Below are 1,153,433 nucleotides of genomic sequence, written 5' to 3'. Positions count from 1 at the left end.
GGAAAATGCACCTAGATTTGAAACACACAGCAGTGGGAAATTACACCTAGATTTAAACTCACAGCAGTAGGAAATTGCACCTAGATTTAAAGCTCACAGGAGTGGAAAAATGCACCTACATTTAAATCTCATAGTAGTGGGAAAATCCACCTAGATTTAAAACACACAGCAGTGTGAAAATGCACCCTGATTAAAAACTCTCAGTAGTGGGAAGATGCACCTAGATGTAAACCCACTGCAGTGGCAGAATGCACCTAGATTTCAAACACACAACAATGGGAAAATGCACCTAGATTTAAACTCACAGTAGTGGGAAAATGCACCTAGATTTAAAACTCACAGCAGTGGGAAAATGCACCTAGATTTGAAACACAGAGCAGTGGGAAAATGTACCTAGATTTGAAACACACAATAATGGGAAAATGCACCTAGATTTAAAACTCACAGCAGTGGGAAAATGCACTCTTATTTAAAACTCACAGTAGTGGGAAAATTGCCCTAGATTTAAACTCACAGTAGTGGGAATATGCACCTAGATTTGAAACACACCGTAGTGGGAAAATGCACCGAGATTTGAAACACACAGTAGCAAGAAAATGCACATGGATTTGAAACTCACAGTAGTGGGAAAATGCACCTAGATTTAAACTCACAGCAGTGGAAAAATGCACCTAGATTTAAACTCACAGCAGTGGAAAAATGCACCTAGATTAAAACTCACAGCAGTGGGAAAATGCACCTAGATTTGAACCACACAGTAGTGGGAAAATGCACCTAGATTTGAAACACTGTAGTAGGAAAATGCACCTAGGTTTGAAACACAGAGCTATGGGAAATTTCACCTAGATTTAATCTCACAGAAGTGGGAAATGCACCTAGATTTAAAACTCACAGCAGTTGGAAAATGCACTTAGATTTGAAACACAGAGTAGTGGGAAAATGTACCTAGATTTGAAACACACAATAATGGGAAAATGTACCTAGATTTAAACTCACAGTTGTGGGAACATGCACCTAGATTTGAAACACACAGCAGTGGGAAAATGCACCGATATTTGAAATACAAAGTAGCAAGAAAATGCACATGGATTTGAAACTTACAGTAGTGGGAAAATGCACCTAGATTTAAAACTCACAGCAGTTGGAAAATGCACCTAGATTTGAACCACAAAGTAGTGTGAAAATGCACCTAGATTTGAAACACACAGTCGAAGAAAAATGTACCTGGGTTTGGAACACAAAGCTATGGGAAATTTCACCTAGATTTAAACTCACAGCAGTGGGAAATGCACCTAGATTTAAGACTCACAGCAGTGGGAAAATGCACCTAGATTTGAAACACACAGCAGTGGGAAATTAGACCTAGATTTAAACTCACAGCAATGGGAAATTACACCCAGATTTAAACTCACAGCAGTAGAAACATGCACCTAGATTTAAAGCTCACAGGAGTGTGAAAATGCACCCTGATTAAAAACTCACAGTAGTGAGAAGATGCACCTAGATGTAAACTCACAGTAGTAGGAAAATGCACCTAGATTTAAAACTCACAGCAGTGGGAAAATGCACTTAGATTTGAAAAACAGAGTAGTGGGAAAATGTACCTAGATTTGAAACACACAATAATGGGAAAATGCACCTAGATTTAAAACTCACAGCAGTGGGAAAATGCACCCTTATTTAAAACTCACAGTAGTGGGAAAATTCCCCTAGATTTAAACTCACAGCAGTGGGAATATGCACCTAGATTTGAAACACACCGTAGTGGGAAAATGCACCGAAATTTGAAACACACAGTAGCAAGAAAATGCACATGGATTTGAAACTCACAGTAGTGGGAAAATGCACCTAGATTTAACCTCACAGTAGTAGGAAAATGCACCTAGGTTTGAAACACAGAGCTATGGGAAATTTCACCTACATTTAATCTCACAGCAGTGGGAAATGCACCTAGATTTAAGACTCACAGCAGTGGGAAAATGCACCTAGATTTAAAACTCACAGCAGTTGGAAAATGCACCTAGATTTGAAACACAGAGTAGTGGGAAAATGTACCTAGATTTGAAACAAACAATAATGGGAAAATGTACCTAGATTTAAACTCACAGTCATGGGAACATGCACCTAGATTTGAAACACACAGTAGTGGGAAAATGCACCGAGATTTGAAACACACAGTAGCAAGAAAATGCACATGGATTTGAAACTCACAGTAGTGGGAAAATGCACCTAGATTTAAAACTCACAGCAGTTGGAAAATGCACCTAGATTTGAACCACACAGTCGAAGGAAAATGCACCTGGGTTTGGAACACAAAGCTATGGGAAATTTCACCTAGATTTAAACTCACAGCAGTAGGAAATGCACTTAGATTTGAAACACAGAGTAGTGGGAAAATGTACCTATCTTTGAAACACACAATAATGGGAAAATGCACCTAGATTTAAAACTCACAGCAGTGGGAAAATGCACCCTTATTTAAAACTCACAGTAGTGGGAAAATTCCCCTAGATTTAAACTCACAGCAGTGGCAATATGCACCTAGATCTGAAGCACACTGTAGTGGGAAAATGCACTGAGATTTGACACACACAGTAGCAAGAAAATGCACATGGATTTGAAACTCACAGTAGTGGGAAAATGCACCTAGATTTAAACTCACAGCAGTGGAAAAATGCACCTAGATTAAAACTCACAGCAGTGCGAAAATGCACCTAGATTTGAACCACACAATAGTGGGAAAATGCACCTAGATTTGAAACACTGTAGTAGGAAAATGCACCTAGGTTTGAAACACAGAGCTATGGGAAATTTCACCTAGATTTAAGACTCACAGCAGTGGGAATATGCACCTAGATTTAAAACTCAGCAGTTGGAAAATGCACCTAGATTTGAAACACAGAGTAGTGGGAAAATGTACCTAGATTTGAAACACACAATAATGGGAAAATGTACCTAGATTTAAATTCACAGTCGTGGGAACATGCACCTAGATTTGAAACACACAGTCATGGGAAAATGCACCGAGATTTGAAACACACAGTAGCAAGAAAATGCACATGGATTTGAAATTCACAGTAGTGTGAAAATGCACCTAGATTTGAAACTCACAGCAGTTGGAAAATGCACCTAGATTTGAACCACACAGTCGTAGGAAAATGCACCTGGGTTTGGAACACAAAGCTATGGGAAATTTCACCTAGATTTAAACTCACAGCAGTGTGAAATTACACCTAGATTTAAACTCACAGCAATAGGAAAATTCACCTAGATTTAAAGCTCACAGGAGTGGGAAAATGCACCTACATTTAAATCTCACAGTAGTGGGAAAATCCACCTGGATTTAAAACTCAAAGCAGTGTGAAAATGCACCCTGATTAAAAACTCACAGTAGTGGGAAGATGCACCTAGATGTAAACTTGCTGCAGTGGCAAAATGCACATAGATTTCAAACACACAACAATGGGAAAATGCACCTAGATTTAAACTCACAGTAGTGGGAAAATGCACCTAGATTTAAAACTCAAAGCAGTGGGAAAATGCACTTAGATTTGAAACACAGAGTAGTGGGAAAATGCACCTAGATTTAAAACTCACAGCAGTTGGAAAATGCACCTAGATTTGAAGCACACAGTCGAAGGAAAATGCACCTGGGTTTGGAACACAAAGCTATGGGAAATTTCACCTAGATTTAAACTCACAGCAGTAGGAAATGCACTTAGATTTGAAACACAGAGTAGTGGGAAAATGTACCTATCTTTGAAACACACAATAATGGGAAAATGCACCTAGATTTAAAACTCACAGCAGTGGGAAAATGCACCCTTATTTAAAACTCACAGTAGTGGGAAAATTCCCCTAGATTTAAACTCACAGCAGTGGCAATATGCACCTAGATCTGAAGCACACTGTAGTGGGAAAATGCACCGAGATTTGACACACACAGTAGCAAGAAAATGCACATGGATTTGAAACTCACAGTAGTGGGAAAATGCACCTAGATTTAAACTCACAGCAGTGGAAAAATGCACCTAGATTAAAACTCACAGCAGTGCGAAAATGCACCTAGATTTGAACCACACAATAGTGGGAAAATGCACCTAGATTTGAAACACTGTAGTAGGAAAATGCACCTAGGTTTGAAACACAGAGCTATGGGAAATTTCACCTAGATTTAAGACTCACAGCAGTGGGAATATGCACCTAGATTTAAAACTCAGCAGTTGGAAAATGCACCTAGATTTGAAACACAGAGTAGTGGGAAAATGTACCTAGATTTGAAACACACAATAATGGGAAAATGTACCTAGATTTAAATTCACAGTCGTGGGAACATGCACCTAGATTTGAAACACACAGTCGTGGGAAAATGCACCGAGATTTGAAACACACAGTAGCAAGAAAATGCACATGGATTTGAAATTCACAGTAGTGTGAAAATGCACCTAGATTTGAAACTCACAGCAGTTGGAAAATGCACCTAGATTTGAACCACACAGTCGTAGGAAAATGCACCTGGGTTTGGAACACAAAGCTATGGGAAATTTCACCTAGATTTAAACTCACAGCAGTGGGAAATTACACCTAGATTTAAACTCACAGCAATAGGAAAATTCACCTAGATTTAAAGCTCACAGGAGTGGGAAAATGCACCTACATTTAAATCTCACAGTAGTGGGAAAATCCACCTGGATTTAAAACTCAAAGCAGTGTGAAAATGCACCCTGATTAAAAACTCACAGTAGTGGGAAGATGCACCTAGATGTAAACTTGCTGCAGTGGCAAAATGCACCTAGATTTCAAACACACAACAATGGGAAAATGCACCTAGATTTAAACTCACAGTAGTGGGAAAATGCACCTAGATTTAAAACTCAAAGCAGTGGGAAAATGCACTTAGATTTGAAACACACAATAATGGGAAAATGCACCTAGATTTAAAACTCACAGCAGTGGGAAAATTCCCCTAGATTTAAACTCACAGCAGTGGGAATATGCACCTAGATTTGAAACACACCGTAGTGGGAAAATGCACTGAGATTTGAAACACACAGTAGCAATAAAATGCACATGGATTTGAAACTCACAGTAGTGGGAAAATGCACCTAGATTTAACCTCACAGTAGAAGGAAAATGCACCTAGGTTTGAAACACAGAGCTATGGGAAATTTCACCTACATTTAATCTCACCGCAGTGGGAAATGCACCTAGATTTAAGACTCACAGCAGTGGGAAAATGCACCTAGATTTAAAACTCACAGCAGTTGGAAAATGCACCTAGATTTGAAACACAGAGTAGTGGGAAAATGTACCTAGATTTGAAACACACAATAATGGGAAAATGTACCTAGATTTAAACTGACAGTCATGGGAACATGCACCTAGACTTGAAACACACAGTAGTGGGAAAATGCACCGAGATTTGAAGCACACAGTAGCAAGAAAATGCACATAGATTTGAAACTCACAGTAGTGGGAAAATGCACCTAGATTTAAAACTCACAGCAGTTGGAAAATGCACCTAGATTTGAACCACACAGTCGAAGGAAAATGCACCTGGGTTTGGAACACAAAGCTATGGGAAATTTCACCTAGATTTAAACTCACAGCAGTGGGAAATGCACCTAGATTTAAGACTCACAGCAGTGGGAAAATGCACCTAGATTTGAGACACACAGCAGTGGGAAATTACACCTAGATTTAAACTCACAGGGTGTGAAATTACACCTAGATTTAAACTCACAGCAGTAGGAAAATGCACCTAGATTTAAAGCTCACAGGAGTGGGAAAATGCACCTAACTTTAAATCTCATAGTAGTGGGAAAATCCACCTACATTTAAAACTCACAGCAGTGGGAAAATGCACCTAGATTTGAGCCACACAGTAGTGGGTAAATGCACCTAGATTTGAAACACACAGTAGTAGGAAAATTCACGTAGGTTTGAAACACAGAGCTATGGTAAATTTCACCTAGATTTAAACTCACAGCAGTGGGAAATGCACCTAGATTTAAGACCCACAGCAGTGGGAAAATGCACCTAGATTTGAAACACACAGCAGTGGGAAATTACACCTAGATTTAAACTCATAGCAGTAGGAACATGCACCTAGATTTAAAGCTCACAGGAGTGGGAAAATGCACCTAGATTTAAATCTCAAAGTAGTGGGAAAGTCCACCTAGATTTAAAACTCACAGCAGAGTGAAAATGCACCCTGATTTAAAACTCACATTAGTGAGAAGATGCACCTAGATGTAAACTCACTTGAGTGGCAAAATGCACCTAGATTCAAAACTCAGAGCAGTGGGAAAATGTACCTAGATTTGAAACACACAACAATGGGAAATTGCGCCTAGATTTGAAACACACAGTAGTGGGGAAATGCACCTAGATTTGAACACACAGCAATGGGAAAATGCACCTAGATTTAAACTCACAGTAGTGGGAAAATGCACCCAGATTTAAAACTCACAGCAGTAGGAAAATGCACCTAGATTTAAAGCTCACAGGAGTGGGAAAATGGACCTAGATTTAAATCTCACAGTAGTGGGAAAATCCACCTAGATTTAAAACTTACAGCAGTGTGAAAATGCACCCTGATTTAAAACTCACAGTAGTGGGAAAATGCACCTAGATGTAAACTCACTGCAGTGGCAAAATGCAGCTAGATTCAAACCTCAGAGCAGTGGGAAAATGCACCTAGATTTGAAATGCACAACAATGTGAAATTGCGCCTAGGCTTGAAACACATAGTAGTGGGGAAATGCACCTAGATTTGAACACACAGCAATGGGACAATGCACCTAGATTCAAACTCACAGTAGTGGAAAAATTCACTTAGATTTAAACTCACAGCAGTGGGAATATGCACCTAGATTTGAAACACACTGTAGTGGGGAAATGCACTGATTTTTGAAACACACAGTAGCAAGAAAATGCACATGGATTTGAAACTCACAGTAGTGGGAAAATGCACCTAGATTTAAACTCACAGAAGTGGAAAAATGCACCTAGATTTAAACTCACAGCAGTGGAAAAATGCACCTAGATTTAAAACTCACAGCAGTGGGAAAATGCACATAGATTTGAACCACACAATAGTGGGAAAATGCACCTAGACTTGAAACACACAGTAGTAGGAAAATGCACCTAGGTTTGAAACACAGAGCTATGGGAAATTTCACCCAGATGTAAACTCACAGCAGTGGGAAATGCACCTAGATTTAAGACTCACAGTAGTGGGAAAATGCAACAAGATTTGAAACACACAGTAGCAAGAAAATGCACATGGATTTGAAACTCACAGCAGTGGGAAAATGCACCTAGATTTAAACTCACAGCAGTGGAAAAATGCACCTAGATTTAAACTCACAACAGTGGAAAAATGCACCTAGATTTAAAACTCACAGCAGTGCGAAAATGCACCTAGATTTGAAACACACAGTAGTGGGAAAATGCACCTAGATTTGAAACACACAGTAGTAGGAAAATTAAAAACTCATAGTAGTGGGAAGATGCACCTAGATGTAAACTCACTGCAGTGGCAAAATGCACCTAGATTTCAAACACACAACAATGGGAAAATGTGCCTAGATTTAAACTCACAGTAGTGGGAAAATGCACCTAGATTTAAAACTCACAGCAGTGGGAAAATGCACCTAGATTTGAAACACAGAGTAGTGGGAAAATGTACCTAGATTTGAAACACACAATAGTGGGAAAACGCACCTAGATTTAAAACTCGCAGCAGTGGGAAAATGCACCCTTATTTAAAACTCACAGTAGTGGGAAAATTCCCCTAGGTTTGAAGCACAGAGCTATGGGAAATTTCATCTAGATTTAAACTCACAGCAGTGGGAAATGCACCTAGATTTAAGACTCACATCAGTGGGAAAATGCACCTAGATTTGAAACACACAGCAGTGGGAAATTACACCTAGATTTAAACTCACAGCAGTAGGAAATTGCACCTAGATTTAAAGCTCACAGGAGTGGAAAAATGCACCTACATTTAAATCTCATAGTAGTGGGAAAATCCACCTAGATTTAAAACACACAGCAGTGTGAAAATGCACCCTGATTAAAAACTCTCAGTAGTGGGAAGATGCACCTAGATGTAAACCCACTGCAGTGGCAGAATGCACCTAGATTTCAAACACACAACAATGGGAAAATGCACCTAGATTTAAACTCACAGTAGTGGGAAAATGCACCTAGATTTAAAACTCACAGCAGTGGGAAAATGCACCTAGATTTGAAACACAGAGCAGTGGGAAAATGTACCTAGATTTGAAACACACAATAATGGGAAAATGCACCTAGATTTAAAACTCACAGCAGTGGGAAAATGCACTCTTATTTAAAACTCACAGTAGTGGGAAAATTGCCCTAGATTTAAACTCACAGTAGTGGGAATATGCACCTAGATTTGAAACACACCGTAGTGGGAAAATGCACCGAGATTTGAAACACACAGTAGCAAGAAAATGCACATGGATTTGAAACTCACAGTAGTGGGAAAATGCACCTAGATTTAAACTCACAGCAGTGGAAAAATGCACCTAGATTTAAACTCACAGCAGTGGAAAAATGCACCTAGATTAAAACTCACAGCAGTGGGAAAATGCACCTAGATTTGAACCACACAGTAGTGGGAAAATGCACCTAGATTTGAAACACTGTAGTAGGAAAATGCACCTAGGTTTGAAACACAGAGCTATGGGAAATTTCACCTAGATTTAATCTCACAGAAGTGGGAAATGCACCTAGATTTAAAACTCACAGCAGTTGGAAAATGCACTTAGATTTGAAACACAGAGTAGTGGGAAAATGTACCTAGATTTGAAACACACAATAATGGGAAAATGTACCTAGATTTAAACTCACAGTTGTGGGAACATGCACCTAGATTTGAAACACACAGCAGTGGGAAAATGCACCGATATTTGAAATACAAAGTAGCAAGAAAATGCACATGGATTTGAAACTTACAGTAGTGGGAAAATGCACCTAGATTTAAAACTCACAGCAGTTGGAAAATGCACCTAGATTTGAACCACAAAGTAGTGTGAAAATGCACCTAGATTTGAAACACACAGTCGAAGAAAAATGTACCTGGGTTTGGAACACAAAGCTATGGGAAATTTCACCTAGATTTAAACTCACAGCAGTGGGAAATGCACCTAGATTTAAGACTCACAGCAGTGGGAAAATGCACCTAGATTTGAAACACACAGCAGTGGGAAATTAGACCTAGATTTAAACTCACAGCAATGGGAAATTACACCCAGATTTAAACTCACAGCAGTAGAAACATGCACCTAGATTTAAAGCTCACAGGAGTGTGAAAATGCACCCTGATTAAAAACTCACAGTAGTGAGAAGATGCACCTAGATGTAAACTCACAGTAGTAGGAAAATGCACCTAGATTTAAAACTCACAGCAGTGGGAAAATGCACTTAGATTTGAAAAACAGAGTAGTGGGAAAATGTACCTAGATTTGAAACACACAATAATGGGAAAATGCACCTAGATTTAAAACTCACAGCAGTGGGAAAATGCACCCTTATTTAAAACTCACAGTAGTGGGAAAATTCCCCTAGATTTAAACTCATAGCAGTGGGAATATGCACCTAGATTTGAAACACACCGTAGTGGGAAAATGCACCGAAATTTGAAACACACAGTAGCAAGAAAATGCACATGGATTTGAAACTCACAGTAGTGGGAAAATGCACCTAGATTTAACCTCACAGTAGTAGGAAAATGCACCTAGGTTTGAAACACAGAGCTATGGGAAATTTCACCTACATTTAATCTCACAGCAGTGGGAAATGCACCTAGATTTAAGACTCACAGCAGTGGGAAAATGCACCTAGATTTAAAACTCACAGCAGTTGGAAAATGCACCTAGATTTGAAACACAGAGTAGTGGGAAAATGTACCTAGATTTGAAACAAACAATAATGGGAAAATGTACCTAGATTTAAACTCACAGTCATGGGAACATGCACCTAGATTTGAAACACACAGTAGTGGGAAAATGCACCGAGATTTGAAACACACAGTAGCAAGAAAATGCACATGGATTTGAAACTCACAGTAGTGGGAAAATGCACCTAGATTTAAAACTCACAGCAGTTGGAAAATGCACCTAGATTTGAACCACACAGTCGAAGGAAAATGCACCTGGGTTTGGAACACAAAGCTATGGGAAATTTCACCTAGATTTAAACTCACAGCAGTAGGAAATGCACTTAGATTTGAAACACAGAGTAGTGGGAAAATGTACCTATCTTTGAAACACACAATAATGGGAAAATGCACCTAGATTTAAAACTCACAGCAGTGGGAAAATGCACCCTTATTTAAAACTCACAGTAGTGGGAAAATTCCCCTAGATTTAAACTCACAGCAGTGGCAATATGCACCTAGATCTGAAGCACACTGTAGTGGGAAAATGCACTGAGATTTGACACACACAGTAGCAAGAAAATGCACATGGATTTGAAACTCACAGTAGTGGGAAAATGCACCTAGATTTAAACTCACAGCAGTGGAAAAATGCACCTAGATTAAAACTCACAGCAGTGCGAAAATGCACCTAGATTTGAACCACACAATAGTGGGAAAATGCACCTAGATTTGAAACACTGTAGTAGGAAAATGCACCTAGGTTTGAAACACAGAGCTATGGGAAATTTCACCTAGATTTAAGACTCACAGCAGTGGGAATATGCACCTAGATTTAAAACTCAGCAGTTGGAAAATGCACCTAGATTTGAAACACAGAGTAGTGGGAAAATGTACCTAGATTTGAAACACACAATAATGGGAAAATGTACCTAGATTTAAATTCACAGTCGTGGGAACATGCACCTAGATTTGAAACACACAGTCATGGGAAAATGCACCGAGATTTGAAACACACAGTAGCAAGAAAATGCACATGGATTTGAAATTCACAGTAGTGTGAAAATGCACCTAGATTTGAAACTCACAGCAGTTGGAAAATGCACCTAGATTTGAACCACACAGTCGTAGGAAAATGCACCTGGGTTTGGAACACAAAGCTATGGGAAATTTCACCTAGATTTAAACTCACAGCAGTGTGAAATTACACCTAGATTTAAACTCACAGCAATAGGAAAATTCACCTAGATTTAAAGCTCACAGGAGTGGGAAAATGCACCTACATTTAAATCTCACAGTAGTGGGAAAATCCACCTGGATTTAAAACTCAAAGCAGTGTGAAAATGCACCCTGATTAAAAACTCACAGTAGTGGGAAGATGCACCTAGATGTAAACCTGCTGCAGTGGCAAAATGCACATAGATTTCAAACACACAACAATGGGAAAATGCACCTAGATTTAAACTCACAGTAGTGGGAAAATGCACCTAGATTTAAAACTCAAAGCAGTGGGAAAATGCACTTAGATTTGAAACACAGAGTAGTGGGAAAATGCACCTAGATTTAAAACTCACAGCAGTTGGAAAATGCACCTAGATTTGAAGCACACAGTCGAAGGAAAATGCACCTGGGTTTGGAACACAAAGCTATGGGAAATTTCACCTAGATTTAAACTCACAGCAGTAGGAAATGCACTTAGATTTGAAACACAGAGTAGTGGGAAAATGTACCTATCTTTGAAACACACAATAATGGGAAAATGCACCTAGATTTAAAACTCACAGCAGTGGGAAAATGCACCCTTATTTAAAACTCACAGTAGTGGGAAAATTCCCCTAGATTTAAACTCACAGCAGTGGCAATATGCACCTAGATCTGAAGCACACTGTAGTGGGAAAATGCACCGAGATTTGACACACACAGTAGCAAGAAAATGCACATGGATTTGAAACTCACAGTAGTGGGAAAATGCACCTAGATTTAAACTCACAGCAGTGGAAAAATGCACCTAGATTAAAACTCACAGCAGTGCGAAAATGCACCTAGATTTGAACCACACAATAGTGGGAAAATGCACCTAGATTTGAAACACTGTAGTAGGAAAATGCACCTAGGTTTGAAACACAGAGCTATGGGAAATTTCACCTAGATTTAAGACTCACAGCAGTGGGAATATGCACCTAGATTTAAAACTCAGCAGTTGGAAAATGCACCTAGATTTGAAACACAGAGTAGTGGGAAAATGTACCTAGATTTGAAACACACAATAATGGGAAAATGTACCTAGATTTAAATTCACAGTCGTGGGAACATGCACCTAGATTTGAAACACACAGTCGTGGGAAAATGCACCGAGATTTGAAACACACAGTAGCAAGAAAATGCACATGGATTTGAAATTCACAGTAGTGTGAAAATGCACCTAGATTTGAAACTCACAGCAGTTGGAAAATGCACCTAGATTTGAACCACACAGTCGTAGGAAAATGCACCTGGGTTTGGAACACAAAGCTATGGGAAATTTCACCTAGATTTAAACTCACAGCAGTGGGAAATTACACCTAGATTTAAACTCACAGCAATAGGAAAATTCACCTAGATTTAAAGCTCACAGGAGTGGGAAAATGCACCTACATTTAAATCTCACAGTAGTGGGAAAATCCACCTGGATTTAAAACTCAAAGCAGTGTGAAAATGCACCCTGATTAAAAACTCACAGTAGTGGGAAGATGCACCTAGATGTAAACTTGCTGCAGTGGCAAAATGCACCTAGATTTCAAACACACAACAATGGGAAAATGCACCTAGATTTAAACTCACAGTAGTGGGAAAATGCACCTAGATTTAAAACTCAAAGCAGTGGGAAAATGCACTTAGATTTGAAACACAGAGTAGTGGGAAAATGCACCTAGATTTAAAACTCACAGCAGTGGGAAAATGCACTTAGATTTGAAACACACAATAATGGGAAAATGCACCTAGATTTAAAACTCACAGCAGTGGGAAAATTCCCCTAGATTTAAACTCACAGCAGTGGGAATATGCACCTAGATTTGAAACACATCGTAGTGGGAAAATGCACTGAGATTTGAAACACACAGTAGCAATAAAATGCACATGGATTTGAAACTCACAGTAGTGGGAAAATGCACCTAGATTTAACCTCACAGTAGAAGGAAAATGCACCTAGGTTTGAAACACAGAGCTATGGGAAATTTCACCTACATTTAATCTCACCGCAGTGGGAAATGCACCTAGATTTAAGACTCACAGCAGTGGGAAAATGCACCTAGATTTAAAACTCACAGCAGTTGGAAAATGCACCTAGATTTGAAACACAGAGTAGTGGGAAAATGTACCTAGATTTGAAACACACAATAATGGGAAAATGTACCTAGATTTAAACTGACAGTCATGGGAACATGCACCTAGACTTGAAACACACAGTAGTGGGAAAATGCACCGAGATTTGAAGCACACAGTAGCAAGAAAATGCACATAGATTTGAAACTCACAGTAGTGGGAAAATGCACCTAGATTTAAAACTCACAGCAGTTGGAAAATGCACCTAGATTTGAACCACACAGTCGAAGGAAAATGCACCTGGGTTTGGAACACAAAGCTATGGGAAATTTCACCTAGATTTAAACTCACAGCAGTGGGAAATGCACCTAGATTTAAGACTCACAGCAGTGGGAAAATGCACCTAGATTTGAGACACACAGCAGTGGGAAATTACACCTAGATTTAAACTCACAGGGTGTGAAATTACACCTAGATTTAAACTCACAGCAGTAGGAAAATGCACCTAGATTTAAAGCTCACAGGAGTGGGAAAATGCACCTAACTTTAAATCTCATAGTAGTGGGAAAATCCACCTACATTTAAAACTCACAGCAGTGGGAAAATGCACCTAGATTTGAGCCACACAGTAGTGGGTAAATGCACCTAGATTTGAAACACACAGTAGTAGGAAAATTCACGTAGGTTTGAAACACAGAGCTATGGTAAATTTCACCTAGATTTAAACTCACAGCAGTGGGAAATGCACCTAGATTTAAGACCCACAGCAGTGGGAAAATGCACCTAGATTTGAAACACACAGCAGTGGGAAATTACACCTAGATTTAAACTCATAGCAGTAGGAACATGCACCTAGATTTAAAGCTCACAGGAGTGGGAAAATGCACCTAGATTTAAATCTCAAAGTAGTGGGAAAGTCCACCTAGATTTAAAACTCACAGCAGAGTGAAAATGCACCCTGATTTAAAACTCACATTAGTGAGAAGATGCACCTAGATGTAAACTCACTTGAGTGGCAAAATGCACCTAGATTCAAAACTCAGAGCAGTGGGAAAATGTACCTAGATTTGAAACACACAACAATGGGAAATTGCGCCTAGATTTGAAACACACAGTAGTGGGGAAATGCACCTAGATTTGAACACACAGCAATGGGAAAATGCACCTAGATTTAAACTCACAGTAGTGGGAAAATGCACCCAGATTTAAAACTCACAGCAGTAGGAAAATGCACCTAGATTTAAAGCTCACAGGAGTGGGAAAATGGACCTAGATTTAAATCTCACAGTAGTGGGAAAATCCACCTAGATTTAAAACTTACAGCAGTGTGAAAATGCACCCTGATTTAAAACTCACAGTAGTGGGAAAATGCACCTAGATGTAAACTCACTGCAGTGGCAAAATGCAGCTAGATTCAAACCTCAGAGCAGTGGGAAAATGCACCTAGATTTGAAATGCACAACAATGTGAAATTGCGCCTAGGCTTGAAACACATAGTAGTGGGGAAATGCACCTAGATTTGAACACACAGCAATGGGACAATGCACCTAGATTCAAACTCACAGTAGTGGAAAAATTCACTTAGATTTAAACTCACAGCAGTGGGAATATGCACCCAGATTTGAAACACACTGTAGTGGGGAAATGCACTGATTTTTGAAACACACAGTAGCAAGAAAATGCACATGGATTTGAAACTCACAGTAGTGGGAAAATGCACCTAGATTTAAACTCACAGAAGTGGAAAAATGCACCTAGATTTAAACTCACAGCAGTGGAAAAATGCACCTAGATTTAAAACTCACAGCAGTGGGAAAATGCACATAGATTTGAACCACACAATAGTGGGAAAATGCACCTAGACTTGAAACACACAGTAGTAGGAAAATGCACCTAGGTTTGAAACACAGAGCTATGGGAAATTTCACCCAGATGTAAACTCACAGCAGTGGGAAATGCACCTAGATTTAAGACTCACAGTAGTGGGAAAATGCAACAAGATTTGAAACACACAGTAGCAAGAAAATGCACATGGATTTGAAACTCACAGCAGTGGGAAAATGCACCTAGATTTAAACTCACAGCAGTGGAAAAATGCACCTAGATTTAAACTCACAACAGTGGAAAAATGCACCTAGATTTAAAACTCACAGCAGTGCGAAAATGCACCTAGATTTGAAACACACAGTAGTGGGAAAATGCACCTAGATTTGAAACACACAGTAGTAGGAAAATTAAAAACTCATAGTAGTGGGAAGATGCACCTAGATGTAAACTCACTGCAGTGGCAAAATGCACCTAGATTTCAAACACACAACAATGGGAAAATGTGCCTAGATTTAAACTCACAGTAGTGGGAAAATGCACCTAGATTTAAAACTCACAGCAGTGGGAAAATGCACCTAGATTTGAAACACAGAGTAGTGGGAAAATGTACCTAGATTTGAAACACACAATAGTGGGAAAACGCACCTAGATTTAAAACTCGCAGCAGTGGGAAAATGCACCCTTATTTAAAACTCACAGTAGTGGGAAAATTCCCCTAGGTTTGAAGCACAGAGCTATGGGAAATTTCATCTAGATTTAAACTCACAGCAGTGGGAAATGCACCTAGATTTAAGACTCACATCAGTGGGAAAATGCACCTAGATTTGAAACACACAGCAGTGGGAAATTACACCTAGATTTAAACTCACAGCAGTAGGAAATTGCACCTAGATTGAAAGCTCACAGGAGTGGAAAAATGCACCTACATTTAAATCTCATAGTAGTGGGAAAATCCACCTAGATTTAAAACACACAGCAGTGTGAAAATGCACCCTGATTAAAAACTCTCAGTAGTGGGAAGATGCACCTAGATGTAAACCCACTGCAGTGGCAGAATGCACCTAGATTTCAAACACACAACAATGGGAAAATGCACCTAGATTTAAACTCACAGTAGTGGGAAAATGCACCTAGATTTAAAACTCACAGCAGTGGGAAAATGCACCTAGATTTGAAACACAGAGCAGTGGGAAAATGTACCTAGATTTGAAACACACAATAATGGGAAAATGCACCTAGATTTAAAACTCACAGCAGTGGGAAAATGCACTCTTATTTAAAACTCACAGTAGTGGGAAAATTGCCCTAGATTTAAACTCACAGTAGTGGGAATATGCACCTAGATTTGAAACACACCGTAGTGGGAAAATGCACCGAGATTTGAAACACACAGTAGCAAGAAAATGCACATGGATTTGAAACTCACAGTAGTGGGAAAATGCACCTAGATTTAAACTCACAGCAGTGGAAAAATGCACCTAGATTTAAACTCACAGCAGTGGAAAAATGCACCTAGATTAAAACTCACAGCAGTGGGAAAATGCACCTAGATTTGAACCACACAGTAGTGGGAAAATGCACCTAGATTTGAAACACTGTAGTAGGAAAATGCACCTAGGTTTGAAACACAGAGCTATGGGAAATTTCACCTAGATTTAATCTCACAGAAGTGGGAAATGCACCTAGATTTAAAACTCACAGCAGTTGGAAAATGCACTTAGATTTGAAACACAGAGTAGTGGGAAAATGTACCTAGATTTGAAACACACAATAATGGGAAAATGTACCTAGATTTAAACTCACAGTTGTGGGAACATGCACCTAGATTTGAAACACACAGCAGTGGGAAAATGCACCGATATTTGAAATACAAAGTAGCAAGAAAATGCACATGGATTTGAAACTTACAGTAGTGGGAAAATGCACCTAGATTTAAAACTCACAGCAGTTGGAAAATGCACCTAGATTTGAACCACAAAGTAGTGTGAAAATGCACCTAGATTTGAAACACACAGTCGAAGAAAAATGTACCTGGGTTTGGAACACAAAGCTATGGGAAATTTCACCTAGATTTAAACTCACAGCAGTGGGAAATGCACCTAGATTTAAGACTCACAGCAGTGGGAAAATGCACCTAGATTTGAAACACACAGCAGTGGGAAATTAGACCTAGATTTAAACTCACAGCAATGGGAAATTACACCCAGATTTAAACTCACAGCAGTAGAAACATGCACCTAGATTTAAAGCTCACAGGAGTGTGAAAATGCACCCTGATTAAAAACTCACAGTAGTGAGAAGATGCACCTAGATGTAAACTCACAGTAGTAGGAAAATGCACCTAGATTTAAAACTCACAGCAGTGGGAAAATGCACTTAGATTTGAAAAACAGAGTAGTGGGAAAATGTACCTAGATTTGAAACACACAATAATGGGAAAATGCACCTAGATTTAAAACTCACAGCAGTGGGAAAATGCACCCTTATTTAAAACTCACAGTAGTGGGAAAATTCCCCTAGATTTAAACTCACAGCAGTGGGAATATGCACCTAGATTTGAAACACACCGTAGTGGGAAAATGCACCGAAATTTGAAACACACAGTAGCAAGAAAATGCACATGGATTTGAAACTCACAGTAGTGGGAAAATGCACCTAGATTTAACCTCACAGTAGTAGGAAAATGCACCTAGGTTTGAAACACAGAGCTATGGGAAATTTCACCTACATTTAATCTCACAGCAGTGGGAAATGCACCTAGATTTAAGACTCACAGCAGTGGGAAAATGCACCTAGATTTAAAACTCACAGCAGTTGGAAAATGCACCTAGATTTGAAACACAGAGTAGTGGGAAAATGTACCTAGATTTGAAACAAACAATAATGGGAAAATGTACCTAGATTTAAACTCACAGTCATGGGAACATGCACCTAGATTTGAAACACACAGTAGTGGGAAAATGCACCGAGATTTGAAACACACAGTAGCAAGAAAATGCACATGGATTTGAAACTCACAGTAGTGGGAAAATGCACCTAGATTTAAAACTCACAGCAGTTGGAAAATGCACCTAGATTTGAACCACACAGTCGAAGGAAAATGCACCTGGGTTTGGAACACAAAGCTATGGGAAATTTCACCTAGATTTAAACTCACAGCAGTAGGAAATGCACTTAGATTTGAAACACAGAGTAGTGGGAAAATGTACCTATCTTTGAAACACACAATAATGGGAAAATGCACCTAGATTTAAAACTCACAGCAGTGGGAAAATGCACCCTTATTTAAAACTCACAGTAGTGGGAAAATTCCCCTAGATTTAAACTCACAGCAGTGGCAATATGCACCTAGATCTGAAGCACACTGTAGTGGGAAAATGCACTGAGATTTGACACACACAGTAGCAAGAAAATGCACATGGATTTGAAACTCACAGTAGTGGGAAAATGCACCTAGATTTAAACTCACAGCAGTGGAAAAATGCACCTAGATGAAAACTCACAGCAGTGCGAAAATGCACCTAGATTTGAACCACACAATAGTGGGAAAATGCACCTAGATTTGAAACACTGTAGTAGGAAAATGCACCTAGGTTTGAAACACAGAGCTATGGGAAATTTCACCTAGATTTAAGACTCACAGCAGTGGGAATATGCACCTAGATTTAAAACTCAGCAGTTGGAAAATGCACCTAGATTTGAAACACAGAGTAGTGGGAAAATGTACCTAGATTTGAAACACACAATAATGGGAAAATGTACCTAGATTTAAATTCACAGTCGTGGGAACATGCACCTAGATTTGAAACACACAGTCATGGGAAAATGCACCGAGATTTGAAACACACAGTAGCAAGAAAATGCACATGGATTTGAAATTCACAGTAGTGTGAAAATGCACCTAGATTTGAAACTCACAGCAGTTGGAAAATGCACCTAGATTTGAACCACACAGTCGTAGGAAAATGCACCTGGGTTTGGAACACAAAGCTATGGGAAATTTCACCTAGATTTAAACTCACAGCAGTGTGAAATTACACCTAGATTTAAACTCACAGCAATAGGAAAATTCACCTAGATTTAAAGCTCACAGGAGTGGGAAAATGCACCTACATTTAAATCTCACAGTAGTGGGAAAATCCACCTGGATTTAAAACTCAAAGCAGTGTGAAAATGCACCCTGATTAAAAACTCACAGTAGTGGGAAGATGCACCTAGATGTAAACTTGCTGCAGTGGCAAAATGCACATAGATTTCAAACACACAACAATGGGAAAATGCACCTAGATTTAAACTCACAGTAGTGGGAAAATGCACCTAGATTTAAAACTCAAAGCAGTGGGAAAATGCACTTAGATTTGAAACACAGAGTAGTGGGAAAATGCACCTAGATTTAAAACTCACAGCAGTTGGAAAATGCACCTAGATTTGAAGCACACAGTCGAAGGAAAATGCACCTGGGTTTGGAACACAAAGCTATGGGAAATTTCACCTAGATTTAAACTCACAGCAGTAGGAAATGCACTTAGATTTGAAACACAGAGTAGTGGGAAAATGTACCTATCTTTGAAACACACAATAATGGGAAAATGCACCTAGATTTAAAACTCACAGCAGTGGGAAAATGCACCCTTATTTAAAACTCACAGTAGTGGGAAAATTCCCCTAGATTTAAACTCACAGCAGTGGCAATATGCACCTAGATCTGAAGCACACTGTAGTGGGAAAATGCACCGAGATTTGACACACACAGTAGCAAGAAAATGCACATGGATTTGAAACTCACAGTAGTGGGAAAATGCACCTAGATTTAAACTCACAGCAGTGGAAAAATGCACCTAGATTAAAACTCACAGCAGTGCGAAAATGCACCTAGATTTGAACCACACAATAGTGGGAAAATGCACCTAGATTTGAAACACTGTAGTAGGAAAATGCACCTAGGTTTGAAACACAGAGCTATGGGAAATTTCACCTAGATTTAAGACTCACAGCAGTGGGAATATGCACCTAGATTTAAAACTCAGCAGTTGGAAAATGCACCTAGATTTGAAACACAGAGTAGTGGGAAAATGTACCTAGATTTGAAACACACAATAATGGGAAAATGTACCTAGATTTAAATTCACAGTCGTGGGAACATGCACCTAGATTTGAAACACACAGTCGTGGGAAAATGCACCGAGATTTGAAACACACAGTAGCAAGAAAATGCACATGGATTTGAAATTCACAGTAGTGTGAAAATGCACCTAGATTTGAAACTCACAGCAGTTGGAAAATGCACCTAGATTTGAACCACACAGTCGTAGGAAAATGCACCTGGGTTTGGAACACAAAGCTATGGGAAATTTCACCTAGATTTAAACTCACAGCAGTGGGAAATTACACCTAGATTTAAACTCACAGCAATAGGAAAATTCACCTAGATTTAAAGCTCACAGGAGTGGGAAAATGCACCTACATTTAAATCTCACAGTAGTGGGAAAATCCACCTGGATTTAAAACTCAAAGCAGTGTGAAAATGCACCCTGATTAAAAACTCACAGTAGTGGGAAGATGCACCTAGATGTAAACTTGCTGCAGTGGCAAAATGCACCTAGATTTCAAACACACAACAATGGGAAAATGCACCTAGATTTAAACTCACAGTAGTGGGAAAATGCACCTAGATTTAAAACTCAAAGCAGTGGGAAAATGCACTTAGATTTGAAACACAGAGTAGTGGGAAAATGCACCTAGATTTAAAACTCACAGCAGTGGGAAAATGCACTTAGATTTGAAACACACAATAATGGGAAAATGCACCTAGATTTAAAACTCACAGCAGTGGGAAAATTCCCCTAGATTTAAACTCACAGCAGTGGGAATATGCACCTAGATTTGAAACACACCGTAGTGGGAAAATGCACTGAGATTTGAAACACACAGTAGCAATAAAATGCACATGGATTTGAAACTCACAGTAGTGGGAAAATGCACCTAGATTTAACCTCACAGTAGAAGGAAAATGCACCTAGGTTTGAAACACAGAGCTATGGGAAATTTCACCTACATTTAATCTCACCGCAGTGGGAAATGCACCTAGATTTAAGACTCACAGCAGTGGGAAAATGCACCTAGATTTAAAACTCACAGCAGTTGGAAAATGCACCTAGATTTGAAACACAGAGTAGTGGGAAAATGTACCTAGATTTGAAACACACAATAATGGGAAAATGTACCTAGATTTAAACTGACAGTCATGGGAACATGCACCTAGACTTGAAACACACAGTAGTGGGAAAATGCACCGAGATTTGAAGCACACAGTAGCAAGAAAATGCACATAGATTTGAAACTCACAGTAGTGGGAAAATGCACCTAGATTTAAAACTCACAGCAGTTGGAAAATGCACCTAGATTTGAACCACACAGTCGAAGGAAAATGCACCTGGGTTTGGAACACAAAGCTATGGGAAATTTCACCTAGATTTAAACTCACAGCAGTGGGAAATGCACCTAGATTTAAGACTCACAGCAGTGGGAAAATGCACCTAGATTTGAGACACACAGCAGTGGGAAATTACACCTAGATTTAAACTCACAGGGTGTGAAATTACACCTAGATTTAAACTCACAGCAGTAGGAAAATGCACCTAGATTTAAAGCTCACAGGAGTGGGAAAATGCACCTAACTTTAAATCTCATAGTAGTGGGAAAATCCACCTACATTTAAAACTCACAGCAGTGGGAAAATGCACCTAGATTTGAGCCACACAGTAGTGGGTAAATGCACCTAGATTTGAAACACACAGTAGTAGGAAAATTCACGTAGGTTTGAAACACAGAGCTATGGTAAATTTCACCTAGATTTAAACTCACAGCAGTGGGAAATGCACCTAGATTTAAGACCCACAGCAGTGGGAAAATGCACCTAGATTTGAAACACACAGCAGTGGGAAATTACACCTAGATTTAAACTCATAGCAGTAGGAACATGCACCTAGATTTAAAGCTCACAGGAGTGGGAAAATGCACCTAGATTTAAATCTCAAAGTAGTGGGAAAGTCCACCTAGATTTAAAACTCACAGCAGAGTGAAAATGCACCCTGATTTAAAACTCACATTAGTGAGAAGATGCACCTAGATGTAAACTCACTTGAGTGGCAAAATGCACCTAGATTCAAAACTCAGAGCAGTGGGAAAATGTACCTAGATTTGAAACACACAACATTGGGAAATTGCGCCTAGATTTGAAACACACAGTAGTGGGGAAATGCACCTAGATTTGAACACACAGCAATGGGAAAATGCACCTAGATTTAAACTCACAGTAGTGGGAAAATGCACCCAGATTTAAAACTCACAGCAGTAGGAAAATGCACCTAGATTTAAAGCTCACAGGAGTGGGAAAATGGACCTAGATTTAAATCTCACAGTAGTGGGAAAATCCACCTAGATTTAAAACTTACAGCAGTGTGAAAATGCACCCTGATTTAAAACTCACAGTAGTGGGAAAATGCACCTAGATGTAAACTCACTGCAGTGGCAAAATGCAGCTAGATTCAAACCTCAGAGCAGTGGGAAAATGCACCTAGATTTGAAATGCACAACAATGTGAAATTGCGCCTAGGCTTGAAACACATAGTAGTGGGGAAATGCACCTAGATTTGAACACACAGCAATGGGACAATGCACCTAGATTCAAACTCACAGTAGTGGAAAAATTCACTTAGATTTAAACTCACAGCAGTGGGAATATGCACCTAGATTTGAAACACACTGTAGTGGGGAAATGCACTGATTTTTGAAACACACAGTAGCAAGAAAATGCACATGGATTTGAAACTCACAGTAGTGGGAAAATGCACCTAGATTTAAACTCACAGAAGTGGAAAAATGCACCTAGATTTAAACTCACAGCAGTGGAAAAATGCACCTAGATTTAAAACTCACAGCAGTGGGAAAATGCACATAGATTTGAACCACACAATAGTGGGAAAATGCACCTAGACTTGAAACACACAGTAGTAGGAAAATGCACCTAGGTTTGAAACACAGAGCTATGGGAAATTTCACCCAGATGTAAACTCACAGCAGTGGGAAATGCACCTAGATTTAAGACTCACAGTAGTGGGAAAATGCAACAAGATTTGAAACACACAGTAGCAAGAAAATGCACATGGATTTGAAACTCACAGCAGTGGGAAAATGCACCTAGATTTAAACTCACAGCAGTGGAAAAATGCACCTAGATTTAAACTCACAACAGTGGAAAAATGCACCTAGATTTAAAACTCACAGCAGTGCGAAAATGCACCTAGATTTGAAACACACAGTAGTGGGAAAATGCACCTAGATTTGAAACACACAGTAGTAGGAAAATTAAAAACTCATAGTAGTGGGAAGATGCACCTAGATGTAAACTCACTGCAGTGGCAAAATGCACCTAGATTTCAAACACACAACAATGGGAAAATGTGCCTAGATTTAAACTCACAGTAGTGGGAAAATGCACCTAGATTTAAAACTCACAGCAGTGGGAAAATGCACCTAGATTTGAAACACAGAGTAGTGGGAAAATGTACCTAGATTTGAAACACACAATAGTGGGAAAACGCACCTAGATTTAAAACTCGCAGCAGTGGGAAAATGCACCCTTATTTAAAACTCACAGTAGTGGGAAAATTCCCCTAGGTTTGAAGCACAGAGCTATGGGAAATTTCATCTAGATTTAAACTCACAGCAGTGGGAAATGCACCTAGATTTAAGACTCACATCAGTGGGAAAATGCACCTAGATTTGAAACACACAGCAGTGGGAAATTACACCTAGATTTAAACTCACAGCAGTAGGAAATTGCACCTAGATTTAAAGCTCACAGGAGTGGAAAAATGCACCTACATTTAAATCTCATAGTAGTGGGAAAATCCACCTAGATTTAAAACACACAGCAGTGTGAAAATGCACCCTGATTAAAAACTCTCAGTAGTGGGAAGATGCACCTAGATGTAAACCCACTGCAGTGGCAGAATGCACCTAGATTTCAAACACACAACAATGGGAAAATGCACCTAGATTTAAACTCACAGTAGTGGGAAAATGCACCTAGATTTAAAACTCACAGCAGTGGGAAAATGCACCTAGATTTGAAACACAGAGCAGTGGGAAAATGTACCTAGATTTGAAACACACAATAATGGGAAAATGCACCTAGATTTAAAACTCACAGCAGTGGGAAAATGCACTCTTATTTAAAACTCACAGTAGTGGGAAAATTGCCCTAGATTTAAACTCACAGTAGTGGGAATATGCACCTAGATTTGAAACACACCGTAGTGGGAAAATGCACCGAGATTTGAAACACACAGTAGCAAGAAAATGCACATGGATTTGAAACTCACAGTAGTGGGAAAATGCACCTAGATTTAAACTCACAGCAGTGGAAAAATGCACCTAGATTTAAACTCACAGCAGTGGAAAAATGCACCTAGATTAAAACTCACAGCAGTGGGAAAATGCACCTAGATTTGAACCACACAGTAGTGGGAAAATGCACCTAGATTTGAAACACTGTAGTAGGAAAATGCACCTAGGTTTGAAACACAGAGCTATGGGAAATTTCACCTAGATTTAATCTCACAGAAGTGGGAAATGCACCTAGATTTAAAACTCACAGCAGTTGGAAAATGCACTTAGATTTGAAACACAGAGTAGTGGGAAAATGTACCTAGATTTGAAACACACAATAATGGGAAAATGTACCTAGATTTAAACTCACAGTTGTGGGAACATGCACCTAGATTTGAAACACACAGCAGTGGGAAAATGCACCGATATTTGAAATACAAAGTAGCAAGAAAATGCACATGGATTTGAAACTTACAGTAGTGGGAAAATGCACCTAGATTTAAAACTCACAGCAGTTGGAAAATGCACCTAGATTTGAACCACAAAGTAGTGTGAAAATGCACCTAGATTTGAAACACACAGTCGAAGAAAAATGTACCTGGGTTTGGAACACAAAGCTATGGGAAATTTCACCTAGATTTAAACTCACAGCAGTGGGAAATGCACCTAGATTTAAGACTCACAGCAGTGGGAAAATGCACCTAGATTTGAAACACACAGCAGTGGGAAATTAGACCTAGATTTAAACTCACAGCAATGGGAAATTACACCCAGATTTAAACTCACAGCAGTAGAAACATGCACCTAGATTTAAAGCTCACAGGAGTGTGAAAATGCACCCTGATTAAAAACTCACAGTAGTGAGAAGATGCACCTAGATGTAAACTCACAGTAGTAGGAAAATGCACCTAGATTTAAAACTCACAGCAGTGGGAAAATGCACTTAGATTTGAAAAACAGAGTAGTGGGAAAATGTACCTAGATTTGAAACACACAATAATGGGAAAATGCACCTAGATTTAAAACTCACAGCAGTGGGAAAATGCACCCTTATTTAAAACTCACAGTAGTGGGAAAATTCCCCTAGATTTAAACTCACAGCAGTGGGAATATGCACCTAGATTTGAAACACACCGTAGTGGGAAAATGCACCGAAATTTGAAACACACAGTAGCAAGAAAATGCACATGGATTTGAAACTCACAGTAGTGGGAAAATGCACCTAGATTTAACCTCACAGTAGTAGGAAAATGCACCTAGGTTTGAAACACAGAGCTATGGGAAATTTCACCTACATTTAATCTCACAGCAGTGGGAAATGCACCTAGATTTAAGACTCACAGCAGTGGGAAAATGCACCTAGATTTAAAACTCACAGCAGTTGGAAAATGCACCTAGATTTGAAACACAGAGTAGTGGGAAAATGTACCTAGATTTGAAACAAACAATAATGGGAAAATGTACCTAGATTTAAACTCACAGTCATGGGAACATGCACCTAGATTTGAAACACACAGTAGTGGGAAAATGCACCGAGATTTGAAACACACAGTAGCAAGAAAATGCACATGGATTTGAAACTCACAGTAGTGGGAAAATGCACCTAGATTTAAAACTCACAGCAGTTGGAAAATGCACCTAGATTTGAACCACACAGTCGAAGGAAAATGCACCTGGGTTTGGAACACAAAGCTATGGGAAATTTCACCTAGATTTAAACTCACAGCAGTAGGAAATGCACTTAGATTTGAAACACAGAGTAGTGGGAAAATGTACCTATCTTTGAAACACACAATAATGGGAAAATGCACCTAGATTTAAAACTCACAGCAGTGGGAAAATGCACCCTTATTTAAAACTCACAGTAGTGGGAAAATTCCCCTAGATTTAAACTCACAGCAGTGGCAATATGCACCTAGATCTGAAGCACACTGTAGTGGGAAAATGCACTGAGAATTGACACACACAGTAGCAAGAAAATGCACATGGATTTGAAACTCACAGTAGTGGGAAAATGCACCTAGATTTAAACTCACAGCAGTGGAAAAATGCACCTAGATTAAAACTCACAGCAGTGCGAAAATGCACCTAGATTTGAACCACACAATAGTGGGAAAATGCACCTAGATTTGAAACACTGTAGTAGGAAAATGCACCTAGGTTTGAAACACAGAGCTATGGGAAATTTCACCTAGATTTAAGACTCACAGCAGTGGGAATATGCACCTAGATTTAAAACTCAGCAGTTGGAAAATGCACCTAGATTTGAAACACAGAGTAGTGGGAAAATGTACCTAGATTTGAAACACACAATAATGGGAAAATGTACCTAGATTTAAATTCACAGTCGTGGGAACATGCACCTAGATTTGAAACACACAGTCATGGGAAAATGCACCGAGATTTGAAACACACAGTAGCAAGAAAATGCACATGGATTTGAAATTCACAGTAGTGTGAAAATGCACCTAGATTTGAAACTCACAGCAGTTGGAAAATGCACCTAGATTTGAACCACACAGTCGTAGGAAAATGCACCTGGGTTTGGAACACAAAGCTATGGGAAATTTCACCTAGATTTAAACTCACAGCAGTGTGAAATTACACCTAGATTTAAACTCACAGCAATAGGAAAATTCACCTAGATTTAAAGCTCACAGGAGTGGGAAAATGCACCTACATTTAAATCTCACAGTAGTGGGAAAATCCACCTGGATTTAAAACTCAAAGCAGTGTGAAAATGCACCCTGATTAAAAACTCACAGTAGTGGGAAGATGCACCTAGATGTAAACTTGCTGCAGTGGCAAAATGCACATAGATTTCAAACACACAACAATGGGAAAATGCACCTAGATTTAAACTCACAGTAGTGGGAAAATGCACCTAGATTTAAAACTCAAAGCAGTGGGAAAATGCACTTAGATTTGAAACACAGAGTAGTGGGAAAATGCACCTAGATTTAAAACTCACAGCAGTTGGAAAATGCACCTAGATTTGAAGCACACAGTCGAAGGAAAATGCACCTGGGTTTGGAACACAAAGCTATGGGAAATTTCACCTAGATTTAAACTCACAGCAGTAGGAAATGCACTTAGATTTGAAACACAGAGTAGTGGGAAAATGTACCTATCTTTGAAACACACAATAATGGGAAAATGCACCTAGATTTAAAACTCACAGCAGTGGGAAAATGCACCCTTATTTAAAACTCACAGTAGTGGGAAAATTCCCCTAGATTTAAACTCACAGCAGTGGCAATATGCACCTAGATCTGAAGCACACTGTAGTGGGAAAATGCACCGAGATTTGACACACACAGTAGCAAGAAAATGCACATGGATTTGAAACTCACAGTAGTGGGAAAATGCACCTAGATTTAAACTCACAGCAGTGGAAAAATGCACCTAGATTAAAACTCACAGCAGTGCGAAAATGCACCTAGATTTGAACCACACAATAGTGGGAAAATGCACCTAGATTTGAAACACTGTAGTAGGAAAATGCACCTAGGTTTGAAACACAGAGCTATGGGAAATTTCACCTAGATTTAAGACTCACAGCAGTGGGAATATGCACCTAGATTTAAAACTCAGCAGTTGGAAAATGCACCTAGATTTGAAACACAGAGTAGTGGGAAAATGTACCTAGATTTGAAACACACAATAATGGGAAAATGTACCTAGATTTAAATTCACAGTCGTGGGAACATGCACCTAGATTTGAAACACACAGTCGTGGGAAAATGCACCGAGATTTGAAACACACAGTAGCAAGAAAATGCACATGGATTTGAAATTCACAGTAGTGTGAAAATGCACCTAGATTTGAAACTCACAGCAGTTGGAAAATGCACCTAGATTTGAACCACACAGTCGTAGGAAAATGCACCTGGGTTTGGAACACAAAGCTATGGGAAATTTCACCTAGATTTAAACTCACAGCAGTGGGAAATTACACCTAGATTTAAACTCACAGCAATAGGAAAATTCACCTAGATTTAAAGCTCACAGGAGTGGGAAAATGCACCTACATTTAAATCTCACAGTAGTGGGAAAATCCACCTGGATTTAAAACTCAAAGCAGTGTGAAAATGCACCCTGATTAAAAACTCACAGTAGTGGGAAGATGCACCTAGATGTAAACTTGCTGCAGTGGCAAAATGCACCTAGATTTCAAACACACAACAATGGGAAAATGCACCTAGATTTAAACTCACAGTAGTGGGAAAATGCACCTAGATTTAAAACTCAAAGCAGTGGGAAAATGCACTTAGATTTGAAACACAGAGTAGTGGGAAAATGCACCTAGATTTAAAACTCACAGCAGTGGGAAAATGCACTTAGATTTGAAACACACAATAATGGGAAAATGCACCTAGATTTAAAACTCACAGCAGTGGGAAAATTCCCCTAGATTTAAACTCACAGCAGTGGGAATATGCACCTAGATTTGAAACACACCGTAGTGGGAAAATGCACTGAGATTTGAAACACACAGTAGCAATAAAATGCACATGGATTTGAAACTCACAGTAGTGGGAAAATGCACCTAGATTTAACCTCACAGTAGAAGGAAAATGCACCTAGGTTTGAAACACAGAGCTATGGGAAATTTCACCTACATTTAATCTCACCGCAGTGGGAAATGCACCTAGATTTAAGACTCACAGCAGTGGGAAAATGCACCTAGATTTAAAACTCACAGCAGTTGGAAAATGCACCTAGATTTGAAACACAGAGTAGTGGGAAAATGTACCTAGATTTGAAACACACAATAATGGGAAAATGTACCTAGATTTAAACTGACAGTCATGGGAACATGCACCTAGACTTGAAACACACAGTAGTGGGAAAATGCACCGAGATTTGAAGCACACAGTAGCAAGAAAATGCACATAGATTTGAAACTCACAGTAGTGGGAAAATGCACCTAGATTTAAAACTCACAGCAGTTGGAAAATGCACCTAGATTTGAACCACACAGTCGAAGGAAAATGCACCTGGGTTTGGAACACAAAGCTATGGGAAATTTCACCTAGATTTAAACTCACAGCAGTGGGAAATGCACCTAGATTTAAGACTCACAGCAGTGGGAAAATGCACCTAGATTTGAGACACACAGCAGTGGGAAATTACACCTAGATTTAAACTCACAGGGTGTGAAATTACACCTAGATTTAAACTCACAGCAGTAGGAAAATGCACCTAGATTTAAAGCTCACAGGAGTGGGAAAATACACCTAACTTTAAATCTCATAGTAGTGGGAAAATCCACCTACATTTAAAACTCACAGCAGTGGGAAAATGCACCTAGATTTGAGCCACACAGTAGTGGGTAAATGCACCTAGATTTGAAACACACAGTAGTAGGAAAATTCACGTAGGTTTGAAACACAGAGCTATGGTAAATTTCACCTAGATTTAAACTCACAGCAGTGGGAAATGCACCTAGATTTAAGACCCACAGCAGTGGGAAAATGCACCTAGATTTGAAACACACAGCAGTGGGAAATTACACCTAGATTTAAACTCATAGCAGTAGGAACATGCACCTAGATTTAAAGCTCACAGGAGTGGGAAAATGCACCTAGATTTAAATCTCAAAGTAGTGGGAAAGTCCACCTAGATTTAAAACTCACAGCAGAGTGAAAATGCACCCTGATTTAAAACTCACATTAGTGAGAAGATGCACCTAGATGTAAACTCACTTGAGTGGCAAAATGCACCTAGATTCAAAACTCAGAGCAGTGGGAAAATGTACCTAGATTTGAAACACACAACAATGGGAAATTGCGCCTAGATTTGAAACACACAGTAGTGGGGAAATGCACCTAGATTTGAACACACAGCAATGGGAAAATGCACCTAGATTTAAACTCACAGTAGTGGGAAAATGCACCCAGATTTAAAACTCACAGCAGTAGGAAAATGCACCTAGATTTAAAGCTCACAGGAGTGGGAAAATGGACCTAGATTTAAATCTCACAGTAGTGGGAAAATCCACCTAGATTTAAAACTTACAGCAGTGTGAAAATGCACCCTGATTTAAAACTCACAGTAGTGGGAAAATGCACCTAGATGTAAACTCACTGCAGTGGCAAAATGCAGCTAGATTCAAACCTCAGAGCAGTGGGAAAATGCACCTAGATTTGAAATGCACAACAATGTGAAATTGCGCCTAGGCTTGAAACACATAGTAGTGGGGAAATGCACCTAGATTTGAACACACAGCAATGGGACAATGCACCTAGATTCAAACTCACAGTAGTGGAAAAATTCACTTAGATTTAAACTCACAGCAGTGGGAATATGCACCTAGATTTGAAACACACTGTAGTGGGGAAATGCACTGATTTTTGAAACACACAGTAGCAAGAAAATGCACATGGATTTGAAACTCACAGTAGTGGGAAAATGCACCTAGATTTAAACTCACAGAAGTGGAAAAATGCACCTAGATTTAAACTCACAGCAGTGGAAAAATGCACCTAGATTTAAAACTCACAGCAGTGGGAAAATGCACATAGATTTGAACCACACAATAGTGGGAAAATGCACCTAGACTTGAAACACACAGTAGTAGGAAAATGCACCTAGGTTTGAAACACAGAGCTATGGGAAATTTCACCCAGATGTAAACTCACAGCAGTGGGAAATGCACCTAGATTTAAGACTCACAGTAGTGGGAAAATGCAACAAGATTTGAAACACACAGTAGCAAGAAAATGCACATGGATTTGAAACTCACAGCAGTGGGAAAATGCACCTAGATTTAAACTCACAGCAGTGGAAAAATGCACCTAGATTTAAACTCACAACAGTGGAAAAATGCACCTAGATTTAAAACTCACAGCAGTGCGAAAATGCACCTAGATTTGAAACACACAGTAGTGGGAAAATGCACCTAGATTTGAAACACACAGTAGTAGGAAAATTAAAAACTCATAGTAGTGGGAAGATGCACCTAGATGTAAACTCACTGCAGTGGCAAAATGCACCTAGATTTCAAACACACAACAATGGGAAAATGTGCCTAGATTTAAACTCACAGTAGTGGGAAAATGCACCTAGATTTAAAACTCACAGCAGTGGGAAAATGCACCTAGATTTGAAACACAGAGTAGTGGGAAAATGTACCTAGATTTGAAACACACAATAGTGGGAAAACGCACCTAGATTTAAAACTCGCAGCAGTGGGAAAATGCACCCTTATTTAAAACTCACAGTAGTGGGAAAATTCCCCTAGGTTTGAAGCACAGAGCTATGGGAAATTTCATCTAGATTTAAACTCACAGCAGTGGGAAATGCACCTAGATTTAAGACTCACATCAGTGGGAAAATGCACCTAGATTTGAAACACACAGCAGTGGGAAATTACACCTAGATTTAAACTCACAGCAGTAGGAAATTGCACCTAGATTTAAAGCTCACAGGAGTGGAAAAATGCACCTACATTTAAATCTCATAGTAGTGGGAAAATCCACCTAGATTTAAAACACACAGCAGTGTGAAAATGCACCCTGATTAAAAACTCTCAGTAGTGGGAAGATGCACCTAGATGTAAACCCACTGCAGTGGCAGAATGCACCTAGATTTCAAACACACAACAATGGGAAAATGCACCTAGATTTAAACTCACAGTAGTGGGAAAATGCACCTAGATTTAAAACTCACAGCAGTGGGAAAATGCACCTAGATTTGAAACACAGAGCAGTGGGAAAATGTACCTAGATTTGAAACACACAATAATGGGAAAATGCACCTAGATTTAAAACTCACAGCAGTGGGAAAATGCACTCTTATTTAAAACTCACAGTAGTGGGAAAATTGCCCTAGATTTAAACTCACAGTAGTGGGAATATGCACCTAGATTTGAAACACACCGTAGTGGGAAAATGCACCGAGATTTGAAACACACAGTAGCAAGAAAATGCACATGGATTTGAAACTCACAGTAGTGGGAAAATGCACCTAGATTTAAACTCACAGCAGTGGAAAAATGCACCTAGATTTAAACTCACAGCAGTGGAAAAATGCACCTAGATTAAAACTCACAGCAGTGGGAAAATGCACCTAGATTTGAACCACACAGTAGTGGGAAAATGCACCTAGATTTGAAACACTGTAGTAGGAAAATGCACCTAGGTTTGAAACACAGAGCTATGGGAAATTTCACCTAGATTTAATCTCACAGAAGTGGGAAATGCACCTAGATTTAAAACTCACAGCAGTTGGAAAATGCACTTAGATTTGAAACACAGAGTAGTGGGAAAATGTACCTAGATTTGAAACACACAATAATGGGAAAATGTACCTAGATTTAAACTCACAGTTGTGGGAACATGCACCTAGATTTGAAACACACAGCAGTGGGAAAATGCACCGATATTTGAAATACAAAGTAGCAAGAAAATGCACATGGATTTGAAACTTACAGTAGTGGGAAAATGCACCTAGATTTAAAACTCACAGCAGTTGGAAAATGCACCTAGATTTGAACCACAAAGTAGTGTGAAAATGCACCTAGATTTGAAACACACAGTCGAAGAAAAATGTACCTGGGTTTGGAACACAAAGCTATGGGAAATTTCACCTAGATTTAAACTCACAGCAGTGGGAAATGCACCTAGATTTAAGACTCACAGCAGTGGGAAAATGCACCTAGATTTGAAACACACAGCAGTGGGAAATTAGACCTAGATTTAAACTCACAGCAATGGGAAATTACACCCAGATTTAAACTCACAGCAGTAGAAACATGCACCTAGATTTAAAGCTCACAGGAGTGTGAAAATGCACCCTGATTAAAAACTCACAGTAGTGAGAAGATGCACCTAGATGTAAACTCACAGTAGTAGGAAAATGCACCTAGATTTAAAACTCACAGCAGTGGGAAAATGCACTTAGATTTGAAAAACAGAGTAGTGGGAAAATGTACCTAGATTTGAAACACACAATAATGGGAAAATGCACCTAGATTTAAAACTCACAGCAGTGGGAAAATGCACCCTTATTTAAAACTCACAGTAGTGGGAAAATTCCCCTAGATTTAAACTCACAGCAGTGGGAATATGCACCTAGATTTGAAACACACCGTAGTGGGAAAATGCACCGAAATTTGAAACACACAGTAGCAAGAAAATGCACATGGATTTGAAACTCACAGTAGTGGGAAAATGCACCTAGATTTAACCTCACAGTAGTAGGAAAATGCACCTAGGTTTGAAACACAGAAGTGGAAAAATGCACCTAGATTTAAACTCACAGCAGTGGAAAAATGCACCTAGATTTAAAACTCACAGCAGTGGGAAAATGCACATAGATTTGAACCACACAATAGTGGGAAAATGCACCTAGACTTGAAACACACAGTAGTAGGAAAATGCACCTAGGTTTGAAACACAGAGCTATGGGAAATTTCACCCAGATGTAAACTCACAGCAGTGGGAAATGCACCTAGATTTAAGACTCACAGTAGTGGGAAAATGCAACAAGATTTGAAACACACAGTAGCAAGAAAATGCACATGGATTTGAAACTCACAGCAGTGGGAAAATGCACCTAGATTTAAACTCACAGCAGTGGAAAAATGCACCTAGATTTAAAACTCACAGCAGTGCGAAAATGCACCTAGATTTGAAACACACAGTAGTGGGAAAATGCACCTAGATTTGAAACACACAGTAGTAGGAAAATTAAAAACTCATAGTAGTGGGAAGATGCACCTAGATGTAAACTCACTGCAGTGGCAAAATGCACCTAGATTTCAAACACACAACAATGGGAAAATGTGCCTAGATTTAAACTCACAGTAGTGGGAAAATGCACCTAGATTTAAAACTCACAGCAGTGGGAAAATGCACCTAGATTTGAAACACAGAGTAGTGGGAAAATGTACCTAGATTTGAAACACACAATAGTGGGAAAACGCACCTAGATTTAAAACTCGCAGCAGTGGGAAAATGCACCCTTATTTAAAACTCACAGTAGTGGGAAAATTCCCCTAGGTTTGAAGCACAGAGCTATGGGAAATTTCATCTAGATTTAAACTCACAGCAGTGGGAAATGCACCTAGATTTAAGACTCACATCAGTGGGAAAATGCACCTAGATTTGAAACACACAGCAGTGGGAAATTACACCTAGATTTAAACTCACAGCAGTAGGAAATTGCACCTAGATTTAAAGCTCACAGGAGTGGAAAAATGCACCTACATTTAAATCTCATAGTAGTGGGAAAATCCACCTAGATTTAAAACACACAGCAGTGTGAAAATGCACCCTGATTAAAAACTCTCAGTAGTGGGAAGATGCACCTAGATGTAAACCCACTGCAGTGGCAGAATGCACCTAGATTTCAAACACACAACAATGGGAAAATGCACCTAGATTTAAACTCACAGTAGTGGGAAAATGCACCTAGATTTAAAACTCACAGCAGTGGGAAAATGCACCTAGATTTGAAACACAGAGCAGTGGGAAAATGTACCTAGATTTGAAACACACAATAATGGGAAAATGCACCTAGATTTAAAACTCACAGCAGTGGGAAAATGCACTCTTATTTAAAACTCACAGTAGTGGGAAAATTGCCCTAGATTTAAACTCACAGTAGTGGGAATATGCACCTAGATTTGAAACACACCGTAGTGGGAAAATGCACCGAGATTTGAAACACACAGTAGCAAGAAAATGCACATGGATTTGAAACTCACAGTAGTGGGAAAATGCACCTAGATTTAAACTCACAGCAGTGGAAAAATGCACCTAGATTTAAACTCACAGCAGTGGAAAAATGCACCTAGATTAAAACTCACAGCAGTGGGAAAATGCACCTAGATTTGAACCACACAGTAGTGGGAAAATGCACCTAGATTTGAAACACTGTAGTAGGAAAATGCACCTAGGTTTGAAACACAGAGCTATGGGAAATTTCACCTAGATTTAATCTCACAGAAGTGGGAAATGCACCTAGATTTAAAACTCACAGCAGTTGGAAAATGCACTTAGATTTGAAACACAGAGTAGTGGGAAAATGTACCTAGATTTGAAACACACAATAATGGGAAAATGTACCTAGATTTAAACTCACAGTTGTGGGAACATGCACCTAGATTTGAAACACACAGCAGTGGGAAAATGCACCGATATTTGAAATACAAAGTAGCAAGAAAATGCACATGGATTTGAAACTTACAGTAGTGGGAAAATGCACCTAGATTTAAAACTCACAGCAGTTGGAAAATGCACCTAGATTTGAACCACAAAGTAGTGTGAAAATGCACCTAGATTTGAAACACACAGTCGAAGAAAAATGTACCTGGGTTTGGAACACAAAGCTATGGGAAATTTCACCTAGATTTAAACTCACAGCAGTGGGAAATGCACCTAGATTTAAGACTCACAGCAGTGGGAAAATGCACCTAGATTTGAAACACACAGCAGTGGGAAATTAGACCTAGATTTAAACTCACAGCAATGGGAAATTACACCCAGATTTAAACTCACAGCAGTAGAAACATGCACCTAGATTTAAAGCTCACAGGAGTGTGAAAATGCACCCTGATTAAAAACTCACAGTAGTGAGAAGATGCACCTAGATGTAAACTCACAGTAGTAGGAAAATGCACCTAGATTTAAAACTCACAGCAGTGGGAAAATGCACTTAGATTTGAAAAACAGAGTAGTGGGAAAATGTACCTAGATTTGAAACACACAATAATGGGAAAATGCACCTAGATTTAAAACTCACAGCAGTGGGAAAATGCACCCTTATTTAAAACTCACAGTAGTGGGAAAATTCCCCTAGATTTAAACTCACAGCAGTGGGAATATGCACCTAGATTTGAAACACACCGTAGTGGGAAAATGCACCGAAATTTGAAACACACAGTAGCAAGAAAATGCACATGGATTTGAAACTCACAGTAGTGGGAAAATGCACCTAGATTTAACCTCACAGTAGTAGGAAAATGCACCTAGGTTTGAAACACAGAGCTATGGGAAATTTCACCTACATTTAATCTCACAGCAGTGGGAAATGCACCTAGATTTAAGACTCACAGCAGTGGGAAAATGCACCTAGATTTAAAACTCACAGCAGTTGGAAAATGCACCTAGATTTGAAACACAGAGTAGTGGGAAAATGTACCTAGATTTGAAACAAACAATAATGGGAAAATGTACCTAGATTTAAACTCACAGTCATGGGAACATGCACCTAGATTTGAAACACACAGTAGTGGGAAAATGCACCGAGATTTGAAACACACAGTAGCAAGAAAATGCACATGGATTTGAAACTCACAGTAGTGGGAAAATGCACCTAGATTTAAAACTCACAGCAGTTGGAAAATGCACCTAGATTTGAACCACACAGTCGAAGGAAAATGCACCTGGGTTTGGAACACAAAGCTATGGGAAATTTCACCTAGATTTAAACTCACAGCAGTAGGAAATGCACTTAGATTTGAAACACAGAGTAGTGGGAAAATGTACCTATCTTTGAAACACACAATAATGGGAAAATGCACCTAGATTTAAAACTCACAGCAGTGGGAAAATGCACCCTTATTTAAAACTCACAGTAGTGGGAAAATTCCCCTAGATTTAAACTCACAGCAGTGGCAATATGCACCTAGATCTGAAGCACACTGTAGTGGGAAAATGCACTGAGATTTGACACACACAGTAGCAAGAAAATGCACATGGATTTGAAACTCACAGTAGTGGGAAAATGCACCTAGATTTAAACTCACAGCAGTGGAAAAATGCACCTAGATTAAAACTCACAGCAGTGCGAAAATGCACCTAGATTTGAACCACACAATAGTGGGAAAATGCACCTAGATTTGAAACACTGTAGTAGGAAAATGCACCTAGGTTTGAAACACAGAGCTATGGGAAATTTCACCTAGATTTAAGACTCACAGCAGTGGGAATATGCACCTAGATTTAAAACTCAGCAGTTGGAAAATGCACCTAGATTTGAAACACAGAGTAGTGGGAAAATGTACCTAGATTTGAAACACACAATAATGGGAAAATGTACCTAGATTTAAATTCACAGTCGTGGGAACATGCACCTAGATTTGAAACACACAGTCATGGGAAAATGCACCGAGATTTGAAACACACAGTAGCAAGAAAATGCACATGGATTTGAAATTCACAGTAGTGTGAAAATGCACCTAGATTTGAAACTCACAGCAGTTGGAAAATGCACCTAGATTTGAACCACACAGTCGCAGGAAAATGCACCTGGGTTTGGAACACAAAGCTATGGGAAATTTCACCTAGATTTAAACTCACAGCAGTGTGAAATTACACCTAGATTTAAACTCACAGCAATAGGAAAATTCACCTAGATTTAAAGCTCACAGGAGTGGGAAAATGCACCTACATTTAAATCTCACAGTAGTGGGAAAATCCACCTGGATTTAAAACTCAAAGCAGTGTGAAAATGCACCCTGATTAAAAACTCACAGTAGTGGGAAGATGCACCTAGATGTAAACTTGCTGCAGTGGCAAAATGCACATAGATTTCAAACACACAACAATGGGAAAATGCACCTAGATTTAAACTCACAGTAGTGGGAAAATGCACCTAGATTTAAAACTCAAAGCAGTGGGAAAATGCACTTAGATTTGAAACACAGAGTAGTGGGAAAATGCACCTAGATTTAAAACTCACAGCAGTTGGAAAATGCACCTAGATTTGAAGCACACAGTCGAAGGAAAATGCACCTGGGTTTGGAACACAAAGCTATGGGAAATTTCACCTAGATTTAAACTCACAGCAGTAGGAAATGCACTTAGATTTGAAACACAGAGTAGTGGGAAAATGTACCTATCTTTGAAACACACAATAATGGGAAAATGCACCTAGATTTAAAACTCACAGCAGTGGGAAAATGCACCCTTATTTAAAACTCACAGTAGTGGGAAAATTCCCCTAGATTTAAACTCACAGCAGTGGCAATATGCACCTAGATCTGAAGCACACTGTAGTGGGAAAATGCACCGAGATTTGACACACACAGTAGCAAGAAAATGCACATGGATTTGAAACTCACAGTAGTGGGAAAATGCACCTAGATTTAAACTCACAGCAGTGGAAAAATGCACCTAGATTAAAACTCACAGCAGTGCGAAAATGCACCTAGATTTGAACCACACAATAGTGGGAAAATGCACCTAGATTTGAAACACTGTAGTAGGAAAATGCACCTAGGTTTGAAACACAGAGCTATGGGAAATTTCACCTAGATTTAAGACTCACAGCAGTGGGAATATGCACCTAGATTTAAAACTCAGCAGTTGGAAAATGCACCTAGATTTGAAACACAGAGTAGTGGGAAAATGTACCTAGATTTGAAACACACAATAATGGGAAAATGTACCTAGATTTAAATTCACAGTCGTGGGAACATGCACCTAGATTTGAAACACACAGTCGTGGGAAAATGCACCGAGATTTGAAACACACAGTAGCAAGAAAATGCACATGGATTTGAAATTCACAGTAGTGTGAAAATGCACCTAGATTTGAAACTCACAGCAGTTGGAAAATGCACCTAGATTTGAACCACACAGTCGTAGGAAAATGCACCTGGGTTTGGAACACAAAGCTATGGGAAATTTCACCTAGATTTAAACTCACAGCAGTGGGAAATTACACCTAGATTTAAACTCACAGCAATAGGAAAATTCACCTAGATTTAAAGCTCACAGGAGTGGGAAAATGCACCTACATTTAAATCTCACAGTAGTGGGAAAATCCACCTGGATTTAAAACTCAAAGCAGTGTGAAAATGCACCCTGATTAAAAACTCACAGTAGTGGGAAGATGCACCTAGATGTAAACTTGCTGCAGTGGCAAAATGCACCTAGATTTCAAACACACAACAATGGGAAAATGCACCTAGATTTAAACTCACAGTAGTGGGAAAATGCACCTAGATTTAAAACTCAAAGCAGTGGGAAAATGCACTTAGATTTGAAACACAGAGTAGTGGGAAAATGCACCTAGATTTAAAACTCACAGCAGTGGGAAAATGCACTTAGATTTGAAACACACAATAATGGGAAAATGCACCTAGATTTAAAACTCACAGCAGTGGGAAAATTCCCCTAGATTTAAACTCACAGCAGTGGGAATATGCACCTAGATTTGAAACACACCGTAGTGGGAAAATGCACTGAGATTTGAAACACACAGTAGCAATAAAATGCACATGGATTTGAAACTCACAGTAGTGGGAAAATGCACCTAGATTTAACCTCACAGTAGAAGGAAAATGCACCTAGGTTTGAAACACAGAGCTATGGGAAATTTCACCTACATTTAATCTCACCGCAGTGGGAAATGCACCTAGATTTAAGACTCACAGCAGTGGGAAAATGCACCTAGATTTAAAACTCACAGCAGTTGGAAAATGCACCTAGATTTGAAACACAGAGTAGTGGGAAAATGTACCTAGATTTGAAACACACAATAATGGGAAAATGTACCTAGATTTAAACTGACAGTCATGGGAACATGCACCTAGACTTGAAACACACAGTAGTGGGAAAATGCACCGAGATTTGAAGCACACAGTAGCAAGAAAATGCACATAGATTTGAAACTCACAGTAGTGGGAAAATGCACCTAGATTTAAAACTCACAGCAGTTGGAAAATGCACCTAGATTTGAACCACACAGTCGAAGGAAAATGCACCTGGGTTTGGAACACAAAGCTATGGGAAATTTCACCTAGATTTAAACTCACAGCAGTGGGAAATGCACCTAGATTTAAGACTCACAGCAGTGGGAAAATGCACCTAGATTTGAGACACACAGCAGTGGGAAATTACACCTAGATTTAAACTCACAGGGTGTGAAATTACACCTAGATTTAAACTCACAGCAGTAGGAAAATGCACCTAGATTTAAAGCTCACAGGAGTGGGAAAATGCACCTAACTTTAAATCTCATAGTAGTGGGAAAATCCACCTACATTTAAAACTCACAGCAGTGGGAAAATGCACCTAGATTTGAGCCACACAGTAGTGGGTAAATGCACCTAGATTTGAAACACACAGTAGTAGGAAAATTCACGTAGGTTTGAAACACAGAGCTATGGTAAATTTCACCTAGATTTAAACTCACAGCAGTGGGAAATGCACCTAGATTTAAGACCCACAGCAGTGGGAAAATGCACCTAGATTTGAAACACACAGCAGTGGGAAATTACACCTAGATTTAAACTCATAGCAGTAGGAACATGCACCTAGATTTAAAGCTCACAGGAGTGGGAAAATGCACCTAGATTTAAATCTCAAAGTAGTGGGAAAGTCCACCTAGATTTAAAACTCACAGCAGAGTGAAAATGCACCCTGATTTAAAACTCACATTAGTGAGAAGATGCACCTAGATGTAAACTCACTTGAGTGGCAAAATGCACCTAGATTCAAAACTCAGAGCAGTGGGAAAATGTACCTAGATTTGAAACACACAACAATGGGAAATTGCGCCTAGATTTGAAACACACAGTAGTGGGGAAATGCACCTAGATTTGAACACACAGCAATGGGAAAATGCACCTAGATTTAAACTCACAGTAGTGGGAAAATGCACCCAGATTTAAAACTCACAGCAGTAGGAAAATGCACCTAGATTTAAAGCTCACAGGAGTGGGAAAATGGACCTAGATTTAAATCTCACAGTAGTGGGAAAATCCACCTAGATTTAAAACTTACAGCAGTGTGAAAATGCACCCTGATTTAAAACTCACAGTAGTGGGAAAATGCACCTAGATGTAAACTCACTGCAGTGGCAAAATGCAGCTAGATTCAAACCTCAGAGCAGTGGGAAAATGCACCTAGATTTGAAATGCACAACAATGTGAAATTGCGCCTAGGCTTGAAACACATAGTAGTGGGGAAATGCACCTAGATTTGAACACACAGCAATGGGACAATGCACCTAGATTCAAACTCACAGTAGTGGAAAAATTCACTTAGATTTAAACTCACAGCAGTGGGAATATGCACCTAGATTTGAAACACACTGTAGTGGGGAAATGCACTGATTTTTGAAACACACAGTAGCAAGAAAATGCACATGGATTTGAAACTCACAGTAGTGGGAAAATGCACCTAGATTTAAACTCACAGAAGTGGAAAAATGCACCTAGATTTAAACTCACAGCAGTGGAAAAATGCACCTAGATTTAAAACTCACAGCAGTGGGAAAATGCACATAGATTTGAACCACACAATAGTGGGAAAATGCACCTAGACTTGAAACACACAGTAGTAGGAAAATGCACCTAGGTTTGAAACACAGAGCTATGGGAAATTTCACCCAGATGTAAACTCACAGCAGTGGGAAATGCACCTAGATTTAAGACTCACAGTAGTGGGAAAATGCAACAAGATTTGAAACACACAGTAGCAAGAAAATGCACATGGATTTGAAACTCACAGCAGTGGGAAAATGCACCTAGATTTAAACTCACAGCAGTGGAAAAATGCACCTAGATTTAAACTCACAACAGTGGAAAAATGCACCTAGATTTAAAACTCACAGCAGTGCGAAAATGCACCTAGATTTGAAACACACAGTAGTGGGAAAATGCACCTAGATTTGAAACACACAGTAGTAGGAAAATTAAAAACTCATAGTAGTGGGAAGATGCACCTAGATGTAAACTCACTGCAGTGGCAAAATGCACCTAGATTTCAAACACACAACAATGGGAAAATGTGCCTAGATTTAAACTCACAGTAGTGGGAAAATGCACCTAGATTTAAAACTCACAGCAGTGGGAAAATGCACCTAGATTTGAAACACAGAGTAGTGGGAAAATGTACCTAGATTTGAAACACACAATAGTGGGAAAACGCACCTAGATTTAAAACTCGCAGCAGTGGGAAAATGCACCCTTATTTAAAACTCACAGTAGTGGGAAAATTCCCCTAGGTTTGAAGCACAGAGCTATGGGAAATTTCATCTAGATTTAAACTCACAGCAGTGGGAAATGCACCTAGATTTAAGACTCACATCAGTGGGAAAATGCACCTAGATTTGAAACACACAGCAGTGGGAAATTACACCTAGATTTAAACTCACAGCAGTAGGAAATTGCACCTAGATTTAAAGCTCACAGGAGTGGAAAAATGCACCTACATTTAAATCTCATAGTAGTGGGAAAATCCACCTAGATTTAAAACACACAGCAGTGTGAAAATGCACCCTGATTAAAAACTCTCAGTAGTGGGAAGATGCACCTAGATGTAAACCCACTGCAGTGGCAGAATGCACCTAGATTTCAAACACACAACAATGGGAAAATGCACCTAGATTTAAACTCACAGTAGTGGGAAAATGCACCTAGATTTAAAACTCACAGCAGTGGGAAAATGCACCTAGATTTGAAACACAGAGCAGTGGGAAAATGTACCTAGATTTGAAACACACAATAATGGGAAAATGCACCTAGATTTAAAACTCACAGCAGTGGGAAAATGCACTCTTATTTAAAACTCACAGTAGTGGGAAAATTGCCCTAGATTTAAACTCACAGTAGTGGGAATATGCACCTAGATTTGAAACACACCGTAGTGGGAAAATGCACCGAGATTTGAAACACACAGTAGCAAGAAAATGCACATGGATTTGAAACTCACAGTAGTGGGAAAATGCACCTAGATTTAAACTCACAGCAGTGGAAAAATGCACCTAGATTTAAACTCACAGCAGTGGAAAAATGCACCTAGATTAAAACTCACAGCAGTGGGAAAATGCACCTAGATTTGAACCACACAGTAGTGGGAAAATGCACCTAGATTTGAAACACTGTAGTAGGAAAATGCACCTAGGTTTGAAACACAGAGCTATGGGAAATTTCACCTAGATTTAATCTCACAGAAGTGGGAAATGCACCTAGATTTAAAACTCACAGCAGTTGGAAAATGCACTTAGATTTGAAACACAGAGTAGTGGGAAAATGTACCTAGATTTGAAACACACAATAATGGGAAAATGTACCTAGATTTAAACTCACAGTTGTGGGAACATGCACCTAGATTTGAAACACACAGCAGTGGGAAAATGCACCGATATTTGAAATACAAAGTAGCAAGAAAATGCACATGGATTTGAAACTTACAGTAGTGGGAAAATGCACCTAGATTTAAAACTCACAGCAGTTGGAAAATGCACCTAGATTTGAACCACAAAGTAGTGTGAAAATGCACCTAGATTTGAAACACACAGTCGAAGAAAAATGTACCTGGGTTTGGAACACAAAGCTATGGGAAATTTCACCTAGATTTAAACTCACAGCAGTGGGAAATGCACCTAGATTTAAGACTCACAGCAGTGGGAAAATGCACCTAGATTTGAAACACACAGCAGTGGGAAATTAGACCTAGATTTAAACTCACAGCAATGGGAAATTACACCCAGATTTAAACTCACAGCAGTAGAAACATGCACCTAGATTTAAAGCTCACAGGAGTGTGAAAATGCACCCTGATTAAAAACTCACAGTAGTGAGAAGATGCACCTAGATGTAAACTCACAGTAGTAGGAAAATGCACCTAGATTTAAAACTCACAGCAGTGGGAAAATGCACTTAGATTTGAAAAACAGAGTAGTGGGAAAATGTACCTAGATTTGAAACACACAATAATGGGAAAATGCACCTAGATTTAAAACTCACAGCAGTGGGAAAATGCACCCTTATTTAAAACTCACAGTAGTGGGAAAATTCCCCTAGATTTAAACTCACAGCAGTGGGAATATGCACCTAGATTTGAAACACACCGTAGTGGGAAAATGCACCGAAATTTGAAACACACAGTAGCAAGAAAATGCACATGGATTTGAAACTCACAGTAGTGGGAAAATGCACCTAGATTTAACCTCACAGTAGTAGGAAAATGCACCTAGGTTTGAAACACAGAGCTATGGGAAATTTCACCTACATTTAATCTCACAGCAGTGGGAAATGCACCTAGATTTAAGACTCACAGCAGTGGGAAAATGCACCTAGATTTAAAACTCACAGCAGTTGGAAAATGCACCTAGATTTGAAACACAGAGTAGTGGGAAAATGTACCTAGATTTGAAACAAACAATAATGGGAAAATGTACCTAGATTTAAACTCACAGTCATGGGAACATGCACCTAGATTTGAAACACACAGTAGTGGGAAAATGCACCGAGATTTGAAACACACAGTAGCAAGAAAATGCACATGGATTTGAAACTCACAGTAGTGGGAAAATGCACCTAGATTTAAAACTCACAGCAGTTGGAAAATGCACCTAGATTTGAACCACACAGTCGAAGGAAAATGCACCTGGGTTTGGAACACAAAGCTATGGGAAATTTCACCTAGATTTAAACTCACAGCAGTAGGAAATGCACTTAGATTTGAAACACAGAGTAGTGGGAAAATGTACCTATCTTTGAAACACACAATAATGGGAAAATGCACCTAGATTTAAAACTCACAGCAGTGGGAAAATGCACCCTTATTTAAAACTCACAGTAGTGGGAAAATTCCCCTAGATTTAAACTCACAGCAGTGGCAATATGCACCTAGATCTGAAGCACACTGTAGTGGGAAAATGCACTGAGATTTGACACACACAGTAGCAAGAAAATGCACATGGATTTGAAACTCACAGTAGTGGGAAAATGCACCTAGATTTAAACTCACAGCAGTGGAAAAATGCACCTAGATTAAAACTCACAGCAGTGCGAAAATGCACCTAGATTTGAACCACACAATAGTGGGAAAATGCACCTAGATTTGAAACACTGTAGTAGGAAAATGCACCTAGGTTTGAAACACAGAGCTATGGGAAATTTCACCTAGATTTAAGACTCACAGCAGTGGGAATATGCACCTAGATTTAAAACTCAGCAGTTGGAAAATGCACCTAGATTTGAAACACAGAGTAGTGGGAAAATGTACCTAGATTTGAAACACACAATAATGGGAAAATGTACCTAGATTTAAATTCACAGTCGTGGGAACATGCACCTAGATTTGAAACACACAGTCATGGGAAAATGCACCGAGATTTGAAACACACAGTAGCAAGAAAATGCACATGGATTTGAAATTCACAGTAGTGTGAAAATGCACCTAGATTTGAAACTCACAGCAGTTGGAAAATGCACCTAGATTTGAACCACACAGTCGTAGGAAAATGCACCTGGGTTTGGAACACAAAGCTATGGGAAATTTCACCTAGATTTAAACTCACAGCAGTGTGAAATTACACCTAGATTTAAACTCACAGCAATAGGAAAATTCACCTAGATTTAAAGCTCACAGGAGTGGGAAAATGCACCTACATTTAAATCTCACAGTAGTGGGAAAATCCACCTGGATTTAAAACTCAAAGCAGTGTGAAAATGCACCCTGATTAAAAACTCACAGTAGTGGGAAGATGCACCTAGATGTAAACTTGCTGCAGTGGCAAAATGCACATAGATTTCAAACACACAACAATGGGAAAATGCACCTAGATTTAAACTCACAGTAGTGGGAAAATGCACCTAGATTTAAAACTCAAAGCAGTGGGAAAATGCACTTAGATTTGAAACACAGAGTAGTGGGAAAATGCACCTAGATTTAAAACTCACAGCAGTTGGAAAATGCACCTAGATTTGAAGCACACAGTCGAAGGAAAATGCACCTGGGTTTGGAACACAAAGCTATGGGAAATTTCACCTAGATTTAAACTCACAGCAGTAGGAAATGCACTTAGATTTGAAACACAGAGTAGTGGGAAAATGTACCTATCTTTGAAACACACAATAATGGGAAAATGCACCTAGATTTAAAACTCACAGCAGTGGGAAAATGCACCCTTATTTAAAACTCACAGTAGTGGGAAAATTCCCCTAGATTTAAACTCACAGCAGTGGCAATATGCACCTAGATCTGAAGCACACTGTAGTGGGAAAATGCACCGAGATTTGACACACACAGTAGCAAGAAAATGCACATGGATTTGAAACTCACAGTAGTGGGAAAATGCACCTAGATTTAAACTCACAGCAGTGGAAAAATGCACCTAGATTAAAACTCACAGCAGTGCGAAAATGCACCTAGATTTGAACCACACAATAGTGGGAAAATGCACCTAGATTTGAAACACTGTAGTAGGAAAATGCACCTAGGTTTGAAACACAGAGCTATGGGAAATTTCACCTAGATTTAAGACTCACAGCAGTGGGAATATGCACCTAGATTTAAAACTCAGCAGTTGGAAAATGCACCTAGATTTGAAACACAGAGTAGTGGGAAAATGTACCTAGATTTGAAACACACAATAATGGGAAAATGTACCTAGATTTAAATTCACAGTCGTGGGAACATGCACCTAGATTTGAAACACACAGTCGTGGGAAAATGCACCGAGATTTGAAACACACAGTAGCAAGAAAATGCACATGGATTTGAAATTCACAGTAGTGTGAAAATGCACCTAGATTTGAAACTCACAGCAGTTGGAAAATGCACCTAGATTTGAACCACACAGTCGTAGGAAAATGCACCTGGGTTTGGAACACAAAGCTATGGGAAATTTCACCTAGATTTAAACTCACAGCAGTGGGAAATTACACCTAGATTTAAACTCACAGCAATAGGAAAATTCACCTAGATTTAAAGCTCACAGGAGTGGGAAAATGCACCTACATTTAAATCTCACAGTAGTGGGAAAATCCACCTGGATTTAAAACTCAAAGCAGTGTGAAAATGCACCCTGATTAAAAACTCACAGTAGTGGGAAGATGCACCTAGATGTAAACTTGCTGCAGTGGCAAAATGCACCTAGATTTCAAACACACAACAATGGGAAAATGCACCTAGATTTAAACTCACAGTAGTGGGAAAATGCACCTAGATTTAAAACTCAAAGCAGTGGGAAAATGCACTTAGATTTGAAACACAGAGTAGTGGGAAAATGCACCTAGATTTAAAACTCACAGCAGTGGGAAAATGCACTTAGATTTGAAACACACAATAATGGGAAAATGCACCTAGATTTAAAACTCACAGCAGTGGGAAAATTCCCCTAGATTTAAACTCACAGCAGTGGGAATATGCACCTAGATTTGAAACACACCGTAGTGGGAAAATGCACTGAGATTTGAAACACACAGTAGCAATAAAATGCACATGGATTTGAAACTCACAGTAGTGGGAAAATGCACCTAGATTTAACCTCACAGTAGAAGGAAAATGCACCTAGGTTTGAAACACAGAGCTATGGGAAATTTCACCTACATTTAATCTCACCGCAGTGGGAAATGCACCTAGATTTAAGACTCACAGCAGTGGGAAAATGCACCTAGATTTAAAACTCACAGCAGTTGGAAAATGCACCTAGATTTGAAACACAGAGTAGTGGGAAAATGTACCTAGATTTGAAACACACAATAATGGGAAAATGTACCTAGATTTAAACTGACAGTCATGGGAACATGCACCTAGACTTGAAACACACAGTAGTGGGAAAATGCACCGAGATTTGAAGCACACAGTAGCAAGAAAATGCACATAGATTTGAAACTCACAGTAGTGGGAAAATGCACCTAGATTTAAAACTCACAGCAGTTGGAAAATGCACCTAGATTTGAACCACACAGTCGAAGGAAAATGCACCTGGGTTTGGAACACAAAGCTATGGGAAATTTCACCTAGATTTAAACTCACAGCAGTGGGAAATGCACCTAGATTTAAGACTCACAGCAGTGGGAAAATGCACCTAGATTTGAGACACACAGCAGTGGGAAATTACACCTAGATTTAAACTCACAGGGTGTGAAATTACACCTAGATTTAAACTCACAGCAGTAGGAAAATGCACCTAGATTTAAAGCTCACAGGAGTGGGAAAATGCACCTAACTTTAAATCTCATAGTAGTGGGAAAATCCACCTACATTTAAAACTCACAGCAGTGGGAAAATGCACCTAGATTTGAGCCACACAGTAGTGGGTAAATGCACCTAGATTTGAAACACACAGTAGTAGGAAAATTCACGTAGGTTTGAAACACAGAGCTATGGTAAATTTCACCTAGATTTAAACTCACAGCAGTGGGAAATGCACCTAGATTTAAGACCCACAGCAGTGGGAAAATGCACCTAGATTTGAAACACACAGCAGTGGGAAATTACACCTAGATTTAAACTCATAGCAGTAGGAACATGCACCTAGATTTAAAGCTCACAGGAGTGGGAAAATGCACCTAGATTTAAATCTCAAAGTAGTGGGAAAGTCCACCTAGATTTAAAACTCACAGCAGAGTGAAAATGCACCCTGATTTAAAACTCACATTAGTGAGAAGATGCACCTAGATGTAAACTCACTTGAGTGGCAAAATGCACCTAGATTCAAAACTCAGAGCAGTGGGAAAATGTACCTAGATTTGAAACACACAACAATGGGAAATTGCGCCTAGATTTGAAACACACAGTAGTGGGGAAATGCACCTAGATTTGAACACACAGCAATGGGAAAATGCACCTAGATTTAAACTCACAGTAGTGGGAAAATGCACCCAGATTTAAAACTCACAGCAGTAGGAAAATGCACCTAGATTTAAAGCTCACATGAGTGGGAAAATGGACCTAGATTTAAATCTCACAGTAGTGGGAAAATCCACCTAGATTTAAAACTTACAGCAGTGTGAAAATGCACCCTGATTTAAAACTCACAGTAGTGGGAAAATGCACCTAGATGTAAACTCACTGCAGTGGCAAAATGCAGCTAGATTCAAACCTCAGAGCAGTGGGAAAATGCACCTAGATTTGAAATGCACAACAATGTGAAATTGCGCCTAGGCTTGAAACACATAGTAGTGGGGAAATGCACCTAGATTTGAACACACAGCAATGGGACAATGCACCTAGATTCAAACTCACAGTAGTGGAAAAATTCACTTAGATTTAAACTCACAGCAGTGGGAATATGCACCTAGATTTGAAACACACTGTAGTGGGGAAATGCACTGATTTTTGAAACACACAGTAGCAAGAAAATGCACATGGATTTGAAACTCACAGTAGTGGGAAAATGCACCTAGATTTAAACTCACAGAAGTGGAAAAATGCACCTAGATTTAAACTCACAGCAGTGGAAAAATGCACCTAGATTTAAAACTCACAGCAGTGGGAAAATGCACATAGATTTGAACCACACAATAGTGGGAAAATGCACCTAGACTTGAAACACACAGTAGTAGGAAAATGCACCTAGGTTTGAAACACAGAGCTATGGGAAATTTCACCCAGATGTAAACTCACAGCAGTGGGAAATGCACCTAGATTTAAGACTCACAGTAGTGGGAAAATGCAACAAGATTTGAAACACACAGTAGCAAGAAAATGCACATGGATTTGAAACTCACAGCAGTGGGAAAATGCACCTAGATTTAAACTCACAGCAGTGGAAAAATGCACCTAGATTTAAACTCACAACAGTGGAAAAATGCACCTAGATTTAAAACTCACAGCAGTGCGAAAATGCACCTAGATTTGAAACACACAGTAGTGGGAAAATGCACCTAGATTTGAAACACACAGTAGTAGGAAAATTAAAAACTCATAGTAGTGGGAAGATGCACCTAGATGTAAACTCACTGCAGTGGCAAAATGCACCTAGATTTCAAACACACAACAATGGGAAAATGTGCCTAGATTTAAACTCACAGTAGTGGGAAAATGCACCTAGATTTAAAACTCACAGCAGTGGGAAAATGCACCTAGATTTGAAACACAGAGTAGTGGGAAAATGTACCTAGATTTGAAACACACAATAGTGGGAAAACGCACCTAGATTTAAAACTCGCAGCAGTGGGAAAATGCACCCTTATTTAAAACTCACAGTAGTGGGAAAATTCCCCTAGGTTTGAAGCACAGAGCTATGGGAAATTTCATCTAGATTTAAACTCACAGCAGTGGGAAATGCACCTAGATTTAAGACTCACATCAGTGGGAAAATGCACCTAGATTTGAAACACACAGCAGTGGGAAATTACACCTAGATTTAAACTCACAGCAGTAGGAAATTGCACCTAGATTTAAAGCTCACAGGAGTGGAAAAATGCACCTACATTTAAATCTCATAGTAGTGGGAAAATCCACCTAGATTTAAAACACACAGCAGTGTGAAAATGCACCCTGATTAAAAACTCTCAGTAGTGGGAAGATGCACCTAGATGTAAACCCACTGCAGTGGCAGAATGCACCTAGATTTCAAACACACAACAATGGGAAAATGCACCTAGATTTAAACTCACAGTAGTGGGAAAATGCACCTAGATTTAAAACTCACAGCAGTGGGAAAATGCACCTAGATTTGAAACACAGAGCAGTGGGAAAATGTACCTAGATTTGAAACACACAATAATGGGAAAATGCACCTAGATTTAAAACTCACAGCAGTGGGAAAATGCACTCTTATTTAAAACTCACAGTAGTGGGAAAATTGCCCTAGATTTAAACTCACAGTAGTGGGAATATGCACCTAGATTTGAAACACACCGTAGTGGGAAAATGCACCGAGATTTGAAACACACAGTAGCAAGAAAATGCACATGGATTTGAAACTCACAGTAGTGGGAAAATGCACCTAGATTTAAACTCACAGCAGTGGAAAAATGCACCTAGATTTAAACTCACAGCAGTGGAAAAATGCACCTAGATTAAAACTCACAGCAGTGGGAAAATGCACCTAGATTTGAACCACACAGTAGTGGGAAAATGCACCTAGATTTGAAACACTGTAGTAGGAAAATGCACCTAGGTTTGAAACACAGAGCTATGGGAAATTTCACCTAGATTTAATCTCACAGAAGTGGGAAATGCACCTAGATTTAAAACTCACAGCAGTTGGAAAATGCACTTAGATTTGAAACACAGAGTAGTGGGAAAATGTACCTAGATTTGAAACACACAATAATGGGAAAATGTACCTAGATTTAAACTCACAGTTGTGGGAACATGCACCTAGATTTGAAACACACAGCAGTGGGAAAATGCACCGATATTTGAAATACAAAGTAGCAAGAAAATGCACATGGATTTGAAACTTACAGTAGTGGGAAAATGCACCTAGATTTAAAACTCACAGCAGTTGGAAAATGCACCTAGATTTGAACCACAAAGTAGTGTGAAAATGCACCTAGATTTGAAACACACAGTCGAAGAAAAATGTACCTGGGTTTGGAACACAAAGCTATGGGAAATTTCACCTAGATTTAAACTCACAGCAGTGGGAAATGCACCTAGATTTAAGACTCACAGCAGTGGGAAAATGCACCTAGATTTGAAACACACAGCAGTGGGAAATTAGACCTAGATTTAAACTCACAGCAATGGGAAATTACACCCAGATTTAAACTCACAGCAGTAGAAACATGCACCTAGATTTAAAGCTCACAGGAGTGTGAAAATGCACCCTGATTAAAAACTCACAGTAGTGAGAAGATGCACCTAGATGTAAACTCACAGTAGTAGGAAAATGCACCTAGATTTAAAACTCACAGCAGTGGGAAAATGCACTTAGATTTGAAAAACAGAGTAGTGGGAAAATGTACCTAGATTTGAAACACACAATAATGGGAAAATGCACCTAGATTTAAAACTCACAGCAGTGGGAAAATGCACCCTTATTTAAAACTCACAGTAGTGGGAAAATTCCCCTAGATTTAAACTCACAGCAGTGGGAATATGCACCTAGATTTGAAACACACCGTAGTGGGAAAATGCACCGAAATTTGAAACACACAGTAGCAAGAAAATGCACATGGATTTGAAACTCACAGTAGTGGGAAAATGCACCTAGATTTAACCTCACAGTAGTAGGAAAATGCACCTAGGTTTGAAACACAGAGCTATGGGAAATTTCACCTACATTTAATCTCACAGCAGTGGGAAATGCACCTAGATTTAAGACTCACAGCAGTGGGAAAATGCACCTAGATTTAAAACTCACAGCAGTTGGAAAATGCACCTAGATTTGAAACACAGAGTAGTGGGAAAATGTACCTAGATTTGAAACAAACAATAATGGGAAAATGTACCTAGATTTAAACTCACAGTCATGGGAACATGCACCTAGATTTGAAACACACAGTAGTGGGAAAATGCACCGAGATTTGAAACACACAGTAGCAAGAAAATGCACATGGATTTGAAACTCACAGTAGTGGGAAAATGCACCTAGATTTAAAACTCACAGCAGTTGGAAAATGCACCTAGATTTGAACCACACAGTCGAAGGAAAATGCACCTGGGTTTGGAACACAAAGCTATGGGAAATTTCACCTAGATTTAAACTCACAGCAGTAGGAAATGCACTTAGATTTGAAACACAGAGTAGTGGGAAAATGTACCTATCTTTGAAACACACAATAATGGGAAAATGCACCTAGATTTAAAACTCACAGCAGTGGGAAAATGCACCCTTATTTAAAACTCACAGTAGTGGGAAAATTCCCCTAGATTTAAACTCACAGCAGTGGCAATATGCACCTAGATCTGAAGCACACTGTAGTGGGAAAATGCACTGAGATTTGACACACACAGTAGCAAGAAAATGCACATGGATTTGAAACTCACAGTAGTGGGAAAATGCACCTAGATTTAAACTCACAGCAGTGGAAAAATGCACCTAGATTAAAACTCACAGCAGTGCGAAAATGCACCTAGATTTGAACCACACAATAGTGGGAAAATGCACCTAGATTTGAAACACTGTAGTAGGAAAATGCACCTAGGTTTGAAACACAGAGCTATGGGAAATTTCACCTAGATTTAAGACTCACAGCAGTGGGAATATGCACCTAGATTTAAAACTCAGCAGTTGGAAAATGCACCTAGATTTGAAACACAGAGTAGTGGGAAAATGTACCTAGATTTGAAACACACAATAATGGGAAAATGTACCTAGATTTAAATTCACAGTCGTGGGAACATGCACCTAGATTTGAAACACACAGTCATGGGAAAATGCACCGAGATTTGAAACACACAGTAGCAAGAAAATGCACATGGATTTGAAATTCACAGTAGTGTGAAAATGCACCTAGATTTGAAACTCACAGCAGTTGGAAAATGCACCTAGATTTGAACCACACAGTCGTAGGAAAATGCACCTGGGTTTGGAACACAAAGCTATGGGAAATTTCACCTAGATTTAAACTCACAGCAGTGTGAAATTACACCTAGATTTAAACTCACAGCAATAGGAAAATTCACCTAGATTTAAAGCTCACAGGAGTGGGAAAATGCACCTACATTTAAATCTCACAGTAGTGGGAAAATCCACCTGGATTTAAAACTCAAAGCAGTGTGAAAATGCACCCTGATTAAAAACTCACAGTAGTGGGAAGATGCACCTAGATGTAAACTTGCTGCAGTGGCAAAATGCACATAGATTTCAAACACACAACAATGGGAAAATGCACCTAGATTTAAACTCACAGTAGTGGGAAAATGCACCTAGATTTAAAACTCAAAGCAGTGGGAAAATGCACTTAGATTTGAAACACAGAGTAGTGGGAAAATGCACCTAGATTTAAAACTCACAGCAGTTGGAAAATGCACCTAGATTTGAAGCACACAGTCGAAGGAAAATGCACCTGGGTTTGGAACACAAAGCTATGGGAAATTTCACCTAGATTTAAACTCACAGCAGTAGGAAATGCACTTAGATTTGAAACACAGAGTAGTGGGAAAATGTACCTATCTTTGAAACACACAATAATGGGAAAATGCACCTAGATTTAAAACTCACAGCAGTGGGAAAATGCACCCTTATTTAAAACTCACAGTAGTGGGAAAATTCCCCTAGATTTAAACTCACAGCAGTGGCAATATGCACCTAGATCTGAAGCACACTGTAGTGGGAAAATGCACCGAGATTTGACACACACAGTAGCAAGAAAATGCACATGGATTTGAAACTCACAGTAGTGGGAAAATGCACCTAGATTTAAACTCACAGCAGTGGAAAAATGCACCTAGATTAAAACTCACAGCAGTGCGAAAATGCACCTAGATTTGAACCACACAATAGTGGGAAAATGCACCTAGATTTGAAACACTGTAGTAGGAAAATGCACCTAGGTTTGAAACACAGAGCTATGGGAAATTTCACCTAGATTTAAGACTCACAGCAGTGGGAATATGCACCTAGATTTAAAACTCAGCAGTTGGAAAATGCACCTAGATTTGAAACACAGAGTAGTGGGAAAATGTACCTAGATTTGAAACACACAATAATGGGAAAATGTACCTAGATTTAAATTCACAGTCGTGGGAACATGCACCTAGATTTGAAACACACAGTCGTGGGAAAATGCACCGAGATTTGAAACACACAGTAGCAAGAAAATGCACATGGATTTGAAATTCACAGTAGTGTGAAAATGCACCTAGATTTGAAACTCACAGCAGTTGGAAAATGCACCTAGATTTGAACCACACAGTCGTAGGAAAATGCACCTGGGTTTGGAACACAAAGCTATGGGAAATTTCACCTAGATTTAAACTCACAGCAGTGGGAAATTACACCTAGATTTAAACTCACAGCAATAGGAAAATTCACCTAGATTTAAAGCTCACAGGAGTGGGAAAATGCACCTACATTTAAATCTCACAGTAGTGGGAAAATCCACCTGGATTTAAAACTCAAAGCAGTGTGAAAATGCACCCTGATTAAAAACTCACAGTAGTGGGAAGATGCACCTAGATGTAAACTTGCTGCAGTGGCAAAATGCACCTAGATTTCAAACACACAACAATGGGAAAATGCACCTAGATTTAAACTCACAGTAGTGGGAAAATGCACCTAGATTTAAAACTCAAAGCAGTGGGAAAATGCACTTAGATTTGAAACACAGAGTAGTGGGAAAATGCACCTAGATTTAAAACTCACAGCAGTGGGAAAATGCACTTAGATTTGAAACACACAATAATGGGAAAATGCACCTAGATTTAAAACTCACAGCAGTGGGAAAATTCCCCTAGATTTAAACTCACAGCAGTGGGAATATGCACCTAGATTTGAAACACACCGTAGTGGGAAAATGCACTGAGATTTGAAACACACAGTAGCAATAAAATGCACATGGATTTGAAACTCACAGTAGTGGGAAAATGCACCTAGATTTAACCTCACAGTAGAAGGAAAATGCACCTAGGTTTGAAACACAGAGCTATGGGAAATTTCACCTACATTTAATCTCACCGCAGTGGGAAATGCACCTAGATTTAAGACTCACAGCAGTGGGAAAATGCACCTAGATTTAAAACTCACAGCAGTTGGAAAATGCACCTAGATTTGAAACACAGAGTAGTGGGAAAATGTACCTAGATTTGAAACACACAATAATGGGAAAATGTACCTAGATTTAAACTGACAGTCATGGGAACATGCACCTAGACTTGAAACACACAGTAGTGGGAAAATGCACCGAGATTTGAAGCACACAGTAGCAAGAAAATGCACATAGATTTGAAACTCACAGTAGTGGGAAAATGCACCTAGATTTAAAACTCACAGCAGTTGGAAAATGCACCTAGATTTGAACCACACAGTCGAAGGAAAATGCACCTGGGTTTGGAACACAAAGCTATGGGAAATTTCACCTAGATTTAAACTCACAGCAGTGGGAAATGCACCTAGATTTAAGACTCACAGCAGTGGGAAAATGCACCTAGATTTGAGACACACAGCAGTGGGAAATTACACCTAGATTTAAACTCACAAGGTGTGAAATTACACCTAGATTTAAACTCACAGCAGTAGGAAAATGCACCTAGATTTAAAGCTCACAGGAGTGGGAAAATGCACCTAACTTTAAATCTCATAGTAGTGGGAAAATCCACCTACATTTAAAACTCACAGCAGTGGGAAAATGCACCTAGATTTGAGCCACACAGTAGTGGGTAAATGCACCTAGATTTGAAACACACAGTAGTAGGAAAATTCACGTAGGTTTGAAACACAGAGCTATGGTAAATTTCACCTAGATTTAAACTCACAGCAGTGGGAAATGCACCTAGATTTAAGACCCACAGCAGTGGGAAAATGCACCTAGATTTGAAACACACAGCAGTGGGAAATTACACCTAGATTTAAACTCATAGCAGTAGGAACATGCACCTAGATTTAAAGCTCACAGGAGTGGGAAAATGCACCTAGATTTAAATCTCAAAGTAGTGGGAAAGTCCACCTAGATTTAAAACTCACAGCAGAGTGAAAATGCACCCTGATTTAAAACTCACATTAGTGAGAAGATGCACCTAGATGTAAACTCACTTGAGTGGCAAAATGCACCTAGATTCAAAACTCAGAGCAGTGGGAAAATGTACCTAGATTTGAAACACACAACAATGGGAAATTGCGCCTAGATTTGAAACACACAGTAGTGGGGAAATGCACCTAGATTTGAACACACAGCAATGGGAAAATGCACCTAGATTTAAACTCACAGTAGTGGGAAAATGCACCCAGATTTAAAACTCACAGCAGTAGGAAAATGCACCTAGATTTAAAGCTCACAGGAGTGGGAAAATGGACCTAGATTTAAATCTCACAGTAGTGGGAAAATCCACCTAGATTTAAAACTTACAGCAGTGTGAAAATGCACCCTGATTTAAAACTCACAGTAGTGGGAAAATGCACCTAGATGTAAACTCACTGCAGTGGCAAAATGCAGCTAGATTCAAACCTCAGAGCAGTGGGAAAATGCACCTAGATTTGAAATGCACAACAATGTGAAATTGCGCCTAGGCTTGAAACACATAGTAGTGGGGAAATGCACCTAGATTTGAACACACAGCAATGGGACAATGCACCTAGATTCAAACTCACAGTAGTGGAAAAATTCACTTAGATTTAAACTCACAGCAGTGGGAATATGCACCTAGATTTGAAACACACTGTAGTGGGGAAATGCACTGATTTTTGAAACACACAGTAGCAAGAAAATGCACATGGATTTGAAACTCACAGTAGTGGGAAAATGCACCTAGATTTAAACTCACAGAAGTGGAAAAATGCACCTAGATTTAAACTCACAGCAGTGGAAAAATGCACCTAGATTTAAAACTCACAGCAGTGGGAAAATGCACATAGATTTGAACCACACAATAGTGGGAAAATGCACCTAGACTTGAAACACACAGTAGTAGGAAAATGCACCTAGGTTTGAAACACAGAGCTATGGGAAATTTCACCCAGATGTAAACTCACAGCAGTGGGAAATGCACCTAGATTTAAGACTCACAGTAGTGGGAAAATGCAACAAGATTTGAAACACACAGTAGCAAGAAAATGCACATGGATTTGAAACTCACAGCAGTGGGAAAATGCACCTAGATTTAAACTCACAGCAGTGGAAAAATGCACCTAGATTTAAACTCACAACAGTGGAAAAATGCACCTAGATTTAAAACTCACAGCAGTGCGAAAATGCACCTAGATTTGAAACACACAGTAGTGGGAAAATGCACCTAGATTTGAAACACACAGTAGTAGGAAAATTAAAAACTCATAGTAGTGGGAAGATGCACCTAGATGTAAACTCACTGCAGTGGCAAAATGCACCTAGATTTCAAACACACAACAATGGGAAAATGTGTCTAGATTTAAACTCACAGTAGTGGGAAAATGCACCTAGATTTAAAACTCACAGCAGTGGGAAAATGCACCTAGATTTGAAACACAGAGTAGTGGGAAAATGTACCTAGATTTGAAACACACAATAGTGGGAAAACGCACCTAGATTTAAAACTCGCAGCAGTGGGAAAATGCACCCTTATTTAAAACTCACAGTAGTGGGAAAATTCCCCTAGGTTTGAAGCACAGAGCTATGGGAAATTTCATCTAGATTTAAACTCACAGCAGTGGGAAATGCACCTAGATTTAAGACTCACATCAGTGGGAAAATGCACCTAGATTTGAAACACACAGCAGTGGGAAATTACACCTAGATTTAAACTCACAGCAGTAGGAAATTGCACCTAGATTTAAAGCTCACAGGAGTGGAAAAATGCACCTACATTTAAATCTCATAGTAGTGGGAAAATCCACCTAGATTTAAAACACACAGCAGTGTGAAAATGCACCCTGATTAAAAACTCTCAGTAGTGGGAAGATGCACCTAGATGTAAACCCACTGCAGTGGCAGAATGCACCTAGATTTCAAACACACAACAATGGGAAAATGCACCTAGATTTAAACTCACAGTAGTGGGAAAATGCACCTAGATTTAAAACTCACAGCAGTGGGAAAATGCACCTAGATTTGAAACACAGAGCAGTGGGAAAATGTACCTAGATTTGAAACACACAATAATGGGAAAATGCACCTAGATTTAAAACTCACAGCAGTGGGAAAATGCACTCTTATTTAAAACTCACAGTAGTGGGAAAATTGCCCTAGATTTAAACTCACAGTAGTGGGAATATGCACCTAGATTTGAAACACACCGTAGTGGGAAAATGCACCGAGATTTGAAACACACAGTAGCAAGAAAATGCACATGGATTTGAAACTCACAGTAGTGGGAAAATGCACCTAGATTTAAACTCACAGCAGTGGAAAAATGCACCTAGATTTAAACTCACAGCAGTGGAAAAATGCACCTAGATTAAAACTCACAGCAGTGGGAAAATGCACCTAGATTTGAACCACACAGTAGTGGGAAAATGCACCTAGATTTGAAACACTGTAGTAGGAAAATGCACCTAGGTTTGAAACACAGAGCTATGGGAAATTTCACCTAGATTTAATCTCACAGAAGTGGGAAATGCACCTAGATTTAAAACTCACAGCAGTTGGAAAATGCACTTAGATTTGAAACACAGAGTAGTGGGAAAATGTACCTAGATTTGAAACACACAATAATGGGAAAATGTACCTAGATTTAAACTCACAGTTGTGGGAACATGCACCTAGATTTGAAACACACAGCAGTGGGAAAATGCACCGATATTTGAAATACAAAGTAGCAAGAAAATGCACATGGATTTGAAACTTACAGTAGTGGGAAAATGCACCTAGATTTAAAACTCACAGCAGTTGGAAAATGCACCTAGATTTGAACCACAAAGTAGTGTGAAAATGCACCTAGATTTGAAACACACAGTCGAAGAAAAATGTACCTGGGTTTGGAACACAAAGCTATGGGAAATTTCACCTAGATTTAAACTCACAGCAGTGGGAAATGCACCTAGATTTAAGACTCACAGCAGTGGGAAAATGCACCTAGATTTGAAACACACAGCAGTGGGAAATTAGACCTAGATTTAAACTCACAGCAATGGGAAATTACACCCAGATTTAAACTCACAGCAGTAGAAACATGCACCTAGATTTAAAGCTCACAGGAGTGTGAAAATGCACCCTGATTAAAAACTCACAGTAGTGAGAAGATGCACCTAGATGTAAACTCACAGTAGTAGGAAAATGCACCTAGATTTAAAACTCACAGCAGTGGGAAAATGCACTTAGATTTGAAAAACAGAGTAGTGGGAAAATGTACCTAGATTTGAAACACACAATAATGGGAAAATGCACCTAGATTTAAAACTCACAGCAGTGGGAAAATGCACCCTTATTTAAAACTCACAGTAGTGGGAAAATTCCCCTAGATTTAAACTCACAGCAGTGGGAATATGCACCTAGATTTGAAACACACCGTAGTGGGAAAATGCACCGAAATTTGAAACACACAGTAGCAAGAAAATGCACATGGATTTGAAACTCACAGTAGTGGGAAAATGCACCTAGATTTAACCTCACAGTAGTAGGAAAATGCACCTAGGTTTGAAACACAGAGCTATGGGAAATTTCACCTACATTTAATCTCACAGCAGTGGGAAATGCACCTAGATTTAAGACTCACAGCAGTGGGAAAATGCACCTAGATTTAAAACTCACAGCAGTTGGAAAATGCACCTAGATTTGAAACACAGAGTAGTGGGAAAATGTACCTAGATTTGAAACAAACAATAATGGGAAAATGTACCTAGATTTAAACTCACAGTCATGGGAACATGCACCTAGATTTGAAACACACAGTAGTGGGAAAATGCACCGAGATTTGAAACACACAGTAGCAAGAAAATGCACATGGATTTGAAACTCACAGTAGTGGGAAAATGCACCTAGATTTAAAACTCACAGCAGTTGGAAAATGCACCTAGATTTGAACCACACAGTCGAAGGAAAATGCACCTGGGTTTGGAACACAAAGCTATGGGAAATTTCACCTAGATTTAAACTCACAGCAGTAGGAAATGCACTTAGATTTGAAACACAGAGTAGTGGGAAAATGTACCTATCTTTGAAACACACAATAATGGGAAAATGCACCTAGATTTAAAACTCACAGCAGTGGGAAAATGCACCCTTATTTAAAACTCACAGTAGTGGGAAAATTCCCCTAGATTTAAACTCACAGCAGTGGCAATATGCACCTAGATCTGAAGCACACTGTAGTGGGAAAATGCACTGAGATTTGACACACACAGTAGCAAGAAAATGCACATGGATTTGAAACTCACAGTAGTGGGAAAATGCACCTAGATTTAAACTCACAGCAGTGGAAAAATGCACCTAGATTAAAACTCACAGCAGTGCGAAAATGCACCTAGATTTGAACCACACAATAGTGGGAAAATGCACCTAGATTTGAAACACTGTAGTAGGAAAATGCACCTAGGTTTGAAACACAGAGCTATGGGAAATTTCACCTAGATTTAAGACTCACAGCAGTGGGAATATGCACCTAGATTTAAAACTCAGCAGTTGGAAAATGCACCTAGATTTGAAACACAGAGTAGTGGGAAAATGTACCTAGATTTGAAACACACAATAATGGGAAAATGTACCTAGATTTAAATTCACAGTCGTGGGAACATGCACCTAGATTTGAAACACACAGTCATGGGAAAATGCACCGAGATTTGAAACACACAGTAGCAAGAAAATGCACATGGATTTGAAATTCACAGTAGTGTGAAAATGCACCTAGATTTGAAACTCACAGCAGTTGGAAAATGCACCTAGATTTGAACCACACAGTCGTAGGAAAATGCACCTGGGTTTGGAACACAAAGCTATGGGAAATTTCACCTAGATTTAAACTCACAGCAGTGTGAAATTACACCTAGATTTAAACTCACAGCAATAGGAAAATTCACCTAGATTTAAAGCTCACAGGAGTGGGAAAATGCACCTACATTTAAATCTCACAGTAGTGGGAAAATCCACCTGGATTTAAAACTCAAAGCAGTGTGAAAATGCACCCTGATTAAAAACTCACAGTAGTGGGAAGATGCACCTAGATGTAAACTTGCTGCAGTGGCAAAATGCACATAGATTTCAAACACACAACAATGGGAAAATGCACCTAGATTTAAACTCACAGTAGTGGGAAAATGCACCTAGATTTAAAACTCAAAGCAGTGGGAAAATGCACTTAGATTTGAAACACAGAGTAGTGGGAAAATGCACCTAGATTTAAAACTCACAGCAGTTGGAAAATGCACCTAGATTTGAAGCACACAGTCGAAGGAAAATGCACCTGGGTTTGGAACACAAAGCTATGGGAAATTTCACCTAGATTTAAACTCACAGCAGTAGGAAATGCACTTAGATTTGAAACACAGAGTAGTGGGAAAATGTACCTATCTTTGAAACACACAATAATGGGAAAATGCACCTAGATTTAAAACTCACAGCAGTGGGAAAATGCACCCTTATTTAAAACTCACAGTAGTGGGAAAATTCCCCTAGATTTAAACTCACAGCAGTGGCAATATGCACCTAGATCTGAAGCACACTGTAGTGGGAAAATGCACCGAGATTTGACACACACAGTAGCAAGAAAATGCACATGGATTTGAAACTCACAGTAGTGGGAAAATGCACCTAGATTTAAACTCACAGCAGTGGAAAAATGCACCTAGATTAAAACTCACAGCAGTGCGAAAATGCACCTAGATTTGAACCACACAATAGTGGGAAAATGCACCTAGATTTGAAACACTGTAGTAGGAAAATGCACCTAGGTTTGAAACACAGAGCTATGGGAAATTTCACCTAGATTTAAGACTCACAGCAGTGGGAATATGCACCTAGATTTAAAACTCAGCAGTTGGAAAATGCACCTAGATTTGAAACACAGAGTAGTGGGAAAATGTACCTAGATTTGAAACACACAATAATGGGAAAATGTACCTAGATTTAAATTCACAGTCGTGGGAACATGCACCTAGATTTGAAACACACAGTCGTGGGAAAATGCACCGAGATTTGAAACACACAGTAGCAAGAAAATGCACATGGATTTGAAATTCACAGTAGTGTGAAAATGCACCTAGATTTGAAACTCACAGCAGTTGGAAAATGCACCTAGATTTGAACCACACAGTCGTAGGAAAATGCACCTGGGTTTGGAACACAAAGCTATGGGAAATTTCACCTAGATTTAAACTCACAGCAGTGGGAAATTACACCTAGATTTAAACTCACAGCAATAGGAAAATTCACCTAGATTTAAAGCTCACAGGAGTGGGAAAATGCACCTACATTTAAATCTCACAGTAGTGGGAAAATCCACCTGGATTTAAAACTCAAAGCAGTGTGAAAATGCACCCTGATTAAAAACTCACAGTAGTGGGAAGATGCACCTAGATGTAAACTTGCTGCAGTGGCAAAATGCACCTAGATTTCAAACACACAACAATGGGAAAATGCACCTAGATTTAAACTCACAGTAGTGGGAAAATGCACCTAGATTTAAAACTCAAAGCAGTGGGAAAATGCACTTAGATTTGAAACACAGAGTAGTGGGAAAATGCACCTAGATTTAAAACTCACAGCAGTGGGAAAATGCACTTAGATTTGAAACACACAATAATGGGAAAATGCACCTAGATTTAAAACTCACAGCAGTGGGAAAATTCCCCTAGATTTAAACTCACAGCAGTGGGAATATGCACCTAGATTTGAAACACACCGTAGTGGGAAAATGCACTGAGATTTGAAACACACAGTAGCAATAAAATGCACATGGATTTGAAACTCACAGTAGTGGGAAAATGCACCTAGATTTAACCTCACAGTAGAAGGAAAATGCACCTAGGTTTGAAACACAGAGCTATGGGAAATTTCACCTACATTTAATCTCACCGCAGTGGGAAATGCACCTAGATTTAAGACTCACAGCAGTGGGAAAATGCACCTAGATTTAAAACTCACAGCAGTTGGAAAATGCACCTAGATTTGAAACACAGAGTAGTGGGAAAATGTACCTAGATTTGAAACACACAATAATGGGAAAATGTACCTAGATTTAAACTGACAGTCATGGGAACATGCACCTAGACTTGAAACACACAGTAGTGGGAAAATGCACCGAGATTTGAAGCACACAGTAGCAAGAAAATGCACATAGATTTGAAACTCACAGTAGTGGGAAAATGCACCTAGATTTAAAACTCACAGCAGTTGGAAAATGCACCTAGATTTGAACCACACAGTCGAAGGAAAATGCACCTGGGTTTGGAACACAAAGCTATGGGAAATTTCACCTAGATTTAAACTCACAGCAGTGGGAAATGCACCTAGATTTAAGACTCACAGCAGTGGGAAAATGCACCTAGATTTGAGACACACAGCAGTGGGAAATTACACCTAGATTTAAACTCACAGGGTGTGAAATTACACCTAGATTTAAACTCACAGCAGTAGGAAAATGCACCTAGATTTAAAGCTCACAGGAGTGGGAAAATGCACCTAACTTTAAATCTCATAGTAGTGGGAAAATCCACCTACATTTAAAACTCACAGCAGTGGGAAAATGCACCTAGATTTGAGCCACACAGTAGTGGGTAAATGCACCTAGATTTGAAACACACAGTAGTAGGAAAATTCACGTAGGTTTGAAACACAGAGCTATGGTAAATTTCACCTAGATTTAAACTCACAGCAGTGGGAAATGCACCTAGATTTAAGACCCACAGCAGTGGGAAAATGCACCTAGATTTGAAACACACAGCAGTGGGAAATTACACCTAGATTTAAACTCATAGCAGTAGGAACATGCACCTAGATTTAAAGCTCACAGGAGTGGGAAAATGCACCTAGATTTAAATCTCAAAGTAGTGGGAAAGTCCACCTAGATTTAAAACTCACAGCAGAGTGAAAATGCACCCTGATTTAAAACTCACATTAGTGAGAAGATGCACCTAGATGTAAACTCACTTGAGTGGCAAAATGCACCTAGATTCAAAACTCAGAGCAGTGGGAAAATGTACCTAGATTTGAAACACACAACAATGGGAAATTGCGCCTAGATTTGAAACACACAGTAGTGGGGAAATGCACCTAGATTTGAACACACAGCAATGGGAAAATGCACCTAGATTTAAACTCACAGTAGTGGGAAAATGCACCCAGATTTAAAACTCACAGCAGTAGGAAAATGCACCTAGATTTAAAGCTCACAGGAGTGGGAAAATGGACCTAGATTTAAATCTCACAGTAGTGGGAAAATCCACCTAGATTTAAAACTTACAGCAGTGTGAAAATGCACCCTGATTTAAAACTCACAGTAGTGGGAAAATGCACCTAGATGTAAACTCACTGCAGTGGCAAAATGCAGCTAGATTCAAACCTCAGAGCAGTGGGAAAATGCACCTAGATTTGAAATGCACAACAATGTGAAATTGCGCCTAGGCTTGAAACACATAGTAGTGGGGAAATGCACCTAGATTTGAACACACAGCAATGGGACAATGCACCTAGATTCAAACTCACAGTAGTGGAAAAATTCACTTAGATTTAAACTCACAGCAGTGGGAATATGCACCTAGATTTGAAACACACTGTAGTGGGGAAATGCACTGATTTTTGAAACACACAGTAGCAAGAAAATGCACATGGATTTGAAACTCACAGTAGTGGGAAAATGCACCTAGATTTAAACTCACAGAAGTGGAAAAATGCACCTAGATTTAAACTCACAGCAGTGGAAAAATGCACCTAGATTTAAAACTCACAGCAGTGGGAAAATGCACATAGATTTGAACCACACAATAGTGGGAAAATGCACCTAGACTTGAAACACACAGTAGTAGGAAAATGCACCTAGGTTTGAAACACAGAGCTATGGGAAATTTCACCCAGATGTAAACTCACAGCAGTGGGAAATGCACCTAGATTTAAGACTCACAGTAGTGGGAAAATGCAACAAGATTTGAAACACACAGTAGCAAGAAAATGCACATGGATTTGAAACTCACAGCAGTGGGAAAATGCACCTAGATTTAAACTCACAGCAGTGGAAAAATGCACCTAGATTTAAACTCACAACAGTGGAAAAATGCACCTAGATTTAAAACTCACAGCAGTGCGAAAATGCACCTAGATTTGAAACACACAGTAGTGGGAAAATGCACCTAGATTTGAAACACACAGTAGTAGGAAAATTAAAAACTCATAGTAGTGGGAAGATGCACCTAGATGTAAACTCACTGCAGTGGCAAAATGCACCTAGATTTCAAACACACAACAATGGGAAAATGTGCCTAGATTTAAACTCACAGTAGTGGGAAAATGCACCTAGATTTAAAACTCACAGCAGTGGGAAAATGCACCTAGATTTGAAACACAGAGTAGTGGGAAAATGTACCTAGATTTGAAACACACAATAGTGGGAAAACGCACCTAGATTTAAAACTCGCAGCAGTGGGAAAATGCACCCTTATTTAAAACTCACAGTAGTGGGAAAATTCCCCTAGGTTTGAAGCACAGAGCTATGGGAAATTTCATCTAGATTTAAACTCACAGCAGTGGGAAATGCACCTAGATTTAAGACTCACATCAGTGGGAAAATGCACCTAGATTTGAAACACACAGCAGTGGGAAATTACACCTAGATTTAAACTCACAGCAGTAGGAAATTGCACCTAGATTTAAAGCTCACAGGAGTGGAAAAATGCACCTACATTTAAATCTCATAGTAGTGGGAAAATCCACCTAGATTTAAAACACACAGCAGTGTGAAAATGCACCCTGATTAAAAACTCTCAGTAGTGGGAAGATGCACCTAGATGTAAACCCACTGCAGTGGCAGAATGCACCTAGATTTCAAACACACAACAATGGGAAAATGCACCTAGATTTAAACTCACAGTAGTGGGAAAATGCACCTAGATTTAAAACTCACAGCAGTGGGAAAATGCACCTAGATTTGAAACACAGAGCAGTGGGAAAATGTACCTAGATTTGAAACACACAATAATGGGAAAATGCACCTAGATTTAAAACTCACAGCAGTGGGAAAATGCACTCTTATTTAAAACTCACAGTAGTGGGAAAATTGCCCTAGATTTAAACTCACAGTAGTGGGAATATGCACCTAGATTTGAAACACACCGTAGTGGGAAAATGCACCGAGATTTGAAACACACAGTAGCAAGAAAATGCACATGGATTTGAAACTCACAGTAGTGGGAAAATGCACCTAGATTTAAACTCACAGCAGTGGAAAAATGCACCTAGATTTAAACTCACAGCAGTGGAAAAATGCACCTAGATTAAAACTCACAGCAGTGGGAAAATGCACCTAGATTTGAACCACACAGTAGTGGGAAAATGCACCTAGATTTGAAACACTGTAGTAGGAAAATGCACCTAGGTTTGAAACACAGAGCTATGGGAAATTTCACCTAGATTTAATCTCACAGAAGTGGGAAATGCACCTAGATTTAAAACTCACAGCAGTTGGAAAATGCACTTAGATTTGAAACACAGAGTAGTGGGAAAATGTACCTAGATTTGAAACACACAATAATGGGAAAATGTACCTAGATTTAAACTCACAGTTGTGGGAACATGCACCTAGATTTGAAACACACAGCAGTGGGAAAATGCACCGATATTTGAAATACAAAGTAGCAAGAAAATGCACATGGATTTGAAACTTACAGTAGTGGGAAAATGCACCTAGATTTAAAACTCACAGCAGTTGGAAAATGCACCTAGATTTGAACCACAAAGTAGTGTGAAAATGCACCTAGATTTGAAACACACAGTCGAAGAAAAATGTACCTGGGTTTGGAACACAAAGCTATGGGAAATTTCACCTAGATTTAAACTCACAGCAGTGGGAAATGCACCTAGATTTAAGACTCACAGCAGTGGGAAAATGCACCTAGATTTGAAACACACAGCAGTGGGAAATTAGACCTAGATTTAAACTCACAGCAATGGGAAATTACACCCAGATTTAAACTCACAGCAGTAGAAACATGCACCTAGATTTAAAGCTCACAGGAGTGTGAAAATGCACCCTGATTAAAAACTCACAGTAGTGAGAAGATGCACCTAGATGTAAACTCACAGTAGTAGGAAAATGCACCTAGATTTAAAACTCACAGCAGTGGGAAAATGCACTTAGATTTGAAAAACAGAGTAGTGGGAAAATGTACCTAGATTTGAAACACACAATAATGGGAAAATGCACCTAGATTTAAAACTCACAGCAGTGGGAAAATGCACCCTTATTTAAAACTCACAGTAGTGGGAAAATTCCCCTAGATTTAAACTCACAGCAGTGGGAATATGCACCTAGATTTGAAACACACCGTAGTGGGAAAATGCACCGAAATTTGAAACACACAGTAGCAAGAAAATGCACATGGATTTGAAACTCACAGTAGTGGGAAAATGCACCTAGATTTAACCTCACAGTAGTAGGAAAATGCACCTAGGTTTGAAACACAGAGCTATGGGAAATTTCACCTACATTTAATCTCACAGCAGTGGGAAATGCACCTAGATTTAAGACTCACAGCAGTGGGAAAATGCACCTAGATTTAAAACTCACAGCAGTTGGAAAATGCACCTAGATTTGAAACACAGAGTAGTGGGAAAATGTACCTAGATTTGAAACAAACAATAATGGGAAAATGTACCTAGATTTAAACTCACAGTCATGGGAACATGCACCTAGATTTGAAACACACAGTAGTGGGAAAATGCACCGAGATTTGAAACACACAGTAGCAAGAAAATGCACATGGATTTGAAACTCACAGTAGTGGGAAAATGCACCTAGATTTAAAACTCACAGCAGTTGGAAAATGCACCTAGATTTGAACCACACAGTCGAAGGAAAATGCACCTGGGTTTGGAACACAAAGCTATGGGAAATTTCACCTAGATTTAAACTCACAGCAGTAGGAAATGCACTTAGATTTGAAACACAGAGTAGTGGGAAAATGTACCTATCTTTGAAACACACAATAATGGGAAAATGCACCTAGATTTAAAACTCACAGCAGTGGGAAAATGCACCCTTATTTAAAACTCACAGTAGTGGGAAAATTCCCCTAGATTTAAACTCACAGCAGTGGCAATATGCACCTAGATCTGAAGCACACTGTAGTGGGAAAATGCACTGAGATTTGACACACACAGTAGCAAGAAAATGCACATGGATTTGAAACTCACAGTAGTGGGAAAATGCACCTAGATTTAAACTCACAGCAGTGGAAAAATGCACCTAGATTAAAACTCACAGCAGTGCGAAAATGCACCTAGATTTGAACCACACAATAGTGGGAAAATGCACCTAGATTTGAAACACTGTAGTAGGAAAATGCACCTAGGTTTGAAACACAGAGCTATGGGAAATTTCACCTAGATTTAAGACTCACAGCAGTGGGAATATGCACCTAGATTTAAAACTCAGCAGTTGGAAAATGCACCTAGATTTGAAACACAGAGTAGTGGGAAAATGTACCTAGATTTGAAACACACAATAATGGGAAAATGTACCTAGATTTAAATTCACAGTCGTGGGAACATGCACCTAGATTTGAAACACACAGTCATGGGAAAATGCACCGAGATTTGAAACACACAGTAGCAAGAAAATGCACATGGATTTGAAATTCACAGTAGTGTGAAAATGCACCTAGATTTGAAACTCACAGCAGTTGGAAAATGCACCTAGATTTGAACCACACAGTCGTAGGAAAATGCACCTGGGTTTGGAACACAAAGCTATGGGAAATTTCACCTAGATTTAAACTCACAGCAGTGTGAAATTACACCTAGATTTAAACTCACAGCAATAGGAAAATTCACCTAGATTTAAAGCTCACAGGAGTGGGAAAATGCACCTACATTTAAATCTCACAGTAGTGGGAAAATCCACCTGGATTTAAAACTCAAAGCAGTGTGAAAATGCACCCTGATTAAAAACTCACAGTAGTGGGAAGATGCACCTAGATGTAAACTTGCTGCAGTGGCAAAATGCACATAGATTTCAAACACACAACAATGGGAAAATGCACCTAGATTTAAACTCACAGTAGTGGGAAAATGCACCTAGATTTAAAACTCAAAGCAGTGGGAAAATGCACTTAGATTTGAAACACAGAGTAGTGGGAAAATGCACCTAGATTTAAAACTCACAGCAGTTGGAAAATGCACCTAGATTTGAAGCACACAGTCGAAGGAAAATGCACCTGGGTTTGGAACACAAAGCTATGGGAAATTTCACCTAGATTTAAACTCACAGCAGTAGGAAATGCACTTAGATTTGAAACACAGAGTAGTGGGAAAATGTACCTATCTTTGAAACACACAATAATGGGAAAATGCACCTAGATTTAAAACTCACAGCAGTGGGAAAATGCACCCTTATTTAAAACTCACAGTAGTGGGAAAATTCCCCTAGATTTAAACTCACAGCAGTGGCAATATGCACCTAGATCTGAAGCACACTGTAGTGGGAAAATGCACCGAGATTTGACACACACAGTAGCAAGAAAATGCACATGGATTTGAAACTCACAGTAGTGGGAAAATGCACCTAGATTTAAACTCACAGCAGTGGAAAAATGCACCTATATTAAAACTCACAGCAGTGCGAAAATGCACCTAGATTTGAACCACACAATAGTGGGAAAATGCACCTAGATTTGAAACACTGTAGTAGGAAAATGCACCTAGGTTTGAAACACAGAGCTATGGGAAATTTCACCTAGATTTAAGACTCACAGCAGTGGGAATATGCACCTAGATTTAAAACTCAGCAGTTGGAAAATGCACCTAGATTTGAAACACAGAGTAGTGGGAAAATGTACCTAGATTTGAAACACACAATAATGGGAAAATGTACCTAGATTTAAATTCACAGTCGTGGGAACATGCACCTAGATTTGAAACACACAGTCGTGGGAAAATGCACCGAGATTTGAAACACACAGTAGCAAGAAAATGCACATGGATTTGAAATTCACAGTAGTGTGAAAATGCACCTAGATTTGAAACTCACAGCAGTTGGAAAATGCACCTAGATTTGAACCACACAGTCGTAGGAAAATGCACCTGGGTTTGGAACACAAAGCTATGGGAAATTTCACCTAGATTTAAACTCACAGCAGTGGGAAATTACACCTAGATTTAAACTCACAGCAATAGGAAAATTCACCTAGATTTAAAGCTCACAGGAGTGGGAAAATGCACCTACATTTAAATCTCACAGTAGTGGGAAAATCCACCTGGATTTAAAACTCAAAGCAGTGTGAAAATGCACCCTGATTAAAAACTCACAGTAGTGGGAAGATGCACCTAGATGTAAACTTGCTGCAGTGGCAAAATGCACCTAGATTTCAAACACACAACAATGGGAAAATGCACCTAGATTTAAACTCACAGTAGTGGGAAAATGCACCTAGATTTAAAACTCAAAGCAGTGGGAAAATGCACTTAGATTTGAAACACAGAGTAGTGGGAAAATGCACCTAGATTTAAAACTCACAGCAGTGGGAAAATGCACTTAGATTTGAAACACACAATAATGGGAAAATGCACCTAGATTTAAAACTCACAGCAGTGGGAAAATTCCCCTAGATTTAAACTCACAGCAGTGGGAATATGCACCTAGATTTGAAACACACCGTAGTGGGAAAATGCACTGAGATTTGAAACACACAGTAGCAATAAAATGCACATGGATTTGAAACTCACAGTAGTGGGAAAATGCACCTAGATTTAACCTCACAGTAGAAGGAAAATGCACCTAGGTTTGAAACACAGAGCTATGGGAAATTTCACCTACATTTAATCTCACCGCAGTGGGAAATGCACCTAGATTTAAGACTCACAGCAGTGGGAAAATGCACCTAGATTTAAAACTCACAGCAGTTGGAAAATGCACCTAGATTTGAAACACAGAGTAGTGGGAAAATGTACCTAGATTTGAAACACACAATAATGGGAAAATGTACCTAGATTTAAACTGACAGTCATGGGAACATGCACCTAGACTTGAAACACACAGTAGTGGGAAAATGCACCGAGATTTGAAGCACACAGTAGCAAGAAAATGCACATAGATTTGAAACTCACAGTAGTGGGAAAATGCACCTAGATTTAAAACTCACAGCAGTTGGAAAATGCACCTAGATTTGAACCACACAGTCGAAGGAAAATGCACCTGGGTTTGGAACACAAAGCTATGGGAAATTTCACCTAGATTTAAACTCACAGCAGTGGGAAATGCACCTAGATTTAAGACTCACAGCAGTGGGAAAATGCACCTAGATTTAAGACTCACAGCAGTGGGAAAATGCACCTAGATTTGAGACACACAGCAGTGGGAAATTACACCTAGATTTAAACTCACAGGGTGTGAAATTACACCTAGATTTAAACTCACAGCAGTAGGAAAATGCACCTAGATTTAAAGCTCACAGGAGTGGGAAAATGCACCTAACTTTAAATCTCATAGTAGTGGGAAAATCCACCTACATTTAAAACTCACAGCAGTGGGAAAATGCACCTAGATTTGAGCCACACAGTAGTGGGTAAATGCACCTAGATTTGAAACACACAGTAGTAGGAAAATTCACGTAGGTTTGAAACACAGAGCTATGGTAAATTTCACCTAGATTTAAACTCACAGCAGTGGGAAATGCACCTAGATTTAAGACCCACAGCAGTGGGAAAATGCACCTAGATTTGAAACACACAGCAGTGGGAAATTACACCTAGATTTAAACTCATAGCAGTAGGAACATGCACCTAGATTTAAAGCTCACAGGAGTGGGAAAATGCACCTAGATTTAAATCTCAAAGTAGTGGGAAAGTCCACCTAGATTTAAAACTCACAGCAGAGTGAAAATGCACCCTGATTTAAAACTCACATTAGTGAGAAGATGCACCTAGATGTAAACTCACTTGAGTGGCAAAATGCACCTAGATTCAAAACTCAGAGCAGTGGGAAAATGTACCTAGATTTGAAACACACAACAATGGGAAATTGCGCCTAGATTTGAAACACACAGCAGTGGGGAAATGCACCTAGATTTGAACACACAGCAATGGGAAAATGCACCTAGATTTAAACTCACAGTAGTGGGAAAATGCACCCAGATTTAAAACTCACAGCAGTAGGAAAATGCACCTAGATTTAAAGCTCACAGGAGTGGGAAAATGGACCTAGATTTAAATCTCACAGTAGTGGGAAAATCCACCTAGATTTAAAACTTACAGCAGTGTGAAAATGCACCCTGATTTAAAACTCACAGTAGTGGGAAAATGCACCTAGATGTAAACTCACTGCAGTGGCAAAATGCAGCTAGATTCAAACCTCAGAGCAGTGGGAAAATGCACCTAGATTTGAAATGCACAACAATGTGAAATTGCGCCTAGGCTTGAAACACATAGTAGTGGGGAAATGCACCTAGATTTGAACACACAGCAATGGGACAATGCACCTAGATTCAAACTCACAGTAGTGGAAAAATTCACTTAGATTTAAACTCACAGCAGTGGGAATATGCACCTAGATTTGAAACACACTGTAGTGGGGAAATGCACTGATTTTTGAAACACACAGTAGCAAGAAAATGCACATGGATTTGAAACTCACAGTAGTGGGAAAATGCACCTAGATTTAAACTCACAGAAGTGGAAAAATGCACCTAGATTTAAACTCACAGCAGTGGAAAAATGCACCTAGATTTAAAACTCACAGCAGTGGGAAAATGCACATAGATTTGAACCACACAATAGTGGGAAAATGCACCTAGACTTGAAACACACAGTAGTAGGAAAATGCACCTAGGTTTGAAACACAGAGCTATGGGAAATTTCACCCAGATGTAAACTCACAGCAGTGGGAAATGCACCTAGATTTAAGACTCACAGTAGTGGGAAAATGCAACAAGATTTGAAACACACAGTAGCAAGAAAATGCACATGGATTTGAAACTCACAGCAGTGGGAAAATGCACCTAGATTTAAACTCACAGCAGTGGAAAAATGCACCTAGATTTAAACTCACAACAGTGGAAAAATGCACCTAGATTTAAAACTCACAGCAGTGCGAAAATGCACCTAGATTTGAAACACACAGTAGTGGGAAAATGCACCTAGATTTGAAACACACAGTAGTAGGAAAATTAAAAACTCATAGTAGTGGGAAGATGCACCTAGATGTAAACTCACTGCAGTGGCAAAATGCACCTAGATTTCAAACACACAACAATGGGAAAATGTGCCTAGATTTAAACTCACAGTAGTGGGAAAATGCACCTAGATTTAAAACTCACAGCAGTGGGAAAATGCACCTAGATTTGAAACACAGAGTAGTGGGAAAATGTACCTAGATTTGAAACACACAATAGTGGGAAAACGCACCTAGATTTAAAACTCGCAGCAGTGGGAAAATGCACCCTTATTTAAAACTCACAGTAGTGGGAAAATTCCCCTAGGTTTGAAGCACAGAGCTATGGGAAATTTCATCTAGATTTAAACTCACAGCAGTGGGAAATGCACCTAGATTTAAGACTCACATCAGTGGGAAAATGCACCTAGATTTGAAACACACAGCAGTGGGAAATTACACCTAGATTTAAACTCACAGCAGTAGGAAATTGCACCTAGATTTAAAGCTCACAGGAGTGGAAAAATGCACCTACATTTAAATCTCATAGTAGTGGGAAAATCCACCTAGATTTAAAACACACAGCAGTGTGAAAATGCACCCTGATTAAAAACTCTCAGTAGTGGGAAGATGCACCTAGATGTAAACCCACTGCAGTGGCAGAATGCACCTAGATTTCAAACACACAACAATGGGAAAATGCACCTAGATTTAAACTCACAGTAGTGGGAAAATGCACCTAGATTTAAAACTCACAGCAGTGGGAAAATGCACCTAGATTTGAAACACAGAGCAGTGGGAAAATGTACCTAGATTTGAAACACACAATAATGGGAAAATGCACCTAGATTTAAAACTCACAGCAGTGGGAAAATGCACTCTTATTTAAAACTCACAGTAGTGGGAAAATTGCCCTAGATTTAAACTCACAGTAGTGGGAATATGCACCTAGATTTGAAACACACCGTAGTGGGAAAATGCACCGAGATTTGAAACACACAGTAGCAAGAAAATGCACATGGATTTGAAACTCACAGTAGTGGGAAAATGCACCTAGATTTAAACTCACAGCAGTGGAAAAATGCACCTAGATTTAAACTCACAGCAGTGGAAAAATGCACCTAGATTAAAACTCACAGCAGTGGGAAAATGCACCTAGATTTGAACCACACAGTAGTGGGAAAATGCACCTAGATTTGAAACACTGTAGTAGGAAAATGCACCTAGGTTTGAAACACAGAGCTATGGGAAATTTCACCTAGATTTAATCTCACAGAAGTGGGAAATGCACCTAGATTTAAAACTCACAGCAGTTGGAAAATGCACTTAGATTTGAAACACAGAGTAGTGGGAAAATGTACCTAGATTTAAACTCACAGTTGTGGGAACATGCACCTAGATTTGAAACACACAGCAGTGGGAAAATGCACCGATATTTGAAATACAAAGTAGCAAGAAAATGCACATGGATTTGAAACTTACAGTAGTGGGAAAATGCACCTAGATTTAAAACTCACAGCAGTTGGAAAATGCACCTAGATTTGAACCACAAAGTAGTGTGAAAATGCACCTAGATTTGAAACACACAGTCGAAGAAAAATGTACCTGGGTTTGGAACACAAAGCTATGGGAAATTTCACCTAGATTTAAACTCACAGCAGTGGGAAATGCACCTAGATTTAAGACTCACAGCAGTGGGAAAATGCACCTAGATTTGAAACACACAGCAGTGGGAAATTAGACCTAGATTTAAACTCACAGCAATGGGAAATTACACCCAGATTTAAACTCACAGCAGTAGAAACATGCACCTAGATTTAAAGCTCACAGGAGTGTGAAAATGCACCCTGATTAAAAACTCACAGTAGTGAGAAGATGCACCTAGATGTAAACTCACAGTAGTAGGAAAATGCACCTAGATTTAAAACTCACAGCAGTGGGAAAATGCACTTAGATTTGAAAAACAGAGTAGTGGGAAAATGTACCTAGATTTGAAACACACAATAATGGGAAAATGCACCTAGATTTAAAACTCACAGCAGTGGGAAAATGCACCCTTATTTAAAACTCACAGTAGTGGGAAAATTCCCCTAGATTTAAACTCACAGCAGTGGGAATATGCACCTAGATTTGAAACACACCGTAGTGGGAAAATGCACCGAAATTTGAAACACACAGTAGCAAGAAAATGCACATGGATTTGAAACTCACAGTAGTGGGAAAATGCACCTAGATTTAACCTCACAGTAGTAGGAAAATGCACCTAGGTTTGAAACACAGAGCTATGGGAAATTTCACCTACATTTAATCTCACAGCAGTGGGAAATGCACCTAGATTTAAGACTCACAGCAGTGGGAAAATGCACCTAGATTTAAAACTCACAGCAGTTGGAAAATGCACCTAGATTTGAAACACAGAGTAGTGGGAAAATGTACCTAGATTTGAAACAAACAATAATGGGAAAATGTACCTAGATTTAAACTCACAGTCATGGGAACATGCACCTAGATTTGAAACACACAGTAGTGGGAAAATGCACCGAGATTTGAAACACACAGTAGCAAGAAAATGCACATGGATTTGAAACTCACAGTAGTGGGAAAATGCACCTAGATTTAAAACTCACAGCAGTTGGAAAATGCACCTAGATTTGAACCACACAGTCGAAGGAAAATGCACCTGGGTTTGGAACACAAAGCTATGGGAAATTTCACCTAGATTTAAACTCACAGCAGTAGGAAATGCACTTAGATTTGAAACACAGAGTAGTGGGAAAATGTACCTATCTTTGAAACACACAATAATGGGAAAATGCACCTAGATTTAAAACTCACAGCAGTGGGAAAATGCACCCTTATTTAAAACTCACAGTAGTGGGAAAATTCCCCTAGATTTAAACTCACAGCAGTGGCAATATGCACCTAGATCTGAAGCACACTGTAGTGGGAAAATGCACTGAGATTTGACACACACAGTAGCAAGAAAATGCACATGGATTTGAAACTCACAGTAGTGGGAAAATGCACCTAGATTTAAACTCACAGCAGTGGAAAAATGCACCTAGATTAAAACTCACAGCAGTGCGAAAATGCACCTAGATTTGAACCACACAATAGTGGGAAAATGCACCTAGATTTGAAACACTGTAGTAGGAAAATGCACCTAGGTTTGAAACACAGAGCTATGGGAAATTTCACCTAGATTTAAGACTCACAGCAGTGGGAATATGCACCTAGATTTAAAACTCAGCAGTTGGAAAATGCACCTAGATTTGAAACACAGAGTAGTGGGAAAATGTACCTAGATTTGAAACACACAATAATGGGAAAATGTACCTAGATTTAAATTCACAGTCGTGGGAACATGCACCTAGATTTGAAACACACAGTCATGGGAAAATGCACCGAGATTTGAAACACACAGTAGCAAGAAAATGCACATGGATTTGAAATTCACAGTAGTGTGAAAATGCACCTAGATTTGAAACTCACAGCAGTTGGAAAATGCACCTAGATTTGAACCACACAGTCGTAGGAAAATGCACCTGGGTTTGGAACACAAAGCTATGGGAAATTTCACCTAGATTTAAACTCACAGCAGTGTGAAATTACACCTAGATTTAAACTCACAGCAATAGGAAAATTCACCTAGATTTAAAGCTCACAGGAGTGGGAAAATGCACCTACATTTAAATCTCACAGTAGTGGGAAAATCCACCTGGATTTAAAACTCAAAGCAGTGTGAAAATGCACCCTGATTAAAAACTCACAGTAGTGGGAAGATGCACCTAGATGTAAACTTGCTGCAGTGGCAAAATGCACATAGATTTCAAACACACAACAATGGGAAAATGCACCTAGATTTAAACTCACAGTAGTGGGAAAATGCACCTAGATTTAAAACTCAAAGCAGTGGGAAAATGCACTTAGATTTGAAACACAGAGTAGTGGGAAAATGCACCTAGATTTAAAACTCACAGCAGTTGGAAAATGCACCTAGATTTGAAGCACACAGTCGAAGGAAAATGCACCTGGGTTTGGAACACAAAGCTATGGGAAATTTCACCTAGATTTAAACTCACAGCAGTAGGAAATGCACTTAGATTTGAAACACAGAGTAGTGGGAAAATGTACCTATCTTTGAAACACACAATAATGGGAAAATGCACCTAGATTTAAAACTCACAGCAGTGGGAAAATGCACCCTTATTTAAAACTCACAGTAGTGGGAAAATTCCCCTAGATTTAAACTCACAGCAGTGGCAATATGCACCTAGATCTGAAGCACACTGTAGTGGGAAAATGCACCGAGATTTGACACACACAGTAGCAAGAAAATGCACATGGATTTGAAACTCACAGTAGTGGGAAAATGCACCTAGATTTAAACTCACAGCAGTGGAAAAATGCACCTAGATTAAAACTCACAGCAGTGCGAAAATGCACCTAGATTTGAACCACACAATAGTGGGAAAATGCACCTAGATTTGAAACACTGTAGTAGGAAAATGCACCTAGGTTTGAAACACAGAGCTATGGGAAATTTCACCTAGATTTAAGACTCACAGCAGTGGGAATATGCACCTAGATTTAAAACTCAGCAGTTGGAAAATGCACCTAGATTTGAAACACAGAGTAGTGGGAAAATGTACCTAGATTTGAAACACACAATAATGGGAAAATGTACCTAGATTTAAATTCACAGTCGTGGGAACATGCACCTAGATTTGAAACACACAGTCGTGGGAAAATGCACCGAGATTTGAAACACACAGTAGCAAGAAAATGCACATGGATTTGAAATTCACAGTAGTGTGAAAATGCACCTAGATTTGAAACTCACAGCAGTTGGAAAATGCACCTAGATTTGAACCACACAGTCGTAGGAAAATGCACCTGGGTTTGGAACACAAAGCTATGGGAAATTTCACCTAGATTTAAACTCACAGCAGTGGGAAATTACACCTAGATTTAAACTCACAGCAATAGGAAAATTCACCTAGATTTAAAGCTCACAGGAGTGGGAAAATGCACCTACATTTAAATCTCACAGTAGTGGGAAAATCCACCTGGATTTAAAACTCAAAGCAGTGTGAAAATGCACCCTGATTAAAAACTCACAGTAGTGGGAAGATGCACCTAGATGTAAACTTGCTGCAGTGGCAAAATGCACCTAGATTTCAAACACACAACAATGGGAAAATGCACCTAGATTTAAACTCACAGTAGTGGGAAAATGCACCTAGATTTAAAACTCAAAGCAGTGGGAAAATGCACTTAGATTTGAAACACAGAGTAGTGGGAAAATGCACCTAGATTTAAAACTCACAGCAGTGGGAAAATGCACTTAGATTTGAAACACACAATAATGGGAAAATGCACCTAGATTTAAAACTCACAGCAGTGGGAAAATTCCCCTAGATTTAAACTCACAGCAGTGGGAATATGCACCTAGATTTGAAACACACCGTAGTGGGAAAATGCACTGAGATTTGAAACACACAGTAGCAATAAAATGCACATGGATTTGAAACTCACAGTAGTGGGAAAATGCACCTAGATTTAACCTCACAGTAGAAGGAAAATGCACCTAGGTTTGAAACACAGAGCTATGGGAAATTTCACCTACATTTAATCTCACCGCAGTGGGAAATGCACCTAGATTTAAGACTCACAGCAGTGGGAAAATGCACCTAGATTTAAAACTCACAGCAGTTGGAAAATGCACCTAGATTTGAAACACAGAGTAGTGGGAAAATGTACCTAGATTTGAAACACACAATAATGGGAAAATGTACCTAGATTTAAACTGACAGTCATGGGAACATGCACCTAGACTTGAAACACACAGTAGTGGGAAAATGCACCGAGATTTGAAGCACACAGTAGCAAGAAAATGCACATAGATTTGAAACTCACAGTAGTGGGAAAATGCACCTAGATTTAAAACTCACAGCAGTTGGAAAATGCACCTAGATTTGAACCACACAGTCGAAGGAAAATGCACCTGGGTTTGGAACACAAAGCTATGGGAAATTTCACCTAGATTTAAACTCACAGCAGTGGGAAATGCACCTAGATTTAAGACTCACAGCAGTGGGAAAATGCACCTAGATTTGAGACACACAGCAGTGGGAAATTACACCTAGATTTAAACTCACAGGGTGTGAAATTACACCTAGATTTAAACTCACAGCAGTAGGAAAATGCACCTAGATTTAAAGCTCACAGGAGTGGGAAAATGCACCTAACTTTAAATCTCATAGTAGTGGGAAAATCCACCTACATTTAAAACTCACAGCAGTGGGAAAATGCACCTAGATTTGAGCCACACAGTAGTGGGTAAATGCACCTAGATTTGAAACACACAGTAGTAGGAAAATTCACGTAGGTTTGAAACACAGAGCTATGGTAAATTTCACCTAGATTTAAACTCACAGCAGTGGGAAATGCACCTAGATTTAAGACCCACAGCAGTGGGAAAATGCACCTAGATTTGAAACACACAGCAGTGGGAAATTACACCTAGATTTAAACTCATAGCAGTAGGAACATGCACCTAGATTTAAAGCTCACAGGAGTGGGAAAATGCACCTAGATTTAAATCTCAAAGTAGTGGGAAAGTCCACCTAGATTTAAAACTCACAGCAGAGTGAAAATGCACCCTGATTTAAAACTCACATTAGTGAGAAGATGCACCTAGATGTAAACTCACTTGAGTGGCAAAATGCACCTAGATTCAAAACTCAGAGCAGTGGGAAAATGTACCTAGATTTGAAACACACAACAATGGGAAATTGCGCCTAGATTTGAAACACACAGTAGTGGGGAAATGCACCTAGATTTGAACACACAGCAATGGGAAAATGCACCTAGATTTAAACTCACAGTAGTGGGAAAATGCACCCAGATTTAAAACTCACAGCAGTAGGAAAATGCACCTAGATTTAAAGCTCACAGGAGTGGGAAAATGGACCTAGATTTAAATCTCACAGTAGTGGGAAAATCCACCTAGATTTAAAACTTACAGCAGTGTGAAAATGCACCCTGATTTAAAACTCACAGTAGTGGGAAAATGCACCTAGATGTAAACTCACTGCAGTGGCAAAATGCAGCTAGATTCAAACCTCAGAGCAGTGGGAAAATGCACCTAGATTTGAAATGCACAACAATGTGAAATTGCGCCTAGGCTTGAAACACATAGTAGTGGGGAAATGCACCTAGATTTGAACACACAGCAATGGGACAATGCACCTAGATTCAAACTCACAGTAGTGGAAAAATTCACTTAGATTTAAACTCACAGCAGTGGGAATATGCACCTAGATTTGAAACACACTGTAGTGGGGAAATGCACTGATTTTTGAAACACACAGTAGCAAGAAAATGCACATGGATTTGAAACTCACAGTAGTGGGAAAATGCACCTAGATTTAAACTCACAGAAGTGGAAAAATGCACCTAGATTTAAACTCACAGCAGTGGAAAAATGCACCTAGATTTAAAACTCACAGCAGTGGGAAAATGCACATAGATTTGAACCACACAATAGTGGGAAAATGCACCTAGACTTGAAACACACAGTAGTAGGAAAATGCACCTAGGTTTGAAACACAGAGCTATGGGAAATTTCACCCAGATGTAAACTCACAGCAGTGGGAAATGCACCTAGATTTAAGACTCACAGTAGTGGGAAAATGCAACAAGATTTGAAACACACAGTGGCAAGAAAATGCACATGGATTTGAAACTCACAGCAGTGGGAAAATGCACCTAGATTTAAACTCACAGCAGTGGAAAAATGCACCTAGATTTAAACTCACAACAGTGGAAAAATGCACCTAGATTTAAAACTCACAGCAGTGCGAAAATGCACCTAGATTTGAAACACACAGTAGTGGGAAAATGCACCTAGATTTGAAACACACAGTAGTAGGAAAATTAAAAACTCATAGTAGTGGGAAGATGCACCTAGATGTAAACTCACTGCAGTGGCAAAATGCACCTAGATTTCAAACACACAACAATGGGAAAATGTGCCTAGATTTAAACTCACAGTAGTGGGAAAATGCACCTAGATTTAAAACTCACAGCAGTGGGAAAATGCACCTAGATTTGAAACACAGAGTAGTGGGAAAATGTACCTAGATTTGAAACACACAATAGTGGGAAAACGCACCTAGATTTAAAACTCGCAGCAGTGGGAAAATGCACCCTTATTTAAAACTCACAGTAGTGGGAAAATTCCCCTAGGTTTGAAGCACAGAGCTATGGGAAATTTCATCTAGATTTAAACTCACAGCAGTGGGAAATGCACCTAGATTTAAGACTCACATCAGTGGGAAAATGCACCTAGATTTGAAACACACAGCAGTGGGAAATTACACCTAGATTTAAACTCACAGCAGTAGGAAATTGCACCTAGATTTAAAGCTCACAGGAGTGGAAAAATGCACCTACATTTAAATCTCATAGTAGTGGGAAAATCCACCTAGATTTAAAACACACAGCAGTGTGAAAATGCACCCTGATTAAAAACTCTCAGTAGTGGGAAGATGCACCTAGATGTAAACCCACTGCAGTGGCAGAATGCACCTAGATTTCAAACACACAACAATGGGAAAATGCACCTAGATTTAAACTCACAGTAGTGGGAAAATGCACCTAGATTTAAAACTCACAGCAGTGGGAAAATGCACCTAGATTTGAAACACAGAGCAGTGGGAAAATGTACCTAGATTTGAAACACACAATAATGGGAAAATGCACCTAGATTTAAAACTCACAGCAGTGGGAAAATGCACTCTTATTTAAAACTCACAGTAGTGGGAAAATTGCCCTAGATTTAAACTCACAGTAGTGGGAATATGCACCTAGATTTGAAACACACCGTAGTGGGAAAATGCACCGAGATTTGAAACACACAGTAGCAAGAAAATGCACATGGATTTGAAACTCACAGTAGTGGGAAAATGCACCTAGATTTAAACTCACAGCAGTGGAAAAATGCACCTAGATTTAAACTCACAGCAGTGGAAAAATGCACCTAGATTAAAACTCACAGCAGTGGGAAAATGCACCTAGATTTGAACCACACAGTAGTGGGAAAATGCACCTAGATTTGAAACACTGTAGTAGGAAAATGCACCTAGGTTTGAAACACAGAGCTATGGGAAATTTCACCTAGATTTAATCTCACAGAAGTGGGAAATGCACCTAGATTTAAAACTCACAGCAGTTGGAAAATGCACTTAGATTTGAAACACAGAGTAGTGGGAAAATGTACCTAGATTTGAAACACACAATAATGGGAAAATGTACCTAGATTTAAACTCACAGTTGTGGGAACATGCACCTAGATTTGAAACACACAGCAGTGGGAAAATGCACCGATATTTGAAATACAAAGTAGCAAGAAAATGCACATGGATTTGAAACTTACAGTAGTGGGAAAATGCACCTAGATTTAAAACTCACAGCAGTTGGAAAATGCACCTAGATTTGAACCACAAAGTAGTGTGAAAATGCACCTAGATTTGAAACACACAGTCGAAGAAAAATGTACCTGGGTTTGGAACACAAAGCTATGGGAAATTTCACCTAGATTTAAACTCACAGCAGTGGGAAATGCACCTAGATTTAAGACTCACAGCAGTGGGAAAATGCACCTAGATTTGAAACACACAGCAGTGGGAAATTAGACCTAGATTTAAACTCACAGCAATGGGAAATTACACCCAGATTTAAACTCACAGCAGTAGAAACATGCACCTAGATTTAAAGCTCACAGGAGTGTGAAAATGCACCCTGATTAAAAACTCACAGTAGTGAGAAGATGCACCTAGATGTAAACTCACAGTAGTAGGAAAATGCACCTAGATTTAAAACTCACAGCAGTGGGAAAATGCACTTAGATTTGAAAAACAGAGTAGTGGGAAAATGTACCTAGATTTGAAACACACAATAATGGGAAAATGCACCTAGATTTAAAACTCACAGCAGTGGGAAAATGCACCCTTATTTAAAACTCACAGTAGTGGGAAAATTCCCCTAGATTTAAACTCACAGCAGTGGGAATATGCACCTAGATTTGAAACACACCGTAGTGGGAAAATGCACCGAAATTTGAAACACACAGTAGCAAGAAAATGCACATGGATTTGAAACTCACAGTAGTGGGAAAATGCACCTAGATTTAACCTCACAGTAGTAGGAAAATGCACCTAGGTTTGAAACACAGAGCTATGGGAAATTTCACCTACATTTAATCTCACAGCAGTGGGAAATGCACCTAGATTTAAGACTCACAGCAGTGGGAAAATGCACCTAGATTTAAAACTCACAGCAGTTGGAAAATGCACCTAGATTTGAAACACAGAGTAGTGGGAAAATGTACCTAGATTTGAAACAAACAATAATGGGAAAATGTACCTAGATTTAAACTCACAGTCATGGGAACATGCACCTAGATTTGAAACACACAGTAGTGGGAAAATGCACCGAGATTTGAAACACACAGTAGCAAGAAAATGCACATGGATTTGAAACTCACAGTAGTGGGAAAATGCACCTAGATTTAAAACTCACAGCAGTTGGAAAATGCACCTAGATTTGAACCACACAGTCGAAGGAAAATGCACCTGGGTTTGGAACACAAAGCTATGGGAAATTTCACCTAGATTTAAACTCACAGCAGTAGGAAATGCACTTAGATTTGAAACACAGAGTAGTGGGAAAATGTACCTATCTTTGAAACACACAATAATGGGAAAATGCACCTAGATTTAAAACTCACAGCAGTGGGAAAATGCACCCTTATTTAAAACTCACAGTAGTGGGAAAATTCCCCTAGATTTAAACTCACAGCAGTGGCAATATGCACCTAGATCTGAAGCACACTGTAGTGGGAAAATGCACTGAGATTTGACACACACAGTAGCAAGAAAATGCACATGGATTTGAAACTCACAGTAGTGGGAAAATGCACCTAGATTTAAACTCACAGCAGTGGAAAAATGCACCTAGATTAAAACTCACAGCAGTGCGAAAATGCACCTAGATTTGAACCACACAATAGTGGGAAAATGCACCTAGATTTGAAACACTGTAGTAGGAAAATGCACCTAGGTTTGAAACACAGAGCTATGGGAAATTTCACCTAGATTTAAGACTCACAGCAGTGGGAATATGCACCTAGATTTAAAACTCAGCAGTTGGAAAATGCACCTAGATTTGAAACACAGAGTAGTGGGAAAATGTACCTAGATTTGAAACACACAATAATGGGAAAATGTACCTAGATTTAAATTCACAGTCGTGGGAACATGCACCTAGATTTGAAACACACAGTCATGGGAAAATGCACCGAGATTTGAAACACACAGTAGCAAGAAAATGCACATGGATTTGAAATTCACAGTAGTGTGAAAATGCACCTAGATTTGAAACTCACAGCAGTTGGAAAATGCACCTAGATTTGAACCACACAGTCGTAGGAAAATGCACCTGGGTTTGGAACACAAAGCTATGGGAAATTTCACCTAGATTTAAACTCACAGCAGTGTGAAATTACACCTAGATTTAAACTCACAGCAATAGGAAAATTCACCTAGATTTAAAGCTCACAGGAGTGGGAAAATGCACCTACATTTAAATCTCACAGTAGTGGGAAAATCCACCTGGATTTAAAACTCAAAGCAGTGTGAAAATGCACCCTGATTAAAAACTCACAGTAGTGGGAAGATGCACCTAGATGTAAACTTGCTGCAGTGGCAAAATGCACATAGATTTCAAACACACAACAATGGGAAAATGCACCTAGATTTAAACTCACAGTAGTGGGAAAATGCACCTAGATTTAAAACTCAAAGCAGTGGGAAAATGCACTTAGATTTGAAACACAGAGTAGTGGGAAAATGCACCTAGATTTAAAACTCACAGCAGTTGGAAAATGCACCTAGATTTGAAGCACACAGTCGAAGGAAAATGCACCTGGGTTTGGAACACAAAGCTATGGGAAATTTCACCTAGATTTAAACTCACAGCAGTAGGAAATGCACTTAGATTTGAAACACAGAGTAGTGGGAAAATGTACCTATCTTTGAAACACACAATAATGGGAAAATGCACCTAGATTTAAAACTCACAGCAGTGGGAAAATGCACCCTTATTTAAAACTCACAGTAGTGGGAAAATTCCCCTAGATTTAAACTCACAGCAGTGGCAATATGCACCTAGATCTGAAGCACACTGTAGTGGGAAAATGCACCGAGATTTGACACACACAGTAGCAAGAAAATGCACATGGATTTGAAACTCACAGTAGTGGGAAAATGCACCTAGATTTAAACTCACAGCAGTGGAAAAATGCACCTAGATTAAAACTCACAGCAGTGCGAAAATGCACCTAGATTTGAACCACACAATAGTGGGAAAATGCACCTAGATTTGAAACACTGTAGTAGGAAAATGCACCTAGGTTTGAAACACAGAGCTATGGGAAATTTCACCTAGATTTAAGACTCACAGCAGTGGGAATATGCACCTAGATTTAAAACTCAGCAGTTGGAAAATGCACCTAGATTTGAAACACAGAGTAGTGGGAAAATGTACCTAGATTTGAAACACACAATAATGGGAAAATGTACCTAGATTTAAATTCACAGTCGTGGGAACATGCACCTAGATTTGAAACACACAGTCGTGGGAAAATGCACCGAGATTTGAAACACACAGTAGCAAGAAAATGCACATGGATTTGAAATTCACAGTAGTGTGAAAATGCACCTAGATTTGAAACTCACAGCAGTTGGAAAATGCACCTAGATTTGAACCACACAGTCGTAGGAAAATGCACCTGGGTTTGGAACACAAAGCTATGGGAAATTTCACCTAGATTTAAACTCACAGCAGTGGGAAATTACACCTAGATTTAAACTCACAGCAATAGGAAAATTCACCTAGATTTAAAGCTCACAGGAGTGGGAAAATGCACCTACATTTAAATCTCACAGTAGTGGGAAAATCCACCTGGATTTAAAACTCAAAGCAGTGTGAAAATGCACCCTGATTAAAAACTCACAGTAGTGGGAAGATGCACCTAGATGTAAACTTGCTGCAGTGGCAAAATGCACCTAGATTTCAAACACACAACAATGGGAAAATGCACCTAGATTTAAACTCACAGTAGTGGGAAAATGCACCTAGATTTAAAACTCAAAGCAGTGGGAAAATGCACTTAGATTTGAAACACAGAGTAGTGGGAAAATGCACCTAGATTTAAAACTCACAGCAGTGGGAAAATGCACTTAGATTTGAAACACACAATAATGGGAAAATGCACCTAGATTTAAAACTCACAGCAGTGGGAAAATTCCCCTAGATTTAAACTCACAGCAGTGGGAATATGCACCTAGATTTGAAACACACCGTAGTGGGAAAATGCACTGAGATTTGAAACACACAGTAGCAATAAAATGCACATGGATTTGAAACTCACAGTAGTGGGAAAATGCACCTAGATTTAAACTCACAGCAGTGGAAAAATGCACCTAGATTTAAAACTCACAGCAGTGGGAAAATGCACCTAGATTTGAACCACACAGTAGTAGGAAAATGCACCTAGATTTGAAACACACAGTAGAAGGAAAATTCACCTAGGTTTGAAGCACAGAGCTATGGGAAATTTCACCTAGATTTAAACTCACAGCAGTGGGAAATTATGCCTAGATTTAAACTCACAGCAGTAGGAAAATGCACCTAGATGTAAAGCTCACAGGAGTGGGAAGATGCACCTACAGTTAAATCTCATAGTAGTGGGAAAATCCACCTAGATTTAAAACTCACAGCAGTGTGAAAATGCACCCTGATTAAAAACTCACAGTAGTGGGAAGATGCACCTAGATGTAAACTCACTGCAGTGGCAAAAAGCACCTACATTTCAAACACACCACAATGGGAAAATCCACCTAGATTTAAACTCACAGTAGTGGGAAAATGCACCTAGATTTAAAACTCACAGCAGTGGGAAAATGCACCTAGATTTGAAACACAGAGTAGTGGGAAAATGTACCTAGATTTGAAACACACAATAATGGGAAAATGCACCTAGATTTAAAACTCACAGCAGTGGGAAAATGCACCCTTATTTAAAACTCACAGTAGTGGGAAAATTCCCCTAGATTTAAACTCACAGCAGTGGGAATATGCACCTAGATTTGAAACACACCGTAGTGGGAAATGCACCGAGATTTGAAACACACAGTAGCAAGAAAATGCACATGGATTTGAAACTCACAGTAGTGGGAAAATGCACCTAGATTTAGCCTCACAGTAGAAGGAAAATGCACCTAGGTTTGAAACACAGAGCTATGGGAAATTTCACCTACATTTAATCTCACCGCAGTGGGAAATGCACCTAGATTTAAGACTCACAGCAGTGGGAAAATGCACCTAGATTTAAAACTCACAGCAGTTGGAAAATGCACCTAGATTTGAAACACAGAGTAGTGGGAAAATGTACCTAGATTTGAAACACACAATAATGGGAAAATGAACCTAGATTTAAACTGACAGTCATGGGAACATGCACCTAGACTTGAAACACACAGTAGTGGGAAAATGCACCGAGATTTGAAGCACACAGTAGCAAGAAAATCCACATAGATTTGAAACTCACAGTAGTGGGAAAATGCACCTAGATTTAAAACTCACAGCAGTTGGAAAATGCACCTAGATTTGAACCACACAGTCGAAGGAAAATGCACCTGGGTTTGGAACACAAAGCTATGGGAAATTTCACCTAGATTTAAACTCACAGCAGTGGGAAATGCACCTAGATTTAAGACTCACAGCAGTGGGAAAATGCACCTAGATTTGAGACACACAGCAGTGGGAAATTACACCTAGATTTAAACTCACAGCAGTGTGAAATTACACCTAGATTTAAACTCACAGCAGTAGGAAAATGCACCTAGATTTAAAGCTCACAGGAGTGGGAAAATGCACCTACATTTAAATCTCATAGTAGTGGGAAAATCCACCTAGATTTAAAACTCACAGCAGTGGGAAAATGCACCTAGATTTGAGCCACACAGTAGTGGGTAAATGCACCTAGATTTGAAACACACAGTAGTAGGAAAATGCACGTAGGTTTGAAACACAGAGCTATGGTAAATTTCACCTAGATTTAAACTCACAGCAGTGGGAAATGCACCTAGATTTAAGACCCACAGCAGTGGGAAAATGCACCTAGATTTGAAACACACAGCAGTGGGAAATTACACCTAGATTTAAACTCATAGCAGTAGGAACATGCACCTAGATTTAAAGCTCACAGGAGTGGGAAAATGCACCTAGATTTAAATCTCAAAGTAGTGGGAAAGTCCACCTAGATTTAAAACTCACAACAGAGTGAAAATGCACCCTGATTTAAAACTCACATTAGTGAGAATATGCACCTAGATGTAAACTCACTCGAGTGGCAAAATGCACCTAGATTCAAAACTCAGAGCAGTGGGAAAATGCACCTAGATTTGAAACACACAACAATGGGAAATTGCGCCTAGATTTGAAACACACAGTAGTGGGGAAATGCACCTAGATTTGAACACACAGCAATGGGAAAATGCACCTAGATTTAAACTCACAGTAGTGGGAAAATGCACCCAGATTTAAAACTCACAGCAGTAGGAAAATGCACCTAGATTTAAAGCTCACAGGAGTGGGAAAATGGACCTAGATTTAAATCTCACAGTAGTGGGAAAATCCACCTAGATTTAAAACTTACAGCAGTGTGAAAATGCACCCTGATTTAAAACTCACAGTAGTGGGAAAATGCACCTAGATGTAAACTCACTGCAGTGGCAAAATGCAGCTAGATTCAAACCTCAGAGCAGTGGGAAAATGCACCTAGATTTGAAATGCACAACAATGGGAAATTGCGCCTAGATTTGAAACACATAGTAGTGGGGAAATGCACCTAGATTTGAACACACAGCAATGGGACAATGCACCTAGATTCAAACTCACAGTAGTGGGAAAATTCACTTAGATTTAAACTCACAGCAGTGGGAATATGCACCTAGATTTGAAACACACTGTAGTGGGGAAATGCACTGATTTTTGAAACACACAGTAGCAAGAAAATGCACATGGATTTGAAACTCACAGTAGTGGGAAAATGCACCTAGATTTAAACTCACAGAAGTGGAAAAATGCACCTAGATTTAAACTCACAGCAGTGGAAAAATGCACCTAGATTTAAAACTCACAGCAGTGGGAAAATGCACATAGATTTGAACCACACAGTAGTGGGAAAATGCACCTAGACTTGAAACACACAGTAGTAGGAAAATGCACCTAGGTTTGAAACACAGAGCTATGGGAAATGTCACCCAGATGTAAACTCACAGCAGTGGGAAATGCACCTAGATTTAAGACTCACAGTAGTGGGAAAATGCAACAAGATTTGAAACACACAGTAGCAAGAAAATGCACATGGATTTGAAACTCACAGCAGTGGGAAAATGCACCTAGATTTAAACTCACAGCAGTGGAAAAATGCACCTAGATTTAAACTCACAACAGTGGAAAAATGCACCTAGATTTAAAACTCACAGCAGTGGGAAAATGCACCTAGATTTGAAACACACAGTAGTGGGAAAATGCACCTAGATTTGAAACACACAGTAGTAGGAAAATTAAAAACTCATAGTAGTGGGAAGATGCACCTAGATGTAAACTCACTGCAGTGGCAAAATGCACCTAGATTTCAAACACACAACAATGGGAAAATGTGCCTAGATTTAAACTCACAGTAGTGGGAAAATGCACCTAGATTTAAAACTCACAGCAGTGGGAAAATGCACCTAGATTTGAAACACAGAGTAGTGGGAAAATGTACCTAGATTTGAAACACACAATAGTGGGAAAACGCACCTAGATTTAAAACTCGCAGCAGTGGGAAAATGCACCCTTATTTAAAACTCACAGTAGTGGGAAAATTCCCCTAGGTTTGAAGCACAGAGCTATGGGAAATTTCATCTAGATTTAAACTCACAGCAGTGGGAAATGCACCTAGATTTAAGACTCACATCAGTGGGAAAATGCACCTAGATTTGAAACACACAGCAGTGGGAAATTACACCTAGATTTAAACTCACAGCAGTAGGAAAATGCACCTAGATTTAAAGCTCACAGGAGTGGGAAAATGCACCTACATTTAAATCTCATAGTAGTGGGAAAATCCACCTAGATTTAAAACGCACAGCAGTGTGAAAATGCACCCTGATTAAAAACTCTCAGTAGTGGGAAGATGCACCTAGATGTAAACCCACTGCAGTGGCAGAATGCACCTAGATTTCAAACACACAACAATGGGAAAATGCACCTAGATTTAAACTCACAGTAGTGGGAAAATGCACCTAGATTTAAAACTCACAGCAGTGGGAAAATGCACCTAGATTTGAAACACAGAGTAGTGGGAAAATGTACCTAGATTTGAAACACACAATAATGGGAAAATGCACCTAGATTTAAAACTCACAGCAGTGGGAAAATGCACCCTTATTTAAAACGCACAGTAGTGGGAAAATTCCCCTAGATTTAAACTCACAGCAGTGGGAATATGCACCTAGATTTGAAACACACCGTAGTGGGAAAAAGCAGCGAGGTTTGAAACACACAGTAGCAAGAAAATGCACATGGATTTGAAACTCACAGTAGTGGGAAAATGCACCTAGATTTAAACTCACCGCAGTGGAAAAATGCACCTAGATTTAAACTCACAGCAGTGGAAAAATGCACCTAGATTAAAACTCACAGCAGTGGGAAAATGCAACAAGATTTGAAACACACAGTAGCAAGAAAATGCACATGGATTTGAAACTCACAGCAGTGGGAAAATGCACCTAGATTTAAACTCACAGCAGTGGAAAAATGCACCTAGATTTAAACTCACAACAGTGGAAAAATGCACCTAGATTTAAAACTCACAGCAGTGGGAAAATGCACCTAGATTTGAAACACACAGTAGTGGGAAAATGCACCTAGATTTGAAACACACAGTAGTAGGAAAATTAAAAACTCATAGTAGTGGGAAGATGCACCTAGATGTAAACTCACTGCAGTGGCAAAATGCACCTAGATTTCAAACACACAACAATGGGAAAATGTGCCTAGATTTAAACTCACAGTAGTGGGAAAATGCACCTAGATTTAAAACTCACAGCAGTGGGAAAATGCACCTAGATTTGAAACACAGAGTAGTGGGAAAATGTACCTATATTTGAAACACACAATAGTGGGAAAACGCACCTAGATTTAAAACTCGCAGCAGTGGGAAAATGCACCCTTATTTAAAACTCACAGTAGTGGGAAAATTCCCCTAGGTTTGAAGCACAGAGCTATGGGAAATTTCATCTAGATTTAAACTCACAGCAGTGGGAAATGCACCTAGATTTAAGACTCACATCAGTGGGAAAATGCACCTAGATTTGAAACACACAGCAGTGGGAAATTACACCTAGATTTAAACTCACAGCAGTAGGAAAATGCACCTAGATTTAAAGCTCACAGGAGTGGGAAAATGCACCTACATTTAAATCTCATAGTAGTGGGAAAATCCACCTAGATTTAAAACGCACAGCAGTGTGAAAATGCACCCTGATTAAAAACTCTCAGTAGTGGGAAGATGCACCTAGATGTAAACCCACTGCAGTGGCAGAATGCACCTAGATTTCAAACACACAACAATGGGAAAATGCACCTAGATTTAAACTCACAGTAGTGGGAAAATGCACCTAGATTTAAAACTCACAGCAGTGGGAAAATGCACCTAGATTTGAAACACAGAGTAGTGGGAAAATGTACCTAGATTTGAAACACACAATAATGGGAAAATGCACCTAGATTTAAAACTCACAGCAGTGGGAAAATGCACCCTTATTTAAAACTCACAGTAGTGGGAAAATTCCCCTAGATTTAAACTCACAGCAGTGGGAATATGCACCTAGATTTGAAACACACCGTAGTGGGAAAAAGCAGCGAGGTTTGAAACACACAGTAGCAAGAAAATGCACATGGATTTGAAACTCACAGTAGTGGGAAAATGCACCTAGATTTAAACTCACCGCAGTGGAAAAATGCACCTAGATTTAAACTCACAGCAGTGGAAAAATGCACCTAGATTAAAACTCACAGCAGTGGGAAAATGCACCTAGATTTGAACCACATAGTAGTGGGAAAATGCACCTAGATTTGAAACACTGTAGTAGGAAAATGCACCTACGTTTGAAACACAGAGCTATGGGAAATTTCACCTAGATTTAATCTCACAGCAGTGGGAAATGCACCTAGATTTAAGACTCACAGCAGTGGGAATATGCACCTAGATTTAAAACTCACAGCAGTTGGAAAATGCATCTAGATTTGAAAACAACAATAATGGGGAAATGTACCTAGATTTAAACTCACAGTCGTGGGAACATGCACCTAGATTTGAAACACACAGTAGTGGGAAAATGCACCGATATTTGAAACACACAGTAGCAAGAAAATGCACATGGATTTGAAACTCACAGTAGTGGGAAAATGCACCTAGATTTAAAACTCATAGCAGTTGGAAAATGCACCTAGATTTGAACCACACAGTAGTGTGAAAATGCACCTAGATTTGAAACACACAGTCGAAGGAAAATGCACCTGGGTTTGGAACACAAAGCTATGGGAAATTTCACCTAGATTTAAACTCACAGCGGTGGGAAATGCACCTAGATTTAAGACTCACAGCAGTGGGAAAATGGACCTAGATTTGAAGCACAGAGCAGTGGGAAATTACACCTAGATTTAAACTCACAGCAGTGGGAAATTACACCTAGATTTAAACTCACAGCAGTAGAAAAATGCACCTAGATTTAAAGCTCACAGGAGTGGGAAAATGCACCTACATTTAAATCTCACAGTAGTGGGAAAATCCACCTAGATTTAAAACTCACAGTAGTGGGAAGATGCACCTAGATGTAAACTCGCTGCAGTGGCAAAATGCACCTAGATTTCAAACACACAACAATGGGAAAATGCACCTAGATTTAAACTCACAGTAGTGGGAAAATGCACCTAGATTTAAAACTCACAGCAGTGGGAAAATGCACTTAGATTTGAAACACAGAGTAGTGGGAAAATGTACCTAGATTTGAAACACACAATAATGGGAAAATGCACCTAGATTTAAAACTCACAGCAGTGGGAAAATGCACCCTTATTTAAAACTCACAGTAGTGGGAAAATTCCCCTAGATTTAAACTCACAGCAGTGGGAATATGCACCTAGATTTGAAACACACCGTAGTGGGAAAATGCACCGAGATTTGACACACACAGTAGCAAGAAAATGCACATGAATTTGAAACTCACAGTAGTGGGAAAATGCACCTAGATTTAAACTCACAGCAGTGGAAAAATGCACCTAGATTTAAAACTCACAGCAGTGGGAAAATGCACCTAGATTTGAACCACACAGTAGTAGGAAAATGCACCTAGATTTGAAACACACAGTAGTAGGAAAATTCACCTAGGTTTGAAGCACAGAGCTACGGGAAATTTCACCTAGATTTAAACTCACAGCAGTGGGAAATGCACCTAGATTTAAGACTCACAGCAGTGGGAAAATGCACCTACCTTTAAATCTCATAGTAGTGGCAAAATCCACCTAGATTTAAAACTCACAGCAGTGTGAAAATGCACCCTGATTAAAAACTCAAAGTAGTGGGAAGATGCACCTAGATGTAAACTCACTGCAGTGGCAAAATGCACCTAGATGTCAAACACACAACAATGTGAAAATGCACCTAGATTTAAACTCACAGTAGTGGGAAAATGCACCTAGATTTAAAACTCACAGCAGTGGGAAAATGCACCTAGATTTGAAACACATACTAGTGGGAAAATGTACCTAGATTTGAAACACACCGTAGTGGGAAAATGCACCGAGATTTGAAACACACAGTAGCAAGAAAATGCACATGGATTTGAAACTCACAGTAGTGGGAAAATGCCCCTAGATTTAAACTCACAGCAGTGGAAAAATGCACCTAGATTTAAACTCACATCAGTGGAAAAATGCACCTAGATTAAAACTCACAGCAGTGGGAAAATGCACCTAAATTTGAACCACACAGTAGTGGGAAAATGCACCAAGATTTGAAACACTGTAGTAGTAAAATGCACCTAGGTTTGAAACACAGAGCTATGGGAAATTTCACCTACATTTAATCTCACAGCAGTGGGAAATGCACCTAGATTTAAGACTCACAGCAGTGGGAATATGCACCTAGATTTAAAACTCACAGCATTTGGAAAATGCACCTAGATTTGAAACACAGAGTAGTGGGAAAATGTACCTAGATTTGAAACACACAATAATGGGAAAATGTACCTAGATTTAAACTCACAGCAGTTGGAAAATGCACCTAGATTTAAAACTCACAGCAGTTGGAAAATGCACCTAGATTTGAACCACACAGTCGAAGGAAAATGCACCTGGGTTTGGAACACAAAGCTATGGGAAATTTCACCTAGATTTAAACTCACAGCAGTGGGAAATGCACCTAGATTTAAGACTCACAGCAGTGGGAAAATGCACCTAGATTTGAAACACACAGCAGTGGGAAATTACACCTAGATTTAAACTCACAGCAGTGGGAAATGACACCTAGATTTAAACTCACAGCAGGAGGAAAATGCACCTAGATTTAAAGCTCACAGGAGTGGGAAAATGCACCTACATTTAAATCTCATAGTAGAGGGAAAATCCACCTAGATTTAAAACTCACAGCAGTGTGAAAATGCACCCTGATTAAAAACTCACAGTAGTGGGAAGATGCACCTAGATGTAAACTCACTGCAGTGGCAAAATGCACCTAGATTTCAAACACACAACAATGGGAAAATGCACCTAGATTTAAACTCACAGTAGTGGGAAAATGCACCTAGATTTAAAACTCACAGCAGTGGGAAAATGCACCTAGATTTGAAACACAGAGCAGTGGGAAAATGTACCTAGATTTGAAACACACAATAATGGGAAAATGCACCTAGATTTAAAACTCACAGCAGTGGGAAAATGCACTCTTATTTAAAACTCACAGTAGTGGGAAAATTGCCCTAGATTTAAACTCACAGTAGTGGGAATATGCACCTAGATTTGAAACACACCGTAGTGGGAAAATGCACCGAGATTTGAAACACACAGTAGCAAGAAAATGCACATGGATTTGAAACTCACAGTAGTGGGAAAATGCACCTAGATTTAAACTCACAGCAGTGGAAAAATGCACCTAGATTTAAACTCACAGCAGTGGAAAAATGCACCTAGATTAAAACTCACAGCAGTGGGAAAATGCACCTAGATTTGAACCACACAGTAGTGGGAAAATGCACCTAGATTTGAAACACTGTAGTAGGAAAATGCACCTAGGTTTGAAACACAGAGCTATGGGAAATTTCACCTAGATTTAATCTCACAGCAGTGGGAAATGCACCTAGATTTAAAACTCACAGCAGTTGGAAAATGCACCTAGATTTGAAACACAGAGTAGTGGGAAAATGTACCTAGATTTGAAACACACAATAATGGGAACATGTACCTAGATTTAAACTCACAGTCGTGGAAACATGCACCTAGATTTGAAACACACAGCAGTGGGAAAATGCACCGATATTTGAAACACAAAGTAGCAAGAAAATGCACATGGATTTGAAACTTACAGTAGTGGGAAAATGCACCTAGATTTAAAACTCACAGCAGTTGGAAAATGCACCTAGATTTGAACCACAAAGTAGTGTGAAAATGCACCTAGATTTGAAACACACAGTCGAAGAAAAATGTACCTGGGTTTGGAACACAAAGCTATGGGAAATTTCACCTAGATTTAAACTCACAGCAGTGGGAAATGCACCTAGATTTAAGACTCACAGCAGTGGGAAAATGCACCTAGATTTGAAACACACAGCAGTGGGAAATTAGACCTAGATTTAAACTCACAGCAGTAGAAAAATGCACCTAGATTTAAAGCTCACAGGAGTGGGAAAATGCACCTACATTTAAATCTCACAGTAGTGGGAAAATGCACCTACATTTAAAACTCACAGTAGTGGGAAAATCCACCTAGATTTAAAACTCACAGCAGTGTGAAAATGCACCCTGATTAAAAACTCACAGTAGTGGGAAGATGCACCTAGATGTAAACTCACTGCAGTGGCAAAATGCACCTAGATTTCAAACACACAACAATGGGAAAATCCACCTAGATTTAAACTCACAGTAGTGGGAAAATGCACCTAGATTTAAAACTCACAGCAGTGGGAAAATGCACCTAGATTTGAAACACAGAGTAGTGGGAAAATGTACCTAGATTTGAAACACACAATAATGGGAAAATGCACCTAGATTTAAAACTCACAGCAGTGGGAAAATGCACCCTTATTTAAAACTCACAGTAGTGGGAAAATTCCCCTAGATTTAAACTCACAGCAGTGGGAATATGCACCTAGATTTGAAACACACCGTAGTGGGAAAATGCACCGAGATTTGAAACACACAGTAGCAAGAAAATGCACATGGATTTGAAACTCACAGTAGTGGGAAAATGCACCTAGATTTAACCTCACAGTAGAAGGAAAATGCACCTAGGTTTGAAACACAGAGCTATGGGAAATTTCACCTACATTTAATCTCACCGCAGTGGGAAATGCACCTAGATTTAAGACTCACAGCAGTGGGAAAATGCACCTAGATTTAAAACTCACAGCAGTTGGAAAATGCACCTAGATTTGAAACACAGAGTAGTGGGAAAATGTACCTAGATTTGAAACACACAATAATGGGAAAATGTACCTAGATTTAAACTGACAGTCATGGGAACATGCACCTAGACTTGAAACACACAGTAGTGGGAAAATGCACCGAGATTTGAAGCACACAGTAGCAAGAAAATGCACATAGATTTGAAACTCACAGTAGTGGGAAAATGCACCTAGATTTAAAACTCACAGCAGTTGGAAAATGCACCTAGATTTGAACCACACAGTCGAAGGAAAATGCACCTGGGTTTGGAACACAAAGCTATGGGAAATTTCACCTAGATTTAAACTCACAGCAGTGGGAAATGCACCTAGATTTAAGACTCACAGCAGTGGGAAAATGCACCTAGATTTGAGACACACAGCAGTGGGAAATTACACCTAGATTTAAACTCACAGCAGTGTGAAATTACACCTAGATTTAAACTCACAGCAGTAGGAAAATGCACCTAGATTTAAAGCTCACAGGAGTGGGAAAATGCACCTACATTTAAATCTCATAGTAGTGGGAAAATCCACCTAGATTTAAAACTCACAGCAGTGGGAAAATGCACCTAGATTTGAGCCACACAGTAGTGGGTAAATGCACCTAGATTTGAAACACACAGTAGTAGGAAAATGCACGTAGTTTTGAAACACAGAGCTATGGTAAATTTCACCTAGATTTAAACTCACAGCAGTGGGAAATGCACCTAGATTTAAGACCCACAGCAGTGGGAAAATGCACCTAGATTTGAAACACACAGCAGTGGGAAATTACACCTAGATTTAAACTCATAGCAGTAGGAACATGCACCTAGATTTAAAGCTCACAGGAGTGGGAAAATGCACCTAGATTTAAATCTCAAAGTAGTGGGAAAGTCCACCTAGATTTAAAACTCACAGCAGAGTGAAAATGCACCCTGATTTAAAACTCACATTAGTGAGAAGATGCACCTAGATGTAAACTCACTCGAGTGGCAAAATGCACCTAGATTCAAAACTCAGAGCAGTGGGAAAATGCACCTAGATTTGAAACACACAACAATGGGAAATTGCGCCTAGATTTGAAACACACAGTAGTGGGGAAATGCACCTAGATTTGAACACACAGCAATGGGAAAATGCACCTAGATTTAAACTCACAGTAGTGGGAAAATGCACCCAGATTTAAAACTCACAGCAGTAGGAAAATGCACCTAGATTTAAAGCTCATAGGAGAGGGAAAATGGACCTAGATTTAAATCTCACAGTAGTGGGAAAATCCACCTAGATTTAAAACTTACAGCAGTGTGAAAATGCACCCTGATTTAAAACTCACAGTAGTGGGAAAATGCACCTAGATGTAAACTCACTGCAGTGGCAAAATGCAGCTAGATTCAAACCTCAGAGCAGTGGGAAAATGCACCTAGATTTGAAATGCACAACAATGGGAAATTGCGCCTAGATTTGAAACACATAGTAGTGGGGAAATGCACCTAGATTTGAACACACAGCAATTGGACAATGCACCTAGATTCAAACTCACAGTAGTGGGAAAATTCACTTAGATTTAAACTCACAGCAGTGGGAATATGCACCTAGATTTGAAACACACTGTAGTGGGGAAATGCACCTAGATTTAAAACTCACAGCAGTGGGAAAATGCACATAGATTTGAACCACACAGTAGTGGGAAAATGCACCTAGACTTGAAACACACAGTAGTAGGAAAATGCACCTAGGTTTGAAACACAGAGCTATGGGAAATTTCACCCAGATGTAAACTCACAGCAGTGGGAAATGCACCTAGATTTAAGACTCACAGTAGTGGGAAAATGCAACAAGATTTGAAACACACAGTAGCAAGAAAATGCACATGGATTTGAAACTCACAGCAGTGGGAAAATGCACCTAGATTTAAACTCACAGCAGTGGAAAAATGCACCTAGATTTAAACTCACAACAGTGGACAAATGCACCTAGATTTAAAACTCACAGCAGTGGGAAAATGCACCTAGATTTGAAACACACAGTAGTGGGAAAATGCACCTAGATTTGAAACACACAGTAGTAGGAAAATTAAAAACTCATAGTAGTGGGAAGATGCACCTAGATGTAAACTCACTGCAGTGGCAAAATGCACCTAGATTTCAAACACACAACAATGGGAAAATGTGCCTAGATTTAAACTCACAGTAGTGGGAAAATGCACCTAGATTTAAAACTCACAGCAGTGGGAAAGTGCACCTAGATTTGAAACACAGAGTAGTGGGAAAATGTACCTAGATTTGAAACACACAATAGTGGGAAAACGCACCTAGATTTAAAACTCGCAGCAGTGGGAAAATGCACCCTTATTTAAAACTCACAGTAGTGGGAAAATTCCCCTAGGTTTGAAGCACAGAGCTATGGGAAATTTCATCTAGATTTAAACTCACAGCAGTGGGAAATGCACCTAGATTTAAGACTCACATCAGTGGGAAAATGCACCTAGATTTAAACTCACAGCAGTAGGAAAATGCACCTAGATTTAAAGCTCACAGGAGTGGAAAAATGCACCTACATTTAAATCTCATAGTAGTGGGAAAATCCACCTAGATTTAAAACGCACAGCAGTGTGAAAATGCACCCTGATTAAAAACTCTCAGTAGTGGGAAGATGCACCTAGATGTAAACCCACTGCAGTGGCAGAATGCACCTAGATTTCAAACACACAACAATGGGAAAATGCACCTAGATTTAAACTCACAGTAGTGGGAAAATGCACCTAGATTTAAAACTCACAGCAGTGGGAAAATGCACCTAGATTTGAAACACAGAGTAGTGGGAAAATGTACCTAGATTTGAAACACACAATAATGGGAAAATGCACCTAGATTTAAAACTCACAGCAGTGGGAAAATGCACCCTTATTTAAAACTCACAGTAGTGGGAAAATTCCCCTAGATTTAAACTCACAGCAGTGGGAATATGCACCTAGATTTGAAACACACCGTAGTGGGAAAAAGCAGCGAGGTTTGAAACACACAGTAGCAAGAAAATGCACATGGATTTGAAACTCACAGTAGTGGGAAAATGCACCTAGATTTAAACTCACCGCAGTGGAAAAATGCACCTAGATTTAAACTCACAGCAGTGGAAAAATGCACCTAGATTAAAACTCACAGCAGTGGGAAAATGCACCTAGATTTGAACCACATAGTAGTGGGAAAATGCACCTAGATTTGAAACACTGTAGTAGGAAAATGCACCTACGTTTGAAACACAGAGCTATGGGAAATTTCACCTAGATTTAATCTCACAGCAGTGGGAAATGCACCTAGATTTAAGACTCACAGCAGTGGGAATATGCACCTAGATTTAAAACTCACAGCAGTTGGAAAATGCACCTAGATTTGAAAACAACAATAATGGGAAAATGTACCTAGATTTAAACTCACAGTCGTGGGAACATGCACCTAGATTTGAAACACACAGTAGTGGGAAAATGCACCGATATTTGAAACACACAGTAGCAAGAAAATGCACATGGATTTGAAACTCACAGTAGTGGGAAAATGCACCTAGATTTAAAACTCACAGCAGTGGGAAAATGCACCTAGATTTGAACCACATAGTAGTGTGAAAATGCACCTAGATTTGAAACACACAGTCGAAGGAAAATGCACCTGGGTTTGGAACACAAAGCTATGGGAAATTTCACCTAGATTTAAACTCACAGCGGTGGGAAATGCACCTAGATTTAAGACTCACAGCAGTGGGAAAATGCACCTAGATTTGAAGCACAGAGCAGTGGGAAATTACACCTAGATTTAAACTCACAGCAGTGGGAAATTACACCTAGATTTAAACTCACAGCAGTAGAGAAATGCACCTAGATTGAAAGCTCACAGGAGTGGGAAAATGCACCTACATTTAAATCTCACAGTAGTGGGAAAATCCACCTAGATTTAAAACTCACAGCAGTGTGAAAATGCACCCTGATTAAAAACTCACAGTAGTGGGAAGATGCACCTAGATGAAAACTCGCTGCAGTGGCAAAATGCACCTAGATTTCAAACACACAACAATGGGAAAATGCACCTAGATTTAAACTCACAGTAGTGGGAAAATGCACCTAGATTTAAAACTCACAGCACTGGGAAAATGCACTTAGATTTGAAACACAGAGTAGTGGGAAAATGTACCTAGATTTGAAACACACAATAATGGGAAAATGCACCTAGATTTAAAACTCACAGCAGTGGGAAAATGCACCCTTATTTAAAACTCACAGTAGTGGGAAAATTCCCCTAGATTTAAACTCACAGCAGTGGGAATATGCACCTAGATTTGAAACACACCGTAGTGGGAAAATGCACCGAGATTTGACACACACAGTAGCAAGAAAATGCACATGAATTTGAAACTCACAGTAGTGGGAAAATGCACCTAGATTTAAACTCACAGCAGTGGAAAAATGCACCTAGATTTAAAACTCACAGCAGTGGGAAAATGCACCTAGATTTGAACCACACAGTAGTAGGAAAATGCACCTAGATTTGAAACACACAGTAGTAGGAAAATTCACCTAGGTTTGAAGCACAGAGCTATGGGAAATTTCACCTAGATTTAAACTCACAGCAGTGGGAAATGCACCTAGATTTAAAACTCACAGCAGTGGGAAAATGCACCTAGATTTGAAACACATACTAGTGGGAAAATGTACCTAGATTTGAAACACACCGTAGTGGGAAAATGCACCGAGATTTGAAACACACAGTAGCAAGAAAATGCACATGGATTTGAAACTCACAGTAGTGGGAAAATGCCCCTAGATTTAAACTCACAGCAGTGGAAAAATGCACCTAGATTTAAACTCACATCAGTGGAAAAATGCACCTAGATTAAAACTCACAGCAGTGGGAAAATGCACCTAGATTTGAACCACACAGTAGTGGGAAAATGCACCAAGATTTGAAACACTGTAGTAGTAAAATGCACCTAGGTTTGAAACACAGAGCTATGGGAAATTTCATCTACCATTAATCTCACAGCAGTGGGAAATGCACCTAGATTTAAGACTCACAGCAGTGGGAATATGCACCTAGATTTAAAACTCACAGCAGTTGGAAAATGCACCTAGATTTGAAACACAGAGTAGTGGGAAAATGTACCTAGATTTGAAACACACAATAATGGGAAAATGTACCTAGATTTAAACTCACAGCAGTTGGAAAATGCACCTAGATTTAAAACTCACAGCAGTTGGAAAATGCACCTAGATTTGAACCACACAGTCGAAGGAAAATGCACCTGGGTTTGGAACACAAAGCTATGGGAAATTTCACCTAGATTTAAACTCACAGCAGTGGGAAATGCACCTAGATTTAAGACTCACAGCAGTGGGAAAATGCACCTAGATTTGAAACACACAGCAGTGGGAAATTACACCTAGATTTAAACTCACAGCAGTGGGAAATGACACCTAGATTTAAACTCACAGCAGGAGGAAAATGCACCTAGATTTAAAGCTCACAGGAGTGGGAAAATGCACCTACATTTAAATCTCATAGTAGAGGGAAAATCCACCTAGATTTAAAACTCACAGCAGTGTGAAAATGCACCCTGATTAAAAACTCACAGTAGTGGGAAGATGCACCTAGATGTAAACTCACTGCAGTGGCAAAATGCACCTAGATTTCAAACACACAACAATGGGAAAATGCACCTAGATTTAAACTCACAGTAGTGGGAAAATGCACCTAGATTTAAAACTCACAGCAGTGGGAAAATGCACCTAGATTTGAAACACAGAGCAGTGGGAAAATGTACCTAGATTTGAAACACACAATAATGGGAAAATGCACCTAGATTTAAAACTCACAGCAGTGGGAAAATGCACCCTTATTTAAAACTCACAGTAGTGGGAAAATTCCCCTAGATTTAAACTCACAGCAGTGGGAATATGCACCTAGATTTGAAACACACCGTAGTGGGAAAAAGCAGCGAGGTTTGAAACACACAGTAGCAAGAAAATGCACATGGATTTGAAACTCACAGTAGTGGGAAAATGCACCTAGATTTAAACTCACCGCAGTGGAAAAATGCACCTAGATTTAAACTCACAGCAGTGGAAAAATGCACCTAGATTAAAACTCACAGCAGTGGGAAAATGCACCTAGATTTGAACCACATAGTAGTGGGAAAATGCACCTAGATTTGAAACACTGTAGTAGGAAAATGCACCTACGTTTGAAACACAGAGCTATGGGAAATTTCACCTAGATTTAATCTCACAGCAGTGGGAAATGCACCTAGATTTAAGACTCACAGCAGTGGGAATATGCACCTAGATTTAAAACTCACAGCAGTTGGAAAATGCACCTAGATTTGAAAACAACAATAATGGGAAAATGTACCTAGATTTAAACTCACAGTCGTGGGAACATGCACCTAGATTTGAAACACACAGTAGTGGGAAAATGCACCGATATTTGAAACACACAGTAGCAAGAAAATGCACATGGATTTGAAACTCACAGTAGTGGGAAAATGCACCTAGATTTAAAACTCACAGCAGTGGGAAAATGCACCTAGATTTGAACCACATAGTAGTGTGAAAATGCACCTAGATTTGAAACACACAGTCGAAGGAAAATGCACCTGGGTTTGGAACACAAAGCTATGGGAAATTTCACCTAGATTTAAACTCACAGCGGTGGGAAATGCACCTAGATTTAAGACTCACAGCAGTGGGAAAATGCACCTAGATTTGAAGCACAGAGCAGTGGGAAATTACACCTAGATTTAAACTCACAGCAGTGGGAAATTACACCTAGATTTAAACTCACAGCAGTAGAGAAATGCACCTAGATTGAAAGCTCACAGGAGTGGGAAAATGCACCTACATTTAAATCTCACAGTAGTGGGAAAATCCACCTAGATTTAAAACTCACAGCAGTGTGAAAATGCACCCTGATTAAAAACTCACAGTAGTGGGAAGATGCACCTAGATGAAAACTCGCTGCAGTGGCAAAATGCACCTAGATTTCAAACACACAACAATGGGAAAATGCACCTAGATTTAAACTCACAGTAGTGGGAAAATGCACCTAGATTTAAAACTCACAGCACTGGGAAAATGCACTTAGATTTGAAACACAGAGTAGTGGGAAAATGTACCTAGATTTGAAACACACAATAATGGGAAAATGCACCTAGATTTAAAACTCACAGCAGTGGGAAAATGCACCCTTATTTAAAACTCACAGTAGTGGGAAAATTCCCCTAGATTTAAACTCACAGCAGTGGGAATATGCACCTAGATTTGAAACACACCGTAGTGGGAAAATGCACCGAGATTTGACACACACAGTAGCAAGAAAATGCACATGAATTTGAAACTCACAGTAGTGGGAAAATGCACCTAGATTTAAACTCACAGCAGTGGAAAAATGCACCTAGATTTAAAACTCACAGCAGTGGGAAAATGCACCTAGATTTGAACCACACAGTAGTAGGAAAATGCACCTAGATTTGAAACACACAGTAGTAGGAAAATTCACCTAGGTTTGAAGCACAGAGCTATGGGAAATTTCACCTAGATTTAAACTCACAGCAGTGGGAAATGCACCTAGATTTAAAACTCACAGCAGTGGGAAAATGCACCTATATTTGAAACACATACTAGTGGGAAAATGTACCTAGATTTGAAACACACCGTAGTGGGAAAATGCACCGAGATTTGAAACACACAGTAGCAAGAAAATGCACATGGATTTGAAACTCACAGTAGTGGGAAAATGCCCCTAGATTTAAACTCACAGCAGTGGAAAAATGCACCTAGATTTAAACTCACATCAGTGGAAAAATGCACCTAGATTAAAACTCACAGCAGTGGGAAAATGCACCTAGATTTGAACCACACAGTAGTGGGAAAATGCACCAAGATTTGAAACACTGTAGTAGTAAAATGCACCTAGGTTTGAAACACAGAGCTATGGGAAATTTCATCTACCATTAATCTCACAGCAGTGGGAAATGCACCTAGATTTAAGACTCACAGCAGTGGGAATATGCACCTAGATTTAAAACTCACAGCAGTTGGAAAATGCACCTAGATTTGAAACACAGAGTAGTGGGAAAATGTACCTAGATTTGAAACACACAATAATGGGAAAATGTACCTAGATTTAAACTCACAGCAGTTGGAAAATGCACCTAGATTTAAAACTCACAGCAGTTGGAAAATGCACCTAGATTTGAACCACACAGTCGAAGGAAAATGCACCTGGGTTTGGAACACAAAGCTATGGGAAATTTCACCTAGATTTAAACTCACAGCAGTGGGAAATGCACCTAGATTTAAGACTCACAGCAGTGGGAAAATGCACCTAGATTTGAAACACACAGCAGTGGGAAATTACACCTAGATTTAAACTCACAGCAGTGGGAAATGACACCTAGATTTAAACTCACAGCAGGAGGAAAATGCACCTAGATTTAAAGCTCACAGGAGTGGGAAAATGCACCTACATTTAAATCTCATAGTAGAGGGAAAATCCACCTAGATTTAAAACTCACAGCAGTGTGAAAATGCACCCTGATTAAAAACTCACAGTAGTGGGAAGATGCACCTAGATGTAAACTCACTGCAGTGGCAAAATGCACCTAGATTTCAAACACACAACAATGGGAAAATGCACCTAGATTTAAACTCACAGTAGTGGGAAAATGCACCTAGATTTAAAACTCACAGCAGTGGGAAAATGCACCTAGATTTGAAACACAGAGCAGTGGGAAAATGTACCTAGATTTGAAACACACAATAATGGGAAAATGCACCTAGATTTAAAACTCACAGCAGTGGGAAAATGCACTCTTATTTAAAACTCACAGTAGTGGGAAAATTGCCCTAGATTTAAACTCACAGTAGTGGGAATATGCACCTAGATTTGAAACACACCGTAGTGGGAAAATGCACCGAGATTTGAAACACACAGTAGCAAGAAAATGCACATGGATTTGAAACTCACAGTAGTGGGAAAATGCACCTAGATTTAAACTCACAGCAGTGGAAAAATGCACCTAGATTAAAACTCACAGCAGTGGGAAAATGCACCTAGATTTGAACCACACAGTAGTGGGAAAATGCACCAAGATTTGAAACACTGTAGTAGTAAAATGCACCTAGGTTTGAAACACAGAGCTATGGGAAATTTCATCTACATTTAATCTCACAGCAGTGGGAAATGCACCTAGATTTAAGACTCACAGCAGTGGGAATATGCACCTAGATTTAAAACTCACAGCAGTTGGAAAATGCACCTAGATTTGAAACACAGAGTAGTGGGAAAATGTACCTAGATTTGAAACACACAATAATGGGAAAATGTACCTAGATTTAAACTCACAGCAGTTGGAAAATGCACCTAGATTTAAAACTCACAGCAGTTGGAAAATGCACCTAGATTTGAACCACACAGTCGAAGGAAAATGCACCTGGGTTTGGAACACAAAGCTATGGGAAATTTCACCTAGATTTAAACTCACAGCAGTGGGAAATGCACCTAGATTTAAGACTCACAGCAGTGGGAAAATGCACCTAGATTTGAAACACACAGCAGTGGGAAATTACACCTAGATTTAAACTCACAGCAGTGGGAAATGACACCTAGATTTAAACTCACAGCAGGAGGAAAATGCACCTAGATTTAAAGCTCACAGGAGTGGGAAAATGCACCTACATTTAAATCTCATAGTAGAGGGAAAATCCACCTAGATTTAAAACTCACAGCAGTGTGAAAATGCACCCTGATTAAAAACTCACAGTAGTGGGAAGATGCACCTAGATGTAAACTCACTGCAGTGGCAAAATGCACCTAGATTTCAAACACACAACAATGGGAAAATGCACCTAGATTTAAACTCACAGTAGTGGGAAAATGCACCTAGATTTAAAACTCACAGCAGTGGGAAAATGCACCTAGATTTGAAACACAGAGCAGTGGGAAAATGTACCTAGATTTGAAACACACAATAATGGGAAAATGCACCTAGATTTAAAACTCACAGCAGTGGGAAAATGCACTCTTATTTAAAACTCACAGTAGTGGGAAAATTGCCCTAGATTTAAACTCACAGTAGTGGGAATATGCACCTAGATTTGAAACACACCATAGTGGGAAAATACACCGAGATTTGAAACACACAGTAGCAAGAAAATGCACATGGATTTGAAATTCACAGTAGTGAGAAAATGCACCTAGATTTGAAACTCACAGCAGTTGGAAAATGCACCTAGATTTGAACCACACAGTCGTAGGAAAATGCACCTGGGTTTGGAACACAAAGCTATGGGAAATTTCACCTAGATTTAAACTCACAGCAGTGGGAAATTACACCTAGATTTAAACTCACAGCAATAGGAAAATTCACCTAGATTTAAAGCTCACAGGAGTGGGAAAATCCACCTACATTTAAATCTCACAGTAGTGGGAAAATCCACCTGGATTTAAAACTCAAAGCAGTGTGAAAATGCACCCTGATTAAAAACTCACAGTAGTGGGAAGATGCACCTAGATGTAAACTTGCTGCAGTGGCAAAATGCACCTAGATTTCAAACACACAACAATGGGAAAATGCACCTAGATTTAAACTCACAGTAGTGGGAAAATGCACCTAGATTTAAAACTCAAAGCAGTGGGAAAATGCACTTAGATTTGAAACACAGAGTAGTGGGAAAATGCACCTAGATTTAAAACTCACAGCAGTGGGAAAATGCACTTAGATTTGAAACACACAATAATGGGAAAATGCACCTAGATTTAAAACTCACAGCAGTGGGAAAATTCCCCTAGATTTAAACTCACAGCAGTGGGAATATGCACCTAGATTTGAAACACACCGTAGTGGGAAAATGCACTGAGATTTGAAACACACAGTAGCAAGAAAATGCACATGGATTTGAAACTCACAGTAGTGGGAAAATGCACCTAGATTTAAACTCACAGCAGTGGAAAAATGCACCTAGATTTAAAACTCACAGCAGTGGGAAAATGCACCTAGATTTGAACCACACAGTAGTAGGAAAATGCACCTAGATTTGAAACACACAGTAGAAGGAAAATTCACCTAGGTTTGAAGCACAGAGCTATGGGAAATTTCACCTAGATTTAAACTCACAGCAGTGGGAAATTATGCCTAGATTTAAACTCACAGCAGTAGGAAAATGCACCTAGATGTAAAGCTCACAGGAGTGGGAAGATGCACCTACAGTTAAATCTCATAGTAGTGGGAAAATCCACCTAGATTTAAAACTCACAGCAGTGTGAAAATGCACCCTGATTAAAAACTCACAGTAGTGGGAAGATGCACCTAGATGTAAACTCACTGCAGTGGCAAAAAGCACCTAGATTTCAAACACACAACAATGGGAAAATCCACCTAGATTTAAACTCACAGTAGTGGGAAAATGCACCTAGATTTAAAACTCACAGCAGTGGGAAAATGCACCTAGATTTGAAACACAGAGTAGTGGGAAAATGTACCTAGATTTGAAACACACAATAATGGGAAAATGCACCTAGATTTAAAACTCACAGCAGTGGGAAAATGCACCCTTATTTAAAACTCACAGTAGTGGGAAAATTCCCCTAGATTTAAACTCACAGCAGTGGGAATATGCACCTAGATTTGAAACACACCGTAGTGGGAAATGCACCGAGATTTGAAACACACAGTAGCAAGAAAATGCACATGGATTTGAAACTCACAGTAGTGGGAAAATGCACCTAGATTTAACCTCACAGTAGAAGGAAAATGCACCTAGGTTTGAAACACAGAGCTATGGGAAATTTCACCTACATTTAATCTCACCGCAGTGGGAAATGCACCTAGATTTAAGACTCACAGCAGTGGGAAAATGCACCTAGATTTAAAACTCACAGCAGTTGGAAAATGCACCTAGATTTGAAACACAGAGTAGTGGGAAAATGTACCTAGATTTGAAACACACAATAATGGGAAAATGTACCTAGATTTAAACTGACAGTCATGGGAACATGCACCTAGACTTGAAACACACAGTAGTGGGAAAATGCACCGAGATTTGAAGCACACAGTAGCAAGAAAATGCACATAGATTTGAAACTCACAGTAGTGGGAAAATGCACCTAGATTTAAAACTCACAGCAGTTGGAAAATGCACCTAGATTTGAGACACACAGCAGTGGGAAATTACACCTAGATTTAAACTCACAGCAGTGTGAAATTACACCTAGATTTAAACTCACAGCAGTAGGAAAATGCACCTAGATTTAAAGCTCACAGGAGTGGGAAAATGCACCTACATTTAAATCTCATAGTAGTGGGAAAATCCACCTAGATTTAAAACTCACAGCAGTGGGAAAATGCACCTAGATTTGAGCCACACAGTAGTGGGTAAATGCACCTAGATTTGAAACACACAGTAGTAGGAAAATGCACGTAGGTTTGAAACACAGAGCTATGGTAAATTTCACCTAGATTTAAACTCACAGCAGTGGGAAATGCACCTAGATTTAAGACCCACAGCAGTGGGAAAATGCACCTAGATTTGAAACACACAGCAGTGGGAAATTACACCTAGATTTAAACTCATAGCAGTAGGAACATGCACCTAGATTTAAAGCTCACAGGAGTGGGAAAATGCACCTAGATTTAAATCTCAAAGTAGTGGGAAAGTCCACCTAGATTTAAAACTCACAGCAGAGTGAAAATGCACCCTGATTTAAAACTCACATTAGTGAGAAGATGCACCTAGATGTAAACTCACTCGAGTGGCAAAATGCACCTAGATTCAAAACTCAGAGCAGTGGGAAAATGCACCTAGATTTGAAACACACAACAATGGGAAATTGCGCCTAGATTTGAAACACACAGTAGTGGGGAAATGCACCTAGATTTGAACACACAGCAATGGGAAAATGCACCTAGATTTAAACTCACAGTAGTGGGAAAATGCACCCAGATTTAAAACTCACAGCAGTAGGAAAATGCACCTAGATTTAAAGCTCATAGGAGAGGGAAAATGGACCTAGATTTAAATCTCACAGTAGTGGGAAAATCCACCTAGATTTAAAACTTACAGCAGTGTGAAAATGCACCCTGATTTAAAACTCACAGTAGTGGGAAAATGCACCTAGATGTAAACTCACTGCAGTGGCAAAATGCAGCTAGATTCAAACCTCAGAGCAGTGGGAAAATGCACCTAGATTTGAAATGCACAACAATGGGAAATTGCGCCTAGATTTGAAACACATAGTAGTGGGGAAATGCACCTAGATTTGAACACACAGCAATTGGACAATGCACCTAGATTCAAACTCACAGTAGTGGGAAAATTCACTTAGATTTAAACTCACAGCAGTGGGAATATGCACCTAGATTTGAAACACACTGTAGTGGGGAAATGCACTGATTTTTGAAACACACAGTAGCAAGAAAATGCACATGGATTTGAAACTCACAGTAGTGGGAAAATGCACCTAGATTTAAACTCACAGAAGTGGAAAAATGCACCTAGATTTAAACTCACAGCAGTGGAAAAATGCACCTAGATTTAAAACTCACAGCAGTGGGAAAATGCACATAGATTTGAACCACACAGTAGTGGGAAAATGCACCTAGACTTGAAACACACAGTAGTAGGAAAATGCACCTAGGTTTGAAACACAGAGCTATGGGAAATTTCACCCAGATGTAAACTCACAGCAGTGGGAAATGCACCTAGATTTAAGACTCACAGTAGTGGGAAAATGCAACAAGATTTGAAACACACAGTAGCAAGAAAATGCACATGGATTTGAAACTCACAGCAGTGGGAAAATGCACCTAGATTTAAACTCACAGCAGTGGAAAAATGCACCTAGATTTAAACTCACAACAGTGGACAAATGCACCTAGATTTAAAACTCACAGCAGTGGGAAAATGCACCTAGATTTGAAACACACAGTAGTGGGAAAATGCACCTAGATTTGAAACACACAGTAGTAGGAAAATTAAAAACTCATAGTAGTGGGAAGATGCACCTAGATGTAAACTCACTGCAGTGGCAAAATGCACCTAGATTTCAAACACACAACAATGGGAAAATGTGCCTAGATTTAAACTCACAGTAGTGGGAAAATGCACCTAGATTTAAAACTCACAGCAGTGGGAAAGTGCACCTAGATTTGAAACACAGAGTAGTGGGAAAATGTACCTAGATTTGAAACACACAATAGTGGGAAAACGCACCTAGATTTAAAACTCGCAGCAGTGGGAAAATGCACCCTTATTTAAAACTCACAGTAGTGGGAAAATTCCCCTAGGTTTGAAGCACAGAGCTATGGGAAATTTCATCTAGATTTAAACTCACAGCAATGGGAAATGCACCTAGATTTAAGACTCACATCAGTGGGAAAATGCACCTAGATTTAAACTCACAGCAGTAGGAAAATGCACCTAGATTTAAAGCTCACAGGAGTGGAAAAATGCACCTACATTTAAATCTCATAGTAGTGGGAAAATCCACCTAGATTTAAAACGCACAGCAGTGTGAAAATGCACCCTGATTAAAAACTCTCAGTAGTGGGAAGATGCACCTAGATGTAAACCCACTGCAGTGGCAGAATGCACCTAGATTTCAAACACACAACAATGGGAAAATGCACCTAGATTTAAACTCACAGTAGTGGGAAAATGCACCTAGATTTAAAACTCACAGCAGTGGGAAAATGCACCTAGATTTGAAACACAGAGTAGTGGGAAAATGTACCTAGATTTGAAACACACAATAATGGGAAAATGCACCTAGATTTAAAACTCACAGCAGTGGGAAAATGCACCCTTATTTAAAACTCACAGTAGTGGGAAAATTCCCCTAGATTTAAACTCACAGCAGTGGGAATATGCACCTAGATTTGAAACACACCGTAGTGGGAAAAAGCAGCGAGGTTTGAAACACACAGTAGCAAGAAAATGCACATGGATTTGAAACTCACAGTAGTGGGAAAATGCACCTAGATTTAAACTCACCGCAGTGGAAAAATGCACCTAGATTTAAACTCACAGCAGTGGAAAAATGCACCTAGATTAAAACTCACAGCAGTGGGAAAATGCACCTAGATTTGAACCACATAGTAGTGGGAAAATGCACCTAGATTTGAAACACTGTAGTAGGAAAATGCACCTACGTTTGAAACACAGAGCTATGGGAAATTTCACCTAGATTTAATCTCACAGCAGTGGGAAATGCACCTAGATTTAAGACTCACAGCAGTGGGAATATGCACCTAGATTTAAAACTCACAGCAGTTGGAAAATGCACCTAGATTTGAAAACAACAATAATGGGAAAATGTACCTAGATTTAAACTCACAGTCGTGGGAACATGCACCTAGATTTGAAACACACAGTAGTGGGAAAATGCACCGATATTTGAAACACACAGTAGCAAGAAAATGCACATGGATTTGAAACTCACAGTAGTGGGAAAATGCACCTAGATTTAAAACTCACAGCAGTGGGAAAATGCACCTAGATTTGAACCACATAGTAGTGTGAAAATGCACCTAGATTTGAAACACACAGTCGAAGGAAAATGCACCTGGGTTTGGAACACAAAGCTATGGGAAATTTCACCTAGATTTAAACTCACAGCGGTGGGAAATGCACCTAGATTTAAGACTCACAGCAGTGGGAAAATGCACCTAGATTTGAAGCACAGAGCAGTGGGAAATTACACCTAGATTTAAACTCACAGCAGTGGGAAATTACACCTAGATTTAAACTCACAGCAGTAGAGAAATGCACCTAGATTGAAAGCTCACAGGAGTGGGAAAATGCACCTACATTTAAATCTCACAGTAGTGGGAAAATCCACCTAGATTTAAAACTCACAGCAGTGTGAAAATGCACCCTGATTAAAAACTCACAGTAGTGGGAAGATGCACCTAGATGTAAACTCGCTGCAGTGGCAAAATGCACCTAGATTTCAAACACACAACAATGGGAAAATGCACCTAGATTTAAACTCACAGTAGTGGGAAAATGCACCTAGATTTAAAACTCACAGCACTGGGAAAATGCACTTAGATTTGAAACACAGAGTAGTGGGAAAATGTACCTAGATTTGAAACACACAATAATGGGAAAATGCACCTAGATTTAAAACTCACAGCAGTGGGAAAATGCACCCTTATTTAAAACTCACAGTAGTGGGAAAATTCCCCTAGATTTAAACTCACAGCAGTGGGAATATGCACCTAGATTTGAAACACACCGTAGTGGGAAAATGCACCGAGATTTGACACACACAGTAGCAAGAAAATGCACATGAATTTGAAACTCACAGTAGTGGGAAAATGCACCTAGATTTAAACTCACAGCAGTGGAAAAATGCACCTAGATTTAAAACTCACAGCAGTGGGAAAATGCACCTAGATTTGAACCACACAGTAGTAGGAAAATGCACCTAGATTTGAAACACACAGTAGTAGGAAAATTCACCTAGGTTTGAAGCACAGAGCTATGGGAAATTTCACCTAGATTTAAACTCACAGCAGTGGGAAATGCACCTAGATTTAAAACTCACAGCAGTGGGAAAATGCACCTAGATTTGAAACACATACTAGTGGGAAAATGTACCTAGATTTGAAACACACCGTAGTGGGAAAATGCACCGAGATTTGAAACACACAGTAGCAAGAAAATGCACATGGATTTGAAACTCACAGTAGTGGGAAAATGCCCCTAGATTTAAACTCACAGCAGTGGAAAAATGCACCTAGATTTAAACTCACATCAGTGGAAAAATGCACCTAGATTAAAACTCACAGCAGTGGGAAAATGCACCTAGATTTGAACCACACAGTAGTGGGAAAATGCACCAAGATTTGAAACACTGTAGTAGTAAAATGCACCTAGGTTTGAAACACAGAGCTATGGGAAATTTCATCTACCATTAATCTCACAGCAGTGGGAAATGCACCTAGATTTAAGACTCACAGCAGTGGGAATATGCACCTAGATTTAAAACTCACAGCAGTTGGAAAATGCACCTAGATTTGAAACACAGAGTAGTGGGAAAATGTACCTAGATTTGAAACACACAATAATGGGAAAATGTACCTAGATTTAAACTCACAGCAGTTGGAAAATGCACCTAGATTTAAAACTCACAGCAGTTGGAAAATGCACCTAGATTTGAACCACACAGTCGAAGGAAAATGCACCTGGGTTTGGAACACAAAGCTATGGGAAATTTCACCTAGATTTAAACTCACAGCAGTGGGAAATGCACCTAGATTTAAGACTCACAGCAGTGGGAAAATGCACCTAGATTTGAAACACACAGCAGTGGGAAATGACACCTAGATTTAAACTCACAGCAGTGTGAAAATGCACCCTGATTAAAAACTCACAGTAGTGGGAAGATGCACCTAGATGTAAACTCACTGCAGTGGCAAAATGCACCTAGATTTCAAACACACAACAATGGGAAAATGCACCTAGATTTAAACTCACAGTAGTGGGAAAATGCACCTAGATTTAAAACTCACAGCAGTGGGAAAATGCACCTAGATTTGAAACACAGAGCAGTGGGAAAATGTACCTAGATTTGAAACACACAATAATGGGAAAATGCACCTAGATTTAAAACTCACAGCAGTGGGAAAATGCACTCTTATTTAAAACTCACAGTAGTGGGAAAATTACCCTAGATTTAAACTCACAGTAGTGGGAATATGCACCTAGATTTGAAACACACCGTAGTGGGAAAATGCACCGAGATTTGAAACACACAGTAGCAAGAAAATGCACATGGATTTGAAACTCACAGTAGTGGGAAAATGCACCTAGATTTAAACTCACAGCAGTGGAAAAATGCACCTAGATTAAAACTCACAGCAGTGGGAAAATGCACCTAGATTTGAACCACACAGTAGTGGGAAAATGCACCAAGATTTGAAACACTGTAGTAGTAAAATGCACCTAGGTTTGAAACACAGAGCTATGGGAAATTTCATCTACATTTAATCTCACAGCAGTGGGAAATGCACCTAGATTTAAGACTCACAGCAGTGGGAATATGCACCTAGATTTAAAACTCACAGCAGTTGGAAAATGCACCTAGATTTGAAACACAGAGTAGTGGGAAAATGTACCTAGATTTGAAACACACAATAATGGGAAAATGTACCTAGATTTAAACTCACAGCAGTTGGAAAATGCACCTAGATTTAAAACTCACAGCAGTTGGAAAATGCACCTAGATTTGAACCACACAGTCGAAGGAAAATGCACCTGGGTTTGGAACACAAAGCTATGGGAAATTTCACCTAGATTTAAACTCACAGCAGTGGGAAATGCACCTAGATTTAAGACTCACAGCAGTGGGAAAATGCACCTAGATTTGAAACACACAGCAGTGGGAAATTACACCTAGATTTAAACTCACAGCAGTGGGAAATGACACCTAGATTTAAACTCACAGCAGGAGGAAAATGCACCTAGATTTAAAGCTCACAGGAGTGGGAAAATGCACCTACATTTAAATCTCATAGTAGAGGGAAAATCCACCTAGATTTAAAACTCACAGCAGTGTGAAAATGCACCCTGATTAAAAACTCACAGTAGTGGGAAGATGCACCTAGATGTAAACTCACTGCAGTGGCAAAATGCACCTAGATTTCAAACACACAACAATGGGAAAATGCACCTAGATTTAAACTCACAGTAGTGGGAAAATGCACCTAGATTTAAAACTCACAGCAGTGGGAAAATGCACCTAGATTTGAAACACAGAGCAGTGGGAAAATGTACCTAGATTTGAAACACACAATAATGGGAAAATGCACCTAGATTTAAAACTCACAGCAGTGGGAAAATGCACTCTTATTTAAAACTCACAGTAGTGGGAAAATTGCCCTAGATTTAAACTCACAGTAGTGGGAATATGCACCTAGATTTGAAACACACCGTAGTGGGAAAATACACCGAGATTTGAAACACACAGTAGCAAGAAAATGCATATGGATTTGAAACTCACAGTAGTGGGAAAATGCACCTAGATTTAAACTCACAGCAGTGGAAAAATGCACCTAGATTTAAACTCACAGCAGTGGAAAAATGCACCTAGATTAAAACTCACAGCAGTGGGAAAATGCACCTAGATTTGAACCACACAGTAGTGGGAAAATGCACCTAGATTTGAAACACTGTAGTAGGAAAATGCACCTAGGTTTGAAACACAGAGCTATGGGAAATTTCACCTAGATTTAATCTCACAGCAGTGGGAAATGCACCTAGAATTAAAACTCACAGCAGTTGGAAAATGCACCTAGATTTGAAACACAGAGTAGTGGGAAAATGTACCTAGATTTGAAACACACAATAATGGGAAAATGTACCTAGATTTAAACTCACAGTCGTGGGAACATGCACCTAGATTTGAAACACACAGCAGTGGGAAAATGCACCGATATTTGAAACACAAAGTAGCAAGAAAATGCACATGGATTTGAAACTTACAGTAGTGGGAAAATGCACCTAGATTTAAAACTCACAGCAGTTGGAAAATGCACCTAGATTTGAACCACAAAGTAGTGTGAAAATGCACCTAGATTTGAAACACACAGTCGAAGAAAAATGTACCTGGGTTTGGAACACAAAGCTATGGGAAATTTCACCTAGATTTAAACTCACAGCAGTGGGAAATGCACCTAGATTTAAGACTCACAGCAGTGGGAAAATGCAACTAGATTTGAAACACACAGCAGTGGGAAATTAGACCTAGATTTAAACTCACAGCAATGGGAAATTACACCTAGATTTAAACTCACAGCAGTAGAAACATGCACCTAGATTTAAAGCTCACAGGAGTGGGAAAATGCACCTACATTTAAAACTCACAGTAGTGGGAAAATCCACCTAGATTTAAAACTCACAGCAGTGTGAAAATGCACCCTGATTAAAAACTCACAGTAGTGGGAAGATGCACCTAGATGTAAACTCGCTGCAGTGGCAAAATGCACCTAGATTTCAAACACACAACAATGGGAAAATGCACCTAGATTTAAACTCACAGTAGTAGGAAAATGCACCTAGATTTAAAACTCACAGCAGTGGGAAAATGCACTTAGATTTGAAAAACAGAGTAGTGGGAAAATGTACCTAGATTTGAAACACACAATAATGGGAAAATGCACCTAGATTTAAAACTCACAGCAGTGGGAAAATGCACCCTTATTTAAAACTCACAGTAGTGGGAAAATTCCCCTAGATTTAAACTCACAGCAGTGGGAATATGCACTTAGATTTGAAACACACCGTAGTGGGAAAATGCACCGAGATTTGAAACACACAGTAGCAAGAAAATGCACATGGATTTGAAACTCACAGTAGTGGGGAAAATGCACCTAGATTTCACCTCACAGTAGTAGGAAAATGCACCTAGGTTTGAAACACAGAGCTATGGGAAATTTCACCTACATTTAATCTCACAGCAGTGGGAAATGCACCTAGATTTAAGACTCACAGCAGTGGGAAAATGCACCTAGATTTAAAACTCACAGCAGTTGGAAAATGCACCTAGATTTGAAACACAGAGTAGTGGGAAAATGTACCTAGATTTGAAACACACAATAATGGGAAAATGTACCTAGATTTAAACTCACAGTCATGGGAACATGCACCTAGATTTGAAACACACAGTAGTGGGAAAATGCACCGAGATTTGAAACACACAGTAGCAAGAAAATGCACATGGATTTGAAACTCACAGTAGTGGGAAAATGCACCTATATTTAAAACTCACAGCAGTTGGAAAATGCACCTAGATTTGAACCACACAGTCGAAGGAAAATGCACCTGGGTTTGGAACACAAAGCTATGGGAAATTTCACCTAGATTTAAACTCACAGCAGTGGGAAATGCACCTAGATTTAAGACTCACAGCAGTGGGAAAATGCACCTAGATTTGAAACACACAGCAGTGGGAAATTACACCTAGATTTAAACTCACAGCTGTGGGAAATTACACCTAGATTTAAACTCACAGCAGTAGGAAAATGCACCTAGATTTAAAGCTCACAGGAGTGGGAAAATGCACCTACATTTAAACCTCATAGTAGTGGGAAAATCCACCTAGATTTAAAACTCACAGCAGTGTGAAAATGCACCCTGATTAAAAACTCACAGTAGTGGGAAGATGCACCTAGATGTAAACTCACTGCAGTGGCAAAATGCACCTAGATTTCAAACACACAACAATGGGAAAATGCACCTAGATTTAAACTCACAGTAGTGGGAAAATGCACCTAGATTTAAAACTCACAGCAGTGGGAAACTGCACTTAGATTTGAAACACAGAGTAGTGGGAAAATGCACCTAGATTTAAAACTCACAGCAGTGGGAAAATGCACTTAGATTTGAAACACACAATAATGGGAAAATGCACCTAGATTTAAAACTCACAGCAGTGGGAAAATGCACCCTTATTTAAAACTCACAGTAGTGGGAAAATTCCCCTAGATTTAAACTCACAGCAGTGGGAATATGCACCTAGATTTGAAACACACCGTAGTGGGAAAATGCACCGAGATTTGAAACACACAATAGCAAGAAAATGCACATGGATTTGAAACACACAGCAGTGGGAAAATGCACCTAGATTTAAACTCACAGCAGTGGAAAAATGCACCTAGATTTAAAACTCACAGCAGTGGGAAAATGCACCTAGATTTGAACCACAGAGCAGTGGGAAATTACACCTAGATTTAAACTCACAGCATTGGACAAATGCACCTAGATTTAAAACTCACAGCAGTGGGAAAATGCACCTAGATTTGAACCACACAGTAGCAGGAAAATGCACCTAGATTTGAAACACACAGTAGTAGGAAAATTCACCTAGGTTTGAAGCACAGAGCTATGGGAAATTTTACCTAGATTTAAACACAGCAGTGGGAAATGCACCTAGATTTAAGACTCACAGCAGTGGGAATATGCACCTAGATTTAAAACTCACAGCAGTTGGAAAATGCACCTAGATTTGAAACACAGAGTAGTGGGAAAATGTACCTAGATTTGAAACACACAATAATGGGAAAATGTACCTAGATTTAAACTCACAGTCGTGGGAGCATGCACCTAGATTTGAAACACAATAGTGGGAAAATGCACCGAGATTTGAAACACACAGTAGCAAGAAAATGCACATGGATTTGAAATTCACAGTAGTGAGAAAATGCACCTAGATTTAAAACTCACAGCAGTTGGAAAATGCACCTAGATTTGAACCACACGTTCGTAGGAAAATGCACCTGGGTTTGGAACACAAAGCTATGGGAAATTTCACCTAGATTTAAACTCACAGCAGTGGGAAATTACACCTAGATTTAAACTCACAGCAATAGGTAAATTCACCTAGATTTAAAGCTCACAGGAGTGGGAAAATGCACCTACATTTAAATCTCACAGTAGTGGGAAAATCCACCTAGATTTAAAACTCAAAGCAGTGTGAAAATGCACCCTGATTAAAAACTCACAGTAGTGGGAAGATGCACCTAGATGTAAACTCGCTGCAGTGGCAAAATGCACCTAGATTTCAAACACACAACAATGGGAAAATGCACCTAGATTTAAACTCACAGTAGTGGGAAAATGCACCTAGATTTAAAACTCACAGCAGTGGGAAAATGCACTTAGATTTGAAACACAGAGTAGTGGGAAAATGTACCTAGATTTGAAACACACAATAATGGGAAAATGCACCTAGATTTAAAACTCACAGCAGTGGGAAAATGCACCCTTATTTAAAACTCACAGTAGTGGGAAAATTCCCCTAGATTTAAACTCACAGCAGTGGGAATATGCACCTAGATTTGAAACACACCGTAGTGGGAAAATGCACCGAGATTTGACACACACAGTAGCAAGAAAATGCACATGAATTTGAAACCACAGTAGTGGGAAAATGCACCTAGATTTAAACTCACAGCAGTGGAAAAATGCACCTAGATTTAAAACTCACAGCAGTGGGAAAATGCACCTAGATTTGAACCACACAGTAGTAGGAAAATGCACCTAGATTTGAAACACAGTAGTAGGAAAATTCACCTAGGTTTGAAGCACAGAGCTATGGGAAATTTCACCTAGATTTAAACTCACAGCAGTGGGAAATGCACCTAGATTTAAGACTCACAGCAGTGGGAAAATGCTTTAAGACTCACAGCAGTGGGAAAATGCACCTACATTTAAATCTCATAGTAGTGGCAAAATCCACCTAGATTTAAAACTCACAGCAGTGTGAAAATGCACCCTGATTAAAAACTCGAAGTAGTGGGAAGATGCACCTAGATGTAAACTCACTGCAGTGGCAAAATGCACCTAGATGTCAAACACACAACAATGTGAAAATGCACCTAGATTTAAACTCACAGTAGTGGGAACATGCACCTAGATTTAAAACTCACAGCAGTGGGAAAATGCACCTAGATTTGAAACACATACTAGTGGGAAAATGTACCTAGATTTGAAACACACCGTAGTGGAAAAATGCACCGAGATTTGAAACACACAGTAGCAAGAAAATGCACATGGATTTGAAACTCACAGTAGTGGGAAAATGCCCCTAGATTTAAACTCACAGCAGTGGAAAAATGCACCTAGATTTAAACTCACATCAGTGGAAAAATGCACCTAGATTAAAACTCACAGCAGTGGGAAAATGCACCTAGATTTGAACCACACAGTAGTGGGAAAATGCACCAAGATTTGAAACACTGTAGTAGTAAAATGCACCTAGGTTTGAAACACAGAGCTATGGGAAATTTCACCTACATTTAATCTCACAGCAGTGGGAACTGCACCTAGATTTAAGACTCACAGCAGTGGGAATATGCACCTAGATTTAAAACTCACAGCAGTTGGAAAATGCACCTAGATTTGAAACACAGAGTAGTGGGAAAATGTACCTAGATTTGAAACACACAATAATGGGAAAATGTACCTAGATTTAAACTCACAGCAGTTGGAAAATGCACCTAGATTTAAAACTCACAGCAGTTGGAAAATGCACCTAGATTTGAACCACACAGTCGAAGGAAAATGCACCTGGGTTTGGAACACAAAGCTAGGGGAAATTTCACCTAGATTTAAACTCACAGCAGTGGGAAATGCACCTAGATTTAAGACTCACAGCAGTGGGAAAATGCACCTAGATTTGAAACACACAGCAGTGGGAAATTACACCTAGATTTAAACTCACAGCAGTGGGAAATGACACCTAGATTTAAACTCACAGCAGGAGGAAAATGCACCTAGATTTAAAGCTCACAGGAGTGGGAAAATGCACCTACATTTAAATCTCATAGTAGAGGGAAAATCCACCTAGATTTAAAACTCACAGCAGTGTGAAAATGCACCCTGATTAAAAACTCACAGTAGTGGGAAGATGCACCTAGATGTAAACTCACTGCAGTGGCAAAATGCACCTAGATTTCAAACACACAACAATGGGAAAATGCACCTAGATTTAAACTCACAGTAGTGGGAAAATGCACCTAGATTTAAAACTCACAGCAGTGGGAAAATGCACCTAGATTTGAAACACAGAGCAGTGGGAAAATGTACCTAGATTTGAAACACACAATAATGGGAAAATGCACCTAGATTTAAAACTCACAGCAGTGGGAAAATGCACTCTTATTTAAAACTCACAGTAGTGGGAAAATTGCCCTAGATTTAAACTCACAGTAGTGGGAATATGCACCTAGATTTGAAACACACCGTAGTGGGAAAATGCACCGAGATTTGAAACACACAGTAGCAAGAAAATGCACATGGATTTGAAACTCACAGTAGTGGGAAAATGCACCTAGATTTAAACTCACAGCAGTGGAAAAATGCACCTAGATTTAAACTCACAGCAGTGGAAAAATGCACCTAGATTAAAACTCACAGCAGTGGGAAAATGCACCTAGATTTGAACCACACAGTAGTGGGAAAATGCACCTAGATTTGAAACACTGTAGTAGGAAAATGCACCTAGGTTTGAAACACAGAGCTGTGGGAAATTTCACCTAGATTTAATCTCACAGCAGTGGGAAATGCACCTAGATTTAAAACTCACAGCAGTTGGAAAATGCACCTAGATTTGAAACACACAATAATGGGAAAATGCACCTAGATTTAAAACTCACAGCAGTGGGAAAATGCACCCTTATTTAAAACTCACAGTAGTGGGAAAATTCCCCTAGATTTAAACTCACAGCAGTGGGAATATGCACCTAGATTTGAAACACACCGTAGTGGGAAAATGCACCGAGATTTGAAACACACAATAGCAAGAAAATGCACATGGATTTGAAACTCACAGTAGTGGGAAAATGCACCTAGATTTAAACTCACAACAGTGGAAAAATGCACCTAGATTTAAAACTCACAGCAGTGGATAAATGCACCTAGATTTGAACCACAGAGCAGTGGGAAATTACACCTAGATTTAAACTCACAGCATTGGACAAATGCACCTAGATTTAAAACTCACAGCAGTGGGAAAATGCACCTAGATTTGAACCACACAGTAGCAGGAAAATGCACCTAGATTTGAAACACACAGTAGTAGGAAAATTCACCTAGGTTTGAAGCACAGAGCTATGGGAAATTTTACCTAGATTTAAACACAGCAGTGGGAAATGCACCTAGATTTAAGACTCACAGCAGTGGGAATATGCACCTAGATTTAAAACTCACAGCAGTTGGCAAATTCACCTAGATTTGAAACACAGAGTAGTGGGAAAATGTACCTAGATTTGAAACACACAATAATGGGAAAATGTACCTAGATTTAAACTCACAGCAGTTGGAAAATGCACCTAGATTTAAAACTCACAGCAGTTGGAAAATGCACCTAGATTTGAACCACACAGTCGAAGGAAAATGCACCTGGGTTTGGAACACAAAGCTATGGGAAATTTCACCTAGATTTAAACTCACAGCAGTGGGAAATGCACCTAGATTTAAGACTCACAGCAGTGGGAAAATGCACCTAGATTTGAGACACACAGCAGTGGGAAATTACACCTAGATTTAAACTCACAGCAGTGTGAAATTACACCTAGATTTAAACTCACAGCAGTAGGAAAATGCACCTAGATTTAAAGCTCACAGGAGTGGGAAAATGCACCTACATTTAAATCTCATAGTAGTGGGAAAATCCACCTAGATTTAAAACGCACAGCAGTGTGAAAATGCACCCTGATTAAAAACTCTCAGTAGTGGGAAGATGCACCTAGATGTAAACCCACTGCAGTGGCAGAATGCACCTAGATTTCAAACACACAACAATGGGAAAATGCACCTAGATTTAAACTCACAGTAGTGGGAAAATGCACCTAGATTTAAAACTCACAGCAGTGGGAAAATGCACCTAGATTTGAAACACAGAGTAGTGGGAAAATGTACCTAGATTTGAAACACACAATAATGGGAAAATGCACCTAGATTTAAAACTCACAGCAGTGGGAAAATGCACCCTTATTTAAAACTCACAGTAGTGGGAAAATTCCCCTAGATTTAAACTCACAGCAGTGGGAATATGCACCTAGATTTGAAACACACCGTAGTGGGAAAAAGCAGCGAGGTTTGAAACACACAGTAGCAAGAAAATGCACATGGATTTGAAACTCACAGTAGTGGGAAAATGCACCTAGATTTAAACTCACCGCAGTGGAAAAATGCACCTAGATTTAAACTCACAGCAGTGGAAAAATGCACCTAGATTAAAACTCACAGCAGTGGGAAAATGCACCTAGATTTGAACCACATAGTAGTGGGAAAATGCACCTAGATTTGAAACACTGTAGTAGGAAAATGCACCTACGTTTGAAACACAGAGCTATGGGAAATTTCACCTAGATTTAATCTCACAGCAGTGGGAAATGCACCTAGATTTAAGACTCACAGCAGTGGGAATATGCACCTAGATTTAAAACTCACAGCAGTTGGAAAATGCATCTAGATTTGAAAACAACAATAATGGGGAAATGTACCTAGATTTAAACTCACAGTCGTGGGAACATGCACCTAGATTTGAAACACACAGTAGTGGGAAAATGCACCGATATTTGAAACACACAGTAGCAAGAAAATGCACATGGATTTGAAACTCACAGTAGTGGGAAAATGCACCTAGATTTAAAACTCATAGCAGTTGGAAAATGCACCTAGATTTGAACCACACAGTAGTGTGAAAATGCACCTAGATTTGAAACACACAGTCGAAGGAAAATGCACCTGGGTTTGGAACACAAAGCTATGGGAAATTTCACCTAGATTTAAACTCACAGCGGTGGGAAATGCACCTAGATTTAAGACTCACAGCAGTGGGAAAATGGACCTAGATTTGAAGCACAGAGCAGTGGGAAATTACACCTAGATTTAAACTCACAGCAGTGGGAAATTACACCTAGATTTAAACTCACAGCAGTAGAAAAATGCACCTAGATTTAAAGCTCACAGGAGTGGGAAAATGCACCTACATTTAAATCTCACAGTAGTGGGAAAATCCACCTAGATTTAAAACTCACAGTAGTGGGAAGATGCACCTAGATGTAAACTCGCTGCAGTGGCAAAATGCACCTAGATTTCAAACACACAACAATGGGAAAATGCACCTAGATTTAAACTCACAGTAGTGGGAAAATGCACCTAGATTTAAAACTCACAGCAGTGGGAAAATGCACTTAGATTTGAAACACAGAGTAGTGGGAAAATGTACCTAGATTTGAAACACACAATAATGGGAAAATGCACCTAGATTTAAAACTCACAGCAGTGGGAAAATGCACCCTTATTTAAAACTCACAGTAGTGGGAAAATTCCCCTAGATTTAAACTCACAGCAGTGGGAATATGCACCTAGATTTGAAACTCACAGTAGTGGGAAAATGCACCTAGATTTAAACTCACAGCAGTGGAAAAATGCACCTAGATTTAAAACTCACAGCAGTGGGAAAATGCACCTAGATTTGAACCACACAGTAGTAGGAAAATGCACCTAGATTTGAAACACACAGTAGTAGGAAAATTCACCTAGGTTTGAAGCACAGAGCTACGGGAAATTTCACCTAGATTTAAACTCACAGCAGTGGGAAATGCACCTAGATTTAAGACTCACAGCAGTGGGAAAATGCACCTACCTTTAAATCTCATAGTAGTGGCAAAATCCACCTAGATTTAAAACTCACAGCAGTGTGAAAATGCACCCTGATTAAAAACTCAAAGTAGTGGGAAGATGCACCTAGATGTAAACTCACTGCAGTGGCAAAATGCACCTAGATGTCAAACACACAACAATGTGAAAATGCACCTAGATTTAAACTCACAGTAGTGGGAAAATGCACCTAGATTTAAAACTCACAGCAGTGGGAAAATGCACCTAGATTTGAAACACATACTAGTGGGAAAATGTACCTAGATTTGAAACACACCGTAGTGGGAAAATGCACCGAGATTTGAAACACACAGTAGCAAGAAAATGCACATGGATTTGAAACTCACAGTAGTGGGAAAATGCCCCTAGATTTAAACTCACAGCAGTGGAAAAATGCACCTAGATTTAAACTCACATCAGTGGAAAAATGCACCTAGATTAAAACTCACAGCAGTGGGAAAATGCACCTAAATTTGAACCACACAGTAGTGGGAAAATGCACCAAGATTTGAAACACTGTAGTAGTAAAATGCACCTAGGTTTGAAACACAGAGCTATGGGAAATTTCACCTACATTTAATCTCACAGCAGTGGGAAATGCACCTAGATTTAAGACTCACAGCAGTGGGAATATGCACCTAGATTTAAAACTCACAGCATTTGGAAAATGCACCTAGATTTGAAACACAGAGTAGTGGGAAAATGTACCTAGATTTGAAACACACAATAATGGGAAAATGTACCTAGATTTAAACTCACAGCAGTTGGAAAATGCACCTAGATTTAAAACTCACAGCAGTTGGAAAATGCACCTAGATTTGAACCACACAGTCGAAGGAAAATGCACCTGGGTTTGGAACACAAAGCTATGGGAAATTTCACCTAGATTTAAACTCACAGCAGTGGGAAATGCACCTAGATTTAAGACTCACAGCAGTGGGAAAATGCACCTAGATTTGAAACACACAGCAGTGGGAAATTACACCTAGATTTAAACTCACAGCAGTGGGAAATGACACCTAGATTTAAACTCACAGCAGGAGGAAAATGCACCTAGATTTAAAGCTCACAGGAGTGGGAAAATGCACCTACATTTAAATCTCATAGTAGAGGGAAAATCCACCTAGATTTAAAACTCACAGCAGTGTGAAAATGCACCCTGATTAAAAACTCACAGTAGTGGGAAGATGCACCTAGATGTAAACTCACTGCAGTGGCAAAATGCACCTAGATTTCAAACACACAACAATGGGAAAATGCACCTAGATTTAAACTCACAGTAGTGGGAAAATGCACCTAGATTTAAAACTCACAGCAGTGGGAAAATGCACCTAGATTTGAAACACAGAGCAGTGGGAAAATGTACCTAGATTTGAAACACACAATAATGGGAAAATGCACCTAGATTTAAAACTCACAGCAGTGGGAAAATGCACTCTTATTTAAAACTCACAGTAGTGGGAAAATTGCCCTAGATTTAAACTCACAGTAGTGGGAATATGCACCTAGATTTGAAACACACCGTAGTGGGAAAATGCACCGAGATTTGAAACACACAGTAGCAAGAAAATGCACATGGATTTGAAACTCACAGTAGTGGGAAAATGCACCTAGATTTAAACTCACAGCAGTGGAAAAATGCACCTAGATTTAAACTCACAGCAGTGGAAAAATGCACCTAGATTAAAACTCACAGCAGTGGGAAAATGCACCTAGATTTGAACCACACAGTAGTGGGAAAATGCACCTAGATTTGAAACACTGTAGTAGGAAAATGCACCTAGGTTTGAAACACAGAGCTATGGGAAATTTCACCTAGATTTAATCTCACAGCAGTGGGAAATGCACCTAGATTTAAAACTCACAGCAGTTGGAAAATGCACCTAGATTTGAAACACAGAGTAGTGGGAAAATGTACCTAGATTTGAAACACACAATAATGGGAACATGTACCTAGATTTAAACTCACAGTCGTGGAAACATGCACCTAGATTTGAAACACACAGCAGTGGGAAAATGCACCGATATTTGAAACACAAAGTAGCAAGAAAATGCACATGGATTTGAAACTTACAGTAGTGGGAAAATGCACCTAGATTTAAAACTCACAGCAGTTGGAAAATGCACCTAGATTTGAACCACAAAGTAGTGTGAAAATGCACCTAGATTTGAAACACACAGTCGAAGAAAAATGTACCTGGGTTTGGAACACAAAGCTATGGGAAATTTCACCTAGATTTAAACTCACAGCAGTGGGAAATGCACCTAGATTTAAGACTCACAGCAGTGGGAAAATGCACCTAGATTTGAAACACACAGCAGTGGGAAATTAGACCTAGATTTAAACTCACAGCAGTAGAAAAATGCACCTAGATTTAAAGCTCACAGGAGTGGGAAAATGCACCTACATTTAAATCTCACAGTAGTGGGAAAATGCACCTACATTTAAAACTCACAGTAGTGGGAAAATCCACCTAGATTTAAAACTCACAGCAGTGTGAAAATGCACCCTGATTAAAAACTCACAGTAGTGGGAAGATGCACCTAGATGTAAACTCACTGCAGTGGCAAAATGCACCTAGATTTCAAACACACAACAATGGGAAAATCCACCTAGATTTAAACTCACAGTAGTGGGAAAATGCACCTAGATTTAAAACTCACAGCAGTGGGAAAATGCACCTAGATTTGAAACACAGAGTAGTGGGAAAATGTACCTAGATTTGAAACACACAATAATGGGAAAATGCACCTAGATTTAAAACTCACAGCAGTGGGAAAATGCACCCTTATTTAAAACTCACAGTAGTGGGAAAATTCCCCTAGATTTAAACTCACAGCAGTGGGAATATGCACCTAGATTTGAAACACACCGTAGTGGGAAAATGCACCGAGATTTGAAACACACAGTAGCAAGAAAATGCACATGGATTTGAAACTCACAGTAGTGGGAAAATGCACCTAGATTTAACCTCACAGTAGAAGGAAAATGCACCTAGGTTTGAAACACAGAGCTATGGGAAATTTCACCTACATTTAATCTCACCGCAGTGGGAAATGCACCTAGATTTAAGACTCACAGCAGTGGGAAAATGCACCTAGATTTAAAACTCACAGCAGTTGGAAAATGCACCTAGATTTGAAACACAGAGTAGTGGGAAAATGTACCTAGATTTGAAACACACAATAATGGGAAAATGTACCTAGATTTAAACTGACAGTCATGGGAACATGCACCTAGACTTGAAACAAGCAGTAGTGGGAAAATGCACCGAGATTTGAAGCACACAGTAGCAAGAAAATGCACATAGATTTGAAACTCACAGTAGTGGGAAAATGCACCTAGATTTAAAACTCACAGCAGTTGGAAAATGCACCTAGATTTGAACCACACAGTCGAAGGAAAATGCACCTGGGTTTGGAACACAAAGCTATGGGAAATTTCACCTAGATTTAAACTCACAGCAGTGGGAAATGCACCTAGATTTAAGACTCACAGCAGTGGGAAAATGCACCTAGATTTGAGACACACAGCAGTGGGAAATTACACCTAGATTTAAACTCACAGCAGTGTGAAATTACACCTAGATTTAAACTCACAGCAGTAGGAAAATGCACCTAGATTTAAAGCTCACAGGAGTGGGAAAATGCACCTACATTTAAATCTCATAGTAGTGGGAAAATCCACCTAGATTTAAAACTCACAGCAGTGGGAAAATGCACCTAGATTTGAGCCACACAGTAGTGGGTAAATGCACCTAGATTTGAAACACACAGTAGTAGGAAAATGCACGTAGTTTTGAAACACAGAGCTATGGTAAATTTCACCTAGATTTAAACTCACAGCAGTGGGAAATGCACCTAGATTTAAGACCCACAGCAGTGGGAAAATGCACCTAGATTTGAAACACACAGCAGTGGGAAATTACACCTAGATTTAAACTCATAGCAGTAGGAACATGCACCTAGATTTAAAGCTCACAGGAGTGGGAAAATGCACCTAGATTTAAATCTCAAAGTAGTGGGAAAGTCCACCTAGATTTAAAACTCACAGCAGAGTGAAAATGCACCCTGATTTAAAACTCACATTAGTGAGAAGATGCACCTAGATGTAAACTCACTCGAGTGGCAAAATGCACCTAGATTCAAAACTCAGAGCAGTGGGAAAATGCACCTAGATTTGAAACACACAACAATGGGAAATTGCGCCTAGATTTGAAACACACAGTAGTGGGGAAATGCACCTAGATTTGAACACACAGCAATGGGAAAATGCACCTAGATTTAAACTCACAGTAGTGGGAAAATGCACCCAGATTTAAAACTCACAGCAGTAGGAAAATGCACCTAGATTTAAAGCTCATAGGAGAGGGAAAATGGACCTAGATTTAAATCTCACAGTAGTGGGAAAATCCACCTAGATTTAAAACTTACAGCAGTGTGAAAATGCACCCTGATTTAAAACTCACAGTAGTGGGAAAATGCACCTAGATGTAAACTCACTGCAGTGGCAAAATGCAGCTAGATTCAAACCTCAGAGCAGTGGGAAAATGCACCTAGATTTGAAATGCACAACAATGGGAAATTGCGCCTAGATTTGAAACACATAGTAGTGGGGAAATGCACCTAGATTTGAACACACAGCAATTGGACAATGCACCTAGATTCAAACTCACAGTAGTGGGAAAATTCACTTAGATTTAAACTCACAGCAGTGGGAATATGCACCTAGATTTGAAACACACTGTAGTGGGGAAATGCACTGATTTTTGAAACACACAGTAGCAAGAAAATGCACATGGATTTGAAACTCACAGTAGTGGGAAAATGCACCTAGATTTAAACTCACAGAAGTGGAAAAATGCACCTAGATTTAAACTCACAGCAGTGGAAAAATGCACCTAGATTTAAAACTCACAGCAGTGGGAAAATGCACATAGATTTGAACCACACAGTAGTGGGAAAATGCACCTAGACTTGAAACACACAGTAGTAGGAAAATGCACCTAGGTTTGAAACACAGAGCTATGGGAAATTTCACCCAGATGTAAACTCACAGCAGTGGGAAATGCACCTAGATTTAAGACTCACAGTAGTGGGAAAATGCAACAAGATTTGAAACACACAGTAGCAAGAAAATGCACATGGATTTGAAACTCACAGCAGTGGGAAAATGCACCTAGATTTAAACTCACAGCAGTGGAAAAATGCACCTAGATTTAAACTCACAACAGTGGACAAATGCACCTAGATTTAAAACTCACAGCAGTGGGAAAATGCACCTAGATTTGAAACACACAGTAGTGGGAAAATGCACCTAGATTTGAAACACACAGTAGTAGGAAAATTAAAAACTCATAGTAGTGGGAAGATGCACCTAGATGTAAACTCACTGCAGTGGCAAAATGCACCTAGATTTCAAACACACAACAATGGGAAAATGTGCCTAGATTTAAACTCACAGTAGTGGGAAAATGCACCTAGATTTAAAACTCACAGCAGTGGGAAAGTGCACCTAGATTTGAAACACAGAGTAGTGGGAAAATGTACCTAGATTTGAAACACACAATAGTGGGAAAACGCACCTAGATTTAAAACTCGCAGCAGTGGGAAAATGCACCCTTATTTAAAACTCACAGTAGTGGGAAAATTCCCCTAGGTTTGAAGCACAGAGCTATGGGAAATTTCATCTAGATTTAAACTCACAGCAGTGGGAAATGCACCTAGATTTAAGACTCACATCAGTGGGAAAATGCACCTAGATTTAAACTCACAGCAGTAGGAAAATGCACCTAGATTTAAAGCTCACAGGAGTGGAAAAATGCACCTACATTTAAATCTCATAGTAGTGGGAAAATCCACCTAGATTTAAAACGCACAGCAGTGTGAAAATGCACCCTGATTAAAAACTCTCAGTAGTGGGAAGATGCACCTAGATGTAAACCCACTGCAGTGGCAGAATGCACCTAGATTTCAAACACACAACAATGGGAAAATGCACCTAGATTTAAACTCACAGTAGTGGGAAAATGCACCTAGATTTAAAACTCACAGCAGTGGGAAAATGCACCTAGATTTGAAACACAGAGTAGTGGGAAAATGTACCTAGATTTGAAACACACAATAATGGGAAAATGCACCTAGATTTAAAACTCACAGCAGTGGGAAAATGCACCCTTATTTAAAACTCACAGTAGTGGGAAAATTCCCCTAGATTTAAACTCACAGCAGTGGGAATATGCACCTAGATTTGAAACACACCGTAGTGGGAAAAAGCAGCGAGGTTTGAAACACACAGTAGCAAGAAAATGCACATGGATTTGAAACTCACAGTAGTGGGAAAATGCACCTAGATTTAAACTCACCGCAGTGGAAAAATGCACCTAGATTTAAACTCACAGCAGTGGAAAAATGCACCTAGATTAAAACTCACAGCAGTGGGAAAATGCACCTAGATTTGAACCACATAGTAGTGGGAAAATGCACCTAGATTTGAAACACTGTAGTAGGAAAATGCACCTACGTTTGAAACACAGAGCTATGGGAAATTTCACCTAGATTTAATCTCACAGCAGTGGGAAATGCACCTAGATTTAAGACTCACAGCAGTGGGAATATGCACCTAGATTTAAAACTCACAGCAGTTGGAAAATGCACCTAGATTTGAAAACAACAATAATGGGAAAATGTACCTAGATTTAAACTCACAGTCGTGGGAACATGCACCTAGATTTGAAACACACAGTAGTGGGAAAATGCACCGATATTTGAAACACACAGTAGCAAGAAAATGCACATGGATTTGAAACTCACAGTAGTGGGAAAATGCACCTAGATTTAAAACTCACAGCAGTGGGAAAATGCACCTAGATTTGAACCACATAGTAGTGTGAAAATGCACCTAGATTTGAAACACACAGTCGAAGGAAAATGCACCTGGGTTTGGAACACAAAGCTATGGGAAATTTCACCTAGATTTAAACTCACAGCGGTGGGAAATGCACCTAGATTTAAGACTCACAGCAGTGGGAAAATGCACCTAGATTTGAAGCACAGAGCAGTGGGAAATTACACCTAGATTTAAACTCACAGCAGTGGGAAATTACACCTAGATTTAAACTCACAGCAGTAGAGAAATGCACCTAGATTGAAAGCTCACAGGAGTGGGAAAATGCACCTACATTTAAATCTCACAGTAGTGGGAAAATCCACCTAGATTTAAAACTCACAGCAGTGTGAAAATGCACCCTGATTAAAAACTCACAGTAGTGGGAAGATGCACCTAGATGTAAACTCGCTGCAGTGGCAAAATGCACCTAGATTTCAAACACACAACAATGGGAAAATGCACCTAGATTTAAACTCACAGTAGTGGGAAAATGCACCTAGATTTAAAACTCACAGCACTGGGAAAATGCACTTAGATTTGAAACACAGAGTAGTGGGAAAATGTACCTAGATTTGAAACACACAATAATGGGAAAATGCACCTAGATTTAAAACTCACAGCAGTGGGAAAATGCACCCTTATTTAAAACTCACAGTAGTGGGAAAATTCCCCTAGATTTAAACTCACAGCAGTGGGAATATGCACCTAGATTTGAAACACACCGTAGTGGGAAAATGCACCGAGATTTGACACACACAGTAGCAAGAAAATGCACATGAATTTGAAACTCACAGTAGTGGGAAAATGCACCTAGATTTAAACTCACAGCAGTGGAAAAATGCACCTAGATTTAAAACTCACAGCAGTGGGAAAATGCACCTAGATTTGAACCACACAGTAGTAGGAAAATGCACCTAGATTTGAAACACACAGTAGTAGGAAAATTCACCTAGGTTTGAAGCACAGAGCTATGGGAAATTTCACCTAGATTTAAACTCACAGCAGTGGGAAATGCACCTAGATTTAAAACTCACAGCAGTGGGAAAATGCACCTAGATTTGAAACACATACTAGTGGGAAAATGTACCTAGATTTGAAACACACCGTAGTGGGAAAATGCACCGAGATTTGAAACACACAGTAGCAAGAAAATGCACATGGATTTGAAACTCACAGTAGTGGGAAAATGCCCCTAGATTTAAACTCACAGCAGTGGAAAAATGCACCTAGATTTAAACTCACATCAGTGGAAAAATGCACCTAGATTAAAACTCACAGCAGTGGGAAAATGCACCTAGATTTGAACCACACAGTAGTGGGAAAATGCACCAAGATTTGAAACACTGTAGTAGTAAAATGCACCTAGGTTTGAAACACAGAGCTATGGGAAATTTCATCTACCATTAATCTCACAGCAGTGGGAAATGCACCTAGATTTAAGACTCACAGCAGTGGGAATATGCACCTAGATTTAAAACTCACAGCAGTTGGAAAATGCACCTAGATTTGAAACACAGAGTAGTGGGAAAATGTACCTAGATTTGAAACACACAATAATGGGAAAATGTACCTAGATTTAAACTCACAGCAGTTGGAAAATGCACCTAGATTTAAAACTCACAGCAGTTGGAAAATGCACCTAGATTTGAACCACACAGTCGAAGGAAAATGCACCTGGGTTTGGAACACAAAGCTATGGGAAATTTCACCTAGATTTAAACTCACAGCAGTGGGAAATGCACCTAGATTTAAGACTCACAGCAGTGGGAAAATGCACCTAGATTTGAAACACACAGCAGTGGGAAATTACACCTAGATTTAAACTCACAGCAGTGGGAAATGACACCTAGATTTAAACTCACAGCAGGAGGAAAATGCACCTAGATTTAAAGCTCACAGGAGTGGGAAAATGCACCTACATTTAAATCTCATAGTAGAGGGAAAATCCACCTAGATTTAAAACTCACAGCAGTGTGAAAATGCACCCTGATTAAAAACTCACAGTAGTGGGAAGATGCACCTAGATGTAAACTCACTGCAGTGGCAAAATGCACCTAGATTTCAAACACACAACAATGGGAAAATGCACCTAGATTTAAACTCACAGTAGTGGGAAAATGCACCTAGATTTAAAACTCACAGCAGTGGGAAAATGCACCTAGATTTGAAACACAGAGCAGTGGGAAAATGTACCTAGATTTGAAACACACAATAATGGGAAAATGCACCTAGATTTAAAACTCACAGCAGTGGGAAAATGCACTCTTATTTAAAACTCACAGTAGTGGGAAAATTGCCCTAGATTTAAACTCACAGTAGTGGGAATATGCACCTAGATTTGAAACACACCGTAGTGGGAAAATGCACCGAGATTTGAAACACACAGTAGCAAGAAAATGCACATGGATTTGAAACTCACAGTAGTGGGAAAATGCACCTAGATTTAAACTCACAGCAGTGGAAAAATGCACCTAGATTAAAACTCACAGCAGTGGGAAAATGCACCTAGATTTGAACCACACAGTAGTGGGAAAATGCACCAAGATTTGAAACACTGTAGTAGTAAAATGCACCTAGGTTTGAAACACAGAGCTATGGGAAATTTCATCTACATTTAATCTCACAGCAGTGGGAAATGCACCTAGATTTAAGACTCACAGCAGTGGGAATATGCACCTAGATTTAAAACTCACAGCAGTTGGAAAATGCACCTAGATTTGAAACACAGAGTAGTGGGAAAATGTACCTAGATTTGAAACACACAATAATGGGAAAATGTACCTAGATTTAAACTCACAGCAGTTGGAAAATGCACCTAGATTTAAAACTCACAGCAGTTGGAAAATGCACCTAGATTTGAACCACACAGTCGAAGGAAAATGCACCTGGGTTTGGAACACAAAGCTATGGGAAATTTCACCTAGATTTAAACTCACAGCAGTGGGAAATGCACCTAGATTTAAGACTCACAGCAGTGGGAAAATGCACCTAGATTTGAAACACACAGCAGTGGGAAATTACACCTAGATTTAAACTCACAGCAGTGGGAAATGACACCTAGATTTAAACTCACAGCAGGAGGAAAATGCACCTAGATTTAAAGCTCACAGGAGTGGGAAAATGCACCTACATTTAAATCTCATAGTAGAGGGAAAATCCACCTAGATTTAAAACTCACAGCAGTGTGAAAATGCACCCTGATTAAAAACTCACAGTAGTGGGAAGATGCACCTAGATGTAAACTCACTGCAGTGGCAAAATGCACCTAGATTTCAAACACACAACAATGGGAAAATGCACCTAGATTTAAACTCACAGTAGTGGGAAAATGCACCTAGATTTAAAACTCACAGCAGTGGGAAAATGCACCTAGATTTGAAACACAGAGCAGTGGGAAAATGTACCTAGATTTGAAACACACAATAATGGGAAAATGCACCTAGATTTAAAACTCACAGCAGTGGGAAAATGCACTCTTATTTAAAACTCACAGTAGTGGGAAAATTGCCCTAGATTTAAACTCACAGTAGTGGGAATATGCACCTAGATTTGAAACACACCATAGTGGGAAAATACACCGAGATTTGAAACACACAGTAGCAAGAAAATGCACATGGATTTGAAATTCACAGTAGTGAGAAAATGCACCTAGATTTGAAACTCACAGCAGTTGGAAAATGCACCTAGATTTGAACCACACAGTCGTAGGAAAATGCACCTGGGTTTGGAACACAAAGCTATGGGAAATTTCACCTAGATTTAAACTCACAGCAGTGGGAAATTACACCTAGATTTAAACTCACAGCAATAGGAAAATTCACCTAGATTTAAAGCTCACAGGAGTGGGAAAATCCACCTACATTTAAATCTCACAGTAGTGGGAAAATCCACCTGGATTTAAAACTCAAAGCAGTGTGAAAATGCACCCTGATTAAAAACTCACAGTAGTGGGAAGATGCACCTAGATGTAAACTTGCTGCAGTGGCAAAATGCACCTAGATTTCAAACACACAACAATGGGAAAATGCACCTAGATTTAAACTCACAGTAGTGGGAAAATGCACCTAGATTTAAAACTCAAAGCAGTGGGAAAATGCACTTAGATTTGAAACACAGAGTAGTGGGAAAATGCACCTAGATTTAAAACTCACAGCAGTGGGAAAATGCACTTAGATTTGAAACACACAATAATGGGAAAATGCACCTAGATTTAAAACTCACAGCAGTGGGAAAATTCCCCTAGATTTAAACTCACAGCAGTGGGAATATGCACCTAGATTTGAAACACACCGTAGTGGGAAAATGCACTGAGATTTGAAACACACAGTAGCAAGAAAATGCACATGGATTTGAAACTCACAGTAGTGGGAAAATGCACCTAGATTTAAACTCACAGCAGTGGAAAAATGCACCTAGATTTAAAACTCACAGCAGTGGGAAAATGCACCTAGATTTGAACCACACAGTAGTAGGAAAATGCACCTAGATTTGAAACACACAGTAGAAGGAAAATTCACCTAGGTTTGAAGCACAGAGCTATGGGAAATTTCACCTAGATTTAAACTCACAGCAGTGGGAAATTATGCCTAGATTTAAACTCACAGCAGTAGGAAAATGCACCTAGATGTAAAGCTCACAGGAGTGGGAAGATGCACCTACAGTTAAATCTCATAGTAGTGGGAAAATCCACCTAGATTTAAAACTCACAGCAGTGTGAAAATGCACCCTGATTAAAAACTCACAGTAGTGGGAAGATGCACCTAGATGTAAACTCACTGCAGTGGCAAAAAGCACCTAGATTTCAAACACACAACAATGGGAAAATCCACCTAGATTTAAACTCACAGTAGTGGGAAAATGCACCTAGATTTAAAACTCACAGCAGTGGGAAAATGCACCTAGATTTGAAACACAGAGTAGTGGGAAAATGTACCTAGATTTGAAACACACAATAATGGGAAAATGCACCTAGATTTAAAACTCACAGCAGTGGGAAAATGCACCCTTATTTAAAACTCACAGTAGTGGGAAAATTCCCCTAGATTTAAACTCACAGCAGTGGGAATATGCACCTAGATTTGAAACACACCGTAGTGGGAAATGCACCGAGATTTGAAACACACAGTAGCAAGAAAATGCACATGGATTTGAAACTCACAGTAGTGGGAAAATGCACCTAGATTTAACCTCACAGTAGAAGGAAAATGCACCTAGGTTTGAAACACAGAGCTATGGGAAATTTCACCTACATTTAATCTCACCGCAGTGGGAAATGCACCTAGATTTAAGACTCACAGCAGTGGGAAAATGCACCTAGATTTAAAACTCACAGCAGTTGGAAAATGCACCTAGATTTGAAACACAGAGTAGTGGGAAAATGTACCTAGATTTGAAACACACAATAATGGGAAAATGTACCTAGATTTAAACTGACAGTCATGGGAACATGCACCTAGACTTGAAACACACAGTAGTGGGAAAATGCACCGAGATTTGAAGCACACAGTAGCAAGAAAATGCACATAGATTTGAAACTCACAGTAGTGGGAAAATGCACCTAGATTTAAAACTCACAGCAGTTGGAAAATGCACCTAGATTTGAGACACACAGCAGTGGGAAATTACACCTAGATTTAAACTCACAGCAGTGTGAAATTACACCTAGATTTAAACTCACAGCAGTAGGAAAATGCACCTAGATTTAAAGCTCACAGGAGTGGGAAAATGCACCTACATTTAAATCTCATAGTAGTGGGAAAATCCACCTAGATTTAAAACTCACAGCAGTGGGAAAATGCACCTAGATTTGAGCCACACAGTAGTGGGTAAATGCACCTAGATTTGAAACACACAGTAGTAGGAAAATGCACGTAGGTTTGAAACACAGAGCTATGGTAAATTTCACCTAGATTTAAACTCACAGCAGTGGGAAATGCACCTAGATTTAAGACCCACAGCAGTGGGAAAATGCACCTAGATTTGAAACACACAGCAGTGGGAAATTACACCTAGATTTAAACTCATAGCAGTAGGAACATGCACCTAGATTTAAAGCTCACAGGAGTGGGAAAATGCACCTAGATTTAAATCTCAAAGTAGTGGGAAAGTCCACCTAGATTTAAAACTCACAGCAGAGTGAAAATGCACCCTGATTTAAAACTCACATTAGTGAGAAGATGCACCTAGATGTAAACTCACTCGAGTGGCAAAATGCACCTAGATTCAAAACTCAGAGCAGTGGGAAAATGCACCTAGATTTGAAACACACAACAATGGGAAATTGCGCCTAGATTTGAAACACACAGTAGTGGGGAAATGCACCTAGATTTGAACACACAGCAATGGGAAAATGCACCTAGATTTAAACTCACAGTAGTGGGAAAATGCACCCAGATTTAAAACTCACAGCAGTAGGAAAATGCACCTAGATTTAAAGCTCATAGGAGAGGGAAAATGGACCTAGATTTAAATCTCACAGTAGTGGGAAAATCCACCTAGATTTAAAACTTACAGCAGTGTGAAAATGCACCCTGATTTAAAACTCACAGTAGTGGGAAAATGCACCTAGATGTAAACTCACTGCAGTGGCAAAATGCAGCTAGATTCAAACCTCAGAGCAGTGGGAAAATGCACCTAGATTTGAAATGCACAACAATGGGAAATTGCGCCTAGATTTGAAACACATAGTAGTGGGGAAATGCACCTAGATTTGAACACACAGCAATTGGACAATGCACCTAGATTCAAACTCACAGTAGTGGGAAAATTCACTTAGATTTAAACTCACAGCAGTGGGAATATGCACCTAGATTTGAAACACACTGTAGTGGGGAAATGCACTGATTTTTGAAACACACAGTAGCAAGAAAATGCACATGGATTTGAAACTCACAGTAGTGGGAAAATGCACCTAGATTTAAACTCACAGAAGTGGAAAAATGCACCTAGATTTAAACTCACAGCAGTGGAAAAATGCACCTAGATTTAAAACTCACAGCAGTGGGAAAATGCACATAGATTTGAACCACACAGTAGTGGGAAAATGCACCTAGACTTGAAACACACAGTAGTAGGAAAATGCACCTAGGTTTGAAACACAGAGCTATGGGAAATTTCACCCAGATGTAAACTCACAGCAGTGGGAAATGCACCTAGATTTAAGACTCACAGTAGTGGGAAAATGCAACAAGATTTGAAACACACAGTAGCAAGAAAATGCACATGGATTTGAAACTCACAGCAGTGGGAAAATGCACCTAGATTTAAACTCACAGCAGTGGAAAAATGCACCTAGATTTAAACTCACAACAGTGGACAAATGCACCTAGATTTAAAACTCACAGCAGTGGGAAAATGCACCTAGATTTGAAACACACAGTAGTGGGAAAATGCACCTAGATTTGAAACACACAGTAGTAGGAAAATTAAAAACTCATAGTAGTGGGAAGATGCACCTAGATGTAAACTCACTGCAGTGGCAAAATGCACCTAGATTTCAAACACACAACAATGGGAAAATGTGCCTAGATTTAAACTCACAGTAGTGGGAAAATGCACCTAGATTTAAAACTCACAGCAGTGGGAAAGTGCACCTAGATTTGAAACACAGAGTAGTGGGAAAATGTACCTAGATTTGAAACACACAATAGTGGGAAAACGCACCTAGATTTAAAACTCGCAGCAGTGGGAAAATGCACCCTTATTTAAAACTCACAGTAGTGGGAAAATTCCCCTAGGTTTGAAACACAGAGCTATGGGAAATTTCATCTAGATTTAAACTCACAGCAATGGGAAATGCACCTAGATTTAAGACTCACATCAGTGGGAAAATGCACCTAGATTTAAACTCACAGCAGTAGGAAAATGCACCTAGATTTAAAGCTCACAGGAGTGGAAAAATGCACCTACATTTAAATCTCATAGTAGTGGGAAAATCCACCTAGATTTAAAACGCACAGCAGTGTGAAAATGCACCCTGATTAAAAACTCTCAGTAGTGGGAAGATGCACCTAGATGTAAACCCACTGCAGTGGCAGAATGCACCTAGATTTCAAACACACAACAATGGGAAAATGCACCTAGATTTAAACTCACAGTAGTGGGAAAATGCACCTAGATTTAAAACTCACAGCAGTGGGAAAATGCACCTAGATTTGAAACACAGAGTAGTGGGAAAATGTACCTAGATTTGAAACACACAATAATGGGAAAATGCACCTAGATTTAAAACTCACAGCAGTGGGAAAATGCACCCTTATTTAAAACTCACAGTAGTGGGAAAATTCCCCTAGATTTAAACTCACAGCAGTGGGAATATGCACCTAGATTTGAAACACACCGTAGTGGGAAAAAGCAGCGAGGTTTGAAACACACAGTAGCAAGAAAATGCACATGGATTTGAAACTCACAGTAGTGGGAAAATGCACCTAGATTTAAACTCACCGCAGTGGAAAAATGCACCTAGATTTAAACTCACAGCAGTGGAAAAATGCACCTAGATTAAAACTCACAGCAGTGGGAAAATGCACCTAGATTTGAACCACATAGTAGTGGGAAAATGCACCTAGATTTGAAACACTGTAGTAGGAAAATGCACCTACGTTTGAAACACAGAGCTATGGGAAATTTCACCTAGATTTAATCTCACAGCAGTGGGAAATGCACCTAGATTTAAGACTCACAGCAGTGGGAATATGCACCTAGATTTAAAACTCACAGCAGTTGGAAAATGCACCTAGATTTGAAAACAACAATAATGGGAAAATGTACCTAGATTTAAACTCACAGTCGTGGGAACATGCACCTAGATTTGAAACACACAGTAGTGGGAAAATGCACCGATATTTGAAACACACAGTAGCAAGAAAATGCACATGGATTTGAAACTCACAGTAGTGGGAAAATGCACCTAGATTTAAAACTCACAGCAGTGGGAAAATGCACCTAGATTTGAACCACATAGTAGTGTGAAAATGCACCTAGATTTGAAACACACAGTCGAAGGAAAATGCACCTGGGTTTGGAACACAAAGCTATGGGAAATTTCACCTAGATTTAAACTCACAGCGGTGGGAAATGCACCTAGATTTAAGACTCACAGCAGTGGGAAAATGCACCTAGATTTGAAGCACAGAGCAGTGGGAAATTACACCTAGATTTAAACTCACAGCAGTGGGAAATTACACCTAGATTTAAACTCACAGCAGTAGAGAAATGCACCTAGATTGAAAGCTCACAGGAGTGGGAAAATGCACCTACATTTAAATCTCACAGTAGTGGGAAAATCCACCTAGATTTAAAACTCACAGCAGTGTGAAAATGCACCCTGATTAAAAACTCACAGTAGTGGGAAGATGCACCTAGATGTAAACTCGCTGCAGTGGCAAAATGTACCTAGATTTCAAACACACAACAATGGGAAAATGCACCTAGATTTAAACTCACAGTAGTGGGAAAATGCACCTAGATTTAAAACTCACAGCACTGGGAAAATGCACTTAGATTTGAAACACAGAGTAGTGGGAAAATGTACCTAGATTTGAAACACACAATAATGGGAAAATGCACCTAGATTTAAAACTCACAGCAGTGGGAAAATGCACCCTTATTTAAAACTCACAGTAGTGGGAAAATTCCCCTAGATTTAAACTCACAGCAGTGGGAATATGCACCTAGATTTGAAACACACCGTAGTGGGAAAATGCACCGAGATTTGACACACACAGTAGCAAGAAAATGCACATGAATTTGAAACTCACAGTAGTGGGAAAATGCACCTAGATTTAAACTCACAGCAGTGGAAAAATGCACCTAGATTTAAAACTCACAGCAGTGGGAAAATGCACCTAGATTTGAACCACACAGTAGTAGGAAAATGCACCTAGATTTGAAACACACAGTAGTAGGAAAATTCACCTAGGTTTGAAGCACAGAGCTATGGGAAATTTCACCTAGATTTAAACTCACAGCAGTGGGAAATGCACCTAGATTTAAAACTCACAGCAGTGGGAAAATGCACCTAGATTTGAAACACATACTAGTGGGAAAATGTACCTAGATTTGAAACACACCGTAGTGGGAAAATGCACCGAGATTTGAAACACACAGTAGCAAGAAAATGCACATGGATTTGAAACTCACAGTAGTGGGAAAATGCCCCTAGATTTAAACTCACAGCAGTGGAAAAATGCACCTAGATTTAAACTCACATCAGTGGAAAAATGCACCTAGATTAAAACTCACAGCAGTGGGAAAATGCACCTAGATTTGAACCACACAGTAGTGGGAAAATGCACCAAGATTTGAAACACTGTAGTAGTAAAATGCACCTAGGTTTGAAACACAGAGCTATGGGAAATTTCATCTACCATTAATCTCACAGCAGTGGGAAATGCACCTAGATTTAAGACTCACAGCAGTGGGAATATGCACCTAGATTTAAAACTCACAGCAGTTGGAAAATGCACCTAGATTTGAAACACAGAGTAGTGGGAAAATGTACCTAGATTTGAAACACACAATAATGGGAAAATGTACCTAGATTTAAACTCACAGCAGTTGGAAAATGCACCTAGATTTAAAACTCACAGCAGTTGGAAAATGCACCTAGATTTGAACCACACAGTCGAAGGAAAATGCACCTGGGTTTGGAACACAAAGCTATGGGAAATTTCACCTAGATTTAAACTCACAGCAGTGGGAAATGCACCTAGATTTAAGACTCACAGCAGTGGGAAAATGCACCTAGATTTGAAACACACAGCAGTGGGAAATGACACCTAGATTTAAACTCACAGCAGTGTGAAAATGCACCCTGATTAAAAACTCACAGTAGTGGGAAGATGCACCTAGATGTAAACTCACTGCAGTGGCAAAATGCACCTAGATTTCAAACACACAACAATGGGAAAATGCACCTAGATTTAAACTCACAGTAGTGGGAAAATGCACCTAGATTTAAAACTCACAGCAGTGGGAAAATGCACCTAGATTTGAAACACAGAGCAGTGGGAAAATGTACCTAGATTTGAAACACACAATAATGGGAAAATGCACCTAGATTTAAAACTCACAGCAGTGGGAAAATGCACTCTTATTTAAAACTCACAGTAGTGGGAAAATTACCCTAGATTTAAACTCACAGTAGTGGGAATATGCACCTAGATTTGAAACACACCGTAGTGGGAAAATGCACCGAGATTTGAAACACACAGTAGCAAGAAAATGCACATGGATTTGAAACTCACAGTAGTGGGAAAATGCACCTAGATTTAAACTCACAGCAGTGGAAAAATGCACCTAGATTAAAACTCACAGCAGTGGGAAAATGCACCTAGATTTGAACCACACAGTAGTGGGAAAATGCACCAAGATTTGAAACACTGTAGTAGTAAAATGCACCTAGGTTTGAAACACAGAGCTATGGGAAATTTCATCTACATTTAATCTCACAGCAGTGGGAAATGCACCTAGATTTAAGACTCACAGCAGTGGGAATATGCACCTAGATTTAAAACTCACAGCAGTTGGAAAATGCACCTAGATTTGAAACACACAATAATGGGAAAATGTACCTAGATTTAAACTCACAGCAGTTGGAAAATGCACCTAGATTTAAAACTCACAGCAGTTGGAAAATGCACCTAGATTTGAACCACACAGTCGAAGGAAAATGCACCTGGGTTTGGAACACAAAGCTATGGGAAATTTCACCTAGATTTAAACTCACAGCAGTGGGAAATGCACCTAGATTTAAGACTCACAGCAGTGGGAAAATGCACCTAGATTTGAAACACACAGCAGTGGGAAATTACACCTAGATTTAAACTCACAGCAGTGGGAAATGACACCTAGATTTAAACTCACAGCAGGAGGAAAATGCACCTAGATTTAAAGCTCACAGGAGTGGGAAAATGCACCTACATTTAAATCTCATAGTAGAGGGAAAATCCACCTAGATTTAAAACTCACAGCAGTGTGAAAATGCACCCTGATTAAAAACTCACAGTAGTGGGAAGATGCACCTAGATGTAAACTCACTGCAGTGGCAAAATGCACCTAGATTTCAAACACACAACAATGGGAAAATGCACCTAGATTTAAACTCACAGTAGTGGGAAAATGCACCTAGATTTAAAACTCACAGCAGTGGGAAAATGCACCTAGATTTGAAACACAGAGCAGTGGGAAAATGTACCTAGATTTGAAACACACAATAATGGGAAAATGCACCTAGATTTAAAACTCACAGCAGTGGGAAAATGCACTCTTATTTAAAACTCACAGTAGTGGGAAAATTGCCCTAGATTTAAACTCACAGTAGTGGGAATATGCACCTAGATTTGAAACACACCGTAGTGGGAAAATACACCGAGATTTGAAACACACAGTAGCAAGAAAATGCATATGGATTTGAAACTCACAGTAGTGGGAAAATGCACCTAGATTTAAACTCACAGCAGTGGAAAAATGCACCTAGATTTAAACTCACAGCAGTGGAAAAATGCACCTAGATTAAAACTCACAGCAGTGGGAAAATGCACCTAGATTTGAACCACACAGTAGTGGGAAAATGCACCTAGATTTGAAACACTGTAGTAGGAAAATGCACCTAGGTTTGAAACACAGAGCTATGGGAAATTTCACCTAGATTTAATCTCACAGCAGTGGGAAATGCACCTAGAATTAAAACTCACAGCAGTTGGAAAATGCACCTAGATTTGAAACACAGAGTAGTGGGAAAATGTACCTAGATTTGAAACACACAATAATGGGAAAATGTACCTAGATTTAAACTCACAGTCGTGGGAACATGCACCTAGATTTGAAACACACAGCAGTGGGAAAATGCACCGATATTTGAAACACAAAGTAGCAAGAAAATGCACATGGATTTGAAACTTACAGTAGTGGGAAAATGCACCTAGATTTAAAACTCACAGCAGTTGGAAAATGCACCTAGATTTGAACCACAAAGTAGTGTGAAAATGCACCTAGATTTGAAACACACAGTCGAAGAAAAATGTACCTGGGTTTGGAACACAAAGCTATGGGAAATTTCACCTAGATTTAAACTCACAGCAGTGGGAAATGCACCTAGATTTAAGACTCACAGCAGTGGGAAAATGCAACTAGATTTGAAACACACAGCAGTGGGAAATTAGACCTAGATTTAAACTCACAGCAATGGGAAATTACACCTAGATTTAAACTCACAGCAGTAGAAACATGCACCTAGATTTAAAGCTCACAGGAGTGGGAAAATGCACCTACATTTAAAACTCACAGTAGTGGGAAAATCCACCTAGATTTAAAACTCACAGCAGTGTGAAAATGCACCCTGATTAAAAACTCACAGTAGTGGGAAGATGCACCTAGATGTAAACTCGCTGCAGTGGCAAAATGCACCTAGATTTCAAACACACAACAATGGGAAAATGCACCTAGATTTAAACTCACAGTAGTAGGAAAATGCACCTAGATTTAAAACTCACAGCAGTGGGAAAATGCACTTAGATTTGAAAAACAGAGTAGTGGGAAAATGTACCTAGATTTGAAACACACAATAATGGGAAAATGCACCTAGATTTAAAACTCACAGCAGTGGGAAAATGCACCCTTATTTAAAACTCACAGTAGTGGGAAAATTCCCCTAGATTTAAACTCACAGCAGTGGGAATATGCACTTAGATTTGAAACACACCGTAGTGGGAAAATGCACCGAGATTTGAAACACACAGTAGCAAGAAAATGCACATGGATTTGAAACTCACAGTAGTGGGGAAAATGCACCTAGATTTCACCTCACAGTAGTAGGAAAATGCACCTAGGTTTGAAACACAGAGCTATGGGAAATTTCACCTACATTTAATCTCACAGCAGTGGGAAATGCACCTAGATTTAAGACTCACAGCAGTGGGAAAATGCACCTAGATTTAAAACTCACAGCAGTTGGAAAATGCACCTAGATTTGAAACACAGAGTAGTGGGAAAATGTACCTAGATTTGAAACACACAATAATGGGAAAATGTACCTAGATTTAAACTCACAGTCATGGGAACATGCACCTAGATTTGAAACACACAGTAGTGGGAAAATGCACCGAGATTTGAAACACACAGTAGCAAGAAAATGCACATGGATTTGAAACTCACAGTAGTGGGAAAATGCACCTATATTTAAAACTCACAGCAGTTGGAAAATGCACCTAGATTTGAACCACACAGTCGAAGGAAAATGCACCTGGGTTTGGAACACAAAGCTATGGGAAATTTCACCTAGATTTAAACTCACAGCAGTGGGAAATGCACCTAGATTTAAGACTCACAGCAGTGGGAAAATGCACCTAGATTTGAAACACACAGCAGTGGGAAATTACACCTAGATTTAAACTCACAGCTGTGGGAAATTACACCTAGATTTAAACTCACAGCAGTAGGAAAATGCACCTAGATTTAAAGCTCACAGGAGTGGGAAAATGCACCTACATTTAAACCTCATAGTAGTGGGAAAATCCACCTAGATTTAAAACTCACAGCAGTGTGAAAATGCACCCTGATTAAAAACTCACAGTAGTGGGAAGATGCACCTAGATGTAAACTCACTGCAGTGGCAAAATGCACCTAGATTTCAAACACACAACAATGGGAAAATGCACCTAGATTTAAACTCACAGTAGTGGGAAAATGCACCTAGATTTAAAACTCACAGCAGTGGGAAACTGCACTTAGATTTGAAACACAGAGTAGTGGGAAAATGCACCTAGATTTAAAACTCACAGCAGTGGGAAAATGCACTTAGATTTGAAACACACAATAATGGGAAAATGCACCTAGATTTAAAACTCACAGCAGTGGGAAAATGCACCCTTATTTAAAACTCACAGTAGTGGGAAAATTCCCCTAGATTTAAACTCACAGCAGTGGGAATATGCACCTAGATTTGAAACACACCGTAGTGGGAAAATGCACCGAGATTTGAAACACACAATAGCAAGAAAATGCACATGGATTTGAAACACACAGCAGTGGGAAAATGCACCTAGATTTAAACTCACAGCAGTGGAAAAATGCACCTAGATTTAAAACTCACAGCAGTGGGAAAATGCACCTAGATTTGAACCACAGAGCAGTGGGAAATTACACCTAGATTTAAACTCACAGCATTGGACAAATGCACCTAGATTTAAAACTCACAGCAGTGGGAAAATGCACCTAGATTTGAACCACACAGTAGCAGGAAAATGCACCTAGATTTGAAACACACAGTAGTAGGAAAATTCACCTAGGTTTGAAGCACAGAGCTATGGGAAATTTTACCTAGATTTAAACACAGCAGTGGGAAATGCACCTAGATTTAAGACTCACAGCAGTGGGAATATGCACCTAGATTTAAAACTCACAGCAGTTGGAAAATGCACCTAGATTTGAAACACAGAGTAGTGGGAAAATGTACCTAGATTTGAAACACACAATAATGGGAAAATGTACCTAGATTTAAACTCACAGTCGTGGGAGCATGCACCTAGATTTGAAACACAATAGTGGGAAAATGCACCGAGATTTGAAACACACAGTAGCAAGAAAATGCACATGGATTTGAAATTCACAGTAGTGAGAAAATGCACCTAGATTTAAAACTCACAGCAGTTGGAAAATGCACCTAGATTTGAACCACACGTTCGTAGGAAAATGCACCTGGGTTTGGAACACAAAGCTATGGGAAATTTCACCTAGATTTAAACTCACAGCAGTGGGAAATTACACCTAGATTTAAACTCACAGCAATAGGTAAATTCACCTAGATTTAAAGCTCACAGGAGTGGGAAAATGCACCTACATTTAAATCTCACAGTAGTGGGAAAATCCACCTAGATTTAAAACTCAAAGCAGTGTGAAAATGCACCCTGATTAAAAACTCACAGTAGTGGGAAGATGCACCTAGATGTAAACTCGCTGCAGTGGCAAAATGCACCTAGATTTCAAACACACAACAATGGGAAAATGCACCTAGATTTAAACTCACAGTAGTGGGAAAATGCACCTAGATTTAAAACTCACAGCAGTGGGAAAATGCACTTAGATTTGAAACACAGAGTAGTGGGAAAATGTACCTAGATTTGAAACACACAATAATGGGAAAATGCACCTAGATTTAAAACTCACAGCAGTGGGAAAATGCACCCTTATTTAAAACTCACAGTAGTGGGAAAATTCCCCTAGATTTAAACTCACAGCAGTGGGAATATGCACCTAGATTTGAAACACACCGTAGTGGGAAAATGCACCGAGATTTGACACACACAGTAGCAAGAAAATGCACATGAATTTGAAACCACAGTAGTGGGAAAATGCACCTAGATTTAAACTCACAGCAGTGGAAAAATGCACCTAGATTTAAAACTCACAGCAGTGGGAAAATGCACCTAGATTTGAACCACACAGTAGTAGGAAAATGCACCTAGATTTGAAACACAGTAGTAGGAAAATTCACCTAGGTTTGAAGCACAGAGCTATGGGAAATTTCACCTAGATTTAAACTCACAGCAGTGGGAAATGCACCTAGATTTAAGACTCACAGCAGTGGGAAAATGCTTTAAGACTCACAGCAGTGGGAAAATGCACCTACATTTAAATCTCATAGTAGTGGCAAAATCCACCTAGATTTAAAACTCACAGCAGTGTGAAAATGCACCCTGATTAAAAACTCGAAGTAGTGGGAAGATGCACCTAGATGTAAACTCACTGCAGTGGCAAAATGCACCTAGATGTCAAACACACAACAATGTGAAAATGCACCTAGATTTAAACTCACAGTAGTGGGAACATGCACCTAGATTTAAAACTCACAGCAGTGGGAAAATGCACCTAGATTTGAAACACATACTAGTGGGAAAATGTACCTAGATTTGAAACACACCGTAGTGGAAAAATGCACCGAGATTTGAAACACACAGTAGCAAGAAAATGCACATGGATTTGAAACTCACAGTAGTGGGAAAATGCCCCTAGATTTAAACTCACAGCAGTGGAAAAATGCACCTAGATTTAAACTCACATCAGTGGAAAAATGCACCTAGATTAAAACTCACAGCAGTGGGAAAATGCACCTAGATTTGAACCACACAGTAGTGGGAAAATGCACCAAGATTTGAAACACTGTAGTAGTAAAATGCACCTAGGTTTGAAACACAGAGCTATGGGAAATTTCACCTACATTTAATCTCACAGCAGTGGGAACTGCACCTAGATTTAAGACTCACAGCAGTGGGAATATGCACCTAGATTTAAAACTCACAGCAGTTGGAAAATGCACCTAGATTTGAAACACAGAGTAGTGGGAAAATGTACCTAGATTTGAAACACACAATAATGGGAAAATGTACCTAGATTTAAACTCACAGCAGTTGGAAAATGCACCTAGATTTAAAACTCACAGCAGTTGGAAAATGCACCTAGATTTGAACCACACAGTCGAAGGAAAATGCACCTGGGTTTGGAACACAAAGCTAGGGGAAATTTCACCTAGATTTAAACTCACAGCAGTGGGAAATGCACCTAGATTTAAGACTCACAGCAGTGGGAAAATGCACCTAGATTTGAAACACACAGCAGTGGGAAATTACACCTAGATTTAAACTCACAGCAGTGGGAAATGACACCTAGATTTAAACTCACAGCAGGAGGAAAATGCACCTAGATTTAAAGCTCACAGGAGTGGGAAAATGCACCTACATTTAAATCTCATAGTAGAGGGAAAATCCACCTAGATTTAAAACTCACAGCAGTGTGAAAATGCACCCTGATTAAAAACTCACAGTAGTGGGAAGATGCACCTAGATGTAAACTCACTGCAGTGGCAAAATGCACCTAGATTTCAAACACACAACAATGGGAAAATGCACCTAGATTTAAACTCACAGTAGTGGGAAAATGCACCTAGATTTAAAACTCACAGCAGTGGGAAAATGCACCTAGATTTGAAACACAGAGCAGTGGGAAAATGTACCTAGATTTAAAACACACAATAATGGGAAAATGCACCTAGATTTAAAACTCACAGCAGTGGGAAAATGCACTCTTATTTAAAACTCACAGTAGTGGGAAAATTGCCCTAGATTTAAACTCACAGTAGTGGGAATATGCACCTAGATTTGAAACACACCGTAGTGGGAAAATGCACCGAGATTTGAAACACACAGTAGCAAGAAAATGCACATGGATTTGAAACTCACAGTAGTGGGAAAATGCACCTAGATTTAAACTCACAGCAGTGGAAAAATGCACCTAGATTTAAACTCACAGCAGTGGAAAAATGCACCTAGATTAAAACTCACAGCAGTGGGAAAATGCACCTAGATTTGAACCACACAGTAGTGGGAAAATGCACCTAGATTTGAAACACTGTAGTAGGAAAATGCACCTAGGTTTGAAACACAGAGCTATGGGAAATTTCACCTAGATTTAATCTCACAGCAGTGGGAAATGCACCTAGATTTAAAACTCACAGCAGTTGGAAAATGCACCTAGATTTGAAACACACAATAATGGGAAAATGCACCTAGATTTAAAACTCACAGCAGTGGGAAAATGCACCCTTATTTAAAACTCACAGTAGTGGGAAAATTCCCCTAGATTTAAACTCACAGCAGTGGGAATATGCACCTAGATTTGAAACACACCGTAGTGGGAAAATGCACCGAGATTTGAAACACACAATAGCAAGAAAATGCACATGGATTTGAAACTCACAGTAGTGGGAAAATGCACCTAGATTTAAACTCACAACAGTGGAAAAATGCACCTAGATTTAAAACTCACAGCAGTGGATAAATGCACCTAGATTTGAACCACAGAGCAGTGGGAAATTACACCTAGATTTAAACTCACAGCATTGGACAAATGCACCTAGATTTAAAACTCACAGCAGTGGGAAAATGCACCTAGATTTGAACCACACAGTAGCAGGAAAATGCACCTAGATTTGAAACACACAGTAGTAGGAAAATTCACCTAGGTTTGAAGCACAGAGCTATGGGAAATTTTACCTAGATTTAAACACAGCAGTGGGAAATGCACCTAGATTTAAGACTCACAGCAGTGGGAATATGCACCTAGATTTAAAACTCACAGCAGTTGGCAAATTCACCTAGATTTGAAACACAGAGTAGTGGGAAAATGTACCTAGATTTGAAACACACAATAATGGGAAAATGCACCTAGATTTAAGACTCACAGTCGTGGGAGCATGCACCTAGATTTGAAACACAATAGTGGGAAAATGCACCGAGATTTGAAACACACAGTAGCAAGAAAATGCACATGGATTTGAAATTCACAGTAGTGAGAAAATGCACCTAGATTTAAAACTCACAGCAGTTGGAAAATGCACCTAGATTTGAACCACACAGTCGTAGGAAAATGCACCTGGGTTTGGAACACAAAGCTATGGGAAATTTCACCTAGATTTAAACTCACAGCAGTGGGAAATTACACCTAGATTTAAACTCACAGCAATAGGTAGATTCACCTAGATTTAAAGCTCACAGGAGTGGGAAAATGCACCTACATTTAAATCTCACAGTAGTGGGAAAATCCACCTAGATTTAAAACTCAAAGCAGTGTGAAAATGCACCCTGATTAAAAACTCACAGTAGTGGGAAGATGCACCTAGATGTAAACTCGCTTCAGTGGCAAAATGCACCTAGATTTCAAACACACAACAATGGGAAAATGCACCTAGATTTAAACTCACAGTAGTGGGAAAATGCACCTAGATTTAAAACTCACAGCAGTGGGAAAATGCACTTAGATTTGAAACACAGAGTAGTGGGAAAATGTACCTAGATTTGAAACAAACAATAATGGGAAAATGTACCTAGATTTAAACTCACAGTCATGGGAACATGCACCTAGATTTGAAACACACAGTAGTGGGAAAATGCACCGAGATTTGAAACACACAGTAGCAAGAAAATGCACATGGATTTGAAACTCACAGTAGTGGGAAAATGCACCTAGATTTAAAACTCACAGCAGTTGGAAAATGCACCTAGATTTGAACCACACAGTCGAAGGAAAATGCACCTGGGTTTGGAACACAAAGCTATGGGAAATTTCACCTAGATTTAAACTCACAGCAGTAGGAAATGCACTTAGATTTGAAACACAGAGTAGTGGGAAAATGTACCTATCTTTGAAACACACAATAATGGGAAAATGCACCTAGATTTAAAACTCAGAGCAGTGGGAAAATGCACCCTTATTTAAAACTCACAGTAGTGGGAAAATTCCCCTAGATTTAAACTCACAGCAGTGGCAATATGCACCTAGATCTGAAGCACACTGTAGTGGGAAAATGCACCGAGATTTGACACACACAGTAGCAAGAAAATGCACATGGATTTGAAACTCACAGTAGTGGGAAAATGCACCTAGATTTAAACTCACAGCAGTGGAAAAATGCACCTAGATTAAAACTCACAGCAGTGCGAAAATGCACCTAGATTTGAACCACACAATAGTGGGAAAATGCACCTAGATTTGAAACACTGTAGTAGGAAAATGCACCTAGGTTTGAAACACAGAGCTATGGGAAATTTCACCTAGATTTAAGACTCACAGCAGTGGGAATATGCACCTAGATTTAAAACTCAGCAGTTGGAAAATGCACCTAGATTTGAAACACAGAGTAGTGGGAAAATGTACCTAGATTTGAAACACACAATAATGGGAAAATGTACCTAGATTTAAATTCACAGTCGTGGGAACATGCACCTAGATTTGAAACACACAGTCGTGGGAAAATGCACCGAGATTTGAAACACACAGTAGCAAGAAAATGCACATGGATTTGAAATTCACAGTAGTGAGAAAATGCACCTAGATTTGAAACTCACAGCAGTTGGAAAATGCACCTAGATTTGAACCACACAGTCGTAGGAAAATGCACCTGGGTTTGGAACACAAAGCTATGGGAAATTTCACCTAGATTTAAACTCACAGCAGTGGGAAATTACACCTAGATTTAAACTCACAGCAATAGGAAAATTCACCTAGATTTAAAGCTCACAGGAGTGGGAAAATGCACCTACATTTAAATCTCACAGTAGTGGGAAAATCCACCTGGATTTAAAACTCAAAGCAGTGTGAAAATGCACCCTGATTAAAAACTCACAGTAGTGGGAAGATGCACCTAGATGTAAACTTGCTGCAGTGGCAAAATGCACCTAGATTTCAAACACACAACAATGGGAAAATGCACCTAGATTTAAACTCACAGTAGTGGGAAAATGCACCTAGATTTAAAACTCAAAGCAGTGGGAAAATGCACTTAGATTTGAAACACAGAGTAGTGGGAAAATGCACCTAGATTTAAAACTCACAGCAGTGGGAAAATGCACTTAGATTTGAAACACACAATAATGGGAAAATGCACCTAGATTTAAAACTCACAGCAGTGGGAAAATTCCCCTAGATTTAAACTCACAGCAGTGGGAATATGCACCTAGATTTGAAACACACCGTAGTGGGAAAATGCACTGAGATTTGAAACACACAGTAGCAAGAAAATGCACATGGATTTGAAACTCACAGTAGTGGGAAAATGCACCTAGATTTAAACTCACAGCAGTGGAAAAATGCACCTGGATTTAAAACTCACAGCAGTGGGAAAATGCACCTAGATTTGAACCACACAGTAGTAGGAAAATGCACCTAGATTTGAAACACACAGTAGAAGGAAAATTCACCTAGGTTTGAAGCACAGAGCTATGGGAAATTTCACCTAGATTTAAACTCACAGCAGTGGGAAATTATGCCTAGATTTAAACTCACAGCAGTAGGAAAATGCACCTAGATGTAAAGCTCACAGGAGTGGGAAGATGCACCTACAGTTAAATCTCATAGTAGTGGGAAAATCCACCTAGATTTAAAACTCACAGCAGTGTGAAAATGCACCCTGATTAAAAACTCACAGTAGTGGGAAGATGCACCTAGATGTAAACTCACTGCAGTGGCAAAAAGCACCTAGATTTCAAACACACAACAATGGGAAAATCCACCTAGATTTAAACTCACAGTAGTGGGAAAATGCACCTAGATTTAAAACTCACAGCAGTGGGAAAATGCACCTAGATTTGAAACACAGAGTAGTGGGAAAATGTACCTAGATTTGAAACACACAATAATGGGAAAATGCACCTAGATTTAAAACTCACAGCAGTGGGAAAATGCACCCTTATTTAAAACTCACAGTAGTGGGAAAATTCCCCTAGATTTAAACTCACAGCAGTGGGAATATGCACCTAGATTTGAAACACACCGTAGTGGGAAATGCACCGAGATTTGAAACACACAGTAGCAAGAAAATGCACATGGATTTGAAACTCACAGTAGTGGGAAAATGCACCTAGATTTAACCTCACAGTAGAAGGAAAATGCACCTAGGTTTGAAACACAGAGCTATGGGAAATTTCACCTACATTTAATCTCACCGCAGTGGGAAATGCACCTAGATTTAAGACTCACAGCAGTGGGAAAATGCACCTAGATTTAAAACTCACAGCAGTTGGAAAATGCACCTAGATTTGAAACACAGAGTAGTGGGAAAATGTACCTAGATTTGAAACACACAATAATGGGAAAATGTACCTAGATTTAAACTGACAGTCATGGGAACATGCACCTAGACTTGAAACACACAGTAGTGGGAAAATGCACCGAGATTTGAAGCACACAGTAGCAAGAAAATGCACATAGATTTGAAACTCACAGTAGTGGGAAAATGCACCTAGATTTAAAACTCACAGCAGTTGGAAAATGCACCTAGATTTGAACCACACAGTCGAAGGAAAATGCACCTGGGTTTGGAACACAAAGCTATGGGAAATTTCACCTAGATTTAAACTCACAGCAGTGGGAAATGCACCTAGATTTAAGACTCACAGCAGTGGGAAAATGCACCTAGATTTGAGACACACAGCAGTGGGAAATTACACCTAGATTTAAACTCACAGCAGTGTGAAATTACACCTAGATTTAAACTCACAGCAGTAGGAAAATGCACCTAGATTTAAAGCTCACAGGAGTGGGAAAATGCACCTACATTTAAATCTCATAGTAGTGGGAAAATCCACCTAGATTTAAAACTCACAGCAGTGGGAAAATGCACCTAGATTTGAGCCACACAGTAGTGGGTAAATGCACCTAGATTTGAAACACACAGTAGTAGGAAAATGCACGTAGGTTTGAAACACAGAGCTATGGTAAATTTCACCTAGATTTAAACTCACAGCAGTGGGAAATGCACCTAGATTTAAGACCCACAGCAGTGGGAAAATGCACCTAGATTTGAAACACACAGCAGTGGGAAATTACACCTAGATTTAAACTCATAGCAGTAGGAACATGCACCTAGATTTAAAGCTCACAGGAGTGGGAAAATGCACCTAGATTTAAATCTCAAAGTAGTGGGAAAGTCCACCTAGATTTAAAACTCACAGCAGAGTGAAAATGCACCCTGATTTAAAACTCACATTAGTGAGAAGATGCACCTAGATGTAAACTCACTCGAGTGGCAAAATGCACCTAGATTCAAAACTCAGAGCAGTGGGAAAATGCACCTAGATTTGAAACACACAACAATGGGAAATTGCGCCTAGATTTGAAACACACAGTAGTGGGGAAATGCACCTAGATTTGAACACACAGCAATGGGAAAATGCACCTAGATTTAAACTCACAGTAGTGGGAAAATGCACCCAGATTTAAAACTCACAGCAGTAGGAAAATGCACCTAGATTTAAAGCTCATAGGAGTGGGAAAATGGACCTAGATTTAAATCTCACAGTAGTGGGAAAATCCACCTAGATTTAAAACTTACAGCAGTGTGAAAATGCACCCTGATTTAAAACTCACAGTAGTGGGAAAATGCACCTAGATGTAAACTCACTGCAGTGGCAAAATGCAGCTAGATTCAAACCTCAGAGCAGTGGGAAAATGCACCTAGATTTGAAATGCACAACAATGGGAAATTGCGCCTAGATTTGAAGCACATAGTAGTGGGGAAATGCACCTAGATTTGAACACACAGCAATGGGACAATGCACCTAGATTCAAACTCACAGTAGTGGGAACATTCACTTAGATTTAAACTCACAGCAGTGGGAATATGCACCTAGATTTGAAACACACTGTAGTGGGGAAATGCACTGATTTTTGAAACACACAGTAGCAAGAAAATGCACATGGATTTGAAACTCACAGTAGTGGGAAAATGCACCTAGATTTAAACTCACAGAAGTGGAAAAATGCACCTAGATTTAAACTCACAGCAGTGGAAAAATGCACCTAGATTTAAAACTCACAGCAGTGGGAAAATGCACATAGATTTGAACCACACAGTAGTGGGAAAATGCACCTAGACTTGAAACACACAGTAGTAGGAAAATGCACCTAGGTTTGAAACACAGAGCTATGGGAAATTTCACCCAGATGTAAACTCACAGCAGTGGGAAATGCACCTAGATTTAAGACTCACAGTAGTGGGAAAATGCAACAAGATTTGAAACACACAGTAGCAAGAAAATGCACATGGATTTGAAACTCACAGCAGTGGGAAAATGCACCTAGATTTAAACTCACAGCAGTGGAAAAATTCACCTAGATTTAAACTCACAACAGTGGAAAAATGCACCTAGATTTAAAACTCACAGCAGTGGGAAAATGCACCTAGATTTGAAACACACAGTAGTGGGAAAATGCACCTAGATTTGAAACACACAGTAGTAGGAAAATTAAAAACTCATAGTAGTGGGAAGATGCACCTAGATGTAAACTCACTGCAGTGGCAAAATGCACCTAGATTTCAAACACACAACAATGGGAAAATGTGCCTAGATTTAAACTCACAGTAGTGGGAAAATGCACCTAGATTTAAAACTCACAGCAGTGGGAAAGTGCACCTAGATTTGAAACACAGAGTAGTGGGAAAATGTACCTAGATTTGAAACACACAATAGTGGGAAAACGCACCTAGATTTAAAACTTGCAGCAGTGGGAAAATGCACCCTTATTTAAAACTCACAGTAGTGGGAAAATTCCCCTAGGTTTGAAGCACAGAGCTATGGGAAATTTCATCTAGATTTAAACTCACAGCAGTGGGAAATGCACCTAGATTTAAGACTCACATCAGTGGGAAAATGCACCTAGATTTAAACTCACAGCAGTAGGAAAATGCACCTAGATTTAAAGCTCACAGGAGTGGAAAAATGCACCTACATTTAAATCTCATAGTAGTGGGAAAATCCACCTAGATTTAAAACGCACAGCAGTGTGAAAATGCACCCTGATTAAAAACTCTCAGTAGTGGGAAGATGCACCTAGATGTAAACCCACTGCAGTGGCAGAATGCACCTAGATTTCAAACACACAACAATGGGAAAATGCACCTAGATTTAAACTCACAGTAGTGGGAAAATGCACCTAGATTTAAAACTCACAGCAGTGGGAAAATGCACCTAGATTTGAAACACAGAGTAGTGGGAAAATGTACCTAGATTTGAAACACACAATAATGGGAAAATGCACCTAGATTTAAAACTCACAGCAGTGGGAAAATGCACCCTTATTTAAAACTCACAGTAGTGGGAAAATTCCCCTTGATTTAAACTCACAGCAGTGGGAATATGCACCTAGATTTGAAACACACCGTAGTGGGAAAAAGCAGCGAGGTTTGAAACACACAGTAGCAAGAAAATGCACATGGATTTGAAACTCACAGTAGTGGGAAAATGCACCTAGATTTAAACTCACCGCAGTGGAAAAATGCACCTAGATTTAAACTCACAGCAGTGGAAAAATGCACCTAGATTAAAACTCACAGCAGTGGGAAAATGCACCTAGATTTGAACCACATAGTAGTGGGAAAATGCACCTAGATTTGAAACACTGTAGTAGGAAAATGCACCTACGTTTGAAACACAGAGCTATGGGAAATTTCACCTAGATTTAATCTCACAGCAGTGGGAAATGCACCTAGATTTAAGACTCACAGCAGTGGGAATATGCACCTAGATTTAAAACTCACAGCAGTTGGAAAATGCCCCTAGATTTGAAAACAACAATAATGGGAAAATGTACCTAGATTTAAACTCACAGTCGTGGGAACATGCACCTAGATTTGAAACACACAGTAGTGGGAAAATGCACCGATATTTGAAACACACAGTAGCAAGAAAATGCACATGGATTTGAAACTCACAGTAGTGGGAAAATGCACCTAGATTTAAAACTCACAGCAGTTGGAAAATGCACCTAGATTTGAACCACACAGTAGTGTGAAAATGCACCTAGATTTGAAACACACAGTCGAAGGAAAATGCACCTGGGTTTGGAACACAAAGCTATGGGAAATTTCACCTAGATTTAAACTCACAGCGGTGGGAAATGCACCTAGATTTAAGACTCACAGCAGTGGGAAAATGCACCTAGATTTGAAGCACAGAGCAGTGGGAAATTACACCTAGATTTAAACTCACAGCAGTGGGAAATTACACCTAGATTTAAACTCACAGCAGTAGAGAAATGCACCTAGATTGAAAGCTCACAGGAGTGGGAAAATGCACCTACATTTAAATCTCACAGTAGTGGGAAAATCCACCTAGATTTAAAACTCACAGCAGTGTGAAAATGCACCCTGATTAAAAACTCACAGTAGTGGGAAGATGCACCTAGATGTAAACTCGCTGCAGTGGCAAAATGCACCTAGATTTCAAACACACAACAATGGGAAAATGCACCTAGATTTAAACTCACAGTAGTGGGAAAATGCACCTAGATTTAAAACTCACAGCACTGGGAAAATGCACTTAGATTTGAAACACAGAGTAGTGGGAAAATGTACCTAGATTTGAAACACACAATAATGGGAAAATGCACCTAGATTTAAAACTCACAGCAGTGGGAAAATGCACCCTTATTTAAAACTCACAGTAGTGGGAAAATTCCCCTAGATTTAAACTCACAGCAGTGGGAATATGCACCTAGATTTGAAACACACCGTAGTGGGAAAATGCACCGAGATTTGACACACACAGTAGCAAGAAAATGCACATGAATTTGAAACTCACAGTAGTGGGAAAATGCACCTAGATTTAAACTCACAGCAGTGGAAAAATGCACCTAGATTTAAAACTCACAGCAGTGGGAAAATGCACCTAGATTTGAACCACACAGTAGTAGGAAAATGCACCTAGATTTGAAACACACAGTAGTAGGAAAATTCACCTAGGTTTGAAGCACAGAGCTATGGGAAATGTCACCTAGATTTAAACTCACAGCAGTGGGAAATGCACCTAGATTTAAGACTCACAGCAGTGGGAAAATGCACCTACATTTAAATCTCATAGTAGTGGCAAAATCCACCTAGATTTAAAACTCACAGCAGTGTGAAAATGCACCCTGATTAAAAACTCAAAGTAGTGGGAAGATGCACCTAGATGTAAACTCACTGCAGTGGCAAAATGCACCTAGATGTCAAACACACAACAATGTGAAAATGCACCTAGATTTAAACTCACAGTAGTGGGAAAATGCACCTAGATTTGAAACACATACTAGTGGGAAAATGTACCTAGATTTGAAACACACCGTAGTGGGAAAATGCACCGAGATTTGAAACACACAGTAGCAAGAAAATGCACATGGATTTGAAACTCACAGTAGTGGGAAAATGCCCCTAGATTTAAACTCACAGCAGTGGAAAAATGCACCTAGATTTAAACTCACATCAGTGGAAAAATGCACCTAGATTAAAACTCACAGCAGTGGGAAAATGCACCTAGATTTGAACCACACAGTAGTGGGAAAATGCACCAAGATTTGAAACACTGTAGTAGTAAAATGCACCTAGGTTTGAAACACAGAGCTATGGGAAATTTCATCTACATTTAATCTCACAGCAGTGGGAAATGCACCTAGATTTAAGACTCACAGCAGTGGGAATATGCACCTAGATTTAAAACTCACAGCAGTTGGAAAATGCACCTAGATTTGAAACACAGAGTAGTGGGAAAATGTACCTAGATTTGAAACACACAATGATGGGAAAATGTACCTAGATTTAAACTCACAGCAGTTGGAAAATGCACCTAGATTTAAAACTCACAGCAGTTGGAAAATGCACCTAGATTTGAACCACACATTCGAAGGAAAATGCACCTGGGTTTGGAACACAAAGCTATGGGAAATTTCACCTAGATTTAAACTCACAGCAGTGGGAAATGCACCTAGATTTAAGACTCACAGCAGTGGGAAAATGCACCTAGATTTGAAACACACAGCAGTGGGAAATTACACCTAGATTTAAACTCACAGCAGTGGGAAATGACACCTAGATTTAAACTCACAGCAGGAGGAAAATGCACCTAGATTTAAAGCTCACAGGAGTGGGAAAATGCACCTACATTTAAATCTCATAGTAGAGGGAAAATCCACCTAGATTTAAAACTCACAGCAGTGTGAAAATGCACCCTGATTAAAAACTCACAGTAGTGGGAAGATGCACCTAGATGTAAACTCACTGCAGTGGCAAAATGCACCTAGATTTCAAACACACAACAATGGGAAAATGCACCTAGATTTAAACTCACAGTAGTGGGAAAATGCACCTAGATTTAAAACTCACAGCAGTGGGAAAATGCACCTAGATTTGAAACACAGAGCAGTGGGAAAATGTACCTAGATTTGAAACACACAATAATGGGAAAATGCACCTAGATTTAAAACTCACAGCAGTGGGAAAATGCACTCTTATTTAAAACTCACAGTAGTGGGAAAATTGCCCTAGATTTAAACTCACAGTAGTGGGAATATGCACCTAGATTTGAAACACACCGTAGTGGGAAAATGCACCGAGATTTGAAACACACAGTAGCAAGAAAATGCACATGGATTTGAAACTCACAGTAGTGGGAAAATGCACCTAGATTTAAACTCACAGCAGTGGAAAAATGCACCTAGATTTAAACTCACAGCAGTGGAAAAATGCACCTAGATTAAAACTCACAGCAGTGGGAAAATGCACCTAGATTTGAACCACACAGTAGTGGGAAAATGCACCTAGATTTGAAACACTGTAGTAGGAAAATACACCTAGGTTTGAAACACAGAGCTATGGGAAATTTCACCTAAATTTAATCTCACAGCAGTGGGAAATGCACCTAGATTTAAAACTCACAGCAGTTGGAAAATGCACCTAGATTTGAAACACAGAGTAGTGGGAAAATGTACCTAGATTTGAAACACACAATAATGGGAAAATGTACCTAGATTTAAACTCACAGTCGTGGGAACATGCACCTAGATTTGAAACACACAGCAGTGGGAAAATGCACCGATATTTGAAACACAAAGTAGCAAGAAAATGCACATGGATTTGAAACTTACAGTAGTGGGAAAATGCACCTAGATTTAAAACTCACATCAGTGGAAAAATGCACCTAGATTAAAACTCACAGCAGTGGGAAAATGCACCTAGATTTGAACCACACAGTAGTGGGAAAATGCACCAAGATTTGAAACACTGTAGTAGTAAAATGCACCTAGGTTTGAAACACAGAGCTATGGGAAATTTCATCTACATTTAATCTCACAGCAGTGGGAAATGCACCTAGATTTAAGACTCACAGCAGTGGGAATATGCACCTAGATTTAAAACTCACAGCAGTTGGAAAATGCACCTAGATTTAAAACTCACAGCAGTTGGAAAATGCACCTAGATTTGAACCACACATTCGAAGGAAAATGCACCTGGGTTTGGAACACAAAGCTATGGGAAATTTCACCTAGATTTAAACTCACAGCAGTGGGAAATGCACCTAGATTTAAGACTCACAGCAGTGGGAAAATGCACCTAGATTTGAAACACACAGCAGTGGGAAATTACACCTAGATTTAAACTCACAGCAGTGGGAAATGACACCTAGATTTAAACTCACAGCAGGAGGAAAATGCACCTAGATTTAAAGCTCACAGGAGTGGGAAAATGCACCTACATTTAAATCTCATAGTAGAGGGAAAATCCACCTAGATTTAAAACTCACAGCAGTGTGAAAATGCACCCTGATTAAAAACTCACAGTAGTGGGAAGATGCACCTAGATGTAAACTCACTGCAGTGGCAAAATGCACCTAGATTTCAAACACACAACAATGGGAAAATGCACCTAGATTTAAACTCACAGTAGTGGGAAAATGCACCTAGATTTAAAACTCACAGCAGTGGGAAAATGCACCTAGATTTGAAACACAGAGCAGTGGGAAAATGTACCTAGATTTGAAACACACAATAATGGGAAAATGCACCTAGATTTAAAACTCACAGCAGTGGGAAACTGCACTCTTATTTAAAACTCACAGTAGTGGGAAAATTGCCCTAGATTTAAACTCACAGTAGTGGGAATATGCACCTAGATTTGAAACACACCGTAGTGGGAAAATGCACCGAGATTTGAAACACACAGTAGCAAGAAAATGCACATGGATTTGAAACTCACAGTAGTGGGAAAATGCACCTAGATTTAAACTCACAGCAGTGGAAAAATGCACCTAGATTTAAACTCACAGCAGTGGAAAAATGCACCTAGATTAAAACTCACAGCAGTGGGAAAATGCACCTAGATTTGAACCACACAGTAGTGGGAAAATGCACCTAGATTTGAAACACTGTAGTAGGAAAATGCACCTAGGTTTGAAACACAGAGCTATGGGAAATTTCACCTAAATTTAATCTCACAGCAGTGGGAAATGCACCTAGATTTAAAACTCACAGCAGTTGGAAAATGCACCTAGATTTGAAACACAGAGTAGTGGGAAAATGTACCTAGATTTGAAACACACAATAATGGGAAAATGTACCTAGATTTAAACTCACAGTCGTGGGAACATGCACCTAGATTTGAAACACACAGCAGTGGGAAAATGCACCGATATTTGAAACACAAAGTAGCAAGAAAATGCACATGGATTTGAAACTTACAGTAGTGGGAAAATGCACCTAGATTTAAAACTCACAGCAGTTGGAAAATGCACCTAGATTTGAACCACAAAGTAGTGTGAAAATGCACCTAGATTTGAAACACACAGTCGAAGAAAAATGTACCTGGGTTTGGAACACAAAGCTATGGGAAATTTCACCTAGATTTAAACTCACAGCAGTGGGAAATGCACCTAGATTTAAGACTCACAGCAGTGGGAAAATGCACCTAGATTTGAAACACACAGCAGTGGGAAATTAGACCTAGATTTAAACTCACAGCAATGGGAAATTACACCTAGATTTAAACTCACAGCAGTAGAAACATGCACCTAGATTTAAAGCTCACAGGAGTGGGAAAATGCACCTACATTTAAAACTCACAGTAGTGGGAAAATCCACCTAGATTTAAAACTCACAGCAGTGTGAAAATGCACCCTGATTAAAAACTCACAGTAGTGGGAAGATGCACCTAGATGTAAACTCGCTGCAGTGGCAAAATGCACCTAGATTTCAAACACACAACAATGGGAAAATGCACCTAGATTTAAACTCACAGTAGTAGGACAATGCACCTAGATTTAAAACTCACAGCAGTGGGAAAATGCACTTAGATTTGAAAAACAGAGTAGTGGGAAAATGTACCTAGATTTGAAACACACAATAATGGGAAAATGCACCTAGATTTAAAACTCACAGCAGTGGGAAAATGCACCCTTATTTAAAACTCACAGTAGTGGGAAAATTCCCCTAGATTTAAACTCACAGCAGTGGGAATATGCACTTAGATTTGAAACACACCGTAGTGGGAAAATGCACCGAGATTTGAAACACACAGTAGCAAGAAAATGCACATGGATTTGAAACTCACAGTAGTGGGGAAAATGCACCTAGATTTCACCTCACAGTAGTAGGAAAATGCACCTAGGTTTGAAACACAGAGCTATGGGAAATTTCACCTACATTTAATCTCACAGCAGTGGGAAATGCACCTAGATTTAAGACTCACAGCAGTGGGAAAATGCACCTAGATTTAAAACTCACAGCAGTTGGAAAATGCACCTAGATTTGAAACACAGAGTAGTGGGAAAATGTACCTAGATTTGAAACACACAATAATGGGAAAATGTACCTAGATTTAAACTCACAGTCATGGGAACATGCACCTAGATTTGAAACACACAGTAGTGGGAAAATGCACCGAGATTTGAAACACACAGTAGCAAGAAAATGCACATGGATTTGAAACTCACAGTAGTGGGAAAATGCACCTATATTTAAAACTCACAGCAGTTGGAAAATGCACCTAGATTTGAACCACACAGTCGAAGGAAAATGCACCTGGGTTTGGAACACAAAGCTATGGGAAATTTCACCTAGATTTAAACTCACAGCAGTGGGAAATGCACCTAGATTTAAGACTCACAGCAGTGGGAAAATGCACCTAGATTTGAAACACACAGCAGTGGGATATTACACCTAGATTTAAACTCACAGCTGTGGGAAATTACACCTAGATTTAAACTCACAGCAGTAGGAAAATGCACCTAGATTTAAAGCTCACAGGAGTGGGAAAATGCACCTACATTTAAACCTCATAGTAGTGGGAAAATCCACCTAGATTTAAAACTCACAGCAGTGTGAAAATGCACCCTGATTAAAAACTCACAGTAGTGGGAAGATGCACCTAGATGTAAACTCACTGCAGTGGCAAAATGCACCTAGATTTCAAACACACAACAATGGGAAAATGCACCTAGATTTAAACTCACAGTAGTGGGAAAATGCACCTAGATTTAAAACTCACAGCAGTGGGAAACTGCACTTAGATTTGAAACACACAATAATGGGAAAATGCACCTAGATTTAAAACTCACAGCAGTGGGAAAATGCACCCTTATTTAAAACTCACAGTAGTGGGAAAATTCCCCTAGATTTAAACTCACAGCAGTGGGAATATGCACCTAGATTTGAAACACACCGTAGTGGGAAAATGCACCGAGATTTGAAACACACAATAGCAAGAAAATGCACATGGATTTGAAACTCACAGCAGTGGGAAAATGCACCTAGATTTAAACTCACAGCAGTGGAAAAATGCACCTAGATTTAAAACTCACAGCAGTGGGAAAATGCACCTAGATTTGAACCACAGAGCAGTGGGAAATTACACCTAGATTTAAACTCACAGCATTGGACAAATGCACCTAGATTTAAAACTCACAGCAGTGGGAAAATGCACCTAGATTTGAACCACACAGTAGCAGGAAAATGCACCTAGATTTGAAACACACAGTAGTAGGAAAATTCACCTAGGTTTGAAGCACAGAGCTATGGGAAATTTTACCTAGATTTAAACACAGCAGTGGGAAATGCACCTAGATTTAAGACTCACAGCAGTGGGAATATGCACCTAGATTTAAAACTCACAGCAGTGGATAAATGCACCTAGATTTGAACCACAGAGCAGTGGGAAATTACACCTAGATTTAAACTCACAGCATTGGACAAATGCACCTAGATTTAAAACTCACAGCAGTGGGAAAATGCACCTAGATTTGAACCACACAGTAGCAGGAAAATGCACCTAGATTTGAAACACACAGTAGTAGGAAAATTCACCTAGGTTTGAAGCACAGAGCTATGGGAAATTTTACCTAGATTTAAACACAGCAGTGGGAAATGCACCTAGATTTAAGACTCACAGCAGTGGGAATATGCACCTAGATTTAAAACTCACAGCAGTTGGCAAATTCACCTAGATTTGAAACACAGAGTAGTGGGAAAATGTACCTAGATTTGAAACACACAATAATGGGAAAATGCACCTAGATTTAAGACTCACAGTCGTGGGAGCATGCACCTAGATTTGAAACACAATAGTGGGAAAATGCACCGAGATTTGAAACACACAGTAGCAAGAAAATGCACATGGATTTGAAATTCACAGTAGTGAGAAAATGCACCTTGATTTAAAACTCACAGCAGTTGGAAAATGCACCTAGATTTGAACCACACAGTCGTAGGAAAATGCACCTGGGTTTGGAACACAAAGCTATGGGAAATTTCACCTAGATTTAAACTCACAGCCGTGGGAAATTACACCTAGATTTAAACTCACAGCAATAGGTAGATTCACCTAGATTTAAAGCTCACAGGAGTGGGAAAATGCACCTACATTTAAATCTCACAGTAGTGGGAAAATCCACCTAGATTTAAAACTCAAAGCAGTGTGAAAATGCACCCTGATTAAAAACTCACAGTAGTGGGAAGATGCACCTAGATGTAAACTCGCTTCAGTGGCAAAATGCACCTAGATTTCAAACACACAACAATGGGAAAATGCACCTAGATTTAAACTCACAGTAGTGGGAAAATGCACCTAGATTTAAAACTCACAGCAGTGGGAAAATGCACTTAGATTTGAAACACAGAGTAGTGGGAAAATGTACCTAGATTTGAAACAAACAATAATGGGAAAATGTACCTAGATTTAAACTCACAGTCATGGGAACATGCACCTAGATTTGAAACACACAGTAGTGGGAAAATGCACCGAGATTTGAAACACACAGTAGCAAGAAAATGCACATGGATTTGAAACTCACAGTAGTGGGAAAATGCACCTAGATTTAAAACTCACAGCAGTTGGAAAATGCACCTAGATTTGAACCACACAGTCGAAGGAAAATGCACCTGGGTTTGGAACACAAAGCTATGGGAAATTTCACCTAGATTTAAACTCACAGCAGTAGGAAATGCACTTAGATTTGAAACACAGAGTAGTGGGAAAATGTACCTATCTTTGAAACACACAATAATGGGAAAATGCACCTAGATTTAAAACTCAGAGCAGTGGGAAAATGCACCCTTATTTAAAACTCACAGTAGTGGGAAAATTCCCCTAGATTTAAACTCACAGCAGTGGCAATATGCACCTAGATCTGAAGCACACTGTAGTGGGAAAATGCACCGAGATTTGACACACACAGTAGCAAGAAAATGCACATGGATTTGAAACTCACAGTAGTGGGACAATGCACCTAGATTTAAACTCACAGCAGTGGAAAAATGCACCTAGATTAAAACTCACAGCAGTGCGAAAATGCACCTAGATTTGAACCACACAATAGTGGGAAAATGCACCTAGATTTGAAACACTGTAGTAGGAAAATGCACCTAGGTTTGAAACACAGAGCTATGGGAAATTTCACCTAGATTTAAACTCACAGCAGTGGGAAATTACACCTAGATTTAAACTCACAGCAATAGGAAAATTCACCTAGATTTAAAGCTCACAGGAGTGGGAAAATGCACCTACATTTAAATCTCACAGTAGTGGGAAAATCCACCTGGATTTAAAACTCAAAGCAGTGTGAAAATGCACCCTGATTAAAAACTCACAGTAGTGGGAAGATGCACCTAGATGTAAACTTGCTGCAGTGGCAAAATGCACCTAGATTTCAAACACACAACAATGGGAAAATGCACCTAGATTTAAACTCACAGTAGTGGGAAAATGCACCTAGATTTAAAACTCAAAGCAGTGGGAAAATGCACTTAGATTTGAAACACAGAGTAGTGGGAAAATGCACCTAGATTTAAAACTCACAGCAGTGGGAAAATGCACTTAGATTTGAAACACACAATAATGGGAAAATGCACCTAGATTTAAAACTCACAGCAGTGGGAAAATTCCCCTAGATTTAAACTCACAGCAGTGGGAATATGCACCTAGATTTGAAACACACCGTAGTGGGAAAATGCACTGAGATTTGAAACACACAGTAGCAAGAAAATGCACATGGATTTGAAACTCACAGTAGTGGGAAAATGCACCTAGATTTAAACTCACAGCAGTGGAAAAATGCACCTGGATTTAAAACTCACAGCAGTGGGAAAATGCACCTAGATTTGAACCACACAGTAGTAGGAAAATGCACCTAGATTTGAAACACACAGTAGAAGGAAAATTCACCTAGGTTTGAAGCACAGAGCTATGGGAAATTTCACCTAGATTTAAACTCACAGCAGTGGGAAATTATGCCTAGATTTAAACTCACAGCAGTAGGAAAATGCACCTAGATGTAAAGCTCACAGGAGTGGGAAGATGCACCTACAGTTAAATCTCATAGTAGTGGGAAAATCCACCTAGATTTAAAACTCACAGCAGTGTGAAAATGCACCCTGATTAAAAACTCACAGTAGTGGGAAGATGCACCTAGATGTAAACTCACTGCAGTGGCAAAAAGCACCTAGATTTCAAACACACAACAATGGGAAAATCCACCTAGATTTAAACTCACAGTAGTGGGAAAATGCACCTAGATTTAAAACTCACAGCAGTGGGAAAATGCACCTAGATTTGAAACACAGAGTAGTGGGAAAATGTACCTAGATTTGAAACACACAATAATGGGAAAATGCACCTAGATTTAAAACTCACAGCAGTGGGAAAATGCACCCTTATTTAAAACTCACAGTAGTGGGAAAATTCCCCTAGATTTAAACTCACAGCAGTGGGAATATGCACCTAGATTTGAAACACACCGTAGTGGGAAATGCACCGAGATTTGAAACACACAGTAGCAAGAAAATGCACATGGATTTGAAACTCACAGTAGTGGGAAAATGCACCTAGATTTAACCTCACAGTAGAAGGAAAATGCACCTAGGTTTGAAACACAGAGCTATGGGAAATTTCACCTACATTTAATCTCACCGCAGTGGGAAATGCACCTAGATTTAAGACTCACAGCAGTGGGAAAATGCACCTAGATTTAAAACTCACAGCAGTTGGAAAATGCACCTAGATTTGAAACACAGAGTAGTGGGAAAATGTACCTAGATTTGAAACACACAATAATGGGAAAATGTACCTAGATTTAAACTGACAGTCATGGGAACATGCACCTAGACTTGAAACACACAGTAGTGGGAAAATGCACCGAGATTTGAAGCACACAGTAGCAAGAAAATGCACATAGATTTGAAACTCACAGTAGTGGGAAAATGCACCTAGATTTAAAACTCACAGCAGTTGGAAAATGCACCTAGATTTGAACCACACAGTCGAAGGAAAATGCACCTGGGTTTGGAACACAAAGCTATGGGAAATTTCACCTAGATTTAAACTCACAGCAGTGGGAAATGCACCTAGATTTAAGACTCACAGCAGTGGGAAAATGCACCTAGATTTGAGACACACAGCAGTGGGAAATTACACCTAGATTTAAACTCACAGCAGTGTGAAATTACACCTAGATTTAAACTCACAGCAGTAGGAAAATGCACCTAGATTTAAAGCTCACAGGAGTGGGAAAATGCACCTACATTTAAATCTCATAGTAGTGGGAAAATCCACCTAGATTTAAAACTCACAGCAGTGGGAAAATGCACCTAGATTTGAGCCACACAGTAGTGGGTAAATGCACCTAGATTTGAAACACACAGTAGTAGGAAAATGCACGTAGGTTTGAAACACAGAGCTATGGTAAATTTCACCTAGATTTAAACTCACAGCAGTAGGAAATGCACCTAGATTTAAGACCCACAGCAGTGGGAAAATGCACCTAGATTTGAAACACACAGCAGTGGGAAATTACACCTAGATTTAAACTCATAGCAGTAGGAACATGCACCTAGATTTAAAGCTCACAGGAGTGGGAAAATGCACCTAGATTTAAATCTCAAAGTAGTGGGAAAGTCCACCTAGATTTAAAACTCACAGCAGAGTGAAAATGCACCCTGATTTAAAACTCACATTAGTGAGAAGATGCACCTAGATGTAAACTCACTCGAGTGGCAAAATGCACCTAGATTCAAAACTCAGAGCAGTGGGAAAATGCACCTAGATTTGAAACACACAACAATGGGAAATTGCGCCTAGATTTGAAACACACAGTAGTGGGGAAATGCACCTAGATTTGAACACACAGCAATGGGAAAATGCACCTAGATTTAAACTCACAGTAGTGGGAAAATGCACCCAGATTTAAAACTCACAGCAGTAGGAAAATGCACCTAGATTTAAAGCTCATAGGAGTGGGAAAATGGACCTAGATTTAAATCTCACAGTAGTGGGAAAATCCACCTAGATTTAAAACTTACAGCAGTGTGAAAATGCACCCTGATTTAAAACTCACAGTAGTGGGAAAATGCACCTAGATGTAAACTCACTGCAGTGGCAAAATGCAGCTAGATTCAAACCTCAGAGCAGTGGGAAAATGCACCTAGATTTGAAATGCACAACAATGGGAAATTGCGCCTAGATTTGAAGCACATAGTAGTGGGGAAATGCACCTAGATTTGAACACACAGCAATGGGACAATGCACCTAGATTCAAACTCACAGTAGTGGGAACATTCACTTAGATTTAAACTCACAGCAGTGGGAATATGCACCTAGATTTGAAACACACTGTAGTGGGGAAATGCACTGATTTTTGAAACACACAGTAGCAAGAAAATGCACATGGATTTGAAACTCACAGTAGTGGGAAAATGCACCTAGATTTAAACTCACAGAAGTGGAAAAATGCACCTAGATTTAAACTCACAGCAGTGGAAAAATGCACCTAGATTTAAAACTCACAGCAGTGGGAAAATGCACATAGATTTGAACCACACAGTAGTGGGAAAATGCACCTAGACTTGAAACACACAGTAGTAGGAAAATGCACCTAGGTTTGAAACACAGAGCTATGGGAAATTTCACCCAGATGTAAACTCACAGCAGTGGGAAATGCACCTAGATTTAAGACTCACAGTAGTGGGAAAATGCAACAAGATTTGAAACACACAGTAGCAAGAAAATGCACATGGATTTGAAACTCACAGCAGTGGGAAAATGCACCTAGATTTAAACTCACAGCAGTGGAAAAATTCACCTAGATTTAAACTCACAACAGTGGAAAAATGCACCTAGATTTAAAACTCACAGCAGTGGGAAAATGCACCTAGATTTGAAACACACAGTAGTGGGAAAATGCACCTAGATTTGAAACACACAGTAGTAGGAAAATTAAAAACTCATAGTAGTGGGAAGATGCACCTAGATGTAAACTCACTGCAGTGGCAAAATGCACCTAGATTTCAAACACACAACAATGGGAAAATGTGCCTAGATTTAAACTCACAGCAGTGGGAAAGTGCACCTAGATTTGAAACACAGAGTAGTGGGAAAATGTACCTAGATTTGAAACACACAATAGTGGGAAAACGCACCTAGATTTAAAACTCGCAGCAGTGGGAAAATGCACCCTTATTTAAAACTCACAGTAGTGGGAAAATTCCCCTAGGTTTGAAGCACAGAGCTATGGGAAATTTCATCTAGATTTAAACTCACAGCAGTGGGAAATGCACCTAGATTTAAGACTCACATCAGTGGGAAAATGCACCTAGATTTAAACTCACAGCAGTAGGAAAATGCACCTAGATTTAAAGCTCACAGGAGTGGAAAAATGCACCTACATTTAAATCTCATAGTAGTGGGAAAATCCACCTAGATTTAAAACGCACAGCAGTGTGAAAATGCACCCTGATTAAAAACTCTCAGTAGTGGGAAGATGCACCTAGATGTAAACCCACTGCAGTGGCAGAATGCACCTAGATTTCAAACACACAACAATGGGAAAATGCACCTAGATTTAAACTCACAGTAGTGGGAAAATGCACCTAGATTTAAAACTCACAGCAGTGGGAAAATGCACCTAGATTTGAAACACAGAGTAGTGGGAAAATGTACCTAGATTTGAAACACACAATAATGGGAAAATGCACCTAGATTTAAAACTCACAGCAGTGGGAAAATGCACCCTTATTTAAAACTCACAGTAGTGGGAAAATTCCCCTTGATTTAAACTCACAGCAGTGGGAATATGCACCTAGATTTGAAACACACCGTAGTGGGAAAAAGCAGCGAGGTTTGAAACACACAGTAGCAAGAAAATGCACATGGATTTGAAACTCACAGTAGTGGGAAAATGCACCTAGATTTAAACTCACCGCAGTGGAAAAATGCACCTAGATTTAAACTCACAGCAGTGGAAAAATGCACCTAGATTAAAACTCACAGCAGTGGGAAAATGCACCTAGATTTGAACCACATAGTAGTGGGAAAATGCACCTAGATTTGAAACACTGTAGTAGGAAAATGCACTTACGTTTGAAACACAGAGCTATGGGAAATTTCACCTAGATTTAATCTCACAGCAGTGGGAAATGCACCTAGATTTAAGACTCACAGCAGTGGGAATATGCACCTAGATTTAAAACTCACAGCAGTTGGAAAATGCCCCTAGATTTGAAAACAACAATAATGGGAAAATGTACCTAGATTTAAACTCACAGTCGTGGGAACATGCACCTAGATTTGAAACACACAGTAGTGGGAAAATGCACCGATATTTGAAACACACAGTAGCAAGAAAATGCACATGGATTTGAAACTCACAGTAGTGGGAAAATGCACCTAGATTTAAAACTCACAGCAGTTGGAAAATGCACCTAGATTTGAACCACACAGTAGTGTGAAAATGCACCTAGATTTGAAACACACAGTCGAAGGAAAATGCACCTGGGTTTGGAACACAAAGCTATGGGAAATTTCACCTAGATTTAAACTCACAGCGGTGGGAAATGCACCTAGATTTAAGACTCACAGCAGTGGGAAAATGCACCTAGATTTGAAGCACAGAGCAGTGGGAAATTACACCTAGATTTAAACTCACAGCAGTGGGAAATTACACCTAGATTTAAACTCACAGCAGTAGAGAAATGCACCTAGATTGAAAGCTCACAGGAGTGGGAAAATGCACCTACATTTAAATCTCACAGTAGTGGGAAAATCCACCTAGATTTAAAACTCACAGCAGTGTGAAAATGCACCCTGATTAAAAACTCACAGTAGTGGGAAGATGCACCTAGATGTAAACTCGCTGCAGTGGCAAAATGCACCTAGATTTCAAACACACAACAATGGGAAAATGCACCTAGATTTAAACTCACAGTAGTGGGAAAATGCACCTAGATTTAAAACTCACAGCACTGGGAAAATGCACTTAGATTTGAAACACAGAGTAGTGGGAAAATGTACCTAGATTTGAAACACACAATAATGGGAAAATGCACCTAGATTTAAAACTCACAGCAGTGGGAAAATGCACCCTTATTTAAAACTCACAGTAGTGGGAAAATTCCCCTAGATTTAAACTCACAGCAGTGGGAATATGCACCTAGATTTGAAACACACCGTAGTGGGAAAATGCACCGAGATTTGACACACACAGTAGCAAGAAAATGCACATGAATTTGAAACTCACAGTAGTGGGAAAATGCACCTAGATTTAAACTCACAGCAGTGGAAAAATGCACCTAGAATTAAAACTCACAGCAGTGGGAAAATGCACCTAGATTTGAACCACACAGTAGTAGGAAAATGCACCTAGATTTGAAACACACAGTAGTAGGAAAATTCACCTAGGTTTGAAGCACAGAGCTATGGGAAATGTCACCTAGATTTAAACTCACAGCAGTGGGAAATGCACCTAGATTTAAGACTCACAGCAGTGGGAAAATGCACCTACATTTAAATCTCATAGTAGTGGCAAAATCCACCTAGATTTAAAACTCACAGCAGTGTGAAAATGCACCCTGATTAAAAACTCAAAGTAGTGGGAAGATGCACCTAGATGTAAACTCACTGCAGTGGCAAAATGCACCTAGATGTCAAACACACAACAATGTGAAAATGCACCTAGATTTAAACTCACAGTAGTGGGAAAATGCACCTAGATTTGAAACACATACTAGTGGGAAAATGTACCTAGATTTGAAACACACCGTAGTGGGAAAATGCACCGAGATTTGAAACACACAGTAGCAAGAAAATGCACATGGATTTGAAACTCACAGTAGTGGGAAAATGCCCCTAGATTTAAACTCACAGCAGTGGAAAAATGCACCTAGATTTAAACTCACATCAGTGGAAAAATGCACCTAGATTAAAACTCACAGCAGTGGGAAAATGCACCTAGATTTGAACCACACAGTAGTGGGAAAATGCACCAAGATTTGAAACACTGTAGTAGTAAAATGCACCTAGGTTTGAAACACAGAGCTATGGGAAATTTCATCTACATTTAATCTCACAGCAGTGGGAAATGCACCTAGATTTAAGACTCACAGCAGTGGGAATATGCACCTAGATTTAAAACTCACAGCAGTTGGAAAATGCACCTAGATTTGAAACACAGAGTAGTGGGAAAATGTACCTAGATTTGAAACACACAATGATGGGAAAATGTACCTAGATTTAAACTCACAGCAGTTGGAAAATGCACCTAGATTTAAAACTCACAGCAGTTGGAAAATGCACCTAGATTTGAACCACACATTCGAAGGAAAATGCACCTGGGTTTGGAACACAAAGCTATGGGAAATTTCACCTAGATTTAAACTCACAGCAGTGGGAAATGCACCTAGATTTAAGACTCACAGCAGTGGGAAAATGCACCTAGATTTGAAACACACAGCAGTGGGAAATTACACCTAGATTTAAACTCACAGCAGTGGGAAATGACACCTAGATTTAAACTCACAGCAGGAGGAAAATGCACCTAGATTTAAAGCTCACAGGAGTGGGAAAATGCACCTACATTTAAATCTCATAGTAGAGGGAAAATCCACCTAGATTTAAAACTCACAGCAGTGTGAAAATGCACCCTGATTAAAAACTCACAGTAGTGGGAAGATGCACCTAGATGTAAACTCACTGCAGTGGCAAAATGCACCTAGATTTCAAACACACAACAATGGGAAAATGCACCTAGATTTAAACTCACAGTAGTGGGAAAATGCACCTAGATTTAAAACTCACAGCAGTGGGAAAATGCACCTAGATTTGAAACACAGAGCAGTGGGAAAATGTACCTAGATTTGAAACACACAATAATGGGAAAATGCACCTAGATTTAAAACTCACAGCAGTGGGAAAATGCACTCTTATTTAAAACTCACAGTAGTGGGAAAATTGCCCTAGATTTAAACTCACAGTAGTGGGAATATGCACCTAGATTTGAAACACACCGTAGTGGGAAAATGCACCGAGATTTGAAACACACAGTAGCAAGAAAATGCACATGGATTTGAAACTCACAGTAGTGGGAAAATGCACCTAGATTTAAACTCACAGCAGTGGAAAAATGCACCTAGATTTAAACTCACAGCAGTGGAAAAATGCACCTAGATTAAAACTCACAGCAGTGGGAAAATGCACCTAGATTTGAACCACACAGTAGTGGGAAAATGCACCTAGATTTGAAACACTGTAGTAGGAAAATACACCTAGGTTTGAAACACAGAGCTATGGGAAATTTCACCTAAATTTAATCTCACAGCAGTGGGAAATGCACCTAGATTTAAAACTCACAGCAGTTGGAAAATGCACCTAGATTTGAAACACAGAGTAGTGGGAAAATGTACCTAGATTTGAAACACACAATAATGGGAAAATGTACCTAGATTTAAACTCACAGTCGTGGGAACATGCACCTAGATTTGAAACACACAGCAGTGGGAAAATGCACCGATATTTGAAACACAAAGTAGCAAGAAAATGCACATGGATTTGAAACTTACAGTAGTGGGAAAATGCACCTAGATTTAAAACTCACATCAGTGGAAAAATGCACCTAGATTAAAACTCACAGCAGTGGGAAAATGCACCTAGATTTGAACCACACAGTAGTGGGAAAATGCACCAAGATTTGAAACACTGTAGTAGTAAAATGCACCTAGGTTTGAAACACAGAGCTATGGGAAATTTCATCTACATTTAATCTCACAGCAGTGGGAAATGCACCTAGATTTAAGACTCACAGCAGTGGGAATATGCACCTAGATTTAAAACTCACAGCAGTTGGAAAATGCACCTAGATTTAAAACTCACAGCAGTTGGAAAATGCACCTAGATTTGAACCACACATTCGAAGGAAAATGCACCTGGGTTTGGAACACAAAGCTATGGGAAATTTCACCTAGATTTAAACTCACAGCAGTGGGAAATGCACCTAGATTTAAGACTCACAGCAGTGGGAAAATGCACCTAGATTTGAAACACACAGCAGTGGGAAATTACACCTAGATTTAAACTCACAGCAGTGGGAAATGACACCTAGATTTAAACTCACAGCAGGAGGAAAATGCACCTAGATTTAAAGCTCACAGGAGTGGGAAAATGCACCTACATTTAAATCTCATAGTAGAGGGAAAATCCACCTAGATTTAAAACTCACAGCAGTGTGAAAATGCACCCTGATTAAAAACTCACAGTAGTGGGAAGATGCACCTAGATGTAAACTCACTGCAGTGGCAAAATGCACCTAGATTTCAAACACACAACAATGGGAAAATGCACCTAGATTTAAACTCACAGTAGTGGGAAAATGCACCTAGATTTAAAACTCACAGCAGTGGGAAAATGCACCTAGATTTGAAACACAGAGCAGTGGGAAAATGTACCTAGATTTGAAACACACAATAATGGGAAAATGCACCTAGATTTAAAACTCACAGCAGTGGGAAACTGCACTCTTATTTAAAACTCACAGTAGTGGGAAAAATGCCCTAGATTTAAACTCACAGTAGTGGGAATATGCACCTAGATTTGAAACACACCGTAGTGGGAAAATGCACCGAGATTTGAAACACACAGTAGCAAGAAAATGCACATGGATTTGAAACTCACAGTAGTGGGAAAATGCACCTAGATTTAAACTCACAGCAGTGGAAAAATGCACCTAGATTTAAACTCACAGCAGTGGAAAAATGCACCTAGATTAAAACTCACAGCAGTGGGAAAATGCACCTAGATTTGAACCACACAGTAGTGGGAAAATGCACCTAGATTTGAAACACTGTAGTAGGAAAATGCACCTAGGTTTGAAACACAGAGCTATGGGAAATTTCACCTAAATTTAATCTCACAGCAGTGGGAAATGCACCTAGATTTAAAACTCACAGCAGTTGGAAAATGCACCTAGATTTGAAACACAGAGTAGTGGGAAAATGTACCTAGATTTGAAACACACAATAATGGGAAAATGTACCTAGATTTAAACTCACAGTCGTGGGAACATGCACCTAGATTTGAAACACACAGCAGTGGGAAAATGCACCGATATTTGAAACACAAAGTAGCAAGAAAATGCACATGGATTTGAAACTTACAGTAGTGGGAAAATGCACCTAGATTTAAAACTCACAGCAGTTGGAAAATGCACCTAGATTTGAACCACAAAGTAGTGTGAAAATGCACCTAGATTTGAAACACACAGTCGAAGAAAAATGTACCTGGGTTTGGAACACAAAGCTATGGGAAATTTCACCTAGATTTAAACTCACAGCAGTGGGAAATGCACCTAGATTTAAGACTCACAGCAGTGGGAAAATGCACCTAGATTTGAAACACACAGCAGTGGGAAATTAGACCTAGATTTAAACTCACAGCAATGGGAAATTACACCTAGATTTAAACTCACAGCAGTAGAAACATGCACCTAGATTTAAAGCTCACAGGAGTGGGAAAATGCACCTACATTTAAAACTCACAGTAGTGGGAAAATCCACCTAGATTTAAAACTCACAGCAGTGTGAAAATGCACCCTGATTAAAAACTCACAGTAGTGGGAAGATGCACCTAGATGTAAACTCGCTGCAGTGGCAAAATGCACCTAGATTTCAAACACACAACAATGGGAAAATGCACCTAGATTTAAACTCACAGTAGTAGGACAATGCACCTAGATTTAAAACTCACAGCAGTGGGAAAATGCACTTAGATTTGAAAAACAGAGTAGTGGGAAAATGTACCTAGATTTGAAACACACAATAATGGGAAAATGCACCTAGATTTAAAACTCACAGCAGTGGGAAAATGCACCCTTATTTAAAACTCACAGTAGTGGGAAAATCCCCCTAGATTTAAACTCACAGCAGTGGGAATATGCACTTAGATTTGAAACACACCGTAGTGGGAAAATGCACCGAGATTTGAAACACACAGTAGCAAGAAAATGCACATGGATTTGAAACTCACAGTAGTGGGGAAAATGCACCTAGATTTCACCTCACAGTAGTAGGAAAATGCACCTAGGTTTGAAACACAGAGCTATGGGAAATTTCACCTACATTTAATCTCACAGCAGTGGGAAATGCACCTAGATTTAAGACTCACAGCAGTGGGAAAATGCACCTAGATTTAAAACTCACAGCAGTTGGAAAATGCACCTAGATTTGAAACACAGAGTAGTGGGAAAATGTACCTAGATTTGAAACACACAATAATGGGAAAATGTACCTAGATTTAAACTCACAGTCATGGGAACATGCACCTAGATTTGAAACACACAGTAGTGGGAAAATGCACCGAGATTTGAAACACACAGTAGCAAGAAAATGCACATGGATTTGAAACTCACAGTAGTGGGAAAATGCACCTATATTTAAAACTCACAGCAGTTGGAAAATGCACCTAGATTTGAACCACACAGTCGAAGGAAAATGCACCTGGGTTTGGAACACAAAGCTATGGGAAATTTCACCTAGATTTAAACTCACAGCAGTGGGAAATGCACCTAGATTTAAGACTCACAGCAGTGGGAAAATGCACCTAGATTTGAAACACACAGCAGTGGGATATTACACCTAGATTTAAACTCACAGCTGTGGGAAATTACACCTAGATTTAAACTCACAGCAGTAGGAAAATGCACCTAGATTTAAAGCTCACAGGAGTGGGAAAATGCACCTACATTTAAACCTCATAGTAGTGGGAAAATCCACCTAGATTTAAAACTCACAGCAGTGTGAAAATGCACCCTGATTAAAAACTCACAGTAGTGGGAAGATGCACCTAGATGTAAACTCACTGCAGTGGCAAAATGCACCTAGATTTCAAACACACAACAATGGGAAAATGCACCTAGATTTAAACTCACAGTAGTGGGAAAATGCACCTAGATTTAAAACTCACAGCAGTGGGAAACTGCACTTAGATTTGAAACACACAATAATGGGAAAATGCACCTAGATTTAAAACTCACAGCAGTGGGAAAATGCACCCTTATTTAAAACTCACAGTAGTGGGAAAATTCCCCTAGATTTAAACTCACAGCAGTGGGAATATGCACCTAGATTTGAAACACACCGTAGTGGGAAAATGCACCGAGATTTGAAACACACAATAGCAAGAAAATGCACATGGATTTGAAACTCACAGCAGTGGGAAAATGCACCTAGATTTAAACTCACAGCAGTGGAAAAATGCACCTAGATTTAAAACTCACAGCAGTGGGAAAATGCACCTAGATTTGAACCACAGAGCAGTGGGAAATTACACCTAGATTTAAACTCACAGCATTGGACAAATGCACCTAGATTTAAAACTCACAGCAGTGGGAAAATGCACCTAGATTTGAACCACACAGTAGCAGGAAAATGCACCTAGATTTGAAACACACAGTAGTAGGAAAATTCACCTAGGTTTGAAGCACAGAGCTATGGGAAATTTTACCTAGATTTAAACACAGCAGTGGGAAATGCACCTAGATTTAAGACTCACAGCAGTGGGAATATGCACCTAGATTTAAAACTCACAGCAGTTGGAAAATGCACCTAGATTTGAAACACAGAGTAGTGGGAAAATGTACCTAGATTTGAAACACACAATAATGGGAAAATGTACCTAGATTTAAACTCACAGTCGTGGGAGCATGCACCTAGATTTGAAACACAATAGTGGGAAAATGCACCGAGATTTGAAACACACAGTAGCAAGAAAATGCACATGGATTTGAAATTCACAGTAGTGAGAAAATGCACCTAGATTTAAAACTCACAGCAGTTGGAAAATGCACCTAGATTTGAACCACACAGTCATAGGAAAATGCACCTGGGTTTGGAACACAAAGCTATGGGAAATTTCACCTAGATTTAAACTCACAGCAGTGGGAAATTACACCTAGATTTAAACTCACAGCAATAGGTAAATTCACCTAGATTTAAAGCTCACAGGAGTGGGAAAATGCACCTACATTTAAATCTCACAGTAGTGGGAAAATGCACCTAGATGTAAACTCACTGCAGTGGCAAAATGCAGCTAGATTCAAACCTCAGAGCAGTGGGAAAATGCACCTAGATTTGAAATGCACAACAATGGGAAATTGTGCCTAGATTTGAAGCACATAGTAGTGGGGAAATGCACCTAGATTTGAACACACAGCAATGGGACAATGCACCTAGATTCAAACTCACAGTAGTGGGAAAATTCACTTAGATTTAAACTCACAGCAGTGGGAATATGCACCTAGATTTGAAACACACTGTAGTGGGGAAATGCACTGATTTTTGAAACACACAGTAGCAAGAAAATGCACATGGATTTGAAACTCACAGTAGTGGGAAAATGCACCTAGATTTAAACTCACAGAAGTGGAAAAATGCACCTAGATTTAAACTCACAGCAGTGGAAAAATGCACCTAGATTTAAAACTCACAGCAGTGGGAAAATGCACATAGATTTGAACCACACAGTAGTGGGAAAATGCACCTAGACTTGAAACACACAGTAGTAGGAAAATGCACCTAGGTTTGAAACACAGAGCTATGGGAAATTTCACCCAGATGTAAACTCACAGCAGTGGGAAATGCACCTAGATTTAAGACTCACAGTAGTGGGAAAATGCAACAAGATTTGAAACACACAGTAGCAAGAAAATGCACATGGATTTGAAACTCACAGCAGTGGGAAAATGCACCTAGATTTAAACTCACAGCAGTGGAAAAATTCACCTAGATTTAAACTCACAACAGTGGAAAAATGCACCTAGATTTAAAACTCACAGCAGTGGGAAAATGCACCTAGATTTGAAACACACAGTAGTGGGAAAATGCACCTAGATTTGAAACACACAGTAGTAGGAAAATTAAAAACTCATAGTAGTGGGAAGATGCACCTAGATGTAAACTCACTGCAGTGGCAAAATGCACCTAGATTTCAAACACACAACAATGGGAAAATGTGCCTAGATTTAAACTCACAGTAGTGGGAAAATGCACCTAGATTTAAAACTCACAGCAGTGGGAAAGTGCACCTAGATTTGAAACACAGAGTAGTGGGAAAATGTACCTAGATTTGAAACACACAATAGTGGGAAAACGCACCTAGATTTAAAACTCGCAGCAGTGGGAAAATGCACCCTTATTTAAAACTCACAGTAGTGGGAAAATTCCCCTAGGTTTGAAGCACAGAGCTATGGGAAATTTCATCTAGATTTAAACTCACAGCAGTGGGAAATGCACCTAGATTTAAGACTCACATCAGTGGGAAAATGCACCTAGATTTAAACTCACAGCAGTAGGAAAATGCACCTAGATTTAAAGCTCACAGGAGTGGAAAAATGCACCTACATTTAAATCTCATAGTAGTGGGAAAATCCACCTAGATTTAAAACGCACAGCAGTGTGAAAATGCACCCTGATTAAAAACTCTCAGTAGTGGGAAGATGCACCTAGATGTAAACCCACTGCAGTGGCAGAATGCACCTAGATTTCAAACACACAACAATGGGAAAATGCACCTAGATTTAAACTCACAGTAGTGGGAAAATGCACCTAGATTTAAAACTCACAGCAGTGGGAAAATGCACCTAGATTTGAAACACAGAGTAGTGGGAAAATGTACCTAGATTTGAAACACACAATAATGGGAAAATGCACCTAGATTTAAAACTCACAGCAGTGGGAAAATGCACCCTTATTTAAAACTCACAGTAGTGGGAAAATTCCCCTAGATTTAAACTCACAGCAGTGGGAATATGCACCTAGATTTGAAACACACCGTAGTGGGAAAAAGCAGCGAGGTTTGAAACACACAGTAGCAAGAAAATGCACATGGATTTGAAACTCACAGTAGTGGGAAAATGCACCTAGATTTAAACTCACCGCAGTGGAAAAATGCACCTAGATTTAAACTCACAGCAGTGGAAAAATGCACCTAGATTAAAACTCACAGCAGTGGGAAAATGCACCTAGATTTGAACCACATAGTAGTGGGAAAATGCACCTAGATTTGAAACACTGTAGTAGGAAAATGCACCTACGTTTGAAACACAGAGCTATGGGAAATTTCACCTAGATTTAATCTCACAGCAGTGGGAAATGCACCTAGATTTAAGACTCACAGCAGTGGGAATATGCACCTAGATTTAAAACTCACAGCAGTTGGAAAATGCCCCTAGATTTGAAAACAACAATAATGGGAAAATGTACCTAGATTTAAACTCACAGTCGTGGGAACATGCACCTAGATTTGAAACACACAGTAGTGGGAAAATGCACCGATATTTGAAACACACAGTAGCAAGAAAATGCACATGGATTTGAAACTCACAGTAGTGGGAAAATGCACCTAGATTTAAAACTCACAGCAGTTGGAAAATGCACCTAGATTTGAACCACAGAGTAGTGTGAAAATGCACCTAGATTTGAAACACACAGTCGAAGGAAAATGCACCTGGGTTTGGAACACAAAGCTATGGGAAATTTCACCTAGATTTAAACTCACAGCGGTGGGAAATGCACCTAGATTTAAGACTCACAGCAGTGGGAAAATGCACCTAGATTTGAAGCACAGAGCAGTGGGAAATTACACCTAGATTTAAACTCACAGCAGTGGGAAATTACACCTAGATTTAAACTCACAGCAGTAGAGAAATGCACCTAGATTGAAAGCTCACAGGAGTGGGAAAATGCACCTACATTTAAATCTCACAGTAGTGGGAAAATCCACCTAGATTTAAAACTCACAGCAGTGTGAAAATGCACCCTGATTAAAAACTCACAGTAGTGGGAAGATGCACCTAGATATAAACTCGCTGCAGTGGCAAAATGCACCTAGATTTCAAACACACAACAATGGGAAAATGCACCTAGATTTAAACTCACAGTAGTGGGAAAATGCACCTAGATTTAAAACTCACAGCACTGGGAAAATGCACTTAGATTTGAAACACAGAGTAGTGGGAAAATGTACCTAGATTTGAAACACACAATAATGGGAAAATGCACCTAGATTTAAAACTCACAGCAGTGGGAAAATGCACCCTTATTTAAAACTCACAGTAGTGGGAAAATTCCCCTAGATTTAAACTCACAGCAGTGGGAATATGCACCTAGATTTGAAACACACCGTAGTGGGAAAATGCACCGAGATTTGACACACACAGTAGCAAGAAAATGCACATGAATTTGAAACTCACAGTAGTGGGAAAATGCACCTAGATTTAAACTCACAGCAGTGGAAAAATGCACCTAGATTTAAAACTCACAGCAGTGGGAAAATGCACCTAGATTTGAACCACACAGTAGTAGGAAAATGCACCTAGATTTGAAACACACAGTAGTAGGAAAATTCACCTAGGTTTGAAGCACAGAGCTATGGGAAATGTCACCTAGATTTAAACTCACAGCAGTGGGAAATGCACCTAGATTTAAGACTCACAGCAGTGGGAAAATGCACCTACATTTAAATCTCATAGTAGTGGCAAAATCCACCTAGATTTAAAACTCACAGCAGTGTGAAAATGCACCCTGATTAAAAACTCAAAGTAGTGGGAAGATGCACCTAGATGTAAACTCACTGCAGTGGCAAAATGCACCTAGATGTCAAACACACAACAATGTGAAAATGCACCTAGATTTAAACTCACAGTAGTGGGAAAATGCACCTAGATTTAAAGCTCACAGCAGTGGGAAAATGCACCTAGATTTGAAACACATACTAGTGGGAAAATGTACCTAGATTTGAAACACACCGTAGTGGGAAAATGCACCGAGATTTGAAACACACAGTAGCAAGAAAATGCACATGGATTTGAAACTCACAGTAGTGGGAAAATGCCCCTAGATTTAAACTCACAGCAGTGGAAAAATGCACCTAGATTTAAACTCACATCAGTGGAAAAATGCACCTAGATTAAAACTCACAGCAGTGGGAAAATGCACCTAGATTTGAACCACACAGTAGTGGGAAAATGCACCAAGATTTGAAACACTGTAGTAGTAAAATGCACCTAGGTTTGAAACACAGAGCTATGGGAAATTTCATCTACATTTAATCTCACAGCAGTGGGAAATGCACCTAGATTTAAGACTCACAGCAGTGGGAATATGCACCTAGATTTAAAACTCACAGCAGTTGGAAAATGCACCTAGATTTGAAACACAGAGTAGTGGGAAAATGTACCTAGATTTGAAACACACAATGATGGGAAAATGTACCTAGATTTAAACTCACAGCAGTTGGAAAATGCACCTAGATTTAAAACTCACAGCAGTTGGAAAATGCACCTAGATTTGAACCACACATTCGAAGGAAAATGCACCTGGGTTTGGAACACAAAGCTATGGGAAATTTCACCTAGATTTAAACTCACAGCAGTGGGAAATGCACCTAGATTTAAGACTCACAGCAGTGGGAAAATGCACCTAGATTTGAAACACACAGCAGTGGGAAATTACACCTAGATTTAAACTCACAGCAGTGGGAAATGACACCTAGATTTAAACTCACAGCAGGAGGAAAATGCACCTAGATTTAAAGCTCACAGGAGTGGGAAAATGCACCTACATTTAAATCTCATAGTAGAGGGAAAATCCACCTAGATTTAAAACTCACAGCAGTGTGAAAATGCACCCTGATTAAAAACTCACAGTAGTGGGAAGATGCACCTAGATGTAAACTCACTGCAGTGGCAAAATGCACCTAGATTTCAAACACACAACAATGGGAAAATGCACCTAGATTTAAACTCACAGTAGTGGGAAAATGCACCTAGATTTAAAACTCACAGCAGTGGGAAAATGCACCTAGATTTGAAACACAGAGCAGTGGGAAAATGTACCTAGATTTGAAACACACAATAATGGGAAAATGCACCTAGATTTAAAACTCACAGCAGTGGGAAAATGCACTCTTATTTAAAACTCACAGTAGTGGGAAAATTGCCCTAGATTTAAACTCACAGTAGTGGGAATATGCACCTAGATTTGAAACACACCGTAGTGGGAAAATGCACCGAGATTTGAAACACACAGTAGCAAGAAAATGCACATGGATTTGAAACTCACAGTAGTGGGAAAATGCACCTAGATTTAAACTCACAGCAGTGGAAAAATGCACCTAGATTTAAACTCACAGCAGTGGAAAAATGCACCTAGATTAAAACTCACAGCAGTGGGAAAATGCACCTAGATTTGAACCACACAGTAGTGGGAAAATGCACCTAGATTTGAAACACTGTAGTAGGAAAATGCACCTAGGTTTGAAACACAGAGCTATGGGAAATTTCACCTAAATTTAATCTCACAGCAGTGGGAAATGCACCTAGATTTAAAACTCACAGCAGTTGGAAAATGCACCTAGATTTGAAACACAGAGTAGTGGGAAAATGTACCTAGATTTGAAACACACAATAATGGGAAAATGTACCTAGATTTAAACTCACAGTCGTGGGAACATGCACCTAGATTTGAAACACACAGCAGTGGGAAAATGCACCGATATTTGAAACACAAAGTAGCAAGAAAATGCACATGGATTTGAAACTTACAGTAGTGGGAAAATGCACCTAGATTTAAAACTCACATCAGTGGAAAAATGCACCTAGATTAAAACTCACAGCAGTGGGAAAATGCACCTAGATTTGAAGCACACAGTAGTGGGAAAATGCACCAAGATTTGAAACACTGTAGTAGTAAAATGCACCTAGGTTTGAAACACAGAGCTATGGGAAATTTCATCTACATTTAATCTCACAGCAGTGGGAAATGCACCTAGATTTAAGACTCAAAGCAGTGGGAATATGCACCTAGATTTAAAACTCACAGCAGTTGGAAAATGCACCTAGATTTGAAACACAGAGTAGTGGGAAAATGTACCTAGATTTGAAACACACAATAATGGGAAAATGTACCTAGATTTAAACTCACAGCAGTTGGAAAATGCACCTAGATTTAAAACTCACAGCAGGTGGAAAATGCACCTAGATTTGAACCACACATTCGAAGGAAAATGCACCTGGGTTTGGAACACAAAGCTATGGGAAATTTCACCTAGATTTAAACTCACAGCAGTGGGAAATGCACCTAGATTTAAGACTCACAGCAGTGGGAAAATGCACCTAGATTTGAAACACACAGCAGTGGGAAATTACACCTAGATTTAAACTCACAGCAGTGGGAAATGACACCTAGATTTAAACTCACAGCAGGAGGAAAATGCACCTAGATTTAAAGCTCACAGGAGTGGGAAAATGCACCTACATTTAAATCTCATAGTAGAGGGAAAATCCACCTAGATTTAAAACTCACAGCAGTGTGAAAATGCACCCTGATTAAAAACTCACAGTAGTGGGAAGATGCACCTAGATGTAAACTCACTGCAGTGGCAAAATGCACCTAGATTTCAAACACACAACAATGGGAAAATGCACCTAGATTTAAACTCACAGTAGTGGGAAAATGCACCTAGATTTAAAACTCACAGCAGTGGGAAAATGCACCTAGATTTGAAACACAGAGCAGTGGGAAAATGTACCTAGATTTGAAACACACAATAATGGGAAAATGCACCTAGATTTAAAACTCACAGCAGTGGGAAAATGCACTCTTATTTAAAACTCACAGTAGTGGGAAAATTGCCCTAGATTTAAACTCACAGTAGTGGGAATATGCACCTAGATTTGAAACACACCGTAGTGGGAAAATGCACCGAGATTTGAAACACACAGTAGCAAGAAAATGCACATGGATTTGAAACTCACAGTAGTGGGAAAATGCACCTATATTTAAACTCACAGCAGTGGAAAAATGCACCTAGATTTAAACTCACAGCAGTGGAAAAATGCACCTAGATTAAAACTCACAGCAGTGGGAAAATGCACCTAGATTTGAACCACACAGTAGTGGGAAAATGCACCTAGATTTGAAACACTGTAGTAGGAAAATGCACCTAGGTTTGAAACACAGAGCTATGGGAAATTTCACCTAAATTTAATCTCACAGCAGTGGGAAATGCACCTAGATTTAAAACTCACAGCAGTTGGAAAATGCACCTAGATTTGAAACACAGAGTAGTGGGAAAATGTACCTAGATTTGAAACACACAATAATGGGAAAATGTACCTAGATTTAAACTCACAGTCGTGGGAACATGCACCTAGATTTGAAACACACAGCAGTGGGAAAATGCACCGATATTTGAAACACAAAGTAGCAAGAAAATGCACATGGATTTGAAACTTACAGTAGTGGGAAAATGCACCTAGATTTAAAACTCACAGCAGTTGGAAAATGCACCTAGATTTGAACCACAAAGTAGTGTGAAAATGCACCTAGATTTGAAACACACAGTCGAAGAAAAATGTACCTGGGTTTGGAACACAAAGCTATGGGAAATTTCACCTAGATTTAAACTCACAGCAGTGGGAAATGCACCTAGATTTAAGACTCACAGCAGTGGGAAAATGCACCTAGATTTGAAACACACAGCAGTGGGAAATTACACCTAGATTTAAACTCATAGCAGTAGGAACATGCACCTAGATTTAAACTCACAGCAGTGGGAAATGCACCTAGATTTAAGACCCACAGCAGTGGGAAAATGCACCTAGATTTGAAACACACAGCAGTGGGAAATTACACCTAGATTTAAACTCATAGCAGTAGGAACATGCACCTAGATTTAAAGCTCACAGGAGTGGGAAAATGCACCTAGATTTAAATCTCAAAGTAGTGGGAAAGTCCACCTAGATTTAAAACTCACAGCAGAGTGAAAATGCACCCTGATTTAAAACTCACATTAGTGAGAAGATGCACCTAGATGTAAACTCACTCGAGTGGCAAAATGCACCTAGATTCAAAACTCAGAGCAGTGGGAAAATGCACCTAGATTTGAAACACACAACAATGGGAAATTGCGCCTAGATTTGAAACACACAGTAGTGGGGAAATGCACCTAGATTTGAACACACAGCAATGGGAAAATGCACCTAGATTTAAACTCACAGTAGTGGGAAAATGCACCCAGATTTAAAACTCACAGCAGTAGGAAAATGCACCTAGATTTAAAGCTCATAGGAGTGGGAAAATGGACCTAGATTTAAATCTCACAGTAGTGGGAAAATCCACCTAGATTTAAAACTTACAGCAGTGTGAAAATGCACCCTGATTTAAAACTCACAGTAGTGGGAAAATGCACCTAGATGTAAACTCACTGCAGTGGCAAAATGCAGCTAGATTCAAACCTCAGAGCAGTGGGAAAATGCACCTAGATTTGAAATGCACAACAATGGGAAATTGCGCCTAGATTTGAAGCACATAGTAGTGGGGAAATGCACCTAGATTTGAACACACAGCAATGGGACAATGCACCTAGATTCAAACTCACAGTAGTGGGAACATTCACTTAGATTTAAACTCACAGCAGTGGGAATATGCACCTAGATTTGAAACACACTGTAGTGGGGAAATGCACTGATTTTTGAAACACACAGTAGCAAGAAAATGCACATGGATTTGAAACTCACAGTAGTGGGAAAATGCACCTAGATTTAAACTCACAGAAGTGGAAAAATGCACCTAGATTTAAACTCACAGCAGTGGAAAAATGCACCTAGATTTAAAACTCACAGCAGTGGGAAAATGCACATAGATTTGAACCACACAGTAGTGGGAAAATGCACCTAGACTTGAAACACACAGTAGTAGGAAAATGCACCTAGGTTTGAAACACAGAGCTATGGGAAATTTCACCCAGATGTAAACTCACAGCAGTGGGAAATGCACCTAGATTTAAGACTCACAGTAGTGGGAAAATGCAACAAGATTTGAAACACACAGTAGCAAGAAAATGCACATGGATTTGAAACTCACAGCAGTGGGAAAATGCACCTAGATTTAAACTCACAGCAGTGGAAAAATTCACCTAGATTTAAACTCACAACAGTGGAAAAATGCACCTAGATTTAAAACTCACAGCAGTGGGAAAATGCACCTAGATTTGAAACACACAGTAGTGGGAAAATGCACCTAGATTTGAAACACACAGTAGTAGGAAAATTAAAAACTCATAGTAGTGGGAAGATGCACCTAGATGTAAACTCACTGCAGTGGCAAAATGCACCTAGATTTCAAACACACAACAATGGGAAAATGTGCCTAGATTTAAACTCACAGTAGTGGGAAAATGCACCTAGATTTAAAACTCACAGCAGTGGGAAAGTGCACCTAGATTTGAAACACAGAGTAGTGGGAAAATGTACCTAGATTTGAAACACACAATAGTGGGAAAACGCACCTAGATTTAAAACTCGCAGCAGTGGGAAAATGCACCCTTATTTAAAACTCACAGTAGTGGGAAAATTCCCCTAGGTTTGAAGCACAGAGCTATGGGAAATTTCATCTAGATTTAAACTCACAGCAGTGGGAAATGCACCTAGATTTAAGACTCACATCAGTGGGAAAATGCACCTAGATTTAAACTCACAGCAGTAGGAAAATGCACCTAGATTTAAAGCTCACAGGAGTGGAAAAATGCACCTACATTTAAATCTCATAGTAGTGGGAAAATCCACCTAGATTTAAAACGCACAGCAGTGTGAAAATGCACCCTGATTAAAAACTCTCAGTAGTGGGAAGATGCACCTAGATGTAAACCCACTGCAGTGGCAGAATGCACCTAGATTTCAAACACACAACAATGGGAAAATGCACCTAGATTTAAACTCACAGTAGTGGGAAAATGCACCTAGATTTAAAACTCACAGCAGTGGGAAAATGCACCTAGATTTGAAACACAGAGTAGTGGGAAAATGTACCTAGATTTGAAACACACAATAATGGGAAAATGCACCTAGATTTAAAACTCACAGCAGTGGGAAAATGCACCCTTATTTAAAACTCACAGTAGTGGGAAAATTCCCCTTGATTTAAACTCACAGCAGTGGGAATATGCACCTAGATTTGAAACACACCGTAGTGGGAAAAAGCAGCGAGGTTTGAAACACACAGTAGCAAGAAAATGCACATGGATTTGAAACTCACAGTAGTGGGAAAATGCACCTAGATTTAAACTCACCGCAGTGGAAAAATGCACCTAGATTTAAACTCACAGCAGTGGAAAAATGCACCTAGATTAAAACTCACAGCAGTGGGAAAATGCACCTAGATTTGAACCACATAGTAGTGGGAAAATGCACCTAGATTTGAAACACTGTAGTAGGAAAATGCACCTACGTTTGAAACACAGAGCTATGGGAAATTTCACCTAGATTTAATCTCACAGCAGTGGGAAATGCACCTAGATTTAAGACTCACAGCAGTGGGAATATGCACCTAGATTTAAAACTCACAGCAGTTGGAAAATGCCCCTAGATTTGAAAACAACAATAATGGGAAAATGTACCTAGATTTAAACTCACAGTCGTGGGAACATGCACCTAGATTTGAAACACACAGTAGTGGGAAAATGCACCGATATTTGAAACACACAGTAGCAAGAAAATGCACATGGATTTGAAACTCACAGTAGTGGGAAAATGCACCTAGATTTAAAACTCACAGCAGTTGGAAAATGCACCTAGATTTGAACCACACAGTAGTGTGAAAATGCACCTAGATTTGAAACACACAGTCGAAGGAAAATGCACCTGGGTTTGGAACACAAAGCTATGGGAAATTTCACCTAGATTTAAACTCACAGCGGTGGGAAATGCACCTAGATTTAAGACTCACAGCAGTGGGAAAATGCACCTAGATTTGAAGCACAGAGCAGTGGGAAATTACACCTAGATTTAAACTCACAGCAGTGGGAAATTACACCTAGATTTAAACTCACAGCAGTAGAGAAATGCACCTAGATTGAAAGCTCACAGGAGTGGGAAAATGCACCTACATTTAAATCTCACAGTAGTGGGAAAATCCACCTAGATTTAAAACTCACAGCAGTGTGAAAATGCACCCTGATTAAAAACTCACAGTAGTGGGAAGATGCACCTAGATGTAAACTCGCTGCAGTGGCAAAATGCACCTAGATTTCAAACACACAACAATGGGAAAATGCACCTAGATTTAAACTCACAGTAGTGGGAAAATGCACCTAGATTTAAAACTCACAGCACTGGGAAAATGCACTTAGATTTGAAACACAGAGTAGTGGGAAAATGTACCTAGATTTGAAACACACAATAATGGGAAAATGCACCTAGATTTAAAACTCACAGCAGTGGGAAAATGCACCCTTATTTAAAACTCACAGTAGTGGGAAAATTCCCCTAGATTTAAACTCACAGCAGTGGGAATATGCACCTAGATTTGAAACACACCGTAGTGGGAAAATGCACCGAGATTTGACACACACAGTAGCAAGAAAATGCACATGAATTTGAAACTCACAGTAGTGGGAAAATGCACCTAGATTTAAACTCACAGCAGTGGAAAAATGCACCTAGATTTAAAACTCACAGCAGTGGGAAAATGCACCTAGATTTGAACCACACAGTAGTAGGAAAATGCACCTAGATTTGAAACACACAGTAGTAGGAAAATTCACCTAGGTTTGAAGCACAGAGCTATGGGAAATGTCACCTAGATTTAAACTCACAGCAGTGGGAAATGCACCTAGATTTAAGACTCACAGCAGTGGGAAAATGCACCTACATTTAAATCTCATAGTAGTGGCAAAATCCACCTAGATTTAAAACTCACAGCAGTGTGAAAATGCACCCTGATTAAAAACTCAAAGTAGTGGGAAGATGCACCTAGATGTAAACTCACTGCAGTGGCAAAATGCACCTAGATGTCAAACACACAACAATGTGAAAATGCACCTAGATTTAAACTCACAGTAGTGGGAAAATGCACCTAGATTTGAAACACATACTAGTGGGAAAATGTACCTAGATTTGAAACACACCGTAGTGGGAAAATGCACCGAGATTTGAAACACACAGTAGCAAGAAAATGCACATGGATTTGAAACTCACAGTAGTGGGAAAATGCCCCTAGATTTAAACTCACAGCAGTGGAAAAATGCACCTAGATTTAAACTCACATCAGTGGAAAAATGCACCTAGATTAAAACTCACAGCAGTGGGAAAATGCACCTAGATTTGAACCACACAGTAGTGGGAAAATGCACCAAGATTTGAAACACTGTAGTAGTAAAATGCACCTAGGTTTGAAACACAGAGCTATGGGAAATTTCATCTACATTTAATCTCACAGCAGTGGGAAATGCACCTAGATTTAAGACTCACAGCAGTGGGAATATGCACCTAGATTTAAAACTCACAGCAGTTGGAAAATGCACCTAGATTTGAAACACAGAGTAGTGGGAAAATGTACCTAGATTTGAAACACACAATGATGGGAAAATGTACCTAGATTTAAACTCACAGCAGTTGGAAAATGCACCTAGATTTAAAACTCACAGCAGTTGGAAAATGCACCTAGATTTGAACCACACATTCGAAGGAAAATGCACCTGGGTTTGGAACACAAAGCTATGGGAAATTTCACCTAGATTTAAACTCACAGCAGTGGGAAATGCACCTAGATTTAAGACTCACAGCAGTGGGAAAATGCACCTAGATTTGAAACACACAGCAGTGGGAAATTACACCTAGATTTAAACTCACAGCAGTGGGAAATGACACCTAGATTTAAACTCACAGCAGGAGGAAAATGCACCTAGATTTAAAGCTCACAGGAGTGGGAAAATGCACCTACATTTAAATCTCATAGTAGAGGGAAAATCCACCTAGATTTAAAACTCACAGCAGTGTGAAAATGCACCCTGATTAAAAACTCACAGTAGTGGGAAGATGCACCTAGATGTAAACTCACTGCAGTGGCAAAATGCACCTAGATTTCAAACACACAACAATGGGAAAATGCACCTAGATTTAAACTCACAGTAGTGGGAAAATGCACCTAGATTTAAAACTCACAGCAGTGGGAAAATGCACCTAGATTTGAAACACAGAGCAGTGGGAAAATGTACCTAGATTTGAAACACACAATAATGGGAAAATGCACCTAGATTTAAAACTCACAGCAGTGGGAAAATGCACTCTTATTTAAAACTCACAGTAGTGGGAAAATTGCCCTAGATTTAAACTCACAGTAGTGGGAATATGCACCTAGATTTGAAACACACCGTAGTGGGAAAATGCACCGAGATTTGAAACACACAGTAGCAAGAAAATGCACATGGATTTGAAACTCACAGTAGTGGGAAAATGCACCTAGATTTAAACTCACAGCAGTGGAAAAATGCACCTAGATTTAAACTCACAGCAGTGGAAAAATGCACCTAGATTAAAACTCACAGCAGTGGGAAAATGCACCTAGATTTGAACCACACAGTAGTGGGAAAATGCACCTAGATTTGAAACACTGTAGTAGGAAAATACACCTAGGTTTGAAACACAGAGCTATGGGAAATTTCACCTAAATTTAATCTCACAGCAGTGGGAAATGCACCTAGATTTAAAACTCACAGCAGTTGGAAAATGCACCTAGATTTGAAACACAGAGTAGTGGGAAAATGTACCTAGATTTGAAACACACAATAATGGGAAAATGTACCTAGATTTAAACTCACAGTCGTGGGAACATGCACCTAGATTTGAAACACACAGCAGTGGGAAAATGCACCGATATTTGAAACACAAAGTAGCAAGAAAATGCACATGGATTTGAAACTTACAGTAGTGGGAAAATGCACCTAGATTTAAAACTCACATCAGTGGAAAAATGCACCTAGATTAAAACTCACAGCAGTGGGAAAATGCACCTAGATTTGAACCACACAGTAGTGGGAAAATGCACCAAGATTTGAAACACTGTAGTAGTAAAATGCACCTAGGTTTGAAACACAGAGCTATGGGAAATTTCATCTACATTTAATCTCACAGCAGTGGGAAATGCACCTAGATTTAAGACTCACAGCAGTGGGAATATGCACCTAGATTTAAAACTCACAGCAGTTGGAAAATGCACCTAGATTTAAAACTCACAGCAGTTGGAAAATGCACCTAGATTTGAACCACACATTCGAAGGAAAATGCACCTGGGTTTGGAACACAAAGCTATGGGAAATTTCACCTAGATTTAAACTCACAGCAGTGGGAAATGCACCTAGATTTAAGACTCACAGCAGTGGGAAAATGCACCTAGATTTGAAACACACAGCAGTGGGAAATTACACCTAGATTTAAACTCACAGCAGTGGGAAATGACACCTAGATTTAAACTCACAGCAGGAGGAAAATGCACCTAGATTTAAAGCTCACAGGAGTGGGAAAATGCACCTACATTTAAATCTCATAGTAGAGGGAAAATCCACCTAGATTTAAAACTCACAGCAGTGTGAAAATGCACCCTGATTAAAAACTCACAGTAGTGGGAAGATGCACCTAGATGTAAACTCACTGCAGTGGCAAAATGCACCTAGATTTCAAACACACAACAATGGGAAAATGCACCTAGATTTAAACTCACAGTAGTGGGAAAATGCACCTAGATTTAAAACTCACAGCAGTGGGAAAATGCACCTAGATTTGAAACACAGAGCAGTGGGAAAATGTACCTAGATTTGAAACACACAATAATGGGAAAATGCACCTAGATTTAAAACTCACAGCAGTGGGAAACTGCACTCTTATTTAAAACTCACAGTAGTGGGAAAATTGCCCTAGATTTAAACTCACAGTAGTGGGAATATGCACCTAGATTTGAAACACACCGTAGTGGGAAAATGCACCGAGATTTGAAACACACAGTAGCAAGAAAATGCACATGGATTTGAAACTCACAGTAGTGGGAAAATGCACCTAGATTTAAACTCACAGCAGTGGAAAAATGCACCTAGATTTAAACTCACAGCAGTGGAAAAATGCACCTAGATTAAAACTCACAGCAGTGGGAAAATGCACCTAGATTTGAACCACACAGTAGTGGGAAAATGCACCTAGATTTGAAACACTGTAGTAGGAAAATGCACCTAGGTTTGAAACACAGAGCTATGGGAAATTTCACCTAAATTTAATCTCACAGCAGTGGGAAATGCACCTAGATTTAAAACTCACAGCAGTTGGAAAATGCACCTAGATTTGAAACACAGAGTAGTGGGAAAATGTACCTAGATTTGAAACACACAATAATGGGAAAATGTACCTAGATTTAAACTCACAGTCGTGGGAACATGCACCTAGATTTGAAACACACAGCAGTGGGAAAATGCACCGATATTTGAAACACAAAGTAGCAAGAAAATGCACATGGATTTGAAACTTACAGTAGTGGGAAAATGCACCTAGATTTAAAACTCACAGCAGTTGGAAAATGCACCTAGATTTGAACCACAAAGTAGTGTGAAAATGCACCTAGATTTGAAACACACAGTCGAAGAAAAATGTACCTGGGTTTGGAACACAAAGCTATGGGAAATTTCACCTAGATTTAAACTCACAGCAGTGGGAAATGCACCTAGATTTAAGACTCACAGCAGTGGGAAAATGCACCTAGATTTGAAACACACAGCAGTGGGAAATTAGACCTAGATTTAAACTCACAGCAATGGGAAATTACACCTAGATTTAAACTCACAGCAGTAGAAACATGCACCTAGATTTAAAGCTCACAGGAGTGGGAAAATGCACCTACATTTAAAACTCACAGTAGTGGGAAAATCCACCTAGATTTAAAACTCACAGCAGTGTGAAAATGCACCCTGATTAAAAACTCACAGTAGTGGGAAGATGCACCTAGATGTAAACTTGCTGCAGTGGCAAAATGCACCTAGATTTCAAACACACAACAATGGGAAAATGCACCTAGATTTAAACTCACAGTAGTAGGACAATGCACCTAGATTTAAAACTCACAGCAGTGGGAAAATGCACTTAGATTTGAAAAACAGAGTAGTGGGAAAATGTACCTAGATTTGAAACACACAATAATGGGAAAATGCACCTAGATTTAAAACTCACAGCAGTGGGAAAATGCACCCTTATTTAAAACTCACAGTAGTGGGAAAATTCCCCTAGATTTAAACTCACAGCAGTGGGAATATGCACTTAGATTTGAAACACACCGTAGTGGGAAAATGCACCGAGATTTGAAACACACAGTAGCAAGAAAATGCACATGGATTTGAAACTCACAGTAGTGGGGAAAATGCACCTAGATTTCACCTCACAGTAGTAGGAAAATGCACCTAGGTTTGAAACACAGAGCTATGGGAAATTTCACCTACATTTAATCTCACAGCAGTGGGAAATGCACCTAGATTTAAGACTCACAGCAGTGGGAAAATGCACCTAGATTTAAAACTCACAGCAGTTGGAAAATGCACCTAGATTTGAAACACAGAGTAGTGGGAAAATGTACCTAGATTTGAAACACACAATAATGGGAAAATGTACCTAGATTTAAACTCACAGTCATGGGAACATGCACCTAGATTTGAAACACACAGTAGTGGGAAAATGCACCGAGATTTGAAACACACAGTAGCAAGAAAATGCACATGGATTTGAAACTCACAGTAGTGGGAAAATGCACCTATATTTAAAACTCACAGCAGTTGGAAAATGCACCTAGATTTGAACCACACAGTCGAAGGAAAATGCACCTGGGTTTGGAACACAAAGCTATGGGAAATTTCACCTAGATTTAAACTCACAGCAGTGGGAAATGCACCTAGATTTAAGACTCACAGCAGTGGGAAAATGCACCTAGATTTGAAACACACAGCAGTGGGATATTACACCTAGATTTAAACTCACAGCTGTGGGAAATTACACCTAGATTTAAACTCACAGCAGTAGGAAAATGCACCTAGATTTAAAGCTCACAGGAGTGGGAAAATGCACCTACATTTAAACCTCATAGTAGTGGGAAAATCCACCTAGATTTAAAACTCACAGCAGTGTGAAAATGCACCCTGATTAAAAACTCACAGTAGTGGGAAGATGCACCTAGATGTAAACTCACTGCAGTGGCAAAATGCACCTAGATTTCAAACACACAACAATGGGAAAATGCACCTAGATTTAAACTCACAGTAGTGGGAAAATGCACCTAGATTTAAAACTCACAGCAGTGGGAAACTGCACTTAGATTTGAAACACACAATAATGGGAAAATGCACCTAGATTTAAAACTCACAGCAGTGGGAAAATGCACCCTTATTTAAAACTCACAGTAGTGGGAAAATTCCCCTAGATTTAAACTCACAGCAGTGGGAATATGCACCTAGATTTGAAACACACCGTAGTGGGAAAATGCACCGAGATTTGAAACACACAATAGCAAGAAAATGCACATGGATTTGAAACTCACAGCAGTGGGAAAATGCACCTAGATTTAAACTCACAGCAGTGGAAAAATGCACCTAGATTTAAAACTCACAGCAGTGGGAAAATGCACCTAGATTTGAACCACAGAGCAGTGGGAAATTACACCTAGATTTAAACTCACAGCATTGGACAAATGCACCTAGATTTAAAACTCACAGCAGTGGGAAAATGCACCTAGATTTGAACCACACAGTAGCAGGAAAATGCACCTAGATTTGAAACACACAGTAGTAGGAAAATTCACCTAGGTTTGAAGCACAGAGCTATGGGAAATTTTACCTAGATTTAAACACAGCAGTGGGAAATGCACCTAGATTTAAGACTCACAGCAGTGGGAATATGCACCTAGATTTAAAACTCACAGCAGTTGGAAAATGCACCTAGATTTGAAACACAGAGTAGTGGGAAAATGTACCTAGATTTGAAACACACAATAATGGGAAAATGTACCTAGATTTAAACTCACAGTCGTGGGAGCATGCACCTAGATTTGAAACACAATAGTGGGAAAATGCACCGAGATTTGAAACACACAGTAGCAAGAAAATGCACATGGATTTGAAATTCACAGTAGTGAGAAAATGCACCTAGATTTAAAACTCACAGCAGTTGGAAAATGCACCTAGATTTGAACCACACAGTCATAGGAAAATGCACCTGGGTTTGGAACACAAAGCTATGGGAAATTTCACCTAGATTTAAACTCACAGCAGTGGGAAATTACACCTAGATTTAAACTCACAGCAATAGGTAAATTCACCTAGATTTAAAGCTCACAGGAGTGGGAAAATGCACCTACATTTAAATCTCACAGTAGTGGGAAAATGCACCTAGATGTAAACTCACTGCAGTGGCAAAATGCAGCTAGATTCAAACCTCAGAGCTGTGGGAAAATGCACCTAGATTTGAAATGCACAACAATGGGAAATTGTGCCTAGATTTGAAGCACATAGTAGTGGGGAAATGCACCTAGATTTGAACACACAGCAATGGGACAATGCACCTAGATTCAAACTCACAGTAGTGGGAAAATTCACTTAGATTTAAACTCACAGCAGTGGGAATATGCACCTAGATTTGAAACACACTGTAGTGGGGAAATGCACTGATTTTTGAAACACACAGTAGCAAGAAAATGCACATGGATTTGAAACTCACAGTAGTGGGAAAATGCACCTAGATTTAAACTCACAGAAGTGGAAAAATGCACCTAGATTTAAACTCACAGCAGTGGAAAAATGCACCTAGATTTAAAACTCACAGCAGTGGGAAAATGCACATAGATTTGAACCACACAGTAGTGGGAAAATGCACCTAGACTTGAAACACACAGTAGTAGGAAAATGCACCTAGGTTTGAAACACAGAGCTATGGGAAATTTCACCCAGATGTAAACTCACAGCAGTGGGAAATGCACCTAGATTTAAGACTCACAGTAGTGGGAAAATGCAACAAGATTTGAAACACACAGTAGCAAGAAAATGCACATGGATTTGAAACTCACAGCAGTGGGAAAATGCACCTAGATTTAATTTCACAGCAGTGGAAAAATTCACCTAGATTTAAACTCACAACAGTGGAAAAATGCACCTAGATTTAAAACTCACAGCAGTGGGAAAATGCACCTAGATTTGAAACACACAGTAGTGGGAAAATGCACCTAGATTTGAAACACACAGTAGTAGGAAAATTAAAAACTCATAGTAGTGGGAAGATGCACCTAGATGTAAACTCACTGCAGTGGCAAAATGCACCTAGATTTCAAACACACAACAATGGGAAAATGTGCCTAGATTTAAACTCACAGTAGTGGGAAAATGCACCTAGATTTAAAACTCACAGCAGTGGGAAAGTGCACCTAGATTTGAAACACAGAGTAGTGGGAAAATGTACCTAGATTTGAAACACACAATAGTGGGAAAACGCACCTAGATTTAAAACTCGCAGCAGTGGGAAAATGCACCCTTATTTAAAACTCACAGTAGTGGGAAAATTCCCCTAGGTTTGAAGCACAGAGCTATGGGAAATTTCATCTAGATTTAAACTCACAGCAGTGGGAAATGCACCTAGATTTAAGACTCACATCAGTGGGAAAATGCACCTAGATTTAAACTCACAGCAGTAGGAAAATGCACCTAGATTTAAAGCTCACAGGAGTGGAAAAATGCACCTACATTTAAATCTCATAGTAGTGGGAAAATCCACCTAGATTTAAAACGCACAGCAGTGTGAAAATGCACCCTGATTAAAAACTCTCAGTAGTGGGAAGATGCACCTAGATGTAAACCCACTGCAGTGGCAGAATGCACCTAGATTTCAAACACACAACAATGGGAAAATGCACCTAGATTTAAACTCACAGTAGTGGGAAAATGCACCTAGATTTAAAACTCACAGCAGTGGGAAAATGCACCTAGATTTGAAACACAGAGTAGTGGGAAAATGTACCTAGATTTGAAACACACAATAATGGGAAAATGCACCTAGATTTAAAACTCACAGCAGTGGGAAAATGCACCCTTATTTAAAACTCACAGTAGTGGGAAAATTCCCCTAGATTTAAACTCACAGCAGTGGGAATATGCACCTAGATTTGAAACACACCGTAGTGGGAAAAAGCAGCGAGGTTTGAAACACACAGTAGCAAGAAAATGCACATGGATTTGAAACTCACAGTAGTGGGAAAATGCACCTAGATTTAAACTCACCGCAGTGGAAAAATGCACCTAGATTTAAACTCACAGCAGTGGAAAAATGCACCTAGATTAAAACTCACAGCAGTGGGAAAATGCACCTAGATTTGAACCACATAGTAGTGGGAAAATGCACCTAGATTTGAAACACTGTAGTAGGAAAATGCACCTACGTTTGAAACACAGAGCTATGGGAAATTTCACCTAGATTTAATCTCACAGCAGTGGGAAATGCACCTAGATTTAAGACTCACAGCAGTGGGAATATGCACCTAGATTTAAAACTCACAGCAGTTGGAAAATGCCCCTAGATTTGAAAACAACAATAATGGGAAAATGTACCTAGATTTAAACTCACAGTCGTGGGAACATGCACCTAGATTTGAAACACACAGTAGTGGGAAAATGCACCGATATTTGAAACACACAGTAGCAAGAAAATGCACATGGATTTGAAACTCACAGTAGTGGGAAAATGCACCTAGATTTAAAACTCACAGCAGTTGGAAAATGCACCTAGATTTGAACCACAGAGTAGTGTGAAAATGCACCTAGATTTGAAACACACAGTCGAAGGAAAATGCACCTGGGTTTGGAACACAAAGCTATGGGAAATTTCACCTAGATTTAAACTCACAGCGGTGGGAAATGCACCTAGATTTAAGACTCACAGCAGTGGGAAAATGCACCTAGATTTGAAGCACAGAGCAGTGGGAAATTACACCTAGATTTAAACTCACAGCAGTGGGAAATTACACCTAGATTTAAACTCACAGCAGTAGAGAAATGCACCTAGATTGAAAGCTCACAGGAGTGGGAAAATGCACCTACATTTAAATCTCACAGTAGTGGGAAAATCCACCTAGATTTAAAACTCACAGCAGTGTGAAAATGCACCCTGATTAAAAACTCACAGTAGTGGGAAGATGCACCTAGATGTAAACTCGCTGCAGTGGCAAAATGCACCTAGATTTCAAACACACAACAATGGGAAAATGCACCTAGATTTAAACTCACAGTAGTGGGAAAATGCACCTAGATTTAAAACTCACAGCACTGGGAAAATGCACTTAGATTTGAAACACAGAGTAGTGGGAAAATGTACCTAGATTTGAAACACACAATAATGGGAAAATGCACCTAGATTTAAAACTCACAGCAGTGGGAAAATGCACCCTTATTTAAAACTCACAGTAGTGGGAAAATTCCCCTAGATTTAAACTCACAGCAGTGGGAATATGCACCTAGATTTGAAACACACCGTAGTGGGAAAATGCACCGAGATTTGACACACACAGTAGCAAGAAAATGCACATGAATTTGAAACTCACAGTAGTGGGAAAATGCACCTAGATTTAAACTCACAGCAGTGGAAAAATGCACCTAGATTTAAAACTCACAGCAGTGGGAAAATGCACCTAGATTTGAACCACACAGTAGTAGGAAAATGCACCTAGATTTGAAACACACAGTAGTAGGAAAATTCACCTAGGTTTGAAGCACAGAGCTATGGGAAATGTCACCTAGATTTAAACTCACAGCAGTGGGAAATGCACCTAGATTTAAGACTCACAGCAGTGGGAAAATGCACCTACATTTAAATCTCATAGTAGTGGCAAAATCCACCTAGATTTAAAACTCACAGCAGTGTGAAAATGCACCCTGATTAAAAACTCAAAGTAGTGGGAAGATGCACCTAGATGTAAACTCACTGCAGTGGCAAAATGCACCTAGATGTCAAACACACAACAATGTGAAAATGCACCTAGATTTAAACTCACAGTAGTGGGAAAATGCACCTAGATTTAAAGCTCACAGCAGTGGGAAAATGCACCTAGATTTGAAACACATACTAGTGGGAAAATGTACCTAGATTTGAAACACACCGTAGTGGGAAAATGCACCGAGATTTGAAACACACAGTAGCAAGAAAATGCACATGGATTTGAAACTCACAGTAGTGGGAAAATGCCCCTAGATTTAAACTCACAGCAGTGGAAAAATGCACCTAGATTTAAACTCACATCAGTGGAAAAATGCACCTAGATTAAAACTCACAGCAGTGGGAAAATGCACCTAGATTTGAACCACACAGTAGTGGGAAAATGCACCAAGATTTGAAACACTGTAGTAGTAAAATGCACCTAGGTTTGAAACACAGAGCTATGGGAAATTTCATCTACATTTAATCTCACAGCAGTGGGAAATGCACCTAGATTTAAGACTCACAGCAGTGGGAATATGCACCTAGATTTAAAACTCACAGCAGTTGGAAAATGCACCTAGATTTGAAACACAGAGTAGTGGGAAAATGTACCTAGATTTGAAACACACAATGATGGGAAAATGTACCTAGATTTAAACTCACAGCAGTTGGAAAATGCACCTAGATTTAAAACTCACAGCAGTTGGAAAATGCACCTAGATTTGAACCACACATTCGAAGGAAAATGCACCTGGGTTTGGAACACAAAGCTATGGGAAATTTCACCTAGATTTAAACTCACAGCAGTGGGAAATGCACCTAGATTTAAGACTCACAGCAGTGGGAAAATGCACCTAGATTTGAAACACACAGCAGTGGGAAATTACACCTAGATTTAAACTCACAGCAGTGGGAAATGACACCTAGATTTAAACTCACAGCAGGAGGAAAATGCACCTAGATTTAAAGCTCACAGGAGTGGGAAAATGCACCTACATTTAAATCTCATAGTAGAGGGAAAATCCACCTAGATTTAAAACTCACAGCAGTGTGAAAATGCACCCTGATTAAAAACTCACAGTAGTGGGAAGATGCACCTAGATGTAAACTCACTGCAGTGGCAAAATGCACCTAGATTTCAAACACACAACAATGGGAAAATGCACCTAGATTTAAACTCACAGTAGTGGGAAAATGCACCTAGATTTAAAACTCACAGCAGTGGGAAAATGCACCTAGATTTGAAACACAGAGCAGTGGGAAAATGTACCTAGATTTGAAACACACAATAATGGGAAAATGCACCTAGATTTAAAACTCACAGCAGTGGGAAAATGCACTCTTATTTAAAACTCACAGTAGTGGGAAAATTGCCCTAGATTTAAACTCACAGTAGTGGGAATATGCACCTAGATTTGAAACACACCGTAGTGGGAAAATGCACCGAGATTTGAAACACACAGTAGCAAGAAAATGCACATGGATTTGAAACTCACAGTAGTGGGAAAATGCACCTAGATTTAAACTCACAGCAGTGGAAAAATGCACCTAGATTTAAACTCACAGCAGTGGAAAAATGCACCTAGATTAAAACTCACAGCAGTGGGAAAATGCACCTAGATTTGAACCACACAGTAGTGGGAAAATGCACCTAGATTTGAAACACTGTAGTAGGAAAATGCACCTAGGTTTGAAACACAGAGCTATGGGAAATTTCACCTAAATTTAATCTCACAGCAGTGGGAAATGCACCTAGATTTAAAACTCACAGCAGTTGGAAAATGCACCTAGATTTGAAACACAGAGTAGTGGGAAAATGTACCTAGATTTGAAACACACAATAATGGGAAAATGTACCTAGATTTAAACTCACAGTCGTGGGAACATGCACCTAGATTTGAAACACACAGCAGTGGGAAAATGCACCGATATTTGAAACACAAAGTAGCAAGAAAATGCACATGGATTTGAAACTTACAGTAGTGGGAAAATGCACCTAGATTTAAAACTCACATCAGTGGGAAAATGCACCTAGATTAAAACTCACAGCAGTGGGAAAATGCACCTAGATTTGAACCACACAGTAGTGGGAAAATGCACCAAGATTTGAAACACTGTAGTAGTAAAATGCACCTAGGTTTGAAACACAGAGCTATGGGAAATTTCATCTACATTTAATCTCACAGCAGTGGGAAATGCACCTAGATTTAAGACTCAAAGCAGTGGGAATATGCACCTAGATTTAAAACTCACAGCAGTTGGAAAATGCACCTAGATTTGAAACACAGAGTAGTGGGAAAATGTACCTAGATTTGAAACACACAATAATGGGAAAATGTACCTAGATTTAAACTCACAGCAGTTGGAAAATGCACCTAGATTTAAAACTCACAGCAGGTGGAAAATGCACCTAGATTTGAACCACACATTCGAAGGAAAATGCACCTGGGTTTGGAACACAAAGCTATGGGAAATTTCACCTAGATTTAAACTCACAGCAGTGGGAAATGCACCTAGATTTAAGACTCACAGCAGTGGGAAAATGCACCTAGATTTGAAACACACAGCAGTGGGAAATTACACCTAGATTTAAACTCACAGCAGTGGGAAATGACACCTAGATTTAAACTCACAGCAGGAGGAAAATGCACCTAGATTTAAAGCTCACAGGAGTGGGAAAATGCACCTACATTTAAATCTCATAGTAGAGGGAAAATCCACCTAGATTTAAAACTCACAGCAGTGTGAAAATGCACCCTGATTAAAAACTCACAGTAGTGGGAAGATGCACCTAGATGTAAACTCACTGCAGTGGCAAAATGCACCTAGATTTCAAACACACAACAATGGGAAAATGCACCTAGATTTAAACTCACAGTAGTGGGAAAATGCACCTAGATTTAAAACTCACAGCAGTGGGAAAATGCACCTAGATTTGAAACACAGAGCAGTGGGAAAATGTACCTAGATTTGAAACACACAATAATGGGAAAATGCACCTAGATTTAAAACTCACAGCAGTGGGAAAATGCACTCTTATTTAAAACTCACAGTAGTGGGAAAATTGCCCTAGATTTAAACTCACAGTAGTGGGAATATGCACCTAGATTTGAAACACACCGTAGTGGGAAAATGCACCGAGATTTGAAACACACAGTAGCAAGAAAATGCACATGGATTTGAAACTCACAGTAGTGGGAAAATGCACCTATATTTAAACTCACAGCAGTGGAAAAATGCACCTAGATTTAAACTCACAGCAGTGGAAAAATGCACCTAGATTAAAACTCACAGCAGTGGGAAAATGCACCTAGATTTGAACCACACAGTAGTGGGAAAATGCACCTAGATTTGAAACACTGTAGTAGGAAAATGCACCTAGGTTTGAAACACAGAGCTATGGGAAATTTCACCTAAATTTAATCTCACAGCAGTGGGAAATGCACCTAGATTTAAAACTCACAGCAGTTGGAAAATGCACCTAGATTTGAAACACAGAGTAGTGGGAAAATGTACCTAGATTTGAAACACACAATAATGGGAAAATGTACCTAGATTTAAACTCACAGTCGTGGGAACATGCACCTAGATTTGAAACACACAGCAGTGGGAAAATGCACCGATATTTGAAACACAAAGTAGCAAGAAAATGCACATGGATTTGAAACTTACAGTAGTGGGAAAATGCACCTAGATTTAAAACTCACAGCAGTTGGAAAATGCACCTAGATTTGAACCACAAAGTAGTGTGAAAATGCACCTAGATTTGAAACACACAGTCGAAGAAAAATGTACCTGGGTTTGGAACACAAAGCTATGGGAAATTTCACCTAGATTTAAACTCACAGCAGTGGGAAATGCACCTAGATTTAAGACTCACAGCAGTGGGAAAATGCACCTAGATTTGAAACACACAGCAGTGGGAAATTAGACCTAGATTTAAACTCACAGCAATGGGAAATTACACCTAGATTTAAACTCACAGCAGTAGAAACATGCACCTAGATTTAAAGCTCACATGAGTGGGAAAATGCACCTACATTTAAAACTCACAGTAGTGGGAAAATCCACCTAGATTTAAAACTCACAGCAGTGTGAAAATGCACCCTGATTAAAAACTCACAGTAGTGGGAAGATGCACCTAGATGTAAACTCGCTGCAGTGGCAAAATGCACCTAGATTTCAAACACACAACAATGGGAAAATGCACCTAGATTTAAACTCACAGTAGTAGGACAATGCACCTAGATTTAAAACTCACAGCAGTGGGAAAATGCACTTAGATTTGAAAAACAGAGTAGTGGGAAAATGTACCTAGATTTGAAACACACAATAATGGGAAAATGCACCTAGATTTAAAACTCACAGCAGTGGGAAAATGCACCCTTATTTAAAACTCACAGTAGTGGGAAAATTCCCCTAGATTTAAACTCACAGCAGTGGGAATATGCACTTAGATTTGAAACACACCGTAGTGGGAAAATGCACCGAGATTTGAAACACACAGTAGCAAGAAAATGCACATGGATTTGAAACTCACAGTAGTGGGGAAAATGCACCTAGATTTCACCTCACAGTAGTAGGAAAATGCACCTAGGTTTGAAACACAGAGCTATGGGAAATTTCACCTACATTTAATCTCACAGCAGTGGGAAATGCACCTAGATTTAAGACTCACAGCAGTGGGAAAATGCACCTAGATTTAAAACTCACAGCAGTTGGAAAATGCACCTAGATTTGAAACACAGAGTAGTGGGAAAATGTACCTAGATTTGAAACACACAATAATGGGAAAATGTACCTAGATTTAAACTCACAGTCATGGGAACATGCACCTAGATTTGAAACACACAGTAGTGGGAAAATGCACCGAGATTTGAAACACACAGTAGCAAGAAAATGCACATGGATTTGAAACTCACAGTAGTGGGAAAATGCACCTAGATTTAAACTCACAGCAGTGGGAATATGCACTTAGATTTGAAACACACCGTAGTGGGAAAATGCACCGAGATTTGAAACACACAGTAGCAAGAAAATGCACATGGATTTGAAACTCACAGTAGTGGGGAAAATGCACCTAGATTTCACCTCACAGTAGTAGGAAAATGCACCTAGGTTTGAAACACAGAGCTATGGGAAATTTCACCTACATTTAATCTCACAGCAGTGGGAAATGCACCTAGATTTAAGACTCACAGCAGTGGGAAAATGCACCTAGATTTAAAACTCACAGCAGTTGGAAAATGCACCTAGATTTGAAACACAGAGTAGTGGGAAAATGTACCTAGATTTGAAACACACAATAATGGGAAAATGTACCTAGATTTAAACTCACAGTCATGGGAACATGCACCTAGATTTGAAACACACAGTAGTGGGAAAATGCACCGAGATTTGAACCACACAGTCGAAGGAAAATGCACCTGGGTTTGGAACACAAAGCTATGGGAAATTTCACCTAGATTTAAACTCACAGCAGTGGGAAATGCACCTAGATTTAAGACTCACAGCAGTGGGAAAATGCACCTAGATTTGAAACACACAGCAGTGGGAAATTACACCTAGATTTAAACTCACAGCTGTGGGAAATTACACCTAGATTTAAACTCACAGCAGTAGGAAAATGCACCTAGATTTAAAGCTCACAGGAGTGGGAAAATGCACCTACATTTAAACCTCATAGTAGTGGGAAAATCCACCTAGATTTAAAACTCACAGCAGTGTGAAAATGCACCCTGATTAAAAACTCACAGTAGTGGGAAGATGCACCTAGATGTAAACTCACTGCAGTGGCAAAATGCACCTAGATTTCAAACACACAACAATGGGAAAATGCACCTAGATTTAAACTCACAGTAGTGGGAAAATGCACCTAGATTTAAAACTCACAGCAGTGGGAAACTGCACTTAGATTTGAAACACAGAGTAGTGGGAAAATGCACCTAGATTTAAAACTCACAGCAGTGGGAAAATGCACTTAGATTTGAAACACACAATAATGGGAAAATGCACCTAGATTTAAAACTCACAGCAGTGGGAAAATGCACCCTTATTTAAAACTCACAGTAGTGGGAAAATTCCCCTAGATTTAAACTCACAGCAGTGGGAATATGCACCTAGATTTGAAACACACCGTAGTGGGAAAATGCACCGAGATTTGAAACACACAATAGCAAGAAAATGCACATGGATTTGAAACTCACAGCAGTGGGAAAATGCACCTAGATTTAAACTCACAGCAGTGGAAAAATGCACCTAGATTTAAAACTCACAGCAGTGGGAAAATGCACCTAGATTTGAACCACAGAGCAGTGGGAAATTACACCTAGATTTAAACTCACAGCATTGGACAAATGCACCTAGATTTAAAACTCACAGCAGTGGGAAAATGCACCTAGATTTGAACCACACAGTAGCAGGAAAATGCACCTAGATTTGAAACACACAGTAGTAGGAAAATTCACCTAGGTTTGAAGCACAGAGCTATGGGAAATTTTACCTAGATTTAAACACAGCAGTGGGAAATGCACCTAGATTTAAGACTCACAGCAGTGGGAATATGCACCTAGATTTAAAACTCACAGCAGTTGGAAAATGCACCTAGATTTGAAACACAGAGTAGTGGGAAAATGTACCTAGATTTGAAACACACAATAATGGGAAAATGTACCTAGATTTAAACTCACAGTATTGGGAGCATGGACCTAGATTTGAAACACAATAGTGGGAAAATGCACCGAGATTTGAAACACACAGTAGCAAGAAAATGCACATGGATTTGAAATTCACAGTAGTGAGAAAATGCACCTAGATTTAAAACTCACAGCAGTTGGAAAATGCACCTAGATTTGAACCACACAGTCGTAGGAAAATGCACCTGGGTTTGGAACACAAAGCTATGGGAAATTTCGCCTAGATTTAAACTCACAGCAGTGGGAAATTACACCTAGATTTAAACTCACAGCAATAGGTAAATTCACCTAGATTTAAAGCTCACAGGAGTGGGAAAATGCACCTACATTTAAATCTCACAGTAGTGGGAAAATCCACCTAGATTTAAAACTCAAAGCAGTGTGAAAATGCACCCTGATTAAAAACTCACAGTAGTGGGAAGATGCACCTAGATGTAAACTCGCTGCAGTGGCAAAATGAACCTAGATTTCAAACACACAACAATGGGAAAATGCACCTATATTTAAACTCACAGTAGTGGGAAAATGCACCTAGATTTAAAACTCACAGCAGTGGGAAAATGCACTTAGATTTGAAACACAGAGTAGTGGGAAAATGTACCTAGATTTGAAACACACAATAATGGGAAAATGCACCTAGATTTAAAACTCACAGCAGTGGGAAAATGCACCCTTATTTAAAACTCACAGTAGTGGGAAAATTCCCCTAGATTTAAACTCACAGCAGTGGGAATATGCACCTAGATTTGAAACACACCGTAGTGGGAAAATGCACCGAGATTTGACACACACAGTAGCAAGAAAATGCACATGAATTTGAAACCACAGTAGTGGGAAAATGCACCTAGATTTAAACTCACAGCAGTGGAAAAATGCACCTAGATTTAAAACTCACAGCAGTGGGAAAATGCACCTAGATTTGAACCACACAGTAGTAGGAAAATGCACCTAGATTTGAAACACACAGTAGTAGGAAAATTCACCTAGGTTTGAAGCACAGAGCTATGGGAAATTTCACCTAGATTTAAACTCACAGCAGTGGGAAATGCACCTAGATTTAAGACTCACAGCAGTGGGAAAATGCACCTACATTTAAATCTCATAGTAGTGGCAAAATCCACCTAGATTTAAAACTCACAGCAGTGTGAAAATGCACCCTGATTAAAAACTCAAAGTAGTGGGAAGATGCACCTAGATGTAAACTCACTGCAGTGGCAAAATGCACCTAGATGTCAAACACACAACAATGTGAAAATGCACCTAGATTTAAACTCACAGTAGTGGGAACATGCAACTAGATTTAAAACTCACAGCAGTGGGAAAATGCACCTAGATTTGAAACACATACTAGTGGGAAAATGTACCTAGATTTGAAACACACCGTAGTGGAAAAATGCACCGAGATTTGAAACACACAGTAGCAAGAAAATGCACATGGATTTGAAACTCACAGTAGTGGGAAAATGCCCCTAGATTTAAACTCACAGCAGTGGAAAAATGCACCTAGATTTAAACTCACATCAGTGGAAAAATGCACCTAGATTAAAACTCACAGCAGTGGGAAAATGCACCTAGATTTGAACCACACAGTAGTGGGAAAATGCACCAAGATTTGAAACACTGTAGTAGTAAAATGCACCTAGGTTTGAAACACAGAGCTATGGGAAATTTCACCTACATTTAATCTCACAGCAGTGGGAAATGCACCTAGATTTAAGACTCACAGCAGTGGGAATATGCACCTAGATTTAAAACTCACAGCAGTTGGAAAATGCACCTAGATTTGAAACACAGAGTAGTGGGAAAATGTACCTAGATTTGAAACACACAATAATGGGAAAATGTACCTAGATTTAAACTCACAGCAGTTGGAAAATGCACCTAGATTTAAGACTCACAGCAGTGGGAAAATGCACCTAGATTTGAAACACACAGCAGTGGGAAATTAGTCCTAGATTTAAACTCACAGCAGTGGGAAATGACACCTAGATTTAAACAAACAGCAGGAGGAAAATGCACCTAGATTTAAAGCTCACAGGAGTGGGAAAATGCACCTACATTTAAATCTCATAGTAGAGGGAAAATCCACCTAGATTTAAAACTCACAGCAGTGTGAAAATGCACCCTGATTAAAAACTCACAGTAGTGGGAAGATGCACCTAGATGTAAACTCACTGCAGTGGCAAAATGCACCTAGATTTCAAACACACAACAATGGGAAAATGCACCTAGATTTAAACTCACAGTAGTGGGAAAATGCACCTAGATTTAAAACTCACAGCAGTGGGAAAATGCACCTAGATTTGAAACACAGAGCAGTGGGAAAATGTACCTAGATTTGAAACACACAATAATGGGAAAATGCACCTAGATTTAAAACTCACAGCAGTGGGAAAATGCACTCTTATTTAAAACTCACAGTAGTGGGAAAATTGCCCTAGATTTAAACTCACAGTAGTGGGAATATGCACCTAGATTTGAAACACACCGTAGTGGGAAAATGCACCGAGATTTGAAACACACAGTAGCAAGAAAATGCACATGGATTTGAAACTCACAGTAGTGGGAAAATGCACCTAGATTTAAACTCACAGCAGTGGAAAAATGCACCTAGATTTAAACTCACAGCAGTGGAAAAATGCACCTAGATTAAAACTCACAGCAGTGGGAAAATGCACCTAGATTTGAACCACACAGTAGTGGGAAAATGCACCTAGATTTGAAACACTGTAGTAGGAAAATGCACCTAGGTTTGAAACACAGAGCTATGGGAAATTTCACCTAGATTTAAAACTCACAGCAGTTGGAAAATGCACCTAGATTTGAAACACAGAGTAGTGGGAAAATGTACCTGGATTTGAAACACACAATAATGGGAAAATGTACCTAGATTTAAACTCACAGTCGTGGGAACATGCACCTAGATTTGAAACACACAGCAGTGGGAAAATGCACCGATATTTGAAACACAAAGTAGCAAGAAAATGCACATGGATTTGAAACTTACAGTAGTGGGAAAATGCACCTAGATTTAAAACTCACAGCAGTTGGAAAATGCACCTAGATTTGAACCACAAAGTAGTGTGAAAATGCACCTAGAATTGAAACACACAGCCGAAGAAAAATGTACCTGGGTTTGGAACACAAAGCTATGGGAAATTTCACCTAGATTTAAACTCACAGCAGTGGGAAATGCACCTAGATTTAAGACTCACAGCAGTGGGAAAATGCACCTAGATTTGAAACACACAGCAGTGGGAAATTAGACCTAGATTTAAACTCACAGCAATGGGAAATTACACCTAGATTTAAACTCACAGCAGTAGAAACATGCACCTAGATTTAAAGCTCACAGGAGTGGGAAAATGCACCTACATTTAAAACTCACAGTAGTGGGAAAATCCACCTAGATTTAAAACTCACAGCAGTGTGAAAATGCACCCTGATTAAAAACTCACAGTAGTGGGAAGATGCACCTAGATGTAAACTCGCTGCAGTGGCAAAATGCACCTAGATTTCAAACACACAACAATGGGAAAATGCACCTAGATTTAAACTCACAGTAGTAGGAAAATGCACCTAGATTTAAAACTCACAGCAGTGGGAAAATGCACTTAGATTTGAAAAACAGAGTAGTGGGAAAATGTACCTAGATTTGAAACACACAATAATGGGAAAATGCACCTAGATTTAAAACTCACAGCAGTGGGAAAATGCACCCTTATTTAAAACTCACAGTAGTGGGAAAATTCCCCTAGATTTAAACTCACAGCAGTGGGAATATGCACTTAGATTTGAAACACACCGTAGTGGGAAAATGCACCGAGATTTGAAACACACAGTAGCAAGAAAATGCACATGGATTTGAAACTCACAGTAGTGGGGAAAATGCACCTAGATTTAACCTCACAGTAGTAGGAAAATGCACCTAGGTTTGAAACACAGAGCTATGGTAAATTTCACCTACATTTAATCTCACAGCAGTGGGAAATGCACATAGTTTTAAGACTCACAGCAGTGGGAAAATGCACCTAGATTTAAAACTCACAGCAGTTGGAAAATGCACCTAGATTTGAAACACAGAGTAGTGGGAAAATGTACCTAGATTTGAAACACACAATAATGGGAAAATGTACCTAGATTTAAACTCACAGTCATGGGAACATGCACCTAGATTTGAAACACACAGTAGTGGGAAAATGCACCGAGATTTGAAACACACAGTAGCAAGAAAATGCACATGGATTTGAAACTCACAGTAGTGGGAAAATGCACCTATATTTAAAACTCACAGCAGTTGGAAAATGCACCTAGATTTGAACCACACAGTCGAAGGAAAATGCACCTGGGTTTGGAACACAAAGCTATGGGAAATTTCACCTAGATTTAAACTCACAGCAGTGGGAAATGCACCTAGATTTAAGACTCACAGCAGTGGGAAAATGCACCTAGATTTGAAACACACAGCAGTGGGAAATTACACCTAGATTTAAACTCACAGCAGTGGGAGATTACACCTAGATTTAAACTCACAGCAGTAGGAAAATGCACCTAGATTTAAAGCTCACAGGAGTGGGAAAATGCACCTACATTTAAACCTCATAGTAGTGGGAAAATCCACCTAGATTTAAAACTCACAGCAGTGTGAAAATGCACCCTGATTAAAAACTCACAGTAGTGGGAAGATGCACCTAGATGTAAACTCACTGCAGTGGCAAAATGCACCTAGATTTCAAACACACAACAATGGGAAAATGCACCTAGATTTAAACTCACAGTAGTGGGAAAATGCACCTAGATTTAAAACTCACAGCAGTGGGAAACTGCACTTAGATTTGAAACACAGAGTAGTGGGAACATGCACCTAGATTTAAAACTCACAGCAGTGGGAAAATGCACTTAGATTTGAAACACACAATAATGGGAAAATGCACCTAGATTTAAAACTCACAGCAGTGGGAAAATGCACCCTTATTTAAAACTCACAGTAGTGGGAAAATTCCCCTAGATTTAAACTCACAGCAGTGGGAATATGCACCTAGATTTGAAACACACCGTAGTGGGAAAATGCACCGAGATTTGAAACACACAATAGCAAGAAAATGCACATGGATTTGAAACTCACAGTAGTGGGAAAATGCACCTAGATTTAAACGCACAGCAGTGGAAAAATGCACCTAGATTTAAAACTCACAGCAGTGGGAAAATGCACCTAGATTTGAACCACAGAGCAGTGGGAAATTACACCTAGATTTAAACTCACAGCATTGGACAAATGCACCTAGATTTAAAACTCACAGCAGTGGGAAAATGCACCTAGATTTGAACCACACAGTAGCAGGAAAATGCACCTAGATTTGAAACACACAGTAGTAGGAAAATTCACCTAGGTTTGAAGCACAGAGCTATGGGAAATTTTACCTAGATTTAAACACAGCAGTGGGAAATGCACCTAGATTTAAGACTCACAGCAGTGGGAATATGCACCTAGATTTGAAACACACCGTAGTGGGAAAATGCACCGAGATTTGAAACACACAATAGCAAGAAAATGCACATGGATTTGAAACTCACAGTAGTGGGAAAATGCACCTAGATTTAAACGCACAGCAGTGGAAAAATGCACCTAGATTTAAAACTCACAGCAGTGGGAAAATGCACCTAGATTTGAACCACAGAGCAGTGGGAAATTACACCTAGATTTAAACTCACAGCATTGGACAAATGCACCTAGATTTAAAACTCACAGCAGTGGGAAAATGCACCTAGATTTGAACCACACAGTAGCAGGAAAATGCACCTAGATTTGAAACACACAGTAGTAGGAAAATTCACCTAGGTTTGAAGCACAGAGCTATGGGAAATTTTACCTAGATTTAAACACAGCAGTGGGAAATGCACCTAGATTTAAGACTCACAGCAGTGGGAATATGCACCTAGATTTAAAACTCACAGCAGTTGGAAAATGCACCTAGATTTGAAACACAGAGTAGTGGGAAAATGTACCTAGATTTGAAACACACAATAATGGGAAAATGTACCTAGATTTAAACTCACAGTCGTGGGAGCATGCACCTAGATTTGAAACACAATAGTGGGAAAATGCACCGAGATTTGAAACACACAGTAGCAAGAAAATGCACATGGATTTGAAATTCACAGTAGTGAGAAAATGCACCTAGATTTAAAACTCACAGCAGTTGGAAAATGCACCTAGATTTGAACCACACAGTCGTAGGAAAATGCACCTGGGTTTGGAACACAAAGCTATGGGAAATTTCACCTAGATTTAAACTCACAGCAGTGGGAAATTACACCTAGATTTAAACTCACAGCAATAGGTAAATTCACCTAGATTTAAAGCTCACAGGAGTGGGAAAATGCACCTACATTTAAATCTCACAGTAGTGGGAAAATCCACCTAGATTTAAAACTCAAAGCAGTGTGAAAATGCACCCTGATTAAAAACTCACAGTAGTGGGAAGATGCACCTAGATGTAAACTCGCTGCAGTGGCAAAATGCACCTAGATTTCAAACACACAACAATGGGAAAATGCACCTAGATTTAAACTCACAGTAGTGGGAAAATGCACCTAGATTTAAAACTCACAGCAGTGGGAAAATGCACTTAGATTTGAAACACAGAGTAGTGGGAAAATGCACCTAGATTTAAAACTCACAGCAGTGGGAAAATGCACTTAGATTTGAAACACACAATAATGGGAAAATGCACCTAGATTTAAAACTCACAGCAGTGGGAAAATGCACCCTTATTTAAAACTCACAGTAGTGGGAAAATTCCCCTAGATTTAAACTCACAGCAGTGTGAATATGCACCTAGATTTGAAACACACCGTAGTGGGAAAATGCACCGAGATTTGAAACACACAGTAGCAAGAAAATGCACATGGATTTGAAACTCATAGTAGTGGGAAAATGCACCTAGATTTAAACTCACAGCAGTGGAAAAATGCACCTAGATTTAAAACTCACAGCAGTGGGAAAATGCACCTAGATTTGAACCACACAGTAGTAGGAAAATTCACCTAGGTTTGAAGCACAGAGCTATGGGAAATTTCACCTAGATTTAAACTCACAGCAGTGTGAAATTACGCCTAGATTTAAACTCACAGCAGTAGGAAAATGCACCTAGATGTAAAGCTCACAGGAGTGGGAAAATGCACCTACAGTTAAATCTCATAGTAGTGGGAAAATCCCCCTAGATTTAAAACTCACAGCAGTGTGAAAATGCACCCTGATTAAAAACTCACAGTAGTGGGAAGATGCACCTAGATTTAAACTCACAGTAGTGGGAAAATGCACCTAGATTTAAAACTCACAGCAGTGGGAAAATGCACCTAGATTTGAAACACAGAGTAGTGGGAAAATGTACCTAGATTTGAAACACACAATAATGGGAAAATGCACCTAGATTTAAAACTCACAGCAGTGGGAAAATGCACCCTTATTTAAAACTCACAGTAGTGGGAAAAATTCCCCTAGATTTAAACTCACAGCAGTGGGAATATGCACCTAGATTTGAAACACACCGTAGTGGGAAAATGCACCGAGATTTGAAACACACAGTAGCAAGAAAATGCACATGGATTTGAAACTCACAGTATTGGGAAAATGCACCTAGATTTAACCTCACAGTAGAAGGAAAATGCACCTAGGTTTGAAACACAGAGCTATGGGAAATTTCACCTACATTTAGGGGCCGATTCATGGAACAAACGTGCGCCGAAAATCTTCGCGCAAGCATGCGCAAGCGGAAAAAAACAGGCGCACGCGCACGCGTGCGATTCATGGAAGTCCCTGCGCGTGTTCACCGCGGGATTTGCGCCAAACCCGTGCATGGCGCACAAGTCACTGCAACATCGCGAAAGGCGTGCGCGACGCGCACAGTGAAAGCGCACAACCTCAGCGCCCACACCAGAAAGTGGGCGGGACATGGGGCGTAACACGCGGAATGGGGAACAACACGCGAAAATAAGGGCGTAACTGGGGATGTACTGCAGGGAAGCAGACGGAATGCCCACACGCACTCGAACCACACGTATTCAAGGAATCGAATAGGGCAAAGCCACGCACAGCCAAAGACACGCACAAGCTGAAACACGGCCGCCACACGAAGGCAGGCGGTAGAGTCCCAGCGCATCAAAAAAGTGGCGCGCGGGAAGTTAAATACGCGATTGAGCGGGGTACGTGGATTTCAGGGGTGCGCGAGAAATTCTACACGCGATTGGCCTGGGTACGTGTATTACAGGGGTGCGCGAGAAAATCTACACGCGATTGGCCTGGGTACGTGGATTTCAGGGGTGCGCGAGAAAATCTACACGCGATTGGCCTGGGTACGTGGATTTCAGGGGTGCGCGAGAAATGCTACACGCGATTGGCCTGGGTACGTGTATTACAGGGGTTCTCGAGAAAATCTACACGCGATTGGCCTGGGTACGTGTATTACAGGGGTGCGCGAGAAATGCTACACGCGATTGGCCTGGGTACGTGGATTTCAGGGGTGCGTGAGAAAATCTACACGCGATTGGCCTGGGTACGTGTATTACAGGGGTGCGCGAGAAAATCTACACGCGATTGGCCTGGGTACGTGGATTTCAGGGGTGCGCGAGAAATGCTACACGCGATTGGCCTGGGTACGTGGATTTCAGGGGTGCGCGAGAAAATCTACACGCGATTGGCCTGGGTACGTGTATTACAGGGGTGCGCGAGAAATCCTACACGCGATTGGGCCTGTGCGAGTGGGACAGTGTATTGCGTGGGTGTGCGGGAAGTTGAAGAGGTGAATTGCCAGTGTGGGTCCTCCCAGGTCTCCCCTCTACCCCCTCCACGACCTCTGCAGGCAGCCCACACCACAGGGGACTACCCTGCACCCCTGGTCATGTCCCGCAGGCAGCCCATCCACCATGGGCATGCCCTCCAGCCAAGCCACATGTCCCCTTGCACCCCCACCCCCCAGCACCGTGGGGCACCTGCCAGCAGGCCCCCAACCATGTCCCACTCATGTCCCCTTGCACCCCCACCCCCCAGTCACCAGGGGCAGCCTCCACCAGGCCCCCACCCATGTCTCCCACCACCCCCACCCCTCCAGTCACCAGGGGCAGCCTCCACCAGGCCCCCACCCATGTCTCCCACCACCCCCACCCCTCCAGTCACCAGGGGCAGCCTCCACCAGGCCCCCAACCATGTCTAACCACCACCCCCACCAGGCCCCCACTCATGTCCCCTTGCACCCCCACCCCCCAGCACTGTGGGGCACCTGCCAGCAGGCCCCCAACCATGTCCCACTCATGTCCCCTTGCACCCCCACCCCCCAGCACTGTGGGGCACCTGCCAGCAGGCCCCCAACCATGTCCCCTTGCACCCCCACCCCCCAGCAGGCCCCCACTCATGTCCCCCTGCACCCCCACCCCCCAGCACTGTGGGGCACCTGCCAGCAGGCCCCCAACCATGTCCCCTTGCACCCCCACCTCCCAGCACTGTGGGGCACCTGCCAGCAGGCCCCCAACCATGTCCCCTTGCACCCCCACCCCCCAGCAGGCCCCCACTCATGTCCCCCTGCACCCCCACCCCCCAGCACTGTGGGGCACCTGCCAGCAGGCCCCCAACCATGTCTCCCACCACCCCCACCCCTCCAGTCACCAGGGGCAGCCTCCACAAGGCCCCCACCCATGTCTCCCACCACCCCCACCCCCCAGTCACCTGGGGCAGCCTCCACAAGGCCCCCACCCATGTCTCACACCACCCCCACCCCTCCAGTCACCAGGGGCAGCCTCCACCAGGCCCCCACCCATGTCTCCCACCACCCCCACCCCTCCAGTCACCAGGGGCAGCCTCCACAAGTCCCCCACCCATGTCTCCCACCACCCCCACCACCCAGTCACCAGGGGCAGCCTCCACCAGGCCCCCAACCATGTCTCCCACCACCCGCACCCCTCCAGTCACCAGGGGCAGCCTCCACCAGGCCCCCAACCATGTCTCCCACCACCCCCACCCCCCAGCAGGCCCCCACTCATGTCCCCTTGCACCCCCACCCCCAGTCACCAGGGGCAGCCTCCACCAGGCCCCCACCCATGTCTCCCACCACCCCCACCCCTCCAGTCACCAGGGGCAGCCTCCACAAGGCCCCCACCCATGTCTCCCACCACCCCCACCCCCCAGTCACCAGGGGCAGCCTCCACAAGGCCCCCACCCATGTCTCCCACCACCCCCACCCCTCCAGTAACCAGGGGCAGCCTCCACCAGGCCCCCAACCATGTCTCCCACCACCCCCACCCCCCAGCAGGGCCCCACTCATGTCCCCTTGCACCCCCACCCCAGTCACCAGGGGCAGCCTCCACCAGGCCTCCACCCATGTCTCCCACCACCCCCACCCCTCCAGTCACCAGGGGCAGCCTCCACAAGGCCCCCACCCATGTCTCCCACCACCCCCACCGCCCAGTCACCAGGGGCAGCCTCCACAAGGCCCCCACCCATGTCTCACACCACCCCCACCCCCCAGTCACCAGGGGCAGCCTCCACAAGGCCCCCACCCATGTCCCCTTGCACCCCCACCCCCCAGCAGGCCCCCACCATGTCCCCTTGCACCCCCACCCCCAGCACTGTGGGGCACCTGCCAGCAGGCCCCCAACCATTTCCCACTCATGTCCCCTTGAACCCCCACCCCTCCAGTCACCAGGGGCAGCCTCCACCAGGCCCCCACTCATGTCCCCCTGCACCCCCACCCCCCAGCACTGTGGGGCACCTGCCAGCAGGCCCCCAACCATGTCTCCCACCACCCCCACCCCTCCAGTCACCAGGGGCAGCCTCCACAAGGCCCCCACCCATGTCTCCCACCACCCCCCCCAGTCACCAGGGGCAGCCTCCATAAGGCCCCCACCCATGTCTCACACCACCCCCACCCCCCAGTCACCAGGGGCAGCCTCCACAAGGCCCCCACCCATGTCTCCCTCCACCCCTCCAGTCACCAGGGGCAGCCTCCACCAGGCCCCCACCCATGTCTCCCACCACCCCCACCCCCCAGTCACCAGGGGCAGCCTCCACAAGGCCCCCACCCATGTCTCCCTCCACCCCTCCAGTCACCAGGGGCAGCCTCCAGCAGGCCCCCACTCATGTCCCCTTGCACCCCCACCCCCAGTCACCAGGGGCAGCCTCCACCAGGCCCCCACCCATGTCTCCCACCACCCCCACCCCTCCAGTCACCAGGGGCAGCCTCCACAAGGCCCCCACCCATGTCTCCCACCACCCCCACCCCCCAGTCACCAGGGGCAGCCTCCACAAGGCCCCCACCCATGTCTCCCACCACCCCCACCCCTCCAGTAACCAGGGGCAGCCTCCACCAGGCCCCCAACCATGTCTCCCACCACCCCCACCCCCCAGCAGGGCCCCACTCATGTCCCCTTGCACCCCCACCCCAGTCACCAGGGGCAGCCTCCACCAGGCCTCCACCCATGTCTCCCACCACCCCCACCCCTCCAGTCACCAGGGGCAGCCTCCACAAGGCCCCCACCCATGTCTCCCACCACCCCCACCGCCCAGTCACCAGGGGCAGCCTCCACAAGGCCCCCACCCATGTCTCACACCACCCCCACCCCCCAGTCACCAGGGGCAGCCTCCACAAGGCCCCCACCCATGTCCCCTTGCACCCCCACCCCCCAGCAGGCCCCCACCATGTCCCCTTGCACCCCCACCCCCAGCACTGTGGGGCACCTGCCAGCAGGCCCCCAACCATTTCCCACTCATGTCCCCTTGAACCCCCACCCCTCCAGTCACCAGGGGCAGCCTCCACCAGGCCCCCACTCATGTCCCCCTGCACCCCCACCCCCCAGCACTGTGGGGCACCTGCCAGCAGGCCCCCAACCATGTCTCCCACCACCCCCACCCCTCCAGTCACCAGGGGCAGCCTCCACAAGGCCCCCACCCATGTCTCCCACCACCCCCCCCAGTCACCAGGGGCAGCCTCCATAAGGCCCCCACCCATGTCTCACACCACCCCCACCCCCCAGTCACCAGGGGCAGCCTCCACAAGGCCCCCACCCATGTCTCCCTCCACCCCTCCAGTCACCAGGGGCAGCCTCCACCAGGCCCCCACCCATGTCTCCCACCACCCCCACCCCTCCAGTCACCAGGGGCAGCCTCCACAAGGCCCCCACCCATGTCTCCCACCACCCCCACCACCCAGTCACCAGGGGCAGCCTCCACAAGGCCCCCACCCATGTCTCACACCACCCCCACCCCTCCAGTCACCAGGGGCAGCCTCCACCAGGCCCCCACCCATGTCTCGCACCACCCCCACCCCTCCAGTCACCAGGGGCAGCCTCCACAAGGCCCCCACCCATGTCCCCCACCACTCCCACCACCCAGTCACCAGGGGCAGCCTCCACCAGACCCCCAACCATGTCTCCCACCGCCCCCACCCCTCCAGTCACCAGGGGCAGCCTCCACCAGGCCCCCAACCATGTCTCCCACCACCCCCACCCCCCAGCAGGCCCCCACTCATGTCCCCTTGCACCCCCACCCCCAGTCACCAGGGGCAGCCTCCACCAGGCCCCCACCCATGTCTCCCACCACCCCCACCCCTCCAGTCACCAGGGGCAGCCTCCACAAGGCCCCCACTCATGTCCCCCTGCACCCCCACCCCCCAGCACTGTGGGGCACCTGCCAGCAGGCCCCCAACCATGTCCCCTTGCACCCCCACCCCCAGCAGGCCCCCACTCATGTCCTCCTGCACCCCCACCCCCCAGCACTGTGGGGCACCTGCCAGCAGGCCCCCAACCATGTCCCACTCATGTCCCCTTGCACCCCCACCCCTCCAGTCACCAGGGGCAGCCTCCACCAGGCCCCCACTCATGTCCCCCTGCACCCCCACCCCCCAGCACTGTGGGGCACCTGCCTGCAGGCCCCCAACCATGTCCCCTTGCACCCCCACCCCCCAGCAGGCCCCCACTCATGTCCCCCTGCACCCCCACCTCCCAGCACTGTGGGGCACCTGCCAGCAGGCCCCCAACCATGTCTCCCACCACCCCCACCCCTCCAGTCACCAGGGGCAGCCTCCACAAGGCCCCCACCCATGTCTCCCACCACCCCCACCCCCCAGTCACCAGGGGCAGCCTCCACAAGGCCCCCACCCATGTCTCACACCACCTCCACCCCCCAGTCACCAGGGGCAGCCTCCACAAGGCCCCCACCCATGTCTCCCACCACCCCCACCCCCCAGCACTGTGGGGCACCTGCCAGCAGGCCCCCAACCATGTCCCCTTGCACCCCCACCCCCCGGCAGGCCCCCACTCATGTCCCCCTGCACCCCCACCCCCCAGTCACCAGGGGTAGCCTCCACAAGGCCCCCACCCATGTCTCACACCACCCCCACCCCTCCAGTCACCAGGGGCAGCCTCCACAAGGCCCCCACCCATGTCTCCCACCACCCCCACCCCCCAGCACTGTGGGGCACCTGCCAGCAGGCCCCCAACCATGTCCCCTTGCAACCCCACCCCCCAGCAGGCCCCCACTCATGTCCCCCTGCACCCCCACCCCCCAGCACTGTGGGGCACCTGCCAGCAGGCCCCCAACCATGTCTCCCACCACCCCCACCCCTCCAGTCACCAGGGGCAGCCTCCACAAGGCCCCCACCCATGTCTCCCACCACCCCCACCCCCCAGCACTGTGGGGCACCTGCCAGCAGGCCCCCAACCATGTCCCCTTGCACCCCCACCCCCCAGCAGGCCCCCACTCATGTCCCCCTGCACCCCCACCCCCCAGCACTGTGGGGCACCTGCCAGCAGGCCCCCACCCATGTCCCCTTGCACCCCCACCCCCCTGCAGGCCCCCACTCATGTCCCCCTGCCCCCAGGTCCTGACGAAACACAATCATGGCAGTAATGGGCAGCATATCCAGCACAAACACCCAGCCAAGGATTGCATCCACCCACATAGTAGATGCAATTACATGATACAACCCCAATGGCAAGTATGTAAATGAACACATGTCCGTCACACACACATACACAATGGGTGCAAGTGAATGTCAAAACCCATATCATGACATGCATGAAACCAATGAGAAAATACCACAAATGTAAGTAATAAATATATGTATTAAAGATGAAAATGAAGTAAAGAAATAAAACACACAACAATAGGGATGACAAAACAAATGGTCCATGTCCGAGAACTAATAGAAAAAATCAAAAAACAAAGGAATCCAAAAACTAATGTAGTCCAAAGCAAAATAATGGGGGGAAAAATAAGGAAAAACCATTGCCTCATGGTGAACACAAATATAAATCCAACAAATGTTTTCCAAACATCAAACTATGTACAAGAATATCCCAGGGTCCATGAGCCCAACACCATAAATGAAACCTACTACTACTAACTAATAAAAAATATATATACAGAAAAGTGGCCATTGTCCGAGCGGTCCAAAAAAAACTTAAAAAATAAAGGAAACCTAACACTAACTAACTAAAGAACTATATACAATGGCAGCGGGCAAGTCCTGCGGCTCACTCTGTGATGTTGCCGGCCAGGGCATCATCGAACTCCATGTCGATGTCCCGGAGGCGGGACTCTGTCCTGGCCCCGAGGTCTCGCAGGGACAACCCCGTGTCCACCTCAAACTCCCTGCGAGCTTCCTCGAGGCACTCAGCCCGCCTCAACGCCCGACGCATGGAGAACTCCGCCCTGACCATGGTGAGCCGCTCCTCTTCTGCCCGCTGCCGCTCCGCACCTATCCGCTGGACCAACTGCTCCCACACGGAAGACACTGCCATCCCAGGGTTCTCCTGCCCTCCGGCCGATGCCTGCCCCTCTGATCTTGATGGCCCCGAGCCATGATGCCTCCCACGTCGAGCCTGCTGCTGCCTCCGACGCCACTGCCTCTGCCAGCATGACGGCATCCAGGCTGATGGAATCCACCAATACCGTAGTGCACGTGCCCTGCCAGATGATGCCGGCACATCCTCCATCTGCAGGGGGACAGTTGCTGGTGTGTCCACCCCTGCTGGACCTTCGACTCCCGACTGTGGCAGGGATGGGGTCCCCACCGAGCTGGCTGCGTTGGTCGGGGCAGGTCCCCTTGCACCCCCACCTCCCAGCACTGTGGGGCACCTGCCAGCAGGCCCCCAACCATGTCCCCTTGCACCCCCACCCCCCAGCAGGCCCCCACTCATGTCCCCCTGCACCCCCACCCCCCAGCACTGTGGGGCACCTGCCAGCAGGCCCCCAACCATGTCTCCCACCACCCCCACCCCTCCAGTCACCAGGGGCAGCCTCCACAAGGCCCCCACCCATGTCTCCCACCACCCCCACCCCCCAGTCACCTGGGGCAGCCTCCACAAGGCCCCCACCCATGTCTCACACCACCCCCACCCCTCCAGTCACCAGGGGCAGCCTCCACCAGGCCCCCACCCATGTCTCCCACCACCCCCACCCCTCCAGTCACCAGGGGCAGCCTCCACAAGTCCCCCACCCATGTCTCCCACCACCCCCACCACCCAGTCACCAGGGGCAGCCTCCACCAGGCCCCCAACCATGTCTCCCACCACCCGCACCCCTCCAGTCACCAGGGGCAGCCTCCACCAGGCCCCCAACCATGTCTCCCACCACCCCCACCCCCCAGCAGGCCCCCACTCATGTCCCCTTGCACCCCCACCCCCAGTCACCAGGGGCAGCCTCCACCAGGCCCCCACCCATGTCTCCCACCACCCCCACCCCTCCAGTCACCAGGGGCAGCCTCCACAAGGCCCCCACCCATGTCTCCCACCACCCCCACCCCCCAGTCACCAGGGGCAGCCTCCACAAGGCCCCCACCCATGTCTCCCACCACCCCCACCCCTCCAGTAACCAGGGGCAGCCTCCACCAGGCCCCCAACCATGTCTCCCACCACCCCCACCCCCCAGCAGGGCCCCACTCATGTCCCCTTGCACCCCCACCCCAGTCACCAGGGGCAGCCTCCACCAGGCCTCCACCCATGTCTCCCACCACCCCCACCCCTCCAGTCACCAGGGGCAGCCTCCACAAGGCCCCCACCCATGTCTCCCACCACCCCCACCGCCCAGTCACCAGGGGCAGCCTCCACAAGGCCCCCACCCATGTCTCACACCACCCCCACCCCCCAGTCACCAGGGGCAGCCTCCACAAGGCCCCCACCCATGTCCCCTTGCACCCCCACCCCCCAGCAGGCCCCCACCATGTCCCCTTGCACCCCCACCCCCAGCACTGTGGGGCACCTGCCAGCAGGCCCCCAACCATTTCCCACTCATGTCCCCTTGAACCCCCACCCCTCCAGTCACCAGGGGCAGCCTCCACCAGGCCCCCACTCATGTCCCCCTGCACCCCCACCCCCCAGCACTGTGGGGCACCTGCCAGCAGGCCCCCAACCATGTCTCCCACCACCCCCACCCCTCCAGTCACCAGGGGCAGCCTCCACAAGGCCCCCACCCATGTCTCCCACCACCCCCCCCCAGTCACCAGGGGCAGCCTCCATAAGGCCCCCACCCATGTCTCACACCACCCCCACCCCCCAGTCACCAGGGGCAGCCTCCACAAGGCCCCCACCCATGTCTCCCTCCACCCCTCCAGTCACCAGGGGCAGCCTCCACCAGGCCCCCACCCATGTCTCCCACCACCCCCACCCCCCAGTCACCAGGGGCAGCCTCCACAAGGCCCCCACCCATGTCTCCCTCCACCCCTCCAGTCACCAGGGGCAGCCTCCAGCAGGCCCCCACTCATGTCCCCTTGCACCCCCACCCCCAGTCACCAGGGGCAGCCTCCACCAGGCCCCCACCCATGTCTCCCACCACCCCCACCCCTCCAGTCACCAGGGGCAGCCTCCACAAGGCCCCCACCCATGTCTCCCACCACCCCCACCCCCCAGTCACCAGGGGCAGCCTCCACAAGGCCCCCACCCATGTCTCCCACCACCCCCACCCCTCCAGTAACCAGGGGCAGCCTCCACCAGGCCCCCAACCATGTCTCCCACCACCCCCACCCCCCAGCAGGGCCCCACTCATGTCCCCTTGCACCCCCACCCCAGTCACCAGGGGCAGCCTCCACCAGGCCTCCACCCATGTCTCCCACCACCCCCACCCCTCCAGTCACCAGGGGCAGCCTCCACAAGGCCCCCACCCATGTCTCCCACCACCCCCACCGCCCAGTCACCAGGGGCAGCCTCCACAAGGCCCCCACCCATGTCTCACACCACCCCCACCCCCCAGTCACCAGGGGCAGCCTCCACAAGGCCCCCACCCATGTCCCCTTGCACCCCCACCCCCCAGCAGGCCCCCACCATGTCCCCTTGCACCCCCACCCCCAGCACTGTGGGGCACCTGCCAGCAGGCCCCCAACCATTTCCCACTCATGTCCCCTTGAACCCCCACCCCTCCAGTCACCAGGGGCAGCCTCCACCAGGCCCCCACTCATGTCCCCCTGCACCCCCACCCCCCAGCACTGTGGGGCACCTGCCAGCAGGCCCCCAACCATGTCTCCCACCACCCCCACCCCTCCAGTCACCAGGGGCAGCCTCCACAAGGCCCCCACCCATGTCTCCCACCACCCCCCCCAGTCACCAGGGGCAGCCTCCATAAGGCCCCCACCCATGTCTCACACCACCCCCACCCCCCAGTCACCAGGGGCAGCCTCCACAAGGCCCCCACCCATGTCTCCCTCCACCCCTCCAGTCACCAGGGGCAGCCTCCACCAGGCCCCCACCCATGTCTCCCACCACCCCCACCCCTCCAGTCACCAGGGGCAGCCTCCACAAGGCCCCCACCCATGTCTCCCACCACCCCCACCACCCAGTCACCAGGGGCAGCCTCCACAAGGCCCCCACCCATGTCTCACACCACCCCCACCCCTCCAGTCACCAGGGGCAGCCTCCACCAGGCCCCCACCCATGTCTCGCACCACCCCCACCCCTCCAGTCACCAGGGGCAGCCTCCACAAGGCCCCCACCCATGTCCCCCACCACTCCCACCACCCAGTCACCAGGGGCAGCCTCCACCAGACCCCCAACCATGTCTCCCACCGCCCCCACCCCTCCAGTCACCAGGGGCAGCCTCCACCAGGCCCCCAACCATGTCTCCCACCACCCCCACCCCCCAGCAGGCCCCCACTCATGTCCCCTTGCACCCCCACCCCCAGTCACCAGGGGCAGCCTCCACCAGGCCCCCACCCATGTCTCCCACCACCCCCACCCCTCCAGTCACCAGGGGCAGCCTCCACAAGCCCCCCACTCATGTCCCCCTGCACCCCCACCCCCCAGCACTGTGGGGCACCTGCCAGCAGGCCCCCAACCATGTCCCCTTGCACCCCCACCCCCAGCAGGCCCCCACTCATGTCCTCCTGCACCCCCACCCCCCAGCACTGTGGGGCACCTGCCAGCAGGCCCCCAACCATGTCCCACTCATGTCCCCTTGCACCCCCACCCCTCCAGTCACCAGGGGCAGCCTCCACCAGGCCCCCACTCATGTCCCCCTGCACCCCCACCCCCCAGCACTGTGGGGCACCTGCCTGCAGGCCCCCAACCATGTCCCCTTGCACCCCCACCCCCCAGCAGGCCCCCACTCATGTCCCCCTGCACCCCCACCTCCCAGCACTGTGGGGCACCTGCCAGCAGGCCCCCAACCATGTCTCCCACCACCCCCACCCCTCCAGTCACCAGGGGCAGCCTCCACAAGGCCCCCACCCATGTCTCCCACCACCCCCACCCCCCAGTCACCAGGGGCAGCCTCCACAAGGCCCCCACCCATGTCTCACACCACCTCCACCCCCCAGTCACCAGGGGCAGCCTCCACAAGGCCCCCACCCATGTCTCCCACCACCCCCACCCCCCAGCACTGTGGGGCACCTGCCAGCAGGCCCCCAACCATGTCCCCTTGCACCCCCACCCCCCGGCAGGCCCCCACTCATGTCCCCCTGCACCCCCACCCCCCAGTCACCAGGGGTAGCCTCCACAAGGCCCCCACCCATGTCTCACACCACCCCCACCCCTCCAGTCACCAGGGGCAGCCTCCACAAGGCCCCCACCCATGTCTCCCACCACCCCCACCCCCCAGCACTGTGGGGCACCTGCCAGCAGGCCCCCAACCATGTCCCCTTGCAACCCCACCCCCCAGCAGGCCCCCACTCATGTCCCCCTGCACCCCCACCCCCCAGCACTGTGGGGCACCTGCCAGCAGGCCCCCAACCATGTCTCCCACCACCCCCACCCCTCCAGTCACCAGGGGCAGCCTCCACAAGGCCCCCACCCATGTCTCCCACCACCCCCACCCCCCAGCACTGTGGGGCACCTGCCAGCAGGCCCCCAACCATGTCCCCTTGCACCCCCACCCCCCAGCAGGCCCCCACTCATGTCCCCCTGCACCCCCACCCCCCAGCACTGTGGGGCACCTGCCAGCAGGCCCCCACCCATGTCCCCTTGCACCCCCACCCCCCTGCAGGCCCCCACTCATGTCCCCCTGCCCCCAGGTCCTGACGAAACACAATCATGGCAGTAATGGGCAGCATATCCAGCACAAACACCCAGCCAAGGATTGCATCCACCCACATAGTAGATGCAATTACATGATACAACCCCAATGGCAAGTATGTAAATGAACACATGTCCGTCACACACACATACACAATGGGTGCAAGTGAATGTCAAAACCCATATCATGACATGCATGAAACCAATGAGAAAATACCACAAATGTAAGTAATAAATATATGTATTAAAGATGAAAATGAAGTAAAGAAATAAAACACACAACAATAGGGATGACAAAACAAATGGTCCATGTCCGAGAACTAATAGAAAAAATCAAAAAACAAAGGAATCCAAAAACTAATGTAGTCCAAAGCAAAATAATGGGGGGAAAAATAAGGAAAAACCATTGCCTCATGGTGAACACAAATATAAATCCAACAAATGTTTTCCAAACATCAAACTATGTACAAGAATATCCCAGGGTCCATGAGCCCAACACCATAAATGAAACCTACTACTACTAACTAATAAAAAATATATATACAGAAAAGTGGCCATTGTCCGAGCGGTCCAAAAAAAACTTAAAAAATAAAGGAAACCTAACACTAACTAACTAAAGAACTATATACAATGGCAGCGGGCAAGTCCTGCGGCTCACTCTGTGATGTTGCCGGCCAGGGCATCATCGAACTCCATGTCGATGTCCCGGAGGCGGGACTCTGTCCTGGCCCCGAGGTCTCGCAGGGACAACCCCGTGTCCACCTCAAACTCCCTGCGAGCTTCCTCGAGGCACTCAGCCCGCCTCAACGCCCGACGCATGGAGAACTCCGCCCTGACCATGGTGAGCCGCTCCTCTTCTGCCCGCTGCCGCTCCGCACCTATCCGCTGGACCAACTGCTCCCACACGGAAGACACTGCCATCCCAGGGTTCTCCTGCCCTCCGGCCGATGCCTGCCCCTCTGATCTTGATGGCCCCGAGCCATGATGCCTCCCACGTCGAGCCTGCTGCTGCCTCCGACGCCACTGCCTCTGCCAGCATGACGGCATCCAGGCTGATGGAATCCACCAATACCGTAGTGCACGTGCCCTGCCAGATGATGCCGGCACATCCTCCATCTGCAGGGGGACAGTTGCTGGTGTGTCCACCCCTGCTGGACCTTCGACTCCCGACTGTGGCAGGGATGGGGTCCCCACCGAGCTGGCTGCGTTGGTCGGGGCAGGTCCACAGGGGGCCCTGGTGGCATCTGGGCAGGAAGACGGCATGGAGCACGACTGGCGCATAGCCTCCACAGAGGAGGAGAGGGTCGCCAGAAGGCCACACACATGTAGGAAACCCCCGACCATGGCGGCTCCCAAATGGTTCACGTACGCACGGTGCTCTTCGTGATGATGTGCATGCTCCTCCAGGGAAGCATGCACCTCATCACGAATGCCAGCCGTGCGCAACGCGACACCAATCAGGACCCTCTCCACACGGCCAGGGGTCCCCCCGTCCGCAGGTAGAGGAGTGTCAGATGACATGGACATCTCCCCTACCTGCGGACGGGCCTGGGATGGGGCATCCCTGCTGGTGCATGGTGGTGCAGTCACAGTGTCAGGGACAGTGACATGCACAGGCACCTCCACGGCGACCTGTGCTGCCTCCTGCCCCTGGCCCTGGACTGCACCACTTGCACCAGCGGGGATGCCCCCACCAGGCCCCATTTGTGGCTCAGTAGCGGCCTCCTCCCCCTCTGTGGAAACCACCAACCTGGATGTCTCCACGCCATCCTCCGCCGGTGCAAACCCCTGTGGGGGCTCACCCACCCCTTCCGCTGCAGCCGTGGCAGCATCCCCGCCGCTCTGCTCCACAGCGCCTTCTCCGCCCTCTTCTTCACTTGCCACTGTGTAGAGGGAGACATAGAACACAAGCATCAGGGTACTGTACAATGGTCCCCTAGACAGGAAGCAACAGCAGATGAGTGGCACTGTCATACATCACTTCCATCATGTCCCTCCACAACACATGGGTCAGTGCAGGCAAAACACATACAGTAACAGGCATGGCGCATGCCATGGACATTGGCATACATGACCAAGGGACTCATGATTCATGCAATGTTGGTTTTAAACTCACATGCATCATGGGTCTTGCCATCACATGCACACACCTCACCGTAGTTCCATCCATCTGGCCTCGTACACCACAGACGCAGTGGATACAAGGATGACTAGGCTGCATCAGTGAATCTGAACATTGTCACAGACATGTGTCATGCATCCATGGCAGTTACAAGTCACAGACACGCAGGTCAGACACACACACATGGACACCATACGTGTACATGGGACCAGCACCCATCCCTCACCCCCACCCATGTCCAGGAACAGAGACTGCCATGCTTCCATGTGTCCATTCCGCACAGAGCCCCCCATGTTGCAATAGAACACATGCACCAACCATGTGGTTCACACATCACTGTACTCACATGCCTGACCATGATGTCCCTGCACACACACATACGTACATGGCCTATGTCACACATACAGGCAGGTATCAGACAACCAGCACACTGCAACATGCCCTGTCTCACACAGTAATGCTTGGCCACTTACCGGCCAACTCCAGATGGGTCTGCCTCCGAAGGATCTGGGCGTGGAGCGCTGGGTCTACGCGTTCCAGGACCCTCATCTGGATGTCACTCAGGCGTGCCCGGCCCCCCTCCGCGAGGCGCCGGGCCTTATTGAGGGTCCTCGACCTCAAGCCCTCCCAGCGCTTCTTGATGTGCTTGATGTCGCGGGTTGCCACCCCCTCCGCGTAGATGGCAACCACTACATCGTCCTAGATCCTCTCCCGTCCTTCCTTGTTGGCGCGTGGTCTTCCGAAGAGGGCATCATAATGCCCCAGGACATGCTCCACCAGGACACCAACTTCCTTCTCACTGAAGCTGGTGGCCCTCTGCCTCTCTGGCTGGGGGTCGCCACTGGTCTCAGATGGTGCTTGCCCTGACATGGCGACCCCCGAGGCAGGCGTGGGTGGGCAACTGGGTCCTGGGGCTGGGCTGTGGTGCGATGGTATCCCAGTCGGGAGTCTACTGTTCCAGCAGGGGTGGACACAGCAACTGGACCCCTGCAGATGGCTGATGTGCAGGCACCAAATGGCAGGGCACGGTGGCAGCAGGCAGGCAGGCAGGCAGCAGCAGATGGCACGTGGGAGGCTGCTTGGGGCGCTGGGGGGCAGTGATTCGGCCTTCTGGGCAGGAGCGTGGTCTTCCGTGTGTATTCGCGTGGCCAGCTTGATACGGAGTGATTCGGCACGTGAAAAATCTGCACGTCAGCGTGTAATTCGAGGAAAGGCCCTTAGCGCGTAAGCGCGTCTGCACGCATACGCATTTTCATTGGACCAAAGGCCCTCAGCGCGTGAGCGCGTCTGTGACGTGTCGAGCGAGGGTGTATCCCTCTTTTCACGTGATGACAGAACACACGTGGATTTCAACCAATCGTGTGTGAAAGTTCACGGCACCCCGGAACACACGTACCCAGGCCAATCGCGTGTAGATTTTCTCGCGCACCCCTGAAATCCACGTACCCAGGCCAATCGCGTGTAGCATTTCTTGCGCACCCCTGTAATACACGTACCCAGGCCAATCGCGTGTAGATTTTCTCGCGCAACCCTGAAATCCACGTACCCAGGCCAATCGCGTGTAGCATTTCTCGCGCACCCCTGTAATACACGTACCCAGGCCAATCGCGTGTAGATTTTCTCGCGCACCCCTGAAATCCACGTACCCAGGCTAATCGGGTGTGGAAAACTGTGCGTCCGCGTGTAATGCGCGTAATCCCGTGTGGAATACTGCACGTCCGCGTGTAATGCGCGTAATCGCGCGTGAAGAACTGCACGTCCGCGTGTAATGCACGTAATCGCGCGTGAAAAACTGCACATCCGCGTGTAATGCGCGTAATCGCGCGTGAAAAACTGCACGTCCGCATGTGACGTGACGCGCGCGTGCGTTTCCCTCAGCACGGGTTAAAGGTGAGCGGGCCCATCAGTTCGCTGTACGTGCCTTCCGTGGAGACCGACGTGTGTTGCTGCTTCCAGTTGTTTCGCGCGCCATCTACTTCACAGCTCTCAAGGACGAATCTCTTCTTTTGGCGGGGGTATTGGCTACGCGTGTTTTTCTGCATCGCGCTAGTCAGACGGTGAGTCGCAAACGCTCCTTTTCCCACTGCGGGTGCCCCTGTGTATTGCACCCATTTTTGATGTCATCGTAGCCTGCGTGTCCCACGCGTACGCGTTATTCGTGTTACTGGGTGCCACCGCGTACTGCAGGAGGTTAAATCCACGCACGTAGGCTGCAGGGTTGCGTGCACGGTTTTACTGCAGTTTTGGGGTGCCTGAGCGTTGCGTGACCCGTCACCACATCACCGGGGTCACATACAGCCTTGCAGGTGCAGGGGGGCTGTTAACATCTTGCTTCCCACCCCCTTCACCCCAATTGCCCAGGTCAATTGTGGTGTACACCTCCCATTGGCACCACTCCATCTGTGCCAGCACTATTACATCTGTGCCATGGTTGGGAGGCCACCAAAGGTGAGGGGCACCTCAGCTGGGCGTACTCCTCGTGGCGGGCGTGGTCGGGGACGTGGCCGTGGTGACCAGGGAGTAGGGGGACTCCAGGGTGTCCAGGGAAGCCACAGAGGGGGAAGAGGCAGGGGTGCGCCACTTGAGCACAATGTTGTGCCATGTGTTGGTGCAGCCATGCCACCACCCCCTGTGGTTCCGGGGGATGCAGCTCCTGCATCTGGCACTGGCACCCGTATGACCCGGCAGTCCGTTCCATCGACTGCCACGGGCCCAAGGGTAGCGGTAGCTGCAGGTGCAGCTGTGGACACCGCCACCCAGGCTCAGGGTCTGCCAGCGCAGGCTGCGTTGGCACTTGAAGAGCCCTTGGTAGATCTCCAACAGGCCAGGGGGGAAACCATAGGGGCACGCCGGGCTGCTCAGACCAAGACACGTGTCCCTGGGGCAGTCATGTCATCTGCTGCCCCGAACAGCCGGGTGTTGGCAAGTGCAGGGGCAGATGCACCCAACAGCACCCCGGTTGTGAGTCTGCCAACCAGGACCGTTGCGGTCAATGACCCTGCCACAGCTGATGTTGCTGCGCAGGGTCCATTAGTGGGCACCCAGCTGCCACTGACACAAGTCAGGCCTTTGGTCATCCCTCCACCTGCCACTCCCTCGGCTCAATCCACCGAACCCACTGGCCATACTGGTCAGGGCGGCATTAGCCAGCCAGGGTCTGCGCCACAGTCCAATAGGAGGAAGGTTGCACCTGCAGCACAGGCTGGGACCCCACACACAGCCACGACCTCCTGCACGTCGAGGAAGAAGCCTTTCTGTAAGCAGGAACTGGACTTCCTCGTGGACTACGTGCGGGGACACAGCCGTGACATGCTAGTGGGTGCCAATAGTCAGACTACGGCTGCCCAACGTGACACCCACTGGAAGCATGTTGCGGAACATGTCAGTTCATTCGGCCATGAGGTGCGCACGGCGCAGGAGTGCAAAAAGTGCTGGAATGACATCAAGCGCAGCACTAAGGCTAAGCGTGCCTCAAATTACAACTTGACTCTGGTGACTGGCGGTGGGCCTGCACCAGAGGAGGAAGAACTCACTCCGCATGAGGCTCTCATTGCGGAGTTCATACCACCAGAATTGGTCGAAGGTGTGGGAGAGATGCTGGACTTTGATGCCCAGTCCAGTGAGTGTTGATGCGTAGTTGTTGAGGACGTGTGTGTTTCACTTGTGGGATGTGTTGTGCATGATTGCTGCTACATGTGACGTGTACATGGTTCTGATGTGTAAGTAATGCAATGCTACCGTCATGCATGACTCCTCTGCCTGCATGCGGGACTCCATGTGTGCATGCTCCCTTGCCCCTCCTCCGCCACTCTGCACCCCAGTTCCACCTTTGCACTGGTCTGCTACATTCTTGCCAATGTGTAGTTTCTTGTTCATGTGTCCTGTGTAGATGCTAACTTCCAGCTTAGAAACTGCCAGACATATGCCGTGTGGTACAGCCTTAGTACTCGATGCAGGGTATCCCACTTGTACTGTGCATGGGTCAGATGTCCCGCAGGGACATGAGTGCCCATTCATGCTCCATGTGCATTGCACGCATGCCCCTATGTGTCCTTGACTGGATGATCACTGTAATATGAGTCCTTGGTTACATACATTGCCTGCCATATTATCGGCCTCCCCATGTCAACTGTGGCTCAGTCCTGCGTTGCACACATGTTTAGGCTCTGACAATCTGTGTGGCTCACAGGCCTCAGCCTGTTCAATGGCCAATGACTCTGTCCAACTCTTGTCGTGTCTTCTTCACACGTGGCTGGCCTCTGGATCTTCCATCATGTGTCCTGCCCACTGTCCCAGCATCATTTGCAGTGTTGTAATTTGAATCACATTAAGCTGTTGATGCCAGTCAACACTGCTTGTCAATACACAGGTGTATGGGCAGCCTTTTGATACCATGCTAGGCATCCCTGCTTTGGTACTGGGGTGGAGGGGTGCTTGGCTGCTAGACATGGTACACATTGAATACACAATGCACGTGATGTCTGAATTTGACATTGCACTGCCTTCACATTTCCTGGCACACACCATGGAGTGCTTGTACATGTAGGTAGTGAGTGGCGTACACATTTTCAGCACTGCATAGACCCACTTCCATGCAAACTGCCACCTTTCAACAGGTCTGATCACAGTAGCTATTCAAAGTAGACCCAGCATGCATGCCAGGTCATATGTTGTGTGTCACATGTCTGCCGGATGCCTTTGCTGTCGGTGTGTGTGTGTGTTGTGTGCTTCTGACATGTGTAGTGACCTTTTCCTCTCTATTTTTCAGGTGATGACGCAATGGATGCAGAGGATGGTGTTGTCATGCCAGACACAGGGTTGGTAAGACCACATCAACCCGGCACTAGTGGGGGTCGTGGGGTGGTAGGCCACGAAAACCCCCAAGTGCTGCAGTCCATCCTGTCTCTGGCTGCCTATGAGTCCAGCCTTGATGACGACTCTGACGTCCATGTTGAGTTGGATGAGCATCAAGTCCATGTGTCAGGGGTGAGTGATTCTGATGTGGACACTCCTCTGTCTGCGACACCTGCTCTGAGGGATCAGACAGTCTTGGTTCCTCCGCCCGTGGTGGATCGGGACGCAGGGTCACCCTCCACACCAGTCACTGATGTGCCTGGGACATCACGTCGACGGGGGCATGTAGTCATGCAGCCGCAGGCGGTGCCAACACAGCGAGGACCTCCGGTCCTTGGGTCCCGCAGGGGTCAAGCCCGGCAACGCGGTCGCCGCGCGCAACCGCTGTATACTGAGTGGGAGCAAGACATGACTGCCAATTCCGAACGGCAGGGGGCAGCAATGGAGAACATCGCTGACAGCATGGAGCGTGTGGCCCGATCTGTGCTCCCCCCTGCTAGGCAGGTGCTTCTCCAGCAGCAGGCGGCACGGTCCACGGCCCGCTCGCTCAGGCTGGGCATGGCGGCCTCAGACAGGGCACGCCAGGCTGAAATGTCGTCTCTGCGTCAAGCAATTGCTGCTCACGCAGAGGCGCACATGGATGCCCTGAGGGAGGAGTATGCCTCCCTCAGATCCACTCTGGGTGTCCTTATGATGTCCCAGAGGCAGCAGGCAGAGGAGAGGTTTGCACAGCTTGAGCGCACCATTTCGGCTGAGCTACAGGCTTGCCGGGAGGTGCAGCGGTTGTCCAGCCAGGACTTGCAGGAGGAACTCCGTGTTACACGTGCTACCTTGCAAGAGGAAGCACGTGTATCACGTGAGGTTCTGCATGCAGACCTATGTAACATCGCCACACAGAACCAGGCTCACCTGTCCGGCAGACTTGCTGCCGACGAGGGGCAAGCTGCGGCTAGGCGTGGCCAGGCTACTGTGCCACGTCCTCCTTTCCGGGATGAGCCAGACTCGGACGACCATCTATCTCCCACATAGGTCGTGCTGTGCAGGCGTTGAGCCCATGGAGGTATTTTTTTTGGCTCAGCATCATCGCATGTGGATGTTGAGCAGCACCCTGTACCTCCCCCCTCCTGGGTGCCTCCCCTCCCCCCCGGGTCGTATGTGGCCATTTTTGATTTTTCTTTTAGTTTAGTTAGTTAAGTTTCTGTTTGATAGTTAGTTTAAATAGGTAATGTAGGTTTTCCATAGTTAGTGTAATTAGTTAATAGTTGAGTTAGTTTTAAATTTGTAGTCTATTGTGCTTTCATGTGACAGTGCGGTGCCTTGTGGTTTTTGAAGGCATCCACTGTCTGTTCCAGCTGGGCCCTTCATGGTTGTCTTGTGTATGTGTTTGCTGCTTGGGTTCCTTGACTCACATATGCCACTCCTGCCTCCCTTATCCATGGGCTCGCAAGGATGGTTCGGTGTTACAGAATTTTACACAAGGGCTTTGGACTGTCATATCTGTGGCATGTCTGGTGCTTTGTGACTTGTGTTGACACCCCTAGTGGGGATGATTTAGGTGTAATTGTCCACTGTTCAGCTTTTGCTAGATGGGGTGTGTCATGATTAATGTGGACATTGATTGCTATGCATTGTGTATTATGTCTCATTTCTTTCCTGTACACGTGCCTGTTGCAATTCATGCTGTAGATAGTGTTCCACACTTTGGAAGTCAAAGACGGACTGATGGTGTGATTTGTGATGTGACTCTCTGACATGGTCAAGTAATGAGATGCCTGATGAGACACACACAGATCACTTTGATGCATTAATCATTTGTTTCATGCACTTTCTGCAGGGGGATGAGGCACCAGAGCACCTTTGCCAGCAGACATGGCCCATTGGACGACGGAATTCCTGACCCGTTTGTTGGTGCCCACATGCACATGTGTGCACGAGCAGAGCCACAGTGATTGCAGACCCACATCCTAGAACTGCTGACATGTTCCAAGGAACTCCAGGCAAGGTGAGCATCACAGGGGGGCCATGACACAGCAAAGCTTGCACCAGGCGAGTTGCACATGCAGGCTTAGTCACAGCACTGAGGGTGAGCTTAGACGAATATTGGTGTTGAAGCACACAATGCAGCTCAGATGTGTTTCTGGACTGATGGCTGTTGATAGTAGGGTTGTCTGGGACACATGCAGGGGCAGTGGCACATACCCTGCGGTACACCAAGGTTCATTGAGGCACTTGTATCAACCATGTAGCCTTCCGAGACATGGAAAGGGGCAGCTCACAGGGACATACAGCAAGGGACATACTTGGGTGCAGTGCATGTCTATTCCACGTACTTCATGATAAATGCACTGCCAACTTTGTTTTGGTCATGGTGGTACGCAACTTGCTCTGTAGTCATGGCTTGCCATATGGGTCTGTCTGCTTACCCAGGGAACATTGCATGTTGTGTGAATTGTGACACATTGGTGTTCCATTTGCCACGCACCCACCAGCGCCTGACTTACTGCATTGACTGTGTATGACCCGTCACAGGGGTGATGTTATATATGGGTACGAAGCATCGAGCACTGATTGTCTGTTTGTAGAGTAGTTTGTTGCTATGGGGCATGTTTTGTGTTGTGTTTTCGTGTAATTGGCACATACAGGTTGTTGACTGTGTCTCTCTTTGCAGCATTGGAGTGCTCCTGTAACCGGCCCTGAGAGTGCGCAGGCAGGAGGCCAGCACTCAAAACCAGAGCTAAGTGTCTTGTTGTTTTCCTTACAAACTGCCCTGCATAGGCTTGCTGGGGAGTGTACTGATGCATGGATGTATGTGTGGTCCTATTTGGTATGTTTTTTTCCCTAATCACCCATGATCCTATGCAATTATGAAACCTGTACCCTCTACCCGGTGTTCCTGCTTCCCGTGCCTATCCAAGCAACGTTCCCTGACCCTCTTTCCCCACTGGGGTTGCGGATGCCTGTGTAAGCCCCGAACTTGCAGGCGCCAAAACCCTAGAGGGGGTGGTTGGTTCGTACCACTCCTGAGCCTGGACTACAGAAGGCCATGACAATGATGTCCAAGTTTGTTTGGATTGTGTATGTGTTCATGCAGGTTGTACATTTTCGTGCATTCCCTAGTTTCATGTGTCATTCCTCCTCCCCTCACCTGCCACTCATTCCAGTCATCCAGTGTGTCTACACCTGTCCCGACTGCATATCCCTGAACCTCATTCCCCACCATGATCTCAGGGGCCTGTGTGAGTTTGACCTTGCAGGCACCCGGGACATGGTGTGGGTGGTTGTTTCATGAGACTCCCGAGCCTGTACAGGGGACCTGTGACAGTACACATCCATTCATGGTGCATCATCCTATGTCATGTACCACACATGTCTCACATCCTGTCGTGACATTGTTCTGCTGTGCTACCTTGGTTGTTGCATCATTGTGGTAGTACTTGGCGTTTGTGAGGTACTGCTACGTCAAGTCATCTACTGGAGGGTGTTTGGGTTCGTTTTCATGCCTTGGATTTTGTGATTTTGGAAATGGGTGTGGATTCTGAGGGTTCAGGCATCTTTTTACACACAAGGTGGGAGATGGACACGAAGGGTAAAGGTGATCCTGTGGCCAGGTGGAAATGAGGGTTGGAGGCTCCATGACCCAGGTGCAGTTGTTCAGTGGGTCATGGTCATTTGCGCGGGAGGGGGGGGTTGTTGTTGATAGTTGCATTGCCCTGCAGTGTGATGGCAACTCTGACATTGTAATGTTGTTGTCCTATGTACATGTTGTGTTCTGCTGATCAATGCCTGTTCATGTGTTGTGTTTTCCTTTCAGGTGCGAGGGGATAGTTGTGGTTTGACATGCTGGGGTGTACACATGGTGGATGTTCACATGTGATGTGTAGGGAACACTGATGGTCACTTGAGTGCACATGCATATGTGGAGTGCATGTCCCTGCAGAACCACACACTTGCACTCGGATGCACTCCATGTACTCCCACCCTTGCATATCCACGTGTACACTGTTTGCCTTCTGGTGCCCACTGTGTCCCGGCAGCACATGTTCTGTGACCGATTATGGTTCCAGTACATGCCAAATTTGATGTTTGATGTAGTCTGTCACTTAGATGTGATGCTCAGGGTGTGCATCACACGCAATGGCTGTTCACTGTGCTGTGCGCTGAGCAGTGTGATGCAGGAGTGGGACACTGCACACATGAGCTGCAGTGTTGATTTTGCAATGCATAATGTGCATATAGACAGGCATTCATTGTGATGTTACGTCTACGACTGTTGCAATGCATTTGGAAACGACTTATTTTGGGTGGGACATTTTGTTGGTCTGTCATTTCATCTGATTCCGGGTCAGGCATCATTGTCCGATGCCACTGTACATTTAGGACATGGCAATGTGTACCTTATTGTTACTGCGTCAGTGTATGGGTATTGCTTGCCATGTCATGTTGATGTTTGGGAGGGTTTGACTGACATGACAGTGATGGCCATGGCCTGTTTTGCAGGTGTGTGTGATGCACACCTTGCATGTCCAGGGCATCCGCTTCTCAGAGCAACTAGCTGGGGGTAGGTTTCTCTCCGCAGCAGGGCCCTCCCCCTGGAACAGACTTCCTGCCTGACTTGAACTTGAGGGGAACCATCTCCAGTTCTGGAAGCACCTCAAGACCTTCCTCTTTGCTTCTGCTTACTCTCTGCCTCTCCCTTGCAGAATTCTTCACTGGAACTGCACAGGAGCTGCTACTGGGACACTCTCACCAACCTCGGTCCCTGGCCCAGCCACTGTCCACTTGCACTGCCACCCTGCAACCCCTGCACTGCAGTACTGTCTCTCTATCCCTACAGCCCTCCCTTCCCAGCACTTGTCTGCACTTACCTTTGCAGTTGCCACCAGGCGACCTATGTATTATTCTTTTGGCCTACTTCCCCTGTACTGGACTCCCCCCCACCCTTCCCCTTGCACTTTTCCCTTCCCCCTACCCCTGCACTTGCACAATCTCAATGACACCTGGCATAGTAGTACCGTTCTCTGTGTTCCCTTGTCCCCCCCCCTGCCTCATTGCGCCTTGGAATACTTGTGTATGGCCCATGTCATGTCACATGTCATATGTGTGCATTTTGGTTGCACAGGATAGCTTGTGTTTAAGTAGCTAGGGATGCAGACGATGTGGCACTTCCATGGCAACTATCTCAGGGTGGTAGGGTTGTGACAGTTGACTGTCACTTTGTCATCATCGATTGTCACCTGGTATGTGCCAGGCCTGTGTGCACTCCGCAGGGGTGGGAGTTTAGGTGAAAAATGTGGCCACAAGCTGGGTCCGGGCTTCCTCGCCACGTGCCCTGTCCCCTCCCATGGGCAGCGCCTGTGCCTGTGGTTGGGGATGTGGGGGCACCACCATGTCCACCGGGACGCCCTGCCGTGTTGCAACATTGTGCAGGACACATGCTGCCACAATGATCCTGCACACTACTGGTGGTGCATAGAGTAGTTGCCCACCAGAGCGGTCAAGGGAGCGGAAACGTGACTTGAGCACTCCGAATGTGCGCTCCACTATGCCCCTGGTTGCAATATGGGCGGCGTTGTATCTTACCTGGGGTGGTGTGGTGGGGTTCCAGATTGGCGTCATCATGTGGTTGCTCAGAGGGTAGGCACTGTCCCCTGGGGAGGTGATAATAATTGAGATTATTAGGATTGGGATATTTGTCTGTGTGTGACTTGCATGCATGTGCAAGGGAATTTGTACTGACCTAGGAGCCATGTGTCGCCATGCTGCCCAGCTTCCAGGGCCCGGCTCAGGGCGGACATTCTGTATATGAAACTGTCATGGGTGGAGCCAGGGTAGTTTGCATAGACAGAGGTGATGATTCCCTTTGCATCGCATACCACCTGTACATTGATGGAATGCCAGTGCTTGCGGTTTCGGTAGATGTGCTCAGTGGCCCTAGGTGGACGTAGGGCCACATGGGTGCAATCTATGGCACCGAGCACTTTGGGGAAGTGTGCCACCCTGAAAAAATCCAGGACAACGGCCTGCCTTTCTGCGGGTGTTCTGGGCATGTATATGTGCCTGCGGACTGAGGGGCGCGCTGTCATGATTGCCAGTACCTGGTGTATGCAGCGTGACTGCGTGGCCTGTGAGACCCCCCCCACTATGGCAGTGGTCCGCTGAAACGACCCAGTGGCCAAAAAATGCAAGATATTGAGCAGCTTCTCCAAGGGGCTCAATGCTTGGGAGCAAAGGGTGGGGGATGTGAGGTCATCTTCCCACTCCCTGACCAGGTCTAGGATGATATGGGGTGGAAACCTATACCTGCCGTAGACCTGGTCGTCAGGCATCCCAAAAAGGCTTGTCCGTGGTGCAAAAATGCGTGCCCTGGCTATTCTCCTACTCCTGCGGTGTCCCACGATCAGTGCAGCAACAAATGGGGCATTCATCGTCGCTGTATATACGCGTTTGTTGTTTGCGCGCACTTTTATGCTGTCCGCGGGACGCCTCCGTGTGGGCGGACTCATTGATGCCTGTGCACGTCTTTTGCCGTGCACGTGTTTCCCGTATTCGGGTGTCATCGCGTGTGATCGGAGGGGAGCGAGCGTACACGCGATTGGCCTGGGTACGTGTGTTCCGGGTGCGCGGGTAGTTCCACACGCGATTAGCCTGGGTACGTGTGTTTCCGGGTGCGCGGGTAGTTCCACACGCGATTGGCCTGGGTACGTGTATTACAGGGGTGCGCGAGAAAATCTACACGCGATTGGCCTGGGTACGTGGATTTCAGGGGTGCGCGAGAAATGCTACACGCGATTGGCCTGGGTACGTGTATTACAGGGGTGCGCGAGAAAATCTACACGCGATTGGCCTGGGTACATGTATTACAGGGGTGCGCGAGAAATGCTACACGCGATTGGCCTGGGTACGTGGATTTCAGGGGTGCGCGAGAAAATCTACACGCGATTGGCCTGGGTACGTGTATTACAGGGGTGCGCGAGAAATGCTACACGCGATTGGCCTGGGTACGTGTATTACAGGGGTGCGCGAGAAATGCTACACGCGATTGGCCTGGGTACGTGGATTTCAGGGGTGCGCGAGAAAATCTACACGCGATTGGCCTGGGTAGGTGTGTTTCGGGGTGCCGTGAACTTTCACACGCGATTGGTTGAAATCCACGTGTGTTCTGTCATCACGTGCAAAGAGGGATACACCCTCGCACGACACGTCACAGACGCGCTGAGGGCCTTTGGTCCAATGAAAATGCGTATGCGTGCAGACGCGCTTAGGGCCTTTCCTCGAATTACACGCTGACGTGCAGATTTTTCACGTGCCAAATCACTCCGTATCAAGCTGGCCACGCGAATACACATGGAAGACCACGCTCCTGCCCAGAAGGCCGAATCACTGCCCCCCAGTGCCCCGAGCAGCCTCCCACGTGCCATCTGCTGCTGCCTGCCTGCCTGCCTGCCTGCCTGCCTGCCTGCTGCCACCGTGCCCTGCCATTTGGTGCCTGCACATCAGCCATCTGCAGGGGTCCAGTTGCTGTGTCCACCCCTGCTGGAACAGTAGACTCCCGACTGGGATACCATCGCTCCACAGCCCAGCCCCAGGACCCAGTTGCCCACCCACGCCTACCTCGGGGGTCGCCATGTCGGGGCAAGCACCATCTGAGACCAGTGGCGACCCCCAGCCAGAGAGGCAGAGGGCCACCAGCTTCAGTGAGAAGGAAGTTGGTGTCCTGGTGGAGCATGTCCTGGGGCATTATGATGCCCTCTTCGGAAGACCACGCGCCAACAAGGAAGGACGGGAGAGGATCTGGGACGATGTAGTGGTTGCCATCAACGCGGAGGGGGTGGCAACCCGCGACATCAAGCACATCAAGAAGCACTGGGAGGACTTGAGGTCCAGGACCCTCAATAAGGCCCGGCGCCTCGCGGAGGGGGGCCGGGCACGCCTGAGTGACATCCAGATGAGGGTCCTGGAATGCGTAGACCCAGCGCTCCACGCCCAGATCCTTCGGAGGCAGACCCATCTGGAGTTGGCCGGTAAGTGGCCAAGCATTACTGTGTGAGACAGGGCATGTTGCAGTGTGCTGGTTGTCTGATACCTGCCTGTATGTGTGACATAGGCCATGTACGTATGTGTGTGTGCAGGGACATCATGGTCAGGCATGTGAGTACAGTGATGTGTGAACCACATGGTTGGTGCATGTGTTCTATTGCAACATGGGGGGCTCTGTGCGGAATGGACACATGGAAGCATGGCAGTCTCTGTTCCTGGACATGGGTGGGGGTGAGGGATGGGTGCTGGTCCCATGTACACGTATGGTGTCCATGTGTGTGTGTCTGACCTGCGTGTCTGTGACTTGTAACTGCCATGGATGCATGACACATGTCTGTGACAATGTTCAGATTCACTGATGCAGCCTAGTCATCCTTGTATCCACTGCGTCTGTGGTGTACGAGGCCAGATGGATGGAACTACGGTGAGGTGTGTGCATGTGATGGCAAGACCCATGATGCATGTGAGTTTAAAACCAACATTGCATGAATCATGAGTCCCTTGGTCATGTATGCCAATGTCCATGGCATGCGCCATGCCTGTTACTGTATGTGTTTTGCCTACACTGACCCATGTGTTGTGGAGGGACATGATGGAAGTGATGTATACCAGTGCCACTCATCTGCTGTTGCTTCCTGTCTAGGGGACCATTGTACAGTACCCTGATGCTTGTGTTCTATGTCTCCCTCTACACAGTGGCAAGTGAAGAAGAGGGCGGAGAAGGCGCTGTGGAGCAGAGCGGCGGGGATGCCGCCACGGCTGCAGCGGAAGGGGTGGGTGAGCCCCCACAGGGGCTTGCACCGGCGGAAGACGGCGTGGAGACATCCAGGTTGGTGGTTTCCACAGAGGGGGAGGAGGCCGCTACTGAGCCACACATGGGGCCTGGTGGGGGCATCCCCGCTGGTGCAAGTGGTGCAGTCCAGGGCCAGGGGCAGGAGGCAGCACAGGTCGTCGTGGAGGTGCCTGTGCATGTCACTGTCCCTGACACTGTGACTGCACCACCATGCACCAGCAGGGATGCCCCATCCCAGGCCCGTCCGCAGGTAGGGGAGATGTCCATGTCATCTGACACTCCTCTACCTGCGGACGGGGGGACCCCTGGCCGTGTGGAGAGGGTCCTGATTGGTGTCGCGTTGCGCACAGCTGGCATTCGTGATGAGGTGCATGCTTCCCGGGAGGATCATGCACATCATCACGAAGAGCACTGTGCGTACGTGAACCATTTGGGAGCCGCCATGGTCGGGGGTTTCCTACATGTGTGTGGCCTTCTGGCGACCCTCTCCTCCTCTGTGGAGGCTATGCGCCAGTCATGCTCCATGCCGTCTTCCGGCCCAGATGCCACCAGGGCCCCCTGTGGACCTGCCCCGACCAACGCAGCCAGCTCGGTGGGGACCCCATCCCTGCCACAGTCGGGAGTCGAAGGTCCAGCAGTGGTGGACACACCAGCAACTGTCCCCCTGCAGATGGAGGATGTGCCGGCATCATCTGGCAGGGCACGTGCACGACGGCATCGGTGGATTCCATCAGCCTGGATGCCGTCATGCTGGCAGAGGCAGTGGCGTCGGAGGCAGCATCAGGCTCGACGTGGGAGGCATCATGGCTCGGGGCCATCAAGATCAGAGGGGCAGGCATCGGCCGGAGGGCAGGAGAACCCTGGGATGGCAGTGTCTTCCGTGTGGGAGCAGTTGGTCCAGCGGATACGTGCGGAGCGGCAGCGGGCGGAAGAGGAGCGGCTCACCATGGTCAGGGCGGAGTTCTCCATGCGTCGGGCGTTGAGGCGGGCTGAGTGCCTCGAGGAAGCTCGCAGGGAGTTTGAGGTGGACACGGGGTTGTCCCTGCGAGACCTCGGGGCCAGGACAGAGTCCCGCCTCCGGGACATCGACATGGAGTTCGATGATGCCCTGGCCGGCAACATCACAGAGTGAGCCGCAGGACTTGCCCGCTGCCATTGTATATAGTTCTTTAGTTAGTTAGTGTTAGGTTTCCTTTATTTTTTAAGTTTTTTTTGGACCGCTCGGACAATGGCCACTTTTCTGTATATATATTTTTTATTAGTTAGTAGTAGTAGGTTTCATTTATGGTGTTGGGCTCATGGACCCTGGGATATTCTTGTACATAGTTTGATGTTTGGAAAACATTTGTTGGATTTATATTTGTGTTCACCATGAGGCAATGGTTTTTCCTTATTTTTTCCCCCCATTATTTTGCTTTGGACTACATTAGTTTTTGGATTCCTTTGTTTTTTGATTTTTTCTATTAGTTCTCGGACATGGACCATTTGTTTTGTCATCCCCATTGTTGTGTGTTTTATTTCTTTACTTCATTTTCATCTTTAATACATATATTTTTACTTACATTTGTGGTATTTTCTCATTGGTTTCATGCATGTCATGATATGGGTTTTGACATTCACTTGCACCCATTGTGTATGTGTGTGTGACGGACATGTGTTCATTTACATACTTGCCATTGGGGTTGTATCATGTAATTGCATCTACTATGTGGGTGGATGCAATCCTTGGCTGGGTGTTTGTGGTGGGTATGCTGCCCATTACTGCCATGATTGCGTTTCGTCAGGACCTGGGGGCAGGGGGACATGAGTGGGGGCCTGCAGGGGGGTGGGGGTGCAAGGGACATGGGTGGGGGCCTGCTGGCAGGTGCCCCACAGTGCTGGGGGGTGGGGGTGCAGGGGGACATGAGTGGGGGCCTGCTGGGGGGTGGGGGTGCAAGGGGACATGGTTGGGGGCCTGCTGGCAGGTGCCCCACAGTGCTGGGGGGTGGGGGTGGTGGGAGACATGGGTGGGGGCCTTGTGGAGGATGCCCCTGGTGACTGGAGGGGTGGGGGTGGTGGGAGACATGGTTGGGCGCCTGCTGGCAGGTGCCCCACAGTGCTGGGGGGTGGGGGTGCAGGGGGACATGAGCGGGGGCCTGCTGGGGGGTGGGGGTGCAAGGGGACATGGTTGGGGGCCTGCTGGCAGGTGCCCCACAGTGCTGGGGGTGGGGGTGGTGGGAGACATGGGTGGGGGCCTTGTGGAGGCTGCCCCTGGTGACTGGAGGGGTGGGGGTGGTGTGAGACAAGGGTGGGGGCCTTGTGGAGGCTGCCCCTGGTGACTGGGGGGTGGGGGTGCAGGGGGACATGAGTGGGGGCCTGCTGGGGGGTGGGGGTGCAAGGGGACATGGTTGGGGCCTGCTGGCAGGTGCCCCACAGTGCTGGGGGGTGGGGGTGCAGGGGGACATGAGTGGGGGCCTGCTGGGGGGTGGGGGTGCAAGGGGACATGGTTGGGGGCCTGCTGGCAGGTGCCCCACAGTGCTGGGGGGTGGGGGTGCAGGGGGACATGAGTGGGGGCCTGGTGGAGGCTGCCCCTGGTGACTGGAGGGGTGGGGGTGCAAGGGGACATGAGTGGGACATGGTTGGGGGCCTGCTGGCAGGTGCGCCACAGTGCTGGGGGGTGGGGGTGCAAGGGGACATGAGTGGGGGCCTGCTGGGGGGTGGGGGTGCAAGGGGACATGGGTGGGGGCCTTGTGGAGGCTGCCCCTGGTGACTGGAGGGGTGGGGGTGGTGGGAGACATGGGTGGGGGCCTGGTGGAGGCTGCCCCTGGTGACTGGAGGGGTGGGGGTGGTGGGAGACATGGGTGGGGGCCTGGTGGAGGCTGCCCCTGGTGACTGGAGGGGTGGGGGTGGTGGGAGACATGGGTGGGGGCCTGGTGGAGGCTGCCCCTGGTGACTGGAGGGGTGGGGGTGGTGGGAGACATGGGTGGGGGCCTGGTGGGGGCTGCCCCTGGTGACTGGAGGGGTGGGGGTGGTGGGAGGCATGGGTGGGGGCCTTGTGGAGGCTGCCCCTGGTGACTGGGTGGTGGGGGTGGTGGGAGACATGGGTGGGGGCCTTGTGGAGGCTGCCCCTGGTGACTGGAGGGGTGGGGGTGGTGGGAGAAATGGGTGGGGGCCTTGTGGAGGCTGCACCTGGTGACTGGAGGGGTGGGGGTGGTGGGAGACATGGGTGGGGGCCTGGTGGAGGCTGCCCCTGGTGACTGGAGGGGTGGGGGTGGTGGGAGACATGGGTGGGGGCCTTGTGGAGGCTGCCCCTGGTGACTGGGTGGTGGGGGTGGTGTGAGACATGGGTGGGGGCCTTGTGGAGGCTGCCCCTGGTGACTGGAGGGGTGGGGGTGGTGGGAGACATGGGTGGGGGCATGGTGGAGGCTGCCCCTGGTGACTGGAGGGGTGGGGGTGGTGGGAGACATGGTTGGGGGCCTGGTGGAGGCTGCCCCTGGTGACTGGAGGGGTGGGGGTGGTGGAAGACATGGGTGGGGGCCTGGTGGAGGCTGCCCCTGGTGACTGGAGGGGTGGGGTGGTGGGAGACATGGGTGGGGGCCTGGTGGAGGCTGCCCCTGGTGACTGGAGGGGTGGGGGTGGTGGGAGACATGGGTGGGGGCCTGGTGGAGGCTGCCCCTGGTGACTGGAGGGGTGGGGGTGGTGGGAGACATGGGTGGGGGTCTTGTGGAGGCTGCCCCTGGTGACTGGGGGGTGGTGGGAGACATGGGTGGGGGCCTTGTGGAGGCTGCCCCTGGTGACTGGAGGGGTGGGGGTGGTGGGAGACATGGGTGGGGGCCTGGTGGAGGCTGCCCCTGGTGACTGGGGGTGGGGGTGCAAGGGGACATGAGTGGGGGCCTGCTGGGGGGTGGGGGTGGTGGGAGACATGGTTGGGGGCCTGGTGGAGGCTGCCCCTGGTGACTGGAGGGGTGGGGGTGGTGGGAGACATGGTTGGGGGTCTGGTGGAGGCTGCCCCTGGTGACTGGGTGGTGGGGGTGGTGGGAGACATGGGTGGGGGCCTTGTGGAGGCTGCCCCTGGTGACTGGAGGGGTGGGGGTGGTGGGAGACATGGGGTGGGGGCCTGGTGGAGGCTGCCCCTGGTGACTGGAGGGGTGGGGGTGGTGGAGACATGGGTGGGGTCCTTGTGGAGGCTGCCCCTGGTGACTGGAGGGGTGGGGGTGGTGGGAGACATGGGTGGGGGCCTGGTGGAGGCTGCCCCTGGTGACTGGAGGGGTGGGGGTGGTGGGAGATATGGGTGGGGCCTGGTGGAGGCTGCCCCTGGTGACTGGAGGGGTGGGGGTGGTGGGAGACATGGGTGGGGGCCTGGTGGAGGCTGCCCCTGGTGACTGGAGGGGTGGGGGTGGTGGGAGACATGGGTGGGGGCCTGGTGGAGGCTGCCCCTGGTGACTGGAGGGGTGGGGGTGGTGGGAGACATGGGTGGGGGCCTGGTGGAGGCTGCCCCTGGTGACTGGAGGGGTGGGGGTGGTGGGAGACATGGGTGGGGGCCTTCTGGAGGCTGCCCCTGGTGACTGGAGGGGTGGGGGTGGTGGGAGACATGGGTGGGGGCCTTGTGGAGGCTGCCCCTGGTGACTGGGGGGTGGTGGGAGACATGGGTGGGGGCCTTGTGGAGGCTGCCCCTGGTGACTGGAGGGGTGGGGGTGGTGGGAGACATGGGTGGGGGCCTGGTGGAGGCTGCCCCTGGTGACTGGGGGGTGGGGGTGCAAGGGGACATGAGTGGGGGCCTGCTGGGGGGTGGGGGTGGTGGGAGACATGGTTGGGGGCATGGTGGAGGCTGCCCCTGGTGACTGGAGGGGTGGGGGTGGTGGGAGACATGGTTGGGGGTCTGGTGGAGGCTGCCCCTGGTGACTGGGTGGTGGGTGTGGTGGGAGACATGGGTGGGGGCCTTGTGGAGGCTGCCCCTGGTGACTGGAGGGGTGGGGGTGGTGGGAGACATGGGTGGGGGCCTGGTGGAGGCTGCCCCTGGTGACTGGAGGGGTGGGGGTGGTGTGAGACATGGGTGGGGGCCTTGTGGAGGCTGCCCCTGGTGACTGGGTGGTGGGGGTGGTGGGAGACATGGGTGGGGGCCTTGTGGAGGCTGCCCCTGGTGACTGGAGGGGTGCGGGTGGTGGGAGACATGGGTGGGGGCCTGGCGGAGGCTGCCCCTGGTGACTGGAGGGGTGGGGGTGGTGGGAGACATGGGTGGGGGCCTTGTGGAGGCTGCCCCTGGTGACTGGGGGGTGGGGGTGGTGGGAGACATGGGTGGGGGCCTTGTGGAGGCTGCCCCTGGTGACTGGAGGGGTGGGGGTGGTGGGAGACATGGTTGGGGGCCTGCTGGCAGGTGCCCCACAGTGCTGGGGGGTGGGGGTGCAGGGGGACATGAGTGGGGGCCTGGTGGAGGTTTCCCCTGGTGACTGGAGGGGTGGGGGTGGTGGGAGACATGGTTGGGGGCCTGCTGGCAGGTGCCCCACAGTGCTGGGGGGTGGGGGTGCAGGGGGACATGAGTGGGGGCCTGCTGGGGTGGGGGTGCAAGGGGACATGGTTGGGGGCCTGCTGGCAGGTGCCCCACAGTGCTGGGGGGTGGGGGTGCAGGGGGACATGAGTGGGGGCCTGGTGGAGGCTGCCCCTGGTGAAAGGAGGGGTGGGGGTGCAAGGGGACATGAGTGGGACATGGTTGGGGGCCTGCTGGCAGGTGCCCCACAGTGCTGGGGGGTGGGGGTGCAAGGGGACATGAGTGGGGGCCTGCTGGGGGGTGGGGGTGCAAGGGGACATGGGTGGGGGCCTTGTGGGGGGCTGCCCCTGGTGACTGGAGGGGTGGGGGTGGTGGGAGACATGGGTGGGGGCCTGGTGGAGGCTGCCCCTGGTGACTGGAGGGGTGGGGTGGTGGGAGACATGGGTGGGGGCCTGGTGGAGGTTGCCCCTGGTGACTGGAGGGGTGGGGGTGGTGGGAGACATGGGTGGGGGCCTGGTGGGGGCTGCCCCTGGTGACTGGAGGGGTGGGGGTGGTGGGAGGCATGGGTGGGGGCCTTGTGGAGGCTGCCCCTGGTGACTGGGTGGTGGGGGTGGTGGGAGACATGGGTGGGGGCCTTGTGGAGGCTGCCCCTGGTGACTGGAGGGGTGGGGGTGGTGGGAGAAATGGGTGGGGGCCTTGTGGAGGCTGCCCCTGGTGACTGGAGGGGTGGGGGTGGTGGGAGACATGGGTGGGGGCCTGGTGGAGGCTGCCCCTGGTGACTGGAGGGGTGGGGGTGGTGGGAGACATGGGTGGGGGCCTTGTGGAGGCTGCCCCTGGTGACTGGGTGGTGGGGGTGGTGTGAGACATGGGTGGGGGCCTTGTGGAGGCTGCCCCTGGTGACTGGAGGGGTGGGGGTGGTGGGAGACATGGGTGGGGGCCTGGTGGAGGCTGCCCCTGGTGACTGGAGGGGTGGGGGTGGTGGGAGACATGGTTGGGGGCCTGGTGGAGGCTGCCCCTGGTGACTGGAGGGGTGGGGGGTGGTGGGAGACATGGGTGGGGGCCTGGTGGAGGCTGCCCCTGGTGACTGGAGGGGTGGGGGTGGTGGGAGACATGGGTGGTGGCCTGGTGGAGGCTGCCCCTGGTGACTGGAGGGGTGGGGGTGGTGGGAGACATGGGTGGGGGCCTGGTGGAGGCTGCCCCTGGTGACTGGAGGGGTGGGGGTGGTGGGAGACATGGGTGGGGGTCTTGTGGAGGCTGCCCCTGGTGACTGGGGGGTGGTGGGAGACATGGGTGGGGGCCTTGTGGAGGCTGCCCCTGGTGACTGGAGGGGTGGGGGTGGTGGGAGACATGGGTGGGGGCCTGGTGGAGGCTGCCCCTGGTGACTGGGGGTGGGGGTGCAAGGGGACATGAGTGGGGGCCTGCTGGGGGGTGGGGGTGGTGGGAGACATGGTTGGGGGCCTGGTGGAGGCTGCCCCTGGTGACTGGAGGGGTGGGGGTGGTGGGAGACATGGTTGGGGGTCTGGTGGAGGCTGCCCCTGGTGACTGGGTGGTGGGGGTGGTGGGAGACATGGGTGGGGGCCTTGTGGAGGCTGCCCCTGGTGACTGGAGGGGTGGGGGTGGTGGGAGACATGGGTGGGGGCCTGGTGGAGGCTGCCCCTGGTGACTGGAGGGGTGGGGGTGGTGGAGACATGGGTGGGGTCCTTGTGGAGGCTGCCCCTGGTGACTGGAGGGGTGGGGGTGGTGGGAGACATGGGTGGGGGCCTGGTGGAGGCTGCCCCTGGTGACTGGAGGGGTGGGGGTGGTGGGAGATATGGGTGGGGGCCTGGTGGAGGCTGCCCCTGGTGACTGGAGGGGTGGGGGTGGTGGGAGACATGGGTGGGGGCCTGGTGGAGGCTGCCCCTGGTGACTGGAGGGGTGGGGGTGGTGGGAGACATGGGTGGGGGCCTGGTGGAGGCTGCCCCTGGTGACTGGAGGGGTGGGGGTGGTGGGAGACATGGGTGGGGGCCTGGTGGAGGCTGCCCTGGTGACTGGAGGGGTGGGGGTGGTGGGAGACATGGGTGGGGGCCTTCTGGAGGCTGCCCCTGGTGACTGGAGGGGTGGGGGTGGTGGGAGACATGGGTGGGGGCCTTGTGGAGGCTGCCCCTGGTGACTGGGGGGTGGTGGGAGACATGGGTGGGGGCCTTGTGGAGGCTGCCCCTGGTGACTGGAGGGGTGGGGGTGGTGGGAGACATGGGTGGGGGCCTGGTGGAGGCTGCCCCTGGTGACTGGGGGTGGGGGTGCAAGGGGACATGAGTGGGGGCCTGCTGGGGGGTGGGGGTGGTGGGAGACATGGTTGGGGGCATGGTGGAGGCTGCCCCTGGTGACTGGAGGGGTGGGGGTGGTGGGAGACATGGTTGGGGGTCTGGTGGAGGCTGCCCCTGGTGACTGGGTGGTGGGTGTGGTGGGAGACATGGGTGGGGGCCTGGTGGAGGCTGCCCCTGGTGACTGGAGGGGTGGGGTGGTGTGAGACATGGGTGGGGGCCTTGTGGAGGCTGCCCCTGGTGACTGGGTGGTGGGGGTGGTGGGAGACATGGGGTGGGGGCCCTTGTGGAGGCTGCCCTGGTGACTGGAGGGGTGGGGGTGGTGGGAGACATGGGTGGGGGCCTGGTGGAGGCTGCCCCTGGTGACTGGAGGGGTGGGGGTGGTGGGAGACATGGGTGGGGGCCTTGTGGAGGCTGCCCCTGGTGACTGGGGGGTGGGGGTGGTGGGAGACATGGGTGGGGGCCTTGTGGAGGCTGCCCCTGGTGACTGGAGGGGTGGGGGTGGTGGGAGGCATGGTTGGGGGCCTGCTGGCAGGTGCCCCACAGTGCTGGGGGGTGGGGGTGCAGGGGGACATGAGTGGGGGCCTGGTGGAGGCTGCCCCTGGTGACTGGAGGGGTGGGGGTGGTGGGAGACATGGTTGGGGGCCTGCTGGCAGGTGCCCCACAGTGCTGGGGGGTGGGGGTGCATGGGAGACATGGTTGGGGGTCTGGTGGAGGCGTGCCCCTGGTGACTGGGTGGTGGGGGTGATGGGAGACATGGGTGGGGGCCTTGTGGAGGCTGCCCTGGTGACTGATGGGTGGGGGTGGTGGGAGACATGGGTGGGGGCCTGGTGGAGGCTGCCCCTGGTGACTGGAGGGGTGGGGGTGGTGGTGTGAGACATGGGTGGGGGCCTTGTGGAGGCTGCCCCTGTGACTTGGAGGGGTGGGGGTGGTGGGAGACATGGGTGGGGGCCTGGTGGGAGGCTGCCCCTGGTGACTGGAGGGGTGGGGGTGGTGGGAGACATGGGTGGGGGCCTGGTGGAGGCTGCCCCTGTGACTGGAGGGGTGGGGGTGGTGGGAGACATGGGTGGGGGCCTGTGGAGGCTGCCCTGGTGACTGGAGGGGTGGGGGTGGTGGGAGACATGGGTGGGGGCCTGGTGGAGGCTGCCCCTGGTGACTGGAGGGGTGGGGGTGGTGGGAGACATGGGTGGGGGCCTGGTGGAGGGCTGCCCCTGGTGACTGGAGGGGTGGGGGTGGTGGGAGACATGGGTGGGGGCCTTGTGGAGGCTGCCCCTGGTGACTGGAGGGGTGGGGGTGGTGGGAGACATGGGTGGGGGCCTTGTGGAGGCTGCCCCTGGTGACTGGGGGTGGTGGGAGACATGGGTGGGGGCCTTGTGGAGGCTGCCCTGGTGACTGGAGGGGTGGGGGTGGTGGGAGACATGGGTGGGGCCTGGTGGAGGCTGCCCCTGGTGACTGGGGTGGGGGTGCAAGGGGACATGAGTGGGGGCCTGCTGGGGGGTGGGGGTGGTGGGAGGACATGGTTGGGGGCCTGGTGGAGGCTGCCCCTGGTGACTGGAGGGGTGGGGGTGGTGGGAGACATGGTTGGGGGTCTGGTGGAGGCTGCCCCTGGTGACTGGGTGGTGGGGGTGGTGGGAGACATGAGTGGGGGCCTGGTGGAGGCTGCCCCTGGTGACTGGAGGGGTGGGGGTGGTGGGAGACATGAGTGGGGGCCTGGTGGAGGCTGCCCTGGTGACTGGAGGAGTGGGGGTGGTGTGAGACATGGGTGGGGGCCTTGTGGAGGCTGCCCCTGGTGACTGGGTGGTGGGGGTGGTGGGAGACATGGGTGGGGGCCTTGTGGAGGCTGCCCCTGGTGACTGGAGGGGTGGGGGTGGTGGGAGACATGGGTGGGGGCCTGGTGGAGGCTGCCCCTGGTGACTGGAGGGGTGGGGGTGGTGGGAGACATGGGTGGGGGCCTTGTGGAGGCTGCCCCTGGTGACTGGGGGGTGGGGGTGGTGGGAGACATGGGTGGGGGCCTTGTGGAGGCTGCCCTGGTGACTGGAGGGGTGGGGGTGGTGGGAGACATGGTTGGGGGCCTGCTGGCAGGTGCCCCACAGTGCTGGGGGGTGGGGGTGCAGGGGGACATGAGTGGGGGCCTGGTGGAGGCTGCCCCTGGTGACTGGAGGGGTGGGGGTGGTGGGAGACATGGTTGGGGGCCTGCTGGCAGGTGCCCCACAGTGCTGGGGGGTGGGGGTGCAGGGGGACATGAGTGGGGGCCTGCTGGGGGGTGGGGGTGCAAGGGGACATGGTTGGGGCCTGCTGGCAGGTGCCCCACAGTGCTGGGGGGTGGGGGTGCAGGGGGACATGAGTGGGGGCCTGGTGGGAGGCTGCCCCTGGTGACTGGAGGGGTGGGGGTGCAAGGGGACATGAGTGGGACATGGTTGGGGGCCTGCTGGCAGGTGCCCCACAGTGCTGGGGGGTGGGGGTGCAGGGGGACATGAGTGGGGGCCTGCTGGGGGGTGGGGGGCAAGGGGACATGGTTGGGGTCCTGCTGGCAGGTGCCCCACAGTGCTGGGGGGTGGGGGTGCAGGGGGACATGAGTGTGGGCCTTGTGGAGGCTGCCCCTGGTGACTGGAGGGGTGGGGGTGGTGGGAGACATGGGTGGGGGCCTGGTGGAGGCTGCCCCTGGTGACTGGGGGTGGGGGTGCAAGGGGACTTGAGTGGGGGCCTGCTGGGGGTGGGGGTGGTGGGAGACATGGTTGGGGCCTGGTGGAGGCTGCCCCTGGTGACTGGAGGGGTGGGGGTGGTGGGAGACATGGTTGGGGGTCTGGTGGAGGCTGCCCCTGGTGGCTGGGTGGTGGGGTGGTGGGAGACAGGGGTGGGGGCCTTGTGGAGGCTGCCCCTGGTGACTGGAGGGGTGGGGGTGGTGGGAGGCATGGGGTGGGGGCCTGGTGGAGGCTGCCCCTGGTGACTGGGAGGGGTGGGGGTGGTGTGAGACATGGGTGGGGGCCTTGTGGAGGCTGCCCCTGGTGACTGGGTGGTGGGGGTGGTGGGAGACATGGGTGGGGGCCTTGTGGAGGCTGCCCCTGGTGACTGGAGGGGTGGGGGTGGTGGGAGACATGGGTGGGGGCCTGGTGGAGGCTGCCCCTGGTGACTGGAGGGGTGGGGGTGGAGGGAGACATGGGTGGGGGCCTTGTGGGGGCTGCCCCTGGTGACTGGGGGGTGGGGGTGGTGTGAGACATGGGTGGGGGCCTTGTGGAGGCTGCCCCTGGTGACTGGGGGGTGGGGGTGGTGGGAGACATGGGTGGGGGCCTTGTGGAGGCTGCCCCTGGTGACTGGAGGGGTGGGGGTGGGGAGACATGGTTGGGGGCCTGCTGGCAGGTGCCCCACAGTGCTGGGGGGTGGGGGTGCAGGGGGACATGAGTGGGGGCCTGCTGGGGGGTGGGGGTGCAAGGGGACATGGTTGGGGGCCTGCTGCAGGTGCCCCACAGTGCTGGGGGTGGGGGGTGCAGGGGGACATGAGTGGGGCCTGGTGGAGGCTGCCCCTGGTGACTGGAGGGGTGGGGGTGCAAGGGGACATGAGTGGGACATGGTTGGGGGCCTGCTGGCAGGTGCCCCACAGTGCTGGGGGGTGGGGGTGCAAGGGGACATGAGTGGGGGCCTGCTGGGGGTGGGGGTGCAAGGGGACATGGGTGGGGGCCTTGTGGGAGGCTGCCCCTGGTGACTGGGGGGTGGGGGTGGTGTGAGACATGGGTGGGGGCCTTGTGGAGGCTGCCCCTGGTGACTGGGGGGTGGGGGTGGTGGGAGACATGGGTGGGGGCCTTGTGGAGGCTGCCCCTGGTGACTGGAGGGGTGGGGGTGGTGGGAGACATGGGTGGGGGCCTGGTGGAGGCTGCCCCTGGTGACTGGGGGTGGGGGTGCAAGGGGACATGAGTGGGGCCTGCTGGGGGGTGGGGGTGGTGGGAGACATGGTTGGGGGCCTGGTGGAGGCTGCCCTGGTGACTGGAGGGGTAGGGGTGGTGGGAGACATGGTTGGGGGCCTGGTGGAGGCTGCCCCTGGTGACTGGGTGGTGGGGGTGGTGGGAGACATGGGTGGGGGCCTTGTGGAGGCTGCCCCTGGTGACTGGAGGGGTGGGGTGGTGGGAGACATGGGTGGGGGCCTGGTGGAGGCTGCCCCTGGTGACTGGAGGGGTGGGGGTGGTGTGAGACATGGGTGGGGGCCTTGTGGAGGCTGCCCCTGGTGACTGGGGGGTGGGGGTGGTGGGAGACATGGGTGGGGGCCTTGTGGAGGCTGCCCCTGGTGACTGGAGGGGTGGGGGTGGTGGGAGACATGGTTGGGGGCCTGCTGGCAGGTGCCCCACAGTGCTGGGGGGTGGGGGTGCAGGGGGACATGAGTGGGGGCCTGCTGGGGGGTGGGGGTGCAAGGGGACATGGTTGGGGGCCTGCTGGCAGGTGCCCCACAATGCTGGGGGGTGGGGTGCAAGGGGACATGGTTGGGGGCCTGCTGGCAGGTGCCCCACAGTGCTGGGGGGTGGGGGTGCAGGGGGACATGAGTGGGGGCCTGCTGGGGGGTGGGGGTGCAAGGGGACATGAGTGGGGGCCTGCTGGGGCGTGGGGGTGGTGTGAGACATGGGTGGGGGCCTTGTGGAGGCTGCCCCTGGTGACTGGAGGGGTGGGGGTGGTGGGAGACATGGGTGGGGGCCTGGTGGAGGCTGCCCCTGGTGACTGGAGGGGTGGGGGTGGTGGGAGACATGGGTGTGGGCCTGGTGGAGGCTGCCCCTGGTGACTGGAGGGGTGGGGGTGGTGGGAGACATGGGTGGGGACCTTGTGGAGGCTGCCCCTGGTGACTGGAGGGGTGGGGGTGGTGGGAGACATGGGTGGGGGCCTTGTGGAGGCTGCCCCTGGTGACTGGGGGGTGGTGGGAGACATGGGTGGGGGCCTTGTGGAGGCTGCCCCTGGTGACTGGAGGGGTGGGGGTGGTGGGAGACATGGGTGGGGGCCTGGTGGAGGCTGCCCCTGGTGACTGGGGGTGGGGGTGCAAGGGGACATGAGTGGGGGCCTGCTGGGGGGTGGTGGGAGACATGGTTGGGGGCCTGGTGGAGGCTGACCCTGGTGACTGGAGGGGTGGGGGTGGTGGGAGACATGGGTGGGGGTCTGGTGGAGGCTGCCCCTGGTGACTGGGTGGTGGGGGTGGTGGGAGACATGGGTGGGGGCCTTGTGGAGGCTGCCCCTGGTGACTGGAGGGGTGGGGGTGGTGGGAGACATGGGTGGGGGCCTGGTGGAGGCTGCCCCTGGTGACTGGAGGGGTGGGGGTGGTGTGAGACATGGGTGGGGTCCTTGTGGAGGCTGCCCCTGGTGACTGGAGGGGTGGGGGTGGTGGGAGACATGGGTGGGGGCCTGGTGGAGGCTGCCCCTGGTGACTGGAGGGGTGGGGGTGGTGGGAGACATGGGTGGGGGCCTGGTGGAGGCTGCCCCTGGTGACTGGAGGGGTGGAGGTGGTGGGAGACATGGGTGGGGGCCTGGTGGAGGCTGCCCCTGGTGACTGGAGGGGTGGGGGTGGTGGGAGACATGGGTGGGGGCCTTGTGGAGGCTGCCCCTGGTGACTGGAGGGGTGGGGGTGGTGGGAGACATGGGTGGGGGCCTTGTGGAGGCTGCCCCTGGTGACTGGGGGGTGGTGGGAGACATGGGTGGGGGCCTTGTGGAGGCTGCCCCTGGTGACTGGAGGGGTGGGGGTGGTGGGAGACATGGGTGGGGGCCTGGTGGAGGCTGCCCCTGGTGACTGGGGGTAGGGGTGCAAGGGGACATGAGTGGGGGCCTGCTGGGGGGTGGGGGTGGTGGGAGACATGGTTGGGGGCCTGGTGGAGGCTGCCCCTGGTGACTGGAGGGGTGGGGGTGGTGGGAGACATGGTTGGGGGTCTGGTGGAGGCTGCCCCTGGTGACTGGGTGGTGGGGGTGGTGGGAGACATGGGTGGGGGCCTTGTGGAGGCTGCCCCTGGTGACTGGAGGGGTGGGGGTGGTGGGAGACATGGGTGGGGGCCTGGTAGAGGCTGCCCCTGGTGACTGGAGGGGTGTGGGTGGTGTGAGACATGGGTGGGGGCCTTGTGGAGGCTGCCCCTGGTGACTGGGTGGTGGGGGTGGTGGGAGACATGGGTGGGGGCCTTGTGGAGGCTGCCCCTGGTGACTGGAGGGGTGAGGGTGGTGGGAGACATGGGTGGGGGCCTGGTGGAGGCTGCCCCTGATGACTGGAGGGGTGGGGGTGTTGGGAGACATGGGTGGGGGCCTTGTGGAGGCTGCCCCTGGTGACTGGGGGGTGGGGGTGGTGGGAGACATGGGTGGGGGCCTTGTGAAGGCTGCCCCTGGTGACTGGAGGGGTGGGGGTGGTGGGAGACATGGTTGGGGGCCTGCTGGCAGGTGCCCCACAGTGCTGGGGGGTGGGGGTGCAGGGGGACATGAGTGGGGGCCTGCTGGGGGGTGGGGGTGCAAGGGGACATGGTTGGGGGCCTGCTGGCAGGTGCCCCACAGTGCTGGGGGGTGGGGGTGCAGGGGGACATGAGTGGGGGCCTGGTGGAGGCTGCCCCTGGTGACTGGAGGGGTGGGGGTGCAAGGGGACATGAGTGGGACATGGTTGGGGGCCTGCTGGCAGGTGCCCCACAGTGCTGGGGGGTGGGGGTGCAGGGGGATATGAGTGGGGGCCTGCTGGGGGGTGGGGGTGCAAGGGGACATGGTTGGGGGCCTGCTGGCAGGTGCCCCACAGTGCTGGGGGGTGGGGGTGCAGGGGGACATGAGTGGGGGCCTTGTGGAGGCTGCCCCTGGTGACTGGAGGGGTGGGGGTGGTGGGAGACATGGGTGGGGGCCTTGTGGAGGCTGCCCCTGGTGACTGGGGGGTGGTGGGAGACATGGGTGGGGGCCTTGTGGAGGCTGCCCCTGGTGACTGGAGGGGTGGGGGTGGTGGGAGACATGGGTGGGGGCCTGGTGGAGGCTGCCCCTGGTGACTGGGGGTAGGGGTGCAAGGGGACATGAGTGGGGGCCTGCTGGGGGGTGGGGGTGGTGGGAGACATGGTTGGGGGCCTGGTGGAGGCTGCCCCTGGTGACTGGAGGGGTGGGGGTGGTGGGAGACATGGTTGGGGGTCTGGTGGAGGCTGCCCCTGGTGACTGGGTGGTGGGGGTGGTGGGAGACATGGGTGGGGGCCTTGTGGAGGCTGCCCCTGGTGACTGGAGGGGTGGGGGTGGTGGGAGACATGGGTGGGGGCCTGGTAGAGGCTGCCCCTGGTGACTGGAGGGGTGTGGGTGGTGTGAGACATGGGTGGGGGCCTTGTGGAGGCTGCCCCTGGTGACTGGGTGGTGGGGGTGGTGGGAGACATGGGTGGGGGCCTTGTGGAGGCTGCCCCTGGTGACTGGAGGGGTGAGGGTGGTGGGAGACATGGGTGGGGGCCTGGTGGAGGCTGCCCCTGGTGACTGGAGGGGTGGGGGTGTTGGGAGACATGGGTGGGGGCCTTGTGGAGGCTGCCCCTGGTGACTGGGGGGTGGGGGTGGTGGGAGACATGGGTGGGGGCCTTGTGAAGGCTGCCCCTGGTGACTGGAGGGGTGGGGGTGGTGGGAGACATGGTTGGGGGCCTGCTGGGGGGTGGGGGTGGTGGGAGACATGGTTGGGGGCCTGCTGGCAGGTGCCCCACAGTGCTGGGGGGTGGGGGTGCAGGGGGACATGAGTGGGGGCCTGCTGGGGGGTGGGGGTGCAAGGGGACATGGTTGGGGGCCTGCTGGCAGGTGCCCCACAGTGCTGGGGGGTGGGGGTGCAGGGGGACATGAGTGGGGGCCTGGTGGAGGCTGCCCCTGGTGACTGGAGGGGTGGGGGTGCAAGGGGACATGAGTGGGACATGGTTGGGGTCCTGCTGGCAGGTGCCCCACAGTGCTGGGGGGTGGGGGTGCAGGGGGATATGAGTGGGGGCCTGCTGGGGGGTGGGGGTGCAAGGGGACATGGTTGGGGGCCTGCTGGCAGGTGCCCCACAGTGCTGGGGGGTGGGGGTGCAGGGGGACATGAGTGGGGGCCTTGTGGAGGCTGCCCCTGGTGACTGGAGGGGTGGGGGTGGTGGGAGACATGGGTGGGGGCCTTGTGGAGGCTGCCCCTGGTGACTGGGGGGTGGTGGGAGACATGGGTGGGGGCCTTGTGGAGGCTGCCCCTGGTGACTGGAGGGGTGGGGGTGGTGGGAGACATGGGTGGGGGCCTGGTGGAGGCTGCCCCTGGTGACTGGGGGTAGGGGTGCAAGGGGACATGAGTGGGGGCCTGCTGGGGGGTGGGGGTGGTGGGAGACATGGTTGGGGGCCTGGTGGAGGCTGCCCCTGGTGACTGGAGGGGTGGGGGTGGTGGGAGACATGGTTGGGGGTCTGGTGGAGGCTGCCCCTGGTGACTGGGTGGTGGGGGTGGTGGGAGACATGGGTGGGGGCCTTGTGGAGGCTGCCCCTGGTGACTGGAGGGGTGGGGGTGGTGGGAGACATGGGTGGGGGCCTGGTAGAGGCTGCCCCTGGTGACTGGAGGGGTGTGGGTGGTGTGAGACATGGGTGGGGGCCTTGTGGAGGCTGCCCCTGGTGACTGGGTGGTGGGGGTGGTGGGAGACATGGGTGGGGGCCTTGTGGAGGCTGCCCCTGGTGACTGGAGGGGTGAGGGTGGTGGGAGACATGGGTGGGGGCCTGGTGGAGGCTGCCCCTGGTGACTGGAGGGGTGGGGGTGTTGGGAGACATGGGTGGGGGCCTTGTGGAGGCTGCCCCTGGTGACTGGGGGGTGGGGGTGGTGGGAGACATGGGTGGGGGCCTTGTGAAGGCTGCCCCTGGTGACTGGAGGGGTGGGGGTGGTGGGAGACATGGTTGGGGGCCTGCTGGCAGGTGCCCCACAGTGCTGGGGGGTGGGGGTGCAGGGGGACATGAGTGGGGGCCTGCTGGGGGGTGGGGGTGCAAGGGGACATGGTTGGGGGCCTGCTGGCAGGTGCCCCACAGTGCTGGGGGGTGGGGGTGCAGGGGGACATGAGTGGGGGCCTGGTGGAGGCTGCCCCTGGTGACTGGAGGGGTGGGGGTGCAAGGGGACATGAGTGGGACATGGTTGGGGGCCTGCTGGCAGGTGCCCCACAGTGCTGGGGGGTGGGGGTGCAGGGGGATATGAGTGGGGGCCTGCTGGGGGGTGGGGGTGCAAGGGGACATGGTTGGGGGCCTGCTGGCAGGTGCCCCACAGTGCTGGGGGGTGGGGGTGCAGGGGGACATGAGTGGGGGCCTTGTGGAGGCTGCCCCAGGTGACTGGAGGGGTGGGGGTGGTGGGAGACATGGGTGGGGGCCTGGTGGAGGCTGCCCCTGGTGACTGGGGGTGGGGGTGCAAGGGGACATGAGTGGGGGCCTGCTGGGGGGTGGGGGTGTCGGGAGACATGGTTGGGGGCCTGGTGGAGGCTGCCCCTGGTGACTGGAGGGGTGGGGGTGGTGGGAGACATGGTTGGGGGTCTGGTGGAGGCTGCCCCTGGTGACTGGGTGGTGGGGGTGGTGGGAGACATGGGTGGGGGCCTTGTGGAGGCTGCCCCTGGTGACTGGAGGGGTGGGGGTGGTGGGAGACATGGGTGGGGGCCTGGTGGAGGCTGCCCCTGGTGACTGGAGGGGTGGGGGTGGTGTGAGACATGGGTGGGGGCCTGGTGGAGGCTGCCCCTGGTGACTGGGTGGTGGGAGACATGGGTGGGGGCCTTGTGGAGGCTGCCCCTGGTGACTGGAGGGGTGGGGGTGGTGGGAGACATGGGTGGGGGCCTGGTGGAGGCTGCCCCTGGTGACTGGAGGGGTGGGGGTGGAGGGAGACATGGGTGGGGGCCTTGTGGAGGCTGCCCCTGGTGACTGGGGGGTGGGGGTGGTGTGAGACATGGGTGGGGGCCTTGTGGAGGCTGCCCCTGGTGACTGGGGGGTGGGGGTGGTGGGAGACATGGGTGGGGGCCTTGTGGAGGCTGCCCCTGGCGACTGGAGGGGTGGGGGTGGTGGGAGACATGGTTGGGGGCCTGCTGGCAGGTGCCCCACAGTGCTGGGGGGTGGGGGTGCAGGGGGACATGAGTGGGGGCCTGCTGGGGGGTGGGGGTGCAAGGGGACATGGTTGGGGGCCTGCTGGCAGGTGCCCCACAGTGCTGGGGGGTGGGGGTGCAGGGGGACATGAGTGGGGGCCTGGTGGAGGCTGCCCCTGGTGACTGGAGGGGTGGGGGTGCAAGGGGACATGAGTGGGACATGGTTGGGGGCCTGCTGGCAGGTGCCCCACAGTGCTGGGGGGTGGGGGTGCAAGGGGACATGAGTGGGGGCCTGCTGGGGGGTGGGGGTGCAAGGGGACATGGGTGGGGGCCTTGTGGAGGCTGCCCCTGGTGACTGGGGGTGGTGTGAGACATGGGTGGGGGCCTTGTGGAGGCTGCCCCTGGTGACTGGGGGGTGGGGGTGGTGGGAGACATGGGTGGGGGCCTTGTGGAGGCTGCCCCTGGTGACTGGAGGGGTGGGGGTGGTGGGAGACATGGGTGGGGGCCTGGTGGAGGCTGCCCCTGGTGACTAGGGGTGGGGGTGCAAGGGGACATGAGTGGGGGCCTGCTGGGGGGTGGGGGTGGTGGGAGACATGGTTGGGGGCCTGGTGGAGGCTGCCCCTGGTGACTGGAGGGGTGGGGGTGGTGGGAGACATGGTTGGGGGCCTGGTGGAGGCTGCCCCTGGTGACTGGGTGGTGGGGGTGGTGGGAGACATGGGTGGGGGCCTTGTGGAGGCTGCCCCTGGTGACTGGAGGGGTGGGGGTGGTGGGAGACATGGGTGGGGGCCTGGTGGAGGCTGCCCCTGGTGACTGGAGGGGTGGGGGTGGTGTGAGACATGGGTGGGGGCCTTGTGGAGGCTGCCCCTGGTGACTGGGGGGTGGGGGTGGTGGGAGACATGGGTGGGGGCCTTGTGGAGGCTGCCCCTGGTGACTGGAGGGGTGGGGGTGGCGGGAGACATGGTTGGGGGCCTGCTGGCAGGTGCCCCACAGTGCTGGGGGGTGGGGGTGCAGGGGGACATGAGTGGGGGCCTGCTGGGGGGTGGGGGTGCAAGGGGACATGGTTGGGGGCCTGCTGGCAGGTGCCCCACAATGCTGGGGGGTGGGGGTGCAAGGGGACATGGTTGGGGGCCTGCTGGCAGGTGCCCCACAGTGCTGGGGGGTGGGGGTGCAGGGGGACATGAGTGGGGGCCTGCTGGGGGGTGGGGGTGCAAGGGGACATGAGTGGGGGCCTGCTGGGGGGTGGGGGTGGTGTGAGACATGGGTGGGGGCCTTGTGGAGGCTGCCCCTGGTGACTGGAGGGGTGGGGGTGGTGGGAGACATGGGTGGGGGCCTGGTGGAGGCTGCCCCTGGTGACTGGAGGGGTGGGGGTGGTGGGAGACATGGGTGGGGGCCTGGTGGAGGCTGCCCCTGGTGACTGGAGGGGTGGGGGTGGTGGGAGACATGGGTGGGGGCCTTGTGGAGGCTGCCCCTGGTGACTGGAGGGGTGGGGGTGGTGGGAGACATGGGTGGGGGCCTTGTGGAGGCTGCCCCTGGTGACTGGAGGGGTGGGGGTGGTGGGAGACATGGGTGGGGGCCTGGTGGAGGCTGCCCCTGGTGACTGGGGTGGGGGTGCAAGGGGACATGAGTGGGGGCCTGCTGGGGGGTGGGGGTGGTGGGAGACATGGTTGGGGGCCTGGTTGAGGCTGCCCCTGGTGACTGGAGGGGTGGGGGTGGTGGGAGACATGGTTGGGGGTCTGGTGGAGGCTGCCCCTGGTGACTGGGTGGTGGGAGACATGGGTGGGGGCCTTGTGGAGGCTGCCCATGGTGACTGGAGGGGTGGGGGTGGTGGTAGACATGGGTGGGGGCCTGGTGGAGGCTGCCCCTGGTGACTGGAGGGGTGGGGGTGGTGTGAGACATGGGTGGGGGCCTTGTGGAGGCTGCCCCTGGTGACTGGGTGGTGGGGGTGGTGGGAGACATGGGTGGGGGCCTTGTGGAGGCTGCCCCCGGTGCTTGGAGGGGTGGGGGTGGTGGGAGACATGGGTGGGGGCCTGGTGGAGGCTGCCCCTGGTGACTGGAGGGGTGGGGGTGGTGGGAGACATGGGTGGGGGCCTTGTGGAGGCTGACCCTGGTGACTGGGGGGTGGGGGTGGTGTGAGACATGGGTGGGGGCCTTGTGGAGGCTGCCCCTGGTGACTGGAGGGGTGGGGGTGGTGGGAGACATGGTTGGGGGCCTGCTTGCAGGTGCCCCACAGTGCTGGGGGGTGGGGGTGCAGGGGGACATGAGTGGGGGCCTGCTGGGGGGTGGGGGTGCAAGGGGACATGGTTGGGGGCCTGCTGGCAGGTGCCCCACAGTGCTGGGGGGTGGGGGTGCAGGGGGACATGAGTGGGGGCCTGGTGGAGGCTGCCCTGGTGACTGGAGGGGTGGGGGTGCAAGGGGACATGAGTGGGACATGGTTGGGGGCCTGCTGGCAGGTGCCCCACAGTGCTGGGGGGTGGGGGTGCAAGGGGACATGAGTGGGGGCCTGCTGGGGGTGGGGGTGCAAGGGGACATGGGTGGGGGCCTTGTGGAGGCTGCCCCTGGTGACTGGGGGGTGGGGGTGGTGGGAGACATGGGTGGGGGCCTTGTGGAGGCTGCCCCTGGTGACTGGAGGGGTGGGGGTGGTGGGAGACATGGGTGGGGGCCTGGTGGAGGCTGCCCCTGGTGACTGGGGGTGGGGGTGCAAGGGGACATGAGTGGGGGCCTGCTGGGGGGTGGGGGTGGTGGGAGACATGGTTGGGGGCCTGGTGGAGGCTGCCCCTGGTGACTGGAGGGGTGGGGGTGGTGGGAGACATGGTTGGGGGCCTGGTGGAGGCTGCCCCTGGTGACTGGGTGGTGGGGGTGGTGGGAGACATGGGTGGGGGCCTTGTGGAGGCTGCCCCTGGTGACGTGAGGGGTGGGGTGGTGTGAGACATGGGTGGGGGCCTTGTGGAGGCTGCCCCTGGTGACTGGGGGGTGGGGGTGGTGGGAGACATGGGTGGGGGCCTTGTGGAGGCTGCCCCTGGTGACTGGAGGGTTGGGGGTGGTGGGAGACATGGTTGGGGGCCTGCTGGCAGGTGCCCCACAGTGCTGGGGGGTGGGGGTGCAAGGGGACATGGTTGGGGGCCTGCTGGCAGGTGCCCCACAGTGCTGGGGGGTGGGGGTGCAGGGGGACATGAGTGGGGGCCTGCTGGGGGGTGGGGGTGCAAGGGGACATGGTTGGGGGCCTGCTGGCAGGTGCCCCACAGTGCTGGGGGGTGGGGGTGCAAGGGGACATGAGTGGGACATGGTTGGGGGCCTGCTGGCAGGTGCCCCACAGTGCTGGGGGGTGGGGGTGCAAGGGGACATGCGTGGGGGCCTGCTGGGGGGTGGGGGTGCAAGGGGACATGGGTGGGGGCCTGCTGGGGGGTGGGGGTGGTGGGAGACATGGTTGGGGGCCTGGTGGAGGCTGCCCCTGGTGACTGGAGGGGTGGGGGTGGTGGGAGACATGGGTGGGGGCCTGGTGGAGGCTGCCCCTGGTGACTGGAGGGGTGGGGGTGGTGGGAGACATGGGTGGGGGCCTGGTGGAGGCTGCCCCTGGTGATTGGGGGGTGGGGGTGCAAGGGGACATGAGTGGGACATGGTTGGGGGCCTGCTGGCAGGTGCCCCACGGTGCTGGGGGGTGGGGGTGCAAGGGGACATGTGGCTTGGCTGGGGGGCATGCCCATGGTGGATGGGCTGCCTGCGGGACATGACCAGGGGTGCAGGGTAGTCCCCTGTGGTGTGGGCTGCCTGCAGAGGTCGTGGAGGGGGTAGAGGGGAGACCTGGGAGGACCCACACTGGCAATTCACCTCTTCAACTTCCCGCACACCCAAGTAATACACTGCCCCACTCGCACAGGCCCAATCGCGTGTAGGATTTCTCGCGCACCCCTGTAATACACGTACCCAGGCCAATCGCGTGTAGATTTTCTCGCGCACCCCTGAAATCCACGTACCCAGGCCAATCCCGTGTAGCATTTCTCGCGCACCCCTGAAATCCACGTACCCAGGCCAATCGCGTGTAGATTTTCTCGCGCACCCCTGAAATCCACGTACCCAGGCCAATCGCGTGTAGAATTTCTCGCGCACCCCTGAAATCCACGTACCCAGCCCAATCGCGTGTAGATTTTCTCGTGCACCCCTGAAATCCACGTACCCAGGCCAATAGCGTGTAGAATTTCTCGCGCACCCCTGAAATCCACGTACCCAGCCCAATCGCGTGTAGATTTTCTCGCGCACCCCTGTAATACACGTACCCAGGCCAATCGCGTGTAGAATTTCCTGCGCACCCCTGAAATCCACGTACCCAGGCCAATCGTGTGTAGATTTTCTCGCGCACCCCTGTAATACACGTCCCCAGGCCAATCGCGTGTAGATTTTCTCGCGCACCCCTGAAATCCACGTACCCAGGCCAATCGCGTGTAGAATTTCTCGCGCACCCCTGAAATCCACGTACCCAGGCCAATAGCGTGTAGAATTTCTCGCGCACCCCTGAAATCCACGTACCCAGCCCAATCGCGTGTAGATTTTCTCGCGCACCCCTGTAATACACGTACCCAGGCCAATCGCGTGTAGAATTTCTCGCGCACCCCTGAAATCCACGTACCCAGGCCAATCGTGTGTAGATTTTCTCGCGCACCCCTGTAATACACGTACCCAGGCCAATCGCGTGTAGAATTTCTCGCGCACCCCTGAAATCCACGTACCCAGGCCAATCGCGTGTAGATTTTCTCGCGCACCCCTGTAATACACGTACCCAGGCCAATCGCGTGTAGATTTTCTCGCGCACCCCTGAAATCCACGTACCCAGGCCAATCGCGTGTAGATTTTCTCGCGCACCCCTGTAATACACGTACCCAGGCCAATCGCGTGTAGAATTTCTCACGCACCCCTGTAATCCACGTACCCAGGCCAATCGCGTGTAGAATTTCTCGTGCACCCCTGAAATCCACGTACCCAGGCCAATCGCGTGTAGATTTTCTCGCGCACCCCTGTAATACACGTACCCAGGCCTATCGCGTGTGGGGACACCCGCACACCCCTGAAATACACGCTCCCCGCTCTGCGTTTGCTGCTGCCCTTTGCGCTGGATTGGGGATTTTGATGGCTTTTCCCTGCGCGAGAGGCGTTCTTGGGGGCGTAACTGACGCTGCTGCAGGGTCACTGCGCCACTCTGCGCCACGGCTGGTTGTGGATGTTGGAATCCATGAATACGCTGTGCGCCTGAATGTGTTTCGGCGCATGCGGCTGGCGCAGACTACCGCACGCGCACACTGTGCGCCAGCCGCGTGCGCCACTTGTGCGCCGAATTCTATGAATTGGCCCCTTAAACTCACAGCAGTAGGAAAATGCACCTAGATTTAAAGCTCACAGGATTGGGAAAATGCACCAAGATTTAAATCTCACAGTGGTGGGAAAATTCACCTAGATTTAAAATTTGCAGCAGTGTGAAAATGCACCCTGATGAAAAACTCACAGTAGTGGGAAAATGCATCTAGATGTAAACTCACAGCAGTGGCAAAATGCACCTAGATTCAAAACTCACAGCAGTAGGAAAATGCACCTAGATTTAAAGCTCACAGGAGTGGGAAAATGCACCTACATTTAAATCTCACAGTAGTGGGAAAATCCACCTAGATTTAAAACTCACAGCAGTGTGAAAATGCACCCTGATTAAAAACTCACAGTAGTGGGAAGATGCACCTAGATGTAAACTCACTTCAGTGGCAAAATGCACCTAGATTTGAAACACACAACAATGGGAAATTGCGCCTAGATTTGAAACACACAGTAGTGGGGAAATGCACCTAGATTTGAACACACAGCAATGGGAAAATGCACCTAGATTTAAACTCAAAGTAGTGGGAAAATGCACCTAGATTTAAAACTCACAGAAGTGGGAAAATGCACCTAGATTTGAAACAGAGTAGTGGGAAAATGTACCTAGATTTGAAACACACAATAATGGGAAAATGCACATAGATTTAAAACTCACAGCTGTGGGAAAATGCACCCTTATTTAAAACTCACAGTAGTGGGAAAATTCCCCTAGATTTAAACTCACAGCAGTGGGAATATGCACCTAGATTTGAAACGCACCGTAGTGGGAAAATGCACCGAGATTTGAAACACACAGTAGCAAGAAAATGCACATGGATTTGAAACTCACAGTATTGGGAAAATGCACCTAGATTTAAACTCACAGCAGTGGAAAAATGCACCTAGATTTAAAACTCACAGCAGTGGGAAAATGCACCTAGATTTGAACCACACAGTAGTAGGAAAATGCACCTAGATTTCAAACACACAGTAGTAGGAAAATGCACCTAGGTTTGAAGCACAGAGGTTTGGGAATTTTCACCTAGATTTAACCTCACAGCAGTGGGAAATGCACCTAGATTTAAAACTCACAGCAGTGGGAAAATGCACCTAGAATTGAAACACACAGCAGTGGGAAATTACACCTAGATTGAAACTCACAGCAGTAGGAAAATGCACCTAGATTTAAAGCTCACAGGAGTGGGAAAATGCACCAAGATTTAAATCTCACAGTAGTGGGAAAATTCACCTAGATTTAAAAGTCACAACAGTGTGAAAATGCACCCTGATTTAAAACTCACAGTAGTGGGAAGATGCATCTAGATGAAAACTCACAGCAGTGGTAAAATGCACCTAGATTCTAAACTCGGAGCCGTGGAAAATGCACCTAGATCTGAAACACACAGCAGTGGGAAATTGCAAATAGATTTAAACTCACAGCAGTAGGATAATACATCTTGATTTAAAACTCACAGTAGTGGAAAATGCACCTAGATTTAAACTCACAGCATGTGGAAAATGCACATAGGTTTGAAACTCATAGCAGTTGGAAAATGCACCTAGATTTAAAACGCACAGCAGTTAGAAAATGCACCTAGATTTGAAACACACAGTAGTGGGGAAATGCACCTAGATTTGAAATACACAGTGGGAAAATGCAGCTAGATCTAAAACTCACAGCAGTTGAAAAATGCACCTTGATAATAAAATTCACAGCAGTGGGAAAATGCACCTAGATTTGAAACACACAGCAGTGGGAAATTGCAAATAGATTTAAACTCACAGCAGTAGGATAATACATCTTGATTTGAAACTCACGGTAGTGGGGAAAATGCACATAGATTTAAATTCACAGCAGTGGGAAAATGCACCTAGATTTGAACCACACAGTAGTAGGAAAATGCACGTAGGTTCGAAACACAGAGCTATGGGAAATTTCACCTAGATTTAAACTCACAGCATTGGGAAATGCACCTAGATTTAAGGCTCACAGCAGTGGGAAAATGCACCTAGATTTGAAACACACAGCAGTGGGAAATTACACCTAGATTTAAACTCACAGCAGTAGGAACATGCACCTAGATTTAAAGCTCACAGGAGTGGGAAAATGCACCGAGATTTAAATCTCAAAGTAGTGGGAAAGTCCACCTAGATTTAAAACTCACAGTAGTGAGAAGATGCACCTAGATTTAAACTCACAGCATGTGGAAAATGCACATAGGTTTGAAACTCACAGCAGTTGGAAAATGCACCAAGATTAGAAACACACAGTAGTGGGGAAATGCACCTAGATTTTAAATACACAGTGGGAAAATGCAGCTAGATCTAAAACTCACAGCAGTTGAAAAATGCACCTTGATAATAAAATTCACAGTAGTGGGAAAATGCACCTAGATTTTAACTCTCAACAATGGGAAATTGCACCTAGATTTGAAACACAGAGTAGTGGGGAAATGCACCTAGATTTGAACACACAGCAATGGGAAAATGCACCTAGATTTAAACTCACAGTAGTGGGAAATTGCACCTAGATTTAAAACTCACAGCAGTGGGAAAATGCATGTAGATTTGAAACACAGAGTAGTGGGAAAATGTACCTAGATTTGAAACACAGAGTAGTGGGCAAATGTACCTAGATTTGAAACACACAATAATGGGAAAATGCACCGAGATGTAAAACTCACAGCAGTGGGAAAATGCACCCTTATTTAAAACTCACAGTAGTGGGAAAATTAACCTAGATTTAAACTCACAGCAGTGGGAATATGCACCTAGATTTAAAACTCACAGCAGTGAGAAAATGCACCTAGATTTGAAACACAGAGTAGTGGGAAAATGTACCTAGACTTGAAATACACAATAATGGGAAAATGCACCTAGATTTAAAACTCACACAAGTGGGAAAATGCACCCTTATTTAAAACTCACAGTAGTGGGAACATGCACCTAGCTTTGAAACACACAGTAGTGGGAAAATGCACCAAGATTTGAAACACACAGTAGCAAGAAAATGCACCAAGATTTGAAACTCACAGTAGTGGGAAAATGCACCTAGATTTAAAACTCAAAGTAGTGGGAAAATGCATCTAGATTTGAACCACACAATAGTGGGAAAATGCACCTAGATTTGAAACACACAGTAGTAGGAAAATGCACCTAGGTTTGAAACACGGAGCTATGGGAAATTTCACCTAGATTTAAATCTCACAGCAGTGAGAAATGCACCTAGATTTAAGACTCACAGCAGTGGGAAAATGCACCTAGATTTGAACTCACAGCAGTAGGAAAATGCACCTAGATTTAAACTCACAGCAGTAGGAAAATGCACCTAGATTTAAAGCTCACAGGAGTGGGAAAATGCACCTAGATTTAAATCTCACAGTAGTGGGAAAATCCACCTAGATTTAAAACTCACAACAGTGTGAAAATGCACCCTGATTTAAAACTCACATTAGTGGGAAGATGCACCTAGATGTAAACTCACTGCAGTGGCAAAATGCAGCTAGATTCAAACCTCAGAGCAGTGGGATATTGCACCTAGATTTGATTTGAAACACACAACAATGGGAAATTGCACCTAGATTTGAAACATACAGTAGTGGGGAAATGCACCTAGATTTCAACACACAGCAATGGGAAAATGCACCTAGATTTAAACTCACAGCAGTGGGAATATGCACCTAGATTTGAAACACACTGTAGTGGGAAAATGCACCGAGATTTGAAACACACAGTAGCGATAAAATGTACATGGATTTGAAACTCACAGTAGTGGGAAAATGCACCTAGATTTAAACTCACAGCAGTGGAAAAATGCACCTAGATTTAAACTCACAGCAGTGGAAAAATGCACCTAGATTTAAATCTCACAGCAGTGGGAAAATGCACCTAGATTTGAACCACACAGTAGTGGGAAAATGCACCTAGATTTGAAACACACAGTAGTAGGAAAATGCACCTAGATTTGAAACACAGAGCTATGGGAAATTTCACCTAGATTTAAACTCACAGCAGTGGGAAATGCACCTAGATTTAAAACTCACAGCAGTGGGAAAATGCACCTAGATTTGAAACACACAGCAGTGGGAAATTACACCTAGATTTAAACTCACAGCAGTGTGAAATTACACCTAGATTTAAACTCACAGCAGTAGGAAAATGCACCTAGATTTAAAGCTCACAGGAGTGGCAAAATGCACCAAGATTTAAATCTCACAGTAGTGGGAAAATTCACCTAGATGTAAAACTCGAAGAAGTGTGAAAATGCACCCTGATGCAAAACTCACAGTAGTGGGAAGATGCATCTAGATGTAAACGCAGAGCAGTGGGAAATTGCAAATAGATTTAAACTCACAGCAGTAGGATAATACATCTTGATTTGTAACTCACGGTAGTCGGAAAATGCACATAGATTTAAATTCACAGCAGTGGGAAAATGCACCTAGATTTGAACCACACAGGAGTGGGAAAATGCACCTATATTTGAAACACACAGTAGTAGGAAAATGCACGTAGGTTTGAAACACAGAGCTATGGGAAATTTCACCTAGATTTAAACTCACAGCATTGGGAAATGCACCTAGATTTAAGGCTCACATCAGTGGGAAAATGCACCTAGATTTGAAACACACAGCAGTGGGAAATTACACCTAGATTTAAACTCACAGCAGTAGGAACATGCACCTAGATTTAAAGCTCACAGGAGTGGGAAAATGCACCGAGATTTAAATCTCAAAGTAGTGGGAAAGTCCACCTAGATTTAAAACTCACAGTAGTGAGAAGATGCACCTAGATTTAAACTCACAGCATGTGGAAAATGCACATAGGTTTGAAACTCACAGCAGTTGGAAAATGCACCTAGATTTAAAACGCACAGCAGTTGGAAAATGCACCAAGATTAGAAACACACAGTAGTGGGGAAATGCACCTAGATTTTAAATACACAGTGGGAAAATGCAGCTAGATCTAAAACTCACAGCAGTTGAAAAATGCACCTTGATAATAAAATTCACAGTAGTGGGAAAATGCACCTAGATTTTAACTCTCAACAATGGGAAATTGCACCTAGATTTGAAACACACAGTAGTGGGGAAATGCACCTAGATTTGAACACACAGCAATGGGAAAATGCACCTAGATTTAAACTCACAGTAGTGGGAAATTGCACCTAGATTTAAAACTCACAGCAGTGGGAAAATGCACCTAGATTTGAAACACAGAGTAGTGGGAAAATGTACCTAGATTTGAAACACAGAGTAGTGGGAAAATGTACCTAGATTTGAAACACACAATAATGGGAAAATGCACCGAGATGTAAAACTCACAGCAGTGGGAAAATGCACCCTTATTTAAAACTCACAGTAGTGGGAAAATTCACCTAGATTTAAACTCACAGCAGTGGGAATATGCACCTCGATTTAAAACTCACAGCAGTGGGAAAATGCACCTAGATTTGAAACACAGAGTAGTGGGAAAATGTACCTAGACTTGCAATACACAATAATGGGAAAATGCACCTAGATTTAAAACTCACACAAGTGGGAAAATGCACCCTTATTTAAAACTCACAGTAGTGGGAACATGCACCTAGCTTTGAAACACACAGTAGTGGGAAAATGCACCAAGATTTGAAACACACAGTAGCAAGAAAATGCACATGGATTTGAAACTCACAGTAGTGGGAAAATGCACCTAGATTTAAAACTCAAAGTAGTGGGAAAATGCATCTAGATTTGAACCACACAATAGTGGGAAAATGCACCTAGATTTGAAACACACAGTAGTAGGAAAATGCACCTAGGTTTGAAACACGGAGCTATGGGAAATTTCACCTAGATTTAAATCTCACAGCAGTGAGAAATGCACCTAGATTTAAGACTCACAGCAGTGGGAAAATGCACCTAGATTTGAAACACACAGCAGTGGGAAATTACACCTAGATTTAAACTCACAGCAGTAGGAAAATGCACCTAGATTTAAAGCTCACAGGAGTGGGAAAATGCACCTAGATTTAAATCTCACAGTAGTGGGAAAATCCACCTAGATTTAAAACTCACAACAGTGTGAAAATGCACCCTGATTTAAAACTCACATTAGTGGGAAGATGCACCTAGATGTAAACTCACTGCAGTGGCAAAATGCAGCTAGATTCAAACCTCAGAGCAGTGGGATATTGCACCTAGATTTGAAACACACAACAATGGGAAATTGCACCTAGATTTGAAACACACAGTAGTGGGGAAATGCACCTAGATTTCAACACACAGCAATGGGAAAATGCACCTAGATTTAAACTCACAGCAGTGGGAATATGCACCTAGATTTGAAACACACTGTAGTGGGAAAATGCACCGAGATTTGAAACACACAGTAGCGATAAAATGTACATGGATTTGAAACTCACAGTAGTGGGAAAATGCACCTAGATTTAAACTCACAGCAGTGGAAAAATGCACCTAGATTTAAACTCACAGCAGTGGAAAAATGCACCTAGATTTAAATCTCACAACAGTGGGAAAATGCACCTAGATTTGAACCACACAGTAGTGGGAAAATGCACCTAGATTTGAAACACACAGTAGTAGGAAAATGCACCTAGATTTGAAACACAGAGCTATGGGAAATTTCACCTAGATTTAAACTCACAGCAGTGGGAAATGCACCTAGATTTAAAACTCACAGCAGAGGGAAAATGCACCTAGATTTGAAACACACAGCAGTGGGAAATTACACCTAGATTGAAACTCACAGCAGTAGGAAAATGCACCTAGATTTAAAGCTCACAGGAGTGGCAAAATGCACCAAGATTTAAATCTCACAGTAGTGGGAAAATTCACCTAGATGTAAAACTCAAAGAAGTGTGAAAATGCACCATGATGCAAAACTCACAGTAGTGGGAAGATGCATCTAGATGTAAACGCAGAGCAGTGGGAAATTGCAAATAGATTTAAACTCACAGCAGTAGCATAATACATCTTGATTTGTAACTCACGGTAGTCGGAAAATGCACATAGATTTAAATTCACAGCAGTGGGAAAATGCACCTAGATTTGAACCACACAGGAGTGGGAATATGCACCTATATTTGAAACACACAGTAGTAGGAAAATGCAGGTAGGTTTGAAACACAGAGCTATGGGAAATTTCACCTAGATTTAAACTCACAGCATTGGGAAATGCACCTAGATTTAAAGCTCACAGGAGTGGGAAAATGCACCGAGATTTAAATCTCAAAGTAGTGGGAAAATGCACCTAGATTTAAACTCACAGCAGTGGAAAAATGCACCTAGATTTAAATCTCACAACAGTGGGAAAATGCACCTAGATTTGAACCACACAGTAGTGGGAAAATGCACCTAGATTTGAAACACACAGTAGTAGGAAAATGCACCTAGATTTGAAACACAGAGCTATGGGAAATTTCACCTAGATTTAAACTCACAGCAGTGGGAAATGCACCTAGATTTAAAACTCACAGCAGAGGGAAAATGCACCTAGATTTGAAACACACAGCAGTGGGAAATTACACCTAGATTGAAACTCACAGCAGTAGGAAAATGCACCTAGATTTAAAGCTCACAGGAGTGGCAAAATGCACCAAGATTTAAATCTCACAGTAGTGGGAAAATTCACCTAGATGTAAAACTCAAAGAAGTGTGAAAATGCACCCTGATGCAAAACTCACAGTAGTGGGAAGATGCATCTAGATGTAAACGCAGAGCAGTGGGAAATTGCAAATAGATTTAAACTCACAGCAGTAGGATAATACATCTTGATTTGTAACTCACGGTAGTCGGAAAATGCACATAGATTTAAATTCACAGCAGTGGGAAAATGCACCTAGATTTGAACCACACAGGAGTGGGAAAAAGCACCTATATTTGAAACACACAGTAGTAGGAAAATGCACGTAGGTTTGAAACAGAGCTATGGGAAATTTCACCTAGATTTAAACTCACAGCATTGGGAAATGCACCTAGATTTAAAGCTCACAGGAGTGGGAAAATGCACCGAGATTTAAATCTCAAAGTAGTGGGAAAGTCCACCTAGATTTAAAACACACAGCAGAGTGAAAATGCACCCTGATTTAAAACTCACAGTAGTGAGAAGATGCACCTAGATGTAAACTCACTGCAGTGGCAAAATGCACCTAGATTCAAAACTCAGAGCAGTGGGAAATTGCGCCTAGATTTGAAACACACAGTAGTGGGGAAATGCACCTAGATTTGAACACACAGCAATGGGAAAATGCACCTAGATTTAAACTCACAGTAGTGGTAAAATGCACCTAGATTTAAAACTCACAGCAGTGGGAAAATGCACCTAGATTTGAAACACAGAGTAGTGGGAAAATATACCTAGATTTGAAACACACTGTAGTGGGAAAATACACCGAGATTTGAAACACACAGTAGCAAGAAAATGCACATGGATTTGAAACTCACAGTAGTGGGAAAATGCACCTAGATTTAAACTCACAGCAGTGGAAAAATGCACCTAGATTTAAACTCACAGCAGTGGAAAATGCACCTAGATTTAAACTCACAGCAGTGGGAAAATGCACCTAGATTTGAACCACACAGTAGTGGGAAAATGCACCTAGATTTGAAACACACAGTAGTAGGAAAATGCACCTAGGTTTGAAACACAGAGCTATGGGAAATTTCACCAAGATTTAAACTCACAGCAGTGGGAAATGCACCTAGATTTAAAACTCACAGCAGTGGGAAAATGCACCTAGATTTGAAACAGAAAGCAGTGGGAAATTACATCTAGATTGAAACTCACAGCAGTAGGAAAATGCACCTAGATTTAAAGCTCACAGGAGTGGGAAAATGCACCAAGATTTATATCTCACAGTGGTGGGAAAATGCATCTAGATGTAAACTCACAGCAGTGGCAAAATGCACCTAGATCCAAAACTCAGAGCAGTGGGAAAATGCACCTAGATTTGAGACACACATCAGTGGGAAATTGCAAAAAGATTTAAACTCACAGCAGTAGGATAATACATCTTGATTTAAAACTCACAGTAGTGGGAAAATGCACCTAGATTTAAACTCACAGCATGTGGAAAATGCACATAGATTTGAAACTCAGAGCAGTGGGAAAATGCATCTCGATTTGAAAAACACAGCAGTGGGAAATTGCAAATAGGTTAAAACCCACAGCAGTAGGATAATACATCTTGATTTGAAACTCACGGTAGTGGGGAAATGCACATATATTTAAACTCACAGCAGTGGGAAAATGCACCTAGATTTGAACCACACAGTAGTGGGAAAATGTACATGGATTTGAAACTCACAGTAGTGGGAAAATGCACCTAGATTTAAACTCACAGCAGTGGAAAAATGCACCTAGATTTAAACTCACAGCAGTGGAAAAATGCACCTAGATTTGAACCACACAGTAGTGGGAAAATGTACATGGATTTGAAACTCACAGTAGTGGGAAAATGCACCTAGATTTAAACTCACAGCAGTGGGAAAATGCACCTAGATTTGAAACACACAGTAGCGATAAAATGTACATGGATTTGAAACTCACAGTAGTGGGAAAATGCACCTAGATTTAAACTCACAGCAGTGGAAAAATGCACCTAGATTTAAACTCACAGCAGTGGAAAAATGCACCTAGATTTAAATCTCACAACAGTGGGAAAATGCACCTAGATTTGAACCACACAGTAGTGGGAAAATGCACCTAGATTTGAAACACACAGTAGTAGGAAAATGCACCTAGATTTGAAACACAGAGCTATGGGAAATTTCACCTAGATTTAAACTCACAGCAGTGGGAAATGCACCTAGATTTAAAACTCACAGCAGAGGGAAAATGCACCTAGATTTGAAACACACAGCAGTGGGAAATTACACCTAGATTGAAACTCACAGCAGTAGGAAAATGCACCTAGATTTAAAGCTCACAGGAGTGGCAAAATGCACCAAGATTTAAATCTCACAGTAGTGGGAAAATTCACCTAGATGTAAAACTCAAAGAAGTGTGAAAATGCACCCTGATGCAAAACTCACAGTAGTGGGAAGATGCATCTAGATGTAAACGCAGAGCAGTGGGAAATTGCAAATAGATTTAAACTCACAGCAGTAGGATAATACATCTTGATTTGTAACTCACGGTAGTCGGAAAATGCACATAGATTTAAATTCACAGCAGTGGGAAAATGCACCTAGATTTGAACCACACAGGAGTGGGAAAATGCACCTATATTTGAAACACACAGTAGTAGGAAAATGCACGTAGGTTTGAAACACAGAGCTATGGGAAATTTCACCTAGATTTAAACTCACAGCATTGGGAAATGCACCTAGATTTAAAGCTCACAGGAGTGGGAAAATGCACCGAGATTTAAATCTCAAAGTAGTGGGAAAGTCCACCTAGATTTAAAACACACAGCAGAGTGAAAATGCACCCTGATTTAAAACTCACAGTAGTGAGAAGATGCACCTAGATGTAAACTCACTGCAGTGGCAAAATGCACCTAGATTCAAAACTCAGAGCAGTGGGAAATTGCGCCTAGATTTGAAACACACAGTAGTGGGGAAATGCACCTAGATTTGAACACACAGCAATGGGAAAATGCACCTAGATTTAAACTCACAGTAGTGGTAAAATGCACCTAGATTTAAAATTCACAGCAGTGGGAAAATGCACCTAGATTTGAAACACAGAGTAGTGGGAAAATATACCTAGATTTGAAATACACTGTAGTGGGAAAATACACCGAGATTTGAAACACACAGTAGCAAGAAAATGCACATGGATTTGAAACTCACAGTAGTGGGAAAATGCACCTAGATTTAAACTCACAGCAGTGGAAAAATGCACCTAGATTTAAACTCACAGCAGTGGAAAATGCACCTAGATTTAAACTCACAGCAGTGGGAAAATGCACCTAGATTTGAACCACACAGTAGTGGGAAAATGCACCTAGATTTGAAACACACAGTAGTAGGAAAATGCACCTAGGTTTGAAACACAGAGCTATGGGAAATTTCACCAAGATTTAAACTCACAGCAGTGGGAAATGCACCTAGATTTAAAACTCACAGCAGTGGGAAAATGCACCTAGATTTGAAACAGAAAGCAGTGGGAAATTACATCTAGATTGAAACTCACAGCAGTAGGAAAATGCACCTAGATTTAAAGCTCACAGGAGTGGGAAAATGCACCAAGATTTATATCTCACAGTGGTGGGAAAATGCATCTAGATGTAAACTCACAGCAGTGGCAAAATGCACCTAGATTTGAGACACACATCAGTGGGAAATTGCAAAAAGATTTAAACTCACAGCAGTAGGATAATACATCTTGATTTAAAACTCACAGTAGTGGGAAAATGCACCTAGATTTAAACTCACAGCATGTGGAAAATGCACATAGATTTGAAACTCAGAGCAGTGGGAAAATGCATCTCGATTTGAAAAACACAGCAGTGGGAAATTGCAAATAGGTTAAAACCCACAGCAGTAGGATAATACATCTTGATTTGAAACTCACGGTAGTGGGGAAATGCACATATATTTAAACTCACAGCAGTGGGAAAATGCACCTAGATTTGAACCACACAGTAGTGGGAAAATGCCCCTAGATTTGAAAGACACAGTAGTAGGAAAATGCATGTAGGTTTGAAACACAGAGCTATGGGAAAATGCACCTAGATTTAAACTCACAACAGTGGGAAATGCACCTAGTTTTAAGACTCACAGCAGTAGGAACATGCACCTAGATTTAAAGCTCACAGGAGTGGGAAAATGCACCGAGATTTAAATCTCAAATTAGTGGGAAAGTCCACCTTGATTTAAAACTCACAGCAGAGTGAAAATGCACCCTGATTTAAAACTCACAGTAGTGAGAAGATGCACCTAGATGTAAACTCACTGCAGTGGCAAAATGCACCTAGATTCAAAACTCAGAGCAGTGGGAAAATGACCCTAGATTTGAAACACACAACAATGGGAAATTGCGCCTAGATTTGAAACACACAATAATGGGAAAATGTACCTAGATTTAAACTCACAGTCGTGGGAACATGCACCTAGATTTGAAACACACAGTAGTGGGAAAATGCACCGAGATTTGAAACACACAGTAGCAAGAAAATGCACATGGATTTGAAACTCACAGTAGTGGGAAAATGCACCTAGATTTAAAACTCACAGCAGTGGGAAAATGCACCTAGATTTGAACCACAAAGTAGTGTGAAAATGCACCTAGATTTGAAACACACAGTCGAAGGAAAATGCACCTGGGTTTGGAAAACAGAGCTATGGGAAATTTCACCTAGATTTAAACTCACAGCAGTGGGAAATGCACCTAGATTTAAAACTCAGAGCAGTGGGAAAATGCACCTAGATTTGAAACACACAGCAGTGGGAAATTACACCTAGATTGAGACTCACAGCAGTGGGAAAATTCACCTAGATTTGAAACACACAGCAGTGGGAAATTACACCTAGATTTAAACTCACAGCAGTAGGAAAATGCACCTAGATTCAAAGCTCACAGGAGTGGGAAAATGCACCTACATTTAAATCTCACACTAGTGGGAAAATCCACCTAGATTTAAAACTCACAGCAGTGTGAAAATGCACCCTGATTAAAAACTCACAGTAGTGGGAAGATGCACCTAGATGTAAACTCACTGCAGTGGCAAAATGCACCTAGATTTGAAACACACAACAATGGGAATTTGTGCCTAGATTTGAAACACACAGTAGTGGGGAAATGCACCTAGATTTGAACACACAGCAATGGGAAAATGCACCTAGATTTAAAACTCACAGCAGTGGCAAAATGCACCTAGATTTGAAACAAAGAGTAGTGGGAAAATATACCTAGATTTCAAACACACTGTAGTGGGAAAATGCGCCGAGATTTGAAACACACAGTAGCAAGAAAATGCACATGGATTTGAAACTCACAGTAGTGGGAAAATGCACCTAGATTTAAAACTCACAGCAGTGGGAAAATGCACCTAAATTTGAAACAGAGTAGTGGGAAAATGTACCTTGATTTGAAACACACAATAATGGGAAAATGCACCTAGATTTAAAACTCACAGCAGTGGGAAAATGCACCCTTATTTAAAACTTACAGTTGTGGGAAAATTCCCCTAGATTTAAACTCACAGCAGTGGAAATATGCACCTAGATTTGAAACGCACCGTAGTGGGAAAATGCACCGAGATTTGAAACACACAGTAGCAAGAAAATGCACATGGATTTGAAACTCACAGTAGTGGGAAAATGGACCTAGATTTAAACTCACAGCAGTGGAAAAATGCACCTAGATTTAAACTCACAGCAGTGGAAAAATGCACCTAGATTTAAAACTCACAGCAGGGGGAAAATGCACCTAGATTTGAACCACACAGTAGTAGGAAAATGCACCTAGATTTGAAACACACAGTAGTAGGAAAATGCACCTAGGTTTGAAGCACAGAGCTATGGGAAATTTCACCTCGATTTAAACTCACAGCAGTGGGAAATGCACCTACATTTAAAACTCACAGCAGTGGGAAAATGCACCTAGAATTGAAACACACAGCAGTGGGAAATTACACCTAGATTGAAACTCACAGCAGTAGGAAAATGCACCTAGATTGTAAGCTCACAGGAGTGGGAAAATGCACCTAGATTTAAAAGTCACAGCAGTGTGAAAATGCACCCTGATTTAAAACTCACAGTAGTGGGAAGATGCATCTAGATGAAAACTCACAGCAGTGGCAAAATGCACCTAGATTCTAAACTCGGAGCAGTGGGAAAATGCACCTAGATTTGAAACACAGAGCAGTGGGAAATTGCAAATAGATTTAAACTCACAGCAGTAGGATAATACATCTTGATTTAAAACTCACAGAAGTGGAAAATGCACCTAGATTTAAACTCACAGCATGTGGAAAATGCACATAGGTTTGAAACTCACAGCAGTTGGAAAATGCACCTAGATTTAAAACGCACAGCAGTTGGAAAATGCACCTAGATTAGAAACACACAGTAGTGGGGAAATGCACCTAGATTTGAAATACACAGTCGGAACATGTAGTTAGATCTAAAGCACACAACAGTTGAAAAATGCACCTTGATAATAAAATTCACAGTAGTGGGAAAATGCACCTAGATTTTAACTCTCAACAATGGGAAATTGTGCTTGGATTTGAAACACACAGTAGTGGGGAAATGCACCTAGATTTGAACACACAGCAATGGGAAAATGCACCTAGATTTAAACTCACAGTAGTGGGAAATTGAACCTAGATTTAAAACTCACAGCAGTGGGAAAATGCACCTAGCTTTGAAACACACAGTAGTGGGAAAATGCACCGAGATTTGAAACACACTGTAGCAAGAAAATGCACATGGATTTGAAACTCACAGTAGTGGGAAAAAGCACCTAGATTTAAAATTCACAGCAGTGGAAAAATGCATCTAGATTTGAACCACACAGTAGTGGGAAAATGCACCTAGATTTGAAACACACAGTAGTAGGAAAATGCACCTAGGTTTGAAACACGGATCTATGGGAAATTTCACCTAGATTTAAATCTCACAGCAGTGAGAAATACACCTAGATTTAAGACTCACAGCAGTGGGAAAATGCACCTAGATTTGAAACACAGAGTAGTGGGAAAATGTACCTAGACTTGAAATACACAATAATGGGAAAATGCACATAGATTTAAAACTCACACAAGTGGGAAAATGCACCCTTATTTAAAACTCACAGTAGTGGGAACATGCACCTAGCTTTGAAACACACAGTAGTGGGAAAATGCACCAAGATTTGAAACACACAGTAGCAAGAAAATGCACATGGATTTGAAACTCACAGTAGTGGGAAAATGCACCTAGATTTAAAACTCAAAGTAGTGGGAAAGTGCATCTATATTTGAACCACACAATAGTGGGAAAATGCACCTAGATTTGAAACACACAGTAGTAGGAAAATGCACCTAGGTTTGAAACACGGAGCTATGGGAAATTTCACCTAGATTTAAATCTCACAGCAGTGAGAAATGCACCTAGATTTAAGACTCACAGCAGTGGGAAAATGCACCTAGATTTGAAACACACAGCAGTGGGAAATTACACCTAGATTTAAACTCACAGCAGTAGGAAAATGCACCTAGATTTAAAGCTCACAGGAGTGGGAAAATGCACCTAGATTTAAATCTCACAGTAGTGGGAAAATCCACCTAGATTTAAAACTCACAACAGTGTGAACATGCACCCTGATTTAAAACTCACATTAGTGGGAAGATGCACCTAGATGTAAACTCACTGCAGTGGCAAAATGCAGCTAGATTCAAACCTCAGAGCAGTGGGATATTGCACCTAGATTTGAAACACACAACAATGGGAAATTGCACCTAGATTTGAAACACACAGTAGTGGGGAAATGCACCTAGATTTCAACACACAGCAATGGCAAAATGCACCTAGATTTAAACTCACAGCAGTGGGAATATGCACCTAGATTTGAAACACACTGTAGTGGGAAAATGCACCGAGATTTGAAACACACAGTAGCGATAAAATGTACATGGATTTGAAACTCACAGTAGTGGGAAAATGCACCTAGATTTAAACTCACAGCAGTGGAAAAATGCACCTAGATTTAAATCTCACAGCAGTGGGAAAATGCACCGAGATTTGAACCACACAGTAGTGGGAAAATGCACCTAGATTTGAAACACACAGTAGTAGGAAAATGCACCTAGATTTGAAACACAGAGCTATGGGAAATTTCACCTAGATTTAAACTCACGGCAGTGGGAAATGCACCTAGATTTAAAACTCACAGCAGTGGGAAAATGCACCTAGATTTGAAACACACAGCAGTGGGAAATTACACCTAGATTGAAACTCACAGCAGTAGGAAAATGCACCTAGATTTAAAGCTCACAGGAGTGGGAAAATGCACTAAGATTTACATCTTACAGTAGTGGGAAAATTCACCTAGATGTAAAACTCAAAGAAGTGTGAAAATGCACCCTGATGCAAAACCCACAGTAGTGGGAAGATGCATCTAGATGTAAACTCAGAGCAGTGGGAAAATGCACCTAGATTTGTAACACACAGCAGTGGGAAATTGCAAATAGATTTAAACTCACAGCAGTAGGATAATACATCTTGATTTAAAACTCACAGTAGTGGGAAAATGCACCTAGATTTAAACTCACAGCATGTGGAAAATGCACATATATTTGAAACTCAAAGCAGTGGGAAAATGCACCTAGATTTGAAACACACAGCAGTGGGAAATTGCAAATAGATTTAAACTCACAGCAGTAGGGTAATACATCTTGATTTGAAACTCACGTTAGTGGGAAAATGCACATAGATTTAAATTCACAGCAGTGGGAAAATGCACCTAGATTTGAACCACACAGTAGTGGGAAAATGCACCTAGATTTGAAACACAGTAGTAGAAAAATGCACGTAGGTTTGAAACACAGAGCTATGGGAAATTTCACCTAGATTTAAACTCACAGCAGTGGGAAAATGCACCTAGATTTGAAACACACAGCAGTGGGAAATTACACCTAGATTTAAACTCACAGCAGTAGGAACATGCACCTAGATTTAAAGCTCACAGGAGTGGGAAAATGCACCGAGATTTAAATCTCAAAGTAGTTGGAAAGTCCACCTAGATTTAAAACTCACAGCAGAGTGAAAATGCACCCTGATTTAAAACTCACAGTAGTGAGAAGATGCACCTAGATGTAAACTCATGGCAGTGGCAAAATGCACCTAGATTCAAAACTCAGAGCAGTGGGAAAATGCACCTAGATTTGAAACACACAACAATGGGAAATTGCGCCTAGATTTGAAACACACAGTAGTGGGGAAATGCACCTAGATTTGAACACACAGCAATGGGAAAATGCACCTAGATTTAAAACTCACAGCAGTGGCAAAATGCACCTAGATTTGAAACACAGAGTAGTGGGAAAATATACCTAGATTTCAAGCACACTGTAGTGGGAAAATGCGCCGAGATTTGAAACACACAGTAGCAAGAAAATGCACATGGATTTGAAACTCACAGTAGTGGGAAAATGCACCTAGATTTAAACTCACAGCATGTGGAAAATGCACATAGGTTTGAAACTCACAGCAGTTGGAAAATGCACCTAGATTTAAAACGCACAGCAGTTGGAAAATGCACCTAGATTAGAAACACACAGTAGTGGGGAAATGCACCTAGATTTGAAATACACAGTCTGAACATGCAGTTAGATCTAAAGCACACAACAGTTGAAAAATGCACCTTGATAATAAAATTCACAGTAGTGGGAAAATGCACCTAGATTTTAACTCTCAACAATGGGAAATTGTGCTTGGATTTGAAACACACAGTAGTGGGGAAATGCACCTAGATTTGAACACACAGCAATGGGAAAATGCACCTAGATTTAAACTCACAGTAGTGGGAAATTGAACCTAGATTTAAAACTCACAGCAGTGGGAAAATGCACCTAGCTTTGAAACACACAGTAGTGGGAAAATGCACCGAGATTTGAAACACACTGTAGCAAGAAAATGCACATGGATTTGAAACTCACAGTAGTGGGAAAAAGCACCTAGATTTAAAATTCACAGCAGTGGAAAAATGCATCTAGATTTGAACCACACAGTAGTGGGAAAATGCACCTAGATTTGAAACACACAGTAGTAGGAAAATGCACCTAGGTTTGAAACACGGATCTATGGGAAATTTCACCTAGATTTAAATCTCACAGCAGTGAGAAATACACCTAGATTTAAGACTCACAGCAGTGGGAAAATGCACCTAGATTTGAAACACAGAGTAGTGGGAAAATGTACCTAGACTTGAAATACACAATAATGGGAAAATACACCTAGATTTAAAACTCACACAAGTGGGAAAATGCACCCTTATTTAAAACTCACAGTAGTGGGAACATGCACCTAGCTTTTAAACACACAGTAGTGGGAAAATGCACCAAGATTTGAAACACACAGTAGCAAGAAAATGCACATGGATTTGAAACTCACAGTAGTGGGAAAATGCACCTAGATTTAAAACTCAAAGTAGTGGGAAAATGCACCTAGATTTGAAACACACAGTAGTAGGAAAATGCACCTAGGTTTGAAACACGGAGCTATGGGAAATTTCACCTAGATTTAAATCTCACAGCAGTGAGAAATGCACCTAGATTTAAGACTCACAGCAGTGGGAAAATGCACCTAGATTTGAAACACACAGCAGTGGGAAATTACACCTAGATTTAAACTCACAGCAGTAGGAAAATGCACCTAGATTTAAAGCTCACAGGAGTGGGAAAATGCACCTAGATTTAAATCTCACAGTAGTGGGAAAATCCACCTAGATTTAAAACTCACAACAGTGTGAAAATGCACCCTGATTTAAAACTCACATTAGTGGGAAGATGCACCTAGATGTAAACTCACTGCAGTGGCAAAATGCAGCTAGATTCAAACCTCAGAGCAGTGGGATATTGCACCTAGATTTGAAACACACAACAATGGGAAATTGCACCTAGATTTGAAACACACAGTATAGGGGAAATGCACCTAGATTTCAACACACAGCAATGGCAAAATGCACCTAGATTTAAACTCACAGCAGTGGGAATATGCACCTAGATTTGAAACACACTGTAGTGGGAAAATGCACCGAGATTTGAAACACACAGTAGCGATAAAATGTACATGGATTTGAACCACACAGTAGTGGGAAAATGCACCTAGATTTGAAACACACAGTAGTAGGAAAATGCACCTAGATTTGAAACACAGAGCTATGGGAAATTTCACCTAGATTTAAACTCACGGCAGTGGGAAATGCACCTAGATTTAAAACTCACAGCAGTGGGAAAATGCACCTAGATTTGAAACACACAGCAGTGGGAAATTACACCTAGATTGAAACTCACAGCAGTAGGAAAATGCACCTAGATTTAAAGCTCACAGGAGTGGGAAAATGCACTAAGATTTAAATCTTACAGTAGTGTGAAAATGCACCCTGATGCAAAACCCACAGTAGTGGGAAGATGCATCTAGATGTAAACTCAGAGCAGTGGGAAAATGCACCTAGATTTGTAACACACAGCAGTGGGAAATTGCAAATAGATTTAAACTCACAGCAGTAGGATAATACATCTTGATTTAAAACTCACAGTAGTGGGAAAATGCACCTAGATTTAAACTCACAGCATGTGGAAAATGCACATAGATTTGAAACTCAAAGCAGTGGGAAAATGCACCTAGATTTGAAACACACAGCAGTGGGAAATTGCAAATAGATTTAAACTCACAGCAGTAGGGTAATACATCTTGATTTGAAACTCACGTTAGTGGGAAAATGCACATAGATTTAAATTCACAGCAGTGGGAAAATGCACCTAGATTTGAACCACACAGTAGTGGGAAAATGCACCTAGATTTGAAACACAGTAGTAGAAAAATGCACGTAGGTTTGAAACACAGAGCTATGGGAAATTTCACGTAGATTTAAACTCACAGCAGTGGGAAAATGCACCTAGATTTGAAACACACAGCAGTGGGAAATTACACCTAGATTTAAACTCACAGCAGTAGGAACATGTACCTAGATTTAAAGCTCACAGGAGTGGGAAAATGCACCGAGATTTAAATCTCAAAGTAGTTGGAAAGTCCACCTAGATTTAAAACTCACAGCAGAGTGAAAATGCACCCTGATTTAAAACTCACAGTAGTGAGAAGATGCACCTAGATGTAAACTCATGGCAGTGGCAAAATGCACCTAGATTCAAAACTCAGAGCAGTGGGAAAATGCACCTAGATTTGAAACACACAACAATGGGAAATTGCGCCTAGATTTGAAACACACAGTAGTGGGGAAATGCACCTAGATTTGAACACACAGCAATGGGAAAATGCACCTAGATTTAAAACTCACAGCAGTGGCAAAATGCACCTAGATTTGAAACACAGAGTAGTGGGAAAATATACCTAGATTTCAAGCACACTGTAGTGGGAAAATGCGCCGAGATTTGAAACACACAGTATCAAGAAAATGCACATGGATTTGAAACTCACAGTAGTGGGAAAATGCACCTAGATTTTAACTCTCAACAATGGGAAATTGTGCTTAGATTTGAAACACACAGTAGTGGGGAAATGCACCTAGATTTGAACACACAGCAATGGGAAAATGCACCTAGATTTAAACTCACAGAAGTGGGAAATTGCACCTAGATTTAAAACTCACAGCAGTGGGAAAATGCACCTAGCTTTGAAACACACAGTAGTGGGAAAATGCACCGAGATTTGAAACACACTGTAGCAAGAAAATGCACATGGATTTGAAACTCACAGTAGTGGGAAAATGCACCTAGATTTAAAATTCACAGCAGTGGGAAAATGCATCTAGATTTGAACCACACAGTAGTGGGAAAATGCACCTAGATTTGAAACACACAGTAGTAGGAAAATGCACCTAGGTTTGAAACACGGAGCTATGGGAAATTTCACCTAGATTTAAATCTCACAGCAGTGAAAAATACACCTAGATTTAAGACTCACAGCAGTGGGAAAATGCACCTAGATTTGAAACACACAGCAGTGGGAAATTACACCTAGATTTAAACTCACAGCAGTAGGAAAATGCACCTAGATTTAAAGCTCACAGGAGTGGGAAAATGCACCTAGATTTAAATCTCACAGTAGTGGGAAAATCCACCTATATTTAAAACTCACAACAGTGTGAAAATGCACCCTGATTTAAAACTCACAGTAGTGGGAAGATGCACCTAGATGTAAACTCACTGCAGTGGCAAAATGCAGCTAGATTCAAAACTCAGAGCAGTGGGATATTGCACCTAGATTTGAAACACACAACAATGGGAAATTGCTCCTAGATTTGAAACACACAGTAGTGGGGAAATGCACCTAGATTTGAACACACAGCAATGGGAAAATGAACCTAGATTTAAACTCACAGCAGTGGGAATATGCACCTAGATTTGAAACACACTGTAGTGGGAAAATGCACCGAGATTTGAAACACACAGTAGCAATAAAATGTACATGGATTTGAAACTCACAGTAGTGGGAAAAGGCACCTAGATTTAAACTCACAGCAGGGGAAAAATACACCTACATTTAAACTCACAGCAGTGGAAAAATGCACCTAGATTTAAATCTCACAGCAGTGGGGTAATGCACCTAGATTTGAACCACACAGTAGTGGGAAAATGCACCTAGATTTGAAACACACAGTAGTAGGAAAATGCACGTAGGTTTGAAACACAGAGCTATGGGAAATTTCACCTAGATTTAAACTCACAGCATTGGGAAATGCACCTAGATTTAAGGCTCACAGCAGTGGGAAAATGCACCTAGATTTGAAACACACAGCAGTGGGAAATTACACCTAGATTTAAACTCACAGCAGTAGGAACATGCATCTAGATTTAAAGCTCCTAGGAGTGGGAAAATGCACCGAGATTTAAATCTCAAAGTAGTTGGAAAGTCCACCTAGATTTAAAACTCACAGCAGAGTGAAAATGCACCCTGATTTAAAACTCACAGTAGTGAGAAGATGCACCTAGATGTAAACTCATGGCAGTGGCAAAATGCACCTAGATTCAAAACTCAGAGCAGTGGGAAAATGCACCTAGATTTGAAACACACAACAATGGGAAATTGCGCCTAGATTTGAAACACACAGTAGTGGGGAAATGCACCTAGATTTGAACACACAGCAATGGGAAAATGCACCTAGATTTAAAACTCACAGCAGTGGCAAAATGCACCTAGATTTGAAACACAGAGTAGTGGGAAAATATACCTAGATTTCAAGCACACTGTAGTGGGAAAATGCGCCGAGATTTGAAACACACAGTATCAAGAAAATGCACATGGATTTGAAACTCACAGTAGTGGGAAAATGCACCTAGATTTAAACTCACAGCAGTGGAAAAATGCACCTAGATTTAAACTCACAGCAGTGGAAAATGCACCTAGATTTAAACTCACAGCAGAGGGAAAATGCACCTAGATTTGAACCACACAGTAGTGGGAAAATGCACCTAGATTTCAAACACACAGTAGTAGGAAAATGCACCTAGGTTTGAAACACAGAGCTATGGGAAAATGCACCTAGATTTAAGACTCACAGCAGTGGGAAAATGCACCTAGATTTGAAACACACAGCAGTGGGAAATTACACCTAGATTTAAACTCACAGCAGTAGGAAAATGCACCTAGATTTAAAGCTCACAGGAGTGGGAAAATGCACCTAGATTTAAATCTCACAGTAGTGGGAAAATCCACCTAGATTTAAAACTCACAACAGTGTGAAAATGCACCCTGATTTAAAACTCACAGTAGTGGGAAGATGCACCTAGATGTAAACTCACTGCAGTGGCAAAATGCAGCTAGATTCAAAACTCAGAGCAGTGGGATATTGCACCTAGATTTGAAACACACAACAATGGGAAATTGCTCCTAGATTTGAAACACACAGTAGTGGGGAAATGCACCTAGATTTGAACACACAGCAATGGGAAAATGCACCTAGATTTAAACTCACAGCAGTGGGAATATGCACCTAGATTTGAAACACACTGTAGTGGGAAAATGCACCGAGATTTGAAACACACAGTAGCAATAAAATGTACATGGATTTGAAACTCACAGTAGTGGGAAAAGGCACCTAGATTTAAACTCACAGCAGGGGAAAAATACACCTACATTTAAACTCACAGCAGTGGAAAAATGCACCTAGATTTAAATCTCACAGCAGTGGGGTAATGCACCTACATTTGAACCACACAGTAGTGGGAAAATGCACCTAGATTTGAAACACACAGTAGTAGGAAAATGCACCTAGATTTGAAACACAGAGCTATGGGAAATTTCACCTAGATTTAAACTCACAGCAGTGGGAAATGCACCTAGATTTAAAACTCACAGCAGTGGGAAAATGCACCTAGATTTGAAACACACAGCAGTGGGAAATTACACCTAGATTGAAACTCACAGCAGTAGGAAAATGCACCTAGATTTAAAGCTCACAGGAGTGGGAAAATGCACTAAGATTTAAATCTCACAGTAGTGGGAAAATTCACCTAGATGTAAAACTCGAAGAAGTGTGAAAATGCACCCTGATGCAAAACGCACAGTAGTGGGAAGATGCATCTAGATGTAAACTCAGAGCAGTGGGAAAATGCACCTAGATTTGTAACACACAGCAGTGGGAAATTGCAAATAGATTTAAACTCACAGCAGTAGGATAATACATCTTGATTTAAAACTCACAGTAGTGGGAAAATGCACCTAGATTTAAACTCACAGCATGTGGAAAATACACATAGATTTGAAACTTAGATCAGTGGGAAAACACACCTAGATTTGAAACACACAGCAGTGGGAAATTGCAAATAGATTTAAACTCACAGCAGTAGGATAATACATCTTGATTTGAAACTCACGTTAGTGGGAAAATGCACATAGATTTAAATTCACAGCAGTGGGAAAATGCACCTAGATTTGAACCACACAGTAGTGGGAAAATGCACCTAGATTTGAAACACACAGTAGTAGGAAAATGCACGTAGGTTTGAAACACAGAGCTATGGGAAATTTCACCTAGATTTAAACTCACAGCATTGGGAAATGCACCTAGATTTAAGGCTCACAGCAGTGGGAAAATGCACCTAGATTTGAAACACACAGCAGTGGGAAATTACACCTAGATTTAAACTCACAGCAGTAGGAACATGCACCTAGATTTAAAGCTCACAGGAGTGGGAAAATGCACCGAGATTTAAATCTCAAAGTAGTTGGAAAGTCCACCTAGATTTAAAACTCACAGCAGAGTGAAAATGCACCCTGATTTAAAACTCACAGTAGTGAGAAGATGCACCTAGATGTAAACTCATGGCAGTGGCAAAATGCACCTAGATTCAAAACTCAGAGCAGTGGGAAAATGCACCTAGATTTGAAACACACAACAATGGGAAATTGCGCCTAGATTTGAAACACACAGTAGTGGCAAAATGCACCTAGATTTGAAACACAGAGTAGTGGGAAAATATACCTAGATTTCAAGCACACTGTAGTGGGAAAATGCGCCGAGATTTGAAACACACAGTAGCAAGAAAATGCACATGGATTTGAAACTCACAGTAGTGGGAAAATGCACCTAGATTTAAACTCACAGCAGTGGAAAAATGCACCTAGATTTAAACTCACAGCAGTGGAAAATGCACCTAGATTTAAACTCACAGCAGAGGGAAAATGCACCTAGATTTGAACCACACAGTAGTGGGAAAATGCACCTAGATTTCAAACACACAGTAGTAGGAAAATGCACCTAGGTTTGAAACACAGAGCTATGGGAAAATGCACCTAGATTTAAGACTCACAGCAGTGGGAAAATGCACCTAGATTTGAAACACACAGCAGTGGGAAATTACACCTAGATTTAAACTCACAGCAGTAGGAAAATGCACCTAGATTCAAAACTCAGAGCAGTGGGAAAATGCACCTAGATTTGAACACACAGCAATGGGAAAATGCACCTAGATTTAAAACTCACAGCAGTGGCAAAATGCACCTAGATTTGAAACACAGAGTAGTGGGAAAATATACCTAGATTTCAAGCACACTGTAGTGGGAAAATGCGCCGAGATTTGAAACACACAGTAGCAAGAAAATGCACATGGATTTGAAACTCACAGTAGTGGGAAAATGCACCTAGATTTAAACTCACAGCAGTGGAAAAATGCACCTAGATTTAAACTCACAGCAGTGGAAAATGCACCTAGTTTAAACTCACAGCAGAGGGAAAATGCACCTAGATTTGAACCACACAGTAGTGGGAAAATGCACCTAGATTTCAAACACACAGTAGTAGGAGAATGCACCTAGGTTTGAAACACAGAGCTATGGGAAAATGCACCTAGATTTAAGACTCACAGCAGTGGGAAAATGCACCTAGATTTGAAACACACAGCAGTGGGAAATTACACGTAGATTTAAACTCACAGCAGTAGGAAAATGCACCTAGATTTAAAGCTCACAGGAGTGGGAAAATGCACCTAGATTTAAATCTCACAGTAGTGGGAAAATCCACCTAGATTTAAAACTCACAACAGTGTGAAAATGCACCCTGATTTAAACCTCACAGTAGTGGGAAGATGCACCTAGATGTAAACTCACTGCAGTGGCAAAATGCAGCTAAATTCAAAACTCAGAGCAGTGGGATATTGCACCTAGATTTGAAACACACAACAATGGGAAATTGCGCCTAGATTTGAAACACACAGTAGTGGGGAAATGCACCTAGATTTGAACACACAGCAATGGGAAAATGCACCTGATTTAAACTCACAGCAGTGGGAATATGCACCTAGATTTGAAACACACTGTAGTGGGAAAATGCACCGAGATTTGAAACACACAGTAGCAATAAAATGTACATGGATTTGAAACTCACAGTAGTGGGAAAAGGCACCTAGATTTAAACTCACAGCAGTGGAAAAATACACCTAGATTTAAACTAACAGCAGTGGGAAAATGCACCTAGATTTAAATCTCACAGCAGTGGGGTAATGCACCTAGATTTGAACCACACAGTAGTGGGAAAATGCACCTAGATTTGAAACACACAGTAGTAGGAAAATGCACCTAGATTTGAAACACAGAGCTATGGGAAATTTCACCTAGATTTAAACTCACAGCAGTGGGAAAATGCACCTAGATTTGAAACACACAGCAGTGGGAAATTACACCTAGATTGAAACTCACAGCAGTAGGGAAATGCACCTAGATTTAAAGCTCACAGGAGTGGGAAAATGCACCAAGATTTAAATCTCACAGTAGTGGGAAAATTCACCTAGATGTAAAACTCGAAGAAGTGTGAAAATGCACCCTGATGCAAAACTCACAGTAGTGGGAAGATGCATCTAGATGTAAACTCAGAGCAGTGGGAAAATGCACCTAGATTTGAAACACACAGCAGTGGGAAATTGCAAATAGATTTAAACTCACAGCAGTAGGATAATACATCTTGATTTAAAACTCACAGTAGTGGGAAAATGCACCTAGATTTAAACTCACAGCATGTGGAAAATGCACATAGATTTGAAACTCAGAGCAGTGGGAAAATGCACCTAGATTTGAAACACACAGCAGTGGGAAATTGCAAATAGATTTAAACTCACAGCAGTAGGATAATACATCTTGATTTGAAACTCACGTTAGTGGGAAAACGCACATAGATTTAAATTCACAGCAGTGGGAAAATGCACCTAGATTTGAACCACACAGTAGTGGGAAAATGCACCTAGTTTTGAAACACACAGTAGTAGGAAAATGCACGTAGGTTTGAAACACAGAGCTATGGGAAATTTCACCTAGATTTAAACTCACAGCATTGGGAAATGCACCTAGATTTAAGGCTCACAGCAGTGGGAAAATGCACCTAGATTTGAAACACACAGCAGTGGGAAATTACACATAGATTTAAAACTCACAGCAGAGTGAAAATGCACCCTGATTTAAAACTCACAGTAGTGAGAAGATGCATCTAGATGTAAACTCATGGCAGTGGCAAAATGCACCTAGATTTAAAACTCACAGCAGTGGGAAAATGCACCTAGATTTGAAACACAGAGTAGTGGGAAAATATACCTAGATTTCAAACACACTGTAGTGGGAAAATGCACAGAGATTTGAAACACACAGTAGCAAGAAAATGCACATGGATTTGAAACTCACGGTAGTGGGGAAAATGCACATAGACTTAAATTCACAGAAGTGGGAAAATGCACCTAGATTTGAACCACACAGTAGTGGGAAAAGGCACCTATATTTGAAACACACAGTAGTAGGAAAATGCACGTAGGTTTGAAACACAGAGCTATGGGAAATTTCACCTAGATGTAAACTCACAGCATTGGGAAATGCACCTAGATTTAAGGCTCACAGCAGTGGGAAAATGCACCTAGATTTGAAACACACAGCAGTGGGAAATTACACCTAGATTTAAACTCACAGCAGTGAGAAGATGCACCTACATTTAAACTCACAGCATGTGGAAAATGCACATAGGTTTGAAACTCACAGCAGTTGGAAAATGCACCTAGATTTAAAACGCACAGCAGTTGGAAAATGCACCTAGATTAGAAACACACAGTAGTGGGGAAATGCACCTAGATTTTAACTCTCAACAATGGGAAATTGCACCTAGATTTGAAACACACAGTAGTGGGGAAATGCACCTAGATTTGAACACACAGCAATGGGAAAATGCACCTAGATTTAAACTCACAGCAAAGGGAAAATGCACCTAGATTTGAACCACACACTAGTGGGGAAATGCACCTAGATTTCAAACACACAGTAGTAGGAAAATGCACCTAGGTTTGAAACACAGAGCTATGGGAAATTTCACCAAGATTTAAACTCACAGTAGTGGGAAATGCACCTAGATTTAAAACTCACAGCAGTGGGAAAATGCACCTAGATTTGAAACACACAGCAGTGGGAAATTACACCTAGATTGAAACTCACAGCAGTAGGAAAATGCACCTATATTTAAAGCTCACAGGAGTGGGAAAATGCACCAAGATTTAAATCTCACAGTGGTGGGAAAATTCACCTAGATTTAAAATTTGCAGCAGTGTGAAAATGCACCCTGATGAAAAACTCACAGTAGTGGGAAAATGCATCTAGATGTAAACTCACAGCAGTGGCAAAATGCACCTAAATTCAAAACTCACAGCAGTAGGAAAATGCACCTAGATTTAAAGCTCACAGGAGTGGGAAAATACACCTACATTTAAATCTCACAGTAGTGGGAAAATCCACCTAGATTTAAAACTCACAGCAGTGTGAAAATGCACCCTGATTAAAAACTCACAGTAGTGGGAAGATGCACCTAGATGTAAACTCACTTCAGTGGCAAAATGCACCTAGATTTGAAACACACAACAATGGGAAATTGTGCCTAGATTTGAAACACACAGTAGTGGGGAAATGCAGCTAGATTTGAACACACAGCAATGGGAAAATGCACCTAGATTTAAACTCACAGTAGTGGGAAAATGCACCTAGATTTAAAACTCACAGCAGTGGGAAAATGCACCTAGATTTGAAACAGAGTAGTGGGAAAATGTACCTAGATTTGAAACACACAATAATGGGAAAATGCACGTAGATTTAAAACTCACAGCTGTGGGAAAATGCACCCTTATTTAAAACTCACAGTAGTGGGAAAATTCCCCTAGATTTACACTCACAGCAGTGGGAATATGCACCTAGATTTGAAACGCACCGTAGTGGGAAAATGCACCGAGATTTGAAACACACAGTAGCAAGAAAATGCACATGGATTTGAAACTCACAGTATTGGGAAAATGCACCTAGATTTAAACTCACAGCTGTGGAAAAATGCACCTAGATTTAAACTCACAGCAGTGGAAAAATGCACCTAGATTTAAAACTCACAGCAGTGGGAAAATGCACCTAGATTTGAACCACACAGTAGTAGGAAAATGCACCTAGGTTTGAAGCACAGAGCTATGGGAATTTTCACCTAGATTGAACCTCACAGCAGTGGGAAATGCACCTAGATTTAAAACTCACAGCAGTGGGAAAATGCACCTAGAATTGAAACACACAGCAGTGGGAAATTACACCTAGATTGAAACTCACAGCAGTAAGAAAATGCACCTAGATTTAAAGCTCACAGGTGCGGGAAAATGCACCAAGATTTAAATCTCACAGTAGTGGGAAAATTCACCTAGATTTAAAAGTCACAACAGTGTGAAAATGCACCCTGATACAAAACTCACAGTAGTGGAAAATGCACCTAGATTTAAACTCACAGCATGTGGAAAATGCACATAGGTTTGAAACTCATAGCAGTTGGAAAATGCACCTAGATTTAAAACGCACAGCAGTTAGAAAATGCACCTAGATTTGAAACACACAGCAGTGGGAAATTGCAAATAGATTTAAACTCACAGCAGTAGGATAATACATCTTGATTTGAAACTCACGGTAGTGGGGAAAATGCACATAGATTTAAATTCACAGCAGTGGGAAAATGCACCTAGATTTGAACCACACAGTAGTGGGAAAATGCACCTATATTTGAAACACACAGTAGTAGGAAAATGCACGTAGGTTTGAAACACAGAGCTATGGGAAATTTCACCTAGATTTAAACTCACAGCATTGGGAAATGCACCTAGATTTAAGGCTCACAGCAGTGGGAAAATGCACCTAGATTTGAAACACACAGCAGTGGGAAATTACACCTAGATTTAAACTCACAGCAGTAGGAACATGCACCTAGATTTAAAGCTCACAGGAGTGGGAAAATGCACCGAGATTTAAATCTCAAAGTAGTGGGAAAGTCCACCTAGATTTAAAACTCACAGTAGTGAGAAGATGCACCTAGATTTAAACTCACAGCATGTGGAAAATGCACATAGGTTTGAAACTCACAGCAGTTGGAAAATGCACCTAGATTTAAAACGCACAGCAGTTGGAAAATGCACCTAGATTAGAAACACACAGTAGTGGGGAAATGCACCTAGATTTTAAATACACAGTGGGAAAATGCAGCTAGATTTGAAACACAGAGCAGTGGGAAAATATACCTTGATTTGAAACACACTGTAGTGGGAAAATGCACCGAGATTTGAAACACACAGTAGCAAGAAAATGCACATGGATTTGAAACTCACAGTAGTGGGAAAATGCACCTAGATTTAAACTCACAGCAGTGGAAAAATGCACCTAGATTTAAACTCACAGCAGTGGAAAATGCACCTAGATTTAAACTCACAGCAGTGGGAAAATGCACCTAGATTTGAACCACACAGTAGTGGGAAAATGCACCTAGATTTGAAACACACAGTAGTAGGAAAATGCACCTAGGTTTGAAACGCAGAGCTATGGGAAATTTCACCAAGATTTAAACTCACAGCAGTGGGAAATGCACCTAGATTTAAAACTCACAGCAGTGGGAAAATGCACCTAGATTTGAAACACATAGCAGTGGGAAATTACATCTAAATTGAAACTCACAGCAGTAGGACACTGCACCTAGATTTAAAGCTCACAGGAGTGGGAAAATGCACCAAGATTTATATCTCACAGTGGTGGGAAAATGCATCTAGATGTAAACTCACAGCAGTGGCAAAATGCACCTAGATCCAAAACTCAGAGCAGTGGGAAAATGCACCTAGATTTGAGACACACATCAGTGGGAAATTGCAAATAGATTTAAACTCACAGCAGTAGGATAATACATCTTGATTTAAAACTCACAGTAGTGGGAAAATGCACCTAGATTTAACCTCACAGCATGTGGAAAATGTACATAGATTTGAAACTCAGAGCAGTGGGAAAATGCACCTAGATTTGAAAAACACAGCAGTGGGAAATTGCAAATAGGTTAAAACCCACAGCAGTAGGATAATACATCTTGATTTGAAACTCACGGTAGTGGGGAAATGCACATATATTTAAACTCACAGCAGTGGGAAAATGCACCTAGATTTGAACCACACAGTAGTGGGAAAATGCCCCTAGATTTGAAACACACAGTAGTAGGAAAATGCATGTAGGTTTGAAACACAGAGCTATGGGAAATTTCACCTAGATTTAAACTCACAGCAGTGGGAAATGCGCCTAGTTTTAAGACTCACAGCAGTGGGAAAATGCACCTAGATTTGAAACACACAGCAGTGGGAAATTACACCTAGATTTAAACTCACAGTAGTAGGAACATGCACCTAGATTTAAAGCTCACATGAGTGGGAAAATGCACCTAGATTTAAATCTCACAGTAGTGGGAAGATCCACCTAGATTTAAAACGCACAGCAGAGTGAAAATGCACACTGATTTAAAACTCACAGTAGTGAGAAGATGCGCCTAGATGTAAACTCACTGCAGTGGCAAAATGCAGCTAGATTCAAAACTCAGAGCAGTGGGATATTGCACCTGGATTTGAAACACACAACAATGGGAAATTGCGCCTAGATTTGAAACTCACAGCAGTGGCAAAATGCACCTAGATTTGAAACACAGAGTAGTGGGAAAATATACCTAGATTTCAAGCACACTGTAGTGGGAAAATGCGCCGAGATTTGAAACACACAGTAGCAAGAAAATGCACATGGATTTGAAACACACAGTAGCAATAAAATGTACATGGATTTGAAACTCACAGTAGTGGGAAAAGGCACCTAGATTTAAACTCACAGCAGGGGAAAAATACACCTACATTTAAACTCACAGCAGTGGAAAAATGCACCTAGATTTAAATCTCACAGCAGTGGGGTAATGCACCTAGATTTGAACCACACAGTAGTGGGAAAATGCCCCTAGATTTGAAACACACAGTAGTAGGAAAATGCACCTAGATTTGAAACACAGAGCTATGGGAAATTTCACCTAGATTTAAACTCACAGCAGTGGGAAATGCACCTAGATTTAAAACTCACAGCAGTGGGAAAATGCACCTAGATTTGAAACACACAGCAGTGGGAAATTACACCTAGATTGAAACTCACAGCAGTAGGAAAATGCACCTAGATTTAAAGCTCACAGGAGTGGGAAAATGCACTAAGATTTAAATCTCACAGTAGTGGGAAAATTCACCTAGATGTAAAACTCGAAGAAGTGTGAAAATGCACCCTGATGCAAAACGCACAGTAGTGGGAAGATGCATCTAGATGTAAACTCAGAGCAGTGGGAAAATGCACCTAGATTTGTAACACACAGCAGTGGGAAATTGCAAATAGATTTAAACTCACAGCAGTAGGATAATACATCTTGATTTAAAACTCACAGTAGTGGGAAAATGCACCTGGATTTAAACTCACAGCATGTGGAAAATGCACATAGATTTGAAACTTAGATCAGTGGGAAAATGCACCTAGATTTGAAACACACAGCAGTGGGAAATTGCAAATAGATTTAAACTCACAGCAGTAGGATAATACATCTTGATTTGAAACTCACGTTAGTGGGAAAATGCACATAGATTTAAATTCACAGCAGTGGGAAAATGCACCTAGATTTGAACCACACAGTAGTGGGAAAATGCACCTAGATTTGAAACACACAGTAGTAGGAAAATGCACGTAGCTTTGAAACACAGAGCTATGGGAAATTTCACCTAGATTTAAACTCACAGCATTGGGAAATGCACCTAGATTTAAGGCTCACAGCAGTGGGAAAATGCACCTAGATTTGAAACACACAGCAGTGGGAAATTACACCTAGATTTAAACTCACAACAGTAGGAACATGCACCTAGATTTAAAGCTCACAGGAGTGGGAAAATGCACCGAGATTTAAATCTCAAAGTAGTTGGAAAGTCCACCTAGATTTAAAACTCACAGCAGAGTGAAAATGCACCCTGATTTAAAACTCACAGTAGTGAGAAGATGCACCTAGATGTAAACTCATGGCAGTGGCAAAATGCACCTAGATTCAAAACTCAGAGCAGTGGGAAAATGCACCTGGATTTGAAACACACAACAATGGGAAATTGCGCCTAGATTTGAAACTCACAGCAGTGGCAAAATGCACCTAGATTTGAAACACAGAGTAGTGGGAAAATATACCTAGATTTCAAGCACACTGTAGTGGGAAAATGCGCCGAGATTTGAAACACACAGTAGCAAGAAAATGCACATGGATTTGAAACTCACAGTAGTGGGAAAATGCACCTAGATTTAAACTCACAGCAGTGGAAAAATGCACCTAGATTTAAACTCACAGCAGTGGAAAATGCACCTAGATTTAAACTCACAGCAGAGGGAAAATGCACCTAGATTTGAACCACACAGTAGTGGGAAAATGCACCTAGATTTCAAACACACAGTAGTAGGAAAATGCACCTAGGTTTGAAAAACAGAGCTATGGGAAAATGCACCTAGATTTAAGACTCACAGCAGTGGGAAAATGCACCTAGATTTGAAACACACAGCAGTGGGAAATTACACCTAGATTTAAACTCACAGCAGTAGGAAAATGCACCTAGATTTAAAGCTCACAGGAGTGGGAAAATGCACCTAGATTTAAATCTCACAGTAGTGGGAAAATCCACCTAGATTTAAAACTCACAACAGTGTGAAAATGCACCCTGATTTAAACCTCACAGTAGTGGGAAGATGCACCTAGATGTAAACTCACTGCAGTGGCAAAATGCAGCTAAATTCAAAACTCAGAGCAGTGGGATATTGCACCTAGATTTGAAACACACAACAATGGGAAATTGCGCCTAGATTTGAAACACACAGTAGTGGGGAAATGCACCTAGATTTGAACACACAGCAATGGGAAAATGCACCTAGATTTAAACTCACAGCAGTGGGAATATGCACCTAGATTTGAAACACACTGTAGTGGGAAAATGCACCGAGATTTGAAACACACAGTAGCAATAAAATAATAATAATAATAATAATAATAATAATAATAATTTGGCATTTATATAGCGCTACGAACCCTCAGGTATCTGAGCGCTGCTTATTATTACCCACGGTGTGTGGTGCTCATTTATCGACCTCGGAAGGATGAAACGCTGAGTTTGGCGCTGCCGGGATTCGAACCTGCATTCGCAGGCTCTGCACTGATGTCAAAGTGAGCGCTCTACTCGTACATGGATTTGAAACTCACAGTAGTGGGAAAAGGCACCTAGATTTAAACTCACAGCAGTGGAAAAATACACCTAGATTTAAACTAACAGCAGTGGAAAAATGCACCTAGATTTAAATCTCACAGCAGTGGGGTAATGCACCTAGATTTGAACCACACAGTAGTGGGAAAATGCACCTAGATTTGAAACACACAGTAGTAGGAAAATGCACCTAGATTTGAAACACAGAGCTATGGGAAATTTCACCTAGATTTAAACTCACAGCAGTGGGAAAATGCACCTAGATTTGAAACACACAGCAGTGGGAAATTACACCTAGATTGAAACTCACAGCAGTAGGGAAATGCACCTATATTTAAAGCTCACAGGCGTGGGAAAATGCACCAAGATTTAAATCTCACAGTAGTGGGAAAATTCACCTAGATGTAAAACTCGAAGAAGTGTGAAAATGCACCCTGATGAAAAACTCACAGTAGTGGGAAAATGCATCTAGATGTAAACTCACAGCAGTGGCAAAATGCACCTAAATTCAAAACTCACAGCAGTAGGAAAATGCACCTAGATTTAAAGCTCACAGGAGTGGGAAAATACACCTACATTTAAATCTCACAGTAGTGGGAAAATCCACCTAGATTTAAAACTCACAGCAGTGTGAAAATGCACCCTGATTAAAAACTCACAGTAGTGGGAAGATGCACCTAGATGTAAACTCACTTCAGTGGCAAAATGCACCTAGATTTGAAACACACAACAATGGGAAATTGTGCCTAGATTTGAAACACACAGTAGTGGGGAAATGCAGCTAGATTTGAACACACAGCAATGGGAAAATGCACCTAGATTTAAACTCACAGTAGTGGGAAAATGCACCTAGATTTAAAACTCACAGCAGTGGGAAAATGCACCTAGATTTGAAACAGAGTAGTGGGAAAATGTACCTAGATTTGAAACACACAATAATGGGAAAATGCACGTAGATTTAAAACTCACAGCTGTGGGAAAATGCACCCTTATTTAAAACTCACAGTAGTGGGAAAATTCCCCTAGATTTACACTCACAGCAGTGGGAATATGCACCTAGATTTGAAACGCACCGTAGTGGGAAAATGCACCGAGATTTGAAACACACAGTAGCAAGAAAATGCACATGGATTTGAAACTCACAGTATTGGGAAAATGCACCTAGATTTAAACTCACAGCTGTGGAAAAATGCACCTAGATTTAAACTCACAGCAGTGGAAAAATGCACCTAGATTTAAAACTCACAGCAGTGGGAAAATGCACCTAGATTTGAACCACACAGTAGTAGGAAAATGCACCTAGGTTTGAAGCACAGAGCTATGGGAATTTTCACCTAGATTGAACCTCACAGCAGTGGGAAATGCACCTAGATTTAAAACTCACAGCAGTGGGAAAATGCACCTAGAATTGAAACACACAGCAGTGGGAAATTACACCTAGATTGAAACTCACAGCAGTAAGAAAATGCACCTAGATTTAAAGCTCACAGGTGCGGGAAAATGCACCAAGATTTAAATCTCACAGTAGTGGGAAAATTCACCTAGATTTAAAAGTCACAACAGTGTGAAAATGCACCCTGATACAAAACTCACAGTAGTGGAAAATGCACCTAGATTTAAACTCACAGCATGTGGAAAATGCACATAGGTTTGAAACTCATAGCAGTTGGAAAATGCACCTAGATTTAAAACGCACAGCAGTTAGAAAATGCACCTAGATTTGAAACACACAGCAGTGGGAAATTGCAAATAGATTTAAACTCACAGCAGTAGGATAATACATCTTGATTTGAAACTCACGGTAGTGGGGAAAATGCACATAGATTTAAATTCACAGCAGTGGGAAAATGCACCTAGATTTGAACCACACAGTAGTGGGAAAATGCACCTATATTTGAAACACACAGTAGTAGGAAAATGCACGTAGGTTTGAAACACAGAGCTATGGGAAATTTCACCTAGATTTAAACTCACAGCATTGGGAAATGCACCTAGATTTAAGGCTCACAGCAGTGGGAAAATGCACCTAGATTTGAAACACACAGCAGTGGGAAATTACACCTAGATTTAAACTCACAGCAGTAGGAACATGCACCTAGATTTAAAGCTCACAGGAGTGGGAAAATGCACCGAGATTTAAATCTCAAAGTAGTGGGAAAGTCCACCTAGATTTAAAACTCACAGTAGTGAGAAGATGCACCTAGATTTAAACTCACAGCATGTGGAAAATGCACATAGGTTTGAAACTCACAGCAGTTGGAAAATGCACCTAGATTTAAAACGCACAGCAGTTGGAAAATGCACCTAGATTAGAAACACACAGTAGTGGGGAAATGCACCTAGATTTTAAATACACAGTGGGAAAATGCAGCTAGATTTGAAACACAGAGCAGTGGGAAAATATACCTTGATTTGAAACACACTGTAGTGGGAAAATGCACCGAGATTTGAAACACACAGTAGCAAGAAAATGCACATGGATTTGAAACTCACAGTAGTGGGAAAATGCACCTAGATTTAAACTCACAGCAGTGGAAAAATGCACCTAGATTTAAACTCACAGCAGTGGAAAATGCACCTAGATTTAAACTCACAGCAGTGGGAAAATGCACCTAGATTTGAACCACACAGTAGTGGGAAAATGCACCTAGATTTGAAACACACAGTAGTAGGAAAATGCACCTAGGTTTGAAACGCAGAGCTATGGGAAATTTCACCAAGATTTAAACTCACAGCAGTGGGAAATGCACCTAGATTTAAAACTCACAGCAGTGGGAAAATGCACCTAGATTTGAAACACATAGCAGTGGGAAATTACATCTAAATTGAAACTCACAGCAGTAGGACACTGCACCTAGATTTAAAGCTCACAGGAGTGGGAAAATGCACCAAGATTTATATCTCACAGTGGTGGGAAAATGCATCTAGATGTAAACTCACAGCAGTGGCAAAATGCACCTAGATCCAAAACTCAGAGCAGTGGGAAAATGCACCTAGATTTGAGACACACATCAGTGGGAAATTGCAAATAGATTTAAACTCACAGCAGTAGGATAATACATCTTGATTTAAAACTCACAGTAGTGGGAAAATGCACCTAGATTTAACCTCACAGCATGTGGAAAATGTACATAGATTTGAAACTCAGAGCAGTGGGAAAATGCACCTAGATTTGAAAAACACAGCAGTGGGAAATTGCAAATAGGTTAAAACCCACAGCAGTAGGATAATACATCTTGATTTGAAACTCACGGTAGTGGGGAAATGCACATATATTTAAACTCACAGCAGTGGGAAAATGCACCTAGATTTGAACCACACAGTAGTGGGAAAATGCCCCTAGATTTGAAACACACAGTAGTAGGAAAATGCATGTAGGTTTGAAACACAGAGCTATGGGAAATTTCACCTAGATTTAAACTCACAGCAGTGGGAAATGCGCCTAGTTTTAAGACTCACAGCAGTGGGAAAATGCACCTAGATTTGAAACACACAGCAGTGGGAAATTACACCTAGATTTAAACTCACAGTAGTAGGAACATGCACCTAGATTTAAAGCTCACATGAGTGGGAAAATGCACCTAGATTTAAATCTCACAGTAGTGGGAAGATCCACCTAGATTTAAAACGCACAGCAGAGTGAAAATGCACACTGATTTAAAACTCACAGTAGTGAGAAGATGCGCCTAGATGTAAACTCACTGCAGTGGCAAAATGCAGCTAGATTCAAAACTCAGAGCAGTGGGATATTGCACCTGGATTTGAAACACACAACAATGGGAAATTGCGCCTAGATTTGAAACTCACAGCAGTGGCAAAATGCACCTAGATTTGAAACACAGAGTAGTGGGAAAATATACCTAGATTTCAAGCACACTGTAGTGGGAAAATGCGCCGAGATTTGAAACACACAGTAGCAAGAAAATGCACATGGATTTGAAACACACAGTAGCAATAAAATGTACATGGATTTGAAACTCACAGTAGTGGGAAAAGGCACCTAGATTTAAACTCACAGCAGGGGAAAAATACACCTACATTTAAACTCACAGCAGTGGAAAAATGCACCTAGATTTAAATCTCACAGCAGTGGGGTAATGCACCTAGATTTGAACCACACAGTAGTGGGAAAATGCCCCTAGATTTGAAACACACAGTAGTAGGAAAATGCACCTAGATTTGAAACACAGAGCTATGGGAAATTTCACCTAGATTTAAACTCACAGCAGTGGGAAATGCACCTAGATTTAAAACTCACAGCAGTGGGAAAATGCACCTAGATTTGAAACACACAGCAGTGGGAAATTACACCTAGATTGAAACTCACAGCAGTAGGAAAATGCACCTAGATTTAAAGCTCACAGGAGTGGGAAAATGCACTAAGATTTAAATCTCACAGTAGTGGGAAAATTCACCTAGATGTAAAACTCGAAGAAGTGTGAAAATGCACCCTGATGCAAAACGCACAGTAGTGGGAAGATGCATCTAGATGTAAACTCAGAGCAGTGGGAAAATGCACCTAGATTTGTAACACACAGCAGTGGGAAATTGCAAATAGATTTAAACTCACAGCAGTAGGATAATACATCTTGATTTAAAACTCACAGTAGTGGGAAAATGCACCTGGATTTAAACTCACAGCATGTGGAAAATGCACATAGATTTGAAACTTAGATCAGTGGGAAAATGCACCTAGATTTGAAACACACAGCAGTGGGAAATTGCAAATAGATTTAAACTCACAGCAGTAGGATAATACATCTTGATTTGAAACTCACGTTAGTGGGAAAATGCACATAGATTTAAATTCACAGCAGTGGGAAAATGCACCTAGATTTGAACCACACAGTAGTGGGAAAATGCACCTAGATTTGAAACACACAGTAGTAGGAAAATGCACGTAGCTTTGAAACACAGAGCTATGGGAAATTTCACCTAGATTTAAACTCACAGCATTGGGAAATGCACCTAGATTTAAGGCTCACAGCAGTGGGAAAATGCACCTAGATTTGAAACACACAGCAGTGGGAAATTACACCTAGATTTAAACTCACAACAGTAGGAACATGCACCTAGATTTAAAGCTCACAGGAGTGGGAAAATGCACCGAGATTTAAATCTCAAAGTAGTTGGAAAGTCCACCTAGATTTAAAACTCACAGCAGAGTGAAAATGCACCCTGATTTAAAACTCACAGTAGTGAGAAGATGCACCTAGATGTAAACTCATGGCAGTGGCAAAATGCACCTAGATTCAAAACTCAGAGCAGTGGGAAAATGCACCTGGATTTGAAACACACAACAATGGGAAATTGCGCCTAGATTTGAAACTCACAGCAGTGGCAAAATGCACCTAGATTTGAAACACAGAGTAGTGGGAAAATATACCTAGATTTCAAGCACACTGTAGTGGGAAAATGCGCCGAGATTTGAAACACACAGTAGCAAGAAAATGCACATGGATTTGAAACTCACAGTAGTGGGAAAATGCACCTAGATTTAAACTCACAGCAGTGGAAAAATGCACCTAGATTTAAACTCACAGCAGTGGAAAATGCACCTAGATTTAAACTCACAGCAGAGGGAAAATGCACCTAGATTTGAACCACACAGTAGTGGGAAAATGCACCTAGATTTCAAACACACAGTAGTAGGAAAATGCACCTAGGTTTGAAAAACAGAGCTATGGGAAAATGCACCTAGATTTAAGACTCACAGCAGTGGGAAAATGCACCTAGATTTGAAACACACAGCAGTGGGAAATTACACCTAGATTTAAACTCACAGCAGTAGGAAAATGCACCTAGATTTAAAGCTCACAGGAGTGGGAAAATGCACCTAGATTTAAATCTCACAGTAGTGGGAAAATCCACCTAGATTTAAAACTCACAACAGTGTGAAAATGCACCCTGATTTAAACCTCACAGTAGTGGGAAGATGCACCTAGATGTAAACTCACTGCAGTGGCAAAATGCAGCTAAATTCAAAACTCAGAGCAGTGGGATATTGCACCTAGATTTGAAACACACAACAATGGGAAATTGCGCCTAGATTTGAAACACACAGTAGTGGGGAAATGCACCTAGATTTGAACACACAGCAATGGGAAAATGCACCTAGATTTAAACTCACAGCAGTGGGAATATGCACCTAGATTTGAAACACACTGTAGTGGGAAAATGCACCGAGATTTGAAACACACAGTAGCAATAAAATAATAATAATAATAATAATAATAATAATAATAATTTGGCATTTATATAGCGCTACGAACCCTCAGGTATCTGAGCGCTGCTTATTATTACCCACGGTGTGTGGTGCTCATTTATCGACCTCGGAAGGATGAAACGCTGAGTTTGGCGCTGCCGGGATTCGAACCTGCATTCGCAGGCTCTGCACTGATGTCAAAGTGAGCGCTCTACTCGTACATGGATTTGAAACTCACAGTAGTGGGAAAAGGCACCTAGATTTAAACTCACAGCAGTGGAAAAATACACCTAGATTTAAACTAACAGCAGTGGAAAAATGCACCTAGATTTAAATCTCACAGCAGTGGGGTAATGCACCTAGATTTGAACCACACAGTAGTGGGAAAATGCACCTAGATTTGAAACACACAGTAGTAGGAAAATGCACCTAGATTTGAAACACAGAGCTATGGGAAATTTCACCTAGATTTAAACTCACAGCAGTGGGAAAATGCACCTAGATTTGAAACACACAGCAGTGGGAAATTACACCTAGATTGAAACTCACAGCAGTAGGGAAATGCACCTATATTTAAAGCTCACAGGCGTGGGAAAATGCACCAAGATTTAAATCTCACAGTAGTGGGAAAATTCACCTAGATGTAAAACTCGAAGAAGTGTGAAAATGCACCCTGATGCAAAACTCACAGTAGTGGGAAGATGCATCTAGATGTAAACTCAGAGCAGTGGGAAAATGCACCTAGATTTGAAACACACAGCAGTGGGAAATTGCAAATAGATTTAAACTCACAGCAGTAGGATAATACATCTTGATTTAAAACTCACAGTAGTGGGAAAATGCACCTAGATTTAAACTCACAGCATGTGGAAAATGCACATTGATTTGAAACTCAGAGCAGTGGGAAAATGCACCTGGATTTGAAACACACAACAATGGGAAATTGCGCCTAGATTTGAAACTCACAGCAGTGGCAAAATGCACCTAGATTTGAAACACAGAGTAGTGGGAAAATATACCTAGATTTCAAGCACACTGTAGTGGGAAAATGCGCCGAGATTTGAAACACACAGTAGCAAGAAAATGCACATGGATTTGAAACTCACAGTAGTGGGAAAATGCACCTAGATTTAAACTCACAGCAGTGGAAAAATGCACCTAGATTTAAACTCACAGCAGTGGAAAATGCACCTAGATTTAAACTCACAGCAGAGGGAAAATGCACCTAGATTTGAACCACACAGTAGTGGGAAAATGCACCTAGATTTCAAACACACAGTAGTAGGAAAATGCACCTAGGTTTGAAACACAGAGCTATGGGAAAATGCACCTAGATTTAAGACTCACAGCAGTGGGAAAATGCACCTAGATTTGAAACACACAGCAGTGGGAAATTACACCTAGATTTAAACTCACAGCAGTAGGAAAATGCACCTAGATTTAAAGCTCACAGGAGTGGGAAAATGCACCTAGATTTAAATCTCACAGTAGTGGGAAAATCCACCTAGATTTAAAACTCACAACAGTGTGAAAATGCACCCTGATTTAAACCTCACAGTAGTGGGAAGATGCACCTAGATGTAAACTCACTGCAGTGGCAAAATGCAGCTAAATTCAAAACTCAGAGCAGTGGGATATTGCACCTAGATTTGAAACACACAACAATGGGAAATTGCGCCTAGATTTGAAACACACAGTAGTGGGGAAATGCACCTAGATTTGAACACACAGCAATGGGAAAATGCACCTAGATTTAAACTCACAGCAGTGGGAATATGCACCTAGATTTGAAACACACTGTAGTGGGAAAATGCACCGAGATTTGAAACACACAGTAGCAATAAAATGTACATGGATTTGAAACTCACAGTAGTGGGAAAAGGCACCTAGATTTAAACTCACAGCAGTGGAAAAATACACCTAGATTTAAACTAACAGCAGTGGAAAAATGCACCTAGATTTAAATCTCACAGCAGTGGGGTAATGCACCTAGATTTGAACCACACAGTAGTGGGAAAATGCACCTAGATTTGAAACACACAGTAGTAGGAAAATGCACCTAGATTTGAAACACAGAGCTATGGGAAATTTCACCTAGATTTAAACTCACAGCAGTGGGAAAATGCACCTAGATTTGAAACACACAGCAGTGGGAAATTACACCTAGATTGAAACTCACAGCAGTAGGGAAATGCACCTATATTTAAAGCTCACAGGCGTGGGAAAATGCACCAAGATTTAAATCTCACAGTAGTGGGAAAATTCACCTAGATGTAAAACTCGAAGAAGTGTGAAAATGCACCCTGATGCAAAACTCACAGTAGTGGGAAGATGCATCTAGATGTAAACTCAGAGCAGTGGGAAAATGCACCTAGATTTGAAACACACAGCAGTGGGAAATTGCAAATAGATTTAAACTCACAGCAGTAGGATAATACATCTTGATTTAAAACTCACAGTAGTGGGAAAATGCACCTAGATTTAAACTCACAGCATGTGGAAAATGCACATTGATTTGAAACTCAGAGCAGTGGGAAAACGCACATAGATTTAAATTCACAGCAGTGGGAAAATGCACCTAGATTTGAACCACACAGTAGTGGGAAAATGCACCTAGTTTTGAAACACACAGTAGTAGGAAAATGCACGTAGGTTTGAAACACAGAGCTATGGGAAATTTCACCTAGATTTAAACTCACAGCATTGGGAAATGCACCTAGATTTAAGGCTCACAGCAGTGGGAAAATGCACCTAGATTTGAAACACACAGCAGTGGGAAATTACACATAGATTTAAAACTCACAGCAGAGTGAAAATGCACCCTGATTTAAAACTCACAGTAGTGAGAATAGGCATCTAGATGTAAACTCATGGCAGTGGCAAAATGCACCTAGATTCAAAACGCAGAGCAGTGGGAAAATGCACCTAGTTTTGAAACACACAACAATGGGAAATTGCGCCTAGATTTGAAACACACAGTAGTGGGGAAATGCACCTAGATTTGAACACACAGCAATGGGAAAATGCACCTAGATTTAAAACTCACAGCAGTGGGAAAATGCACCTAGATTTGAAACACAGAGTAGTGGGAAAATATACCTAGATTTCAAACACACTGTAGTGGGAAAATGCACAGAGATTTGAAACACACAGTAGCAAGAAAATGCACATGGATTTGAAACTCACGGTAGTGGGGAAAATGCACATAGATTTAAATTCACAGCAGTGGGAAAATGCACCTAGATTTCAACCACACAGTAGTGGGAAAATGCACCTATATTTGAAACACACAGTAGTAGGAAAATGCACGTAGGTTTGAAACACAGAGCTTTGGGAAATTTCACCTAGATTTAAACTCACAGCATTGGGAAATGCACCTAGATTTAAGGCTCACAGCAGTGGGAAAATGCACCTAGATTTGAAACACACAGCAGTGGGAAATTACACCTAGATTTAAACTCACAGCAGTAGGAACATGCACCTAGATTTAAAGCTCACAGGAGTGGAAAAATGCACCGAGATTTAAATCTCAAAGTAGTGGGAAAGTCCACCTAGATTTAAAACTCACAGTAGTGAGAAGATGCACCTAGATTTAAACTCACAGCATGTGGAAAATGCACATAGGTTTGAAACTCACAGCAGTTGGAAAATGCACCTAGTTTTAAAACGCACAGCAGTTGGAAAATGCACCTAGATTAGAAACACACAGTAGTGGGGAAATGCACCTAGATTTTAACTCTCAACAATGGGAAATTGCACCTAGATTTGAAACACACAGTAGTGGGGAAATGCACCTAGATTTGAACACACAGCAATGGGAAAATGCACCTAGATTTAAACTCACAGTAGTGGGAAATTGCACCTAGATTTAAACTCACAGCAGAGGGAAAATGCACCTAGATTTGAACCACACACTAGTGGGAAAATGCACCTAGATTTCAAACACACAGTAGTAGGAAAATGCACCTAGGTTTGAAACACAGAGCTATGGGAAATTTCACCAAGATTTAAACTCACAGTAGTGGGAAATGCACCTAGATTTAAAACTCACAGCAGTGGGAAAATGCACCTAGATTTGAAACACACAGCAGTGGGAAATTACACCTAGATTGAAACTCACAGCAGTAGGAAAATGCACCTAAATTCAAAACTCACAGCAGTAGGAAAATGCACCTAGATTTAAAGCTCACAGGAGTGGGAAAATACACCTACATTTAAATCTCACAGTAGTGGGAAAATCCACCTAGATTTAAAACTCACAGCAGTGTGAAAATGCACCCTGATTAAAAACTCACAGTAGTGGGAAGATGCACCTAGATGTAAACTCACTTCAGTGGCAAAATGCACCTAGATTTGAAACACACAACAATGGGAAATTGCGCCTAGATTTGAAACACACAGTAGTGGGGAAATGCAGCTAGATTTGAACACACAGCAATGGGAAAATGCACCTAGATTTAAACTCACAGCAGTGGGAAAATGCACCTAGATTTAAAACTCACAGCAGTGGGAAAATGCACCTAGATTTGAAACAGAGTAGTTGGAAAATGTACCTAGATTTGAAACACACAATAATGGGAAAATGCACGTAGATTTAAAACTCACAGCTGTGGGAAAATGCACCCTTATTTAAAACTCACAGTAGTGGGAAAATTCCCCTAGATTTACACTCACAGCAGTGGGAATATGCACCTAGATTTGAAACGCACCGTAGTGGGAAAATGCACCGAGATTTGAAACACACAGTAGCAAGAAAATGCACATGGATTTGAAACTCACAGTATTGGGAAAATGCACCTAGATTTAAACTCACAGCTGTGGAAAAATGCACCTAGATTTAAACTCACAGCAGTGGAAAAATGCACCTAGATTTAAAACTCACAGCAGTGGGAAAATGCACCTAGATTTGAACCACACAGTAGTAGGAAAATGCACCTAGGTTTGAAGCACAGAGCTATGGGAATTTTCACCTAGATTTAACCTCACAGCAGTGGGAAATGCACCTAGATTTAAAACTCACAGCAGTGGGCAAATGCACCTAGAATTGAAACACACAGCAGTGGGAAATTACACCTAGATTGAAACTCACAGCAGTAGGAAAATGCACCTAGATTTAAAGCTCACAGGAGCGGGAAAATGCACCAAGATTTAAATCTCACAGTAGTGGGAAAATTCACCTAGATTTAAAAGTCACAACAGTGTGAAAATGCACCCTGATACAAAACTCACAGTAGTGGGAAGATGCATCTCGATGAAAACTCACAGCAGTGGTAAAATGCACCTAGATTCTAAACTCGGAGCCGTGGAAAATGCACCTAGATTTGAAACACACAGCAGTGGGAAATTGCAAATAGATTTAAACTCACAGCAGTAGGATAATACATCTTGATTTGAAACTCACGGTAGTGGGGAAAATGCACATAGATTTAAATTCACAGCAGTGGGAAAATGCACCTAGAGTTGAACCACACAGTAGTGGGAAAATGCACCTAGATTTAAACTCACAGCATGTGGAAAATGCACATAGGTTTGAACTCATAGCAGTTGGAAAATGCACCTAGATTTAAAACGCACAGCAGTTAGAAAATGCACCTAGATTTTAAACACACAGTAGGTGGGAAATGCACCTAGATTTGAAATGCACAGTGGGAAAATGCAGCTAGATCTAAAACTCACAGCAGTTGGAAATTGCAAATAGATTTAAACTCACAGCAGTAGGATAATACATCTTGATTTGAAACTCACGGTAGTGGGGAAAATGCACATAGATTTAAATTCACAGCAGTGGGAAAATGCACCTAGAGTTGAACCACACAGTAGTGGGAAAATGCACCTATATTTGAAACACACAGTAGTAGGAAAATGCACGTAGGTTTGAAACACAGAGCTATGGGAAATTTCACCTAGATTTAAACTCACAGCATTGGGAAATGCACCTAGATTTAAGGCTCACAGCAGTGGGAAAATGCACCTAGATTTGAAACACACAGCAGTGGGAAATTACACCTAGATTTAAACTCACAGCAGTAGGAACATGCACCTAGATTTAAAGCTCACAGGAGTGGGAAAATGCACCGAGATTTAAATCTCAAAGTAGTGGGAAAGTCCACCTAGATTTAAAACTCACAGTAGTGAGAAGATGCACCTAGATTTAAACTCACAGCAGTGGAAAAATGCACCTAGATTTAAACTCACAGCAGTGGAAAATGCACCTAGATTTAAACTCACAGCAGTGGGAATATGCACCTAGATTTGAACCACACAGTAGTGGGAAAATGCACCTAGATTTGAAACACACAGTAGTAGGAAAATGCACCTAGGTTTGAAACACAGAGCTATGGGAAATTTCACCAAGATTTAAACTCACAGCAGTGGGAAATGCACCTAGATTTAAAACTCACAGCAGTGGGAAAATGCACCTAGATTTGAAACACACAGCAGTGGGAAATTACATCTAAATTGAAACTCACAGCAGTAGGACACTGCACCTAGATTTAAAGCTCACAGGAGTGGGAAAATGCACCAAGATTTATATCTCACAGTGGTGGGAAAATGCATCTAGATGTAAACTCACAGCAGTGGCAAAATGCACCTAGATCCAAAACTCAGAGCAGTGGGAAAATGCACCTAGATTTGAGACACACATCAGTGGGAAATTGCAAATAGATTTAAACTCACAGCAGTAGGATAATACATCTTGATTTAAAACTCACAGTAGTGGGAAAATGCACCTAGATTTAACCTCACAGCATGTGGAAAATGCACATAGATTTGAAACTCAGAGCAGTGGGAAAATGCACCTAGATTTGAAAAACACAGCAGTGGGAAATTGCAAATAGGTTAAAACCCACAGCAGTAGGATAATACATCTTGATTTGAAACTCACGGTAGTGGGGAAATGCACATATATTTAAACTCACAGCAGTGGGAAAATGCACCTAGATTTGAACCACACAGTAGTGGGAAAATGCCCCTAGATTTGAAACACACAGTAGTAGGAAAATGCATGTAGGTTTGAAACACAGAGCTATGGGAAATTTCACCTAGATTTAAACTCACAGCAGTGGGAAATGCACCTAGTTTTAAGACTCACAGCAGTGGGAAAATGCACCTAGATTTGAAACACACAGCAGTGGGAAATTACACCTAGATTGAAACTCACAGCAGTAGGAAAATGCACCTAGATTTAAAGGTCACAGGAGTGGGAAAATGCACCAAGATTTAAATCTCACAGTAGTGGGAAAATTCACCTAGATTTAAAACTCACAGCAGTGTCAAAATGCACACTGATTTCAAACTCACAGTATTGGGAAGCTGCATCTAGATGTAAACTCAGAGCAGTGGAAAAATGCACCTAGATTTGAAACACACAGCAGTGGGAAATTGCAAATAGATTTAAATTCACAGCAGTAGGATAATACATCTTGATTTAAAACTCACAGTAGTGGGAAAATGCACCTAGATTTTAACTCTAAACAATGGGAAATTGCACCTAGATTTGAAACACACAGTAGTGGGGAAATGCACCTACATTTGAACACACAGCAATGGGAAAATGCACCTAGATTTAAACTCACAGTTGTGGGAAATTGCACCTAGATTTAAAACTCACAGCAGTGGGAAAATGCACCTAGATTTGAAACACAGAGTAGTGGGAAAATGTACCTAGATTTGAAACACACAATAATGGGAAAATGCACCTAGATGTAAAACTCACAGCAGTGGGAAAATGCACCCTTATTTCAAACTCACAGTAGTGGGAAAATTCACCTAGATTTAAATTCACAGCAGTGGGAATATGCACCTAGATTTAAAACTCACAGCAGTGGGAAAATGCACCTAGATTTGAAACACAGAGTAGTGGGAAAATGTACCTAGACTTGAAATACGCAATAATGGGAAAATGCACCTAGATTTAAAACTCACACAAGTGGGAAAATGCACTCTTATTTAAAACTCACAGTAGTGGGAACATGCACCTAGCTTTGAAACACACAGTAGTGGGAAAATGCACCAAGATTTGAAACACACAGTAGCAAGAAAATGCACATGGATTTGAAACTCACAGTAGTGGGAAAATGCACCTAGATTTAAAACTCAAAGTAGTGGGAAAATGCATCTAGATTTGAACCACACAATAGTGGGAAAATGCACCTAGATTTGAAACACACAGTAGTAGGAAAATGCACCTAGGTTTGAAACACGGAGCTATGGGAAATTTCACCTAGATTTAAATCTCACAGCAGTGAGAAATGCACCTAGATTTAAGACTCACAGCAGTGGGAAAATGCACCTAGATTTGAAACACACAGCAGTGGGAAATTACACCTAGATTTAAACTCACAGCAGTAGGAAAATGCACCTAGATTTAAAGCTCACAGGAGTGGGAAAATGCACCTAGACTTAAATCTCACAGTAGTGGGAAAATCCACCTAGATTTAAAACTCACAACAGTGTGAAAATGCACCCTGATTTAAAACTCACATTAGTGGGAAGATGCACCTAGATGTAAACTCACTGCAGTGGCAAAATGCAGCTAGATTCAAAACTCAGAGCAGTGGGATATTGCACCTAGATTTGAAACACACAACAATGGGAAATTGCACCTAGATTTGAAACACACAGTAGTGGGGAAATGCACCTAGATTTCAACACACAGCAATGGGAAAATGCACCTAGATTTAAACTCACAGCAGTGGGAATATGCACCTAGATTTGAAACACACTGTAGTGGGAAAATGCACCGAGATTTGAAACACACAGTAGCAATAAAATGTACATGGATTTGAAACTCACAGCAGTGGAAAAATGCACCTAGATTTAAACTCACAGCAGTGGAAAAATGCACCTAGATTTAAATCTCACAGCAGTGGGAAAATGCACCTAGATTTGAACCACACAGTAGTGGGAAAATGCACCTAGATTTGAAACACACAGTAGTAGGAAAATGCACCTAGATTTGAAACACAGAGCTATGGGAAATTTCACCTAGATTTAAACTCACAGCAGTGGGAAATGCACCTAGATTTAAAACTCACAGCAGTGGGAAAATGCACCTAGATTTGAAACACACAGCAGTGGGAAATTACACCTAGATTGAAACTCACAGCAGTAGGAAAATGCACCTAGATTTAAAGCTCACAGGAGAGGCAAAATGCACCAAGAATTATATCTCACGGTAGTATGAAAATTCACCTAGATGTAAAACTCGAAGAAGTGTGAAAATGCACCCTGATGCAAAACTCACAGTAGTGGGAAGATGCATCTAGATGTAAACGCAGAGCAGTGGGAAATGCACCTAGATTTGAAACACACAGCAGTGGGAAATTGCAAATAGATTTAAAGTCACAGCAGTAGGATAATACATCTTGATTTGTAACTCACGGTAGTCGGAAAATGCACATAGATTTAAATTCACAGCAGTGGGAAAATGCACCTAGATTTGAACCACACAGTAGTGGGAAAATGCACATATATTTGAAACACACAGTAGTAGGAAAATGCACGTAGGTTTGAAACACAGAGCTATGGGAAATTTCACCTAGATTTAAACTCACAGCAGTGGGAAAATGCACCTAGATTTAAACTCACAGCATTGGGAAATGCACCTAGATTTAAGGCTCACAGCATTGGGAAAATGCACCTAGATTTGAAACACACAGCAGTAGGAACATGCACCTAGATTTAAAGCTCACAGGAGTGGGAAAATGCACCGAGATTTAAATCTCAAAGTAGTGGGAAAGTCCACCTAGATTTAAAACACACAGCAGAGTGAAAATGCACCCTGATTTAAAACTCACAGTAGTGAGAAGATGCACCTAGATGTAAACTCACTGCAGTGGCAAAATGCACCTAGATTTGAACCACACAGTAGTGGGGAAATGCACCGAGATTTGAAACACACAGTAGCAAGAAAATGCACATGGATTTGAAACTCACAGTAGTGGAAAAATGCACCTAGATTTAAACTCACATCAGTGGGAAAATGCACCTAGATTTGAACCACACAGTAGTGGGGAAATGCACCTAGATTTGAAACACATAGTAGTAGGAAAATGCACCTAGGTTTGAAACACAGAGCTATGGGAAATTTCACCAAGATTTAAACTCACAGCAGTGGGAAATGCACCTAGATTTAAATTTCACAGCAGTGGGAAAATGCACCTAGATTTGAAACACACAGCAGTGGGAAATTACATATAAATTGAAACTCACAGCAGTAGGACAATGCACCTAGATTTAAAGCTCACAGGAGTGGGAAAATGCACCAAGATGTATATCTCACAGTGGTGGGAAAATGCATCTAGATGTAAACTCACAGCAGTGGCAAAATGCACCTAGATCCAAAACTCAGAGCAGTGGGAAAATGCACCTAGATTTGAGACACACATCAGTGGGAAATTGCAAATAGATTTAAACTCACAGCAGTAGGATAATACATCTTGATTTAAAACTCACAGTAGTGGGAAAATGCACCTAGATTTAACCTCACAGCATGTGGAAAATGCACATAGATTTGAAACTCAGGGCAGTGGGAAAATGCACCTAGATTTGAAAAACACAGCAGTGGGAAATTGCAAATAGGTTAAAACCCACAGCAGTAGGATAATACATCTTGATTTGAAACTCACGGTAGTGGGGAAATGCACATATATTTAAACTCACAGCAGTGGGAAAATGCACCTAGATTTGAACCACACAGTAGTGGGAAAATGCCCCTAGATTTGAAACACACAGTAGTAGGAAAATGCATGTAGGTTTGAAACACAGAGCTATGGGAAATTTCACCTAGATTTAAACTCACAGCAGTGGGAAATGCACCTAGTTTTAAGACTCACAGCAGTGGGAAAATGCACCTAGATTTGAAACACACAGCAGTGGGAAAGTACACCTAGATTTAAACTCACAGTAGTAGGAACATGCACCTAGATTTAAAGCTCACAGGAGTGGGAAAATGCACCTAGATTTAAATCTCACAGTAGTGGGAAGATCCACCTAGATTTAAAACGCACAGCAGAGTGAAAATGCACACTGATTTAAAACTCACAGTAGTGAGAAGATGTGCCTAGATGTAAACTCACTGCAGTGGTAAAATGCACCTAGATTCAAAACTCAGAGCAGTGGCAAAATGCACCTAGATTTGAAACACACACCAATGGAAAATGAATGCACCTAGATTTAAACTCACAGTAGTGGGAAAATGCACCTAGATTTAAAACTCACAGCAGTGGGAAAATGCACCTAGATTTGAAACACAGAGTAGTGGGAAAATATACCTAGATTTGAAAAACACAATAATGGGAAAATGCACCTAGATGTAACACTCACAGCAGTGGGAAAATGCACCTTTATTTAAAACTCACAGTAGTGGGAAAATTCACCTAGATTTAAACTCACAGCAGTGGGAATATGCACCTAGATTTAAAACTCACAGCAGTGGGAAAATGCACCTAGATTTGAAACACACCGTAGTGGGAAAATGCACCGAGATTTGAAACACACAGTAGCAAGAAAATGCACATGGATTTGAAACTCACAGTAGTGGTAAAATGCACCTAGATTTAAACTCACAGCAGTGTAAAAATGCACCTGGATTTAAACTCACAGCAGTGGCAAAACGCACCTAGATTTAAAACTCACAGCAGTGGGAAAATGCTCCTAGATTTGAACCACACAGTAGTGGGAAAATGCACCTAGATTTGAAACACACAGTAGTAGGAAAATGCACCTAGGTTTGAAACACAGTGCTATGGGAAATTTCCCCTAGTTTTAAACTCACAGCAGTGGGAAATGCACCTAGATTTAAAACTCATAGCAGTGCGAAAATGCACATAGAATTGAAACACACAGCAGTGGGAAATTACACCTAGATTGAAACTCACAGCAGTAGGAAAATGCACCTAGATTTAAAGGTCACAGGAGTGGGAAAATGCACCAAGATTTAAATCTCACAGTAGTGGGAAAATTCACCTAGATTTAAAACTCACAGCAGTGTCAAAATGCACACTGATTTCAAACTCACAGTATTGGGAAGATGCATCTAGATGTAAACTCAGAGCAGTGGAAAAATGCACCTAGATTTGAAACACACAGCAGTGGGAAATTGCAAATAGATTTAAATTCACAGCAGTAGGATAATACATCTTGATTTAAAACTCACAGTAGTGGGAAAATGCGCCTAGATTTAAACTCACAGCATGTGGAAAATGCACCTAGATTTGAAACACACAGCAGTGGGAAATTACACCTAGATTGAAACTCACAGCAGTCAGATAATGCACCTAGATTTAAAGCTCACAGGAGTGGGAAAATGCACATATATTTAAATCTCACAGTAGTGGGAAAATCCACCTAGATTTAAAACTCACAGCAGTGTTAAAATGAACCCTGATTTAAAACTCACAGTAGTGGGAAGATGCACCTAGATGTAAACTCACTGCAGTGGTAAAATGCACCTAGATTTGAAACACACAACAATGGGAAATTGTGCCTAGATTTGAAACACACAGTAGTGGAGAAATGCACCTAGATTTGAACACAGAGCAATGGGAAAATGCACCTAGATTTAAACTCACAGTAGTTGGAAAATGCACCTAGATTTAAAACTCGCAGCAGTGGGAAAATGCACCTAGATTTGAAATACAGAGTAGTGGGAAAATGTACCTAGATTTGAATCACACAATAATGGGAAAATGCACCTAGATTTAAAACTCACAGCAGTGGGAAAATGCACCCTTATTTAAAACTCACATTAGTGGGAAAATTCACCTAGATTTAAACTCACAGCAGTGGGAATATGCACCTAGATTTGAAACACACCGTAGTGGGAAAATGCACCGAGATTTGAAACACGCAGTAGCAAGAAAATGCACATGGATTTGAAACTCACAGTAGTGGGAAAATGCACCTAGATTTAAACTCACAGCAGTGGAAAAATGCATCTAGATTTAAACTCACAGCAGTGGAAAAATGCACCTAGATTTAAAACTCACAGCAGTGGGAAAATGCACCTAGATTTGAACCACACAGTAGTGGGAAAATGCACCTAGATTTGAAACACACAGTAGTAGGAAAATGCACCTAGGTTTGAAACACAGAGCTATGGGAAATTTCACCTAGATTTAAACTCACAGCAGTGGGAAATGCACCTAGATTTAAAACTCATAGTAGTGGGAAAATGCACCTAGATTTGAAACACACAGTAGTGGGGAAATGCACCTAGATTTGAAACACACAGTGGGAAAATGCAGCTAGATCTAAAAGTCAAAGCAGTTGAAAAATGCACCTTAATAATAAAATTCACAGTAGTGGGAAAATGCACCTAGATTTAAACTCACAGCAGTGGAAAATTGCACCTAGATTTGAAACTCACAGTAGTGGGAAAATGTACCTAGATTTGAAACACACAGCCGTGAGGAAATCTACCTACATTTTAAACTCGCTTACATTCAACAGCATAGTGAAAACCACTTATATTCAAACTTTAGCAGCGTAATGAAATACCAGTTACACAGTTAGGCTAGATGCAAGTTGGTGTAAAATAATTAGGTCATGAGAGTGGTGGGGTTTTACTGGAGTGCAGTAATGGCTGCTCTCCCCGCCCACACCACACTTACCTTATCATTCACTGTAGGTTGTCTGTGTCAGGTGTACCAGGCAAACACATGCAAACACAGAGTGAAGCTGCTTAGTGGGGGAGCTGCCCTTTGCCTCTGGCCCTTCAAGCCCAGGGCTGCTGGGCAAGGGTGCCCTGAGAGAGCCTGTTAGGCAGAAACCTGTGCAGTTCCCTTAGGGACCACTGCAAAAGATTTAGGACTACATGTGTTTGGCAGTAAACCCCCTTGGTAGCAGTCTGTACCACACAGATTCACTTGGTAGCTGTGGCTGAGCAGTCAGACTTCCCTCAAGAAGAGTTAGGCAGTATATAGAGTATACACCATAGGTACAGAGATACAGTAGCACAAGCAAACACTGACCAGAGCTTTGGTGTAAAAGTATATAATTATTTATTTAAAGACACACTTGTAATTTACACTAGCACACAAGAGGTAAGTAAATTCAACACACAGTCGCTATTATAGATATACAACCCTGGTTACTTATTAGACAAGTCTTAATGAGAAACACCACTTATTTTCAGACAGAGGTGAGCGCTTAGCATAAGATGGCACTCTAATAAGTTATTAAAAAGGGAGGGAAAAAGGCAATGGAAGCATACAAATTTCAATACTTTTCAACGAACCACAGTAAGGCGGGATAGGCAGAGTTCTACTGGAGAGCAAGGAAGTCAATTGCAAGGCCCACTCTTGGAGAGAACAAGCAGAAGGGGTCCAGGTTCACACAGTGGGGGTATGCCCAAAGAGTCTTGTAGATAGTTTGCACACAAAGAATGGAATTAAAGTCACGAAAAGTTAGTTAGGTTGTCCCAGGCCATCCCAGGTTAGAAAGTCGAGGCTTTACTGTCACCCCGAACAGTACCTTAAGTGGGAAGGACGCTCCAGCGGGGGCAGTTGTTCCTGGCAGCGGGTGAAAGTCAGTGTTTCGTCCAGAGGAAGAGGAGGTCTCGACGTGGAGGAAAGATGAAGGTCATTGCACTGCCAGGAAAGAAACCAGCCGCGGAGTTCTTCGGTTAAAAGGTACTACCCTTCTATTTGCGGTAGTGGTAAACCCTGGTATTCTGGTTGCCGGGGTGCTTGGCATGGGCAAGGCAGCCACGAGATGCTTCAGGAAGGCGAAAAGAAGACAAAACTGGTTATCCCCACCAGTCAAAGGAAGAAGACTCTCCGGACTGGAGATCTCCTCTGTCGTCAGGAAAAGTGGTGAGACTCCACCGGTGGTGTCGTCGTTGCAGGTCGGCTCAGCTTCTCCCTCCTCGGATTCTTAGGTCCTGTGGTGACTTCTGAAGTTCCAGTCCCCAAAGCCCTGCTTTTATGCAGAAAACCCCCATTCATTCAGCCTAGCTGTCAATCAAACATGCTAAGTGGTGAGCCGGCTGGCTCACCACTTGGGCCAATCACACAAGAGTGCGACTTGAGTTTCCAAGGCAACTCAGTCCAGAGTGCCTAAACCCCCTCTGACACCCCCTGTGGTACCCAGACAGAGTGGCACCACTTTTGTAGGCTTCTGTGGAGAAGCCTGCCAAAAAGTGGAACAAAGGGCTCGACTTTGTTTGGAGTCACAGAAGAGAACACAAACACCATTTTTGAATTGAGTTCTTGCAAAAAATACCAACCGGTAAATTAATATTAAATAAATAAACCGGCGGTATGTTCGAGGCTATAGGAATTAAATCATTAAAGTTGGTAGGCTCGAACAATGGGAAAATCCCATAGAGATATATTCGCGGTCGAATATAAAAAGTAGTATCCACTGCCACCAGCCAAAACTCGATCAGGGGGGATGGAGACGTGCCCCCTCGAACAACAGACCCCGGGGCAATCGAATTGCCCCGACCAGTACGTCCACAATATGATGGTTTGTACTGGTTTCTGTTCATAATTTGGGACTAGTAAAGCCAATGGTGACTTTACATGCCCTGGGAGACAGTAGCCAGTCCCAGAATATGGAGTCTAGGTTTGGGGGTCGCTACGACACCCCTGGGTTACGGCACGGAGGGTGCTGTGTAACCCACATCAAAAACATATGAAACCCTATGGAGTAAAAGACCCCATAGCCCATAAAACACATGGAAAGACAAAGGAACACCTCAAATCATGTCTAAGATTGGCAGTAAAAGAGTCTCACTCTTAGCAGGAGAAAGAAATAAACCCCAAAAAATCCAGCAAAGCTGCTGGGGGACTCACTACGTTTGGGAATTAGCCTTTACAGAGAATTCTCCCTAACAGAGCCTCTGAAAAGTGGTCACATGACTACACTAGCCCATCCAATAGGATCAGACTAGGGTGGGATTAGTGTGGAAAGTTTGGATCTGCTCGCAAACACACAATATCACCCCAAATTAGCTTCAAACGGTAAAAGAGGAAGCCTCAAGCCTCACAACCTACTCACCAGGCAGAGTGCTGCAAGCAATGGGCACTGGAGCCCCAAACAAAGCAATACAAATGCACCAGAGCACTCTCTGGGTGTTGCGGTCACGTGGTTATACTAGCCAGCCAATAGGATCAGCCTAGGGCAGAATTAGTGTGGCAAGTTTGAATCCGCCCACAAACACATGATATCACCCCAAATAGGCTTTAAATAGTAAAAAAATAGGACTCCTCGAAATTAAGTCCCCACTTGTTGAGTCCCCACACACAGCTCAGTGAAGAACATACAAAAAAAATTTATTAGTTAAACAAAATCAGGGGTATACAACCTTTGGCTCTCAAGATATTTTGGACTACGACTCCCATTAACATCTTCCAGCATATATGGTGTGGGATCATGGGAGCCATAGTCAAAAACATCTGTGGAGCCGCAGGTTGCAGAGCCTTATAAAAAGTTAAGGTAACTACCTTTAAAAAGGTGATGTCTGCAAATGGTGGAGATGTGAACATTAAGGTACAGGCACTCAGTCCCAACATATCAAAATGTCAAGTCCACAAACATTGGCAATTCCAGTGTAACAACACCTAGTGCAAAGTTACTAATTCCCTCATATGAAGTCTATCACACTACAAATGAAACCTTAGCTCGCGTTACGTCACTAGTTCACAACAATTGCTTTAAACATTAGGTAGCGCTCGTCCTTGCTATAGTTACAGTCTGTTTTGTGACGTAGTTGTGCAGTGTGAGTTAAGGTTACATTTGTGGTATAGGGAATTCGTTCATTTGGAATGAGTAATGTCACTTTAACACTGCAATTCCCATAATTTGTAAACTTTACATTGTATTGTTTCGGGCTTAGGCTTAAACTTAACATTTGCCTTCACAATAGGTAATCGTCATCATTCCCTTTTTTCTGAAACAATATTTCCATTAAAGGCTTCACCTATTTAAAATACAAAAATAGCTTACAATTTAAAATTTACATTATACAGTATATAGTCATAATACGTGTTACCATAACATGAGTAGTATGACCATGAGCGTTTTGATATCTATAGTTTAAGTAAAATTATGTTATTAACTTATTCTAATAGATTCTACATGAGGTTTAAGGACCCAAGTACAATGTTCACAGTTTATGTTTGAACGAAAAAGAACAAAGCTGGCCCACGGGAGAAAGGTAACCAGAACCGACGGGATCACAAGACTACACTGCAAAGCAATATTCTGAAGCGGATGCAATTAAGCAGAGTGACTGCAGAGGATTGGAGGAAGCTAAACATGTTTGGAAGCGTTGAGGAGATGATATGTTAGTGTGATGTTACACTTTCACAGAGATTTTCTAAAGAGACGATAGTGATTTCTCCGTCCCAGAGACGGTGGCATGTAATCAAAGGAAAGAGAGGACCGTGGATTAGAAGACACGTTTCAGTGATCCAGAGTCACCAAATTAACAAGTAGACCACATCGCCCCCAGCGAAGCGCTGGCGAAGTCAGGGAAATTCAGACCTCGCTGTCTTCTGCCTGAATGAGACTGAAGGGAGGCTGAAGTGAGTCTGCATTCCACCTGTCCCGTTGCGATGGGCGCGCGTGAGCAGCACTTTGTTTCCTAGCTGCTTAACCCGAGACCAGCCTTCAAGCTGTTTGCCCGTCCGCTCCTCCGGTTCCTGTTGCTAGGCAACGCTCAGACCACCCCTCCAGTCTCGGACTCCTCCGGCTCTGCCTGCCTCATAACATCCGGTCTGGGCGAAGCCCAGGCAAAGTCAGACCTTTTGCTGTCTGCTGCTGTCCGTGGCGGAACGTGGCACGTCACTAACTTTATATCTCGCAACATTGCCGTCCCAATGCAGCTTCATGTGGCTTCTCTGTGACTCTGAATCCGAGCACACCCAGTATCTGCATTTGCTGGGTATTTCATGTGTGTCACCTTTGTGTGCGCCTGGTCAATTATTCCTCCTTCCTATAGTATCTGTTTTTCACTCTCATCTTGGGACCATGCCACCTGCGCATTCTCAGCTCAATTTGAAATGCTCTTCTTCTGGGAATAATGCTAATTTTATCACTCCCCTTTGTAATGCTATCTCTACTGTTATCAATCTGGGTCTCTGGAACACCAGACCCTTATGTAATAAATCTACCTCTGTACTTAACTTATCATTTAGGCAAAACTTAACTTCCTTTGTATTACTGAGGTGTGGATTCCCTCTTTTAACACTACTGTCTCTGCTTCCCTTTCTACCTCTTCTACTTCATTTTGTCATACTTCCCTGCATCGCTGCTTGCAGTGGTGGTACCGATATCCTTGTTCATTCCCTTAGCGTGGGCACTCAGCGCCTTGCCTTCCCCCCCCCTTTACCCGCCCCTTCTTACCCCCCCCCCCTCTCCGCATCAGTCATCCCATGCAGGCGGAAGTAAAATTGACACAACACCAGTTTGGGTTGGAAGGTAAACATGCCTCAGCAGCTTTATTTGCATAAAGTCTTGGAGTTATCTTACAGGCGATCCGTAATTCACCGTCACCGATACACTATTCCGAGTGCGGCTACCTAGGGCTTTCCCCCCTCCCCCCTCCCCAATCGTACTCGTCCGGTGGACGCCTCGGATTGAGCCCGGCCCTGGCTATCCACCTCTCTCTACCCCGGCCGTTGTTGCAGTCAATTTTTTGTGCCCCCCATTTCACCCTGCCCATTGCTAGGTCTTGTAGCGGGTGCCCGACCCCCCGCACACTTGCCCCGTGTCCTAATCGGGCTCTAGCTAAAACCGGCAGCCACGCGGTGCCTCGCTAATGTTCAGGTTCCTATACCGGCACCACCACAAGTGCCCTTACAATTTCCTATACCGGCACCACCACAAGTGCCCTTACAATTTCCTATACCGGCACCACCACAAGTGCCCTTACAATTTCCTATACCGGCACCACCACAAGTGCCCTTACAATTTATTTACGTATCCGTATTTGGGCCGGCACCGCCCTCCGATGCCGGCCCCCACTTTCTGCCTGCCTAGTTGGCCGTCGCTTGCGACGTCCATCTAACCTTTTCTTACCAAACTCTGCTCAGCCCCCCCTACGCCTTCGCGTTGTTCTGGTTATTGGCATCCTAGTCCTACCCCCGCTATGCCAAACCCCCCCCCAGGTCTCCCTGCTGTGTCCCCGAGCCCCCAGAAACATCGGAATTCCCTCTCACTCAAGGCGCCCCCCCCCTCCAACTGCAGCCTTAGCAGGTGTCCCCCCCCCCCTTGGCTGGTGTCATATCTCTTCCAGATTCCCTGTCCCTCGTACTGTCTTCCTTTCCCAACTGTCTCCCCCATTCCCCCGGTCCCCTTATGCTGCGCCCCGCCAGGCCCCCTCTTTCCTGTCCTTGCTGGCCCTCCTTGTCCGAGCTCCCCCCGCCCCCGATGCTCCTACCTTTCTTCCTCCCTCCTCCAGCTCCCCCCCTCTTGCCCCTCCCCCTTCGTGACGACTTACCCCTGCTGTAATTTTTGGTCCCGGTAGCATACCCCCCCGTATTCTCCTCTTGTTCTCCTCCAACCAGCTTCACTTGCTGCCCTCTTTTTGTTTGTTGTTCGTTCCCTCCCCCCCCGCAATTTGGGTCTTGGAATTGCCTCCCAAGTCCCCTACATCCCTCCCCTTTTTCCCCAGGGCCTCCCCCAAGCCTATTGCTCTTGGGGCGCCGTGCATCTAAACTCTTGGCTGCTCGTTCCCCTGTGGGTCTGCTGGCAGTGCTTCGTAAAGGGATCGCAATGTAACTCCGCTGGGCGACCTGTAAGACAAAAGAGAACATTATTCACATACTTTTTATCGGGAGGGTGGGTGGGAAAACGAACGCAGCTCCGGCGAGACGGGAAACCGAGGGAGGATGTGTGAATGCTCACACAAGTCCGGGCTTTTATGCCCGGCTTCTCCCCGGTTTCCCGCCCTGCACCCAAAGCTTTCGCGCCCTGCCGGGGGGCGGGCCCCCGCCTTGCGTCATCCTCCGCTACAGGCGTGGGGGGAGGGGAAGGGCGGCCTGTACCGCCCCCACTAAGGGGCGGCGCCCGCCATGCCAGCTTTCGCTGGCGCGTTCGCCCCCCGTAGCGTGGGCACTCAGCGCCTTGCCTTCCCCCCCCCTTTACCCGCCCCTTCTTACCCCCCCCCTCTCCGCATCAGTCATCCCATGCAGGCGGAAGTAAAATTGACACGACACCAGTTTGGGTTGGAAGGTAAACATGCCTCAGCAGCTTTATTTGCATAAAGTCTTGGAGTTATCTTACAGGCGATCCGTAATTCACCGTCACCGATACACTATTCCGAGTGCGGCTACCTAGGGCTTTCCCCCCTCCCCCCTCCCCAATCGTACTCGTCCGGTGGACGCCTCGGATTGAGCCCGGCCCTGGCTATCCACCTCTCTCTACCCCGGCCGTTGTTGCAGTCAATTTTTTGTGCCCCCCATTTCACCCTGCCCCTTGCTAGGTCTTGTAGCGGGTGCCCGACCCCCCGCACACTTGCCCCGTGTCCTAATCGGGCTCTAGCTAAAACCGGCAGCCACGCGGTGCCTCGCTAATGTTCAGGTTCCTATACCGGCACCACCACAAGTGCCCTTACAATTTCCTATACCGGCACCACCACAAGTGCCCTTACAATTTCCTATACCGGCACCACCACAAGTGCCCTTACAATTTCCTATACCGGCACCACCACAAGTGCCCTTACAATTTATTTACGTATCCGTATTTGGGCCAGCACCGCCCTCCGATGCCGGCCCCCACTTTCTGCCTGCCTAGTTGGCCGTCGCTTGCGACGTCCATCTAACCTTTTCTTACCAAACTCTGCTCAGCCCCCCCTACGCCTTCGCGTTGTTCTGGTTATTGGCATCCTAGTCCTACCCCCGCTATGCCAAACCCCCCCCCCAGGTCTCCCTGCTGTGTCCCCGAGCCCCCAGAAACATCGGAATTCCCTCTCACTCAAGGCGCCCCCCCCTCCAACTGCAGCCTTAGCAGGTGTCCCCCCCCCCCTTGGCTGGTGTCATATCTCTTCCAGATTCCCTGTCCCTCGTACTGTCTTCCTTTCCCAACTGTCTCCCCCATTCCCCCGGTCCCCTTATGCTGCGCCCCGCCAGGCCCCCTCTTTCCTGTCCTTGCTGGCCCTCCTTGTCCGAGCTCCCCCCGCCCCCGATGCTCCTACCTTTCTTCCTCCCTCCTCCAGCTCCCCCCCTCTTGCCCCTCCCCCTTCGTGACGACTTACCCCTGCTGTAATTTTTGGTCCCGGTAGCATACCCCCCCGTATTCTCCTCTTGTTCCCCTCCAACCAGCTTCACTTGCTGCCCTCTTTTTGTTTGTTGTTCGTTCCCTCCCCCCCCCCGCAATTTGGGTCTTGGAATTGCCTCCCAAGTCCCCTACATCCCTCCCCTTTTTCCCCAGGGCCTCCCCCAAGCCTATTGCTCTTGGGGCGCCGTGCATCTAAACTCTTGGCTGCTCGTTCCCCTGTGGGTCTGCTGGCAGTGCTTTGTTTCAGGCTGTGATTCCTCCAAGACTCTCTGCTGGCTGCCGGCGGCAGAGAGTTCCCCCCCCCAGCCTGCTTCCACAGGGCACTCCCTGTATTTTAATGGCTGGCATCCTGGGAGGTGCCCCCCCCACTCGGGCCTCTCATACACATCCCGCATGTTGAAGTGCCGTCATCCATTCCAATGACATCAAAGCAGTGCCCACCTCAGACAGGTGGGTCCCGTCCCCTTCAAAATACCCTGGTACTTTTAAAGTGATGAGGGGATGGCGAATCCAAATCATCCCCCTGCCTTTCAGAAAACCGCCCATGCGATTATTTGTTTAGCGCCTTGCTTCTGCTAGGCGCCGTGGCGCAATGCCCCTTCCACTCCTGTCTTATGATTATCTCCGACCACATCACCTCGCAACCCCCTGAGCCCACTCCCCATCCTATGAAGAGGCTTCGCAATGGTTCTGACAGGTCCTTCCTTCCTTTGTCACCAAATCGTTGCCCCCTATATGTAACAATACGATATCAGGCCAGGGGTTTTCCCTTGCCGCCTGTTCCAAAGTTCCCCATACGGATGAGACCTTCAAGCCAGCCTTGGAGATCCAACTGATCTGTGTGTTCCGTATTCCCAAGTTCCCGTCCCTAAACGCCTGCCGTGCTCTGGCCGCTGCACGGGCCACGAAGGAGTGCCCCACGACCAAACCCTGGTTGCTTCTGAGGAGACATGACAGATCGTGTTAGCATATGTATACTGACTGATGTCCTTCCCCCCCTTTGCTGCCCTCGGCCCCCCCGCTCCCCCCTTGATTCCTTCCATTAGCGCACGTATAATATGTATTTATCCTATGCCCATCTCCCCAATTTCTTTACCATGTCCTCCCCCGGACCTTCCCTGCTTGCTGTTGTAGCTGCTCCTCCACTCACCAGGTCCCCTTTTTTATTTTTTTATTTTTTTTTTGTCCCGCCAAACCCCCCCCCTCCCTGCCGTTTCTGCCCCTCCATCTCCTAGCTCCATTTCCCCCCAGAGGCAGACTTCCCAGCCCTGTTCTTCCGTACCCAGTCTCCTGTCCCCCAGCTTTTGGTCCTTGCCCCCCCCCCCCTTATTCCTTGGGGCTGGCGTCCTCCCCCCTGTTCACTCTATTTGCCTAGCCGCACTATCTGGGATCCTCCACCTCCCTCCCCCTCATGCCCCCCTCCTTTCGTGCAGGCTTCCCCTTGCTGAAATTTGTCACCGTTACCCTCCATTTGTTATATAATGCTACTTTGTGATGCTTAACTGGTTGGTTTAATTGAACTATATTGCCCTGCAGATCATGCTTCAATGTGGTATTTGTGTTCTTACCCTTGCCCCCCCCCCCCAATTCCCGGTGTCTGGTTCTGTACCCCTTAATACTGTGCCCCCTTACTCCCTGTTTCGCCGGACCGAGCACCCCAATCCCCAGCCACTCTGCACGGGTGAGGGGGCTCGAAGCGAATGTGTGGTGCTCCGTGTGGTCTTGCTCCCCACACTGGTCAAAACAATTAGCCGCACAGTGAAGTAACTCGTCATCAGTGGCATGGAAGTGGTTTAAAGTTGAATTCATATATGAAGAAATTGCGCTGTTTTTAAATATTATTTAGTATATCTCCTTTGGTTGGAGGTCAACTTAATTCAGTCTTCACACTTACCCGCAAGGCATTGCAAGCTCCTTGTCCCCCCACCTCTTACCCTCGTCTTCCCCCATGACATAACATTTTCCTACCCTACAACGCCACGCGCCCCCTGAATGAGCTCCATGACAGGTGATTCACCACAAGCCCTGCGCCGCGCTGAGTTTGAACATTCTGGTCTCCCAGCCGACAAGGTGCCAGACAGCAGCGCAGAAAACTACCTACCCTCTTCCACCGCACGCATGATCGTCGTTCCCTCGCATGTTATCCCGTTCCATCCTGCCCAACCAATCGTTTTATATAAGTTCCGCACCCCCCGCGCTTCCCCGGCGACCCCATACTGATTGTCGGATCCAACGTGCCTGATGCGGCCCGTGATATTACCCTAGACACCGAAAGGAGAGAAGTCCCCATGCAGGGAAAGCAGGGGCAGCCTCATCAACTCGGTCCCTAATGTTTACCTCCATGCGTTACCTTTCCTTATTTAATACACGCGAACACCCGTGACTCCCACTTAAGGGCAGAGGGGCGCTACCACTCCCATCCTCACTCCTAAGTACTCCCGGAGCCCCTTTCCCACGGCAGTTTTAAACAAGTGCTAGTCACTGGTGCGCCCATGGTGGCCTCGTCGCCAAATGGGGCCTGCCATGCAAGCAACATTACCATCAAAATACCTGCATTGCGGCCATGAACCGCCGTGGCCGCAAGAGGGGCATGCCCTCCAAGCAACTGTGTCATAACATGTATGCCTAGCGTCGCGCCGTTCATAAATGTATCAAAGCGGGCAGATTTGTCTGCAGTGCAATGCTCTCAAATGGTGTGTGTGTGTTTCTCTGAAAATAAGCGGGTGTATTCAAAATGCTGGCTCATCGAACACCCAACATTACACGCACGGCTGATCATTATAAGAGTTATATCAAGGAATCAGACCCGAGAGACGTAGGGCCATTACATACTGTGAACACGGGTGTTGTTGAAGACGGCACCCCCATATTTGGGCGCTATATATAAATTAAATACAATGACAAATTCGGCTAACCCTGGACAAGCAATTCTTATTCAACATGCATTTCAGAGCATTGTGTGAGACCTACTGATATGTCTGGGAATGACCGCCTCGGACCCCCGAGCATCCCGGTCCTGGCCTAATCTACTAGCCTAGTGGCTCTTTCCACAGCCCTCTTGGTAAGAGACCGGCAACCCGTGTACCTCCGTGGACCATCTGTGGAGGGCATGCACATTCCTTCGAACATGCTTCTCCAGACATATGCGAAAGTGAGACTGTTTGAAAATGCCCACCATGTTGAACTGTGTAAGTATCAGCCTCGGTCACAAATATTCCACACCTGATGGATTCCGCAGATAACACACAAAAACCCGGTGTTTGCTGCAAACCGTTCCATTATTAAACAGTCTCCAGCTGTGCTGTGCAAGGCCAGCCACCACGAGCCATGTGCTAGCATTGCAAACCCGGTGTGCTGTGGTTCGTATCTATACACGAAATGTAATCGCTTTGCAATACAGGACTCCCACACAAGAACAGATGCAAGCCGCTGTTTTTTCAAATACCATTATCCGAAGAGCAACATGATAGGCATGCAGCCTTACCCCTTTCAAGGCTGGCATTCTAATGTATCCCTCACTTTAGCAGGTTCGGTTTTCACTAGCCCTGAACAGCCGGAGGCTGCCGCCGTGGCCATTCGTTTTGCGGCCCCTCCACTAACACAGGGCGCACCAAAACCTGGCCGCACCCCGTTCCCGCCAAACCACCTTCGCCCGCCAATTTTTTTTTTTTTTTTCTTTTTTTTCTTTTTTTTTTTGCCCTGCAGTCTAAATTCGGCATTACACATGTGAGAAATCCGGCCTAAAACTTCCTTCTCCCCTCGGCGGCCCTGACACCTGCACCACGGGCCGCCCATCAGCCAACGGTCCTCCTTCCCCTTACTGACCTAACAAACCCCCCTCCTTTTCGTGACCACTCGGTTCTGACCTCGAGTGCCAGTACTATGTCGCGGGTACTGTGTGGTCAGCCTAGTCTCCCCTGCCCCAAGAGGCCGTTGTCCCCCCTCCCCTTGTACCACACCCAACAACCTTCCTCTCGCTCGTCCCACCCCCCATCCCCTATTTCAATCTGCACGCCATTTCCAGGGCCCGCATGCCCGCTACCCCCAACAACCAGGACACCATTACTCGGCCCAGGCCTGCTCCCCCTATCTAAACTCACTGCAGCGAGCCCTCTATCGCATCCGCCATTGTGGCACCCAGGCCACGTGTATCCCAACAACCTCCCACAACGCCATACGCTGCCGGCTCTTGCCTCATGGCGCTTGCCTGAACCCCCCCCCCCCATGATGCCCCTTACAGCAAGGCCGTGGCATGTGATCTTATAGGCAACCAAAGTGCATTCCGAAAACCCCCTTGCCATGGACCCCCCCCCCCCAGTTGTTCAGTCGCGATTAAGTGACTTTGCCTCACCCCTCACATTTGCTGCCCCTTTTTCGTCTGCAACCTCGGGTTATGGCATCAAAGCACTTCACATGCACAGTAATAGCGCGTTTAAACATAGCGCTTAACATAGCACGTATTGGCATAAAATGCCCTTCTAACATCGCAATGTCCCCAGCATTGCCCCCGCTTTCCCTCTGGGCACCCCCCCCCGTCCGAATCTTGCCCATACTCTTGAAAGGTGGCCTCTCAGCTCAGTTCCTCATCTTTCGCCTAACTTCACTAATGCAACCAGATTAGCTAAACCACCCCGCGCCCACCCGTATGGCCCCTGTTCCCCCGGTTGCCCTTCTAACATCGCAATGTCCCTAGCATTACCCCCCGCTTCCGGTTGCCCATCTAACATCGCCATGTCCCCAGCATTGCCCCCGCTTTTCCTCACTCCCACTCCTTGGTCCCCCGGCCCCATCCCAAAATTAAAGTCTGGGCACCCCCCCCGTCCTAATCTTGCCCATGCTCTAGACAGATGGCCTCAACACCTTAAGCAAGGCCCGACGCCATGGCGACGCTCCTTCCCGTCTGGAACCGGGCCCTCGCTCCTGGCATTCGCCCTCAGGCACCTCACTGACCCCCACCAGCTCTTCGCCCACCTGTATGCCTTCCTCCTTGCGAACCCCCCCTCCCACGCCCCCTCATCCCGCCCTACCCAAGCGCCTTCATGGCCCCCACCGTGTGCATGATATTATTGGGACTATTTGTAGTGCTGTGAACCTTTTGGGTGCCCGCGAATGCAAAAGGTTGAGTTTGGCCCGCCGCCGTGATTCGAACCTGCGTTAGCAGGCTCTACGCGGATGTCAAAGCGAGCGCTCTGCTCGCTGTGCCACTCGACGAGCTCCTGCAAATTGTGGCTCGCAGAACAGACCAACGAAGCTGCACAAAACAGAAGTTCTGTGGGCTTAAAATACACGCGGCACGGCGGCTCCGCCATTTTGCGCTCCCCAAATGCATTCCCCTCACCGCGGTGTGCCCCCCCCCACCTGTATGCCTTCCTCCTTGCGAATCCCCCCCCTCCCACGCCCCCTCCTCCCGCCCTACCCCAGCGCCTTCATGGCCACCACCGTGAGCATAATGTTATTGGGACTACTAGTGGGGCTGTGAGCCTTCTGGGTGCCCGCGGATGCAAAAGTTAGAGTTTGTCCCGCCGCCGGGATTCGAGCCTGCGTCAGCAGGCTCTACACGGATGTCAAAGCGAGCGCTCTGCTCGCTGTGCCACTCGACCAGCTCCTGCAAATTCTGGCTCGCAGAACAGACCAACGGAGCTATAACAAAACCAGAAATGCTATGGGTGCAAAATAGACGTGGCGCGGCGCCTTCTATAAAGGAGCCACCCATGTAAGGCACACGGACGGACGGCGGCCCTGTTGACCTCCCAGCAGTTCGGAGGCCATCGTATAAACCGACACCACCTGAAAATAGTGCTAGAATTAAACGCGGCAACACACAGGGGGCACCACAATGCGGAACGGCGTCCACTAACTACAGAAAATGGCCCTCTCCCCCCCAGAACCGGGGCCGGCATCGTCTACACTCGCTCCCCCCCACCTCCACAACGCCGCGAACATATATCCCCATTGCCTACCTCCAACGTTTGCTCCTCGAACCGACCGCTGCAGCACCGGGAACTTCCTCGAACTCGTACACGACCTCCTGTACCGACGCGATACCCGTCCTCCTTCTGCCCACGCTAGAACGCCACCGTCACCACCTCCGACCCTGTCCCCAACCTCGCGACCACTGCAACGATGCGGAATGGCTGCCTGATACGGAACGAACGCTGCTCCGACTGGCTGTCCTGCGACACAAAAACGAACGCAGCTCCGGCGAGACGGGAAACCGAGGGAGGATGTGTGAATGCTCACACAAGTCCGGGCTTTTATGCCCGGCTTCTCCCCGGTTTCCCGCCCTGCACCCAAAGCTTTCGCGCCCTGCCGGGGGGCGGGCCCCCGCCTTGCGTCATCCTCCGCTACAGGCGTGGGGGGAGGGGAAGGGCGGCCTGTACCGCCCCCACTAAGGGGCGGCGCCCGCCATGCCAGCTTTCGCTGGCGCGTTCGCCCGCCGATTTGTACTTACTCTTTCTTCCATTACGTTGCCCTCCTTTCCCTCGTTTGAATTCTCACACACAGTTTTCTCTAAGCCTATCCCATTCCGTTCTTTCTTATTTATCATCCACCTCGGCATACTGGCTCATTTTGTGAGGATATTGACATTCTTCTTTCCTCAGTCCTTCTTGCTGTTGTTCCCTTTATACTCTAGGGAGACTTTAATCTCCATCTCTCTTCCACTCACACTACTATCCCTCTGCTTGCACTACTTTCTTACTCCTCTTTTCACCCATTTGTCTCATATTTCTGGCTCCAGCCTTGATCTTATCTTTACCTCTCCTCTCTCCAATTCTTCTGTCTCTACACTTCCAGTCTATCTCTCTGACCGCCATCTTCTTTCTGCTTCTATTTTCACTACCTTCTCTGCTTCTGTTGCTCCCTCTCTTGTTTTCTCCATCTTATTTTCATTACAACTTGTGCAAGTTTAATGCTCCTCTTTTTGTTTCCTCTTGTACTTATGCGCTTCCCTCCCACTCCACTCATCCTATGCCACTTTGACTGCAGATGATGCTGCGTCTACTCTTTCTTCTTCTTTTTCTTCCTCACTTGATAGTCTCTATCCAGCTTCTCTCATCAGCCTTCTTGTAAATCTCTGCAACCTTGGTTTTCCTTGCATCTTTGCACCATGCCTCGTGCTCTTCGTTGCCTTGAGTGTAGCTGGCTTAAGTCTAAGACTGCAGGCAATTATAACTCATACTCCTCTTATCATTCTCTCTATGACGATTCCCTCCTCTCTGCTAAACGTTCCTATTTTTCTGATCTTCTGTACACTCAATCAACACATCTTAGGCGTCTTTTCCAAACTCTCTCTTGTCTTCTCTCTCCAGCTACTCTTGATAACTCTATTAATTCTACGTTATCAGCCACTGACTATGCACAATTCTTTTCTTCAAAAGTGGCTGCTCTGCCATTGAGTCTTCCACTCCTGGCCACTTTTGAGGTGTTGTACCCCAATTCCTAGAGACACTATTTCCTACTTCTCCTTGATCACATATGAGGAAACTTCTCTTCTATTGGGCCGTGCCACCCTACCTCTTTTCCTGATATTATACCTTCAGTCCTTATTCCCAAATTCTCCCCCTCCCTTTTTTATCTGACTTCTTTCTTTAATATCTGTCTACAATCCTCTACTTTCCCAACTTTATTTAAATATGCCTCAATCATTCCCATTCTTCCAAAACCTTCTTTAACTTCTACTTTTCGTCCTGTTTCTTTGCTACTTCATCTTTCTAAAATACTTGAGCGTATTGTTTATTCTCAAGTTTCTACTTTTGTTTCTGACAACGCTATTCTTCCCCACTTTCAGTTTGGTTTTCACCCTTTTCCTTCCACTGAAACTGCCCTGCTTTCCGTTCTTGACTCTCTTTTATCTGCTCGGTAGTCTAAACATTCAAATCTTCTTATTCTTCTCGATTTATCCACTGCTTTCAACACTGTCGATCACTCTCTTCTCCTAACTTCCCTTTCTTCTTTTGGCTTTTCTGGATCAGTTCTTTCCTGGTTTAAATCATACCTGTCCCAAAGGACATTCTAAGTCCCTTTGTCTGGGACCTCTTCTGATAGGCTCCAACTCATTCATAGTGTCCCTCAAGACTCAGTACTTGGCCCCTGCCTTTTCTCTCTCTATACTTCCCCCTTGGCTGAAGTTATTTCCTGTTCTGGGATTTCACATCACTTTTACGCTGAATATACTCATCTCTTTCTTTCCTTCTCTTAATGTTTCCCCGATACTCACACTCAACTCTCCACAGTTCTTCTGGCTATCCAATCCTGGATGTCGGCTCATTTTCTGGCACTTAATGCTGCTACAACTGAGGTATTTTTCTTCCGAGCAAATACTATTCCCTCCCCTCTCCCTCCTTCCTTTGTTTCTTGTCCTCCTTCCCAATTATCTATTTCTCGTACAGCCTGTAATCTACTTCAATTCGGAACTGTCCTTTAAGCATCACAATTCATTATCTGCATGTACTTGTCACTTTCATCTCTACAATATCTGTAAAGCTTGTCTATTTCTAACCTTTGACGCTACTAAGCTTTTGTTATCTTCGTTAATCTTTTCTCTTCTCTTTTACTGTTCTTCTGCCCTCTTTGGTTTTCCTCTTAGCCGTTTGGGATCTCTCAAATCTATTTTCAATGCCTCTATTTGCATACGTTTTGTTCTAGCTCCTCGTGACTCTAATTCTTCATCACTTTCCACTCTTGACTGGCTTCCCTTCCAGTCCTGTCTTAAATTTAATTACTTATGCCTAGTTTTTAAATCTCTCTATGGTCTCGTACCTGACTACCTCTCTTCTTTAGTCTCATTCTATTCCCCTACTCGTTCACTTTGTTCTTGTTCCCAATTTCATCTTGTTTCAAATTTCATCTTGTCACCCTTCATCCCCATTGCGCGCAATCACGTTTCTGCTCTTTTTCCTTGCTGGCATCCCTGCATTGGAATGCTCTTCACCTTTCGCTTTGCTCTATCACAGTACTTTCTTTGTTCCGTGACTCTCTTAAGTCCTACTTACTTGACTCTGGTTAATATGGTTGCTAAAATTGTGTTATCTCTGATTTTACGTACCGCCTGATTCTATGTACATCGCTTTGGTGTAAAGCGCTTTATAAAATTCAAATAAAAGACAAAAAATACAAAATATACATTGTCTTAAACTAGCTTCTTGGGTTAATGGTACCAAAAGCAACTTTCTAGGTTCTTTATAGATAGGCCAAAAAAAGAGAAAGTGCATCAACGTCCCAACCTGCTCTTTGCAGAAAGGGCTAAACAAATCCTCCAAAGATTTACTGCTGTTATCTGGAAATGTGTTTATCCTCAACCAATTCAAATGTGTCCTTGTTATAGCTACATAATGCTTGTTATGTAACACAACCGATTTAAATATGGCATAGCTCTGAGAACAGACGTGATAGAATCATGAAATTGACTAATTCTACTTTTCCTCTCAGGGTAGCTCTTCGTGCCATTAATAATGCAGAAATCTTACAAATGGTACTTTTGTCCATGGGAAAAGGGAACGCTGCCTCAGCAAAATTGTATGTCACCATTATTTTTTTTACATGACTGACCAATGGTATGTGCATTTCTGTATTGCTCTGTCAAACGTCCTTTAAAATAATCAGGGTCAATCCGTCTCGTTTGTTGAAAAATGAATTAAAAGACAAGTAAATGGGGGCAATTAAAAAGGCGTCATCTTTGCTGTCATCCCCAATTCCCTCAGGGAAAATGTTTTGAAGAACAATCTGGAAGGCCTAAAATTCTCTTTCAGAACCGAATTTGGACCCGCTGTTTGATAGTCTATTATTAGTACCCCAAACATTTGCACCAAAAAGGCTGATTGCCTTTTCATTGGCATTATAGGTTTTTAACACATTATCAGTAGAGTAAGCCTTGCATTTATTTGCTAAATGAAATATGGCCCAATAGACTGCTGCCTCACCAGCGCGCTTAGCTAAGTTACTCAGGGAAAATGTAAGAAGCATCCCAAAGTAATTGTACTTCTTCCCCAATGTAAGAAAAAAGCTGCCTATGTAAAAATTGAGGGCTTTTTTCTTTCCTTGACACATACTAATCATATATGCTATTTGTTGCCATTATCCTCCAGCCACTTGAGCACACACAATCATAGTAGGCACCCAAAAGGATTTGATATAATATTTTTCAGACAATTATCCTTTAACAAAATCGCCAACACATAAAACAAAACAAAGCCAAAAACATGATGAATCTTTGTAAAAACTCATACCTCTATAAATCTTCTAAGTGCCGCCTTTACATTATATAAAACATTCCAAAATATCTTCATCATTATGAGTCATAAGGCCATGGCGTCTGTACACGTCCTTATATTATTCTCAATAAAAGGCGGCTTAAGGCATTTATTTCCTAAGATCAGTAAAACAATCTGCAAATTGGTAAAAAGTGCATTGTGTCATCATCTTTCATTGATTTGAAGTGACTGAGCGGGCCTTCCCAGAAAGACACTATCATCCACATATGACCGAATGGGAATGTGTATAGTACCTACTCATGGAGTTTGCATTCCTAAATTAACCAATTAAAAAAAATTCTCAAATCGGGCATGCATAAAAAAATTCAATAACAGAGGGGCCATACCGCAAGTCTGGCGGACACCACAATTTACCCAAAAGGGGAGAGTAACAGCCCCCTTTCAAGATTACCACTATACAGTCACTAAACTCCCAAGAAGGAGTCAACAAGGAGTTTGCGGATTATTATAGGGTGCTATATGGAGAGAAGGAGGGGGGCAGCCATGAAGAGATAACCGAAACACTAGAAGATATAGGACTGCCCAAGATAAGTGAAGAGAAAAGGGAGGAGCTTGATGCACCAATTACCTTAGAGGAATTAGAAGAAGTGGTGAGGCAGCTGCCTACTAGTAAGACCCCAGGGGCAGACGGGTTCCCTAGTGAATTTTATAAAGTATATAGAGAGGAAGTGCTCCCCCCAATGTTGGAAATGCTTAATGAAGTGTTTGAGGTAGGATGGTTGCCGGAGTCGCTCAAAGAAACGATCATAATACTGCTTACCAAACCTAATAAGCCGGGACATAGCTGTGGGTCTTACAGACCTTTATCGATGCTGAACCAGGACGGCAAGATATTGACGGCTGTCCTGGCAAATAGATTGCGGAGAGTAATTAGTAAATTAATACACCCGGACCAAACTGGCTATGTCCCGAATAGGAACATAACTCACAACCACAGGCGACTCCACCGGGTGGTCGAATGGGGTGGTGGGATTGAAGGCGAAATGGCGATTGTGTCTCTAGACGCGATAAAGGCCTTCGACTCGGTCAAGTCGCCATGGCTGCTGTCGGCCCTGACAGGGTACGGAAAGGGGCCTGGTTACATCAGGTGGGCGAAAATGCTATACAGCGAGCCGCTAGCCAGAGTTCGAACGGGATCGGAGATATCTGAGAGATGGCAACTTAGTAGAGGCACCAGACAGGGGTGCCCTTGGTCCCCCATGCTTTACATTCTGGCCCTAGAGCCCCTAGCAATAAACCTAAGGCAACAATATGATACGATAGGTATTGAGATAGGGGGGAACGACACCTGATATCCCTATATGCGGATGATTTGTTATTATACTTGAAATACCCTGAAGAAAATCTCCAGTACATCCTGGGAGTGATGGAGGGGTATGCGGGGCTGTCAGGAATAGCGGTGAATCCTCAAAAACCTAGCATTTTCCCGCTGGGTAGCTATAAGGGGACCCCTGTGAAAAGGTTACCGGTGTTACAGATACCATGGGCGGTTAGTTCTTTCTGATACCTTGGAATAGACATGTATCACACGGCAGAAGAGAAACATAGGCACAACACCGAGATAGCCATTGAGAAAATCTGGAAATGCATGAAGTTTTGGGAGAAGTTGCCCCTAGCAATGATGGGAAGAGGGGCAATGCTTAAGATGGTGGTCCTGCCTAGGCTTCTACATTACTTTAGTAATATTCCATACATGATACCTAAGAAGTTTTTTGCTAAACTGAACAGTATGTGTAGGGACTTCCTGTGGCATGGTACCTGGAACAGAGTGGCACTATGGAAGTTGCAGAACTTCTATGAAAAGGGGGGGATCTAACTGCCTAATTTTGAGGTTTATTATGTAGCGAGCCAGCTACAATATGTAGCCAAATGGCTCTCCGATGAAGCGACCCCTGAATTAAGGCTGTTTGGACACGATTGTAGCCCGTTTTACTTAAAGGAAATTACCTGGCTGCCTGAATCAGAAATGAACAAACGTCCTGGGATGATGAGGCTTGGGTGGAAAATGTGGCGTTGAGCATGCCGGATGATGGGGAACCCTTTCCTGTGCTCCCCGCATATACTGCTGGTTGCATTGGGCGGGGGAGACAGGCAGCTGAGGGTGATTATCAGGACCTACTGGGAATCGATGGGGTTGGTAACGTTAAGGGATATTTGGCAAGAAGGGACCATTAGGGATTTCGAAGGACTTCTGGAAGAGGCAGGATTACATACGGGCCAATATGTTACGTATCATAGAATAGTACAGAAAATTCGGGAAACGTGGCCTGAAACAGTGCTAGCAGAAGAACGAGATGCTATTATAGGGGCACTATATGACATATCAGAAGGGGGGCATGAGATCTCTAGATTGTACGAGATGATGATGACTAAGGTCGAAAGGGAGCCGACACAAGTGAGACTAGATTAGGAAGCGGAAGTAGGAACCCCGGTTGAGGATGGGATGTGGGAACCTGCCCTGGGATACCACAAGAAGGTGTCAAGGAATGTTAGATTAAAACAAATACAGTTGTATATAACGCATAGAGCATACCTGACTCCTCTGAGAATATCGAAGTTCGAAAATGCTGGGCGACAGGCGTGTCCCAAATGCGACAAAGAAAATGCATGTTCTGATCATGCCCAGTAATTGAGCGGTTCTGGGGTAAAGTGGCACAAAAACTAGCAGAAAAGGGAGTCCCGCTCATAAACACAGCTTGGGCCTGCTTGCTGGGCGGGTTCCCCTGATCACGGAAACTTAAACATGTTGGGAAACTGAAAGATTTGGCATATGTGCTTGCAAAATGAAGGATTGCCATGGGATGGAAGTCATGTCACAAGCCACGGGTGGAGGTGTGGTGGAAGGAGCTGCAGAAATGGGCGGAGGCTGAAACGATGGTATGGTAAGAGGCGAGCAGCGTAAGGGGGGAGGAAGAAGCAGGTTCCCTGATAGCATGGAAGTTGTTAATAGCAGAACTGTTTAGACCCGACAGACTCAGAGGAAAACGAGACCCTGCCATGTGCAGCAGATACTGAACGCGAGGAACAAATAGGCTCATAAGGGGGGTGGGAAAGGGGAAGCAGTAGACCTGTGAATTGCACTGCGTGTTTGGTTTGTATTGTTGTTTGGTGTGAATAAAATTAATAAAATCCTTTAAAAAAAGAAGAAAAAAATACAGTCACTAAACCATAGAAGAAAGAAGGTCTAAGCCATGCAGTGTGGACCAGAGGATAGACCTGTCCACTGAATCGAACACTGCCACCAAGTCCATCCTGTCCCCTTTCCCCCATACCTTTAGGATATCACCCCGGGAAAGAGACAGGACTAGATTCTGCTGCTGTGCAGCATTCACTTTCAATTCCTCCTGAGAGGATGTGTTTTATCTAAGAAGGCAAGGCTTCTTTAATTAGGTACCCGGTCTTATGGGCACATTTCTGGCATAACCCTGGACAGCTAAGGGCTCTTGTGACCCCCTCCTGTCAGTGTGGTTTCCACAGGGAGGGAACTGAGCTGCACGGCTCCTTCCACTGTGATGTCGCCTAAGGTTCCCTTCAGGAATAACCAGCCCACCTCGTGCCACCAGGACCTTTTCCTAGGCTGAAAGGCCTCCATTACTGGGGCAGGGCCTACCCCTAAATTCCTCCAAGTGAGCCATTTGCTGCCTACACTGAGGGGCCTTCTCGGTCCTTTACCAGGTGCAGACATAGAAGAGCAGTTCTTGGTGTGATTGTCTGAAGCCAATGTAGTAGCCCATGGGCCATGCAGTTATGGTCGTACGGGGAATGTTTCTAGATTTAAACACCAGACGCTTGGCTTGACCTAGAGGAACGAAATTCATACTGGAGGCCCAAGAAAAAGGCTCTGCGATGTGACTGGGAGTTGCATTTTGGCCCCACCATAGGTGATGGTCTCTAAAAGAAAAAAGCGAACACCACAACAAAATAGTCGTCTAAAATAACCAAATCAACTCTGAATCTTTTTTATCCCCCTAACAAAATAATGACAGGTGCAGGGCATTTTGTGGCATCAAGGCTTTCCAGGCCGCTCTAAAAGCCGTGACAGGTGACACTACTCTCTGGTCCCCCAGAAAAGAAACATCAGAAGACCTCAAAAAGGCTATTCTGGAGCCACCAGGAGGCACTGAGATGTGCTGACGCTTCTCAGCCGATCTCCTCTCCAGGGCGCTGCATTTATGAGCTAGGAGCCCCCCCAGCCTTCATGTAGCCTGCCCTAACCCCCCTGGAGCCATCTGACGGCGTCAGGAATTGACGGAGCGAAAATCCGGTGATTATCGGTCCCGGATTCATGAAGATTGCAGCATCGTGTCTGGAGACACTCGGAGCCTGGTGGGCGTCTCCATTGTGAGACCCGCGCGAGCCTGGTCTGCCGTGGTCTTTTACAGCACTAATGGAGACTTCCACCCAGCGCAGTTACGAGCGTAGCGGGAGGTCCCCCGCACTGCAGGAGTCGGATTAGGCGGCCGGACACTGCAGGGTGGCCAGGCGCGGGAAGCGCCTGGGGGAGTTCGGCCTTCGGAAGACCTGTGCTGTCGCCCGCTGGTGGTGGACTCTGGCGCTTGGGACTCGGCAGCGACAGGGTGGGAGTTGGACTTTGGAGAGGTGAGGATCCCGGAGCTGCTGGGGGGCGGTGTGGATCCGGGGGCCGCTGAGGGGAGCCGCTTGCGGGGCCTGATTGCAGTTGGCCGGTGCCCGGGCTCGGGCTCAATGGCGGCCCTCCCCCCCAGCTGTGTGGCCTTGCATTTGTAAGGGGCGCGCCGAAGTGCTTTCGCCCCCTGACCGTGCGGATCGCTGCCAGATGAGCGTCTCCTCTGTCGGGCGACGGGGGAGGAGCGAAGGCCTGTGGTAAGCCGCATCCTGTTGCAACCCTCTGGACGACCCTTGCCCTACGTTGCGTGCAGTCGGCCAACAGCGGGGGGACCCCTGGGCTGCTGACTGCAGTCTGTGTGCTTTTGCGCTTCGGATCCGTTGGGCCTGGGATAGGAGTTTCCGGGACGGTGCCTGTGGACCCAGCGCTGGCGAAAGAGGAGATCGCGCTCAACGGGGGAAGCTGCTGCTGGAGACGCACAGCCCCACAGTCTGTGGCGTTCTGTTGTCCCCTTCCATTACCGTACAGTAATACATTTCTCCATTCAATGGTGCAGTGTTTCCACATTTAACCGGGCTCACCCTGCTGCAACCGGTTTAACAAGGCATCTACAGTTCAATGAAGTGGTTGCATCGTGGTGGATAGGTGCCGATTATACCCAGAGGAGCCCGGCCAATAATCCTAGAGGGCCCCTATCTGAGTGGAGCGGGCAGGCTTCATCTTCTGTGGGAGATTACCACCTGGGTCTGAAGGGTGCCGCGAGACACTTGTTCTACTGGAAGTGGTGTATATGTTGATGGTTGCTCCTACAACGCCCCCCCCCCTCCATTGGAACACTACACCTCTGGGGAGATTGCAGGGATCGGCCGGGCCGGTGTCCTTCTTGGCTGTGAGTACTCCGTTGGCTCAGCTCCACATTCCCTGCTGGTTGGAGGAGGGACCGGGAGCTCCTCCTTGGCCCCCTGGTCGCGCGCCTGCATCTGCTGTAACTGGGTGTTCACACGCTTCCTGTGAGCGGAGGAGAACCCTGAATGGTACCGAGTGCTAGGCTCTGGAGGGCGGGCTGCCCGAGGTGTGCCTTGTGACCTGATGTACAGAAGGTGAGCGACTGAACCCGGTGTCATTTCCACAGGGAACCCGAGGGGCTAGTGCCTATCAGATTGGAGGTTGCTCTGGAATTAGATGCTTGGGGTGCAAGCGCTGCAGAGATTCAGGCGATCTTCCCCTCAGGATAGTATTCCCACCAGCCTGGACCAATGGACACTTCAGATATGAGTCGTAATATGGCGGCTTTGTTGGAGGAGATCCGTGGCTTTCGCGTGGATATAAGCAAGAGGCTGGATTCCCTTGATAAGAAAGTGGACGATGTGGAGGACCGCGTCCAGGCTCTCGGAGCTAACCAATCCGCCGCCGACCTCTTTGAGATACAATTTGACCTGCGTCTTGACGATCTGGAGAGAAGGGAGGAAAAGATTTTGCTCAAACTGGATGATTTAGAAAATCGAGAGCAGCGCTCCAATCTCAGATTCCTTGGGGTTCCGGAACAGAAGGGGGAGACGCAAGCCGACATTAGGCAAAAGGTCAAGGAAATAATAAGCTCTTTATTTGGGGGTGAAAATACTGATGTCCCTACCATCGATAGAGCTCACAGAGCTGGAGGCCGCAGGGGTGACCCTCGCTCGATCCTGGTGAAGTTTCATTACTTTTTTGAGAAATCCAAAATACTGGAGCTGGCCCGCAAGGGAGGTCCGATTGACTGGAAAGGTGCCAAGATATCCATATATCAAGATCTGTCTGCTTTCACACTGGCATGCCGGAGACTTTGTGGCCCCCTAACGAAGTGGTTGCAGGGCAAAGGAGTGCGATATAGGTGGGGGCATCCCTTTTTGCTCTCTTTTGAGTTCAATGGCGAGAAATATGCACTTGTATCAGAAGAAGACATCCAGAGGGCGATGAGTGAATTGCTGAGCAACCCCCCTATGGAGCAGGAAGCAGTTGGGGAAGGATCCAGCGAGGGTCTTCGTAAAGAATCCTTAAGGTTCCTGGGGCGGCGGCGTGTCCGGGGACACAGGAAGTATAGAAAAATTACACCCCCCTATACGGGACTTTCAGGGACCTGACTGGGGGGTTCCCACTGTTTCTGTGTTTTCTCGTTCCTTGTTGGAGGGCCTTGACGTTGGTTTTGGGTTTGTAACATGGAACCTGAGTTTGTAAATTCGGTTTGGCTACATGTCCGGATTGGAGTGTTATTTTTTTTTTTTCTTAAGCCGTGGGGCTCTGGACAAGATGAGTTTTCTTTGAGGTTTTTTCGCCCTGGTGGGGACGATCCTAGGTGGCCTGAAGGCTCGATGAGGCGATGTCACAGCCCTTTCAGGTGCTCATAGGTTGGGGTGTTTGGGTTGGGGGGTGGGTTGGGGGGGAGGGGAAGTGTTCGAGCTACTGAGGTTGTGAATTTGAACCGGTTTCTCCTCGTTAGGATGTTGTGCACAAGGGTTCTTGAGCTAAGCATATATGTCGGCCTCCAGCAGGAGGTGGGTGGAGCATTTGGCTGCTCTTATGGGTGATTCTATCTATTCATTGTCCGTGGGGTCCCTAAATGGACGAGGTTTGAACTCTCCAACAAAGAGATCATTGATTTTGAGAGAGTTTACCAGGCTCAAGCTGCACTTCTTCTTGTTCAGGAATCACACTCGATTAAGGGGAGGGAACCTGTCTTCAAATCCAGGGCAATTCAGTATCTGTTCTGAGCTTTCTACGAAACAAAGAGGAGAGGGGTTGTTCTTTTGGTTTCCACAGATGCACATTTCACTCCCAGGACACATCATAGGTCGGATCCGGAGGGGCGTTTTATCATGGTTAAGGGAGAGGTGAAGGGTTGTTTATACACTTTTGTGGGAGTTTATGCCCCTAACGTGGCCCAAGACGTGTTTTGGGAGGGGTTGGGGTGGAAGATTAGAGATTTTGCAGAGGGAACAATAATAGTTGGGGGAGACTTTAATATGGTATTATCCCCAGATAGGGACAGGAAATCGACCAGACCCTGCCCAGACCTTAGAGCTTAACAGAAGTTAGCGGATACGTTTGCCCAGGTGAACAAGGATTTGGGATTGGTCGATGCTCATCCTGCTGGTAGTACTTTAGACCCTCTCTACATTTATTACTCCTCTGTACATCAGTCCTTTTCCAGGATTGACTATGTGCTGGTAGATTCCTCCGTTCGGGAGTACATCACAGATTTTGGAGTAGAGACAGTCGCATGGTCCGACCATGACATCACTTTGGGAGTTCCACTGATTGCTCATAGAGCATCGCGATGGATATGCAATGACTCCCTGTTAATGGACAAAGAGCTGCAGAAATCTCTCCTAGCTTCTATCAGTGAATACTTCACTTTAAACGATACTGGTGAGGTTGATGCTAGAGGGGTGTGGGACGCATTTAAGGCTACCATCAGAGGGGTTCTAATAGAAATGGGGGCTAGGAGAAAGAGGATCCAGTCTAGTGAGGAACGCAAATTGAGGGAACAAATTCTTGCTGTCCAGCCGGAAGTTAACTTAAAATCGCAGATAAGTCCTGTTCAGCACAAACGCCTCCAAAAACTTAGAGCGAAACGGTCTGCTCTCCTTGTTGGACAGACGGAGAAAAAATTGACGTTTTTGAAACAGCGCTACATGGAAAAGGGGGAAAAGGCGGAAAAGGCGGACAAGATTCTGGCCTGGAAGTTGAGAGAACTTCGCAAAAGTAGGAGAATCTACGGCATTATCGATCAGCGAGGGGAAAAATGGCTGGAAGATGCCCAAATTGCAGAGCAGTTTAAATGTACTATGAAAAGCTTTATGCCACCAAGTATTCGGGAGATGGCTCCGGTGTGGACCGATTTTTTGGTTCGCTCCCGCTTCCTGGTCTTTCCCGAGAGAGCGCTGCCTCCCTAGTGCTGCCCATCACCCCACAGGAGGTGGTTGATGCTATCGCTTCTTTGAAGAATGGTACAGCTCCAGGGGATGATGGGTTTACTGTCCGATTTTTTAAGACGTTTCGGTCCACTTTAGCCCTGTTTCTAGCTAGGGTGCACAATGGTACATTGGATTCAGGCTGTCTTCCTCCCTCCATGATGTCGGCCCTCATCGTAGTCATTCCTGAGGAAGGGAAAGACCCCTCGCTTTGTCAATCTTACAGACCTCTCTCTTGAACATTGATGTAAAATGTTTTGCTAAACTTCTGGCGAACAGGTTGTCTGGGTTTCTCCCCACTTTGGTTCATGGGGACCAGGTAGGTTTTATCCCCAGACGCCAGGGATCTGATAATATCAGGAAAACGCTGGGCTTGATGTATGAGGTGTCCAGGCGAGAGTCAGAGGCTTACCTCCTCTCGCTGGACTCCGAAAAAGCTTTTGACCGCGTTGAGTGGCCATATATGGCGAAAGTGCTCTGGAAGCTGGGTTTTGGCGACAAATTTTGTGGTTGGGTTTCGGCCTTATATAGCGGTCCCACTGCACGGGTGTCAGTAAATGGCTGTATGTCATCAAGTTTTTCGCTATCCAGAGGAACGCGTCAGGGGTGTCCTCTTTCCCCCCTGTTGTATGCACTGGCTATGGAGCCTTTTGCCATGGCAGTCAGAGCTGATGAGGGAGTGACTGGGGTGCGGTGTGGGGACTATGAGTTTAAATTATCCCTCTTCGCAGACGATATTCTGGTGTACTTGACTGACGTCTATGCTTCCCTTACGCGGCTGTTTGAATTGATTTGTTGCTTTGGACGTTCTCTGGGCTTAAGGTTAATATCTCCAAGTCTTGCATTATGCCCATGGGTGAGAAGGACCAGAATATTAAGGGTAAGATGGAAGTACTTAGCATGTGAGTCGAGAATGTCAGTATTAGATATCTGGGCACTAACCTACCGAGGGATCTGAGTAAGATTATGAGTTAAATTTTCTTCCCCTGCATGCTAAGCTTTTCGAAGATCCGGTGAGATGGGCTCCCCTCACTCTTTCGTGGTTTGGACGTATGGTCTCAATCAAGATGAATGTCCTCCCCAGGCTTCTCTATCTTTTCGCTTCTCTCCCTTGTCTGATCCCGGACTCCTTCTTTGCGTCTCTTCGATCGCGAATTCTCCGCTTTGTATGGGATGGTAAGAGAGCTAGAGTTAAGTTTGATACTCTAACCCTTCCTAAGGCGCTCGGAGGGTTCGGCCTCCCTGACTTTATGTTGTATTATAAGGCAGCTCAGTTGCGGGTTATGTTAGAGCATTTGCGAGAGGACCTTAGGACATACTGGACATATGTAGAGGACGTGCAGGTTCACCCTTATAAGTTCAGGGAATTGCTATGGTCCCTTCCGCGCTCTCGTCCGGTAGCTGTACGGACCCACCCAATTCTATCGGTTCTATGGGCTTTATGGAAACCAAACAGGGAGAACAACCTGCTCTCATCTTGACCTTCCCCCCTTTCCTCCTTGTGGGGTCCTCCACTCAGCTTAGGGAACAAAGGCTTTAGAGAACACAGTCATGGTCGGACCAGGGGATCGAGAGGGCTGCCCTATTGTTTGCCCAGGGGAATTTTATTGACTTTGCTCGACTAGCGGTAACACTGACAGAGAATCCCCCTTCCATTTTTGATTATTTGCGGATTAAGGGCATGCTTACTAAGGCTGACTGGGGAACGTCCCTTTCCCGTCCACTGACTCCGTTTGAAACGGTTTTTGTGGAAGCCGAATCTAGGAGAAGGTCTCTTTCTAAGATCTATGGTGTGCTGGTTGCAGCTAACCTAGAGGGTAGACAATCATTCAGACAGGTGTGGGAGGAGAGAATGGGGATATCCATTGATGAGTCTACATGGGGCTCTGATTTTGGGTCTGTCTTTAAGGGGGGGCTCTACACAGCAGCAATGGAACATAATTTAAAAATTCTCCACTCCTGGCATCGGTCTCCTGTTACATTGTCTAAGATGTATCCCGATGTGTCCCCTATGTGTCCTAGAGCCTGTGCTAGTAGAGGAACTTGGTTCCACATGTGGTGGGAGTGCCCGGTCATCCAGGTCTATTGGGCAGAGGTACTAAATTGGATTAAGGGCATCCTGGGAACATGTCCCTCCCTCCACCCTCTGGAGATCCTTTTGGGTACCCCCTTACCGGAGAGTAATGACTTGCCTTTTTCCAAGGTGGAGGGGGCGATGCTAAGGGCCGGGAGAATGGCCTTAGCTCAGAAATGGAAGTGCCCTCAGTCCCCTACGAAAGCGGAATGGTATAATAAGCTCTTGACTATTTTTTCATATGAGAAGTTAGCTGCTATCGCCAATGATAATATGTCTTCCTTTTTACAGGATTGGACAATTGTATTATTAAGTGAGAACTGCAAAGCCTTAACGCTCTAGTTGTTCTTGAGCTCTGCCCAGAGTGTATAAATGTGAGGATGGGGATTAATTTGTGGTTGTACTACATGTTTCCGCTGTTCTTGTGAACTTCGCCGATAGAAAGGGATTACTGTTAAGCCTCTTCTGGTATAATGCTGTGGCTCTTCCTCTTGTGCACTTTAGTAATTTCGAAACCTTTCTTTTATAGGTCTGTTGATTCCTCTGTAGCTCATCGTTTGGGGGGGAGGGTTGGGTGGGGTGGGGGGTGTGGGCTCTTTTTTTGTCTATTGACTTGGTTGTGGTGGTTCAGTTTCTTTTTGATACTTCTGTTGTCATTGAAAAAGTTTCAATAAATACAAAGTGGAAAAAAAAAGAAAAAGGCTATTCTGCCGCCCTACATCATCCTCCATGTGCAATCCTAGGATGTGACAACTTTTAGGCCTGGTGTCACACAACTCCAGTGGGTGGTCTAGTCTTTTAACATCTTGCTGCCTGGCACCTTTTGCCATACGATCCCCAGACCATCTAAGTGATTAAGGAAGGACTCAAACTCCCGCCCCCTCTTCTCCTCCTCTCCAGTGTCCCGTGCCCCCAACAACCTTCATCAGAATTAACTTAGAAAATCCTGAAACTCTTTCACTTGAAAGTGGTGCAAGTAGTCCAATCGCAGACATAGTAAGAAGGTTTTCTTTCTCTCTTCTTTGCAGTTCTGAAAAAGGCAAGGGAGTCAGTAGGACTATCATGGGCCGCTCGAATTTCAATTAACTTCTCCCAGTGCAGAGATTCAAGATGGGCTCACCAGCTCAAATTATGGCTTACTTGAGGGAGGGATGGAGAGTGAGTAGCTATGTCTATGAGAGGTCCAAGACATTTACATGTGTAACCCCGCCACCGGAAATGGGTCCCATTCAAGCAACAGGGTTATTATAGGTGTTGATAGTGAGAACATTACAGGAATTGCTAAGGAAAAAATAAGAGACGGACGTAGGGATTTTTTAAAAGCCTTTTATTACATGTGTAGGTGCCTTGACTTACCTAACAGAACCAGTTTTTGTCCACTATGGGGGACATATAGAACACTGTGATTGGAGACAATGAGCAGAGCTCCCATACCAACAAAAATGGAGTGAAGAAAATTAAAAAGTAAGACAGTTGGAAGTGACAGTTAAAAGAAGGAGAAAACAGGACAAAGAGATACAGCAGAAGAAGAAAAGAGAAGAGGAAAGGAAGATCTCTGCTCCCTGGGAAGGAGGCACAGCCTTGAGATGCCCCTAGGGCGTCGAGGAAGTATCTGGCTTGGCTGCATATGCCAGCTGCAGCCTGTCGAAGATCAAAAGCCCTGGCCCCATAGGGGTGCAGCCATGGTGAAGAAGCAGCCAGCCCAGGCTGCATGCGTGGGTCGATCCCAGGTGACCAGCGCAACCTGCGAGACAACGCCCCATCCAGGAGTCAGTCAGGGTGGACCAGTAGTCAAATAAACCCGGGGCCCCACCGGGGCATGGCCTAAGAGAGGTCTGCCCGGGGGGCAGACCAGGCAGACTGAGAAGGTTCAATGTTGTGGGCTACGTGGCACGTGGGCGCCCACGTGAGCAAGGAGTGCGCCTGTCTGGGGCTATATGGGGTGGGCGGTGACAAATCGGTTACTCCTGCAGCGCCAGCGGTGTGCATGGGGCTGCCAGCACCACCGGGAGGCTTGTGTGGTCCTTTCCCTTCCTAGGTCCACACAGGGAGGGCGGTGCCACGCAGGATTTACCTGGTGCCCTGGCTGCTGTATCTAAGGCAGCCGGGGGTCACCCCTCCAGTGAGGCAGTTCACTATAGGCTCCGCCCAGGTTAGCAGTACCTGGGAAGAGCCCAACAAAAGCCATACCCACCTGGCCCAACAAAGGGCAGAGAAGAAAAAACAACCCACAGAGGAAATCTGGGCTGTTAGCCTGGGTATAAGTAATGCAATGAGCAAAAGCCCTGCCTTAGAGGAAAGGAAGGGCTTCAGAAGCCCCGTCAATAAGAAAATGAAGGGTTTCAAATGCTTTTTCCATTGCTGGAACACTTGAAACCTCCTCTGCCCACCCATTTCCTTTAGGGGTCTTGCATGGGTCTCATTTTAGTCCGCTCCACTTCACACTCTACACATCCTTCATCTGCAAACTCATCTGTTCTTTTGGATTATCATAAATCTCCCTTTCCTTCCTCCCCTCCTGCTGCGAGCTTCTTCCTGCACCACTAACTGCCTCTGGTTTATCCCTCACTGTATGTCCCTCCATTGCTTGAAGCTAAACTCCTCTAAAACTAAAGAAAACTTTTGTGCATCCTCCAATGCTACACCCTGTGGGAATGTGGTTTCACAAATACGTCTGAGTCTGCAAATTGGTAGATCAATGCTGTTTATTACTTGTTCTTTTCTCAAACTACAATTCACCTCATTGCAGTCTTTCTCTTGGCTGTGCTTATTATCTGTGCCAGTCTTCTTCTAGTTCCTTCTTTTAGGGCTCTCTCCTCTTCTCGCAAGGATTCAATTCTTAAAATGCCCAGGTGAAATGTTGCTCTTCCCATACCACCTCCTCTGTCAAAGTCTGGCACAAAAATGAATGAATCCATAATTGCATACTGTTCCTTTAAAGCCCCTACCCTCCCCTGATTGGACATCCTAGGAAGATCCCATCCCCTCCACACGTAGAAAAGAGCAGTTCCTGATCCGACTTTCCCTTTACAGAATTCCCTTGTTGTTTGGATCTGTACTTTGTCCAGGTAAGAAACTGTCCCTTTTCTTCTGTATTTTTTCTGTAGTTTATTTTGTGATGCAGGGTATTGGTGTGGTTCATGGAACTGTGGATCGGACATACACAGACTTAGCATGCCTGTAAGTAGGGCCGGGGTCTGCCTCGTTGTGTCCTGACCACCTTCGCACCAGTGCGGAGAATGCCTGTGCCTGCTGCAGCGTCTCTGCTGCAGATACTGGCAGCCTCGCCTTACGTGCAGCTTTTATTAGATTATCCGTTATTGCTGCATACATGTGAGCCTTAGCCTCTCTGCTGTCAGCCTATACTGCAGCGTTGCGTGGCATCGCCTCCTCTGGCTGCATCATCCCTGGAACCCTTAGCCTCTCTGCTGTCAGCCACTACTGCAGCATTGCTGGCAGTGTCACCTACTCTCGCTGTGGCCGTCCCCCGGAACTCTTAACTGCTACCGTGATGTCGTCAGCCATGGCCCCAGCAGCTGCTGCAGCAGCTGCCATATCACATTCCCCCCATTAAGCCCTGACGTTTGGACAGGGTTACGAAGCGTGACATAAAATCATCCTGTACCAACCAGCGTCCGGGAACGTGGATATGTGTGAATGAAAACGGTTGTAAGGACGAAAACCAAAGTAGAATCCTGGGATTAGTATCATTATGTCGGTCCAACCAGACCAACAGGGCATGATCGGTAAGGAGCGTGAAGTGACGCCCAGGTAGGTAATAGCACAACGATTCCATAGCCCAATTTACTGCGAGATATTCCTTCTTGATGGTGGCATATCTAGTATCTTGTGGAAGCAGCTTACAACTGATGAACAAAATGGACCGTTTCACATCACCTTGTCCTTGAAGTAGTATGGCCCCCAGTCCAATGCCTGAAGCATTTGTATGTAGAAAAAAGGGTTTGGGGAAGTCTGAACAAAGCAGGACAGCTTGGATGGTTAGGCTGGTTTTCAACGCCTGGTATCTCTTTCAGCGCCTGACGGATGAGACATTTTCTTCCGAAAATCTGTAAGTGGTGCTGCCACAGTGGTGAAATGGGGAATGAACCTCTGATAATACCCGACAAATCCCAAAAAGGCTCTTATCTGTCTAGCAGTGGTTGGGAACAGGATGCGATGGACGGCGTCAACCTTATCAGTTTGTGGCCGTACAGTAGCATTGCCAACCAGGTACCCCAAGTATTTGGTCTGGAAGGCAGCCACTGTGGTCTTTCTGGGGTTGACATGTAGTCCTGCTGACTGTTGACTGTTGTGTTTCCAAGACCAACTCCAGATGATGAAGATGCTCGTCCCATGTGACACTATGAATGACCATGTGGTCTAAAAATGTAGCCGCATATGCGCTATGTCCACATAACAGTTTGTCCATCAGTCTCTGAAACATTGCTGGGGCTCTGCGCAGACCAAGTGCAATACAGTGAATTGGTAAAGTCCACTATAAGTGGCAAAAGCAGTCTTCTCTTAGTCTTCCTTTCTTAATGGTATATTCCAATACCCTTTTGTCAGATCTATGGTTGTAAGAAACCAGGCCCAATCCAATTGTTCTAAGAGATCATTGATACGTGGCATCAGATAGGCATCGAAGAGAGAGATTCTATTCAGATGTTTGAAATCCCTGCAAAAGCGTATAGAGCCATCAGGTTTAGGTACCAGCACTATTGGAGAACACCAGTTACTGGTGGATGGCTCTATCACACCAAAGTCCAACATGGATTTCACCTTGTCCTCCACCACCTGGACTTGTGCCTCAAGGATACAGTATGGCCTCTGTAGTATAACCTGGTTGGGTATGATTTGTATCACATGCTATGCTTTGGTTGTTTTCCCAGGTTTTGACAAAATGCATTAGTTATACTAGTACAATAATTGCTGTAAGTCATCTCAGTGCTTATTCTTCAGTAGGGGGTTTATCTGTAGATCCTTGATCTCCCACTAGTCAGTCCAGGGTGCATCTCTCCCGGGTCTGTGGGGTCAGGCTTGATCTTTCTCCTTCTGGAGCTTCAGGTACAATAAGAGCTACTACCGGTGTGGGTTCCTCCCATTTTTTAAGCAGGTTCATATGGTAGGTCTGAATAGCAGAAAGTCTGTCTTCTTGGCGCACTTGATACGTTACAGGACCTTTCCAGGAGGGCAGAAGCTCGTTTTCAGTTGTCGGAAGCAAATCCATTACCTTGTCACCCGCCTGGAGAGTGCGCAGACGTGTCTTCAAGTTGTAGTATTTCTCCAACAGCTTTTTGCAGATTCTCATGGGTTATTGCTTGTCGGGTTTGAGCATGCTTCCCTAGGTTGTGCACAAACTCCGTCATAGTTCTTTCTTGAGCTGTCTGGTCCTCCCATTCTTCTTTGAGTAGGTCAAGCTGTGACCAGGGTTGGCTCCCAAATAAAAGTTCAAACGTGGAAACCTAGTGGATGATTGAGGTGTATTCCACAAGGTCATCAGGAGTAAGGTTACCACCCTGTCCCAATGCTGACAGGTATTGTCCAGGGTTCTGCACAACATTTGCTTAATTGTCTGGTTGTATCTCTCCACAACACCATCTGTTTGGAGGTGATAAATGACTGTCTTTAAGTGGGAGATATGCCAGGCCTGACAAACTTGCTGTACCAGGCATGACGTGAGGTGTGTGCCTTGTTTTGTTACGATTTCCTTGGGTATACCCATTCTTGCTATAAAGGGAATAAGGACATCACAAACTTGTGTTGCTGTTACGTTACCCAACAGAAATGCCTTTGAATACCTGGTAGCATAATCGAGAAGCACCAAAATCTATTTATGTCCCTGGCTGGATGGATCCAATGGGCCCACAACGTCCATACCTATCCGCTGTAAGGGTTCTTGTATCAGGGGCATTAATTGTAGGGGAGCCATGGGTACTGCCACTTGATTATTTAGTTGACTTTCTATCCACTTTTACAGAATTGGGAGATGTTTAGGCAAAGGAATAACAAACATTGTTTTTCCATGGGGGTCAATGGGGGGGGGCAATTAAAAGGGTGGAGGATTTGGTTTACCTGGGATATAAAATCTATTCCACACCGGCATTATGCAAGGTAGAGTCTGACCTTGAGATAAAAATAAAACCCCTAGCAGCTCAGATGAAAAAAACCCTTTGGAAAGACGGTAAATTCTCACTCATACCTGTCCTTATGTTTTATCAGGCCAAAGTTATTCCTGTTCTATTATATGGGCTAGAAGCTAAACCTCAATTGTGGAAAACATTTTGGCAAAAATGGGAAGGTCTGGTGTAGAAACAAGCCTTGGGCCTACCAATGAGTCTATCGATGGATAATATCAGATTTGAACTGGGCCTAAGATCATTAAAATCTAAAGCAGAATGGAAACTGTTGATCTTGCACTACCGAATTATGTCATCTCAAGACCAATCCCTTTACACAGATATGAGAAAACATCTGGAGGCTGGGAATTCACACCTGTTGGTTAGGCTTGACTCATTGGCGAAGGAATGGCAGGAGTGGGCGCATATAGACTCAAAATTGTTGGAGGAAAATCCATTAAAGGCCAAAAAAAATTGGGATGAAATGGATTGAATTAGGACCCTTGAGAAAATAAGATCAGGGCCACACCCAAACCCCCATCAAAGAGTGAAAAGGAAACTGGGCTTCCTCAGCAAATATCTAATAAAATTCCCAGACTGGAGAATAAGGAATATGTTTCTCAGATTGAGATTGAACATCCTACATACTGGGGACATTTTGGCAAGGAGAGGGTTGGGAGCATCTTCGGTAAGTCTTTGTCAGTCGTGTGCCAAACCTGAAAAACAAACAATCAAACATCTGATGTTGGAGTGTACAGGCACGAGAAATTCTAGGCATCAATTTCTCAGCAGATTTGTGGCCGACGTAACATACTGGGCACACAACCATTTATGGGAAAGCCTGATTGATGGACACTCGCATCAAAAGACGATCGCTGCTGTTAAGATGCTTGAGAACTGTAAGATAGGACTTTAAAAATGTTTTTTAAAAAAATTGTTAAAAAAAAATTCTTGAACTAGTTAGGATGTGAATGTTTTTGTTTGTCTATTGTATAAATATTTTTACTTGATTTGAGATTCGTGAAAGGTTATATTTTTGTAACCATATACAATAAAAGAAATAAAAAAAAAAAGAATTGGGAGATTTCGCCATGTACTCCTGGCCAATAAAAACTCAGTAGGACTTTTAAGGCATTTTGTTCGGTTCCTTGATGCCTTTCACCCACTTGATTGTGAGCTGTCTTTATTAATGTACTCATAAAGGCACAATGAGTTGTTTTATTGGTTCCTTGTTGTCTATTACCACCCTATAGAGGAGTTTGTTTTTTTCTACCCATAAATGTGCTCCTTGGCCTCATGGACACTGAGAACTGATGGATTCCCGATCATGGCGGAACGTAGCTTTAGAATGGCCCAAGAACAAGACCCTATCTCCTAGGCTATCGATCCTCCAGTCTTCTGCCTCTGGAGAAAAATTACAAACCAGGCTGACTACCCCTCTCTAATGGTCCTGTGAAGACACAGGTTTAGATACAGAGAGGCTGCTTACTAATTTTACAGACTAAGCACCTTATGGGAAAAACTTATTTCAACTCAATGCAATGTAGCATAATTATAAATCACTTTAATGTTACTTCATAAAAACATCATTAAAACACATTATTGGCTTCTACGTGAAACAGTCATACCTTTCATTCCACTCATACGTTTTACAAACACGGGGTTCTACAATTTGAATGTTCTTCTGGCATATTAGTTATTCGCGATATGCATGACATAGGAAAAAATATTTAGTTTCCTTTTGAGTCGACATATGTTTCGGCCCTTGATGGAGCATTGCCATGGACGTCTGCTTGCATTCACAGTAATTTGGTAATATGGGCCTATATACACTGATCTCAACGATACATATGGCGATCCATTCTTGTATGAAATGTACATCGCATTATAGCGATATTGTAACCATATTCTTTGTAGTGTACAATGCCATGTGATAGCACTTCCTGTTTTGTCAATGGGTGAAAGGTTGCATTCCATCGCATCCCGCGATATCACTTTGGGGTGGGGTCAAATGACATCACTTCCTGTGATGTCCCCAGGGGTCAAGGGTCGTGTGATGTCACTTCCGCTACCCCTGGCATTTTGGTGAAATGACGTCGCTGCTTACAGTGCCTCCTTATGAAAACTCAAAAGAAGGGGGAGTGCACAGGCTTAGAAGTAGGGAAAGTGCAGGAGCCAAAATATATGCAGAATGCTTGAGCTCAGCGAGAGTGGGGAAAATCGCATAAGCGACCTGGAATGGGGTAGGGCAGTGCACACTGTACAGGCCCAGTGATGGATGGTGTCGCACACACGCTCAATGGCGAACATTACCCAGATTAAGAAGGGGCGAACGCCCAGGAACCGAAAGGAAGCAATATGCAGAGTTAGAAAGACAAACACCACAGTATCACCGATGATGACTAGCAGGTCCAGGGACGAGCATCAACAGTTCTGAGGGCAACAGCAAGGAGTCAACAACAACAACAACATGAATAGCAGCAGTTATGCCATGCCGTGCCTTGGTAAATGATCAGTGCTTTCAGACATTCAACAGCAGTTTCTCATCCAAATCTGCAATTAAAAACCCCTTTGTCCCTGTTTCCATGCAATATGAACCTATGACTCGCCTGCCTTAAATAAATTGTACTAGTATTTTTGGGACTCTCCTTCAAATACCGCCTGTTTCGTGTGGCACAAGATTATTGCGCAGGCTGCGCTCTGAGAAGCGGTGGATTTCGATTTTGGTGAGGAAGCTACCAGATGAAATATCTTCCTCTTTTTGCAGTCTTTTTCATCGCTGTGGCATTGTGACGAGGTTACCCGTGCATATGTTTTCAGTTCCAGTCATCAACGTTCAGGCAAATTCCGGCGAACTTTCCTGCATAGAGGAGGTTTGGTAGTGCAGAGCTCCAATCCCTGCCTGGCCTGGGCCTGGCATGACATTGCGGACTGAACCACAGGGCCTCATTACGAGAATGGAGGTAGGCATGCCTTTAATAAGGGCATGGCTGCCTCCATACAGGGTTCCAGGTCCGGGTTCCTTCAATGAGGACTTACCGGGCCATTCCAACCTTGGAGGACCCAGTAAGTCCTCATTGAAAAAACCCATCTCCGTTCCCATTTGAGCCCCCATAGGGCTCAATGGGAATGGGGAGGGTGCTAATAACGGGCCTATTATTGGCTCCCTGCCCCCTTGCGGGACCCGCTAAGGACGTCTGGTCTGACCAGACGTTCTGAGCGGGTCCCGCAAGGGAACTTCGTAATAGGGCATCCCGTAATGAACGGTGCCAGTCCCGTACCGACACTGTTCATTACGGGAGCGCCAGGGTCGAAATGAGGCCCATAGGCTCTTGCAGCTGCAGCAAGCTGGGCTTAGTAAATGTGCTCTGTGCTGCCTCACGTGCCTGCCTAGCCTCAAGTGCAGCAGCGCATCGAGTGGCCAGGAAGCAATAAACAAGTCAGCGCCATCTCCACCTGCCTGATCAAGCCAGCATTTTGGAAGCCGGCTGTAGCGAGGTTAATAATTTCTTTACTCCCTCCCAATTTAAGATGGTGCTGACTGTCTTCATCTGTCAGCCCTCGTGAGAAAGTGAAGGTGCAGCTCCCAAGCAGGAACACTACACCCTCAGCCTAGCAAAAGCAGCCATCCTTCCGAATTAAAGGGACGGAGTAATAACGGGCGGCCAGAAATGGTGGGAGGGAGCGAGCACTCACTAATAGAGGGTGCGGTGGGAGTGCACACTGAGAGACTGCCATCCAAAGTGAAGTTAATATTTCATTTCTGTTTCACAATGACATTGTCATCCTTGGAACAGAACTTTGTGTGTGTATCCCAGTAACCAGTGAGTCATCTACATTGAGGGCCACATGTTTACACATGTTGCATGTTGAGCAGCATATAGTCCAGCTCTGTACACTCTGAATATGTATTGAAAACCACACAATGTATACGTTTCTAGTATGTCATGGGAAAACTGGGAGGCTTGTCTGACCATACTAGTTGCACATTAATATATGCTGCCGTATTCGTTTAACTGTTGTGACAATTATTGCAAATTGACTTCTCATCAATGAAAAAAGAAGATACATTATTTAACAGGTCACAGACACCATGACATCTCAATCTTTTGGCATGACCTGTGTGTAGTGATGTTGATTTCGCTTCAACCAAGTTGTTCTTATTTTAACACACATCGCCTACCTTTTAAGCATAGGGGATCTTGTTTTAAGTAGTGTGTAGCCTGCCCTGCTGCTTTCTCTATGTAGGTACACAAGAGCTCTAACATTGTGCGTGACCCCCATCTGTGACCTGCAATCTAGCCATGACATCCCACATGGCCTACACAGGGATCACTTCTAACACTCCCTGCAGCCCACAATGGATTACCTGCAGATATGAAATATAATGATAATGATGTGTTATTTATATAGCGCCTTAATCCAAAGCGCTTTACAGAGCACATATTTACATACAATATCACCCAACCGAAATTGGTACTCATTTCTCGACCACGGAAGGATGAAAGGCTGAGTTGGCCTTGCGGGCGACCTGCAGATCACGCTGAGATCGCAGCAGCGAGCGCTCAAACCGCTGAGCTGTTTTACCGGCTTCACTCCGCTTTTTCCAAAGACAATAAAAAGGGTCCCACTTATAATACGACCTATTATCAGCGCCCTCAATCACTGCAGCGTGTAAAGTGCTAACGAAAAGCACGTCATTATCTGGTAGGAAGAAGTAACGTCTGTCGGGCTGGCTGAGAACAGTGTGTGCGGGAGGCGGGACCCTGGGCACAGGGAGTCTCCACAGGAACTGGCCTGTGGAAGACATATACTGTCCTAACACACAGGACCCTGACGCCCTCAGAAAGATTTAAAAGGGAAAAAAGATCCAAGGAAATGTATGATTTAAAATAAAATAACTGGTTTCCTTTTTTTAAAAGACGTTAAGTTGGTGTGCACGTTGCCTGTACAAATGTAAGATTCGCGGAGGAGTGTCAAACTCGCGTATATTTATTAAACGCTGGCTATGGCCGTGTTACTCATTGTCAGGTAGCCGCCCTGGAAAGCATTCAGTTTGCAACAGCGTAGATAACACTGACGATCCGGACATGGACTATAGTCGTCACAGTTCGAAAAGGAAAACTGTATTACAACACGTGGGGGAAATGCCCACTAGAAGGGCCAGTGTCTGTATAGTTTATTTTGTAAACGTGTAAAAAAACTTAATGTGATGCAGAAATGTAACATATATGGTACCTTCCCTGATCTGTACCTATCAAATTACACGTTATTTGCCACGTTATTATTGAGATAAAGCACATGACCGTGTGCCCATTGCTGTTAAACCACGAACGCCTGCTTACACTGCAGCTCGGACACGTGCTTCCGGGTCTGACACTGTCTCATTCAGCAGCCCTGCCTCCGACGTCACAATCACATCGAGGTAGGACTATGGTGTCAGACAGTTTGGATGGTATTAGTCATCACATAATGCATTAAATGCTGATTGATGTCCCATCACCTCTGTGTTAAAATCAGCAATAAGACCAGGCGTGGATTTCAGGACTCACATCATGAATGGATTGGAATTGGAAGTTGGCACACCCCACTCTCATACTTGGGAGGAATTAGGAGATGCTGCATGCATTGGTACTTACCAGGCGCTGTTGGGCGGCCAGCAGAGTTGTGGTTCAGGAATTCCTTAGGCTGGCAAATGGACCGGGGTGGTTGGGTAGGTAGCAGCAGGCCAGGCCAGGCCAGGCTGGCATACATCTGGAGGCCTCGGAGAAGAGCAGATTAGGCTTGTGCAGAGCTTGACTCCCTTGCATGCAGGAAGAAAACACGCCCAGAAGAAGTCAGAGGCTGACTGAATATCATTGGCTGACAGCAACCAAAAACCTGTTGCCATGCTCCTTCTGATTGGTTGTTGTGTTTTAGGGGCAGAGCCAGGACAGCACACGAGGCTCAAATCCATCAAAGTCGTTTTTTTCTTGTCACCAATGTTGCACGCTCAGATGCTCCAGCCAGACACACTGGCACTAGGAGTGAAGATCACCTGTGTAGCCTGTAAAATTAGAGCTGTGTGGGGGAGCATAGAGCAGACAGAAGAATTATCAGAGACTTCACTTGCTCAATGATATAATAGAAGCTCTTTTTCCTTCTGAGGCCTCACAGAAGGAAGCAGAGGCCCCTGTCTGCAGGCACGTGTCGTGTGTGTGTCTCACTCTCTACTTCTGCTCAGCACATGTGCCCAACCACCAATAGTGAATTATAATAATGAACAGTGCTGTGTATGATTATAATTGAACACATAATAATGAAGACGCACACACAACACATCTCTCCCTGCTCCCTCCCAAGTCCCCCGTCCAAGTGAAGGACAGGTGTCGGGGGCCCCCTCCAAGAAACCCAGGATGGCTGCCTGGGCATGAGCCCTGTTTGCCCTCTCATAAAGACGTCAATGTCCTTTACTCTATAAAATAGTTGTCTTGAAATTTAGCCAGGATTCAACATGGTCTCTCTGAACTTGATTCGATATGTCTCCACATCATGCCGCATGCGCTCCTGTACTGCATTCTTTATATCATTATATGGAGTAACCCTGTTTGGGTTCGCAGCCTGAAAGGCACTCTGCATTTCACCAGTCATCAAGGGGGATATATTGCCCCCACCTTTCTGCCGGCCAGGCAGCGTTGCAAGCAACTCTTTCAAAATTGTCAAAAAAATGCAAAGGGTCTTATAGAATACTTCTGTAACACTGTTTCAGGGACCTGCAGAGTCTGTCATTGGGCAGCAGCATCACTCGGTTGGGCCTGCTGTACTTGTATGGCCTGTTGAAATGCCTGGCGGTCAGCTTGCGCCTGTTGGTTTTGCTCTCCCCTCTTGCTTCTCCACTCTTTTTGACTGTTTACTCTCTGTTCTCTCCTCCTCTCCCTTTCTCCCTATCTCCTCCCCTCCTCCCTTTACTTTCTTCTATGCACTTACTATATCAGAATGGTCCCTAGACCTAGTATGATAGCAACCTCGTCTGTCTCCTCCCCCCTCCCCTTACTTGTTTCCCCCCACAACCCTCTCCAGCACTATCTGAAATGTCATCAGGTCTAGTACAATAGTCACTTGTTTTGTTCCTCCCTTTCTGCACCCCTCTCCCTCACCTTTTGTTTTTCTCCGGCTCTACCAGAAATGTCGTCAGGCCTAGTACAGTAGTCGCCTGTCTGTTTCCATTTCCTTCCCACTCTCCCCCTCCCTTCTTTATCTATGTCTTAGCTCTTACACTATCTGAAATGTCGTCAGTCCGAGTACGATAGTTAATTTCACATTCTTACTGTTCATGGCCTGTAAGAATGTCACTGTATTTTCCCTTGTTCCCTCCCTTGTCTTGAAGCGCTTTGAAGCACATTGTGTATAGGCGCTATATAAATAAACAATCATATCAGATCATATCATATATCATATGCAAGGCTTGTTGTAGCTGCTGTTGGCCTTCTGTCAAAGTCTTCAGTTAAGTTTTCCATGGTGTTTATAATCGATCCCACTGCTGCCACTATTTGTGGGAATGTGGTTGCACAAATAAGCCTGAGTCAGCAAATTCGTAGATGAATGCTGTTTACTTCTTGTTATTTTCTCAAACTACAATTAACCTCATTGCAGTCTTTCTCTTGGCTGTGCTTATTATCTGTCAGTCTTCTAGTTCCTTTCCCTAGGGCTATTCTCCTCTCGTATGGATTCACTTCTTAATATGCCCAGGTGAAATGTTGCTCTTCCCACACCACCTCCTCTGTCAAAGGCGGGCAAAAAGAATGAATGAATCCATAGTTGCAGGCTGTTCCTTTAAAGCCCCTACTCTCCCCTGACTGGATAATGTCCCAGGAAGTACCCCCCACCCCTCTGCACATGTAGAAACAAAGAGTTCCTGATCTGACATTTCCTATACAAACTTCCCGTGTGGTGTGGCTGTGTACTTTGTCCGGGTAAGAAACTGTCCCTTTTCTTCTGTAGTCTCCTTTCTGTAGTTTATTTTGTGATGCAGGTTATTGGTGGGGTTCGTGGAGCCGTAGATCTGACTCACGCTGACTTGACATGCTGGTAAGTAGGGCCGGGGGGGCACCTCATTGTGTCCTAAATGCCTTGACACCTGTGCGGAAAAATGCCTGTGCCTACTGTGGCGTCTCTGCTGCAGAGACCAGCAGCTTGCACCTCGTGTGCAGCTATTATTGGATTAGTTGCTATTGTGGCATCCATATTAGTCTCCGTTGTCAGCTGCAACTAGGGCGTTGCTGGTGGCGTCTCCTCCTCTGGCCGCGTCAGCTCTTGGCACCCTTAGCCCCTCTGCTGTTAGCCGCTACTACAGCATTACTGGCCGCATCCCCTTTTCTGGCCGTGTCGGGCCCGGCACCCTTAGCCGCTACCGTGATATTATCAGTCCTGGCCACATCGTCCCCGGCGGCTGCGGCAGCTGCCGTATCACACACCCATTGCCTTCTCTCCTGTATCTGTTCCACCTGACCTCCTTACCCCATTCCCAAGGCTTACAGCATGTTGGTTCTCTTTGACAGCAACCTGAAACTTCATCACCTCCACTGCTACGGCTGTCAGGCTTAACTGCTTGAACATTGAACAATCTGTTCCCATTTCACCTTTCGTGCTAACAAAACGCTTTTTCTGGGATTCTTTCTAGTTTACTGCTCTAGCCTCCTCATTGGAAGCCACATCTATTCCTTTTCTCCTTTGAACAAGGTTTGAACTTTCCATTCTGTATCCTCGACAACCTTGCACAGTCCTTGCTCACCTCCACGTGGGGTTGTTGGGAAATTGGAAAAGCCTGAACTTCACGTTCACCACTGACTGGGGGGGTGGACATGTCATCATTGTCATTTCTGTCACTTTTGCATATTGCTACAAATATTACAATATTTATGGTAAATAGGATAAGTGTTACATTTAGGTTACTTTGTGTTATTTTGTGTAGAGGCGATACATTTGTAGATTTGTATGCCCACAGAAACATAATGATGAAACATTGTCACACTGAGGGCCCCTCCACACTTGAAGCAGTCGATCTATTGCGGTTTATTACGCGGTCACACCCAACTCTAGGAGTTCCTTTACCCACAATGAATGTGGCGCACAATAAAGCACTTTGGTATTGATTCAGGGTCTATTTGGTGATGCCTCCAACCCATCTTGCACCCAACCCCAACAAGTACCCGGTGCCACAATGGACTAGGAACCAGGCCGGGGTGTATTTAAAATGGATATATTTATTATTTTGAACAAAATGACTTCCGTAAAGCACCAACACAGAAATATGCAGACACAATTATTATCTTTTAAATCACCCACCAATACAGAAAAAGGCAATCCAACACACACAGTGATTGCAGATTTAATGACACTTTCTCCCAGCAACCACCACCCCCTAAACATCAATTAAACTTGACTCCTCTGTTGGAAGGCCAGTGTGTCAGGTCCTGTCTTCGGAATTCCTCGGAAGCTGCTGAGCCCCACAGCCCCACAAAAGTCTCCAGTGTCCAACTGAATTATATTACAGCTGAACCCAAGACACCCCTGGGGGAAAGGGGAAAAATGGGGGAAAGGGGAAAAATGGGATAAAATAATAAATTCAGACACTGGCTCGCCCTCTTGTTAAGGATGGATGTCTGCATGAAAGGAAGAGAAAGAACGTAAGATATACGTGTGCTTTAAAAAATAATTAACTATTCTTCTATCTCTTCTGCGTTGTAATGGAGATACAATACCTTAGATTTCCTCTGCATAAGCTTAGAGGAATTCAACCACTGCACATTCACAGAAGGAAACCTGAGTCTCCTAAAATGCAGTTGTTTTGGAGTGTCTCTTCAGTTTTTCATTATATTCATTTCTTCTGAAGAATACTGTATTGAATTTATGTTAGTTCTGATCCTGAGAAGTCTTTACGTGTCAAAAGGAAATTCCAAACTCCTTCTTCTACTTGTAATTCAGTTCAGTTCTGGAAGGAATGGACTTGAAAATCTCTCCTAACCACTAAAAACGTGTAAGGAAGGTTGTAGTTCCACTAAATAGATTCTGTGATAATGAACCTAAAGGAATGCTGTAAGAAAGTTTTAGTTCGTCTTAATAAATTCTGTTTTAGTAATAGATTTAGCTAGGTTAGCAAACAAACAAAATCTCAATGCAAATTGAAAGAAACTGCTACCCAATCTCACGTCACCTGAGTATGTTACGATGAGAGAAACTGCTTCCCAATCTCACATCACGTGAGTATATTACGATCCAAAAACAACCGGCAGTTAATACAGATTTTCCACACATTCGTTACAGAAAGTCATGATTCTATTAAAGACTCGGAGGCGAAAGATTATGCTCTGACTTCTCTTTACTAACTCGAGCAGCAACCATTATAAAACAATAACATGGAAAACAATGACAAAAACTACAAATTCCAACAGAACCCAGCAATTTTGTAGTTCGTTTTCCATAGGTTGTAAGAAAACCACGTGATCCTCTCCTCCAATCAGCATCACTTCTCCCTTATAACATCCAACAACTCCGAAGTCCTTCCTCTTTCTTTCGCTGAACTGATAAACTCGCGCCCCAACCGGTAGATGACTTGTTCCAGCTGATCTTCTCAAGTTGTCGCTTTCTGTTCCACTCCTGAAACAAACACAAGCCGTTAGAAATCCCATCATGGAAGGGTGGGCAATCGCATAGCAATACCATTATTATCCCAAGACAAGATTGCATTATTTCCAACAAGATTGCATTATTTACAACATGACAACATAACTTATATCATAGTGATTGAAATTGGGTGGAATAATCTTTCGCCTCCGAGTCTTTAATAGAATCATGACTTTCTGTAACGAATGTGTGGAAAATCTGTATTCTATGTCAAGACTCGGAGGCTCAGATTATGCTCGTTTAAAGCTTACCTACCACCAACGATGCTACTCGCTCCACTGGTCTAAAATAGAAATTCTTAAAGGTCTCCTCATTAGACCAGTCTGCCGCCTTTAGGACATCTTCCAGACGAGCCCCTGCCAGAAAGGCAGACGATGCCATAGCACCTCGTGTAGAATGTGCTCCGAACTGTTGCACGTCTAGCCCTGCCTCGGCCATGCACCACCTGACCCATCTAGCTAAGGTGGCTGATGCTACTGCTCTAAAAGGTTTCCTAATCGCTATCAGTAGCTGGTTTACTCCCGCAGGTCTCACTTCATTTGCTTTTTGTTCGTACACTTTCAAGCACCTAACTGGGCACAACTTAGGCTTGTCTGGGAAGGCCATGTACTCCGCAGACTTAATATTCGTCTTTGTCCTCCTCGCTATGAAAAATATTACCCCTGAAGGTGAAAAAGATTTTCTGTTCGCTTCTAAAGCTCTCACGTCCGAGACCCTTTTACAAGAAATAAGACACAGAAGGGTAGTTAACTTAGCCCACAGTGCTTTCCGAGACAAGAATTAATTGTCCGGCCAACTTTCAAACATCCTTAAAACTATACTCACATCCCACAAACGAGAGTATCTGGGAGCGGGAGGTCTCATACACCTAATGCCCTTCAGAAGCCTACACGCCAAGAGATGCTCGCCTACAGGCTTATTTTCTATGTACCTATGGCCTGCTGAAATCGCCGACCTATAATTATTTATGGTCCTGTAGGCCTTCGCCTGTGCTGCCTGCGCTGCCAAGAAATTCACTATGTGTACTACATCTGTATATACGGGATCAACCTGTCTCTCCAGACACCAATCACTCCATCTATGCCATGCCACTCTATATGCCTTGCCTGTCGCCGGAGCCCAAGACTCCCTGATGAATTCCTGAGCTGTGCCTGAAAGTCCTGGCTTAGACCAGTTCTCCCTGAAATCGTCCAAGCCAGAAGACTCAAGCTCCCTGACCTGACCAATGGATGGATCTCTCCTGCCGGATTTAGCAGTATATCCTCCCTGGCTGGCAGCCGAATAGGGGCTTCGAACAACAGCTCCAGAAGATCCGGAAACCAAGCTTGGCCTCTCCAGTCTGGCGTTATCAGGATCACTGTTGCTAGCTGACGTCTGATCTGCGCAACTGTGCGCGCTATCAAGGAGAAAGGGGGAAACCCGTATTCCCTTGCTGGTCCCCAGACCTGGAGAAAAGCGTCCGTCGCTGTCGCTTCCAGATCCGGTCTCCAACTGTAAAATCTGGAGAGCTTCCTGTTCAGCCTGGAAGCGAAGAGATCCATCTGACAGGGACCCCTGCAGCGAATTAATTCCTGGAATACTGAGTCGTCCAGCTGCCAGTCGCTGGAGTCCCTCAGGTATCTTGAGTTCCAATCTGCTACCAGATTGAGCTCCCCCGGCAAATGTTCTGCTCTCACACTTTTGCCCTTCTGGAGGCAGATCTGCCAAAACTCCTTGGCCATCTCCGTCAGCTTCTGCGACCTTGTTCCGCCCAGTCGATTTATGTATCTGACTGCCGAAACGTTGTCCATCTTCAAGAGAATGGACGATTTCGCACCTTTCTGTGTCCAGCACTGAATCGCGAAGGAGCCCGCTAGGAGCTCCAGGCAATTGATGTGGAGACCCAATTCCTCTCTCGACCATCTCCCTCCTGTCGACTGGTCTCCACATCTGGCTCCCCATCCCCAGCGGCTGGCGTCGGACTCTATCACCAGGTCCGGGGATGAGCCAAATATCGCCCGGCCATTCCAGGCTTCTATGTGGCAGAACCACCAGTCTAGCTCCAGTCTCGCTTCCTGTGATAGCCTCACTTTCTGTTCGTAAGAAAAACCTCTTCTGAGATGGTTGATCTTCAACCTCTGCAACGCCCTGTAATGCAGGGGCCCTGGGAATATTGCCTGTATCGATGATGGCAGACGTCCTATAAGCCTCGCTATTTCCCTCAGGGAAACCTCCTGTTTCGCTATCATCACCTTGATCTCCCTCTTGACTGAATTGACTTTGGCTAGGGGTAATTTGAGAATGCCCTGCGTTGTCTCTAAGCTGAACCTCAGAAATTCCATATCCTGAGCTGGTTCTAACTGTGACTTCTCCCAATTTATTAGGAATCCCAGCTGTTGTAGTAACCCCGTGGTTAACAGGAACTGTCGAACCAGAATTTCTTTGTCCTGGCACATTAAACATATGTCGTCCAGGTAAATAATCAGCCTGATCCCCTGCTCTCTCAGGTGTGTCACCACTGGTTTCAAAAGTTTGGTGAAACACCATGGCGCCGACGATAGCCCAAAGGGGAGACATTTGAACTCCCACTTCTGTCCCTTCCAAAGGAACTGGAGGAGTTTTGTCTGTTCTGGCCGGATAGAAATCGTTAAATACGCATCCCTGAGGTCTATCCTTGCTAGCCAGTCTCCTTGCTGGAGAACATCCCTTAGAAGATGGATGCCTTCCATTTTGAAATGCCTGTACACCAGAAAGTAATTCAAACCCCTCAGGTTTATCACTGGTCTGACCTTGTGTCTCTTTTTGACCAAAAACAGATTGCTTATAAAACCCCCTGGTCCTTCTGAGGCTGGACCGATTGCATTCTTTGCCTTTAGCAATTCTACCTCCTTGTCTAGAAGGACCTCGTCTTCTCTGCTGAATTTTATCCGTCTTGGCCGCACTACCTGATATGGTTCTCACCAAAATTCTAACTGAAACCCTCTTACGGTCTGCCTTATCCAAGCATCTGAAGACAACTCTTCCCATATTTCGACATACAGTTTCACTCTCCCTCCTACTGGAGGAATACTTGCATTTGACCTTTCTATTACGTTCACATCTCCCACCTGAGGGACTCTGGTGCTGTTGCCTTCCGTTGTTCCTCCAACCTCTACCCCTGCCTCTTCCCCCAGAAGGGAAGAAGGGGTTGGACCTTCGGTCTTCTTGTCTCCAAGCTCTGTCCTTATAGGAGCCTCTGTACTGGCCACGGCTGGACGAGCGGCCCCTTCCTCCTCCAGCCTTGTCGAAAACTCTTCAACCGAAAATCTTCTTCAGGGAAGATTGGGCCCTGTCCATCGATACATAAGTACTGGCGAATTTCGCCATTTCCTTGATGAACAAGTCCCCGAAGAGCTCGCCTCTCGCGGCTGTGGCCTGCTCGGATGTCACCATCTCCCCTAGCCTGGAGTCCAGTTTCATTAGGATCGACCTTCTCCTTTCGGTTGCTAACGCTGTATTTGTGTTACCGACCAGGCAGATAATCCTCTGAGCCCAGCCAGATATGATGTCCAGGTCCATGGGCTCTTTCTTGGCCTTCGCCTCCTCGGCCAGTTGCCAGATGTTGGTGACCGGTCCTAGCATGTCCAGCACCTTGTCCTGACAGGACCGCCAGGATCTGTCGATGCCCCTCTTCACGTCCCTGCCATACCGGCCCAGGAAGGTCAGGATTCTCTCGTCAATTTCCGGGGTCTCTGCTACCCCGTCCGGGACTCTCGGTCTTGGGCACTCTGCCTTCAATTTAGATCTGGCTTGTCTAGTTAAAGGTGTCCGCAGGCGCCGTCTAAGATATTCCGCAATCTTCTCCGGAGGGTCCCATTCATTGGACCTGGGGTGAATAAGCTCATCGGGGTCAAACTCCTCCCTGAGAAGATCCTCCTGTTCCCTCCTGCCTTTCTTTTTAGGTTGGCTTTCCTCCTCTTCCGGGGAGGTCTGGTCTTCTGAGGAGGTGTAAAACTCAGATCTTGAGCTGCTCTTGCAGTAGTCGTCGTCCGACTCGCTCGAGCTAGTGCTCCGTCTCTCGCGGGATCTCGCCTTCCTTTTCCCCGATCTGTGGGGTGAACCCGGGGGGGGGTCTGGGCGCTACGGCCCCTGCGGGCTTTGTGTTTACTTCCCCCTCTCTTTTTGCGAGCTTTGCCCTGGGACAAAGCCGCCAAGCTTCGCAAAATGCCCCTCTCTTCCCGGGGCCTTTTGGCACTCTGCAGCATCTGTACTGCTTCACTCATACGGCGCCCACTGACATGAGGGCCGTCAGAGTCGTTGGTGTAGTCGCTCATGTTTTCACCGCCTCTGTACACTATAAAGGTGCCTTGTGCAGTTTGCTTGGGCTGCCCCTTGTCAATATATGTATTGAGAAGCTAGGCGAGCCCTCATATGAATAGCAGTCTTACCTGGGACTGAGCCCGTCAAGTGGAGGCCGTAGCCTCTCTCACCTCCTCCCCAGTGGCAGAATGAGGGATAATGTGTTTGTGCTGACTTTGCAGATCACCGTCTCTGAGAAGGATTTCCTTGCCTGCGGTACCAGTTTCAGCCACAAGGTGGCGTGCACAGCTAGGATATGAGCCGGTGACTCCTGACTGTACACACGGCTGTGCGCCCCGAGTGACGGAGCTTCGTGAGGGCCAGGGATCAGAAAATAACTGTGTGAGCCCCGAGGAGCTTAGTGCTCTGTCTCCTTCTCCTGACACGTAAGTTCGCAATGGCGCCGGAACTCCCGAGGTCCCGTCGCGCCGTTGCGAACTTCCGTGCCCGGAGTGCCTCCTAACGAGGGAAACGACGCCGGAACAAAGGTCCCGTCGCATCTTCCCCGCGGATATGCTCCACCAACGTTCTACGCGCTCACTAGCTAGTTGCGCGCGTTAGCCTGAGTAAACATATAAACCCTATATAAACATTCCAACATTAATAAAACGAAAGGTACTTATCTTAGCTGCTCGAGCAGCAAAGAAAGACGAAGGACTTCGGAGTTGTTGGATGTTATAAGGGAGAAGTGATGCTGATTGGAGGAGAGGATCACATGGTTTTCTTACAACCTATGGAAAACGAACTACAAAATTGCTGGGTTCTGTTGGAATTTGTAGTTTTTGTCATTGTTTTCCATGTTATTGTTTTATAATGGTTCCTGCTCGAGTTAGTAAAGAGAAGTCAGAGCATAATCTGAGCCTCCGAGTCTTGACATAGAATCAAGATCAACAACAGCTACAAAATCATTAAAATAAATAACGTCCTTACCTCAGTTCTGCCACCAACCTGACTAATAAAGACGACCGCGACTCTCTAAGAACCCGGAACTAAGGTAATTCCAGGAAACGACACGCGAAGACCTAAGAGGGGAAAAACATGTAAATATCGCGAGATCAGTAGTACACAGCTGACACACACCTAAGCCTCATCTCTTATCTGGAAGAGGAAAATATATGGAGCGTAGGAAAACATTAACTGACATAAAATTACGCGCATGCGCCCAATCACTTCTCCTAACTACAACAGGGAAATCTTTTGGTACCGAAGGCAATCCGATTTGTTTACAAAAATAAACGCGCGCGCATCAAAACGTTTCCCTTCTAAACAAACAGGGAATTATGTGACGTGGAAGAAAACTTGAAACTGACTTTCAATTAATGCGCATGTGTAAAAACCCTTCCCTTTCAAAACTCGAAGAGAAATAATGAACCGTAGTAAACAAATCCTCAAATCAAAGGTTAATAAATATTATCTAAGTATTTAAGAAGAAACTTTTTAATTCTAATCATTCTCTCTTATTGGAAATAACTGCACTTATCTGAAGAAAGATATTTCAGTTCAAATCTTCCTGCTTTTCTTCTACAGCTTGCTTCTTCTTTATTCAGTTAAAACTTGTAACCAACTTGTAACTTGTTATTTTAAGTTATATTGTTCAGAAAAGTGAAACGCCACCAGAAAACTTAAAACAGGACCAGTCTCTTTGACAATTCTTGATGAAAGGCAGTTTAGAATGTTGTGTTATTGTCCTTGTTCTAATCACAGCCAATCAGGATTTCTGCCTGCTGTCTCCACCATCTTGGCTTGGGAACTCCATCACACTCTGAATAAGCTGTGTCAAGGACTAACCAAAATGAAACTCAGAACTGAAACCAAACAAATAATCTTCTTTTAAAACAAACACATGTCATTAAAAGGATTTACAAGAATTTATGGATCATTACCACCCAGAGACCTGACACAGTGGCAAGGTGTGGGAACACAATGGGAAAATCAGTTTCTTGGATATTTGATCACAGAAATAATATGGGAGACAGTAAAGTAATGGGAAAATGTGCTTTGCCACGCCTAACAATAACACACAGGGCTTTGGTATTTTTACCAGAGCACCATGTGAACATCGATTTTGGGATATTTAGCACAGCTGCAATGTGAAAGAATAGAAAGAAATGCTAAATTTGTTTTGCTACACCTAACCATAACACAGAGGGCTTTGGGGTTTTGGTCAGAACAGAATGGGAAAATCGGGGTTTGGGTTGAAATCACAGATGCAATGGGAGAAAGAAAATGAAAATGGGAAAATTTGTTTTGCCACACCTACAAAAACAGGTGGGGCTTATTTGGTTTTGGACAGAGCACAATGGACGTAAAGGGGCAATTTCATTTTGCAGCTTGCATAGGCAAAGGCACTACCAGGCTTCCCCTTCTGATTTAAAATGGAGGCGCACAATTGGGAATTTCGATTTGCGCCCTGCACACTCACGTGGAAACAGGGTTTTTGGGATTCATTCTTTTGGAAAATCTTTATGTCTATACTTGTCATGGGCCAGGCCTTGAGGCTCACTGTTATGGACCCAGTGATGGGCCTGGGCCAAAGGACAAATATGAACAAACAAACAAAAAACATGAAAACCAGAAGCCACCCTTATAGGAGGCTTCTATGCCCTATTTGCAGGACAAAGGCTGTTAAAACATTACCCAGACTTCCCTGGGCCAAGGACTACTGGGACCAGCCAAAAGGGGGGGGGACTTGCGCACGCATGCGTACAAGAAAATCCATAGCACGGGGCTTGTGCTTGAACACCTGACAGGAGAGGACGTGTCCTGGAGAGCTTCGTGAACAGGGAACACCACGAGGGGCCACTCCCCAGCAATCTTCCTCACAGGCCCCTCGCCTGAAGCAGATAAGTCACGCTTGCTTTAGGGGGAATTCGGCAGCACGGGGGAGAGCGCGCAATACTGCAACGCAGCAACAGAAAGCCAGAGCAGTTACCAACGGTGACCTGGGGCACGCGCAGGGGGGCACCGCCCATGTTCTTCCATTCCCCTGCTCCAAGGAAGCTAAGACAGCCCACTTAAAGTCGGGCACCCGAACGTCAACTGGGGGAGACCGTGCGCATAACCCGCCTGGCATCGCATGAGCGCAAGAGCAGTGCATGTGTTTGCATACTAATTAGCCACATGGAGAAACTCGCATTAGTGCAGAGCGGTTACACCGCAACTCGTCACGTGCGACAAGCAGCATACATTTTAGTTCGTCAGGAACAAGATCGCTTAAGGGTCCGCGACCCTGCGAAAAAAGTGAACACAGTGCGGGGCCACGTGCGGCTTACCTCCACATGTGCCAGTTCATTCACAGAACGCAGTCAGCGCATTAACCCATAGTGTTCCACACTGCATAGGGGCACGCATAGGGGTGCAACTAAGCATTTGCATGCTAAGAAGTGTTAGTTCCAGTGTGTGAAGTAACACACAGCCTAGTAACTCATGCTCTCTTTACAGCGGTAATACGCTCCAGAAAACCGGACCTGAGAGTGCGCAGGCAGGAGGCCAGCACTCACCCCACAGATAAGTCTTTCTCTAGAACTTGTAATGTTTGATGCAATGTGAATGTTTATTTGTGTTACCCCATGTTCCCTTCCCTATCCACCTTCCCCTTTCCAAAACCCTCTTACCGGTTACCCTGCTGCCTGAACCCATCCAACCATCGAGTCCCTACCCCTCTTTCCCGCTGGGGTCTTGGAGGCTTGTGTAAGTTCCATCTTGCAAGCACCCAGACTGTGGAGGGGATGGTTGGTTCATGCCAGTCCTGAGCCTGAAGACTGAAGCTGTGACAGAAGCACAAGCCCAAGTGTACCAGGCCCCTGGGTGATGCAGGCCAGCCAGTTCATGGAGGAACTCACAAAAGTCCTGCAAGATTTGCAGGCCGAGCTTGCTGCCACTAGGCAGGTTTATGCGGTCTTGGCCACACAAGTGCGCAGTTTAACTGCACAAGCATCTCCACTTCCCGATGGAGCTGCCACCCCCACCCCAGTTCAGGTCATGTTACTCCAGAACCAGTAGTACCTCTAGCTCCCCCGGAAAGCTATTCAGGGGACCCCCAAAAGTACCAAACCTTCCTAACCCAGTGCAAGCTCCATTTCCTGACTAAACCAACGGTATTTAGATCCATCCAGGCCGGAACGGCCTTTGTTATATCCTTCCTGACTGGTGATGCAGCGGCCTGGGCAAACCCTATGGTACAAAGGGATGATGGGGTTTTGTACGATTGGGAGGAATTCCAAGGAGAATTTGGGAAAATATTTAACCGCAAGGCGGCGGCCATGTGCAATGATCGTAAGCTTCTAACCTTGCGTCAAGGAAGTAGGGAGCTAATAACTTATGTCACGCAATTTAACAGGCTAGTTGCAGAAGCTGAATGGCCCTGTGAGAAACAAATGTCACTATTTTACCAGGGCATACGGGATGAGCTTAAAGACCTTATAGCCCAAGTGGATCCTCAACCACAGGACTGTCCAGCTATGGTGGATTTAGCCTTGTGCTTAGATCACCGCCAGGCAGAGCGTCGTGGGGACAAGAGGCGTGGGGAGGAGCGACCCATAGCAAGATTGGATCAATCTCGTGCCCCGCACCCTGCCAGCTCGTTTGAGAAGACGGCTGGGGACGAGCCCATGCAAATCGTCTCTGCTAAGGGTCCACTTACCAAGGAGGAGAAAGAGCGCAGACGTAAGGAGGGGCTCTGCATCTACTGCGGTACCCCTGGACTCTTTGTGAAAGATTGCCCTAAAAAACTAAGATCTCAGGGTAACGCCTTGACTCGGAAGTCATAGGGGTAGGACAGTCGAGCCAGGTAGCTGAAGTTACCCCAGTGATTGGGTTTGTTAACTATGCCCCACATGTCACCTTATCAGGAACGCTAGGGTTCTTGGGCCGAGAGGTACCTGTCACCTTCCTCTTAGATATAGGGGCCACTGGTAACTTCATCGATATTGCCTATGCTCGAAAGCTAGGGATACCGTTGTATCCCAAGGCTACCCCAGAGGTGGTGAGAGCTGTCGATGGTACCGCTTTATGTTCCGGACCTGTTACTAACAGTACACAGGTGGTTACCTTGTGTTGTCAACAGGATCATGTAGAAGAGATCCAGTTTGATTTAATAGCAGCGCCTCAGTTCAGCGCTTTCTTGGGTCTCCCATGGTTTTGTAAACATAATCCTCAAGTCGTCTGGTCTACTGGACAGGTGTTTCTAACTTCTCCAGACTGCTTGACGAATTGCATTCCTCCAGCACGCAGTCGACCATCTAAGACCGATCCAGAGGCTAGTGTGTATGTGGCTGCCATGGAGGGTATTGATTTAAGCACTCTTCCTTCAGAATATCACAGGTTTGCAGGCGGCAGAAACACTGCCACCCCACAGGCCTTTCGATTGTCGTATTGATTTGGAACCAGGGGCGGTGCTGCCATGCAGCCGTGTTTATACTCCCACGGAAGCTGAGACCACACATTAAAAAAATTATATCGATACCAACTTACGTAGTGGATTTATCAGGCCCTCTAACTCCCCGGTCTCATCGCCTCTCTTTTTTTTATACCAAAGAAGACTGACGATCTGAGAACGTGTATATATTACCGCGAGGTTAATCGTATAACAATCAAAAATCGGTATCCATTACCATTGATCCCGGTGTTGTTGGATCAGGTTCGCAATGCAACTATTTATACAAAATTGGGTTTACGCGGAGCATATCACCTGGTACGAGTACGGGCTGGTGATGAATGGAAGACAGCATTCAGAACCAAGCCCGGCCTGTATGAGTATCAGGTGATGACCTTTGGGCTGTGCAACGCTCCGACGGCCTTCCAGCACTTCCTCAATGAGGTACTGCGTGGATATCTGGACGTGTTTGCCATAGTCTATATAGACGATATCCTAATCTATTCCCAGAATACGGAGGGCCACGTGAAACACGTCAAAGCCGTGCTTCAACGATTACGGGAACACCGCCTCTTCGCTAAAATTTAGAAGTGTCAATTTCACTGTTCCACAGTAGAATTCTTAGGATATTTCTTGACACCCTCTGGCGTGCAAATGGATCAACGTAAGGTACAGGCGGTTTTGGACTGGCCAGCCCCCATGTCTGTTAAAGAGGTACAAGCCTTTTTGGGGTTCGCTAATTTTTATCGGCTCTTCATTAAGGGCTTTTCCGAATTAGTAACACCCATTACTAAACTACTTCAAAAGGGGAAGATCTACCAATGGGACTTGGATGCAGAGCAAGATTTCCAACAACTAAAACGGGCCTTTACTACAGCACCAGTATTACAACATCCGGATTTAGCTCAGCCGTTTATTATAGAGAAGGATTCTTCTAGCTATGCTTTAGGAGCAGTACTCTCGCAACAAAATCCGCAGACCGGGCTATTGCATCCAGTAGCCTATTATTCCAGAAAGCTATTGCCAGCTGTAACCCACTACACGATAGCTGATCGGGAGCTGTTGGCCGTAAAAGCGGCCTTTGAGGAATGGCGACATTATCTCTTAGGGGCTCACCATACCATAACGGTGATAACCGATCACCGGAATCTGCAGTTAATTAAAACTGCTAAGACTCTCAGTCCCCGACAACTACACTGGGCATTGTTTTTTGCCGATTTTGATTTCCTTATCACCTCTCGTCCCGGAACAGATAATAAAAAGGCAGATATTCTATCCCGTTACACTGAGTCAGACGCCAGGGTCACAACAGAGGCACTCCCCATAGTACCAGTCACACGTATAATAGAAGTGGTAGGTAGGCCTAGCATCTTTGAAGATGTCTTAAAGGCTATGTTGTCTCAAGAGTTGCAGGATTGGTGTTCTAGAGGCTCGCAGGACTCACTTATAGGTGGTCTCCCGTATTACGGTAAGGCCCTATATTTACCCACAGTGACACTCAGAAAGGAAGTCTTACAATGGTGTCATGATTCTGTCACTGCAGGCCATCCCGGAGTAGCCAAGACTCAACAAAACATAGCACGCCACTACTGGTGGCCCATGCTCCATCGTGACATAAGAGTATATGTATCTGAGTGCGACATCTGTGGAAGACAAAAAGCGAGTCATCAGAAACCTGCAGGGCTATTACGACCATTATCCACTCCTCTGACTCTTTGGCACACAGTTACCATGGACTTGATTGTGGAGTTACTGCCTATCCAAGGTTATACGTCCATTTTGGTAGTGGTTGATTCCCTAATTAAGATGAGTCATTTTATTCCTTGCAAAGGAGTGCCTACTGCCGGGGAACTGGCAGAACTATTTCTACAAAACATTGTGCGACTACATGGACTACCCACAAGGGTCATCACAGAACTTGGTCCACAGTTCACATCTCGCTTTTGTCGAGCTTTTTGTCAGTTAATAGGTATGGACGTAAGTCTATCCTCTGGATATCATCCAGAAACTGATGGGCAGACAGAAAAAGGTAAATCAGGGGTTAGAACAATATCTGCGTTGTTACACCATGAGTGCGGAAACTTCTTGGGTTCAATATGTTTGGTTAGCCGAAATTGCCCATAATAACACTTTGCATAGCTCAACTAAGCATACACCATTTTTTGGGGTATACAGCTACCATCCAAGGGCTTTGCCCACAGCTGCTGTCTCACCTCAGGACAATCTGCATGCACTGATAGGGCAACATGCTCATGCACAACAGGGTTGGACCCAAATACAACAAAATTTGGAAACAGCTAAGAGCACCTACAAATTATAGGCTGACTAAAAGCGTCAAGAGGGTCCTCAATACAAACAGGGAGATCGGGTCTGGCTCTCAACACGTAACATCAAAATGAGGGTTCATCGTAAGCTCCAACCCCGATTTTTAGGTCCTTTCACCATAACCACAGTAATCAACCCAGTGGCAGTGAGGCTGAATCTACCCAGCCAGATGAAAATTCATCCCACCTTCCATATTTCCTTGTTAAAGCCAGCTAAACAATCTATTCCCACCAAAAAGCCACCGCTTATTCTAATAGATGGACATCCTGAATATGAGGTTAAGGCAATCCTGAACTCACGGCAGTGGAAGGATGGCCTGTATTATCTCAGACTGGATAGGGTACGGTCCAGAGGATGGTTCCTGGGAACCAGCACATAATGTTCATGCCTCACGGTTAGTTAAAGCATTCCATCGAAACTACCCAAGCAAACCCAAACCCAGATCCTTCTGTGCGGGCGGAGGGGGGTACTGTCATGGGACAGGCCTTGAGGCTCACTGTTATGGACCCAGTGAAGGGCCAGGACCAAAGGACAAACCTGAACAAACAAAAAACATGAAAACCAGAATCCACCCTTATAGGAGGCTTCTATGCCCTATTTGCAGGACAAAGGCAGTGAAAACTACATTACCCAGACTTCCCTGGGCCAAGAACTACTGGGACCAGCCCAAAAGGGGCGGGACTTGCGCACGCGTGCGCACAAGAAAATCCATAGCACGGGGCTTGTGCTTGAACACCCGACAGGAGGAGAGGATGTGTCCTGGAGAGCTCTGTGAACGGGGAACAGCACGAGGGGCCACGCCCCAGTAATCTTCCTCATAGGCCCCTCGCCTGAAGCAGATAAGTCACGCTTGCTTTAGGGGGAATTCGGCAGCACAGGGGAGAGTGTGCAATACTGCAACGCAGCAACTGAAAGCCAGATCAGTTACCAACAGCGACTTGGGGCACGCGCAGGGGGGCACCGCCCATGTTATTCCATACCCCTACTCCAAGGAAGCTAAGTCAGCCCACTTATAGTCGGGCACCCGAACATCAACTTGGGGAGACTGCACGCATAACCCGCTTAGTATCGCATGAGCCCAAGAGCAGTGCATGTGTTTGCATACTAATTAGCCACATGGAGAAACTTGCATTAGTGCAGTGCGGTTACACCGCAACTCGTCACGTGCGACAAGCAGCATACATTTTAGCTCGTCAGCAGCAGGATCACTAAAGGGTCCGCGACCCTGCGAAAAAAGTAAACACAGTGGGGGGTCACGTGCGGCTTACCTCTGCATGTGCCAGTTCATTCACAGAACGCAGTCAGCGCATTAACCCATAGTGTTCCGCACTGCATAGGGGCACGCAGAGGGGTGCAACTAACCATTTGCATGCTAAGCAGTGTTAAGTCCAGTGTGCGAAGTAACACACAGCCTAGTAACTCATGCTCTTTTTACAGCAGTAATACGCTCCAGAGTGCGCAGGCAGGAGGCCAGCACTCACCCCAGAGATAAATCTTTCTCTAGAACTTGTAATGTTTGATGCAATGTGAATGTTTTCTTGCGTTACCCCATGTTCCCTTCCCTATCCACCTCCCCTTTCCAAAACCCTCTTACCGGTTACCCTGCTGCCTGAACCCATCCAACCATCGAGTCCTTAACCCTCTTTCCCCACCGGGGTCTTGGAGGCTTGTGTAAGTTCCATCTAACAAGCGCCGAGACTGTGGAGGGGATGGTTGGTTCGTGCCAGTCCTGAGCCTGAAGACTGAAGCTGTGACAATACTGGCTCAAAACACACTGGGAAGAGTTTGTTAGCTTTGAATGCCAACAAACACCAACCGTGATTTCTATAGAGTAATTAATTGGTTTACTTTGATTAAATATTCTAGGGATCTACACAGACAAACAGGATATTTTCAATGGGGGAAAATACTAAAATAAAGCTTGAAAAATATATCAGCTACACAATCTATGGCTTTGGTGTAGTTCTACTTATAGGAGAGGCCTGGAACTGGGCATCAGGGAGTATCTGGGCACTGCTAGGACAGCAAGGGGGTCAGTCAAGGGTCTACCTCTCTTTCCTCCATGGGGTCCCAGTTATCTTCTATGTCTCCTGGCTCCTGTCACCAATGTAAGATTTAGGCCTCTCTGCTGGGATGTTTCTCACCAGATTTCAGCAGCAGGTTGGATCTTGGAATTAGTGGAAGATCCCAGCTCTAATCCAAAATAATCTATTTATAGGGCAAATTACATCACAAACTTGTCATGATTTTCACGAAAGGGATTGGTTGATGATCACTACCCACCTCCCACCTATGTGCTGATAGGACAAGGGGATGGGGGAGTGCTTTGGAATAGCTGTGGTAGGAGAGCGCTTCATCATCTCACTTTGACAGGTGGGCTTGGCATGCTTTAGGACATAGAAATCTCACAACATGGCATTTACCTTACATTTCCAAATCCTTGTATGTATTAATATATTTTTAAGAACTACATGTCAAGGTGAATCCGATAAGACTAGTCTGAAGTCTGCACGTCCTTCCTGTGCAAAGATACAGTTTGTCTTAATTTACTCAGTAGCCATATCAGTGAAAAATATGCCACTTTACAGTCGTCATATTAATTATTACTGGCATGTTTTTACCAACTTTCACATCTCTTGGAATCAAGGGAAGGCCCAAATCACATTTTTATTAATAACTTTAGTTGTGTTTATCTGGCCAAAATTGTTTTAGCAGCATGGTTAGAAGGGGTGACTGTCACCTTTATCAAAAGCATGGAATGAACGTTGTGACATGTACGCTGCCCCTTTTATGTGATAAAATGTATTTCTCCCATTTAATCAAACTGCAGTTTCATATCCTCTGTCTCTCTTGCCCCCAACTTTGGTCCCTGAGTTTTGTTTCTCTTCATGCACGTGACCTAAGCAGAGCTGCCTGATAGCCACACTAATGGACTTTTATGGGATGTGTCACTCTGGCTGCAGAACAGACCTGATTTTATCTGGTCTTCGCTGCGTTTCTGATCTAAAAAGTATTACATTCTTGTATTTTTAAGGAAGGGCAATGATAGATAAAGACAACCATGCCTGTCTTCATGAAAGGAGAGGGAAGGACCTGGAGCTTAGTTTCACATTGGGAGAAATTACCATCCATGTACCTACCACAAATAGCCTTTAAACCTACACATAATTGTAACTTTACACAGCGTCTTATAAGGCTTTCACAGTTTCAACATAGAAGCGTGTTCCTTTGAAATTGTCCTTTGTATAATGCTGTTATCTGAGAACCCCACGTTCACACTTTGAAAGTTTGGTGAGCATTTCGCTTAGCAGATTGTCAATCTGGATGAGGGAAAAACGAAAATTACATTCTTTTATTTATTACACATGGAATGCTCTGTTTCACTTTAGCTGCCTGGAGCACAATTCTGGTATCTCATTGAAGATACTGTTCACTGCGGTTTCTTTATATGTCAGTGCAGCTCTCCATAGATTTTGAACCACAAGTCTTATTTTTCCTTCGATGAAATGCATTGCGCACATCATAGCATTTTTGGATTAAGGTCCACCTTCTTTCATTTATGTTTTTTGTTCCATAGGCCTTATGTTGGATCTCATTTCAGCGCTGGCCTTATATTTCGGTGAGCACTCATAACTGAATCTGGCCTCTGTATTTCTAGCATGCAGGGATTATATTTCACCCCACAGATCAATATATGCACGTGCAGTTTAGATGTATGAATGGCGGTCATGAGAAGAGGTGTGACCACAAAAGTGATGGGTGGAAGGTTTCAAATGAATCTGTACCACTGGCGTTGCTCTGGGCAACCTTCCACACCACCGTTTTTTAGCCCATCTGCGCCATTGCAAAAGGGGTCCAGCCATACGCAAATCAGTCTGGTACTGCCTCCAACGCTCGCTGTTCCATAGGGAACCAAGCTGCACCTCACTGAGGAGGCCCAACAAGGCCAAAACATGTCTGGGGTTGCTTGTGTTTCCGTGCAGAGGGGACCTGGCCTAACAGTTCGGGGTGGGCTGCTACCATTGGTGGCAGTACCTGACTGAGTTGAGTATGGCTGGACCCCTTTTGCAATTGCGCAGACAGGCTAAAAAACGGTGGTATGGAAGGTTGCCCAGAGCAATGCCAGTGGTTCAGATTTATTCAAAACCTTCCACTCATCACTTTTGTGGTCCCATTTTGTCTCACTATGTGAGAGAGGGTATGCCCAGACGTGGGTCCCTTGCTCGCTGCGCCATAGGGAAACAAGCTGCACCTCACTGAGGAGGCCCAACAAGGCCGAAATATGTCTGGGGTTGCTTGTGCTTCCGTGCAGAGGGGACCTGGCCTAGCAGATCGGGCGGGCTGCTACCATTGGTGGCAGTACCTGACTGATTTGCGTATGGCTGGGCCCCTTTTGCAATGGCGCAGACGGGCTAAAAAACGGTGGTGTGGAAGGTTGCCCAGAACAATGCTAGTGGTTCAGATTCATTCAGAACCTTCCACCCATCACTTTTGTGGTCACAGTTTGTCTCACTATGTGAGAGAGGGTATGCCAAGACGTGGGTCCCTTGCTCGCTGCGCCATAGGGAACCAAGAAGCACCTCACTGAGGAGGCCCAACAAGGCCAAAACATGTCTGGGGTTGCTTGTGTTTCCGTGCAGAGGGGACCTGGCCTGGCAGTTCGGGCTGGGCTGCTACCATTGGTGGCAGTACCTGACTGAGTTGAGTATGGCTGGACCCCTTTTGCAATTGCGCAGACAGGCTAAAAAACGGTGGTATGGAAGGTTGCCCAGAGCAATGCTAGTGGTTCAGATTTATTCAAAACCTTCCACCCATCACTTTTGTGGTCACTATGTGAGAGAGGGTATGCCCAGACGTGGGTCCCTTGCTCGCTGCGCCATAGGGAGCCAAGCTGCACCTCACTGAGGATGTCCAACAAGGCCGGAACATGTCTGGGGTTGCTTGTGCTTCCGTGCAGAGGGGACCTGGCCTAGCAGATCGGGCTGGGCTGCTACCATTGGTGGCAGTACCTGACTGATTTGCGTATGGCTGGGCCCCTTTTGCAATGGCGCAGACGGGCTAAAAAAGGGTGGTGTGGATGGTTGCCCAGAGCAATGCCAGTGGTTCAGATTCATTCAAAACCTTCCACCCATCACTTTTGTGGTCACAGTTTGGCTCACTATGTGAGAGAAGGTATGCCCAGACGTGGGTACCTTGCTCGCTGCGCCATAGGGAGCCAAGCTGCACCTCACTGGGGAGGCCCAACAAGGCCAAAACATGTCTGGGGTTGCTTGTGTTTCCGTGCAGAGCGGACCTGGACTAGCAGTTCGGGCTGGGCTGCTACCATTGATGGCAGTACCTGACTGACTTGAGTATGGCTGGACCCCTTTTGCAATTGCGCAGACAGGCTAAAATACGGTGGTATGGAAGGTTGCCCAGAGCAATGCCAGTGGTTCAGATTTATTCAAAACCTTTCACCCATCACTTTTGTGGTCACAGTTTGTCTCACTATGTGAGAGAGGTTATGCCCAGACGTGGGTCCCTTGCTCGCTGCGCCATAGGGAACCAAGCTGCACCTCACTGAGGAGGCCCAACAAGGCCGAAACATGTCTGGGGTTGCTTGTGTTTCCGTGCAGAGGGGACCTGGCCTAGCAGATCGGGCTGGGCTGCTACCATTGGTGGCAGTACCTGATTGATTTGCGTATGGCTGGGCCCCTTTTGCAATGACGCAGACGGGCTAAAAAACAGTGGTGTAGAAGGTTGCCCAGAGCAATGCCAGTGGTTCAGATTCATTTAAAACCTTCTACCCATCACCTTTGTGGTCACAGTTTGTCTCACTATGTGAGAGAGGGTACGCCCAGACGTGGGTGTCTTGCTTGCTGCGCCATAGGGAACTAAGCTGCACCTCACTGAAGAGGCCAACAAGGCCGAAACATGTCTGGGGTTGCTTGTGTTTCCGTGGAGAGGGGACCTGGCCTAGCAGTTCGGGATGGGCTGCTACCATTGGTGGCAGTACCTGACTGATTTGTATATGGCTGGACCCCTTTTGCAATGGTGCAGACGGGCTAAACAATGGTGGTGTGGAAGGTTCCCCAGATCAATGCCAGAGATTCAGATTCATTCAAAACCTTCCACCCATCACTTTTGTGGTCACAGTTTGTCTCACTATGAGAGAGAGGGTATGCCCAGACGTGGGTCCCTTGCTCGCTGCGCCATAGGGAATCAAGCTACACCTCTCTAAGTAGGCCCAACAAGGCCGAAACATGTCTGGGGTTGCTTGTGTTTCCGTGCAGAGGGGACCTGGCCTAGCCATTCGGGCTGGGCTGCTACCATTGGTGGCAGTACCTGGCTGATTTGCATATGGCTGGACCCCTTTTGCAATGGCGCAGACGGGCTAAAAAATGGTGGTGTAGAAGGTTGCCCAGATCAATGCCAGTGATTCAGATTCATTGAAAACCTTCCACCCATCACTTTTGTGCTCACAGTTTGTTTCACTATGTGAGAGAGGGTATGCCCAGAGGTGGGTCCCTTGCTCGCTGCGCCATAGGGAACCAAGCTGCACCTCACTGAGGAGGCCCAACAAGGCCAAAACATGTCTGGGGTTGCTTGTGTTTCCGTGCAGAGGGGTCCTGGCCTAGCAGATTGGGTTGGGCTGCTACCATTGGTGGCAGTACCTGACTGATTTGCGTATGGCTGGGCCCCTTTTGCAATGGCGCAGACGGGCTAAAAAACGGTGGTGTAGAAGTTTGCCCAGAGCAATGCCAGTCGTTCAGATTCATTCAAAACCTTCCACCCATCACTTTTGTGGTCACAGTTTGTCTCACTATGTGAGAGAGGATATGCCCAGACGTGGGTCCCTTGCTCGCTGCGCCATAGGGAATCAAGCTACACCTCTCTGAGGAGGCAAAACAAGGCCGAAACATGTCTGGGGTTGCTTGTGTTTCCGTGCAGAGGGGACCTGGCCTAGCCATTCGGGCTGGGCTGCTACCATTGGTGGCAGTACCTGACTGATTTTCGTATTTCTGGAGCCCTTTTGCAATGGCGCAGACGGGCTAAAAAATGGTGGTGTAGAAGGATGCCCAGATCAATGCCAGTGATTCAGATTAATTGAAAACCTTCCACCCATCACTTTTGTGGTCACAGTTTGTTTCACTATGTGAGAGAGGGTATGCCCAGACATGGGTCCCTTGCTCGCTGTGCCATAGGGAACCAAGCTGCACCTCACTTAGGAGTCCCAACAAGGCCGAAACATATCTTGGGTTGCTTGTGTTTCCGTGCAGAGAGGTCCTGGCCTAGCAGATCGGGTTGGGCTGCTACCATTGGTGGCAGTACCTGACTGATTTGCGTATGGCTGGGCCCCTTTTTCAATGGCGCAGACGGGCTAAAAAACGGTGGTGTAGAAGTTTGCCCAGAGCAATGCCAGTCGTTCAGATTCATTCAAAACCTTCCACCCATCACTTTTGTGGTCACAGTTTGTCTCACTATGTGAGAGAGGATATGCCCAGACGTGGGTCCCTTGCTCGCTGCACCATAGGGAACCAAGCTGTACCTCACTGAGGAGGCCCAACAAGGCCAAATCATGTCTGGGGTTGCTTGTGTTTCCGTGCAGAGGGGACCTGGCCTAGCAGTTCGGGTGGGCTTGGGCTGCTACCATTGGTGGCAGTACCTGACTGATTTGTGTATGGCTGGACCCTTTTTGCAATGGCGCAGACAGGCTGAAAAACGGTGATGTGGAAGGTTGCCCAGAGCAATGCCAGTGGTTCAGATTCATTCAAAACCTTCCACCCATCACTTTTGTGGTCACAGTTTGTCTCTCTGTGTGAGAGAGGGTATGCCCAGACGTGGGTCCCTTGCTCTCTGCGCCATAGGGAACCAAGCTGCACCTCACTGAGGAGGCCCAACAAGGCTGAAACATGTCTGGGGTTGCTTGTGTTTCCGTGCAGAGGGGACCTGGCCTAGCAGTTCGGGATGGGCTGCTACCATTGGTGGCAGTACCTGACTGATTTCCGTATGGGTGGACCCCTTTTGCAATGGTGCAGACGGGCTAAAAAAACGGTGGCGTAGAAGTTTGCCCAGAGCAATGCCAGTCGTTCAGAATCATTCAAAACCTACCCATCACTTTTGTGGTCACAGTTTGTCTCACTATGTGAGAGGTTATGCCCAGACGTGGGTCCCTTACTCGTTGCGCCATAGGGAACCAAGCTGTACCTCACTGAGGAGGCCCAACAAGGCCAAAACATGTCTGGGATTGCTTGTGTTTCCGTGCAGAGGGGACCTGGCCTAGCAGTTCGGGCTGGGCTGCTACCATTGGTGGCAGTACCTGACTGATTTGCGTATGGCTGGACCCCTCAGACGGGCTAAAAAACGGTGGTGTGGAAGGTTGCCCAAAGCAATGCCAGTGGTTCAGATTTAATCAAAACCTTCCACCCATCACTTTTGTCATCACAGTTTGTCTCACTATGTGAGAGAGGGTATGCACAGACGTGGGTCCCTTGCTCGCTGCACCATAGGGAACCAAGCTGCACCTCACTGAGGAGGTCCAACAAGGCCGAAACATGTCTGGGGTTGCTTGTGTTTCCGTGCAGAGGGGACCTGGCCTACCAGTTCGGGCTGGGCTGCTACCATTGGTGGCAGTACCTGACTGATTTGTGTATGGCTGGACCCCTTTTACAATGGCGCAGACAGGCTGAAAAACGGTGGTGTGGAAGGTTGCCCAGAGCAATGCCAGTGGTTCAGATTCATTCAGAAACTACCACCCATCACTTTTGTGGTCACAGTTTTTCTCACTATGTGAGAGAGGGTATGCACAGACGTGGGTCCCTTGCTCGCTGCGCCATAGGGAACCAAGCTCCACCTTACTGAGGAGGCCCAAGAAGGCCGAAACATGTCTGGGGTTGCTTGTGTTTCCGTGGAGAGGGGACCTGGCCTAGCAGTTCGGGATGGGATGCTACCATTGGTGGCAGTACCTGACTGATTTGCGTATGGCTGGACCCCTTTTGCAATGGCGCAGACGGGCTAAAAAACGGTGGTGTGGAAGGTTGCCCAGAGCAATGCCAGTGGTTCAGATTCATTCAAAACCTTCCACCCATCACTTTTGTGGTCACAGTTTGTCACACTATGTGAGAGAGAGTATGCCCAGACGTGGGTCCCTTGCTCGCTGCGCTATAGGGAACCAAGCTGCACCTAAATGAGGAGCCCCAACAAGGCCGAAACATGTGTGGGGTTGCTTGTGTTTCCATACAGAGGGACCTGGCCTAGCAGTTCGGGCTGGGCTGCTACCATTGGTGGCAGTACCTGACTGATTTGCATATGGCTGGGCTCCTTTTGCAATGGCGCAGACAGGCTAAAAAACGGTGGTGTGGAAGGTTGCCCAGAGCAATGCCATTGGTTCAGATTCATTCAAAACCTTCCACCCATCACTTTTGTGGTCACAGTTTGTTTCACTATGTGAGAGAGGGTATGCCCAGACATGGGTCCCTTGCTCGCTGTGCCATAGGGAACCAAGCTGCACCTCACTTAGGAGGCCCAACAAGGCCGAAACATATCTTGGGTTGCTTGTGTTTCCGTGCAGAGAGGTCCTGGCCTAGCAGATCGGGTTGGGCTGCTACCATTGGTGGCAGTACCTGACTGATTTGCGTATGGCTGGGCCCCTTTTGCAATGGCGCAGACGGGCTAAAAAACGGTGGTGTAGAAGTTTGCCCAGAGCAATGCCAGTCGTTCAGATTCATTCAAAACCTTCCACCCATCACTTTTGTGGTCACAGTTTGTCTCACTATGTGAGAGAGGATATGCCCAGACGTGGGTCCCTTGCTCGCTGCACCATAGGGAACCAAGCTGTACCTCACTGAGGAGGCCCAACAAGGCCAAAACATGTCTGGGGTTGCTTGTGTTTCCGTGCAGAGGGGACCTGGCCTAGCAGTTCGGGTGGGCTTGCGCTGCTACCATTGGTGGCAGTACCTGACTGATTTGTGTATGGCTGGACCCTTTTTGCAATGGCGCAGACAGGCTGAAAAACGGTGATGTGGAAGATTGCCCAGAGCAATGCCAGTGGTTCAGATTCATTCAAAACCTTCCACCCATCACTTTTGTGGTCACAGTTTGTCTCTCTGTGTGAGAGAGGGTATGCCCAGACGTGGGTCCCTTGCTCTCTGCGCCATAGGGAACCAAGCTGCACCTCACTGAGGAGGCCCAACAAGGCTGAAACATGTCTGGGGTTGCTTGTGTTTCCGTGCAGAGGGGACCTGGCCTAGCAGTTCGGGATGGGCTGCTACCATTGGTGGCAGTACCTGACTGATTTCCGTATGGGTGGACCCCTTTTGCAATGGTGCAGACGGGCTAAAAAAACGGTGGCGTAGAAGTTTGCCCAGAGCAATGCCAGTCGTTCAGAATCATTCAAAACCTACCCATCACTTTTGTGGTCACAGTTTGTCTCACTATGTGAGAGGTTATGCCCAGACGTGGGTCCCTTACTCGTTGCGCCATAGGGAACCAAGCTGTACCTCACTGAGGAGGCCCAACAAGGCCAAAACATGTCTGGGATTGCTTGTGTTTCCGTGCAGAGGGGACCTGGCCTAGCAGTTCGGGCTGGGCTGCTACCATTGGTGGCAGTACCTGACTGATTTGCGTATGGCTGGACCCCTCAGACGGGCTAAAAAACGGTGGTGTGGAAGGTTGCCCAAAGCAATGCCAGTGGTTCAGATTTAATCAAAACCTTCCACCCATCACTTTTGTCATCACAGTTTGTCTCACTATGTGAGAGAGGGTATGCACAGACGTGGGTCCCTTGCTCGCTGCACCATAGGGAACCAAGCTGCACCTCACTGAGGAGGTCCAACAAGGCCGAAACATGTCTGGGGTTGCTTGTGTTTCCGTGCAGAGGGGACCTGGCCTACCAGTTCGGGCTGGGCTGCTACCATTGGTGGCAGTACCTGACTGATTTGTGTATGGCTGGACCCCTTTTACAATGGCGCAGACAGGCTGAAAAACGGTGGTGTGGAAGGTTGCCCAGAGCAATGCCAGTCGTTCAGATTCATTCAGAAACTACCACCCATCACTTTTGTGGTCACAGTTTTTCTCACTATGTGAGAGAGGGTATGCACAGACGTGGGTCCCTTGCTCGCTGCGCCATAGGGAACCAAGCTGCACCTCACTGAGGAGGCCCAACAAGGCCGAAACATGTCTGGGGTTGCTTGTGTTTCCGTGGAGAGGGGACCTGGCCTAGCAGTTCGGGATGGGATGCTACCATTGGTGGCAGTACCTGACTGATTTGCGTATGGCTGGACCCCTTTTGCAATGGCGCAGACGGGCTAAAAAACGGTGGTGTGGAAGGTTGCCCAGAGCAATGCCAGTGGTTCAGATTCATTCAAAACCTTCCACCCATCACTTTTGGGGTCACAGTTTGTCTCATTATGTGAGAGAGAGTATGCCCAGACGTGGGTCCCCTGCTTGCTGCGCCATAGGGAACCAAGCTGCACCTCACTGAGGAGGCCCAACAAGGCCGAAACATGTCTGTGGTTGCTTGTGTTTCCGTGCAGAGGGGACCGGCCTAGCAGTTTGGGCTGGGCTGCTACCATTGGTGGCAGTACCTGACTGATTTGCTTATGGCTGGCCCCCTTTTACAATGGCGCAGACGGGCTAAAAAACGGTGGTGTGGAATGTTGCCCAGACGAATGCCAGTGGTTCAGATTCATTCAAAACCTTCCACCCATCACTTTTGAGGTTACAGTTTGTCTCACTATGTGAGAGAGGGTATGCCCAGACGTGGGTCCCTTGCTCGCTGCGCTATAGGGAACCAAGCTGCACCTCAATGAGGAGGCCCAACAAGGCCGAAACATGTGTGGGTTTGCTTGTGTTTCCATGCAGAGGGACCTGGCCTAGCAGTTCGAGCTGGGCTGCTACCATTGGTGGCAGTACCTGACGGATTTGCATATGGCTGGGCTCCTTTTGCAATGGCGCAGACGGGCTAAAAAACGGTGGTGTGGAATGTTGCCCAGACGAATGCCAGTGGTTCAGATTCATTCAAAACCTTCCACCCATCACTTTTGTGGTTACAGTTTGTCTCACTATGTGAGAGAGGGTTTGCCCAGACGTGGGTCCCTTGCTTGCTGCGCTATAGGGAACCAAGCTGCACCTCAATGAGGAGGCCCAACAAGGCCGAAACATGTGTGGGTTTGCTTGTGTTTCCATGCAGAGGGACCTGGCCTAGCAGTTCGGGCTGGGCTGCTACCATTGGTGGCAGTACCTGACTGATTTGCATATGGCTGGGCTCCTTTTGCAATGGCGCAGACAAGCTAAAAAACAGTGGTATGGAAGGTTGCCTAGAGCAATGCCAGTGGTTCAGATTTAATCAAAACCTTCCACCCATCACTTTTGTCGTCACAGTTTGTCTCACTATGTGAGAGAGCGTATGCACAGACGTGGGTCCCTTGCTCGCTCCGCCATAGGGAACCAAGCTGCACCTCACTAAGGAGGCCCAACAAGTCCGAAACATGTCTGGGGTTGCTTGTGTTTCCGTGCAGAGGGGACCTGGCCTAGCAGTTCGGGATGGGCTGCTACCATTGGTGGCAGTACCTGACTGATTTGCGTATGGCTGGACCCCTTTTGCAATGGCGCAGACGGGCTAAAAAACGGTGGTGTGGAAGGTTGCCCAGAGCAATGCCAGTGGTTCAGATTCATTCAAAACCTTCCACCCATCACTTTTGGGGTCACGGTTTGTCTCATTATGTGAGAGAGGGTATGCACAGACGTGGGTCTCTTGCTTGCTGCACCATAGGGAACCAAGCTGCACCTCATTGAGGAGGCCCAACAAGGCCGAAACATATCTGTGGTTGCTTGTGTTTCCGTGCAGAGGGGACCAGCCTAGGAGTTTGGGCTGGGCTGCTACCATTGGTGGCAGTACCTGACTGATTTGCGTATGGCTGGCCCCCTTTTACAATGGCGCAGACGGGCTAAAAAACGGTTGTGTGGATGGTTGCCCAGAGCAATGCCAGTGGTTCAGATTCATTCAAAACCTTCCACCCATCACTTTTGTGGTCACAGTTTGTCACACTATGTGAGAGAGAGTATGCCCAGACGTGGGTCCCTTGCTTGCTGCGCTATAGGGAACCAAGCTGCACCTAAATGAGGAGCCCCAACAAGGCCGAAACATGTGTGGGGTTGCTTGTGTTTCCGTGCAGAGGGGACCTGGCCTAGCAGTTCTGGCTGGGCTGCTACCATTGGTGGCAGTACCTGACTGATTTGCGTATGGCTGGACCCCTTTTGCAATGGTGCGGATGGGCTAAAAAACGGTGGTGTGGAAGGTTGCCCAGAGCAATGCCAGTGGTTCAGATTCATTCAAAACCTTCCACCCATCACTTTTGTGGTCACAGTTTGTCTCACTATGTGAGAGAGGGTATGCCCAGACATGGGTCCCTTGCTCGCTGCGCCATAGGGAACCAATCTGCATCTCACTGGGGAGGCCCAACAAGGCCGAAACATGTCTGGGGTTGCTTGTGTTTCCGTGCAGAGGGGACCAGGCCTAGCAGTTCGGGCTGGGCTGCTACCATTGGTAGCAGTACCTGACTGATTTGCATATGGCTGGACCCCTTTTGCAATGGTGCAGACGGGCTAAAAACCAGTGGTGTGGAAGGTTGCCCAGAGCAATGCCAGTGGTTCAGATCCATTCAAAACCTTCCACCCATCACTTTTGTGGTCACAGTCATGAGAAGAGATCATAATAGGTATAAAATGCACACATAATGGTATACATGTATGGGAAATATTTTTTGAATTTAGTAAAAGATAATAAATATATGATGTGTGGTTGCTCTGTGTATCAAGGGGTGTTTGTGCAATCATGCATTGTCCACAAGGCCTTCTGGGGCCTTGGGCCAAAATACCTTCAACTCTCTCTTCCTAAATATCTTCCTTCTCGAGCTCTTCGCTCATCCGCCTCCAACTCCCTCAGGGTCAGCCGCTTCTCGAAGCAACGAGTTGGGGGTAGATCTCTCTACGCAGCAGGGGCCTCCCTCTGGAACAGCCTTCCTGCCTCCCTGAAACTTGAGGAAAATCATCTCCGGTTCCGGAAGCACCTCAAAATCTTCCTCTTTGCCTCTGCTTTCTCTCCCCCTTTCCCCTACTAAAATCACTGAACCTGCACTAAATCTACAACTGGGCCACTCACCGATCTCGGTCCTTGGCCCAGCAACTCTTCCCTGCACTGCCTCCCTGGCAACCTCTGCACTGCGGGACTGTCTCTGTATCCCGACAGCCCCTCCCTCCGGCACTTACCTTGCACTTGCCACCAGCTGGTCCTTATTATTTATCTTGTATTCTACAACCCTGTACTGCACTTTCCCCTCTCCCTTTCCCCTTGCACTTTTCCCTTCCCCTCTACCCTTGCACTTGCGCGATCTGAATGACACCTGGCCTAGTAGGATCGTTGTCTGTCTCCCCCTTGTTCCCCCCGCCTCGTCTTGAAACACTTGTGTATAGGCGTGTTACAAATGCCATATCATACCATATCATATCATGGCAAAGACCCATCAGGAGTCAGGGATCAGGTTCCGTAAGATGTTCAAGGGGGTGGTTGCGGTCAGTTTGCTGAGGGCTCAAGTGCTGGAGGGCGAAGGAAATATAAGATTTCTGGTAAACAGGAGAGCTCATTGTTGTAAGGGATAGGCATTTGTGAAATCTGCAGATTTGTTTGAACAGATGGCTTCGCCCAGGACACTTACGGAGATCAGTAGTAATACATTTCAGGAGAGCGATTGTGTTGTCAGAGAGTGGGTGGAACTCATGTGAATAGGGAGGGTCAATAGTCATAAAAATTGGACACCGGACAGGTTTGGGCAATGCGGTTACAAACACGAATAGGTCAAAGGGAATCTATGTATCTTTCTCACATCTTCATGTGCTTAGGTATTTTTAGGGCAGGTGCATGTGCGTCAGTAATAGGAATTCTGCTATTTACTAACTAAGAGGCAAGGCTGCCACCAAATATGGTGAGGCTTTTGGGAAGGGGGGTGTTGAAAAGGTAAACCTTGTAATTATAAATATTAGGGGATTGTGTTATAATGTCTGTGTCCAATGAACTGTGTGGATTTTAGATTTCTCTGTACAGGGCAACCAATCATGTTTGGGGGAGATGCCTTTGTAACGGCATATGGGGCAGCATGTTAACTGTTGAAAACTGTATATAATATGTGTTCTTTTTGTGTTCAGGGAGACCAGGGTTAGTTTGACTGTTAGATGTCATCTATGCCCCCTCCCGGCCATTGCACAATAAACTTGCTTTATGGACAAAAGGCTCACTCACTCATTTTAGAGGTGGGCCTAACTTGTAAAGGGGCGCAGCTGAAGGTCCACTCCTAGGGTCCACTCCTAGGGTTCCTAGCCATGCAAACTGTGTGCCTTATTCAGATACCTTTTTCTTGTGTTTAACTCATTGTCACGACCCACACTCTAAAGACCCCCTGGCCAACCTATGGGCCAGGGAGAGTCTTGATTCCAGCCCCCACTAAACCCAAGAAATTGCAGCATAGGCCTTCTTGGGGTCAGTCCTGGCGCCTTTGGCACCAGGCTCATGTTTAAATATGGACTTGTGCATGGGAACTACTTTTCATTAATGCCAGTCATGTGGAGGCATCCTCATAACCTGGCTCCTTGAAACCAGGCTTGCAGTGTAGTGTTTTTGGGTGTGGTACCATGGGGACTATTTTACCTGGACTTCTTTCTTGAAGCTATTTAAATCACACTCGAATAGACTGACACGCTTCGTGTTAGTTTGCATTACTGCAACGTAACGCTCACCGTGTTCAGCTTCAGCCACGAACCTCGTGAGGACAGCACCTGCAAAGGAAAGGAGAAGACATTGTGAGAAAAAGGCAGCAGCTTACCTGAACTTCATCGCCAGCGGTCCGCAGCTTTTCCGACCATCATCCTGGAACCAGCGCTCCTCCGGATCGACGGACCTGAAAAAGAGAAGAAAACAAGGCATTAGACATTGTACAATTAACGAACTGTGCCGAAAGGCTTACCTCGCTGGCCGCTCCTCAATCAGCATCACGACAGAAATTCCATTCTCCGGCCGAGTACCGCGACCTGTGGAGAAGAAAAGATAACAGGTTAGTGTTAGGCAGAAACCTGTGCAGTTCCCTTAGGGATCACTGCAAAAAGTTTAAGACCACAGGAGTAAGCAGTAAACCCAATTGGCAGCAGTCTGCACCACCCAGATCTACCTGGTAGCTGTAGCTGAGCAGTCAGACTTCTCTCAAGAAGAGTTAGGCAGTATATAGAGTATACACAATAGGGCAAAAGACAAAGTAGAACAAGCAAACACTGACCAGAGCTTTGGTATAAAAGTATATAATTATTTATTTAAAAAAACACTTTGAAAATACACTGGCACTAATATATCAAGCAAGTTCAAACACAGTCACTATGAGTATATACACCTCTCTCGTTAATTATTCAACAAGTCTAGGTTAAGACACCACTTATTTAGCGAAACAGAGGTGAGCGCGTAACCGTAGATGGCACTCCAATAATTCGTTTTAAAAAGAGAGAGAAAAGGCAGGATAGGAAAATAACACAGTACCAACACTTTTAAGAAACAACAGCAAGTCAAGAAAGGCAGGGTCTACTATAGAGCAAAAAGTTCATAGGCCAGGCCCACTCTTGGAGAGAGCAAGGCGGAATGTGCCCAAGATCACACAGTGGAAATGCACTCAAAGTCTTTGCAGAAAAGTCAAAAGAGGTTGGATCCGTTCAGAAAGGTAAAGTTAGCAGGCCCGAGGTCAACCCAGATAGTAAGTCAAGGATTTACGGGACACCTTGGACAATCTGTTGCAATGGAGACCAGGCGGGATACAGTACCTGAAATGGTGAGAAAGCTCCAGCGGTGGCAGTTGTTCCTGGCAGCGGGTGCAAGTCGTGGCTTCAACCAGAGGAAGAGAGGATCTCGACGAGGAAGAAAGCTGGAGGTCGTTGCACTGCCAGGGAAGAAACCACCCGCTGAGTTTCCCGGTTAAAAGGTACGACCCTTTTATTCCCGATAGTGGTGAAGCGTGGCTATCCGGCCACCAGGGTGCTTGGCACGGGCGATTCGACCACGAGACGATCCAGGAAGGTGAAAAAGGCGAACTGGTTGGTCCCACCAGCTCAAAGGGAAGAAGACTCTCCTGGAAGAAGATCTCCTCTGTCGTCAGGGAAGTGGTGAGTTCGTACAGCAGGGCTCCACCGGTGGTGTCGTCATTGTAGATGGCTCAGCTTCTCCCCTCTTCCGATTCTTTAGGTCCTGTGGTGACTTCTGAAGTTCCAGTCCCCAAAGCCCTGCTTTTATGCAGAAAAACCCCCAATCCAACAGCCTAGCTGTCACTCAAACATGTTAAGTGGTGAGCCGGGCAGCTCACAACTGGGCCAATCACACAAGAGTTCAACTTGAGTTGCCAAGGCAACTCAGTCCAGGGTGCTTAATCCCCCTCCCACACATCCTGCTGACCCCAGACAGAGTGGCACCATTTGGAGGGCTTCTGTGGAGAAGCCCGCCAAAAGGTGGAACAAAGGGCTAGACTTAGGTTAGAGTTTCAGAGGCGAACACAAACGCCATTTTAAAACCGAGTCCTGGCAAAAAGATCCAACCGGGGAATAAATATTAAATAAATAACCCGGCGGTATCTTTAACATTGCACCAAAAAGTGGTGCGTTTAAAATGAATGGGAAAATCCCATAGGAAATATTCCGGTGGAATATTTTGCGTGGTATCCACTGCCACCAGCCAGAACTCGACAAGGGGGGACTGGACAGTGCCCCCTTGGAAAACAGACCCAGGGCAATCAAATTACCCCTACCAGTACTTCCACAATATGAGGTTTTGTACTGGTTCTGTTCACAATTTGAGACTAGTAAAGCCAATGGTGTCCTTACATACGCTGGGAGACAGTAGTCAGTCCCAAGGTATGGAGTCTATGTTTGGGGGTCACTATGACACCCCTGTGTTACTGCACTGAGGGTGCTGTGCAACACACATACCAAAAACACATGAAGCCCTATGTAGTGAAAGACCCCATAGCCCATAAAACACATTCACAGTCAAAGGACATTCTCAAATCATGCCTAAGAGTGGGAAAAAAAGTCTCACTCTTAGCAGGAGAAAAAAATAACCCCCAAAAAATCCAGCAAAGCTGCTGGGGGACTCGCTAGGTTTGGGAAATTAGCCTTAACAGAGAATTCTCCCTAACACTCACCCCCCCCCAGACTAAGGGACAGGAGTATTTAATCCACTCCTGGATGAATCCCATACCTCTAGTCGATTACATACATCCTAGAGAGACCATCAGCATTTCGGTGGTGACACCCTGACCTATGTTCTATGGTCAAATCAAAGGTTTTCTTTTTAAGCTATATGACCTACAAACCCTTTGAGGAACATCAGTCTTTTTAAAGCTATAGGGGATCTGGTTGACTAGTCCCTCAGAAGTTGGTACAACTTCTGAACCTGTGTTAGGCTTTTTCAAGGGGCCCTTATAAAGGATTCCCTTAGATCTAGAGGGGCCTCCAGAGGTCCTCACCACCTCTCTGTTGGGAGAAGGTTGGGTCTTAGGCCTCTTGGTTGGAGGGGATGGAGATAAGCAAGGTACATGCTTCTCCTTCCTCTTAGATCTAATCTTACCTACTTTAGGAGCTTCACTCCCAATACTAGGATCTGGGTTGGAGTCTTCAGTAGAAGGTCCAACAGTCTGAAGGTTTTTGGCCTTAGACTTCTCTTTTCTGGTTTTCCACCAGCACTGAGAATTACCAGTTCTCTTAGGTCTAGCTAGGGGTCCAGTTGGTCTATCCACATCTTCCTCAGAAGCAGGGGGAGTCACAGACTCTAAAACTGGGGGAATAATGATGGAGCTTGGTTCGGGCTCCCTTTTCCCTAACATTTTAGCCTGAAATTTGCCTGGGTCAGAGGTCACCCTACCAACACCAGGGCTTGTAGTGGGGTTCTCTGTAGAGGTTCCCACAGGTTTAGAGTGGTTCCTTAAGGTGACCTCTCTAGCCAATTTGGTTTGGTTCTGGGTCTCCATACTGGGAGGCCTGGGGGTACTCGATACTACTCCTAGAGTTCTTAGATCATTCCCCAACAGGACTCTCCCAGGCACCTCAGTCTGAACACTGACAGGGATAATCACTGTCATGCTGGTACCCTGTATGAGGGCTGGTAGAATTGGCACCATTTGGACAGGGCCTCCAGACATCTTAGTGGGACCTTTGGGTGCCTTAGCAACATCCTCAGGCCTGAAAAAGATTTCATCCACTACTGTTCGGCTGGCCCCAGAGTCTCGCCTGGCAGGGGTATCCTGGCCATTAACAAGAATACTGTCCATATAATAAACTTTAGAGTTTTCTGGTATGGAGTTATACACACACCTATTCTGATTGCTAACCAGACCCATGGACTCTACTGTTACACTTGCTTGAAGACCCAAAGGTTCTTCAGCAAAGACTTCAAAGTGAGCACTAGCCATTTGGACTTCCTCCTCAGGAGTGAAGGCTAAGGAGACTGTGCTGATCCCTGTAGGTTTACCCTTACATCTGGAATCTCCTTTGATGTGGTCAGTTGCCCCACAGAGATAGCATGTTCCAAATGCTCTCTGGAATGATGGCTTGTTCTGACTTCCTTCTGGTTTGTGACCAGAAAGTACACTAGCCTGATGGGTTTTCCTGGTTATTTTGTTGTCCGGGGCCCTCTTTGGGTTGGGAGGTATTAGAAGTCTCTTGGTTCCCTTTTTGTGGCTGCTTTCCCTCATCTTTTTTGTGAGTGACCCCTGAATCCTTGTGAGTAGCCCTGTTGGCCACCCACAAGTCAGCAGCCTTAGCTAGCTTCCTGGAATCTAATTCCTCTGAATCAGCCAAGTGCTGTCTGAGCTCAGGAGAGCAGGCATCATACATTGACTCCAACATAACAGGATTTCTCATTCCCTCATAAGTGTTCACCTTGTAACTCTTAATACATCCCTCTAAGTTCTTCAAACTTTCACTCACCCATGTAGCCCAAGGGGTACCATCATGCTTTTTGAGGACCATAAACCTCTTAAGGTACTGGGAAGGGGTCTTTCCATATCTAGCTATTAAAGCTAGCTTCACACATTCATAATCCTTCTTACCCACCTCCCCCAACTCCATTACCACATCATATGCAACAGGGGGGAGCCTAGAGAACAACCAAGGAAGTAACTCATTCCCTGAGATGTCCTGGAGCCCATGATTATACTCAAACATAGCCAACCAATACAACACATCCAACTTAGGCTCATACATACCCACAAGTTCTTTAGGCATCCAGGGTTTTTTGGGACTGGAACTCCTAGAGGATCCGGAGAGAGAAGCATTTTCAACAGACAATTTCTTCATCTCTAGCTCATGCTTGAGCTCCATTTCTCCGAGCCTTAGTTCTTGGTTTAGTTCTTGGTGCCTTTGTTCTGCTTGAGCATTACGTTTCTTAAACTCCAATTCAAGTTTCATTTTCTCTAGTTCAAGGCATTGAGGACTAAATGTGGGACCTGGCAAAAGTCCAGTAGGTACAGCTGGTAGAGCAGACAGAGGCCTAGGGGGACAATTACAACAGCCTCACCCTCCTCTTCTGACTCTGCCTCAAGATTATCAATACTTTGAACAATATCAATATCATTACTGTTATCCGCATTTTCTGGGGGAGTAGGTTCCTCTGAACCATCACCCAGACTTTGGTTCGCTAACAATCTTTCTATTAGCTGCATTTTCTTGCCTTTAGTCAGGAGATTCCTATGCTTACAGAGAACTCTTAAACAATCAGCAGTTTTTGTAGCAAGGGACTCTTGACTATAACTTTCCATAGTTGACAGGTTAGAAAATAAACTTTTTAGTGCTAAGCTTTGTGGTTAGTTGCACTAAGGTATCTAAAAGCACACTAAACTGTATACTCAATACAAATCCCACTTCTGCCACCAGTGTTAGGCAGAAACCTGTGCAGTTCCCTTAGGGACCACTGCAAAAAGTTTAAGACCACAGGAGTAAGCAGTAAACCCAATTTGGTAGCAGTCTGCACCACCCAGATTTACCTGGTAGCTGTGGCTGAGCAGTCAGACTTCTCTCAAGAGAGTTGGCAGTATATAGAGTATACACAATAGGGCCAAAGACACAGTAGAACAAGCAAACACTGACCAGAGCTTTGGTATAAAAGTATATAATTATTTATTTAAAAACACACTTATGAAAATACACTGGCACTAATATATCAAGCAAGTTCAAACACAGTCACTATAAGTATATACACCTCTCTCGTTAATTATTCGACAAGTCTAGGTTAAGACACCACTTATTTAGCGAAACAGAGGTGAGCACGTAACCGTAGATGGCACTCCAATAATTCATTTTAAAAAGGGAGAGAAAAGGCAGGATAGGAAAATAACACAGTACCAACACTTTTAAGAAACCACAGCAAGTCAAGAAAGGCAGGGTCTACTGTAGAGCAAAAAGTTCATAGGCCAGGCCCACTCTTGGAGAGAGCAAGGCGGAATGTGCCCAAGATCACACAGTGGAAATGCACTCAAAGTCTTTGCAGAAAAGTCAAAAGAGGTTGGATCAGTTCAGAAAGGTAAAGTTAGCAGGTCCGAGGTCAACCCAGATAGAAAGTCAAGGATTTACGGGACACCTTGGACAATCTGTTGCAAGGGAGACCAGGCGGGATACAGTACCTGAAATGGTGAGAAAACTCCAGCGGTGGCAGTTGTTCCTGGCAGCGGGTGCAAGTTGTGGCTTCAACCAGAGGAAGAGAGGATCTCGACGAGGAAGAAAGCTGAAGGTCGTTGCACTGCCAGGGAAGAAACCAGCCGCTGAGTTTCCCGGTTAAAAGGTACGACGCTTTTATTCGCGGTAGTGGTGAAGCACGGCTATCCGGCCGCCAGGGTGCTTGGCACGGGCGATTCGACCACGAGACAATCCAGGAAGGTGAAAAAGGCAAACTGGTTGGTTCCACCAGCTCAAAGGGAAGAAGACTCTCCTGGATGAAGATCTCCTCTGTCGTCAGGGAAGTGGTGAGTTCGTACAGCAGGGCTCCACCGGTGGTGTCGTCGTTGTAGATGGCTCAGCTTCTCCCCTCTTTGGATTCTTTAGGTCCTGTGGCGGCTTCTGAAGTTCCAGTCCCCAAAGCCCTGCTTTTATGCAGAAAAAACCCATTCAACAGCCTAGCTGTCACTCAAACATGCTAAGTGGTGAGCCGGGCGGCTCACCACTGGGCCAATTACACAAGAGTACGACTTGAGTTGCCAAGGCAACTCAGTCCAGGGTGCCTAATCCCCCTCCCACACATCCTGCTGACCCCAGACAGAGTGGCACCATTTGGAGGGCTTCTGTGGAGAAGCCTGCCAAAAAGTGGAACAAAGGGCTCGACTTGGGTTAGAGTTTCAGAGGCGAACACAAACGCCATTTTAAAACTGAGTCCTGGCAAAAAGACCCAACGTTTAAAATGAATGGGAAAATCCCATAGGAAATATTCCGGTGGAATATTTCGCGTGGTATCCACTGCCACCAGCCAGAACTCGACAAGGGGGCACTGGACAGTGCCCCCTTAGAAAACAGACCCAGGGCAATCGAATTACCCCTACCAGTATTTCCACAATATGATGGTTTGTACTGTTTCTGTTCACAATATGAGACTAGTAAAGCCAATGGTGACTTTACATGCCCTGGGAGACAGTAGTCAGTCCAGGGGTATAGAGTCTATGTTTGGGGGTCACCATGACACCCCTGTGTTACTGCACTGAGGGTTCTGTGCAACACATATACCAAAAACACATGAAGCCCTATGGAGTGAAAGACCCCATAGCCCATAAAACACATTCACAGTCAAAGGACATTCTCAAATCATGCCTAAGAGTGGGAGAAAAAGAGTCTCACTCTTAGCAGGAGAAAAAAATAACCCCCAAAAATCCAGCAAAGCTGCTGGGGGACTCACTAGGTTTGGGAAATTAGCCTTAACAGAGAATTCTCCCTAACACTTAGCAAAGGCAAGGCATCTTAATCGCAGCGCATAGCGCCTACTCACCGCATCAAGGCGCTCCAAAAATGCCCATACTTACCGGCGAAACAGAGATTCGGCCTTGCCGCCACATATTGGACTTCCACGTACCTAGGAAGAAAAAGACATTGTTTAAAAGGCATGCAATAACAGTAATATTCACAGCAATAAGACCTACCTGAAAGACTCAAGACGGGCTGGCATCAGTGAAGCAACTCGATTGCCATTGCCCACCAAGCTCAACGCGCGCCTGCGAAGACAGCAGGACGGAGAACCCGCCAACATCTAAAACAAGGTGAGGAGAAGTCCAGAATGGTCGTAGACCTACAGGGAGGTGGGAAGCTGTTTACCCCGGTTGCCCAGTCCTGAACATAACTTACCTGTATTCCAGGCAGAACTCTTCCGCTGGTCGCATCTGGGCATCGCAAGGAGGGACATCTGAACCCCAACTGCTGGGTGGCGCCCCCGTGGAACCAGGTGAGCGTAACAGAATGCGAAGCCTCCAAAATTAAATCCACCTGGGCGCCATGGAAACCTCAGAATTAGACCAATTGGCCCAACTAATAGGAGAACTGCGCGCCGAGGTTCATTCTGCCCGTCAGGAGACTAATGCTCTCAGAAGAGATTTAATAGTGACTAAGGAGTGCACTGAAGACATTAGCAGACAATACTTGCAATCACAAGCGGGCCAGACCCCCCTACCGGGAAACAACCCAATGATGCAGAATCCTACCCTGCCATCCACTTCTTATACTCCGGTGCAAGTCGTGCTACCAGGAACAGTTCCTTTGGCCTCACCGGAGCGATTTACGGTTGATCCACGGAAATACGCCACATTCATGAATCAATGCCGCCTTCACTTTCTTTGCAAGCCTGGAGCATTTCCAAACGGCCAGGCTCGGGTGGCCTTTGTCTTGTCATACCTGAGCGGTAGCGCAGCAGACTGGTCAGTTCCATTGGTGACACATGATGATCCTCTGCTACATGACTTTGGGGGATTTCAAAGGGAAACGGAGAAACTTTTTGCTCGTCATACCCAAGAACAAGTAGTGGACAATGAACTCCTTTCCCTCCGACACGGTAATCCTGACCTGTTAACGTACATTTCTACTTTGAACAGATTGGTCGCTGAAGCTAGGTGGCCTGAAAACAAAAGAACCACGTTGTTTCATCGGGGTTTACGAGGCAAATTAAAAGATGTTCTAGCTCAAGTAGTGGACCCTCCTCGAGACTGTTCGGAGTTCATAAATTTGGTTGTACAATTAGACCACCGGCTGCAAGACCAAAAAGCAGATCGCTCCAAAATGGATCCACGGGCAGTGTATGTTCGGTCTAGATACAATGTAACTCATGCACAAGAAAACCCTGCTGAGCCCATGCAACTTGGAGGACTGCGACCCCCATTAACAAAACAAGAACGAGATAAAAGAAGGCAACAACAACTGTGTCTGTATTGTGGAAAATCTGGGCACTTCTTGAAGGACTGCCCGGTGAAACCCCCTAGGAAGGTCGTTGGGGCCACTGAAAAAGACCAAGAGAAAGAATATCAATTGGAAAACTACACAGCTCGGCAAACGTAGAGGTCAGTTTGTCGAGTGAGGGAAAGGAGCCACCGACCTCACACTTTGCAATACCAGTGATCTTGATCAATAACCAACGGTCATCCAGAATGCATGCCATAGAAGCTTACATTGACAGTGGGGCAGTCGGGAATTATATTGATCGAGATCTGGCTGCAGAGATGGGACTTCCCTTATGTTCCAAGCCGATTACAGATAAGGTGACTACAGTGGATGGGACTGAAATCACTTCCGGACCGTAACCCAATGCACAGCTGAGATAACAATGTTGTGCCAGGACGGGCATAGGGAACTCATTTCGTTCGACCTCATCAAGGCACCTCAATTTCGGCTTACATTAGGGATGACATGGTTAGTCACTCATAATTCGTCGATTAACTGACGAGCTAGGAAATTAACCTTCCCCAGTGACTGCTCTCCATCCTGTTACTATCAAGAACAGAAGACTGCTTTCAGTAATTCTAGACTCCCGGAACCACAACATCTATCTTAGGTGTAACCAGTACCTTACCTGAGGAATACCGCGATTTCCAGGATGTATTCCAGAAGGACCAAGCCAATACCCTGCCGCCCCACAGGCCCTCCAACTGTCAAATCGACCTTGTTCCTGGTGCCCAATTCCCCTGTGGGAGGATCTATGCTCTGACTGAACCTGAAAATCTTCATCTGAAGTCCTATCTAGACCAGTACCTCGCAAACGGATTTATCCGTCCATCGAAGTCCCCGGCAGCTAGTCCTTTGTTCTTTGTGCTGAAAAAAGAAGGGGATTTAAGGACCTGTATTGATTACCGCGCATTAAAACAGATCACCGTGAAGAACCGTTACCCTTTGCCAATTATTCCGGAAATGCTGGACCAGGTCAAGGACGGTCAAATTTACACCAAATTGGATCTTCGGGGAGCGTATTACCTGGTTCAGGTCAGAAGCAGCGACGAATGGAAAACCGCTTTCCGTACTAAATATGGGTTATTCGAATATCAAGTCATGCCCTTTGGGTTATGCAACGCATCGGCAGCATTCCAATACTTCATGAATGACGTCTATAGAGAGTTAAATGATGTCTGCGCCCTAGTGTACATAGATGATACCCTGGTGTTCTCAACTTCTAAACAAGACCATATCAAGCATGTCTGTTCAGTCCTCGCCAAGCTCAGCGAACATCGTTTATTTGCCAAGCTGGAAAAGTGCTTTTTTCATGTAACCAAAGTGGAGTTCCTAGGCTTCATCCTTACTACCGGAGGCATCAGGATGGACCTGCACAAGGTCGACGCCGTTCTGAAATGGCCATCACCGACGTCAATAAAGGGAGTACAAAGTATGTTAGGCTTTGCAAACTTTTATTGTCGGTTCATACCAGACTTCTCCCAAATCGTACACCCAATCACCGTGTTGTTACGAAAAAATAACAAGAAATTCACCTGACCGAAGACGCAGAAAAAGCCTTTCAGGAACTAAAGGAAAGATTCACCTCAGCACCCATCTTACGACATCTACGTCCTGACCTCCCATATATCGTAGAGACGGACGCTTCCAGTATAGCAATGGGAGCTGTCCTCTCACAAAGAGATCCCGAAACTGGCCAGCTACATCCAGTGGCCTTCTGGTCAAAGAAGTTTTCACCTCCAGAAATTAACTACGCCATCACGAACAAAGAACTCTTGGCAATCAAATCCCCCTTCAAAGCCTGGGGACACTACCTTCTGGGAGCCAGACACACCATTACAGTTATTACTGACCATGGAAACCTGCAGTATCTTAAAACAGCAAAGGCCCAATCTTCACGCCAGCTGCGATGGGCTCTCTTCTTGGCTGAATATGATTTTGTCATAACATTTCGACCAGGCGTCAAGAATGGAAAGGCTGATGCACTTTCTCGTACTGGAACTGATGACTTGGTTTTTACAGCCCCAGATCCAGTCCTCATCATACCTGAAGACAAACTTGTAGGCCTGACTACAGCCTTAACACACATGGAGCTGAAAAAGGAAATTTAACAAATCATGAATCTGGATGCCCTCCTTGCATGGCAAGCGCAAGGAGAAAAATATTCCATCCAAGACCGCTTACCCCTTTTTAAGGGCCGCCTATACATACCCACCAAGGACCTACAACAGCAAGTCATTTCACGATTCCCTAATCGAAGGGCACCCTGGAATCACCAAGACCTTAGCCAAGGTTAAACAGAACTTTTGGTGGCCTACCTGGCGGAGAGATATAATCCAATACATTCATTCTTGTGGAATCTGCGCACAAAACAAATTGCAAAAACAAACCATCTGGTCTTTTGAAACCTTTGGACATTCCTCCAGGGCCATGGCACACCCTTTCCCTCGACTTCATCACGGATCTGCCTACCAGTCAAGGATTTAACACCATTCTTGTAGTCGTAGACCTATTCTCGAATATGGCCCACTTTATTCCACTCAAAGGCCTTCCATATGCATCCACTCTAGCCAAGGTATTTCTGGACAATATTGTTAAACTACATAGATTCCCATCAGTCCTGATCTCTGATCGAGGTAGTCAGTTAATTTCCAACTTTTGGAGAAAGAGTTGTGCAAGGGCGCAAATTGACGTCCGGTTATCCACTAGCCACCACCCCCAAACTGACGGTCAGACCGAAAGGACCAACCAGACCCTTGAGCAATACTTACGGTGTATGTTGCATCACGAGCTGAGAGACTGGAAGGATTTACGATGGATAGCTGAGTACGCATATAACAACTCCTTGCATTCCAGTACTGGGCAAACACCTTTTTATACTTTATATGGTAGACACCCGCGTACCTCAGAATTGGATCTCTCAACCAAATTGGAAATGCCTGCAGTTAAGACCCTTCACACCAGCATCACTCAGACTTTCAAAAAGGCCAGAGAACATCTGATTCATGTCAAAGCCAAGCAAAAACAATTCGCCGACCAACACAGGACGAAGGCCCCCGATTATCAAGTAGGAGACAAGGTTTGGCTAGCCACCAAGTTTATACCCATAAAAGGAACCCGTACCTTTCAACCCAGTTATTTGGGACCCTACACCATCAAGACGATTATCAATCCAGTGGCCGTCAAGTTAGATTTACCATCCAATCTACGCATCCATCCGGTATTTCATGTGTCCCTTTTAAAAACAATGCAACCTGGTACACGGATTGAAGCAGCTTCGAAACCCTTTCTTGTTGACGGAGAACTTGAATTCGAAGTTAAAGGCATACTGGATTCTAAGTACTCAAGGGGGAGACTATACTATCTAATAGATTGGAAAGGTTTTGGACCCTAAGGCAGATCCTGGGAACCCTGTGAAAATGTTCACGCACCACGTCTGATCAAAAGCTACCATCGAAACTTCCCAACTAAGCCTGGGCCAGACAGAAGGAACACCTTCAGAGGGGCCTTGCGGGGTGAGGGGGAGTGCTGTCACGACCCACACTCTGAAGACCCCCTGGCCAACCTATGGGCCAGGGAGAGTCTTGATTCCAGCCCCAACTAAACCCAAGAAATTGCAGCATAGTCCTTCTTGGGGCCAGTCCTGGCGCCTTTGGGGCCAGTCCTGGCGCCTTTGGCGCCGGGCTCATGTTTAAATATGGACTTGTGCTTGGGAACTACTTTTCATTAATGCCAGTCATGTGGAGGCATCCTTATAACCTGGCTCCTTGAAACCAGGCTTGCAGTGTAGTGTTTTTGGGTGTGGTACCATGGGGACTATTTTACCTCGACTTCTTTCTTGAAGCTATTTAAACCACACCTGAATAGACTGACACGCTTCGCGTTAGTTTGCATTACTGCAACGTAAGGCTCACCGTGTTCAGCTTCAGCCACAAACCTCGTAAGGACAGCACCTGCAAAGGAAAGGAGAAGACATTGTGAAAAAAAGGCAGCAGCTTACCTGAACTTCATCGCCAGCGGTCCGCAGCTCTTCCGACCATCATCCTGGAACCAGCGCTCCTCCGGATCGACGGACCTGAAAAAGAGAAGAAAACAAGGCATTAGACATTGTACAATTAACGAACTGTGCCGAAAGGCTTACCTCGCTGGCCGCTCCTCAATCAGCATCACGACAGAAATTCCATTCTCCGGCCGAGTACCGCGACCTGTGGAGAGGAAAAGATAAAAGGTTAGCAAAGGCAAGGCATCTTAATCGCAGCGCATAGCGCCTACTCACCACATCAAGGTGCTCCAAAAACGCCCATACTTACCGGCGAAACACAGATTCCCCCTTGCCACATATTGGACTTCCGCGTACCTAGGAAGAAAAAGACATTGTTTAAAAGGCATGCAAGAACAGTAATATTCACAGCGATAAGACCTACCAGAAAGACTCAAGACGGGCTGGCATCAGTGAAGCAACTCGATCGTCATTGCCCACCAAGCTCAACGCGCCCCTGCCAAGACAGCAGGACGGAGAACCCGCCAAAATCTAAAACAAGGTGAGGAGAAGTCCAGAATGGTCGCAGACCTACAGGGAGGTGGGAGGCTGTTTACCCCGGTTGCCCAGTCCTGAACATAGTTTACCTGTATTCCCGGCAGAACTCTTCCGCTGGTCGCATCTGGGCATCGCAAGGAGGGACATCTGAACCCAAACTGCTGGGTGGCGCCCCTGTCGAACCAGGTGAGCGTAACACTCATTCCATGAGCTAGTACCTCATACCTGGCTGAATATATATCCTATACTCACCAACTTGCACTTAACACTTCCAATCTCTCCTCAACCTAACTACCCCCTGTCCACCCTGTGCCACATCATGTTCTATTCCTTCACCCTCCTTGCTCCTCATCAATGGAACTCATTGCACCAAGAATATTAAGGACATCCCAACAGTGACAGACCTCAGTAACACACTTAAGAATCACATTGGGGATCATGTTCAAGTGAGCCATAATGTCAATGGAAGGCGTAAAATCCTTATGTGAGGATTTTATGCCTTCTGTTGATGCCATGGCTCATTTTTATTTATTTGTATGGTCTGAGAGGAGGGGAGTAACACAACTTGCTTTTCCGCCACTTCTATCTTCCACTCCTGCATACAAATGCTCCATCATTTGCGCTAGTATTGATTTTCATGCCGGTGCAAATGCTGGAGATCCCTATGGGGACCGCCAGCTTTATGCACTAACATAAAGGAGGCAGACCAGGGACGTCATTTAGGGGTCACCAGAGGTCACAACTGCGACCTCTGTGGTCTCCCTTGCGACCATGTGGCTCTTTAGTTATGGAGTGGCTGGCTTTCTTTTTCAGGCCCCTTAAAAAAAAAAAGAAGAAAAATAAGAACAGGAGTGCCACAAGTCTAACACTTTCAGCACTGATCCTGAATAAGTAAGAATAGGAACACCGAATAATGTGTCTTTCTGGAATTCTATACAATAATTGCTGGACTCATTAAAGGTTTACTTCAGGCACACTTCAGGGGGTGAGTCACTGATTTAGTCTGTTCTTAAACGCCTCAACTCAGCCTTTCATTATTCTGAGGTCGATAAATGAGTACCAACACAGGTTGGGTGATATTGGGTGTATATTATTTCTATATAAAGCGCTTAAGTGTAAGTGCTATATAATAACACGTCATTATCATTTGGTCATGGACGTCTGCTTGCATTCACAGTAATTTGGTAATATGGGCCTATACACACTGATCTTAACGATACATATGGCGATCCATTCTTGTATGAAATGTACATCACATTATAGTGATATCGTAATCATATTTTTCATAGTGTACAATGCTATGTGATGCCACTTCCTGTTTTGTCAACAGGTAAAAGGCCATGTTCCATCGCTTCCCGCGATATCACTTTGGGGTGGGGTCAAATGACATAACTTCCGGTGATGTTATCAGGGGTCAAGGGTTGTGTGATGTCACTTGTGCTATCCCTGTCAATTTGGTGAAATTACGTCCCTGAGGCAGACCATATAGGGATCCATTGCACACGCTTCCTGCCATGCTCGCATGTACAATTGAAATGAAACCCTCCCCGACATTCATGCTTCCATGCCGGGGAGGGTTTAATTTCAAATCAGGAACACTGCTTACTATGCGCGCATGGTAAGTAGTATTCCCAGTTGAAATGAAACCCTCCCTGACATGCTCTCATGTCGGGGAAGGTTTCATTTCAATTGTGAGTACTGCTTGCCATGCGAGCATGCCAAGCAGCACTCACAATGGAAAGTAAACCTTAACTGGCATGCCAGCAGGCCAAGCAGAGTTTACTCACTTTGCACTGTGGAGTGCAAATGTAAAGGGCACAAGGCAGCTTATAAGCTTGTACAGTGTTAGGGACCTGGCTACGCCTGAGTGCAAACGTACCAGGTCCCCGCCGTCTAATTACGCTCAGGAGCAACATGAGTTCCATTGTCTTGCATGAGGAAGCACCAGACTCTTAAAGTGTTATTACCCTCAAACACCATCATCACTAGATTGCATATTTGTACGAGGTGCAAATACAATATGTTTAATGCATTGTACTGTCACTATCTGCTGTTTTCAGCTGCTTCACCAGCCACTTTAATGCATTCACTTTTATAAAGCATCCGGCAATGGAAAACTCCTGACATCCATATGCCCTTTGCACAGTCCGTCTGCGGGAAGAACTTATCATATTCAAAACATAATTACTGTATCTCCAGTTATTCTATCAACAGAAATACATTGAACAAAATGAAAGCTGTAAGAAACCATGCCTTGTGCATTATCCGCACACTTGAGAAAGGGGGATCCATTTCATTGGCCTGTAATAAGTTAGCATGTCTCACTGTGGAAGGGATAAATCAGATTCAAATGCTTCTTTAGATGTGGAAAATGTTTAACTCAGTGACCACAGCACACCTGTCAGATATGATGAAACCATATACTCCATATCAGGTGCTATGCTCGAGCAATGATGAGAAATTAAGCGAGCACAGTTATTCCAAGGAGTGCATGAAAAAAACGTTCGCTTTATGTATATTTATGGAAAACTGCCTGCAAGCCTCAAGATCGATCTTCCATGCCACATGTTGGTTGTACGTGTTCTTAACAAGGTCACTTTCCTCCTTTGCACATTACTTGGCTATTTTTTCCTGTAGTCATTTTCTCTGATTTTTTGTTTAAATAGAGGTTTCCCCCAACCTCTATCTAACCTACCCACGCCACCTCACCCTGCCACACCCCACCCCCATTCCCCTGCCCCCAAACGCACAACATATGTATATAAAACAAAATAGATGTAAAGGACAACTGGGGGGGAAAAAACGAGTAATATGCAAACGAGGAAAATTACCTTGTTAAAACACGGAATGGGTACATTTTAAGAGCTGGTTGATGCACCATCTGTGACATATTTGTCAGTAGGTAAGCCATCTCTCATACATGGGTGAAAACTAACTCAACAACCGAATACTGGTGTCCTTGTTTCAATGTACTGGTTGGATTTTGCTTAATACTGCTTTGTACTTTTTTGCTTTTCCTTTCTTAAAGCATTGTTAGATTTGGCAGTTATTTTTACTTTTTATGTAACAGAGCATAGAAAGAGGGGAGGGGAGGTAAGGCAAACGTTTTTTTTTCTATTCCCTTGGGAAAGCATTTTTGTATTGGACTTTTTGAAGCCAAGTTTCAATTGCATTTGCTAGTAGCTCAAAGTTGTCTCTCAGTGATCAAACTAAAGTAAGTTGTGTGACTGATAACTTGCACTGTAATATCATATCTGGACTGAGCGAATAACATAAGTGAACTGAAATTACAATTGAAACCCCTATTGTATTGTTCAAATGTAGAAGGTCAGATGTACACCCAGTGCTGGTGATGAGGACAGGTAGTGAGATGAATGAATTAAGTGGGGTGGAAATGATTTAAGTATGAAGCACTAGAAGTCTGTAACCTAATGCTGAACAGATGAGGCAGTCAATATAACAGCCATGCCGGTATTGTGGAGAAAAAGCCAGCACGTTCAATCTGAATCACTGTGGCAGTGGGACAATGTGAGTTATATTCTGGGTTTATTTTAAAACTATATGTTGAGGAGAGTTAACACTCACCGACAACTATTCTTCATTGATTAGAAAAGTGGTGACAATCCCCCCTGTATTACAGGTGTTTGAATGCTATTAAAATACAACACTGTTACCTGTTACTGCTGATTGGAGTTATTGGATTAAGTACAGGGAACAACCATATTTACAGAGCAGAATGTGTGTGGGACTTACAAGTCAGCAATAATCAAGCAACACGACGAATGCGAGGCATATCTTGAGAAGATTTTGCATTAAAAGTACAGAGTTGTGCTTTTTGATCCATGCGCTACGCTGCAATAGCTGCATTTTGGGGATTTGTGAATGCCGCATTGCTAGGGTTACCCATGTGTTACTATTATTATATTTGCATGATATGTTAATCTACCCAAGTAATTTAGAAGAAAATCAGCTAATTTAAAATTAATCTTAAAGTGATGTCAAATTTCTAATGTGTGTGCCAAGTTGCACAAATATTCATTCCATGTGGTAAAGATGGAATTTTTGCATTACATGATTTACCCTGGAAAAATGGCAATGGACCAATCTGAGGTTCAAGTATTTGCTCATTTTTCTAAACGATGCACAGTAAAGTATTCAACTTTGGTTAGTCCCATCTTTCTTTATGTTATTTGTTAACCATGAACCTAACCCTGAAGAACAGTGGAACACTGTGCATATTGGGAAAGACTAGCGAAAACAACATGAATAGCATTCATGAGAAAATAAAGTACAGCAGGATGTGATCCGAAGCATTGACATGAAGGACTAGGAGGAGTGTGCAACAGCAGAAGAACTAGCTTCTGGATAGGTAAAGTAAGCCGTTTGATGAACACAAATACTGTGGCACCAAGACCATTCTAAGAAATCTTCTTAGAGGTTGATTTACTGGGAAATGCATTGTCCCTAATGTAAAAGAAGGGGTATATGCATCACAGCTTGCGAACACAATAGTATTTTGCATGATAAACTTCTATCAAGGAAACACGTCTGCATGGAATTGAAGACAACCTTAGAAGATGTAAACATTCATTTTGATATCACTATACATCATTGTATTCTGGCACACCTCAAGAATTTGAAGTCTGTAAATCAATGGCAGGTTGGATAGTTATTGTTCTTGATTACATCTTCTCATAACATTTCAACCTGTAAATATCATTTTGAAAGAAGCTGCATTACCTTGACCAGATTCAACAAGTGCACCAACAGTACAGTCTTTGCTTATCATTGCCAGTTCCGGATTAAACCCTGTGGAGGCCCCTATGCAGTCGAAATGTCGGGCTCCCATGCAAATTATCTCTGAATAAGTATTTTCTGCACTGTTTTATTTTGACCCATTGTCACAGGGCTGCTAAAAGGAGTGGGGCCCAAAGGCCAGTGCCTACTTGGCTTAATGGATCATCCGGCACTGATCATTGCACCTGAGCGAATGAGAGGCCACTTTCAGTAGCCGACTGGTATGAACATGCCTAAGTTGTTCATTATCATAGGAAATTCTGGGTCAGATCAATCAGGAACCAGAACGACATGAGAAAGAAACAATGCATGGAAGACAATGGAAAAAAAACAATGCATGGAAGACAAAACAACGACATGTATGTGCCAATGAAGCAAATGCAAGTTGAAATGTTAATGTAGGGTACATGATAATCTCACTGCAGGCCATGCTACAATATTTTTAGCTTGATCTTGTATACAAGCAGAATTCTCTGCTAAGAAGCTTAAGTTATTGATACATTTACAAAAACCTAAAAGAACATAGCATTGGGTAGCATTAAATGTAATTACAGTTCTCCTTGTACCTTAGAAAAGCACAACGGTTTTGATTGCAGTAAAATTGTCATAGAAGATGGCTAATTCCATTACATCATCAAGGGTTACCATCTTCACTGAAACTGACAGAAGTATTATGTATGAGCTTTATCATTTGTATGAAATGCATCTATGTTTCTGAGTGACAGAGCAACTCAATAAAAAAAATGCTGGACAGCTGTGAGTACCTTCTTGAAGATGTATTTTAATTTATTGCCTGCGTGCCACCAAAAATCAAATGGGACGAAGAACATCATTTGTATGATTTATTAACAGTTATTGAGGCATCTTATGATCGTCAACACAGCATTGAGACCCATGCATCTTTAATAGGTTTGGCCTGTGGAGCCAACAACTATGGACCAGAAGAGTGCCAGAGATTGACTGTGGGTGTTGCCAGTGATCCAAAGATCGTTGACCAGTTCATGTTCCGATGAACACAAGGGGTATCCTGTTCACCTGAGAAGTACTAAATGAAACAAGGCGGAGAGCTCTTACATGGCCCCTCCACTTCCCTGGCTGTACCTTCCCATCTCTTCACTGGACAGACCGTTGTGCATGCCAATCCGCTTGTGTAAAGAAAATGATCATTTGCACCAAACAGAAATGACTGAACATTGCTAGAAGCAGGCTTTAGAAAGCACCCACCTCATGACTCTGGAACGCACTCTTGCCCCATCATGCTATGTACCACTTGCTCTCCACTCCGCCCCTCACTGGGTCTTGCTTTCTCCCACCAATCAGTTTTACTATCTCGAAACTTCAGCAGCTAGCAACATTCGACAACAGCTTCAGAAAATGCCGTCAATCCTCCATCAAGCAGGATATCTGCTGTCATGTTAACATTCTGTTATATTCATAGTAGTCCTGCTTTCTCTTTATGGCTCAGTGTTCAATTTGTATATTATCTCGTTGACACTAATATGGAGTATATAGGTTGAAAGGGTTTTAATTGATTTGTGGTAGAAGCGTGCTAAAGCAGAAGAGAACATTTGTGGGGGAGTCTATTGTTCTGAACTCGATTGAACCGTTTTTTAAGGGGAGGAAGGATAGCTCAGGGGAACGTGCTTGTCTTGGAAGCAAGACAACGCGGTGCAACACAGGTTCGCATCCCGATCCCGTGCTTGGAAACTACTCGTTGGTATTAAGTGCGTTATAAATGAACAATTACAATTGGTCATTAAATCATTAAAGAAGAATCCAGTTTATGAGACTTGTGTCGGTGACCTCTCCTATCTGTTCCACGGGACAATAAGCGGAAACGTGTTATACGACATCACTCTTGCATATTTATTCCCAATTATCTAGGATAAATTGAGACAATGTAGTACTTACCAGGGCAGGAGGGTGCCAACAGCTATGCTGTTTGCATCAAAACATGTGGATGGGATTTATCGCAGAGGCGGGAGGGACAACAAAGACTGTCATAAACCAAGGCTGACAGACTCAACATCCGCACAGCAGATGTAGACGGAAGCAGAGGTAGACAGAAATAAAAGACAAATTATCTATGAGGAAGACAGTCTCATATGCCTTCCTGCTTGTGACAGAAATATAGAAATAGGCTAATGCAAGCTAGATGGAATTAGGAACATGCTTTGGTAGAGACCATGAAAATATGTAAGAGCAACAGACAGTTAGTGATGTGGGACTGCTGCTCCACATAAACATCTTTCCACAGAAATATTCAAGTATGATATAAATCATAGTTGTTCATTATGTGGCCCTTTGGACTACAAATTCCAAGATCCTTCATCATCGACTATCCCAGGATCATGGGAGCTGAAGTCCAAAACATCTGCAGGGGGACATAGCTAATAACCATAGCAGACCTATGATGGCAACCATAGAGTAGTCCAGAAAGATCTATGCAGTGAACTCAGATGCTGCCACAAAAGGCGGCCCTCTTTCCAGACAAGGGTCGGTCTTTTCTTTCCCAGTAAACAGCGCGAAGGGCTTCCACAGCTTCCACCGACACGGTCAGAGTCCCAATTATAGTATCTTGCTCTGGGACATTGAAAACTGTGAGGGGGAGAGAAATGTGGGCCTATGAATTACATTACTTTTAAAAACACACTACAAGCAATTCAAATATTTCAACCGTAATTTTAATCTCCAAAACAGTGCAGAGCGCAATTGGTGATATATTTGACTTCTGGAATGATCTACTCTTTTCATATGGTATGTCATCACTTTACCCAGCTCCATCAACACACTTAACTTTGGGCAGGCTAGAGGGGGCAATTAGGGCATTAAGTGGTATCTCTTGGTGCAAGTTACATGTACGGCCTGTATTTTACTGCCTGGAGAGTATGTATGACCAGGCACCACAGAGGCACTGCCTGGAACCCTGGGCCTCATTTCGAGTTTGGCAGTAATTCCTTTACTGCCAAAAAAGCATTTACAGCAAAACAAAAGAGGTGATGGCTGGAAGATTTAGAATTCACCTTATCCTTTCGTATTGCTCTGGGCAACTTTCCAGGCCATCGTTCTTCGCTTGCCAAGCAATTACACAAGGGGAAAGATCATTTGCAAATCAGGCCTGGTCCCACCACAAAAGGGGCAGTCTAGTCCGCACTGCTTGGTCACACCCCTTGCTCACAAGACCACAAGCAACCTAGGACATGCTTCAGTCTCTTACCGCAATTACGAACACTTTTTTTTCACACACTGCCAAAATTGTAATGAGGTCCCCTCTCTTATCAGTTGGAAGGAGATGGCGCAACCATAACATAAATGCTCGATTTGAGGCTCTCATTGGTACCCGTGTGTGGACCACCTAGAATGATGGACATACGGACTATAAGTAGATTACATGTGCACACATCTCTGCTGACCATTCTCCTGGCTGGGTTCAGAAGCTAGAAAGAACTGGGGTGGCAGCAAGCCAGTGGGCACTGCAGGCCCTTTTAAGGGTCACATTATGCCACGTGTGCCACACTTTAGTATTGTGATGTGCCTTCTCTGTGCTGTAGGCTCTACCTTCCCACTGGCTGCTCGCTTTCCATTACATCTCTGAGACCTATCACATCCCAGGATATTATAACACCAAGGCAGGGAGCACGATGGGGGAGTGACACGATCTCCTCACACAGGTAAGTGTATTTAAGTTCTTTATTGCATGGGCCCCAATGTCGAGGTACCACCACCAGAGTCAGAGATAAACTGGCCCTTGTGGAATGTTGATTCCTGAACCGGCATCAACATTCCACACGCGCCTATGCACATTACAACATATCCTCTTCCCTTACATAACCAAAAACAACATTAACAAAATGCAAAGTGAACAGGAAATAAAAGCAATGGTGAAAGAAACAGTAACATATAGCTACCCTTCCTCCATAAACAAAACATGTCGCAATGATACAGAATAGTAATCAAGACCATCGCACCTGAAATACACAACAGTGCAACACTTAACAAATGTAGTCTCTAAACCTTATGGGGGGCCCCCACTGCCTAGCGAGGCGGCCCCCACCTTGCCCCACATCAGCTTGCTGAGGAGGAACAATCTCACTCTCCACATTCACACCTGAACCAGAAGATCCCGGAACATCCTCTTCCTGTTCGCACCTCACTCCTTGGGAACCCACAGGATCAAAGTCCAGAGCTACATCCTGAGATTCCCCTCTCAAATCTGCACCTGACATTCCAGCACGCTTGACTCCATCCACCACCACACGTCTTTTACTCCACACGGAGCCATCCTCCAATTGTACATGACCCTTACCGGTCTTCACAACTCTCCTTGGGGGTAAAAACGTGCTATTGCCTATGTGAACCAACCTAGGATTTTTTATGTACATATTATCCCCAGGCCTAACGCCTAATTCCTTCCTGAATTTCTGGGAAGAAACCAAAGCTTCCTGGCGCGCCAGAATACTGTGATGTATACTTTGCAGATCCACATTACATGAACCACCGCCACCCAAAGCCAAAGTTCTCAACATAGTTCCTGCTTTTCTGCCCCTCATGAGTTCAAATGGAGACTTTCCCGTAGCCACTGAAGGAGTCCTACGATACGCAGCCAGGTACAGTGTCACAACATCCTGCCAATCCAAACCATTAGCCAAAGCCAATTGTATAGCAGACTTAATGGTACCATTCGCCCACGCAACCAGACCATTGGCACATGGATTATATAAAGCAGTCCGGTGATGGGAAATGGCCTGCTGAACAAAAATTCTCTCATGGCTCTGGACGTGAACTTCACACCATTAACTGTAACTAAGTTGGCCGGTAATCCCTCACGGTCAAACACTTTCCTCAAAAAAGCAATAACATAATCTGTAGTGATATTACCACAGGCGGCTACCTCGATCCACCTGGATGTATAGTCCACCAAAACCAACAGATATCTATAGTCAGGCTGAAGACATTCAAAAGGACCCATGATGTCCAAAGCCAATTTAGTCCAGACTTGCTCAGGAACATCTACAGGATGTACCGGTTGTGGATGCAATACCTTACTTTTATCACTGATGGCACAAGCCTGACAATCTTTCACCGCCTGTTCTACATCCTTGTCCATAGACGGCCACCAGTAATCTTCCCTAAGTCTCCTCTTGGTCAAAGACTGACCCAAATGACCAGCATGCACCAATTCCACAATTTTACCTCTTAGACTTACAGGGGGAATCAACCTGACACCTCTGGACACACCCCAAGGACCCTCAGCCAATTCATGCAATACCTGGGAATAGCCTCTCCCCTCAGGTTTGTCCTCGACGGTATGCCAACCTTTAACCAGACCCTCCCTGATCCATTTTAATTCAACATCAGACTCAGACTCCACATCCCACAACGACTTCTCCACAGCAGAAGCCACATAAGCAACCTGACACCCCTGCAAGTCCTCCTCTTTCACCAACCCGGCCTGGTTGTGACTGTCACCCTCCATCACAGGCAAACGGGACAAACAATCCGCCACATTAAACTTCCCTGGAAAATATTGCAAAGAGAAATTGTAATCCTGTAGCTCCACCGACCACCTCGAAATCGTCGGGGATACTGCCATCACACCTTTGGTAGAAAACACCTGCACCAACGGTTTGTGGTCTGTCCTGACTATATACGGTATACCCCAAAGAAATGTCCTGAAATGTTTTGAAGCCCACAGCACAGCCAAGGTCTCCCTCTCAATTACCAAGTACCTGGTTTCCACATCTCTCAGCGTCTTCGAGACAAAGGCCACCGGCATCCATTCATCATCCACACATTGTTCTAGCACCGCACCCAAACCCACCTCGCTCGCATCCACCGTAAGTACAGTCTTGTTCTTGGGATCAAATGACCTCAGGCACGGAGCATTTTCCACATCTCTCTTAACCAGCTCAAATTCTGCCCCACACTCCTCAGACCACACAAATCTGACTGACTTCCTCAACAGGGCCCTCATGGCCACCGTCTTCTCAGCATAGTTGGATATAAATTTAACATAATACTCTGCAAGGCCCAGGAAAGCCCTCAGCTGGTTTTTATTGGCTGGAACTGGCGTGTCTCTCATAACCTGTACCAACTCTCCCTTAGGGGTAACACCCTGCGAACTCAGGCTAAAACCTAAATAGGTAACCTCTTCCACACCCACCTGACATTTGGTTAGTTTTACAGTCAGACCTCTCTCTTTAAGAATCTGCATGACCTTCCTGACCCTAACATCATGTTCCTCCCTGCTACTACCCCACACCAAGATGTCGTCCTGAAAATAACTTATTCCAGAGACCCCTCCAAACATCTGCTGCATTAACCGTTGGAACACAGCAGAAGCTGAAGCAAGGCCAAATTGCATGCGACAAAAACGGTATGCCCCAAAAGGAGTCACAAATGATGTGAGAGGCCTAGAGTCAATGTGCAGGTCAATTAAATGGTACGCCGTTGACAAATCAAAGGTGGAAAAATACTTTGCATCCCCCAATGTCAACAACAACTCGTTAATGTTCGGCAAGGGATGCCGATCTACCCAAATGCTACAATTAAGCTCCCGAAGGTCTACACACATTCTGATACTCCCATCACCCTTCTTGACCAAGACCACGGGAAACAACCACTCTGACGACTCAATAGGTTCAATTATACCTGCCGTCTGTAATTTGGTCAACTCCGCTTTCAATGCCTCCCTTGCCGCTACCGGCAATCTCCTCACTTTGTGTACTTTAGGGACTGTGCCCCTCTTCAGCACGATGCGATGGGCAAAACCTCTGAACTTACCGAGAGTATACTAAAATACCTCTAGAAACTCATTCATGAGCACCGTTGGCGTAACTATTTTGCTATCCACCGCTCCCTCTACAATACTGAGAACTGGCACCTCCTTACCCGGATGACTCTGCATTTGTAAAACTGCCTGCTCGTCCCAACCCAACACACTAGTGCCCTTGGAGGCCACATACAGTTTACCCAAAGCTTTCCTCCCATTGAAGGAAAAATTGGACCAATTGTGTCCCAGTACATCAATAGGGTTCTGCCCATATGCGCATGGCTTGATGTCCGAAGCCAATAAAGTTGAAATCTGTTTACCCAATACTTCATGATACACTTCTGGAGCCACCATTGTGTAAGGTGACCCTGAATCCACCAACATATCCACAGGATGCTCATCCACCAATACTGAAACCCAGGGACCCTTTCGCACACTTCCATCCACATGCAGAATCACACCCTGTTCAGGTCTACCGCCTGAGGCACCTTCTTGTAACATTCTGGAATCATCTGGAGCAACATTAGCCACCACTTGCACTTTACACATGCGTGCATAATGGCCCACGCGTCTACATTTCCTGCATTCAACATTGCTAGCGGGACAGGACTTAGAATCAGCCGCATGGCTGTACCAACCACAATTTTTACACCCATCCTTACCCTTAGACCACCTGCCCCCTTGACCATTCACCTTATCCACATTTTTCTTGTTCTTTGGTATTACAGCATGAACCACCTCCCTAGACGCATCCCTCTCAGTAACAATCTGTACGCTCGTCTTGGAAGCCTCAATTGCCCTAGCAATCTCCAACACCTTATCTAAGGATGGGTCACTCTCAATCCACAATCTTGCTCTGATTTTTTGATTAGAGGTCTTCATCATAATTTGGTCCCTGATGTGTTCATCCCCATTACCAGGAAACCTACACGTGGCCATTAGCGCTCGTAATGCCGTAACATGAGTATCTATGCTTTCCGTGGATCCTTGTGCCCTAGAAAAGAATTTATATCGCTCCAAAACCACATTAACTCTTTTACCAAATCGAATTTGCAATTTTTTCAGGGCAGTCTCATATGCACTTATAACCATCTCTCCCTCACCGCCACCTGGAACCATTACATTCTCTCCAGGCAGGTGACGAAAAAACGCTCAAGCCCTCAGTACCAATACAATTGAGCAATGCAGCCTCCTTTTCATCATCGTTGAATTTTGCACCGCCGGCGGCCCTCAGGTATACTTTGAAGGCATCCACCCACTGCTCCCAAGGGGCAGTAGGTTCACCAGGGTTTGGCAAAAAGGCAGGTGGAGGCCTCGCAGCTATATGTGGCATGTTAAATCGAGGGTGCACTGGTCACCAACAAAAAAAAAATCAATTTGCAGACCCCAAACCAGTAAACAGTACGCTCCTTGTGAAACCAAAAGGGTTCCTTGTCCCAAACCAATGAGGAAGCTCCGTAAATTGTCACTTTGTTTTCATGCACTGAAATGTAAAATGCAGTACTCAAAATCAGCCCGGTTGGCCCCACGTAAGTCAATGTCAGAGTGTCAGGTGCAATCCAGGTAATCCGTGAGACAGACAACTGCAAAAAGTCAAAGCGACCTACCGGTGCACCTTAGCAGCCATATCCATCAACCCCTTGCTGCCGTCACCTGTCCAAAGTGAGCACCGCAGCACTCAGCTGGCATGGAACACGAAGCGACACTCCGAAATCCTCCTAGGACGTAGCCTGGAGCAGCCGCTACATCCGCGTCTCCTCCCCCACGGATGCGGAGACTCGGGAGATAGCCCCGCCCCCTGATGGCAGCAGCCGGCAAAACAAAAAGAGGACTTCGGGCGGACACATATCCGCATCGCGTCCCAGGCCACTCCTTCACCCGTCTTGACCAATCCTTCACCTGAGCCTGGGCTGGACTCCTGTGCAGCCACCAGAGGCCACCGCAAGTCACACCATCTTGTGACTGCTCAGCTCGCACAGCGGTGAGACGGTCAGGCAGGGCCGTATACGTCCAGGCGGGGCCCGCCTGCAGCCGTGACCGCAACATGACTCTACGGAGCCCTCCGTACATGGAGCACCTGCAATCTGGCGGTGATGACAGCACGGGCAGCACCAATCCTCCGGTGCCCTAACAGGGCCCCCGCCAATCCTCCGGCACCCCAACAGCATTCTCCGGGCTGTTCGGATAGATGCCAAAGACTTTGCAGTGTATTTTCTTCGCTGCGCGGATGGGGCAACTGTGCGCCGACAGCAGCGGGAAAGGCAACCGAAACAGCAACGCACGCGTGAAGCCGGGGTCCACACAAATCCTCGTCGCCAATGACAGGATCTCCTCACACAGGTAAGTGTATTTAAGCTCTTTATTGCATGGACCCCAATGTCGAGGTACCACCACCAGAGTCAGAGATAAACTGGGCCTTGTGGAATGTTGATTCCTGAACCGGCATCAACATTCCACATGCGCCTATGCACATTACAACAGAGAGCTATGACATCCTTTCGTGACATCATACGACAATCTTGCGAGGCTCCCATCTCAGAATTATGGATGCTGTCAACGCTTTTTAAAGTCAAGTCGCAGATGATGTGAAATACAGACATCAACGTCCCAATAGAAAACAACAATGTCAGACAAGTATCCTTTGCACACAAGTTACAAAGGTCTCCAATGCTGTGTACTGTAAATTACAATATACCACACAACCTTATAGACTCTCATTAATGAAACCCACCCAAAATGTTGTAAAAGGGTGGCTACATGCGAGCATACATGCAACGTCATTCTTCAAAACACATCGCCTTTAAACCACTTGCTTTTTTAAGCATATAATTGTGGTGTAGTTAAGCTAGGCCTGATCACGTGAGCGAAGGGTGACCCGCACCACGTGACCTGGGCCGTAATAAAGGTTTTGCCCAGAAGGGATTAATCTGGCGCCAGCAGCGAACATTGCGAGTCGGGCGATTCATTTGCTCTGTATAAGTGAGAGTGAAAGAGTGGCGTATGAATGTCCCCGACCTCCCGGAATGTACCGGACGTCGGGAGAGATAACATTACACTGGTGACGAGGCTGTTTGAAGCCACGTGTGACAAACAAACGGGAACAAAAATAATAATAATAATAATAATAATAATAATGTGCCACTCTACTGCCTGCCCAACGATTACACCACGAATACCAGAAAGGTCTAGAAGGCCTCAAGGATCATCATCACCACAGTTTTCCAAGCCATCATAAGGGAGACACAGTGGTGCACCCAGACAAGGTGAGGACATTTAAGCCCAACCACGACAACCACGTGGGAACACATGCTGCCCACAGGCACAGCAAAAAAGGGGAAAAAAGGCATGCAATGGAGAAAGTGCGCAAGAGACGAACAGCAGGCCAGCGCCAATACAACAAGGTGAGCCAACATGACCAGACCCCATACTAGCACGTCCAGAGCAAATAGTGGCAGCGCAGTGTGAAGAGAAAGCATGGACAGCCAAGAAACCACGCAAACAACCTTTATGAAACCGTTGTATCCGTACACCACGGGAGCTGCCCTCAGATGGGGGATATGGCTCCAACAATTTGAGCTCCACTTACAGGCCAGAGACATTGCTGAAGGTAGGAGAAAATGCATGCTTCTACTACTAAACATCGGCGCTGCAGCACTACATCTATTCAACACGCTTCCGAACAGAGGGACAGCAGACGAGTAAAACTCAGCAAAAGGGGCGTTAAACAATAAATCCAAGTCCAAACTGAACTCAGACTGTGAAAGGTTCAATTTTTGCATGACCCACCAGAGGGAGAAAGAAACCATTGACGACTTCCATGCACGACTTAGGGAACTGGAGGTCGATTGTGAATTTCCAGACGAAGACTTTGCGGCCCGTCTGCAGATTATCAATGGGTTGTCGTCCGAAAAACTACAAAGGGCAGTACTGTCGGAGAAAAACATCTCGTTGGACCGCATACTGGCTATGTGGAGACTACGGGAGCGCACGGATGATCAAGTAGCGGTCATGGAAGCAGCAATCCAGTGCCTGCCCCTGGACAACACGCAAAAAGAATAAGTAGCAGCAGTCCGAGGTCGACAAGAAGAAAGGCGCCCCAACAGCGCAAGGCCGGAACGCCCATCAGGATGACGTGACACCTGCAAGTGGTGTGGTGGTCCCTGGGCACAGAGGCGAACCATGTCTGGCCTTAGGAGTAACCTGTAGAAAGTGCAAAAGGCTGAATCACTTTGTAGCCATATGCCTGAACCCCACACCCCCGAGGGACCCGGGCCGACAATGCACCTCAAACCGGCAACAAAGGGGAAGAGGAAAAGCCAGAGCTGTCGCCACCACTCAGAGATCGCCTAGCAGTAGCAAAGCAGGTGAGTCCTCGGATGAAGGTGCGTCCTCCGCCAGATGCGAAAAGGAAAGACGGAAGAAGACCAAAGGAAAAGATCATCAAGTTCACATGCTCTCTGCCATAAAACCGAACAGAACAAAACACAACCGGAAGAGAAAACAACACAAACGAACATTGTGCACCATCCTGTCAGATGGGAACCCCATCAGGGTGGTCGTAGACACAGGAGCGACGGTGAACATCATGCCCATCCAACCTTACAACACCATAGACCCGAAGCCAACGCTCCAAGACAGACGAGTGAGACTCTTTGCGTATGGGTGCAAGAGGCACCTACCAGTACCCGGGTCGTTCCGATCAGACCTAGCGTACAACAAAGCCACATGCTGGGCCGGAATATATGTGGTAGACGCGGGACTGGAAACACAAGTAAGCTGCCACACCGCAGAGAAATTGCACCTGGTACATTTTGCATTCAGCGTTAACCCACTGGAAATAGACAACCTCTTAGAAAAACACCACAAAGTATTTCAAGGAATGGGATGCCTCCGTGGGAGAAACAACCAAACTACACATCGACCCAACGATTGAGCCCAAGGCCGTACAACATCGCTGAGTCCCCTTCCATATGAGGGAATCTGTGGAGAAAGAGCTGGAGAAGCTAGAGAAGCAAGGGATAATCGAGAAAACATCTGACTCCACTCCATGGTTGTCACTGATGGCTGTCGCCCACAAACCACAGCAACCTAATGCTGTAAGAATATGCATTGACATGAGGCTGTCCAACCTAGCCATCGGTCGGGTAACGCCACGTCACCCCCACCATTGATGAGCTGATCATGGACCTAACGAGAGCCAAAGTCTCCAGCAAACTCGACCTAAGGTCGGGCTATCACCAACTATGCCTCGCCAGAGAGTCCAGGTACATAACAATGTTTTCATCCCACCTATGACTCCGAAGATACAAACAGCTGAACATTGGTATTTCCTCAGTGGCAGAGGTTTTTGAGAATGAGATCAGAAGAGTACTTCATGGCCTTGCTGGAACCACCAACATTAGTGACGACATTTTAGTATATGGCACCACGACAAGCCAACACCATGAGCGACTAGCCACAGTCCTCCAGCGCCTAGAGGAATCAGTCCTCACTCTACACGCAGAGAAATGCAAATTCAACAAAAGCAAATTGAACTTCTTTGGCTACGTATTCAACTCCGACGGGGTGTCACCTGACCCAGCAAAGGTCTCTGACATCAATGGAATGAAAGCCCCCACGTCAGCGTCAGAGGTGAGAAGCTTTATGGGCATGGCCACTTATTGTGCGGGGTTTATGCCCGACCTGGTCACCATTGCAGCACCTCTGAGAGAACTCACAAAGAAGGAAAAACAATGGGAATGGGCAGGACAACACCAACAGCATTCCAACGCATAAAAGTCTTGGTAACCTAGTCTCTAAACAAAATAGACGTTGACAAAGTCAAAAAGTTTAAATACTTGGGTGTGGTCTTAGACAACTCAAAAAAAGAACTTGCCATGCAAGAAGCTCTCCTAAAGAAGATCCGAAACTTGGCGACACAAGGAAAGGCAATAGAAAGAAAATGTGGACGCTTCTCCAACATCCCAGTACTTAACTTTTATAAGTTGAAGGTTGTTCCCACTGTGACCTATGGTTCTGAGGCTATGCCCTATCTACCCAAAACAATATGGCCAAAACTGGAGGCCCTCTTTTGGAGAACGGTTTTAGGGCTGCCAAATTCAACCCCAGCCTCTCTGATCAGATGCAAACTAAGTCTACTCTCCCTACAGGGCACCATGGGGTGTAATACGCTCATGTTGTACAGGAAATGTGTCATCCTGAACTGTACTTTCCTCCACAGCTTGGACATCAAAGAAACATGTGAATCGAAATGAAAACTTTGCGCTATTAAAAAGTGTAGAGTGCTCAGAAGACAATCTAAAGTACAACCCCACAAGGGTAACTAAAAAAATAAAAGAGTTTTCGTTGATTCATACTCTAGCTGCAGCAAATAGCAGCAAACGTACATCCCACCTCCCTCCAATATGGAACAAACTAAACTCGCTACAGAACTACATCAAAAAGTTCTCTAGTCGATCAGCACGAAACACCATAATGAGAGCTAGATTGAATCTCTTTGATACTAACGAAATACGTCAAATCAGAGGACTTTCGTTGACCAAAAACTGCAGATTTTGTAGCAAGGAAAAGGAGACAATCTGCCATCTCCTACTATCCTGCCCCAGCACGGTGGACATTAGGCTCCCTTACATGAAATACTTATTCAGATACTCGTCATCGACAGATGAAGAAATATGGTGGGCAAGAATGATCAGCGGGGACAGAGCCTCATGGCAAATAGCGACTGAATCTGGAATCTAAACACAATGCAACTACTTGGGCCACTCCTAGCCTTCCTCTACCGTCTCTTTAACCCTCTAGAGATATGTCCCACTTCAATTAATTTATTACGAAACTAGATTGAAGATGTAAAAAAATCAATTTTGATTAAATTCAACATTACAACTTTTTTTTATTTTTTAAGTCTTGCTATCCAGCACCACAAAAATAGCATTCTTCAACACTGGCAGCGTATACCCAGTTGCTTTCGCCAACCGAGCGCTAACAAAGACCGAACAAAACTATGCCCACATTGAGAAGGAAGCACTAGAGATCCTATGGGGCCTCTGCCACTTCAGTGTATATCTCCTAGGGCAACCAGTGAAAGTATTCACAGACCACAAACCACTGATACTGATTTTCAGAGTGTCAGCACCACACCCCCAGCATGGCTAGAAAAATTGATGCTCCAATTGCATCCGTTCAACATTGAAGTTTCGTACAGAGACAATCCGGCTGACTACCTGTCTCGCCACCCACAACCCACCACCAGACAAGAGGAGAAGGGTACCTCTTCGTCCTAATGGACACATTTTGCAGATACCCGGAAGTGGAGCACGTCAAGTCCACAGACGCCATGTCAGTCATCACTGCCCTCAAGAAAGTATTCGCCATACACGGGATACCCAGGAAACTGAAAAGTGACAATGGGCCACCATTTACCAGCCATGAACACAAGCAGTTTCTCACCAACCTGAATTTAAAACACCAGAAGATCACCCCATGCTGGCTGCAAGCAAACAGTGATGCTGAACGCTTCATGGGATCCTTAAACAAAACCATAAGAATTACGAAAGATCACAACCAACCCTGGCTGCCAGCAGAATATAGATTCCTCCGAACACACAGATAAACCCTGCATACGTCCACAGGAGTAAGCCCAGCAGCATTGATGTTCGGAATGCCAATACAAGCTGAACTACCGCTACACCCGAGCTGGGTGATCCCCGACTCTGACATACCACTCATAGAGGAGAGGCGAGCCAGGTGGAATGAGAAAGAGAGTCAAGCCTGACACACACAGCACAGGGAACTGCAGCCAGGGGGCACCGTGTTAGTGAAGACCAGAACACCCCAGAAGAAGATGACACTGACTTACGAGTCGCACCCATGGACAGTAAGGACGCCAACCACAGCATGGTACCAGCTGCCAGAGGGACAGAAGTGGTGACACAAAATGTATCCCATTTCCGAAAGGTTCCAGCGACACTATGGGAGGAACAACCGAACCCTGGAACACCAAGTGAAGATCCCCCACCAGATCCGGAGACACCAGCAAGAGCGAATGGGAATGCATCCCCACGAGTAAACTCAGAACAGGGTTTTGACCAAGCACAAGACCCCACGGCCGCAGGCCTCAACGAGACCGAGCTACCCGAGAACACACTCAACATATTAGCGTTTGAGAGAGGCCACGGCCCGCGTCCCAGCTACAAGCATATGTGCTGCAAGGGATGCACCACCGAAGGCCCGAGGTAGAAGAGAACCAGCAAGATACATTGAGAAAGTTTTCGTGTTTGTCAAGTATTCTAAGTTTGGGAGGAGTGTGATTTAGTTAAGCTGGGTCCTATCACGTAAGTGAGGGGAGACCCGTGCCACATGAACTGGGCCGTAATAAAGGTTTTGCCCAGAATGGATTATTCTGGCGCAAGCAGCGGACATCGCAAGTCGGGTGATTCATTTGCTCTGTGTAAGTGTAAGTGAGAGAGAGGCATATGAACGTTCCCCGACCTCCCGGAACGTACCGTAGGTCGGGAGAGATAACATCACAATAATGTCACTGGCATTTGCTAAAGTGTGCATTACATGAGGTCAAAAAGGGCAATGCATTGAATATTTGCTTTAAAAACATTTAGGTCATCACTAGTAGCACCTTGCAAAACAGCAATCGACTTGCACAAATAACCCCTCCACATGTCTTCCCTGGGGAGCATTTTACACATATTCTTTCCCACTCTTTTATTTCTGAAACAGAGAATATTATCGTGGGCTCCTGTTACAAAGTTATCAGCATTAGTCTTAACCGCATCCTATCACTCTGAGGCGACACGATAAAGCTGAGGATGACCCAGCCAACACATCGTAGCTATATAATGATATTTCCTTCTTATGGTTTGACCTTTTCTTTTCCCCATGGGCACTGCAGAGGCCAGTTCCCACCAAGAAGACCCACCACCCATAGCTCGAAAATAACATTAGTCCACAATTTTGAGCACAAAAGGCAATGGGGAACAGTAAAATACATTCACATTACGCAAGTGAGTCATGGTAACATCACATTTATATTTTAAGCCTAAAAGGAGGAGGCGTGGAGGGGAGGAGCATACCAGGAGGCCAAAATCCCATCTCCTGGTCCCTCTATCCACTCCGCTGAGCCCTACCGGCCCAGAACCCCTCAGTGAGCACCATGTTGCCAACTCCACCCAATGAAGGGTGTCTGGTTTTTTATACTGCTCCAGCTCAACACAGTTTTAGACTTGAAGCGTGTAAAACTAGTCCAAGTTATGACGCATTATTCACCTTCTAAGAGTGTCGTTTCTTTGATACTTTATACACTTTTCCATATACAACAGTACGATTTTTGAGTACGCTATAAACAGACAAGAAGGGAAAGAGATTACAGTCCCTTACGTCACAACACAGCCATGCCAATAAAAACAACACATAATATGTTTGGGTGAGTAAAGGTGGGCGTGGGGGCGTTGACTTTAGTTTGTACTGCTAACTGTTCCACTGGTTACTTAATAATGGTGTTTCACCAAATTTTAAACGTTGCATTCATTTGGCAACGTTAAAAAAAGTTCATGTGGTAACATAACGTAATGAAACACACATTTTAAAGGGAGTTGAGGGTATTAAGCGCTGCTTTATCATACTGCATGTGTTTCCTTTGTGTTGTAAACTTGGTGACTGTTGCTGTGTGCTGAGTCTCGATTAACAAATAAGGACAGAGATGTGAATTAGAAATCATTGCTGATTTCTGAATCTGCTTCCGTAGCAGCTAGATTGAGAACACTGATTATCCAGAGTGTCTTCTCAGAGAGTGGAACAAACAGAAAACTGTGGCAATTAAATATCCGTATGTATAGTATGGGGTCTATAGAAAGCCATTAGCGAATAATACATTTTCGGTAAAGCTGTATGACCCTACTATGACTTCACACCAGTGGAATATGAAAATGATATTGCACTGGCCTGATGTCACAGCAGTGCAATGTAATATTCTTTTTTTAACTTGTTTATTTATACAAATTTATACAAAAGTAACCAGTGAAAGACAAAACACAAAAGCAAACAATCAAGAATAATGGTGATATAGAACTGACATAGCATATGAATTACAAATGCCCAAAACATAACCCCCACTGAAACATAAAACAGAAATCCATTAAGCAAAAGAACAAAAATTAAAATACATCAAGATATCTCCTCCAAATTTTCTCAAAATTGACCAATCTCTTCTCTCTTCTGAATACTACCTCCTCCAGACTCGCAAGTGAATGCATCTAAAAAATCCATTAGGAAGAAAGCAGTATTACTTGTGATTTCTGTCTCCCTCCCTTGGCTCTCATCATGCCCAGGGGAAGCAGACGAACCTGTGTGCACTCTGTTATGTGTTGCAGCAGTATTCTTCATTAGGCCTCTGACAAAGACAGTCCAACTGCCTGGGGTGCAGCACTGTGCTGTGACAGCACAGCGCCAGAGGATCGCAGCTCCTACAATGCCAAAGCACTGTGTTCAGCCGGTTAGTGTTCGATGTATGCTGTTGACCAGTGCTGGGGTCGCACACCTGTCACAAGCTGCTGGCGTCACAACATAAACACTCCCACCCACCCCTAACAACGTCTCCCCAGGAGAAATTATTCAGAAATGGAATCTCCCTGTATGAATTACTTTCTCACCATGAAAAGAAGGGAATTTCATCCCATTTTAAATCCTCCATCATCTTGCTTTAAAAAAAAAAAAAAAACAATTCTTTACGCTTCTACGGAGGATGTTAGAAAAGTCAAGTCAGGAAAAGGAAGTCTCTGTTTTGAAATATTGTTTAGCCACTGCCCTTGGAGGGGAGAAACTCTAACAGAATTAACTGGATCACCTTGATGTGGGACACTATGTAGCAGAATTCCCTCACCCACTAGATGGGGGAGACTGTGTAGTAGAATAAACTCTCCCCTTGAAGGGGGAGACTCTGTATCAGAATAAAGTCATTTGAAGGGGAGACTCTGTATCAGAATAAATCCCCCCGTCTTGAAGGGGCTTCACTGTGTCTGGTCAGAATAAATACCCCCCATGTTGGGGGAGACTCTGTGACAGAATACACTCTCCCACTTGATGGTGGAAACAATGTAGCGGAATAAACTCTCCCATTGAAGGGGAGACACTGTAGCAGAATGCACTATCCCCTTTGATGTGAGAGTCTGTAGCAGGATACACTCTCCCACTAGATGAGGGAGACGCTGTACTAGAATAAAACATAACCATCCATGGGGAGACTCTATAACAGAATGCATTCTCCCCCTGGATGGGCAACATTATTTTGCCAAATAAACTCTCCCCCTTGAAGGGCAGTCTCTGTAATAGAATAAAGGTTCCCACTTGATGGGGGAGACTATGTAGCAGAATGAAGTCTCCCCCTTGAAGGGGAGACTCTGTGTTAGATTGAACTCTCCCCCTTGAAAGTGATTATCTGTAGCAGAATAAACATACCCCCCCCACGATTTGGGGAACCCTATACCAGAATGAACTCAGACCTTTGAAGTGGAGTCTCTATAGCAGAATACATTCTCCAACTTGAAGGGGTTGCTCTGTAACAGAATAGCAATAAAAACTCACCCCCTTAAAAGGGAGAGTCAGTAACAGAATAATCTCCCCTCCTTGATGTGGGACACTCAGTAACAGAATAAAGTCTGTGTATGAAAGAGCAATTACGGATGGGGGGAGACCTGCGCCAAGTGTCCAAGATCCCTCTGTCCTCATCGTGGATTACCCCATTTGTAATTTGAATGACTTTAGCATCCAATCTATAGAGCTGACCACAAAGGCAGGCCTGTCGGAGAAACTTGAATCGTGACTACTCACATGCAGCCTAAACCTGCAGAGCATGCTTCTAGCGTGGGCTCTCCTAATCAACACAGACATTTAGATACACAGGTCAGACTTCATCATGCCATCAAAAAAACAAAAAATATAAAGTATTGCAAACATAAGAACGGGTCATGCACATTCTTACAAAGGCTGAAACTTTCTTTATCTCGCATGAAGAAGGGCTCTGATGAGATTGGTTCTGAGCCCTTTGAGGTTGAACCTTCTTTGACATCGGAGGAGTCTCTTTGGTCTGATTCTGCTCGTAAGGTTAAAAAAAGTGAGGTAAGAAATCTGGTAAAGGTGATGCAAAGGGGTTGAAGTTGATAACGCACCTTCTGAAACCACAGATGGCTGCGCCTGCAGATAAAGTCTCAAGTTTGGACCTTAGTATTTTAACTGAGCACTCCAACAGGGACCTTCCGAGTGTTTCTGCACCAACGTGTTTGGATACTGCGATGGGTCCTGTTCAGGAGTTGGCTGTTGCAGATATGACCTTCCCCAAGATTGTATCCCTGGCGCCTCCTCCATTAGCAATGTTTCTGACTTTGTAGGAGAAAAGGAAAAAATTGGCTTCAAACTTTGGTACCAATTGTGGGAAAAAGTTGCGTGTAGGGCAAGTGGGTGTTGTTGGTATGGGGAATAAATTGGTGGACTCGCTATTTGGATTGTCGGGGGCCTTTTTATGAGGTGGGAGAAATCAAAGCAAGATGTCCCAGATTTACACAAGTCAATATCAAGAGGTATAGAGGGTAAAGGTGATAAAATGATCTCATGCCAAAGTTCATGCTTGAGTTCTAATTCTGTCCACGCAAAAAGACCTTAGCCCTAGCTCCGAAAATGCCTGAATGGTTTGAACTCAGGAACTTCTGTCTTGTTTATTGAGAGGCTCTTTAGTGATGCCCATGATGTCCTCTTAAATAGATACAATATGTTGTCTTATTACATGAAATTCCTCGTCTTCTTTCCATTGTATCCAATGACATTTTACAAGTGGAATTTATTTTTGACACCGTGTGGATATAGTTAAATTATACTTAACATCCAATTTGGTGAGATCAATGGTTTTAGAAGAAGCGTAATCCTCTCAAATGCTGGGTTATTTTTTTTTTAATTGTTTTATTGGTTAAACATGAATCCCTTGTTAACCTTTAACAAATGGTTGAGTAGAATTTCGACTCCTCGTGTGTAATTAGTCTCAAAATTAGTTTGTTGGTATTCACTGGACTTGATGTTCATCATCTGTCCTTATTTTCTTGAAAATTAATTCTACTAGTTTCAACACATCCAATGTCTGACCAATTTTATGAACCGTCATTAGTCTTTCCCACCATTCCTCCTCAGTGATGTAGTCAACTTGTATCAGTGATTCTCTCAGAAATCGATTTCTTACTGTTTGGAGTTTTGGGCAGGAGAGAGATAAATGCCTCGTAGATTCGATTAGTTCCGGGCTCTTACAGAATCGACATTGGGCAGCCTGCTCAGTTATCTGCTTTCTCAGATATTGAACTTCCCGCGATGGTAATATGTTCAGTCTACATCGCATCAAGAAATCACGATAGACGGGCGAAGGAAATGTCTTCATGTATGCTGGGAGATAATTTACTGCTTTTTTCCCCCAGATAATGTTCAGGCCATATCTATTCTCTGCTTTTGACGTGTCAGTTTCGAGCCAGTCTCTTTCCTTTAGGCGTCTTTTAGCTTTGTCTGCGTTGCCTTTTAGGGTTTCTATTTTGATGTCATTGTGAAGTAGTATATCTATACATTTTTGTTTCCATGCTCCTAAGATTTTTTCTCCTTTGGCATTTGGTGTAGTTTTTAAAATTTCAAAGGGAGCTGCCGGTCTCTCAATGATACATTTACGGTATAGAGAGAGTGATTTCCAGCGGGCTAAAGAGGCCATGGATTGGAGCCTCAGTTCATGTCTAATTGTGGCAATTTGCAGGCAAGTCGGAAGTCTAAGTTTCTTCCGTCAGAAATGTGCTTCTAATTTTCCCCAAGTTTCCCATGTTAAGTTTAGCAGAGACTCCACCCCGTATGTCAGTACTGGTATCACCTTTTGTTTGAAAAAGGTAATAATTGGAGTCATAGAATATGTTCCATATCTTTGCCTTGAACGGTTAGTTTTATAAGTCTTTCCTTTAAAAGGTCATATTGGGCTTGCTCTTGGTGTTTTTTATTTATCATCACGCCTAAGTATATTATAGTATCCACCACTTTTAGGGCTTGATTTTCAAGTGACCAAGTATAGGGGATTTTTTTCTTGGCACCTCGGGCTGTATTCATTATTAGAATTCTTTATTTCTCTATGTTTATTTTCATTTTGTTTTTATCCAGGTAGTTCTTAAACTGCACCAATCTTCTTTGCAATCCAATTGCCGTTTGGTCGATAAAAACCACATCGTCCGCATATAGGACCCAAGCCAGATCTTCTTTTTCTAGTTATGGCGGGAAAGCCCGAATAATTTCTTGCGATTTTTGCATGTCAGCCATGTATAAAATGAACAGAAATGGGGCCAGGGCACACCCTTGTTTGATGCCTTTGAAGTCCTGATCTTGTCTGTTTTTTCTCCTCCTTTGGACAGAATTATTCGGATTGTGGTGTCTGTATAAAGTTCTTGTATTGCTTCCGATAGATCTTCCGGGCAGTTCCAATTTTTTAATTTTGTCCATAAGAGGTCTCTGCAGACGGTGTCAAATGTCTGTTCCAGTTCTATAAACCGTAGGTAAAGGGTCTCTTTTGTGTCTGTTGCTCTCAATTTTAGTAGATTTATCAAAAACAGGTTCAAGGAGGTTCCAACTCCCTTCATAAAGGCCGTTTGATGATTATCAAGGATGCCTGCCTCTATGGCCCTGTTTTTGAGATCTCCCAGCAAGATTGATGAGAAGATCTTCCCAATTGAGGCTTAAAGGGCTATTGGCCTATAGTTCCTTGGGTTCATCCGGTCCCCCTTTTTGAAAATCGGGACGAACAAGGCTTCTTTCCACGATTATGGTATTTTTCTGGCTTTTAAGATTTGCTGGAACAGTACCAGGATAAAGTCTGCCCAAGCTTCACCATTTTCTTTGATCATCCCATTTGAAATACCATCTGGCCCTGCTGCACTCAAGGAGCTTAGCTGGTTGATTCTCAATGCTATATCGTCTTTATCAATATATATGAGCTAAGGTATCCCGTTCTGATTATCTCGGGGCGATTTTCGGGCCGTATCATCATTGAAAATCACAGTAAAATGGATCTCCCAGACTTCTTTTGATATTTGATTTGTATTTGTGGCCGATTGAAGGTCATCACCCTTATTTATAATTTCCCACAAGGAGCGCACGTTCCCCCTTTGTTACTGCCGCTAGCATTTTTCGGCATCACCCTGTGCTCTCCATGCCTTTGATGATTTTAGCCAGTTTTTATAGTGTTGCTTATTCATTTTATCAGGTCTAATTTGTCCGGGAGGAGGCTTCGGGATAGTCTTCTTTGCTCCGCTCTGTACGCCCTTCGCTTCTTAACTAGTTCTTTATTATACGCATGTTTCCTTTGAATTGTAGGCTTTTCCTTAGGATTTCCTTTCACTTCAGATTCTTTTAGCATCCATCTATATTCCGTTGCATTTTTATTGCTTATGATGTTATTTGCCAGTTTTTCTGCTAGTTTTGGAATATTAGCGGGTTTGATTCTAAGTCGATTTCTTCCCCATGTTATTTCCATTGGGCAAGTATACAGTTTCGTCTGGGTCTTTCCCTTCCATAGTAGATCGATTTCTAGTAGTGCATGGTCACTTGTTGTTTGTTTCTTTATCATAAATGATTTGGTGTATACTAGTGTCTTTCTAGACACAAAGCAGTAATCTAGGCAGGCACTGTTAGAGGTGCAGAACCAGGTGTCAGCTCCCGGAATGTTGCCCTGTGTCTGGCCATTTAGCATGTTCATGTCACGGCTGTCCATTTCCATCAACCATTTTTTTCCCAATATGTCTAGATCAGATCTTATTTTCAGTCGGCCCTTCCCGTCCAAAAATGTCAGGTTTAAGTCCCCACAGATCAAGATCATTTGTTCGGGGTCTTCCTCCATGGATTGGTCCATGGGTCCAGTAATAGTTGCAATATAGTTGTCAAAGTCTATGTCTTAGGAACTCTGGTAAGTGTTGATTAGGAGGAGTCTGGTTTCCAGTTTCCCTTTATTTTTGATCAATTTTAATATTTGGACATAAGGGTTTGGTGTTTGGTGGTCTGAAAACCGAATGTTACAGTCCTCTTTAATTATGCTCGGTTATGATGTACTCCCTTGCTTGGGGGTTAATTACTTATCGAGCATCTCAAGGTCAAATATGCAACAATCTTCAAATATAGACATGTCGGATAATGTTCTTGTGTTAACAATTAATGTCGCTACCGATGGTTAGACATAACGTGTAAGAATGCTGGTGAACACTGCAAATTCTAAAAGTCATATTACTGATTGGTCACACATCACAAATTCACTTCACTTGAATAAACCCCATCAAGCAAAGTCAGACTGAGGAAAGACTGAATGCCTATTGAATTGTGTTTCTTGAAACACTAGGGACTTTCCTTATTTGCTGTCTGCCTCAGCTTGCCTAAAAAGTGCCTTTCTATCATTTTCCTGCAAGAAACGTGGCTGACTGACACTCCTATGTTGGAGGATTTCACTGTTAGCTGTTCCCCAGAGCAAAAGGGGCGTTTGACGAGACCTTTTGGAAGGCTCCTTTGTGACATTTGGAACACTACTCCGGCGACTACTGAGAAACGAGAGATCTCCACCCCGGATATTCTCACAGTCAAATTAAGCTGGTTCGACATCAAATTGAATAAACCTCAAAGTAGTTTATTATTAAATATTTATATGAATCCTATTAAAGAGGCAGTGGAGCACTTCATGCCAAAAATGACAGATATCTATGAAGTTCTTTTGGGTCCTATAATTATTATGGGCGATTTTAACACTGAATCTTTATACGCTTCCCATTATAGTGCTTTTCTCCTCTATAAAACTTTTTAAAAAGCAAGAGTGCAAGATGAATTTATTTGTCGGGTGGTGGATGATTGGGAACTGCCTTTAGTGAATGATGCTGTCCAGGGGGACTGTTTCCCTCATTATACTTGGAGTCAAGGGAACTCTTATTCCACTCTGGATTATCTTTTTGTTTCTAGGTCTATGTCTCCTATGTTTTCTAGACTAATCAAAAGGAGAGTGATCGTTGCTTGTTGTTTCTTGAAACAAACCTGTTAATATCTTCTCGACATACTGGATCTCCGGTATTGCCTATTGAGATACAATCGAATAATTCCACTATAATATGGAGACCAGGCATGGCAAATCGACTCAACAGAAATCTGGGTGATTTACACTTGAGTGGAGATCCTGTGTATTGTGCTCTAGCGGATCCACATTGTTTTTCAGCTACTTGTCAAGGCATTCTGCAAGGTTTGATTCTTGATAGAAACTCTCAAAATAGGCATAGGGTAGTGCATCATTTGCATTCCTATGATAGGGCAGTTCAGGTGAAGAAAAAATAATTATGCTTGAATATCTGAAATCTTGTGTGTTCTGATATGTTGAGTAGAAAGAGGGAGAGTACTCTTTTGAAACAACGTTTTAAAAACTGGCTTAAGGCGCACAGATTTCTGATGCTGTAGAGAGACTCTGAAAGTATGGTGAAAATTCTAGCCAGGAAAGATATGCATACTTTTTGGTCCTTGATTAAGCCACCTGGTGCAGCGCAAGATTAATTGCAAGTGCAGCCTATTACAGCGGCATGCTGGACCGACCATTTTGGGAAGTTCTGTGGTAAACCGAGCAGTTCTTTGTATGATAACTGGCTTCCAGTCTCTACTGATGGCGTTTAGCATGCCAAGTGGAGGATGTTGTTCTTGCTATCTGGGCCTGTAGGCCGTCTAAGGCCCCTGGCCCGGACGGTTTATCTAAGGCCACCTTTAAATTTTGTCCATATCTATGGGTAGAGATTTTGTAGGCTTTGTTCCAAAGCATAACTTCTGGTTGCCAGTTCCCAGAGTCATGGAAATATGCAAACATCATCTTGATGTTCAAGAAGGGGAATAGGCTGAATCCCTGTAATTATAGGCCTGTCTCTCTTCTTGATGCTTCAAGTAAAATTTCCTCAGTGATCCTTTTGAAAGAACTTGAACTTTGGGCCTCTCTGACTGGTGTCCAAGATAAGCATCACTCTGGTTTTGAAAAAGAGGTAGGCACTTCTTTGAGTTGTTTTACATTGTGCTTACGCTTGATGCAGGTCTCCCTATCTAGGCAGCCATTATTTATTTCCTTTTTAGATCTAACATAGGTGTTTGACTGAGTAAATCGGTCTAAGGTGTGGAATAAATTACAGCAGCTGGGTTGCCAAAGTGAGTTTTTAAATATTCTGGTTGCCCTTCATACCAATTCAAGTATTAGACTGCGCTTGGATCAAACTGTCAATTATTTTCACCCAATTTTTCCACAAGGAGGCCTTCGCCAAGCATGCGTTTTAGTACCATTTGTGTTCAACTTATACCTTAACAATTTAGAGCATTCCTTGGATTTGGTTAAGGAATGCCTTCCCGTGCTTGGGGTCCTTGAATATTCATTATGTGGTGTATGCAGATGATCTGGTCATCTTTGAACAGACTCCTATTGGTCTGCAAAGGTCCCTAAGCGTGGTGGTTGGATACTTGAACAGTTTGGATCTAGAGATAAATGTCTCAAAAACAAAAATATTGATTCTGAAACTGGGAAATGTTAAGAAGTTGAACAGGTTTCATTGTTTTTTAGGGCCTTCCACGATGTTCAGTAGTGGAGCATTTTAAAAACCTAGGTGTGATTTTCTTTTCTAAATATCAAGATAAAGTGAAATCTTGGGTTTCCCTTCAACCTAAAGTAAAAGTGGCGGCTGCACAGTTGCAAATGCTGGGCCTACGCTTTGGGTGCTTCCTATTATGCCATTGCTGAAATTTCATGAAGGGAAAATAGTCGCCCATTTAATTTATGGTGCAGAGACCCACTCATTCATTACTGAGTGGGACAAAGTGGAGGCCTCATTGTTGCAGAAAGTGTTGACTTTACCTACAAGAGATCCAATCAATGTTATCAGACAGGAACTAGGTCTGTTATCCTTAAAATCACAGGTTGAATGGAGGAAACTGCAGTTGTTTCGTAACATTATCTCTCCTCCGGGTAATAGTGTGTTTGTAGACCTGAATACTTTACGTGTTATCAGGTCTTGTCATGTCTTGAATAAATGGGCATACTTGTGCAATGACAAATTACTTTTGATTGATTCTAACACACTAGAATTATTGCAGAATCCTAAATAACCTAAATTGATTATTGATTGGGCTGATTGTTTTGTGAACAGAGAATGCATAATGAATTATTGATTGTTTTATCAGTCACAATTGGATGTGAAATGTTTTTCTGTAATCTCTCTTTATTTTCTTTGTCACCCATCAGGCACCTTTAGAAATTATTTTATTAAGTTAAGAGTTCAATTATTTTTAACCAACGAAGTCAGTGGTGCCAGAAGCGGGATCTCAAGAAATGATTGCATATGTCGATTTTGTTACACCATAATTGAGACTCTTAAACATCTAGCTGTTGAATGTGAAACATTATTGCCACTTCAGCGACATTGGTTGGGCAAATATGTGTTGCAAGGTTATGGTGCGGATCCTGATCAGCTCTGGTTTAGAATCCTGGCAGCCCGCCAGACTGCACTATCTCTTGCTGTTTTGACATTTCTTAAATTAATTCTTGCTTAGTGATTGCTTGTGCGGTTTTAACGTATGTAGGTATATGTGCAAACTTTGCTCTATGTTATTTGTATTGGGAAATAGAGTGTTTTAAAGTCATTTTTATGTGAAAGATTTTTATAAACTAAATCCCAATAAAATAACACACTCTTCCACTTGATGGGGGAGAATCTATAGCACAATACATTCCTCCCCTTTAAGAGGAGACCATGTAGCAGAATAAACTCTCCCCCTTGCTGGGGAAGACTAGGAAGACTCTGTACAACAATAAACTCTCCCCCTTGATGGGGGAGATTCTTTAGCACAATACACTCTCTCCCTTGAAAAGACTTTGTATCGGAATAAACTCTCATCCGTGAAGGGGGAGACTCTGTAGTAAAATAAGGAATCCCCTGGATGTGGGAGAGTGTGTATCAGCATAAACCCTCCCTCTTAATGAAGGAGACATGGTAGCAGAATAAATCCTCTTCCTTGACAGGAAGACTGGTCCTCAGAATAAACTCTCCTCCCTGGCGGGGGAGACTCTTGTAAAATAAACTCTCCCCTTGATGGGAGAGACTGTGTATCAGGATAACCTCTCCCCCTTGATTTAGGAAACTCTTTAGCAGAATAAACCTTCTCCCTTGATGGGGAGACTCGGCCTCAGAATAAACTCTCATACAGAAAGGCGAATACTCTGTAGCTGAATAAAGTTTCCCTTTTGATAGGGACAATCTGTAGCAGAAATAAACTACACCCTTAATGGGGGAGATTATGTATTAGCATACATTCTCTAATAGAAGGGAGAGACTCTGTTTCAGAATAAACTTGGACAATGAAAGGGAACATGTCTATCCTAAAACCTATTTCCCATTGTTGGGGAGACTCTGTAGCAACATTCACCAGCCTCCTTGAAGGTAAGATGCTGTATTAGACTAAGCTCATCTCCATGGAGGGAGGACTCTGTACTAGAATAAGCATTCCCCTTGATGGGGGAGATTCTGTTTCAGAATTAATAGTTCTCCTTAATGCGTGAGACTATTTAGCAGAATAAACTCTCTCCATTTAAGCAGAGACTCTATATCAGAAAAAAACTCCCCTCTGTGGTGGTGGCATGATTCTCTATATCAGAATAAATACTCACCTTGAAGAGGGAGATTCTGTATCAGAATTAAATCTCTCCTTGAAGGGGGAGAATCCCTTTCAGAATAAACTCTCATCTTGAAGGGGAGACTGTGGGCCTCATTATGAGGTGGGCGGTAAGGGATAATGGGCACCGGTAACAAGACTGGTGCCGGTAAACACTTACCGCCCTATTCCGAGGTCCCTTAGCGGGTCCCGCTATGGGTGCCTAGTTTTACCAGGCGCCCTTAGCGGGAGCCGCTAAGGTACCAGGGAGCTAATAACGGGCCCGCTATTAGCAGCCCCGTTATTAGCTCCATCCCCATTCCCATTGAGCCCTATGGGGGCTCGAATGGGAATGGGGAATGGTTCTCTGAATGGGGACATATGGGGTCCTCCAAGGTTGGAATGACCCGGTAAGTCCCTATTTCGAGAACCCGGACCCAGAATGCGGTAAGGGGGTAGCCATGTGCTAATAATCTAAATAAGTCCAAATAATCGAACCAACTCAGGAAGATGGCAAAGAGTCTGTTTTATTAACAATGATCTAAAACAGGGAGGTTATAATGGACATCAATGGACGTTCACTCAGGCTCTCAACTATTTTCTCATAAAAACATCCTTACATGCAAAGGATACGTCAGAGGTAACGTCATACTATGTGGCAAATAATAGAAAACCTATCAAGGGTTGGGATTGGCTAAGGGAAACATCCGAATAAACTTTCTATAGGGACTAGTTGTGATTGGCTGTCCACTGTCAGGCGGACAACTTATGCCTACCTCAAAAACATGTCATCTCCAACACTATTAAGTACACAGTTTATCATTGGTCTTCAAATTATAAGACCTTTCATTATACGGCCCTCTACAATTGGTTGGCACGCTTGTGCCATGTCTGGAACATTCGGTTCACTTAGCAGCATGTAAGCTCAGACCTAGGTGCCAGGAGGTGGAATTGACTTTACCTCCCCACCCAATTAGCACAACATCTCTCATCACCCATGCCTTCTGTCATGAAGATTGTCTTTGAACTTGCCCTTGCAAAGTATCCTTCTCTGTGGCAATATACGGGAGTGCAGGTTCTCACTATCTTTGTTCTAGGACTCCAAGCTCAACTCTATTTCCATTCTTGGCTCACATGACAGGAGACCACGATTTGGTCCACTTTGTAGTATTTAAATGTCTTAAATGAATAAAACGTGGCACTCTTGGTGTTCTTTCTTTGCACCTTAACAAGGGATGATTCATCCTTCGCACATTCACTGCTTTCAAGAATAGAAAACTGTCCTTAGCTGCTTCAGTTTTGATACCAAGCCAGGCAGCCTCGTCAGGCGCTTCCACGATCTCAGCTTATTCTTGCTGCAACACAATTGTGGGCATTTCCTCTCCATGTTCCTAGCTTCCTAAATTCATGACGCTGATGTCCAGCTCCTATACAATGGTGGCTTTGCCTGCGGGCTACTCACTACATATAGCCTGCTTCTTTGATGTCTTAGTCTACTTACATTTCAGTGTTTGTACAATTATTGAACAGTTAATTTTCTGCAGCACTTCGCACACGTGCAGTTTTCTTTTTGCATATGAAAGTATACTCGATTCTTAACTTCGTCATCAGTTTCTGTAAGAACCATGCATTCTGTTCAACTAGTATTCTCGAGGCGTCACGTATGTTTCTTGTGGCATCACTAGTTTCTCTCTTTGCTCCTTTTCATATTCCTTCAGGGAGTTCCTCCCTCAGATTTTCGTCTCTTTGGGGATACATTCGATAGGGTTTTCTCAGTGGGTACCTTCTTTCGAATATCCGCTGCAGCATTGGCTCAACTGCTGGTGTCAAACATGGCAAAATCTCAGGCCTGCAACATATAGGAAGTAGGGGGGTGCAGGATTTCTTGCAGAGGCATGTAACTGCCCCTCTACACAGCAGAAGCGTCGAGAGTGCACCAAATGCTCAAAATATGCTGGAAGGCTGGTGTCGTGACCAGCAATGAGGCCTGGGTCAAGAAGGAGATGGGGACAGTAAAGCAACCGTCTCACCTTTTGGTGCAACCACACAGAAGCCATGGTGGTCCTTGGGCCTGCTAACTGGTACCAATACTAGAGTGCAGCGGAGAGACCAAAGCCCTGAGCTCTGCACGCGAGGAGCATTAGCTGCTAAGCCAAGCGGAGGAAGGGAAGCAAACTGTTGGGAGTCAGATTAATATGTTATTCATAGCTTCTGCCCCTCCCCCACACCAATACTGAAAAGGTGAGTGACATTACTAATTAGGACAGCCGTTCTGCTCTTATCTCCCACAGGTACAGCTGGGCTTGGGCACACTGTGAGCTTAAAATGGCCAAAGCATTCAAACTAACGCTGTAACAGTTAAAGAGCATGCATTAGACACAAAGCAAATATGCACTCCACATGAAGAACATGTACAATAGGTACATTTAGACATGAAGAAAATTAATATAGCATCCAGAGACATGAAGAACACTAATATGACTAATGTATAGGGTTAATGTAGCCTAAACGACATGCAAATATAGCCCGCTAACACAGAAGCATGTGTGTAGTGGGGGCAGCCATCATATTAAAAATGGAAGCTGCAGCACATCTCTGAATGAGCACCGGCATCAAAGCCTCAGGAAAACTAAAAAGGCTGAATCCACCGAAATACATCTTCGTGCAGAGCTCAGACAGTGGCTCGCAACTAGTGCCAAGGTTAAAGTGAAATTAGGGAGGATTGGAACGGTGTGACAAAGGAACAAGATAGCAATTCCCAAGACACAAGCAGTACACTCCCAGATTAATTCACGTTTTATAAGAGCACAACCAGCCTTTGTTAGTCAGGTACAGTACAATAGCAAGCCAAGCCAAAAGACGCCATGCAGAATAACTCAAGAGAGTCCCAGTGGCAACAGAAACACAACATATATTAATATGAGATTAAACCTCAATAAATAGGAGATACATCTATTCCAAACATGGCCCCATCACACGTGACCCATAATTGGAGATTACTGGCCATTCATTAGAAGCAAATACAGATAGGACACCTGCCATACTCCCTAAATGCACACATAGACACGAGACACCACACAAGGTAAAGTACAAAGGGATTGCCCGGTCTCATGGCCTGGGAATGAGGGATGGTATCATTTAATTGAAGGAAGAATGTTCCATGGACCTCTCTTCCCCTACTTTATGTCTGGCTCATATCCTGACAACCTGTTTAGTGTCCAAGGTTGGGTAGCAATGCGCCAACCTATCAAAATTCTTAGAGTCATGCCGCCCATCAAGTAGTATGCCAACCAATCCCTTGCCATGACGATGATGTAGTTTAATCTTTATCAAAATAGGGGTGGTTCCAGGTGAAAAAGAGAGAGAATCAGAAATGAATCTGGTTCTAAGTGTGCGCACTTGCTGCCCTCCACATGGAGTTGCACATAAATTATAGTTAATGTTAAATCTTCAAAATTATGGTCTGGTTTATAGTGGTGTAGCCACTTTCCAAGATTTATTCCAGAGGCATGAAGTATGCCTGACTGTTCAGTGCCAAAATCTATCTATGCCAATGCATTTCGGACGTAGTCCATCATCAGGGCATTAAGGCACTGAATGAATTGTCACACTGTGTGACCGTGGTGTGTAATCCTTATGGCGTCAAACACCTTAGGGGGTCATCATCAGCTAATTTGGCTGTAGCTCTGAGCTTCTGCTTCAAAAACTGTAATGCGCAGCGGGTAAAGACTGAAGCCATGAGATATTTGGAACCCAATGAACATTTTTAACACTTATGGAATATATATGTAGCCAAACCCACTAACCTATCCCGGTTCCCCATAGGTTTTGTAAACTGACATTATGTTATGATGTCAAAGATGACAGGTTTGTCGTACTTAAGCAATTGGTTTCGATTAATATGTTGAGAGCAGCCAGACCTGAATGTTTGTTTGCTGTCCTAGCTTTGTTTTGATGTGAATAAAGTTGGGTTTTCCCGTGCACTTTGTCTACTCCGTCATTGTAGTGTAGTGGGGCAGCCATCTTATTAAAAATGGAAGCTGCAGCACATCTCTGAATGAGCACCAGCCTCAAAGCCTCAGGAAAACTAAAAAGGCTGAATCCACCGAAATACATCTCCATGCAGAGCTCAGACAGTGGCTGGCAACTAGTGCTAAGGTTAAAATGAAATTAGGGAGGATTGGAACGGTGAGACAAAGGAACAAGATAGCAATTCCCAAGACACAAGCAGTACACTCACAGATTAATTCATGTTTTATAAGAGCACAACCAGCCTTTGTTAGTCAGGTACAGTAAAATAGCAAGCTAAGCCAAAAGAGTCCATGAACAATAACTCAAGAGGGTCCCCAGTGGAAACAGAAACCACAACATATATTAATATTAGCTTAAACCTCAATAAATAGGAGATAAATCTATTCCAAACACGGCCCCATCGCACGTGACCCATAATTGGAGATCAGTGGCCATTCATTAGAAGCAAACACAGATAGGACACCCGCCATACTCCCTAAATGCACACATAGACACGAGACACCACACAAGGTCAAGCACAAAGGGATTGCCCGGTCTCATGGCCTGAGAATGAGGGATGGTAACATTTAATTGAAGGAAGAATGTTCCATGGGCCTCTCTTCCCTTACTTTATGTTGGCTCATATCCTGACAACCTGTTAAGTGTCCGAGGTTGGGTAGCAATGCGCCAACCTATCAAAATTCTTAGAGTCTAGCCGCCCATAAAGTAGTATGCCAACCGACCCCTTGCCATGAAGATGATGTAGTTTAACCTTTATCAAAATAGAGGTGCTTCTAGGTGAAAAAGAGAGAGAATCAGAAATTAATCTGGTTATAAGTGCGCTCACTTGCTGCCCTCCATATGGAGTTGCACATAAATTATAGTCAATGTTAAATATTCAAAATGATGGTCTGGGATGCAAATGTTTGTTTATAGTGGTGTACCCACTTTCCAAAATGTATTCCAGAGACACGAAGTATGCCTGACTGTTCAGTGCCAAAATGTATCTATGCCAATGCATTTCGGACGTAGTCCATCATCAGGGCTTCAAGGCACTGAATGAATTGTGACACTGTGACCATGGCGTGTAATCCTTAGGGCGTCAAACACCTTAGGGGGTCATCATCAGCTAACTTGGCCGTAGCTCTGAGCTTCTGCTTCAAAAACTCTAACGCGCACCGGGTAAAGGCTGAAACCATCAGATATTTGGAACCCAATGAAAATGTTTAACACTTATGGAATATATATGTAGCCAAACCCACTAACCTATCCCAGTTCCCCATAGGTTTTGTAAACTGATATTATGTTATGACATCAGAGATGACAAGTTTGTCATACTTAAGCAATTGTTTTTGATTAATATGTGGAGAGCAGCCAGACTTGAATGCTTGTTTGCTGTCCTAGCTTTGTTTTGATGTGAATAAAGTTGGGGTTTCCCATGCACTTTGTCTACTCAGTCATTGAGTCTGGTTTGGATTGACTCTGATTCCTCTGGCCCTACCTGGGATTTTGGGGCCACCTTAACATATGTTAGCACAGGATGGTTGTCTAAGCGTCATCGGACTGTCGCGGGGTCTCTGCCGTGTCCCTAAGACTACAGAGGCGACCTGTAGCAGGATTATGCACAACAGATAGAGGTCAACAGAAGCCCTCTTTGAAGAGAAGCCTTGTCTGGATCCCGCAGGCCACAACATAGCGCATGAAGGACAGCCGGCTGATAGGGGCGACTCCACTCTGAAGATCTTCAGCAGATCCGTGGATGTAAGAATGACATAGGCATGGCAAAACATGGGAGGAGGTTTGTTGTATATTGTGGGTTTTTTGAAGAAATAAGAGAGTGAAAAAAGAGATATCTTCCGACAAGGGTTGAGAAAGATCACGTGGTAAGCCTCGCTATGGGGCAGTAATAAAAGAGACAGATACCTCACAGGCAGTTGAGAAGTAAGCTGAATTTTATTGGTGTAATCATTGCTGGTGCCAGCCTTATGTTGTAAGATAGCTTAGGTCATGTTGAATTCGTTTTTTGTATAGTTGTGGAGGCCGTGATGTGTTGGCGTGGACCGAGGAGTGTAGTTCGGTATTGAAGCAGCGAGGTGGGGATGCTTGGAGCATGAGTGGCATTTGCGGTGCCACTCAGAAGGGTTGAGAGACACAGGAAGGATAGTCTTGGAGAGAGACAAATGTTGTGTTAATTTGTTGGGAAATATTATGGGAGGCGAGCGTAAAGAAGGAACAAATGTGAGCAAGAGTTGAAGTAAAGTTTGGTGATCATTTGTAAGTTGTGTTTTTGAGTTATTATCATTGGAGAAACCCCAATCATTCTCTTATGTAAGTCATTGCCCCAGTACAAGCACCAACATTTTCAAGTATCACACAGAATGGGTCAAAGACACGGCGGGCAAGAAGTTCATGTCCTGGTCACAAGTAGGCACTCATTGAAAGACAGTACTGCAAACATGTGCACCTATTTGCATGCCGCTTATAAGTGAAAAATGTTATGCAATAGGTTAGGCATACTCAAACTATTGAAAATGTTTGGGGAAAATGTAGTGGAGCCAGATATGAAAGAAGGGATACTTAACCAGCATGACAAGGGGTGTAAGACACCCACGGTTCCTCCTCCTCCTGCCAGGAGCATTGATCCATCCTCAACTGCACAGGATTATACCTATTATAAGCATTAAAAGCAGCGGCAGAGTATTCTAATCCCACATATGCGCCGCACTGTGGGATTAGTATACAAAGTAAGACAAAATAAGCAAACAAAGACCAGTGTCCACACATGTAGTCTATGATGAGCGCTGTGGATTGGAAGCGAAGTTAACAGAAGCCAAGGAACAGGTTCTGAGAGAGAGGGGCAGGCAATATGACAGGGATGAGACAGCAATTGTGCCAAATGAATGGATATGAGGGAAAATAATGCTTACAAAAGATAAAAAGGGCATTGAGGAGTCGAGAGGGAAGGTAAGGGAAGTACAAGAAAGAAAGGAGCAAGAAGAAGAGAAAAGAGCAGAGGGGGAGAGAGAAAGAGAGCAAGGAAGAGAGAGAAAGAAAAAAAATGAAGAAGAAAGGGAGAAGGAAAACAAACAAGAGGTAGAAAGTGAAAGGGAGAATAGTCGGAAAGAAGAATGGAAAAGAGATAAATTAAGAAATGCAGAAAGGGAAAGAGAAAGAAAAAAGGACGAGAACGAGCGAGACCACGAGATGAGGTAAGAAGTAGGGAGAGGCACTGAAAGGAAGTTGATGACATTATATTAAAAAGCGCACACTTCCAGACAGAGAAGAGGAAGGAACTATATCATGGAGTATTGGTAAGCTGTACAGGATCAGGAGAGATGGCACCAATATAAGGGTAAGCAGGGGAGAGTCCCCGCAAGGGGAAGGAAGGGATGCATTTGAAGAGGTAATGAGTAGAACATATAGGCTAAATCCCCTTGGAAGACTAGATTTTGAGGATAGAGAGGGTGAAGAGGATGAAGAGAGTGAGGGTACAATTTTCAAAGATGAAAAGGTAGAGGAGAGTGAGGGGGAGGCAGCACAAGACCCATTCACACGTACACAGACATAGAGAGAGGTAGCGTGGATAGAGATGGATGAACCAGTGATGAGGCCAGAACTCATTGAATATCTAAGATGCCCAAAGGTGCGCTCAAACTGTTTAGAAGACAGGACACCATAGGTGAATAGACTGATAAATCTACCAGGACGGAAGAGAGTTAGCATGACAGGTGTGGCCACGCTTGAACATGCCACTGGGCTAACACAATTCTCCATGTTAGAGAAAGGGGGAGAACTGCTGCAATATATCCCATGGCCACAAACGGATACAAATAATTTATTGTGTAAGCTACCATCACTCACATCAGGAGCAGGCAAATGGATCTGTGAGTTGTAAGGGATGATGGCTGGTATGACATTAGCAGTAGGTGACATGAAACACCTGTTTGCTGCTATATTCGGGGAGCAATCAGATGACATTTGGAGATGAGCATGGTATCCTGGGTGACTGTACAAAATACCAAACATGACGGTGCACCTTTTAATAATCGTCGAGCTGACGTATGAAGAGCGCTTAGGGTACAGTACCCAGACTCTTCAGATATGAGTGCAATTGTAACCCATAAAATGGGTGCGGAGGAGCATCCGGTGGCATATACACAGGACATTCAAGAGAAATGGAGAACAGAGACCAGGGAACCGTGGGACAAATACATGACTATTTTTTGTATCACATTTTATGCCAGGGACTTCCTGACGTAGTGCAAAGACAGCTGACAAAAATTGCAGGAATGGAAGTAAAATCGTAGGCAGAAATACAATTGACTATTGTTCACCATCGTAGACTAAAACAAGAGAAGGGCAGTAAGAAAGTTAAAGACAGAAAGATTGAGGATGCAAAGTTGGTTCAGAGAAAACTGAGAAAATTGACAGTGGAAGGAGCAGTATTGACAAGTGGGGGAGAAAGTTATAATGCACAAGCAGCGCAACAAGCACCATCAGGAATGAAGGGGAATTTTGCTGGAAGATGAGAGTAACATTATTGCACCCAGAGGCAGAAGGTTTATATTACAAGCTCTGCAAGGAGGAGGGTTGAATGCAAGGCAAACACGATTAGGAGGTCCTCCAGAACAGTGTTGGAAATAGAGCACATTTCACGTGTATGCATGAGTAGGAGACAAATACAACAGAATTGGCAACCAGTAGACCCAAGAGGGGGTCCAGCATATCCCCCACTGTGTAGCACAGATCCACCAGAATATTATGCCCAGGATCACACACAGTATCAGACATCAGCAGCAAAAATACAGAAGGTGCAACAGGCAATTGTTACGCTTACGAACTCCGGAGATGGGTGAGGTAACCGAAGCACAGGATGGATTCAATACTGGTTACTTCACAGGTAAGTGTTCTTGCTTGCTAATGCTGTTCTTGTTCTTCCAGGTTATTAATGGAATCGAGATGTAGGGCTTCAGGATCGGGCCGCCGGAGAAGCAGATGAGCAGGAGCTGGACACAGTGAGCGTTACGCTGCAGGAGTGCACAATAACGCAAAGCGTGTTCTGCTGTTTGGGTGTGGTTTAAATAGCCCAGGTAAAGTAGTTCCAGGCCAAGTAGTTCCAGGCCCAGCCACACCCAAAAGACTAGACCGCATGGCTTGGTTCTAAAGAACTGAGCTGTGTAATAGGCCTCCATGTTGGATTAAGGTCCAAAACTGGTATTGCTTTATTCCTGATAATGAGCCTGGCGCCAAAGACACCAGGACTGACTCCATGTATGTTTCTGATGGAGTTTTAAGGCCCTTGGGGCCAGTGTGAAGGGCTTTAGCCCCACTGCTGCCAGGGGGCTGTTATACCTGAGGGGGTCATGGATTGTGACAGCACTCCCCCTAAGGCCCCTCTCAAGGTATTTCCTCTGTCTGGCCCTGGTTTGGTTGGATGGTTCAGATGAAATCGTCTTACCAGGCGTGGCATATAGAAGTGCTCGCTAGGCTCCCATGTCCAGTCCTGAGGGCTGTATCCCTTCCAGTCCACTACGTAATATAACTTGGACCTGATGAGCTTTGAATCTAGGATGTCCTTGACTTCAAATTCAGGTTCTCCGTTTACCAGTAACAGATTTGGTGGTGTTTTGACCCGAGTTCCAGGCTGAACAGGTTTCAAGACAGGTGTCAATGTGGAATACGGGATGGATCTGCATATTTGGTGGTAAAGCTTGTTTTAATGCCACAGGATTTATAATAGCCTTGATGGTATAGGGCCCTAGATATCTGGGATGAAATGTTCGAGTTCCTCTTATGGGCATGTGTCGAGACGCCAACCAGACTTCATCTCCGACTTGGTAGTCCGGGGCATTTTCTTCAGTGTTGATCAGAGAATCTTTTCTGTCTTTCTTTGGCTTGGATCAAGTGTTCTGCTGCTTTTTTGAAGGCTTGAGTGATGGTCGTATGTAAAGTCTTCACCGCGGGCATTTCCAAGGACATGGGGGTATCTAATTCTGAAGTACGTGGGTGCCTTCCATATACGGTATAGAATGGACTCTGTCCAGTACTGGTGTGTAGCGAGTTGTTGTGGGCATATTCGGCTATCCACAGCACATCCTTCCAGCTTTCTTCCACTTGATGTAACATGCACTGTAGGTATTGCTCTAGTGTCTGATTTGTTCGCTCCGTTTGGCCATCAGTTTGGGGATGGTGACTAGTGGACAGACAAATATCGATTTGGGCAATTGCACAACTCTTCCTCCAGATGTTAGACACAAACTGACTCCCTCGGTCAGAAATCAGGACGGAGGGGAAACCATGTAACCGTACGATTTGCTCTAAAAACCCCTTTGCCAGACTGGATGCGTTTGGTAGACCCTTAAGTGGAATGAAATGGGCCATTTTAGAGAATAGGTCAACAACCACTAGGATAGTGCTGACCCCTTGACAGGGAGGCAGATCTGTAATGAAATCGAGGGAGAGTGTGTGCCAAGGTGCAGGTGGAATTTCCAGGGGTTGAAGAAGGCCATAGGTATTTGTTTCTGGGATTTATTATGTGCACAAATGCCACATGACAAGATAAACTGCGTAATGTCCTTTCGCCAGGTCGGCCACCAATCATTTCTTTTTCACCTTGGCTAGGGTCTTGGCAATTCTTGGATGTCCTTCTATCAGGGGGTCATGATAACCAGAAATTACTTGTTCTTGTAGTGCCTTATTCGGTATATATAAACGCCCTCTGAAATACGGGAGTTGGTTCTTGGTTGTGTAATTTTCACCTTGAGTGGTCCATTCTTGTAGAGCCTCGGTGTTCATTAGGTGTCAAATTTCCTTTTTGGAGTTCGTCCAGAGATAACGTTGTTGTAAGTCCTAGTAGTTTGGTACCTGTAATAATGGCCACCGGGTCTGGGCTTGAATATGCGTTCTCATCAATACCCATGCGGGATAGGGCGTCCGCTTTTCCGTTCTGGACTCCAGGTCGGTACGTGATTATGTAATCATATTCTGCAAAGAATAAAGCCCATTGGAGTTGATGGGATGATTGAGCCTTTGCCGTCTTGAGGTATTGTAGGTTGTGTTTGGCGCCGCGTGGTGTTCGGCGCAGCTGGTGTTGAAGCAGGAAGACTCATGGACTGGTACTGGACATTGAATTTGGAGGTGAGCACGGGAGGTAGACGGTGGTGGAGGTGTGTGGTGGGCCCCCCCAAAGATATCTGGAAACAGAAGCCTCACAGGATCTAACCATGGAGCATCCGACTTCTGATCCCTTATCCCCGTTCCCCCGCTCCTCTTCTGTCCACCAATCACTTGCCCTGACCCCCCCAGCAGAAATCCCAGCGCAAGACTCTGGTGCTAAGGAGACAGCGCCATCATGGGGTGCCACCCCTAACCACCACCACCACAACCACTACCACTACTACAGGCACTACTATGGGGCCACTCGCCGGTCTGTTTGCCAGTTCACTGTCAATCAGTCTCCGTCTTGGCCCGTTACATCAGTAGGGACACTTTAACTGCCCCCAATAACGGCCCAGCAGCAACTGGGGAGCCAAGGTACTCGGCATAACCTTCAGGATGGTCGGTCCAACCTGTCTCGGGTTGCCAGCATAGCTGCTGGCGGTAAATCGGATTTCAAGTCCTTCCCTCATCCAAAGCTTGGTTCCGGTCCTGGCCACAACCCTCGATCCTCTTATCCATGGTACCCCCTCAGCTATTGTCACATCCCCCCTGGTTGTGGGGGACAGTTTGTCATTAAGTGCCCAAAGGGGCAAGCCCTCCTCAAGCTCCCATAACAGCTCGTAGAGTGATGTACTCTCTTCTACCAGTTATGGGACTAGCCCCCCCTTCCGTTTGACCCCTCCTCGGTTGATCGAGGCCATCAACCAACTATCCAATGTCAGCAACCATGAGCGCAATTCGACCTCCAACCGATCTCTAGAGGAGGTGCCCCGTGATAGGGGGTGCGGGTGTGGGTGTAACAAAGTTCTGGCGGAGTTGGCTATCATCAAGGCTTTGTTACAAACTTTGCTAGAGGGCCAAAGGAAGGGAAGTGGAACTGTCCAGGAGGAGGAGCCCAAAGTCACCACTTCAGCTGCTGCAACGCACAAGTTCTTATCCCTGCAAAATTCCCTGGAATGTACACCGGTACTGGTCCCCCTGGTATTGCGTATTGCCTGCTGCCAAAGGGTCTGTCATTCACCGAAACCTGGCACAAGGCGAATCGCCCGTCAATAACTGCCCCTGCGACCCCCATGCCATTATCAGAGAGAATAGCAGGGTCCCCGATTCAAGCCCAATGTCTCTGCCATCGGTGGTGCCGGTCTCTTCCTCTATGGGCCCCGATTGCACTGAGTCCAAAGCCCTGGGTCCGTGGAAGTCTGGGTCCCAGCACAAGCTATTGGAACAAGGAAAGCTCCAACGCCCTACAGTCTTCCTTCAGGGGGTGCCCAAACTGGCAGTAAACAAGACAGAGCCCAAGGATGCCCTACTTAATAAATGTCTTTTTTGGATGAAAACCTCTGGAGGCTGCCCGTCTGTTCGTAGAGAAGCTCTGGCGGGGTGCCGCAGAATTCCCAGTTTGGGCAAGAATACCCTGGACTGTATCAAACTGACATTTTGGGATCGCAGCACAGCAAACAGGGTTTTGGGAGGCTGTGGGCGGGCGGGCCAATCATCCAAGAGTGGGATCTCAATAGGAATGCTCCCTTTTTTCAGCTCTGTTGCCCCACCCAGACCTGCCGTAGCAAATTCTGGGGTCTTCTCTAGTAATTGTCCCCTTAAAGGGGCAAATTGACAACCTTGGGCCAGAGGTGCCATGGGAACTGGTTGAAGCAAGGGGTTGGTGGGACCTGACTACCTGCCCAAAGAACTGTTTAGGGTCTCCTATGGAGGGGATGGCTTGTTTGAATTGCCCTGATTTCTTTCTTATATTTTTTGCAGACTTTTTGTAATTTTGCATCAGAATAGTATCTTTATTTTTAGAATTGTCTTGTAGGATGTACTTTGATGGTCTTTTCGGGCCGAATAAAGTTGTTTGACTGACTGTATTGCAGGTTGCGATGGTCGGTGATTACTGTGATGGTATGTCTGGTGCCCTTAGAGGTAATGTCGCCAAGCCTTAAAGGCTGGCTTGATTGCTAGGAGTTCCTTGTCTGTTATTGCATAGTTAAGTTCAGGTGTAGTGCATTTTCACGACCAAAAGGCCACAGGATGTAACTGGCCTGTTTCGGGATCCCTTTGGGAAAGAACAGCCCCCATTGCCATGCTGGAGGCCTCTGTTTCCACTACATATGGGGGATCTGGGCGGGGGTGTCTTAGCACCAGGGCTGAGGTAAATCTTTTCTTGAGTTCCTGGAAGGCCTTTTCTGCCTCTTCTGTCCATTTGAACAGTTGTTTTTTCGTAAAAAAGAAGTGATCGGGTGCACAATCTGGGAGAAACCCAGGATGAATCGGCGATAAAAGTTCACATAGCCGAGCATACTTTGGACACTTTTGACTGAAGACGGTGATGGCCAGCTAAGGATGGCGTCTACTTTGTGCATATCCATCCGGACGCCTCTGGGAGTGAGGACAAACCAAGGAACTCGACTTTGGTGACATGGAAGGAGCATTTTTCAAATTTGCCATATAGCTGGTGCTGTCGGAGTTTTGCAAGGACGGAGCGGACGTGCCTGACATGGTCCTGTTTAGAAGAGGAGTACACCAAGATGTCGTCGATGTAAACTAGGGCACATACATCGATCAATTACCGTAGTACATCGTTCATGAAGTACTAGAACATGGCAGGAGCGTTGCAAAGCCCAAAGGGCATCACCTGATATTCGTACAGCCCATACTTAGTACAAAAGGCGATCTTCCATTTGTCTCCTTTCTTTAAACGCACAAGATGGTATGCCCCCCTGAGGTCCAATTTGGTGTAAATTTGGGCATCCTTGACTTGGTCCAGCAGTTCTGGGATAAGGGGTAGAGGATAACGGTTTTTAACTGTTACCTGGTTTAGTGCGCAGTAGTCGATGCATGTTCTCAAGTCCCCCTCCTTCTTGGTATGAAGAATAGGGGCGAGGCTGCCGGGGATTTGGACGAGCGGATAAAACCGTTTGCCAGGTATTTGTCTAGATATGATTTTAAGTGGAGATTTTCAGGTTCGGTGAGTGCATAAATTCGACTGCACAGGATTTGTGCACCAGGTACGAGGTCGATCTGACAGTCATATGGCCTGTGAGGGGGTAAGGTATTAGCCTGTTCTTTTTGGAAAACATCTTGGAAATCGTGGTATTCGCTTGGTAGTGTACTTGTTACACCTAGTACCAACGCCTCTTTATCTTGGACAGGTGTTTCTGGGTCAGATGATGACATTTCCGGTAGCACGCATGAGCACACTCATTGGAGAAGGCTAATTTTTTGGCTCGCCAGTCGATGTTAGGATTGTGAGCCACCAACCATGGCATCCCTAGAATCACCCGGAATTGAGGGGCCTTCATAAGGTCAAAGGCAATGGCTTCCCGATGTCCGTCTTGGCACAGAAGGGTCAATTCTGCTGTGCATTGAGTTACAGGACCAGAAGCAATCTCTGTGCCATCGACAGTGGTGACCTTCTCAGTTGTCGATTTCTGACAGAGGGGAAGCCCCATCCTTGTTGCCAGGCCTTGGTCTACGTAGTTACCAATGGCTCCGCTGTCTATGTTTGCCTCCACAGCATGCATCCGAGACAGTTTTTGGTGACTGATCAAAATCACAGGCAGGGCAAGTTGTGAGGTCTGTGGCTCTTTTCCTTTGCTCGACAAACGGACCTCTACGCTTGCCGGGCCTGGAAGTTTTCTGACTCTTGTTCTCCTCCTTCTTTCTCTGTAGCTCCAACTGTTCTCCTATGGGGTTTTACGGGACATTCTCTGAGGAAGTTACCTGATTTCCTGCAGTACAGGCATAATTGCTGTTGTCTCCTTTTGTCTCTTCTGGCCTTGGTTAATGGGCTCCATACTCCCCCAATTTGCATGGGTTCCGAAGTGTTTTTTGATGAACGCGGAATGTTCTCCTTTGAGCATATATACACAGTCCGATTCTCCGTTCTGACTCGATCTGTCCTTCGATCTTGCAGCCTATGGTCTAGCTGCAACACTATGTTGATGAGCTCTGCACAGTCTTATGGCGGGTTTACCACCTGAGCTAGGACGTCTTTCAATTCCCCCCGTAATCCTCGATGGAATAACGTTGTTTGTTTCTCCTCAGGCCACCCAGTTTCAACGACAAGTCTGTTAAAAGTGCCGATATATGTTAACAAATCTTGGCTGCCTTGGCAAAGGGACAGCAGTTCGTTATCCAGAGCTTGGCCCTAGGTATGTCGGGCGAACAGCTTCTCCATCTCCTGTTAAAACCCCCTGAAATCCTGCAGGAGTGGGTCATCCTGGCTTACTAATGGTATGGACCAATCAGCGGCACTGCCACTCAGATATGAAAGAACAAAGGCAACCTGCGACTGATCATTAGGAAAGGCTTCAGGTCTACAAAGAAAATGGAGACGGCACTGGTTCATGAATACTGCATATTTTCTTGGGTCCCTCGTAAAAAGTTCCGGTGGGGCCAAAGGAACTGCCCCAGGGAGGACCACCTGCACTGGATTGATGGATGTAGCTGGAACCGACGGAATACTTCCTAGCAACAGAGCCTGCCCAGCCTGTGTTAGAAGCAATTGTCTGGCTAATTCATCGGTGTGGTCCTTGGTGACAATCAACTCCCTCCTAAGGGCGTTGGTTTCTTGCCGGGCGGAGTGCACCTCGGCACATAATTCTCCCAGTAACTGGGCTAGTTGGCCAGTCTCTGATGTTTCCATGACGCCCAGGTGGATGTTTTTAATTGAGGCTTTGCATTCTGTTACGCTCACCTGGTATCCACGGGGGCGCCACGCGATACTGGATGGAGGTCTAAGCCCCCTCTGCTTGGTTATGTGCCAGCTGTTGGGTAGCACCTATAACAGGAGAATGGAGGGTTATGATACTAGTTCTGTGATGGGTGGACTCCCACCTCCCTCTGGTCCAAATCCCATCCCTTGGGGTTATTGCTCAACTTAGGTTTTTGTGCGTTGAACTCTCCGTCCTGCGTCTCTGTGTAGGGGCGTGTGGTTGGTGCGGGTGTTCCGTGTACCTAGTTGCTTCACTGGTCCGTGTGCCCTTATGTCGGGACCAGACTGGCTGTGACTCTGACTCTGCTTGCTGTCTTCCAGGTGAGTTATGTCTTTTCCGTCTTTATTCTGTCTCTTTCTTTCCCTCCATTTTCTCTGTCTTCTCGCCATCTTGCTCCACTACACTGTTCCCTAACAATGTCTCTTTTTGTTTTTACAGGGATGGTTGCGATCTCGGAGTTGCCGCGCCAATGGCGAAGACCATGGTGAGTTATTGATGCGTGGAGCGGTGTGCTGTGTATTGGTGTTAATTGCTAACCTGTGTTCTCTTCCCTTCTTTGTACAGGTTGCTGTGATGTTCCGGAGTGATGAGCGATCGAAGCGCTGCTTGCCTGGGTAAGTGCTTTGTTAATGCTGACCTTGTTCCTTCTCCCTTGCAGGTTGCGGTGAAACCCGAAGATGGACGAGGTAAGAAAAGCGCAGGGTGCTGCCAGGACTCGCTGGTTGCCCAGGTAAGAATTGTTATTAATGCTGTCCTCGTTTCTTTACCTTTGCAGGTTGCGGTAAACTCCGGAGATGGGCGAGCTAAGTGAAGCGCAGGATGGATTCAAGACCGGTTACTTCACAGCAGGGGTCAAGTCCTAAAAATGTAAGTGGGGGGACTCATCAACAAATGACTGGGATGTGACGTCACCAGAAATTATCATATCAAGGTAAAATATGCACATTTCATTAAATTGGGTTTGCATAACTGTTGTACGTGACTAAAGGGACGCAGCCCCTTTAAGAAAAGGACACACACACCAAGGCGGGAGGAGGGCGGAAGGGGAGGGACGGGGAGGGAAAAGGGGCAGTCGAGACGTAGAGATGAATAAAGAAGGTTGAGGACATCCAAGGCTCCGTGTATCCCTTACAGGTGTGTGTGCGAATGATTGGCGGATGATCCCCCTTTAACAACTGGCGACGAAGCCGACACAAGCCCTCGCTCCGCAGCAGCATTGGAGGGCCCGTGAGCCCAGCATAGGTGGGCCCGTATGCCCAGCAGTGTACGTGGGTCTGTGCGCCCAGTACAATTGGTGGGCTCGTGTGCCCTGCAGAAGAAGTGGGCCTGTGCACCCAGAACATCCCGTGGGTCCGTGCGCCCAGTGCAAGTGGTGGGCCCGTGTGCCCAGCATATTACGTGGGCCCGTGTGCCCAGTAGAACAGGTGGGCCTGTGTGCCCTGCAGAAGAAAGGAGCCCGTGTGCCCAGCAGCACACGTGGGCACGTGTGCCCAGCAACACATGTGGGCCCGTGCGCCCAGCAGAACACGTGGGCCCGTGCGCCCGACACCAAGTGAGGGGCCCGTGCGCCCAACGACGAACGCAGCCCAGCGACGCCGGAGCTGCTGCGACAGAAACCCAGCAACCGCCGCTGCAGCCTCCTAACAGCGAAACAGGCCCGAGGAGTCCCGAAACCCCAGACGGCTGCCACACTCCGCCAGCCCTGCTAGAACAAGAGAAGAACGGATCATTGCGGACGCATCCGCTACCAAGTAAGGAGTCCCGGCAGGGACGGGAGGGAGAGAAAGGAAACAGAGACCACGGACCCAAGACCCTGTGTCTCCCATTGAGTTACAGTGATGACAAAAGGCACACAGATACAAAACCCTGTGCCTCCCATTCTGTGACATTCCAAAAAAAATAAAAGAGAAAGAGAGACAATCAACACCCAGTGGCGGCTTGGCCACAACTAAAAGCAACAGAAAGTGTCCATTTATAGTGTACACACGCACCTGTACACTGCACAATCTACGCCACAGTGCCTGTGCCTCCACGCCAGACACCCAGTACTACCCGCCACTCTAGAAACCCTGAGTTGAATAAAAGGTGAACCCCACGGCACCACTTCATCGGCCACTGAAACCTAAGAAACGTCAAATCCTTACGCCCGCACCAAGCCAAAGACATTGTGTCACAACCAGTAGCGCCACCATGTCAGCTCCAGACGCAGCTGATGCCAATGCCCAGCCACCACTGCTAGGAAGCCTCTCCTCACATGCCAGCCTAATGAGAAGGCCCACACCTTTCACATTAAACCCACATCACGACTAGGGCCAGCGTTGGGAAGAATGGGTCGAAGAATTTGAGGGCTTTGTAGGTGCCATTGGCACACAAGACCCCCCTAACATAATAAGCATCTTCACTAATGTTGCAGGGAGAGAAATCAAAAACATCATACGTATATAATCCCTCCACAAGACAGCACCACCTACTCGAAACTTCTAGAAGCCATCAATGAGAAACTCATCATAACACCCAATCGTGACTATGAGCGGTATACTTTCAATCAATGTGCCCAACTCCCTCATGAATCGATAGGGGAATTTGTCATCCGCCTTCAAAGAAAAATCACTAAGTGTGACTTCGCCAACTTTAACGACGACGAAGCGATCAGACTATGCATAATAGAAGTGTGCATATCTTCGATGTTCAGGAAACACCTCCTGAAAAACCCTCTGTCCCTCAGAGAAGTTCTAGATTTGGCCAGGGTATACGAGAGAATTGACATCCAGGCCGCGGCCATTGAAAACCCCCAGAAGGGTGACATCATCGCAGCCATAAACCCCTACACCAATACTCCAACTCGCAAAACAGAACAAACCCCAGATACTCCTCACAACGAACACAGAGCGACCGCCAATGCTACCTCTGTGGATTTGATTACCCACATTGAGGACCATGCCATGCTATTTGCCAGCGGTGTCTACAATGTGGGCAGGAAAACCACTTTCAAGTGATGTGCAAGGAACAGCTCCCCGAAGGGAACACAACCCGCCAGCAAACTGCCAGCCGTACACCAGAGGCGCACAGAGAACAACATAACCTATGCCCCATCGACAGAGGGGTAACCTACACCATGAACAACTACCAACGCTCAAATACGGTGAAAGCACTGGAAGGACTACAAATTGAACCTGATAGGAAAGATCATGAACTATATGACATCCGGCAGTGCGACCCAGTGCAAATACCAGAGCAAGGGAAGACATACAGGAGAGACCCCCTGCCGCCTCACGAACAAGACAGCCACTTTTTATCCTTCCCGCAGGACATAGACCCATACACTAACTCCCCGCCAAGATAACAGCAGGAGGAGATTCAACAAACCCAGTACCTACAAGACAGATATGACAGGGAATACGTCTGACTCCTCAGCGTCGACATTGAGGACACACCAGCCCCCAGAGTGACGATACAGAGGGCAAATGCCAGGAACCAATTTGTCATGGACACTGGAGCAACAGTAAACGTCATGAATGAGGAACTGTACCTTAACACTGCCACTCTTTACCCCCTGCGGAAATCCAAAACACACATCTTCCAATAGGGAGCAGCCCTGCCCATGACATCCAAAGGGCAATTTCAATGTGACCTGACACATCGCGACCTCACAGTAACATCCACAATTCACGTAATAAGCAGCCCTTCTGTAGGTCGCTGTCTCCTCAGCTACCGAACAGCCAGAGGCCTAGCACTGATTGATCTAAAATACGACCAGTCGGAAATAATAAAGGGACACCCATCAACACGAGAAGCCATCATGTCAATAACATGCCGACCCCTCATGAAAGAGGACCTCAAAGCTCAATTCCCCAAACTGTTTGAAGGAGTAGGCATGCTCAAAAACTCTGTTGTCAAACTACACATTGACCCTGAGATCACGCCAGTGCCACAACACCCCCGCAAGGTGGGTTTCCACCTCCAGGCACAAGTGTCAAAGGAAATTCAACTCCTCCTTCTCAATGGCATCATAGAAAAGGCAGAAGGACCGACACCATGGGTATCCCCCATAGTGATATTGCCCAAGGACAATGGACGTCTACGCATATGTGTCGACATGCGCATCCCAAAAACTGCCATCCAAAGAGAGAGGCACCCAGGTCTAAGCTTGGAAGACATGCTGATCAGGCTAAATCAAGCCACACACTTTTCGAAACTAAACCTCAATTAGATATCGAGGGCTGCACACATCTCTTTACTGCGCCACAATTGTATTTCAAAAACTTGGACTCTTGGTCATAGTGAGAGTAGGTTTATTAATAGCCCTTTTTTGATAACACGTGTTTCGGCACACTCCTAGTGCCTTCCTCAGATCAGGGCAATATCTATTCACTGATTATTTATAACATAACATTTAGAGATTTGGCAAATACAAAAAACAACAAACAAAAAAATCAAAAAGTCAATTTGACAAACGTTACATTTACGACGGAGCACAAATCATATTAAGTTCATATGTTTCGCGAATTCCCCAAAGTAGAAAATAAATAGTAAATAAAACATCCATTTAGACACATAAACAACGTAAATTACATACATGAACCCATTTGTAAACAAAAATGTTAAGCACATACCAATCAGGAATCGAAAAATCATTTGGAGGAGTGTGGAGGTGGGAGTAAAGGGTAGTTGAAAATATAAAAAAGAAAAAGAGATAGAAATTTTGTAAGTCACTAATTTAGATCACGAGGTTGCATTGATTAATATATCGGGGAAATCCCAAATGGGTAAATCTAGCTTACCCATCGACTGTTCTGTCCACTACAAATAACGTATTTGGTGGCTGAGTCCCATCAGACTCTAAACGTTTTCTAGAAAAACCAAGGTGAGACATCAGAGTCAAACCACTGTGTTCATACATTGCCGTTTTGTTGCATCCTGACATTACCGTTAGTTTGCCTCCAAGCGTTTAAACATACTCCCATTTCGCTACGTTAAAAATGTTCTATAGTTCTATGCGTTTCTGCCCAGCAGTAAGATCTGAACAATCCTCATGCTAGTTTCCATTAACCTGTATTCTATCATTGTGTGCCATAGAAATTTTACGGATGAGGATCCGGACTGCAGTTTCAAACGCGGACCCTTTGTTAATTGGTGCGTTGTTATGTGGGCTTAACCGCCCCCTAGGGCTTACCTGACAAGTTCTGTTTTACTGCATCACGCGTCGGGTTTCTAAAATGGCAGAGGTCTTTCCCTGTCATTTATATATAAAGTGTTGCTATGGTGCTGGTACTCCGTCCTACCTCTGTTTCCATGCTAGAAAAACTGTCAGCCATATTTTAATGGTGAGGGCTAAATTGTCTACAGCGAGTTCGTGCGTGTTCTAAGGCTGTTTTGAATTTAAAAGGAGCCAGTCCTTCTGCTGCAGTATGAGTTCCATTAATTGTAGTCTTACTCTGGGCTAATTACATGTGATTCTAATCTGAAGTCCCATCCTGTGGAGTGTTAGTTGCTACAGGTGCATGCTGGGAGATGTAGTCTCTGTGAAATTGAGAGGTCAGCGCCTTGATTATCTATAGCGAATTCATGCGTGTTCTTAAGGCCGTTTCGAATTTAACAGAAGACAGTCCTTCTGCTGAAATATGAGCTCCATTAATTGTAGTCTTAATCTGGACTAAATGCATGTGAACCTAGTCCGAGGTCCCATCCTGAGGAGTGTTAACTCCTACAGGTGCAGTCTGGGAAAAGTAGTCCCTGTAGGATTGTGAGGGCAGGGCAATCCTAAAATCTCGTTCATGGGGAGGCAAAAGTGGTGCTACCTTGAATTTGAATTTACCATATGTTGGGGTACATCATACTAATCTGGATTTTAAAAAAATAATTCAACTACATTGTGGCCTGCTTCACAGGCGCTTCATTCTAATCTATATAATAACAGTCGTCATTTACAGAATTCATAGAAAATATGACATTTCCTTGTCTGTGTTAAGGCCGTCTTCTACACTTCTGAAGAAATTTATAAGTTTAGCCTCCCCCTGACGTAGCAACAGTTCCTGGTCGCCACCTCTGCAACCCAATGTCACTTTTTTTAGGCCGATGAATTTGATGTCTTGTTTATTGTCCATCTGGTGGACGCGCTGCCAGTGTTCTGCTAGAGGCAGATTCTTGTCTTGACTTCCAATCACTGCCAGGTGTTCCCTAATCCTGAAACGGAGTTCACGAATCGTACTGCCAATATAGATTTTTTTGCAAATGCAGATAATAGCGTATATGACATGCTTGCTTTTGCAGTTTATCTGTTCTCGTATCTTAATTCGAAGACCATTATCCGTCTTGAAATTATTTGTCATGGGTGTGGCATATTTGCACATTGTGCATGTGCCACATTTCCTGAACCCTGGGCTGGATTCTTTTAGCCAGGTCCCTGCTGTCTCCTCCTTTTCTTCTGGTAGTAATGACGGGCTGAGGCTCTGTTTCAAAGTTTTAGCTCTTCTGTAGATCAATGATGGATGGTCGTGTATAAATGACCCAATATGGGGGTCCAATTTAAGTAAGTACCAGTATTTTCTAAGAGATCTCTTAATCACATAGTTATTTGCACAACAGGTGAAACCGAATCCGCCAGACAAGGTGCAATTTATCACCACATACTGTGCAAATAACTATGTGATTAAGAGATCTCTTAGAAAATACTGGTACTTACTTAAATTGGACCCCCATATTGGGTCATTTATACACGACCATCCATCATTGATCTACAGAAGAGCTAAAACTTTGAAACAGAGCCTCAGCCCGTCATTACTACCAGAAGAAAAGGAGGAGACAGCAGGGACCTGGCTAAAAGAATCCAGCCCAGGGTTCAGGAAATGTGGCACATGCACAATGTGCAAATATGCCACACCCATGACAAATAATTTCAAGACGGATAATGGTCTTCGAATTAAGATACGAGAACAGATAAACTGCAAAAGCAAGCATGTCATATACGCTATTATCTGCATTTGCAAAAAAATCTATATTGGCAGTACGATTCGTGAACTCCGTTTCAGGATTAGGGAACACCTGGCAGTGATTGGAAGTCAAGACAAGAATCTGCCTCTAGCAGAACACTGGCAGCGCGTCCACCAGATGGACAATAAACAAGACATCAAATTCATCGGCCTAAAAAAAGTGACATTGGGTTGCAGAGGTGGCGACCAGGAACTGTTGCTACGTCAGGGGGAGGCTAAACTTATAAATTTCTTCAGAAGTGTAGAAGACGGCCTTAACACAGACAAGGAAATGTCATATTTTCTATGAATTCTGTAAATGACGACTGTTATTATATAGATTAGAATGAAGCGCCTGTGAAGCAGGCCACAATGTAGTTGAATTATTTTTTTAAAATCCAGATTAGTATGATGTACCCCAACATATGGTAAATTCAAATTCAAGGTAGCACCACTTTTGCCTCCCCATGAACGAGATTTTAGGATTGCCCTGCCCTCACAATCCTACAGGGACTACTTTTCCCAGACTGCACCTGTAGGAGTTAACACTCCTCAGGATGGGACCTCGGACTAGGTTCACATGCATTTAGTCCAGATTAAGACTACAATTAATGGAGCTCATATTTCAGCAGAAGGACTGTCTTCTGTTAAATTCGAAACGGCCTTAAGAACACGCATGAATTCGCTATAGATAATCAAGGCGCTGACCTCTCAATTTCACAGAGACTACATCTCCCAGCATGCACCTGTAGCAACTAACACTCCACAGGATGGGACTTCAGATTAGAATCACATGTAATTAGCCCAGAGTAAGACTACAATTAATGGAACTCATACTGCAGCAGAAGGACTGGCTCCTTTTAAATTCAAAACAGCCTTAGAACACGCACGAACTCGCTGTAGACAATTTAGCCCTCACCATTAAAATATGGCTGACAGTTTTTCTAGCATGGAAACAGAGGTAGGACGGAGTACCAGCACCATAGCAACACTTTATATATAAATGACAGGGAAAGACCTCTGCCATTTTAGAAACCCGACGCGTGATGCAGTAAAACAGAACTTGTCAGGTAAGCCCTAGGGGGCGGTTAAGCCCACATAACAACGCACCAATTAACAAAGGGTCCGCGTTTGAAACTGCAGTCCGGATCCTCATCCGTAAAATTTCTATGGCACACAATGATAGAATACAGGTTAATGGAAACTAGCATGAGGATTGTTCAGATCTTACTGCTGGGCAGAAACGCATAGAACTATAGAACATTTTTAACGTAGCGAAATGGGAGTATGTTTAAACGCTTGGAGGCAAACTAACGGTAATGTCAGGATGCAACAAAACGGCAATGTATGAACACAGTGGTTTGACTCTGATGTCTCACCTTGGTTTTTCTAGAAAACGTTTAGAGTCTGATGGGACTCAGCCACCAAATACGTTATTTGTAGTGGACAGAACAGTCGATGGGTAAGCTAGATTTACCCATTTGGGATTTCCCCGATATATTAATCAATGCAACCTCGTGATCTAAATTAGTGACTTACAAAATTTCTATCTCTTTTTCTTTTTTATATTTTCAACTACCCTTTACTCCCACCTCCACACACCTCCAAATGATTTTTCGATTCCTGATTGGTATGTGCTTAACATTTTTGTTTACAAATGGGTTCATGTATGTAATTTACGTTGTTTATGTGTCTAAATGGATGTTTTATTTACTATTTATTTTCTACTTTGGGGAATTCGCGAAACATATGAACTTAATATGATTTGTGCTCCGTCGTAAATGTAACGTTTGTCAAATTGACTTTTTGATTTTTTTGTTTGTTGTTTTTTGTATTTGCCAAATCTCTAAATGTTATGTTATAAATAATCAGTGAATAGATATTGCCCTGATCTGAGGAAGGCACTAGGAGTGTGCCGAAACACGTGTTATCAAAAAAGGGCTATTAATAAACCTACTCTCACTATGACCAAGAGTCCAAGTTTTTGAAATACAATTGTGGCGCAGTAAAGAGATGTGTGCAGCCCTCGATATCTCTTTCACAATCGGAGTGAGGGAACTCTTTGTCTCCGTTTCTGCTGCACACACCATTGCGACACCACCAGATTTGGTGTACATAATTGAAGTCGCGGAGGTCAAAGAGTGATTTGCCCTAAAAAGTTCCCTATAAAAATTAAACCTCAATTAGGGCTACCACCAGCTCGTCCTGAACCCGGCTTCAAGAGCCATCACCACCTTCGCAACACATGACGGGCTGTTTAGATACAAGCGGCTCAATTTCGGCATATCATCTGCCGCAGAATTTTTTCAAGAGACATCAGGCGCCTAATCTCTTCTGAAACAAACGCTCTAAACTACAGCAATGATATTTTGATCTTCGGAAGAGACCAACAACAGCACGACGGTGCCCTCATAGCCGTCTGCAAGATCCTCCAAAAAGCGGGACTAACATTAAATGAACCCAGTGTGACATCAACAAGACCAGCCTCAAATTCTTTGGTCATATATTTTCAGACAGAGGTATAAATGCCGACCCAGACAAAATAAAAGCCATAACCGACCTCCAGGCCCCCATGTCAACAGCGGAACTACGCTCCTTCTTAGGAATGGCGGGATACTGTGCATGCTACCTACCAAATTACGCCAAAGTCACGACCCATTTCGAGCTCTCCTGAAAAAAGACCAACCATTTGTCTGGGACCCACACTGCCAGGCGGCATTCTCAACCATAAAATAGAACCTCACCAGCCACCGCCAGCTGGCATACTTTCATCCAGAGTGGCACACCATCATTACAGTAGACGCCAGTCCAGTTGGCCTTGGAGCTATCCTAGCCCAGACTGACACCAAAGACAACACGCGACATGCAGTTGTGGCGTACGCCAGCCGCGCCCTATCCCACACAGAGAGGGCTTACTCTCAAGCCGAGCGAGAAAGCCTTGCTGCAGTCTGGGCCTGCAAAAAGTATCACCACTTTGTCATTGGCCGGAAATTCACTCTTGTAACAGACCATCAAGCACTCCTTTTAATATTTGGGAATCCCAAAACTAAAATGCCTCCCCGAATTGAGCGCTGGGGGATAAGACTACAAGAATATGACTATGTGATCATCCACAAACCTGGGGGAGAAGCCAATCCAGCAGACTACCTATCCAGGCACCCACTGATGAAAAATGATGACGCCCTAGCCCATGAGGCCGAAGAATAAATCTCTTATCTATCCTCTAATGCCATGCCACTGACGATAACAACAATATTCGCGGAAAGAAGCAAGGCCGACCCAACAATCCATGCCGCCATCCACCTCACCTGCACTAACAAGTGGAGAGAACGCCAAGAAAGAGGAAAAAGAGGGGAGGGGGCAGACAAGAAAGACCTCGATCGACTAGCCAAAATACACAGAGAACTGGTAGCCACGGACCAAGGCATACTGCTACGTGGAAACAGACTAGTGGCTCCAAAAGATCTAAGAAAGACCCTAGTAACACTAGCCCACGAAGGCCACAGGGGGATTGACAACACAAAAAAGATCCTAAGGAATAACATCTGGTTCCCCTTAATGGACGCCGTAGTGGAAGACATGCTGGCACACTGCAGACCCTGCGAACTAGCAGCAAAGAGGTCAGCCCCAAACCCCCTACAACCGACAACACTTCCAGCGAGGCCCTGGCAAAAAGTTGCCATGGACTTCTACGGACCCCTGGAAGAAGAAGGATACCTACTGGTAATCATCGACGAATACTCGAGATTCCCATTCATCAAACAAACACCGTCGAAATCATTCGCTGAAACGGCACCCATCATAGACGCGCTATTCAGTGAATGGGGCTTCCCGAACATCGTCAAGACAGACAACGGATCCCCATTCCAAGGACGCGAATTTGCCAAGCTTGCAGACCACCTTGGTTTCCACCATCAGAAGGTCACACCACTCTGGCCCCAAGCCAACGGAATGGTGGAGCGATTCATGGCCACCATCAAATTAACCAGACAGAAAGCTGCAACAGAACAAGTACCGCAAGCGCAAGCCATCTGCAGTATGCTCAGAAGTTACAGGAACACTCAGCATGACGCAACGGGGAAACCACCAGCCGAGCTCATGGTGAGATACCGACCTCGAACACGCATCCCTCAGTGGGAAGATTACACACCAGAAGAAGTTGCAGTCAAAACGGACACCCGCTATAACCTAGAACCTCGGATCATCACAGCCATCAAAGGACCCATGATCACGGCAACTGGAGAACCAGGGGAAATCACCAGGAACGCCTCATTCTTTAAAAGACTGTATCTTGATGAGTCAGAAATACAGGTGACAGCCGCTGAAGACCCAAGCGATGAGAACGACGTAGATCCCCCAGTTGAAGCGATCGGTGAAAGCAGAGAATCTCCGGGCAGACCCCACAGGGCAGTGAAGAGACCAGTGAGACTCATCGAACAGATGTGACCCCAGCTTTCATGTTAAGCACGGGGGAGGTGTTGTACGTGACTAAAGGGACGCGGCCCCTTTAAGAAAAGGACACACACACCAAGGCCGGAGGAGGGCGGAAGGGGAGGGACGGGGAGGGAAAAGGGGCAGTCGAGATGTAGAGATGGATAAAGAAGGTTGAGGACAACCAAGGCTCCGTGTATCGCTTACACGTGTGTATGCGAATGATTGGCGGATGATCCCCCTTTAACAATAACCACCCAAATTGCACAGGACGAATGTCATTTGCCTTTCATAAAATCAACACACACACAAAACGAAGCAAGGATATTTTCTTCTAACAGTGTTTTTGAAAACGTTAAAAGGTGTGCATGTTTTAAACTTCAAGAACCAATACAAATGTTTTCCCTAGCACTTGCAGTACCGAAATGGGACATTTCACCTTTAGTTGTTTGTTATTCTTCATCAGGTTCCATAGTGCAGTGGTGAAGTGTCTGGTCTACAAACCCAATTACTGTGGTTCGATCCCCGAGGTTGGCTTAAATTCAAAGAGCACATTCAATGTTTCTCATTTTAGCTGGGGGGACTGAGTCCACCCTCTGAATAAAGTGGGGGGACTCTGTCCCCCCCACGTGTACCCTCGACTTGAGCCCTGCTTCACAGGTAAGTGTTCTTGCTCGCTAATGCTGTTCTTGTTCTTCCAGGTTATTAATGGAATCCAGATCTAGGGCTTCAGGATCGGGCCGCCAGAGAAGCAGATGAGCAGGAGCTAGCCCCGCTCCGTGTTACGCTGCAGGAGTGCAGAATAGCGTGAAGCATGTTCTGCTGTTTGGGTGTGGTTTAAATAGCCCAGGTAAAGTAGTTCCAGGCCAAGAAGTTCCAGGCCCAGCCACACCCAAAACACTAGACCGCATGACTTGGTTCTAAAGAACTGAGCTGTGTAATAGGCCTCCATGTTGGATTAAGGTCCAAAACTGGTATTGCTTTATTCCTGATAATGAGCCTGGCGCCAAAGGCGCCAGGACTGACTCCATGTATGTTTCCGATGGAGTTTTAAGGCCCTTGGGGCCAGTGTGAAGAGCTTTAGCCCCACTGCCGTCAGAGGGCTGTTATACCTCAGGGTGTTAGGGGCATGGATCGTGACACAATTTAACCTCAGACACAGCAAACACCAATGCAGGCACAGACACCAGTACAACAGTAGACAGTGGCACCGTGGGAGGCAAACATATTGCCACATACACCTACACCAAGAATAGGGTGTGAGACAGTAGTGGAAAGGAATTGCTTCACCGATACAGGATTGAATATGACTCACAATAGGCCGGCCCATAGAAAAACTTGATGTGTTCCATCTGATCAATCACACTAGACCCACAAAAGGAACCAAGGGCCAGGGTGAACATAGGTGACAAGATACTTTCCTTCTTGATAGATACAGGGGCGACTCGATCTTGTGTCACAGAGGGAAAATTCCTAATATCATGCATTTACATGTATTTTATTTATTTATTTTGCATTTTTAAAGCGCTCATACAGCCCGCGGGCATCGAGGCGCTGTTACAGGAATTGTTTTTTTTTTAGTTGCGTCATTTTTTTTTTGTCTTAGTTGCGTATTTATAATGTGCTTAAACACCCAGAGGTTTCTAAGCGCAGACCCGGGGATCGAACCTGTGTTGCTCCGTGTTGTCTTTCTTCCAAGGTGCGCAAATTGCCGTTAAGCTATCCTCCCAGGACTGGATGCGCAAGGGTTTTCTGGTGCAACTGCTATGGTTCCTTTTACAGACAAATGATCTATCACCATAGGAGATCACAACATGTCTATGCCATTGTTATATTCTTACAAGACACCAGTTAACATATTGGGCAGAAACTTGATGAGTAAACTAAACATGATGATCTTGTTTACTGAAAAGGGGATAATATGGTCCACGCCAGGGTTCCATTATGTAAATGCACAATAACTAATTACAGTATTTTATGGTCGGTCAGAAAGCACAGAGAGGAGTGGCACTAAAACCAGAAGTTTTCCAGTATGGAGTACATGTGCTATTGACATGGCTTCCAAGAATACAGGACAAATTATTGCAGTTACTCGCAGAGTTGTTTTTCAGACCAGAAGTACCCATGGACGTGGTGGAAGGGCAGATATTTACAATTCAGTTAGAACCAGCAATAGTAAGAGAGGACCAAGTAGTTTTTCATGGAGTGGATGACGAAGGGGTGAATTGGTGCAAAGAAATAGTGCTTGACTCGGTACACAGACTGACCGACTTGACAGATGAAGAATTGTTTACAGATGAGGACTCAGATGAAGAAGTGATGTTTAGCATTAATCTCACATACAAGTTGCAAATTGAGCACAGGGAGATTCCGCAGAGGATGTCATTAGTGGGGAAAAGTATTATCCTTTCTCCAAGAAGATTTGGTAAACGTACCAAGCTCATTATGGAACAGCAGTCCATATGACGTTGGTCTATTAAAAGGAGTAGGAGCAGTCAAAATTAAACTGAAGAGAGTAGCCATTTTACCACGAGTAAAACAGTATCCCATGCCAAAGGAAGCTGACGAGGGTATCTATGAAACTATTGCCTCCTTAGCGCAGCAGGTGATATTAGTGCCTTTAGAATTACCATGCAACACAGCGGTGTACCTGATTAAGAACGCGACAGGGGGGTTGTGGAGATTTATACAAGATTTGCGCCCCGGAATAATATTGTTGAGGCAGAATTCCCATTATTGCCATATCCAGTAACATCCCATCTACAGCTAAATATTTTACAGTGATTGATTTAAAGAATGCTCTCTTTGTAATTCCCTTGCATGAAGAGTATCAATATCTGACCATGTTCACTTATCGTGGAATCCGATTGCAACATTCAACAGGGTGCTTCAGATGGACTTAGGAAATGTACAATTGACAGTGTGGTCATCCAATATGTGGATGACATATTAGTCTGCAGCACCATGTAGAAAAATTGCAGGAAAGATGCAGTAAAACTGATTACAGTAATGGCAGAAAAAGAGTACAGCGTGGACAAAGGAAAATTGCAGTATTGTCAGCAGGAGGCCCTATACATAGACAATTTTTACGTACTGCCGCAACACTAGCAGTACATGTAATTACAGTCACTATTGATGTACTAACCCACCTATATGCACAATCATTGCATAACCTTGTGTAAAAAATGTTTTTCTGTGCCAAGGATGGCATATTTCATTTTTAAAAATATCTACTCTTGAAAATGTAATAAATCTTAACCTTTTATGTTTGAAAAAGAATGTAACTTCTTTGTGTTCATGTTAAGAGCTAATAGATATGTGCTAATTTAGCTCCACTGCTTCTCAAAAAAGAATCATACCAAAGCGTCAATGACCAGGGTAGCTGTTGACCCCACTCTTTTCTCAAAACTTTCGCCTTACCCTCTGGAGTCAAGCCCCCTTATAAAAAAAGAGGGTTCCTTGCCTCACCTTATACAGCCCTATACATAGGCCAGCTAATATCAAAAGAAGGGAGGAAGGTGATACCTAAAAGAGCAGTATCAATCACCAATACACGCAGGCCTGAGACAGTGAAAGAATGACATGCTAAAGTTAATGATGACATCTAAGTGTGGCATATGTTAACATTGTTACACCTGTCTAAATGTGATGCAGGCTAATCTTGATCATTCTCTATAGGTGTGGGTAGTATGTTAGTGTGTGATGGAATGCAACATTTACAGTTCATCCAATAGTGGATATGGGTTGGTGGTAACAAAACTCTCCAAGTATTCATGGTGTAAATCTATGGCAGTCTACGTTATGGAAGGTAAGGTAGAGTGGCGAGGGCTTTCTGGAGTAGAGTAATTGCTCTGCACCCCATCCATGCCACACTTACAGTTTTGTTGGTATCTTTTGGCTGCTGGCTTCCTTTGCGGACAGGGGAGGTCAGGAAAGGGTGCCACCATTTTGGTTTCTCTCTGGGCTCTCTACAACTTCTTTCCCTTCCCCGCTTCCAGCAGACAAATCACCTTGGGTATGATCCCAGAAGGCAAAAGACACTTGTTACAGCAGCCTTGATTGGACCCCTGACAACAGGCTTCCTTTGGACCAATCTGCTGTAGCAGTTTATCTGTACAAGGATAAGAAAATCTATCCTTAGTTGATTAATCTCTGAACTCTAAGAACAACAAGAAATATTCACCTAGTTTTCTTTTGGGGTTACAGTCTATCCCAAAGTCCTCTGCCATAGAGGTGTAGACAGAGAGCTCCAAGGCAGAGGAAAGCTTTGCTTCCTAACCATACCCAGGGAGCGTTGGGCTGAACCATATGGCTGAACCTGCTGCTTGACCAAGACCTCTCTGCTGCGAGTGAACTGGAACTAGGACCCAGCTCACTGGAAATGATGCAACCCTGTAGGTGCCAGTTAAGCTTTCAGGAGTGGAAGTGGAACAAAGGAGACTTTGGGCTGATCCTCCCAGTAACCCAGAACCTCAGAAGCAGCTGTAACCTTATTTTACCACCTCGAGACATCCTCAAGCCAGCATGTCTACGCTTGACACACTTCTAGCTGTCCTGCTGCTTTTTGTAGTCTACATTAATCAAAGCGCTGACCTGCTGTTTGAGCTATTAAGGCATCGGCTCGACCCATTTCAGCAGACTTTATCCAACCAACACAACTGCCGGCTAAATTCAGTGCAAATAACTGACTTGAGCGCCGATTTGACTTGCCAGACACCTATGACTCATCATCTCGGGCTCAGACTCGACTCTGTAGAAACATCATTTTGCTGCAGAGTCGACCACAGATCCGTTGGAAGCCATTGATTCAACCTACTCAAATGCTGACTCAATCCAATTAATTTGCACTTTGAACAGACTTGATGCTGTCTCACCATTGGGACCTCACAACTCGATCGTCTCTGTACTAGCTCGACTGTAGAAAAGCAAGGTGTTTGAAAAGATTCTGAACAATATGACAAAGAGTGTTTGAGACAATTAGCAGATACCACAATGTATCAACAATTAGCACACGATCCAACTAAAGATATCAAAGCTGAACTACACAATATTCTTGAAATGGCACTAGAAAACCAATGGATTAGCAACAAAACCAAAACATATTTATGGACTCAATATCCCAAGATGCCACACCTGTATATTCTACCTAAAATTCACAAACAACAATCCTCCTGGGAGACTGATAGTAGCCGCAACCAAAAGCATTTTGCAACCTTTGGGTACTTACATTGATTATTTTTTACAGCCTCTTATTCAACTAACTCCAACTTATGTAAAGGATACTACACATTTTTTACAAATCATTGAGAGCATTGAACTCACCACAGATGATATTTTATTTACCATCGATGTGGCGAGTCTTTATACGAGTATCCCACATGATTTGGGACAAAGAGCAGTTGAGAAGTTACTACTTGATGCAGGACCAATAGGAGCCAACCAAGAATTTTTGACGATCCTTTTGAAATTTATTTCTGGGAATTCATGTTTCAAGTACAAAGAAACTTATTACAAACAATTGACCGGTACTGCTATGGGAGCTACTATGGCACCATCCTATGCAAATACATTCATGTTTGATTTTGAAACCAGACATATTATCAACAATCCACAATGGAGTCTACATTTGAAAAAATGGTATAGATATATTGATGATATATTCAGAATATGGTCAGGTAACTGTGACCAATTGAACAATTTCCTTTTATATTTGAACAATATCGACAACAGGTTGCAATTCACAATGGAGATAGGGAACCCCAACATTCATTATTTGGATGTGCAAACAGCAATTGAAGGTTCGAGAATACTGACAAAACTTTACTGTAAACCTACTGATAGAAACTATCTTCTCCATAGGTTGAGTTTCCATCCACCCAACATTTTACGCAACTTACCATTTGGACAGATGCTACGCATAAAAAGAATTGTAAGTGATCAAACTGAATGTAATCTAGAATTAGATCGACTACAGATGAAATGGAAAGAAAGAGGATATCCTGATGATTACCTTATTACAGCCAGGATTAAAACTGATGCAAAAGATCACACTCAATTACTAACGCAAAAACAAGAACGACCACAACCTGGATTAGTCTTTGTTACTAAGTATTCAATTCAGACTTGCAAAATCAGACACAGTGTTCTAAAAAGATGGACTATCTTACCGAAGGACCAAAGGACTAGAGAACTGTTTGCGCAACCACCCGTGTCGACATATCAAAAGAGTAACAATCTACGAGACTTACTGGTTGACACAAGAAATAGAAAATCCAAACATAAAACAAGTGACAAATTTCCAGGCACACACCTGTGCATGAGTTGCGGCAACTGCAATAATATCATCAAAGGTCCATACATATCACATCCAAGAACAGGAGAAAAGATCAAATTAAAACAACATGCCACATGTCTGTCAGAAAATGTAATTTACGCAATTAAATGTCCATGTGCTATTCATTATGTTGGGAAGCCCGCACGTAAAATACGTGTACGTATCAATGAACACAAATCTTGTATTAGAGTGAACAATCAAAGGTCAGCTGTGGCAAGACATTTCAACCAAAGTGGCCACACGGTGGCACAATTAAGATTTACAGTACTTGAGGTTATTTCCACCAAAGACCAGAGTATGGACATGAAGAGGTTGAGAGCTCAGAGAGAAGCGACATGGATTGAAAAAATTGGGTCCCTGACACCGGAAGGGATGAACGAAGAATTAGATTTAAGTTGCTTCTTGTGAACTTGTTTTTTTCCATTTTTTCATTGCATGTATTTTTTAATATTTTTATTTATTTTCTCTAGAATCCATTATTAGCATAGTTTCTAGATTGAATATATGTCACCATTATTTATTATTATTTTTGTTACTAGACTGCTCACTATATATTGCCTCTTTATTCTGATTTATTTTTTGCTTTTCACGACTCCTTATTCTATAAAGCTTCCTTTTTCACATTTTCCTTCTTTTATACATCCCATTTCAGCCGCATATAATATACCTACATTCTTATATCACTCTCTTATGCACAGCCCAGTTCTTCAACCACATTCAAACATGTCCATTTTATTTTACACACACACACACACACACACACACACACACACACACACACACACACACACACACACACACACACACACACACACACACACACACACACACACACACACACACACACACACACACACACACACACACACACACACACACACACACACACACACACACACACACACACACACACACACACACACACACACACACACACACACACACACACACACACACACACACACACACTACCACGCATGCTCAATCATGTTGGTATCTGAGTCACTATCATTTCCGAGACAGTGTTTACAAGCTTAGCCAGGCAGACATCAGACGCGTGTCCTGCTTTGCTTCTGTGCTCATTCATTACAACGGCAGCCTGCCGCTCGCATCATTCATAATATTTCAGGTAATTGACACTTTTTCTACCGTGTTTCTTTTTTAATTCCATGTACGAGCATCAGTTTACACCAGCTCTGTTACCCACTTCTCTAGATCAGTGACCTCACTGTAGGCGTCACTGCTACCCAGGCAACTCCACACTGTGCAGCATTTCAGAGATAGGGCACAAGTCTTCACCTGCTCGCCACCCGCAACTGCGGACAGCAACTAACACGATTGAACTCATTCAGGTATATTAACCTTGTCGGTTTTCTTTCTTCCTCTTTTTAGTAACTTTTTCCTTATATATTACCTTTATACAGTTACATGTGATACGTTCTTTTTAACTTTCAGACTAGACACGGAAGATTGCTTTTGCTTTGTGATACTTTCTAGTGGAGTTTGTTTACATGCGATTAGCAGGTCAGTGACTAATCCTTCATATCAGAATAACTGCAACTAAAATTTAGGCTTTTATTAGTATTTTTTGACGGTGTGTTCATATGTCCTTTTTATTTTCTTTTGCAACTTCCCTATGACCCAATTTAACTGATGAAACTCTTTTGATGATGAACTATCCAAACATTAACCATATGCTGATATTGGTAATGTAAGTGTATCTTTTACTTACACTTGATTGTTGAATGATGCTTCCATTTGGCTACCATTTCAAACTACCATATAGTTTCCTATTGTCTAATTGTGAATATTATGGGTGTTCCAATTTGACTGTTACCATTACCTTTGCTAAGAGATTTAATCAGGAGGCATTTATAAACATATAAGTTCACAGGCCCTGAGGAAGGGTTTACAACCCGAAATGCATAGGCCTTAAGTGACATTTCTGCCTCAAATTTTCAATTCCCCTCGAGGAACTTAAGCTTATGACAATAATAAGCAACATAAGCACAAATAAACACGCATGAGTTTCATTATTATAAGTCTTTGAAGAATTTTCGGTACTTAAAATTTAAGCACCAGTGAGTGGTACACGGGAGTGCAGCCCCCACCGCTGGCTTCACAGCCAAGGTCTTTTTCTTTCACGTTCTATACAGTGTTTTATCACAGAGACACCCTTTCCAGCGGGTTTGCACCCCGAATTACTAAGGAGCTAATTTTGATTTTTGAACATACATTTTATTAAAAACAGAGTGTAGTGCATAGCTCACCGCCAATCCCACAGTTTATCTTCCTCATCCGTGATCGTACTTGGGCAACTGCACACCATCATGTCATATGAAGACATAGAATTTCTAACAGATAATAGAGCTACAACACTTGGCTTCTCAGCCGAGGAGGCAGATTCCATACTGGGTCTCATAAAGGAAACGGTGCATACTACAACCAAAGACCCCCAAAGTAAAATCAAACAATTGGAATATTCAATAAGGAAGCTCATCAACCGCAAATTACATGCGGTGACCCTTAGCAGTTACTACAAAGTACAACGGATTCTCAGAGGACTTATAATTCCTTTACGACCGACTTTATGTAAGGAAAATAGAGAGTTTGTTGAAAAATGGGAGCAAATCTTAAATAAATGTTCTCTAGACCTGATACTTCTTACAATCAAAGAACTCTCTGGCAATATTGAACAACTGGAGAAAGAGATTGACAACTTGTCTAAAGATATAACGGAATTAACAGATGGAGAATCATTTGCTGAGATACTGATTGACATCAACGATAAGTTGGACGGATACAAACAAGATCTTGAATCACGTAAAATCAGAAAATTTAAGAGAGACACTTATGATTATCTCAATAACGAGGTATATACTTGGGTGGACAAATATCTTAAACAACCACAAAGACCGAACAAATCCACGAGTGATCCAAGCAGTTCCGAATCAGATAATGTAGAAACAACAGACGAACCAACAACAGGAGATTCTACGGCCAGTACATCAGGAATCAATCTAAGACCCAGACAACCCACAAATCCCCAAAAGAAAGATTTTTGTAGGCGGAAGAGGAAGAGGACAAGAAGGGGAAGCAAGAAGAGGACAGGGAATGAAGACACGACTGCAGACCAATCGGAACTAGTGGTTAATCTCTCTACTCAACATTTGACCACTAAAGAAATCAAAACACTTGAGAAAGGTTTGAAGTTTGTACCAACCTACAGTAACAACATGTTTAACACCAAAGTAGAACTATACAAACTAGTACGCAAACTCAAATTGAAAACATACTTTTCAGAAAAAACCCACACCACTGAAGTCCCCAGCCAAACCGAAACAGAATATATTGAATTTAAAGCTAAGAGCACATTTAACCTGCAAGTACATGTAACTTCGATCGACATTTTTCATAACATGGTGTTGAACGATATCAAAAAAATACAATTTTGTCAACCCAAACGGAAGAATTTAAACAGAGGTGAACTATCCATCATAAAGACCCTATTTACTGATGATTCTATCACTATCAGATCAGCAGATAAGGGAGGTGCTATTGTTATTCAAGATTCTGAAAAATATGACAAAGAGTGTTTGAGACAATTAGCAGATACCACAACGTATCAACAATTAGCACACGATCCAACTAAATATATCAAAGCTGAACTACACAATATTCTTGAAATGGCACTAGAAAACCAATGGATTAGCAACAAAACCAAAACATATTTATGGACTCAATATCCCAAGATGCCACACCTGTATATTCTACCTAAAATTCACAAACAATTCAATATTCCTCCTGGGAGACCGATAGTAGCCGCAACCAAAAGCATTTTGCAACCTTTGGGTACCTACATTGATTATTTTTTACAGCCTCTTATTCAACTAACTCCAACTTATGTAAAGGATACTACACATTTTTTACAAATCCTTGAGAGCATTGAACTCACAACAGATGATATTTTATTTACCATCGATGTGGCGAGTCTTTATACGAGTATCCCACACGATTTGGGACAAAGAGCAGTTGAGAAGTTACTACTTGATACAGGGCCAATAGGAACCAACCAAGAATTTTTGACGATCCTTTTGAAATTTATTTCTGAGAATTCATGTTTCAAGTACAAAGAAACTTATTACAAACAATTGACCGGTACTGCTATGGGAGCTACTATGGCACCATCCTATGCAAATACATTCATGTTTGATTTCGAAACCAGACATATTATCAACAATCCACAATGGAGTCTACATTTGAAAAAATGGTATAGATATATTGATGATATATTCGGAATATGATCAGGCAGCCGTGACCAATTTAACAATTTCCTTTTATATTTGAACATCGACAACAGGTTGCAATTCATAATGGAGATAGGGAACCCCAACATTCATTACTTGGATGTGCAAACAGCAATTGAAGGTTCGAGAATACTGACGAAACTTTACTCAATACCTACTGATAGGTAGAAACAACCTTCTCCATAGGTTGAGTATCCATCCACCCAGCATTTTACGCAATTTACCATTTGGACAGATGCTACGCATAAAAAGAATTGTAAGTGATCAAACTGAATGTAATCTAGAATTAGATCGACTACAGATGAAAGTGAAAGAAAGAGGATATCTTGATGATGACCTTATTACAGCCAGGATTAAAACTGATGCAAAAGATTGCACTCAATTACTAACGCAAAAACAAGAACGACCGCAACCTGGATTAGTCTTTGTTAATAAGTATTCAATTCAGAGTCGCAAAATCAGAGACAGTGTTCTAAAAAGATGGACTATCTTACAGAACGACCAAAGGACTAGAGAACTGTTTGTGCAACCACCCGTGTTCGCATATCAAAAGAGTAACAATCTACGAGACTTACTGGTTGATACACGAAATAGAAAATCCCAACATAAAACAGTGGACAAATTTCCAGGCACACACCCGTGCATGAGTTGCGGCAACTGCAAAAATATCATCAAAGGTCCATACATATCACATCCAAGAACAGGAGAAAAGATCAAATTAAAACAACATGCCACATGTCTGTCAGAAAATGTAATTTACGCAATTAAATGTCCATGTGCCATGTATTATGTTGGGGAGACCACACGTAAAATATGTGCACGTATCAATGAACACAAATCTTGTATTAGAGTGAACAATCAAACGTCAACTGTGGCAAGACATTTCAACCAAAGTGGCCACATGGTGACACAATTAAGATTTACAGTACTTGAGGTTATTTCCACCAAAGACCAGAGTATAGACATGAAGAAGATGAGAGCTCAGAGAGAAGCGACATGGATTGAAAAAATTGGGTCCCTGACACCAGAATGGATGAACGAAGAATTAGATTTAAGTTGCTTCTTGTGAACTTGTTTTTTTCCATTTTTTCATTGTATGTATTTTTTAATATTTTTATTTATTTTCTCTAACATCCATTATTAGCATAGTTTCTAGATTGAATATATGTCACCATTATTTATTATTATTTTTGTTACTAGACTGCTCACTATATATTGCCTCTTTATTCTGATTTATTTTTTGCTTTTGACGACTCCTTATTCTATAAAGCTTCCTTTTTCACATTTTCCTTCTTTTATACATCCCATTTCAGCCGCATGTAATATACATACATTCTTATATCACTCTCTTATTCACAATCCAGTTCTTCAACCACATTCAAACATGTCCGTTTTATTTTACACACACACACACACACTACCACGCATGCTCAATCATGTTGGTATCTGAGTCACTATCATTTCCGAGACAGTGTTTACAAGTTTAGCCAGGCAGACATCAGACGTGTGTCCTGCTTTGCTTCTGTGCTCACTCATTACAACGGCAGCCTGCCGCTCGCATCATTCATAATATTTCAGGTAATTGACACTTTTTCTACCGTGTTTCTTTTTGAATTCCATGTACGAGCATCAGTTTACACCAGCTCTGTTACCCACTTCTCTAGATCAGTGACCTCACTGTGGGCGTCACTGCTACCCAGGCAACTCCACACTATGCAGCATTTCAGAGATAGAGCACGAGTCTTCACCTGCTCACCACCCGCAACTGCGGCAACTAACACGATTGAACTCATTCAGGTATATTAACCTTGCCGGTTTTCTTTCTTCCTCTTTTTAGTAACTTTTTCCTTGCATATTACCTTTATACAGTTACATGTGATACGTTCTTTTTAACTTTCAGACTAGACACGGAAGATTGCTTTTGCTTTGTGATACTTTCTAGTGGAGTTTTTTTTACATGTGATTAGCAGGTCAGTGACCAATCCTTCATATCAGAATAACTGCAACTAAAATGTAGGCTTTTATTAGTATTTTTTGACAGTGTGTTCATATGTCCTTTTTATTTTCTTTTGCAACTTCCCTATGACCCAACTTAATTGATGAAACTCTTTTGATGATGAACTATCCAAACATTAACCATATGCTGAAATTGGTAATGTAAGTGTATCTTTTACTTACACTTGATTGTTGAATGATGCTTCCATTTGGCGACCATTTCAAACTACCATATGGTTTCCTATTGTCTAATTGTGAATATTATGGGTGTTCTAATTTGACTGTTACCATTACCTTTGCTAAGAGATTTAATCAGGAGGCATTTATAAACATATAAGTTCACAGGCCTTGAGGAAGGGTTTACAACCAGAAATGCCTAGGCCTTAAGTGACATTTCTGCCTCAAATTTTCAATTTCCCTCGAGGAATTTAAGCTTATGACAATAATAAGCAACATAAGCACAAATAAACACGCATGAGTTTCATTATTATAAGTCTTTGAAGAATTTTTGGTACTTAAAATTTAACCACCAGTGAGTGGTACACGGGAGTGCAGCCCGCACCGCTGGCTTCACAGCCAAGGTCTTTTTCTTTCACGTTCTATACAGTGTTTTATCACTGAGGCACCCTTTCCAGCGGGTTTGCACCCCAAATTACTAAGGCGCTAATTTTGATTTTTGAACATAAATTTTATTAAAAACAGAGTGTAGTGGTCTTGTCACGCTGGTTTGCCTTAAAGGACATGAATGACTTTTGAGCCCCTTCTCAGCCTTCTTAATGACATATAAGTGAACAATGACATTGCTGTTAAAATCTTCTGCCTGAGCACACTTGCTTATCAGCCCAGAGTGCCATTTCTTATCAAAAGATTGAATTCTATTTGTTTCTCTTACTAGGGATAGGCCTTAAGAGTTGGTCATTAGTTGTTTGCATTGATAGTTTCATTACAGGTCATATATTTTTATATAACTTTGAAAGGACAATCTTATATCTTATATTTTGCAAATATTGAACTAATGCTATTTGGGTTGCTATTGAAGCCAGCTCACATGCCCTTATAACAGTATAGCCTGCCCTCGGCCCTCATTACCCAAATAGGTGAGGGAAGGAGCATTGCTGGGTTAGTAGTAGTGTGAGGCACTTTGGTCACTACTCATCCTAGTACTCCTGCAGCAGAGTAGTTATTTAGTTACACACAGAGTGAGGAGCAGGAGAGAAAAAGAGAGATAGGGAGGGGGAGAGAGAGAGATAGAGAGGGAGACATCAAGAGAAAAGGTGGGGCCGATTTTAATGGGCTGTGTTCCCTGTGCTAGGGGAATATGTCTGTAGCTTGCATTTGCTCTGTGCTACTTTGGAAATGGCATATTTTAGGCCAGCAACACAGTGAAAAGAACTCGCCATAATGGAGTGGCCCGGCATTTATTTGCCAAAGCTCCAGTAATGCTTCCTTTAGCCGATGTACTGTGTCACAGGTAACACTATGTAAGGCCAGGGCTCCCATTATTCAAATAAAAACAGTCCAAAATTAAAACAAATATGCATTTGGACTCAAATAGTTGGTTGATGAATTCTAAACTGGTTGAAGTATTTACCCCTTACATGCTACAGTAAAAAACAGTCCTGCTGATGTCAATGGTGACATTTTTGATGTAAATAAGTCAAATCAGAGTTTTCCTGGGCTTCAAAGGCAGCATAGGACATAACTTCGAATTGCTTTGGGGTGTAGCAAGGAGGTATACATGAGGGAGGTGTGGGTGTGAAACAGGACAATGGGTTACTGTTTTCTTTGAGGAATGTGGGGGCGAGGGAGGATGGCAGGGGGCAAGGTATTTTTGGTGTTGGGGCAGTTAAAATGAGGTGTTCAAATCTAGCTTCTCTATGGGTCTCTAATGCCTCAGTTCCTTGCCTCAAGCACTGCCAGTCAAGCACTGCCAGTCTCCCATAACAGCACAGAGGGTGGGAAAAGGACATTGGAAGAGGGCGGTACACAACTTAACCATGTAGATTGGTCAAAATTAACAATGGGGAACATTTGGCATACGGGCTCCACGATACAATAAAACTAATGTATGCTTCACTCATGTTGTCTATCAGATGTCACTTGGAATAGTTAACCATGTGCAAGTGTACATTTTAATAACAAGGCCACTGTTCAATCTACAACAAATACCTTGAATGTTCTTGACTACGATTGCCAACGTTGCCATTTCCCATAAACCTGTTAGCATAGCTTGGACTCTGTATTGTACTACTTACTCTCAAGGTGCTGTGCGAGGACGTCACTTCCTGTCACAAGAATCTGCCGTAGGTCCAGGTAGGCATATCCCACTTCTTCACACTCATCCTCTAGCTCATTCATAGGGTCACTTACAACAGTGAACTTCAACCTGTGTGAGTGAAAGAATGTATAACAATGTGTGGTTGAATTGCCAATTTAAATACATTAATTCTTAGGCAATAAATGCCCAAGGCTTGCCTCACGGACTGCAGGCTGACACCAGAGATTTGGAAATCGATAGGCAACACACAATCTGGTTTTACTTCACTCACTGCAGGCTGTTACCAGAGATAAGGAAATCCATAGGGAGCACATATTCTGGTTTTACTTCACTCATTGCAGGCTGTTACCAGAGATAAGGAAATCCATAGGGAGCACACACCCTAGTATTACTTCACTCATTGTAGACCAACAGCAGCGATAAGGAAATCCACATGGAGCACATACTCTGGGATTACTTCACTCACTGCAGACTGACATCAGTGATTAGAAACCCCATAGGGAGCACACACTCTCGTATTACTTTCCTCCTGCAGAGGAATGAGGAATGCACCACAGAACCAAGGTATGCGTTCCGTTCAATGTGGACAGTTTAAAGATATGAAAAGGGAAGACGGACTACACATGACTGATCCTCCCTGGAGGAGCCACGAGAGCCAGCACGGCTCAGGAAGAAGGAAAGCAGACCAGGATGCTGAGAAGGGAGTGGGAAGGTCCGGGGCCAGCACAGAGTGGGAGATCTACTTGAAATTCCCAGAGAGAGAAGCTCCAAATTTTCCTCTGATCTTGACAAGGCTAGAAAGGAGAACTGTGCTGCCCGAAGGCAGCTTGCCCAAAAGAAGACCATTAGAGTCAGGGAAGCCCCATTGCTGGTCGCAGGAGCCAAGGATGACCCAGGATGATCGCGGACCGCCAGAAAAGCTATGCAGGAAGCTGGGAAGGCACTACGGCCCTGAGAAGGTGGTGGAAAGCCGAGAACACAGGATTTGGGACCCTGAACAAGGGGGAGAGACGTTCTCAGACCTTGGTTTGCGCGATACTACTTGGCAGGAAAGTGAACCAAGTCTATCTAGAAGGAAAGTCAAGCCAGAAATGCGAGTCTGAGACCTGAACCCATATAAGGAAGAAAGATAATTATCATTCTTCACAGTCACAGTACCTAGCAGTATATGACCAACAAGGGACATCACTTGTGAACAGTACTTTAAGAAACCTACAACTTTATGTGGCTTCAGAACAGGACTTTAATCTGGAGAAGGGAGGCATTCCCTCAAAACACAGTCTAGATTTGGAACTGGTGAAACACCCTCAGTGATTTATTTTATTCTTAGTGTGAGGGAAGGAGATAGGTTTTTGACACAGCATGGTGGAGTCTTTACTTTGGACATCCTGACAGATTCTGTAGTACTTTTAGTTGAGGCAGGCAAACTCCTCTTAGAGATAGGGCGAGATAGGTTCTCTCTATATTTTCTTGGTGAAATAAAAGTCTTTGCCAATCACCATGCCACCATTGTGTCAGGCTCTTACGTCTGCACCCGTACAGAGCACACACTCTTGTATTACTTCACTTATTGCAGGCTGACAGCAGAGACAAGGAAATCCATAGGGAACACAAAATCTGGTATTACTTCACTCACTGCGGTCACCAGCAGAGGTAAGGAAATTCATAGGGAGCATACACTCTGGTTTACTTCAATCACTGAAGAATGACAGCAGAGATAAGGAAATACATAGGGAACACACACTCTGGTATTACTTCACACACTGCGGCTGGCAGCAGAGATAAGGAAATCCATAGGCAACACAAAATCTGGTATTACTTCACACACTGCGGCTGCCTGTAGAGATAAGGAAAACCATAGGGCGCACACACTCTGGTATTACGTCACTCACTGCAGGCGGACAGCAAAGATAAGGAAATCAACACGGAGCACGCATTCTGGTATTACGTCACTGACCGCAGGTTGCCAGCAGAGATAAGGAAATCCATAGGGCGCACACACTATGGTATTACTCCACTCACTGCAGGCTGACAGCAGAGATAAGGAAATCCACAGGGAGCACACATTCTGGTATTACTTCACTCAATGTGGCTGCCAGCAGAGAAAAAGAAATCCATAGGGCGCAAACACTCTGGTATTACGTCACTCACTGCAGGCGGACAGCAAAGATAAGGAAATCAACACGGAGCACGCATTCTGGTATTACGTCACTGACCGCAGGTTGCCAGCAGAGATAAGGAAATCCATAGGGCGCACACACTATGGTATTACTCCACTCACTGCAGGCTGACAGCAGAGATAAGGAAATCCACAGGGAGCACACATTCTGGTATTACTTCACTCAATGTGGCTGCCAGCAGAGAAAAAGAAATCCATAGGGCGCAAACACTCTGGTATCAACTGCAGGCTCTAGCCTAAGAGAAGGACTTCCTTGGGGAAAACTCACCTGTGTATCACTTCACTAACTGCATGCTGTCACTAGAAAGAAATGACATCTAAGGGCAACACTCACTCCAGTATTGATTCATTGATTGCAGGCTGTCCCTGCAATCTGGGAATACAGACTTGGGCATCACTTCACTCACTGCAAGATTTCACCAAAAAAAAGGATATGATTGTGTGACAAACCACTTAACTCCACTGACTGTACGCTACCACCAGACATAAGGAAATCCCTGAGGAACCCACACTCGAGTATTACTTTACTGACTGCAATGTTTTTGCCAGTGGTGAGGAAATCTGTGTGAAACACACAGTGGGCATTCACCTAATTGACTGCCAACTATGAAATCCTAGGGGGATAAAACCTGGGATTGACCTCATTGTTACAGGATATTGCCAGAGACATAGCTCTCAAGTGTACCCCAATTTGTGGATCTGACCAGCATTTAAATGTCAGCTTTTAATGACAACTTGCATTGACCCTCAAAATGATCCCTTCAGTCCAATACCTTTTTGTGTAAAGTTATATTTGGACAAAAATTCTCATTTTAGAAACTCTCATTGGAACTTTGAATGGTTGAGAACTATGTACAGTTGACAAAACCCACGTGGAATGAACACAGTGGATCACTTGTAATCTGAGATAGGGAAACTCATGAAAAGTAGGGAAACACATGGAAAGTAGGGAAACTCATGAAAAGTCTGTTACTGTCACTCAGGAATACTGTGTCACTTCCAACTTGAACACGTATGCAGCCAAAAATCAGACCCCAGACCTTAATATTATGATGTTTCCTTAGGACCTATATTTGATACTTCTAGAGAATTCTGTGGCATAAGAAAAACACAGAAGGGATACCTACATGTCTTCTTCCCCCTCTTCATCAAGGCCCTCCAGCATGCCATAGAGAAAGTCCCTGCGGACCTCGTTTTTCACCCGGTCCACGTGGATCACTGCAACGAGAAGGCCAGAATTGCTTTAGAAGGAACTGTCAAGTAGATCACAATGTGCGCTGGGTCCACAAACAAAGCCCAGGATGTTCTATCTGCATTGTATGTCATTTTATGTTATCTTGAATTTATACAGCACCTCCTGCCATTCCTGGTGTTGAAAGGGTGTGCGATTCTGAGTGCAGAAGAGGAGTTAGAAGGAGCATTCAACAGTACTAGAGGGAGTGACATCATTGTATACAGATGGTAAAGAGGAAGGGCAGATATTATACCTTCTAAAGGCCTAATATAAACATCTTCAAGCACTTACTTTAGTTTCTGGACATACACCAACCCTATCAATGTGCCTGAACCCTGACCTAGGAGAGGTGCATCGGAACATTGAAGATGTAGCACTACTGAATCCTTATCTTTATTTATTTATTTATTGGACATTTGTATGGCACCTATACACAGGTGTTTCCAGGCGCCACAAGACAAAAAAGGGGGTGGGGGAGCGGGGACAAGGGAAATCATAAGAATACAACAACAAAGAAACAGTTATATTGGTCTTGTGACAATCCTACTATGCAAGTGCATGAACGAGGTGGTAACAGCAGGGGGAGGGGGTAAAAGGTGAAGTGCAGAGATCGGATACCCCCCTGGGTGCAGGTGGTCAATGCTGGTAGGGCCAAGGCAGCAAGTACCAGGGGAAGGAGAGGGGGGAGCGGAGGAAGAGTGCCGTAGACAGGAGGACTCAGTTGGGATAGTCCGGGAAAGGGAGCCATTGGGCAAGTCTTGGCAGAGGATTCTTGGGGGGACTGATGGGGGGGTGATCTGACCCTTGTATGACTCTGAAGGGAACAGGCCCCAGTCCCACAGCTGATGGAGAGTTTAGCACAGGAGGGGGAGAGGGAAGGAAGAAAAGGAAGGTCTCGAGAGGTTTCTGGAACTTAAGAAGATCCTGTTCAAGTCTGAGGGGGAGGGGGGCTGTTCCAGAGGGTAGCACCTGCTGAGGAGAGGGATCTACCTCCCACTCTCTGCTTTGAGAAATGTTTGACTTGCAGAGAGTTAGTGCCAGAAGACCTAAGGGCTCTGGCTGGGAGGTTTTTAGGGAGGTAAAGCTGGATGTAGAGAGGTCCCAGGCCCCAGACAGCCTTGTGGATGATGCATAGGGTCTTGAATTTGATCCTTGCAGTCACCAGGAGCCAGTGGAGAGATTTTAGGGCTGGAGAGATGCAGTCCCTGGGCTTGAGGCCAAAGATAATTCTTGCAGTCCTATACTGGATGAGTGTGAAGGGGCAAAGGGAGGAAAGAGGAAGGTTTAGGAAGAGGCTATTGATTGCACTTGTCAAGCCTAGAGAGAACCAAGGCTCTGGAGACAGTGAGCATCTGGGGGCAGGGGAGGAGGTGTCAGTATGTTGTGCTCTGGGCAAGTGGACATAGAGTTCACCTGACTATAAATGAGGTAACTCGTTCAGCATAGGGTCTTTTCTAGATTCACCTGCGTGCCTCTTTTGCCCCTACGCAGGACCACCGCTGAGAAAAGTCACATTGTCGGGAATATCTATAACTATAGCAGAAGTGGTCAAGAGAGGGAATCGCTGATGCAGACCCAGGGATGCAACAGTATAGTTAGAAAAGTCATATCTTGTAAAACCCACATGACTATTGTTGCACAGGGAGCACAGCTGTGGACCCACCAACAAATGGAGAGAAGGCATGCCTTTTCCTCTCTAAACTGTATACCCTTCCTGTCCTTCTGTATCCCAACTATCCATGCCTTTCTATATTCCCCCGTATTAGTTTATTCTTCTAACTCTATCTATATCATTGTACCCTATTATTTTAATCCTCTGTATAGTGGTCCATTGCTTCATAGCTACCGTCCCAATATTTAAATCCCAATACATACACACAGCACATACAACTACATCAGAATGCAGGGTTATGTCTAGATATTGGTGAAATAACAATTCAACCCCCTTTGCCTTCCTAGGTCTCTTTACTAGATATTGCGACTGGGAGACATGAGTTAGGTTTGACCCCACACCCTTGCTGAAGTTAAAGTGTATCTCCTCTCCGGCGGTGGGCTTGCGTAGAGATACAGGCGTCTCTGTCTCCTCCAGTGGCAGATCCGGGAATCGGTATTCTACGTAGACTCTCTGTACCCGACTGTCCGCAGCGACATCAGAAAGCGGGTCGAGGCTCAGAGAGCCGACTTCAATGCGGATCTGCTCAGACAGCTGCTCGGAAAGAAATAGAAGATAGGCTGAGTCTCCTCAACAGATACATACAGACACACAAACATTCCAGTATTACAAAATTGCCTATAGTTTACATATTTACAGAGCTTACTCAGTGAGCTCATAGGCACACATAGGAAACGCCCTTCACAAATATACATATAGAATATCACACACTACGTGATACCACTATGGACACATATGAGAGACCTTTCAGTCCACCTATACACATAAATAAAAGACCTCTGCTGACCTTCCATAGAGGCCAATAAGAGGGCTCCTCAAAAATCCTGTGCATCTATACGTTACCTCCCTCTATACATACCAGAAAGCTGGTCAGTGCTGCTCTACACACATCGAACGAGTCTCCAATTTGACCCTATCTATATATTACAGTGTCTCAATTTTCCTACACACACAGTGCTCTCCTTGGTATTTTTTCTTATCAGTTATGTGAGATCTCCCCGGTACTCTACACACATAAATAAGAATTCTCATCTGTACTCCTATGCACATTACAGGGCCTGTAGTAGCTGCCCTGAAGTTATGATTAAGCTGCTCAACTCAATAGAAAGAGCACTTTTTGGGTGGCTTACAACTTTGGCTGCGTTCAACGAATCCTCAACAAACTTTGCAGAAGAAAGTATATGGCCACCTTGGAATGATTTTGCGAAGGTTGGTGCGGTTTCGTCCGGCGGTGGGGGGAAGTTATTGGGGGTCCCCAAATTTTGGAAATCCTCATAGACACAATGGAAAAAAAATGTTGCTCGCACCTACACACCGCTGGACGGATATGTACCGAAACTTGCGCGCGGAGCAGCGGCTGGGTCCCGAAATAGTGCTTTTGCAAATTTGGTGTTAATCCACCCAGTATTTTTTTTAAAATGGTCAAAAAGTAGGTAAAAAACATTAGTGATATCTGGGTCCGTTCTGCAGACTTATTTGCTGATTCGGAGTCTGCGGATGCCTCTGGACCGATCAGACAGCAGTGTGACATTCGTGTACAACATACACATCCACTGATTGGTCAATTAAAAACGTGAGGTGCGTCAAAACATTTGAAATGGACGCCATGTTGGATTTGCAACCTGCGCCCATAGTCTGCGGACATTGCAGTTAAATCATATTAAAAAGCACAACGTTGTACTTGTTAAACTAATGAAAAAATCTCTGGGGAGTTGAGGGGTGATGAGGATGGGATGGGATGGGATATGGCAATAAAAAGCCAAAAATTGGGAGTTTTTCTTCTCCGAAGTCCGCAAAACTCTCAGATGTTCGGGGAATATCCATGCATATTTCTGCATTGCGGGGTCAGTTAAAAGCAGTTATTGGATGACATAAAACTTTGGCGCCAATCAATGAAACTGCATGACATTTTGCAATATCATTTTAGACCTAGCCCTGAACATTTCTGCAATGTTTGGTGCTGTTTCGCCAAGAGGGTCCCAAAATATTTGAAAAGCTTATACATTTTGTGCCGTTTGACAAATCTGCACAAATGTTTGCAAAGACTTTAGAACCAGATTTGAATGTTTTTACAAATGTTGGTGGGATTTTGTCAAGAGCTGGAAAAATTAGAGGGGAGTTTCAACATTTTTAGATGGCTTATAACTTTTTGCTGTTTGACGAATCTACACAAATGTTTTCAGAAAGATTATAGACCCTACCATGATTGTTTGTGCAAAGTCTGAATGGATTTTGTGAAGTGGGGGCTAAGCTTTGTGACAATTTCTTGTACGTACATTTTGACACTTTTCAAAAAATAAAACATGGATGGATCTGCAGCAAACTTGTGCAAGGAGCATTGGCAAGACCCGAAAGCATGGTTTTGCAAATGTGTCTGTGTTATATTTTTAGTCATACTGTAGGTCCAAAAAATAGTGATATTCCTTTGGTGACTGAGGTATAGCCTGTGGCCATGGGCAATGGGCAATGGACAGATTATCCGGGCCATGGGCGTGACCCGGACAATCTGGCTACTGGCCATGACCACATGGGATCAGCAATGGAGTTAAAGTGGGCATGGCCACCAGGGACCGGCTATGTGGTAACGTTTTCAAATTCGGCATAGGTTTGAATGGGAAAAAATATTCTTCTCATGGCTACAGCCCGAAGTGCTGGACAGGATTGCAGCAAACATTCACGAGGAGCATCATCAAAGCATGATTTTGTAAATCTGTCCTGTGTTTTATTTTTTCTAAAGTTTAAAATGTAAGTACACAAAATTGTGATGTAACTTTGCCCTGAGCAAGGACAAATGGGTACTCTGATTTGCTTATTGGGGCGTGCGACATGGCAAAAACCCCACGATTAAATAGGTAAATAAATTCTGCTTGTGGTTGCAGCCCGAAGTGCTGGACGGAATTGCAGCAAACTTGTACAAGGAGCATCAGCAAGGACCTGAAAGCATGCTTTTCCAAATCTGTCCTGTGTTTTTTGTTTGTTGAAACGGTCAAAAGGTAAGTACAAAAATAGTGATATAACATTGCTGCCTGGGCAGTGGGCTTGGCCCTCAGCAAGGACAAATGTCTAATCTGATTTGCCTATTGGGGAATGCGGCATGGCCGAAGCCCGCACTGCTCATTTGTCACATTATGAGGGTATAGTGGACACTGAACTAGGATGCATGGTAGGTGGAGTGGATAACAGGCGTGGTTTGTTGGGGCTGGGATCATGGTCGAGCCTCATGTCCTAGGCAATTCAAATATTACTTGCATCCCCAGCATGCGCTGCTGATAACGACACACATCAGCATGTGTTGAAAAAAATAAGTTTGTTAAAGGAAGTTTACAAATCTTTCATATATGTTAAAAGAGGAATTATTAATGACTTATATACATTGATGTAACATCATGAAACTTTTTCGCTCATAAACACCTATGAAATTCACAGCAATAAATGTGTTAAAGGGACCTAGAAATTCACCAGTTAAGGTAAGCTAAGCAACACGAAATTTGCTCCATCACTTGCCAACCTTTTTATGGGGCCGTTTGAGAAAAACGTTTGCACTTGCTAATGATGATTTAATTAATCATGTAATCGTATGGAAAAGGGTCATAATTTGACATCATTGTGGTATGGCATGGTACTGAGCAACTCTTTAGCCAGTACATCAGTTTACTAAACACAACAATGTTGGTATAGAATTGATAGGACATATTGATTGCACTGCTATTCACTTCTTCAAAGAGGAGTATATCAAAAATTGTTGTTGTGACCATTGGATTCTAGGACAATTTGCAAAGTGCGTAGTACTATTTTGGGTCTGAATAAAGAACACAAAATGAATGTGTTCCTTTGAACACAAGTGACTTATGAGATCTTTAGTTGGTGGTTACTGTGTGTTTTACAGGTTGAACATTGTGGATTTGTTTAGCACCTAATGACAAATTGTATTGGATTTATACAGCACAAGAACAGTAAGTTTAGTTTTGACTCTAGAAGAAAATGTTAACTCAATGTATGTCAGTGATGCTTTGCACAGGGAACTGATGATCAAATTGTGGAATTACCTGTATGAATTTAGTAGATTGAATATGTGGAAACTTTCTGTGGGTGAAACATACTGTGTACTGTTTACTGTGTCTTTTGATCTGTTTGAGTTTATGTGATGTTAATAATATGTTATACGTTTGTAAAAGTTTTCGAACTAATTACAAATAAATAAATAATAAATAAATAAATAAGTAGTACCACACAAGACTTAGATTGGTGAATAAAGCACCTACTGCTGACAGTTTTTAAAAAGCATAGCAATCATGAGCAAGGTGTAATTTCATTGATCAAGGAAGAAAGACAGGTTTGTTGCAGGACATTGCCAGTATACTCTCTTTAGACTTAAATATTGATATTGTGTGAGGATCCCCGCACCTGGACAAGTCAAGGTGTACTTTATCTTGTCTATTACAGCCCTGTTCAAATGCCTTTCGGTGATGACGGATGCAGTGGCAGAAGTAGGTGTTGGGTTTCTGGAGTTTGCGGTTTCCTGAATTTTGGTTCTTTGGTGCTGCGGCCACAGCACAAACCACTGGATGGCTTCTTGCAATCTGGCTCGAACACTGGACTGGACTACAGACCTCACCAAGGCTAGTCCCTCGGGACATCTTTGGCTTTTAATAGCGGAAACGCACCGGCGGACTAAGATTTTCTCCAGTGGAAAAAAGTGGTCGGATGTCATGTCAGGGATGTCCCTTGAAAGATTCTTTGATCCTGTGGAACTTTTCCAAAACACTACATTGCAGTCACTCCAGGTTCAGTCAGGGCTGGCACAGGCACTGTGTCACACAAACCAAAACCAGAAACCCACAACACAGAATTTGATTTGATTTCACACTCCATTCATACTGGTCCCTCCCCAAGGGTGTGCCCACAAAACACAGTCCCTGGAAAGGCTCCAGTCAGTCTGACAGGATGTCATGACCCATAGAACTTGCCCTTTCTGGACCTCCTGGTCCTTATTGCGCCGGGGCTTGTATTGCTTGTTACTCCCAACATAGCCGCAACAAGCGACTAGCCTCACACGAGCTTTCACGACGCACACGGCACGTCCTATAAATTGGACACGCCCCCGCGGCCCCGCGCGTCTCAACGCTATCATTAGGTAGTGACTCGACGTGTGTGTGCTGTTCAGCGAATCTTCTATCCAAGATCCAGGTTCCCTTCCTCCTTCCTTCTTCCTTTCCCTCTACTCGACTCCTGGAATCCCCATTCTTAGCGACCACTACCTACTTTCCTGGACATCCTGGAACAACGGCCTTCCCGGAACTCTGAACGCGCTCTGCAGCCGAAAGAGAGTCGAGCGAGTCTATACAAGACCCGATCCGTCCACAAGAGGAATCCTCCCGCGGAACAGAGCAAGAAGCGATCCCAGGTGAGACGGGGGAGATTTATGACACAGGAGGCAGCGCCAGAGCCATATATGGTTCTTCCACCCAACAGCCAGTCAGGGAGAAGGGGCAGAGTCACGGCTTCCCAGGACTTTGAGAAACAAGGTGTAAAGGCAATAGAAACCAAGATACTACAGTGGCCATCTTGCCTTCCTTCAGGAATCCATTGATTCATATGGCAGGACCTGGGTGTTCCAAACATGGAGGACGCTCAGAGCCAGTGCCAAGTCAGCGTGTAGCTGCCACCAGCCCATACCTTGCTCTGTGGGCAACACACAGGTGCCCAAAAACACACATAAGAGCTACATGGGTGTACCCCCACCCATTGGTGCCATAAGGGTATGGTATGGGTGTTGTTCACCTAAAGCAAAAAGGAAGATCTGCACTGCCAGAAGTCCAGACTAGACCTCAGAGGCATACATCATACAGAAAACACACACAGAGAAGTGGTAGGACAAGGCCTACGAGGCCCTGTCCCTCCAAAAGGCATTTCTAGCATCACAGAGGGACAGTGAAAGGTGGTGGAGAGGAGGCAGTGGTGACCAGTGCAACCCATATGTCTTAGTATGAGGCAGTGCCAAGGAGAACATACTGAATCAGAAGGGAGGAGGTGATAATGTCAGGAAGATATATACGTGGTAGAAAAGAGGTGGCGGCGAGAGAAAGACCACAAAGTGGTATAGAGAAGGTGAAAGCAAGTAAAGAACAAGGTGATATAGACGAAAAGAGGAGAAGGTGGACATGAACATTTTCCAGACAAAGAGATTTGGAGTGAGGAATTGTGACAAAATGACTGCTGCTCTGCAGAAGTTTAGGGATGAGCAATGTTTTGTAAATTTCCAAACTACTACTAAACTAGCAGTAATCTCAATCATAAAAGTTAAACAGGCACAACATGAATGGTACACCTCCTTTGCCTCTGTAAAGTAGCATGGGTTGAGGGAAAGCTGTACTCTTACAGAGGTGTTTGGGCTAGCAAGGAAGCATCCAAAACAACAATAGTACTGTAGTGCCAAAATGAGAGAAATGTCCAATTAAGGTGCTTTTAAAATATAAGACTGTAATAAAACTAAAAGGACAACAAACTAATACAACATAAACAACCCACCCCTGTAAACAAAAACACAGTAAATTCAGACTTTCAGTTAAAAGGGACATCTGAGTATGAAGTATGCAGGCACTGGTTTATGCAGCAATGTTCACGTTTAAGTATATGTCTTTAAAAGGTAAAGGATGAGCAATGCCGACCTGGCGCGACGTTTAAAAGAAATCTGGAATTTCCAGGTTCATACTGACTCTGTCCGCTACCTGGGGGTGAACATAACGGTTTCTCTGTCCAACCTTTTCGAGGCCAACTACACTCCACTATGGGCTGCCATCCAAAACGACATCTCTAGATGGCGCAGGCTTTCCATGTCATGGGCGGCGCGCTTTACTGCCATCAAAATGAATATTCTCCCACATTTCTTATTTTTATTCCAGTCCCTCCCTGTACAGGTTCCAGAACCCTTCCTGGCAAAGGTGAAGCGCACACTACTGAGGTTTTTATGGGCAGACAAACGGGCGAGGATCCCATATTCAAAATTAATTCTACCCAAAGAAGAGGGAGGCATGAGTTTTCCGGATTTGGGGGAATACTATAGGGCAGCACAGCTTCGGGTACTCCCAGATCACCAGTGGGAAAACCCCGAAAAACAGTGTGTGGCGATAGAAAACAATATCTTCGCGCTAGTTGCATTGGGAGATTGGTTATGGGTCCCAATGTCTGACATGACACGACGGATTAAGGAGCACCCCATACTTAAGGTGCTGTGGTCGCTTTGGCGCCCATCTCGTGCCATGCAGGGTGTTACTACTTGGCCCTCGCCCCTAAGTTATATTTGGGCTCCACCAATTAGGGACTTGCTGAGCGATGTCCAGCAATTTCAGCCATGGTATGACGCAGGCCTCAGCCGGGTGGGACAATTATGGAAAAACGGAGTGTATACCACCAGAGAATACTTACAAACTGATCTGCAGGGCATAGACATTCCTCCCATGCTCTTTCTCGAGTTACGAAGCATCCTGCACGACGCTAGGTGGGGTAACTCCCTAAAGCGCTCCCTGACACCGTTTGAGCATATCTTAAGCACCGCCCAGATATCAAAAGGCCTCATATCGAAGATGTACAGATCGCTGCTTACAGGGGGTCTCTGTCGACGCCCGTCGTCAGAAGTAAAGTGGGAGGCTGACTTGGCCATAGACGCTCAACCGGAGTTATGGAAGAGTATATATAGAGCGGTGTGATCATCATCGTTCTCCATGCAATACAAGATGCAAAATCTACGATTACTGATGAGGTGGCACTACACACCCCTTAGGCTGTCTAAAATGTTCCCCGGGACGTCTCCTTACTGTTGGAGGGGATGCAGAGAGCGAGGTGATTACTGGCACCAATGGTGGAAATGCGATAGGGCCCAGGTGTATTGGCGGGAGGTGCTGGGATGGATCCGAGCAATCGATGGAGTCCACAGGGCCTTAACGCCCACATTAGTGTTATTTGGAGTGGTTTCAGAGGATGAGGAAACACATGAATTATTGATGTATCTGCCACGTAATCTCTTATTGGCAGCTAGAGTGTGCCTAACCATTAAATGGAAATCAGCAGTGCTCCCCTCGAAAAAGGAATGGCTAATGAAGGCATGCGCCATTTATGAAATGGAAAGCCTTACGGCTGCATTAAACAAATTGCGCAGAAATGTTGACGTGATATGGTTGCCCTTTCTGGAATACTAAACCTCATATTGGGAGCTCACGGACTAATGGGTATTAGATAATACTGCAACCTGCAAGAAGTGCTGGGGGTGATGCCCCGCTCTGCCTGACAATTGTCCACCCCAGGCTGTAAATTGTATTTTGGTGTTGTGCCTTGTGCTGAGGAAAAAGGAAGACGAAAAGGAAAAATATTAACTGTGCTCGGCCCAAGGCCAGTGTATGTTTGTTGATAATTGGTTTACACATGTATCCTGTCTTTTAGCCTACAAGAATGTTACGAGTGGTAAAGGGGAGGCAGGGGAAGGTGGGAGTGCGGGGTTTGGGGGGGGTTGCAATGGTAGACTCGAGTTGGTTATGCCTCAGCTCTTCTTCTTCGTTCAATAATACGTCTCTTTTATGATAGTTCTGTTGAAGAATTCTGACAATGCAACAAGTTTTGAAGATGTCTTGTGTTGTATATCAAAAAGAAAAGGTTAATAAAAACATATTTAAAAAAAAAAAGGTAAAGGATGTGGTCTTCAGTGTCACTAAAGGCCCTTAAAACCAAGCCAGAGGCCAAACAACTGTAGATTCCTGAGATCCTTTTTTCAAGCTTGGCAGTGTTGATCCAGGATGGTGGGAGCTTTCTGTGGCATTGATGCGACATTGTGTCAGTGAGCCGGTTGACTGGGTTCAACGCGTACTGCAGCCAGCAAAGGCAATGCTTTGAGGCTTGCAGAAGCTGGGAAACATGAGGTGATATCAAATCGGTGGAACTCAAATATCAATGGATTTTGGATGCAGAGAAAGTGGCGGTTCAACTTCGGTGTCAAGCCGGCCTAACTGGATTGAATGCAGCAACGCGGGCCAGCAGTGATATGGCTTGGAAAAGCTATGGAGAGATGCAGTTGGTATCGACTAAGTGGGCTTGACGGTCAAAGTGGGTTGAAGCTTTAGAGTGTCAAACGCATTTACTGTGGGTCATTGCAGTGACTAAACGGGTATTGGGGGTGCTTGAGTCGGCTTGCAGCAGCTTAAAGCTGCAGAAAGAGCCTTCTGCCGGCAGAGTCTTGTGTATAGGAATTTAGGTAGCAGAGAAGCCTGGTCCAAATGTTCAATTGAAATGGGTTTGGGAGGGTCTTATTTACCCCAATGTCTGGTAACTTTGGACAGTTTGTGCAGCAAACAAAATTCCAGTGAACTCTGTCTTCTTCTTTGGTCTTAAGATGATTCAACTAATGGGGTAGAGGTCTCACCCCCTTATATAGTTATTTTACCACAATGGATTAGTCCATTTCAATTCTTTTGTAAAGGGCCAATCTCAGCTGTTTTAAGAAGAGTTTTTGCCTTTTGATGGCAGCTCCCAGAATGTCTTGTCTGCAGGAAGTTGGGAGGCGGCACTGGAAGGAGTGGTGCCTTAATATTTTCAAGATGGCGGGACCCTTTCTGGGGGGGACAGTGTCATGAACCGTCGCCTGCGTCCATTCTAGACTTCGTGGTCCTGACCCATAGAGGACTGAATGCCGTGATCCTCCCAACATGGCCGCTTGATACAGAACGCAGCTTGCCAGTCTTTGCGCGCCACGCTCAACGTTCTACTAAACAGACATGCCCCCGCGGTTCTGCGCATCTCAACGCTACCGCTCACTGTAGTTGGACGTGTGTTGCCGGAGTTCGCTTGGGGCTTTCTTCCGAATCCTAATACCCGGTACCTTGAATCCTCCTGCCTTCCCTTCCTTTCCTCGAACTTACCTTCGAGCTTCTTCCTGGATTTTTCGTCTGCACTTGGGTCACGGCGATTCGTGCCTTCGAGCTCGGACATTGTTCTATCTTGGTTCCCGTCCTGGACATCTGAACGTCTCCTGGAGTTGGATTTCTATCCTCACGCTGGAACCCAAAGACCAGCACACGGGTTTATATAAATCCAGGACCGTGCGAAAGAAATCATCAAAGAAGGTCGCAAGCAAACAGGAAAAGCAGGTGAGAAGGGGGAGACTTGTGACAAACAGGTCCTCTCCTAAGCTCCTCTATAATCCACCCACTCTTACATCTGCCTGATCATACAGACTCTGGTCATTATCCCACATGTGTGACTTCCCCGTTGTGCTGACAGAGTTTCTTTTGAAGCATTGACTCGCACTGTACCCCGTGCGGTTATGTCCCATTCTTCTGATATGGTGTTAAGTCTTCCCAGTGTCATGGAAAAATGACCACTAACTATTCCAGTGGATTGGTGAACAATTTATTAGAAGAAACCAAGCACTAGGACAAAAACAAACCCACGACAGTACGAGTCTTCGGCGAGAATCCCTCTGCCTCCAAGCACCATTATCTTATACCCAGGGTACATATGCATTTCAAGCTACTTCGCACTGATGAGGCCCAACAATGCCGAAACATGTCTGGGAATGCTTGTTGTCTCGTGCAGAATGGATGTGACCTAGCAATTTGAGCTGGACTGCCCCTTTAGGGTGGGTCCAAGCCTGGTTTGCATATGGTCTTTCCCCTTCTCTAATGGCTTGGCAGGTAAAGAACGATGGTCTGGAGGGTTGCCCGGAGCAATGCCAGAGGTTAAGATTCATTCTAAACCTTCCAGCCATTACCTCTTTGTTTTTGCAATGGAAGGGAGGTCCAGACAGGGCAAGGAATCCTACTGAAACAACGTGACCAACAGTATAAGTGGGGTAAGTGAATAATGTGCAATGCGCCTCTCACATAGTTTTAATAGTTCTAATATATAATCAATGATGCCATGCTGCAGACACCTAACTAAGATCGATATTCACTAGTTGGTCCGTAAAGTAACAGTGTATTTGAAAGGTAGGTGAGTCATCTGCACCAGTGCCCTTACCTATAGAAAAAATCATCCAGCATCTCTATTCAATATTAGAAACCAGAGTTGTTTTATTTTCACAATTGGTAATGGTCTATTTCCTCCAACTGGAGGCAGGCGCTTATGTTTCTCCCATACCTGGGCCTTCCCAAGGCACTGTAGTTTGCACATAAGTTATGAATTTAGTATCTTAAAATAATGATTTTACAAATACTAAGATAACTATCCAAGAAGTATGGAATAATTTGAATGAACGCACAGAACTAGCAAAATAATCAAGAAGAAGGACAATCCATGTCTATAAGGCTGAAATATAAAACTTGATAATCTAATAAATAATGAAGGATCAGTGAATTCATCAATGCATCTTGTGGATCATCCTATTGTTAAAAGAGACATGGCCGTTCAAACTCATGCAAATGATATGCACAGGAGGACTACCCTTAGGAATGCTAAATAAAAGAAAGAATAGTTATAGAATATCTAAGACCTATGGACATAGTTCATTGGGAAGGAGCTCTATAGATGGAACTACTAGCATTGTGAAGAAACAATGATTAGATATGTGAATAACAGGGAAATGCATGTTCAAACACTTGTGACGGAACAATGTTATAATATGTGTTAACTAAACAAACATACCAAGAATGGTAAACTGAAATGGTTGTAGGTATCCTTGCTAAACTAAGAACTTCCAACGGAAGTATGTACTAGACAGATTTGCAAATGTATTATTTGAAGATACTAAACTTACAACGTGTGTGAAAACGACTGTGCTTTGAGAAAGTACAGGTTCGGAAGAAACATAAGCACGTGCCTCCAGATGAATAATGTTGGCACCACTGTTCACAGAAATAGACTATTAATAAAACACCACTGTTCATAGAAACAGACTATTAACAATTGTGAAAATAAAACAGTTCTGGTTTCTTATATTGAATAGACATTCTGGATGATTTTTTCTATCGGTTTAGGGCACTAGCACAGATGTCTCACCTTCCTTTCACATACAATGTTACAAACATGGAACAAAGCCCCTCTATCCAATGTATTGATACCAGCTGTGTTCTTACATGTAGGACAGTATTATCAGGAGGGACAGCATAAAGTGATAAATTTAGTGGAACTGAATATACTCCTCAAAGGTTCACAGAAGACCCGAGGCAGGCGAGCACTCTTACAGTATGATGACTTCTGTCTACAAAAGCCACTTTTTCTAAGAAAGTGGGAGCCTAAAACATGCTTACATATGCCAAAAGGGAAACATGTGGGAAGCTAGAGATGTGGAGGCAAGCATAGCTAAACACTACGCAAAGACATTCGCAGTAAAGCTAAAGCCTCATCTCGCACAAACAAGAAACAGTTGTTTAAATATTGCAGGTTGCCATACCTACTCGATTTTATAATGCAACAGTATACTAGCGGAGTACATAAAATGTTCAATTCCAGACTTTCCCCCACAATTCCCTCCTATGAGACAGTCACTCTAGTGTCATTAAAAACATCACATCCAGTCATATCATAAATATTATTTCTTCTGTAGCAGAACTGTAAAGCATGTGGGAAGTCTGAGAGCCTTCAGAGCAGATGTGGCTATGCTCAAAAATAGCGACACTTACAAACCATCGACAGACAGGAACGACTTAGAATTATGACTAGTGGCATGAGTAGGATCTGGCCAATAAATGCACCCAGAGGTCCCAATAAACCCTCAATCCAAGACCCAAAGGACCAGAGAACCTCTGGGCTGGTGTGAAGGAGGTTTACAGTGTGGCGAATGTGGGTGACAATGTCAGTGATATTGCTTGAGTAACTGGGTATGAAAGTAGAGCATTCACTCTTCACTATTGCACCGACACCTCCTTTTAATGAACTTTAAAAGCAACTTAAGAGAAAGGAATCCTAATAATCTAAGCTTGAAGAGAAAGGAACAGTGGAAAATAACACCCTGGGAAAAAGGAAAAAGCATTCAGCATTCTGTATATGAACAGAATAGTAAAAAGAAAGAACCTTATGAATCCGAGTTCAGAGGAATTAACCAATTGAAAGGTGTACCAAGCCAAATAGGCCCAAATGAACTGAATTGTAATCATCCAGGACAGAAAGACTGGGTGAATAATAATCGAAATGAAGTATACATTGAAATCAACAACCTGGATAAAAGATCCTACAAAGGATTGCCAAAAGTAATTTCCAAGGAGCTAAGAACAGCCAGTAACCCCTTTGAAGAATTACAAAGGCTAATCCTTGAAGTTAGAAGAGACTATTTACGAATGGTGTATTAAACAAGAACACTATATACTGGTACTGGAGTCATTCTCCTGTTATTAGTTAGTTTTCATAGTGGCAGGGTCAGTTAGGTTAGTTTGGACAGCAGACTTATTTCTTTTTTAACTTTCCCACCAGATGGACGAGCACCTTAGTAAGATAAGAAGGGATCACCCATAGCGATAAGGAAAGCTTAGCCTTATAATCTCATTTTAATAACATTCAGTGAACCATGTCCATAGCGTGTCTGCGTCTTTCTTCCTGCTCGCCACAAATGGTGTCAGTAATGGAATATTAAAGTCCTGAGATAGAGACAACTTCCATCTTTTCAAATCTGTATGGCAACACCGATTGATAATCTCTCACAAATAGGATTATTAGGGATACAACCTGCTCTGGGGAAAAAGAAAAACCCTATCCCGGCTAATCCTACTTCCCTGGATTCTCAAATACCTGATGATTCAGACCCAGGAGAAGGAATAGAAGATAACCCTGAGGTCAGTGAAAACGCAGGCAGCTGGGAGGAAGCAGGGACTGCAGATTCCAAAGGTCGGTGTCTGAAGATAAACCTGATCTCACCATGAGTATGCTTCAGACACTCCTGGAGCACATAGTAACCCATCAGTTCCAGGTGGATCAGAAACTTAGATCAAGGCAGAACAAATCCTCAACCCTGCATAGATCAACATGGTATACTGCAACCATACCAGGACAGGGAGGATTTGGGGGCATTTGTTGTACATTTCGAACGCCTCGCTACCAAATTTAACTGGGATGAGGGAGCTGTTACTTAGCCGCATTATTTAAAGGGGATAAACAAGCCTCCTATAAGAATGCTAATCCCTTGGAGACTACTTCCTTTATAGAAATCAAGAGGGCACTACTAGAGTGGGTGGGGCAGACAGAGATCTTTTATAAAATAAAATTCAGAGAAATCCATCTTCTAGTCAATGAAAGTCAATTCAAATTAGTGGGACGTTTACAGAATAACTGTATCCAATGACTTGGGAGGCAAACACTAACAGAGCTCCTGTAGACGCTAGCCTTTGATGAGTTTATTAATGCTCTCTCTCTGTCGTTACAGCAAGGTGTCTTACAACAACATAAACCCTCGCTTAAGACAACTGTTCAGGTAGCCCAAGCGCACTCAGAAGCGTAAACAATATCTGTAAAATATAGCAAAATAGAAGTAAGAAAAGACATGAAATGTTGCCCCATGTCTATCATCAGAAACATTGATAAGAACCAAGTACATTTCCCGCTGAGAAAATTCAAGTAAGGAAGAGAGCCATAAACGAAGTACACTAGCCCCAATATTGAAATCTCCCTTACCAGCTAGAGAAGAACTAGGGAAGAATAAAGAACCCCTTCCAAGCAGCCCCATTATGTTTCTCATGTGGAGAAAAGGGGCATCGCTAGATTTTACCCCAAAAACAACTTAGAAGAAAGGCTGGAAATCGAATGGCTAGCAGCAGAACCATGGGAAGAGGAGAAAGAAGAAATCAGGATAGAATCTGATAATAATTAAATATGTTACTGTAGGTCCCAACGTTTTCAGACCTATGAAGTAATACAAGTAAATGTGGTATGGGGTAAGGTACTCATAGACTCAGGGAGTAATCAAATGGCAGTTAGAGCCGACCTTCTATTTCCTGAGGACATGCAAGGGAGCCAGCCCATAAAAATAACCTGTGTTCATGGGGATGCGGAGACCTATCCTAAGGAACCTTTGTCCCTGAAGGCCAAAGTCAGCCAACAACGAGGAAAACAGCAGGGTACCTGGGTTGCCCGAGCAGGCGATTATAGGTACCAACTTTCCAACTTTTAAGGAAATGCTAATACCTATGGGAACTCAGAACTCGAATCATGCATATTCTCCTTAACAATCTTGGGAACCTACCATTGAAATTTCTGAACAACCCATATGGAATTGGAGAGACATCTGGTTCCCACAATCAGGGAAAATAGGACGACATGCCCAAACCTTAGGTGTAAAGAGAAACCTTCCAAGAGAAAAAGGGGAGCGACTGAGATAAGGGAAAGGTATGTGATGAATTGAGGAAATGCATCCCTTCTGCCCAAGGAGGAGCCCCTCCCTGTGAGGCTAGGCAGGTGAGCCTGCTTCGCAACACCCTCGCTAGGGGTCTAGGCAAGTGGGAACACACCGGGAGAGACTCTCCTTTGGGGACAAGGACTCCTGTTCCAGTGAGTTTCTCTCTACAGCTGTGCATACCATGGCCTACAGGGATGCCATACAATACTAGAAAATAATAAATATCAAGACGAAGAATCTCCTTACTGTGTGCATCTGCACCATCCTGCTATCTATGCCTGAACACCTTAGCACACAGCTACATTGAATCATAATGTTAAACACACATCTGTGTGACTAATCACGCCGCAGCCCACATATCTGGCACATAATCTGGTTTAACTCACTGTGTTTTGCTTGGATACCTAACACATAGCCATATGGGCTCATTTATTTGTATATGCACACCACAGCTGTCTATCTGGGGGTATCTGTCACTGAACAGCTAGCACTGAGTTCTATTGAATCATTGGGCCTCATTACAAGTATGGAGGTAGCCATGCCGCTTTTAGCCATTCCGACCCGGTACATCCCCATTCCCATTTGAGCCTCCATAGGGCTCAATTGAAATAGGGAGGATGCTAACAACGGGCCCGTTAATGACAGGCCCATTGTTAGCATCCAGCTCTGCTCGCGGGACCCGCTAAGGACGCCTGGTTTTACCCCCTACCGCCTCATTACGAGCAGACCTCGTAATGAGGCGGTAGGGGGTTATCGGCGCTGGCAGCTTTACTAGCGCCGTTAACCCCCTACCGCCTACGTTGTACTGAGGCTCATTGTGTTAGCCTAGACAACAATTGTAATTGGTATGGCTCATTATACTTCTGACCCATAACACATAGCTAGACTGACCCTGTTGGGCCTGGAATTCCTGCTACTGTCCTGACTCATTGTGTTAGACTAGCAATTATCTTCACTGAATCTCTGTGTTTAGCATTCAATGCGACTATATTGCTCACTATACTGCTGAGTCCAAAATACAAAGCTAGACTGACAATGTTTTTCCTAAAATTCGAGCTAGAATCTTGACTCATGGTGTTAGACTAACAATTATCTATACTGAATCTCTGTGTTTAGCATCCATTACATCTGTATAGCTCATTATACCGCTGATCCCATGACAGATAGCTAGATTAAGCCTGTTTTGCCTGTAATCCTAGCTACAAATCTTGATTGACCCATTGTGTCCATGACCACTCCCCTACAATACCTTCTACAGTGCAAGTCACACTTTCTAAAGGATTAACTGCCTCAAATTTGTCATAAGGGGCATTCCAGACTTCAGACCCAATCAAGGGCTGGCACTCTGCTGGGGTGTATTTCTGATGGGTGGACATGTGTATAGAGTTGTAAGGATGGAATCCACCCTTGTCTGGATTAGACAGGGTCTTTCCTTCAGTGCCCAGGGAAGCACATATGTAATACGTCCAACTGATATACCTATTTTCACATGTCCTTGTGTACGCCGTGTGAGAAACCTGATGGTGTCTCCCTAGCTAGTCCCCAGGCATCTGTCATCCAGGAGTCCAAGACACACCCATCGCTATTGTATCCAGTTCCTGGAGGTGGACCAGTGAGGGAGGATCACCTGGATGGGGGGTCCTCGGGAGTGGGAGTGGGACACCGATGGGTGAGATGCAGTATCCCCTTCCTTTGACACCTTTTCCCCATCCTCTCACGTAGGATATTCTAAACCTCTGACCCCCCCCACCCCCTGCTTTTCCAACATGAACACTTTCGCACAACACAAAGGACAACGGACTAACACCAGAGCTGTTTACCTGACATGTCCCAATGCAAGGGTCAGGCAAAGTCAGTCAATTGATCAGAAACACACACACCTGACGGCCCTTTCCCTTACCTAAAGGGATAAAAGGTGGAGCCAGAGGGCACAGTACGAGCACAGCAGGCCACCGGACAAGATGGCTAATCTGGAGCTGCAATTCAAACAAAGGAGAAAGATGGCAGGAATCGAGAGGGTGACGAGGAGAGAAGTGACCTCGCCCTTTTTGTCACAGACCTGCAGAACCTTCACACAGGAGAATTTAAGACTGCGAACAATAGCACAAGTGTCTTGCAGCAGATGTCAATGGTACACAGGGCAAACCTACACCGATAAGCAGGAGCGAGGGAAGCTCCCACGCCCCTGGTACCGGCCTTGACTCCAAAAAAGCCAAAAGTCAAGCGGTTCATCACAGCCGGTGAGTCGAGGGGAGAATCGATAAGAACTGGGTTGTGTTGATAGAGAGAATCGCAAAGTGGCAAGTTTGACGAAGTATAGTGAACTATGTAACAAACTGTAACAAGTATTGAAGGGGGAGACCAGCTGCAGAGGGAAACCGGCACCACGTGGGTGCTAACTTGAGAGACTCTAGTCGAGGCCCATATGAGAGAAACTACAGATACCAGAAGGCCATAGGAGAGCCAGCGGAATAGGTCAAAGTGGTCATACTGAGGGTCAAGCAAAATCCTGGTACAATTGAAAGACTTCGATCTATAAACTGTGTGAGAGCAAGGGAAGTGAATCCCACAGTGAGAAAGGAAACCAGGCAAGCGAATCCTAAGAGGGGCAAAAGTCTAAAGTACCAAGAAACAGAGTGTTGAAAGACGTAAAACCCGACAGAGGGATGTCCACTATGAACTGTTTGAAAAGACATTGAGAAACCAAGGGAAGTGAATCCCGCTGAAGAGAGGACAGAAGGGTCAGCGCCCACAAGATGGGGACCCAGGGATGAAGCCATGAACTTGCGTGAAACTGTGGTAAGCAATTGAGAAGGGTCAACGCCCAGGAGAGGGGGACCCAGGTGTCAACCCATCACCCAGCGAACATTGGAAACTGAACTTGATTTGTTTGTTAAAGGAACTTCTGTTTTTTGGTTAGTTGAACGCGTCAGGCCCCAAAGGTAAGAGACTTTCAAAGGAAACAAGACTTGGCATCGATGGTCCTGAGAACTGCCATTGGAACTGTTGTCTCGTGCTGTAGAAGCCCGAGACTGTACTGTGCTCCAAACCCCCATCTTACCCTGTGCACAAAACGTGGGGAAGGGAGGCCCAGGCTACCGCATCCTGTCATATTATTCGAGAACACTTCTTTCACTTCTTGAGAACTATCCCTCACTCCTTTTTTGTATTAGTTGTGAGGTTTGGCAATAGGTTTCGTAGTATAGGCCTTTTATTTTGACACAATGCCACTAGGACTGCCTTATTTTTCATTTGATGGTCGACGCTTGCTCCTATCTTAGATTTAGGTTTAGATTAGGTGTTTTTCCAACCTACATAGAGCATTCATTGTTCAATAAACACCATACAATTTGTGTCTGTCTTATTTGTTGCCACAATGAGTTCCTCACAGCCGCCTCCTCCACTACTTCAGTAATACACTACCATGCTCCACCCTTGCCTGCTTCCCTGAAGTTCCTTTTTTATTAGAACATTCTTGGGTGAATATTAGCAAAGAGTTTTATTTAGAAAGACGACTTGCTCGCTTCCCATTGTTGCCACTTGTCTACAAAAGGTTAGCTAAGAGCTGTTCATTGCACTCTGATGAAACGAAGTTCCCTTTTTTCCCTCTCCTCCCGTTACCATTTGCTAAGGTGCACTGGAACATTCACGCGGGCGGCCATTTTCCAAACTCTGCGATCCATGCACTTCAGCTGTTCTGCTCATCTTTCCCAGTGTGTAATGGTCTAACTTCTTCTGCTCCATCTCATTAGGTTATTGATAGTGTCATGTTAAGGGCACTTGCAGAGTCCTCATGGCACCACCAAGATGGTTTCTTGGCACTAAGCATCCACCACAAAAGTATTAGAAGAGGGCGTTAGGGGTTTTTGGATCTAGGAGAAGTGCAATGTTTTGTGATGATGGCAGGAAGGTGACAAAAAATAGGGTGGAGAGAAAATGAGAGCGTATTCCAAGCTGAGACGGCAAGAAATTAAAAAAGACCATGCGCCTTTGCGGTATAGCGGGAAGGGTGGAATGTTGAGAAGAAGTTGGCTAGAAAATAGAAGATTATGTAAAAGAGTGTAGTGAGAAAACCGTTTGAAAAAGGAATAGAGGTCCGCATGAATTTTTTACAAAACGATGAGTAATACAGAGATATTCGAAAATAACTTTTTGCTTAATGGTCAGCCAGTGAAGTTTAAGGTGGGAGGGAGAGATATGTTCCCGTTTGCGAAGGCCAAACATGAGGCATGTAGCAGTAGCAGCACCTGCATTCTGGATGAGAGGAAGACGACATAGGCAGAAGAAAGAGAGACCAATATAGAAATTGTTCCCATAGTCTAAACAAGGGTGGACCAAAGTAGTGACTGCAGAAATCTTTGCTGAGAAATGTAGAAAGGGGAGGAGTTGATGAAGCATGCAAAGTTGTAAAAAGCAAAAAGAGGAAATCTGGTTCATCTGAGGGAGAAGTGTGATTTGAGAATCACATTCTACACCCATGTTTTTAACTACAGTAACTGGGTTGGCAAGAGGGCAAAGGGCTAAAGACTGGGCTTCCAAAGAGAGGGGATATTGCCTACTATCAAAACCACTATTTTGTTGGAATTGTTTGAAACAGTTGTTTCTCATCCAATTAGAGATGGCAAACATAAAGGTGGGAATTCTTGAGAGTAAATTGGACTGTGGGCCATTGAGATGAAGAACCAGTTGAATATCTTCGGTGTATGTCTAAAAAGAAAAGCCAAACTAAGGACTGGATCAGAGAAGCAAGCAGTTGAACAGGCATATGTACAAAAAGAAAAGCCAAAGAACTGGATAAGGGAAGCAAGAGGTTAAAGAGGCATATTTGTAAAAGGATCAAAGGACTGGACCAGGGAAGCAAGCAGTCGAACATACACATTATGGGACACTGCAAGTGAGGGGGTGAGCAACATAAGAAAAAGAGAGGACAGAGACTGCTTGGGGTCTGCCAGAGTGAAAGGATGAAAACCAAGAGAATGTTGGCCTCGATTGACGAGATGGAATGGTAGACCGTATCAAATGCAGCTGGTTGATCTAGGAGAACTAAGGTAGCTGATGAACTAGTGTTGGCCACTAGGCGAAGGTTGCCAAGGGTGGCCGTAAGGATGGAGTGAGTCCCATGGACAGGCAGAACACCAACTTGAAGGGGATGAAGGGGGGGTGTAAGATTTAAGGTTATATTGGATTTCAGCAGTGATGTGGAATTCCAGGATTTTGGTTGGGGCAGGTAAAAAGGAGATTGGGCAGAAATTGATATGGGAGGTTGAGTCAAGGGAAGGTGTTTTCAATAGGGAAGAGACAATAGTATTTTTAAAAGATGTTGGCACAAAGCCAGTCAAGAGAGAAAAGTGTTAAAAATAGTTAAGAGTGAGTTTTAAAAAATAGGAGATTTGAGCTTATGAAGTCGAATGCAGCAGGCATCAAGCGGAGGCCCAGATGTAATTTTTGTGAGGATGGTATTCAAAGAGTCCAAAGTAAGACGTATGGAGAGAACAGGGGCAAGAGCTACAAGGGTTGATGAGGGGGTGGGGTGGAGAGGAAACCTGAATGGTGGAGACTTTCTCAGTGAAAAAGAAGGAAAGTTGATTGCAGAAACCTTGAAAGGGATGATGTGAGAAGCAAGGGCAGGTGGGTTGGTGAATTTTAAAAATCCCTTTTTATTTATTCGGTGCTGTGTTGATAAGCAAGGAGTAGTAGGCTTATTTTACATTGCAAATGGCTGTTTTGTATTTTTTGAGTTGTTGCCGGTAGGAGTGTTTATGTTGTTCACTGTAATTAGAACATCACAGGCGTTCTGATGAATAAGTACAGATTTTTTCTCTAGCCAGGGTGGGGGTGGACCAGGATGAAGGGTTAGGTTTGAGGGGATTAGGAATTTTGAGGGGGATAAGAGAATCTAGTGCCAAAGAGGTCCTTGACTGAAAGTGTTGAACGCAGAGTCCAAGTGAGAAGGAGGCAGGAAAGGAAAGGGAGAGGTTGTCAAGGAAGAATTGAGACAGTTGATAGTTTGTTCCAGGGACAGGTCAAGGATCTGTGACAGACTGAATTGCGAACTGGGTGGACAGACGATACTCAGGAACAGTTCTGGGGCCATGCCCACTGTTCAGAGTTGGGTTCACAGTGGCATTGCCTGCCCCCACTGCCCTACTTGTCAAGAGACATGGGAGGTAACGCACAGAGTTCCCTCTCCAAGTAACATCTCCATGACCTTGCATCCTATGCCTGCCTCCTCTGCCGGGGATGAGATTTTAACATTTGTTAAACAGTACCCCTCCACCCCCGAGACTCCCCCATTGAGATTTTACATAGAATTTGCTCTTGTCACTGAGCTCACATAACCCGGCTTGTCCCTATTATTATCCAACAAGAGGGCGCTATATGATTTGCTTCTCCAATATCGATATCCACACACTTTCTCCCCTCAGTGTAGGTGAATAGGGAGGGTGTTTCCATATAGGACGATTGCCTCATAACCTACAGAGAGCCTCAATTATTTAGAAGAAACATATTTCTGGAAGGATCAGGGTGGCAGAAACACCCCTTCCATTTGAGTGAGCTTTCCACTGGTTCAAAGAAATTTTCAATAATGGTTTGATCGCCACTTGAGCGATTAGAAGCTGGAGGAATCTGGCATGAAACGCTTATAAATCACTAATAATCATAATATTAATAATAATCACTGTGCATCTTAGCGCCCTTCCATCCTCGGCCTCGCTCGCGCCTGCGTGCCTTTAGCCCACGTGCTCCCCTCGCAATCCCTGATCGCGTGGTTCCTCGCACTTCCATCCTGGTTTCTCTCGCAGTGGCACGTCTTCGACTGCATGGTCCCTCTGTACTCCCAACCACCAGTTCCTCACACTTCCATCCGTGGTTCATCGCATCGCGCATCCCTGACTGCTTGGTCCCTTGCAGCTCCCGACCGCGTGTGTCTCGCGCTCCCCCTCCTTCCTCCTGCACCCAAGTGCCCGCCTTTGCTCTTCCTCATTGACTGCCCTGTTTTTGCATTGTTTTGCTCTGTGTTCTTTTGTATTCTTCCCTCCTCTAGGTTATCATTTGTCGACTGCCCTGCTCTATGTATATGGTTATGTGTTTTTCCTCATTGACTGCCCTGTTTTGCATCGTATTGCTTTGTGTTCTGCTGCATTCTTCCTTCTTCTAGGTTTATGTTTGTCGACTGCTTTGTCCTTTTGTACATTGCTCTTTGTTCTGCTGTGCTCTACCCTCCTCTAGGTTCTCATTCAGCCACTGCTGTTTAAGATGCCCTGGTAACCTGATTTGCCTACCGGACTGCTTGGTTTTTCCGCCTGCTCTTCCTTCTGTGCTCTTGTCTACTTAGTTAAATTGTCTACCATTGTCTGTTCCCTTTCTGTCTTGTCTGCTTGCACCTCTCCTTGTGTCCTCCCCTAGTGTCCCCCGTCCCAACATTTGCCCTCCACCCCTCTTCATCTCTCCTCTTCCCCCACCTACTCTATGGTGCCCTCTGTTTCTCATATCTTTTCAAACTGCTTCTATATCGACTATCTTGCTCTCCTCACCAAGTCTGGTAGGAGGAAGTTCAAAAAGGATATCTTGGTTTCCAACCCATACCTCCCTATCGCTGACACCTATAGCAGTGCTTCCTCCAGACAGACCCTCACCAACATCTTCTTTGTCGTTCCCTCGCCAGAGCAATGGACTCTTCATATGGTCTTTGTGCTCTCTCCTTTCTCTTCTTCTCCCATTAATGGTGGCACCTGATGGGAGGCCCTCCTGGCCCCCTTCCACTCCTCTAAGGTCATCATTAATGTTTACCTGAATGACACCGTCTTGGTCCAAGGCCCTCAGGCCAACCTTTTCCTCTTTGATAGGCACTTCCCGCACCTCATCAATTTCCTGTCTTCTCCTGCTGTCCCTTTTCTCCCTTCCTCGGCTTCCTTGCCTCCCACTCTGCCTCCTCTTTGGCTACCTTGCCCTCTCCTCCTTCATCTTCTGCCCCTACTTGGGCTCCTTCTACACCTCCGCAGGGCGTAACTCTGATTTGTACCCTTCCCTCTCTCCTGGACACTCTCTTACTGTGGCTACTATCTATCGGCCACCTGGTCAGATCATCTCCTTCCTCTTTGAATGGGCGGACTTCTCCTCTTCCCTCCTGGCCTCGACTACTCAACTCCTCCTTCGTGGTGACTTCTACATCCACCTGGATGCTTCCTCCTCTGGACTCTTTCATGACCTCTGCGACTTTCTCTTTCTATTCGCCCCTCTGGCCTGACTCACTCTGCAGGGCACACTCTGGATGTTCTGATCTCCTCAGACCTTCCCCTCTCTATCCCTCTCACCACTTCTCTCTCCTGGAGTTAGCACTTTCTCCTTTCCTTCCATCTCTCCCTCTCTAACCCTCAGGCCAAGCCAACTCCAGCACTGCCACCTGCCTTCTCAGTCATCCGGCCCATGAAGCGTGTGTCAGTAGAAGGTTTTGCTGCCACTTTCACTCCACCTCCTCCTCCGCTGGCTTACTCACATCCTGATACAGCCCTTTCCATGCTCCACTCTGCTATCGCTGATACTCTTGATGTTCTTTCCCCTGTCATGAGGATCCGCTTGAAGCTCAAAGCCAAGTGCAACTCCTGGTTCGAGTCTAACCGCGTCACCCTTAAACACGAGTGCAGGGTGGTTGAGAGGAAATGGCTAGCATCTTGTGCATCCTCTGACAAACTGGCCTGCCGCCTGCTCCAAAGGCAATAGTGGCTCACTGTCCACACCAAGCCTGTGTCTCTGTGGTATCAAACAACTCGGCCAAACCCTTTACAATCTGCAAGAAGCTGGCCAATCCTGCTGTAGTCTCTACCTCTCCTGTCCCCACCCAGGCCCTCTGCATGGCCCTGGTTTCTCATTTAATCTCTAAAACCCAGGACATCCTGTCTACCCTCTCGTCCTCTCCTCCTCCTCCCTCTGCTCCAGTGGTCTTCAAACTTTTTTGGCCTGGACCCCCCTGAGCAAAACTTGGGCAGGCCGGGTTCCCCCAAAAATGGCAAATAGACAGCATGTACAAATGGCTATAAAAGATTGCGTGCCGTCATTGCACCCTACTCCCAGTGTAATCCCTGGGCTCCCCCACCTGCTCCCATTGCAGTTCCTGGGCTCTCCACACCCCATCACAGACCCTGGGCTCCCCCCACCCATTCCCAACACAGTCCGAGGGCCAGTGGGAGCTGGTGGATTATTTTATTTTTTTGTAAATTTGCTTTTATTAGGTTTACAAATATGAGTCAGGTTACAAAAAACATTTCAAAGCTTAGGGTTACAAGACAAATCAGTAAGGTTCAGTTTTTTTGGTACTTGTGTTTGTAGGCTCCATGTCCCTGATTAGGTCCTGCATGAGTACATGACCCCCCCCTTCCCTCCCGCTCCCCCTGTTGGTCATGCAGTTCTTCACTCAATCGTTGCAGCGTTCATCAGATGAAACTCACAGTTTCTATGTATTGTAGTGATCACTACAAGAGTGGAAGTACCACAGAGCGGTGCCATGGTATGCTTTTAGGTTGTGTTCTGCCCTTCACAATTCAGCGTATTAATCGAGCCACGAAAGAGTCCACCGGGGAGGTATTTGTTCTTGAAATCTATCCATAGAGCCTCAGCTTGTGATGACCTTCCGTGCAGTGAAGCCGCTATATGCTCCATTATACATATATTGGTGGCAACATTGATCCATTCATTTTTGGTGGGTACTGAGGTGGATTTCCATTTCATAATGAGTGTAGTTCGAGCTGCCAGTAGTAGCTGTGGGGCTAGGTCTCTTACTCTGATCCATTCGTCCTCGTCTTTCTCGAGTCCAAACAGTACAAGGTAAGGATCGGCTGTTCTGGCAATGCCATCAATCTCTTTAATCCAGCCCAGGACCCCATTCCAGAAAACTTTTATTCGAGTGCAACCCCACCACATGTGCCAGTAATCAGCATATTCTCCGCATTTCGGCCAACATTCTGGATTAGCTGTCTGGAACATTTTGGATAGTCTCGCCGGATCATATTGCCATCTATGTAGCAATTTAATGGCATGGAGTTTGTATTGGTTTGAGATGGAAATGTGTGTTGCCGCTTGGCAAATGGTTTCCCATAGTTCCGAGGTGATCTGTTCACCAAAGTCTTTTCCCCATCTATCTCTCAATGAGTCTGTTGTCCCCCCCTCTCCTCCTATCAGTTCTTTATACATTGCTGATATCAGGCCCTTCATTTCAGTTCTTGAGTCTAATATCTTCTCAAAGGGTGTGAGGTCCCTCATCAGTTGGGGCTTCCACATTGGTCTCGTCAGAATGCCCTTTATTTGTATATATTGGAAAGTGGATAGGGGGCCTATTCCGAGGGCGTCCGTTAGTTCTGGGAGAGGTATGAAGGAGTCCTTTTTTTGCAGTTGTCCGACTCTCTCTAAGCCGGCTTCGTACCATGCTTGAAACCTTCCTACGTTCGGAATATGATTGTTGATTCCAGTTGACCATAGATGGCTTAAGGGGGCAGGCCATGTGGTGATGTTTTGCATGTTCTTGCCCTGTGTCCAAATGTCCCATATAGTGCTTAGTATTGGGTGGTCTTTACGTTTTCTACAAATCCTCTTTTTGGGGGACCAAAGCCACTCCGATACTGTGGCCGGCGAGAAGTAATGATTGTCCATGTTGACCCATTGAGTGTTTGTGTGGTTGTGTAGGTGGGAGATCAAAACTCTAAGTTGGGAAGCTTCATAATATTTCTGTAAGTTAGGAAGCCCAACCCCACCCTTCTCTTCAGGGAGTATTAGAGTTTTGTACAGGATTCTCGCTTTCTTCCCTTGCCAGAGAAATTTAAGGATGGCCCTTTTGGTTTCAACAAAAAAGTTGTTTGTGTTCCTTATGGGTAACATTTGGAAGGGATATAGGAACCGGGGGAGGGATACCATCTTAATCGTGTTAAGTTGTCCCAACCAGGATACCGTGAGTTTGTCCCATCTTGTCAAATCCGCCCGGAACTGTTGCAGTAGGGGGGGGAAAGTTCGCTTCATAGAGGTCATTTAGTTTTCTAGTGATTTGTATCCCTAGGTACTGTAGTTTTGTGTGCTCAATTGTGAGCCGCAATGTGGACAATTTAGTGGTGTTCGCATCTTCCTGGCCTTGTAAGGGGAAGAGTGTGGACTTCTGTTTGTTCAACTTGAAGCCAGAAAGTTTACCATATTCATCTAACAGAAGGAGAGCTTGGAGGACTGAAGTTGCAGGGTTAGTGATGTGAAGAAGAATGTCATCTGCATAAAGGGCTACTTTGTACTCTGTTGTCCCCAATTGGATACCTTCTAATATGGGATCAGTTCTCATTGTGATGGCTAAGGGCTCTAGAGAGAGTGCAAAGAGGATCGCAGAAAGGGGGCACCCCTGGCGGGTTCCACGTTTGAGATTGAACCATCTAGAATATTCACCGTTTACAAAGATTGATGCTTTAGGGTTTGTGTACACCGCATGAATTGCCTTTCTAAACCTTGGGCCCATCCCCACTTTGCTTAATATTGCTTTCAGGACTCCCCATTCTACCCTATTGAAAGCTTTTTCTGCGTCAATGGATAGGAGGATTGGGTCGTTGGACATGTTTTGGTACGCGTGGATTAGGTGTAGGGTCTTACGCATTGTGTCAGCCCCCTGTCTCCCCAGTATGAACCCAACTTGGTCGGAATGTATAAGTTGTGGCATTAGTGTTTCCAACCTTGCGGCCAAAACTCTTGTGTACATTTTTGCATCAAGGTTGAGCAAGGAGACAGGGCGGTACGATCCACATTTCGTGGGGTCCCTCCCATCTTTGGGGATGACTGTAATCAATGCTCTGTTGAAGGAGTCTGGGGGTTTCCCGGTGTCTATTATTTCATTAAAGAGTTCCGCTAGGAAAGGAGTTAGTGATGTGCTAAAAGTTTTATAGAATCCAGCTGTGTAACCATCGTCGCCCGGGGATTTGCCTACAGTGAGTCTCTTTATAGCAGCCTGGACTTCCAATTCCGTTCTGGGGGATTCCAGCAAGTCGGCATCTAAGGGTGGTATACGGGGCATGGTTATTGAGGACAGGTAGGTTTCTATTTCTGTTTGATCGGGATTCATTTGCGAGGAGTATAGGGCTTCGTAGAAGTTGGCGAAACTCTCTGGGATAGTGGGATGAGTGTGCTTTCATATTCGAATGTAAGCGAGAAGGGGTAGCCCCACCTGTATCAGACATTCTTCTCCTTTAGTTTCTTTGTGATGGGGCCACACATCCTCCTGAGGGCTAATGTCAACACGGATAGATCCTGATGTATTGAAATTTGGGCTCCTCCTTGCTTGATCATATCATTTCTTCTGGCTTTTTCGAGAATCCGAGATTTGTCTCGGAAGCGATGAAATCTGGCAAGAACTGATCGTGGTCCTCCTGAGGGGCCTCCGGCTCTGTGGATACGTTCTGTTATTGGTTCATCCACAGCATCATCTGCCGTCAGGAGTTTGATAATATTGTGGAGCATTTCCTTCAGATCCGCTTCCGTTTCTCCTTCTCTTTCCGGAATTCCAAAAATGCAGATGTTATTCTGTCTCTCTCTGTTCTCTAAATCATCGAGCTTAAGTTTGAACTCTTCTTCTCGGTGTTCTAACTCTGTCATTCTCTGGTCGAGTTGCGCCTCAAGTGTGTCAATGGAGGCCTGGTTGCTCTCCACCCCCTCAAGTCTATCCTCCATGCTGTCTAGCCTTTGGGTAATTCTGTCTATTTTACCTCCTATATTGGTGCCCAGGTTCTTGATTTCCCCCAAAAGGACGGCAATATCTCCTTTCGTTGCTGCAGCAAGGTCATTTCCTGCGGTGGTGCTGTTCGCCATCGTAAGATCAAAAAGTGTGGGAGAGGTGGGGGTGTAAGCAAAGAACGACAGTTTTTGTTTAGTGTTCATATGGTTCTCTGGTGATGATGTCAGGTGGGTAGTACGCAAGGCGTGGGACCTGGTACTGTTCTCTATTGCAAATTCGTTGGTATTGGCTTCGGGGCCCTCGTTCAGCTATGGGGTTCCATTCAGATCTTTGCAGGAAAACATTTATGTTGTACTGGGCTTCTAAAGTCTGCCGTGTCTTCTGTATTTCTGTACAAGTATTTTCTCCCACCGTTTTAGGCAGCAGTGTGCGCTGGTGAAGGGGCGCTGCGTGATACAATACGCTTATATGCGTGCTGCTTGGGGTGTCCCAGACGCCAAGCCCCGTGTTGGTCAAATTGCGTGGAATCCTCACCTCTGGTCTGGCGTGGAGTGGGTGACCCCACCACAGTAAGAGGGGGCCGTAGAATCACATATGCTGCTGTTGTGGCGAGTGGCAGGTGCGCAAGGGCGCAGGCAACTATGACACGGAATAGTGAAGATGGGTGCACTCAATCGCTCTCTGTGGCTCTCTTACCTCCTTATCTGGTGGAGCAGAGGTGATTCATACGTGATGTGGTCTTTCAATGTCTTTGAGAGTCTCAAGGGAACTAGGCTCTCTGCCGCTGGACTGCGTGCTTCTTTGTGAACTCCTGATGCAACCTTTTCCCTCAACAGTGGCACGGTTTCGCCTTATGAAGGGATGACGTTTGTGGGCGGCGGAGATTTCAATCGTCCTCCGGGTGCCCAGCGTGGGGTAACATATGGGGCGTCGTAGGCCCCTGTTGCTGGTTCCTGTGAGGTTGGAGGGCCTGGAATGGAGCGGACACTGAGGGGTGTCTGTTAGTTCTTCAGCGCGTTTGGGTGAAGAGGCCTCTGGATCGTTCGTGCCCAATGCGCACTTCGTTGGGGGGAGGTAGGGCCTCCTGGGGACTAGTGTCGTACCTGCATGCAATGAGAGGTATGCCGGCAGGCGGGCGTTCTGTCGTGAAAGAGACGTTGGGTTTGGGCGACGTGGGGATCTCGGCGATGTCGTCCGTATCCCAGTGGTGCATGGTGTGCCTTCCAGGCAGCGCACGTATGGAGAGTAGCCAGAGGTGTTCAGGGGGCCGGCAGAACTTTTACGCAGCTCTGTTCGGGGCCTCTGTCTCTTGATGTCAGGCGCGTGGAGTCTCTCCTCCTTCCTCCTGTGTTCCGGCCAGCTGGTAGTCTGTCCTCCGGGTGCGCGGCCGATCTGCCGCGGGATCTGGTCTCAGGGCCAAGTTTCTTCATACGTGCGTGGGTGTGCGGGCAGGATCTTGCCTTGGGTTCCGCCAGGGCCCGGGGGCCTTCACTTCCTTCTTCGATTTTAGGGGTTGTGGAGTCCAATTTGCTCCAGGATATTTCCCACACCGAGGGGGGGTATTCCAATAACGAAATCTCGTATCACTTTTACCGGGGGGTGTCAGAAAGTGGGGGCTCAATCCATCTTTCGGGGTGTTATGCACAGAGCTCACGCAGAGAGCATGGTTATCTCTGCGCCCCCTGGTGGCCGATCTCGTTTTCCTGGAGGATTTTTTAAGTGGAGGGGCAAACATATTTCCCATAAAAATGCCATAGCGACCGAGCATAGCCAATTAAGTGTGGTTTGCGGGGTTTCCCCCCTGTGAATTTTCCAAACAATGGGTTAAAATGTTGCATTTTCGAGTATACTTTAAAATAAAATGGGTAAAAGCCAAACAGTTTGCATTTGGCACTGGGAGGCCAGGGGAAAGCATGGTATGTTTGACTGGACATCTATGATAGATAACCAGTAAAGGAAAATACCATCTCTGTCCCCTGGGATCCGTGGCACCTCAGAAGGAGAGCTGATTTTGGCAGGTGGGTAGGGGGATTGTGTAACAAAGGCATTTTTAAAATACCTTTGTTGTACAACCCTCCTTCTCCCCTCTTCCCCCCCCCACTTGCCAAAATCACCTCAATGGACCAACACACACACACACACACACTCTATAATTCATACAAGCACCCATCACCATACACTCACTCATAAAACAAGCATTCACGCATCCATACACATATTTTTAAAAAAACAAATGAACATAAACGTAACTTCTGCAGGGGCCTGCGCGTGGGTGCTGAAATGCCCCGCTCTAGGGTGCTCTGTCCGTATGTGCGAGGAGGCGCAGGAACTCATCCTCGCACATACAGACATCCAGTGCCCCAGCCAGCATTTCCAATGAGCTATGCAAGGCTGGCGAAGCAAAACGCCCCAGCGTTGCGTGGCTCAGTGAGCATGTGCGGCTGGGGAACTGAATTATCAAAAGGAAACAGTGTTTCCCTTTGAAAGTTCAGCCAGCCCAGGAGCACTCTCTCATCTGGAAAAAGCAGCTGAGGGAGTGCTCAGTGTTTTAGTGGGCTGGCTCCTCGGCTCCTCCATAATGGGTGAGGAGGCCACTGGGTGGATGCCCCCTCGCCCATTATGGATGAGCTGCCAGGCTCATACTGGCCTATAGGGCAATAGGGTGATGCCAGTACCAAAAATGCAAAATGCTAGTGTAGGCCAGTCAAAATGGGTCCCTTTTTGGCCAATGCGGGCCGGTTTGGTGAGTTACTTCACTATGCAGGTAGTAATTTTGACCATTGTTGCTGAATACATATTCTTTAAATATCACAATTTGCTTTCATTTTAACAAAAAACACCCCCTTGGATAATATTCAAACAGTTTGTGACTAAAGGAATTAATATCCATTTGCAACTTCGGGCCACTTTTTCACTGGTGCCTGAGACAGTTTTATGGTCCAGTCCGACCATGTGAGCCACCCCTGCCCATTTCGTCCAATCTAAAAAAAAAGAAAAATGTTTTTTTTTTTACATTTCATGCTGGCTTCTCGCTCCCCACAGTTTGAAGATGTCTGCTCTACTCTCTCCTCTATCTCTGGCTCCCGTGTGGCCACCTCTCTTCCCTCTTTCTCTGCCGTTCCTCTTTTCTCCCCAGACAAGGTTTCTAGACATGTCCGATCTATGAAAGTCTCGTTAAAACAGGTTCTTCCCTGTTCTTCCAAACCCATCAAGGACCACATTGACACCCTTGCTCCTGCCCTGGCTGACTTCTGCAACCACCCCTTCACCACTGGAGCCTTCCCTTCCCTCGTAAAAGCACTCTCTTGTGCACCCTCTTCTCAAGAAACCCTCAGCCGACCCCTCCTGCCCTGCTAACTATTGCCCGATCTCCATCATTCCTTTCCTGGCAAACTCCTGGAAAAACTGGCCATCTCCCAGCATAATCTTCACACTGAATCTGCTGGTTGTCTCCTTGACCATCAGTCTGGCTTCAGAGCAGCCAGAAGCACTGAAACTTCTCCTGAACATCCGTAAAGACCTGCTCTCTAACCTTGATTCTAATTTCCCCTCTGTCCTCATCTTACTCTATGTCTCTTCTGCCTTCGACATGGTCAACCATGCCATCCTGCTCAATCGTCTCCGTGATAACCTGGGTATCAACGATCAGGTTCTGGCCTGGCTGACCTCTTTCCATTCTGATCGACCCTCCCAGGTCCAACTTGGGTCCTTCCTTTCCTCTATCTAACTCTCTACTGGTGGTGTTCCCCAAGGGTCTAACCTCTCTCCCTGGCTGTTCAACCAATACCCGGGCCCGATGGTATGACAAATTGTAAATTAAAGGAGGACGCGGAAGGCTGGGCCAAAGTAATGTACAAGCTCTTCAAGAAAATAAAAAAAACAAAGGTGCTCCCGGAATCATGGCGCTGCTCGATTGCAGTCCCTATATTTAAGAAGGGCGATAGGTCTAACCCATCGAACTACAGACCTATCGCCCTTCTTCACGTAATGGGCAAAATCTTTGGAGCTCTGGTGTTGAAGGCTTTGAACGCTTGGAAAAAAACACAGGTCATTATGACAAATGTCAGGAGGGATTCGAAAAAGGGATTGGCACCGCTTTGAATTTATTTTTGATTAACCTAATAAAAGCATAGGCGAAGGAGAAGGAGAAGGGGAAAGTCTATTTAGCCTCAATTGACCGGTTTAGGTTGAAATGCTCTAAAAAAAAAATGGTCGAAATGACCAAAAGTTCGAAAAATGCTACCACCAAAGGATCGAACACCAAAAGTTCAATCCTTTGGGGGTAGCATTTAATAAAAACGGGGGCTGCGGGGTTTCCCCCGCATTGCCCCGCTCACTATACTTCATGGTATGGGGAGCGGGGGCTGCGGGGGACACCCCCGCAGCCGTCCGTGTAAAAAAAAAGAAGAAAAAAAAAGCAAACGGGGGCTGCGGGGGTGTCCCCCGCATTGCCCCGCTCACTATACTTGATGGTATAGTGAGCGAGGACTGCGAGACACCCCCGCAGCCTTCTGTTAAAAAAAAAGAGAAGAAAAGGACCCTGCAGCGCTGGTTCCCTTTCACAGAAGTGAAAGGGAACTGGCGCTGCAGGAACCAGCGTGAAGATTAAGGTAAGTGGGGTTTGTGTATGTTGGGGGGTGTGGGTGGGGGGCGTGGGTGTGTGTGTGTGTGTGTGTGTGCGTGTGTGTGTTTTTTTGCAAATTACCCCTGCTGTAATGTCCGAAAACAAAGTGTTCGAACTTTTGGTTATTCAAACACTTTGGTTTCGGTCATTTCAGCCACGATAATTTTGGCTTTGGCCAAATCACTGGGATTCAATTGACCTCGCCCAAACGTCAGATACCATAGAAAGAGCCAAATTATGGAAGAAATTGATAAAATGGAAGTGCCCAAGGGACGTGAGAGAAGCTCTCAGGGTGTTATATACTAACACCACTCTACAAGAGAGGCTGGACAAAACTGGACACTTGACAAGCTCTATAAAAAGGGCCTCAAGTAGCGGTGCACGCTGACACCAGCAATGTTTAACCAGTTCATTTCAGACATTCCCAATGCATTTGACGATATCAGAATCTTCCCCCCGAGAATAGTGGGAGAAGCCGGGCCGTCTACTTTGCACAGACAACCTAATCCTACTTGATCAGACCCAAGTGGGATTACAGAGACAGCTAGATGCTCTCGCTATCTACGTGGAGGAGAATGGCCTAAAAGTCAACGTGGCAAAATCAAGAAGTTTGTTTTCGAAGGCAAAATTGGCAGTAAGATCTCTAAGAAACAGGTGTGGTACCCAAAGGGGGAACCAATCATAGAAGTCTCTAGCATGGTTTATGTAGGGGTCTGTGTAAATATCAGTGCAGTGGATGCTCTGCGGGAGGCAAGTCTGAGAGCCAAGATGAGAAGTCTGACCTCGCAAGCATGGATCATCCAAAGTAAGCGTTGTAAGTTCACACTTCAACCTGTGATCAACTTTTATTCAATTAAAGTGTCCCTGATAGTTACTTATGGCTCGGGCACTTCATTTTTGCTTAAAGGGCTGCATGGCCAAAATTGGAAGGTCTATTTAGAAGACAGCTGCTTGGTTTACCATCAAGCTTACCAATACAGCTATTAAGAGAAGATCTGGGGCTTCTGTCTTTGCATGCCATAACTCAGTGGAAAACATTGGCCTTCTACCGAAAATGCCTCCTGGGAATATCACAGGGGGGCTTCAAAATGTTCAAAGTGTTAAATAATGCTCTGCAACATAACTCAGAACTTGCTCTGGGGTTTTGGAAAAATTCCTGCTTAAAGATTTTGAATAATCTCAGTTTGACGGAAGAAAAATTTATGAATGAATAGGTCAAAGTAACGTGAAAATTGTTTGATCATGATTGGATCAACACTGGGGAAAAGGTGAGAGAGCTGACCCTCTTTGGTCGTAGGGAACTTGAACACAGATCTAGAAGGAAGCCCATGCGATACCTGGAAAAATGTCCAAGTAAACATTTAAGAACGCAATTTTTACATCTACGTTTGAATCTGATGCCGACACGAGAAGTCACAGATGTAAGAAATGCAAAACATCTAAGAAATTATGAATGCAGGTTATGTAAAATGCAAAGGGAGACATTACATCATCTGACTTTGGTATGCTCAGATTTAAAACAGCAAAGTGAACGATGGCTGGGGAAATTCTTCATGCAATTCAGCACACTGACAATGGAAGAATGGTGGTCAGTTTTGCTACAAGGCAAATGTATCTCGCTAACTTTGACTCTCCTAGCTTTCTGAAAGAAGCATTTTGAAAATTGAGAGAAATTAACATTGATATCATATTTTATTGGATTGCTTTTTAGGATGTATAATTGCAACTATATGAAACCTAATATGAGGGGAGGAAGAAAAGACCCCCTCTGAAGATGTTGAAATTTCTTTCTTTTTTAATTTTTTTTTATTTGAAGGATGGTATAAATTATTCTGCAAATTGTATGCTAAATAAGCTTTATGGTCCCTCTTCGTGCTGGTAGAGGGACTCCCAGACCCCCCTTTGTTTTGCATATTTAGTAACTTTGGGTCTCACCCTAAGTTACCAGGGGATTCCAGGCGTGGACCCCTTGCTCACTATTCTCAGAGAGGCACAGCTTCACCTCACTGATGATGCCCAACAAGGCTGAAACATGTGTATGGGGTTGCTGTTGGTACTCATGTTCAGAGGAGAATTGCCTAGCATTTTGGTGCTGGACTGCCCCTGGAAAGGACAAAGACTGATATGCAGGGATATTTCTTCTCTGTGAAAGGGACAGTGAGCTAAAGACTTGGTTGAGACTCTCCAAGGGGCCATCCACCCAAGAACAGGTCATTGGGCCGTGTTTGTGCTGGTAGAGGGACTCCCAGACCCCCCCTTTGTTTTGTAAATAAGCTATAAGGTTTACATTTTGAAACCAAAAAGCTAAATAAAATAAAAATACCTGGCACTTCTCGCCCACTGCATTGCCGCTTTCTGCTTCAACTTTCAGTGCTATGCGGATGACACTCAGCTCGTTTTCAGACTCCCCTCTGCCACATTTTCTCCTTCTCTCTCTCTGACTGTCTGCACCCTCCTTTCCTGTCACGCTCTGGCCAGCCTCACTTGGCCCTCTCCCTCCTCCCACCTGTAAGGCTAAGAACCATGGGGTCATCTTCAACTCCACGCTCTCCTTTTCTCCTCACATCTCTGACGTCTCTAAGAAGTCAAACTACCAACTGCACCTCCTCAGAGGTATTCTTCCTTTCCTCTCCTTCCCCCAGAAGCTCACTGTCTCTAGAGCTCTGGTTCTCTCTAGATTGGACTACTGCATCAGCCTCTTTCTAAACCTTTCTGCTTCTACTCCCCGCCCTCTGCAACTCTTCCAGAACAGGACTGCAACACTTGTCCTTGGTCTCAAGCCCAGGGATCGTATCTCTCCAGCACTGAAATCTCTAAATGTTCTCCCAGTGGCTGCCAGGATTAAGTTCAAAACCCTCTGCACTGTCCACAAGGCCTTCTGGGCCCTGGGCCCTCAGTACCTCCAACTTTCTCTTCGTAAATACCTTCCTACTCAAGCTCTTCGCTCCTCCAACCCCTGCACTTGCATGATCTCAATGTCACTTGGCCTAGTAAGATCGCTGTCTCTGTCCTCCCTCTGTTACCCCCTCCTTGCCTCGTCACGTCTTGAAACACTTGTTTATAGGCGCGTCATAAATGCTATATCATATCATAACAATATCTTCCTCATTCAGATGAATTAATTATATGTAGGGAGGTTTTAACTCTTTTTTATGAGAAAGGGATTTCCAGGGCCTTCACTGAGTTGTTTCTTTCAAAGCCCGTACAGAGGGCATGGGAGGGAACAGGAGCGGTGGAGACTTCAGTAGGATTGGCCAGCTCCTTGCACATTTTAAAGAGTTTGGCCGTGTTGTTAGAGGCAGCAGAGACATGGGCTTGGATATGGACCCTCTTCTTGTAGAGGCCAGAGAGTCTGTATTGCCTTTGGAGAAGGCATCAGACCAGTTTGGCAGAGGATGCGCCCAAAGCCTTCCACTTCCTCTCAGCCACCCAGCACTTGTGTTTCAGGGCAGCGAGGTCGGAGTCGTACCAAGAGTTGCACTTGGAGGTAGGCTTCAGATGGATTCTCATCATAGGGGAAAGGATGTCTAGAGTGTTGGAGATGGAAAGATGAAGGCTAGAGAGGACTGTCTCAGTGTGTGGGTCAGCCGGCAGGAGTAGGAGGAGGAGTGAAAATGATGCCTTTGGATATAAAAGGAGCACACCGAATGAGTCAAGATCCTTAATTTGCATTTGGGTATTTATATAATGTCCAGGTAGTAAAGGGATGGCGGGTCCTTTGAGGGTCCAATATGACATCACTTTGTTCAGTGCACAGACCGTTTGACAGAGAAGGTCTCTGCAACATCCCATATGGTATTGCCAGGCAGCTTGTGGGTCTGGCTCTGCAACTGAAAAGCCAGCTACATTGGACTGCAGAAGCAGTTCTGGGTTAAGTAACACAGAACGTATCCCTACTTTGTCAAAGCATTTATTTATTTATTTATTTGAGCATTTATTAAGTGCACATGACCCAGAGGTATCTAGGCACTTGAATTTGAGAGATTGATTACAGGAATAATTTTGGTTACATATATATGATTCATCTTATAAAAGCATATCTTGTATTCATAACGTACATTACAGAGAATTGCATATAATTGCCACCATTATACATTATACAATTTTTCAAACTCTAGTTTGTTGTGATATCGGTAGGATTTACTTATTGCTGCAGGTTGGTGCCTGTGATAGCTGTGAATTTTTGAAGTTGACTCAATGAAAAACTTACTGAGGGTCTTGATTGAAAAGCCACGCTTTTAGGCCTTTGCAGAATGACTACATGTGTGTGTCATTCCTCATTGATAGTGGCAGGGAATTCCGCAGTTTGACCGTGATCACTAGGAAGCTAAATCCACTTGCTTTCTGTCTCTTGAATCTCAGAGTAGTGAGGAGTAGGCGGCCCGTGTAGGTCTGTTGGATTGGATTTTGGCAATTTGATAACAAACATTGAGCCTGCGCAAGTCGAGGGCGCAGGGGAAAACTTGCTGTTTCGCTGCTGTCTTCGCAGTCTTTTGTCTCATGCTGTTTTCACCTGAACATTGGGACATTGCTGCCCATATACTGCACACTGCACTGCACTTAGCAGAAGGATCTAATTCTGCTAATCGACCTAACAGCGCCGTATTGAAAAGCAGAAAGCACCCAGGCTGCTCCCCGAATTCGAGCGAAGCGAGCTGGAATCTCCGCCCCCGCCCTGCCCATCTGGAGGCGGGAGCCTGAAAAGCTCGCCCCAGCACCTCTTGCAGTGTTGAGCCCGCGCAAGTCGAGGGCGCAGGGGAAAACTTGCTGTTTCGCTGTTTACTGGGGCTGGGCGCTCGCTCGCCTGCCTGGTTTCTTCTTTCATATTTTGAACTTCGATCATCCTTAATCGATTAATCCGTGAGGCCAGCCGCAAACATGGAGGAGGAAACGCTTCTCCTGCGCAGCGGACGTCTCCGCCTGACAGAGCCTGAGCTGCGTTTAATGCATTCTACGCACACCCGCCACCTGACTCCAGGAACCCTCGCTGAGGCATCTTCTGTACACACTCCACACACAGGTAAAAGCGAGGGGATCGGGGTGGGGGTAGCAGAGAATTCACTATACCGGACTAAACTTAAAGAAAGGCAGTCTAAAGACTTAACAGAAATTTGCAAGGAGCAAATGTTGCTTTCAGCCCCCCTTACCCCACCTATACCACAGGTGAAAAAGGCACCTAGAGAGACAAACACAGCCCACTGATCCTTACGGGCCCCAAGAAATTGGGGTCACAGGAAACAACACTGATCAGGACTTACCTGCCCCAAGGGGCAATAGGGCTGAGCAACCATTCAGCCCCTCGGAGGCTGTTAACGGACACCAACAAAGTGACGACCCGATGTGCGCTTCACCATGCGAGGGGCACACTAGGCTAGGCAGCCCGGGTTGCAGGCAGACCAGACAGTCAACATCAAGGTCCACCCAACTCCCGAGATGCCAGACCTCGCCATCCCGGCTAAAAAGATCTCCCAGGGCGGGGATTGCACTCCGGAAGAGATAGATATAGCAGACCCACTTAAGTCTCTCCCATTGGATCACCAAAAGGGAATCAACTCTGTCGGGCTTGTTGAATTGGTGCTGGACCAAGATCAACAACAGCCAAGGGAATAAAAGAAAGACTCTCCCATCAAGCCAAACGTCTCGCTGGACCTGCGCTCCCCAGAACGGGAAGGTCGTACCCCCCGAGGGATCTTCGCATAGCCTGTCAAAACCAGAAGAAAACCACAAAGACAGGCCACAAATTTCCCATTGACCAATCAAAGCAAGGGAAAAACCACGGAAAAGCTTTAAGCAAATTAAAACACGAAACAGGTAGAGAGAGACACCACCTAGCTCAACAGGAGCTCACTCTATCCAACACACTGGAAAAAAATGTCAATAAAAAACTTTTTGCTCGGAAGAACCATTCTTAACACGGAAATTTTTGACGCAGAACTGATTGAGGGAGTAGAATCGTTGGCTACCGTGGAAGCGATGATCCAGTCTCCCCAGTTATTGAACAAGGACCACAAGCCCCAAGGAAATCAAAAACTACAGGACTCTCCCAACGATATTGAGTCAGAGAAAATAACTCCCTCAGCCCTGATTATTTCCACCACCGCTGAGGTAACAATTTCGCCACCCCAGCCTTTGAATAAGGCCGAAAAGCCTCAAGGACTGATTCATCTACAGGACCCGCACCATGATGACGGGCCTGAAAAAATCATCCCCATCGTCCTGGATATCCCCGCCGCACCACCACAAAGTTGGCACTATGGGAAGGCCGGGGCTTCGAAGGAATAAGAACAGGTTTTAACCCATAATCAGCCTTCAGATTCAATCAAGACCTTGCAAACCGAAGAGCATGCAAAGGGCAGGCTATCCGACCAGAATGGACCGAGACCGTCGGACCCGGAATGGAAAGAACGCACCGCCGATTTAATACAAAAAATAACAGTGGAAGGCCAACTCACCGACAGCCTAATCAATAATAAAAAAAAAAATCACTGGATTCCCTATATGGAACTCCACGGCACCCTTCGTCACCAGCTGAGGGGGTCGAAAACCCAAAGAAAAGAGCCACAAAAAATACTTTTCTGGACCAGGGCAGACCTTAAGGGAAAAGATTCACCTTTGACTCTCCACCGGTACAAGACCAATCTTATGAACAAATGCTGTTTCACCGGCGCCGGAGTGAGATCTCGTCGCCAATAATTAAAGACATACCAGCAAAAAAAACAGACCTAATGGTGATCATGTCCACAGTGACGATTCCCCTTGGCCCCATTTTGTAAATTATACGAATCGCTTCACGAAACCATGGTGGATCACACATCGCTTATGACCACGCTGCATACCAAGATGACGACATTGGACGCTCTCATTAGGCAGAAGATGGCAGAAGACTCGCCATCAGAGCATAAAAACACCTACAGGGAAACGGCTGTACAAACAGACATGATTACAGAAAAGCACCCCTCCTTCAAAGGGACCGCAAAATACACCCAAACGTAAGTAGAAAAGGCTGTGAATCAAAGGGTGGTGTTGGAGCCAACAATTAACATTACTAATCCAAATATTGGGATCAGCTCAAACATCAGTGGTCCAAAAGCAGACAATGGGACGAGACAAAGAAACAATAAAAGAAAGAAGGAACCATCTTTCCTGAAAGTTGCTACAGATACTTACCATCATCCTAGTTCCAAACCCAACCAAGAAGAGGAAAAATCTGGCGGCCCTTCGTACGGCATCTTTTCAAAAACGCTGTGCGGCACTCAAGGCGAAGGAAAGTGCAAGGAAGTGGAGGAAAGTTGCCATAAAGATGGAAACCCAGACATCACTGGCAAAACCACTTTAAGTAAACCTCTGATAGGACCCAAAGGAGACAGGCGAGAGGTGTATTTCTCTCAAAAAACCTCAGCCAAAGTTAGGCCGGAAGAGGAACAGGATCCACCAGAAACAACAAGCAGAGGAGAGGACAAATCCATAGATCTAATGGATCTGAGCATGTACACGATTGAGGATTCAGACTCGGAGTTGCCGACGCAACCCCCGAAGAAGAAAAAAGAATCCCACCTAATAACCACGCCGAGACGAGAACAAAAAAAACACGAAGCAAAGCAATTTTCACCACCCTTTCGAACTATGGATGAAAAGCGCAGATCCCAAAATGAAAGAGGTAGCAGAGATCACCTCCAGAGGACAAATACAGACAGGTGAAACTACTTAGAAATTCGACCGCCCAGAGCCCGAACACGACCCGATTCACGGACATTCTCAAGGACCCAAGCAAGGATGATTTCCACAAACAAGCTCGGCGTAACAACGAGAGACCGGGAGGATCAATCATCCTCACAAGGACTTTCAAGCTGCAAAGAATTGTTTAAAAAAAAGACTAATCCTAAACCGAAGACCTCTCCTGAAAATTTGTGACTACATACCAACATTAAGGCACCTACACTCGGACGATTTAAAAATAGTCAAACCAGTGAACAAAGAGCGCAAAGATGCATTATAGATGCATCATATCTACACATTAAAGTCAAGCAATCAATGTGGAAAGCAGCATCTCATTCGCTTGGGTATGAGCTCACCGAGGTGAGCAGAACAACGCCAAACAACCTACACCACTTGCAGGGCAAGTTAAAACACTTTCCAGAAAGAATGGTCAGAGGTGACATTGCCCATGAGAACGCAAGGCAAGGCAAAACTGAAAGAGGAGAAATGGAAGAAACGAGACGAGAGGTGTACCTCAATAGGAAAATTGAGCCAGTGGCAAAGAAGAACAAAGGAAATAGCTCGGTCAGGAGAACGATTTACAACAAAATGGGCCCAAGCCATAACCCACATCCAAAAGTCATGGAAGATAGGAAAGTAGAAGAACAGAAGTGCGATAGATATTCAACAGGACCTTTAGACCTCATTGAGATTACCTTTGAACAGGACCAGGGAGAAACCAAAAGAAAAATAGAACAAGCCAAGGAGGAGATTAGTGACCAAATGGCAAACACCAACCACGGGCAAATAAAGAAATGGACATGGATCTCCAGAGCGGTGGAGAGATCTAACCCATTTGTTTTTGGCTCCTGGTATATGCATGGATTTTCCCATCTAAGAACTCCATCGGACGTGAATTTGGGAGACTTCGATGTACTTTGTCTCCAAGAGTCATGGCTACAAGATGAACCATGACTTGACGGGTATGACATTGCACGCGTTCCGGCTAAGAAAAGCATTAAATGAAGACCTTCAACAGGCCTCTTAATCGCCATCCGCTCAGGCAGAGGTCTCCAGCAGAGGAAGTCCATATTTGCCTCAGAATGGATTCAAGCCATCTTAATGTCAAAAGAGAGGGCTTATGGCTCGAAGATAAAATATGAACAAGAAATAATCCTTTTGATTAACGCATATTGAATCCTGCATCTATAACAACTACAGCTTATCTCAAAATGATGGAGACTCTCTTAGTAGAAGCACAAGAGGAGCATAGCATTGACCATGTAATCATCACGGGCGACCTCAAAGCCCTTTGTCTGGAAGAAAAATCCTCCCTAGTTCAAAGCAGGTCAATGATAAGTGCACGAGCCAGAGGCTCTAAATGGAATCTCTTAATGGAATCGAATGATTTGCACAATCCACATCGGTTAAGAGACTCTACCAAACCATTATGCCCGACATGGGAAAGAAATGGCCTCGGCCTAACTTTGGACCACACCTTCGCCAGCCGTGAATTTCTTGCCCAAATACAAAGTGTCACAGTCATCAAAACAAGGAACAGTGACCACAACATTCAGCTTGTCACTTGGAAACCACCCAGATTATCAATAGACTTCATGCCCCCAGATCTTGAAACCTGCAATAACAATACCAGGGTGAGATTGAACGAGAAAGCGATTAAGGCTTTCTCAGAGAAATACCTAACGGCTTCAGTCGCTTATACGCAGGGGAGGCTTGAAGCTACAAATTACATCCCTCTACTAATCAAGAATAAGCTTGTTAATTCAAGCCTCACAGTCCCGCCCAAGAACAACCTCCACGCATATAATAAGACCATAGTGGACAGAAGGAAAGAAGTAAGAAAAGCCAAAAGGCGGGAAAAGATGTCACTGGACCCACTCTGATAAAAGAGGTGAAGAAGCAGGAGACACTATACAAAAACTGTCTGCATCTCCAATGCGATAGTATAAATTAAGCGATGCAGAGGAGATGCTGCGAATACTGAGTGGGAAGCAATCCAGGGACTTTTGGGCGTTGATAAGATCTTGTACCAATAAAGCCATTTCAAACTTGGAGAATAACAAAGCATAGCAAGCCTGGGTTGCCTATTTCTCAGATTTATACACAAAACCACCAGGCACTCACCCCACGACTGGTAATCAAAGAGAAAGTAGATGGGAGATTCCAACGGACACATCAACCATTGCCCATAGAATTAAGAAGCTAAACTCCTCTAGGGTCCAGACGGTACTACGAATCTAGAACTTAAAAAACATCTGGAAGCTTGGGCATCTTTCGCAAGCCAAGTTTTCAAGAAATCCGTAGAAACCAGCAAGGTTCCAACATCTTGGACAAAAGCTTATGTGGTCCCCATATATAAGAAAGGGGCGAGAGACGTCCCAGGACACTACCGACCTATAGCGCTCTTGGACACGTTGGGGAAAATCTTTGGCTCCCTCGCTTTGGAAAACCTTCAAAAATGGATAAAGGAATCGAATTGTTCGGACCACCTACAGACCGGCTTCGTGAAAGGAATGGGCACGACAGCTAATATTCTCTTGCTGAGTGCCCTCAAATCAAAGGTCTTGGAAGGTAAACCTGCGATACACTTAGTTTTCGTCGACTTGGTCCAGGCCTTTGATAGGGTCAATAGAGAAAAGTTCTGGGACAAACTGAACCATCATAGTTGCCCTGAACCAATATTGGGACCAATCAAATCACTCTACACTTCAACATCTATGAGAGTGAGATTGAACAAAGCAGGTCCCCTGTCCAAAGAGATACCAATGGCTCGAGGTGTTAAACAGGAATGCCCGCTAGCCCCGGCTCTGTACAATGCCTATACAGCGGACTATAAGGACTCACAGAAGGGGCTTCAAACCTTTCCACTGACAATTGGCAATTTAGCAATATTGAGAATCCTCTATGCGGATGACATCATTCTTATTGATCAGACGGCGTTTGGACTCCAAAGACAACTCACCAATCTTACTTCATATCTAAAAGACAATAACCTGGAACTAACTAAAGATAAAACAAAAAGCATGACCCTGAGCAAATGTGCATCTGCTCAAAAGCCACCAAATCTTTTTGTGGAGGCATGTAAGCTCGAGACGGTTAAAAGCTTCAAGTATTTGGGAATTATGCTAAACAACAGCAAGAATGAACACCTAATGCAGGAATTTCTGGAGGGCAAAATCCCCTCCCTGGTCGCACAATCCAAAGTGATCAACCGAAAGTTCGGCCACTTTTCTCTAAAATAGATAATCGATTTCTTCAAAGCCAAAATAGTCCCCACCATAAACTACGGAGCCGAAGCCATGCCACTCCTGCCCGAAGCTCTTTGGAAGAGATTGTAAGGTCGGTTTTGGAGGCAAGTCTTGAACCTGCCTCAGTCGATGCCCATGGCACTAATCCGCAGAGAATTGGGCACATCATCCATTAAAGCATCTGTGGAAAGGAATGGACTTATGCTCTATAGGAAAACTTTAGAAGCTCTGCGCAAGTTCCTGTTCAACATTATCAACAATCGAAATGGAGGAAAAAAAGAACAAGATGCTCATGGATTGGAAACAAACCAATAGGACCATTCTTGAACGGATAGGCAGTTCAGAAGAGGAGCTAATCCAGAATCCCCAAAAGGTGAATAAAAAATGACTGGAAATGGATTGGATAGAAACTCTGGACGAGGCTGCCGCCTACAAGATCACTCAAGATATTCCAACAAGAGCGAAAAAACTCATACCTATTGAAATGCCCAAACCCACGGTTGCGGCAAAACTTTTTGAGGATTAGACTAAACCTGATGAACACCAACAAGATTTGAGCCAGAAGAGGGCTCTCAAAGTCAAACCTCGGTCAGTTCTGTGAGTCCACTGCCTGGGTGGAAACCTCAAAACATCTCTTGCTATCGTGCCCTGGCCTAAATAGAGAACGACACCGCTGGCTAAATCACATCATGGATGATGCCTATGTCTACGAGGAAAAGGAATGGTGGTCCCGCCTGATGGGAGGCAAAAAAACGACCTGGGTGATAGCTGTTGTCGGTTTCTTTAAACAGATAGGCCTAATAGATAACTACAGAAAATAAAGAACAAACCACAGGAACGCTTCCCCGTCTATGAGGCGAAGCCTAGTGGAGAACTGGATTAAACGGACATTGTTTTTTTTTTTCATCTTTTTGGATAGGAATTGTGGAATTCTTTTTGTAAAAATTGTCTTTTGTTGAGACAATAAAATCAAATAATAAAATATATATATATATAACAAAGGTATGCTGGTGTGTTGTTAGAGAGGCATTTGTGGTTGAGTGAAAGGACTTTGAACCTGATTCTATCTTGGACTGGAAGCCAGTTAATGTGTCGTCTGGTTGATGAAATATGGTCATGTTTTGGTATATTCAGTGCTGCTCGGATTACATTACTTTGCACAACTTGGAGTTTACTGATATTTCCAGTATTGGATCCTGCAAAAAGGGAGTTGCAGCAATCGATCCTGGAAAGGATCAGTGCTCTAGCCAGGGTAATGCAACTGTTTGCGCAGAGGAAGGGTCTACTGGCTCTGATTAGTTTTTACGTGTAAGCTGCAGACGATACAATGGCATTGACATGTCTTGTTAAGGAGAAAGTGGAGTCGTTATAGACCCGAAGCGTTTTTATTTCCTTGGCAACATTAATGGTGTTTCCATCAATATTGAATGATTTATAGAGTTGTGGTAGGTTGTTAAGTTTGGATTTGCTCTCGATTAATATTAACTCAGTTATTGAGACACAGTTTGTTTTGTGCCATCCAGGCCCGGATGGTGAGGTAGATTTGGTTGAGGGTGTTTGAGTCTGTGTCCTAGCATCCTGTGATGGAAATAAGTATTTGGGTGTTGTCCGCACAGTTGGTATACGTGACACCCAAATAGTCTAGTTTGTCGAAGAGGAGATTTGTGAATGCATTATATAATGTTGGCTACACACAGGAGCCTTGGGGTATGCCGCATGAGACAGGGGCTGGGGGGACTGCTGCCGAGGCAGAGAAGACTCTCATAGTGCCATTGGAGAGAAACAATTCGATCTCAGGAGAGAAACGGGCAGCTGTTACTAGATGGTGGCAAAAGATTTTGTGGTTGACCAAATCAAAAGCTGCAGATAGGTCTAGCAGGAGGAGGATACAGAGGTCCCCTTTGTCCTTGAATTGGTCCATTTGTGATTTTAGGTCCAAGAGAGCAGTCTCGGTTCGTGGCCCAGGCGGAAGCCAGATTGTCTGAGGCCTAGGAGTTTATTAGATTCCAAAATGTTTTGGATCTGTAGGTAAGCTACACAGTGTAGAATGTTTAGTAAGAATGGCACAGTAGTGAAAGGTCGGAAGTTGGTTGGAATGTTAGGGTCCATAGTAGGTTTCTTCAGGAGCGGTAGTACCCAGGCTTCTTTTAAATCATCTGGTACTTTGCTGGTGGCAAATGAGCTGTTGATGAGTGTGGTTATGAAAGGAGCCAGTTTGTTGGTGCATTCTTTGATGAAGGTGGCAGGGAAAATACTGCCTTTACATCTTGATGGCTTTAAGCCTTTGATGATATTGATTGTTTCAGATGTGGTCAGGGGTGTGAAGGAGAATTTGTGAGCAACTTGTGTCGCAGTGGTTGGGGCAATTGCTATGGGGATAGGGTCTTGGTTGAGTTTGGTTTTCTTTATTTTAATTTTGTTCTGAAGGAGAGTGATTTTGTCAGCAGGGCGTTTTGGACATTGGCGCACCATTGCTGGTCTTTAATCGAGTGGTCAGGGTGGGGGCTGGTGATTCCAACTTGCGAAGTGTAGCAAATAGTTATCTGGAGCTTGATTGAGCCTTCTCAACTCTCTGGTTGTAGGAATCACCTTTAGCTTTAATAATTACAGACTTTCAAACCCTTTTAGCTCCACAAAGGGTTTGAAAGTCTGTTGTAAACCAGGAGTTGGCATGAGCAATGGCTTTAGTTGTTCTATATTTCAAAGGGGCTGCTTTGTCAATATCTTTTATCATGGTTTTGTTAAAGAGGATGACTAGTATTTTGGGATCAGTAGGCTGATAGGTGGTGTTGGTTATTTGCAACAGGAGGGGTAGCATGTTATCTCAATTAATATTTTTTAGGCTTCTTGACAGTAGATTGGAAGTGAGAAGGATAGGTTTGACTGGTTTGGTGATTATGGTAGTGGAGAATAGGATGGTGTTGTGGTCTGACCAAGGACATGGGGTATTGGCTAAAATGTCTGTGACACAATTGTTGTCAGCCAGCCAATCTCGAGTCAGTCCTTTTTCATGAGTCGGGAGGGAGATACGATGTGTAAACTCTCGAGTTTTCATTGAATTGGCTAGTAGGCCTGCCTGGGTGTCAAGAGGATCGTTCAGGCCAAAGTTTAAATCACCTAGGATGATCATTTTAGAGAAGGGTTTTGTATTGGAGACTAAGAGAGAGGTGATATCATTTTCAAAAAAGGATATTGGACCTGGGGGTCTGTAGACGATGTGGAGGGTAAGGGCACAGTTGTACGTTATCTGCTTGTCCTTCTCTGAAATCCTCTGGTTGTCCAATCCTATTCTTCTTGATTAGTATACTACTCCTTGTTTTTCCTTGTGGTAAATGTCTTGCATGTTGAGCCTCAGAACTGTTAGGAACTTCCCCACATCAGCTCTCCATTCACCTCCATCCATTAACACAACCCACTCTAGCATACAGGATGAACCAGAAACCCAGCACCGTACACAGGAGGACTGTACCTGATTTCTGGATGCCAATAATACACCTGACATCAGCACCCAGAACCTGCCAAAAGTGGCTTCCTGTGATGCCAGCATAATGAATGGTCACTTTGACTTATCAACTACCTTTACACTTCCAATAATGGGAGTTCTTCCCTCGAACAACCTTGTTACATACATTGTTTAGAGCGCCTTAACCCTCCAGTCCTGCCCATCAAGACATCTCTACAAATGCACCAACAAAGGTAGAGGTTTTGCTCTCTGAGGAATTTGTGAATAGCTTCTTAATTTTATAGGGGTCTCCTCTGAACTACTTGACTGTAGGGGGTGATCAAATGCATGGAGGATGTGGAGCTAACAATGTCACCAGTTAGGCCAGTACCTGCACTGAGAATACATATTTATGTTTAGTACAGCATTAAGTATAATAGTATAATTGTGATAGCTCCAAGATAACGGAATGATCAAGAGATGTGATCAAATGGACAAAAGCTGAATTAGCTATTGTATTGTACATGTCATTTGTATAGCGCCATTTTACCATTATTATAGTCTCAATTTGCTGTTTGAGGGAACGCCTTCAGACGATCAAAGTCCAGAGTGTTGGAGGGCATGGAGCATGATTGGGATGAGTGTGTGTATTTGGCCAAAAAAGGCTTAGCAGGGCTGGCCAGGCTCCAGCAGAGAAGCAACCCATGCGTTCAGGAATGTGGATGGGTTCTGAGGGTAGTAGCCTGGCGTCAGTACTAGAAACTCGCTATGTGATCAGCATGCCCAAATTTGTCGTAGATCTGTGCTGCATTCTGCTGACAAGGGTGTTGACACGTAGTCTGGTGTAAATAGGCGGAGAATTTATATGAACAGCACAACCACCTTTTGTCGTAGTCCTTGCTGTATACTAATGCGTATGGATAGCAATGCCTGCGGCCAGTGGAGTGGTGTATTATACGTACATTGCTGTCATTGATTCCACTTTCTTGTTAGGGCACCCACTCAGGTTCTTGGCTTCCTCTGTCGGTTCTTTCGGCTGTGACATAAATGTTTAGCTGCAGCGACAGTCTATGCTCCAACTATTCTCCACAGGAGGCACACAGTTCTACCAAGATTGTGGTGGTGGTGGCATTGGTTCTATCACACCACTGTGCTTCTACTGCTATTGTTACGATTTACCTGTTTTCTGTACCTGTCTCGTGCAGTTATTCATCAATCCTGTGACATTACATATATGAGTGCTGTGAATAAGCCAGTGGTGCTTCAGGGGAGACAGTGGCATGATAGGTGTTTGATAGTGTGTGTTTGCCCAGGCTTCCGCGAACACAGTCAGCAATGTCAGGTGTTTGGAGGTCGGTGATACCATGAACGCAGCAGCCAGCACCACCTGGGAAGACAGTTCATATACCCAGGATTTGAAGTTTTAAGCAGTTTTCAGGATAATGCAGTAAATAGCCAGGTTTTGAGGGCTTTTTTGAAGGAGAGGTAGTTTTCGGTGCAGCGGATGTGCAGAGGAAGAGTGTTCCAGATGGTGGGGGCTAGGATAGATAAAGCCGAGCTGCCAACTCTGGAGGCGTGGTGCAGGGGAGCTGAGCCTGATCTGAGGTTTCTGGGGGGCTGGAAGTGGATGATTCTGTCCTGAAGGAACTCAGGTCCCATATTATGGAGGGCTCATGTGTGATACACATGGCTTTTAAGGTTGCTTTTCAATTAACTGGAAGCTAGCACAAAATTCTGAGTGCGGGGTGATGTGTTCTCTGGGAGAGAGGGCAAGGAGCAGTCGCGCTGCTGCGTTTTGGATAAGTTGACATTTCCTGAGCTAGTGTGCAGGGATGCCGAGGTAGAGGGAGTTGATGTAGTCTAGATGGGAGATGATAATGGCCAGTATTGCGGAGGATAAGAGAGGTAAGGAAAATTAGTTTTAGGATACGTAGGTGCAAGTGGCAGGTTCTGGATATGGAGTTGATGTTTTTGGAGAGGGATAGGTCTGCGTCCACGGTGCGTCCAAGACTTTAGACGGAGTTGGAGACATTAGGTGGGGCTCCAAGGGCAGCCACTTACGGTAAAAGTTGGGGGATAAGAGTAGTTTTGCCACATGTTAGGATCTCTAATTTGCCCAGGTTGAGGATTACATGGTTGTTAGTCATCCAATGGTTGATGTCCATGGGACAAGAGGTGAAGTCGGGAGGTGGGGAGGCTTAAGTCTTAGGGATTTTAAAAATGATCTGCATATCGTCTGCGTAGTTGGAGCAGAAAAGGTTGTGTGAGCAAATGATAGCTGGCAGTGGGCTTGGGTAGAGTTTGAAAAAGAATGGTGAAAGGGAGGCTCCTAGCGGCCCACCTTTGTGACTGGGCAGGGGCGGAGGAGAAAGGGCAAAGAAGAACGATTTGTGAGTGATTGGATATAAAGGAGGTGATCCAATTAAGGGCAGATTCTTTGATGACTAGCGTGAGGAGCCTGTTCCTCAGTATTGTGTGGTCGATGGTATCAAAGGCCATGGATAGATCCAGCAGGATGAGTGCGGCACACCCTTCTGAGTCGGCAGTTCTTATTAGGTTGTCCCAGATGGAGACCAGAGAAGATTCTGTACCACATAGGGTTTCGGAACCCCGATTGGGCTGGGTCAAGGAGACTGTTGGCTTCTGTGAAAAGGGCAAGTTGCTTATATGCTGCACGGTCAGTTTGTTTGGCAATTAAGTGGGTATCGGAGATTGGGTGGTAGCTAGATAGGGAGAGTGGGTCTAGGCTGTGTTTTTTGAGAAGCAGTTTTACATGACAGGTTTTGAAGGCCTCTGAGAAAGTGCCTGATGTGAGCGAGTTATTTACAATGGGGTGGGCTACGCTGTCAGCACAAGTGAAGGTAAGGATCTGCAGAGGGCATGGGTCCCCAGGCAAGTCAGAGGGTCGACTAAGTGCTAGAAGTTTGCCAAAATCTGCCTGGGAAAGAGTGGGGAAAGAAGTGAAAGAAGGTACGGAGGGTTCGGGTTTGTAAAGGATACGGGTGTCGATGGCAGGATCAGAGCTAGTTTTGTGGTTATGGTATGGTGTCTTTCAAGCGCAACAATATGAAAGTGTTTGGAAAGTTAATCGCAGATGCCTTGTGCGTTTGGGGAGTGGGGATTTACGCAGCTGCGGGAATGGAATTCCCTAAGAGTTTTGTGGAGTTCCCTGCATGGGTTTTTGGAGTTGGAGATTCTAATCCCATAATGTTATTTTTTTGCTTTCTTGATTTCATACAAGTATGCCCTGTCCAGTCTTGCAAGGGACGTTTTGTTAAGAGGAGGGTATGAAGTACGGAATTGGTCAGGTCTGGATTTACTATGATTTTATTCCAAAGAGGGAGGGTGGCCAGGGTAGTTGAGGAATTGATTGGTGGAAGTGGTGCGGAAGGGGGATGGTATTGAAGTGAGAAAGGGATAGCGTGGTGATCAGACCAGATGAGTGGGCGAGGCGTGAGTGGGGAGACTTGGCCAGATGTGCAGAAAAGTGCCTCTAGGCTGTGTCCTGTAATGTGGGTTGGGTGTGAGATCAATTATGACAGGCCCAGAGCTTCCAGATTGTCGGTGAGGGTGCCGGTCATGGGGTTGGCAGAGACATCAAACCAGATGTTGAAATCTCCTAAAATAGTGAGTGCAGAGTGCTGGATCAGCGTAGGAGGGAGGGGGTCACAGAGAGATTCAGCAAAGTGTTGGTTGTAGCTGGGTGGCCTGCATAGGTGAAGGAAGCTGTGGGTGACTGAAGGGCTGAGGCACAATTTAGCAAGAAAGGATTTGCATTTGGTGTTACCAGGAAAACTCTCAGTGGAAATTCCTGACAGGTGTTGTTTGTGTAGGGTGGCGAAGCACCCTGCTCTGCTGGGCCTGTTGTGTACGAGAAGGGAGTAGCCAGGAGGGAAGCCGATAGTGTTGAAAACACTGGAGAACCAGGTTTCAGTGATGAATAGGAATTCTGGGTTTTCAGTTGATGTGAGGTAAAACATTTTGTTTTTATTTTTGGCAATAATCTGGCGTTGATGAGTATGCAGCACAGGAGTTGAGGGTTTTACTGTGAGGTACACTTCGGGAGAGGGAGCCTGCTTTGCATAGGGCGGGAGGAGCATGGTTCCCTTAGTGTGTTGTGGGAGGTTCAGAAGGAGGTAGGTTTAGTGGAACATTGATCCGGCAAGGGTGTTTTGGAGGGGACATAAAAAGGGCTAGGACAGGGTTGAGAGTGGGTGGGGAATGCTCCAGAGAGTAGGGTTGGTGTGCAGGAGTTGACCTGGGGAGGAGAAAGGGAGAGCAATGTGTGGCTGGCAATTTGGCCACAGTACAATCTGAGTGATTGGCAGGGTGCTTAAGGGGCACAGGGTTGTGCAGAAGAGTAGGAGGGTTTGCAGACGGGGTATGGTGGCCAGGGCGGCATGTGCTGCACTGAGGGAGGGGATGTGTGAGTTAGGTGTCTGCAGGGAAGGGGTGGAGGGCGGTGAGTTGGAATGTGGGGGGCGGTGCAGCATTGCCATGGGAGGGGATGAGGGGGCTTCAGCGGGGTGGGAGATTTATAGTACGAGATGCACAGTGGGCTGTAAAAATGGGGTTATGAGTGTTTGCACGCCAGTGAGCTGTCTGAGTTGCCTTATTTCTGTGCATGGGGGTTCAGCGGGTTGGTCAGGGGTGGGTTTGGATGGGCAGGGAGTGATATGAGAGGAGGTGCCTGGTGGATATTGAGGGATTTGTGGTGAGTGGCGCACCAGTGGGCAGCCCGAGTTGCCTTTAAGGTGGAGAAGTGTCGGCTATGAGGAGGTGCTGCTCAGATAGAGGAAAGGATGGGGGCATGGAAAGGGGGCAAGATGGCTGGGTGTGGTATGTCCTGGGCCAGCAGGCTGGGCGGGGAGAGAGGTAGAGTCACATCGAAAATAGACTATGGTACTGCACGTAGGCAATAGTAACGGACAACCCTTCGGAATTGACTTTGGTACAGAGTGGACACAACTTAGAAATCAACTTTGGCACTGCAGTGGTATCACCTGGATTTAGCTGTGAAAGAGTGAGGGACGCCTACAGTGTAGACACCTAGATTCAACTATTTCAGCGAGAGAGAAAAAAGCCTAGATCCAACCTTGGCAAGAGCATTGTAAACACTCAGAATTGACGTTGACACAGCAATGGGCACACTCAGAAGTAAACTTTGGCACTGATATAGAAACACCAAGATTTAAGTATGGCAGTGAGTGGGTGAATGGACAGATGCCCAAATTTGAGACTGAACAGTAAATGGAGAAATGCTTAAAACAATAAATGGAGAAACACCTACATTTGAGATACTTGAGCAGTGAGAAAATGCTAAGTTTGGGGCTCCACAGTAAATGGAGAAACACCCAAATTTGAGACACAGCAGTGAGTGAGAAAACACCTAAAGTTGAGATACTTGAGCAGTCGGAAAAAATGCTTAAATCTGACAGTCAACAGTAAACGGAGAAACGCTTACATTTGAGACACAGCACTAAATGGAGAAACACCTCCATTTGAGATACCTGAGCAATGAGAGAAATGCCTAATTTTGAGACACAGCAATAAATGGAGAAACACTTACATTTGAGATTCTTGAGCAGTGAGAATGTGCTAAATGTCAGACTCAACTGTAAATTGAGAAACACCTACATTTGAGACACAGCAATAAATGGAGAAACACATAAATTTGAATGATGATTAAAATGGAGCCCCCTAGATTCACAAATGGCTTTGTTGAATAGAACTGCATGGTCAAGATTGTTGGATGGATTGCTATATGGGAGGGGGAAGGTGTTTTTCCGATTCAGGGATGTTATTGTATTATTGCACTGATTGGTGTTATACGTTGATTGAGTTGGGCAACTGTATTTCTACTCTTACTAACTGATTGATAAAATTCAATAAAGACATTTTTTTAAAACGTAAATAGCCTTGAAAAAGGACCAACTTAGCGAGAAACATGTATCAGGTGTCGGCACCAACCATAATAGGAAAGATCAACATTAATACAAGAACTCAGGAAATAATGATTGACGGAAACAAGAGCAGAAATGTAAGAAGCCAATGAAATGAAACAGCAATATTAAGAAAGATAAGTACAAGGGAGTACATAAAACGGATGTAATGAGCAGGAAGTGAACTCAATGAAAGCACAACGTTCAGTGACATTCCAAAGTTGGAATCAAGTCTTGCCATTTGGTGCACTAAGGAAACATTGATTTCAGTTACATCTGCAATAAGCAAATAACAAAAAATCTTTCAAGTAACAAAGCACATACATAAAGTTATAATACACATAAAAAAGGTCTGTTGGAATTAAAAACATGTTATCAAGTTTAATTGGTCACAAGATATTGCATGACAAGTCATATGGAAGAGGACATTGATATTAAGAAATAATGTTATTTCATGATTTCTGTGAAAAATAAATCCTGTGAGACCAATTATATAATATTAAAAAAGATAAAACTGGAAAAAAAAGTATACTTCTGATTTATGCATAAAGAAGCACTAAGGACACTGCCGATAAATATTCCTCTATTTCATATTCAGCACTGTACATTCTAATTACTGCTACAGGGCAACAGATATCTCTACAAATTATGGCGTTAACAATCTTGAGGTCCGTTTATGCTTCCTCACACTCAGCCCCACTCAACCCCAGTGGCCACTTACAGGCTTGGAAACTTTTCGCGATCGTGCCACGACGATGACATCATCACTGTCCGTGCTCAGCGACCCACTTGCATCCGAAGATTGCTCTGAGTCTTCGTTCATGTCTGCTGGGCCTGGAAGAGGTGGTTTATCAGAAATCACAGTTAATGATCGTCAGCATGACTAAAAACTCCATGTAAAGGAGAACTCGCTACCTCCTTTCACTGCACAATATCCTGTCACTCCAAAAAAAGTCCTGTGATCAAACTCAGCACTCCTCTCGACAGCAGGAGAACTGAAAGGTTAAGATGGATGACACAACAGTGAGCCAAGACTTTCATGTTGTTAATAATATGTAGGCTTTTTTCAGTTTGATGCTAATCAATCATTGAATGTATTGTTTATTTTGGATAAGAAAAAATCCATAAAACACAATGCATAATAAAACAAATTATAAACATTATTAATCTTGTTATTATTATTATTAAAATCTATGAATCAATCATTGAATGTATTGTTTATTTTGGATAAGAAAAAATCCATAAAACACAATACATAATAAAACAAATTATAAACATTATTAATCTTGTTATTATTATTATTAAAATCTATGAATCAATCATTGAATGTATTGTTTATTTTGGATAAGAAAAAATCCATAAAACACAATACATAATAAAACAAATTATAAACATTATTAATCTTGAGCAATAGTAATAAGGAAAGCAATGTTAAGAACGAGGTAATCACCAAAGCCATGAACACAGTCCTGGCTGTAAAGAAATTCACCGGTGTGAAGGGAGGCTGCTCCGTGCCAGCGTTGCCAGAATTGTATAAAACCTGTGTAGGCCCAGGCATAAAATACAGCCTGGAAATGTACTTCACAGTGTAGTTTGATTGGATAAACCAGCTGCTGCAGGCCAAGTTATGGAGTTCAGCGCTAGGACTCTCTATAGGCTGCCGCATTGAGGCAATTCGCATGGAGCTGGGTATTGTGACTTTAAAAACTACTCTCCGTATAAAACGCAGCACACTATACCTAAAAATGCTGCTCCTGGAGGATGGCACTAATGGACAAACTGCTCAAATCAAAATCATATAAGGTGAAACAGCACTACAGGAGCTTGTTCTGGCTTATACAGAATTTCGTAATGAAATTGATTTTGATAAGGAACTGTCAAATGGTTTTATGCCTTTGAGCTTGTCTCTTAAAAGGAAAGCCTTTTTGTGGGATAGAATAAAAAATATAGCCCACTTAGCAAATAAAACCATGCTGGCTCCTTATGCTGCACAACTCTTTGAATATCTAAAATCTCAGAGATATTTAATCACATCATCTCATGGGAAATTGCATAGGTTTATTTGCATTTGTGCTGGAACTTGTTACCATCTCTAATGATAATGGGTCCTAGACTAGGAATTCCTTGTGCTGAACACTTCTGTAAGCTCTGTAAATCAAGAGATCACTTGGAGTCTATACAGCATGTATTGACACACTGCCCTTATTGCCCTTATTTAAGCTCTTCACATGCAAGAACCTTTCCTAAATGTGTATATAACATTGAACATATTATAAATGAGGGTTTCTGGGCAGTATGCACATCTGGATCACCAATTTCACTCATCAGCTAACTTTTAGGCCTTTGGATAGATATAATGAAATCCTTTGACTCTTGATGATCATTGTATAATTATAATTTATAGTTTTAAACTTGATATTAAATTTTACAAAATGCTCACATTAGTGTCATAGACATTGCTGATAATACATATCTATGGGTTTACTCATGAAATGGAGAATTTGTATTATTTAGCAAGTAACAAAATTGTCTTTTTATTTTACGTGATTTGATTAATTCTTTGTGTGAAAATGTATTCTAACCAAAACACACATAATAAAAAAACATTATTAAACGAAATAAAAAAATACATTATCTGCAATTCTAAATTCATCGAGATAGAAGAGATAACCAGAGATAACCATCTTTGCTAACACTAAGGGAACAACTGGTGACAAAAACAGATCTAGATTTCATGTTTTAAAGTGCCTGTTGTGCATGTTTCTAATAAGGTGCCAACATCTGTAAATGAACCATCGGACAATAGTACCAAGATAGAATAAACTCAGTTTCAATAACTGAGACTTAACTTCAGAAACAGCGAGGTCAAATATTAGCATTGTTACCTCTAATCAACAATACATAGTTAAAACACTTTTGAATAATACAAAAACACTCTATTAAGCTAACCACACATGTACCTTTCCCTAACAGATAATGCTTTTCTGTGAAATTGTTTAAGAGCCAAGATGCAGCCAAGATGCAGTTCGTCTTCTGCCCAGAGTGAATATATAAATGCTCTACTGTCATTTTAGAAGGGGAAATGAAACATTTCTTCTAATCCCTTAGGAGTGAAAACAAAGCGGTAGCTGGAAGTGCCACACCCTTGTGTTGAAGTTTCAAAGATATCAAAATTATTTTAATTTATTAGGATGGCCTGATTAGCTATGAAACTGTCCTCAACCAGTTATGAAAAGATTCTCATAAGGACGTTATAAAATACTTGTGTATAGGCGCGTTATAAATGATATGGTTATAAATGCCATATCATTTCATTAATGCCATGCCATATCATATCATATATCATATCTAACACCAGTTCTTCCGCAGAGAAGTACTCCATCATAATTAACTACTAGATATTCTCTGCCACCACACACATCTTTTTAAAATGATTACTATTGTTATAATAATAATGTATAATAGCAACAACATTGTTTCTCATTTCCTTTAAAAATAAAAATAATGCAAAAGTTAAGAGAAAACAAAGGGTCTCTGCCTCAGGGTGTTGCCCTCAAGGCTCCTAGAAATATTCCACAAAGTAGTCCATCTCCAGTCGATTTTCTCCAACTCACATGTGCAACCCCACCTCACTATCAAAGTAGGAAGAAAGGGTTGGTTAGGAATATGTGGAGGATGCCCTTGCTAAATATTTGTTGTTACATATAAGTAACTGTTCCTTCTGCAGCACAGATTCCTCCCCAGATTCTTAAGCTATTGACTGGTTTATGTAGCAGCACCCCAAGTGATAAGAGCATTAGACAGGTCTAAGCAAAATGATTTGTATAGGATGCCTGTCCTACCAATGTATCAATGCTAGCATTCAATTTTAGGCAATAATGGCAACGAATATTATGCATGGATCACTATGTTGCCGCCCTCCATACATCTCTCAAAGCAACATTACTAAAAAAAAGTTGCAGCAGCCATGTCTCTCCTGGGTGAGGGGCTCCATGGTTTTGCCGGAATCCTCACAGGATACTGTGGCTTTTTAATAAAGCCGGTCACATCACATTACCTGAGGCAAAAACACCTCCCCCAAATCAATATTGTGTGCCGTGCTTGCTCTACCAGAGAAGTTAAGTTTGCACAAAAAAAAACATGGGAAGCTTAACTGTCTGATTAAGATAAAATTAAAAGACAGATAGGTTCACAAAACCACCATATCATTGTTCAAAGATTAAAAATATCTCTTGAGTCGACAAAGCCTGAATCTCACTCATATTGCTACCATAAAGGCAAGCTTCCATTTTGATTTCTTTAAAACTAATTTACAGTCTGACTTCAAGGGGCACAAGGTTCCATGAGCTTTGAGAGTACTAAGTTTGGCTTCCAAAATGGAGGTGGTTTGCTAATGCAGGAGCTGCCTACTATCAATGACAGGCACTTTATAAAAAGGAAACTCAGAGTCTGGTGGTTCCTGAATCCTCTCACAGTCTGTTAGTTCAATCTCACAGATGAATACTGCAACCAGATTGTGGCCAAGTGTAACACACACTGTACTTAAGCCATGTCTTGACATATTAATAGCTTGTTTCGCAAACAGATTTAACACATTTCTCCCAACAATGACCAACAAAAACATAATCATGAAGCACAATTCAAAATAGTTCACATCCAAGTTGAGAGAGGCAAACAAATACGAGTATTAGAAAGAGAATGTCGCCAAACCTAACCAATTAAAGACAGGTCGAAACGTATTTACGATATCATATAAAAATGTTATACAGAAAACAAAAAGACATCACTTTCATCATCAATTGTTTCAAACCACTTCAGCACTGAAAGTACAATCTTCAATGAGTTCCCTAATCCTATGCACCAGAAAACAGACCTAACACAAAACAACTTCTTTGCAATGGTATAGATGATTTCTTTGAGACAATCTTACCTAAGATAAATCAAGACATTGATGCTAACAGCTGCGAATGAAGCACCTGAACACCTCTCAAACATTTTACACTTATTCTCAATTGCTCAAGAGAAATGATCCTCTCCATTATTAAGTTTGGTGGCATTGCTCTGTTTCACAAAATGCGAGTGCTTGTTCACTAGTAGTAAGCAATCAAGTTCTCCAAAGGCCTGCTGTGCTCTGAAAATCTTTAAGTAGCTACCTAAATACATTCCGGTGGCAGATTATTTTACAAAAATAATACATTGTTCAATCAGAAATGGAACAATACCTACAGACTTTAGAATCACTATTGTAACTCCCCACAAAGAAACCACAAATGCAACCCACTCACTTTTCAAATTATAGACCAATTTCAAAGCTACCTTTTCCCACCAAGTTACAGGAAAGGTAATCACAAAACAGTTACAGATGTTTATGCAAGAAAATCTAAAACTGAAGCCAATCCAAGCAGGTTTTCATCTTCTTCCAAACATCAAGCCCAGAAGCATGATCAGATTGGATCCGCTTAAAGGGGAACTAGAGTGGGACCCTTGGTGCTCCTTATAACCCGTCTGCTTAACAGAGGACACAGAAACATGGCACTAGACTGAATCAGCTCATTTCAATCACACAGCTTCCACTAAATCTCTATGCCTTCGTCTTCTTCCAACCTTTGACAAATTGATTGCTGTGTTGCCCAAAGCTTGACTTTGTCTCCCCTTCTTTTAAAAGTCTGTTTTCTCCTTTAATTAGATGATTAAAAAAAACGAAAATCCACATTTACAACTACACAGATGATACCCAAATATTTTTTTAATTACCCACAGATCCCAAAAATCCGTATTTTGCCAAAAGATGTTTAGATATTGATGCATAGAATAGTGGAAAATACTTAAAGCTTAATCCAACGAAAATGGAAATTCACCTAGTAGGATCTCACCAAGAAAAATAGCCTATTAATATATGGCCAAACATTTAGGTTCTAGCCCATCCCCCATAAGTAAAGTGAAAAATGAAGGAGTCATGTTAGATGGTAAACTATTCATGTTTGCAGCGATTGATATATTAGCACATCAGTCTTTTTTTCAACATGAAACTGCTAAAATGCATTTTTCTATTCTTAATCTTCCCTGGAAGAACACAAGCTATACCTTCTCTTTTGTTGTTTCGTCTGGATAATATCAAAACCGTTTTCCCGTGGCTCCTCATATACCCAGTGGCCCAGTTGCAGGGGAACCAAAATGGAACAGCACTGACATTGCTTAGAGTTAGGAGGTTTGAGCACATCCCACTTGGTCTAGATGTGAGTGGCCACAAGAATTGAATTTAAGGCATTGTGAATTGTCCACTGGGCCTTTTAATCAAAGGGCCAAGTTATATACCCAACACGCTGCATTGCTGTCAATCTCTTCCTTGCAACCCGCAAACCCTGAACCTACGATCCTATGAACATTTAAAGAAAACATAGCAATGGGCCATGCTCTTTTCATTCTAAGCAACAAGGCTATAGAATTAAATCCCAACAGAACAGAGAACAATCTTGGACCACCTCACATTTATATGTTCATTCAAAATGTAATTTTTACTGAAGACACAGAAAGTTGATACCAGCCCATATTTGATTGTCTATGTTTGGAGCTTTAGGGCCAGGAGCCCACTTTGTGGTAATGGCACTTCCAGTAATTACACTGTAACATAACATAACAATCGTCATTATGGAAACACTGCAGGCAGAATCATTTCCGGTTCAGAGTGTTGAATTTTCTGGTGGAGAGCTTCCTGATTTATCTCTAAACAGTCCATTTGCAAGTTCACATGTCCTTACTGAAGGACCTCAGGAGATCATCTCCTAAGCAAATAGATATTGTATGTTAGGGTGAATAACCCTGTCTCGTTACTCAGGAGGGGCTCTGCTGTGAAATATTCATGAATTTGCCCCAGAAGATGTGGATACCAGAATTGTGTTTCCTGCATTGGTAACACCAAAACCATAGTTGAATCTCTCTTCCTTAGCCTGTGGTTGGTTAGCCTTCTCTGGGCGTCATGTGTAAAACTGTCTAGAAATGTCCTGTAACAGAATCAAAAAGCCTTTCCTGGAGACTTTGGACCAGGAAGTGTAAAGCTGGCGTGGAAACGTCTTCCTGTGGCAAGCAGGTTAACAGGCCCCTCCCCGCTTGTTTTATGTTTTTGCAGAGCCTGCCTTTTCATTGTTTATGCCTAGTATGGATGACTCAAGCACGCCATGGTGTGGAATAATGCACAAGTCCCTAGGATTGGAGATTCCGTTGGAAGTGCTGAGGAACCAGTGCGCCCCCGCCCCCAGCCCTTCTCCCTGGCTCTGAATGTAATGTATTGTCTATCATAATAAGAACAGATCTTTCTGGAGAACAACTGGCACAAATGCTTTAAGGGACAAGTAAACCATCCTCAAGTCAAGAAAATGCATGTGACAAAGTGATTCCTTAGTCCCTGGGTGGAGCAATCCCTTGAGTGCCTCCTCCCCGCCCAGCATTAGGTGGTTGCATTCTGAGGATGCTGATTGGCTGAAAGCCAGTTGACGTTCTATTCAGGATACTAATTGCAGATATGTCTACCTTTGCAGATTCCTTCATTATGAACAACCTTATGGTGAAATCTCACCGTCATTAGTTGATAAAAGAGATGTTTATGGTATGTTTATTTTAAAGGGATTTTCTATCGTCCAAACTGCACATTGGTCTTTTTCCATACCCTACTAAGTCTACATTTATTCTACATCCCAACAACTGGAAGACCGTTTAAATGAGAAATAGCAAGAGACTAAGACCCTCCTTTACAGTGTCAGTGGTAAAAGAAAATGTATACCGTGAATGAGTAAATCTGATTGTTTTGTCGCATCAGTGGTGTGAGCGAACAATTGCAAAACTACCGCCACTTATAGGGTAGCACATGAATGCTGACGCAGAAACAATACACATTAAAATCTGTATTTACAGAAATACACTGTGTCTGCTTCTGTAAACATGGTGGTTCCCATGCAAAGGTGGCCACTAAAATCCACTGGACTGCATGTCAGGTGATTGCATCTGTACAAAACTATTTTGAACGTGGATGTGGGGAGGGGCTGAGAGTGGAAGAGGAAATGTGGATATTAGAAGCTGATGGACCCCTGATGACCTTAGCACCGCTGTGCAGATGACAAATAATCCACGATGAAGTCAATGGGGTGGCCACCTAAGCAGAATCTACTTATAAGTGTAAGTACAGATGGAATTACCCCAAAAGTTCGGTATGATGCTGCACCCACAAGCCTGGCCACCACCAGACAATGGCAGCTGGAGGAAGTAATGTGGCATCATTGGTGATGTGGCCATAGTGGCTGGGAGGCTTTGGCATCATGGACATGAAGTCAGGCCTATCCACCACTGATGTTCATGACCTGTGCATGTACTCAACTGTACTAATAAACTGACCTAAATTAAGCACATGACCACCTAACATGTTGAGCGAACCATACCCTTTCTAGACACCATGGCACCGTGATATAGCTCGATCGACCCCAGTTGCACATGGGGTGTCACAAGCAAACCTTAGCAATATCATTTGTAACGGAGACCACAGTGCTGATTATACAATTGAATGTATTCAAGTTTCAGATAGAAGCAATTTTTCATATCACACTGGATCAGAAATCAAGACCCGGAATGAATGGTGTGAGATGCAAAGGTGAGGGGTCACTGAGTTTACCACAAGTGGCATATAGAGTATTGCACACCTGATGCACAGCTCCAAAATCAGGGACTTTCATGCCACTGTAACCTGCACAGTTGGGTCCTCATCTCTCGGATGCAGAGAAAGAAGAGGAAGCGCCCTTCACCACTGCAGGGGGCCCAATCACCCATGTTGCCCTGCCTTCCTCTTCAGTCAGTGCCAGGGCCACCACTACACTCCCTCTTACTACAGGTCAGAAACATGTCTGGTACAGCCCGATGCTGCCGTGTTGCACTGGAAAGCAGCTTTGGGTATGGTCGGACCAGTGCCGAGGCAAATACCTGGTTCACAGCAAGAATGAAGGCCATGAAGGAGCAGCAGACGCCCCAGGAGCACCTTGCGCATGAGCAGGAGTGGGCTGTGTGAACCATTTCGGTGATACCAGACAGGTTTGCAGTGGCAGTGGAAAAGTAGAGTAGGAGGCAGAGGGGTGAATATCAGGCCACGTGGAGGGTCATAAACCATATGGCACATCTAACATTGTAGTGAGCGAACAGGTGTGTAAATCTGCTGCAGAAGCAAGTAGTGCATTTGCAGTGAGGACCTGCATAATAGTAGTGCTGGGACAGACATTTGCCCAGATGGCACTGTGCCTGGACAGGGAGCCAGGGACTCCCTTCACCATTGGGTTGTCTGGGAAATGTAGCAAACATTTCGCTGGATCATCTGTGGGGACAGACATGCAGAAATAGGCATGCAGCTAATGGATAGTGTCTTGGCTTGGGGCTGGGGAAGGAGGGATGAGCATTTTGAGTGTACCTGAGGGAGTGTTTGATTAGTGTGTTGGCAAGAGTGATGGGGATCTGGTTTGCTACTGGAGTGTGTGTTGAATTTGGGTTCTGGAGGAATGATTGGTTGCTCACTTGTATCATGTTTTCTTGCAAATAAATTGCTTGATTACATTTGTCTGGTCAGGGTGTATGTTGAGGGTGAAGGGAAAAACCAGTGGTCACTAAATGACTGCCTTTTCAACTGCAGTCATGTTGAAGGGCCAAATATTGAAAATGGTGATGGTATGACCATGTATTATAGGTAACAAAATACCCCACCATACTCCTTACTAGACATAAAAGGATATTGCAAGTAACGTCTGAGATCTGTGACACCCATAATGAAACTCAGCCTATGCTCTTGCTTCTCTATTTGGTCACACAGCTGCTCTGTGGGTTGTAATGCCCTTATAGCTTACAGTTACAAATATTAATAACGATAATGACATTAATAGTTTTAATAAAACAGTGGGTAGAGGTGTGGCATAGTGTGGGGAATAATTGTTTACTAATTAATTTGGAGAGGATTCCTTTCTGGCGAATAGATTTGAATCCTCCAACAACACTGGAAAACAGCCCCAACATTCCTCTTAAGGATACTGACAAGCAATGATATTTCCCCAAGATATTGCCTTATGAGCCTCAAAGCTACTAAGTGCCTGCATTAGCAATATAAGAACTAGGAGCTGATATTGTTTTGAAATATTTATAACATAGTGCTCATTGTAGTGAGCCTTGTACTCAAGTGCTTAGCCCCAATCACAAATCTATCCACAGTAAGGCATCACTATGTCTATCCTCCTCAATCCAACTCTATAAGCCTTCTCGTAATCTCGGCTCTGCCTCCTCGACCCTTGTGGCTCCTTGCCCTTGCGGTGCTTACTCTAATTTTTGCTCTTTCTCTCTTGTTGCTACACTTGCATGGAATTCTCTTCCCCCACACATCCGAGAAACGGTCCACACAGATTTGTTCAAAACCAAACTAAAAGCATACCACTTCGACTCAGAGTTACCCTCCTGACCTACCTTTCATTTACCTTCTAGCTAACATCCCTCGTCTCTAACCTGTCTCTGTCTCTCACTTCCTCTGCCTCCATTTTAGCACTTGACCCAACATGGTTACATCCCTAACATAGCTGGCCATACCACCTACCTGCACTTAAAAACGTCTAATGTTGGTTGTCCTTAATCTTTGTATGTCCACTTACGTATTGTCCCCAGTGACTATTAAATTTACTCCCCTCCACAACCTGGTTGGAATGTCCCTCAAACTCACTGCATTGTAAGAAGCTCACTGCTTCCCCTCAAATCTGATTTCTTATTTATTGTTTGTTCTTTTGTGATCAAAAGAGCATTGTTCCTCCTGTATATAAATAAATAAATAAATAAATAAATAAATAAATAAATACTCTGTACTAGCGAGATACTCCCTCTTGGAGAGTATCTCATATATTCTTATATTTAGAATGAAAGGCTTGCTCAGGGAAAAGAAACTCTCTCCGCCTCCCTGTTTATTCCATTGATCTTAAGAAAGATGATAACGAATTTGCTCAACAAATGCATGCAGTTTTTATAAGAATAACTAGATCACCCCTCCCATAATGAGCAACTAAAAATTGTGATATATGGGGTGAAGCTTTATAATATCATTCCTAAACATCTCAATGTCAAGGTTATTAGTCAATCAATATACCTCATTTTGTTGCATAATCCAATATCAACCTTGAGAAATTCTTAAAAAAAACTTTTAAAACTATTTAATTAAATACATGAAATACTTTTGCTAACAGTCTTTTCTTTTTCTTGTCCCCCTCTACTATACACTTGGAATTAGATCTGCTCTTGAATTATGCATTCTACATGTGTCAAACCTGTTAGTACCTCCCATTTGAGCTTTCTACAGGGGCACTTGTGCTGCAGTACTCCAACCGGACAAGGATTTACATTACCCCACACCAATCTATGGACATGCCCACTCACCTGCTTCTTTAGACCAAAGCCTTTTGTTCAGTGAGGGGGCTGGCATGTCCTCCCCCCTTGAGTGTTCTCGTTCATGCATCTCCTCCTCCAGTACTTCCACCTCCTCTTCATACGTTTCTGCTTTTTCTTCCTGTCGTGACTGCACCTGATTCGGCTCAGAAAGGATACAATATGTCAAAAGATGAGATCTGTTGACAACCAACGATTAATCGCAGCGGCCTCTGCCCTGAAGCACCTGGCATGTGAACTGATGAACGACAAACACAATTCACATTCTAATATCTGGAGACTTTATGACTCTCTCCAACCTCTAAAATTAACCACAAACTATTTTTAAATATGTACACTTACTCCATGTTTCCTTAAAATAGCTACAGCTACCACTCTTTTTTTCCTGAAAATAATTTGTATTTTCAGTTGCACTTGCAGTATAACAAATATAGTTTGAAGGACTTGTGACCGAGCTCTGAGAGTTTAGGGACCTGAATCTAAGTGAAAAGAGACTTGCCTCGTCACATATGATCCACACTCCAAGGCAACCCCAAGATAAAGTCTGAGGGAAGACCTACTGCAACCTGACCACAAATGTAAGAGTTCTACTTATTGAGGGGAATAAGCAAAGATCTGCTAGTAAAAATGCAAGACTGAGAGAGACTGAAACAAAGAGAGCAACCGACAACGCTAAACTGAACCAAATAACAAAGAGAATTTCCAGTCAAAGGCTATGCCAATGCCAAGAAACACCTTCAACGTCATCTGTTTGGAGAACTCCAACATATGTTCTAAAAGACAACAAAGACTACAAGGCAAAGCAAATGCTTGTCAAAGAGAAGCCTCAGTCAGATAGAAAGTGGGTCTAAGACAGTACCAATATATTATGTGCAGGGGTTTTGCTAGGTCTGGAAAGATCTGGGGCTACACTAATGTTGGGACTGTCGGCGCTAGCTAGCCTTTTGGTTGTAGCCCCTGAGCTTCTATCCGGGGCTACAACCAAAAGACCTGGGTACTATAGCCCCCTCAAACCCCCTAGCAACTCCTCTGATTATGTGGCATTTATAAAACATGCAACAGGCAATTACGTGCCTTTGAGGTCCTGATTAGCATCTTGATTCTCCTCGGATGCACTGAACTTTGGAACTGTCGTCATAGCATTGGTCTGTGGGCTGGTGAGGTGGAAGGGTATCACGTAATATTATCCCCAACAAAAATATCGCCGGTCATCAGGAACGGCCATATGCAATATTTTTATTGGGGATAATATTTGGGGTTTTTGGGAGCGGGGGTTGCGGAGGTGTTCCATGCCTTAATATCGCCGCAAAAATATGGCGATATTTCTTTTATAATTCTTTTATAATCTTTTTGCGGGGATATTAACACATGGAACCGGTGAAAGGCCTTTGTAGTGGGTTGGCATCTATTGGCCTTCTCTGCCTCCTGTCTGTTGTTCTTAATTGGGTGATGTATGAGCATCTTTCTGGTTCCAGTTCATTTATGTTAATTAGGTATTGCCTTTACTTATAGGCCTGCCCATTCCCCACCTTTATCAATCTACTGGCTTAGATCTGTGGGTTTGGGGAGGTCAGCAGTCCTGATAGGAAGGGTTGGGTACCTAAAGTATCTCCTCATCTCCTGTCTCACCAGGTCTGTTGAGTTGATACTAGCAGTTGTGTGATTTCAGCTCGGTGGTGTCTGGCGGAGATGTGTGGGGGGGGGGGGAAGATTAGGCACTTCTAGGTTCTCCCTATGTCCTACCAGTAGGAATGTCATGGTGTGGGTCAGTGGGGTCTGAGTTGAGTAGTCCTGGCAGGGGGTTGGGAACCTTTAGTCCCTTACCACTACTTAATGCTCTATGATTGTTGAGGTCATGTATGAATGTATGTATGATTCTTGATCATTGCTATCCAATAGATCCCTTCACCTCGAACAGGTAGGACTAGAATCCTTGCATTAGATGATCAGAACTTCAGTTCACTTTTCGGGGTGATGAATTCCTAAAATTGTCTATATTTGTTCGAAGTCAAATTATGTCCCTGGTTAACATGTTGAGAGTAAAAGACTTCTGTGTAAAAAACAAAAAACAAAGTGAATAGTTACATAGCAAGAGAGGTGGAATTCCCTCGCCTTCTTTTGTTCAAGCCTAAGAACAAAACAGAAAACACAGTAGTGACTGCATTTATAAAATTCCCAATCTGGCCATATGGAGTGGAAGGAAGCACTCGAGTAGACATTCAAGGGAAAAATAAGACACACATTATGGCATATTTAGGATTACTTCTGAAGCTCTACAACTAGAAGCCATATTTTAAATAAAGTCCAATCTATGTTTCTCATTTGACCTCCTGGATCTAATTTTGGAAGTTTTCGTCTGCCCAGGGCGCTGAATGGTCCGAAAACAATGGAGCCGGTAAGTTTACTGGCACCGTTGTTTCCAGAGCGGCAACTAACAGGTTTGCCTGCCGAAGCCGCTGTGCCCGACAGGTCTGACCCTGCTGGGCACAGCGGCCATGGTAGGCAGACCTGTCACAGAAGCAACAGCATCGTTCTTAACGGTGCCGGGGCATCCGTGGTCCCCATTGGGAATGGGGACTTACAATTTGCTAGTGTCTGACTTTCCGGGCCGCTGGGGTTATAATCTCCTGGTGGCACTGGGAAGTCAGGCGCTGGTAAATCATTATGGGTCTGGCGGCTACCTGCCGGTAGCACCGGCCCGGTTACCACTGGACCCGTAATGTTGCCCATTTTTATTTAAATCACAGGTAAACAGACCCAGGCAACTCAGGGGAATTTATTCTCGCCAGGTGTGGTGGGATGCCTCGCTTTTCTGGAATGCAAGATGCCAGGCACGTTTTTATCTGGAATTAAACATTTTTAGAAAAAAGGCTTCAACGAGAGGTGCTTTACGAGTGTTTGTGTGGCTACTTTTCAGCACTGTTAGGCAGGGGTCAGGTACCAGTCACCCCGTCACATCCTTTATCCATAATAGTCTTGGTGTATGTCTTTGAAGTTGGTACATGACCACTCCTAGTTGTACCAGGGAGGGGGGAGTGGGTAGGGTGGGTGGCTTAAGAGGCGCATGATCGGAAGTCTGAGTTGAGTTTAATCTCATTCACTGGCCCTTTTGACAACAGAGGCTAGGTCCTGAAAAGAAAATGGCCACCCTTACAGAAGAATCCACTGCCAAAAAGAGCATTTGTCAAAGAGAAGCTTTGCCAAAGTGTCTTAAATCGGCAAAACTCAGACACAGTCAAAGAGAACACACACAACAAGAAGAGCAATAGACAACAAACCGGTAAGAGAAAGTCTAAAAGAAGTCCATGCATTCTTAGGCAAATAGACCACTAATTCAAACAACAGGCCTTAGTTGCTTCATTATGCCCATAGGTAAAGAGGTGAGGCTGTGATATATACGAAGATGTGTGATCTGAGAATTAGATTCTTCTGACCAAGACCACAAGAGGTTCATCCGGTATCAGTGCAATCAAAGATCACTATAATCAAAACTGTTCTTAATATAAGAGAATTGCATAGGAGTACAAATACCGGAAAATAAACATCTGGAAATATAGTATACACAAATAGAAAAGTTGGGCAACACAGCACCAAAATAAGAGATACTAAACAAAACAATACAACTCTTTTTCACATTTCATAAGGACATTCTGTGATTGCCCCTAGAATCCCCTTTGTTTGATCCCGAACCACCTCTGTCGGCACATGATCGCCACTCCTACCATCTTGTTCTCCATTTCTGCTTTTAAATGATTTTTTGTCAAACCACCCCTCACACCAGCCTCGCTTCACCATTCATCAATGTGCGAAATGTGACTAACTCTACCCTTGTCATACAAGTAGTCCAGCAGCAATGGATTATCCACATTTCCATCCAGTTCCCTACAGCAGCCCCTGCCCTGCCTTCCCTGAGAGTTTAGGGGGACCCAAGTCCTCTGAACCCCATGGGGCAGACAAGCAGTCACCTGGGGTTCTGTGGCAAATATGGGATGATCAACTCCACCCGCTCTAGACCCAGGGCACCATCCGGAAAGCAGGACTATATTTCTTGAAATACATGTTTAAAAATCCCATGGCAAGTTTATTGAGAAACCCAACATCACTCCAGCAACAGGTATATTTTTCAGAAGCATTGCCTACTGAATATTTTATTGGTTTTTGAAGTGCAACATAACAACAAATAACAACAAATGAGCATGACAGGGCTATAACTGGCATTCTCCACGGGCTTTCCGTTTCTTCGGTTGTCCACCCCCCCTCTGAAAATTACCCCTTCTCCCAACCTCTCCTTTCTTTACCTCTCACTTCTACTGTCCCCCTCTATTTGGCAAGAGGAGTAATAGTCCCTCTGCTTAGTCAGCACTTCTATCATTCCAAGCACTCCCAAATGTGTTCCCATTTCTGTGGGTCATCTCTACTCGAATAAACAAATGTGTTGGACCACTATCCATGCCAGAGCGCCATTCGGACAGTGTCAGGGGAGGGGTCCATACAATGTACTGCTATTGCCCCTTTTGCCATTACAAGGGCTATGTGCAGAACTATCTTGTGATATCTATTCAGCTCGGCGTTTGGCCAAATCCCCAGTAATGTACATTTTGGTTCTAACTCCAGAGGCCTCTCCAGGCACCCCTTGAACTCTTTTACCACTTTTCACCAAAAGTGCTGTACACTTGGACATTCCCAGACCATATGATAAAACGCCCCAGTACCTGTGATGCATTTGGGGCAGGAGTCCTGCCCTCCCCTTCCTATCCTTTTCAGTCATTCCCTGGAGTAATAGGTTCTGTGGAGTTGTATCAGCTGTAATCTTGCTGCTGTGGCTACCTCTCTGGGGTGTAGCACGGCCTCTCTCCAATCATCGCTGTTTATCTCCCCCAGGTATTTTTCTCATTTCTGTTTCAAGTCATCTAGTTGTTTGGTGGAGTGAAAGGATAGTAAATGAAGCATATATATTTTGTGATGATCTCTCTGTCCAATATGTTACTTTCAAGTGGTGAGGCCTGTGACAGCTCCTCTGACATTCCTGTGTGGAGCCAGTGCATGTCTTAAAGGAATGGTTCGGTAAAAAATGTTTTTTGCCCCTACGGGTCGGCCATGTGTTTTTAAGCCTAAGTCGCTCGATTTTAGAAAAATGTCCTATGGACCTTACCCGAGTTTTCGTCCATTAAACACACGCGAAAACAGGCATCAGGGAGCTGCCATTTTGTGATAATCCTATCATTTCCCCCATCGCCATGGCTGACCTGCTTTTGCAGCACTAAATCATATCCCCCGCCCCTGAGCCTGACATTATCAAAACATTCATATTCCCGACTCTCTCCGTGACGTTTCTGTGCAGCGTAGGCAAACGCGCCCAGTCGTCTTCTACGCGACTTCACACAGAACCCGGAAACCAACACAGATCAACTCACAACACAGCGCGCCACAATTCGGAATATGCAACTGTACTTTAAAATCAAACAGCAACACAGTACATTTGGCAAAGTACATTTATTTGACATTAAATGTTTATAGAATATTCAGCAATTGCCATGTGAACTCCGAAAGTCATTTATTTTCTTTTATCTCTATCCGCAAATCCGTAAAAGTTTATCGTGAAGCACGCGCTGTTCCTTTATGGTACAAAGGGTGTTGGTTTTCGCGCAAAGAAGCACTTTTGTCGCACGTTGAACCGCAAGGCTGTTCCATCAAGTAGGCACTAGGCCAGCGTAAAGGTTGATATGTTGCTACTAGCCGCTAGTACCGCGTAAGGGCATCTGGGCCCTTGGCGATCGTCCCATAAGATCATCAGGATTGTGCAGTTGTTTACATTGAGCTGCAGCTGGCGGTTAAAAAAAACATCTGCCGGTGTCTGAAACTGGTGGCAGTGGCAAAAGGGAAGGATATACCTGTTTTGAAAACATAAAATGTATAATTAGTCTCGCCAGCCGATCTTTATTACAATTATTCATTTCATTTATGACGGCCGAGCTGAAACTATTTGCTTTCAAGGATAGTGCAATGGAGTATGTTCGGCTCTAAAATCAATGCGAAAACTAACGAAATCAATCGAACTTAGTACACAATGAGAAACGACTTTTTGTCTACATGCGTGTGGAATGTGGACCTGCATGCCCATGTGCCCGCTACAATGACGATCCTACAAACGTTTTCCAAGCTCTTCATTCATTCATTTATTCATGCATCCATTCATTAATTCTTCATTCCGGTATTAAAGCGTCTAAAGAGTTACTTACATTATATTTGCAATTTCCATTGTGTCTCTGCGTAATGCAGTCCGTAAATCCCACTGTGCTCTTGACAACGATTTTTCGTATACTGAACTAACATGAAACTCAGTCTAGTTTCAGAATGTTCTGCCTTATCGTCTCTTACGGTATTGCACCCCCACCCTTCAAATGAAGTTCTTTCGGCATGGTCCCTGTCTCTCAAGGTCAAAAAACAATAGAACCTTATACTCCCAGTGCAAGTTGTGGGCCTCTTCAGGGCGCGAGCAGAAAATCAAAGCTGCAGACCTTCACTAGAAATGAGCATACATTCTTTCTTTGCAACATCCCGTAGTAAAGCCATCTGTGAGAACTTGAAGTTTCGAATCCATCTATGTAGTGCTCCTCAATGTGCAAATGCGAACTCGCTTCTCTCCCATCTGCAACGGCTCGCTTGTCGTGTTCTAAGGCCCCAATTTTGTCCTCATTGTCTGCGAGCTTTGAAGCCCCAAAGAACCATAACTATTGAGACTTTTAATTTTTTGGGGAAGGTCGGGGAAAGTATAAAGTACCCAAGGAGTTGAGTTGAAAGTGAGATTTATTGTTTGTTTGTTTTATTATTTGCAATACGCAGGCCTCCCCTCGGTTAACAGTGCCCAGCATTTAGAAGAGATTGCGAAAATTAGTTACATCAACAAAAATATATACATACATGTATAGACAAGGTCAGCAATATGACGTGAATAGAGAGAATTCAAAGATGACACCCAGGTTGCTCGGCACCCAGGATGGTGAAGGTAGGGGTTAGGGTTAGCTTACTTTGTATGCACACTGTACAATAACATTTATTTACAAAAAGACAATCGTATTACAATTATTTAAACCGGGATTTGTACTTCACAACCAGCTCTCCTTTGGGTGGACATGGCACAGTGGCAATGTTTGGTGACAATGGATCAGCGCTCTGCACAGAAACGTTCAAAATTCCATATCTGTGCTTCTATAATACAGCAACAATAAGGCTTTTGACAAAGTCGAACTCCATTTCCCCATAGACTGGTTTGAACACCAATTGCTTACTTCTTTTTAAAAAGGCCTTAGTGTAGCGAGGCATCCTTACATTACCCTTAGTCCTAGATTGTTCACGGCCGAGATTCTCGTTATGGGCCAAGACCGCTAGTAGAGTCCCATGTCTCATGCCCTGTATGCTGAAATGCAAGCGCTTTGGCCTGTACTTTAGGCACATATTGTGGAACACCTCCAAACCTCCTGTGTGACAGAATTCTGTCAGTCCCCTCAAATCTCTTGATATCGAAAACAATCTTCTCAGTGGCTTTGTGTGTCGGTGAAGATGGATTCAACCACTCATTCTTCCGTGCCTCCACTGGGGACAAAGGGCCATGTTCACATTGGTGGAAATGTAGGTTTTCTGACCAGCGGTGCACGTTGGTACAGTGGTGCATCAGTGACCGCCATTTTTCAAGTAGTATTTCCACTGACCCTTCACAAGTTTTGGAGCTCCACCAAAGATGGTTGCTGATAGACTGGGACCACTCTGAAATACTTTCCAAACCTTTCTTTTTCCCTGCAGCCGAGATTTTCTTATTGATTGATTTAGCAAGATGCCATACGTCAAATTGATGTTTAATAGGTGGGAACTGCTCTCTCATTGTCTTGGCAATTGAAACGTGTCTGTCCGTGGCTATGAGGTCGATGTGCATTCCCCTCGATTGCAGATATTCCACTGATTTTATAAATCCTAGTTTCTCCATGGCCACTGAGGATGTACATTGTGTTACCTGCACGACCACCGAACTCACAATTTTCTTATTATCCATGTCCAGAAAGTGGTAGGTGCAGTACTTGGCAGTAAATCCAGGGCTGTCGCACTGTCCATCGCCGGCTAGCCTGAATCGTTTGCCTTCGAATGTACTTGCTAGAGACAATTGTTCAATTTTCCAAGCATCACTAATGGCCGGAATCAGATAATCATGTTGGTATTTGTAGTACTGCGTTTTTGAAATGAAATGGAGTCCCACAAACTGAAAGAAAGACTTTAACTTTCTAAAACTGGAGCCACTAAAAAGTGATGCAGCTGCACACAGTAGATTGCCTGCTGGCAGTTTCCCCAGCATCGGTTGTGCAGACCATGAGAAAGTATGATGTAATCTACAGGCGGCATGTATTGTGACGTTACTGCCTTGTTTTTGACGAGTCACATGAATCAATGGCTTCCCACATACTTTCCCTCTGACGGAATGCCCACATTTCATCACACTTATAATATCCGTCAAACAACTGTCGAATACTATGTATTTGTCCTCTTTCATTAGACTGTCATCCTGCGTCAAAGTTGTTTCGGCCTGTGACGTCGAGGACATATCACCACATTTGAAAGAAATATTCTCTGTCATTTCAACATCTGCTACTTCAACATTGATGGGAGAACACAACAATGTCGACAGCTTTTTTGGTGGCAATTTCTTGGCAGGTGTTGATTGTGTGAATTGATCTGCGACTACTTCAGAGCTATCTTCAATACATCCAGTATCATGTTGTTGCGGTAGTGCGGTTGTACTGTAGCAATGGTCCAATACAACTTTGCCGGATTCTCCAGAGACATTCATTTCATTTTCTGTACATTGGACATGAGCATCCCGAGTCTCAACACGCCGCGTCTGAATGAATAGTTCCTCCATAGCCTCCATAGTGTAAATGGTCTGGCAAGCAACATCTCTCATTCGCTTCAATGTCTGTGTATGTATAGTTCGTAGACCCATGGGTAACTAGAGGACAGATTGGAAAAGGGATGTTCAGTTTAAACACAAGATAAAGTATAGTACAATTGACTTGAAAAAAACATAAAATAGTCCCCAGCACAAACATTTTTCTAAAGTTATGAACTGTTTGTAACTAACCTTATTTTTGTTTCTTTTCTTTGCAACTTTTTTGACTCGACCTTCAACATCTGCACGCTGTTGCTCCGATACATATCCGCATGTCTCCCCTTCCTCTTGCGCTGCAACGACTATATTTTCTTTATTCGCATAGACAGCACGGAATGAGGCTCCATCGACTCCATGAAACATAGTATTTTCATTACTGTGTATCAAAATATTGTTAGCATAAAACACACGTGAGGACGAACACACATGTACATCGCAATAGCCAAACACGATTTAAACATTATGTGGAACAATCAAACGACAAGTATTCGAGCTCTGATGACCTAGTTCGATGGAGCTGTCAGTATCCATACCTCTGGCTCTGCATGGACTGCCACGAATGATTGTATTGAAGAGGAGGCATGAGCAACTCCCTGAAACACAGTACTTGCGTTAGTATGGTTTTCAATATTGTAAACATAACACACACTTGGGGTCGACGGCACAGGTACATCTAAAGAGATAACCACAAATGTTGCATTGTCTAAAAGAATCAAGGAATATTTAAATATGATCAGATTTAATCGACTTATTTCTCCGATTTCTTTACATCTGCATCATCTAAATGGGATCTTGTGATTGTAGTGGAAGCTCCATCGTCTCCCTGAAACACAGGACTTGCGTTAATAGGGAAGAAAGTATAGCAAATGGAATCATGTTATATGATCACGCTTAATGGAGCTGTCAGTATCCATACCTCGTGCTGCTGAAAAATATCTAGGGCTGTTGTCAATGTGGTGCGCACTTCCGAAAGCTGTTGCGCCGATTCGTATCCGCATGGTCCCGCTTCCACCGGAATTACTTGAATGTCAGGCTCTGCATCAAGTGCGTGGGTTGACGATTCAACAACTGCCTGAAACATAGTATTTGCATTAGTAAGGATTACAATATTGAAAACACAACACACGCTTGGGGTCGACCGCACAGGTACATATCAACGGCTAACCACGAATGAAACATGGTGTAGAACAATCAAACGACAAATGTTCCAGTCCTGATGATCACGGTCAATTGAGATGTCAGTATCCATACCTCGTGCTGCTGAAGAACATCTAGGGCTGTTGTCAATGTGGTGGACGCTTCAGCATCTCCCTGAAAGACAGTACTTGCATTAGTATGGATAACACTAATTATAACTGAAAACAAACACCAGGGGACGACAACTAAGGTGTATATTTCAATGGGAAAGCACTAACCAAACAATTGGTAAAATAATCACAGGATACATACAAACTATTACTTGACATGCATAAAACAAGTCTGTAGCGGAATAGCCAAGTATGATTACCTGATACGCGCTACAAGTGGTTGATAATTGCGAGCATGTGACGGAAGTAAAATGTTCTTGCTTCAGATTCAAGGGATAGTCAAGAAGTTGTAAAGGTAAATTATTGTTTGATAATGAAATGCCAATATTTAAAATTGCCATGTAAGGAGACAGAATACTTGAGTAATGTGAAATATAGCACAGTTGCCTGTGCCCATAGATAGATTTCGTTTGTGGGTTATGAAATCTAAAAATAATATATTGATAAATGTCATTATTCAAAAAGCTATACACTCATATCAATGTCGAAAGTATTACAAATTGGAAACAACACCTAAAATATCAATGAATCCATTTGGCTACCTACACACTACCGCAAGGCCTAAAGCTAAAAACGGACACTTGACTCACCAGTGCCGGATTGTGGACGAATAGAGTGGGAATAGCGTTTGCGAGCAATTTTCGTGTCGATCGCCGTTTATTCTTCTTTGTTACCCAAGATGTGGTGTACATCTTCGAGGGAAAGTGCCGGCTGCAGATGCGGTATCGATCACCCCTCTTGTCCTCAAAGACTTGTTGGACTCTACTTTCCAGCTCATCCAGTGGATATCCGCAATGTCTGACCCATTCTCTTATTCGATCAACAGTTTTTGGGAATACATGCATTGTAGTGCCTTCAGATTTAGCATGGGTCTTCGAAGGGCAACCGCTAATAGAACAGGCAGGCATTGTTGAAAATTCTGAAAATTAAATATCAAGATTATTATAAAACCTTGATGAAAAAAAATGTCATAAAAAAGTAAATGAACCCTACCATGCTCAATGCAAGGTTTGTTTTGGTCGCCAGAACTATACCAGTTGATCATGTGCGGCTTAGTATTCGCATAAATTACAGACATTTTTTAAATTATGTGACTAAACTCTGAACATGTGACTCGTCCCTTGGATGTTCTGTCTTGCACGAAAAGGAAACATGCTTACATTATAGACAGGACCTGCGACGGATGCAATTTGATGACAATTGAAATTAATGAATTAAATAGATCTATTGATTGCATAACAATTGAAACTCAAGTCAATAGCAATGAGACCAATGACCACAGCTCTATTGGGTACTGTAATAGCAAATAGATTGAAATGTAAAAATGACCGAAATATGACTAGGATACATGGCCTTACCTTGACCAACAAACAATTGGATTCAGCAGGCCGAGCAGTATGTTGCAGGAGAACAGGTAGATGGCCTCAGGTAGCACACTGACGAGTTTGCTCGAAGCGGTTACAGATAGCACGGCGATGAGCAGATTAGCATAGATCTCTGCTTCTCAGGTAGAAGGTTCAGGAGTTGACTTGCAAAGCACAAAGATGTTCTCATGAGACATATCAAGTGGTTTATAAAGTATTAGAAACAGGGGTGTGTTTGTGAATGAATGACTTGTGTATGTTGTGGTATTATGTTTATTGCAGAGGGGCGGCCTGCCTCGGGGGAGGCCTGCCTGGGGACACAGGCTCTGAGGAGGCCATGTGAGCGATGGCCCCTGGGCGTGGGATACCTTTTGAAGTGTACATGCTGTTTGGCACCTTGGCCGTTTGCGCCTGTGACAGCCCCCCATGCCAGCGCTCATCCCCGGGTGCGAACTGCCTTTGATAGAGGGGGTGGGATGGATGGGCCTGGGGCGTGCAGATAAGGCACAGGAAGACTGCTGAATGGAGACACACTTATGTGGATTGCAGGGGGGCGGTCTGCCTCGGGGGAGGCCTGCCTGGAGACATGGGGTCTGAGGACCCCATGTGAGCGATGGCCCCTGGGCGTGGGATACCTTTTGAAGTATACATGCTGTTTGGCACCTTGGCCGTTTGCGCCCGTGACAGCCCCCCATGCCAGCGCTCATCCCCGGGTGCGAACCGCCTTTGATAGAGGGGGTGGGATGGATGGGCCTGGAGCGTGCAGGCAAGTGTGTGGGAGAGAGGGGCCATCAGGCCTCTCTCATCCTTTACTTCTCAGTAGAAACTCGTACCAAGTGCTTCCAGTAGTGGGTTTGCCCCTTGCCCTTATTTGATGTTAACTTTGGATGACATTCGCATAGATGGGAACACTGAGCAGGACACGGTGCATCCATTTTTGTACCCCCTTTCCACTCCATCTTGGTGACCAGGCCTCACTGCGATAGTACAGCGCGCAGAGCACATGGCCCACACCCTTGTTCCCACTCTGGCTGGAAAACTCCAGAGGTATAATAAATGTAACACATCACTCTTCCTCTGAGATCACGGTCCTGGCCTGAACCAAGCACATAGCTCGTTCATCTCCACAAACGTGTCCTTGCCCACGCACCCTCGCCAGTGGAAACTTACTGCCATTCTGACCCTGTGTCCCTGCAAGGTATTCTCTTCATGTGCCAGACCACTGACCATGCCATGAGGCCCACCTAGCAGATCCCCAACTAACATTAGACCCCTACTGCAGTATATCGTTGCCTATCAATAACAACTGCCACATACCGGAGATTCTTGTGAGCACAGACCCACACTTCAAACAGTGTATTATAGTGGTCAAGACCCTTAACCTAAGGCCTGTATAATCCAATGTTAATTGATAGTATAGATATATGTGTGACCTTTATAGAGACATAACCGACTGAAAGACTTTGAACAAGTGTTATTTAGTGCATGCATTATTGATAATATATTATGTTAGCTTAGATAGTGACCACCCCGCTTCACAGCAACCTGAACTTCACCCATTCCAAGCACAGATGTCTGACGTCCATCCTTGAATGGAGACACACTTGATTCATTTAAAAACAACCGTTGTTAAAATATATGTGGTGTTTTATTTTGTATCTTATTTTGATGACACAAAAATACAAGACTTTAAACATTGTACAGTTCAGGTTGCAGCACAGCGAGAGAAAATCCCCTGTACTGACCGCTGTCACTCGGGAACGTTTCTCTTATGGCACGAACGGCACAGGCGGGTATCACTCTTCGAACGCGGTGCGCAAGCCTCCCGTGAAGCCACCATGTAAAGGAACGATAGGCTCCAGCCTGTACCACCTGTGAAAAGGAATGAAACAAACTGTTTATAAATGACCAAGATAAGTTTAATAATCGTTTGTTGTCAATGACAATTCTTGTAACTAATGGCATTCTGCTCGGACAAATGCTATCTAGACACTGCACACTATTGAACAACTTTTGTACGTTACAATGATATGTATATGTAATTTTGGGTATAGTAGAAGACCATGAAATAGGAGTGGCATGACGAGCAGAGTATATTTACTCGTTACTCGGATTACAAGGACGAACAGTTGCGCGAAGTTCATGCATAAGCACCATCATTATCCTCAACACGGACCGTGTGAGGCAGGCTGCCCTGAAATCTGGCAGCTCGGTGATGCATTGCGGTCGTGGCTCGCCTTCCGAAATGTAGGCCACGCATCCTGAGTTTTCACAGCAGCAGTAGTTCTCGTCCTCGGTTGGCATTAGCTCGCACCGATTGCATGTGCACCAGGTGGAAACACCGTCCATGCGACTAGGTCCAGGCTCTTCAGCTGTTGAATCGTCCTCCCAACTGCTGTCCGAAGACCCATCGTTTTCGCGTGTTTCCCTTTGCAGTAGTTCCTCCTCGGTATACTCGGGCTCGTACATGTAGGGCATTATTGTAGCCATTGTGTGTTAAACAAACTAAAATAATTGATAGCGGTGGTACTGGTATCTGTTCACACGGGCTACAAGCAACGAAGGTAGCTGACCAGAGCACAGAAACGAGTCACAGAATACTCAAAGTAACACAGAGAGAGGAATGGAATCGAAAATCTACTGCTGTGTGTTGTGAAACGGTCTGTTTATACTTATTGAGGAAAGAGGCGTGCTGCCATTTCCATGGCGACACATCATTAGCTGAAGCGCAGCGAATGTTGACGCGAGACGTGCTTTGGCGTTGTGAAATGGGCGGTACGCGTCTGCTGATGACAGGCTCAGGGGCGGGGGATATGATTTAGTGCCGCAAAAGCAGGTCAGCCAGGGTGATGGGGGAAATGATAGATTATCACAAAATGGCAGCTCCCTGATGCCTGTTTTCGCGTGCGTTTAATGGACGAAAACCCGGGTAAAGTCCATAGGAAATTTTTCTAAAATCGAGCGACTTAGGCTTAAAAACACATGGCCGACCCGTAGGGGCAATAAAAAATGTGACCAAACCATTCCTTTAACTGCCAGTATTTCTAAAAGTCACGTGTTTCTAGGCCTCGCTCTGCTCTTAGGTCCTGGAAGGATATCATACTGGGAGGATCTCCCATTGTTGTGATGCCACTTCTTTGTTCGTTCGCCCACCCACCCCAAATGCTGTATCCCTTAGATTGAAGCATTCTCCCATAGTGGGGATGTCAGTGGGAACCGCTTATACCAACCCATAAATCTGTGCACCCATGCCGTTCCAACCACTCTTGTGACGTGTAGGATTTCCCGCCCTGTTACCCCTTTGTATAAAAGTGTTTCCTACCTAGCAGGTGCAATTTTGAGTTGACTAATGTGTTTTTACCCTGAAGGCTTTTACACCCATTCACAACTGCAAGTTGGGAGGCCCGGTAATACAATATTAAGTTAGGGAGGCTGATATCACCCTCCTGTTGTGCACTGCATAATGTTTCCAGAATAACCCTAGGTGTTTTGTTCTGCCACAGGAATACCCTCAGGGTTTGGTATAACCAGATGAATTTACCATTCGTTACCAGTCTTGGGCATGCTGGACTATGTACAAGAGTCTTGGAAGTGTGATCATCTTGTACAAAGCTGCTCTTCCCAGTAGCAAAAGTGGCAAGGTGCACCAATGCTTAATGTCAATCTCAAAGTGTTTGATGGCTGGAGTAAGGTTCCATTTGTTAAAACGTTTGTCATCCTTCTGTACGAAAATGCTAAATCCAGTCTTGGAGGTCCAGTGCATACTAGAAGCTCAACCTCTCCAAAACCAAATTCCTAGTCCTCACCAACAACACCGAGCACCCAGACATACATAACTGGCTATCAACCATGAACTCTGAGAGCTTCACACCTGAGCTCAGCTCCTGCGCCAAGTCCCTCGGGTTTCACATCAACAAACACCTCTCCTTCAAGACACACATAGCTAAGAAAACTCAGACAGCTTGGTCTCAGATCTCCCTCCTGCGAAATAAATGTCAAGCCCTTCCTCCCTCCGGACAGCTTTAGAGACACTGTTCAATCACTGGTCCTATCCCACCTGGAAGGGGGCAATACACTCCTCGAAGGCCTCCCATCGTCCTCCCTTGTGCCCCTGAGAAGTGTCCTACACGCGTGTCCGCACGCCTCATCAACTGTCTACGTAGATACAACCACATCACCCAGCCCTCATCGACCTTCACTGGCTCCCACTGCATGCACAAATCACTTTCAAGTCTTGCTGCATCATCTATAAGGCAGTCACCCTCAAGTCACCCAGTTACCTTGCAGAGAATCTCAGCAGTTACGGTGGACAGCACACCACCAGAAGCCAGGACATGTGCCAACTTGAAATTCGCCACTGCAAAAAGGAAAGGACCAGAAAACAAGCCTTCTCTGCCTCCTGCCCGTCAGCATCAGTTTCGCCCCCATGCTCCTACAATTCAGAAAATAATTCAAGACTCACCTCTTCAAGGAATCTCTCCTCCACAACACCTAGGCCATCACATCGCCCCTCGCACCACCTGACTTGGTAGACACCACCCGTCCCTCTCCTCCCTGGCTCCCAGTACAGCTGAACCCCTCCTCTGTGCCCCTCTACATCCTACTCCCCGCTGTATATAAGTAGGGGAATCCTATTTCTGCTGTTTTCAGTGGCCAGCATGGACCCCTCCTATGCTCCCCCAGGTGATTGATAGTGTATAGATTGTTTCCAATTTATTTTTAGATCCCAAAATCTCAGAAATTCCTCTAATATAGTCACTGACCTGGGTAAGAATCTCTCCCAGTTGGTCAAGTACAATAAGATGTTGTCTGCGCAGAGCAATATTCTCTCTTCTTTCCCATCTGGCCATTTAACGCCCCCCTAGCAAACCATTCCACCAGCGGTTCTATTTCTATTCTGAATAGCATCAGAGACAGGGGGCAAACCTCCCTGGTCCCCTTTCTAATCTGAATCTGTCTGAGAGAGTTGTGTTCACTTCACTTCTAGATATAGGTTTATCATATATCAGTTTCACAATGGTTCCATGTCATTTCATCGCGGGATGTTTTTTTGCAGGGTTTTTTACCGTGATTTTTTTTCTCCGAAAAAACCCATCAAATTTTAACCCCCCCATTTTATAAAAAATTTCGATGGTTTTTTGGGGAAAAAAAATCACGGTAAAAAACCCTGCGAAAAAACATCCCACGACGAAAGGACGTAGTACCTCACAAATCTGCTGAAATTGTCTCAGAATCTTATTTTATCCACTATGTCAAACATGTATTTCCATTTGATGGAATTGAATGTTTTTGAGCATCTAAGGATAGAATGTCTAACAGGTATTGTAGCCTTTTACCCATTCCAAGGGTCATGTGGAGTTTCCTGATATTCATCCTCGTGGATCTATTTGGTATAAACCCACACTGGTCTTGTTTGACTATCACTGTAATATTATTTAAGCCTGTTAGCCAGCACCTTAGCCAAGATTTAGGTTTCTGTATTAATTAGGGATATGGGTCTGTAAGACCTGCATTATCCCTAGCCCTTCCCTCCTTAGGGATTACCACGATCGTGGCCTCCCTTAAATCTGCAGACAGGCTCTCTTTTTCCCTGCTTTCTTGGGACATCTCCATCATGGCATCTAGGTCTTCCCCTTTCAGCTTGGCCCATAATTCTAACGGGAGTCCATTTGGGCCTGCTGTTTTCCCCAAGCCCAATTCTGTTAGAGAAGCTTCAATTTCTTCTACTTGTATGTCACCCTAAAGGGTGTCTCTTTGGGTGTTGGATAGCCTGCCCATGGGAAGGTTCTCCAGGAATACCCTTGTCTCCATCTCTGTGTTCCTCAGCTGAGACTTGTACAGCTGTACATAAAATGAGGCAAAGGTTTGCACTATTTCCATTGGGTACCTTGCTTGTTCCTCGCTGTACCCTGTCACTATCTCTCCAACAGTAAGGCTTCTATCCTATTTGTGCACTAACCAGGCTAATAGTTTCCCCGCTTTGTCCCACATTCATATATGCAAGCTCCATGATGCCACCATCCTACCTTGGATCTTTCCAGTGCTCTGATTGTAACATCCTCTTTGGTCTTCTTAAACTCCTGTAAGAAATCCTGTTTGTGTGCCTCGCCATTTGTCTTCGAAGTAGCCTAATGTAGGTTTGGCCTCCTTGCCTTGTCTTTCCTTCTCCTTCTTCACCAAGAGAAGTGCTATGGTCTTTCCCATTATGACTGTTTTATATGACCACCAAAGCATCTCTTTAGACTCCACTGAGGCCCCATTAAGTTTTAAGTATTGTTGTGTTGTCTCCTTCACTTCAGAGACTCCATCCTCGTTGGTCAAGTGGTATGTGTTCAACCTCCATATCCCTCCCATTGTATGCGTAGGCTGGTGTATCTCATAAAATAGTGACTTATGATCCGAGATGCCTCTCAGGAGGTACCTTGGCCCTAACACTCTGTTTCTGTCTGGATGTGCACATATTATGTGGTCTATACTTGAGAATGAATTATGTTCTGCTGAGAAAAAGGAGTATCCTTTGCAATCTGGCTGCCCTCCCCTCCAAACATCAGTCGTACCCAAGCCTGAATAAAGTCCCCCAGCTTCATATTTATATTATTCAGAGTCTCCCTCCCTCTCTATCTGTCTAGGGCTGGGAGCACTACCACGTTGAAGTCCCCCACTATGAATAAAAGATCGTGTGGGGCCCCAATCACCACCTTTTCGACTTCCTCCAGAGTTTCTACAATAAGTGTTGGAGGTGCATACACATTAATAAAGGTGATAGTTTCCTTTACTGTTACTCCTGTCATCCCCACCACTCTGCCTCTTGAATACTGTTGTGTTATTAATTACTTGTAGTGGGATTGTTTTCCTGAACAAAATTACCAACCCTCTTGAGACCTGCGAGAAGCCTGAGAGTGTCGCAAATGTGTAGGGAGCTCTCCTCAACAGTGTACAAATGTCTCCTAATAGGTGTGTCTCCTGGAGTAAAATTAGATATGGCTTGTGGTGTGTTATGTTTTGGAAGACCACACCCCTTTTGATTTGATCATTTAGCTCATTAACTTTTCATGATATACATTTAAGTGAGTGCGTAGCCTCAATTTGTTCCGTGAGCAGTTTGTCAGGTCTTTCCTCTGCCTCTTATACGATAGCCCCTTCCTTGATGTTTTGCCCTCACCCAATCCTGTTTAGGTCTCTGTCCGCTAATCAAACCTTTAAACTCTCTTAACCCTCTTTTTTTCCTCCCCTAACACTCCCCAACTCCACCTCAACTAGAAGTATCTGTTGCCCTGAAGGACTTCCCTAACAAAATAAGCAACCACTCTTACAGGTGTCAGCTTGTTTTGCCCAGGCTCCAACCTCCTGTTACCAATTTCCTCCCCTCACTCTTCCTGTCCCACTAAAGTAGGGATTTCAGGTCTGAATGATTTATAAGGGGCCATAGCCGTACCCTGGGTTTCCAATGTTGTATCTGGTGCCTCAGAACATTATCTCGGTCCCGATGGAGTCCCTCCACACCCCAGCCCCCCACTGATGTTCCTGCAGCCCCGCAGGCAGACATTCCCTCTGCTCTACCCCACTCAACCCCCTCTTATACACCACTTCCCCTTAGGTGATCAGCCGGTATCCCCTTCCTTACGGCCTTCTGGAACATTATGCGGATGTACCTTCCCCTAAGCTGTGCTGCATGTGTTGTCTAGCCTTCAGCAGCCCTCTCACTACCACCTTCCCACTCCTGTGGTGCAATGGCTCTCTCTTCTGAATCCAAGCACTGGGATGCTTTCGATTCTATCAATTGTGCCATCCTCGGCCACCATGAACTTGCAGCCCACTGAGCCGAACAGCAATGGTCCTTTCATATCTGGCTGTCCCCCAGTCTGCTCTCATCGTCCATTCATTCCTCTGTTGTGGGTGGGGGGCTCCTGCTTCCTGCACTTGTTGTTGTTGGAATGCCTCTGATCTGGCCAATCCCACACTTTTCCTGGGCTCTGGAACACCTAGCCCCATTCTCTATAAATGACTAAAAGTTTGGCCAGGTAGGGAAGCATGTCTTTGATATTGGTGTCCCTCCCGCAGGCATCGCTTTATATGATATTCTCACCCTTTGCACTTGTAGGGTGTAATCCAGGAAAATCAGTTGTATTTTTAAATTGGTTTGGGCCTTTGGGCCTAGAGACTTGTATTATGAGGTCTCTGTCTCTATAGTTAAAGTGCTTAGCTACCACCTGACGTGTGTGGACTCCCTGTGGGGGTGGGAGGGTTTCCCCAGACCTCTGTGCGCCCTCTCTATAGAAAATATGTTTTGAGCAGTTTTGATCTTATAGTCTCCCGGATCCACTTTCCAGGAATAGGTTAAGGGCCGGCCCCTCTGCCTGCTCCAGGAGGCCCACTATCCTGATGTTTGCCCTTCGAGACCTGCCTTCTGCGTCTTTTGCCCTCTCTTCCAACGTCTAGGCCACCCTTCTAACATCCTTTACCTGTGCCTGCAGGTTTATGACCATTTCCTCCAGTTACGAGATCTCTCCTCTGTTTTCCCCACTCGTGACAACATTGAGCAACGGTCCATGCTCAGGAGGGACACATCTGAACCTACTTGCCCAATGTTATCCTCCAGTAATATTCTTGATTTGTGTGTGGCCTGAAGGATTATTTCTGTGGAGTACTTCCACACACAATGTGACACTTAGACAAACATTTATCAGGTTAGAAAGACTATCTAAAAAAGAAATGAACAAATATTGGGAAGCAGGAACTCTGAAAAACTATCTCAAACAAAATAAAATACCAAGAGATTTGAGAATTTTGATCTTACCAGATTTCAGTAATAAAGATGATGCAGACAAAGAAGAAAAATGGGAACAAAATGTGAAGGCAAGCTCAAAGGTAATGATTGTAATGATTGAGTTACTAATTGCCCATGCTGAAAGGGACCATAACAGAATAGAGATCCAAATAGACACTCTTAAAAGGAAATTAATGAAATGGATGTACCAGAAGCGACAAAAAAGAAAATTATGGCACCCTTGATAATATACTAAAACAACAGCAGGATGAAGGTCATCTGATAAAATCAAGAACATTTTTTAGAGATGATAGACACTATAGTGAGAATTGTGTGTATACTTTTTAACTGAAATATGATGACTCAAAAGGAAGGGCATAATTCTAGGGACAATAGTCCCACTTCCTCACCTGCAAGTTCAGATGCGGATAGTGATCATGAAGCCCACGTGAGTTCAACCAATAGTTCTAATGCTATTGATAACACAACAGGAAGCTGAGAAATTGTTCCATGTAAGAGACATTTTTCAGACCAAATACAAATATACAAAAGGGTCAACAGAAGAAAGAACACCAAACATGCACAATTCAAGGACACAGTCATTACATCAATAAATACAAACAAAAGACTGGTACATATTACAGATGTACCAAAATATTACCAAGTACATTGCTTAAAAACCTAGAATCACTTAAACTAGGGTAACCAACATTACAAAATAGACTATGTCCCAGTTTTATGAGGGAAAAACAGAGATCATCCTCACAGGCTCACCGACCCATCTACAGAAGCTTAGCACACAATACTCCTACTTTACCATAGACGGAATTCTCATCCCAGTCTCAGACTCGGTTACAATGCTGGGCATCCAGCTATACTCTGCACTCACCCTTACCAAACAAGTAAGTGTGGGTGCCTCCGCGGCTGCCTACACGGCCAAGCTCCTCATGGCTGCCAGACAATTCCTCACATCAGAGAACTGCCTCACCATTGCCAGAGCTATCACAGGCTTTAAACTTGACTACTGTACCGTTCTGCGTGCCGGTACCTCTAAACAGAATGCAGACAATTCAAAATAACGCCATCCGAGCGGCCTTGAATATCATGAGAAGAGACCACATTTCAGCCGCTAGAAAAAATGCACACTGGCTCCCAATCAAAGAAAGGATCACCTTCAAGACCCTATTGATTACATACAAATGCCTGAGTACCTCTGCCCTACACTACTTAGTCCACAAAATTCAGAGAACGATCTCTGCCAGACCAGTCAGATCTTCCTACCAGCATAGGCTCATCTGCCCCGAAATCAAGAGAGCCAAGGGCGGTGGGGTAAGCTTTCCCTCGACAGCAGCTCAGCAGTGGAATGCCTTACCCACCTCCTTGAGAGCAGAAACCTCCTACTGGACCTTCCGCAAGACACTAAAAACTTGGCTCTTTGCCTAAAACCGAGCATCAACTTTCTCCTTCTTACCCATGCCAAGATGTACTTTGTTTTCTGCTATGTGTATCTGCTATGTAACTAATTGCAACAGTTATTCCCCCTCACCTTTCTTTCAATATGCACTCCTCTTCACCAGGGTTTGGGCGCTTTACAAATATAAAATTAAATAAAAATTAATACATTTGCAGACTAAGCACCACCTAAACAGGGCTAAACACGAAAGACAAAAAGTTTTCAATGATGTTGTCTTAACTTGTATTCAACTGCTCCACATACTGTATACCTATCTGGTATGAGAACAGTCTATGAATCCCTTGTAGAATCATTACATAATGAATAACTTCTCTAGTTTTTGGGATTCTAATGTAATTTTGTTCCCATAGTCTATACAAATATATAGATCATGTTATATGGAAAGAAAGCAAACTATCCATCAGTTTTCCTGAGTACTAGCTAATTGTGGTTACATTCGAGCAGGTATGCAACTCGAAACATTTTCATACTGAGTAATATCAATTGCCCATGAAATTCACAGCTCTTAATTCTCATAGCACACATTTTCAAAATATCAAACATTTTATTAAAAATGTTTTTTCTTTCAAAACCTTTTCCCCCCAAACATCTTTGCAGTATCTATTACCAGTCAATAGACTACAGCTACTTAATGAAAATATTTTGAGTGCGTTTGATACGGTGATGACATCATATGCGCACACATCGACATCACTTGCGCATTGTTAATATTAGCATGCATCTCTTCTAGACAGATTTGTGAATGTTATCAAGTGCCACACTTAGATAGAATTGTGAATACTAGCCTGCGCCGCATCTGGACAGATTTATGAATATTAGCAATCGCCACACTTAAATAGAATTGGGAATGTTAGCCTGCATTACATCTAGACAGATTGTGAATATTAGCAATCGCCACACTTAAATAGAATTGGGAATGTTAGCCTGTGTCACATGTAGACAGATTTGTGAATATTAGCAAGTGCCACACTTAGGGCCTCATCACGAGTTGGGCGGTAACGCCGGCGCTAATAGCCTTACCGCCAAAACCCCTGGCGCTATTACGCCGGATCACGGGTTTGGCGGAAGGGTTATTGCCCATTCCCCATTGGGCCCATTCGGGAATTCCTCATTCCCCATTGGGCCCAATGGGGAAAATTTGCGCTATTACCGCCGGCGGATTTCCCGACGGTGGTAATCGCGCCGAATATCGGCAATTTTGCCGCGGATTTCCCCCCAGCTCAGAGCTGTTGGGAAATCCGCCAAAGCCATGATCTGGCGGACCCTTAAATGCAGCGGTAATAGCGCTACCGCCGCATTTAAGGGTTTCGCCAGACTCGTGATGAGGCCCTTAGATAGAACTGTGGCTGTTATCAAATACCACACTTAGATAGAACTGTGAACATTAGCCCGCGTCGCATCCAGACAGAACTGTAAATGTTAGCAAATGCCATGCCTGGATAGAGCTGTGAACGTTAGCCAGCGCCAGACCCATATGGAACTGTGAATGTTAACAATGCCCACACTGGATATAATTTAGTGAACCCTGCCCTGAGTAGCATCTGGGCAGGATTTTGAATGTTACCTTGCGGCACATCTAGATAGATTTGTGAATGTTGGCAGGTGCCACCTTTGGCTGGAATTGCATACATTAGCCTGCGTTGCACCTATTCTAAAGGACACTCAAATCTAGGTATAGGCTCCCCCTCTGTCTATTACATGGTGAAACGTAATGCATTGGGATACCTGGGCCTCTCTCCCAATCTGCAGGACTCTCAAATCTAGATGTAACCTCCATCTTTGTCCATAACATGTTGAAACCCACCTATCGTGAAGCCTACCCTTTCTCCCACTATACAGGACTCTCATCCCTAGGTATAGCCTCCATCTGTGTCTCCTATATGGTGAAACATAATGTACTTTAGAACCTAGACCTCTTCACGAATTTGCAGAGCACTGAAATCTAGGGGCGGCCCATGCCCCTGTCCATTGTCTTATGAAACGGAGTGTACTTTGAGACCAGGACCTCTCCCCAACCATACAGGATTCTCAAATTCCGGCATTCAGCCATACTGCGAAGGTTAGCAGCGAAACATATAACCCACTAACCAAAAAGCTCAACATTTCTGCATACTCAACTCACACAAAAACTCACACAAACTCCTCTCGCACAGCAAGCCGCATGCACTTCACCACACTGCAACAACAAACAAAACAACACATAAGCCGCACCAACAGCACACGAGGACTGACACCAAACCGATACTCGCACTAGAGCTCAGCGCAAGTTGTATACCAAACTGAAGCTGCCAACAGAACACCACTCCTCTCACTATCCTACTCCCTCTCCACCCTACTAACCAATCCCGCCTTCTCGTTTGCAGATTCCGCCAAAGTGTCTGGGGACCAATTCCGTTGGTGATGGTGAGTGGTATAAAAACCTTTAACATTAACATTAACATTGTATAACTAATCCAAAATGGCGGCGCTATACACGAGGCATACGTTGTACGCCAGCAGTTTTGGCTAATATTGCCAGGATGTATTTGATCATACTACATTTGGGTAAGGAGCCATCTATGACTTTTAACACTCTAGCTGAACTCTTGATTGATACACTTTTAGACCAATACTTACCATATTGGTCAATCATATATTGGGGGAGCATTATTCTTCTTCTGTTTTTTCTTTACCCCCCAATCGTCTTTAGATCATCACTAGGTTACTGATCAACAACAGTTGTCAAAATGAGTTACATCGTTATAAATAGCTATGAATGTAAGAAATCCCATATTTGCCTAGACAGATGTAATTATCGGATATCAAATTAATATGTTTCAGGAGTGCAATGTATAATATGCTTTCTATCCAATTCTCTGAATTCTGTTCCCAACCAGAAAGATTTCCATTTGAGGACAAATGGACAAAGGAACTTTACCACATTTTTTATTAGTATAGGCGCGTTACAAATGTCATATCATTAAGACTTATTCAAAATAGGGTAGGGTGACACATTTTAAACATGAGCTTCCAATCTAATCAGCTTGAATCAATAATTGTATTATCAAAAATGATTCATTCCTATTCTCTCTTTTTTCCCTTTCTATTTCTACAGTTACTTTTGGCTGCCGAGTCTCTAGTGTAAAAGCAATAATCTTCAATTAATGATTGATCAACAAAAGCAATCCTCAGAGAGGAATGATCTGAAGGTGGTTTATAGTCCATCCACATGAAGCACCATGCACTTGAAAGATATGGATAATGGCAGCACTTTGCTCAATAGAATTAATTGCCCTTATCCTTGCCCTTATCCTATTATACCTACGTAGCATGTACACTTGTGCTGCAATCAGTATGCTATTCATAACAAGTTGTGATACTTGTATGTTTTTAAGTACATTTAGACTGTTTATCTTGTTTAGGTCTAATACCATCTCATTCCACAAAGAGTATATATTTTATTTTCTATTTTAGACATCCTGCCCCTTGGTGTCTGACTCCAGATATTGTAGACAACTGAGAAATCACATTTGCTTGCACCCTCTTAAATCAAATAAAAGGTCTTGATGTCATTTGCTGTATGAATAAAAGTTTTATTTTCGTTTTACTTTCTTGTTGTTTTACCCTCAACACATGTTTCTCCAAATTAATTTATTTGGTTCATCAGGAGGGTTTTTCCATACAATTCCAATCATAGAGTTGTGTTTAATGGAAGGATATGTGGATCATTAGTTAAAGGTGGTAAGTGCAAGTTATCCAATGCTGGCCAATGATCAGCAACTAGTGCTGAGAAAGGTGTTGGTCCTTCTAGCTGCAAGTTATTTGAAAGTGGATAGTTGCTTAAATTATCTTAAGTAGCAGTAGGGTAGCTTGGTAGGATTAGGCTTGATAACCCATGGTAGCTACCTTCAGATATTGTATTACGTACCCGGCTAATGCCATTTATACAAGATCGTATCAGGAGAAATTCTGTCTGCTCTCCTATTTTGGTTCAGCTTCAGTAAGTCGTATAGTGCACTAGAGGGTGCATTTTGTCCAACAAGGCCATGATCATGCATTATGAAGTGGATAGTGCTAATATGTTACAGTACATGTAGTGGATATTTAAAATAAAATATAGCAACATAATATTCATCACTGTACAGTTCCACTATTATATAAGAAGGGTGAGAGATGCATGATAGACTGCTATTATAGTCTATATCATCCTATGCTCATAGAGACTGCTTGATTAAGTCATCTGTTAACCTTGTGCAGGTCTACATGACAGCTTACCCAAATGGATAATAATGGTTCGTGGTTGACCACAATGTTCCATGTATGTTAAAATTACATATTACATAGAGCAAATTCATTACAGTACAACCTAATTTCCATGATAAATTTCAAATTTGAGTAGGTGTCTCTTATTGCACACGTCGACTTAAGGATAAGGGAAATTAATTCTATTGAGCAAAGTGCTGCCATTATCCATATCTTTAAAGTGCATTGTGCTTCATGCGGATGGACTATAAACCACCTTCAGATCATTCCTCATTTTCTAAATTCTGTAGGAGAGATATTTTTCTATATAATTCTTCCTAGGTCAGTGTATATATATATATATATATATATATATATATATATATATAGGGGAATACTTTCTGATAGACATTATGTATGTTCTGGGTAAGTGTTATTCTTACATTACAACTTATATACTTAAACCATTTACAGTTAAAAATAAAGGATACAGACAACTTGATTGTCACAAAACAGTACATTCAGTTTCCTGTATTATATTCCTTCTTCCCATACCCACAAATGTATATAACTCCTCATCCTTGTTATGGCCATTGGGGGTCTTTGTGATATAATGTACCTGGATACTGCTTGTCTCGACCTTTTCCCGATTTCTTCCCTTAGAATTATTGGATATTGAATCAATTACAAACTATCTAAAGGAGGACATATCTTTTTGATGTTTTTCTTTGAAATGTTTGGCTATAGGGTATTTTTTATCGCTATTATATTTTGTCGAATAGCTGAATGTGCTTGAAGGTTTTTTTTGGAGATGTGTTCTGCATCTTCCTTCCTTGACATCTGTAGAATATATTCATCTGGAATTGGCCTTTTATGCTTGAAAGTTATGGTTATAAAACGGAGAGGTGAGTTTTCTTGAAAGCCAAAACATCACCAATTTGTCCATACTGAGTAAGTTGGGTGCTAATTATTGTCTTAATTATGGATCCACAAAAGAGTGTGGGTTCATGAAGTTGATTCGCAATCTTTTCCATGACTTAAATTGGGAACCTAACTTCTAACGCTGCACAAACAGAACAAAGCTTAAAGGTGCCTTTTGTCGACGACTTAATAAGTGGGAATAGGTTAAAAACCACAACCATCTCTCCATAGCTATGATCAAGCTTCATTGGTATGCGTCATGGTGCATGCCCCCAGACATCAGGAGCAGATCAGCCTACCCAAGTTGCTGGTACCCATGAGGACCTTTAAGGCCCCAAAAGGTTGCCTTAGGACTTCCTGGAGTCAGTCCTGGCGCCCTTGGCACGAGGCTCATGTTATTCCATCTTGTTGCAGGGAGCATGGACACACACATAGCCCAGCCTTGAAGAACTGAGCCATACAGTCTAGCTTTGGGTGTGGCTGGAAGGACTACTTTACCTGGGACTACTTGTGCAGGGTGTGGCTGGAGGGACTACTTTACCTGGGACTGCTTGTGCAAGGCTATATAAACCACACCCTAAGGACAGAACACGCTTTGCGTTATTCTGCACTCCTGCAGCGTAACGCTCACTGTGTCTGCTCTGCTCCAGTTACTCTGTCTTCAGCCACGCCTGTCTTGGGAACCACGAACCATCAGAACCTGTGGAGAAAGGAAAGGAAGAGAGAACAAAAACTAGAAGAGTGGTTAAGTCCTTACCTGAGAAGCAGTCCATCCGAAAGGCTTTTCCTTCTGCCGCTCTCAGGATCGTCGCATCCGCTGAAAGGAAAACACACGCATAGAGAACCAATACTCACCCGGAGGCTGCACTCTTCCTGAATTCCATTGAAGCGGTTATGCGATCGCCGCTCCGGAGCCACACGGCACCTGCAGTACAGGGAAAAAAGAACAGCAAGTTAGTCGCGCAAAGGAAAAGAACCATTTACTGTACATTTCGACACCGCGCTTTCACGCTAGTACTCACCTGCAGGAATTCTGCTCAGCATCGTGGGGAGACGACAATCCTTCATATGGCACCCTCCTAAACCGCACCTGTAAAGGAAATAAGAACAATAGTGAGAACTTTGGCAACTAAGAACATTTAAACAAACTATACTAAGAGTGTATTGGCAACGAGACTTACCTACAGAGTCACAGTTACTCAGAACTCTGCTACAGCCCGCAGGATCAGTGACGCAACTAGATCCAGAAGAGAGGCTGGAACATTACCGTGCCCCTGCATTCAGTTGCTGGACGGAGAATCCGCCATTGAAACACCTAAGGTGAGGCATAGCAGAGAGGTGCACTAGGAGGTTCCGGGAGGTGGGAGTCTAGCCCGCCCCTCACGGCTGGTTAACATCTCGTTTCAACACTCCAGGCAAATGCTTCCCTGTGAAGAAGGAGTGAGACAGAGAAGACATGTGCAGGCATTCATCACCCAGCTTCGTGCGATGCACGTGCAGTCATTCATTGCTCAGCTTCGTGCGTCGCCCACGTGGAGACCAGCTCAGCATGACAGAACGCGAATCCTTACATAAATCCTCTACCTGGGCGCCATGGAAACCTCAGAGACTGACCAGTTATCCCAACTTTTGGTGGAACTCAGTGCCGAAGTGCATTCAGCTCGGCAAGAAATCAATGCTTTAAGGAGAGAACTGATTGTGGCCAAGGATCGCACAGATGACCTAGCCAGGCAATTGCTTCAATCAAAGGCTGGCCAAACACCGCTACCTGGAATGGGGTCATCAGTCCCAGCTCCATCGAGTAACCCTGTACAGGTGGTCCTTCCGGGAGCCGTACCTTTGGCTCCCCCTGAACACTTTGCGGGAGACCCAAGACTCCCAAGGCCAAGCATTAGATAACAAACTCTTGTCTCTGCATCAAGGGAACCAAGATCTGTTAACGTATATCGCAACCTTCAACAGACTGGTAGTGGAAACTGGTTGGCCAGGCGACAAAAGAACAACGCTGTTTCACGGTGAGTTGAGAGGCAAGCTAAAGGACGTTTTGGCTCAAGTGGTCAATCCACCTATAGATTGTGCAGAATACATTGATGTAACGCTTACCTCTGGGGCCCAGCAGGAGTGCCTGTTCCGGTCTGTCGACGAATACTGGTCCGGTCTGTGAATTTTGCCATTGCCCAAAACACTCCTCCCCACTCCGTCCACTGCTGGTTTAGACACCCAATGAGCGGAATGTGGGGGAGTGATTTTGGATTAAGGACGAGATCCCTCAGAGCTGCAGAATCTCTGGAGGCTATGGTGCTTAGTCCGCAATGTCTGATCCCAGTTCCCTCTCTGGGATTAAGGCGGTTTTTGTAGTTCTGCCCAGTTCCTTCACTGGGTCCAGATGGCCCAGACTTACTGCGTCTCACACAACCACCTAGTGTATGCCCTCTCTTACGGTGCGCGGCTCCACGCTGATTAAGTCTTTTGACAAAGTTCGTATACCATTGAGCTTGGTACGTTCTGAGTATCTTCAGGAATGTTTATAAAGAACTGTTTCTTTCTTTGCAGGTCGATGGTTTTTGCAGAATGCGGTGTTGAAGGGTCCCTCAGCCCTGTGGGAGCGGACCAAGGTAAGTTCACTAGTTGGGGGGCGTGGGTGGTATGGACTACCTCTGCTTACCTTCCCCGTGTGGCTGTATTGACTTGCAGGCCGGAGAACTCGAGTTGTAGCACTGAAGAGCCGAGATCAGCTGTGTCCGAGTTGCCGGCGAGTGAACAGCTGATGCTTCTACAGAGCCGGCGAGGAATCAGCTGTTCAGTGATGCGGGCGGAGTTGGAGAGTGTCTCACAGCTTCCTCTGTGATACGGGCAGATTCGTTGAGTGAACAGCTGTTGCTTCTGTGGAGCCGGCGAGGGATCAGCTGTTCCTGTGATGCAGCCGGCGAGTGATCAGCTGTTTCTATGATGCAGGCGGAGCCGGAGAGTGTCTTGCGGCTTCCTCTGAATGTGGGCAGACTCGGTGGGTGAACAGCTACTCAGCTGCATTCCAGGAAACCCACCGAAGAACCAGGATGTCTGAAGCTGCAGAAAGGAACTGCGGCCCGGTCGTGACAGGCAAGCATCACGCTTCTATAGAGCCGGAGAAAACGCTAAGCGCTGGGTGTGGCTCAGGGCAGGGTTTATATAGCCCTGGGCCCACCCAGCACCATAAGGCCACCATGGATGTTTCTACAGCAGGCCCACTAATGGCCATGTTGGATTAAGTTGAATGGTCCATCTCGGGGGCCATGTTGGAAGGGGCCTCACCTGATAACAGTGGTAATACTCTGTTTCTGCGCCATACTGCTGTCTTCTGGGACCAGATGCTGCCAATGCTCCTGACAGGAGCCTCGGGGGCCATGACAATTAACTTGGTGGTCCAGCTTGATCACAGACTGCAGAACCGTAAAGCTGACCGAGCTAGAATGGAAACTCGGGTGTTTGTGCGTCCAAAGGAAAATGCTTCCAAAACCACTGACATGTCTGAACCCATGCAGATTGGATGAGTGCGGGGGCCACTATCCAAGGCTGAAAGAGACAAAAGAAGGCAATAACAGTTGTGCTTGTATTGTGGAACAGCCGGCCACTTCCTCCGAGAGTGTCCGTTGAAACCACCCAGGAAGGCAGTAGGGGTTGCCGACAAGGTCAAGCGTAGAGTCCGTTTGTCGAGCGAAAAGAAGGACTCCCAGACCTCACACCTAGCCTTGCCAATGATTCTCATCAGTCACCAGCAACCGTCTCGTATGCATGTGGTCAGAGTTTACACCGATAGCGGAGCCATTGGCAACTACATGGATCAGGAATTGGCTTCAAGGATGAATCTTCCTCTTTGCTAGAAGGCAACAACTGATTTAGTCACCACTGTCGACGGAACGGAGATTTCTTCAGGTCCTGTAACACACTCGACGACTGAGATGGCACTGTTGTGCCAAGATGGGCATCGGGAAGCCATTGTGTTCGACTTAATCAAGGCTCCACAATTCCAAATAATTTTGGGAATGCCATGGTTAGAGACACATAATCCTTGCATCGACTGGCGTGCTAAGAGGCTGACCTTCTCAGTCGAATGTGCTCATACATGCTATCAAGCAGAAGAACCCTCGACCAAAGAGGTGGCAACAATCATAAGTCTAACAAATCTGCTACCCCAGGAATACCAAGACTATCAGGATGTTTTCCAGAAGGATCAAGCCAATGAACTTCCGCCCCATAGACCATATGACTGCCAGATCAACCTTATACCTGGCACACAGATTCCATGTGGTCGGATCTATGCACTCACTGAGCCTGAAAACCTTCATTTAAAAAAGTATCTAGACCAGTATCTGGCAAACAGTTTCATCTGTCCGTCCAAGTCTTCAGCGGCCTCACCCTTATTCTTCGTGCCTAAAAAGGAAGGAGATTTAAGGACTTGTATAGACTACCATGCATTGAACCAAGTGACCATTAAAAATCGGTACCCCTTGCCTCTAATGCCTGAACTACTGGATCAAGTTAAAGATGCGTGACTTTACACAAAGCTAGATCTCAGAGGGGTGTACCATCTTGTATGAATTAAGAAAGGGGACGAATGGAAAAGCGCCTTCCGTACCAAATATGGGCTATTTGAATATCAGGTGATGCCCTTTGGGCTTTGTAATGCCCCGGCAGCGTTTCAATATTTCATGAACGACGTCCTACAAGAATTGATTGATGTCTGTGTCGTAGTGTACATCGACAACTTTCTGGTGTACTCCTCTTCCGAGCAAGATCATGTGAAACATGTGCGTGCTGTCCTTGAAAAACTCCGGCAACATAAGATATATGCTAAATTAGAAAAATGCTTCTTCCATGTTACCGAGGTCGAGTTTCTTGGATTTGTCCTAACCCCTGGAGGTGTTCATATGGATTTGCGTAAGGTAGATGCCATCCTCAACTGGCCTTCTCCAACTTCAATCAAAGGAGTACAGAGTATGCTTGGGTTTGCAAACTTCTATCGTCGATTCATTCTGGGCTTTTCGCAATTAGTACATCCCATCACATCCTTACTGTGAAAGAATAAACGCTTTCAATGGTCGGAAGAGGCAGAAAAGGCATTCCAGGGCTTGAAACAGAAATTCATCTCAGCACCAATCCTGAAACACCTTCGCCCAGATCTCCCGTATGTGGTAGAAACAGACGCTTCTAGCCTGGCAATGGGTGCGGTTCTCTCTCAAAATGTTACGCCACCTGGTATCCACAGGGACACCACCCAGCCGGGTTACTCGCTGGTATGCTTCTCAGCTTTACCATGATGTGGTCTGCGGGGAAGGTTCTGCCTGAAAATACAGGAGGACTGCGTTCAAGACTGACCGACTGGGGTAAGTATCCTCCCTCCACCCCCGTATGATTTCAGTCCCTCTGGCGCCCTCTCCTCACCTTGTGGTAGAATTAGGCGTGCTCTCCGTCCTGCCTTCTTCGCAGGGGTGCGTTGTCTTTCATGGCGAGTGCGGTCCAGTTACTTCACTGACGCCGGCCCGTTTGATATTGTTTAGGTAGGTTTTATTGCTGTTCTTTAGTTTTGTTGCTATCCTGCATGCCTTTCTTTGTTTAAAATGTCTCTTTTTTCTCCCTTAGGTATGCAGAGCTTCAGCGAGGCGAACTGGCTTGGTTGAGCCCCGCTGGTAAATGATGGTGCATTAGGAGTGCAATGATGCGGTAAGTAAGTGCTATGCGCAGTGCTGCGAAGTCTTGCCTTTGCTAACCTGTCTTTTCCTTCCTTGTAGGTCACGGTGTGGAATGTCCGGAGTGGTGCCAGCCGAGAGGCGACCAGCCAGGTAAGCCTTTTGAGCAGTTCGTAATTTGTAAATGTCTCTACTGCTTTCTTTAATGTTGCCTCTATCTTCCTCTTTCAGGTCGTTCTGTCCGGGAAGCGTGCAGATTCGAGGAAGCTGTTCTCAGTAGCTGCGAGTGTTTAAAGATGAAGACTGCAGGTAAGATGCTGATGCTAAAGATGTTCCTTTTGTCTCTTTGCAGGTTCTGCTTCTCTGAGGTTCTAGGGAATAGCTGGACACGGTGAGCGTCACGTTGCAAGCTGCAAAGTAACGCAAAGCAGGGTTGTCTTGCTCGGGTGTGGTTTAAATAGCCCCAACAAAATAGTCCAGGTAAAGTAGTCCCTAGGCTGCCACACCCAAAATACTAGACAGCATAGCTTGGTTCTTAGGAACCTAGCTATGTGGATGCCTCCATGTTGGCTGACAATACAATAAAGTAGTTCCCAAGCACATTGTTTTTTATGGTGTATGAGCCTGGTGCCATAGGCGCCAGGACTGGCCCCATGAGGGCTTTTGAAGAGGATGCCAGGCTCTAGAGGCCCGAGTCCTGACTACACCTGGCCAATGGGTTTGCCAGAGGGAGTTTTGGGCGAGGGTCGTGACAGCACTCCCCCTTAAGGCCCCTCCCATGGTGTTCCTTCTATCTGGCCCAGGTTTGGTTGGGAAGTTCTGATGGAATTTCCTGATGAGACATGGTGTGTGGATATTCTCACTGGGTTCCCAGGATCTATCTTGTGGTCCAAATCCTTTCCAATCGACGAGATAATTTAGCTTGGTCCTAGAGTATTTAGAGTCCAAGATATCTTTGACTTCGAATTCTGGTTCTCTGTCAACAAGTATGGGCTTAGATGGTGTCCCAATCCGTGTGCCGGGTTGCATTGGTTTCAGGAGGGACACATGGAATACCGGGTGGATGTGTAGATTAGGTGGTAAATCCAGTTTCACGGCTGCTGGGTTGATAATTGCCTTAATGGTATAGGATCCTAAGAATCTGGGATGAAAGGTCTGGGTTCCCTTGATGGGTACGAATTTAGCGGCTAACCAAACTTTGTCTCCTACTTGATAATCAGGGGACTTTTTCCAGTGTTAGTCGGCGAATCTCTTTTGTTTTCTTTGGCATGAATAAGGTGTTCCTTTGCCCTTTTGAAAGCCTGAGTAATGGTGGTGTGTAGAGTCTTTACCGCTGGCATTTCCAAGCTGGCTGGAAGGTCTAGTTCAGTGGTACGTGGATGTCTGCCATAAAGGGTTTGTCCCGTGCTTGAATGCAAAGAATTGTTACATGCATATTCGTCTATCCATAGTAGGTCTTTCCAATTCCTTTGTTCGTGGTGCAGCATGCACTGTAAATATTGCTCGAGTGTCTGATTGGTTCTCTCGGTTTGGCCGTCCGTTTGGGGATGGTGACATGTAGATATCCGAACGTCGATCTGCGCCATTGCACAACATTTTTTCTAGAAGTTTGAAACAAACTGGCTGCCTCGATCAGAGACCAGAACCGAAGGGAAGCATGTAGCTTAACCACGCCCTCCAGGAACACTTTTGCTAAAGTGGCTGCGTCTGGGAGGCCTTTGAGAGGAATAAAATGGGCCATCTTCGAGAATAAGTCCACAACTACAAGGATGGTGTTGAACCCTTGGCTTGGAGGTAGATCAGTGATGAAGTCAAGGGAAAGAGTGTGCCATGGAACTGGAGGAATGTCCAATGGTTGTAGGAGACCAGATGGTTTATGTTTCTGTGATTTATTTTGTGCGCAGACACCGCGGGACTGAATATACTGAATGATGTCCTTACGCCCGGTAGGCCATCAAAAGTTCTCTTTCACCTTATCTAGGGTTTTGACGATCCCAAGATGCCCTTCGATCAATGAATCGTGATAGTTTGAAATAATATGCTGTTGTAATTCCTTCTTGGGTACATATAGGCGATGCCTAAAAAAGGGTAGTTGATCTTTGATGGTATATTGTTCTCCTTGAGTTTGCCATGCAAGGTAGGCATCAGGATTCATTGTCTGTTGGATTTCTTTTCATAGTTCTGTTTGTGTTAAGGCTGTCGTGATACCCAAGAGTTTGTCTTCAGGTATAATAGGTACTGGGTCTGGAGTTGTATATACTATTTCATCTGTGCCCATGCGAGATAAGGCATCCGCCTTTCCGGTTCTGACTCCTGGTCTAAATGTGATTACGTATTCATATTCGGTGAAGAAAAGGGCCCACCGTAATTGGCACGAGGACTGGGCCTTGGCTTTTTTGAGATATTGCAGGTTTCGGTGGTCTGTGATGACTGTAATGGTGTGTCTGGCCCCTAGAAGGTAGTGCCTCCAGGCTTTAAAGGCGGATTTGATTGCCAGGAGGTCCTTGTCCGTGATGGCATAATTAATCTCTGGAGGTGAGAACTTTTTCGACCAGAAGGCCAGAGGATGTAGCTGGCCGGTTTCCAGGTCTCTCTTTGAAAGGACAGCCCCCATTGCAAGACTGGACACATCAGTTTCAACGACATAAGGGAGATCTGGGCGAGGATGTCGCAGGATTGGAGCGGAGGTAAACCTTTGTTTAAGTTCCTGAAAGGCTTCTTCTGCTTCTTCGGTCCAAGCAAACTTTTTATTGTTTTTTCGTAATAGTACTGTGATTGGGTGTACAACCTGAGACAAGTCTGGGATGAACCGGCGGTAGAAGTTCGCAAAGCGCAGCATGGCTTTGTACCCCTTTCAGAGACGTCAGTGAAGGCCATTTCAGAATGGCATCTACCTTGTGCACGTCCATTCTGATGCCTCCTGGAGTAAGGATAAAACCAAGAGATTCTACTTCGGTGACATGAAAAAAGCATTTTTCAAGCTTTGCAAACAAGCGATGTTGACGGAGCTTGGTGAGGACTGAACGAACGTGTCTGACATGATCTTGTTCCGAGGCTGAGTATACTAAGATGTCGTCTATGTACACTAAGGCGCACACATCAATTAACTCCCTTAAGACGTCATTCATGAAATACTGGAATGCCGTAGGAGCGTTGCATAACCCGAAGGGCATGACTTGATATTCAAACAAGCTGTACTTAATACGGAAGGCGGTTTTCCATTCATCTCCTTTTCTGACTCGGACAAGGTGGTACGCTCTTCGAACGTCCAATTTGGTATAAATCTGGGCATCTTTAACTTGGTCTAGCATCTCAGGGATAAGTGGCAAGGGGTAGCGGATCTTCACGGTGATCTGGTTCAATGCGCGGTAGTCAATACAGGTTCTCAAGTCTCCTTCCTTTTTCGGTACGAAGAACAAAGGACTGGCTGCGGGGGACTTCGAAGGACGGATAAATGCGTTTGCAAGGTACTGGTCTAAATAGGATTTCAAATGAAGGTTTTCTGGTTCTGTGAGAGCGTAGATCCTGCCGCAAGGGATTTGTGCACCAGGAACAAGGTCGATCTGACAGTCATAGGGCCTGTGCGGCGGCAATGTATTGGCTTGGTCCTTTCTGAAAACATCCTGGAAATCATGGTATTCACTTGGCAAGGTATAAGTTGCTCCCAGGGTTGATACTGTCGCTCCGGGAGTCATGGGGAAACAGATGTCGGGTTTCTCCTCTTGGTAGTAGCAGGTAGGGGAGCAGTGACCGGGGAAGGTTAATTTTCATACCCGCCAGTCTATCAAAGGGTTGTGAGAAACCAACCATGGCATCCCTACTATTAGCCTGAACTGAGGTGCCTTGATGAGATGGAATGAAATAGACTCCCGATGTCCATCCTGGCACAGCAAGGTTACCCTGGCTGTGCACTGGGTTACTGGTCCGGAAGCGATTTCCGTCCCATCCACGGTGGTTACCTTGTCCATAGTTGGCTTAGAACACAAAGGAAGCCCCACCTCTGCTGCCAGTTCTTGATCAATATAATTTCCAACTGCTCCGCTATCGATGTATGCTTCAGCGGCATGCATTCTTGACGACTGTTGTTGGTTAATTAAGATCACTGGTATTGAAAAGTGCGAGGTCAGCAACTCTTTCTTCTCACTCGACAAACTGACCTCTACGTTTGTCGAGCTTGGTAGTTTTCCGATTCCTTAGCTTCATCCTTCTCTGTGGCCCGACTGTTCTTCTTGGGGGTTTTACTGGACAGTCCTTCAGGAAATGTCCTGGTTTCCCACAATACAAACAAAGCTGTTGTTGTCTTCTTTTGTCCCGCTCTTGTTTTGTTAATGGAGGCCGTATCTCTCCAATCTGCATGGGTTCTACAGCATTTTCAGGTACACGGGGTGTGTTTTCCCTTGGTCGAACATGCACAGTCCAAGGGTCCGTCTTAGACTGGTCTGCCTTTCGGTCCTGCAACCGGTGGTCTAGCTGCATGACCAGATTTATGAATTCTGCACAGTCTCTGGGTGGATCAACCACCTGGGTTAAGACGTCCTTTAATTTGCCTCGTAGGCCTCGATGGAATAACGTGGTTCTTTTGTTTTCTGGCCACCTAGTTTCGGCAACCAGTCTGTTGAAGGTGGGAATGTACGTTAACAAGTCCTGATTACCCTGTCGGAGGGACAAGAGTTCATTGTCTACAGCTTGTTCCTGGGTATGGCGAGCAAAAAGTTTTTCCATTTCTCTCTGGAACACCCCAAAGTCATGTAATAGAGGATTGTCATGGGTTATCAACGGCACCAACCAATCTGCTGCACTATCACTCAGGTATGATAAGACAAAAGCTACCCGAGCTTGGTCGTTTGGAAATGCTCCAGGCCTACAAAGAAAATGAAGGCAGCACTGATTGATGAATGCCGCATACTTCCGTGGGTCGACTGAGAACGGTTCTGGTGGTGCCAGGGGCACTGTTCCAGGTAACGTGATCTGTACCGGAGTGGGTGGTATGGCGGGGTTTTGCATCGTTGGATTGGTTCCAGGTAGAGGCATCTGTCCTGCCTGTGATTGCAAGTATTGCCTGCTAATCTCTTCAGTGTGTTCTTTGGTTACTATTAGGTCTCTCCGGCGGGCATTAGTCTCTTGTCGGGCAGGGCAGAATGAACCTCAGCACAAAGCTCTCCTAGTAATTGGGCCAATTGGTCCATTTCTGATGTCTCCATGGCGCCCAGGTGGATTTGTTATGGTAGGCTTTGCGTTCTGCTACGCTCACCTGGTATCCACAGGGACGCCACCCAGCTGGGTTACTCGCTCGTTTGCTTCTCAGCTTTGCCCTGATGTGGTCTGGGGGGAAGGTTCTGCCTGAAAATACAGGAGGACTGTGTTCAAGACTGACTGACTGGGGTAAATATCCTACCTCCACCCCTGTATGAGGTCAGTCCCTCTGGCGCCCTCTCCTCACCTTATGGTAGAATTAGGCATGCTCTCCACCCTGCCTTCTTTGCAGGGGCACGTTGTCTTTCATGGCGAGTGTGGTCCAGTTACTTCACTGACGCCGGCCCGTTTGATATTGTTCAGGTAGGTCTTATTGCTGTTCTTTAGTTTTGTTGCTATCCTGCATGCCTTTCTTTGTTTATAATGTCTCTTTTTTCTCCCTTAGGTATGCAGAGCTTCCGCAAGGCGAACTGGCTTGGTTGAGCCCCGCTGGTAAATGATGGCGCATTAAGAGCGCTATGATGCGGTAAGTAAGCGCTATGCGCAGCGCTGCGAAGTCTTGTCTTTGCTAACCTGTGTTTTCCTTCCTTGTAGGTTGCAGCGTTCTTCAGCGCGAGTGGAATGTCCGGAGTGGCGCCAGCCGAGAGGCGACCAGCCAGGTAAGCCTTTTGAGCAGTTCGTCATTTGTAAATGTCTCTACTGCTTTCTTTAATGTTGCCTCCATCTTCATCTTTCAGGTCGTTCTGTCCGGGAGGCGTGCATATTCTAGGAAGCTGTTCTCAGTAGCTGTGAGTATTTAAAGGTGAAGACTGCAGGTAAGATGCTGCTGCTAAAGATGTTCCTTTTGTCTCCTTGCAGGTTCTGCTTCTCTGAGGTTCGAGGGAATAGCTGGACACGGTGACCATCACATTGCAAGCTGCAAAGTAACGCAAAGCGTGTTGTCTTGCTCAGGTGTGGTTTAAATAGCCGCAACAAAATAGTCCAGGTAAAGTAGTCCCTAGGCTGCCACACCCAAAACACTAGACCGCATAGCTTGGTTCTAAGGAACCAAGCTATGTGGATGCCTCCATGTTGGCTGACAATACAATAAAGTAGTTCCTAAGCACATTGTTTTTCATGGTGTATGAGCCTGGCGCCATAGGCGCCAGGACTGGCCCCATGAGGGCTTTTGAAGAGGATGCCAGGATCTAGAGGCCCGAGTCCTGACTCCACCTGGCCAATGGGTTTGCCAGAGGGGGTTTTGGGCGAGGGTCGTGACAGAAAAGGACCCTGAGATGGGTCAACTTCAACTGGTGGCCTTTTGGTCACGAAAATTCACAGCACCGGAATTAAATTACGCCGTGACAGACAAGGAACTTTTAGCCATCAAGGCGGCTTTTAACGCTTGGCGGCATTATCTGTTAGGAGCAAGACACACCATCACAGTAATCACAGATCACCGCAATCTATAATACCTAAAGGTGGCAAAGGTCCAATCCTCTCGCCAACTCCGATGGGCACTGTTCTTTGCTGAATTTGATTTTGTGATTACATACCGACCTGGTTGTCAAAACAGAAAAGCTGATGCTCTGTCCCACATTGGGATAGATGAAGCATACACAAGTCCAGACCCAGTAGCCATCATCCCTGGAGGAAGAATCCTTGCAATTACCACATCTCTGACTCTGGATGACATCCATGAGGACATGTTGCATCTCATCGATACCAAGACTATGCAGGGTTTGCCAACTAAAAGCAAACACCATTCAGTCAAAAATAATTTACCATACTTTCAGGGACGCCTTTATCTATCCAGTTAGGAACTTCAGGAAAAGGTCATCTCAAATTACCACAAATCACTGGTAGAAGGTCATCCTGGAATTGCAAAAACTGAAGCCAAAATCAAGCAGCATTTTTGGTGGACAACATGGCATAAAGACATCAAGCAGTTTGTGCTATCATGTGGTATTTGTGCACAAAACAAGGCTAAAAAAAGGAGACCACCAGGCCTACTGCAACCTCTGGATATTCCACCTACACCCTGGCATATGCTGTCTCTCGATTTTATCACAGATCTCCCTCCTTGTAATGGGTTCAACACCTTTTAGTGGTAGTAGACTTGTTTTCCAAAATGGCCCATTTCATTCCACTAGAAGGCTTACCCTCAGCTTCAATCCAGGCAAAGGAGTTCCTAGAACAGATTGTCCGAATACACGGATTTCCCTCCGTCCTGATTTCAGATCGTAGCAGCCAATTTATCTCACATTTTTGGAAAACATGTTGCGAGTTAGCCCAAATCAATGTAAGACTTTCCACGAGCCACCATCCCCAAACCAATGGTCAGACCGAGAGAACCAACCAAACATTAGATCATTACCTAAAATGCATGTTACACCAAACGGAAGGCAATTGGAAAGATGTTTTTTGGATAACCAAGTATGCCTATAACAATTCCTTACACTCCAGCACTGGGCAGAGTCTGTTTTATACGATACATGGGATGCATCCATGAACCTTTAACCTTGTTCCGCCGCAACATTTGGAAATACCAGCCATAAGAAGTGTTCAGACTACCATCACACAAGCCTTCAAAAGGGAGACAGAACAAATAAGGCACGCTAGGGAAAAGTACACGAGATCTGCAGAACTACATAGGAGTGAAGCTCCAAAGTATCAGTTTGAGGATGAAGCCTGGCTGGTCTCGAAACACATACCTGTAAAGGAACTCATTCTTTCAATCCCATATATTTGGGACCATACCCCATTAAGGCCATCATTAATCCGGTAGCTATGAAGTTGGAGTTACCTCCACATATGAGAATTCATCCTGTGTTTCACGTCTCGCTTTTGAAACCAGTGCAACCTGGAACTCGAGTAACGAAACCACCAAAACCAATCATGGTCGACGGGGGACCTGAATTTGAGGTTAAAGATATTCTGGAATCTAAAATTGTCAAGTCAAAACTATTCTATCTAGTCGACTGGAAAGCCTATGGACCACAAGAAAGAACATGGGAACCTAGCAACCACATTCATGTGCCACGCTTGGTGAAAAGGTTCCATCATAATCATCTAAGGAAACCTGGACCAGCGGGAGAACCCACCCTAAGGGAGGGCTTGGGGGGGGGGAGTGCTGTCATGGTGCATGCCCCCAGACATCAGGAGCTCAGCCTACCCAAGTTGCTGGCACCCATGGGGACCTTTAAGGCCCCAAAAGGTTGCCTTAGGACTTCCCGGAGTCGGTCCTGGCGCTGTTGGCGCCAGGCTCATGTTATTCCATCTTGTTGCAGGGAGCATGGACACACACACAGCCCAGCCTTAAAGAACTGAGCCATACAGTCTAGGTTTGAGTGTGGCTGGAGGGACTACTTTGCCTGGGACCACTTGTGCAAGGCTATATAAACCACACCCTAAGGACAGAACACACTTTGCGGTATTCTGCACTCCTGCAGCATAACTCTCACTGCGTCTGCTCAGCTCCAGTTACTCGGTCTTCAGCCATACCTGTCTTGGCAACCACGAACCATCAGCACCTGTGGAGAAAGGAAAGGAAGAGAGAACAAGAACTAGAACAGTGGTTGAGTCCTTAACTGAGAAGCAGGCCATCCGAAAGGCTTTTCCTTCTGCCGCTCTCAGGATCGTCGCATCCGCTGAAAGGAAAACACACGCATAGAGAACCAATACTCACCCGGAGGCCGCGCTCTTTCTGAATTCCATTGAAGCGGTTATGCAATCGCCGCTCTGGAGCCACACCGCACCTGCAGTACAGGAAAAAAAGAACCACAGGTTAGTCGCGCAAAGGAAAAGAACCATTTACTGTACATTTCGATGCAACGCTCTCGCGCTAGTACTCACCTGCAGGAATTCTGCTCAGCGTCGTGGGGAGATGGCAATCCTTCATCTGGCGCCCTCCTAAACCACACCTGTAAAGGAAATAAGAACAATAGTGAGAACTTTGGCAGCTAAGAACATTTAAGCAAACTATACCAAGAGTCTATTGGCAGAGAGTCTTACCTACAGAGTCACAGTTACTCAGAACTCCGCTACACCCCGCAGGATCATTGACGCAACTAGATCCAGAAGAGAGGCTGGAACATTACCGCGCCCCTGCATTCAGTTGCAGGACGCAGAATCCGCCATTGAAACACCTAAGGTGAGGCATAGCTGCCCCTCACAGCTGGTTAACATCTCGTTTCAACATTTCCAGATCCCGAAGTGCAAAGATTTTGATTGCTTCTTCGCACCAACCAATTACCTATTAGATCTATACAAGGTGGACAATGGAAAATCTCTAGAGAAGATAGGTTTTGTAGAATCTGTGACATTTCAGATCACTGTGAGATGGCAAGGCATGTGATGACCAAATGCCAAAAAATGGGACATAGTTATATGACACTGCTTGGACAATTTACTCATGACTATAATTCGCTGAAATCTATCGAGTTTTGGTCTTAATGCCTGAATTCTGACTGTGAAAGACTTCACATAGCACTTTATAAAGTTTAGTGTAATATTAGGAACAAACTCAGTAATGGTCATTGAATGGTCAACTGGATTATGCTGTTTTTCTTTAGTTGGTTGACATGTTTACTTTTCTTCGATATAAACGGCCTATAGGCATTCCACAATGTTGTTAGTTTGCACAGGTATTCACGCCTTTTTTTTTAAATAGTTTGAATTTGAAAAATTCTGTTTTAGTATAAAGTGTGTATGTACCAAGTCAAATCTTAATATATCTGTGTGTTATGCATGTTTTTAACATAATGTTTTTTGTATGATCAAAAAAATGAGATATGTTCAATTATTTTATTGATTGATTGTAATAATTATGTGAATTTATGAATTGATTTGTTAAAGTACATTTATGAACTAAACACAAATAAATAAATAAGTAAGTATATATGTTGTAATATTCTTGTCTTCACTTCTAGTTTTGTACTACCTATGTACCGCAGATTACAGCTACATTTTAGCACATTTATCACATATTTGGTCATCCATGTAATCATTTTTCTGATCTTAATCTTTTTTCCTGTTCTTGGATGATTATAACTTTGGATGTTAGTCCTAAATAGGCATGCCTTACATGTGGTACATTTGTAAAACCCCTCTGGTTTTTCTGTTAACCATCCTGTCCTCTGTGGGGTCAACAGATTAAAAAAGGCTGGGAGACAATTTAGATTGTAATGATGCTGCTCTTCTAAATGGGACACTGGCATTGGCCTTTATATGTTGGTGAATATCTTGATCTCTAGTCAATAAATGCCAACGTTTCTCTAGGATTTCTCGGACATCTCTAACTCCTTCATTGTATGTTGTAATAAATCTAATATTGTCTGTGGGATTCTCATGTCTTTTCTTTTTAGCCTCGGCCATGATTAGAGTACTTTATAATATATACTATATACCAATTCCTCTGTCTCCTTTTATGTATCATAAAAATATACTATTCAACAAATTTAAGGCACGCCTAATACTGTATTATTGTTGAGCAATAACTAACTGTCAGCACATTTAATTTATAGTGAGGGGACGACCATCACAGTCCCCACAACAAATACCAATCTACCTTCAGGTATGATCATGTTTTAGTCACAAAGAACTGAAAGTGCCTATGTAAAAGAATTGCCACCCCAGAACTCTTGGCTTTAGTACTTGCTTGAAATTTAATTGCGCATTCCTTGGAGACCAGCCTGTGTTTGTCTGCTTTAGAAGGTGAGGTTCCTTCAAGCAGACTATCCTAGTTTTGGCCTTTTTTAATCTTTAAATAGTGGACTACTTATTAACGGCATGTGTAAACCATGCACGCTCAACAAGACCCTAACTTTAGTTCAGACTAAATGCTCAGTGTCGCCCAATATGTGTCTCACAGTAAAGAACCCTATGGGCAGCATATTAAATGGTAGGTTATTTTAGGCTATACTGATGTTGTATGTGCCCCACAATTACTAAAAACACCACCCATTGCCACCCCATCCCATCGCCAAAGATTTAGAACCAGTTCTGCCACACACTGGCAAAAGTAAGTGAAGTCCCCATCTCTCCTCTGCCCCACTATCCTTTGCAGCTGCCCCTCCCCCCTCCACTCCATCACAAACAAATGGCTCATCCACACCTCCCTGTAAGTAAAAGAGCAACACACACAATAACAGTAACTCAAAGTCTTGCACCCCCGTTACAGGATCATAGAATGAGAAAAATAAAGATATCATAATATAAACTGGGCTGACAGCCTTCAAAATAAATGCCTACTGGTCTGAGGAACATCTATAATCCGGTCCCTCTCTCTCATACCAAAACACTATACAGAGCAACAGGGCATGTTGATTCAGTGTAATTCTCAGTTTGGTTTTGAGGTTGAACTAGAAACTGAAGTTCTTAGCCCTTTCCACATGTGCCAGGCATTGTCCACCCACATGTTCGATTTCGTGAAGTTTCGGATGTGCAGTTTTATCATCCATTTTGAGGTTCAACAAGTGTATCTCCTTTGCCCTTTTCTCTAAAATAGACCGTAGCTCCTGGCTGCTATTGCCACATTGAAGGCTAAATGAGAATGTCCAACGATTCTGTATTTTCTTTTGGAGAAGGATGTTACTTACGTCCTCATTTCTCGAGGCCTGCCAATTGTAGCTGGGGATAACTCCTGAAAAAGTTGGATTGTGTAGTCCAGGTATCCTTTTTGCCTTCTGTCCCTGGTGGAAGACACTATTTTCTCATTGGAAACAAAGTAATGAGGCTTAAAGTATAGCACAAGGGGAAGCCTGCAGATCTCTTATAAGATGACCCACCCTGTGGGCTTTATCCATCCTAATGTCAGTGTTGGAGTTATCTCTGAGAAGCATGCAATCAGTGCTATTCTAACCTTCAGAGCCCTACGTAAGCAATTTCATGAGAAGATTCTCCCTTTGGGGTGGGTTCTTGTGACCCTCATGTTTCTCTTGCAGGTGCTTCACTGTCTTGTGGTGAGATCCAACATCTGATGATAACGATGGAAAGCACTCACAAATGTTTGTAACTTTTGCCTTATATACATCTATCATGCCCCTGACTGACTCAATCTCCTTCATCTTGTCTGATGTTTTGAGTGAGATCTGCACCAGGAATTCCCATTTCACCCTGGATGCTGGATTTAGAATCCCCTTTCAATACTGAGGTAAAACCTTCAGAAATATGTTTGTTGTGTTTCTCACCTTGTTCCACAGTGCCAACAATACCAGCCACAGTCTTCCTGAAGTGGGTTAGTAGAAGACATTCTCGGTTTACTGCCCAGCACAGTAGGGATGTTTGCTGTATCTGTTGCTAAGGGCATTTTCTCCCTTTCCTATGTATCTTATGCCACACTCCCAGCAAGGACCTGGAGAGTATCATGACATAGGAATGGCAAAAGGTACCTCCCTCCATACATCACCTTCTGTATGTTGTGCTGTGGACTTGTTTAGGTTTACTTGGGGAGGCTCCTCGTTCATTAGGACCATACAACCGCTGTCAGGTGCATGCTGAAGGCAATCCCCCAATATTTAAACAAAAAAACTGCAATCTTCTCAGCGTTTGCAAGGCTCTCAAGAAGCAGATTTATAGCAGCTGATCAGATTTGGCTCACCTGCTCAGCACCCAAGCATGTATAGTTGACAGGCATGTGTTACAATAACCTCATCTTTTGAATGAAGGGAATGATGTCTACTGGTGATGCATTGATAGTGAAGCATCTGTCATGTCTGAATTTGTGTCAGGGGGCCTGTGTGATGTAATTAATCCAAGATGGGCACCATTACGGATGCTAATTTCGTTTTTGAACTGTAACTGCTTTTAAGGTGGTTCTATCAAATTTTCTGAGTATGTTTTTTGTTAAACATGGTCAAAGTAATGGAAAAGTTCATATAAGGAATTTTGTAATATCTTTTACAGTTTCCGAGATATGGCCTCATAAATGATTGCTACTTCATCGCAAACCTATGACTGTAGGCTCACTATATTAGAACGTTTGAAATAATTTGCAACGTTCTTTTTGAAATATACTATTTATTAAAACTGCAGTAACTATTTACATTTGACGAGAGAAATTAAGGTCTTATAGGTCATCTTCTGAGTCCCAGAGTTCATTTTCATAATCTACAAAATCATTGTTATCACAGAGCTCTTCGTCGCCACCACACGTACACAGTTCTGTGCACCTTAGTGACTGAACTCGGCATTTGCAATGCACAGCACACTGTCCTTTGATGCATGCACACCGTACCAGCTGTATGATTGATTGTGGTGCACATGGAAGCATACACAAAGTAGGGGAATATTGATTATCTGTCTTGTCGAACCCGAATTGTGATGGCTCTGGGAGATTCAGGTGTTCTTGATCAGCGCATAGCCACTCCTTCATTTGGTAATGAGTCCTTAAGATGTATGCTATTGGAGAGGATCTTGTTGGTGGCAGATTTTCACTTTGCATCTCTTTTTGTGAACATCCACCAGTGCAGTCGACCAATGTCTGAAATCTTTGTTCCTGGCAAGTAGACTTGAGAAATTAATCGCTCTATCATTCGTTCATCATCTTTCATAAATTCTTCTAAGACATCCAAGTCTTCCCAAAGCTTCAAGGTTTTATTTTTATGACGTCTTGAAAATGTTCCAGAAAGATAGTTTTTCTTTCTTCGTAAAACACTCAGTTACATCACACCCTGAAAGAGCATGAAGGCCTAGTAATGCCTGCGCTTTTGTAAGACCTATGCAGGGGCACACACTTTTGTGATCTATAAATCTTTTATTAGTTCCAACTCCTGTGACAAACATGCTGTCAGACAGGAAAAACAGTGACCACCACAGTGAAAGGACAAAAACATTGGTATTGGGTGAAAGAATGTGGAGGGTAGTAGCATGACTATCCGATAAAGGGAGTAAATAATTATTTTTGTGTCTGCCTCCTCATATGTGCTTTCAATGTCTCCAACATCATTTGCATCTGATGAGTTGGCTTAATTTCTCCAACTGGCTACCATGCTTCTTGTTATCCTCTGTCCATGCAGAATTACTTTATTTGAGAGGTAAAGAGTTAACTCATTTTTAGTTTTAGAATGCAACAGGAGGGTTTTCATGGAAAAAATTTAAATATTTGTAGAATCTGTCATCTTGTACTCAACATATGTTACTTTTCCTGCTCTTTTCCTTCGCATGGAGTTCTTAAGTGAATTTTCTAGGTAGGTATCAAATACTAAATGTTTTTCATCATACTTGAGCATATAAGGTTCTATTTTCTTGTTGAATTTAATTGCAAGCTCATCACAAGTCTTCACATATGATGGTTTCTGCAGTGCTTGCAATCCTGCCATTTCCTCGAAGACAGCTGCTGAATATCTTTGCTCTGGTACAGATAATCTGTGTTCAGTAACAAATGAAGAGACCTCTGTCATGTTGTTAGAAACCTCTGTATGTTGTTCCTCTTATAGAATCTTTATCAGCTTGCTTTTGTTTGCAGCTAAAATCATTGTACCATCTAAGATGAACATTGAAAGAGCGACTTCAGAGAATTCGTAATTACTCAAGCATTCCTGTAGATCAATGTCAGTTCGACTTTGTGAAGCAATAAGCAAACATGTGAACAAAGAACGATCTGCCTTCAACTGCACTATGGTGTCTGATACTTTTGTTTTAACAACTTTGCGTGCACCTATACACAGCTGAAGGTTCTTTTTGGTCATTGGTGTCCACAGGCTAGAACTTTCTAATTCAATGCGGTATTCTTTAAAGCTGTTGTACATTTGACAACCTTTTTCTGACATTCTTGATGTGTCCCTTCTTAATTTTTACATAGAAAACTGCCTTTGTCGAGATGTTGATGAGTTGTTTTCCATCATAATTCACAGGATTAGTCAATGTCATGATCGAGTTGCAGATCTGTTGAACATCTTCCTTTTGGCGTCTCACTTTGGATGCTGTTCGGTGATGATGTTTTGAATGTTCGGAATCTGTGATTCCTACAATTCGTTTGTTTCTGTAAACAGCCTTGACCGCTCAGGAGAACCTAAAAAGAATCCTGCTAGAGCCTGTTTCTTTTTGAATAATATAAACCGCACCACCAAGTACTTTCATTGCCCTGTTTTGATATTGCAGAGCTTCATCTGAACCTAAAGCACAGAAGGGTACTTGAATTTTGCTTACTACCCTATTGCCTTTCTGAAACTCACCACACAAGTCCGGGTGTGTGCTTCCAAGCTTTTTCATTTCTGCAAAGGATCATGCTACCATACTTGCATAGTTTATCAAATCGAGGGCGAAAAGGTACTTAACAAACTTCAAGTGATGCAAGGTGTAAATCCCAGTTTGCAGTTCCGATGGATCTGATAAATAAAAGCATTGTGTCCACCATATGAATGTACTGAAGAGCAAATCTGAGTGTTTTTCTTGAGATTCTTTAACCCCTAATGCTTTCACTTTGGCCATCACATTCAAATTTGTCAGAATAGTCACAATGTAATTATGGACTGATTTAATTTCTTGGGAATCATCCACTTGTAAACTTTTAAGTAACTTCTTAAGGTTCCAACTTTCCTTGATTTAAAAACACTCTTTATAGAATTAATTGATGATGCATTTGAAAAGTGCAATCTTTAGTGATGTCTGTGTTTCAACTGCTCTCTTTACATACTTCCCTGATTGAATCTTCGACACAACATTCGCATCATATAGTACAGTTAGGGTGGCCTCAATGCCTGTACCATCCAAGAAAGAACCAATAGCTCAAAGCATTCTAAGCATCTAGTTATTTAACAAGTCTTTTTTTAGCCTTAGCTAATTTTCAAACAGGCGTGTACAGGCCAATATCCAATGTTACAATTGTTTTTGATTCTGAGGTGATGACGTATGTTTGTTTCTGCAACTTCTTCATGAATTGGAGCTGTGTTTGTGTGCTGTTGGGCTGGCATCTATGAGTGGGAGTACACAGACTCTAGTTTCCTTAGTTGGAGGATCACTTATAATGGAATTGTAAGCTGACAAAGTCAGGACTATAGTGAGTGGTTCTGACTATGTCTCACATTCATCAGTCTTGGTTTCTTCAGTGAGATCACAATGTGTATCCAGCAACTCTTCATCAGAACATTCTTGAAAATCACTCACCAGCAAGCCTTCTGCCATCATCCAAATTAGGTCTTCAAGCCTGCTGGAATCTAAAATAACCTTTTTCCTCTCTGTATAATCAGTGATGTGAAACCTTAAAGGATTAGGGGACCTACACACTTTGAGAATGTTGCAAGACATGACCTCAGACGGGGACTGAGGAATCTTCAGCAGTGATGGAAGTGATGATAGTTCTGATATTTCAATTAGGCTTAGGACATCTGACTCCTCCTTCTCCCGATTGACCACTATAACAGTACTGTGCAAAGTTCCTTTACCATACAGAGTATCCAAAGGGACGTCAATGTTGTCAGCAGCACAATAGACAAATCTGCCTCTGACCAACTTTGAGGGAACGTAAGATCCTCCACACTCATCCATGCATTTTATTACCTCTGTGGCTATCTGTGTCTCAACCTGAAGGACGCGGCATAATCCATAGAAGCTCCCATGCTATGCAGAAATTGATTGATGAATTTGCAGCAGGTAGCTGTGTGCGCTGTGAGCCCAACTGCCACTTGGAAGGGCATTTTGCAGGTATACTGTGTGGTAGAAGTGCTCAAGTAGGAAACTTGTCGTGGTGACAGCATTTCCTATATAAACATCTCTTAAAATTCATGAGCCCTGTTCATTACAGAAGTATCCTGCTTTTCTGACTTACTTTTCATATCTATCTGCCCTTGTAAAAAATAACAACCTCCTTTGGTACAACATCTGCCAAATTCACTTCTTCAAAACTTCCAGTGAATTTCCATTTTTTACAAGTTAGTACGGCTCTCTGTAAAATCATAGCTTCTGCCATGAGGCTTCTGATATTTTCCCCAATGTCCTCAAATGCTTCTTCTGCATGAGATAATGCAACATCTGCTGTTACTTTCAGCGAGACTCTTTGTGGTTCATTTACCCTTTTAGGATTACTAAAAAAAATGCCAATACATTGAAGCTCTTCTTCTATAAAACTTTTGTTTTGTGTTCTTGTGTTCATCTGTCCTTCTTCTAAACCATTGTTAGCTGCAATTTTCCTGTAAAGCTTTTCAATTTCCCCCATTATTGTTATGTTTTCTTCAAGGAGAAAATCACTGATTGAAGATACAAATTCAACTTTTGTTTCTTCGTAAGACAGTGCATTTGGCTGCATCTTTCCGCTTAGTATACGCTTGCATCGTGAGATATTCACTACATGTGTGTTCCAACATAGCTTATGATATGCAATTTCCCTTGGGTGAGGGTATCGAGGATCTATACAATCGTTAAGACGAATCTTCAATGTGTCATTGTTAGACAGTTCACTGCTCGCTTAAAATTGATGTCTGCTGAATCAGTTGCTATGAAATATAATTGATTTATTCTTTTGTCTTCTTTATTGCAAAAGAAAGATTTATTTCTGTTGTACATAGGTATTTTTGATCTTATAGTGTAGCTTCGTTCTATTTCTTCCTCTTCTTCATGGCTGGAGATAGACATCTTTGGCTCACACAACTGCTCTCCATACAATCTTTTGCTTCAATCCATGTTTGCCTTACGAGTACAATGCTTGTAGCATTCTGAATGCCATTATGCTTTTTCATTTTTCCGTTTTTTTAGGTGTTAAGCTGTCTAATCGTAGACTTATGTTCAAGTATTCAATATTGTTCACCTTTACTCTCTTCTTAATATACTTTAAAACCTTTTCATAACATTTTGAATTAACCAGGGGATATTTCTTTCTTTGTTGACATAAGATACACAACTAAAAGTCCATTATCCATTTTCTTGTTTGGCTGATGGTGGAAGTTCTACTTTTAAATGACTTTCGATATCTGGAGGCAACGACATTTAGAAAAAAAATATTTTACTAGAAGATAGAATCAAATTTCACACTTCAACTGGTCTTAAATAATTTGAAATCATGAAAAACAAACTGCGAACAGAAACTTATAAACAATAAGAGATATTCAATTATTTTAAGGACCTTCTTTATTCAGTTCTTATGGTGAACAAAAAAGGTCCTTAGAAAATATTTAATAGGATCACTCTGAAGCGAGTTATAGATCAAATTCTGAATTATAAATTGTAGCGGTGGCCATCTTGGATTAATGACATCACACAGGCCGGCCCTCTGCCACAAATTCAGACAAAACACCTGGTTATACATAATTATATGCTTCATTTGCAACACCCCCGCTATTAATAACTTCCCTTCATTCAAAATCCCACATGTGATTTTGATTTATTGATTTTTTATATTTGTAACACGCCATCACGGATTTAAACCGTATAGGGGCGCAGTTGCAATTATCAATATAGAAAAAAAGATACAGAAAGGTTGCTACAATAGTTGGTACAATACTGTGTCCCTGAGGGTTGTCAGATAACTAGGTGATTATTTAAACAACATTTTATTCAGAGCCTTCCGGAACTGAACAAGTATCTGATAATCCCTGATCTTTTGTGGTATGCTATTCCATAATTTAGGTCCAAAAACTGCAAATCTCCTGTCGCCTCTAGTCACGAATGGTGACCGGGGGCTACTTAGAAATAGTTGGTCCTTTGATCTAAGGGTCCTCACTGGATTGTAGAGCGAAATGTTATTTCTTAGATAATCTGGGGCCAGTCCCTTTAAACATTTAAAGATCATGAAAGCAACCTTAAATTGAATACGGTCCTCGACCGTTAGCCAGTGAAGGGACCTTTGTAAGGGAGAGACGTGATCTACTCTCCTCAAACTACCAATCAGTCTAACTGCTGCATTTTGGGTCTTCTGGAGCCTATACAATTGTTTAGCTGGCACACCCATCAAAATACTATTACAATAGTCTAGATGGGTATTTGTCATAGTAGCAATAACTACTGCATAGTCTTCTTTAGGGATAGATGGTATCACTCATCACAGCAGCCGTAACAAGTAGTATACAGATTGAACCTTTGCCTCTACCTGTGCCTCACTACCCAGATTCTCCTGCCACATACAACCTAGATTCTTGATCTTAACAGAGAATTGAAGTTTCTCCCCAAGAATATATGCAGCAAAAGATTCTCTTGCGGCTACAACCTGCTTCTCTGGTCCAAACAAAATCAACTCTGTTTTTGCTGCATTCAACTGAAGTTGATTTTTGGACATCCATCCATCCATTTATATCCTCCAAACACTGGCTCACTTTTACAAAGGCCTCTTCAATGTTGTCAATTTTAATATAAATCTGAGTATCATCTGCATAAGAATGGTAACTTAAGCCATGACTTTTCAGAATGTTCAACATAGGCTGCATATAGAGATTAAACATCAGTGGGGAAAGCGATGACCCCTATGGCACTCCGGAAGCTCATCACAATAGGATCTGAGATATAACCCCCAGACTTCACACGTTGGTGTCGGTCCTCAAGAAATGATCCACACAATTTTCGGGCCTGGTCAGAAACATTACCAGACGTTGCTAAACGTGCAAGTATGATGCTATGCTTAACTATGTCAAAGGCTGCAAACAAATCCAGCATCACAAAGAGAGTAAGTCCCCCTTTTCCGCAGCCTCTAACAACTCATCATACACTGCTAACAAAGCTGTTTCTGTCCCATGTTTGTGCTGAAATCCCGACTGTAGCCCATCAAGCAGTGCCTCCTCCTCCACAAATGTTTTCAATTGTGAGGTGACCACTTTCTCTAAGATTTTACCTGGTCATGATAGGCCTGCGACCTGGTTGATAATTCGTTAGATCGGCTGGGTCCAGATTCGGTTTCTTCAACAAGGGGGTAATATCCAATATTCTTCCTTACTTCCACCATGTTAAACAAGTATTCAGCTCCCACAAATGCACCTACCCGGTACTGAGATAGGTGAGTTTCTCTTTTTACCAAGAAAAAGGAAAATGAACGGCAGCATGACCTGTCGACTGCTGCACCTGGCCGCAAACAGGCCTAAACAGGAAACGCATCAGTGCTTCACGCTGACGTGAGTCAGATGAGGACTGCGGCGCCCCCAGATGAATTGTCAATGGTGCATCGAAAGAGGGTGAGTCTGGGGGATTAAGTCCCAGTACTCACAATAAGTAGCAAGAAGCTTTTAGTACCCTCTTGATCCCCTGCTCTTTAGTCACTGTGTTTTCATCATGGCGCTCACACACTGCCTGGACCGTCCTAATGAGCAAAATTACATAAAGCGTTTCGGTGTCATGAAATTATTTCCTATCTCCTATTGTAACGCTCACTTGGTATCCATGGGGACATCACTCAGCCTGTTCTGACCTCTTACAACCTCAAACCCTTCTCTGGAGTCTACTCGACCGGAGACTGGGCCCGAAACACAGGATTGGCAGAGTTTAACTCCCTATTGTCTCTGTGTGCTTGAACCCTTTCTTCCCCGGGGTCTAACCCTTCCCTTTGATGCACAGCTCACCTTGTTTTCTTAGAAAGTGTGCTCGCCGTCCTGCCTTCAGCCCAGGGGCGCGTTGATTCATGCGGGCTCGTTGCTGTCTAATTACTTCACTGGCAAGAGTCCGACAGGTAAGTATAAGAGTCTTTTGAACAGTTCTCTAACTTCGTTCCTTTCCTTCCTTAGATGATGGCCGGCGTCCAGAGATGGCGACGTGCTGCTGAGATGAGTAGCGCTGAAGGTGAGTGAGAGCGCAATGCGACCCTTTCGTATTTGTATTGAATAGAGTTCTTTTTCTGTGTCTTTTAGGTGCTGCGACGTTTTCAGCGTGGATGCCGTTTATGAAGAAGAAATGCGGTGAGTAAGCGCGGAATGCAGCGTCTCTAGATGTTTTCACACTAACCTGGAGTGTCTTTTCCTTCTTGCAGATGGATGAGAAGTTCCGGAGACAGAGTTCCCACAGAGCGCCTGGATTAAGGTAAGCGTTTGAAGCTCGTACAGTCTTTCAAAATAAGCGAAGATTTGCTGAATGCTTACTAATCTCTTTTTTCTGTTCTTTTCCCTTTTTCTTAGGAAGCGGCGTGCCGGGATGGGAATGACACCACCGAAAATGCCCGCAGAACAGAAGGAGCGATGAATGATGGGCAGAAGCGCCGCAAGGTAAGGCTGTTCCCAACGGTGTTCTTGTTCTTGCAGGAGTTGAGTGCAGAAGAAAGATGCAGGCCTACTGGAGACCGATCCGAACACGGTGAGTGTCACGCTGCAGGTGCAGAAAACACAAAGCATGTTTCTCAGCCTGGGTGTGGCTCAAATAGTCTCTGGGTATCCCAGGTGTCTTTGGGCTGAACCACGCCCGAAAGACTAGACTGCACATGCAGTTCTGGGAACCGAAATATGTGGGGGCATCCATCTTGTCCCCATCAATGCACTACAAGGCCAATTCCCCAATGTTATCCTATGGGAGTGAGTGAGTCTGGTGCCACAAGAGCCAAATCTGACTCCAAGTGGGTCTTTGGAGGGATGGAGAGGCCCTTGAGGGCCATGTAGGTGATCGTGGCCTGGCTCCAGCCTGACATCTTGGAGGGCTGGGGACATGAGGGGCAGGAATCATGACACCTATGACACAATTAGTTCTAAAACAGTATAAAATTATGAAATCAGGTTAGAATGAATAGCATAGGCAATTTCAAGCAGCACACAGTGACGAAATGTAGCAGCTTTTCCTATACGTAAAATAACATAACATAATTACATATGCCCCTCAACTGGTACCTTATTGCGTGCCAGCATAGGGCTAGAGAAACTCCATGCCCCTTCTAGAGGCTACTCTATCCCACACCTCTCTAGTGTACCTTTCAATGCTGTTGGCCCTCCCTACCTCACCTCTGAACCACTCAGGTAGTCTTGGTGTCTACAAGTACCCTCCACCCTTTGAATTCACACACAAACTCTAGCCCGTATTCACAAAAGGCAGAAGCCGTCACAGAGCCACAGCTGCTTTCATACACCAGGAGTGGTGTGCATACCAGCATCACAGATCTCCCCTCGCACCCCAGGACCAAGTCAGCATCCACTTCATCACTGCTACTTCCACAAAAGAGATCCGATCAGGGGGAATGGTGCCTCCAAGGAATCCAAAGCTTATGGGGTTGTCCTATCCTCCATCGTGTGTTGAAGAGCCACTATTGTAGGAGCTTCTCTGTCACTCAACTTGCAGTTAGAGGTGCCATCTTGATATCACTTAATGCCTTAGGCCTTAGTTTTGTTCACTCTGTCAGCCTCTGTTCTCAAGCATGAGTGAAGTTTACACAGTTTTTGCTTACTTGGGGAGGGTGGAGGACAGACCAACTCTAAAGGTATAATTTTTCAGGGGAGTGAGGTGGTCAGAGGGAGGAACAGAAGCTGAGTATTGAGGCAACTGCGAGGTACGTCCTCTTAGGTCACCATATTGGACACGGCCTCAAATTGTATCCACCATTCTTTAACCCCGGCCCAATCACATTTCACCAAGCATGATTTATCATTTACCAGGTATATGTTGCTTAATGAATCCTAATTTATGTTTTGAAATTGTAGATACCCTAGTTTGAGATCTGTCAGAAGAACCTTAAGAAAACCTCCACATGATTAATGGGGAGGAAACAGTTTTAGAACTTAACATGAATCGCAAGGACTCCAGTTCTGATGAAAAGGTACAAGAGCACACCACTAACCTTGCACACAACATCAAGCTCAGGTAGCCACAAATTCCAGCAACTACCCACCACTATCTCAATCCCTCTTTACTCACCATCTTACTATTTCCCTTGATGGCCTGCTTGACAGGTTGCAACTCATGTCTGGCATAAGGTTGGCTGTCATGGAGGCCAGACCTCTGGACCACTGCATGGTGGTCAGCGGCAGATTTCGCTCTCTTGCACGTCCTTTCACTTTCTTTTTCTGCTTCTCTGGGGCTGCACGTATTCACTATCTTCTGGCGATGCTCTGCCCAGTGGCTCCCAGTGGACCCTTTCGATGTGGCCACTGACCGACTCTGCGCCTGGAAGAGAAGAAACCATTACCACTGCTTCTGACTGTGTATGGGTGTAATTCATAAAAAAACACCTCCAGTGCAGGTAGCCACAACAACACACACAATTGATAGTTCTCGCCAGGCCAGCTAAAGATGAGCAGGGGCCAAACTGAAAATGTCTGGGGACCCACTTGACGGAAGCTGAAGTCAATCTCACCTGCATCTCTCCAATAGGAAACTTCATTGTTCGCTGAAATTTAATTTATGCAATTGAAATCAGGATTAGAAACAGTATGCATTTCTGTGTGGGGTGATAACAGAACTATCAATTGGTGCAGAATAGCATTCACATGTTTGTATCAGATGTCACAGCCAAGATCTTTTAGAATTTGTTTTTATTTTCAGTCCTTTTTCATTCTGTTTTTTACTTTGTTGTATTGCTTTGCAATAACCCTGCAGGGATACAGGTCTCCCAGATCCACATTATCTGTACAATTTGATTTTCTTTCACCACCCTAGTTGATGCTTTTCCCAGGGTTGTTTGAGGCTAAGGCTTAGTGTAGGCACTGAGAGCTCTGAATGTTAGATTTGCTTACTTTAAGAACACCATTGAAGCTGGGCTGGGGGTCCTGAAATGAAAGCCTATTAGTCTGATGTTCTCAGGTCTATGCCTATGAACCATCTATGTTTGGATTATCTACTAAGGCTACCTGCGCAATCTTCCATTTGGACTTATCAGCGCTCCCCAAACTATTTGCCTTGCCATCAGAGATGAATCTTCAGGTTTTTTTTGTGCCTTTGGCTTTTTCCCTTGTTTGGGTGTTCCGGGGAGTTAGCCCCTTGCCCAGACAGTTGTCAGACAGGCATAGTGGCTACTCCTCGTGGAAGGCCATACCTGTACAAGGAATACAAAACCTCAAAGAAAAAGAAGAACACGAAGCCGAATTTGACGGACTATTCTGAGCCCACCTCTTCTAACGACTCAGGTGAGTATCAGGAAGGGAATTTTGACAGAGGTTTACAATCTGCAATAATTTTAGCTTGACAAGTTCTAGCTCTATGACCTGAATAGCCGTCAGCCTTTGAATCAGTGACTAGCCAACAATGGCTGAATACTATAAGAATAAATAGTTAATTTTGTTTTTAAAAAAATGTTTGCTATCTAGCATTCTGGATTTACTTTCTTTTCTTTTTGGCAACCTATTCATAGGCATTGCGCGAGTCAACATTTCTGACCTAATTGGATCTCATTACATTGTCAAGGCCCTGTGTGGGTGGGCTTTGTGGACAGTTGAACGCTGCATGCCATCAATCCCAATTAAGCTTAAGGTAGTTAAATTAGCGCACAGGTACACATGTCGAACACCCTACCCATCACATTTTTAGCCAACAATGAGAGCTTTGATTCTGAGGGCTCTGGAACCTGCCTAGACCCTAGAGTGCCAACCGTCGCACCCTAGTAATCAGAGGCTTCTGACTAACACATTCCTGCTCCAGGTGGTTTCACTTCTTTCATCCTCATGGTCTGGGTTGTGGGGCAGAGGGGGCTTTTTCTCGGATATCCTTTAACTTTGAGAAGCTTTGGTTCCAGCACCATCCTGATTCTAGCTGAAGCTGCACATTTCGAGTGACATTGCCTTTAGATTCTTACATTAATGGGATCATCATTTGCTGGCTCTCTACTTATGGGTATATTATGGGTGATAACCTTTTACAACTTTGCGGCTCCCTCGAGATGGCTGTTTTAAGGCGACAGTGAAGCTAGTCTGTAGAGGAGGCAGTGGATACCTTCTCCCTCATCTCCTCCCCTTTAGCACCATCCCAGTGGAATGACAGACAAGGAGCCACAATTGGGAACCCGTGCATGAATCCATGCAATATTCCTGTACCATGTCAAGTATATTAGAGACAATATGCACTCAGGCAACCATTAAGAGTGTACCCGCAAGCTGACATAGTGGAGGAAAGCTACCAAGAAGGATGCCCTTTGCCGAGCTGTCGAAATGCAGCCATGAACAGAATGGATGTACGTTAAAGACAAAGGGCCTCATCATGAGTTTGGCGGTAACCCTTAAAATCAGCGGTAACGCTATCAGCGCCGAATTTAAGGGTCCGTCGAATCACAAGTACAAATACTGCCGGCGCCATTACAGCCGGCGCAAGTACAGCCGGCTGTAAAAGCGTCGGCTGTAAAAGCGCCAGTATCCATTCGCGCTAAAACATAGCAATCACGAGTCTGGAGTAGGTGCTATTAGCGCCAGAAAAGCGGCCGAAAATACCACCAGCAAAATGCTGGAGGTAAAAGAACACAGGGCACAGCAATAAGGGCCCAGGTGAAACCAATGCAAATCAGAGGCCTACAAAGAACCCACCCATGCACAACACACCCTCCCCAACACCATTACACCAGCAGGAGCAGGGAGGAGACAGAAATAAGGGCCCAGGTGAAACCAATGCAAATCAGAGGCCTACAAAGGACCCACCCATGCACAACACACCCTCCCCAAAACCATTACACCAGCAGGAGCAGGGAGGAGACAGAAATAAGGACCCAGGTGAAACCAATGCAAATCATGCCAATGTCACACAAAAATCGGCACATCCACAAAAGCACTACACATAAGTAGTCTGATTAACGACAATGTACATCTGTGAAACACTGGCCCCTGATTGGCCAATCACATGCCTGGAGAACAGTACATAATAGTGGCAACCAGCAAATGCAACAGCAGCCAAAGGGAATGCCAATGACACAAGGGCTAACCACTTGTCACATGCACAAGCAGATGGAAGGGTCCCCTCCTCCAGTGACAAGGGACAGAGTACTGTTACATTTAGAAACAGAGGCGTAGCAAGTTGTGAGTACTCGATTGATCCAATGCTGCTCCTAGCACAGCACACTCCACAATGTAAATGACCAAATGATAAGTAGGCCACATTGAATACATGAGTGTGATGCACATAACAACTCACAAATACATAGATAGACAGCTGTTTGGCAATCTCACATCATGCATGTCCTGGAAGTCAAAGGTTGGATGCCAACATTGCAATGAGATAGCATGACCTTTTCGACACAAACTTGATCCTGCTGAAAATGTCACTGATGACTGAGCCTTGTGCACCCACTGAACCTACCTTGTCCCCATACCTGCTTTCTCTCCCCTGCAGGTGATTCTGGATATCCCCAGTACTGTCATGATTCCTGCCCCTCATGTCCCCGGCCCTCCAAGATGTCAGGCTGGAGCCAGGCCACGATCATCTACATGGCCCTCAAGGGCCTCTCCATCCCTCCAAAGACCCACTTGGAGTCAGACTTGGCCCTTGTGGCACCAGACTCACTCACTCCCATAGGATAACATTGGGGATTGGACTTGTAGTGCATTGATGGGGACAAGATGGATGCCCCCACATATTTCGGTTCCTAGAACTGCATGTGCGGTCTAGTCTTTTGGGTGTTGTTCAGCCCAGAGGCACCTGGGATACCCAAAGACTATTTAAGCCACACCCAGGCTGAGAAACATGCTTTGCGTTTTCTGCACCTGCAGCGTGACACTCACCGTGTTCGGATCGGTCTCCAGCAGGCCTGCATCTTTCTTCGCTCAGCTCCTGCAAGAACAAGAACACTGTTAGGAACAGCCTTACCTTGCGGCGCTTCTGCCCATCAGTCATCGCTCCTTCTGTTCTGCGGGCATCTTTGGTATTGTCATTCCCATCCCGGCACGCCGCTTCCTAAGGAAAAGGGAAAAGAGCAGATAAAAGGCATTAGTAGCATTCAGCAAATCTTTGCTTATTTTTAAATACTGTACGAGCTTCAAACGCTTACCTGAATCCCAGCCGCTCTGGGGGAACTCTGTCTCCGGAACTTCTCATCCATCTGCAAGAGGGAAAAGACACTCCAGGTTAGCATGGAAACATCTAAAGGCGCCACATACTGCACTTACCCACCGCATTTGTTCTTCATAACCGGCATCCACGCTGAAAACGTTGCGGCACCTAAAAGACACAGAAAAAGAACTCAGTTCAATGCAAATACGAAAGGGGTGCATCGTGCTCTCACTCACCTTCAGCGCTACTCATCTCAGAAGCACGCTGTCATCCCCGGACACCGGCCATCATCTAAGGAAGGAAAGGAACGAAGTTAGAGAACTGTTCAAAAGACTCATTACACTTACCTGTCGGACTCTTGCCAGTGAAGTAACTCGGCAGAAACGAGCCCGCATCAATCAACGGCCCCTGCGCTGAAGGCAGGACGGAGAGCAAACTATCCAAGAAAACAAGGCCCAGTCTCCAGTCGAATAGCCTCCAGGCAAGGGTTTGAGGTCGTAAGAGGTCAGAACAGGCTGTGTGACGTCCCCGTGGATACCAGGTGAGCGTTAAAAGTACACATGGCTCATGACCCCTGTGTGTCATCCAAACACTGCAGCTGAGCGGGCATACAACATTGCCCATGGACGTACACGCAACTGCGTGGAGAGGGCATTTGGACTGCTGAAGGCACGCTTCCGGTGCCTAGACTGTACGGGAGAGGCATTGATGTATGCACCTGAAAAAGTTGGAAAAATTGTACTGGCATGTGTCATGCTGCACAACATTTGCTGTTGCAGAATTGTGCCACTGCCCCACGATGCTCATGTGCAGCCACCTGAGGATGGGAGTGAAGGTGATGAAGTGCCAGAAGGTGTTGCACGTGCACACAGGAATGGGCTGAGGGAGGGGAGGTTGGCCAGACAGGGCTTGATTGATAATTTTTTTTTTGATACGGGTGATGGCTACATTTTGCACATGTCAGTTGGACATTAAAGAGCACTTAATCACAATCACAACTGTCCACGTTTTGTATGAATTTTAAACATGATTTATTCAAAGATTGTCTATCCCTCCTCCCCCAATGAACACCCAGCACACAATCCCTCCTCCCCCAGTGAACACCCAGCACACAATCCCCCCTCCCCCAGTGAACACCCAGCACACAACCCCCCCCAGTGAACACCCAGCACACAATCCCCCTTCCCCCAGTGAACACACAGCACACAATCCCTCCTCCCCCCAGTGAACACCCAGCACACAATCCCCCCTCCCCCAGTCAACTCCCCACAACAGTGCAGGTAGGTGCATGTTCTCAGGGCACCCACAACAATGCCATGTCCAACTATGATGGTCGCGGGCGCTTTCCATGTCCTGGCCCCTCTGGTGTGCGGGATCTCAGGTGGCGCAATGAACAGCGCCTAGGGGAAGGCTCAAGCGATCCCTCCGTGGGTGTAGTGGAGGTTGATGGGACTGACCCGGTTGCCTGCAGATGCTGACGGAGAAGGTTGTACGCTTCCCTTGTCTGCTCAGCGAGTGCAGATACTGCCTCGCACAACTCCCGTACCCTTTGGCCAAAACCTGTCAGGGCTGAGGTGCATTGCTCCACCATTCTGCGTGTGCGTGCGTTGTCTCGGGCAATGTACTTGCAGCCATGCCGTATTGATGCGCTGATGGCCTTGATGTGCCAGCTGTGCACTTTGGCCATGGATTCCACTTTTGCCTGTTTGGCCTCAATTATGTCCAGACGTCCCATTACAGCTCCTCCCGTGACTAAAGGTACCCCTGGTGTGGCAGGTACCGGCCTGCCACTTGTGCGCTGTTGGAGGGGCCTGCATGGGGACATGTTGGCGGCTTGGATGGGGCTGCCGAGCACTGAGTGCCGGTCTTCAGGGCTGCCATATGATGGTGTGTCTACATCTGGCTCTGGTTTACGGACACGACGCACATGCACATGTGGGGTTTGTGCTCCTGTGTGACTGGCCCTGGGGTCCCCTGTGGTGTGCCCATCCCTTCGGCGTCGCTGCTTCCGGGGGAATGCAAATGACCTGCCTGATGCGCAGCTGGAGGTGTCACTCCCACATCGGGCTCTGACCCACAGGTGACTCCCTCTGCATCGTAAGTCTGCATGGTGGCTTGGGTTGAGCTAGGCGCTGACACACTGCAGCCATGTGGGTCCTGCAGCAGTCTGGTTGGGCTATGTTGTGGTGATGTGGGATGGGTCCGGCATCGGTTACCTTCCGCGCTTCCACTTTGTGGGGTGGTGGTGCTGGTCGAGGTACGCTGCCTCGGGCGCTGTGATGGAGTGGCCTCCTCACCGTCATCGTCATCCCGTGAAGTTCGCAGTGTGCCTGTGGGGTACATAGTGTGTGGATTGAGTTCAAGGCAACCTACATAAGTATCAAGCAGTTAATGCCATCAAGTGGGATTGTAGGCAGTATCAATTATGCATGGCACTTGCATTTTGTTCAATCTCCATGTAGTGATTGGTGGAATGTGTGAGTGTGGAGGAACATTGCATGGGAATGTTTGTGTGCCATCATCACATGCGGGATTGGGATGCACCATGCTCAAGGTCCTGGGGGTGTATTCATGCACACTCACACTCTACGTAGCTGTCTCATGGCTATGGATGTCTGTCCCCTGCCCCTTGTATTGATACACTATGCAGGGGAGTCTAGGCGGCACTACGGTTCAATGGTTCAAGGGCTCAGTTATGGGTGTCTGCAGTGCCTCACACACATTTCATCACATTCATTCACTCAGGGTCTGCATGGGTGGTCCTTTCAGATGCATGCATTCGGGGTGGTACTCACCTGCAGTCGGCTCAATACCAATGCCTGCCTCGGCTCCACCAATTCCCTCTATGGTGCCCATGTTGATTAGGGCAGTCATCTTCTCCTCCCAGGGTGTGAGTTCGGGTGGTGGTGGTGGCCCTCCTCCAGTGCCCCTGCTTGCACTCCTGTGCTGTGAGAGTATGCCGCTGACTCTCACACGCAAGTCATTGAGGCACTTGCGACAGTCCTCGCCATACCGGGGCAAGCGTCCCACTGCAGACACCCTTTGGCTGATGTTCCGCCAGATCTGTGCACGGCGCTGCCCACTTGTCTTGCACTGCTGCAGTTCATCATGGTGGATCTCTGCCTTCTCCACCAGTAGGGCCAGCTCCTGGTCACTACATTTTGGCTTCCTGACCCTGTCCAGGGCTGACTTGACCCTAGTGCGCTCCTGTGACATAATTCACTCTTCCCAGGGGTGGATGGCTTGCAAGGGCTGTGATATCCGATGGATTGTGATTTCCAAGATGGCCGCCGCTTTATTTCCCATTCCGGCTGTGAGGCGTTTCCCGCGCGCTATTAGTGCAGTATGGCAGTAGCGCACGGTGCACTGGATTTACGGGTTCTTGGGCCTTTTTCCTGTCGAGCGCTATTTGTGCTACCGCCATGTACCTGTGTACGTGCACGCAAACTCGTGATTTGGCGGACTATCCGCCGGGGGGCTTGGCGTTAGCGCCAATTACGCTCGACGGGAAAACCGCCGCATTATCGCCCAACTCGTTATGAGGCCCAAAGTCTGACGACAGTAAAAGAATGTCATAAAGAAAATATAAGAACCTATGCTGAAACGATATGAAAATACTTAAAGATGACAATGTAATTGGAACACTAAGAGAAACATGTATTCAATGATACTGTAATCATGAACACAAAGAAGAATTGAGTGACTCACTGGTCAATAACTGTAAATATGCCGTAACGCAAGGTAGAAAGAACAAATAGAAGCTTGCTTATAAGAGGTATATATTCAAAATGTAGGATGACCATTAAAACAAGATGGACGACGGCTTATGTCAACCAACCCAGCTACCTCAAAATACAAGCCCAACATCCTGAAGTGAAAAGACGATGAAGAGGCTGTTTTTCCATTACAAAATAAAGAAGTTCATTAGCCTAAGACCAAGGATGCTATTTCAAGAGATGAAGGCAAAGTACGAAGGGAGTCTAATGAGCAGACCATGTTTAAAGATGTGAAGGCAGGCACTCTGTTACGTGCGTTAGGAGGAGAAGCTAAAGACTGGTAACAGAGCGCCTGCCTTCACATCTTTAAACATTGTTCCAGGAGTCCCGGGCTCACAAGGCAGTGCAGCAGGGCCATCATGCCTTACATTGGAGAGCCACAACCATGGCTTTCCCCCTCCCCCCATCAAGGGGAAGATTTGTGCTATGGAGGGAGTTGTTTCCAGTCACCTGCCAGCAAAATCAAGTGCGAAAAATACAAGTACCAGAATCCTCAGAGCTAATGAATTTGTTACACCAGAAACAGAAATGCAGACCCGCCTGAAAAAACACAGAAACTCAGCCTCCCTGAAGATTGATGAAGTCATGAAAACGTGCGTTAGAAGGAGAAGCTAAAGACTGGTAACAGAGCGCCTGCCTTCACATCTTTAAACTAATGAGCAGACCATGTGTGAAGGACATATTCCTCAAGATTAGGAGGAACAAGAACATTTATAGATGCCAAGTATTGGACAATTAAAAGCATATAAAGGCTCTATGGGATAGAGCGAGCAAGTCTCTAAAGGCCAAGAGGAGCAACTGCACCCAGTATAATTGAATCAAAAAGTGCTAAATACACTGTCGAGATGGACATATTCGTGGTCCCTTAACACGTGATGAAGAGCTCGCAAACAAGGGCTATTCTTTAGGCTTGAAATTAAGATAATGGTGTGCCTACACTCCCTTGAATGTTCCGAGACAGTGCAGACTGACAAGGCCAATCTTCAAACAAAGGACACTGGCATGAGGCCTACTAATGAGAGAGGGTAGTCTGATTGGGAAAAACAAGAGAAGAGCAGACATATCTCCAAGCACCTGGGTTTCATTTCTATGTACGTGCTGCTAGTGAGCCGAATTTCCAAGGTTGGATTTGGTTTGCCAACCAATTAGAAAAACCTGCCATGCACTTTTACATACAATGTTGCATGTATTATTCTGCTACCATATTCTTTGCAGTAATCAATATTATACATATTTAGAAGTAGCCCACGGTAATGCAATGTAAAAGGACTTAAAGAGTGCGACAAAGACCTGGTGGCATCAAGGCGCTAAAAGAATGAACCAGAGAGAGTAAGGAAGCAGCTGAACATTAAAACAGCAAAGATTTGAGCTGTTAACGAAAGATGGCTAGCACATGGATAGCCCATAGGTTGTAAGGAAGGGCATTCCACAAGGAGGGAGCCAGCAGAGAAAAAGATCTAACCCCTGCACGAGCACGATGAAAGCAGAGGACAGAAGTAGAAACTGATTTGATGAGCGAAGAGACCGCCCAGGATGATAGAGAGTTTCTCTTGAAGAAATCCAGCCTCAGCAGAGTGAATAGCACGGTGAACGACACACAAAATCTTAAAGTTCACCTAGCTTTTTACCGGCAGCCAGTGAAGGCGCTGAAAAAGATCACATGAGTGGGACAGTCTGGGTGCACTAAGAGCAAGCCTGGCCGCTGCATTCTACAGAATCTGTAGGCATTGGAGTAGTGTCACTGGTTGACCAAGATAGACTCTGTTGCAATAGTCTATAGACCCCGTAATAGAGGCAGTTACAATTTTGACTCACGCCTTATTCAGGAGGAAGGGAAGAACCTTCTTCAAAAGTTTCAATTTGGGGAAACCAGTTTGGCATACTGAGGAGATCTGCGCCTCTCTGGAGCCGGAGGCCATGGTTTTTATGCCTAGGCTCTTGACTACAGCAGCAGGATTTGGGCAGGGACCAAGGCAAGCAGGCCAGTACTCTGAGGTCCAGCCAGCAGAGGGCTGGCTAACCACCAGTACCTCAGTCTTCTCTCTGTTTAACTTAAGCCAGTTGTTAGCCATCTATGTTCCCACTGCTGAAAGACAATCCTTCAGCAGATGGGGAGGGTGTTCCTTAGAGGCATATAAACGGAAGAGAATCTGGGTATCATCGGCATAAGTGAAGAAAAGCACACCAAAGCTTGAAATGAGCTTGGCCAGTGTGACCATATATAAATTAAAAAGCAGTGGAGAGAGAGCCGAGCCCTGTGGAAGCCCACATTCAATTACCATAGAGAAAGAGGTGAACGGGGGAAGGGACACTGCCTGTGTGCGATCAGAAAGGAAAGAGGAGAACCATTTCAGGGGAATACCCGAAACTCCAGCATCAGAAAGACATCTCAGGAGTCTCTGATGGTCGACAGTGTCAAAGGGCGCGGAGAGATCGAGCAAAATAAGAATACTTGTCTCTTTGCGGTCCTGTAACATTGCAATGCCGTCATGTAAAGCAACCATCACAGACACAGTACCTATCCCTAGGAGAAAACAAGCCTGCAGAGGATGGAAAGTATTATTAGACTCAAGGAAGGCCGACAACTGGGGGGTGATAATAGTTTCCAGCAGCTTCACCATTGCAGGAAGAACGGAGAAGGGACAAAGGTTTTCGGCCACTGCCGGATCAAGATGGGGTTTCTTCAACAGCGGGGAGATCACAAAATGCTTGAGAGGCTTAGGAATAAATCCATTGGTGCAGGAATATTCCAGTGCCTCGGTGACAAGGGGGGGGCAGGCTCCCAGAGAGATCACGAAGAATATAAAGTGGAATGGGATCGACCGGGGAAGCAGATTTCAATTAAGGAAGAGCAGCCATAACCATGCTTTCCGAAACTGTCACAAACATTGTTCAATCTGACAGGTTGGAAGCTCTGTACTTCTAAGAGGAGTAGATCTATCTGCACGTATCTTTCCCTGTATTGCACAAATTGTTTCCTGAAAAAAAGCGGCAATATGATCGCAATGGGCTTGGGTACGGGTAGCAGAAGATGGAGACTCAATAGGAGTGGATAACTCGTTAGCTACATGAAAGAGCTCTTTAGATGCACGAGAAGCATTTAAAATGTGATTATCATAGTACTGTGCTTTGGCGGTTTTTATAGAACTGTGATAAATTGCTCGGGGCCTGTATATAGGCCAGCCTTGTAGAAGAGTTAGGTAGCAGGAGCCATTTCCGTTCGAAACTGAGACACTGCTGCTTCAAATGCCTTAACTCTGGTGAATACCAGGGAGCCGAGGGCACATTGCGGGCAGGGAGCATTTGAGAGGGGGCCAAAATATCAGCTGTATGCTCAAAGGCAGCTACTAGAGCACTACACACATTCAAGCCCTTATTCCTGCTCTGTTGAGTAGTTGTCATAACAGAGTTAGAAATCTCAATAGGAACCTTAGACCACCGTCTTTGGCATTTCATAGGGGGAGTAGGTTTAACTTTTGATAGAGAACATGAGAAAGTAAATGGGATGAGATGATGATCTGACCATAACACAGGTAAAGGACGGAATACTTGAAGCTTAAGAATATTAGAACAAATCAGGACAAGCTGATTTCCCCCTGCATGCGTAGGGCTATGATTGTTAAGTGGGAAGCCATAATCCGCAAGAGAAGTAACAAGTTTGCATGCTTGCGGCTGGTCAAGATGAAGATGAAAGTCTCCCAGTATAACAATCTTAGGATAAATAAGAGCTAAGTCATCTACAGTTTACACAAATTCAGACATAAACTGATTAGTGGCAAAACCTGGAGAATGATAAGCAATGAGAAAGTAAACAGCATTTTCCGGAGAGACATGCATTTTAATAAAAAGCAGCTCACACAGAAGTTTATGAACAAGTTGCACAATCTGACAGTTGAATACTTTCTTAACAACCAAGGCCACTCTACCTCCAACTTTAGGGGCAGGACGATCAAGTTGAAGTATGCGATAATTAGCGGGAAATAGCTGAAAGATATCAGGACCAGAATGGGAGTTAAACCATGTTTCTGTAATACAGAGCAGGTTAGGTGTGTTTGCATCTAAAATGTGCCAAATGTCGTCCTGGTGAGCCACTGCAGAGCAGGCATTGATTAAGAGAGCCGTTATACATGTGGGGGAGGTTTTCGTTTTCTTTGGAGCAGTCATAGTTTGCTGGCAGAGAAACCCAGAGGGCCAAAGCATTTTATTAGGGGAAGAGCAGTTAATTCATTATGTGTATAAGAAAACCAGGAATGTAGAGAACAAACACCTTCACAGGACGCCGTCCATAGCCTGGACTGGTCACAGACGGGCCTTCTTTAAGCGCGCCTTCAGCGCTGTGACAGGGCGGTCGCTGCGCCCGCCCGATGCGCGGGCGTTCTCTCTGCCACATAAATGCTGGAGGGAAAGTGAAAATGAGGCAAAGCACCACAGAGTGCTAGAGAAAGAAACGGACTGTCCGCAATTGCAAAAAGACTTTGGATGCTAACCCAGGAGGGGGCAGCACAAAAGAAGATAAGGATGTGTCCTTCAGACAAAGGATCGTCAATGAGAGACTAATACTCATGTATTATATATATAGTCATGTTCCCCTGATCCAATCCCACCCCCGATAGGTTTTTATAATATGCCACTGTTAGGAAAGATTTCATAATCATATGTAATTTTCTGTCCATGTGTCAACCCACAAACGTTTTGCTGCTGTTTAGACACCATTGATTGCCTTTGCCAGAGAAGCACAGCTTTCAGCTGCATTCCTCTGGGCTTTCGCTCACTTCTTATGGGGAAACTGTCATGCCCTTAAGACAGTCAGTACTGGGACACTTTGTTTCCCTTAGTCCTTTCCTCATGTTGAAGCTTTTGTGCAACATGTAACAAGTGTGCAATGTATCTTACCATACAGCACACTTGGGTCTCTAGTCATTTCCAAAGGCCCTACAAACTCTCGCTGTACTTTTTATGTACTGTGCAGATGTGTCAGGGACAGGACAGGTGGCAGCTATCTTTTCGCATTATTTTTAACCCTTTCCTGCCAGGTTAACCGCATTTGGCACAAATAGGTGGCCTGGCTCCAAAATGGCCATGCCACAAGGTTCTTTGTCCTGTCCTTTGGCCATCTTGCCCCTTCACCTTCTCCAGGTCGAGCCGACCCGGGCCTTATTTGGCCATGCACTTTCCCGCGAATATCAATGCTTTCGCAGGCTTCTGCATGCCTTGTGTGTGTCCTCAGTAAACAAAACCAAAATTTCAGGGTGAGAGGTCACACCAATCCAACATATTGACACATATAACAGTCACTAGTAATACATTTTTTAACTGAATGTATTTAATAACATCTGACACAAGATAGTGGGGATAGAGCACCCAGGGGTATTTAGAAGACAATACAAGTATGTATAATCCAGTGGAAAGAGCCGGATTTCAATGCAACAACAAAACAAAAAGCTGCCAACATTGGTCAATTATTTCAATTGTCCAGTTACAGAATGAACATAAACTCAATTTCATGGACATTTTAGAGTGAACAACAACAATGCTTGAGCTGTGCACTGTTCAGATGGTATAATCGTCGACACAACAGTGTTTCGGCCTAGAAAGGAGCTGTAAGATGCAGCTTTGTGAGCAGGCCTTCATCAGGAGTGTGATGGACTGAATGGTTGTCCCGGGATCTCTATCTACAAATAACAAACTGTCCCGTTTGGGAATCATTGCTGTATCTCGGGAACTACAAGGTGCTGATACATCCTTTTTGCCGCATTCGAACCTGCCAGCGAAGTTGACTGAACTGGCGTAGTTTGGGTCTGCCTGCGTCATGGACCGGTGAGTACTCCTTACTCCAACCAGTGGCCCCTAGCGCAAGAGCCCATTTTTACACACAAGTGGCTCCTGAGGGGCTCTTTCCTTTCCACACCTATTGCGAAATAGCAACTCCATCCCACCGCTGCCATCAATTTGTTAAGATGGATTTCTGAACTTCTGCCCCTCCAGGACAGAGTTCAGAAATCCTTCTTAACAGCCACGTAGGATGACTTCATAGATGACGCATCTAGTATTATATAAACTAAGCATAATAAAGAAGACATTATAGTCCTGCATACATCTATGTGATGAATGATGTTTAACCCTTCTTTCCTTCATGGAGATAAAAGCAGTATTTTATCATCTTCTTTTAGTCTGTCCCGGTATTTGGTCTGAGACATTTTATTGCTATTCCATCTAGCACTAAGATGATTCAAGGTGACAGAGCACAAGTCAATGTTGGCCTGTCCTTCATTTCAGGGAGTCCCTGTGAGAGGGATCCAGAAGGTAATAAGATGGAAAGTGGAAGACATCACAGGGAGGCCAGCAGACGGTTAGGTTGAGTGCACTGACTGTGAGAGGGTAGGTATTGGGAGATAGATGTATCCAGGTGAGCGGGTTGACTAGCCCAACGATGGATTTAAACTTAAGTGGAAGGAGCTGGATAGGGAGAGGTTTTATGCTTAGCAAGCCCACGTGAAGACAGGGCACAGAAGTGGGTGAGGATCATGGGAGGTTATAGAGGGAACAGGTAGCCAAGATTGTTGCTTTGTTGAGAGGGGGAAAGGAGGCAGAGGAGTATCATGGAAAGGCTGGGGCAGTAATCCAGCCTGATTAGGATGTGACTTGCATATCAATGTTTTGGTAGATTGAAAGGTGACATCAGGATGGATTTTGTGGATGTTCCATATCTCTCAACCATTTGTGTCGCAAAGGCGGGCGAAATCATTGGAATGAATGGGCGTGCAGGAGGTTTGGTGGGTGAGTCAGCCCTTTACAAGGCAGGTGACACCCGCCAAAAGCGTGTGAGTTGAGAGCTATGGGGAAGAGTTTCAGATCACTGTCAAAGAGACCACCTACATTGCAAGCCTTGTGGTCTTCATTGCCCCTGGATATTTGCAAGGATGTATAGGCTCTAAATAAGGATGACACGGTTGATTGTTTAAGGTTGTAGAGAATCCTATGAATGGTAGCGAAAAAGGAGCAGTAAGACTGGCATGAGCATCCACATGACAGTTAGTCTTTGTTATTGAAATTAAGAAGAACTTTCTTTTTGAGGACTCCTGGACGCTCAATTACTACAAAGTACGGATGATGAAGAGATTCCAGGCGACTCCGGAAGGAAAGTTTTTTTTAAAGTTTACTAATAGTCACATAGGACTCACAAAACAGAGGGAAGCCCACTTATACTGAGAGGTGTGCATTTGTACTGAATATAAAGAACATAAACAAACGAATACCAGTCAGTCAGTGTGCAATTAATCAAATTCCTCACACTTCGGTAATGGTTTATTTTGTGACCTGTCAAGTCAATGTATGTCAGGAGATCGATAAAATTAGAACCATGCATAAAAGCGAAACATAGTTTTGATATCTTAGAGGGACCATTCTTCAAAATCTACCAATGCTTTAAAATGACTTTTTAGATTTTTATTTTTGTCATTTTTGTAAGATCATTCCTTGTCCTGATATTGTTCTAACGTTTACATATGACATTTCTTACCCGTGTTTTAATTTGCAGTTATGTTGACAAATGTCTGAGTATCTACGCTCATTGTCAATGTATTTGCAATTCTGCATTATGTTAAGATGGCCAGCAGGCTGAGCTGCTATCGGCTAAGCCCAATCACACTTCTGTGGTCTACCTGTTTGTTCTGGGCTCTATATCTTCAATATGGCTGCTTGGACGTGACGTGTACGTCCTGCTATATTTCTAGCTTTTAAATCATGTTACCTGCTAGATGCCATTTTGTGGGAAGAAAGCAGTGTGTAATTGAACTGAGTGTTTGATATTTACACGTGTGTAGTAAGTAACTTCACATAGTGTATTTTCACACTGTTCTCGGAATACGCATTGTGTAATTATTAAGAAACCGCCCGTTCGTGTTTGAATGTTCCACAGAGGTTTTGACAGAATGAATATCATCCTACAAGTGAAAACCATACGTCTTCATACTTCAGATCAATGTTTAAACATGAGACTAGAGTGCACAAAAATGTTGGTACATAGCCCTAACAATGTCCTCACTTTTTGGAGTTGAACGATACGTTATTTTTCTCTTTTCAGTACACATTTGCTCGTTGTGCTCTGAAAGGAATATTTTCATTTTGCCCCCTCTTTTTTCAGGCAATATGGTGTCTTCTTCCATTATGATTCGTCTTGAATAGATTAACCTGCATAACTCGGAATAAGGGAACATAGTTCACGCTCACATATGTAAAACCTGTTTTAGTGTTTCTTCTGCCCCTGAGGAATATTCCATACCATTAATAGGAATTGTAACATGTCAGACTTGATCCTTCTATTTATTTTTTGATTTATGTGTTGCCTATTGTACAGGTTTCTCACCTGTTCTTTTTGTATTTGGTCAATGATGTTAAAAATTGTGATATGAGTTCATAGTGTTGTTGATTACTATGTCGTTCTCAGAAGGTGTATCAATGTATAATAATGTAAAGTTTTTCACTAACTATGTTGTACCAAATTATTCTTTTTGGGGGTAATTCAACAGAATTTGACATATGTTGTTATCCTGTCAGTTGTGATGACGGGGTTCTTTTCTTTATGTTATTTATATAGTCAACCCATCGCATAGCTGCTCCGGCCGATCTAATTGCTCCTTTCCATCTGAAACTCCTAGCATTCACTATAATCTTAACCAACAACAAAAGATATGGGCGGCAAGTACTTCTGAGGAAGAATACCATTTACCAGTTTCATTGGCAGCAGCAGATCTTACAGCCCCTTAATGGAGTCTATGTTTGTCCTGAATTCGCATTAGGAATCATTGTAGGCTCTGCTCACCCCAGCACCTAATGCCGCATTTCCACAGCTGCAGTGTCTCTTTCAGCAAGGCAAAGGTCCGGTGGTGCCCATTTCTTGGCCATCTATGCCCATAAGCCTAAGCAAGTATGCTGTAGATTGGCAAACTGGTTCATATAGTCTTCCAGGGATTGTCCAGTGATTAGTTTTTCGCAAATGCACCATGGTGTCATGCACTCTGCAAAACCTTTCGCATGTACGTTTCTCCCTCACCTAGACCATCCATCCATTCTGGATGCTACCTGGAGCCTGATGGGTTGCTTCTCATTATTACAAATGATGTTTGCCAAGTTCTACATGCAATGTATCTCTCACTTTAAGCTGGAATAATATTTGCAATCTGCACCCTCGTACTTGCCTTTGGACCATAGAGTATTGTATATCTGCACTTGGCAGTGCCCCTATTCTGAGGTAATGTGATGTACAGGAGTGTTGTGGATAGTTATGGCTGTAGCGAATACTAGGAGTGACAGTGTAAGATTAGTAGTTAGACTGGCATGTAAGTGACGGCATGCATAAAGTAAAGTCTGTGCAAGTGAAAGAATGGAGCTGATTGAGGCTGGCAAATTGTTAGCTCTCATATTTATGCCAGCAAAGTGAAATAGCACAAAAGGGATTAATCTAAGAATATATGACCAAGCAGTGATGCAAACGATGTTAACGGGTGTGTCTCAAGAGGGAGGTCTTGTTGATGAAATGCTGAGGAGAGGTGAGCGATCAAAGACCATTTAAAAGTCCCCATCATGGCATAAATCTAATTTATGTTTGGCATGGGATGACATGCAGTCCATATTTTCTAATTGAGATCTCTGAGTTCAACACACAGACAGATATGGGTATTTTTCTTGGCCACCAACACTATGGAGGCTAGCTCCCTTGCGCTTATTATAATTGGTGGAGCAGGTCTCATGCACAGTCAGACATCCACACATGTCCACCTTGCAGCTCTGCCAGTTACAAACCTTCCTAAGTGTATCTTCCTTGCCGACGCAGTCACATTGGTGGGAAATGCAACCTTCACTCCCATCAGGAGATCCATGGCCAGCCCACCCTCTCACTTAAGTAATAAGGAGCATGGTATTCAAATAGTTCCTCACAGCTAGCGCTAAATGCTGGGTGCAGTAAGGGATCAATAATGTTAAGGGTTTTTATAGCAAAACATATCTGGCTCGGGACTTCTGTGGAAGGACACTATTTCCTTGTAGCATCAGCAGCAGCAGTTCCTTTAGAATGCCATACATCCACAGTTGGATAGCCTCTTTCAGCAGCTTCCAGGCCCAGATTGGCGGGCCTCCCTTTCCCTGTGTTACTAGTTAATAAATGGGGAAATACATATTCATTTATTTTATTTATTTTTACTACATATTTACTTGTTTTTTTTCATTTATAAAGTGCACTAAGCCTGGAAGCATGAAGGCACTGTTCCAGTTCCAGTTCCAGTTAGATGCATGCATTGTTAGGGGACAGAACAGGAAATCTTAATACCATTTGACTGCAATCTTGCAGCTATGTGAACCACCAGGTTTTCAGAGTTCTCCTGAACACTCAGTATGATTGCTCAGCTCGTATGGCGGGTGGGAGCTGGTTCCATTGTTTAGCTGCAAAGGTCGGAAAACTTGCCCGCCATCATTTGTTCATTCGGAATTTCGGTTGTGACAGTCTGTTGGTGTAGGCCACTCGGAGGGGTCTTTCTGAGAGGAAAGGCATCTATGTGTAATGGACAAGGTTTTGAAAATGATTCATTCACGAATCGGAAGCCAGTGGGCAGCTTTTTCTGCTGCTGAGATATGCTTGCATTTAGGAATGCTAAGAGCAGCTCAGATGGCATTTTTCTGTATCACCTGCATCTTCTGGATGTTGTGGCGAGAGGTGCCAGCAGATAAGGCATTACAGTAGTCTAGTCTATGGTGGCCCAGGCGATGGTCAGGCAGCTGTCCTGGGAGAGGAAGCGTCTGGATTCATTGATCAGTTTGGATGAGTATGCAGCAGAAGATGCAATGGCATTCACTTGGCACTTGAGTGATAGAGTAGCATCCAGATACACTCCAAGCGTCTTCACTGAGGAGACCGGGATTAGGTTGCCATCAATCTGGAATGCCACATATTGGGCATCTAGTTTCTTCACTGACGGGTAGATACATAAGTGGATCTCAGTTTTTTTGTCGTTTAAGCAGAGGCAGTGATTAGCCATCCAGGCTTAGATCGTGGTGTACACTTTGTTTAGTGAGCCTGCATCGGCCGGATAGTTGCCAGACAGGGAGAGGAGTATTTGGTGTCATCGGTACGGTTGGTGTACGATATGCCGATGGAGTCAAGCAAGTCAAATAAGGGCATGGTGAAGATATTATGGAGGGTGGGGAAACACACAAGCCTTGTGGCACACCCCAGGGAATGGGGGCTGGAAGGGCACTGGCATTTTCCGCAAAGACTCTCATGGATCTGCCCTCTAGGAAGGATGCCAACCATTTAGTTGCTTCAGGTGAGATGTTTGCAGCAGTGGTGAGGTGTTGGCACATGATCTGGTGTTCGATCAGGTCAAACACAGCCGAAAGATCCAAGAGGAGGAGCAGTGCGGGTTTCTCCTCATCTCTGATCTCGTCAAGCTGGTTCTTGAGGTCAAGCAGTGCTGTTTCCGTACCATGGCCAGGCCAGAAACCATATTGGTGTGTTCCCAAGATGTGGTTTGATTCCAAGAATTGTTGAAATGGATGCAGGCTGCTCCATCCAGAATTTTCAGCAGGAAGGGGACTGTGGTGATGGGTTGATAGTTGTTGCGGATAGAAGGGTCAAGTGCAGGTTTTTTTAATCAAGGGGATTACCAAGTCTTCTTTGAGGCTAGATGGTACTAGGCCTGAGGATAATGAGGCATTAATAAATCTGGTAATGAAGGGGATCAGTGCTTCTGAGCAGTCTTTAATAATGCTGGCAGGGCAGATGCCGCCTGTGCACCTAGCCATTTTAGGCTCTTCAGAATTGTGGTTGCTTCAGTTTCGGAGATCGTGCTGATGTGGAACACAGAGACTTGGCCAACAGAAGAGATTGCTTGAGGTGAATCTTTTCGTGTAGGGTGGCTGTTTTATCCAGCATGGCATTTTGGATATTGGTGCATCCTGACTCATTTTTGGTAATGGTAGTTGGCGGGGTGGCTGGAGTTTCTAGTTCCTTCAGGATGGTGAAAATATCACGTGTGTTAGATTTGGCACTGGCAACTATTACATTGCTTGTCTGTATAGTTTAGCTTCTGCTGTGAAGTGACGCTTGTGGGAGATAGTGGGGGGATTATTTCCATCTAGCTTCTGCAAGGTATTTTTAAGTTTGCAGCTCTAGGAGCTCAGGAGTAAACCAGCAATTGCCAAGGCTGGCCAGTTTGGCTTTCCGTGGCACTAGGAGGGCGACAGTGTTTACTGCTGTGTTTAGTGTCCTTATGTATAGATCAGCAATTAGACTTGGGTCCTTGGTGTGAAGGTATTGTGGATGGAGTGCATGTAACAGGGTTTTGATGCTGTCTTTAATAAGTTTATGGATGCTACAGGCAAGAGCAGGCAGCATGGCCTCAGATGGTCGGACCACTGACAGGGGGTATTGGTCAGGATATCTATGCAATTCATGTCTGCAATCCTATCTAATGTACGGCCTTTAGTGTGTGTGGGATCGCTAATGCAGTGTTTGAAGCCCAGTGCGCTAAGTGAATGGGCTACCACAGTGGCATTATGGTTAGATGGGTCATTAAGGCCCAGGTTCAAGTCACCTAGAAGAATGGATTTGGAGGTTGGATTAATGTTGGTGCCCAGAGTGTGCAGGAGATCCTCCTCAAATGTGAGGATAGGACCTGGTGGGCGGTATACAATGTGGATGGCGATAGTATCATTGTGTGAGAAGGTCAGTTTGGTGGAGAGTAGGTCACAGTTCCTGCCCATCTGTGTAAAGGAGCTTGTTTTCGACTTCTGAATCACGTGTGAGGCGACAGCAAATTTGTCCATTTCAACCTCCTCTTTACTGCTAATTGATTTACTTATACTGGGTGTTCTTGCTCCTCTTGGCCTCTAGAGACTTGCTCACTACATTTTGTACAGACCTTATCCACTGTTAATTGTCCAATACTTGGCTCTTGCAAATGTTTTCTTCTTCTTTAATCTAAGAGGTTCCATGTGTTAATATCCCTTCAAAAATATCGCCATACAAGAATGGTGCTGTATTTTTGCAGTGATAATAACCCATTGAACCTGCGGGGGACACCCCTGCAAACCCAATATTATTTTAAAGGGAGCGGGGGACACACCCCCAACCCCTGCTCCCATTTACCCCAAAAATTATCCCCACTAATAATATTGCCTATGGCAGTTCCCGTCGACCATAGATATGGCGATATTATTGGTGGGGATAATATTACCTGATACCATCGAAGAGAACTATCTCATACGTATATAGCTTATCCATCTGCCTCCCCTTGTGCCTTGCAATTATTCCTTAAAATAGCAGCCTTGATCCCAGGCCAACATAGACTATTTTGCACACAAAGCTATTTCTGGGGAGGGTCTCTATGAGTGTAACACCTCCTCTAGCATTGGGTCGGTCGTTTCTGTATATGGCATAGCCTGAGGGCATAGCAAGGGATAAGGCTGGGCCAGAGGCTGCATGGAGCCAGGTTTCAGTGACGGCAAGAAAGTCTAGGCTGTGGATGGTGATGAGGTCATTTATGTCAAGTACATGTGCATGGATGGACCTGGCATTTATAAGGGCCTTTTTTAAATGGGGTAGTGGGTGAGGTTTTGGCCTGGCAGAGGATTAAGGGCATTTGAGGGACTACCTCCTAGGGTTTGGGCATGCAGGATTTGATAACTGGAATGACCGATGTTTGGCTGCCTACGTGTGAATGAACATTCATGGGGAGGGAGGCCCTGCACGTTGTCTGGCATGTCGATGTTTCCATGTTGCGGGATTTGGAACTCTGTTTGCTGTACACGAGTCTTAGATGGCTGCAAGGGCATGAGCAAGCTCCTAGTTGTGTGGAAATGCTTTATCCGTTTTTTCTACCTATACTGCTCTATAAAAACAATGGAATGGAAATATCTGGAGCCACTTTGGGAATTTGCGATAGATCCACACCAGACCAAAAAAGTCACGTTGGAGCAGGGGATGCTGAGGTCAATTTGGAGACAGAGCAGGAGATCTGTGCTCCGTCCCCTTTACAGCAAAGAATCCTTGGACCCCTTCTAGGCGACAGTCAAGTGAAAATAGCTGCAGCTCTCACGCAGAGGTGCACCAGAGCTGAAAAAAGGTTGGTACGTATGCTGCAGAATATTCTATCCACCTTGAGGCATATTTTAAAAACAAATATCCAGTCTATCGTTGAAGCCAGCGAGAGCCCAAAGCTATGGCGCTAGTTCAGATTCCCTGTGGCATGAGACAATCATGGACATGGAGCCATTGTGGACTTGGTGGTACTATGGACACAGAGCAGTGACTGCTGGGAAAAGCCAGGGTGATGGACATCATTTCTGGAGGTGAACCACTTGGAGGCCTGTGCTCTAGCACCTTGAGGCTTCTCTTGTGCTAGATGGACTAACCAATAAAGATCTCAGACCAAATAACGAGACAGACTCAGACAATATGGCAAAATACTACTTTATTATCAATTTAATAAAGCAGGGCACACTGGCGAACAGCGGACTGATGCTGATTATACAGAGGTTATATACCACCAATATGCGTAATCTATGACATCATCATATCTGGAAAACTACAAAACCTATTGAAGGGAAGGATTGGTTAAGGGAAAATATGTACCTATGGTATTCATATGGGTTAGTCATTCATTGGCTGCCGCTTATCTGTAAGGCACGCCTCAAACTACCTCTAAATATGTACAATACTGATTGTAGCAGAGAAAATAGCAGCAGATTTGTCTATGCAAAATTGTACAGTATGGGGCCCCATAGACCCTCTGATTGGTTGGCATTCTCACCCAACATTGGACTTTCGGCTCATTTACTGTAACGCTCACCTGAATCCCTCGGAGGCGCGGGTCTGCTCTGGGCGTTCTCCGAACCTTCCAGAGTCACTCGCAGGTCTTTGGCACCACCCTCGAAGGGCCCCCTCCTTACTGTGATCTTAATCTGGAGAGTGAGATGTCTGCGGGCAGAGAAGAAACAGGGGTTAACGTCTGCCTGACGGGGTTTCGGGCCTTTCCCCTTCCTGCCACTCCTACGACTCCCCTAGGCCGCATGTGCTCACCTTAGGTAAATAAATGCGGCACTCTCCATCCTGCGTCTGTGCAGGGGCGCTGTAGCCAGTTTGTTCACTGGACGATAGTTCAGCCTTTTATTGCGGAGGTAGAGTCCAGAAGGCAAGACCGTCGTTAGCTGCACGAACGGTAAGTGCCTTATTTGAGTCTTTTATTGTCCTTTCAGAATCTTGCCTCTTTGCAGGTCCGGTATGTTGATCCGGTAAGTGGAAAAGTCCGGAGTTTTTTGCTGGCAAGCAAAAGGTTCATCTGAAGTTAAATGCACTTTTAAATGTCTTTTTCCCCTTTTCTTTCAGGTTGCGGTGCAACCGGCGATGAAGACTGATGCCGAAGGATCGTGCAGGAGGACCACTTGAGGCACGTGAGTAGAAATGGAGTCCTGAGCTCTAATAATGTCCTTCTTGTATTTTACAGGTGCGGACAAATGGCGCAGAACGGAGCTCGCGGAGGCCGTGGCACAGGTAAGCAGATATCATGGAGTTATCGCTAACCTGTATTCTTTGTTGTTGAAGATGGCTGGAGAACGAAGAATCGCGGCACGAGGCCTTGGAAGGCGCCGACGGGTGGTAAGAGCAGCTCTGGTATTTTCTAGTGCTACTCTAATGTTCTCGTTTTCCTTTTCAGATGTCACGGAGGGCTGGAGCTGGATTTCAGGAAGGTAAGTTGAAGATTGTCCTGTTTTTAGGTGCAGAAGAAGAAGATCAGCTGGAGCCGACACGGTGAGCGTCCTGCTGCTATTGCAGAATAACGCGAAGCACGTGAAACCAATCGGGTGTGGTTTAAATAGCCTTCAGTAGTGCTTAGGCGTCTTCTTCCACAGCCTCCAGAGGTAAGAAAAGAGTTCCAGTATGTGGTTCTTGGGAGTGGTGCTGGCCCCACCCAGCAGTTAAAGTAGTCCCAGCAGGATTGGATGAAGAGTTCATCCTGCAGGTAGGAAGGCAGCATGGTCTGCAGCAGGTAAGTCCACCCAAGCACCAATCCCTTTTATATGAGCCCGGCGCTTCCAGTGCCGGGACTGGGTCCCTTTATGAGCATGAGCCTGGCGCCACTGGCGCCAGGACAAGGTCCAAAAGGCCCCTACGGGGGCCGGCTGGTGCCTGGAATGAGGGTCATGACCCTGCTTCCAAGGATGTTGGGCTAGGTCTGACACCTTGGGGGCAGTGGTCATGACAGCACCCCCCCTCAAGGCCCCTCCCAAATTGGTCTTCCCCGGAGGCTTTGGTTTGTTGGGGAAGGTCCGATGAAATTTTCTGATTAGACGGGGAGCAGGGACATTTTCTGAAGGTTCCCAAGATCTCTCCTGGGGGCCATACCCTTTCCAATCAATCAGGTAATACAGTTTTGACTTGAAAAATTTAGAATCCAAGATGTTCTGAACCTCGTATTCGGTTTCTCCGTCTACTTGGATTGGCTCTGGAGGTTTAGTCAGACGGGTTCCGGGTTGCATAGGTTTCAGGAGTGAAACATGGAATACAGGGTGTATTTTCATCCGAGTGGGCAATTCTAATTTAACTGCCACAGGATTTATCACAGCCGTGATCCCGTAGGGTCCTAAGTACTTTGGGTTAAAGGTGCGTGGTCCTTTTAGAGATAGATGTTTAGTAGACAGCCAGACTTGGTCTCCTACTTGGTACTGAGGGGCCTCTTTCCGATGTTGATCAGCACCTTTCTTATAAGATTCTTTGGCTCGTTGAAGGTGTGCGATGGCTTCCTTAAATGTTTGAGTTATGGTCGCATGAAGATGGTCCACAGCGGGTGTTCCTAGATCTTGAGGCGGATCTAAATTAGAGGTCCGAGGATGAACCCCATACAACAGGAAGAAAGGGGTTTTACCTGTTCCGGTATGTATTGAGTTGTTGTACGCATATTCAGCAATCCAAAGAATGTCCCTCCAAGTACCCTCTGATTGTTGTAACATGCAACGAAGATACTGTTCCAGAGTTTGGTTAGTCCTCTCAGTCTGTCGGTCAGTTTGAGGGTGGTGGCTGGTAGAGAGTCGCACGTCAATTTGTGCAAGACGACAACAACTCCTCCAGAAATGGGAAATTAATTGGCTCCCTCGATCAGAGATTAGGACTGAAGGGAACCCGTGCAAGCGAACGATGTTTTCAAGGAATTCTCGGGCTAGTATGGAAGCTGTGGGTAATCCTTTCAGTGGAACAAAATGAGCCATCTTTGAAAAAAGATCGACAATTACTAGAATTGTATTATATCCGGAACAAGGGGGTAAATCCGTGATAAAATCCATTGAGAGGGTGTGCCAAGGGCACGGTGGAATGTCTATCGGATGCAGTAGCCCGGCTGGTTTTTCTCTCTGGCTCTTGTTTTGTGCACAAATGCCGCATGAGGCCACAAAGTCTTTGATATCCTTTTTCCAGGACGGCCACCAGAAATGTCTTTTAATTTTTTCGGAGGTTTTGGCTACACCCGGATGTCCCTCTATTAAGGAATCATGATAGCAGGTGATGACCTGTTTCTGTAAGTCATCACACGGTAAATAAAGTCTGCCTTGGAAGTATAATAGATCTTGTTCTATCGTAAAATCCTTTCCTTTCTGCAGCCAAGTCAAGGAATCTTCGGGAGTTATTACTTGCTTGATTTTCTTTTTTATGTCGTCAAGAGACATTGTGTTGATGACTCCCAAAATCTTATGTTCGGGGATTATGGGTAGTGGTTCTGGATTAGCTGCGAGTTCGTTAACACCTATTCGTGAAAGGGCATCCGCTTTTCCGTTTTTGACGCCCGGCCGAAACGTTATCACAAAATCATATTCCGCGAAAAATAAAGCCCTACCGAGTTGTCTTGAAGATTGGGCCTTGGCTGACTTCAAATATTGGAGATTACAATGATCAGTAATTACAGTGACAGTGTGCCGGGCTCCTAGGAGATAATGCCGCCAGGACTTAAAGGCGGACTTGATTGCCAGAAGTTCCTTGTCCGTGATTGTGTAATTGATTTCCGGGGCCGAAAATTTGCGGGACCAAAACGCCACAGGGTGTAATTGGTGTGTTTCAGGATCTCTTTGTGACAAAACTGCCCCCATTGCAAGGCTAGATGCGTCGGTCCCGACGATATAAGGAAGGTCTGGACGAGGATGTTTCAGGACTGGAGCAGAAATAAATTTGGCTTTCAAATCTTGGAAGGCTTGTTCGGCCTCTGGAGTCCACTCGAATTTTTTGTTCTTTTTTAGGAGAGCCGTGATAGGTTGGACTATTCGAGAGAATTTGGGGATAAACCTTCGGTAAAAATTAGTGAAGCCCAACATGCTCTGTACTCCTTTTACCGAAGTCGGAGACGGCCATTTGGTGATAGTATCCACTTTTCTTGTGTCCATGTGAACACCGTTGGGTGTTAAAATGAACCCCAAAAATTCGACTTCCTTTACATGAAAGGTACACTTTTCCAACTTAGCAAATAAACGATGGTGGCGAAGCCTCTGCAAAACTGCGGTGACATGTCGTCGGTGTTCAGCTTCTGAGGAGGAGTATACCAAGATGTCATCAATGTAGACGACTACACAAACATCAATAAGCTCTCGGAGAACGTCATTCATAAAGAACTGGAAGGCGGCCGGTGCATTACATAGTCCAAAAGGCATTACTTGATACTCGAATAATCCGTATTTTGTGCGAAAGGCCGTCTTCCATTCGTCCCCCTCCCTGATTCGTACCAAGTGGTAGGCTCCTCTGAGATCTAGTTTTGTGTAAATGCAGGCACCCTTTACTTGGTCCAATAGTTCGGAAATCAGAGGCAGCGGGTACCTGTTTTTGACTGTAATCTGGTTCAGGGCGCGATAATCGATACACGTTCTCAGGTCACCTTCCTTTTTCGGGACGAAGAACAAAGCTGAAGAAGCTGGAGACTTTGAGGGACGAATAAATCCGTTAGCCTGGTACTGGTCCAAGTATTGTCCGAGGTGAAGATTTTCTGGCTCAGTAAGAGCATATATTCTACTGCACGGTGGAGTGGATCCGGGTATCAGGTCTATCTGGCAGTCGTATGACCTGTGCGGAGGCAAGGTGTTGGCCTGATCTTTCTGGAAGACATCACTAAGCTCTTGATATTCAGGAGGCAATTGGAGGTTCTCGGAAGCGATGGCTGCCAGCCTGATGTCGGGCCGAGAATAACAAGTTTGGGCGCTCTCTGGAAACCGGATTACCTTGGCTCGCCAGTCGATCTGAGGATTGTGTTTTTCCAACCAAGGAACTCCTAGAATTACTTGAAACTGCGGGGCCTTGATTACATCAAACACGATTCCTTCCCGATGTCCGTCCTGGCAGAGCAGCGTCACTTCCACGGTGGTGTGAGAGACTGGTCCGGAAACTATTTCTGTACCATCCACTGTAGTGATTACATCTTTTACCAATTTAGGACACAAAGGAAGATTCATCCTAGCTGCCATATCTTGATCCACGTAGTTACCGATTGATCCGCTATCAATGAATGCCTTAATAGCATGCATATGATCTGGTTGGTCGGGGCTTATGAGGACCATGGGCAGTACGAAATGCGAGGTCAAGGAACTGGTTTTTACGCTCGGCAAGCGGACCTCTACGCTTGCCGGGCGAGGTTGTTTCCCGATTCTTGTTGTTTTGCATCCTTTTCGGAAGCTCCCAAGGCTTTCTTGACCGGTTTCACTGAACAATCTCGAAGGAAGTGTCCAGACTTCCCACAGTAGAGGCATAGCTGTAACTGTCTTCGCCTTTCTCGTTCCTTTTGAGTTAAAGGTCCTTTCACGATGCCTATCTGCATGGGTTCCACGGAATCATTTCCTTTAGCAGGGTTTTGAGTCTTTGAGAACGCCCTGGTTTCAAATCTGGAGCGATCGGCCTTTCTATTCTGTAGTTGATACTCTAATTGAACTACTAAGTCGATATAATCGGAGCACTCTTGCGGAGGATTCACCACCTGTGCTGAGACATCTTTAAGTTCTCCACGTAGCCCCCTGTGGAAAAGCGTGATCCTCTTGTCTTCAGGCCACCTGGTTTCAACCACCAGTCTGTTAAAAGATGCTATGTACGCCAGGAGATCTTGGTTACCTTGTCTTAGCGATAGGAGTTCATTGTCCAAGGCCTGCCCTTGTGAATGCCGTGCGAACAACTTTTCCATACTGGCCTGAAAGTCTTGGAAGTTTTGGAGGATCGGATCATCCTGTGTCACTAAAGGAATGGACCAATCAGCCGCATTGTCACTAAGATAAGAAAGTACGAACGCTACTTTAGCTTGGTCAGTTGGGAATGCAGCGGGTCTACACAAAAAGTGCAAGCGGCATTGGTTGATGAATACTGCGTAGAGTCTAGGATCATCTGAGAAACGTTCTGGTGGAGCCAGGGGCACGTTCCCTGGCAGATTAATCTGCACCGGATTGCTTGAGGTTGTATGTGGATAATTCCCTCCCGAGGTAGGCAAAGGTGCTTGCCCAGCTTGAATTTGTAGCAATTGCCTGGCCAGGTCGTCCGCTCGCTCTTTGGAAACGATCAATTCCCTTCGTAAGGCATTTGTTTCTTGACGAGATGCATGTACCTCGGCCCTCAGCTCCCCAAGCAATTGGGCCAATTGGTCAGTATCCGAGGTTTCCATTGCGCCTGCGTGGGATATTTGTGGTAGGCTTCACGTTCTGTAACGCTCACCTGAATCCCTCGGAGGCGCGGGTCTGGTCTGGGCGTTCTCCGAACCTTCCAGAGTCACTCGCAGGTCTTTGGCACCACCCTGGAAGGGCCCCCTCCTTACTGTGATCTTAATCTGGAGAGTGAGATGTCTGCGGGCAGAGAAGAAACAGGGGTTAACGTCTGCCTGACGGGGTTTCGGCCCTTTCCCCTTCCTGACACTCCTACGACTCCCCTAGGCCGCACGTGCTCACCTTAGGTAAATAAATGCGGCGCTCTCCATCCTGCGTCTGTGCAGGGGCGCTGTAGCCAGTTACTTCACTGGACGATAGTTCAGCCTTTTATTGCGGAGGTAGAGTCCAGAAGGCAAGACCATCGTTAGCTGCACGAACGGTAAGTGCCTTATTTGAGTCTTTTATTGTCCTTTCAGAATCTTGCCTCTTTGCAGGTCCGGTATGTTGATCCGGTAAGTGGAAAAGTCCGGAGTTTTTTGCAGGCAAGCAAAAGGTTCATCTGAAGTTAAATGCACTTTTAAATGTCTTTTTCCGCTTTTCTTTCAGGTCGCGGTGCAACCGGCGATGAAGACTGATGCCGAAGGATCGTGCCGGAGGACCACTTGAGGCACGTGAGTAGAAATGGAGTCCTGAGCTCTAATAATGTCCTTCTTGTATTTTACATTACAGGTGCGGACAAATGGCGCAGAACGGAGCTCGCGGAGACCGTGGCACAGGTAAGCAGATATCATGGAGTTATCGCTAACCTGTATTCTTTGTTGTTGCAGATGGCTGGAGAACGAAGAATCGCGGCACGAGGCCTTGGAAGGCGCCGACGGGTGGTAAGAGCAGCTCTGGTATTTTCTCGTGCTACTCTAATGTTCGCGTTTTCCTTTTCAGATGTCACGGAGGGCTGGAGCTGGATTTCAGGAAGGTAAGTTGAAGATTGTCCTGTTTTTAGGTGCAGAAGAAGAAGATCAGCTGGAGCCGACACGGTGAGCGTCCTGCTGCTATTGCAGAATAACGCGAAGCACGTGAAACCAATCGGGTGTGGTTTAAATAGCCTTCAGTAGTGCTTAGGCGTCTTCTTCCACAGCCTCCAGAGGTAAGAAAAGAGTTCCAGTATGTGGTTCTTGGGAGTGGTGCTGGCCCCACCCAGCAGTTAAAGTAGTCCCAGCAGGATTGGATGAAGAGTTCATCCTGCAGGTAGGAAGGCAGCATGGTCTGCAGCAGGTAAGTCCACCCAAGCACCAATCCCTTTTATATGAGCCCGGCGCTTCCAGTGCCGGGACTGGGTCCCTTTATGAGCATGAGCCTGGCGCCACTGGCGCCAGAACAAGGTCCAAAAGGCCCCTACGGGGGCCGGCTGGTGCCTGGAATGAGGGTCATGACCCTGCTTCCAAGGATGTTGGGCTAGGTCTGACACCTTGGGGGCAGTGGTCATGACATTAGCAGCATGTAAGCAAAGCAAAACCCAGGTGCTTGAGACAAGTTAGATTACACCCCACTTTCTCAATTAATCCATCATCTCTCAATAGTCCAACCATAAGCCAAAGTTTCCCATCTGCAGTTGACCTTGTCATCTTCTCTATGTTCTGGAACATTTGAGGGAGTGTAAGCACATCAATATCTTCATCTGAAGCTTAATGAATAGCCCTTGTTTCCGACTTCTGAATCACATGCGAGGAGACAGCAAATTTGCCCATTTGAAACCTCCTATTTACTGATATTTGATTTACTTATACTGGGTGTTCTTGCTCTTCTTGGCCTCTAGAGACTTGCTCACTACATTTTGTATAGACCTTATCCACTGTTAATTGTCCAATACTTGGCTCTTGCAAATGTTTTCTTCTTCTTTAATCTAAGAGGTTCCATGTGTTAACATCCCTGCAAAAATATCACCATACAAGAATGGTGCTGTATTTTTGCAGGGATAATAACCCATTGAACCTGCGGGGGACACCCCTGAAACCCCCATATTATTTTAAAGGGAGCGGGGGATGCCTCCCAAACCCTGCTCCCATTTACCCCAAAAAATATCCCCACTAATAATATTGCCTATGGCTGTTCCCGGCGACCACACATATGGCGATATTATTGGTGGGGATAATATTACCTGATACCATCTAAGAGAAATATCTCTTACGTATATAGCTTATCCATCTGCCTACCCTTGTGCCTTGTAATTATTCCTTAAAATAGCAGCCTTGATCCCAGGCCAACATAGACTCCTCTATTTTGCACACAAAGCTATTTCTCTAATGCTCCTGACTCTGCATCCCTGGTCTGTCTCTGAGGTAGCTGGATTGAGTCTTGACACGAGCCAATGTCCATCTTCCTATTATGACTGCCTTTTCCTCTATTGCAAGCTTCTTTATGTCTCATCTACCTTGCATTACTGCATATTTACACTTATTGGTCAGCAAGTCACTTCATCGTCTTTGCATATATCATGACTTTATCATTTTGTACATGTTTCTCTTGTCAATTCAGTTACATTGTTACTCTCTTAAGTATTTTCATATCGTTTCAGTATGTCCTCGTGTATCTTCTTCATGACATCACTCTGCCCTCATCAGATTTCACTTAGCGCTCCATGATGTCCAACAGTGCATGCTGACATCCTTTCACTCTTTCAGTACAAGGGTACATTTGGTATGGTTGCCTGAGTGCATATTGTCTCTCATATACTCTATGTGGTACAGGACAACACATGACATCGCACATATAGCTCTTCTTCTGCTGTTCCAATATGATGGTGGTGATGGGGCAGGAGTAGGGAAAGCACATCCACCTGCTCCTCTACAGTCTCCTCGACCATATTCTCCTCTTCAATCTCCTTCATCTTCTCTTCATACTGTTGTTTCTTTGGGATCCATATCTTTGTCACCACCCTCAGGTGACCTGCATTTTTTATATGTTTATCCACACTCCGCGTCATGTGACAGCATTCTCCTGATGGTGGACAGAAAATCCAACGTCCATCAGGTTTTTGATGATCCTTAGGGTAGTAAAACTTCATTCCTGGTAGATGTCAGGGGATCTTTATTTATATTATCACCTGTACTTTCCTTATTTTGCATTTCTTCACCCGCTCCAGCATCTATATCAACCATTATCTTCATCCCAATAGCTTTCTTGGCTGTCTTCTGGCACTGTCCCAAGATGATCCTTATGAGACAAAATCCTAGCAATACCAACACTAGTATTGCTCCGAGTATTTTGAAAGCATTCACCAGCCAGGCTGGAATCCACGTCAATAGAAATGAAAACCAGTCATCTACTGCTGTCTCATCAACTTCATCTTCCATCTTCATTTGCAGGGTCATCAGCATAGTTATTGCTTCCATCAGGGTTCCATTTTCTCCATCATGAGATGGTTGAATGTACAGCAAAAAGGCCTGGCCTTGGCGCACACGCCTCCTTCCATTGCTGTAATTACGTCCAGTACATACCTGTTCTGGAGAGTCATCAGCCTGATGGCTTTTAATTCTTTTATGATTGCATTGACTCATTTTATTGTTGCATTGATCGTCTGTAACAGCTCCAATCAGGTGATCTGCAGCCACTTGGTGTTCACTGCAGTCTGGAGTCCTGGCATGAATATAGATGTCATTATCATTGCTGTCTTGCTGAACAGTTTATGCTCATCTGAAATATCTTCATAGACCTTTATTGATTTTGATGAGAAATTAGCATTCTCTTTCTCCTCTGGTGTTCATTCATTTTTGGAAATGCATCAATATTGAGGTCACTTTGAGGAATCACTAATGCTGGAACATGCATTAGTACAATGGAGCATACTCCTCCTCAATTTTTAAGGCAACTGCATGTAAACTCTGGATCTACAGGTCCAATATCAGTCCATTAACACTGCAGTTCCATCGTCATTCCTGGAACCTCGATTGCCTGTCCACATCCTTTGTTTTGTCCAACCATAACCAAGCCTTTATTCTTGAAGCATGTTGTTGCATTTATAAGTGGTATTATAGATTCTGGGCCTGCTTCATTGCTGACCCATGTTAGTAACTGAGAGTATTTGGCCCATGACTCTAGACATCTGTCATTCATTATTTGCACTATATGTACTGGTACCTTCTTCAATAAGTGTGCAGGGAAAGATATTAGTCCTTCTATCCCATCTGGTACTGGTGGCAACACGCCCATTCACCAATAGCGGAGGTCTGTCCCAGCATCCTGTTTCTACTGATGTCTCAGTCATATCTGAGCAGTCCATCCTCCTCATCTTGATGATTTTTATTTGTTATCCAATTTGGGTTGGAAACATATGTTTTTTGCTCGTCGATCCCATCCCACTTTCCATCCTCCTTGTTTTCACATAAGTATCTTCATATGGAAATATCCCCCTTGATGGCCATCGTAAAGTTGACAATTTTCCTTCGAATTGCCCTCTGATTGTACACGCTGCTAGATGACAGACATTTTGCATCATATTCAAGCATTTCTTGGACAATAAATGTCCTTGCTGCGTTCGTGGCATATGGTATTAAGGAACAGACATAGCAGCTTTCATCTGATGTTCTCTCTCTCACCTCCTTGATGTGCTAATACCATACATTATTTTTTAAATGAGCCGAATTATCAAGATCTGTATTTATATCTTCATGCATTTCCCCAACATCCCTTCTAAATCAAAATAGATGCCTCGTAAGATTATAAAAAATGCTGTGCATACTTTTATTCGGGACAATAGTAAATGTTTCTTTGTTATCCACCATGTCTGCATTGTTTTCTATAACATGTCTAAATGCCATAATAATCAGGAGGAAAACAGAAATCATAATACAGAATGATATCACAATTATTATTCCATAAAAACTCATCAATGTTCTTGATGGCAATGAGCCTCTTATATTCTGAAACAGCCTCATCTTGTTTTGACTCTGAATACATAACTCTGTAGTTCTTTATAGATCACAGCTTTAGCTCAAGAACTGCAAGATAATTGCTATAATTGTTCTGAAAATAATGGGATTGTTCTTGGGGTTGCTGAGACATGTTACCATATTTACATGCCTTCTTACTAAAGCTGGATAAAACCGTAATATATATGTAAAAACAGCATACAGGAATGTGTGCATTGTTATTACAAAGGGTAACATAACAGATGAAGTTCTCTTCTTTTCTTTCCGCTCCGGTACGTTAAAACATTGTCTCTTTAGCCTATCTAATAAGTTCCAGGATAACTCCAAGTCTATTTATTCCTTTATCAAATGTTGAAAGATATTGGTCCTTAATTTAAAGTGCTTCTTTGCTCTTCATTCTACTTGTCTTTGTTGTTTGCCACTGAAAGTGTCTGCATGTGTGGAATATCTTCTCTTGCTTCACCGTTGGTAGCTGCAGGAGGGGTCTGAGTTTCTTCTTTATATGGTTTGATGTTGTGCAAATGCAGCCAAGCTCACCTTCCTTTTAATTTAGCAGCTGTGGGGGTAACTTCTTCCACCTCATATGGTCCTACAAAACAGGGTGTACTCCAAGTGCATACAAACATTCATACTAGCACCTTGTCCCCTGGATATAGAATGGGTTGCTTCAATGAATCCTCTCGATCAATGGGTTGGCTGTCTTTGTCACTTCTCTTTGACCCCTCCCTCCGGGTTCTTGACTTGTTGAGACATGAAAGAAACACTTGCAGTCATTGTTGTTAGTTAATCATGAGTCTCGTCACCTAATGTCTTTGCTACACTATGGCCATCAGTTTTTAACCTAGGTGGAGGAGCAAGGGGGGCCTCATACGGCGTCCAGTCACCAGCTCATGAGGAGTTAAATGGTGATCTAAGCCAGCCTGATTTCTTAGAGCATATAGAGCAAGGGGTAGGCAATGTAGCCACCCATTCTTTAAAGTCATTTTTATTTTTGCAATTCTCTCTTTTAACAGTCCATTTAATCTCTCAGACACCGTTCACCTGTGGATGGTAACCTGAGAAAAATGTATACTTAATGCCTAATAGAAGATCTATTTGTTCAAACAATTCATTTACAAAATGCAGTCCATTGTCAGACCGCAAGACCTCGCAAACACCCCACTTTGGAAACACCTCACACACAAGGAACTTGGCAGCATATGTGGCATTAGGGTGCGTGCATGGACCTAGCTGGATCCATTTTGAAAAAGGACATACCACGACCAGCACATATCTGTAGCCGTTGCATGTCTGCAACATATACACATAATCTATATGTAGGTGTTGAAATGGGCCATTGGGTCTAGGGATTGCTCATCTGTTCGCAAAGTGTACCCTGCAGTACATTTCTGGCACACGATGCAATTTACAATGAACTGTGCCACATGTTCCAACATATTTGGTGAAAACTGATCTTCTGCAATTGTAGCAGCAAGACTCTCTTCAGTCCTATGCGCAGGGTAGTGAAGCTTTTCCAGTGTTACCCTCAATAATGCCAGAGGAATAACTGGCTTTCCACTGCTATCCTGCCTCCAAATTGCCTCTGTGGGGGATAAAGAACACCTCCTATTTTCTCCATAAATCCTTCTCTTGATGTGGGGCTCGACCTTGTATCTCAAATGACTGGACAATAGACAGTATGTTAAAGCCCTCCTTACCAACATGCATGTGCTGCCATCTGTTTAACACTTTCTATTTCAAATTTAGAAATGGTTGGGAAATAGTCCGCCTTTTCGGCTTCTAAATCTATAGCTTTTTTTCTGTGGGAAATTACGTCTGCCCATTTAGAATGTGCTACGTATTTTACGACTGCAAGCGTCAATGGCAATCCTAATGCTTTTTTAAGTTTATCCAAAATGGCTTCATGTTGCACTGGAGTGCCGTCTGCGCGTAGGTAGTCCCCCCTTTTCCAAAGTGGCGAACCGGCGTGTACAGTTCACGTCACATAGGCGGAGTCAGAGTAAACCGTCACTTCCTCATCTTCAAATCTCTGAAGTTCGGAGATAAGCGCCACTAATTCTGCAGCCTGTGCTGAGTATTGCGTAGGCAATCTTGCCCTTGTCAGTACCTCAAATTCACTCTCTTGGTTCAGCTTCACTACCGCTGATCCAGTATGCCTTTCGCCCATCGTTTGGTCAATTTTTAAATAACTATCAATAAAGAGAATTCCCCCCCCCCCTCCCAAGAGCATTTTCTCAAGCCTGGGGAATATCAACAGAATTTTCAGTATACATTGTGCAATCATGTACATAATCATCCTCCCCTACTTGTTCTGCTATGAATGTTGCTGGGTTCACTGTCTTGCCTCTAACAATTTATACTTGAAGCTTTTTCAGTCGTGAATGTTGCAGCAGATAAAGATTGCTCACAGGGGTAATGCCCTTTCATGACTGGATCTAAAATCCCACTATAGTAAGCTAGTGGATTATGTCCATGTCCTAATGTTGTTTTCTGTGTACGGACTGCTGTTATAACTTTCCATTTGAATGAGAAAATAAATTAAATTCTTCATTATAATCTGGAATTCCTAACACTGGGGCTGTACTGATTGCCTTTTTCATTCTTGAAATCCTTCAGTCATATCCTCTGTCCATGTTATTTTACTCTTGCTCACCTATGCTTCTTTAAGTCCTTTTAAAAGTGGTTCAATATATGTACTATAATCGAAAACCCAGACGCTACAGTAATTACATAGGCCTAAAAATTGTTCCATTTCTCTCATAGATTTTGGTTCTGAAGTCTTCATAAGTGCTTCTGCTCTCTCAGGTGTCACTTTCCTCCATTCGAGAAAAATCAACTGTGAGAAATTAACTGTTTACAAGACCACTCCCTGACAGTATTGTAACATTTCTTTGTCCACCTTGCACCCTTTCTCTGAGAGTATAGTCATAAGCTTAACTGAATATTCTCTGCACCTTTCTTCTGTCTCACTACATACCAAAATGTTGTCCACATATTGAATTATGGTACTTTCCAGCTGAACATTACATTACATAGGTCCAACTGAAGGACTCTTTATTAAAGCTTGAAAGGGACTCACAGTACCCCTTGAGCAAACAAGTATGTTTCAGGCAGATATTTCTATACAAAAAGGAAGTTAAATCTTGTGAGTCTTCATGGAGGGGAATTGAAAATAACGCATTCTTTAAATCTATGACTGGGAAGTATCTGGCCTTAGATATGGTATTGCACAATATTGTCGTGGGATTTGAACTTAAGTAAACTCAGCTTCAACTATATTGTTTAGGGAGCAAAGATCCTGTATGAATCTCCATGACCCCCCCTTTGATTTTTTTCACTGGGTACACAGCTGTGTTACATAGAGAATTGTATGGCACCAATATTCCTTGCTTCATTAAAGCAGAAATGGTCGCAAATATACCTTCATCTGCTTCTCTAGACATGGGGTATTGCTTTGCTCGTTGAAAAAGAGCTCCTGGTTTAATTTTGTTTTTAACTGCTCCTACTCCTTTTAATATACCTATATCATAGAGACTTATGGTCCATAAAATATTTGGCAATTTCTCTTAATCTTCCTGGAAAAGGGACACTTTCTATTTTACCAGTGCCATTCTTTGTAGTATTTCGTTATTTTCTACTGTAATCCAATAAGCGAGACTTATGAAAAATACAAATTCATCATCTGAGTACTTATCCTTAAACAGCTCCTCATCTGTCAAATCTGTCAACCTATATCCTTCACTGAGGGCTATCACTGTTCTCCATACTCTTCCCTCATCACCTGTCCCATAAAGAACCACCATTTCCTCTCTGACCACTGCAGCTTCTAACTCTAAGGGGATAATCTGCCCTTCTTCATCACCCATGGGGATTCCTTGTCTAAACAAACATTTATCAGGTATTCTTAATAGTGTTCCTAACAACCTGGGTAACCATGATAACACAACAGTCACTCCATACAAAAATACTTCTGGATCTAAGTGAACTCCTCATATTGCCTTCTGGCCTGTGAAGGCTAATGTAAGCTCTGTCATGTTCATATAATGTATCCCTGGAGTGGAACACACTATTACTTCATCAATAAAAGATATCATCATGTTAAGTTTTGTCATTAAGTCATGCCCATATATGTCAACTGGCATCTGCGTATAATATAATAATTGCATAGACACGTTGTGTTCTATAGAAAATGGTAATTTGTCTGTGAAAGGAACTAAGCTCATCACCTCGGAGAATCCCTGCACATTCATGGCAATACCTGACATTCGATATTTTCCCTCATGGACGTAGGAACGAGTTGCTCTAGTGTCTACAAGAAATGAAAATGTCTTGCCTCCTATTGTCACCTTGATCCTTAGTTCCTCTCAGAGATCTGTTGTCACAGATACATCAGGTCGCTCTGTGGGCTGTCCTTTTGTGGATATAAATTCAACCCTGTACCTGTGAAAGGATTTCCTCCTACCACGGTCACACTCCCTAGTTTGGGCGCGGGTGCTTGCTGGACTCCTGTATTCATATTCCATTGTGGTATCATGGCCTCTTGTGTCTGCTGAGTTTGTACCTGTTGTGTTTGCATAGGTCCTTGCTGAGGTTGCCCCAGTGGTGATTACATTTTGCAATGGCGCTTGCTGTGTCTGCTGTAATATCAGCGCACATGTCTGAGTCTGTGTGTGATCTTGGGCATAATACTCCTGTGGTTCTGTATTATATTGTGGGACACAGCCCATCCCGCTCTTGGAGTTTGCCAATTTTGCTGCATGCCTCCTCTGCTTCTACATGTTCTGGCTATGTGTCATATTCTCCTGCAATTCCAACATTCCTGTGGTTGTTTGCCATTAAATCCTCCTCCTCCCAGAGGATTCGGAAATCCACCTCATCCTCCTCCTCTAGGCCCATTCCCTCTTCCTCTTGGCCAAGAATTGTACGCACTTGATTGTGGGGTACACTGCCTTATTTTGCTGCGCTGATCGCATCTCCTGTCTCATCACACCCTCATTACTTGTCAATACCACTCCCTCTATGGCTAATTTTGATAACCTTTTCTTGACTAACTTCCCCTCCTCCTGCTTTCTGCTCTCAGCTTTCTTCTTATTCTCCCGTAACAATCGGCAATGATGCACAATTGTCAATTGTATTTCTGGCCATGATTTCGTTTCCATTCCCACCTGTTTCTTCATTTTGCTGTTGCACTGGCTTGGGCAGTCCCTGACACAAAATGTGGTAAAATAATGCTACCGTTTTATCCCACGGTTATGAAGATATGATATGATGTGTCATTTATAACGTGCCTGTACACAAGTGTTTCTAGGTGCAACAAGTCATGGGGGGAAGACGAGGGAGGACAAGACAAACGATCTTACCAGGCCTTGTGTCATTCAGATTGGGCAAGTGCGACAGCGCAAAGGTGCAGGGGAAGGGAGAGGGGGGAGCACCAGGGAGAGGGAAGGGGAAGTGCATTCAGGGCAGCAATGCTCTCAGTAGCTGCAGCCAGGGGCGTACAGCTCTGGGTAAGTGCAAGGAGGCAGGGAGCTATAGAGGTTACAGTTACAGCCCATATGTGCGCGCTAGGCCCGGAAGCAGTGCAGGGGAGACAGATCATGGAGGAGCCTGGTACCTATTGAGACTCTGGGGGTAGCCAATAAACCAGTTGGCGCAGCAGGCAGATAGGTCAGCAGGAGAGAGAGAGAGAAAGAGGAAGAGAGAGAGGAAGAGAAAGAGAAAGAAACAGAGAGGGAAAGAGAGAAAGAGAGAGAGAGAGAGAGAGAGAGAGAGAGAGAGAGAAGAGGATAAAAGGAAGGTCTTTGGCAGCTTTCGGAACTTTGGGTGGTCCGGTTCAAGTTTGAGAGGAGTATGTAGGCCATTCCAGAGGGAGAGATCTACCCCCCGCTATCTGCCCGCAGAAGCATCTGAACATCAGAGAGTTGGAGGTAGCCGAGTGAAGGGGTCGAGAAGGAAGGTATTTTTGAAGAGCGAGTTTGATGTAATGCAGGCCCAGCCCCAGAAAGACTTGTGGAAAGGAAGAGGAGAACGGGAAAGTCTTGAGAAGTTTCTGGAGCTTAAGAAGATCTGGCTCAAGTCTGAGGGGGGCAGCGAGTCCGTTCCAGAGGAAGGAACATGCCAAGGAAAGAGATCTACCTCCCACTCTCTGCTTGGAGAAACGTTTGACCTGCAGAGAGTTGGAGCCAGAGGACAGAAGGACTCTGGCAGGGAGGTTTCTAGGGAGGGACCGCTGAATGTAGAGCGGCCCCAGGCAGCCTTATAGATGATGCAGGGGGTCTTGAACTTGATCCTTACAGCCACCAGGAGCCAGTGGTGAGATTTCAGGGCTGGAGAGATGTGGTACCTGGGCTTGAGGCCAAGGATAAGTCTTGCAGTCCTCTTCTGGATTAGTTGCAGAGGGCGGAGAGTACAGGATGGCAGATTGAGAAAGAGGCTGTTGCAGTAGTCCAGCCTAGAAAGAACCAGAGCTCTGGTGACATTGAGCTTCTGGGGGAAAGTGAGAAACAGAAGAATACCTCTGAGGAGGTGCAGCTGGTAGTGGGCCTTCTTGGCAAGGCCCGTGATGTGAGGAGAGAAGTACAGAGTGAAGTCAAAGATGACACCAATGTTTTTTGCCTCACAGGGAGGTGAAGGAAAAGGGCCTAAGGAGGGCGGAGAGGGAAAGCGGGAGCAGGGGTCCCAATGAGAAGGATCTCTGTCTTACTGGCATTAAGGCAGAGATCGTTGGAGGTGCACCAAACCTGAATCTCAGATAGACAGTCAGGAATGAGTGAGAGAGGAAAGGAGGCTGAGGGAGCCTGAAAGAGAGCTGAGCATCGTCTGCATAATAATGGAAGTTAGAGGAAAAGGTAGAGATCAGGTGGGCCAAAGGGGCCAGGTAGACATTGAAGAGCCATGGCGAGAGGGTTGAGCCCTGGGGAAATCCACAGAGGTAGGGCGGAGAGAAAGGACCCAAGTTGGACCTGGGAGGGTTAGTCAAGGAGGAAGGAGGTCAACCACTCCACGGCCTGATCAGTGATGCCCAGGTTCTATCAGGATGGCGTGATTGACCATGTCAAAAGCAACAGAAAGGTCTAGGAGGATGAGGACAGAAGGAAGACTGGAATCAATATTAGAGAGCAGACCTTCAAGAGAGCAGTTTCCATGCCTCTGGCTGCTCTGATGGTCATGGAGAGAACCAACAGATTCAGAGAGTAAGCTGGCCAACAGATGGCCAGCTTTTCCAGGAGTTTGCCCAGGAAAGGGGTGATATAGATCAGGCGATAGTTTGCCAGACAGGTACGGTTGGCAGAAGGCTTTTTAAGGAGGGGATGCACAAGGAAGAGTGCTTGAGGAGAGAGGGGAGGGATCCAGTGACGAAAAAGTGATTGTAGAAATTGGCCAAGGCTGGAGCGATGGTGGCAATGTGGTCCTTGATGGTTCTCGAAGAGCAGGGGAGCCTGTTTGGATTACACTTTCATAGATCGGACTTGTCTAAAAACATCATCATTGTCGGAGAGAAAGAGGAGAAAGGAGGAGGAGAGGGGAAAGCGGCCAGAGGGGGGCTGGGAGAGGTAGAGGAAGAGGAGAGTGAAGACAGGATGTCCTGGGTTTTAGAGGTGAAGTGAGAAGCCAAAGCTGTACATAGGGCCAGGGAGGGAGCAGGCAAGGTGGAGACCGCAAAAGGATTGGCCAGCTCCTTCCAGATGTTAAAGCGTTTGGCTGTGTTGTTAGAGGCTGTAGAGACACAGGCTTGAAGGTGGACTCTCTTCTTGGAGGACAGAGAGTCTGTATTGCCTTTGGAGCAACCTGCAGGCCAGTTTGTCAGAGGATGCGCCAAAGCCCTCCACTTCCTCTCAGCAACCCTACACTTGCGTTTCAGGGCCGCAAGTTTGGAGTCATACCAAGAGTTGCAGTTGGAGGTAGGCTTCAGAGGGATTCTCGTGACAGGGGCAACAATGTCCAGAGCATTGAAGATAGAAAGATGCATGTTAGAGATGGCTGTGTGAGAGTGTGAGTCAGCCGCAGGAGTGGGCGGAGCAGAGAAAGTAGAGGCAAAGGCATCCACTGACACACGCTTCATGAGCTGAATTACTGAGAAGGTAAGTGGTAGTGAGTCCAAGAGAGAGAAGTGTTGAGAGGGTTACAGTGGGGGAAGTCTGAGGAAATAAGACCATCCATTCTCTCATCTCAAGGCGCCATCTCTCTTCATTAAAGGCAACAGGGTCTTCATCTTCTCCCATTTTCCTAGTCATAATCACACCCATATCTGATGTATTGGGATATTGGACTCTGAGCGCCCGCCATATACAAATATATATTTGCATTCTCTGCTTTTGCTCATTTCCGTATTGTCCTCACTGCTATAAGCGGGGGGCTCGTATGTCGGATTAACATACCCCGCTGCTGCTTTCAGTTCTTTTAAGGGTTAAAATCCCTTCTCCTCTGTATCTACGTTCTTATTTTCAGGAGCAGAACGGGGAGCTGAAGGCGTTACATCCTCCCCTTTATATTGATTAACCATCCACTCCTTCGCGACTGGATCTTCTTTCTTACTCTAATACATTTTCCATAACTCTAAAATAGCCAACCTTTTCTGTAACTTCTTCCCCTTATATGTAGCATGCAAATATGTCATCATCTGTCGCAATACTGATTTTGACAACAAACCCTCCTGAGGCCACGGCATCAGTGTCTTATTGGTCGTGCCTCGAACCCACTGAGAATGTTACTTCCTTATTTTGGCTGTGTATTTTGGCAATGCTCCGCATAAGTGTAAAAGAGGCATGTCCCCCATGATGACAAGTCGATCTTGACTGTCTATACTTACCCAACCTTTTATTCTTCTCTTTATTTAATCAAATATACCACACTGATCAATTTGAGCAGCACCATCAATCGCTGCTTATTATCCAAAAATCGAAAATATTGTAATCACTTTTTAAAATCCATGCAACAATGTTTGTTTTGTTCCTTTGTTTATGCTTCCTATCAATGTTTAGTATTTCTTTGTTTTATCATTGATATTTTAATAATCTATTTTTTATTTATTTATTAGTTTCCTTTGATTTCTATCCACCTAATGGATGTCAATCTTTTGATTAAAAAAATCTAACAATCATTTACATTTTTTACTATCATTTTATATCTATTAATCTTAACACAACACACATTTTATACTAACATATTATAACCCCATACAAATGTGCACTTTATTACTTTTTCCTGCATACGCCTTTCTTTACTACCTTTAGTAAATGTATCTCATCTAATTTGTTACTCCATCTTGGAGTTTGATACGCACTCTTCTTTGGGCTTGCCTCAGGAATCCTTAACACCCCTATTTGGAGCCTTTTTAGTTCGTATCCTCCCGCCCCATTGGAACCAGGAATCGAGGTATCTATTTCTTTTCTTTATAATCTCAAAGGATCCTGTTACTTTACACCACATATTTACAACATAATCCCTCCCCCTATTTTTGCCACGTTCAATGTACTACTTACATATGTGGCTCAGCTCGAGTCCCTCGGCATCGACTCTTCCTCAACCAACCAGTTTGCCTTCATTCCGTGGGGCACCTGCAGGGACCGGACAGGAATTTCGTCAAAGAGGACCAGCCAGCCGTATCTTCTTACAATTGTTTTGTTACGCGCTGTTCTCCATAGGAAGCTCTGCGGTCTTCTGGCTAATGGCGGAAGCAACCAAAAGTCCAAAGATCTGGATCTGGGCCTAGATCGATTAGACCTGAACCATCCGCACAGCTACCAAAATGTGCTCCAGCACCTTGCGGCGTCTCTGGTGCTTGATGGAATTACCAATAAAGATCTCAGACCAAATAACCGGACAGACTCAGAAAATATGGCAAAATGCGAATTTATTCTCAATTGAATAAAGCAGCGCAAACTGGCGAACAACGGACTGATGCTTGCACACTCACCCATAAACTTGATTATACAGAGTTTATATACCCCAATATGCGTCATCTATGATGTCATCATACGTGGCAAACTACAAAATCTATTGAAAGGAAAGATTGGTTACGGGAACATATGTATCTATGGTATTCATGTGGGTTAGTACTTCATTGGTTGCCCCTTAGCTGTAATCACGCCTCAAACTACCTCTAAATACGTATAATACTGATTATAGCAGAGAAAATGGCAGCAGATTGGTATACACAACATTGTATAGCATGTTACCTCATAGACCTTCTGATTGGTTGGCATTCTCAACCAACCTTGGACTTTCCGCTCGTTAGCAGCATGTAAGCAAAACAAAACCCAGGTGCTTGAGTCACATCAGGTTACTCCCCATGTTCCCAATTAATCCATCATCTCTCATCAGTCCAACCATAAGCCAAAGTTTCCCGTCTGTAGTTGACCTTGTAGCCTTTTCTCGGTTCTCTCTGTTAATTTTCTAATACTTAGCTCTTGCAAATGTTTTCTTCTTTTTTAATCTAAAAAATATCTCTTACGTATAGTTTATCCATCTGCCTCCCCTTGTGCCTTGCAATTATTCCTTAAAATAGAAGCCTTGATCCCAGGCCAACATAGACTCCTCTTTATTTTGCACACAAAGCTGTTTCTTCAACAGCTCCTGACTCTGTATCCTTAGTTTGTCTCTGAGGTAGCTGAATTGAGTCTTTACACAAGCCAACAACCATCTTCCTATAGTGATAGCCTTGGCCACGATATATTTTTCTCTATAGCAAGCTTCTATAAGTCTCATCTACCTTGCGTTACTGCATATTTACACTTATTGGTCAGCAAGTTACTGTCATGATCTCTGCTTCCAAAAGATCAGGACTTGCCCGACTCCCTTGGAAGCAGACCCATAACCCCGGTTCTGAGTGCAAGCCAGTCCCAATTGGGTCCTTTTGGACCCTGTCCTGGCGCCAGTGGCACCAGGCTCATAAAGATGCCCAGTCCCAGCGCTGGAAGCGCCGGGCTCATAATGCTTGGGTGGACTTACCTGCAGCAGACCATGCTGCTTACTTACCTGCCAGTTGAACCCCTGATCCTCTTCTGTTTGGGACTACTTTTCCTGTTGGGTGGGGCAGGAGCCACTCCCTAGGTTCAGAACACGAACTCTTCTGGAAAGCAGGAACTCTTTTCTTACCTAGGCTTGGCTGTGGAAGGAGACACCTAAGCACTACAGGAGGCTATTTAAACCACACCCGATGGATGAATCTTGCTTTGCGTTTATTCTGCATTCTCTGCAGCAGAACGCTCATCGTGTCTTCTGCTTCTGATCCTGGGCCTAAGGGAACAAAGGCTTACCATCCTGGAATCCAGTCTTCAGCAGCACCTGTAAAGACAAAGAAAGAACAGGTTAGCACTACGGTCTTCAGTGGCAGCGCATCTCTTACCTGGTCCATCGGCTGTCACCAACGCCTCGTGCTGCATTCCGGCATCTGAAAGACAAAGGCTTACCTACTCTTTGCATGCTCCGGAGGTCTTCGCACTGCATTCCGGCATCTGAAAGACAAAAGCTTACCAGCTCTTCGCACGCTCCGGAGGCCTTCGGCGCTGCATCCCGCATCTGAAAGCCAAAAGAAGGTGCGTTTAAAGACAGTGGGCAACTTTATTACTCACGTGCCATTACTCCTTCCCACGCAGAATCCAGTGGGTATTCCAGCACCCTTCAGCTTCTCTAAAGCTCCGAACTTGTACCTGCAAGATAAAAGGGACAGTTAGTGCGCATTGTGAAGCAGGCTACAAGCGCTTACTTACGTGCTTCCAGGCGCTTCTATTCCTCACGCGGGTTCGATCCTCAACTCTCATCAGCCTGCCATCCGCCATCGCCAGAACCCTGCAAAACAAGAGATATCATTTGTAGTGATACACGAAATTGCAGCCTTGCCAATCAGGGCTTTAGATGACAGCATTAGCCGCTGAAAGCCAATAGTGTATTCAAAGTATGTGCTAAAAATGCTGACAGTAGTCTGTTGTAGCACTTCCATTATGCAGTAGTGAGCTACAAGGAATATGCAGGCCTAGTATGAAATAGGTCACATTATGCATTGTTGATAGACAGGCAGGGAGAGGGCCCCTAGCTCTGTAGCTAATAGGTATTTTTGGAGTGTTTGGAACATCATGGCACCTATATAGCGCTTAGATAGCCAGTCTTAAGCGCTATAAACACTAAGCTATGAGTGCATGCCTTTTAGAGCTTGCAGATGGGGTTAATACATCCCTGCTTCCCTTAGAATATTCAGCCTCACTAACGGTAGCCCTGGCTCCAAGCTAATCTTCCTTTTCTCTGGGAAGGTACTGATAAGACATTCCTCAGCCTTCGCAGATGGGAACCAGGGAGGGGTAGGAGCGAGCAGGGTGCCTCTCAGAGAGAGTTGGGTTTTTTCCATGAGCCAGTTGCACAGGGAAAGTTCTGGAACTGTGCGTCATGGTGACTGACAGCACGAGATTATAAAATATCCATGCACACATGACTCGGGGGGAGATCGTCCTGTGGACTTGATTCATGCACGGTCAAGTGCCCGGAATTGGCTCTCACGGTGTCCTCCAGCATTGTTTTTCTGAGCGGGGCTTGTTTTTACAGCTAGCTTATGAAAAGCCAAGGTCTCCCAGTGCTGATTAAAGGGACGTAAGACTGTGTTTCTCTATGTTTCTCTATATTTCTCTATGTTTCTCTATGTTTATCTAAGTTCCATGTTTCACTATATTTTGCATTGTTCTAAGTTTATGCTTTGTAATATTCTTTAACTTGAATACCAAATGTATATGAAATTCACTGCTTAGAATAAATATGCTAAAACTTTGAGGGTGTCATTTGTCACTAGCATGAGATCACTACTCAGCACAATAGAACCTGTATTTTGGGCTGAATTGGGTATTTTTGCTCTCAAAGGGCTGGCCCCGAGGAAGATTTTGCCCATATCAAGACATTTGGTGGCAGCTTTGTGGGATTTGTGAAGAGCAGTGCCGTGCTGTGACATGACAAATTGTGTGAGAGAACACAGTGTAGAGTGGGGAGCAGGCTGTCGCATTTCCTTGGTGGTCTCACTGCAGCTCTGAGACTTCAAAAGGCAGCAATGTTGTGTCGGCTTGCCGTGGCCGATAGCTTGTGTGGTTAAGACTCCCTTCAGTAAATCAGTCGTGACTGACTTATTGCTTGGGATGGTGCCAGGGAGTACAAGGCGATGAACAAGCGGGAAATGGCTTTGTTTAAAGCACTCCGATGAATGGTCAAGAAAGATGTATGCTCAATTAGAAAAGAATTTTATCATGCGGTTTCCCCAGTTTAAAGTTGTAATTTGGAATGCATAGTGAGACGGAGTTCTCATCTCTATTCTGTCATGAGGGCAGGGAAAAATAATTGCAAGGATTTGACATGCAAATTGTGAATAGTGATTTAACTATTGACTCAGCCCCAGTGTGCTAGCGAGTGGGGGCTGTAATGTTCGGAGGCGAAGGTTCGCTTTTTTGATGTATGCTTTTGAGTGTTGGTATTCCTGAATAATGAGGAGCCATGCTTAGGAGAATGAGTAACATCTGTGCTGAGAGCCTAAAGGGTTTGTTTTTCTTTTGGCAACTGTAAAATTCCATGTGCTGGTGGTGGCGAATTCTGTTTTAAAGGAAACACACTAAAATGGTTATATTGCATTTTAAGCTGTGCCATGCTTTTAATGGGTGAGAGACTCACTTAAAAAGAAAGTGAGTGAATGTTATTTGGATTTTCGATTTTTGTGTATTGATTTGAATTTGCAGAATCAGTTTGCAGTGGTTTGGGGGGAAAAACAATTTATATTTTTCTAAATTGCCCCTGGAGTATTTTTAACTGTTCGCATGCTATGCCATGGATTTGTGCTGTTGCCTTATAAGTGATGTATGATTTGGAAATAGTGTCCTGTTGACTGTGATACATGGTGAAAAAATGTTGTTGACACATTAAACAGCCCACAAGCAATATAGAGTGTGGGTTGCTCTTGCAGGAAAACAGTGCAGAGAGCTGCACTAAACTAAATATGGCATTTTTAATTTTTATTATTTAAATGCACTGAAATGAGTGGTTATATTTTGGCAATGGTACAACAGAATAAAAAATCTGTGTGTGATAAGATAGCACAAAGATTTAGTGGGCTGTGAGTTCTCTTGAAAGATCGCACATTACAAGAAAAGAAAACGTATCCTTTTAAATGGGACATTAATCAGGTTAAAACAGGCAAAAAGACTCTTTGACATTTTGCAAAATTACATGGAGTAGAATCTGATGACAAGAAAAGTGCCTCTTTTGAAAATAAGAGTCTTGCTGTGTGTGCAGAGCTTGTGCCTTGAAGCTGTTTTGGGCGAGGTGCGCGAAAGGAAGGCAAACAAAAGCAGAAACAGTACAAGAAAGAGTTAATCTGGATGAACTGTCTGAAACGAGTGCCTTTCCATTGAAGCCGCCACAGTGTAAGAGTTATAGAGCAAAAAGAGATAAGCTGCGTGCTCATGGCGCTGCCAGGTGCACACGAAAGATAAACAATGCCTGCATTCCTGAGGAAGGAGGTGCAAAGACAGAGAGCTGTTCAGAAGTAAAGAATTTGCCCAGTGACACTGTGGTAGGGAACAAAGGCATGCAGGATGGCAGACGGGCACATTACATCTGAACATTTACCTATGCATCTGTGAATGGGCCAAGAAAAGACAGCTGCCCATTCCAACAGACATTACTGTGCAAACCGCATTCCCATGTGATGTGATGTGAAGTGAAACGCTATTGCTGTGCAAGCTGCATTCCAATGCTCCATGTGATGTGAACTGAAGTAAAGCGCTGTGCACTGGAGAAGAAACCTCTAGGCGCTTTGAGAAGAGAAAATACACATCTGGCAAACTGCAAGCTACATTGCCAGGGATGGAGTAACTGACAAAGACATTATGGCATTCCAGATGGAAGCAGAACTGACAAAAGTGCTTAGCCGTTTTGCAAGAGACAACATGCAGAGCGGGGCTTTGAAGGACAACATGAACACTGCACATTAGCCATGATCCAGAAGCCTCATGGCTTAGTGCAAGAATGAATGATTTGTTGAAGCAACAAAAGAAACTGACTTAGACTATCGCACTCAAAGGGGTGGTCCAAGAAACAGCAAACCCCCTTTGAAAAAAATGACAAGTGAAAAAACCAGAGGCTTGAAAGACACTGCCTGTATGGAGAAAACATAAACAAAGCTGCTGCTTGTGCAACTGCAAGCGGTATTGGACTGAAAGACTTTACCTTTGAAAAATGGAGTGATGCCAGCAGGGCAAACTAAATCAAGATCATGAGACACTGGAAGCAAGTTGGCGCCTGGCATTTGTGATCGCTTTGGTGAAAAAAGAAAAGCATTGTGCGACCTGGGTACTTATTATATGGCTTTGTAAAAGCACAGATCAGTCTGAGGTACCATTGACCAACTATGATCGCATTGCACAAATGAGTTTGTGATTAGGCAGTTACACCCCGTATGGTTGAGTGTAAATAAGCCCCCAGAAACAAGCAGAAGGGTGATAAATAATTGCAGTAGCAATGATAAAGTGTGTAGTTACCTGATGAGACTTTTTGAAGATGGGGGTGGTATTATGGGAAGGGGTGGATAACGCTGATATTGAAGTTTTGATGACATCCTAACATGAAGAATAATGATATTGGACTTTTGATGAAATCCTAACATTTCTGTTTGTATTTTGCCTAGGCAAATAACCAAGAAATAGATTGGGGGGTAGACGTGTGCAAATGCCGGGTGACACTGATCAAGGAAACAGACGCATTCTCAGAGAAAGCGAGCCACTGCGACATGCTATTTCAACTTTAAACGTGCCCTGCACCGCACTCAATGCTGCAACCTGCGAAAGGTGTCCAACAGAGTAATAACTTCTGCTGAACTGGCACGGTGCTGACTTGGCTAATTATCAAATATTTGATGCTACACATTCAAATGATTCAGTTGCTGGAAATAACTTAAATGACATGGTTTGCCCTTTCTTGTTTAAAGGACTATGGACAATGAGTTGTGGACTGTAACATCAGGCACCACAAAAAGCTGTGTGACACAGCAATTGAATGCTAACACATTGAAAAATGGTTTTTAAATGCACTGTTGAGATGAATCTGAAAAAAAACGAAATGGTTTTACTCTTCCAACTGAATTGCTTTAACCAGAGATGTTTTGCTTTTTGAAAAAAAAAACCTTCTTCTAAGTTGCACGTAGGCAGGAGAATGATTTATGAATTGTTGGGGCAGCAGGATTATGCAAGTAGGAGTGTAATTTATTTTGAGATAAGATGAGTGCGCACATCAAAGTCATCTGTGCGTAGGTTAAGATTCTTAATTGAAGTAATGCTGCCAAGTGTGTGAGCTATAATTTGAAATGGTAATCTTTGAAACGCTGGATACTTTTACAGCCAGCTTAAGGCAGGTAAATGAAACCATGACTGACTTGATGTTTGATTTTATGACACAGAGTGTGACACGGTTTTTGTTAAACCAACCAGTTTCATGTTTTTGTGGGGACAGCTGTCTCCAGCACACTAATGCAAAGAGTCACCTTTTGATTGTAGACATTTGGAATAATTCTTTGGAAAAGCGCTACAAATGAGTATCCACATGGAATTGCTAGCGTACTGGCCTGGCACATTGTCAGGCATCTTTTGTCACTGAATGGATACGATTTGTTTAATTTGTTTAATGTGATGTTTTTCTGACCAAGAACTGCAGCGAGTTTCTCGCCAAAATTTTATGGACTATTACTTGACTAAATGCATTTTACACAATGGTGTGATGAAACAGCCACTGCCGTATAGTAGTATGGTGTTTGTTGCTAAAGTTATTATTGTATATGGTAGATATCCCACTTGAAGAAGAGTATTCTCCAAGTCACAATAGGTAGACACTGTGAACCTGTTAGATTTTCCAGTAGTAAGACAACATGTAAATTGTAGGCTGGTAATGCACACCTTCATTATTACAGTGATACACTTAGACATAGATTTACCATGAGGCAATGTTTCCTTAGTACTACCAAGCTGCTACAAATGGAGTCCATTTCTATGGCCCATCACCAGAGTGTGCGTAGCTAGGGAGCTAGATTCATTAATTGCAGGAGCTTTATATGCTTGTGACATAGAAACTGTGCACAATAAGCTAGCCACTATGGGTTCTGATGCCAGCTCTGCTATAGAACTTCTGGCCTAGTGGGGCCCATTGATACGCCCAACACTGCTACAAGTATTGACAGCCACTGAAAATGGCAGAATTTTAGGTATGAAGACATTTTTTCTGCCATAGGGCAGGTCAACAAGACTGCTATATACACACAATGCATTGTATGGCAAACATTGTTAAATCAGCAGGTGTTGGCTTTTTACTGGGTGGGGGCGACCATCCTCCACACACTGGCACGCAGAGCTACAGTTACCAGCATACATATGGATTGAATTGCTTGCTTTTGATTGCATGAATAACACATGCCATGCTTGATGTAAATTAGTAGAATTGTTTTTATTTAGATAACCTGGTGCCCATGGGTTCACCTTGTTCACGAAATTAGGTGGTTTCTGGTTGGGTTCCACATACATGGGGGAAGTGTCTAGTCACACAGCCCATAGTCACGCTTGAATGCCCTGGGATCAGGGGGAGGTAGGCCCTTAGAGTGAAAGGCTGCCAGGTTTTAGAATTGGTAACCATACATAAATGCAATAGTGCATTGTAGATTAGACTACACTGGATTGCCTTGACATTTTAACTGCATGCTGCTTTTTAACTGACAATCAGTTATACAAAATTGATTTAGGTATTTTTGTGTAGGCCAGGTTTTGGCTAGAGTAAATGTCCATGTTCACTTTGTGTAGGTATTTTTGTGTAGGCCAGGTTTTGGCAAGGGTATATGTCACTGTTCACTTTGTGTACATTTTTGTTTAGGTAGTGTTTTACCTTGCATGCCACGCTAACTAACCGCTAGAAGATAGTTTGCTTAAACCTCTTGCAAAGCCCCTAGGTCTTTATCACTGCACTAAATACTATATTGATAGGTATTAGTCAGCATTTGTCGCACAAACGTTGAATAGGGGTGGAATGTAGTGATACACGAAATTGCAGCCTTGCCAATCAGGGCTTTAGATGACAGCATTAGCCGCTGAAAGCCAATAGTGTATTCAAAGTATGTGCTAAAAATGCTGACAGTAGTCTGTTGTAGCACTTCCATTATGCAGTAGTGAGCTACAAGGAATATGCAGGCCTAGTATGAAATAGGTCACATTATGCATTGTTGATAGACAGGCAGGGAGAGGGCCCCTAGCTCTGTAGCTAATAGGTATTTTTGGAGTGTTTGGAACATCATGGCACCTATATAGCGCTTAGATAGCCAGTCTTAAGCGCTATAAACACTAAGCTATGAGTGCATGCCTTTTAGAGCTTGCAGATGGGGTTAATACATCCCTGCTTCCCTTAGAATATTCAGCCTCACTAACGGTAGCCCTGGCTCCAAGCTAATCTTCCTTTTCTCTGGGAAGGTACTGATAAGACATTCCTCAGCCTTCGCAGATGGGAACCAGGGAGGGGTAGGAGCGAGCAGGGTGCCTCTCAGAGAGAGTTGGGTTTTTTCCATGAGCCAGTTGCACAGGGAAAGTTCTGGAACTGTGCGTCATGGTGACTGACAGCACGAGATTATAAAATATCCATGCACACATGACTCGGGGGGAGATCGTCCTGTGGACTTGATTCATGCACGGTCAAGTGCCCGGAATTGGCTCTCACGGTGTCCTCCAGCATTGTTTTTCTGAGCGGGGCTTGTTTTTACAGCTAGCTTATGAAAAGCCAAGGTCTCCCAGTGCTGATTAAAGGGACGTAAGACTGTGTTTCTCTATGTTTCTCTATATTTCTCTATGTTTCTCTATGTTTATCTAAGTTCCATGTTTCACTATATTTTGCATTGTTCTAAGTTTATGCTTTGTAATATTCTTTAACTTGAATACCAAATGTATATGAAATTCACTGCTTAGAATAAATATGCTAAAACTTTGAGGGTGTCATTTGTCACTAGCATGAGATCACTGCTCAGCACAATAGAACCTGTATTTTGGGCTGAATTGGGTATTTTTGCTCTCAAAGGGCTGGCCCCGAGGAAGATTTTGCCCATATCAAGACATCATTACAAAAGACTTTTAAGACATTTGAAGTGCCCAGAACTTACCGTTCGTGCAGTTAACGACGGACAGCAGTCCTCTGAGGTCAAGAGGCCTGCACCCTTATCCAGTGAAGAAACTGGTTACGGCACCCTGCCCCGAGGCAGATGGAGAGCTCGGCGTTCACTTACCTAAGGTGAGGGCGTTAACCTTTGGGGTTCTACAGGAGAAGAGAAAGGGAAGAGGAGAGAGGCACCCAATAACCCCAGTTCATTAATCCCATATTTTCTATCTGCAGACATCTTACTCTTCGAGTCAGACATACAGTGCACAGAGGTCCAGCCCAAAGAGCCAACCGTGTGTTACACATCACCTTTGAAGAAACGGCATTCACCCAGTCAAGACCGGCGCCTCTGCGGGAATCAGGTGAGCGTTACAGAACGCAAAGCCTACCGCAAAACTCCCACCCAGGCGCTATGGAAACCTCGGATACCGACCAGCTAGCCCAGTTACTTGGGGAACTAAGAGCAGAAGTGCATGCAGCCCGTCAGGAAACAAATGCTCTAAGAAGGGAACTGATTATTTCCAAGGAGCGAACAGACGATCTCGCTAGACAATTGCTACAGTCACAAGCCGGACAAACTCCGTTACCCGCATCAGGGGCAAATCTTCCTTCAACATCCTCTACGAACCCAGTGCAGATCAACCTACCTGGGAATGTACCTCTGGCTCCGCCCGAACGATTTTCTGGTGACCCAAAGAGGTTTGCAGTATTTATTAATCAGTGCCGGTTGCACTTCTTATGCCGGCCAGCAGCCTTTCCAACTGATCAAGCTAAGGTAGCTTTCGTGCTTTCGTACCTTAGTGGCAATGCAGCAGACTGGTCGATCCCTCTAGTTAATCAAGATGATCCGGTTCTCCATGATTTTCAAGCTTTTCAGCTCAGTATGGAAAAACTGTTTGCAAGACATTCACAGGGGCAGGCCTTGGACAATGAGCTCCTTTCATTGCGACAGGGTAATCAAGACCTTTTGGTTTATATTGCTTCTTTCAACAGACTGATAGTGGAAACTCGATGGCCTGAGGACAAAAGGATTACGCTGTTTTATAGAGGTCTACGTGGAGAGCTCAAAGATGTGTTAGCCCAAGTAGTGAATCCCCCGCAAGACTGTTCGGACTATATTGACTTAGTCGTTCAAATTGACCACAGACTGCAGAACAGGAAGGCCGATCGTTCCAAGTTTGATGCTCGAGTATTTTCCAAACCACCAACTCCTACCAAAGGAGTAGACTCCGGGGAACCCGTGCAAATAGGGGGCCTGAAAGGACCACTAACACAAAAGGAGCGGGAAAGGAGAAAACAGCTGCAATTATGCCTCTATTGCGGAAACTCGGGGCACTTTCTTCGAGACTGTCCGGTGAAACCAGCCAAGAAGGCAGTAGGAGCTGCAGTTACCAGGGTCACAAACTCTGAGCAGGGAAACAACCTCGCCCGACAAGATTAGAGGTCCTCTTGCCGAGCGTTAAAACCAGTTCCGTGACCTCGCATTTCGTGATACCTATGGTCCTCATTAGCCCTGAACATCCGGATCGATTACATGCGATTGAAGCTTACGTCGACAGCGGTGCCATCGGCAATTATGTGGATCATGAAATGGTTTTGAGGATGAATCTGACTCTTTGTCCAAAGGCTGTAAAGGACGTCATTACTATGGTGGATGGTACGGAGATAGCCTCTGGACCAGTAACGCATACCACCCAAGAAGTGACGCTAGTAAGTCAAGATGGACACCATGAGAAGATTGTGTTCGATGTGATCAAGGCCCCTCAGTTCCAGATTATTCTAGGAATTCCTTGGTTAGAGAAGCACAATCCTCAGATCGATTGGCGAGCAAGAACGGTTCAGTTTCCAGAATGTGTCTCTACTTGTCACCCTCGACCTGGTGTTGCACTGGCAGCAATTTCCTCGGAGGCTCCCCAGTTACCTCCTGAATACCTAGAATTCCAAGATGTTTTCCGGAAGGATCAGGCTAACTCTCTACCTCCTCATAGGCCTTATGACTGCCAGATAGACCTGATACCTGGATCTACTCCTCCTTGTAGTAGAATGTATGCCCTCACCGAGCCTGAGAATCTTCACCTCCGACAATACCTGGATCAATACCTAGCGAATGGGTTTATTCGTCCTTCCAAGTCCCCTGCTTCCTCAGCTTTGTTCTTCGTTCCAAAAAAAGAAGGGGACCTTAGAACTTGTATAGATTATCGCGCCCTGAACCAGATCACCGTTAAGAATAGATATCCGTTACCTTTGATCCCTGAACTCCTGGACCAAGTCAGAAAAGCATGCATATATACAAAGCTGGATCTTAGAGGAGCCTACCACTTGGTACGAGTAAAAGAGGGCGATGAATGGAAGACGGCCTTCCGCACCAAGTATGGGCTATTTGAATATCAGGTCATGCCCTTCGGACTTTGCAATGCCCCGGCCGCCTTTCAATATTTTATGAACGATGTCCTCAGAGAGCTCATAGATGTGTGTGTTGTTGTTTACAATGACGACATCCTCGTTTATTCTTCATCGGAAACTGAACATCGGAAACACGTGAAAATGGTCCTCGAGAGATTGCGTCAACACAAACTTTTCGCTAAGTTGGAAAAATGTGTTTTCAACGTGACTGAAGTTGAATTCTTGGGATTCATATTATCACCTAGCGGAGTGCGTATGGATTCAAAGAAGGTCGATGCAATTCTCAAATGGCCATCTCCATCCTCCGTAAAAGGTGTTCAAAGCATGTTAGGCTTTGCTAACTTTTACTGCAGGTTTGTCCCCGAATTCTCTCGAATAGTCCAGCCCATCACCGCCTTGTTAAAGAAAAACAAACGTTTTGAATGGTCTACCGAGGCGGAACAAGCTTTCCAGAATTTGAAGACTAGATTTATCTCTGCACCGATCTTAAAACATCCTCGCCCAGAACTCCCCTACATCGTTGAAACTGATGCTTCGAGCCTTGCCATGGGGGCAGTTCTATCACAAAAGGACCCAGTAACCAATCAGTTGCATCCCGTGGCATTTTGGTCCCGCAAATTCTCGCCTCCTGAAATCAATTACACTATTACTGATAAGGAACTTCTAGCTATCAAGTCCGCCTTTAAGGCTTGGCGGCATTATCTTCTGGGGGCCCGACACACCGTTACTGTGATTACAGATCACCGAAACCTGCAATATTTGTAAACCGCAAAAGCTCAATCCTCTAGGCAACTCCGTTGGGCACTATTCTTTGCCGAGTTTGACTTCATAATTACCTATCGACCTGGTACAAAAAACGGTAAAGCTGATACCCTTTCTCGGATGGGAGTGGAAGAACATTTGATCAATCCTAAACCTGTACCTATCATTCCCGAACAAAGAATTCTAGGTGTAATCGCCACACAATCCATAGAGGAAGTTAAGGATAAAGCCAGGCTACTGGTAACTCCAGCAGATATACAGAATTGGCATCTGCAGGGAAAGGACTTTACGGTGAAGGACAACCTATTATATTTCCAAGAACGGTTATACCTGCCCAGCACAGATTTACAGAAAAAGGGAATCTCTTGTTATCACGATTCTTTAATGGAAGGACATCCCGGTATGACCAAGACCTCGGAAAAGATCAAGCGCTACTTCTGGTGGCCGTCTTGGAAAAAAGATATCAGAGACTTTATAATGTCCTGTGGAGTATGCGCCCAAAACAAGAGTCAAAAGGAAAAACCAGCCGGCCTCTTACGCCCTATTGACATCCCGCCTCGCCCTTGGCATACGCTTTCTATGGACTTCATCACCGATCTACCTCCATGCTCCGGATACAATACGATCCTAGTAATCGTGGACCTATTCTCCAAGATGGCGCATTTCATTCCACTCAAAGGCTTACCAACAGCAGCAACTCTGGCCCGAGAATTTCTCGAAAACATCGTCCGACTGCACGGTTTTCCTTCAGTTCTAATTTCGGATCGAGGTAGTCAATTTATTTCTCATTTTTGGCGAAGTTGCTGTCGGTCGGCTCAAATTGATGTGAGACTTTCGACCAGCCACCACCCTCAAACCGACGGACAAACCGAGAGGACCAATCAAACTCTGGAACAGTATTTGCGCTGCATGCTACAACAAACTGAAAAAACTTGGAAAGATATCCTTTGGATAGCCGAATATGCCTACAATAACTCTGTCCACTCGGGAACTGGGAAGACCCCGTTTTTTCTTTTATACGGTAGTCACCCTCGAACCTCGGAGTTGGATCCACTCCAAGGTCTTGGAACACCAGCAGTAGACCACCTGCATTCTACAATCACCCAAGCCTTTAAGGAAGCCGTTTCTCACCTTCAAAGGGCTAAAGAACAATACAAGAAAGGAGCAGACCAGCATCGGAAGGAAGCCCCCCAATATCAAGTAGGAGATCAAGTCTGGTTATCCACCAAATATCTACCTCTAAAAGGACCACGCACATTCAACCCAAGATACCTTGGTCCCTATTCCATCACTACCATAGTAAATCCAGTAGCGGTCAAGTTGGACTTGCCCCCTCACATGAAGATACATCCGGTCTTCCACGTCTCTCTATTAAAACCCGTGCAACCTCAAACCCGACTAACTACATCTCCAAAACCTATTCTAGTTGATGGAGAACTCGAGTTTGAAGTCAAAAGCATCCTGGATTCCAAGATCTCCAAATCTAAACTATTTTACCTGATTGACTGGAAAGGCTACGGTCCCCAAGAAAGATCCTGGGAACCTGCAGAACATGTCCACGCGCCTCGTCTAATCAAAAGATTTCATCGAACATTTCCTAACAAGCCCAAACCCCCGGAGAAACCCGGTTTCGGAGGGGCCTTGAGGGGGGGGTGCTGTCATGATTTCTGCTTCCAAAAGATCAGGACTTGCCCGACTCCCTTGGAAGCAGACCCATAACCCCGGTTCCGAGTGCAAGCCAGTCCCAATTGGGACCTTTTGGACCCTGTCCTGGCGCCAGTGGCACCAGGCTCATAAAGATGCCCAGTCCCAGCGCTGGAAGCGCCGGGCTCATAATGCTTGGGTGGACTTACCTGCAGCAGACCATGCTGCTTACTTACCTGCCAGTTGAACCCCTGATCCTCTTCTGTTTGGGACTACTTTTCCTGTTGGGTGGGGCAGGAGCCACTCCCTAGGTTCAGAACACTGGAACTCTTCTGGAAAGCAGGAACTCTATTCTTACCTAGGCTTGGCTGTGGAAGGAGACACCTAAGCACTACAGGAGGCTATTTAAACCACACCCGATGGATGAATCTTGCTTTGCGTTTATTCTGCATTCTCTGCAGCAGAACGCTCATCGTGTCTTCTGCTTCTGATCCTGGGCCTAAGGGAACAAAGGCTTACCATCCTGGAATCCAGTCTTCAGCAGCACCTGTAAAGACAAAGAAAGAACAGGTTAGCACTACGGTCTTCAGTGGCAGCGCATCTCTTACCTGGTCCATCGGCTGTCACCAACGCATCGTGCTGCATTCCGGCATCTGAAAGACAAAGGCTTACCTACTCTTTGCATGCTCCGGAGGTCTTCGCACTGCATTCCGGCATCTGAAAGACAAAAGCTTACCAGCTCTTTGCACGCTCCGGAGGCCTTCGGCGCTGCATCCCGCATCTGAAAGACAAAAGAAGGTGCGTTTAAAGACATTGGGCAACTTTATTACTCACGTGCCATTACTCCTTCCCACGCCGAATCCAGTGGGTATTCCAGCACCCTTCAGCTTCTCTAAAGCTCTGAACTTGTACCTGCAAGATAAAAGGGACAGTTAGTGCGCATCATGAAGCAGGCTACAAGCGCTTATTTACGTGCTTCCAGGCGCTTCTATTCCTCACGCGGGTTCGATCCTCAACTCTCATCAGCCTGCCATCCGCCATCGCCAAAACCCTGCAAAACAAGAGATATCATTACAAAAGACTTTTAAGATATTTGAAGTGCCCAGAACTTACCGTTCGTGCAGTTAACGACGGACAGCAGTCCTCTGAGGTCAAGAGGCCTGCACCCTTATCCAGTGAAGAAACTGGTTACGGCACCCTGCCCTGAGGCAGATGGAGAGCTCGGCGTTCACTTACCTAAGGTGAGAGCGTTAACCTTTGGGGTTCTACAGGAGAAGAGAAAGGGAAGAGGAGAGAGGCACCCAATAACCCCAGTTCATTAATCCCATATTTTCTATCTGCAGACATCTTACTCTTCGAGTCAGACATACAGTGCACAGAGGTCCAGCCCAAAGAGCCAACCGTGTGTTACACATCACCTTTGAAGATACGGCATTCACCCAGTCAAGACCGGCGCCTCTGCGGGAATCAGGTGAGCGTTACAGTTACTTCATCTTCTTTGTATATATGATCACTTTATCATTGCTGACATGTTTCTCTTGTCAATTCAGTTACATTGTTACTCTCTTAAGTATTTCCATATCCTTTCAATATGTCCTTGTATATCTTCTTCATGACATCACTGTGCCCTGGTCAGATTTCACTCAGCACTCCATGATGTGCAACGGTGTACACTGACATCCTTCCACTCTTTCAGTACAAGGGTACTACATTCGGTATGGTTGCCTGAGTGCATATCGTTTCTCATACACTTGATGCGTTATAAGGACAACACATGGGGTCCCACATTCAGCTCTTCTCCTGCTGTTCCAATATGACGTTGGTGAGGAGGCAGGAGCTGGGGAAAATGCATCCACCTGCTCCTAGTAGCTACAGGCCTCCACTGCTATGGCTGCCAGGTGCAAACTCCTGAACATCCACAAAATCCATCCTGATGTCCCCTTTCAATCTACCAAAACACTCACATGCAAGTAGCATCCTGATTAGGTTGGATTACTTCCCCAGCCTTTCCATGAGACACCCCCGCCTCCTTTCCTCCTCTCAACAACGAAATTGTAAGAGAGACATGGAATCACCAGTCTGACACTGACACAAAAGGTACAATTTGTAAAACCTTTATTCAATTCTTGGGTTTGGAAAAACTCCTACCTTGCCCTATAGCTAAGATGGGAGTAGTCTCTACCATCAAATAATAAAGAAAACATAGTCGTAGTCAGTCTCTGTCAAATCAAAATGGCCTACACTAACAAAACCTTTTGCGTAGACTTTCGAGTGGACTACTTACTTTTGCTGAACCACTCTGCTACTCGGTATCACTGGCTTCACAGTCTCATCCCCACACGTGCAGCCTTCAATTGTAAGCTATATTGTAGGAGAAGCCCGAACGCGAAAAGGGCAAACGCAACATCTTTTGAAGCTGGTTTGCTGTTTTGTGCTAATTGGACTGAATTGGATTGAAGTGGTCCAAATCCTGTACAAGCTGTGCACTTGCTGTGCATAAAGACTTGTATCTGGTGAATTTAACTACACGGCACACAAGGGAGGCAGTGCATTGGTGGTGCCCTGAAATTGCTGCCTACACCTTTAACAGAAGCCTGTGGGGAAGACACACCCACCAGGAAGCAGTGTATTTAACCCAGCCCTTGCAGCGAGAAGCCCGAACGCGAAAAGGGCAAACGCGACTTCTTTTGAAGCTGTTTTGCTGTTGTGCTGGGGTGCTTTGGTGAGTGGAGCAGAGGCATTCCATTTGGTGAATCTAAGTATACGCCACACACGGGAGATCTTGCAACGTGCACCGTTATTGGCACTTATCGCAGCCTGTGGAGGCGCGAGAGACTGTTGGAGGCCATCTCTTTTGATCTCGCATCCGCGCATCCATTAACGGGAGCCTTCTGTTTGGCTGCTCCCCCACTAAACATTGCAACAGCTTCGGGCTTATCTATGACTCGGAGGGAAGGTATGGAAACACGGTCTTGTGGGCGGAGTGGAGCCCAGACCTGTGTTGTTCCCGCAAAGACCATGACAACGAAAAATAACCCATCAACTCAAGTAAGCAAAAAGTCTTTCACTGTGTGTTCAAAGCTTCTAAGGTCTCCTACAACAAACAAACAATGTTCAAATGATTTGCAGTTCAATGATGATGGCAGAGAAAGTGAAAGTGAAATTGATATGCGGAAAACTAATGTGGGGTAGGCATGTACGAGTGTGCACAAAATTGGGGAAGTGAACGTCGTAGAATGCACAAGTAGGCATGACGACATGTTTGTACAGACGCCAACCATGCCTCCGAATCAAAATAACATTGACCATGATATAGATTGTTTTATTATGGAAACTAATGAGATTAATGGAAAGGCACACCACGCTTGCGTCAGGCCCCCTAAAGATATCTGTGCCAATGACGGAACGTGTGGATGTAAATATTATTCTTGTTCTGAATTCCCCTTTGAATGCAAGATAACAGTGGAAAACTCTGCACAGCCAGCTGCCATTCCACAATTATGCGTCCTGGCTGAAAAGGCTGTACATCAGAATACTGGTACCATTATAAATTATATATATGATCAGGAGCAATGCTGTGACCAAGAAATCTGCAAATGCAGGACCAAGGACAGTATACTTGAAATGAGGAAAGTGCCAGATCAAAAGGATGCAAATTGTGCTGAAGCTACAACATCATCCTGCCAAACGAAAATTCCAATGGAGATAAGTGTTCTACCCATGAGAGAGGCTAATCAACGCATCATGGGTGCTGACATCGTAATAGAAGAGACTATTGTGAACAACAACAACCCAAATAATGTAAATGAAAGAAGGAACTCTTTGAGTGTAGCAGATAAATTGTTAAAAGATCTCACAAAAATGAATTTTGATTTCAATAATCGGTCCCTCAATCATCCGAAGGACTTCTTTAGATTAGGCAATGACGATATCTCTGAGAAGGCGGATTTACAGGAGGTAAGAGTTGATCAAATATGCGTTGATGAAGTGAATGATCCTCTTCAAGAAAGCATAAATAAGTGTGTGCTCAGCCCTGTATACAAAAGGGAAAGATCTGGAAATAGCCTTTCAGGAGAAGTAGTATGCTCACAGGGTAGAAGACAATGACCACTTTTTACTTTGCACTCACCCATAAGATTTATGCCATCGATAAAAAAGCAACGGCTGAAAGATAAAGAGCGCAATGGAACCCGGTCATTGGCGAACGCAGAGCAGGGAAGCACTTCTGATTCATCGGATCTTTCTACTTCCTACACTGAGGATTCATCTTTAATGGAGCGCCCCTTCCCCAAAATAAGGCGTACCCAATGGAAAAAGAAAACCATTGACCTGAAAGATAAAGAAGCAGAGGGTGACAGGAAATCATTGGATTTACAGGCAGTAATTATGTCCGCTATGAACATTTCTCTGTTCCGTATATGAAATTATATGAACAGATGGATGGAAATATCAAGGATTTGACAACATTGACAGCACTGCTTAACACCAAAATATCTAACATCGAACAGGAAATACGAACAATCCCAAGAAACTTGAAACAAGATAAAACTCACTACGACAAATTTTTGAAGTTGATCTTGGATGCTATGCGAAACTCACGTGAAGATAAAAGATTGTTGGCAGAAGATGCACGCGAAGCGCTAAAACTTCTAAAAAATTCTCAAGTAGAAGTTACGCAAGAGAATCCGACAAATGGTCACAAGATAGATTGCAGCTTCAATGTTGACAAAGAGATAAATAAACCAAAGAATGATTCTGGGAATAATGAGAGGGTAGAGAAACAGAATGGGCAGTTGTTACGAGAGAAGGTAAAAAAAAAAGATACCCACACAACTTCAAAATAATAAAGAGGATAAATGGCAAGGGTGTCTCCCGATATCGGTCGAGTCCTTTGCGGCTCCAAGAGAAGCACGAGTAATTCTAGTTGATAATCTGCAGGAAAAGAAACTGGAGCCAGCAGGAAGTGGGAAGTCTACAGAAGTAGATGATACTGCTGATGCCTTTAACTTGAGTGAAAATTTAAATGCTAAATGCACCGATGTTCCACAATTGGATGAAATAATTGAAGTGCAAGCTGGTTCAAATGAAAAGGCTGCCCCGCCAAAAACCATTATAGATGAAGTGCAAGTTGGACAAAATGGAAAGGCTACCCCTCTAAAAATGATTACAGATGATAGCACAAATAAAGATCAAAACATCAATGAGCCAAGAGCTCAGAATAGAATAAATGTGGAGAAAGATACCACAACAGAATCTGAGGCTCCTCACAAAAATAATATACAAGTTCCTAAAGGAATGTTCGATATATTCGCAAAAGATGAAAACAAACGAAATACGAAAGGAGTGCCGCAAAAAAAGAAAACGAAAAATCTAAAAAAAGGAAAAATAACAAATGGCGCAAGAGCGTTCTTAAGGAACCTCAAGACAGTTACAGTAAATGTTTCTGCCAATGGTTGTGGCCCGGGGCAAAACCAAGTGGATGTGACTAGTGATAAAAAAAAGCAAAAAGGAAGTTCTACTGAAAACAATAATGAAGAAATAAAAGCACCGAGCATATCTAATAGAGAGACTGACCTAGAAAGGACGGCGGAAGTTATAGACATCGAGACACTTATGAATTCATCAACGTATGAAGAGGTGCGAGATGATATACAAAAGGGAAGTGAGAAGGAAAACGTGGAGAAGGTACCTATTGCAAACCAGAACATGGCTGGTCACGAGGAGCTAATAATGAAAATATGTGCTCCAGTAACAGGACGGTTTTGCGAATTGGTTAATCAATCAAAGACGGACCCTCATACTAAGCAGGATAATACAGCGAGCCCCTTCCAGACATTGGATGAAAAAAGACAAAAAGCTATATTAAAGATGAGTGAGCAAGAGAATGGCACCCTTGCGGCGCACCTGGTCTCATATAGAACTTATGTGAATGATGAAAAGGATTCGAACCAGGGAAATTTACATTGTGAAACAAAAATCGAGAGTGGGAATGCTACACAGAACATGAATCAGTATAAAGAGAGAGAGAACTCTGATAAGGCTCAAAGTAGCAACGACAGACAAAATGCTTATAAAAGCAAAGCACTCAAAGAAAAGGCAAAATACTGCCTAAGCCTGAAAAAATACTTAAAATTCATGACGGTCTAATAATGAATCAAAAGAATGTGTTGAGCCTGTTTCATCATGTGCCTACACTTCGGACTATTGAATCTAGCGACATCCAAGCGGTAGAATTTAAGGATGACATCGCATTGGACAAGGTACACTTATACGTAAACTCAAGATTAGTTTGTGAAACTCTGTTGCATGGAGCGACAGCTTTGCTACCTTGCGGATTTGACATTGTGGAAGAGGATACATGAATGATGACAGAAGCAATTGGCACATCATCTATTAAAAAACCTACGTCCAATACACCACAGAAGAACAATCAGATCAAAATGAAAACAATGCCAGATGAGCAATGGAAACTAGATTACAAACAATTCAATCTGACTCGCCAAGAACATCGTGACACACAAGAAACGAAAGAAGCTGATCAAATTAGAGTAAAACACTTACAATAGCTGAGGAAAATAAATGAAAAAGAGATGCCGCGCCAAGACTATCTTGGCACTCAAGAACTGAAACAAGCTGATCAAATCAGAATTACAGTAAAAAACTCACAGATGGCGTCCAGAATAAATGAAAAAGAGAAAAATCAATCGGATAACACGGAGTGGAATTGGCTGGCTGCCACTTTAGCGAACAACAATGAAAGCTAATGCCTAAAGAACTTAAAAGAAGAACAACTTGTCCTCAGCTCCTGGAATACAAGAGGTTTCACCCATTTGTTTAACAGCAATGGGAAATGGACCTGTGAGATGGATCTGATCTGTTTGCAAGAAACTTGGTTGGTTACGTGTCCTATAGCAGAAGATTTTGAAATTGCAATCAACCCGGCTATCAAAAGAAACAAAGGTAGACCAAGTGCTGGCCTGCTTATACTCATCAAAAAAACATCTGGCTATAGATTGCAAGAGTCTAAGAATGTATCACCGTACATCCAAGTAGCTACCATCATTAAGAGTGATGGCACAGAAAACAAACCTACACCACTCTCTATTTTAAACCTCTATTGGAATCACCGTGAAGCTGGAACAGTTTCTTTTGTCGACCAAGTCAATGACTTAATCGATGAATTACTGATTGCTGACAACTCTGCTCATATTATTGTTTGTGGAGATCTCAATATGAACTGCATAGAACTAAGTAAAAATGAGTTACCAGCGAAACAAAATCTGGCTGAAAAAGGGCCCGAAGTATTAACCCTACAGAATTTTTCAAGGTTAAATGGAAATGTAGAGGGAGACATACCAGCCAAACCAACCTGGCAAAGGAATAATCAAAGATCCACACTGGATTATATCTTTGCATCAGATAACCTAAACATCATTGATCTGAAAGTACACAAAATGCAAGCTAGCGACCATGATATGGTCGTAGCCCGCTTTAAGATGATCAACCAAACTGTTTTGCCAACATGGAATCCTAATATAACGCTAAACTGCGGAAGAAATAGATTGAAATTGAGCACAAAGCAGGTGAGCGAAATAAAAAATGAATATGAAAATCATATCGTTTGTGTGTTGATTACACCCCATTGTTGGAACAATATAGGATCAGAAACAATCCAAACAATACTCATAGTTATAAGCTAAAACATGCTTATAATACAGAAATTGTTAGCAGAAAGAGGGAAATGTGCAAGGCTTTACGACAAATTAACAATCTCCCTAAATCAGATCAGTTAGAGAGGAAGAAAAAAATCAGACAAAGGTATAAGAATTGGATCATAGCACATCGATCCATGACGGAACAACATGATGCAGAAATAATGATAAAATGTCTGAAAGAGAGGAATTCGTCTGACTTCTGGAAAGTAATGAATAATGAATGCAGTGTACAGCAGGCGCCACGAAAAATCATGGTGACCGAAAAAAATGGATTGAGCACTTCTCCACGCTGTTTTCAAAAAAGGGCAATACCATCGATCCTTCTATGCCATCTCTACGACATTGGGATATTAATTTGACCAAGATGACATTTTGACAAATATCAAAAAACTCTCAAACTCCGCGCGCCTGGACCGGATGGTATTACAAATGCGATGCTTAAAGCCAACCCTGACGTGTGGGCTGAGTTGTGTAAAATTTTGTTTGATAAAGTCGCAGCAGAAGCAATTACTCCTAGCTCCTGGAAGAAGGCTATTGTCGTGCCTATTTTCAAGAAAGGCAACAGATCTAATCCAACAGACTATCGTCCAATTGCCTTACTTGATGTTATAGGTAAAGTATATGCAACCCAACTTCAGCAAAAACTAAAGGAATGGCTAGCTCTAACTAACCATCTAGATGTTAGACAAAGCGGATTCATAAAAGGAGTGGGTATGCTGTTTAAACCTCATACTAATTAATTTATTGAAAATGGAGGGAATACGTAAGGGCTCAAAAGTATAGCTTGCTTTTGTCGATCTGTCCCGTGCTTTTGACAGTGTTGACAGAGAAAAGCTCTGGACAAAACTAAAAACCTGGAAATGCCCTGAAAGTTTGCACGCTGCCATTAAAGACCTACATACAAACACTGAAATTAATATCCGATTAGATGCAAATGGCACCTTGTCAAAACCTATTTTAACCTTTTGTGGAGTCAAGCAAGGGTGTCCTTTAGCAGCCATAATATTCAATGCATTAATCTCTGATATTGGCGAGGTTTTTGGAAAATTCTGGGGTTTGCACCAAAAATAGATGACTCCGCCCTGAATTGGATTCTCTATGCTGACGATTTAGTATTAATGGACCTTACACCAATTGGGTTACAACGAAAATTGCAAGCTTTGGAGCAATATGTTAAGGACAACGGTTTGTACATAAATCCAAGCAAATCAGTTGTTCTTACTTTACAAGATCTTAAAAAAGGTACAGCTAATGCAAAAAATTGTAGATGGCACTTGGACGGCGCTCCCCTGCAACACGTGAATCAGTTAAAATATCTGGGCATGTGGCTGAATTCAAATATAAATTATCACATCTGGATAGAAAAAACAAAATCCAAATGTCGCCAGCTTAGTGCCCAAGCTGCAGCACTTGATAAAAAATATGGTAAATTCTCTTTTGTTCCCATAATAACGTTTTATAATCAAAAGGCGGTGCCATCTTTAATCTTTGGCGCAGAAACCGCTTTTGGATGTCCAGCGACAATGTGGGATACCCTTGAAAATATTTTTTGGTCAAGAATTCTGAAAGTAGGGAAGGGCATTCCAGCTGTAGTAGTACAATACGAATTGGGACTAATATCCATTACTGCAAAGATCAGTTGGAACACCTTGGCAATTTTTCAGAAAATAATTTTGCCCATTGGTACACCGCAAATGAAAATTCTACACGATCAAGAGAACAAACAATCAAATTCAGTTTTTTCAGCTTGGTTAAAACAATGCCACCAAATTTTGACTGATATAAACAGTGATAAGACCACCCTTGTTGAAAATCCAGATGCCGTAAAGAAGAAATTGTGGGAACATGATTGGATAAGCACTGGTATGAGCAGAGCAAAATATTCGCTAATGAAAAATGTTCCTCTGGAAGGAAAAGCCTACAACTTTCTGTACAAATACCTTCAAAAATGCCCAAATAAACAAAAAAGAATACTCTGCATGAAATTCAGATTGAACCAATTCAAAACAAAAGAAGTGATTATGCGTTGGCCTAAATATAAGAGGCTCGATCCAAAGTGTAGATTTTATAACCATCATGAAGGAAATATTAAGCATCTCATTCTTACCTGTAACGCTTTTAAAACAATAAGAAAGACACTATTTGAAGCAATTGTTGCAGAAAAACTCACCACACAATGGAAGAATGGTGGGAAGAATGCTTCATGGAAGCTAACAAAAAGTTTACCTATGCCTTGATACTTCTCCTAAAAGAAATCGAAGAACTTACTAAATCCAGTGTGTAATGGGGACTGAAATCTGTACTTCTCTAGGCTTCCATCTATTCAAATAGTGTTTGACTGATTTTATTTTTTCATATAATTTGAGCGATGGTTTCGTCATTTATGATGCGTTTGTCTGTAATTGGGTAAATGTGTGAATTTTAGTAGGAGAGACACCCTTTGGTTTCTCACATACACGTCACCCTTGGCGATATAGCTGCATCTGTTTCACAGGGAAACAGAGAAATGAAATTGATGTTCCCCTGTTCCTTACCTTTTCGGTGTTCCACAGTGAAACAGTAGGGTTGCAGGTCTAAGAACCATCACATGGCACGAGAGTTATAGTCCTTCTGTTGACTTATCCATACTAAAGGTGAGTGGTCAGTGATGAGTGTGAATTTTCTCCCTAGTAGGTAATACCCAAGATGGACAATTGCCCATTTGATGGTAAGGGCTTCCAGTTCCAGGAAGGGATGTCCTAATCCATTGTGTATTTGCGATAGTACTGCGCCTAAACCTGTGAGGGAAGCATCGGTCTGTAATACAAATTCCTTTGAAAAGTATACTACTTTTAATATTGGATTTTAGCATAAGGTTTGTTTCAGGTTAGTGTGACAAGCATTGTCCTTATCATTACAACACATGCGCCTCATTACGATTTTGGAGGTAGCCATGCCGTTTTTACCGGCACGGCTACCCCCAAACTCGAGTCCGGGTCCCGAAAAATGGCAATTACCGGGCCATTCCGACCTTTGCAGGCCTGGTAATTCCCATTCGCGGGACCCGGACTCGGTACGTCCCCATTCCCATTTGAGCCCCCATAGGGCTCAATGGGAATGAGGATGATGGTAACAACGGTCCTGTTAATAACGGGACCGTTGCTACCATCCTGTTCTGCTAGTGGGTGCCGCTCTGCACGTCTGGTCTGACCAGGCGTACAGAGCGGCCCCGCGAGCAGAACTCGGAATGTTGCGGTGAGGTAACAACGGCGCCGGTAGCACTACTGACGCCGTTGTTGCCTTACCGCAACACTCATAATTATGCCCATTATCTGTGGTTCTGCGTTTCTTAGCTTGTCTGCCAGTCCGGCTGTTCTAGCTGAAAAATTTGGGATAAACCTACGATAATATCCAATCAATCCTAGGAATGCCCTAAGGTCTCTCTTGGTCTTGGGTGTGGGAGCATCTAGGACGGCTTTCACTTTTTCTTGCTGGGGCTGAACACTACCATTCCCTACTAAGAAGGCTAGGTATTTCACTGCTGATGGAGCTAGCTTACATTTCGATGGATTGGCAGCTTAGCCAGCCTCTCGGAGGGTTCTCATAATAGTAGATGGAAAAGATGGTCTTCCCAAGTTTTACTATGAATTACTATGTTGTCAATATAGGCCCCACAAAAATTGGAATATGGCTGTAATATCCTTCCATACGTCATTGGCAAGTTGCTGGTGCCCAATGCAATCCAAAAGAGAGGACTCTGAATTGGAATAGTCCAATTGGTGTCGAGAAAGCTGTCTTTTCCTTAACAGGTCCATGCACAGGGACCTGCCAATATCCTTTGGTTAAATCTAGGGTTGACAAGAAGGTAGCATTTCCAAGTTTATCTATTAAATCATCTATAAGTGGCATAGGATAGGCATCAAAGGCGGGAATGGCAGAAGAGGGTTCGATGATGTTTGCCTTTAACATTGTTTTAACCTCATCAATCACTACCTGCTTTCGTGCTTCTGGGAGTCTGTATGGCTTCAGATGGACCACTTTCCCTTTTGGGGTTCTAATACAGTGGTACATACCATGTACTCTCCCTGGTTTCTCACAGAATACATTGGGGAATGCAGTAATAAGGTCATTCACATTTTCTTGCTTATGTTTAGATAGTTCTTGGGGAATACGTTCAGAGTTGTCTATCTCCTCGGGTTGCAAATAAGACAATATAGAAGAGGTAGTAGCGGAAGGATTTTCTTTCCACTCTTTCAGGAGATTTACATGGTAGAAATGGGTCTTTTGCCTTCTATCAGGTTAGGATATTTTATAGGTACAGGTTCCTGTTTGCTCTAGCACCTCATAGGGCCTGTGCAGTTTTGAAACAAGTTTAGGTAGGTAAGAGGACTAACACTTTCTGTCCTACTGAAAATGATCTTAGATTAACCTTCTTGTTGTAGGTGTGTTTTCGTTGGGCACAAGCTTTCTCCATATGAGTGTGGACTAGACTATGGACAAGTCTCATGCGCTCTCGTAATCGGGTAGCTGTTTGTGAGAGGGGGATTGATGCCTCTTCCCTTTCATCCCAGGTCTCCCGGAGCATGTCTAAGACATCTCTTGGCTCTCTCCCATAGAGTAACTCAAAAGGAGAGAAACCGGTGAATGCCTAAGGGCTCTTTCTCAATGTAAATAGGGCTCATGGCATCATACGATCCCACTCCTTCCCATCCTCATCTATTAACTTTCTCAGAATCATTTTGAGGGTCTTATTAAATCTCTCTACCAATCCGTCTGTTTGGGGGTTTGTAAACTGAGGTTCTTAAGATGGTAATGTGTAGTAATTCCTTAACTTCACCCATAAACTTACTCATGAAATGGGATCCCTGATCCATCAGAATTTCCTTAGGGAAACCAACCCTAAAAAAGAATGGCAACAGGTGTTTTAAAATGTGTTGGGTTGTGTTGTTCTGCATGGCAAAGGCTTCTGGGTACTGTGTAGCGTAATCAATGATTACGAGAACATATTTACTACCCATTTTCGAAGTTTCCAATGGTCCAATCATATCCATCCCGATTCTAGAGAAGTGGACTTCTACTATCGGTAATGGGTTCAGAGGGACAGGTAGCAGAATATGTGAGCTGGTTTTTTGGCACATCTTGCATGTCTGAATGAAGTTTTTATGTCAGCATGGATAACCAGCCAATAGAATTTCCCACTGATGTGTGCTTGGGTTTTCGATTGTCCTAAGTGTCCCCCTGTCAAATGAGAGTGTGCAATCTCTAGCACGATCTTGCGATGGGTTTTGGGTATTACTAATTGGGTCTTAATTAGGCCTTGCCTGGAGGTTTCCCTTCTATATAGTAATCCTTGTTTCAGGAAGAATAAGCGGCTCCCCTTTTCTTGTCCTTCTCCCTCAGGAATTACTTCTAAGAAAGTCTCTGCGAGCACTGGATCATTTCGCTGGGCGAAGGCTAGTTCGTTCATTCACTTCCTTTCGCCGGACCACTCCGCTACTCGGTATCAGTGACTTCAGTTATCAGTGATATACAGGTCACAGAATCAAACTTTGCTAACTCTTCCCTCTACAAACTCCCATTATCCACACCCACTTCTGTGCCCTGTCTTCATGTGGTTTTGCTAAGCAGTAAAACCTCTCCCTATTCAATTCCTCCCACGTTTATATCCATCGTTGGACTAGTCCACTCCTCACCTGGATACATCCATCTCCCAATACCTACCCTTCTCTCACTCAGTGCTCTCAACCTAACCATCTGCTGTCCTCCCTGTGATGTCTCCCACTTTCCATCTTATGACCTTCTGGATCCCCCTCACAGGGACTCCCTGAAATCAAGGACAGGCCAACATTTACTAGCTTCACTATCGCCCTTAAAACAGCCTTCTCTCCAAGGAGGGAGCCAGAGAGTTGCAAAAGGTTACCGCCTTCACACTCCCACGCAATTCCCAACCTGTGTCATCACTGGATTGCAGATCTGCATATATCTGCACATTGTCTAATACGTGAAGATTTATATTTAAACACTTTCTTGTGCTGTCTCCAGCTTCTTTGCCACCACCCACTGGTTTAATGTGTGAACTACTATCACTTATTTTTTAAAGATTATTATAAAGCGGTCAGCAAATGGACTGCTCCAGCAGTCAATATGTCCTTTGCAAAGTACTTCTTAGTCAAAACCTTCATTTGTAATCAATAAATAGATAACATACATACATATTAGACTGCAGCTGAATGCCTATGGTATAAGGGCCTGTTTCTTAGGACAGACTCTGTACTCACCTTGAGATCCCTCCCAGGGGGCTTCCTCTCATAGAAGGTGACTTTCCTGACTTTGGGCTGCAGGACCCCCTTCGGCCTGTAGCTAGGATCAGCCACGCCCCCTCCGCAGCCCTGCATGAATGACAAGAGAGTAAGGCAGCAGTGCCGCCAAACCATGCCACATAAATTATACCACATACATGCATTGAACATGCAAGTGCGCTTCGCACAAACATGGAGACATACAAAGTGAATATTATACACACAGGATAAATAACACAAAATAAATAAATAACACAAAAACATACACCCATAACATACAAGCGGGACAAACACAGAAAACACTAACACATCTCATACCAACAGAATATACAAACATACTGCGTGCAAAGATATCACATGGTCATAATACCTGTGCACATTACTTGTGTAAGCACTATTGTATTCTGTGGTGTGTGGACATAGAGAAGCAGACTCCAGGTTAGCTTGTGTTAGCAGTGCCTTCTTTATTGTACCAAGTGCAGTACAAGTAGATGTTAATAGGGCAGATTGCACCACCACCCAGGCAGGTCCTCCTAACTCAGCAGCAACGGCCCAACTGCCTAGAATGGAACACAGCTGAACTCTTCCCATACATTCTGACCTGTCATAGGGCTCCACAGCATCACCAGTGTGAGGTCATAGGATGGTGACAACAAGACACCTCAGCATGCCTCAACATACCTCACCTCCCCCGTAAGGAACCACAAGGACAATCCCCACACACATGGCTAACTCATCAATATAATAAGGCATAAACAATGCTTAGATAGAACAAGCAGATATTTACAATAACACATCCCCAAAACAAATGTGAGGGACAAAGGTGTGACAGCCAGGTATTTCGCACACACAACGCTGCAGCACAAACGTAATGGCCATACCACACTTAAGTTTAGTTTAGTTTATTAATATACTTATAGCCATATGGCTTTGTATATACAAACGCAATACATAAAATACATAAAACAAAACACGTTCACGATTTAGCTTTTTCCATTGATCTACACACTTCTGTGATACAGCAGAATAAAAACACATTAAAAATCATAAAACAACATTTAACATATAACTTATTTCATCTACCATCATATTTGTGTAAAATAATAAGTTAAAAACATCAATCATTAACCTAACTAATAAGAATTAAAAGGACCAAATGATCATTATTTCTCAATGGATACCTTGTTTCAAGAATTGTTTGTGGGATAGGTACCATTATTGGCGTTGTGTATGTCGCAATTTCCGGTTTCCAACATATAGGCTTAATTGGTGACGGGACTTCCGGTAGAGGCATTTGGCTCCTCCTCTACAAACCCCTCTCCTTTTCTTCTACTTTCACAAGTCTCTTAACTTTCCTGTGTTGGTGTTTCCTGCACCCCTTTTCACACCTTCCTTACCTTTCATATTTTCTTCCCGCTTTACTAGGCACAATTGCACCTGTTTCTTGCTCTTTTTCACATCACTGTGCCTCTTGCACACTCTTTCCTTTTTATCATGATCACTCGCACCCGTCTCCTCTTTTTCAGGTCGCTTGCACCCTCTGTGTTTCTTTCGTTTTACAATTCCCTTCTTTTCTTGTCTCTGCTCCTCTAGAGCCTTTCACTTTTAGAGTTAATTTCTCCTTTTAACTCCCCGCCTCTAGCTCATTAAACCTATATTCCTTTCTGTCTTCTTTCTTTTGCAACTCTTGCAATACGTTTTCCTTTAAATTTGTTTTACTTTCATGCTGCTTGCAACAATGTTTCAATTCAGCTCCAGTCACCCGCATGCTACTGAGTTTCTCTCTTCCTTTTTTCATGAAACTCACTGGTAAGTGCAGCGCTGTCACGCAGTCTTCCTCTAGTTGCTTGGGTCGAGGTCAGGGTCTCAGCAGCTGCCCCTCTAAAACACTTGCGACCGGCACACGTCCCAAGGGAATGAGCAGTACCTTAAACACGGCCAGCAGCTTGTGGTCGAGTTTCGCAAGGCCTTGGAGACGTTTCTGTTTAGATAAGGGTCTCTTGTGGTTACTGCCTTTTTTTGTGCCTCTGTTCTTGGGCTTAGCTTTGCCTTGCATTAATTTATTGTTTCAGCTGCACCGCTATAGGGTTTGGTCCGTCATGTGCACCATATAGATGCACAAATACAAATACCTCACTCCGGCTCCTTGGAGACACGGCTCGCTAGCCACGCCGCACCCCCTCTGGCATAAAGGGTCAGATTCTCGGCACTCTGTTCTTCTCCAGGTTCTCCCGGTCTTGCTCACTGCTTCCTTCTGCAGCTAAGCTCCCATTCTCCACACTGCATCTCCAGCTCCCTCTCTCACCTGTGCAGATCCACACCTTTTACAGTCCTCAGTAGAGTCAAGTGAAGTCAGGTGTAAATTATTATAGAAGAGTGCCTGACTCTGCCTGCCTCTATTAGTGGGACAATTCAATGGTAGTTGAAGGTTGTCTTTTCCTCTGTTTCTCAATGGTTTTTCCAGTTAATCCTCACTACTCTCAGTTGCCTCTTCTTCGTCCCAGTATTGGTTGACAATGGGGAGGGGGAGAATTGGAAGGTAGGTCTATGTACTGAAACATTATTGTATGATTGACAGAGCAGAGAGGGGAATCCCCTAGCCTTGTGTTTACTCAATGGAGTGTCTTCCTTTTGTGGGAGATCACTCCTTACCCTTGACATCCTGTTCTGCTGCACGAGTCTGGATTAGTGGGATACAAAGGGATATTAATGTTAACGCCATATCTCTGTCTCTTTTGATCTTCCTTCGTATCCAGTTTCATGTACTTGTGCATTTTACGTCTCTCCTTTGGATCAGGGACAACGGACCTGGCATATCCCATAAAGGCCTCTGGGACTTCCTCCTCCTCTCCTACTGTCCCTTGGATATACTGCATCTCGTCTAAGGGTTTCTTGCCCCCTCCCCCTAAGTCTCCTCCTCCCAGGTGATCCTCCCTCGCATATCCGCCTGAGGGTCAGGATCCAATAGCAATGGCCTTTCACTGACCCCTGAGAGGAGGATTGTGGGGAATCATAAGGGAGAGCGCCCTCAGGTTTCTCACAACTATTGCATGCCTCTGTAAAGTGCTCTGTTATGTATCTGTACTGTTGTATACCTCTGTACTTTGTAAAGTTCTCCATAGCTTTTCAAAGCTAGCTGCATGCTCCAAAATACCATAATAATAATAATAATAATAATAATGATAATAATAATATATACTTTGTGAATTTCAAAACATGAAATAGTATGATAATGGAAAACAGTGCATATGCTGAAAATGTGTGTGCAGATTTATTAATAGCAGAACACTGAGGTAAGAGAATGCGTGGGGACTTCAATATAGTTCATTTCCCGCCAGGTGCCTTTCTCCACCCTTTGGCCTGCTCCCCAAAAGAATGAGTGCCTTCTCTGGCCATGAGAAGAGGATGTCTAGGCAATCTTAAACTTCAATGTTGCTGCCCTTTGGTCAATGGAAGACCTCATAGAATGCACAGAGGGATTCCAGGGGCTGGTGGAAGGATAGTTTGAGAACAAGACAACTGGTTTATCCTGCCAAATCAGGATCGTCTACTGTGCTGCCCTTGACAGACTGTACCTCTCTCATTGGCAGCTTTTATTATTAATATTATTCTTATGGTATTTATTGAGCGTGTACCAAGTTTTGAGAAGCAATGGAGCGCTTTACAGAGGTATACAACAATACAGATACACAATGGAACACTTTACAGAGGTATAAAACAGTACAGATGCATAACGGAGCACTTTTCAGAGGTAACAACAGAGCAGATATACAGCGGGGGTAGGATACAGCGGGGCACATGGGAGGGGTACAGCTGTAGAGGGTGCCAGTGAGGAGAGGGGGGAACCTCGTCTAGCAAGTCAGGTGGATTGGGGGGCGATGTGATGGTCTATGTGTTGAGGTGGAGAGGCTCCCTGAAGAGGTGGGTCTTAAGTTCTTTTCTGAATTGTAGGCACATGGGGACGAGTTTGATACTGACGGGAGGAGGTCCAATAATCTTGTGCAGTAGGCATAGAACGCTTGTTTTCTGGTCCTTCCCTTTTTCAGCAGCAGATTTCATGTCAGCACTTGTCCTGACTTTTGGTGGTGTGCTGTCCGCTGGAGATACTGAATTTCTCCGCGAGGTAGCTAGGTGACTTGAGAGCGACTGCCTTATAGATGATGCAGCCAGACTTGAAGGTGATTTGTGTGTGCAGTGGGTGCCAGTGAAGGTCGATGAGGGCTGGGGTGATGTGGTCGTATCTGCATAGGCCCTGGATTAGGCATGCAGCCACAAGTAGGACACTTCTCAGGGGCCCAAGGGAGGACGGCGAGAGGCCTTCGAAGAGGGCATTGCCCCCATCCAGGTGGTATAGGACCAGTGCTTGAACGGTGGATCTAAAGCTGTCCAGATGGAGGATGGGTTTGACTTTCTTCAGGAGGGAGAGCTGATACCAAGCTGTCTGAGTTTTCTTAGCTATGCTTTCAAAGTTGCCTTGCTGGATCGCACTTGCCTGGCTGTGTGTAGCCTTTCCTTCTTTCCTACACCTAAAGCCATGAAACCAGACTGTTTAGATTCAGATAATTCCATCTAGGATGCGCTGCTTCAGATGGAGCACACATTTCCTCCACATCACTCTTCTTCATCCCAGTACTTATTCTCGAGGCGCTTGCCCTCCCCAGCAGCAATCCCAACTACTTAAATGAGGCCTCAAATAGGAAGTCCACCCCCACCACCCCAACAAGGGTGTGGCTTACCTCTCTTCGTCCTAGTTGGTTTTGGAAAATTGCTGAACGCATTGTTATAGAAGAGAGAGAGGGAATGGGGGTTCAAAACAGACAATGTCTGGTTGGCATAGCAACGGTCAATGCCACAGCATTAGACCAAATCACTAAAATCTCTTTTTCCAAACTACTCCGCCATACTACCCAAAGCGATGTTCCCTAACAATATTTTCTCCAATCAGTATCTTTCTGAGAAGCAAGTTGGCTGCCAGGCTTTCCATTTTGTAGCTACAGTGCTAGTATATTGGGCTATGTTGGGCTATTCCCCCACATGCAATTGGGCTATTTATGGGCTACTTTTTACGGCAGATCTGTTTTTATGGCTTCCTGAGGGTTCCCTTCTACACCTACACCACACCCACTCACCTTTTCTTCATCCATACTCTCTCTAAACTCATCCCCATTACGTGTGCTGGTTGTTTTCGTTTTGGGGCTCTTTTGGGCTACATTTTACAAGTCCTCCTGAAGCCACTTTGCCATTCAGGTTTTTGCCCCCAACCAACTACCATCACCTACACAACTTATCCCCACTCTCTCTAACACCACCCACTCACCCACCCTCTCACCCTACTCCTTTAGCCCCCACCCACCCACGCAATCCCCATTGCCTCTACCCTCACCCACCCGATCTCTACTCTCTCTACCCTCAACCACCCTCTCTATGCCCACCCTTTGCAACCCTTCTCACTAACTCTACTCCCAATCTCTCTACAACCTCACCTTCCCACCCTAGCCCACTCTCTCTAACCTCACCACCTCTCCATAGCTCAACTCTGTCTACCCACACAGATCCAACTCCCACTCTCTCTACCCCCACCCACTCACCTTACCACCCACCCACTCTACCCCGCTCACCCATCCTCCCTTCACTCTCTCTACCCCCACCCACACACCCTACCCTTCTCTCTCTACACTCACACACTCTACCCCTACCCACCCTTCCCCACTCTCTCTACCCCCACCCACCCCCACTTTCTCTAACCAATCCCACCCACCCCCACTCTCTCTACCCCCACCCGCCCAACCACCCCCACTCTCTCTACCCCCACCCATCCACCCACCTCCACTCTCTCTACCCCCACTCGCCCATCCTATCCTCCACCCACTATACCCTCAAACACCCACCCTCCCTCCACTATCTCTACCAAAACCCACCCACCCAAGCTACACTCTCTCTACCCCCACTCGCCCATCCTATCCTCCACCCACTATACCCTCAAACACCCACGCTTTCTCCACTATCTCTACCAAAACCCACCCACCCAAGCTACACTCTCTCTACCCCCACCTACCCACCCTACCCCCACTCTCTACCCGCACACTCTAACCCAACCCACTCTTTCTTCAATCTCACCCACCCTGCCTGCTCCCACTCTACCTAAAACCCCCACTCTCTCTACCACCACACACTCTAACCCGACCCACTCTTTCTTCAACCTCACCCACCCTTGCTACTCCCACACTACCTACCCTCACCCACCCACTCTACCCCCACTCTCTCTACCCCCTCCCACCTTTCCACATTCTCTCTTCCCCCTCCCTCCCAACCACCCTTCCCCACTCTCTACCCCCACCATACGTGCCCCACCCACCCCCACTCTTTCTACCCCCACCCACCCACCCTACCCCCACTCTTTCTACCCCCCACCCACCCACCCTACCCCCACTCTTTCTACCCCCCACCCACCCACCCTACCCCCACTCTTTCTACCCCCACAAACCCACCCTAACCCCACTATTTCTGGCTACACCCACCCACCCAATCCTCACTATGTCTACAAAAAGCCCACCCACCCAACCCCCACTCTTTCTGGAAACCTCACTCTCTCTAAAAACCTGCACTTGCTCTTCCTCCCCATCCACTCGACCTCCCCTCTATACCCCAACTCTACCACCCTACACCCATTCTCTTTACCCCCACCCTCCCACCTTACTCCCACTCTATCTACCCCACTCACCCACCCTTCCCCCACTCTCTCTACCCTCACCCACCCACCATATCCCCACTGTCTCTACCCCAAGCACTCTTTCTACCCCCAACCACCCTACCCCCATTCTCTATACATGTACCCCACCCACCCATGGTCTCTACTAACACCCACTCACCCACCCTACCCCACCCACTCAAGCCCCAACTACCCATCCTTTCCCACTGTCTCTAGCCCCACTCACCCACCCTAACCCACCCTCTCTACCCCACCCACCCATCCATCCTCACTCTCTCTACCCCACCCGCCCACCCTACCCCCAAACTCTCTACACCACCCGCCCACCCTACCCCCACACTCTCTACCCCACCCGCCCACCCTACCCCCACACTCTCTACCCCACCCGCCCACCCTACCCCCACACTCTCTACCCCACCCGCCCATCCTACCCCCACACTCTCTACCCCCACCCACTCTACCCACACTCTCTCTACCCCCACACACTCTAACCCCACCCACTCTTGCCCCACTCTTTCTTCAACACCACTCACCCTCCCTACTCCCACTCTACCTACCCTCACCCACTCACCATACCCTCACTCTCACAACCCTCACCCCGAACCCCACTACCTCTACCCCCACCCACCCTACCCCCCACTCTCTATACCCCCACCGAAATGGTCCCACTCCCTCTACCCCAACCCACCCTACCCCCACTCTCTCTACCCCAACCCACCCTACGCCCACTCTCTCTACCACTGCCCACCCTACCCCCACTCTCTCTACCCCCGCCCACCCTACCCCCACTCTCTCTACCCCCACCCATCCTTCCCCTAGTCTCTCTACCCCCACCATACCACCACTCCCTCTTCCCCCACCAACCCTACCCCCACTACCTCTATTCCCACCTACCCGACCCCCACTCTCTATACAACCCTCACTGGCTCTACCCCACCCTTCCTCCACTATTTTTACCCCCACCCACCCTACCTCCACTCTCTATACCCCCACACACCCACCCTACCCTCACCCTCTCTACCCCAACCCACCCTTCCCCGACTCTCTCTACCCCCACCCTCCCAAGCCCCACTCGCTCTACCCCAACCACCCATCCTACCCCCACTCTCTCTACCCCAACCCTACTACCCTACCCCCACCCACTCCACCCTGACCGACCCTTTCTCCACTCTCTCTACCCCATCCACCGAAAGCCCCACTCTCTCTAATCCCACCCACCCTAATCTCACTCTCTCTAACCCCATCCACCCACCCTACCCCCACTCTCTTTACCCGCACCCACCCACCCAACCCCCACTCTCTTTACCCCCACCCACCCACCCACCCTACCCCCAATCTCTTTACCCCCACCCACCCCTCTGACCTGCACTCTCTCTAACTCCACCCTACCCGCACTCTACCCCAACCCTCCTACCCTACCCCCATACTCTTCAACTCCACCCACCCACCTTCCCCCGCTCTCTCTACCATACCCCCACTCTATCTACCCCCAAACACTCTAACACACCGGCCCACCCTACTCGCACCCCCACCCACCCACCCACGATCTCTACCCCCACCCATCCTACCCCCTCTCTCTCTAGCCCCACTCACCCACTGATGGGCTGTCAGGGGTAATTGGAGCAGAAGGGCTGGAACCCTGGGTAAGTAGATCCCCACCCCCCCCCCAGCGAACTGAGCAGAATCAGTAACCCGGGGAAGGAAGGGTACTGCAAATGAGGCGGTGGGTGGCACTCCGCCCACCAGACTAGAAGGGCCCCTCCTGGGAGCGGCGCCATGAAGGAGGCACTGGAACTATGGGACGGAGAGGAGCTAGGTAAAGAGGGCAGTAAAAATCACCCTAATAATCCATCCCCCAGGCAGAAGAAGAAAGAGGGAAGACTCTGGCTCTCTCCTGGGCCGCGCAAAGAGCCACCAGTAGTTTGGGATGGTACCCGGACAGAAAAGGACCCATTGCCAGCAGGACCACCATGACAGGGGTCTGTCCCTGGCCGACTCACTTTCTCTCGGCCACCCTTCTTGTGGGTAGGCCAGGGGAGGAGTACAGCAGTGATTGGGAGGCAACCCAGTTGTGTTGCCTGTCCTTTGTTTTGAATAGCCTGCAGACTCCAGTTGCAATTCAGCAGCCATTGTAAAACATGCAGTGAGTGCAGGCATGCCGAGCCTGCCTCTGCCTCAGAAGAGACAAGCTCTCTGCCTAGAAAGAATGCTAGGGGAGGTCCTTCCTTAGAGGAATCTAGGTTCCTGAAGATCATCAGGGAACCCCTGGGGTAGAATCATGCCACTATAGGGTCACCCGATTCTGGAAAGGAGCCAGGAAATTCTCCCCATCCTCTTACACGTATGCATCCCAGTGCTCAAATGAGGAAGTAAGGCCTGGTAAAAAGATTCTGGATAAAAATCAACAGCCAGGTCCTCAGGTGAGTAGTTGAATGCATGAAATTTAAAGGACCAACAGTGGCACAAGAGGAGAAACCCATGGTTCAGCAGTTTGAGAAGGAAGCTAAAAGGAGTTTCCCCTTAATCCAGTGATCAGGAAGAAGGTGTTCCATGATTGGAAGGACCCAGGCCAGCTGGTGGTTCCTTTATTTATGAACAAGCTTTATCCCCTTAGTGACAAAGCTAACCTGCTGTATCAATAGAGGTAGACTCACTCCTATCAAGCCTGACTGGTAGGCCTTCTTTGTCAGCGAAAGACGTAGCATTTCGAGACCCAGAGGAATGGAAGGTAGATGCAGCCCGCAACAGATCCTTTGCGTGTACCCACTTGTCCCCCAGAATGGCAACATCCACCTCTTACACTCTTAAATACCTGCTGGAGGACTTTCAAAAGTTTTATGATGCCATAGAGGCAGGAAGAATCTGCTCCAGTCTGATTGAGGGCATGCACCTCCAGGCTAATCTCCTGTGGGATTTAGTGTCAGTCTCAGTTAGAGCAGAGCACTCATGAAGCTCAATGGGGTGGCGGCACGTCATCATATTCATGTGAAGAAATGGAGGACAGGCAACGTGCAGAAAACAGTGGCCTTCCATTTACCCTTTCAGGGTGAGAATCTCTTTGGGGATGAATTAGAAGAAATGGCGCACCACATGCATAAACAAGATAAGCATGCAGGTACCCACGGGAGACATCTGAGGCCCCACTCTCGCAGAGGATCACAAGAGGCGAGACCCTAGTATAGAGTAATAAGCGGGATGAGGCAAACCAGTGTTCAGAGGAAAGCAAAGGGGTCCTCTCCTGGCAAGGAGCAGGGCCTCGCCACTCCAAGCCAACTCAACTGCCCTGACTAGGCCTCAGTCCCTCAAGTGGGGGCCAGAATTAGCCAGTTTGCCCAGGTATGGACAGAAAGGACGATGACATTATAGGTACTAAGTATTATTATTCAGGGGTACAGACTGGAATTCACAAACCACCAGGTGGGGATTGGAACAATTGTGACTCCATTACCCATGGTGATAGAACAGAGAGAGAAATTGCACGCACAAATACAGCTATTTATCCATAAAGGAGCTGTCCAGGAAGTCCTAGATGCTCAGCAGGTTTAGGGGTGCTATTCAATCATGTCCGTGGTGCAGAGGTTTTCTGGATGATTTTGTCTCGTTATCGAGCTGAAGGGGGTAAATAAGAGCATCCACGAGATCAGGTTCAAAATGGAAAGACTGCAAAGGATCATCCCCCTGATTGCTCTGGGGGATTGGCTCTCTTCTGTGGACCTCCTAGACATGTATCCCCATGTCTCTATCCATCCCCTTGACTTCAAGTACCTGAGGTTTGGGGGGGGCCGGAACCACTGCCAATTCTGGTTGCTGCCATTTGGGCTCCGCTCAGCACCCAGAATGACTATTAGGGGGACTGTTACACCAGGAGTGGATCCGGATGTACCCTTAAACCAATGACTGGGTCATCCGGGTGTCGTCCTACCCAGAGGTCGAGGGGGCAGTACAGAGGACTTGCAAGATGCTGACAGACTTTGGTTTCCTACTCAACATGAATAAGTCACAGTCTGTTGCGATGCAGAAAGTGCAGTTCAGCTGTGCCTTATTCCTCAAAGAAGCAAAGTTTGCCTTTCAAAGGAACACGCCCCAAGTCTTCACTGTGCTCTTCAGCTCATCTACAAGAAGCTTCAGACCCCAGCACCTTAGTTGATGCATTTACAAGTTGATGCATTTACAGGGTTTAATGGCATCAACAGTATTTGTGACTCCTTGGGTCTGGCTACACATCTGACCCCTGTTGGTCCATCTGGGGTGTTCCGAGCCTCTGGAATCTCAACACTCCTATCCTGGTCCTGTAGCAGGTGCTGAACGATCTCTGGTTGTGGTTGCGCTTGGCAAACAGATGACAGCAAGGAGGGTTGGGGAGTAGTTTTGGGCCTGAATACAACCAAAGGGCGATCGTCCAGGGGTATACAAGACAAGTCCTCCAATTACAGAAAGTTGGAAACAATTTACAAGGGGCTGCTGAGTTTTGCACTTCTGTTCCAGGGATCACCAGTTCTCACCAAGACAGACCACACATCATCCCTGGCATACATCAACCGCCAGGTTGCGACCAGATCCGGGCCTCATCCGGAGGCGTAGACAACCACCAGGAGGTTTTTTTTAGCAGAGCGTTTCCCCCTTCAACAGACTGGTGCCGATCCAGAGAGAGGTTCTCCTGGCTCACTGAGAGACTGGGTGCCCCTCAGAGAGACAATTTTGTTTCTCCCCTAAACTCCCAGCTCCCCTGATTCTGCTCCCAATTTACATCCCAAGCAATATGTGGTGGGGATTCCCTATTACTACAGTGGACCCCCACTCTTGCTTCATACCTTCTGCCAATCCTGCTCCGGTCCAAGGTAGTTCGCTAGAACAGAAAGGAGAAGGCATGGGTGATTAAGGTAACTCCTGTCGGGCCTAGTTTGGCCTGGTTCCCCCATCTGATTCAGCTGGCTTTAGCCCTGAAGCTGGTGCTGCCCGAGACTCCTCTCCCAGTGAAAGGACTGGGGGGTTGTGCCCTGAGGAACAGCTGGGATTGTGGGGTCTGGCTCTTGAAAGGGAGGTGCTGAGACGCCAGGGTCTGCAGGTCTCAGTGTCCTCCTCGAGCAGGCATCAAGGAAGCCGTCCAATCTGAATCCCTATGCCCACCACAGGGTGTCCTTCTGTGGGTGGTACAAGAAACTGGGTTTCTTCCCGCTGGAGTGCGGGGTAGGGAAAGTTTCTCGCTTTCTCCTGGAGGGATTTGCCTTAGGGCTCTCACCCTTATCTCTTAGAGCACAGTAGGCAGTGTGAGGAATCTGAGGGTGTCTTCACTTCTATCCTCGGATATCTTTCCCCCAGATGTCCAAGGAAAGGCTTTTGCTACCGAAACCTGACCCTGGTGGTGGATTTGTGAGGGAGTACTACCTGGGTGAAGGAGACATGGGGAGAGAAGATGAGGTACCCATGGGTGAGACATGGTATCCCCCTTTTCCCTCTCAAAATGTCCCCTCAATCCCCCAAACCTTTGTGGGCTACTCTAGGCCAGACCCCTATTTATCCATTGACATTCACTCTTACACGCATCACTTTGTTACTGGGACAAGGAAAAGGCAACAAAAAGAGACAAAAGACTCTAGAATCAAAATTGTGTGGTCTAGTAGTCAGAGAGCCAATCAGCTCAGTGAGATGTTTAAATACCCGCAATGTAGAAAGAAGGAGGACGGTGTCCGCAATGGCTGTGGACGCAAAAGGACCAAACCTCCATGGGAAGCCGTGCAGAGTGAAGAGCGAGTGCCGGTGTGTTGGTACGAGAAGGCTCGCTGACAAGAGCTGCAACAAGAAAGCAGCGGGCTGTGGGGACGCTGAAAGCAGAGGAGAAGCTCTAGGGCATTTGCAGGTACAGGCAAGCTGAACAGGGTTTACCAGAGCTCTTACTTGAGACACTGGGAGAAGTGGAGACCACGAAAGCTAGAGAAAGCCGAAGGAAGCAAAAGCAAAGTAGACTTCACCGTAGACGTTGCTACGGTTCACCACAAGAGAAACCAAAGTCGTCATAAGAGACCGGTGAGTTCCGTGAAGTGGGAAAGGGACGCTGGGGTATATTCGAGGTGGTATGTTTTTTAAAATGTTTTTATTTCTAGAGCGCCAAAAGCCTGCAGGCATCGGGACGCTGGAAAAAAAACACAAAAGACAGTCCAATTAATACGGGACATGGTGGATAGATTCAGATCGCTCAGTGGGGAAAATAGGTTCAAATGGTGCCATGGCGGGGAAGTTACCTAAACAAATTAGTTTTCAGTGCTTTCTGAAAGGTTTTCAGACTGCTGTCTTCTGTCAGAGTGGTGGGCATGAGGTTCCATAATTTTGCTGCCTTTAGGGTGAAAGATTTTCCTAGACCTTTTTCTCGCTTGTATCTTGGACATTTGATCAGTTTTTTTCCTGCTGAACGCAATGCTCTAGTCAGTAGGTATTGGGGAATCAGTTTTTTTTTTTTTAGGTATAGTGGGGAAGTGCCATATATGCATTTATGGACAACTGATCCAATTTAAAAAAATATTCTGTCTTGGACGGATGACCAATGTATGTTTTTCCCATGCTGCGAGGTGTGTTTGCGTTTTGTCCGTTTGTTCACAATGCGCACAGCGTTGTTTTGTGCCACTTAGCATTTACCCAAGTTTGTGCCTGAGGCTTCCACCAGCAGGGAATTGCAGTAATCCAATTTAGATAACACTGTGGCTCGGGCGATGGTTGCTGTGTTATTCTGAGATACGTAGGGGAGGATGTTTCTCAAGAGATCGAGGCAATAGTTACAACTTTTTATAGCTTGATTGAAATGTGCGTCAGATGCCAGTGTGGCCTCCAATTGGATTCCGAGTGTTTTCACTTTTTCAAGGACGGGTATGCAATTTGCGCCAATTTGAAATTTAGAGTACTGCGAGTCCAATTTGGTAGGTGAGGCTGATGAGCCGAAGATAATTAGCTCTGTTTTTCCCTCCATTTATACAGAGCCAGTTATTTGACATCCAAGTCTCTATGAGATGATATGTTGCTGCTAAAGTTGCTGCATCTTTGTCATAGGCTCCTGTGATTTCAATGACTAACTGTGTGTTGTCCGCGTAGTTCGTGAAAAACACAACCATGTCATACAGAAGCGAGCATAAAGGCCTGACATAAAGATTAAAGAGCAGTGGGGAGAGGCTTGCCCCCTGTGGTACACCACACCATATGGGGGACTTAGGAGATCGTGCCTCACCCCATTGGATTCTTGCTTCCCTGCCTATTAGGAATGAGAGAAACCATTTGAGCGCCTGATCTGAGCATTGACCTGGGTGGCTAAGTGTTTCCTTCAAAATTCCGTGGTCCACCAGGTCGAATGCAGCAGATAGATCCAACAAGGTCAGCATGCTCACTTTGCCTTCCTTGATGATATGAAGCATGTGAGACTGAAGGTCTATAAGAGCAGTCTCTGTGCTATAATTTGGCCTGAAGCCCGATTGTTTGACATGCAAGATGTTTTCAGCTTCAATAAATTATTGATATTGCTTATACTGAGCTTTGTCCAGTATTTTAAGAAGGATATTGCAGTTATGATGGGTCCTAGGTTCATACGGTCTTTAGGGTCCAGATTAGGCATTTTTGTATAGGAGTAATTTCGACCGTTGTAATGCCCGTGGGCACCTTTCCATCACGAAAGGGACGCATTGGCGAATCTGGTAAGAAAGGGTGCAAACATTTCCTTATGGTTTAGAACTATTTTAGAAGGAAGGATGTTCTCAGAACATGCTGTGGGTTTCATGGATTGTACTATGTTTTCCATGTCATTTATCTCTGATCTAGCGAGTGTGAAGGTAGGGCGTGCCTGGCTGTGAATATTGTGCTCTTTCTGGCACAGGGGATATATTTTTGGAGTGCAGAATGTCTTCAATTTTTGTACGGGATTTGATTTTTTTCTTCTCAAATGCGGTCTGAACTGTTATGGTATCTTCTGTGGTGGGCACCAAGGGTACCTGAAGGGCATTTGGTTTCTCTAATGATTTTACAATTTTGAATAATTTTCTGGAGCTGTTAGATGATTTTTCGATTTCAGCATTGTAAAAGTTCTTCTTGTTCTCTGTCACCCTATTTCTATAATTCTTGTCTGCTTGTTTCCAGGCGTCCTTGGTTGACTCAGATTGGCATTTCATCCGAATGGATTCTAATCTACGTTTTTCTTTTTTTAGGTCTCTCAATTCGCTGTTGAACCACTTCTGATGGGCCGAATTTTCACTGATCATTCCGTTATTCAGTTGTGCAACACAATCTACTAGTGTTGAAAAGTATTCCTGGTATTTGCTATAGGGATCTTCTACTGAGTCATCCTTCGATGTGTCCCTCATGATGGAATTTAGGCAGAAGCAGAGCTCAGCTGAGTCTAGTTTTTTGTAGTTCCTACTACAGATCGATTTGGCAGGGTTGGGGGGTATTATATGTTCACTGGGTAGTTGATGACCCCATTCTATATAATGGTGGTCCGGCCATATGCATGGTAGGGTCAGGGCAGCTCAGGTAGTAAGGATTTTAGTGCATATCCAATCTAGAATGTGCTTTTTGTCGTTCCTTGGGGCGTTATTGACAACTGCGTATTGGGCATTGTTTAGGTCCCTTTCCAATTGTATAGCCTCTTTGTCAGTTGTGTCTCCTTTCTATCTGTTAAAGTCACTGAGGAAAAGTGTGGCCCTATTTGTGCCTTCAAGAGGACTCCGTATATGCATTAATTCATCATTGAAGTTGGGCATTAAATTAGGTGGTCTGTAATGTAGGACAATGTTTATACAACTGTTTGGATTGGGATTCATTTGTTGCCAGAAGTATCTTGCAATCTTGTCATGAAATAGGAACAGAATACAGGCCTAGCTCCGTTCTTGCTATTATAGCTACACCCCCCCCACCCCCAGTTCCATAATATCCAGGTGCAACAGCCATACTAATGGCTGGGCCGCTGGTGTTCTGTATCCATGTTTCAGTTTGGCACAAAATGTCAAACTTTTTTTCTATAATTATGTCAAGAATGTTGGTTGCATGGTTGCTTAATGACCTCGTATTTAGGAGTGCCATTTTATCCGTTGTTTTTTTGGCATAGACAAATCTGTGTTATTATGGGGATCGAGTTTAGGCATTTTTCTGTACTGAGGTGTTTCCTGGTTTTAAGAGAACCTGGGGAGTTGTAATATTTTGATGAGCCAATGAATGCTCCTCAGTCGTGATCAGGGGATTTCTCTGTGTTGGGACTGTGTGTTGATTCATATTGCCAGATTTCGATTTCGAATTTTCTAGTCTGTTGATAAGACCAATCCGATTTGCTCGTAAGGCTGCCATAGATAAAGATTCTCCATCTAAATAATCCATATTGAGGCAGGTGCATGAATGTACGGGAGTGGGAAGTGGTTGAATCAAGGAGAGATTGGTAAGAGATCGAAAGAAATTACCTGATAGTCGAAAGGTCCGTGCTGCCGAAAACACCAATGACCGTGAGGACTAGCGAAGACCAGCGAAAATCGGCTTGGCCCAGAAGCGCCGGTACTGAAGCACCTGACGTTTCTTTAAGAGCGGGCAGGGGTCTCTGGGATATGTAGTCCCTTAAGCAGAGTAAGCTCTGCTGATAATGCCAAAGGTCTAATGCGGCCTGATCGCGAGTACTTTCTCTCGCTGTCACAGTGTAAGGTAAACAGAATATGCAATTTAAAATATCACAATGCACCTAAGATGGTTTAGTCACAAAATAAATGCTTTTGCACAGATGAAAAACACGGCTCCTTTAAGGAATTCACAGCCTATGAGCGTGCAGAGATACAAGCCCTAACAGATTTAATAAAGTCCTAACTAGTGCTCTTCAAATTTCAACAAGATAGTAGTGAAAAATCAATGTAAATTGTTAGTGTTCAACGTATTACCTCAATAATAAGATTCTAACACCCTTCCTGTATAAAGAAATAATAGAAAGTGGAAAAGCCTTAACCTGGAAGGGAAAGAAACCAGGTTAACTCGGGAGAGCCATATCCCGATAAGCTGAAGCATAGTAAATGCAAATGACATTTCAGGTAGAAATAAGCATTCTTTTTGAATATCGATCCGAATGAAAGTAAGCATTTCGAATACTGATCTGAATTAAAGCAGTTTTGTGGAAACGTATGAATATGAAGGAACTGTGTACTTTGAAAGAATAAGCATTGGCAAGAGCCACAAGAGTATATGAATAACTGGAACCTGTGAATAGTGGCAAACAAGTTATGGTAAAGCATCAAGAGGATGTGAAATGAGCTTGAACCAAATCACACTGCAAAGCTGAAATAGAGGCAACGTGCAGACGAAGGAGAAACAAGTTAGGTGTGTCAGTTGCTTGACCTGTAATGGGTGGATTATGCAATATGATATGATATGGCATTTATAACGTGCCTGTACACAAGTGTTTCTAGGCGCCACAAGACAAGAGAGGGCAGAAATGGGGAGGACACAACAAACAATCCTACTAGACCTTGTATCATTTGGATCGTGCAAGTGTGACAGAAGTGCAAGGTAGAGGAGATGGGGAAGTGCAAGGGAGAAGAAAAGGGGATATGCAATTAGGGCAGCATGGCTCTGAGTAAGTGCAACCATGGCAGCGCAGCTCTAGTTAAGTGCAGGAAGCAGGCGGGCTGTAGGGGTTACAGTTACAGCCCTAACTGCACGGTAGGCCAGGAGGCAGTGCAAGGAAGACTGGTCGTGGAGGAGCTGCAGAGGAGAGATATCTGCCCTCCACTCTCTGCCTGGAGAAGCATCTGACCCTCAGGGAGTTGGAGGTAGCCGAGAAAGGCCTCTAGAAGGAAGGTATTTTGGAATAGAGAGTTGGATGTAGTGCAGACCGAGCCCCAGAAAGACTTGTGGACAATGCAAAGGGTCTTGTACTTGATCCTTGCAGCCCCCGGGAGGCAATGGAGAGATTTCAGGGCTGGTGAGATACAGTCCCTGGGCTTGAGGTCAAGGAAACGTCTTGCAGTCCTGTTCTGGATTAGTTGCAGGGGACAAAGAGTAGAGGTAGGCAGATTGAGAAAGAGGCTGTTGCAGTAGTCCAGCCTGGAGAGAACCAGGGCTCTGCAGACAGTGAGCTTCTGGATGAAAGTGAGGAAAGGTATAATACCTCTGAGGAGGTGCAGCTGAAAGTGTGCCTTTCCGGCAAGGTCTGTGATGTGAGCAGAGGGTGCAGTCGGAGATGACGCCAAGGTTTTTTGCCTCCCAGGAAGGCGAGGGTAAAGCACCCAAGGAGGGCGACCAGAGTGAGAGAGGGAAATCAGGAGCAGGGATTGAAATGAGAAGGATCTCTGTCTTACTGGCATTAAGACAAAGACCGTTGAAGGAGCACCAATTCTGAATTGCGGATAGACAGTCAGGAATGAGTGAAGGAGGGGAGGAGGCTGAGGGAAGCCTGAAAAGAGAGCTTAGTGTCATCCACATAACACTGAAAGTTAGAAGAGAAGGTGGAGATCAGGTGGGCCAAAGGGGACAGATAGACATTGAAGAGCCAGGGTGAGAGAATAGAGCCCTGGGGGACACCACATGTGAAGAGAGGTGGTGTATAGAAAATACCCAAGTTGGACCCGAGAGGGATGGTCCAGGAGGAAGGAGGTCAGTCACACCAGGGCCTAATCCGTGATGCCTAGGTTCATACAGAGTCTGTTGATCAGGTTGGCATGATTGACCATGTCGAAAGCAGAAGAAAGGTCAAGGAGGATGAGGACAAAGGGAGAGCTGGAGTAGAGGTTAGAGAGCAGATCTTCACGGGTGTTCAGTAGAGCAGTTTCCATGCCTCTGGCTGCTCTGAAGCCAGACTGATGGTCATGGAGGCAGCCAACAGATTCAGTGTAGGGGGTAAACTGGGAGATGACCAGCTTTTCCAAGAGTTTGCCTAGGAAAGGAGTGATAGAAATCAGGCAATAGTTTGCCAGACATGTAGGATCGGCAGGAGGCTTTCTCAGGAGGGGGTTCACAAGGGAATGCTTGAGGAGAGAGGGGAGAGATCCAGTGGCGAAAGATTGATTGCAGAAATCGGTCAAGGCTGGAGCTAGGGTGGCAATATGGTACTTGATGGTTCTGGAGGAGCAGGGTGGCACCTGTTTGGATGGCATTTTCATAGATCTGACTTGTCTAGAGATATCATCAGGTGTTGTCAGAGCAAAGGACGAAAAAGGAAGAGGAGAGGGAGAGGTGAACAAAAGGGGCCTGAGAGAGGTAGAGGGAGAGGAAGAGGAAGAGGAAGAGGAAAGCGAGGACAGGTTGTCCTGAGTTTTAGTGGACAATGTGAGGGCAGAGCCATACAGAGGACCTGGGAGGGAACAGCATAGGTGGAGACTGCAGTAGGATTGGCCAGCTCATTGCAGATTTTAAAGAGTTTGGCCGTGTTGCTAGAGTCCGCAGAGATGCAGGGGTTGATATGGACCATCTTCTTGGAGAGGACAGAAAGGCGGTATTACATTTGGAGCAGGCGGCAGGCCAGTTTGTCAGAGGATGCTCCCAAAGCCCTCCACTTCCTCTAAGCCACCCTGCACTTGTGTTTCAGGGTGGCAAGGTCGGAGTCGTACCAAGAGTTGCACTTGGAGGTAGGCTTCAGACGGATTCTCGTGACAGGGGCAAGCATGTCTAGAGTGTTGGAGATAGAAAGATGCAGGTTAGAGAGAGCTGTGTCAGAGTGCAAGTCAGCTGCAGGAGTAGGAGGAACAGAGAAAGTGGAGGCAAAGGCATCCACTGACACTCGCTTCATGGGCCGAATGACCGAGACGGAAGGTGACTATGCTGAGGTAGGCTTTGCTTAAGGGGTAAGACGTTTCAGATGAGAGGAGAGAAGGAAGTTGTCAGTCCAAGCGAGAGGAGTGGTGAGAGGGTTAGAGAGGGGATGTCTGAGGAGATGTCTGAGGAGATGAGAACATCCAAGGTGTGTCCAGTAGAGTGTGTTGGACCAGAGGGTAGAATGGAAAGGGAAAGAGAGTTGCATAGGTTGCGGATAAGCCACGGATTAGGAGCATCCAGGTGGATGTTGAGGTCTCCGAGGAGGAGAAGTTGAGAGGTCAAGGCAAGGAGGGAAGAAGAGAGGTCAGCCCGTTCTTAGAGGAAGAGGGTAACCTGGCCAAGTGGCCTGTAGATGGTAGCCACAGTCAGAGACGCTAGGAGAGATAGAGAGCCTGCACACTAGGCATTCAAAGGAGGAGTAGGCCTGCGTAGGAATGACAGAAGCAGGGACCCATTCAGGAAAGGTCAGGGCCACTCCACCTCCGGGCCAGTTGGTTCTGGGCTTGGAGAGGATCTTGTAGCCCCCAGGGAGGAGAGTGTCAAAACTTGCGACAGAGCTGGCCATGAACCATGTCTTGGTGAGAGCGAGGACATCCAGGTCAAAGCCTTCAAGGAGGTGGCAGATGTCAGAGGAATGTTTAACAGCAAAGCGAGAGTTGCAAGTAGCAACGAGCCGCAGGTTGCCAGGGATGACACCTATCAAGAAGGAGAATATTGGGCTGAGGGCCCTGGACCATTACAGTACCATTTAGATAGACATTTATGATGGTCTTGGGGGATGGGAAGGGGGCCATGAGGACCTCCTACCAGCTGCCACCATTAATGGGAGAGCAGGAGAAAAGAGAGAGAACGGAGACCATACGAGGTATCCATAGGACTGGAGAGGGAATGAACTTTTTCCTTCCAGACTTAGTGAGAGGGATAGGACAGGAGATAGAGCAGCAGTTTCAGAAGATGGGAGCATAGAGAGTGCGAGGAGGCAAGAAGGGAGGGTGAGGGAGGAAGAAGCACAGCCCACAGCCGATCACCACAGGAAGCACCAGAGGGAGAGGGTTCACACAGAAGGAGGCCCACAGGAGTCAACAAACAGGCAACACACCACAGGGGAACGCAGGAGCAGTGTGGACGGAAGACAGCAGGGGACAGCGCACTGCAAAAATACATAGATTCGACTTTCCTAAAAAGACGGAAAAAGACCTCGTTTCAAAACAAACAGCAATTCAAAAACACCAAGATTCGACTTTCCTAAAAAGAGGGAAAAAGGCCTAGTTTCAACACAAAGGACCTCATCACGAGCTGGCCAGTATCTGGGTGTAATTACCATTGAGCGCTATTAGTGTTAACGTCGGGATTTGTCGCACAGAAACCGCTGTATCATGAGTCAGTGGACATGCGCACACGCCTCCGGCGTTAATGCTAATACTGCTCAACCCAAATAACGCTGCCACCTGAAATTCCAGCTTAAATAGCGCTAACACCGGCGGTAGCCAATATCGCGCAGTAACATTGCACGGTAATAGCGCACAGGAAATGCGTTGCAGCCGGAACGAGAAACACAGCGGCAGCCATTTTGGAAATCCTAATCCATAAAAAATTGGAGCCCCTGGTAGCCATCCAGAGCAACTGAACTAAAAAAATATCACAGGAGCGTGCAAGGGGCAAGTCAGCCCAGGATCGGATCCGTAAGCCGAAATTTACAGTCTGAGCTCAACGTCCTTAGTGGAGGAGGTGTTAGGCCACTATGAGGAGCTGTACCGGGCACACCAACAATAAAAAAAAAAACAGTTCAACGTGCTTCAACCAGATCTGGGGCACCATCAGCAAGAAAGTGTCTGCAGTTGGCCGTGTCTCCAGGGATGAGGAAGACTGCAGGAAGAGCTTTAAGGACCTGCAGGACCGGGGCATCCTAGCCCAGCACCGGACAGACTGCATGGCAACCGGAAGAGGATCACCACCACCACCACTGCCGGATGCCATGGGAGGAGCGCGACAGCAGCATCACAGATATGAATAGAGGGAGTGCGAGAAGAGGAAGCAGCGCTGCCACCCAGGAGGATGTTGGGGAGAATTCTCAATATGTGCTAATTTCCCTTACATTTTGAGACCCCCAGAAACTTCGTTGGATTTCTAGGAATTATTTTTTTACCTGGAAAGAGTGTGAGCCTTTTTCCCCCCACTCTTCCATGTATTTTGATGTGTATTTTACTTTTGTGTTCTTTGGTTATGGAGTTTTAACACAACTTCATAGACATCATCTTTTTCTGTGTGTCACCACACAGCACCTTCAGTGCAGTGGCACAGTGATGTCTTTCAGACTTCGCAAGGTTTAAATACCTTCTCTGGGACTGACTACTGTCTCCCAGAGCATGTAAAGTTAAATTGACTTTATTAGTCTCTTTAAATTTACTGACCCAGCACACCCTATCTTACTATAGAGTGCTGGAGGGGTTGCCTAGCTTCCCCTGAGTCAAAACACTTATGTAACAGTACAATGTTAGCCTTTCCTACTTTAAATGGCTGGTGGCAGTGGTTTAGATCAACTACTGTGATTTTTCCCTACCGCTAACAAAGGTAGTAAAAATCGGGTCAGCCATGTTTTTCAATATGGCACCCAAGACCTATCTGTAAAAACAGACTCCGGTCATCTTTTTTCACCATTTCTTTTAGGAAAGGTCCTTCTTGTGTTTGTCTCTGCACACCAAACCAGGTTTGGTCCCTTTCGTCAGCGGCCTTTGGCGGGCTTCAATGCTGAAGCCCTCCTCTGGCGCCAGGGTGTCTGGGGTGGACAGCATGTGAGGGAAGTGTTTCCACTCTTGTTTACATTGACGACATTCTTATCTACTCAAATTCCATGGAAGAAAATGTAGGCCATGTCTGGGCAGTGTTAGAGAAGCTTCGACAACACCAATTGTATGCCAAGTTGGAAAAATGTTTTTTCCATGTAACAGAGGTTGAGTTTCTCGGTTTCATGCTCACAACACAAGGTGTACATATGGATACATGAAAGGTGGATGCAATCCTCCAATGGCCCTCACCAACATCCACGAAAGGAGTGCAAAGCGTGCTCGGATTTGCCAACTTTTACCGTCGGTTTATATCTGGGTTTTCACAAATTGTACATCCAATTACCTCCTTGTTAAAGAAAAATCAAAAGTTCCATTGGTCGACAGAAGCTGAAGAAGCCTTCCAGAAGTTGAAACTAGCATTCACTACAGCACCAGTCCTTCAACACCCACGACCAGACCTACCTTACATAGTTGAGATAGATGCTTCAAAAATAGCCATGGGAGCAGTATTGTCACAACGAGACCCTGAAACAGGACAACTACACCCCGTCTCATTCTGGTCCCGCAAATTTTCAGCCCCCGAGTTGACCTAAGCAATCACAGATAAGGAATTACTGGCAATTAAAGCAGCATTCAAGGCCTGGAGACATTACCTACTTGGGGTGAGACATACAGTCACTGTCATCACAGACCACCGTAACTTGCAATACTTGAAAACCGCCAAAGCACAATCCTCGTGTCAACTTCGTTGGGCTCTCTTTTTCGCGGAATATGATTTTATTATCACTTATAGACCTGGAGTGCGCAATGGGAAAGCAGACGCTCTATCACGCATGAGTGAAGAAAAAGAGGCTTTTACAGCATCCGACCCCTGGCCATAATTACTGAGGAAAGGATTCAAAGCAGAATAGCTGCCACCACGTGTGTGTATGACCAAAGAACCAGTTTGCAATCCCCGACACAACAGGAATGGCTGTTAAAAGGTGACCAGTACACCATCGAAGACCATCTACCGTATTTCCAAGGACGATTATATGTCCAAGACCAAAAACTGCAAAAGCAAATCATCACAAATTACCATGATTCATTAGTGGAAGGACACCCAGGAATAGCCAAAACTCAGGCTAAGGTAAAACAAAACTACTGGTGGCCAACCTGGCGAAAAGACATTGCCCAATTTATTGAAACCTGCGGTGTCTGTGCACAACACAAGTCTCAGAAACAGAACCCAGCTGGCTTACTACATCCCCTAACAGTACTGCCAGCACCTTGGCATACCCTGTGAATGGACTTCATCACAGATCTTCCACCCTGCAATGGATACAACACCATATTAGTCGTTGTGGATTTATTCTCCAAAATGGCCCATTTCATCCCTCTGAAGGGACTCCCAACCGCGTCAACTCTCGCTTCTGTGTTCCTAGAACAAATTGTTTGATTGCATGGATTTCCATCAATATTAATATCTGATCGCGGAACACAATTTGTTTCTTCCTTTTGGAGAAAGTGTTGTACGATTGCCAAAATCGATCTCTGGTTGTCCACAAGCCATCACCCTCAAACTGATGAGCAAACCGAACAAACCAACCAAACTTTAGAGGAATATCTCAGGTGTATGTTGCAACAGTCTGAGGTTTCTTGGAAAAATATACTCTGGATAGCTGAGTGTGCATACAACAACTCAGTTCACGCAAGAACAGGGCAAACTCCATTCTACACTGTGCATGGAAGACATCCGAGGACATCAGTATTTGATACACCTGATACCCTGGAAATGCCAGCTATAAAAAACTTGCATAAAACCATCACTCAAGTTCTTAAGGAGGCGACAGAGCATCTGACCAAGGCTAAAAACTGTTTGCTGATCGACATCGGAAGGAAGCTCCCGTCTACCAGATTGGAGAAAAGGTGTGGTTAGCATCCAAATATATTCCACTGAAGGGGCCAAGAGCTTTCCACCCAAGATACCTGGGCCCCTATACTATAAAGTCCATAATCAATCCTGTCGCTATGAAATTGGAGTTACCATCTCACATGAAAATTCACCCCGTATTTCATGTCTCTCTCCTCAAACCAATGAAGTCCAACACACAGCTTAGTTCTCCGCTAGAGCCCAAAGTAATAGATGGAGAACCAGAATATGAAGTCAAATCCATCCTGGACTCCAAGGTGGTTCGATAAAAATTGTATTACCTAGTTGACTTGAAAGGTCACGGACCTCAAGACCGAACTTGGGAACCCAGTGAGTACATCCATGCTGCGCGTTTAATCAGACAGTTCCATTGCTATAATCCCACCAAACCAGGAACAGGAGGAGAACCACCCTTGAGAGGGGCCTTGAGGGTGAGTGCTGTCATGGTCATGAAGTCAGGGGCACAGGCATGCAGGGGTTGCATGCACAGGAGACCTGGGTGGACACTGTCCTGGCGCCTTTGGCACCGGGCTCAAGAACAAAAGTAAACAAGAACATCCATTTAACACCAAAAAGCTTTTATTATGGACATAGCACTTCAGATGCATAAATCTTGAACATTCCATCCATTGAGCAGGATGCATTAACCTTGAACATTCCATCCATCAAGCAGCCCCAAGTGTATTCTTGGGTGTGGCTGCTAATGGATTTCCTTCGCACATGCTCACTCTCTAGGAGTGGCAGGGTGTGGCTGGTAACCCGGCCCTAAAGGGCGTGCCCACGATCTCAGCTATATAAGCTACCCGATCATCAAGACAGACGCTTCGCATTATTCTGCACTTGCAAGCAGTGTAACGCTCACCGTCGCCTGGGGTCAGACTTACCTTTGAAGATCCTGCTTCCTGGACATCCTGCTTCCTGCCAGCATACTTACCAACTAGAGGAAGCTGTTCTTACCTGTACCTCTGTTCGGCGATTTAAGTATTCATCTTTACACTTTCCAGAATGCCGAAATCTTCATCTTGGTACCGCAGCACGACACGCTCCATCGTCGACAGCATCGCCTGCAAGGAAAAACAGAAGACAAGATTAGACATCGAAAAAACAGTCAGTTTAAGGTTGCGCTTCGCCATACTTCGCGCTTTCCTTAAACCATCACTTACCTGCTGTCGAACATTGCGGTAGCATCCATCTTCCATCTGGCCGCGTCTCGCGTATCACAGCTGCATTGAGGCCGCATTTCCATCTAAGGGAAGAAAACAGAAGAGAGACATTATTGCGGGCATAAATAGGAGCAACATATAAAGACATTAAACAGAACGAACAGCATCACAAGAGCTCAAGAAAGACTTACCAATCATAAGGAGAAGCATAGTCACAGCTGGACTGGACTAATCCTTATCAGGGATCAGTGAAGGAACTAGATCCCATTCGATGCGCCCTGCCAGAATTAGCACGACAGAGAGCTTATCTTCCATAATTTACAGGTGAGCCTTATGGGCCGGCGTATGCTCACAGAAACCGTACTTTGGGGTGAAGGGTTTGAGAGGTACAACAGTCACAGATTGGCGCACTCACACACTCTTATCTCCACGCAGGAGCAGTCTCACCACGTAGCACCACTCACAGCTTTTCTACTGAGGGAGAGGCCTGAAGGGGGTGATTCAAATTCAGGGAGGGCTGCAACCATGCCCCAACGCCTCAGCAGAGACCAGGTGAGCGTAACAGGCGTCCCAGACCTATCTGTAAAAACAGACTCCGGTCATCTTTTTTCACCATTTCTTTTAGGAAAAGTCCTTCTTGTGTTCTTCTCTGTGCGCTAAATCAGCTTTGGTGCCTTTGTTCGCTGGCCTTTGGCAGGCTTCAGTGCTGAAGCCCTCCTCTGGTGCCTGAGAGTCTGGGGTGGACAGGATGTGAGGGAGGTGCCCGAAACTCCCTGTGCTTAGTATCCTAGGAGACCTGAATGCACTCTGGAATGATTGGCCGGCTGGCTGTCCGGCAAGGACAGTCACCCTGCTGTGTGAGTGACAGCCAGGCTGGAATGAATGGGGGAAAACTGTTTAAAAGCAGGTCTCTGGGACTTGGAAAGGAGAGTCGACCACTGGAACGAAAGAACCGAAGATGAGCTGAAGGAAGAGGATTGCTGCAACTCCTGGATGACCGGTGAAGCCCTGCTGCAGGTCCGAATTGCATGAAACTCACGCGACAGAGAAGCCCTTCAAGGTTAACTTCTTCCCTTGAGTTTGGTGGGAGCAACCAACTCGCAAGCCACCTGGACACCGTCGCCATCTGGTCAAATTTTCATCAGAGTGCTGTTGAAAACCGGATAGCCAGAGGGAAGGAAACCAGCTTGTGCACTTTAAGGCACTCACACCTTAAACCAACCTCTTGCTAAAGCTTTTGACCTCTTCCCTGGGCAGTGCAGGACCCCCCCGACGTCCTCCTTCTTGTCCCCACGACTGATGCTCAGGAACAGCGAGGTCTGCTCGAACTGCCAGGAACAACTGCCTCAGCTACAGCTCTTCTTCATTGAAAAGGTACTGTGCAAACGCGGTCTGGAAATCTTTTCGGTCATCGAGAAAGTTTGTGGAACTTGTCTCTTCTTTGAAGGCTTGTCCTTTCCTAAACATTCGTCAAACTTTTCGACTAGCCAAATTCTTTTTAAATCCGTGGCAAAGACTTAACCGTTATGTACCAGAACTGTGCTATCCTATACAAAGACTCTGAACCATTGACTTTGGCCCAGGCCAATTGAGAAGAATTGCTGGTTGTAGTTTACTGAAACCCTATGCCCTGCCTATGAATGTATTTGGGCTGCCTTTCTTATAAGCTTGTCTTTTTATCCCCTATATAACTAATTGAAGTGCCATTTTGCTCCCACTTCAGGGGAGCTGAACTTGTTCAGTAATATTGGTGGTGTATTGTAGTTAATTAGTGTGTGATATTGAGCTGCTCTTGCTAGTGGAATGTTTTTTAACTGACTGTGTGAATAAATGTATATTCTTTTACCAAGAAAACTTGAATCTGTGTTTATTGGAATCACTGTATTTGTTGGTCCTTTGTGTAACTTGTTCTACTGCTCACTTAAACTCTTGAGATAAGTCTTGCTGCTTAGCAATCACTACCACTTTACTGTGTAGTACAGGCTTGTACCAAAGGTGAAATTGTACTGACACTTGATTCTTAATTGCATGTAGGTTTCCTAAAGGGTACTGTATGTGATTCTGCCTACCAGAGGCTAAAGGTGAGTCCCCCCCAAATAATAAATGTAATGTGAACATCCCACCACACCATCCCCCAGTGAGAATTCCCATGAGCCGGGCAGTGTGACTGGGTGCAGTGTGTGTGAGCCACCACAGGCCCCCACAGCAGCACCCATGTGCCAGTGCATATAGGCCATCCCTGTGAGCCTCAGCTGTGGGGAGGGCAGCCAAGGGACAGATCCAAGTGCCATGTAACGCACAGCCATGGCGTGGGCACAGCAGTGCACCATTGCCAGCTGGCTGTGTAAACCAGATGCTTTCCAGAGAATAAATGTCTACGCCAACAATCAACCCATGCCATGCCACCATCGGGAAGCCACATTTCCAAGTGGGTCCCACCTTCAGCACCATGCCCCATATATACCAACCCACTGCAAAATGCAAGCAGGCCAGGCACGTGCATGAGTCCAACCGCCCCCTGAAACTCCCCCGTAAGTACTGCTATGCATGCCAAAACACTTGAGCGAATGTGACCTGATGCCATCCCCTATGTCCATTACAGGCACGCAGGCATCACCTGAGGCATCCAGGGAGGATGAGGTAGCAGGGCCATCTCATATCGAGCACCCACCCATGGCTCCACCAGCACCAGCACCCTGCGAAGGGGCCTCCAGGGCACACCAAGGCAGGAGATCCACCCCAAAGCTCCATATTGCAGCAGTTCAACGCCACCACCAAGGTGCCAACTTTCCAGGCCCACGCCACCACCAAGGGCCCAACCCTGCAGGGCCATGCCACTACCAAGGGCCCAACCCTGCAGGGCCAAACAGTAGGAGGCTGTTGCAGCGGCCCCAATATCAACCCCCACGAGGAGGTAGGGGCAAGCAGAGAGCACCAGCAGGCTGCTGCGGCCCCCACATAAGAAGACATGTATGTGCTGGAAATGAGCAAACCACTGGACAGCCATAACCGTGTGTAGGTGCACAGCCAAAGGCCACAGTGCCAGGCACGCCAACGTTGCGCCTACACCCCAGTGGCTGACGAGGACACACCCTCATGTGCCTCATTATCGGGTAGCCCCCCAAGGCAGGACACCCATCTAGGCATCCCAGCGCCCCCAGGCATCGTAGCCCTACTGCAACACCTCCTACTGGTCCTGTGGCTGCTCTGAGGGTACATCTAGGTGTTATAGAGGCACGTCAGCTGAAAATCGAGGGCCTTGCCAGAGGACACAATAGGCACGTGAAGGCCATCAGCCATGCCATCAGGGGTGCTACGAAGACCATGGCCAGGGACAATGCCCGCACAAGGATGGTGTTGGAGGCATGCACGGCATCCCTCACGGTGTTTGAGCAGAGGGTAAGGGAGCTATGCGAGGGACTTTCTGCATTTGCTGAACAAATGAGGGAAATAAATAACTTCCTCCGCCAGCAAATCCAAATGCCTGCCTCCATCCCATCTACCTCCACTACCCCCATGAGGAGTCCCAACAAGGTACCCCATGGCGGAGGTCACGGCACAGTCTGCTACAGCGCTGTCCCGAATCCAGTGCATATGGGAAGTGGCCAGATACCTAGTTAATGGACTGTGAACTATCGCCCTGAGAGGCAATCACATGGACACATGGTTCGGTGGGGGGAGGATGGACTGTGTGCTGGTGAGTTGGTGGTGGGTTGGGGGAGGGGTGACTGTGTGCTGGGGAGTTGGTGGTGGGTGGGGGGAGGGGGAACTGTGTGCTGGGAAGTTGGTTGTGGGTGGGGATGAGGGGTGATGGAGTTAGTTTCACATACATTAAAGCCTGTTGAAATCTGAACAAATGCAAGGACAATCATGATTGTATACTAGTGCTCTTTATTTGAAATCTGCAGGTCGTGTTCTGGGTCCGGTCACAGTGCATAAAATAATTATCGATCAGTGCCTGTCGGGCCAGCCTCCCCTCCCTCACAGGATCCCTGTGTGTATCAGCCCTAGCTCCGCCACATGGTCATCGTCATCATCAGCCCCTGGGGGTTGCCTGTCTGCATCGGGGGGTAGGGGCACATTCCGCCAGAGGCAAATGTTGAGCAGCATTGGACATGCATGACGATTTTGCCAACTTTGTCCAGGGCATACATTAGGGCCACTCCAGTGAGATCCAGGCACCTGAATCGTGCCTTCAAAAGTCCAAAAGCACGTTTGATGTAGATGCGTGTCCGGCTGTGGGCATGTTTGTATGCATGGTTGTATGCATGGTCATGTGGTGCTCTGGGGCCATGCACAGGGGTCATCAGCCAGGTGAGGTGCAGGTATCCTGAGTCACCTGCATGGGATGGGATGACAATATCAGGCATTTGTACCATGCATGAGTCTGCAGATTCAGAATATCCAGCCATTACGCACCGAAGGCATTCCTGTGAGCAACAGGGCCAAGCAATGTGTATGTGTGATGGGTGTCCGTCCTTCCTATTTCACGCCATGCATTATTTGTCCTATACATGCACCCTGTGTTGTTGAGGTGGCTGTCCTGTGGCAGCTGACGGTTGACTGCACATGGGATGGCTTCTGTGGTACAGGTGGACACAGAACAACAGGTAAGGGGGTGCATGGGCCACTTTTACTCACCATGAATAGGCATGTACTCACATTTTGGACTTATAATAGGGTGTAGGAATATTACCTTCAATTATTGTCCAAGGGACACCGGGAGCCTTGTGCCCTAGGTTCTACCTGCATTGCTTCTTCGATATAGTTGGGTCAGTGGTGCAGGGAGTCACACAGGATGGGGCTACTGTTATGACTGCCTGATCAGGGGAAGTAGGCATTTGTCTTTTGATGTGCCTGTATCACTAGATGATGATAAATGTTCATTAAACTGATAATTTCGTTTTTAACAGGTGATAATTGTTTTAATGCACGAATGGGAGACTCTCTTTCTGATGTTGATGTACATGTTTACTCCTCGGTATTCATTTCACACAGTACTTTAGGGAATAGGGAGTGGTATCCTCTCAATTTGGATTCCTATCTGGGGCCCTGGGTGGACTCGCTGTTGGGTGTTGGCTCTGCACTGCAGCACATTACAAGTGCATTCTGGCCATTGTGGTCTGATGTGTTGTTGTGCTTGCCGTGATGTCTGTCCATCACCACGTGGGGGTCCAAGTTTGGTGGCCGTGTGCATGCGCTCTTGGAACGCACCCCGTTAAGGGTGCAGGTGTTGCAGAGGTGCTAACAGTGCATCCTATTGCCACGCAAGGCTTCCTGCGGCTATATCCCCCATTGTTTTACTTGTGCTTAAACATGCATTTATATCAGGGTTTGTACTCAACCACAATCCAGGTCCGTTGTCCCCTGTGCCTCTCCATGTAGGCCAGCAGTGTGCTGCGGCATAGCACCATGGAGTCGTGGGTGGATCCAGGACAGCGGGGACAGCAGTGGGTGATGATTAGGTCAGGCCAACAGGCCATAGGCACATTCAATGAGTGATAGTGCTTGCAGTTCCAAAAGACTGCCTCATGGGCTTGGGCGCAACCAATGCAACATGGGTGCAGTCGATGGCTAGAATGACGTTGGACAGTTGTGCAATGCATAGAAGCGTGCCTTTGGGTCATTCACCTGGGCCTGGGTGGTGGACGGTGCCATGTGCAGGATGACAGAGCGCAGCAGGGCATCCAGCACCTGGCCCAGGACTGCACTGAATGTTGACTCGGCCCTGCCATGCATCATGGCCACAGAGTGCTGGAAGGTGCCCGTCCCCAGGAACTGTAGGACTGCAACCAGTTTGACCAGTGGGGGCACCGCTGTGCGGATGTCAATCCTGCTCCCAATGTGATATCTGCAAGTCAGCCAAGTGGGCATCTTTCTCACCTTTGTGAAACACTAAAGGCTTTGACTCTCGGGACAAGAAGATCAAGGGTTTGATGACACATTTCTCCAGGCTGTTTCTGGTTAATTTCTCGATTGGCATTAAAAATCACGTGGTGTGTTTGTATGAGACGGAGTGTGTGTTTATTCAGCACCTCAGGCTCATGGATGTGGCTTTGGTATACTTCAAGAGTAAGTAATGGGACAAGGATGAGGGACATGGAGGTATGGCTCGGATTACTTATTGGTAGTCTTCATTACTCCTAGTCCTACTCTTCTTCTGGGGCCGGGCACTGTAGTGTTTGTGGGTATCCAGAATGAGGAGTGGTAAGCCACACCCTTTACAGGAGGAGAAGACTCCCTATTGGTGGCTTCATTTAAGTAGTTGGGATGGCTGCTGGGAAGGGACAGCTCTTCTAGCGTAAGTACAGAGACGAGGACGAGTAGGACTAGGAGTAATGAAGATTAGCGGTGAGTAATCGAGCATTCAGCATTAAGGTGAATATGGTAATGTCGTTCCAGAAGTTACATATGATAATGTATTCCTCAACCAAATGCTTTGAAGATTTCATAACATGGCAGAGACGTGTCGGCACGGTGGTGGTGATGATATTCAGCACCACTGCCATCCATCATTTAGTGTCACAAAAGAGTTTCTTTCTGCACCCGTCCAACAGTAATTACCCTACTAAGGTGCCAGCACTTGTTGCCTGCTTTCTAGTCACACCACAACGACGTCAGCAAGAATCCTCTACTCCACACAACATCAGTACAAGGCACACAGAGACGCATAGGCACCACACAAGGGTCACTTTCTCATCACCAACACAGTAACAGCAATATTTAATGACGTTTGGTAGTTCAATCTTTGCTGCTGAAAATGTTGCTGCTTGAATCAATGCTGGACGCACTACTCTAGTGTAAATACAAATACCATTGAGGTTCATGTGGCTTCCACTTCAGTTTGCCGTACTGAAAACCCACTGGAAACCTTGACAACATACCAATACTAACCCTAGGATATATAATGATGTTTTGTTTGTTTTCGTCTATTTGTTCAAGCATTGGTCATAAAACTATGCCTGTGCAAAGTGTGTGGTATATTGCTTCAGTGACCTGTATTACGGGGGCAAGTATCATGGACTTGGGACGCGGGACGGCAGTGAAATGCCCATGCCAAATAGAGTAGATATGTACTATTTGAAGTACCAAAAAAGTCAACCATGTTGCCAACACTTTTCAACACATTTATATTCCCTCCAGGTAACCTTTTACCTACCCTGCATTACCTACTCTGCATGTCTAGGTTACTGGGCCCTTGTGCAGGGAGATCAGCAGAGCTTCCAGTTTTGCCCGTCCCACCCTTAAACCCACTCTTGCCAGACACTTACCCCAAAAGAGTTGAATGCATCACAGAAGACTCTACTATTTTTGCATGGTGTTCGAAAGGGCCAACATCAGCTGTCAAATATGGCTCAAGAAATACTCCAAGTCTCAAAGAGGTGCAAACGTTTTTATCAATTGATTTCACAGGGGCCTAGGACCGTCCCTCTCTCTTCCATGTAGATAGCACGATTCTAAGTGATCCGACCGCGGCTGATTTTGCCGCGGCCGGAATGTTCGCGTGAGAAAGGTGCGAACTACCAAAAGTTTGCACCTTTTTCATGCAAACACACTTGCATACTACGACGGCTGCAGGGGTTTCTCCCGCAACCCCCTGCTCACTAGTGAGCAGGGTGTTGCTGGGTACCCCTGCATCCCCCGTTTTTTTTTCCAATTTTTTATTTTTATTTTAGGGTGAGCTGCGGGGGTGTCCCTCGCAACACCCCGCTCACTATGCCACACAGTATAGTGAGCGGGGTCTTTTCTTTTTTACTTGCCTGCAATGCTACCACCACCAAAGCTTCGAACTTTTGGTGTTCAAACCTTTGGTGGTAGCATTTTTCGGTCGTTTTGTGCAGTCGGACCTTTTTTTTCAGTCCGATCGTACAAAACCGATAGCACCAATCCTCTCTAGCCCAGAGATAATGTGATGTGCCTTTCAGCCACTTTACCTGATTCAGTGTTCTTCCTATCATGCACAAGTACTCCTCTCCGATCGGTCCCTCTTAAAACTCTCCTCCTTCCACCTCCACCCACCTCTATTCCTTCTGCTACCTACCACCTTCATTCTCTGTTCCTCTGATGTCTCTCACTCCTTCCAAGGCTTACCTCGATCCTTTGATGCTACTACTCCCTCTTCCACACTACTACTCCTCCTCATCACTACGTCTCCCTCTGCCACACTACTGCAACAACTCCACCCCACCCCGTACTCAGTCACCCTTCTTTCCCACACACACGCTCTTCACATTCACTGCCTAAACGTAATCTCCTAATCCTCTCCTAATCACGCTCCTAAACCTTTTGCACACACAATGTTGGATACATTTTAACTTCACGCACACGTTTCATTTCTCCTGGCAAAGGGGGAAAGTGGAACAGAAGGAAGGTTTGAAGACTACAGAAAGGTAAAATAGATTTCTTTTGAAAAGAGGGAAATGGGTACCTGCTTGGAGTGAGGGGCAAAAGGTACTATAAGGGAAACAAAAGTGAAAGACTAAAGATGTGTTGTCTACAGAGAGTGGAGCAGAGTATTTGTGAAAGAGAGAAGGGAATTACCTTATGGAAGGAAACAAAGTGTAACAATTGGCATGTAAGGGATTGTATTAATAAGGGGAGAGCTTTGGGGTGTCTTGAGAGAGGGGAAGAGTTGGTTTGGGAAGAGAGCAAGAAGTGTCACGTGAGGGCTACCGTTGGGGAAGTCAAAGAAATCAAAAGCGGACCGGATAGTGAGATTATGCTAGATAAAAATAGTATTGGAACAGTGAGAAAAGGGGAAAGTCTAAAGTTGAAGGAGGCGTTCGGGGAGAGAGATCACAGAGGAGACGTTTAGCGAGAGTAGGTGTCCTCTATACCAAGAGAGTACTGATAAAATAAAGAACAAGGATTTAGAGAGCCAGATGGAGATTGTAGTAGCACAAAGGGAGAGGGGCACCACCTTCGAGAAATAATAGAGGGGTACCGCTGAGAGCATAGGCCTCATTACAAGGTTGGAGGTAGCCTTGCCGGTAAAACTGGCAAGGCGACCACTAAACTTGGAACAAAGTCCGGCTCCCAGGAATGGGCAATTACCGGGGTATTCCGGCCTCGCCGGACCCAGTAATTGCTCTTTCGCTGGTGCCGGAATCGGGTGATCCCCATTGCCATTTGAGCCCTATAGGGCTCAATGGGAATGCCTGTAGCACCGGCACTGCTCATAACGGTGCGTGTGCTACAGGCATGCTGTGCTCACGGGTGCCTTTCATTCCGCCAGGTTAGACCTAGCGGAAAGAAAAGGCACCCGCGAGCACAACTCGGAGTTTGCCGGTCCGGATTCAACGGTACGGGCAAGCTTACAGGTACCGTTTTATCCAGACCGCCAAGCTCGTAATAAGGCCCTGTATGTCAGAGAAGCCGAAACTACAGCCGGAAGAGAATACTGAAAAGGCAGTGGAAGAGATTAATCTAGTATTGAAGGATAGTATTGAAGGATAAGTAAGCATTAAAGGGAAGTGTTATCAACTACAGGCAAAGAGTTGAGGGGAGGAGACACTAGAAGGATCCCTTCAGGAGAAAGAGGAATCCAAGCATTTGAGGCTAGGAGGAGAGTTTGCCTGTGTTAACAGAAAACCAGAATAAGGTCAATGGACAAGACGAAACAGCGATTCCTAGATGTTTTCTGCGAGCAGATGTGGTAGTTTCAAACATAGTTTACATTATTTTATGTTGCAATTGTGTGCACAGAGGGTGACCATAACATGTCGCAAATCAGATGAGTTGATCTACATCTGATTAGCAGACGTATCCACAGCCCAAGTCCACAGCAGCAGCACTTGTGTTTGCGTCTACCAAAGCTGCACGCCCGGCTTTCTGGGAAGAGGTATCAGTGTTTGGGTAGACGCTGATGGAGATTTTAAAAGACACAGACACAAAATATTGGACGAATGTCAGGGAGTAAATTATGCAAACATAAATCGGGGGGATGCCCTCCAGTATGTGCCTCCCCCCGAGTTGTAATTACTACAGGACATTCTTACGGTTATCAAGAATATCACAGAATGTATTTGGTCAATCAGCATTCTTTTTTTTATTCACACTGATTAATTGCTGTTGCTCGAGTGGCAGAAGGAATGGCCAATCCTTGTTGGACAAAATGTCCATCATCAGGAAAAATCTTTACAAATAATACAAAGTTGATCATCAATATATGCTCAAGGAAAAATAAAAAAAACACATTTACAAACAATAACTTTTAAAGGAAGCATACCTGCCTACAAGTGAAGCTATGATACTTTGCCAATTAAGCATGTCCCAAAAGATAACATGAAGCAATGATTCTACGCTCATGTTTTCAAAACAAAAATGACACAAAGCGAACAAATCATAAGCCCAATATTACCAGGGCTTCTACATATCTAATTCAAAAGTGAGGTGAAAATACAGACACAATGCGTTTCCTCTACCTTGTCTCCTGTAAAGCAGTTGTCTTTCCAACAAAGGCTCAACATAAGGAAAGCTTGAAAAGATATTTCAAAAATGTAATTCAGCGAATCAGAAAAGAAGCTCACGCCCGACTCTGCCTAGAGACTGGCACATTCACTGTAAATGCTGTAGTAGTGCTTATGTGACTCACCCGTGTAATCGCCAGAGCCTTCCTATCTAGGAGTGCCTGAGCGTCCGAATGCTAATGTTACATGTACAGATCAAAATGTGCGGGCGAACCGCATGCGTGTGATGTCATCAACACGTGATGACATCATGGCGTAATGACGTGTCATGTAGCGATCATAAATAAAGACGTAAGATGCATCATTGTACACCATTTCACAACATATTATTACTATATTATGATTATGATTATGTTTAGACTAAAAATGCTGCTTTGGTTCTGTTTGTGGCTATAAATATTTGTATTTTTAACATTTCAGTCTATCTACTGTTACATGCATATTATGTGCCATTTTTCATTTCACGGTAACAAGGTTAACAAATGGTACTTCAATATTTTCTTTATATATATATATATATATACATATATATATATATATATATGTATATGTATATATATATATATATATTCAGTAAAAAAACTTTGTTAAAGGGACGTTATGGTTAAGTTGCGCTACTAAAAACCTATGAAATTCGGTGAAAAAACGTTGTTAAAGAGACGTTATGGTTCAAAGTAAAACCGAAAAACCCCCTGAAATTTGGCAGTTATGGTAACATAAGCAACCATAACTCGCGCCACCGTGCACTGCTAACACTAACACCCAGGACATCAAAGATGACATCACAAATGTCATTGATGACATCACTTATGACATCACATGTGCATTTACTTTTCATAAAAACTCTGTACAAGGGATTCTTATAATGCGGACCAAAAACTGTCAAGGATCATTGGGATAAATATCATGAGCTAATTAGTGCATTAAGCAATGCATTGATATAAATAGCATTCTATTATGAAGTTCTATCCAGTATACTAAGCTACTCATGCAGAAACATAGGCAGTGTGTGCAGCATACATGATGAAGGTGCCATATTCATAATCTTGCCATGTTGAATACTGAAATGATAACTGCTTTTTTATTAGAGTTTTGCGTACTGTGAAACATGTAATAAGTAGATAATAAAACCCACTTAATACATAATTATTACAGACAAAACACAAAGAGACAACAACACATACAAATATGAGTATATACAGGGACAGTGAAGTAAACAAAAAAGCAGAAGTAGTAGCAGAAAGAGTTCATAACCTAACTGATTGTCTTTATGCAGAGAAACTATTGCTCTGTTTCAAAGCTGCTACTTACCATATGTATGTGTATCACATGATGTGACTGCACCCAAAGGAAAGGAGAGTGAGTATAATGTATACAAATATGAGCATATACAGGGAAGGTAGAGTAATAAAAATAAAACTATGAGATTATCTTCATGCACAGAAAGGATTGCTCTCTTTCATGCCTGTGTCTTCCGCTATGTGTACGCTATGTATACGCTATGTATATGTTTCATATGATGTGACTTGACCCTAAGTCTACAAATATAGTACCTTTTCAATTTTTACTTCCTGACTGTTACTGAAGAAAACTATGTGGCTTCGATATGTCAGTAAAGGATAAAAAGGGAGATCCAGCCATGTGATGTCATCAGTGATGTCATCAATGGCATTTGTGATGTCATCTTTGATGTCCTGGGTGTTAGTGTTAGCAGTGCACGGTGGCGCGAGTTATGGTTGCTTATGTTACCATAACTGCCGAATTTCAGGGGTTTTTCGGTTTTACTTTGAACCATGACGTCCCTTTAACAAAGTTTTTTCACTGAATTTCATAGGTTTTTAGTAGCGCAACATAACCATAACGTCCCTTTAACAAAGTTTTTTACTGAATTTCATAGGTTTTTAGTAGCGCAACTTAACCATAACGTCCGTTTAACAATGTTTTTTCACTGAATTTCATAGGTTTTTAGTAGCACAACTTAACCATAATATCCCTGACTTCATATACATGTAACATAGAACATACTAACCCCCTCGTAGTGATTTTCATGTCCGCGGACTACCGCCATGTCCGCAGACATATCGAAAATCTGAGCGTGGTGAATGTAAATTTAAATAGTGTGCCCCATTGTCCTGGGTCTTAGTCTTAGCAGTGCACGGTGGTGGCGCGAGATATTTTTCATAGCTTACCATAACTTGCGATTTTCAGGGGTCTTTCGGCTGTACTTAGAACCATAACGTCCCTTAAACAAACTTTTTTTAATATCACGCAAACAATATACAAACATGGCGTGCAAAAACCAACTTCTCACAGATGGCTTTACACAGAATGTTGCAAACTAAGAATTTATGCTCGTTCACAGTGAAGGTCAGCTGCTTCCATTTTTTTCTCGGGCCCCGGAGAGGCTCACGAAGCGGACTATAAGGTTGTATTGTGTTTTGACCTTGACAGACAGAGATTGTGATGAAAGACTTCTCTTGAAGGAGTGTTGCTAAAACGTAAGAGAAGATAAGGATGAAATTTCTGAAACGAAACCACTTTTATATATTATATAACTATGCGAAAGATCGTTCGCACACGCGGAGTCGTATTTTGGGACTGCACTACTCGTAGACAATGGAAATTGCAATTGTACTGTAAGTAACCCTTTAGATTATTTTATACCAAATATAATTACAATAGCGTAGCATTAAAGACCGCTCAAGTTGAACTTGTTCGTTGAAAGTGGCAAAATGTTTTCTACCGCGCACTATCACCGCCGAATTGATCCCCTGTCGTTTAGAGGGCTCTGAAAAAGGCAGACGACACAGGGTGGGTTAATAGAAATAATTTAACCGGTCTATAGGCGGGCAAGCGCTCTACTCGCTGTGCCACTTCACTGTAGCCTGTCAAGTGGCACAGCGAGTACAACGCTCGCTTTGACATCCGTGCACAGCTTGCTAACGCAAGTTCAAATCCCGGCAAGGCCAAACTCAGCCTTTCATCCTTCCGTGGTCGATAAATGAGCACCACACACCGTGGTTAATAATAAGCACCGCTTAGATACCTCATGGTTCTTAGCGCTATATGAATGGGAAAATATTATTATTTTATTATTAACATACTCCATTGCACTATCTTTGATAGCAAATAGTTTCACGCCCTAATAAATAAAATCAAGATTTTTAATGAAGATCGGCTGGTGAGACTAATTTATGTTTTTTAAAACAGGTATGTGGCACCATTTTGCCTATGTCACGATTTACAGACTCCAGCGGATGGGGTCTTCAACTGCCAGGTGCAGGTCCAAACATGCAACTTCATGACCCACACCATTTTATGGGACAATCGCCAAGGACCAATATGCCCTTACGCAGTACTAGCGGCAACAAACAACATACCAATCAATAGGGTGGTCTAATGGCTCATTGTTGGAGCAACCTTCCGATTATCAGAGCGACCATTTACTGCTTTTATCTTAAACCAACAGCCTATCTACCGCAAAGGAACAACGCGTGGCTCAAAATAAACTTTGCTGATCGACAGCAGAGACAATAGCAAATCACTGAATATTCACTAAACATTTCATGTGAAATAAATGCACTTTACCAAATGTACAATCCAGCTGTTTACTTTTAAACCACAGTTTCATATTCTGAATTGTGGCGCACTGAGTTGTAAGCTGATCTAACACCCTCTGTACCGCAAAGGAACATCGCGTGCCTCAACATGAACGTTTGCGGATCGACAACAAAGACAAATGCAAATTGCTGAATATTCTCTAAACATTTGATGTCAAATACATGTACTTTACAAAATTTACAATCTTGCTGTTTGCTTTTAAATCACTGTTTCATATTCCGAATTGTGGTGCGCTGTGTTGTGACATAATATGCGTTGTCTTCTGGGTCCTGTGTAAAGTCACTTAGGACTGCAGAGAACTGGGCGCGTTTGATGACGCACCCTGTAACGTCACGGAGAGAGGCGGGGAATATGAATGCTTTGATAATATCAGGCTTAGGGGCGGGATATATGATTTAGTGTCGCAAAAGCAAGTCAGCCAGGTCAATAGCGCCAGTCATAGGATTATCACATAATGTCGGCGCACACCAGCGGATTTATCGTTTCTTTAGTGGACAAAAAGTCGGTTGACGCCCATAGGGAATTGTACTATTAGCGGACAAAAGGAGTGGTCTTACAACACTTTCACCCTGACAACCAACAATACAAACAACGTTCTGAGAACACCCCCATTTTGTGTAATTGCAACCATTTCGGGACACCGCTAGTGTTCTTAGAACACATTCAACTAGACAGATTACAATACGGACAGCGTCCTGAGGACACCCCAGTTTGTGTATTTACGAACAATTAAGTACACCGCGATTGTTCATAGCTCATTTTTACCTTCCTAGCATACTCCGTCCTCTAAACACCCCACCATTTAGTTTATTTACAAAATGTCAGAACAGCCGTGTTCTCCGCGGGCAAATCGAACGCAACAAAAACGTCTAGCACATAAAAAAAAAACATTGAACCTATCTCATACTCCCCCACCCTCCTCAAACACTCTTACACACCAACTCATGGCACTAAATACAATTTTTTATCCACGTTTCACCGCGCTGTACGCGGTCGACGGCGAATACAAGATGGCGGGCGCCACAGAAAATCTGACGCGCTCCACGCCCCTCGCCGTCCAATCAGCGAACATGTTGCATGTCCGCGGACATGACGCAAGGCCATGGGCCAATCGGGGTGCTGTCCGCGGAGCGAACAGGGAAGTCCGTCTGCGAAGCGAACACAGATATCACTCATTTTTTTGCCTTACTTTTTGGTCATTTTATAAAAAACTACTGGACGGATTTACACCAAATTTGCAAAAGCACGCTTTCGGGACCAAGCCCCCGCTCCTGCCGCAAATTTGGTGTAAATCCGTCCAGCGGTTTGGCCTGTGGCTGTGCGCAAAGTTTTTTCACATTATGTCTATATGTCTATAGGAAAAAACAAAAGTTTTGGGACCCCCCTTATAACTTTGCCCCCCCTAGACCAAACCTCTCCAAACTTTGCAAAAAAATTCAGGGTGGGCCATATACTTTTTTTGCAAAGTTTGGTGAGGATTCGTCCAGAGGGAGCGAAGTTATAAGCCGCCCAAAAAATGTTCTTCCTATGGAAACACCAACTTAACCATAACTACATGGACGCTACCGCGTCCATGTAATACCTTTGATGCCCTTCACGTGGTGCACCATGCCTACTCACAGCAGGTGCTCTGTTGAGGTTATGGACAAACCTTCAAAATTACCAACCAGTGTTCTGCCTGGGAAAGCTGCATAGGGTGTGGTAGCAACTCCCACTGTATCACTTCGCCTGAGGAAGACCCTCCACAGCCAGGGGTGGAACGTGTGGTGTAAAGATGAGTGCTGTTTGACCTTGCAAGCATTCTGTAAGGCCATGCTGTCTTATATGTTTGCTATGAACTGTTTTTAACGTGTATAACGTTTTTTTGCACGATTGAGTCGATCGAGTGCTCTGTTATGTATAGTTTTGCTGTGGGAGTTGCTAGTAGACCCTATGCAGCTTTCACAGGCAGAACACTGCTTTATATATATATATATATATATATATATATATATATATATATATATATATATATATATATATATATATATATATATATATATATATATTCAGTAAAAAAACTTTGTTAAAGGGACGTTATGGTTCCAAGTAAAACCGAAAACCCCCTGAAATTCGCCAGTTATGGTAAGCTAAGCAACCATAACTCGCGCCACCACTGTGCACTGCTAAGCCTAACACCCAGGACATCAAAGATGACATCACAAATGTCATTGATGACGTCACATGTCTGACTCCCCCTTTTTTCCTTTCCCGACATATCTAGGCCACATGATTTTCTTCAGTAACAGTCAGGAACTAAAAATTGTAAATTACTATATTTGTAGACTTATCCTTCAAGTATGTTCTTAGAATAATTCCCTTATGGTCCAGTCATATCATATGAAACATATACATAGGGGAAGACACAACCTTGAAAGACAGCAATCCTTTTTGTGCATTAAAATTATCAGTAGACTTATCAGCACTTTCTGATAGTTTTGATGTTTTTTTATTATTGTACTTTCCCTGTATATGCTCATATTTTTATATGTTGTACTCACACTATGTTCCTTAGGGTCCAGCCACATCATGTGATATATATAGATAGGGTAAGTAACAGCTTTGAAACAGACCCATCATTTCTCTGCATAAAGGTAATCAGTTAGGTTATGAACACTTTCTGCTACTATTGCTGTTTCTTTTTCTTACGTCAATTCCCTTGTACATATTCATATTTGTATCTGGTGTTGTCTCTTTGTGATTTGTCTATAATAATGCAATTATGTAGTAAGTGGGTTTTATTACCTACTTATCACAAGTTTCACTGTACGCAAAACTCTAATATGAAAACAGTTATCATTTCACTATTCAACATGGCAAGCTTATGAATATTGCACCTCCATCATGTATGCTGCACACAATGCCTATGTTTCTACATGAGTACCTTAGTATACTGGATTGAAGTTAATAATACAATGCTATTTATATCAATGCATAGCTTAATGCATTGATTAGCACTTGATATTTATTCCAATAATCTTTGACACTTTTTTTATTAACATTACACTAAGAATCCCTTGTACAGACTTTTCATGAAAGGTAAATGCACATGTGATGTCATCAGTGATGTCATCAATGACATTTGTGATGTCATCTTTGATGTCCTGGGTGTTAGGCTTAGCAGTGCACGGTGGTGGCGCAAGTTATGGTTGCTTAGCTTACCATAACTGGGGAATTTCAAGGGTTTTTCGGTTTTACTTGGAACCATAACGTCCCTTTAACAAAGTTTTTTCTCTGAATTTCATAGGTTTTTAGTTGCGCAACTTAACCATAACGTCCCGTTAAAAAAGTTTTTTTACTGAATTTCATAGGTTTTTAGTAGCGCAAGTTAACCATAAACTCCCTTTAACAAACTTTTTTCATTAGCACGCAGACAATATACAAAGATGGAGTGTAAAAAGCAATTTCTCAGGGATGGCTTTACACAGAATGTTGCAAAGTAAGAATTTATGCTCGTTCACAGTGAAGGTCAGCTGCTTCCATTTTTGCTCGCGGGCCGGAGTGGCCCACGACTCGCACTATAAGGTTCTACTGTTTTTTGACCAAGACATACAGGGATCATGCCAAAAGACTTCTTTTGAAGGAGGGGGGCAAAAACGTAAGAGACAATAAGGATGAAATTTCTGAAACTAAACTGCTTTTATATATTATATCACTATGAGAAAGATCGTTGGCACAGACGGAGTCGTATTTAGGGACTGCATTACGCGTAGACAATGGAAAATGCCAATATAATGTAAGTAACCCTTTAGATTATTTTATACCGGAATATAATAACAATAGCATGGCGTTAAAGCCCGGTTAAGTTGTACTTGTTCGTTCAATGTGGCATATTGTTTTGTACCACGCACTATCACCGCCGAAGTGGTCCCCTGGCGCTCAGACGGCTCTGAAAAAGGCAGAGGAGAGAGGGTGGGTTAGTGGGAATAAGTTAACATACTCAGTTGCACTATCCTCGCTAGCAAATAGTTTCACGCCCTAATAAATAAAATGAATATTTTTAATGAAGATCGGCACGTGAGACTAATTTATGTTTTTAAAACAGGTACATCCTTCCCTACTGTCAATGCCACGATTTTCAGACCCCGGCCGACGGATTTTTTAACTGCCAGGTGCAGTTACTTCTAAAGAACTTCATGACCCTCACCATTTTATGGGACAATCGCCAAGGACCAATATGCCCTTACGCGGTACTAGCGGCTAGAAGTAACATACCAACCATTATGGTGGTCCAATGCCTCGTTTTTGGAACAGCCTTCCAATTATCAGTGCGACCATAGTGCTTCTTTTATCATAAACCAACACCCTGTGTACCGCAAAGGAACAGCGCGTGACTCAAGATTAACTTTTGCGGATCGACAGCAAAGACAAATGCAAATCGCTGAATATTCTCTAAACATTTGATGTCAAATAAAAGTACTTTAAAAAATGTACAATCTTGCTGTTTGCTTTTGAATCACAGTTTCATATTCCGAATTGTGGCGCGCTGTGTTGTGAGATGATCTGTGTTGTTTTCCGGGTTCTGTGTAAAGTCGCGTAGGACTGGAGACGACTGGGCCTTACGCGGTACTAGCGGCTAGAAGCAACAAACCAACCATTATGGTGGTCTAATGCCTCGTTGTTGGAACAGCCTTCCGATTATCAGTGCGACCATAGTGCTTCTTTTATCATAAACCAACACCCAGTGTACCGCAAAGGAACAACGCGTGACTCAAGATTAACTTTTGCGGATCGACAGCAAAGACAAATGCAAATCGCTGAATATTCTCTAAACATTTGATGTCAAATAAAAGTACTTTACAAAATGTACAATCTTGCTATTTGCTTTTAAATCACAGTTTCATATTCCGAATTGTGGCGCGCTGTGTTGTGAGATGATCTGTGTTGTTTTCCGGGTTCTGTGTAAAGTCGCGTAGGACTGGAGATGACTGGGCACGTTTGGCTACGCACCCTGTAACGTCACGGAGAGAGACGGGGAATATGAATGCTTTGATAATGTCAGGCTTAGGGGCGGGAGATATGATATAGTGTCGCAAAAGCAGGTCAGCCAGGTCGATGGGGCAAGTGATAGGATTATCACATAATGTTGGCGCACAGCAGCCTGATTTATCGTTTGTTTAGTGGACAAAAAGTCGGGTAAGGCCCATAGGAAATTGTAATGTCAACGGACATGAGGGTTCTTAGAACACTTTCAACCTGACAACGAACAATACGAACAGGGTTCTCAGAACACCCCCATTTTGTTTAATTGCAAACATTACCTCCACGTCCACTCTTCCTCGTCCCAGTACTTACTTCATGAGGCCCCTGCCTCCGACACAGGACCTTCTTCTATTTCTTTAAACTCCTATAACTCCTCCCCCACATCCACATCACTCATTTTCATATTACCAAGCCGGAGCATGGGACCTTCCCCGCAGGGAGGGTGAGAAGGGTCGTCAGTACTGTGACGAGGAAGAGTAGGACTAGGAGTAATGAAGATTACCGGTAAGTAATCAGAGCATTTCAGGACACCGCGAGTGTTCATAGAACACATTCAACTTGCCAGAGTACAATACGGACAGCGTCCTCAGGACACCCCCATTTTGTTTATGTACGAACATTTAAGGACACAGCGAGTGTTCTTAGCTCAATTTTAGCTTGCTTGTGAACAAAACAGACACATACTCCGTCCTCAGAACACCCCACCATTTAGTTTATATAGAAAATTTCAGAACAGCCGTGTTGTCCGCAGACAAATCGAACACAACAAAAGTGTCTGGCACATAAAGAAAACAGAACATTGAACCTATCTCATACTCCCCCACCCTCCCCAAACACTCTTACACACCAACACACTCCACTAAATACAATTTTTAATCCAAGTTTCACCGCGCTGTCCGCAGTCGTCGGCGAATGCAAGATGGCGGGCGCCACAGAAAATCTGACGCGCTTCACACACCACGCCGTCCAATCAGCGAACACGTCGCATGTCCGCGGACATCACGCAAGCCGCTCGGCCAATCAGGGCACTGTCCGCGGAGCGAACCGGGAAGTCCGTCGCGGAGCGAACAGAGATATCACTAATTTTTTTGCCTTACATTTGGGTCATTTTTTAAAAAACTACTGGACGGATTTACACCAAATTTGCAAAAGCATGCTTTCGGGACCAAGCCCCCACTCCTGCCGCAAATTTGGTGTAAATCCGTCCAGCGGTTTGGGCTGTAGGCGTGTGCAAAGTTTTTTCCCATTATGTCTATGGGAAAAAAACAAAAGTTTTGGGACCCCCTATAACTTTGCCCCCACTGGACCAAACCGCTCCAAACTTTGCAAAAAAAATCAGAGTGGGCCATATACTTTTTTTTGCAAAATTTGGTGAGGATTCGTCCAGAGGCAGTGAAGTTATAAGCCACCCAAAAAATGCTCTTCCTATGGAAACACCAACTTAACCATAACTACATGGACGCTAGCGCGTCCATGTAAGATATATATATATATATATATATATATATTTTGTAGTGATATATATATATATATATATCACTACAAACAAACTTTGTTGAGGGGACGTTATGGTTAAGTTGCCCTACCAAAAACCTCTACACTTCACTAAAAAAATAATTTCACCCTCCCCTTTATGCTTCAACTTACAACAGAAAACCCCCTGAAATTCGACAGTTATGGTAAACTAAGCCCCCAAACCTGCCACCACCCCTGTGCACTGCTAACACTAACATCCAGACCTTGAAAGTTGTCATCTCAAATGTCACTGATGACATCACTGACGATATCACATGTTTAGCCCCTTTGTTTTCTTTCCCTGCCATATATATACATGTACATTCAGTGAAAAAACATTGTTAAAGGAATGTTATACTTCACAGTGAAATCAAACGCCACTGCACATTCCCCCATTATGGTAAGCTAAGGAACCATAACTTACACCATCTACGTCCATTGATAAGACTAACACCCAGGACATCAAAGATGACATCACAAATATCATTGAGGACATCTTCCCCTCACAAATCTTCTCCTCATAACCAGCCCATGTTGAATCCTAATTCCCCTATATTTGTGTCAGTGTCCACTTCTCCTGCTATTTCTTTGGACTAAGGTGTGTGTGTGTTTTTGGAATGTTTTTGTACAGTAGTTGTAGTGAAAGAGTTTGAGTAAAAATGTTTTTTTTAAAAAGACGTAAAATGTTTGCGAACAGTGCGCCTGTTCAACCTATCCGCAAGGAATGGAATGTGGGTGCTATGAAGGCAGTACACCTATCCTTACTAATGTCAAGGAAGATGGATTTGATGGTTGACTGCAGCATCTGTAGAAGGTGTGCATACATAAACAGAAAGGGGCGTCCTAAGGACATTATACCTCGCCGTACCGCTTGCAAACGAGATGAAACATGTTCGTAGAACACACCAGATGTCCGCAATGGGTGTAAATGAGCAAAATGGGAGTGTGTGAAGGACAGTATACCAGGGGCGGTGGCTGGCAAGTTCGTAGGCAAACAAAATGGAGTTGTCCTAAGGACACTGGAACTGTCCGTACAGTGAACATATCATGTGTGCACATGCGCAGTACAACCGTAAGTATAGCGAACATCGCGCCTGTCCCTAACTGTCCGTCTCACGTGTGTCGCACTTTGAATTAGTTGGAGAACCCGAACACTGTCCGTAGGACACTTGCGCGCATGCGCACGTTGGGTAATCTGCATTTGCTGTTCAGCGGAGTCCCATTTCTGGCGCGGATGTGTTGACAATGTCATCATGTGACCACACCCACGCTGAGCGTGTGGACTAATTTGCGCAGTTTGTGTGCTTCCGCAGCATACAAAAGAACATGTAGACACAAGACAAAGTGTTGTAGAGTGTAAAAACTTAATTTCACATATCCCACACAATAGCTGACCTGAGGACTTGGTGTGTAAAATATTTGTACCGCTTTGCAGGAAAGAAGATGGTCACGAGGCACACCCCTTCACCCCTACAGATGGCCACAACCCCAAGCGCATCTTCATTGTCCTTCTAGCTATAGCAGATTGAGGTGTACTGCCTTTACTGCTGTAGTGACCAAAAGGAAACTAATCGGTATGGCTTCCATGGCTGCTGTTGGGTCATTAGCCTCTGCACCACCCCCAAACCCGCCACCACCACCACCTCCCCAAGGGCCTGCAGAGAGATATACGGGTGAGGATGTAGAGAGCGAGGAAGAAGAGGAGGAAGAGAATGAAGTGGAGGAACTCCGCACTAGGAGCACTCGCCGGGAGTCGTGGGTGTGGCGGTTGTTTTCCGTTTATGGGAATGTACCAAAAGCACGTGCGAACCTGGTGAAGTGTAACCAGTGCAAGGTGGTGCTGAGTTGCGGGAGACTTGGTGCGTACAGCTTTGGTACGACAACCATGAAGCGACACCTCACTTCATTCCACACTGCGCACATTCGCAAGGTGGTACCATATGAAGAGCGTAGTCGATTGAGTTCCTCCACAGAATCCTCTGTGTCCGATCCTCCCACCTGTGGGGGAGCACCTCCCTCCAGCTGCCTCACAAGCCATTCGCAATGCTTTTGACCCTTACCTTTCAAAGGTGACAGTAGTGTGTACGTATTGTGACGCAGTACTCTGCAGGGGGGAGAGTTTTCGAAGTGCTTTTGAGGCTGCAGTCACAGAGCACCAGAAGATCTGCTCCTTACCTAAATGAAGCTCACCCTATATCTTTCTCTGTTCACTTGCCCTTTCTGATCCCCGTGGCTGGTCTCCCTTCCTTACCCTCCTTTGGCCTCTTCTCCTAATGTGTCGTGTGCTATGAAGCAATAAACGTGAAAACAACAATTACAGAAAAGGCTCTTTTCAGAGCCGCCTTTCTCAGTTTAACAATAGAATTATGAAGTGACGGTCGTAGACCCCCGCAGAGTTGTGGAAAAGTTCACAGACAGTCGTAGGGGGAAAAAAGGAGGGTGCAAGCAGAGCAAACACAATGAAGTGTACACTGGGAGTAAGTGGTGGCTCTGAAAAGAGCCTTTCGGTGGTGTGTTGTGTGGGTCAAAAACTGTGGATTGGAGAAAACGGATTTTCAGAAGAGGTTGCAATGCATTTTGTACATTGCGAAGAAAAATCTGATTGCCAGCATATGTGAGGTGGACTCCATCTCTGCAGAAAATGAGAGAGCTGCGAAACAAAATGTTTTCATTGTGGAAAGAGGACATCTCTTAAAAAGGCACAAACAGCCTTATTCACATTGCATCTTGCTTTCTCCATTTGTGGACCAAAAGCAGAAGAACGCAGCCATATTTGCGCAATACGGGAAAAAAGTATTTGAGAATTTGGAAACATGTCCATGAGCTTCGCAAGTCCTTTCTTCATTGCAAATTGCAAAGAAATTCCAGAGACATGGCCTAAACTGTTTCCTCCGCAATGAATGATCAGTATATCTGGAGGACGCTCTGTCAGTAAAGTAACACAGAGAGAGTCCAGCCACCTCATGCCACGCACGCCATGCCAGTGCACTTCCACATGAGGAAATCCGAGATCTGCAGATAAACGGCAGCTTTCTGCATGCACCTTCAACCAATGTATCCATGAGTCTCCCAAAATCCAGATAATCTGTTTTCGAGCATGGAAAGCCATGGCTTTGTGGTCGTCTGTCAGGGAGAAGACGGTCTTACTAAAGTGCGCCGGTCAGAACACACCTACTGAACTTTATGGACCAATCCCTAGCTTCGCTCATTCTCATTTGCATGCGTCTCCACCGCTGAATCCCCATTGGTGATATGCGCTGGCTGCAAACTACCGCCATGTTCGCAGACATGTATAGGATCAGAGCGTGACGACGGTTCATTAAAGTAATATTCCCCCTTTTCCCCTTTAAGGTGGGCTCTGAAAAGAACCATTTCTTTTTATTTTTGGCCAGATACCGTACAGACATCTGTTATTTTATTTATTTGCTTGTATTTTTGTCCCTGCTTTGCTCCTACAACCATTACAGAACCTTCTCTAAAGCAAGCCTTACGTTCCAAAAGAACATTGCATTTCCCAAAGAAGATAGCGCAACACCATCTGATTCGAAATAATCTGCATTGCTTGGAGCAATGTTATCATGGCTGCAGAAAAACATACCAGCTCGTAGCATGAATGCACGCATGCCGCGATTGATGATACACCTCCCAATTCTTTGATCCGGACAGAAAACAGAATTGTTGTCGCATTTTACTCTAGGGAGTAAAGCAGAAAAAATGATTTTCGTTGTTGGGAAGAAGGTCATGAGTGCTTCTACCAACTGTGCCAAATCTGCCAACAAAGTACGTGAACTCACGCATCCCAAATGGCAAGCACCGTAGTGCAAAATTACCACATGAGGAGTGGTCATTGTACGCATGTCTCTGCAAACTTGCAGAATTGCCGCAGCATTGGCATCAGTGTCTGCGCTCCATACGACCTCCACTCCTCTGACATCGAAATGGTGTGCCACATGCCTACTCTCGGCATAGTGTTGTAAGCCATGCACAAAAATGTCTCCAAACACCAAAACCCTGACCCTCTCCACCTCTGCCATCTTCAGTGTGCGCACCGTCTTTCGACACAAAAGAGTAATGTGAACATCTGATTGGCTGATGCCTACAGTCCCCATGCAGGATTATCTGTAGAAACCCATATGTGGCACGCCCTACCTGCAGACAAGCGTTGCCTACGTGCGGCATGTAACTCTTACCCAGTCCTTCCACCCTTTTCACAGCGGTAACAAATTGAGTCCCTCATTGGACACAACTAAGCAGTTGCACAACCATCCACCAATCACATTAAACATTGCTAATTCTAACTCCGTCATCAACATTATGCACTTCAAAATTACTGTCGATGATTCTGAATGGAAGTCGCATATCATTGCAAAGCACCTACTTCACAAGCTACTGTGCAAGTACTGTGAATTTCTACATACAGCTCCATGCATGCGCACATGCATGAGTATAGAGTACAGGTATGTATATTTTAATCAGAGAACATGTGCAACCCTTATGATTTAATTTAGACAAAATAATGCCACTAAATGTTCATAGGCAATACATACGAACGCTCCCCGTTTTAAGTGAAGGATGTCCAATTTGTCATTGACAAACCGCACAACTGCTTACTGTCTTCCGCATAACCTGTACAAACGTTGCACGCATGCCTATTTAGGGCAGAACTCAATTGTGTATGTGGAAATGTCGGAGTTGTGTACTGTGTACGGCCTACAGTAATGCTACTTGCAATGTAATCGTATGAGAAAAGTAAGCGCTCCCTCTGAGGGTCTCCCGATGTGTCGGCATTGTGCTTTTAGAAAATGTTTCCCGATCTACTACTGTGCCCTATCGCTTACAAACCTCTCTCCTATGCATAGTGCACCTTGTAAAAAACAAGGCATTTCCATAACCTTAAAACTGTTAGCAATTTTGAAGGACTTTCAAGTACCATATTGCAAATATCATGCAAACACTGCACAGAGTGAAGTGAAGTGCACACAAGCACTGGGTTGATATATGAAAGTAAAATGCTCTGACGAAAGAAGCACAATTAATGTATGCAGTATCATCACTGCTGTAAACACACAAAGTAATTGATTTTGTTTTTTTCAATCGCAGTGAAGACTACTCTCCTGAGAATCAACAGCATCTACACTGCAGACAACATATCCGAGGAAACCTGGTCATCTTGCAAAAAAAAGTAAGCACAGTACTACCTTTATATTGTAACTACTCCTCAAAGAGGCTGCGTGGGTTATTTGGTTATTTTGGGCACCAAAGCAAACATTGATTTCTAAACCATTCTACCTACAAATATCCATTTATTGAACAAAGAATAACAGGCAGAATGGCTGACAAATCCCTGTATGTTTGGAACACAAATAACATACGTAATCCTTAGAAGGTTAAATTTAGAAAAGAAGTTGCTGTTGCAAGTTTATGGCATTTCGTTTATTAATAATGGTTCTCGTCACAAGTCGCCCACTTTGTACTCTCATCTGAAGCACATTGTAGTAGTATACAAACAGTAAAGTAGCCTTACCAAATCATTGCAAGAGTTCAATGCACAATGACACACCATGACAACGAGCTTCCCCTTCAGACTCATGCACACATGCACACAGCACACATACATTGGACAACAGACCAAAGTATACCTTTTTTTTCAACAGACACCAAAGAATGCCTACCAAAAAGCAACTCCGTAGAAAGGAACGCAGAAGTAGAGCAAAAAAAAATAAAAGTGCCCAATGTAAGCATCCACCTGTTGTAGAGTTTGTAGAGAATCTTGGAACAAACCAGCTAAGGCAGTTGGTTAGCAAAACAAAGGAAGTCTCAACTACCAAAACTTTACCTCCTCCATCAAAATGTGTCACAAAACACAAAAATGTTGGCAAAAAAATGGCTACCAGTACAGCTAACAATGCTCCTAATAATCCTGATAGTGTAACAAGAACCCATAGTAAAAAAAAGTATTTTATCAAAAATGTTTCGTCACAGAGCCCTTCAGAATCTTCTAAGAAGAGGACCGAAATCATCCTCACCCCTTAAAACCTACTGTAGAAAGTTAATTCTCGTGGACAGTGCAATCCTTCTCAAAAGGAAGTTGTTTATATTAGTGTTAAATAAGATGAAAGCACTAACAAAACTAAGTACCACACTACAAAAGAAACTCAGCAATAAACGAAATGTGAACAAAAATAATTGCTTACATGTTTGTGGTGGTGAATGGAGTCACACAACAACCACAGAACCATATTTCAATAAAGAAGCATACAAACAAAATCAAACAAACACAATTGCCATCCATAGCAGTGGATGAGGGTATGAGAAAATCAATACTACCATCATGGAACAAGAAACAATGCTTACAAAACTATCCCCCGAAAACTCAGAATTACCTCTCGATTCAGGAGAACCACACCGGCAGTATACAAATGGCCGTGCACATCAATGTGTACCATTCCAAACAAAGCTTTCAAATCTTTACGTCAGTTCCTCAATCAATATGTAAAAGGTAAAGACAAAAGTAAAATTAAAGTGCTGCAAAATATGGATATTTGTCCAGCGCGGAAATACACAGGACTAAAAGGACATTCATTAGCCTGCATTTCTGGGCCTATTTTCAAAAGTACCTTCCATGATATCAAAAGAATATCAATACATCATTCCAATGTAAGAAATCTTGTGTATAAAATATACTATGCAAAAAGTCCAGCTTCAGAATTAGGCAATTTAAATACCACTCTTCTGCATGGTACACCCAAATACTTACAAGAAGAAATTGACCGTATTCAGAAAAAGTATTTTGGAAGTGAGAGCCACTTACAAAATGCAACAGTTTTAGAACATAGTAGCAACAATTCTGCACATAGCAACCTTCTATTACACACATACAGAAAAGAAATAGTAAAATTTAAAAGGTCATCGGCTGAAGTACCAAATCGTGTGTGTGTGTTGCCGCAGAACGTTTTACAAAAGGAACACAAAAAATGTGGACATAGCATACACAATAGAAGACGAGGAAGACTCTAAATGGTTTGAATTAGCTCTGTACCTTTTAGCTGAAAACAAATATGAACTAACTGAATGCCTAATATGTTGCAGTTACTGTACTACAAAATTAGACAACAACCACACCCCTTCACGTGCTATTACAAATAATTTGGAATTGTTTCCATTACCAAAAATCCTGCAACAGCTCAATTTGTATGAGAGCATAATAATTCAAACAGTTCACCCATTTCAAGCAATTATACGCCTTCATCCAAAAACAGCAAAATTACCTTCCTCTGAAATGGCGAAAGGCATTTGTGGCAAAGTAGTTTATTTGCCATTAGATCTAACGGAAAATGTACACACTCTAGGAGTGGAACGTTCAATAGAGCATCCTTTAATAGTCTTGGTAAATGGAGTACCAACAAAGGACAAAAAATGTTGGCAACAATTAGTGGATTTACACAAAGTTAGACAAGCTTTGCAATATCTAAAAGACAATAATGAGTACTACAAGGAAATAAATATTGATGAAAGCTTAAGGGAAACAACTGAAATAATTCAAGAGCCATTAGAAACTGGACAATTCGAACTTCTGGATCCAGCTACAGTATCCACTCTTTTGGACCATTACACAATTCATCCATTGCATTCCAATGAAAGCCTAGATGATGCACTAGAAATTTACCAAATGCGACAAACCAAAGGGTCACCAATGAGTATTTGGGGGAAAAAGTATAGAAGCACATGCTTTTCCACTGCTATTTCCTACTGGCAAAGGTGGAAGATACGATGATAGACCCACTCAGATTGGGGCATCAGAATACCGCTAATTACGAATGTATTCGCAAGATCCCAGATTTAGACAAAATGTAGAATACATATTCCACCTACTCTATGAAAGTGAATTAGCAACACTATGTTATGGAGTGGCACACATTCTTAAATCTGGAACCCACTTTCAAAATATGTCAGCTATGCAGTTAATACAAAAAGTACAGGAAAAAGATGAGGTTTTACAATCAAGTATAACAAATTTGTTTGCCGATATGCGTGGTACAAAGGAATACTGGTTCAGACGGCACGGAGACGTGCGTTGCATGATCAGAAACCTTGGACCACCGACTTGGTTTGTTACGCTAAGTTGTGCAGAATATGCATGGGAAGATTTACATGAGTTCCTATGCATAGAAAAACAGCAACAAAAACAACATAGATATATTAACACCTGGAGAACTTTGCTCTCTATATCCAGTTAATGTCTCGAGATATTTCCATCATCGTTTCATTGCCATGCTACACTTTATTTGCAATAAAACTGTTCCTCCCCTTGGAGAAGTGCAGCACTTCTTTTGGAGAAAAGAATATCAAGCGAGAGGAGCACCACATATTCACATGCTGTTATGGATCAAAGGTGCACCGAAATTTGGGTACGACAGATGAGCACTGTTTTGCAGTTTATCCAAAAATATGTCACATGTGAAATTCCTTCACAACAGACACATAGTGAGCTGCATGGACAGATTTTACAATTTCAAAGACACAAATGTGGCAAATATTGTTGCAGCAAATACAAAAACAAAGGTAAATACTACACCAAATGCCGCTTTGGTTTCCCTAGACCAGTTACAGAAACAGGTGAAGTAAACAACTTCATGTCTTCAGTTCGACATAGTGTTAAAGGTAAATCACCTAAGAACACGTATTACATAAAAAGAAGTGAAGAATCAAAATATATCAATGATTACAATTCAATCATTGCCCTCTTATGGAATTCAAACATAGATGTGCAGTACATTGCAGACAATTCAACTGCTGTTGCACGATATGTTACAGCCTACTTAACAAAAGCAGAAAAAACAGAGCTTCAAGACATCTGGGATGACCTTGTCAAACTAGAAATTATATTGTGCCTCCTGTTGCTATAAATATATGTATATTGGCCTACGCCAAGCTGCTAACAAGCTGCTTATAAACTACATGTGAATAAACTCGCATTGCAAGGTCCTGACCTTAGAAACCATGTAAACTGTCATTTTGGGTCAAGCCGCCATTTTAGGTTTTCTTGCTCTATAAAGTGACCATGTAAGCTAAAATGGTAGCCTATGTTATTCAGAACAGAACTCGATTGTCATGACCTCTGTACAGCTAATGTATAACTTGCCTGCAGGCCACTTGTTAGGGTCATGAGCTGAGACCTTGTCCTTCTGCTGACCTGTGTGCAATCGATTGCCTGTATCACCGAAACTGATCTATAATTGAATGAGAACACCTGCTTAACTATATTGTATAAATTAAGTCCCGCATTGTAATGTTAGGCCTAGAGCATACATTATTACCATTTCTTCTTGTTAATGTATAAACCTAAGATGAACTAGATTTGACCTTATGGAATGGTTAACCTGAAGAAAGGCTGGACAACAGGCTGGAGAAATGTATAAAAGCCTGACTGTTTCAATGAATATTTGCACTCACTGAGCACACCGAACCACGCCAGAGTTCGCTGTGTTGTACTGAGGGTCGATAGCTATCTGAATTTTGTTCTGTTCTTTTGTAACTGGATTCAGTATAAAATAAAGTGCTTTGTATGTTCCTTTGTAACCTGTGTTTGGTGTGTTTCCTTTTTGGTTACCCTGCCTCATATTATGTCCTTGTTTTCACAACCTAGCATCAGACAAAACATTATCACAAAAATTGTACAGTCTAGGCATAAAAACGCTCTCTCATAGAGAATGTGGGGCCTATGAAGCAGCAGATCGTTTAACCGGCACTGCTTTGTATGGAAAATCAGAAAACATAGTATGGCCCAGTCTTTGTCCTGCAAAATCTAGAAAAAGAGTGCTAAAATTATATGAGGACATAGAAACAATTGCCAGAAATGATCCCAACAGCCAAGACATTCTAAAAAACAATTTACTGGACACATACTATCCGAACAGGAGTAGCACTCTGGAAAGCATGTGTCTATACCACATAGCTCAAAACTTTGCATACAAAAATAATGTAAAACCTGATGAAAGCAAACGTAGATATAGAGTGACTGATTGTGAAGGGAGCTTAGTGAAACTTACCAAACGAAGCTTAATTAATCATGTAAAATTGTCATTAAAAACTCCTCAACAGAAAGAACTATATTACATGTCTCTGTTACAACTTTTCAAACCATGGAGAAAAGAGGAAGACATACTAGATAACTATGACTGCTATGAAGATGCTTTCAAAGCAAATGAAAGCACTATCACTGGTGTGAACTTCACACAGTACAAAACAATGTTACACAATGAGCAGCAACAGGAAGAAGAACTTCAGGCCCAACTAGATAAGGACTCTTCCGACAGTAGTCAACCTTCTGGAACAGGAAGTCAAGAACAACTAGTACAACCACTAATAGCAAATGAGGCTAAAGTAGCTATGGCAGAAGTAGAAACCACCCTGTATCAGTATCAAGAAGATACAGAAGACTTAACTGTACAACAAGCAAAACTTAACAACGATCAGAGCACCATTTTGGAAGATGCAACAAAACAAATTGTGCATGGTGTACAACACGAAAATAAAGAATGTACCTGCCAAAATTACAAACCTATACTGCTGTACGTTAGTGGTGAAGCTGGATCAGGGAAAACATTCTTAATCAGAATCATCAGCAAGTTCCTTCAACAATTGACAAACAACAAACTGTCAGCTGTTGTAACGGCCCCCACAGGTTTAGCTGCCTACAACATAGGCGGTGTGACTTTACACCGATTACTACTGCTTCCAGTAGAGCATCAAAATAAATCAGACTACTACAAACCTTTTGCAGAAGCTGCAATGGAATTACGCAGAGTATTGAAACAAATGAAAATGCTACTAATAGATGAAGTGAGCATGGTCTCCAACCTAATGTTGGCTTTGATTCATCTCAGATTGCAAGAAGTACTTAAAAGTAATAACGAAGAACTCTTTGCAGGGAAACACATTATCGTTTTCGGAGATAGTCTACAATTGACACCAGTGAAAGGTGAACCAATTTTTAAAACCTTAGGCCACAAACTCTGCCGGAAAACTGTTGGTAGCATAGGTAATGATAACCTTTTGCAACATTTCCAATACAGAGAATTAACTGAGAACATGCGGCAATCTGCAGATCTCACTTATGCCAACATCTTAAAAAGTATTAGAGTTGGTATATTATCGCAAGAAGCACAAGTTGTATTGAAAAACCGGCATATACATGCACTTTATGGCGATAATGCATGTGCAACTGATGTTATGGAACAAATAGCGCACAAACATGTCAATTGTATGGCCTTAATGCCAACTCTTGCAAGCTGTTTCAAATTCAATGAAACAATGTTAAAGAAAGAAATGCAACCAATAATAGAAATTAGCGCCACAGACAAACTAGACATACATGGTATGACAGTACCCATGTGTGAGCAAGCCACAACAAGCCTAAATAGTTTAGAAAATTCAATCTCCAACACTGCTGGGTTGGAAAAATATTGAAATTATCCTTAAATTGTAGAGTAATGCTTAAACGTAACCTCGATGTAGAGCAAGGGCTAGTTAATGGAGCACTGGGCACAGTTGTTGGCTTTCAATCATACCCACGTGATAGCAACATTCAGTTTGTAAATATTCGCTATGATAAACTTTCAGAAGTGAAAAGGATAGGGCGCTCAATTGCTCGATTCCTTCTCTTCAAAGACATGTATGTACGTAGAGAGCAATTTTCTCTAACTCTTGCATGTGCAGTTACCATTCATAAATCCCAAGGTCTTACCCTAGACAAAGCATTGATATATATAGGAAACAGAGTGTTTAAGGAGGGCATGAGCTACGTAGCATTATCACGCTTACGTACACTTGACGGTCTATTGCCAATAAACTTTGATTCAAGTAAAGTCAAAGCTGATATTCTTGCATTCTAGAATACAATAGATTGTGTTCACTGTACACCCCTCATCTGAAAAAATACCCTGTTCCAGATAAAGTAAAACATGGTAAAAGAAAAGTAAATGGAACAGAAATGCAACAGAATTCAACAGCAAATTCCGCAAAGAAAAGAAAAGAAGCTAAAGTTTCATCAATTACCGCAAACATAGAACAACCTATTAGGGAATGTAAACCAGGGACGTCGGCAAAGAAGCAACAGAAAAACCGAAAAATGCACTCAGATACAGAACTTGCTGGGCCATTCAAATTTGCAAATGAAAGTGGGGTAAGTTGCTATGCAAATATAGCAATGAATATTCTATTTCAATTGCCACCAATTGTTAATAATATTTACCTGCAAAGTATAGACCAATTGTGTTTGCAAATGTTAGTGCTGCATAGAAATGCAACAAGCAATCCTGACAACACATACAGTGTTCATGGAGTAAGGCAACAATTGGACGACTGTGCTGGAATGGTGAGATTCACTATGAACTCACAAGAAGATCCACAAGAATTTCTAATGTACATACTATTGTATTGGAAAACAAAAGCATACCTGTAAATGAAATCTTCCAAATTTCGTACATGTGGAAACATACATGCACTCTCTGTAGCAAAGTGATACAGGAAGAAATCCCAAATGAGCGATTTGTGTATGTTTCCATACCAAATTGTGAGAGCATTCCATTTCAGCAACTTGTACAAAATGCAAACCATGGCAGATTATGTACTATTTGCAATTCAGACAATCGCTCCACCTTACTGATAAAATCACATAGTGCCTACATAATACTTATGCTTCTACGTTATAATGCAGATGGCACCAAAAACAACTGCAAACTGACTGGATTCACACACGGTCAAGTGTCACTTGGAAAGAAAACCTTTACAACAGTAGGTATAATCTACCATGCAGGAGCTACAACCAATGCAGGTCACTACACTGCATACATTAAAAATAATTGTGGATGGTTTGAATGTAATGATAGCGCCATTACTCTAAAGCAGAGATTGCCAGCTAACCTAACAAATGTGTATTTAATGTTCTTAAAGCCAACATTTATGAAATAATGTGTACTTCAAGATTGTCAACAAATTATGTGAAAGACTACAAACAGTTAGAATACGCCCACAGGTATCTAACTACCCGAGAGGATGGAAGAATGACACAAATAAATGATTATCACAGACCTTTGGAAACAAATGCACAGGTAGAATACACCTAAATCGGCAGGAAGGCAACAAACAAAACATTAATTGGAAAGATGAAGGAAACAGGATATAACAACGACACAAATTAATGAGTATCACAAATCTGTAGGAACAAATGCACAGTTAGAATACGCCTACAGGTATCTAACTGTTGTTAAAAATCAGCAGGAAGGCAACAAACATAACATTGATCAGAAAGATGAAGGAAGCACGCAAAGGAAACAAATCCGACAAGGATTTCTTTTCCCCAGACCCAAGGATTAGAAAAGCAAACACAGAAACTGAGCGCAATGCACAGTACACTGGTTTGTAAACTAAATATGAGGGTAAAAAAAAAAGGTAAACTGCCTATTATGCAATGTAGTAAATTTTCAAAAAATGCAAACACTAACACACCTTTTTCTCTTATCACAGAAATGGAAAAAGGGATACTTCCGTCAAGTACGATAGCCATTTAAAAGTTGTATGTGGATTCTGAACAAAGTAAGGAGTAAGTATATTGGCAGTCATTTTCTACACATGGGAATCTACATGTCTAATCTATGGTACTAATATACTGCAGTGCCTGTAGGCTGGCCCTTGCATCTTCGGTGAGTAATGTACCACCTACGCCTTACGACCAAGGTACAAGGAGTATAGTTCCTATCCACAACCATCGCTGCATATCAAAACCATGGTCCTTGTAAATTAGCTACTTATAAATTTAACTTTTCGGACCATCGTCTGCAGCCATGAAGCTAAGACACTAGGGCATCAACACAACTAGCGCATTACACCACACCCATATTGACTTGTAACTCCACTGCTTATGACTTCAGTCTTGGGTGCATGGCATTTGGGCATGCAGTCAAGAGTCTGGGTTCTGGCCAGAAACACCACAGCATATCGGAACCATGGTGTCTTGTCATTTTACTATGAACACACTTGGTTTTGGGAGCATGGCCTGCTCCCAAAACGCTACGCCCTCCCCACAACCATCTTAATGATGTTGCATAGTACAAGTGTACCAATAGCTCTAATATGGTGCAGTAGTTTGTAGCCACTGGCTACAGAGGTGAGTTTGAGGCCATAGCATTATGAATGTATGGGTATACAGTATTTCAAATGCATAGTTACTTACAACTGCAGTGCTTATTACTTAGCTAAAGTACTCTGCATCCTGGCCACTACTACCACACCATATGACATTCATTGTGGCATATAACTACACTATGAACAAATGTACTTTTGGGGGCATGGTCTTCGGCCATGCACCCATGATTGCAGCCCCTCCCCACAGCCGACAGAGTGATGCACTACCACACCATATTGTACCCACTGTACCTTGTAAGTACACTACATATAACTGTGCTGTTGGGTGCATGGCCTGCGGCCATGCACTCATGACTGCAGACTCTCCCCACAGCCACCTGACTGATGTTCAATACTAGGGGTGTCTGTGTAGGTCTGAAATGCTGCACTGTTTGTGGGCAGGGCCTAACATTTTAGGTGTATTGCGATACATTTCAATATATGGTTGTGAAGTGGCTTATAACTCCAGTGCTTACCAGTTTCCTGTTCGGTGCATGCTTGGGTGTATGGCATACAGCCTGTAACCATGCACACAAAAGTACACATCTTGTCCACAACCACCGCACTACATGAAACCCATGTGGGCTTGTAAGTGAAAAGGTTATAGCTTTGTTGTTAGGGGCATGGGCTTCAGCCTTGCACCCAAGAGTGCACACACTCCCCACAACCAGGCAATCAATACGCAATAGTAAGAGGGTATCTCTGGGTGTGACATGCTGAAGTATTTGCGGCCAGGGCCTAGAGTTTTGGAAGTAAGGCCTTCGGCCTTTGGCCGACGGCCTTGCATCCAAGACTCTAGGCCCTGGCCACACCCACCGTAGCATGTGACACCCATGGCGGCGTACTAAAGAATATAATAATAGCCGTAGGAAAAAGTAATGCAATCACGGCATGTTGTCAATTTTAATGTTTGCTGCCACTATGCGGGTCCTTATAACAGTTACAAGTTCCCTGTGCACTGGACGGACTGAAATAGTGCCCTTATTGGACCCCTCATTTGCTGTGCGTACAAGGGGGCCATAGGAAATACATCATAAAGAGATTATAACTGTGTTATTGGGTGCAGGGTCTCTCCACAACCACCTCAGTGATGTGTGGTAGGGGTGGTTTTCTACAGATGGGGTATCCTTCAGTGCTTCCAGCCAGAGGCTTCACGCCTAGCTGTATGTCCATAGATCTTACATGGGATGGGTGTACTGTGGCTTCCACGTCTAGTACTTATAACTTTGGTTTTGGCCATGCACCCAAGACTGCATGCACTCCCCACAATTTGCCAATCGAAACGCAATACTACGGGTGTATCCATTGGTGTGACATGCTGCGGTGGTTGTGGCTAGGGCCTACAGTCTTGGAAGGAAGGCCTTCGGCCTTCGGCCGACGGCCATTCATCCAAGACTCTAGGCCCTGGCCACAACCACTGTAGCATGTGACACCCATGGCGGCGTACTGCTGAATATAGTAATAGACATCGGAAAAAGTAATGCAATCACGTCATGTTGTCAATTTCAATGTTGGCTACCACTACGCATGTGTTTCCAACAGTTAAAAGTTTCCTGTCCACTGCATGGACTAAAGTGCTATCGTTATTACACCCCACATTTTCTGTGCGTACAAGGTGTCCATAGAAAGTACATCATGAAGACCGACCCCCAGAACAAATGCATTGATCACTCATGTCTTACTGTCTGAACCTTTCCCAACGCTCTGTGACACAGCAAAAGAGTTTTATAAATAGAGCATGTGTACGCTGGTTGTTGCTCTGCTTTCGGCGGATCCAAGATGTCGGGCACATCCAAACAATCTGACGCAGAACACGTCTCGCAGCAGCCAATGGGCAGAGACGTTGCGTGTCCACGGTCATGATGCCAGCCTCTTAGCCAATCGGTATCTTGTCCGTGGACTGAACAGGGAAGTGTGACCGCTAAGCGGACATAGATATCACTAATTTTTTCAGACCTACTTTTTGATAATTTCAAAGAAAAGTACTGCACGGAAGGTCACCAAACTTACAAAAGCACGCTTTCGGGACCAAGCTGCTGCCCCTGCCGCAAATTTGGTGAAAATCTGTCCAGCGGTTTGAACTGTAGCCATGCGCAAAGTTTTTCCCCCATTCAGTCTATGAGAAAAAAAGACGTTTTGGGACCCCCCCTATAACTTTTGCCCCCCTGGAACAAACATCTCCAAACCTTGCAAAATAATTCAGATTGGCCCATATACTTATTTTGCAAAGTTTGGTGATGATTCGTCCAGGGGGAGAAAAGTTATAAGCCGCCCAAAAAGTGCTCTTCCTATGGAAACAGCAACTTAACCATAACTACACGGCCACTGCCGTGCCCGTGTTATACTTTTTAATGTATACACCATTATGTGCATTATAATATGATTACTGATGTACCCACGTACATGTGACGTACCTTTTTTATGACTCATCACTATAATGAACACATCGTTTGCTCATCATGTGTAAATGGTGATTTTACATCAGTATTTACATGTTTGTGTCTCTATCTAAAGTAATACCATTTTGTTTGTTTTCCTATTCTTCACCTACATTGTTCCTTATATTATATACCTCTACTTATCTTCAGCAGATATATAGTTTATTGTTTAATAGCACTGCTGTGCTATTTACGATCGCTACATGACATGTCATTACGCCATGATGTCATCACGTTTTGATGACATCACACGCATGTGATTGTCCCGCACATTTTGATCTGTACATGTAAGGATAGCATTCGGACGCTCAGGCACTCCTAGATAGGAGGGCTTTGGCGATTACACTGGTAAGTCACATAAGCACTACTACAGCATTTACAGTGAATGTGCCAGTCTCTAGGCAGAGTCGGGCGTGAGCTTCTTTTCTGAGTCGCTGAATGATTTCTTTGAAATATATTCTTTAGCTTTCCTTATGTTGAGCCTTTGTTGGAAAGACAACTGCTTTACAGGAGACAAGGTAGTGGAAACGCATTGTGTCTGTATTTTCACGTCACTTTTGAATTAGATATGTAGAAGCCCTGGTTATATTGGGCTTATGATTTGTTCGCTTTGTGTCATTTTTGAAAACAGGCTCAATGAGCGTAGAATCATTGCTTCATGTTATCTTTTGGGACATGCTTAATTGGCAAAGTATCATAGCTTCACTTGTAGGCAGGTATGCTTCCTTTGAAAGTTACTGTTTGTAAATATGTTTTTTTAAAAACAATTTTATTAGTTTTTTCAAACAAACAATACAAACCAAACATGCAGTGCATATATCAACAGACCAATTGTACATTACTTAGTTCTGATCACTGCTTCCCTTATCCCACCCCCCCATTCCGAGCCTATTACTTCCCCCATTCTGTTCTTACATCTTGTGGTGGGGACTCCCCTTCCATGGGTTCTGTCGGGTCTTGTATTGACCCAAACAACTCTGCTATTAATACTTTCCAGGCCATCAGGGTCTCTGTCTCCTCCTCCCACCCTGCACTGTTCGCTTCTTGCCATACCATGGTTTCTCCATCCGCCCATTTCTGCAGATCTTTCCACCACACCTCTACTCGTGGTTTGTGGCATGTCTTCCACCCCATAGCAATTCTCCTCTTTGCAAGCACACATGCTAGAACTTTTAATTTACCCACATGCTTAAGTTTCTGTGATCTGGGGCACCCCCCAACAAACAGGCCCACACTGTAACCACCACAATCTTGACCTCCTTCTCCACTAGTTTTTGTGCAACTTCACTCCAGAAGTGCTCAATAACTGGGCATGACCAAAACATATGTACCATACCCGCCTTCTCCTCATCACATTTTGGGCATGCTTGCCGTCCTGCATTTTCAAACCTAGATATCCTCTGGGGTGTCATATACGCCCTATGCTTGACATACAGTTGTGTCTGCTTTAACCTTGCATTCCTCGACACCTTCTTATGGTACCCCTGGGCTCGTTCCCACATCCCGTCCTTCATCGGGGCTCCTACTTCTGCTTCCCAGTCTTGTCTCAATTGTGTTACCTCCTTCCCAACTTTAGACATCATCATCTTGTATATTCTAGATATCTCATGTCCCCCCTCAGTTATATCATATATTATATCTATGGTAGCATCCGGTTCTTCCTCCAGTGCCGCTTCGTGCCATGTTCTTTTAATTCTTTGCACCATTCTGTGGTACGTAATATACTGGCCTGTGTGTAACCCGGTCTCCTCACCCAGCACCTCAAAATCTATGATAGACCCCTCACGCCAGATATCACCCATTGTTGCTAGCCTGACCGGTTCCCAGTGGTTCCTGATTATCATCCTGAGCTGCTTTTCTCCCCCTGTCAATGCAACTAGTGGTACCTGCCGGGAACATTGGGCAGGGTTCTCCATCATCTGGCATGCCCTGCGCCATATCTTCCATCCTAGTATCATGATCTTGGGAACGCCCTTCCATTTCTGTCTTGGGCAACCACATCATCTCTTTCAAGTAAAATGGGGCACAATCTTGTCCAAACAACCTGGATTCGGAGGTCACATCATCTGAGAGCCATTTGGCAACATATTGCAGTTGGCTCGCTACATAATAGACCTCATAATTAGGCAGTTTTATCCCCCCTTTCTCATAAAAATTCTGTAGCTTCCATAGTGCCACCCTGTTTCGCATGCCATGCCACAGGAAATCCCTGCACACGCTAGTCAGTTTAATGAAGAACTTCTTGGGTATCAGGTGTGGTATATTCCCAAAGTAGTTCAGGAGCCTAAGTAGGACCACCATCTTTAGCATTGCCCCTCGTCCCATCATTGCAAAGGGCAGCTTCACCCAAAAGTTCATGCTATTTTCAATTTTTTTAATGGCTACCTCCGTTTTGTGCCTATCCTCCTCTTCCACTGTGTGGTATACATCTATCCCTAAATAACGAAATGTACTAACCGCCCATGGTATCTGTAACACCGGTAACTGTTCCATTAGAATCCCCCTACATGCGCCCAGAGGGAACATGCTAGATTTCTGAGGGTTCACTGCTATACCGGACAACCTCGCATATCTCTCCATCATTTCTAGAATGTATTGGAGATTTTCTTCCGGGTGCCGCAAGTACAGCAGCATGTCATCCACATACAGGGAGATCAGATGTCGTTTTGCACCCACAGCAATGCCTATGATGTCATATTGTTGTCTCAAGTATATTGCTAGGGTTTCCAGGGCTAATATGTAAAGCATTGGAGACCAGGGCCATCCCTGTCTTGTACCTCTGCTAAGCTGCCATCTTTCCGATATCACTGCTCCCGTTTTAACTCTGGCCAGCAGTTCACTATAGAGCATTTTCGCCCACTGTATATATCCTGATCCCATCCCATAACCCGCCAGGGCCACCAGCAGCCATGGCCACTTGACCGAATCGAAGGCCTTTATTGCGTCCAGAGACACAATTGCCATTTCACCCTCGCTCTCGCTCCCAAACTCAATAACTCGTTGGAGTCGTCTATGATTATTGGTTATGTTCCTATTTGGGACATAACCCGTCTGATCAGGGTGTATTAGTTTACCAATAACCCTCTTCAGTCTATTTGCCAAGACAGCCGTCAATATCTTGCTGTCTTGATTCAACATCGACAAGGGTCTATAGGAACCGCAGCTATGCCCAGGCTTGTTAGGTTTGGGAAGCGGTTTTATGATCGCTTCTATAAGTGACTCTGGCAATCTTCCCAACTCAAACGCTTCGTTCAACATTTCTAACAGTGGGGGAAGCACTTCTTCTTTATATACTTTATAAAATTCACTTGGGAGTACATCAGCCTCCGGAGTATTACAAGTGGGCAACTGTCTCACCACCTCCTCTAGCTCCTCCAGGGTAATCGGTGCGTCTAGCTCCTCTCTTTCCTCCGCATTTATCTTGGGCAGTCCTATATCCTCCAGTGTTTCTGTTATCGTCTCGCGATCACTCTCCCCATCACCTCCATCTAGTAGCCTATAATAGTCTACAAACTCCTGATTAACTCCCTCTTGGGTGTCAGCCACACTACCGTCTTCCCTCGTTATTGTTCTAATCGGGGATCTGGGGGATTCACTCTTATATAGCCACGCCAAAAGCCTTCCTGGTGTATCCCCTCCCGCATGCTGTCTCTCTATATATTTCTTATAATTGAGGTTACACAGTCTTTCCCAGTGACCCGCCCATTTCTGCTGCAGCCTGAGTATCAATTCCATTTCTGCCTTAGTACTACTTTCTCCCCTCAATGCCTTTTCCAGTTCCCCTTCTGTCTCCCGTAGGTCAGCCAGGATCCCCCCTTGCAGATCTTTAGATTTTGCTATGGCTACCCCTCTCATCACAACTTTAAAGGCTTCCCACAGTATGCCCGCCGAGTCCACACTGCCGGTATTCGTTTCAAAATAGTTTATAATCTCCTCCCTCATATCCTCCCTAAAAAAGGGGTCTTTCAGTGCCTCCGCTCGGAGACGTCATGTCGGAATCCTTGCTCTCGAGGGGCGGTATTGCCATCCGAGAATCAGGGGCGAGTGGTCCGAAAGGACCCTTGCTTTATATTCTACTTGTGTAGATTCTGTTATTACCCCCTGGTGTAACAAAGACATAGTCCAACCTAGTGTGCAACTGCTGCGGGGCGGAATATTGCGAGTATTGCCTTTCCTGGAGGTATTTCATCCTCCACACATCTCCCAGACCAAAGTCATCCAGCAATGTCTGCAGCGCTTTAGTGGCTGGGGCGGGTCTATCCATCTTCCCATCCGATCCATCCACCCTAGGGTTTAGTACACAGTTAAAGTCCCCTCCCCAGATTACCGCACTCCCCATACACACGCTAAGATTTGTACACATTGTTCTGAAATATGCTGCTGTATTCTCATTCGGGGCGTACGTATTTACAATGCTCAGTATAACCATCCTCCCGTCCATCTCAGCTATCTCCTGCAACAGCTGAAATGGGACATGCCGCGCCACCCAGATAAGCACTCCCCTAGCATAGGCAGAATATGATGAGCCCACCATAACTTCCTTCCATTTCTTAGCAATCATCTCCACTTTACCCGTGTCAGGTGGGTCTCCTGCAGCAGTGCAATGTCTATCTTTTGCCTTCGCAGGTACAACATGACCTTGTTTACTTCAAATAGCTATTTAGCCCCTGACATTCCAAGTAATTATTTTAAGGTCCCCCATGGCCTGTTAGAGTTCCACCCCGCCCTCCACCGGTGCGGTCCAGATCTAAGTTCCATCTCAGTCTATATAGGCTCGGTTCCCAATTTGAACTTCCCTTAACTAAAAACACACCAAACTCCCCACTCTCCCTCCCTCCCACCTCCCTTCCCATCCCTAACATCACCCCCACAACTGTTGCCCAGCTCCATCCCTGGATCTCAGGCACCCCAGCATCTAGCTCTTTCTGGCAATAGCCTGTACTCGCAGCTCAGTAGGATGAGGTCGCCCTGGTGGCTATCCCACTACTACTACTACTCGGGGGGCAGGGTGCCTTCATCCTGCCGCTCCTACCTGCTTCAATTCAACCACGCATTGCTACTCAATTTACTTATGTGCTCAACATTCTATATTCCAGTCCATTAAGTTCAACAAAATCAAGGATATCATAGCCTAGTTTCAACATTATCCGTCCGTGCCCCTCTATCATCATCTTTATAATAGTCGCTACTGGGATACCCTGCTCTATGTCATTTCAGTATGCATATAATATCCCTTTCACATATCGTGCTCCTCATGGGCCTGCTCCGCATCTCGTTCCGGGCAGCCCTGTAGGTCCAGCCATGTCGCTGCGTCCTCTGGGGTGTCAAAAAAGAACATTCTGCTTTTGTGCAACACTTTCAATTTCGCAGAGTACAGGAGCATATATTTGATTCCGGCTGTGCATAGCCTCCTTTTGACTGCCACATAGCTGTACCGTTGCCTCTGAACTAACATTGTGTAGTCAGGATACGCTGTGATAGTGGCTGAAGCTCTTTCGATCGTTCCCCCTTTACAAAAGTACTACAAAATCTTCTCGCGATCTTTATAATTGAGTATCTTTGCAATTATTGCATGGGGAGGGGCCCCAGGCTTCAGTTTCCTCATGAGGGCTCTATGTGCGCGTTCCACTGTAAATCCTTGCGAGAGTTTGACGGCCCCTATTTCTTGTAGGATCATGTTCTCCACATAGTCTGTAGGGTCTTGGCTTTCTTCCCCCTCCGGCAGGCCGACCACGCGGATGTTATTCCTTCTCGCCCTCTCTTCAGCTTCCTCCGCACGGTTCTCCAGGTTAGCTACCTGCTGCTTTAGTATGTGAACCTCCTTTGCATTATTGATGCTGGTATCTGTGTTTGTTTTCACCACACTCTCCAGGCTACTCGTTCTGTCTGCCAGCGCCCTGACATCTTGTCACAGCAGGGTAACTTCTATGCCCACTGCATCTATTTTAGCCTCCAAGGAAGTTTGCAGGTCCGTCATTGCTATCCCCCATGAGTCTCTCAACTCTGTTATAGCCGTTAGTATTTGGCAGTTTTCTGTCGCCAGGGTACTCTCCGCGGGTGCGGTCGCGCCACTGTGTGTCGTCGCTGCAGGAGACTGCTGTGTCTTGGCAAATATTTCCATCGTTGGTTGCTTGCTTTTGCTCTTGGCTCCTCTCCCCGTCATCTTGCGATATTAGTTATGTGTCTGAGCTTACTTAACCGTGGTGTGGCAATTCTGCTTCTGCTTCTTCGTCTTACTGTGGCACCAGTGAGTCACTTCTGGCCTGGGGCCATTGCCCTTGATGAGCCCTTGTATTTGTTCGTGTGCGTTAAGCTATATCTTCGGGTGGGTTATGTCCTCTCATGTTTCCAATTGTCCTTACTGCGGCTTGTAAACTGCTTCTGGCTTCCAGCAGGACCAACCGTTTCTCGGGCTCATAGTACTCTCCGCTCCACTGTCTGCATTCACTGAGGTTACTCCAGTGTCATCAATAGCCTAACTCAGCCCTGTATACCATGCTCTCCAGTAATAACCCCCAGTGTCCAGCTCATTCACTCTTCAGGGCCATTTGCTTGTTCTTTTTACCTCCTCCTCCGTCTTCAGCACATGCACTCCATTTTCCACTGATAATATCCAAGGCCAGCACCTTTGCTCCAGTCTGTGCCCTTAAACAGATCAATAAGGCACTGTTCTCCAGCTAGTTGCGCATGCAGGGCAATAATCCCCTCTGTTATGATGACAGGGAAGGAGAGCATATGATTTTATTAGTTTTTACATTTAGGTGCTGTAGAACCATATTGTGCATCTCGCTCCAGTTCTTTCTCTGCCCTTTTTCGTGTGGGCAACGTTCTCGCCTCCCAAACCTTGCATCCGGGAGTGTAACAATGTCTCTGCTACGCCTGCTCCAGCCTGGCAATTTCAAGTAGCTGGCAGTAGTAGGACCACGCTGGTTTCCCAACACAGAATGTGTCCTGTGTTTTTATAACAATGTATCCCCTCTGCCAGCCGCTGATCGTGCCGCAGCAGTGGCGCTCCAAGCTGTCCGCTCTGGGTTCACCTAAGCCTCACAGAGCCCTGGTCGGCTCCATCATTGCTACAATTGTAGCCGCATGAAACACCTTGTTTCTATTCGATGCCCGCCGCCGCTGCTCTCAGACCCCTCCGCACCGCAAACGTTGTGTCCACGGTGCCATGCACTTCCATTCCCAGTGCGGCAACGGGCTCTGTAGTACGAGCGTGTTTCTCCCTGCAGCCGGCTCCGCACAACACAATCCTCTCCTCCAGCCTTCATAGTTCACCGCTCGGGTCTAAATGGCAGCTTCCACCACATCAAGCTCGAGTCCTTTGTTAGCCGCCATCTTGTGCCCCAGTCTTTCGCTGCGGCTGCCTTCGAACAATGCTTCTTTTTGTCCCTTTTAAACCTCTGATTCATTTGAAGTTTACGGTTGGTGTAGAGCACACGTTCCGACGTCCCTGCCTCTGTTTATGGATGCCGTGAGTCGTTTTTAAGCGTGTTTTCAGCGGATCAATCTCGGATCACCAGGAGCAGCTCTGTGAGACAAGTCCTATTGCATGGCTAGCTAGCCACGCCCCCCCCTGTTTGTAAATATGTTGGTTTGATTTTTGATTTTTCCTTGAGCATATATTGATGATCACCTTTCTATTATTTGTAGAGATTTTTCCTGATGATGGACATTTTGCCCAACAAGGATTGGCCATTCCTTCTGCCACTGGAGCAACAGCAATGCATCAGTCTGAATAAAAAAGAAGAATGCTGATTGGCCAAAGACATTATGGGATTTTCTTGATAACTGTATGAATTTCCTTTAGTATTTACTACTAGGGTGGAGACACATACCGGAGGGCACCCCCCCCCGTTTTTTGTTCATACTGTTATTTCCTGAAAGAGTGCAATTCATGTTTTTTGGCATATACCAAATACCAAAAGTGTAAGAATTGTAGACAATTTCAAGAAATGCACATGGTGCGTACTCTTATATTTCCTTGAGTGTGTAGATTATTGCACATAACATTAGCAGGATGTTGGGTTCAGATATCAGAGAAAGTGTGAAGCCATGAGATTGTAGGACAGGGCATAGCTAGAAAGCAAATGGGTGCGTTACCAAAGTTGAATCAATGCAAAAGGACAGCAAAAGACTATATTTGACAGGTCTCTTGTACAGCCATTTTATTAGATTAATATGAAAGGGGCCAACCATGGCTTTGATGCTAGGTAATACGTGTTTCCATTGATGAGGGCAGATCAGAGGTCCAATAAAATGTGGCCACTTCCAGAACCATGCCTTGTTTTTCCAGGTAGAAGACATTCCTAGTTCCCGCAACAGCAGAGTTAGTGAGACACTGATGCAATGGCTTGGCGGATCTCCTATGAGCTTACTGACTCAGTCAGAAGGGATGCCTTTCCAGTTGCTTGGCATCAGCAGGTTCTAGGTTTGATTTAGTTTATCTGCTTGGGCAAGTGAGGTGATTTTCACTGTGAAAGGCTTGCACCTGGAAAGAAGCTATGCGCAGTCAGGAGTGTACTTGCATAGTCAAGCACTACGAACTGATGTGCAGTACATGTTTCTATTCAAGTTTAAATGTTTTATTTCATCACCATCATAGGTAGTAGATATGCATGTAAAAACAGTACAATCAAAACAAATTTCCATAAATCTAGCAAACTTAATATAACAACAATGCCTGTACAGCAGTGTTTGCGAAATGTAAGCAAAAAGAAAGAAAAGAGGGAGAAAAAACACATTTTCACCCCTAAAAACGTACTCTAATAATGCCCCGCCATCAAATATCCATCCAACAGGCTACATATGTGAAATGCAATCAGATTATACAGTCGGTACAATGGGGCATCATGTAAACTGTACATAACTTATGCAGTAAATGATTAAAGTGACAATTAACCATAGGTGTCCAAGAATAGACCCCAAAGGTCATTGAATTTGTCAGATTCATCTTTATACTTTAAAATTGCTTTTTCAAACATTGACACAGTAAGCTAATTTACCACCCAATCATCGTTGTTGAAGCTGTCAGGGGATTTCCATGCACACAAGATCATTCTTTTTGCAAGCATACAGCCTCTTAATGGTTCTACGTTATTTTGCCTTGGGATTTTTCATCGCAGGACTTTTCATCGCCGTTTTTTTATCGAAAAAAGCTCGTTTTTTTTTTTTGGGGGGGGGGTTACCCACCCAAACCCCCCATTATTTTTTTTTTAAATTATTGCCTTTCAACCACAAATATTTATTTAATTTTAAACCCCCCCCAAAAAAAAATGATGATTTCTTTTTCGATAAAAAAACGGCGATAAAAATCCTGCGACGAAAAATCCTGCGGCAAAAGAACAGTATACCCTCTTAATACCCATATTTTCTTTGAAAATTATAGGTCTCTGAAGGGGGTGACATACCAGAGAATCAGAAGCGTGGCCATTCTCAGGATCAAACATTGGAGTACCAGACCCAACCGCTCACAAACCTATTCCCAGAAAGTTCTAGTTTTCACACAAAACCACAGTAGGTGACTCAGAGTGCCCACTGATTGGTTACACTTCCAACACCTGTCTCTGAGAGTCATCTTTTAAACATTCTTTCTGGCGACCAGTGTGTTCTAAACAGCAGCTTGGTTTGCGTAGCTCTTAGCCCCCAGTCAATGCTCGAGAGCTGAACATTGTTGCAACTTCTCTGCCAACACTGGGGACTAACCTTCTCATTCAATTCATCGGCCCAGGCGGCTGCAAGTTCAGAGACACCCTTCTTTTTCGATGAGTGGATGTTATACAGTACATGTTTGTATAGGGACCCAACACACAATGGACAACTGGTTATGCCCAAAACACATTTCATATGTTCAGAAGGTCAGGGTACTTATGTGGGTTATTACATGAACTGTTTATGTTTAGGTGCTTGCTTTGTCTAACCACAAGACCTGACCCACTGCCCATAGTTTCAACTCCCTCTCGCTAAGGGGGAGAAAACTTGTGGCTGTGCCAATGTTTTGGCCTACAGCTTCCATCATCCCAAGCCAGTATAGTCAATGGTTATGGCTCATGGGAGTCATAGGCAAAGACATCTAGAAGCCACAGATTGCCTTCCATTGCTCTAGCCCCTTCATAGCCCTGAACCGCTTGGGACCTCCATTGTTCCTCAGTTACTCTCACATTGGAGTGCAATGTAAGTTCGTCAGGAATCCAGCAGTGATATTGGGATCGGTACTGTGTCCTCGTTGAAATCGAAGACTTGACACGGCCTTCACAAGGAGATGCAACCCATTCAAGTGCCCTGCCTGTGACATCCCCTGGCTCCCAGAACCTACACCTCCATCAGTCAGGATATTTAGTGTTAGTTGGTCGAGGCAGTCAATGGCCATTGACAAGTCCAGCAGCATTAAGATGGACAGTTGACAATTTCCCACCATGTCCAGCAAATATTCTCTGTTATCTATTTGCTGATGAGCTCAGATCCCACAACAGCTGCCGTACCTCAATGCCTTATTGCAGTTGGAAACATCCTAGCTAGAAATGAGATACTGGATGTTGGACTATACCAAGCATATCTATTTATATTCTAGATCGTATTTTTCAGAGTGGGGTGGCCCAGGACTTATACTATTTTCACGCCACAAATTATAATCTGAGTGTCTGATTAACTAAAGCATGAAACCACTAGACACCCAAATGTGATGACTGTCGGACTCTGAGTGGCATCGCTCAGTGGAGCAGCTTTTATTCAATTGTTTTTAAGTAGTTGTGCACCATTACAGAAGAGGATCAGCCCTATGCAAATCATTCAGTCCTGCCACCAATGCTAGCAGAGTGGCCCGAGATACGTCTGCAAGGCCGTGTCCCCTTTGTACGGGTACACAAGCAACTCCAGACATGTTTCGGCCTCCCCGGGCATCCTCAGTGAGAGATTACTTGATTTCCTCCTAGGTGCAGTGAGCTAGGGACCCATTTCTGGCAATACTCTCTGCCACTTAGGGAGATTAACAATAGACATCAAAGAGTGACGAAGGGACAGCTTTGACTTAATCATGCCCACTGGCACTTCTCTGGGCACCATCCATTTAATACCTTTTTAGCTTAATCCTGTTTTGAGACGCTTTCTTCACCTTTTTAGTAAGCAATGCAGCCTCAAGAATACTATCGTTAGCTAAGCTACTTACTTCTTATTGCTGGCCTCAAAGAGTGTCGGTTGGCACCCTAGTCTATAGTTGTCCAAGTTGTTAGTTCTATCTTCTCTCTCAAATCCTCCCTCACTCCATAACACTCCGCCCGTTGTCATTCCTTACCTGTGCACAGAATCCTCCCTCATTCCATGACACTCTGCCCGTTGTCATTCCTTACCTGTGCCAGGACCATGTCCTTGACCCCGCCATCCTTCCGCAGAAGACCCTTCTCCCGTTCGATGAGGGCTTCAAGGGACTGCTGGTGTATTCGGTCTGCTGGGGGTGGCCCCTCAATGACTTGGTCCCCTGGAGACTTATAGGGAAACTTCCACCCCAGGCTCAAGTTGATGGAGCCGTTTGGGTTCCCGCTGGAGTCGTTAAGAACAAAATCACCTGCAAAATATGAAGGATAAGATGTGCTTTTCTGTAGGGGCCATCAGAGAGGGAAAAACAGAGGAAGAGAGAGAGAGAAAGATGGAGAAGAGAGGGAGATGGAGAAAGACGGGAGAGAGAGAGGCTGAGAGAGTGAGAAATGGAGACAGGAGATAAAGAGATGGAGAAAGAGAGGAGAGAGAGAGGGTGAGAGAGAGAGAAGGTGAGCGACAGGGAACATAGAGAGTGAGAAAGAGGGGAACTGAGACACATTTTGTATAAGGTTTTGCACAACCAAACACAAATAAAAAAAACATGAAAAAAAGACAGAGAGTGGGAGGGAGAAGGAGAGAATGGGATGATAGGGGGAAGAGAGGGAGAGAGAGGGAGGGACGGAGACCGAGAGGGTGAGAGAGAGAAAGAGAAAGAGAGATTGAAGCACGCAGTAAGGAAGCTATATCAGTAGGCTGTGGGAGAGACCAATGAAAAAGAGTCAGATATGAAAGAAAAGCAGCAAGAAAGAGACAAGAGAAACTGGAAAACATGAAAGGAATGAAGAGAAAAATAAACCCAGGTAAAAACAATCCAAATGTAAGGACAAAACAATTGCATGATCAAGGGAAGGGGCCCCAGCAATAGGATGGAAAGAAAGAGCGCCAAAATAGGAACAATAAAATGCCAATGTGTGTATGTTTAAGAAAGAGAGATGGAAAGACACAAACATAGCCACACAATCAGGAGTGAATTGGGTAAAGAGTGAATGGAGACAGAAGGAATACGAGACAAGCATTGGCAAAGCCAACAGTTTGGGCTTTTGTGTAAGCATGGCAAAGGCACTTGCCAGGCACTGACATAGTTGTATTAACTGGCCATTGATGATGGCATCAGGTGCAAAATGGTGCGAGTACCGGGGTATCTAATGGCAGTGCCCGGCAAATGCCTAATACTTATACACACGCCGAAACGGTAGGCTTTACCAATGGTCATTTTTAACAGGACTTTAGGGAAGGACACACAGAGTGCTTATAAATCGAATGGCTGAAGACATTACTATTACACCAGTAGCGGGTTTACAAATACAATTAAGCCATTCACTCTCAGAAGAAGGCTTTGAAAAAACACCGGCAGGTACTTTCAGCGCAAAGTAGTAGGCACTTTGAGCACAACGTTTGATGGTAAGGATTGTTTAAGGCAAGCTCAGAGAGTTCGCAGGAGGAGGTGTTTTGGGCGGAGAGTTGCAGTCACGGTGGGAATGGCCATAGGAGTTAACATGGTCATGGGCAGTCAAAGGGTGGGCTAATAACCAAACACCAGCTACGAGCTGTGTGTCCTTCCTCATGGGCCAGTCCTTACTATCTGTACTCGAATGCAATAGTTTCATTTTATAGGTCGTGCCAGCGTCACCTAGTAGCCCAAACTACAAAATAAGTCAAAACACAAACAAGGAAATTGAGTTAGGGAAAGCAGGAGAGGAATGGGTATGACAAATAACTCTGAAAATCAAGTAGAGTAGAGGAGAGAAGGATGGCAAAAAGGGTGGGCTAAGAACTAAACACCAGCTACAAGCTGTGTGTCCTTACTCATAGGCCAGTCCTTATTATCTGTACTCTAATGCAATCGTTTCAGCTTGTAGGTGGTGCCAGCGACACCTAGTAGCCCAAACTAAAAAATACGTGAAAACACAAACAAGGAAACTGAGCTAGGGAAAGCAGGAGATGAATAGAGATAACAAATAACTCTGGCAATCAAGTAGAGGAGAGGAGAGAAGGATGGCAAAAGAAGGTGTGATGTGTTTATCCACAGACACTAGCCGGAGTAGGGATTTTAAGAATGATGTCTCTTTATTATATTCTACTTCTGTGCATCATCCGTGCCCCCAACTAAATACTAGCACACTGTGCCGCTAAATCTTAGGAGCTAAGTATGAAATATGCTGCTGATGTGTACTATTGATTTGTAATTCTGTGTATTTTTTAAATTATAGCCAAAAGTATGTTTTTATAAGGTTTTTATGGTCGATCTACATTTGATGTTCTTCCTTTTTATATGTATGTGTGCTTCTTTTTGTACTAATGTATTAATTGTCCATTGGAACTTAAAGGTCAAAAACTGAATAAAAGTGTGTTTGACTGACTGATAGTCTATTTCATGATGTGTTCTGACTTCTAAGGGATATCATCGTAGGTGTTGTTGTGGCTTTGTTGAATGATACCCAGTGTTTCCACCTGGGAAATATGAAGGGATGGGATGGCTCCGCTAGGATTCCAAACCGGTCTCTGCAAGTCAGACACCACATTTCTGAAGCAAGCACTTAACTTGATGAGCCAACCAGTGTTTGAATCCGACTATCAATGCAACAGTTATGCTAGCTTGACTTGGTTACAATAAATACCTTAAAGTCACAAAAATAACTCACCATGCCTCCTAGATCTGGGAGAGTATAGGTTCTCTCCTAGGAAGAGTGCAGGAACAAGGACATAGTGTTTACAGCTGAAGCGTTTGAAGGTAAAGAGGAGGGGGAATTTTCATACTGTGAGATTCCTCTCCCCATCCACCAGGGAAATGGACATGAGATGTAGGAGGAACCTTAGAGCTCGACCTCAGAATTAGATAGATAGATAGATAGATAGATAGATAGATAGATAGATAGATAGATAGATAGATAGATAGATAGATAGATAGATAGATAGATAGATAGATAGATCAAGTTTGGTCTTATCTAAATCATTGGTAGTGACCTTGGTAGTGACCTTCACCTCTTATTATATATGACATGAGGCCGAGAAACGTACATTGACACCTAACTTAATTGGTTAATTAATTGGTTAATACTTGTGATTGTTTTTTTATTATATGACTAGTTATTCCTTTTTCATGTATTTGAATGTAATTAACAACCATGTTTACTCTATGGCTATTTTAGGATGCAATATTAATTGATATATTTTAATGATATGTATTGGTTGTATTATACATGTAATAATGATGATTTTTAGTATTACTAGTATAAAAGATTTTTATTGTAAACCATATGCACTTAAAAAATAAAAAAATAAAACAAATACAAATAAAGATATATAGATATAAACAGAAATGCCTTCAAGCCAGCTGGATGTGGGGCCGAGCCTGGGGCTTCTCTTCAACAGTGGAGAGCACGATTGTAAGTCTGGTACGCTTCAGTACACTTCAAATAAAACATAGAGGGCCTGATTCATGGAAGTGTTTTATAATGGTGCAATCCCATAGGAAAACGTTCCATGAATCAGGCCCAGAATGTAGACCCTTCACATGCACAAACATTGGCAAAGCCAACAGTTTTTCCTTTCATGCAGACATGAGGTGGACTTTTGCCTGACACTGCTTGATGAGTCTACATGCCCACAGGATGGCAACAGCTGAAAATGGTGTGACTACCAGGGTATATGATAGCAGTGTCTATTTAATACATATATAAAAGCCAGAACTGTTGGCTTTGTTAATGCTTGCTATTACCAGTACTTCAGCACTAGAAACAGATATAAATCAGGTGGTTGAAAGCACACTTGGTTAAGACTTTTCTAATTGCATCCGTATTGCAGAGAAGACCTAGGGGGTCGACACAGATGACTACTACAATCTTGAAGGGCACATAATCATTATATGTATGATTACCAATTGTGAATATTAACGTGAAGGATAACAATCATTATATGTACGATTAATGACTGTAAGGGCACCGTACTAGTGCTTTATGGTCAACCAGTAGCTGGGAGTGCTAGGTACCAGATATAAGAATTGCACCATATCACGGATTAGTAAAATCCAATGTATATACTTAATAAACTAACACAATCATTACAGTTGAACTCCCTTTTTTGTGTTCATTATGGGGTTGGTTCCTTGAAATCCATGGGCTAGAATTAAAGATGTGCACCTTACAGCAAGGTCGCAAAAGGGACATAAGGTGATCCCATACGCGGGGAAGCATGGTCTACACAATTCACGCCTCCCTGTCAATCGGGATGAGTCATAGTGCGACAGTCACTCATCCATTCAAATAGATAGTAACATGTTTTGTCAATACAGCATTTGCAGCATGGCTATTGGGTAGAGAGGGCAAATAGAATGAACCTACACTTGCTCATCCGATTCCAGTAGGCCTCAGGTGGGGACTATATACTTCTTCTCAAAGAAGAAGAAGCATAAATAGGGCAAAACAAGGAAAGATGTTTTAAGTCTTTCTTGCTGACACCATCACATAAATATCATTTGAAGGTATTCGTCCTCCTCCGCTGCCTTTGGTCAAAGGTAACAGAGTCGTTCTCAAACTAAACCGAACCCTTCGCTGGTGATGTTTAACAAACCAGGTTTAATACTCTTCACAGGTATTGACCAATGTATATGGTAGGTAATGCTTGACAGGACCTTTCACTGAAGTTGTTCTTTCCATAGACGAACGGGACAGGAAAGTCTGTACCGAGACCTGCGTATTTATCGCAGTTCTTCTAGGAGAATCCATATAAGGGACTGGAAACCCAAAGCAAGACATTGCATCTCAAAGAATCCCAGCCAGCTGCTGCCGGAGCCCTAGACAGAATCCAGCAGATCATAAGCAATATCATGCATCAAGTTATAGTTGTTGCATTTATAAATAAAGCCAGAACACTACTGAGACAAAGCCCAGTCCGCATTTTAAATGATCATCCTTAATCTAGATTGAAATTGCTTGGGAAAACCCACCAAACTTCCGCATTGGAGGTTGCAACGGGAATAGACTGAGCACGATAACTACAGAAGGGTCTATCGAGAGATCTCCAATGCTCCTTCCAAATCTAAGTAGCGGCCCCATTCACCCGGCCCAGCTCCGGAGCTTGGGCCTCCACATGGGCAGCCCACTTCAAATTAGGGGAGAATACTATGCCCACATAGGGGAATTGCTTAACCGATGCCAGGGTGCCGCCAGCTACCCTGATGGAGGGGAAACCTCGGGAATGGGTTCCGACACAGATAAGATGAGACATGGTAACATTCAGCTTCAGATCCTGTGCAACCATATACTCTTCATAGCCTTTAAGTAGGTCTTGCAGAGCTAATGATGTGTAGGCCAGCAGGACCATGTCATCAGCATAGGCCAGCACAGAGCTACTCCGTCTCCCTACCCTTGCGGGCATCTTGAGTAAGCGTATTTAATTCTGCAAGTAGAGAGCTAACATATACATTAAACAAAAGGAGAGATGGGACACACGCCTGCCTAACCTCCCCTGCGAGTGGGAAGGCAGCAGAATAAATTACTCTTTGTCCATAACGATCTCTATCTGAAAGATCACAATGCAGCGCTAAGAAAATAATCACTAGCCCCTTAGACATTCCCAGAGACAGCAAGATAGTCCAGAGATTTGTTCAATTGACCTGGCAGAATGTGGGGGACAGGCCCGGGACACCCGGATACATCATACTCTTGTATTCCTGCACATACATATCAAGTATAATCCTAAGGTTCAGGGTTTGTTTGTCATACCCAGGCCCCCACGGAAGACATGATGTGTTTCAGACAACACACCACTAGTCGGAACCCATTCCAAAACTTGCCCATATCTTACCTTTCCAAACTACTTAGCAGAAGATGTTGGTCTTAGGATCTGTGGTATCACCCTTCTTAAAAATTGGTACAATAATAGCCTGCCTCCAACTTGGCTGGAAATTGCCAGTAGCTACTACTTCATTAAAGATGTTATTAAATGCTGGCACCTGACTTTACTCCCAAATTGAATAGGTCCATACGAATTGGGTTGGGGCCAGGTGCCTTTAAATTTGCACATAGGGCCTGAACCTCTTTGCAAGTGGTGATGAGTGAAGGGCCAGGATAAGCTTGTTACTGCACATCCTCTATGATTTCAGGTGCCGGTACTGTTTGAGCTATTGGACAAAGGGCCAAAGCAGAATTGTACAATGTGGAAAAGTAGTTAAACCCCTTCATCAGGGCAACACATGGAACAGACTCAGCTGGGGAGGGACATTGCCTCATCCCATGACAAGTTTCAAAATTCACCACTATCTTTGTTCTGCACGGCCCGTTCAGGGTCACGTCACAATTCTTTTTGTTGTGCTTATTTTGCCTTATTTTATAAATTTATGTTTATAAAGCTCTGCAAGTGGCTGTTGGGCTGCCCAGACCGGTGTTTCTGGGATCCTGAAATCCATTTCTGACTCCGCCCACTTTTCATTTCCTCACTACAAAAACCACTGGCCACTCGCCTTGTGCGCGCAAGCTCTGTGTAAGTGGCTCTGCAGGTGGCTGTTGGGCTGTTAGACTGTGAGACTGGGTGCCGCAGCGGTGCAGGCATCTTAATGTACGACCTCCTTGCTTCCAGTATTGTCTTGCCATCTTATATTTGCCTTAGGAGAAACTCTGCGTAGCCCCCTGAAATGCCCAGTCTAACACATGCTCCTAGCTCGCCCAAAACATACAATCTACGCAGTAATGTACTGTCTGACGATCCGCGGGCTCCAGAACTAGATAATGGAGAGTGGGCTGAAGCATGTCATCCTTCTCCTCAATTGATCCCTTTGACAGCATCAGACTCACTACTTCATTATATCAGCTCCTACTCCGGAAGAAGCAATGCCATTTGGCAGCACTACATCGAACAGTATTCTGGATGTTTTTTCTCCTCCTCGAAATTCCGTACATGCGCATTCCCCGTGGGTGAATGGTCTTGACTTCACTGTCACAGCAAAGAATATAAAAAGGAGAATCAATGAACATTTGCCAAATAAAAGATGGATTGCCGGTGACATGCACAATCTTGAAGGTCTGGACAGTGCGCAAACTGTAATGCAAGAATCTACCAACACATTGGATTTAACATTAAAACCACTGTCTACCAATACTACTAATTCTGCACAAACCATACAGGCTTTAGGAACAGAACCATCCAATGATATTTAAATTATCGCCTCTCCTAATTCCTTATCACCTGCAAAGACTTCAAATCCAGATCGGCAAACCGACAAAGTGGATTCCATCATGAAAACTTTTCAGGATGGGACACTAACTGCGTTGAGCTTCTAACGTCACTAGTCAATGTCTTTGAACTGCTTAAAATAGACGTTCAAGTTAATTCCGGTTCCCTTATGGAACTTACAAAGAACCTGTAAAACTCAGAATCGACACTAGTCGGTCTGTGTTCAGTACTAAATACTAAATAATGAGACCTCAAACTCCATTACTGATTTAAAAGATTCAGTGTCGAGACTTGAATCGAACATCTTTACACACAATTCAAATATTGAAAGATCACTAATACAGATGGAAGCATATATGAATGCCAATTATCTGCCCACAACATTCAATCAAGAGTCTATTAAACATGCTGGAGTAGTGGTGAGTTCTCCAATTCCTCACCAGTCAAATGATAACTTTGATGATACACCACACTCCGAATAAGTTCTCGAAGAATTTAGAAGACTTGCTAACATGGAAGATCCTTTTGCTGAAAATAAAGTCGTGACCATAGACCTGACAGACACTCAGCCAACAGCAGTAATTGAGATGCTTTCTGTTTCTCAACAGTCCTGCAATGGTCGAATGAGGCATAAAAAGAAAGAAAAACATTAGAATACAGAAGTTGCATCAGATAACATCAAACGAGCAAGGAAAAACAAAAATAAAAAGAAAATTAAAAGAAAAAACTCAGTTAAAGCAAGCTTTATTCAAGCTATCTCGCTCCCAGCCCGAGATTTGTTGGGGTTAGAGCATAAATGCAAAATAAAGAGCTTCCTATTGAAAATTGGACCACTGCTTCAAAGACTCGAATTGATAATCTACGACCCAAGAAAAAACCCCATACCATATCTGTCACTACTGCAGTGCAGACAGTAGAATGGTCCACTACCGCCTCTCAAACTTCACATCCTTCTACTCCTGTGACCTATGAATCTATATTTTATAAGTGTAAAAAATTCCCTAAATCACAGTCAAACTTGGGAGAAAATTGAAAAATCATTAATCATTTAACTATGAACCCACATTTGGATGCTAATGTGACAGTTGTAACTCGATCTTCCGATGCTGTTGACGCTCAAATGAACAAATGTAACCTGTCAGTCTCTACAGTGTGCGTTGCACACAGAAATGCTCCTGTTCACAAAAGTAACCTTATACCAACATCCTCCAACCAAACATCAGTACTTATCCAGAGTAGTGATCATACATTATTAACTCCCTGTAATACCTTAACTGAGGCTTTTTGTGCAAATCGTCCTTCCACCACATCTCAATGTCTCACTGAACCAGCGGCTAATCCTTGTTCTATTAACATTGTATCTACTGACACTCCTACAGATGCCTCTCCCTTTGCTATTCCCAGGAAATGGTTGCCTTAATTCAAGAGAGCGAAAGGTTTTAAATCCCTCAATAGAGGGGTGATATTGACAATTTTTAAAGAGATTCCTGACCTTGATTTAGTTTCTTCAAATGATATTGTATTTGTTTGATTTCCTAATAAAAAATGCACATACACTGCCGAATTAGGTTTGAAAACTAGATTGAGTGCTCACGCTATGCTACTTGCAAAGGCAGACCTAAACAACTTGGGTGTCGACATCTCAACCCAATAAATAAAGATCAAAGATGATGTAACATTTGATGACGAGAAAAGGAATCATGACTACCGCCCATCCCCAAGAGCCTTAGTGTCAACATTGGCTCATCCAACTAATACCTCAATGGTCGAAAATACATTTTCATTAATGCCTGCAAATTCTGCAATATGGGAACTCCTACTAGCGATTACAGGACAAATCTGTGATAAAATGAAAGGCGACACATCGTCTCTCTAGCACAATTTACCATGACATTTTTGGATTGGAACACGCAAAATCAATGAAAGATAACATTTTTATGAATTATGATTTGATTATGTTTCAATAAACCTGCTTACTGGAAAGTTTGAAGTTGGACAGGTTCTTAACCCTAGATCAACCAGCAATTAGAAAAAAAAGAAGAAGGGCGACCGGCTGGTGGACTTTTGATCTCAATACACGCCTCCAGAATTGCATCCTTTGAATTAATATCAAACACAGCCCAGGGTCTGATAGCAGCTCTGATTACCATTTCCGGTTCTAACCAACTTCAATCTATAATAGCGATCAATATTTATTGGAACCCCGCCTCTTCCATCCTAATCGATTTTTATAGATTCCTTGTTAGATCTTTTAGTAACATCTACTACCAAGTATACAACAGCTGGAATACTATTACCTAGGGACTTTAATTCACATTGCACCCCATTGGCCTCTGATTGTTCGTCCTCATCTGTTAAACAAGCTTCTGTAAAAAGTGATAAATGGTTAAGCTTCCTGAAAAGTTGTAACCTAAAAATGCTTAATGGAAATGTCACTGGAGATATTCCCACCAACTCTACATGGTCTCGAGGTCCCACTAAATCAATTTAAGATTATGCTTATCTTTCTGGTGACCTATTTAAGTGCTGCATATCTTTCCAGGTATTACCACAAGGCCTATGTGGCCACAATAGAATTTCTGCCATAATATCGATTAACTGTTCCCCAATCATTAGATCAGATAGGTCTGCCATTTATGTCACTAATGGCAGATACTGTCTACTTAAATAAAAAAATATTGGAATTACTCTAATCACCAAATTACAAAATTTGATGCAGAATATAGCAGAGGATGATTTGGATTAACTTTGTAACTCTGAAAATTACATAACCTTTTTATGGGAACTAAACCATCCATCTCATAGTAATCTCAGTACGAGGAAAACACACCTCCATTCTTTTCATGAAGAACCCTGGTTAAAAAAGAGACAGCTAAGAAAAGATATTAGAAATCTAAAATTGAAAAAATTAAATCACTCTGTATATACCTTAGAACTAAGTAAATTACGTGGCAATTACTGTAATTGGTCCCATAACCATAATTATCTTCGTTAGCAAAGAAATTGAAGTAATGTTAAAAGTATTAACAACCAAGAACTCCTGCAATTTCTGGAAATTAATCAATAACCAAACATCTCTCAGATTCAGCTGCAAACTAACGTGGTCTCCAACACCACCTGGTGTCAACATTTTAAAGTAATATATAGTTCCCCCTCTGACTCATCCCAAACCATTAGCTCAGATACAGAATGGCATATGATGATTGATGAAGAGACGATAATATTCTAATGTGTAAATCCTCTTCATCTAGAGCTGCATGCCCCAGGGGCCTTTCAAATGCAATATTAAAATCAAACTCCACCCTTTGGGCATCTTTTTTTAAAGTATTATTCATCAGAGTATTAAAATCCTCCAAGCTCCCACCCTTTTGGACGCCAGCCATTGTGATTCCTAACAACAAAAAGGGCAATCGAGCTGATCCTGGCAACAATCGCCAGATCACCCTTTTAGATGCATATGGTAAGATCTTTGCTGCAATATTGCTAAAACATCTAGAAGAATGGGTAATCAGTAATAGTATCTTACTCAAGCCACAGACAGGATTCAGAAAAGGTCTCTCTACATCTTTAAATGGCCAAATGATGTCCACCTAGCCAAAAAAGATGGTTGAATACTATGTGGTGCTTGGCACTGTCAATAGAGAGCACCTCTGCGTAATACTTCAATGGGGCATACCATCCGGCCTGTGAGCCATGCTGAGAGGCCTCCACTCAAATACTACTCTTCGAGTTAGACTAAATAACCATGGTGATCTGTCTGGCGAGGTAACAACGGAAAGAGGCGTGAGACAGGGATGCATCCTGGCTGCATGCCTCTTTAATCTTTACTTGGCTGATTTAAATAATGCACTAGAGCATCAAGCATTGACACGTCCAACAATCGGGAAACAACCTTTGTACTGGATTGCTTATGCTGATGATATAGTACTGCTTGACTACTCGCATAGAGGCCTTCAACGCCTTCTTTCTGCATTTGGCTCATATGCAAAAATAAATTATCTAACTGTGAATCTGTCTAAATGAGAATTCTGTCATTTAGGAGACCCATAACATCCCAAGTAATTTTAAGTGGTCACTCAATGATCAGATACTCCCTGTAACCATGGAACTGACGTAGTTGGGGATACAATTTCGTTCTATACACACAAAAACACTACTGGAACAAGAGCTTGATCTCAAAATAATACCACTTGTGGCTCAAATGAAAACAATTTGCAGTTCCTTCCATACATTTTCCATAGATCCTCTGATTAAATTTTACAAGGCCAAAGTTATTCCTTTTCTTCTATATGACCTTGATATAGTGCCCTCTCTCAGATGCTAAATTGGGCACGTCTAGAAGGCAACATTTGGAAAACCCTTTTCCATGTCCCAACAGGCTATCCAATTGTATCCTTGAGATACGAATTGGGACTTAATTCCTTAAAATCTCATCTATTATCGAAAATACTGTGGTTTTGTACCACATTATCTAACCTGTTTTCCTAGTTCTTATATGAGACTCAAATTCTTAAGATTTCGCCTTAATCTAATTAAAATGTGTGATATCCAATCGATTTATGATCATAAAACCTCTAAATCCACAACATGCAATTCATGCAAATGTGATGAAAAACAAACTCTACATCACCTTCTCATCTCATGGGAAGGAATACGAGCAAAACATGAAAAGTTCTTGCACAACTTTGTTGATGATAAAAGTCGAATATCAACCAATGACTTTTGGGAAAGATTAATAGCAGGTCATGAAAGATGTCTAACACTCGCTGTAATAAGGACCCTGGAAAAATTGAGTTTCGTTGAGCCAAGCAAAAGAGAAAAAAATAATAATAATAATGTATTTGACTTTTTGTCTTTTCTTCTCCAGCAAATACTATACTGTGGATTTACTGTATTGATTTTATCTTCTTATGTGCATTTCTTGGTTTTTAGTTCCTTTCACATTCTCCTTTTTTATTATACTTGTATTGAGCATAATGCAATTTCTGTTCTTTCTTATATTTATTGTGTCTTGAGAAAAGTTGTTCTATACGACTGTAACACAATAAAAATAAACAAAATAAAAAATAAAATGAACCATGTTGAAGTTAAATTCTATGTCAAGACCAGAAGCTCGGATTATGCTCTTCTTCCTTTACTTCAAACTCGAGCAGCATTATAATAATCAATATATATAAAATCAACAAAATAAAAGAACTACATTTCCCAAGAAATAGTCTTTTTTTGTAGTCCTTTTTTGATATGTAAACTTGAAACGTGATATCCTGAATGCCAAGCCCTTTCCTCAATACTATTGTCAATATGTATCTCCACAAAGTGAATCATACTTGCCCATGCAATTTGCTTTTAATGTGACACATGTTTCTAGACCACCAACGTTTCTGCCTTTCCTATTCACCTTCGTCGGGACATAGAAACAATAATGCCCATACAGTGGGAGGGAGAGCAAGGCCAATGTCTAATGGAGCACTATAACATCAAACTTGTTTAAAAACCCTCCATAAACTTCAGGGAAAGTAAACCAAGTGGTGCAGATTACCTGGGCAATGGAGAGGATAGGAAAAGCAATGTATCGTATGTACCAGGGAAACGTCTTGCAATGGTTTCACAAGTGAAACCAGTTCTGTACGCTACCACCAGATGGACACAGTACCAGAGAAGAGTACCTCAGCCTTAGAGCACAAACCCAAAATGGCCATGGGAGAGACACCTCCTGCGTGTGGTGGGGCACCCTGGCCAAGGGTGAACATGCAGCAAGAAGACAGGAAAGGACATATAAAGTGACAGAGAGGAAAAGGGAACAGAGCTGGTGAGACTGGAAAGAAGGCTGGAAGAAAGAAGGGGGACATTGGAAGAATGGGAGAAGTTAGAACTAGGGAAAGTGTGAAAAGAGACATGAAGTGGGATAGAGCGGGAGAAAGGGAAAGAAGCAGGACAGGAGAGAGACAGCAGAGAGAAGAGAGAAAAACATGGAAACCAGAGGAAAAAAGGAAGGAAGCTAGTTAAAAAGGACAAGAGAAAGGGAGACCAATAGTATTATGAAGGAAGCTCGGAGAGAATAAGGGGAAACAATGGAAAGAGACAGCAAAAGAGATAGAACAGAGAGGAAAATATACAAGGAGAGAAAATAAGACCAAGGGTTGCAGAGACAGTTACAAAAGGGAAAAAGGAAAACCGTAAGGAAGTGGTGGCATTAAGTATGAGACAGTACAAGGAGGTAAAGAGGCATGAACCCCACTATCCCAGTGCCATGGCATACTTTACCCTTTATGGGTCGCCCGTGTGCCAAGTTCAGCAGAGGGACCTTGGCTTTGCCCAGGTAACAGCCTGGCTCAGAGTCCTCATCATCAAAGCAATACACCCAAAGGCACTCAGCCCGCAGGTAGCGGTCCAGCTCAGAGGTCATGGGAATGGGGAAGGTGACGTGGTCTCCAAAGTGGGGGTTGTTACTGTAGGGCACGGTAGGGGTGTCGTGATCAGGGAAGTCAAAGAATCGGTAGATGGCGTAGGGGCTGGGCTGAGAGCCTAGCCAGCGGCTTCGCACCCCACTGCAGCCTTCCAGCCGAACCACAAGCTCATTCTTCTGCACCCCAGAATCAGGGGCGCCCCACGCCTGAAACAAGAAAACAAGGCATTCAGAAAAACCGGGCATTGCAGTTTGATCCAAAACAAAGAAAGAACATGGGTTGAAAAGCCATTCAAATGGTTCTAGTCTTGCAAGCTGTAGTGGTACATCCAGTTTAGATCCCAGCCCGTGTTTTCCATTTAAATGTGATCCAGGAGTTGGTGATGTGAGTCCCCCCAGGGTGCATTCTATACAAATCTTCGGCCATCTTCCAGTAAAGATGGTTTAGGGACCTGTGAGGTGATCCCTAGCGCTTCAATCTATGAAAGATACCGGATAGGCGCAAAAGTGGCAAGCTGCCCTGGGGTGGGAGTGCTAGTGATTGTGCAATCTGTGGAGAGCCTAGGCACAGTTTTTATATATAGGCAGGCAGTACCAGGTGAGTGATGTATGTGCGTTTCAGGCCTTGTTTGCTAAAGGTATGTCACTTAAATGTAAGTTCACAGGCCCCACTTCCTGGAGCATGACTGGACAAGGGTAATGGCCAGGCATGCATTCTATGGACTGCCCAGCTAACTATCGCCTTATCTCTATCACTCCTTTCCTGGGCAAGCTCCTGGAGAAACTTGCCATCTCCCAGCTTAATCTCCATGCTGAATCTGTTGGTAGCCTTCATGACCATCAGTCTGGCTTCAGAGCTGCCAGAAGCACGGAAACTGCTCTCCTGAACATCCGTGAGGACCTGCTCTCGAACCTTGACTCTAACATTCAATGTGTTCTCATTTTGCTTGATCTCTCTTCTGCCTTTGATACTGTCAACCATACCATCCTGCTCAACCATCTCTGTGATAACCTGGGTATCACTGGTCAGGCTCTGGCTTGGCTGACCTATTTCCTCTCAAATCGACCCTCCCAGGTCCAACTGGGGTCTTTCCTGTTTGACATCTTTTTCTCTACCTGTGGTGTCCCCCAGGGTTCTAACCTCTCTCCCTGGCTGTTCAACCAGTATCTGGCACTTCTCGCCCACCGCATCGCTGCTCTCTGCCCCAACTTTCAGTGCTATGCGGATGATACGCAGCTCATTTTCAGGCTACCCTCGGCCTCCTCTTCTCCTTCCCTCATCTCTGACTGTCTTTCTGCTATCCAGGAATGGTGTGCCGCCAACGACCTCTGCCTTAATGCCAGTAAGACAGAGATTCTACTCATCAGCACACCCACTCCCTCCTTCCCTGCAGCTCTCTGGCTGGCCTCTCTTGGCCCTCTTTCTGCTCCTACCTGCAAGGCAAAAAACCTCGGGGTCATCTTCGACTCCACACTCTCCTTCTCTCCTCACATTTCTGACGTTTCTAAGAAGTCACACTACCAGCTGCACCTCCTCAGAGGTATCCGTCCTTTCCTCTCCTTCCCCCAGAAGCTCACTCTCTCCAGAGCCCTGGTTCTCTCGAAGCTGGACTACTGTAACAGCCTCTATCTAAATCTGCCTGCCTCTACTCTCCGTCCTCTGCAACTCATCCAGAACAGGACTGCGAGACTTGTCCTTGGCCTCAAGCCCAGGGACCGTATCTCTCCAGGACTGAAATTGCTACACTGGATCCCTGTGGCTGCGAGGATTAAGTTCAAAACCCTCTGCATTGTCCACAAGGCCTTCTGGGGCCTGGGGCCAAATTACCTTGAACTCTCCCTTCCTAAATATCTTCCTTCTCGAGCACTTCGCTCTTCCGCCTCCAACTCCCTCAGGGTCAGCCGCTTCTCCAAGCAACGATTTGGGGGGAGATCTCTCTCCGCAGCAGGGGCCTCCCTCTGGAACAGCCTTCCTGCCTCCCTGAAACTTGAGGAGAACCATCTCCGGTTCCGGAAGCACCTCAAAACCTTCCTCTTTGCTTCTGCTTTCTCTCTCCCTCTCCCCTGCTAAATCACTGAAACTGTACTGAATCAGCAACTGGGCCACTCACCTATCTAGGTCCTTGGCCCAGCCACTCTCCCCTGCACTGCCTTCCTGCCAACCCCTGCACTGCGGGACTGTCTCTGTATCCCTACAGCCCCCCTTCCCAGGCTTGTCTGCACTTATCTTGCACTTGCCACCAGCTGCCCCTTATTATTTATCTTGTTCATTACTAACCCTGTACTGCACTTTCCCCTCTCCCTTTCCCCCTTGTACTTTTCCCGTCCCCCCTACCCATGCACTTGCGCGATCTGAATGACACCTGGCATAGTAGGATCGTTGTCTGTCTCCCCTTGTTCCCCCCTCCCTGCCTCGTCGCGCCTTGAAACACTTGTGTATAGGTGCGTTACAAATGCCATATCATATATCATGGCAAAATCAGGCCCTTCTTCCTATATTGTTTTATAGAGATGGTGCAGGGGACGGTTGTATTCACTGCTGAACCTGTCCCATTCCCTATCTGCACTGTAAGTGGTGCAGGGTTGGTGTGGCGATTCGCTCTGGTGTAGTTTATCCAGAAACCAGGACAAGTTTCCTGTATAAGGATTATAGAAGTATTGGGGCTTTCAGTACTGTGGTGTACTCAATGGAGGCCTTGCTTCCTATATGCCATTCAATTCAAAACAGCTTTATTTCGGCAGACTGCACCATAAAAGCAGTGCATTACAACAGATGAAAAGACAGTTCAATGAATGAGTTCATTGTTCCCACAATTCATGAATTACAATAAATACTAGGGATACAAAGTACAAATGTGAATGCCAGGGAGGAGCTGCCTCAGTCTCAGTGGAGCATTGCATTGAAATCGTAGGCCCTGATTCCTGTCGTAAAGTGGAACAGGGGATGTTGAGGTGCACTCATTGCTCTATCATATGCAGAAGCTCGGCCATGTTTCTAATATAAAAATGGCTTGATGGCAAGAACTGATAGGAGGACATTTTTTAAAATGTCTAAAACACTGCCAATGTGTGCTCTTATGCGTACTGCCGTCCCCTCCGTGCAATTTAGCTGGTTTGCACTACAAGGTGCAAAATATGAGCGTTATACCTGGCAGATCCAAGTCAACATGCATTTTGTAGTGTAAAAAAACCCCAAAAGAGTACAAATGCCTAAAACCATTTTTGTATGGTGGAAGTAATTTACAAATCATTCCTATGGAATCTGCCCGCCTGCTTTTAGTATATGTTTAAAGCCTGATGACGTCATAGGAATCCAATGGGTTTCTTTATAATGAAAATGACATGCAGGCAGAAAAACATTTGGTTTTGGCAGGCAGAGTGGCCAGTGACAGGCTCAAATGTAATCGCGTTCCGTGCCTCCACACCATACCAAAAAATCCAACCCTTATTGGCCCCCCCCCAGCACAATCGTGGTGTTTTATTTTGCCCCCCTACGTGTATAGTCTCCTATGAAAAAGGGAGTAACATTCCAGGGCCGCCTTATATGGAAATTCCAGGTCCTGGGTGCTGGATTAAGGTTGTGTACAGGGGTCCAACATATCCTTAATACCACAGCTAGTAAACACATAATATTTCCAATCTATGGACGCACTGTGGCATGCATGTGTTGTCGGCGCGGTGAGCCCCAGTGAGTCTGCACATTGGCAGAAATGTAGCCCAAAGCCTTGATCCTCTCCTTGTTCAGCTGGAGAGTTTGGGGGATTGGAAACCGCAGCCTCATCCAGTACTCCAGCATCCCAAAGTTCTCTCCATTTGGACCTATTCAGTAGGAAGAAAAAGAATGAAAGATCAGCTATGAGAAATACTGTAGCAACACTATGGCCTTCTTTCCAAGGTGGGTAGTAAGGGATAAGGGGCACCGGTAAGGAGACCGGTGCCAGTAATCCCTTTCTGCCCTACTACAAGGTCCCTTAGCCGGTCCCACCATTAACGGCTGGTCTGACCAGCCGTTGTGGACGGGACTCATTAAGGGACCAGAGCGCAAATAACGGGCTCGCAAGTCGGGGCTCAAATGGGAATGGGAATGGCATTTCCGTTGGAGACTTACCGGTCCCGCAAAGGTCAGACTGCAACGGTAAGTCCCCATTGAACCATACCGTTGTCTGACCCGCTATTGGTGGAGTCATGGCGCAAATTGCGCCATGGCTACCACCAAACTCGGAATGAGGGCCTATATTTCTAATCGAGTTTATTTGGGAGAGAACCCAATCTTTTTTCCAATTTATCCTACCACAATCCAGGGAGTGGACATAAGGATTCAAGGGGTGAACGCTTGTGATGTCCCTTTAAGCCGTATGCTATGCAAATGGTAACTAGGGGCAACAAGGTACATGGGGGAGGGGAACAAATGGCACAGACAAGGTCTCCTAACAGATGACAAACACAGATTCCAGAGAACATATCACCCACGGATGCCAGCGATTTATTTTCTGCCAAAACCACACAAAGAAATCACGCTTATCCCTGAGGGCAGACCAATCCTAAGCGGCATAGGGTAGGTAACTGAACCCATCGCAAAATACATTAACAATGTCATAGACAAAGAGGTACCTAAGATCCCAACTTACCTTAGGGATACTATGCATACCCTAGTAATCTTGCAAGGCATCAATTGGAAATCAGGATGCCTACTTGTGACTCTCGATGTGAAGGCTCTATATACCTCCATTGACCATACACTAGCTCTAAAAGCCATAGATCACACCTATGTCAAAGCCTCAGCGTCATTTTACTTACATATCGAAATGACAAAGGAACTCCTGGAATTTTCACTAGCGAATAATGTCTTTCTTTTCAATGGCACATACTACTGACAGGTTAAAGGCATTGCCATGAGTGCGATATATGTCCCGGCAGTGGAAAAACCTCTCTATGAATTATTACGAGCAAGCCTTTGTGAATCCTGACTTTAAATGACACATATACAAATGGTATTGGTACATCGACGAAGGACTAATGATATGGTCCGCCACACTGGATCAGCTTGTTCCATTCAAAGATTACCTCCACAGCAACTCCTTTGGTATCCAAAGAACGAGGAGTCACAGCTGTGACACCATAGACTTCTTAGACATTAGAATAACAACTGATGCCGAGGGCCTGCATACCACAACGTATAGAAAACCAAGAGAGGTCAACTCCGTTTTGTTCACCACTAGTTGCCACAGAAAGACTGTGATACAGAACATTCACAAAGGAGAATTCCTACGTGTGAAAGAAATTGCAGCAACGACCACAAACTTCTGAGAAACAGATTCAGAGAGAGAGGATACCATGACAATACAATTGAAAGTGCAATCAAAACAACAACATCTATCACCAGGGACACACTCCCAATCCGCAAATTGAAGGCCAAACCCAAAGATGGAACAATAAGATATGTTATTCAGTTCCACCAAGACTGCTATAAACTGCAGAAAATTCAGAATAAACACTGGCATGCGTTAGCCACAGATCAAGATATCCACAAATGGATCTCAGCAAGACCACAATTCTCCTTCACAAAGGCACCAACATTAAGAACGATAATAAGGTCCTCATATATGGCACCATTTCAACCGGCAAGCCAAAACTGGCTCAGAGCCTGGAAAATATCTGGCTTCCATAAATGCGGCACTCGTTCTACGTGCCCACATGCACTTAATGCAGTCTGTACTTTTCAACGACACACAATGTCACAAGATCGAACAATGTGTTAACTGTAAATCACAATTTGTGGTCTATTTTGTCATTTGTGTTTGTAAATTTAATTTTTTTTCTATTTCTATTAATTTGTAATGCGCAGGTAACTTGCAAGTCTCGGGGCGCAGATACATGGACACCTGGGACAACACAAATAACGAGACAGAGCGAATGTCTAAGCGATCATCTGGGCGATTTTAGGACGGCAGTTAATTAAAGATGTGAGTCTTTACCTGCTTGTGGAAGGGTAGATAATTTGCTTATCTTCTTATGTTGATAGGCAGGTTATTCCACAAACCTGCTGTAACAATCGGGAAGGATTTACCTAAACCTAGCTTGCGTTTATGCTTAGCTACTGCGATCTTGTTTTGATCAGCTGATCTTAGAGTGCAGGTAGGTACATATGTCTGTATTTTAGGTTTCAGGTACCCAGTGCCTTCCCATGAATACACCAGTGTGCTATGGTGAGAGCCTTAAATTGAGTTCTATTTTCACCTTTAAGCCAGTGCAGCTCTTTCCTGGAATTGCTAATGTGGTCGAATTTGGGAATGCGCTTAATAATTCTGACCGCATTATTCTGTATGATCAGGTAAACTTGAAGGCATTTGGTGTTTGCCCAACCGGGCATTACCATAATCCAATCGGGATAAGATAGTTGCCCTAGCCACCGTGGCATAATTGTCCTCTGATAGGTATGGTCTGATGGCTACTTTGGAAGTACCAGCAGGGAGCTCAGTACAAGAATCGGAGAATTTATGAGCCTACTAAATTCCCAGGACGGCAGATAACCTCTGGCCACACACTAGCAAGACATTCACCAGCTGGACAACAAGAGGGACATCCAGTTCATTGTGCTGGAAATTGTCAATTGCAATATATGAGGAGGGGACAGTGAGCTCAGACTTCGACAAAGAGAAGCTAAACTAATATGTAAATATAGGTGTGTCAGCAAGGGCTTGGACACTGAACATGAACTGAATGTTTTCCTCTAAAGCACCACAACCGATTTTAACGAATTAACAAATTACTGATAGCCCTTTATCTACCTTTGTAACCCAGACCAACACCACACACAGCCTTCCTATGGCTCCTCGTTGCATTCACTTTAGACTTGCCCTGCTCAGTTCCTTCCATATTAAAGAACAATGTGTCCTTACAAATATTGCCTTTTAGCTTCTGGCGCAGTCCGCACTATAAATCTACAATACATCAATCACTACGTGGCAAGGTTTTTTTTCCCTCACCGCCCCTTGGGTTCTTGCGACTATTCATATTTACTCCGCACACCATTAGGATCCTTATCACGGCCATGAATGCTAATAATGGATTTTATTATTTCATCTAAATATGGAACTTCCCTCCGTACATACATCAGACCTAAGTCCTCGACATGCACGTTAATCGACATCATTAATCCTCAATCATCAAAACACTCTGTTAGATGGAGATCCGACATACAAGCATCTCTGAACCAAACAGAGCCTCTGTTCCTACAGGACAATCATTTGACACTCCATACAGTTATTTAACCACTAACAAAGATGTCGGCCGGGATCGAAGATCGCTGGGACCGCTCATATTTGTGCAGAGGCCCTCCAGGCCTTCAGGTAAATCCCCAGCACCCAGGACTTCGGCGATTTGATCACCCCCCCCCTAATTTTCTGACCGTGCCGGCCACACGTAGAATTACGCCCACACATTCCTTTACACCCAACTAAGGGGAGTTAATTCACCATGCCATTAACTTTTCTACTAGCTCTTTTTGACATTCGCCATGCACTTACCAGACCGCTCCGTTAGGAAATTACCAGAGGCAATGCTTTCTATAAACTATCTAACTGGTACTGCACCCCTAAAACTGCCAACCACTTTGAATGAATGCAAATCGTTCACTTTTTTACTTCATCTAAACATGCAACTTCTTTCCCTACGTATATCAGACCTAACAAGTCCCCGACATACATGTTAATCAACATCATTAATGCTCAATTATCAAAGCACTCTTCTAGATGGAGATCTGACATACAAGCATCTCTGAACCAATCAGAGCATCGGTTCCTATGGGCCAATCATGTGACCCAATACAGTTCTTAAACCACCAACAAAGATGGCGTCCGGCATCACAAGATCGCTGTTATCACTCATCTTTGTGCAGAGGCCTTCCAGGCCTTCAGGTAGGTCCTCAGCACCCGGTACTTCAGCGATTTGATCACCCCCCCCCTAATTTTTCGATCGTGAGCCCACACTTAGATTTGTAGCCACATATTCTTTCACACCCAACCTAGGGGAGCAAATTCACCAAACCGTTCACTACTAACGTTTCTACTAGCCCATCCTGACTATAGTCATGCACTTACCAGACGGCACTGTTACAAAATAACTGGTAGCACTGCCTTTTTCCAAACTATCCAACTGATACTGCACCGCTCAAAATGCTGACCACTTTATGAGAAACCTGCACGATAGGCCTTCCATAATAATTAGAACTAACAGCAGCAGTGCACACATGACCGGGTTCATCGCAGCCTCCCCCAGCCAGCCATAGCACACTGACCCCATGCTTTCAGGCCATGCAAAACCAAGCGGCCCACAGCTACTAATGGAAACCCCCCTTTCCATATAACTCTGATGATATAACAGGATGTGACTGGCGAACATTTCTCAGCAAGTGGCTCAACTAGACTACTAGGGTGGGCACACATTAGCATGCGTTAACATTGCAGCTGACACACCTTCGCTTTCCACTATGAATCCTTCCCAAACCCTATACATCACTATTGCTTTCCAAACAGCCCCTAACGAAAGATTATGTATGCTTGCCATGCAGGTTATCCAACCGCAGTCTTTATTCAAGAGCTCCTACTTCAACTGTACTTATCTATATCACACACGGTAAGCACCCAGAGCATCTGGCACTGCATATCGATCAGACAACTCATGGCCGGATACTTAAGCTATTCTCTTCCCATCTCTCCCTCTTCCTGGTGCCACACACCGAATTGACATGTATTAACCTCGCTAAACATCCATGTTTCGAACCATGTCATGATAAATGACACCTCTATGATGTAAAACCTGTTGCATACCATGTCACTCATTGCAATGTTTTCAACCTGGGTTAAACATTATTATATTAACAACTGTCACAACACTAAAATATGCACTCCTACATGTCACAAAACAACTGAACTAAACACCATGAACACTGGAAGGTGCAATTAAACTTCACCTTGGGTTTCACCAAACGGGTGTGGTTCTTACAACCATTTATCAACTGCACAACATGTATACTCATGACAGCCTTGATAAGGACATCTGTTTGGTCGAAACACGTGTCTACTTAAATGTGTTCATTAATCACTGTTCTGCCTATGAGCAAAGAAGTGATAAGACTTTTCGTTTTCTGCATCAAAATTGAACCAAGTATAGTAGCCATACTCTCAGTCATCCCACTCCTAGGTGACCCTGGCTCTTAACCAAACCCACTGACTACTGTTAATAAATGTATGCATTTCTATCTTTAAGGGGCTATGAGGATCATAATATAAATTCTTATATAAACTGCCTCTTCATGGCACGTTCTGTGGTTGCTGCTGACCTGAACATATGCACAGAGCCGTTCAGGTGGCATCAAAGACAGGACTCCTTTTCTTGGGAGTATTCTGCTTTCAGGGAGTAAAGTGGACAGGTACCTGTCAAATCTGGAGCCTTGGTGTAGTGGAGCAAAAGAACCACGAGGCTTCTGGTCTGACACAACGCAGCCATCTCCTTCTATGGGTACCATTCTGTGGCCATAGGAAGTTGTTGAAGGATTAGTTAGAAGAAATGTGTGTGGATTAGTAATGATGCAGACTTTCACACACTCCTGATTCTGATGGTCAGTTGCAAGCCAGTAGTAGCCAACCAGGCTGGGGCACGGAACAACGTTGCCCTTTTGGCCACTAAGTCAAGACAGTGTCTATAGAACATAAGAGATTGAACTAAACAGAATAAAGTGGGCCTTTGCGAGCATTCAGGACAGAATGGTGCACTTTGGTTATTTCTTGGCTGTGCTGCATAGGAAATTAAAGCCACTCCATTCTTCGGAAGGATATGACAGACTGCGGACGATCTTGATTCAAAAGGGAGGGAAGAACAGCTGCTAACAAGGAAGTCTGCACTTTGAATGTTCTCCCTTGAAATGAATAGAGGCAGAGAACATTGACAAGGGCCGCTGATATGACCTGACAATGGATAATCAAAATTACCCAGGTGGAATTTTTCTTTTTTAAAATCTGTATTGCATACTCTTCACAAACGTCTCTGTTAAATGGGTGGGGATTTCTAACAATAGTCAAGGCATAGTAATTCTGACAAGTACTGCGCATCTACGAAAGGTAAGTAAGGGGCCCCTTCTCCATGGCACTCTGGTATCTACCTCTAGCTGCCAGTAAATCGGTTGCTAATGAAGAGTGAAAATGACCAGATCCCTGTTGCTCACACATTTATCCCAATGTTGCACCTCATTAGCAAAGGCTCTCGAATACATGTGGTTAGTTTCACAGCACCCTTTAATGTCTTGTTATGGCTGTGCCGTCAAGAGGTGTTCTTGGATAGCTCTCTACAGAGATTGTCTAATTTAGTACTTTTTCTAGCTTTACCATCAGAGGGTACTCTAAGAGTACTACCTGGCTCATTTGCCCTTTGATCAGCAAATGCAACAGTAAGAACAGTAGTTGGCCTCTTGCAAGTGCTGCAGAGATAACACAGCATGCACCCGGTGATGCAATGTTGGTCGTCACTTGGGTATTCAACTGACAACTCCTAACGCTGACCAAAATACCTCACCATTTCCTCCCTCCCTCTTAAAAGTCATTAGTTTTGCTACCACATACCATTCAGCTCTGCTGTGCCGTGGACACAGTCTCCGCTGTCAAGCACCTCTCCAAACTTCAGAAAGCAAGCAGCCAGCATTCGATGATCCGTTGCCTCAGCCATGTGCAGGTCCAGACGGGCAGTGGCACATTGCAGATACTGCAGGAAGGGCTCGTCCAAACGGACAGCGTATTGGGAGGTGAAGGAGAAGACTGGCTGTGGGCCATGCACCACAGGCGTGGCGTGTGTCTCAAAGTCATAGAAGGCATAGGTGCAAAAGATGGCAGGATTTAGATCACCTGCCTGCCTCAGTGCCTCGGAGGTCAGGTGGGCCTGGCGAATGTGCAACTCGAAGAGGTTCTCACCCCGCTGCAGTTTAGGCACCTCGTCAGCCACAGTTTCATCATCTGAAGGTAGTGATGGTCTGAAGGATTGGTGCTGGGTTCCATAGGCTATATCTTTAAGCTGCCCTGAAACAGATATCAAGGGTAAATGACACATGTCCAATCATTTGTAATGAAATGTACCTTAAGAAATTGGTACTCCCAAAATACATAAGAACAGTGAAGTACCACCGGGAAGACCGATAGTCTCTTCTAGATACTCCTTATAGGAAAATGTTTCAAAATACTTGGACCACTTTCTTCAACCTTTTGTTAAAGACCTAAATTCATACATCAGAGATGCTACAGATCTTTTAAGCAAAATACAAGACATGCAATGGGACTATTACTGTTTAATGGTGACATTAGATGTAGTCTCGCTTTACACAAGCATTCTACATCGATATGGTTTATTAGCCTGTAAACATTTTTTGGATTGCAAATCGGTCAGCTACAAACAACATAATGAAGTACCTCTAACTATACTACAGTTCTGTTTAGACAATAACATATTTTTGTTTGAAGAACAGCTGTACCGCCATAAATGTGCTACTGCCATGGGCTCGTGATTAGCACCTACCTATGCATATCTGTACAGGCGGTGGTGGGAACAACAATAGGCATGGGCAGACAAGTATGAGGGACAATTAGAACACATAATAAGGTGGTATCGGTTTATAGATAACATCTCCATTATATGGAGAGGCACTGAGAGAGCACTGCTCGAGTATGTAGAGGAACAGAATAAAAATGACGTCAATATGAAATTGACATGCACTTATAGTGCAACACAATTGGTGTTCCTAGATGTCAAGCTTTTTATTCAAGATAAAACAAATCTGTAGTAAACTGTACAGGAAACCCACATCTTCCAATTCCATTTAACGTGCTACTAGTCATCATCCTCAATCTGATAAGGGCCAAACAGAGTTGTACACTTAACCAAGATTATGAGGAAGAGGCTAACAAAATATGGGAGCATGCTTTAGTATCGAGATGCTATACCTCCACAAGTATTATTGGAGCCTTTAGCAAGACTAATAAGAGAGCAAGAAGTGAACTTCGTTTAGTTTCTAAAGAGAAAAAGCTAACAAAACAACCCATTAGGTTTATCACTCAATACAGTAAACAGGCAGGACAAATCAGGAGTGTTCTTCATAAACACAGGCAAATATTGGAAGCTGATAGAGATATGAGTGAGATCTTGAGTAATGAGCCAAAGATAGCGTTCTCCAAAGCCAGAGCATTAAAAGATCTAATTTCACCCAGTGGTTTAACATTAAAGAAAAACACAGATCAATGGCTATCCAACACATTCTTCTTGATCAATGACATTTGTGATGTCATCTTTGATGTCCTGGGTGTTAGTCTTAGCAGTGCACAGTGGTGGCGCGAGTTATGGTTGCTTAGGTTACCATAACTGGCACATTTCTGGGGTTTTTCGGTTTTACTTCGAACCATAACGTCCCTTTAACAAAGTTTTATTTACTGAATTTCATAGGTTTTTAGTAGCGCAACATATCATAACGTCCCTTTAACAAAGAGAGAAAGAGGGAGAGAGAAAGAGAGAGAGAGAGAGAGAGAGAGAGAGAGAGAGGGTTCCTGCTACTTACCCTGAAATAAGCTTCTCAATAAGCATATTCTCTTTTAACCACTCTTGAAAATGCCATGCATTATAGCATTCTGCACCTGCTCACATGAAGCAGCAAATAATTGCAATGCTCTGCATTTAAAAATGCTTCTTTTTAAGAGCAATTTCATTAAAGTAAAAAAATGCATATGTGCATTTACAGGAGCACCGTGTGTCACTTTTTCATAAAAGAAAGTCAAGCAGATATAATAGCTGTGTAGACCATTTTTAAGTAACACGTAGTGTGCACCAGTTTAATATGTTGGCAGCACATGCATACATCCCAACATCACCCATTCCAATCTGTAGGTGATTATCAAGTCTTCATTTTTGCCTTTGCATTCTGTGACTTCCAATTACATTTCTTCTCCGATTATACAAGTATGATATGATAGTTCATTTACATAGCGCCTATACACAATGTGTTTCAAAGCGCTTCAAGGCAAGGGAGGGAACAAGGGAAAATACAATGACTTTCTTAGAGACCATGAACAGTAAGGATGTGAAATTCACTATCGTACTTGGCCTGATGACATTTAAAATAGTGCAAGAGCTAAGACATAGATAAGGAAGGGAGGGGGAGAGTGGGAAGGAAATGGAAACAGACAGGCTACTACCATACTAGGCCTGACGACATTTCTGATATAGCCGGAAAAAAAACAAAAGGTGAGGGAGAGGGGTGCAGAAAGGGAGGGGAGGAACAAAACAAGCGACTACTATCGTACTAGGCCTGATGACATTTCAGATAGCGCTGGAGGGGGGGAACAATAAAGGGGAGGAGGAGACAGACGAGGTTGCTATCATACTAGGTCCAGGAACAATTCTGATAGAGTAAGTGCATAGAAGAAAGTAAAGGTAGGAGTGGAGGAGATAGGAACAGGGAGAAAGGGAGAGGAGGAGAGAACAGAGAGTAAGAGTGAAAAAGAGTGGAGAAGCAAGAGGGGCGAGCGTATACAATTGCAGAAGTCAATAGTAACATATAATGTTGCAAGCCAGGATACAAGATAAAGATTGGAACAGCATGATTCAGGGCCACCATGAGTACAAGATGCAAAGAAAGTCCAGCATGAGAGTTGAGAAAGGGTGACGCACCATGAAACAATGAAGTCCATAAAAGTCAAGTCCAGCATTGGCCACAAGACGGTGATGGTAAAACCAGAATGTATCATGACAGACTCCTGCAGAAGTAGGCTAGAGGGGGAGGGAGGGGGAGCAGGGTAGAAGAATCAAGCAAAACAGGCAACACCTGTTTGCGAGAAGGGTGGGGGGCACAAGGGAACATCACAGGGGGACCAGAAGGGGTGGGGATGGCCTGTGGGGACAGAGGGAGTAAACACATGTTGGTGCATGCTTACCTGCTGTCTAAGCATGGGTTCGGGCCCTGGGTCCTCCTGGTCCGAACAGGTCCAAACAGGAATTGCCCTTTTCTTCATCTGCCCTTCGCTTCGGACACCCGGGTGAGCGACGCCTTTGATCTAAGAGTTAAGAGTAGGAAGGAAGAGGCAGGGCTAAGAAGGTGGGTGGTGCTTAGGCCAGGTGACCTCGATCCACTTGCACCTGCTCCCCATCTGCAAAGGAAAAGAGGCTGGAGGGCTCCTTAAATAGGGAAAAAGAGCGGCAACCAGAAAGGCACCAGGTGGGCGGGGCTTGCTAAGTGGGGAAAGTAACAGAATGCAAAGAAAAAAATGAACTGGACTTGAAGATTCAAAACTGTGACATTTATATTGAATGAAACATTTAAAATTCTGTGCATTTCAAAATGTTTATTTTTAAAAGCATTTTGATGAAAGTTAAAAAATGCATATGTGCCTTTATAGCAGCACTGTGTCACTTTTTCATAAAAGCAAGGAAAAGGAACTAGAATAAATTTGTAGATGATTTTTTTAAGTGGCAGTTAGTGTGTGCCAGTTTAATATGTTGGCAGCACATGCATACATCCCAACATCACCCATTCCAATCTGTAGGTGCTTATCCAGTCCGTTTTTTTTCTCTACAATCTGCGACTTTTATAATGTGAAAAGTGGAACTACAAATCCCAGAACACAACCAAAAAATCTACGACTACATAAACACCTACAGATTAGCAGGCATCATGTTGGCAAGCATGCATATACTCCTAACATATTAAACATCCACACATCAAGTGCCATTTAAAGGTGCACTGCAAATCTTTTCCATCAACCTTTCTCCTCTTTTACAAAGAGAGTACACGCAGAGCTTCTATAAATGCACATATGCATTTCTTAACGTTCATGAAAATGCTCCTAAAAACAAACATTTTTAAATGTCCAGCTATTTCAGTAACTCTTTTTCCCAACAACTCCTCCTACCGTCATAAATAACAACCTTGCTTACTAAAAGTACTTCACCATTACCACATATCCCCACTAACTTTCTTTTACAATTACAGGAAAGAATGACATTGCCAAAGACAAGTACCAAATAAATAATACCCTTCATATCCTACAAAGTATATACTTTAATGTACCGTGTGCGCCCTGAGGCCTACGGGCGAGTGGCACTTTATACAAAATGCAATAAATAAATACAAATAATACTGAACAGTTACTGTCTAAGCCTAATTGACCCCGCCATTTATCACGGGTGTGCATCTAAGCAAAAACTATTATAATGGTAAACCATTATTTCCTGTTAACTATATGTTGGAAGCTCGCCCTGAAGATTAGCTGCTATTATGAGGCATTGTATGCCTTTTTGCTAAAACCGTAACTACTGTTTTCTAAAAGTTATGAGATGAAGACATGATGGTTTGATTGTTTAGGGAATTTGATGTATTTTTTCTCGTTATTTATAACTTTGTAGCTAAATTGTTATGTATTCCCTTTTTATGATGATTTTTACTCTAAATATGTTTTCTTTTTCTTCTTACGTAAAAGCTATATCAATGTGTAAAGTTTCAATGTAAACTAAATCACAATAAATATTATTATAATACATAAACACAAATAAAAATATATAAATGCAACAGTACAGTTCCACTATACATTACCTTCAGACACCCTTTTTGAACCAATATTTCTTTCACTCTAACTCATTATAGTGCACAATTCAGTCTCTTTCTATTCCCACCTTAACACCACCATTGCAACACCCACTGCTTTCCTGAAAACATCAGAATGTCCCTACTGATTCAATCACCCCACCACTCCCTTACTCAGTAACCCAACAACACCATCACACCTGTACAGACTCTTACTCTCACAACCTTCCAAACCACACCTAGTATGCCATCTCACAATCAAACAGCATTAGCCTCTTCAATCACACCCACACACCCATTCATTCACAATACATACATACACATTCCACAACTTTCAAACCCAAACTTTCTCTTTTCCCAACAGACACAACAAAATATCTACTTAAAAGCAACTGCGTAGAAAAGAAAGGAAAAATTTAGCAAATAAGAGTAAAAGCAAACCATATGGTCATCCACCTTTAAAACAATTTATAGAAAACATTAAAACAAAAGGGCTAGTAACTTTACTTAACAAATGTAAACCAGTCACATCTAAAAAAGGTAAGGCCCCTCTTGCAAAAACTAAAAGTAAAAAAATATATGCAGAGAAAAGCAGACCTACTGATGAACCTAACACTGTATCTACCAGTGTTATCGTAGGCAACGTAAAGCAATCCAAAAAATTAATGTTACAAAAGATTTCCCACTGTAGAGTTCTTCACAATCTTATAAAACCAGCGGAAAAGTCACGATATACCCATACAAACTTCTACAGGAGACTAATCCTCGAAGTTCTAATTGACAGCACATTTCAACTAAAGAGAAAATTGTTTATATTAATTTTAAACAGAATGAAACCACTAACTAAATTAATCAATACATTTCAGAAAGTACTTCTAAACATGCACAATGTCAATATAGATACCTGTTCAAACTTCTGTGAAGGTGAATGGATTCACACAAGCAGCACATAACCATATTTCAATGAAGAGGTTTATAAACAAGAGCAACAAATACCAATTGCCATAGACGGTAATGGTCGAGAGTATGAAATGGTAGGAGACCCCATCATGGCAAAAGAAACCCTGATAGAAAAAACGTCTCCAACAAACTTTCAACCAAATACTCCTTTCACCCAAACAAACCGTCCAGTTTACAAATAGACATGGAGCTTAATTTGTAACGTACGCCAACAATCCTTTACATCTTTATGACGATTCCTCAATCACTATGTGAAACTAACAGATAAAAGTAAAATGAAAACTTTACAAACCATGGACTCTAGTGCGCAGCCACATTGGACTTCGAGGACATTCATTAGCCTGAATTTTAGGAACTGGTTGCAAAGCACCTTCCAACACATCAAAATGTTAGCAACACACCATTCCGCTATATGGAATCTTGTGCTTATGTTATGTTATGAATACTTATTATGTGCATGTACGCCCGAAGGCACCATGGCGCGGAGTAGTACATAGCAGAGAAAGTGCAGGAAAACAAAATCAGCAAAAGAGTATAGTTTTAAGAAGACGGCAGAAGGCCAAATGAGTCTCGATGGACTTAAGCTTGAGGGGGAGACTATTCCACAGCCTACCCACAACCTCAGAGAAGGCTCTGCAACCCACTCTCTGGAGACGGAACTTGGGAACAACCACCAATCGCTCACTACTAGCGCGAAAGGCCCGATTAGGAACATAGGTCAGGAACTTATCCTGAAGACATATCAGCCCCACTTGATAAACTGCACGATGAACAATGCATAACGATTTTAAAAGGAATCCATTGCTGCACTGGAAGCCAGTGCAAATGACGCAATACCGGACTGATATGAGCGCCATAGGGGGTAACAGTCGCAACTCGGGCCGCTACATTTTGGAGAAGTTGCATGCGTCGAACCAGACCAGCCGGCTGGGCCAAGAAAAGGGCAATGCAGTAGTATATCCTACTAGAAACTAGTGCAGCCACTACTGGAGGGCTCAGACGAGCTGGAAGAAAGGGCACAACTTATCGAAGAACTTGCAGCAGAAAGTGACCAAACTGGCACACAGCACTAACCTGTGCCGCCATAAACAGCGATAAAGACAGATAGACCTCCAAATTCTTCACCACTGTAATTGGAATAGGAAGGGCCCCAGAGAGGCAGGCCAAAAGGAAGAAGACCGTAATTCAGGGGTGGCAGGGGATCCCACCACCAAGACCTCCGTCTTTTCCCCATTCAACTTGAGCCAGCTGGTACTCATCTACTCCCCCACGGCCAAAAGACACTCATACAAGTGAGACGACCCACCATTCTGATCAAGGTGAAATGGCCCAGGATTTGTTTGTCTTCTGCGTAAGAATAGCGACTAAAGCCGTGGAAGCGGATGAGAGCAATCAGTGAACAGATGTAGATGTTAAATAACATTGGGGAGAAGGCGGAGCCCTGGGGAACACCACAAAACAGGAGGTGAAACAGGCCAACACAGGGTCTGATATCCCTATCGCTGCCAGCCTACAGACACCATTTTATATCTACGTCGGCACTATTTGCCACACTTGTTTTTGGAATTGTAATATTTGTGTACATAGGTCACTATCTGTAGTTTCTGAAGGTATGTCGAACTTAATGTATTTTTCAATGAACTGTAATAAAGTGGTGTCACTGTCATGGACAAATTTGGGAGCATCTTTTATTCACAAAAGCATGTGGATGTGTGATACTCCTTTGGATTGATATTCTAATCTCCAAAAGAAGTGTTGCACTTCTGAGAGCAAAAGGGTAATTTTATTGGAGATAAAGTGTAGCATAGTAATGAAGCGACAGTGAAAGTACCTTTATACAATAACAGGGTCAAGAGAACAGAGTTCTCCTGGTGTTTTTATACCTATTCCCTCTTTGTTTTGGTTTGCAGTGCGTAAGAAGTCGTGCAAGTTTCCAATGCATTCTCTGCACAACTTAAAGGAACAAACCATGTGGGTGGGCCTAGCTTCCTTAGCATACAACGTTCATCAGCGTTACATCGGAACCAGTATTCTTTTGTATCACGCTTGCTTGCATACTTGACTGCAAAACTTCATTGTTGTCTTTTATCTTTTGAGGCAATTGGGTAGCGGACATGTTTAAAAAATGAGAGGTCTGATTCTGGTCTTCATAATACATTTGTAAAAAGCGATATTCTGATGCACTAATTTGTGTGGACCTTTCATCATATCTTTCTCCTTTTCCTATAGGAAAGAGTAGAGGAAAAGAACATGCTTCTATACTTTTTCCCCATTTGTTCATTGGGGCTCCTTTGACTTGACGCATTTGATATGTTTCTAATGCATCTTGAATGGTGTTTTTGGAGTGTAGTGGGTGAACTGTATACTGGTCCAAAATGTTGGCTGCAGTAACAGCACCTACACGATCAAATTGGCCAGTTGCTGGTGAATCTTGAATTATTTGGGTGGCTTCTCTTATGTTTTTCTCTATGTTTATATCTTTGTAGCATTCATTGTTTTCCTTTAGCTATTGTAGGGCTTGTCTAACTTTGTTTAAATGGACTAGTTGTTACCAAATTATTTTGTCTTTTGTTGGTAAACCATTAGGTAGTACAATCAAAGATTGATTTATTGGTTGTTGTACTCCCAGAGTTTCTACATTTTCTGCCCTCACCCCAGCCCTTGTGGGATCCCCCTTCACATTATTTCCATTTCCACCACTGATAAAATAAACAAACAACATTTGCATGTATGTCAATGTTGTAGATGCCCATACTGTAAAATGTCTATCAAAATGACGCAATGAGGACAATAATATGCGGCTTGGACTTATTATGTATGAAGAAAATATAACAATGTGTTTAAATTGTTGTAAATCTTTACACGAAAATAAGCTGCCTATGTATTCAACTGTAAACAATATGAAACCCTAACCTATTCCAAAAATGTGACAATATTTAAACTTATACAAACACATAATTATTAAATTAGTATGTTGTTTTCAAACAAATGTACGCTTATAAACATAGGCCCTCATTATGATTTGCCCGGTGCTGTATTAATGTGCTGGTATTAACGTTTACCGGCACATTACTGCAACGGCAAGCTACGAGTTTGCCGGTGAGGTGGCTGGAATAGCTCCAGCTAAAAGCTGGAGGTCATTCCACCACCTTCTTGGCAGAATTAGTATTACAGGTCCCAGAAATACCGGCTTCTGTAATAAAGGCACACCCCGCCATGGCGAGCAGAGGAATGGGGAGTTACACTGTCACCCGGCTCTCGGAATTTGGTGGATATTCCACCAGACTGAGTGTCGGTAAGAGTAATACAGTTTGCTGATATCCTGGCGGATTTACGACCAGGATACCAGAAAACTTGTAATGAGACCCATAGTCAGGAAAAAGATCAGCTAATGATTAACAAAAGCATTACAGGACAAATATACATGATAATGTTGAATCTTTCGTTGTAAGATGTGCTATTTGTTTTAATTAATGGAGTGCCACCAAAAAGTAAAATAATATGCCAAGAACTTGTTGATTACACAAAGTGTCCCAATGCTTAAAATTGTTAAAAGCAAACAGTAAACATTATGAAAATGTAAATGTTGAAAAACATATCAATTCAATCCATCTAGCTGTAAATGAAAACCTGCGAGGATTTGAAAAGGTTGAACTACAAAATAGTGAAAACCTATATGAAGAATACACTAGCCACTCTTTACATTCAAAAGACGTTATAGGTGATCCAATACAATTATTTCAAATGAGGCAAGCAAAGGCCATATTATTAAGTGTGTGGGATAAATACTTAAAAGAACGATGATTTGCTCAATTGTTCACAACAGGAGAGGGTGGAAGATTAGATGACAGACTGATACAAATATCTGCTTTAAAATAAAGAACAGGTTGCATGTATACACCATATCCTAGATTTAGACTAGACCATAAATATATTATTCACTTGCTTTATGAAAGTGAATTAGGAACCCAATTAGGAAACCTGTGTTACTGAGTTGCCAATACTTTTAATACAAGAAAACGTTATCCAAATATGACTGCTTCAGCACTAGTTGAAAAAGTTGAAGCTAAAGATCAACTTTTGGAAAGTAGCATTACAAACATTTTAGCAAACATGCGATGTACAATAGAATTTTGGTACAGGCATTTATCAGAATTAAATTGCACTTTGCAAAATCTTGGCTCACCAACATGGTTTGTTACTTTGAGCTATGCAGACTATGCATGGGAATAATTATTAGAGTGTTCAAAAGAAGCCAAAGCACATCTTCCTAACATTAACACTTTAATATCACATGAACTTTGTGCTTGATCCAGTGGATGTATCAAGACATTTTCACCATCGATTCCTTGCTATATAAAACTTTATTTTAAACACACAGTGCCCAATTAATAGAATCCAGCTCAGAAGCAGCACAAGCGCTGCGTGCCGACAAGGAGCTTGCGCCAATCAGCAATTGCGCGGCACACGTATTCATTGATTTCCCGAGGCATCAGTAGCCATGGAGCAATGAACAGCAAGCATCGCTAGTAACGCCCCCAACACGGCCCCGTGCTCAGGAAAAAGCCAGTGAAATGTCCAATACAAAGCAAGGCCCCGCACCATCCATGGCCCAGCACACAGCCCCCCCACATCGTAATTGCATGAAAAATCGGAGTGTAGCCCGCTCGCACCAACCAAATCGCGTGGAAAGTGCCGCGTGAACCCCATCCGCCCCCCCACGAAATTGCGTACCCTGCTCGCAACAGCCAAATCACGTGGAAAGGGCTGCGTGTATCCCATCCGCAACCCAGTGAAATCACATACCCCGATCGGAACAGCAAAATCGTGTGGAAACGGCCACGCGTACCTCTGTGAAATCGCTCACCACGCTCGCACCAGCCAAATCATGTGGCTAGGCCAGCACGTACCCTGTCCGCATACCAGCAAAATCGTGTACCGCGCTCGAAACAGGCAAATCGCGTGGAAAGGGCTGCACGTCCCCCTTGCGCACCCCAGTGAAATCGCATACTCCGTTTGCAACAGCCAAATCGTGTGGAAACGGCCACGCGTACCTCTGTGAAATCGCTCACCACGCTCGCACCAGCCAAATCATGTGGCTAGGCCAGCACGTACCCTGTCCGCATACCAGCAAAATCGTGTACCGCGCTCGAAACAGGCAAATCGCGTGGAAAGGGCAGCGCGTACCCCGTCTGCACCCCAGCGAAATCGCGTACCCCCGCAAAATCACTCACCCCGCCCTCACCAGCCAAATCGCGTGGAAAGGGCTGCGTGTATCCCATCCGCAACCCAGTGAAATCACATACCCCGATCGGAACAGCAAAATCGTGTGGAAAGGGCCGCGCGTACTCCGTCCGCACCCCAGTGAAATTGCATACCCCGCTCGCACCAGTCAAATCGCGTGGAAAGGCCCGTGCCTACCCAGTGATACACACACTACGCCCCTGGAAGCAGACGCCTCCCCATGGTACAGCCAGACCCCAGCAGTGGACCATACCCCGCAGGCAGCCCAAATAGGACCATACCCCTCAGGCAACCCACACCACATGAGACCCCCCATCACCATACCCCGCAGGCAGCCAACATGGGGACAAACCCTGCAGGCAGCCCACACCACATGGGACCCACCCATCACCCGTCACCAGCCGAAGACATATCAGCCCCACTTGATAAACTGCACGATGAACAATGCATAACGATTTTAAAAGGAATCCATTGCTGCACTGGAAGCCAGTGCAAATGACGCAATACCGGACTGATATGAGCGCCATAGGGGGTAACAGTCGCAACTCGGGCAGCTACATTTTGGAGAAGTTGCATGCGTCGAAGCAGACCAGCCGGCTGGGCCAAGAAAAGGGCAATGCAGTAGTATATCCTACTAGAAACTTGTGCAGCCACCACTGGAGGGCTCAGACGAGCTGGAAGAAAGGGCACAACTTATCGAAGAACTTGCAGCAGAAAGTGACCAAACTGGCACACAGCACTAACCTGTGCCGCCATAAACAGCGATAAAGACAGATAGACCTCCAAATTCTTCACCACTGTAATTGGAATAGGAAGGGCCCCAGAGAGGCAGGTCAAAAGGAAGAAGACCGTAATTCAGGGGTGGCAGGGGATCCCACCACCAAGACCTCCGTCTTTTCCCCATTCAACTTGAGCCAGCTGGTACTCATCTACTCCCCCACGGCCAAAAGACACTCATACAAGTGAGACGACCCACCATTCTGATCAAGGTGTAAATGGCCCAGGATTTGTTTGTCGTCTGCGTAAGAATAGCGACTAAAGCCGTGGAAGCGGATGAGAGCAATCAGTGAACAGATGTAGATGTTAAATAACATTGGGGAGAAGGCGGAGCCCTGGGGAACACCACAAAACAGGAGGTGAACCAGGCCAACACAGGGCCTGATATCCCTATCGCTGCCAGCCTACAGAGACCGTTTTATATCTACGTCGGCACTATTTGCCACACTTGTTTTTGGAATCGTAATATTTGTGTACATATCTGTAGTTTCTGAAGGTATGTCGAACGTAATGTATTTTTCAATGAACTGTAATAAAGTGGTGTCACTGTCATGGACAAATTTGGGAGCATCTTTTATTCACAAAAGCATGTGGATGTGTGATACTCCTTTGGATTGATATTCTAATCTCCAAAAGAAGTGTTGCACTTCTGAGAGCAAAAGGGTAATTTTATTGGAGATAAAGTGTAGCATAGTAATGAAGCGACAGTGAAAGTACCTTTATACAATAACAGGGTCAAGAGAACAGAGTTCTCCTGGTGTTTTTATACCTATTCCCTCTTTTTTTTGGTTTGCAGTGCGTAAGAAGTCGTGCAAGTTTCCAATGCATTCTCTGCACAACTTAAAGTAACAAACCATGTGGGTGGGCCTAGCTTCCTTAGCATACAACGTTCATCAGCGTTACATCGGAACCAGTATTCTTTTGTATCACGCTTGCTTGCATACTTGACTGCAAAACTTCATTGTTGTCTTTTATCTTTTGAGGCAATTGGGTAGCGGACATGTTTAAAAAATGAGAGGTCTGAATCTGGTCTTCAGAATACATTTGTAAAAAGCGATATTCTGATGCACTAATTTGTGTGGACCTTTCATCATATCTTTCTCCTTTTCCTATAGGAAAGAGTAGAGAAAAAGAACATGCTTCTAAACTTTTTCCCCATTTGTTCATTGGGGCACCTTTGACTTGACGCATTTGATATGTTTCTAATGCATCTTGAATGGTGTCTTTGGAGTGTAGTGGGTGAACTGTATACTGGTCCAAAATGTTGGCTGCAGTAACAGCACCTACATGATCAAATTGGCCAGTTGCTGGTGAATCTTGAATTATTTGGGTGGTTTCTCTTATGTTTTTCTCTATGTTTATATCTTTGTAGTATTCATTGTTTTCCTTTAGATATTGTAGGGCTTGTCTAACTTTGTTTAAATCGACTAGTTGTTACCAAATTATTTTGTCTTTTGTTGGTACACCATTAAGTCGTACAATCAAAGATTGATTTATTGGTTGTTGTACTCCCAGAGTTTCTACATTTTCTGCACTCACCCCAGCCCTTGTGGGATCCCCCTTCACATTATTTCCATTTCCACCACTGATAAAATAAACAAACAACATTTGCATTTATGTCAATGTTGTAGATGCCCATACTGTAAAATGTCTATCAAAATGACGCAATGAGGACAATAATATGTGGCTTGGACGTATTATGTATGAAGAAAATATAACAATGTGTTTAAATTGTTGTAAATCTTTACACAAAAATAAGCTGCCTATGTATTCAACTGTAAACAATATGAAACCCTAACCTATTCCAAAAATGTGACAATATTTAAACTTATACAAACACATAATTATTAAATTAGTATGTTGTTTTCAAACAAATGTACGCTTATAAACATAGGCCCTCATTATGATTTGCCCGGTGCTGTATTAATGTGCCGGTATTAACGTTTACCGGCACATTACTGCAACGGCAAGCTACGAGTTTGCCGGTGAGGTGGCTGGAATAGCTCCAGCTAAAAGCTGGAGGTCATTCCACCACCTTATTGGCAGAATTAGTATTACAGGTCCCAGAAATACCGGCGTCTGTAATAAAGGCACACTCCGCCATGGCGAGCAGAGGAATGGGGAGTTACACTGTCACCCGGCTCTCGGAATCTGGTGGATATTCCACCAGACTGAGTGTCGGTAAGAGTAATACAGTTTGCTGGTATCCTGGCGGATTTACGACCAGGATACCAGAAAACTTGTAATGAGACCCATAGTCAGGAAAAAGATCAGCTAATGATTAACAAAAGCATTACAGGACAAATATACATGATAATGTGGAATCTTTCGTTGTAAGATGTGCTATTTGTTTTAATTAATGGAGTGCCACCAAAAAGTAAAATATTATGCCAAGAACTTGTTGATTACACAAAGTGTCCCAATGCTTAAAATTGTTAAGAGCAAACAGTAAACATTATGAAAATGTAAATGTTGAAAAACATATCAATTCAATCCATCTAGCTGTAAATGAAAACCTGGGAGGATTTGAAAAGGTTGAACTACAAAATAGTGAAAACCTATATGAAGAATACACTAGCCACTCTTTACATTCAAAAGACGTTATAGGTGATCCAATACAATTATTTCAAATGAGGCAAGCAAAGGCCATATTATTAAGTGTGTGGGATAAATACTTAAAAGAACGATGATTTGCTCAATTGTTCACAAGGAGAGGGTGAAAGATTAGATGACAGACTGATACAAATATCTGCTTTAAAATAAAGAACAGGTTGCATGTATACACCATATCCTAGATTTTGACTAAACCATAAATATATGATTCACTTGCTTTATGAAAGTGAATTAGGAACCCAATTAGGAAACCTGTGTTACTGAGTTGCCAATACTTTTAATACAAGAAAACGTTATCCAAATATGACTGCTTCAGCACTAGTTGAAAAAGTTGAAGCTAAAGATCAACTTTTGGAAAGTAGCATTACAAACATTTTAGCAAACAAGCGATGTACAATAGAATTTTGGTACAGGCATTTATCAGAATTAAATTGCACTTTGCAAAATCTTGGCGCACCAACATGGTTTGTTACTTTGAGCTATGCAGACTATGCATGGGAATAATTATTAGACTATTCAAAAGAAGCCAAAGCACATCTTCCTAACATTAACACTTTAATATCACATGAACTTTGTGCTTGATCCAGTGAATGTATCAAGACATTTTCACCATCGATTCCTTGTATATAAAACTTTATTTTAAACACACAGTGCCCATTTAATAGAATCCAGCTCAGAAGCAGCGCAAGCGCTGCGTGCCGACAAGGAGCTTGCGCCAACCAGCAATTGCGCGGCACACGTATTCATTGATTTCCCGAGGCATCAGTAGCCATGGAGCAATGAACAGCAAGCATCGCTAGTAACGCCCCCAACACGGCCCCGTGCTCAGGAAAAAGCCAGTGAAATGTCCAATACAACGCAAGGCCCCGCACCATCCATGGCCCAGCACACAGCCCCCCCCACATCGTAATTGCATGAAAAATCGGAGCGTACCCCGCTCGCACCAACCAAATCGCGTGGAAAGTGCCGCGTGAACCCCATCCGCCCCCCCCATGAAATTGCGTACCCCGCTCGAAACAGCCAAATCGCGTGGAAAGGGCTGCACGGCCCCCTTCCGCACCCCAGTGAAATCGCATACTCTGTTTGCAACAGCCAAATCGTGTGGAAATGGCCACGCGTACCCCTGTGAAATCGCTCACCACGCTCGCACCAGCCAAATCATGTGGCTAGGCCAGCACGTACCCTGTCCGCATACCAGCAAAATCGTGGGCCGCGCTCGAAACAGGCAAATCGCATGGAAAGGGCAGCGCGTACCCCGTCCGCACCCCAGCGAAATCGCGTACCCCCGCAAAATCACTCACCCCGCCCTCACCAGCCAAATCGCGTGGAAAGGGCTGCGTGCATCCCATCCGCAACCCAGTGAAATCACATACCCCGATCGGAACAGCAAAATCGTGTGGAAAGGGGCGTGCGTACTCCGCCCGCACCCCAGTGAAATTGCATACCCCGCTCGCACCAGTCAAATCGCGTGGAAAGGCCCGCGCCTACCCAGTGATACACGCACAACGCCCCTGGAAGCAGACGCCTCCCCATGGTACAGCCAGACCCCAGCAGTGGACCATACCACGCAGGCAGCCCAAATAGGACCATACCCCTCAGGCAGCCCACACCACATGGGACCCACCCATCACCCGTCACCATACCCCGCAGGCAGCCCACATGGGACCATAGCCCGCAGGCAGCCCACACCACATGGGACCCCATCACCTGTCACCATACCTTGCAGGCAGCCCACATGGGACCATACCCCGCAGGCAGCCCACACCACATGGGATCCCCCATCACCCGTCACCATATGCCGCAGGCAGCCCACATGCAACCATAACCCGTAGGCAGCCCACACCACATGGGACCCCCCATCACCCATCACCATACCCCGCAGGCAGCCCACACCACAAGGGCCTACCCCATTACCACGTGACCATACCCTGCAGGCAGCCCACATGGGACAATACCCCACAGGCAGCCCACACCACATGGGACCCCCATCACCCGTCACCATACCCTGCAGGCAGCCCACACCACAGGGCCCCCCCCATCACCCGTGACTATACCCCGCAGGCAGCCGACATGGGACCATACCCTGCAGGCAGCCCACACCACATGGGACCACTCATCACCCATCACCATACCCTGCAGGCAGCCCATACCACAAGGGTCCCCCCATCACCCATGACCATACCCTGCATGCAGCCCACATGGGACCATAGCCTGCAGGCAGCCCACACCACATGGGACCCTCCCATCACCCATCACCATACCCCGCAGGCAGACCACACAAGGGCCTCCCATCACCCGTGACCATACCCCGCAGGCAGCCCTCATGGGACCATACCCCACAGGCAGACAGACTACATGGGACCACCCCATCACCCGGCAACATACCCTGCATGCAGCCCACAACTCAAGGGCCCCCCCATTACCCGTGACCATACCCCGCATGGAGCCCACATGGGACCATACCCCGCAGGCAGCCCACACCACATGGGACCCCACCCATCACCCATCACCATACCCCGCAGGATGCCCACATTGGACCATACCCCGCAGGCAGCACACACCACATGGGATCCCCCATCACCCGTGACCATACCCCGCAGGCAGCCCACACCACAAAGGCCCCCCTATCACCCGTGACCATACCCCACAGGCAGCCCACACAGGACCATACCCTGCAGGCAGCCCACACCACATGGGACCCCCATCACCCGTCACCATACCCTGCAGGCAGCCCACATGGGACTAAACCCCACAGGCAGCCCACACCACATGGGACCCCCCATCACCTGTCACCATACCCCACAGGCAGCCCACATGGGACCATATCCCGCAGGAAGCCCACACCACATGAGACCCCCGCATCACTCGTCACCATACCCCGCAGAGAGCTCACACCACAAGGGCCCCCCCATCACCCATGACCATACCCCGCAGGCAGCCCAAGTGGGACCATACCCCGCAGGTAGCCCACACCACATGGCACCTCCCCCATCACCCATCACCATACCCCGCATGCAGGCCAAACTCATGTCCCCCACCAGTGACAGCAACCTGCAGGCAGACCCCGACTCATGTTCCCCACCCCAGCAGTGACGGCAATCGCAGGCCGGCCCTGACTCATGTCCCCCACCCCCACCAGTGCTGGCAACCTTCAGGCAGGCCCCAACTCCTGTCCCCCCAACCCCACCAGTGACGGCAACCTGCAGGCAGGCCCGACTCATGTCCCTCACCCCCACCAGTGGCGGCAACCTCCAGGCAGGCCCCGACTCATGTCCCCCCACACCCCGAACACATTGGCCCAACATGCAATCATCTAGCATATGTCCACCAAAATGCCACCACACGCTGCACCCCCACGGTGCACCCCAACACCCATCCATTGGTCCTGCTCCCCAGTACATGCCCCATGGCATGGGAATCACCAAATCACACATGCATGCATGATTGCACACAGAGGATCAACATCGCTCAACAGCAGGGACAAGCAACACAGTCAAGGAAGAGTGAAACATGCATCAAACCATTGAGAACAGATACCACTTGGATTAGAAGTGAACAAAATGTATCAATGAACATTGATAAAAGTCAGACTCAGTAAAATTAAACCAGTAATAAGATCATGATTCAAATACAAAAAATAAATTAAAATGAAAAAAATAAACAAACAATGGGATGGAAAAAAGAACTCCAAAAATGTGGTCCATATCCAATGATGTCTCTCAAATTGCAAACACAAACCATTCCTCCATGGTGAAGAAATAAGTAAAAAAAATCAAAAATTCAACTATAAACAAAGATCCAGGGTCCATGAGCCCAAAACACCAATGAACATCCAAAGAACTCTATGAAGAAATAACCATATACAAGATGTGGAGCAAAGTCCATGAACTCCAAACAAAAAGGAATAAACAAATTAAACCTACTTCTAAATACTATATACAAAGGCAGAGGGCTAGTTCTATGACTCACCATTTCCCCCAAGAGTTTCGTCCAGGGGATCATCGAACTCTGCGCCAATCTCCCTGAGACGGGCCTGTGCTCTCCCCTCGAGGGCCTACAGGGACTCCACCGTGCTCCTCTCAAACTCCCTGCAAGACTCCTCGAGGAACTCGGCCCGCCTCTCCGCCCGACGCAGGGTGTGCTCCGATCTGCTGGCCTACTTGCTGCAACACGGAAGACATCCTTGTGGCAAGGTCCACGTTTCCCTCCTGCCTGATGGCCGATACCTGCCCCTCTGATGTTGAGAGCCCTGAGTCCTGTCGCCTCCTATGTCGAGCCTGTTGCCGCCGAAAAGCCTGGTGCCTGCGCCTCCGGAACTGCCTCTGGGATGATGACAACCCCCGGGGCTGTCATGCACGTGCCCTGCTGCTTGGTGCCTGCACTTCCTCCATTGCCATTGGTCCTATTGCTGTGGTCACCACCTCTGCTGATCCTCCTTCGACACCCGACTGTGGCAGGGATGTGGTCTCCACCAGACTGGCTGCCAGGGTTGGGAAAGGTTCACAGGGGGCGTTAGTGGTATCTGGGCTGGAAGACGGCAGGGGGCACGACAGGCGCACAGAGGAGGAGAATGAGGAGGGGGTCGCAGCAGTAGTCAGCACACGTAGGAAATTTGTGATCAGGAATGGAGCTAGCCAGTTAATGCGGCGACAGGCCTCATCGTGATGATGTGCAAGCCCCCGATTGGAAGCCTGCACATCATCACGGATACTGGATGTACACCTCGCAATACTGGCTAGCAACGGTTCTACCTTGTCACGAATGGCCTCATCCGCAGGTAGTTGAAGATTTGTTTCCGTGGATGCATCTGTAACCTGCGGACGGGTACAGCATGGGGCATGACCGTAGGTGCATACTGCTGCAGTCGTAGTACCAGGGACAGGATTAGGCACAGGCCCCTCCACCATGACCTGCACTGCCTCTGGCCCCTGACCCTGGACTGCAGCAGTCAAACCTACGTCATCACCCCCGCTGAGCCCCATGGGCTGGTCTGACGTGGCCTCCTCCTCCTCCTCCACCACCACCACCTACCTGAATGACTCTCCACTGTCTTCCGCATCGGATTGGCCCTTTGTGGCCTCACCTGTCTCTCCCACTGCTGAGGAGCCCACAACCAACTTCACCCTCTTGGGCCTACCCTCATCAGCTGCGGCCGTTGACTCTGATGCGGCACCAGTATCCTCGCTCCCAGAAGATGACAGTGCCTGGGAGGATGACTGGGCCTTGCGTCTACGCCTGGTGGAGGCATCCCTGCTGCCGGGCTCCACAGTGCCTTTTCTGCCCTTTTCTTCCATCTTCGCTGTGGATAGGGAACCATAGAACACATACATCAGGGTACTGGACATATGTGTGTTTGGCACAATGCAAAAGTACATAATTGCCACTGTCCTGTCAAAGGTCACAACCATCATCGCCGTCCACAACACACAGGAAAGTGTAATTCACACACATGCAAAATCATGTCCGTCATTCACACCAGACATTCACATCCTTGGACAATGCACTGCCAACACATCCAAATTGTGCATGCACCTCACACGCATCATGGCACATACACATCTCACTCACACACATCACCTGACAGTCATGAAGCAGGCCATAGATCCATCATGTCAGAGACCACTTGCAGTGAAATTGGCAGCATGAGGCAATCACACATGCAAAAACGAAGAGTCACAGACATCCTGGAGTGTTCGCCACTCACACACTCACTTCTCATACACATGCACATGTACACCATGCATGTCCATGATGTTGCCAAATGCACACGTGTCACACCTCTGGCATGACACAATCCACACACAGGGATGCATACATGTGCACGTTGTGACATACATGCGCGCATCAGGCATTTCCATACAGACACCATTGATGTCACACATGCATCAATGAACTCCCATGCAGCTGTGCATGGGACATGCACACGGACATCTGTACAGTAGGCATGCCAAACATAAGAGCAGGGTGCACTCACCAACCACACATCTACATGCACTTTGGTGGACAAGAACACATAGACACTTACCAGTCGACTCCAAGACCTGGGTGTGCAGCGCTGGGTCCACCGTTGGTCAACCGGCCTCAGCACCCCACTCGGACAGCCCCAGGCTTGAGGAGGTGCTGGGCCTTGTTGAGGGACCTGGACCTGTAGTTCTCCCAGCATTTATGGACATGTTGGTAGTCGCGGAGTGCCACCCCCTCCGCGTTGATGGCACCCACGATGTCCACCCAGATCTTCCTCCATCCTTCCTTGTCGACTCGCGATGGTCCATGGATGGAAGAGGGCATCATAATGCCCCAGGACTTGCTCCACCAGTATGTCAACTTCTTTGTCACTGAAGCTGACAGCCCTCTGCCTCGCTGCCGGGGGGTTGCCACTTGCCTCAGATGGTGTGGTGTCAGACATGGCAACCCCTAAGGCAGGTGTGGGTGGGCAAGGTGGTCCTGGGGCTGGGCTGTGGAGCGGTGGTATGGCAGTCGGGAGTCTTCAGGATCAGCAGAGGTGGTCACAACAACAGGATCTCTGGCAATGGCTTCCGAGCAGGCACCAAAATGCAGGACACGTGGGCAGCAGGCAGCTCGGGGCAGTTGGAGGCAGGTAAATGGCCTTGTAGGCAGGAGCGTAGGCCTTCTGTGTTCTTTTCGCGTGGCCAGCCGGAAACATAGTGACTACGCCCGTGCGGAAACAGCGCGTTAGCGTGTAAACGCAGGAAAGGCCCTAAGTGCGTAAGTTATGTGACGCACGCTGGACGTTGGGCATTGCCGTTCAGTATCAGGTTGAAAGGTCTGCGTAGGACAACAGTGCACTGAAAGTCGTTTTCGTGGGGAGGGACACGTGAACTTTACTTCTTTGTGGGTTTGCACGCAAATAGTTCTCTACTGTGGCAGTGCGTACTTCTTGTTTTGGTGGGGGAGTTGCCTACGTGCACACGCGCATGTGTTTTTTTCTTTCTGCGAGGCAGACGGTGAGGCGCATACGCATTTTCCATTCTGTGGTTGCCCCCTTGTGTTGTGTACCACATTTCTGGGCTCATAGTAACCTATGTGTTCCTCGCGTATGCATTTTTTGTGTTGCTGGGGGCCGCAGCATACTGCAGGATGTTTTTTCATCAAACCTGTGCTACCGAGGGGTCGCGTACACGTTGGTTTTTGTTTATGGGGTGCCTGAGCATTGTGCGACCCGTCTATTTTCCACCAGGGGTCACACTGAGCCTTGCTGGGGCATACATGTACGTTCAACATCACGCACCCTGCCCACTCACTCCAATTGCGCAGGTCAATTGTCTGCTGCACCCACCATTGTCCCATTCCATCTGTGCCATGAATAGGAGGGAAAAAAGTGGGAAGGGAGGCAAAGGTGGCCAAGGGTGCAAAGGTGCTGGAGATGTCAGAGATAGCCAAGGGGGCTGAGGTGCTGGAGCTGGCAGAGGTAGCCAAGGGGGCTGAGGTGCTGGAGCTGGCAGAGGTGGACAAGGGATCCAGGGATCCCAGGTCCATGCAGGAAGGAACATGCCCCCCTCTCAACAGCGTCCGGTAGATGCAGAGGCAGCTGCAGTGCCGGCCACCCAGGCTCAGGGTCCTCCTGTCATGCCTGTAGTGGTCCCGGCCCAGGGAGACCAAGGGGCACATGTCCATGTTACCAAGGCCAAGAGGTGTGTGCTGCAGGGACCTGCCACCAGTGCCAGCGAACCAGGGCCACCAATTCCATCTGCTGGCCTGACCAGCCATGGTCCGGTAGCTGCAGGGGCAACTGCAGTGCCAGCCACCAAGGCTCAGGGTCCTCCTGCCATGCCTGTAGTGGTCCCGGCCCCGGCCAAGGGAGACCAAGGGGCACATATCCATGTTACCAAGGCCAAGAGGCGTGTTTTGCAGAGACCTGCCACCAGCACACAGGCACACATGCCTGCAGGACCACCTCCACTCACAGCATCAGTGGCTGATGCCTCAGCCCCAACCACCAGTGCTCCAGCCCCTACTGACCCAAGTGGTCCCAGCCACACAGGGACTGCACAACCCTGCAGGAAGGGTAAGCGGCCAGTAGGCAAACAGGCTCAGTCCCGAGGCACGGCACAGGGGACTCGTACAGTGAGAAAGAAGAGCTTCAGTGATGCGGGGATCCAGAACCGCTTGAACTACGTGCGGGAACACGAGGCTGACATGCTTGTGCGGGCAGCTAGCACTTATACGCACGCCCAGCGTGTGGCCCATTGGCAGTGTGTCGCCGATCGCATCAGCGCCCTGGGCATTGAGAGGCACACAGCTTTTGAGGCAGTGAAGCGCTGGAATGACCTCTGGCGCCGAGCCAAAGATAAGCTGGGTGCCAACTACTCCTCCACTCTGTTGACTGGTGGTGGACCAGCAGGCGAGGAAGAAGTACTCACTCCACATGAAGACATTTCTAGTCAGATGATTGATGCAGAGCTGATCCAGGGTGTGGGGGACCTTCCAAATTATGAGGCAATGTCTGGTGAGTGGTGATGGGTGCGTGTCAAGGACATGTGTATGTTGCGTCATGGCCGTGTGTTGATTGTCTGGCAGTTCTGCATGCATTTACATGACTACCATGGGTGTACCATGTCATCGTGGTCTGACACGTACTTGTTGTCATGCAGCCTACACATGCACGATGTGCTGTACTCCCTGACTATGGACATCTGCACACCTGCTCAATCCTCCAGTTACACCCTCTGTCCGGGACCTCTTGGCCCTCTTCCTGATCAAACCTGTGATGTCTGATGGGCTGTGACCATATGCCACTCAACATTGTCCCTCTCTCTGCTCATCTCTGACGTCTCTGAATGTTCAGCCTGCCAGCTGAACCTCCGCTGGGCTGGCCTCCCTTTCTCCACCTCCCCAAGGCAGCCCGCAGTCTCCAGGGGATTGGTCATACATGTGGTGTGGTACTGCAAAGTCCTCTAGCAAAATATATGTGCTCCAACTCACTGTGCTCGGCAACTCATCCTGAGCTGGACTGTCTGGGTTGTTCTTTTGTCTTGGGGGCAGGTGTTGCACCTCCATAGGACTGTGATATTGGCATTGGGTCACAGAGGGTACGGCTGTTGATTTCCTTCACGGTGCAATGTCCACACGGACATGTGGGAGCTGTGGGCACAGTTACTTCGAATCCATCTTCCGCATTGGCTTACCTATCAAGGACTGTGATCATGCCTTCACTGTTCACTCAGGGTCAATCTCTTCTCACAATGTAATAAGTTGGTGAGGAGGGCCTCTCCTTGGCAGTGGCCTCCCTCTGGTATGGGCTCTGTGCCTGATTTGGACTGGAGGTGATCCATATCCAGGTCAGGTGCTACTTATGGTGATTGGACATGTGTTGTGCTGTCACTGCTCCTCACCCCTGCTGACGTCCACGATAAATGATGGAATGCACCAGTCACCTGCCCAAACTCTGTCCTCAGGCACAGGGCTCTGAGCCAACAGTTTTAGACGTGCACTGCATCCACGCCATACACCACAGTCGGGGGAGGTCGGCTGTACACCTACAACACTCTTCACACTATTGACACATGTTGTATGCACGTCCACTTCCAGCTGGCCGCTACATTCCCATGGGTTGTCAGTGTGTTGCCACTTACATCCACTGGGATCTTCTGCAATGTGCATTTTGACTTGACTGGTGTCGATGTGACATGGACTCATGGGATGTGTGTGTCCACATTCAACATTTCACTACAGCCTTGCATCTTGCCACCTTATGGGAATTGTATGTATGTAGTTTTTGTGTTACATGTCATATCATGTCAGATCCCTCATTCATGGCTCTGTGACAATGGTATGCATGTTACATCTGATGCATTTAGCAGATCAAGGCATGGCTATGTGCGTGGCATATGTGTGTTTACATCAGGATGTTGGTGTATCGACTATGCCATTCAGGTATGGTTGGAGCAGTTGCATTGCACCATGCACCAAATGTGGTTTTGCCCTTCCCACACATGTCCATGTCTTCTTTCATGCTGTCTATCACTTGCATTGACACTGCGTACGTGTGTGAGATTGTGACAGGGCAGGTTGATGCCTTGCATGCCGACATTGTGGTGGCTATGTGTATGGTCTACGCTGTTTCTACAACTAATCATGTGTTCTTCAGTCTATGTGCAGGTGATGAGGCACTGGAGGCAGAGGAGGAGGTGGAGGAGGTACAGGATAGTGAGTCACGACCAATAATAAATAAAAATAAAAATAATCCTTTAGCATGTGTTGTAACAGCTCTTACTGGTCCAACATTAACATTGGTGGTATAACACTGCATAAACTGTTTATGTCACCAGAAGAACATGATAAAAATGACAATATGAAAAACGATATGCTGTATCTGTACAAAAAGTAGCTAACATTTTTTATTTTAAACATGTAAGTTTGAATCATTGATCAAGTTAGCATGGTATGTGATGATAACAAAATATTTAGTGGTAAACAAGTTATTTTATTGCGTGGTCTGTTACAGTTAATACCAGTTAATGTTGAACATGTTTTTAAAACAATTAAAACAAAATATAGTGTACAAGATATTCAAAGTATAGGCAATGTACATTTATGGAGTTATTTACTCAGTTTGTATTAAATGAAAATATGAGATAAATATATTGAATATGCAAATATGCATAATAATTAAATTAAAAGAGTGACATACGCATTTTATATGGAAAAAAAGTAACTTCAGAATAATGCATAGTGCTTCAGTAAAACAAGGCAAAAAACCAATGGCTCATTACGGGTATGGCGGTGCAGGAAAAAAGTGGTGATAACGGAATTACTGCCACTTTTCCTGCTCTGCTATACTACAAGTTTGGCCTTCATGCTGGAGGTAAATCCTCCCACTTTCCACCAGATAATTGCCAACATCGGTGGAATTACTGCCATGGCAATTCTGCTGAAATCCCCAAATGGAGTCGTGTGGACTCCAAATTAATGGGGACTATAACACTAACACCACCACTTGTAATCCGGTGGTAAATCCACTGGACCAAGTGGCCAAGTGTCAGAGAAAATAGAACAGTCTGATTTGACTGAAAAAAAGAAAAGATGCAAGAAAATGCTACAAAAAGGTTAAACGTATTACAACAAACAGTTTATAGACCTGGTCTTGATAGTTGTTTAAATGTTTCTTTAAACACTAAAGTAATTTTAGAAAGAACTGTTAGTGTAGAAGAAGACTTAGCCAATGGAGCTATGAGCTAAACAGTTTTTTATTTTTTTATTAAAATTATATAGTTTACAAAAAACCTTTTGATTTAGGATTACACTCAATTACATTCTATCAAGTAGGTTTATCTTTCAAAGTTTCCAAAGAGATGTACTGGTTTATTCATACTAAATATGGATATACATAAAACTCACAGCTCACATTCTCTGTATAAAAGAATAGAAAAGAGGGTGTTTAATGTATGCTAATCACTTACCATCAGTTGAAATACAAATACAAGTAAAATCAGTTATATCAAGAGCTAAAAGAAAACTTTCAAAATTACAACAAATAAATCCCAAAGTAACTAATAAATGTAAAGAACTGCTGTAAAACAAAGTACCTTTAGTACAGCTAACAGTTCTACAACTAGGTCTCCAGGTTGTATTAATGATATTGGAGTGAATTGTTATGCCAATGCAACTTTGCATATGCTATTAAAAGTACAAACTTTTGTTGATTGAATAAAGCTTACAAGTAACAATAATTTAATATTATCAGTACAATCATTATTAATTAACATTCCTAACAATGAACAAAAAGCACATAGTTGTACTTCTATACTTACATAAATTGATAATATTTTACTACCAACCAGCAACAAGATTATATTGATGGCAATATTTCAAATGTACTTATAGGTGGAATAAATGTATATAATGCAAGAGGTTAAAAACAAGAAAAAAAGGAGAGAGTATAGGCAATAATGCAATAATGCATTTCACGGCTGTCCAGCCGCTTGATCACAATGAGGAATGTAAAGGCAGGCAAGATATTTGAAGCAGTGATCACATCTCTATGGTTGCAGGAAAGAGTAAACATGAAAAACGTCTGCAAGGGACTAACATATGTAAATCTAAATCAAACATGGTCAGACATCTTGGAGTGTTAAACGTTAAAGCAGATAGAGTAAACATTCTAAGTTTTAACCAAGTACTGCATGTGCATAATGTATGAGCAGACAGACTGAGATCGTAACTGAATGCATTGAGTAAGAGACTATTTTACGTGTTTCTGCACTAGTGGCTGAAAAAATTTAATTTAAGCATGTAAATGAAAAAACCCAATCCAGAATTTTTAAACAACATCAAGATTAATCACAAAATTAATCACAACAGAATAAACATTCTCTAAGCCGCAATCCACACAGTACACAGTCCTGCAAATGCAAATGAAAATGCTGATGAAAAAAGAAATAAGATGTCTTTTTTTAAATAGCATCAACTGAAGCACTCAATCACACAATGCAATCCTTTACATACTGAATGGATATGGTTAGCTGCAAAAGTGCAAAATGTGCAAATAAAGTACTTAGTGCAAATTCATCCCGAAATGCAATGGTGTAAATGCTCATAGTAGAGAGAGCTATTAAGATACAGATATCAATAGCAGTGAATATTGGCAAACACAGTACACCATGTCTGTACAGAAACACATCTGAATCAAAGACTATAAAGAGCTTAGTGCCAATCTTATTGTTTTTGTGTTCTGTCAACAATAGTTGCATAGGTGTAAGGGATAGCTATACATGAGCTAGCAGCAAAATTGAGCTAGCAGATATAAATACAGCATATTTATAAAAAATGTCTGTATCTAAAAGAAACCTATAAGAAGTTAAAGGGTAGGGGGCAGGGGAAAGATGTGCAAAGATGCAATTAAACAGCAGCCATGCTCAGAAGTGCATGTGCAACAAATGCAGTACAGTATATATATATATATATATATATATATATATATATATTCATCCAGAAAAACAACTAGTCCATGTGGTGTCAGTCCATCTAGAAATTGAGAGAGAGAGAGACATTTCCCAGGCACTCGGTTTCCATGTAAAGTGCAAACAATTGTTTATTTTCCATTGGTGAGCGTACTAAGATTTCAAAGCTCATTGTCAGCATGTGGAGGCCATCATATGAATACATTTTTTCCAAAAGATTAATAATTTATATTTAAAAAAACTAAATAAATAAAGCTAACAAAATTACAACCAACATTAATATATTTAAAAAATATTCTATTACAACGCAATTTACCAAATATGATAGTACTTCAAATCAATTAGTAATCTATTACCTAATGGTTCAAAAATGGTTGAAATTATTTGATTAAGTGACATTTCAGAGGAGATATGGGTGGGGTTACCCATCCCTGAAAAAACGTGCATATGTAAAGCAATATATTTGGTTTTAACATTTTGGCCAGCATGCATTTGGGAACAAAATGCATAGATCTGGGAAATGAATCTTGCTCATGGCCTTTAATTGTCTGTTTCTGGTAACCTGATACAAAATTGTTTTTTATACATGGGTTTATTTTTCTATATCGATTGTCTAAATTTACTGATAACATCAGGGGTTCATGCTGGCCTTCTCAGTCTGACAATGCATCAGGCAAGTTTGGTCATTCTTCCAGGAATCATTGTTTTTCATCCCATTGATATGAGTCTCTACAATTGATTAATCTAATGATTGCTCGGGTGTTAGAGGTTATTAGGATGAATTGGAAACATTAGAACACATACCAATAACCCTTAGTGGTCTTATGTGTGCTCAACACAGAGAATTGAAAGAAGTTCTGCTGGACCTGTTTATGAGCCACACAGACATAGTATGTACCATCTACTAGTTTTTCTTAATGAATGAGATCGAGTATTGCTGCATATTAATACTGAAATGGATGTGAGTGTGCCCAAACCAACCTAAACTTTACTATCCCCTTTCTTTGTTTCTGCTCAGTGAAAGTATGTTATAAGTATGAGATGTCTATTATTATCACAGTTTATGGATTGATATTAGTTCAGTTTTAAGTTCTTTTATTGCTTATGGTATGCTTTTGGACTTACTTATATGTGTGTTTGATGTTTTTGCCTGATTTGTTGTCTTTTCTTTTCAGAATTCCCATTGTTTTTATCTGGTTCGATTTTTGTTATAACTACATAGGATATTTTTTAACCTTAGTGAAATAAGTATATCTATTTTCTTTGTATGGCAATATTTTCCCCATTCACCTAATTTATTCTATGAGGAATAATTCATGAACAGTTTACTTTCATATTGGATTGTATGATATCATTATGTGTAATAAATAAACAATTCCAACCTGTAAAAAGAAGAAAAGGTAAAGACTATTTTTAGCATATTATTAATTTAATTGAGATGAACTGAAGGAAATTGTAATATTTCAAGGCTGTAATTTTTAAAATATATGCCTTCCTGCAGAAAAGCCCAAATTGATGGCTTTGCGATTGCTAGCATTGATTTCAAATGTGATCTTAGATATGCCCAGTTCAAGTCTGACCATTCTCTGTGTTGCGCTAGCAGAGGTGTCACATCCTGCTTAGACTAGTCATATTGATCAAGTCCATCTCATGATCTTATATTACAGCAGAACCACATAGATATCAATAGGTGTAACATGTGCACAATACATTCTCACTGCTATAGAACATTTCGTGGCAAATTGTGATTTGCAGAAATGTGGGAAACGTGAGAACTAACAGAGCCATATAAACTGCTCTCTGAGATGGTTCCTTCTCAAGACAGTCTACAGCCAGGTTTTAGCTCACTGTGCTTTTTACTCAGGAGAAATATCCATTCACAAATCAGTCTGGTCAGGCCCACAGGGACTTCCCAGCAACAAAATGCTAAGCAATTTTCCACTGAACAAAAGCACCAACAGCAATCATGGACATATGTTTCTGCCTTGTTGGGTGTTGTCAGTGAAGTAAAACTGTGTCTGTCTAAGACACACATATCAAGTGATCCATGTCTCCATTAACCTTCTAACTTAGGGTGAAACCCCAAGCATTCAAAATGTGCTAAATTGTGGGAGCCCCTCTACTAAGAATGAACGTATCAATTAGATGGTACCCACTTTGGGAGTGGGGTCAACAACCACCCTTTAGCTTACTGTACCTTTCACAAAAGAGAACTGGGACCAGACTGGATGCAAATGGATATTTCCTTTCTGGTTTAGTGTGTTATATTTCTCCAAGGCCAACAAGGCCTGTTGTAGCAGACCACTCCGCCCATGTCTCACGATCACAGTATCCATTACATAAAATATTGAGAACACAAAAAGGGAGTTTAGCCTGTGGGTTACATTGTGCTCTGCGAGGGCGACATCCAGATTGGAGAATCCAACCTATGTGCATCTGCAGGAAATTGACACTCTTGTTTCAAGCCCCGTGGGGTCTGATACATACTTTTTCTTATGTATTCAATAATTATATATGCACCCACATATTTATTTATGATGTATGGATTGCATTTAAATGGAAATCTTTAAATCGTCCTCTTGATTTCTTTTTTATGATGCTGGTTGATGCACTCTATCACATGCTGCACTATGATCTACATGAGAGCAATATTGTTGAGAAGAGTAGTTTACAGAACAATTAGTAGGTATCCCAATAACCCATACAAGATTGTGGGGAAGTAATAATAAGCAATGAAGCATGTATTGGGTAAGGTCAGTTAAAGTATGTAACAAACTTCACAAAACTAAAGTGTGGTTCAATGATAATTGTAGAAGCGCCAAACGTAATTTATTGTTTGTCTTACAACATTCAGATCCCAACAAACAACAAGTGAAAATGCCAAGAAAGAACAATGAAAAGAAATTGAGAGAATGAATGCTGAGCTGAATGGCCTTGTATGGCTAGAGTTAGAAGCAGTAACCACCAAGAATGATGTACACAAATTCTGGGAGAAAATCGCTAAAAGCCTGTTGTATAATAGAGTCCTAACCGGATTCAAGGTTGTGTTACCTAATCAGTTCTGGCTGGCTAATTTTCAAAAAGTATATGCTTAACCATTTACTGTTCAAGAGTTTGAATTGTCACTGCCATGGAGTAGTTCTAATCTTGGTTTATCCTCGGTTCAGGACTTTCCGATTAGACCTAGGCATTTATTTTCAGTAGTGGAAGCGATATATGCAAATAAATCTGAAGCTCGTAATCGTTCACCCGGTCCAGATGGAATTTCTGCAGACTTGTACCAGGACCTAACAGAGGTTTGGGGCCATTACTAACGACTTTATTTAACACATTTATTAGCACTCAAATTAAACCTGGGGAAGGGCCATTATTATCCCAATTTTCAAAAAGGGTGACAGATATTTGCCAACATCATATAGAGCCATCTCCCTTTTGAATACAAATTTTAAGATTTTTGGCACATGCCTTTTAGCAAAGTCAGACCAGTGGGTAGTTGACAATAACATCCTATCTATTACACAGCTGGGCTGCCGCCCGACCTTAGGAACTGCTGATCAGGTATTTAACCTTTATCTTTTGGTGTTCTACTCATTTTATATAAACAATTAGCTGGTTTACTTGCCATTCATGGTCCTGAGCACTGCATTTCATAAGGGAATCAGAGTTAAATATTGGCTCAAGTCCTTAAAATGGCCACAATAGTTCTTAGAAACCTTAATGGTTCCCAATAGTAACAGTGAAGCCTGTGTAAGGCGGGGGAGAATGAACACTGCACTTCATGGTTCTGTATAAAATCAGATGGGAGGCAGGGGTGTGTGTTATCCCTTCTGCTGTTTTCAATTTACATCAAAAACCTGAATGATATTTTAATAGACTGTAATGCTGACGTTCCAAGGATCAGTGACATCTCATTCCCTTCGAAATGCATATGCTGATGATACAGTGCTTATAGGGAGAACCCTAAAGCACTCCAGATAGTAATAAACAGGAACACTGTAATTTGTAAATGCCCTTTGCATTCAGGTGAATACCATCAGATCATCAATGTGAGTCTGTTCTAGAAGCAAGCTCAAAAAGTTTGGGCAGGCTATGACAAGTAATGGTCTCCCCATACCAAAGATCACGCATTTTGAATATCTCAGTATTCGATTTTCAACCACCCTAACTTTGAACGCACATTTGGAAAGGCAATTAATAAGGATGAAGCAAGCCATAGTAGGAATCTTTCATTTCACAATAAAATGGATACAGCAGCCAGTTGCGATAATAAAAAGTACGTACACGACAAAAACATACAAAAAACGGATAAGGAAGATCTGGTGCATTTCCTCTTCTTTTGTCCATCATACAATGATGTTAGATCTAGAACGTTGGTCCTGGTTCTAAGAGGTAACGGTTTTGTGCAATTTCGTCTAGCACTTTACTTTCTGTTAAAGGATGAAACCCCTCTAATGGCATGGGCATTATTGTCTTATGTACGACAAGCTGGGGAAGCATTACAGGTCTAACTTGACAATCTTGAAATAATGTCAACGGATCCGATTCTGTTTCAGGCACTGCACTTTATTAATGATCAGTATATAGAAATGAGTTACTATTTTTAATTCTTGTACAGCGGTATTTATGCTATAGCATTTTAAATTGTGATCTAGTTCATAGAGTATCTAACATTTGTCATCCTTTTTAATTATTAATACCATTTATTTATTTGCATCTGTGATGTTTTATGGACAATATGAATACAATATTGTATTGTGCAGGATACATACAAATTCAATAAAAAAACAAATTAATTCACAAGGACTCATGACACATCCATTGACTACATGTAAAACAACTAAATCATCAAAACATATTGCCTCATTACACGGATGGAGGTAAGGATTTACCGGTACCGGTAAAATACCGGTACCGGTAAATCCTTACCGCCTTACTACGAGGTCCATTTGCGGGTTAGGGGATTTAACGGCTGCTTTTTGCAGGCGTTAAAAACCAACCCGCAAAGGGACCCAGGGAGCTAATTACGGTACCGCAATTTGCGGTACCGTAATTAGCGCCATTTCCCCATTCCCATTGAGCCCTATGGGGCAAAAATGGGAATGGGGAAGGGCAATGGTGGAAGAGGGAATTACCGCCCCACCAACCTTGGAATGGGGCGGTAATTCCCCTTTCCGCCAAGGTGGTGCCTGTATTTTACCGGCATGAACCATGGCGCTAATAGCGCTATGGTTCTCAGTTGTTGTGGCTTTTTGAAAAAATAGAAATTGATTTTAAACAAATATATCAATAAATAGCTTAACTTCATACTGAACATGTAACACAAGAATTGATTAAAAAAATACCACAGCATACAAATCACTCCGACAATTGTACTCTTACAAAAGCATGATCGAATCTATTACATTTCTAAGATATAGTTGACAGAAGCAAAATGTATACATGCTTTCCCTACCATATTGAATACGCACAGTGGTGTCTGTAGTGGATGCCCTTCTATGAAAACCAGTCTGACATTGGATAGAACATGACTATAGGTCACTCTCTCCTTCTGCTCCCCAAGTATCCTTTTTGCATATAGTTTGGAGTGTGTGTACAGTAGAGTGATTAATCAAACATAGAAAGATTACACCCTTCATCAATCAAGTAAGAAGATTATAGTGGCATGACCCTAACCCCCCTGCGGCCCAAATGTGTGCATACATCTTTTCCTGGATCTAAGATTCCAATAGGACCACCTAAAGGTCATAAAATCTGAAAAGACCCCCTGTTTTAGGGCACTTCCCAGAACAATGCCTTCTAAGACCTCACTGATACAAACAAGAACAGTGCAATACATTACAGTTTAACTCCTCTTATTCCACGAATGAGATGAGCTATCTTGAACTTAAAGGTTGATCTGTAAAAACTGACAGAGCTCACCTTTCACCACATTAACCAGCCGCAGTCTACTTTATTCCTTCACCCTCTCATCAAACACCACCTCTCTTTCCCTTGGTGCTCTGAAGTGGCGTAACTGGCATACATCATAGTTCTAAACACCACTACATTACAAACATCTCTTTTCATGTACCAAATGGCACTGTATTACTATTCAGGGAGTAATACAGTCATCCTATTGCAGGAAAATAATGTTGCCTCATTGTGCTAACATATTGGCTAATGAGCATATTATATGAATTCCCCTGTTCTTGTGAATTTAGAGTCTTAAAATAAACCCGCAAAATTCAAACTTTCTTTATATAGTTCTCATGTACATGTTCACATTAGAACAGGACTGAAACTTATTTTACACATTCGAAACTCTATACACTGATCTTGTTGGTTGCCTTCATGACCATCTATCTGGATTCCAGGAATCCAGAGGGACGGAAACTGCTCTCCTGAACACCTGTGAAACCATGCTTGCAAATCTCGACTTCAACTCTTCCGCTGTTCTCATTCTCCTAGATCTCCCCTCTCCCTTTGACACAGTCAACCATTCCATCCTCATAAAACAACTCTGTGACCCCCTCTGCATCACTGACCGGCACTGGATTGGCTGACCTCCTTTCTCACTAATCACCCTTCCCAGTTGCAAATGGGCCCTTTCTCTTCCACCACCTCACTCTCTACCTGTGGCGACCCCCGGGGCTCTATCCGATCACCATGGCTCTTCAATATCTATCTTGCCCTTCTTGCTCACCTGTTTTCATTCTTCTCACCTAATTTCCAGTGTTATGCCGATGACAATCCCAGAGGAAGAGACTGGGTGGCTGTTCCTTCTCAGTCCTGGCCCCAAGTTTATGGAATGCACTCCCGTTATCTTTAAGAACCATTGATGAGTATCTCCCTTTCCAGAGAGCATTGAAAACCCACTTGTTTTAATTTAGTTCTCTGCAGACTATAAGTACGAAGCATTCGCTGCATAGTTGCTGACTTTAGCACCTAGATGCCATTGGGCCTTAGTTCTGCACTTTACACATTTTCAAATAATAATAATGATAATAATAATAAATACATGTTCAAATAATAATAATTTCCTTCAAACTTCCAACTACAACCTCCTCTTCCTCCCCTCTGATCCCTGACTGCCTGTCTCCCATTCAGACATGGTGTGCATCTTACAATCTCTACCTTAATGCCAGTAAGACAGAGATCCTTCTGACTGGGACACCTGTGCCCTCTTTTCCTCCTACCCTCTGACCACCTTCTTTGGGCTCTCTACCTCCACCATCCTGTGAGGCCAAAAACCTCAGGGTCATCGTTGATTCCGCTCTCTCCTTCGTCCCTCACATCATGGACCTAAGAAGTCCCACTTCCAGCTCGACCTCCTCTCAGAGGCATTCTTCCTTTCCTCACCTTCCCCCAGAAGCTCTATGTGTCCAGAGCTCTGCTCCTCTTCAGGCTGCACTACTTCAACAGCCTCTTTCTCAATCTCCCTCTTTCCTCACTAAGCCCCATCCAGCTAATCCAGAATAGGGCTACAAGACTTATCCTTGGCCTCAAGCCCAGGGACCGCATCTCTCCAACCCTAAAATCTCTCCACTGGCTCCCGGTGGATGCAAGGATCAAATTCAAGAACCTTTACATCATCCACAAGCCTTTCTGGAGCCTGGGACCACGCTATTGCCAAACTTCCCTCCCTAAATACTCCCCTCTAACTAAAACTCTTTGACTGTCAAACGCTTCTCCAAGCAGAGAATGGGGCCAGGTCTCTCTCCTCGACTGGTGCCTCCTTTTGGAACAGTTTCTCCCTGCCCTTCTCAGACTTCAGCTGGACATCCTCAAGTTCCGGAAACTGCTCAAAACTGTGCTGTTCTGTACCTCTTTTCCTTCCCTGCTAATTACCCCACTGCTGCTGTGGCTGATGGCCTGATCCTTATGAATCCCACAGTATTCAGACCCTTCTTCCCAGTCACACACATCCCCCTGTCGTCTGCACTGCCTTTTGGGCCCCTGCTTGGCGGCTCTGCATCCCACCCTTGGGAGTCTTCCACACTAGCACTTAGCCTGAGGTTCACCTCCCTGGCTCCCTTTAGTACTTCCATCGTGGGCCCTCCACCAGCACTTGCCCACTCCTGCCCCCCTCCCCATCCCCTGCACTTCTCCTCAGTGCACTTGCATGTCTGAATGACACAAGGCCTAGAAAGACCATGGCTGTATTTTACGGTTTTCACCATTGTTATTTTTCCCTTGTCCCCTTCCCATTTAGCCTTGTGGCGCTTTGAAACACAGTTTAGTTGTATAAACGCCTAACAAATGCTCAATAAAATAAAATAAAAATAAAAATATACCACCTTCTAGTTTTACCTTACTCCCCAAGTACAATTAGGAATTCCTTGCATAGCCCCAATAAGCTGATTTGTAGCACCCCTCTGCACTTCCCTGCCATATGTCAACTAAGACCTCATGAACATGAGTACAAAACAACTGGGAGACCTCTTACTACGTGGGCACAGGAGTACTAAAGCAGTTGCTTATATTTGGGTATGCAAGGGTGATATGGAGACGTACATGTGCATAATTTTACATCAGCCCCTACCTTCCAGCCTTTGGATCCTGGATCCACGTAGGTCCAACAGCTGGGCCGCTTTGAGCTCCTTCTCCTCTCGATCCCTTTTTTCCTGCTGTGCTTTCAACATCACCGCCTCAAGCTCCTCCTGAGGAATGACATACAGGCTCAGCTGACACTTATATACAAATCAAATCCTAGAACAGAAAATGTAACTTCATGTGGGTAGTGGATCTGCAGCATCTCAGAAGAAACTGGGACCTGGTCTGCAAGGGCCACACTTCCATGAATTCCTCAGTCATCGGCACCAGGCATCAGAGATGTGTACATGGCATAGTGGGAGGAGAACAACTATAACCAGAAAGGTGATGGGTGGAACGTTTTGAATCCATCTGAACCACTGGCACTGCTCTGGGCAACCTTCCACACATTGTTTAGCCTGTCTGCAAAAAGGGTCAAGCCATATGCAGATCAGTCAAGTACTGCCAGCAATGGGAGCAGCCCAGCCTGAACTGGTAGGCCAGTGTCCCTCTGCATAGCAACACAATCACCCCCAGATGTGTCATCCTTGCTGGGCCTCATAGTGTGAGGAGGCTTCAGTGAACGATATAGCAATTTGATTAAAACTTAGATCCTCTGTGGAGACCAGGTTTAGGCTGCAGATGAGGGGGGTGGGGTGTGACTTTGGTTTGAGCTTGTGTCCCATTTAGTGTAGTTTTTGGTGCATTTCTGGCTACAGATCGGGGGGAGTTTGGATTTCATGGTATTGGACGCTTGCATCATCCACAAGGCGGTCTGGGCTTAGGAATCACACTATCTTCGACTTTGTCTTACTAAATACTCCCTCTCTAGACCACTACACTCCTCTGGCTCCAACTCTCTGTGTGTAAAGCGTTTTGCTAAACAGAGGGCAGATGGTCGTTTGCTTTCCTCTGCTGGCTCCCTCCTATGGAACAGCCTCCCCTCCCTCTGCACCTTGAGCAGGATCCTCTTAAATTCCAGAAGCTCCTTAAGACTCTCCTCTTTACCTCCTCCTTCCCTTCCTCTCTCCCCTGCTAATCCCACAGTTGCTGCCATTGGTGTTCTGTGCCCTTATGCATCCTTGGGGCCCTGACCTTCCCACCCAATTGGCCCAGCTTCTGTCTATCCTTTGCACTTGCACTTACACCTTCACCCTGGAGACTCGCACTTACACCCCTCGCGGCACCAGGCCGTGTTGCACTCAACACCACAAACACTTCCTCTGTGGTTCATTCATGAGCTCAGACTCCCCGGCACTTACCCCCCTGCCCTCTGCCTTGCTGCACTTGCACGTTCTGAATACTCACAAGGCATAGTAGGTTTGTCCTCGTTTTCCTCTCCCGACCCCCTCTGCTCTTAAATAATGTGTTTGTATGTACTGCAATGCACCTCCCACCCCTGCACCCTCCCTTGCCGTGTGGGTGCTTTGAAACAGTATTGTCGCATTGTATAAGCGCCCAACAAGCAAAAAAATAAATAAACAAAAATAATAAATAAATATCCCTGAGCATGGCAGTTGTCTGAAGGAGTCCAAAAATCTCACAGGCCAGGATCAGGCCAGAGCACATTTTTCTCAGCTCCACAGCCATTTTCATGAAACCTGCATTCTATGGGAAGACCAGGGCCTGGGCCACAGGGAGCTCACTTCACTGAGCTCCACAGCCATCTGCTGTAGGTTAAGAATCTCAAACCACAGGATCAGTCAAACGAGAGCACACTTCCTGAATCCAACAGCCTCTAGGCGAGCCTTAGGCCCTGGACTTCATGGAGTGACTCCTGCTGAGCTCTGAATACTTCTGCGTGATTTAGAATCAGGGCTTGATGGATGGGCTGACTGAAGGGATCGAGAAGCGAGAGAGTGAGAGAGAGAGAGAGAACTAGAGCGAGTGGGAATGGAGAGAGAGTGAAAGAGGGCGTGAGTGAGAGCAAAAGAGAGAGAGATACCTTTGAACACACCTCTAAATACACCGACCTAGGAATAATGTTTAAGGACTTCAGAAAACTTCCCAGAAGCCATTAAATACATACAGGAAAAGGCCATGCAAGCGTCCTACGCCATCCAAACACCCCAGATCTGGGGCCCGAAATGAAACTACACTAAATGGGGCACAAGCTCAAACCAAAGTATGCACCTGCTTTCATACAAACAAGTACTCGGGATCTGCTTAAATGCTCCCAACAATGCTTACGAGGCAGAAATGGAGCACTACCCATTATTTGGGGTGTTATGTGTTGTCACCACCTGTTTCCTAATGTCTGCTTTCGGTCGCACCCCCTTAGCACTACTCCCTTGCTTTTCCTATTTGTTCTGACTTCTCTAAATAACCTTGACTCCTTTTATTTATAATTAGGAGGTTTACGGCCAGATCTCCCATTCTGTGCCCCTTACAGCCCCCTCATTATCCCACGGTCAGCCCTCCACTCCCCAAAAACCGCACATTCTGCCACTCTACTCTCTTCCCCTAAAATGCTGCCTCAGATTTAGATCTTCTACCATAATGCACCCCTAGCAAACTCCCCAATCACTACAAACAGACCTTCTTGCAGAAGATGTTAACCAGAGAAGGCCAGACTCAGACTTAAACAAAAGAAATGTTATAGGCTGCTAACTAGAACATTAACTCGAGCAGAGCATTACAGGGTTAGTGGGGACAACCTAGAAAGTGAGAGGGGCTGCCACAGGAAGTCCTGGAAAGCAGAGCAAGACTGGATTTGCCATGTGACCATGGGCAGGTGCAAACCAGGCCTACTTCCTTTTAGACAGCCCCAAGTATTAGAAGACAACGAAAAAGGTACTATGAAGAATTCTCCCCAACATCAATGGCTTCACTAAGCTCAAAGAGACAACCCAGAGACAGTAGAACAACAACATAACACTTGGAAGCCTGCAACACCATTTGAAACTCGAGGTCACACATATAATGAGTGCTTTAAGTATGATACAATATTATATAAGCTTGAAGATTAAGTATGTTCATGAATCATGCCCATAAAGCATGACTGAATTTAACTCAATACAGGGAGAGAGTGCGAGTAACAGAGAGCGAGAGGAGGTTAGGGAGAGTGAGAGAGATAGAGAGAGGAAGGGAAAGAGAACGAAAGAGAAGTAGTGCAGGACAGAGGGAATGTGAGATCATACAAGGGAGGGAGGGGGAAGCAAGAAAGATAGAGCAGTAGAGAAATAGCGAAAGTGTGAAAGGGAGAAAGGGAGAGAAGAATGAAGATAGAAGGAGAAATAGATCTAGATTTATAAATATACAGGTTCAGTTTTCTCATACCACGTTAGCCAACCATACAAAAAAGAGTGTTGGTCTAAAAGAAAACAAGCGGATACCTTAATTAGGCCAGTGAAGTAATTTATTTGCACTCTATTGTGATCTTGTGACCACTTCCTCAAGAAGAGATGAAAAACACTATTCCAGAACTAACACCTTCTGGAAGTCCTTAGCTGCTCCTATGTCTGACCTAATTTGTAGCCTGTTCAGAAAGGCATTAATGTCACCCCCATCATATTGCAGCCTACAAGCTTTGAATAGTAGACTGTTTTAAGTGGAGCAGGTGTCAGGGGAACTAAAAAAAGGAAAAAACAGCCTACTATGTTGGAGTGCTCTGAGAAAGGCAGGAGGGATGGTGGGATAGTGTCAGTCATGGCAGGTACAATCCTACTGAAGGTCTGTATATGTCAGATATGTTTGCAAGATCAGTGGTGGCACACCCATCCGCATATCAGACTTGTGTCTCTAGAAGGCTGATAAGGAAGAGATACAACTAGTCATGTGTTAGCCCTTCGATCGTGGAGTCCAGTGTGGTAAGTTTGAGATGAATACCATATCGGGATTGTGCTCAATCACACGCAAAAGGGAAGGACAGGGTCTGACGTGATACAGGGGCCCTCTTAAGTCTGTGGGATGCTTGTGGGGCTGGGCCCTTTTGTTGAGTGAAAGAGAGGGGGGTGAGGGGGGGTCGAGTAACTCCGGCTACAAGTCATTGACTTAGTGGCTGGTGGGGCTGGTGAAGTGTTAATCATATGCCAGGAAAGGGATTTGGAAAGACTGATAGAAAGTGTCAGGTCTCAATGTTGTGATTCTTGCCTCCCTATGATGGAAAGAGTGAGTGTTTATTAGTTGGGATGCTGAATCATGCGTGTTCAAGCACCCTATCAGTGTATTGGAAATCTGTGGTCATTTGAATTCATAGGTCTTCTTGGCTTTGTCAGTCCTGAAATTACCCCGCAGTACAGCAATTTTAAGACCAACACAGGAATTATTTGATCCCAAAAATTGCTCACTTATTTGGGTTTTGTTTGTACCTCTCTTGATGCTTTGTTAGCGCATGTTCATGCAGATATGAAGTTGTTGACCAGTTTCCCCTATATAGTAGCCCAGCACAAGGCATTGTGGGCACATAATCAAGTATACAATGTAGTTTGATCCACAGATAAAAGGCCCCACACAGGGTTTCTAGATTGTATCCAAACTGTCGGGTTAGGCATCTTTGGTTTTTGCGTGGCATGGTCCCAAGGTCTATGCTATAGTATTATGTAGCTTGCTTCTCTAATCAACATCTCCTCCACATTGGCTGGTTGTCAGAAATCAAGGAGGGGTATCTCAGGGAAAAAGCCTTGCATAATGCGTTGGAGTTACTGAGCAATCTTGCCGGGGATTGCTAACTCTGGATTGCATGCGACTTTCAGTGGACCTCGGTCTGGGCCTTTTTTGCTCTTTATTTCAGCAGGTTGCTCTGGGGGATCCTTATTGCCCTGTGTATCTGGATGTCCATATTTCTGTGGACAGCAAGATTCACAAATCCTTATGCCTTCCTATATGCTGCTTTCATATTCAAGCTCTTTATTCCTCTGGACATAACTGTTGCCATCCCTCTCCACATCTTTCTCCTTATTACCTGCTTCAATATTCTGGAACAACTATTTCCTTCCTCTTATTCATATCACCCTCTTTGGCCGCCGCTCCTTACTACCAGCCTCAGTTCTCTTGGATTCTCAGTTCAGTCTCCTCTGTAACTCATCTAACACCCAGTGTCCTTCCGGACTTCCCCTCCAGTCTCCAGGGTTCTGCTCCATGTCCTGGGCATCCTGCTCTCTCTTCCAGCCTTCTCCAAAGCAGTGACAAACACGAGCTGTGAGCTTTTATAGTGCTGTGTTTCTGTCTTTTAGTCTCTCTCTGGTGAAAGTGTCTTCATGTGTGTTATTTCGGATGGAGACTGGCTGTTAGCGATCACACTCCTGGGATGGTCATGGGACTCAGGATTGGTCCGTCCCTCCTATTGGCGGTCCACTCTCTGCCTGCCACACTGGCCCTACCGGCAGCCTTTTTCCGTGGTCAGGGTGCTCAGACAGTTGGTTTAGGGATTGGCTGGTGGGTCCCAGCCCAGAGGATAGTTTTCTGTTCTGATGTGGGACTTGGGGCTGCCTGGTCTCTCTTCTTGGATGGTGCTCTCTTCGGTTGTCATGTCCCCCGCCCCCCGGGTTAGACTCTCTTAGCCTATCTGTTCTTGACTGTATGAGAGTTGAGGTTATGTGTGATGGGTGACTGGCTGCCACTCCCTAATTCTGGTTTCCGACTGTCCCCTATGTAGATTAAGGTGGGATTCCGGTGCCCGCGAAGGGGAGCCGAGTGAACATGTGCTGCAGTTTCACCAGGACCAATGTTCCTCACATCCCTTAAAGGTCAAGTAGCTATTCTGTCCCCAGCATCATTGGAAGCTAAAGCACTGTGCTTTGGTGCGGGGGAGAATCTGGTTTCACTGGTCCCACGTGGTCTCTTCTCCTCAGGTATAAGAGCTACTTCACTGAAAGGAGACCCAACCCAAGTTGCTTCCCTGTGCCTGTCCTCCTGCCATGAGAGAGGGTCCAAGTGAGGGTGACCAGGGGAGCCACACTATGCCACTTTGGGTTCATCATCTGCTGTCTTGGGGAGCTACCAGGCCCCTTCAGTCTCCCGATTAGTGGTCACCAGTTTTAGGCAGCAGGACTTCTTCACAGGACTCTGTTGCATATAAGGTGCTACAATATGCAATGGCTAAGTACAATAATATCACAGTCTAACATGGCTACACCTTGCAAAATGTGAAACCCATAGCTCTGAGAAGCTGCTGCATTGCAATAGTATGCCTAGTCGGCACCGACAAGTGAAGAGCGAATTAACAAATTGTCTCAACTCAAGCAGATTCAAAAGGGGCCACAATGAGGTTATGGCTCTCAAACAAGCACGATCAACCAGCCCTGGTAATGCTTTTATTTTTGGTCAATGCCAAGAAGCAGGCATAGTTTTCCAGCATATATCGTGGTTTGTAAATTTGTCATTTAGCTTGAAGTTCTGGCATTGGTTGAAGATGGCAGAACAATCAACTTTGATTCGCAAGTTGACTGAATTGATTGCCAGGTCAGTAAACAAATGTCTTGCTTATCAGCTGCCCCAGGCTGCCGTTTAATCACTGTGCAAAGGTGTAAAGAGGGACTCAGCTCTGCCCCCAGTGGAGTGCCAGCACAGTGAAGATGAAACACATGGGGCCTCATTACGACACTGGCGGTCCCATAATGAACGGTGCTGGTATGGGACCGGCACCGTTCATTACGGGATGGCCTATTACAAGGTTCCCTTGAGGGACCCGCTCAGAACGTCTGGTAAAACCAGATGTCCTTAGTGGGTCCCGCAAGGGGACCAGGAAGCTAATAACGGGCCCGTTATTAGCTCCCTCCCCATTCCCATTGAGCCCTATTGGGGCTCAAATGGAAATGGGGATGGGTTTTTTTAATGAGGAATTATCGGGTCCTCCAAGGTTGGAATGACCCAGTAATTCCTCATTGAAGGAACCCGGTACTGGAACCCGGTATGGAGGCCCATGATGTTTGATGGATAATGGAGAGTCAGGACAGTGGGGACATTCTGGGGATTCTGGGCCTTTATGATGTAACAACATCTCGGATGATTGTGGGGTGCGTAGAGCACCCAAGGCCTCTAGGTATTGCTTCTGACCTGCCTCTAGACCTGTATGAATCTTTCCTCCTTCAATGCCATTGTTGTCACACCACCAATGCATCGTTCCATTAGCAATTGGAGTTGGACAAGATATTCCATGGGGCTAGTATCTCCTCACCACTACCTCATTTATATTGTGGGTAGAGGCAGTTTCAATTTCCATGCCCTTTCCATGGGCACTTTAACATCAAGGGCAGGGTTCACTGCTCACCCCAGCATTTTCCATGCCAGTTTCTACCTTCGAAGAACAACTCTGCATCCCACCACCATGGCTCAGCTGGTGGAACCAGAGCAACGTATGCTCCCCTGTACCTGGCTGGGACCACCCACAAGGCGTTCTTCAATGCACCAAGTAGTTTCAGCGCATTCCTCTTACATATCAAACCTAAATTGCAGTTTACTCACATTTTCAAGTATTTTAAGTTCCTAATTTGATATTCCACTAGGTAAAACGTACAATTCTTCGTCGGCACATCCCGGCAATAGAATTTAGAGAAACATGTGGCAAGACTTGCCACCATCTTGCAATTCTGAATGACTTTCAGCATTCGCAGAAACACCACCATGTACCACAGCTCATCATCTGTATACCCGAAATGATGCGCATTACTCTACGGGTAATGCAACTTAGTCCTCTGTGCTCGGTTATTGACTCTCCCTTAGCCAAGTGTGTATTCAACAATATTTTAATGTATGATAAGTGCAATTCACTGCCCTGCTATGACACACTATATCCCACACTTAAGCAGTATTAGAACTAACCATGCCACTCTGGGTACAACACAATCACTATTGCTTGGGTGATTAGAAACCAGGACCACAGCATGCAGGATTAGAAATAAAAAAGAGATGGGAAGGTTTTCGAAAATAATGATCATATCCAGTAAAATTAACTATTATCACTATTAGGCACAAGTACTGTCCCAGCCAACATTTCCTTCCTAACCCCCGCACTCACTCACTCTGTCTTTCTCTACTGCTCTTTATCGCCAGTAGAAATGAAAAATCCACAACATATATGGGAGAGGTAGAATATTATGGGACGTAGCTGTGCAAGCTTTAAATATCAAATCAGGATTGGACTGGCTTGTAGGGCCATTGTGCAAAGCACGAAGAGCCGGTTCAACAGGCTAGTTTGGGGCAATGGTTTGTCCCAATCTGGGCATGTCTGATGACTTACCTCACTATGCAGCTTGTAATTCTGGAGAGTAACGTTATTACTGCTGCATTGCCGCTCCGCCCAATCCCTAGTTTGTGCGGAATGTGGGAGGTTTACCTCCAGTTTTATGCTGGAGGTAAATACCTCCCCTTTCTGCCAATTTACGGCACTATTACCACCGGCGTTAATAGCAGCGAAAAGTGCCATAGAGACCTATGGACTCTGAATAACTGCACCACCGCAACTCGGGATTTGGCACAAATTGCAAATTGCGCCAGACAGAGTTACGGTAACGCTAATAGCGTTGGACGGTATCCCGGCACATTTACCACTGGGATACCGAAACCCCTGATGAGGCCCCACGTATTTTATTATATGTTATGTTGATTGGTGTTTGTAAATCACACATCTGCCATCGTTAGTACACCCATCAACCCGAATGAACCAGTGGGAGTTGCAGCTTTAACTCCATACATATTTACACTGAGGGGAGTAGCTGTAAATGGTGGCAACAGTGAGCGGGAAGCTACCCGTCCCGATGTGTCATGGGTGTGCTAGAAAATATTTTAACCGTGCAACTTATTTTTTCACAAATTAAGCACTGCCTGCACCCAAGGAATTTCAGACACCATCGGGCTGTTGTTGCCTATTTTTTGTTCTACTTTCTACAGATCTACAGAGTGGAAAGAGAAGGGTATTGAAAAGCAACATATTTTGTTGGCATGGCAAATGGCAATTCTATTGGCATTCATTCTTTGCATAACAGATTGTTGTTGTGTGCTGTTACGCTTCACACTGTCTTCTGTCAGTCGGTCTCAGTGCAAGCATGAGTAAACATAAGAACTGACTCACATCCATGTCTATCATCCTAGTGCTAGCACCTCATCCAAGTCGTGATCCCTATTTTTCGCCTCTCCTCCTAGCATCAGACTCTCAGACTAGTTCCAGCCTCTCGTAGTTTTAGGGCCTCCTTACGAGGCCGGTGGTAAGGGGTTAACAGCACCGGTAAGGATGCCGGTGCCGTTAACCCCTTACCACCGCATTCCGAGGTCCCTTAGCCGGTCCCACTAAGGCCGGCTGCGTTTACCAGCCGCCCTTAGCGGGAGCCACTAAGGGACCAGGGAGCTAATAACGGGCCCACTATTTGCGGGCCCGTTATTAGCTCCTTCCCCTATGGGGCTCGAATGGGAATGGGGAATGGTTTTCAGAATGGGGACTTACCGGGTCCTCCAAGGTTGGAATGACCCGGTAAGTCCCCATTCTGAGGACCCGGACACGACTTTGGAGGCAGCCATGGTGCTAATAGTATCAGGGCTACCTCCAAAGTGGTAATTACCCCCTTAGTTCTTGGCACAGTCCTAGTTAATCAGGTTCCTAGTCATAGACCTCACCCTCATGAGTACATTTGGTAATGGATAGTACGGAAGAGATACGGTACTATCCATTTGGTAATGGATAGTACGGAAGAGATACGGTTTTTGGGTCTGATGACAGTTAAAAAAGGAAAGAGGGGAGGTGATACACAATTGAAATTACGTAAAATGGAGGCAAGAACGATTTGCCTTTTGAGAACAACGGAGACTGGTTTGAATTCAGATCACGAGATGCATGTTTTCCTATGAATGACTATGTTTATGTGATTTATGACGAAACTGAATCATCTTTCATATGCGTGGGTTGGAGGCCTGTGCCCGGCGTCTATGATTCAACCCCTTTGGAGACCATAGGACATGCAATCCATGTAATTGATTTATGAACGTTTTGATGCTCACAAAAGCTTGAGTCGACACTTATTTTAGGAGTCTATATCCGGTACATTCTATTGCTACAACTTAATGTCCAAACAATAATGCCTTTCAACTTTATAATTTTGACAACCACACACTTAGAGAACATTAGAGGATTACGATGTCACTTAAACACATCTTTTTACTATTAGGTGTCATATTTACATTGTGACGTCACGCGCATCTTTGCACGTGACGTCATTACGTGACACGTCATTCCCGAGCGCAGTGGTACGCTGTATCTACTTGTACAACGCCATCCTGGCTCCGGGGAGCAAATTTATTGATTGCGGGGATTCTCTCACCCATGAAAGGTAAATTTCAATTCTATAGGAGCTATACACTACATACTTATAATCAGGCATGCTAACTATGCGTATATATTGTTTGCAGTAATCCATTGACCTTGTTCTAATTGACCAGGCGATATCCTGACTTAAGGTCATTTGAAAACATCCTATCTAATGTGGTCAACATTACATAGGAGTTCATAACATATCGCTGAAATGTCTTTTATAATTGGCAATATGAATTTTACAAATACACAATACCAATTACAGGTTTGAATAACAATTTGTGCATCCAGAGGGTAAGGAATTGTCTCCCATTATTGCACAGTAGTTTCTTATTACATAATTGATGTCACGGTGGCAGAGGTGTATTTCACTCTGTAAATTTTGGATTTCACTTTATATCAGGTCCTTTATATGGGCTATACTTGCATGGACTCCAGACGGGTGATCGTGAGCGCGGGTCACATGTCCTACTGCATGCTCTATATATGGACACATGAATACGGACATATCTCTTTGGATTATGTATACATATAACGAATTCTATTTATTTTTCTAAGTCAAATATTCACGATAGCGAATATGAATTCATTGGTTTTTCTCTCCCATTTTCTTTCATTTACGTTTGTTCATCTCAAACCTTCTACCAACTGATGTGGTATGCTACAACTTCATTTTAATTTTCGGTTTTGTATTATGTTCCATCATGGGTGGATTTTGATGTATATTTTTTATGTATTTTCAATAATGTTCTGTACTATAGGTAACACATAGCCTTGAAAACGACCGTCGGGGTCGAAACACGTGTCGGCTATTACCTTACAATTTAATTAAGACATTTTTCAAACTCTGATGTGTGGCTTCAATCACTTACAGCATCGGATCATGATTGCTATTTTCTGAACATTTTATTATCTGGTTGAATGTATATATACAAGTTTTTCTGTGCGCAGTGATAGTCTTCCAATAGTTTTCAAGACTCAATCAGTGACTCGCCCCCTGAAGTGTGCCTGAAATAAAACTTTCATGAGTCTAGCAATTTATTGTATGGAATTCCAGAAAGGCAAATTATTTGTTATTCCTATTTTTTCTTATTTAGGGTCACTGCTCAAAGTGTTACACTTGTGGAACCCCCTGTTTTTTTAAGAGGCCTGAAAAAGAAAGCCAGCCACTCCAGAAACAAAGAGCCACATGGGGCTGGCAACAGGCCAGGAGCTTCCATTCATTTTTAAAAAAAAAACATTTTTGGGGGGTAGCAAGGGAGACCGCAGGAGTGATAGTTACTCCCTTAAGGATGAGCTAAGTTCTATGTAGTCTGTGACCGTATGCCATCTTTCTTGATAGGCCTATCCAGTATACCTCACGAAGAGACAACTACTCACCGATAAGAGCAATTGGTGAGACATGACCTGCAATGCTTGACAGTCTGGACCATCGACAAGGTAATAATTCGTCCTATCGAACCTTTTAAAATCGATACCTTCAGTTATAATGTCCCCCTGGGGGCATGCCACACATTAACTATTGGGGCTGAATATGGGAATTAGGCTTTGCTGTACTGAGCCCTTTGGCATGCTTAACTAATCCTCGATACTGGACCCATTGACCAAGCTACGATCTGGCAGAGAGGACCCATCAAGATAAGTAGACTCGATGTGTAATCTCATCTTTGGCTTCGTTTACTAACTCTCTGCACCTTTTAAGGGACACACCACCCTTTAGGTATTATGAACTAGAGTCTGCAGCTATCGCCTCTGATCCATCTCTCTTTTACCTTTTGAATAAGAATCTATGATTTTTACTGTTTTTCTTGTATCGCTAAGTCTAGCATTTGACATCTTAACCAATGGTCCCTTGCCCTAATATGTTTTTGAAGGGTTGGACGGTATTTGAGTAACCAGTGCCACTTGAAATCGACCTTGTTTAGCTATATATTAGCTTTTTTTGCTTTGGGAATCTAATTCAAGGTTCCTAGATTGAGATTATATATTTAATCTGTAATCCCTACAATGGATATTTACTCTCCATTTTTTTACCGCTTTCTTATAGGGGAAGACATCTCTTGTTTGTTTGTTTGTTTGTTTGTTTTATCCATATTTAATGCGCACCAGACCCGAAGGTAGCCGGGCGCAGCAGTACAGAAAATGCGAAGCTTGTAATCCTCTCTTCACATCTTCATCACATAGAAGATTTGAACTTTCGCGAACTCATCCTATTACTTGGTCCCTGACCAGGCTAGTATAACAGCACCAAGACACTGCCTCTGTGCAACATTGTTTGCCCCTGATGAATTTCCAAGGATTAATTCCCTGAATAGATTAGTAAAGAAACATGTTGGGCTTTTTTAACCATTGTTTGCATTTTTTATATGTGTGTGAATGATTATGAATATATGAGTAATTGGTTGGAATGAATGAGGATAAGTGGAAGTTTGATGAATTCAAATATGACCAAGTGATAATGCACGACACAAGCCACTTTACCATCTAGGCCCCTTTTTGCGCTTTGACTTTGGAGTTGTCTTTCACACATTATTGCAGTGATTTTTTTGTCTAGTATCACACTAGCCTTTTGATCACACTTGTTTGAAGTATTTTGTGAAATATTTTACATGACAAATGTGATGTGTATTTTTGTATAAATGCAAATTAAAATATGTACTTTTTCAACACATAGTAGCAATGCCGGATTTATTTTTAAGTGTTGGCTGAAGTTTGAGGACAGGAGCTAGTTTTTCCTGTTACCATAAAAAAGCGGTACTTTGGAGTCATAAGCTCTATTGTTTATTATCCAAGGGTTAAGCCCTTTCCTTGAGGGTCTGCTTTAGACTCCTTACACAATTTCCCTCAACCTCTCTGTGTTATGATGTGTGATTGATTTCCAACAGATGACCGAGTGAAGTGATTGGAGACCCAGTTCCGCTCTTATTGCCGAAATTGGCAAACATCTTGGGAAATTTAGTAGAGGTTTCCAGAATGTACTCTCCATTGAATCCCATATCTCCCAACTTATATTCAGACTAGCTTCTCCTCCATAAATTAGTATGGGCATTACTTTTTGGATGTAGAACAAATTTACCATAATAGCCATTTATGATTTTAGCTTGTGAGCACAACATTTTGACCTTTGTCATGAGGTCTTTTTTCCAATTCTCTTCAGAAATTGATGGATTGAATAATATCCCTAGATATCGAATTTCTTTCCCACTTTCCAGTGTCTGGGAGCCTATCCTCCATTTAAATTATTTAAAGCAATACATACCCGCCTGCACATGTTCTCATATATCAATACAGCATTATATGCGCACTGGCCACATTGGTCATTTACAACATTGTTGTGGCTTGTTCTGTAGTAATTATCTGGGTCTGCATGCATCTGAAGTTGCTGCACGCGTTCTCCAAGAGGGTGCAATAGATGTGTTAACCTGGTAGGTTGGTGTTTGTTGTGCGGCATTGTGTGCTATTCCAAGATATTTTATTTATTTGCATTTGGGGGCATTCAGGCGTTGTTACAGGAATATGTCTAATGTGTCTAATATATTTTAGTTGCGTATTTATAACACGCTTAATACGCAGAGGTATCTAAGCGCGGACCCGGGGATCAAACCTGTGTTGCTTCGTGTCGTCTTGTTTCCAAGGCGAGCACATTACCGATGATCTATTCTCCCGGGACAACATAGACTGTGCTAGATCTTCCCAGTCATAATGTGATGGCTGCGTGCCTTCTGTTGGCATGTTATGTTAAGTCATCAGGTTTTATTTGCACAATGGCTGCCATTTTCATGGTCTCCTGTGTTTGGGGTTGCTACTCTACTATTTTGTGTGCTGATTGGGGCGTGTTATCCTGTCTCGGACGGGGGCCATGTTTCCATAGGTGGACCCTTAGCTGTTTTCTACACCAATGGCAGGGTCCTGTGTTTTCCCCTCTTGTGCGATTTGATCTGCAGTCTGAGACCTTTAGTTATGTTGTGGTGCACTGTGCATGCAAGAGGAGAGCTCTCACAATGGCTACCGTGCTATGCATGCATGTTGACAGGCTGCATCTGGCATGGAGATCACACGGGGACAGCAGCAGCAGTGCAAGGAAGTAAAAAGGCATGCCACAACACCTGAGGTCTAGAGTGCTCAGCGATCAACAAGCATTCTTGCCATCCTGCTGAGGGCATGCACAGGGTAGAGGAGGCCTACTGCTTTTGTGGGAAGTTGTGGGGCTCTGGTGGCAGTTGCCAATGTGCAAAGGCACTGCAAGAAATGCCATGTACTGAGTGGTGTGAGACTTTGCGGGCATTGCCTGCACTCCCTTTTTGTGCTAGAACTACACGGCAGTATTGTGGGTCCCTCCCATCTGGGCTAGTTTTCTGCACACTGACAGGCAATGTGGGGTAGGTAGCTTGCATTGGAGGACTTCAATCCAGCCTCTCCCACCAGCAATACATGCAGGCCGTTCATGCAAGTGCTCACACATTACCTTGAGGATAGAGTGTGTGGTGCCCTCATGCTGTGTTTGATGAAGCATACAATGTATGGATATGTGAATTCAGTTGCATCACCCTTGCAGCTAGGCCTTGGTCTGTAGCTTTTGTCACTTGGACAAACCAGTGTCACATAAATATAAACACAATTTGCCACATGCATCCACACCGCAGCTCTCTACAGCCAAGTATATTCCTCTCCACAAACCCTACACTGAAATCAGTCTGTAAAACAAAGAGTAAATCACTCTGGACTCAAGACACCCCAACACACCTTCTCGTCAAAGTAAAGGTTTAAAAATGACAGTGATCAGAGATAATGACATTAGGAACAGATTAATACTGGGCACAGTACAATGACCGGAATCTTGCCTTTTTAAGGACAGAGTAGAGAAAAAGAACAGGCTAGAGACTTAAAGCAAATTAGCTCTAGAGGAAAAAAACAGGAAGGAAGTAAAGGGTAGGGTGAAGAGGAAGGAAGCACACAATGGAGGCAGGGAGGGAGAGGGAGGCAGAGGAAGGAAAGGCTGAGGGGAGGGTGAGGACAAAAGGAAGGGCAGGGGTAGGGAGAGAAAGGTGGGAGAGGAAGGGAAGACAGACGGCAGAGAAAGGAAATTAGAGGAAGGAAAGCAGATGATTGAAGGAAGGAAGAGAAAGAACGGAGGGAGACGAGGGGGGCAGACAAAGAAGTAAAGGGGAGGAAGTGTAAGGGAGAGGCAGGGGTGGCAGAGGAAGGACGGCAGAGGAAGGGAGAGGGAGTAGAAGAAAGTAATAACAGGAGAGGAAGGGCACGAAGAGGAAGGAAGGGATAGAAAAGGGAGGGAGATGATAGAGAGTAAGGAAGGGAGAGGGAAGGAAGGCAAGGAGAGGAAGGAGGGAAGAAAGGAAGCGAGGAGTAAGGAGAGGAAGGGAGACAAGGGAATGATGGGAAAGGATGGGAAAGGAATGGAGAGCAAGGAAGGGAGATGAAGGAAGGAAAGGGGAGAGATAGCGGCGGGAGGAAAGAAGGGCGAGGAAGGGGATGGAGAGGAAGAAAGAGCGAGGAAGGGGGAGTGTAAGAAAGGAAGGAAGAGGACAGGGAGGGAGAGGAAGGAAGGGAGAGGAAGGAAGGAAGGAATGAAGGGGTGAGAAAGAGGGGGAGCGAGGGGAAACGAAAGGGAGAGGAATTGAGGAGGGAGGAAGAACAGAAGGAAGGAAGGGGAGAGGGAGGAGGATGGAGGTGATTTAGGAGAGAGGGAGGGGAGGAAGTGGGAGGAAGGGTAGTGGGAGGAAGGACAGCTGCTTAATACTGCGCATGAAGTGATCCATATTAACCCCTTCTCACCCCCTCACCCCATCTCATGTGATGAACCTTGCACACCAGCCCCACAATCACTTCCTGTCTGCGCTTACATTACCTGGTAGTCCTTGTTGATCTTATGTTGAAGGATCAACATGTCCCTGGTTTTCTCCAACTCCAGAATGGTTTCTGCATGCTCAGCCTCCATCTCCTGGAGATTCTTTACAGGAGCTCCCAAGTGTTCCATCTCTGTCACTTGGTATCTCTTGCTTGCAAGGCTATGTATATGTCCCACCTCCATCTCATGGGGAGCCTGCATGATGTCCAGTTGGCCTGATTCCATTTTGCGCAGTTTCTTCACTGGGTTGTACATCCATGTGCCTTCTTCTTTCTCCACCATAGTCTTTTCCTCTGCCTTCTTCCTGACCACTCTCTCCTCCCAAGCTGCCTGTGGTAGGCTCTGGCTCCACAACCTGTCCATGAAGCGTGACTTCCAAGATGGTGGAAATAAAAAAAAAATCATGTCAGTACCAGTGTTGTCAAGGAGTCTTCATCTAGTAACCATGCAACAGTGGGAAATAAATCATGGGATATTTATGGTGACATTTTTAATTGGAGCAGATTTTGTAATCAACATTTTTAGCTCTTGCAGTGAGAGCTCTTTTGTGGAGTTGAAGGGCCATTGACCCTCATTGACCACCTACCAAGACATTCTGTGTTTACCAAAGGTCCGATCCTCAAACCACAGGTTGCAAGTAAGAACTGCAAAGGTCATGCAGATGCAGCCACTTAAGTGACCTTTGCATACCCTGCATGACCTCTACCATAAGCAGAAAGGATGTGTTTTCCCATTTTACAACTTGGCATTCTGTTTAATATTTCTTTAATGCTGGTATTAGGGTGAGCGACCTGTTCTGCAATAAGTTTAAGGGTATGGCAATTTGGTGTGATGGCATATGGCCGAATCAGAAGGGAGGGAGGATGAAAAATAACATCAACAACGGTGGGGGAAAAAGGTCCTCGCGCTGACCCTGACCCTGACCCTCATTTCATGCAATGATTTACTGGTGATCTTAGAGTGTATATAATTGTGAACAATGAGACAACCATTAATATGGACTTATACAGGAAGGCATCAGGGTGCTCGCTCATGCTTTATCTTAACCTTTGAACAATACTTGTAAGTCATCGTTTGAAGTACATGTGTTCTCTAATTTCTCCCAAATGTTAATAGCTGTGAAACCTACCACCAACAGTGATGATGACATGCCCTGCAATCGAGCTAAATAATTCTCTGATTCTATTCATAAATGTTGGGACTCTGGCATTAATGGTTAGTTTTACCAGCATGCTTTCCTTACACTAAGAAAGGAACCCATGTGCCACCATTTCAAAAGATTACTTTTCTAGACCTCTTGTATACAGTCAATTTCTTATCTATTAGCAACATACCTTTCTTAGGGCAAGTCTCGGTAAAATGTGCTGACTGTCAAATTCCAATTCATGCTGCTGCTTACAATTAACCTTTGCATTAGTATCAGTGTGATTCCAGCCCCCGCACAGTTCTGAGCCAGCAATGCTTACAGGTGGTAGAGTGATGATTCCAAGTGAGTCATCACAGATTCCCCCGGCTGTGAGCTCCTCCTATGTGGCCCGGGGAAGCCAGCCTCTACCTTATCCTGACCCTGGGGTTGGTTATATGAGGGAGGATCACATGGGAAGGTCCAACTACCGGGGAGAAGGGATGACTTCATCGGACGAGACGTGGTATTCTCTCCTTTCCCCTAAAGAAAACCCTATGATACACAAACCTCTAATGGCATACTGTTAATCTAGTCAAAACTCGAAGTACACCTCAAACAACCACAACACACATCAACTATCTTTTGTTTCTGACATTTATTTATGTGCGATTCTTGAAAAACATCAGCTTAGAAATCCAATTAAATTTATGGACTTCAACTCCTATAAAGCCTCAAGTACTGAGATGAAGAAGAGGAGGGAAGATTTGATGCAAACCAAGCCAAACCCAAAGACGAACATGCAGAATAGTTGTTCTGTTGAACTAAAGTGCCCGGGATCTTTAAAAATAGCATCCACAATATCAAGCAAGGAAGTACGGGAGAGGACCGTGCAAGAGAAAGCCGACATAGAGAAGACGGGCCATCCAGCCTGCCATGAAGGAGGCAGAGGTGCAGCAGAACTACTGAAGGACCATGGGAGTACTGAGAAACACAGCAGAACTCCTCGAGGTACGGTTGTGCTTGGAATCAGCATTCTCCGGTCCATGCCACAGAGGGAATTCGATGAGTGAACGCAGAGCCGCAGTAAACACTCAGGAAACGTCCATATTGTGGCTGACGCCAACCCCGGGAGGAAACTTCACAGCAGAGGGACGCCAATGTTAGATTCCTCAGGCCGGTGCTGCTGGCAGAGGGAGAAAGCAAAGGGGGGCTGTATCGTAGGCCCACTGGTGCGTAGCGTGGGAGCCACACAGCATGTGTCACACCAGTATTCACTCGTTCTGCGAACTGCTTGCCTTCCGGCAGGGCGGGTCCTTTATTGACATTACGCATCACGTCACCGCGCATGCGGGACGAGAAGCGGATATAACATTCCTTCTTTGTTCCAACAAACACAAATAAACACTATTCCATAACAGTATCAAAGAACATAATTAATACTCCTGTGCAAATCTAGTCAGTTAAAGGTACACACTCTCCGCCTTTCCTTTCACCATTCATAGTCCCTTAGTCTCTCTGGGGCCTTCGGGGCTGCTCTTAGGTTATACCTACTGGGCCTCTGCCGGGGGGCTGTCTCTGGGCTATTTGCCCCCTCTGGATCACCTCGATCTTCTGGATACGCCACCTTAGATTCTTCTTGCTGCTCCCCTCGCTCTCCACGCTGTGTTGCTTCACCATCACATCAGTGACTCGACGCGTGCTGTGACTGCTCTTCGTCTACCTGCAATTGTCTATCTCCGTCTGTCCACATCTGCTGGGGCACCCTCTTGAACCAGGATGCAATCCTGGCGATTGTCTGCTGTCCTCGTGCCGCTGTCACCATTGTTCCTTCATTTCGGGGTCACAGTCCAAGGTGCGAAGTCACAGCGTGTTTCAAGCTTGAACTTTGCTGCAACTCTCTTTCATTGGGTGCGGTCGCTGTCAAGAGGATCGACTCCTCTGCTTGGGTGGTGGTGGTATGGTTGAGTTCACCATGGTCCCATACATGAAGTTTGCCAGGGGTATGTTGGTGGAGCTGTGGGGCGTCACCCGGTAGTTCCGTAAAAATCTGTACAGATCCACTTTCCGGGGCGGTTTTGAGACCTGGATATGCACAACACTTTGTCGATTGGTCGCATGAATCTTTCCGCATCCCCATTTGCCTGTGGCCACCTGGGGATGATGTGGTGATGTTTGATGTGTGGATCATCCAGGTATTTCCTAAGCTCTTTCCCCTGGAATGGTGGTCCATTGTTGCTAATGATGCGTCTTGGCAGTCCATGTGTTGCAAACATCTTCTCAAGTGCAGGTATTACTGTCTCCACCAATGCAGAGGGTTTGATCTCCACTTCCGGGTATCGTGAGTGGTGATCAATAGCCACTAGCAGATATGCCCCTTCTTTTTTTTTCTTTTTTTCTTTAATTGTATAACAAGTTTTACAAATACAGCAAGCGTTTTCCTTTTTCCCTCAGTTCCTAGATAGATCTTCTCAATTGTTGAATTGTTCCAGGTTTATTTGTCTCACGAATAGAACCACTCCTTGGACCCAATGCGTTTTTTCTCCGCTTGTTAGTAAGTACCACCATGCATCATCGTCATTGGTTGTAGAGGAGTTCAGTATTTTCCCCAGATATCTGGATCTCGTTGCCTGTGTCTATGCCTATGTCCCTTCTTGCACTGTGCAGAAGTTGATGCTGATGGCGTCCAACCTTGATGACCCACGCTCTGCTGACTGGATTGGCTCAGGGTTTGGAGGTGCTCCTGTGATTTGGCAGCAGTGGCAGGATGTGATGACTTGCTCCATCTTGGTGTCAATGTTAGGGAACCACACACAGTGCCGTATTCTGTCCTTGGTCCTGATCATTCCCTGGTGGCCTTCGTGTGAAAGCGCCACGATTCAGTCCTGCAGGCTGCTGGGGATTACGATGCGGTTCCTCTCAGGATCAGCCCTTTTCTGGTGAGGGACAGTTCCTGTTGTACTGGGAACATGCCGATGAGGAACGCTCTGGCTGCTGGTGTGCGGTTGTGAACGCGGCAGAGGAACGATTTCCAATCACCAGATATGATTGTGTTTGTTTGTGTGTTTGTTTATTGAATTACATAGCGCACCAAACCCGAAGGTATCTGGACCCATTACAAAGTGTTACAAGTATACTTTATCATGAATTACAGTAGTTAAAGTTAATATATACATAATAATACAACAGATAATGCAGTAAGGTACAGAAGAAACAGTTGACAGTCAGTGGCATTAGATACGGCGCCAAGGAGTCATGTATCAACAATCGACTGTGGCTTAAAACTATCCTAGGTATGTCAGAGGTCCTTCTCTACGAGCCAGTTTATGGTATTTCGCCTAAGGTTGGGGAAGGATTGATCCACTCACAGGGCAGGAGTTAGGGCATTCCAATACTGCGCCACACTGCCATAACAGGGAAGCTGCCCCCCCACCCCTGCTTTTTAAATCTAGGTACGACCAAGCAAAATGAGTTAATTGTCCGGGTGGGAAGTGATGGGGATTTTTTGACAATTCTCTCTGAGAGGTAGAGTGGGGCAGCTTTGTTGAGATATTTGTGGGTTAATGAGACAGTTTTCAGCAGGATTTTGTCATTAATGGAAAGTCATTTGTTCTGTCTCCTCGTTTCCGTAATGTGCTCGCTCCTAGGTATGCCAAGTGCTGTTCTAAGTGCATTGTTTTGAAGGATTTATATTTTATTGACAATGTACTTACTGGCACCTAGGTATAAGGCATTGCAGTAGTCCAATTTAGAAAGGATGATGGTTCTAGCTAGGATGGTACAACTTTCTTTGGAGAGAAAGGGTTTGCAGGACCTGATCAACTTACATGTATATGCTATTGCAGAGGCCATGGCGTTGACCTGTTTACTTAGATTACGAGCTGAGTCTAGGTAAAAACCTAGAGTTTTTACCTCTTTTACCACTTTGATGGTATTCCCATCAATATTGAATGAGGCATATTTGGTACTAAGTTTGTTGAGGTTGGTTACAGTTCCAAGTATCAGTGTTCTTCATTATGTCCCTACAAGGGTCGCTGTACGTGGCCTCCATTATGTCTTCGATGCCCACTGCCCTGGGTTTCATGGTGTGTATGATTTGACATATGTGCTCTTCCATCTCCTCTGCCTCGTTCACTTCCCCCAGGGTCACAGCCCTCGGGTGCCTGGACAGGAAGTCCACAGGATTGTCCGTGCCCGCCTGGTAGGCCAGTTCAAACTCATACTGCTAAAGGTGGAGCAGCCACTTCCCACTTCTAGCCGGAGGATGTGCGGATGACCCTGCGAAGATCGGGATGGGTGGCTTGTGGTCCGTGTATGCTCTGAACTTCTGTGCATAGAGGTACATATGGAAGTGTCGACAGCCCCAGAGTACTGCTATAGCCTCCTTTTTGATGTGCGATTGCTACTGTTCGTTGGGCGTGAGGGCTCAGGAGGCGTATATGATGGACAAGGACAACAGGGCTTGCATCGGCATACAGTTCTGTCGTCAAGGTTGGGTCATAATAGGCCATTGTTGTTTCAGAAGACAGAGATGACTGGATTCGCCCAAATTCCTCCTGGCATTCAGAGCTCCAGTTTCATTTGACGTTTGATCTGGTGAGCACCCTGAGCGGCTCGGACATGGTTGCCAGGTTGGGAATGAATCTGGCGCAATATATTGCCATCCCCAATAAACTGCGTACCTCTGTGGGTGTTGTTGGGAGGATGCCTCCTTTATGTCTGCCACCTTTTCTGGGTCGGCGGATACCCGTTCGCTGTTAAAGACATACCCGAAGAATGTTATCTCTTCTTTCAGGAAGTCGTATTTGTCCCGGTGGATGGTTAGTCCTGCAGTCTCCAGCCTGCTGATCACCATTTCAAGGCAATGCAGGTGCTCCTGTCTGCCGCTGGCGTGAATGAGGATTTCGTCACTGACATTCAGCACTCCTGGGATACCTTAGATCACCTCCTGGATGGCTTGCTGGCACACCTCTGCCGCTGATGAGATGCTGAAGCTTAGTCTCTTGTACCACTGCAGACCCAGGTGGGTGGAGAAGGTTGTAATGTACCTTGAATCTTGGTGTAGTTTCAATTGGTGGTAGCCAGCATTGAGGTCAATTTTTGAAAAGATCTTCGACCCTGTGAGCAGAGGCGTTGCTAGGGTGGGGGCTGAGGGGGTTATAGCCCCGTATATTTTGGTTGTACCCCTGATAGAAGTTCAGGGACCACAGCCAAAAGGCTAGCTAGCCCCCAGTCCTGACAGTCCCGACAATAGCGTAGCCCTGGATCTTTTCCAGACCTAGCAATACCCCTGCCCGTGAGGTCCGTGATTATCTCATCTAATGTGGGGGTGATGTGTCGCTCCCTTTTGATTGCTGCGTTTGGTAGGTGCATGTCTATGCAAATCCTTCCTTTCCCCGGTTGCTTTGGTTTTTTCGTGACCACCACGGGTAAAACCCAAGGCGTTGGTCCTGTGACTTGTTCGATAATACCAGCCTTTTCAAGTTCGTGTAACTCCTTTGTGACCAGGTCTCTTCATGTGAAATGGAGTTCTCCTTTGGCGCACCGCCCGGGGCTGTACCGTAGGGTCAAAGTGTAATTCTATGAGTTTGCCTTTCAAACATCCAATGCCTTTGCGGATGCCAGGGTGTTTTGCTCGAACGTCAGTGACGTCAGTGGAATCTGCGACATCGCAAATGAAGCCGATTAGTCCCAGGTCTTCAGCTGCATCCCCGCTAAATTGGCATTTGTTTCCAGCATTGACAACGTATTTCTTCGATTTGATGACAGTCTCGCCTCTGCTTAGTTCCGTTCTGAAACGTCCCTCTACTGGGAGTGGCGTTTTGCTGCCATAAGTGAACAGGAGCGTTTCTGTTAATTTGAGGTTTGGTCGAGGACGTAGTGTCCGAAACATTGTCGATGGCATCACATTTACTGATGCTTCGGTGTCTATAGTCATGAGTGTCTCTTGCCCTGTATGTTCACAAGGCATTTGGGCCTTTTCTGTTTCTTTCTCGGCTCGGTATTTCAGTGGTCGAGGTCTGAGATCAGATGGATTCTGTGCCTCCTCCTCGTCCTCCCAGTCCCCACAGCCACTGCTGTTTCTCCATTGTCATCTCTTGATTCGTCTGTCATTGAGTTGTCCTCAGCTGCTATGCGACACGTATCTGCTTGCTTCTTTTTCTTGGAGAAAGATTTGGCCTGTTGCAGGTGTGGTTGTGGGCGTTGAGGCTGCCCTGACATCTGCAGACATGTGCGTAGTGGTCCTTCCGGCCACATGCTCCACACGTGGTTCCCTGCACTGGGCAGTTCCTCCTTCCCGGACATGCTCCACCTCACCATCCGCACTCGGTGGGCCCTGGTATTCTTGGTTGCCACCACAGTAAGTTGTTTCTTTCATTGTAGTCCACCCTCCATGTTTGGCAGTTGGAGAGCTGTGCTATTGCTGCTGTCATTGGTGCCAGTTGGAGTTTCTGTAGTGTGGTGCCCATTTGTGCTGCCCTTGCGTGCGACAGCATCCATATCTTCGGATCCTGGCTAGGGTGATCAGGGGCGTTGGAGACACATAAAATCTGGGGGGGACAGGGGACATCTTGGGGACTTTGCTTTATTTATTTATTTATTTATTCATTTATTGTGTTTTAGTCAAAGAACTCACAAAATTAGAATTCAAATATCAGTACATATTAAATTACACATATCACTGTATAAAACAAGAGAAAAGAAGAAAAGAAAACAAGAAAATTAAAGGATGCAGCAGCAAAGAACATGTCTTTGTATGTTGCATTTCTGGATTTTTCATTTGACTATGAGCGCATGGTAAGAGAGAGGAAATAACAATTACTTCCAGTGGGCCACAGCTAGGATGCAAACTCGTTAAGAAGCAGATCACCTGTAAGTGGACTCCTGCCAAATAAAGGAGTTGAAGCCTTTTCTACCAACTGCATGTTGCTACTTTTTTGTGTGGGGCAAGGAGACGTGTATGTCTCTTGAAATGGAAAGATGGGGGTTTCAAAGAAAGAGGAAATCTTGTTTGTACCTCTGAGTAAGCCATGTTATGGGAGTAGAGGGACCAGGTGTGTGATGTTGCTGCTTTGACTGTCTTCCGGGGGGTACAGCAAACAAGGAGGATGAGCGTTCGCTAGGCCACCCCCTTATAAGCACTCCCCAGGTCCGCGGCCGGATGTGTCAGACCCGGGGGATGCCTAGTAGGTGGGGTGTATGTCGACCCAGGGGGTCGCCAGAGGGGCAGCCCGCTATGTGGGCTGCCCCTCTAGCACCACTGCGAGGGCCGAGTTAGCCTCTCACGATGAGTCTGGTCCCTCTTATTCCATCTCATGCTGGCTTCAGAGCCTAGCCTTTCTTTGCCTTTGTTATTCTGAATGCAGAGCTGGACTCCGTTCCTTTCTCGTTTAACATTTGCTGAAAAGCCTGATCTATTCGATTCTCTCATATGTTACTAGGACGGCAGAGCATGGGTCCTCTGCCCTGTTAAATTATTCAAAGAGCCCCTCTGGCCTTTCTTTGCCTCTCCCTTGTCTCACTGCTTGCTTGCTTAATACATACCTCCTTGCTTGAACACTCAACATATTCTCCCTAACACAGCAAAGGCACCTGTAGTCTGTCTTAACTTCTATTTGTTTTGTGTCTTGAATTGGCCTCTTATTTCCGCTTTTCTGTCTAAAGGGTAAAGGCATTTGCCAGTCACTGCCATGATGGTTCTACCTGGCCATAAGAGGGCAACAGCTAGCCAATATTGGAAGTACATGGGCATATTATACCAGAGACTGGCAACTGCCTTCCTAATGCCTACACAAGAGACACAACTCTTGCCTTTGTTTCTAAGAGTAATTCAGTGGATGAAGAAACTTGAGAGCACACATATTGCTTATAAAGTAAGGGGATGATGTCACACTTGGTTAAGACATTTTGATCACTCCAGGAGCTAATTTCCAGCTGCAATTAAGCGATTACCCTTTAGACTTCTGGCTTTAAATAACGTTAGTATCACCTGGAAAGCACAGAGGTTGCTCAACAGGGTTCCTGGAGCACGAGGGGTACCCTACTCGTGGGCATGGATGATTGGAGGGCATTCTTGCCCTGTTTTGGAGCCTGGCCCCTACAGCCACGATGTGGGGAGGGGCCTATTACTTTTGGTTGTACGTACCCTTTGAGGGTGGGCAGACATTGCCTCCTGCTTTAGCCCACTAACAGCTCTGCTTTGCAACTTTATCACACATATCTGTCAGGTGGCATGTAACTCAATGCTACTAATGTTATCAGCCTCAGAAGTCTGGAATCCTTTGCCACATCAACTAGGGTACAGGCTTGCCACCTGAGACTTACCCATGTCTGAGTCGGCATCTGTCACCCTGGACGGAAGACACACACAGAAAGAGCAGGACACAGTGCCCTTGTGGTTTTTACACACTTTTTTCTCGGGGTGGGCACAATTCACTCCGCAGAGAAAGTGGCACATGCTGGGCAACATTCTCCCACTTGGATAATGTCACCCAAAGAGCGAAATTGGCCATTTGAAATATGTCTACTTATTATTGTGCAATCCACACTAATGGGTTTCAGCACCTGCTTAACGCGAGATGGTAATTAAGGGCATTTGCCAACGCACTCAAGAAGCACAGGACACCCTCTTACCAGCGACATGCCATGCTCACTCATTCTGATCACGAATTGGCATTTATCTGGGGTCATGTTAAATGTATTTATTTATTTATTACATGTGTAGCATCACGCAAAACCCCCAAGCATCAAGGCGAAAAGTAAACTGCATGGAGTGGACCACTTCCATTGGCACACATTTTTACTTTACCGCCACAAAATGGAAGATTTTAGGGTAAAAGGCAGGTGAAATCACGTTGCTTTTCCACTTTGGAAGAGTGTAAATACCTCACATAATTAGCGATTGCTGGCGGAATTGACAATGGCTTCCTCTGGACTACGCCCACTTTTATCAAGTTTCATTTCCAAGCAGATCCCAGAGGAATCCCTTTCCTTATTTCCAACATGAGAATCCATGCTGGCAGTAAGGTCGCATTTGTCTGGTGGAGCGGGAAATACAGGGGGTCCTGGTGTGTCTACTCGGCTCCCGAACTCCACCCAGAAAATGCATGAAAATCTGGCCAATTAGAAAAAGCAACAGTAATAGTGTTTTCCACCACTTTTTCTGAACCAATTGACCTGGAAAATGGTGTGTTGCATCAGAAGCTGAATGCATTCACTCTGCCTATTATCCCACCGGAAGATTAAGCCAGGTGCTGAACACAGGTGTTACATATTCCTGTGCACAATCTGCATTTGGAGAATTAACTAACTGAGCTACCTTACAAATGTTACCTCCTCTGGGGCTTTACCATCTTAACCCCTTAACTGCCATGGGTATTTCCCCCCAGTGCCAAGGCCTTTTTTGGTGATTTCGGTATGTTACCATTCAATCCCTTGTAACTTATTTGTTACATGCGATATCTTGGCCAAAGTTGGCCCCTTTTTTCCCACATGTAGGCGGTCGTAACACCACCCAGGAATCCTAGTTTGCTGTAGGGGGGTGAGAGAAAATAACCAAAAAGGAGAACATTAGTTTTTTTTTCAGAAAATGCCAATAAAATGTTGCACAAATAAGCCTGTGGTGTTTTCCTTGTAAGAGCTAGGAACAAATGGTTTGCTGTGCTGGATTTGCCATCTTCCAGGCTTTCAAGAACAGATTGAGTGGAAATCAAAATAACATATTTTGATATGCTAATCAGCCGTTTTGTGAGAGGTAGGTGATTTTGGCATTTTTTGACCAATAGGACATGCGTGGACAGAATGGAAGAAAAGGGTAGGAAAGCTGAATGGGAATCCAGAAAGGCATACATTTCTGAAAAGTAGACAATATTCCAAGTTTAGGAAGGGGTGATTTGCACAGGTCAGGCAACAACTATGTAGGGAAAGATTCCATAGTTTGAGGGGAAATCGGGAAAATGACAGAAAAAAAACACAATTTCCGCACATTTCACTCTGGTTACTCACCGAAACACGCAGCCAACAACACATGGCCTATCTTCCCGCTTTCCCACAGGTTTCCCGATGAAAACTGTACCACACATGTGTGGGTACACCTACCTGGGTGCAAAGGGAAAAGCCTAAAACACTGGTAGCCCCAAGTCTTTTCGCACAGCAGATTTTCATTAATTTTGCTCATGTGGACAACCTACAGATTTGGGCCTAGGGTGTTGAAGACACGAAGGAAAACAGGGAATCCCATGCATTTCCGAAAAGAAGACACCCGTGGGAATCCACAAAGGTCTGACTTGTGCGAATCGCCCCATAATTTATAACCCACAATCCCTGACAAAGTCTGAAATTTAGCGGAAAAAACATAATTTTCACTTTGTCTGGGATTGTGGGTAATAAATTCTGGGGCGATTCAATCAAGTCAGACCTCTGTGGATTCCCACGGGTGTCTTCTTTTAGGAAATGCATGGGGTACCCTGTTTTCCTTCGTGGCTTCGACACCCTAGGCCCAAATCTGTAGGTTGTCTCCCCAAACCCTTTGGGGATTACCAGTGGTTTAGCCTTTTCCCTATGCACCTAGGTAGGTGCACAAACATGTGAGGTACCGTTTCTGTCTGGACACCTGTGGGAACGCAGGATGGTAGGACATGTGTTGTTTGCGGCGTGTTTCAGTGTGTGGCCAGAGTGAAATGTTTGAAAATTGTGTTTTTTCCACCAAATTTCAGAGATATTTCCCTCTGCCTACCCACCGAAACACACCGCCAACAACAGATGTCTTACCTTCCCGCGTTCCCAGAGGTGTCCCGACGAAAACGGTACCTCACATGTGTGGATGCACCTACTTCGGCGCAAAGGGAAAAGGCTAACCCACTGATAAACCCATGCCTTTCGGCAAAGCAGATTTTGATCATGTGGACATCCTACAGATTTGGGCCTAGGGTGTTGAAGCCAGCAAGGAAAACAGAGAACCCCATGCATTTCCGAAAAGAAGACACCCGTGGGCACCCCCCTTTCCACTAAAAACATCCATGGTGGTTTAGTGACCCCCACACCTACCCAAAACAAGTTATCATTTTTTTTATTTTTGTTTTGTCTCTTTCCTAGGGGAAGATTGTGCTAGCAATCTGCCCCCAGGGAGGGCTATATGAGATGCCCCGAATCAATTTGGTGAGGGGGGTGAGGGCCACCCCCCTTTCTACTAAAAACATCCATGGTGGTTCAATGGCCCCCACCCCCACCCAAAACAAGTTATAATATTTATATTTTTGTTTTGCCCTTCCCTAGGGGCAGATGGCACATGTGTGTGACCATCTGCCCCCAGGGGGTGGCAAAACGTACTGCCCCAAGCTTGGGGGGCGGGGTGGCTCTACCAATATTTGGAGTGGCCTCTCCCCTCACCCCAAATGGATGGGGGCATCTCATGTACCCTTTCCTAGGGGCAGAAATCTGCCCCCAGGGAGGGCTACATAAGGTGCCCCCAATTAATTTGGGGTGGGGGGAGAGGGCCACCCCCCTTTCTACTAAAAACATCCATGGTGGTTCAATGGCCCCCACCCCCACCCAAAACAAGTTATAATATATATATTTTTGTTTTGCCCTTCCCTAGGGGCAGATGGGCACATGTGTGTGGCCATCTGCCCCCGGGAGGGGGTCAAAACGTACTGCCCCAGGCTTGGGAGGGGTGGCTCTGCCAATATTTGCAGTGGCCTCTCCCCTCACCCCAAATGGATGGGGGCATCTCATGTACCCCTTCCTAGGGGCAGAAATCTGCCCCCAGGGAGGGCTACATAAGGTGCCCCCAATCAATTTGGGGTGGGAGGAGAGGGCCACCCCCCTTTCTACTAAAAACATCCATGGTGGTTCAATGGCCCCCACCCCCACCCAAAACAAGTTATAATATATATATTTTTGTTTTGCCCTTACCTAGGGGCAGGTGGGCACATGTGTGTGGCCATCTGCCCCCGGGAGGGGGTCAAAACGTACTGCCCCAGGCTTGGGAGGGGTGGCTCTGCCAATATTTGCAGTGGCCTCTCCCCTCACCCCAAATGGATGGGGGCATCTCATGTACCCCTTCCTAGGGTCAGAAATCTGCCCCCAGGGAGGGCTACATAAGGTGCCCCCATCCACTTAGAGTTGGGGGGGCCACCCCCCTTGCAAAAATCCCTAGTGGTCCCACCCGCACCCACTCCACCCAAAACTACATTTTTAAAAAATATCTATTTTTTTTGTTTGCCCTCCTTCCCTGGGGCAGATGATCACCCATCTGCCCTCAGGGTATTGTCCCCATGATTTGGGGGACAAGGCGGGAGAGGGCAGCTTACATAGTAAGCAGCCCCTCCCACCACTTCAAAAACAGATCCCTGCACGACACACCAAACACATATTTTGGGGGGGATAAATGACATTACATCCCCCTCACTTAAAATTGTGGGGGGGATTTATCCCCCCTGTCCCCCACATGTCCTACGCCCATGAGGGTGATGCCTTTTTCGCCCTTTACCATTCTGTGCAGTTTCTCTGAGTACATGCCATTGATGATCTGGTGCCTTATTTCCTTTCAACGTTGTTGAATTCACAAGACAGTGCTAGTTTACTGAGCGTTGTGTGGTAGGCGTCCAGTGTTTCATCCTCCATTTGTACTGTGGTACAGAAATTGAAAGTTTCATAGTCTGGATTTAACTGCGGCATGAAATGTGCTGTGAGGGCCTATTTGGCTAGTTGGTATATGTGTGCACCGTCGTCGATGACCAGTAAGTTGAAGATGCGCAGCACGTCATCATCCATTTTGAGCAAGAGGTGTGATCTCATTTTCCTGGCTGCTGTTATATCCTTGCAGTCCATCGCCCTCTCGAACATTTGAATCCACAACATCCAGCGGGCCCCACTGATGATGGATCAGTGTAGAGGTCAAAAGGCCCTAATGCAGCCGTGGCACCTCCATTTGGTCAAGGGGATGGCAGTGGCGGTGTCAGTGATGCAGCTATTCTTGTCGGTGTGCTGGGCCTTGGCGTCTTAAGGACAGTTGCCATGTTGCCCTGATGCTGTGTTCACCCCTGTGTATGTGTGGGTGGCAATGGGCTCCTCCTCACCTGTGATTGCTGGAGTATGGGCACAGCACAGTGGAATCAGCAGCTTCTGTGCTCTTCCCTGGATTGTACGGTCTCTTTACAGTGGCATCCACTGTTGTGCTTCATTTCGTTTTTGTCTCCATTTTGTTCTCCATTTTTTTTTTGTGTGGGGTATGGTACCCGACTGTGTGTCCCAATATTTTGACTGTGTCGTGATCATGTAAAACAATGTATTGCCTGCTAACATCTGCGCATGTGCTCCGTACCGTAATCTCATAGCCAGTGTTAGATTCCTCCGGCCGGTGCTGCCGGCTGAGGGAGAAAACAATGGGGGGCTGCATCGTAGGCCCATTGGTGCGTAGCGTGGGATCCACAGAGGATGCATCACAACAGTATTCATTCATGTCCCGAACTGCCTGCCTTCCAGCAGGGCGGGCACCTTATTGACATTACGCCTCACGTTACTGAGCATGCGGGCCATGAGGCGGATATAACAGCCATAATTTGGAGATGCCGTGAACAACTGGTGAGTCTGCCCTGAGCAATTGGGGACCCCGGGACGAACCGACACCCATGTAATCAAGTGCATCAAGTACGTGAGATTGATATTACGGACAATGCTCAAAGACAATTTAAACACAGATGAAACGTAATGTTAATTTAATGCTTGACAGGAAAAGGATTTGAATAGTGACAAGAGAAAGTGCAACAACGAAAATGTAACAAATATATGCATGAGATGTCAATGTGGGCAGAGATGAAACAAGTGTTACCCTAAGTAAATACATTGAACAGAACACAGCATATGTTGATGTGATTTGATTGAAAAGGACAGTAAAACCAATAAGATGTCCGGGTAAAGATAAGACACCAGGCAGTTGACATTAGAGGGGGAGATACCTGGCAGGGATGTAAACCAGCAGATCTGTAAAACCCCAGAGCAGAATTCCTGGCAACGGAGTAAACCAGGCAATCCATCAAAGTTGTGCAGCGACTTTAACATTGTGGCAAGATACCTGGCAAGGGAGTATACCAGGGGATCTAAGAAGTCCATAAAAGAAGTCGTGACAGTCAAATATATCACGCATTTGAATCTGTAAAAGGACTCTAAATTTATGAGGAAAATACCTGGCAGGGGAGTATACCATGAGACCTGAAAAACCCATAAGAGGATTTATGATGCACCAGACAATTCTTCAAAATTACAAGACAAGATAAAGAAAGACTATTTTGGAACTTATTATTTGAACAAGAACCTTCTGAATCCAGTGTAAAAGCCTCAAGGAATTATTGAATAAAGAGATACTCTTTGATACAAAGAAACAGTTGTTTAAACGAGACACTCTTGCCATCCTACCTCACAATCCAGAGGAAGGGAACCATGGTCTGGATCCAACAGTTTCTCCTTGAAAAACACTTTTTGGATGTATTTATATGTTTGGATTATGAGCACTTTACACTGAACATAAGTCAGAGACATTTCCCTGCACCCTTAGTTGTTTGTTTCTAGAGTGAGGGCCAGTTTAGAATGTTTTGGACACAAGGATGGTTTCTAAGTTACTAACTACTTGACGCAGACTGACTCTTAGTTTTAGTTTGCTAGGCAGGGAACCTCTTTCTTTAGAATAGGGCTAGAGAGGCTTTAGTCCAACCCATTTATTTTAAATTAAATGGCCATGAGAACATTACAGCTATGTGTCTGGCTCTTATTTCTGACCCCACACAGTAGATGATGCTGGAAATGGACAATGTCTGTTTGCCCCCTCCCTGTTATATCTGAGCGCCTTTTGACATGATTGTTCATGTGTCACTATTGGCAACTCTCTCCAAGTTGAAGGGTTTGGAGAAGAAACCTCTGGGGTATCTGATCTGCCAGCACCTTCTATACTAAATAGTGCTTAGAAACAAATTGGAAGGTTATTCAAGCATTCTACTTCACACATACATGCATGCATTTCATCCATGAACCTCATATGTCAATCATGAGGCTTACCTGAAACACCTCAGGGTTTTGTTTCTCTTCTGCATGCAGGCCTCTTGTGGGTGTGGAAGACAAGATGGCGCCCACCTGCCCTTGGAGTAGCAGAGCTTCTTGCTTCTGTTCTATGAGCTGCAGCTGCATCCAGCCAACTTCCTTCTTGAGCTCCTCATTGCGATCTGAAAGTGAAGGTCGATCCCTTGAGAGACTCACAGGTAATACCATGTGTTGATCCTGGTATCCTTATACACTTTTTAGCTAACACACATACATGCTTGTGGGATGAAGAGGTTTCAATCTGTATTCATTCATGCCTTTTCCAGACAATTAAGCACAGGCGTGCCCCATCCTGATATTCAAGAGCTACCTCTCTTTTGGGGTGGTTAAAAGTCAACAAGCATCTTCAATTCTGTTGTTTAATAAAAAATAGACGAACAGGTGGATAGATAGATGAATAGGTGTATACATAGAAGGTTGCGCATATTGCGACTGGGTCAAGGGCTTAACCTGGACAGGGGGCAACAGGGACCCTTTTCGAACTGGGTGGGAGGCCTACCAAGGTATATGCCAGAGACGATCCTACCCGAGAGAGGGGGTGCAGGAGTTACGAGGTGCAGTTCCTGACAATCCTGAGGGTGCCATGTTTGCTATTGTTGGTACCACTTTCAATCACACAGTATTTTCCAGCCTCTTTTCTGGCCAGTGTTCTCTTTTGCCCTTTACAGGACCGCAAGTTCCAGAATCCAACACTTTGGCAAACAAACACAACAAGCAGATGGGGTAAGACACAGAACAAAATGCTCCTTTTCACATCACATTCCTGTCTACCAACATGAACTGTAGCCACCCAAGGAGGATGGAAGGTGAGATGTCAGGGGTTGTGGTGGTGGATCGAGAGACAAGGTGGAAGATGCAATGTAGAGCAGAGTGCTAATAAGACTGTGGAGCCGTTGGATACGAGTGCAGGTAAGGTATTGGATGTGAGAGAGTGTGGTACAAAGTGTGAAAGGTTGACGTTGTGATTGTGAGAGTGTATGATATAGTGGGATATAGAAAGGAGGGTTGTGAGAGATATGAGAAAGGGATGGTAGAGGGTGGTGTGAGAGACCTGAAGGTGTCTCACCCGCTAGTCCCCGGAGATCTGCCATCCAGGTGGGCAGGACACGGCCATCGCTATTGGATCCAGTTCCTGGGGGTGGACCAGTGGGGGAGGATCATTTGGATGAGGGGTCTTCGGGGAGCGCGCTGGCTACCGTAGTACTGGCCTTGACTCCAGAAGCAAGCCAAGCCAGCAGATCCGACACAATCGGTGAGTCGGAGGAAGCTCATAGCGAAACGAATCGCGTTGAGCCCAAGGTTGCAAGTTGCAACATTAGATGAATGTAAGAACTTGAGAACAAAGAACTTGTGTCTGAACTTTTAGGGGAAGCCCATAGAAGGGCCAGCTGCAGAGTGGTCTGGCACCGCAGGAGTGCTCATTGGAAAGACTCTTGCTGGCCCCTTTTGCGCTGAAACTGCAAGTACCAGAAGGCCCTAGGAAAGGGCGGTGTGAGGTGTCAGAGTGATCCTACAAGGGTTATGACAAATCCCTTGTACAATTGAAAGATGCCAAAGGGAAAGCTAATGAGAGTGAATCCCACATTGTGATAAAGTAAAGTGAACTGTATATTTGGCAAACGTGAACCCGGTTGAGGGATGCCTGTGAGTTGGGGTGAAGAGTAATACATCCATGACCACTGTTTTGACAAGAGTGAACCCGGTTGAGGGTTGTCTGCAGTGGGAAGTTTGAAGAAGGATCCGATCCCGGCGGAGGGAGATCCAAGTGGCGAAGAGCAATCGCCCAAGGTACAAGATTACCAAAGGAACTTTCGTTTGTTTGTTATTTTGATCTATCAGGCCTTCTAAGAGAAGAGACTTTGCAGAGAAGAGACTTGATCCCTGAAGGTTCTGGTATCGTTGAATTGGAACTGCAAGCCTCGTGCTGGAGGGGACCAGGAGTGTGCTGCGCTCAGAAGTCCCGCCTTGTCCTGTGCTAAAAACACGGGGAAGGGAGACTCACGTTTAACAAGAGATAGATAGCTTAGGAACACACAACAGTTATAAGCATTAAACATCAACTGCTATTTATAACACATAGAATATTTTAATAAAGACATAAAAAGCAATTTTACAAATTCGTTGTAAATCACTAAATAAAACACTCTAAAACAGTGACAATATCGTACCCTAATGGGTAGGATTGACATCAATGTTAATCTGATCAATGATAGTTCAGAGTATCTAGCGTGTTAGTTCTCTGGTGTAGTCCTTATTTCGACATTTTTCTTATTACTATGGTCAAAAAGTTACCATTGTATAGTCTCGACATGTTTCTGTTCGATGTCAATTAATACAGAACTTTCATCAGGAGTATAGTCACTAAGTTTAAAAAAACCACAATCTGAACTTTAAATCTGTTAAGAAGCTATACTACACAGAAACCGATTGTAGTTAATACAGCTCTACTTCAGCGCCCACTAAAGAATACGGCGCCTTATTATAACGAGCCACGGTAAGATTCTATACCCATTGGTGGTTAACCTACATTTTATTTATATAATTCAACTTCTGAAGACCCTAACGAGGTACTTCATTCGTTTTCTTTAACAGTTTATCCCGTCCGAACTTAAACTATTCTGAGGGCTGCAGAAAAAGTCTTTCCAATTGACTGCTCTTTTAGGATCATAGAGCTACTACCATCCAAAACCTCCAGGTAAATACTCCGGGGGACAGTTTGCTAATGAATGCATTACTAGTTTTAACGCCTTAAGGGCGATTTCTCCAATGTGTTTCCTCTTATAGGACCTCGCAGGACGATTCTAAATTTGTTGCAACCTTTATTTTTGCAGGATGTTTACCCCTTATTAAGGGTCTCTTCATCTACAGAAGCCTTAAATATGCCTTAACCAAGCCAGCTTCTGCATTAACTCCACAGAAGGGACACGGTAATTTATATCCCATGCCTCTTCTTGAGATTGTTTTCTCTCTCATTTGAGATAATAGCACTAATAGCTTCTCTCTCTCTTTTTTCACTGCATTTTACCAACAGTTACAACTATCTGAAAATACGTCAGATTTGTCGTACACACTTTCCACATCCAGCCAGAAGATTCTTCGGCTTAACAGATTTAAAGTTCAGATTGTGGTTTTTTTAAACTTAGTGACTATACTCCTGATGAAAGTTCTGTATTAATTGACATCGAACAGAAACATGTCAAGACTATACAATGGTAACTTTTTGACCATAGTAATAAGAAAAATGTTGAAATAAGGACTAAACCAGAGAACTAACACGCTAGATACTCTGTACTATCATTAATCAGATTAACATTGATGTCAATCCTACCCATTAGGGTACGATATTGTCACTGTTTTAGAGTGTTTTATTTAGTGATTTACAACGAATTTGTAAAATTACTTTTTATGTCTTTATTTAAATATTCTATGTGTTATAAATAGCAGTTGATGTTTAATGCTTATAACTGTTGTGTTTTCCTAAGCTATCTATCTCTTGTTAAACGAGTCTCTACCTCCCAGAATAAGATAGAGCTACCACCTATGTGGTAATCTGGGATTCCCCCCTTTATATATTGAAGGGAGACTCAGCCATACCATCCTGATTTATCTTTTTGTGTACACTTCTTTCTTTTCTGGTCAACATTATCCCATACTCTTTTTGTAATTTAGTGGTAAGGATTGGCAATAGTTGTTTTTCGTATAGTCCCCTTTTATTTAACAAGATGCCACGAGGACTGCCTTATTATTATTTGATGGTCGTAGCTTGCTCCCATTTTAGGTTTAGGTTTAGATTAGGCATTTATCTCACCCATTATAAAGGTCAATAAACACGCATGAACTGTGATCACTTGTGTCTGTCTTTACTGTTGCCACCGTGAGTTCCTTACAGTGGAGATAGAGATTGGACTGCAAGATTTTAAGAGTGAGAGAGAGAGAGTGGAAGTGAGAGTGAAAAGGAGAGGAGACAGGTCACAGGGGAAGCCTAGAAACAGCAGGTAGTAGAGGAGGATGGGTGTGCAGAGAGAGAGAGAGAGAGAGTGAGAGAGAGAGAGAGTGAGAGAGAGAGAGAGAGAGAGAGAGAGAGAGAGAGAGAGAGAGAGAGAGAAAGAGTGTGAGAAGACTGGTGTGACAGAGGAGGAGATACTGAGAGATAGGCAGGAGTAGTAGAGATTGGAGGTAGACATGAATGACAGGCTAGCAAGAGAGAGAGAGAGGACCTAGGAAGACCATCAGTGGGGGAAAGAGAGAGGTTTGAGGAGAAGGAGAGAGAGTAGAAGGAGACGAATGGACAAGTGCAGGGAAAGGAACCAGAGAAATAATTTGCGAAAGAGAGTGGGTGAGGTGACAGGCACCATCTTGAACAACATTAATCACATTGTGGGGAATTAAGAGATTAGGCATGCCTTAGAATGTAAACAATGGTGCAAGATAGATAAGGCCTTGTCCTCTAGGTCCTCACCACCAGATTAGGATAGTTTAGAAAGTAGGGGTTACTGATTGCTGGTTTCATCACACCACTGGAGAATAGAAAAACCTGTGCTAGGCTGAAGGAAGCCCAAGGGAGGTTGAGGGATCAGCAGGAACATCCCTTAGTTGGAGCTTTTTGCAGTCTTCCAGCCATAACAAAGCCTTGAGATGCCAAATAAAACCCCCTGAACTGTTCTTCCCTGAGTTTGTGCAATTATTAAAGCCATCCGGGACAATATTAACAGAAACAGGCTTTTAGATGTAGGAAGGGCAGCAATGGGAAAAGATCGGGAAGACAGACAGAGGAACACGCATACAGAGAGATGAAGAAATGCATAGAGAAGATGAAGCATGTTAAAAGAAAAAGACAAGTATGGAAAAATGAAGAGACATATGTGCTGAAACACAAATGCAGATATCAGGGGCAAACTGATGTGTGGGGGCAATAAAACGCGTGTGCAGAGAAACTGAATCTTGGCAGTGGAACAGACTTATGAACAGAACAAAACGTGTGAGCATTGTCAATAAAGCATATGGCGAGAGCAATACATTTATGGATATGGGAGCATACATACAGAACAATGGAGAACTGAGACTAATGATGAAGGAGACAGCTGGCAAAGTAGACAGAGTTATCCACTGTGGGTGTACGGGCTGTTTAAAGAGTCTAGGAATCTGAAATTCTAGAACTTGGATGGAAGGGATGACTGATACAAAGACAAATTGACAGACAGTGCCCCTTCTGAAACATTGAGAAATTGAAGTCTGTGCTCCACCAATCATTCAACTGGCCTGAGGGACAGGCAGATGGTCATAAAAACCGATTGGGACAAAGGGATCAACAGTGTCTGACAGATGGACAAACATATCTGATGCATGGACAGGTAGACACGCAAACGTAACATTACAGAATATTTAACAGCAGAGTATTAGGTAACTCTTCATATTCTCTCTGGCACCAAGACCAACCCAGAGACAACAGTTATCCATTCAATCCAGATCTCTCATCTGGTCAGACAAGAATCTGTTCCCCACTGTCCATTCCATGCTGGCTTTCCCAGCACACATTAACAGAGCCCAAACTGCTGAAGCCCATGAGGACTTGCACTGGTATCATAAGAGCGGGAACACATATCTTCACCTTCTTCTCGTTCCAGCTTCTCCTTCAACTCCTTCTTAGCTGATATCTCTCTTTCAAGCTCTTTTTCTAGCTGCAATATTTCATCCCGAAGTTGTTGTTCCAAAGGTTTCCAGCTCCGTTGACTTTCTAAGTCCAGAGTGCTGAGGAGGTTGAGTTAAAAACAGAATGAGGAAGATAGTTTAGCCGATCAAGAATAAGTTCCTGTCAGTGAAGGTCATATTTTTCCTTCTCAACAAGGATTATTTCTCAGTGCAAATAATCCATGCAGGACCAATCAACCAACCCTAGCCATGACCCGATACATCTACTTCCCCAGACAAAGACAGAAGTGTCGGCTCCTGCACGCTTAGCATTTGCAACAACCAAAACAACTAAGTTGCCACCAACCAAACCAAACAAGGTTGAATGATTTAACTGTAACACACAATTTATGAAACAATGATACATGAACCTTTGACCTTCCCAACTTCCTTTGTTCAGAGTCCAAGCAGTAAACTTTCCACATTGCCAAATCTTGCCACACAAAATCAGAGACAACATTTAGTAACTATGGACCTCTTTCACTGATACAGTGGCAGTGGTTGGCCTTTGCCCTATGGTTTATGGCAGAAAGGCTGTGAACTAGGAGAGATACAAGGCCTACATCATTGATTTTAACATTAAATGGTGCATTGTGAAATGTGTATCGGGTTCCAAGGAACTACTTCTTGATCCCCAGATGATAATCAGTGTTCAATACAATGTAAGTGGCCCATCACAAACTGCTTTCACTTTGAATAGTTACCCCCTTGATTGGGTAGGTAGCAAATGTTCACAATGTTACTAGTCATCGTTGATAAAACAGCCTTAAAGTCTAGGATGCCTATGTAATGGCCCATCACCCCACACCCATATTTCAAAGCCCAAACTTGCAACATCTCCATGCACTTTCCTATGACTGTGCAATGTCCTAATATACATCTTCATTTATTTTCCCATCACCAACTTTCGACAATCAGTGCCCATCACAAAAAACCCCAGTTAATATATGATCACGAAACATCTCCATTCAATATCCCATCTCCAAACATATCAATTGGAAAACTCATACCACTGATCACCAAACTTTGCCATCACTCAGCATCCCATTCAATGTTATATTAAACCACTGTATAAAGTTGGATGCTGTAACCCTTTCGTGAAACGTCACCTTTAGAGTGAATGGGCCTCATTCCGAGGTTGGAGGTATGTCCTTAACAGTGCCCGGTATCCCTTTGCTCCCACCTCGTAATGAGGCCCAATGTATTCAAGATGATATCACCACATGTTTCCAATCAAGGACACATTACCCAATAATAATGGTCTAGATTCTCATAGAGCTACAGCACCAGTCAATTTCCTTTCACTCAAAATCAGCATGTAATGTCCCAATGTCCCATCACAAAACATTGCAACACATTGCCTCATCATCCAATACAATTCAGTCTCTCCTCACCAAACATTGCTATACAATGGATCATCACCAATATATAATTGCTCATCACCAAACATCAGTGTTTAATATTTCCTGGCCAAACATCTAAATTCACTATTGAGGTAAAATTACCCAATATCTATAGTGCATGCGGACAGGTTCTTAATCATTTCTATTCATATGATGTAGAGATGATTTACTACTCGTAATGGTGTGAGAAACCTCAACGTGTCTCACTTGCTAGTCCCCGGGGATCTGTCATCCAGGTGGCCAGGCAAAACAGAAAGGTGATGGCTGGAAGGTTTTGAATTAATCATAACCACGGGCAAAGCTCTGGGGAACCCTCCAGACCATCGTTTTCCAGCCTGCCAAGCCATTACAGAAAGGGAAAACCATATGCAAATCAGGCTTGGTCCTACCCCAAAAGGGGCAGTCCAGCCCAAACTGCTAGGTCACATTCCTTCTGCACGAGACCACAAGCATCCCCAGACATGTTTCAGCCTTGTTGGGCGTCATCAGTGAGGAATAGCTTGGGTCTCTAGGCCCGGCAGACTCGGGACCCACGTCTGGGCATACCCGTCCCACTCGGGGTGACTTTAGCAAAACAGAAAGGTGATGGCGGGAAGGTTTTAAATTGATCATAACCACGGGCAAAGCTCTGGGCAACCCTCCAGACCATCGTTTTTCAGCCTGCCAAGCCATTACAGAAAGGGAAAAACCATATGCAAATCAGGCTTGGTCCTACCCCAAAAGGGGCAGACCAGCCAGAACTGCTAGGTCACATCCCTTCTGCACGAGACCACAAGCATCCCAGACATGTTTCAGCCTTGTTGGGCGTCATCAGTGAGGAGTAGCTTGGGTCTCTAGGACCGGCAAACTCGGGACCCACGTCTGGGCATACCCGTCCCACTCGGGGTGACTTTAGCAAAACAGGAAGGTGATGGCTGGAAGGTTTTGAATTAATCATAACCACGGGAAAAGCTCTGGGCAACCCTCCAGACCATCGTTTTGCAGCCTGCCAAGCCATTACAGAAAGAGAAAAACTATATGCAAATCAGGCTTGGTTCTACCCCAAAAGGGGCAGTCCAGCCCGAACTGCTAGGTCACATCCCTTCTGCACGAGACCACAAGCATCCCCAGACATGTTTCAGCCTTGTTGGGCGTCATCATTGAGGAGTAGCTTGGGTCTCTAGGCCCGGCAGACTCAGGACCCACGTCTGGGCATACCCGTCCCACTCGGGGTGACTTTAGCAAAACAGAAAGGTGATGGCTGGAAGGTTTTGAATTAATGATAACCACGGGCAAAGCTCTGGGCAACCCTCCAGACCATCGATTTTCAGCCTGCCAAGCCATTATACAAAGGGAAAAACCATATGCAAATCAGGCTTGGTCCTACCCCAAAGGGGGCCTAGAGACCCAAGCTACTCCTCACTGATGAGCCCAACAAGGGTGAAACATGTTTGGGGAAGCTTGTGGTCTCGTGCAGAAGGGATGTGGCCTAGCAGTTCGGGCTGGACTGCCCCTTTTGGGATGGGCCAAGCCTGATTTGCATATGGTCTTTACCCTTCTGTAATGGCTTGGCAGACGAAGAACGGTCGTCTGGAGGGTTGCCCAGAGCAATGCCAGTGGTTAAGATTCATTCTAAACCTTCCAGCCATCACCTCTTTGTTTTTGCTTTGTCACCCCAAGTGGGACGGGTATGCCAAGACGTGGGTCCCGTGCCTGCTGGGCCTAGAGACCCAAGCTACTCCTCACTGATGAGCCCCAACAAGGGTGAAACATGTTTGGGGATGCTTGTGGCCTCGTGCAGAAGGGATGTGGCCTAGCAGTTCGGGCTGGACTGCCCCTTTTGGGGTGGGGCCAAGCCTGATTTGCATATGGTCTTTACCCTTCTGTAATGGCTTGGCAGGCGAAGACAGGTGGTCTGGAGTGTTGCCCAGAGCAATGCCGGTGGTTAAGATTCATTCTAAACCTTCCAGCCCTTACCTCTTTGCTTTTTTCCAGGTGGCATGTCCCAACACAAGGGTCATGCAAAGTCAGGCAATTGACCAGAATCACACACACCTGACAGCACTCTCCCTTCCCCACAGGGACAAAAGGTGGAGCACCAGAGCACAATACGAGCAAGGTCGACCACACGACGAGACAGCTATCCAGGCACAGCGGTTCAAGAGGAGGAGAAAGGCCACGAGAACCGAAAGGGTGACAAGGAGAGAAGCGGCCTTGCCCTTTCTGACCCAGACCCACAAAGCCTCTGTGGAAGGAATCGTAAAACCATGAACAATAGCCAGAGTGTGTTGTAGCAGATGTCAATGGTACACAGAGCATGCCTACGCTGATAAGCAGGACAGAGAAAGACAGCTGCTACCGTGGTACCATCCTTGACTCCATATCCGAGGAAAGCCAAGCGGTTCATCACAGCCGGTGAGTTGAGGGTAGAACCGATAAGAAACTGAACTGGGTTGAATGAAAGTCGCAAAGTGGCACATTGAGGAAAGTTCAAAGAACTGTAAACTGTCAAGGGAAAACCAGCTGCAGAGGGGTCTGGCGCCACGTGGGTGCTCACTCAAAAGATTCTGGTTAATCCCACGTTGAATGAAACTACTGATACCAGAAAGCTCTAGGAGAGCCACGAGGAAAAGGTCAAAGTCATCATACAGAGGTCTAGCAAAATCCCCATATAGTCGAAAGTATTTGGCCGACAAACCATTGAGAATGCAAGGGAAGCGAATCCTGCATCATAAGAAAGTAAAAGGAATTGCGAGTTGGCAAGTGTGAACCCGACAGAGGGATGTCGATGGAAAGGGGCAAAGTCTGAAGTCCCAAGGAACAGTGTGTTGACATGAGTGAACCCGACAGAGGGATGTCCACGGTCAACTGTTTAAGAAGACTTTAAGATTTGTGAATCCCATAAGAACAACTGATTTGGAAATCCGTAGTGAACCCGACAGAGGGAGGCTAAAATTCAAGAAGGGTCTGAACCTGGAAGAGGGGGATCCAAGAGTGAAAAGTCATCACCCAAGGACTTGTGAATGTCACAGGTGAAATTGTTTTGGTGAACTGTTTTGAGGAAAGGCCGTAGTGAACCCGATGGAGGGAGGCAAACATTTGAGAAGGGTCTGAACCCAGAAGAGGGGGATGCAGGGGTGAAAAGTCATCACCCAATGTCATGTAAATGTAGCAGATGAAATCTTCTGAATTCAGGCGATAGCGAACCTGATGGAGGGAGGCTGACATTCGAGAGGGGTCTGGGCCCGGAAGTGGGGGACCCATGGGTGAAGAATAATCACCCTAATGGAAATCAAAAAGGAACTTTTGTTTATTATTTTGACCCTATCAGGCCCTCAAAAAGAAGATACTTAACCACTGAAGGTCCTGATATTGGTAAGAACTTTTGTGGATCTTAGTCTGGAAGAGGGAGAGCCAGGGGGTGGAAAGTCATCACCCAAAGTACATTTGGAAAGGAACTTTCTGTTTTGTTACTTTTAACACATCAGGTACTTGGAGGCAAGAGACTTTTTGTAGAAAAGAGAGTTCACCAACGAAGGCCCTGATAGCTGGAAATGGAACTTCCATCTCGCGCTAGGAAAGCTCGAGTGTGTGCTGTGCTCAGGAGTCCTGCCTTGTCCCGTGCTGAAAAACGTGGGGAAGGGAGACCCCCGGGAACCACATCCTGACTTATCATTTGTGAACACTTCTTTCTTCTTGTGAACCTTATCCTATGCTCTTTTATATTTAGGTAAGGATTGGCAATATGTTTTTCTTAGTATAGGCCAAGAGGCAACTAGGACTGCCTTATTATTATTTGATGGTCGTAGCTTGCTGCCATCTTAGATTTAGGTTTAGATTAGGCATTTTTCCAACCCGCATATACAGTTTAATAAACACACTTGTGTCTGTCTTCACTGTTGCCCCCATGAGTTCCTTACTATGGTCAAACAAGGAATGGGAATTATTTAACCAAGAATTCAAGTTCTCCCCCAAATAATGAAAAAGCCCACTGTATATGATGCAGCTCTCACCTTTCCAGCAGAGTATCATAATTGTCTTTTAAGAGGTCCCTTTCCTTCTCCAAATCACTGACTCGTCCCTGAAACTGAGAAGCATACTATTTAGACATCACTCATGGCAACACATGGCGCAGACACAGCTAGTTCACTTGTATATATTAAACCACACATAAACATGAAGCCTACCTCCTCCAGTGAGCTCTGTAGGATGGATCTGCTCGCCAACTGGCCATCCAGCGCAACAACCTTCATCTGCTCAGACTTGAGCTGAGCACTGAGATCCTCCACTTTGGCTAAGAGAGCATTGTGCTCTTCTTTCAGGTTATCCTGTTTCTGAATCAGTGGATATAGTGTAATGGGCATGAAAAAAGAATGAGCAGAGCCCTTAACGTCTAGGTGCTTATGGAGAACATTTTCATCCTGTACATTTCAGAACCAGTTCAAACTGCTCCTACATTAGCAGCCTTGTGCACATCAATGGAACCTCCCAATCCCCATCATGGTCCTCAGATATGTCAATGGAGTGCAACACATTCTCACATCACTGGCTTAATACACTGTAATGAGTTCCCACTTCTATTACCATCACTTGCTTCATATACTTCATAGGGCTCTCGCTATGTCTCATATGTGTCAAAAGAGTTTCAATCAACCCACATCACTGGCCAAGTACAATTCCTTGGAACCATCATAACTTCCGCCTCACTGCCTGCATAAACTTAAACAGATTCTCCTTTCATTCCTAATACCGAGCCTCATATACTCCAATGGAGTTCAACATAGTCCCAGTCACTGCCTTAATACACCTAAAAACTCTAATTTCCCAAATGCCCTCATCTCATTAAGGAAGTCATGCTCATTCATTGAGAAATCATTTAATTGAGTGGTTTTCGTAGGGTTCTCTTTTCCATCGGCATCCATTTCATGGAATATTTCTCCAGTATGGATATTAGATTTTAAAAACAGTTTACCTTTTCAGTTACCAGTTCAGAGCTCTAATAGGATGTTTAGGGGGATTCTGGAAGGGATTATCAACATTCCATATAAGTGGCACACCTGCCTGTTTTACTCCCTAAATCGAGGCAATTATTCACAACCAAAAATTCAAGAAGCAGCAGATACAAAGGCGTTGGCTCCTTGTTGCAGCCTTCACTGCAATGTTGATGTCTTCAGATCACACTCATCAGCGGCGTACACCACACAACGGAGCGCTACTACTGTGTGATCTGATCTAAAGAGGGTCTACAAGATTAAAATACATCTTTTAATTTACTGAGCACAGCAAAACTATGTATTATAATAAAAAAGCCTATGTTATTAAAATCTAACTGTATTTATACAAGCCTAAAACACCCTGTTCGACAATTAGAACTACATTTTTACTCCATGAGAACATTCCATTTACTCTCAATTTCCAAACATAGGGAGTTAAATTCTTCCACCTCAAAATCTTGTCTGGATTCATGGTTCCAGTTTACACATTGCAAATGAAATTGGGCAATAGACTTGTTGTTTTAGGGGTGGTTTGATGGTAAGTTTCATTGGCTCCTCTATATAAAAATGTATTGGTCATGTGGTAGAGGTGGGGGCATGCTGCCACATCCCCAATTTATGTAAAGCTGAATTAGACCTATATGGATGTGGAAGGAGAACGTTGAGTAGTTGGTTTTGTGCTTACTATGGCTCGTTCTATCCCATGTGAGTTATCAATTCATTTCATGGAATGTGGAAAGGGAAGCTGTCTAAAGTAATATTAAATTAAATGTGTTAGGACTCTAGGAAAGAACACTCAAGGAAATCTACTCAATCAAATGAGTACTAGATGAAATGATTCCCAAAACAATTAACATAGATACCTTCAAATCCATTTAATGAACTATCACATCACTAGCTTAATAGGCTTCAGTGGAGTTCAGTACATTCCTTCAACTACTTATGTCATGTAATTCAACAAAGTCCAATGCATGTCCCTAATCACTGGCAATAGACACTCAGTGAGTTTTCAATAGTGATCACATTACTGACTTTGCACAGAAAACGTTCTGAGCAAAAATGCTGAAGAAGTCTCCTAATCCTGTGTTACATTCCATGACTACCACTTCGGAGTGTCTTTGATCAGTCGATATGAGACTCTAGTGCTTTTCTCATGCCCCACTTCATCCACACCACCAATGCGCACAGCTCAAGTGTCAAAGGCAAGCATGAAAGGAACCTTTTATCAAGGCTAGATCTTACCTCTTGCAACTGAGCCTCGTAGGCCTGAATAAAAAAGAAAACAAAATTGAGAAAAATCAGTCACAAAGTAAGATAACATACCCTCTGCCATGCAGATTGTGTCACGCACATTCAGTAAAGAATGGACATCTATGGGCTGCTTAGGCCAAGTTAGTGCTGTGTGCAAAAAGCCTACCCTCCCTTGCTCCTCATTACTGGTCTATATCAATCACTACTTCCTTTAAGGAACCAGTAATCTGAAATAGAGCCATTTTCAAAAGCCACTTGAGAGGCCCGGCACAGGAGTGCCACACACTGAGGGTGTTCTTAAGTACCCCAAATAGATTTCTTATTTATGGGGAAAGGTGAGATTCTCCCCCAGTGGACAATATTGTATTTCTCCACTGAAGCACTAATTGACATTGCGTACATATGACATGAACCAAAGCAGTTTTAAGGTGGTAATCATGTGTTACTCAAAAGATGTAGATCATCCATATTATTTCATTACTATTGTAACATAATCTTAGTGATTCCACACTAACAAACCCACACACTGAAATAAGTGTGGCACAGTCGCCTGCCTTTCTTTGGTGATTTACAGTGTGCTGACTCAGGGGGTTGTGTCCCTCCTTGAGCCTGTGAATGGTGGGCCCATGGGTGGAAAGGATCTCTTGGGTCACCCGCAGATAGCCCTATCCAGTAGTCATGGGACTGTCACTTGTACACGTCCAAGATTCCTGGCTGTTTAAGAAGAACCAAATGGGAGCAAACCCACAGATTCTTTCTTGAAGGTCTGGCTTCGGTGTGGTGACCTTTTAGAACAAAAGAAACACACAAATACATTGGTCCATTTGCACACAACACACTGTAGCCAACAGAAGAAATATGCTTGAAGATCACATGCCATGGAGAACCCACGCTTCCCAAGTGCTTACTCATCCGAAGCAAGCAGACGCAGCACCGTTCTCCTGGAAATGGCCATCCATTCAGGTGCAAGAAAGCAAACAAGTTAAAGTGCCAGATGGATTTTTTAAAGTCAAGGTCTTGCCTTCACGCAGGATAATATTATTGACTAATGGAAAAACTGAGCCACAGCCATTTATCAAAACAAACAACTTTGAAAGCCAAGAGAACAATAAAATACACCTGAAGGCCCTAAGCTAGAGCCCAACCTAAGGGGAGGAGCACACCAGAGATATAGAGGAGAACAGGAAAGGGGCTAGAGTGGGAATTTGGAGCGTGGGGGAGTAGAGTTGGGTGACAATGTTTTCTTTGCATTCAAACTGATTCTAACGATTGTAACTTAGGAGCCCTGAGGAAGAGCCCTTAGGCTTGACACACATGTTGGCTCATTCTTTTTCTGGAACACGGTTCAATCTTGTTTGTATTTGTTTCTGATTGGAACATACCATGATTCTATCACATCTCTCATTAAATATGAGTTTATGAATCAAATATGTGTGTGAAATGTATTCTCGTAGACAGTCTTCAAATCCAGCTAAAATATTACATGAGGGTAGGTGCGAGGTATCCTAGGGACCTTTTTGTTGTATTTACATCTACTGTTACACCTTGTAGTCGAGATGCAGCAATGGCTACAGGGACTGGCAGCGATCATCTAACTGCTGCATCTGGAGAGACAACCAAGAGAGCCTTGCTGGGAAGTAAGGAAGACCAAGAGGAGACTGAGAATGCTGAAGAGTTACCCTAAAGCCCTTATACATTGTTAAAGCTTGGCCTTTGTGTTCAGATTGATAAGCTCATGAGGGAAAGGCTTGGATGAACCTTAAGTTACAGAAGCAACAGAGCAGAGAGCCTTCCTTTGTGTTTATCTGAACATCTGAACTGATCTAAATGAGGGGACACTGTGATTGAGCTTCATTTGGTCATAGTTCCTTCTGAAATGGAAAAATCGAGGAAGGTTCCCTGCGGACTGATTAGGAAAGACTTGCTTAGGCCAGTAATCCCCCTCTTCTCAGACAGATACCAAGAAAGGGGGGAACAGAACATCAATATTGGGAGCATGTCCGAGATTTAGTTTTGGTTTATAATTTCTGAATGTTAATAATGATAGAATATGAAAATAAATAAGAACACTTTTGACACCTTAACCCTGGCACCGTCTAGTCTGTTGTTTAATGTCCATGGTTTGACATATGTAAAATATTCTTTGCAATGCCACACAAATGCTCTGTATATTCTGTAATGTATCCTTAATGATCTCCTTTTTATTCTCTGACGTACTCCGTAAGGTTCTCCACGTTTTACTTTTCAAAGTTGGCAAATTCGGATTTCGGAAACAACCCCTCCAAAATATTGTAAGGGCCTAGGGAAGTAAGTAGAAAGGCGTTGTCGACTGTGTTTTCTTGGGCATGGCTTCAACATGCCGGGTCTCACCATGAGGTGAGTAAATTCCAGACATACCCCTAGCATAGTGATCAGCTCTCTCCAGCTATCTCTCCTTTCGGTGCTGCGCCCCATAGAATACAGTTGAGTCCCACGATAAATTTGGTCCAATTGTACACACAGCTCTTCCACCTTTTCCTTTGCATGCCTCCCTGAGCATCTTATCTATCCTCTGCCATCTTCCCAACTATCTACCCTACTTTGCTCCTCCCTACCACTACAGCATGTTCTATCATACTCTTCCTTTGCCTCTCTGACAGGCAAAGCATTTCGATGCCATAACCTATGGCAGGAGGTACTATAAAAATGCAAGATATCATAACATACCCCCTGGTGCGGAAAACACATCTCTCCATCTAGCTCTTCTTTCGTGCTGCAGCCCATAAAATACTGTTGAGTCCCACAATAAATTCGGTCTAATTATACATATAGCTTCTCCACCTTTTCCCTCTTATGTCTACAGGAATTCCTATCTTTCTTCCACCATCATCCCAACTATCTACCCGACCTTACTCTTCCCTACCACTGCTGTATGTTATATCATACTCTCCCTTTGCCTCTCCGACAGAAAAGCACTTCGATGTCATAACCTAAGGTAGAAGGCGCTATAGAAAAGCAAGATAACATAACATAAAGAATGCCCCATATACTCCATTGCTCTGACATCCTTGCATGGTCTCCAGCTCTACTCTAGCCAACAAAGCAAAATCTGTAGTTAATTTGTTATCATGGTATCACCAGTGTTCATGTATGCATGCATCATGGAAAATGCTATCTTTCATGCTAATTCATATGTTTTTCTAGATCTAAGGTACCAGAGACTACGTGTACAGCAAAGCCATCCAGAAATCAACAGTGCCTGATTCCCGCCAAGGTTCATGCTTCCTCCATTAGGATCCAGCAACCATTGATACCTATTATTACTGAGTGCACAAGCCTGTGCCGAAGTGACTGAGAATAAGACTGATGTCTCAGGAGGTAAGGGCGGTGGGGCTTAGGAAGTCCCAACACACCAGAACGTATCATGTGGTACACAGTAATGGAAAGGGAAAGCAATTTCGAGGGCCCCATAGGCATCATGAATGGCACTCTCACTGTCATGGGCTTGCTGTGGGTTGAGCACAGCTTGTTGGGTCTGCTTGACCGGCCAGAACGCGGCAGAGGTTCCTGTTCTCCAATAATTAACTTGTCTTATGTGTATTATGTAGAGACATCTTTCTTACCTTACCTGTGTGTGTCATATCATCATATGGTTTTGCAGTGAGTATTTTATGTTGTAGTGGCCCAAAGCCCTCTGACCAGCTCAGCTACCAGTCTGAATTGTGCATGGAACTGAGGCCCTCAGGAGGTGAAACAAACAGGGCCCCTCAGGCCTCTTGGCGTAGTGGTTGATCTGCAGAGCCTCCCGGTGCCTTTCTGTGGTATCATCAAGAGGATTGCCAAAGTAGCAGATGGGTAAGAACCTTTGTCTTTTCCTTATTCTGTAGAGGCTTTGTGCAAAGATGAGGTTTGGCAGTCCTTTTAAAGCACAGCAGTGCATATGCAGGGAATTCTGACCACCTCTTAACGGCTTGTGAGGGACTCAGGGGTTATCCCCATCACAACATGAGAAATCTCCAATAAATAAATGAAACAATAAACCAACTATATACAGATTACTGTTAGTGAAAGGTGTGTGGCATGACGGTCCAAGACAGAACCAGACGGTCTGTTGAGAGTGTGTGTCAACTCTGGCCATATCAGTGATGGAGAGATTGGTGCAGCATGGAAAGAGCCTAATGGAACCAAGGCAGATCAGCCTAGTGCCATTAGTAAAGTAGACAGTGGCTCACTTATACTGGACCAGAGCGTCTGAAAAGGCAGGAAGTGAAAATAAAAGGCTCCAGCTGATCTCTTTGGGTCAGGTTAGAGGAGTTGTCAGCTAATGCCAGTGCAGGATTATGGAGAGACAGGGGTGTGCCAAGAGGACTGTTGCCAAGCCGAAGGACCCAGTAGGCAAGGGGTGCTATGCCTGGGCAGAAAATCAAGTTAGTTGAGAGGGGTTTGACAGCAAAATGACAGAACTATTGCTAGTTTTACCGGACGGTGGACGTGGGAGAGTTCACATGATGGTTCTAGTGGAGTTGATCATGTGCCTTTGAAGAAAGTGATGTGTACATGCCTAGTACTGCTAGGGAGTGCTTGGATGTTTTGCTTTAACAAGTTGCCATAACCCGGCCTGTTCTGGTGCCACTGCGGAAGTAACTGTTTCTCAACTTTGTGTTCATCTGGGATGGAGCATCTAAGAGCACTGAACGAATTGACCTTTTCCTTTCTCCCACAGCTAAAGTTTGTGAAGACATGGTTTACTTCTGGTCCTAGCACTCATTTGGATTCATACAGTTGGTATGCAATTTAGGGACTAGAGGTATTGACTGAATTTTTATTTTTAATTGAACACAATGAGGTTGGACATAATCCCATGGCACTGCTTCGGAAATACTGCCAAACTCGATTAGCGTTATCACCACTTGGTCCGGAGGATTTCCCCTCTATTACCAGTGTTGGCATGGCAGTGGAAATCTCCATTTTTGGATTCAGTTGGACTCCAGTGGGTATTTAACAGATTTACCATGGACAGTGATTCCATCCGCAGCAAATCTACCTGTTTTTAAAGGCAATTGTAGGATTTATATCCATCTGCATGCTGTTGGCATATCCTACACTTTACTTTCAAAGTTTTACTGCTATTTTTTCCAGCACTGCCAAACTTGTAATGAGACCCAATTCAATGAATCGAAAATAACGGTGCACAGCACAATTGGAATATTATTTCATACAAGCAGGGATGTCATTTGGGGGAACCAGGGTCGCAACTGCGACCCCTGAGGTCTCCCTTGCTACCCCTGTGCTATCCCTTGCTACCCCTAAAAAAATATTTCTTTTTAAAATGATTTTCTTTCTTTTATGTAAGCTCCTGAGTTGTGGCCAGCACAATGTGGCTCTTTATTTTTGGAGTGGGTGGCTTTCTTGTTCAGGTCTCTTAAAAAACAGGGGGTTCCACAAGTACAATACTTTGAGCAGTGACCCTAAATAAGAAAGAATAGGAATAACAAATCATTTTTCTTTCTGTAATTCTATAAAATAATTGCTAGACTCATTAAACATTTATTTCAGACACACTTCAGGCGGTGAGTTACTGATTTAGTCGGTTCTTAAACACCTCAACTCATCCTTTCATCCTTCCGAGGTCGATGAATAACTACCAACACAGGTTGGGTGAGATTGTATGTATATTTTTTGTATAGAAAGCGCTTAAGCGTAAGTGCTATATAGTAACACATCATTATCATTTGTCTTTGGACGTCTGCTTGCATTCACAGTAATTTGGTAATATGGGCCCTATTCAGACTGATATTAACAATACATATGGTGATCAAATGTACATCACATTATAGTGATATCGTAACCATATTTTTTGTAGCGTACTTAGGACCAATGCTATGTGATGCCACTTCCTGTTTTGCCAAGGGGTAAAAGGTCATGTTCCCTTTCTTTCCGATATTTCACTCCTGGCTGGTGGTCAAATGACATCACTTCCTGTGATGTCATCAGTGGTCAAAGGTTGTGTGATGTCACTTCCGCTGAGTCTGGCATTCTGGTGAAATGACGTCCCTGCATATAAGGGTTTTCGAGTGAATTTTTAAGATAGCAAAAATGAACTGAGCAGTGGCAAACCACATGTAAGCCCACGTATGGGCAAAGCAAAAGAGGGCAGATCTACAGTTCTTCTCCTCCTGTGGGTGAAACCAGGAATAAAGGCACTTAGCTCTATGATGCTGCTCAAGATGGCAGGATAACAATGTGAGGGTGGGCCAAAATGGCACAAAAGGAAGTCTTTATTATATTTTCAGACAAAGAGGTGGGGACTAATTAGAATCTGCAAAATGAAACCAGGGAGGTGGGGTTCTAACAAAGTCTGACTAGCTCAGGCAGAGTTAAGAGTTCTGTGCAGGAAGGGGCCCCTATGTTTTCTAGGGAGGTAGTGCACTGGATGAGGAAGCGGGTCGTAAGGCAATCCCTACTTTGTGCACAATGGGATCTGCAGGATATGGCAGAATCCTAAACCAAAATGCCTCCGCAATGACAGGCAGAAAGGAAAGAGGTGAGGTGCATTGTGACATCATTTCTGCATGATGAGTTGTGGTGGACAACTCCAGACTGCTTGATACAAAGATCCATCTTCATCAACCCTACAAATCTGTCTTTGTAGTCACCATCCACTCTTGTAGATTCATGAATCTTTTTCTCATTATTTCCTCATCTGCGTTGCCTCCCAGTGGTGTAGCCCAGCGCCCGTTGAACTCAATAAACCTTGTACCTACTGAAGCCTGAGACAAAGGGAGATGGGAAGAAATCCAGAGTTCTGTAAAATAGTGATAGGCCCACCTGTATCGATTCTCCAGACACATTGGGGCATGCTGGGTTCCTGAACTTCTGACCCCGAAGCAATCGCCAATCAATGCCTTTCCAGTCCTAGGTATGAGGTTAGGCGTCAGTTCCTGCATTTCATCCTGCCATCCCTGCCCCACTTATCTGCTGAGCCTTATAATCCACATAGAGGTGCACCAGAGAGGAGAGAGGGCCTTTACAATGTTTGTCTGAGTTTCTATGTGACCACAGGTAATTCCAAGACCAACAGTCACAGCACCACAAGCAATGATCAACCACATAGAAGTGGAATTTAAGAGGTGCCTGGCATAAAACGAGAGCTAGACAGTTTAGATGTGAAGCTGATAGATGAATGCAAATAGCTGGATCAGAACGTAGAAACATCCAACAGACTTACCTATCATGCCTTCAATGTTCCCAGGAGCAAGGAAAAAGGAATTCAGGGCTCAGATTGACAAGGTATAGTAGAGAATGGTAGGTGAGATGATTCTGCTTCAACACCCAAGGGATGGCTGTTGAGTAGCATGAAGGATGATCTGGTTGCATAAAAGGGAGTAGGTAGAGTAAGCAACAGAGGAATGTGGCTATAAAGTGTAGATTTCACTGAGTGGAAATGCTCTGTAGCTACAGTGGTCATGCAAGAGATAAAGAGGCTATTGACATCTGTGCACACTGACAGCATCACCAACAGTATCACTGGTTGAAGGAAACGTATAAAACATTATGTGCAATGATTTCATTAAGGAACACATCCAGATATTGTTTTCACTGAAATGTGATGGGAGGACTCTTAATCCATTTAGAAGGGACTATTTCCACTACACTAATCAGTTGACAGTATACTGCCTGTTCTGAGACATAGCCTTCATTACAACTTTGCCGGTCCGGAAACAACAGTGGCGGTAAGCTTACTGCCACCATTGTTTCCGGACCGGCAAACTACAAGTCTGCTGGCAGGTGCCATTCCGCGCGCCCGGTCTGCCCTGGCGGGCGGAACGGCACCCGCGAGCAGACTTTCCTGGAGTCACCGGCATCGGTATTAACGGTGCAGGTGTTTCCATGGTCCCCATTCCCATTGAGTGCTATGGGACTCAAATGAGAATGGGGATTAACAATTACAACCGCCTGATTTACCGGACCGCCAGGGCTGTAATGCCCCGGTGTTTCAGGCAAGTCAGGTGGCGGTAATTAATTGTAGGTCTTGCGGCAACCTGCCGGTTTTACCGGCACGGTTATCGCCGGACTTGTAATGAGGCCCATGGCATTTTTTGAAACATGACTTTAACGTACTGGTGGTGCAAATGGCACAGATGTCAGATAAGATGCTTTCAGTGATTCACAAGCATCCATGACTCTAATTGAAACTCAAAGTGGAAGAAAAGAATGACACAATAGATGCGCCTTGGGCAACATGAACAAGGAGATGCTTCCCTGCTTACCCGACATCCTGCTCTCTGCTCCTACCTGCGCTTGCTGACCGCACTCTCCTTAGCAGTGATCTGCTTGTCCTTTTCTGCTCCTGCCTGCGACTACACTTCATGGGCTGTCAACCTACCTGCAACCCTTCCTGACTTATTTTAAGAATTGTCTTCCTGCTGGCCTTGTTTGTAAATGACTCTCAAGTCTATCCAGCTTTCTCAACTGCTGCATTTATATAAAATACTCTTCTGTCCTTTTATATTTTACAGGACATCAGAGATTACCATTTTTGATCAAGGTTACAGAGAGGGACCCAAAACGCATAGTTTTTTACATCATTCCTGTAAAACTTTTTTTGATAATTTCATAACGATTGAGAAGGAGCAGCACTTTGTACAGAAATACCTGATTGTATGACATTACCTGATTTTGTTCTAAGTATTTGTATATGATTTATTTGCAATGCTTTGCACTGGAGCATCAATTTTATCCTACCAGGCAGTGTTTTCATTAATGTTTATTAAAACAAAATCTGTTGATGTATATGCATAGTATTATCTTTAATGGAGGGCATAACATGGATTTTACCACCTATTGCTTTTTTCCTCTTTGTGAGTTAATACATATCATTGCATATTTGGGTGTGTTGTTGTCCACAGGAGTATGCAGCACAGTCCCTAAATTAGTTCATGTAGGACCTTTATAATGATTTATTGGATGGAAGCTCTCAACTCAGGGAGTTCCTTCCTTCCCCAATCAAGGTGTCGCACAGTAAAACACATAACAGATTCAGACTTGGTCAGGTTTCCAACCTGTCTAACACCACTCTGCTTCCTCCTCTGTGCCACCAATCAGCCAATAACTAGGCCAGTGTACAGAAGAAGGTAATATCGATTTATTTAAATTATAGAATTAATAATAGCTGCATCACAATAACACAAGCCACCCACTGCATGGCACAACACAATAATCCCATATGAAATGTACTCACATTAATAGAGTGGCATGTATTTCATAGTAAACTTTCAGTTGCAACAGCAAAACACAGGTTGAATTTTAAATTAGATCACACATGGGATTTCTCTGCGCATCAACACATAGGAAACTTTAAAAACACACAGTCATTAATTAATTTATAAAAATGCTCTTTTCTCCCATCACCCCTACCCCCGGGCATCAGTTATATGTGACACCCCACACATTTAGGGGCAAGGTTTAGGGACTGGGAAAATATTGGGCATTTTGTTTGGCTTTTTAATTTGAAAGGCAGGATTTTGGAAATGAAATCAATGGGAATATTTTTCTTTCTCAGAAAGTCACAACATAACAACCTTCTTGAATTTACAGATAACCACCGTAAAATATATATTTTCTGATTCAGTGATTTATGGCAGGTCTGAGGACACTACTTTGATTGCGGCATGACCTTGCTTGAGTGAGCTATCATTTTTCGCAGTTTATTCATACACCCAAATAGTTATGAACTTCAAACTTCACAAAGCACCCATGTACAGCTAGACCTAATTTTGCATGCGACTCAGCTGTATTCTGTTGGAGGTACCAGGGTATGTTTAGGGTGGGAGTAGTAAACGGTGTATATTGAAGATGTTTGTGGCTGTGTAAACCGAACTAAAAGTGGGGCACAACTGTATTCCATGGAATGCAGTGCTTGAGGATCTGAATGAAGAAACACTGAAGCGACCAAACAGTGGCAAGAATTCAAAAGAGCAAACCCACCCCTGGAAACACTGTGGGAGGATAAATGTGAGTGTGGCAAAACACATCAGTGATGAGATTCAAAACAGAAAACATACCCTGGGAACACTGAGGGAAGAGAAATGCAAATGTGGCAAGACACAACAGTGGCAAGAATCAAAACAGCAGACATACATTTGGAGCCTACTGGGGGAATGCATGTGTGGCTGAATATAGGCAATGGCTGGTTACACTGTAACAAATTTACACTTGAAACACTGTGAGAAGCACAGTGCGGGTGCAGTTAACTACGGCAGTGGTAAGATTCAATGATGATGTCTCTTACCTGGAAGTAGCTGCAGAGGGCGAGTGTGGCATCTGGCAGGGTTGGGATGCCAAGGTGAGCAGGCAAATAGGGATGGTAGGCGCCCAAAGGAAGGTTCCCTTTGGGGGCTGCCCTGGCGGAGAGCTTCCAATATGGTGTTCCGGGTCTCGTGACCTAGAACACCAATCAGATGGGGGCAATGGTGAGCAGTGGGAGTAGGGAGGTGGAGCCATGTCCCATGGCCAGGGAGCACAGTGAAGTGTTAATGGTGCTGCAAAAATGCCCCCAATGAGTTAAAATACCTAACAAGGGCTGCTCATGCCATGGGAAGTCTCCTCTTAGTGGCAGAGGCTTGGAAATCGGAGAACTATGGGAACCGTCGCCAAGTCCTTTTGGTTTTCTGGGTCTCGTGACCTGGAATACCAATCGGGTTTTAGAGGTGCCCATAGCACAGAGTCAGCATTGCTGGACTTACAGACAGAAATGCTGAGTATCCTAGACAGAGGCAAAACAGGTTTGTTAATCCTCTTGGACCTCTCGGCGGCTTTCGATTTGTTAGATCATGGGAAGCTCCGAGAGGCCCTAGGCGCAGCTCGTAACTGCTCCCATGATGCAATAGATTGGGTATCATCATTCCTAGAAGACAGGAACTCAAAAATCAACTGGGCAGGTCACTCCACCTCACCCAAACCTGTAGACTGCGGCGTCTCTCAAGGAGCCAGTTTCTCTCCTTTGCTTTTCAATTTATACATCCGTTGCCTTTGTACTCTTCTATCTCAGCTTAGAATTTTTTTCACCAATCTCGCTGACGATACACAGCTCATCTTAGAGTTGAGTGGAAACCATTCCTTAGACAACGAGAAGTTATCGATTATCTATAACACCATTGAAAACTGGATGTTAACACACTGGATGTGTCTTAATAGTTCTAAAACGGAACTTATGACCTTTGGAAGTGCTAAAGCATTAAAAAACCTTGGCTCGGACTATTCCACCTTCACTATAAAAGACTCCACCATTAAGGTATCAAATAAGGCCAAAACCCTAGGTATTTATTAACAATCTTCCCTAGGTGCAGAAGCCCAAACCGCTTATTTAAAGCGAAATTGTCAATATTATCAAAAGCTTCTCTGCCAGATCAGACAATTTCTTAACATCAAGAACAGTGCCACGATAGGGAGAGCTACCATCCTGTCTCGCTTGGACTATGGTAACGCGTTAATGCTTGGCGCTAGCAATAATTGCCTGAAACAATGCCAGATTATTCAGAATAATGCTGTCAGGTCCATCACTAACAAATCTAAGCGAGAACACATCACCAAGGACAGAAATGATCTCCATTGGTTGGCAGTGAAGGAACGGATCCTGTTTAAATCACTAACCCTAACCCACCGATGTCTCTACGGCACGGCACCAGCATACCTTAAGAAAAAGTTCAGGTGGTATGAGCCAAGTCGTAGCTTGAGATCCGCCAAGCAAGGGCTGATCAATCCTAGCCTTCCAGGCAAAGCCACTGGTCTCGGTCGAGCTTTTCCGAGTTTGGCAACTTCCCACTGGAGCAAACTGCCTTGCAGCCTTAGACTGGAAAGCAACACCCAACTCTTTAGGAGGCATCTGAAGACCATTTTCTTCAAATAACTAGGCAATTTCTACACCGAATCATGTTGCCATCTTTCTGCCCCCCTCTCTTTACTTTCTTTTGTGTCGTCCTGTTAATCTTCGTCCTCGTGTCTTTTTCGCGCCCTGATGCTTGCGAGCTACGGCGCGTTACAAATAAATAAATAAATAAAAATAATAAATGAATCGGATGCGACAAGGGTGGGCAGCGGGAGGTGGAGCTAGGTCTCAAGGCCAGGGAGCATAGTTCAGCATTAATGGTGCTGCAAAAATGCCCCTAACAAGTGCACATACCCAACAAGGGCTGCTAATGCCCTGGAAAGTCTCCTCTTTGTGGTGGAGGCCAGGAAATGGGAGAATTACTGGAACCAACAAAGAGGGTCAGGGATAACCCTGTTCCAACCTGATGCTCACAGTAAGTAAGTAATCAAATTTTAAATGCTCATCTTATTAAAGGTGTTGTAGTACATTAATGAATGACAACCCATTTCTATACAATGTACAGTAGATTAAACTCAGTAAATCTCTTCAGAATGCAGTATGCAGTTGCAAAGCCAATACATTTCAGAGTAGTCTCTTTCTTCAGGGCTAACACCTGCAATCCAAGCATACCCTTTCGAGAAACCGAGTTATGTAGTGCCACCCCATGGTGGTTATGGTAAATCACTTTGGCTTGTTCTACAGTTCAGACTCCATGGGGAGTCAGTTGTTTTTAATTACTGGAACCGTCACAAAGTCCTTTTGGTGTTCTGGGTCTTGTGGCCTGGAACACCAATCGGATGCGTTGAGTGCGGACAAGTGGAGCTGGGTCTAAGTGACGGGGAGCATGGTGAAGCGCAATGGCACTGCAAAAAAGCCACCAATTAGTTAAAATACTTAACAAGTGCTTCTCACGCCCTGGGTCCAGAAGTCCAGAATCCTACCAAGTAGCAGGACTTCAACCACAAGCCTTCGGAAGAGGGGCCTTTAAGTCAACAATGGTATAGGAATGCGGAGCATAACTCTTCACATGAAGCAGAAATCCAAATACAAAACAAACAAAATTATCATACCAACTTTAGACCACCTTGGATTTCAAAACCTAGGGCACGTTGCGGTCATGCCTAAAAGCTATCTAGTTCGATCCCCAAGCCTGTGCTTTTCACCATCTGACCCCTCCAATGCATTGAGAAGCGATGGCCAATGTGGTTTGCAAGGAGTTTGGCGTGGGAACAAAGTTTCTTGTGTCCCAATGACCCATTAAAATCGAATGTTATAGTTCATGACCAGCAAAGCAGATCCGCTCTATTTTAAAGAGCATCAAGTGCAAAGTTGAAGGGCATGGGCCATCTATTCCCACCACCATGGTTGTTGTACTGCAGGGTACACAATGTGCACTCGCCACTAGCTATAGGTTAGGGATATTTGATTCATGGAGAGTCAGAAATGGCATGCTGTGGATATCTATAGCATTCAGGTAGCAAGGGACTTCATATGGCTGGCTAATCGCTTACACCTTGAACCTTTGCCCCCTGTTGTAGTGTATCCAAGCAAAGGGTGAAACAATGACACCCCCCACATGCTCACCTACCCTTCCCACCTCACCTTCGCTCATGATAGACTGGCTTTGGGAGGGTTCTTCCAAAAAGCAGATGCAAAAGACAGGTGGGGGTTGGGTAGAGTTCTTTGTGACAGCGTGACCTGGCTTAAAGAGACATATGGGTGATGAAAATGCCACAAAAACAGCTACCCGCCTACACACGTAGTAGGTGTGACTGGTTGCAAACTGTGCTACCTTTCATGTCGGGTGAATAATTACGATCCAATTCTGAACATTTGCATATAAAGTCCTGAAGACGGGTCCAGCACACGCCTGATAGCATCTTTAAAAACCAGCTACAGAGCCTGTTCTTTTGTCCAATTAATTTCCGCTAGGACCCAGAAACACACTCTCTGGTGTTGACAGAGTCAAGGACAAACAAATTGTTTTCCGAGGTTTCATTCAACAACAAGATGTTCACCTCACACTTTTACTAACCTCACAACATCACCAGTACACAATGATTGTGTTAAGTTAAAAAAAAATGTTTTGGTTGAAAATACTGATTTCCATTATATGTTTTTTATGTGAAGTTATGTACAAACAAAATGCATTTTTGTCTTTTTTTAATATAAATCTTATTGAGTGTTTTCTATAAATTAAAAGATGTATATCTCTATTACTTCTGTCATAATTATTCAACCGACATGAAAGGTAGCACAGTTTGCAACCAGTCACACCTAGTACGTGTGTAGGCGGGTAGCTGTTTTTGTGGCGTTTTCTTCACCCATGTGTTTGTAGTAGTCCTCAGCCACACAGCCCCCTAAAAAAGAGGACTCTGCAGCTCTAATTGCTTTGCATTATTAAAGAGACATATGACATGCTTCTACTCTGCCTTTTGTCCTGTACATTTACATCCCACAGTGCAAATGAAGAAAATCTGGCAGCCGGGACCAGCTTACATTACAGTGTAAACATAACCGGCCCCACTGCCAAATTATACACAGGAGCAACATCAGCACCATAACGTGTGCGAGATTCTTAAAGCGGGCTTGAAATTAGACCCGATTCAGGCTTGTGAGTCTACATTAAGGTCTACGATCAGGGGTGTACAGAACTATTTTTATTTGGGGGCTTCTTTTCTCTCGAAACAGCCTGAATGTCTGTCTTTTTTCAAATCTTTTGCTTTATGTCGATTTTGATCCAAATATAAAGTGCATGTTTGCTTTTGTGATTCCTTTTCCTCTTTTTTATTATGTTCTAAGTCGTTGAGATGTTTTTTTGTCTGAGATCAATTTAACTGATTCTATCAGAACAATATTTTTAATACTTATATACGTAGAGTTTATGTAAAGATATGTGTTATTATATTATGATCTGTGTCTTTTACTTACTTTACTGTTTGCTTGTGTAGTATTCATGAGTGTGTAAAATATTCTGCCTCAAGATTCTTAATTTATGAGATTTTTATGTTATACATGTGTTAAAAATCATAATTGTGTCTTCTTTGTTATGGCTAAAACACAATAAACAAAAATAATAATAAATAAATTAAGGTCTACGATCAGGGGTGAGAAAGCTTTACAGAGAGTGAGACTGAACTAAAGTCTATGAAACCGGAATGAAACTGACTTTCATGTGTGAGTCTCATCAAATCTAAGGAACTCTTGTGGGTTGGCTGGGTGTGAAACCTGACTTTGTTTTGACATGCTTCCTGGTCCTCCTTTAGATGCTGTCCCGTAACAACCCTTCCATCCCCTTCCAGCCTTCCGCACTGGTGCGTCAAAGCTGGGGTTAGCTAGCACTACACAAACCCCAAATTACAGAGAGCCACTCAGCAGATGAAAGGATGAACGGGAGAACACAATGGGGGAGAAAGAGAGAGCTTGAAGTAACCCACCTCTTGCAGTTGCACAAACTCTTCTTTTAGGAGGCGCAACGCGGTGTCCTTCTCCCACAGTTGCTTCTGCAGGCGGATCTGCCCCACATTCTCCAGGATTGTGGACCTTTAGGAAAGAAGTACACTAACTGAAGGCAAAGGAAAGCAAGTATTGGCAAAGCAAACAGTTTGGGCTTTTGTCACAGGCTGCCTCCCAGGTTCCTAGAAACAAAGACCATGGATGTGGCCCATGTGGAAGTAAGAGCGTTCATACTGCCTGCTGTCCCTGCCCATGCACGGCATTACAGAAGGGTCAGCTCTGGTGAAAACAATGAAGCACCTCCAAACTCCACTGGCCTCGTCCACCTCCAAACTCCACTGGCCTCGTCCACTCTAACATAAGGAAAGGTCGGGAATGGAGCTGAGACACTTTCCTTCACACCCAACTCTTGTCACTCCCCTAGGTTGCTCCCTTAGGCAGCAGCTCTATGGAGGAGGGCAAGACAGGAGGATTTTGCATTCAGCTGGGGCAGGTGGGCACGACATCTGCTGTCCCCATCCCTCTTGCTTATTAGGTCCATCTGACTGTGGCAAGAGAACCAGTAAAGTGGGCAAGGCATGGGGAAAGTCGCACGGGGTGTCTGTTGGTTCGGCCTTTCCCAGACTAAGTGAGTAGTGAGGCACATGGGACAGGACCACTGCGACTCACTGTGCTCTAGGCACCTAATCTGGGAAGTCCTCCTTGTTCCCACTTTCCTTGTCCTGTTGTTATATGGGTAGTAGGAGAAGCATGGATGAATGTAGAATGTTTTGCAACAGCACAGAAATTATGAAAGCGTGCACAGTCTGATGCATGTTAAATCCATCCCTCTATAGAGGAAAAAAACAGCCTCGCCGCAGTGGTGCTTAAGTGAAATTCAGGAACCACACCTAAAAACCATGTTTATGCGTATCTTTCCGTGCCCTAAAAGTGGCAAACACGAACAGCATGACAAAGCCAAGGGCTTAGGACCTTGATCTGGCAAAGATGAACATGACAGAAGGGGTCTTGAATTTGATTATTGTGGACATGATAACTGATCAAGGCACCAATAGAATAGTAAATACTGACAGGCAAATAGCCTAAGAATTCAGTTCATGGCGAATTAAACGCAGACCGGATATGCGCCGTTCATAGGATGGTTGCCTGAAAATTAAGAGCATGATCAACATGGATAAGAGAGTTGAACCAAGGATTTAGATTTACTGCCTCAATGTGGTAACAAAGAAACAATTCAAAGCTATGATATTGTAAACATGATAGGATAAGAGCAATGATTCATGTCCTGCAAGTGGTAAACATGACAATATATATTAGAGCAAGGATTCATGGCTTGTAGGTCGTGAACTTTGGAAGTATAATGGAGTCTAGATTCAGAGCAAGGACATAGTAAACATGGGCAGTATATCAGACAAAGGCTTCAGGCAGGAATGTAGTAAATGCAGAGGAGGTCAGTTTGCTCCAATTTGTGACTTGGCGGGGGTACCTGGTACATTTGCGCTCAGGCATAGCCAGGTACCAGCTCCAAATGTTTGTCATTTGCACGGCAGAGTGCACATGTGCAGGGAAAAGGCAGCGTACACGTGTGTTCACTACCTTTTGCCCTGCACTTTTGCACTTGGCCATGCAAAGTGAGGAAATGCTGCCTGACATCCTTGAAAGGTCTCAGCTCACGGCGATCGTATGATTTGCGAATTCGATCCAGCTATTAAACCCCCCTCGCCCGCCCTCCTGCACTTCTCCGCTTTGATAAAGACACCTGGTCAAAGCACGTGTTAGCATTTTCTCGTCCTGCAAATGTACCAATACTTACTTGCAAGACCCAGGCAACTAATTGGCCCCTTAAACAACCAATCAAAACAAGCAATATGAAAACCTGATTGTGTTCAGCAGTGATCGCGAGAGCCTACGTGCAGGCATCACCTTAATATGTGACAACAGTCAAATCCAGCGCCATTAACGCCAGGGATCCAATCCCAGCCTATCCAGTATTAGATGTCACCAGTGCTACGGGATTCAATAGTTCTGTAAAGGATCTTTCAAATTCTGAAACCAAATAATCAGGGGACTCATGATCAGAAGTAGATTCCATGAGAATTTAAAGACAGGATTTCGAGTCTCCATGCAGGACTTTATTATAGTCCCTACTAGAGACAGAGATTATTTTTCCGAGCTATAAGAGATGGCAATGCAAATTGAACAGTGACAGAGAAGTGGTCAGACAGGTCGGTTTTTGCTGACTACCCAGTAACAGGAGAATTACACCCCCCCCCCCCCCAACCCCCCACCATTATAGCTATGACATATGGATTTTGATGGTTTGGCATTTCCCATAAGATGTTTAATGTGCATGTGAAACTTAAAAAGGCACTTAGTTTCTGCCATTAAACACTATAATAAACACTCAAAATGTTTCCGGAAAGAAAACTGCAACAGGGGAGATGACTTGATTGACCCAGGCTGACACACTGTGGCCAACAAGGAATAAAGAATTTAAATTTAAATTTAATTCTTTCACAGACATCATCTTCCCTGCTAACTCATATCTGCTCTTTAGAAATGGTGGAATGGAAATGGTGTTGCTTTCTTCTTTTGGAATTTGTATAATAATAGTGGATTTAACTTTCCTATAGGGGTCATGTTTGATTATGGAAAAGTTACATTTTCCACAGAATCAGGTGCGATAATCATGATAATGTCCCCACAGAGAGAGTGTGTACTTGCAATCATGTTGAGGTCCCCACAGAGATGGTGTGTGATTACAATAATGATAAGGTCCCCATAGAGATGGTGTGTGATTAGGACTATACTCAAGTCCCCACAGAGACAGTGTGTAATTATGATGATGTTAAGCACTTGGGCATTAGCCGCTCTATGAATCTAAATATAATACAAGAAATACAAATACAAAATATGGTCCCCACAGATATGGTAAGTGATTATGATAACCCTAAAGTCCCCACAGAGATGGTGTGTGATTACAATGATGATAAGGTCCCCATAGAGATGGTGTGTGATTAGGACTATACCCAAGTCCCCACAGAGACAGTGTGTAATTATGATGATGTTAAGCGTTTGGGCATTAGCCACTCTATAAATCTAAATATAATACAAGAAATACAAATACAAAATATGGTCTCCACAGATATGGTAAGTGATTATGATAACCCTAAAGTCCCCACAGAGATGGTGTGTGATTACAATGATGATAAGGTCCCCATAGAGATGGTGTGTGATTAGGACTATCCTCAAGTCCCCACAGAGACAGTGTGTAATTATGATGATGTTAAGTGCTTGGGCATTAGCTGCTACACACACACACACATTTTACCTACCTTGTAAGGACTATGTGCGGAAACCTACCTTGTGGGAACTAACCCTTCCCAATGTTATAAAAATGGGCTAATAGCAGAATTATGTTCAGAAAAAATTCATAACACAGGAAATTCATATTTGCAAAAATGCTTATTTTTTCTCACATTTATGCACCATCTTTGCGGGGACTTTAACGTGTGTTACCATCTTTGTGGGGGCTTACTTCATTATTCTCATTTGGGATGGAGGGCATCATAAGCAAATGTAAACATGCTTACTTTAAAGTACTAAGTATACATTATACCATTTTATATCTACATGTGAGTATCTGCCTGCATTATGGGTATCACAACAGATGGATTCAGTTGGTTTTGCATTTCCCATAAGATGTTTAATTTGCATTTGAAACTTAAAAAAGCACTTGGTCTCTGGCATTAAAGACTATTATAAACGTTAAAAATGTTCCAGAAAAAGAGAACTGTGGCACAAGAGATGACTTGATTGACCCAGGCTCACACACTGTGGCAAAAAAGGAATCATGAATTTAGATTCAGATTTCGTTCTTTCACAGACATCATCTTCCCTGCTCACTCATATATCCTTTTTAGAAATGGTGGAATGGAAATGGTGTTGCTTTCTTCTTTTGGAATGTGTATAATAATAGTGGAGTTAACTTTCCCAGAGGGGTCAAGTATGATTATGGGAAAGTTACATTCTCCACAGAGATCGGGTACGATAATCATGATAAAGTCCCCACAGAGATGGAGTGCGCTTGTAATCAAGTTAAGGTCCCAACGGAGATGGTGTGTGATTACAATGATGTTAGGTTCCCCACAGAGATGGTGTGTGATTATGACTACACTCCAGTCCCCACAGAGACAGTGTGTAATAAGCGCTTTGCCAGAAGCAGCTATATAAATCTAGATAAAATACAAAATACAATTACAAAATAATGTCCACACAGATATGGTATGTGATTATGATAACACTAAAGTCCCCGCAGAGATGGTGTGTAATTTCAATGATGTTTAGTTCCCCACAGAGATGGTGTGTAATAGGAATATTTTTAAAGTCCATCCAGAGGTCACACAGAGGTCAACAAAAACTTGAACTGAACATTTGAGTCTAGTATTTAACTTCTCAATGGTTGTCCTCATTAAGCATCTTCCCTTCCCCATCAAAAATGACTTACCGCTCCTTCTCCTACTATCGTACACTACACACACGTATTCCTCTACACACATGGCAGCCTTATGCCTATTAATACCAAATTAACCTGAGGGAGCCTTGCCAAAGCTCTCATCTCTATTTATTTCACTCACCCCCAAAGCAGTGGCTAATCAGGTATCACAGCGCTGTCATGTAATAGATTTTGGGCTCTCCCCTTTTAAAAGAGAGAAATCGAAGTGCCACTGCCACAAACCACACAGAACCATACTGGCATATGATTCCCCCACTAACCTAGTAAAGTCTCATGCAATAAAACCACCAAAATGCCAAAGGTTCACTATAGAAGACCACCTTTCAGTTAATGTATTGAGTATGATAATGATGCTGAAGTCCCTGAGGAGATGATATGCGATTATTTTGATGTTCAAAAGCCGACAGAGATGCTGTGTAATTATCATGACTTTAAGGTCCTCACAGAATTGTGTGTGATAATGGTGGCAATGAAGTCCCCACATAGAAAGTGTGTGATCATAATGCAGTTAAACTCCCCTTAGACATGGTGTGTGATAAAAATGGTGTCGGAACCCCAAAGAGATTGTGTTTGAATATAGTGATGTTAAAGTTCCCACAGCAATGGTGTGTTTATAATGGTATTAAAGTCCCTACAGAGATGGTGTGTGATAAAAATGAGATTGAAGACCCCACAGAGATGGCGTTTGATCATATTGATGTTTAAGTTCTCACAGAGATGATGTTTGATAAGGGTGCTATTAAAGTTTTCACAGGTGAAGCGGGACAATTCCATAGGTGAAGTGGGATAATAATGATGTTACCGTCCACACAGAGATGATGTGTATCAATGTTAGAGTCAGAGATGGTATGTAACAATGTTTGATAAATGGATCTTAAATGATATGACTTCTACAATTTTGGTGGCTTTTTGGCGATATGTTCTGCAATAGAGGTAAGGTAGGGACTGGTGGGAGCAGATCAAATGTGAGCTGCAAATCCTGAAGTGTTGATTAGTACAGATGTAGATGTACGTGCTTTGCTTTCTGTGAGCTGGTGAGATACAGAGTGAGTTGGACATGTAGGTTTTGTGTTGATACATGGGCCCCAGGTGTGGTGTTCCATGAAATACTAACAGGATTCATCTTACGAACATGGGTAGGTGTGGCAATGCAACATGGGAGATCACAGAACAGATTAGGGTGTTTTCCCTTATGGGTGTTTGAGTGGCCATGCCACTGTGAGGGGAGTTTTAGTTGGTTGATATACAGAGTGTAAGATGAATAAGGGAGCATGAAGGTCAATAACATCACAATAAAGATTTTAAAGGCCCCACAGAGATGTTGTGTGATGTTGAGGTTAAAACCCCTGCAGAGACAGTAGTTGATGATGTGAACATTTTTTTCTAAGATGGAAATGTTTAATGCTATATTTTTCCCTCATTGTTAGTGTGAGATGATGGTTGTGTTACACATCGCATAGACCAATTGTGACATAATGGTGATTTATTTGCTCCCAGCAAGGTGTTGTGTGATGACAGGAAACTGAGGAAGCTAAATTAGAAGTCAGGTGTCAGTGATCAATAGTCACCAAATGAGCATGTAGACCACATCTCCTCAAGCCAATAGATGGCTTCTCCACAGCAATTGTTTGATTGTGGTGCTTTCATCTACATTGCATTGTGAATGTTGAGCCCTAGTTTAATGTCTCCAAAGATAAAAGGCTTGATTATGAGTTGAATGGAATTCTCTTTGATAATTCTGTCCAATTACTGTATTGTTATTTTGCTGTAATAGCACAACCACATCAGACCTGGAGATACATCTTACAGATTCTGAGGTGGTGCAAATCCCCATTATTCTGTCCTATTAAACTAAAATGGGGTATGGAGGATTAACAAAGGACCGTCATTTTTCAGGTGGTAACTTCTCCATTTTGTGGACGAAAAACCGCCAGTCAAATGCTGGAGTTTTTTTCCTCCAACTAAACTCTAAAATCGATAAATGGCTGTGTGTTAAAATTGGTAGTAGATCTGTTACACACATTGGGCCTCATCACGAGTTGGGCGGTAACGCTGGCGGTATTACTGCCGGCGCTAATAGCCCTACCGCCAAACCCCCGGCGCTATTAGCGCCGGATCACGGGTTTGGCGGAAGGGTTATTGCCCATTCCCCATTGGGCCCATTCAGGAATTCCTCATTCCCCATTGGGCCTAATGGGGAACATTCGCGCTATTACCGCCGGTGAATTTCCCGCCGGCGGTAATCGCGCCAAAAATCGGCAATTTTGCGGCAGATTTCCCCCCAGCTCACAGCTGGGGGAAATCTGCCAAAGCCATGATCTGGCGGACCCTTAAATGCGGCGGTAAAAGCGCTACCACCGCATTTACGGGTTACCGCCAGACTCGTGCTGAGGCCCATTGTATTTTACTGCACTGCCATACTTGTAAAGAGGCACAGGGTCTAGTATTGTGGTGATTTTAAAGCACCCACAAGGATGGTCTGTGAGGACTATGCCTCTACCCATGTGGGAAACTGTACTTTTAGTTACGCTCCTGTAAAGGTTTGTGACTATTGTGATGCCAAAGTTTCCATTAGTATAAACTGTAAATGATGGTAAAGAAGCAACAAACATGGTAGATGGCCTCTCCTCTTCACCCTCTAACCCTTTGTATAAGGAAAACATATTTCATCCTTTGCCTTTCACCATCACTTTTTTGCTGATGACACTCAAAACATGTATCTACTTCACCCCAGCCATTTTGGAATGTATTACCAACTGTCTCACTGCAATTCATTACTAGATCACACTCAGCTGCCTCATGCTGAACTCCACAAAAATGGAAATCCTCTTTCGACGGGATTGGTTCCTCCGACGTATTCCACATCTATGACAGGTAATCACCACAGCTGTGCTGCTTTGGAAAATCTTCGGCGTCTGCGTCCTGCGTGGATGACGTCGATACACTGTCCTCGAGGGCCTCCGTCGAGCCGACGTCACCGGATGTTATAAGTATGACGCACGACCCCCGTAGCCTCAGTTCCGTTTTTTCCGCGAACGTGTTCGCTTCGGAGATCTCGGTGCACCTCGGTTCTTCTGAGTACTTCTTTCGGTTCTTTGAACCTGTTTGTTTGTGAGGATATCATGTCTTCGTCTTCTTCTGTCCCGCGGTCGGGTTTCAAGAAGTGTCGGGACTGCGGTTCCAAGATGTCGCTGACAGACCCGCACGACGTCTGCCTCTGGTTCCTCGGTGAGGACCACGCTACGGATGATTGTGACGATTGCCAGTCGTTAACATCGGAGGCCTTGCGGGAGCGGAAGAAGAAGCTTTGTCGGTAGGGTGTCCAAGCCCTGAAAGTCAAAATCCGCTGGGCTTTCGACCGATGATTCGAGGGGCGACTCTCCACATCGTCAGTATAACTCCAGGGGGTATGGGTCTCGGAGTGGGTCTTGCCATTCCTCTGCCTTTTCCAGGCACTCGCAGAAGCACTGTCACCGGTCGCTTTCCCCGTCCTCGTCCGAGGACTCCGCCCGTCGGCAGGTTGCTTGTCCCAAGAAGCATTCTTCTCCTGCGGAATGGGAGGCATTTCTTACGGAGATGATGGCGATTTTCCAGTCGCAGGGCTCCGTTCCATCCGCGCCTTCCAAAGAAGCCGGCAGGGAACGTGCTAGGGCCACTGCTCGCACGGCTTCGGGCTCGGGCGGTCGGTGCAATCATCGGGAGCCTTCGAGGTCCCGATCGGACAAGGTAGATTGCTCTAGCCATGCCCGCTCCAGGTCCCGGTCCTCGACGCCCTCGAGACCGGTTGAGTCTATGAGGTCTTCTAAGAAGACGTCAACGCCATCGGCGCCATGTCCGTTGAGGGACTCTCTCGAGACTCCGCCCCCGAGGAAGTCATCGACGCCATCGGCGCCGGGGCCGTCGAAGGACACGCTTGGGACGCCATCCTCGAGGCCTGTGTCGAAGCCATCGGCGCCTCGCTTGACATCGACGCCGAATCCGTCGACGCCCTCCACGTCATTTGTGGAGGCTTTACTGGAGGTACCCGTGCATCGGTGGAAACTCAGAGGAAGGCCCTGAAGAAGTCGGTAAGGCCTGTACTTGAGCCTTTTTCTGTGCCCTCTTCCAGGGATTTGTTCCAGCCTCTGGATTATATTTCTGCGGTGGAGGAAGGGTCTGGGGAAGGTTTGGTTCCTGAGGAGGTTCCTGATGACCTGTTATCTGGTCATAGCCAGTTGGAAGGCCTGCATCAGTCTTTGCATGATGCCAGTGGTCTTGATACCTCCCCAGAGGTTGAATTTGGCAGGCCTGAGCCTGGTACGCATGCTGAATCTTTGTACAGGCGACTCATGTCGAGGGTGACGGAGTACTTCGGGTGGTCTGCGCCACCAGTGGATTTTCTGCAGGATGACCTGACGGATATCCTTGACCAAGGTCCATCCATTGACCCGATGCTGCATTTTCATTTGGCTTTACAGAGAAGGGTGGCGGCGGCTTGGACTGCTCCGGAGAGTCTCCCGGCAGTGAGCAAGTCTTTGCTGAAGAAATACAGTCCAGCTAGTAGCGACCCCAGCTACTTGACTACGCACCCCACTCCGGAGAGTTTGGTGGTGCAGGAGGCTAAGGCCCCAGCAAAGCAGGTGTCGTACCCTACCATCCCTGCTGATAGGGACGACAAGCGTTTTAATGGCTGGGTGAAGAAAGTGTTTTCCTCAGGGGGTATGGCTTTACAGGCAGCCAACTCTGTGTGTGCCTTAGCACGATTCACTCACACTCTGTGGAATTGTGTGTCTTTGGCGGCTGAACATATTCCGGAAGGGGAGGAACGGGATGGTTTTCTTGCTCTCGTTCAGGATGGCAAAGATGCCATGTGTGAATCAGTTCAGTCGGGTCTGGACGTTGCAGATTGTGTCAGCCCGTCCATGGCGGCGAGCACCGTAATGCGCAGATTTGCGTGGTTGCGGAAGTCGGGGTTTGCTCCTGACGTACAAGCCCGGCTTCTCAACATGCCCTTTGATGGTGAACATCTTTTTGGCAGCAAGGCTGACGAGAGAATACACACACACACACACACACACACTTTCACCCATAACTTAAATAGGGTGTATAGGTGTTCCCTACCATGGCACCTAAAAATGGCAGGAATTATCACCAGAATGCCACCAGACTCCTTAACCAAGTCACAAACCCTTCCCTCCCTTGGCTTAAGAACCTCCAAAGAGTTGACACGTGGACCTCCTGTGGGTCCTTGCTTGGGATTGCATATGCCTTTTCCATGAGTCCTGAAAAGTTATCAGACCTCTCCAGGTCCATCGATCCATTCCCGAAGTCTGCAAACCAGTTTGCAAGGTTCATGAACCCTCAAAAGCCCAGAGTTTACATCAACAGCCTTAAACACCAGGGAGTGAGGTTGTGGACCCTCAGAGACCCCGCCAACAATACTTACTAGTCAAGCAGCATGTCACAGGATATGTCCTTCCATGCACAGCCCTATCTTGTCTTCCAGACACATACCTGACATCCAGGATGCCAGGTCTGATATAGCTTTAGCCTGACAAGTTCCACCCCATGTGACCCTAGCTGCTCAGCCAATCACAGGGCAGCCTTGCCCTCAGACCACATACACACACACAAACAACCTGGATCTTAGTCAGTGAGTAAGAATCAATGGAGCAAAGGTTTGGAGGAAGCTACTGGACCTTGGAGAGAGGGTGAAGGTAAAGATTGTGGGAGCTTGAAGAAGTGAACGGAGTTGGAGTGTGAAGGCGTAGGATTGTTGGCAAGGTTAGCAAATGAACATAGGAAGTTGGAGAAGAGATTGAATACCAGAGGGTGTGAGAAGTAAAATGTTAGTGAGATCAATGGGGAACACAGAGGCAGAAGGAAAGGTAGTAAAACCAGAGACAGAGACGTAGGTGAAGGGGGAGTTGATAAGCTAGAGGGTGAGGCAGAAGTGGAAGGAAAGGAAATGGAAGGAGTGTTGATAAGAGCAGAGGGAAGAGACAGAGGTGGAAGACGAGTGTGTAAGGCTAAAGGGTGAGGTATAGGTGGAAGAAGAGTTGGCACCTTTACCTGTGTTCTTCTGCTTGCTGATCTGCAACCCGTATGTTTGGTGTTGCTGTGCCCTTCTGAGAGTTGGATGACCGCTCCAGCTCCGCCATCTTAAAGGACTGGCTCTGAACCAGCTGAGCTCTGCAGGGAGTGAAGCTTAATCTGAGAATAGTACACAATGGTCCCTGCTCATGCACACCAACAATGGAGAGGATGTGAAATCCGACTGCTGTATAATGGTGAATGCACAGAACTCAGAAGTTCCTTGATGGGTTACATATCACACAATGCAATTGAAATGTGTTTGAGTAAAGAAGCAGTTCTCTGGTAGTCTTTATAAAGTTCCATTATATGCCATAACCAACCCATACACCTCTTGTTTGAAAATTATCTTTGCTTACGCACACACATGTATGCTTGTGTTTGAGCATGGACAAGTCTCTCCATAAATAATAGAGTAACTTGGCTGGGCCTTCTGAGCAATGGCCATCTTGAGTCATGTTCCAGCCTTGGGACTCAGTACCTTCCTTGGTAGCATACCTCCCGATTTGTCTGTCCGTATTACAGGTGGCCTAAGTGAGGGGTGATGTGACATTTATTGATTAGTAGAACTGGGTGAACATTTCCATCATACTCAGAGGTTAAGACTGTGTCCATCGGGATGATGTCATTATCCAGACAGATTGCTTTTTCAAGATACATATTCCACAAACATATAATTATGTTAACATTCACACATTTTAAAAATATATAGTCTATAAAACATGGGTTGGTTGGGGAAGATATAAGAGGTTTTAGGGGGAAGGGGATGTGGGAAAAAGGGGCATCATTGGGACCCCCCACAAGGGCAGAATTTGAAAGGCGAAAAACATTGGGAACCTTCAGGTCAGGAAAGTGGGCGTCGGCCGAAAAAATAATGTACACTTCAGAACTCTTTTTTGTAGCTATTGCTTTCTGTACTTTTTGTGGGTGCCCATTTTTCTCTTGCTTAATCCTGAATGGCGGCATGACGCCTCAGTCTCTTCAGGAAGCCCTCATTTGTGCTGTTCATGCATCTGCTGCTTAGCTGTACAACCTACCCTTGAAGAGCAGCAAGACTATCTTCATGCCCTCTGGGCTTAGCGGGCCTGTCCATGTAGACTCGTCTGAGGGAATATATCAGGCTAGGATGTTCTGCTTTTTCCACTTCTTTCATGTTGTCCTATATTTCAAAATTTCCCTTCCTCTTTCTCCCTCTTCCTTGCCACAACCCTTCATACCTTCTGTCTTTCTAGTATTGTCGTCTTACTTTCTTTAAGGAAATGGGCCTTAGGACCCATTACCTAAACTTTTACAATTCGTGTGTAACGTATTTACAGTAATCTGTATATAAATGTTCTGCGGACACATTCTGTGACGTGTAGGCATGTGAGACATGTCCCACCCTGAAAGCACTGACAATGCATTTAAAGTTACGTTTTAAGTTACAACCTGTGTGAAATTGCTACTAGCCACGTCACCTACCTGGTAAATAGGGACCAACAAGTTTACCAAGACTGGAATACTGTTTAACAAAAGGCTTTCATTAGGGACTACTTCACAGGAGTGTGAAGCATGCAAAAATAAAAGGATAGCTGCTTCAACTTCTCCCGAGTTCACCCTTCTGCAGAACGGGGGTCCCCATGATGTCTCACCAGATAGTCGGGCTCTTTAACCTTCCAGACTTGCAGTATGCGTGACATCCACCTGGTCCAACCATTGTGGTACTCCAGATATTGAAGGCTTTAGACATCCGGAAATTCTGTCTACAAAGCTTTGTTTTATTTGCACACTTACCAGGACCGGTAACCTAAGATTCACTCAACGGGCATGGGCTATGGAGCTGAAAGGTTACAAGGGAGAGCCTCCAAAGAGAGGAGGAAGGAGAGACAGGGAGCAGTCCTCTTCAGGTTTGTGGAATACTTCTCCTGCAGCCTCGACACCCTTATGATAATCTTCCAGACACATCCCAATGCCTCCTCCAGTCTTCTGGTCCTGCCCAACATTGGACCTGGCCCTCTGGAACCTACCCATGTCAACAAACTAACCCCTCCTCTTATCTTGTCTTTTCCTAGCAGTCAGTTCCTGCTTTTCCTTAGCTCTTCCCTCCATCTCTTAGCCGCTTTTGCTTTTTTCCGGCCGTCTCATGCATTCCTCTTCCAAGAACTCCTCCCACTCTTCCCCCTGGGTCCTTAGTCTGTTTCTTTTACCCACCTTCCCCGGTTTCTCCTGCCTCCTTGTCATCAATGACTTCAAATTCATGTCTATGTTTGTGGGGTCTCTTTCACCTGATGCTGTCACTTTTTTTGCCACCTTTATCTAATATTACCACCATCTTATGCCATCCACCTTTGCTTGGTCCTGCCACCTCCTTCTGCCTGTGGGTCCCCCAATATTCTGCCTCTTTCAACAATGTCCTGATAAATCTATGTCTCTTCTCTTAATGTGCCTCTTTTTCCTCCTCCACCTCCTGTTTCCACCAACCACCTCTATCCAAATAAAATTATCCTTCTCCTCAGGGCAACCTCCTGCCCATAACCTCTTGTCTGGCTCTTACAGGCTCTGTATCACTTTCCACCTCTCTACTTGAAGTGTCCACCTGCACCTTCTCATGACTATCACCTGCTGCTGCCTGTAACCAGCAGCAGGTGATAGTCACCTGCTGCTGGTCTGTCTTAAAACATTCACTAACATCTCATGTTGTAATCACCTCCATCTCAACACAGGCACCACACCTGTTGTAATCACTTCTGATTTCATACACTATCACCTCCGGTCACACCATCTTCTCCTTTCTCCTACCGCTACCTCTTGATGCAATAACCTACACCTCCTGAGCAACCCCTCTTGTCATCAACATCCCTGCCTCTCTACTGGTACAGCACCCACCTCCTGGGTACTAGAACTCTCACCTCCTGATGTAACAACAACCTTCTTCTCCTTACCTCCTAGCAGAGTCGTCTCCCCCTCAATAAGCTCCTCTGTCTACCCAGCTCCTGCTCTCTCCAGACTGCTCCCCTCTCCAGCTGAGCCCACATTCCAGCCTCTTGGTCCCAAAGGTCCCCTGGAATTAATGTATCTTGGGGGTTATTTAGTGTTCTCGACGCTTTCCCTAAGCTGGACACTAGGTAAAGGTCTGCATCTGTGATGGCAAATCCCTGAGCTTCTCTGGTTGGATCAGAGCTTCCAGCCCAATCACGGCCCAGTTCAGGCTGAGGGTGTGGGACTAAACCCTGGCTCATGCTGCTGCACCAATACTTCTAGTGTGCTTATTTGTTATTTGTGGGCTTTCAGACTTTGAAAGAAGTTCTGTGCATCTGGACAGGTCTGCAATGTAGAAGAGACAGTGGAATCAACCACTGATCGATGTGGCCACTCATCAAACAGGGGTCACAACACCCTTAATTGTTCAAAAAAAGTCGAAAAAAACACTTTTTTATTTTCTTGAATTCATGCGCTTTTATCAGTCAGAAATCCCCAAAATCTTGTTTCCAAAAACTTCAAAGTATATGTTTCAAGCCAAATGTTTTGTGGCGAAATATTGTTTAACGGCCACAACATGGACATGTTTCAATCATTGATCATCATCAAGTGGTTATCAGTTCAAAGCGCTCTGCTCCCTTAAACGCCAAAGAGTACCAACTCCAACAGCATTCAAGGTCTGCAATGTCCACAGGCTTCATTGGAGGCGGATTTGTGGGTCTGCAGGGACATTTGGGGCCTACACACTGCTTCAGTATAGTTTCAAAGAACCATGATGCACCATGGACCCCCTTTTGAGATCCAGGGTCACTAGGAAGGGGATTCAGGGTTTTCCATTGTTGGTGGAGGGCAGATGGGTCTATATTGACACTTCCCAGCCAAATATCGCAAACTAAGAATTCTCCCTATGCCACCTACTAGCCCATCACCCAAGAAAGAGTCAGGGGACTTCTTCACAGCATACACAGCACCAAACCTATTTATTTGGAATGATTCTATGACAAGACCGGAGGCTCACATTATGCTTCTCTTTCTTTTAATTAATTATGTAAAGAAAGCTCAGCAGCAAGGTATTTTCTGCACTTACATTTCACAAAACTCAAGTAGTAAGTGCAACGGCAAAATACATAAGCAAAAACAACATAAAAGTACATATATATTTCATACATTTCGCAGAGCAAGAGAAAACTTCAAATCCCATGTAGCTTTACGTGCCCTCAATGTCCAAAATCACATGACTGTGCTCCTCCAATAAATGCGTAGATGTCCTCATAAACAGTCCTGAATAAGAAAGCACTTCCTCTTTCTTTGCTGCTCACAGCAAGAGATAAGTACTTTCTTATTCAGAACTGTTCATAACCAGTCTGTCTTTAGTTGTGTATAGTTAACTCCTAACAGTTATTTATATCGTTTTTGTCGTTTTATCATTTGGTTGTATTGTGCGTACGCTATACCAGGAAATACGGTAATTTCCTCGCATTGATTGTCGGACACCGACGCCAGCACCCACTGACACCGGTGTAATTCCGAGCGGGCGAGCACTTCGCTATTCAGCGGACTCGATTGTTCGTCCGCTTCATGTGAATTACAAGCACGGCTACCCGCGGCTCGCAGTGAGCCACAGCGCCGTGCGTTATCCTTTCGCCTCCCCGGCCCGGATTAAAGAATATGCGGGCCCCGGGGAGGCTCTGTCAACAGGCGCGGTGCGCCTATAGGGCACCAGGGGGAGCTCCCGCTCTCTCGGTTCCTTTCTCGAACTCCGGCGCTCGTACGAGCATTTCCGTTGAATGAGAGTACGAGCGCCGGAGCGAACTTTTTACCCCGTTACTGATTTACATCAGTTCCTTGCTTCTAAGTATACGGAAAGAGAGGATTTTCATCAGGGGATTGCTGGCAGTGGCAGAACCTAATCTGCACAGCACCCTCTGCCACTATTGACAGGAAGTGACTCTCCTGTGGATTTCGCCATATTTTGGCATATTAAAAAAAAAAAGAAAAAAGATACAAATCTGGGCTAGTGAGAGAAGGTGGTCAGCCTAAAAAAAATAAAATAAAATAAGAAAAGGGGCTAAGGTACTTGATTGTGACTATGGCAGCTCAATACAACCCTCAGTCTGACCAGGAATGGTCGGAGGAAGAGGAGGGTGATTGCTACATTGATGAAAGGGCTATGGAAAGAAGCCTGCATACGGTTTTAGGATCTACTGTGAAAAACTGTGTGCAAAGGCGGAAACAGATATGCTTTTGCCTATACAACAGCGCATGGAGGAGATGGAAGAGCACTTTCGTGGTGAGTCCTCAAAGGGAGGTAAAAGGACACACAAAAGAAAACACCTTGCCCCAGGGAGAAGTAGCCTGGCTCGTAAGAGCAAAAGCTCTGTGACCCCCCCGAGCAAGTTAATACCTGCCACGGCTGCACTGACAGATGCCTTCTCCAGGCTGAGACATGTCTTTTTGACTAGGGAGGTAACCCCTTCCTGCGAAAGACCCTCTAACCCCGAGGAAGAGAATAGGGGTGTTGGACCTTCGGGCCCGGAGGGAGAAGAACAGGGCATACAGAATGAAGCAACTTCAGACTTGTACGGCGATGAATCCTCTCATGCTTCTTCGGAGGAGAACTCCGACGCTTGGGTTCCTGAACCCTCGACCTCGGGGAATGCGGCAGCCCCCATCCCCAAGGCAAATATCAGGGAACAACGCCCTACCGAGGGAATGTTCGAGCCTGAAGATTTGATCCATCCGAGGTCCACGGACTGGCAGCCGTCAGTCAGGACAACGGAATACATATATAACAAGCTACGCAAGCCATTAGAGAAGGAGACCAGAGCGAGGCTCAGAGCTGAATGTCCGCGCCTGGACATACCACATAGGATGGCAATGACACCAGAATTGGATTAAAAAATGATTACCTTTATGGGAAAACACGTCAAGGACCCTAAGAAGGGCATAGATAGGGCCTGGAAGTCGTGCCAAGATACATTGTTGGATGTTGCGGGGTCTCTCGCAAAGATTTTGGATCTGGCAGAAGAGGCCTCCGCTGTGAATGTTTAAGCTGTCAAACCCCTTCGTCTTCCCGTCCCTCCACACTCTCCTCACCTGAGTCTTCAGAGTAATCTGAGTCTTGTAGATTCCGCCGGCTTAGGTAGTCCCTTTCTTTTTTAGGTAGCACTTGCCTGTCTCGGTGAGAAGCCACAGTGACTGCTGACTGGAACAGCCGTCCTGGGACCCCTCTTCCGGGAACAGGCCGTAAAAAAGGGAAAAAACCCACATGTGGGAAAAAAACCCCTAGGAGACTTCTGGCAAAGAAGTAGGCGAAGATCCAATGTGACTGGTGGACTGGAAGAAGAGACGAGATCCACAGAACGCAAGTCCAAAACGACAAAACTCTGATGAATGGGAATCAAGTGCAGGAGAGAGGAGGATCCCCAGGAGAAAGGGATCCGCCAGCCGAGGCGAGAAGGAAGCTACGGAGCAACCGGCCCTAGGAAACACAGGCGTGGAAGAAAGAGAGAGCTTCCAAAAGGAGAGACAAGACAGAAAGAAGAAAAGGAAAAACTGGAGAACCACGAGAGAAAAAGTGCGGCAAAGAGGGGAAAAACGCCCGCCGCCAGAGCAGCGACCGAGACAAGGAGGAGGAAGCGAGAAAGTGCCGAGAGATCGGCGAGGGAGAAACTGGAGTAGAAAGAGCCGCCGCCAGACGAACCGGCAGACAGGGAGGAGAGTGGAAGCTCGTTACAAAGAAAGAGGAACGAGCCAGCAGAGAAACCGCCGCACGCCGAGGCGAGCAGAGGGCACAGCTGGGAGAGCAAAAAGAAAACAGAGCACAAGAACCAGAGCAGCTGGAGCGAGAGCCAGCTAAGGGTTAAAATGCAGCGACTGCGGGGAATGAGGGGCAGATAACTTCCGGCAGTGCTACGATTGGCCAATGGCCCGAGACCAAACACAAAGAAGGGACTGCAATGCCCTACCTGCCGGGTTGCAGCCTCCAATGTGGAAGGAGCCGCCACCCGCGGTGGCGATTGCGGATGACAGTATGACCTCCTCCCCACCTAACCGCACCGGGCTTCCCTGGGTAACGGCGGTGAAAAGTAGTCAGCAACCTGGGTGCATGAACCTGAGAAGCCGGTTCCCATGAGTCCTCCGACTCAGGGTAACCCTTCCAGGACAGAAGGTACTCGAGACGCCCGCGATAATACCTGGAATCACGGACATGAGATACCTCATACTCATCTGGCTCTGGGGAACGTGCCAGGGTAGATTTAGGAATAGATCTATGGTGAAGGTCGAGACAGTAAGGTTTGAGAAGAGAGGAATGAAAGACAGGGTGAATGCGGCGAAGAGAGGTAGGAAGCCGGAGGCGATAGGTGACTGGATTGACTTTAGAGAGAATAGTGAAAGGACCCAGAAAACGAGGAGACAGTTTAGAAGGCCGTGTCCATCTGGGCAGAAACCGGGTGGACAACCACACCTGATCACCTGGCTTCCATGCTGGACATTCTTTTCGATGTTGATCGGCACAGGATTTTGTCCGTTGTCTGCTGGCCTCTAGACTCCGAATAGCTGAAGTCTGGGCCTCCTTGATTTGGTCCATGGCAACCCCTTCTTCAGAAAGAATGAATCCGAGATAGTGAACCAAGGATACTGCAAACTTCCACTTCTCGGCTTTGACTAGCAACTGATTCTCCTGAAGACGAGACAGAACTTGGGTGACGTGTTTGATATGCTCCTTCATGTTAGGGGAGAAAATCAGGATGTCGTTGAGGTATATTATGACCGAGACCGACAGCAGATCCGAGAACAACCTACCCATGAATCTCTGGAATGCAGCCGATGCGTTCACCAAACCGAACGGCATCACTCTATACTCAAAAAGACCATATGGGGTGCGAAAAGCCGTCTTCCATTCGTCCCCCTCGGTGATGCGAAGCAGATGATATGCGTTCCTGATATCCAATTTGGTGAAGATTCGAGCCCCTTGTACCGCCTCAATGATGTCGGTTATGAGTGGCATATGATACCGATCATGAATCGTAACCTTATTGAGGCCCCGGTAATCAATACAGGGCCTGAGATCAGTTGTGTCTTTCTTCTTGATGAAGAACAGGGAGGCGCCAGCGGGTGACTTCGAAGGTCGAATAAGACCATTCTCCAAGTTGGTATCCAAATAGCCCCTTAATACCTTCTTTTCGGCCTGAGAAAGAGAGAACATGCGCCCAAATGGAACCAGTGCATTAGGTTCGAGATCGATTGAGCAGTCTTCTGGCCGATGAGGAGGTAGCCGAGCGTGAAGATTCTCTTGGAAGACCCCGGAGAATTCGGCACAAAAATTAGGAAGAGCGTGAATACCCACATGATCCTTGGAGAGAACCCTAACCGACTGTTGATCTCCCCTGATATCGGGAGGAAGACAGTTGACCGAACAGTATGTGGAACAAAAACTCAGTCGATTTTCTGTCCAGTTGATATGCGGATTATGCCTACGAAGCCAAGGAATGCCTAGGATTATGGGGAAATGCGCGGCTCTAATGATGTCGAATTGCAGGACCTCTGTGTGTTGGTTGATGACCAAGGAGAGTTGTTCGGTAGTATGAGTGATGAGTCCGGACGACAAAGGTGTACCGTCGACTCCTTCCACTTTCTGACCCACCTTCCGGACTATCCGAGTAAGACCCATCTTGTCAGCCCACAGAGTGTCCACAAAGTTCCCTGCCGTGCCCCAATCCAGTAAGGCTAATGTTTCCACCGGTACACCTTTGAGGTTCAAGGTTACGGATAGTACCATCAGTCTGGAATCCTCTTGGGATTCTGAAGCCGACACCGAAAGTGTCACGTAGGGACGCTGAAGAAGATCTGAGTACCCCCAGCTACCCGTCCCTATTGTCGCTGAGGGTAATCGTTTCCCGCCTTCCTTTCGGTACCTCAGAGCAGTCCTTTAGAACATGTTGGTCGGAACCACAATAGGCGCACAAACCTTTTTCTCTTCTTCGCCGCCTCTCAGCAGATGACAGAGGTGCCCTTGTGGCTCCGATTTGCATCGGTTCTTCGCCCTGAGTAGAAGAGAAGCGTCCAGAGGGAGAGCGTGAAGGAGGGTCTACGGGATTACCCGATCCTCTTTGTTTCCGGCGTTCTGCCCTTCTCTCTTGGAGACGGTACTCGATGTGAAGAGCAGCAGCGAGTAGATCTGGAAACGTGGGAGAGCCTGGAGATCTGGCTAGCTCATCCTTGATCTCATCCCTCAACCCTCTCCTGAATACAGCATACTGTGCTTGTTCGGGCCATCCCGCCCCTGCTGCCAGAGTCTTAAAGGAGGAGATGTATGACAGTACATCTAGAGCACCCTGTCTTACATCCAGCAAGTCCTCACACGCAGTAAAAGACAGTTTGGGTCGCTCGAAGGTCTGTTTCAGTAGGTTCTGGAACCCAGAGAAGTCCTGTAGGATGGCATTACCGTTTGTCACTAGCGGAGTAGCCCAGGCCAAAGCATTCCCCGTCATATTAGAGATAAGAAACCCCACTCTGGCTTGGTCTGTTGAGAAAGTGTGAGGTCTGAAGGTGAAGTAAACGGTACAGGCCTCCAAGAATTCCTTTACCTTCTTAGGTGAGCCATCAAATTTTCCAGAAGAAAGAGCCATAGGGGGTAATTCTGGGGGATGTGAGGGTTCACTGACTGCTACCATCTGTTTGAGAAGGGCATTCTCAGTCTTGACCCCCTGTAATTCCAGTGACTTGGCTTGGAAAGCCTTCCATAGCTCCTGGACTTGTTCTTCGGCTGACATCGTGGTCTTTCTTGGCGTTTCAATCTGTGAATGTTTAAGCTGTCAAACCCCTTCGTCTTCCCGTCCCTCCACACTCTCCTCACCTGAGTCTTCAGAGTGATCTGAATCTCGTAGATTCCGCCAGCTTAGGTAGTCCCTTTCTTTTTTAGGTAGCACTTGCCTGTCTCGGTGAGAAGCCACAGTGACTCCTGACTGGAACAGCCGTCCTGGGACCCCTCTTCCGGGAACAGGCCGGAAAAAAGGGAAAAAACCCACACGTGGGAAAAAAACCCTTAGGAGACTTCTGGCAAAGAAGTAGGTGAAGATCCAATGTGACTGGTGGACTGGAAGAAGAGACGAGATCCACAGGAAGCAAGTCCAAAACGACAAAACTCCGATGAATGGGAATCAGGTGCAGGAGAGAGGAGGATCCCCAGGAGAAAGGGATCCGCCAGCCGAGGCGAGAAGGAAGCCACGGAGCAACCGGCCCTAGGAAACACAGGCGCGGAAGAAAGAGAGAGCTTCCAAAAGGAGAGACAAGACAGAAAGAAGAAAAGGAAAAACTGGAGAACCGCGAGAGAAAAAGTGCGGCAAAGCGGGGAAAAACGCCGCCGCCGAAGCAGCGACCGAGACAAGGAGGAGGAAGCGAGAAAGTGCCGAGAGATCGGCGAGGGAGAAACTGGAGTAGGAAGAGCCGCCGCCAGACGAACCGGCAGACAGGGAGGAGAGTGGAAGCTCGTTCCAAAGAAAGAGGACACAGCTGGGAGAGCAAAAAGAAAACAGAGCGCAAGAACCAGAGCAGCTGGAGCGAGAGCCAGCTAAGGGTTGAAACGCAGCCACTGCTGGGAACGAGGGGCAGATAACTTCCGGCAGTGCTACGATTGGCCAATGGCCCGAGGCCAAACACAAAGAAGGGACTGCAATGCCCTACCTGCCGGGTTGCAGCCTCCAACGTGGAAGGAGCCGCCACCCGCGGTGGCGATTGCGGATGACATCCGCCTCCTCAACCTCTATCGACCCAATCATTTTTTCCGGATGGGCTCAGAGAGCCATTTGTTTGTTGGGAAATGCTAACTGCGCCGTTTCCACCAAACGCAGGAAAGGCATATTGTTCAAGATCGACTCAAAACTTACCGAATTAGCAAACACAGAGTCCGGCGCCTCTGCTCAGGGGCTTTTATTTAGAGATCCTTTCATGAAGGAGATGACTACATTTGTAAGCACGTTCACCGCTCTGGATAAGGCACAAGCTTCCATTGAGAGGGTTTTCTCCTCCAAGGCTACGCAATTGACAGAAGACCTCAGTACCAACAGCAGAACAACTGGCAAGAGCGAGCCGACACCTTCTTCCCATCCAGAGGGCGTGGCAGAGGCCGCTACTGGAGAAGAGGATCAAGGAGCGGGAATCAACAACCCCGAGGTCAGTCTAGCGATTGCAGCGCCAGCGCCGCGCACACCCATTGGGGGGAGGCTAATGCTCTTTTCAGATGCCTGGGACACCTTGTCAGGAGACGCATGGGTCAGGGAGGCAGTGCGCGAAATCCGGCTAGAATTTTTCGCACAGCCTGTTCAGCGCAATTCCCCTGTCGCTATAATTATGTCAGAATCAGATCAGAATGCCTTAAGCACCGAGATTCCGAATCTTTTTCAGAAGAGGGCAATTCGGCCATGCTCGACCCCGGGCGGATTTTTCAGTCCAATCTTCCTGGTACACAGGAAAGGAAAGGTAAGACCTGTAATAAATCTAAAGGCACTCAACGAATTCAGTCTATCAACACTTCAAAATGGAAGGCATCCACATGCTCAGGGACCTCCTCAGGCCACACGATTGGCTTGTGCGTCTAGATCTCAAAGACGCTCATCTCGCGGTACCCATTTGCCCGGTGCATGTGCAATACCTAAGATTCTCTTGGGATCACAGAGATTGGGAGTTTACAAGTCTTCTTTTCGGTCTCTTTTCAGCTCCCTGGCGTTTACCAAGCTGCTGAGACCCGTGGTGGCACGCTTAAGAGAACAAGGTGTTCGTCTAATAATATACTTAGACGACATTATTCTCATGGCTCAATCTAGAGACCTTTTACAGGAGCAGCCCAGACTGACTATAAACCTACTTCACAGTATCGGTTTTCTCTTGAATTGGGTAAAGTCAGTGCTTTCCCCCGCCCAGAACATGGAGTTTCTCTGTTTTTAATAGACACTCAAAGTTCGCAGCTACGTCTTCAGGCTGCCAAGATTCATTCGACAAAGAGGGAGATTCGCAGGCTCCTACAGAAGGATTTCATATCTCTACGGGAGTTAGCAAGGGTAATAGGCCTCCTATCCTCATCCATTCAAGCAATTTTTCCGGGACCCCTTCATTACCGGGAATTGCAGAGGCTGAATGGTCACCACTTGAGGCGCAGTCTTTCTTACTCCCAAAAGCTGACACTATCATTGCAAGCAAGGAGAGAACTGAATTGGTGGCTGTCACACATGGAGGCCTGGAATGGCAGAGTCAATTTCGGTTCTGCTCCAGATATCGTCATAGAGTCGGATGCCAGCCGCTCCGGTTGGGGAGCAAGATGTGGCACGGCGGCCACTGGAAGGACCTGGGCTCCACAGGAGCTAAGTATGCACATCAATTGTCTAGAGCTCCTCGCGGGGTAATTTGCGATACGCTCTTTCGCCAAAGACAAAGTGAGCTGCTGCATTCTGCTGAAGATGGACAACGTATCTGCCGGAAGATACATAAACCATCTGGGCGGCACCAGGTCTCGTCCACTAGCAGAACTTGCGAAAGATTTTTGGCATTTCTGCTTGGATCATCAGATCTCAGTAACAGCAGAATACTTACCGTGTCTCAATAATGTAATAGCGGATTGGCACTCCCGCCATTACGTCGACTCCAGTGACTGGAGCCTCGACAAGAGTATTTTTCTCCAATTGCAACAACACTGGGCCCCCGCTGTCCATAGACCTCTTTGCATCTCGCCTCAACACCCAACTTCCGGTATTTTACAGTTGGAAACCCGACCCGGCAGCGGCAGCGACGGATGCATTCTTACAGCCTTCAACACAAGGGATACTTTACGCGTTTCCTCCCTTCGCGATGATAGCGAGGACCCTGGCGAAGGTCCATCGGGACAAGTCAGAACTGGTCCTCATAGCCCCAGTATGGCCTTCTCAGAGCTGGTATCCAGTTATTCAGGAACTTTCCACGGATTCTCCAATCCTTCTACCCCAGTATCGGGATCTTCTACTAGATCCATGGGGTCAGGCTCAACCCCTTCTAGTCTCCGGGTCTCTGACTCTGGCAGCTTGGAGGATTTCAGGGCGAGATGGAGAATTGCAGGCATGTCCACCAAGGCAATTCACCTTATTGAAGAAAGTTGGGCCCCCGCCACTCGCAAACAGTAATCCAATTCATGGAACCTCTGGAGCTCGTGGTGCCAGGAGCGAGGCCTACATCCAGTGTCGGCGCCGTTAGAAGAAATACTACATTTTTTTGCCTCTTTAGTGGAAAGAGGTCTGGCGTACAGGACAGTAAACTCATATCGATCAGCAATTTCTGCAGGGCACGATTTCATTCAAGGAACTCCAGCAGGAGAACACCACTTGGTTTGTAGGTTATTAAAGGGTGTCCTACTTACAGTGCCACCCACGTCCCGTTACAATAAGCTTTGGGACGTTAATAAAGTACTCAATCTTTTTCTCTCGTGGCCCAATAATGAAGAGCTTTCGCGCACGTCACTCTCTGGCAAGCTTACCACTCTGCTTTGTCTGATTTCTTGCAGAAGAATGTCAGATGTTAGAGCACTGGACCTAGATGGCAGGTCTTTTACTCCCGACGGTCTCGTTTTCCACATAAGGAAAAGGACTAAATGTGATTCAAGAGTGGTCTCCTACCCAGCATTCAGGGAACAGCCCAAGCTATGTATAGTTCAGTGTTTAAAAGCTTATGAGAAGGTAACAGCTCCGCTTAGATTATCTACAAACGGTCAGCTCCTTATAGCTATCAGCAAACCTCATAAAGCGGTTTCGGCTCCTACCCTAGCTCGATGGGTCCGTTGGACTTTAACCCAAGCAGGGATAGATACACTTCAGTTCGGTGCTCATTCAGTCAGAGGAGCCATGGCTCCGAAAGCTTTTCAAGTAGGTGTCCGCCTCGAGGACATCATGAGAATGGCTGATTGGGCATCTGAATCAATATTTAAAGAATTTTATTTAAAGCCAGTAGAACAGCCTGCTTCGATAGTGGTAAGTAAGCTTTGAACTAGCATAATGTGAGCCTCCGTTCTTGATATAGAATAAAGATTTTCCATAATACCTTACTAGAAATTCTTGATTCTATTAAAGACACGGAGGCAAGCATTATCCCACCCTTCTAAGAAAAGCTTGTTGAATTATGATTGAAGTAATGCTAATATTGTTAATTGCGGATTGAACTTCCTATTGAGTTACAATAATAAGATGCTTTTCTTTCCCACCCCTATAAGGGATCTAGGGTTGTTATACGCATAAGTTAACACGCTTTAATTTCTGTTTCTTGGCAGCCTCTACGGACAAGTCCACCTGATTCTGCACGCTAGTGGATTTTCTTTTTTTCCTGGTGGGACGTGCTTTAGAGTTCATCGTTGGATAATGGCACACTGGCCAGGTTGTGAGAATAGAAGTTCCTTAATTACAGAGGTACCAATACCTCAAAAAGAGTAATTCTTGGGAAAAAGTCCCAGAACGGAGCCAGCAACAAGCGTTTATGGATAATGGCCATTGTGCCATTATCCATAACCTGCTCAGGCACTCTTGCTGTGAATTTAGATGATCCACTACAAAGGGTTCCTGTGATTGAGGAACCTCTCTTGCAGCACAATATACATTTCTACTATTCAGAATCATTTACGTATTTAGGAAAAAATTATTTCCGACATTACTGGACTGCCTTGATAACGACCCAGTGGTCGAAACACGTGTCGGCTGTGTTTGGATTAAAATTTCTTTTTCACATATTCAATGCCTTTATCTATTAATATGATTTTGAGGTCACGATAGATTCTGAATTAGATTTTCTAGTATTGTTTACTGCGATTCAAGTCTATTTGCGCATGTTCAGTACACTCCACATCCTTACAGTTCACTACTTTGGGGGTTCTGAGGGGAACCCTTTGTGTACTCTTTGCTGCATACAGACAGGATTATAGGTAGTTGAGCGCACCACGTTGGTTATCCCCCCAGTTTGTATCTTTTGGGACTGCCAAGAGGGTGGTCTGGTCCCTGTGTGACTCTGTAGGAGCCAGTTGTAACGCTCACCTGATTCCCACGGAGGCGCAGGTCTGGCTTCGAGTGCTGATGCTTCTTCAATGGTGAAGCACAGGACTCTGAAGATGGACAGGAAGGGCCCTCTACTCTGGCTTCTCCGGCTCGCAGGAATATTCCCCTGTGCGTGAAAAGGGAGTATTACCTACTGACTGAGTTATGCTCAAGCCTCCCACTCTCTTCCAACCCTCCACGATACCCTTCCACGATTCCCCGTGAAGTCTCACCTTAGGGTCTGAAAGGACGAGCTCTCCATCCTGCTTCTGACGCAGGGGCACGTTGAACCCAGTTACTTCACTGGATTGAGGTTGGATGGGAGTTCAGGTAAGCTTGATAATACTGGTAAGGCGCTGTAAAAGTTCTGTTGCACGTTCAAAAGTTCAAGCTTTAAATAATAATGGTCATTGTCTTTTTTCAGGTGATGAATGAAGATTCCTTTGGAGACTTCTTGCAACAAAGCGCTGATGTTGATGTCTTTTCCCCATAGGGGTCGGGGTTCGGAATACCGGAGATATGGCGCCGACCCGAAGTGAAACGTGCAGTTCCAGTAAAGATCTGGTAAGTCCTAGATGAGCGCTCAGGTAATGTTTTTGCATTCGCTCATCTAATGTCTTTGTCTTTTTTCCCCATAGGGGCCGGGGTCCTGCTTGGAAACAGCAAGACCCGAAATGAAATGGGAATGACCCAACAGGTAAGTCTTAGAAGGAAACTGAGCTTTTCCTATTCCCTTCCTTCTCTCACCTCTTATTCTTGTCTTTTTCTCTAGGCTCTAGGAAGTGGCTGTGTATCCGGATGATCGCTGCTGAAGATGGAGGAACCCAGGAAAGGTGAGTGAAATGCAGCGCTGCAGCGATCGTAACGAAATGCTTTTAAAAATGATGTCTTCCCTTTCAGGATCGTCGGTGATGTCTCTGTGGTGCAGATTAGCTGGTAGGTCTCTTGTCTCCCTTTGCAGGTGACCTAGGATGCTGACAGGCGTGGCTGAAGTCCAGATGCAGGAGCTGACACGGTGAGCGTCCAGCTGCGAGGAGCAGAACAACGCGAAGCGTGAGTTGCTGATCGGGTGTGGTTTAAATAGCTTTGGAAGAAGTTCCAAGTGTGTATCCTTCCTCCGATCAGGTATGTATCCTTCCCCGACCACACCCGGGTGGAAAGTAGTCCCACAGGTAAAGTAGTTCCTATTCAGGCCTCAAGAGGGTCTGGATGTGGCAGCATGGTCTGCATCAGGTAAGTGCACATTAAAACACTTGAACACATGTCTAGCTTTATGAGCCTGGCGCCTAAGGCGCCAGGACAGAGGTCCAACATGAGCCTGGCGCCTAAGGCGCCAGGACTGCGTCCAAAGGGCCCCAGCTTGGGCCCGCTGGCACTCCCCTGGGGGAAATGATGCCTGCCTCTGGGGTTGCTGGGTCGGACCTGGCTCCTTGGAGGTAGGCATCATGACAGTACCCCCCCTCAAGGCCCCTCCCAAGGTTCTTCCCTCCGGGGATTTGGGCTTGTTCGGAAATCTCCGGTGAAACCTTTGTACTAATCGAGGTGCGTGGACATGGTTACTAGGCTCCCACGATCTCTCCTGAGGTCCATATCCCTTCCAGTCAACAAGATAGAAGAGTTTCGACTTTACCACCTTGGAGTCTAAAATGTCTTTAACTTCGAATTCTAATTCCCCTTCAATTTGAACTGTATCTGGAGGCTTGGACAATCGGGTTCCTGGTTGTACTGGCTTCAAAAGTGATGCATGAAAAACTGGATGAATACCATGTTGGACGGTAGATCCAGTTTAAAGGCCACTGGGTTGATTATAGCTTTGATAGGATAAGGTCCTATGAATCTGGGATTGAAGGTTCGCGGGCCCTTGAGGGGTAAATGTTTAGTTGCTAGCCATACCTGGTCTCCTACTTGGTAAGGAGGAGTTTTACTTCGGTGCAAATCAGCGTTTTCTTTATACTTTTTCTTGGCTTGCTGTAAATGAGTTGCAGCTTCTTTGAAGGCTTGGGTTATTGTGGAATGCAGATGATTTACTGCGGGCATTTCCAGGGTCAGAGGTGGATCTAGATCAGAGGTCCGAGGATGGTGACCATACAAAGTATAAAAGGGGGTTTGTCCGGTTCCAGAATGCACTGAATTGTTGTATGCACATTATGCGATCCAAAGGATGTCTTTCCAATTTAACTCAGATTGGTGTAACATGCACCGAAGATATTGCTCGAGAGTCTGATTGGTTCTCTCGGTTTGTCCGTCGGTCTGGGGGTGGTGGCTGGTGGATAACCGCACATCAATTTGTGCTAGTTGGCAACACTTCTTCCAAAAATGTGAGATAAATTGACTTCCACGATCCGAGACTAAAATGGAAGGGAAACCATGTATGCAAACTATATTCTCCAGGAATTCCTTGGCCAAGGTGGAAGCTGAAGGCAATCCCTTTAAAGGGATAAAGTGGGCCATTTTGAAGAATAGGTCCACAATTACAAGGATTGTGTTGTAACCAACACAAGGAGGCAGATCTGTTATAAAGTCCATTGACAGGGTGTGCCATGGTGCCGGCGGAATATCCAAGGGTTGAAGTAGGCCGGCTGGCCTTTTCTTTTGAGCCTTGTTTTGGGCGCAAATTCCACAAGACAGTACAAAAGACTTTATGTCTTTTATCCAAGAAGGCCACCAGAAGTGGCGTTTGATTTTTTCCTCCGTTTTAGCGATACCAGGGTGTCCTTCCATTAAAGATTCATGATGATGGGCAATAACAAGTTCTTGCAATTCTTTACTTGGCAGAAACAAGCGCTCCTGGAAGTAGGGTAAGTCATCCTTAACGGTGTAATGAGGACCCTTTTGACTCCATTCCAGTAAGGTTGAAGATTCTAGAAGTTGTTTTACTTGTGTTTGGATATCCTCAATAGATTGCAATGAAGTTACGCCTAAGATTCTTTGCTCAGGTATGATGGGCACAGGTTCTAAGCTCGAATTAGGTTCTTCCATGCCAATCCGGGATAAGGTGTCTGCTTTTCCATTCTTGCAGCCAGGGCGATAGGTAATTACAAAATCAAATTCCGCAAAGAATAGAGCCCATCGGAGTTGTCGTGAAGAGTGAGCTTTGGCCGTCTTTAAATACTGTAAGTTTCTGTGGTCCCTAATTACGGTGATGGTGTGTCTTGCCCCGAGAAGGTAGTGACGCCAAGCCTTGAAAGCAGATTTGATGGCCAGTAACTCTTTATCGGTAATTGCGTAGTTGATTTCAGGAGGAGAACATTTTATGGACCAAAAGGCCACTGGGTGTAGTTGGTTAGTTTTTGGGTCTCTTTGCGACAGGACAGCTCCCATGGCCGAACTGGAAGCATCGGTTTCCACTATGTACGGGAGATCTGGGTGCGGGTGCTTCAATACAGGTGCAGAGGTGAATTTGGTTTTCAGGTCCTGGAAGGCTTGTTCGGCCTCAAGAGTCCATTCAAAGCGTTTGTTTTTCTTTAGGAGAGAGGTGATGGGTTGGACTGTTCGGGAAAATTCCGGGATGAATCTTCGATAGAAATTGGCAAAGCCGAGCATGCTCTGAACTCCCTTCACCGAGCTTGGAGATGGCCATTTGAGGATGGCGTCTACCTTTCGCGAGTCCATTCGGACTCCTTGAGGTGTCAGGATGAATCCGAGAAACTCAACTTCTGTGGTATGAAAAACGCATTTTTCGAGTTTTGCAAATAGTCTGTGCTGGCGCAGTTTCTCAAGAACTGCCCTAACATGTTTTGTATGATCAGTTTCTGAAGAAGAGTACACCAGGATGTCAATGTAAACAATGACGCAGACATCGATAAGTTCCCAAAGAACATCATTCATAAAGTACTGAAAGGCGGCAGGTGCATTGCACAAACCGAAGGGCATCACCTGATATTCGAAGAGCCCAAATTTGGTGCGGAATGCAGTCTTCCATTCGTTGCCTTCTTTTATGCGCACCGGGTGATAAGCTCCTCGGAGATCTAACTTGGTGTTCACACAAGCGTCTTTCACTGGTCGATAAGCTCAGGGATCAAGGGCAGAGGATAACGATTCTTAATTGTTATTTGATTTAGGGCGCGATAGTCTATACACGTTCTAAGGTCGCCTTCTTTTTTTGGCACGAAGAACAGAGCTGAAGAGACAGGAGACTTGGACGGGCGAATAAAACCATTGGCTAGGTACTGATCTAAATACTGACGCAAATGCAGGTTCTCAGGTTCCGTAAGAGCATAAATCCTACTACAAGGTAGTTGAGCATTGGGTACCAGATCGATCTGGCAATCATAAGACCGATGGGGAGGTAACCTGTTAGCCTGTTCTTTCTGAAAAATGTCTTGGAATTCTTGGTATTCTGACGGTAGCTGTACAGGGGTGGAAGTTGCTGTGGCTAGACCCATAGCTGGGTTTCTTGGATAACAAGTTGGTTCACAATCAGGAAAACTTATCTTCTTTGCTCGCCAGTCAATTCTGGGATTATGTGTTTCTAACCAAGGAATTCCAAGAATTACTTGAAATTGTGGGGCCTTGATCACATCAAACACGATTGCTTCCCGATGTCCATCCTGACCCACCAGTGTCACTTCAACAGTGGAATGCGTTACAGGCCCTGAGGCTATTTCGGTTCCATCTACTGTAGTAATGACATCTTGGGTTACTTTCGGGCGGAAAGGAAGCTTAATCATGGAAGCCAATTCACGGTCTATGTAATTTCCAATAGCTCCACTGTCGATGTATGCTTTTATGGCATGCAACTGCTGAGGCTGTTTTGGGTCCACGAGCACCATTGGCACGATGAAATGCGAGGTCAAAGAGTTAGTTTTCAAGCTCGGCAAGCGGACCCCTACGCTTGCCGGGCTAGGTCGTTTCCCGAATCACGTGTCACTAATTCGTTATCAGTAGCTCCAACCACCTTCTTAAGTGGTTTAACTGGACAATTTCGAAGAAAGTGACCGGAAGTCCCGCAATACAGACAAAGTTGCATTTGCCGCCTTCTCTCTCGTTCTTTCTGCGTTAATGGTCCTTTAACACCACCAACTTGCATAGGTTCAGATACGTCGGTACTCTTGGAGGTAGCGTGGGTTTTGATCGGTGCTCGGTTTTCATACTTGAACCGATCTGCTTTTCTATTTTGAAGTCTGTGATCAAGTTGAACCACCAAGTCAATGTACAAGGAAAAAGGTGGCAGAAAGCCAACAGGATACAGCGCATAGGTCAGCAAATAATGTGGCTGTGAAAGGGCTGCGGCTAAGAGCTTGGGTGGGAGCCTGCCAAGTTCCCACTGGATTAGGAAATTGAAGGAAAAAGGGGGGGTTTTGCTCTCCAGCTGCGCACACACATAAAGTAAATAAGCAATTGCAAATATATATGAATGGTTTTAATCAAAAACTAATGCAGCCTGACACGTGTTTCGAGCTGATCGCTCTTCTACTGAGGCTTAGTCTTGGCTTGAGTAAATTGTAATGACTAAAATTGAGGTGTAATTGATCTATCATAAATTATTGACCATGGGCTCCCATTGATTTGCAGTTGCACGGACAGGTTATCGGTAAATTATTAACTTACAGTGCGTTCACTGTTAAGTAATGCAGCCTGACACGTGTTTCGAGCGATCAGCTCGAAACACGTGTCAGGCTGCATTAGTTTTTGATTAAAACCATTCATATATATTTGCAATTGCTTATTTACTTTATGTGTGTGCGCAGCTGGAGAGCAAAACCCCCCCTTTTTCCTTCAATTTACCAAGTCAATGTAGTCTGCGCAGACCTGGGGTGGGTTTACTATCTGAGCTAGAACATCCTTAAGCTCTCTGCGCAGGCCTCGATGAAACAATGTGATCCTTTTGCTTTCTGGCCATCCAGTTTCGACAACCAGTCTGTTAAAGGTGGCTATGTAGGACAGAAGATCCTGATTACCTTGTCGTAAGGATAGCAGTTCGTTATCAAGGGCCTGTCCTTGAGAGTGTCGAGCGAACAATCTTTCCATGCTGGCCTGGAAGCCCTGAAAATTCTGGAGAATGGGATCATCCTGATTTACCAATGGAATAGACCAATCGGCAGCACTGCCACTGAGGTAAGATAGTATAAAGGCTACCTTGGTCTGGTCGTTAGGGAAGGCTCCGGGTCTGCATAGAAAGTGTAAACGACATTGGTTCATAAAGACGGCATATTTCTTGGGGTCCCCCGCAAAACGGTCAGGCGGGGCCAAAGGCATGTGTCCAGGTAGATTAATTTGTACCGGGTTACTCAAACCCATTGATGTGGAAATGTCTCCGGAATTAGGTAAAGGAGTGTGCCCTGCCTGGGCCTGTAATAACCTTTTGGCTAGGTCATCAGTTCTTTCCTTAGATAAGATCAGTTCTCTTTTGAGAGCGTTAGTCTCCTGGCGGGCTGAGCGCTCCTCTGCCCGTAATTCCCCCAAAAGCTGGGCCAGCTGGTCAGTCTCGGAAGTCTCCATAGCGCCCGGGTGGGAAATTGTGGGTAGGCTTCGCGTTCTGTAACGCTCACCTGATTCCCATGGAGGCGCAGGTCTGGCTTCGAGTGCTGATGCTTCTTCAATGGTGAAGCACAGGACTCTGAAGATGGACAGGAAGGGCCCTCTACTCTGGCTTCTCCGGCTCGCAGGAATATTCCCCTGTGCATGAAAAGGGAGTATTACCTACTGACTGAGTTATGCTCAAGCCTCCCACTCTCTTCCAACCCTCCACGATACCCTTCCACGATTCCCCGTGAAGTCTCACCTTAGGGTCTGAAAGGACAAGCTCTCCATCCTGCTTCTGACGCAGGGGCGCGTTGAACCCAGTTACTTCACTGGATTGAGGTTGGATGGGAGTTCAGGTAAGCTTGATAATACTGGTAAGGTGCTGTAAAAGTTCTGTTGAACGTTCAAAAGTTCAAGCTTTAAATAATAATGTTCATTGGCCCTCATTACGACCCTTGCGGAAATCAACTGACATGACCGCCATAGCGTAAATAGCGTTTCCGCCACTGCACGATGGAGGAAAGTGCGGCTAATTCTGACCCATCGGGCACGAGCATTACGCCATGGCGGAAGTGCAAAGTCCGCGATGGCGGAAATGACCCCAAAACGCCCCTTACCGCCGTCGTACGTCGCCCTAGGTGCAATTCCGCCACCCATATTAGCGGTCACCGTAATGAGCGGTCAGCGCAAAATACGGTGACCGTAAATATACGGAAACGGAAGTAAAAACATGGGGCCGGAACGGGAAACAGCACGCCGTACACCTATAAAAGCAGAATCCCAACACAACCATTAAAAATCCGACCCTGAGACACATCCCAACCCGTTATCCATCCCAGTTAAAAAAATAAATATGGGAAAAGTTGCTAAAAAAGCGTGCGACCGCAAGCGGCAGGTCCACTTCTCCCACGAGGAACTCACCGTGCTCACAGAGAGACTCCAGGAGAACGCTGCCGTTGTCTTCTCGACGCAAATGACCAGGACGGCACTTGCGAACAAGAAGGCCATATGGGCGCTGGTGGCACAGCGGGTAAGTGCGGTGGGGACCGCACCCCGCAACCCACAGCAATGCAGAAAGCGATGGGACGACCTACGGATACGCGTCCGGAGCATACTCTCTGCCAACCGGAACATTGCCACAGCTACCGGGGGAGGATCGGAATCACCCATCAAGTTGACCCCCTGGGAAGAAATCTGTGCCTCCACCATTGGAATGGAGAGCATAGAGGGAGTCGGAGGGATGGAGAAAGGAGTGCAGACATCAGAAGAATCAGGTAGGTGGCCCAAATGAAACTATGCCAAATCCACAATTACCAACCATGTGCAGTACCATGTGTCCCCATAGTGCACTAGAAACACATGTCCAGGAGAACGTCCACATACATTGCCGTGACAGCGCCCCTTAAAAGTCAGATTAAATAAATAAATATTTACAAAACCAAAAAACACACTCTACATGTGCAGCATGCACACCCTAACTGCAGACTGCCAAATAACTGCATCCCCAATGCACAAAAAAATGAGACCACCTCCAAGGCCCTGACCCAATTCACCCCCAGGTACCACCCCAATGCATGTGATACAATTGCCATTACAATTACCACAGACCCATGAATAACGCTCGCCCTCCTTTACTCCACCACAGGGTCAGATTCCAACGACGAGCTTCAGGACACCCCTACCAGCACACCTGCAAAGAGGGCCAAGACCAACGGCCAAAGACCCTCCACCTCAGCTGCACGGATCAAGACACGTCAGCAGCACGAATCGAGTGGCAGCACACTGGAGGGGACATCAACAGGCACCCCAGCAGCCAGCATGTCCACAACAGCAGCACCACAGGTTCCCCCAATGGATGCCACAGAAGGCACTGCTTCTGGTGGCAGCAGCACCATAGGTGAAACTGCTTTCATGCCAGCATGCTCCGACACAGAAAACGGTGCTGTAGATGTAGGATCCATCCATGACCTGTCGCAATCCCCCTGTATGTTTCATCCCGTACACCATGAGGACACCACGCAGGGGCACCCACAAGACGACGACTGGCCAACCCCAACAAGGCCTGTTGCAAGGCAACATGAGGCGTCCAGCCCCTCTGTGACACCACCGCAAATGGGCATGGCCCAGCAGAGGCAACAGTCCCTCGAGCAGATGATAGTGCAACAGCAGCAAATGGCCACGCTCCTCAAGGAGCATGCTGATGAATGTGGGGGTTCTAAGGCAGCCATTGAAACATCTACTGAGACACTTAGGGCAGAAATGGAGCGTAGTACAGAGACACTAAGGGCACAAATGGAGAGAAGCACCGAGAGCCTGAGGGGGGAACTGCATGCGACGTCCAAAGACGTATGTGGTGAACTTGCCGCTGTGCGCCGTGTGCTCACTGAGCTCTCACAAACCCTTAGGGACATGCATGGACGTGAGCAGGCAGAGACATCATCCGTTGCAAGTTCCGTCCAGGGCAGCCCCCAACGCAGATCTGGGAGGAACCTGCGCTCCACAGGCAGGGGTGCCCCTGATACCCGGAGAGGGGGCTTGCAATAGCGTCTGACCAATGACAATGAGCATCACTGGACACTGGTGTTCGTGGGGGGGGTAGGAGGGTGGAGGGGGTGTGTTGTGCTACTTTGGGTGGCGGGTCGATTGGGTGTGTAATGTCATTTCACATCTGCAATACAATTCTTCATATTCATCCAATGAGATGTGTGGACATTGATCTCTGTGTACGAGGCCTATCCTGGTGTACAGGCCACATTGTGCATGTTCCCGACACACACAGTGCCACAAGTCCCGTGTCCATGTAACAGCCACCAGGCGTGAGTGCTAGAAGCATGCATCAATGAGATTCTGACGTAATTCACGGGCCTCCTGTGCCTCGCGGACCCCTTGAGGTGCTGCCACATCCCCACCCTCATCATGACCATCTTCAGGTGCTAGCAGTTCTGCGTCGGGGGGCATGGCCACATTCCTACGTACGCACATGTTGTGTAGCATGACACATGCCATGACCATCTTTGCCACCTTCTCATGGCGGTACAGGAGTGCCCCGCCAGACCTGCTGAGGCAGCGGAAACGAGCCTTCAGTAGGCCGAATGCCTGTTCTATGACCACACGGGTACGTGAGTGGGCATGGTTGTAGTCCTCCTCATGCTGGTCCTGTGGGTTCCGGATTGGTGTGAGGAGCCATCTCTTCAGTGGATACCCGCAATCACCTGTATGTGGACAAGAAAGGATGTTTGTGGAATGTCATTGCTACGTGCGCACCCCCCCCCTTCCTGCCAGGTCATTCATGCATCACCTACCCCACATACTCATGCATGAAATGAGACTCACCGAGTAGCCAGGATCGGCGCCCTGCGTGTCGCTCCATGTAGCGTGGTATTCTAGAGTTCCGAAAGACCATAGAATCATGTGTTGATCCTGGAAATCGGGCAGAACAATGTGTAAAGATCCTGTTGGAGTCACACACCATTTGTACATTGATAGAATGATATTGTTTCCGGTTGCGGTACTGGGCCTCCATGGCATGTGGGACAACCAATTCCACATAGGTGCAGTCGATGGCACCAATGCAACCCGGTATGCCGCCAAGTGCATGGAATCCCACTTTTGTGTTTGTAAGCTCCTGCTCTGAGCGTGGTAAAGAGATGTAGTCGTCTGAGTGCTTCAGGAGGGCATCAAGCACTTGGAATAGTGTCCGTGAGAATAGTGGCTGTGAAATGCCATGCAACTGTCCGACTGTGTGCTGGTAGGTGCCTGTGGCCAGGAAGTGGAGTACAGACACCACCTTCAGTAGGGGTGGGATGGCGGTTGGGCTATCTATCATGCTGACAAGGTCAGCGTGTGTCATGTCGACAATGGCGGTTATGGTGTCCCGGTCCAAACGGTAGAGGGTGTGAATCTGCTCAGCTGTGAGGTTGAACGGATTAGCTCGGAGGCGTGGGATTGCGGGCTGCCTGCGTGGTGGTAGTGGCTGTGCTGGTGGGGCTTGCTGGCCATGCCTTGCCCTCCTCCTCCTCCTCCTGCGTCTCCTCTGTGCGGCCGGTTGTTGCAGTCGTTGGCGTTCGTCTTCTTCTTGAAGTTGGAGTACTTGCAGTGCAATCAGGTCCCCCAGGCCCAACATCGCTAGTCCTGCCGGTAGCATTCTGGAGTGGGTGTGGTTGTGGGAGGGGTTTGGGTATGCAATTTATGTGTTTTCAGGCTGTATAGCCTTCACCTGTGGTGATTCATTCCACCTGTGTCAGCTGCAATGCCTTTCGTGCGAGCACGTTCCGCACACGACGCTGCAATTCGACGCATGGCATCTTGCATTTGCATTCATGTTCTTAATCCCGTAGGCTGTGGAATATTGGTTTATATGTTAATTCTGCTATGGTCCCATTGTTGCATATACGATATTTGCATTCGCGAGCAGACTTGTGAAGGGTCAGTGGAATGTAGTGCTCGATCAACGGTGGACCCTCATGCAGCACTGTACCGAGGTTCACCGACGGCGGGGAGTCCCATCAGTGATTGAGGGCAGTTACCATTTTCACACACAGCCGCACTGCATAGATGTATTTGTGAATACAAGCGTTCACAGATGCCTTTTCAACGTGATGTTGCAAATTAGGAATTCGAAGGACAGCGCTTTCGGTTTTCGACTAGCGGCGTGGAGACGCCCACAGGTCTGACTGGAAATGTAACGTTCTATTGTTGAATGTCCTTGGGACAGGGCCCATGACGGGAATGCAATGATTGATATGATTTGAATGGGATGCGTTATAGCGTAGTGGACGATAAGGCAGGACGTTCCCAAATACATGTGACTTCACTACACAAGGAATCCGGGCAGGAGCACAGTGGATTTTGAAGGCTGCATTACGCACAGACTCAATGGACATTTCGAATGTTATGTGAGTGAATATTCAGGCGTTTTCATAACGGGATGAGGGAATGATGAATGGATGCATGGGAAGATGATTTAATTGGGAGTCGGCCATGTACATGGCTATTTGGAATGTATCCCATTCCCCTGCGCTATGTGATGCAAGGCTGCCATAGTGGGACCATCGTCTGTCTGCCCTTGTTGAACCCTCCCTGTCTCGACGCGCCTTCAATCACTTGTGTCTATGCACGTTGATGATCCCATCTGATGGATCCTGTTCTGACAGGCGCATGCACACAGACACTCGTTTGAAATAGTGTATTCACCTCGATTTGTGTCGTAATAATTCGCAAGTGATTTTTGGGTGCAATTGATCCTTATGAGTGGGCTAGCATGCATATGGTTGTAGGTTTGGTGTATTGAATGTAGTGAGTAATACATATGAAGTTCGGATGCCCATACTATATTTTTTTTCATTTGGGTGACAGGTATCTCCTCCCCTTCTGCCGCTGCCATCTGTACGCCACTCCTGCAGATGGCTTCTACAGTCGACACCTGCAGCTTCGAGTTAATCAGTGGAGCACCATTACGATCTTATGGGACGATCGCCAATGGCCCACATGCCCTTACGCAGTACTAGTGGCTAGGTGCAGCATACCTAGCTTCCAGCTGGACTAGTGCCTACTTCATGGGACGGGCCTGCGGTCCTAGGCGCTTCCATGTTGCCTTTTTGGACGTGGATGTAGCCCCTGTGTGCCATGGAGGTACAGGGCGTCACACATGGGGTAGCTGGTCATTTATTGCGGATGCAGCCCACAGTAATGCTGATCATTTGTGAGTTTATGCTCAAATGGCTGTATGGGCTTGGTGATTTTGATGTGCATTAAATTTATATTCAGATATTAACCGTGTAGCGTTATTCTTTGCTAGTAATGTGGCATATTCTGATTTGTGGCGTGATGTATTGTGAGGTGTTCTGCATTGGGTTCCGGCTTCTGGGTACAGTTGTGTGGTACGTGCTTATGCTGATGGTTGGTTTGACTACTGCCATGTGTACAGGGCTGGTGCAGTCTCCCTCAGGTTACTGCTTTGACTGTTGGTTTACACTGGTGGCAAGCGATGGGGGACTGTTGTTGTTTTGTGTCATGGAATTTTCAGTTCATTTTGATGTACTTGCACCTTCAGATGCCTGTGCTGCATCAGTACGGCAATGATGTGTTGCCAATTGGGGATGGCCACTCACAGGGCACTTGGGGCCCCTGCATGCATTTGTTCGTTGGCATGCATGGGTGACTTGTACATTTCACTGGTTGCATGGTGTGACTGCATTGCGCCTACGAGAAGTTGTGCAATGTGGCCAGGGAGTGGAGTACAGGCACTCAGTAGGGCCATTACGGTTGGTTCGCGATGCCGTAGTTCTCGCCATGGCGGAATGGTACTTTCCGGCATGCTTGATGGCGTTAGGTGAATGTCCGCTGGGGTCAGCATTCGCGTACCGTTGCGCCATGGCGGATATTGCGGTTTTGCACGGCGCGCGTGCGCGTACTTGGTGCAGTTAGCGTTGGCGTTCATTACGGTGTCGCTAATCGCATCGTACTTTACGGTGACGGGTCATAATCGCAACGGGCGGTATTCGATGGCGGTATTACATTTCCGCCATCGTTTTTCGTATTCCGCCAGGGTCGTAATGAGGGCCATTGTCTTTTTTCAGGTGATGAATGAAGATTCCTTTGGAGACTTCTTGCAACAAAGCGCTGATGTTGATGTCTTTTCCCCATAGGGGCCGGGGTTCGGAATACCGGAGATATGGCGCCGACCCGAAGTGAAACGTGCAGTTCCAGTAAAGATCTGGTAAGTCCTAGATGAGCGCTCAGGTAATGTTTTTGCATTCGCTCATCTAATGTCTTTGTCTTTTTCCCCATAGGGGCCGGGGTCCTGCTTGGAAACAGCAAGACCCGAAATGAAATGGGAATGACCCAACAGGTAAGTCTTAGAAGGAAACTGAGCTTTTCCTATTCCCTTCCTTCTCTCACCTCTTATTCTTGTCTTTTTCTCTAGGCTCTGGGAAGTGGCTGTGTATCCGGATGATCGCTGCTGAAGATGGAGGAACCCAGGAAAGGTGAGTGAAATGCAGCGCTGCAGCGATCGTAATGAAATGCTTTTAAAAATGATGTCTTCCCTTTCAGGATCGTCGGTGATGTCTCTGTGGTGCAGATTAGCTGGTAGGTCTCTTGTCTCCCTTTGCAGGTGACCCAGGATGCTGACAGGCGTGGCTGAAGTCCAGATGCAGGAGCTGACACGGTGAGCGTCCAGCTGCGAGGAGCAGAACAACGCGAAGCGTGAGTTGCTGATCGGGTGTGGTTTAAATAGCTTTGGAAGAAGTTCCAAGTGTGTATCCTTCCTCCGATCAGGTATGTATCCTTCCCCGACCACACCCGGGTGGAAAGTAGTCCCACAGGTAAAGTAGTTCCCATTCAGGCCTCAAGAGGGCCTGGATGTGGCAGCATGGTCTGCATCAGGTAAGTGCACATTAAAACACTTGAACACATGTCTAGCTTTATGAGCCTGGCGCCTAAGGCGCCAGGACAGAGGTCCAACATGAGCCTGGCGCCTAAGGCACCAGGACTGCGTCCAAAGGGCCCCAGCTTGGGCCCGCTGGCACTCCCCTGGGGGAAATGATGCCTGCCTCTGGGGTTGCTGGGTCGGACCTGGCTCCTTGGAGGTAGGCATCATGACACCAGTCCCCAGTCTCAGCGGCAGAGGGAAAGATTAGCAAAGAAGAGGGAGAGAGAAGGAAGAGGAGAAAAGGAAAGTCTTGAGAAGTTTCCGGTACTTAAGAAGATCTGGCTCAAGTCTGGGGGGGCAGGGAGGCCGTTCTATAGGGAGGAAGCCACCAAGGAAAGAGATCTGCCTCCGACTCTCTGCTTGGAGAAACGTTTGACCTGCAGAGAGTTTAACTCTAGCCTGGAGGTATTTAGGAAGGGAAAGCTGAATTTAGAGAGGACCCAGGCCCCTGACAGCCTTATGGATGATGCAGAGGTTCATGGATTTGATCCTTGCGGTCACTGGGAGCAAGTGGAGAGATTTTTGGGCTGGAGAGATGCAGTCCCTGGGCTTGAGGCCAAGGATAAGTCTTGCAGTCCTATTCTGGATTAGTTGAAGGGGACAAAGGGAGGAAAAAGTCAGATTGAGGAAGAGGCTATTGTAGTAGTCCAGTCTAGAGAGAACCAGGGCTCTGGAGACTTTGAGCTTCTGGGGGAAAGTGAGGAAAAGTAGAATGCCCCTGACAAGGTGGAGCTGAAAGTTGGACTTCTTGGCATGGTCTGTGATGTGTGGGGAGAAAGAGAGAGAGGAATCAAAGAGGATCCCAAGGATTTTTGCCTCACAAGTCGTTGAGGGTAGGGGACCCAAGGAGGATGGCCAGAGGGTGGGGGGGGGACAAGGAGCAGGTGTCCCAATGAGAAGAAACTCTGTCTTACTGGCATTAACGAAGAGATAATTGGCAGAACACCATGTCTGAATAGCAGTCAGATAGTCAGATATTTGAGAGGAAGAGGATGAGGTAGAGGATGGCAGCTTGAAGGAGAGTTATGTGTCATCTGCGTAACACTGGAAATGAGGAGAGAAGGTGGAGACCAGGTGGGCCAAAGGGGCCAGGTAAATTTTGAAGAGCCATGGTGATAGGACAGAGCCCTCAGGGATGCCACAGGTATAGAGTGAGGTGAAGGAGAGAAAAGGACCCATTTGCACTTGGGAGGGTCTGTTTGAAAGGAAGGAGGTCAGCCACGCAAGTGTCCGGCCAAAGATGCCGAGGGTATCATGGAGACGTTTTTTTTATTTTTTTTATTTCATGTTTTATAGTTTGTACATACATTTTTAACATTTCACCTTTTCTATTCGAAACATGATTTACAAAAATAAAGAGAAAAATAAGTTTATAAAATTATACAATGCAGTCAGTGTATCGGTCAGAGAATTCTGGGTATACATGTTTATGCTTCCATTAATCTTTCCCAGTGTTGCATTGTCCTGAATATGAGTGGGTAGTGATTTCCGCTTATAATCTGTTCCCATCTTTCGGCGGAATCATGTTGGATTGATTCTGAAGGGAGCATGTGTCCGAAGATTTTTTTTACATCTGATAGAGAAGGACACTCTTTAAAGAGGTGTTGGAGAGATTCGACTGAGTCTGCCTGTTTGCAAAATCTGCAGAATATATCCTCCTTGGAAATTTGTCTGGTGGTTTCTAGGTATTCTCTAGTCGGTAGGATATTGAGACAGAATCTAAGAAAGATATCTCTTATTCGCCTACAAAGGATTTAAAAAGAATATTTTGATGGTTCATTTAGGGCTCTTGTCTCGTCTCTCGTATAGAGTGAAAAGCTGTATTTGCTTTTCTCTTCAATGGTATGTATCCAATCGAGTTGGCGGATCGATTTCTTTGCTTCCATTGGTCTACTGTTTAATGTTTCACTGGTTATTTCATCGTTTTTAAGAATTTGGCAGCAGAATTCTTTCCATCTGTCCATGGTAGGAGTTTTCAGCTCTCGGCTGGTGTTTTTGAGGAGCCTAATTGACGGAATGTCTTAGTCTATAATGGTCTTAGAAGTCTATATGTTTCCAGGCGTTTATAGATTCGAACGACTGGATTGCCAGTTCGAAGCGGATTCTGGCTGCTCGATATGATTTCGTAAGGGATAATATTTTGTGCCAAAAGATTCCCTCCCCGATCTTCCATGTCTGATGAGGGATATTAAGTAGACTCTCGCTTCCATATGCGAGTATGGGCGTCACTTTTTGTCTGTAGAAGGTAAGGATCAGTCTTAATGAGTATTGGCTGTATTTTTTGTGAATAATTAGTCCTTGTCGTGCGAGCGAGCAGCTTTTGTTTTTTAGGTGGTCCATCCATTGGGCTTCAATTTCTGACTGGTTCAGCCAGATACCAAGGTAGTTTGTGGTTTTGACTGTGTCGAGTCGTTTCCCATCAAGAACTAAGCAAAATGTTTTTGTCTTGTTGTTTTTCTCAGAGGATAATGACATTATTTGCGTTTTTGAAGTGTTGATTGACATATCGTTATCCTCAATGTATTTTTCAAGAACTCAAAGCCTCCTTTGTAAGCCAATTTGAATCTTGTCAAGGAGCACAAGATCGTTGGCATAGAGTATGTAGGATATATGTGTTCCAAAGATTTTTGGCGGGTACGCTGTGATAGCGGTTTGGCTTGCCATGATGTCAAAGAGGTAGAAATTAAAAAGAGTAGCTGCCAAGGGACATCCTTGCTTGAGTCCTCGGGCTGTTTGAATGGGGATCGAAACAGTACCAGTTGAAGTTAAGTGTACTTCGAGAGAAGTGTTGCTGTAGAGGGCCTTAATTGGCTCTAGGATTTCTGGAGGACATTCCCAGGCATGTAGCTTGTTCCAGAGTTTGTTTCTATTAACACTGTCAACAGCCATTTGAAGGTCAATGAAGGCAGTGAAGACATGGGTTCCCATTCTGTATGCTTCTTGTTTAAGTGTATTGAGGATTATCAAATTTATATTAGTTCCAGCCTTCTTAACAAATCCAGTCTGGTGAGGGTCGTATATGCTGTTTTTTGTTGCCCATTCGTTTAGTCTTTTTAGTAAGATTGATGCGAATATCTTGCTGAGGGGATTGAGTATGGCCAACGGTCTCTAATTAGTGGGCAGGTTTCTTCCTCCTTGCTTGTATATTGGAATTAGTGTGGCGGTCTTCCAAGTTTTCGGGATATGTTTATGTTCTGAGATTAATTCAAATAATTCGAGACACAGCTCTGTCCAATCTTCCGGTTGCTGCTTGATGTTATAGTTGCTTAGCCCATCTGGTCCAGGAGCTCTCGAGGAGTTTAGGGGCTTGATATGTTGTAAAATGTCTTCTTGATCCCATTTATTGAGCCATTTCTTGTTGTGCTCTGGCATCCCCTCAGTGCTGTCTTTAGTTTTCATTGGATCGCTGTAGAGTTTGGTGAAATTTTACACCCACGCTCTTTCGGGCACTTCCGATAATAGTCAGGCTTCATTCACAGCATTCCAGTTGAGGAGCTTCCAGAGGTTTCTGGTGTTCTTATTTCCTAAGATTTTGAGCATGTGTTCTGCATCATTCTGTGCAAGAATGGATTTCATAGATTTCATCCAGTTGCGATATCGTAGGTTAAGAGCATGAACTGTTTTAAGAGCCTTTGTTGGTTCCATTTTGAGAGCCGCAAGCAGATGTTTGCGCAGGAGTTTTTTCTTAGTAGTAATCAATTTGCAGTATGAGTGAGTGTGTTCTGGTTTAGTATTCCAGCGATCTCTTTGATGTGTTTGGAAGGGAATCAAGAGCCACTCGTAGTTGATTTTACATTTCCCTGATTTAATGGAATGATGAAACGTTTCTTTCAATGTTTGTACCTGGGAGCCAGATATTCGCAATCGATTTAGCCCAGATTTATTTCAATATGGCTGGTGTTTTCCTTGGGAAGAATTTGGTAGTAAGAAGACCAAGTGACGGCAACTTTGAAGTGCTCACTTTAATTTGTCGGAATGATTGATAAACGTTTGGAGGCTTCAACAATCTTGCTAGAAGCATATATGTAATTGAGGTAAGCTGTTGATTGTCCTCAGGACCAGGTATAATGCGGAGGATGGTCTCCATTGATTTTCCCATTTAGTAAGGTTAGATTCTGCATGTCTATCTCCTTTGACCATGTTTTTTGTTTTTTGATCCAATTTCGATAGAGACATTTTTAATCCGGAGGCCTCAAACAAGTGTATGTTCATTTCTCTGCATAGACTCATGTCTAGTTCGGTGTACTTTATTTGAAGATCATCTATGCTTGCTGTGAGCTCGTCTATGAATGTAAAGTCTGTCTTTGTTCTGGAATTCCAATAGATGTTCACCAGGGCAATTTGATTGGTGTCTGTGGGGCACAATGTTCCTGGCTTGCTGGTATGAACATGTTTAAGTATGGTAATTTGGGTCCAGTGGTTAGGGTTATGAGTTTCTATCAAATGGAGGTTAGCGTCTATTTTCCAGAGGGTCATGAGGCCAGCATATGGTTGTCCTTTCTTCCCCAAGAGTGCCGGGTTAATGCAGTTCAAGTAGCCATCACATGTTGGTTTATTGACTAGCCAAGTTTCCTGTAGACAGATGATTTCATAATTCTGTAGATCTTGATTTCCTATTTTGTAGAGGTGTGAAAATCCTCTAGTGTTCCAGGAACACATGTTGATCTCATATTTGGTTTCTTCGTGTGTCGGTTATAATCGTGTTTCTGTTTTTGTTTGGTCATCTACTTTCCATGTATACCCATGGATTGGTGTAAAGGAGTGAAAGATTGCTCTGTCATGTTTCGAGGACTTCTAGAGCTTCTATGAGACCATGTGTTCTTCAACGAGAGATCTAGTGGTTTTCTTTTGTTGTATCGTGTGTCTTTTGTTAATTTTGGATCTTCATAGTAATGTTTTATTGATCTTTGATTTTTATCCCATTCTTGTGTGATGGTTCGCTCTTCATTAATGACGGAAGATTTGAAGTTTGTTTTAATTGTAGCTGAGCAGGAGAATCCTAGTGGTCTAAATGAGGCTTTGCAATTTGCTATTCTATCTACATTTGACTGTTTATAGAGGCATATCTCAATGGAGTCAAATCTTTCTTTGGTAGGAAATTTGATGACTTTTATGTCTTCAGAGCGGAAGGATTGAAGAGTATGAATTACATGGAAGAGGCGCAGCGGATTTGTTCTGTTCAATATTAGACCATCTTCTGATTCTTTTAATCTTTGTAGAATAATTGAAGGGTCTTGTTGGCAGCGTCTTGGAAAAAGGAATATCGAGAGTTTTAGATGTTTAGTGGGTTCTCGTGCAGATGGCTCTAGGTCTTGTGAATTGCTTTTGCTGGTTGGTTTAGGCTCAGTGTTGTTAGGAGTGGAAGAGTCATCCGGCCAGTTGTCTTCATTTTCAGATATTTCCTCACAGGAGAGAATTTCACTTCCACTTGAGATAGTCTGGCCTTCCTTTTATTAATCTATTATATAGAGAGATGAGCTTGCTTTTGGCGAGTCGATGTTTCTTTCGTCAGAGATGTCAGAGATTTCATCATCATGGGTTGTGAGGTCCATCATGGCGTCCGTGATAGACTTGTCCTCTGCAGCTAGTTTTTCATTTGTTTTAGGTTTCACTATCTTATTTCTCTGGTTCAGCACTGGATCAGTTTTTTTTGTAACCTTGGAGTCCTCTTTCTGTTTCAGGTGTGGAGCCGTGTTAGGTTGAAAAGTCAGGTTCATCAAGAAAGCCCGGGATCCTCTGGTATTTAAGTTGGGATTCCTTTTTTTTTGTTGCTACTTCATGTTTCGTTTTTTGGTTGTCGTTTTTTTTTCCTGGAGGTATCGAATATAGAAAAGGATTCGACTTCATTGGTTGGAGGCAATGTCAGCGATGGATGGGTTTGGTTGTTGATCCTTAATGTTTTCATTGTAGAGCATTCTTTTAGTGGTACTGAAGTTTTGGGCATGGTAGTCATTTTTTTAGTTTCTTTTTTATTTTCATCTGAGATGGGAGTGTTTCTTATTGAATGTTCATGGGAAGGGTGCTTTTTCAGTTTTTCTTCATTTCGAGCCTGTAGGTGGTCTATGTGCTCTTTGTTGCACAGATGGTTTCCTATATTAGGTTGAAGGGTTTCCTGTTGAGACTGTTTAGTTGTCATCTGGTCCATCTCTTGTTTGTTTGCTTTCTCTTGTAGCTTAACAGCGACTAGTTTAAGCAGAGTTGTGGTGATTTGTTCTTTCTCTGCACAATCTGATCTCGCAACATCGAATAACCTGGCTTGCCATTGGGTGGAAATTTCAGCTTCTTGTTCAAGGCAGGATTGGATATTTGTGGTAAATGTTTCAATATGTTTTTGATTCATATGGATTAAGGCAATCAGGGTTGCCTGGTCGCGCATGGTTTCTTTTAAGGATTCGTACAATTTTATAAAGGGAATCAGTGCCTGGCTAGTAGCTGCAATCAAGGATCTCTGAAGTTCAGCCATTGTTGTAGGTATTGGTGTGTCAATGCCTTCTCTTACTGATTCACATTTGCATTTCTGATCGTCATGTACATTAGGAGATATTGACTTGGGTGAATTTGCATTCAGGGGGGTGGAATAGTTGTTTTTCAACTGGTGAGGTTTTTCAGAATTATCAAATACAGGAAGAACAATTGCGTTTTTCTTGTGTTGGTGTAGGCATTCAATCCTGGTCCTTGAGGTCCAACCTATAGAGTAGGAAGTTCCAGATGACCGTGTTGCGTTTATCTTGGTTTGACATAATTGATTCAATTTCAGTAATGTCGAGGGAAAGTCTCACTAATCTTCGCTTCTCCGGGGTGTTGACGGCGTTCTTGTGGTTCAAAGATTCAGGATGGGAAAGGACATAGTTCTGATGCCATGTTCTTTTTGCATGGATTGCTTTGATTTTCTGTCATGTAAGGACTCATTTCTCTTTGTCTTTGAACTTTTGGTCAGTGCAATTCGGGAGAAGTGTTTTAGAGACCATAGGTGAACAATATTCAAGTGCTCTCTCTGTTTTGAGTTTGTCAGCTTGAGAGTTTGAAGTGGGCTCGCAAGAGGAGTTTTGCTCCACTGTTGTATATATTGCATCATTGGCTGGAAGGTTGTTTCTTGCTTTCAATTCAGGAGCCTGTCACTTGTCTATTGTTTTTTCAAACTCGTGTGAGGATTCATGCCGATTCAGTGAGCCGTCCTGGTGTTCTAGGCTTTCATTTTTGGCTGCATAAATAAGAGTGTTGATACTTGATAATTGATGCTCACTTTTAAGTGGGTCTGTTATGGGGAGGCTTTGGACTAAGCTTGCGGCTTTGATTAAATTGCAAGCAGGAGTGGCTGGTTTATGGTCACTTTCATACATAGTCTGATTAAGGAGTAGTTTCAGTGCAGACTGTCTCATTTTATTTGGAGAGTCAAGTGTGCTGGTATCAATGTGGCCGAAAGAGCGTTTCTCTATTTCAACAGCAGGTTACAATCTGGCCCAGTGCCTCGTAGGTGGGCCAGTTTAAGCGACTATAATTGGGCGTTTCAAAGGCAGAGTCTTAGGTAAATCTGATTTGTTCTCCTTAATGCAGGGAAGGCGAAAAGTGTTCTTGTGTTTTGGCGTAGTAGTGCAAGTTAATGGACTTGACAGTATACGGGTCAAAGGCAAGTTGCCCGCAGTCTCTGATTTTGAACGTTGCTGTCAAGTTGTGAGAATCAGTTTGTGAGGTCTGAAGAGATTGCCTACTTCAATCGCACTCGAGTAGTAAATACTGAAATGGACTTTATCAGCTTAAAAGTTATCCAGAGCGGCAGGGGTTGATAGAGAATCGCTGTGTCCAATCTAGATAAGGATGGCAGAGGGCAGGAGGAGCCCAGCTAGGAGCACCAGACAGTTGAATAAGTAGTAATCAGTGTTGTGTTATGGTAGCTGGTAATAGCGTTTTGTTCTCACAGTAAGCTTTATGTAAGTTATCTACAATGCTGTTAGGTGGAGTGTAGCTTCAAGAGCTGTGTAGCCACGGTCAGGGTTGAGAAAGAAACAAAGAATACTGTTGAGAGTTTTGAGTGCAAGAAAAACGCTAAAAGTTACCTAATGCATGACAGATGTAATCCGAATCACTTAGACAGCCTTTAACAGGCTGGTATCTTTGCAGCGGCGGGGTCTCTTCTCGCAGCGGCCAGCGTCCAGCCAAAACAGTCGAAAACAGCAATATGCAGACGCCCTTCACTTGCAACGGGCTTAATGCACCAGGGCGAATCTGCATTAATTTTAACTACTGCTTCCTGGAGTGGGCGGTGCCTATATCCTTAAGGCAACAGTGGCAATCTCAATGTCAGGTTACTCTGTGAATCGTAAAACACACAGCCGAAAACAGCAATATGCAGACGCCCTTCACTTGCAACGGGCTTAATGCACGAGGGCGAATCTGCATTCAATTTAACTACTGCTTCCTGGAGTGGGCGGTGCCTATATCCTTAAGGCAACAGTGGCAATCTCAATGTCAGGTTACTCTGTGGATCGTAAAACACACAGCCGAAAACAGCAATATGCAGACGCCCTTCACTTGCAATGGGCTTAATGCCACAAGGGCGAATCTGCATTCAATTGAACTCCTGCTTCCTGGAGTGGGCGCTGCCTATGTCCTTAAGGCAACATTGGCAATCTCAATGTCAGGTAACTCTCCGGCTCATAGCACAGAGAGTTACCTGACATTAAGATTGCCACTGTTGCCTCGTAGCACACAGCCGAAAACAGCAATATGCAGACGCCCTTCACTTGTAATGGGCGTAACGAGATGGTTTCTGAGGATGGAGTGGTTGACTGTGTCAAAGGCGGAAGAAAGATCGAGGATGATCGGAACAGAGGGAGTGTTTGAGTCCAGGTTAGAGAGCAGGTCGTCACGGACTGCGGTCATGGATGCAGCCAGCTATTTCAGTGTGGAGGGTCATTTGGGGGATGACCAGCTTCTCCACGAGTTTGCCCAAGAAAGTTATTGAGTTTGGCTGTATTTTGGCGGATTTACCGCCAAACTCATAATGAGGCCCATTATGTTCCAGACAAGACCTAGCATTGTGAGGGGACTTGGTACCAGTTCTGCTACACAGGACCTGAGCATCACTTCTGAGTTCCAGCAAGCACCACAGCACTGAAATGTACAGAGCCATCTGCCTTGTAGAATTGAGACATTGGGCCAAAGATAAGGTCCAGAGACCCTTGGTTTTTCTGCATGTGGAGTACCTGAATGACCCTGTTGGCATAGCAGGCTGGACTGCATTGCTTCTTCCCTGTTTAGGTTCATCAGTGACATGTGAGCTGCAGGAGGATCTGCTGCAGAGTAGAGAAGGCAAGACGGCTGTGGTGCTGGTTGCTGATGACAGGCAGATGGATGTTGTGATCGGACAGGTACGGAGCACATAGCTAAAGACCAGGAGCTGGCACTTGCTCTGGGGACTTGTCCTTCACCCAGAAAATACTGAGTTGAGTAGTATGGGGCAGTTTGACACTGAATGCTGATCATGAGTGGTCAAGGATACAGGGGCACAAAAGGTGTCCACCATACCATGCCCACTAATTGAATGAGTGAACTGGGCACAGTTGCCTTCAGAAGACCCAGGACCATCTGCAATAAACATCTCTGAAGCCATGGTGGGAGCAGCTTTTGGCGCCATGGGGCCAGTAAACGGACTCCTCGACGATCACTGACGTTCAGTGACGGCTGGGAATTTTATGCAAATATTTCAGTGTAGCGAGGAAGACCCAACCAACAAAAGCATATTTGGGGGTGGAGGGGGTTTTCCCCAAGAATTATTTTTCAAAAATATGTTAAAATGGTGCATTTTACAACACACTTTATTGCTATTTTGCTTATCTTTTGCCTGTTGATCTGTCACTGAGAAATGTTCCTCCCGCGCCTCCAGAAAGCTCAGCTCTAGGATGTTTTACTTCCACTCCCCAAAATGCACAGCTATGGAAGCAGAACTGAATTCTTGCACTTTCAATACTTGTATCTTTTGATCATTGTCCTTTCCACTTCTGGACTCTTTCCTTCTTTCTTCCTCACACTGGGCCTCATTACAATGAGTGCGGTAGAGGGTTAACGGCGCCGGTGGAGCTGCCGCGCCGTTAACCCTCTACCGCCTCATTACGAGGTCTGCTTGCGGGTCCCGCAAAGGATGTCTGGTAAAACCAGGCGTCTTTAGCGGGACCCGATAGCAGACCAGGATGCTAACAATGCGCCCGCCATTAACGGGCATGTTGTTAGCATCCTCCCCATTCCCATTGAGCCCTATGGGGACTCAAATGGGAATGGGGATGTACCGGGTCCGGGTCCCAGGAAAGAGAATTACCGGGCCTTCCAAGGTCGGAATGGCCCGGTAATTCCTCATTCCTGGAACCCGGACCCGGTACCGGGTATGGGGGTAGCCATGCCGCTAAAAGTGGCATAGCTACCTCCATACTCGTAATGAGGCCCACTGTCTCTTATGTTTCCGTCCTCCTCTTCCTGTCTCACTTTTCCTCCATTATGCCTCTCACTTCCTCCTCTATTCGTTATATCTTAACATATCTTTCTATGTCCTTATGGAAACTGAAGAGGTTTGGGAGAGCCTCTTCCTCTATATTTTCTATAGGGCTGGCCTTTAAAGAAGAGTGATCCCTCTTTATAGGACAGTCACAGTCCCCTTCTTTCTATCGTCCTCTCTCCTGGATATTGCTGTTCCTTACACTGTTCGTTCTGTAAGTCTAGCCCTGCTTCTGTCTCAGTCCCATCTGGCAAGTACATTATTCTGATCCAGCACATAACTGGCACCCGTGGTTAGCATAGGGCTGAAGGATGTCCAGTTGTTTTTAGCTGTGTGCTGTCTCTCATCATATTCTAAATAAAACATAAAACGTGACTCATTAAAGCACAGACCTTAACCCAGCTTAGCCCCTAGTATCAAAGAATGAAAGGTTTCACAACTCGTGCCTGATTCCTTACCACTTGCCTGTGAATGGCATCATAAGTGACTCGTCTACTCAACATAGGTTCTCTGGCATAGTCCTTTTGACCTGTTTCCCTCCCACATCCTGTCAACAATCCTGCACAAAACCATCCCCACGCCTCCCTTCAGCTTATTATACTCACTAGCTGTTCCCGGTGTAACATATGTAATTCTAGCCTAAAGGTCAATATCGGTTGGTAACTCATAGGGTCACTTCTGTCCCCCTTCTTAAATATCGGCATTACCACTGATCGCTTCCAGGAAGGGGGGCGAAGGTCCCTGTGACTTGTTAATGGTCATTGATAAGACTAAAGATATCAGCTGGAATGAGAGGTATGCGCGGTATAAGAACAGTATCTAAGTTCCATCGATCACACAGGCCTCTATGATGTGTCTTTGTAGACGCGTAATTGTCAACCTTGTTCCATTACAGAGTCCCCATGATGGCATAACATTGCGTGGTAGCATACGGCACCTACTTTCAGTTTTAGCTTGTGAGTAGGTATACGTCCTACAGGGTTTCGCTCTTTAGAGACTGAAACGTTGAGACAGTAATTAAGTGTTAATTGACACTGGAACCGCTGTGCCCTTTGTAAAGAGAAGTGTGGGTGGAAAGAAGTAACTTCCAAATGGTTGCGATAGTGGAGGGTGAAGGTGACCATGTAGAACCGTGCTCATTCTGTTTGTTGAAATTAGAGTTGTAGTTGAAGTGGGTCCACTTTGCCATTTGGACAGCAGAGGGCAACCTACACTGATAGATTGCATCTGTATGTTGAAATGATAGCTGTTGTTGAAGTGGGTGCACTTTGCCATTTGGACAGCACAGAGCAAACTAACACTGATCAATTTCATCAGCTGAGTAGGAAACATACCTAAGCGTTTTATATATATAAATGCATTACATGAGCACACTCTACCCCAGCTTTATTTTCCCTTGCCCCCATGTGCTGATGGCATATCTGCTAGCTCCTGATTCGCTTTTTGTGTTGATATAGTAACCCTTCACCTTTAGTTTATTTTGAAATGTTTGTATTCCCCTACCCCAGTGTTCGGATAGCTTTACTGCCTACTCCCCATCACCTCTTGAACTGCCCCTTCAGCTCCCCAATCTTTGCTCAACCCTCAGCTTGCTGCCCCGTTACATCTCCCAAGACCTCATCACTGCCTGTTATGTCCTACGCTTATGTTTCAAGCCTCACCACCCCTCTTCTTCATCCAATCCTACTCCACCTTTTTTTTGAGGATCTTACTGCTTACTCCTCTCCACTCCCTCATTTTAGCACCTATTTCAAGATCACAGTCTGTCTGCTCTAGATGCACATATCATACTCGTGGCATACACTACTACTACAATATGTATTTGTTCATAAATAGGCCAAAATGCCTTTGTCGGTGTAAGCCTGTGCTTTACAAGTAATGTAATAAATAAATTACTACAATATTACCCTCCTGCAATTACTGACCCAACACTCTACATCCTTTTAGTGCACAGATGAGATAGGTATTCGGAAACCACCATTTGCACGGTCTCCCATTGCTCATCTCTTATTCCTAGTCCAATCCGTTGCTACCTACCTCACCCTATCCCAACCTTTCCACTTGAGGCCACTTTTTATCCCAGGTAGATGTGTATAGCTTAACCCCTACCATCCATTCAAACATCATGGCAATGCTCTCTCGCATGCCTGACCCATCCCAACTGATTGTGCTGATGATCTAGGCATTAGTTATGCATCTCCCTGCTCACCGCTTTATCACCTCTCTCTTAATCCCGCTGTAGCTTGATGAGGACTTCTCTCATCCCACGACCCTCGCTTTGGAGGCTTAGCCTGCCGTCAGTTATCCTTTCTTGAAGCCCATCCTTTGCCTGCTATATTGCACAGACCTTCCACTATCACTGCTCCTTCGCCCCTTTTGCTTTACTCCAACTGTCGCCCCTCTCATTCTGAATATACCTTTTGCCATCCCCTCTACCATCTTGTCATTGTCGCTCTCTTATTGTCACTTTTACAGTTACTGTTAATTCTTTTGTACTTTATTTGTCTGAAAATCTGCTTATTCAGTTTACTCCTCAGTACTGTCCCTCTTATACCTTCTGTTCATGTGCCTCTGTGTGAGATTCGCAAAAAAATTGATTTCTTTGTTGACGCATAGAGCATCAAGATTTACGCACATAGAAACAATGGTTGAACCCCTCTTTTTTTTTTTTTACATAGATGACTGTGTTGCAGCTCCTTCTTTACCATGCTCTGGCACCCTAGGCCTGGACCACACTTTACAAATAAAAAATACAATGTAGATTAATTACCTGGTAGGCCAGCCCACCTTCGAAAGAGAAAACATATGTTCAAGGCTTTTATTACCAAAGGTTCTTGTCGTCATTGCAAGTAACGTGTAGGTTATACCCCTTTAGCTCCCCAAATGAGTTCAATAAAATCTACTGTAGAGATTAAAAGTGGGTGGGGGGATTATGCTTTCCCGCAAGAATTCCATACTCACAAGCGCTCAATCTCTGCCCTTGCAGCCTCGCTCAGCAAGGGCTCCCCGTACCTCGCTGGTGCTGTGTGGCTAGTTCTCATTGCTGGACCCTGTACTCGCAGCCCTGTGGAGGGAAAAGTTTCAGACAATGTCTCTGTGCAGAAAACATCCATTTTCTTTTACTACAAATAATGATTTTGAATTTGGTTTGAGAATTGGATGGCTCCCTAAGGGGTACATGTTTAGGTATATATTTTATGAAGCACGTTAGAGTGGCACAATAATTAAGACGTGTTTTCATGGGGACATTATTTGGGATGCATTAGCAGATGAACAGATTAAAGGGTACTTTATCCAAGGTAGATTGTCATGGGCACTATTTCAATTGGACATTGCAAAGGGGACAATGTTATGGACACATCATCAGCAGAACATTAGGATCAATTTATCTGGCGAGCACAAAACAAGGTACATAATCTGAGGCACAATAATAAATGCACAATATTAGAGGGGCATCACCTGGCTCTCATTTTTAGGTACGCCTTATCAAGTGCACATTACAAGGAAGGCTTTTTTAGGGGCATATTATTAGTCCTATGCTGTAATGCACCCCTTTTTAGGGACACCATATTAGCAGCACATTATTAGAGAAACATTAGGGATTGAGATCACTTTAGGGCCCATTTATTGGGGCTGTACTATGTGGGGCACACTAAGCAATTCATAATCGGGGGCACAGTCTCAGAATAACATTACAGGGAGACATTATTACAGCTATCGTTCTCTGCTACAATACTGGGGCATATGAATTGGGGCACACCATCAGGGCAACGGCCATAAACAATCACTTGTTATTAGGGGAAAGTCAGGCAGGGGACACTACCAAAGGCTGTGTTAGTGGGGGAACTTGGGGCATTTTAGAAACATATGACTGCAAACACCAGTTGGGCTTTTCCATGAATATCAGCGATGCAAACAAGGTTTCTTTGCAGCGCATTAAAAGCCAGGTTACTCGGTCCCCCTCTCCTACACTTCCGCCGTCCCAATTCCACTATACGTCCATCCCGAATTCCCCGTTTTACCAACCCCATGCTATTGGTTTTACCCTCTCCTTTTGGGTCGCAATGTTGTACTTTATTTTAAGCCCGCTCTCCCCTTCATACCTCTCTCCCCCCACCCCTGCCCTCATGTCCAAAGGCTGTAAACTTTCCTCCTTCCCCCCAATCACCCTCCCTTCTTAGATTTTGCACTATCTCGTCTGTGGACTTGTAAAGCGCTTATACATTCGACTATAGTTTTCTCCACCAGTCCACGGCATCATCACCTTACCTCGCTTTGCTTTTTCGGGCAAATGACTCTCCAGGCCTTGGTCGCGTAGCCCTGAGTCGGTCCTTGCCAAGATGTTGCCATAGGGGCAGTGGCGGCAGCTGCTTCCCTGAATCTGCAGCTGCCGCGTGCAGGCCGCCAGCCGGTGGCGCAATGCCTCGTTCTTCCGCTCCAGCTCTTTCACGCGATCCCGCAGCTCCTCCTGTGCTTCCTCTGCTGCCAAGTCTCTGCCCAGCCACCGGGACCCTCCGGCTGGGGGCCCTGCACCACCCGATTTCCGCTCAGACACTAGACGAAGCAATTTAGTGCCCATCCTGAAGGCGAGAGAATACATCTTAACACTGAACCACATGGCTTAAATAATATCATGGCAGCATAACCTAGGTAAGGCCAAGCTCGGACAGGCCTATAGGGCAATAGGGCAATGCCCGAAGTGCAGGCCCAACATGCTAGTGTGGACCAGTGGTTTTTGGTCAAAGCTGGACAGATTTAAAACCAAAGTTAGCCTGTTTGATTAGTTAATTCACTGCAGCTAGTAGTTTTAACGGTATTCAGGTAACATTATCCCCACAAATAATGTCACCAGACATATAGTCGCCGGGAAACAGCATAGGCAACATTATTTATGGGGACAATATATGGGGTAAATGGGAACGGGGGTAAATGGGAACGGGGGTTGTGGGGGTGTCCCCCGGTCCCTTTAAGAAAATGTGGGTGTTGTGGGTGACACATGAAAAAAAACGACGTCATTCTTGTATGACGACATTTTTGCAGGGATATTATCACATGGAACCATTTTGACCGGTGTTACCGAACAAAATTATTTCCAGTGCACAATTTGCAATCTATTGGGCCACATTAAGAGTTTGGTGGTATGTCGCAGTTAATCCGGCGGGATACCACAAAACGGAATTACCGTTCCCGCCACTTGATCTGCTGGAATTGCAGACAGAGTACAAGTGGCAGCAATAATTAAATCCCCATTGCATGTGGATTGCCAGTAATACCGGCTGTTTTTTTCTCTTGGCTGGAGGTAACTCAGAAACCCCAGGGGCAAACTTGCACTCTGCCAGTGCGGTAAAGTGCCGGTAGACGGAATAACCGGCATGTTTTAACGCACCGACAGGGTTGTAATTTGTCCTATTAAACTCCCCCTTCAGTATTGCTCCAACAGTCTGCCACAAATGGTAGAAATTGACATTCGTGTCTGTGGGCTACCTTTTCAATAGCGCCAGAGTCATTTTTATGCCCTTGTCCGACCCTGGGTAAGGCAGCTGGTGTTGATGTTTGGTTTGCTGGTTGTGTGATGTTGCCCTAACAGTCTTGAAACTGACTGTTTTTAATGGGCTGCTAATGCCCAAGCCAATATAAACGCCTTTGAAGGCATACATACACGCTTCTTCAACTTGCGCCCCTCCAGATGTTTTTGCCTATTATTCCTATGATCCTTCAACATTGGCTATGCTGGCTAGGGCTGATGGGGGTTGTAGTCCTAAACATCGGCCATGCCAAAGGCTCCACATGTTTGCATTGGTATACTAACTTGGGGAAATATACAAATTGGGACTCATTACAAGACAAGTTTAATGGTAAATTGGTGGGAAATCCACTATTTGCCATCAAAATCATGTACTGTTACCACAACTCGGTTCTGAGAGTTACCAATGGATTATTAGTGGTGGTATGGTGGTGAACATCCTAATTATTTGAGGCCAATGGACTCCATGGGAATTTCTGGTGACTTACTGTGAGCAGTAATTCTGTGTGGTAAATCTGCTGATTACTGGAGGTAAGTGGAGGATTTACCTCCAGCTTTTTGTGGAGGTGAATCCTCCATGTTAACTCAGAATTTAGTGGTGCGGTTAAAGTGGCAGTGATTCTGTTACTGCCAAAAGCGTGTAGGGAGCGGGATTACTGCCTCCTTTTTTTTTTTACCACACCACCTAATTCGTTGTGGGGCCCTTTTAACTTGATTGCAAATTGAAATGCACATGTAGAGGAGACATTACACAACTGACACAGCATTTTTGAACAAACAGATCGCTAACAAACAAAATATTTTAATGAGATATTCTTCCAATCATTAGAGTTCAACAGGAAAACTGTGATGAGCATGGTTCTGTCTGAGCATGGTTCTGTCTTTTTAAGAAATGTAAAGCTTGTGCTCATTCGCAGTTCAGTGTGCACTAAGGCCCATCCCCAACAAGCTCACTAGCCTTTAATGCTTTAACCCTTTATGCTCCATCCATACCCAAGGCCACCAGGCATGTAAGGTAGATGACTGGAGAGTGTTAAGTATGGGTGACTATTGGCTAGGAGTACAATAGTCAACAGGGTGAATAATAAGTACTTACTCCTTCTTCACAGACTCCCTTTCCATAATAACTAGAACATTTTAAATAATTTCAACATATTGTTTTTGGATAAGGTAGCCTGAGGACCACACAGTAGATCTAGTTACGCCTGACCGAATTGATCATCCGTTCTAGTGCTTACATCATACACGCAGGATTCATTTTTTAGTTCCCCGTACATTGGTGGTGGGGACCTGTTACGTTTGCACTTGAGCGCCGACAGGTCCCTGCTGCCAACGTTTCCTCATTTGCACAGTGGAATGCAAAAGGGGAGGGCCAAAAGGCGGCATATACAATTCAAAACTGCCTTATTTGCACTCTGCCGTACAAATTGAGTAAAAGCTGCCTGCCTTGTAGCCATGGCAGGCAGCATTTACAATGGATTGCTATGGACTCCGCCTGTTTTTTGCTGGTGAAAAGGCCGGAGGACTCCATAGGAATCCATAGCTTTTGCGACGGGTCAAATGCTGGAGTATTTGAATGGTGGAGAGGCAGCGATCGAGCCGGTTGGGGGCCAAGGGAGTCGGTCATTCCCCTGACCCACTGGTGCCCAGTGCGCCCCCCATTCTGCCCGCAGGATTGGCGCTCAGACAGGACTGGCAATGACTGAGCACCAGCCCAGATTTTAAAGGAAGACCCCCTGAGTGGCGTGCTGCACTCGTGGGCGTCAATTTTTTAAACATCATCAGGGCTGGCGGTCTGAGCACCAGTGCTGACCGCCAACTCTGATGATATAAAAAAACAACCTGTGAGTTATGTTATGTTATATAGATAGCTTATATCAACAGTTACAAACATTAAACTTCTACTGTTAATTAAGTCATGTTAAAAATATTTCTTTATTTACTTCATTCTGAGCATAGAAAAATACATATATATATCAAAAACAATTAAAAAACACTGTATAAAAAATCACAATTAAAAAAACTGTGACAAGCATTACCTTCAGAAAAAGGCAAGGATCTAAATCGATATTTATGATTTGATATTAGAGGTTCTAATCTGTATCTCTAAGTCGAAATTGTCATTTTCTTGACCTCTCTAGAATTTCAATGGATCTAACACCCAATTTCAATTGGATTGTAATGCACTCGACATGTTTCAGTTCTCTTAACTTGATTTAGGAACTTTCTTCAGGAGTATTTGTCACTTGCTATTCATAAAAACATAGACCATATGTTCTTATTGCATAAGACTGGAGCTTTTCTCCAGCGTCTTGTGGACAGTGTAAACAATGTTTCTTTTTTACTGTGAAACTTGTTGTAACTGTTGATAAAAACAATACAGAGGAAAGGGTTAACTACACATGCTAAATTTAATCTCTGTGATTTAAATATAAATCTAGAATAGACCTAAAGGTAACTTTACCTGGTCTAGTCCGTGGAGTAAACTGAGATAATAATCTTGAATTAAGCAAGAGTTGTCATCTGGATGGTGTAAGTCCCCCTGAATATAGGGGTGATCTACCTGTAAAGAGATTTTCATTATCTATTTTAAAAGAGTTTCTGAGAGATAGTGGGGTGGTGTTGTCAATCAGTGGGCATTCTAAAATGACGTTTGGTAGATAGAGAATAAAAATGGATACCCTTGTCCAAAGTCAGATATTCGACTAGTAATATCGAAGGTCTACTTTGTTTCCGGACTCAAATAGGACTCTTTTGTTGGCAGTTGGTACTACACTCAATGTAGCTTTAAGGCACTTCTGTAGTAAAAAAAAGTTGAAACCATTTAGGAGCTCAGAGGTTATAGGGCCATTAAGTAATAAGTGCAGGATTAATACATTTACCCACTAGGAAGCTCCAGTTTACCTATGATTTCTTAGATGGTAAAAGACTTGTTTCGCCTGTTAGTGTTCGTTGTTCAATCATTGGGAAACCATGGATTCCATGGGTCGAAATTAGTCTCTAAAAAGACCGGAGTAGAAGGAGCCGCACTGGGGTATGAGCCCACCTACTGGACATCATCCATGCGGTAATTGTAGGGTATGTAAATACACTCATACATCTAAAGAAATCGATATTGGTCTAGACAAAAATGGCAACAAACGAGATTCTCCAATTGCAATACTGAATTTATGATTTATATGAACATGTGCCCATGTGGCAACAGATACATAGGCAAAACGAACAGAAAGATAAAAACCCGGATTATAGAACACCGGAGCTGTGTAAACAACAAAGTACTAACAGCCCCTATGGTTAAACAATATATAGACCATAACCATACCAGTGACGATTTGAAGTGGACTGTTTTGTTTACAATGATGGGTACAGACATTAATAAAAAGAAAAAAGCTCTAATTGAAAAAGAACAAAGATTGATCTTTTTAACAAAAAGCGACAAGAAAGGGGTAAATGAAGCGATCGAATGGCATAAAATATAAGCCACAGATCGACTGCAGTCATAAGGATGTCCCCAGTGTTTACACACTTCTAAGCAAGCTCTATTAGTCCACAGCTTTATCAATGAACCATCTACTTTTGAGAAGTAATAAGTAGTATCAGAAGACAGAACTAGTCATGAGCTGGGAACTTCAGAGTTTCCTGTGATTTCAAACAGAATTCAGACACTAGGCCACACTGACTCTCTCTGCGACATCCAGGTCGTAATCTGATGTTATATTATTATATTACCTTCATCAGAGGTAACACTTGCTGTCATTAGGCCTGCCTCGCTATGAAATCAACACGTGAGTGTATTCCTATGAGACGGATTATGGTGTTGTTCCTAATAGGGTTCACGGCATTAGAGTGCTTAGAAAAGAAATAACAGGTATGGACTGATGTAGGTTATAAAAATAAAAAAGGACCATCACTGCCCGACTGGTACTCACTAAAGATGGCGAGATGGGTACGAAAGTGTAATACCTATCTTTATGCCGATACAGGTCATGATTGCTATGTAGAATCACAACCAGGAATCCAGTGGTTTAAGGACTCGGATCGTAGATTGTTTGCCTGGCAATTAGTATTAATGCAATTAGGCACGATATTCCTTCCGTGTGCTATCGCTTAAATCAGTGGGAATAATAACAAAGAAAGGACTGAACTAGAGCAATCCCCATCCAAGATGGTGGACATAGTTTTTAACAACGCCAGTAGACCAGCATAACAAGGGAGGAAACAGCTGCAGACCCAGATTGAATGCAGAAGTAGAGTATGTGATACTCAGCCTAGGCCGAGGGTAAGAGATGCGATTTCCTTATTACATGGGACACTTCAGTAACCAGAAGCATACTTCATTAGCTCTGAAACGAACGAGCGCATTGATTCACCTTAAATTCATGGCCCATTGTGGCTCCTTCTATTCCGGTCTTTTTAGAGACTAACTTCGACCCAAGGAATCCATGGTTTCCCAATGATCGAACGACGAACACTAATAGACGGAACAAGTCTTTTACCATCTAAGCAATCATAGGTAAGGTGGAGCTTCCTAGTGGGTAAATGTATTAATCCTGCAGTTATGACTTAATGGCCCTATAACCTCTAAGCTCCTAAATGGTTTCAACTTTTTTTACTACAGAAGTGCCTTAAAGCTACATTGAGGGTAGTACCAACTGCCAACAAAAGAGTCCTATTCGAGTCTGGAAACAAAGTAGACCTTCGATACTACTAGTCGAATATCTTTTGGACTTTGGACAAAGGTATCCATTTTAAATCTCTATCTAACAAACGTCATTTTAGAATGCCCATTGATTGACAACACCACCCCACTATCTCTCAGAAACTCTTTTAAAATAGATCATGAAAATCTCTTTACAGGTGGATCACCCCTATATTCAGGGGGACTTACACCATCCAGATGACACTCTTGCTTAATTCAAGATTATTATCTCAGTTTACTCCACGGGCTAGACCAGGTAGAATAGACCTTTAGGTCTATTCTAGATTTATATTCAAATGACAGAGATTAAATTTAGCATTTGTAACTAACCCTTTCCCCTGTATTGTTTTTAACAACAGTTACAACAAGTTTCATAGTAAAAAAGAAACATTGTTTACACTGTCCACAAGACACTGGAGAAAAGCTCCTATCTTATGCAATAAGAACATATGGTCTATGTTTTTATGAATAGCAAGTGACAAATACTCCTGAAGAAACTTCCTAGATCAAGTTAAGAGAACTGAAACATGTCGAGTGCATGACTGTCAGGTGTTGGCAGAATTCGTCCGTGTTAGGACGCACTAATTATCAGGCTTCCACTAGACATAGGGTTGATGGATTTCGTACATGCCAAAGAACTGTGACTACTGTTCCTTTAAGACCTCGCCTGCCAGGAGCCTGGAGGTTGGCATGGAGACAGTGGCGTCCTCTCACTGCTTCCTGTTTTCACCGCGCACGCTGAGGGATGTTTTTGTATTTATCATATGACTCTCTATTTAAGCCCTGCCTCTACGTCCCTCCGGTGCTTCTGAATGTTGTATTCTAGCAGCTTGTTTATATTTCCTCGTATCCAGGTTTCTGTCCTTGTTCCCTCTGCTTTGTTTCCTCGTATTCTGACACGGATCGCCTTTGGATTGCCTAGCCTTGCCCATTGTACTCTTGCCGCCTGCATCGTATTGCGACCTCGGACCGCCTTTGGATTGCCTAAGCTTTGCCCTCTGTACTTTTGCTGCCTGCTTCGTATTCTGACCCGTACTGCCATTTGGATTGCCAAGCTTTGCCCCTGTGAACTTTATCTTCCTGCACTACAGCAGAGCCCACAGTGAACCCATCTGGCTTGGCTGATTCCTGCTCTACAGCGGAGCCCAAAGTGAACCCATCCGGCTCGACTGATTCCTGCTCTACAGCAGAGCCCACAGTGAACCCATCCAGCTCGGCTTATTCCTGCACTACAGCGGAGTCCTCTCTGAACTCATCCGAAACAGCTGATTTCCGGCTCCCTTGTATTTTGCTCAGTTCTGCCCAGAGTTCATCGTTTTCCGACCTCTCCCACCTCGGACTTCCTTCTGCCCTACTTCCCGCGTTTGGGACTTTGGAACTCTTTTTGTTTTTTAGTGTTTAGGGAACTTTTACTCCTCAGGTACACGGACTAGAGCAGGGGTGCACAACTGATTTTTACAGAGGGCTGAAAGTACCCTACATGATGGCTATAGTGGGCCGAAAAGTAAATGTGGGTGGGGCGGTAGGCGTGGCGTGGCGTGGCAGGAGGATTTTTCAACCCCTAATTTTTATTAAACACTATGCCCCATAGCCCCCAACCCTCAAGCAAACACTATGCCCCATGGCTCCCACCACCCCTCATGCAAACACTATGCCCAAGGCCCCCACCCCTCAAGCAAACACTATGCCCAATGACACCCACCCCTCATTCAAACACTATGCCCCATGGCCCCCACCCCCAACCAAACACTATGCCCCATGGCCCCCACCCCTCATGCAAACACTAGGCCCCAAGACACCCAACCCTCATGCAAACACTATGTCCCATGGTCCCCACTCCCCAACCAAACACTATGCCCCATGGCCCCCACCCCTCATGCAAACACTAGGCCCCAAGACACCCACCCCTCACGACAACACTATGTCCCATGGCCCCCACTCCCCAACCAAACACTATGCCCCATGACACCCACCCCTCATGCAAACACTATGCTCCAAGGCACCCACCCCTCAAGCAAACACTATGTCCCATAGCCCCCACTCCCCGACCAAACCCTATGCCCCATGACACCCACCCCTCATCCAAACACTATGCCCCAAGACACCCACCCCTCATCCAAACACTATGCCCCAAGACACCCACCCCTCATGCAAACACTATGCCCCAAGACACCCACCCCTCATGCAAACACTATGCCCCAAGACACCCACCCCCAAGCAAACACTATGCCCCATGCCACCAAGCATGCGCCATGCATACATACTCATACAGACCCCAACCCCCCCACCCCTGCATACAAACTAACAAGCATACACCATGCACCCATACAGACCCGAACCCCCCACCCCCAACTCAGCACACAAACCCACAAGCATACACCATGCACCCATACAGACCCGAACCCCCCACCCCCAACTCAGCACACAATCTCACAAGCATACACCATACACCCATACAGACCCCACCCCCAACTCACCATACAAACTCACAAGTATACACCATGCACCCATACAGACCCGAACCCCCCACCCCCAACTCAGCACACAAACCCACAAGCATACACCATGCACCCATACAGACCCGAACCCGCCACCCCCAACTCCTCAGCACACAAACTCACAAGCATACACCATGCACCCATACAGACCCCACCCCCAACTCACCATACAAACTCACAAGTATACACCATGCACCCATACAGACCCGAACCCCCACCCCCAACTCAGCACACAAACCCACAAGCATACACCATGCACCCATACAGACCCGAACCCCCCACCCCCAACACAGCACACTAACCCACAAGCATACACCATGCACCCATACAGACCCGAACCCCCCAACTCAGCACACAAACCCACAAGCATACACCATGCACCCATACAGACCCGAAACCCCCACCCCCAACTCAGCACACAAACCCACAAGCATACATCATGCACCCATACAGACCTGAACCCCCCCACCCCAACTCAGCACACAAACTCACAAGCATACACCATGCACCCATACAGACCCCACCCCCAACTCACCATACAAACTCACATGCATACACCATGCATCCATACAGACCTGAACCCCCCACCCTCCAACTCACCAAACAAACTCACAAGCATGCACGCATACAGACCCAGACACCCCACCCCCACATCTCAACATACACTTCACTTGCACACAAACACATTCAGGCAGACCCGACACACACCCCACCCCCGCATCTCAACACACACTGCACTTGCACACCAACACATTCAAGCAGACCCGACACACACCCCACCCCCGCATCTCAACATACACTGAACTTGCACACAAACACATTCAGGCAGACCCGACCCCCCCCCCCTCCGCATCTCAACACACAATCCACTTGCACACAAACACATTCAGGCAGACCCGACACACACCCCACCCCCGCATCTCAACATTCACTGAACTTGCACACAAACACATTCAGGCAGACCCGACCCCCACACCCCCTCCGCATCTCAACACACACTGCACTTGCACACAAACACATGCAAGCAGACCCGACACACACCCCACCCCCGCATCTCAACATACACTGAACTTGCACACAAACACATTCAGGCAGACCCGACCCCCCCCCCTCCGCATCTCAACACACAATCCACTTGCACACAAACACATTCAGGCAGACCCGACACACACCCCACCCCCACATCTCAACATACACTGAACTTGCACACAAACACATTCAGGCAGACCCGACACACACACCCCCTCCGCATCTCAACACACACTGCACTTGCACACAAACACATTCAAGCAGACCCGACACACACCCCACCCCCGCATCTCAACATACACTGAACTTGCACACAAACACATTCAGGCAGACCCGACACACACACCCCCTCCGAATCTCAACACACACTGCACTTGCACACAAACACATTCAAGCAGACCCGACACACCCCCCACCCCCGCATCTCAACATACACTGCAGACATACAAATACAAACACGCCCATACACACCCGACACACACCCCCACCTCCGCATCTCAACATACATACAAAAACAAAAAACACAGTCAGGACGGACCCGAGACAGACAGACACACACAAACATACAGCCCCCCCCCAATGTACTTACCCCGACGTGCTGGAACGCTGGCGAGGCTTCTGGCACTACGGCTGGCGTGGCAAGCAAGGCTGAAATGCCTTCCGGCATCAAGCCTTACTGGCCACGCCAGTCGTAGTGCTGGCACTCCATTGGTGCAGCACACACGCACTACGTGGCTCGTAGGAGCTGCGTGGTTCGTGTGCACTGAACCAATGAGGGCCAGTGTTTTGTCCGGCCCTAAAGACAACAAAGACTTTCCTAATGGAGGGCGGCCGATGCTGCTTGCGGGCCGCCCTCCATTAGGAAAGTCTTTGTGCCTCGCGGGCCGGACAAAACGGCATGGCGGGCCGCAACTGGCCCTCGGGCCGTATGTTGTGCACCCATGGACTAGAGACTGCCTTGGTGTACCATTAGGCGTCCACTTGCCGTCGGGTTAGGTTTTGTTTATTGGATCTCTGCAGGGATTCTCTTCCATCTGGTCTACACTTTGAACTTTTGATTTTGCTACGAAGTTTCTGGTTCTGGACTTCCTCTACTATCTGGTGATTTCAAGAACTCTGTGTATTGCTCAGGTTAGTGCTTGGTTTCACTCTTGGTTTCTTTTTGTTACTCTCACGAATAGCACTATTCTGATTACCGATTTTTTTTGCAGTTGTCGGGGGTTCTTGCCTGTACATTTGGGAAGACATCTCATTCCGTTATCCTGATCCTTGTTGTTCCGGATTCACCATTGGCATTCCATCTTTCCGCCAATCAACTGTTCTGGTTGTTCATTGTATCAACTAGTCCGGTAGATTGGTGGGAAGAATTCCTCGACTACACTACGAGGGCAAGAGCGCATCTGACAATGACAATGGTATATGTTAGATCCATTGAAATTCTAGAGAGGTCAAGAAAATGACAATTTCGACTTAGAGATACAGATTAGAATCTCTAATATCAAATCATAAATATCGATTTAGATCCTTGCCTATTTCTGAAGGTATTGCTTGTCACAGTTTTTTTTATTGTAATTTTTTTATACAGTGTTTTTTAATTGTTTTTGATATATATGTATTTTTCTATGCTCAGAATGAAGTAAATAAAGAAATATTTTTTACATGACTTAATTAACAGTAGACGTTTAATGTTTGTAACTGTTGATATAAGCTATCTATCTTTTGTTTAAACTAGTTTAACTAACCCATTATAAGATAGAGCTGCCACCAAAGGTGGTATAGATGGGATTCCCCCAAAATTAAATTTAGTATGTTATGTTATATGACATTTATATGATGCATACTGCCATTGGTATGGCCCGAAGCGATGTGGGGATGAACGCCCTTTGGAGGACCGTACTCTGGGATGTGAGATGTGAAGGAAGACTTTCTAAAATGCGTGTGTGCATTTTTAGTCAGCACAAAGGTAGGTAGGGAGTGGTTAGGTCCCTAATAGCAGCCAATAGATATCTGAAGAGAGGAGGGGTAGCATGGCAGATTGTCAGACGAGTAGGCAATTCAAGCAGAATGATTATGTGAACAGATGGACCACATTATTTTGTGGGACTCAGCTGTATTCTATTGGTGTTGCTGATGTATGTTTGTGTAGTTGCTGATTGAAGTTGAGCAGTGTTTGTTGCAGATGTATGGAGACAGGTCGGCCGTGCCCTGGGCGGGATACAGCTATGTTTCATTGTGATGGTGAACTTGACTTTCCAGACAAGCACGTCTGACACCTAGTTTGATGTGGTCTTGTAGAGCTTTATCCTAAGGCAAGGCTGAGATGCATTCCATGGGCAACTAGGTCCTATCTTGTCGACTCCTCAGATCCCCCCACATTCCTGTCAGGGTGGGTAATAGTTCACCCAGGAGATAAACTAAGTGTGTGAGGATGCTGAAGTGAAGAACCATGTTATGGGAACCTTCCTGAAGGTGAGGTCATCCTGCAGCGGAATGGCTAAATGGGAGAGAGTTCCATATTGTGGGTGCTTGGACTGAGAAAGAGGAGCCCCCTATTCTGGTTGATTTTTCAACTGGAATGACGAGGAGGAGTGCTCCGCCTGATCTAAGGTTTCTGATGGGCCTGTAGTGTATACATTTATGCTGCAGATATTCTGGTCGTGTGTTGTGTAGGGTCTGTGATGCACATTGCCTTGAAGGAAGATCGTCGGCCAATTGGCAGCCTGTGAAGGATGAGGAGGGCTGGAATGATGTGTTCTCTAGGTCTTAGGGGAAGGAGAAGCCTTGCAGCAGTGTTTTGTGCCCATTGGAGTTTTCATAGTTGTGATGCGGGGGCCACCCAGGTATATGGTTTTAGCATAGTATAAGCGTGAAAGGATGATGGCAACGTTCCCAGAGACTGTGTCGAAAGGTCAGCTAGGGAAAGATGCTGCAGAGAATGTAAATGTCTAGGTAGCAGTTTTTTGTCACTGAGTTGATGTGATAGGGTCGGGTCCATGTCCATAATGCATTTGAGGTTTTTTACTGTGTTGGAGGTAGTGGGGGGTGGTCCTAGGAAGAGTGGCCCTGGGGTTGGTTGGGGGAAGAGGGTGGGCTTCCTGCAGAGCTTGACCTTGGTTTTTCCTGGGTTCAGAAGGAGTTGGTTAGCAGTCATCCAGTGTTCAATTTCTGAAAAAGACATGATGCAAGTTCGGGGGAGGCTGAGGAGGGGTCCTTTGGGATTTTGAAGACGATATGGGTGCCGTATGCGTAGTTATAGCAAGAAAGGCCATAAAATCGAATGAATGCTTTGAGGGCGCTCAGATGTTAAAGAGCAAAGGAGAGAGAGAGGCACCCTGTGACAATATATGGGCAATTCGGCAGGGAGTAGAGGAGAAGGGAGGCATTTGAATTATTTGTGATCTGTTGGACAGGAAAGAGGATATCCACTTTAGAGCTGCTTCCCTGAAGCTGAGAGAGTAGAGTTTGTCCGTGAGAGTGGTGTGCTCAAAGGTGTCAATGGTGTTGAGTTTTGATGGCCTTGTATGCAGAGGTTGCGTGGCGGGAAGCATTACTGAGAAAAGGTTCCCCCTCTTTGATGGCCTGGAGTGCAGAGGTTATGCGGCAGGAAGTGTGGGTTTCAAAAGCTTTCCCCATTATGAATGGTGCTTCGGTGGCAGGCAAGCACCTGAGTGCACTTGGAGCAAGGAACGCTCCTTTCCTGAGCAGCACGGGCCGTGGGAAGCGAAGGAAAGCAGTTTGCTGTGTAAATGGAGGTGGAGAAAGCAGAAGGCACAGTGGCAGGAAGGGAGCAGACACGTATGCAGCACCCGGTGAGTTCACTAATATTGTGTAACCCCGTAATGCTGCGTAATCACCCGCTGGCCATAAATAATTACTTTAAATACCAAACTGGTGTAAAGAAGTTAAGCTGGTAGAATAAGAGTAACTTTGAATACTGAACTGATACAAAGAAATTAAAGTGGCAGAATAAGAATTTTGGAAGCAGACAAGAAGGTTATAATAGCATTAATAAAGGTGGAAGAAATAGCCAAAACAGAAAGGGGGCAATATTAAAACAAGCTAATAAGAACCAACATTGCCAAAGCCAAGAGAGGGCAATTCAGAAGCAAGCTAATTGTAACCCATATTGCCAAACAGAGAAGGATGCAAAAGTTGTAAAAGACCCAAACAAGCATTGTCTAAGCCAAAGAAGAACAACTGTGGTAGAAAGCCCTTTTCACCATTTAGTTGATGTAAGAGTGGGAAGACAAGAGTGGCGGGAGAGCAGCCCTTCTGATTGAAATCATTCAGGAAGAGAGGAGCATAACCTACATTGCATGTGGCAATCACAAGAGTAGGACAAATAGCATCAATGTGTATCATGTCTTTCCAGAAGAAGCAGTTAATTGTATAAAGTAGTTGTTTGAAGTAAACTTTACCACAGAAGTACTTGTAATAGTGTTAGGAGCTGTTAGTCCTGGCAGGTGAGTATACCAGGGTAGGTACTTTGGAGTGGTAGACCTGGCAGGTCAGTGGACCAGGTAGAAGTCATTTAAGTACTGTGATTGGTAAGAGACTGAGAAGAAGAAGAAGAAGAAGAAGAAGAAGAAGAAGAAGAAGAAGAAGAAGAAGAAGAAGAAGAAGAAGAAGAAGAAGAAGAAGAAGAAGAAGAAGAAGAAGAAGAAGAAGAAGAAGCACGAAAGTAATGTGTGAACTATTGTGGAAGCATCCTGATAAATCATTTTTGTTGATACGGATGAATTGTGGAAGGGTTTGTGTTTAGTAAGAAGAAGTTGTGTTGAACTCTATGCTACAAGTGGAGAGATACATACATGTCGCTTATTTGAACTGTTGGTCAAAGTCCAAGTAAAAGACTTTTGGAGTCAGAAGAACTTTGTCATTGGAACTTTGTTGCAAAATGAAACGTTCATAATTTTGAACTGTTGGTTGAAAATGCAGCTTTGAATCTGAGCAAAGGCACCTCACCCAGGTTACAAGGAGAAACAGTTATTAGGTTTATGTTGGACATAACTGTTGGCTATGTTATATATTTGAATTGCTATATATTCCCTTTTTGAGTTTGTTGTATGTACAAGTGTGAGGGACGGATTCCTTTTCTTAGAGTGTTTCCATTAGTTTATTTTGATAGTCGGGGAAATCTTCTTCACTGTAGGGATTGTGAAGCGTTTATCAAACCCTTTTGTGTTAATAAAATGGCATTTTATGAAAAACCTTTACCAAGTTGACCGCTGGACATTTCTGACCCCTCACACAGAATACAAGCAGAAGTCTAGATATAGGATAAGCAGTTTTTGAAGTGAATCTCCATAACTGGGCTCTTCAGGAATGTATCAAGGTTTTTAAGCCATGAGTGGAGGCGGGTGGAGTGAAGCCTGATGAGCACGTAGCTGTGAAACAATATAAGAAATGGATTGTTTCTTTATGATTTTGCTCAAGGAACCCTAAAAAAAGCCCTCCTTTCGTCCTCTGTTTCTTAGTGAAAGGCCCTTCCATGAAGACAGCCTAATTCTGCACAGCTTTCAAAAGATCTAACGTCTTGTGCTACACTGGATTGACTAAGGAGTCCAAAACTTCCCACGACATTGCCAAACAGGTGGTTCCAAAAAGTTTGAATAGATTCTGATAAGTTTGAATAGATTCTGATAGCAGGAAAATCAAGGCCCTTAGGAAGAATTCCAAGCCAAGTCTAACATGAAGCCTTCTGATGTTTATCAGAAGGCATTCTGTGAGAAGAGCTAGTAGACTTTGCTTTGGTACTAATAGCTTTTACTCTGAGCTCTTCCTCAGGGCTGCTGATACAGAAAGGTGACTGGTTGTCCTTCTTCCCAAGACATACCAATGCATACATCTAACACTTATTAAACAGGGCATAATAGTGGCCAGTAAGTACCTAAACACCATGCCCTGCTATAGGTACTGAAGTACCCACAAGGCATACACACATGTAAGGTCAAGAAGGTATCTCAGGAAAGGAAATGGTATAAGAGCACTACTGTGACATGGGAATCGGGCCAATGTAAGCTCAATCTTTCCGTGCTAAGGGGTCAGGTGTAAGGCTGCATCGGGATCTGGGAACTGATCTGGGTGAAAGGCCTTGGTAGTTATCTGGCGTTTCCCCCTTTAGAAGGAGCACCAATATATGCAGGCCACTCTCACAGAGAGCCTGTCCGAGCACCTCTGAGGCCCAAACCAACAGGAATCAATCTCAGGGAACTGAGTCTGTGTAAATACTGGCCTGCTTACCTTTTGTTTCTTCAGGAAGAAGTCCCAAAACAACAAAAGAGGTCTGAAGCCAAAGAAAGCAGGATGCCAGTACAGAACATGTCTAAAGACTAGTCTAGAAGAAATAGATTTGGCAAAAAAGTGAAAGTACACAGTGCTGGGTCTTCTGGCACTTGAGCAACAGTTGTGGGTTCAGTGTTAGAGAAATGGGATTGACACAGCAGACATTTCTTCAACCCCTTGGCATGGAGCATAAGAAGCAGGCCTTGGAGTGAGAAAACTGGAAAAGAAAATATGCAGATGATAAAAGCAAATTGGTATGAAGATGTGCAAATTATGCAAAGACATCCAGTCATTTCAAGAGAACTCTGGATGCCGGCGGGAGTATGGGGGAAGAAGCCTAGGCACAGTTAGGCATGTACAAGTTTCAGGTTTTCACATTTATTAAACAGACAGAACTATGAACTGCAAGATGTTTCAAGTCTGCTCAGATGCCAGGAGTAATATATTAGGTAATATATAGTAAAATGGGGCACACCGTCAAAATATTGGAGTTCTGCACTGTAGTCCGGGGTTCACTACTAGTGCTTGGCCCTACAGCAGCAGTGTTGGCTCCAGCGATTGTTGTTAATGCTGCATACTGGCATTTCGGGGCTTCATAGTAGCACTACACATTTCTGTACACAGGGATTGATGGTGCGGGAGCTTAAGTATAACTTTATGGCAGTTATGTGCTGTACTGGCTGTGATGCTCAAGGGTTTTGCTAAAGCCAGTTATTTTAGTCCATTGTTAAAATCCACTAGGTAAATTGCACCAAGGTGTTCTGAGTGTAAGGAGAAGCTAGATAAAGGGTTGATAGTCAATCACAGGTAAAAGGCACATTTTTGCACTTTATCATGCAGGATTGCACCTGTGGACTTCACTCTGAGGAACATAATCACTCCAGCTCTCGCCTATAAAATCACAACCTACTGATCAGGGAAGACACAAACATTAACTTTCATCTGTAGAGTGACAACTTCTGCAGCATTTGATCATTCATAGATGACAACATGTTACTCAAAGAAGATCACCAAGCCCACTCTCACCCAAGGGCAATAACACATTTCTTAGATGAGGAAAATATGGCAGCCACTCCCCTTTAAAAGGGCACTTCCAATGCCACCCTACATTGATGCCATATGGTACAAACCTCTTGATCTTGCTCTCTTGTTTCTGGGCATGCTCCTTGAGCAGTAGGTTCTCCTCATGCAGCCGCAGGAAGCGGTCCTCCAACTCCTCCCGGCTCACGCGGGCCACCCGCTGCCGAATCTTCATATCCTTCTCTAGAAGATTAAGAGACCTCTGTTCAAAACCCATAAACATACCTCAATTTAACACATGGAACTCTGTTTCGATGGTGATCTTAATCACATTTATACATGGGACTAGGACGCCTCGCACTAGCCAACACCCTGGAATTCCAATCAGGATTCTGTGAGGAGCAGCACGCACCAGATTGATCCAGAAATTGAAGGGATGACATTTACATGCCCAGGAAAGTGGATGAAGCCTTCAGCTTTGAAGAAATTGTAGAACATTGCCACAGGCATAAAAAGAGTGTGAGGGGTGAGAGAGAACATTTAAGAACATGGAAGAGAGATGACATTTTGGCAATTCAGAGTTCAACTTTCGGTAACAGTTGAGAACAGTTGAGAACAGTGAGTCATACAGTTGTTGATAGTCCACTTATGAGATTCCATTGACTAAGCATAGCTCAGTTTCAGGCACATGCAAGATAAGAGGAAAATGCACAATGTAAATCACGGGCTAGTGACGAACAGACACAGGGACATCTAATGTCAGTGCAAAAGACACAGGGGTCATTACGAGTTTGGCAGTATATGGCAAAAGTGGTGGTAACCGGAATTACTGCAAAATAATACAGATGGCAGAGAATCTGTATCCATATTTGTTCGACAGGCTAGCTACACACACTAGCTACACACACATTGGACTAAAGGAACCACAATACAACATTACATATCCCAATACATCGATGGTCTTCAAACTGGGGGGCTGTCCAAATTGTGTCATGGGGGGGGGCATAGACACCTAAAAAGGATGAAGATGACTGTAACATTACAAAGGATCAAGGTGACTATTCTTAAATGCAAAGGAGTATGTTTACTGATTATCATACAATATAGAAGTAGTACAAAATCTTCTTTTTAATAGGCTGGGCCCCCTCAGACCTTCTTTGACCCTCCTAAGGAGGGGAGCTAAACCCTAGGTGGAGGTCCCACAAACACTATTAGATCTCCAGGGAGAGGCAGGGGGGGGGGCTCTGTTTAAATACCAGTGCTATACAATGAATGATATGCTGATAAAATGCAACTAAGGAATTTGACACTGGAAGATGGCATGCCATGTACTCAGGTCACCATAGATTCAAATCCATCATGGAATGGACACAGACAACCTGCACAAGTAAAACCAAACACCCATCAGGGCGCATGCATGGGAGCAATGCACAGGCCCAATACATGCACCATGGCATGCTGCCCTGTCAATCACAGACCCTGAAAGCGACGAGTGCTGGCTGTGAGCTGGGTGCATGATGCAACACAACAGGGCAAATGCACCCGCTGAGTAGATGACTCCATGTGTAAGGACTGGAATGTGAAATCATGTTGTGTGACAATACTTGTGAAATCCATGCACAGTCTGTCCATCAAAATACTGTTGTAACAAACGACACATCCACAGTGCACTGTGACTGACACCTTTGCCCTTGCAGGTGACTCTGGATACCCCCAGCTTCCATAGTTCATGACACCACTGAGAAATCCACAGACACCACAGGAAGTCGCCTACAACCTGGCACACGTCCGAACTAGGGAGAGGCCCTCATGTATGGCCCAAAAAGGTGTGACAAATTGTCCTTGCCTGTGCAATGGTGTACAACATTGCATCAGGTGGAATGTTCCCCTGCCCCCCAAATGAGAACATGCCAACGCCTGATGAGGACAACTCAGTACCTGCGAGTGCTGTGCTGGCACGCACTGAGCGGGAAGAGGGCAAGGGCAGACTCCTGTTTCGCCAAGAACTCATTGACTATTATTTTTTTATCACCATTGTTATGCACTTGCCTCGCACCTATCTACATATTCACATCATTAGTTAAACACTTGCACACAATAAGGAATGTCCTAGCATTGCTTCAAGTGAAAAACAATTTAATGTTGAAATGTCAAATGAAGGTCAAATGACCTTCCCCAAAACGCCACCCCCTCCCCAAAAACCCTCCCCAAAATCCCTCTCAAAGCCCACCAAAAACCTTGCCCAAAAACACCCTCCCAAAAACCCTCCAAAAATCCCTCTCAACTTCCCCAAAAACCCTCCCCAAAAATACCCTCCCCAAAAACACCATTGCAGCAGCGTCCAACAGGTACTTTCTGCCCCATCTTGGGCATGGGGTCCATCTCCGGCTCCTTGCCAGTGAGGTGGTGCTGTGAGTGGTGCCTTTGGATGCTGGGTTGGAGAGCCCTCTGTGAGGGTCACAGAGGTAGAGGGCTCTGATCCGTGAGCCCGGATGAACTGCAGGGTGAGCTGCATGCATTGGTTAAGTGTCTCAGCAGAGGCTGAGGATGCCTCTATGTGCTCCCGCACTCTCTGTCCCACTGAGGTCATGGCATGGCGTGGCATGGGCGAGTGACCAGGGCATCCTGCGGATTTACCCCTGCAGGCAGTCATGCATGGCCTGCATGTGTTGGAGCTGCTGGTCCACCAGAGCCTCGATGCATGCCTGCCTCTGCTTTGTTGCATCCATCCTCGCCCATACTGCCGACATAGTTGGTACGGGCAGAAGTGGTAGGCTGTATGTAGGACCTGGGCTGAAGCAAGGTAATGCAAATCCCTTGTCATCCTCCTTCTCATCCCCCTCATCCTCATCAGTGGCATCATCATGAGCCCTGCCATGATGGACCAGTGACGGCACTGCCCGTGATGGGGAGGGGGGGCTTGCTGGAACCCACACCACTTTTAGCTAGAGATGGGATGGCAGCAGTATGTACCATGACAGGTCCTGGCTGTGACATGGCAGTGGCGGCTTCAGAGACAGCCATGCCACCTGCCTGGCAGGTGGAGGGGTCACTGAGCGCTGCCGTGGGGATGGTGACATCATCCAGACTTGCTGATTTATCAAATGTAGTGGTAGATGGTGGTGGTTGAGGTGGTAGTGGCCTTGCTCCCTGCTCTGCTGCCCACTAGCAAGGGGCCTGACCTGTGCAGGGATGGAGGCGGATGATGTGCCTGCAGTGGTGGGTCCTGCCTCGTCACTGTCCGTGGACTTGGTAACTGTTTGGAATAGAATGACATGCTAACAGTTATCTTGCAGACATGTCTGCAGGCTTGCAAGACACTCATGCAACATTGTGTGTGTTTCAGAGATGCACATTTTGTATGATTGTCATAGGTGTTATCGGTCCAATGAGTGCTTCTACTACTAGGTGATGGTAGTGCCTGCTGAGGGTGTACACAGTGCATGCATGTGCACATTGGCTATTGGCCTGCGAAGGTGGCTTGTTGTTGTGGGAGCGGTGGGGCGTCACTTGCCAACATGTACTATCATGGCACTCATAGGTACTACTCATGTGTCCATATGTTGGCATGCAAGTTTCACCTACAGTGCATGTGCATTGCTACATTGCCCCACCTCCCCTGGCACATGTGTGTACTCACTGTGCATTTGCTGTGATTGCCATGTGTTGTCCCATTCCCTTGTCCATTTTGCACATCTCTGCTGAGGGATGCATGCTTTTGGACACTGCGTCAGGGGGAACGGTGCCCACTGCCATCACCCTTGCCATGATATCAGCCCATATGGCCATTATTCTCTGTGCAGAGCTCTTCCTTAGTCTTCTCCCAAAGAGCTCCTCTGCATAATCCATAATCCACTACTGCATTTGCCAGTGCAGTGTGCTCTACCTCCGTGAACTTGGGCTTCCACAGACAGAGTTCTGGGAGGCGTGCCTTTTTCTCCTGTGACTCGATTTTACCACACGTATGGGCACTGGGTGGCAACCAGAAATGGGTGATCCGGAGTGGATTGAGTTTATAAAAATGGCTGCTGCTGTGCTTCCCGTTCCGGCGGGTGTGCTGCTGATAATGGTAATACCGTTGCGATTTTTGTGGTATTACCGCCCGAGATCCATTGCCAGCTCTAATATCACTAGACAGTATTATTGTTTCTACCAGTGGGGGTACTCTTAGGAGCATGTCGTAAATGGGTCCCATATCTCTTCATATGTTGTTGGTTTGTAGATCTTGGTTAATCTCGCACTTTTGCAGATAATAGAACAGGGTCTTGGATGCAATTTTCACATGAGGGATTAGTAGGCAACTTCCAAAATGTTAGGATCTCTTTTTTTGCTGCAATGAGGGCGTGGAAGCACCAATGCCTGTTACCCCTCAATAGACCTGGACTGCTAGGGAGAACTTCAAAGATGATGAGAAGGGGTTCCTGAGCCAATCACTAGTTCCATATGTGCCAGGAACTCAGACCAAAAGCTGTATAGCTGGTTGCATGCTCACAATATGCATTAGTAGGTGTTTCTGCCATTCTTGCAAAGCCAATACAAGTCAAAGTCCAACAAATTGCATTGATGAATTAGTTCTGGCATCCAACACAGCCGAAAAATAACACTCTGTTGAGTGTAATTTAGGTTGAGGTTAGTTTTACAGACTGAAATATCCAGAACAGAACCTAGTCAAGATTTGCTGATCAAAGTCAAACGCAGATCAGCAGACAAGGGTCATAGAGAATATCTAGATTCATGCATATGCTCCGCTTTTGCAACAGCCTGTACAGTGCCAATGCTGATAGTGGGCAGAGATTAGTGAGGTTGAGAAGCATGGATGGTTTTCCCAGAGTGAAGTTGTGGACTAACAGGAGAGACACTAAAAGGTCATCAATGCAGTGTACACCATCTTCTTTATCCGGTATGTCATGAGTGTACAAAGTGGATATGGGAGAAGCTGTTCTATTTTTCAGTGCTTTACTGTACCCAACCAGATGTAATGGCTCAGGTAAGCAAGGATAGGAGTCTCTAGACAATATGTATGGGAAGGGTACAACCAAAGATGGCATCACTACAACTCAAAATAGAGGATGTGGGAGGGGGTATTTCATGAGTATTGAGGTGACACTCTTCCAGGCTTCAAAACACAGCCCACAATACTTTGCAGTCCCTAATTTCTGCATTGATTTAGGTTTCCCAAAACCTCTTAGGGGATTCTGTCCCCTGGACTATCCAGGACAGGGTGGTGTGACTTTGGTTCTCTTTCTGATTCGCTTGGGTGCTGAGTTTGGCCAAGGCCATGGAACGGGGCGTCTTTTGCTCAATGGCAGGGCCCAAGGTAGATGACTGGCACCTGCAAGCATTTTCCCCTGATTTTGGATGATGGGTCTCCCAAGCCTGGCAGTATTGGGTCAGCATGGAATCCAGTTTTCTCCCTGGCCATTTCAACCAGTAGAGCACCTTCTCTCACACATGATGCACTCTTGCGTGTCCTAAGGAGAGAGTTAGGATGGGTTTCTGGCAGTGGATAATCTTCCTTGCATAGGTTTTTGGCCTCTGGGGTGCCCAGCTCCTGGGCGCACACTCCCTTGCCGCAGGTAGAGTTGCACCAACCCATTCCTCCAGCAGCCTCTAAAGTCTGCCCTGTGCCATTCTGGCCTGCCAGAGCTTTCTTATTCACTAGGGATATGGGGCTAGTCTACGTCCTGGTCTACGTCCTCCTTCTCAGTCTTAACTATCTCCCACTGTAGCCAGTTGCTCTCTCCTCCACCCTACACCTGGTGGTTGACTACGGGTCACCCTGTAGTCCTCCTGTCCAGAAAATCCCTTCTCAGAAGGTAACCCTCCTCCACCAAACAGTTCCTTGCCCAATGGTGAACCTCACCCTCCAAAATACAAGTTCTAGATGATAAACCTCTTCTAACCACTAGCCGGAAACCTCCAACGGCCCCCTTCAAACTACTTCTTTCCCAATACACCTCTAGCTTTCTGCTCACCCCCAAACACCTGTCTCTAACTTCTGCTCGAATACTGCACACTTGGAGGCGGGCTGAGTTTGCTTTTATAGCCTGGTTCTTCCTCTGTGAGGTAGAGCATAGGGGAAGGTGTTGAATCTGTTTAGGGTGGGCTGGCTTGGTTTGGGATTGGCTCCTGTTTCTGACATCACATGGTCTATAAGGGTCTGGGTTTAAGGTTATATCAAAGGCTATCACCATCTTAGACTCCAAAATGCCCTTGGCCATAGAACGGTTGCTCTTCTTTTCCCCATGAATTTGTGCTGTGCCTACATTTTGCTAAAGGCAAATCCTCCACTTTACCTCTAAACCCTGAATTCAGTAGTGCAATAAAAATGGCAGTAATTCCTTTACCACCAAAGAAAGTGGTGATAACAGAATGACTGCCCATTTAATTACTGCACCACCAAACTTGTAATGGGTCCCTAGATCACTTTTACAGACACTGAAGGACCCTTGCTTCAAATTCCTTTTACCCAAAATCTTTTCCAACTTGCATAACTTAGGTTTCCTCCCAATTCACTTTGGATTCTCAGTCTGAACTAAATTCTTCGAATACGCTGCACGTAATAGGGAAGCAACACTCATAGTTGATGCAGTTAATAGCTGATGATCTACAAAAAAGCGGGACCGCCACTCTGTGAAAGCCCTGATTAAACCCTTACCAGATCGTAAAGCAGCTGCCATTGGTTGAATGATCGGGTTAAATAAAAGTGGAGCTAGTGGGCAGCCCTGTTTGATTCCCATCTCAACCCCAAATACAAGAAAATTCATGTTGATTCGTGCTGTTGGCTCTGTGTATTATGCATGTACTTTGTTAACACATTTCTTTTCAAAGCCCATCTCATGCATTGCCAAAAAAGGAACCTCAACCCAACTTTGTGAAAGGCCTTTTCAGAAGCAATTTTAATTACTATGTTGGTTGGTAGAATGGATCAGATACTGCAAGGACCCACAGTTCTCAACCCTGTATGAACCTTACTTGTATAATTATGATCTCGACCAATGATGTCCCCAATCGCCTTCTTCAACCAAAAGGCCCATATTTTAGTTAGAATCTACATTGATTAGTTATATAGTCTGTTGCTTTTTGCACTGCTGTGGATCATGTCTTGTTTCAATGCCACAAAAATAATGTATTATTTGAATTGCTTGTTAAAATATTCATACTCCTCATTGTAGTATTCCATTAGGAGAGGCTGTTTTTGATGTACAAATTACAGTGCCATGTGCTATCTCAGAACTTCAAATACCTTCTGAACTTCCTCAAGCTCAATCTACATCTCAAGTAAGTCAGAATCTCTAGATTAAAGTTTGGTAGATGCATGTTCTGAGGAAATTGTGATGCTTTGTCATTGTTCACGTCTCTTGCCCTGTATAGCTCTTCCTAAAACCATAACAGAGTAAATGATTGAGCTTTAATTGGAAAGCAGGTATTGGCAACTCCCTAATTCATTTTTATGTATTCATGTATTTATTTATTTTACATTTGTAAAGTGCCTATACATCAGAAAGTGTTTCCTGGCGCCAAAATACAAAGGGGGAGAGGGGAAACAGAAGAGGATAAACAACAATGCCATTCAGATCGTGCAAGTGCAGCAAACAGGAAGTGCGGGAGGTAGGGGCAAGTCAGGGTGGAGGGAAGAAAATGGGAGGGGGTGCAGGAGGGAGGGGGCTCCAGGGGCTGGATAAGTGCTGGGGTGGAGCCTGAAGGGTAAGGGCATGCAGGGATAGGATAAGGGTGAACTAGTGTGAGGAGGGGGGGTAGACTCAGTAGTCTGGTCAAGGAAGGGTGCCATTCGAGAAGGAGGCTCCTGTCAAAGAAAGAGATCTACCCCAACTCTCTGCATGGAGAAACGTTTGGCCTGCACAGAGTTAGAGCTCCAGCATCGAAGGACTCTAGCAGGGAGTTATTTAGCTAGAGAAAGTTGGATGTAGTGTGGTCCCATACCCCAGAAAGCCTTGTGGATGATGCAGAGGGTCTTAAATATGATCTTTGCAGCCACTGGGAGCCAGTGGGGAGATGTTAGGGCTGGAGAGATGCGGTCCCTTGCCTTGAGGCCAAGGATAAGTCTTGCAGTGCTGTTCTGGTTTAGTTGAAGAGGGTGGAGGGAGGAAAGGGGCAGATTAAGGAAAAGGCTGTTGCAGTAGTCCAGCCTGTAGAGAACTAGAGCTCTAGAGACATTGAATTTCTGAGGGAAGGTGAGGAAAGGGAGAATGCCTCTGAGGAGGGGAAGCTGAAAGTGAGTCTTCTTGGCAAGGTCAGCGATATGTGGTGAGAAGGAGAGAGAGGATTCGGAGATGACACCCAGATTTTTGCCTCATAAGAGGAGGAGAGGACGGAGCCCCAAGGAGGGTGGCCAGAAAGTGGGGGGAAGGAAGGGAGGGAGTTCGAATGAGAAGGATCTCGGTCTTGCTGAGGTTAAGACAGAGATTGTTAGCAGCGCACCGTGCCTGAATAGCAGTCAGACAATGGGGAATGAGAGAGGAAGAAGAGGAGGTAGAGGAGAGAAGCTTAAAGGAGAGTTGAGTGTCATCCGTATAACACTGGAAGTGAAGAGAGAAGGTGGAGATCAAGTGGGCAAGAAGGGCAAGGTAAATGTTGAAAAGCCACAGCAAGACGATAGAGCCATGAGGGACGCTGCAGGTAGAGAGTGTGGCAAAGGAGAGAAAAGAAAGGGCTCAGTTGAACCTGGGAGGGTCAATTTGAAAGGAAAGAGGTCAGCCAAGCCAGTGCATAGTCAGTGATGCCCAGAGCCTCACAGAGTCGATTTAAGAGGGTGGCATGATTGACAGTGTCGAAGGCAGAGGACAGATCAAGGTGGATGAGAACAGAGGGATAAGGAATGAGATACACTTCAACCTTCACCCTTTCTCAAGGATGAAGAAAAAGCATGATTCTATGGTGCTTCCAACGCACCAATGAGGGTGAGTTCTGTGGGAATTCTGATTTGCGTTTGCCTTAATAACTTTTTGTATGGCACCATAACTTCTGTAGGTGCTCATCTTTGATGTTCTGTGACTTTAGAAAAGTACTTTTTATTTGTGGCAAATGTAATATCAGACAAATATCACTGAAAATCATTCACATTTCTGTCTAGAATGAACATGGCAATGTGACTCAAAGATGTCATCGCATACTCAACTCTCGTTTTGAACCAAACACAGAAAGGAAGCACACCACCATTCAAGTAAGCATTATTCACCTATCGTTCTAGAACAAGGAAATTAACAGAGCGCACAATGTCAATATGATTAGGTGCTATGTTCTTAGATCACCAGATTTATTTTCGCAGAGGTTTTTGCAGAAAATGTTCAGCATAAAACTCTGAAAGAAAAGCCTGGCGATGTAAAAACGTTGTACCATTCACTTCAAAGGGCCTCATCACGAGTTGAGCGGTATCCCGGCTGGGTTACAGCCCAACTTTATTTGCGTTAGTGCCCACCCATCCAGCGGTATTACCGCTGACTCACAGGTTGGGCGCTAACCGTTACTCCCCATTACCCATTGAGCCCATTGGACCCAGTGGGGAATTTTCGGTGCAATTACCGTGCAGTAATACTGCCAGAGGTAATTGAGACGAAAATTGGCATTTTTCTGGCATGTTTACTCCCAGCTGTTAGCTGCGATAAAACACGCCAAACTCGAGACTGGGCGGACCTTTAAATGCGGCGGTAACAATCAACCCCTTCAAAGTCTGGAACAGATGCAGCAAATAATAGACACATTATAAATTGGTCTCTTAGTTAGTACAGACACAAATGAGACACAACTGTGTTGATGTGTACTCACCTTTCATGGTTACCGTCTTCATGTACTTTGGGGGCACTGGACTCAACGACACATCTATAAAGATAAAACAGGAGAGATCAGAGAAACCTCCGCTCACAGATTATTGGCCACATCAATGGGTGTACAAGGAAGAAAGGAAAATGCTGGAGAGGTGGGTCCTCGGTAGGTGTTGGTGCTAGTGGGAATGTGAAGGCTAGAGAACAAGGTTCTGACTGCACCAATGTTGAGGAGGAAGGTTGTAGATTGAGGGCAACCATGATGACAGCCCTGGGATAATTGATTTCATGCAGATCATGTTTGGTTCCAAACCCTCCTTTTATGGATAGTATATTTATTTTAATCAGCTCTCTGACATGTGTGTCTTCTGCAAATATCTCTTGTCTAACAGAGAAAACCATGCAATTAACCAGCATCAGGCAGAGTGGAAAATGTAGATGTAAACAGTAATCTTTTTTGTTTTTCAGGGTTCAGAAATACACAGTGTGTAGAAATACCACTTCCATGCACGGGGTGCTGTTTGGAGAAAAATCTTTACACACTGGGGAATTTACATGGATGAAGAAGAACTTCACCCCATCATGGCTTCCTTTTCGCACCTTGGAACACCTGTGTATAGGCGCGTCATAAGTGTCATATCATATCATGGGCTATCTGCCCCCAACTCCACATAGTCCCTTAGCATGTTCCTGAAGAGTATCCCAATCTTATCAAGGCTCACCTGTAAGGATATCCTGTGCTGACCTCTGACTGATGGCTCATTGGAATTACATCACTCTTTGAGCATAACCAGATTTACACCCGAAAGCAAAGGCATCATTCTTCTGTGTCCTTCCTCTATTACTAGTAAGGCTAGGCTAGGAAGGAGTCTTGCTATGGGAGAAGATCCAATCTGTCTCTTACCAGTTCCTAGGGCAGGTAGCCAATGCTGATTCTAGCTGCTGTGACAGAGCCCTTGGTGTCGTCACATCCCCCCTGGGGGGGCCTTCTTAAGGGGCCAGGGAGGCCAGGCCACTGGTACTCAGTGGGAGGATCCCATGGGAGGGGACCCCCTCTTTGGAGAAAGGGAGGACTATCAAGGCAGAGCACAGTATAACAAGTACCACACTCACCTCAAAAACACATCTCCCACACTGTTAGGGCCAAAACACCACCATCCTCTACATCCAGGGCTGGCACAGGTTTTGGTGAGGCCTGGGGCAAAAAGATGGTGAGGCCCCTTGATATTTTTTGCATTGCACCAGCGTCACCTCCAATATGAGATGCAAAAACGGTGCCATTGAATTTATGTGTGGAGGGAATAGATATGTTGATGATAGGGGAGGAAGGATAGCTCAGGGGCAACACATTTGTCTTGGAAGAAAGGAAACACGGCGCAACACAGGTTTGAATCCCGATCCTGTGCTTAGACACCACCCGCTGGTATTAAGCGCTTTGTAAATGAATAATAAAATAAATAAAAATGAGCTTTCTGGATGCAGCTGGGCTAAGCACAAATCTTGATGTAGGTCCATTGCACTTGCCATCAAAACGACTAGTAGGGTAAAGCTGGAGACTAAAAACAATGAAATACTTGCAAACATCGTGTCATGGTTGCCATTTGTCACCGTCCACCAATATCTATCCATGACCCTACCTTGTCCACGCGAGGGGCATTAACACTGTGCACACTGATTCTAATTTAAGTTGCTGTATGACATTTCCATCACAATACCTTCTGCCAGAAGCCTTGCATGTTTCTCTAATGTGCAATGTTCACAAAGGTACAACTGGAGCGTGGTGTTTGTCTACACAGGTCTGTCAGACTGGATGCCACAGACTCAGAGCTTAGTCAACTTGATTGTTTTATGTTTCTGAGGCCAATTATTTGTGCCTAAATACTTCACGTTTTGATGTTACTGAGGCCTAGATTTTCCTGTATCCAAGCAGAATAGTAATTATATCATATTTTTATGTATAGCGTTTTGCATCTAATTCCTTCTGCTTCTAAGCGCTGTAGAAATAGGTATTATTACTACCAAATATAATAGTACTTAATGTATCAACCTCAGAAGGATGAAGGGCTGATTCAGCCCTGCTGAATAGTGAACTTAGAAAGTGCGGGCTGGTGCATGTCAGAGCTCTGTTTTTAACTTGCTGAGCTATCCTATTGTGACACAACCATGCTGTTTAATCATGTGTGCAGTTAAAAAGAAACCTGTATTAGGATACCTAACGGCTATCTGTCCCTTCCAGTCCTTTCATATATGTAAACCATATGTAACAATGCAATTATCACGTTTACTAGTGGTCATGACATATTTCTCCTGCTTCTAAGCACTGTAATAAGTGTTATATTAATTTGAAATGTAACCCCCGAGCCAATGCATTACCAAACACATTCTGTGTTATGCACTTTGAAAGAGAATTAGCTGCAAAGATAGCTCTGTGGGTTAAGTGCTCATTGCTCGAATCTATTATTATTATTATTGGGGTATTTGTTGAGCGCGGACCTAGTTTCCAGACGCAACAGAGAGCTTTGTAATTATGGGGGAAGAACATGGTGAGGGATCTGCAAGTCACAGGTTGTAACCCTACAACATCTACTCTACCTTTCATCCTTCTGAAGTCAACAAGTGATTATCATTTTTGGTTGCCTGGTAATTTTATATGAACATTTTATGTAAAGCATTTTGGTGAAAGCACTATGTAAACAATTGATTATAAATGTGTTAAGATCAATCAGCCCAAACATAGTCTCAGAATAGTGTCATGACTTAACCTACTGTCGTTATAATTGTCACCAGTTGACCGTTATTCAACTTCTGACCAAATCCTGAGTAGGGGGTTCCTGCAGAGCCTACTTTCCTGCCTCTGCAGCCCCTTGCAGATCCTGGACCTGGAATCAGCCCCGTCACATACCCTTCACATTGCATTGCTAGGGTTCTGCCAGTGTTAGGCACAGGTACACTTATAAATAGGATTGTTTGTGTTATGGCTACCCCTGCTGCATTACGCATTGAAAATACATTTCATTGACCAAACGCTAGTGACTCTGTTCAAGTAGTTCTTAGTCAGTGGTTTTCCTCCTTCTGCTGACATCCGCTTGATTCGTTTAATGCACGTTCACAGGAAAAAAAAAAGTGTACGGAAGAGGGGGTGAGAAAAGTGTGACAGATGAAAAATAAACACAGCTAGGCAGGACTGTAAAAAAGACTCTGAGAGAAATGAGATGCGTTTAGGCAGCACTTTTAATAGCACTGAAGTGGCAGCAGCTGACTTTCTGGTCACAGTAGCTGCCTTTGAATTATCCTGCTAAAACATCCATGGATGCTCAGGAAGTTGAATCTTCAGCCCAGGGATGTGCGCCCATATTCCATTGACAATAGTTCCCCCTGCGAGGCCCCTGCAGAGAGCGAGGTCAGGGGCAGTTTTTGTCCCCCCACCCCCCCCCCCCGTACCTCTTTGTTGAGGCCCTGTCTACATCCACTCCTTCTAATCATTGCTACTTTATGCACAGTAGACCTGTCTATGAGTATGAGAAAAATCATATTGTGACGAGGAAGAGTAAGGAAAACTTAGGAACTATGGCTCTGGGGGTAATGGCACGAAAAGAAGAAAAGAGGATTGAAGAGCTTGTCACGGAACAAAGGAAAATGTAAAAGCTCTCAACCTGGAGGAACCGTGAGCGGTAGGAAGCTGCCGTGCATGAACAGGGACCGAAGGAGACCGAGATGCCGACCTGACCACATAGGCGTCGCAGTGGAGCACGCCACTGAGATAAGAGGACCACAGCGGGAGAAACAGGTATCGAGCAGCGAGCTGGAGAGAGAAAAGATGAACCGCTGTACCTGTGAGGGACCTTGGGCTGTGGGACCACTGTATAACTTCCAGGAGTGTGAGAGGCCGGGAGAAGCTAGGAGTCGAAGAGAGAAGCAACCGGTAGAGCAGGGATAGGGCGCGCACACCTGGGGTCGAAAGAAACCTTAAAGATACTGTGTTAATGAACTGGGAATTGCTCTACAAAGCAGGGGGCAGAGCAAAGACCCTGTTGAGACCCTGAGGTGTGGAGGTGAACCAAGTTAGTGCAAAAGAGAAATCCCCAGGGTAAAACCAGTTGTTCAAAACAATCAATCAGAGTACAAGAATCGTCATCTTCCTCGCACCAGTACTTGGAAGAATTCAAGAGGACTTTGCATAAGAAACAGTGCCTGACAGGATAGTGAATCGGGCCTGATTAAGAGGCATTGGGCCTCATTACATGTGTGCCGGTCCGGAAACAACGGTGCCCGTAAGCCTACTGGGACAGTTGTTTCCGGACCGGCACACTACGGGTTTGCCTGCCGGAGCCGTTGTGCCCAACAGGGCAGACCCTGCTGGACACAACAGCCACGGTAAGCAAGCCGGAACGGAAGCACTGGCACCAATCGGACTCAATGGGAATGGGGAATTACAATTTACCAGCGCTTGAATTTCAGGAAAGCCAGTGGTTGAAATCCCCCGGTGTTACCGGAAAGCCAGGCACAGGTAAATCTTACAAGTCCAGCAGCAACCCAGCGGTAGCACCGACAGGGTTACCGCTGGACTTCTAATGAGGCCCATTGGCCCTTGTTACGGGGTTGCCGGTACAACCCACCGGTAGGCAGTGGCTTACCAGCAACCCTGTAACACTGTTTCCGCTTCCTGACTTCCCGGTGCCACTGGAATATTATGGCAGGCAGCAGTAATGGTAAATCCCCAATGGGGTCACAACCGTTGGTAACGATGACGGTGCTTCAGTGAAAACACTATCAGTAGTGCCCTGAACTCACGGCAGGTCAGGCCTGCTGGGAGTTCCGTGCCCCTACTGGCAGATTGTTACGCTCACCTGGCTCCCACAGAGGCGTCGATCTCGACTGGACTGCTGCAGACTCCACCAACGTGACGCGTAGGGCCGAGATGACAGACTGGACTGGCCCACCTAGCTTCGTTTGCTTGGCCCGTAGGAATATTCTTCTGCAAATGCAGAAAGGGAATTAACCACCCGTGGAGTTGAGCGTAATCCCCCCACCCCGCTTTTCTCCCCACTGATCACCTTGGATGTCCCCTCTTATAGTCTCACCTGATGATTTGAAAAGATGAGCTCTCCATCCTGCATTGAGCGCAGGGGCGCGTAGATAACCAGTTGCTTCACTGGCTCGAAGGAATTGGTGAGTTCCAGGACAATATTGACTCTGATATTCCCGGCAAGACGCCATAAGTATGTAGTTCGTAAGAGTTCAAATGCCTGACTTTCACTCTTGTCCGATTCCTTGCAGGTTGCAGTTTGACCCTACTGAAGAGTTCCTCATGGCAACCGGTAATATTCTGGTAAGGATTTGTATTATCCAACACAGTTCGATAAAATAATGTCCATATGTAACCTGTTGCTTTCTCCCTTATTCAGGCGCTGAGAGAAAGTATGAAGGAGGATGTGGTGGAATGTGAAGATGCTGCGAAGGCCGGTGAATTTAGCGCGGCGCTGCAGCAGGCGAGGCGACGCGCATAAAATAAATTCTTTCTTTCAGCTCAAAGGCACAATGGATCGAAATTCAGGTAAGGATCAAAGGTATTGCTCTTGTTCTAACCTTTTCTCCTTCTTTCTCCCTTTTTCTAGGAGCTCCAAACTCGAGGCGGGCGTGGCAGAAGACTGGATCCAGACTTGCAGGCACAGTGGGCCTCATTACGACTCAGGCGGTAAGGGGTTTACGGCGGCGTAAACAGCGCCGACCCTTACCGCCTGATTCCGAGGTCCCTTAGCGCCATGGAGGTTTTAACACCTGCTTTTAGCAGGTGTTAAATTCCATGGCGCTAAGGGACCTTGATGTTAATTACGCCACCGTAATTTACGGTGGCGTAATTAACGCCTTCCCCACTCCCATTATGCCCTATGGGGCAAAAATGGGAATGGGGAAGGGTAAATGGGGATTGGGGACTTACCGCCCGCCAACCTCGGAATGGGGCGGTAAGTCCGCCAACCACCATGGCGTAAACATAGTTTACGCCATGGTGGTAAAGGTACGACCCAGGCGGTAACTTACCGCCTGGGTCGTAATGAGGCACAGTGAGTGTTACGCTGCTGGATGCAGAATAACGCGAAGCGTGTGCTGCTCTTCGGGCGTGGTTTAAATAGCCTCCAAAGTAGTCCCAGGTAAGTATTCCTCCCCAGCCCCACCCGAGTAAAAAAATAGTCCCTTGGTAAAATAGTCCCTTACAAGCCTCTTTTGGCTTGGAGCTCTTGCAGCATGGTCTGCATCAGGTAAGTTTGCAACATGGTCTGCATCAGGCAAGTTTTAATCTATGAGCCTGGTGCCTATGGTGCCAGGACTGACTCTCCATATGAGCCTGGCACCATAGGCGCCAGGACTGCACCCAAATAGCCCCTAGCAGGGGTTGTTGGGCTTGCTTGGGGTAACTTGATGCCTGCTTCCGGGGTTGCTGGACTTGGTCTGGGTCCCCGGGGGTAGGCATCATGACAGCACTCCCCCCCAAAGCCCCTCCTAAAGTCGTTCTTCCCTGTGGTTTCGGTTTGTCTGGGAAATTTCGGTGGAATTTTTTCACCAATTGGGGTGCATGAACATGGTCACTAGGTTCCCATGACCTTTCCTGTGGTCCGTAACCTTTCCAGTCGATGAAATAAAAAAGTTTTGACTTTATCAGCTTGGAGTCCAGGATGTTCTTAACTTTAAATTCGGGTTCTCCGTCTACGAGGATGGGGTCTGGTGGCTTGGTTAGTCTTGTCCCTGGTTGTACTGGCTTCAAAAGTGACACATGAAAGACAGGATGAATTTGCATATTAGCAGGTAAATCCAACTTGGCAGCCACTGTGTTGATAATGGCCTTAATAGAGTAAGGTCCCAAATATCTGGGTTTAAAGGTCCGTGTTCCCTTTAGAGGTATATGTTTTGTGGCTAACCATACTTGGTCCCCTATTTGGTATTGTGGAGAATCACTTCTATGCCGATCAGCATCTTTCTTGTATTTTTCTTTCGCCTGTTTTAAATGTGTAGTTGCTTCCTTAAAGGCTTGTGTAATCGTAGCTTGCAGATCGTCCACTGCGGGCATTTCTAAGTGTTGGGGTGAGTCAAGGTCTGAGGTTCGAGGATGGTGCCCAGATAAGGTATAAAAGGGGCTTTTTCCAGTTCCAGAGTGTACTGAATTATTGTATGCATATTCGGCGATCCAAAGAATGTCTTTCCAATTACTCTCCGTCTGATGTAACATACAACGCAGGTATTGTTCAAGAGTCTGGTTGGTCCTCTCCGTTTGACCATCGGTCTGGGGGTGGTGACTGGTCGATAACCTCACATCGATTTGCGCCAATTGACAGCATTTGTTCCAAAAATGTGAAATGAATTGACTGCCCCGGTCAGAGACCAATACAGACGGAAATCCGTGTATGCGAACAATGTTTTCAAGGAACTCCTTGGCCAGGGTTGAAGCAGAAGGTAATCCCTTTGAAGGAATAAAGTGGGCCATCTTGGAAAAAAGATCCACAATAACTAGAATGGTGTTAAATCCATTGCATGGGGGTAGATCAGTAATAAAGTCTAACGATAAGGTGTGCCATGGTGTAGGCGGAATGTCTATAGGTTGTAAGAGTCCAGCTGTTTTTTTCTTTTGACTTTTGTTTTGGGCGCAAATGCCACAAGACATCACAAATGATTTAATATCCTTTCACCAGGTGGGCCACCAGAATTGTCTTTTAATTTTAGCTTCAGTTTTTGCAATACCTGGGTGTCTCTCCATTAGGGTAACATGATAACAGGAAATGACTAGCTCTTGTAGTTCCTTGTGTGGCAGAAATAGCCGTCCTTGGTAATAAGGCAGATCATTGGTGACAGAGTAGTCTGGGCCTTCCTTTACCCAGTCCCGCAAGGCTGTAGAATCAAAGAGTTGCTGGATCTTTACCTGAATGTCCTCTAGAGTCTGTAGAGTAGTCATGCCAAGAATCCTTTGTTCGGGAATTATAGGTACTGGTTCAGGGTTCACTTCTGCCTCTCCCATCCCTATTTGGGATAAGGCGTCTGCTTTGCCATTCTTACAACCTGCTCGATAGGTTATCACGAAATCGAACTCGGCAAAGAACAATGCCCATCGGAGTTGACGTGACGATTGGGCCTTGGCTGCTTTTAAATACTGTAAGTTCCGGTGATCGGTGATCACAGTAATGGTATGCCTGGCAGCGAGAAGATAGTGCCGCCAAGCCTTGAAGGCAGATTTAATGGCTAATAACTCCTTATCGGTAACTGCATAGTTTAACTCAGGTGCCAAGAACTTTCTGGACCAAAACGCTACTGGGTGAAGCTGGTCAGTTTCAGGGTCCTTTTGAGACAGGACAGCTCCCATGGCTAGACTGGATGCATCAATTTCCACTATGTATGGAAGTTCAGGGCGCGGGTGCTTTAATACAGGTGCAGACGTGAATTTCGCTTTCAGCTCTTGGAAGGCATTTTCAGCTTCGTCAGTCCACATAAAGTGTTTATTTTTTCGCAATAGTGCTGTGATGGGATGTACAACATGTGAAAAATCCGGGATGAATCTGCGGTAGAAATTGGCAAAGCCGTGCATACGTTGTACTCCTTTAACTGAACTTGGTGATGGCCACTTAAGGATTGCGTCCACCTTTCGTGAGTACATTCGGACTCCCTTTGGGGTCAGGATAAACCCAAGGAATTCAACTTCTGTGGCATGAAAACGCATTTTTCCAGTTTTGCATATAGTTTGTGCTGGCGCAATTTCTCAAGGACTTCTCGGACGTGCTTCACATGGTCAGATTCTGAAGAGGAGTATACTAGAATATCATCGATATATACGACAACACAAACGTCAATGAGTTCACGAAGGACATCGTTCATGAAGTATTGGAAGGCTGCAGGTGCATTGCGCAACCCGAAAGGCATCACCTGGTATTCGAATAACCCATACTTAGTGCGGAAAGCAGTCTTCCATTTGTCGCCCTCTTTTAAACGTACCAGATGGTATGCCCCCCGGAGATCTAATTTAGTGTATATGCAAGCGTCCTTCACTTGGTCGAGTAGTTCAGGGATCAGTGGCAATGGGTATCGGTTCTTAACAGTTATCTGGTTCAATGCGCTGTAGTCTATGCATGTTCCGAGGTCACCTTCCTTTTTGGGCACGAAGAACAAAGCTGAAGATGCAGGGGACTTAGATGGGCGAATAAATCCATTGGCAAGGTACTGGTCTAAGTATTGTCGTAGGTGAAGGTTCTCAGGTTCTGTAAGGGCATAGATCCTGCTACAAGGGGGTTGTGCACCGGATATGAGATCGATTTGGCAATCGTACGATCTGTGAGGAGGTAAGGTCTTTGCCTGTTCTTTTTGGAAGACATCCTGGAATTCTTGGTATTCAAGAGGTAGTTGCATGACTGCTGTGGTTACTGTGGCCAGGCCTGCGCTCATATTTTTCTTTGGGTAACAGGTTTGCGCACAATCCGGGAAGGTTATTCTCTTCTCTCGCCAATCAATACAAGGATTATGTGTTTCCAACCAAGGTATCCCCAGTATTATTTGGAACTGTGGGGCCTTGATTAGATCAAACACAATAGCCTCTCGATGCCCATCCGGGCCCAATAATGTCATCTCTGCGGTGGAATGAGTTACAGGCCCAGAGGCAATTTCAGTTCCATCGACTGTGGTGATGACATCTGAGGTGGTTTTTCGGCAGAGAGGCAGATTCATCCTGGAAGCCAATTCGTAGTCCACATAGTTTCCAATGGCCCCGCTATCAATGTATGCCCTTAATGCGTGCATACGCGATGGCTGTTATGTTATGTTATGTTATTTTATCTTATACCGTGCCAAAGCCTGTAGGCATCCAGGCGCCGAGAGACAGAAACATGCAGGCTACCCATGAGAAGATGGTCCTCGTAGATCCATGGCTGCCCTGGATCTACGAGGACCATTGGTATGATGAAATGCGAGGTCTGAGTATCCTTCTTCAAGCTCGGCAAGCGGACCTCCACGCTTGTCGGGCGTGGTCGTTTCCCGAGTCTGACTCCATATGGCTTTTATCAGCAGCTCCTACCACCTTCTTGGGTGGTTTTACAGGGCAATCCTGTAGAAAATGCCCAGAAGTTCCACAATATAGACACAATTGCATTTGCCATCTCCTTTCTCTTTCCTTCTGGGTTAAGGGTCCTTTAACCCCTCCTATTTGCATGAGTTCTGAAGCATGTTCTCCTTTGGGGTTAGTGTGGGTTTTGACCAACACCCTGTTCTCAAACTTGGCTCGATCAGCCTTTCTGTTCTGAAGTCTGTGATCTAACTGGACCACTAAGTCTATATATTCAGCACAGTCTTGAGGTGGGTTCACGACTTGAGCCAAGACATCCTTGAGTTCTCCTCGAAGCCCTCGATGAAAAAACGTGATTCGTTTTACCTCAGGCCATCCAGTTTCCACTATCAACCTATTAAAGGTTGCGATGTAAAATAGAAGGTCCTGGTTACCCTGTCGTAGGGATAAAAGTTTGTTATCCAGGGCCTGTCCTTGGGAGTGCCGGGCAAATAGTCTTTCCATGCTCGTTTGAAAGCCCTGAAAATCCCGAAGAATTGGGTCATCCTGAGTAACTAGTGGAATTGACCAATCAGCTGCACTGCCGCTGAGATATGACAATACAAAGGCTACCTTGGCTTGATCGTTTGGGAAGGCTCCAGGTCTGCATAAAAAGTGAAAGCGGCATTGTTTCATAAACACGGCGAACCTTTTGGGATCTCCAGCAAAGCGTTCGGGTGGAGCTAATGGAATATTTCTAGGTAGGTTTATTTGCACAGGGTTACTCGATAACACAGGAGCTGGATTTCCCCCGGAACCAGGTAGGGGTGCTTGTGTAGCCTGGCTTTGCAATAGTTGCCTAGCAAGGTCATCAGTTCGCTCCTTTGACAAAATCAGTTCTCTCCTAAGGGCATTGGTTTCTTGACGGGTGGAATGTACTTCAGCCCTCAGTTCCCCTAGTAATTGGGCAAATTGGTCAGTCTCTGAGGTATCCATACCGCCCGGGTGGGAATTTGTAGGTAGGCTTCGCGTACTGTTCCGCTCACCTGGCTCCCACAGAGGCGTTGATCTGGATGGACTGCTGCGGGCTCCACCAAAGTGACGCGTAGGGCCGAGATGCGGACTGGAATGGCCCACCTAGCTTCCTTTGCTTGGCCCGTAGGAATATTCTTCTGCAAATGGAGAAAGGGAATTAACCACCCGTGGAGTTGAGCGTAATCCCCCTACCCCGCTGTTCTCCCCACTGATCTCCTTGGATGTCCCCTCTTATAGTCTCACCTGATGATTTGAAAAGATGAGCTCTCCGTTCCGCATTGAGCACAGGGGCGCGTAGATAACCAGTTGCTTCACTGGCTCAAAGGAATTGGTGAGTTCCAGGACAATATTGACTCCGATATTCCCGGCAAGATGCCCTAAGTATGTAGTTCGTAAGAGTTCAAATGCCTGAATTTCACTCTTGTCCGATTCCTTGCAGGTTGAAGCTTGACCCTACTGAAGAGTTCCTCGTGGCAACCGGTAATATTCTGGTAAGGATTTGTATTATCCAACACAGTTCGATAAAATAATGTCCATATGTAACCTGTTGCTTTCTCCCTTATTCAGGCGCTGAGAGAAAGTATGAAGTCTCGGGGAATAATGCCTCCGGCGGTAAGATCAGGTAAGTCTTTTGTGGTAAGGAGGGTTCCCCTTGTTAGTCCCTTTGTTTCACCTTGCTGTCCTTTTGATTCCCCTTTGGGGGCCGGGGTTCGGCTAGGATGCAGTGGAAGCTGCGCCGACCCATGAAGAGGAATAGTACCCCCAGTGGTAAAATCAGGTAAGTCTATGGGGGGTATTCCTCTGTGTATTCCCTTGGCTCACCTTGCTGTTCTTGTCTTCTCCTTAGGTGCCCGAGTGCGGCTGGAATATGCAGGAGGATGCGGTGGAATGTGAAGATGCTGCGAAGTCCGGTGAGTTCAGGGCGGCGCTGCAGCAGGCGAGGCGACGCGCATAAAATAACTTCTTTCTTCCAGCTGGAAGGCACGATGGATCAGGAATTCAGGTAAGGATCAAAGGTATTGCTCTTGTTCTAACCTTTTCTCCTTCTTTCTCCCTTTTTCTAGGAGCTCCAAACTCGAGGCGGGCGTGGCAGAAGACTGGATCCAGACTTGCAGGCACGGTGAGCGTTACGCTGCTGGATGCAGAATAACGCGAAGCATGTGCTGCTCTTCGGGTGTGGTTTAAATAGCCTCCAAAGTAGTCCCAGGTAAATATTCCTCCCCAGCCCCACCCGAGTAAAAAAATAGTCCCTTGGTAAAATAGTCCCTTCCAAGCCTCTTTTGGCTTGGAGCTCTTGCAGCATGGTCTGCATCAGGTAAGTTTGCAGCATGGTCTGCATCAGGTAAGTTTTAATCTATGAGCCTGGCGCCATAGGTGCCAGGACTGACTCTCCATATGAGCCTGGCGCCATAGGTGCCAGGACTGCACCCTAATAGCCCCTAGCAGGGGTTGTTGGGCTTGCTTGGGGTAACTTGATGCCTGCTTCTGGGGTTGCTGGACTTGGTCTGGGTCCCCGTGGGTAGGCATCATGACACAGACTCTTAGTTTACCGGTCTGGAAAGCATGCTGGTAAGTTGCTACCGGCACAGTTATTTCCTAACCACCAAGCTCATAATGAAGCCCATTAAAACCTTGAGAAAGGGGTCTGGGTCCCGAGTGTTAAAAGAAATGAAGAATTGTATATGCAAAACAATGACTGGCAGGAAAGTGAACCGGGCCCAAGCGAGAGACATTATAAGCCTGAGAAAGGGGCCTGGGACCCACATCACTGGCAGAGAAGATCAGGGGAGTGAGAGAAAAACTCTGGAAAAAGTCAAGAGAAGACCAGGATGAAGAGGAATATATCCTCTGGCAAAACTACAGACATCATTGGGAATATAGGAAAAGAGTCTAAGAAATGCTTGGGGAAGGGGAATATGTTTCCCCATGTTTTTGGAACTGTGAAGAGTTGCCTACGAACTATATAAAAAGGCCTAGTGACAGCCAGGGGAGGAGGGATATTCCCCAACAGTCACAAACTGAACTGCCTAAAAACTGCAAGAAGTGAAGAGCCACCTTTTTGGAGTCAGAGTGGAACAAGTTATATCGTTTTGTTTTGAAGTGTAAAGGACAGAAATAGATTTTGGGACACAGGACAGTGGACTATTTTTCTTCTGGCGGACATTCTGACACCATCCTTAGTTTTGTTTGAGGCGGGGAAACTTCTCTTAGTTGCTTAGTTGTACGTACAGATAGGGTTTTTCTTTGCGTTCTATTTAATACAAGTTTATGCCAACAAACGTACCACTCCTGTGTCTGTCGCCTATCTCCTCACCCTTACATTGCGCAATTACATACAGGGACAGAGTCATTTGATCCGCCACATTAATGTCTGATTTGATTAATTATATAGTGGTCTGTAATAACATGCATGCACATATTATCGCAAATACTTCATTGTTTAGGCTAAAGCACTTACCCTGTATGGCCCTGATTACTGCCAGCTTGGAGTCAGTGTCTCTCACTGGCGTGTCCCCCGCAGTCTCATCTGTCAGGTGGACCGACATTGACGTCCCAGGTTTCTACAAGAAAAAAGACCAATTTAACAAGGGCGATCCTGGAACAAGAGAGGAGAGCACAATGGCACAGAGCGACAGAATGCAGCTCCTTCTATGACTTATTGTCTTATGCTCTTGCTGCCATCTCCCAAGTACCTTCTTTACTCTTTTTATAATAATAATAAGGTTTTTATTTATACATATAGCAAAACAAATGCTTTGTATAACCACAACAATTCATCAATACATATAGCCCAAGGATTAAAAACAGGTTGGATCAAAATCAAAGACATTACTCACAATTCATATATATATACACACTACAGTAGTCACTCAAGACAGTTTAAAATCAGTACGATCTGTTTGTAGAACATTGTCATAAAATATATCAGATTCAGATCATCGCCACACAGAAATTGAGGCCATATATCTTCTATTTTGCTGGGATCATAGCAATTGTTATATGACTTCATGTGTTTATAACAAACAGCATCCAAGCTTTCACAAATAATTAATAGATGATGTAATGTCTCAGTTGAATTATTTCCACATAATCGACACATACGCTTTGTATAGGATAATCCCAATCGTGCACCTAGAGTATCGAGTGCCACTGATTTATTAAATTTCAGTAGGAGATATATTCTAAACGTTTGCGGACTTGGGTACGCATTAATGTATTTTGTTATTCTTGTTCTTAGCATTCGCTCTTGACAGTACGATGCACTATGGGATTTAGTGGCAAGATTAATTGTTGTTCGTAACAGATTTCTTTCATTTTACCTTTGAGTTTTGTTTTTATGCTCATGATGCTAGGATTACATTGTAAGGGCAGTGAACCAATCCACTGTGAGTGGATTTTTATCAGTTTGCCCATTATTCCAAATGGAGCAGGTCCATCCAGGCTCAGTATAGCAATAACATATGGGACAATTATGATGTCAACATTCAGCCGTTTTAGTTTTTCAAAATTTAGCACAGTGACTTATAAAAACATGTGACATTCCCATTAGGTCAAATTCTAAGTAGATGTATTCTGCGCTTACAGTAACTGGTAAACGGAATAATTTGCGTAACAATCGAACTTCAAACCGTTCCACCAGCTTGATAATGTTATGTCCCCAGGTGATTATAGCGTATAGTAATGTGGCTCTGATTTTAGCTGTATATATGGTCAGTACTGCGGATACTGAATAGCCACAGTTTCTGCCAATAAATATGCTCAGAGCATTTGTCGCAATGGTGCAGCGATTTTTTGTATTTGCTCCCATTCTAATCCCACAGACCTTTGCCTGATTTCTTAAATGACCCCTCCTCTTCACACCCTCCCTTCATCTGATCCTAGCTGTGTCTTCTCATTTTTTTTGCACATTCCCTTCCTCACTCTTCCAAATACAGAAACGTGACACTATCTCCCATCTCAGAGGGCACTGACAGTCGCCCAATGATGGCTTTCTCATTGCGATTTAGAAATGAATTTCCACAAAATGAGACGGGCCTTCCCCCACGCTCTGTGGATCCCTTCGAGGATCCCCACCCACTGTCCTAAATATCAGAAATCATTGACAAGAGAAACATACTTTGTGAGGCAAGAATCCTTATGTCCAGGCCACCTGCTGCCCATCTTAGCAATGTTGTCTCTTTTGGAACTCTCCCCCTGATATGAAGAATCACAGCCTTGTTGAGTTAGCTGTTCACGTTGGGGTGTTCAAAACACCTTAAAAGCTCAAGAAACATGGTCATCGGGTATCCGACAACTGTGAAAGTTCCAAAAATTGCAGTCTTGAAGTACACGAATGGCGCACGAGCACCCTTTCGGGCCGCAACCATTGTGTTTGAAGAGCTAAGATGGCCACCAACTTGCCGTGTATGATTCGGAGCTGCAGAGCGTGTTGGAACGCCTCATCCGACGTGTAGAAGCCTTTTGAGGATCTCGCACACACACACGCAGCACTTCCTCGTCGCCAATGTTAGCTGCTCATCGGTGCCCCCAGGCCGCCCCACACAGTACACAAGCACACAGTATAAGTATACACGGACAGGTCTGCTCTGGATGGGGTACCGGCGGCGAATGCCATGTCCGGTCCTCATTTATTCAAACCCGCATGCACGAGCCGGAACGAGGCTCGCGCATTCGCACAACAATATTACGCTCCGTAACACTTGCCTCCCTTCGCCTTGGGCTTGAAGGTCCACTTCACCTGGACATTATTTGGGGCGTCTTGTGTATGAGAGGGGAACAATGATATGCAGTTTTCACCCTGGCCATATCATCCTTTTTTGTTTTCAGTGCTTTTGATTACATTGTTTGGGAGCTATTATCTGGAAGAAATCCATGCACCTGGCAGTAAAATCCAGTCTAATTTTGTTTTTTATCTATTTGTTTACTTTGGTGAGAGTACCGCTCCTGTACATGAATTCCACTTTCATGCAAGTAGCTAGTGTTGGACTAAACTGCAGCATGACCCACTTAGAAATATGTCCATTGGAATTATTTGTTTTCTTTCTAAGGAGCCAACCACGAGCACAATTGCTGTTGGGCACCCCAAAGCAAAGGGAAGCAGAAGTTAGCCTGATCTCCACATGCTTTGGACACCTTCCGGTCAGATAAGAGCAACAAAAAGGATCGAGGGGAACAGCATAATGGCATTAAATATATAATACAATGCTACGTGTAAGGGGCAAGTGCTGTGATAGGGAACCAGGACACTAGTGCGAATGTCAACATGCTTCAAGACTGAGACAAGGCACAATGTATACCTTTCAATGGTTTTAATTAATAAAATACTCAAAATAACAATGCATCTCTATGGATGGTAGCTCCAGGTGTCAGGGTATAATGTAAGGTCAGGGCCTGAGGGGTTCCCAAGAATGTGCTCAAGGGAACAGGGACTCTCGCTCTTACTTCAAAGGTATTCGTCGACAAGGTGCTCTGTCCAAAAAATCACATACTCAGGTGGCAAGTGCAAATGAAAAGCTCAAAGGGCTTCATTAAGAGTTTGGCTGTAAGTAGAAAAAGTGGCAGTAACGGAATTACCGCCTCTTTTACCACTCTGCTGAATTACGCCTTCCAGAAAATTGCCACTAATTCCGCTGGCAGAATTAGCACCAGCAGAATTACCTCCGGCAGAATTACTGCAGAGATCTGGCGGAATTAGCACCTGGACTAATTCTGCTGGCAGAATTAGTGCCAGAAACCAAAATGGTATTTCCAACGCACTACAAGTGAAAATAATACAGAAATACTGACACAATTTAGCGTTAATGCCACCCCAAAAAACAGTGCAGCTACCTTCACCTAAAAGGTGGAGGTAAATGCATACAGGTGATGGAAATCAAGTCACAGGTGCACCCAATCCACTCAAGAGGATTACATAAAGGCCCACGCCTGACCCAAACACACATCCAAGCAAGATGCAGACACAGCCAGACGTGAACTATGGGATCCAAAACCTGCTACTATTCATTGAGCTACAGCAGCTTGTAAAGCCTCAGCAGGGAAGGAGACAGGCAACACAGAGCAACAGGCGATGTGTGCAGCGGAGGCGACCCATACCACGTGTCCGTGCATCCGCATGGACACTGACTGACGACCAATTAGTCACACGCTATTGCTTGGACCGGCACGCCATTGCAGACCTGCTGACCCTGATCGAGGTTGATCTTCAGAGCACCATCATCATCAGAACTGCCCCCCACCCCTGGTGAAGCTGGTGTTCATCCTACACTTCGGTGCCATGGGTAGATTCCAGCACACTGTTGGGACGCTGCATGGGATGTCCCAGCCAACATTTTCAAAAGTGCTGGAGCAAATCCTGGATGTGCTCATGAGGCAGGCCCATCAGCACATCTCCCTCTCCACCACCCAGGCGCTGGTGCACGCAGCTAAAGCACGTTTAGACGCCGTTGCCCAGTTCCCCAATATCATTGCGGCACTGGATTGCACACACTGGAACAGGCATATCAGAACAGGAAACAGTATAATTCCATGAACATCCAATTGACACGTGATGCTGATATCATCATCAGCCACTGTTGCGCCTGATTCACAGGTGCCACACATGACACCAAGATACTGAGGAACAGCACCCTTGCAGCTTACATGAACACATACAGAGGACAGCATACCTGGCTTGTGGGTAAGTAGTCAATTTGACAACAACATGGCACATAGACACACATGTAGACGGGAATGAGAAAAAATGTGAGGATACTGCAAGTCCCATAATGCATTATCAAGAATACAATGAAAAGGGTATGACCCATGACCTACTTACCGCAGTCCACATAGTGAGCTGAGGTAATTCTGATGGACATCCCTGCATGCTTGGAAGCAGACAAACAATTATTCACATCAAGCATGGGCCCTGTTGAATCCAAAGAGCCATTCCCTGGCTTCTTGGATTAAAGAAGCCAGGGAAGCCAGGTTTATGGCATACAGCAGTACATGGCCTAGCGACATCGCCACAGTGTCAACTTCAGGGGTGATGTCAGCACGTAGAATAAAACTTGAGGAATGATGCTGGACACACCGTGAATGACTGCACGTGCACTCTTTAGGCCAATGCCCCTTCACCCCAATTGATGCACAGTGCGTCATCAACATGCACAGATGAGCACACAAAGGCCACCTGCTCAATAGGACAATATATATGTACGTCAACAGGCAAACGGTCCTGTGTAACACTGTACATCCTATTTGTTGTAGGTGACTGAGGCTATCTGCCGTTACTCTGGTTGATGACACCTGTGAGGAACCCTGGTACACCGCAAGAGATAGCCTATAATGAGGCACACAGGAAGACCAAGACATGCATTGAGCACACAATCAGACTGCTAAAGGTAAGATTCCACCGGACAGGTGGTGCACTCAAGTACAGCCCTGTGAAAGTTAGAAACATCATCATGATATGCGCAATGCTGCACAACATGTGCATACGACTGATCATTGAAATGCCTCTGATTGACTGGCGTAACGCGCTATATAAACTAATAAATACAAATACAAATTGAGGACTATTCCCACGGCTCTGATGACAAAGACGCTGCAGATGACAAAAGGGACATCAGTACATATGTGGGGTGGTGAGAGAAGGATGCATTGTCTGCCAGAACCTCATGGACAACTATTTTTAATTCCACAACTATGCATCTCTCACAGTGATCTTTCACTGAATGCACATACATGACTTCCACTGAATAACCATTGGAAACATTGACTGGCCTCAACAGTGATTTAATCCATATATAAACACCCACATACCCAGCAGCATCACCCTCCCCACACCCTCATGCTCAACACCATCCCCCTCCCCATAACCCCACGGTCTTCAGTCTGTCCCATGTAAGGGTCCACTACCTCTTCCTCTTGTCCTCTTTTTCTGTGGGCGTGAGAGCATGACTTGTAATTTTGTATTTATTTTATTTCTATAGCGCTGTAACAAAAGCCTGTGGGCACAGAAGCGCTAAAACAAAGACAGACAAAACAAAAAACATCACCCAGTTTTAGTCATGCAGGTGGTCGTTTTTCAGATAGTCAGGTTCAAAGAGAGGTTAGCTAAAGAGAATGGTTTTAAGGCTGCTCTTGAAAACTACTGAGAGCGCCTTGGCGCTGTACTTTGCACTGATCCCTCAGTAGGGGTGGCCGACACAGAACTAGCAGCATCAGTGTCCCCTGGAAGTGCTGCATGGTCATGTTTGTTGGCCCTGGCCTCATGTGTGGCCAAGATTTGCTCAGCCAGCTCCTTCACCCTCTGGCTGATTTAGGTGTTACTGGCACTTGATTCAGCAGCACGCTGGCACAAATGGTCAAGGTAAGTGGACACCCACTTGGAAGCACACAGAACGGCATCACACATTGCCTGCAAGTGTCTGAATTGCTCCTGGGTGATCTGTTGCATTGACCAAACAAGGGGGAGGGGCAAAAGGTAAAGTTAACAGGGTATTGCCCTTACTTTATACACATTTTAACACGTAAAATAGGCAAAAACCAACTGTCTCGTGATTGCGTTATAGCCAGTTAGGATCCAGATACTAAAACCTAAGTGGTGAGGACCAATGTTCAGTTTCCAAGAAGGAGAAACAAGGCTGTGACGAGGGACAGAATGGATAGAGCGAGTGTCTATCCCTACCTCAACCCCAAGCCTGAACTAGGTCGCGATGATGTGCCACTTATCTAACAGAGATAGAATAAGAGATAAACTAACAACTTCTAGATGTTGTAATGCTTTCAGCCTTGTTGGTCCTTCACCACTCTCTTCCACTATGTGTATGCATGTATGGAAGATAAAAAATAGTTTTAAAACAGTGCGCCAGGAGTCAGGGGCATAGACATCTAGTAGGGTGTTTCATATTTCATTAACCTACAGATTGTCTAGTTGACCCTGGGGAACTGAGGTTTTAAGAATACACATGACACAAAAACAATGTTAAAAAATAAATATTCAACAAGAAGACACTAAAGTTCCACTCTCCGTCAGTCAATAATGTTGTTTGGCGGGGTGTGGGATTTAGAATAAAAGGTATGCTCAAACTACAAGGTAGGCAAAACTTATGCCTCTTGTGTGTAGCAACCACCGTCGACTGGTTTCAGTGGCAAGAGTGTAAGTGAAGCCACTTTCATCAGGACAGTCTTCAATTTCGGTCAACTGGTTCAGTCAAGAAAGTACTGACCACGTTGAAGGAACAAAGCTACGACAGATGGGAGTATGTATACTTTACCACCTAGTCGTTGGTGCCATAGGGCTGGATCAGTCTAGGAGGGAACCTATGGGCAAAAAGAAAATACACCATAGTTACCTCTGGGCTGATAACTTCAAATCAATTGGCTATGAAAAACACACTATTCCATGTTGTACATAAATTCAAAACTGCTGGTAGTACTACCACATTGGATCAAAAGAGATGGTCAGTTGTTGCCATTATTAGTTCTGTATGGATCACCAACAGAGACGGGTGAACAACCCGTTGTTCTATTGTCTCTTAGTCACATAACAAGTAATAATGGAAATCTCCATATTGTCTCGGGAGTAAGGATACACCATGTCAATCTCACAATTTGATTAGTCTCCTCTTTGGAAGTTTTTACTTGCTCCCATATTTAGGCCCAAGGGGGCAGTCGAGGGGGGGGGGAACAACAAACAAAAAAGGCATAAAAACATGTGGGCGCACTGACCTTTTTGAGGGTGTCCCTGTGCATACTGGTGTAATTGGCAGTGCATTTGCTCTGCATGGCTGTCGAGCACTGTGATCCAAACCAAGAGATTGCTATCAAAAATGGAGGAAGAGAAAGACAGTGTCTTATTAGGGCGATCCTAAATGGGTGCCATTTCTTGCATTGCAAGCCCCTCTGCCGTGGACAAGCTTCATAGCTGTGGATCCTTGGCAGGGGGTTTGCATACTTCTTAGTCATGGGGCAATATGCATGCCCCCAATAGAGATAGAGGCCAGTTTCTCATTGGGCCCCTATGTAAAGGAAAGCGAGGAGTAGTTACTTCATGGGCCAGGCAACCACGGGTCCATGTCCGCATCTGGCTGTGAGCGTAGAGCGGTAGTCAAAGCTCTCCGTGTCCCACAACGAAATTTGTGTGACTCTACTTCCGCCTCACTTGACAGAACTTATGTCACGTGAGCGGCAGAGGTTAAAGGACCTTCTCGTTGCGTCGGTAGTGGTGATTTGACATGCAAATTGTTGACTGTTCTTGTTACTTGCTGTGGCATTGTAGTTGTGTCCTACATCATACCCTTGTCATCTTACTTGGTGGGTGTTTCAGGGGGTTCACGCCTTCCATGCATCATGATGTGCTGACCTGCAGTATCACATTGATGGCTTGTGCATTGTTTAGGTTGCTCCCTCCTGGATGCATGGAAGTGTGTGTATATCAACATGCTATTGGAGTTTCAGTGCAATGGGCTCATCATGGTGTCCAGTCATTTGGTCGAAAGAAAAAGGTTGACAGGACAAATGGTCGACACCATTTGGTCGAAAGCCAAATGGTTGAATTTCTTTATTTATTTATATATATATATTTTAGGTTTTCGTTTAGGTAAAAAAAGGTTTTCAAAAAAAAAAAAAAAGTGAAAAATCAAAAAAAAAAAATTCGACCATTTGGCTTTCGACCAAATGGTGTCGACCATTTGTCCTGTCGACCTTTTTTTTCAACCAAATGTCTGGTAACCGCTCATCATTCACTCATGTACTCACTGAAGTCTTCCTGGCTGCTGGTTCTGACCTCTGCCGAACCCACACCCTCCAGTCCCAACATGTGGAGGATGCTGCTCACCATCTCCTCCCACAGGGTCAGCTACAGTGGATCCAGCGTACCTCCACCTGTGGCAGCTGTCTCCCGACTGTGGTTGGTGATGAGGGTGCAGACTCGTGTCTTGAAGTCGTTCCACCTCTTCCGCACGTCCTCACTGTCCCATGGGACATGTGCAACAGCCACCTCCTTGTCCCTGATCTCCGCCCAGATGGTGTTCTTGGGATGCTGGCTCGTTTTGCAGTGTTGTGACCCATACAGCTCCTCTGCATGGGCCACCACCTGCTCCACAAGAACAGTGAGCTCCTGATCCATACACCTTTGTTTCCGGTCAGGAACCATCCCCTTGCCTTTGCCCCCCTACATGGTTTGGCTTTCTTCTGGGGTGTGTGGCACTCCTTTCCAGTAGATCTTGAATGGACTGTGTTTTTAAAGATGGCCACTGCCATGCTTCCGGTTCCGGTGATGACGGTGGTTCTGCTGGTGTTAATTCCGCCGCCTGTAATTAACGAGCTGAATTAATGCCGGAAGTACACCAGTAATGGTAATTCTGCCAATTTTTCACTGAATAGCCGTTGGAGTTGTCTTTTTCAGTGTTAATTCTGCCGGTTGAAATAACGTTACCACTGATGTGTGGTGCGCGCGGCCGCATGCTTATGATTTTGCGGACATACCACCGGACACCATGGTGGTAACGGTAATTCTGCCTGGTGAAATTAATGCCATTCTTACCGCCGTACTCGGAATGAGGGCCAAAGTCTTCTCAGTGTCCCAAAGCAAAAGTGTCCACAAAGTCTTCCCTCCTCAGGAAGGGCATCTCTTCTGCTGCCGGGGCTCTGAGGGAACGGATTCCTGGTCCTATGATAATTTTTATGGACTGAAGAGTTTTCCAAGCCACAGAACCATGGTTCTCGTCATAGAGATGTTTCTGAGGCTGCTCTGAGTGCTGCCTCTTAAGGTTGCTAGAATGCTAGAGATTCACTGTTAGGCTGCTGTCAGGTAGCTTTCCTAGTTTGGTACATGCAAGAAATGTTGGTTTGCCCGGGTGGGGATTGACAGAGAGCAATAGCCCTACACTCATCCACCCACTTCTCTCAGCATTCTTTTTCGGGACCTTCCACTTCGAACCTAATACTAGGCTATCCATCCCTCTCCCTGGCATAATACAGCCATCCAGTGCCTACACACTCCTCTACAATCTCGCATGGTTCAACTTGGCACTCTGGAATTACCCTGGTCTCTACAACCCCCTTCTTTTACTGGTCTGGTTCAAGGCCCCTCACTAACCAATCACTCTCACTTTCTCTTTCCTTAGGGTATTCACTCTCATGAACACATAATATTTCCAATGTAGTGGATCAGAAAAAGACATCGGCAACAATTGATTTAGGAGTCAGTGATAGGAAGGTGAGGATTACATTTAAGCAATTGTTTTTTTATGGACTTTTGACTGATCTGGAACAATTAACCAGAAAGGCAATAGTGGAGCATTTAGGGAAGATAGCAGAAGGCATAGTAGATATGTTTGCAACAAAAGGGGTGGGCTCTGAAGTGATTTGGAGTGGCTCCTGCGATTAAGTCCTATGTCTAAGCCAGTGTATGATGGAGTCTGGGGCGATAGGGGGGGCACCCGCTGGTCGCCTTCCTTTGGCTCACACCAGATGGCAGGGGACAGTCGCAGCACCCCTTTCTATGGACCCCTCTTCAACTTAGAGAAGAGGAAGGCCTATCCGAAAGCCACTGGAAGTAAAAAGACAAGATTCAGTTTATCTAACGTGATTTTTATTCTAAAGCTAGTAGTCAAATTTGACCTGATAATGTTGCGGTCCAACCCGCAGTTTCAGGGCAGTCCCTTCAATGCTCCAGTGTGATTCTCCATGAACTCCAGAGACACACGCTTGATATAATGCTGCAAGTGTGTGTCTTCTCAACCATGCATTTAAGGCAGGAGAGTGGCAGGAAGGTGACAGTGAAATCCAAGATGGTGAACAGAAAGGAATGACGGCTTGATCTGCCCCTACCAAGCCCAAAGTGAAACCAAAAACATAACATTACAGGTCCCAGTTGCAGCCACTCTCACATAGCCCAAGCCAGGGGGAAGAGGGAGAACACTATAAAGCCAGAGACCCTAGCCAATTGGTGTTTATATAGGCTATTGGAGCAGGAGGCTGGAGTTTGAAGACTGTTGGTGAAGAGAGAAGTTTGGAAGGACCAGCAGCTGGAAAAACAGAGGAGGATGGGAACGCAGAGCAGTAGATGGGGATAAGAAGCTGGTGAGAAGAAAGGAGATGTTACAATCAGGATGATGGAGTTGAGTGTAGGTGGTAACATGAGGTGGCAGACAGACAATTGCATTGGAGGAGTTGATACCAAGAGGTGGCAGGTTGTGCTAGCAGAGAGAGAATTTTTAAGTTGGCCCATATTTGTAAATATTTTCGTAAGTAAAGATTTGAACTTGAGCATATAGTCTTGGCATGCTTCTTCATCTCAGCCCAGTGTCAGGGGTGGGATCAAGAAGACTTAGATTAGTAAGTGAATCCAGTACACCAAAGTCAAGGTTTAACCCTTAAAACAGGGGCCCTTACCCTCGTACCCTGGACATTTCTTTTCCCTCCCCCAATGATTACCAGTAAAACAGACACTCCAAGACCCTAACATCCACTGTTGGGAGTTGTGCACCACCCTAGTAGATTTGTAGAGGGAGCGGTTAATTTGAAATCCAAGCATGGGGACACACTACATAGGTAGGAAATATATTACCCTATTTATTGACATGTCATGATTCTTTTGTGTTTCCTTCAGTTCTGATGTGTGTGTCCCATATACCTAACCAACCCAGTGATGATGAAGACTCTGACCACCTGTAGACCCAGGGGATTTGGACAGTAACTTAGAGTGGGAGCTGTAGGGATCAACCATAACCCAAGTCCAACCATACCAACTACGCAAGAAGGCTTTTGGCTTTGAAGGATCCCCAAGACGCATGATGATGTAGGAGTCAATTTACCAAAAGGGCACTCTACTGAAGGAAAAACACTAATATATTGGTGATGGCACAACTGATCCACCTGGGGCAATTACAGAGTGAAAAGCCAGTACCACCAGTGTCCTTCCGCAGAGGCTCGTGGAAGGAGAGGGTCCTGGGGCAGTCTTTAACATTGTTTAACTTACATCAGAGGCCCCCTGATGAGGGAAGACCAGCTGGCCCCATTATATCGCTTGATTCATTATGGAGCACTGCAGGCAGCCTACCAGGTGCTGAATATTGATGACCAGACTGACTGCGACACTCTGAATTATGGCACTCTAGAGAAACTTTGGAGGGCTCTCAAGTACCACCAGAAACCCTTGATGGAGTTCAATGCACAAAATCAAGAGACACCTAGGCAAATGTCCAATAGAATCTGCTTTCTGGTGGAAAAGGGTGGGACAGCTCAGAAGATCAAAGACGGACTGGCCATTGAACAATTCATTGGCTCCCTACTCATTCCCCTGCAGAGACTGGTTGGACAACTCCATAAACCCACCTGATAGAAAGCTATTCAGATGACCACCACTGGGTACAGCAGAGGGAACTCACTGGACCAGGACCACCAGCATAGAAGCCAAGACCTATACTTGCTGGAGGATGCCTAAGGTTTGTTGGTGGACCCTGGCCAACACTTAACACCAGCCCCATGGTCATGGTCGCACTGAATCCACCATCATAACTCTGGAACAACATTGACATCCGGAGAACAACTCTACCATCCACATCGTAGAAGTCCAGGAATGACAATGATGTCAAAAAGACAGCTCCACCATCCAATGCTATGCATATGGGTACATGGGCCACTTTGTACACTTCTGTTAAAGTCTACCACCCTCAAAGTCCATGGGCATTGGTTACTTTGTCCCAGAGGACACAGACAAGAAAGAGTTAGTAATGCTTCCAGAGGAGGAGATTTCAGGAAAGGACCTGTCCCGATTTGACTATTCGTTGAAGATAAACCAAATGAAGGAGTCCTCCAACTTGGAGAAGGATGTGGTTGCTTACTTGGCAAACCACTGTGAATTATGTAGTCATCCTATAACTTCCTTGCATCAGAGTTCCCAACCACCTTCATTGCCTGACCGAGCCCTTCAAATAAGTAAAGGCCATTGGGCAGAGGTGGAGATATGTGACAAGCTCCCCTTCATGGCTCTGCAAACCAAATGGGTGCCTGAGGGGGCCAGGTGCCTCCCAGAGCCAGTGGGTAATAGATGTGGAGGAAGTATGGGAGGACCCCGTGGCCACCTTTCCATGGATTGCGCTGCATGGGAGGAGACAGTCACGACACCCCTTTCTATGGACCTTCTCCAAAACAGGGAGCCAGAGGATCACTGTAGACCTCCGTAGATAGACCCAAAGCCCCAGAAAGAAAAAAACAAAAGCTTTACTTTACCCAGTGACAATTTAATTTACACACCAGTAGTAGAATTTGTCCTCATACTATTACAGTCCAATACGCGATTTCAGGGAAGTCACTTTAAAGCATCACCACAACGCTTTGTGAACACTGGAGACCCACACTTGATATGATGTTTTAAGTTTATAGCTTTCCTAATGCAGATCTAACCACATGTGATACAAAGTTACCATTTCTTTGCATCTCGGCAGGGCATTGCCTCGAGAAAATACAGGTCTAAAAGCCTGCCAAACATTTCTCCAGCATACAGTTCACACACAGGGGAAACCGGAGCTCTGGGTCCTGCACAGACAGCATCAGAGTGTTGGAGGGTGGTAAGATTGGAATCTAAGATGGTGGACAGGCCAAATGAAGGCTTAGTGCATCCACTAAGCCAAAAGTAATGCTTGGTGAAATCAGAAGCAACAGCTAATCCCTATGCTGTCCCAAATTCAGGAAAAAGGTGCAGCCACTCTCCCAGAGCCAGAACCAGAGGAGGGAGGAGAATCCAGAGACACCAGCCAGTGCTGTGGGCTTTTGGAGCCAGTGGATGTAGTTTGGATGTGGATGGGCAAGTGAGAAGGGTGGAAGGAGCACGAGTAACAGTGGAGGTTAGAGAAGAAATCACATGGAGAAGAATCTGGTGAGAAGGATAGGGGTGGTAACATAAGAAAAGTGGAGTGGAGATGGCAACATCAGGAGGCAGAGAGAGCATTGACGCAACATCAGGCGGGGAAGGTGGTACTGAGAAAGGAGGTGGTAACATCGGGTGGTGAAGGTGGTACAGAGAAAGGAGGTGATAACATCGGGTGGTGAAGGTGGTACAGGGATATAGAAGGCGGTGACATCAGGAAGTAATGGTTATAAAGAGGCACAAGAAGTTGTAGCATCAGGTGCTGAAGATGGTATAGTGGAGAAGGTGGTTGCATTGGGTGGTGAAGCTGACAAAGAAAAGGAGGAGGTGGTGACTTTGGAGGTGAAGGGGGTACAGAGTAAGAAAAGGTGGTAACAGGCAGTGAGAGAAAGAGTGAGGCAAAGGAGGAGAGCCGTTGCGCAGTTATAACAGGATTGTTCCAGCAGGCCAGGTTGGCCCTAGGCAGGGCCAGAAGACGGGAGGAGGAACAAGGGTCAGCCAGGATAGATACAACAGGATCAGACAGACAACAGGAGAAAACAGAAGCCCCCCCATGCAGGAAAAGCCTAGAGGTGTACCTCTGCAACTGTCCCTGCTGTCTACTTCTGCTGACCCCTCTGCTTCCAACAATACACCTTAGAGTTAGTCTTAGGGTATAGGACCCTAAAAAGCTCACAGATAATCAGCCAAGAGAAGAAGAGTTTGGGAAACCCGAGAGCAGTTATCTGCAACCTTTCACTCTCCAAGTATTTGGACTATAACGCTCAGAAGTCAGCTCATCATGGATCATGGGAGCCGTAGTCGAAAACATCTGGAGAGCCATAGGTTGCAGAGCCCTGCCGTAGAGCCTGCAACAAACCAGCATATTGAAAGGGGGTGAGGAAACCCCTTTTTGAAACTATAGAGGAAGTGGAAAGGACATTTGAAGAACCACAAGAAGCTGGACGTGGAGGCGAGAGCCGGGATGACCATGGAAGACATTGTGGGACCTTCCAGAGATGGAGAGGCTCAATTATGATTGAGGAAAGATCAACTCTGATATCTTTTGGTTTAAAGAAGTTACAATTTTTCTTAAAGCTTTCCCACGTTTGTATATATTTCACTAAATAAAGGCTTGAACTTGAGCATATGGTCTTGGTATAAGGCAGCCTGCTGATACTACCAAGCTGAATGAAGGGAGGTAGGCAATGTAACGGTGTGAGGGGGAAAGATGACAATGATAAGGAACCAGAGGACTATGAACAACCTATGTTAGTAATGAAATATGCCAAAAAGATGAGACACCCTTAGTGGAGGTTTGTGAATGGAGGAGAAGAGCGAAAGTCAGAGGGCCATAGAGACATGTGCTTGGCAAGAACAGAGGGGGATGAGTGTTAGACAGGATGAACAGTCAGCAAAGTTCAGGAAGAAGAGATTTTGATTATTTTTTATTTTTTATTTTACATTAAGTTTATTATAAACTTTTTAAAAAACAGAACAGAGCATAACCATTTAAAATATAATGCATTTGAAAATCCATTTTCATACATATTGCTTCCATTTTTACATATTTTGTTATCTTATCTTTCATCTGTTGTGGTAATTATATTGTTTTTTTAATTTATTTTTTTATTTATTGTGACATTTTGTTTCACATTTGAAATCTTGTATCACATTCCTTATGTTAAAAACCCCATCTCTTGCACAAAACCACAAAAACACCATTATTTTACTACATCCCCATTCAGATAATCGATTCATCATTAGCGGTTAAAGTCACGATGGACTTGATCTTCTGGAGAGTCTTTTCTAAGAGGTTTATCCGCTGACATGTGAATTTGTGGTTATGTCCCTGCAAAAAGTAGTCCCAACATTCCTTGGTACTTTTTCCACCTTCTAGCTCCAAATATGTCCTCAGCAGATTTAGTCTCGCATTTTCTTCTACACTGCATTCTAATAGTAGATGAAATGTTGTTTCCATTTGATTTGGTTTTTTGCACCCTCTACAGGTTCTGTTTGTAATCCCTCTTTTACCAGTCCGGTTCATGTACTCCTTGTTTGGATACACATCCAGCCTAATTTTCATCAATCTTTCTCTGTTGAAACTGAGGGGAATTTATGTAAGTAGTAAGTATGCGGGCATTTCATTTCTTTTCCGATATTCGTATGCCATGTTTGCACTATTTTTGAGAGCCATTTTTGTTTCTCTTGTCGCAATCCAGTCAAGCCTAAGAAGTTTCTCCTTCACTTTGTTTGGATAAGAAGTTAGTTCTTTGATAAATGAGTCCAACTCTGCCAGCATTTCTACCCACTCCTTTTTCCAGATGTTTAGGAGCTCTGTGCTTTTTCCTTTGCCATTTTTCACCAGTATACCCTTGTGCGGGTTTTTCTTTGCTGATTTTCCTCAGAAGACAGAGAGTTCCATTTAATCTTTGCTTCCATGGACTCAAGGCATAATTCCACTCTTATTGCAACTATTGTTTTTGGCAGTTTAAGTATGAACTTTCTAATTTTGGCCAGATTTTATAACTTAGGTTCATACCTGCCTCACTTCCGTACGTTAGCAACGGCACCACTTTCTGAGAGTAAAACATTTGCCAAATCTTCCGTTTATGATACTATCCTGTGAGCATAACATCTTTACCTTTGACTGAAGCTCTTCTTCCCATTTGCTTTCAATGCTAGAACTGTTAAACCTGATACCAAGATAGCGAATCTCTGAGACTTTATCCGATTGTTCTCCTCCAATTTGCCATTTAAATTTTTTTATTGAAAGTTTCTTACTTCCTTCAATTGTGACGATCTTTGATTTCTCACTGTTGATCACCAGGTGATTAGATGTCATGTAAACCTGCAAATTGGTTAATAGCCTCTGTAAACCGATTCTTGTCTCGTCCAATAGTACTATGTCGTCGGCATAGCATTTTCGTGCACTGAAACACTTGTGTACGAGCGCGATAGAAATAAAATATCATTCAATCAATCAATCATATAATTGGTACTTCTTTCTTGTTCAGTTTTGGAGGGAAGTGCCGTATTTTCGTTGTTATTATCGGGAGGTCGGCTATATATAACTTAAAAAGGGTAGCTGCCAACGGGCATCCTTGTTTTACTCCTTTTTTTATAGCCACGTCTCGAGACAGCGTTCCTTTGTTGTCAAGCCGTATTTGTGTTGTTGTGTTTTGATGTAAGGCTCTTATCGGGTTTAGAAGATTTTTTGGGCACTTCCACTTTTCCAATTTGTCCCATAATTTTCTTCTATGTACCGTGTCAAATGCCTGACTAAGATTTATAATTGCAAGATGTACTTCTCTATTCGATTTTTGTGTGCAATTGTTTTCACTATGTTTAGTATGAAAAGATTTAGGTCTGTGCTTGTTCTTTTAGTAAACCCTGTTTGTCTGGGGTCAATTATGTTGTTGTTTTCTGCCCAGCTTGTCAATTGTCGTAGTTCTTTGGCTCATCCTGGTTCCCTTTTTTGTATATTTTTTGTATATTGGAACTGTAATACTATTATTCCAAACTCCTGGTATTTTCTTTTGCACTACTATCTGGTTCAATATGTTGTGGATTAGTGCTGCCCATTTTTTTGGGTCTTTTTTCAAATGTATATTGGTTAAGCCGTTCGGGCCGGCCGCCGTAGAATTTTTTAGTTTTTGATTGTGTCTCTAAGATCTTTTATCTCCATCCTTCCCGACCAAGGAGTCTTTATATCCTCTTCACACTGAGTCACATCATCTTCATAAGCTTTGAATACTTGAGTGTAATGTAAACTCCAGTCATTTTCTGCAACCCCAGCAGTCAGCCTCTGTTGTTGATTTAGGGAGCAATCGTTAATGATCTTCCATGTATCTCTTGTTGTTGCATTCCCTAGAGACCTTAACATTAGCTCACCTTGTTCTTGCAGTCTCCTAAATTTAAATTCTCTGAGCCAGGATTTATAATGATATTTGGCCTGGGCTATTACATTAAGATCGTAGGCTTTTTGATTTGATTTTTTTAACTGTCTTATTTCTTGCCTAAGTTGTTTCTTTCTTGCCACTAATTCAATGCTATACTGATACTTAGGTATCATCGCGTCTTGTTTTAGGCCGTTTTTTTTTGTCACCTACACTACGAGCAAGGATTCGTATTCAAGATGTTTCTTCAAAGCTATAATGTTTTCGCTTAAGTTCGTAATATCTTTGATGGTAAGACGCAGCCGATTTCCTGCTGGATTCAGTGACAGTTTATGTGATCCGGAGTTAGCTGTTGTTATTCCTTTTCTTTTTATCGGCAATAGGGATGCTTCCAATATTTTATGATTGCTGTCTTCATGTTCAATAATTCTGAACCTTTTTATTTTTTGCAACATTGAAGATGAAGTCCACATGTAGTCAATTGTTGATTCTGCCGCTCCATTATACCATGTAGCACCAACGGGAATGTCACCCTTTGTCTGGCCGTTTAGCATTGATAGATTGTTTTCAAGTGCCATTTGTGACCATTTTGCGGCATTGGAACCACCCATACTTAAATCATCTACCGGTGGAAGTCCATTGGCATTCAAACATCTTATGTTTAGGTCACCACAAATAAGTATATCCAAGTTGGTGTTATCGGCAGTGTGGGTTCGCAGTAAATCTGTTATTGCTGGTAGTAAGTTCTCTGCCTATGTGGTTCCAAGTAACATTGATCAATAGTGTTGTTAAGATCTTTTCATTTTCATTCTCTCTATTTTCTAATAGTACCCACTGCATTTATTTGTTTGGGTTTCCCTTCTTTATTATCCGGTAGCCATTTCCTTTTTTAACCAGTATCAATAAGCCCGCAGAAGGTCGACCAAACGGACCCTTTATCGCTTTGTTCATGTATAAATCAAAAATGTTACTAGTTGGTAAATCGCTTAGCCATGTTTCTTGTAAGCATATTAGGGAGGCATTATTTAGATATTGGTTTGCCGTGGTCATTAGGTGATTGAAACCCCTCGTGTTCCATGAGATTACTGTGTCTTGCCTTGTATCGCTTTTTACGTCATGCTACTTCTGTTTGTTGTTTGTTGCCAAAGAGGTTGCTATCCAAGACCAGTCCTCAATGTTGTTTGATGATCCTCCAACGTTCTGTTTTGGGGACTGGTTCATAATCCCAATATGATTATTTATTACCGTAATTTTGAAGTCTTCTTTGCTTTTTTTGTGTTCGTTTGCACTTTTGGTTAGCGCACTGACTTCGCCCTCCCTATTTGGTAAAGACGATATCATCTCGTCATTTACCACCTCAGGAATATCTTTGTGGAGGTCCCTCATGTCATAATCTCTTTTCTTAAGATCCTTTGCATCCTTAAGCAGCACTGTTTTTGTTGTACTATTCTTTAGATGCAAAATCACATGATCAACCCGCTCCTCGTTAACATATTCCACAACAGCTATGTCGTTAGATCTTATTGACCTGTAACCAGGGACACACTGGCCCTCATTACGACCCTTGCGGAATTCGGAAAACGATGGCGGAAATGCAATACCGCCATCGAATAGCGCTCGGTGCGACTATGACCCGTCACCGCAAAGTACGAAGCCATTAGCGACACCGTAGTGAACGCCAACGCTAACTGCACCAAGCACGCGCGCGCGCGCCATGCCAAACCGCAAACACCACCATGGCGCAAGGGTACGCCAATTCCGACCCTAGCGGACATGTACCTAACGCCATCAAGCATGGCGGAATGTACCATTCCGCCATGGTGAGAAGTACGGCATCGCGAATCAACCGTAAACGGCCCCACTGAGTGCCTGTACACCGCTCCCTGCCCACAAAGTACAACTCCCCGTAGGTGCAATGAAGTCACAATGCAACCATTGAAATGTACAAGTCACCCATGCATGCCAACGAACAAAAGAAACACAACAGGGGCCAATGGGAGCTGCAGGGCACAGATGGCACGAATACAGAAGCCATCCCAATGGACATGACCACAGTCCCCCACCAAGAAACGCACGCAAACACAGGCACCTGTGACCAGCAATATTCCGAGAATCACATCATTCCACCAGTCCACCTGGCTGACCGGCATCTGTCACACAAAACCCAATCCCCCGCCCCTGAGCATGACAACATTCAAACTGTCATATTAGCAGCCCCCATCCCTGACCTCACGGCCTTCGTAGGCAAACGCGCCCAGTACAGTACCACGCAACTAAACTCCGAAGCTGGAACCCAATGCAGATCTCCCCACAATACATCGCCCCCCAAATAGGCATATGCCACATCACTTGCAAAGAAAAACGCTACAAATCAGAATAGAAATTTAATGCACATCAAAATCACCAAGCCCATACAGCCATCAGGCCATGAACTCCAAAACACTTTTCACCATTGTGGGCTGCATCCGCAAGAAATGACCAGCCACTACTTGTGTGACGCCCTGTTCCCTCATGGTACACAGAGCCACATTCACGTACGAAAAGGCAACATGGAAGCGCACAGAACCGCAGGGCCGTCCCAATGGGGAGGCACTAGTCCAGCTGAAAGGCCGAAATGTTGCTCCGAGCCACCAGTACTGCGTAAGGGCATGTGGGCCATTGGCGATCGTCCCATAAGATCGTAATGCTGCTCCACTGATTAACACGAAGCAGCAGGTGTCGGGAGTAAAACCCATCTGCAGGAGTGGCATACAGATGGCAGTGGCAAAAGGGGAGGAGATACCTGTCAACCAAAAGAAAAGAAAAAGAACAGAATGGCCATCAGAACTACATTCGAACAACTCACTTCAATGATCACACTAAATCCACAGCCATATGCATGCTAGCCCACTCCAAAGGATCATCACCACCCCAAAACCACTTGCGACTCATAACCATCTATATCGAGGTGCAAACACCATCACAAACGAGTGTACCTGTGCATGCGTCTGTCAAAACAGAATCCATCAGATGGGAATGTTAACGTGCATGGACACAAGTGTCTGAGGGCGCGTCGAGACAGGGAGGGCTCAACAAGGCCAGATAGACGATGGTCCCATTATGGCAGCCCTGCATCACATAGCGTAGGGGAGGCGGATAGATCCCAAGAAGCCCTGTACATGGCAAACTCTGTATCAAATCACCTGCCCATGCATCCATCCATCATTCCCTCATCCCGGGATCAAAACGCCTGAATAATTACTCACATAACATTAGAAACATCCATTGAGTCTGTGCGTTATGCAGCCTGCAAAATCCACAGTGCCCCAGCCCGTAATTCCAGTGTCGTGAAGTAACATGTATTTGGGAACGGCCGGCCTCATCGCCCACGTAGCTATTGCGCATCCCAAACTATTCATATCAATCATTGCTTCCTCGCCATGGCCCCTGTCTCAAGGACATTGAACAATAGAACGTTATATTTGCAGTCAGACCTGTGGGCATCTCCTCGCCGCTAGCTGGAAACCGAAAGCGCCGCCCTTCGAATTCCTCATTTGCAACATCACGTCGAAAAGGCATCTGTGGCCGTTTGAAATCACTAATTATTCCATCGAGTGCGGCTGTGTGTGAAAATGGCAACTGCCTTCACCCACAAATGGGACGCCCCGCCCGTCGTTGCAACTCGGTACAGTGATGCATGAGGGCCCACCGTTACTCGAGTACTACGTTCCACTGACCCTTCACAAGTCTGTTCGCGACTGCACAGATAGTATGGGAAACAATGGGACCATAGCAGAATGAACATATCAACCAATCTTACACGGCCATCGGGTACAAATACATGATTGCAATAGCAAGATGCCATTCCCCGAATTGCAGCGTTGTGCGCGGGACGTGCCCGGCCAAAGGGGAGAGCAGTTTGCACAGGTGGAATTAATCACCACAGGTGGAGGCCATACAGCCTGAAAACACATAAATTGCACACCCAGTCTCCTCCCACAACCACACCGAAATGCTACCGGCAGGACTCGCGATGTTGGCCCTGGGGGACCTGATAGCACTGCAAGTACTCCAACTCCAAGAAGAAGACGAACACCAACTACAACCGGCCGCACGGAGGAGACGCAGGAGGAGGAGGAGGCCAAGGCAGGGCCAGCAAGGGCCGCCAGCACAGCCACTACCACCACGCAGGCAGCCCGCAATCCCACGCCTCCGAGCACATCCGTTCAACCTCACTGATGAGCAGATCCACACCCTCTACCGTCTGGACCGGGACACCATAGCCGCCATTGTGGACATGACACAGGCTGACCTTGTCAGCATGATAGATAGCCCAACCGCCATCCCACCCCTACTGAAGGTGGTGTCTGTACTCCACTTCCTGGCCACAGGCACCTACCAGCACACAGTCGGACAGTTGCATGGCATTTCTCAGCCACTGTTCTCACGGACACTATTGCAAGTGCTCGATGCCCTCCTGCAGCACGCAGACGACTACATCTCTCTACCACGCTCGGAGCAGGAAATTACCAACACAAAAGTGGGATTCCATGCACTTGCCGGCATACCGGGTTGCATTGGTGCCATCGACTGCACCCATGTTGAATTGGTCGTCCCACATGCCATGGAGGCCCAGTACCGCAACCGAAAACAATTTCATTCCCTGAATGTACAAATGGTGTGTGACTCCAACAGGATCATTACACATTGTTGTGCCCGATTCCCTGGATCAACCCATGATTCTATGGTCTTGAGGAACTCTACAATACCACGCTACATGGAGCGACACGCAGGGAACAGATCCTGGCTACTCGGTGAGTCTCATTACATGCATGATTATGTGGGGTATGTGATTTGGCAATGACCTGGCAGGAAGGGGGGGGGGGGTGTGCGTACGTAGCAATGGCATTCAACATCATGCGTTTCTCGTCCACATACAGGTGATGCTGGATATCCACTGAAGAGATGGCTCCTCACACCAGTCCGGAACCCACGGGACCAGCATGAGGAGGACTACAACCATGCCCACTCACGTACCCGTGTAGTCATTGAACAGGCATTCGGCCTACTGAAGACTCGTTTCCGCTGCCTCAGCAGGTCTGGCGGGGCACTCCTGTACCGCCATGAGAAGGTTGCAAAGATGGTCATGGCATGTGTCATGCTCCACAACATGTGCGTACGTAGAAATGTGCCCATGCCCCCTGACGCAGAACTGCAAGCACCTGATGATGGTCATGATGAGGGTGGGGATGTGGCAGCACCTCATGGAGTCTGCGAGGCACCGGAGGCCCGTGACATTCGTCAGCATCTCATTGATGCATGCTTTTAGCACTCACGCCTGGTGGCTGATACATGGACACGGGACTCGTGGCACTGTGTGTGTCTGGGACATGCACAATATGGACTGTACGCCTATGATGGCCTAGTACACAAAGATCAATGTCCACACATCTCATTGGTTGATCGTGCACTGTTTATGGCATATGTGATATCATGTTGAACACCCTATCGACCCGCCACCCAAGTGAGCCCAACACACCCCCTCCACCCTCCTACCTCCCCCCCGAACACCAGTGTCCAAAGATGCTCATTGTCAGTGGGCAGTCGCTATTGCAAGCCCCCTCTGCGGGTATCAGGGGCACCCCTGCCTGTGGAGCGCAGGTTCCTCCCAGATCTACGTTGGGGGCTGCCCTGGACGGAACTTGCAACGGATGATGTGTCTGCCTGCTCACGTCCATGCATGTCCCTAAGGGTTTGTGAGAGCTCAGTGAGCACACGGCGCACTGCGGCAAGTTCGGCACATACGTCTTTGGACGTCGCATGCAGTTCCCCCCTCAGGCTCTCGGTGCTTCTCTCCATTTGGACTCTCAGGCTCTCGGTGCTACTCTCCATTTGGACTCTCAGGCTCTCGGTGCTACTCTCCATTTGTGCCCTTAGCGTCTCTGTACCTCTCTCCATTTCTGCCCTAAGTGTCTCAGTTGATGTTTCTATGTCTGCCTTAGTGCCCCCACATTCATCGGCATGGTCCTTGAGGAGCGTGGCCATTTGCTGCTGTTGCACGATTAACTGGTCGAGGGACTGTTGCCTCTGCTGGGCCATGGCCATTTGCGGGGGTGTCACAGAGGGGCTGTTGTCCTCATGTTGCCTTGCCACAGGGCTTGTGGGGGATGGCCAGTCGTCGTCTTGTGGGTGCCCCTGCGTGGTATCCTCATGTTGTACGGGATGGGACAGACAGGGGGATTGGGACAGGTCATGGATGGATCTGACTTCGACATCCCCGTCTTCGGTGTCCGAGCATGCTGCCATCAATGGGGTGTCACCTATGGTGCTGCTGCCACCAGAGGCAGTGCCTTCTGTGGCATCCATTGGGGGGACCTGTGGTGGTGGTGGTGTGGGCATGCTGGCTGCTGGGGTGCCTGTTGATGTTCCCTCCTCTGTGCTGCCACCTGATTTGTGCTGCTGCCGTGTCTTGATGCGTGCAGCTGAGGTGGAGGGACTCTGGCCGTTGGTCTTGGCCCTCTTTGCAGGTGTGCTGGTAGGGGTGTCCTGAAGCTCGTCGTTTGGATCGGACCCTGTGGTGGAGTAAAGGAGGGCGAGGGTTATTGATGGGTCTGTGGGAATTGGAATGGCATTGTATCACTGCTGCACGTGTAGTGCGTGTTTTAGGGGTTTTTAATTATTTATGTATTTATTGTGGGTTTTAACGTGCGCTATCAGGCCGATGTGTGTGGACGTTCTCCTGGACATGTGTTTCTGTTGCACTATGTGGACGCATGGTACTTCACATGGATGGACTGTGTGGATTTGGCATTGTTTTATTTGGCCCACCTACCTGAATCTTCGGATGTCTGCACTCCTTTCTCCATCCCTCCGACTCCCTCTATGCTCTCCATTCCGATGGTGGACGCACAGATTTCTTCCCAGGGGGTCAACTTGATGGGTGATTCAGGGCCTCCCCCGGTGGCTGTGGCAATGTTGCGGTTGGCAGAGAGTATGCTGCGGACGCGTATCCGCAGGTCGTCCCATCGCTTGCGGCATTGCTGTGGGGTGCGGGGTGCGGTCCCCACCGCACTTACCCGCTGTGCCACCAGAGCCCATATGGCCTTCTTGTTTGCAAGTGCCGTTCTGGTCATTTGCGTGGAGAAGACGACGGCAGCATTCTCCTGGAGGGTCTCTGTTAGCACGGTGAGTTCCTCACGGGAGAAGTGGACCTGCCGCTTGCGGTCGCACGCTTTCTTTGCTACTTTTCCCATTTTTCTTGGTTTCGCTAGGGTGGATGACGGGTTGGGGTGTGTTTCAGGGTAGTGATTTTAGTGGTTGTGTGGTTTTAGTGGTTTTATAGGTGTACGGAGGGATGTTTCCCGTTCCGGGCCCATGTTTTAACTTCCGTTTCCGTATATTTCCGGTCACCGTACTTTCCGGTAGGCGCACACTGCGGTGACCGCTAAGAGGGGTGGCGGTATTGCACCTAGGGCGCCGTACGGCGGCGGTGTGGGCCGTTTTGGGGTCATTTCCGCCATCGCGGACTTTGCACTTCCGCCATGGCGTGGTGCTCGTGCCCGATGGGTCGGAATGGGCCGCACTTTGCTCCTTCGTGCAATGGCGGAAACGCTATTTACGCTGTGGCGGTCCGGTCAGTCACTTTCCGCCAGGGTCGTAATGAGGGCCACTGTAGTAGCTGCATGACATTTTTCCGATTCAAGTTGTAGTCATCATTCTCTGGTAAAATGTTCTCAATCACAATCTTTAATTCATCTGAGCGCTTTGTCTTGTTTTGTTTGGACTCAGTTCCGCTGCTAATATTTTTACTGTTGCTTTTGCCTGCCATTGTAGGATTCCAAGTTATTTTATGTTCCTTAATTGCTTCTTTTTTTTCCTGTTCCATCCGTAAGTTTTCACTTTGTCTCACCAATATCGATTTTTTTTGGTCCAGTGTTAGGAATTTGTGATCCACCTCATTTGTATCTTCGTCAAATGGAGCCGTTACTCATTATCTCCACTAGACGAACATTTTGTGTTATTCCTGAGCTCAATTTCCCTTTTGTTTGAACCGCTGAACTTACTGTTGGTGCTTGTTCAGCTTCATTAATGTAGAAAGATACATCATCTATCAGATCTCGCGATTGTTGTTCTAGCTCAGAATCTATGTCCTCGTCGCTCTCTACTATTCGCCTTGGTCTCTTGTTGACCGTTTGAACTGGCTTACTGACTTTGTTTTCCTCGGTCTTGGCCTTTGTCTTTTGATTTATGTTTCTAAAACATGATCTTGCTCCTGTACTTTGATTCCGTAGGGTTCCTTTGATGTTTTTTGATTTCTGCGCCTCCTTTGGGGCAATCCCCTTTACTGTTCTTTTTCCATTTTTTATGTTTTTTTGTGCTCTGAAGTGTTCTGGACAGTAAAGGGCCTTGACTTCCCCCAAATACTGGGAATAGTTCATCCTTGTCAGTGGTTTTTACTGATTTGCCCGAACTTCACTTATGTGCGACTGTTTTCTCCACCTAATTTTTTTCTATTGAAGTTATAGATATATTTATATTTGTGTCCTTTTCTTGATAAGTCACCTTTGCATCATTAGATTTGGACTCCATAATTCCTTGTGATGGGCCCTCTCCATTCTGTGCACTTAGTCTCACGTTTGATCATTTAGTAATTAGTACTTTCATTGATTGGTTTCCTCCAGGTCTGAATCCACATTCTTTTTGTGAATTTGAAGTACTACAATTACGCCCCAAGTCAGGGAGCACTCTATTCTCATTAATGTTGCTGATCTTGTTTCTGTGCACAGTCCTTACATCGATGTCTCTACTTTCACATGTTTTCCTCATCTATTTTAAGGAGTCCACAAGTGCATGCGATAATTGTTCTTTTTCACTTTTGTCGCCACTTGCTAGGTCAAAGAGTCTTCGTTGCCAGGCTGCAGAGTTTTCTGCTTCTTGATTAAGTTTGGCATCCAAGTTAACTGACATCATCTCTTGTGCTGACAGTTTTGTTAGCATTAATGCTAATAATGTGTTGTTGTCTTTTAAGCTGTCACTTATTTCTTCATACAGCTTCATATAAGGTGCCAAAGAGATTGAGAGCGCGGCCATGACGTTATTATGAATCTGCATGCCTGCTGCAATTGAAAGATGGCTTTTATTCACTAGACTCACTTCCCCATTCTCAGTTTTATCAGAGTCAATCTTAGACAACTCTTTTAACAGTTGGCTTTTTTCTACCTCCTCATTCGAATTGTTGTCACTTCCAGTAGACACACAATTGTTTTTTTGAGTGGTAGTGACATTTTCTGTTTGCGTCGCAATTGATCTGTTTTTTTCTTTTGTCCAGTTGTTTCCATCTTGCAACTTGGAACCACATATGTGTCTTCCTTCTGATCATGTCAACGTCTTCTGAACTATTCAATAAGTGTGGGCCCCTGTGGGGATTCTTAGATGTACGTATTTGTTGCGATTGTGATAATGACTGTGCAACAGATCCTCCTTCCAACTCCAGAAGGTCGTTATAATATGACGCTGTATCGGGAGTTTCTTGTTCTTTGTTTTTCTAGAAGTTTCCTTTCATCGTTTTTATGAATTGTTCTCTCCAGTCTTGCTCACAAATTTCATCTGCAATAGATAGTTCGTGTTTGCTTGTACTTTGGTGTATTATTCTTTTCCCATTTAGAGGTGAGGCTGTTTTTCTTTTCACTTCATCTAGGAGCCGTTTCACTTGAGTATGTGAGTTTCTGGATTTAGAGACACTTTTTTCTTTATTAAGAGTTTTGGGTTCTTCCACGCCTCCCACCTCTTTTTCTTTGTCGTTAATGTTTAAAGTCAAATCTTTTACAGATTTTGTTTGGGCTTTTTCGTTGGTTTTGAGGGGAACTGATGTCCTTTCCATACCTTTGTCCTTCACATTGTGTCTATTTTCATGAACAATGCCACTGACAATCGCATGTGACTCTTCTCTACATTTGGGCTCCAGAGTCCCTCCAACCTCTATTCCTTTGTCCAATTTAGGGTTCTTGTCACCAGCCATCAACTGATTGTCAAAGCTCGAAGATACCGTAGCAATGTTTTTGATTATTGATTCCTCTATCATGTGTTGTCCGTTGGGAATCATATCCTCATACCGCTCTGCGGTGATCATTACATCTGATGCATCAGAATATATGGAATCATCCAAATTTGTTGCAGAGCATTGAGTTAGATTAATTTGAGTTGGTTGCACTGTTTCCATCTCCACTGGGGTCTCCACTATGTTTGATATATGTGGAGTGTTCCTTAGATCATTACTACCAGTGGATTTGTCATCAATTAATCTATCGCCACAGCTGATTTCCATCTGTGACCGGACGAGGACACCGTCAACCTGGGTTCCTACTTTAGATAACTCAGCATCCGTGACATTCAGTGCATGTTCCTCTGTTTTGTCGGTGTTAAATTACTTCTCCTGTGTCTCACGCCATAATTTCTGTCGAGCGAAAGGCCTTTTTTCTAGGATGTTGCCGGTGCACTGCTGCAAGCCACTATTAACCACCGGAGAGCGGGTAAACAATTCTTGTGAACTGCCTTCTGACGTTAAGTGTGTTTGTGTTTGCATTTGCAGTGCAGTGTCTTTTGAAATTTTCTGTAAATCGCTGTTCCCCCCAGCGGGTCGAGGTTCTTCTATTGAAACATTACTTGTGTAGTCAAGTTGTTTAAATTTCCCCGGCGGCCATCCCTTGCCACAATTGTCTGAAGCAGATGTGTGAAATAACACAGAAGAGTCCCGATCCCGCTCCTCACCTGTTATTAAGGAGGCCAATTGCGTCAGCATGGCAGATGACGACATAGCACGAGGATGGGTAGATAACCTTGATTTCGCTCTGGTGTTGTGTCGCGGTACAGCCGAATCAGCAAGACACTTTTCGGCCGTGCTGTATACTGTACCCCGCAGCGAAAGACACTAACACCTCGTGCTGATCCTCGCGTTGAGTGCTTTAATTCCCTTAATCTGTTGGTAGAAGGATGTGTTTTCCTAGCGCTGCAGCAACGCAGCAAACAGCCAAACAGCGCCACTAAACACAGCCCTTCACGCAACAGGGCTTAACACTGCAAGGGTCGCTGGGGCGTTCTTTTGATGCAGTGACTTCCTGGAGGGACGGAGCAATATTCGGGATTCACCAGCCTTACTAGTCAATGTCTATCCAATGTCTTTGCTAATGGGCGCTGCCCGTAAAGTCAAGTCAAGCAGCTGAGTTCCACAACAGCTGTCAGAAAATGCTTGTGCTTACAGCTCCTCTCACGCAGTACAGCCAAAAAGCACCACTTTATATCCTTCAATGCCATCATCAAGTAACTTCCAACATTTTACTTTCAAGTGGTTTCAGAAATAATGTAAGTGCAATTGTCAACTTTTTATTTGTGCTACTGTGCATGCATGACCACCATTCCTCTGCGCTATATGTCATGCCGGTGCTCAGTTCTGCAACCAGATATTTGGGTCTTTGCACTTTTAGTTCTGGATAGAACAAAACCAAATGTTTCAGTGTTTCGTCTTCTTTTCGGCAAAAACGGCATTTGATATCAGCCACTGACAAACTCCTTTTGTCACTTTGAATTTCTCTTGTCTCGTAGAGGTTTAACCTGAAATTTTTCCTTAAGAACTTGCACAGGAATACTTCCATATATTGCGGTAAGCCATTACATCTCTTTGCTTTGAATGGCGTATTTTCTATGCATTTGTAAGACCTTCTCTTCTCAGATGTCTCAATCCAATCGAGTTCAAGTACTTTTTTTTTTACTGCGTTTGGATTGGCTACTAGCGTCTTTTCATCGGTTCCTAAAAGGTACAGGATCTCTCTACATTTTTTTCTCAATGTTTGAAGTGTCAGCTGGTTGCCCTTTATTTCATACTCCGCCAGTAAGGCAAATTGTGGGGTTGAATTTTCAATCGTTTTGCCAAATAGAGTTAACATGTTCCACGTTATTCTGGTGTTCAAGGTTGACATGCTCACTTCATATAAGACACACGCTGTAGGACAGGTTGCGGAATTTGAAGTATTTTCTTCCAAAACATTCCTTCACACCGGGACCAGATCTGATTTGAGCAGCCAAACATGCTTTCTGCCCCGAAAGTTAGTGCTGGTACGACCTTACTCTTATAGAAGTTTATGACAGGCTTATATGAAAAGTTCCCATATCTTCTTTGTATAAGGACAGCTTGAGCTGTCAGTTGTTTACATTTGCTTAACAATTTGATTACCATGGGTTTGTCTCTTATAATTGAATTGATATACGTTCCCAGGTACTTGCAGCACTCAACTTGCCTTAGATTTCCTGCTCCCAAGACCAGCGAAATGTTCTCTTTTTGGAGGACCTTCCTTTCAAATTTAACAGCACCAAGATCTCTGATTTGGTGGAGTTTATTTCTAGCCTGATTCCCTCAGTATAGGTCTTCAATGCATTTAGTTTCAGTTGTAACCCTATTGGGGTCAGATCTAATATTAGTATGTCGTCCGCATATAGGATCCAGCTAATTTGTGTGCCATTCACTTTTGGTGGCGAAGATCTTACACCATCTAGAGCCTCTCCGACTTCTGAGATGTAAAAATTGAATAGCGTTGACCCAGTGGACACCCTTGTTTCACACTGCAGGCTGTTGGAATTGCCTCAGAAAGGTGACCTTCGGTGTCTAGGTGGATCCTTACATTTGTTTGCAAATACAGTTCTTTTATGGCCAATAATAGGCTAACTGGACATCCCCTTTCTATTAATTTCGACCATAAGATTTCACGGTCCATGCCGTCAAAGGCGTGGGCTATGTCGATAAATGCCAGGTAGATTTTCTGTCCTGTGCGGATTGCATCTGTTTTTAGGAGGTTGAGAAAAAAGAGATTCAAGCTGCACCCTACTCCCCTTACAAACCCTGTTTGTCTTTCATCCATTGCTTTTTCTGATCTTATCCAGTCAGATAATTGCTCTAATAACAGGCTTGCAAATATTTTCCCCACCACGCCTAACAGGGCTATCGGCCGATAATTTGCTGGATCCATTCGGCACCCTTTCTTGAAGATGGGTACTATTATATCATCCTTCCATGTAGCGGGTATCCTTGCTTCCTGAATTATATTTTTAAATAAGATGTCACAAAACTCCAGCCACTCTTCGATGTTGTTTTTCAGCATATGGTTGGAAAGGCCATCCGGCCCAGCTGCCCGCGATGAGCTACATTTTTTAATGCATTTCTTAATGTCTTCGTTTTCTAATGTTAGTTCCCATGGTTGTAGTGAAGGTAACAGTGGGCCTTTTGAAACCATTTTTTCTCAAAGAGTTGGCTATAGTGTGCTACCCATTGGTTTTCATTGACCATGTTCTTCATCAACGCCTTCTGAGGATTCTCAGATTTGTTAACCAACGACCAAAATCCTCTAGAGTTTCTTTGTGCTAGGGCCTTGAGGATGGCTTCGGCCTCGTTTTGCTCCAATGTTGCTCTATATGATTTTAACCAATTTTTATATGTGTTTTTTAGTGCCCTTATTCTTTGGTTCTGATTTCCTTTGTTGCCTCTTCTAATTCTCCTGCAATTTTTTCTTAATTCTCTTTTCTTTTGGAGCACTTGTGCATTGAATTTGTGTTTCCTGTATTGAAGTCTCCATGGTCCTGTTGTTTTGACCTTGTAGATTTCCATAAATTCTTGGTATTCTGTCACATGTTCCTTGCTGGAGCCAGGTTGGGATCTAATTGTTCAGCTAAGGACGTTATGTCGTGGTTGTTCATACGCAGGCGATTCCGGCCAGACTACAAGGAGAGGTCTTGTGCCCATAGTTTTTTGGCAGGATAATTGGTTGTTTCCAGATCAGATTCAATAAGTTGTGGTCGCTTTGTGGTGTCTTTATGACTTTTAAGTTTGTGATCTCTGCTGACATTGCATCGGATATGAAGAAGTAGTCCAATATCAATTTTTGGGTACCCCTCTCCCAGGTCTCTACGGGGGGAATGTCCCCACTGATGTTCCCATTCATCATATTCATTGAACGGTCATTCATTTCGTCTAACCAAATACTTATCAGTTTTTGCTCTTTCTTCGTTGCTTTCAATTTATCTAATTTATTTGTCTGGATTTCAATTAATTTCATATTGAGATCTCCACATATCACAATGTTCGGGTCTGAGGTATCAGCTAGCACGTTATTGACAAGGTCTAATAATTCTTCCATTAAATGTCCTTGTTTGGAATCTTGGTGGTTCCAGTAAATGTTGAAGATGTGATCCTCTTTTGACACTTGGCTCGTCAAGGAGGATGCCTCTAATTTTGCATATTGAATGTAAGGCGAGTGATTCTTGCTTGTTTTGATGCTGAACCCGCACTTTCAATTTACTAGAATTAGTTAGCCTGACATTGGCCGACCTTTCTTTTGTAGCACAGCGGGATTTATGGCAACTTCAAATCCTTCTATACAAGGGCAGTAGGACAACCAAGTCTCTTGGGGGCATATAATATCGCAAGTCCTAAGCTCTTCAGCCGACCTATCAACTAAATGAGCGAATCCTCTGGTATTCCAGGTTACCAGTACGACTTGGTTTCTTTCATCTTGGCATTAGCTTTCTGATGGAGCATTTATTGCTTTAGCCAGCCAGGTCCACTGTTCTCAATCATCGCTGATCATTTTTGCATTTTTTGTCGTGCCATTTTCGGTGTAAGTTGCCTGTGCGTTTGCAACTGTGATTTCTATTTTTTTATATTGAGATCCTCTCTCGGGGTTACCTCCGCCCTCGTTGATTTTTTCTTCTTGTCTTCGCTAATTTGCGTCTTAATTGATTGTTCATTCAAGGGCATTATTTTTGATTTAGTGTCTTTCTGGCAAACTGGCGGTGCAATAGGATGAGGTAAGGCATTATCAACTTCGTATATCTGAAAGCCCTCCTCCATTAGTAATCTTTCACACATCATCACTTTCTGTTCTACTTTTAGTGAGTCAATGTGCAGCAATGCTCTAGCTTGCCAAGATTCGTCTAAAAATTCCACTCTTTGATTTCTACACTTGCACCGCCCTTAGCGCCGGGATTGAGTGAAAGAGCTGTAACACCAGATTTCGATTTATAGGAAATATGTGTTTTTTCACCTCCATTTTTTCCATCAATAGTCTATAGCTTGAGCTTGGACACTTTGCTCGGTGTACCCAGAGTTCTTGGACGGATTCCTGATTTCGTCCGTCAATTGTCTGCTTAAGCTTATCCGGTTTCTCTAAGAATACGGCATGAACTCTCGTACAATCATGCAAGCCGTCTTCGTTTGAGAACTTTGCACTTTATTTTTGAGCAGGCGGCTAGATTTTTAGAGTTCTTATTAGTCTCCATCTCATTTTTCCAAAGAATTCTCTTTAGTTTTTCTTCGATCGTGTAAAATGTTTGTTCTTCCGGACTGATGACCGGGCTTCCACTTGAGTGGGCTTCACTAGATTTTTCAGGCGACACTATGAGTCATATTACTCTATTAGGTGCTTTTCCTTCCTTGCAATTGTTCGTCATGGGATTCTTCGTCCCTCTGGGGGACTTTTTCTCAGTATCTAGTTCATTCGAGCCATCCTCAAGATTTTTGTGTCATCATTGTTCTCGTCGGGAGTGCTATATGTCGACAAATTCATCAGATTCTTCGTCACTAATCTCAACAGTCGCGTTATTCGTTCCAGTTTTCGTAGGAGGTTCAATCTTATTTGGTAAGCTATTGTTCTTTTGCTCTTCAGACTTACTTCTTGTATTCGCTTCTCTGTTCGAGTCTGAGTTATTGATTGTGACGTTTAAGGCTTTGATGTTTCTAAAAAAATTCAATGTGTTTTTTGCATTTTTGTTTTTTGGAGCAATCATGTTTTTTGTTTTTTGTTTACATTTGTCTTACTTGGGGGCAGCTCCTTCGACCTTTTTGCTCTCTTTTGGTCGAGTTGCGGTCTTAGGTTTGTCAAATATCTCGTACCACTCATGATCGTTGGTTTTGTCTTTCTTTGATGAGGGCATCGGGTGAGATTTTTTGGCAAGACCCTGGTCTACGCCCTTTGGTGTTAAGGATGTAGGAGGTATAATTTGCTTTGCTGGAGAGGTGGAAGCATTCCATGATGACGAGCTTTCAACACAGTCTGGAGAGGAGGATGGAATCAGAGGTGGCTCGAACAGGGATCGACAGTTGTGGAACATGGCCTAATTCTCCCGATCCTTGGATTCTACAAGGAGCTGCTCTTCGGTCTTGTTCTTTGTTTAAAATTATCAGGGCTTGTCTTGTGACTTCTGCAAGTAGGCGTTTGTCCTCAGCAATGCTTTTGAGAGCTTCTTTCAGAGCAGATATCGATAAGTGTGTCATGTTGTTTTGGGATGCCATTTCTGATAGATCACCTTCAAGTTTTATCATTTTTGAGTTGAGTAAGGCGATCAAAGTGTTTTGGTCTTTGTAAAAGTCATTCAACTGTTCATACAGTTTTGTAAGAGGCGCCACTGCAATCGTAGTTGCTGACATTAAATTTGGTCGTAAGCCATTGACCACTTTTTCAGTTATTGTGGTGCTTGTCGCTGTCCCATAGCGCTCCTTCCGAGACTGGCGGTATGTTACTTTATCCTTCAGATTACAGTGGGTTGCGCTTTTTTTGCGAGATTTGAAAAGGATGACTGTGACAAATTGGATTCTGCGTCACAGGAGTACAAAGGTGACAGGGACAAAATGGCTAGCTCAGCCTTGACACTTCTACAAACCAAAACACAATCTATCTATATATATAAAAGTCAAAATGTGTTTGTCATGGGATTTGTGACAAAAGGTTTTCCTTATACAATTCCACATCCTTTCACCAAACTGCACCACATTTTACATAGTTACCTGCTAGGACCCTCCGGACATCACCAGCTACATGACATTTGGACACCCCAACCCGTTCTCTGGATTTTAGCACAAATCAAAATTTGTTTGAGGGTTTGTGGCTTGGCAAAGCATTGTTCCATATACAATTCCACACGTTTCACTAATCTGCTCCAAATGTTCCATAGTTGCTTGTTAGGACCCTCTGGACATTACTGGATGCATGAAATTTGGACACCCCACTTCTTTCCCCGAATTTCAGCAACTTCACACGAGACGGGTGTCTGAAATCGGCGAAACATCAATATGGTCGTAGAAGGACCGGTCCCAACACGAGAAACAAAATTCAAGGTCCAGGACCTAGGATGCATGCCTTTCAAGATATTTGCAGCGCCATGCACCACAACAAACTTTACCATGCCAGGGTGAGGCGACATGTGGGGAGAGAGCACAGAAGGTCCCAGTATGTAGCAGCACACCAACTCTCTGCTCCCCCCAACGTCTGCTCAGGGGTATATCAGCCAGCCACACACCCCATTTTCAGTGCAGTTTACTTCAGGGTGCAAAGCACATCAAGCGCTAAGGGAATCGCAACAGTGACCTACAGGATCAGTGTTATGATGTCTGTCTACAGAACTTGTTCAGAGAACAGGTACTTCTGCTGGTGCATTCATAAAGGTAAACCAGGGACAGTTAAGAGATATAACTCCTTCGCCTTTTGTGGTAATGCAGAGCAAAGGCAAGTTATACTCCTAAGAGGGGTGGGAAGGTGAACCAGTAGTGCCCGAAACAACACAGTGGGCCTCATTACGAGTTTGCCGGTCCAGAAAAACCGATACTGGTAAGCTTACCGGTACCGTTGTTTCTGGACCAGCAAACTACGAGGTCTGTGAGCGGGTGCCATTCAGCCCACCAGGTCTGATCTGGCAGGCGGAACGGCACCTGCTCGCAGACCTTGACTGATGCACCGGCACTGTTGCACACAGTGCCGGTGCATCCGTCCTCCCCATTCCCATTGAGTCCAATGGGACTTGATGGAAATGGGGATTTTCTTTTTTCCGGAAAAATAATGACTCCGGAAGCAGCCATGCTGGTATTCACCGGCACGGCTACCGCCAGAGTCATAATGAGGCCCAGTATCACAGTCCAAAAAAAAGGGAATGTCCAATCAAGGTTCTTTAAAAATATAAACACTTTCATTTAAGTCTGGCAGTTTATTTGGTTGGTTAGTTTTCCAGATACCTCCTCCCCACTGGCTGCTCTTGCTGTGTGGTAATCATAGTTTTTTCTGTCTCAAATGTGAGAAACCTGAGGCCCTCTCACAACTACTCTCCAGGGATCTTCTGCTCAGGTGGCTAGGGAAGGGCCATCACTTTTGGATCCCGACCCTCGGACGCACAAGTGAGGGAGGATCACCTGAGTGAAGGGTCCTTGGAGATTGTGGAGAGGGTGCCTGAAGGCGAGACATGGTATCCCCCTTTACTAAAAGTGACCTGCCCTACCCTCCCTCAGCCTTAATAGGGTATTGCCAATCCTATCATATCCTTCCCCCTTGTTCCCACAAAGAACTGAGACAAGGAAAAAACCGCAAAGAGGAATACACACTTCCTATAGAAAACCCCACTCTAGTACTGGGACGAAGAGGAGGTGTTTGGAGGAATACATGACTGAAGGTCAGGCATGTCCCATTGATTTGGCTATATGCAGTCAGGCAGAGCAACCCAAAGACTCACAAATGAGGCCCCTTAATAGGGATCAGGTTTATAAAGGGTGGGACACGCAAGTGAGAAGAGAGGGCGCAGCAGGGAACCCGGTCCAGTCAGGAGTGAACCTGTGGAGAGCAGGGTGTCGAGACACTGAAGAATGGCAGAGCAAAGCAGTCTGCGGAAATGTGGCGAGGAAGCTGTGTCGAGAAGGGAGTTGTGTGGACTATCGGTCCCTTCATTGTGGCTGCAAGGTGCTTGTTCTCCTGACCAGAAAAAACTGACCCAGGAGTGCCTCAGGGAGAGTAGGTGGGTCATTGATCTCAAACACAGGCGGCCGTGTGAACGGAAAAGAAGCGGGAACCAACAACAGAACCAGTGAGTTGCTTGCATTACAAGAAACCCAGTGCGCGAGCGTGTGAAAGTTGGTAGCTACATTGTGTTGGAGTAGTCACGTGCAGTTGGCACGTTTCCAAAAGCCTCCAAACCTGTTGAAGAGTTAATAGGAAAACAAACAAACGTTAAGCCAACAAAGGGTTTCCTGAATACAGTGTATACAAAGGCCATCATTGAGAGTTGGCAAAGTAAACTCGATGTAAGATTATAAGGGGTGATGAAGGAAGCAGATCACCTGCAAGTGACCTTTTAGTGTTTGAGTAAACACGGTAAAGGAAGGCAAGTAAAGGTGAAAGACAACTTGGTTGCGTGACCTGTAGTGGGTGGTCTGTCAACTGCTCCCAACCAGAGAGCCCCAACCAACCCATAAGAGTTGTTTAAGGAAATTTCAAAAGAAGTAACAGCTGAACATTGTGAACAAGTGCTTTGAGCTTGCGGAAGGGAATACCAAGTTCCTGTTGAATATTGTGAATCCTGTTGAACATTGCGAAGCAGTACCTTAGGCTTGGGGAAAGGAACCCTGAGCTGCTGTAGAACATTGTGAACCAGTGTAGTTTCGAGCTTGGGAAAAAGAATCCTGAACTCCTTTTGAACTTTGTGAACAAGTGAGATTTGAACTTGGCGCAGGGAATCCCAAGACCTGGTTGACCATTTTTGACGTAAGCAGCTATCGGAACTGTATTGACTTTGGGGAAGGGAGCCAAATAAGAACTCAAGCTGGAAGCAGCTTTACACTTTATTTTTTAACACTGTTTTAGTTGGTTGAGAAAGTCCCTACACAGTGTTTAGTTCTAGATATGAGGACAAGCATAGGTTTTGACACAGACAGACTTTTGATTTGGACTTACGTACATAGACTTTCCTTAGTCTATTTAGGAAGGGAAAATCCCACCTTCCTCCTAGGGAAAGTTGTTCCTTACACCAACCTAATATTTAATAAAAGATTAGCTCATCAATCGTAAATCTGTTATCTGTGTCATCTCTTGATACAATGCCTGTCTCACACAACCGTGTGAGGCACAGCAGATGGTGTACGAGGGCTAGCTTGGGCCACCAAATCGTCTCTTTATGGACTGAGGAGCTAAACATGCCTTGCTGGACCTTTTTGGTTCAGGGCTCTGTAGCTGCAATCACTCAGGCCTTACCCACACTTTCCACTGAAAGGAGCGTGCTATAAATGCTAGACCTGATCAATAGCAAGATAATAAATATCCTCTCCCAGACAATGAACCTGAATTGGGGGCTGCTGCATCCTCCTGTTTCTGTGGAGTTCCCTTGAATGTTCCCAAATTTGGACATGCAGTTTCAATGTCTCATGCCCCATTTCCATTATCTCCTCCACAGAGGATTTGCAGGGGCCCCCAAGCCTTCAGAACATTCCTTAATCAATACAAACTAAATTTCCTTTGCCGGCCTGCTGACGTTCCTGAGTCTGCCTCAAAGGCTGCTTTCTTATTGTCTTACTGGGGTGGGGTAGTGACAGCTTGGGCTACACATGTCTTGAAAACAATGTCTTCCTACTTTACAATTTCAATGCACCTATAACTGAGTTGGGTCATGTTTTTGATACCCTATATCAAACCCAGGCCTTTGAATTTGAACTCCTGAAATTACGCCATGGTAATAGAGACATGTTACTATATGTAGCCTGCCTTAATCCCTTAATCAACTGGCGATGGCTACTGCCTGGCTGGAAGCCAAGAAAGTTGCAGTATTTTACAAAGGACTAAGAGAGTATCTGAAGGACTCCCTGTGTATACTTCCATCTTTGACTAGAGCTTTCCCATCCTTATTGTACTTATTCTTATAGGTGGACCAGAGGATGACTGAACAGAAAGGACAACATTGGCGAGGTCTGATATAGAAGCCAATCCACAGAAGAATCTTCCAGAACCTATATAAAATGGAGGTCTCAGTGGGCCGTTGTCCCCAGGAAAATGAGAAACACGGAGGTCATCTGTTGTCTGTCTATACTGTGGGAAGTATGTACACTTTATTCAGGAATGCCCCCGTAGATTCACTAAGCCATCAGGAAACACAGCCATTCATTCCTAAGGGGAATAGTGGACAAAAGTGATTTGACCATTTGTTTCCAAAGTCTAGCCAATATCATGCAGGCTTCTGTTCTGCATGCACACATTTGGATTACTCTCTCTTGTCCATATCCCTGCTCATGGAGATGGCAACACTTGTGGATTCTGGGGATATGGGCAAGTAGATCTAGAAATGAATTGGGCTGGGCTGACTCTCTCCACCAATGAATCTATTCCCTGCATTGGAAAAGCATCTAATTTGAATATCTCATTAAGTCTTCAAAAGTCGATATAAAAACACCATTTGTTGTCTGGTTTCAGTACGCGTACAGTCAGCGAGGACCATTGCCCCTCTGTCACTTTTCAATGACCCCTAAAACAAACATTTTCTTTTAATTTGTCTCAGATTATTTGTTTCTACGAGTGGTGTAACCAGTATGATGATCTTAACCCTATTACCCCTTCAGAAGGGGTGTGTATTTTGTGCACTAGCCCCTGGACTTGTCTGGGCTACGAGGAAAACACATTGGCATAACTTTTAATCCACTGGGCTAGTTATTGATGTTCTGTCATTGTTAGACCAACTGGATTCTCACTCCTCGCATTTTGGTGCGTAAAAGGGATCTTATGGGTATTGTAGCATATAGTAAGAGCAACTCCCGGTTGCTAGTCTCTCTAGCTTGTTTGTGTGATATAGTTGGGATATAGTTGGTGCTTCCTGTACATGTTTTGTGGGGGCTAGAGAGCCGTTGCGGGACCTGGCAGAGCCTGGGGCTAAAGGTGAGAAAAAAAGGAATATGTGAATGTGTGCATAGCTGTATGCGAGATGAATGACTGTATGTTTGGGTGCTTGCGTGTTCGAAAGAGCTTATGTTTTGTGGGTGTGCTTCTGAATGAGAGAGTGAATGTGTATGGGTGAGTGAGTGACTGTATGAATGCATGAAAAATGCACCCCTTGCCTCTGGGCCAGCATGGTGAGCAGGCCTCTGATCTGAGGATGAGGGGGGAAAGGGGTGGCCCCAAATCAGAGCCCTGCTCACCAGCACAGTTGATTTGCAGATCAATCAGAGAAGAGGCCTCTGATTTAGGGGCAACTCATTCCCTTGCACCATCAAATCAGATTTGAAGATGTAGGGGGGGGTGCATTTTTTACTGGGCGTCTATGTCAAAGCAAACATAATATCACGATTGCTTTTACCATGCTGCCCAGTAATAAATGCCATGCTCGAGGCATAAAGTGTAACCAAGGATGGCTGCAGCAATGCAGTCCAGCCTAGCCACGTAACAACATTCATCGTATTTGTTGGTACGTTTTTTTAAGTGGCTCGGCTGGCATTTTGGTGCAGCCAATCTAGCCATTTCTTACTGTGGCACTGCATTTTTACTGGGCCTCTATGATAAAGCAAACATAAATGTTATTATGTACCGGAAATGTTTTCTTATTGTGACACGCATTTTTAATGACAAAGACAACAGGAATATCTTCTTATGTGTAGGTACTGGCATATATTGGCAGAGCCTGCTTGCACATGTTTTCTTATAGTATGATTACTGGCACTATACACAAAGCAACCATGAGTATGTACTTCTATTGGAATACTGGCATGGATAGGTCTATCCAGTATAGAAATGTGTGGGCATAGCTAGCGTGTAAAGGTTTGTTATACTGGCATATTTTGTGGGGAAAGGCATCATGAACATGCATTTGGTTAGGCTTTTGTGCAGTGTTGGTGACTTGCATTTATTGGATTTTTTCATGCGTTACCATACACAACCAATTGCAAATTGTCTGGCTTCATACCCAGTTGTTCTCAGAAAGTGTGCTGTATAATGCACCATTTTATTCCCTTATTCATAAGACGTTCTCTGAAAGAATCCCCCCTGACCCCAAACCTCCTTTCCTCGGTTTGGGCTTCCTGGCTATGCTTGGTTGCTGATGCATATGTGTGCAAGTATCTATGCCCCTCCAATAAAACAATTTACCAGCCGAAACTGGGGTCAACTCTAAAACGGCCTTGCGTAACTGTTTTGAACAAATGATTGGTCATAGTTAACACCATCTCCTCTGGATTAACATTGGCCTCCAAAATCAGGTTCTTATGAGCTTGGCCCAGGAGAGCATCCTTTCTCTGACCATCTGCAAATTCATTCGAAGCAGGTCTTGGGAGTTTCTCGTGTTTGGTCTTCAGCTTCTCGTGTCTTGGTCATTACCCCAAACCCTGTATTGGATTTATCGGTAGTGTCTAGTGTTTAGACCTGCTCTATATTAGGGACTAATATCTTTTCACATGTAAGTTGGGTGATGGGGTAGCCTTGTTTCAGGTTGAAGCAAGCCTTCACAAGGTTTAGTAGGTTTACCTAGACCTCTCCTCAGAAAACCTGGTCAATCACATCTGCTCCCACATGCAGCAAATACTTGTCGGCCAAACCCTGATTTTGCAGCAACTCTTCCATAGATTCCCTCATTTACTTCTTTGTGTCCGCAAAGGTCATACCCTGCTGCTCCCAGTGTGACTCTGGTGGGCAGTCAGGCTGTACATATCAGTTGAATCATTCTGAGCATCTTGGATGGTGATGGGTGACCTCTGTATTGGGGTCTAGCTGATCCTACCACTGACACTACGTGTCACAGATGGCACCAGCACCACTCCAAGGCTCAGGGCGGTTCAAGGGTTTTTATTCAAATTCTTGTGGATACTAGGGCTATCCCTCTCTCGCCCTGTTCTTGATTTGAACCTCATCCATAACCCAGGCATTCTTAAAGTCCAATTTAGTAGATAGAGAAGAATGCCACCCTGCTGTCTAAAGCTGCCTTTGACTAGATGTGAATAACTTAAGGCAGAATGCCATTTCTCACTAAACTCTAACCTGGACTTCCTAACTATCCCTACTCTATCCTGTAGTTTGTGTGCTACTGGATTAGAAATTGTGCCTTTTAGGCACTGGGCCTCATTATGACTCTAGCGGTAGCCTGTGATCTGATTGATGGCACTATAGTCAATGCAAGTTCTTAAGTCCCCCTCCTTTTTTAGGCACGAAGAATATGGGCGAGGAGGAGGCAGGTGACTTGGACGGGTGAATGAAACCGTTCGCCAGGTACTGATCCAGGTAAGTTCTAAGATGCTGATTTTCCTGTTCTGTCAGAGTGTAAATTCGGCTGCAAGGGATCTGTGCTCGGGGTACAAGATCTATTTGACAATCGTAGGGTCTGTGCGGGGGCAGAACGTTGGCTTGCTCTTTTTTGAAGACATCCTGGGAATCTTGGAATTCAAGCGGTAAGGAGCTGATGAGGCCGGACACGATTCATTTCCTCGGCTTTAGATTTGTGTCATCTTTTTTGTAACATCTGTCGGCACAATCATGAGGAAATGTCAGAACTCATTTTCGCCAGTCGATCCTAGGATTGTGGGTCTCCAGCCAGGGCATTCCCAATATCATCTGGAACTGAGTAGCACCGATGAGATTGAAAGTAATGTCCTCTTGATGCCCGTCCTGACACAGAAGCTTGACTTTCTCTGTGTATTGTGTCACCGGGCCGGATGATAGCTGAGAACCATCCAGAGCAGTGACGTTTTCTGATTTATGCTTCTGTCAGAGAGGAAGGCCTATTCAGAGAGCCAAATCTTGGTCAATGTAGTTACCCACAGCTCCACAATCAATATATGCCTCCAAGGCATGTATTTTTGATGGTTGCTTGTGATTCACCAAAAGCACTGGAAGGACTAGATGTGAGGTCAGAACGGATTCCTTTTTCATGCTCGACAAGCTGACCCCTAGACTTGCCGGGCATTGTCGTTTCCCGAGTTCTGTTTTTATTCTTCATCAGTTTTGTCTGTTGCCCCAACCGTTTTCTTGGGTGGTTTTACCGGGCAGTCACAGAGGAAGTGACCTGGTTGTCCACAATATAAGCAAAGCTGTTGTTGTCTTCTTTTTTCCCTTTCTGCTTTAGTAAGGGGACTTCGTAATGCACCAATTTGCATTAGCTCAGACTGTTCATGTGGTTTAGTCTGATTCTCATGAGGTCGTACATAAATTGACCGTCCCTCTGATCTAGCTCGATCCATTTTCCGATTCTGCAACCGATAATCGAGTTGCACCGTCAGGTCTATGTAGTCCGCACACCTCTCAGGGGGATTCACCACTTGCGCCTACACGTCCTTAAGTTCTCCACATAACCCTCAGTAAAAGAGTGTAGTCCTCTTCTCTTCTGGCCAGTTGGTCTGGGCTATGAGACGATTGAAGTTTGCAATATAGGTTAATAGATCTTGACTCCCTTGTCTGAGAGACAACAACTCGTTGTCCAGAGCTTGTCTTTTAAGTATGACGGGCAAACAATTTCTCCATCTCATGTTGGAAATTGCCAAAGTTCCGGAGTAAAGGGTCATCTTGATTTACTAAAGGTATAGACCAGTCCGCCGCACTACCTCCTAAATACGAGAGTAAAAACGCCACTTTGGCTTGGTCATTAGGAACGGCTCCTAGTCTGCACAAGAAACGAAGGTGACATTGGTTTATAAATACAGCGAATTTGTTTGGGTCGCCGATGAAGCATTCAGGAGGGGCTAGAGGCACTGCTCCTGGAAGAACTACCTGAACTGGTGTTGATTGTTGAGCTGTGGAAGAATGAGAAGAATGGGTCACTCCAGGCAGTGGAACCTTTCCTGCTTGTGCTTGTAGCATTTGTCTTGCCAATTCGTCAGTTCTTTCTCGAATTACAATAAGATCCCTCTGTAATGCATTGGTTTCCTGTCTTGAAGCATGTACCTCAGCCCGTAATTCCCTTAGTAAGAGGGCTAACTGATCTGTTTCTGAAGTTTCCATAACGCCCAGGCAGAGAGTATTAGAGGCTTTGCGTTCTGTTACGCTCACCTGGTCTCTGCGGAGGCATCGGGGCACGGTTGCAGCCCTCTCTGAACTTGAATAACCCCCTTCAGGCCTCTCCCTCAGTAGAACAGCTGTGAGCAGTGGTATGTGGTGATACTGCTCCTGCGTGGAGATAAGAGTGTGTGAGGGCGCCAATCTGTGATTGTTGTACCTCTCAAACCCTTCACCCCAAAGTACAGTTTCTGTGAGTATACGCCGGCCCGTAAAGCTCAGCCTGTGAATTATGGAAGATAAGCTCTCCGTCCTTCTACTTCTGACAGGGGCGCATCGAATGGGATCTTGTTTGTTCACTGATCTCTGATAAGGATTAGTCTAGTCCAGCTGCGACTATGCTTCTCCTTATGATTGGTAAGTCTTTCTTGAGCTCTTGTGATGCTGTTCGTTCTGTTTAATGTCTTTATATGTTGCTCCTATTTATGCCCGCAATAATGTATCTCTTCTGTTTTCTTCCTTTAGATGGAAATGCGGCCTCAATGCAGCTGTGAGACGCGTGATGCGGCCGGATGGAAGATGGATGCTACCGCAATGTTCGACAGCTGGTAAGTGATGGTTTAAGGAAAGTGCAAAGTATGGCGAAGCGCAACCTAAAAACTGACTGTTTTTTCGATGTGTAACCATGTCTTCTGTTTTTCCTTGCAGGCGCTGCAGTCAACGATGGAGCGTGTCGTGCTGCGGTGCTAAAATGAAGATTGCGGCGTTCCGGAAAGTGTAAAGATTAATACTTGGTTCGCTGAAGAGATGTACAGATAAGAACAGCTTCCCCCAGATGATAAGTATGTTGGCAGGAAGCAGGATGTCCAGGAAGCAGGATCTTCAAAGGTAAGTCTGACCTCAGGCGACGGTGAGCTTTACGCTGCTTGCAAGTGCAGAATAACGTGAAGCGTCTGTCTTGAGGATCGGGGCAGCTTATATAGTTGAGATTGTGGGCACACCCATTAGGGCCGGCTTACCAGCCACACCCTACCACTCCTAGAGAGTGAGCACGTGCAAAGCCAATCCATTAGCAGCCACACCCAAGAACACACTTGGGGCTGCTTAATGGATGGAATGTTCAAGGTTAATGCATCCTGCTTAATGGATGGAATGTTCAAGGTTAATGCATCTGAAGTGCTATGTCCATAATAAAAGCTTTTTGGTGTTAAATGGATGTACTTGTTCACTTTTGTTCATGGGCCTGGGGCCAAAGGCACCTGGACAGTGTCCACCCAGGTCTTCTGTGCATGCGACCCCTGCATGCCTGTGCCCTTGACTTCATGACCATGACAGGCGCTGGGGGCGTGGACAGTATTCTTGACCCCTTAATTCCTTTGGTTTGGTGGAGGGGGGCCCCAAAGACATCCGTGCCCAGGGCCCCAAAAATGCTTAAGATGGCCCTGCCTGTATGCAATTAGATGATGGGGAAATTGGCATTTCTAGCTCCTGCATGATGGCAAAGATCTCTCTGGGGCTGGATTTAGCATTCTCGATCCTTGTATTGTAGGCATTTGATTTCCCTAGAAGGATAGCCTTTTTATAGATACTTGCAGAAGTGGAGTAGTGAGTTTTGGTATCTACGGTGAGGTTGTGTTTTCATTTGAATTCTGCCTGCCGTGTCTGGAGATGGAAGGTTTTTAGTTCAGGTGAGAACTAGGAATTGTGGTGCAGCCAAGCTTTGGCTTTCCTATGGGTGAGCGGGGCAATGGTGTCAATGTCCAGGGTAAGTAAGGTGTTGTATCGGTCAACCATAGTGTCAGGATCCTTGATTGGTAGGGGTGTCTGGGTATGATCGTTCAGCCATTGTAGGATATGGGCTTTGGTGATGTTTTTTGTGTTCTGGGTGGCAGGGAAGGTGCCACTGTGGCAGGGCTGTTAATGCTAGGTAGTATGAAAGAAATTATGTTGTGGTCTGTCATAGGGCACGGCTGATTGGAAGTCGGCCAGCCAGTCAACGAGGCAGCCTTTGGAGTGTATGGGGTTGAGGATGTGTTGGTTGAAACCTGGTATGGTAATGTTTTTTTGTAAAGCACCTATACACAAGGCCAGTGTTTTAAAGCGCTCAAGGAGGGAGGGAACAACGGGAGAAAACAACAGTCATTCAGAACCCTTGAATTTCTAAACCATACAAGCATGCACAGGCAGTAAGTGCATATAATATGATAAACAGTGTAGATTAGTTTAGTTTATTTCTTATTTAGCGCAACACGCACGCAGGCCTCAGTGCGCTGACAAAAAAGAAAGCAAGACAACAATGCAAAAACAAGACATACCAGTACATAAAAATGTCTGGCATATGAGGGAAACATCAGGATGGACAAAGAAAGTTAACAAGGCATACATAGCCATGAAGAAAAAATAGTCAATTCACAATAATTGTTAACTTGGTGAGGGAGAACATATTCCACAGATTTGTGTTTCTGTTAAAAAACATGGGTAAGCTACTTGAACCACAACCAATAACAATACAATCTGTGTTGTCAAGGGAGCACCAGTTATTAATCTGTATCCTTCGATGGACTCTCAGGTCTTGGGTTCTGACACAGTTATGACTGATCCAAGCTCAGATTTTATTTTTTAGCGCCTCCCTTAATTCATATTCCCTCGGCTTGTTCACATTGGTGATGATGTTGTTTCTGGGATCCATGGCAAAATTCCTTAAATTGGGATCCTCGATTCTTGCCATAGATGACTTTTTCAGGCACATATCCTTCGAGGTTTTGGGAAGCAATGGAATGGCAGGTTTGGTATGTGTAAGAGTACCACTGGACAAATATTCACCATCTGTGCCCGAAACCGGCTTAGTTGCGATGACCTGAGAATTCATTCCTTTGTGTGGAGACCCTTCAAAACTGGGTTAGCAGCCCTGACGGGCCCAATTCTGGATATGGGGGGTTTCAGAGAATGTATCCTCCCCTATAGGCTCAATTTGACTGGACTTATCCCACTTTGATGGGTGTAACACAAACACTTTTGGGCATATGGAAGCAAACCAGGCATGGAGATCCTCAACATTTTGACAAGCATCAATATCCCGCATCAAATAAACCTGGAAGAGCGGCCAATTTCCTGGAATATTACAATCACCAACCCATTGCTGGAACCTTCAGGGGTGGCTTCTCCTGTCCGTTCCCCTGTTTTTTCCAACCGGGATGGAGATATCAAGGCACGCATAGGCTCATAGCCCTCTGGTTGATCAGGCCCCTTACCCTCTAATGGGGCCCCATTTACCCCTACATGAGAATCCTGAAAGGATGGTGACGAGTTTGTTATCTGCATGTACATTGAGGACCTACTTTGGTGTCATTATTCTTGTTGACTTTATTGATAGACAGGAGATGGTCTTTCTGGAGCCATTGGGCCTCATTACGAGTCAGGTGGTCTGGAAATAACGGTGGCGGTAAACCTGCCGCCACCGTTGTTTCTGGATCGCCTGATCTCGAGTCCTGCAGGCAGAGGTGTCATTCCCGCCAGGTCTGACCTGGCGGGTTTAACACCGCCCGCCTGCAGGCGGACTTGGAATAACCGGCACCATCACGAGATGGTGCCGGTGTTTCCATGGTCCCCATTCCCATTGAGTCCTATGGGACTCAATGGGAATGGGGATTTACCGAATTCCGCCTCCGGAATTCCCGGGTCACTGGGGTTGTAATGCCCCAGTGATTCCGGGAATCATGGAGGCGGAATGGTAATTCGAGTCCGGCGGTAACCGAGCCGGAAAAACCGGCAGATTACCGCCGGACTCGTAAGGAGGCCCATTGTCTCCTTTTTGCACTTAAAGCTAAGACTTACGACATACGACTACCATTCCTACAATGGACTGGAGAAGTATACAGTGGAAGGGATTCCCCCATGCCCAAAGCAACAAAGAGGTTGCAATGCAGCAGTGACCCAGGGGCAGTCTCAGTAAATAGGTCTCTATTGTTGACCTTATTATTCATTGGTTGTGACCTTGTAACTGGCATTGCACTATGAAATGGTTAGAAAACAGGAGCACTGTGGTTGAGGAAGAAATTGTATCGAGGGCTTACCCAGAAAGTATGGCGGGATGCACAGCAAAACCTCTGGGCAACGCTATAGCAATAAAACTCAGTTGAGGCTCAGCGGGGCATCGGCGAGGCTCCTGTGAAACATGGGCAACAAGGATGAACCCTGGTGCCGTCCGAGTCTGCGTTGAGCTTTGGCACCCTTCCCTTCACCGCCGCTGCCAAGTATCGCCCACGGCAAGGGGCGTAAAAAGCAGGGAAGCTGGAAATCTTGCAGCGAGTCTCCCTGCTGCACCGTCGCAAGGTTAGAGGAATGGCCCCTGCACTGCACTGATCACATCAAGCCACACCGTCTAGAACGGCCGCCTCCGACGCGGATGTAGATGGATCTCTTCTCTGATAATAGAAAATAGGACGATTCTGCAGTTTTTCCAAGTGCATTGAGGTGCAACCATGCAACCATGCAAGGAGGGGAGACAGGGAAGATAGATAGACGATCTTCAAGGCATCTTCAAGGCATGGTACGTTCAGATCTTGCAAGTGCACAGACAGTACAGGAGAGAGGGAGGGTGAGTGCAGGGAGGGGTCCAAGTGCACCCAGTCAGTCAGAAAACTGGGGTAAGCGATGAGAGATACCACTCTCATGGGTCATTGACCAAGTGCAGTAGCGATGAGACAAGTGCAGGCCCAGAGGCAGTGCGAGAGGACTGGTGGGGGTGCCAGGGACCTGTGAGACTCTGAGGTAAACCCAGCGGCCAATCAGCAGGCTGTGTGGAAAAGGAGGGAGAGAGGAATAGAGCAGAGAGAGAGGTTAGTAGGGTGGAGGGAGAGAGAAAGAGGAGGAGAAGAGAAATGTCTTAAGGAGTTTCCTGAACCTCAGGAGATCAGGCTCAAGACGGAGGGTGGCAGGGAGGCTATTCCAGAGGGAGGCCTCTGCTGAGGATAATGATTTCCCTCCAAATCTCTGCTTGGAGAACCTGCTCACACGCAGAAGGTTGGAGGTAGATTAGCGGAGAACTCGGGAAGGACAATATTTAGGTAGGCATTGTTGCAGATAGGCAGGTCCCAGGCCCCAGAAAGCCTTGTTGACAGGGGGTCTTGAACTTGATCCATGCAACCACAGGGAGCCAGTGGAGGGATTTCAGCACCGGAGAGATGCAGTCCCTGGGCTTGAGGCTAAGGATAAGTCTTGCAATTCTGGTCTGGATGAATTGCAGAGGGCGCAAAGCAGAGGCAGGGCGGTTGAGAAAGAGGCTGTTGCAGTAGTCCAGCCTTTGAGGGAACCAGGGCACTGGAGACAGTGAGCCACTGAGGGAAGGTGAGAAAGGGAAGAGTACCTCTGAGGAGGTGCAACTGGTAGGATCTTTTTAGAGATGTCTGAAATGTGATTGAAGAAGGAGAGAGTGGAGTCGAAGTTGACCCCAAGGTTTCTTATCTCGCAGGTGGGTGTGGGAGCAAGGCCAAGGGAGGCCGGCCAGAGAGAGTGGGAAAGCCAGAGCAGGAGTCCAAATGCAAACAATCTCAGTCTTACTGGCGTTGAGGCAGAGATAGTTTGCAGCACACCATGACTGAATTGCAGACTGTCAGATATGAGTGAGGTAGAGGAGGTGGCTGAGGGTAGCCTGAAGGAGAGTTGCGTGTCATCCCCATAGCACTGGAAGTTAGAGATGAAAGTGGCAATCACACGTGCCAGGGCAGACACACACATTGAAGAACCAAGGGGATAGGTTAGAACCCTGGGGAACGCCACAGGTTGAAAGAGTCATAGTCGAGAAAAAGGGCCCAAGTTCCACCTGGGATGGGTTGTCAGAAAGGAAGGAGTTTAACCAGGCCAGAGCCTAACCTGTGATACCCAGGGTGTCACAGAGACGTGCGATCAGGATGTTGTGGTTTACCTTGTTAAAGGCAGAGGAGAGGTCAAGAGAAATGAGGCCAGAGGGAGTGTTAGTGTCAAGATTTCAGAGTAGGTCTTCGCGGGTGTTCAGGAGAGCAGTTTCCATGCCTCTGGATGGATGCTCTAAAGCCAGACTGATTGTCGTGGAGGCAAACGGCAGATTCAGTGTGGAGGGCGAGCTGAGAGGTAGCCAGGAGTTTGCCCAGCAAAGGGGTGATAGAGATGAGGCGGTAGTTTTCTGGAATGGAGGGGTCAGCAGAGGGTTTCTTAAGCAGAGGGTGTACAAGTGCGTGCTTAAGAGAAGTTGGGAAAACTCCAGAAAAAAAAGAGAGATTGCAGAAATCGGCCAAGGCTGGCAGGGCTCGAGTAAGCAACCCAAGAGATCAGGCATGTGGGCGGGTAATGTGCAAGTGCAAGAGACTCTTTATGTGTCCAGCCGGACCACATTTTTGTCCTAGGTTGTCGCTGTATTCTGATGGCAGAGGTGGTGAGGCTTAATCTGGTGTAAGGAGGCAAAAGAATTATGTGCCCAGCTAGACTGAATTTGTCATAGGTCGTTGCTGCATTCTGCGGCCGATGTCCACTGAAGTGGTGCTATTATATGTACCTTGAGGCTCAGATGGAGCTTTATTATTTAGGCCAGGTTAGGTTTTCCATGTGAGAGAGGCGCACTAGCTGGGTTGTCATAATAGGTCTTCTAAGAGTCATGAACAAGCTATCATAATGCATCTTCTAAGCGTGATAGGGGTTTTCCCTGAATACATATAGGTCCAACACATTTCCTGCCCCAAAATACATCTAAGTGTAACATTTCCTGCCCCCAAAATACATCTAAGTGCAACTTCTTTCCTGCCCCCAAATACATCTAAGTCCAACAGCTTTCCTGCCCCCAAACTATATCTAAATCCAACACGTTTCCTGCCCCAAAAATACATCTAAGTGCAACACCTTTCCTGCCCCCAAAATACATGTAAATCCAACACATTTCTGGCCCCCAAATGAATGTAAGTAAGTGCGACCCACTGCCCTCCTCCAAAATGCCCCAAATGCAACACAACCTCTGCCCTCCAAAATACATCTATCAGGCTATCTAAGATGTGCAGCAGGTAATCTACACAATGTTCTGATTTGAAAGTACTAATGAAGAAGTTGCAGGGTTTTAATTGAGCATAGTAATGGCAGTGCTTACCGCCCAAACCACCTTACCTTAGTTGTTGCTGTAGGGTGCTATGTCAGTGTTCATGGGTGAACAGGAGCAAACAGGAATGGGAGCTGCCCAGAAAGGGGGCTATACTTTGCTGTGGTCCTTGGCCGGCTGCCTGGGCAAGGCTGCCCTGGGGCCCTCCATAAAGAGGGCTAGTTTTCAGTGGAGGCAGCCAATCACGGGCCAGAAAGAGGCAGGGGAGGGAGGAGCGAGGGAGGCATGGGGAGATGGAAAAAAAGATTGTGGCACAGGGAAATAAATAAAAGCGGGCAAACGGTGCAAAATAAAAACAAAAATGGGAAAACGGAGCAACTAAATATTTAAATGAAGAGGGAAGGGAGAGGAAGAAAGAAAGTAAGAAAGAAAGAAAGAAATCTGGGAGCAGATGGGAGGGGTGGGGTTACTTACCTAGGGCCAGTGCGCTGCACACTCAGGAGTGAACTGGACCCGCTCTCATAGGTCTGCAGGGAGATAAAGTTCCCAGTCACTCAGGAGAATTAGCCCAAAAATCCAATAGTCCAGCAAAAATGCTGAGAGACTCACAAAGAGGGGAGAATTTCAGTCAAAAAGGAAAATCTACCTAACCCTCATCTTAATAATGCTGTGAGTCCTGCACACAGTGGATCATACTCATGAACACAGGGACTCATAAACCTGAGAAGACTTGCAAAGCATCCAGCTCCACGCGGTTGACACCAAGCGTGTGCATACATCAAATCCAAGATTACACTAGTCTTTGATATTGACCCAGCCCATTGACCCATAAATGGAAGCAGTGAGCAGATAGCACAGCCAGGGGACCATCAATGCAATCACATTGACTTACAACTATTCCCATATACCTGATAATTGTCAGAGAGGAGAGATCCCAGCAAACAGCGACATGTCCTTATCAATGTTCCCTCTAATTATTTTTCCCTAAGTGCAGGAATGGTTGGCTTTCATGCACACTTTATTTTCCATGTGTGCAACTGAATAACGAGGTAAGCCACTTTGTGAGCACATGTGCTCAGTGAGCCACCATCTACGAAGAGTTTGGAAGGGTAATTCCCCTTCCCAACCAGTGCATTTCTTTACAAATCAGTGTAAAAGGCGCACCTTACAACAATTATTTCAAACATATATAGGCTAAAATAAATATTTTATATGTTGTTATAAGGAGAGCTCATCAACCAGTTCAAGACTTCAAGATATGCCATAGTACCTACCAAAAGTACTCCAGTGCAGAGAAACAAATGTGTATGCACCAACACGCTTTGTATACTCAAGATAAACAATATGTTTAGTTGTGGCTATTAGTTTGTTGACACTGCTCAGAGACAATGTAGAAAGTGTTTAATGCCTTTGAATAAAACACTCATTTTTTTGTTTATCACTGATGTGGTTGTCAAATAATTCAGATAGAAAATGGAATAATGGCAGCTAAAAGGAATGTGTAAGAAAACATGCCAGTAGGAGTTCATGTGTCACTTTAAGGAAGTAATTGAAGGACCAGGAGAACATGCCTCTATTTATGTAAGGGCAATTATTGCATCAGAATAACTGCACCACAGAATATGATCAGAATTCCAGGGTCTCTGCTTACTATCCAACGTTGTCCTATGAGTTGTGAAAAAATCTAATCAAAACAAGCCATTAATTTTTACTCTCTAAAAACAGGGAAATGTGCCCAACAAAAATGGGAAACCATGAACATATAGGAGCCTTCCCCCTGCTTCTAGCCACAAGGTTCCACTAATATGTTTTTGATTCGGTGACCAGCAGAGCAGTGGAATAAGTAGGAGCTCTAATAATATTACTGCCCGATGTCGAGAAGAATTTTAAGGGGAAAGAATATATGTATTAAGCGTGAAATATCCCTACTGTCAAAGCTAATTATTTTCTTACTCCCTGCAAAATCATTTCATTCCAAGTATGGAATAAAATCGTATCAGAGCCCTGCTTGTAACCCTGACAAAGGAGCTGAAATGACAAGGAACATAATGCAGCGTATACTGTTGCCCACCCTTCTTCACAACAGCCTAGACAAAATTCAACAAAACCCTAACTGAGGTTTCTTCAGGAGCCCATTAAAGCATCACATATATTTGCCTTTAAAGTCAATAGTAGCAATGCTCACAGGTAAAAAAAAGATTGAGTGCCTTCTTCTTTTACTAGGAACCCCCTCTTCTGAAATTCACGGATATCATTTGAACAAGATGCACAGGGATGCTAGAGGCAATAAGAGCAAATGCATGATTATATTGAAAAGCCCTCAGCAGCTGAGAACAGTTTCCTAGACTGTTACTAGAGTGTCCTAACCTTTACCAAACAAACAACACATGTCCTTCACTGTACTGCCAAACATCTGATTTGGTTTTTGAATGTTGCTGATTTGTTCTTCACCACGAAGGAGTGTTCTCCGTTGCCCTTCTACCCATAACCCTCCCCGGCACATGTTCTAGACTGCAATAGTAGTAAACTTGGTTCTGTAAAAAATGGAGGATTCTAGTAGTAGAACACTAACTGGGATATTTGCATACCCACAGTTCTTTGCAAGCAAAACATATTTAAAGCCTCACTATGACATTATGTGCAGTTTAAGAAAATGCCATGAATCTACATATGCACAATTACTATGAAGTGAATACAAGATTGTTTGCAACATACCTTGCCTTTGAATTGTTGGGTAGAATTATACAAGCGTTTGAGAAACAGTTTTTGTATGCTAGTGAATTACCATATAATATGTTCAGGTCTATGCCCCATGATCTCTGAAAACTGGAAAAGGGTGCAGATTGTGTAAAAAGCATTCTAGTTCTCTGAATATCCATTGCCCTAATACTATATACACATAATGCCGGCCATAGTCCATACCCATTATTCCTTGCAGGTCAAGTAAATGATGTTGCAGTGTTGCTCTCCACTTATAGGGCAATGTTAACAATGCTAAAGTAGGAGACGCTGAACATGGCATTTGCCTACTCGAAATCTTTAGAAGGCAAATACATATTTTAGTTTTATAATGCATTAACTTGCAAGGAGCATTACAACATGATTGTGTGACATATGTACAAAGAATAGGAAGCATGGGATGAGGCTACGCATTCAAATAGCCTGCTTACTTACAGTCAGTATCCGATATTTGAGCTGACAGTTGGATTACTCCTGGTTGCTAAGGCACCAGGAGTAACAGAAATTCTTGTGTTTAAACGTCATTCATATAATAACACACAGAAAACAAGTGGATGCAGGTGCAAGTCTGGTAACCTTTTGCAGAGCCAAGGTAGGCATAGACATGGTTGTCTGGTAATATCTGAATGTAAAACCAGGAACAGATTCCTCTCCTGCTCAGGGATATTAAGTTAGAGCTAAGGACGCAAGATATAGGTTTAACTATTTTAATAAAATTGATTCTGCTCATGATGTGCTAAAATATCTGAATGTGGCCTGGCGCGGACTAGAGTCATAAGGGGTAAGTGTGGCAGAGTCAAGTATAGGAGTCATGAGTGGCGAGCGAAGCTTATTTGGTTAATGTTTGCAGGCATATCTTAGCCATATCTTCTTATTCGTTTTTAACCTCTTGTATGTGCATTCTGTTTTGGGAATTTTTAGGTTTTTAAGGTCATGCTTGCATAGTAGGGCAATGAAAATAGGCTAGAACATAATATCAAGACTAGTTAGTCCAATTTAGCTTTATTTTATGAGAAAGCAAATATTAGGTTTCTGCTTTGGCCTGTGCCTTATGCAACATTTGTGAATTGGTGAGATTTGTCTGTGTGCGCTGCTAAAATTCTTCTGAGCGGTACCCAGAAGGAAGCTGGGCAAGTGCGCATGCACACAGCTTAGAGGGAACATTGGTCCTTATTAACGGGACGAAATTTGCCAAGAGGGTTTGGAGTCTGGACAAGTGGCTGTGTAAAGGTGAGCTAGATTCACGGGAGGAGGCCAATTTATAGGAAGATGAAGGAGAAGAGAGGAGGTGACCTAGACGAGAGCACATGACTTAGTGAGAGGGACGAAGAGGTTGGAAACAGCAGATGAAGGACTGGGTGAAGACAAATGGGAGAGAGGCATTGAGCTATCAAGAGGAGTTGGTGATACATAATGATCAGGTGGTGAGATATTAGGACGAGGCGGAGAGACATTGGCCCTTATTATAACACCGGCGTTAAATCATGGCGCTATTAGCATTTCACCATGGCCCCTTCCCATTTTTGCCCCATAGGGCATAATGGGAATGGGGAAAGGCGGTAATTACGGTACCACAAATTGCGGTACCGTAAATATCACCAGGGTCCCTTTGCGGGTCCCTGCAATAACGGCTGGTTCCAGCCGCCGTTATGGGAATTGGGCACTAAGGGATTACCGGTACCGGTACCCTTACCGGTACGGGTAATCCCTTAGCGCCAGGGTCATAATGACCCCCATTGTAAGGAGCTGGAGAGATATCAGGAGGAGGTGCTAAGAAACCAGGGGGAAGAGGTAGGGAGTCGGCAAGAGGAGGTTGTGTGATAATAGGAGGAACTAGTGAGTCAGATGAGGATGTAGTGAAATAAAGAATATGGGATACCTAGTACACAGTCATGAAATTCAGGATATCACAAGTCTCTAACAACAATAGAAAAAGTCAACAACTTTTTCATTTCTATTGGTGGTTCTCCACTTTAAATTGAGGAACACACTCCTTAATCTCACAAGCATCTTATTATTTGTCTAATTGTTTTCCAAATATATTATATCAATCAAAGCCCTACCAAGTCTGATGTTCCTTCAGAGAAATTCATATTTCTTCCCATTTTGTCTTACCAACACATGTCATTGCTTGAATTCGCAAATAACACATTTAGAAATTACATTGGCTTGCTTGTTGTGGAATTAGTATGTGCACGCATTCACAGGAATATTTCTAGTAATCACATTTAATTAAAAGTAAGGCTAACAGTAATTATAGGACACTATGAGACATAGAAACTAAATTAGAGACACAAGCTACCTAGTCTCCCTTTTCAGAAGCCTACAAGCTATTACTGCTGCATCCCTAACAATGCCTCACACTTATGCTACAAATAAGCACAATCAAAAAAACATGTTGCTCGGTTTTCATTCCAAAATTTCAAGTTTGATTGATCTGTGAAATAAGGAGCTCCAACAATGTTGCAGGGACATGGCAGTCTCTCAGGCTATCACTGTCAGGAATCCCGCTGTCAGGGTACTGAATGCCCAGGCTCCTAGGAGCCACAGGTGCTGGTGGTTTGATTGGCGTTTACACCAGCGCCCCCGCAATTCCTACTCCACATGTCACAGAACTCCACGAGCAGGGTAAGACGTGCGTGGTGACGTCACGGCATTCAGAATGTGCACCATGATGTCATGCATGCTGCATCAAGTATCGCACAGCAAATCCTGCAAACACTGGCATTCCAGGAATCGGCACTTCTCAAGGTAAATTATTGCTGTGAGTAGCTCTGGCCCATCTTGGTTTTCTGTGTCTGCATCCTGTCTTTGACCTTAGCATTGTATCCTGGCTCCTGCTATCTAAATGCTCCTACTGATATTGGTAACATTCTATGGACTAACTGGCTTTCCACCCTGCATCTCTCTTGACACCTTTTGTTGGATTATCCCTATTGGTATTGGCTACATTCTATTGAGTGACTGGTTATGACCCTACATTCCCTGACATCTGCTATCGGAGTACCTATATTGGTTGTTTGGCTGCACTATTTGGTTTTCTTGGTTTTATTTTTATTTTTCCTTATGAACTGTACTGTACTTTGGACTAGTTCACCTCTTCTTGGACACATGCATATCAGGAGTCTCCTGCCATGGAACTGGAATGGACAAGCCGTCCTGTCTTTGAATTGCACCTTCTTTCTTCCTTTCCTGCTTAGTTTTGCAACCTAGTGGCACCCGCAGTCAAGTATCCAGCATGAGTTTTCCTGGCCTATGGACTTTTCAGTATTTCTCTGTGCAATGCAGAAAATATACAGTATACATGTAGGTTCATCAACTCGGGAGGATAGCTCAGCGGCAACGTGCTCGCCTTGGAAGCAAGAAAACACGGAGCAATACAGGTTCGATCCCTGGGTCCGCACTTGGAAACCTCTTGGTATTAAGCGTGTTATAAATAACCTATCATATCAGTGCCTCTATCAACATATATAGGTAGGAGACGAGTATAACCGGGAAGCTGTTTTCTGTGTATGATTCTGACCACTTCATTGTTGAGACGTTTTATTGTCTGTTTCCTTACAGCCCGGGAGCGAGTTTTGTAACATCCGGCTCTTCCTGCATTTTCATCCGAGTCGCCTGCTCACCGCATGTATTTGCCTATCACAGAAACAGAGCCCTTGGGAGGAAAGCAGTGGCGCCCCCAGACATTTTTCATAGGGATGGCCTGATGGAAATCTTGGGGTGGCACACCAAAACAAACATGGCCCCCTTGGGCAACTCTTGGTGGCGCCTCTGGAGGAAAGTAACCCTTTTAGAGGAGACTTTAGGCTGATTTACTTTATTGTCATTCTCGGAGACTGTTTAGGGAGCTACCCTTACACCCCGACATTCACTGCAACTCTGCGAATTCTCTCTGCAGTCCTCATCTTGTTCTGTGTTTAATGTTAATCATTTTGCTTAACTGCGTTAACAATGTTTGGTTGTAGCATTAGCCCCTCTCTAAGATCCAGGATATTTATCAAAAAACAACTGTTGCTTGTTTCAGCATGACCAGCACTCCATTGGGAAAAATGCTGATTTTTCAGAACCAGCAAAAGAAATAACCCAGAAGAGGTGGAGGGATAGCAGAAGGATATGGCCGGAGAGATGAAGAGAAAGAAGTGAAGGGCGGTCCACAGGAGGAGTTTGTCATAGACCAGGAAGTAGAAGTGATGGAGACACTGGTAGAGCAGGAGGAGTAGCCTGTGAAGGTAGAGATAGAGAGGGAAGGTGCCCCAGGTACGCTATAAGCCTGGTGGACAATAGGGGTGAATAGGAGGGGGTACAGGAGGTAAGTGTGAGGGTCAGTATAGCAGTATAACAGCAGAGGGAATAGTGTAATAGAGGGGGCTTTTAAGTAACAAGATAGTTTTGAAGCTGTAGAGAGGGTAACAAGAAGGCCATATGGGGAATCAATGAGAGGCCCTCCACATCAGTGTGAGAAGAATTACCCTCTAGCTTGGCTGTCCAGCCAAATCCAGCTTGAACCCTTGGGGCCAGAGCTTTGTGACCCCCAGTCTCTTGCCAGTACTTACCGAGATCTGGACCGTGGCATAGTATGACCACTGGAAAATATACTAGTGCGAAGGAGATAAAGGAAGACCTAAGGCTATTGGACACCACAAAAGAAGTCCAGGGGCCACTTAAAACACCTCAGATTGCGAGTGACTAAAAACCTCCCAAGGGTTTCAGGGAGGGAGACTGGATTTTTGAGAGTGTGAAAAAAAAACCAAGAACTTTCTTTTGATTTCCTTATTTTGGAATACAAGAAGATGCTATTTTGTTTCAAGTTGATTATTTCTGTTGTCCAAAATAACCCCCACTGAAATCCTAAATCTTTTATCCACAGAGAGTCCGCAGGCAGAGAAGTGCATGGCTACTTGTTGTATTTATGTGAACTAGGTGGCTACTGCATGATTAGGGCCCCAGTCGAGGTAGGTGGGACAATCTTGGGCACTGAAGTCTTTACAATCCCGACCACCCAAAGTCTCTTGCACTCGGGAAAGGGTTACCCGGATTCAGGGGATGGATGGAGACTTTATGCCACCCAGAATAAAGCTGTAGGACCCCAGATATCCCCTTTGGGTCACGTAAGAGACCCAATGCTATGCTTGACCGACCAGGCGGTATATTTCCTAACAATGTCGCAAAATAACAATGTGTCAAGTGCTACTGGCTGGGTGGAGCAAAAGTCTCGAACAACACCCGAGCCAAGTTAGATAGCTGGCGAAAAGAGGAGTGCAGTGTTAATTGTTAGGATAGAGACTGTTAGCTGACCGATCAAGAGGCTCAAAGATACTATTGTGATCTAAAAACCTTTGTAAAATCTATTTATTCTTATACAAAATTATTACATAAATTGTACGATTACAAGACAATAATAGTTAATATTGTGTTTTGCATCAATGATTACTGGTGAAAATAGTAAATGTATAGACACTGAAGATTGTCAATTAGTTTGAAACATATACTGATAGTCGGTTCATTTCAATAGGCGCTTGACTTTTGCGTGGTTTCTTTTAAACCTCTAGCTTGTCTTAGTCTTCTTGTGTTAATAGAGAAGATTATGGTCTCAACATGTTTCTGTTAATTTGTCTCATAAATAGTGAACATTCATCAGGAGCTTTCACCATACAGTCATTTGTGTTGCAATACTTAGAATATCACCAGGCTTAGGTAAGTATTTCTTTGACTTTTGGTCTGTCAGGATAAAAACAAACAAAAATAGTGAAAGCTCTAAATGCTACTAGCCTATTAAAGTTCATAGCTTGAACCTAGAACCTAAATTGCAGGTAGTTACCTGAACCAGTTCTGTGGGGGCGAATAGTACTGGTAGTTATTGTTATGAAGACTTGTCAGTAGTCTTGCTTCCAGCAATCTGTGAAAAAAGCATAATTATGATGCTTTTTTAGTCGCCATTTCAATTTGCTTGCTACCTTTCTCTAACATCATTCGGCTAGAGACCTAATACTGTTTGGGTGGTTTATTGGAGCATAATTTGTGTGATCCACCTGGTGGCGACGTCTTGTTAGGTCCCACTGATCCAGTATTCCGGTTTTCTATTTTGTAAATTCTTGATAGTGGTTCTGTAATACAGTGCAGACTAATGTGTCTGAGCACGGGTGAGCAGCTTCATCGTACATTATCATAATATGATTACTTGGAAACTTTTAACAGGCACAATGTAATTTTACATCTACTTTTCAGTTACTTTTCCATCCGCGATGTGAGGAGACAGTCATGTTGGTCCGATTTCTGTCCATATGGATTTAATTACTATATGGGTTTGCCAGTATAGATTTACAGTAGGTATTTGGATGTGGTCATTGGAGCTATTCCCTCCTCATGGTTCTTATCTAACTGTGTCAGTCTTCATCTAGCTGAGGGGTGGTAAGCAGTTAGATCTTGTAATGGTTGATGTGGACTAACACAGATTCTTCTAAGGAAAGGTGAACAGTTGATACGGAAAATCTGGTATTTTGAATGGGATTTCAATAGGATTTCAATAGGATGCAAGGGAAAAAGAGGGGTATGTAGTTTTTTGGGTACTGGGTGATATGATAGTTACGTGATAAGCCTAAATTTGGGAATTTAGACAGCCAGCAAGGTCTCTGGAGAGCGGGAACAACAATCTGGTCACTGGGACAGAGGGGTCAAGAGATCTGGTCACTGAGACAGCTTGGCTCTCCTGGATGGGATGAGGGACAGCTAGGCAAGGTCTGGTCACTGTGGACAGCTGGGCTCTCCTGGATGGGATCAGCTGGGCAATGTCTGGTCACTAGGGTCTCCCAGATGGGATCAGCTGCCTTTCCTCCTTTCTCCCTGGATTATTGGGTATGCCTGGATCTGGATGGGTGGTTCTGCCTGGATGGAATCAGCTGCCTCAGGATCTGGTTTTTGAGTTTTTGAATCTCCAGTGTTTTTCTGTCTCCTGCTTATATAGCCAAAGTGATATCATAGAATTTTACAATCTGGGGGAAGTACTCTGGAGTTACTCCTATTTTCGTATATGCCAGGCAACTGGTGTTCCCTTCTCTCCCAGAGCTGTTTGGTCTAGGGGCAATGACATTTTATGTGTGTGCATTTATGACTTCCTTTGTTTCACCAAAGTTACTTTTTACAAAATAGGTTATGGAGCAAAACTTCAAATCTATGCTAGTCACCATCATAAGAAACAGATATGCAGATTCCATATTTCACAGGGAATCGAACAGTCCGATCGCCAACTCTGTGCAAGGTAGCACCGCTTTTTGGCACAATTTTGCCAATTTTAGGAGAAACATAATATTTAAAATTCAGCAAATGGCTACACATATGCCCACTCCTATTTAGCATATTTTCACCAAGTATTATGTCTCTGTCATTTATACTTCACACAGAAATGCATTTTTCCTGCCATTCCAATTCCCCAGGTGCTAGCAACATGCACTGGGTCTCATTTTGCCTGTTTAAAAATCACATGAAATACTTTATTTAGGGTGCTGAAACAAATGTCTTAATGTACAACAGTTCTTTTAAATTCAGTGGGCTGGATTAGCCATGGTGTGGGTGGTCCTGCCACCCCCACAACCAAATTGTCTTCCCCTGGGTCAGCCTGAACAAAGGTGTTCCATGACGCCCTTTGAAGCCATGCAGTTGGGGCTGGGGATGGGTGTAAAAGGAAAGCACACGTCTTAGTGAAATGCTGGTTCCCCTCGGGTCCTTTCTTCCTTTCTGTAGGTATGCCGGCCAGTCTGACGAGGCAGCAAACTTCCACACTTTAGGCATTTAATTATTTTCCCATGTAGGCAGGGCACCTTTGAAGTCAAAGCCTGAGCCAAAAACCTATTCTTCTGGTTTCAAAGTTTCAAAGTTTTTTCCAAAAAGACCCAGTCTTTTTGGAAAAAAATATCATACACATTTTAACCTCATCCCCACATATTTAATCCCATTTCTGTGTGCGCACAGTAATTGCGTTTCACTTTCAAACGGCATTCTCCTGATTTACAAAAGAACCGTTTTACACATGGGTTAATTCTTCTTTTATGTCAAGTTACAAATGCGGTTTCTGCCACACACAGTTTCTTTTTGATTAACCTTCTGGAGGGCTTTTTCATTAGAAAGTAGGTTTATGGACACAAAGAGATGCTGCAAAGAATTTCTTTGTAATTGACAAGAGACAAGAGAAAGAGCTGCACTGTTGTTTTCCTTTGCAGTAATTTAAGTGTGCTGTTCTATTTCAATAGGAAATCATACCCGTGTTCACTGAAACAGAATTCTTGCTCTGCATGTACTTTCTCAGTGAAAACAATGCCGTTCTGGAAGGTATTGCCTTACTTCATGGCAATCAGATGAAAGACACAGCAGGGCAATGTTTAATGGAGCAAAACGTTGTGGTGTTTAAAATGAAAGGAGGAACAATGACATTATTTTTTTGAATGAAACACATGAATATATTGCTCCTGAAGAAGAGAGATTATCTCTCGAAATGCGCTGAGCTCTTTTTGAATTTTTTGAATTTTTGTATCTTGGAACAATTGAGAAAAGAGTTCTTGTTGTTAAAAATTTCTCACATTTTTACAATTTTTGTTAAAACTTCTTCTATGTTTTGTACTTGATTGTTAATAAATCCGTTGTTTAAATCAAATGGTATGAGATACATGCATGACATTAATACAGTAGATTAAACAAGAGGTAGTTAGCTACTATCAACAGTCACAAACATTATACTAGTGCTGTGTATCAGTGTTCAATTTTATTTAATGGATGCAAAATAAAAAAAATAGCATAAATATCTAATAATGCTCATGGTTAAAAACACTGTATAAAATACAATCAATGTATCTAAAACACATATATCAATTGTGACAAAAGAGAGAGGGACCTCTTTTAATAGGTCATCATCCAAATACTTTCAGTTCATCCAATATCACTCAGATATTATTAGTTGTCTTTGATGTCGTTGTGTTGATCCTCTTAATTAGGATTGATATTTTTAATGGTTTATTCACTTCACCAGATATTTGAACTCGACATGTTTCAGTTCTCTTCAGATATAATTAAAATTGTACCTGCTTTGGTAGGGATCAGGTGTTAATAATCTCTTGAGTTCTTGTGGTAAATCTAGTCCTGGTATCTTCAGTCGACCAGTGTTCTTGCTCTACAGCACCATACACAGAGAATTCATCCTAAATTCAAGGGTGGCATAAATGTCAGAGAAAGAATGAGATAAAGTTTATATTGTCCTCTACTTGAAGGTAGAAAAGGAGGATGCTAAGCCTATTGAAGCTAAAGCTTTATTGACGCCTACCTTCGTATCTCTATGCGGTTGGTATCCTGGTCTTATTAGGGTTCCGTGCGTGGTCTAAGTAGAGTTAACGTTGTTTACGTTGGAAACTTGATATTTAGCTTCTCCTGTACATAGTATGCTTCCTGCAAGATAAGCATACATTTAGTCACTAGGGCATTCTATATATTTATTTATTATGGGGCTTTATATGCCTCAATATGTCCTTCTAAGCTTGTGTTGTTAATTGCAAAAACATCGGTACCCTTACCTCTTTACTTGGGGGTCTGTGGCCTGTCATGGTCACCCGCGAATTTCCAGCTGATATTCTATTAGAAAGACGCCATGTACACTTCCTTAATGGTTCATCGGGCGCCAGCTTAGGTTTCTATTTAAATGCGGATGTTGTCCTTCTTTTGTTGTTACTTATTATTTCGAGAGTTGTCGAGCGTCCATACTAGACGTCGGGGACTCTGCAGATTGCGTCCTCTTTTTATTTTTACTCACCGTAATGTGCTAGTTAACCCCATTAGTCAGCATAGGTACACGGGTTTGACCTCTGGATTTGATATTGTCAATTAAATAAAGTACCATCATTTTACTAATTGTCAGTTTTTATGAAGCTTTTCGTGTCTTGATAGAATGTTGAGTTTTTAGAGATCTAAATTATTAATCGATCTTCACAGATGGATTTCTTTATAAATTTCAGTATCACTGGACGCGCTAAGGGCCTTTCCTCGAATTACACGCGGACGTGCACATTTTTCATGTGCCAAATCACTCCGTATCAAGCTGGCCACGCGAAAACACACAGAAGACCACACACCTGCCCAAAAGGCCAAATCACTGCCCCCAGAACCCCGAGCACGCTCCCACCTGCCATCTGCTGCTGCCTGACTGCCTGCTGCCCACGTGCCCTACTATTTGCTGCCTGCACATCAGCCAGGGGTGCAGTTGCTGTGACCACCCCTGCTGGAACAGAAGACTCCCGACTGGGATACCATCGCTCCACAGCCCAGTCCTAGGACCCAGTTGCCCACCCACTCCTGCCTCTGGGGTTGCCATGTCGGGCACTACACCATCTGGCACCACTGGTAACCCCCAGCCACAGAGGCAGAGGGGCACCAGCTTCACTGCCACCGAAGTTGGTGTCCTGGTGGAGCAAGTCCTGGGGCAGTATGATGCCCTCTTCGGAAGTTCCCGCGCCGACAAGGAAGGACGGACTCGGATCCGGACGGACATCGTGACTGCCATCAACGCGGAGGGGGTGGCAGTCCGCGACTTCCAAAATGTCAAGAAGTGCTGGGAGTACTTCAGGTCCAGGACCCTCAACAAGGCCCGGCGCCTCTTGAAGGCAGCGGATGCTAAGGGGCGCCGGGGCCACCTGTGGGAACATCAGATGAGGGTCCTGGAACGCATATGCCCAGGGCTCCACGTCCAGGTCCTTGAGAGGCAGACCCGTCTGGAGTCAAGCGGTAAGTGTACATGCATACTGATTGGAAGCTGTGCGTGTGGTGGTGTGCCAGTAGTGTGCAGGTTGTACATGTGTTTTTCTAGGGCCATGTATGGATGTGTATGTACAGGGCTGTGAGGCAGACACATGCAAGTCCTTTCATGTGTGAGACACATGGATGGTGTATGTGTGGGTAAGCATGCAAGTCAAATGCAGATGTGTGAGCACACATGTTTGGATTACTGTGTATGTCAGTTGGCATGGTTGTGGTGTCACACATGGATGTTGGTTCCAGCTGCATGTATGTGCATGTGTGTATTTGACAAGGGTGCAACAGTGATGCAGCATGGATGCATGCGACCCTGATATGTGGAAAACTGATTTGCAGATGTGACATGGATGCCGATCTCAACACTTCGACAGTTGGCGGAGGTGTACACATGCATGTAAGTGTGGTGGCGTGTGTGCGTGTGTAGTGCACTCCCTTTGTTTCATGTGATGTCTGGCTCACCTTTGGCTGCTCATGCTGTTGTATGTGTGTGGATGGTGCTGGCTGTTGCAATATGGCTGTGGAATAGCTCATGTGTGTGAGTCAAAATGACATGTGTGTTGGGGATTGTGATGCCATGTCTGAAGTTTGACAATGCCACTCATGTGGAACTGTAATGTGTGTATGAGTCCATTGTACAGTGCCCTGATGCCTGTGTTTTATTTCTCCCTGTCTGCAGCGTCAACTGATGAAGAGGGCAGAGAAGGTGCTGTGGAGCACAGCGGCAGGGATCACACCGCCAGCCGGAGATGCAAGGCCCTGCTCCCCTCCCAGGTTGTCATCTCGTCAGGGAGTGAGGAGTCTGGTGCCGCGTCCCAGGCCGCAGCTGCTGAGGGGAGGTCCAAGAGGCGAGGTCGGAGTTGGACTCCTCGGCAGCAGAAGGGGCAGCTGAGACCCCACAGGGCCCAACGGAGGAAGATGGCATGGAGTCATCCAGGTTGGTGGGGGGTTTGGTGGAGGAGGAGGCCGTGCAAGGGACAGAGACGGGGTCTGGAGGTGGGGATTCCACTGGTACTAGTGGTGCAGTGCAGGACCAGGGACAGGAGGCAGCACAGGCCGCTGCGGAGGTGCCTGTGTGCAATCCTGTCCCTGATCCTGTCACTGCATCATCTTGCACCAGCAGGGATGCCTATGTCCAGACCTGTTCTCAGGGAGGGGATTGGCTTACACCAACTGGCCTTCCTCTCCCTGCGGACGTGGCTATCCGGCACCAGGTCGAGCCTGTCCTGGGTGGGGCGGTGTTGCGTCAACGTGCCATGCGAGGTGACCTGCAGTCTTTTCATGAGGAGACTGCACGTCTTCTCGCATGGCTCGTTGACCGCGGTCCCAGGGCCGGATTCCTCTGTTTCCTGGACCTTGTTCCGACCCCCTCCACAACTGAACCCCCTATGCCCCAGTCGCTCTCCATGCCATCTTCCCACCCATGTATCACCTGGGTGCCCTGTGGAGCTGCCTCTGACCCTGCGGCCAGGCTGGTGGACAACAGATCCCTGCCACAGTCGGGGGTCGGACGTCTAGCAGGGGTGGCCACCTCCACAACTGCACCCCAGCTGGAGGAGGATGTGCAGGCAGCAGGAGCCAGGGCACAGGCAGCAGCACAGCAGCATTAGCAACAGGTTGGGAGCCATGATGGCTCTGGGCCTTCATCATCGGAGGGGCAGGCATCGGCCAGAGGGCAAGAGGACCCTGGACGGGAAGTGTCTTCCGTGTGGCAGCGGTTGGGCCATGCGATAGATGCGGAGCGGCAGCGGGCGGAAGAGGCACGGCTCACGAAGGTCAGGGCGGAGAACTCCATGCGTAGGGCCCTAAGGCGGGCAGAGTGCCTCGAGGCCATTCGCAGGGACCTCGAGTTCCAGATGTCATCGTCCCTGCGAACCCTCGGGGCCATGGAAGAGGACCGCCTCCGGGACATTGAGCAGCAGTTCGATGATGACCTGGCCCGGGACATCCAAAAGTGAGCCGTCAGACTAGCCCGCTGCCCTTGTAAATAGTTAGATAGTGTTAGGTTTCCTTTGGTTTTTTCTTTATTTTGGACCTTTAGGACAATGGACCACATTTTTGTATATAGTTTTTTTTATTAGGTAGGAGTTTTGATAGGTTTCATTTCTTCAGTTGGGATCATGGACCCTGGATTGTTCATCTGTATATAGTTCACTGTTGGATTCTACTTTTTTCTTTGGATTTCCCCATGGAGCAATGGTTTTCATTTTTGGAACTGTGACTTTGGACACCTTTCCTTTGGATTATGATTTGTTGTTTTTCATTATTTTACAGACATGCAGCTTTTCTTTTTTAATTTCCATTGACGTTTGTTTGATATTAATTCCATTCATGTTGCTTTTAATACATTTTTTTCATCAAACTTCGATGTGTGGTATCATCTCATTGGTTTCATGCATGTCATGATATGGGTTTTGACATTCACTTGCACCCATTGTGTGTATGTGACGGACATGTGTTCATTTAGATACTTGCCATTGGGGTTGTATCATGTAATTGGCATTTCTAAGTGGGTGGATGCAATACTTGGATGGGTGTTTGGCATGTGGAGGCTGCCCATAAGGGCCAGGGATCTAGATTGTGATGACGTGTTGGCTGGGGGACATGTGTCGGGGCCTGCTGGCAGGTGCTCCGCCCTGCAGGGGGGTGGGGTTGCAGGGGGACATGAGTGGGACATGAGTGGGGGCCTGCTGGCAGGTACCCCGCACTGCTGGGGGGTGGGTGTGCAAGGGGACATGAGTGGGGGCCTGCTGGCAGGTGCCCCGCCCTGCTGGGGGATGGGGGTGCAAGGGGACATGGGTGGGACATGAGTGGGGGCCTGCTGGCAGGTGCCCCGCCCTGCTGGGGGGTGGGGGTGCAGGGGGACATGAGTGGGACATGAGTGGGGGCCTGCTGGCAGGTGCCCCACACTGCTGGGGCGTGGGGGTGCAAGGGGACATGAGTGGGGGCCTGCTGGCAGGTGCCCTGCACTGCTGGGGGGTGGGGGTGCAAGGGGACATGAGTTGGTGATCAGTAGTGTAAGGAGACATGTGCCTTTGCTGGGGGGCATGCCCATGTTGGGTGGGCTGCCTGCGGGACATGACCAGGGGTGCAGGGTAGTCCCCTGTGGTGTGGGCTGCCTGCAGGGGCCGTGGAGGGTGTACAGGGAACACCTGGGAGGACCCACACTGCCAAATCACGTGTAGGACTCCCCGGCACCCCCGAAATACACGTACCCTGCTGAAATCGCGTGTGGAACTTCCCACGCACCCCTGAAATACACATACCCTGCTGAAATCGCGTGTGAAATTGCGTGTGAAACTTCCCGCGCACCCCTGAAATACACGTACCCTGCTAGAATTGCGTGTGAAACTTCCCACGCACCCCTGAAATACACGTACCCCGCTCGCACAGGGCCAATCGTGTGTGAAACTTCCCGCGAACCCCAGTAATACACGTACCCTGCTGAAATTGCGTGTGAAACTTCCTGTGCACCCCTGAAATACACGTACCCTGCTGAAATTGAGTGTGAAACTTCCCGCGCACCCCTGAAATACACGTACCCTGCTGGAATTGCGTGTGAAACTTCCCACGCACCCCTGAAATACACGTACCCCGCTTGCACAAGGCCAATCGTGTGTGAAACTTCCCGCAAACCCCAGTAATACATGTACCCTGCTGAAATCGCGTGTGAAACTTCCTGCGCACCCCTGAAATACACGTACCCTGCTGGAATCGCGTGTGAAACTTCCCACGTACCCCTGAAATACACGTACCCTGCTGAAATCGCATCTGAAACTTCCGGCGCACCCCTGAAATACACGTACCCTGCTGAAATCGCGTGTGGAACTTCCCGCGCACCCCTGAAATACACGTACCCTGCTGGAATCACGTGTGAAACTTCCCACGCACCCCTGAAATACATGTACCCTGCTGGAATTGCGTGTGAAACTTCACACTCACCCCTGAAATACGCATACCCTGCTGAAATCGCGTGTGAAACTTCCCGCGCACCCCTGATATACACGTACCCTGCTGGAATCGTGTGTGAAACTTCCCACGCACCCCTGAAATACATGTACCCCGCTCGCCCAGGGCCAAGCGCGTGTGAAACTTCCCACGAACCCCAGTAATGCATGTTCCCTGCTGAAATCGCGTGTGAAACTTCCCGCGCACCCCTGAAATACACATACCCTGCTCGCACAGGGCCAATCGCGTGTGAAACTTCCCGCAAACCCCAGTAATACACGTACCCCGCTTGCCGTGCTGGTAGAGGGTTAGCGCAGCCATTTGCGCTGGATTGGGGATTTTGATGGCTTTTCCCTGCGCGAGGGGCGTTCTTGGGGGCGTAACTGGCGCTGCTGCAAGGTCGCTGCGCCACTGTGCGCCACGGCTGGTTTTGGTAGCTGAAATCCATTAATACGCTGTGCGCGGAAATGGATTTTAGCGCACGCGGCTGGCGTGCACACTGTGCGCCAGCCGCGTGCGCCACTTGTGCGTTAAATTCTATGAATTACCCCCTAAATGTATGCCTATCTTGCAGGAGGCATACTACGTACAGGAGAAGCTAAATATCAAGTCTCCAACGTAAACAACGTTAACTCTACTTAGACTACGCACGGAACCCTAATCAGACCAGGATACAAACCGCATAGAGATACGAAGGTAGGCGTCAATAAAGCTTTAGCTTCAATAGAACTAGCGTCTTCCTTTGCTACCTTCGAGTAGAGGACAGTATAAACTTTATCTATTTCTTTCCCTGACATTTATGCCACCCTTGAATTTACGATTAATTCTCTGTGTATGGTGCTGTAGAGCAAGAACACTGGTCGACTGAAGATAGCAGGACTAGATTTACCACAAGAACTCAAGAGATTATTAACACCTGATCCCTACCAAAGCAGGTACAATTTTAATTATAGATCTCTAGGTAATGAAGTGATATTTGAGAATGAGAACCCAGTTAGGGAACGACAGGTGTTTTACAATAGATGTAAATTCTGTTTACAGGACGAGTTAGATTACAAAGCATCTCTCTCCGACTAAAGATGAGAACCTCTGCTTGAATCAGGACCTCACCATCTTTTTTAACCCCCTCCACAGAATATACCAGGTAATTAACACTCCTAGTATAGCCTGAGAGCCTGACATTAATCTCAATCTCTGAGCGACAATTTAGCATTAATAGTTTATTCTTTGTCTCTCCTTTTTTCTCCGTTCTATCAACAGCCACAACATAGAAAGACAGACAATTTAGTACTGTTAATCAATATGGAAATCATACTCATTTGAAGAAATGTATTGTATGTGATGTTTTGTTTCACGGTAACAATTGTAAAGTGACACACACTCCTGAAGAAAGTTCCGAAAATATCTGAAGAGAACTGAAACATGTCGAGTTCAAATATCTGGTGAAGTGAATATACCGATAAAATTATTAATCCTAATTAAGGGGATAAACACAATTGGACTAAAGACAGCTAATAATATCTGAGTGATAGTGGATGAACTGAAAGTATTTAGATGATGACCTATTAAAAGAGGTCCCTCTCTCTTTTGTCACCGTTGATATATGTGTTTTATATAAGTAGATTGTATTTTATACAGTGTTTTTAACCATGAGCATTATTAGATATTTATGCTATTGTTTGTATTTTGCATCCATTGAATAAAATTGAACATGTACACTGAGAAACAGCACTAGTATAATGTTTGTGACTGTTGATAGTAGCTAACTACCTCTTGTTTAATCTGTTGCTATTCTCCCTAATTAAGGTAGAGCTTCCACCTCTGTGTTTTTTTGGGGGGATTCCCCTTAAGTTTACCGTGACATTAATACAGTAACATGAAATTAAATTTGATTATCATCTCTCAAATGTTAATGTGAAGTAAATGGCTAAAATTGTAACTAATGAAATTATCAAATACTTTATCTACTAATGAAATAATTGTACTAATATTCACTGGACGTTATTGCCAGTATCTATAGGTGTGCAGGGGGCGGGGGAACTCATACTTTATGGATTTTCCACTTACCTTGCTATTTCTTTGACTTCTGATACCAGAGTCATTTTTCTTCTCCCCCACACCCTTGACTTGTATTAACTGCCAGTGAGCCTAAGGAGCTCCAAACATTATAATTTCTCTACTCAAGATCTGTTTTAATATATGGTGTGCTTCCGCTCTCTTTTGTCTAATAGTGTTCAAAGCTCACCAGAAATGTGCCAAGGAGAACACAACACAGCCGTTTTTGGGTGAAATGTTGAAATGCAGTTTTGTGATGAAGGGAATTTCTGCTAGGGCTGGTAAATATACCCCACACTCCCCACTAAACCGTGATGTTAGAGAAAAGTAGCACGCAAGTTGAAATGGTGACTAAAAAAGCATCATAATTATGCTTTTTTCGCAGATTGCCAGAAGCAAGACTACTGACAAGTATTCATAACAATAACTACCAGCATTGTTCGCCCCCACACAACCGGTTCAGGTAACTACCTGCAATTTAGGTTCTAGGTTCAAGCTATGAACTTAATAGACTAGTAGCATTTAGAGCTTACACTATTTTTGTTTGTTTTTATACTGACAGACCAAGAGTCAACAAAATACTTACCTAAGACTGGTGATATTCTAAGTATTGCAACACAAATGACTGTATGGTGAAAGCTCCTGATGAATGTTCACTGTTAATGAGACAATGAACAGAAACATGTTGCGACCATAATCTACTGTATTAGCACAAGAAGACTAAGACAAACTAGAGGTTTAAAAGAAACCACGCAAAAGTCAAACTCCTATTGAAATGAACCATCAGTATGTGTTTCAAACCAATTGACAACCTTCAATGTCTATACATTTACTATTTTCATCATTATTCATTGATGTAATACACAATATTAACTATTATTGTCTTGTAATTGTACACTTTATGTATGTTTTAAAATTATTTTGTATAAGAATAAATTGATTTTACAAAAGCTTTTAGATCACAATAGTATCTGTGAGCCTCTTGATCTGTCAGCTAACAGTCTCTATCCTAACACTTAACACTATATATACCCCACCCCGGTAATAGATAGAGACAGCACGTTATTTGCTTAATTAGTGCAAAACCGGGATTCCTTCATTATTATTATGAGGAAAGAGGAGTGTGCCTTAGGAAAGAGGGTAGAGGTATGTGAAAGGGTCAGAGTCAGGACCATGTTAGAGGGGAACAGGGACCCCTCTCAGACATGAGGAAAGGAAGTTGGGGGCCCCAGCTCCTTTTCTCCCTGATGTGTCATTCATGTAACCAAAGCTGCCACTCTTGGACATGTGATGTCTCCATGTACCTTTTTAACAATGCTCCCTTCTATTTAAGGACTTTAGCACTTGGAGTTCAACGGGGAGCAACCAAAATAATCTGGACCAGAGCCAAAAGAACAGACCAACAGGGAATGAAATGGGTATTTTCTTGCCAAACAGAAATTAGATACCCAGCACGCAACCTACCAACCAGGCACATCCTAGGTGAATGGTGGGGAAATGGGAAAGGAACTGAGAATGAGGAGAGACTGCAGGGGAACAGGAGTTAAAAAGAAACCTCTCCAACTGAATTGACAACAAAGTTCACCAGCATTTGAAGAAAGCCACAGGGAGAACGAACAGCCCGAGCAGCTGGCTGCTACCACACCATCAGAGACTGCAAATATAAACCTTCTCTAAAAGAAGAGGGGCTTTGATTTTTTTTAAGCTTTTCTCCTGTGTAACCCATCTCCTGGGGAAAGACAGGCATAGATTTTTCCATAGTGTCAGGTGAGCACTGCACCCAATGGATGTAGGAGGGGAAGACAAAACCACCAGAAACACAGTAAAACAGGGGAGTGAATGAGAGGCAGAGAGTGAGTTACAGGCATGAGGTAATGTGGTGTGGAGGTGGACCGAGAGACCAGGCAGAGGACGAACAGAAGAGCAGAGTTCTGAAGAGTTGGTAGCGGAGTTCGAGCAGAGTGCAGGGGGGTATTTTATGTGTGAGTGGTGAATTCAGGTGTAAGAGATAATTGGAGAGTGTGTAGTAAGGTATATATATATAGAAGAGGGCTGTAGTGAGGAGAGGAGTGGGGTATGGTGAGAGGTGAAGAAGGTTGTAGTGTGAGCTGAGCAGTGAAGTGTAGTGAGAGGTGAAAAGAGCAGTGTTGCAAGAAGTGAGGAGAGGGGTGTAGTAAATGTAGAAAGAGAGAGAGTGTGTGAAGACTGGAGGGACAGAGGAGGAAGAGAGGGAGAGACAGGAGGATGGGAGTGGGAGGGAGAAAGAGAGGGAGTGAGTGGAGGGGAAAATGTAAGGAGCAGGGTGAGTCTGGGACAGTCGTAACAACATCGATTGATGACGGGGGAAAGTTTAAGTTGTCCTTAGGACGTCCTGGAGGGAGGATCATAGGTAAGGCTCTGGCCTTCAGGCCTACTTCCATAGTGAGGAAGCTTTTGGGTAGTAGGGGGTTTCCGATTTCTAGTGGCTATCATCTTGGGCATCAGGGAAGCCTGGGCTATGGTGGAAGGAGCCTATGGGAGATGAGAGAGAGAGGGACAACCATTAGTTGGATCACACCTTTAAAGTTTAATCAAAACCCTTGGATTGTCTCTGAGATTGTGTGTGTGTTATTGGGGCCATTTGTGACAGTAAATGTGTTTGACTGATGACAACTCAGCTTTGTTACACGTTCCTCCTCCAACACCACAATACAGTAAAGAGAAAGGAAACACACTACAGTTCTTTTATATGCAAAGTAGACACTGTATTGTCAGAGTTGCAGAGTAAGGGCACCAGTGATAAGAATGACTTCTACCTGGTGGCAAACCGAGGTTTGCAATTCCAAAGACAACATAACTAATGCACCTCCCATTGGTAGATACGCATAAGCCTTCTCAACCTTGGCTCTCCCCTCACATTTCCATGTGGCGTCTCCTTCATCGTCTTGAGTGCTCCTGGTGCAAATCCCCCACTCTCCCTAACCAAACCTCCTACTTTTCTTATCACTCACTATATGATTCCTGCCTTAATTCTGCTAAACACTCCTACTTTTCTAACCTTCTTCACTCCCAAGCCTCTCATCCTCGTCGTATCGCCCAAACCCTCTCTCGCCTCCTCTCTCCACCCTATCCAGACCTCTCTTCCTCATCTCCTCTTTCTCCCTCTGACTTCGCTAACTTCTTCTCTGAAAAGATGCGTTCTCTTCGTCAAAAGATTGTCTTACTCCCTCTCCCTGCCTTGCGCTCCCCCTCAGTTTACATGTCTGAATTTTCTCCTGTCACTCCATCAGACATTTCTCTTCTCCTATCCAAATCCCACCCTACTGCCGGCCCCTCTGATCCCATCCCTACCATTCTTATTCCCAAGGTGTGCCCCCTACTTATCCCCATCTAACCTTCTTCAATACTTGTCTTTCTACAGCTACCTTCCCTACTGCCTTCAAGCATGCCACTATTATCCCTATCCTTAAGAAGCCTTCTGCTAATCCCCTTATTGTGTCTAACTTTCGCCCTATCTCACTTTCACCTTTCCTCTCTAAGCTACTCGAACGCCTTGCCTATTCTCAACTCTCGACCTTTATCTCTAACCTCTCTCTCCTCCCCCCCTCTCAATCTGGCTTCCGTCCCAAACACTACACTGAATCTGCCCTCACCTATGTCCTGAATCCTCTCCTTACTGCTCGCTACGCTAAGCAACCCTCAATACTTGTCCTCCTTGAGCTCTCTGCTGCTTTTGATACTGTCGATAACCCCTTACTTCTCAATACGCTTTCTTCCTTTGGCTTCAAAGACTCCGTTCTTAACTGGCTCTCCTCTTACCTCTCCAACCGCTCATTCGCCGTCTCTTGGGGCGATCAAACCTCCTCCACCTTCCCTCTGAACTATGGTGTTCCCCAAGGTTCCGTCCTAGGACCCTTCTTATTCTCTCTCTATACTTCACTTCTCGCTCCTCTCCTCTTTTGGAATTTCTCACCATTTCTATGCCGATGACACTCAACTATTCCTCTCCTTCTCTTCCTTCACTCCTGACCTTCATCTTAAACTCTCCTCCTGTCTCACTGCCATTAAAAACTGGATGCCATTGCATTTTCTCTCTCTCTCTCAATACGGACAAAACTGAAGTCCTTTTCTTCTCTTCCAACACACTTCCTCCTCCCCCCCACCTTCCATTCTTCCGTACCCCCTGTCTTCTCTCTCCCTATGATTCCATCTCCAATTCACTTGCCAACCTAGGCTGGCTTTCCTTCCACTCCCAACTTAAATTCAGCTTCCTTTGTCTCATTTTTAAATCTCTTCATGACCTTACCCCTCCTTACCTCTCCTCTCTTCTCTCTCTCTATGCCCCCTCTCGCTCTCTACGCTCTGCTGATCTCTTTTTACTCTCTGTTCCCCCTCCTCCCTGTGCCTCTACTCGTTTCCGCTCCTTCCAGCTCCTTGCCCCCCTACATTGGAACTCCCTCCCTTTCTCTATCCGCTCCATATCCACCTATTCCTCCTTCCGATCCTCCTTAAAATCACTCCTTCTTCACTCCCTGCCTGACTTCTCTTCCCTTCCTCCTCTTCTTTCTCCTCCCCACTCCATCTTCCTGTTCCTTCATCTCTCCCTGTCTCCCCTTTGATCTCCACCCTCCCTTCTACTCCCTCTACTCTCTTTTCCCTTTTCTCTTCCCCTTTCCTCCTTCCCATACCTTTCCCCTTCTCTTCCGTCCCAAATGCAAATTGTTCCACATGCTGTTTTTCTGGCTTGAATCATGTACATTTATTTTATTGCTTCTATGTTGCATGTTTGATCTTTTCTGTATTCTGGTTGTTATGCTGTAAAGAGCTTTAGAGTAAAGCGCTATATGAAAAATAAAATACAAATACAAATAGATGGACAAGTAAAAGAATTTTGTAGATGCCATTAGCAGGCATTGTATTTTTGCAAAGTAAAAAATATACAGCTCACAGCTGTGGAGTAAGCGTGAAAAACAAGGGGTTAAAAACATGCATTAGCGCTGTGCCTTGTGTTCTACCGCAATGCATTGTAACAAAAACTTTGACTTACATTAAATTGGTTAGCTAAATGGCTTGGGTTTGAGTGGCATGATGCTGGTCTTGAAAAAGACTGTGAAATAGAAAATTAGAGAAATGTAACCTTACCGCTTGGTACTGTACATCTGAACATCAATTATTAGGGATCACTGGGACAGGTGCATCATGACTCAGGTGATAGGTATCCAGTGATGTTACCGAAATGCAAATACTGAATAAAATGTTACCAAAAACATATCGAAATTAAATATATAGGGGGCGGGGTTAAAGGGTTAAAAGGTGTGGGGAGGTGCAAGGTGGGGTTACAAGCATGGGGAAACAGGAGGTTTGGGGGAACCCCAATTTTAAAAAAGAAATCTATATATTTTTTTCTGGTAACATTTAATTCTTTGAAATGCATTTTGGAAACATCACATGGAACTAAGTGATGTATTAGTGAACCCTTCAAAAAATGGAGTTCTACAATGTGCTATGAACACAATGTGGTCTCTGTAAAGTAGCCTTGCGTCGACTTAGGGTGCTGGATGCTGATAGCAAATTGGGTGTTGGAGCTATCCCACAACATGAATGCATGCCCTAACTAGCTGATACAATGTTTAAAAATTGGTGACAAGGCAGGCGCTCTGTTGCAAGTCAAGTTTTCCTGCATTAGCTTCTCCTCCAAACGCACGTTTTCATGACTCCATCAATCTTCAGCGAGACTGTGTTTCTTTGCTTTTTCAGGCGTGTCTTCATTTCCTTTTCAGGTGTGGCAAGTTAATTGACTCTAAGGATTCTGGTACTTGTATTTTTTGCACTTCATTTTTCTTGCAGTTGGCTGGAAACTCCCTCCATAGCACACATATTCCCCTTGATGGGAGAAGGGGGAAAGCCATGGTTGTGGCTCTCCATTGTAAGGCATGATGGCTGGGCCTCCAGATACTGCTTTGTGCCCTCCAATTGATTGGGATAATTATGTGGAGTGTTGGGTAGATTGTGGGAGAAATGGGGAATGGTTGTTTTTGGCTTGCACGCTGGAGGAATATGGGTGAAGTGGACAGGGCATGCAGGATGTCTTTAGGGTTTGGGTGCCCAAAGAGGATTTTATCAAGGAACGAAAAATTAGTTTGGTAGTTAATAAATTAACTAAAGGGGGGAATGTTGGGGTGGATATTCGAGGTCCCAATGCGGAAAAAAGGTTTACATTGCACAAGTTGTACTAGGCTATTATGAAGCTGGATTAGATGCAATGTTGCAACTAAATATGTATTTTTGTATAGTTAAAGGAATTTAAGTGTGCCGTTTTGAATACATTTTGGATTTGCAAACAGAATACATTTTGGATTTGCAAACAGTAGCAACATAATTAGCACTAGCATGGGTACAAGGTTATAGTACAATGTACAACTTGTAGCGCTTAGAAGTATGCAAGAGGGAGAAATAATTGTGAAGGGATGCAGTAATCTTGGAACACTGTACATGTCAGTATTTGACAATGGTTTAAATTTCAGACACATTTTAGGACATTGGGAAACATATGGTTCATTTTGGTTACATGGAGACATCGCACAGTGTGGTTTTCGCTTAGCTGGGGTCTATGCCAGCCACAGAGGCTATTGGTTTTGCAGGAATGGTTTTTCGCTTGCCTTGGAAAGCTGGATGATCGAGATCATGGAAGGGGGCAAGTAGGTGATAGCATCAGAAAGGGCAGAAGGCGAGAGCAGGATGGGAGGCCATCTGGTTGGATTTTATGGCCAGATGGTTGGGTTTGTAGATACAAGAGGCAATCTTCCTGAGTTCACGTTAGTTTGTTGTTCGATGACCAGGGAAGTGCAGTTACCTGGTCGATAGAATTGGGCGTTAGTTTATAAAACACATGCGAGAGATACTTAACGGCAAAGCTTTTCCAGTGATTTATGGGCTCTCGGGAAAATATGATGTATGTGTGTGGGGGTGCTGTATGATTTGAGATGGTAGTTGCAAATAGGGTGACTATGGAATGTAGGAAGAAATAATATGAGATGCCAGCGCATCTGGGGCGATAAGAATTTTAGGGCCGGTTCATAGGATTGATTATGGTTTTTCTCCCTCCTCCTGTTTTTGAAGTATTTATTAAAAGCCTTGCACATCATGAACTGGGTTAAAATTTCTCTGACAAATAGGGCAAGTTAAGGGTTGAATTGTTTTGAGTTAATAAACCAGTTATATTTTAGGAAGGTATGACCAACGCTGGAAAGAAACCATGTGTTGAATGGGATTGCGTTTTGTTCATGTGGCCAACGGGGTTAGAACATGTAACAGGATTAGATTTCTTTGTATTAGGGTTTGCCAATGGGCTTTTGTGGGATGCCTTTGTAACAAAATATGTTTACTTATGTAAATTGTTTTAGTGTGTATAAAAGGTGCAACCTTGTTGAGCACTGCAAGCAATTGTTAGTTTCCAGTTTGACATGGCTTAGTCCTTCTGGCCATTATCATGCAATAAACCTGCTTTTCTGACAAAGTTCACCTATTCTCAGTCTGAGCTGTTTTTCGCATTTGATTTTGGAGTCACATTCCTAGAGGTTTGCTCTGCTATCCCCTACTGAGTGCATATGAAGGGCATGTGCCCATTAAGTACTTGGAATTCGGGGGTTGGAGGACCTTTGCTTGAAGAACATTTTTTAACTACCGTAATATAGTCCTTTTTAACACTTCATAAGGATTAAGTCTTGAAATCTACTGCATATGGAGCTTGCCTAAAGACGCTGCAGTTCGGTCACTGTCTCTGCATGCATAAGGAGGAAGAAGAGGCCCTCTATAAATATACCGCCCTCCTAACTGTTCTCAAATGTTGGACGATATGGGCTGACTTGCTATATGATGACACTACCATTCAAAGCTCCCCTTGGTATTTTATGACAGTGGCTGGTTGTACATCTTCTAATTATAATATTAATTCTGCTGTTATATATAGCACCGATATTATTGGGAATCCGATTTCTAAGGATTTAATAACTAAAGCTCCTTATTATCTACGTGATATTTACTTTATCGAACTGGAGAGAACGAGGGGCTGAGCTGAGCTGACCGGGGTATCAAACCTAGGGCATGACCGCCTTTATGTTGCCAATGCCAGGGCTATGCACTTGAGCTAACTTCCCGGCTAAGCCTAAACCTGGCACTACATATGGTGGGAATTCTCAGGGGAATTCTCTTCTGGTTCAGAACGGGACAGAGCCATTTTCTGCCCACACTTCGGGGATCCAAGAAGCCAATAGGTATCACTAAGCATATTCAGTGACATGTCAGCTCACCCCAGAGATGGAAGTGTAATATAAATCTTTGGTAGCCTTACCTCTAGTTTGTTTTCTTCTTGCAGAGGGTATCTTTAGTTCAAAGGCTCAAGAAAACCATCCTAGGTGCTTTTTCTTTCTCCTGAGCCAAATATAGAATCTGCTCAACCAGACGTTCAAACACTATCATTTTCCAAAGCCACGGCCAGGCACAGCGTCCGTCTGTCCGTGGCTCTGCAGTCTGAGCACCTTAACGCCCTTGCACATACACATTTCCTCTATCAACAGCAGAGGCTTTCATATGCATGATGGGCCATTTCCAACTGAAAGGCCTCCCGAACCACCAGTTACCTTGCAAAGCTTTGATAGTTAAGGTGAGCAACACAAAGCACCCTTTATAAATCTGTTTATATACATGAAGTTCACTAGCTTGACATGCAAAACAATAAAGTCGCTAATCAAATGTTCTCAACATCAACATCATGAATAAGAATGAGCTGGGGCTTTGTGACCAAGAATCTCCTGATCTATCTTTGTTTATTACATAACTTCTTTTATTGCGTGTTTTAAATCACTTAAAGTATAGTGGGGTTAAATAGATGTTTCAGGTGTGCATTCTGGGACGTTTAGTTTACCATTCAGGGTGTGAAAATTAAAGCCACAATGGTATTCTTTTGACTTAACATGGTGCTATAAGGATTTACATGCAATTTGTGTATTCTGTAAGTAAACTATTTAAGACAGCATTATGACAGGCCTTGAATTCCAAAACTTAAATGTTTGTACCAAGTAAAGCTTGGAAGGTATGTGGTCAAATTCGCAGAGTGGGCTAAACTCCCTGCCTCACTGTTTAGCAAAAGTGTGTGTTCCTGGTCAATTATGTAATCACACTCTGAATTAACTGCAATCATTGGAGTCTCAATCACACTATTTGAAAAGAATAGATACACTTGCATTTTGGATAAAATGTAATAGTAGGAACCTGTGAACTAGAATTTCATTACTGTTGCCCTGGCCCTCCCACAGTCCTATATCACTTAATTTGACAGGCAAATATATAGTCTCTGAAGCCAGTAGGTCCTCTAAACTAGAATCGTTGGTACACTAACTGTGGCAGAGCCAAGATTAATTGTCCTGCCCCTGTCGCTGCCAGTCACAGAGGTTGCTTGGGACATTCAGAGTGCTGCCCCACAGGAGAATGAGTGAAACTCTTTGCTGTGTCCTGTTAGGCTATTATATTGCAACTTTTATAGCACACCTGCTCCCATGTTCTCACTTTCTAGGAGCTTCAGGCTCTGCAAGAATTGGGGTAGGAAAATCATGGAGTAGCGGAGTGCCAGGGCAAGATTGCTTTGTTACAATGGTGATGTGTGCAGGTCTGAGGATCAGGGGCGCCACCAAGGGGTGGCCAAGGGGGACCACGGCCACCCTTATAAACATGCTGGCCCCCCCACCAGCCCATTCACTTATGTGTGTTATTTTTGGTGTGCCACCCCAAGATTTCCAGTGCGGCCACTCCTATGAAAAATGTCTGGAGGCGCCACTACTGAGGATGCAGCTCTTTTCGTTTAATGTCCACTCCCAGGTACTTGTTTGTGTGGTTAACTGTGGTTCATTAGAGTGGTGCTTAAGGAGTGTGAGGCGTTGTGTTGGTATATTTGTGCTGCGTTAATTTGGTGTTTAGGGACATTTAGTGCATATACGTGCGTCCAGATGGTATATGATCCATTGTGTAACCTGTTTTTTTTTTGGTGCACAGGTTGTGTGAAGTGATGTATTTTCAGTTAGAAAGGGGGTTGATTGATTGTGAAGCACCAATTGTTAACATCTCTTTCTCAAATCAATGACGAACTTGATGGCATTGACACACCATGCAAGAGTGTGAACATTAAGGCTTTCTCAGTGCACTTTGAATAGAAATAGCACACAGAAAATGGAAACATTTTGCTTCAGTTTGTTCTTGACATCGACTCACCAGGGAGTCATGGACCTGACAAGGAGTGGACCAGAGGAGCAGCTCTCAAGGGGGCCAAAGACCAGAGGAGAGTGACTCACCAGAACGGCCAAGGAACAGAGGGTCGTTGACCAGAGGGACACCCAACCACAGAGCTTTGCTTGCACTGTAGTTTTGCGTCAGTCATTTTTATTTTTTGCTATTGGGTGGTGCTTCTAAGCCAAATGTATTGCACTGGAGTAAATCTAGGAAGGAGAGGACATGTGACGAGGGTCATACAATGTGAGGGTGTGGTTCAGTTATTTACCAAACCATTGATTGCCTATGGCCATTGTGATGCCTATAGCCATTCCCACCAACTACTGGCTCCTCCTTCCCAGCCAAAAACACATCCCCCTCAGATGTGTTTGAGCTAGCTCTATCAAGCAGTAACATAAAACTTTGACCTGCTAGTGTTATTTCTAAGTAGTCTTCTGACAGTTAAGAGTTAATGGCTTAAATGCAGATGCAAAAGCGCTACAAGTTTAATAAAAATGACTTAAACAAGTGTGCCTTCAACCCCTTGATTTATATTTGTTCCTTGCACTGAGGTCCTATTGGTGCCTGAAACTATGTTATGCCCCAGCCTGACCCTGGCACAAACATACCAAAGATTTCTATGTATGAATATATTGTTTTGATATTTCTGACAGGGACGAATCTAGTGCCATTCGTTTATTATTCCAGGCAATGTCTAGTCTGGCCACAATGCAAAAAGACCCATTGAACATTGCAAACTAAAGGTCAAAGGCCCTCATTCACAAAACTGACATTTTCCAAAACAAAATCCTCTTAAAAAGAAACTCCTTGAGCAGTGCCACTCCTGGGCCCCCTGCTACAGAACTACCAGCCTCCACTTACAATTTACCGCTATTCAACTTCAAATCAGTCTCTGAGGCCGATGTCAAACAGATCATCAAAGACTTGAAACTCTCCCGCTGTCAAGGGGATATTTGCCCAGCTACTGTCATCAAAGAGTGTGTGGAACCCCTCGCTCCATTCTTATTAACGCCTCCTTCACCTGAGGCATAGTGCCCAGCAGCCTCAAAGATGCCTGGGGTTTGACTCTACTGAAAAAAGACGGGCTCGATCCAGACATCCCCACAAACTACTGCCCCATCACCACTGTCCCTTTCCTGCTTAAAATATTGGACCAAGCAGCTTACTTACAAATCCAGCTTAATCTGGAATCTCACAACCTTCTCGGGCTTACGCCAATCTGGCTTCTGGCCAGTCCATGGCACAGAATTGGCAATGTTGGATATACAAAATCAACTGGCTGAGACGAAGGAAGCCGGTAACTCTGCCCTCCTCCACCATCTAGACTTATTTGCAGTTTCATCTTGCTTGCACTGTAGTTTTGCTTCAGTTTTCTCTAGTTTTCGCTAGTGGACGGTGCCTATAAACCAACAGTATTGCACTGGAGTAAAGCTAGGAAGGAGAGGACATGTGAGGAGGGTCACACAATATGAGGTTGTGGTTTAGTTATTTACCAAACCAGTGATTGCCTATGGCCATTTTGATCCCTATAGCCATTCCCACCAACTACTGGCTACTCCTTCCAAGTCCAAAACACATCCTCCTCAGACGTCTTTGAGCTAGCACTATCAAGCAGTAACATAAAACTTTGGCCTGCGGTGTTATTTCTATAGAACCATGAGAGTGTTCTCTTCTAATGCCCCTGCCCCGCCTGCCCCTGTTACCTGTAGGGTCCCGCAAGGGTTTTGTATTTCCCCTATCCTCTGCAACATTTTACTAAGCCTTTATTCAACCTTCTAGATGATATGGGAATCTCCTGCACCAACTACACCTATGACACGCATAGCGGGGCTAATCCATACTGCCTTTCCCTGCACTAGTTCTCTCAGACTAGGCCATATATGTGCCTCCCCAGGGCAGGTTGTTTCCAGCTGCCCACTGGGGGCAAGCCCCTTTCCGCCCCCTAAGGTGCGGCCAGCCTGACGCAGCGTGGGCCAGAAGGGCGGCCCGCTATGCCAGCTGCCCCTCTAGCACCCCCTGCATGGGCTGGGGCATCTGCTGATCCTTCTCCCCTTCTCTGGCAACTACCACACAGACTCTTACAACTTGCATTCAGTCTTCCCCACCATCCAGAGGTGGATGCCAAGATACCTTCTCTGCCTTAACGAGGAAAAGACAGAGATTCTCCTGGTTGGCTCACAAACTGCACTTATCAAACCTGACCAAGCTCACCGTTCCTTCTCCATAGATGACATCTCAACCCCTGTCTCCAGAAATGTCACGACCCTGGGCATAGACCTGGAGGCCACATTGTCCTTATGAAGGCAGGTTAATGTGATCGCCCCTTCTGCGGCCTACACCACCGAACTGATCAATGCATGTAGACCTTTCCTAACCACTGAAAGCTTTCTTTGTCATCGCCAAAGCGCTTATTGGCTCGAGACTGGACTATTCCAATGCCCTTTTTGGAGGCACCTCGGCCTGGAACATCAAGAAACTGCAAATCATTAAAAACAACTCTGTCAGGGCAGCACTAAACACACCAAAATGGAAGCACGTCACAGCAGCAAGAAGAAGTGTTCACTGACTACCCATTCGTAAAGGCATTATTCTCAAGACCCTAGCCATTACACACAAATGCCTCTCTAACTCGGCCCCGGAATAGCTCTCACAAAAATACTAGATATATCTTCCTGGCCCACCCGATCCCCTTATTCCCACCAGCTCACCATCCCAAGATTTAGGAGAAGGAGTTGGGAAACAGGGGTCAGCTTTCCAGTTATCCCCGCCAAGAATTGAAACTCCCTACCTTTGTCTTTGAGATCTGAGCAATCCTAGTGGACATTTTGGAAAACACCTTAAGACTTTACTTCTCTCTCCTAAACTGCCAATGGTCTAATTGATTTGTTTCCATTCCTGTACGCTTGCTTAGCACCCTTATGCCCATGATAGGTTATTCATAACGCACTTAATACCCAGAGGTTTCTAAGCGCAGACCCACGAATCGAACCTGTGGTGCTCCGTGTCGTCTTGCTTCCAAGGCGCGCACTTTGCACCTGAGCTATCCTGCCGAGTGCGTTTAGCCGCTGAGCTATCCTCCCGAGTGCGTTCAACAAATGAATATTTAAATAAATAACGCCCTGCACTGTCTCTCCTTCAACGCCCTGCCCCCACCTGTCCCGCCCTCCTTCTTGGAGGCAGCCAGAGTACCAGTAGTTGCTTTTTCCACTTCCTCCACTGGCTCACCCCTGACCTGTGGCTGAATCTGACTCCCAGTTTCAGAAGAGCTCACCGAAGACATCGCTCAATCACTCTAAGTAACCGCACGTCTGACAGCCATCGGCCGGTTGTGCAACTTGCAAGTCAGTGCTTTGAATCTCGGCGGTGCCCTCCTGTCTCAGCATTTCATACTTCCGGAGTTGTTGAAATGAGGGCCGCGAGTGGTCTCATCATTAACGAATATTGCGGACGAGGCATTTGGTAATATATGTGCTCGGGACTCACCGTGGCCCCGCTGCCCCCTCGGCCAGTCTCGTGCTCTGCCAGCGGGGGTGGGGTCCTGCCTGGTATGCCCTGCACTTGCCCCAGTTGGATGATGTGGTCCGGTGGCCTGGCGGGTGTGTTTGGCACCTCCGATGGTCACACGCCTCCGGGTGAGGTGTCTCGACGTGCCCCCGCGAGCTTCAGGTGCAGGATACCGCGATGCCCGAGTCCTTGCGATTCAGCAGCTAGTGCCGAGGGAGGACGTGGGGGCAGTAGGCTGACAGCAGATGGACACTAATCCCCCTGTAATTCGCCCTCGCCCGTCTGACCTCATTAGAAGTTAACCCCTTGCTTATTGTCAGAAGAGTGGCATCGAGACGAGGATTCTACAGGGGAAGGGGCCTGTGTTCGGGGAGACTTGGGGTATTATTCATTAGTGGGATTTGCAGCAGCACGTGTCAGAGGATTGTTAATTAAAAGTGAACGATTTAAAAATCTGATTTCTGTAGCGGCCCAAAGGTGTTCCAATAACGTCCGCGCCCCAAAATCTTGCGCTAGGATGATAGTTGCGTTATCAAAAAAGACCTCATTGAGTTCCGGGGCAAGCAGCCCAGTCCTGTATTTTTCTTTGCATTCTGGAACTTGCAGTCCTGGATTGTATTATCATTGTTCCAGTTATACAAGTCCCAGAAAATAAAGGAAACCCATCACTACTGTGTTGTATAGCCAACCGTGCCTCGGGTGGCTCACATGCATACATGCGCACATGCACACATTCAGAGAGACACGGAACGCTATGCTGCATGCTACGCGTCCCGGCTGCAACTGCCCGCTCAAGCGCGGTTTATTAACCTGCGCATGCGCGGGTCCCAAATGAGGCTCGCGCATGCGCTACAACTAACTGGGACGTCACATCCCTTATTTTTTCCATCAACAAAACAGTTCAACAACATGGTGCTCTAACAACGCAACACCGGTAAATTACAAACTGGATACTTCCATCACTGGGGACCACCCTTGGAGACATCTGCTCAGTCCCCGGAGTCCAGGACATAGTCCTTGAGGTGAGCAGGCAGTCTCCGGTCTCTCCGCACGGGATACCTCGAGGTGCCTGGCACAGTCCCACTGTTACTGACGTCCGCAGAGGCAATGTTCCTGGTGGGATCCTCGACTGGGGCCTCGGGGATAGTGTCCTGGGGTGGCCTTTCCTCTAGACCTGTGGCCTCCGGTGAAGTGTCCACTTTTTTGAAGAAAAACCTGTTGCGGGTGACAGTGCTGCGGTCACAGGCCGCTGTCACCATGGTTCCTTTCATGTGGGTGACCTTCCACGGGCGAGGCTCGTAGGGTAGAGACAGTTTGCCCTCGGGGTGTCGGTTCCGAACCAACACAGAGTCACCGACACACACCTCGGTGTCGTGCAGTCCTCGTCTCTCACTCTCCTTCTGATTGCGCACGGCACGCTCCTCTCGGACTTTGTCATTGTCTATGACACCTGGCCTCCTGCCCTCCACTTCTGGTATCATTCCCCGAGGGCAACGCCCGAACAGCGCCTCCGCAGGGGCAACCCCTGTCGATTGGTGAGGCGTGGTGCGATATTCTCGCAGAAACTCCGCAAGCTTTTTCAGAAGGTCCTCACCCCCACTGGCGGAAATCCTCAGTACCTTATTCAAGGTACGCATCATCCTTTCAGCCTCTCCGTTCGCTCGAGGCCACAGCGGGGATACCCTGCAGTGACAGATTCCCCTTTGTTGGAGATACTGGGCAAACTGGCTGCCGGTAAACGGCAGTCCATTGTCCGAGCAAAGTATCTCTGGGAATCCATGCGCGGCAAACATTTTGTCTAGGGCCTTTGTGGTAAACTCCGTCGCTGTGGACTCCACTACCTCCACCTCTGGATACCTCGACCACTGATCCACCGCCACCAGAAGATACATGCCTCGACCCGTCGATCCAAAGTCCACGTGGACGGTTCCCCGCGGCTTCTCGCTCCGTTCCATAGAACTGATAGGTGGGGCCTTGTCTCCTGGGTTGGCTGCCTGACACGACAAGCACTTTCTCAGGAAGCTCTCCACCATCCCCTCCAAATCAGGAAACCAGACCTTGGGTCGAAGTCTCGCCTTGGTCTTGACGACCCCTTGATGCCCGATACGCACCAGCTCCAGCACGCGGCCCCTTAACGCCTGCGGGATCACGATCTGCCTCCCTCTAAGGATCAAACCATCATCTGAGACCGACAGTTCGTCCCGCACCTTCCAGAGTGCCTGCAGGTCCTTTTGGGCATCGGACTGTCGCCTTGAATTGTTGTGCAGCACCTCTCTCCAGTCGCCACTTCTCACGGCCGCCTTGATGATGCCGCACACCTCATCCTTGGATGACTCCGTCGCTATACGTCGCTCTAGCCAGCCTCAACAGGGCCACTGGTAGCGCACCATCCACCATGTGACAGAGCAAACCTTGGCAGTCGGACACACCACTGCCCTTGTCCGTGTTCTCTGTGTTGGGGTGTCGAGAGAGATAGTCCGCCGGGTTGTTGGTTCCCGGCCTGTAAATTAGTCGAACCTCATACTCCATTAGGGACAACATCCGCCTCTCGATCCTGGGCGGTGGCTTCGAAGATACCCCCGCCAATATAGGCAGCAGCGGCTTGTGGTCTGTCACCACTACGACAGGCTTGCCCAGGATGTACAGTCGAAAATGGTGACAGCCCCACAGAATTGCTAGCGCCTCCCTTTCAATTTGCGAATATCGCATTTCGGTGTTGGAGAGAGCCTTGCTCGCGTACGCGATCGGACGCATGTCCCCCCTTTCATCAGGCTGCAATAGTACGGCCCCAACACCCACGGGGCTGGCATCCACAACAATTTAAGATTCCACGTAGGGGTTAAAGTACGCCATGGTGTCCCCATCGGATAGAGCATTCTTGAGGGCCTGAAATGCCTCCGGTTCCTTGCTCTCCCACCTCCACACAGCGTCGTTCCTGGTCAACGACCTGAGGGGTTCAGACAAGGAAGCCAAACCCTTGATGAAGCGCCCACAGTAATTCACCATCCCCAAGAAGCTCCTTACCTCCGTGGGGGATGATGGTGCCGCAGCTTCTCGAATGTCTCGGATCTTTGCTGGATCCGGTGGCACTCCAGCGGCGTGAAAAATAAATCCAAAGAACCCTATCCGGTCTTTAAAGAATTCACACTTTTGACGGTGTAGGGTAAATCCCAGATCACTCAACCTTTTCAGCGTGCTCTCGAGCCTCTTCATGTGTTCGGCTTCCGAGTCGGCAAACACCAAAATGTCGTCACTCATATTCAAGACGCCTTTGAGGCCTGCCAGCGCCCCCCTAATAGTGTTCTGGAAGACTTCGGCTCAGGCGCTTGAATTGATACAGGCCATCGTGTGTGGTGAAGGTCGTGATGAATCTGGAGTCTGGGTGGAGCTCTAGCTGGTGATAGCCCGCCCGTAGATCCAATTTCGAAAAAACTTTCACCCCCTGCAACTCCCCAATGATATCACTGAGGGTCGGCGTTAAGTGTCTCTCTCTCTTAATCGCGGCATTGGGGAAACGCATATCAACACAAATTCTCACTGCCCCAGGCTGTTTCGGTTTGGGCGCCACCACAATGGGCGAGACCCAGGGCGTCGGTCCTTCCACTCTCTCGATAATGTCCATACTGACAAGCGACCGGAGCTCATCTTCCACTTTCTCTCGCAGATGAAACGGAATACGCCTGTGCTTGAGAGCTGTTGGTCTGATCGTGTCGTCAATGTGCAGACGAACTGGGGGCGCCTTCAACTTCCCAATTCCTTCGGAAATGCCCACAAACCTGTCCAGCAGTGTCTGAATATCCACCTGATAGACCTCTAATGCAAAGTGAACCAGGTTCAGGACTTCGGACGCCGCACAGCTGAGTAGAGAGTGTGGACTCACATCAGTAACGAAGAACCGGGCCTTTATGGACTTTCCGCCCCTGGATACAGGCGCTACGAACACACCCTTGATGGGGAGCGGAGTGTCTCCCCCAAACGTGAAAATCCTCGCCGTCGAAATTACCAGCGCGGGAGGGCCAGGAATCTTCTGGTAGTGTTCCGAGGCCAGCACGCATACTGAGGCCCCTATGTCAATTAGCACTTGTGTCGGCACCCCTTGAATGTTCACGACACATCTGGGCTGTCTTTTGCTCTTCGCTCCAGTAGCGATGCTTGAGATGAAAAATACTTTGTCTTCCTCCTCTTCTTTCTCTTCAGCTAGCTGAAGTCTCTGCATTTCTTGCTCCAAAGCCGCAATGCTCCTCTGCCTTCTCGAACCACCTCCACGTACCCTGACCGGGCCCCTCTGTGTTGGCACGGGAGCTGGGGCACGACACATACGGGCGTAGTGTCCTGGTCCGTTGCACCGGCCACATGACCTCAATTTGGCCGGACACTTCTCAGAATGGGGCAAATCATATCCGCAATACTGGCAGATCGATCCAGACCCTGTCGGGGAACGAGTTTCCTGTCGTTTCTGACCCCACTTGTCTTTCGACGCAGTCTGTTTACTGATAGCAAATGCCTCTTCCGATTTCCCAGGGCGCACTGCTGCGTCCATCTTGGCACCCCTCGACTCCGCCAGTTCATAGGTTCTTCCACTGTCTAGGATTTGTTGCAGAGTCCAGCCCGGTTCCCTCAACACTTGCCTTCGTAGTTTTCCTGAGTTACACCCTTGAAGTACTTGATTCCTAATCATCGACTCTTCATTGTCCCATTGGCACGTGGTGACCATGAGCCGCAGTCGAGCGCAAAACTGATCCAGTGACTCCTCCTTCCGCTGTTTTTCGCCACAGAAGAGAAACCTCTCAAAGTCGACGTTAGAGAGTGGTATAAAGTGATTTTCCAGGGCCGTTTTGACTGCATCATAGGTCACTACCTGCAGGTTCAGGGATTCATATATGCGTATGACATCCAGGCCTGCCGAGTACAAAAGAGTGGCCCTCTTTGCGTCGTCATTGGTTATCCCAGTCGCTGCAAAGTACATATCAAGTTTTTTTTATCCATAGCAACCATCTTGGGCCCAACTTCGAAGGGGGACCGGACACATCAAACTCCTGCATGGGTAACAACGACCCCTGTTGTGCTTTCACCACCACAGTCGCCGCTTCCGCCTCTCCGTCACTTTCCGCCATGTCTACAGGTCGCACAGGCCCCTCCTTATGGGTCAGAGGCCGCAAACCTGATTTGGGCAGGCAGCGTACGTACCTCCCGTTACTGTACGGTGGAATTCAGCATGTCATTGCTCTCCTCCGGCTTTTTGTGTCTTCCTTGTTGTCAGCTGAGCTGTCCAGCCACCTTTTGTTCAGTAGCTTTGCGATGTTGGCTGTCCTCTGGGTTGTAGAAGACTGCCAGAGTTCCAAAAATTCTATGAATGTGGTATGAGCAGCGCACGAGCACCTTTTCAGGACGCTACTGCTGCATACCAGATGCTAGGGCACCATGGATTTGTTCCCGCTGGGTCCGTGACTCACCACCGTCTAGCGTTGCCGATGTAAAACACACCGTGTTCATCAAGCGAACGTTGCAATGGTATCCCATCCTCGTCGCCAGTTGTTGTATAGCCAACCGTGCCTCGGGTGGCTCACATGCATACATGCGCACACGCACACATTCAGAGAGACATGGAACGCTATGCTGCATGCTACGCGTCCCGGCGGCAACTGCTCGCACGAGCACGGTTTATTTACCTGCGCATGTGCGGGTCCCAAACGAGGCTTGCGCATGCGCTACAACTAACTGGGACGTCACATCCTGGACCTGCAGCTACCGAACAGGCTTGCCACCTTGGTTTAAAGCAAAAACCGGATTTGAAACCCCACCCACAATTTTAGAAGACCCACCCCTTTTATAGATTTGAACTCTGTATTGCAATAAGGCAGAGCAAAAATCATGCTTGTAGTTTTTTAACGTACCATATTGGTTTAAAAAAAAAAAAACACTCTGCATTGTTCACATAAAAAATAATTATTTAAGGGTGAAAGTAACATTTCGCTAAATTATATAACATACATTTTTTGACGATAGAGCAATGAAAGGCTGTCCTGATTCTGACAAAATTCGATCTTGTGACTGTCCAGCTGCTCGGATTTTAACAACATGTAAATTACCCAACATGGCCCGTCTTGCCAGATGAGAAAATGGCACTGATCATATTTGTATTTGTATTTATTTTATTTATAAAGGGCAGCCAGGCCCAGGGGCATACGGGTGCATAAATTAGATCGGGTTACAATTACAATTGAAAGCAGTCAATAAGGGTTACGTTACATTACAGTTACAGGTAGGTACAAACTTAGATATGCAAATGCATATATACATAATCTAGTATAGGTACATTAATTACGAAGTGTGCCGGTGGCAGTCAATCATGCTGGGATAAGGCGGTTAGGCTGACATAGAGTCCACGTTGTGAAGCCAACACTTCGTGTTGTGTTTAAATCGGTTAAATGAAGGTTCTGCTCGCAAGAGCGCAGGGATTGTGTTCCATAATTTAGAAGCTTGTACCAGGAAGCTAGCACCACCCGAGTTATGAAGTTTGAATCTCGGTATGGACATAGGCCCTCATTACGACCCTGGCGGATTTTTTCCGCCATCGGCGGACTTTTCCGCCATGGCGTAAAGTCCGTTTACGCCATGGCGGATGGCGGACTTACCGCCCCATTCCGAGGTCGGCGGGGCGGTAAGTCCCCATTGACCCATTTACCCTTCCCCATTCCCATTTCGGCCCCATAGGGCTCAATGGGAGTGGGGAAGGCGTTAATTACGCCACCGTACATTACGGTGGCGTAATTAACACCAAGGTCCCATAGCGCCATGGATTTTTACGCCCGCAAAAAGCGGGCGGAAAAGTGACCATGGCGCTATGGGAACTCGTAGTTGGCGGTAAGGGGTCGGCGCAGCTAACGCTGGCGCAAACCCCTTACCGCCAGGGTCGTAATGAGGGCCATAGTGTTAGCTTGTGCTGCTCTAAGTGGTCTTGAAGAAGTGTGAGGTGTAAGTTGGTTGGTGAGGTAGGCTGGTGCAAGGTTAGCCCTGGCTTTGTGAGGGGCGGGGGGCATTCCAGAAGAAGGAGCCAGCCAATGAAAGGAATCTACCTCCCACTCTCTGCTTGGAGAACGTTTGATCTGCAGAGAGCTGGAGCTAGAAGACAGAAGGACTCTGGCCGGGAGGTATTTAGGGAGGGAAAGCGGGATGAAAATGTTATTAGTTTTAAAAACAGCTGTAAAAACCTTCCTAGAAACTTGATTTCAAGCTTTGAACGCTAGTGAATCCTTGGAATATTTTAGTGATTTAAGAACCTGCAGCACAGATCTAGCTGCAGGTTTCACAGAAATCACTGCAGCAGGCGCATTACCTCACTAAGCAAGCATTCCAAAATAAAGTCACAGGGCTATAAGGGGAGTGATTCTCTGACCATTTTATAAAGAGCACACTAATGACAGAATGGTCTGTTGCAATTTCTAGAGGCATAGCCGGTTACACTGACTTGCGACTGATTTCTTTTACTGTTCTTCTTAGCCTTTTACAGAAACTGACCTATTTATTTTATTTATTGAACATTTGTGTGGCTCCTATACACATGTGTTTCCAGAGACCACAGGACAAGATGGGAGGTGTTTCGGGGACGGGGGGGGGGGCGTGAGGGCCGGGGCGGGAGGTGTTTCGGGGGGATTGGAGGGGGCACATGGGAATCAATATAGAACCAAAAAAACGGTTATATTGGCCTTGTGACAATCCTACCGTGCAAGTGAATGACATGGTGGTAAGTGCAAGGGGGAGGGAGGGGAGGGCGAAGTGCAGGAGTAGCGTAGCACCAAGGGTGGGGGGTGGAAAGCACTGGGTGGGCCGAGGCGGCAAAGTACCAGGGTAAAGGGGGGGTGAGTGCAGTGGGCTGGGAGGCCCAGGATGGGCTACTCCGGGAAAGGGGGCCCGAGGGCAAGTGCTGAGAAAAGGAGGCTGGGGGGAGTGGTAGGTGGTGGTCTGGCCCCTGTATGACTCTGAAGGCACTGGGCCACAGTTGCAGCAGCAGATGGAGAGTTAGCATGAGAGGGTGAGAGAAGGAAGAGGAGAAAAGGAAATTCTTGAGAAGTTTCCCGGAACTTAAGAAGATCTGCTCAAGTCTGAGGAGGGGCGGGGGGGCATTCCAGAAGAAGGAGCCAGCCAATGAAAGGAATCTACCTCCCACTCTCTGCTTGGAGAACGTTTGATCTGCAGAGAGCTGGAGCCAGAAGACAGAAGGACTCTGGCCGGGAGGTATTTAGGGAGGGAAAGCGGGATGTAAAGAGGTCCCAGGCCCTAGACAGCCTTGTGGATGATGCAAAGGGTCTTGCATTCAATATTCATGTTTTGTTGTTGTACTTATTAGGCATATCATAAAGCAATGTTTTAGACATCTCGCTCCCTTACACAACTGTGAAGTTTAAGTTTCCCAATTAAATGCAGATCCACAACTAGCAGGCTTGAAACTTGATGCAGGCATAGACGCCATGAATGTCGGTGCGATAGCTCAGCAGGTTGAGCGGTGGCTGCTGCGATCTGTGTGAGATTTGCAAGTCACAGGTTTGAATCCCGGCAAGGCAAACTCAGCCGTTCATCCTTCCAAGGTCAATAAATGAGTACCAACTTCAGTTGGGTGATATTGTATGTAAATATGTTCTATGTAATCGCTTTGCTGAAAGCGCTATAGAAAAAGCCCACTTCCCACATAGCAACAAATAAACTGTGAATAATAATAATAACTGTGAAACGAGCACTCAAAGCTGATTAGCTTTATAAATCTGCAAAGAGGTGACTACATTCCAAGAAAGCCTTATGCATTGAAAAGTGGTTCCATAACATGGCCGACACCTCTCATCCAGCACTGACTGTTCATTCACCAGTAGTTTGCATTTTGGGACTTGTAGTTTAGCTTTTCTTACGGGCTTGAAGGTAAACACTGACCACTAGTCAGCTTCTTTCCCTCCATTGCTTCCTTACTCTATATGATGGTTGTGAGGCAGAGATGTGTATTAATAAACCTTGTTTGCTTTTTTCATTATTGAAAATAGGCATCTAGTATTTTGTCTTGCATGTCTGCAAATAAAATGTGCAGTTCTGGAATTGATTCCGGAATGCAGGCAGCAGAGGCAGCAGCATAATCCTGTTGCTCCTGACCCTCTCCCTTTTATGATTGTTGGTGATTATGAACTCTAAAAAGAAAATTGATTCAGCTGATAACCCTGTCCCTAAGAAACAGAAATCTGCTTCAGGGATGGAGCAAACACCTAGTACACAGGATATATATTCCTTGCTACTGAAAATGGCCCAGGATCTTGGAAAGGTAGCACAGGATGTGAGTGATGTCAAGTCCACTATGGAGGATGTTTCCTTAAAGGTGTCACAGTTGGATTGCCGGGTTTCAGCCTTGGAAAGTGGCTCTGCATCCATTTCATCCGAGATGGCCGGGAGTTTCAGAGCCTATAACAGCCTGAAGGATAAAGTACAGAGAGGAAAGGGCAAAAGCCTTGAACTGGATTTGAAACTCAGAGCCAGGAATCTGAGGCTGCTTGGTGTGGATGAAACTTCCTTTCACTATGATCTGGCTGTAATGGGAGACCTGGATAATGTTTATAGGGTTGGCAGAAAAGATGGGTCTAAATCCAGACAGATTCTCATCTCCTTCACAAGGATCAAGGAATAAGTGCTTAGGTTGGCAAGGCTGAAGGGCAAAGCCTACTATAAAGGGAAACAGATTTTCCTCTATCCTGATTTTCCTAAAGAAACTCTGGCCATACGGAAATCATTTAAGGAGGTCAAGGAAAAAGCAAAGATTGCTGGAATGAAGGCTTTCCTTTACAGGAATAATGTGTTGACCCTTGCCCTGCCTGGTGGTGATAAAACAACTTCAGACCATAAGGAGGCGGCTGGTTGGATAGAGCCATTGCTGAATAGAGACAAGTAATGTGCATTTCGACGTTTATTTTTGGTGTTTTTAATTGTTTTGGGATTTGCCAATATGGCGACTTAAGTTGAATACAGTTAACCGTTTGAATTTTTAAAAGTAAATGATCTCACTCTGCTTGTGCGTTTTGTCTGCTCGGCCCAGGGTTTTCAATGGAGACTTTTCAGAGGAATGGACCCTGCTGATCACAGGAATCACGTGACATGCTGCATGTCACATGTGAACGTCTGTAGCTGGTATTATGATACGCAGCCACTAACGTTGGAATGGCCGAAGTCTATGTGGCTCCCACGGTCGTATCATGTTGTGGCTCGCTCGCTCAGTATGGGAGAGGCAGTGCTGCCTATGTTAGCACCGGATCCAGGTAGAGGGGCCCACTCAGCAAGTAAGTGCTCACTTGCTTCTTTACCATCACAGGGTCTACGTGTGGCTTCTATCCTCCAGCCCTTCCCCGGCACTGAGGGACCGCCTATGTGTTCCACTGGCTTCTATTCTCCAGCCCTTCCCCCTGGCGCTGAGGGACCGCCTATGAGCAAGTGGTGCACTAAGATATGTGTGTGTGGCGGTCCTGGGAACGTAATCTTTTGTTCTGGTTGGTGTCTGTGCAAAGAAGGGTCTCTGTGCATTGCGTACTTAGGTATACCCACGTGCCAGCCTTATATTAGAAATCTGTGATGCGTGTCCGGTCATTTGTGGCGTCACATTTATTTTGATTGAAAACGGAAAGGTGACAGAGTTTTAAGTTTTTGTGCAAGTCTGCGCATCTCATTAAGGATGCGGCAGGGGGTCATGTAGTCGTTGGAGGACTCGCCTTTCGTCCTGTTCCAGTGCATGAAAATGGTGGCAGCGTGTCTTGCTCGTCCTCTTGTTTTCTGGTCAACACTACTGGATTCATTGGACTGATCACTGACATGTTGCTGCTGCGGTTGCCCCGAGGGAAGGCTGTGCGTGAGCAGACTAATGGATTATGGTAGGATGTGGCCCTTTTGTGGTGGATATGTTGGACCAGCCCTTGATTGGAATCAGGTGATCTGTGGAAGATCTCCAATTGAGAATTTGGATTGCTTTGATTCCATCTTGAACACTTTACTTTCCACGTCCCCCCCCTTTTTTATGCGCTTGCTTCCATGAATTGGACATCAGTGTGACATGGGGCTAAATGCAAAAGCTAATTTTATGTAACTATGGTGGGTTTGAATTGTTTTTGTTGTGTGGGACTGGGCATGTGTCTTACATGGATATTTGTTTCTTGCAAGGAATATTAATATTAATGACACGGGTGGTGTGGTTTTGTGAGGCTCGTGACCTTACCATTAACATCACCTTTGATATTTCTGAAGCTCTGGGTGGCTTTTTTTTTTTTTTTTGCTTGGTTGGGGGGTGCTGGTGGGTCCTTGATGCTTTGCAATTTGTCGTTTTTTATTAAGACCAGATGCTTGAATTTCCGTGTATGGGCGGGGGAGGTCTGTTTGTTGGAACTTCTTGTGTGAGGGTTTGAGGTCCATTCAATGCCAATGTCGATCCTTGGATGGTCTGGATTTGGGGCTCCTGGGGCAATATGGGTGTTCTTTTTCATCCACTATACATTCTTTGGGGGGGGGGCGAGGGGTATTATGATGGATTTGTATTATTATGTGATGAATATTGCATTGGGCATAGTTTGATGGCCTTCTATTTGGAGATATATAGGCCTGTCTAAGATTGGCGTGAATGATTCGGAATTGTTGGAGGAGGATTTTTCATTGGATGAGGTTAAATTGGTAATTGGTAAACTGAACTCTGGGAAAGCCCCAGGGCCAGACGGGTTCCCGGCGGAGTTTTATAAGGTGCTGAATTCGGCTCTCCGATTATTGTTGGTGGAGGTACCGGTAAACCCTTACCGCATTCCGTGTAATGAGGCCCATTGTCTGTTAACCTGACAACCGGAGAAATCTCTCAAAATGCGGTCATTGCCGACTAAGAACCTCATGTTGACCCTGCTGATATCTTTGCAATAGAGCCGCCAGGATACCAGCAAATGTAGTTAACGTTTCTGGAACCTGGTTTGGCGGCATTGCTGCCGGATTACGGGTCCCGGAGTGACGGTGTAAATCCCCATTCATGGTGTCCCATAGGAGTCTGGTGCCGGGAATGAGGGCTTTTTTTGCCAGTAGCACGCCTGCCTTACCTCCAGCTTTTGGCTGGAGGTAACCCAGGTGCCCCACCAGCAAACCCGTTGTCGACCGGTCCGGTGAAGTGCCGGTATCCATGAATTCTGCCACTTTTTTACCATACCGGCCGACTCAGAATGAGGCCCCAAATCCAGGCTGGTGGCAACCCTACTACCGAATCAATGGGCATGCCGGTCTGTAAGCTATGTCTGCAGTGAATTATTAACATGGGATGAGAAATGGGGGGGGGCGGTGTAAAAGCAGAGGTCGGGAATAGGGCTCCACTTATTTACTTTTTTTACTGTAACATTTCCATTACTTTTTACAACCGTTTTTACCATTCCAGAACTGGTCTAAAATGAAATCTGCCTGATGGTACATCCATTAGTTCTGGTTGGCATGGCAGCCTGGATAGGCTTTAGCTGGCTTTATATTAGCAAAGGTAAGATGGGGGAGGTCCCGCTAACACTAAGAGGTTGTCTCTCTTCATGCCCCATCTCCCCCTGAGATTTGGAAAACTGTCAAGTTATCTCAGGTTAAATGCTCAGCCATTAGTTGATAATGCTTCGGCCTTTCACAAGCGATGCTATTTTAATATCAGGCAGCTATGTAGGATGTGTCCGTTGACACCACTGGGCAACTGTTCAGTTCTAGTAGGATCCTTAGTGACTAGTCACTGACACTATTGTAACACCTTCTTCAGGGACACTTCAATAAAACCTATTAGGTTTTCTCCAGGTGGCCAAAAACGGATTGGCTTCTGCATGCATTCCCGGGAGGATAGCTCAGCTGCAATTTGCTCGCCTTGGAAACAAGACGACACGAAGCAACACAGGTGCGATCCCCGGATCCACGCTTAGAAACCTCCAGGTATTAAGCGCGTTATAAATACACAACTAAGACATATTCCTGTAACAGCGCCTCGATGCTACCGGGCTGTGTGAGCGCTTTAAAAATGCAAATACATACATACATACATACATGTAGGAAAATGAATCATGTCCAAGATGCTCACAGGAACATGCTTCTGGCGTCCAGTAGAGTAGAGAATTCAGCTTAAAATTGATTGTGTCATCTTCAGAATCCTCCATGAGGCTGTTCCTTTCTACCTTAAGTATATCGTCACACAGTATATCACACAATGGAACCCTTGGTCTATGGAGGACCAAAGGGTATTCACACCCGGGGAAGGGCACTCAGCCAAACCAGTGGCTGGAACAGGAGGTGAGAATGCACAGCCTCCGCCCGCTGTTTCCAGCCACCCGTGGCCCTCCCAGGTTGTGCCATCATTTTTCTATGTGTGTAGGCAAAAAGGAGCCTCTCCCTGTTGCCTCCCCACCTCCTCACTCCCCCAAACAAACAAACAAACCCCTTGCCCATTTACTACCCCCGTCCCCACTTACCTGCTGGACTGGAGCTTCGTGCTCTGGTCCAAGCGCTCCTCCCGCTCCTGCAATAAGTGCAGCCAATCTCCAGAGAAAAATAAATTAAACTATATGCACCCTGGGCAAACCCTGAGGTGCGAATAGCAATCGTACCCCAGTAGGGGGCGTACAGAATGGTAACAGCTCACCTTCCTCGATGAGGCCTATGCTCAGGCTGGCGGATCATTACCGGCCATTTACGCCCCCCTGTTGGGGCGTGATGGCTACATTCATCCCCGGGAATCTGTAATAGTCCAGAGACAATAAAGGACTTCCAATTTTGGAACCAAGGCTTTGGAATGCATTTCCAAATTCTATTCATGAACAGCATACGTTTTTCTAGTTGCAGGCCCCTATTGAAGCAGCATTGGTTCAGGTAGGTGGTAGGTATGGGTTGTAGCAGTGTAAAGATCAGCAGGTAGACCTCACAAATGCTATATATACGGTTCCATGTGTTTATAACGACACCCTAAATAACCACATACATTTTAAACAACACCTGAATAACAAAAAAAGTAGATTTTTTGAGTCCTCATTTCTACAACCTTTTTACCCTCCCCTCAACTACCCCATCCCTTTATCCCTTACCCCACAACCCCATATATAATTTAACTAAACAATTCTATTCAGGTGTTGTTTAAATGTTTGTCGTTATTTTTCTTTCGTTATTAACACTGAATATCATATATATTTCAGCCAACTTATCGATCGAGAGAAAATAATGAAAAAGTCCCTTTGCCCCTTCCCCCACTGGACTGGCAACCTCCTCGGCCACAACTGCTTGAAACATGCTGAACTTTTTCTCAACAAACACCCACCCCGTCCCACGACGGGGCCACATTTCCACAAGTTTGTTAACGGTTACATTCTACCACTGGGTAAGGGAAAGAGACTAATGAGTGACAGAACAATATTTGAGGGCAAGACCTGTGAAGTCAGGCTCTCGGACTGCCTTATAGGGCATTAGACTCATCGCAGAACCAAAAACATAAAATGCGGGGGTGGGCTAGTTTTTGGTCAAAGTGGGCAACTTTTTTGGACCAATCTGGCCAGTTTGATGAGTTAATTCACTCTGAGGCTAGTAGTTTTGACCAGTGTTGCTGAATAAATAGTCTTTAAAATGCACAATTTACATCAAACTTAATTAAAAAAAACCTCCCCCTTAGTTACTATTCAAACAGTGCCACAAAAGGAATGAATAGCCATTTGTAACTGTGGGCCAATTTTTCATTGGTGCCCGAGCCAATTTTATGGCCCAGTCCGACCCTGTGTGACGTGTCTGCCGCAGCACAAAAAGCATAAGTAACGAAGGGACCTTCAGAAGATGCATTGGGGGTCATTCCGAGTTGGGCGGTAGCCATGGTGCTATTAGCACCATAGCTGCCTTCCAAACCGGGTCTGGGTCCGGTCTGGCAGAATGGGGACTTACCGGGTCATATAGACCCTGGAGGACCAGGTAAGTCCCCATTCTGTAGACCATTCCTCATTCCCATTTCAGCCCCCATCAGGCTCAATGGGAATGGGGAAGGTGCTACTAACGGTACCGCAAATTGTGGTACCATTATTAGCTCCAAGGTCCCTAAACGGGACCCGCTAAGGACCACACGTCCTTTGCGGTTCCCGCTAAGGGACCTCGGAATTGGGCGGTAAGGGTTTTCCAGCACCGGCATCATTACCAGTGACCGTTAATCCTTACCGCCTTAGTCGGAATGAGGCCCATTGTCTATGTTACAAAAGGTGTGCCAGTTCAGACGCAGTCAAGGGTTTAGTCTGTTACAAACAACAAAAACATATTCTTGCTATATAATGTAATGAGTGATTCACTTTCTAAAGATCTTCATCACTCCTAGCCCTTCTCTTCTTCATCACAGTACTTCCCTATGAGGTAGCAACCACTGTGTCAGGACCTATTTCCACATCTAATTAGTCGCAACCATTTTTTCACTTGGATGTATACCTAATACCCCCAGTATCCCCTTTGTTACCAACAACATTCACTTTTTCACATGTTCCAAGCTTGAACTATGCCATCTTCTCAAGTCAGCCTGGCAGTCCCAGTATTACCAGCGTTTACTTTGGAAAAAGAACGTTTGTTTGTTCGTGCGCCCGATCTCGAGCCAGCAGCACGCTTCCTGGAGGAGGCGTGTCACTCAGCACGTGACCGCATCACGTGACCCGGCGCCACCTTCAAACCCGGAGGCTGCCATCCGCTCAGTGCGAGCGTTTACTTTGGAAAAAGAACGTTTGTTTGTTCGTGCGCCCGATCTCGAGCCAGCAGCACGCTTCCTGGAGGAGGCGTGTCACTCAGCACGTGACCGCATCACGTGACCCGGCGCCACCTTCAAACCCCGAGGCCACCACCCTTGTGGCTGTAAGCCCGGTGGAAAGAAGCCCACTGGCTGTTATGCGGCTGTTGCGCGAATGGTGGCGAAGCAGTATTTGTTAATGGTTAGTAAATAGCATTAGTACATATCTGTACAGCACACAAGGGACTGTCTAATACATAGTACTGCAGACGAGGCTCCAAAGTGTAACCTGTCTCGTGTTTACACCCTGTTGACATTGTTTAAGCGGTGTGCTCCACTTTACCCCTGTTGGTATCTAGTGGGGTTTCTGTACATCTAAGTGTACCCTTTACTATTTTTTCTTCTCTTTTTTTTTTTTTTTTTTTTTTTTCTTTTTTTTTTTTTTTTTTTTTTTATTCACTCTTCATTTATTATTATGACTTCATACACAGCATACAAGCTTACATCAAATATGCCAACTATTACCCCCTTGGTAATGATGCCCCAGCCCCAATCTTCATCGCCCAATTCAGCAAATTCCGTAGCGGCATTACATTCCTTCTTTACAGCTAAGAATGTCACCCCTGCAAATCTGTTTAAAGAAACTCGCTTTGCATTTGACAACATAAATGGCAAAATAAATACCACTCGACTAGAGTGCCCTAACAACACTTCTTCAAGTATGATTTCTACACCTTCCCCTATAACAGTTGGTAAAATTGGTACCCCACAGCATACTCCTTTGAGATGCACTTCCTCCCGCCCAATTTCTGATCGCACAATGCTTGAATCTACTAAATCTTGCCATATGATGCATAATGCGAACATGCCCAGATCGCCACCTGTTTTCTCGCTTTCATTATCTGACGCTCAAATAATTTCCATTCACGGAAGCACCTCAGATTCAAACCTTGGTAATAGTGATTCTGAAAGCATCAGTAGTGTTCCTGATGACATTAGTGCTCTATCTCCTGACATTGCACTACCTTACCTTAATTCATTTGCTCTTCCAACTCCGCGCATTCACAACCCTCATTTAGTTGATAATGCTACCCAAACCCTTTCTATGATTCAACCCACTTTAACTGCCATCAACACAGCTGTGTACAGTCTGTGTAAACTTTATGAAGCACTAGATAATAAAGTCTCTCGACAAACCGCCCAGTTTGAAGACCTGATGCAGTGGCTCTCAATGCAACAACTCACAAAATTAGAGTCCAACAAAGACAAAATAGAGCTGTCACTAGTCATACTGCCCAACAATCCGAAGACAGATTTATCTCCTCATTCACTGACACCCTGTCCAGTGCCATTAATTCAAGGCATCATTGGTCGGGACCCAGTGCCTGAAATGCATGACGGCAGCAAGGAGCTGACTCCACAAACAAATGGTGGGCTACCTACAATACCAACGGTTTCAAGTTGCGATCCAGTGAGAGACACACAGAGGGTGAATGATGTACAACCATTACCAGTGCCTGAAATGCATGACGGCAGCAAAGAGCTGACTCCACAAACAAATGGTGGGCCACCTACAATACCAACGGTTTCAAGTTGCGATCCTGTGAGGGACACACAGAGGGTGAATGATGTACAACCATTACCAGTGGAGAATGATGTACAATCATTACTAGTGGAGAAGTCAAAAAAAACAAAGAAAAATATTAAAAAATATAGCATTCATCCAATAAAAAAAACGAAAAACATGATTGGATTCAAACATCAAAAAAATACATTGTCCACCTTTTTTAAAGCTCTTAGTAACAAGCAAACACCTTCCGTAACTTGTGAGCTGGGTGAAGCAAGGACTGCCGTCTCCGTGGACTCTGGAGGGGTAGAGGTAGCAGAGACTCCTCAAGCTCCCTCCCCAACCGACTCAATCATGAACATCCCGTCTGTGCCCTTGTCTCCTTTATCACAATTGGTACAAGTTTTGGGTGTGCTACAAAAAATTCCCATAACCTCATTAGTCCCAGACAAAAACATCTCTGCCCAAATCCCTATTACTTCTCATACAGTGCTCCCACAGGCACCACCTAAACCATCAATTAAAAGTGGAGCTGGCTTGGTCCCTGCATTTCCTTGTCCACAGCAAACTCTTATTCCTGTACAAAATTCGGCTATTGCTGCAAACCAGTCCAAAATGGTTACTTTTGCACCCCTGCCAAGTGATAAACACAAACAAAATGAAATCAACATGCAGTCCTTGACAGACGAATTAAAAAAGAAAGTTGATGAATACCTTGCTGCAAAGGTGGTTTCTGTTTTTGCACAAACCCAAGGTGATCCTACAAAATCTGCTGATCATTTAAATCATGCTAATCAAGCACCTGTAAATGCAGCATTTGATGTGGCAAGTCTTTCTGGACAAAGTAAGCCCCCCAACAAAAAAGGGTCCCCGCGCAATAACACCAAGCGCTGGTCCTCTGGGCCACCGAATACAGGTCATACTCAATGCCATACTTTAATTCTTAAATGTCGAGAAGGTAACCATCAAAAATATGATCTAAATCGGCAAAGTGTACTGAATATTTTTGGTGACACAAAAGAATTATGTAACATCTCTTCGCATGATATTGACAGGGTTGAATTTATTTCTGAAGTATCCCTATCAATAGTCAGACTCTGGATCCCATCTGGTGCAGTGCATCAATTAATATGGCAAAATAAAATGATTCTATTTAACATGGGCTTTTTGCTGGCAGAAGAACCAGAGTCTGCTCACGTGCCTCCAAATAGTCCAGTTATGGCCCCCAAAATATATCAGGGTTCCCGTAGTGAATCAAGAGCATCATGGACCACTGAAAATTCTCGATATTGACCACTAGAAGAAGAAACCCAAACCGTTCTTCTCGTGGCCAGTTGGAATACAAGAGGGCATAAACATCTCCATTCCTCTTTTGGAGAAATGTCATTATTATATCATTTCATCGCTCTACAAGAGGTATGGCTTACTACGTTTCCGTTATGGGACAGCTATGAAATGGCCTTAATTCCCGCAGTATTGACTGCAGGTAGACCATCATCGGGTCTACTAGTGGCTGTCAATATTAAATTTGGTTTCTCGATTACGGCATGGGCGTCTGTTGGTGCACATATCCAGCTTGTGAGAATTTGTCATAAAGACACAACTTTTGCCCTATTAAACATCTATCGCAATCCTCTCAGTATGCCGGATGATATATTTTTTGAAGGCTTAAATGATATGCTCGATTTAATCTGTCTTGACAAAACAATCACATATACCATCATACTTGGTGATTTGAACCTCAATTGTTTGAAGGTGGGTGCACAAACACAAAGTGCACGTAAATGGGAGCAGATCATGGCGGAGCGGAACTATCACATGGTGAATGGTACAGTCCAAAATGACGTCCCTCCTCACTACACCTGGCACAGAGGGCTCTCAAATAGTATCATAGACTATATCTATGTTGACATCAAGCTTTTCCAACAAGTAGCTTGTTTTGACATCATAGTGCACCCAAAAAGTGATCATTGCCTTTTGTCTCTACAGTGCATGTTGCAATCCACAATGTCAATTAGACACATACATTATTATGGCATTGTGGGAGTGAACAACTCCCGCACACGCCTCAAGTGGACTGCAAGCTCCCTGAATCAGTTTGAACATCTTGTACTGAACAGGGCCCAACACTGTAGCAGTAATGAATATATCGACCTATTACGTTCATTTGAGAAGACCATAAATATACCCCAGTCAAATAGGATTAAACACCATCACACATTTGACCCAGTAGTCTGTACAAGAAGGAGAGAATATAGGAGGCTTAAAAGACAAATTTTAATGTCAACTGAAGTTGATAAATGGCAGACACTGAAATCTGCAAAAAGCCATTATAAAAATTGGATCTGTGGACGCAAGTCCCTGCTATATCAACGAGATAGCGAAGCCATGGCCAGTGCCATGAGCGACAAAAACTCAGCTGGCATGTGGTCGCTCTTGAACAATCAGACTTGTCATCAGCAAGCAGATGCTCAATTGAATGGGGTTGCTGAACACATGTGGATTAAGCATTTCTTAATATTATATGATGACCCCTGTTACAACCATGTTAAATACTTGCCGGCGCCAACATCCAGCTGGAATTTAAACGTCTCAGTTGAGGCTATTCGTGACATAATCAAAAAATTGAGCTCATCTCGAGCCGAAGGTCCAGATGGGTTGTCAAACCACATGTTCAAAAGCCATCCGGACATATGGTCCAAGATCTTGTCCAGGATTTTCTGCGATATTATTCGCAATCGCATGATTCCAACATCCTGGAAATCATCTATCATAATACCGATCTTTAAAAAAGGCGACCGGTCAATACCTTCCAACTATCGACCGATTGCATTACTAGATGCCCCAGGGAAAATCTTTACCAAACTGGTCCTAGCCGAATTTAACACCTGGACTGGCTTTAATAACCTTAGGGACTCTAATCAAACTGGTTTTATGGTAGGAATGGGGACCAACATCAACCTCATGACCCTGAACGCAATCAAAGCCCAGTGCCAAGAAACAAAACAACAGGTGTTTCTGGCCTTTATTGACCTGAATGCAGCTTTTGATTCGGTGAGTCGTCCTCTACTATTAAACAAGCTTGCTAGAGATGACTGCCCAGCGACCCTATATGACATCATACATTTACTGCATCATGATACGTCGATACGAGTACGTATTACACTAGATGGTCTACTAACAAACAGCATACCGACCTTTCGTGGTTTAAAACAGGGTTGTTCGTTAGCTTCAGCAGTATTTAATTATTTCATCCATGATGTCAAATTTGCATTTTCTACTGTCATATCAGATTCCCCCAGGCTGTGTAATCGAGAAGTTCAATCACTCATGTACGCAGATGATCTAGTACTCATATCCAGAACCCAGGTGGGGCTACAACGACTTCTTGACACGTTCCACCAATACGTCCTAGCTAATGAATTATCTGTCAACACGTCTAAAACCCATATCATTCAATATTCTCCCAAACGTACAGGCCCAGCCTCATATGTGTGGTCCATAGGTAATACCCCACTTAGTCTAGTCCCCAGCTATTGCTATTTAGGCATGATTTTTGAAGGGCTGTTAAAAGCAAATGGGCAGATAGAGAGGATTGAGTCTAAGTTACTTACATCCATCTCCCAAGCTCGTGTTATCATGTATAGATATGGTAAATTCTCTATTCTTCCGGCTTGGCACTATTGGACTAAGAAAGTTGTTCCCACATTACTATATGGCCTGGAAACTCTTCCAGTAGATTCCACATTTAAATTTGATCAATGGGAAGCTAAATACTGGCGTGCAATTCTTCATCTTCCTCAATGTGTCCCCATATCATGGATGAGATATGAGCTTGGTCTAACCTCTCTTGAAGCCCATTATAACTGGCGAATATGCTCACTTTTTGGTAAATGTCTGGTGTCCTCTAATGAAAACGTATTACTAAACACGCTTTCTCGCCTTGTATTTGCGGTAAAAAAATCTAGATATATTTCTGAGTGGCTAATACGAGTATATCAAATAATGATAAAGGCAGACGTCTCACTCGATTTGTTGCTGTTGAACCCTGTAAAAGCCAAATTCAAAATCCACCAAACAGACTGGATTAACACATGTGAATTAACTACTATGTATCGTTCCAGTGACCCAGCCTGCTTTCCTCCAAAAAAACTTAAAACTCTCCCAGCGTACCTAGTTCGCTCTCCTGCTCTAAAATATAGAGCAGGAATAATGCGTCTTCGCTTTAATCTATGGGCCACTATGGAAGTCAAGGCTAAACGTAGATTAATTAGTAAAGAACAAAATATCTGTAGATTTTGTCAAGCCTCTTTGCAAGGTGAAACCCTGGCCCACTTATTTACAGAATGCGTACCTCTGAGTGCTAACAGACAAATTGCTTTTGCCAGACATTGTCAATATTTGGGTAATGTTTCACAGGATGAATGCTGGCCAGTCCTGTTGAGCACAAATAACATTGCAATCCAAATAGCAGCCGTTAATTTTCTCATCAGTCTTAAACTAGACAATTAATTTAAACGAGATTTTAATTAAATGTTCCAAATTATAGCTTTCTCAAATCTTTTTAAGTGGTGAATAATGCATACAAAATGTTGCCTTTTAAGATTTTTTATATTGACCATTGACCAAATGTTGTCTTTTGTATACAATGATTGTTGGAATTTATGTCAAATGTTGTATTTTTGTACTTTTTTTTGTCTTGTGTTTGAAAGGTTGATTAAATTCAACTAAATCAATAAAAAAAAAAAAAAAAAAAAAAAAAAAAGTATTACCATTCAGGAACTTGCCTGTGGGACCATAAAGGGACACTCCAGATATTTTAAGCATCTGCCAGGCTTTCCTGAGCATCCTCTCAAGACCTCCACACACAAGATACTATTCGATCTCTAGCCTATGCGTCTTCCAAAACGACCTTGGAATTCCCATGTGTATTTTAACCTAACACATCCTTTTCTGTGTCGCATTTCTATAGAAGATAATGCATATAGAGTGGACAAACACACATTCAAACTAATACAAAGCATTTCCCCTGTGTCTGACTCCATCCCTACATCTGCAACCTCCTTACCCACTTTCTGTCCCTCGTACTTCACTCTTGTGTTTGCGCTCCTTCTCAGCAGACCAAGGTCAGACTTCCCCAGGTGTTGGCACGTTACGTCACAAAGAAGGTTCAGCACTTTGAGACTACTGCAGTGGAAATTGAGCACAGTACAAAAGCATAGTAACATGTAACATAACATAGGGCCTCATTATGAGTTTGGCGGTGGTGGAAAACTGTTACCACTGAATTACCGAACTGCCGTTCCTCAACTTTGGTGGTAAGGAGGAGCATTTTCCTCTACCTTACCACCAAAAAACTTAAAAATTGGCAGAATTACTACTGGTGCAATTATCGTCGGCGTTAATTCTGCAGACATCCCCATGGAGTACTACCATCCCTTGTAATCCCGCAGTAAATCCACGGTACCAAGTGGCGGTAACAGTAATTCTGTTTGGCAGTATTTTGGCTGATTTACCACTGGAATACCACCAAACCTACGATTAGGCCCGCAATGACTTCCTTGCTTTTGCTAGGTAGGATCATAAGCACTTTCTTCCCAAGTCTAGAGGGTAAGGCAGGAAGTCAGTACTGTGACGAGGAAGAGTAGACCTAGCAGTATTGAAGATGACCAGTTAATAACCAATTAATGAACTCCACATCCCCCTTCCACATGCCAGTATTTACCCATAAAGAATACCAATGCCAGAAGCAGAAGGGGCCTATGACATACCATAGACATCATCGGTATGCTTCTGCACACCCCATCACCACTTTCTCTTCAAGTAATTCAGCTCTCGCTGCTCAGTGCATTCCAGAGTGCAAAACATTCCTGCCAAAGGAATGTATGGCCTGACTGTCCATGTTAAATGTATAACGCCTAATAAACGTGTTTTGATCTGCCCGCATGGTTGCTTTGCACGTTTCCTGCAGGGGATGCCTATGTGCCCTAGCCCACAAAGTCCCCAAGCCTCTGGTGGCTGCACCCTGGACATTTACAGACAAGGCACTGCATATGCCATTGTGATCACTGCCCTAATTGAGTGGCTGGTCAACACCACCAAGGCCTTTCTAACCGTCCCTTGTGCTCTGAACGTGAAAAATAATTTGTTAATTGTCATAGAAACCTCAATTCTTTTCAAGTAATCCAAACTGCTCTCTTTACCTGTAGGCAAAGATAAAGTTCTTCCCGTGGAGAGGAGGTATCCTGAAAAGGTTAGCACAACAATGTCCTGAGACTTGTGAAAGCTTGACACCACTTGAGGCAGGGAAATGAATCCCAACTCATCACAAATGCACCTCAGACTGAACCTTTAGACAGGGAGATCTAGAGATCAGGGCCCCTATCTCCCCCAGCCTATGAGCAGATGGGATTGCCACTAAGAATTACATTTTAGCACTAGGCGCTTGATGCCAATGGGCTTGATCAGCCCAAATGGAGCCACATACAAGAAATTGGGCACCATTGGCAGATTCCATGGAGGATTACCTGCAAGGCGGGATGGCTTAGAGAGAGACCATGGGCCTCATTACCAGTCTGGCGGTAACCGCGGCGGTAAAACCGCCTGGTTACCGCCGGACTCGTATTACCATTCCGCCTCCGTGACTCCCGGAAATACCAGGGCATTACGACCCTGGTGTCCCGGGAATACCGGAAGCGGAATTCGGTTAATCCCCATTCCCATTGAGTCCAATAGGACTCAATGGGAATGGGGAAGTGGAAACACCGGCACCATCTCATGATGGTGCTGGTGTTTCCACGTCCGCCTGCAGGCGGGAGGTATTAAACCCGCCAGGTCAGACCTGGCGGGAAGATCACCTCCCGCCTGCAGGACTCGGGATTGGGCGGTCCGGAATTAACAGTGGCAGCGGGTTTACCGCCACTGTTAATTCCGGACCGCCCGACCTGTCCCCATGTCTTCAAAAGTTGTCCCGCTAGCATCCCCCCGCCCCCTTCCTTGGCATCATCTCTGCAATTCTCTCAGAAGGTCCTGATTGCTTCATGCTGGCTCCTTAGGGATGAAACACATCCAGTAGGCATTGGGGCACCACAGGCGTGCCCCATTCCAGGCCGGGGACATCATTCCTCCAACACCTTGCTAGAACGATGGCCCAGTGTCTGTCTAACTCTTGAAGCATGGCTGGGCCCCTGGAATGCTTTATAGTACCTGCTTCTAGCTCAGACATCCCTAGCCTGTGCACCCCCACCTCTCAGCTGTCATGACCATTCAATGGCCACCTGAGGCGGAGGCCATTTCGGAATAACCCAGTAAGGTGCTATCAATAGCGCCAATATTATTGGAAGAATCACACCCTTCTTGGCCAGAATGGGACCACAATATTATTTCTCACAGGCTTCATGTGAATTCTCTCAGGATCTAACATATTAATGGTATCAGGGGATGGAGTGGGGTGGAGGGGGCAAACACCAGCCTTTCAGGTCAATCGAATGTTAGAACATGCACCTTCCGGGCCCAATGGGACTGAAACATTGAGTAGAACTTGTCCAGGTAAGTGATCTCTGGGGTGGTCAACACTCCACAGTTCGTGTCCCATATCTTGCAGGCAGTGTCTGAAACATGCCTGGAAAAAAAGATGCAACTCCTGCGAGCCTAGGAAAAACGTAACCAGATAGTTTACAGTCACGTTCTCCTCCCGCTGATGTGTCCTGCTTCTAGAGAAATTACACGATGCTCTGACCATTCACCAATCACCTCTGCTAGTTCCTACAAGAACCTGGACCTGGGCCCCACCCTAACAATGTAGATATGCCATTGCAGAGGAGTTGTACCTCCATCAGACCATAGAAGACATGTAATGCCCTGCCTATGGCTGCCAATTCTCTCCAACTGGAGGTGTGATCCGCCTCTTACAGAGCCTATGTCTCCTGATGCATGCTTGCACCTAGTGTTGCCCGCCACGCTACACTGCCTACATCGGTAGTAATTAAGACCCCGCATGGATGCTCCAAAACGGGTCTTTTCTTGGTATTGGACATCTGAAACTACCATTGCAGTCTGAGTCATAGCTCTGTTGATATTGGAATCAGAGCCTTGAACTTTAGTGATATCAGATCCCTGAGTTTGTGTGTGTGTGATACTAGAGACCCCAGAAACAGCCTCGCCCTTGAGACCACAAAAGCACATGAGGCCACGCGCACCTGCTCTTTCAGCAATCTTCTGAGTAACGTGGCTTCTACCCAAAGGCCTTTGTCCAATGCGTTTTGGAGATGGGCCACCCTGTCTTACAGAAGGTTCCCTCTTCCTTTATTTGTGCAGAATTGTGCTCTAATAAATGTTAGCTTCTCTGATTGCTCCAAATGGAAAGTCTCCTGATTTATCAGGAATCGCCACTGAGACAGGCCTCTACGTGGTCTCTCTACTTGAGACGATGCTGGGGCCTAGATACCAGCCTGACCAACCAGATTCCCAAATATGGCTATATTCGCATCCTCTCCTGGTGCAGAAAAGACACTACCGGGGCCAGAACCTTGGTAAAAAAAAAACTGGGAGCCATTCTCACCAAAAATGGAAGTGCCATGAATTGGAAGTGTATGGCATCGTGTGTGCCTGGATTGATCTGTCTCGTGTGCATGGATATGCCAAGTGTAATGCAAAGTCATCTGATGAAACGCAGAATGTGGAGCCCGGGAGCTTCCAGGTCTTGACCATTGGGAATCAGACATGATGGGACTGGATATACAGCGGTCCTCTTTACCCTAATCGTACATAACTGAAACCTGTTAGAGTACAAAGACTTACCTTTTAATCCTAGCTCCAGCTTTATTATTGCCTGCTGCCTGCTTTACCTGCCGCCTAGGATACCACATAGTGCACTTCCTTTACAACAGACCTAGTGAGCTTCTGGTGCTGTTTCATGATGGGTTCATGATACTGAAGGTCTGGCGATGCTAGTCAGTCCCCTGTAGTTATAAAAGCCATCGTTTTTTTGTAATTTCCACATCTTGAACCTGGTGTTCACTATAAATTGTTTTAGCACCTTCCAGGCTAAAACCTGCCTGAACCTGCAAGATGGCTTAGGCACCATGAAGAGTTGGAGCAGAACCTCTATCCTTGCTCTGCTTTCAGGGATCTCACTATTACTTACTTGACCAGCAGCTCATGTATTGCTAATGACATGGCTTTCTTCTTGATCTTCTTGATGTGTCTGAGATGGGAGACTGGAATTGATCTAGTAACTATATCAAATGTTTTTGTTGGGCAACACTTCTGATGAAGATTCTTTCCCAAGTCCTGAAAAAGGGATGAAGTCTGCCTTCTTCTGGGCAACTTTGATTATCAAGATTTCTGGAAACTTTCCTTTCCCCCTCTTGTGCTAGTATCTTTTCTTCGTCCTCTGGCTAAACCGTGGAAGTAAATGAGGTGTGAAGGCGCGTGTGAATGAGCAAGTGAATGCTGTGTGAATGTGTGTGCACCCGCATTTGTGCCGGGCGTTGGGGACACTGATTTGGGGTGGGGTGGGAGCAAGAGGGGACTTGGTATTTTTTGCTGGGTATAATGCAAAACATGCTAAGTGATATTAAGTGGCTATACTGGCTTAATTTGGTGCAGCCAGTCTGGATTAACACTATTACTGCAGAATGGCATTTGTTTCATTTCAATTTTCAATTTAATGGTAGCTTTTACAGTGTTCCTTCAGTATTTAGAGATTGTCTTTCACCATCATCTTTTAGTCCTGGTGGGCATAATCTGCTTAACACCTGGATCAGATTTACATAGGACATAACCAAGAGACTGATGCTTTGTATTCAGGAACACAGACTCTGCCCCGATAATGGACATGCATCTGAAATGCATTGGCCATTGTCAGTATGTTTTCTTCATGATCTGGTTTGATATTAATGCGCATGAAAACATATTTTCACATGTTGTTATCTACATGATGAATTTTGATGAATTTATCTTGTAAAATGTACTAGATTGCATTTGTTTAGAACCATTTTTGTGAGAGTGCAGCACCCAAAAAGTGATCCTTGATCCTTCTTCCATAATGATTAATCAAACATGATAAGTGTTATTAAGTGTCTAGACTGGTCTGATTTGGCGCAGCCAGTTTGGCCATACGCTATTACTGCGGCATCACATTTTCTTTATTTCATATAATGGCAGCTTTTTTGGTGTTCGTGCTTTAATTAGAGATTGCTGTTCACCTTCACATGTAAAGTCCTTGTGAGCTTCATTTATTTCTGTCAGGGTTTGGAATGATAAGGTTGAGGTCTCTTCAAATGAGGGTGACTTTCCCCCTGAAGTAATAGCCACTGTACTATGCTTGTATACGCGGATCAAGAAACACAGATGAAAGGGTGGGGAGGCACCACCTGGGATAACCAGGTTGCAGAAGAAAAGACAAAACAAACCACAATTAAGGTCACATAGCTATATCACCACCTCCCCACTCTCTTGTACCCCAGAAACTGAGATCCTACCTGAATAGAGCAGAGCTCAAGCAAAGAGCCTACAGGGTGTCTCCTACCACCAGTCTTGGAGTCCAAAGATCAGAACCCTGACATACATTGGTTGCCAAGATGGAAAAGTCAAAAGAACTAAAGTTTTCAAGTGACCTGGCCCGAGCGGCACACAGACGGAAAACTAAGGGAGAGTGGCTAACAGGAAGAACCAGGAAGTAACAATGAAATCCTGACTCCCAAGGTCAGCAACAGTTGTCAATGAGCAAAAGGAAGATGCAGAATCCATCATTCAAAAAGGGCACAAAAGAAGAAGGTAAACAGTACTTCTCCATGGGAAACCAATATCCAAAAAACATCAAAAGATAGCGGACTGCCCAAAACAAACACAAGTCAAGAAATATCACCAAGCCAAGTAGGAATATCCAAAGGAGTCCTTGTAGGAAAAAAGCCAAGGGGTCAAAATGGCCAAAAATGTCCAGGAATAGAGCACCAAAAGCCACACACCTCTGGGAACAACAGAATGCAGGATGGGTGAAAAGCAGCAAACTCTTCCTCCTCTACTGCTTAGGTAGTGTTTCCTGGTCGGTGGCGTTGATTCCCGATGGCGTGCGCATGCAGTGTAAAGTCATCACGTACTACGCAATGACATCATTCCGCATCGCCGCCGGGCCTGGTGTCACCCGGGCAACGTGACGTTGCAGAAAGCGACACGGAAGGCACTAGCCCAAGTGCCGCATCTGCCTGCCAGTGGCATGAGCGCGGACCCTGACAATTGAACACGTGGATTAGATTATCACATCACATATTCAAGAGACTGGTAAGGAGGTTGGGGAAAGATTGGCCAGAAAGAGTTGTTCAATCCTCTGAGAGACAGGGGTCTATAAATGGGGAATAGGATGCAGGAAGTGTGGGTTACTAGGGTGTGACAGAGTTGGATGTGGAAGACGATCAAGAGGCCAACCAGCAGGAGGGATGACGAAGCAACAGACTTTGGAGGATTATTGTGACTAGGGAGTGGAAATGGCACTGCAGTTTGAGTTTGCATGTTTGTGTGGTGAGTTCTCAGAGGAAGTAGTGTAAGAAGTGATTGGTACTGAGTGACCGAAGGGTGCTTGAGCAGGAGTGGGGAGGAGGGAATAGCAGTAGGGTAGAGTGAGTGGTAGTGGGGATGGGTGAGTAATAGTGTGAAGGAGGAAATAGTAGTAAATAGTAGTAGGCAGGAGGAGTACCATCAAAGGGGAGAGGCGGGAGCTAGGATGAGTGCAACATCGTAAAGGTAGGAGATTGATGAAATAAGTTAGGATGAGGAGTGAAGTAGTGAAAGTAGGAGGAAAGAGGTGAGAGTGTGTGTGTTTGAACTTATCTGAGTCCAGCAGAGTACTTGCAAGACACTATCTCAAAATCCAATTAGAACACTAATCTTTGTTAGAGTACAGATATATATATATTTTTTTATTGTAACCTTAGTTTAATACAAAAAAAGAAAACTTGAAGTTACAGTTAATCGAAAAAGAAATCGCTTTCTATTGTTTCCTGCTACATTCCCCTAGAGTGTTTGTCGTGTTGCTTCTAGAATTATAGCTCCTCGTTGTTTAGCATCAGAGCATCCATAAAGTTTATTATAGCACAGGTTGACTGAGTATTAGATCCTCCAATCAAATAACTCCACCATGCCTCCATATTTCCTGAAAGCAGAGCAAGGTGGGCTAAATGCAGTGAGCGCTGTGCTGTAATCGCCTCACATTCAGTTATTAGATGTCTCACAGACTCTACAGCATGTTTACAGAACCGGCACTGTGAGTCCAGGACGAACAGATCACGCTTCATCACTTGAATATCCTTGGTATAATAAAGATTAAGACGTAAACGGAGAAACACGTTCCGATGATAACTTGAGGGAAATTGCTCCAAGTATTTGGGGATCACGTCAAGTTTGTTCAATGCACTACCCAAGTCGAGTGATGTTGCAAGGTTCTTCCGGTTTTCATTGTTTATTATCCAGTTTCTTAACCGCAGTTTCTTTTTTGCGTCTTGATGTCATAACAACACGGTTTCTAGGGACACATCCGCATTCTCTAATACGTGAAGCAGTCTTGCGCCCCACTCGTTCAACAGGAAAGCAGAGGGATGCTTCGAAACTGAATGCAACATTTCATAGGGTGTTACAACTGAAGTCACACGCATTTTCCTGAAGATACAGACTGATTTCCGCAGAACTGATCTGTAAAGAGAGTCAATTCCTAACTCATACCGAATTGCAGTAGTTGACAAGTTTTTCGGTAGTCTTAACACCTTGCGCCAGAATTTACCTTCAAGTGTATCCAACAACTTGTGTGGTATATTCCAGCTTGTTTCACTTCCAAACGTTAAGGCTGGGACCACTTTTTGGAGATAAAATGATAATACTGGCCTGAGAGTAAATTTTCCATAGGCTGCGTGCAATTTCACCCCCTGAAATGCAAACATCTGCATGCGAGCCAACAGATCTTGTGCCTATTCCCATTCACGTATAGAGGTGTTAAATAATACACCTAAGTACTGTATGCTGTTTGTCACCTCAAGTTTTTCATCTGTAATCTTCCATGAAAAGTTGTTAATTTTCCTGGTGATGCTTTGGCCAACCACAATAATCTTAGACTTGTTCGTGTTGATCTGTAAGTCATTTTGCACACTGTACCCTTGTAACACATTGAGCAGACGCTGTAGGCCAATAGGGGTGGAATCTATTAGCACAATGTCGTCTGCATAAATGGCCCTACTTATTTGATGCCCATTTACTAACGGGGGAAAGACCCTTTGGCCATTTAAACTCAGCGGCAGGTCAGAGATGAATAGCTTGAATAGTTGAGCGGCCAGAGGGCAGCCTTGTTTTACTCCTCTTTTTGTTTGAATTTCATCAGACAAATCACCTTGCTCATTTAACCTTACTCTAATGGAAGTATTTGAGTGTAAGGCAATCGGCGGACACAGCAGCTCGCTTGGACAATTCCAGGCATTTATTTTTTTCCATAATAAATTAAGGTTGATGCTATCAAAAGCCTGACTTAAATCTATGAAGGCGATGAACAACCTTCTTTTCCGCTTCAGCTTGTCTAGCTTCAAACTATTCAAGAGGACCAGATTGAGCTCTACACCCACACCCGTCATAAACCCTGTTTGACGTGAGTCGCCCGCTGCCACATCCTTGGCCCACGTCGCCAGGCGTTTCTGAAGGAAGGATGCAAAGACTTTTCCAATTGTGTCTAAAAGGGCAATCGGGCGATAGTTGTTAGGATCGTCCCGATTGCCCTTTTTAAAAATAGGTACCACAACCGCTTTCAGCCAGGACTCAGGCAACACTTTCTCGGCAGCAATTCTTTCAAAGGGGATGGCCATTAAGTTTGCCCACAAAGCACTGTGAGCTTTTAGCATCACGTTTGAGACACCGTCAGGTCCTGCCTCTCGTGAGGACTTTAGTTTTTTAATAGCCCATTCAATATCGTCTTCAGAATCGGCCACATTCCACCTTGATGCTCTCATATACAATTTTGTGACATCAATACACTTTTGGTCGTCAAACACCTTCGAGAAATGTTCCACCCATCTCGCCCCATTCACACCATTTGACATTGAATATGTGTGTTTCACACTGCCTGTATTGATGATCTCCCAAATGTGTCTGCTGTTCTTTTGTAAAATTAATTTTAGTATTTGTTCAGCTTGATCCTGCTCTCTTATCTTGTTAAAGGCTTTTATCCAATTTCGATATTGCTGACGCCGAGTTTTTATCAAGTCGGTGTGACTGTCGGAGGGATTTTGTTTCAAAAGTCGTAGATCATCCCATAAAACTTTTTTTACTCTCTCTATTGCTGCACTGTAGTGGTATTTCAATTCAATCACAATGCCTTTATGGGATTTGTTCTCCACCTTGTATTGTTGTAGCAAAATAGGATAATTTATCCTTAAATTGGCTGAGTCGGTCTGTACTAAGTTCGTTGTCATCAGGGCCAACTGAGGAGCATTCAAGCGCAGTCTGTTTGCTCTGTTGTTTATTGTGATGTTATCACTGTATTTGTTGTGCACAGGTTTTGGTGTTAGCCATGACAGCTCCAACGCGTTGTGATGGTTCTTATCTGTCTTTAACACTTTTAGACTTATGATTTGGTCTAAGAAGTTTCGAGACGCCCAGATGTAATCAAGTGTCTTCATGCTCTTTGCCCGCTTCCAAGTGTAGCCTGGGGGGATGTCACCTCGTGTGCATCCATTCAGCATTAAGCAATCTCTATGGAGAATCTCATTGGTCCATTGGGCACCTCGACCCGATTTGATTTCAGATGTTTTGCACTTTGTCACTACGTTGTTTAACCATGCATAATTGAATACACCACATATCAGGATTGTCGGATCGTTAAAAGACAATAAACACTCATCAACTGCAGACATTACTGCAGCGATGAAGACCATCTGTGAGATCATTGCAGGATTCCAGTACAGGTTGACTATCAAGATTATTTGGTCACGTGGGCTTGGTGCCTGACTATTCTGAATTGTTGTGGCTTGCACAAACATATTAAGATTTTTTGAAGATAAGATCGTCCATTCCATATTGTTTTTGACCAGTGTCACTAGACCTGAGAATGGATGACCAAATAAGTTCTTTCCTGCAGGATTAAGAAGAACTGTATAGCCGTCACAAACCGGACATTCACATAGCCATGTTTCTTGCATGCACATTATGGAATTTTGTGCAGAGAATTGCCATTTTTCTTGAAAGAGGTGCACAAATCCTTGAGTGTTCCACAACAGTAACTGATGAAGAGGGTTAGTTTTTTCCACATTATGCTATTGGCTATTATGGTTTAAGGCCTTCGAACTCGGTGTGCGCTTGATGCTTATCTGGGCCCATAGCTCTTTCCTTCTTATTTCATTTGCGGTTAACTCCACTAATGAGGAGTTTTCTCTTTCTTCGTCCTGGTCGTCCACGCAATATACTTCAAAATCAAAGAACAGAAGATCCTCGGCTGCTTCTTTTACAGCCGAAATTAGGGACCGCGATTTAAGATGCAACCTGACCCAGTCCAGATGGTCTTCGGACATATATTCAACCACTGCAATATCGTCTGATTTTGTCGCTCGAAGCGTTGGAATGCAGTATAACAATTTTAGCATATTTCGTCGATTCAGATTAAACTCTTTTTGTTTAGGCAGAATGTTTTTAATTTGAACTCTCCATAAAACTTGATCTGTCCTTGAAATTTGTTTTTTGCTCCAGTCACTTGAGCGTCGCTCAAGTTTTTCAGCTTGGGCTCTTGTATGCTTCAGGTTCAATTTTTCGCACAAAACATTTGATCGGGCCGGAGAGACTCTCACCTCATCACTCTGCGCCTTTATTTCCTTGTTGGTTAACGGCATAGAGGGCAACGTCACTTTTTGCTTTTTTGCCGGGCCTCCACCTTGAGAGACTAACACATTTGACTCCACAGACTTAGGTATGTTACCTTGCCTTTATCAATGGCGGTAGAAGAACTTTCAGCTACAGTGGGGGAGACACCCTCTACATCATCATCTATCGAGTACGAGAAGAACTCACATTACTCTATTGATGCTTCAGAGTTTTCATCATCTTCATAATCAGAGGTTTCTCTGTTTCTTTTAGCGCAGTTTATTGTGGAGTTTTTTGTTCCCAATTCTTTTGTGGGTTTCTGTGTTGCCTCATTTGTTTTCTCAGCGCAAGTAAATATATTTGGGCGAGGAGGAGTTGTAAGATTCCTTATGAATTTATTTGCACCACTTGTGCGAGCACGTTTGGCCACGTGTTTCTGATTTGGGCGTTTTTGTTGTGCTTTTAGACCACCATTTTTTTGATTTAATTGTTCTTCACTCACAAGCTCAGGGGTGGTTGTTTTATTAAAGATCCCAAAAGACAATTTCTTTGTTAGATTACCCAGCTCGACTGCTACCACCCTCGTCACAGGCAACTTTTTGCCGCTTACGTGGCCCTGCTCAGATATGGCAGGCAAAGCACCGCCATTTCTTGTTGCATCAGTAGCTACCTGCTGTGACTTTGCTTCGATGTTACCCAGTAGCTTGTGATCATCTCCAATATTACTATTCGCCGAGCTCCTACTTAGAGGTATAGTAGATGCTTTTAGGAGGGATGTTCGTTGGCATTTCAAACACTCGTTAACCACTCTTCTGCTGATTTCCTCATCAATCCCTTGGCAGATATGAGTTGCCTCACACGACGTTGATGAGATTGCTTTAGACACTAGTGAAGGGCTAACTGAGGCAATGTGCATTTCGCTCCTAATACATTTTTCTGTTGATATATTGTGGCGCATCCATTTTGTACATTCAATTACAGCTTCAGATAAGGATGCCTTGTCCCCATTCGACTGTTGCACAAGATCACATAGTCGATTTTGCCATTTTAAAGAGGTTTCGGCTTCATGGTCAAGTCTGCGCAATTATTTGCGAAAAGGTTTCCAGGGTTGAAATCTTGTTATTGACAGAGGCTAACAGGGATGTCTGGTCGTGAACAGCATCCTGTAATGAGTCATAAAGTTTCATAAAGGGCAATAGAGCAATCGATGTTGCCGCAAGCACGTTATTGTGAATTTGAATGCCTGCCGCCGTGGATAGAGAACTTTTGGAGGGTGGTCATTTCTTACTTCCTCTATGGCCACTTTTTCCTGAGAGCCTATAGAAGGGTTCTCAGACATCGGACCCACCGAGTTAGAATCAATCATCATAGCTCTCTTTTCGACTTCCTTGGTAACTAAAGACTCTGTGTCTCCAAAGGAACTCGATGTTGAGGCAGTATTGATCGTGGCCTGGGTCAGTAGTTCAGTTGTCTTACCACATAGTTTTGCTGAGGAAATATTGTTTTTGGACTCCATCTTCTTGACTGGCGAGTGTTGGTTTTGCATGAAACTGTCGTTTAGTCGTTCATAGATGGCCAGAAAATTTGCTTTTAGTCTTGCTGTTAGCCGTACTTCCCGTGCTGAGATTTCAGTGAAGGCGGCATCAGAAGGAGGTTTACTTTTTGTCATTTCCATAATTGTGACTTCCGACCCAAGCAGCAACCTCTGATTCAAGTCATTCCCTGGAGCAGCATCAAAGTTAGCCTTTCGGCTCTTTGCCGTGTCCTGCACTGTTTCACTTCCTGATGTGGTAGGGGCAAACAGGAGATCAGTATGCCTCCTCTCCCCAGATCTCATTTCTTGTGTTAAGCCCAGCTGGCCAGCCATAATCGCCCCGCACTGCGGTGGCGGGACCACCGCTGACAGATGTCTTTGGGTGAAGGAAGTATTTGGAACATGTGGCGCACACGGCTCCCCCATGCCGCGTAAGCTGCTCTGCCTAGCAGACAGAGGAGACTGCGCCTCCACCTCCACCTGACCTAGAACGCTTGGAAGGTTGATTGCTAGTAAGTTGGAGTCTGTGAGTTCAAAGGGGGAAACCTGAGCAACGTCACTAGCATCAACATACACTGACGGGGAGGGTAGGACATCCGATTTAGCTTCACAACTGTCTGGGTTGACACCATGGAAAGTTTTGGGGTTGTCAGTTATTGATAGTTTTTGGCCGATTGCCAACACTTATAGGGTACCCAAATACTTTTGTGTCAACGAGGCAAGCGAAGGTACGACACCCGCCACAGTGTCTATGCCAGCCTCAAATTCAATCAGATCAGCTTGGCTTACCTCCTTTAAAGTTCTCTTCGGTAGCTTCCGATGGGATAACAGATTTATACTGCGTCTCGGGCCAGCTTTAATACTCTCCAACGACATGCCGCTGGATTCTTCGGCAATTTAAAACAACTGCATCTGCTCGCAGAGAAAGGCAAGCGGGCAAGCGGGGTGGGCAGCAGGCTTCGGTGGAGTTCAGTTGACTGCGGTAGACTGAACTCGTCACCAAACTCCGCGCTCCAACGTGGAAATTAAAGACAGGACCAGAAATTAAAGGGGCAGCAGTCCACAAAACAAAGTCCGTTGCAGCAGCTCCTCTCAGGGTACAAACAAGCAGAGTTTCTTCGGTAGACTGAACTCGTCACCGAGCTGCGAGCCGCGCTCCGACGTGGACTTTAAAGGCAGCACCAGAAATGAAAGGGGCAGCAGTCCACAAAACAAAGTCCGTTGCAGCAGCTCCTCTCAGGGTACAAACAAGCAGAGTTTCTTCGGTAGACTGAACTCGTCACCGAACTCTGCGCCACGCTCCATGCTCTAACGTGGACTTTAAAGGCAGGACCAGAAATTAAAGGGGCAGCAGTCCACAAAACAAAGTCTGTTGCAGCAGCTCCTCTCAGGGTACAAACAAGCAGAGTTTCTTCGGTAGACTGAACTCGTCACCGAACTCTGCGTAGCAGGATTGTTAACTGTGATACTTGTGCAATGATACTGTAACAACGGGACTGTATGGTAAACGACAGGTTGATGATAGGACTACTCCGGAAGAGAGAGCAGCTGCAATGCATCAACTTGGTCTAGATCCCAGATTAGAGCGCTGGTACACATAGTTAGAAAGACCCAGAGGGAGTTTCTAATTGAGTTTCTAATTGAAATGATGATCAATTAGATCATCATTTTAGCACAAGCGTGTGGTTTAAAGTGTAGGGGTCAACAGTCGATAGCACCAACCAGGGATTACAGACACCTGTGTTAGGGACGAGGCTCATATCAAGAGGACAGAGGGGGAGAGAGAGATGGCCCTAGACCCCACGAAAGAGAAAATAAAAACTCTTGAACTATCTCTACGACTTGGAGTGACCATGTGCCATCTGTGACAGAATACTTTTAGAACTGGGAATACCAGTGCATGTGCCCTGTATGCCCGGATTTCCGAAACCAACACTGATACCACACTCTTGGTGTAATGCCCTAGCAAGGGCGTGTAACATATTTCACATTCCAGTGTGCCACACTCACCAGCTGCAACCCCTAGAACTTTACTGTCACTATTGCTCTGCTGCCAAGCACACGTACTCGTGGTCCCAATCTCACTGCATCGCTGTCCCTGCCTTCTTATCAGACCTCATTGTGCCAGTTCCTCTGCTGTTGACATGCCCCTTCTCCATGGCAGTCTCAGGCTCCAGCCTGCATCTACATTCTTCCTGGCCCAGGGTTGTTGTTAGGAGCACAGGCACCTGGCCCACACAACATCTTGCATACTTCTCCTGGACCATAAGAGCCCCACTTTCTAGCACCACTGAACCTCTTCACCTTGCAGTAGTCCTGTGGGGTATACCAGCGGTGGATCCAGGGTGGGGGCAGGGGGGGCGGTCGCCCCCCTTGTAACCCCTATGGTGCGCAGTGCACCCTCCAGCCTCCTGCTGGCACCCTATTAGCCGCCCCCCTGGCACCAAGAGCTGCCTCCGCTGGAGTATACACTTCCCACATCACATCACCTCACCTCACACGTATATATGCCACCTGAAAGCCCAGCAGTGGGAAGTTGAAGCAAGCAAACCAACCTGCAATCTACCTTGGTTCATGTCCGCATGGCAAGACATTCCTAACTAAGATTATGGGATTCAGGTATGTTTTATTTTTGTCCTCCCCCTCCCTGCCCTCCCAACCCCACTTACCTTCAGGCTGCTTTGTCCCCGGTGGGGGACGATGGCAGCCTCCAGCCGTGTGGAGACTCGGAGCGGGGCCATCCCCGCTCCGAGCCTCCACGCGCTGGAAGCTTCCATCGTCCCCAGCCGGGGAATCAGGTACGTTTTTTTTGGGTTTGTTTTTTTTTTTTTTTTACTCCTTCCTCCCTTCCGCCCTCCCAACCCCACTTACCTTCTCTTTTTTTTTCCGGGAGCGGACGCGCTGTGAACAGATGTGTTCCCAGTGCATCTGCCCCGATGGCTGCCCTGGGAAAGGGAAAACGGACTCCGTTTTCCTTTCCCTGGTGGGCATTTTCTCAGTAATTATTTTTTTTTCTGTTCCGAAACGCCACATTGTTTCGGGACAGAAAAAAATGCTTTTAGTACCCAGGTCTCGCAGATATTGCGATCGGGGTACTAATAGCAATATGCCCCTCGCGTCAGGGGCAGTAACGAGTCAGGTAATCCCCCGGGGCCCTCATTAAGGCCCTTGCTTCGCTCGGGCCTATAATTATGGGCCCCGGGGCATTACCTGACTCGGTAATGCCCCTGCCGCTCAGGGCATATTGCTTATTTATAACCTCTTGGGAGCAAGGGGTGGGGCTAATAAAAATTAGGAATAGGCCCTGTCATGTTACCGTATAGATTAGTACTTGGGCAAGAAAGAGAGACCACGGAGACCATGTACTGACATTCATACAGCCCTCTTTACCGATATACTGTTCTCCCAGTTCTGAGACTTGACCAAGTGGATATTGTGTATTGTGCCAATCCCTGGGTGTACAGGCGTCGGCCTGTGGTTGGAAGATGAGGAGTTGGTTTGAGAGGCAGTAGGACAAAGCAAGAGTAGGAGATGGGTAAGAGAAATATGTGCCGTTGGGTCATGTGGTGCTTGTTTACGGTTCGGTGCAATTGAACCCAGTGCAGAATATTGGCAGTATAGGGCTGACATGTCCTATATGTACAAGTGTATTTTAGCTGGAGGATCTGGTACCAGAAGCTAGGTGTACTGGTAGGCAGTGCAGTTAGTCACTTGATAGGTTTGAGGCGGTTGTTTTGGATGAGCCGTAAACTCCCCCATCCTTCCCAAAAGGGGTAGATCCTGGGATTGCCAAGTCGAATGCAGTTTATGCATCCATGTCCAACGTGACAGTTGGAAAGAAAAATATAGGTCCGATAGCACAACGAATAGAGCGCTCACTTTGACATCTGTGCAGAGCCTGCTGACACAGGTTCGAATCCAGGCAGTACCAAACTCAGCCTTTCATCCTTCCGAGGTCGATGATCCGGATATAAATGCTAAATTATTATTATTTATTATTATTAGGTGCCTCGTTAGGGGAAAAGGCAAAGCGACTGGTCCAGCCAGAGTGCCGCACCTGCATAATTCCCAGTTGAGTGCCCAGCCATGGATGGCAGCATTAAATGGGTCTCCAAGAGATAAAGGCAGAGTTGTTCAGACTCCCCCTATTGACACGATAAGCTGCATTTGAATGTACCATGCGAGTGTGCAGCACATCTCGTGAGTCATAGTGGAGTTACTGCACAGTTCTATGCGTCTGTGTGGTTGTAGTGTAATATGAGAATGTGATCGTGTCTCTGCAGTGAGTGTGTTTATTAGTCTGTAGGGTTACAGTGCGAGCTGCGAGCCGAGGTGTGAGCCAGTCTGCGGCAGTCCTGCAACCAGCCCACATCATTGTGTGAGGAAGTTCGTTTTTTTTTTTTTAAAAACCCCAGAACACCGCGGAGCGGTGAGCGGAGCTGCGAGCCGAGGTGTGAGCCAGTCTGCGGCAGTCCTGCAACCAGCCCACATCATTGTGTGAGGAAGTTCGTTTTTTTTTTTTTAAAAACCCCAGAACACCGCGGAGCGGTGAGCGGAGCTGCGAGCCGAGGTGTGAGCCAGTCTGCGGCAGTCCTGCAACCAGCCCACATCATTGTGTGAGGAAGTTCGTTTTTTTTTTTTTAAAAACCCCAGAACACCGCGGAGCGGTGAGCGGAGCTGCGAGCCGAGGTGTGAGCCAGTCTGCGGCAGTCCGCTGCAGACGCGCAGCAAGCGTAAAATGGAACCCGAGGTACGGCCAGAAGCACGACCGCTGCTAGTGATCCCACCATCGGAGCGGGAGCCGGCAGGAGTGGACGAGCCTTTGCTGCCTCCCAACATCATCCCGGAAAGGGAACCAACAACACCAACAGAGCACGGGAGAGATGATCCAGCATCAAACCTGAAACGGACCAGAGGTAAGCCGTCAATGAGGACTCAGTTGAAACCTCAGAAACTCTCACAGACAGGTTTACCGGCACTATGGGCGCAGTCGCTGTTGCCATTGAGTAGGCAAACGACAAAGGAGTATCCACCGGATGCCAACCAACAGCCTTCGGATCTGGTGGGCCACGTAGACCTCGTGTGGCAATCCGGGGGGGGTCAATCGAGTACCCCGAGAGTTTCGCCCGGAAGGAGCATTCGCCAATGAGGCTGAGGAGATGGATCAGGTGACGGATGTGAGGATTCAGAGGGAATCAACAGACGAGAGAGGCAGCACGCTCGTCCAGCCCGTCCAGCCCGCCTACGCCGCTGCTGGGGGCTCGCACACCGTCTTGACGACGAGAGGTGAGGATGCTTTGGCTATCGGAGGATGGCCAGCATCGGCACCTTCGCGGGGCCACAGCGGTGGAGTGGGGGGGGTGGTCAGATCGGAGAGGTGGACGGAACCTTGACAAACCCGGAGGGTAAACTCCCGGGGAAAATTACAACAAAGGAACAGGACCTCCATCTTGAGCAAACGGGGGAAGATCCAAAGGGACCCGTAGGAGAGAGGCCATCCTGTCAAAAAACTGGTGAAATTGGGGAAACTACAACAAACAAATCAGACTTGGTGCAGAACACACTAAACGTCAAAGCGATGATCCACTCAACTTATAAAGAGCAGATTTCTGATCAAAGCAAATCCGCCAGATCAAAGAGGAGACAATTAGACAGAGAAACTCCAAAAGCCAATAAAAGATCAGGAGAGATAAGCTTCGCGGAATCACTATCAGAAAGTGACGAAGTGTTTATAGACAGTGAAACAACAGGCACAAACAACAGACAAACCGATCAGGAAGACTCAACTAAGGAAACAGACTACGAGCAAGTAAAAACAAGCCGTAACCAACAAAAAAAGAAAAAAATGAAATCGAAGAAAAATCAGTCCCCGCGAAAGAAGACCACACCTCAACTAAACAAGAAGACTTTGAAAAATCAAAATCAGAGGAGTAGAGTGGAAGGAAATGCGATAAAAACAAAAAAACTCGCAACCACAAAGCTGCCGGCACCACTATTATCGTGCTCCTTAAAAACCTTCTTTACGCAACAGTTCAAACGAAAATTAACAGTGGACTCGGAGGTATCTGACGCAGAAATGTTAGAAGTGTTGCAAGAAACTATGCCAGGGTCGAAAGTAAGAAGAACAGTGGAAACCCCAACCAAGGTCGGAGGGTTGAATAAATATGAAACCCAAACTCAGATCAGTAACCTAGAGTCTCCAGGTACAGAGCCTCAGTTGGACCGAGAAAACAATTCCCGGGACCCAATGATCATAAAAAAAAACAGCTGCAGAAGGGATCAACGGAGGGGAGTCAGAGGCGACTGAAGTACGCCGTATCCACAGCCACCCTGTGAAGGAAAAACAAAATCTATCCCAAACAAATAAAGAAAAAGACATACGGTTGGCGTGGACGCAACCCCACCAGACTGCAGGACTTCAAACCTCCCCAGAGACTGAAACAAGCAACGAAGCCATAAATCAAGACCTGAGAGCAACCGGGCAGAGCCAACAAGTAACAGATCAGGCTAACATCTCTCAAATGGACTGCCTGGGTCCTCAGACTCGGGAGACGCCAAAAAAAAACAGAAAAACCACAGTCATCACAAAAAAATCGACGGTTAAGCGACATTGCCATGGCTATTCATAAAGATTCTTCAACCAAAAAACCGGACATGACCACAATCATGTCGGCAATGTCTATTGTTCTAACACCTTTTTGCAAGCTATATGAAGCACTAAAAGAAGAAATCCAGGACAACACAGCAATGCTCTCTAATATGATAGCAAAAATGGCGCATGTAGAAAGCTATATAACAGCAGTAGAAGCACAAAAAAGTATTCAAGAGATCCTGTGGGAAAATAAAATCGAGACTCTAGAAAGGAAAATCGAACTGCTGGAGAAACAAAAAAATAACCCGCAAACAACACAAGATTTAAAAGGGGACAAGCATGTGGTAGACAAATTTAAAAAATTAGATTATGAGAGGAATGGCCTGGAGGTCATTACAGAGAAGAGCTCAGTAATTCCATCATCGACTCAAAATAAATCAGCTATACCGAGAGCTTCACATACATTCTCATCGGAGGCTAGAGCAAAACCACCACATTTAGCCAAAAGTCAAAACAAAATAGAGATGAAAAAAGATGACATCCAAACTCTTGATGCCCAGCCCCCTCAGACGCCCTCAGATCGGAGATCACCTAGTACGGTGGAAGAATTCATCTTAGATTCAGCATTGATGAACATATCACAACATGACAAACAAATCCAAACTACCATGAAGTCACAGGAGTTAACAGCTGCCACGATAGACAAGTTAAAGAATGATGAAACAAGCAACAAAGAAGGAGAAAGATCGCTGAGTAATGATGAAGAAACGTGGGTGCTTGTGAAGCGAAGGGAAAAATTGCCCGAAAAAAGAGATGTTAGCGATTATAACAGTAAAAATCAGAAAGACAACAAAGCATCACCACAAAGAGTGAGGCGAAGAAGCAGAAGTACCCCGAGAAAACAAGCTCAAGCGAGGCGAAGAAGCAGAAGTACCCCGAGAAAACAAGCTCAAGTGAGGGGAAATGGGAAAACGACAACAGAAGAAAGAGGCAAAACCCGATTGTTCAAACTTGAGCAACAAGTCATCAAAGAAGACTTTTTAATTTTAAACAGGCCAACAGTTCTGCAGATCCTGAAAAAATCGAAACGCTCAGGGACCTCAGAACAAAGGACCTAGACTTGGTCGAACCGTACCACAGGGGTAAGATAGCAAAAGCATTTTTACATGTAAAAGCGGAGAGTATAACGCACCTGGACAAATCAGTGTTTGAAGAGCTGAAAGATATGGGCTTCTACTTGAGAGAGCTAACATACCCACAGCGGGAAGAGCGAAGCAGAAATCCAACAAAAATGAACGATCAGAGCACACATTACCATTCAAAAACTGAAAGGCTGTATTCTCATAAGCGATGGAACGAAAAGAGGGACATCAAGCACGTTCGTGAAGACCCAAAAGATAGCCGAAGAAATGGGCCGTTGAATTGGGAGGGAGCCTCCAAGTGGGGAAACAGCAAAGCACGTTTGAGTAGCCTCCAAGAAAGCAGTAGTGACCCACAGGAACGGAGACCTACCAATAGAAGCAGAGAAAATGAGAAATTCACACAACAATTCAAACATTCCGGAGGAGAAATAATGGCTCAAAAGAGTTCACCTAAAACACAAGAATCAAGATCGCCGAGAGGTCCGTGGGATTGGTTTACATCCACCTGGTCAAAGAAATCACAAAAATAGCAACAAATAGGACGGAGTCCTGAGACTTTGTCGTCGGCCCCAATCTTAGAGGAACGGCCCGAACAAAACCACTACAAGGTAGGCTCATGGAACACCAGAGGGCATAATCATTTAACAGTACCGGGGGATGTAAATCTGGGTTCACTTGATATAATATGCCTTCAAGAGACGTGGCTACTTGAGAAACCCTCACTGGACGGATTCTGCTTGGAAACATCTGCTGCAATTAGAGGTCCTTTAGGAAGACCATCGTCTGGCTTGCTTACAGCCATCAAAAACGGATTAGGACTGGAACCTCCAAAGAAATGGAGTGAAGCATACGAAATTCTGGTGACCCTTTCCACATGGTCTCCCCCCATGGAAAAGGGAAATGGCACCACAAGAAACACCTTAGCAATTATAAATTGCTATTGGAACCCCTAGCGGACAACAACAAAGGCTTTCTGTGCAAGAATGAGTGCGACTATTGACCAGCTCTACGAAGATTTCGACGATATCGAGATCATGATATGCGGCGACTTAAACGCCAATTGCAATGAAGAAATAGAGAGAACAGAAACAACTGCAACACAAGAACGGGGAAAAGCCTGGATGAAAGTAACAAGCGATAGAGACTTACAAAACATAGCGACACTCTTCCCAAATCAACTGAATATCCCGACTTGGGAAAGGGGAGAATCAAAAGCAACCCTAGATTACATCTTTGTATCATCTGGACTGGCAGCGAATATAGTGAGCTTTAAAGTGCTGAAAACGAACAACAGCGACCATAACTTACTTATTTGTAAGTGGAATGGCCGGAGACCAACTAAAGTGGTATATAAAGCCACACTTGAAACAAATGTGCAACAAACCCGTCTACGTATAACGGAGGCAAATATTCAACAAATAAAATCAGCATGGGATAAAAAAATAAGAGCAAATCAACAAACAAAAACAATTGAGAAACCGGATTATCTACCACTTCTAATACCATACCGGAAACCAATAGTCGCTAGAAAGAAGCCTGTACCACAGGCCGCCCACGCATACAACAAAGAACTTGTAGAACAAAGGAAACTAGGGCGGCAATTAAAAAGAAAGGCAAAAAAAACAAATCAGGCACAAGACTGGCTAAACTGGAAATTGGAAGCAAAAAGATACACTGCCTGGAGAAAACAAACAAAAGCAACACAATACCAGTTGGACGCAGAAGAAATGATGAAAAAACTGATCACCAATAAATCTAGCGACTTCTGGTTTTTAATTAAAAAAAGTAACACATCATACAACGTAACACCTACAAATGCAGTATTAGAAGTAAAATGGATGGAGTACATTTCGAATGAATTTGAGGAACCTCAGAAACTGACAAAAGTTCAGAAATCCGTAACAAACACGACTTGGGTGTCGGTAGCCAATGTGGAGGACATTGAAAAAAAAATAAGAAGCTTGAAATCATCCAGAGCACCCGGCCCGGACGGATTGACAAACACCATCCTAAAAGAATTCCCTAAAGACTGGGCAAAAGTGATTGGAAAGATTTTCGAGAGCTGTGAACAATCCCATCAAATTCCAGATACTTGGCTAAAAGCAGTCATCGTCCCAATCTATAAGAAAGGTAGTCGGGAGGACCCCGCTAATTATAGACCGATTGCTTTATTAGACATTCTGGGAAAGAGCTTTTCATCCCTCATCCTGGACCATCTGAGGATATGGGAAAGGTCATCAAAATCGAAAGACATATTACAAACAGGCTTCCAGAAAAACGGAACGACAGCAATCAACATTCTGATAATAAACATTTTCAAAGCAAAAATCAAAGAAGGAGCACCAAAAATATATCTGGCCTTTGTGGACATGTCAAAAGCATTCGACAAAGTGGACAGAAACATGCTTTGGGGAAAATTGAATGGGTGGGGATGCCCAAGATCACTGTTAGATCCACTAATCGCCCTGCACTCAAATACAACGGTAAGAGTGAAATTAAACCAACAGGGAATTGTCTCGGAGGAAATTCAAGTAAAAAGAGGCGTAAAACAGGGTTGTCCTCTTGCGCCCGCACTTTTTATCGCCTTTCTGGGAGATTTGCAATACTCGGAAAATGAGATCAGAACGTTCCCTCCGAAACTAGGGAAAACTCATATTCCCCGTCTCCTATACGCGGACGACGTGATTCTCATCGACCAGACCAAAGTGGGTTTACAACGAAAATTAACAAACTTGAAAAAATACACAGATGAAAACCTTCTGGAGATAAATAGAAATAAAACAAAAATCATGATCCTTGAGAAACATAGAAAGAACCTAACAACCAAGGAGGCATGGTATCTGGATGACATAAAAATTGAAAAAGTAAAAAATATCAGATATCTAGGGTTTGAAATAGACAATACAACAACAGACAAAGCTATGCAAACAGTACTCTGGGACAAAGTGAAGAGCTTGATAGCACAAATGAGAACAATAGACAAGAAATTTGGCAAATTCACCTTAACTCCGGCAATCAACTTCTATAAAATGAAAGTAGTGCCCTCGCTAACAAGCGGTATGGAAGCCTCTCTCTGTATTCCGGAGAACATTTGGAATAAGATAGAAGGTATGGTCTGGAGATCAGTTTTGGGATTGCCCAAATCAACGGCAATTGCGGCCATTAGAAGGGAACTTGGGCTAACGTCTTTGGCTTCGATAGTCGACGTTAGCGCAATGAGGTTATTTAGAAAAATCATTCTGGCAGAATCCCTCCCGATCTACGCTGTAGTTAAAGAAGAAATGTTAAACGGGAATTGCACGATATTTAGAAATTGGGCCGAAACTAGAAAAGAAAGACTGTCGCAAATAATGTGCACGGAAACAGATTTAAAAGAAAATCCAGACAAAATCAAGCGGAAAATGCAGGAAATGGACTGGATTAAAACAATAGAAACAGCAGCAGACAACAAATTGCTACAGCATCTTCCACCTACATGCAACAAATTAAAGGTACCTATAAAATACGTCAGCAAATTTCCAGAAAAGAAAAAAAGACACTTGTTTATGAAAGCGAGACTAAATACACTTCACACAAAGCAAATACTTGCCATCCGAGGTTTGGTGGAAAACCAAGCATGCAGGTTATGTAAAAATGTGGACACCGTGGAAACGATTAGGCACCTGGTTTTAAACTGTCCATACACCAAACAGAACAGAATCACTTATCTATCTCCGTTGATTACAAATCCTTGGATGTTCGAAGAGGATAACATATGGAACAGATTGATCTCAGGTGAAGCTACGCGGTGGACAATGGCCATGACAAACCTAATCGAGTTGGCTTTCAAACAGATAAATGAAATTCTTCTCATCGAAGACGCCTCATTAATACAAACCTAAGGAGTATCGGAACAATGACATTGGAAACGTATCTATTGTTTATAAAAAGATGTACCTCGATCTGTTGAAAGCCAACTCTCCGGAGAATCTTGAAGAGTTAAATGCGTAGATCTTTTTGATAAAATTACAGGTCTCGGCCTGAAATATAAATCAAATAAATAAATAAAAAAAAAAAAAATATGAGAAGGCTACTGCCTGCAGCGGTTTGCGTCTTCATACAGATGAGTACACAGGGAAGTGTGCAGGTTTCTTAATATCAGACATTTGGTCTGCAAGGGGCATCAGCAACAAAACACTTGTCTTCAATACAGCATAATTAATCAGCAGTCAAGAACTTCTTTTAAGATGATTTTCGGAATATTAAAAAAAAATAACATGAAATCGGTCACTGCAGGTAGCAGTCGTTTTGAGGTAGCTCAGGGAGCTAAGTGGCTAATGCAGGGATATGCTTGCCTTTGCAGGCCTTGAGGTGTTGACGTGTCTTCTGCAACAATCCACGTGTAACAAGGGGGCACACCTCCCTCCACCAGAGCAACAACATAGATGCGGTGCCACTCTCTCGATGCCAGCCTACTCACAAAACTGGACAAATATTCTTTCCAATGGGATGCATAGACATTTTTTTTAAAACATGTGGAAACATCTTAACTTAAAAAAAGGCAACACCGTGACAGAGAATTCCGCCTGAAAGTGATCTGCAGTAATCAGTGAGATGTTCATTGGATTCCTTTGTGTTTCCATGCCTCCAGACAGGGCTGCATTAGGTTTCTGGGGTGCTCGTTGTGCAAACAGTCAAGGGAACTCTAGGTAATTGAGAGCATCACGGCAGCAAGCACATTAATCGGCTGTGCTATCTAAAAAGGATTGCAACCTGTAGCATGCAGGCAACTCCGAGATCTCCGCAGCAGGCACCTTAGCATGCTGAGCTACATTACTGGGATCGGAATCTGTCGCTGCTAAACTTTCTCATCTGCCTATTCTAGATGATTTGTATTAAGTGCTCAGTTCTTCATTTTTGCTAGGGTTTGAGTGCTACTGTTTGCCAGTATTCTATGCAGCACTATTTAGAAGCACTGGAGTAGTCAGATGAAAAATAATGCATTAAGTGCATTTGAACTCACTACGCTTGAGGCCGTTGCTGAAAGGTGCCATTACCCTTCATAGAATACTTAATTTACCACTCTGTAAAGGATGAGAGGCTGACATGTGAACATTGAAAATGGGATGTGTGAAAGGTTTGCAAACTTCACACATATTGTGATGCCAAACAAAAGAGTCGAGTAGTGCGTATTGATGGCACAGCTGATAGGGTAAAGTCTCAGTTGACTTTCCCGCCTCTGCAGATCTCTTATATTTTTAAAGAATAGTATCACCTACACAGCACCTCTTAGGAACGTACGTCAACTCACTATCCAGTGCTACACGAGCCACACTGTAAGATATATTTTGTTTAATGTATGGCTACTAGACTTAACTGTCTTATCAAAGAGAATTGCTCAATTGAAATTGACACTGAAGAAGGTATGGGTTTATGGCCTACCCTTAGCATTATATGCATTGAGGAATCAGCCCGGTTCGGACCACCACCTCACACCCCATGAACTAGTTACTGGGAGGCGAATGGGAACGTCTCTAACTCCTCCATCGAGGAATAGGAGTGATGCCCAGAAGACAGCAGAAATGTTAGGAAATGAAATGCGTGATTACTTAACATGTATGACCGCTAGTATCTCTGTCATTTCAGATCAATACAGCAGCAAGGGGTGTCGATCTCAGGATGCAAGCGACTGGAATACAATAACTTTTACCTGTATCAAAATTATTTGTGGGAGATCCGATGTTTATCCACAACTTTACTAGGAAGTGGCATGAGCCCCATTTTATGAGTCCCTTTATAGTTGAGCACATTACCCCTTCAGCAGTAAAAGTCCAGGAAAGGGGTGCCTGGATTCATTTGGGCAACGTCAAGCCGCATGCTGGTGATGCCACCCCCACCCACTGAATCAGAAGCAAGTCAACACGAAGTAGTTCAGCACGTGCAGACTCGGTCGATGACGAGGAAGAAGGCCACAGAAAGTGCTGAGTAAATAAATCCAAAGTGTGCATTTGGAGTATGGCTTTCCGTGAGCACTCCTTATAGATATTATAGCAGGTGTGCAAATGTGTTGCTTGAACCACAGAAATCTTTTAAACTTGGGCTTAATAGTACTGAAAGTACTGAGGTCCTGAAAAGTGTGCCAAATCTTGAGTTTTTGTTTAACGACTGGAAGAAGGAGCAGTTTCCAGATTCGTTCCTTACTGAATTTCATTTTGGTCTCCCTAATGGTCCTGTCTGATGTCAACACACATCGGCTCTTACTTGCTGTTTTTCTTTTCATTTTGCGAGCATATCCTGCACTGTTGGGGAGAAATACTGACGTACTTATTTTCTTGCAAGATCCTAAAAAAAAGGGTCCAATCGTAAGGAGATTGCTCTCAGCAATAATCGAGCAAATCCTGCAGCTTCCCGAGCATCCGACAAGCTTGCCTGATTAAAGATGTTTTTCCTTCCTTAATAGTAGTTCACAGGCATAATGTGGAATCCTAATAATGATACTGTAGTGGACAACGAACAAGCACAGCGGCGTATGAGGTGTCACCACTTCACCACTGGTGGGGATTAATGTATTGGTGTATAATATATGCATGCACCCCATTTATCATTGCTTTCCTGTTTCTCATGATACACAATGTTTATTTTGTTGGTCCAAAGAGGGCAGCAGTCCCTTTGATCCTTCCCACCCAAGTGACCCTTACAGACATAGATGTTGCAAGAAGGCCAAGGCCATATGTGATTATCCCTACACCAGAAACACGTGCAGAGACACCTATTCCTGTGACATGTGGCCCTATGCTCACCTTTGGAGGAAGGTCTGTTTTTGATTTGCTTCATGATCATTGGGTACACACTCATTATACAAGAAAGATACCCAATAGAGGTCTAAGAGAAGATGATTGTGAGTTAAATAATTATCTTGACAGCACAGCACGTTTGGGGAATAACATGTGGTATCAACACATGAAAGAGGTAGGCAAACGAACCTTAGAGGAGAGTTGCTATGTTTGTGCTCTCCTATCTTGTGCATTGGGGAACAGCAAGATATTCATAGCTGTATAAATAGACGTCCAAGCCTAACTCACCATGCACTTTGTCATATGAATGGTAAATTCCAGGGCTGAACAGCATCCTTAGTATGGATAACAGTATGGTCATCTCCAGAAGTAGATGATTATGTTTAAGATTTGAAAACAAGAGAAAGACCAAGCACCAAAGATCATGTGAACAGTTAGGAGCAACCTGGAATGAAGGGAGCAAGAATCAGATGGGAAATAAACATGAAGCTTAATTGCCAAGGAAAGACTGAAAAATAAATCGAAGAATGTAAGTAGAGAGGACAGATGCGGATCTGGGGACAGTACTTTCACCAGATGGATGGGAAGAAGTCATAGTTGTATGCAGAGCAGTGACAGGACATCACAGGCCAACTATAGAGTGTGTGAAGAAGGGGTGCAAACCCCTTTGGCCGAAGCTTGCCAAGCTACTGACCTGGGTTGAAGATAAAGGAGGCCCAGTGCAGATAGTGCCTTTAGCAAGCGCAGAACTTTGTTTCAGAAACAATGGCATGAGGAAGGTTGGAGAGAATCAGCAGTACAGTTGAATCTTCCATGTGCCAGGTATGAAGGATGGGACAGTAGTGATAATGGACCACTACTGGGCGTGTGGATCCACTAGCTTATATGAAGCTACCCAGAGATTGGGGAGGACTGCATTCCACAGTAATTATTCATGTTCCAGCATTAGCGATTCCAAGAGGCGACCAGAACATTGGAGAGTTTCCAAAGGCTGATGCTCATCTAAGAAAGAAGAGATCACTTGGCTTCCTCAATCGAACAAAAAGGGAGAATTATTTCTCAGCAAAATCATTTGAAGCTTTCAATGCTATTCTGTATGAACACAGGCTGTTCAGCAAGACTTCATCAGTATCCACGACTATCTTTATGCCAGGGATCCAGACGATGGCGAATGCAAAATGGTTACAGATAACCAGATGGGATCACCTGCAAATTATCAACATGGTTACCAGTCATTTGGTCGAAACAAATTGGTCGACTGGACAAATGGTCGAACCAATTTGGTCGAAAACCAAATGGTCGAATTTTTATTTTTTTTATTTTCACCCCTTTTTTTGGGGGGGGTCCCACAACCCCCTTTTTTTCTAAAAAAACCCTTTTTTTAAAAAACAAAAACCCAAAAAATAAATATATAATTAAAAAAAAAAATTCGATCATTTGGTTTTCGACCAAATTGCGTCGACCAAATGTCTTTCGACCAGTTTTCAGTCGACCAAATGTCTGGACACCTATCAACACTACCATAAACGGATTCAATGCAATCAAAGAAGAGTTGCAAGCCATAAGACTAATGCCACTCCAAAATAGATGTGTCTTGGACACAATCACTGCCATGGATGGAGGTGTTTGTGCCAAAATCAGGGAATCATGTTGAACATTCAAACCTTCTCATGAAGACGAGAGTGGGACCTTGACAGAGGCCATAACGTTGCTGACAAACTTGCATACCAAGATGGAAGATGAAGTAGAAGACACTGCAGACGATAGCTAGTTTGCATCAATCTTCTCATGAGTACCACAATGGAGTTTCTTGGAGCATTACTGTTGATGATAATGCTTGTATTCTGTGTGATCAGGATGATAAATACACAGCGCAAAAAGACAACAAAGAAAGCAGTAGGAATGAAGATCATGATTGATGTTGCGTCTGGACTAGAACCTAAGGAGTTAACTCATGAAGAAATCAAAGACTGCATAAAAGCCAGCATTCATGCACCTGAACGAGCAAAGTTCCTTTACCCAAGAGACCACAGGAAGTATGTGGGAAGATGGATCTACTGCAGTCCAAGTGGACAATGCAAGCTTATGACTTGGAGCGTTGATGACCATGTGAAATCAGCAGGATCTTGGAAAGGAATGATGAAGATATGGACCCAAAGAAGCACTTCTTCAAGAGAGGATGTGTAAATGTGGAAACTGGTGAAAGAGTAGTTGCTGAAACAACCAGAAGGGGGAGTGTAGAGGAGGAGCTAAAAGCCTCTACCGGAATTCCTGCCCCAATCTTGCCTATATGTTGGGAACCAGAGATAGTGACAAAGGCGACACCTGTGATGATGCCAATAACACAAGCAGCCTTTAAAGCGAAGTACCCATTGAGAAAGCCATTCTTTATGTATCCACGAAGAGCTGACAGTCTCTTCGGAAAGATCCCTGAAGAGCGGAAGAAGATGGATGAACGAGCAGACTGGTGATGTCACATGACGTAAAGTGACACACTGAGAAGAAATAACAGAAGAGAAAGTAAAGAGAACTTATAGAATGCGGTGACGAAGTAGAGAATTGAGTAACCTTTTATGTGCGAAATGAAGATTACACATGTGAAGAGCACGGAAGAAAATACAAATCATTTTATAACTGTACAGATGCAGCAACAAAAGTAGATTAAGTGATCATAGAGGCTGGCTATATGTAGTAAATAGATTGCAGGCGGTGCTGCCAAGGTATAGACATGCTTAAGAAATCTGGATGTTCCACATCGTATTTTAACAAACTGGGATCCCACGAGCAGGGAAGGTTGAATGTATGGCGCAGTTAACAATAAATAGCTGACAAGCAAGAAAGAATCAGAAAGACTTGTCTGGCCCAGTGTCAAAAGGCCAGTGTAGCCGAGGACTGGTTGACTATCTTCAAGTCATACAATGAATACAAGAGACAAGCCAAGCTCCTGCCAAGGTACAGTGAAAGACAATGAGTGCCAAGTTTTATTTGTTTTAAAACCATCAAATACAGCAAAGAAGCTCGGAAATGTGGTCTCCAGTCATGTGACCCAGATGGAAATAGACTTGAGCAGACTATGCAGAGACCAGAAGATAAGAGAATGCTCAAACTCCCTTTTATTCCCAGGAGTTGCAAGGCCTGCAAGGCCATGTTCAAAGATGTTGGGCTAATTGGGTGGGGAGGTATGGTCAAAACCAACTCACCAGCACCTGGGGTACCAGATTGTGCGCTGATGGCGAGTGGAATATTCCAGAAGGATACAAGCGTGCCAACCAATTATAGAGGGCCACGTATTAAAGAGCCCTATAGTTTGTGAACCAATAGATCATCGTGTATTTTGTGACGATGAGGATGACTTGCACTAGAGGAGGGCTTAGTTATCCACCTGACAGTAGAGATCCAATCATAAACCCATACCCCATAGAAAGTAATTTAGTAATAGTATTCTAAAAAGGAATCCCTCCCTATGGGTATGACTTTTGAAACATCTATTCGATAACATTCTATTGACCAACAAATTTCCCGAATCCTGGAGATCTTTGGGGGTGATCCCCATCTTTAAAAAGGGGGACCGTTTGGCTGCCTCGAATTACCATCCAATATCTCTTTTACATGGAGACAGCAAAATCTGTGTGGGCTTGATCTTGGCAGAAATGGAGATCTGGGCCAAGTCAAAGGGCATCATCCCTAAACAACAAACAGGGTTTAGAAGGGGGCTGTCAACCTCCCTCAATGGACTGGTATTGAGTTGTCTCTGTGCTCAGTCAGGAGGGAAAGGTGGGTTGCCCCTTTTTGGAGGCTGGATGACCTATCCCAGGCTTTCAACACCATTAATAGAAATTTGCTTTGGAAAAAATTGAACGCCTGGGGGGCCTGTCCCCACCTCCTGTCCATACTCATCGAACTCCATAGGAACACTTCTACGCGAGTTAGATTATCAAGAGCTGGCACCCTTTCAGACCCAATCAAGATAAAACGAGGTGTCTGCCAGGGGTGCCTGATTGCCCCCTTTCTAATCATTCTTTTTATCTCAGACTTGACCCTATGGTTGCATGATAGGGGTCTGGCCTCCCCAAAAGCTGGTGATCTGAAAATGAGTTGGCTTGCTTATGCTGATGACGTGGTAGTCTTGGACCACACTCAAACGGGTCTCCAGCCTCTATTGTCGGTCCTAGCAGACTATGCCAAGTGTAATGACTTAAAGATTAACCCGGGAAAATCTAAAATTCTTGTATATAAACATCCTAAAAAGTTAATAAAGTCCTTCACTTGGGTGTTGGAGAACCGGGTTGTAGAGGTTGTATCCGAGATCACGTACTTAGGTGCTAGCATTCAATCTTTCCCGACTATGGGTCATGTAGTCACAACATTAGAACTTAAGGCACTTAATTTGGGAGCACAGATAAAAAGAAATCTTCACAAATTCTGTAAATTCTCTATCCTGCCTATGATTAAGTTTTACATAGGCAGGGTAGTTCCGATTATTGCGTTTGGTTTGGAACTTAATCCCCTATCTTTCAATATAGAGTGGGATAAATTGGAGGCCAAACTGTTGAAGAAGCCACTGAATTTGCTCAACTGTGTTCCTATTAGTTGTCTGAGGTATGAACTGGGCTTGACTTCATTGAGGGGAATCATAGAGTGGAAATGGGTCTCATTGTTGAGGTTAATCTTAGACCCGCCCAAATGCTCATTATATGAAGATGTTGCATTGGCCAGGCAGAGAGGAGGTAATATCTTCCTTACTAACTTGGAGACAAAATGTCAAGAAATACTAGCTGAGTTGGATTGCTCTGTGGAACTTCTTGTCGAGAATCCTATGAAAGTCAAAGTGCGCATGCAGCAAGCTGACTGGATTAGGACAATTGAGAAAACGAGGTTGGCAAAACTCTCGGCTTCTCATAATCAAACTGCTAAAAGAAGAGCATATATGCCACATTATTTAAATCGGTCCTCGGATTCAGCCATTAGATCCATTTTTTTTAGATTTAGATTGAATCTTCTTCCCACGCAGGCAATTCTATCAATAAGAAATAGTGAGGACTGCCCAACTGATTTGTGTCAGTCCCTTTACCATTTACTCTCAAAGTGCCAAGGTACGTGGGCTTTGAGAGTATCTAGATTTCGGTGTTTTGTTCATGATGTGAGGTGGTTGAACATGGATATATTTTGGGAGCAATTGTGTTCCGGAGAGGAGGTTTTTTTGACATTTGAGGTAGTTGCAGTTCTTAAAGAATTAGGTTTAGGCGGGTGAGATTTGTAAGCCAAACAAGATTCTAGTATTGTTGAATATATGATTGTTGTTCTGAGGATAAGTTGGTTTACATTGATGTATTGTGTTTTAACCAGTTTTTCTTGTTTTTAATTTTTTGTAGGTCTGTACTGAGGTTTATTTTTTTATATCTTTTTGTTTTATTAATTTTTCTGTATTGTCTTGGTTTAACTGAGTTTTCTTGTTTGTAAAATAAAATTCCTTGCTGTTAATAGTGTTAAAAGCCATTATATCATTTTATCAATTATGTATGATAAATGTATGGCTAATTCACTATAAATAAAAAAAAATAGAAAGTATATGTAGACGTTTCCCGTTACCCAACCACAGCCCCACATACGTTTTACAATTTGCCACGTAGTGCGACGTCAATGTGACAATGTGACACATGTTTACTATAAAATAACGTTTTTTAATGAAACTTTTTACTGTTTAACATCCGTAGATGTCTGTTGTACTCCCTGTTTTAGATAATTTTTTAGTAAAACAGTGTACATTTTGTCAACCTTATTATTAATCTTTGAGTAATTTCTGCATCCCCATCCTTTCCATAAGAGCGCTCCCTCATCTTAAAGAGCCCATGGGTTCACAAGCAAAAACTGCAAGAACTTTCAGGATGCTTTGTACTAACATGGCGTTTACAAAAAGAAGCAAACAATGGGTGGCAAAGCCAATATTCCAGCAGGAGATTTTTTAATTTGTTAAAGATCTGATATTGACTGTGCTGCCCATGCATATGCCTGGAATGGCCCCAGACTTTGTTCACAGGGACCAGTCTATGCCACAGAACATTGCAAAAGAGGTTTGTCCTGAAAATTATGACATTGTTGAAAGGTTGACTTCAAGATTCAAATGATGTGTTGCTGTCTTCACAATATCTTACAACGCAAGTTTCAAGCTTTTGCCCAATGTTTGGAAACTGTTTTGATTTTAAATAAAATGTAATAGTATATAACTTTCAATGTAATTGTTGAATCATTTATTTTGTTGTAATTATCTTTTATGATGTAATCTTACTAGGTATGGATCAATAGTTCTATTTTTCTTGTCCTTTTTATTTCTTTACCTCATTATCATTGATTTATATTGAAACAATAAATGTCAATGTGATTATTTAAAGTATGTGCCTTTATTCCAAAATCATTGAAAAGTCTTCTTTGATTACATTTCTGGATACATATGCTTTTTGATTATTAAGCAATTTGTAAAGATTCTCAGTAAATTAGATTACTTCTCTGTCACATAGCATTAAAAAGAGTCATTAACACTAGTCTTAATTTAAACTTATGTTCTGAATGCAATGAAGCATCACCTTGTTAGAACAAGCAAGGAGTCGAGCCAGTTCCACAAGGATCTGCATTGGTTTGCAAGTCAAGGATAAATCTTTTGCAACGGCCACTCAAACTAATAACCCAGCTTTCATGATTTATACAGCATTTACCCTATTTTACATATACCACACCATATGGTGTTCTTCCATTGCACCACATCCATAATGCCACTTCATCCTACAGTTACTTCCAATAATGTTTCATACCTCGATTACCATTTTGCACCATCCTTTTACTCTTTACTGACTTCCCTTCCCTTATCTGGCACACCATCTCTTTCATTTGGCCACGTGGCCCATTGACTAATTGCCTGTAAATCACCCCCTTCCATTGCCCTGGTTCACATGCCATTCATATAATGCATGATACAAGATGAAGTTGTGGTCTTGCACTTGATGGTAGTTGTAGCTATGGGGACTGCCCATGGACAACACAGTGAAAGACACTGAATGCAATGTAAATGGACTGTAAATGTATTGTGCTGACATACTGCACTTTCTTGTAACATTTGCTGCATATTTCAATTCATGGAAGCAGAGGTAACTGTGTGGGTTTTCATCCTTGGATATGGTGATGGAGAGGGAGCAATTCTGGCCAATAATATGTATTTGTGTTGTGCTCGAAGCAGAGGAGCTTTCCTTTAAAACACTTAAAGTTTTCAGAAAGGGCCATGGAAAGGGATGAAAAGGATGGCATCTCAGATATTCACATTTTCACAACCATTGACTAGAAATGCTTTAAGGGGACAATCGTGTCTATTATGTGCGTAAAATATGACCAGTAATGGTACTATTATAATAAAATGTAGTACCTGACCGTTACATCCTTCTGTGCACAAAAGTGAGTACCACAATGTTCCATGATTTTATTATTCATGGTTATTACTGAGGGTTATACCAAACTCTTTCTGTAATGAACTCACAAGAGCTCAGGAGTCTCATCTGAAAATTGGACAAGCAGTCATACAGAATGAAAGCAAGGAAAAACTCTTATGATATGGAGTCTAACTTCGTTGGCAAATAGGCATCGTGGTGAGTGGCTGCAGATTGTAATAGACCAAAGGTTAATGGGCCATAGTGCTAGCCAACATTGAAATAACAGGTGATAGAATATGTCATTTAAATGCATACTTTGCTGATGTGCACTATGAACATGCACATGTGGCCAGGGTCGGACCGGAACATAAAATTATCTCTGGCCCCAATGAAAAAGTGGTCCACAGTTGCAAATGGCAATTTATTCCTTTTGTGTCCGACTGTTAGAATATTACCCAACAGGTTTTTTTCCTCATAAAATGTGATGCAAATTGTGCAAGTTAAAGAATACTTATTCAGCACCAATGGTCAAAACTACTAGATGCATAGTGAAGTAACTCACCAAACTGGCACACATAGGCCAAAAATGTGGCCCACTTCGATCCAAAAAACAGGCCCATACTAGCATTTTGTGTTTTTGGATCGGGAATTGCCCTATTGCCCTAAAGGCCAGTCCGAGCCTGCTTGTGGCCTTTGCTCATTTTCATCTTACTGTGGTGGCCCACATATGGAGGACACTCAGGCGCACCTGCAACATTGCAAAAATCAAGATGATTGCTGGACTAGATCTACACAGAAGCCAGCAACCCTTTCAAAACTCAGGTCATTATAAGCATGCTGTAATTTTGGGGATTTTATCTTTTTTTTCTTCAATTTTCACATGTGGCCCTTTAAGCAACAGTCCACCCAGCCCGGTGGGCATTTGCCTCTTTGCCTCCCTTCCCGGTCTTAACCCACCGCTTTTCTTCCATTTATAGCCATGTATCTGTTGTTTGCGCTGTAACCATCTCTATATGTCCAATAAGATTTCTGAAATGAGTTTGTGTGTATTTAATCCACACTGAAGGTGGGTAACGAATTGCTAATTAGCTAACAGCAATACACACTTATCAGGTGTTGGGAAGTATGTGCATTTGGTAATGTTGCAATAGGTTGCAGAGTCACAACAGTGACATTATTTAACCAATGGAAAGAATTTCTGAAGTCTTTTGGGGTCAAGGTTGAAAAGCCTGTTTTCATGGTGTGTATTCGAATTCTGTTGTTTGAGAAGTGAGAAGATGGCTTGGAAATGTACAGGCATGATACAATTAAGTTTTGTTGTGATGTTGTTGCTTGACCTTACATTGAAGAAAGACTGGCACTTGTTTGTAAAAAACTCTTTGAACAGTAATGCAATCACCACCTAGCCTGATCTGAACCGTATTGGCAGACAGATCTGCACCCCAATCACACTGCTGCAGGATGGCCTCCCTTCTGTACATCCATATCAAACAATACATACAAGCCGAGGGCAGAAATGCTTATTGGTGTACGTGTTCTGCAGAACAATATGACTGGTGAAATGATCACCAGACCTGAGGACACCAATAGGTGTAGTGACTACTACTGCATATTCTGAACAATCGTACTAGTACACAAAATCTGGTAAACACATAACGTTGTGGGTGAAATCTTTTTTAATTTCTCATTTGTCATGAGTGCTGTACAGAGGCCCTAGCCAATGCATTTTGGACGATGTGTCCTTCAGGGCGGGCTCTATGAATACATAATTATTACAACAGTGTTTCAGTTTTACATATTATGTTTCTAACAACTCTTGAATACTCAAAGTGCTATCTCATTCGAAAATATGAGCATGGCTATCCACCTGGGGTTAACGATGGTGAAGTTTGTTGTGATCCCGGGATGCCTAGAGGGAAGCTGTAAGCAGGTCGAGTTGACTTAGGCGGGGGTTCGAGCGGTGATGCCTACAAAACTCCTCTAACGCAATTATATGTGTTCATGACAAAGAGTATAATGCCCTGGGTACAAGGTCAGGTCACTGATCTGGGGTGAGAGAAGCTGTTCCGTAACTTCTAAGTGTAGCAAAATAAATATCTTATCTACTTTCTTACCGCAAGTCTATGATGGATGCCAATACTTGAGGTGATTTCTGAAAATAATTGGGTGTTGTGTCAGGGTAGTCACGCTGGGAACCTGTAGGCCTATGTACACAGTGCTGAGTTTACAGGGAGAGATTGTGGCGCTACCTGTAGAAAAGGAAGCACACCAATAGTGTGCGTCAGAGTTTTGATATAGTTGTTATTATATAAACACAAAACCAACAGAGTGGGGTGAACGTGGTGCATAATGAATTACATGGCACATACCTTGTAAACTGCATAGCACAAGTGCTGCGAACCGTGGGATTCACTATCAGAAACAGTTTGAATCCTGGTATTCTTCATGTAGGCAGTGCAAGTGCGCTGCCTAGGAACAAAACCATTACTATGGCAGCCTTCATATACAGAAAGTGTTATGACAATGTCATGACGATGGCAACCTATCGTCATTGCGCATTGGCGTACGAAATTGGCAGCTCATTCCTCATAGTTTAGTTGATACTTAAGCCACCATGCAAACAACGTGCTGACAAAAGGTGTGTCTTAACCGTGAAGTGTTAGTAACCTAAGGACGTGCTCAAAGGGCCGAATGAAGACACTGTGCTAAGGCTGATGGGTGATGTAGTTCTACGAGGAAAAAACTCAGGGCTCTGTTCCATTGATGCAACCTGTGCCTGGCTCGGATGCCCATAGAGTGGCACAGAATTCTAAGGTTCAAAGTGTCTATCTCTTAAGTACAAGATCATACATCAGTAGTAAGACATTATGATAAGTACTGCTGAGTGGTTGATCACCTTATGAATAGAAACACAGAGTATACCTGCTTTTTCATCTGCTATGGACATTTTTGCACAGGTAAAGACATCTTGGTGAAAACTGCACATCAATAGGATGTATTCTAATTATAAGTGACAAACAAATGCATTTTGACCCCTTTATGTTCACAATAAAGTATTTGCCAAAACTTGTGTTCTTGTCCTCATATAACAGTAATGACTGCACACCCGGTCACAGAAACATGAGTCAATTCTTGTGATAATGCATTTGTGAAAATGAACAAGAACAAAAGGGTAGCAGAAACAAAATACAAAATGAAGAGTGCTCATCACTGGATCATGTACCTGTTCTGCACCCAGGGTCGTACTGGGGAATAAAATTGTTTTGGGCAAAATGAAAAATTGGCCCACATTTGCAAATGGTAATTCCATCCTTTTGTAACAGACTGTTTCAATAGTACACAAAGGGGGATTTTTTTGATAAAATGAAATGCAAATTGTGAAATGTAATGAATATTTACTCTGCAACAATGGTCAAAACTACTAGCCACGTTGTCAAGTAACTCATTTAAGTGGCCCATATTGGCCACAAAAGTGGCCCACTTTGACCAAAAAAATGGGCACACACTTGCATCTGAAGTTTTTGTTTCGGGCATTGCCCTATTGCCCTATAGGCCAGTCCAAGCCTGTCTGCACCTCGCCTGGGTGCATCTGTGAAAGAATCTGTAAATGTTGTGGGACAAGGCGCCTTGATACCATTAAAATGGAAGTAAATATTATGCTATGTGGACTAGTTGAAATATTTCATTGTGTTTCACTGCACAGCTAGCCATTGAAAGCAGAAAATAATATTGTACATTTTTGTGGCATGTTTTCCCTGAAATGAAACCAACCCATGGCTGGCTGAGAACACACAATAAAGGGTCTCGTTGTTTTTTGTCCTTGAATCAACCGTACTAACAATTTGAAAAAGCAGACAAGATTGATGATGCAGTTGGACAAGGCAAGGGAAACATGGATACATTTATCTATGTTATTAATATGAAGGGCATAGTGTACTTTATGTAGACCAATTTAGAGGGCAGCTGCATTATTTGGCATCATATAATAGAGGTTATGTATTTCTCCACGGTATAAGGCACTAACTAAACTTGGCAGGACCTCAAAAATCAGATAAGGGCAGACATTGGTGTAATGAAGGGTTTTTTGGCAGAAGTTGAGAACTGCCATAATGTGTCCAGCCAGGTCTAAAATAAGCTTATCAGTTTTATGTTTCAGAGAAAATTGTGGATGCCAACTATGCTAATGTGGGCTTGTTGTGCATCAGATAAGCTATCCAATCATGGTACAGTGAGTTGTTTTCTCTGGCTAAAATGACCTATCATAAACATGCTCAAACAAAGTAGTCATTTGCATGAGGATGTTGCATCATCCAAATAGCCTATATAAGCAGGTTGAAGGCAAAATGTTGCTGAGTGCTTTTCCAGAGTGTGTCATCTAACAGTAACCACATTTAATAAAGAATGCTGAGAAAAACTCCCAGGTGCCTGTATTTCCTTTTGCTCCTGTCTTTGAGCCTCATTACGACCCAGGCGGTAAGTTACCGCCTGGGCCGTGACTTTACCACCATGGCGTAAACTATGTTTACGCCATGGTGGTTGGCAGACTTACCGCCCCATTCCGACCTTGGCGGGGCGGAAAGTCCCCAATCCCCATTTACCCTTCCCCATTCCCATTTTTGCCCCATAGGGCATAATGGGAGTGGGGAAGGCGTTAATTACGCCACCGTAAATTACGGTGGCGTAATTAACTCCATGGTCCCTTAGCGCCATGGATTTTAACACCTGCTAAAAGCAGGTGTTAAGTCCGCCATGGCGCTAAGGGACCTCGTACTCAGGCGGTAAGGGTCGGCGCTGTTTACGCCGCCGTAAAACCCTTACCGCCTGAGTCGTAATGAGGCCCTTTGTCTCTAAGAAGTGTTCATAGATGCCAGAAGCTTGATGGGTTGGGAAGAGGACCCCCCTCTACAAAATTGTGCACTCCTGGGCAAACCATTTTATCTCACTGTGCCTTATGTACCTGTTAGGGTTGGCTCTTATACTTGCATGTGTGCTGAGCCAGGATTGATGTCACCATCAGAATGTAGGCTGTGAGTCTGGAGTGTGAGATTAGAATGTTTGGGGTTGAATGGGTTCTAACCCAGGCAGTTAGATTATGTGAGCCTGGGTGGTGGGAGCCAGTGGGCTCCTGTCCCTTTCCTCTTTATCTCCTAATGACTTGTTGACATCTGATCCTGTAACCTAAGAAGCTAATAAAGTAACCACTATGCGTACCTGGCCTGTGTATCCTGAGTGTCCCTTGGAGTGAACCCTATGACCAAGAGCCGGTCATAACAATTGGCGACGAGGATGGTCCAAGGTATGGTGAAGGAGGACCTTGGAGTGGACACCAAGTGAAGCAAAAGGAGATGCAGGTACCTGTGTGATGTCATGTGAGAGAGGAGAAGAGACTCTGCTGCGGGGGGTGCAGGCAAGAGGACAAGTAAATGAAAGGAGAGAGGGAGAGCCCACTGCCCCCCATAGACTGGTTGCACCCACCACCCAGGGCTGTTTGAGCCAGTCCACCCAGGGCTGGAAGGGACAGCCTGTCATAGGAGACCCCTGGGAAGAAGGTAGAGTGCCCTCTTTGAGGCCAGGAGTCATTAGAGGCTGTCCAAGAGTCTGGAGAAATGGAAATCACCCAGGGCTGGAAGGGACAGCCTGTCAGAGGAGACCCCTGGGAAGAAGGGAGAGTGCCCTGTTTGAGGCCAGGAGTCATTAGAGGCTGTCCAAGAGTCTGGAGAAATGGAAAGCATCCAGGGCTGTTTGAGTCAGCCACCAAGTACTGCTTTAGTCAGCCCCCAGGGCTGTTGCAGGCGACCACCCAGGGGTGTCAGAAGTATCCTGCCCCATGGAGCCTGGGGCAAGGATGGCCTGTTGGAGTCTGCCAGGAACAGGCCCCCTGGTACATGAGGAGACATTGGCAGGGTTGCATGAGGCTGCCCAAGTGTGCCACCATTTCCTGAGTGACTATGCCAGCATTATTTAAAAAGGGGAAGTGTAATTTCCATGCCAAGTAAGCGTAATTGTGCCTTTTATGCACCTGGAGGCTAAAGGTTTTAATGAGAATAGACGCTATGCTGATTTGGTCTGAGGTGGGGAACATGCAATGAGAAAATGGTTACTGTTTGGGTTTGGGTATGATAGTAGTTTTTGGGGATGATTAGTTTATGCTTGCAGAAGAAATATTGGAGTTTCATTTAAAAGTAAAATGTCATAATGGATTGAGCAACGATGCGGCAAGCAGTGACTGAAGAGTACTGTTGTGCATTAGTAGTGAATTACCATGAGAAGTATTTGGTGAGAATGATGTTGCACTTAGAATAGGAGATGCATTTTATTTTAGATGTAACCATTTTGAGGCATTGCAGGTTGGTTTTAGAGTTGGCCCCAGTTGGCAACATGGACGTTTAGGTCTCATTTAAAGTTGGTTTCCACATTTGTGTTGTGACAGGGGTTGTGTGTGAGTGGCACATATGAGGTTGATTGAGGTGGACAATCAAAGGGTGTTGATCCTATTATGCTTAGTATAACGTTTTGAGGCATTTTAGCATATTAGGTTACCTGTTAAATGGCGACATGGACTTTTAGAAAATGTGACTTGGATGTACTATGTTTCAATGTTCTGATCATCCTAAGACTATGTTTTGCTTGTGTGTGTGTGGTGTGAGATTTGTGATCTTAAAGCACAATAAGAGTGATGTTGGTCATTAATGGTTACCACAATCTTTGAGTCATTTCAGCATTTAGAGTTGCCCATGCTTTGGCAACATGGACTTTTAGGAAATGAGATCTGCAATTTATAATGTGATTATTGATATGTCATTGCAATGCTTACTATAACCATTTTTGAGGCATTGTAGGCGTGATGTTCTGTTTGTGCGTGTATGGATGTGCAACCCATGATGACTGCCAGAGTGACTGCAGCGCTCCTTAGCAGTTAACATTCTATGCCGGGGTTGTCTGTATTTTGAACATCCTGTGTTTCATGTGTGTGTTGGAGTAGTATGTGAATGTTTTAGTGTTGGTGCATGACCAGTGTTTGGTTTTGAAATCTTTTGGGACTTTTTTGGAATGTGTTTTAATTGATGTACATGACCAGGGTTGGAGTTGGAGGTGTTTGGTGTTTTGAGGCCCTGCGGGCTCAGTGATGTTACTAGTGGTAGGCTAGCATAGAAGCTAGTTGGAACTTTGATGAATAGGTTAGTGACTCTGAGGGGTCCAGAGGTACCTAGTAGGAGACTAGTACCATAAGCTTTGCAAAGCTGTGTTTTTGTGATGATTGGTGGCTCTGAGGAGTTCACATGAAACCTAGTGAAGCTTTTATGTTGTTTTGGATTGTGGCTCTGCGGAGCAGTCCAGAGGCATCTAGCAGGGGACTAGTGCCTGAAGCTGTATGAAGCTTCTATGTTGCTTTTGAAGGTGTCTAGCTCTGCGGAGTTTACTTGAAGCTGTGTGAAGCTTTGATGTTTTTGGTGACCCTGGAGTTGTTAAGGTCCAGGGATTGCTTGGAATTCTGGAGATGCAAGTTACATTGCATTTAGTGTTTTCTTTTAACTTTAGGTGACTTTTGGAATTGTTCTTGAGTCCGCTCTTGATTAATTTCAGAAGCCTGGCAACGTTTCATCTGCAGCTGTGTTCACTTTGGGGTGTTTATTTGGTTTTGAAGGGCTCATTTGTCTGGCCAACATTTGTAGCGTTATGCTGGTGGTGGTTGTTTAGTGACAGCTGGTTGCGTTTCTTTATTGGTGTGATGAGGTGAGTGACTGGTGATTAGGTGTGTCTGTGTTGCTTGAATTTTCGAATGGATTTGACAGCGGCATGAGTTGTGACTGTGGTTTCTTGGTGACCCAGGTAGATTGTTGGGTTGTTAGTAAGTATCTTGCGCAGTTATGACAGTACCTGGTTTTTCCCGGTTTTGGGAGTTAGTACTCGGAAGTGGCAGTCCGAGGTTCCTTTGTGGCAGAGAGGAACGGAAGGAGCTTTGTGTTTGGTTGGTCTTGGTAGTGTTGTGGTTTGTTTGCCGAGGTGGGCGGTTAGTGCTTGAAAGTGGCAGTTCGAGGTTCCTTTGTGGCAGGCGGGAACGGAAGGCGATTTGTGATATTTTGATTGGTTAGGAATGTTAGTTGTGGCGGCTGGGACTGTCATAGGATGTTAGTTACGCCTGTTTGTTCAATCTCTGGGGTTAGCGGAACTCTGCTGAGAGTGAGGTGTGTCTTGCTGTTGTGAAAGTGTGTGTTGTTCTTTATGCAAGAGGAGGAGGTGTTAGGGTTGCTTTCTCTAAGTGTGTGTTTGAGGTGTGTTTGTTTGTTGTAGGAAAGGAGGTGTTAGGGTTGGCTCTTATACTTGCATGTGTGCTGAGCCAGGATTGATGTCACCATCAGAATGTAGGCTGTGAGTCTGGAGTGTGAGATTAGAATGTTTGGGGTTGAATGGGTTCTAACCCAGGCAGTTAGATTATGTGAGCCTGGGTGGTGGGAGCCAGTGGGCTCCTGTCCCTTTCCTCTTTATCTCCTAATGACTTGTTGACATCTGATCCTGTAACCTAAGAAGCTAATAAAGTAACCACTATGCGTACCTGGCCTGTGTATCCTGAGTGTCCCTTGGAGTGAACCCTATGACCAAGAGCCGGTCATAACAGTACCAAAATTAGAAGTCCATAGAAGTGATTCAGCTCTCACTGTGTGCTAATCTAGAAAAGCCTCACTCAAGATGTTGCACTGTGTATTATTACCTGTGATCATTCATATACAAGACATCACAAAGATGTCTCTTGGCTTATTCCTGACAACTTCTTTTAAGGTAAGCTATGATGCCCTCGACTGTCAGACTCATTCTGTGACGTCATGTTCCATGATGTCACTGGAGCCTGCATATGTTTTGATGCACATGGTTCCGGAAAACCCAGGTCCAGACCAACCCTCATTGGAGCTTTTTACCCCCTTCCCCATCCTCTTCGTCATGGATGATTTATGGGTGATTTATTTGCAGAATGAGTTGAATTGTTTGTACTGAGTAAGATAGTGATTTCTTTTCAAATCAAATCATAAAGAGATTTATTTAGAAGGTTAGAATGGATGTAAATTGAAAAACCTGGGACCATGCTGAGGGGCCCAATACTTATCTGCAAGGTCTCATGATGCCCTTGCCTGAGCTGTCCCCTGCCCCGCTTGTAGGTTACCCACTTAAAGCACTGTCACCAACCCATCAAGCAACGGGCCGAAAATGCTTATAGTGAAAGCTAAAACAAGAGGTAGAAACTGCAAAGAAAGAAATGTAAAATATGAATTTTCTGAAGTCGAAAATTGTCAAGGATTTATGAAAGACAAAGAATCTCTGTAGGAAAGATGGTGTTATGCCTTTTGAGCCTTTGTATAGAGCTAGTGCCAGTCATGAGCCGTGAGCAAAGAGAAGAGAAGAGAAGAGAAGAGAAGAGAAGAGAAGAGAATGCAGGGTCATTAGGAGAGGATGAAGGCGAAGACAGGATGTAATGTTCTGTTAGTTTCAGTTAGGAGACCCTATATGCAGTGGATGGGAGTGGCAATAAAAATGGGTTCACTCAAAGATACTTAAGTTCAGATAAAGTGAGATAAAAGTTGTGAAAGAGAAATACTTCCCTAAAAAGCAGAGTGTGAGCATTTCACAGTGAGCCACGTGACCGTCTTCCTAATTGTGCATTTTTAAGACGCTTGATCTGTAAAGACTCTTTCCCAAAAGGTACGGACTTTGCCTATATGTTTTCCTCCCTGACCAAAAGTAGTGAAAGTGTGTTTTTGGGCCTGTTTGAACATTTTTTTCAATTTTACTAACAGCATTGTTTTTCTTGTTTTTTGTTTTTTAGTCAGTAGTTTGCAAGATTAAAGTTACATATGTGTTATCATGTCTGTCTACAGAACACGTGCGAAGTACAGTCACTTTTTGCTAGTGTGTGTATAAATGTCAGTCAAGGACCATATCTGTTTCAAAACGTGTGTTGTCTTGTAAGACTGTGCCCCATTTCTCTACCTTGCTCTGATGCCCCACTCTAAGGGGTAAGGCTTTAGGGCCTGTCAGCTGTTGGACTTCGCTTCCAGACCTCATGGCATATGACGGTAGCAATCTAAAAAGCTCTGCCTGTTGTATTTAAAATGTCTCTAGCGTGCCATATCCATTTGGAGATCCTGGCGGCCGCCATGTTTGTTTTCCTTATAGAGCCTCCATTTTCCTTTGCACGCAGCAATGCCCCCACCCAGGTAGACGGGACGGTGCAGGAAGCAAAACATGTGTCTGGGAGATACTTTATTGATCACCTCAGAGGCATGTGAACATTAGTGAGCTTTTAAATGTATCTGATGGAACATTAGTCAGTGAAGGCGTGCTCCTGTCAATTGTTAAGTTATTTAAGTTGTTATGTTAAGTCGATGTATACCGTGCACAGCTGACACTTCCATGGTCTCCATGAGCTGTTCCGGCTTTCCCCTGCTCCTTCGTTTTTCCCTGACTTCTGAGCTTGCACATTTGTAGTAAGTAGTGTGTCTTTGTTTCCTGATCCATCACTGGCTGAAAGTGCACCCTTGGCTCCTGAATCTTCGTCCAATTCTGGGACCTTAGGGACTGATAAGCCACCCATTTCATAATTTGATACAATGGAGAATATTACAAGCAAACCAAGGGGATCACGATGGGAGCCAGCTATGCTCCAGCTCTAGCCAACTGCTTCATGCACTCGTATGAACAAGAGCATGCAATGAAGGAAAAAAAGTTCACCAGCCTTATTGTCAACTGGGCGCGCTTCATAGATGACATCATTTTAATATGGAAAGGGACTGAAGATGAACTAAACAAATACATGGACTACCTGAATGCTAATAACTATGGCATTGAACTAACTAGCCATACCAGCTCAGAACAAATAGATTTCTTGGATCTAAGTATTGAGATACAAGACAATAAAATTACAACCAAAACCTTCCACAAACCAACGGAGATGAACTCCACCCTGCATGCACAAAGTTGCCACAGAAAGAGTGTCATACGGAACATCCTAAAAGGGGAATACATCCGGGCGAGAAGAAACTGCAACACAGACAAGTCCTTTGCAGAAGAATGTGACCTATTGGACCGAAGATTTAGATCTCGAGGTTACTCCACCGCAAACCTGACACAAGCAAGAGAACAAGCTCTGCACATTGAAAGAGCTACTTTACTTTTACCCAAACCCAGAAGGCAAGTTGGAAACACGACGATTAGATTTGTAACAAGATACAATAAAGATAGTCATGCCCTCCAAAAAATCCTGACCAAGCACTGGGAGCTACTCCGTATGGATGAGCATATTAAACCACAATTGGAAACATACCCCAGCATGTCATTCAGTTGAGCACCAACTCTGAGGAACCTATTAAGCCCTTCTTTTCTCTCTGAAAAGCATATCTCGGCACAGGACTGGCTCAGCAAACAAACGCCAATTGGCTTCACAAAATGCGGAACATGCTCAATGTGCAAATATGCAACTCAAACTAAATGTGCTAAATTTACAGGCTGCCCAATATTCAAAATCACGGAGCACATCAACTGTAAGAGTAAATTTGTGATCTATGCATGAATCTGTGTATGCAATAAAATATGCATAGGTAGCACCATCCGAGAAACACGCATCAGGATAAGAGAACATATGAACAGTATACACTCACAAGATCCAAAACTACCATTGGCCAACCACTGGCAGAAGAATCACCAGATGGAGGACAAAAGCGAGATAAGATTCGTCGGACTGAAGACTGTCCGGCTGAGCACCAGAGGAGGAGACAGAATCGAGAAACTCAGACAAGAGGAAGCACGACTGATCTGCCACTTTAGATGTGTTAAAAATGGCTTAAACAAGGATCACAACCTTAATGTTTTTCTGTAACCACTCATCCTCTCATCTTGCCTTCCTATGGGCCTTTTCCCCTGGACGCCCACACCGCCCGATAGCCACCATGGAATGCCCCAGTCCTTTGGGCCAGACCAACCCTTGCACTCCTATTGACCTTTCAGCCAACCATTTTCCCAGCCACGACAGACTTGAATGACAGGACAAGATTTAGATGGAACATCTGACGGTGGATTTCCACCCTCAACAAACCGTGGACCGGATCACAGCCACAGCAGGCTTGACTGTCAGGACCTACCCAAGGTGTTTCACCTCCCAAAACCACCAGCCCCCAATACCTGCAGGGCATACCACCCGAATCACACTACCTATCTGGGCCTATTCCCAGTACGTCCACTGGAGCACACCTTCCACCTATCTCTAGCCAACGTGCACTCAAATACACACCTCAGGCACTTCATAGGCACAGCCAGGTTCCCCCCCCCCTATTTAACACAGCCGTACATGGCCACCACAGGAATACAGGACTAGCCAATTCCCAAACCTCGATCCCCTTTTAACTTGCCCACACCCAGGGCTTCTTCTCTTTTCAGGCACTTCGATTATCATGCAGGTGCTTTTCACCCAATAGATCTGACCAAACCACTGATCTCTAGCGCATGCGCGTTACCGAAACTGCACCGCACATGCGCGGAGACATTACAGAGACACTACGCACTATTCACCCAATAGAACTGACCAAACCACTGATCTCGAGCGCATGCGCAGTACCGGAACTGCAATGCACATGCGCTGAGACATTTACAGAGACACTACACACTCCCGCATGCACCGCTAGTAACACCACTTTACTGGGCACATGCGCAATTACTTAATCATGGCGGCACTCCGAAATCTTAAAGGAGCCGCACAAGACGAGATCGGACTCGCACACAGGTAAGCCCCCGACGCCCCTTAGCTCAACCAGGGGGATACGCTGGCCTGCAGACATACCACTCGTAAGAATATAGCCTTGCCCTCTACCCACGTTACCACAAAAGGCGAAGGCGGTATATCTCTTCACTGCGCCTGTTTCACCTTTATGATAGGGATCACTGTTGGCTTGTAGTTGTGTGAGTGCTGAGTAGGCGGTTTAGGCACTCCTCGTCTTTGTACTCCTGCACAACTGCGCAGTAGACATCTCATCACAGCCATGACATAATGACTCACTATTGTACAATATCACGCCTCAATGTGTAGAAAACAACTCATAATTGTGCAGAATATACCCTATTACTGAGTCATACATAATGTCATACGTTACCTTCCTATAATTTAACCCATGGTTTTGTAATAGCATCTTTCTTGACAGTGCTAAAATACATCCCGTTTGTGTGCCAGAATATCAACCTCCAGGCCTACACAATCCTCACTTGGAACATCAGATTGCCCATTAAAGATGGATGTGATTTATCTCTGCTGCTGCCCCCATCTCGAACATATTAGCCCCTTCCTGTACAAGAGTGGTATTCAAACTGGATAATTCTGAGGCACCCTAAGTACCCCCCCCCCCTCATACTTCGGCCCCGCTAGGAGGGCTAGCTCCACAGTTTGAAGGCCAATGGTGTACAACCAGAGAGCAACCGAGGAACGACTGCTGTACATTTTATGTCATCCAACCTCCTGCATCGGGCAACTGATGATGGCGCACTCGCTCTTTCTTTTTAAGTCAGACGTTTCCCTTCACACAGTGGGCGACTCTGGTAAAAACTCGCGCGGGACCCATGACTGCGTCATTTGCAGAGCGGACAGTGTCATGGAAGGTCGGTGGTTGTTCCCTGCAGGTTTGTATTTTTTCACGTCGAACTGCTGCGGCGCGATGAAACAACCCCCCAGCGACCCCCTCCCGCCCCCCCACCCAATTTACCGCGGACTTCCTTTACATCAACACCACCCACACAACGAAAATGGCCACACAAGAGAGCTGCAGGCGACGTCAGTGGAGGCCTACAGTGTGGTTGCTGACACGCGAGGAAACATTGGGCGAATGTGCGAGCGACGACCGAGGACAGAACAGCGCGCCATATCGACAGCTTCTGAATTCGCGCCACAGCAGTGAAGCAACAAGCAAATAGCAAAGGTATGCCTGAAGCAGCAAGCCAGGGACCGCTTGAAGTAATGAATGAATGACGAAACAAAGTAGGCAACGGGCGTAAAGGGCGCCTGGAAGATCGGGTTGGGGGCAGGGACGGGCCAGCCTCAATATTTTGTGGAGGCTGGTTCGCAGTTTTGAAAGCTGGTAGTGAGAGGGGCCATTGCAATTGTTGTACTTTAGACAACCCCCACCCGCCTAGCCCAGAAGGCTGAGTAAATATTATGCCTTTCTTTGGCCTAACAGATGCATCTTTCACCCCAAAACACAGCATTGCCCGTATTGTGTAAGCAGTGGGGCCTGCAACTAATGTAGAAGGGCTCATCCTCTGCCCCCGGTCAAATGCACAGGAGTGACAGAGCATAGTGAAGGAGCGCAGACCAATCAAAGGCGTTCCTGGGGTTTCCCCCCTAAGAATATTTTAGAAATAATGGGTTAAAATGGTGCATTTTACAGGGCACTTTCTGTGACAACCCACAGTTTTCAATGGGTTTTGTAGGGCAAGACATGAAAAAAGTCCATTAGAATCCAAGTCACGAACAATTCACAGGAACATTTTCTAAGGCGTTTTTGCAATGCCTTTGCCTGCTATATGCCAGTACTCTGCCAGTGTCAATAAACATGTTCATATTGATTCTGCCTACATATGTCCGTTCTGGTGCACCTATATATGCCAGTATTCCCACGTAAGAACATACTCATGTTTGTTTTCCCCTTAATGGCAATAATCATTCTATATGTTCATGCTAGCTCTGCCAATATATGCCAGTAAAAAAAGGTAAGATTACATGTGTTTGCTGGTTAGCCGCTGAAATAGCTCAGCAGGTTGAGAGCTTGCTGTTGCGATCTGAGTGTGAGCTGCAGGTCACAGGTTCAAATCTTGGCAAGGCCAACTCAGACTTTCATCCTGCCGAGGTTAATAAATGAGTGCCAACCTCAGCGCTTTGGTGAACATGTTATATAAATATAGTATCATTATACATATTCCCCCGTATAAGAACACTAATTATGTCGTATTTACCCCCTAAAGCCAGTAAAAATGTTGTCGTGCCCCCTCCTCCCATGTAAGGACAGTTATGTTGTCATTTGTCTTTGACCTTAACACCAGTAAATTAAATGCTATGCCACAGTAAGGAAACATACCCCCGACATGTAAATACACTCAAATATGTTGACTTTGCTTTTAATACAAGTACATTTCCAGCCAGTCATCCCCATTGTTGTACTCTTCCCCCACTCCAACCTCTCTTTCACATAACACTCAGGTTGCCTTTGCTTTGGCCAAAAAACGCCAGTAAAAACATGCCATGCTCCTATCAAAAAATGTCCGTGCTCCAATGCCCCCCCCCCCACGGGCCCAATACACATATACACAGATATGCAGGTACACTCACACACCTATACACATTAAGCTACAGATGCACAAACATTCATACACATTCACCCACCAATCCTGCAACCATACAGCTTATTTGCCATTCACACGAGCAGCCACAACCTTCACACTGCACTGTCATTGACACGTGCATTAGCACCCATGTACACCGTTCCCACTGCATTCATTCATATCGTGCACTTTCAGACATCCCCTCCATATGAACATGCACAACCTTACACACTCACTCGCATGCACACATACATGCATGCAAACCTTGCATACACACAAACAAAACCTTTTTTAGTTTGGGCTATTAGGTGGCAGAGACACCTATAAGCCGAACCTATTGCATTAGAGTACAGACAGGGAGAAAGGGCCCGTTATTATCTCCCTGGTCCCCTTGCGGGACCCACTAAGGACGCCTGGTTTTACCAGGCGTCCTTCCTTACCAGGTCCCGCAAGGGAACTTCGTAATAGGGCGTCCCGTAATGAACGGTGCCGTTCCCGTACCGGCACCGTTCCCGTACCGGCACCCTTCATTACGGGAGCGCCTGCCTCGTAATGAGGCCTATTGACTGCCCATGGCCATGCTAATCCCTATGGCCATTCCCACCCAATTCCTGCCCCTCCCCACCCAAAACAGCTCCTCATGGGACCTCTTTGTGCTAGCTTTACTCAAGCCTTACCATCAAACTTTGCACTCAAAGTGCATGCTGGTGTTTTTTCAAAGCAGTCTTTTGATAGTTATTGACTTAATTGGCTCTGTAAACACAATTCTGGTGTAATAAAAATGTCTCATCTGGGTGCGCCATCAGCCGCTAGATTTATTAGTACTGTGCGTGTCCTTCACTGAAGACCTGTTCAAAACAAGCATTGGCAAAGCCAACACTTGTGTACATTTATTAGGCATTTGGCAGACACTGCTATTAGATGCCCAGGTACTCACACAATTTTACACTGGCTACTATCAATGCCCAGTTAATACCACTACGTCAGTGCCTGGCAAGTGCCTTTCCCATGCCTATACAAAAGGCCAAACTGTTGGCATTGCCAATGCTTTTTTTCTTAGCTGTTTCACTCCGGACAGCTCATGCCCTACCTTATCTATGCCTCTGCAACTGACAGACTATTAACTTAATGCTAACTATTGGAGGCGTGCGCAATCTAAAAGGTGAGCCCAGCAGGTAAGCCTTTAACTTCAATCAATACCAGACTAAAGGTAGTTTTACATTGGGAGAAGACATACAAGATACCTTATCCTACTCTACTATCAATAGGAGGTAGGCACTTGGATCAATAGATGATTGTTTTACATATATGTGTTTAGAAGAGACAGCTTAAATTTTATAGACAGTGGGCACTATAAGAATATACAAATTCAATTTGCAGGTCAAGCTAGACAGACATTTCTGTACAGCTGCTAGAGCCTGAGGATAACCCCTGCATCATACAGGAATATAACTCCCAAGATTCTCTCCACAACCTGGACCAGGTAAATCTTTTTCCAGGCCCAGTGATAATTAAATTAAAATTAAGAGAAACATATGAACACTTGTAGTTTACTTTCTCCTATTTCTGTTTTTTGCCAACAGTCACAACTACAAAAGAAACTAATGCCAGTAACTGTCAAAGAGTTGCAACTAATATCAACGTACAGAACGGCAGCTCTACATGTGTTTTTTTAACTGTATAAAATAGTGACACTTCCCCTGAAGAAAGTTCCAAGAGACACGAACGAGTACTGAAACATGTTGAGTCCCCTTACCCCAGTTATAATTAACGAGGGCTGAATATTTACTCTATCGAAAGGGCACAGACTATTAGACATAGACAAATGCAAAATCTATAGTCTGAATAATTCAGATGTTTAGAAAACATACTTTACCTTATTAGATCTAGGTAAATGTGTCACAAACTATTTGTCGCTTTTAGACAGTATTTTTTATATTTAGATCATCTGTACTTATAATTAGCAAATGGTTTGTTTTTTACTATGTGATATCATTGAATACAAATTTGTTTATGTCAAATAATGAAACAGTATTCATATAATGTTATGCTTACTGTGACTGCTGATGAAATGCTATCTACTTCTTAAGTATATTATTCATTCACCCCGATAAAAAGTAGAGCTACCACGTTTGTGATTCTATTGGGCTTCCCTCTATAAGTATATTGTAAGCCTTTAACTTCAACATTTCAATGTAGGGGGGTCTATTGATATTGCCGTGGCAGTCTTTTGTCCTCTGCATCTGTTCGTTTTCTGCTGCCACAGCCACGTTAATCACACTTTTCTCATGTCAGAGAGCAATGTATTTGTTTACTTTTAAAGCTTTAAAGTGAGTAAATAAACTGCTCTCCGAGGTGGGAAATTTGGTAGGTTCTTGCAGTTTGAGCCCCGGGCTGGGCATCAAAGCAGAGTGATGTCTGCTGCTTCGGAAGCCCATGCCCAGCGCCGCCCGTGGTTGGGGGTCACTTGAGGTGACGAGTGAGTGGGTGCTTGAAGTGACGCACCAGGCTAACATCTACAAAGGTTGGCGATGGGAAGATCATGGGAAGCTATGATATGATATGATAGGTTATTTATAATGCGCTTAATACCCAGAGGTTTCTAAGCGTGGACCCGGGGATCGAACCTAAGTTGCTCCGTGTCGTCTTGCTTCCAAGGCGCGCACATTGCCCTTGAGCTATCCTCCCGAGACTCACAGGAACGCAATGCTGAATCCAAAAGGGTAAAGTGAGTGCTAGGAAGAGTAGGGGGAGTCTCTGCGCACGGGTCTGTGGCATCCATAGGCAGGGCACTGTGAATTCCCACGTGTAGTAGTAGTATAGTGCATACTCAGAATATGGTACATTTCCATGGGGGGAATTTCTAATTATTTGAAGAAAAGGGATGTCAAATTCGATCAGAAATGGATTACAGTAGCACATTTACATAGATGCCTCGTTTCCACAGTGTACACGAGGGTCAATTGTGCGTGACCCCCTCCCCACTCCCTTGTATCTTCTCAAAATGTTTGGCATATTTGGGAACTCTGCATAGCTTTGCCCACCAACATAAAAGTACATAATATATACAAGAGCGCTTGCACAAAAGCACAACAATGAGAACAAGGGATGAGCCACTATGAGGGTGTGAACTAAATTGATCAGAGGCAAAACAACAACTACACACACGCAGACATATGTAACAGGTGACTTACAAAGGTAACATTAAGCTGAGGTGCGGGGGTAAGTGCATCAAACGAAAGAGGAGTACTGTACAAATATAGCAAATCACATTATTAGGCGGCACTGGAGGAAGTGGTGGAGTCAGGTAGGAGCAGGGGTGAAGTCCTAAAAATTAAAGTGGGGGGGACTCATCTACAAACACAATGGGATGTGACGTCGCCAGAAATTAGCATATCAAGGTGAAATATGCGCATTTCATTAAATTGGCTTTGCCTAACCACCCAAATTGCACAGGACGAATGGCATTTGCCTTTCGTAAAATCAAATTGACAAAGGGGGTCCTGGGAGTCTCTCTGCCAGACATTAGTCCTGGTTACGAGAGACTTACCCAGAGTCTTTAGCTCATTATCTTTCACAGAGAAGAAATATCCCAAACATATTAGTCTTTGTCCTGCCCTGGGGCAGTCCAGCACTGATATGCTAGGCAATTCACCTCTGAACAAGCTACCAACAGCATCCCCAGACACGTGTTTCGGTCTGGTTGGACCTCATCAGTAGGGGGAGCTGTGCCTCTCTAAGAATAGTGAGCAAGGGGTCCACGTCTGGATTCCCCTAGTAACTTAGTGTGAGACCCAAAGTTACTTAAATATGCAAATTGACAAGGGGGGTTCCTGGGAGTCTCTCTGCCAGACATTAGTCCTGGTTACGAGAGACTTACCCAGAGTCTTTAGCTCACTATTTTTCACAGAGAAGAAATATCCCAAACATATTAGTCTTTGTCCTGCCCTGGGGCAGTCCAGCATTGATATGCTAGGCAATTCTCCTCTGAACAAGAGTACCAACAGCATCCCCAGACACGTGTTTCAGTCTGGTTGGACCTCATCAGTAGGGAGGAGCTGTGCCTCTCTAACAATAGTGAGCAAGGGGTCCACGTCTGGATTCCCCTAGTAACTTAGGGTGAGACCCAAAGTTACTTAAATATGCAAATTGACAAGGGGGGTCCTGGGAGTCTCTCTGCCAGACGTTAGTCCTGGTTACGAGAGACTTACCCAGTGTCTCACCCTAAGTTACTAGGGGAATCCAGACGTGGACCCCTTGCTCACTATTCTTAGAGAGGCACAGCTCCTCCCTACTGATGAGGTCCAACCAGACCAAAACACGTGTCTGGGGATGCTGTTGGTACTCTTGTTCAGAGGAGAATTGCCTAGCATTTTGGTGCTGGACTGCCCCAGGGCAGGACAAAGACTAATATGTTTGGGATATTTCTTCTCTGTGAAAGATAGTGAGCTAAAGACTCTCGGTAAGTCTCTTGTAACCAGGACTAATGTCTGGCAGAGAGACTCCCAGGACCCCCCTTGTCAATTTGCATATTTAAGTAACTTTGGGTCTCACCCTAAGTTACTAGGGGAATCCAGACGTGGACCCTTTGCTCACTATTCTTAGAGAGGCACAGCTCCTCCCTACTGATGAGGTCCAACCAGACTGAAACACGTGTCTGGGGATGCTGTTGGTACTCTTGTTCAGAGGAGAATTGCCTAGCATTTCGGTGCTGGACTGCCCCAGGGCAGGACAAAGACTGATATGTTTGGGATATTTCTTCTCTGTGAAAGATAGTGAGCTAAAGACTCTGGGTAAGTCTCTCGTAACCAGGACTAATGTCTGGCAGAGAGACTCCCAGGACCCCCCTTGTCAATTTACGTAAAATCAATACACACACAAAACCAAGAGAGGATATTTTCCTCTAATAGTGTTTTTAAAAACATTAAAGGGTGTGCATGTTTTAAACTCCAAGAACCAATACAAATGTTTTCCCTAGGACTTGCAGTACCGAAATGCGACACTTCACCTTTAGTTGTTATTTTTCATCAGGTTATATAGTGCAGTGTTGAACTGTCCAGCCTACAAACCTGGTGGCTGCGGTTTGCCCCTGAGGTCATCTTTAATTCATAAATTCAAAGAGGTCATTCACTGTTTCTCATTTAAGCTGGGGGGACCACCCTCTGAATAAAGTGGGTGGACTCCGCCCCCCCGCGTGTACCCTCGACTTGAGCCCTGGGTAGGAGGATGTGCAGAGGGCATGGGGAGTTTGCTCTTTGGCAAGTAGGTGACATTTAAGCCGAGCTTTGAAGCAATCCACAGTCGAGTTGGCTTTGGTTGTGATGGGTAGCGGGTTCTAATGGAGTTATTCGAGTCGGGAGAAAGAGCGGAAACGAGAGGCGGCACAGGGGGCATGGGACAGCGAGGTTGATTACGGAGGAGGAGTGCAGGGAACAAGATGGTGACTAGACAAAGATACAGGGAGACAGGTACTGAGTAGCAAGACCATTAACAGCATTGTTGCCTCGGAAAAGGAACTTGAAAAGGGAGTTGTTGTGAATGGGTAGCCCAACAGGATGATGTCGGTAGGTAGAAGTGGGGAGGGATCTGGGCAGGTAGCAGAGAATGCAGTTAGAGAAGCTGAGGACTTTCTCTTGCGCGAGGAAGGAGTAGATAGGAAGGCCAAGAAGTAGGCTCAAGCAGTAGTCGAGTTTGCTGAACACTAGGCTGGAGAATAGAATTTTCGGAGCAGTGAGTAAGCAATTGGCAAAATATTTTCTGGAATGTTGAGAAGGTTAATATGAGCAGCAGAAGCAGTTTAGAGGCTGCATATATTTTATTTTTGCCTTTGTGTTGCGCTGGTCATGTTTATTTCATTCCTTCTTCTTTTAAGGCTCTGTACTGAGGGTGTATGTTTAACTATAACATATTTCTAGCCTTAGTTACTTGATTGGCAAATTGTATAATGGGCAAAAGGAAGGCAGCATCCCACTTGCTACCAAAGCAAACCAAGAAAAGGTCTGTCCTTATTAGTAGGCCAGTTGAGGATCACTGAAACAGAAGATTTAATGAGCTCCTTGCCGGACTTTACGGTACCTATAGAAAAACCATGCCGTATGGAGAAGGAGTTAATTAACATTGAGACCACCCCAATGGGAATAACTAGGAAGGAAACCACTATGCCGAAAACCCAGGAATACTTACAAACAGTGCACAAATGTAGCTAAATGCAGGAAACCATCAGGAGCATCAGCAAGCATGGATGATATCCTAACAGCTAAATGTGGGAAACCATTAGGAGCATCAGCAACCATTGATGATGTCCTAACAGCGATCAGGAGCCTCAGCAAGCATTGATGATATCCTAACAGCTAAATGCAGGAAACCATCAGGAGCATCAGCAAGCACGGATGATATCTTAACAGCTAAATGCAGGAAACCATCAGGAGCATCAGCAAGCATGGATGATATCCTAACATCCTTAGAGCTTGCGGGGAATGTCACCCAGGTGGGTGGAAAAAAGTCAAAGTTACTTCTCAAGGGACTCGCCGTTGAATGCGGAATGCGTCCCACTAGAATGGGATAGTAAAGACATGCAAGGAATATATATGAAATTGCAGAATCAATCAATCCTTTATTTCGACCCTGGTGGATCATGAAAGCCACATACAAAAACAATATCATTGGTGCAACACAGAGTACATTTGTTTATGCACAACTAATACAACTCAATTTAAAAGGTAGAGACATTAAAATATAAATATAAATATAAAAGGCCATGTTAGGGGTCCTGTGCCAGTGAATCTCTTGCTGGTGAAGCTAAAAATGTGGATATCCTTTTCCAAGCCCGTAACAAAAAAGTCCCAATACAATACAATGACATTTCACTTTCTCCCGTCCTACAGAGACGTAGGGCCATTTTTACTGTTCTCACATGCACTTGCCTAAATAGTGGTAACAGCCATTTTCTCCAGATGTTGGCATAGGCTGGGCAGAACAGGATAAAGTGCACAGTGCTCTCTTCTTCGTTATGACAGAGGGGACACATTGCTGGACACTTGCGTTCCAGGTGTACTTTAGATTATCCACGGGTAATATACCAATACGCAGAATCATACGGCCTTCCTGGTGATACATATTTTGTTTTATTTTTTTATTTGAATTGTAACAATTAGTTTATAAATAAACTTCAATTACAATAAAAAGCAAAACCAAATTTCACATAAATATAGAAGAAAACACTTGCACAAACAGAAACATTCTTTTCATTAATATAAATGAGTATAAACAAGGAATTCCAATTTAGGACAAATCCTCTTTCAAAATGTTTTCCAAAAACTCACATACTGCACATGAGAGCGAAATGTTTGTTCCAGATTGAATACAGTACCACCATTTATCCATGTCTTCGTCTACTGGTGCAAACGAACTAAGGTATTGAGATCTTGATTGCGTTATTTTAGGACACTCAGTGATCAGATGTTTAACTGATTCAACTGATTTGTCACAGAACCTACAGAGGTTATTCTCGATGTTAGTGGCTCTTCGTCTCCATTGGATTTCCTTAGTTGTATATGCGTTCAATCGCAGTCTCATGAATTGATTGCAGTGTTTTCTAGAGGGAAATTTTAGGAGATATCTGGGTAGGCAGTCTAAACAGTTTGTTAGAGGCCCCAAATCAATCGACGAAGACAGGAGATTTCTTTGTTCAGAGTTCTGGATCCAGTTCCACTTTCTTAGTTTCTGTTTGGCGATTTGAGGCCTTGGCATAAGTGTTTCCCACTTTATATCTGCAGAGTCAAGGATCATTTTTAATCCACTGGACCAATTTAGCATGATATCACAATGCTGCTGTTGGCTCACAGTTGAGAAGATTTGATAGGCTGGAGCCTGGTCCGTTATCGACATCTTCCCTAGCATAGCCAACGATTTCCAGACAACTATGTTGTACATTGATTTGATTCCAAGTTCATATCTTATAGAAATCATAGAGACGCCCTTTGGAAGCTTAAGTATACGTCTCCAAAATAAACCTTCGAGGGTTGACCACAGATGATAATCTAGATTCCAGCCAGCCTCGGCTCCAAACGTAATTGAGGGGATCACTTTTGTGGATAGAAAGTTAGTACAGGTTTTAAAGTAAATTTCCCATATTCAGCATGAAGCTTCGCCCCTTGCAGCGAAAAAGTCAGCATACGTTGTTTGAGATCAAACATCCAATCGTATTCTCTAATTGAGGTATTGAATAATATGCCCAAATATTGAACAGTTGGCGCATGTTGTATCTGTATTGCATCAAGTTTCCATCTGAAGTTCTTGATTATTCTTTTAGAAGTGTATCCAATTGACATGATTTTTGTTTTTTCCACATTCATTTGCAACAAATTATCATTTAAGTACTTTTCGAGGGCCAATAAGAGTCTCTGAAGGCCGATTGGTGTTGAGTCGATTAGGACAATATCATCCGCGTATATTGTCCAACTAATGATATTGCTGTTAATCTTTGGAGGAAAACATTGTGTCTGAGAGAAAGCTTCAGATACGTCTGATATGAAAAGCTTGAATAACAGGGCAGCCAAAGGGCATCCCTGTTTGACTCCCTTTTTAGTGCTTATTTCCTCAGTGAGCTCACCAGCTTCGTTGATTTGCACTCTAACTGAAGTTTCTTTATGGAGAGCCATAATTGGTTGTAGTAATTCGAGCGGACACGACCATGTCTTCAATTTTCTCCACAATTTTGATCAATCAAGTGAATCAAAAGCTTGTTTCATATCAATGAATGCTATGAACAGGTTTTTGCCTTGTTGTAGAGCTTTTAGTTTCAGCAGGTTCAGTATCATCAAATTTACTTCTCTTCCCACACCCTTAGTGAAACCTGTCTGATGGATATCGAAGTGACCTAAGCTAGTGGCCCACTTTGACAATTTCTGCTGTAGAAAGGACGCAAATATCTTGCCCTCAATGTCTAAGAGGGCAATAGGTCGATAATTTGATGGGTCGTCTCGGCTACCTTTTTAAAAAATAGGAACTATGATGGCCGAGTTCCAAGTTTTAGGGATCGACTTTGTGGTAGCCATCGCTTTGAATAGATGATAAATGAAGGTTGTCCATTGCTCGTTGTTTGCTTTTAATGTGACGTTGGAAAGACCATCGGGTCCAGCCGCTCGAGGGTTTTTTAGCTGTTTGATTGCTGTTGATATGTCTACTCTTGATTCGATTACATTCCAAGACTGGACCGCTTCGAGCGTTTCATCGCTCTTCCAGATTACATTGCTTCCAAAGACCTTAGCAAAATGTTGTTCCCAACTGGCCTTAGAAATACCGTGTTGGATCTTGGCTTGCTGGAATATTACTTTATTATTTATGATGTTCCATAGCTCCTTTGTCTGATGACAAATGATAAGCTTCAGGATTCGTTCTCCTCGCTCTTGGTCTCTCATCAGTGTAAAGCATTTCAGCCAGTTGCGGTATTTCGTTTTAAGATGTTTCATTTGCGACAGTGTGTTTGGATCTGTGCCTTTTTTAATTTTCTCAGATCACGTTGCAGTTGTTTTCTTTTAGAGACACCATTGGACTGAATTAATATTTTTTTTATATATGAACAACTGTTTGGATGATTGAACTTTGTTTGAAAGTCTACCAACAGAGCAGTATAGTTTAGTTTGTCCCATGGACCCACATCTTCCGAGTACATCATTTCATTTACTCTCCTGAGTTGGTTATTATTTATTATTAACCGATTACCTCTTTTATTGACCTCAACTGGCTGACTGAAAAGCTCTTTGTTTCTTGGCGAGGACGCTTTTAGAGTTAATTCAAGCGGATTATGGTCGCTAAGTGTTGATTTCAGGATCTTCATCTGTATAATATCATTAAACATGGTGTTAGATGCCCAAAAATAATCTATGGTTTTTTCTGTGCCATCACGCTGCCATGTATAGTTCGGAGGACAATCTCCTTTTGTTTGACCGTTAAGCATGTAGCAGTTCCTAGCACTCATTGCTGAATGAAATTGATAGCCACTGCAGGAAGTGATAGCTTGATGCTTAAATTTTGTCATTTTCAATTTATCATCAAACCACGAAAAATTCAGGTCGCCGCAAACTATCACTTGTAAGTCGGGCAGCAGTTCCATGTTATCATCAATCAATTTTGTTATTGATTGTATGAAGAGACGTGAGGAGATCATTGCTGTTTTCCAGTAAATGTTAACAAGCAATAAGTGCTTGAGTGTTGCGCTAGGTCCAAGTCTCTTTTGGAGGGTTGTTCCCTTCACGAACATATTTGGAGAAAGCGAGTGTAAATCTCCCATCCAGACGAATTATTTATCATTGTCAGCAGCCCAGAGAATGGTCGACCAAACTGTTTTTTTCCAGCCGGATTTAACACAATAGAGTACCCATCTCTGTGGGGCACATCCCGCAACCATGTTTCCTGTAGACAAACTGCAAAAGTTTTTTCCAGGGGGATTTCAAAGTTCTGCAACAGATGCTGGAAACCTCTGGTGTTCCATGAGAGAAGCACATTCACATCCTCCTTCGTTGTTTGCAATAGCTAGGTTCTAATAGAGTAATTCTGTGAAGCAGATTTAAGGGGGGCTTTTTGGTTGCCAGCTGTTCTTTCTTTGATGTTAAATTGTTTCCTTAGAGCTTCTCGTCGTTGTTCATGGGATTGCTCACGGACATGGCACATCTTTTCCACTTCCTTCTCTTGGTTGCTTGGTTTCTATTGTCAGATCAAAACCATACGACAGCAGTTCGTCTTTTGCTGCAACCAAGGCATTTTCAACTGCCTGGGAGGTGATGTGTAGGTAGACCATATCTAGGGAGTCCTCAGTGATGTATTCCACAATGGTTATATCATTGGAAGTTATTGTTCTTAAAGATGGAAAATTATGTAGCAATCGCATCACGTTTCTGCAGTTTAGATTGACCTCATTTGCATCTGAGAAAATATTCTCAAGTCTAATTCTCCAAAGCTTTTGTTCCTGTACCGGTTTCGCAGGCGCAATTTCTTTTAAGTTCATTTGCTTTTGACATTGCGCCGCCGTCATCTTAGGATTTAGCTTTGTAGAGATCAATCTTTTTTGTTGTGCACCAACTTCATCGCATTTCTGATTGTGACGTTGTGAAAACTCACTTGAGATGTTAGAATTTGCACTCATAGCGGTCTTGTTTGTATCACCATCTTTAGATCTTAGTGCTTGGTGAGTTTTTCTCGGACCGTGGGAGATGTTTATAACAGGGCGAGCACTTCCGTCTGCCTGTGGTGGCTGCATTAATTCATCAGATTCAGCTGAATATGTAGAGAGATCACATAAATCCGTAACACTTAAGTCAATTGTCTTTGAACCAGAATCAGATTAAATTCTTCGTCTTTTGTTTGGATTCGGTCATCTTACCACATTTGTCTTTGTAATTTCTTTTGACACCGGATTTCTGGAAGGCACACATTCAGGCTCATCCTGTTGAGCATTGGAAGCATTACGTGAGAACAGACCCAACTTTTGTGGTGTAGAGAGGTTCCTCACAAACTGTTTTGTTTTCATTCGAGCATTGCTTGTTTTAATTTGCCGCTTGTTCACTATTTGTTTGTTGACCGGTGCTTTTGTAGATTTTTCACACGGTTTGTATGGAACCGAGGGGACAAACAATTTTGCAGCTCCGGTAAAGATGTCAAAAGTACTGACAGGTCCTTTAGAAGGCGGTGCAATAGCTTTATTTATGGTTTGGTCTTTTCCCACAACTACCACAGGTGAGATGGTATTTCCTGGTAGGGAACCCGATCCCAGTTCTGCTCTATTCGGGTGAGAATGTTCAAACTGATCTTCTAATGTAGATATCACTTCTGGATCAGAAGATACAGTGATTGCAATATTCGCTTCATCGGATTGAGCTGTATCAGAGATCTTATCGGAGGCAATGCAAAGCGTAGGGATGTTATTTGGTCCACATTGGTTTGCATTTTTCCTTGTGTTATCGTTTGATCTCTCTGGGCGATGTGGAAGTCTCTAAGTAAGTTGACTTTCCGTGTTCACCTTACTTTGTGGTAGAGAATGCCGACACCACTTCATTATTTCTAGAATTGCCTCTATTTGATCATTTTTGTTTGTGTGGTCCTTCATTGCGAGATCCCCTAGCCAGTTTTGCCATTGAAAGGAGATCTCTGCTTCACGTTCGACTCTAGACATTAGGTGAGTGTTATTTTCTTCCAATGACGAGACTTTGTTTATGAGATTGTGTAGCAAAGCATTTTGATCTTTTACAGTCTTGTTTAATGTTTCAAAGAGTTTGATAAATGGGATCAAAGCTAATGATGAAGCCGCCAGAACATTGTTATGAATCTGGATCCCAGCTGCTACCGAGAGATTTTCTTTGTTGTGGGTAGTTGACTCGGACTCTGGAGTAGGCGGTTCATCATGTTTTCTAGAGGACCAATCATTTCCTGAAGATTGATGGGCTGCTTTAGTGCTGCAATGAAATCGCAGATTTTCAGTGGGCTCCTTTGATGAGCTCAAATTAGAGTTTCTTGTCATGGTGATGCCCATATTTTGAGTGTTCTGTGCATCTTTTTGATACGGTGCACTTGTCCATGATTTAAGCTTGTCATTTGAATTGTGAGCGAACTTCACTCCTTTCTCTCTATTGGTCGGCGCTATTTCTGTTGTGATAGATACACTTTGTGGAGCCATGGAAAAGCTATGGATTAGTTTGTTTTTTACAGCTTGGTAGTCAGCTGTCAGCCGCTCCGTCAGCCGCGCTTCTCGCCCTGCCAAATCCACATCCAGACGTTTTTTATGAATATATGTGGGAAGGGAGGGCAGGCAGGGCTGGGGTGCTAGTGTTTCCAATGGACGTAAAGCGTTGCTTCTTTGCAAGTCCGACTCCATTTCGAGTGTCGTATTCTCAACAGTAACTCTGCTGACTGAAGAGTCGTGTGGTTTTACACTGTTCAGGGGCGGAACAAAGGAAAAATTCATCTGATTTCCAGACCCATTTGGTAATTTTAGTGCCAGGAGTTCTGTGGCAAACGGAGATAGAAAAGAAGCTGTATCAATTTCTACCATCTCGGTTGACTCGAGTGGCTGAAGTCCATTTGCCATATTTGATAAAGTAAGTGAGTCAGGATCAGATGACGCTGTGTGCAGTGTCACAACTCCTAAAATGTTATTGCACACGTTGGAAGGCTCATTTGAATGGAAATCATGGGTCGAACAGTCGGACATCACGACTTGTTCGATTTTCTCGATTTCATCACCAAGTACATCAAGTGGCAACTGTGTTGCATTGTCTAAAACAGGTGATTCAACTCCTTCAATCAGCTTAATCACATTGTTTGCAGCAGCGCTCTCAAACTTAAAGTTCAGATCACTTGTCATTGCTTGAACAGCTTGAGCATTAACCGCCAGCACTTCGGCTGGATCTACAGCGATGAGAGGTGCTTTTGTTCCGAAGCCGCTGATGCCATTGGTATGAAGGCGTGAGGGACTGAGAGGGAGACTTGCGGCTATAGATTGAGCCAGGTGAGGGGAAGGAGAAAGCAGAGGGGAGGAACAGACTATAACAGAGGGAAAGGAAAGAGGGGGACAACTGGGAAGCACAATGGATGTGGAAGGGGAGGGGAGAGGAGGGAGAGTGTTTATAGAGACGCCAGCGACTGACATCGTGGCTTCAGCTGAAAAAGAAAGCTTGCCACGATTTTGGGCGTTCAAAGTTGTTTGCCGCGTCTGTGGACGAATGTCAATTACCATGATTACTTCTTACCGGTAGTCAAAAAATAGTAGTTCGCAGGTTCTCGGGTCCTCAGCAACTTCGGCGATGAGGGTGGACTGGAGGCAGACTGGACTCTGCACCGGATTCCAATGCCGCGCTCCGCGCCCTGGAGGGATTTTTGAATAGTAAAGCCAGTAGAGTAAAAAGAGGACTGAACACATAGTGCAGCTCCTCAGCGCAGCAATTCACAGCAAGAACTGGAGGCAGACTGGACTCTGCACCGGACTCCGCGCCGCGCTCCGCGGCCTGGAGGGGTTTTTGAATAGTAAAGCCAGTAGAGTAAAAAGAGGACTGAACACATAGTGCAGCTCCTCAGCGGAGCAATTCACAGCAAGAACTGGAGGACTGGAGGCAGACTGGACTCTGCACCGGACTCCGCGTTACTTTATGACCATAGGCACCACATGTAGCCCTAGTGCAAACTTTGCCCATAAACGGAGGGAAGGGCGCAGGACTTACTGCAGAAGTAGGGTAGACGCTTGCTTTTCACAGAACTGGTGATACATATGTACAATAGAGTAAAGCCCAGGGTTAGTGTAAGTACTGTTATGGATTTAAAAGACTTAATAGATGATTGGAGGACTAAAACAGTTTCAAATCTGTAAATAGTGATAGCTGGCGAACACAATGTGCAATTTGAACACTAAAGGAGTTAAAGGGACTGACCAATGAGGAAGATCTAGCCTATGAGGTTTATTTTGGGTGCTGTTTGGCCAAGAGACACTGCTGTTGGTCTACAAAGGTATTTTACTGTTGTTAGAAAGGGCCTTTGCCTCACTAACTCCAACAAATAACACAATACTCGCAACACATCAGGACATTGTGGAACAAATAAGGCCAATTACAACGTAACCTTTTTCAGAAGTTCAAAAAATGTCAATCCAAAGAGTACCTTGGTTTGACAAGGAATGCACAAAAGAACATTTGATCTGGTTTGTAAAAAAAATTGGAGTTGGTGTGGAAAGGAGATCTTATCTTAGCTAGACACCAATACAAGGTAACCATCAAGGAAAAAAAGAAACCCCACTCGGAATCTCACTGGCAGGAAATAATGGAGGCACAAGCAAATACAAATCAAGCTAACCTTTGGAGGTTCATGTCTCCAATGTCAGGAGATGTTGGTAGGGTCGCAGAGGGGAGTACAACAGAGGATATGTGGTACAGACACTTTAGACAACTCTATAAAGAGACAAGAGATTATGATGGGATGATAGTGGGAAATAGCAATGACACGGCAAGAAATTTCACCTTGCCCGAATTAGTAAACGCAATTCATTCAGAGCAATGTAATAAGGCTGCAGGTCCTGATAAAATGCCGTCAACCTTTTTAAAAATGAACAAGATATTTGGCCACCATATTTCCTAAGGCTCTGTAATGCAATAACTTCCAACAAATCCATCTTCAAATCATGGACAAGGACTGAGGTGGTGCCGCTGTATAAAAAAGGGGGCGTGAGTCACCGCCAAACTACCACCCCATATCATCGCTAGATGCCTCGGGGGAACATTTTTCAAGAGCACTCTTGGGGCAACTAATGACATGGATGGATGGCAATACAATATTAAACCACTCGCAAGCAATTTTCAGAGACCAGATAAGCACAGCTGACTGTAGAGTAAAGGACCTCACAGGAAGTCCTGCAAGTGTCTCATGGGATTCCAAGAGGCAGGGAAACACGGGAAGAGCCCGCTAAGAGTCATTAAGAGCCCGGTGAGCCTGCGAGAGGACAGCAGCCCACCGCTCTCCCTCCAGGTCACAGCTTTGCACAGACCTACCAGATCACAGAGCACACAGGTGATTCCTGTTGGGATTTTACATACTCATGCTTCCAATGCATAGATAGCACTAATGAGACTAGATGCTGACACTGTGTGGGTAAATTTAATAAATACCTGTAACCACATCATCACGCCTGCGTGTGATCCTTATTCAGACCACAACACCGACCAATGCTTTAGGCTGTATATGTTAACTTGCAAGTACGTCATGGTAAGAACAATTCATTTATGCTCGTTATTTATAGATTTACGCAGAGCATTTTACTGTGAGCCACGGGCAAAATATAGTCCAGCCTGCAGCAGCAGGGCATCCCAAATAATTTGCTATCTGCAATAGAGCTGCTACATACTAACAACAAAGCAGTAGTCCGATGGGGCCGGCGCGGGGAAGTCAGAGCCCCTTTTAGAGTAGAAAATGGAGTATGTCAAGGTTGCTGACAAGCGCCAACCCTATTCCTGCTTTGTATTAACAATGTAATCACTTTACCTTTGTCTATCCCTACTGATATTTTTTGCTGATGATGCCATGTTAATATCTCTAACACCAGCAGACCTCAGGATACAAACTCAATTGTTTAAAGAATTTTGCTGTGAAAAAGGCATCGAGATAAATTATGAGAAAACTAAATCAATGGTGTGCTCAGCAAAAAGGAGGAGGTGTACTTTCAAGTTAGTGATAGCTACTGTCAACATTGAACAAGTAAATATGTTCAATTATCTATGTATAATGTTTTCGAGTACTGGCAGGTGGGACTGTCAAAGAGAGGAACCCACCATTTGCCTGTCGAGATATTTGGGGTCAGTAGTCAGCTACACCATCATAAACTGCATTGGAGTTCCGAGCGCAGCCTTTTAAGCCTATCAACTGCAAGCTAGGTATGTAGCGCGATATGAAGCAGAACTGTGGGGCTACAATAAGTGTAAAAACCTATGCACCATTGAAAATGGCTTCTTAAAGAAAATCCTTAGTCTACCAAAAAGTACCCCAACTATATTAGTTCATGAGGCGCTGGGTTTTCAATACGTAGACCAAATGGCAGAAGTCAGATCACCAATGTATTGGCTAAAGTTTTGACTAGTTGTTGAACTGCGAAAATACAGGGAGGCACCGACTGATGTACTTAATCAGGATGGGGAGCTGGCATTGCCTTGGGTCTCTCATTTTAGAAGTCTCTTTAAGCTCCATGGGTTGTTGGACTCTCTGGTCAGATCCGATAGGAATTAGTGTGCACACAAAACTGGACATCATGAACAAATATCAAGAGCTGTGCAAAGGAATTCTGACGTATTAAGATATCCATGGGATACACAACCTACCCGGGTAAAATGAGCCCCAGAGCAATGCGTTCCCTGAAACTGAGATTCAGAGATACTACCACTAGCACAAACCATGCACAAATGGATAAAAGCCACACAGATAAATGCTCACACTGCAATGACAGAGTGGAATCTGGAGCACATTTCATGTTGGTACGTCCCATATTTCTAGATTATAGAAAAACTAGCAGGTGCACCCGTGCTTCACACAGTAATTCCTACTTCAGTCCTATTTTGAAGTTTATTTAATTAACTAAACCAATGCTTCTTTGTAGACAATATGGCTAGTCTTTCCTGTAGGAGCTAGTGTGAACAAATTGGGCCTCATTACGATCTTGGCAGTAGCCATGCCGCTATTGGCGGCATGGTTGCCGCCAAAATCGTATCCGGGTTCCCAGAATGAGGAATTACCGGGCCATTCTGAGTTCGGAGGGCTCGGTAATTCCTCCTTCTAGGATCCCGGGCCCGGACCTTCCCCATTCCCATTTCAGCCCCCAGAGGGCTGAATGGGAATGGGAGAGGGAGCAAACAACAGGCCGATTACGAGCGGCCCGTTGTTTGCTCCCTGCTCCCCTCGCGGGACTCGCTCTGCACGTCTGGTGAAACGTGCAGATAGTGACCCGCGAGGGGACCTCGTAATCAGGCAGTGCAGGGTTGACGGCGCCGGCACCTTTACCGGCACCGTTAACCCCGTACCGCCTGGGTTATAATGAGGCCCATTGTCTTTGTTTCCAACTCTGGAGCAAGCCACGTAAAGCTGACCATGAGAAAAGCATGAATCCCGTGAATCAGTTCCAACTACTTTGAGTTGGAGCGTTGAGATTGCGCAGCAACATTATTGGTGTCCCAATCTACAGCCGAGCCAGCATGTATCCAAGACACTTCATACAAGTAACTGAACTGACAACAACTGGGGAAGCCATTAAATTCCTTAAAAGTACATGGTCGAAACCATAACTTTCGGTAGTGGATGGCTACCAATGTGCACAGAGCTTGGATTAGGAGAACATCAGCCATGAACATAGCTCCGTAATCCAGCCTTCTTTTATATATATAGTGTAATATTACAACCCGAATTATTAAAACCGTGGGAGTGATTGTAAGATTATTTAAATTTTCTGACCACTCTTTTAAATTGAGTATGTTGTTCTAATGGCATAAAGATGCAGTAGGTCAACATATCTACATTTGCGATTAAACTAATACTTTTAAATATTTGTGGTTGAAGTTATGCGAAAGGAATTTCTGTCATGAAAATTGTAATTTTAATTTACTGAAGATTGTTTTAATTGTTGATTATTGTTATGCTTTTAGGGGTGTGTACTCGAAATAAAGAATGTTCTGTCTGTCTGATACATAAAGCTGTCCACAACCTAAAACATGTTTTTTATATATGTATTTTGGAAAAATATTACTTGAAAAATGTCTGTCTTTAAAAGTATCTTTCTCTATAAAATCCCCTTCACAAAATCATGAGTCAGTTTCAGAACAGAGTGGGAAAACTGGTTGTTCAATCAGGAGGTCTCGTTGTTCGCCAATAGGAAACAACTACAAAAAGGCGAAAGAATCAACCTCAAATATCCTCAAAAAGAAACAAAAAATGGTTACAGAAGGGAATAAAGATAAAATAAAGGAGTGAAAAGTAACATTACATTCAAAAGTAATCATTGCAAGAACAATGAATAAAATACAAAAATGAAATTATTCAGTAGATATTTAAAAGCAAAACGAAATCTAAAGGTAAAAATAGCAAAACACGATGTGCAAAATGCAACTAGAAAATTTGTCAGCAAGAATAAATTCAAAAGAAGCAAATATGAAAATATTTTGACTTAGAAATTATGACATGGAATTGTTCAAGTCACAGTGCTCTGTGATGAATCTAGTGAGGTAATCACTAGAACCTTGGTATGAGCTTCCTCTCATGTGGCCAGGGAAAGGGAGCCACTACCTGATCCTGACCCTCGGGTGGTATCATGTGGAAGGATCACATGGGAGGTGATTAATGCTGGGGACATTGGGACCTCCTTATCCCATGATTCCCCTATAGTGCCTGAACTATTGATGGCTTACTGTAAAATAGAACGAACTAATATCACACAATCCTCTATGGACTTCAAGTCCCATAATGCTAGAAGTACTGGCATGAGGAAGAAGGACCCAGAGGCAATGAAGACTCAGAATGTTGAATATTCAAAGGTCCGGCCTTGTTGCTGCTAACCAAGGCACATGAGTGGGATATTTAAATCCCAAGATGAGGCACAGCTGTGGAATGAAGGTGAAGCAGAGGAAGAATGCCAACGAGTTACTGAAGGCTGTGCGGGAGGCATATCTGGGGAAGCCAAAGCTATAATAGGTGCAGGAGCAGCCATGGTGAGAAGCACTCCATAAATAAGGGGGAACACCAAATTAGCTCACAACTAGTGGGTGCGCTACCTTATTTTGGGGTAGTTAGGCATCAAATATAACATTAGGTAGTTAGCAGGTTATTGAACAGTTAGACCAAGTTGGTCTAACGGTTGAATAACCTGCTAACTACCTAATGTCATATTTAATGGCGAGAAGCACGCCAGCAGAAGTCACCCCAAAGGGTGAAAACAAACCGAATTGCACTAAAAAAAAGTCCAGTTGGGGAGGAGACGTGCTCCCAGAGTAGCATACGGCAGGTTGGCGAAGCCGCAGAAGATCAATGGAGCTGTCAACGCTCCAGAAGACCAATGTACAGTTTACCAGAGAAGCGAGAAAGAGAGCAGGCGGAATGCTGGAGATCCACCGCGATGCCTTACAGTGAGACAGAGCTTCAGCAGGGAACCGTTGAGTTGGGTGAATGTGAATGCTGACCCTGGGGCGCTTCCTAGAAGAAAGTTCTTACAGGGTAGCAATTTTGAATACTGAACAATTAATGCATTAAAGCAGAAACTATTTTATAAAGAAACCGAACAAAAGTGGCAAAGACGAAAGTTCTATTATAAGGGACTAACATTGGGGAGCGTTTATGACCAGCATTATAAACAGTCAAGAGGCTGTCAAAAGCCTTTAATAGAACTACCAGTAGGGAAAGCCTCTAACCAGTACTACCAACAGCCAAGAGGCTAAGAGAAAAACATACTAAGACTACCACTGGGAAAAGCTCATAAACAGCATCACCACCAGCCAAGAAGTTGTGAGAGAACCTCAATAAAGCACCCAAGGCATAAATCTCTTTATAAGAGATATGCGTTTGGAAAAGCTTATATCTTATATTGCCAACAGCCAAGAGACTGTGAAACCATACAGAGGTGACAAGGGCGTAACTCTTTCTTTTTGGAATCTCAACTGAAGGAAGCTTGTAACCCAAACTAAGTTTGAAGGTAGTTGTAGGAGTTTATTCTTTCTGGTAGGCGAATATACTAGGAAAGGGCTTACAGTGGTTAGTCCTGGCAGGTGAGTTGACCAAGAAAGAAGATGGTTTGATAAAATACCTTTGTGGCAAAAGGGTGTGTTGAAAGAACCTTTGTTTAATTGAGATAACATATTTTCGTTATCATTTGTTAGACAATCAGTGGCATTACAAAAACAAAAAGTTGATTTGCTATCCTGACAAAAGTGTTTTCCAAGAAGATGTATTATTTATTTATTTATTCATGTTATGTATTTATTTTGTGTTGTAGTTCTGACAAAAACTTTTCACAATTTATCTGAGAAAAACTGACATTACAAATGCAATCGTCATCATTTAATTCCAATAGAAAACAGACCTGTTAAAAACCAAATTCGTAAAAGCACATTCTGGAAAACACATCAGCTCAATCAAAGGTCACTACGTTGTACAGACTTTGTTCATAAAAAAAATGGGATTAGAGTCTTAAAAAGTCCTGTTTAAGTGTATCAGTATGTTTACCCATACACGGACTCAGTGTTGAGGCAGTAAAACCAAAATTCTGGTGATTTAATTGGCTCGTAATCGTATGTGAATTTGCCTGGTATTGTCATGTTTATGCGGCCCAATTTGGGACATTCAGTGAACAAATGTTTAATGGTTTTCCTATTGGTCTGTATTTGACAAATTCTGCAAAACCTTGCTTCCTGAGGTAACCTCCATTGCGCACCCCAGATAGCTCATACCAGTAGTTCATTTGTAAGCATTTGGAGAGGAAGTCCGCGAACTGCAGGATCTGGACTTCTCGTCAGGTAGAGTTGAGGCCTCTTATAATAATGAACAGCCAGTGCCACCTTAGGATAGCCATGCAGTTTTGACAAATGCTCGTAATTGTTCACCAAGTCCCATTTTGTAAGCCTTCTTGTGAGTGCTCCTTTTAGCGTACAAAAACAATCACAATGTTTGAAATCAGAAAACCAGTTTATCGTCTCGCGCAAGTCTTTAATCAATGTCATAAACAGGTTTTCCCTTTTTCCAGATCTCTCCCAAGTGAATCTAGTTCCTAATGTAGTTAATAAGGGACACAGTGGGGATAACTTTGCTCTAAGGAATAATTCCCCTCTTTGTTTTATTAACATTGCCCTGAGGGAAATTAGACGCACATACTCCACAGACGTAGAGGGCGGAAGCCCCAGAATATTACGCCAAAAGAAGCCTTTGATGGTGTTCAACCATTTCCAGCCCCCCAGCGCTAGCGCCCCAGGCTGTACAATACTGAGGGGCAGACCCAATGCTTGTCAAGTGTGAATATGCCCTCCAGTGAGAAGCCTACATACTGACTAGCACATTTACGTACTAGCAGCGTTATTTGTTTGTCTTTCCTGGTCTTAGGGTCTATTATCTTTCCATAGCCTGAACTATTCAACATCTCTAGACCCAAGTACCTGTATGTGTCTGTGTAGTCAATGGTCCCCATCACTGTATTCATGGGTTGTCTATTTACTTTCTTGGGAGATACTAACATGACACATGATTGTGAAGTGAGGTCGCATTACTGTTTTAGCTGCCCGTTTTTCACTTTTAATATTTAAAAAAAAATGTTTACCTGTCCTTGCCGTGATTGTAGTATTTCTGCTGCCTGTTGCCTTTTAAAGTTAGTTGAATTGCATTGACTTTTATTATTACATTTTTATTTAGTTGCCCGCTGCATCGACGTGCGAGTTAAATCAGAGCAACTTTGCGCTGCATATACGCCTTCTCTTGGAACTACATATCCTAGCAGGATTGTAGTTCTTTTCATTGTTCTTATTTCATGCCCTTTCGCGAACGCGCCGGCGTGAATTGGACCAGCCGGTCTGTGGCAGTCCGTGCCGGGACGTGCCACAGTGCTGCAGTCTGCTCTGCCCTTAAATCAGTACCATGGGAATTGCTCAGGTTCTCGAGGCGATTGCTATAGCCGGAAGCAGGTTAAGCCTTAAATCCCTAGACATGTCGACTAGCGACAGACTCTATCAAAACGTGGGTGGTGTCAACCAGATAATAACAACCCTCAACACACAAATAGACATTTTGGCGTCACCCAGTCCTCCCTTAATACTGAAGCCCATTGTCAGGACTCCCCCTTACCCTGAGGTCGCTATCAAGACCTGGGGTGGGGGGCACCCAGCCTACTCAGATGACAGAGGCCGTTTTGTCCCTGGAGGTAGGGCCCAATATGGACGAAATGACACCCAATGCCACACAGCATACCGCTGACATGGAAAATGAGTATGGCCTGAACCAGATTACCACAGGGACCCTCCCCAGCTGTAAGGCTGTTAATAATGACAGGAGGCTCCCCAAGGTCTGGGGAAGTGTGGCATTAAACCAATTAAGGCAGATGAATCTTAGTGCAGACTACTTCCTATTACACCCCAAAATGAACCTGGGTAACTTCCACAAAACCATCCCTCCTATGGAGCAGGGTGTCTCACACATGAAGAATCCCTCTATAGAGTTGCTCTCTGTCGCACACCTGAACCTTGCCCTGCTCAACACCAGGTCCTTAGTGAGACATACCTTAGCCGTCCACAACTTTATCCTAGAGCATGACCTGGACATAATGTGCATTACAGAGACATGGCTGTCAGAAGCACATGGTCCCGTTATTGAGCAAGTGACCCCTCTTGACTATGTCTTCTTTGGGAAACATTGTGATGATGGCCCGGGTGGTGGCGCTGTCATCATATGTAAAAAGAAACTTAGGATGTACGAGGTCAAAGTAGAATGCAAAGGGTTCTTCCCAACCACAACTAGAGCATCAACATTGTAGTGCTCTACAGGCCCACTGGAGAATCTACAAAGTTTAATGAAGACCTTATTAATCTGATATCTCCCATGCAAAAAATCAATACTGCTGTAATTCTTTTGGGAGATTTAAACCTTTGGAGAGGGGACCCCAAAGATAAGAAAGCCCTGGAATTGGAGAAACTTTTGAACAAACGAGAAAATTGTTTTTTACAACTCTGAACCCACACATATGAAAGGAAACACCCTAGATTGGGTGATCAGTGATAATATCATACTGACAGAGGTGATAACCCCCCCTTGTGTGTAGTCTGACCATTTCTCCATTACGTGCCAGATACAACTCCCCTCCTTGTATAGGCAACCACATGAAACACCAAGTAAGGCGCTAGGTAGGAACTACCGAGCCATCACAGCCACAGATCTGATGGAGTGCACGGATGCCCTGATGATAAAATCTAATGATTCAGACCACCAAGACATCCTCATAAAGAATTACAGCAGAGACATGACCATCCTGCTTGATAGGCTTGCCGCAACCAAGTTGATAAGTGTAGAGGATGCACCCAACCATCAAAATGGTTCTCCCCTGAACTAGCTCAGTTAAAAGCCAGTAAAAGGCAATCAGAGCATGCCTGGTTTAAAGACAAAAGCCAAACAAATAAAGCAATATGGAAATGCAAAGAGAAAGAGTATAAAGAGAGGCTCATTGAAGCAAAATGTAATCACTATAATGATCAAATAAATAAGGCAGGGAATCAAACTAAGGAACTCTTTAAATTATTCAGAATATGGGAAAAACCCAGAGTTCTTAGTCAAAATATAAACCCTACTAAGGAAAACTGTGAAAGAGTCCAAATGGTCTTTTCAGATAAGCTCCTGCTTGCCCAGAACAAGATTATGGAAGAGTTGGATAGGCTGAAGTCGGCCACAGTGGTGGTTAACTCTGGTCATGGGCAATTAGACAAGCCAGCCGAAAGTTCTACACCAGTTCCTGGGAACCAAAACCAGGGGATATCCCCCACAAGCTTTAGGTTCTCAACAACAACCACCCAGAATATTAAGGATATTCTTAAAGTCATGCACCCCACCAGTTGTCCATGGGACCTTTTGCCATCCAAGGACATTTTGGAACATCATAACATTTTTGCTCCTTACGTGTGCAGATTCGTCAACGCTTCATTCAAACATTGTACAATCGCGCAATTAATCAAAGATGTGGCAGTGACCCCACTGCTAAAGAAACAGGGCCTGGACCCTCAGGACGCAGCTATCTGGGACCAATTACCAACACACTGTTTTTCCTTAAACTGTTAGACAAGGTGGCTACCATACAGATTCAATTTCATATGGAAGCCGCAGGGATCTTTCACAAGAAGCAGTCAGGGTTTCGATGCTCTCACGGCACAGCAAGTGCCCTGATTGATTTACAAACTCAGATGTTGGCAGTGTTGGAAAGAAGTAGATCGGGGCTGCTGATTCTTTTACATCTATCAGCAGTTTTTCGATCTACTGGACCATCAGATCTTGCTTGGAAGACTGCGGGTTACAGGGGGCCTCTCGGGGTAGGCGGTGAGGTGGATGAAATCTTTCCTGGAGGGCCATAGATCCAAGGTCTACTGGGGTGTCACGACCCTCATCCCAGATCCCCACTGGCAAGTCTATTTGCCAGGTGGAATCAGGACTCAGATCTCAAATAAGACCTGGCATCCACTTCCCAGGCCCTCTTGGGGCCAGTCCTGGCACCTTTGGCACCAGGCTCATACATTGTGAGAGACATGTGTCCAGGAACTACTTTTTTAGGCTATCAGCCAACATGGAGGCATCCACATAGCTTGGTTCTAAGAACCAAGCTATGCGGTATAGTGTTTTGGGTGTGGTGGCCTAGGGACTACTTTACCTGGACTACTTTGTGGAGGCTATTTAAACCACACCCAGACAAGAGCACACGCTTCGTGTTACTTTGCAGTCTGCAACGTAGTGCTCACCGTATCCAGCTATCTCTCGAGCCTGGGAGAACCTGCACCTGCAGAAAGACAAAAGAACATCGTTAGCAGCAGCATCTTACCTGCATTATCCATCTTCATTCACTCTCAGCTCCTGAACAGCTCAGTTGGATCAGCGCGCCTCCCGTACCGAAGGACCTGAAAGAAGTGAAAAGACAACTTTAAAGGAGGCATTAAAGACATAGCAAGGTACGAGCTATTTGAAAGGCTTACCTGGCTGGTCGTCTTCCGGTCGGCATCGCTTCAAGAAACCACACTCGTTGAGAGCATACTGCGACCTACAAAAGAAGGAAGAAACAGGTCAGCGTATAAAGACATTGCAGCGCAAAGCGCTTACTTACCACATTGTAGCGCTCGTTGGGTATCATCATTACCGGCGAGATCCAACTTAGCCAGTTCGCCTCACGATGCTATGCACACCTAAGGGAGCAGAAACAGAGACATTACCACACAGAAAAAGGCATGCAGGAATAACAACTCAAAACATAGCAATAAGACCTACCTGAAAGACATTAAGCGGGTTGCTGTCAGTGAAGTAACTAGACCTCACTCGCCCACGAAAGACAACGCGCCCCTGCCAAGAAAGCAGGACGGAGAGCTCCCCCACTTCTACCACAAGGTGAGGAGAGGGCCCAGAGGGGCTACGGGCACGCGGCAGGTGTGGGCAATACTACCTTGGTCAACCCGCCTTAAACACAGCCCTCCTGTATTTCCAGGCGGAACTTACACCGCAGACCACACCTGGGGACCGTAGAGAAAGATACCAGTGACCAACTGGCTGGGTGGCGTCCCCATGAATTTCAGGAGAGCGTGACAGAACGCGAAGCCTAGCAAAACTAATCCACCTGGGCGACATGGAAACATCAGAAATTGACCAATTGGCACAATTGTTAGGTGATCTTCGTGCCGAGGTTCATTCCGCCTGACAAGAGACTAATGCACTCCGAAGAGACCTAATAGTAACCAAAGATCGCACCGAGGAGATTGGCAGACAATTCTTGCAATCACAGGCAGGCCATACTCCTCTGCCTGGGGGAAATCCACTGATGCAAAATCTTACCCCCACACCAGTTCAGATCACGCTACCTGGAACAGTTCCTCTGGCACCACCAGAAAGGTTTTCAGGCGACCCACGCAAGTATGCATCATTCATAAATCAGTGTCGCCTTCATTTCCTTTGTCGACCTGGAGCATTCCCAAACGACCAAGCTCGGGTAGCTTTTGTCTTATCATGCTTGAGTGGAAGCGCAGCGGATTGGTCGGTGCCGCTGGTGACCCATGATGATCCTCTGTTACATGACTATGGGGGATTCCAGAGAGAAATGGAAAAACATTTTGCTCGCCATACCCAAGAGCAAGTAGTAGATAACAAACTTTTATCCCTTCGACAGGGGAACCAGGACTTGTTAATGTACATTGCTACCTTCAATAGACTGGTTGCCGAAGCCAGGTGGCCATAAAACAAAAGAACCACGTTATTTCATCAAGGCTTGCAAGGCGAATTAAAGGACGTCTTAGCCCAAGTGGTTGATCCCCCCAGAGAATGTACCGAGTTTATAAATCTGGTTGTGCAGCTAGACCACCGGCTGCAGGATTGAAAGGCTGATCGGTCCAAAACAGACTCTCGAGTAGTGTACGTTCGACCAAGAAACAACATATCACGAGTGCCAGAAAATGCTGCAGAACCCATGCAAATCGGAGGGATACGGCCTCCATTAACAAAACAAGAGCGGGATAAAAGAAGACAACAACAACTTTGTTTATATTGTGGAAAGCCAGGACATTTCCTGAAGGACTGTCCAGTAAAACCTCCAAGGAGAATAGTCAGGGACACAGAAAAAGATGAAGTTAAGGAGTCGGAAAACTACCCAGCTCGGCAAACGTAGAGGTCGGTTTATCGAGTGAAAAGAAAAAGTTGCTCACCTTGCACTTTGCAATACTAGTGATCTTAATAAACCACCAACGGTCGTCAAAAATGCATGCCGTAAAAGCATACATCGATAGCGGAGCAGTTGGTAATTATATTGATCAAGAGCTGGCAGCAGAGGTGGGGCTTCCTTTGTGTTCCAAGCCGACCAGGGACAAGGTAACCACCGTGGATGGAACAGAAATTGCTTATGGACCAGTAACCCAGTGTGCATCCGGAGTAACCTTGCTGTGCCAGAATGGACATCGGGAGCGTGTCTCGTTCGATCTCATTAAGGCACCTCAGTTCCGGCTAATACTAGGGATGCCATTGTTAGTTGCTCACAACCCTTTGATAGACTGGCGGGCACGGAAATTAACCTTCCCCGGCAACTGCTCCCCCGCCTGCTATTATCCAGAGCAGAAACCCGATTTCAGTATCTCCCTGACTCCCAGAGTGGCAATATCAACCCTAGGGGTAACTAATACCTTCCCAGCTGAATACCACGATTTCCAGGATGTATTCCAAAAAGACCAAGCTAACACGTTGCCATCGCACAGGTCCTATGACTGTCAGATTGATCTCGTGCCAGGTGCACAAATCCCTTGCGGCAGGATCTACGCACTCACAGAGCCGGAAAACCATAATTTGAAGTCCTATTTAGACCAGTACCTTGCAAACGGATTTATCCGCCCATGGAAGTCCCCGGCTGCCAGTCCTTTGTTCTTCGTACCGAAATAAGAAGGGGACTTGAGGACCTGTAATGATTATCGTGCGATAAACAAGATTACCGTGAAGAACCGTTACCCCTTGCCACTTATCCCTGAAATGCTAGACCAAGTTAAAGATGCCCAGATTTATACTAAATTGGATCTGTGAAGAGTGTACCACCTGGTCCGAGTCAGAAGCGGTGACGAGTGGAAAACCGCTTTCCATACCAAATACGGCTTGTATGAATATCAAGTCATGCCCTTCAGGTTGTGCAACGCTCCCGCAGCGTTTCAATATTTCATGAATGACGTCTTGAGAGAATTAATCGACGTTTGTGCCTTAGTGTACATAGACGACATCCTTGTGTACTCAGCCTCGAAAGAAGATCATATCAAACATGTTCGCTCAGTCCTCACCAAGCTCCGCCAACATCGTTTATATGCAAAGCTCGAGAAATGCTTTTTTCAAGTCACCGAAGTAGAGTTTCTTGGCTTCATCTTAACGCCAGGAGGCATTAGAATGGATGTACATAAAGTAGACGCCATTTTGAAATGGCCATCACCAACGTCTCTGAAAGGAACACAGAGCATGCTGGGCTTTGCAAATTTTTATCGCCGGTTTATTCCAGACTTCTCTCAGGTTGTACACCCGATCACTGTACTACTACGAAAAAACAATAAAAAGTTTGCTTGGACCAAAGAAGCAGAAAAGGCTTTTCAGGAACTTAAACGAAGATTTACCTCCACCCCAATCTTGCGACATCCTCGTCCAGACCTCCCTTATGTCGTTGAAACTGATGCTTCCAGTATGGCAATGGGGGCTGTCCTTTCACAGAGGGACCCAAAAACTGGCCAACTAAATCCTGTGGCCTTCTGGTCAAAGAAGTTCTTGCCTCCGGAGATTAATTGTGCCATCACAGACAAAGAACTCCTGGCCATAAAATCCGCTTTCAAGGCATGGCGACACCATCTTCTGGGGGCTAGACACCCCATTACCGTGATCACAAACCCAAAATATCTCAAAACAGCCAAGGCCCAGTCCTCACGCAAATTATGGGGGGCCCTTTTCTTCGCTGAATATGACTATGTAATTACATTTCGACCAGGAGTCAAGAATGGAAAGGCTGATGCCTTATCCCGTATGGGCATAGATGAAACAGCATATACAACCCCAGACCCGGTCGGTACCCATTATACCTGAAGACAAACTCTTGGGTATTACAACAGCTCTAACACAAGCAGACCTACGAGATGAAGTTCTGCGGACAATGAACCCTGATGCTTACCTCGCATGGCAAAACCAAGAAAAACAATATTCCATCAAGGAACAACTACCCTTTTTTAGGGATCGAATATATGTACCCAAGAAGGAATTACAAAAGCATATTATTTCTGATTATTACGACTCACTAATCGAAGGACACCCGGTGATCACCAAAACCCTAGCCAAAGTGAAAAGGAACTTTTGGTGGCCTACCTGGTGTAAGGACGTCATCCAGTACATTCAGTCTTGCGGAGTCTGTGCACAAAACAAATCACAAAAACAAAAACCACCGGGTCTCCTACATCCATTGGACATTCTTCCCACTTCATGGCACACTCTTTCCCTTGACTTCATCATGGATCTGCCTCCCAGTCAAGGGTGTAACACCATTCTCGTAGTCGTGGATTTATTCTCTAAGATGGCACATTTTATTCCCCTTAAAGGCCTCCCAGATGCATCCACTTTAGCAAAAGTATTTCTGGTGAACATTGTTAAGCTACATGGTTTCCCATCCGTCCTGTTCTCTGATCGAGGCAGCCAGTTTGTATCCAACGTTTGGAGAAAATGCTGTGCAATGGCATAGATTGACGTCCAGTTATCTACCAGTCACCATCCCCAAACGGACAGCCAATCCAAGAGAACCAACCAGACCCTCGAGCAGTATTTACGGTGCATGCTGCACCAGGAATTAAGGGATTGGAAGGACTTACTATGGACAGCCGAGTATGCATATAACAACTCCTTGCATCTAGCACAGGACAAACTCCTTTTTATACCCTTTATGGCAGACATCCACGTACCTCAGAACTCGACCTCCCAGCCAACTTGGAAATGCCGGCAGTAAAGACTCTTCACACAACCATCACTCAAGCTTTCAGAAAGGCGAAGGAACATCTCATTCATGCCAAAGAAAAACAAAAGCAATTCGCCGACCAACACCGAAAGAAGGCCCCTGACTACCAAGTGGAAGATAAGGTTTGGTTAGCCGCTCAATTTGTACACATTAAAGGAACCCAGACTTTCCATCCTCGTTACTTAGGGCCTTATACCATCAAGGCAATTATTAATCCAGCAGCCGTCAAACTGGACTTACCACCTAACCAACAGATCCACCCGGTATTTCATGTGTCCCTATTAAAACCAATGCAACCTGGTACACGAATTGGGACACCACCAAAACCTATACTTATTGACGGTGAACCTGAATTCGAAGTCAAAGGTATCCTGGACTCCAAATACTCTAGATCTAAATTGTACTATCTTGTTGATTGGAAAGGATTTGGTCCCCAAGATAGGTCCTGGGAACCCCGTGAGAACGTTTCATCGGA

General features: G+C 44.7%; 1 protein-coding gene across 8 annotated transcripts; it reads right to left on the bottom strand.

Moving 5' to 3' along the window:
- Positions 1-412,873: 412,873 nt before the first annotated feature.
- Positions 412,874-1,051,518, bottom strand: RPGRIP1 (RPGR interacting protein 1). Of its 8 annotated transcripts, none has more exons than XM_069633891.1 (30): positions 1,051,266-1,051,518; positions 1,018,467-1,018,519; positions 967,927-968,029; positions 954,426-954,479; positions 944,750-944,882; positions 927,854-928,164; positions 926,546-926,648; positions 884,182-884,301; positions 873,596-873,701; positions 858,302-858,325; positions 856,253-856,399; positions 856,079-856,152; positions 850,604-850,743; positions 844,954-845,117; positions 828,780-829,151; positions 812,684-812,801; positions 776,655-777,104; positions 769,691-769,857; positions 765,897-766,245; positions 752,495-752,709; positions 678,554-678,664; positions 607,236-607,484; positions 573,586-573,626; positions 553,752-553,794; positions 551,658-551,811; positions 540,946-541,058; positions 487,596-487,788; positions 485,476-485,566; positions 482,147-482,277; positions 412,874-415,086 (listed from the first exon to the last, which is right to left on the bottom strand). In XM_069633891.1, exons 3-30 carry the CDS (start codon positions 968,012-968,014, stop codon positions 414,944-414,946), a joined length of 4,404 nt encoding a protein of 1,467 aa, XP_069489992.1. In that variant the 5' UTR covers positions 968,015-968,029; positions 1,018,467-1,018,519; positions 1,051,266-1,051,518; the 3' UTR covers positions 412,874-414,943. The 8 variants fall into 8 exon arrangements, with proteins under 8 accessions (XP_069489992.1, XP_069489995.1, XP_069489994.1 ...); XM_069633894.1 differs by having other exon boundaries at positions 551,658-551,802; XM_069633893.1 differs by lacking the exon at positions 1,051,266-1,051,518 and adding an exon at positions 1,051,054-1,051,238.
- Positions 1,051,519-1,153,433: the final 101,915 nt, after the last annotated feature.

The sequence above is a fragment of the Ambystoma mexicanum genome, chromosome 13 (assembly GCF_040938575.1).
Source record: "Ambystoma mexicanum isolate Mex_15411 chromosome 13, UKY_AmexF1_1, whole genome shotgun sequence".
Taxonomy (NCBI): Eukaryota; Metazoa; Chordata; class Amphibia; order Caudata; family Ambystomatidae; genus Ambystoma; species Ambystoma mexicanum.
The sequence above is the reverse complement of the archived record's forward strand: the minus strand, read 5'-3'. Positions and strand labels throughout refer to the sequence as shown.

Excerpts from the sequence above, each read along its gene's own strand:
- RPGRIP1 (XM_069633891.1), bottom strand. The coding sequence starts at position 968,014 with ATGTCGGTCCACCTGACAGATGAGACTGCGGGGGACACGCCAGTGAGA. Across the intron at positions 752,710-765,896 it reads ACACGGGCGACCCATAAAGG|GTGATTTTGTTCTTAACGAC; the intron begins GTAAAGTATGCC and ends CATATTTTGCAG. Across the intron at positions 551,812-553,751 it reads AATTCCACCTCTCTTGCTAT|CCGAATCAGGTGCAGTCACG; the intron begins GTAACTATTCAC and ends ATCCTTTCTGAG.